The following is a 913615-nucleotide window of genomic DNA, read 5'->3' as shown; positions in this document are numbered from 1 at the left end:
TCAAAACAGAATACGGGAGAAATAATACTAATTAATTGAGGACATAATAGAACCATATGGCACTGTTAAAATAATTAAAGGAGACAATACACATGGCAGGTATAAGGTACATATAAACTCTGCATAGTATTTTCATCATCCCCTGGGAGGAAAACAGATCAAATTCTACTCTGCATCTTGTTTTCACCAAAACCAAGTCTTTTCACAATGGCACATGCTTTGCTTTTTAAAATTAATAGATCTAGCATGTGTCTTTTACTGTCTTACTTTTTATAATTAGGAAAAAAAAAAGAACCGTGGCGGGGGGAGAATAATCTGCATTAGTGTCGTCTGCCGATGACTCATAATTTAATTAATTCTTGTTGCTAATGGAAACCTCTGGTTGAATAAGGCAAAGTTGTATTTTAGTAGCAGCACTTGGAAGTGGATGGAATAAGAAATCTATCCAACACCAAATCTATGGACATAAGGGTATCCGCACCGATCTTTCCAACTTTTGTAAATCTCTGAATCAAAATACTGAGTAATAAAACAGCTGTCAACCTTTATTTCTTCCATTTATGTCAAAAAACAAAATCCCTGCTTAAAGTCTGCCATGGTCAGACACTACTTAATACGCTGCTTAGGCCACTGTGAACAAAACAGTCCATCCCTGTTAGGGAGCTCTGTGATCGATCGTCACGGTGGGGGACAGATAATAGACATAGGCCCTGCTTGCTTTCCATGTTGCCTGACCCTAAACCATGTACCACACCTATCCCTTTTCTATTTAAAGAAAAGATTTTTTTTCATGGCTTATTAGCTATTTGATTTCCAGCAGCCTTTTGAGCCTTGATTTTCACGATTCGGAAGTAAAGATCATCACTATAACATGATGGTACTTAAACATGTGAGATGAGTGGTGTGGAGCTGCTTGCTTAGCAGGTGCTGGAGAGAGACCAACACTCTCGTATGTAAACAGCACAGGTCTCCGTTCTTATTACTTCTCAATGTAAGATAACTGGGGTTCCTTTGGTGTGCAATGAAACTGCTTCATTCACTGGGTTGAGGATGCTACTGATGATCTGTGATGCCTTATCATCGGGCTCTGACACTGCCATCTTGCCAGTAGGAACAGAAAGTCCACTCTTCTACTGGATTTCCGTAGGACAACCCCTTCCTCAAATCTGTCACATTCTTCCCTTCTCCCTCTTCCTTGATGATTTTAGTATCTTGCTATACAGCTCAGATTAGCTCTTAACTTGTTATCCCCCTGTCTCAGCATCTGGAGGGATGGGATTATGGGTGTGTGTTCTAGGCCCAGTTTACTATGTTCTTTTTCTCCTACACAGAAGCTCCTGACTTGAGTGGCAACTCAGCTGTCTCACGGGGTTTCCTGAGTAGCTCTTTCCAGGGGCCAGGTTCTCACTGAGTTCTCCACAGCCCACTAAGTACAGTCTTGGCTGTGTGTGCTGCTGAATATTTCAGTGAGACTTTTTATTATATTTATTTATTCACTGGAGCTGAGAGGGGCACCACAGCATACGTGTGAAGCTGGGAATTCCTTCCATTGTGTGGGTCCCAAGGATCCAACCTGAGTTCTCGGAGCTTGGCAGCGAGCACCTTCAGCTGACAACCCATCTTGCAAGCCCCGTCAGTCTTTTCCTTTAGAGGACTTTGAGAAGATATCCTACTATGTAGGCCAGGCTTGTAATCTTCCTGCCCCTGGGAATTAGTGTTATGTGCCACCATGCCTGGCTAATTGCACTCCAGTCTTCATCCTGAGATCACTGAGATACGGGCAGGGAAATCAATAGGCTTAATTGATATTTTAAGAAGGATTTTCAGGCTTCTCTGTGAGGAGTGAGTATCCGGGTCGAGACTGGAAGGGAGATCCAACTGTCTCTCAGATTGAAACTGCACACACTGGGTCAAGTGGTTTGGAGCAGCTGGGCGAGCCTGTTTGGAAGCAGAATTAGGAGGTAGCACTTAGTGGTGTCAGTGGAGGAGTGAAATGAGTGGGTGACCCTTGAGGTTGAATATTTCTGTAGATTTATGTGACTGCACTACTTATTAGAAATGGGTAACTGTGATACTTAATAAAAACCCTACTAAGAGCATGTTGCATGTTTGATGTTACAGTGATAGTGGAGGATTCGTGGGTGAGTCTCAACAACTAGGTTTGCAGTGTAACTTCTGATAGCCTCTGCAGGTCCAGAGGCACTCAGATTCTACGACAGACTCCTAGGCCTTTGCTAGCCTCAGTCTCATGCAGTCCACGAGTCTTTTTTATGCAAACAAGCCTCTTATTTCCCAGCTTCTAAAGTTGGTTCGTCTTCTACCTCAGGATGACTCCAACGGGGAACAAGCTGTTATCCCTGCACCCCAAAAAGAATTCAACCCAATATCTAGACTCTTCAGGGGCATAGTGTGTGTGTGTGTTCAGTTTGCAAACAACAGTTTACATTCCCCCAACCCCCACCACACACTACCTCCTTGAATTCAAGAGCTTAGTCTGTTTAAGTCTCCAGTTCCCACTGTGAGGCTGAGAGCACTTAACCCCTTGCAGAATGCAGCCTGTGCTTAGCCCTATGAGAACATTACCATCTTCTCCAAGAGCAGGAGATATGTACTCCGCAGTTTTACAACACAAAAGGATCATTAGCATAGGCACAAACAAACAAACCAAATGACCCTCAAGAACTGCTTTGGCAAATAACAACCTCTAGGGGGCGCCCTACCCTGCCACTCTGGACCCCCGCCTCCAACCCCCTTCCGGGATTCCCACTCTTGCTCTGAAGCCAAGACACCAGACAACAGGTCTTATTTTGAAAGAACACAAGAGTCGCTTTCCACCTCAGTTAAGTGACGGGATTCCTGGCAGGTTATCTTTCAGGCAGACGAGAGGTTGATGGATCTTCCTGGGAGACAGACTTTGAGCTATAGAGAGCCCATCAGGCGATTGCCCACCAGCGCAGCTCCCGTTGTTCCATTGCTGTCTCCACATAATGGAAGTCTATGACCGGTATGGGTTTCTGTTGGCTTTCTTCTCTGATGCTGGCCTTCAGCTTCCGTTTGTCAGCCTCTCAGCAACTGCAGCAGGAAGCAATAACAGCTCCTTCTTTGTGTTTGTCCCCTCCTCTCTGCGACCCCGATGGGCAGTGCACTGAGCACTTTACATGCATCGTGGCATAGCCTTGTGATGATCATTCCGTGAAGTGCTAACATCACTATATTTGCTTAACACTTGAAAATTGCAAAGTGTGAGCAATTAAGTCCTTTCTTTGCGGTGACCTATTTACAGTAAGGGTTTGCGGCTTCTTTCTGCCTTGCATTCATTTTTCTTGTCTCCTTTGCTTGTTTCTTCTGGCTTGTGCTTCCTACTGCCAGCCTTTCCATTCAGCTAACTTTGCCTTGACAGATGGAGCTTCCTCAGTTCTCAGGTGCCCTGAAGGTTTCCTGGCAACCACCTGGTCTTGAGGTCCTCAGCTGTCACAGCAAGCACTCTCTGCTGCCCCCACCTGGCAAACTCTAGCACTGACTGGTTTCTTGGCCGATTCATTTGTAAGAGTTTTCCACTTTTTAATTTTCATTAGAAAGACGCTTATATGCGGCTGTTTAAATTAAGATAGGAGTGATCAACTTGTAAGGAAATACAGCCTGCAAATGAATTTAAGAGGATGGAAGCTCTCCGTGTGATGGGGTACATTGGGTCTCAACGCAAGTTAGTGGAAAGTGAAAATGTTCGCAATTCAGAATCGGCTTTAAGTTTTCCTTGTGATTTTTGGAGGGACTTTGCATTATTTTTAGTGTATTTCTTCTTTATGACTTTATACTTGAAACTTTGCCAGAACGTCCTTAAATAAAAAAAAAGTCAATCTAAAGGGCAAATTTACTATTTTACAAGGAGTCATTACTTTTGAGCTTATTAGAAAAAAAAGCCAACTCGAGGTCAATAATTACCTCACAGAAGGCTGAGTGCTACTTGTTTCTCTTGTGTGCCAGGCCTGGAGTAAATGTTCAGAGCTCGTTTGCTGATTTAGAGGGAACACATAAATGGTTCTTTATGAGGTCCCGAGGAGAGTTGAAAGGGAATCTTCTCTGACTTGGGTTAACCCTAGAATTTATCTTAAATACATGGTTGTTTGAAGACTTTCTTCACTAAAATACTGCACAAGAACAAAGAACGGGTATCCTGCGCTCACACGGCTAAGGACTTTCTAAAGCATTTGGATTTCTTCCCTACGATTAGCTCAGTTATTGCTAGGCTGATCAATAGGCAGGGCTCTGAGATCAAGAGCAATTCCGAGCACTATTCCCCCTTCAGCCCATGTTCATTGTTTACCGTTTGAATGAGACCTGTAATCAGCATTATTTACCAATCTCTACAGTGGAACTTTAAACCAATGCTTGTTCCTCTCTTCACAGGTATTAAATACCATTTCAAGCATCCTTTCAGGGAAGCTGGGCTTCTTAACCAAGTCCATTTCTCCAGACTTTGCAGTCCACGGAAGGAACATTGAACCTGAAAGAGTCTTTGAGAAGTATTTGTTATTTAATTTGAGGCAGCTGTTCTTAAAAAGTTACACAAGTCTATAAAATCTTTAAAATAGATTTAAAAAAAACCAGTTAAGATCTAGCCTTGAAATATATACAAAATGCATACTAGGAATTTCCTTTGACATTCTCTGCTATTACAAAGACTATTATAACTAACAATTCATACAATTATAGACAATTAAATTAGGATTTAACTGCTAAAAATTAAACACATATATATTCAGTGGTCTCTCTGAGCCAAATTGCCTTAGAAATGTCATTGTTTATTGCAGGAAACTCTAAAGCATGTATATAACTGTAGGAAATACTGAAAGCAGTCATCTTCCTCCCCCTGTCCTTGAACTTTTGCCCAAATATCATCAAATATCAGACACACACTATAATAGCAGATTTGCTTGAATGTCACTATTAATCTAATCTGTAACCTTTAACCTTTTGTTTGAGGGATTTCAGAAACTTTACACAGATAGCTAATGTCCAGAACAACCAGAGCCAAACGCAATAATCTTACCGTTGAAGGACAGCCAAGACGCATGCTTTCTGAGGATGCTTTTCCTTGGAGTCAGTATGAAGATGAAATATGGCTTTTGTGAGCACAGTCGTCATAGAAAAGGCTTTTTTTTTTGGTCACAGTGCTGGGCAGATTTTTCAAGCCAAGGGCACAGTACTGTACTCTTTGCAGGTCTATTTTTAGGTTTCCATTTCTCAACAGGATGCTCTGGGTTTTGCGTTAGTGGCACGCAGGCTGCACACTGTGGTGGAAGGAGCAGACAGTCTGCTCTGTGCACTCCCCACACCCCAGGATCTATGGTCACCTGACCATAGCCTATTTTGTGGTCTTGGGGATCTAGTGGCCTCTTCTGGATTTCCTAAGAGCTCAGCACACCTTAGGTTATCTATTAGTCACACATCGCCAAGATCTTGCAGCTATGCCTCATTGGGGTCCAACAGGGCTTGGATAGTGGTTTAGTTTAGGTTGAGAGGTAAGAGTCCCAACAGCAAAGGCGCCCTGATTGGAAGTACCAAATGCCGTTCACTTGTTTTTAACATGAAACACAGAGGGCATAGACGTCTGTAAATTAAGTAAATAAATGCATTTCTCTTTTACATCATGGCACTGCCACTGAAAATATGGAAGAATGAGCATTTTAAAGCTAAAGAAAAAGGACAAGGAAGCTACTTCGGTACAGGCAGAGTCTCTGAGGAAGATACTTCTCATGTCATAGTTCTGCGTTATTTTCCCCAGAAGGAAACTGCAAGATCGTTAAAGAGTAAATTTGGAATCTGTTATGAACAACACTTGGACTTTATGAAAAGTTTGGAGCATACATCTTCCTAAAATATTGACTTTATCTTTCAGTGAGATGTCAGTTTTCTGCCCTGGATGTTGGAACACAGCGTCTTCCAGTCCTCATTAACTTGGACTTCTCCTGTGTACCAGCTCCATCTTGTGGTTGCTTGTCAACTTTCCACAGTTCTAGGCACAAACACACCTCCCTCTTCTGTCCTCAGAGGCTGGACAGAATCAAGCAGGAGCTAAGAGTAGGCTCACAGCTTTCCAAAAAAAGGCCATCGATGGGTGAGGTTGGAAGTAGGGCAAAGCAATAAATTCTCAAAGCCTGCCATCAGGGACACACGATTCCTCGCAAGGCTCCTGTCTTTAAGTGTCATAACCCAAGCAGCTTCACCAACTGGGGATGCTCAAATACGTGAGCTATGGTAGACAGCTCTCATTTATGCCATTCCACCACCATTAGCAATGAAGGTTGCTTTAAAGTACATGCCAACATGGTGATTTTAATGAGTTCTTAATGCAAAAGGAGTGTTGCAGGGATCTGATGGACAAAGGGCATGTTTTGGGGGTGTTTTAATCTTTACATGCTTTGGCATGTGATGTGTGGCATGTAGTCAAGCTTTTGTCCGAGTCCCCTGTCATCTGAGGCCTTGTCTGGGTGAGGGAACGCAGATGCCGTGCTTGATGACAGATGTGAACAGGCATGGGTCAGGCTGAAAGAGGACAGTGAGGCAAAACAACAGTACATCATTATGGCTTCCTCTTATGAGCACTCACTTTTGAAAAAATAAAAACACAGCCCCAGATTGGCTCACTTACAGGTGTCATTTGAACAACCCATCAGGAAGAGATAGAAGGAATAGGCTCACAGATGGTGACAGGCACAGACTTGACAAACATTTCCTAAGATGGAGAAGTCTTGATGTCATTACATCTACAGACAAGAGCACCTTTAAGTAGTCAGTAAACCCAGGAGGGTGAATAAGCTAGGCCGATGCAGATGAGAAAGCCTTATACAGCTTGTCTGTGCTCCTGGACCCAAGGGTTTTGTTTTCTGTTGTTTACACTGTCAAATCACAAACAGTGGTTCCCCCAAGAGATTCTCTTTGCTTCTCCCACTGTCTGCTTCCAGCAGCTACCGGAGGGATGCTTCCTCCCACAGCTGCTGCAGAAGTCAGCTTCCTCAGGGTCCCTGACAGGGAGGAACTGAGCTGTTAGGAATGAGTTGCCCACCCACTGTTAAGTAATGTTCTGTCTCCAGCATGGTATTTCCACTGGAAAATGTGCTGTGCACTTGGCTGTGGTGACAGTGGTATTTACCACACATCTGCCTCACAGGCCTATGTGACAGCTCCAAGGCCCAGTTCCAGGATGGCAAGTAGTCTCTGAAGACTCTTTGCCTTCATTAGCACCAGACTAGAGCAAGTCAAGATAGGGCTGGTGGAATCCATTAGGAAAGTTAAGCAGTGGAGCCTATGGAGAGGCTATGTCGGCATCCTTACTGCAGTGGCACGTATCATTGCCCCCACAGAGTCGTCTAAGTCATGCGTCCGCAGAAGGGGCCTTGCTGTGGGAACAGCCTGGAAGGCTGTTATGTTGTTGGTACATTTGTTAGGGGCTTGCTGGAACTCAAGCTAAAGCCACAGCTTCTTTAATACTTTCCAAACACTTCCCTCACTTATTAGAAACTAGTGTTAAATCTGAAACATTTCGTGACAGCAGAGAAATGTGGTTTTGATAATGATGTTCCTCTTGGCTACACAGTTATGTTTCATCGAGCTTATGGTGAGCAAATTGCCACTGCACAGCATAAAGCCAGGCATTGCTACTGCACAGCATAGAGCCAGGCACTGAGACAGAAGAGAGGAAGCCTCTGTAATTTGCCACTGAGTAATACCAGTGTCCTCCATCACTGAAACCCCAGACTGTTTTTCCCCACCAATCTCTATCATATACCTCAACCCCACACGTGAAAATTGTTTCCCAGGAAGAGCTGGATCCAGGTAATCTTTAGGTCACACATTGCTTTTAGGATGATGTTTACAATTCCTGGAATGCTCAACCGTGTTGACTTGTAGGGGTAGAAAACATGGCCCAGCGACACCAGGATGGTAAAATTATCGGTCTTCCTACCCTTTAGAAATCTTCCGAGCACAGTTCAATTCATTTTCATTAGACGCACTAAAAAACTAACAGACTTTTAACATTTGATTGAAGAAAAATACACTATAAAATTTACCATCTTGGATCTTGGGGCTGGAGAGATGGCTCAGCAGTTAAGAACACTTGCTGCTCTTACAGAGGACCCAGGTTCAATTCCCACAGGGTGCCTCAGAGGCATGAGATTTGACACCCTCTTTGGCCACCGAGGACACTGCATGCACATGGTACACACACATATATGCTGGCAAAAGCACTCACACACATTAACTATTTTCTAAAATCCCCCTTTAACATGTAGAGTTATTGTTAAGTGTATTTATGTTGCTGTGCAAGTTCTCCATAACATTTTCGTTTTACAAAACTACAACTTTGTATCCATTAAACAATTCTCTATTAGCCTCTCCCAGTTCTTGGAAAAAATTATTCTCCTGTGCATTGAAATCTTTAGGTATTTATGTAACTAACTAACTAACTAACCATGGTGGGCTTACTTCACTTAACATAGCATCTTCAAGACTCATTTGCGCTGCAGAATGTGGTAGAAATTCCTCCATTTTTCAAGACTAAATACTATTGCACATGCACACACACACGGGCAACCCTTCCACTAAAGCCCTCTGATAATACCTTCTGTTTTTATTGAATATCCTTCAGGGATTAAGTAGCCTTTCAAATGTTTCGTCATGTGCACAAGTGTACAGGCGATTCACGTTGGCAAGAACATGCTTTTGCTATTTTTGTTTTAAAAACCCGAGTTCGAAAAACAAAGGCTGGGGCCGAGGTCTATATAGGTCAGCCTGCTTTCACCCTCTTCTTGTCAGCCCTGAACTCAGGATTCCCTCAGGCACTGGAGATTTCTGAGGACCCAATGCTAAGACCCAAGTCCTGTCCATCCTCCTGAGCTGCTTCCCCTGAACCCAGAGATGAGCCCAGGAGGAGTGAACGGCCAGACAGCTTGGAACTGCCTACCGAGTGGCTCTTTTTCTCGCTCTTCGGTATGTTAAGGAGTCAAGGTTTTGTGACAGAGGATCTAAAACTAATCCACAGCAATAAATGAGAGTAATGACCGAGCTCTTGGGGTGTTCTCTGTAGGTAATGTGCAGCTTGCAAAGTGTGACATTTAAAATAAACTTTAATCTCTCAGGATTAAAAAAAAGCATAAAGGCAGAAATGAAATACAGAACACAACATCAGTTGACACAGGGATTCCTGCCTCCCATGCTAAATAACTAGAACTCACTTCTTCATCCTGTAGTATATGGCTCTGCCCCAGTAAATGAGTCATAAAACTTTTATGGAGTGTGCCCTAACTTTACTGTAAAAATATGCTCCATCTTTATGACAAAGGTGACTCAGAACTACCTTGTGAATAATAGGAACAACGTATTTAAGCTATTAAATTTGCCTCTTTGGACAGTATCTAAGCCTTCCTGATCCTTGTATCTCTCCTTCATGGAAGTGGGGACAGAGAAGACTCTGAATTGGCTGTTTTCCCCAAATGTAATAATTTCTGACTCAAGAACTAACCAAGTTTAACTTCAGGTAAGCACACCTAAATTGAAACAAGGATTTGAAAGTGAATGCCATCTATCACACAGCGAAATGCAGGCCCCTCCATATAGCCATTCATACGTGAAAATCACAATGGGTGTATCCCAGCAGTGCCAAGCTACTTGGGGCATATGACTGTTGAGCTGACCTGGGTCTGTGGTATGAGCCAGTCCCACAGGTGGAGAACTAAAAGCCCATGAAAAGAAAAGGTAGGGACGTGCTCCTGACTTCTTGCCAAATCTCACCCCAGACTGGCGATTCTCTGATTCTGTCAACTACCTGGACATCTGTCAAGGAAACACAAACAAGTCACTGCTTTGTTTCTTCTTCCTCAGCTTACATACTTTGAAAATATTTGAATTCAATGTACATGCTTTAAATAAATAAAAATAAGAATGGAAAGATTAGCCTTCAGCTTGCCACACGAGGTACGTGGGGCTGAACTGGAACGTTACTTCGTGACAATTTATATCCTCCAAAGTGGAACGGAACACGCACAGAGAAATTCCATCCTAATGCCCTGGAAATAAAATGCATAATTCATTTTGTAAATACCCCTGTGGCTTTCGATTTATGTGTACACCACTCTAATTATTTCTGAGACCGTTTCAAAGGGCAAGCAGGAGCCTTTTGGAGTGATGGAGCTGATTCCTAAAGGCGGTTATACAAATCATACATGTGTTAAAATTCATAGAACTACGTACCAAAAAAAGAAGTTAATTTTTACAGCATTATAATTTTTTTTTAAAAAATGACTTAAATTAAAGCATTTGCTGCCACAAAATGCCCAGTTTCCTTATAATATACAAGTGCATGCCTGAACTCGCTCCTGCCTGTTAGCATGAAGGCTGGCGAGACTGTTCATTAGAAATTCTACTTACTTCAAAGGCCTGCACTTGTTCTGTTAACACACAGATGCAATAGCTGACACTTGTTAGGCCAAACTAGTTAAGTACTTGCTGTAGAACTCCCGGAACTTCCTCTCTGTTAAGACAAGGATTAAGACAAAGATTGTCTCTGTTAAGACAAACACGCAGACAAGGATTTCTGCGTGTTTGGATGAACTCATATCAGGTCTCCACCCACCTGCTGCCTTTGCAGAGTGAGGATCATCCTTGCTATTTTCCCAGAAGGGCTGCTCTGAGAACCTGTGGGCAGGGTTGGGGGAGGGGCTCTGTAAAGAGTACCACTCCCTGCAAGGACAGGCACTGTCATAACCAGCTAAGCCAGTGTGCTCTCATGCTCAGATACAGCTGCATGTAGCTGGCTGGCATCCTGACTTCCTTGCTGAAGAGGAAGCTCAGAAGCAGAGATATTTATCTCTCCTTCTCTCTAGTACATCCTGGGGATGTAGTTTTCAAACATCATATCACTATGTAACTCTGTTTGGCCTGGGACTCGCTATGTAGATGAGGCTGGCCTTGTTCTCACAGAAATCTGCCTGCCTGTCTCCCAAGAGCTGGGATGAAAAGCATGAGTCTCCGTGCCCAGCTTCCTCAGGATACTTTAAGAGCCAAGAGTTTCAAAGACTCTGAAGAGTCTAGCGCTAGCAACCTCTGCTCTCTCTGCTGCAGGGAGATGACATTGGCTAGCTGCAGAAGTCTACTGGGATTGGAATGGCAGGCTCCAGGTTCAGACAGCCAAGGGACCAGGAATACTTACAGTAGGCACAGTCCCTGGTGGGTTAGGGACCAGTAACTGCTATGACTGCTGTCATAGGATTCCAAGGGTCTTTGGATTTGGTTTTCCCTTCTTGGTAATACGATTTTCTATGCAATCTATGTTGAATCTGGGGCTTTGAACACTCGAGAGGAGTTCTCCATGACTAAGCTATTGCCCTGTTCTCTTTTCCTCATTTCTGATAGATATGTGATTATAGATAAATGATTCTTAAGTCTGGGAAAGTCAGAAGCGAAACAGAAAATGGAAGCGTATGTATTGCTTCGGAGAGATAAAGCATAGCTGGCATGGTGGCATACAGCTGTGATCCTGCACTCTGGGAATGGAAGGAGGAGAGTCAGAAGTTTAAGGTTAGGCCCAGGTACAGAGCAAATTCAAGGACAGTTTGCGCAAACTGAGAAAAAAAAAACGTTAAGAACATCAAGAATCAAACATATGTCAAAAGCATTCTTAATTTGGATGGGTTATGGATATTTTTGGCAGTCTAGCCAAACCTTTGAATCTCTTCTCTGTAGGATGTTTTCGGAGAATGGGTCTATAAAGGAAGCCACTTGCATAAAAATGCAGGCACCCATAGGTCTAGGGTGAGAACAATGGTCTTTATGTAACAACATGGGGTTTGCACTTTTGAATATTTTGATTTTCCAAGAAAATGCAGGAACTTCTATTTAAGGAATAAGTTTCCTAATTTTTAAGTATCAGCATCATTTATGGCAAACACTGATCCATTCTGAGTAGCTGTTGGCTGGATTTGACTGCAGGTCTAACGTTGGAATCCAGGGTTACAGACTGCAGAGATCCTTGTCAAAGAGGAGACAGACAGACAGACAGACTGGGACTACTGCCATGACTAAGCCAGGGAGTCTAATGCCTGGCTTTCATTCGAGCAGAGAAGGAGAAAGACAAAGGACAAAAAAGACACATGTGCCCACGTGTCCTCTGTGCTTGGAGTCCTGTTGTCTTTCTTGTTGTGTTGGGGGATTATCTTCCCACTGTGCCTGTGATTTCCACAGAGAAGTTTTAATACATTTGTTAAGTTTTGCCTTTAGAAATTCCAGCATTTCAGTTTGCTTTCATCATACGTTTCTCTCTAACTCTTACACAATGGCTTCTTCAGCCTCTTAGAGAGAGAAGGAAAGATGTAAAAGGATGTAGGTATTGGGCTGGTTCCTCCCCCCACCTCCCCACACATGTGTAACAGATGTGCAGCTTGGTCTTGATGTGGCTCCTGAACAACTGGAGCAGGAGGCTCTCCCAAAAGTTGTTGCCTGTACGTGGGATATGTCCTTCTAGCTGGGCTGCCTTGCCTGGCCTCAGTGGGAGAGGAAGTGCCTAACCCCAAAGAGACTTGATGTGCCAGGGTGGGGGCATGCCCAGGGTGGGCAGCACTCACTCAGAGGAGAAGGGGAGGAGGGGACGGGAATGGGAGAAGGATTGTGGGAGGGGCAGTGATCAGGATGTAAAGTGAATAAAAGAAAAAAGAAAGGATGAACATACAATCGAGGACCACCGTGAGTAAACATTTCCTAAGTTCTAAATCTCTGTGAAGGAGGTTTGCCTGTTTTAAACATAATTAAAGCAGACAAGCTCCAACAGTTAGCATTTCAAATAACTAGAAAACATACTGATCTCAAGAAAACGCCAGGCTATCTGCCGACAAATGGTCTGTTCTCCACATTCCAATAATAAATGGAAGCCATACCATAATGATAGTTAATGCTTTGAACGGGATCAGTGAAGTATCCAGGGATAGCTTTTCTTAGATGAGTGACTTCGAAATGGCTAGCCTACTACGTGGGGTAAAGAACTGTGTGTGAGTGTGTGCATGGTGTGTGTGTGTGTGTGTGTGCATAACTGAAATATATTTTGTATTACAGCTTTATATACAAGTGTTTTATGGCATGGTATTTGCTTTTACTAAAGTCCTGGTCTGGAAAAGTCAGGTTATTTCATTGCTCATGCCAGTGTCATTCAGTCAAGGAGCCATGTCCTAAATATTCATTAGGTGGCAGACACAGGTGTTGTATCTAAGGCCACACAGACAAAACAAGATAATACCAATGTTGCTTGTTAAAACCTGAGTGCAATGTGCACAGGGATGGTGGAATCACAAAGGAGCCACACTTTGGATCAGCGGAGCAAGAAGAATGTTCTGGGTAAAGACTCAGTCTAGACCCTCTCTCATAATCACCGAGGTACTCTTCAGAATGGGTACTTGAATAGGAAAAGGCCTAGAAACCAAGGCCTGCTTAGGATAGGGGTGGAGTCTGTGGTAACCAGTGAGCTAGAGTCTTTGGAGAACAGTGAAGTTGGATGGAGATGGTGGGGAGAGGTCGTGGAACTGTGGGGGCTGGGAATGGAGGTCCTTCAACCTAATGGATTTTATTTCGCCCAAATATGACAAAGGATCCCCTTTCTTATTGTGACCAAGAATTACTGACAAACCGCAAAGCCGGAGTCTTAAGTTTAGAATACAGAATTTGTGAGGTCACGACCTATTTTCCAGCTAAAGCTCACGTTGAAATGACAGGACTTTAGACCTGGGGAAAAGCTAAATGTGAATCACCGAGCTTCGCTGACGTTCTGGGCACGCCCCAGGCAAGCTCACAGAGCAGGTCAGCAGGGAGGCAGGCTGGAAGCCGCCCCGCCCCCATCCCATAATCGGATAGGAGGTGGGAGGTGGCCTGGATGGGAAGAGGGAGTTGCCTGTTCTTCTGGCTCTGCTTGCCTTCTTCTGCTTCCTGTGTAAGACAAGATGTCCCTCGCTGGTGGCCATTCTCTTGGTAGAGGATGACTTATTGTTTAGAGGGTTGGGCCAGAGGCGGTGGGTCACCATGGTCTGTCATGGTGTCCCCTTGTTGAAGCAGCAAATGTCTGGGTTTGCAGTAGTCGTTGAGAACACCTTCTCCAGTTCGGACCCTCTCCTTTCCAGGGTCCAGGGGGCAACTGCTCACTGTCCAACCCACTGAACTTCAATGTTAGGACTCTAACGTCTTCCTCTGGTAGACCGGAACACAGCACTGTCGGAATGCTAACGTGAGTGGTTAATCACCTGAGAGGTTGTTTAAAATGCCAACCTTAGGGCCTCTCTTCAGAGAGTCCATTTCTCAAGCTTTGGAGCGAACCATAGAAATCTCCAACTTTAGTATCTTCCCCCAGTAATTCTGATAGAGCCAATCTATGGAGTCTATGTTTTAAAATATAGGGGGAAATTATAGGAATGAGGAAAAGACAACTGAGCTCTTAGCTGTGACTAACTACCAGGCCCACATGGAATAGGATCTCTTTTTCCGAAACTCGAGGAAATTTATATACGTTTACCTATGGACGGGGAAGAGGAGATATAAAATACATTTTCAAAATAAGATGATATCGGAATTTATTAATTTAATAGGCTGGAGTCCCAAATCCGATGGGTGGGAAGGGTTGCCTTAGTAGCAGTTCTCACAGCAGCCACGAGGTGGCAGCCTTCTGCATAAAATTGAAGAGCTATGCGGATAACCATCAGTTTAGCTACTCAATATATATGTCATTACTTTTAAAGGTATGTATTAATTTTAAAAGGATGGGAAAGAAAATTATCTACTGGGAGGGACTTCAAGCTTAAATTTCCATCAAATGTCATCGTCTAGATGGAGAGATCTAGTGGGACATCCACGGCAGATTCAGAGAAAAGATTAAAGAAATTGAAAAAAGGTCTCTGTAAGATGAAAGATGTCACTCAAAGGAAGCATCTTAAAAGCATCCCTCAAGTTTGACTTTTTGGAGGACCAGCAGGTGCAATCTGGTCGTTAAAACATAACACATTAACATCTGGTAAAACTTCCTTTTCTTTTGGCCTGTAGTCAGGGCCAGGAAGTGAAGAAGAAAAAGAGGGGACGAAGCTCTCAGTGACCAGAGGGCCACCAGGGCATCTCTGAGTGGGCTTTGAGAATGACTTCTTCAGGTCAGACTCTTCCAGGGTCCAGGGGGCAACTGTTCAGGGCCCAACCCACCTGAGATGCTAGGATTCTAATGTCTTCCTTCCCCTGGGAGATGGGAACGAGGCACCTTGCACCAAACAAGGCTGGGGCTCCTGATGCAACAGGCTATGTCTCTAGGCCCTAGCCTGTGAGGACCTTCTCTGTGATGTTACATGATTGGTGGAGATGGTGAGGACCAGGGACTCAGTGGGAAGTCCATGAGCAAACAGTTTTCCATTGCTGTATCCACAGCACCAGGGATGTGAGCTTCATAGAACTGGACACACAGAGACTTCCCGCCTCCTCCCAACTGCCTTGTCACTGCTGAGCATGCTTAATATAAAATACATTGGGTCACCTAAAAGCAAGAGGTTAATTGAATGACTTCTTAATTAAAACCATCTCTCTCTCACACACACGAGGCAGAAGCCTTGTCTTCGTGAATGTGTCTCACTGGCTTGGATCCGCTGAATCACCCTTCCCAGCTCAGCAGGCAGACATGGGACTGGAGAAGGAGCTGAAAGCTCTATATCTTGATCTGAAGGTAGTGAGCTGCAATCCACTGAGCCCGGGCTTAAGCATCTGAGTCCTCAAAGTCCACCCCCACAGTGACACACTTCCTTCAACAAGACCACACCTTCTAATAGTGCCACTCCCTATAGGACAAGCATTCAAATACATGAGTATATGGGGAGGGGTGTCATTCCTATTCAAACCATTACAGTTAGTGTTATTTTCATTTCTTTGCATGAATGTGTATTCTCACCTCCACCCCCCTCCCCTCAGGAAACTCCCTTCTCTGTAGCCAGAAATCCTGTTGGGAGACATCTGAGGAGATTCTGCCTTAAAGGAGTCTAAGCCTAAAACAAGTAATAACTAATGTTTAGTAACATTAAATTGCATAATTAGTTTAAACTAAGTATGCCATTCTAAGATCAAACACAACTAATTTTCTTGTATTTAGACTTTAGAGCAGCAGTGAATTATTTTACAGTCATGCTTCCTTTGAAGCAGAAGCTGTGTGGACTGGTAATGTCATATTCAGAATCTTTGTTGTTTGATTTTAATATTTCTTTATTTTCTGTGTGTGGGTGTTGTGCCTGATGTATATATGGGTGCGGTGGGTATGCACTATCCATAGTGCTCATGGGATCCATTGTAACTGGTGTGAGCACCCACGTGGGTGCTGGGAAGTAAACCCAAGTCCTCCAGAAAGGCAGCCAGTGCTCTCAACCACTGAACCATCTCTCAGGCTCACCTTCAACGGACTGTGTTTTGCCTCCCTCGAGAGACTTGCTGGCTGTACTGTGGCACCCCAGCAGCAGCGAGGCAGACATGAAGCCCTACAGGCACATGGGCATTTTAGAATTTTATTAGGAAAACCAGACCTGAGAATTTAATAGACACACCAAAATGGGGACAGATGTGACTCCTTCTCCTAGATCCCAGAAGGTGACAGACACCTAATACTGCCATGGCAGGGCCCTATCCCAACATGATGTATCAACTTGGTTGCCTGGTTCAGCTCAGTCCCCTCCTGTTGACATAGCTTACTCAGCTGCTTGGTATCTGCCCTGTCATGCATCTGGACTTGGACTTGACCCACCATCTCCTGCTCTAGACTGGGTTTGGCCTTTCACCTTGTAGACAAATTTTGCAGCTTGGCTCTCAAACCTGACTCCGGTATCTCTACTAACAGGTCTACCAGCAGGTCTCTTTTGGTACTTTTCTGCTTCAGTATCTTGAAACTGCTTGAACCCTGCAGTGACCTCTTTAACTTATATTCATTCTCAAAACCATACATATGCATATACATACATACATACATACATACATACATACATACATACATACATACGTGCATATGTACGTGCGTGTGTGTGTGTGTGTTATATGTGTATGCTCTCTGTGATATGAGAGTTAATATTAGTAATTTAGATGGGAATAAAGAACATGTATTTACCTCTGACACAGTGCCAGCACTTATGACAAATTAGTCATTGAAACCTTTAAGCTGTGTGAATTTATTATTACTCAATAAATTGTGACATCATGGACAGACACAAACATGTCTTTCTATGTTTCTGACATATTGTGCTCACAGCATAGCCACTGTGAGAAAGAGACAGTGACATTAAGAGTCAAACAAACGCATTCTGGGTATGGAGGCACATTGGGGCATTCATAAGGCAAAGGCAGGCAGATCTGGGAGTCTGAGGCCAGCCAAGCCTACATAGTGTTTAGAGAAAAAACAAAATGATTCTAGAATACATTCTTAATTAAACGTTGTTATGTAATGCACTACTTAAATAAATATTATGAGCATATACTTTCCACACTTCTTACAGCTTATATTGCTAAGTTGATCCAAACTTTCCTTTGTATCTATTGATGGGGAGTCGTTCATATTCAGGAATTTTAGTCCATCTATGTTACTACAATAAAATACTGAAGGCTGGTCATTTACAAAGAGGAGGAATTTGGTTCTTCTATTTTTTGAGACTCAGAAGTTCAAGCTGTGTATGTCAGTGTGTTTAGTTGTCCAAGAAAAGCCTAGTTTCAGTGACTGAATTCTGTGTCCTCCAGAGAGTATGAGCATTGGGTCCTTGTAAGGGGAGTTCTTATGCAAGGGTCTTGGTCCCCAGTTGGTTCTTGATTTGTCAGTAAAGAAGGCCAGGGGCCAATTGCTGGATGTAAAGTACAGGTGGGACTTCGGGATGGGGAGAGAGGGGGAGGAAGACATGAGGATGGACAGAGGAGCTTTCTGCCATGCTTTGGAGCAAAAAGAACTCAGCAACCATGTGAGATCTCTCTCAGGGAAAGCTGGGGTGGTGACCTCCGCTACAGGCAGGTGGCCAAGGGTGTTTGGCAGGGGCTAGTTGGGACTAGCCACTAAGTTTAGGGCAGGTGGAGAAATGGAGATAATAAATTAGTAAGGTCACACTTTTCCAGGCAGGAGATAGCTGCATCCAAAAGTTGTGCAGAGAAGGCAAATTGTAAAGTAACAAGCTGTGTGTGTCTTTTATCGTGGATTTAGGGAAGCCAGGTGGGAGCCGGTAGCATGACCACCCTCCCACCCCCCAGCAAAGGCAGACACAAAAGGGAAGTGGGGGGGGGGCTAATAGCTCTAACAATCCCTGACAAAGGCGGTAGCTTTTAAAACTACCCACAACAGATCTTCATCTGCAAGAAGGAACAAAAGGACAAATATTTCCCATCAAGTTATTTCACCCAGGTATCCACTCTCATTGACACAGGTGGAGCTTTCTGGATTTCATTTTTTTTATTGGATATTTTCTTTATTAACATTTCAAATGTTATCCCCATTTCCTGGTTTCCCTGCCTCTCAGAAATCCCCTATCCCATTCCGCCTCCCCCTGTTTCTATGAGGGTGTTCCTCTACCCACCTACCCACTTCCACCTCCCTGCGCTCAATTCCCCTACACTGGGGCATTTATTGAGCCTTCATAGGACCAAGGACCTCTCCTCCCATTGATGCTTGACAAGGCCATCCTCTGCTACATATGCAGCTGGAGCCATGTGCACTCCTTGGTTGGTGGCTTAGTCCCTTGGAACTATGGGGACTCTGGTTGGTTGATATTGTTGTCCTTCCTATGGGGTTGCAAACCCCTACAGTTCCTTCAGTCCTTTCTCTAACTCTGCCATTGGGGATCCTATGCTCAGTCCAATGGTTGGCTGCAAGCATCTGCCTCTGTATTTGTAAGGTACTGGCAGAGCCTCTCAGGAGACAGCTATATCAGGTTCCTTTCAGCAAGCATTTCTTGGCATCCACAATAGTGTCGAGTTTTGGTGACTGTTTATGGGATGAATCCCCAGATGGGACAGTCTCTGGACTGCCTTTCTTTCAGTCTCTGATCTAAACTTTGTCTCCATATTTGCTCCCGTGAGTATTTTGCTCCCCTTTCCAAGAAGGACCAAAGCAACCACACTTTGGTCTTCCTTCTTCTTGAGCTTCATGTGGTCTGTGAGTTATATATTGGGTATTCTGAGTTTTGGGGCTAATATTCACTTATCAGCGAGTGCATACCATGTGTGCTCTTTTGTGATTGGGCTACCTCACTCAGGATGATATTTTCTAATTCCATCCATTTGCCTAAGAATTTCATGAATTCATCTTTTTTTTAATAGCTGAGTAGTACTCCATTGTGTAAATGTATCACATTTCCTGTATCCATTCCTCTGTTGAAGGATATCTGGGTTCTTTCCAGCTTCAGGCTATTACAAATAAGGCTGCTATGAACATAGTGGAGCATGTGTCCTTGTTATATGTTGGATAATATTTTGGGTATATGCCCAGAGTGGTATAGCTGGGTCCTCAGGTAATACTATGTCCAATTTTCTGAAGAACCACTAGACTGATTTCCAGAGTGGTTGTACCAGGTTGCAATCCCACCAGCAATGGTTTTTCTCCACATCCTCACTAGCATCTGCTGTCACCTGGGTTTTGATCTTAGCCATTCTGACTGGTGTGAGGTGCAATCTCAGGGTTGTTTTGATTTGTGTTTCCCTGATGACTAAGGATGTTGAACATTTCTTTAGATGTTTCTCGCCATTCGATAATCCTCATTTGAAAATTCTTTGTTTAGCTCTGTACCCCATTTTTAATAGGGGTATTTGATTCTCTGGAGTCTAACTTCTTGAGTTCTTTGCATATATTGGATATTAGCCCTCTATCAGATGTAGGATTGTTAAAGATCTTTTCCCAATCTGTTTTGTCCCATTGACAGTGTCCTTTGCCTTACAGAAGCTTCGCAATTTTATGAGGTCCCATTTGTCCATTCTTGATCTTGGAGCACAAGCCATTGGTGCTTCCATTCTGATCAGGAAAATTTCCCTTGTTTCATATGTTTGAGGCTCTTCCCCACTTTCTCCTCTATAAGTTTCAGTGTATCTGGTTTTATGTGTAGGTCCTTGATCAACTTGGACTTGAGCTTTGTACAAGGAGATAATTTGCATTTTTCTACATTCTGACCACCATTGAACCAGCACCATTTGTTAAAAATGCTGTCTTTTTCCCTCTGGATAGTTTTAACTTCTTTGTCAAACATCAAGTGATCATATGTGCGTGGGTTCATTTTTGGGTCTTCAATTCTATTCCATTGATATTCCTGCCTGTCTTTGTACCAATACTATGCAGTTTGTTTGTTTGTTTGTTTTTATCACTATTGCTCTGTATACAGCTTGAGGTCAGGGATGGTGATTTCCCCAGAAGTTCTTTTATTGTTGAGAATAGTTTTCACTACCCTGGGTTTTTTGTTATCTCAAATGAATTTGCAAATTGCTCTTTCTAACTCTATGAAGAATTGATTTGGAATTTTGATGGAGATTGCATTGAATCTGTAGATTCCTTTTGGCAAGATGGTCATTTTTACTATAGTAATCCTGCCAATCTATGAGCATGGGCGATCTTTCCATCTTCTGAGATCTTCAATTTCTTTCTCCAGAGACTTGAAGTTCTTGTCATACAGATCTTTCACTTCCTTAGTTAGAGTCATGCCAAGATATTTTATATTATTTGTGACTATTGTGAAGGGTGTTGTTTCCCTAATTTCTTTCTCAGCCTGTTTATCCTTTGAGTAGAGGAAGGATACTGATTTATTTGAGTTAATTTTATATCCAGCCACTTTGCTGAAGTTGTTTATCAGGTTTAGGAGTTCTCTGGTGGAATTTTGGGGCCACTTATATATACTATCATATCATTTGAAAATAGTGATATTTTGACTTCTTCCTTTCCAATTTGTATCTCTTTGACCTTCTTTTGTTGTCTAATTGCTCTAGCTAGGACTTCAAGTACTATATTGAATAGCTAGGGAGAAAGAGCAACCTTGTCTAGTCCCTGATTTTAGTGGGACTGCTTCAAGTTTCTCTCCATTTAGTTTGATTTTGGCTACTGGTTTGCTGCATATTGCTTTTACTATGTTTAGGTATGGGCTTTGAATTCCTGATCTTTCCAAGACTTTTAACATGAAAGGATGCTGAATTTTATCAAATGCTTTTTCAGCATCTAATGAGATGACCACGTGGTTTTTTTCTTTTACTTTGTTTATATAGTCGATTACGTTGATGGATTTCCATATATTGAACCATCTCTGCATCCCTTGAATGAAGCCTACTTGATCATGAATGATCATTTTGATGTGTTCTTGGATTCGGTTGGCAAGAATTTATTGAATATTTTTGCATCAATTTTCATAAGGGAAATTGGTCTGAAGTTCTCTTTCTTTGTTTGGTCTTTGTGTGATTTAGGTAAAAGCATAATTGGGGTTTTGTAGAACGAATTGGGTAGTGTTCCTTCTGTTTCTATTTTGTGGGATAGTTTGAAGAGAGTTGGAATTAGGTCTTCTTTGTAGGTCTCATAGAATTCTCCACTAAACCCATCTGGTCCTGGGCTTTTCTTGGTTGGGAGATTATTAATGACTGCTTCTATTTCTTTAGGGGTTATGGGGATGTTCAGATGGTTTATTTGACCCTGTTTTAAATTTGGCACCTGGTTTCTGTCTAGAAATTTGTCCATTTCATCCAGATTTTCCAATTTTGTTGAGTATAAGCTTTTGTAATAGGATCTGATGATTTTTGGATTTCCATAGCTTCCATTGTTATGTCCCCCTTTTCATTTCTTATTTTATTAATTTAGATACTGTCTCTGTGCCCTCTGGTTAGTAGGGCTAAGGGTTTATCTATCTTGTTGATTTTCTCAAAGATCCAGCTCCTGGTTTTGTTGATTTTGTTGATTTCATCCCTAAGTTTAATTATTTATTGCCTTCTACTCCTCATGGGTGTATTTGCTTCTTTTTGTTCTAGAGCTTTCATGTGTGCTGTCAAGCTGCTAATGTATGCTCTCTCTAGTTTCTTTTTGGAGGCACTCAGAGCTATGAGTTTTCCTCCTACCACTGCTTTCATCGTGTCCCATAAGTTTTGGTATGATGTGTCTTCATTTTCATTAAATTCTAAAAAGTCTTTAATTCCTTCCTTCCTTCCTCTTTCTTTCTTTCTTTCTTTCTTTCTTTCTTTCTTTCTTTCTTTCTTTCTTTCTTCCTTTCTTCCTTTCTTCCTTTCTTTTTCTTCCTTCCTTTCTTCCTTCCTTCCTTTCTTTCTTTCTTTCTTTCTTTCTTTCTTTCTTTCTTTCTTTCTTTCTTTCTTTCTTTCTTTCTTCCTTCCTTCCTTCCTTCCTTCCTTCCTTCCTTCCTTCCTTCCTTGATCAAGTTATCATTGAGTAGAGCATTGTGCAGCTTCCATGTGTATGTGGGCTTTCATTGTTTCTGCTGGTATTTAAGACCAGCCTCAGTCTGTGGTGATCTGATAGGGTACATGGGATTATTTCATTCTTCTTGTATCTGTTGAGACCTGTTTTGTGACCAATTATATGGTCAATTTTGGAGAAGGTACCATGAGGTGCTGAGAAGAAGGTATGATTTTACTTTGGGATGAACTGTTCTCTAGATATTTGTTAGATCCATTTGGTTCATGACTTCTGTTTGTTTCACTGTGTTTCTATTTCCAGGATCTGTCCATTGATGAGAATGGGGTGTTGAAGTCTCCCACTACTATTGTGTGGGGTGCGATGTGTGCTTTGAACTTTAATCAAGCTTTTTTGTTTTTTTGTGAATGTGGGTGCCCTTGCATTTGGACATTAACTTTTATGGAGACAAAATATCCAAACCAAGATGCCAATAATATGTTGTTATTATTTTATCAGATTGGGCTTATCCAGGCAGTTTTCTAGAATGAAGGAATTCTCCTGAGTTCCTGTCTGAGCATCCACGTCAATCAGCATTCCAGACTGTCTTAGTCAGGGTTTCTATTCCTGCACAAACATCATGACCAAGAAGCAAGTTGGGGAGGAAAGGGTTTATTTGGCTTACACTTCCATGCTGCTGTTCATCACCAAAGAAGTCAGGACTGGAACTCAAGCAGGTCAGAAAGCAGGAGCTGATGCAGAGGCCATGGAGGGATGATCTTTATTGGCTTGCCTCCCCTGGCTTGCTCAGCCTGCTCTCTTATAGAACCCAAGATTACCAGCCCAGAGATGGCACCACCCACAAGGGGCCTTTCCCCCTTGATCACTAATTGAGAAAATGCCTTACATTTGAATCTCATGGAGGCATTTCCTCAACTGAAGCTCCTTTCTCTGTGATAACTCCAGCTGTGTCAAGTTGACACAAAACTAGCCAGTACACAGACGTTAGAGAAGGCTGAGAACCCTGGTGTATCAGGATTTCCTTATCAAAAGCCCAGGTATGGTCTCATATAAATATTCCTCATGTATGGAAAGAGAGACAAGTGTGAGCAGATCTAAGGTCTTCACAATCAGAAGTCCTTGTGGCAATAATGGATCAATTATTCTATCTGTCTCCACGAAGCCTTCAGCAGAGGCCTAGGGCCTTGTCTCACATGGGGTGGTGGTGTTCTAGAAGGGTGTTTTAGGTACTTTCCATTGTTATGGTAAAAAAAAAATCTATGACCAAAAGTAACCCAGGGAGGAAAGACTTATTTCATCTTACAGCTTGAGGTCTGTCATCCAGAGATGTTAAGGCAGCAACTCAAGGTGGAAACTGGAGGCAGAAACTGATACAGAGGCCATGGAGGAGTTCTGCTTACTCCTCATGGCTTGGTCAACCTGTCTTCTCATAGCACTGTAAGCCAGGGTGGCTCCAGCTACAGTGAGCTGAGCCCTCCTCCATCAGTTGCTAATTAAGAAAATGCATTACAGACTTGCTTACAGGCAATCTTATGAAACATTTTCTCAACTGAGAGTTCTTCTTCCCAAACAACTCTAACTTGTGTCAAATTGACAATAGACCAGCCAGGGCAAAGTACGTACTAAAAACAGTTTTAAAAAACATCAGCAATCTGGATAGAAGGCTGTGCTGGCCTCTCAGGGACTCCACCACTCCCAAGGTGGATAACAATACCTGTGTGCTAACTGCCCCACACCTTTACAGGAGGCGTCCAGCCTTCTGAAGGAGTTTACTAAGTCTCCTTGCAAAGATGACTGTCTTCTATCAATAAAGGAATGGTAAACTCTTATAATGAAATAAATGATACAGAAAAGTGTTATTTTACTCACAAGTAAAAGGAAACAAAAGGCCGGTGTAGTCTGGAGAAATGGGGATCCCACTTTCTTAGACTTACAAGGGAAACCAGGCCATCTCCTGGCCTTAGCTGTAGACAATAGGTTTATAGATTTGGGAGCTAGAAGTCTGCTAAGGGTCAGGGAGAGGCATCAGCTCATTCGGCTACAGCAGAGCTTCTCAACCTGTGGGTCTTGACCCCTGTGAGGTCACATATTGGATATTTACATTATGATACATAACACCAGCCGAAGGTGCCACCTTCCAGCACACATGCTTGCAGTTCATTGCGTGTGCAGTTCTGAAACTCTCTACATAGACCAGGCTGGTGGCTTCCAACTCACAGAGACCCACCTGCCTCTGCTTCTGTCTCTCAAGTGCTGGAGCTAAAGGTGTGTGCCACCATGCCTGGCTCTCCCAGCACTTCCTAAGAATGACAGTGGAAGCCATATGGTGCCCAGGTAAGCACTTCTGACAAAGGGCCCATATGGAAACTATGAAATAAAGGGACAGGCGAGCAGCATCGCTGCCTTGGGGAAGGCAATGGTAATTTAAAACTTAAGAGCTAGAAGCTGCTTATTTGGCTGAGAAGAGAGAAAGGAACAAACGAAATACAGAGGTATCCAGTCCTGGACTTGTCGGGGATGACGTCATGGGGATGTTTGTGGGAGGTCTGAGTGAACGACACCCAGGAAGCTCATCTGGGAGTCCCTGCCAGCTTACACAGCTGTGGCTATGACACTAATCGGCACATGACAACGCGATGACCTTTAGCTGCCTTCCCCTGGAAGATAAGAGGCATAAAATTGGATCATTTTGCCTTCATTTGTATTTGTGTGTGTGTGTGTGTACACACATGTGCCCAAGTGTGATAGTTGTGTGTGGAGGTTAGAGTAGGTTCTCTCCTTCCACCGTGTAGGCGCCAGCAATGAACCTCAGGTAGTGTGGCTTGATGGTAGGTGCCTTCCCCCACGGAGCCATCTGCCTGACTCTGTTCTTACTGTAAAGTTTCACAGTAGTGGGGAATCAAGCCGAGAGCCTTGAGCCGCCTGGCAAGTGCTCCATCACTAAGCTGTATCACTTGCCCCATATTGACTTCCTTAAACTTAAGAGTTCCGTGGTTGGTGAAAATGCTTCCTTTCAAGGAGAGGATGTATATATATATATATATATATATATATATGCAACAGTTTAAGGAACTACATGGCACAGAACAGAGGAGGTACTGAGAGCAATCCTTGAGGGAGGAGGGGTTTTCTTAGCAGGTGGGATATGGCAGGAGCCATGCAAGGATGAGGCTAAACATGGCAGACTGCGCAACTCACGGGCTGCAGATGGGGCTATGCTACGGTGTACATTCTGAGGAGAGACTGGGCTTTATGTAGAAGTGGCTTACGGATCCACTTGAAGGCAGGATTCGAGAACCCTTGAAGGCTAGGTTGGTGGAGAAAATTCTCATCCAGTTTTGAGTTACTGATAGCAGTGCCCTTTATATAGGACAGACACCACACATTGCTTTATGAAGAGCCACGGAGAGGCCCTGAGTCAGAGCAGGGGGTAAATATAACGTAGCAGTTTCCTGACCTTTCTTATCACCTCAAGCTCCTGTCCTAGCAGGCTTCTAAGAGAAATAACACGTTCTTTTCGGTGTTTTCCAGCATCAGCCTCTCATTCCTAAGCCCACGAAACATGCTGCGTAATTACCTCCAGCAAGCCAGAGGTCATTTATGGCAGCACGGGGAGGCAACATCTGGTGATTAGAACTTAGATTTCAGGGCTCTCCATAAAGTTGGGCTTGAAGCACTGTGGAGAAGGGAAGAGTCCCAGGGATGGTGTGTGTATGTGTGTGTGTGTAGTGAGGGCTTGAGACTGATCTTTCTCTCCTGAAGTGAAGGTGCTCACCATCAAAGGCTGGCCTGACCTGTATGGAGGAGTATAGCTATCCATTCCAACTAGTCCTTCTGTTCTCATCCTTGGCCACAGTGAGAACAAGTCTGTTCTGGCCTCTGCAGTTGCTCCCCCCAGAACACCCACCTTTCTCCTAACCTTAGTGAGGCTCTCTGGGTAGATAGTTAGGATGAGACACAGCTCTTTGATGTGACTCCCAGTGGGATGGGTTGGTATAGACATTAGGGATGCTGAACTATAGATTCAGTATATGGATCTTCTTCAATAAGTAGTCCAATGGTCACACAGCACCTCTTTTCTAAAAACAGGGCAAGGAAGAGAGAAATCTGGGTGTGGGCTGTCTGGCAGATGTTCCCCACAATGGTCAATTTCTTGGTCAAGTTGGCAGCAATAGTAGACTTGCTCCATACAAAAACAGACAGCTTCCCTGTGTATATAGTACCCTCTAAGAGGATGTAGAAGCACCCTTTCTGAAGTAGCTTCCTCATGAGCCTGTTCAAGGGATTAAATGGCACTACCAGGGTGAATTCACCAGATGTTAGCATAAATCTCACCCTGAGGCTCTCTTTCAAAATCCGGTTTCTCCAGGATCCAATCAATTCCATCTCTTGCTTTATCCCAACCTGTTAATAGCAGTGCACTGACCTCAAAGCAGGAGGAGAAGCTGCAGAAGGCAGCCAAGGGTAGCCAGTGATTTAAGTAGAAAAGGCAGAGACTACAAGGGCGGCCCTTCCTTCCTCCAGGATTTGCCCCAAGCCAACAGAGACCCTGTCATGCAGCAGATCCTGGCCCAGGGGACCCGAGACCGGGATAAGCTTAAGATGTTGAAATGGATGCTTTTCAAGTCTAGACTCACATTGTGCCTTTGTGAAGGTAGGAAAAAAAATACATAGCCATGCAGAAGCTTGAGCAAGGTCTCCGATTCCAGTCTTTAGCACAGAACTGCTCTGCCTGATGCTCACGCCTGCACGTTGAGGTCTTTGAACTTGGCCGGGAATGCAAGTCTGTTCTCCATGGAGAAGAGGCCTGTGTGATGGGCAGGAAGTCCCTCCATCAACCTCAAGGGACAGTCTGGCTTCATTCAGCTCAACTGGTTACAAGAGAGAAGAAAAGTGTCCAGCAGGGGTCAGCACATTCAAAGAAGCCTGGATGCAAGAGCCTGTGTATACTTCCCAAACCAGCCTTGTGTAAACAACCTCAGGGCCTGAGAGTCTGGAGCAGCCTTGAGAGGCAAGGCTCCCAAAGAAGAGATATGGAAGCTGAACTGAAAGTCCTCTTCTTCCTAGAGAATTCTGTGATTTATCACCAGCCTAGTGCTTCTAAACTCAGTTGAAAAGCTCACAGTGACGGATGAGAATTGGGGGCACCTGATGGTGGCCTATGTATGTTCCTGTGCCACAGGAAGCTGTCCAGTTCGACCTTTCTCTAAGGAAAAGCTTGTTTAAACTAGTTTTAGGATTTTTCCCTCCGCCTAGTGGACATCTCAAACTGCAGTCACTGGAGAGAGCCCTGCACTGTTCTGTTCCTCCTGGGAAACTCCATTCTGCACAGAGGCAGTCCTGCACCAGTTAACATTGTGCACACTGGAAGCCTGGGGTCACCAGGGCTTTCACAGCACCCCCCCCCCCGCCCCTGCCTTTCTGGTCCTGTATTGATGGGTGATCAGGAACACCTGATGGGAAGATATAGAGAAAGGCTGTTTGCCTAGTGATATCTCTTTTTTTTTTAATTAGGTAATTTCCTCAATTACATTTCCAATGCTATCCAAAAAGTCCCCAATACACTCCCCCCCCCCCAGTCCCCCACCCACCCACCCCCACCCCTTGGTCCTGGCATTCCCCTGTACTGGGGCATATAAAGTTGGCAAGTCCAATGGGCCTCTCTTTCCAGTGATGGCCTACTAGGCCATCTTTTGATACAAATGCAGCTAGAGACAAGAGCTCTGGGGTACTGGTTAGTTCATAAAAATGATCCACCTATGGGGTTGCAGTTCCCTTTAGCTCCTTGGGTACTTTCTCTAGCTCCTCCATTGGAGGCCCTGTGATCCATCCACTTCTGTGTTTGCTAGGCCCCGGCATTGTCTCACAAGAGACAGCTATATCTGGGTCCTTTCAGCAAAATCTTGCTAGTGTATGCAATGGTGTCAGCGTTTGGAAGCTGATTATGGGATGGATCCCTGGATATGGCAGTCTTTAGATGGTCCATCCTTTGATCACAGCTCCAAACTTTATCTCTGTAACTCTTTCCATGGGTGTTTTGTTCCCAATTCCAAGAAGGGGCACAGTGTCCACACTTTGGTCTTCGTTCTTCTTGAGTTTCATGCGTTTAACAAATTGTATCTTATATCTTGGGTATGCTAAGTTTTTGGGCTAATATCCACTTATCAGTGAGTACATATTGTGTGAGTTCCTTTGTGAATATGTTACCTCACTCAGAATGATGCCCTCCAGATCCATCCATTTGCCTAGGAATTTCATAAATTCATTCCTTTTAATAGCTGAGTAGTACTCCATTGTGTAAATGTACCACATTTTCTGTATCCATTCCTCTGTTGAGGGGCATCTGGGTTCTTTCCAGCTTCTGGCTATTATAAATAAAGCTGCTATGAACATAGTGGAGCATGTGTCCTTCTTACCGGTTGGAACATCTTCTGGATATATGCCCAGGAGAGGTATTGCTGGATCCTCTGGTAGTATTATGTCCAATTTTCTGAGGAACCGCCAAACTGATTTCCAGAGTGGTTGTACCAGCTTGCAATCCCACCAACAATGAAGGAGTGTTCCTCTTTCTCCACATCCTCGCCAGCATCTGCTATCACCTGAATTTTTGATCTTAGCCATTCTGACTGGTGTGAGGTGGAATCTCAGGGTTGTTTTGATTTGCATTTCCCTGATGATTAAGGATGTTGAACATTTTTTCAGGTGCTTCTCTGCCATTCGGTATTCCTCAGGTGAGAATTCTTTGTTCAGTTCTGAGCCCCATTTTTTAACGGGGTTCTTTGATTTTCTGGAGTCCACCTTCTTGAGTTCCTTATATATATTGGATATTAGTCCCCTATCTGATTTAGGATAGGTGAAGATCCTTTCCCAATCTGTTGGTGGTCTTTTTGTCTTATTGACGGTGTCTTTTGCCTTGCAGAAGCTTTGCAACTTTATGAGGTCCCATTTATCGATTCTCGATCTTACAGCGCAAGCTTTTGCTGTTCTATTCAGGAATTTTTCCCCTGTACCCATATCTTCGAGGCTTTTCCCTACTTTCTCCTCTATAAGTTTCAGTGTCTCTGGTTTTATGTGGAGTTCCTTAATCCACTTAGATTTGACCTTGGTACAAGGAGATAGGAATGGATCAATTCGCATTCTTCTACATGATAACCGCCAGTTGTGCCAGCACCATTTGTTGAAAATGCTGTCTTTTTTCCACTGGATGGTTTTTGCTCCCTTGTCAAAGATCAAGTGACCATAGGTATGTGGGTTGATCTCAGGGTCTTCAATTCTGTTCCATTGGTCTACTTGTCTGTTGTTATACCAGTACCATGCAGTTTTTATCACAATTGCTCTGTAGTACAGCTTTAGGTCAGGGATGGTGATTCCTCCAGAGGTTCTTTTATCCTTGAGAAGAGTTTTTGCTATCCTAGGTTTTTTGTTGTTCCAGATTTGCAGATTGCCCTTTCCAATTCGTTGAAGAATTGAGTTGGAATTTTGATGGGGATTGCATTGAATCTGTAGATTGCTTTTGGCAAGATAGCCATTTTTACAATGTTGATCCTGCCAATCCATGAGCATGGGAGGTTTTTTCCATCTTCTGAAATCTTCTTTAATTTCTTTCTTCAGGGACTTGAAGTTCTTGTCATACAGATCTTTCACTTCCTTAGTTAGAGTCATGCCAAGGTATTTTATATTGTTTGTGACTATTGAGAAGGTGTTGTTTCCCTAATTTCCTTCTCTGCTTGTTTATCCTTGGTGTACAGAAAGGCCATTGACTTGCTTGAGTTAATTTTATATCCAGCTACTTCACCGAAGCTATTTATCAGGCTTAGGAGTTCTCTGGTGGAATTTTTAGGGTCACTTATGTATACTATCATATCATCTGCAAAAAGCGATATTTTGACTTCTTTTTTTCCGATTTGTATCCCCTTGATCTCCTTTTGTTGTCTAATTGCTCTGGCTAGGACTTCAAGTACAATGTTGAATAGGTAGGGAGAGAGTGGGCAGCCTTGTCTAGTCCCTGATTTTAGTGGGATTGCTTCCAGCTTCTCACCATTTACTTTGATGTTGGCTACTGGTTTGCTGTAGATTGCTTTTATCATGTTTAGGTATGGGCCTTGAATTCCTGATCTTTCCAAGGCTTTTATCATGAATGGGTGTTGGATTTTGTCAAATGCTTTTTCAGCATCTAACGAGATGATCATGTGGTTTTTGTCTTTGAGTTTGTTTATATAATGGATTACATTGATGGATTTTCGTATATTGAACCATCCTTGCATCCCTGGGATGAATCCTACTTGGTCAGGATGGATGATTGTTTTGATGTGTTCTTGAATTCGGTTAGCGAGAACTTTATTGAGGATTTTTGCATCAATATTCATAAGGGAAATTGGTCTGAAGTTCTCTATTTTTGTTGGGTCTTTATGTGGTTTAGGTATCAGAGTAATTGTGGCTTCATAGAATGAGTTGGGTAGAGTACCTTCTGATTCTATTTTGTGGAATAGTTTGTGAAGAACTGGGATTAGTTCTTCTTTGAAGGTTTGATAGAACTCTGCACTAAACCGATCTGGTCCTGGGCTTTTCTTAGTTGGGAGACTATTAATGACTGCTTCTATTTCTTTAGGGGATATGGGACTGTTTAGATCATTAACCTGATCTTGATTTAACTTTGGTACCTGGTATCTGTCTAGAAACTTGTCCATTTCATCCAGGATCTCCAGTTTTGTTGAGTATAGCCTTTTGTAGAATGATCTGATGGTGTTTTGGATTTCTTCAGGGACTGTTGTTACGTCTCCCTTTTCATTTCTGATTTTGTTAATTAGAGTACTTTCCCTATGCCCTCTAGTGAGTCTGGCTAAGGGTTTATCTATCTTGTTGATTTTCTCAAAGAACCAGCTCCTCGATTGATTGATTCTTTGAATTGTTCTTCTTGTTTCCACTTGGTTGATTTCACCCCTGAGTTTGATTATTTCTTGCCGTCTACTCCTCTTGGGTGAATTTGCTTCCTTTCGTTCTAGAGCTTTTAGGTGTGTTGTCAAGCTGCTAATGTGTGCTCTCTCTAGTTTCTTTTTGGAGGCACTCAGAGCTATGAGTTTTCCTCTTAGAAATGCTTTCAGTGTGTCCCATAAGTTTGGGTATGTTGTGGCTTCATTTTCATTAAATTCCAGAAAGTCCTTAATTTCTTTCTTTATTCCTTCCTTGTCCAAGGTATCATTGAGAAGAGTGTTGTTTAGTTTCCACGTGTGTGTTGGCTTTCTATTCTTTATTTTGTTATTGAAGATCAGTCTTAGTCCATGGTGATCTGATAGGGTGCATGGGACAATTTCAATATTTTTGTATATATTGAGGCTTGTTTTGTGACCAATTATGTGGTCAATTTTGGAGAAGGTACCGTGAGGTGCTGAGAAGAAGGTATATCCTTTCGTTTTAGGATAAAATGTTCTGTAGATATCTGTCAGATCCATTTGTTTCATAACTTCTGTTAGTTTCACTGTGTCCCTGTTTAGTTTCTCTTTCCATGATCTGTCCATTGGTGAAAGTGGTGTGTTGAAGTCTCCCACTATTATTGTGTGAGGTGCAATGTGTGCTTTGAGCTTTACTAAAGTATCTTTAATGAATGAGGCTGCCCTTGTATTTGGCGCATAGATATTCAGAATTGATAGTTCCTCTTGGAGGATTTTACCTTTGATGAGAATGAAGTGCCCTTCCTTGTCTTTTTTGATGACTTTGGGTTGGCAGTCAATCTTATCAGATATTATAATGGCTACTCCAGCTTGTTTCTTCCTACCATTTGCTTGGAAAATTGTTTTCCAGCCTTTCATTCTGAGGTAGTGTCTATCTTTTTCTCTGAGATGAGTTTCCTGTCAGCAGCAAAATGTTGGGTCCTGTTTCTGTAGCCAGCCTGTTAGTCTATGTCTTTTTATTGGGGAGTTGAGTCCATTGATATTAAGAGATATTAGGGAGAAGTAATTGTTGCTTCCTTTTATTTTTGTTGTTAAAGTTGGCATTCTGTTCTTGTGGCTGTCTTCTTTTAGGTTTGTTGAGGGATTACTTTCTTGCTTTTTCTATGACGTGTTTTCCATCCTTGTATTGGTTTTTTTCTGTTATTATCCTTTGAAGTGCTGGATTCATGGAAAGATAATGTGTGAATTTGGTTTTATCGTGGAATACTTTGGTTTCTCCATCTATGGTAATTGAGAGTTTGGCTGGGTATAGTAGCCTGGGCTGGAAATTGTGTTCTCTTAGTTTCTGTATAACATCTGTCCAGGCCCTTCTGGCTTTCATAGTCTCTGGTGAAAAATCCGGTGTAATTCTGATAGGCTTGCCTTTATATGTTACTTGACCTTTTTCCCTTACTGCTTTTAGTATTCTATCTTTATTTAGTGCATTTGTTGTTCTGATTATTATGTGTCGGAAGGAATTTCTTTTCTGGTCCAGTCTATTTGGAGTTCTGTAAGCTTCTTGTATGTTCATGGGCATCTCTTTCTTTAGGTTTGGGAAGTTTTCTTCTATAATTTTGTTGAATATATTTGTTGGTCCTTTGAGTTGAAAATCTTCATTCTCATCTACTCCTATTATCTGTAGGTTAGGTCTTCTCATTTTGTCCTGGATTTCCTGGATATTTTGAGTTAGGATCTTTTTGGATTTTGTATTTTCTTTGATTGTCGTGCTGATGTTCTCTATGGAGTCTTCTGCACCTGAGATTCTCTCTTCCATCTCTTGTATTCTGTTGCTGATGCTCGTATCTATGGTTCCAGATTTCTTTCCTAGTGTTTCTATCTCCAGTGTTGCCTCAATTTGGGTTTTCTTCATTGTTTCTACTTCCCTTTTTAGGTCTTGGATGGTTTTATTCAATTCCATCACCTGTTTGGTCTGGTTTTCCTGCAATTCTTTAAGGGATTTTTGTGCTTCCTCTTTAATGTCTTCTACCTGTTTAGCAGTGTTCTCCTGCAATTCTTTAAGGGATTTTTGTGCTTCCTCTTTAATGTCTTCTACCTGTTTAGCAGTGTTCTCCTGCAATTCTTTAAGGGATTTTTGTGCTTCCTCTTTAATGTCTTCTACCTGTTTAGCAGTGTTCTCCTGCAATTCTTTAAGGGATTTTTGTACTTCCTCTTTAATGTCTTTTACCTGTTTAGCAGTGTTCTCCTGCAATTCTTTAAGGGATTTTTGTGCTTCCTCTTTAATGTCTTCTACCTGTTTACCAGTGTTCTTTTGTATTTCTTTAAGTGTGTTATTAAAGTCCTTCTTGATGTCCTCTACCATCATCGTGAGATATGCTTTTAGAACCGGGTCTAGCTTTTCCTGTGTGTTGGGGTGCCCTGGACTGGGCGAAGTTGGAGTGCTGGGTTCTGATGATGGTGAGTGGTCTTGGTTTCTGTTAGTAAGATTCTTACGTTTACCTTTTGCCATCTGGTAATCTCTGGGATTAGTTGTTATTGTTGTCACTGTTTAAAGATTGGAGCAGACTCTGTGTTCCACTCACCAGAAGTCTCAAAATCCTGTGGCGGGGGTCGTTGGTAGCTGGCGGGTGTCAGCAGATCCTGTGCTCTAGCTACCTCGGTGCTGTTCAGACTGGAAGAGGCTTGTGGCCCTACTCAGGCCGGATTTCTGCCTCCCCAACCAAAGCAGTCTCAGGTCCCGCGTGATTGGACTGGAGCAGAAGCTGTGTTCCACTCACCAGAAGTCTCAAAATCCTGTGGCGGGTGTCGTGGGTAGCTGGCGGGTGTCAGCCGACCCTGTGCTCTAGCTACCCTGGTGCTGGTCAGGTAGGAAGAGGCCTGTGGCCCTACACAGGCCGGTTTTCTGCTTCCCTAACTAATGCAGTCTCAGGTCCCGCGCGCAATTGGATTGGAGCAGAAGCTGTGTTCCACTCACCAGAAGTCTTAAGATCCTGTGGCGGGTGTTGTGGGTAGCTGGCGAGTGTCAACAGACCCTGCGCCCTAGCTACCCCAGTGCTGGTCTGACCTGAAGAGGCTTGTGGCCCTACTCAGGCCGGATTTCTGCCGCCTAGTGATATCTCTGTCTGATCAACATTTATCAGAAGACTGCTATTTGCAGAGGCAGCACATTGATATAGTAAAACTAAAGACCTGTGTTTAGGGAGGTCAAGGCCTTGATGTCCATCTGGTTTTTAGTTGTTGACCAGCATCCAAGCCTTCTCTGTTGTGCTGGTTTCAATCAGAGGACTCTTCCCCAGTTCATAAGTTCATCCTGGGTCATCCTTCAGACATCAGTGGGCACAGATTACGATCTGGCTGGCCCATTAGAGGCTACCTGGGCAAACGTAGGGGTATTATGGGTGTCTTATAACCAGAGTAGTATAACTGATCCATCTACTGATGATATATGCCAAAAATTTCAACCCCACCCTTTAGCACTCCAGGAATGAGATCGGTGTACCTCAAGGTGTTCTTATTTGACACTAAAAGCAGTTGTTCAAATATATCATGCCAGGTAAAAGCTATGTTCCAACATAAACTATTGCCAAGGCACTATTATGTGTAAAGGCTGAGCAGAAGTGTTGCCAGCTTTTCTGTTCATAAGCGGGTGTCGGGAAGGCACAGAGAAACACACAACTTCAAAATCAATCAACTATAGATTTTTGACACTGATACTGTGAATATAAATGCTTGTGGAAGGGAAAAGGAAGATAAGGCCAGTTATTTTTAAGTCCTCAGCATGCCAGTGTCCTGTCCCTGGGCAGAAGATAAATATTCATTGACTGAATGAAAGAATAGTGAATAGTTTAAAGGGGTGCAGGCAGAATTTCTCATTTTTTTGCTTGATGCTTGACAGATACCAGATAGGCAGTCAAGGAGACCCCAAGGTCTTCTGTGTGTTCTTTAAAAACTGTGGCACATCTCCAGCAAAATATTGGCTCTGTCTAAAGTCTACCTGAGGCTGAAAATATTTTCCATTTTCAAGCTCATTTATTTTCTTGCATTCTGTATTCATTCTCATATCTGACAGCTTCAAACTGACATTAAGAATAGAAATGTGTTGGTCCTTATAAAGCAGATATAGTATCTCTAGGGATATTGTAAAAAAAAAAAATTACCACAGACAGGGTAGCATCCAAACCCGGAAGTTTGTGCCCTCAGCGTTATCAAGATGAGGAGTCCAGACAGTGGGAAAAGTAGGCTCCTCTCAAGTTAGCATGGTTCCTCATTTCTCTCCTAGCTCCTGTGATAACCAGCAATCCCTTGGCTTATGGTTTTATTATTTCAGTCTCTACCCCTGCTTTTAAGTGGTGGTTTCTGTGTTTGCGCATCACTCTTAATATGCCCGTCATTTCAATAAGGGTTTCCATCATATTCCACACAGTATGACTGTGTGTTGGCTGTTGATCACCCATATGATGGGTAGCTACCATGTAGTGGCTCTGTTTCCAAACAAGGTCATATTCTGGATGAAGAATTGGGGGACATAACTGAATCTATAACAAAGGACGAGAAAATATGAGAACATGTTGAGTGCACCGAGATCATGTTCCAGTAACATCTTAGGTGGCTGTGATTTGGGACTGCAAGTTCACAGGGCTGAAGGTCCACGTGAAGCCAAAGCATCCGAGGACACACCCACACATGGATAAACATGCTCTTGCTTTGTTCCTTCTCTGCCTCAGCCCAACAGCCACTTAAGAGGAAAATACTTTGTGTTCCACCTCCAGTCTCCAGGCCCGTCTTATCTTCAGACTCCCAACTTTGAAGCTGTCCAGAACACAGAACTTCTCATTTGCATCCATCAACCCCACCAGCTTTCTGTGCTGTGCTTAGTCAGCTCCACTTCCTGGGCCCCTTTACCCACCAGATTGTCAAAATGGCGACAGTATGTGCAGAAAGGTAAGAAATATCCCACTTGTACTAAAAGGATGAGGGGCTGCCTTGTTAAGAAGGCTTGTGTCTTTAGAATGAGTGCATACTAACGCTAGCAATTTTAATGGGCTATGTGGACAGCCCCACTCTGATTGTACCAGTAAGGACCATCTGTACCAATGCAGAGATGCTCTGCCAGCCATGGCCAGTGTTTGTGTAGGTTTTCACAGGGCAGGTGTTGGAAGGATATATATTTTGTGTTATGCAGTAGCAGTCGACAGGCAACTAATATTTTTTTTCCAGTTCAGTTATTCATATCTCAGCCTGCTGTAGAAAGAAGTCATTTCATTCTGCAGAGAAGGGAAGGGGCTTGGTTCTTCCCTTTCACCCTTGAGCTGGAACAGCCTGTGGCTAATGCCTGTTTGCAAAGCATCTCGGGAAAGCATTTTTTTATTTTAAATTTGATCTGCTTTTTGACTTCTCAAAAGACATCACAGTCAAATGTGGACATTAAAAACTTTATTGAGGGTTTCTATAAAATATGTCAGAAAAGGAGGGATGGCTGTGTGTGTCCAACATTTTGACTGGAGCTTTGTTCTTAGGGACTAGGTCATCATGCCTAGTGTTATTCATGAACCAAATCAAAGGTTCCACTGGGCTATCCGCAATTTTTCACAGGGGAGGAAATGTTTTTCCCTTGAGAACTGCAGGAATCTCATGCTGTACCGGGGAGATCTAATCCATTTTGGCTGGTTTCACTCAGATACTCTGTGTCTCCAATTATATCAATTATCTGGGCAATCTTCATAATTAGTGGAAGAAGGCTTGACCTGTCAGAACCAGCTGTAGCAAAAATATTTGGGTGTACGGTTTAAGCTATTGGTGTCCTGTGAGTTTCAGAGGCTAGGTCAGGGATGGAGGTTGGGTGGTTGCCGGGGTCAGCTTCCCAATTAGTAATGGGCTCTGATGTAAGGAAGTAAGTGGCCTACAGGTTCTCAGGAGATCAGGTTTCTGGTTAAGCATGGGCTGTAGCCAAACTGTGCCACACTGAGTTGGATTCTTCACCTCATAGTGACTTCATATTTGTAAAATGAAAACAGGAAGCCAGACGATTGTACTTAGTGTTGATGGAGCAAATGATGAATACAGCACCAATGTAAACACGATTTCATTTGGTCCTCAGAACCAGTTTTGAAAGGAACTTCCTTCCCCCAGAGGTCACACAGCTAGTGCTTGCTATTCAAATGGCAAGACATTTTCAAACTCCCTTCTGACTGGAACTGTAATGGCTGTTCTTGAAAACTGAGTAGAAGACTTGGTAAACCAAGCGAGGCACAGGTTGAGACTCTTGCTATTCCGAGTGCATGGACTAACAGTTTGGGTGCCTGCTCCTGTCTTTTAGGAAAGGTTGACTCTCAGATTCCACTACAAATCCATGCATGAGAATTTAAAGTTCTAACCCAGATTCCAGTGTAATTATGGCACCTTTAAAACTTTGAGAGATGCTGGTCTGAGGTCAGTCCAAGGTCAGTCAGCCTGGGACCAGTGCGACAATTCCAGCCTTTTCTCATCTCTAGTAAACCCCGCGGATCCCAACCTGGAGTCCTGGGGGAGGGCTGCTGGAGATTGGTTCTGGAAGTTAGTTTTGTATGCAGTGCCTGGAGTGTTGGTCTCTCATGTTATGTGCTCCTGGCTTTCAGCTTCGCTCCCAAAAGGAAACCTCCAGTCACCAACGTATAAGCAGGAGTTAAAAATGAACTTTGTTGATTGACAGCAAGGGGTGGCCATTGTGAATGAATTAATGTATGTGCAGGGCATCTCTGATGTCCCTTTACAGGCAGAAGAAATTGCTGTTCTAACTCTCCCTCTGGCTTCCCTTCTTTATTTAACAATGGCTGCACACAAAAGCTTCCTATGGAAAGATAATTGGATTTCTAACTCTATTTGTTCAAAACTCACTTAACATTATAATGGTATTAGTTATATTGTTTGTATCAGCTCATCAGTAGTAAAATACCAATTTCTGGATACATATCTAAGTTTTTCTGCCTATACCTGGCATTACAAAGGCAAGGAGGGGGAAAAATGAAGGCAGAAATAGAAATACATGGATAAAAATAGGCTGTGTACATGGCCGGGTGCTCTGTGTGGCTTCACTGTGCTGGGGATGTGTAGGTCTCTCATGTCTGAGGGCTATCAGGTCCTACCTGTGTTTATGTTTGCTTAGTGCTTAGTCACTGTGAAACTTTTGGTAGTGGGGTCACTGAAGACAAATATGTACCCTGCTGGACTCATGGGCGAAAGGCCAATGCCACTCAGTCAAGAATGAATCAAACATATTCTTTAATTCAGCAGGCAATAGCCCTCCCTCCTCCCAAGGAAGTTGCAACAGAACCTGACTCCTGAAATTCCCTTAGAGATTTTCTTTTTTTTTTTTTCAAAGATTTATTTATTTATTATATAAGTAAGTACACTGTAGCTGTTTTCAGACACTCCAGAAGAGGGCATCAGATCTCATTACAGATGGTTGTGAGCCACCATGTGGTTGCTGGGATTTGAACCCTGGACCTTCGGAAGAGCAGTCGGGTGCTCTTACCCACTGAGCGATCTCACCAGCCCTCCCTTAGAGATTTTCAGTGCCGGGAACATTGGTAATATCATGCTTTGCTATTTTTCTTTGTAAAGAAACAATACATGCAGTAGGATAAACCTGTGTGTGTGTGTGTGTGTGTGTGTGTGTGTGTGTGTGTGTAGGGGGATCACAAAGTCTGTATTGAAGTATAATTAATATACTTAGACATATGGCCAAGGGTTAGTCACTAAATTACTTAGCAACTAAATTTCTTATTTATAAAACGAGAGCATGTGTGTTGGCTATGCTACTGAAGCTAACTTGCTTACTAAATAGCACTTACTAATTTGAAAGTGTGCTTAAGTCACCTCCCAGGGGCTCAGTTCTCTTACCTGCTATGTGGTGCCCCACACCCGCCACCCAGCCCCACAGGCTCCAAGTATCCAACGAGCTAGTAATATATACATGAAATGATAAAGAGTCATAAACGAATCTCATTATCCAAGGGCAATCACTACTAAAAATTAAAAGGGAAATCATTTAAAGCAACAAGCAAAATTTTGACGTGGGTGTGCTTGTGCGTGCCAGAAATTCTCTCACTCAGAGGCTGAGGCAGGAGGATCTTTACTTTGAGGTAATTCTGGGCAATGAAACAAAACTCGATCTTCAAGAAAAATACAACAGAAACATATGAACATGTCTGTGTTCTATACGCTACATACCACAAAGTAAACGAATCTACCTCTCTCTCTCTCTCTCTCTCTCTGTGTGTGTGTGTGTGTGTGTGTGTGGGTACAGAATGGGACTCGAGAGGAAGGAAGAAAGGCTGGTTGGAATGCAATAGAGTCTGTGTGGGAATAAAATCAGGAAGATAAGGAGGCACTGCAGAGTCAAGTCTCAGGCTCCAGTTGAGCCGCAGAAGCTGGGGCCTGGGACTGTGAAGCCAGCCATGGTTACCGCAGACCTGAGTCCTGTCAGAGGAGCAGGTGGATGAAGAGATGGCTCCTTAAGCTGGACTGCACTGAAGACCCTAAGGGTTAGTGGCTCTCTGCCTGGTGTTCCCTGACAGGAACACCAGGTGGTCAGACAGCAGGTGAGAAGCCCCACATTGTCACAGTGTTAAGTGGTTTTTCTCTTTGTGAGGTGAGAGTGCTGTATCCATTTTTTTTTAAAGCTGATATGATCAATAAGTCCTCAGGCCTGGTTTTCGTAGTATGATTTTTAATATGCCCTATGTTCCTATAGTTGCAGTTTATTTTGTGAAATTTATAGGGCAGTGCTTTGTGGCTTAGGAGCTAACCTAACTAGGGGGCAGGGGAGACGGGGAATGGGGACATGAAACAACAGACAGACCTACAGAAGAAGCTGGGACCAGGTGGGTCATGCAGTCTGATTCAGATATACTAGCAGCAGCTTAGAAATTCAACAAGTTTATTGTATACAGCACAAATAAGGAGGATAAGGAGGAAGATGAAGATGAGAAGGAGGAAGAGAAAGTAGAGGAGGAGGAGGAAGAGGAGGAAAAAGAGAAGGAGGAGGAAGAGAAGGTGGAGGAGGGGGAGGAGGAGAAGAAGAAGGAGGAGGAGAAGAAAGAGAAGAAAGAGGAGAAGGAGGAGGGGGAGGAGGAGGGGGGAAGAGAAGAAAGATGAGGAGGAGGGGGGAGAAGGAGAAGAAAGAGGAGGAGGAGGAGAAGCAGGAGGAGGAAGAAGAAGCAGTGTAGTTAATCTAGGTAGGGAGTCTCTATAGGCAGGCAGTCTCAGGTTGCAGTCATCCTGGAGGAGAGAGTTGCAGCTGATATTTTCAGCACACACTTGTTTTAGTTAAAGGTCATCTGTTTACCCAGGGGAAGGCATTCACATTCCTCCAAGCCTATCCTGGGGTGGGTCTTGCTCCTCCCATGGATCTGAGGCATTGGGGCCTTTGACATGCTGTGCTCCTACCAACAATACACATGTACTCAGGACTTCATCTGTTCCCCACAAGGCAGTATTCCTCTTAACTCTTAGTTTATATGCTAGTTCAGTTCTTGTGGGTGGCACTGGACAGACTCTGTTTTTAATGTGCCCACAAAAGGGCACAGTCATCCTGCCTCTGAGTCTGCACTCAATATGGAGTCAAAGATGCTTGCCAAATGGAGAGTCTCATGGTAAGACGCTGCCTAGAGAACCACCATTTTACACCATGTGGAGTAACTTAGAGCAGGGCACAGGCGGCCTTAGCACAGACCCTTTAATCTTTGACCTTTGGCCATTAGGAGGAAAATACTACTAAAATTATAAAAATACTACCCCTCACTGTTCCATTGATCTCTTTTCATTCCTTGATATTTAAGACTCTCTTTTATGATGCTCCATGCCCTTTTCAGATGAAAGCTTGTATCTATTGCAAGACAGGCAATTCCACTTGGCTTCAGTCAATCTGCATCTGATTTGCATTGTATTAATCCCCTAATGGGAGTATCCAGCAAGGATCTTGCTGCCAATATTTGGGAAGTTATGATTGAATGGGAACTAATTATATGACTGGTCAGTCACTTAGTGAATCTTTTTCTGTCTTAAGAATGACTGCATACCCAGCAGAACATCCTGGAACCGTATAGATATGCAAAAGGGCCCCTCTGTCATTTCTACTGAAGGTGAGTATGATCTGCTTCCCAAGAAATTGATTGGGGATCAAGCTCTTATGAGTCAGGCCACTTTTCAACTGCCCTTGGAGAGAAGATACTATTTTAAGGCATCCTTTGTATGTTTCTCAAGTAAAGATGAGAAGCCTACCTAATCCCTGATTTAATCTGACTTTATATCTGAATTTCCAGGGCCACACTTTCTTAGAGCAGAGGGATGCAGTCAGAAAAGGGACCAGGTCCAGGGTCACTTTGAAGTTGGCCCTGTGGGTGAGTCATGGAAATAGGTTCCCCACTTGCAGGAAGAGTTAGTTGCTGTTTGTGAAATGCCCTGTTCTGATGACAGCTGTAGACATGTGCAGATCTTCTCACTCAACACAGGCAGGAGAGGATCAAGATCAGTGTAAAGACATAAGCAAGCTAGGACAGAGTGGCCCTTTTTTTTCTCCCATGAGCGCTAATTATAACCCATTGTATGCCTTGACATGTCTGACATGGGAAGTATCTGGTATTTGTCACCATCACAAAAGCCACCTTCCCCAATCTTGAACAAGCTCCACATACCAGTGAAGGAGAGGTAAGATCAAATGGGACTTCTCAGGGCTTTTGTTAGTTTTCCTGAACCAGCAGTGGTACACAAAGAAGCAGGGGTACTCACAGGGCTTTTCAGGGGATCCTTAAATGACTCTGTCATGTCAACAGTGACCAAGGGGCGTCCAGGTTCTGCATGCTGGCCTTGGTATGTCAGGAAGTTTGAGTTGTGAGAAGTGCAGGGGCCATTTTGAAGGTACTCTGTCCTTTCCTTCTTACCTAGAAAAATGGGGTGGGGGGAGGCAAAAAGGGAGGAAGGAGGTGGACACACTGGGGTGGCTTCCAGATGGGGTGGCTTCTCATAGTAAAAAAGCCCTGCAGAACTTTCCCTGCCAGGCCTGAGAAGACCCCACACATCCTCCCCAAATCCACCAATTTTTAAGGCTGGGATAATGCTTTCAGCTTGTCATATAGGAACGGGCAGAGGAATCCCCTCAGGCAGATCCTTTTTGAAGCCATAAGCTCTAATGTTTAACATCAACTTCCAAACTACACATTTCTCGGTTCTAGGCAGGGACAGCTGTTTTCTCTCTGAATAAATCACAGGACTAAGGAACATCTAGGGGGTCTCTTTTCCATATTGTCCTAGACCCCAGCTCCCTCAGAGCTGGCCCCCAGAATGCCTCCGGCAGGCCACAATCCTATCCTAACTAAGAATTTAGGAAAATTGTTCACTCCTAGCCTTGCAAAAGGGTGGGACATAAGGATCAAATGCTGCAGGTGGGCAGAATGAGTGAGATGTCAGGTCTCCCTGAAGGCCTTCCCATGCCTCCTGTCTCAGGCTGGTGCCATCTTAGCCACCCAAGAGTTACCGAAGACTCCTGGGAGGAAAGACAAGTGCAGCCACTAATGTTGTTGAGTAAGCAGACTTAAATGCCAGACCCACGGAACTGGACAGCTGACCAAAGACGATGTCTTAGGGTTTCCATTGCTATGAATAGACACCATGACCCATGTAGCTCTTATAATGGACAACACTTCATTGGGGTTGGCTTACAGTTTTAGAGGTTTAGTGCATCATTGTCATGGCAGGAATCATGCATGACAGCATCCAGTCAGACGTGGGGCTGGAAGAGACTAAAGTTCTACATCTCTACGAAAGGCAGCCAGGAGAAGCCTGTCTTCCAGGCAATTAAGAGGAGGGTCTCTTTCACACTGGGCGGGGCTTTAAAACCTACTCTCATGGTGATGTACTTCCTTCAATAAGGCCACACCTACTCTACTCTAACAAAACCACTCTCTTCCCATGGGACAAGTGCATTCCATCCACCACAGAATGATTCCACGAGAAAGGCCATTTAGGGCAGGAGAGTATCATTCAAGGGTTGTGTGCTTTCGTAGCAGAGCATGCAGAGACTACAAAGGTCCCAATTCTCAGCCTATGTGGTTTTGCCATGCAGGCAGGAGGTAAAGAGAAGACTGCATCATTAGGAAGGTTGAGAACCAGTACAGTAGAAAGGGGTGGTGTACCACATTTCCTAGGCATTTTATTTCTCTCCATGAATTCTGAGCGAAGTTGCCAGTCACTTGGAAGTTCAAACTCTTCATGTCCAGAGTTTACTTTGGAGAGCCCACTTTGCGGGGACAGAATGAAGATGAAATGAGCTATCTGCAGCCAAGCACTTGGGCCCTGGGATGGTTTCGATAAATATCAGTCATTGATGCTATCTTTGATTTAAATTTGGAGTATCCCTAAGTTCTGAAGTAGTGTGGGATGGCCTTGAGTGACAAGTGATTTAGAGAAACATAAAGTGAGTAGGATTTGAGGGGCATTCAGAAGAGTGGGTTGGCTCTAGGCGAGCAACAGAATGTGGACTCAGTACAAACTGTCTCAGGGCAAGCAGAAAATATAAGTGAAGGCATGGACTGTGGTCGCTGCTGCTTAAGGCCAGTTCGGGTGTCAGCTACGTGGAGTAGAAGCCTGCTGAGTGAAGCAGAGAAATTAGATTTGTTTGAAGGGGCCTACTCAGAAAATATACTGACAGAAGTCCAAATGAACAGGCTAGGGAAGAGGGAGAGATGAGTATCTGGGCAGGAGAGGATGCGGTAAAGGCGGGTTTGGGGGGGGGAGATTAAAGGCATTGCAATAACTTGGGGTGTGGCAACTGGGAACTGCAGTAGAGTGAAAGATTGTTTAGAGTGGAATTATAGGAACAAGAAGTAAGCATTAGCTGCATGCATGTGCACAAAGGGTCCATTACGGAATGTGAGTCTGAGCTGAGTGTTTCCATTTCGTTTCATAGTTTGGCTTTAAGAAAAAGAAATGCACTTAAGATAATCCAGTAATGAAAGATCACACACAAGCCTGGGAATGGATGACAAGCCAAAGAAACCACCAAGAGGAGGCCTTGGAGATATTCCCTTGCAAGCCAAATGGCTGTAGCAGGCTGGGTGTGGATTGCATTTCATGCTCCATCAATCACAGTCCACACCGTGCAACATAGGTCGGCATCCTGTCCTCTCCTGCCAAACTCCTCCCTGCTGTAAATATACTTTCTATTTCCTATACTGTAATGAGGCTATTCTGCAAATATTAAACCAATCTGTCTTGTCTCCCTGTCAAAGAATACTCTTTGTAGCCTTTACCTCTGAGGCTAAGCCATGAAATATTTCTATTGTGAGGAGTCCACCAAAGAAGTCTACTCAGAACTGGTTCAAGCCGGTACAAAGTGTTATCTTGCTGGTGATATGCCGGTGACCACACTGGATGTCCCTGACCCCGGTGCAGGGTTGAGCCTTTTTAAGAGTCAGCTTTTAAGCATAAAAGCCATATCCTGGCTTGACACACCTCAGCTGACAGTCAGAATCAGAACTATAGAAGCCAAGAAAGCAAGATTAGTACATTTAAGGATTTGCCCATAATCTGGCAGGTATTGCTGCCTATGTACTAGGTTCCAAGGGCTGAATGGTACTTCTCTCCTGGCCCCAGTTGTGCTAAGGACTGGGGATCTACTAAGGTATAGGGGCCTGTTACACCCTGTCCTGTGAGAGAATAATGTACATGGGAAAAGGCTCAAGTAGGAGAGATTTTGAAATTCATTTCAGATTTGCAGAAATTGACATGGATGGGGTCAGATGACAGAGATGGGGTGCAGAGATGACATAGCCAGCAGTGTAAAATCAGAAGGTTTACTCACAGAGGGATACTATATTTCAGGAGAAAGGAAGGAGAGCCCTGCCCCTTCCCATCCAGAATGAAAGAGAGGCAGTAACAGAAGGAACACCATGTTTCCCTACGCCACCCCAAGGCCAAACTTAAAGGGCAGTGGGTAGCTTTAGTAACACTCAGGCAGCTTGGATACGTAAGGTGCACAGTGATCTTCTGTATTCTACAGGGAGGACTCAGGAACACAAGGAGGACTCAGGAGAGTCATCATTTCTCATCTTGTTCCATGCAGTTGTCTTCATCAAAGTAGCCTGGTGCTATGCAGAGATAAGATAGACCTCCCGCTGTCTCAGTTCTTCCGTTCTGTTTTTGGCCCTCCAGTGATGAGTGATCAGAATGAAAGATCCCTGAAGTTTCGTGAGCATGGGAATTTTGATGCTGAGAAAAATGAGTGTCACAGACCTTTAGGAGAAATCTGTTCAATCAGGCAAATGGCATGGGGCTGCATGAATCAAGGAAAGCCACCAGCTCCTGTTCAAGCTGCCCATGGCCAGATCAAGTGATACCAGCTGCCAGTAGCAGCTGTGTCCATGGGGCCAGCTGTGACCTGGATTTCAAGGACACATGGTTGTGAAGAGTAGAGTAGACAAAGGATACTGTTTCATTTCTAGGCTTCTCCCCATCAAAACACAAGGACACACCAGTTCCATCTGCCCTCAAAGTCTCAGAGGCTACGTTGTAACTAAAAAAGTCTAAACCACAAATAATCACATCCCAAAGAATGTCAAAATCATCGCTTCAAATTAAGAAGAGGCCTGCTACTCTGTTTTATGTTGTTTCTTTTGTTAACTAGGCGGACAGGATGGAGATCAAAGTAACTGTCACTCAAAGGAAGTGTCTATATTTTTCTGAGTGCTGGAATTAACGTTTTAACTGCTCTCCTCACCCCGCTGTCACAGTGTGTGCTTGCTCAGAGTTTCCACTCCCTAATAACCACCCTTGGCTGGGATCCAGCACAGCTTCCCAGCCAACTTTCCAACTGTTTTTGAAATCCCCACCTACAGCTTCATCTCATGCTGCTAGACCTTGGACTTACGCATGGGTGGTTTGCTCTCGGTCTCCCCAGGCAGAGACACCAGAGTCCCACTGCCCTGATGGCTTTTGTTTTGTTTTTCCTGTGTGGTTTGGATTGAAATCGGACTTTAAAGTGGAATCGAGTTTTATACAAGGGATTTTTTTAGGAAAGAGTCTGAGATGTGTACATTGATAGAACAGTCAATTCTCTACTAGTTTTATGTTTGAAGTCACTGCTGAAAGAGAACTGGAAAAAGTTCCTTCCTGGTAAATGTCTGGAAAACATTCTCTTTTGACACAGTCCCTGCCTTGAACCTCTCCAACAGGCTCTTAGATTGTGATTTGTTTTCCCTACCACCCGAAATGAGGAGTATGGGGGTTCAGGATGAGTCGCCTTTTCTTAATCACTCTCTCATTAAAATTAACAAAACTTTGCTATCGTGTGTTATGAAAAAGTAGACTTTGTTGTCCTGAGAAGTTTCACTATGTATTAAAACACAGCCATGAAAAGTATCATTCTCCTCTGAAAATTCAGAAGGTACTTCAGCCGTTTGTGCTCTGTCTGGGTGATACGTATGTAAGTCAACTGTCATGTTTCATCTACCTCTGAGAGTTTTGGTTGGTAGTGTAAGTTGGTTTATGCTGGCACACTTATTCTGAGCTGCATCCCATTCAAAAGCAACTGTTTTATCTTCCCACCTTAGAACCATCTTCCATACAATCATATGTCGGGATATTGAGGTTCTCTTACTATGAACCAACAGGAAAGACCATTCTAGGTAATGCACATTTCTATAAGCCAGCCCAAAGTCCCTGAGGTCCCTTGGGGTGTATTACAGAGGCAGCTCCTGACTTGTTCATTTGTCTAATACAGCATGAATTTAACCCCGCCTTTTCTCACATGCATGCCAGTGGCAAGAGAAAGACGTTGCTGTGAGGATTTGGTGATGGCATCCATTTTAAACCTCAGTTCTGTTCTTTACTCAGAAGTATGACAAGGGTTTGACAGGTTCCAGTGAGACTAGGAAAGCGCAGAATCCTCCCTCTCTCGGTAGGATATTAACAGGTGTTTGAAATCTGTTGACTTTTGGAAGGTTGGGTTGGGAGATCAACCAGTAGCCTTCAAATATTAGAAATGAGATCCTTAGCAATCTCAGCTTAATCGGATGTGAAATAATTGAAAAATCCTTAAGAGTATAACCAGTAAAACCAGGCCCTCCTTTTAAACGGCATAGCCTTCACTTCTCGGCTACTTATTTTTATTGGCATATATTATTTGTGCATAATTCCACAGCAATGGTTTTTGTTATGGTGTTTTCATGCTTGTGTTCCCTGTGTTTTGGTCCCATTTGCTCCCTGCTTGTTATACAAGTATTTTACCCTTGAGCCCTCTCTCCAGCAGCAGTGCTTCCCTTTGTATTCCTCATTTTTCTCCTGTCTATGCAGGCTTTGCTTCCATGGCTCCTGTAGAACCATGGTCTACAGCTCCAAGACTATGTCTCATTGGTCTACCTTGTTCCGCAGCTCCCAAACACCCGCTCCTTCTCTTCTGTAAGTACGGGATGGTTGGCACACTTGTGTGTTCCCATCAAACCCTTACCACTCAGAGCTCAGGGAATCCTGCAGAAGAGGAGGTTGAAAGACTGTAAGAGTCAGAGGGGATAGAGGACAACCAGAGGACGAGCCCTCTGAACGAACTAAGCAAGGTGCATATGAGCTCACAGAGACTGACACAGCAAGCAGGGGACATACACTGGTCTACACCAGGGTTCTCTGTGTATATATACTATAGCTATTAGCTTAATATTTTTTATGGGATCCCTGCTTGTGAGAACTAGTGGGTCTCTGACTTTTGTGCCTACACTTGGGACTCTTTTCCTCCTGGTGGGTTGTCATGTTCAACTTTGATCTTATACTTTATTTTATCATGTTGGTTGTTATCTCTTGGAAGCCTTTTCTTTTCTAATGAGAGATAGAAAGGAAGTGGATCCAGAAGAGAGTGGAGGTGGAGAAGAATTGGGAGGAGCAGAGGAAGGGGAAACTATAATCAGTAAATTTTATGAGAATAGAATCTACTTTTAATTTTTTAAAAAAGGATAAAAAGCCTTTCATTCACATTAGCTTAAAAAACAATTTCTAAGAATAAACCTAACCAAGTAAGTGAAGGTTCTTTACAATGAAAACTTTAAAATACCGGGAAAAGAAATGAAGAAGACACCAGGAGATGACAAGGGTCCCCGTGCTCATAGATCAGCAGAATTAATATTGTAAGGATGTCTGTGTTGCTAAGAAGCAATCCACAGATTCAATGCACTTATTACCAAAATTTGGGTGACCCTCTTCCCCAAAGTAGGAAAGCAAAAACCCTATAATTTGTATGGAAATGCAAAAGATCTTGAATAACCAAAGCATCTCTAAATAGAGCAATACTGGAAATATTACAATCACCAATCTCAAGTTATACTACGGAGTCATAGTACCACAAAGTCAGCTTGGTATTGGCATAAGTGCCAGACTCATGCACCAGTGAAATAAAATAGAGGACCCAGAAATAGATCCACACTGCCATAGTCATCATAATCTTTGACAAAGCTGTCAAACACATACAGTGGGAAAGAGACTGTAAAAACTGGTCCTGTGAAAAACAGGAAGCATGAGACCAAATGAACTCACTCTGTGGAAAACCCAGTGGGTCAAAGACCTTTATGTAAGAACTGAAACACTGGCCATGCAGGAGGAAACACAGGCAAAACACTTCAAGTTATAGGCACAAGCAAGGGCTTTTTGAAAAGGACCCCAGTAGCTTCAGAAGGATTGAAAAAATGGAATTCTATAAAATTAAGAAAAAATACTCCTTCACAATAAAAGAAACAACTGCAAGAAGAGAAAAACCTTCAAAATGGGAGAAACTCTCTTACTCCTGATTGATATCTGAATTCTATAAAGAACTCAAAAGAAATTAAGCAGCAAACCCACATATTATCTAATCAATAAGGATAGTGATGAATTGAACGGGAAGTTCTCAACACAAGGAATAAAAGTATCAATAATTATTCGAAAAAATAGCCAGCGTTCTCAGCTATCAGAGAAATGCAAATTAAAACCACATCGGAGATTTCATCAACACTGGTCCGAGTGATTACCATCAAAAACAAGAAATGGTGACAAATGTTGGTAAGGGAGGGTGGAGGAAAAAAGGAACTTTTAAGCTGTGGGTGGGGGTGCAAAGTGGTACAGCCACCATGAAAACCAGAATACAAATTTTCAGCGTTTAAACATAGATCTAACCTGAGACCTGGCTAGACCATTTCTGAGTATAAAACTGAAAGATGTAAACCAACACATAAAAGGGATATTCCACATCCGCACTTGTACTTACAGTGATAGCAGTGTTATCTAGCCTAGCAGTCCACCAATAGAATGAATAAACCCACATGGTACAGATACACAAGGCTGCCTCCTGCCACAGTGAAGAATAAAATGTGCTTCACATGAAAACAGATGGAACTGAAGACCATCATGTCCAGCAGTCACATTTTCTCTTACATGTAGAATCCAGATTTAAATATATGTCTACAAATGCATGTGTATTACATTTATCATAATATGAGAGTAGAAGGGGGATTAAGAGAAAAGAGGAAGAGATCTAAAGGTACAGTGGAGGGAATAAGGGAGAGTATTGGGGTGGGAAAGAGGGAAAATATTGAATGTTTTCTCTGTCTCTGTCTCTGTCTCCATCTCTCTCTCTCTCTCTCTCTTTCTCTCTCTCTCTCTCACACACACACACACACTCACACACATTCCACATATGATATATGCCACATATCACATCACAAAACAGGATGGGCACTTTGTGGGTGAGGAATAGGACCATTAGGGAAGGATGTGGGAATGCAAAAAGCCCTTGTTGCTTTCTAAGATGGAGTAACTACAAGCACGGCTAGCAACTGCTTTGGATAGAACATCAAGTGACCCATTGCAGGCCCAGCCTACTCTCCCCAGTTTGCAAACCTTCCTTATTAGCTTTCCTAAAGTCAAGCAGAGGCCTCTCCTACCTCAGACCTAATTCATTAGGACTTCTTATGCTCCCAGAACAATTTAAGGGCTAAGGAGGGAGGGAGGGAGTACATTAACGGAACAGAGTAGAGAGTTGAGTTAGGCGCAAACAAAAGGCTAGAACCTCTGAGAGCCAGAACTAGATGCTCAGCTGGAGAGAGGGAGAGATTGGGTTAGGATGCTTGGCAGCTCCTCTACACCTAATCTGTACAAGGCACAAAGCAATTGTGGACATGGCATGTGGAAGAACCCAGGTCTGCATCATCTTCTCAGAGCTACACTCTGGCTGGAGGGAATATGTAGGCTTGAGGAGTTAGCTGGGGCAAGCCCATGGGAGGTTGGCCTTTGGGCAAGCCTTGGGAACAAGGAATTTTTTTTTTTTTTTGTTTTTCGAGACAGGGTTTCTCTGTATAGCCCTGGCTGTCCTGGAACTCACTTTGTAGACCAGGCTGGCCTCGAACTCAGAAATCCGCCTGCGAGGATGTGGAGAAAGAGGAACACTCCTCCATTGTTGGTGGGATTGCAAGCTTGTACAACCACTCTGGAAATCAGTCTGGCGGTTCCTCAGAAAATTGGACATAGTACTACCGGAGGATCCAGCAATACCTCTCCTGGGCATATATCCAGAAGATGTCCCAACCGGTAAAAAGGACACATGCTCCACTATGTTCATAGCAGCCCTATTTATAATAGCCAGAAGCTGGAAAGAACCCAGATGTCCCTCAACAGAGGAATGGATACAGAAATTATGGTACATTTACACAATGGAGTACTACTCAGCTATTAAAAAGAATGAATTTATGAAATTCCTAGCCAAGTGGATGGACCTGGAGGGCATCATCTTGAGTGAAGTAACACAATCACAAAAGAACTCACACAATATATATTCATTGATAAGTGGATATTAGCCCAAAACTTAGGATACCCAAGATATAAGATACAATTTGATAAACGCATGAAACTCAAGAAGAATGAAGACCAAAGTGTGGACACTGTGCACCTTCTTAGAATTGGGAACAAAACACCCAGGGAAGGAGTTACAGAGACAAAGTTCGTAGCTGTGATGAAAGGATGGACCATTTAGAGACTGCTGTATCCAGGGATCCGTCCCATAATCAGCTTCTAAACGCTGACACCATTGCATACACTAGCGAGATTTTGCTGAAAGGACCCAAATATAGCTGTCTCTTGTGAGACGATGCCGGGGCCTAGCAAACACAGGAGTGGATGTTCACAGTCAGCTATTGGATGTATCACAGGGCTCCCAATGGAGAAGCTAGAGAAAGTACCCAAGGAGCTAAAGGGATCTGCAACCCTATTGTTGGAACAACATGATGTACTAACCAGAACCCTGGAGCTCTTGTCTCTAGCTGCATATGTATCGAAAGATGGCCTAGTCGGCCATCAATGGAAAGAGAGGCCCATTGGACTTGCAAAGTTTATGTGCCCCAATATAGGGGAATGCCAGGGCCAAAAGAATGGGAATGGGTGGGTAGGGAAGTGGGGGGCGCTATGGGGGACTTTTGGGATAGCACTGGAAATGTAATTGAGGAAAATATGTAATAAAAATATTAAAAAAAAAAATCCGCCTGCCTCTGCCTCCCGAGTGCTGGGATTAAAGGCGTGCGCCACCACGCCCGGCTGGAATTTTTTTTAGAGGGAGGGATTCACTTGCTGAGTGGATCATAGAAAGAACTGAGATGTTCAGGAAAATAAGACTGAGAGTTCTCCACTCATCTCCCCTCTCAACATCAGTCTCGTGTTATGTGGGTCTTCCATGTGGGTCAAACTAGTGTGTAAAGAACATTGTTTTAAAGAGCCACAAATCATTAACCCTCCAGGGGGCCTGCTTTTGTCTCTAACCATATTCTTTCTTTTCTGAGACCTACCATTTGTGTAGCTGGAAAAGGAAGAAGTCAAAAGCCCCCCCAGTGTAATGTGCCAATTACAAACCTCTGTTCTTGGAACTCTGTCATCTTGAACTTGAGTACCAACATTACAAAACTGGAATGATTAATGTTCTATTATAGAGGGGAGGGGAGTTTAAGAGGGAGGGAGCTTACTAGCTTCACCCTATGACTTAACTCTCCTGAATATATACAAGTGTTTAGCAGTTGGCCGAGGGTGGGTGGGCAACATGGCATGAGGAAGGAGACATTTTCTTAGGTGGTGTAGCCCATGCTTCTCTAGGTAACGGAAGTTAAATTCACTGGTTCACCAAGCAAGACTGTGTGAGATTGTTACCCTGATCTGGTGCTAATGCTCTGTCTTGTGTGAATAGGAATTTTTCATGTGGTCCCGAGACAATTAATATGATACCTAGCATTCTGCATCTCAGCTAAGCAAGGAGAAAATGGATGTGTCCTTGTCTGTCTCTTTTCTGTCCACTGGAGTTGCTCTTCTTCTCTAAACAGCCGTGTTGTTGCCATGGACTCTGACAATTTAGGTGTCTCCAGCGCAGCGCCAGACATCACAACTTGTGAATCATCTGATTCTATAGAGCCCCACTACATGATGTCTAGCAAGGAACTACACTTGAAAATAATGGATGACTCTGGCTCTGTGTCTCCAGAGAGAGAAAGAGAATGTAAAGCAAGACCCAAGCAAGAGACTGATCCAAGAGCCAGCGCTCTGACACTGGGCACTGAGACAGAAGTAGAGAGTCTAGGGATTTGCATAGGTAGGGGTGGCATTCTCAAAGCCTGAGTACTCAGTAAATAAAAATGTCTCTACTACCACAGTCTTTTCTTCCTTTAATCTAAATCATTCTCAGGTGTACTGAAAGCCAGAGGACACCAGGTTTTATGTCATCCTGTCTCCTGATTTGTCTTTATAAACCTCTTCCTCCCGCCCCCAACTGTGGCTTGGTGTTTATTAGCATCTGTCAGGGTCTTCAGTCTCCTTTCCCTTTAGGGAGTCAAGCCCTCGCCCCTTTCTCTTTTCGTGAACAACAGGTGTACAGAAGTCACATTGGAGGAGAGCAGGCTGTAGCAATCAGGCAGATATTCTCCATGGGCGGCAGGAGAGAAGGCAGCTTAATAAAATCATGGCTTTGGGATCAAAGCCTACTTTAAAGGCCTTAGTCCAGAGTAAAGCAGTTAGTCAGCTCTCATTTGGGATTCTAAGGGGGAGCGAGCGGGGAGTACTACCTGGGGAGAGGACTTTTGTAACTGTTTCACATTAGTTCCTTATGATCACATATTAGAATTCAAATCCAGTGTTTGTTTAAAGCCTAAACCCTGCTGACAAGTTTCCTTTGGAAAAGTCTTGAACAGCAAGGCTTGATGTGATTTTATTTATGAGAGCTAACTTGGCTGATTGCAATTTGAAAGAAAAGTTCCCTTGGCTCTCAGCTTTTTTTTTTTTTTTCTGTCACCGCAATGATCCGTCATTTGATTTCTAATAGTCAATCTCTCTGATGGTCTCAGTCTTACTTTCCTTGCATTCCTTTTCCTTAACATAATGAGACTAGCAAGCAGTCCTCATGTGGGCAGAGTTTTATTCCTCACTCTAGATGCGAACAATTAGCGTGTTCTTTCGTTCAAGATATTCACAGGAAATAAACACCTTTATAAGCCAAGGTTCTCTATGCTCAAATTTTGACTAGACACAGTGAACATATTATTCTTTCCTTTCTGCATTTTTAAGACACCACGAAAGCCACAGGACCCTTTGTTAAAAGCATAGGCCCTTCAGACTAAGAGCCTGAAGACTGAGCAGGGCCCAGCTGGGCTCCCAGTTGTTCTCCAGGGTTACTTGGCTTAGAGCAGAGGTTCTCAACCTGTGGGTCAGGCAACCCTTTCATAGGGGCTGCCCCAAAACCACCAGAAAATACAGATGTTTACATTATGATTCATAACAGTAGCAAAATTACAGCTGTGAAGTAGCAACGAAAATATATTTATGGCTGGGGGTCACCACAGCACGAGAAACTGTATCCAACAGTCACAGCATGAGGAACGTTGAGAACCACTGCCTTAGAGATTTTCTTTCTCATACACAGCTCGAGCCTGCATTTATATTTTATAATATGGTAAGAGATGAACACCTCCATCAACCCCAACAACCACATTTCTGTCTCCAAAGTAGGCGTGGCAATGAGAAGGGTCTGGCTTTTACTGAGTGGGCAATGATGACATAATAGTACAAAGTGTGACAGTCTAGACACCAAGATGTCTGTAAACCAGGAAATAATTCAATTACTGTATCTGTACCGGCCATTGCCTAGAAAAGGTGGATCTTACATTCTCAATGGACAGGGTCCTGCCACAGTGAACACTCCTTATGACACTCCTTACTTAAAAACAGACCTGGGAACAACGTCAGTGACAGTATTAGCTTTGTTACTGTCATCAGATCACTAATATCTTTGGGCCTCTATACCTTTGTTGGAATGCTTTACAGCATTGACCGTTATCTATTAGAGTTATTGTACTTAGTGAATGGCTGATCGGTATGTACTCACTGTCATTCTGTCACTGTTTCACATGACAGCAGACTGAATGCAGGGCCCCCCGCGCATGCTAGGTAAGTGCTCTACCAACCAAGCTATATCCCTAACACTTATCTATCAATATTAGCCTCTCCTAGAACAGAAACTGGTAGGTATTTCCTAGAGATTTCCAAATAGTAAATATTTTCAGGCTTGGTGGGCTTAAAGTCTTTGAATTCTGACACTGTCATATAAATGCAGCCATGAAAATACATAAAGGAATGGACTTGGCTCTGCTCCAATACGATTAACTACACAAGGCAAACCATGGGTTAGATTTGTCTTTAGGACTGTGGTGTGCTGGTCCTTGATTGAAAGGTTTTAAAAAAACAAAAAACAAAACAAAACAAAACAAACACTTTTTACCGTGGGGAGAGCCTGGGGAATCAGGACCATGGTGCCCCAGAGCTGGTGAATAAGCCAGAATTTAATGACTCTCCTGGAGCAGATGGATGGGGTGCAGAGAAGAGAGGGTGATGGAAGCCTTGGACGTGATGCTGGCTCATTTTTGTCAGCTTGATGCAAACCTAGACATATCTGGAATGAGGTGATCTCAACTGAGCAACCATCTCCAATAGATTGGTCTATGAGCATGTCTGTGGGACAGTTTCTCAATGGCTGATTGATATAGAAGGGTCTAGCCAGAGGTATACAGTGTTCTCCCAAGGCAGGTGGTCTTGGGCTTTGTAAGATAGGTAGCCCAAGGGAGCAAGCCAGTATCAGCATTCCCTGTTTGGTTTCTTCTTCAAGCCTTGACTTTCCTCAATGGTGATTTCTTACCTGTAAGCCAAATGAACCCTTTCCCCTGCAAGTTACTTTTGGTCAGTGTTTTATTACAGCAATAGAGACAAAGCTAGAATAGATGCTAGTTCTAAGGCAGAATCCTAATAGCTAAAAATGTTTTAATGTGCATTTTTGGCCTTTTTATACAATATGTTTTATTGTATTCTTTCTCTTTTCCCAGGTCCTTCTAGATCCTCCCTTCCATACCCATCCACCTTCATATTGTTTCTCTTTCTCAGAAAAACATTAAAACAAATAAAAAGATAAGAAATAACAAAACAAAACAAAAAACTGAACAAAAGAACATGGAATCTATTTTGTGTTGGCCAACTCCTTCTAGGCATGAAAGTAGAGTATTGTTGACATACCCAGTTTCACTCTGTTAGGGAGAACTGATTTTCTCTCTCCCAACACATATCAATTGCAAATAACGTCATTGTTAGGAGTGGGATGTTTATTCACTCCCCCTTTTCCCTGATGGGATTTTGTCTGGCTTGTCCTTGCGAGCGTCTGGTGTGTGTTATCATAGTTTCTGTGAGTTCATATTCGCCTCTGCTCAATTATAATCGGGAAGATGCTATCTCCTTGGTGTCACCCACCACCTCGGCTCTTACAGTTTTTCTACCTCCACTTTATACAAAAATCACTGGACCTTGAGGGGAGGGATTTAATAAAGTCATCCCCATTAGGCCTAAGTGCTCCAAAGTCTCTTACTCTCTGTATGATGTCCAGTCGAAGGTCTCTGTGTTAATTACCATCTACTACAAACAGGAGCCTCTCTTTTAAGGACTAAGTGATGTCCTGATCTATGGGTATATCAGTGTGTTCATCAAAAGTTATTTTATCATTATGTTCATTTAGCAGGATAATAGTATCAGGCTCCCCCTAGACTATGACCTATCCTCAGATTCTTGGCTGTGTTAGAAGTGCCCTAGTATGGCATCTATCTCGCAGAATGTGCTTTAATCCACTTTCTTTTATAATCACCAAAATGGTTGGTTATTCCTCTACCGTGTGTGCCACTATTGCACTAGCAAACCTTCCAGGCAGGTTGTGCACTGTAGGTCACAGGATTTGTGATTATAAGTAGGTGATATTGATGACTATCTCTCTCCAATACTAGCATGCAGATCAACTTCCAGCACCATAAATGCTACTCAGTAGGGATGAAGCTTCTAGTTGGGCACCAGATCAACTTCTCTACATTTGATGACAAAGAAAGTGCTGTCTTCAGCATTAGAGCCTTACCGAGACCACTGTCATTAGAAATAGTCTGTGATTTGGAGGTATTGTCTATGGGAGTCTTTTGGCTGACCTATTCCTAATACTGCAGGCTTTTCTTGGTTATATAAGATGTCTAGTGTATTAGTCAGGGTTCTCTAGAGTCACAGAACTTATGGATAAAAGAATTTATTGATGACTTACAGTCGGCAGCCCAATTCCCAAAAATGGTTCAGTCGCAGCTGTGAATGGAAGTCCAAGGATCTAGCAGTTACTCAGTCTCACGCGGCAAGCAGGCAAAGGAGCAAGAGCTAGACTCCCTTCTTCCAATGTCCTTATATTGTCTCCAGCAGAAGGTGTAGCCCAGATTAAAGGTGTGTTCCACCACACCTTTAATCCCAGATGAAAGGTGTAGCCCAGATTAAATCTCCTTAAACTAGGAGATTTAATCTTCTGGAATCCATAGCCACTATGTCTCAAGATCTCCATACCAAGATCCAGATAAGGATCTCCAAGCCTCCAGATAAGGGTCACTGGTGAGCCTTCCAATTCTGGATTGTAGTTCATTCCAAATATAGTCAAGTTGACAACCAAGAATAGCCACTACAATCCACCCCTTGTCAACTTGACACAAATAATATCCCATGTTTACATGAAACAATAACAAGGTTGTGAATACGCCTAACATGATATAACTATCCCTCGTACAATCGCAAACGCATTTGTAAATTTACAATGGGGCATTCATATTACTTTATAATCCTCGTTTCTGCAACTGGTTACGTGGCCTTAATTGGTATTTATAACTACCTTCCTCTACTACCCATTCTGTATTTCCTTCACCTTCGGCCAGCACCTCAGCAGGTCTTGGCTCTTTTCCTGGAGGATTGACCCATACCTTCATTCCTGATGGGTCTGCGTCCTTTGTCATCCTGCTTGGATTAGGCTGTTGTAGTTTCCCATTGACTTTAATCACAGGACATGGTAGTACTAGGAGACGCCCTAAGGGATCTCCTACACTCCAGACATAATCTTGCTTACCTCCATTGTGAAGAGGTAATCCAATTTCCCCATGGTAATCTGGATCTATCACTCCTCCTAACACGGTTATTCCTTTTTTAGCCTGTTGGTTTAAGGGCATTAGAAGCCCAAAATGACCAGGTGGAAGTCTGAGCTTCCAATTCAATGGAATGTTTGTTGTAGCTCCTGGTAGGAGCACTCCCCTCTCTGGAGCCAAAACTTCTAGGCCAGCAGAACCTAGAGTTATGGGGACAGGAAGAAAAAATTTTCCTAGAGGGTCACTAGGAGTGATAGTAAGTGGAACTATTCCCTTTTCCACCCCTTGATTCCTGGACCCATGAATCCTGGCTATGGGTGAAACTGTACCATATATCGAGCGCTGATTCAAAGCATATACTGCCTTCTGAAGAACTCTACCCCAGCCTTCCAAGCTGTTACCACCTAATTGGCGCTGTAACTGCGTCTTCAAAAGGCCATTCCATCTTTCTATCAGGCCAGCTGCTTCAGGATGATGGGGAATGTGGTAAGACCAGTGAATTCCATGATCGTGGGCCCACTGTCGTACTTCTCTGGCTGTGAAATGAGTTCCTTGGTCAGAAGCAATACTGTGTGGAATACCATGACGATAGATAAGGCATTCTGTCAGTCCATGAATGGTGGTTTTAGCAGAGGCCTTACGTGCAGGAAAGGCAAATCCATAACCAGAATAAGTATCTACTCCAGTAAGAACAAAACGCTGTCCTTTCCATGAAGGAAGTGGTCCAATGTAGTCAACCTGCCACCAGGTTGCTGGCTGGTCACCTCGAGGAATGGTGCCATATCTGGGGCTCAGTGTTGGTTTCTGCTGTTGGCAGATCTGGCAATCAGCAGCAGCTGTAGCCAGGTCAGCCTTGGTGAGTGGAAGCCCATGTTGCTGAGCCCAAGCATAACCTCCATCTCGACCACCATGGCCACTTTGTTCATGTGCCCATTGAGCAATGACAGGGATGGCTGGGGAGAGAGGCTGACTGTCCACAGAACGGGTCATCTTATCCACTTGATTATTGAACTCCTCCTCAGCTGAAGTCACCTTTTGGTGAGCATTTACATGGGACACAAATATCTTCACATCCTTTGCCCATTTGGAGAGATCTATCCACATACTTCTTCCCCAGATGTCTTTTTCACCAATTTTCCAATTGTGATCTTTCCAAGTCCCTGACCATCCAGCCAATCCATTGGCTACAGCCCATGAGTCAGTGAATAATCGTACATCTGGCCATTTCTTCTTGCAAACAAACTGTAATACCATGTGTACTGCCCGAAGTTCTGCCCACTGTGAAGATTTCCCTTCACCTGTGTCTTTCAGAGTTGTCCCAGAAAGGGGTTGTAATGCTGCAGCTGTCCACTTCTGGGTGGTGCCTGTATAACGTGCAGAGCCATCAGTAAACCAGGCCCTAGTCTTTTCCTCTTCGGTCAGTTGATCATAGGGAACACCCCATGAGGCTATAGGCGCATGCTTGGCAGCAGATGGCATTGTAACAGGAGTAGAAACCATAGGCATTTGAGCAACTTCTTCATGTAACTTGCTTGTGCCTTCAGGACCTGGTCTGGCCCGATCACGTATATACCACTTCCATTTGATAATAGACTGCTGCTGTGCGCGTCCCACTTTATGACTTGCAGGGTCTGATAGTACCCAGCTCATGATGGGTAATTCAGGTCGCATAGTAACTTGGTGTCCTATTGTCAAACGTTCAGTTTCCACTAAGGCCCAATAGCAGGCCAAGAGCTGTTTTTCAAAGGGAGAATAGTTGTCTGCAGATGATGGTAGAGCTTTGCTCCAAAATCCCAAAGGTCTTTTCTGTGATTCACCTACAGGGGCCTGCCAGAGGCTCCAAACAGCATCTCTATCAGCCATGGGTCTTCAAAATTCTCTGAGCTCCCAGGAGGGAGAGAATCTAGAGAGGTTTCAGTAGTTGAAAGTGCTGGTGGCTCAACAAGCCAATTCCAGTATTTTAAAAGATTCATCCTTGTACTTCTGTTACTCTAGAACCACTCCTGGTACCAAATTCTGTATTAGTCAGGGTTCTCTAGAGTCACAGAACTTATGGATAAAAGAATTTATTGATGACTTACAGTCGGCAGCCCAATTCCCAAAAATGGTTCAGTCGCAGCTGTGAATGGAAGTCCAAGGATCTAGCAGTTACTCAGTCTCACGCGGCAAGCAGGCAAAGGAGCAAGAGCTAGACTCCCTTCTTCCAATGTCCTTATATTGTCTCCAGCAGAAGGTGTAGCCCAGATTAAAGGTGTGTTCCACCACACCTTTAATCCCAGATGAAAGGTGTAGCCCAGATTAAATCTCCTTAAACTAGGAGATTTAATCTTCTGGAATCCATAGCCACTATGTCTCAAGATCTCCATACCAAGATCCAGATAAGGATCTCCAAGCCTCCAGATAAGGGTCACTGGTGAGCCTTCCAATTCTGGATTGTAGTTCATTCCAAATATAGTCAAGTTGACAACCAAGAATAGCCACTACATCTAGTCAAGGGGCTGGAGAGATGGCTCAGAGGTTAAGAGCACTGACTGTTCTTCCAGAGGTCCTGAGTTCAATTCCCAGCAACCACGTGGTGGCTCACAACCATCTGTAGTGGGATCTGATGCCCTCTTTTGGTGTGTCTGAAGACAGCTACAGTGAACTCATATACTTAAAATAAATAAATAAATCTTTGAAGAAAAGATTCAGGGCATTATATAGTAGATCCATTTAAATTCCTTTTATGTATGTAAATATATTTGAAAGTATCTAAAGTAGTAGGTTTCCACATGGTTTTAAAAAGTTTTTTGAGTTAGTTGCCTTTCTCCATATTTCTTCCTTTATCCTGCCCTCCCCTATCTAGATCACCCAAGACTGAAGAAACAGGAGAAACTAGAATAGGAGGAAAATTATTTGTATCCGTGTATATGTCCTATGTGTGTGTGAGTGTGTGTGTGTGTTGAGCCAATTTCCAACTATCTTTTAAAAGTCTCTGATTTTCATTATATCTGAGAAAGATATACTCTCTGACAGAATCCTGAGAGCAAGAGCTGTGTTTTATATGTTTTTTGTAGTATCTAGTATATGTGAGGACTTTCTCATGTATCGCTCAGTTTGCTACGTACTTTATTAATGTAGCTCATCTAATATATCCCTAATCCTCAAAGATCTAGCATTTTTACTCCTCACCTCATAGATGAAGACACGGACTTAGAGATAACCAGGGTAACAGATACTCAGAGTTCAGGGTCTACTCATAGAAGGCCCGGCCCATGTAACAAAATTGTATTCAGTACTGTCATGGGTTAACTTTGACATCAACTTGCCACAAATCAGAATTCTCTGTGTAGGGAGCCTCGGTTGAAGAAAGAAACATTCTGATTGCCTGAACTGGTGTGGAGAGACCCACCCTGATTGTGGATGGCACCTTCTGGTAGGAGTCCAGGTGAGAAAGGGCATGGCAGAAAGAAGCTGTCTCACTGTTTGCTTGCTGAGCCTTTACTCTCCTGTTGATGCTGCCAATTCCTTAACTAGTGTTTCCAAACTTCCACTGTGGCCTAAGGACCAGTGGCACCCCAGGAAACTTGCAGGTTCCTGGCAACAGATTGGTACTGTTAAGGTACCCAGCTTTATGCGACTACTGGGTTGTCAGCAGTGAGAGACAGCCACTGTGGGACCACTCTGATGGCAGAGACACTCAGCCACTGCTGAGTTGTCAGCCTCTAATATGACTCAGCTGCTATCATTATTTCAGCATAAGCTGTTTATATTCATGAATACATTCAGGTAGACGCACTCATTCTGTTGGTCCTGTTCCTCTTGAGAACATTGACTAACACAAAATTCCATCCCATAACATTTGCTCAACAGACACACGAATGAATAAATGGATGTGTTTTAAAAAATAAAACAGCACTTTACAGTGAGTATCTGTCCTTTACTAGAACTATCAACATATTCAAAGCTAGCCAGAGATGCTCCGAAGCTACTTTCCCAGAAAACAAGAGCATTTTAACATCCCCCACTGCAGCCCAGATTGCTCAGTCCTTCACATTCCTTAGCTGAATGATGAGACTTTTATCTTTTGTAATTCAAATCTGAAAAGAGAGGTGGATTGTTTGTTTGTTTGTTTATCTATTTATTTATTTATTTATTTATTCTGTTGTGGCAACTCATAGAAGGAAGACTATATGCTGGCTTATGGTTCCAGAGGGATGAGTGTCCATCACAGAAGCTAGGCACGGCATCAGGTAGCTATGGCCAACAGTGCAAGAAGCTGAGAATGCATGTGTTTAAGTGTAAGCACAAAGCAGGAAAACCAAACTGGAAGTAGGTGAGGCTTTCAGCTCTCAGAGCCCCCCTCCAAGGAAGTACTTTCTTCAGCGAGGCCACGCCTCCTTAACTTCTCCAAACACCAACTGGGATCAAGCATGCAAATACCAGAGCCTATGAAGACATTTTTTCATTTAAATCAACACAGAAGCAATGGACAGATTCTAGACCTTAGTAATCAATCAGAGGTTAGAATAGTGAAGAGGACAGTGCAGGATTATTTCAAGAAAAAGAATAGTGTTGCCAATGTTATTACATTTCACTCTGACATAGAAATAGTAGTAAGTTTAGAGTGAAAAATCTATATATTTGCCAAAAGAGCAAAAAGGAAAAAATACAGGCTTACGGTCAACAAGGTCATGTTTTCTTCCTTCCTTCCTTCCTTCCTTCTTTCCTTCCTTCCTTCCTTCCTTCCTTCCTTCCTTCCTTCCTTCCTTCCTTCCTTCCTCCCTTCCTTTCTCTCATTCTCTCTTTTTCTTTCTTTCTCTCTTCCTTCACTTCTTCTTCTCTCTGTCTCTTTCCTTCTCTCCCTCTCTCCCTCCTTCACTTTCTCCCTCTCTCCCTCTCTTCTCTCTCTTTCTTTCTCTCCCTCCCTTCCTTCTTTCATTCTTTCAAACAAAACCTTCACACTACTTTGAAGCACAAGGGTTTGCCCAAAATGAAATCTTACATCTTTTGGTTCTGTTGCGAAGAATCATGGCCTTTGTACACTGAAAGTCATTTCCATGTAGTATTGTGAGATTGTGCTGAAATGCTGTCATGGGCCATGGGAAAGAGCTTGGCTGGTAAAACAGCAGCAGTACCTCAGATGCAAGGGCTGCTGAGTCAGGGGTGTGGGGCGGGCTCCCTGGGTAATTTGCTGCACAGCGCTATTTTCCACGCAGTGTTTAGACGCCTCTCCAGAAACATGCTTAATATTGTATTGAGTTCTTCTCATTCCCATGAGTACACAATGATTAGTATATGGAAGGGACAGTAAAAAGTTAGTTATGTCTCACCAATTAGTTTTTCTAATATAAAAGTCAAATTCTGATACGATTTAAATCCATAGAATTTAACATTTTAACATTTTTTGAAAGACCATTATCTAATTAATTAATCACAGTAGGGCACAGGTGCATGCCATGGTATGGATATGGGGGTCAGAGGGCAACTTGTAGAACTTGGCTCTCTCCGTCCACCATGTGGGTCTCTGGCATGGAACTTGGGTCATCAGGCTTGGAGGAAAGTGATTTGAGTCACTGTGCCCTCTTGCCCACCCCTTCTCACCCACTTTAAACGTGTCATTAAGTACGTGAACTGTCACCACCACCTTCCTATAGGACTCTTTTCATTTTGTATATCTGAACTCTGTGTCCATGAAACATTAACTCTCTCTGCTCCTCGACAGTCACCATTCTCCTTCCCATTAGCTGTACTTCTGACAGAGCGCGTAGAAACGGAATCGTTAAATATTCTTCCTTTTATGATTGGTTTGTTTCACTCATCTGTCTTCAAAGAATCCCACTTGAAGGCATCCATCTATGCTGTAGTGTGTTGAAATAGCCTTCTCTTTTAAGCCAATAACACTCCATTGTGGAATTAATTAACTAATTGTGGTGTTAAGTCACATTTTATTATTCATCCCTTTGTCAGTCAAGGGACATTTACATTGCTGTTGGCTTTTTTCCCCCTTATAAATATTGATGCTCTGGTCATAGCTCGGAATAATGAATTTATGCAACACCATGCTGGACCTCACATGGAGGAAACAGAGGCAACTCCCTAAGACTTTGTAGTTTAGAGTGGCCAGAAACAGCTGTATTCCAGTCAACCTCTCATGCCTATACTCCATTTTGTTGACATTTTGAGAATTTGCTATATGCCAGTGTACAGGGAAAAAAATCATTGACTAAATTAACATTGTGAATCTTGAAAGCGATCTCTGGGCCTTTGCATGCTATGCCTGGTAAGTCATGACTTTGTTTGGCTGGGAACATTTGGTCATGCTGGGTAGTCTGATGGTGTGATTTAAAGAGGATGGTATATTCAGAGAGGCTCAGAGCAGGCCTGAGCATGCCAAAGAGGCTAAAAGTCTGCCACAGAATGACAATTTTTGATCAGAAGGTAACTGCAGATCTAGGGACAGAAATAATTTTATGTCAATTAACCATACCTGTGTCATGAGCCCTGAGGAAGCTTAGAGACACAGATGAGATTGTTGCTTGGCAATTTCCCATGACTTCTGTTATGTGGAGAGCTTTGTGTCCTGAAGCTGCACGAAGAGGACCACAGATGCCGTGTTTTGGGGATTTTTAGACTCTGCCTATGGCTTTACTTTCCACAGTCTGTATCTGTCACCTGCAATAATCTAATCATAAGGCTCAGTCACTGTGCATCCTGGGCATCCTGGTGAAAAACCAAACCAGAGAAAACAGGGTAGTGTGGGGAACCTTCTCAACTTAAAGCTGATATCAGATATAAGGGCAGTCTTGAGGACAGCATCCTCTAACTTTGTATTTGTCTTAACTGTACCCATTGGGCATGATGCTATTAAATACAACACGACCCCTAAACATTTGGTAAGAGAGAAGACAGGTTCCAAATGCATCCTTCAGACATCCAGAAGACATTAAGATGTGAAATATCACAGTGTAATGCAGAAAGGGCAAGGCCTGCTTTGTGTGGTGGGACATGAAGGCCTGGAGGCAGAAGGGTCACCTAGACCCTGCCTCGGGAAACAAACCAAAAGCACCCAAAGAGAAATGGCAGAGGAGTCTGGCTCAGTTGGTCTTTCTCTATGCACTACATGTTTCTCTGCATCAGGGAATGACATCTCCACCCAATCAGTCTGTCAGATGCAGCAGCTAGGATTCCCATTGATTTCCCTTTGGTTTTCTATCTCCACGAGCCATTCATCATCATAGCCCATCAGTTTTTCCTTCTGTATGCCTCAGGTCTAAGTCCTCCTCCCCAGCGCCTCCACCATCTCCACTGAGTCCAGCAACAACTGTCAGCTCCTCACTCCAACAGTGTTCTAGGCAGCCTGCCAATACGCTCTCCATGTTGTAGCCAGAAAGACATTCTAAAAATTCAGAACTGACAATCTTGTCACTCCATCCTTCCTACAAATTTCTTTTTCTTTTTTAAGAAAAGTTTTCCATTACCATTAAGGAAAAACAAAGTTCTTGTTGAATTGGATTCCAGGCACCATGAGGCCCAGCCTCTGCATCTCCCTTAGCATCTTATGCACTGCAGCATAGTCATTCTGACCCCGTCATGGTATGTGTGCTGTTTCTTGACCTCTACATTTGTGGCCAGAGTAAGGCCTTGGCTCCTGTGTTTCCTTCTGCCCAGGATTTTGTTTTCCCTCTTCCCAGCTGTCTTCCCAGCTCAGTTCAGGTTAGAAGTCCTCAGGGCAGCCTCCTCTAACTTCACCCTCTGCTTCAGCCTCCTCAGTGTTGGAACGGAACTACAGGTGTGAGCCACTATGCCCTGCCATGAAATGGCTCTTTGAAAAGTATTTTGTTTTTAGAATAATTTATAAGAATACATTTTTACTAGGGGAGGAGTGGGTGGAGGAAGGGAGGTTGAGGGAGGGAAAAGGAGGACAGAAAGGAGGGGAAACTTATGACAGGAAGGAAAAAGAAAAGAATATATGTTTTTATAGTTATTTATTTATTTGTTTGTTAGTTGTGCGTGTGTAATGTATGTCCATGTGCGCATGTCTTGGGCATGGATGGAGGTCAGAGGACAATTTGCAGGAATTGGTTTTCCCCTTCCACTATGTGAGTCCGAGGGGTTGAACTCTGATTTCCAGGTTTGGCAGCCAGTGCTTTGCCCACAGGGCTATCTCCCATTAGGATAATTTTATATTATTGTATATAGTATATACACTGCAACTCTTAACTGCTACACTGCAATTGTTAAAAACTCGAGAAGCATAGTCACAGTTCGCATGCATCCACCGAACTTTCCTCCTGGCATCTCAAGGGATACAAAGATACACTTATTACAACTCACGCACAAATAGTGACCCATTTAAATAACCACAGCTTATGTTTTTTTTTTCCAAATTTCCATACTGTTCATTTTTGCATGTATGTACCTAATATCTGTTTTCTCCTGTTCCAGGATCATGGAGTAGTTTCCTACAGCTGCCATGAAAAAATATTCCACAAATTAGGTGTTTTCAAAGGTCAGAAATGTCTTACCTCACAATTGGGGGTGGGGGTGGGGCAGAAGCCTGAAACCTAACAGTCAGTAAGGGAATGCTTCCTCTAAAATCTGCAGGGGAACCTTGTTTTTCTCCTCCTACCCTCTGATGCTTTCCTGGTAGTTTCCGTGGTCTTACTTACAGCTGCAGGACTTGAGTTCCTGTCTTCACCCTCACTGCTAAAACGCATCTTCTCACGAATGTTATTATTTATTTATTTACTTCTGACTGTAAGGGTGCTGGTGTGTATATTTGTGTAGATAGATGTGCCGGTTCATGTGTGCACATGTGTGAAGACTGGCTGTCAATATCAGATGTCTTCTCATGAACCAGCTTGCCTCTGTCTTACACGTAAAGGCATCTCATAGTAAAGACAAGGTAGCCTCACTCCTGTTTATGACTAAACCTCTGTTTCTTAAGGATGGGGCTATGACACACTTGTACCTTTCATTATAAATGGTTCTGTATAGCCTATTCCAGAAAAATAACAACCAGGTCTTTGTTATTATAACCATCTTGAAACCCTACTTCTGTTTAAGAGGTTGTTATGACTTCCTTGTTATGACCACTTTGCAATCATGTCTTTGTGTCAGGAGGGCGTTACGACTAACTTGTTACGCTTACATTCTACTCCTGTAACTCCAACAATTTTGCCTGCCATCCCTATCCCCTATTTGGAAACTCCCTACCCCCGAGTTACGAAAACCTTGTCTTCCTCTTGTCTAGTGCTGATATCTTGAATCTTGCTTTTAGGGAGACACAGTTTATATACACAAGCTTAAAAAATGTTCGCTTTAATTACCTGCTTGCTTTAGTTAAGTTGGTCGTGATGATTTGGGTCAGTGGTCTTTTTCCTTTTGTATTTAGGATTAACATGTCCTTAACAAGCTCAGTGGATCTGCCTGTTTCCTCTCTACCAGCACTGGGTGGATGTGTGACTCTACACTTAGCTTTCATGTAGGTGTTGGGGATTTGAACACAGGTCCTTATGCCTGGGTGCTTTAACAAGCACTTTATCCAATGAATCACCTTCCCAGTTCCCTGGCCATCTTCTTATAAGACCGTCAGCTTACATGGGAGTTGCATCCTACTCTGAGATGACCTCATCATAACCAATGACATGGCACGGGCTTTATTTTTAATAAGATCATTATATGAAGTCTTGATGGTTAAGTATATTTCAGAATATACCTATCTTCTTTAAAGGAACACAATTGAACTCAATAGATCTTGCTCAATATACTACATTATGTTTAGATGTTATGTGTCCTTAGGTTCTTCTTGCAATGTAATTTCTTATACTTCCCTTATTTTTAGATGACTCAATAGACTTGACTATGGCCAGTGTTTTGGAGAGGACACCACTATTAGGTGCTTTGCTCATGATCTGCCTAGGGAGATGTGTTGCTGGAAGGCTATCAAGGTGACACATTCCGTATATCTTAGGCTACAACATGAATTATCTCTGTCGACCTTGACTTTGGTTAGCTAACGTGTCAGATTTCTATGCTGTGGAGTCACTCATTTTCTCTCTTTCCACACTGTGCATATTAGAAGTTAATACACAGAGCTGAAGAAACTCTGCTTGTTCTCTGAGGGTAAATATCTGTATAAGTTATTTTGATTTCATTTGCAAGAATATCTGACTCTTAAACCTATTACTAAGTTATTCAATCATTTATGTATATCAGTATGAACCGATAGGGTTTTTATTTTATATTGGGGTTATATACATTGCTACTTTATTCATCTTGTTAGCCAATTAATCGGATTTGTTACTGAAAGTCCTTTCAGTTGAGTCTTGAATCCCTTTACTATAGTCACATTATAGGTATAAATGTCCTGAAAGTCACCGAGTAAGGTTAGCCAATGATGAAACTTAAGGGTGGGGCTTTATTCTATTAGGTCTGGTGTCTTCTCCTCTGGAAAAACATAAGTTCATGCTTTCACCCGTCTCTCCCCCCAGCCTCTTGTGTCTGTGTGTGAGCATAGAAGAAAGGTCTGTGAGAATATAATGAACAAGTGGCCATCACCCCCGAGAGTATCTGATCTTGGACCTCCTGAGCCTCCTGAGCCATGAGATGGAGATTTGCCTCACTTGTCACGAAGTCTGCAGCATTTTGTCATGGTGGCTCCAGCAGGTGAATGCAAAGCAATGATTTTTTTTTTTTTGAGCATGTTCTGATTTTTGGCACTAGATGATGCAGGAGGCTCTCATTCTGTATTCCCTGTCCCAGTCCTACCTAGAATCAGCCCTTCCCAAGGGTCACTGGTACTTCTGATTAGGCTGATACTCGATTCATTGGCATTCAATTGGGCTCACTATATTAATTATACTTTCAGGATATGTTCAAACCAGATGTCTTTTAGATGAGTTATAAAGTGATTATTTCTGAGGTGAATAGGGAAGTAGTCACATGATTCATCTTCTCCTGCAGTGGCTGAGGTCACTGGGCCCTGGAGTGTTTCAGAGGCTGAACAGCAGCCACCAAACTGCAGCCTAGGTTTTCCCTCTGAGGAGAGTGTTCTCTACCTGCAATGTCTCAGTGCATAGCCTCAGTCACAAGATTGGTGTGGTAGGAGAGAAGAATTAGCCACAGACTGAACTCCTAGAAAGGATGAACGCAAACATCTCATCCTTTCCTGCCTTCACATCATGAGATAGCACTGTATAGCAGCATTTGCTTACTTCCACTATTGCTTAGGGCTACAAAGGAATTAAGACTTTTTTTTCCCCAGTGGGTCTGAATGTGCAGGTTTATGCTCAGCCAAGGTAGTGGGAGCACCCACAGTTCCCAAGAATATTATGGTCTCTTCCATTTGAACCATCTATTTTGGAGGTGGTGTGTTTGGGATTGGGCTTTGTGTTGTTTTGCTTTGCTTTGTTTTGATGCAGGATCTTACCCAGGAGCTCAGTCTAGACCAGAACTTTTGGCTATTCACTTGCCTCAGCTTCCTGGAACTGTAAGCATGAATTACTCTCTTCAGCTTTGGGGTTGATCTTCTGTGTTCCTTTCCCTTCTTCCTTGGTCTGTCTATAAATGGATTTACCCTGCATGATATGTTTGTACTGTCCCAGGGCACCAATTCTAGCATTGGCCTTTAAGTGCCTAGCTTTCCTTAAGCAGACTGGGGGAATCATGCAATAGTATGTGAGGATACAGATTCTTCCATCTCTCTCAGAGGTTTACAGACCTGACACATGATTCAGGGGTAATAGACAAGAAGCAAACTCTATAAACCTCTTCCTTTTCCACAGCCTGTTAGGTGTGGGTGGGCAGGCACCCCCCTCTTTCTCATACAGCCGATACTCCCCTTATAATATGCTGTATCTCCCTCCCTCCTGGATAACATCGATCCCTTTCCCTTCTGAGAACTACCAGATGGATGAGGCCCACAGATAGAAACCAGCTTAACTATAAGGGAGGTCCATCATCCTGGCATCCTAAAATACTATTCTTGATAGAATTGCTGCATTAACTCGATTTATGTGTGGTTAAAAGCTTGACTATGCTCTGATTCAACACCCATTTGTCGGGTGCCCGACATGTTTCAAGTGCTCAATCCATTGTAAGAAATGGGTCCCCGACCTTCTTCTTCCCCACCTCCTGTTTCTCTCCTTTCATACACAAGCTGACCAGCATCACTTCACAGTAATGCCTTCGAATCTGCGTTCAGTGGTTCCAGATCAAGTACTTCAAAAGATGCACAGCTTTCTCTTGAATAATTTGCATCTTATCTTCACCATTGCCTCTTGTGGAACACATTTCCTGATCAGCTCCTGGAGACTAGCATCACTCACCCACCCCCTGCAGCTTCAGTCTGCCCTCTTCACTGTTCATCTGTCTCTACAAGTTTTCCATAAGCATTATTCGGTGACGACTCCATTAGTTAATGTCCTATCTGAAAAAGAGCTGTATCAGTTCAAGACTCCCAAGGCCAAGTTCTCAGCACAAAGGAGATTTATTTGCCCTAGAGGGACAAAGGGCAGGGAATGAGAGACAAAGACAGCAGATAGAGGATGAGGGAGAAGGGGAGGGAACGAGGGAAGATGAAGAGGTATTTGAGGTATTTGTCCCAGAGGGGGACAAAGGACTGCCTTTGGATAAAGAGGAGACAGACATAAAAAATGGTGGTTTATAAAGGCAAAAGGGGAAGCCTCATGTTAGGATGAGGTGTTTAATTTTAACTGGGCATATTAACTAGTTAAGCCAAAGGGGGCTTTTGATTGTGTTAGACTTTATTACTTTAACAGCTGGTAGTCAGCCTCAGGAGTAGGAAGTGGCCACATTCAGTAGAACTTGGTGGCTCACTTTATGAATGTAATTTAATGTTTTGTTTGTTTGTTTGTAACGCAAGGGGCATGAGGGAGAAGGGCAAGGCCTGCCAGAGCTGTGTTTGCCATGCACGGGCTGGCTAGAGTCCCTCCACTGTCTCCCACTTGGCTCCCTGCTCTTCTTCTTGCTCTGTTCACAGCATACTGTGGTGGTTTGTATATGCTTGGCCCAGGGAGTGGTACTATTTGGAGTTGTGGACTTGTTGGAGTAGGTGTAGCCTTGAAGGAGGAAATGTGTTACTGTCAGGGTGAGCAATGAGACCGTCCTTCTAACCCTGTGGGAGCCAGTCTTCTAACAGCCTTCAGATGAAGATATAGAAATCTCAGCTCTTCCTGTACCATCTCTGCCTGGATGCTGCCATGCTACCTCCTTGAAAATTATGGACTGAACCTCTGTAAGCCATTCCCAATTAAATGTTGTCCTTATAAGAGTTGCCTTGATCATGGTGCATCTTCACAGCAGTAAAACCCTTATTAAGACACATACCAGCCGGACGTGGTGGCTCACACCTTTAATCCCAGCTCTTGGGAGGCAGAGGCAGGCAAATTTCTGGTCTACAGAGTGAGTTCCAGGACAGCCAGGGCTACACAGAAAAGCCCTGTCTCGAAAAGCAAACAAAACAAAACAAAACAAAAGACACATACCAAACGGAAGATGGGTTCTCAGTTGGTTCTGAATGAAGGAGAGAGTCAGGTCAAATGTAACTTTGGTGTTGAAGAAATCAACCAACCTCTTTCTTTAACAGGTTTATGCCAACACCCAGGAAGAGGTAGAGAATCTTCCCTCATTTCTCCTGATGGGCCATGAAATAGCATGGCTTTCAACTGGGAACATTTACTGAAAACCCAAAACAAAAGAAGTGAATGGCAGAGGACATACATAACCCCCTGGGCTGTGATCTCTAAGTTCCACATTCAGGAGCCTTGACTGTGGACATTGAGGGAGTGAAGAAAGCATTGACACAGAGAAACACAATACAGCGGGGTCAGGTGGGGCTTTCTAATGACTACAGCAGCTATCTGGAACCTAGTGTGTTTATTAGGTATGGCCTGGAGTAGGTGTGGCCTTGTTGAAATAGGTGTGTCACTATGGGCATGGGCTTTAGGACCCTCATTCTTTTTTTTTTTAATTTTTAACATTTTTTATTACGTATTTTCCTCAATTACATTTCTAATGCTATCCCAAAAGTCCCCCATACCCTCCCCCCCACTTCCCTACCCACCCATTCCCATTTTTTTGGCCCTGGCGTTCCCCTGTACTGGGGCATATAAAGTTTGCGTGTCCAATGGGCCTCTCTTTCCAGTGATGGCCGACTAGGCCATCTTCTGATACATATGCAGCTAGAGACATGAGCTCCGGGGTACTGGTTAGTTCATCATGTTGTTCCACCTATAGGGTTGCAGACCCCTTTAGCTCCTTGGGTCCTTTCTCTAGCTCCTCCATTGGGATCCCTGTGATCCATCCAATAGCTGACTGTGAGCATCCACTTCTGTGTTTGTTAGGCCCCGGCATCGTCTCACAAGAGACAGCTATATCTGGAAGACTCTCATTCTATCTGCCTGGAAGTCAGTCTTCTCCTAGCAGCCTTCAGATGAAGATGTAGAACTCACAGCTCCTTCTGCACCATGTCTGCCTGGACTCTGCCATGCGGAAGCCTTGATGATAATGGACTGAGCCTCTGAACCCGTAAGCCAGTCAACAATTAAATGCTGCCCTTATAAGAATTGCCTTGGTCATGGAGTCTGTTCACAGCAGTAAAACCCTACCTAAGACACACACTCATACACTCACTCATATGAAGTCACAAAGACTCCTGAGGGAAGCTTTGCCATCCCTCAGACAGGTAAGGTTTTGCTGAAGCCTTTGGGTCCGGGACATGGCTGTGCCCCTGTCAACAATACACATTCCACTGAGGATGTCACTCATTCAGAGCTTCCTCTGCTCCCTACAGGGTCTTCCTGCTTTGATCAGCCATTCTTGCCCTCCAGAGCTAAGCTATCTTCCTGCCTCAGTCTCCAAAGCAGTTGGGTGGAATATATGCCCATGATGCCCTCATCCATTTCTCAGACCCATTAAAAGAACACCTCCATTATAAGTCCCGTGTCCCCACTAAAATTCTCAAATTCATCTTTCAGTAGTTTTGCATGTTTTGAGATGTGTTTTCTTTGGCCATTTTCATTTTTGTATCCTTCATGTTTTAAATAAATAAGTGGGCTCAAGCTTATATCTGCAATTAACTGCAATGTTTTCAAAATAGGCTTTACCACAGCCTCTTTAAGTTGCAGTGTGTCTTAAATCAGGCTTCTATCTTAAAAATAAGGAGGCGGCAGTGAGTAAATGCCTGGTTATTCACTTTAAATGAACCACTATGTGTAAATGCACATCGTTAACCTTGCCGAAGCATTGATTGCTACCATCAACGCGATCAGCAATGCTGTGAAGACTCTGAGATCAAATTTTCTTCCTTAAGAAATTATTTAAGAATCGGAAATGGGGTAACATTTAGTTACTTGATGAAAGCAGCATAGATTTCCTATTCTGGGGAGTGACAGAAATTGCTACAACCTCATTGCGTGGAAAGTAATGGCTCCGAAGACTAGGGCGGAGAGAGAAAAGCAGAATCAAGGAAATGATTTTTGCAGGAGTAATTACAGATTGTGAGGTGGTGGCTGTGTTTAAGGGATTTTGAATGGGATTTTAATTTAGGGAACACTAAATATCAGGGTAGTTAACCCAAGGACAAGGGAGACCTGATAAGCTATGAGCTATTTTCTTGTCATGGAGGATTACCTGATAATTCTTCCAGTAAGCTCCTGATTTTATGCAAATCAGCAAAGCCTCTGCGATACAAGCAGGCCAAATCCAAAGCAAAATTTTGAGAAAATTCAGCAGAAAAGACAACGCTGGTACCACCCACCTTGTGTTTTGTCTGACTAATGGAAGTGGTACAAGGACAGAAGTGGCCAGTTTAAGTGTTAAATTGCGACATTTCCCTGAGCCTCACTCTAGTCATTTATAAAACATCCCAGATGAATCATCGAGGAACCACACACTCACTCGTTTACTTTACAGGGGTCTGACATCGAGGTGGGAGAAACTTGCCTACCGTTCACTGTGGTGAGCTGGACAAACATGGCCTCCCTCAAGCCGATCACAGTCAAACTTACACAAGTGTTCACAGGGCCTGGGTTCAGTCAGCAGGTTTTTGAGTGGTTGCCTCTGGGATGAATGATAAATGATACAATATATGAGTTTAAATCTTTCCTTTCGGGAAACTGGTTTTGAGATCTTTCTGCATATGTTATTGAGAGATTGCTTCTCAGTTCCAAATGTACTGCCCCACCCCCACCTCCCACACCTATAACACACCCCTTTTATTTTATTTATTTTATTTTATTTTATTTTATTTTATTTTATTTTATTTTATTTTATTTTATTTTATTTTATTTTATTTTATTTTATTTTATTTTATTTTATTTTATTTTTGTGCTCTCTGTAAAGTGAAGCTGGCCCCTTTATGGCTTTTCTTTATTCATTGAGTTTACCAGTAGAGGGTGCTAGAGAGTTACTATAGGAGAAGAGTTTTCTTGCCTTTTTTTTCTGCCCTCTCCTACTTCTTTACTTTTGGCTGGGGATTTAAGGATTACACCCAGAACGCCTGCACTGTGAGCAGCGTCTGCGGCATCTGGCTCCTATAGGCACAGGGCTTCTCTTACTAATGCTCCCTTTGCAGGAAAGCAGCCTTCTGCAAGTGTATTCAGCATGTCTGTGCCCAGCTCCAGCAGAGCATGGAGGCTGATGACTTTCCCAGGAACCCTTGGGAAACCTTTACAGTAAAATCTCTCTATTGAGGCATCTCCCTTTGGGTAGCTCCTCTAACAAGCCACAACTTCCAGCAAGTGCTGCTGGCTAGTCATTGATGACTTCATTGTTCCGTTAACAATGTTAACAATTGTTAACAGTTACACCCTTCAACAATGGCTCCATCGGTTCAGAGTACCACGGAATGGGTAGGAACTTCCAGCTCTGAGGTCTGGAGATCTGGCATCAGTACGCCAACATGATTGTGTTTCAGTGAACTCGCACAATGCCAGGGCTCACACTACTGACTTCTTGTACTCTCACAGGGAAGCAGACTGAGAAACCCCCCTGGGCTCCCTCTATAAGGCGGTTGACCTTGATCATGAAGGTTCCAGCCTCAAGACCTGGTCCCCTCTAGTCTGGTTCTCAGAAATAGGCAGGAGTGTCTCAGCCTGAGTTGGTGGTTAGAAATCTATCACGTCCATGTGCAGTGTGCACCTTGATTCTTAATAGCAATATTGTTACCACTCCAGTCTCTTCTTACTGCTCAGTCTTGGTAGTAAACTCCTTGTTCAAATCACTGGCTTGCAACGGATTCTAAACTACCCAAGCTGCCTGCAGTGCCCCCATTTATATTGATGTCGTTTATGTAGAACCTCATGCTCATCAAACAGGACACCTTTGCCTGTGCTTACACGGATGTCAGAAAGGACTTAAAATACATGTTCAGGTCTCTTGGCTTGAATGAAGTATTAATTATCCAGCTTCATTTAATAGAGGAAATATCAGGGGACATAAAAAAGTATCTGATTTCCTCATAATTGAATACCAAGTTAAATATAGGTGAGTTGAATAAGGGTCTGGAGCCAGAATCCTGGCATTCTGACTCCAATCCAATATTTTTTCTTTGCTGTTAAAATGAATCTACTCAGGAAAAAAAATATTACTTTAGTAGACACTTGCATACGACTTCATTAGATATTCACATTCTAGGATGCTTGTTGGCCAGGAGGGGGTTGGGAAATTGTGGAGTTCAGCACCAGAGAGTCATGTCATGGACTATGTACCACCCATGAGACCTAGAGGGTAAGTGGACATTACCATGAATTTAAATATCTACATTATAGGGTCATTTATTAAGGGAACAAAGTCTCACATACATGAAGCTACTTTGATTATCACTGGACTTAGCAAAACAAGGTAAGTGAAAAGATCATTGAATCACAACAAACCACTAGCACACTCCTGTGATTACAGTGTCTGGGAGGCAGAGGCAGGAGGATGTCCTGTTTGAGCTTGCTTTGGGACTCCTACCAAGAGCCTTTCTCAGAAGAAAAAAATATCATGATAAACCCATCTCCCTTCACTTCATTATTTTCCTCACATTTCCATACCTTCATTTTAGGAGAGAAAGATTTCAAAATCCTTTTCTAGTGTTTCTCCCTGACCTGCCGCTGTTTCTGCTCCTTCATAAGGACTTTGTGTCACAAAGTGTGTGGAACATGTTTGAATAAGTCTAAAGGAGGTGGGCTTCTTGATCCCTCCTTCATCCTTCCTTTGCATGGTCAGTGTGGATAAATGGAAGGTTAGATGTATCTGGATTCGTGTATCCTCAGAGCCTCTCTCCTGCCTGCCTGGCCCCATTGTCACAGTCACATAGGCCCTCCTGGGCTATCATCCTCTGTGAGTGATGTCTGACTCTGGGGCTGAGATCCACACAATGCTACAGACATCTCCTTAACCCCTCAGCAGTCAGGGAATCTCTCTCGCAGGACATTTTGTTTAAGAGTTTTAGGTTCAATGAACCACAAAAGAAGGTCCCATTTCTTCATTTGCATGTTTGTGATTTTATTTTGCATGTTTAATTTTAGGCCAAAGTCTGTGTTGAGGTAATAAATGATGGAGGAGAAGTGGTGGCTTAGGCGAGACTGAAGGGCTCTTGCTGCTCTTCCAGAGGAACTGAGTTCAGTTTGCAGCACCCACAACAGATGGCTCACAACCAGCTGCCAACTCCAGCTCCAGGGGATCCCACTCCATCTTCTGGACTCCAGGGGCATCGGCATTCACATGTGTGCATGTGGACATACACACACTCAATTAACAATGAATCTCAATAAAAAGTAGTAAATGATATTGAGGTAAAGGTTGATAGACTTTGTTTTGTACATATACTTAAGATATATTTTCTCCTGAGTAATGATAATAGTTATTTTCACTTTACAGGAAAAAAAAATCAAGTATGGAACAACGATGTGGGTCCATTTGGCTTAAAAAGAATTATCTTCTCAGTTGGCCACACTATGGATTGTCTATCATCGTGAACTGGTACAGCTGCCATGCGCATTAGAGCTGTGCTTGCTGTTTCCTGCTGCTTCTGAAGTCAGGATCGCAGTCTTTCTCTGAATGCAATTCCTTTCCATTTATTCACACACAGAGTATCCTCAAGAATAATACATCATTTGCTGCATTGACTGCCCGTGTCCTGATGCTCTCCGTGCTTTGAGTGTACGGACTCTATGGTTCTCTTTCCTAGCTAGTTCAACTCGAACCAGGACTGGCTAAAGCTTGGCAATGGTTTTTCTGCCTTCAGAGTGATGACTTTTACCACAGTGCCTGCCATCTTTTGTTTTATTCATCAGACTGGAAGGGTGTGAAGAAGAGACTGAGGCAAACAAGTAGATGGTTAGAATGAGCATCTCTAGTCTTTGTGCCACTGGCCCCCTTCTCACCCCCAGAGAGGCTCTTAGGAGAGGAGAGGGGCTTCTTTCTTTTTCTTTTTCTTTTTCTTTTTCTTTTTCTTTTTCTTTTTCTTTTTCTTTTTCTTTTTTTTCTTTTTCTTTTTCTTTTTTTTTTACGGTAAAGAATCTCTATACTTACTTTATTTTTTTAATTTTTAATATTTTTTATTACATATTTTCCTCAATTACATTTCCAATGCTATCCCAAAAGTCCCCCATAGCGCCCTCCACTTCCCTACCCACCCATTCCCATTCTTTTGGCCCTGGCATTCCCCTATATTGGGGCATATAAAGTTTGCAAGTCCAATGGGCCTCTCTTTCCAGTGATGGCCGACTAGGCCATCTTTCGATACATATGCAGCTAGAGACAAGAGCTCCGGGGTACTGGTTAGTTCATCATGTTGTTCCAACTATAGGGTTGCAGATCCCTTTAGCTCCTTGGGTACTTTCTCTAGCTTCTCCATTGGGAGCCCTGTGATACATCCAATAGCTGACTGTGAGCATCCACTCCTGTGTTTGCTAGGCCCCAGCATCGTCTCACAAGAGACAGCTATATTTGGGTCCTTTCAGCAAAATCTTGCTAGTGTATGCAATGGTGTCAGCGTTTAGAAGCTGATTATGGGATGGATCCCTGGATACGGCAGTCTCTAGATGGTCCATCCTTTCATCACAGCTACGAACTTTGTCTCTGTAACTCCTTCCCTGGGTGTTTTGTTCCCAATTCTAAGAAGGGGCACAGTGTCCACAATTTGGTCTTCATTCTTCTTGAGTTTCATGCGTTTAGCAAATTGTATCTTATATCTTGGGTATCCTAAGTTTTGGGCTAATATCCACTTATCAGTGAATACATATTGTGTGAGTTCCTTTGTGATTGTGTTTCCTCACTCAAGATGATGCCATCCAGGTCCATCCATTTGGCTAGGAATTTCATAAATTCATTCTTTTTAATAGCTGAGTAGTACTCCATTGTGTAAATGTACCATAATTTCTGTATCCATTCCTCTGTTGAGGGACATCTGGGTTCTTTCCAGCTTCTGGCTATTATAAATAGGGCTGCTATAAACATAGTGTATTGCCCGCGCTTTTGTTCCCCCTGGTAAGAACACGCTCAGGGCAACCGGAATCTTCTGCGGCACAAGCTTTATTGCTTTTCCCTTCAGGAGCCAGTGGAGAAGAGAGCGCCAGAGAGAGAGAGAGAGAGAGAGATCGATTGAATGGCGGAAACCTGTCCCTTTTATGGAGGACTGTCCTCCGCCTCGGACGTGTCGCTCCCTGATTGGCTGCAGCCCATCGGCCGGAGTTGTCATCACGGGGAAGGCAGAGCACATGGGGTGGGAAACTACCCCGGCGCATGCACAGATGGTTTGATTACACGGATGCCAGTGCCATCAGCGCCATCTTGTAATGGCGAATGTGAGGGCAGCTCCTTACAATAGTGGAGCATGTGTCCTTCTTACCGGTTGGGACATCTTCTGGATATATGCCCAGGAGAGGTATTGCTGGATCCTCCGGTAGTACTATGTCCAATTTTCTGAGGAACCGCCAGACTGATTTCCAGAGTGGTTGTACAAGCTTGCAATCCCACCAACAATGGAGGAGTGTTCCTCTTTCTCCACATCCTCGCCAGCATCTGCTGTCACCTGAATTTTTGATCTTAGCCATTCTGAATGGTGTGAGGTGGAATCTCAGGGTTGTTTTGATTTGCATTTCCCTGATGATTAAGGATGTTGAACATTTTTTCAGGGGCTTCTCTGCCATTCGGTATTCCTCAGGTGAGAATTCTTTGTTCAGTTCTGAGCCCCATTTTTTAATGTGGTTATTTGACTTTCTGGAGTCCACCTTCTTGAGTTCTTTATATATATTGGATATTAGTCCCTTATCTGATTTAGGATAGGTAAAGATCCTTTCCCAATCTGTTGGTGTTTTTTTTTGTCTTATTGATGGTGTCTTTTGCCTTGCAGAAGCTTTGCAGTTTCATGAGTTCCCACTTGTCAATTCTCGATCTTACAGCACAAGCCATTGCTGTTCTATTCAAGAATTTTTCCCCTGTGCCCATATCTTCAAGGCTTTTCCCCACTTTCTCCTCTATAAGTTTCAGTGTCTCTGGTTTTATGTGAAGTTCCTTGATCCACTTAGACTTGACCTTAGTACAAGGAGATAGGAATGGATCGATTCGCATTCTTCTACATGTTAACAACCAGTTGTGCCAGCACCATTTGTTGAAAATGCTGTCTTTCTTCCACTGGACGTTTTTAGATCCCTTGTCGAAGATCAAGTGACCGTAGGTGTGTGGGTTCATTTCTGGGTCTTCAATTCTATTCCATTGGTCTATTTGTCTGTCACTATACCAGTACCATGCAGTTTTTATCACAATTGCTCTGTAGTAGAGCTTTAGGTCCGGCATGGTGATTCCACCAGAGGTTCTTTTATCCTTGAGAAGAGTTTTTGCTATCCTAGGTTTTTTGTTATTCCAGATGAATTTGCAGATTGCACTTTCTAATTCGTTGAAGAATTGATTTGGAATTTTGATGGGGATTGCATTGAATCTGTAGATTGCTTTTGGCAAGATAGCCATTTTTACAATGTTGATCCTGCCAATCCATGAGCATGGGAGATCTTTCCATCTTCTGAGATCTTCTATAATTTCTTTCTTCAGAGACTTGAAGTTTTTATTATACAGATCTTTCACTTCCTTAGTTAGAGTCATGCCAAGATATTTTATATTATTTGTGACTATTGAGAAGGGTGTTGTTTCCCTAATTTCTTTCTCAGCCTGTTTATTCTTTGTGTAGAGAAAGGCCATTGATTTGTTTGAGTTAATTTTATATCCAGCTACTTCACCGAAGCTGTTTATCAGGTTTAGGAGTTCTCTGGTGGAATTTTTAGGGTCACTTATATATACTATCATATCATCTGCAAAAAGTGATATTTTGACTTCATCTTTTCCAATTTGTATCCCTTTGATCTCCTTTTGTTGTCGAATTGCTCTGGCTAGGACTTCAAGTACAATGTTGAATAGGTATGGAGAAAGTGGACAGCCTTGTCTAGTCCCTGATTTTAGAGGGATTGCTTCAAGCTTCTCACCGTTTACTTTGATGTTGGCTACTGGTTTGCTGTAGATTGCTTTTATCATGTTTAGGTATGGGCCTTGAATTCCTGATCTTTCCAAGACTTTTATCATGAATGGGTGTTGGATCTTGTCAAATGCTTTTTCCGCATCTAAGGAGATGACCATGTGGTTTTTGTCTTTGAGTTTGTTTATATACTGGATTACGTTGATGGATTTCCGTATATTGAACCATCCCTGCATCCCTGGGATGAAACCTACTTGGTCAGGATGGATGATTGTTTTGATGTGTTCTTGGATTCGGTTAGCAAGAACTTTATTGAGGATTTTTGCATCAATATTCATAAGGGATATTGGTCTGAAGTTTTCTATCTTTGTTGGGTCTTTTTGTGGTTTAGGTATCAGAGTAATTGTGGCTTCATAGAATGAGTTGGGTAGAGTACCTTCTGTTTCTATTTTGTGGAATAGTTTGTGAAGAACTGGGATTAGATCTTCTTTGAAGGTCTGATAGAACTCTGCACTAAACCCATCTGGTCCTGGGCTTTTTTTGGTTAGGAGACTATTAATGACTGCTTCTATTTCTTTGGGGGATATAGGGCTGTTTAGATCATTAACCTGATCTTGATTCAACTTTGGTACCTGGTATCTGTCTAGGAACTTCTCCATTTCATCCAGGTTCTCCAGTTTTGTTGAGTATAGCCTTTGGTAGAAGGATCTGATGGTGTTTTGGATGTCTTCAGGATCTGTTGTTATGTCTCCTTTTTCATTTCTGATTTTGTTAATTAGGATGCTTTCCCTGTGCCCTCTAGTGAGTCTGGCTAAGGGTTTATCTATCTTGTTGATTTTCTCAAAGAACCAGCTCCTTGATTGGTTGATTCTTTGAATAGTTCTTCTTGTTTCCACTTGGTTGATTTCGCCCCTGAGTTTGATTATTTCCTGCCGTCTACTCCTCTTGGGTGAATTTGCTTCCTTTTGTTCTAGTGCTTTTAGGTGTGTTGTCAAGCTGCTAATGTGTTCTCTCTCTAGTTTCTTTTTGGAGGCACTCAGAGCTATGAGTTTTCCTCTTAGAAATGCTTTCATTGGGTCCCATAAGTTTGGGTATGTTGTGGCTTCATTTTCATTGAACTCTAAAAAGTCCTTAATTTCTTTCTTTATTCCTTCCTTGACCAAGTTATCATTGAGAGGAGTGTTGTTCAGTTTCCACGTGAATGTTGGCTTTCTATTATTTATTTTGTTATTGAAGATCAGCCTTAGTCCATGGTGATCTGATAGGATGCATGGGACAATTTCAATATTTTTGTATCTGTTGAGGCCTGTTTTGTGACCAATTATGTTGTCAATTTTGGAGAAGGTACCATGAGGTGCTGAGAAGAAGGTATATCCTTTTGTTTTAGGATAGAATGTTCTGTAGATATCTGCCAGATCCATTTGATTCATAACTTCTGTTAGTTTCACTGTGTCCCTGTTTAGTATCTGTTTCCATGATCTGTCCATTGGTGAAAGTGGTGTGTTGAAGTCTCCCACTATTATTGTATGAGGTGCAATGTATGCTTTGAGATTTACTAAAGTTTCCTTAATGAATGTGGCTGCCTTTGTATTTGGAGCATAGATATTCAGGATTGATAGTTCCTCTTGGAGGATTTTACCTTTGATGAGTATGAAGTGCCCCTCCCTGTCTTTTTTGGTGACTTTGGGTTGGAAGTCAATCTTATCAGATATTAGAATGGCTACTCCAGCTTGTTTCTTCATACCATTTGCTTGGAAAATTGTTTTCCAGCCTTTCATTCTGAGGTAGTATCTATCTTTTTCTCTGAGATAAGTTTCCTGTAAGCAGCAAAATGTTGGGTCTTGTTTGTGTAGCCAGTTTGTTAGTCTATGTCTTTTTATCGGGGAGTTGAGTCCATTGATATTAAGAGATATTAAGGAAAAGTAATTGTTGTTTCCTGTTATTTTTGTTGTTAAAGTTGGCATTCTGTTCTTGTGGCTGTCTTCTTTTAGGTTTGTTGAGGGATTACCTTCTTGTTGTTTCTAGGGCGTGGTTCCTGTCCTTGTATTGGTTTTTTCCTGTTATTATCCTTTGAAGGGCTGGATTCGTGGAGAGATAATGTGTGAATTTGGTTTTGTCGTGGAATACTTTGGTTTCTCCATCTATGGTAATTGAGAGTTTGGCTGGGTATAGTAGCCTGGGCTGGAATTTGTGTTCTTTTAGTGTCTGTATAACATCTGTCCAGGATCTTCTGGCTTTCATAGTCTCTGGTGAAAAATCTGGTGTAATTCTGATAGGCTTGCCTTTTTATGTTACTTGGCCTTTTTCTCTTACTGCTTTTAGTATTCTATCTTTATTTAGTGCCTTTGTTGTTCTGATTATTATGTGTCGGGAGGTATTTCTTTTCTGGTCCAGTCTATTTGGAGTTCTGTAGGCTTCTTGTATGTTCATGGGCATCTCTTTCTTTAGATTTGGGAAGTTTTCTTCTATAATTTTGTTGAAGATGTTTGCTGGTCCTTTGAGTTGAAATTCTTCATTCTCATCCAGTCCTATTATCCGTAGGTTTGGTCTTCTCATTGTGTCCTGTATTTCTTGGATGTTTTGAGTTAGGATCTTTTTGCTTTTTACATTTTCCTTGATTGTTGTGCCGATGTTCTCTATGGAATCTTCTGCACCTGAGATTCTCTCTTCCATCTCTTGTATTCTGTTGCTGATGCTTGTATCTATGGTTCCAGATTTCTTTCCTAGGGTTTCTATCTCCAGTGTTGCCTCATTTTGGGTTTTCTTTATTGTGTCTACTTCCCTTTTTAGGTCTAGTATGGTTTTGTTCATTTCCATCATCTGTTTGGATGTGTTTTCCTGTTTTTCTTTAATGACTTCTACCTGTTTGATTGTGGTATCCTGTTTTTCTTTAAGGACTTCTACCTGTTTGATTGTGTTATCCTGTTTTTCTTTAAGGACTTGTAACTCTTTAGCCATGTTCTCCTGTAATTCTTTAAGTGAGTTATTTAAGTCCTTCTTGATGTCCTCTACCATCATCATGAGATATGCTTTTAGATCCGTGTCTAGCTTTTCCGGTGTGTTGGGGTGCCCTGGACTGGGCGAAGTGGGAGTGCTGGGTTCTGATGATGGTGAGTGGTCTTGGTTTCTGTTAGTAAGATTATTACGTTTACATTTCGCCATCTGGTAATCTCTGGGGTTAGTTGTTATCATTGTCACTGTTTAAAGATTGGAGCAGACTCTGTGTTCCACTCACCCGAAGTCTCAAAATCCTTTGGCGGGTGTTGTGGGTAGCTGGCGAGTATCAGCCGACCCTGCGCCCTAGCTACCCCGGCGCTTTTCTGACCGGAGAGGCTTGTGGCCCTACTCAGGCCGGATTTCTGCCTCCCCAACCAAAGCAGTCTCAGTTCCCGCGATTGGACTGGAGCAAAAGCTGTGTTCCACTCACCAGAAGTCTCAAGATCCTGTGGCAGGTGTCGTGGGTAGCTGGCGGGTGTCAGCCGACCCTGCCCTCTAGCTACCCTGGTTCTGGTCAGGCCGGAAGAGGCCTGTGGCCCTACTCAGGCCGGTTTTCTGTTTCCCTAACTAATGCAGTCTCAGGTCCCGCGCGCAATTGGATTGGAGCAGAAGCTGTGTTCCACTCACCAGAAGTCTTAAGATCCTGTGGTGGGTGTTATGGGTAGTTGGCCAGTGTCAGCCGACCCTGCGCCCTAGCTACCCTGGTGCTGTTCTGACTGGAAGAGAGCTCTTTTTCTTTTTCTCTTCTTCTTCTTTTTCTCTTCTTCTTTTTCTCTTCTTCTTTTTCTCTTCTTCTTCTTCTTCTTCTTCTTCTTCTTCTTCTTCTTCTTCTTCTTCTTCTTCTTCTTCTTCTTCTTCTTTCTTTCTTCTTCTTCCTCTTCCTCTTCTTCTTTTCTTCTTCTTCCTTCTCCTCCGACTTCTTCTTCTTCCTCTTCTTCTTCTTCTTCTCCTCCTCCTTATTCTCCTCCTCCTTCTTCTTCCTTCTCCTCCTCCTCCTCCAACTTCTTCTTCTTCTTCTTCTTCTTCTTCTTCTTCTTCTTCTTCTTCTTCTTCTTCTTCTTCTTCTTCTTCTTCTTCTTCTTCTTCTTCTCCTTTCCTCCTCCTCCTCCTCCTCCTCCTCCTCCTCCTCCTCCTCCTCCTTCTTCTTCTTCAGAAAAACACCAAATGGTGCATGACATTGGTGTAGTGAGAGGTCCTGGAGGACCCAGGTGCCCAGGATTAGGAGGCTGCATTGGCTTCTGCTGAGGATTTGGCAGCAGTCTTAGGGGCTGTGGTTGGTTGTGGTCGAGGCAGTGGCCATGGTCCAGGCTGTGGTAGAGGAGTGGGTACCTGTCACCATGCTGGGCTGCCTGGTTAAGGACATGTGGATCAAGTCCTTGGAGGAGATCTGTTTTCCCTGCCCATTAAGGAGTCTGAGATTATTGATTTCTTCCTGGGTGCATCCCTAAAGGATGAGGTTCTGAAAATCATGCCAGTGCAGAAGCAGACTCGGGCTGGCCAGCAGACCAGGTTCAAGTCTTTCATCGATATTGGGGACTACAATGGCTACATTGGTCTTGGTGTTAAGTGCTCCAAGGAGGTTGCCACTGCCACCCTAGGGGCCATCATCTTGGCCAAGCTTTCCATCGTCCCCATGCAGAGAGGCTACTGGGGACACAAGATTGGCAAGGCCCACACTGTTCCATGCAAGGTAACAGGCCACTGTGGCTCTGTGCTGGTGCATCTCATTCCTGCCCTTAGGGACACTGGCACTGTCTCTGCTCCTGTGCCCGGGAAGCTACTGATGATGGCCGGTATAGATGACTGCTACACTTCAGCCAGGGGCTGCACTGCCACCCTGGACAACTTTGCAAAGGTCACCTTTGATGCTACCTCCAAGACCCACAGCTACCTGACCCCTGACCTCTGGAAAGACACTGTGTTCACCATGTTTCCTTATCAGAAATTCATTGATCATGTTGCAAAACCCCACATCAGAGTCTTTCTTCAGAGGACCCAGGCTCCAGCTGTGGCTACCACATAAGGGTTTTTATACAAGAAAAAGGAATGAATTAAGTCTGTTTTTTTTTAAAGGAGAGGAGAGGGAAGTTGCACAAAAAGTTCTAGTTGTTTAGCCTCAATTTGTTATAAGCATATTTTATACCATTTCAAAACAATATCTTAAAGACATTTGATTTAAAGTATTTTTCAAGTAAAACTTATAAGAAAAAAAAATCTACAGTGCTGTGCCTGCATTCTGTTGTGAAGTTTCTTTACAGGGCTGTCACTCTACACATGGGTACAGACGGGGCTCAAGAGTGATCAGGAAAGTTACAGATAGTTGCATCCCGTAAATTAAATCCTACACTATAGCAGAGATGTGTGAGATGTTTGTTCTGGAATAAGATGCTCATCCATGCTAAAGCCTCCTCACATCAATTCTTTAGTGGCCAACAAAGATAGCACCAGTGTTCAGTGAATGACGAGAGTCGAGGACGAGAGTCGAGGCTATGTTCAAGAAAACCTTGTATCTCAAATCACATTTTATACTGAATGGGTTTCTTTTCCCCAGCACAACGTCGGTTTAAAAGTTGCCTAACTATTCTTTTGCAGTGTTGTTTTTGCTTATGAAGCATAACGCACATAGCAGCACGGCTCACCAAGTCACTTGGGTATGCATTTTAGCAAACACAGGTGTGCAGAGCAGAGGCTCACGGGAGTTTGCTTAAGGGACTGAAAAAACATCAGGTGACACCATCCGCTATGAAGATCAATCAATTCTATGAACTGATGTTACCCTAACCCAGAGTTCAGACTTGAGTCAAGTCTTCACTTTCTATTTCAGGGGCTGCAGGATGGACACACTCACTTTTTCCTGGAAGGAGGCGGTGGTGGATTATGAAAGCCCCTTATTAAGCTAAGTCCTATTCTTGGATATTGTGTAGCTAGAGTGGCTTAAACATTCCAATAATGAGTCTTGAGATATAAAGAAAACTCATGGGCAAGTATTGGTCAAAAAATAGTTTGCAGGGAGTCTCTAGAGTCAATTGTCATGGGTGCCCATAGAATGGCAGTTGATAGCACTGCATTGTGTTAAAATTCTCAGGTACTAGCAGTGCAAAACAGGTGTTGCATGGGAGAGGTCCCCAGCCTTTGGCAAAAGCAAATGCAAAGTCAGTGTCCAGGACCATGTCACAAGCCAATGTGTCCTAGATCCTCATGAAGGAAGCAGAGACTCTTACAAAAATTACAGCTAAAACCAGGAAGCAATCCCCAGTGGAGTGGGGTATGGGGGCTGGGGGTGGGACACAAGAGAAAAGTGAGAACAAGCAAGAATAAGGTAATTAAATGGTCTGAGACAAGTTAGGGATTATCTAAGTTTAAAGTTATAGACAGAGGGACTTCCGGTAAGATGGGGGACTAGAAACCATATCATAGTGAGGCTGGTAACAGGCCAAGAATTAACGGAACAAGAATATTTTACCACTCCATCCACTACTTTGCTAGCCCATGAATCGATCTGGTCAACACCCCAGACCGTGAGACCATCAGACCCACTGACTTTTTCCACCATCGGACTGGACCTGCTGCTGTGATTCTAAATACAACCATTAGCTGCCTTCACTACAGTGCAGTTCTCCTCTGACCCAACCAGTCAACCTAGGCTAAAAGACTCCAGCTAGGACATCTACAAAATCAGGGCAGTAGAAGTTTCATAGAAGGGGTTCCTAGTGCTACCAGGGTCACCGTCAGTACAAGGCAAAGCTTTGGGAACTAAGCCAACTTGATCTACATAGTAACCTCCGACTGGAGATACATAACCAGGTCCTATTTCAAAACCAACCTAAACCAGAGTCAAACTCAGTGTTAGAGCTTTGATGTGCAGTCATCTCTTGATTCTCATGGATCCAAGGTTTTGTCACTCTCCCGTGGCTCTATCAGGAGGCAGCAGGAACAACATGTGGGCTTGAAAGGGAAGTACTCTTCAAGAATATGTGCGGACACCAGCCCCCTCCTCTCTCTTTCCTTCCTCGCTGCCACAAGGTGAATGGTTTTGTCTGATTCCCACCATGTGTGCCTCTTACAGATACAGAGAAACACAGCCATGTGACTATGGATGAAAACCTCCACAGTGTGAGCCAAAATAAATATTTTCCCTTAAGCCATTTCTCGTGGGTATTTTGACACTGTGGTGGAGTGCTGACTAATTCAAAGTGCAAGGGCAGGAACACCTGGCACTGTCTTATTTTTTCCCCATTTTCTTGATGAAATTGGTGACATAATCAGAAAGGGCAGGGCAGGACAGCTGTTTATGAGGAGAGGGTTCTGTAGGACACTGTGAAATGAAGCAGAATAAGGCATGGCTAATCACCAAGAGCACAGCTGAGAGTTGGCGCAGTTAGGTTAATCACAGCTAGGAAATGAGTGGACAGTCCAGGTAATCTCCTCAGCTTGCAGCAAAGTGGCAAATAGAATGCGCTAGATAAGATACTAACAGGGCAGGCTGAAGCAACCTAGTAGATATCTACTGCAAACACCAGAAGACTCCTGGAGAGACAGCAAGCTACGGTGCCTCTGTGTGAGCTGAAGAAAGGGGAAGTCAGAATGAGAAGATAGATGCTTCATCCCACAGACAAAAATTGAGGGGAATCTTTGAAGATCCATAAAGGAAGCCAGGCAACACTGGGTAACAGCAAAAACAAAGTCATAGGGCACAGAGCAACAAGCCAAATGCATCCTCAGCCTCCCAGTCCTTCCCTAGGGGAAGGGAGCTCGGAAGCTAATTTCAGTAGGTAAGGCAGATGAAAGCCAGCAGTCCTGCCCTCTGGATAAGCCCACAGACCTCTTTGGCCTCAAATCTAGTTGTGGGCTTTGGTGTTAGAGCAAAGCTTCTGGCAGACAGATTAGGCACAGAGAGAAATCCATTTTGACACAGCAGGTGACCTGGAGAAGCCTTGCTGGGCTCCATAGTAAGAGAGAATCTGTGGTAAAAATTGAGCAACTCCAGAGGCTGGGCGATGCATAAGTCGGAGAGCCTTATCCTGCTGTATCCCACAAGTGAGGGAAGGCTTGGAGAGACAATGTAGAGAGCCAGGGGCTTTGGATAGTGATAAGCTCAAGGGTGACCAGTCTGGATCAGTCTGGGCAGTACATGATAAGAGCTACATCCATCTTGTCTGAGAATAGCTCTCCGAAGTTGAGAATAAACCTGGAGTTTGATAACTCTTGAGGCCAGGAGGGAGATTTTTTTTTTTTTTGTCTATCTGCCTTCCAATGCACTCTTAAGCCCAAAGACTCTGATGTAGAGATTAGTATCACCTCAGGCAGGTACTAATGCCCACAAGGTCTGGACAGTATGAAGGTAGGTCCTCTGGCTGTGCAGGTCTTAGTGATATTCATCCCCAACACACTGGGAGACACCCCATCAGCTAACCATTGGCCATCCCATCCAGAATGACATGGACAGTAACAGGAGGGTGGGAGAGTCTGTCCAGATGCAGATGGCAAAGCTAACTGTGGTCAGATGAGGCTCCTGATAATACAAAGGGAGAAACCAACAGCTGGGAGGGCAGCCATGGCAGGCACAGACAGACTCCTCCTCAACTCAAACTAAGGGATTAACAAGGCTCCCCGACTCCATGAGCATCTCTGGGAGCCTCCAACTCCTAAGGACACAAAGGAACTGCTCCAATACTTCATTTTCTCTTCTTCATTAGAGTTTTTGTGATTTTACTGTTCTCATTCATATGTTCATCTAATGTGTTTACACACTTTCTTACTTGTTTCAGGCAATGTGGTTTTTTTCCTTTCTCTCTCTCTCTCTCTCTCTCTCTCTCTCTCCCTCTCCCTCTCCCTCTCCCTCTCCCTCTCCCTCTCCCTCTCCCTCTCCCTCTCCCTCTCCCTCTCCCTCTCCCCGCCCCCTCTCTGTCCTGTGTTTTGTTTTTACCTCTGATACGTTATTAGTATTATTATCTTATCTTACTGGCTTTATAAAAATCCACATTTTTAAATTTTACTCCTGACATTTAAAAATTCTGTTTTTGAACTTTTTCAGTATTGTAAAATCTTCCCTTTCTCCTTATTTCTTTCCTTTTGTTCTTCCTCTTCAAATAGTATTATCTACTTCCGTTCTTCTTTTCTTTTTATCAATTTAGCCTTGTTTCTCCTTTTAAAAATTTCCTCCTGTCTTGTCTCATTTCTGTATCTCATACATTCACTGTTTCCAAACATACCCTAAATAAACCTCTCTGTATAGATAGATAGATAGATAGATAGATAGATAGATAGATAGACAGATAGGTAGTCATAACCAAGGCTGGCCTTGAACCTGACTTCTTATGCTTCCACTTCTCAAGTGTTAGGATTAAAACCTGTGCGGTTACAACTAGCATCAGTTATTTTTGAATGCATCACATGAAGATGAAAGATGGAGTTTTTGTTATTATGTCACAGGGACTTACTCTGTAGTCTAGTCTTTGCCATCCTGGTATTCACTGAGGAGATTAGGGTGACCTCAAACTCATAGATTCACTTGCCTCTGCCTCCTGAGTACTAGGACTAAATGTGTGTGCCATCACACCCAGCCCAAAGGTAGTATTTAAAAAAATCAGCCTGTGTATAGTTAATTGAATAAATTCTTAAAACACATTGACAGAAAATGCTTAAAAGTACAGAACAAAATACACGCCCAACAAAAGATTAGTGCCCAACATATACCAAGAATTACAAATGAGTAGGACAAAGATGAAAAGTTAAAAGACAAACAGACTATGAGTGGGTAAATCACAGAAGAAGGAACACAACTACATATTAAACATTCATAATAATATTTAACCCAGGGCTGGAGAGATGACTTGGCTGTTAAAGAGCACTGACTGCTCTTCCAGGGGTCCTGAGTTCAATTCCTAGAAACCACATGGTGGCTCACAACCATCTGTAATGGGATCTGATGCCCTCTTCAGGTGTGTCAGAAGACAGTGACAGCATACCCACATACAGAGTATTCATGGACATAAGTAAACAAATAAATCTTAAAAAATTTAACCTTAGTAAGAGTTAAGGAAATATAGAATATACTCTATACAACACTCACATTGGCAAGACAATTATGTAGCTTATAATACCAGATTTAGTGGTAAGAATATGGAGAATAGAAAATCATGCATGCATGATTTGCAATGATGTAACTTGGTGAATCGTTGTATAGGGTAGTGTCATAATATCTAATTCAAACTGATTACATATCAACCTATGACCAAGTGTTCTAGCGAAACTCATGTAAACACATGAAGATGTATATATATACATATATATGTATATATATATGTATATATATATATATTCATTCATGCATTTAATTGTAAATATGCATGTTTGCAGGAAAACCTCAATGCAGCACAAAAGAACAAATTGTAGAACATATGTATGTATACACACACACACACACACACACAGCATCTCTAGCTCAAAAATGTGAAGTCTGAGTTGCTCCAAAGTCTGTAACTTTTGGACCATTGCCATGTCAGTTCACAGACGATACATTGTATATCTGACTTCTGGTGGTTCGGTGTATACATGCTTTGGTTCATGTGTAAATTACTTTAAATGTTGAATAAAGGTATTTTCAGGCTAGGTGTATGTGAAACATCAATCAACTTCGTGTCTGTGCTTGGGACCCACACCTATGATAGCTCATTATTCATACATACAGACTAAGAACCTGAAAGAAATTCAAGTTCTGAAGCATTTCTCCTACCTAGACTTTGGGATAAAAGGCACTCAATGTGTAGCATGATGTAAATGTATATATAGTATATAGTCGCACCTGTCATGTTTTATGAGATGTTATAGTTAAATGTCCACAGATATCTTAAACCTCCTTGTGTAGTTATAAGTAAATACTAAGAAGCAATTTTCTTTTTTTTTAACTTTCGAAACAAAGAACCACTTTATTTTTTTTGATTTTTAATATTTTTATTACATATTTTCCTAGAAGCAATTTTCAATCCCCTCTCATATGGTTGCCAACAAAAATCCTTCCTTTCGACAGATACCGATTAAGAGTCTATCTCCTTTTGTTTAAATATTTTGTGGCTGGACCTTTTCAATGTGCAGAGCACACACAGGAACACCAGTAACTACAGAAGGGACAGAAAACAAAAAGCAAACCAAGGTGAAGTGCTAAAAGTCAGCAGTGAAAATCAGGCTATAACTAGACAAACCACTGACAGAAACAGAAGCCCAGCTGTGGTTGGGTAACAAAGGGCTCTACCTCCTTAGGAAAGAATTAATGTTTAGCCAACATGTTGTAGTCACTGGTGTTGAGGGAACGCCATAAAACACGGTATTCTCAAACCCAAATTAGAATCAATTGGCTTTGGAATGTCATACCCCCACAGTGTTAGTGGCACTGAGCAGTAACAACACAAATCTAAATTGTATGTTTGAGGTTACTTCAGCCTTGGGTCCGAAGGAAACTGGCCCCCTCTCCTTGACGAGTGTGGTTAACTGGCTTACAGACTCACAGGTTCCTTCCCAGCAAGGCTGACTGCCCAGTACACTGAATGTTCCTGTATGCATCGCTGAAAAAACAAACACAGGCTCGGGTCAATGGAAAGGTGAGGACAGCCAGCAAGCTGGTGAGGAGGTCAGAGAAACACCTCAGGCTGTGTGTCTCTAACTCACCTTTCTGTGTCCTGCGGAGGAGAACAGAACAAGCCCCAGGTGGTATGTCGAACCAGGCGTGCCTTTTGACAGAAAGTCTTCGGGAAGTTGTGCTCTTGACATGACCTAAACATCAGGTGATTAAATTTTAAATTGAAGGTCTAGTTAAAATCTGGCAGTAAGCTGATTTTGAAGTCAGCCCTCTAACCAGCCCTTCTTTTTAGTGAGACGGTGCCCATGGAACTCATATCCACCGTAGCCCAGCCATGGCTTCTTTTTCCGTAAATGAGCTGAATAAATTCTTATGACTCCCAGGATACAAGGTTGAAGAGGTTAACCCAAAATTCAGATCCTACTTTACCTTGAAGACCCTGAGCAAATTCCTGTCTTTTGCGGTGTCCTTGGCCTCTTGGCCTTGACAGGTTGTACAGGTGTTACTGGTTAAGTGGGTGGGGCTTCTGTGAGTTTGCAGTATTATAGGAACTCTGATCTCCATCACCTCGTTCAGCGCTCTGAGCTTTAACTTCCTAACTGGAAGCTAGGGAAATAATAACAGTCATTCACTGGGTTCTTACCAGGCTTAAATGTGGTGTGGCACAGGAACTGCCTTGCCCTGGTTCAGCCCAGGGGGATCTGATCAGGCACCGATGGGACACATTCTTCTTTCTATTTCATCTTCTCTCCTTCGTCCTTCAGATTTCCATTCTAGATTGAATGTGGTTATTATTTTTGAAAGTGGTTATTTTGAGCTTAGTGAAAAGCTTAAAAATTTGATCCCCTACTGCTATTGATTTAAAATACCATGCTTGTTTCAGGAAGATAAACTTTTTCTTTTTTCTTTTCTCTTCCTTCCTTCCTTCCTTCCTTCCTTCCTTCCTTCCTTCCTTCCTTCCTTCCTTCCTTCCTTCCTCTCTCTCTCTCTCTCTCTCTCTCTCTCTCTCTCTCTCTCTCTCTTTCTTTTTAAATTTTGTCTGATATTCTGTGCCTCATACTTCCTTTCTCAGGAAGTGAGAACAGAGCAATCCTAAAAATGAAAACCCATTATATTTGGGAGTCCAGCATTTCTAGTCTTAAATAATTCTGTTAACCATGTCATATGGGGCTATGGCGTCACTGGCTTTTGACTTTTCTATTGACTTTCTGTGGTACGGTGTTTGCATTAAAGCCATCCATTAGAGCATAGGAATTTTAAAATATATATATTTATTTTTATATTCTGTGCATGAGAACCCGAGTGTGTGTGGGGTTGTGTCCACAGAGGCCACCTGAGGGTGTCAGATCCTCTGGACCTGTAATTATAGGTTGTGAGTTACCATGTGGAAACTGGGTACTGAATCTGGGTCTTCTTCAAAAGCAACAAGTGTTCTTAACTGCTGAGCCATCTCTCCAGTCCTGAGCACAGGATATTTCAAGTTTAGCCACAATGTATACTCATATTCCCAGTAAGAAAAGCCAGAGTGTAAATAACACCCTTTTCATTTGGATGCTGCTGGAAGAACAAGCTTTTCCTCTCACTTCTCAGCTCCAAGGGGAATAGACTGTATTTTTCATCGCTCTGACCACAGTATCTGATATAAATAACTCAAGAAAGGAAGCATTTATTGTGCTCAGTTTCCATGAATCATGGCAGGAAAAGCAAAGGCACCAGCTCCATTCATGATGATGAAGCCATGCTGCAGAGGAGGCTCAGAATGGCCCATGGAGCACAAAGCAAATCTAGAGAGGGGCGAGGGGTAGGTAGGCTGTGTAACTATATAACCTACAAAGGTCCATCTGAGTGATCTGCTTCTCCAGCTAGGCCTCCCCTACCGAGCGTTTCAAGTCATCACTTCCTACAGAAAGCCGCACCAGTTGGAGACTGACCATTTATACCATGAGTCTGAAAAGCACCTTTTAGATTCCAAACAGAATATCCCTTCCCTACTCTTCAAAGGCTCATGGTCATCCCATAATATAAAAAGCACTTAAACACAGCTTTAGGAGCCCTGCCCCAAACTTGGCAGTTTCAAGGCTGTTTAAATGTCAAAGTTCGATTTTTCATCTGAGGCTCAAGGCCAACCCTATGTCTGTAAACCTGTGTAAAATAGAAAAAGAGAAGGTGTATTTTCCTACATTCCTATTCTAAAATGAAGAAACAGGAAATTGTAAGGAAAGGTGGGACCAACGCAAGACCAAGGCCTAAAAAGGAAAATGTTAATTCCTGTAGCTTCTCTGTCTATCATGCTGGGAATGTGATGACGTCATGTGAGCACCAATAAGCTTGAATGGCTCTATAGTCTTGCTGCTTGCAGTCTGCATGCCTTGTCTCCACTCAGTCTCTAGAGATTGCTAACTAGAAACTAGAAAGAACTCAGAATGATCAAGAAAATTGACCCATGCAGCGGGAAGTCAAAAGGGATCCCACCTTCTAGTTTGAAGGAGAGCAAACAGAAGAAGCACAAGACATCCTGTTACACTCCAAGGGATGACCTTCCAGGGAGAGGGAGCAGCATACATCCAAGCAGGCATACCTCAGCCTGGGAGCCTAAGTCCTAAAGGGCTAAAAATTACACAGAATTATTCATAGTACAACCCCTTATTCAGCCCCAAATTTCTCTATTTGTTTCTTTTGTATCACAGTGATCACAATGCCTGACCAAAATAACTAATGGGACAAAGATTTGTATAGGCTCATCGTTTCAAAGAATTTCCATGTCATGTTGGGAAAAAAAAATCATTGGTGGGCTCCTTCCACCTGGCTCTGGAGGGGTTTCAATGCAGGGAGAAGTTCTCTACTGAGCTCAGCCATGTTTAGCATATTCAGGAAACACACCACTGACCCCTAAGGCAGCAATTCTCAACCCTTGGGTTGTGATCCCTTTAGGGATTGAATGACCCTGAAGTGGAAGTTTCTGGTTGTCATGTGATGCAGACTCACGTGGTGTTTTGGTGAGGCAAGACCCTTGGGAGGGCATATGATGTTTGGAGAGATTATAGACAGGACTCAACAGACAGTGACAGAACACTTGCATAACTAGCCTTACAACACTTTGTTGGTCTTGAGAGAGTCATGGCAGAGAACTCCTGGCATCCTGGTCCTGGCCATTGCTGTTGACTTGTGCCAATTCGGCAGAGGCCTGGTGATTTCTGCTGGATTGTGCCACTGATGCTGATGTGCGTTTGGTATCCTGACTCTACTGAGCTGGGCTGCTGGTATCCTGATAAATGGGGATTGGAATCTCCCCCAAAGAACTACTTCTAAACAGGTCCATATCCCCTTGTCTTATTTACCATCTTTTCTCCCCTATCTTTGGACTAGAAGGGAGTGGACATGTTTAAGAACCCTTATTAAAAGTAGGTTTTAAAAAAATCTAAGCCTACATATAACCCTTTCACATGGGTCACATATCAGACATCCTACATATCAGATATTTACATTATGATTCATAACAGTAATAAAGCTACAGTTATGAAGTAGCAACAAAAGTAATTTTATGGTTGTGGGTCATCACAACATGAGGAACTATATTAAAGGGTTGTAGCATTAGGAAGGTTGAGAACCAGTACATTAAGGCTAGCCAGCCTAACTGTCTCTCAGAACCCATAAACTACATGCAAGGAGTCCCAGAAACCTCACAAAAAACTGCAGACAATGTTTGACTTGCCACCTGACAAAAGAACCAAAGAATCACAAAAGAGCCTTCTTCCTGATTGCCAAAAAGTCAAGGAAATTCCTTCATACCCACACCACTCTGTGGGGTCACCTTGAAGAGGAGTAGTGGGCAGAGGGAAGCCAGATATGCTGAGAATTTCTCTTAAAGAAAGTGAGCAGGAAGTTTATAGCCACTGCTCCCTGCTCTGACTCCCAGGAGGGTGGGAAATAGTGAGGAAGCCTAGATGGGTAATAGAAAATAAGGCATCTTTGGGATACTTTGCACAAAGCACCTGTGAAAGGCATTATTAAAGGAGTTAGGTGCCTATTCATCAAGTGTGACTGTTACAAGTGCATTACACTCAGTGAGACCTTGTTGGGGCATTCAGTTTTTGAAATTTGATTTTCAAAAGAGGCCACCAGTGCCACTCCGTTGCAAATATTTGGCCATGGAAACCACGTAGCACTACTAATAGGGCTTCTGGAGTTTCCAAAGCAAAATAAAGTTTACCATTTCACTGCAATTCATCTACAATAAAAAGGAGAGAGCCGGGGATGGATTAGGAAAGAAAGACCAAAAGATCAAGAAAGCCGACCACTAGACACAAGAGCTGCTGCCGATATAGTCACCACAAGTACTTTGACATAAGGAAGACAAGCTTGAGAAAGGTGGAAACTTGGGTCTTCTCTGTCCGTAGATAACATATTTCCAAAAGAAATAAGAGAAGTAAGAACTGTCTTACTCGTGCCTTTATCTGCAGCACTTCCTAGACTTCTTGGGCATAGTATGTGCTCAGTTAATATTACTGAAGGAAGGCAAACTTATAAATAAACTATGCAACACCAGAGTGGATACACTAAGATGTTTCTAGAGTTCCTGTAAGCTAGTCACAGTCCAGTAGGGGAATCTGGTTTGAAAGAGGAAGTTCCCATTGTAGCCCCATGCCTGCCCTTAACTACTCATCCTGAAGAAGGAAAACGGGACTGGGGTGTGGTACTTCACTATTATGCAGGACATGTGTAGAAGTTCATTCATACCTGTCAGGGATGTTGTTCCTAGAACAGAGATAATTTGCTGAAGGTTACCATATACCTGCACAACCAGGTCGGGTGCCTTAAGGGAAAATATCCTGAGAATCATGTCTCAGGGCAGATGAAACTTACTACTAAAAGAGATAAGGTGGGCATTATTGAGTATGAATATTGAAAGTGCTAAGACATTTGGTTTTTAAAAATTCCAGCATGCTAAAAGAAAAACAAAAGCCACTAGAGTTGTTTTGTTGCAAATACCTAGAAATTAGCACTAACATTAAACTAACATGGAGCTTGAAAAGCAAACCCCTCTTTAGAGCTACAGAACACTGCTGTAGGAGGTGGGTAGGCAGGATTTTAACCCCACATGTCTAAGTCTTCTGGACTCAGTAGAAACCGCAGCCATAGAGGAGAAACCTAAAGTCACCAGGCTGAACATTAGGGGTTTGGAGGCAGAACTAAGCTAGGGATAAAATAGTCCAGGTGGGGAGGAGCCTCAGGGGCTGGCACAGTGGAGGAAGGCTGGAAGGCTTGCTTCACTGTAGCTCTGACACCACAGAGCAAGACTCTGGTGGAGCTAAGGCAGGGCCTTCCTGATCCCTGCTCTAAGGAGTCACAGCCCATGTTTGCAAACACCCAGGGGCTGGGCCCGAGTTAACCTTTGACATGCTCTCCCAAAACAAAACTTTCCCCCATTCCTATTAGGTCTTCAGGAACAGCTCACTGTAAGAGTGTGAATTAGTCTTTAGAAGACTGAAATCAGGAGAGAATGATTTCAGATTCCTTACAAGACATCACCTGATACTGGCCTTTCATAGACCCTCCAAGTCTATCTAAACTTCCCTTACATCATGACTACTGGTCTTAATGCCCAGGGCAGGAAAAAGTTGTTTTATGGAGTACATACACTTCAGCTTGTTCTCTCGGACATTATTAGTGACCGGGGGATCATTGGTTGACAGAATCTGTATTGGAGATAGACATGTTAATTACCCTAATTTTCTCACTGAGATAATTAATTACATAATAACTAATTAGCTAGCACTTTCAACCTGTCAGGAGCAGCCGTAAATGCCTGATGTAATTTGGTGGTCTTCCTCTTTATCTTCTAAAGATAAATGGAGACATATGGCATATATACAACCAACTAAAGGGCCGATAACAGCCAGTGTCAATGTTGTCAGTGACTGTTGGGAAAGAGCAGTGGGTAGACCAGCTTGCAGTGCCAAGAGCCTTGAGAGGTACATATAATTATAAGCTACAGACAGGAGCCAAGGTCCCAAATTTGAAGACAACTCTCCTGCTTGGAGTTATTTTGCTTTGTACCTATCATTACCTTTTCTAAGGTAACTTTCATAATGGTTCTTGGATAATTTGGGTAAAATTATAAATGCCAGATGGGCAGTGTCAGGGGTTAGGCTACCTTGGTTATTCCCCAACATGCATTCACCTTCCCATTCTAAAAACTTTGCCAGCTGGCTACGATGAACCAAAAGAAGCCAAAGCCACGGTTTTCAGCAGAAAGTGTGGTAACCTATACTCGAAGTTAAGATCCATGGTATTTGCTCCTTGGCTGTAATGCACGTTCTTAAACAGAAAGCCACACACATCAGGAAGTGCCACCATACACCCGCTGCTATTTGACACTTCAGAATATTTTAACTTCGGATTTGCTTAAAATCCATGATACCAATGTTCTCAAAGCTCTGCTCCATATGGAATGTCAGCAGACTCCCATAGGAACAATGAGAGGGAGGATCATGATGAGGTAGGTTTCCTTACTCCAGAATGAAATACGCTGGACAACACAGAGAATCCATAATTTTTCTCCCCCATTTCTTCCCTCGCTCCCCCCTTCCTTTTTTCCTACCTTCTTTCCTTCCTTCTTTATTTCTGAGGCAGGGATTGCTTTATTCCCATATATGTTGTAGAACTCTGTAAACCAGGCTGCACTCAAACTTCCAGCAAGTCTCCTATCCTGACTCCTAAGTTCTAGAATAACAGCCCTGCACAACCCCACAGGCTACTAATTAACAGATTTCTTTTTATAAAAATACCATATTTTCTGAAAATATGCAGCTATAACTCTATTCTACCTGGACTGACACCCCGAGACATGGTTCTGTGGATGCTAGAGTCAACCTAGTACTTGGTTAATTGAGGAGGCCTCAGAAAACCAGCCTTGTTTAAACATCAGACCTTCTGTATGAGTTCAAATGGGCAAAGTTCAGATAAAGGAACCTTTCTGAGGTCTTGACATTGGATGCTCTCCTAACTAGCAATCACAAAGAACACAAACAAATTGGCAAGTAGTGGAGCAGGCTGGGAAAACGAAACATTTGAGAACTGAAAGTCCTCATGAGTGCTGGGCACATTTTTGACGAGGTTAGCATAGAAGCTGAAAGCAGGCCTGCACTCATGTACAGTTGTCTCAAAGCAAATAAGGCTGGGAGGTCACACCTGCCCTACATTGGGATCAAGGTCACATGCCCTGGACAGGTGCTGGGATCAAAGTTAACAAGCTAACCAACCTGGGCAAAGAGAAATGATGCCACACCTTCCAAAGGAGCTTATCTTTTGGGGGAATGATTCTCTACAAGTTGGCCTGAGTATAAAAAGCCATCCAGGGACAGTGTACTGACATTGTCAGAGGAGTTCAAAATACTCAGGGAAGATTTTAGAGGAAATTTCAGAAGGAAACCTAAGTTTGAAGGGAAGGTGGTATTCTGACTTGAAGCTGCATCGCTGTGATTAGCTCTGTAATTTAACAGCAGGCTCTAATATTGCTTTTTCCTGCTATCTGCCCACTGCAGAGTATGGCTTCCATTTTGCCTGCTTCTAATAGATCCATGAGACCTGACAAGAATACATATGAGAGGTGAGTAATTTTAATCTTCATTGTTTCAGTCAGACGAGTGTCCCTTGGATTTTATTTTAAATTTTTGTATTTCAATACTGTTCATAATACAAATCCACAGAAAAAAAGAGCACTGAAAATTTTTCATTCTTTGATTTTTATGGAGTTGGCAAGTTGGTTCATGTAAGAACACAGAGCAGAGGCTGGTAGATAAAAGTGCTTGATGAGCAAGCCTGACCACGTGTTCACTCCTCAGAACCAAGAGAAAGGTGGAAGGAGGGGACAGACTCCACAAAACAGTCCTCAGACCTCCACACGTGCATCCTGGCATGTCCACCTCCACACAACTTTATAAGAGAACATGATAAAAAAAACCACACATAGTAATAATAAAGAAAAAAGGGAGAAAAGACAAAGAAAGTAGGTCAAAAGAACTTACAAAAACCATGAGAATTTTAATCAAGCCACAGGAGCAAATAAATTCAAAGTACAGCCTGGAATTCACTGTGGAGTTCAGTGCTTAATTCCAGGACCATGGTCTGTACCTGAGAAATAATGAAAGGGCCCCGGGGTGCCTACGGCACGTTAATATGTGTTGAGTGTGTTATGGGGTAATTTCATATGTTTTGTGATGGACGGACTTGACATAGAATCGACTTCTGAAATACCCTGGATGTTATTCATCTCAAAGGTAGACATAAATCTACCCAAGCTGCCTACAAATTAAACTCTAATTTCAGCCTCCGGTTAACAGAACATAATAGAGCATTAGTCTTCACGAGGCTTAAGGAATTTTTATAAATTCCCTCTGATTCCCTGAGAATTGTGGGAAATGTCTTGCCATGACGTCAGCATACAGGCAGTGCTCCACTTCCAGGCTCAAACAGACCACTCCAGCCAACTTCTTTCCTTCAAGGAAGCCAAGGAGAGATGGAGAAATATGCATACTAAGGCAAAGGAAAATGGAAAAACCTCCCAGCTAGCACCCTTTTTTTTTTTTGGTGACAAATATTTAGAACACTGGTTAGGAAAAAGAATAAAAGTAGGCTTTAAAAAAGGCATGGAGAGATGGCTCAGCAGTTGTTGGGTTGGTTGGTTGTTGGGTTGGTTGGTTGTTGGGTTGGTTGGTTGTTGGATTGGTTGGTTGTTGGGTTGGTTGGTTGTTGGGTTGGTTGGTTGTTGGGTTGGTTGGTTGTTGGGTTGGTTGGTTGTTGGGTTGGTTGGTTGTTGGGTTGGTTGGTTGTTGGGTTGGTTGGTTGTTGGGTTGGTTGGTTGTTGGGTTGGTTGGTTGGTGGGTTGGTTGGTTGGTTGGTGGGTTGGTTGGTTGGTGGGTTGGTTGGTTGGTGGGTTGGTTGGTTGGTGGGTTGGTTGGTTGGTGGGTTGGTTGGTTGGTGGGTTGGTTGGTTTATGGTGTTCGGGACTGAACCCAAGGCTTCATGCATGCTAGATCAATCACTGATCTATATCCTCAGCCCATCTAGAGGTGTCGAACTATGTATGTGTTGTAGAAAATTCTATTGATTTATATCCAACACCTCCAAAATATCTCATTGTTTGGAGGTAAGAATGTTCAAAATCTATTTGAAAGCAAGTTGGACGTGTATGTGTATCACCTGTGGTTACCAGACAAGGTGGTATAGATCATTCACTGAAGGTAAAATTTCTTCAGTGGAACTCTTTGTTGCCTGTGACTTTCCCACCCCTTCCTGGTCCCTAGCCTTTGATATCTGCCACTCTTCTCTCTGTTTCAGTTAGAGCAACAGGTTTTGGAATCCACACAAAGGAGAGCTGACACAGTGTTTGTCTTTCTGAGATGCTGCTATCCTTAGCACACTTTGACTTCTGTCTACGTCACAAATGATGGAACATTCTTCTTTAGAAAAGCTGAGAGGACAGTGAGATGGCTCAGTGGGTAAACACTTGACACCAGGTTGGGTGACCTGAGTTGGGTCCACAGGAGCCACACCATGGAAGGAGAGAAATGACTCCCACAAGCTGTCCTTGACTTCTACATATGTGCTGTGCACATTCCCACCCACACCCAAAAATAACTAACTGTAATAAAGTCTAAGTAGTATTCCATTTTGAATATATACTAATAAACATATATTTATAATATATACAGATATGTAAGTAAGCATATATCACCATTATATATAGTGCTATAATCAACATTGGAGTGCAGATATCCCACTGACACACCAATCTCAAATTTTTAAAAAAGATTTATTTATTTCTATGTCTATGAGTACTCTATCTGAATGTATAACTGCATGCCAGAAGAGGGCATCAGACCACATTACAGATGGTTGTGAACTACCATGTGCTTGCTGGGAATTGAACTCAGGACCTCTGGAAGAGCAGCCAGTGCCTTTAATCATTGAGCCATCTGTCTAGCCACTCCTCATCTCAATTATTTTGAATTTATAACAAAAAGTGAAATTTCTGTACTATATGATGGTTCTATTTTAGCTCTCTCCCAATATTTTCTCAGACTAGTGATATTAATTTATGCTTCCACAAGTAGTATACAAGGTGTCTCTTGTCTCTAGCCCTCATCAATATCTATTATCACTGGCCATTGATAATACTAATTCTAGCAGGTGTAAAGAGATATATTATTGTGTTGTAAATGTTAATTTCCCAAATGATTAGTATTATTGAGCAATTTAAAATATACTTGTGGGACATTTGGATCTTCGAGAACTTCTGTCCTAATCTTTAGGCTGTACTTAACCATATTCTACTCCCGTCCTATTAAACTATTTAACTTGGACAATAGGCTCCTGTCAGATGTATAGTGTGCTAATTCTTTCTCCCAGCTCATGGATTTCCTCTTCCATTAGTTTGGTATAATCTCATTTGTCTGTCTGTCTGTCTGTCTGTCTGTCTTTTCTTGTGGAGTCCAACCAGAGTGACCACTTTCCAAACAAATATGGTGGAATTTCCCCCTGTGGTCTACTGTGACACAGCTTCAGGTCTCACATGTACAGCTGCTGTTTATTCTGAGTTGACATTTGGACATAGTCCAAGACCAGGTTCAATTTCTTTCTTTTGCTGGTGGGGATCAAATTTTCTCGACACCATTTATTGGAAAGCTTTTCCTTTCTTCATTGTGTGTTTTTGGCAGCTTTGTCAAATACCAGCTGCCCATTTATAGCTGGCTTTATTTCTGGATCTTCTATCTTATTTCTTTCGTTCATGTTGCAGTGACACACTGTTTTTGATTACAATCATGTGTGGGGTTTTTTGTTTGTTTGTTTGTTTGCTTACTTGGTTGTTTGCTTTTAGACAGTATTCCACTGTTTGGCATAGTCTGGCTCAAAGCCTTCTATATATCCTAAATTGGCCTTGAATTTAGAATTATTTTTGTCTCAGCTTCGCTAATTAGCAAACAGACATCAAGAAATCTAAAGAATATCTCCAAAACATGTTAAGAGATTATTATAACAAACATAATACAAGAGAATGTAGCTAAGGACTGTGTTGGCTTGAGATTTTCTTCTTGAACACAGAAAAGATGGACATCAGTAGTTCTAGAAACTTTAAGACACAAGTGTCCTTGTTCAGTTGAATCACAAATCCAAAGAAGGGATCAAGATGCTCTTTAAAGTCCATCTAGTGATTTCACTGTGTGGCTAGAACTTAATTCTATATTATAGGTGCACAGTGTCATGTGTTTTATATTTCTACTCCCTACAATAGTTTTATATTTCCACTCAAGGTCTGATGTCTCTAACTTGTTAAAGACTTTAAATTAAACACATACATACGCATTCACTCGCGTGTGTGCATGAACACACACACAAACCGATCCATAGTAGAACTGATAAGTTTAGTGAAAGTTGTAAGTTATAAACTCAGCAAACAAAGATGAAAAAATTTTATACTAACAAGAAACTGCCTGAAAATGAACTTAATCAAACAATCCTAATTAAATAGAGTAATACTGTACCCTGAAAACCATGGAATACTGGTAAAAGAGCTTCAAGACATCATGAAGACATAAAGAGGTGAAGGATAGCTTGTGTTTGTTGACTGAGAGACTAGTGAAATGTCCACACCACCCAGCATGGTCTGCAGATTCAACACAATTCCAACTAAGATTCTAATGCCCTTCACCACGGGAAGAGAACAACCCTAAAAATCTATGTGGAATCAGAAAAGATTTCAAATGGCCAAAGAGCCTTCTCCTGTGTCTGACAGAATGATCCCCTTAAGAATGCTTTCACGACAGAGTGGGACACGACTCTCTGTCAACATCAGACTCTAGCTTTAAAGTTGCCCCACCAGTTAAAGAGTTGTTGGAGATGAATGAGTGTTTTTCTTAGTGGTTCAGTTTGTAGGTTCGGTTGGAAACCCAAAGGAAAGCCTCCAGATCATGAAATCAGCTTTGGCAGAATGAAATCTAAAGTAGAATTGAATTTGGAGGAGGAAGTGAGTGGCAGTGTTTCCAGAACTCTGATGTGCATATGAATCACTAGGGTTTATTAAAATGCAGGTTCTGATTCAATGGTTCTGGGGTGGAAACATGGTTTCCTTCTCTAACCAGCTTCCTGAGCTGGGCTGTGGTGCCGGAAGCTTCATTCAGCACTCTGTGTAAGGACCATGGAGAAACACTGACTCACTCCTCCCAAATGTAGCAAGGAGGTACATGTCTCTGTCTGTCCTGCTTTGGGATGCAGGGGCTTGCTCTGAAGTAGTGACAGTACAGCAACATCATGGAGTTTGTCTTCCTTCCTTCCTTCCTTCCTTCCTTCCTTCCTTCCTTCCTTCCTTCCTTCCTTCCTCCCTCCCTCCCTTCCTCCGTCCCTCCCTCCCTCCCTCCTCTCCCCTCCCCTTTTCTCTCCCTCTCTCTCTCTCTCTCTTTCAAATGTGGTATCACTCACCAACTAATTTAGAACCTGTTACTTATGTTTTTAAGCAGAGAAAAAAACTAATAGTATTTTGTTTCACTCTCTGAACAGTTAAATTTAGATTAACAAATAGGATTTGTTCAGTCTTAGAGATTAAAGAAAGATGCATTAGACAGCCTGCATCAAGGAATTTACAGTCTGTTTGTGGAGACGGAAAGTTAACTCCATTTTAATAACATTAGTACAACACAGATGCTTTAGGAACAACAGTGAGGGGAGATATTGATTAGGGATAAAGACTGCTTAGAAAACTTTCCCGGAAGATGTGATGTTTGAGCAGGACTTAAGGAATGAGCCACATTTTATAGGAAAAGATGGAAGGGAAGTGGAAAGAGAAGTTCGTGAGCAAAGGCTGACTGCAGGAGCCCTCAGCATCAGCAGTGCGTTTGATGGCAAACTTAAGAAACAATTTCTGAGCATCCAGTTGATTTTGCTCCAGCCACCAATGTTTTCCTTTGAACCCCTTTGGTGGTTTTTTTAAGGCACATCCCAGATCAGATGAGAGTCTCTGGAGATGTATAAGGTCATGAGGCTAGTTGAGATGGTTTAAAGTATTTAGAAGGAAGTAGGAAGGACAAGGAATTTTTAGATGACTCTTGGTTAGAGGTCTTGACCACTGCAGTTAGGGACAGATAATTTGTTATCACGGATACCCAGAGTAGTATATTTTGGTAAACAAAGTAACTGAAGGCTGTCAAGAGTGTGCTTTGTAAGTATAAAGTAGATTGAATTAAGGGCCCACCTATAGGGTCAGCTCACTACCTTGTATCGCATAGATTTGCCAAGTGAGAAAAGAAGGACTGGTGACCCAGCTAGGACTGTTGTGAGTGGGGTTGAGAGAGAGAGAGAGAGAGAGAGAGAGAGAGAGAGAGAGAGAAACAAGAGGCAGAATATCTCAACTAAGTCTAGAGTTCTGAAAGAAAAGCCATTGAGGCAATTTCTTGTGGCTGCTTTCAAGGAATCCTGGCATATGGAAGCAAACCCAGGACTCGTATACTGTTTTTTTTTTTTTTTTGGTTTTCGAGACAGGGTTTCTCTGTGTAGTCCTGGCTGTCCTGGAACTCACTCTTCGTATACTGTTTACATAGGTATACCCAGACACAGGCACAGGCACAGACCAGGAAGCTGAAAAGGAAGCCAAGAAGTGTGTGGAGATGGAGACACAGTGCTGAGAGATGCCTCCTCAGCAGAGCATGTGGGACAAGGCTACTGAAGCATACAGTTGCTCCCCGGGGAAGGATACGGTCAGGAAAGTAGCAGGGTCCTGTCAGTCGTGCAAAGGGGTGTTATGTTCAGGCCTTGAGTGTGATGCTGGCTCCAGGATGTAGGGCTAAGTGAGAAGCCGCTGAAATATCCTGGGTAATGGAGCAATGGGCTGATGCCAAGCAAAAGCTTCTAGGCCCCCCACCCTTTTTCTCTCTCTGGGGAAAGTTTGTCTTTCCATTGTGTTCCCCATCCCACACTCTCCTGATGTTGGTAAAAAAACGCTATTGGACATTTTCTACATTAAAGGATCTTTCTTTAAAAAAAACAAACCAAACCAAACCAAACCAAACCAAACCAAACCAAACCAAACCAAACCAAACCAAACAAAACGAAAGGCTTTGATTTGGTTGGTTTTTGTTTTTTGAGACCCGGTTTCACTATGTAGCACTGGCTGGACTGAGATTCCACAGTACAGACCAGGCTGCCCTCAGATTCACAGATAACAGCCTGCCCCTGCCCCTGCCTCCTGCATGCTGGGATTAAATGCATGTATTGCCATGCTCTGCTAAAGGGTTCATTTTACCTCACCTTCTGTTTCTAAGTTTCATATTTCTTAAGACAATAGTTTTGAATTTTGTTTTACATGTTTATTAAGATTAAATAAATCCCTTCTCCTCATCCCCCCTCCTTTCTTTAAGCTCCTTCGCCATGTTTCTTCAGGCTTCATTTTAAGCATTTGATTTATCGGTTAGCTAACTCTTGTTTCCCCAGCCTGAGCCTGCTCCTCCTTTCTTTGTCTCTGATGTATGCCAACCTACCTTCCCCAGGAGCCTGCACCCAGCTCGCCATCCTCTGAGGTCTTTTTCTCACCTAAGCCTTCTAATGGGGTGAGGATCACTTCCAAGCTCACTGACCACAGCTAGTAAGCTCTCAGGGATCAGACACCAATACTGTCTGAACTCAGAGGCTTCTGGCTCAATGCAAATCATGGATGAAGAGGGGATGGACTCCAGATAGCCATGGAGATGATGTAATCCAAAGCCAGGCAGTACAAAAGACAAGTCTCGTCCCCATATCCCTTTGTCCAAACTCAGTCATATGACACTATCTCACTGGGCATTTACCTAGTAGTGTACCCTAAAGGAAAAGAACTGGAGGTCACAAATACAAAGCACTTTGGGGCACACACTGCTTTTTATATCTCAATAAAGCCCTCACAATATTGCAAGTATAGGGATAAGGGATACTTCTATCACTACACATAAGGCTTTTTACAAGCATTCTCTCTCTCTCTCTCTCTCTCTCTCTCTCTCTCTCTCTCTCTCTCTCTCTCTCTCTCTCATGTGTCTGTGTGTGTGTCTCAGTGTGTGTGTGTGTGTGCATCAGTTGTTGAGTCTCATGAATGTAGGTGTTTGTCACTATAGCTCCCAATGCCTTATAATTATCATGAAATTCAAGGCTCACAAACCTGCCTAGTGGCAGTTTTCATCATCCCTACTTCACAGATGAGGGAACAGAAGGACAAAGTTAGATTGCTCATGCTTATACAACATGTGTATGTCCAGTTGATCATGCACTAGAACAAAGGTGGTCTGAGAGCCATGTCCCTATATTATGTAACCTCACAGTAAGAGAATGACCATTAGGGACAGAGTGAACTGAGGAGAGATGACTGTACATTTCCTGGTTGCATGGGATTGCTCAACTTCTAAGAGCCTTGATGTCTTCATTTGTAGATTGGATTATTAATATTACTCATCTAATGGAATGGTCATGGTATTAAATGAGTCAATGTATTTATTTCTTCAGTTTCCTAGCATGGCGTAGTTTCATGCTTAGGTCTAAATGGTATAGAGTAATCGTAAAACAAATGTTAGCCATATTATAGATTTAATTATGAGAGGTTTTTGTGCAGTCGCTGTGTTAGTGGCGATCATAGGTGTAGACTGTTATCCTGTCTTAGGTGTGCTTTCTTTCCAAATATCTTGATATCGTCATTGTGTTTTTCCCTAGAAAACGGTCTGTGTATGTTAAGAATCCATACCTGGAAGGCATGGATGAAGACATTCTCTATCACTTGGATTTAGGAACCAAAACACACAACCTACCAGCAATGTTTGGGGATGTAAAGGTAAAAATAGTTTGAATGTCAGGAAATGTACTGTATTTCCCCTGCCGTTTTCTCTCTCTCTCTCTCTCTCTCTCTCTCTCTCTCTCTTTTTTTCCAAAATAAAATTCACAGTCTTGGGTAGAGACAGGTCAGAAGTCCCAAGAATGCATGAAGCCACTCTAATTTGGAACGTGAGTGTCATGAATGGTCATTTCCACCCCAACAGGATACAAAGGTTTCCAAACTAAATCCAATGCAAGCATGATTACTTCGCTGCTCCATTCCCTGGAGATAAATATAATTTTATTGACAGTACTGTTGGGTATTCAGAATTCATTGTCTTAACAGATTGAGCTCACAGCTTAAAATCTATATTTATTGTGGAACCTCACTAATCCTCATCTTATCAAATCATAAAAGAATCCGAGACTCACAACGCCCTTATTATTCTCTTCTCAGAAAATGACCATTTGTCAATATTTTGTATCATTAAGATTTTATTGTCTTATAAGAAATATTTCATGAGAAAATTGCTATTATGGAATAATAATGGGAGAATTGTATTACTATGTTATTTATTTTATCATATACATAAATTGTAAAAGCGATTCTTGCTCCTTATTTAAAATTAGGAAAACATAGAAAAGAATATTCTGTGTTTAAACGATACCTTATAGCCCTACTTCCTAGACCAAGACACCAATCAACCCACTTTATTTTCTTCCATTTCATTTATTCATTTTTTCCCTTCTAGTATATATGTCTTGTACTTGGTACAAGGTTACATAAGGACATTTTCTTATAAGTACAGAGGGCTTTGAGTATATGAACTCCATACAGCCTCTTCCATTCTTTTTTAATAAAAATACTAAAATACTTATAATAAAACTAAGGGTATAGTTCTGCATAGACTGGCAGTGTAGTGAGAGCCAGTATCCCCAAAACTTGGGAAGTTGACGGAGGAAGACCAGAAATTCAACATTCAAGATCATCTTTGGTTACATAACAAGTTAAGGGCCAGCCTGGGTAAGTGAGACTCTATCTTTAAAAAAAATTAATTTTAATGATGCAACTTACCACACTATATATTTTATTTACCATTATGTTATTACTATTATTTTCCCATATTATTCCATTTTGTTTGAAATTCATTGTTCTTGGGATCGAGAATTACATAAACTGTTTTTGACTTTTGTAGTAAATGTTTCTCATTAGAAACAGGACTTAGGTAGATAATTATTTCTTGTAAGGACTTTTCTCATGCAAGTATATAAGTATAGAATGAGTCACCGATGTGGTCAAAGGCAATGAACTCACAGAAGTCAAAGGAAGTTAAAGATACGCCAGAGTGTCAGAGCTGGTACTTAGACTAAGTTCCCACGGTTCTTACTCAATGTACCAGGCAGATCCTGAGTTACTGCAAGTGAGAATTCTCCAAACATTAACTGGGAGGAATGTGGAGAGAGAGGATGAGTCTAGGCAGAGGAAGAAAGGAGTCTGGAAGCAGAAGGGAAGGGAGTAGGGAAGGAAGCAAGTGTATCTGGACCGCCCATTGTCAGTCCACGCATGCGCACCCGCCTCCTCCCTCCAGCACTAGAGAGAGAGTGTGAGAGGGTTTTCAGACAGCTGCACAGCCTGTGTTCCCCTTCCTCTCCACACTGCAGCTCCCTGCCTTCGTACAGCCTACCTCCTTTTCTGCATCATCTTTTGAATGTAATCTCTGTCTCTTCTACGGGGTCTGATGTTTGGGCTCCAGGAAGCTTTGATAGAGTCAATGTTGGCACTCGTTAACTGAATTCAAATGTTAGGTGTGAGGTTCATGCCATGCAGTGGTTTCTCCAAGATTTTTATCTAAGGATAACTGTTTGGAACAGAAGGATTGCCATTATCGACAAATGAAGGCACACCATATTCAGTACATTAAGAAGATAGGAGATGTTTTGATACAGACTGGCCTATTATCTACATGTCTAAGTGTCTTTCCCTACCATTCATGGATCATCTTCTTTATATATGATTCTCCCAGCCCCCACCATGATGTGGGACTCCTTCCTTTCTTATACCCACATGTCTGTAACCAAAGCACATGAGAGGTATAGACAAAAGCATAAGCAGTTAAAGTCAGGATTTGGTTATACTAGAAACTACATATAATCTTTCCTATACAGAGAAGGACACTAGGACTCAAAGTATATGTGGTGTTAAAACACACCTGTTATATTTATCACTCGGCAGGAGGTTCAACCAGTAAGTGGAAGAGCTGAGATTAAACCCTAGGTTTCCCTGACGAAACAGTTACTCTTCTAGCTATTGGCAAATTATGTGATCGATAACTTTGTTTTAGAGATGATAACCACACATGGTATGTGTGCAAGTGCAAACACACACACACACACACACACACACACACACACACACACAAGTGCATATGGTTTTATATCTGTTATATCAGAAGTTGGGACTTCATGTTCCCACTTCTTTACTTGGCTGGATTTCCACCAGTGTGTTTGCCATAGTGTCTCTCAGAACCACTGTCATCCACCAGGATAGTCACTTAAATAACGGACATGTGCCATTTCAAAAAGTTTTGTTCCTGACACCAACACTACTTATAGCCCCATATTGATGGATGGGAGGCAAAAGTGTGTTTAGCTTTAGGATCAGAGGAGAATTATAATCATAACAGAAACAGAATGTTGGGAGAAGAAGATAAAAACCCAGTTGTATTGTTATAGATTCTGTCCTCAGAAGTGTCTCTTCACCTGGCGCTCTCTTATCTCAGAGTGGGAACACTGTAGCTTTATTTCTTCCTTAAGTCTCGGGACAGCAATTCTGACTACAAAGCACAGGACACAACCCACCAATACCTAAAAATTCACCTTTGCCCCACAAAGGATAGTGATAATTATTATTAGTACTAACTTCAAAAGGGGAGAAGATGGTAAGATAAACAGTTCAAACCTGAAAGAATTAGGTATGGTGGTGCATGCTTGCAACCAAAGCACATGGGAGGTGTCGCATGAGGGTCAGGAGTTCAGGCCTGGCTTTCACTACATAACAAGTCCAAGACCAGCCTGGATTACATGGGATCCTGTCTTAAACAGACAAATGCACAGAAAAACAAATCTGACCGACTTTGACTGTCACTCTTTTTTTTTAATTTTTAATATTTTTATTACATATTTTCCTCAATTACATTTCCAATGCTATCCCAAAAGTCCCCCATAGCGCCCCCCACTTCCCTACCCACCCATTCCCATTCTTTTGGCCCTGGCATTCCCCTATATTGGGGCATATAAAGTTTGCAAGTCCAATGGGCCTCTCTTTCCATTGATGGCCGACTAGGTCATCTTTCGATACATATGCAGCTAGAGACAAGAGCTCCGGGGTTCTGGTTAGTACATCATGTTGTTCCAACAATAGGGTTGCAGATCCCTTTAGCTCCTTGGGTACTTTCTCTAGTTTCTCCATTGGGAGCCCTGTGATACATCCAATAGCTGACTGTGAACATCCACTCCTGTGTTTGCTAGGCCCCGGCATCGTCTCACAAGAGACAGCTATATTTGGGTCCTTTCAGCAAAATCTTGCTAGTGTATGCAATGGTGTCAGCGTTTAGAAGCTGATTATGGGATGGATCCCTGGATACGGCAGTCTCTAGATGGTCCATCCTTTCATCACAGCTACGAACTTTGTCTCTGTAACTCCTTCCATGGGTGTTTTGTTCCCAATTCTAAGAAGGTGCACAGTGTCCACACTTTGGTCTTCATTCTTCTTGAGTTTCATGCGTTTAGCAAATTGTATCTTATATCTTGGGTATCCTAAGTTTTGGGCTAATATCCACTTATCAGTGAATACATATTGTGTGAGTTCTTTTGTGATTGTGTTACTTCACTCAAGATGATGCCCTCCAGGTCCATCCATTTGGCTAGGAATTTCATAAATTCATTCTTTTTAATAGCTGAATAGTACTCCATTGTGTAAATGTACCATAATTTCTGTATCCATTCCTCTGTTGAGGGACATCTGGGTTCTTTCCAGCTTCTGGCTATTATAAATAGGGCTGCTATGAACATAGTGGAGCATGTGTCCTTTTTACCGGTTGGGACATCTTCTGGATATATGCCCAGGAGAGGTATTGCTGGATCCTCCGGTTGACTGTCACTCTTATTCCTTCATAACTTTCTTGTGCTTTGAAGGATTTTTCTGCTTGCTGCTACATAGTTTCTATGGCTTAGCACAATGTAAGTTGATCTTTAGTTCATAACAAGCATAAAGCTGTTACCTGGCTGATGACTGGCCAGGTGGAATAGAGGTCCAGAGACCTGGTCCTCTTGCATGCTGCTGTTTATAGGTTATATATCTGTACAATATATTCTCCTGTAGGATGGGGATGGGGTGTATCTGTGAACCAGGCTGGAAGTGGACCACTTTACTTCTGCACATATTCCAGCTCCTGGAACTCGAGGACATGGTGTTGTCTACCTGGAAAGAGGCCTGGGAAGTTAGCATTACCTGTAAACCCAGAATGAAGAGGAAGCAAACTTGGTATATAACTCATCAGTCTCTGCCATACACATGGGAGATGAGAATGATTGAAAAATATGATAGATGTGCTAGAAAGATGTTTTTCAAATTCAATATCCAAATATATATTTTATCATGTTGTCACAGATGCCCTTTATAAAATCACTAACTGGTACCCTCTGCTTCATCCAAGCAATTACTTTTAATTTTATTGAGCGTATAATATAATTACATTTCTCCCTTAATTTTTCTCTCTCCAAACCCTCCCAAATACCGCTCCTCATTTTCCTTCAAATTCCTGGCTTCTTTTTCACTAATTGTTACTGCATGCATATATGCATATACATATACAATCCTAAATATTATCTGGTCCTGTCCATGAAATGTTGCTTGTATGTATGTTTTCAGGGCTGACTATTTGACACTGGCCAACCAATTAGTGTACTCTTCCCTGAGGAAGAACACCGCTACCCCTCCCAGCTTTCTTTGGTTGATGTTTGTGTGTGTGTGTGTGTGTGTGTGTGTGCTTGAGATCTCATGTGCTTTTCTCCATCCAGTTTTGCATACCCATTGGTGTTGGTCTTGTTCAGCTTACATTTGGGTAGATATGCTGGTGAGACTTTATGAGTGCAGCGTCTGATGTTACTAGGTGATACAGTCTCCCAACAAACTCCCTGGCCCTCTGGCTCTCACAGGCTTCCCCTCTCCTCTTCTACAATGTTCCCTGATCTGTAGATGCAGGAATGCTTTGTAGTTGTATCCACGGAGACTGGGCTCCACAACTCTGAATTTTGACTGGTTGTGATTTTCTGTAATGGTCCCCATCTGTTGCAGAGAGGTTTTCTTGATGGGGTTCGAGGTAAAGATTACACTTACCTGTGGTTATAAGGACACACTTTTATAGATTGTTGTTAGGGATTGTGCTGGTTTGGTAAATTAGTGGTTGTAGATTCTCCTCCAATAACCATGACTTTCCTAGTTCTGAGCAGTTAGCTACGTTTCCAGTCCCATGAGTGTTTTACTCTTGTTGAGTGGGTCTGAAGTCTAATTAGAGAGCAGTTGGTCACTACCAAGATATGTGTGCCACTATTGCACCCATAGGGTTACCTTGCCGTACTGGTCATTAGTGTGGTTTATAGACACCATAGTTACATAGTACTGTTGGTTGCCTCCCTCCTTTAGAAGCTTGCAGGATGCCTTCTGGTACCATGCAAGCTCATCTCCAGGTAGGGAGCATTCAGATCAGTTCAAGCTGAGGGGGCTTTGGGCCATGTTTCTGAAATGCATGGTATCTTCAGAATTTTAAGTAACGTGGAAAAATCATTGCTTCATAAAGCTTCATAATATGCCTTTAAATGTTTATAGTCCTTCTTAATACACAAAAGGCATAAACCCTATGTTGTAAATTAATGCCATGTGGCAAAATCTTTTAAGCTACTGGGGACAGTTAAAAGTGAGTTTGTTCTGGAAGTTATTACGCAAAATTCAGAACATATTTTTTTTACAATGCTTCTTATTCCTGCCCAATGCATTTCTACCTTTTTCTGAAAAATCCTAGACAAAGATCATCTTGTTTGGAACATAAATCAGCACCACCAGAGATCAATGTTGGCCAGTGGTCTTCAGCTGTGTGTTACTTCTTACGAAAGCAGTCAGGCTGGTCATGGTGTCTACAGGCGATGCTTAGTGACTCTGACTTGGGACTAGTGTCAGGAGCTAAGCTTGCTTCTGTCTACACATGTCTCCAGAAATCTGCAGACACTCTGCCTGATTACTGCAATATCAACAGTTCAAAGCAGAACACAAACTGCAAACTATCCTAACATCTGTTTCAGTTTTATGGTCAATCCGAATGATTGTAATTTAGATTGTAATTTAGATGTCCTGGTACCACACAGTGAGGTTATTTTCAATCTCCTGTATTTTTTATATTACAAGGGGCCTGCTTGTACTTAGACCTTGATCTACGCACAGCAAGAAAGTGCTTAACTACTCATAACAAGAAAGGAGCAAAGTCCTCGAATAATCAATAGTATCTGAAGCCTACCTTAAACATTAGCCTGCCTTGCTGTCTTGTCTCTAGACTTTATGCCTGGATTCCATTGTTCATTACTACCTTAAGGTTCCATAGAAAAACCTCCTAGAAGATTCCAGAGAAGACAGCAGTGAGGGTACATGAGAAGCACCGTGCCTAGACAAAAAAGCATAATTATGTCCTGTGATTGAGAGTGACTATACGCTGCCCAGGAATTATTGTTAAATAGAAACAGGATGCATGGTGAGATCAGACCACCCAATAGTTCTGTTGATCTTTCGCAGGAGGGACACCCACTCAGTAACCTCAGGAATTTCTCCAGACAGCCCCCATGAAGGCCGGTGCTTAGCCTTCCTCGGATCTGCTGCCCAATGCTGCCCACATCAGCCAGGCACCACTAAGTATCTTTTTCCCTCCAAGAAAACTTAAGTCAGTTTCTTTTTTTTCCTGAATCCTGCAACAGAGATGTGGGCTCAAATGCAAGCCAGAGCAGTGTTATCTGATATGAAATGTAGATGTCTACATATGTGCACACTGAGAAGGTACAGGGATCCATGCCTGCACCTGACTAAACCTGAGAGTGGCAGAGATGATGATCTGAAGAATATAATGGTTTCATGTGTTGCTGAGCAAGTGACTTAATCAGAGATGAGCTAGTACTCAAAGCCAAGTGTGCCTACATTCAAATGGCAGCTGCCTAGCATTCCTTGGCTTTTGCTTTCTGTACTTCACTCTATACACACCATATATACCACACCACTTACATCACACCATATATACCACACCACATATACCACACCATATATACCACATCACATAAACCATGCCACATATACCATACCATATATACTACACCACATATACCACATCACATATACAACTCCACATATACCGCTCCACATATACCATATCGCATATGCTACAATACATATACCATATCACATATACCACCTTGTACATTCCACACCATATATAGCACATCACATATACCACACCACATATACCACATCTCTTACATCAGACCCATATAGACCACACCACACACATCATATATACACTATACACACTGCATCTCTTATAACACACTGCACCATATTTGCACCATACCACATGGCTTTTTGTTTCTGAGTAGATTTCTGACAGCCTTCTGTGTGCGCTGCTTCTTCCTAGCCTTCAGACCCTCCCCTCTGTTGCTGATTCTGCTTGGTGCCCACCTGGATGCCCTCTCATGTAGGCCACCAACAGGACACTCCTCTCCTCTCTCACTGGCATATTCTCCTACTCTTGGGGTTGATGTATCTTTAACAGGTTGTGACATGATCAAATATAATTTTCTTTTGAGATAGGGTCTCACTATATAGTCTGGTCTGTCATCAAACGCACTGTGCAGCTCAGGCTGCTCTTCAAACTCATAATCCTCTTGCCTCTACCTCAGAACTCTGGCTGAAGGTATGCATTACCATGCCTAACTGCCGGTTGTCAACGTATTTTATTAGACATGGCAACCTTTGACTGGAACATCTACCCTAAAGTCAGACAATAAGATAGATACAAAAACAAATTAGTGGGATGGATGACCTACTACAGTCAAGTTCTGAACTTACAAGCCGTGTTCCATCACGATTTGTTTCTTCAGTGAAGAACAGAAAAGTCTTGAGATGCTTCCTTGAAAGCTTGAGGTTGTCACAGTAAATTTTTAAATAAAGGCTCCTGGTTAGGGTGGATAATCAGAAAACACACAGTAAAACTGGCAGGGGTCCCTTTGCTTTCCAACACGTGCACTCCACATCCTTAGCACTTGACACTACACATGTCACGTGAGCACCTGCCACTAGGATGATCATATCCGTGAAGATGCCGGCTGATGCTACTATAAACAAAACCACCTCCTTGAACAATGTGTACACACACATGATTCTCTTCACTAATTTAGGACATAACACCTACATGCTTTCTTTCAGATTAATGACATAAATGAGCCAAATTTTTAGCACAATCCAAGACATCTACGCACACTCAGAAGTAAATTAAATGTGCAACAAAACAAAAACGTTAGAACTGAATGCTACCCCCTTGCTCTCATCATGGTGACGATGGTAGGCACCTGCTCATTTTTTATTGACAGTTTGTCTGCGTTGGTGGGAGCCCGAACAGAATGAAGGCATTTGCACAGTTTATGCACAAGGAACTTCGGTTGGAGGGAGATGGAGAAGACATTGAAGACATCTGTGCAGGGACAGACAGATACTGCATGTTCAAAACAGGCCCCGTGCTCTCTGTCAGTGTAAGTAGGGGACAGCTGCAGGTCAGCTAACCTTTGTGGGCTGGACACTGAACTGGGACCATCCAAACACAGTTCCCTTCCCACTCTGCTGTGTCTTCTGACACAAGGAACCCAAGTGAAGAGGCTAATACAATTTTAAAAAGTTTTCGAGTCAGGGCAGAGAATGCAGGGTCACTACTTGCCTTTATACTCACTACCTAACTGTTAGGTAAGGGCACAAGTCTTCAAGGCTCATCCCTCGTTTTATTCCTTTTTTTTTAATTTTTAGGGCTGGAGAGATGGCTCAGCTGTTAAAGGCTAGGCTCACAACCAAAAATATAATTTTTAAAATTTAGGGGCAGGCCAGATTTAGAGAATCTGGGTTTATTGCCTCCCCTTGATGGCTATTTTTTTTCTTTTTTTTTTAATTAGGTATTTTCCTCATTTACATTTCCAATGCTATCCCCAAACCCCCCCCCTTTTATTCCTAACTGATCAACCCTTTCCTCTTCCCAGCCATTTCCTTTCCTCTGTCTTTTATCTATCTTTAGGAGCCTTGAGCTATTTATTCATAGAGGCCAAGTCTCAGGATTGATAGAATTCAACACAAACAAATTTACTGAAAAGTGGCAAGTGCATTTGTGCAGAGGTCTTGTGATGTGTTCTGCTCTCGTTCAGAACCTGACAGCTCTTCTGGACGCTGTCTAAGATGTGATGAAAGCAGAGTGATTCTCTGAGCAGTTCCCATTAACGACAAGCACTTAGGAGGGTATCTGGTACATGGCCACCCATTCTGCCCAACTCGGCTTTCCACACATGGCTACATTCTTAAGCAAAAAGTCCAAGTTTGTGATGTGTTTGGATGTGGTAGTCCTCTTGAGAAGCATAAGAGACAGTGAGTTAGCCCTGCATAGGTATGGCAATCCTGAAGAGTTCAGTTGTGAAATGCTCTTGATGTTAGGGAATGTGGCAATTCACTGATCCCTCAAGTGACTCAGATTACCCAGTGATAGAATGTCCCGAGAGCAGGGAACATGGGGGAACCAAAGAAAACATGCATGATAATACCAGTGGTCCAGTGAAATGGATCGCATGAGGTCATGAGTGCCTGAAACCTGGTTTTGCTTCTAATAGCAGAATCCATTCACTTATTAATTTGTTCACTCAATAAAAAAATTATAGACTACATAACTTAGAAGAAGCTAAATGTCCCCTGATATTGTCCTATTAACTTTTCAGTTAAAATTCTTTAGACAATAGTTATTCGTTCTATTTTGTACAATAAATGGGGAGAGAAAAAGGAACATTCACACACATACACACACACACACACACACACACATACACACACACGAAACTTCTCTAAATGATCAGAAACACTTCATCATAAGACAAAGCCTGAGGTGATTCTGGTGTCCTGTCAAGGGCCATGACCCAAATGGTCAAAGCTAGCCACTTAGAATACTAGACAGGCAGGCAGTTCCCAATACAGACCATGTTGCAAATCTCTAGTAGCTGCAAGGAGAGAGGAAAAGAGGGAGGGAGGGAAAGAGAATGAGAGAGAGAATTTTAAGAGACATAGGAGTCTATTTGTAATTGTATCATCATATTGAAAACTAAGTGCTGATCCTAAGTTAACAAATGGCTGATTTCGAAGGACCCTCGTAGATGAAATAACTCATCTGCTAATTTACAGTTGAAGTGAATGACAGTTTATTCATTCATTGCAGAGCCAGCGCCAGGGCCCCAAACTTGTTAATCTTGAACACACAGATCGATACAGACTTGATTCCTAGATCCAGGAGGCTTTATGAAGCTTTCAGAAATGAGGGCTTACTGGATGGGAACAAAAAATGGTGACCCCAGAGGCCCACAGTTTAATATTCTTGGTGACCGGAAGGAGAGGGAGCTCTGGTTGGGAACAACACGACCACAACTCTAGTGGTTTTCCACAGTCTCTGTGGCCGTGGATCGATACACAGACTCTGCTGCCATCAGGTTAGAAGTGAAGTAGCCAATGGTAAAACTCAGCTCCAACTTCTGCAAGCTCCTGCACGGAAGGTCTTTCTGAAGATTTATTAGACCTAACAGAACCATCAGAACTGGCTAGGTCCTCTAGTCCGTGTTGACTGACCCCCTAGTCTGGTGACTGTGATTGTTTTGACCTAAGTGCTGAATTAAACCAGGCTGTGGTCATGATCTGTGGCAATTTAAACATCTTCACAGGTTCAGCCTAAGTTTGAAACTCTTGAGTGGGAATGGAAGCCACATCTCTCCATCAGAGTCCTTCTGAACTCACACAGAACTAACAACAAATGAGCAAGGCTACATTTGAACAGTAATTTAGTTTACTACTCCACTCCTTAGAGTGAAGTGGGGGTGTGTGAAATGGAAGCCAAAATTAAGCTTCCTCTGTTTCCTGTCAGTTATGTATGGGTGCAGAATTCTTTTCACATACACTCATTGAAAAGGACCCTACAGGCAGATACAAGATGCTGCTGCCCCAGCACACCTGTATTCTCTGCCATCCACCTCTGCTCTTGACAGTGAGCGGCTCAGTTTAACTGGCTCCAGGATGCTTCTCTCTAGTCCTCACAGATGGACACATCCATCAGCATGCCGTGTAGGCATCACTTAGAGATGACTTACGTTTTCCCAAGCATTGGCACAGTCTTAATGATTATGTAAATTTATACAAGGGCTGTTAACTCATAAAGAAGAAAAAAAATACGTCCTGCTCACTTATGCGTGTGAGATATATAATGACTCTCCACTCTCTCAACAGCACGGGATGGGCATCCCCTCCATTTCTATTATGCTCCACGAACTCATCAAATTACTCCACCATGCACGCTGCTGTGATGTTACCATCATCAGAATTGGAACGTCAGGGGGAATTGGTGAGATGGATTGATTTCTACCATTAAAACCGAGTGATTCTTCATACATCCCTGTGTTAATTCAAAGTATACCAACATATTCAGAGCCCAACAGAAATCCAGATGGGCTACAAAGTACTGGGAGACTGGGGCTTGGGGATTTAATCTCTCTCTCTCTCTCTCTCTCTGTGTGTGTGTGTCTGTCTGTCTGTCTGTGTGTCTGTGTTATTCCACTATTTGTTCAAAAGAGAATTGTTAGAAAGTATGATTTTATGGTATGTTCTATTTTTGACCAAAATTAATGTGGGGAGAGCAGGGCTTATATGGCTAACAGCTCGCAGTCAATTATAGGGGAAAGCCAAGGGAAGATCTCACTGCAGGAACTGAGTCAGAGGCCTTGGAGGAGTGCTGCTAGGCCATCCTTATGGAGACAAGTTTTCAGTTGAGGCTCCCTCTTCCCAGGTGACTTCAGTTTGAGCCAAGTTAACAAAAACTAATCATCGCATAGTTAGGGGAGGTTTCGAGCCTGAGAGGTTGATTCTATGTAACAGGAATGGGGTATTCAGGTAAAGAAAATTATAAGGATTTACCTGTTTTATTTGTTCAGTATTGGACTTTATGGCAAAACATTGCCTTTGGTTGGTCTCAGTGGTTTTGGCTCTTTTCTTGGTCCTGTGTTTTACTCAACTACACAGCAAAAAGGACCATGTGGGCTTGTAGGATAGGTCCAATGATTGCGTAAGTTCACCCAAGAGCTTTCCCTGCTGCCCTTCAACTGTTTCTTAAGGAGCAGGTCTTCTCAGGGTGTCATCTTACCATGTGACTGCATGCTAATGCAGATGCATTTTAAAAGGAAAGGCTTGATAGAGTGACAGGAACACATGACTACATAGAAGGGGGTGAGCTTTTAAAAAGACAAATCCCCCCAGAATTGCTTGCGTAAATATTTAGGAGCAAGAGGTGGTCTCACAAAATCCTCAGAGGACAAGAGAAATGGCACGCTCACAGAGATGGCTCTGACTAAGATGGAGCAAGTTAGAAAGGACCACAGCCCTTCTAGGGCTATAATCCAGAAACAAAGCCAGCCCAAAGCCCCTCACATGTGAACAAAAAAATATTTGTGTGTGTGTGAGTGCTCTTTCAAATGGAAAGGAAGAATGGAAGCAGTCAGTGTTGGCCAGACATCCTTCTAGATTGTAGTTTCCCAAATGATCAGTTTCAGGGAACAAAGTGCCTGGGAAAAACATGGGAACTGTTATTAAGGCTGCCTGTAATTCTCGATTTGTGGGATACACTGACCTGCCTTCTGAGCTCACAGCTACACACCCTGGCCACCTGACTGCTACAGTTGCCATTTGATATGAGTGAGCCTCCAGGTAGTCACTCTGGTGACCGTCCAAATCATGGTCATGGTCTTGTGCTTCATGATAACATGGTATAGACGACAACAAGATTGTACCGACATCATGGAGGCCTGCCTGTAAATGGAGGCAAAGCAAGCTACTGGATGGTGCAAATAGCTTCATTTCAGAGTTGCATCTAAGACAATCTCATTTGCTCTGTTTGAAGCAACACTGTATTTGAAGATGGAAAATACAGATATTACTTATTCTTTTGCTGATATGAACATTCCTTAATGGAGAAAAAAAATTTGATAAAGGAAATGTACACAATTAAAGAGACCTTTTGTTTTACAGAGACTGGGCTCTAAATGCTTCAGTGTATCTACATGTTAAGCCAATATGAGGAAAATACATTTTCAACTGCCTTCTCAATGTTTTAGGGCATTCAGGATAAAGTAGGGAGTCCTTGTTTGGCTTACTTCCAGTGTGTCTGACCAATCAGAACTGTATTTTCAGAAGCTACTTGGATGTTTAGTTTTAGTTGTCAACTTGACACAACCTAGCATTATCTACCTTGGGTTCGCCTGTGGGTGTATCTGGTTGGAGATTGTCTTAGTCTTAATTCAGTTCGTTGATGTGGGCGTGACCATTCCCTAGGCAGGAGGTCCCGAATTGTGTAAGAGTAAGGAAATGCAGCTGAGCACAAGCAAGCTAGCAAGTACGTGTGCACCCATTATTTTTCCCTCTGCTCCTGACTGTGGATGAGACTGACTGCTTCTAGTTCCTACTTTAATTGCCTCATAATGGCGGACTGTAAGTTGGAATTGTAAACCTGGTCTCTCTGCTTTTGTTAGGTTGTTATCACAACAACAGAAATTAAACTCTGACAGCCACCTTGGGGATCTAGTGGGAAGTGTAAAGAGCTCCCTAATTAACTTGACTTTGGCATATTGGAATATATACAAATTCATGAGGAGTCTGCACTCCATAGCTAGGGTTGCGTGTTTTTTGTTTTTTGTTTTGTTTTGTTTTTTTCCTGTAAAGTGACAGATAATATAGATTCTGGGCTTTGCAAACAATGCCACCTCATAGCTCAGATACAGCAAGAACAGTATGTAAATGAACGTGTAGACCATGTTGCAACAAAGCTTTGTTTACTAAGAGAGGTGGCATGTGGCCTGAGGACCAGAATTTGCAGACCTGTGTTCTGTGGTATCGTGATAGAAGCCTGTACTCACTGATTTCTATTGACCACTTATGATGTGCTGGGTACGGCACAGGCCAGGCGAGAGGGCAGTGAGCTGACGCTGTTCTTAGATTTATATAGCTTGTGTTTCATCAGAGAAATAGACAAACAAATGACAGTTAAAAAAAAAGAGTACCATTTAGATACATCTTCGCAGTCAGTAGAAATTTGTCAGTAGATATTGGCATAAATCAAAAGATGGGTCACCAAAGGCCTTGGGAAATTCTCTGGACCCCATCTTTGTTACTTTTCCCTTATTTATGCTCATTTCTTCAGTTGTCTCTCCATGGCTTAGACTTTTGGAAGGGAGTGACTCCAGCTGACACCTGAGAAACGTTGGCATTAGTGTAATAAGAGGGCTTTGGGAAGAGAAGGACACACCCAGGCAGGAAGAGTAAGAGATGACAGGAAATAGCATCTTAGTGGGCCCCTGCCCTTTGAGCAAGCCAGACTTTGCAGCAATGGAAGGGCAGCCAAGAGGCCTAATTTGCATGGAGTCCGGGAGAAGAGGGAGGGCATGTGATGAGACTCTGAGGGAAGAGAGGGGAGAGCTGCCAAAAAATTATAGTAATCGAGGAGTTTGTAGGAAGATTAAATATCAAGTAGTCACATCACTTTTTGAAAGCTACTTGCTGGCAGGCTCATTTACTTTATTCCTGACCTAATTTATTCAAATTTGAGCCCGAAGGCTGGCACTAATTTGCATGTCCAAGAGTCCTGTTTGTCTTGAAACCTAAACCTCACCACATTGAAAATGCGAATCTTCGAAGCCGTCCAATGAGAATGCCTGTTCTAAAGGTTATTCGATTGCACTTAGGGAAAAACATTTTTGAAGATGGAAGCAGGAAGAATCATTAACAAACAGCATTAATTAATGTTGACAGAATAGGTCGCGTACGACAGGACCGGAAAGTCAACTCGAGGCAATCTCCTGGGATCACTTATTTGTTCCACATTGCAGGGATTGCACCAGGCTCCGTCGTAATAACAGATACAGCTGTAGACTCCTTCTTCAAGCCTCGATTTGAGCAGGTCATCTTGGATAACGTGGTCACCCGAAGCACCGAGCTTGACAAAGAACTGGCTAATGATCTGTTCAACTGTAGCAGAGAAATCCCCAATGTCCCAACCCTCATTGGACACACGATGTGTACCTATGACTTTTATGAAGGTGAGAATCGCTTGCACACCAGGGAAGCAGTAGGAAAACACCGGCCGCTTGTTATACAAACCCACGATTTATATTAAAACTGCACGCTAGCAAATTAATAGTGTGGATTTTCATGGGGAAGCAAATAGCCTTTTTACTTACGAAAGCATAGCAACCTAAGGGCTTAATAAGCAGCTGAGAAACACACAGAGTGACTTTCTATTGAGAATGGGTTTAATCCTGTATCAATTTGAATACTGAAATGCAATTAGTGATATTGACAGCATCTCCTCTCTGCCCGTGACTTTTACTTAAATTGCTGTCTTTAAGAAAGAGGAATATGCTGGTTCTATGCCTTTGTCGTTCTCCTGAACCCCAGGCAAGAAAGAAGGCTAAGGAATGGAGAGAAGTGTTTAATTAGACAGATCCTCTGGGGATGTGGTGGTCTCAGAGTGGGGGGCTTTTAGCCTACAGCCTAAACGGTCTCCACACCTAGTGTAGAGTTAAGTTGAAGGTCACTGTCAAATAACAGCTCTTGTGCCAAGGGATGAGGGACAAGGAAAAAAGAGAAACAGGGCAAATCAATCTCCTGAGAAGAATGAGGATTCTACTCATTACAGAAGAAGCTACACTGTCTTGATCCCACAGTGTTTCACAGTAAAACTTGTGCTGTACTTATATAATCATTAGAGTTGATGTAAGACTTTCATCACCAACTTCTACCTTTCTCTCGATCAAAGTTGGCATGTTACTTTAGAAAGTCGTGCATGGAAATAGACTGTACTCTGCTTGCATTTGTTCAGGTTAGTAAAGGTGTTGGAGGTGTTTCTACAACAGGCAGCAGGGGTAGGGGACAGGGTGAGTCTGTTCTAGGACATCAGCTCTGAGGCCCTCCATTTAGAGTGTCACCCACCCATATGTTTCCGCCACAGCTCATTAGCAGAAGCCCCGTAGAGTCAGTGTTTCCATTGGCCTGTGAGATACTGTTTCAAATATGAAAGATTTTGCCAACATTTGTAATTTCTAGAGCTTTCCATCTGAAATTCTAGAATTTTGGCTGTCTGACATAAGAGAAAATAGTGTTAAAAAGTACAAAATAGTTGATGTATGACAGTCCTGGAAAGACACATCTGGGACTACTTAAGCTGGGGCTGGGTGAGGTGAGAGGACTCCTATGTGCCTGCGCAGACCCTCATATTCAAATTACGTAGGGCCTCTGGGCCTACTGAGTTTGACTCAGCCTCAATAACACAGAGGTATTGGCAGGCAGCACTAAAGAGGAGAGAACAGGAAAAAGCTGGCTGCCAGTACGGAAGCCAGAGGGAACAGGAACAAAGGAAAGGAAGGACTTCCTTCGGGAAGGACTGTGAAAGTCATGGACAGCCACAAGCTTCTATCCGGGCACGGGTGGGTGTAAAGGGTCAGGATACAGACACAGTGAAGGGGTGACATCAGATTGTTCTCCATCTCCTCTGTGCCTACTGGTCAACCCAGTGAGATTAAGCAAGGCAGAAGTAATAGGACAATCTGGATGGGAAAACCGGAGTAAAGGGATAGCACAAAGCCTCGGGGGTATGCAAGGGACACAGAACACACCAGTGTCTGCCTATGTCTGGTTATAGGGAGAGTGGCAGTATTCAAACCATTTGCCTCAGGAGCACCACTGAGGTATGAAATCTTTCTCCCCTGGTATCTCCACATGGCCTATGGCCCTGTCACTGAGTCAGCTGAGGGTCTCCTCAAAGGACAGCTTTCTCTGTGACCCCCTTCACCCCGTTCCTGATATCTCCACTGTCTTTCAGAACTGGGCACTCCAGTACATTCTGCCCTGTGTATGAGATGTGAGCCAGGTGAGGCCATGTTCTATAGTCCTTTAGAGGAAAGAGTCCACAGCCAGGTCCCCAGAAGAGGCTCACTCAAGAGGTAGGGACATAAGCAGACAGCCTTCTGAGGATGCTTCTGCCACTGAGGTGAGGCGATAGCCACTAAATCACTCCATTCTCTTTCAGGCCAAGGTCGCCTAGATGGGGCATTATGCTCCTTTTCAAGAGAGAAAAAGCTAGACTACTTGAAGAGAGCATACAGAGCTGGTGTCAGGAACATTGAAATGGAATCGACTGTGTTCGCAGCCATGTGTGGCCTGTGTGGCCTGAGAGGTAAATTTCTTGTGAGTTCTAAGTTCCCCTCTTTCACAAAGGTATCTTACGTTCATTCTTCAAGAGAAGGAAAGCAGGGGGCCCCAACAGATTTTATTTTGTGCTGAACGCATGCCTTAAAATTGTTTATGCTATACATTATCTCATAGAGATTTGTGAGCAGGTAGGACACTGCTCCCATCAGGGATATGAGAAAATGAAGTTCAAGGACCCAAGATTCAAGGGCGTCTGCTGGTTGATGACATAGCTAGGAATCAGCTCCAAGTTCATTGTTCTCTATCTTGGAAGTGGGTGCTCCTTTTTTTTTTTTAAATCATAATTGAATTTGTTGAGACAGGATGCAAATGAGAGATTTCTAAAATGGTCTATCAGCCATCATTTTAATTAGCGTGGTCAGGAAAAGGTAGGAGGAGATGGTGCCATTTGGGAAAGGGCGCATGGAAACCTGGGAGGCACGATCTGGGAAGTGTAAATGTAATGCTAAATATATCAAGAGCATGCAGGTGTGCTGCGGAACAGGTGGGGAGTGGATCGAGGCGGGGCGCAAGGGAGGGGGAGGGACTGTCACACGCTACACAGTTCCAAAGAGAAACCCAACAAGAGTTGCTGACAGTTCAATGTGAATTCCAGGAGAAAGGCGGACCCGAAGGACATCCAGAAGCGTGAGCTTATCACAACGGGGACAGACGTGTTTAGGTGACGATATTGGTGGCTGTGACATGCAGAGAGAGGACAAATGAGAGGACAAATGAGTTGGACTTAAAATTCTTGGGCTTCTTTGAAGGGTTTGGAATAAGCTTATATGCTGACCGTGTAAAGTGGCATTTGAAGCCCATACAGGTACAAAGAACATAGACACAGACAGAAAGAGATCAAAGCGAACAGTTAGGGGGACCAAGTAGACCAAGGCGGAGTGACCAGTGATGTCACCAGTACACCAGGAAGGTATGCTCTGCTACCCCGAGGACAAACCACGACACAGAAAGGATCCTGGTTTCTAACATCTGTCCTTACAGCCAATCTATTTCCTCAGGCATGTAATAAACACTGTGCTTATGGTAGCATGTCTGAAAATGAACTCTGGAATTAGCGTTCATAAGAGATTAATTGCAGGGACACTATTTCTAACCACCCATTATCTCAGAATACGTGTGCATGACAATCCCTGTACTATCAAGGTGAAGAGTCACAGATCCCTCCCCGAGTTGTTTAGGTTTTCTGCTTGTATGTGTGTGATACGCACGTTGGCATGTGTGTGGGCACGTGTGTATGAGTGTGCGTACCATGAGGGAGCTGGACGTCAGGAATCATTCGCAGCAGCTCTTCTACCTCAACCAGACCCGCAGCTCGACGACACGGCTTAGTCCTGCTGGCCAGCTTGCTCTGGAGAACGATTCCAGGCAGGTCTACACACTTACTGAGCATTTAGTTAGGTTTGCAGAGGGAGTGCTCTAACCACTGAGAAATCTCCCCCAGCTCCCACCCCCATACTTTTGTTTGTTTGCAAACTCGCCGTGAATGCCCACTTTCAGAGCAACTATAACCGTAACCAATGAGCAAGCATGGCACAGTTTGACCTCACTCAAGTCGCAATGCAAAAGATTTCGGTTCCAGGAAAGGCCTTCTGAGGTTTCCTTATTACCGAAGCAAGTGATCACTTGACTCATATCTCTGCTAATATGTAAATGAGCAGATTTCGGTAACCAGTACAGTCAAATAGAAAATGCTGAGCCAATAGGCTGCCAGGTATAAGTGTAGTGATGACCATGGGTTCCTTCTGTAAAAGTTACCTATTGACCCCCAGGGAATACCGTAGGCTTGTGAATCCTGGGTATCTGTCTGTCTTTTGAGAGTCCTTTGGAGACTGGAGGGAAGCCATTCTCTTGAGAGAGCTTTTCCGTCCCTGTGGCAGATCTCATGCCCTCGTTCTCCCGTGGACCTGCAGATATCCCTGCTCTATAACTTGCCTTCTTTAATCTTTCTACAGTGTACTGTGCTCGCTGCTGCTGCAGCAGATGCTGGATGCTCGTTTCAGCATCTACTCCTCTCTCTCTCTCTCTCTCTCTCTCTCTCTCTCTCTCTCTCTCTCTCTCTCCCAAGTTACTGCTGCAGCCTTCATTTCATCATGCAGACCCCTTTCAGGCTGCCAACACACACACACACCAAAGGCTCTATACACAGTGCTGCAGCTCTGTAGCTCATCCAAGTATTACTGTGCAAATTTCTTCAGTCACGGGGACTGTTAACCTCCCCCAAGGCATCCTTGTTTTAAAACTCGGATTTCTAGCAGGTTGGCTCTGGAAGATCAGCTCTCAGGGGCCAGACAGGCCCACGGACAGGTTGCTATCATGTCCTGGTCTTTCATTTGCTAGTTCATAACATTTTCCCCTCATCCGTTCCCGGTGGTAAAGCTTGGACACTGGCAAACGACCCTCTTTAACTTCAGCCCATTTACTCTCTAACTCTGCGTGAGCCAGGAAAGCATTGGGGGAAGGGCTGAGGGTATATTCACACTCTGCTATTCTAGCAGAAATTCAGAAAGGACATGAGTGACAAGCAGTATGGAGATGTCTTACCTTACCCTTACTTAGTACATGGGTTTCCAGCTCACCAGACCTGTCTACCTTCCACAGTTACTACGGGGACCATCCCACCCTACTCTCCAGGCTGCCTTCTCTGGTGGCCCGGTCTATCTTTTTATAAAGAGACAGCAGAGCAACTAATGTGAATTCACACCTACTCGAGAGAGCTCACACAGTTTCTGCCTTCAGATGACATTATGCATTAACACCACTGCTCTTCTAGGAACTGCAGTTCTAACTCAGAGGACTCAGCCACAGCGTTGGCAGAGAGACATGCCATTCTGCATCTCCCTGCCTTGGGGAGGGCCTGTGTCCATGTAGCTCAGCACTCACCTTCACAGTTACTGAGACTTGATCTCTCAGGAGACCATTGTGTTACTACACCAACCTAATCACACATGTCTATATCATGTATTTGACTTCTATGTTGCATATTCAACACTATTATCTTGATTTTTGTTTTGCTTATATCATTAATTTCTGTATTGCTTTATATAATGCATGTTCTAGTGTGCTTTCTGTTGCTGGGATACAACACTCTGACAAAAACCAACTACGGGAGGCAGGGGGGGGGTTGGGTGGGATGGGGAAGAGTTTATCTAGATGGCTTACACTTTCACACCAAATTTCATCATTGAGGGGAGTTGGGCCCTGTGATGCTTACTGGCTTGCACTCCATGGCTTGTTCAGCCTGCTTCCATATACAACCAAGAACTACCTGCTTATAGATGGCACTGCCTACAGTGAGCTGGGCCCTCCTCTATCAACCATTAATCAAGAAAATGCTCCAAAGGCCTGCCATAGGCCAATGTGATGGAGATGGTCTCTCAGCGGAGGCCCCCTCTTTTCAGCTGATTCTAATTTGTTTCAAGTAACAAAAACCGAATCAACACAGTGCATGAGGGTGACCTTCGTTTTCTCTCCATTGTGATGTGGCACCAGAAGAACAGGGGCTTTGCCATTGTTCCATGCCCAGCACCTAGAATAATGTCCACCATATGGGAGCTCAGTAAATATTTGCCGAGTGAATGAATGTAAAGAATGGCAATGAAACTCTATTTGACCTTGGAAAATGGCCACAGAAAACCAGATTCTTCATTCTCGGGTCATATGAATAGTTCAGAATTGTTTGAAGGATGGGAGCCAAGAGTTCCCCTTGCTGTTAGATTTATGCAAACCTGCAGTCCCAGAGTCTGCTGTCATTTGTAGGTGAACAAACTGCCTGGAATAGGGCCACCCATATCCATCTGTCACTGCTGTTCTTTTGCTCGTTGTCCCCAACAAATGTATTAGGAGTCCAGCACCAACTTAACAAAGACCTGGGTAAGGAAATAGTGGACTTCAAGTCACCCCACATCAGAAAGCTGTACCTTCAGAACAATGCAAAACTAGACAGCACAAAAGCAACCCAGTGCCTAGTAGGTGCATCTGTAAGGTGACTGTCCCTGTCTTATGGTGAAATTTACTTCAATTAAGCCCCTGGCTTCTGATCAAAGATGATAACCCTCTCAGGCTATGAACTTGTGATAAATATATTCAGCCTGTATCTAGTTTTTATAGCTAGAACTGCATTTTGACACAAACTCACACAGCAATATATAAAACCTAATATTTGTCTAAGATTAGGCTCTGTTCCAGTCCTTCTCAATGCCTTCAGTTGTCTGCAACATACTGCGATTTTTCTTTAGAGTAAAGGAATAATTCCATGTTATTTCTTTTGACAGCTACTTGTAACTTAGGGAGGTATTCATTCTTTAGAGAATTAGCTCTGAAACTGTTCAATAAAAAATATAAAAAACCCAGAAACTTGACTTGAATTCAACTTTTTAAATTCTTCTGTGGCTGTTCCCAGCCATGAAGGAAGGATCTTGGTGTCTGGAACATATATGGTGACTACTGGTGAAGCCCAAATGATGCTACTGCAAAAATTAATGATTATTTTAGGTTTGTAGCTAGTGTATTTCTTAATCCCAAAATGGAAGTGAATCAGGTTTTGGAACAATTGTTCCACATGGATATTTGGCAATCACTTGCAACGCTCTACACCTTCACAAAACAAACAGTGGCCAAGGGTTCCTTAACTTTTGCACCTTCTCCCAGCTAAGTCTCTGGAATTTGGCTTCAGTTCTGTGTGTCTGAGTTTGCTGCAGAAACACTGCTGCCTCTGGCAGGAGCTTCTCTGTAAAAAACACAAGGCTGGGGGTGCAGGTGGGGTGGTCCTTTGGCCCAAAGAATCAAAACATGTATCATACAAAATCAGAGGCCAGTTTTGTGCTGTAAGCATTGTGACCAGATAATCATCTTGCTTCAACAAACAAACTGTAAGGACTGCGTGGTTGTGAGAGTCAGTGCTGGAGTCAAATAAAAAGGTCAGCAGCCACTGAGTGATATTGCTTAGCCATGCCATGGCAATTCAACTTTTAGACTAAAAAATCAGGTGTAAATACGTAGTTAACGTATTACTTTGTTTAGGGTGGTCGTGGTGCGATGTTATATGGCTCAGGCTGGTCCTGAACTTGAGATCCTTTGCATCAACCTTCCAAAATTCTGCAATTACAGTTGTGTGTTACCCCACCACACCTTGCAGTGTGTTTTCTCTTGATTAATAACCGTGCAAGTCCCTGTATGATGATCAAATTGGGCTGATTAGCATTCCATCATCTCAAACATTTTTCTATTTTTTGAGATGAAACATTTAACATTTAGCAATTTTGAGCCTGTTAATTTGACAAAGACAATATTAAGGAAAAAAAATACTTTGCAATATTTTAATGTACTTCAATAGAAGCCAGTATAGTTTTGGTTGACTGGCTTCAATTCTAATTCTAAGCTTCTCTCACTACTGCTAACACGCCTTGTGTGTGGCTGGCACAGCCTGTGCTGGCCTCTTTTTGCTATGGCACCAGGACCATAGACCAGTACCTAAGATCTCAGGCTACATTTCCTGTGCTTCCAAGACATCGTTGTTTCATGATCCAGCATGCAGCAGCAGGTCATGGCTCCAGCATTGCTGCTAGGCCTCCTCAGGGATGACCGCATAGTCTTCCTCTGACAAATGATGTGAGGCCCGAGGTGGAAACTGGGGGCTTGGGACGCCTCGGAAAGACAACCTTCTCTGAGAGGATGAAGCCAGGTCTAGAGAGAATAACAGAGCAGCCTAAGGAAACACAGCTAAACAGGAACAAGGATGGATGAAATCTGACATCACTGCCTTCCCACAGGTGCTTCCTTCATACGGTACCACAAACTGGCAGATAGATACTGTTGAAAGATGATGTGCGCATGCCTGTACTGGAGAAAGCACTAGTAACAGCTTTTCGTGGAAAAGGAATGTTTAAACAGTATTTGACGCAAGAGAAAAGGACAAAGAGGTGGTTATATAAGGGAGTGGATGCATTCCTCGAAGCCTCGATATCAAAGACACAACCCAGGAATCCAGTGCTAATGTAAACACCTGGATCTAGCTCTGGGCTTCTGGGTGGAAATGAAAACACGTTGTGTTATTCGGTACTCCTTATATAACAAAAGAAAGCATTTGAGCTGTTTTCTTCTTTTGTTTGTTTTGGCAAAACTTTATCCAAACGTTAAACTTTACCCAATTATTAAACAAGTGGGATGGTCATATCTGCTCTAACAGGAAGCATCTTTAGTGACATTTTCATAAGAGGTCCAGGACAATCAAAGGATGGAACGTGAATGCCCCAGTTAATTCAGCATGTCTTTACTGGCCTAAAGTGTTAAGGTCCAGGTATGTACATTCATGGCAACTTTGATTCAAGAGTGGAGTTGAAAGTCTTTAGTTTTCAAAGAGTTCAGCCAGAAAGACTTGCTTTCTCTAATATTTACTGTCTCCCCCCACTCCCCCACCCACACTCTGGTTCAGTGTGTCTGGCATGTAGTCTATGAATCTGAATTACCTGCAGTCTCTGGCTCAGACACAGGGGGCCAGCATACCAAGTTTTGGGAGACATGAACATACAGATAAGTCATTTATATGTCCCTCGTCCTGCTGGCCCCTCTGAATGTGAACTTCTCTACCTGCTTTGTGACAGGTGCTCAACGGCCTGAGATCCGAGTCTCAGAGGAGAGACAGGAAATGGAAAGGCTCTGGATGAATGACGGCATGATTCTAGTGTCTTCCACAGGAGGCAGACCAGGATGAAAGTGTGTTGGCTTTGTAGACTCAGATGTTGAGGAACAGCAACAGCAGAGTGGGAGAAAGCAGAGGCTGGGGATAAGGAGAGAGAGAAGAGAAGCAGACAGACAAGCCCGGCTGGCAGCTGCAGCCCCAGCCTTTGCTGTTCCGTCTAACAGCCAGCTCATTGGCTTGCTGCTGTGCGCATGCGTGTTGGCTCCTAGCCCTGTTATCTTTGTTCCCCATGAATGCAGAACCCTGCTGGAGGGTTGATCTGAACCAGAGAGGTGCTGCTAACGGGGCAGAGCAGAGGGCTGCGGGGAACCTAAAGGATTTAATGTCTGGGCTTTGAGGCCCTGGGTCCCCCAAATTATCCACAGGTGGTTTGAATGCATAGAAATCCATGTAGTTTGTTATGGGAAAAAGACACAGTGGTAACTTCCCTCAGCTTCTGGAAGAGGCCATAAAAGATGCCAAAGGGCTGAGACTTGCTAGGCATTACTGACTGGGCTCAGAACACAGTAAGCTCTGCCTTAGAGCTGTGTGTTCCCATTACATTCCTCCTGGGTCAGGTAGCTGACAATGTTCTTGGTGACAGCTAGGTCACCAAATGTCCCTCTTGGCCCCAGGAACTACTCTCCATGCCTAATCTAAGGATTATGGCAGCAAAACCACAGGCTTCACTTTGACAGGTTGTTTTGAGTAATTAGTCCCTTTTATTTGTTCATGGAAATAGGTAGGTGACAAGATCATTATATGTTGCTCCTTAGGGGGCTCTCCAGGGTGGAGGAAGCGAAGCCAGAATGGCTGTCACTTGCTCTCTCTGGATTTGACCTTGCCCTTGAAATTCAGGGGAAACATTCTGCTTCTTTGCCTGCTCTGTGGAGAGTACAGAGTTTTCTTTTATCCTTCTGCCAAGCGAGGGGCCGGAGCTGGACTCTGAAAGCTCCCCGCATCTGCCAGCCACATCAACACTTCACAGACCTACTGCTCATTAGCTTAAAAAGCATGGCGAGTGCTAGCTCACGGCTTTCTTGTTTACCTGTTCAGCTTGTACAACAAAGTGAGTGGGTTTTCAGTAAAAAGGGTCCTCAGTGATGGAGTATTTGCCTCTTCTGCAGAAGAGCATTTTCACTGGCTCTTACTCGATTGTGAGCATCAGTTTGCTAGACCAGGACAAGTCGTAGCAGTTCACCATATACCAGCTCAGGAAGGAATGGATACGGCTGTTTAGGAAGGTGGGGATTTACTGGCTACTTACTTAGCCGTTCCATCATAATGGGCCATTGCTTTACCCGTTCTTTTTTTTTTTGATTTTTAATATTTTTATTACATATTTTCCTCAATTACATTTCCAATGCTATCCCAAAAGTCCCCCATAGCGCCCCCCACTTCCCTACCCACCCATTCCCATTCTTTTGGCCCTGGCATTCCCCTATATTGGGGCATATAAAGTTTGCAAGTCCAATGGGCCTCTCTTTCCATTGATGGCCGACTAGGCCATCTTTCGATACATATGCAGCTAGAGACAAGAGCTCCGGGGTTCTGGTTAGTACATCATGTTGTTCCAACAATAGGGTTGCAGATCCCTTTAGCTCCTTGGGTACTTTCTCTAGCTTCTCCATTGGGAGCCCTGTGATACATCCAATAGCTGACTGTGAACATCCACTCCTGTGTTTGCTAGGCCCCGGCATCGTCTCACAAGAGACAGCTATATTTGGGTCCTTTCAGCAAAATCTTGCTAGTGTATGCAATGGTGTCAGCGTTTAGAAGCTGATTATGGGACGGATCCCTGGATACGGCAGTCTCTAAATGGTCCATCCTTTCATCACAGCTACGAACTTTGTCTCTGTAACTCCTTCCCTGGGTGTTTTGTTCCCAATTCTAAGAAGGTGCACAGTGTCCACACTTTGGTCTTCATTCTTCTTGAGTTTCATGCGTTTAGCAAATTGTATCTTATATCTTGGGTATCCTAAGTTTTGGGCTAATATCCACTTATCAGTGAATACATATTGTGTGAGTTCTTTTGTGATTGTGTTACTTCACTCAAGATGATGCCCTCCAGGTTCATCCATTTAGCTAGGAATTTCATAAATTCATTCTTTTTAATAGCTGAGTAGTACTCCATTGTGTAAATGTACCATAATTTCTGTATCCATTCCTCTGTTGAGGGACATCTGGGTTCTTTCCAGCTTCTGGCTATTATAAATAGGGCTGCTATGAACATAGTGGAGCATGTGTCCTTTTTACCGGTTGGAACATCTTCTGGATATATGCCCAGGAGAGGTATTGCTGGATCCTCCGGTAGTACTATGTCCAATTTTCTGAGGAACCGCCAGACTGATTTCCAGAGTGGTTGTACAAGCTTGCAATCCCACCAACAATGGAGGAGTGTTCCTCTTTCTCCACATCCTCGCCAGCATCTGCTGTCACCTGAATTTTTGATCTTAGCCATTCTGACTGGTGTGAGGTGGAATCTCAGGGTTGTTTTGATTTGCATTTCCCTGATGATTAAGGATGTTAAACATTTTTTCAGGTGCTTCTCTGCCATTCGGTATTCCTCAGGTGAGAATTCTTTGTTCAGTTCTGAGCCCCATTTTTAATGGGGTTATTTGACTTTCTGGAGTCCACCTTCTTGAGTTCTTTATATATATTGGATATTAGTCCCTTATCTGATTTAGGATAGGTGAAGATCCTTTCCCAATCTGTTGGTGGTTTTTTTGTCTTATTGATGGTGTCTTTAGCCTTGCAGAAGCTTTGTAGTTTCATGAGGTCCCACTTGTCAATTCTCGATCTTACAGCACAAGCCATTACTGCTCTATTCAGGAATTTTTCCCCTGTGCCCATATCTTCAAGGCTTTTCCCCACTTTCTCCTCTATAAGTTTCAGTGTCTCTGATTTTATGTGAAGTTCCTTGATCCACTTAGACTTGACCTTAGTACAAGGAGATAGGAATGGATCGATTCGCATTCTTCTACATGTTAACAACCAGTTGTGCCAGCACCATTTGTTGAAAATGCTGTCTTTCTTCCACTGGATGTTTTTAGCTCCCTTGTCGAAGATCAAGTGACCGTAGGTGTGTGGGTTCATTTCTGGGTCTTCAATTCTATTCCATTGGTCTATTTGTCTGTCACTATACTAGTACCATGCAGTTTTTATCACAATTGCTCTGTAGTAGAGCTTTAGGTCCAGCATGGTGATTCCACCAGAGGTTCTTTTATCCTTGAGAAGAGTTTTTGCTATCCTAGGTTTTTTGTTATTCCAGATGAATTTGCAGATTGCACTTTCTAATTCGTTGAAGAATTGATTTGGAATTTTGATGGGGATTGCATTGAATCTGTAGATTGCTTTTGGCAAGATAGCCATTTTTACAATGTTGATCCTGCCAATCCATGAGCATGGGAGATCTTTACATCTTCTGAGATCTTCTATAATTTCTTTCTTCAGAGACTTGAAGTTTTTATTATACAGATCTTTCACTTCCTTAGTTAGAGTCACGCCAAGATATTTTATATTATTTGTGACTATTGAGAAGGGTGTTGTTTCCCTAATTTCTTTCTCAGCCTGTTTATTCTTTGTGTAGATAAAGGCCATTGATTTGTTTGAGTTAATTTTATACCCAGCTACTTCACCGAAGCTGTTTCTCAGGCTTAGGAGTTCTCTGGTGGAATTTTTAGGGTCACTTATATATACTATCATATCATCTGCAAAAAGTGATATTTTGACTTCATCTTTTCCAATTTGTATCCCTTTGATCTCCTTTTGTTGTCGAATTGCTCTGGCTAGGACTTCAAGTACTATGTTGAATAGGTATGGAGAAAGTGGACAGCCTTGTCTAGTCCCTGATTTTAGAGGGATTGCTTCAAGCTTCTCACCATTTACTTTGATGTTGGCTACGGGTTTGCTGTAGATTGCTTTTATCATGTTTAGGTATGGGCATTGAATTCCTGATCTTTCCAAGACTTTTATCATGAATGGGTGTTGGATCTTGTCAAATGCTTTTTCCGCATCTAACGAGATGACCATGTGGTTTTTGTCTTTGAGTTTGTTTATATACTGGATTACGTTGATGGATTTCCGTATATTGAACCATCCCTGCATCCTTGGGATGAAACCTACTTGGTCAGGATGGATGATTGTTTTGATGTGTTCTTGGATTCGGTTAGCAAGAATTTTATTGAGGATTTTTGCATCAATATTCATAAGGGATATTGGTCTGAAGTTTTCTATCTTTGTTGGGTCTTATTGTGGTTTAGGTATCAGAGTAATTGTGGCTTCATAGAATGAGTTGGGTAGAGTACCTTCTGTTTCTATTTTGTGGAATAGTTTGTGAAGAACTGGGATTAGATCTTCTTTGAAGGTCTGATAGAACTCTGCACTAAACCCATCTGGTCCTGGGCTTTTTTAGTTGGGAGACTATTAATGACTGCTTCTATTTCTTTGGGGGATATAGGGCTGTTTAGATCATTAACCTGATCTTGATTCAACTTTGGTACCTGGTATCTGTCTAGGAACTTCTCCATTTCATCCAGGTTCTCCAGTTTTGTTGAGTATAGCCTTTGGTAGAAGGATCTGATGGTGTTTTGGATGTCTTCAGGATCTGTTGTTATGTCTCCTTTTTCATTTCTGATTTTGTTAATTAGGATGCTTTCCCTGTGCCCTCTAGTGAGTCTGGATAAGGGTTTATCTATCTTGTTGATTTTCTCAAAGAACCAGCTCCTTGATTGGTTGATTCTTTGAATAGTTTTTCTTGTTTCCACTTGGTTGATTTCGCCCCTGAGTTTGATTATTTCCTGCCTTCTACTCCTCTTGGGTGAATTTGCTTCCTTTTGTTCTAGTGCTTTTAGGTATGTTGTCAAGCTGCTAATGTGTGCTCTCTCTAGTTTCCTTTTGGAGGCACTCAGAGCTATGAGTTTTCCTCTTAGAAATGCTTTCATTGCGTCCCATAAGTTTGGATATGTTGTGGCTTCATTTTCATTGAACTCTAAAAAGTCCTTAATTTCTTTCTTTATTCCTTCCTTGACCAAGGTATCATTGAGAGGAGTGTTGTTCAGTTTCCACGTGAAGGTTGGCTTTCTATTATTTATTTTGTTATTGAAGATCAGCCTTAGTCCATGGTGATCTGATAGGATGCATGGGACAATTTCAATATTTTTGTATCTGTTGAGGCCTGTTTTGTGACCAATTATGTGGTCAATTTTGGAGAAGGTACCATGAGGTGCTGAGAAGAAGGTATATCCTTTTGTTTTAGGATAGAATGTTCTGTAGATATCTGCCAGATCCATTTGATTCATAATTTCTGTTAGTTTCTCTGTGTCCCTGTTTAGTTTCTGTTTCCATGATCTGTCCATTGGTGAAAGTGGTGTGTCGAGATCTCCCACTATTATTGTATGAGGTGCAATGTGTGCTTTGAGATTTACTAAAGTTTCTTTAATGAATGTGGCTGCCTTTGTATTTGGAGCATAGATATTCAGGATTGATATTCCTCTTGGAGGATTTTACCTTTGATGAGTATGAAGTGTCCCTCCCTGTCTTTTTTAATGACTTTGGGTGGAAGTCAATCTTATCAGATATTAGAATGGCTACTCCAGCTTGTTCCTTCATACCATTTGCTTGGAAAATTGTTTTCCAGCCTTTCATTCTGAGGTAGTGTCTATCTTTTTCTCTGAGATGAGTTTCCTGTAAGCAGCAAAATGTTGGGTCTTGTTTGTGTAGCCAGTTTGTTAGTCTATGTCTTTTTATCGGGGAGTTGAGTCCATTGATATTAAGAGATATTAAGGAAAAGTAATTGTTGTTTCTTGTTATTTTTGTTGTTAAAGTTGGCATTCTGTTCTTGTGGCTGTCTTCTTTTAGGTTTGTTGAGGGATTACCTTCTTGTTGTTTCTAGGGCTTGGTTCCTGTCCTTGTATTGGTTTTTTTCTGTTATTATCCTTTGAAGGGCTGGATTCGTGGAGAGATAATGTGTGAATTTGCTTTTGTCGTGGAATACTTTGGTTTCTCCATCTATGTTAATTGAGAGTTTGGCTGGGTATAGTAGCCTGGGCTGGAATTTGTGTTCTTTTAGTGTCTGTATAACATCCGTCCAGGATCTTCTGGCTTTCATAGTCTCTGGTGAAAAATCTGGTGTAATTCTGATAGGCTTGCCTTTATATGTTACTTGGCCTTTTTCTCTTACTGCTTTTAGTATTCTATCTTTATTTAGAGCATTTGTTGTTCTGATTATAATGTGTCGGGAGGTATTTCTTTTCTGGTCCAGTCTATTTGGAGTTCTGTAGGCTTCTTGTATGTTCATGGGCATCTCTTTCTTTAGATTTGGGAAGTTTTCTTCTATAATTTTGTTGAAGATGTTTGCTGGTCCTTTGAGTTGAAAATCTTCATTCTCATCCACTCCTTTTATCCGTAGGTTTGGTCTTCTCATTGTGTCCTGTATTTCTTGGATGTTTTGAGTTAGGATCTTTTTGCATTTTACATTTTCCTTGATTGTTGTGCCGATGTTCTCTATGGAATCTTCTGCACCTGAGATTCTCTCTTCCATCTCTTGTATTCTGTTGCTGATGCTGGTATCTATGGTTCCAGATTTCTTTCCTAGGGTTTCTATCTCCAGTGTTGCCTCATTTTGGGTTTTCTTTATTGTGTCTACTTCCCTTTTTAGGTCTAGTATGGTTTTGTTCATTTCCATCATCTGTTTGGATGTGTTTTCCTGTTTTTCATTAAGGACTTCTACCTGTTTGATTATGTTATCCTGTTTTTCTTTAAGGATTTGTAACTCTTTAGCAGTGTTCTCCTGCAATTCTTTAAGGGATTTTTGTGTTTCCTCTTTAATGTCTTCTACCTGTTTACCAGTGTTCCTTTGTATTTCTTTAAGTGTGTTATTAAAGTCCTTCTTGAAGTCCTCTACCATCATCAGGAGATATGCTTTTAGATCCGTGTCTAGCTTTTCCTGGTGTGTTGGGGTGCCCTGGACTGGGCGAAGTGGGAGTGCTGGGATCTGATGATGGTGAGTGGTCTTGGTTTCTGTTAGTAAGATTATTACGTTTACCTTTCGCCATCTGGTAATCTCTGGGGTTAGTTGTTGTTGTTGTCACTGTTTAAAGATTGGAGCAGAAGCTGTGTTCCACTCACCAGCAGTCTCAAAATCCTGTGGCGGGGGTCGTGGGTAGCTGGCGGTACCCCGGTGCTGGTCCAGCCGGATGAGGCCTGTGGTCCTACTCAGGCAGGTTTTCTGCTTCCCTAACTAATGCAGTCTCTGGTCCCGTGCGCAATTGGATTGGAGCAGAAGCTGTGTTCCACTCTCCAGAAGTCTTAAGATCCTGTGGCGGGTGTTGTGGGTAGCTGGCGAGTGTCAGCCGACCCTGCGCCCTAGCTGCCCTGGTGCTTTTCTGACCGGAAGAGACGCTTTACCCGTTCTAAGCCGTCATCTCATCATCTGTTTAAGGGAACAAAAATATTGCCTCATTCATGACATGGCTGCCTGAAATACGATATCATAAATGCTTAGCAAGTAGCAAGGTCCAAACAAACAGTAAGATGCACGAATCGGGAAAATATTTGCAAATTTAAAGATTTATTTATTTATTATATATAAGTACACTGTAGTTGTCTTCAGACACTCCAGAAGAGGGCGCCAGATCTCATTGTGGATGGTTGTGAGCCACCATGTGGTTGCTGGGATTTGAACTCTGGACCTTCGGAAGAGCAGTCGGGTGCTCTTACCCACTGAGCCATTTCACCAGCCCAATATTTGCAAATTTAATAAGAAGACATTTATATACAAAATATAAAAGGAATTTATACAATTTAATAGCAGGGAAAAAAAGTAGCCCAATGGTCATTGAGCACCTGCCACAATGGCTAAGAAAAGGCAAAGAATTATAAGTGTTGTGAGGAGATAAAAAAAAAAATGGAACCCTAGTATGCTGGTGATGGAGGGATGAATAATCATGGCCATCTTTGAAACTGGAAAAATCTCTCTCAGGCTAAAAATACTACGACCATGGTGTCTGGCAATCTCACTTCTGAATATCTAAGTTAAGGAATTGAATTCAGTCTATGGAAGAGACTGGTATTCACTAGCATTCACTACAGTATTGTACACAACAGCTACCATAATAAAATCAACCAACGTGTTCATCAGTGGATGAACAAACCACAACAGTCATATAAAATGGGATACTCTAGTCTTCACTTGATCTTAGCCAGAAGGCCAAGAAGCAGTGGGATACTCTAGTCTTACAACGAAGGCAATTTAGGTATTTGCGACAATGCAGAAGACATTGTGCTAAGCGAAATAAGCCAGGCATGGGAAGAGATCCTGCCCAATCTCATTCGTGTATGAAGTCTTAAAACCTTAAATTTATAGGAATAGAGACTAGAACCATAGCTACAAGAGACTGGGGAGTGGAGGTTTGGTGGAGTGGGAAATGTGGACATGTTGGTCAAAGTTGCACCTAGATAGAGGAACAAATGTAAATGCCCTAAAAAGTATTGTGATTATTGTTGATAATAATGTATATATCTGAATGTCTAAATGAGTAAATTTTAATCATTATTATGAAAAGTGAAGGGATGCATAGGTTAGAATGACTAAATCTTTCTATAATGCATATATGTATTGAAATATTTCATTGTACCCCTAAGTATGTATAAGTATCATGTATCAATGAAAAGTAAAAACTTAAAAAAGATAGCGTGCACTCTTGTGATTATAGTATATTTCTTCCTAAATCTCTCAGTGAAGTCTGAAACAGTGAGTCAAGAAATATATATTACCCTATTCTACTTCTATGCCCAAACAGGTCGCTAATGTTCTCTGTGGTAATACACTTTTAGATGCTGACAGAGAGTAGCTCACCTTTGCCAATACTAAGTGATTACTGCTGATGCCATTATAAACAGGCAAATTCCTCAGAATCAAAGACTTGATGTGAAATCAATAATAAAAATTGATACAGTATTCATTTTTTTCTGTCTGGATTTTCCCAGTAGAACAAATCAAAGATGCTTCCCTTGGGTCAAGAGAATGAGAATTTTAATTTTTCAAAACATATTTTGTTCTTTCTCACATGTTTTTGTTGCTGTTTTGATTTTCAACATGTTATTTTCCTCATTCTTAGGAAATTAAATCCAATGTGTTTGTCCTTTCATGTGCCTGAGATTTATGTTCAAGCATTTGACTTGAGATCTTAATTTTTCTAAGAATCAGTATTTCTCTAAAATACCTTTATAGGTATTTTTCTAGCCAGCATCCCATAGCTGGGCCACTCACCTCTGTTTGTCTCAGTCATCTACAGCAAGCACATTCATGTACTGAACCCAGGAATAAAGCATCACTTCAGATGTATCCTCAAAGAGGAGGAGCCTCCCCTCAGCTCTGAGGACAGCCCAGAGGTTTGTGTGCCTTGGATGCTCTGATCTGAACACACTGGTTTCCTTAATCCAGTACACTGCAGAAGAAAGAACCAAGAGGGATTTTAATACTTTCTGTTAACTAATTTAAATAAGTCTCGGAGGAAAGGAAGGAAGGAAGGAAGGAAGGAAGGAAGGAAGGAAGGAAGGAAGGAAGGAAAGAAGGAAGGAAGGAAGGAAGAAGAAAACTAGAAAATCCAGCCAATTGCATCTACATTACAGGGAAACCATTTAAATGTACATGTTGAGAATGTTAGTGCTATAGATTAATAACCTGTAGAATAGATCAGCCCATTCCCTTCACTAACCTTATGGATTTCTTTACTAGCTGCTGTGGTCTGTGTGACACTTCTTGACAGACTCGAGAGTGACCAAATCAATTTGTCCCATGATGTCCTGTTGGAGTACCAGCAACGGCCACAGCTTCTAATCTCAAATTTCATCAAAAAACAGCTTGGACTTTGTGACCAGATGTCATAACTCGAAATCCCGCCACTCTCCTGAGAGTTGCTACACGGAGCTGCAACGACGGAGCCATGTGTTGTTCATAACATTTTTATGTAATTCCCATCCTTGGGCTAAAATCATAAAAGATTCTTATGAAATCTTTATCTTAAAGTTCAATTTATTGTAAGAGAATTTAATACTCATGCGAAATTCAAATCCCATTTTGGAACGAGTTAACGAAAGCAGTCTAATAATTAATATTTTAAACTCATGAAATGTGACATTTGGAGTTTCACATGCAGCATTCATTAAGCTTACATCAAAATCAGCCATTTGTAGATGGTTACCAGTTGCTTGCTGAAGAAGATCCAGAAGTGTATGTTAGGATGGTGTCAGCACTTCTAGGTGTTGGACAAGTGACAAAAATTGATCATGCACATTCAAAATATTTACAAAAATGTGCCAGTGTAATATAGGCTGGTATGGAAGAATTATCCTGGGGGAAATATGGCCATCCCTTTCCTCCTGTCCCTGTACAATTTCAGTGCACACAGAATAAAATTAGAGGCTATGAATGTATGCTCTGCGAGAATCACAGAACATCACAGTTTGAGATCACACTTTTTTTTTTTTCAAATGAAAACCACTGGTCATGCAAAGACCTTTATTCCCTGCCCTCCCCCAGAAATCAGAAGTGACTCAATTGCCTTCTCACAATCTTTTTTATTTCTATAAAGAAATATGTCATGAGAAAGCTTTATTTGTTGTTTCCATAAGAACTTGAACAAGCTGTAGAATTGGTTAACAACCAAATTTAAACTTGAAATCAAGATAGTGATCGAGTCCTTCTGTTTAACTTTGGGGCAGGTCTCATTCAAGGCCTGCACCTCAGACTCCCCTGGTTGAACTTGCATGCAGCAGAGGCTCCAGGAGTTGATCTCACCTTCAAGGTTCTTTTGAACATTTAAAAATTGGAGAGTCTGGTTGGGGTAAGAGTGGAGGAGGTCTTGCAAATATGTATAGTATGTAATGTTGTGTGTGTATATATTTTTTATATGGATGTGGAATGAATAAAATATATCTCTCATCATGCTGCAGAATATTTGTATCCTGGATTATTTGTCCATTGTATGTGGCTGAATAGATGCTCAGGGCAGAATTCCTGCTGGAGACAGCAGGCTCTGGGCTGTCGGAACCGGCCCGTGCCTCTGTCAAGGATGGATTTCTCTTTCAAGCAGCAGCAATAAAGGATCCCCCCAAAAGGTTCTTTGGTTAGTGAACATTTTTTGGCAGCAAGAATGCTTGGAGTGCAACTTCCCAGGTCTCCCAATAATTGACCATCAAACACAAACATCTGAACTGCAATGCTGAAGGGCAAGGCCGGAGAGCATCCACTTGCTTAGCGGCATTTTTTTCCTTGACTTCCTATTTTGTTAAGTGGAATCCACTTCAAAGTGTTTCAATAAGCTTTTGGGTTGAACTTTTATCCGGCTGCCCTCGAAAGTCCTGTTTGCTTTCTGCCTTGCTTCGAGAAGGAGAGATTCTGAGAAAGAGATGAATGAAATAGTTACCACCTAACCTTCCTGTCTCGCTTCTTGACCAGGGGTGCACTAACATTTTTTTTCTTGCCAGTAGTTCCTATGTCAGCAGATAGGGTCCGGCTGAAAACCTGCAAACTACTCTGAGGAGTCTGTCTTCCTCATTCCATCCGTCAAAGAGCAGAGGAGTCGGATGAATAGACTCTTCTGCATCCCTCTTCAATTGGTCCCCTGTTTCTGTCTCCCTCATTATTCCAAGTCCAGATACCATAACTTTCTGCCTTGTAGACATCTGCCAGGGTCCTGTTCTCTCGATAGCCACGCCTCTATTCTGGAAGTTCGACTGAGAGCTCTAGGCGGATGGCTCCTACTTCATCTCCTGCTCCTGCTTTAAATCTGAGCCCAGTGTTCCCTTTCTCCTGAGGCTCCAGTGGATCCCCACAGCCTTGCTTTCCTCCGTGCCCCCCCCCCCACTTCTTCACAGAACTCATCACAACTTGAGATTTGTTATGATTTGGGTCACTGTTTAATGGATGGTTAATGCCTTGGCAGTAAGATTCTGGAGGGCAAGGATTACATCTGCTATATTCACTTCTGTGTTGTCTGCTTCTGGGTACCTAAAATAGTGCTATCAACTGTTCAAATGCACGTTTGTCGAATGAGGAATGCATGTCTGCAGAGCACTTCCCTTACAAACTCTTCCTGTAATGAATGAGCAGGGTATGGGTGTAGATTGATTTGCTCTAGGTCGCTGTCTCGTGGTTCTCAGCATTGGGGCACATTAGGGTCTGTCAAAACCTTTCAAAAATACTGCCTGAGGCCTCACTCAGACCAACACAGCAGGACTCGTTGAGAGTGGACAGGTCTCTGGTAAAGCACAACTGGGAAGACAGCAGTTGATTGAGAAGAATGCGTCCTGCGGGTGCCCCTCCAGCTGAACTGCTAAATGCCTTTGAACCATTCTCCACTAGAGGGGTTGTCAGAAGAGCAACTCCTTGATGCCAGGAACAGTATCTTAATCTCTTTATATTCTAGCCGCTGACTGGTGCATAGTAAGGCTGGATGCATGAAGCATATATGTGTGTATTATTGCCTATACATATTAATAATCTAAGAATCTTATATAAGTCAAGAATACCTTAAAATATAACCCTTCCTATAAGGATATATGCCTGCACTTAATTCTCATGGCCTCTACAAAGACTGAAGCTCTAGAAACATGGTGTTCAACTAATTTTGCTAACAGGCATCGCATGTTGGGTAGAAATGAAAACTTGAGTAAAAGATAAATGGACTCCATTGCTTGCCTCCAAGGCACAAGTTCTGTCTTTTGTCACGGAAGGAAATTAAAATTGCCTAACACATACTGAGTTTCATAAAGCCATACTGTTTCTCTGCAGGATCCAGCACGCCTCTGGACATAGCTTAAGTAGATGTTTTGAATATCTGGCCTACAATCTTTATATCAGATTTAGAGCTAAACAAAGTAATCTTGTTAATAAGTTTTTCCTTTGGTTCCCTTTAAAAATTATATACAGATACGTGTGTGTGTGTGTGTATGTGTGTGTATGTCTGTACACACATGCACATACATACATTCTTCATTCCTTTAGGACTCTTCATCTTTTAGCAATCCTAAAATAATAACAGGGTCCTCATTACAATGTCTCCTAAAATGGCTATCTGGAAAAATTTATAGTTTTTAGTCTGCTTCCTTATTCACTTCCCAGTTTGCCACCCCACCCCATCCCATCCCCCACTTCTGATGCACACTGTCTAGTAGATGCCATCTACTAGACATCTAGTAGATGTCTAGTTGATTCAATATAGAATCAACTTAACATATATATTTCTACAAGTGGAGCATAGCAATTTTCCCTTGAGAACAAACCCCACCATTTAACTGCGTTTTTTTCTGAAACATTAAATGCAATATGAATAATGTTTTATGAGTATCAAGTAGTTTTAAATTTCATTAGGCGAACAACCTTGAAACCAAGATCATATATTTTGTGGAGAATTGGTCTAGAATTACCCTGCCAAATAGTAATTTAGGATCGTGCCTGTTTTTCTCAGAATTTAAGTTTTGTATGAAAATGTCTTATCTTCTATAGAAGCCTAATTATTAACATTTTGAAGCACTGTGGCTATTCCGGAGTAATAAAAAATTAAAAAGTCCTCCCATCTTGTCCCGTCTCCCATTAGACCATAAAGAACAGATCTTTAAAAATATAGGTCATACTTTTTCATCTGAGAGAACAGCCACTTTGGAGTTACATCTAATCCCACCTCACTCCCCTCCACCCACATTACAAACCACAAAACAGCGATAGAATAAGAGTAAGAAGATGGGGTAAAGAGATGACTCGGCAGTTAAGAGCACTGACTGTTCTTCTGAAGGTCCTGAGTTCAATTCCCAGCAACCACATGGTGGCTCATAACCATGAGTAATGTGATCTGATGCCCTCTTCTGAAGACAGCTACAGTGTCCCAGCAACCACATGGTGGCTCATAACCATCTGTAATGAGATCTAATGCCTTCTTCTGGTGTGTCTGAAGACAGCTACGGTGTACTCATATAAATAAAATAAATAAATCTTAAAAAAAAAAAGAGCAGGAAGCCTGTCAGGTAGGGCCTCCCTTTGGATAAAAGGTCCTACTTAGAAGGGGATCAAAATACCCACGGGAGGAGATATAGAGGCAAAGTTTGGAGGAGAAACTGAAGGAAAGGCTATCCAGTGACTGTCCCACATGGGAATTCATCCCATATACAGTCACTAATCGTAGACACTGCTGTGGATGCCAACAAGTGCTTGCTGATAAGCATTGGTTCTTAAGATGTGTATTTGTTTGTTCTGCCCTTTGCTTGTTTGCTTGGAGTCCACACCACTAAAACCTTAGAACAATCATAGAATAGTTCTATTTGGCTCGAGCCTTCTGGGATCTCGATGGAAAGAAGGGAAATATTGCTGACAAACAGCCCGTGAGGTGCAGAGAGCAGGTCTGAGTAGGTGCAAGGTTCTCATGCCGACCTTTTATTGTTGCTGTTTACATTAGCCGCCACCACACACACACACACACACACACACACACACACACACACACACACACGACAGAGCAAATGGCTCCAAATTGTCACTTTCTAGGTCAGTTTCTATATTTTAGAATAAAAATCTTTTTCATGTGGAGATGATGCATTTCCAAAGTCTCCTCTTGCTGAGAGGCCACAGAGAGTCCAAACGTGACAGAGCTAGGCCGGCAGATGTGGAAGAGAGTGGCCTTTAAAGGGCCGATGAGTGAGAGATGCCAGTGATGACGTCAGCATCCCTGCGGTGGACACTCTGGCAGCAACTACGCTAACACACAATTAGCTTTCCAAATGCTGTATGCACAAAGCACAGCTCATTAGAATGTGAACTCTTGGGGACATTCTGATGTGTGCTGCAACAGGGCTGAACCTCTAGGACATTGTGCTAAGTGAAATAAGTTAGCCACCAAAGAACAAATAGTGTTATAGGAAGTTCTTAGCATAATCAAATTCAGAGAAAAAGCAGGTAGAATAGCGGTGTCGGGCCTGAGGGGAAGAGGAAGGGGAACTCTTGCTGAACAAATACAGATTTCTCATTTTGAAATAGTAAGAGCTCTAGAGGTGGTGATTATGGTTGGAAATGAATGTAAATGTCCATGCAGAAAAGGTAAAATGGTAAAAATGGTTTAGCACTGGAGCATGTGTGCCCACACACACACATGCACACACGAACCCACTCATGCATGCATCCACGCATCAACACATACACACATGCATATGTACATAATGGAAATATATACTGCTATGAGTAAAAGGTTCAAAATTTTTGGTGTTTTTGAAAATAACCATTAGCTTTATGGATTTCTAGGGAGAAAGTTCACATCTGATTTTTATACCTGGGAACTTGCATGTCTAGAAGTCAAACAAATGGCTCTGAAAATTTTCCTTAGGCTGGAGAACTGGAGTAAATAGGCCGGGTCCCAGCAGGGAGAGTGGACCAATATCTACTTCTGATACATCAAGATATTTGCAAGAAGCCCCGAGCTTTGTGTCAGCCAGCCCCAGCCAGCCCCCTGGCTCAATATGATGTATCTGACCAAAGTCATTTTTCAAGGCATAATTCATCAGAGTTAGGAATTCTGTGAGAAGACTTACATATCAGCAGCTATGTGTTGATGATTAAATCTAAATGACTCACTGGAGAAAATGAAGAAGAAAGGCATCTGAGACTATTTCTACAGGATCAAAGTCTGCGGGTTTAAATGAAATTTTCCTGTGCCAGCCCAATATGTATCATCCTTAGTATAAATGCTTTTAGTCTTACTGATGCTAAAAAGCCACCTACTAATACAACTTCTCTTTTCTGATTGTCATTTCATGTGAGATTTGGTGGGACCAAATGTACTGCCATTGGAGGAAAGAAACTAGCATTAAGAAAAGGAAGTCAGAGCCAGGCGTGGTGGTGCACGCCTTTAATCCCAGCACTTAGGAGGCAGAGGCAGGCGGATTTCTGAGTTAGAGGCCAGCCTGGTCTACAGAGTGAGTGCCAGGACAGCCAGGGCTACACAGAGAAACCCTGTCTCGAAAAAACAAAAAACAAAACAAACAAGAAAAGGAAGTCGGTAAGAAAAATGGCTGAAGGGGCAAGGTGAGAGGAAGAGAGTCACAGGTAAGAGGATAGTTATGAAAAGGTATCCGGAGAGGGATGAAGTCTACAGAATCCTGAGGGTGGAGCCTACAGACGTCTGTGAAAACAAACAGAATGCTTTTGGAAGTGAATCAAAGGATGGGGGTATGTGGGTGGAATTTAAAGACAGAACTGAGGCCTGAGGGTATTTCTGCTAGTCCTGTGTATACAGGAGGCCCCTAGTCTGGGGAAGTGAAATGTTGGCTGTGATAATACAACAGAAACCATCTGCTACCTGCCCAAGAGACGCTTGAGATGGAGTTTTTTGGCCTGTTAACCAGAAGAGGAAATGGAATGCCCTAAGCAAGCCCCGTTTGGTGCCTTACATCGGGCTTGGAGTTTGAGTTTGCATCTCAGGGACTCCCATTGTGAAATATAGACAGAAAATGTAGTTTTAAGTCAGAAACATCCCTGGCTTTCCTGGTATAAAAAACCCCGCAAACATGTGAGAAAGCAGACACACTGAAGTGGAAGGGGATCCCCACTAAACAAAAAGAGGTTCTAAAAATGGGACCCGAAAAGTGACTGCCAGAGAAAAGCTTTACAATAATAAGACTAAAGCAACTGAGACCCAGAAAGAAAGGTGCGAAAAGAGAAGCTAGCACAAAAGATGCTGGGGATGCTGGGGATGCTGGGGATGCTGGGGATGCTGGGGATGCTGGGGATGCTGGGGATGCTGGGGATGCTGGGGATGCTGGGGATGCTGGGGATGCTGGGGATGCTGGGGATGCTGGGGATGCTGGGGATGCTGGGGATGCTGGGGATGCTGGGGATGCTGGGGATGCTGGGGATGCTGGGGATGCTGGGGATGCTGGGGATGCTGGGGATGCTGGGGATGCTGGGGATGCTGGTGGTCCCAACAGCCAGGCACTGGCTGCATGATGAAGAGTCTTCTACACGCACTGAACAGATTAACACATTTAATCCTTTCAACACGATTCTTACCTGTACACGAGATAGTCTTTCAACATGTATATGAGGAAATAGGACCAGCGAGGCTAGGTAAGTTACCTCAAGTTACAGAATTATTATTGACACAAGGTTATTTATTTATGTATTTTGTCCATTATATATGGTCTTAAGTATTATATTAATCCAAGGACCAAACTTCATTTTAAATTGAAATTTCAAAATTATATTAAAAAGATTATAATCTTAAAGACTAATTCGCGAGTAAGTTAAAAATCAGACTAGGCACAATCAAGACAAGAATAGGTGATGGGTATGACAGAGTTGGGGAAGTCTGAGGCCCAGAGAGAAGTGAAAGTGACAGAAGCCATCAGCAAGAGACAGTAAAGGAGAAAACCCATCAGTGTCTGAAGGAGTCCCAGGGATGCAGGCCAGCTGGGTTCCCCTCAGACAGACATTTTCACTTCCAAGTAAATTTTTATTTTATTATAGTAAGCCACAAAAGGAGAATGATTTCAAAGTCATCTTCTAAACTAAGTTTGGAATAGTTAGATAATAAGGCAGTTTGGCAACATTTTGCTTTAATAAATATAGAAGTTAAGCGAAGGGTCTCTGGCCAGCTGGAGCATGTCAGACATGGCTGTGGCAGGCCTCACCCTTCTTTCCCACTCCCTCTGCCTTGCTAGAAATCTTTAGATTACAGTCCTAAAGCTAGCCACCAAGATCCATTCTCTTGTTTGGCCATTTCCTCCTCCTGAGGCTGGCTATCAAGACCCAGCTCTCCAAGTATCAAGGTCCAGCAATCAAAAGCCCCCTTTTGGTTCACCTTAATTAACGTGCCCAATTAAAACATCTCATCCTTTACCTTTATAAACTGCCAATCTTCTATGTACCATGTCTGTCTCCTCTCTCTCCACAGGCAGTCCTTTGTCCTCCTCAAGGACAAACACCCTTCTCCTCTCCCATGTTCCCCATCTCTCGTCTAATGTCTCTGATTCCCTGCCCTATGTCCCTCTGGGGCGAACAAATCTCCTTTGGGCTGGGAACTTGGTCTCGGGGGTCCGGAGCTGATACTTTCCCTTACAGTAAGCATTTCAGATTAACATAGTGTTTATACAATGTCACAGCAGTGAGTTCAAATTGTCTGTAAAATTGTTTATAAATATTAAGAATCTTAGGCATATGTGGTGCTAAGTAATATTGGCATATCAGGGGAAATGTGTAAAATAGAAGGGAAATAAGGCAAGTAAACTTTCCTACATAGAAAATCATAAATTCTCTGAGGAGAAAAAGATATTTGATAAAACTACTGAGGATTACAGTATCATTAGAAACATGCATTGGCCGCGTGAGATGACTTTAGGTGGTAGCAATGGACTGCGGATTTCAAAGAATCGAGAAAAGAAGGACTTTCACTATTTTCTTGATAAAAGATTGATAAGTGTTTGCAGACATTAAAATTCTTACCCTATTCTAAGAAGGGGCAAAGTGTCCACACTTTGTTCTTCGTTCTTCTTGAGTTTCATGTAAAAAAAAAAATCCTTACCCTAGTTTGAACATTGGACAATTATTTTTGTGCATTGAAATTGTTAGTACCAGGATACTCCAAGCCCTGGCCTGACTATGTGACCCTTGACCTGCGTTGCCAGGACAACGACCCTCAATCCCACAATCCACTTGGCTCAGTTCCAACTCTCACTGGTGTGACGTCATTTTCCGTATACATTAGGGGATCACCCCCTCCTCTCTCTCTCTCTCTCTCTCTCTCTCTCTCTCTCCCCTTTCCTCTTCTCTTTTCTTCTCTCCCCCCTCTTTCTCTCTTTTTCCTCTTCTCTGCCCTTCTTTCTACCCGCTTAGCCGTCCCCCTATCCCTGCACAATAAATCTCTCCCACGTGGAACCACCTTGGCCTGGTCTGCTGTTTTGTTTATCTGCTCAAAATATATAGATTAATATTATCTGATATTAATTAACATATCAGAAATACTTATGGTGGCCATAAAAAGTTACAATTATAAGTCATAAAAAATAACGGGGTCCTGGGGATATGGCCCAGTGGGTAAAGTGCTCACTGTGTAAAAGCCTGAGGAACTGAGTTCAGGTCCCTAGCACCCACGAAAATCCAGCCCGGGTATCATGCACTTAATCGCAGTGCTTGCAAGTCAGAGCCAGAGAGATGCTCACTGAGTTCCAGCTTCGGGAGAGATCCTGTCTGGACAAAAGAGGAAAAGGGTGATAAAGGAGAACACCTGACACTGACCTCTGACCTCCACACACTAATGCACACTTGTGCATGCACACCTGCACACACCCATACACAAACCTCATGAATAAGCACACACAGCACACACACAGACTCGCAGCATCCCCACGGCATATGGGGGGAAACTTGTTTATGAAAACATTGCCCAAGAAATCAAATCTTCAAGAAAAAGATTGTATTGGGGGAACTTTCTAGAAAGTTGACAGTCTGGAGGCCGCTTTTGTGGTATGTGGTAGAAGAAGAAAGTCTGAACAAAACAAAACAGAATCTTCCAACATCTAGGTGAGAGAAAGAGATTCAGAAATCCGCAATGGTGCCAAGACACCAGAAGAGTGGGAGGGAACAAACGGGGAATGCTTGGACAGGGAGCTAAGGCGAGCACGGAGTCTGCTGTGTGATATCCTTGTGGAGAAGGGAGCAAAAGATTCCTCCAAAAGGCAGGCCAGGCTACCGTAGTGCAAAGAGACTGGTTTTTCAACCCGCAGTACAAGCTACCGGTTTCAACAAGCCTCAAACCCACGGTTTTGGCAAAACAGCAGTTCTCCTATAGCGGGGTCAGCGGTGGAGAGTGATCCCATTCTGTCTCTCGCTCTCTTGATGTACAGAGGCTGGGGGTCACCTTAGATGACAAGCTAATGTCTGAAACTGAACTATCCTGGGGTCCTGAGAACAAGGGATAATCAGAAGACCCCGGCAGCCTGAGTTCAATCTTCCCCACTCCGAGGCTGCGTGAGGAAGTCTTGGAAGGTAGCTGTGAATGGCAGGAAAGCCCATGGAGGCTGATAAGCCAAAAAGGTGCAGGTGGCAGGTGGTCTGTTCTGCACCAGTGAAAGTTACCCTATTGGTGTGTGCCTGGAACAGATCTCACCAGCTGGGATGAACTAGGTCTGGTAGATCAACCTCTGAAACCACTCCCTCAGTTATGTGTCACAGAGCCTGAAAACAAACTGCAGTGGTCACATGACATTCTTAGCTGCATCTTTCTGGCAGAGTGATAATACTTCCAACGTCACGAACAGAGGAGGACCAGCCTTCTGTCTGTGTAGATATCAGTGCTCTGGTGGCTTCCCACAGTTACAACATAACTGGGAAACACCGGCAGCTAGAACATTGGTCAGGCCAGAGGTTCCAATCTGAGGAGTGTTTGAAGGTAAGAGGACTTGTAAAGCCCATAGCTGCACTGGTAAATATGGCCAGAAGCCTCTGGTTCTCAGAGATGAGAAACAAGAGGTAAATACAGCTCTGGTGGACATCAGACCCTTGTCCAGTGCAGGCTTAACACCAGTGCGAGCCACTGGAAACACCGGAGCCCATAAGCTCCTCCCACATGTCCTAGACAACGCATTTAACCAACAGCCTCAAAATTTCAAGGATTCAGAAAGAAACAATGCCCACAAAATGACACAAAATCAGAACTTAGAGGTGACAAAACTTATAAGTGACAAAAACCTGGAAAAAAAAACCATTAAATTTTTAAACAGGAAAAAAATTGGTGCCAATCTACTTCAATAAACTAAAAACAAAATAGTTTCAATGGAAATAAAAATGGATGCATTTAAATAGACCAACAAATCAGCTTGGACATGAATAGTGTTGATGGTCAAATGCCAATATTTATTAGTTTAGAAGATTTAATGTGAAAGTTTCAAATCGTCTTTCTGGAGCTTAAAAAGTATAAAGTAGCATAGGGTGGATGTTCTGTTTCCCCCTAAGGACTGAGAGATGCCCTTGAGTCTACAGAGTCACACAGCGGCTACACTGCTGTCCTGTGTTAAGACTGAAGTGGGATTCTCGCCCCCTGCCTACTGTCTTAGTTCCGGTCAATAGCCTCCTTGGGCCTCTGCAGTGTTTGGTAGTCATCTGTTTAGCGTGCATCCTCAGATGCATCAATAATCATGCAGCCGTTCTTCCACACAAACACATAAGATGTCAGAAACAGAAGGACTCTATGTCTTTTTCTTTTGGTTGGCCAAAAATTATTATTTCTGGGTTTTTATGGTGGTCTTTTCACATGCCTGTTTTATGAATTTTCTGCTATCACTTATTTGGCAGAATGTTTCCAGTTTTTCTCAAATTTCCTTAAACTTGCCTTAATTTTAATATGTTTTATGTTTTGCCTCTGAGTAAAAGAAACAAATAGCTGTTTTAGTGAGACTGACATAAAACCCAAGAAAGTACAAACCCGAGAGGGAGAACTACACACACACACACACACACACACACACACACACACACACGGCAGATAGAAGTTGCGCTGGTTCTATAACTTATACCACATTAGGACTATATACAGTAATAATAGAACTTTCGATAGTGGGAAGTGAGCTGTGCTCTTTAGTGCAGAATAAAACGATCTTACAGTTGGCTCTTCTTAGAGTGGAAATTACTGCTATGAAAATCAGTACTCAGCAATTACAGCGACGCTCCCAAAGCTAGAGGTTCCCGTCTGTTTTGTGCAGAGAGTGAAAATGGGAGTTGAGTAGATGAACTATCAGGATGGAGGTATTATCTACAGAAGGGCACAAGGCTGTGGTCAATACATTGAAACAATGGAAAAACTCCTAGGTTCATTACATGGATGGGGACAGTGAATCCCACCTGAGTTCCTTTAATTAGAAAGGCAATCTTTAAAAGAGTGGAAAATAGTTTCTAGAATTTCTTGGAGGGTCGCAGAATCAGTGTTTAGGGCTTTCCAAACTGAAAAGATGCTCAACTTGCATCAGGAGACTGCTCCAGGGAAGACCCACTGTTTCTCTGCTAGTCCTACAAACCTTTGCTTGCACCCACTGACCTGAGCAGTAGGTACTGCAGACTGGGGAATTATTATTCACCAAAGCTGAGGGTTTCAATTGGTTCTATCAAAATTCATCCTCACTTTGTCATGTAGGTGATTTATGAAGTCCTAAGTTAGTGTAGAGAGATAATCAGACACTAATCATAAGCAACTATGCAAACTGAGCCTCTCATTCTGGGACATGGATGTGTGATGTGAGACATTTATTGATTGTGAGAATGGTGTTCTGGGGGCCAGACAAATACCATCCATCAGTGGGGCAATTTCAATTCAGGCCCTAGAAAGTCTTGACGGGCTACATGCTGTGTGAGAGAGAAAGAAACAAGGTAATACGACAGATGACTAGCTTTCATGTCATAATGCAGTAGATGATGGTGCCATCACCGAGATGGAGTAGATCTGAGGGAGAAGAAGGCTCTGTGTAAGTAAGACATTTACATCTAAGAGTTAACTTTGAGCAGATGATAGGAAGATGCCAGCAGCTTTTAAAAATTCCTCAACTTAAGAACATAGAATGTGTGTGTGTGTGTGTGTGTGTGTGTGTGTGTGTGTGTGTGTGTGTGCAGGGGAGTGGGGAGGGGAGTCAAGGTCCTATGAGAATGATCTTGAAAATTAATTGACAATGATTTGCCATCAATGACAAAATATGAGTGGGCAAGGAAACATTTGTCACCTTTAGCTGTGTCAACACCTCTGTGACACCAGAGGAAAGCACCAGCTCATTACAGGGACCTTAGACACTCTAAAATAGTCAAAAGTTCTGGTGACTTTTGGAGGTAAGGGGAGTTTCACAGTCTCTGCTAATGAGTGAGTGCCCTGCCTTACAGTAAAGTCAGGAGGAACCACAGATTAGTGGAACCCATGAGCCAAAACGAAACACTTGGAACCTATCCCAGAGTAAAGTTTCAAGTAAGGAACAATTGAAAAAAGAAAAGAAAAGAAACCAAAGCCTGTAAACTGGACAGTACAGGAACAAGTCAAAGAAGGAAAGTTGGTCTAGCTAACAGTAAGGAGTACACATTCCAGGAAAATACCTGCCAAAGGTATGAGATGCTCAAGACAGAGGTCTGGAGCCATGACACTGGAACTATATTGAGCTGTAACTATAACTATAACAACTATAACTAAAACCAACTGTAACTATATATAACTATATAACTATCACTACTTCAGGAAGGTAAAGGGAGGCAATACCAAGACAAGAAGGAAAACAATCATGTCTTAAAGTTGACACTAGGAAACAAGTTAAGATGCAGAATCATACTTAAGATAATGAGTGTGTACCAGGAAGACATTACAGGAATGAAAAAGATGACAAAACAAAAATAAAACAAAATAAAAACTTAAAGAGTACTAAGAAAAAATATAGGGGATATGAGTGACTATTAATCAAAATTAAGAAATTAGTTAAATAACTTGGCAGTTATTATAAACAAAAGAAATGTATATCTAAAAAGAAGACAAAGCCAGAAGTAACAGCTGAAAAAAATACAGCCAGAAGAACAGGTAAATGACCCACCTGCTATAACTAGCCCACTCCCTAGACTTGGTTCCCAAAGACACACACACACACACACACCACCACCACCATCATCACCACCACTACTACCACCACCACCACCACTCACCCACCCACCCTACAGCTGTTCCTCTGCCCCTAACTCCAGCACTTCCCCTGCTCAGGTGCAGGCCACACCAGTCAGAAGAACAGGAACCACCTCCTGTACCAAAGGCCAAGCTAGCCACCAGATGTCCAGCCACCAACCTGGAAAGAGACCCCTCACTGGATCAGAGGTCACACCAGCAGCCAGAAATCACAGGCCACAAAGAATGGAGGATCAAAAGAGAAACAGAAACCAAGGAACAAAATACATATCCAACAAAGACAAACTCAGAAATCATCACCTAGAACTATAATCATCTCAAAGACAGATGCTTAAATGCCAGGCTAAGACCACAATCAACAACAGTAGGACAACATGGCATCCCCAGAGCCCAGTTATCCTATGACAACAAGACCCAAATATCCAAATCCAACTGAAGCATAAGAAAAAGACCTTAAAACCAACTTTATGAAGATAATAGAGCTCCTTAAAGAGGAAATGAATACATCTCTTTAAGAAATATAGGAAGACAGAAACAAAAAGTTGAAGGAAATCAATAAATCCCTTAAAGAATGCCAAGAAAGCCAAGAAAAAACAAACTAGAGAAGGAAACTGTTTAAACCTGAAAATGGACAAAGAAGCAATAAAGAAAACCCAAACTGAGGGCATTCTGGAAATGAAAAAAAATCTATGTATGCAAACAGGAGCTACAGACAGAAGCATCACAGCAGAATATAAGAGATAGAAGAGAGAACCTCAGGCATTGAAGATATGATAGTAGTAATAGAGTCATCAATCAAAAATTAAAACATTAAATCTAAAAATTTCTTAACATAAACCACCTAGGAAATGTGGGCCACCATGAAAAGACCAAACCTAAGAATAATAGGAATAGAAAAGGAGGATATTCCCAGCTTAAAATCCCCCCAAAATATTTAACAAAATCATAGAAGAAAAAATTCCTATTCTAAAGAACATGTCTATGAAGATAAAATAAGCTTACAGAACACCATATAGATTGTACTAGAAAAGAAAGTCCCCATGCCACATAGTAATCAAAACATTAAACATATAAAATAAAGAATGATTATTAAAAGATGTAAAAGGAAAAGGTCAAGTAACATATAAAGGCAGACCTATTAGAATTATACTTGATTTCTCAATGGAGGCTCTAAAAGCCTACATAGCTATCTTGCTGACTCTAAGAGATCAAATATGCCAGCCTAGACTGCTATACCCAGCAAAACTGTCAATCACCAAGAAAACAAGACATTTCATGACAAAGTCAAATTTAAACAACATCTATCCATAAATACAGCGCTACAGAAAGTACTAGAAGGAAAACTCTAACCCAAGGAGATTAATTACATCCAAAATAACACAGACAATAAATCTCACACCAGCAAAACCCAAAGAAGGAAGGGAAACAAATTCACACACACACATACACACACACACATTACCACCATCATAACAACAAAATAATAGTAATTAACAATCATTAATCATTAATATATTTACATGTACCAATGGACTTAATTCCCCCAATAAAATAACAAAGGATATGATATGGATATGAAAACAGGATTCATTTTTCTGCTGCATACAAGAAACACATGTCAGCGGACATTACCTCAGAGTAAAGCAAAAAGATTTTCCAGGCAAATAAACCCAAGAAGCAAACTGGTGTTGGGAGATTGGTCTGATGCTGCTATGTACTCAAATGTTAAATGGCCCCAAGATCTGATTGCCTCCATGAACAAATCCCCATGTATGCCAAGTGATGCTATGTAAACCTTGTTCCCCAATTGAAATTATTGGTTAATTAAAAATGGCTACAACCAACTACTGGGGAGAGTAGAGGGGGCAGTTTGAGTTACTGGCCTGTGGGTTACAGGTAGGGACCACAAGAAGAAGATGGATGGTAAAGGAGTAAGAAGACAAAGAGAAGAGGAGATCTGCATTAGACATGATGACCCAGTAGAACATGCCCAAGTGAAATGCCCCCTCCTCCCCAGAACAGACTGCTGGAGCAGAAATAACCTTTGAAGACTCAAACAGCAAGTATTTGGGGAGCATAGCTGGGAATTAACAGACTAGTGAATAGAAATACAGATTAGGGCTAATCCCCTAGTAATTGTGCAAAGCTAAATAAATAAATCATAGTCTGAGTCTCTAGATGTGATAGAAATAATTCAATTAATTTACAAGCTGAAGTAGCTATTTTAATATATAACATGATAGACTTCAAAGCAACATTAATCACAATAGATGGGAAAGGACATTTCATACTCATCAAAGGAAAAATTCACCAAGATGACATTTCAATTTTTAACATCTATGCCCCAAATGCAAGGGCATTCACATTTGTAAATGAAATGTTGCTAAAGCTTAAATTACACATTGAACTTTACACATTATTCGTGGGAGATTTCAATATCCCACTATCACCAAAGGACAGGTAATAATAATAATGAAATAATGAATGAAATAAAAATGTAAACAGAGAAATAATGGAGCTTACAGACATTGTGAATTAAATAGACCTAACAAATATCTACAGAACATTTAACCCAAACACAAAAAAATGTACCTTCTTCTTAGCACCACATGGGCCATTCTCAAATATTGACCATATACTTGGCCACAAAGCAAGTCTCAACAGATACAAGAAGGATGAAACAGTTCCTGCCTTCTATCAGACTACCACAGATTAAAGCTGGGCTTTAACAACAGAAACAACAGAAAGCCTACAAACTCATGGAAACTGAACAACTTCATACTGGGTCAAGGCATAAAGAAAGAAATGAAAAGCTCCCTGGGATTCAATAAAAATGAAGGCACAGCACACCCAAACTTATGGGACACAATGAAAACAGTGCTAACAGGAAATTCTAACAATAAGTGTCTTCATCGAGAAATTGGAGAGATTTCATATTAGCAACTTAACAACACACCTGAAAGCTCTAGAATAAAGAGAAGCAAGCACACTCAAGAAGAGTAGTCAGCAGGAAATAATCAAACTGAGGGCTGAAATCAATAAAATAGAAACAAAGAGAAAAATACAAAGAATCAATGAAACAAACAGCTGGTTCTTTGAGAAAAATCAACAAAATTGACAAACCCTTATCCAAACTAGCTAAAAAAGACAAAGAGAGAATATCCAAACTAACAAAATTAGGGGAAAATCTAACCACAGACACTAAAGAAAACTAAGGAATCATTATGCTATACTTCAAAACCTGTATTCCACAAAATTAGAAAGCCTAAAAGAAATCGACAATTGGGTAAGCGTACACCACTTATCAAAGTTAAACTAAGATCAGGCAAATAATTTAAATAACCTATAAAGAAATAAAAGCAGTCATTACAAACCTCCTCCCCCACACACACACCAAAAGCCCAGGCTAGATGATTTTAGCATGGGATTCTAGCAGACCTTCGAAGAAGAGCAAATACCAACACTCAAATTATTCCACAAAACAGAAACTAAAGGAACATTCCCAAACCCATTTCATGAGGTCACAGTCACCCTGATACCAAAAACACACAGAGATTCAACAAAGAAAGAGAATTACAGACCAATTTCCCTTATGAAAATTGATGTAAAAATACTATCAAACTGAGGGCTTGAGAGATGGATCAGTGGTTAAGAGCACTGACTGCTCTTCTAGAGATCCTGAGTTCAATTCCCAGCAATCACATGATGGCTTACAACCATCTGTAATGGGATCTAATGTCCTCTTTGTCTGAAGAAAGCAACACAGTACTCATATACATAAAATAAATAAATCTCTTTTTAAAAAAAAAAGAAGGAAAAGAACATGCTTTTTAAAAATGTACTATCAAACCAAATCCAAGAACACATCAAAAAGATCATCCATTATGATCAGGTAGGCTTTATCCCAGAGAAGCAGGGATCCTTCAAAATACAAGAATCCATCAATGTAATATACCACATAAACAAACTGGGGGAACCACATAATCATCCCATTAGATGCTGAAGAAAAACCTTTGATAAATCCAACATCCCTTCATAATAAAATTTTTGGAGTGATCAGCTATGCAAGGGACATATTTAAACATAAAAAAGGAAATTTACTGCAAGCCTATAGCCAAAATCAAATGGAGAGAAACTCAAAGCAATTCCACTAAAATCAGGAACAAGACTAGGTAGTCCACTCTTCCCATATCAATTCAATAGAGTACTTGAAATTCTAGCTAGAGCAATAAAACAACTATAAAATATCAGGAAGATGCAAATTGGAAAGAAAGGAGTCAAAGTATCACCATTGCACCAGATGCAACCCCCAAAATTCTACCAAGAACCCCTACTGCTGATAAATACCTTCAATGTAGTGGCCGGATACAAAATCAACTTTAAAAATGGGTAGCCCTCCTGTGTTCAAATGACAAACAGTTTGAGAAAGAAATAATGGAAATAATACCCTTCACAATAGCTACAAATACTATAAAATACATAGCCAAGAAAGTGAAAGACCACTATGACAGAAACTTCAAGTCTTTGGAGAAGAAAATTAAAAGAGATATCAAGAGATAGAAAGATCCCCCATGCTCATAGATCTGTAGGATTAAAAATAGTAAAAAATGGCTAATCTACCAAAAGCAATCTACAGATTCAATGCAATCCCCACCAAAATTTCAACACAATTCTTTACAGACCTTAAAAGAACAACACTCAACTTCATATGGAGAAACAAACAAACAAACAAAACAAAAACCAAAAAAAACCAAACCAAAACAAAAATCCAGGATAGCTAAAACAATCCTGAGCAATAAAAGAATTTCCAGAGGTATCACTATCCTGATTTTAAGCTGTACTACAGAGCAATAGCATTTTTTAAAAGAGTTTTTTATTTAATGTATGAGTGTCTGCATGTACACCTGCATGCCAGAAGAGGGCCCAAGATTTCACTATAGGTAGTTGTGAGCCACCATGTGGAGGCTAGAAATTGAACTCAGGACCCCTGGAAGGAAAGCCAGTGCTCTTAACTGCTGAGCCATTTCTTCAGCCCCAGAGAAATAGTATTAAAAACCACATGGTATTGCCATAAGAACAGGCACATTGACTAGTGGGATTGAATTGAAGCTCTAGGCATAAATCCACACACCTACAGGCATCTGATGTTTTATAAAGAAGCCAATGGGAAAAAAAAAAAGAAACCATTTTCAACAACTGGTGCCAGTCTAAATGGATGTTGGCATGTAGAAGAATATAAATAGATCTTTTTGTGCACCCTACACAAAACTGAAGTCCAGGTGGATCAAAGACCTCACTATAAAGCCAGACATACTGAATCTGATAGAAGAGAAAGCTGAACACATTGGCACAAGAGGAACTTTCTGAACAGAACACCAATAGTACAGGCACTAAGGTCAACAATTAATAAATGAAACTATGAAACTGAAAAGCTTCTGTAAGGCAAAGGACACCATCAATAGGACAAAACGGCAGCCTACAGAATGGGAAAAGATCTTCACCAACACCATATCTGACAGAAGGCTGATATCCAAAATATATAAAGAACTCAAGAAACTAGACACCAACAAACTAAATGATCCAGTTTACAAATGGTGTAGAGATCTAAACAGAATTCTCAACAAAGGATCACAAATGGTCAAGAAGCGTGTAAAGAAATGTTCAACATCCATAGTTATTAGGAAAATGCTAATCAAAATGACCTTGAGATTCCATCTCACACCTGTCAGCATGGCTAAGATCAAAAACACAAGTGACAGCTCATGCTAATGAGGATGTGGAACAAGGGAACGCTCCTTCACTGCTGGTAGGAGTGCAAACTAGTAAAACCATTCTGAATATCAATTTGGAGGTTTCTCAGAAGAACTCTTGGGAATAGTTCTACTTCAACACCCAGCTATACCACTCTTAGGCATATACCCAAAAGATGTCTCACTATACCACAGGGACAATTTTTCAAGTATGCTCACAGGACATTTATTTATAATATCCGGAAACTGGAAACAACCTAGATGTCTCACAACCAAAAAGAATGGATACAAAAATGTGGTACATTATACAATGAAATATTATTCAGCTCTAAAAAGCAATGGCATCATGAAACTTGCAGGTAAATGAATGGAAGTAGAAAAAAATCATCCTGAGTGAGGTAATCTAGACCCAGAAAGACAAACATGGTATGTAGTCATGTATGAGTGGATATTACATGTAAAGTAAAAGACAATCATGCTACAGTCCACAGACCCAGAGAGGCTAAGTAAGAAGGAGGGCTGAAGTGGGGATGCATAGCTCTTCCTGGGAAAAAGCAAAAGAATACATTTTAAAGGTGGACTAGGGTTGGGTTGGAAAAAGGAGGGATTAGGTAGGGGGATGGAATGACTGGAATAGGGAGTCCATTTCTGGGGTCTAGGCATAAACCTAATGCAATGGAAACTCTATGGGATCTACAAGGGTAAACTTGGCAAAGACTTGTAGTAGTACTGAACATGGAGCCTGAACAGGCCATCTTCTGTAACCAGCCAAGGCCTGCAGGGATTAGGACACCAACCTAGACACAAACCCTTTGACCTACAAGTTGTCCTGCCTTCAGAGTGTTCTAGGACTGGAGCCTAGCAGAATTGTCACCAAAGAGACCAGAGAGACTTCATCCAGCAACCGATGGGAACACCTGAGTACCACAGGCCAACATTAGGTAGTACTTGAGGAATTCTGTGGAAGAGAGGAAGGAATGATTAGAGGAAACACTGAGGTCAGGGACACCAAGAGAACATGACAGCATAAGAAGACAAGAACATGGCCCACAGAACCAACGGACTGGGATTTATGAGGACTTGCAGAGATCAGAAACCCTTCATGGAGGTGTCTGAACTAGGTCCTCTACGTGTAAGTTATGGTGGAGTAGCTTGGTGTTCTTGTGGAGATCCTAATAACATTGGGAGCAAGGTGCTGTCCCTGACTCCTTTGCCTATTCGTGGAACCCTTTGCCTTCTACTAGATTGTCTTGTTCAACCTTAATGTGATGTATGGGCCTGGTCTTATTTTAACATTTTATGCCCTGTTTGGTTGATGTCTCTGAACCCTGCTCTTTTCTGAGGGAGGTGAAGGGGATTGCATCTGGGAGAAAAGGGGTGGTGAAGAGAGACTGGGGGGATGAGAAGGGGAGAAACTGTAGTTGGGAAGTAATATATGAGAATAATTTTTAAAAATTAAAAAAAAAACACACACACATACAGAGGCAACAAATAACAAGTTTTGGCAAAGTCCCCAGGGAATGGATGTAGGATGGGAGGAGGACACCTATAAGTCGTCAATAATCCCATTTATAATGAAATCTAAAGAGTAAGGGCTGAGGGTAAGACGACAAGGTAGTAATGGGGGACAGGATGGAGGGTGAAAATCACATACAGGAGTCCTAGCCCTGGTTGGTCACTGGGGATCCCAGGTAGAAATTATTTTGAGGTATGGGGGTTGACAAAAATGAATGGAGTGGACTATAATGAGAGCTGAACAGGCCACAGAAATGAGCAAAGCTGGGTCCACAGGGTTCTGGTGGCGTCTCCAGGTAATGCAGATAGGGCAGAACTAAACAATTCAAATATAAAAAATGAATATTCCCCTTCAACCAAATGGGCATTTTAAAGATGATATTTCTTGTTTTGTTTTGTTTGAAATCCTAGCAACTGAATTCATCAGTTTATTAAAAGTGTTGTAAGCTATCAAATGTGGGATTTCTTCTTGGATATAGAAAACAATATAATATATCATATTTTAGAACAAAGAAGATAAATAAATTGATGCAGAAATGGCATTTGACAAAATTCAATGCTGTTTTTTAATAATAAAAAATACAAAAGTGCCGTGCGTGGTGGCGCACACCTTTGATCCCAGCACTTGGGAGGCAGAGGCATGCGGATTTCTGAGTTCGAGGCCAGCCTGGTCTACAGAGTGAGTTCCAGGACAGCCAGGGCTACACAGAGAAATCCTGTCTCAAAAAACAAACAAACAAAAAATACAAAAGTAAGATTAGAAAGAAACTTCTACAGCATACTAAAGGTTATATGTGGAGAACTCAATCTTGCATTTGCCTCAGTGGTAAACGACTAACAGTACAAACAACTAACAGAACAAAGTACCCTCTCTCTCTACTTCAGTTCAACATGGTATTAGAGTTTCTAGACACAGGGATTAAGCATGGAAAAGAAATAAAGGCATATAAGCCCAGATTGAATAAATAAAATGGTTCCATTTGAAGATCCTACAAAGCTGGGGTCACACAAAAATTGCCTCATTACAAGTAATTAATTCAATGATCCCACAAAAATAGATCCATCATAAATCATAAATGAATTCAGTGAGGTACCAAGATACAAAATCACTATGCAAAACTCAGCTTTGTTTCTGCACTAAGAATGAACTGTCTGAAAAGAAAATCAAGACAATATTCCCATTTACAATGGAATCTAAAAAGTAAACACTTAGGAATTAACTTAGTCAAGAAGGTAAAAGACTTTTATTGTAAAAGCTACAATAAAAACTATGAACTGAAGCGGGACATTGTAATGCCTGCAATCCCAACATTTAGGAAACTGAAGCAAGAGGATTGAAAGTTTTAGGCCAGCTTATGTTACATGGCCACTTCCAGGCCAATGAATAGTAAAACTTGTCACCAAGCAAACAAGGAAAGGAAAGCGCTACAAAACACCATTGAGAGAAGTGAAAGAAAAGTGGCAAACAAATGGAATGATATCTCATGCTCTTGAACTGGAAGATGTAATATTATAGCCACACTATACATGATCAGCAGACTTAGTACATTCTTATAAAAACTCTAGTGGCATTTGGGTTGATATTGCCAAAGTAGAAATCAATTCATCCTGAAATTTATAGGGATTATCAGTGGACCCCAAATTGTCAAAACTAACCTTAAAATGAACAAAGTTGGAAGTTCTCACATTTCCTGATCCCAAAACACAGCACAAAGTCACAGCAATCCAGCAGTATGATGTTGGCGTGTCTATTGCTCATGAGACAGACACATGAGACAAGTGAAACAGAATAGAGAATTAGCCTGGAGAAAAAAGAAAAAATCTTCCTCACCTGTCTGCTCACGTGACTTTTGATAAGGAAGCTAAGACAAATCAATGAAATGAGGACAATCTTTTCAACAATCAATTCTGGGGAAACTGGATCATTACATGTTAAACCGTGCACTCTTGTCTTACAGCATGTAAGAACACTGTTCTAAAAGGAGTAACGATATAAATAAGCTAAAACTATAAAACCCTTAGAAGAAAACAGCGGGAATGCATTGTGGCATTGAATTTGGTAAAGATTTCCTGCATGTGGCACAAAAAGGACAGGCAATAAAAGAGGAGGAAGGGAGGGGCAGGGAGGGAGAGAGGGAGGGAGGGGGTATCATACCATCAACAGGGTAAAAATCTAAACTCCAAGGAACTGGAGAAAATATTTGCAGACCATTTATTTAATAAAAGGATTCATGTCCAGAATATGAAAATATCTCCTACTAAAGGACAATAATAACAAACAAGTAACCCACCTCGAAAATGTGCAGATGACTTGAATATGTATTTATTCAAAGAACATTTACAAATGGGCAAGGCATACTGAAAGATGGCCAGTTGCCAGGGAAATGCAAGTTGAAATTATAATGAACAATCCACACACCAAAGAACACCCACAGGGGTGGCTATTGTACAAAAGGAGGGATGCAAAGTAGAATAACACGTGCTGCAAATGATGTGGAGAAATTGGAACGTCTGCATATCCCTGCTGGGAGTGTAAATGGTGAGGACATTGTGGGAAAGAAGCAGGTAAATTCTTCTAACATTAAATGCAGAAGTATTACATCATCTATCAATAGCCCTCAAATGAATCGAAAGCAGAGATCTAAACCAGCTATACATCAATATTTATAATAGCTCTCTATAAAATATACACACGACAAAATATTATTCAGCCTTTAAAAAGAATAAAATTCTGATTCATGAATTATACAGATAAACCATGAAAGCATTGTGGTGATTATTTTAGAATAAGCCAATCAAATACCTTCCTCCCACAAATAAATTATGCATAGTTCTACGTACCTGATGTACTTACAGTACGCAAATTCATGAGGATAGAGACTAGAGGAGTGGCTGTCAGTGACTGAAGGAGGAAGGAAGGTGGGCTTGGTTAGTGTGTACAGAGTTGCAGGATGAAGTGACAGTTCTAGAGAGGAAAGGCAGTGTTGGAGCAATAATATGAAGGAGCCCAGTGCCACTCGAGTGCACTTTACAATCAGCGAACGCAGTCACCTTTACGTTACATATATTTACCACAAATAAAAAGCCAATATCCTAAAAAACAAAGCTACTGAGATGGATCAGACTAAAAGGAATTTAAAAGAGCCAGCAATGAAAATCAATGGCCAATTTCTGACTGAATCCTGATGTGAGGGAAGATGCTACAAAAGCTGTAAACAGATCCGAGGATAAAGCAGCGACATGGAGACTAGATATTATAGCAGTGACACACTTCACTGGATTGTTTTTTTGTTTGTTTTGTTTTATTTTGTTTTGTTTTGTTTTGTTTTTTGGTGCTTAGAAAAGCTAGCATTCTTACCTTTAGTAAGCAGACATAGACTGATAGGACACAACTTACTCTCAAGTGGTAAGAAAAAAAAGTGTGTGTGTGTGTGTGTGTAAGACAGAGACAGAGACAGAGAAAAACTGACAGAGAAAGAGGATAGAATGTGTGCACATGAGTATCTATACATATATGTACATGCATGTGAGGATATATGTGGATATATGTGGATATGTGTGTGTCCACACGTGGGTGTAATAACACAAAAATGATAAATCATCTTGAATTTTAAACAGTATGTGACTAGCTAAAGGTATTACATTTTGGTTTTTAGATTTATCTGTAGTGTTGAAACTGTTTCCAAGCAAGAAGTTTCTTAAATTTGAATATACATCAAGAAATGAGATCAAAGGACTGAGGAGACAGTGAGAAAACTGGTCAGAATAGCATAGTAAGAGGCCCCGAGGGGTGAAAACAAAAATTTTACTAATACAATAAATACTAAAGAAGTGTAATTTATAAACACTCCCTGGAATACATTTGAATCTGTGTCATAAGAGGGAACTGCTTTTGCTGACTGTGGCCACCAAAGTCCTGACATCAGCAGGAATCCAGTGACTATTACATCATAAGGAACGCAGGGAAAAGCTTTGTGCAGTCAGGCAAAAAAAGGATGAAGTAAATTGTCAGGGAAAGAAAACCATTTACAACCCGTCTCCTGACATTTATGCTAAGGGAAGAAAATGTAAATATGGCATTTTATTCCCTGGGAAAACCGATTTGCAACTATAGAGGCCTCCAACCTCGAGTTATTAACACAGTCAAAACACAGTTTCCACAAGCACCTCCTAAGGATTCTCTCCTAAACCAGGACACAGCCCACCAGAATGACAAATGCAAAGCTAATATGGCGCCCACTGACATCAGCAAAACACGCTGACTTATAAAATGAGATGAAGGTGGAGGGCTTCCCACTCACATATACGGTCAACGTGAATTGGACTTAATGAGTTATTTTTTTATAATTTTTAAAATCATATTTTATGTGTATGGATGTTTTGCCTGCATGTGTATCTGTGCACCACTTGTGTGCCTGGCGCCCTCAAAAGCCAGAAGAGGGAATCAGAGAGACGGCCCCATAAACAGGAGTTATAGACAGACGTTTGTGAACTGCTAAGCAGAAGTTGGGTTTCAATCTGGGTTCTATGGAAGTACAGCCAGTTCTGGGACAGCCCTCCAGTCCCTTAGTAGATTATTTAATAAAAAGAGAGGACATGAAGTTGGATGAAGTATGTGGGGCTGGAAGAGTTAGACATGGAGCTGGAGGGGGAAATGGAGGGATATATGATCATATGCCATTATATTTACAAGTGACTTTGCAAAGGATGAAGTTTTAGAAAAGAACTTAGGGACTAATGGAGAGTGTATAAGATTTACATAATTCCCAGCATAAAAATATAATGGATGTATAACAAAAGAAGAAAGAGTATGATGTACACAGCTGAAGAATTTGTGGCTGTCATATTGGCATTTTATCTTGTCTGTCATGTGCATAGAGTGCGGGATAATACAGTGAGGAATGATGTCATATTTGGACTTCTTGTCAGTGAGCATTCGAAGCCTCCATAAGGAAAAAAAGAAAATACATTTGAAAGTGGAAGACTTGAAGCAACACACCATGGTATCTAAATTAGAATTAATAACAGAATGGATGAGTAATAGATGTGATCTTATGGGCCTGTTTGTGCATATGTGTATGCATATATGGATGTACATGCTTGCACATGGATATATATTCTAGCAATGCTCATGGAAAGGGCCTAGAATAGGTCAATCCAGTAGCTCAGGTACTGCCATACTATTTCCTACCAATGAGACCCTGAGCTTGTTACAGAAAATTCTGACTCTAGGTTAGAAGACAGAGTGTAAAGGAGCCTGGCTTGTTCTGATATGCTCGGTGACAAATGTGACAAAATGTTGAAACATGGTGGTAAAATGTCTTGTAATTCACATACCTCTTCTATAATGGAGGCCAGACATGGCCATATGTCATGGATAAGGGAAGCTCATTTCTCAGCTCCTTTGCATCTGGGAGAGCACTGGAGTGACTTTGAGGATTGCAGACAGACATCAGGCCAGTTCCAGCAGCACTTCACAGGCTTCAGAACTTTAACATGCTTGTGTCTCTGTTTCTCCTTGGAACACAGCACGTATGGAGAACACATGTGTCTGACCCGGTGTCCGGTTCAGATGAGCTCCTAGCCAACAGACAGCACCTTCTGCCAATGGTGCCAGGGGGTCTTCTTAACCATCAAGCCAAGCTGAGCTTTGAGATAGCTATGACCTCACCTAGCAATTGACTGCACTGCGTCAAACACTTTGTGGCAGGCAGAAAATGACTCTCGACATCCTGTCTCCCTGTGATCTGTGGCTGAGTTACAAAGCAAATGACAGCAGGATTACCAATCACCTGGCTTTAAAGTAAAGAGATTATCCACACTAGTGTGAGCTCCTAGTCACTGCAAGAATCCTTACTAGTGGGAGAGAATGAGGCAGAAGATACACCTGTCACCTCTGGCTTGAAGACAAATGAAGGGGACCCCAAACTAAGGGTGATGAGCAGGCTCTAGAAACTCAAAATGACAGATTCTGCCTTGAGCCTCAGAGAACAGCATTGCACTGCTCACAGCCTGATTTTAGATTGCAGATCCAATTCTGATGTCAGAGATCCAAAACTGAGTACACCATAGTGCCAGAGCCTGTAACTTTATGGTAAGTTGCTTTAAGAGCGATAAGGGATTAATACAGATGCTGAAGTTGGTAACAAATCAAACCGTGGGGTGATGGAAGATTAAAAACCAACCAGTTTGGAGCACAGCTTTTTGTACAGAGCAATAGAAACTGGAACAGCATGGGGTATTGAGTCTATGAGATTGTTTAGTCAGAATTCCTGAGCCACTGGGCAAGAAGGAGATAATTGGAACATGAAAAAGAACGACTCTTCAATAGATTATGAGACTAAACATATTAAAATCCATGACCATGAAGATACAATGAAATCAATCATCTTTGGAGGCTGTCAGAAAACCAATTCATTATTTAAAAAAAAAAAAGGTGTTAAGACGCAAACAAACTGCTCATCTCTTACATTACCAAACATAAGGAGAGGAAGAGACTTTTCTTCATCTAAGGTTCTCAGCGTTCGAGGAGGAAGGCCGGGTTATACTGTGGATGTGACCCAACATGCTCTCTGCCATTGTGACCATCTTACAGGCCACAGACTTTCAGCCAAGAACTCAAGGCTTCTGGATGAAGCAGAAGCCACTGAGGAATGATTGCTCACTGGCTTGGTCCCCCTGGCCTGCTCAGCTACCTTTCTTACACAGACCAGGTTCGCACATTGTCCACTGTGGATAGGGACCTTTCTACTTCAGCTAGCAATCAATAAAATGCCCCACAGACATACCCAGAGGCCAATCTGATGGAGGCAATTTCTCAGTTTTTGAGGTTTCTTCTTCCCAGGTGTGTCTAGATTTGTGTTAGGTTGACAGAAACTAATCACTACAGTACATCACCCATGTGGTTCTTAATTAATGGCTCTAAGCACAGAGAGTTAGCAATAGTAAGAAATTTCCCAAAACTTCCAAATGCTCAACCCACCAATGGATGGGGGAGATTATGCAGCCAAAGGAAGTGTGTTGGAGGGAAGAATAGAGAAGAATCAGAATACTATCTGGTAAAGCTAGACTCAGGTATCAGCTCATATGTATGCAAAAGACAGAGGTGCAAGAGAAGCTATGAACCTGAGGCACAAAGTGTGTCATAGAAAGTGCTACGTACGTGTAAATGTTTGTGCTTCGATAAATATAATCCAAGCGGTGAACAGGCAGAGAAGGTAAGAACTATATATTAAAAGATGTCCCTAAGCCGGGTGTGGTGGCGCATGCCTTTAATCCCAGCACTCAGGAGGCAGAGGCAGGCGGATTTCTGAGTTGGAGGCCAGCCTGGTCTACAAAGTGAGTTCCAGGACAGCCAGGGCTATACAGAGAAACCTTGTCTCGAAAACAAACAAAAAAAAACCAAAAAACAAAAAAACCCCAAACAATCAAAAAAACCCAACCAACCAACCAAACAAACAAACAAACAAAAAACCCCAAAAGATGCTCCTAAACCAATGAAAAGTAAACCTATAAAACTTAAGGATGTCCCCACGGGTGACCACAGTAAAATGCAATCAGCCTAAAGGCTACAATCCCAGAATACTCCTGTGTATAGAGCTGGGGGAGAGAAGGCCAAGGAAACTGAGACACAGCCAACATAGCAGGAAGGAAAACAGGTAGAGTAACAGAAACCAGGAGAAGAACTTGTTCCAAGGTGGGCTGCTGCTACCTGGACCAAAAGCTGCTACCAAGTCAGTGGGACAGAGGTTTAAGCCCATCATTTACAAGCATGGAATTTTTTGGTGACCTAGTTAAGAACAGTACCAGAACAGCACAAGACTGGATCTGAGTGTGAAACAGTAATGGGGAGACTAGAGAGGCATCCAGTGTCTACAGGCAACTCTTTGAAGGTGTTCCTTGAGTGGCAAGAAGTAGCTGAGGAGTAATTAGAGGACAACATGAGGTTGACAGAGATTCATTCAAATGCTGGGATCTATTCCAACATATTTGTAAACTCAAGGAAGGATTAAAGATATAAGAAATAAAATGAGCAGCAACAGAATTTATGTAGCATTGGGTAGGAAGAAAACTCAAAACTCAACATGAGTGCAGTACCCTCCTCAAGAGGAAGTAAAAGGGAGCCCACGCTCGATTCATGAGGAAGTAAGGGCCTTCCTACAAGACAAATAATATAGTCTTCTTCCAAATGGAGGCAGCCCATCACCCTCAAAGATTGAGAGATGAATCTGAGGATACCATCTGTGATGGTTTGTATATTCTTGGACCAGGGAGTGGCACCATCTGAAGGTGTGGCCTTGTTGGAATAGGTGTGGCCTGGTTGGAATGGGTGTGTCACTGTGGGTGTGGGTATAAGATCCTCACCCTAGTTGCCTGGAAGTCAGTCTTCCACTAGCAGCCTTTGGATGAAGACATAGATAGAACTCTCAGCTCCTCCTGGGCCATGCCTGCCTGGATACTGCCATGCTCCCACCTTGATGATAATGGACTGAACCTCTGAACCTGTAAGCCAGCCCCAATTAAATGTTGTTTTTTATAAGACTTGCCTTGGTCATGGTGTCTGTTCACAGCAGTAAAACCCTAACTAAGACACCATCACTAACAATGGGATCAAAGGTAGTGGGGCTTTTCCCTCCTTTTCCTTTCCTTCCTTTCTCCCTTTCTTTCCTTCCTTTCTTTCTTTGAGACTTATTTAAATTGTGTATGTGTGTATGCATTTGAGTATAGATGACTACAGAGGCTAGAAGAGAATGTCATCAGAGCCTCTGGAGCTGGTGTTACAGCTAGTTATGAGCTTCCTGGTATGGGTGGAAGGAACCAAACTAGGGTCTTCTGCTGCTACTCACACTCCAGTGAAGTTTGCTTGGCAGGCCGAGAGGCCTGAAAGCACTCACGAGGCAAAGAGTTTCACAGAAACTCACCTCTTGGAGCTTTGGCGTTTTCATTAACCTGTATACTCATACCCTATCCCCGAGCTAGTCTGGTGTATGGATCCACGTGCTCTCTTTTAGTATTATTTTATTATAAGTGTCCTTTAAGATTGAATTCTGACATAGTCAGAGCCTTCGCCAGTGTTCCAATGTCCTAGAAAATGCTTGAAGCCGACAAGCTTGGAATCTGGTAGGAATACAGTAAGGAAGTTACCTGTTCAGTAACTAATTAAGCATTACAAAAGATGGAGCCAGCAGCTCAGGGCTGGTCTGCTGAGTATTTACTAAGGACAGTAGCAAATCTCACCCAAACAAGGGAATACCATGAAAGAGCCAGGAATCCCACTGAGATAGAAATCTTCAGTACAGGCTACATTGCATATTAGAAGCAAGCTGGTGAATTCTTCTGACAAATGGAGATTCTCCACAGATACTTAAAAGTTACTAGCAATTATCAGGGCCCAGGAAATAGGGGGGGGGGGGTTGTGGTCTTGCATTATTCATGAGAAGGTCTGCTAGAGCAGAACCCCTGGTGATGGGCTTAACAATAGACTAGCTTTACACCTGGCTCTCTTCTTAGTGGCAGCAGCCTGGTCCCTGCCTTCCTTTGATGTATACATTCCTTTTGTATTATGTAACTTGGTGGATTGTATCTTGTCTGGTTTCTTGCTATTCTGCTGTATAGTATAAAAAGTTTGATGTTTGACCTGAAAAAATGCATTCAGATTCTACACGATCTCCTGTGTGCATCTGTCTGTCATTTTGCCAACTCCTTGACCATCTGCACCCAGAGACCCGTCCACGCAAACAAAGGGACCCAGAGGGCCTGTGGCACTCTGCAAGAGCAGCACGTGCTCTGAACTGCTGAGCAATCTCTTCAGGACAGTTTCAATCTGTTTTAGAGCACTCCCAAGAAATAAATTTTTGTTATTGTTATAAGCCAATACACATTCACGTACGCACTTGGTGTTCTTAGGTACATATTCCTTTTTTTTTTTTTTTCTTTTTAAGCCACCCGGGAAAACTAGACCAGCAAGGATCAAAGTGTAGCAGGGCACTATACTGGGGAACAAAAACATTAAGGGAATTCTATATATCAAGAAAGCAATATTGCCAAGAAGAGACAGGTCTTCTTACCTCAAAAATGTACTCAAATTAGGGCTATTACTACAGAACTTTCTGAAACTACTATTGATGATGTACATGTATACATTATGCTTTTAATTATTTGCTTTTTTATTGTTCTGGAATTTATTTGGCCTGTAACTATATAAACTATATTTATGCACTCCAAATAATCAGAAACACTGTAACAACATCCCTGGTTTAGCAATACAACAGCTTCAGGAACTTGTGGCTCTTCAATGCTGTCTGTCTCCCTAGTCACTGTTTTATTTTATTTTATTTTATTTTATTTCATTTCATTTCTCTATTCTGTTGTCTTCCTTGTATCCATAAGCAATACAGATTATCTTGGCAGGATTTTTTTTTCTTTTTAGATAAATGAAATATGACATTTCACTCCTTTTGGTAAATATCCTGTCCATATCAATACATTTCTCCCTATTTCCTTTGCGATATGTAATTCTATAAACAAATATTTCATAGTTTTTCTGTCCGTCCAGCTTACTCCTGATGAGATGTAGCTTGTTTTTCTTTGTGAAGCCCCATTTCTTCCTCCCTACACACGGGTGTAGGAGTTTCTTGATAGCACGCATCTAGATGGAGAGTTGCTGGGTCAAAGGTTGTAACAAGTGTCACCTCAGCAGGCAGAGGAGAGCTCTCCAATCCACACTAACACATGCTTATTTCCTTTGTCTTTCTTTGAGACAATGTCTGATATACTCCACCTGGCCTCAGACTGGCTATAAAGCTGAGGCTGGCCTTGAACCTCTGATCTTCCTGCTTCTACCTCCCAAGTGTTCCTAAGTAAGAGTGTTCTACCATACAGTTGCTTTGTGCTCCTTTGGCTTTGGAGACATTGGATACTTTGGATACATCATGTAGCCCAGGTTGGCCTTCACCTATACAGCTGGGATTACAGACCTGTTACCACCTTATCCAGTCTTGGCATTTTTCTGTGGCTACTACATTCATTGGCAATGCTGACCATCAGGAGAGTGGGCAATGGTCTTTCACTAGGGGTATGAATAAGCACTTTTATCTTTTCATGTGTATATTGATTTTCAGATTTCAGATCATTTCCTTTCATTTCACTTAAAAATGGTGGGACATTGTCCATTGGTTTAAGGCCTCTATTTGAAGGCAACTAATAAATGTATATTGTTTTATCTTTCTGAACTTATTTCTAGATCTTTAAAATGACAAGAACCCTATCATAAGGCTGTGAGGATGATCAAGTATCATACAGAAAGCACATGCTAATGCTAAGCATTCAGTGTGTACTCAGGGATTAACATTTACTATTAATACAACTTCTTTAAAATAATAAAGAAAACAGTCAGAGACCGAGTCTGGGTGTAGGCAATGGCTAGTCTGCTTTGCTATGCATATATCCACTCAGTTTCCCTCACAACCACAATGTAGGACATCTCCCTTTCTCTCAGAACAGCAGTGCTACATGCCCAAGGTGGTTCCAGCAACGAGTCTTTAGCACTTTGTTTTTGTAACATTTATTTATTTATTTTTATTTATGTGAGTACAGTGTCGCTATCTTCAGACACACCAGAAGAGGGCATCGGATCCCCATTACAGATGGTTGTGAGCCACCATGTGGTTGGTTGCTGAGAATTGAACTCAGGACCCCTGGAAGAGCAGTCACTGCTTTTAACTGCTGAGCCATCTCTCCAGCCCAAATCTTTAGCTCTTAAGAGAGTGTAAAAGAGTTAATGTGTCAATAGTGTTCGAACACAATCCCATGACTTTGGTGTGGACATCCAGGACAGTAAGGATCCACAGGCTCAGCAGCATCCATATCGCGCTGTTTTGCACACAATGATTTTTGGCACAGCAGTTTTCCATGGGTTTATGGTCAGGGCCCCATAAAATAACACTTCGATCCCTAGAAAGACCCCCCCAAGACAACCATGCCTTACCACTCTCCACCTCTTCCTAAGAACTTCTCCATTCTTATGAGACATTATACTGCTGTAAAGAGCGGAAGTAGGGAAGCATTGGGATGGATCCTGGGATGTGGATAAGGTCTCCACCTCCACCCACTCCATAGAACTCTTATAGAGAAGCCAATGTATTCTGACAGGCTGGGCTGATTTTGCTCACACTTGCCATGCTGCGGGTGGTCACGACAAGCCCCAATCAGCCTGTTTTCTGTGATGTCCTTTTTTCTCTTCCCAACCCCTTCATCTCTCCTTGCCTGCTCTCTCCTATCTTTCTCTCTTTTTTTCAGCAGGGTCTCCTGTATTGCAGGCTGGCTGTAAATGACTATATAGCCAAGGTTGACCTTGACCTCTGATGCTCTTACTTCCCATCTCCCAAGCGCTAGACTCATAAGTGTTTCCCACCACATCCAGTTTATGGGGCGCTGGGGATCAGAGTCAGAGCTTTTTTTCTAGGCAAGTGTCCTAGCTGAGCTCCATCCTCAGCCCTGGGTTTTGTGGTTTTCAGAGCATTCTCAGAACTACCTAGAGATAACACCCCTGGGGTCTAGATGTGGACAGGAAATACAGGAAATGGCAGCAAAGAAAAATAAAGGGGAAAAAAAAGCCATCAGTCTCCTTACTGTGATTAGCACCTAGAAGTTTTAAAAAACACATTTTCTTACTGAAAAATTTTCTTGCTTCCTTTAGGAGATAGATAGCCAAAAATTTATAGGCAAGCTTTATTTGAGATACTTCTTTTCAAGAAATTCATCTAGGGATTTCTTAGATAATTAGGAACTTTTAATAATATTTCAAGTATCATAAAATTTCAGTTTCTCTTTCTAAACAACCACACTGCCATGTCTTCTCAGTTAAAAATAAAAACAAAAACAAAAACAAAAACAGGTATTCCCGTGATAGTGACAGTATGTCTAATTTCTTTTAAAGCCAGATTTGTAAACTGAGATTGTTCAGGTAATGGGTTTGCCATAAACATCATGTTCCAAACTGACTTCTAAATTTAGAGAAAGGTTGAATCTCCTCTTTGAATAACCAAGAAACAATAGATGTATTAATAATAATGAAGCTTCCATAATGAAACATCAAATACTGAAGTAACAAGCTGAAATGCATGTACCTGTGGAGTAGACAACCCTTGAAAATGGTTATTTTCAGCTCCTCTTTATAGAAGAAAAAAAAAAAACCCTCCAAAATAACAGCCTGCCAAATGACAACATAAATACTGAAGTCTGATAATTTTGGTAAATTTGGTAATAGTACATGTTATTTAAAGAAAAAGCAAATGGTAAACAAAACTTTGAAGCTAAAGAAGGGAAGGTTGTTTAATAAATGCTGTGATTTCTCTGTGCAGTCTTTTTCTAAGCATTGAGAAGCAGGCCCATCACGATCCGTATTTACGCAGTGTTCCTTCTCATGTACCCTCTAGACCTTGAACGCAGTCGATTCTGTGTCCTTCCTTGGAGGCTTCTGAGGACCAATTTTTGGTAACATCTCTTTGGCATACTGTGTTTTATGGAGTCCAGCTTCTCGAAGTGCTAACTCAAATCGAAGTCGAGGATCGGAAATTATCTGCAGACAAAACAAACAAACAAACAAACAAACAAAACGGGATTTAAGCACACGATAACTCGTTTAGCTGAAGCACATCTTCTCCTTCCGGTTTGTTTCCCAAGTCGCATCATGTTTGAAGGTCGATGGTTAGATGGTGAAGCTTCTTCGTCCTGTGACTGCAGAGGTTTTACTGAAAATGTCCACACTATTTCTCACACTGTCACTTTCCAGTGCATCATTTCCAACATAGAGTGAATTTGATATTATGTACTACATCAATCAAATACAACATATTAAAATTACTAAAAAATGGAATAAAAGAACCTTACTTCCAGTACTATTAATGGTTATTTATTGCTGGCTAAAAGCATATAGATAAAGGATTGTAAAATAAATCTACTTTAATAAATAAAATCAATCTTTAGAATATATTTTTGAGGCACTGTTATTTAAGAAAGCCATACTTTTAAGTGTATGAGTGTATGACGGCTTGCATGTATATGTATCATGTGCATGTGTAGTGCTTGCAGTGGCTAGGAGAAGGTGTGGTAAGTTAGTTAATGAATCCTGAATATCAAAAATCACATTGTAAACTAACAAACAGAAAGAATGTAGCTATGGAATCAATAATTCTTGTAAGTAATGTTTATGTATTTATCCAAACTACCATGGCACAGGTAACAGAAGCCCCGTGATCTTGGTTAATTTGGAATTAACCGAGATCAGGAGTTGTGGGAAGTTGTGAGTTTCGAGGTCGCTCTTGGGAGCTGAGTCCAGGCCCCTAAGTTGCATGCACTAAGATCCCCAAGTGCATGCAACTGCTCAGTCATCTCTCCAGCCCCCTGAGCATCTTCTAACAGCCACTTTAACCTTGCTATCATTTACTAATGTGCAAATTACACATAAACGCATGCCCACTCCTTAAAAAAGAGAATCTGAGGCTGGATTTCTATTTCAAGCAGAGAATGCCCCACCCATCCCATGCTAAGTAGGAGGAGACAAACAGATACCCCAGCTTCTGTTCTCATGTTTACTTGACTGGCCCTTAGTCCCTTTCCTATGAATCTTAAATGTCAACACATTCTTTGTCATGATGAGAGATAACCACATATGGACATTTTACCTGAGTCTGACATGGTACAACTCTCTAAAAGATACAGTCAAAAGCATCCGAAAATAGCTCCCTCCATGAGTTCGAATAAATGGGAGCAATAGGAGGGTAATGGATAACTAACATGAGGCTCTGCCTCATGTAGAGAAACATGGAGGTGTGTGGCATTGCTGGCATGAGGATGCTCTCAGGTAAGAAACAACCAGGGCAACCTTGAAGTCTGACGTAACCTTCCAGTAGTCAGAGAGGGAGGAAGAGGGGTCTAATTGGACAGGAAGGCCTCACATTCAAAAGCTGAGGTGAAACAGGTCAATTTTAGGATGAGGGGAGTATGGGCAAAAGACTGTGCCACTGAGGAGCTTGGTGAAGAAAGGACACTCCGACTGGGGCTTGGATCTCCTAGCCTTGAAGGCCATGCTAGCAAGTGCCACGGTGTTTGTTTCTGCTTTTAGCATCCAACTGTGGCAGCATATGATGAATCTGATCATAAAGTCGGGATAAATTAAAGTGGTAGGGGAAAAAAAAGATGAAGGAGGAGGAGATCAGGAGGCTACCGGGACTGTCTAGACATGAAGTAATAAATACCTAAATGTGTGTGGAAGTAGAGACGACCTAACTGTCAGACATAGTCTGGAGGGAGGACTCAATGACAACCAATCGGACACGGGGCTGGGGTAGTGAGGAGCGTGAGGCCAGAATAACCCAAAGGTCCCTGTCTGAGAAACAATCATTTGAGCCTAGGACCCAGTCTTCTCTTCTGTCTCCATATATTCTGACCCACTTTCAAGGACTCCCACTCCCTCTACGATTCGTATGCTGTCTACTCCCGAATTCTCTCTGGGAGTCACCTCCTTCTCCAGCACCAGGGCTGTGGAGCCTTACATTTTTTTATTATTATTATCCAATTTTTTTGAGTAAAAAGTAAGTGAAGAGAGAGGTTTCTCCTCCCCATAATCAGTAATCAGGTTTTTTGAAAGGCTACTTTAGACCTCCTCACCCTAAACGCGACATGGACAAAACACATCACCTCCCCAGGCCTGTTTTTCCTATGAGTTCTTATATGGTTAATGGACAGTGCCACAAAATGGCAATAATTTGTTGAATCCCTGCTGAATACCAGGCGATATCCTAGGCAGTCGATATTTATTATTTCTAATCCCCAGAAGAACTTTGCAAGTAATTATTTCAAAGATGAAGAAAACAAACATAAAGATGTTAATAGCTTAGGCGAGCCCACACAGCCAGTAAATCTGGAGCGTGGATTTGAATCCACAATGCACAACTGCGGTACTTGTCTGGCTTGGAATCGTCCTCTCTTTCTTCATCCCCTCCGTCTCTCCAGCCGGAGCTGTGCATGACTCTTTCGACACCACTTCCACTCCTCTGCCCCAACATCCATCTATTTTCCATTCGAGATCCGAGGATAAAATACAAATGTCATCATTTGACTTACCTGCTTTAAAATAGCATGTCTAGTCATGGGATAAAGGTCAGATGTCTGAGAAGAAAAGCTTCTGGTGGATCACGGCTGGGCCCTAGCCCAAGGTTCCACTCTCATTTTAGCACTTATTCTGTACCCGTGCCTCTGTCGCACAGTGAAGACATTCAAGGAAGGGCCTTCTCTGGGTCTTTTCTGCCTGGGAAACCCCTGATAGCTTGGCCCAGAGCCTTAGGACTTTTCCTTCCTCTGAGCTTAGCCTGTGCAGTGTCCAGTTGCCTCTGCACTATCGCAGAGAAACCTACACTGTCCAAAACGTAATTCTCCCACACATCAGCCTCTCTTCCCTTTAAACTGTAAAGCATCTTGAATGAGTTTAGCAACAACTGGCCACGATCCTTAACTCTGCTCATGCTCAGAAGCGCCATCTCTCCAACTGCCAGGGCAGAGCGCTCCATTTTCTCCCCACATCCAGCACAGAACTGGTCTCACGCTGTGCACTATTTCTGAATATAATACTTCCCTTCTTGGCCTAGAGAGTCGCTTCCTCCAGGAAGGATCAGTCTGGCCCATTTAGGGTGGAGTCGAGAGCTACCCTCTTGCACAGAACCAGAATACAGTGTCTATGTCATAAATATCTGATTACTAATGAACGAAATTTTGACCTTACTATTCACCATTAAGTATGCAGCACTCAGGGGAGGCACTATGAACTCGCTTGGCAACAGGTTTCTTGAGATTTTGCTGTGTTCTCCCTAGTTCTGTAAAACTCCTGACTGCTTACTCCCTTAATTTGGGTGACATCCATTCATTCATATGCCTTCTTTCCTACCCTTCTCTGCTAAAATTTCTTTTAACTGTCTCTTCTCAGGTCCAGCCACAACCCACACACACTCTAAGCTTCTGCAAAAAACTCCACGATCCCTCCGTGGGGTTTCCACAGAAAAATGCTTTATCCTCAGCTCTGAGAACAAAACTTGTGATCGCTGTCTTCAGTGCTGCCCGTCAGTCTCATTAGTTGCTTATTTAATAGGATCTATGCCATGAATTTAGAATATAAACTCATAATACGACAGAGAAATCTTGGAACCTTAAAGAAATACCAACGACCTTTTTTTGTAACTATTGACTTTTGAATAAAATGTTACAAAACCTTTTTCAGTGACAGATACGATTTTAAGCTGTTTTGTTTTATGTCACACTTTTATAATATTTAAGATTCATACGGCAATTATGTATTATTATTTACAAAGAGATAATATGCTAATATGTAGGGCATTTCTGGGTAAATATTAAAAAACAATTTGTAACTCAGAGCACACACCTGAGCAATCAATCCTCCCTGTTCTCAGCACGGACTTTGCACCAGTAATGCAATTCCCATAAGTACCTGTTGCTCGTTGTATGTAGTCAGTGTGAAGAGCGGCTTTTGAAGGATGAATTCTTCCTCACTTTCAGCACCTGTCTTTGCTTTCCAGGCCAGTGTCTCTGACATCATTCTAACTGGATCAGACTGGACAGCAACAGCAACCTAAGGGAAGAGAAAGCATAGCCACTCAAGAGGGGGTACGAGCTAAACGCTTCTGCGTAAGACTATGGGTTTGTTTAGTGACCATTAAAAAACTCGTATTAAGTCTAAAGCTGTAGAGGAAAGAGCAAAGGAATATTAAACCCAGGCCAGTGCCAGTTACTTACAAAGGAGTTAAAACCCATGTCAAACAAAACATTAAAGATTATAATCATCTGTTAATGGTTAAGTAGTCACAATCATGATTGATTTCAGATGCAAATTCATCTGTGTGATAAAAGTCAAAGGCAGTCTTACACTGAAAACCACCCGGAAAATGACAAGTAGCAAACAAAAATTCATATTTCAGCAGCTATCAGTCTATGGCTATGAGTATCAGCATGAAGCTTTCTGGTAAAGTTGATTGCACAGTCGTTGCTGGACAAGCTGGGGGTACTTCCATTGTACTAGGTGAGTAGATGCCTTAGGACTGCTATAGACAGTGAGTTGCCATTTTACTATAAAACTAGAGAGTCCTTTAACAAGAAGTCCTTGTCCTGCATAGTAATAATTATTCTTACCCAAATCTTAATGAGAAGAAGCCACTAATTTTGTCAATCAGATGCACCATTACCAACACCTGCCTATTAATTCTGCAAGTCAAGAATTTGCATGAAGTAAATGGCATTTCAAAACTATAATAAAATGACTGGGGTCAACTGTAATTTAATTATTATAGGTTTCCTAGCTCAAATGCCATATATTACAGCTCTCAACACTGATTCTGTGTGTTGAGAGCGGAGGATGCCTTCTTTCCAAGGACTATTGGGTAGAAGTTCTAGTCACGTGGATTCTGTAGCAACCAGTTACATTCGAAACAAGAATGTCTTCAGGGATTGTGACATTAAGTCTGCCTCCAGAAAGTCAGAGTGTGTCATTCTTTGCTAATGACTGAATAATTTGATTTTTTCAGATATAGAATAACAGACTTTATATTCTTATGCTTCCAATTCACCTCTACAGCCTATTTTATCGAAGAGGAGGAGGATGTGAAAGCCGTCTCATAGGAGTCCTATTGGGCACTTACTAGCTCTGGGACTCTGAAAAAGGCAACTGACCTCTTGGTTTCTGCTTTTACAACACAGGGGTGTTAATAATACTCACTTCAAAGGGATACTGAGGAAGCAAGCCAAGTTTCACCGAGAACATTGGAATAGGGCTTTGCACGTAGTAAGCACTCACAAATTTGAACTCCAGTTACCGCAAACCTATGGGTCAGGGACTGGCTTTAGTATTCCCATTTTCCAGATGAAGAAATAGAGCCAAGGCAGGTTAAGTAAATGACTCAAGTTTTCTCTGGCATTGAATGCTTAGCCAGCTGTTCCAGTGTTGAAGGACAATCAAGGCCAGGGCTTGTACAACCTCTACTCACTCAGAAAGGGGACTACACAGCCACTTCCCATTGGTTAGGCTGTGTGGTTATCAGTTGAACAAATCTCTAGGGGTCAAAGTTCAGAAAAATTACCAGAGGGACTATCCCACTTCTCAGTTTCTTAAGAAAATTTGCCATGCACTGTCTACTTTTATCTATTTTGCCTCCTTTCCTTAGGCAAGGCCATGGGAGGCTGTTAATGCTGTACAAAGGGGGTATTTGTAAAGTGATGCCTAAGCGGGCTTGTTGACTGTGGGATTTTTCCAAGCAAAGGTTCCCACTTGAGAGTGGATTATCTTGCTCTACCACATTTTTGAGGACAGGGAAGTCCTTTGACTGGAAACAAGAGTTTCACTGATGCAAACAGATACTGTTTGGATAATGAACTGGAGGGGATATGGACACACTTAAATCTGGGGAGAGAGCTTTTTAAATGCTGCTGATAAACATCTTTAAATATATCAAGAAACTGGACCGGGTTCAACATAAACCTCACTGGCTCCTGGGAATGGAAACCATGTCCTCGTTTGGAAAAGTTACACTTTGTATAGCAGATATCATGATCTAAGCCCCAGTAATAATATCATTAGCACACTTAGAAACATTTAAAAAACAAATGAAAATTTCCAAATTGAAAACACCTGCTTTCGTAGGGCTTCCAGCCGCCTTTCTCTCTCTTCTTCTTCCTGGACTTCTTGAAGGACCAATTTTTTTCTCTCCAACAAACGCTTCTCCAACAATTCTTGTCTATATTTAACCCTTTTGAAAAGAGACGACACAGGACAGGTAGATGGGCCATAATTAACACACACACATACAGAGTACACAGACAAGACTGCACCAGGAGCCATCTCAGAAGGGATGCTATTCCACCATTTGATTTTACTTGGTTTGATTTCTCAATCCAAACAATAAGAGGCAATTTACAGTGATTCCAGTAACCAGTGAGATACAGGAAAGCCTGGTTAAAACCCAGCTGAGCTCAGACTTCTCTGCCACCATTTTAAACCCTGACCCTGTCGGCTAGCTGCCGTAGCTACAGCGGAGGTGCCCTGAGCAGTAATCACACGGTCCTGAGTTATGACACAGCCTTCTGATGACAAGTCTGAACATAGCTTGAGGAGCTATAAAGATTGAATCCCTGACTAAATGCACATACTTTCAGAAAGTGTGATTAAAAAAAAATTACTGTGATAATGTGCTTAAATTATTTAGGTGACTAGAACTTAAACTATGCTTCGTATATAGTGTCTCTCCATGAGGTGGGCTTATTGGCATGTTAGAAAACTTTACAAATTGCACTCTGACATCTGTAGATGGCAGCAAAAACATGACTTTCCCCTTCGGCAATAGTTCCCCATCTCCTTTCAAATCATCAGATATTAAAACAGGGTGCATTAAAACATGGCTCCGTGTATGAGCTCACCTAGCCCTCTCTGTTGGCATTCCTTCTCCGCTCCACCCAACAGTTACCTAGCAACAGCCAGGTAGGCCTGGCTGGCTAAAAAGGGGACTGTTTGGCCTCTCTGACTCTCTCAGATCTCTGACACTCTTCTCTCCCTAACCTCTTTCTCTCTCCCAGTCCTCGAAGTGTTCCTGTCCTCCTCTTCCTCCTCCTCCTCCTCCCCCTTCCTTTTCCTCTTCCTCTTCCTTTTCCTCCTCCTCCTCCTCCCCCTCCCCTTCCCCCTCCCCTCTCCCATCCTCCTCCTCCTCCCCTCTCTTTCTGTCTTTCTCTGCCCCTTCTCTTTCTCTTCCTCTACTCCCTTCTCAACTCCCTTTCCCATGCCCACAAACAATCTCTGTTCTATATGATACCCTTCTCATGGTTGGGCTGGTACCTCAGCATGGGCCATTGAGGCACCCCCTCCCACCATACCATACCTTGCTCTATAAAAACATATTCTCGATTTTATAAAACATATCATCACTCTCTGCTGCCCGTATTTGAGTATCGAGTAGCCTTGATTACAGCTGTATTCCTGTCAAAGTGATTCTATTGACTTTGGGAGAGGAGATCCACCATTTCCAAAAAGCAGGCACCCGAGTTCTTAGGAAGATGGAAGCCATGCTGGCCTTCTATGGGCAACAGCTTGGATTTAATTTGCTTTGTCACATTAGTCACAGATGCCCTTTGCCCTTAGTATACGCTGCAGTATTCTCTACGGAGGTGTCTTTGCTGGCCCTTCCACTCTGGAGATTCCGGTATATGCCGAGTGCTCAGGAGACAAAGGTCTTGTACTAAGTGCTTTACAGTTGCTTCTTTTAACACTTCACAACAATCATACTCTGAGGGTATAATTTTGTATATATAATTTTGTCTTCTACAGGTACAGAAATGGAGGCACGGACAAATGGTGTAATTTGTCAGAAGTCTCACGCTCATTAAGTAGCAGAGCAGAAGTGTAACCCAGAATAACTCTCCTCAGCAGCGAAGCTTAGCCTCCACCATCCCACCCCCTGCAATTAACCTCTGTGCGGTCCTTCTCCCTAGATCTCTCCTCCTACATCAAGTGTCCCTAAACACCTACTGCACTAGGCAGCGTGGGTATGCTGAGGATACAATTGTCTTCCTTAGAAGTTTATAACTTAACATGGAAACAAGACATGCCTGAGAACCAAACAAGGTTCTCAGACTTGGCAGGAAGGTACACATATGGTCCCCTGGTGTTGCAGAAAAGTGAGGTGGCCACTTGTTGGATTGTTGAGGTTCATAAGAAGAGCCTCACAGAGGAGGGACATTTGAGCTGTGTCCATCTGGCCATCTGTAGGATGAGGATTTTGGAGATGCCAGGAGTGGTGAGAGCAGAGAGGAGGAGACAGTAAGGGTGGGGAGGAGACCTGAGGATGGGCACCTTTCTGGTCTTATCCTAGTCACAGACAGCATCGAACCCAGGAAGGAAATGGGAAATGGCAGCAGAGCGGTGCAGAGAAGCTGTGGTGGGCTGAGCCTGGCGGTCATTTCGTTTCCTCAGCTGTGCTTTTGGGAGGGGTGTTCTCGAAATTCTGCTTGCTCACGAACTGGCAATAAAGGAGGAGCACAGGCCGAGGATGGAAGGAAGGCTCAAGAAATAGGCAGGTTACTGTGGGATCTGCGAAGGGCAATCCTAGCCTTCCTTGAAGGTCACGGTCATACTGCCATTCTCTCCGGTGTCAGGAGTCAGCATGTAGATTCAAGGGCTGCAGACCAGCATGCTCCCTGTCTCGCCTGCCTCCGTGCAGGGAGCCGCAGTTCCCATTCCCTCCAGTTCCACTAAGGCGTGACGTGGCACAACCTCCCTAATGAGGCTCTACTCAATTTCCGCACTGAGTACAAGCTACGTGAACTTCTGTGAAGGTTCAATTAAAAGTTACCCTGGGACTTGCCAATTACCATATGCTAATTCTCAGAACCTTGGAAAGTTCTTCTTCCTGTGGGACGTATAGGTTGCTTTGTCTGCAACAAAGTTTTTTTGTCTGCTTTCTGGGAAAGTAGTATTCGTTCTTGCCAGGGGAGCTTGACTGGCAAGGAGGAAACTGCAAATGAGACTGTGGCATCTATTTACATCTGTAACATCAAGAGGGCTGGCTCGCAGGTTATTTCTAGGCTCATTCTTCATTTAATAGTTATTTCTTGACCTTTGCCAGACCTTGAGTTAAACATTGCATCAGGCATGTGCAGTGGCCAGTCAGCCTGGGTGATATGCTCCTGTCATGGCCCGGCACTCTACCAGAAGCTTCAAGATAGGGCAACTGTGAGATGGGCCTTGGGGGCGAGTGCTTTGATGAGACAATGAGGCAAAGCCTTGGCAGAGGTCATAGGGCCATACTTGGGAGCATGTCTTAGAAATATTCTGAGCCTAAGACTCAAAGAGGGCAGGCGGGGGGTTGGGGGTGGGAAAACAGCCATGGGCAGAAAAAAGAAAGGATCATGTTAAAGTCTAGAGATGAGAGACCATGGTGGGTTTTGGGGCCTGAAAAGAAACCCAGTAAGGCCACATATGAATATGGCGAAATGAATGGTGACATGGCCTCCGGGCGAGGGAATAAGAGAGTCACACTGAGGCTCTGTAAGCAGGAGAGCAGAGAGTTTTAAACAAAGAACTGAGATGTTTAGAACTCTACAGGAGGATGCAGGACAGATGACAGGGAGGCGAGATAGAGCAATCTAGACCAAGCTGGTAGTTTCTCATCCTCTAGGAGAAAGAGACACTGGAGGAAGGTCAGGAAAGATGTGGACTTAAGGAAGAAATAAAATAAATACAAATTGTTATCTTTTTTTAGGGGTAGGGAAAGTGACAGCAATAGGAAGAAATTACAGTTTCACAGCAAACAAGAGCGTTCAGCTGAGAACTTAAAAGGGAACAGGAAACAGGCTTCAGATTGGCACAGAAATGGTTCTTAGACCTGGACTAGATAAAGATAGGAAAATTCCATCAGCAGATTGGAACTAGAATCACAGGGAAGATGGCTGCCCTCCACAATATGAGTGTAGGGTCTGGAGAGAATGGATCTAGGGCTGATTTCCAAAGACACAACTCTTAAAAAGGGGACAAAGAAAGAGGAAACTAGGAAACAAAGAAGATAAGTGGTCCCAGGAAGATAAGGAAAATGAGACCTAAAATGTCAAATGTTACAGAAAGATTGATTATAATCCAAAGTTATCATTGCATTGAATTATGGGGAGTCATTGTTGATGTTGGCAAGACCAGACTTTGGCGAGGTAACTGAAGACTTACAGGAGTAAGAAAGATGGAGGAACTGTGGAGAAAAACCTCAAGACTGATACAGGTGGGAGCTAGGCACAGGCCAGGGCTGCCGAAAACACAAGCTGGCCCACTCCGCGGGGAATGTACTCTAAGTTGTTCAGATCAGCTTAACCTTTGAGAAAATTCAAGGGCACCAGCAACACGGCGACTCTAAATTTCTTACAGATGCTGTGGCTTAAACTCAAACAATGCTTTGCTTAAAAAGAGGAAGACTCCGGGAACCGCTTCTACTCTGGATAGAAAATTGTCTTTTCCTGAAGAGAAGTGATGCAGAAAAGAACTCTTGGGAGAAAGCCAAATACTCACATATTCATGGGGAAAGAAAATAGCAACACAGTAAAGCCAATCATTTGGAAAATTTTCCACATAAATACTTTTAGTCATTTGAGGTAGCAGATTTTCTCCAAATTAAACTGTTGCTATGAAAGTCAATGTCAGGAAACGGCTAAACTCAATAGTTCTTAAGCTGTGCACTGAATCCCCAAACAGGAGCCTAGCGTTCATTTCTCACTCTATTTTATGCTGTCTGAATGTACAAAGGTGGAAAGTGCTGCAAAAGAGGCATTTGCAGCTTCTCTTGGGGGGAGAAGAGGCACCATATCGTTCACAAGCCACAGCTGCTGCAGAGTCAGGCCAGGCCTTAATAGTAATCTGAGGACTTTATCAGCTGCCAGACCTTGGTGAGATTGGAGGGACAGTGAGCTTTCTTTCGTGTGGAAGCAGAGAATCTGTGTATCACTGAGGAGAGGTAAATGAGCGGACCTCAAGGTGCAACAACAACTTCGCCTGACGTCAGTGAGCCCTCAATGAGCCCTGGGCAAACTCACCTATAAAAATCTGGATCTTTTTTTTTTTTTTTTTTTAATCTGGAATCATGGGGTAGCTGCAACCTAAACAGCTATGGCAAACAAGGAGGAGAGGCTTGCCAAGAAGGGCACACAGAAGAGAACACTGCGATTAAAAAGCAAGAATGTTCTCACAGGACAATGGAAGCAGTAAGTAAGATGGAGCCGAGAGGGAGTTTCGGGTAAGATATGGGAACCAACGCTGAACTGTTCCACTCTGATGTACCGGCCATGAGATTTGCTCTGCTGAAATCAACTCTGTCTATAAACAAACTTTCTTCCTAGGGTTAAATTCAGGAACCCCAACTTTCTGGCAGTGTTAAACATGTATGTGCTGAGGTCTCCCCACCAGAGGGACTGAAGCAGAAGCAGCTGCTCCTCAGGGGATGAATGGGTTTTTATCTGCGGGGAAATCCATACTGGGCTCAAATCTCACTCAGAAGGGATCCTTCCCACCATATGAGGAAGAACCTCCTGTTATATATATGGTACTCAGGGAACAATGTATAAATCAAAATAGAGGTGAGCGACACCTTCCAAATAGGAAGTCCACGGCATGCACTGAGACTTGGGATCACACCTCTGTTCATCAGCCCTCTACCCCCGAGGGAGGGGAAAATCTGCTCCCCTAAACTCTGGGAAATGCATCGGCAAAGACTGAACCCCACAGATAGCTTTATGAGTCCCGACTCAAGGCAGTGACATCCGGTACAGATGTGCAGGAGGCAGGAACAAAGAGGACTCAGTGCTTCTGGAGGACCAGGAACAGATGAACCCAGGCCAGCCCCAAACAGAGGCCATTCTTCCAGCTTGTCCTTTGTGAGACTCTTGGAAGCTCAGTTCCTGGTTGACTGTCAATGTGATTCATCAGCATTGTGATCGTCCCACCTCCTCAGTGCCAAACATCACTTCAGTTGCTCAGGTCAACAACAGAGAAAACGGGAGAGAAATGTTTCCACCCTGTGATGTCTTCCGTGATTTATGATTGCTTTATATATGAATAACTAAGTCCAACTCTGGCAAGAGTCAAGCTGTTCTCAGTAAGTCAGTTTGGGGTGACCACATCATAGGCTGGAGAGCCATTTCTTGGATAACTATGGAACAATGGTCCTTAGCTGTGAGCATAACTAGAACCACTGGAACGTACCAAAAGCTGATGCCAGGACACTAGCTGCCTACAGATCCTACTGGTGGGGAGCAAGCACTGATACTTGGTGAGACATTCCCCCAGAAAATGCTAATAAATAAGAGCCAGGGCTGAAGACAATGCCAAGCAGCTGAGCCTGAGCTTAAGGTAGTCAGTTAGCTGGAGGCTGGGCAACTGGCTGCCTTTACCCCTGGGCCCAGAGGTACTCAAGAAGAGTGAATGGCACCTGTAATCAGTCCTTCCAGTAAGTTTCTGAATGATACAAATGCTTCCAGCCTGGGGACCACATTCTGAGAACTACAACATAGATAAATATATACATTAAAGGGACTTTACCTGACTATTGTTACCAAGACAAAACCAGGTACAAATTACTACCTAGGCAGGGCTTATTTCTGTATGTGTGCTACACATCACAGTTACTGGCTTCAGGTCCAAACCAAACTAGACATTTCTGATGGTGCTATTAGCATCAACCCTGCCCTCGAATACCTGCCTGTGTCCCCAAAACATATGGATGGCAGGCTCCCTGGGTGACCACAGGCTGAGGGCCGGGATCAGTGTTGTTGATGGACAGTCTTAAACAATGGTTGCTACAAAGCTTGCTTTCCCCTCAGATGAACAAAACATATCTCGATGACAATTGACTCTGTTCAGCGGACTCAAGGCAGAAGGGGATAATAAGAAGCATAGTCACCCAAAAGTCACTCATGCTCTGCCCCCAGAAAAGTCCTGTGAGCTACAGAAAGGTGGGTACTGTATCACCGGCCACAAACCCCACGAAGAAAAGTGAAGTCCATTTCCTGTTGGTTGCAATCAGTTCTAAGGCAGATATGCAAATCATCTTGAGGTGGAATACGGATTTGACCTGGGAATTCAGGATTGAGGGTGAATAGGACAAGGTATGAAGAGAGGGGCCCAGGACAGGTGTTTAAAAATGTCACAGTGGCCTTTTCCCCACATTAATCCAACAAGCCACTTCTATCACTGTGTATTTACCCTTCCCTAAAGCCGTTCCTAATGGTTTCGACCTGACTTTCTGTAATCTATTTTATAGCCTTACATATACTCAAAGTTCTTCCTGCACAACTCCTTGCCAAAAGTATTTTAAGTGGGCGTAGGGAATATAAACAGGTATCTGGCAAGATTTTAAAACAATAAAACTGACTTTCCCCCAATCATCTTGTCCCAGAAAGTCTTAACGCAGTTGATGATAAAATGCCACTCTTTTGGACCCCATGACCTCATTCTTAATCACTCCGATCAACAGTTGTCCTCAGTTGAAAACCAGGGTTTCCAGGTGACAAAACTTCTGTAGCAGCCCCTGACATAGAGGGTACCTCTGGGGGGGTTGATTACTTTGATGCCCAGTGACAATCACAAAGATTTACCCACTGACTTTACAGTTACATGGCTCTGTCTCTCCCATGGTCCTTGGGCTTACAACCTAGCTGCCCAGGTCATATCCACCACTGAATGACAGTCATTTGAAACTGTAGTCAAGAGCCCTTTCTTTCTCAATAGCCCTACCTCTTTAACAACTTACTTCTTAAGACCAAGCTTGGAGCCCAGCATCCATTGTGACTGTTGCCATGGGAGACCCTGTTGATGGCTCCAACCTCTCAGCTCATGTACCTGCTAAGAGAGGCTGCAGACTGCACAATTCTGGAGGCTCATTCCTAGGGACTGCCTAGCAGGTTCCTGTTTGTTCTCAGTCTTACCCTACCTTTGGCTTTAGCTCATTGTATTATATAGCAAATTTTGCAGTTTCCAACATTATTTATTAGGTACTGTGTGCCAGGCACTGGACTAAGCCTCTCTTCCTCTTAATGTTTACAGGACTTAATTCTACTTTCTCTTCCAGGTGAGAGGACATGATCAAGCTTTGCTGTATTTTTTCTCCCTAGCTTTGGAACCGATGTGCCACAACCACCCAAAACCCATTGATTATATTGTTTTCTTTTCTTTGGACATCAATCCCTCCTCCAGTTCCCAGTCCTAATTCTTTGTTCCATGTGTTACATGTTTATTTAAAGATTTACAAGATATTTAACACACTCTGTGGGGCAGTGGGCTAAGCACAGACAAGCTGGTCTCCAGTGGAATTGAGAGGTGGAAGCCCAGTGAAACCCATTGGTGGTAATTTTCACCTACATGGGACAGAAGGCGTTCCCTCATGTCTCCAGGACCCCTGGCTCCTGTTGAAGTTACCGCCCACAGCCCCCACAGGAGAAGCATGTGGCAGGTAGTCACAATGTCCAAGCTTCTGACCTTCAAGCTAGACTCCTCCCAGTTACCTAGCAACAGCAAGATAACAAGCCCACTATAAGAGGGGCTGCGTGGCCCCACCGTGCTCTCTCCCTCTTACTCTCTCTCTTAGTCTCTAAGCTTTTACCCCTCTCTCTTTAAGCTTTCTTACTCTCTAGCCTTTCTTCTCTCTCTCTCCTTCTCCCCTTCTCTCTTCTTGGCCATGACCGGTCTCTCTCTCTCTCTTTCTACCTTTTTTCCCCCCTGCCTTTCTACAATAAAGCTCTAAAACCATAGACTGTCTCTGTTCATCAAGGCCTAATGTGCTTGGATAATGGGATAGGCTTTCTCCTAATGAGCTGTGCCTAATCTTCCATCAGAAGGACTTCCTGTGCTCCACAGACTAAGGATTCTTGCCTACGTGGGAACATCTCTCCCTCTGCCCTCTTCCGGGGCCCCTATTCTGTTCTCAGCTCCTCTGCTGTATCCAACGTGGAATGCCCGAGACTGAGAACCTGGTATGCCCAACCAGGGTCCAGTGGAAAGTGTCCGGCAGTCCTCCTGCATCCAACTGCCCAGAGCACAGGAACTCTAGCCAGATGCAGGCTCTCTCCCTCCCCCCTCTTTCCCCTCTACCCACAGCTCCACAACACTCCATGATCATTTTCTTTACTCCAGCTGATTGACATTCACATCTCTTAGGTCATATGTAATTCCCCTCCAGAGCAGGGAACCTCAAAACCCTGCTTCACTGAAAAGGCCACTGGCCTTCCTTTCTCAGGTCTTGCCCTGATGACCTTGCCAAGGTCCATCTTCTCTCATCCTTGGCAGGAGCCAATACACATAATTCTTGTCCCTATTACCCTGCTCCCCCAATGACCCTCTTCCTTACTTTCATTTTAGCCTCCATTTCAAACTACCCCATCATGCTCTTCTCCCATTCATACGAGTTCCTCAAGTGGATGAGAATTTATCTAATGCTGACCCCCTTGTTAGATGCCATCTTCCTTTCCTTACTCTTTCTACAGAACCATCTTGTAATTGAAGAAGCTGTACTCTCTACCCTCACTCAGTTCCTTCCTCATTTGCCCCATGCTGGCTATAGTCTGGCCTCTGTTCACTCTGGAAGCCACTCTGCAGTGTTACCACAGGCTCCAAATTGTACATGCATGGGTCTCTTTCAGAGCCTCTCTCTCTGTAAGACCTGTTGACAATGCCCATACTGGTGGCCATTTCTCTCTTGGAACATGTCCCCTCTTTCTGCTGTGCCCCCAAAACTCGATCTCTAGGTCCTTCCCATCTGTCCATTCAAGGCTTCAACATAAATTTTCTTATTTTCACAATTAAGAAAAAACTCTTAGAAATATAGCCAACTCACTGAAAGCCTTGGACTCTCCTCTCCTTCAAAGCTGCAAATCCTTTGATCTTTTCTTTCTGTTGTAAGTTCAGGATTCATCTCAGGCAAATCCCACAAGAACAACAGCACTACACTGCCAACTAAATGCAGAGCTACTGACTTATGGACAGCCAGTGACGGTGGATATAACCAACTGACACTATCTTGTATAAACTTAGGAACAGAGATTCATGACAAGTCTAAATACAAACCCTAAGGGCCTCTTTGCAGCCCCGGAGCAGTGAGCCTCATGTATCTTGGGTAGAGCTAAGATTCTGTACAGTCAGTTATTTGCAGATCGCTATGTCTCAAGGACAGGCAGTTAAGTTTGCACTAATAATACCTTATAACACAAATGTAAAAACTCAGCCTAAAATATTCATAGCAGAGTCATTTTAGCTACATAAAAGCCTAAGAAAAGCACTCACAGAATGTATTACTTTGAGCAAGATGACATCTTGGGGCCAAGAAAGTCTCTTATATAATTAAGGAAATGACTGAGGTGGCTTCCTATTTTGATTTATTAGCTAGAAAGTACCTTACAAGTTGGAGATGTCTTCTAAAAATAATGACTTAACTATTAAAATAGTTGACTTTTTAATCCTCTCCTTCTAACAGAAATTGAAAACCAGAGCCAACTGCCTATTATGGCCAAATCTAGAAGTTAATAATTAAACTGCACTGTGGTAGACATCTGTTGTTTTGAATCTCTCGAGCACTTACTGTGGTAGTTAAGAATTGTCTCCCAGAGGCTCCAGTATTTGAATATGTGGTCCCCAGTTGGTGGGGCTATTTGGGGAGGTTTAGAAGGAATAGTCCTACTGGAGGAATAGCGTCATGGTGGGAGAGGGGAGACTCGGAGAGCATAAGGACCTATTTCTAATTTGTTTTCTCTATTTTGTACTTGCAGCTGAGGGTGTGAGCTCTTAGCCATTAGCTGACATGCCTGCTGCTTGCTGTCGTGCTGCCCCACCACAAAGGACTCTTTACTCTCTGGAACCAAAAGGCAAAATAAGCTACTCCTTAAGTTGTGTTGATCATTGTGGTCATTTGAATGAGGACGTCTCACATAGGTTCATATGTTTAAATGCATGGTCCCCAGTTGGTAGAACTGTTTGGGAAGGATTAGGAGCTAGGGCTTTGTTGTAGGGGATAGGCTTTGGGGATTCAAAAGACCTGTGCCATTGCCAGTGTATTTTTCTACCTCCTGTTTGTGGTTCAAGCTGTGAGCTCTCACACTGCTCCAGCTGCCTGCTGCATACTACTTCCACAGAGATGACCACTGTGTGGTTGGCTCTGAGTGAGCATGTGACTTCTGCTGAGACAATGAGAATCTTTCTCTGCAACTTCTATTATGGATACTGAAAAAGAAAATTTTTCTCTCTGAGGTCACTATGCTAGAAAGATCTGCACCTGGAGCTGCTTGTAAACAGGCCTCCTCTCCCTCCTAGAGTCCAGTGCCTCTGTGTGGAGGAACAATGAACACACATCAATGAAAAACAAGATGCTGGAAAAGGAGGGGGAAGGCAGGAAGGACCCAAAGCACATGTTGACTCTCTGAAACAAAACCCAATCCTGGGCACTCATGCTTTTCTACCTAAGCTAGTTTATGTCAGCCTCTGTCAGATTCTGAGGGAATCCTGACTAATAAACATTTCATCTTATGAAAAAAGAGACTGTAGGGAAATGTCTATAACAGACTAGCATCCCACTAGCTCTATGAGGTGGTACCTTTTAGTAAGTGAAATCCTAAGGAAATGTGTATCATTTCACATGGGCATGACCATGTCAAGGACTCCAATGTCTCAGCCCCATGGCAAGACCTCCCCTCCTCCCAGTGAAGCTCGGAGAGCTGATCCTTTTCCCCAGTCTGTGTGCCCATGTTGAGAGTGTGTGTGCTGAAAACATCTGCCATAGCTTTCTCTCCCAGATTGCTTCTATTGAGAACAGATAAACCTGCCTGCTAGTTCAGTCATATGTAATAGCCCTGTTTCCTTGTTTGTGTCTATTAGTACACAATCTCCTTGCTCAGCTGTATACAACAATCCCACATCCTTGTCTACCTGTATCTAACAAACGTGCTGAGCTTTCAGGGTGCTGTGGCTTTTCCATGACAGAGTCCACATCACCTGGTTCCCTTTGTCGCAAGGATGTGACACCTACTGGCTCATTTCCCATACGTATGACTCACGGAGTGTAACTATCACACAGGATAATAACATGTGGATTGTGATATACGTGTCCAAGTCAGTTTTGGGAAACCTAACATGAAGTATAAAAGGTATCTTCATAGAGGAGTTGCTCATATTTGCAGTACTTTGGTGGCAGATACAAGAAATGTTCAAAAGGAAGTTTTAATGAGCTCATTGTCCAAATTTATTTGTTAACAGAAAAGTTGTCAGGAGAATCCAGTTTAGGGACTGTTACTTGCCTTTTATAAACAAGCAGGAGTTCTCTAGCAAGCTAACAGGCACAGACATGTACCCACTTATTGGAACACACTGTAGTTTTATATGTCTTTCTTCATTGCTATATTACATTTCCTTCATACAGTATCTGTGACTCGGTGCCTCCTGCAGCTAGCAAAGTCCGTAAGACTTTGCTAAGATAAAGATAAACACCCTGAATGAGAGGCAGAATGAATGGTGAATGAGATAGAAAGCAATCCCACCAACTACCCCAGGAAACAGGAACTGACAAAAAATTATCATTGTATTAAACATATACCCCTCATTATACCTATAAAATTAGAATTGTTTTGTGAGATGTTTAACCATTCAAAGAGTTGGAAGAGCCAGGCAGTGGTGGTGCATGCCTTTAATCCCAGCACTTGGGAGTCAGAGGCAGGTGGATTTCTGAGTTCAAGGCCAGCCTGGTCCACAGAGTGAGTTCCAGGACAGCCAGAGCTATACAGAGAAACCCTGCCTCAAAACAAACAAACAAACAAACAAAAAACAAAGAGTTGAAAGAATGAGGGAATAAAGGAGAACAAACCTCACATCTGATTTCTGTGAAGGATGAGAAAAGTTAAAAGTGACACCTGCCAGATTTACTAAATCTGGGACTAGAGAGGAGCAAGGTGGGTCCATGACACAACATTTTTTCCTATTATAAACTGAAAGCCAAGAGACTACCCAGGCAGATGCCTATACCTTACTGGCAACCGAAATCCACTTACTGCATACTTGCATGTGAAATTCCGATGTGCATCAATATACAACAATCGTCTTTCTGTAACGCACATAAAAACCCCTGAGGTGATGGTTACTTTTTTTTTTTTTTTGAGTCCCCAACTCAACTAAATTATGAAATGACTGTGGTACTAGTGAAGTGTGCCTCTGGGTATGCATGTGAGCATATTTCTCGAGAAGATTAACTGAAGAGGAAGAATCCTTCCACATTAGGGGTGACATAATCCCAGTGACTGGAGTCCCTGGCTGAATACCATGGGACAAAGGAGAGAATGAACTAGGACTCCCTTCTCTCTGCTTCCTGACCCACTCAGATGTGAACAAGCAGCCTCGCTCTCCCACTGTCACGGTCAAGAGTCAACACTGCTACTCTGCCTCTCCTGTCTGAGCAACCAAACCGTCTTGAGCTGTAACCCAGATAAATCCTTCTTCCCTGAAGTGTTTTCTTGACAGCTGTTTGGTTGCAGCCACAAGCATGCTACTGCAACAGAGCACCTGTCTAAAAGCCCACCCAGGGGCTGGCACTTGCCACGTGTGACCAAGGAAAGACATCTGCCCTGACACCATGAGGAAATTGGTAGAGTGCCTTCAACTCATGACTGGGTTGTAGGTAGACTTAGTTTAGCTTCATGATTGCTATGCACTTGAGTTTTTAAAAATTCTTTAAGGTGATAAATGGCTATTTTAATGGCGGTGTAAGGAAATTCATGATGCAGCTTCTCTAAGAAGTGTCCCTCAAGCTCTTGTTCAGCTTTCATTTGTATAGAAAACAACAACAACAACAATACTTTTCAAGGCAAGAACAGTATAAACATGAGTAGTTAGTTTCACTGGAAGGTACTTTAGAAGAACCCTCAAAATATACACAATACTTTTGATGGCCAGAAGACCAAAAGATATGCCCTTTAAAATACAGAGCTTACACAAACCAGGCTAATAAGATATGCCAGTATGCTATAAAATTCCTGTCCCCAGCCAGGTTTTATCTCCTTTAATTTAATGGGCTGTAGTGGGCACCTTCTCCTCAGGTAGAGGCAGAGTCAGAAGGTGGATCTCAGCTTCACCATCCTGCTGGCAGGTGCATTCCTGCCCTTTCCCTCCAGCAAGCTTTTTAAGTAAACAAGAGTCTTAAAGCCCGACTTCTCAACACTGCTTTAAAACCCTCTTTCCATTTCCTTTCTTCCTCCCCACGACTCTCAGAACTTTTGCAGGCAGCAAACATCAAAAGGACCAGAGATTTTTTAGAGTGATTCAGCTGCCCACGGCAATGCAGTCAACCTTGGTTTTCTTTCAGCCTGGGAAATGATCAGCGAAGAGGCTCAACAAACAGCTTTAACATCTGAGGCCAAAAAAGAAGCATAAAAATTTACTTTAGTAAACACCTCCCGGGAAGGCTGATGCCTGATTTCCTCTTTTTTGTTTCTCTCTGTTTTTTTTTCCTTTTTCTTTTTTTAAAAAGCAGCCTTTTAAAATTTCTATTGGGGTGGTTGGGAAGATAGATGATTTGGTAAAGTGGTTGCCTTGCGAACATGAGGGTCTGGGTTTCGATTTCGTTGAACTCATGCAAAAAAAAAAAAAAAAAAAAAAAAAAAAAAAAACAAGCTGAGCATCTCATGGCGGCATGCATTTGCACCCATAATCCTAGTGATAGGATGTGTGTGGGAGGGACAGGAGGATCCTTGCTGGGTCTAGAGTAATTGGTGACCTCTGGATTCAGTGAGAGACGTTGTCTCCAAAAATAAGAGAGAAATAAAAGAAGAAACCTAATATAAATAGCATCACACAAACATGAACACACACCTGAGTACTTACATGCAAACCACACACAGAGACCCCTGTGGTTGTCACCCAAGGAGTAACATCTGAGGTTGCTCTCAGGCCTCCACAAGTGAATGTGTGAATGCTCACACACACAGACACACGCACACACACACACACACAGACACACACAGACACAGACACACACACACACACACACACACACACACACACACACACACAAACCATTTTCTTTAGCCGTTTGAAATATTCTGCTAGAAAACAACAGTGAAGAGTACTAATTGTTGGCTGTGACTTTTCTAGGCACTTTTCCTTGTGGCCCTCAGAGCTGGCTTACTCTTATTCCAGCTAGCCTGGCAGCCAGCTTCTTCAGTGGCTCCTCCTCCACTGTGCCTCCCTAAACAGCCTTTCCTCTGTCTGAGGAGTCAGACTCATAGACAAAGCCCTGGGATAAATGGCCCCTTTTGCTTTTAACAATGGACACCCCCAGAAAGCAGTGCCCCTAGCATTCGGTTAAGGTGACCCTGCCATTGAGCTTGACTGGGTATGAGCAAACCCCTGTGATGTCCTTTCCTAAATTACAAAGTGGGTTTTGGCCTCACCCACCTTCCACGGGGAATCTCTTAGGATGCCTCTCAAAGGAAATAGAGAAGCTGGGAGGAGGCTCATAGACCAGAGGATTATAATGAAACTGCCTTCCAAGAGCAGACAATTTGTAAATTTTAATGCTATGTCAGAATTTTAATGAAATCCCTAAGTGGGGAGTAAACAGGGGGAAGGACACATGGAAAGAAGTAGAGGAGGCTTTCTCATTCAACTTGCTGGTATGAACATGACCGCTAACACTACCAAAATTTTATTTTAGCAAAAAGCCAAATATCTGCCTATTTTGATATAGCTGACTAACAAATACACTGTGTCTCTTGTCCACACAGTATTTGGGTATGAGCAAACCCCTGTCTGTATTCTTCACACAGTAGAGCAACAACTTAGAAGGCTCCTTAGAGAAGAATGTCATCTTTTCTTCCAAAGACTACAGGACCAGACAACATAGACCTGGCTTCCCATGGGGCCTATAAACATGACCCCTGTCAACAGTCTACTGGCTCTACACTAAGCTGACAAGAGGTATCTGTGTTGTTCCTTAAAGGGCGGTTTTTCCTCTAACCTAAGTTGCTAGGCAATCAATCCCATTGTCCGGAACTGAGCTAAGTTAATGGCTATGATTCTAATTCTTAGAGATGGAGCCAGCCTTGTGGTTGGTGTGAAATGCTAATCATAGGCTCTCTACCAGACTCTTCAGTATAATCTTCCTTTCAGAAAATGTTTGTCTTATTATTATTATTTGTGTTTGGATACGCAGGCCACGGTGTAAATGTGGAGACCAGAGGACAGCTTTGTGAGGTTGGTTTTCACCCTTCTACCTTTATATGGATTCTATGGATTGAACTTGGGTTGCCAGACTTGCATGGCAAGCATCCTTACCCACTGAGTCATCTTGCTGGCCCTGCATTACAATATTAATTGTCCTCTTTCAGATGCCACAATTCACATCTGTCAAGCTCTATGTGTTGTGGTCTGAATGTGATATGTTCTCTTACAGGCTCAGGTGTTTGAACATTTTGTCCCCAGCAAATGGTGCCACTTGGGAAGGCTATGGACCGTTTAGATGGAGAGCTTTGTTGAGGGGGGTCTGGTAGAGGGGTTGTCTTAGTTAGGGTTGTGTTGCTGTGAAGAAAGATGATAACCATGGCAACTCTTACAAAGGACAACATTTAATTGGAGCTGGCTTACAGTTTCAGAGGCTTAATCCATTATCATCATGGCAGAAAGCATGGTGATATGCAGGCAGACATGGTGGTGGAGGAGCCAATAGTTCTACACACAGATAAGCAAGCAGCAGAAAGTGAATCTCTAAGCCTGCCCCCACAGTGACACACTTCCTCCAGCAAGGCCACACCCACACCAACAAGACCACACCTCCTAATAGTGCCACTCCTTATAGGCCGGGCATTCAAACACATAAGTCTATAGGGCCATTCTCATTCAAAGTATCACAGGGCATCTTGAAGTTTGATAGCCTAGTCCTCCTTTCTCTTTACTATCTGCTTGCTTTCTGGCTGTGCATAAAATATGACCAGCCAGCTCAAGAAAATAAATAATGTACCCTGTTATTTAAAACAAGAATATTCATGAAGGCCTTCTTTTGAATGTACAACTTTCTGATACCCTATCCCTGGTTTGCTAAAGATTGTCACCAACAAATCTGTCCCTGCTAACATCCTTGGCTTAGAAAATAAGTTTGTTACTTTAGCCAGCCAGACAATATTTTCTCCTTGCATGTGCACTTTAGACAGAAGCATCCTGTGTAGACAGCTCTGGTTCTATGCTTTAGAATGATCATAAGCCAAATTGGCATCAAACTGGACGAAAACAAGTCTTCCTGAAAATAGACCATTCACCACCGTGATTGGAGGGAACCCTATCTGAGCCTGCTCCAACGTGAGGTCGCTTATGGAGGGCCTAGGAAGGGAGGCTTTGCAAGGTAAGCTTTGATTAACCAAAATCTCTAAGTCTGAGAGAAAAACAAGCCTCAAAAAGCCTAGGCCTTTTAAAACATTTACAGCTTTCAAGCCCACACATGCTCGCCTGGTGATGAAAGAACCCTTTTCTGTTTGGGGGATTTGAAAAGAGCAACAATAGCTGATAAAGTGATGGATTCTGTGCCCATTTGATGAAAACTTAAGAATGCTTTTCAATTAATAATGTGCATTATAAACAGAAACAAAGTTGAGTGTTTTTAGAAATGCTATAAGTGTACATGCTTATTATATATATAAGAAGTGGCAAGTATTTTAAAATTGCCTTAAAGATATTCTCCTATACACATTTGCTATAAAATAATTCACCACTTAACTAAAATTTCAGCAGTGTCATTTGCCTTTGCTTTAGACTAGATGTGAAGAAGAGTCAGACAGTCTATAATTACTTCCAAGAAATATTTGGAATGACATAGTATTAAGCATAAGGGAGCATAGCAGCATTAAAAATCAAAGTTACCAGAAGCGAGAGAAAGCAAGAGATGTTTCCAGGCAACTGCCACAAGTTAATTATCACTGCTGGGCCATGGGTTTATTTCTCACAGAGGTCAGCACTTGCTCCCCAGGTGGGACAGCCAAAACTGTGCCTGTCCAACACAATGTTTCCAGACCTGTCTCATCAGCAGGGGACTGGGCTTAATTGTATTGTATTTCTCAGAAAGTGGGTGGTAAGCCAACTTCACTACCATCTGTAAAATGCAGGCTCATGGGTCTACCTCAGGCTGTCTGCAGGGAGGGTCCTGCCGTGTACTGTAGTGTGGGATCTTTTGTCTTGCTGGGATTGCAGCCTGTTGTGTGAGAAATGCAGGTATATTGGCACCAGAGAGTTAGAAATTATTCTACTGACTAGTGCCTAGGATACTGTACCATACTTTGCTTGTTTTCTCTCTTGGTGATGCTTTTGGTCCAGAGCCCACTGATGGTTGCCTGGAGGGTTTGGCCTCTTATGACTGAAAGCTGTTCCTTCTCCAGCATCCTGTAGTAGTTTGAATGAGATGTTCCCCACAGTCTGCAGCATCTGAATGTTTGGTTCCCAGTTGGGCCAATGAGGCATTGTTTGGGAAGGCTTAGGAGGCACGGTTCTGTTGGATAAAATATGTCACTGAAGGCAAAAATCAAATTTACAGGCTCATACCATGTCTAGTTTGCTCTCTGTGCTTCTTGCTTGTGATCCCCCAGCTTCTGCTCCAGCCTCCAAGCCTGCCTGCTGCCATGTTCCCTGCCATGATGATGATGGACCTTCTGGAACTGTTGTATCAGAGCAATAGAAAAGTAACTAGCCGGGCATGGTGGCACACTCCTTTAACCCCAGCACTCGGGAGGCAGAGGCAGAGGCAGAGGCAGAGGCAGAGGCAGAGGCAGAGGCAGAGGCAGAGGCAGAGGCAGAGGCAGAGGCAGAGGCAGAGGCAGAGGCAGAGGCAGAGGCAGAGGCAGAGGCAGAGGCAGAGGCAGAGGCAGAGGCAGAGGCAGAGGCAGAGGCAGAGGCAGAGGCAGAGGCAGAGGCAGAGGCAGAGGCAGAGGCAGAGGCAGAGGCAGAGGCAGAGGCAGAGGCAGAGGCAGAGGCAGAGGCAGAGGCAGAGGCAGAGAGGCAGAGGCAGAGAGGCAGAGGCAGAGAGGCAGAGGCAGAGAGGCAGAGGCAGAGAGGCAGAGGCAGAGAGGCAGAGGCAGAGAGGCAGAGGCAGAGAGGCAGAGGCAGAGAGGCAGAGGCAGAGAGGCAGAGGCAGAGAGGCAGAGGCAGAGAGGCAGAGGCAGAGAGGCAGAGGCAGAGAGGCAGAGAGGCAGAGGCAGAGAGGCAGAGGCAGAGAGGCAGAGGCAGAGAGGCAGAGAGAGAGGCAGAGAGGCAGAGAGAGAGGCAGAGAGGCAGAGAGAGAGGCAGAGAGGCAGAGAGAGAGGCAGAGAGGCAGAGAGAGAGGCAGAGAGGCAGAGAGAGAGGCAGAGAGGCAGAGAGGCAGAGAGGCAGAGAGGCAGAGAGGCAGAGAGGCAGAGAGGCAGAGAGGCAGAGAGGCAGAGAGGCAGAGAGGCAGAGAGGCAGAGAGGCAGAGAGGCAGAGAGGCAGAGAGGCAGAGAGGCAGAGAGGCAGAGAGGCAGAGAGGCAGAGAGGCAGAGAGGCAGAGAGGCAGAGAGGCAGAGAGGCAGAGAGGCAGAGAGGCAGAGAGGCAGAGAGGCAGAGAGGCAGAGAGGCAGAGAGGCAGAGAGGCAGAGAGGCAGAGAGGCAGAGAGGCAGAGAGGCAGAGAGGCAGAGAGGCAGAGAGGCAGAGAGGCAGAGAGGCAGAGAGGCAGAGAGGCAGAGAGGCAGAGAGGCAGAGAGGCAGAGAGGCAGAGAGGCAGAGAGGCAGAGAGGCAGAGAGGCAGAGAGGCAGAGAGGCAGAGGCAGAGAGGCAGAGGCAGAGAGGCAGAGGCAGAGAGGCAGAGGCAGAGAGGCAGAGGCAGAGGCAGAGGCAGAGGCAGAGGCAGAGGCAGAGGCAGAGGCAGAGGCAGAGGCAGAGGCAGAGGCAGAGGCAGAGGCAGAGGCAGAGGCAGAGGCAGAGGCAGAGGCAGAGGCAGAGGCAGAGGCAGAGGCAGAGGCAGAGGCAGAGGCAGAGGCAGAGGCAGAGGCAGAGGCAGAGGCAGAGGCAGAGGCAGAGGCAGAGGCAGAGGCAGAGGCAGAGGCAGAGGCAGAGGCAGAGGCAGGCAGATTTCTGAGTTTGAGGCCAGCCTGGTCTACAAAGTGAGTTCCAGGGCAGCCAGGGCTACACAGAGAAACCTTGTCTCAAACCACCACCCACCCCCCCCCCAACAAAAAGAAAGAGGAATAACTAATGCACACTCTACACCATCTGCTCCTTTATAGTTCCTATACTACACCCCTGACGGGGGTGTGTGTATATGGGCGTGGGCATGTATGTGTGTGTGTGTGTGTGTGTGTGTGTGTGTGTGTGTGGTGTATCCAACACTCTGGTTCCTCCCAAGCTTACTCTGGTAGGTCTGCAAGTGCTACCATTTCTATTTGTTCTGCTTGGGGTGCATTCTACTGCTAATGCTGGGCATGTGTGAGACACTCCTTCTACCATGTTCTATATTCCACAGAGTAAGAATGATCTGTTCTTTGCTCATTGTTATTATTTACACTTGGTTGATATTTATTGGCTTATCCTCTGTATTTGAGGTCTAACTTTATGAATGCCACATTTTCCCAATATTTTAAGACACAGCTTACTGTAACCCTTGCAGTTTTCCACTTTCTCAAATATTTATTGGCGGATTACCTTCAGAGGTACTTTCCCACCTTTGATAATTTCGTGTGCAGCTACAGCCCCTAATTCCTACACTGTATCTGTCAGCCCTCCATGTATGCCTCTAAAGATTCACCATCATTTAACCTTAGTATGCTGTTGTGATGGTTGAATCTAATTGTCAACTGAGAGCATTAAGTGAAGTATGCCTTTGGGTGTGTCCAAAGAGGGCTCACTGATTGGTTAAGATCTGGCCTGAGAGTGGGTGACACCATTGTATAGGCAGTGGTCCCTAAGAGGTGGGGGGAGGAGGGGAAATTCTTTCCCTCTTCATATTTGCTGAGAGATGAGCAAGCAACTTCACACTCCTATGACCACGGGATCTGGTCCTACCAAGCTGTTATGGACTTCCAGTCCCTCAAACCATAAATACACTAAATCCCCTCTTCCAGAAGTTGCTTCTTGTAAAGTATTTGGTGACAGAGATGACAAAAGCAACTGATATAAAGACCAAGTAGTTCTGTCCTTTCTGCTTGTTCCTGTTTCCTGGGAGCTTCTGCCTGTCTCTTAAAATTGAGGATGGTGTCTACTGCCAAGCTCTTCCAGGAGACTGTAAAACTCTTGTCAAAAATATGGGCTGCATCTTTGAGAAGTACCTCTCATCCCCAGCTTGGAGCCTCTGCTTTTGGTCCTAGATTACCCAGTAAATCACTTTTTAAAGGTCATGCTCAGCACATCTCGGGATTTGCTTGGCTTCCGGAGCTATCCGCATTAGAAAGCAGCCATGGAAGAAACAAGCCCCTCTCTTCCCAGCCTCTTTCACTTACTCCCCACTTCAAAGTTCTCCAGCTGTCTACTGGCTTTCTTCAAATTGGCCCCACAAGCCAAGACAAGTCTAAATTAACTGCTGAGCACAACAGCTTAACTTTGGCATTCTGAAAAGTGCGCTGGGGAGGCAGCACAGCTGATCACGGCACACTGAGGCTTGACACTGGCCATTCTATGGCAACCACAGGGACTTAGTGGACTCTCCTGAGGACATAGTTCTAGGCTGTCTTACTTTTGCTAGGGAATCTAGGGATGCAGACATTTGTAAGACACCCCCATCCCCCATCAGCTAGAGGGAACCAACTGCTAAATGTTAGGACAAAGACAAACCAGTTTTTTTTGTTTTGTTTTGTTTTTTGGCAAACCAGTTCTGAAGCATACCCACTATTATGCATTAAATTATATAACTTTACAATGAAATAGCCTGTATTTTTGAAAAAGATATTAAAAACTCAAAACCAATCACTTCTTGATTATTGTACTAATGTTCACATCATGCATGTCTAAGGTTAATGGTGTCTATTATTAAATCAGTTTGGGAAAAATAAAATATAATAGTATGCAATTGTCCACATCTTACAATCTCTGTATCCAGTGGCATCCGGTCAGTTTTTTAAAATAGCCTATGGCAGAGGTAGCTACACCACAGAAATTGGTACAAACTACAAACCAGGACTCACTTCAGTCCTTCTAGACACAGCCGGTTTGCCAGTATTAACCAGTACATTATTGTCTGTGAGCATACTTAGCACTAAAATGGAAAACTTCAGAAGTATACTAGCTAGGGGTTAAATTTCCCATTCTGACTTCAACCTTTTCTGCTCCTCACAACCAGCTTTCCTTCCGTGTAGTCCAACATGCCTCGAGCCAAGAGCTGTGAAAATGTGACCTATATCCGAAAACTGACCTAAATAGAGTTCACCCTGACTTATTTATTGAACTTCCTCTTGAAGCTGATGTTAAACATTCTTTTACTGGGGCTGGCAAGATGCCTCAGTCTTTAAGAATACCAGCTGTTCTTTGGGGGAGAGCAGGGTTTGATTCTCAGCACCCACATGGACGCTAACGATTGACAGTTCCTCCAGTTCAGGAGATTCACCATCTTCTTATGGATTCCATGGGCATTGTGTGCCTGTGATGTACATGCAGGCAAAACACCCATACATAGAAAGTAGAAATAAAGGAAAATACTTTTTAATTCTTTTACAGAAATTTTGTATTCTCTATATGTGTGCATCTACATGAGTTTGTACCTGTGTGTCTGCTATGTATGCATCTACCCGTGGGTTTGCATCTGTAACATGTGTGTGCACATGTGTTCTAAATGGTAACTGCATTGTTACTTTTGGTTAACAAACTTTAATTTAAAATAACTTTAAGTCCAGCTTAGTATTCACCAAAACTCAAAAGAAGAAGATCATTGTATGTCTTAGAATCAATACTTAAGTTCTGAAAAAGGAATTCTGGAGGTCAGCAGACATTCTTACAGGATAAGAAAACTGACTCAGGAACTCTAAAGAAAGTAGGGCTCCTTACATAGCAATGATAAGGCTAATGGCAGACTGAAAGATCCTGAACAGTGATTGGGAATCTTTACAGAAAAGGCATTGTTCTCTCTTTCCACTCTGGGCAAGCCAAGAGGGATTCAACTTACAGTATTTCATCAAAAGAACTTTAGAGGAATTTAGTTTTAAAAAATGTCTTCAGATTTTTTTCTTACATTTTAATCAACTATTTTAATCAATGGGGTCTAGAAGCTTAATTTGAAAGCAGAGAGTCTTATTACTAAAAATTAACTTCCAAATAGTCAGTAGACCACTGGATAGCTGAATTTTCTCTGCAAATAGATGTCGACTAAAGGTTTCTTTCTTTCTTTGTTGGTATATGTGATGTGCATTATTTTAAGTGTGTGTGCTTGTGGGGGTAATGTACATGAGTGTGCTTGATGTATGTGGAGCTCAGAGGTCAACACTGGGTATCTTCCTCATTCTCTGCCTTATTTTCTTACTGAACTTGGAACTCAATGATTTAGCTGGGCTTCGTAGCCAACAAACTCCAGGGACTCACCTGAGTCAGGGACTCAGCTGTCACCCCAGTTCGGGGACTATATACACATGCCATTGTGCCTGGCATCATCTTTATTAAAGCTAATCAAAGTAGTGGGTTTATATAAACATAGACGAAGGATAAAATACCCTAGATTTGTGATATTTAAAATATTTTTCTAGGAATGTTTCTGAGTTCCCTTGGTTGCAGAGTACCTGAGGACCTCACATAAACTGCCTCCCCTGACAACCCTTCCATCTATTAATGTGTCTAATCACATTTGAATCTATTTCAGTATTAATGGGTGGCTCTTCCTAGAGTAAATGCACTTCTATTCTTGCTACAGCTCCAATGGTTGAAACAATTTCCATACAAGGTTCTTGTAGTATCCTAGAGTCAACTAAATCTCTATAATACATCATAAATAAATTATTACACCCTTAAAAAAATAAGGTATAAACTACTAAGTTCATTCATTAATTGCTTAATAAAACTAGTTATACTTAACTAGTCAAAGCAGTCAGAATTTACCAAGATTTAAGGTTTTTAAGGAATTTCAATAGCTTGCTTGTTGCTTACCAGTCTCTTCTCTCTTACCGAGTCTTTCTCTAAACCACTGAGAATTTTATATTTCGACTTTGCCTACAGTGCCATGGTCATCTGGTCAGAAGGACACCCGCAATTCCTTAAGTCTTCTGACTCATGGTTTTTCTGAATCCATGAATGGAAGAGGAAAACTCTGCCACACCCTGCCTGGTGAAGTGCCATCCCCATAGCATTAGATGCTTGTCCTTACCAAGCACAGCTCGACCTCCGACTAGGCCGATAAGATCTTGAAGACAGGGATATGTGTTCTTGTTCATGGCAGTATACTAAGACTCTCAAGATTAATTCTTAAGTTTATCAATGAAATAGGTTTGTGGATCTAGAAATTAATCACCAGTCCACTCCCTTATTGGAGGCAGTTCATCAACTCCGCTCCTCTATAAGATATGGCCCAACTGTGTGACGATTATACTCATTGTCCTCTGAGTCACCCTAGAAACCATCGTCTCCCAGATGTACACTCATGATGATTTAGCCATCACAGCTGTTAGTCTGTGCCTGTGCTTCCTTTCCTAGTGGTGCCTGGGATTTCATCAGACGTTTGGTAAAAGACTAAGATTTTTGCAATCTGAAGGCAGAGAAGAGTGTTACTGATTTTTGGAAGATTGCACCAGGAAGTAATATTTGTTACAGTTTTGAGCTTGTATTTCCATCCATAAATGACTATTTAGAACTACCATCTTGAAAGGATGGTGTGTGGGATAGAAAAATTAATCATGAACTTGGTTTAAATTTATCCTAGGTTTCATTTGCATGTTACCAGTGAGGCAAGCTCTATGTTTTTGTTAAAAAGAACAGAAAAGCCTGTTAAAGTTCAAGACCATCTCCTCCCCAAGGAATAAGCAGGAAAGAACTTTCGTTGCAGTGAGAAAAAAAAAAAAAAAACAAAGACAACCTCGATTTGGAAACAGGTTTATCCTCTCAAAAATGCCTTCTTAAGAGAGGAGACCAGATCAAGAATGGAAGACTAGAGGCAGAACCTCAAAGCTAGAAATGACTGTCTGAGCTACAGAGGCGGCTGCTCCACTCTCCTGCACCGGCTTTCAGAGAGCAGCATGGGGCTATGACTGTAAAGTATTGAGTCAGAAAAAGCATGAAGAGCTCTTACTTTCTTTGATTGCTTTGCACTAAGATATATGATAAAACTTTAAGCATGGAAAGGAACTGCTTTGTAACTTGTAAAGACATATGTTGATATTAACTTAAAATCCAATTGTTAGATTATGTTGCTTTAAATTATTGGGAGAGGGGATAGGTGCTATATCTCAAGCTATAGCCCCATCCCTTAAATCGTTTCCCTATAATAGACTTTAGGTAATTCTGCATGACATTTTCTTTTGGGGTATACTATCTGAAACTGTGTCTCTGTCCTTCCTCTCCTACCTAAGGTATTCTTTGATTGGCTTTAATAAAAAAAATCAAACAGAAAATTAGCTGTGCAGGAAGTAAAATGTGGAACTTCCTGGGAGGGAGAAAGGAACAGCGGGAAGAAGGAGTAGGCTTTTCATCAGGAGACATAAGAGGATACAGACTTGACTACAGGCCTGGAAGGTATAGCTAGTCGTGTGACTGGCTGGAGCTAGTTGGTCAGGTTAACTTAGATGGACTAGTTGAGAGTATGTCCAGCTAAGGCCTAAGCTTTATAATATTAAAAGGTCTCTGTGAGGATATTTTGGGGAAAGCCGGTTAAGAAATAATGGTCACCATATTATTTTCCAGCATTAATTAAAATATACAGAATATTAATAATTTGATCCTACAGTTTTCTGAAAATGAATTGAGATTTTTAGCTCCAACTCTTATGTCACAGGAAAACTATAGTTAAATAACAAAAATTATCTATGACAGTTATTAGTGAAATATAGTTAACATAGACACTGTTCTTGGGAAGAAGAAAATTCTACTCCTTTAAAAGCAAAAGGGTCAAATGGCACAACTTCCATCTTCAATTAAAAGACACAATTAAACACAGACATCATTTTCTCAATTGCTTTTCATAAACTTACTGTCTAAATGATTTTCAGCAAAAGTTCAGAGGAAAACAGGACCTATGTAATGTCGGGAAGCTTTGAAAAGCAGCTCAAGAGGACTAGGGCACTGAAGATTAATATTCTGTATATTTTAATTAATGCTGCTGATTCTGGTAGCGATGGCACATCACTGTGGGGAGGGAGACTGGAGCACGCTTGGGGAAACTGGTTGATGCTGGCCATAAGAAGATGGGCACTCAGCCAGGCATGGTGGCACATGCTTTTAATCCCAGCACTCGAGAGGCAGAGGCAGGCGGATTTCTGAGTTCAAGACCAGCCTGGTCTACCAAGTGAGTTCCAGGACAGCCAGGGTGATACAGAGAAACCCTGTCTTGAAAAACCAAAAAAAAAAAAAAAAAAAAAAAGAAGAAGAAGAAGAAGAAGATGGGCACTCTCTAGCTTGAGTCTGAAATGTACTGCATTTCCCCCAGGGCACTGGGGTTTCGAAGCATGTGAGGCTGTCCTTAGGATTCAATCCCTTTAGATCCTCATTCCCCTTAATTACTTGTAGACAAGAAATTGAGAGTCAAATTGGGGTTGATAAATCATGACCTGGGGCCAGAGCTAATCCAATGGTTACTTTTGTAAACATGGTTTTGTTGGAGCAAAGCCACACCTGTTCATTTATATATTGTTACATCTGCCTTTGCCCTTTAACAGAAAATAGACCAGTTGTAATGAAATATCACCCACGAAGCCTAGTTACAATCATCTTTTCCTATCCTGCACCAAACCAAAACATTGCCAAAATGTATACTAGAAAGTTGATTTGATTAAGGAAAAATATTTCGGCAAGAACATAATGTGCTTCATAGTGTATCATGTCACAAGGCACAGTGTCATGCCCCCAGACTGCTACTGATGCTATTTGCCTGGCCAAGGCACTGATGGTCCTATTTCTCCACTGTAAAGGCCCCTTGGTGTTTTCATAGAGACATAGTTGGCTCTATATAAATATCCCACTTCTCCCCAAGTTTCTTCACTTAAAGCTTCTATGGTCCTCTATATTTGTCTGAATTGCCACATGTCTTATAAAAACAACATTTAATTGGGGCTGGCTTACAGGTTCAGAGGTTCAGTCCATTATCATCAAGGTGGGACCATGGTAGTATCCAGGCAGACATTGTGCAGGCAGAGCTGAGAGTTCTACATCTTATCCAAAGGCTGCTAGCAAAAGACTGATTTAGGGTGAGAGTATTAAGCCCACACCCACAGTGACACACCTACTCCAACCAGGTCATACCTATTCCAATAAGGCCACAACTCCAAATGGTGCTACTCCCTGGTCCAACAATATACAAACCATCACACAGACCAATTTCCCTTATGAACATAGATGAAAAAATACTAAAGAAAATATTTGCAAACCGAGTTCAAGAACACATCCAAATGATCATCCACCATGAGCAAGTAGGCTTCATCCAAAAGATGCAGGGATGGTTCAACATATGTAAGTCAACAAATGCAATCTACCATACAAACTGACTGAAAGAGAAGAACCACATGACAAATTCGTTAGATATGGAAAAGAACTTTGACAAAATCTAACACTTCTCCATGATAAAAGTCCTGTAGAGATTAGGAGTTCAAGAGATATACCTCAACATAATACAGGGAGTTTACATCAATCCCATAGCCAACATCAACTTAAATGGAGAGAAACTCAAACCAGTTCCACTAATATCAGAAACAATACAAGACTGTCCACTCTTTCCATACCTATACATTATAATACTTGGAGTCTTTGCTAGACCAATAAGACAACTAAGGTAGATCAAGGGATAAAAGTTGGAGAGGAAGAAGTCAATGTATATTTATTTGCAGATGATATGATACTATACATAACTGACCCTAAAAATACTACCAGAAATCTCCTATAGCTGATAAACACTTTCAGCAAAGTAATTGAATACAAATTTAACTCAAAAAAAAGTAGCCTTCCTATATACAAATGACAAAATGGTCTGAGAAAGAAATCAGGGAAACAATACCTTTCACAATAGACTGTGATATAAAATATCTTCAGATAATTCTAAGCAAGCAAGTGAAAAAAACTTTAAGACACTGAAAAAAGAAATTGAAAAAGATATCAAAAGTGGAAAGATCTCCAATGCTCATGGATAAATAGAATTAATATAGGAAAAGATGAGGACATTCTACCAAAAGTAACCTAACAGATTCAATGCAATCACCATCAAGATTCCAACACAATTCTTTACATATTTTAAAAGGACATTTTTCAGCTTTCTATTGAAACACAAGAAAACTTAGGATAGCTAAAAACATGCGTGAATAATAAGAGACCTGCAGGATGTATCTCAATCCCTAACCTTCTCAAGTTGTACTAGAAAGCAATGGTAAGAAACACAGCATGGTACTGGCATGAAAAGAGACACATTGATAAACAGAATAGAATTGAAGGCCAGGCATAAATCCACCCTCCTATGGATGACCCAGACTGATTTCCACATATGTACGGACAGGCACCTGAGTTTTGAAGTTTTAAGAAAGGTAGAAGTGCACACTGAAAAAGGACAGAATCTTCAAATTGTGTTGATCAAACTGGATAGCTGTGGAAGAATCCAAACAGATCCATACTCATCACCCTGTACAGTTCCTCATGTTGTGGTGTCCCCCAACCATAAAATTATTTTTTTGCTACTTCGTAATTAGAATGTTGCTACTGTCATGAATTTTAATGTAAATATCTGTGTTTCAGATATTCTTAGCTACTCCCCCGACCCCCGCCAAAGGGTTGTTCAACCCCCAAAGGTTTCATGACCCACAAGTTGGGAACTGCTGATTTAAAACCTCAACAAAAAACCAGATACACTGAACCCAATAGAAGAGAAGGTGGGCAATACCTTTGAACTCATTGGTATAGGAAAAGACTTTCTGAACAGAACACCATTAAGTGCAGGCACTGAGATCAGCAGTTAACAAATGGGACCTCATGAAACTTTTCTACAGCAAAAGACACCATAAACCAGACAAGGCCCACAGGCTACAGAATGGGAAAAGATTGCTACCAATGCTACATCTGATAGAGAATTAATATTCAAACTCAATAATAAACTCAATTAATAAAAAAAACTAGATATCAAGAGGCCCTTCTGGGGCTCATAGCCAATATATACAACAAACTCAAGCAATTAGACATCAGACAATCAAATAACCCAATTAAAAATGAGGTACAGAGCTAAATAAAGAATTCTTAACTGAGGAATACCAAATGGTCAAGAAGCACCTAAAGAAATGTTCAACATACTTAGTCATCAAGGAAATGCAGACCAAAACAACCCTGAGATTCCACCTCACACCAGTCAGAATGGCTAAGATCAAAAAACTCAGGTGACAGCAGATGCTGGTAAGGATGTGGAGAAAGAGAAACACTCCTTCATTGTTAGTGGGATTGCAAGCTGGTACAACCACTCTAGAAATCAGTTTGGTGGTTCCTCAGAAAATTGGACATAATATTACCTGAGGACACAGCTATACCACTCCTGTGAATATACCCAAAAGATGCTCCAACATATAACAATGACACATGCTCCACTATGTTCATAGCAACCTTATTTATAATAGCCAGAAGCTGGAAAGAACCTACATATCCAGAAAATGTGGTACATTTACACAATGGAGTACTACTCAACTATTAAAAACAATGAAATAATGAAATTCTATGGAAATGGCTGGAACTAGAAAATATCATCCTGAGTGAGGTAACCCAGTCACAAAAGAACACACATGGTATGCACTCACTGATAATTGGATATTAGCCCAAAAGCTCCAAATATCCAAGATACAATTCACAGACCACATAAACCTCAAGAAGAAGGAAGACCGAAGTGTGGGTGCTACTGTCCTTCTTAGAAGGGGGAACAAAATACTCACAGGAGCAAATACAGAGACAAAGTGTGGAGCAAAGACTGAAGGAAAGGCCATCCAGAGACTGCACCACCTGGAGATCCATCCCATATACAGTTCCCAAACCCAGACACTATTGTGGATGCCAAGAAGTGCTTGCTGACAGGAGCCTAATATAGCTGTCTCCAGAGAGGTTCTGCCAGAGCCTGACAAATACAGATGTGGATGCTCACTGCCAACCATTGAACTGATCACAGTGTCCCCAGTGGAGGTGTTAGAGAAAAGACCCAAGAAGCTGAAGGGGTTTGCAATCACATAGGAAAAATAACAATATCAACCAACCAGAGCTCCCAGGGTCTAAACCACCAACCAAGGAATATATATGAAGGGACCCATGGCTCCAGCTGCATATGTAGCAAAGGATGGCCTTTTGGACATCAATGGGAGAAGAGGCCCTTGGTTCTGTGAAGGCTCGATAGTCCAATGTAGTGGAATGCAAGGGAAGGGAGGCAGGAGTGGATGTGTGGGGTGGAGGCACACCCTCATAGAAGCAGGTGGAGGGGGCATGGAGTAGGGGGCTTCTGGAGGGGATGGGGAAAGGGGATAACATTTGTAAATAAATAAAATATCCAATTAAAAAAAAAGCGGCCTTCCTGTTACCACTGTTAGGGGCAGACAGAAGGCACACAGGGGCCTGCTGCATGGCCTACCCACAATGGGAGCCACTCTGAGGAGCAAGTATATGGGTGGAGAGAGGGGAGAGAAAGAGACACACTATGGAGAGAGACAGAACTGGAGACATAAAGGTGGAAAGGAATGGCCTCGTGTGAGTAGCCTGCCCTGCCACATGAGGCCATCATGAATTCCAGCCTGTGCTGTCACTGAGAGCCATGTCTGGGTCCATGGCCATAAAGTGCCAGGGGTCTGTGTGGATGTCCCTGGCTCATATTACCACCAAAGGCCATGTGACAGTCCCTGGTCTTGGCTGCTGCCTGGGACCATGTTAATGTCCAGGATCTATGCAGGCTCAGCCCTACCCCTCACTGGTTGCAGCACTTGGGAAACCCTGGGTAGCACAGTAGAGCTGTGGGCATGAGAACAAGCAAGAAAGCTGCCCCTGCCCCTTACCAGCTCTCTCACTGTGTAAGCTAGCCAGGAAAGTGACAACAGCTTGCCCTGGTGATGAGAGTGAGGAAGAGATGCTGGGCTGACCAACTCAACTACCACCCAGGCCCAGATCCAAGGCTTTGAATTGACCAATCCCAACATCTACCCCATCTACAAACTGCTGGAACATGTGAAGGAGGCAGTCCTACAGATGGTGTTTTTTCTTTGGAGGGGGAGTTGCAAGTCAAAAAGATGGATACAAAGAGATGGGGAAATAAGTGGGATTGGGGGTGCACGATGTGAAATTCACAAAGAATCAATAAAAAGTTCATTTTAAAAAAGCCTAGCTATCAACAAACCAAATAACCCAATTTAATTTTAAAATAGAGTGGAGATCTAAACAGAGAATTCTCAAACGAGGAAACTCAAGGGGCTGAGATGAACTTAAAGAAATGTTCAATGTCCTTAGTCACCAGGGAAATGAGAATCACAACTACTTTGAAATTTCATCTTATACCCATCAGAATTGCTAAGATCAACAAGACAAGTGACAGTTTATGCTGGCACAGATGTGAAGGAAGGGAGACACTCATCAATTGCTGGTGAGAGTGCAAGCTTGTATAATAGCCAGTATGAAAATCAGCATGATGGTTCCTTAGGAAGATTGGAATTGGTCTATCTCAACATCCAGCTATGTCGTTGTTAGGCATAAACCCAAAGGATGTTCCATCCTACCACAAAGACACTTGCCCAACCATGCTTGCTCCCCCTCTAGTCATAATTGTCAGAAACTAGAAACAATCTCAATGCTCCTATCAGATGAGTGGAAAAAGAAAATGTTGCAAATTTACACAATGAGGCATAATCAGCTGTTAAAAATAATTAAATCTCAGGTAAATGGAAGGAACTAGAAAAAAAATCATTCTCGGTGAGGTAACCCAGACCCAGAAAGACAAGTATGGTATGTATTTGCTTATCTGTGGTAATAGCCAATATCTTAAGTCAAAGATAAAATACCTAGAACCACAGAGGTTAGACAGATCTCCCTAGGAAAGGCAAATAGAATAGGTAGTTATGAATGGATGAGGGGGGACTAGAATGGGAGGATCAGGTGGGGACAGGGAGGGTAGTGGGAGATAAGGGAGGAATGTGGAGAGAGACAGCTAAGATTAAAGGGGCAGTTAAAGGATTATATATAAGCCTAATACAATAGAAGCTTCCGTGTGTGTGTATGTGTGTGTGTGTGTGTGTGTGTGTGTAAATGTAATATAAATAAATCAGAGAAAAATTGGGAAAACAGAGCCCCAGTTGGCCATCTCTTGGTGCCAGATGGAACTTCCAGTACAAGAATAGCTTACAACTAATAGAGTTGTTGGCCAAAGCCAACTCCATGGCAACCCCCAAACAACCTGGCTGTTACCAATACTACAAACTGTCTACAAACTGACAGTAAGCCCTTATTGCTGAATATACCACCGCCACAATTCACTGAATATGGAGAAGTCAAGCTGGTGTCTACACAGAGACTTCACTTCATGTGCTAGTGTTTTTGGTACAGGAAGTTATTCTTTATTCTACCAAAGGAGAAGGATAAACCCCAACCCAGCTACAAACCCTTTTTATAAATAATAGTGTCCTACCAGTAAGATATGCCAATCCAATGGTGGTATAACACTTGTGGAAGCAATTAACCAATATCTGATTTGATCCAAGGTCCACACCACAAGATAAAACCCATACCTGACACTACTTGAGTGACCAGAACCTGGGACTAGATAGTCCAAGGACCTAAGATAAGGCAAAAATATTACCATTCTTATAAAATAATATAACAATAAAAATGACTCCTCATGATGTTTTGCTATACCTGATGTCTTGATCAGCCATCATCAGAGAAGACTCCTCCTGCAGTAAATAGGAACAAATACAGAGCTTTGTAGAAAATGAGACCTTGGAACCTCATCCCTAAACACAGGACGCCTTCATCAACCTTCTTCCATCCCCAGTCTCGGGGGATTCCTGCGGAATAGAAGGTGAGAAGAGTGCAAAAAAACAGAGAGGATAGAGGACACCAGGGGAGCAAGATTCTCGATCAGCATGATTGACGCACATCTGAACTCACAGAGCCTGAGGCAGCATGCACATGGACCGTATACATATACATCAGATGCGGTCCTAAAGCTGAAAGGAAAAGCTTCCCAGAAGCTATCTCCAGTTTATGACCACTTGCAAATGAAAATGTAGTTTTCTCCCAGGACATCTCCCTGAGGAAACACACTACTCTTCAGGGAAGGCTGCACTTCCAGCAGTAGATGCCAACAGAAAACTAATTTGATGGCATCTTTGGAGGTTCTGACTTATGATGACATGTCAGTGTTTCTCTCTCTCTCCCTCTCTCTGTCTCTCTTCCTCCCTCCCCCCTCCCTCCCTCCCTCCTCTGCCCACCCCCCCCACATTGTTATGGGATTCCCTAGTACACGAATCAGTGGGTCTCTTAGTCTCCTGTTTCTTGTATCTTTGGGCGGGGTGGGGGGGGGAGTCTTGTCCTCCTGTTTGATGTGTCTGTCCTATTTCAAACTGCTAGTTTTTGTTTTATCTTATGTTAGTAGATGAAGGGGAAACCATAATAAGGATGTGTGTGTGTGTAAAAATCTATTTTTAATATCAGAAAAAAGAAAATAGTTAGCTTTTCTAAGTCATGTCCACCAGCAAACGAATGAACAAGGAAGATACGGTATATGTATGTACAATGGGCTTATTTATGACCATTAAAAAAATGATGTTATGTCAAATGCAGGAAAATGGATGTCAGTAGAGGTTACCATGTTAAGTGGGCTAATTCTATCCCAGAAAGACAAGTACCATATTTTCTTTTCTTTGTGGCTCCTAGACTTTATATAGATACATAAAGGCATGTATGACATGAAAGCAGACATGAACATTATCTAGAGGAGAAAAGGGGATCAGTGGAGGGCAATGATAAAGAGGAGGTGGAGGGAACTGGGGTGAAAATGCTCAAACTATGTTGTGTACTTTTATGAAAAAGTCCTGACACAACCCAGTGCTGAGTACAAGAAGATACACACACACACACACACACACACACACACACACAAGACACAGAACAAAACAAAAACAAAATAAAATTCAGAACGCAGAAACAAAATGAATACTTTGCATTAAGTAGTGCTATGAAACATCTACCTTCTCTGCCATACTAGTAGACCATGGGATGGGTAAACTTGTCCTATAAAGGCCAAAGAAGAAACACTTCAGGCCTGTGGGCTATACAGTCTCTGGATCATTAATTAAAACCAACCATTATAACACACAAAAGGAGCTAAAGACAAATTATTAAACTTTGTTCAGCTTCAATAAAACAAATTATGACACAAAAATCTTAATTTCATATAAAAACTTCAATCATTTAAAAGTGTAAAAAAGCGAAAACAAAACCATTCTTAGCTTACAAGCAATACAAAAGTCAGGCAGAGGGCAGGACACAACCCAACCAGAGAACAACGGAAACAACTGTTGGGCCTTGATACCGGATGGCTGCCTCAGTTGATTGCTGTGAATGGTTGAGGCTCCTATGGAGGGAGTGGCTGGTCTGAGCAGCACTCTACTTTTAAACCACTGAAGAGACGGTAGGAATTGCATCCTGGAGCTCTAAGTTTAAGGAAGCTCATAGGTTGCTCTATAGAGAAGCCACTTCCCAGTCTGCCATTAGTATGATTGACAGGAGTTATGAAGCAGACAATAGCCAACCTTGGTTTATTAGCCCAACAACCACTTAGAGCTACAGAGAAGCCATGGTACCCACTGTCGGGACTTTTACCTTGCACTTCATTGAACATTTTACCTTGACAGGTCAAGCTAACACTAATACTTCTATATAAGAAAATTGACTCGGCTTTTTATATAAACTTGTCTTATTTAAATAAATGTTCATTGCATGCTGATATAAATTGCTTAATACATTTTACCTTCAATAACCCACATCCTTTCATTATACTTGTCCAAAGATCCTGAGCCATGAAGGTACATGAATCATCATGGTGGGCTGCTATGGTCAGTGATGGTTTTCCTCCTAAACTTTCTCCATGATATATGGCAAACGAACTAAGACATACTCTGTGTAAGAAATTCTCATAGAAGAGAGGCCTCATCGGGATGGAGGTGGATTCAGGGAGGGAGGTATAACCCTCAATATTTAAATGGTTTTCAATGGAAAGAAGGACTATACTTGTTTTGTTTGGCATCAGGCAATAGAAAGAGGATATATTAAACTACTGGAGCTGGGCCTGAGCTCACTACAAAAAAAAAAAAAAAGAGAGAGAGGAATAAGAAAAGGGAAAGAACATCTATCTGTATGCAGATGAGGTAGGTATACTGCTCCAAAACCCAGCACATTCATCATGAGAGATGCACACGTGCCTGGGACAGATGAACATAAACTGGAGAGGATTGTGCTTCAGCTCAAGTCTTGGACATGGCATTCTTTGTTAAGAGTAAACGGCAAACACACATAAGCAAGAGTGAGGCGATTTCTTATTCCTTTAATTCAACCGGAATGGAGATAGGAGTAGTTCGTTCAGCTGCAGCAAGTCAGGCTCGGCTGTTGGGCCACAGTGGCATACCCTGGCTGTATATTGAGAAGTGGATCCCTAAGCCATGCCAGATACAAATCCACTGTCACAGAACTTACTGGAGCTAAAGGTTTAGCAAGTAATTTTTGTAAGTTGTGTTCAGCGAGCACAGGCAAAGGACATTGTGGTGACTTTTAAAGATGGTCATAAATCCTTTGATCTCCCACCTTCTGAAAGTTTGCCTCAAAATCTCCTCCCCTAATGTAGAAGATCTCAGTGGAACGTGACCTCAGTCCTTGGCATATGGCATGAGAAGTACAACGTAGGGTTTTCTAGAACATGAGATCTATACTGCCCTAGTCTAACCTGGTCTACAGTGTGTAGCTCAAGATCATTGTCTTTCAGATAAGAAAACTCCCCCAGACTTTTGGGATAGCACTTGAAATGTAAATGAAGAAAATACCTAATTAAAAAAAAAAATGAAAAAAAATCTCCTCCCCTTATATTTGAATTTGGAGTTTTCAACTACTTTGCTGGTGGAGAAATAGAAGTTACACAATGAGGTTTCTAAGGCTATATCATGGAAGCCACGGGTTCTACTATCCCTGATGGGAAATCAGCTCATGGAACCCGGAGGCATCTTGGAGGAAGTCCAGCTTCTCCATGAGGTCACCTTGCTTTGAAGAAGCCATACATCATGGGAGGGGCTATCCATTACTCAAGGTAACAGTTCCTCATTACATCAGCCAATGATCTCTCACTGTGATAACATACCTGAAATAATCAGCTTTAAAGGAAGGCGTGTTTGTTTGGGTTTATGGCTCCTAGGGCTTCAATCTGGCCCTGTCACTTTATGTCTGGGACAAACATTATTGACAGGGACAGGTTAGCTGAATGGATTAAAAAACAAAATCCATCTTTTTATTTTTTACAAGAAACTCACCTTATGTTCAAAGATAGGCAAAACCTTAGACTAAAAAGATTTTTTAAAACGTATTCCAAGCAAATGTGCCCAGGACACAACAGGTGTTGCTCCCCTATTACCTGACAAAATAGACTTCAACCCAAAATTAATCAGAAAAGATAGAAGAGGATGCTTCATCCTAACCAAGGAACCAACGTACCAAGAAGACATCACTATCCTAAACATATAATAGGCACCAAACTCTGGTGTACCCAATTCCCTAAAAAGCCAGCAACTCTATTTTCAAGACTCAGACCAGTGTCATTATCAGTGGGTGATTTCAATACCAGATTGCTCCAACAGGCAGGCCATCTACACACAAACTAAACAGAAACATCAGGATTAAATGACATTCTACATCAAATGAACCCAACCGATATCTATAAAATGTGTGTTCTTTCTGAATTTCAATGTAGGTTCTTAGAGCTGTAAATTCCCCTCTCCAGACTGCTTTCCATGTATCTACAAGGTTTGGTGTGTTATGCTTTCATTTTCATTTCTATTTGGGATTTAAAAAAATTTCCTTCTTGATTTTTTTTCTTTGACCCATTCATTGTTCAGTATTTTTTTTTAAATCTCTATGAGTATCTTGGTTAGAGTTTCTATTACTACAGTGAAACACTATGATCAAGGTCAGGGTTTTACTGCTGTGAACAGACACCATGACTAAGGTGTCTTATAGAGGACAACACATTTAACTGGGGCTGGCTTACAGGTTCAGAGGTTCAGTCCATTATCATCAAGGTGGTAGCATGGCAGCATCTAGGCAGGCATGGTGCAGGCAGAGCTGAGAGTTCTACATCTTCATCTGAAGGCTGCTAGGGAAAGACTACTACCAGGCAGCTAGGATGAGGGTATTAAAGCCCATGCCCACAGTGACACACCGACTCCAAGACTACACATACTCCAGCAAGGCCATACCTCCTAATAGAGCCAGTCCCTGGACCACTTACAAACCAGCACAACCAAAAAGCAAATTAGGGAGGAAAGGACTTATTCTGCTTACACTTGCACATCACAGTTCATCATCAAAGGAAGTCAGGACAGGAACTCAAGCCAGGCCAAAACCTGGAAGCAGGTGCTGAGGCAGAGGCCACTGAGGAATGCTGCTTGCTGATGCTGCTCCCTCTGGCTTGCTCGGCCTGTTTTCTTATAGAACCTAGGACCAGAAGCCCTGGGATGACATACCCACCACCCCTCGCTACTTAAGAAAATGATCTGTAGGTTTGCCTACAGTGGATCTTATGGAGGCATTTTCCTAACTGTGGTTCCCTCCACTCAGATGACCTGTCAGCTTGACATGCAGCTATCCAGCACAATGCATTTATGTAATTTCTAGAGATTCTTTTGTGGTTGATTTCAAGCTGTATGGCGTTGTAGTCAGATAGGATATATGGAGTTACTTCAAACTTTCTGTATTTAGTTTAGATTGGTGTCTGAGGATGTGGTCTGCTTTTGAGAAACGTCCGTGGCCTGCTGAGCAGAAGGTATAGTCATTGTGGAAATGTTGATTTTGGCTCACAGTTGGCGGGTATATAGTCCATCATGATGGGGGGAAGCCACAAAGCGTGAGACAGCCGGTCTCAGTGAATTCACATGCAAGCAGCAGAGGTGGCAGAGTGCTATGGTTGAGCTCACTTTCTCTAGAACTACAGTTCATGGACTGATGCTTTACAGCGGGCTGTCCCTCCTCACTTACCACATCTACAAACTTCCTCTAAGACATGCCCAGACATTTGTCTCCTAGTTGATTCTAGAGCCTGTCAGGTTGACAATTAATATTACCCATCACAGCTTGGGTGTCCGTTACCCAAAGAAGCAGTGCTTATGGGAAGATTGTTAAGCCCCTAGACGTGGCTGAATGGCAGGAAAATGAACAAAGGAGGTAAGTCAGCATATGTGCCCAGAGTTGGGAGACAGCTGAGGAAAAGGCAAGCTAATAGCATCCCACAATTGGTGACTGGACCAGCTGGGATCGTGTGCAGAGGGAGCTCAGTTATTACAGTTATCATCCCAACCTGTACTGCCAATAGCTTTCTAGTCTGGGCTTGCAGCCTTCCTGATGAATCTGGAAGCTAACCAGGTAGCCGTCTATTCAATTTATTTTTTGTTGTTTTTTTGTTTTGTTTTGGTTTGGATTTTGGTTTTTCGAGACAGGGTTTCTCTGTATAGTTCTGGCTGTCCTGGAACTCACTTTGTAAACCAGGCTAGCCTCGGACTCAGAAATCCACCTGCCTCTGCCTCCCGAGTGCTGGGATTAAAGGTGTGTGCCACCATGCCCAGCTTCAATATTTCTCTTTTACCACAAATAATTTGTTGATTCTGTAACAGGGCCCCGATTAATACAAAGAGGTTGGACCACATGCTCCCTAGGGCTCCTATATAACTCTATACAATACTTAATAAAGTACACAAAGAAAATAAGCCAGATTGCAAGTACATTCCCTTTACTGGCCATTTAATTATTAATACCAGTTTGGGGGTGTGGGGCAGTGGTAGTTCCCAATGGTAATCTTCAAGTGCTTGGTTCTGTAAACTTGTATCCCACACAGCAGTGGCATTTGGGGAAAGCTGTCATCACCAGTTTCCCACTGCCTACTTTAATGACACCTGTTAAGTTTCTGCCTACCCGGCCATGCAGCTTTGTAAAATATCCCTAAAGTCTCAACCTACAAGGCCAGATATTTATCGCCTAATGTGGTTAGTGACTCTCCTGAGCTAAGGGGTCAATGGTGAAAGCATCAATCAAGTATACGCTGGTTGCCCCACTTCTCCAATGTCTAGTACTGTGTGGGTGTGGCATAATACTGTGGGAGGGGCTTAATACTGTGGAAGACACAGGAAACCTTTGCTTCCAGGGGAGGGCCAGCAGGGTACATCTCCATATTGATGTTAAGGTTGAGTGGGAGTAAAAAAAACAAAACAAAACTACAGTTTTGAAATAAGTACAGTACAAAAGAGAAACTTTCAAATATCTGTATCACAAATTATGAGGCAGGTTAAAAGTGTTTATGTTGGGAATTCTCCTACCCCTCGCTGAGGAGCTCCTTACAGTCAATTGGTGCTGGTACAGTTGGGTTTCTTTAACAGCGTGAACGTTGTTATTGCTGACCATACTCCAGGGTAGAATCCACGCTCAGAAGGAGTTGGCTAACATAAGCTGGATCCTTTGGGTTGGCTAGTGGGGGTTAGGGTGAGCATGCAGCTGAGTGGGTAGGGACGGGGTGGGGTGGGAGGAGATGGGGAGAGGAATGAATATGATCAAAATACATTATATGAAATTCTCAAAGAATGACTAAAAACATTTTGAATGTTTTGTGGTAGACATGCTGGTACATGGTTGTTTACCTAACACTTTAGAGACTGAGGCAAGAGGACAGCAAGTTCGAGGCAAGCCTGGGTTACATTACAAGACTCTGTCTCAACTTTTTTGTGTTTATGGGCAATAGAATTTAGAATAAATGACCCTCAAAAAGACCACAACACTTAACTGTCTTATTTGAAATGAGAATATCTGTGGTCATACCAGTGATGCATCTGTGCAAAGCAAAAACAATGGCTGTGAAGGAACTGCAGCAAAGCTCCTTTTACATTAAAACACATTATAAAGCACTTCTGAATGGTGCCTACCCCCTAACAAATATGTACCTGGTAATTTTCCACTTTATGCTCTGAACAAGTCACTGCAACAGATAGATCAACTTGTCACGTAGTAGAAGCCCAGTTGTCTTTTTAATGGCTGTGATTTCTAAAACAGTCAAAGATGTAAACAATAAAGTAAAAAGCAGCACAAATGGCTAAACAAAAGATGCTCTTCGGTTGCCTGTGGTGTGGAAGGGGCTACAGATAGACAGCTGGATTTGCATATATTACAAAATAAGTCCTGGTCTTGGACCTTTAGAATGACCCTCAGCTGTGCCATCTCTCCCAGATGGTGCTCTGTCCGCCCACCGGCCCCAGCATGCTTGGTTTTCCCATTAGAATGGCCATACTTTCCTTTGTTCATAAATGTCTTGGTCTCCTTTGGTCAACCACGCTTGCTCAGTCAAGCTACCTTCTGGATCTACTACAGTTAAACCAAGTTCGTCTGTGTCCTTGCTCGAATGCATTTGCACATAGCTCATAAGTGGTGACTTTATCATGATGAGCAGGGTAAGAGAACTGAATCACCACCACAACCTCCTCCTCCACCTCTGCCATCACCAGCATCACCACCACATCCTCCATCATCACCATCACCACCACCACCAACTCCATCATCTTTTCCAAATTACCTTGGTGTTGGCTATCAATGAGGCCTCTTTTAGACTTCAGTAAATAGTTAATAACCAAAAGGCCAAGAAGTGATATCTGTCTTCTAAACTAATGCTAATTTGCAAAGCATTTCTGATATTCATTTTAAAGGCAAAGCAAATACTTTACTAAGAAATGCATTTATTTACTGGTTCCCAGAGATCCCCAGTCACCATCATTTGGCACATCCACTTAGAGTGGGGATTTTCTTGACAGCGATTTAATGAACAAGAGCATTTCCACTAATTTGGGGAAATCTCTTGCTGAGAAACCAAAACATAACACAAATTTGTCAAATTTGGGGCTAAGTCACTTTCCTAAACATATTCTTTAGGATGCCCAGACATGGACCATCCAATACCACATGCCAATAGGTACACACTGTAAAAAATAAGTATAGACTATATAAACATCTACTTTTTCCTTAGAAAATGCAACGGCTGTCAATTTCCTGATGTTGGCAAGCACCCCAAAGCACACAATGGATTAGCAAAGCCAATTTAGTAATAGGACTACAGCTGGTGCTGGGCTCACTCTTCACACATGGTCACTGACATCTTGAACTTCAAGTGTTTTCTGTGTTACAACACAGAAAAATGTTATTGGGGATGGGAGGGAATGACTACTTATTCACCAACTATAGAAAGCACCATTTTCTTCTTGAATACACACACACACACACACACACACACATTTGGATACTTAGAGGAAAGCATAAAACACGTGCTAAAAGTGAATCTCTAGAATTGAGAGTTTTGGTTTTGTTTTGGCTTTTTTGTTTTGTTTTTTGTTTTGTTTTGTTTTGATTTTGTTTTTTTTTTTTTGTTTTTTGTTTTTCTCTGTGTAGCCCAGGCTGTCCTGGAACTCACTTTGTAGACCAGGCTGGCCTCGAACTAAGAAATCCACCCGCCTCTGCCTCCCAACTTCTGGGATTAAAGGTGTGCACCACCACGCCCAGCTGAGAGTTTTATAAACCCAACTTGCCTAAAATATTCCCATGAAAGCACCTGTAAGACATACTCTCGCTATTCCGGTGTATACCTGAAGCGGGATCTTCTCAAGGAGACCCAGTCAAGCAGTGCTTCTCAGCCTTCCTAAGGCTATGGTCCTTTTCTACAGTTCTCATGTTGTGGTGACCCCTAAGTGTAAAACTACTTTTGTCGCTCCTTCATAACTGTAATTCTGCTACTGTTATGAATGGTAAAATAAATCTGATATGCAGGATATCTAATATGCTACCCAGGTGGGGGTCACACCCCACAGGTTGAGGGTCGCTGCAGTAGAGGCTCTGAAGAAATGGCTTGGTGGTTAAGAGCTCTTGCCACTCTTGTGGAAGACCCAAGTGGAGTTCCCAGCATGCACAGCAGAGGGTCGCAAACTGCTTGTAACTCTAGTTTCAGGGAATCTGATGCTATCCTTTGTCCCTCTCCAGCATCGGCACTCATGTGCACAGATGCACGTATATACACACCTAATTTGTTAATGTCATAAAAAGAACCCCGTCAATAATTCAGGCTCTGTACTAAAAGTGTGGATAGTGTTCCTTATTTGACTCCAGATTCCCACGTGTGATAGTTTTGAAGAAAAATAAAGTTTTCTCCATACTCTGTAGCATTTGAATGCTTGGCCCCCAGTCAGTGGCACTGTTTGGGAAAGCTTAGGAGGTGTAGTTTTGTTGGAAGAAGTAAATCACTGAAAGTGGGCTGGCACCATTTCTAATTTGTTCTCTCTGCTTCCTGCTTCAATTTCAAGATATGAGCTCCCAACTTCTGCTCCAGCATTCATGCCTGTTGCCTGCTGCCTTTGCTCCCCGTCGTAGACTCTAGCCTTTTTGAACCATAAGTCCTTCTAAAGATTGCCTTGGTCATGGTGTTTTATTGCAGCAACAGAAAAGTAGCTAGTACCTCCCCAAGGTTTCTTTCGAATACTGCTATCCAAATCCTTTTCTCAGAATTATTGGCTTGGGGCTGCGGAGAATTCTCAGTTACTAAACTGCTCACCTTGTAAGTATGACGATTTAAGTCCGGTTCCGGAATCCATGCCAGAACAATGTCAGGCACAATGGTGTGTACTTCCAATCCCAGTGCTGAGAAGACAGAGACAGGCATATCCCTGGAGTTCACTGGCCCGCCAGCCTAGCCGACTGGGGTGTTTCAGGCAGGGAGACTGTGCCTCACAAAAGCAGGGGAAACATGCATAAAATGCCTGATGGACAACAATCAAGGCTGCCCTTTGGCCTCTACATGAATCCACATGCTCATGTGTGCTCACCTGCACACACACCAATGCACACACCCACACACATACGCACACCCACACCCCCACACACACACACACACACACACACACGCGCGCGCGCACGCACGCACGCACGCGAGTGTACACACACACACACAGAATGAAAACAGCATCGTTGAGTTAGTTAATTTCCGTCTGGCAGGAGCACTGGGACTTTCAGGAGCTCCCAGATGATTCTAAGTTGCAAATGGAAGAAGCCCCGCTCTGCTGACAGTAGCCTCAACTGATAAAGTACTTAGAATCCCACCATCCATTCGTTGTCTTGCTCAGCTTCAGTCCCTGTTTATGCAATGGCACCCAGAGGAGCTCTTTGGCTAAGTAAACCTGCTTCTGGAAATTCTTTCAATTACCTTATAAATATATAGTTAAAAATTAATACAGCAAATTACTGAAAAGGAGGTAAGATGAGAAAGGCAGGCTATTTATGAAATCATAAGAAACAGCAATGAAAATAAACAAACAAACAAACAAGCAAAAGGTCAGAGCTACATTTATCAGGAGGATGGCTCAGTGGGCAAGCCAGACTACCTGATCACAAACCCCAGGACCACATGTTGGAAGGGGAGGACTCACGTCTACCAATTGTCCTGTGACTTCCACACACATGTGCATGCATACAGACAGACACACAGAAAATAAATTTAATCTAAAGGTTACATTTACTGCCATAAAAAGGCAATTGAAAAATATTGAGAGAATATTAAAATCATATGATAGCTACAAGAGAAAGGAGCTCAAGAAATGTTAGGGGGTTGAATTTCTTACAACCACTACCACTACTACTACTACTACTAGAGTGCATGTTATTGTTTGTGTGCGTGTTTGGATGGTCACACCTACATATGTTCTGGCAAGCAAAGGACAACTGACAAGAGTCAGTTCTCTTCTTCTACCTTGTGGGTCCTGGCGATTGAACTTAGGTTGTCTGGCGTGGCAGCAGGGGCCTTTAACTGCTGAGCCATTTCGCCAGTCAGAGATTGGAGATTTTCCCAAACATCTACAAGATTTATGATGACAAGGGACAGACAGCCTTCTCTATGGAAGGAGGGTCTAATTTTTGTTTACTCTGCTATTTCTCACAGCAACACGAAGTAGTGTTATTAAGGATGTATCGGAAGAGGCGTGACCATTAGGTACCATTGCTTTCTACTGCTCCCTGTTTAACACAGAGAATCTTCAGTGAAGTTCTGAAAACAGAATAAATGGGAGATTGTCAGAAATAACAAAAACAGAAGAAACAAAGGGCCTCTGCATCTACATAGAAACAAAAGTAACAGTGGGTGACTGCAGTCTCAGAAAGCTGCACCCAGAGGTGCAGCCACAGAAAGCTGCACCCAGAGGGCTACAAGGTTCCTTAGGGAGGGTGTGGGAACAGTACATTCAGAGACCACACACAGAGAGGGGGAAAAAACGATGACATAAAAAAGAAGCTGGAGGGATCTTCCAGCCGTGGGTGGAGAGAGATTATTTGAGGGAAAACCACTAGGAAGCCAAATGCCAAAAAGTGAGATGGCTAGAAGTGGCTTAGAAAGTAGAGTTAAAGAGATTAGATATATGTGGGAAGAGTGCTTTGTTAAAAAATAAACAGAGATGTTTATATTCATAGCTATGCTGAGGACACCTGTTTCTGTTACCTACAAAACGAAGGCATCCTCTATTTAGTACATATTTGGATTAATCTTTTACTTTGGCATTGCATTGCATTGTATGCTTTTAAGGCTTTTGTGAATGGCACCATTTCTCCGATTTCTCTCTCAGTGTATTCACCATTGATACATAGAAAGGTGGCTGACTTTTCTTCCTCCCCTACCCCTGGCACCTTGCTGAGGTGTTTCTCAGTTCTAGGATTTTTCTGGCACTGTCTTTGGGTCTTCTTTGTGTAGAACCTATCTCCAAGCAGGGACACTCTGACTTCTTTTCCCATTTGGATCCCTGTGATTTTCTTCTTTTGCCTTATTTTTCTAGCTAAGACTTTGAACATTATATTATATAAGGGTGGAAAGAGTGGATGGCCTCGTCTCCTTCCTGACTTTAATATGATTGCTTCAGAGTTTTCTCTAAAGAGAATGATTGGTATGTCATAAATAGCTTTTATTATGTTCTTTTCAGCCCTACTCTCTCTAGGACTTTTATCATGAAGAGATGTTGGATTTTGCCAAGTGCCTTTGGGGCATCTGTTGAGATGACAGTATCATTTCTACCTTTAAATTCATTTGGATTATGTATTCCATTTATTGATTTATATATATTGAACCATTCCTGCATCCCCTGAATAAAGTCAACTTGATCATGATGAAGATGTTTTTGTGTGTAAATCCAGTTTTCAAGTATTTATTGGGATTTTTTAATCTGTGTTGGTCAGAAATGTGGTCCATCGATCTTTTGCTGTTGTGTTCACATCTGATTTTGGCATAAGGATAATCCTGGCTCCCTAAAAGGATTTGGAAGCATGGGTTGTAGCTATTTAAAGATGTGGTAGATCCATCTGGATCTGGACTGCTTTTAGCTGGAAGATTTTTTTTTTCTTTAAAATTACCACTTCAATTTCCTCCTTTGTAACAGATCTGGTAAACTATTGCTCTCATCTTGGTTTAACTTTGTGGGTCAGCAGCATCTAGAAATTCGTGGGTTTTTTTAGGTTTTCCAACTCAGTGGGATATAAGTTTTTAAAGTATGCCCTTAGGACCCCTAAGGAAGAGTTAGGGGAAGAACTGAAGGCTCTTAAGGAGATGGCAACTCCACAGGAAGACCAACAATGTTAACTAACCCAGACCCCTGGGAGCTCCCAGAGCCTGAGCCACCAACCGAAGAGTATACAGGGCTGGTCTGAGGCTCCTGACACATATATAACAGAGGGCTGGCTTTGTCTGGCCTCAGTGGGAGAAGATGCATCTAACCCTACAGAACTTGATGCACCAGGGTCAGGGGACACTGCAGGGTGGGGACTACCCTCTCAAAGGCAAAGGGGAGGGGGAACTCTGTGAGAGGTGACCGGGAGTCGGGGCAACATTTGTAATGAAGAAAGAAAGAGAGAGAGAGAGAGAGAGAGAGAGAGAGAGAGAGAGAGGGAGGGAGGGAGGGAGGGAGGGAGGGAGGGAGGGAGGGAGGAAGGAAGGAAGGAAGGAAGGAAGGAAGGAAGGAAGGAAGGAAGGAAGGAAGGAAGAAAGGAAGGAAGGAAGGCCCTTGGGGTTAAATATTATTAGCATTGGTGGACTGTCTCCTGATTATTTCTAATTTTGTTAATTTGGGTCTTCTCTCTTCTTCTTCTTCTTTCGTTACTTTGGATAAGGGTTTACCAACCCTTTATCTTCTCAGATAAAGTACCCACTCTTTGTTTCATTGATCCTTAAGACTTCTATTTCCTAATCACTTCCACCCAGCCCTTGGTGACTCTCTCTGTCTACTGCTTTGGGTTGTGCTTTGTTAATGCATTCCCACCCTCCTTCAGTGCTCCACTGTTATCTGAGTTCTTTCTGACTTTGGAATGTGAGCTCCTATGGCTATCAGTTCCCCTTTTAGGGCTGCTTTTATTGTATGCCAGAGCTTTTGGATGTTATATTTTAATTTCCTTCCAAATTTTAAACAATTACTTTCTTCATGTGTTCAGGAACCCATTTAGCATTCAACAGTATGTTGGTTCATCTCCATGCATTTGTGTTTTTTTCATGAGTCTGAAGTTCATTTTGCTAGGGATTTTAGGCTTTATTCCCCCAACCCTCATAGACAGATGTAATTCATTGAGTTATTTCATTTTCCTAATTTTGACATTTGCCTTGTGACCCAGTGTATGGTCTATTTTAGAGAAACTTCAATGGGCTTCCAAGAGTAATGTGAATTCTACTGTGTTTGAGTAGAATACTCTGTAGGTAAGTGTTAGATGCATTTAGTCTATAACATCATTTAACTCTGATGTTTCTTAGCTTATTGTTTGTCTGCGTGATCTGTGCGCTGGTGAAAGTGGGGTTATGGAAGCCAGCTACTATTAGTGTTTGGGGATGAATCTGTGACCTAAGGCCAAGTAGTAGTCATTACTGTACATCTGAGTTTGCTACGGATACGTTTAGACTTGTAATGTCCACTTGGGTGATTGTTCTCCTGAGGTCTGTTTTGTCAGATATTAGAATGGCAACACTTAGCATGGCACTATTTTCTTACAATGTTCTTTTCTATCTTCACACTCTAAATTAGTGTCTATCCTTGAAGGTGAGGAATATTTCTGTGGATAAAAAAAAAAAAAGATGAACTCTGCTTCCTAATCTAGTAGGCTAGCCTATATCTTTAGATGGTGGAATTGAGGCCATTACTATTCAAAGTTATTATTGAGAGACATGTATTAATTGTTGCCGTTTTATTTGTGAAATTTGTTTAATTTCCATAGCAGCTATCCTGGTATTACTTGTCTTTTCCCATAACCTCTTATACATGAACATCTTTCTCTTCAGTCTGAAGTTTCTTTTTTAGTATTCCCTGTAAAGTTGTCTTGGTGGTCATATATTCCTTTAGCCTGATTATTAGGCTAAAGTTTTTTTTTTCTCTCTCCATCACTTATAACAAATAGCTTGCCAAGTGAAGCACCATGGGATGGCCTCTGTGGTCTTTCAGAATTTGAAGCACATTTATTCAAATTTAAAGGCTTCTGGATTTTAGTTAAAGTTTCTACAGAGAAATAAGTTATTATCCAGATCGGCCACCTGTTACATACAACATGGGCCTTTTATAGCTTTTAATACCCTTCCACTATTTTGTATATTTATTGTTTTATTTATAATATTGTGTGAAGAGTTTCTTTCTGACTCTGTCTACTAGTCATTCTCTATGCTTTTTGTACCTGGATGAAGATCTTTTTCCCTAGATTTGGGAAATTTTCTCCTAGGATTTTGTTGAAAATATTTATTTTCCATACCTTTGACCTCAGTTTCTTCTCCTTTTTCTATGCATACAAATTTATAGCATTGATATTTTCATGGTGTCTCATAGAACCTGCAGAGTTCGTGCATCTTCTTTCACTGAATGGTCCAACTCTTTACTGAGTCTTTGGGCCCCATCTCCCTATGTGTCATGTGATCCATTCTCGTGGTAAAGCTGTCCTCTGATGTTTCCCCTCATCTTTCCATTAGGCTTGTTGAATTCTTCATTTCCAGCTACATTTCACATTGGATTTCCCTTAGCATTTCTGTCTCTCTTTCAGATTTTATTTTCATATCCTGAATTGCCCTCTTTATTTCATTCAGCTGTTCTTTGTGTTTTGTTTCCTTGGGCTTCAATCAAGACTTTCTTCCCATCCTGGTTAAGTTTGCGCAGGAATCTATTCATGCCCGGTCTTTTTCACTATGTTCGTAATTGTTCTTTTGAATCCTGTGCCCTATGTTTTGTCTAAGTTGTTCTCACAGTTATTACAGAGTTGGTGATCTGAGAGAATTATGGTCTTGTTATTTTTGCATTGTCTGTCTTTTTGTGGCAATGGATACAGGTCCTCAGCTGGTGAGTTTAGAATGTCAGAAAGAAAGGATGATTTTGGCTCAACCTGCAAGTATCAGGTTCCTGCAAAGAGGTTGCAGTGAGTCCTGGGATAGTGGGAATCAAGCACGCTGAAGAGGGAAAAGTGAAGGTTCTACCTTAAAACTGTGTGATGTGGTTCCTGCAACTTAGCAGAGGCATTCTAGGAAGGAGGTGGGTTAGAGTATTCCATGGGGAAGTAAGGCTCCTGCTAGCTACTGGATAGTGGGAGGTCCCAGGAAAGAAGCAGGTTTGGGGTGTCTTGCAGAGTCTGGCTTGGCCATATAAGAGATGATGTGACATTGTTCCTGCCCCTGGAACAGAGCCAAAAGTGTATGAGCTCCACAGGTGTTGGTGGGTGCTGTGGGCATAAGGCTTGTTTGTATTATAATAACATATTTTCATGTTCCTCCTTCAAGGAATGTCCTCTCTGCCATGGTTAATGGTTCCATAATAATCAGAGACAGCAGGAGTCCAGGAGGAGAAAGTGTGGCTAATGTCTCAGCAAAATGGTAAATGCTAAGACCTTCAGGACAGCCCATAAGGCTGTGGGAAAGAACTATGAAAACGAGTTCAAGAATATATAATTTCTCAACTATGCAAAATATAAGGATGCCATATGAATTGTATAAAAGGGATTGCAAACCTAAAAGAATAAAGACAGCTGCACTGTGAACCAGCTCATAAAAAAAAAAAAAAAAAAAAAGGTAGGCAGATACAAAGGCAGGCCAATTCCTGAGTTGAAGGTCAGCCTGAATAAGAGCTAGGCTGGGCCCAGGCATGGTGGAAATGGTGAATCTCAGGATGGGATCTCACCCAGCTATCTCATTGTCTGTGTTTACAAAGGCAGGCAGATCTCTAAATCCATTTGCAATGTTTAAAAAAAATGTGTTGTTTGCTGTCTCTTTCTAAGAATAAAGGGACTGGGGTCATGGAATGCTGATTCATGGGATAATCAAAAGGGAGCCTAAAGTAATGATTGAATTGATATATAAATAAAAGATTGGGCTTTGGTCTGCAAGAGATGAGCTATCCAGAGAGTATTTTATAATTTCAAGAGAAATCTGTCTCAAGCAGGGAGCTGTCTGCAAAGCTATCTCAAGGAAAACATAGGCTATCAGCTTGTAACACACAATTTGACTTTGAGTCATTTTTTTCACTGCTCCCCAATACTCCTTCCTTAGAACTCCTCTCCAAGATGAGGCTGATTCTTGGCAGTGTCTGAAATGGAGCTGTGGTCTTTCTAGATTCATGGGCAGCTAGGGAATCTCAAAAAGGCAACAGTCTTGGGATGTCCGAGGAGGACGATCCAAGAAGAATGGGGCTCTTGCTAGCAATGCAAGTAGCCAGTGAGTCCTGAGGTGCTTTCTCTTTAAATAGATATTAAACATTTTGAAAACGCTAACTTCATGCATTGATTTTTTTTCTTGGAAACAACATCTCCTGTCAGCTATTCCACTGTTCTAGAAAGAGCAACGGCAAACAGTTTTCATGCCAGTTCCACCACATTCTGCTCCTCAGTAAACCTAGCTGGGATGATGGGGTGGGATAAAGATATGAAAAAGCCCAACAGCACAAGACCTATTCCCCACTTCTCTACAATAAATAACTTTAGGGAAGGCCTGCATTTAGCAAGTATCATGCCCTACATGACATAGGAATTGGATATAAGTTGTGTAGAGAGCAAGGGAAAACATTCATTTCTCATGGTTTGAAGAAGGTCTTATTACAAGAACAAGCCAGTTTTTGCCAAAACCAGGCGTTGGAGGGTTTTAGAAAGAGAAAGAACTCACCCAAGAGGGGACTGTCAGGACCACAAGCCATGTCCATACATGGACAGTAGCAATAGATGTGGGTCTGCACATTGAGGGTAAATGACACTGGTTATATCATCAGCAGATTCCATGGGGACAGAGGCCCCATGGGGATCAGAGACAACAGACACAAAGGGCACCATGGTAAGAGCAGTGAAGGAGAATAAGCAAATAAAAGCAAGCTTTGAAGTTTGTCCCATGTCAAATGCCAATTCTCTAAGGCAGGCAGTATATAGGCAACTACCACCCTGCTCCCCTCCACTATGATGAGGCTGCCAAGTTTGACTACATGTGTCACTTTCCAATAAAAAGGAAGTCCTCGACAACATAGACTGTTCCAGTCCAATGGCAGTCACTGATGAAATAGGCAGCTGAAATGTGACTGGCTTGAGTTTAGGTATAAAACACATGCCAGATGTTAAATACTTAAGAGGAGGAAAAGGCTGTAAAATATCCCATTAGTGATTTTTGTATTGGTGATATACTAAAACCACAATATTTGAGGTAGTTATTGAATTAAATGAAATATATTATCAAAACCAATTCCACATGCACCTTTTCATATTTTTAATGGATACCAGAATGTCATGGTTACATATACATAGTTGTTTTGAACCCTGGAAAGAGGTCCAACATTGGTATAATAATTAGGAGAGTCAATACACATATCAGACAATCCCTGGCACCTTTCACACTCAGGCTCCGGAGGGGGTGGGGGGAGAAGGAGGTGGAGAATTGCCATTCTACCATCAATGAGGAAGTGACCTGAGAATGCACTATTAACATTCACAAGTGTATCCATGGAAGTATGCCCCTCAGGTATGCAAAGACATCCAGAAATTTGCCATGAAAGAGATGGAACTCAAGATGTGCACATTGATGCCAGGTTCAATAAAGCTATATGGGACAAAGAAGTAAGGAATGTTCCATATTGAATCCACATGTTTGCCCAGAAAATGTAATGAGAGTGAGGACCCACCAAACAAGCTCTATACACTGCTAACTTACTTACCTGTTACTGCATTCAAAGCTCTATAGACGGTCAATGTGGATGAGAACTAACCTGCTGAAAGTCAGATAAAGTTGAAGAACTATCCCCTCTTCCCAAAATAGCCCATATAAGTCATCTACCCAACCCTCCATTTGGAGGTGGCTACTTCATCGCCAATAGTGTAGTTTATACTCCCCTCTAAAGATACCATCTTAAATGACATCGTTCTGTGATGACAGTTTGAGATACTTTAAAAAAATACATATGTGCATGCATGTCTGTACATGTATGTGGGTGCCATAGTGCACTTGTGAAAATCAGAGGGCAGCTGTGAGTATTGGTCCTCACCTCTCACCTTGCTTGAGACAGGGTATTCTGCTGCTGTTTGTTCTAGGCAGGCTTCCAGACCAATCCGGATAGTCCCCTGTCTCTGCCTCTATTGCCTTGTTAGATTACTGGCTTTGCAGTAAAGAGACTTTAAGAAGAAATCTAACTTCCTGTATTCACACTCAAGCATCTGACATTCTACCCACTGTGCCATCTCCCCAGCCGTGAAGAGAGCATTGATGGGAAGGTTTCCATCTCTATAGAAGGTTCCCACTACCCTATATCAGGGGGCCTGATGCAGAAACTGAGATCAGTATTGCAAAATCAAGGACCCACTCTTCTTCAAATAGTGGTGACAAGGATACAGTGAGAGTAATTCATCTCTTAAGACATGATATCTATCACATATACATTTTGAGCAATGATTTTAAAAAAGAATACTTAGTCTGGAAAGATGGCTTAGTATTTAAAAGCACTGTCTGCTCTACTAGAGGTTCTGAGTTCAGTTCCTAAAAACCCAATGGTGACTCACAACCATGTGTAATGGGATTCAATGCCATCTTCTGGTGTGTCTGAAGACAGTGACAGCATACTCACACATATAAGATAAATAAATCTTTAATAATAATTATCTGTTATCAATAGGAAGACATATTGCTCTGAAAAGGTTAAGAGGTAGAATCAAAGTAAAGTAATCTTCAGCAACAAAAAGAAGAAACTGGTGGTGCACAGATGAACCTCGAGAGGAGTAAGCCAAGGAAAAGAACCCAGATACATCCCATTTATCTAAGTGCCCAGGAAAGGCCAATCTACTGTGGCTGACCTAGATTAGTAGTGTCTGGGGCTGGACGTGGGGACAGGATGGAAACTGAGCAAATAGGTAGGAGAGATCTTCATGGAAACTGTTAAAAAGCTGACTGTCACCATGGTAGTGCAACTCTATAAACGTATTGACAACCACTGAAGCATACGCTTAAAACAGAGAGCTTTTGTGATACATAAATTGTTCTACAGTTAAATGTTAAATATAATTTAGTAACCTCCAATAAAGTGTACCAATACTTTTTATTATAGTACATGGAAAGTATAAAAGAATTCTGATGGCCCCTGACTTATTGTCAGGACAGACAAAATAAAATGAGAGCTACTTAGAAATAAGATAGTGAAAAGTATCATTTCAATTTTACAGAATGTTGACCAAAGATACATAAAAAAAGATTATAGGCAAAACAAAACAACAACAACAACAAAACCCTAATTGTAAAATAAGAAGCTGAAAACAAAATAACTAAAGCTTTCAACCCAAAGGGCAAAAGCAAACATACAAAACAAAACAAACAAACAAACAACAAGCAAAGAAAACCCCAAATAAACCAAAGCTCCTAGCTACCTGTAGAGATCAAGCCAAGAAGATGAACCATCGGTCTAGCTGGCAGTACCAACTAAACTTATTGGGGTATAAAATGTGCACATATACAAATAGATGGAGGACATACTGGGGAGTAGGGAGCAAGAAGAAGAAGTTGGGGTTGTATAGATGTTGTATAGCTGTATAGTTGTATAGATATATGAGGTTGTCAAAGAATAATAAAAAAGGTTAAAATAATAAAAACATTTAACTTAACTATATTCAAGATCACTTTTCTTTCTCTGACTTCATCTTCTGTGACATGAATTACCAAAGTTAGTTAATCTCAAAACTTCATAAACATCCCAGGCTTTAGGTCTCTGCATCTCTACTGCTGCTATCTTAAACTGGCTTTTTTTTTCCTCTCACCTAAAAGAAACTTGAAATTACCTTCTTGGTCACAAGTTTCTATGTCAGTCAAGATAATTTCAGAACTTCTACTGGAAAAAATCTATGAGGACCTGAGAAAAGAAAGGACCAGAAAACTATTTTGGCAACATGATTCTAGATTTGGAGATTAAAGTGTGTGTGTGTGTGTGTGTGTGTGTGTGTGTGTGTGTGTGTGTGTGTGTGGTCAGTTTTCCTTAACACTATTTTAATGCAAAAAAAGTCAACAGAATTCGTAAAAGAGGTGACATCATAAGAGTAGTTATTTTTGAGGAGAATACTTGTCCTACTAGACAGCACAGGAGGCTGATTGAACAGTATGGTGTCTGTGCAGAAGTATAAATAGAGATCAGCTTTTATTTAATCTAATTAAGAGTCCATATGGGCATACAAATATAATTAGAAATGTGATATATAATAAAAGCAGTATACTCCATCAAAGGGTAAGGATGAGTCAATATTAATTGGTTCTGATATAGTTAGCCATCAAATTAGAGGGGGGGGGAAGGAAGTCAAAGAATTAGCTCTCATGTTTATGACTCTAAATTCCAGATGGCTACACTGCTAATTTTCAGAAGAAGTATGAAGAGCTTACTCTCCTTTTTTGAAGATTAGGTGGGGTTTGTTTTGAGGATCACCGTGGATCATCTTGAGGTTTGCTCCTCATTCTGCCTTTGTTTGCCAGACTGGGTGTCATGCGTGGTTCCAGAGGAGAACCTTTTTCTACTTTGTCCTTTGGCGGCAGAGGCTGCACGCACTTCACTGCCAGACCAGGGGCTTCTTTTCTACATGTTCCATTGGAATTCTTTGCTAGCAGCAACCCCAAAATAGCTAAGTGAACAGACAATCTGCAGTGAGACAAATGCATTTTGTCTTCTTCCAGAGGGTTATGTTAAATGTGTCTGCCCCGAATTGCTATGAGCGCACCTTCACTCCCAGTGGCTTGGAGAAAGGGTGAAGCCTTTTACAAGGGTATTAGTGCCCTATAGGGAGAGACATCAGGAAACCTGTCTCTCTCAGCCTAGTGAAACGAGTCTCCATGAGAGGGCTGCTTTCTGAAGGCCAGGGAGGGTATCCTCACTAGAACCCTGTTCCATTTGGGGTTTCTAGGCTCCAGAACTAAGATTAAATCCAAGATTTCCAAGCCTCCCAGTGAATACATTTCTTCATGAGAGCTCTATCTGACCAACACAATGACGCTGGATTTTGCAGCACACTGAAAGTGGGTTTGGTTTTTCTTACGTTCGTGTTTTTGCCTGGGTGCATATAGATAATCGTGGGTGAAACAGCTGATAATAGCAATGAACTCCAGAGAAGACATTGCAAGAGGACAGGCATCAAGCAGCGGTTTGGTTTAATATAAATGGTTTCATTTTTATAAGAATGTCTGCATTACTATATGTTTTTTTAAATATTTCAAAATTCAAATATTTAGACACAACTGCATTAGAAGCATCTTGTCATGAAAAAGTCAGTTTGTAGAAATCACTTATATTGAATGTTCTTACTATGTTCCAGGCAGAGAGTTATATTCAATATCCATTTGATAATCCTCTGGCATAGATGCTATTTATATATTCATTGTAAAGATGACCAACTAAAGCCCAGAGACATTAATTTACCTGAACTTCATATACCTGTAGAGGAAAAAGTCAGGACTCGAATAGCAACAACCCAGTTCTGGAGTCTTCTCTCTCACTCTTGAGGAGTTCAGAAGGGTAGTGTAAACTTGGACAAACTATTTTGAATAGATGTGAAGGTCGATTGTCTTTTCCTTATGTCAAGCCACATGAAACCTTCAAAATGCAACAGTTTTAACCCCCAAGTGAAAGTCTCATGTTCTCCACCCATCAGTCTTTTGATCAATGTCTTATTTTCATGACCCCTACCTAGTCTTCCATATTCAGAGAGAAAAAAGTGAATGAGCAGAGTTTGCAAACTCTCAAGGCCACATCTGTACACCACAAAGCAAACCTGAAAGCTAATATTTATGCCTCTTTAGTCCAATGGGGAAAACGTGCCTTAGGTTAAAATATCAAACATGATTTTTATGATATATATTATTAGAGAAAAAAATCTTTAACTACCTACCAAATTTCTTAGTGCCAGAATGGTTACAGATGAATATAGCCTCTGGTCATTGTCTGGGTAAAAGCTTTTTACACCTAAGACTGCATTTTAAATCACAGAATAAGAATTCTATTTCTTTTTTTTTATATATAAATATTTTTTATTACGTATTTTCCTCAATTACATTTCCAATGCTATCCCAAAAGTCCCCCATACCCTACCCCCTGCTTCCCTACCCACCCACTCCCACATTTTAGCCCTGGTGTTCCCCTCTACTGGGGCATATAAAGTTTGCATGTCCAATGGGCCTCTCTTTCCAGTGATGGCCGACTATGCCATGTTTTGATACATATGCAGCTAGAGTCAAGAGCTCCAGGGTACTGGTTAGTTCATAATGTTGTTGCACCTACAGGGTTGCAGATCTCTTTAGTTCCTTGGATACTTTCTCTAGCTCCTCCAAAGAATTCTATTTCTATCTCCCTCACTTTTTTTGAGACAGGGTGGCCTTGAACTTGCTGTGTGGCTAAGAATGACCTTGAACTTCTGATCCTCCTGCCTCGGTCTCCAGTGCTTCCATTAGAGGCATTTGCCACCACGTTTGTGGTGCTAGGGACTGAGCCCAAGGCTCAGCGAATGCCTTTTCCCACTGGCTACCCCCCACCCCCAGCCACACAGCATCACAATCTTTTTTCAGAGAACTATAGCCTGGATATACCATATATTTGAAAATCTGTGATTCATGCAAGGATTGGCCTCACAATTATTTAAATCTCCATTATTTTCCATCAAGGGAGTTGAAAATATATCACAAACTCTTAAAAGTTGCCAGCCTTTTAGCCTTCAGATGTCTTCTGGTGGACAAGATGGAGCCTGGTGGAGGTAAAACCTGACGTTCCCAAGGTCATACACTATTCGAAGCTGAGTCAAGAATAAAATCCTGAGTTATAGCTCCTGCTCCTTGGTCCTTTTTGCTATGCTGTAATATGGCTATTTTTTCCTGTTATGTAATACACACTAATCTGATTTTCTTTTTCTCCTTCTCAACTGAAGCTCTGAATCAGCTAATCTTGATAATTACCAGGACAGGAAGCAAGAGACTGAAAATGGTTCTGTAATCAGAGAAGCTCCCTGCTAAGAGAGACGCTCTATTAGAAGCATGTCCCGAATGCTGGGACTCCACATCTGCTCTGCCTTCCACACCCCTCTAAGTTCCTGTGGCTCTCTTTCTTTTCCTGGGAGAGCTTGAATGGCCCGGCCAGCCTCTTAACCATGGCCTTTGCATTACCCTTTAGTACGCAGCAATTTGGGGGCTCCCATTACTTGTTTCTGAGCCACAGCCTGTCCTATGGTAGCCACTCACTTGTATCTTGGCTGTCACTTGCTATCTGTTTCCTCCTTGGTTGTTTGACCTCCTGACCTTGAGCTCAGACTTTACCATAGTCTTGCTTCCTTACTCAACTCTAAAGTGTTCAGATGCCCAGGAAATAGTGTGACCGAAATGGACGAGACAAGGAGCCTGAGCAACTCCAGAGATGGGTTCTGATTCAAACATGTCTCTTCTGTAGAAAGACTCCCTCAGCCGTAGAAAAGTCTCTAGTATGTTCTTGATCCCTTTATATAACAGGAGTTTCCTATTAGAGAATATAGCTCTCTAATTTAGAATTTCCTTTTCAGATTACTACAATTTTTACTGTTTTCTTTTGGGCCCAGATACAGTCATCTTTAAAAACATTGTTTTAATCTCTTAGTGAAACTCATAAACTAAGAAGGTCAAGCTCATTATCCCAAATGCCCTTCTCGGCTCTGCGGTTACATAATTGCAGGGAATTCTAAGGACTGTTCATCAGGACATCCACACCGCTCTCTATAATTGTAGATTGTCCCCCCAGCCTCAGTCACAGCAAATGGACCCTTTTCTTATTAAAATAATGGCTTCCTCCTCCTGGGTCAACATATTAAGTCACAGCAGTCGCCAGTATCACCTCATGCACACAGTGGGCAACCAGTTGCCATCAAATCCTCTGTGAGATCTTAAACTAGGAGGTCATCAGAGGAACAACATGGGAAAGTGGAGGTTTAAGTATGAAAGTGAGAGTATAAACTACATTATAAAAAAAAACACTTCTTTCATTCATAGGTATAAATATTGAATGGGAACACTCAGTGCGACAGATCTTCCCTCTGATATTGCTTTTACAACATTGCAGACAACGCTTCCCCAGCTCACTGTCACCAACTAAAACCCCTCCCTTACCTTTCTCTGTCTTTCACTGACTGTTCTGCCATTAACTTCTTCAGTTCTTCCAGACGCCGGAGATCTCTCATTTCCATTTCTTGCCACTTCTGTTGTTTCATAGCCCAGTATTTTCTTATCTAGTGCATAAATGTTACACCAAATTTAAATTAACAACAGATAATGGGGGAGAGACACAAGCCAACAACAGTATCCAGTTGCTCAGACAGCAAAGATCAGATTGCAATGGCATTTCATCTTTGTGTGTGTGTGTGTGCTTTAGAACTACCTATAAAATATTGGCAACAGAAAAAAAATTAAAACACAAAGGTGCAAGTCTCTGGAAAGCGCTTGGCTTAGCCCTTTCTGAAGTGGAAATGTACCGTATGCTGAGACCTCGATTTTAATCTATGGCTGAAATAATTGACTTTCAGGGAAGCACAGTAAAAGCATGTTACTGCCGCTAAAGAATATAACCTACCTGGTACCCAGGGGTATTTTTATCCTCTTATGGTAATGCAGTCTTTAACAAATATGGCATTAAGACTATTTTTACCTTAAAAGCTTGGGTTTATTTATGCTAATGGACAGCAGGATGTTGAAAGCTTTATGCCCCTGGAGGAAGTGGCAGGAGATGGGTGGGAGGAAGGAGGGGAAGTACGAATTAACACGGTTGTGGTAAAGAGTAGTCTCGACCTATGTGGTAAAATAAAGGTCACGCTTATCAGGTTGACAAAGATGGAAGGCATTGTTCTTCCTGGGCTGGCTTTACTTCTCTCAATGGAAGCAAATAAGCGTTATTTCCAGGGGGCTGGGACCATGTTAGGGTTCCACAGTGTGCTTAGGCAATGCAAGTTAGTAGAAGCCCGTTCCACTACTCTAGGTTGCCACGTTCCGGTCGTGAGACACTGGCTCTTGCTAGGAAAAGACAGAGGGGCACCACCTCAGCGCTGACAGGCAACAGTCTGTAGGGGCTGCCTAGCCAAACCTCCAGTGTGGCATTTCCTCTTCTGAAAGTTTAGACAGGAAAAGCTAAGTGGTTTCCTGGCTGTCCTGAGCACGATGTTGTCTGATCTCTAGGAGCCTCTCAAGAGGCACCCGAGGATCCTCTGGACCATGGGCAGAGCAGTGATGCAGCCGAAGGGGAACAGCAACTCAAGGCTCTGCACAGTGGAAGGTGAAATCCACTCTGCATGACTAAAGGTGGAGTTTAAAGAGAACAGAAAGAAACCAGAAAGAAACCTACAACAAAGATAGAGAAAGAGACAGAAAGACAGAGACAGAGAGAGACAGACACACACACACATACAGAGAGAGAGAGAGAGAGAGAGAGAGAGAGAGAGAGAGAGAGAGAGCAGTTCACGTGATAAATGCCAGCATCCCTAAGTGCCAGGTTGGATAACAGATTATCTTCACCTGGGCATAAGTCATCTTTATACTTTTCTGCATTCTCTTACAGGTTTTTGGCAATAAATATGTCTTTCATTATCACAGTGGTGATGCTACTTCAAAATTAAGCTTTAAAAGGCATATATATGAAAGACAACTTTCTCCTAGGTCATTCCAGCCCAATAATAGACGCTCACTCTTGGTGCTGGCCTGGAAGGAAGAGCAGAGCTCCTTCTGAAGACTGGCTGCTGATGCCTGCTCGCCTCTGCCATTACTTATGTTGCCTTATGCAGATCAAAGACTATGATCTCTTTCCATCTCTCCTTTCTTCCTCCAATGCAGTCATTTACAGTGTTAAGCCTGAGCTGGGCCTTGAGAAACCTCAGGGCCATGATCTGAAAGGTTCCTCAAAGCTTCAGACTTCAGAGGACCTCATCCTCGTTATAACTGAAATCCCAGGAAAAAGAGATATTCACTGAATATAGCACCCTTTACCTGTTCTGGTCAGTGCTATCTGTGGACTTCCGGGTCACCCCCAGATCCCGTCGAGAATTCAGACACCTGAGTCACAAAGCCCTCCAGGCTACCTCTGCCGACATCGAAACTGCCTTTCAACCTGTTACTCTAATTTTTTCAAGACTTTTCCAAAGAATTACCTCCTCCTTCAGGATTTGATTATCATTAGCATTCTACCCATAAAATCTTAAATTATATAGCAATAGGCTCTTTGGCCAGAATTGGCCCCTCTCCATCTTCATCGTCTGGCTTTTGGCTTTGTGCACTGGTTAGTTTGGCCCCGAACAGGATGCTTTGCTAATTAGTATATCCCTTCTCTGTCCCACTAGAATGCAAAGCATGTGATTTACCAATCTTGGCGTTTCTGATTGTCTTCTAGAACAGTGTGTGCACTTAATAACCATTTGATTAATGATACAATTGTGTGAACAGGTACTAAATCCATAGCTTAAGTGAGACCTACAGTGAAAATTATCTTTTTAAAATTAATTCCTGGTCAATAGCTCCCAATAGGCACGGAGAGGCATGGAGGGAACACATTTTTCACAGGGGACACAAAAGTTCTAACCTTCCTTAAAGTCCCACCAAGGAGAGGAAGGGCTGCCCCCCCCCCTCAGTGGTCATATGCACATGGTCTAGAGACACCAAAAGACCCTTATCCAGGGGTAGTTCTCCATCCTTAAATCTCCCTACTCCCCCGCCTGTGCTTCTCTTATATTTTTGGTTGTGAGCCTAGCCTTAAACGGCTGAGCCATCTCTCCAGCCCCTGTGCTTCTCTTCATTCCTCCTCTGTTTACTTTGTGCTGCTTCCTTCTCTGAAATACAATTAAACACATGAAGAAAGCCTTTCCTGAAACCACCAAGATGGTAACAGCAAAGTGTCTGAGACTATGTATTGCTTTCCCCCTTTACAGCTCCTATACTATTCCTTGCTCATAGCATTCCTACCTCTGTCTTCCAAACAGGGGATTGAGCAAGCAAGAAGAAAGGCCGAGCGAGTCTAGGCAAGTAATAAATCCAAAAGTATCAGAAATGATCCAGGCTAACTTGTTGCCTTCACTGGTCACAGGGGATCAAATCAAACAACTATCTCAATTCTTATTTTATCAATAATCGGTACCTCTATATGTTTGATTCTATTCAAACACACATGCACATGCACACTCGCACACTCACTCACACACAATGTATTTTAAACATTATTGGTTTTAGCATTTATTTGTTCACTAAATATTTATTAACAATATGCCTAGAGCCATATACTGTACAGTTTACTTGGTATGTTGTATTTATAGCAATGGGACTTAGTAGAGGAAAGTCACAATAAAGAAATAAATGAAGGGGCAGGTCATTACATATTCTGTTAACTCCTAAGCAAGATTTAAGTAGTGTGAGATTCAGACTAGTTTGAGTGGCTTTTATCAGAAGGCATTTTTAGAATGCCTTCCACAGGACGTGAGGATAAAAACCTAAAAGCTGAGAATGAGACAGCCATGGAGGAGCCAGAGGCCAGGGGAGGAATCAGAAGCTGTGGGACCAACAGCATTGGCCAGAAAAGGCCTCACCTTTGCTGGGAGTCAGGAGACTGTACAACAAGAGTAGATGGGTAAATTAATACACAGGGCCAACTGAGAGCTCCCGGGAGTCTAGATAAGTAGCTGAGGACTCAGAAATGAGGAAGCCACTGAGAAATTTCAATCAAGCAGTGACTCAGGGTGCAAGAGGATGGCCCTGCTGGTTAAATGGAGAACAGATAGCTGAAGTGCTGAGAAGGAAAGATGAAGCAAAGATGGGCACTTAGACTAAGCCCTGGGGTGCAGTGTAGGAGTGAGGCATGCTTGAGAATGGACTCAGCGCACTTGTTGGGAATTCTGGCTATTAAAGGCCTGGGATAAAGAGCAAGCAAGGTGTCCTAGCATTTTGCTTTAGCAGCTATGGGGCTGAAGCAAGGGTGGGTTCATAACAGGTGTGGGAAGGGAGGGCAAACAGAAGGTCACTGGGGGCATGTAGTTCCTGAGATGCCCAGAACACCTCTTATTGGAGAAAATAGAGATCTGGAGGTGTAAATTGTTCTAGGGAGAACTCAGTCCTGGAGGCCCAAATTAAGCATCTATTTGGAGAAAAATATCTGATATCCAAGACTAGGAGGAAAAAGTGTCAAGCTCATTTACATCTTCCTTTTCTCAGTTTTTCCTAAGGGAATGGCTTACCTTCTCACCTCCACTATGGAATCTCATTATATTGTCAAGATCTAGACAAACCTAACTCCATCCCCTGCAGCAGGGGCCCTTTGCTTATGATTTATTATGCTTCTCTCCTTGGTTTGTTTATATGGCCCCTCCCTGGATTGTTCCTGAACTATGGGAGCATTTGCTGAGTGCCTGGGGTTGTGCGGCCTTCAGCCTTTTTGACTGGGAAACCCTGCTTGGCCCTCCTTTAAAATTTACTGTTGAGTACTGCCTTCACAGCCCGTCTTCCTTATGCCTTCTTCCAGATATGGCTCGGTGTGCCTGCTGGGGTCTTACTTATGTTTTCTTGGTATAGCATCCATGTGGATCTGCATTATTTACCACTGTACCTCCAGCACCTTACACTGGGTTTGACATACAGTCAAATTTAGAAGGTCACTGTTAAATCAGTGGACACTTCTCCTGGTCTCTGGCCCAAGAATAATAGTTGTGGGTGGGAACCAGGCCAGCAGTTTTATTTGCAGCATGGTGAAGTCTGAACTAAGTACTTCCCCAAGGAGAGTTCCATTCACTTCTCATCAATTAATAGGAGCAGAAAGTGTGGATCGAGAATTATTGGCTCTGCAAGCGTCAAATTAAAATCCTGGCTGAGGACACTTAACTAGCCCTTTGAGACACTTGTTGAGATAGAGAATCTAAACGCACTGGGTTTTTTGACTTCTTGTGCAATCTTTCAAACATGTTGGTGGTGGGCTGTCAGATGGTTCAGTGTAAGTGATAAGTTGAATGTCAAGCTCTTATTTGGACATGATGTTTTAAACAAAATAAAGCAAGCCCCTGCCACCCTGCCTTCCTCAAGCAGATGCTGATTTGCCCTGGATGCAAGATGCTCCTTTCCATAGTCCCATCTCTCTCCATTTTAGCAGACTTACACCAGTGAGAGCAAACCTAGGAAAATAGGCTCCGTATAGATTTATGTAATGTAATGCTATTTTTCCCAGAGCATTTAGATCATTTTTATATCCCACCTCGCTTTCGCAATTTTCAAAACAATTTGTTTCTTATTAACAACCCTACCTGAAAGCATGATGTTTATGCTCCAAGCATACATCAAAGTTTACCCTTAAAAAACCTAGATGAGTGTCAAACAGCCATTAAACTCACCATGAAATGAGACTTTCTTACTTCCAGATAGAAAGTAGAAGCTTAGAATGAAAGCATTATAATAGGAAAAGGGATGGCCTCTAATTTCAAGCTATCAGTGTGATATTGAATCTGAACAAACAGACTTCTGTACAGTGTTCCCGAGTTATTATCTCCAGAACTTTAATAACTTTACAGCAGGAGGTCACAACACTTAACCAGACACATGGACGATACCATGAACAAAGGTTAAAATAGTCAGTTTCCCAACAAAGCATTAAGATAAAGCAAACAGTTATCTCATCTTTTAGTGTCTAATTTATTTAGATCAATCTTTGCAGCTTACAGACATCCTTTCTATCTTTGACCTGCAATATGCAGCTCCGTATAAAAAGGTAACACTATCATATATGAAAGCACAACTGAACATCTTAATAAATATATTCACTTTTAACCTTTTTTTCTGTTAATTTAACTACCATAATAGTACAGCCACCTCTGCATTGGCATATAATTTATGACCTTCTAGAAGGCAAGAGAAATTTCCATATAGTGGCATCTTTTGTATCTGGTATTGTCTTTCAAGAGAGAAATGAAATAGACTCATCTGATAAACTGATGCATTGAGAAATAATGTAGACAAGATAGCACTGAAGAAAGTTCTGTTTTGGGTTTTGCTCATACCTGCAGGGACAGTAATGATGCAGCCTAGCAGTCACTAGACTGATTTATAACGTCATGGGGTACGTTATTCAATCCCAAGAGCATACATATCTGCCATTTCTGTGAGTCAAGGTGCTTTAGAGACCCAAATCAAGCTGTTTAGTTCTAGAAATAAACCCCGTGTCACTCTCAGTCTCAAAATCTTTCAGTCAACATTCTCTCTCCAGTATTCTGCTCTATAACAGCTTCCATGTGACTTGACTCAGACTGATTTAAATTTCTGAATTAAAAAAAAATCATATGAGAGTAGAGAGATGGCCCAACAGTTGAGTCCTTGCTGCTCTTACAGAGATCCCAGTACTTACTAGTGTTCATGTCACATGGCTCACAATCACCTTTAACTCCAGCTCCAGGATATCTGACATACTCTTCTGGACTCCCCAGGTACCTCCTGTCCACCCAGGTATATCTACACACACACACACACATACACACACACACAGAGGAACTAAAAGAGGGCTGGGGAAGGAGAGGGAAGGGAGGATAGCCCACATCCAGAGTTCCTCCTATGCTCTCTGCAGGCAGATGTGGGAGGGCTGCCAGACGCTTTCCACTTGCCCCTGGGTGAGCATCTAAGGCACTGTCCCCACTCAACGGGGGGTGGACAAGGGGCAGCTCCCAACCGGGAGCCCCTGGGATGACACCCTGTAGCCCCAGGGTTATAGGAGAGAGGGCTTAGGGAGAGAGGTGCCCACACAAGCAAGAGTCTGCCCAGCGGGACTTTATCAGCAAAGACAGTCTATGGTTTTAGAGCTTTATTGTAGAAAGGCAGGGGAAAGAGAGAAGGTGGAAAGAGAGAGACTGGCCATGACCAAGAGAAAGGAAGGGGGAAAGGGAGAAAGAAGAAAGGGTAGAGAGTAAGAAAGAGAGAGTAAGAGAGTGAGAGGAGAGGTAAGGAGAGAGGATAATAAGGGGAGTAAGAGGAGTAAGAGCAAGAGAGCAATGTGGGGCCAATCAGCCCTTCTTATGGTATGCTGTTATCTTTACTGTTGCTAGGTAACTGGGGAGGAGTTTAGCCTGACGGTCAGAAGCTTGGGACATTGTCTATGTGACTAAAAGCCATGCTTCTATTGTGGGGGCTGAGGGGGGTGGTAACTTAGGAGCCAGAGTTCCAGGAGACATGAGAGAACTTCTGTCCCATGTGGTGAATTATCACCATCGGGTCCTGGGGTTCAACATCTAACCTCAACTGGAAACCAGGATGTCTGTGCATAGCCCAATGCCCAACACACACACACACACCTTATTAAAACCGAATTTAAATCTTAAAGGGGTCTCTGAATTAATTTGCGAGGCATTCATTCTGCAAAACTTGAAAGTTCTCTACAAGAGCTAGAAACCAAAGTCAGATCTTTGATACATAAACTAGAAATCAGCTGATCTTCAATAACAACATAAATAATGGAAAGCCAACATTCACGTGGAAACTGAACAACACTCTACTCAATGATACCTTGGTCAAGGAAGAAATAAAGAAAGAAATTAAAGACTTTTTAGAGTTTAATGAAAATGAAGCCACAACATACCAAACTTATGGGACACAATGAAGGCAGTCCTAAGAGGAAAACTCATAGCCCTGAGTGCCTCCAAAAAGAAACTAGAGAGAGCATACACTAACAGTCTGACAGCACACCTAGAAGCTCTAGAACGAAAGGAAGCAAATTCACCCAAGAGGAGTAGACAGCAGGAAATAATCAAACTTAGGGCAGAAATCAACCAAGTGGAAACAAAAACAACTATACAAAGAATCAACCAAATGAGGAGCTGGTTCTTTGAGAAAATCAACAAGATAGATAAACCCTTAGCTAGACTGACTAGAGGGCACAGGGACAGTATCCTAATTAACAAAATCAGAAAGGAAAAAGGAGAAATAACAACAGATCCTGAGGAAATCCAAAACATCATCAGATCCTACTACAAAAGGCTATACTCAACAAAACTGGAAAACCTGGATGAAATGGATTACTTCCTAGACAGATACCAGGTACCAAAGTTAAATTAGGATCAGATTAATGATCTAAAGAGTCCCATTTCCCCTAAAGAAATAGAAGCAGTCATCAATAGTCTCCCAACCAAAAAAAAGCCCAGGACCAGAAGTGTTTAGTGCAGAGTTCTATCAGACCTTCAAAGAAGACCTAATTCCAACTCTCTTCAAACTATTCCACAAAATAGAAACAGAAGGTACTCTACCCAATTCATTCTATGAAGCCACAATTACTCTGATACCTAAACCACAGAAAGATCCAACAAAGATAGAGAACTTCAGACCAATTTCCCTTATGAATATCGATGCAAAAATTCTCAATAAAATCCTCACAAACCGAATCCAAGAACACATCAAAATGATCATCCATCATGACCAAGTAGGCTTCATCCCAGGGATGCAGGGATGGTTTAATATACAGAAATCCATCAACGTAATCAACTATATAAACAAACTCAAAGACCAAAACCACATGATCACCTCGTTAGATGCTGAGAAAGCATTTGACAAAATCCAACACCCCTTCATGATAAAAGTCATGGACAGATCAGGAATTCAAGGCCCATACCTAAACATAATAAAAGCAACATACAGCAAACCAGTAGCCAACATCAAAGTAAAGGGAGAGAAGCTGGAAGCAATCCCACTAAAATCAGGGACTAGACAAGGCTGCCCACCTTTCTCCCTACCTATTCAATATAGTACTTGAAGTCCTAGCCAGAGCAATTTGACAACAAAAGGAGATCAAGGGGATACAAATTGGAAAGGAAGAAGTCAAAATATCACTATTTGCAGATGATATGATAGTATATATAAGTGACCCTAAAAATTCCACCAGAGAACTCCTAAATCTGATAAACAGCTTCGGTGAAGTAGCTGGATATAAAATTAACTCAAACAAATCAGTGGTCTTTCTCGACACAAAGGATAAAAAGGATGAGAAAGAAATTAGGGAAACAACATCCTTCACAATAGTCACAAATAATATAAAATACCTTGGTGAGCTCTAATAAGGAAGTAAAAGATCTGTATGATAAGAACTTAAAGTCTCTGAAGAAAGAAATTGAAGATCTCAGAGGATTGAAAGATCTCCCATGCTCATGGATTGGCAGGATTAATATAGTAAAAATGGCTATCCTGCCAAAAGCAATCTACAGATTCAATGCAATCCCCATCAAAATTCCAACTCAATTCTTCACTGAGTTAGAAAGGGCAATTTGCAAATTCATCTGGAATAACAAAACCTAGGATAGCAAAAACTATTCTCAATAATAAAAGAACCTCTGGGGGAATCACCATGCCTTACCTCAAGTAGTACAACAGAGCAATTGTGATAAACAAACAAACAAACAAACAAACAAAAACTGCATGGTACTGGTACAGCGACAGACAGGTCGATCAATGGACTAGAATTGAAGACTCAGAAATGAATCCACACACTTATGGTCACCTGATCTTTGACAAGGGAGCTAAAACCATCCAGTGGAAAAAAGACAGCATTTTCAACAAAGGGTGCTGGCACAACTGGCAGTTATCATGTAGAAGAATGCTAATTGATCCATTCTTATCTCCTTGTACAAAGCTTAAGTCTAAGGGGCTCAAACACCTCCCTATAAAACCAGAGACACTGAAATTTATAGAGGAGAAAGTGGGGAAAACCCTCAAAGTTATGGGCACAGGGGAAAAATTCCTAAACAGAACAGCAATGGCCTGTGCTGTAAGATCGACAAATGGGACCTCATAAAATTGCAAAGCTTCTGTAGGGCAAAAGATACTGTCAATAATACAAAAGACCACCAACAGATTGGGAAAGAATTTTTACCAATCATAAATCTCATAGGGGACTAATATCCAATATATACGAAGAGCTCAAGAAGCTGAACTCCAGAAATTCAAATAACCCCTTTAAAAAATGGGGTACAGAGCTAAACAAAGAATTCTCAACCTAGGAATACTGAAGGGCTGAGAAGCACTTGAAAAAATGTTCAACATCCTTAATCATCAGGGAAATGAAAATCAAAACAACCCTGAGATTCCACCTCACACCAGTCAGAATGGCTAGGATCAAAAATTCAGGTGACAGCAGATGCTGGCGAGGATGTGAAGAAGGAGGAACACTCCTCCATTGCTGGTGGGATTGCAAGCTTGTACAACCACTCTGGAAATCAGTCTGGCAGTTCCTCAGAAAACTGGACATAGTACTACCGGTAGATCTAGCAAAACCTCTCCTGGGCATATGCCCAGAAGATGTTCCAACAGGTAATAAGGACACATGCTCCACTATGTTCATAGCAACCCTATTTATAATAGCCAGAAGCTGGAAAGAACCCAGATGTCCCTCAACAGAGGAATGGATACAGAAAATGTGGTACATTTACACAATGGAGTACTACTCAGGGATTTAAAACAATGAATTTATGAAATTCTTGGACAAATGGATGTATCTGGAGAATAGCATCCTGAGTGAGGTAACCCAATCACGAAAGAACTCACTTGATATGCACTCACTGATAAGTGGACATTAACCCAGAAACCCAGAATACCCAAGATACAACTTTCAAAACACAAGAAAATCAAGAAGGAAGACCAACTCGTGGACACTTCCTTCATCCTTAGAATATAGAGTAAAATATCCATGGAAGGAGTTGCAGAGACAAAGTTTAGAGCTAAGACGAAAGGATGGATCATCCAGAGACTGCTGCACCCAGGGATCCATCCCATAACCAACCACCAAACGCAGACACTATTGCATACGCCAGCAAGATTTTGCTGAAAGGACCCTGATATAGCTGTCTCCTGTGAGGCTTTGCCAGTGCCTGGCAAATACAGAAGTGGATGCTCACAGTCATCTATAGGATGGAACACAGGGCCTCCTGTAAGAGCTAGAGCAAGTACCCAAGAGCTGAAGGGGTCTGCAACCCTATAGGTGGAACAACAATATGAACTAATCAGTATCCCCAGAACTGGTGTCTCTAGCTGCATATGTAGCAGAAGATGGCCTAGTTGGCCATCAGTGGGAAGAGAGAACCCTTGGTCTAGCAAACTTTATATGCCCCAGTACAGGGGAAAGCCAGAGCCAAGAAGTAGGAGTGAGTGAGTAGGGGAGCAGGGCAAGGGGATGGGGGAGGGTATAGGGCACTTTTGGAATAGCATTTGAAATGTAAATGAAGAAAATATCCAATTAAAAAAAAAGCAAAAAAAAAAAAAAAAAAACCATGAAAAAGATGGCATTAACGGAAATACCCCAAATTGTGAGATTATCAAAAGAGCCATCCAATGAAACAGTACACAAGCAATAAACCCTTCGTAGGAAAAAAAGGGAACTACACATATACTGACATATTGATATATTGACAAGTAAGAGAAATAGCATTTAAAATAATACATTTATGTATGCAAAGATGTTGAAGGCCATCATTGTTAACAACTTTCTTTTGGGAGCTATGCAAGTTTGGGGTGGTTTTCATAGTATTTTTTGTGCTTGTCTGTATTTTTACAACTGACATAAAATATTTTGTAATCACCAAAGTTTGTCTTTTAAGTTTAGACAAAGAAAGTACATATTTAGAGAGTGTGCCCAAGGGCCACAGCTATCATTTATTCCTGAAAATTTCAAAGTATCTTCTTGCATCATGCCCAAGGTCAAGATACCATATAAAGACTTGATTGTGACTACAGTTGTGTAACACTATCCTTTTCTGCCACGTGGCATCATGTTCACAGTCTTTAGAAACATTTCATGGACTCGTGGTTTAATTTTATAGAGGTTTTATAAAGGCCTCGTGCAAAACTTTTATTTAAGTGCTACCTATAGAATAAGTTGCATTCTTCCCTTTAGTACATGCTGCAGCTCCTGAGATACTGGAATGATGTCCATCAGTAGCAAACAGGGACTAAACGTTCTTATTCAACTGAATTCAACTACACAATCTCTCTTCTCTTTTAGTTTGCTGGTGTTGTTAACCCTTTAACTTCTTGTCTCTTATTCTCTTGCTAATTTCTTATATCAGTGACTCTTACTAATAAACAGATGGGCACAAATAAAAATTAGAATAGATTGAAAAGATATATTGAAAAGAAAATGGGAAGGAAAGTTAAAATGCAGGCAGTGAGGGGTTAGGCATCTCTGAGCTGTTTTACCACCTATAGGCCAGGGACAGCATGGGAGGAGGGGCAGCAGACAGCATAGGGGAGGGGAAGCGGACAGCATGGGGGAGGGGCAGCAGACAGGAGCAGAGACCTCTAGTAGAATGATAACCCAACAGAGCAAGGAGCTGGGGGACCCTCACCACCCTGCTTCATCCCAGTCTCCCATCTTGTACTTTTACTAAATGCGGCCAGAAGCCAGAGGCCAAGGGAGACACATAGGGAAACCCAGGAGGCACTGAATCAAAGGTGGAGGCTACTCAAGGGGGAAATATCCCATACAGCAGTATTAATTTCTTTGATTATAAGTGCTCAAAAGTAGGTGATACCTATATGCGTGCGGAAGTAACATTTTAGACAGAGCTAACTTTGGCCACTTGTACTGAGCACTAGTACATAGCAGAGCTCCCACTCATGCAAATAGGCAATAACCTGCTTTCTGTTGTGATGTATCCCATGTTCATATAATAGGATGAGCCAAGAAAATGTTCTGGAGTAAACACATTAGTTATCTCATTCTTAATTGAAATGCCAGGTGGATTTAAAAATAACTGTCATGGCTTCTTTAGAAGAAACGTCTGTTTTCAGGATGGGTGATATTACATAATGATGGTGTCTTTATGTTGACATTTCTGAAATGAATTTGCCCATAATCTTGTTTAATTTCTCTCTTTTCACTGTTCATTAGGGAGGGAGTTTATCTAGTAAGGATGTTGTATTTCAAGACGTGAAGTGTCAGGGAGAGTAAAATGTCATCAGGCCACAGAGCTATTCAATCATGACTTCTTAGAACTTAGAGCACAGGTGATTACTGTGAACATTTAATCCAAACACTTCATTTTACAACTGAGAGGGCAAAAGCCCATACAGCCTGCATAGCCTGTCCAAGGTCATCCATCGTATTAGGGCTCCCAGGCCTGACAGGTTCTCCTCTCCACTTCAAAATTAAGGCATGCACTGTGTACAGCTAAGTGGTTGTACACAGTGTGTGCAGCAAACATACCCACTCAACCAATACTCTGTGAGGGAGTGCCTGGCACCATGCACTGGAAATAAAGAAATGGAAAAACCACCCACAAATCCTCTTTTTTTGTGTGAGTGTACATTCTGAAAAAAAATTAATGTAGTATTTAAATTTGTGTGTGTGTGTGTGAGAGAGAGAGAGAGAGAGAGAGAGAGAGAGAGAGAGAGAGAGAGAGAGAGAGAGAGAATAAATGCTGAGGGAAAATAGGGCAGGATGATAGATGACAATAGGAGAAAGGGGTCATCAAGGATGCTCCCACTAGCATGACATTTGTTTGGGTCCCTCAGTGAACTGAGTTGAGGGTTGTTCAGACATCTTAGAGGATGAAGATGGTTCTAGGTGCCAGGAACCATGAGTGCAAAAGGCTGGGAGACAGTGCTAGGATGCTCACGGAGAAGGAAGTGAATAGGCGCAGCTGGAGCAGAGGCAGGTGGAAAGGAATTGGAGATGAGATCCAGCATGGATTGGTACAGTGCAGGGAGGAAGATCAGGAGGGGCCTTAGGACTTTGGATTGTATCTGTAATGGGTGAAACTCCATTTGTGGGTTTTGTTTTTTTTTTTTTTTTTTGGCTGAGGAGTCTGAAGTGAGTGTACAAAAATCAGCATGGCTGCTTTGAATAAAAGTACATGGAAGTAGAACATTGAAATAGGAGGAGAAGAGAAGAGCAATTGGTTAGGAGACCAGGAGGCTGATGCGATGCTTCTAATTATATTATATAGGTAGAGCGTCTATCCACATCAGAAGGTAAATGTAGTAACAGGAAGATACGAATCAACAACGACTCAGAGACTGTTGGGCTGAGCACTAGGAGAGCAGATTCCATCTGCATTGAACAGGGAAGAGAGAGCATCATGGGTCTGGGAGGAAAAGCGTAAAGCATAGCTTTGGCATTTAGATTTGAGGTAGTTGATATGTCGGTGTAGACTTCAAAAAGGAATATTAATTGGTACGACTCAGCATATAAATGATGTGAACTTATAGTGTTAGTAAGTTAGTTGAGATCATCTAGATGATATGCATACTTAGCACACTAAGCCCCCAACACACTCCAAAGTCAAAGAGACAGAAGAATGAGGAAGAGCCACGCAAGTTTCCTGAGAAGAGGGCAGTACTGTGATAGAATAACTTCCTAGGAGTAAATCAAATCATTGTCCTAAGACAAGGCTCTGGTCAGTTTGATCGCAATTACTCCAGAAAGATGAGAACTAAGGATTGACCTCTTGGATTAATCAGTAGGACATGGAGGACAAGGACAACCTTGGCAGGTGCAGTGTGGCTGCAGCCGGAGAGTGAACTGGTTCCAGAGAAAAGAAGAGGACGTTCCATATTGAAAATTGTCAGGGGAAATGCCAATCACAATAATCTCGCACATGACCTCACTCCAGTTGGAGTGACAGCTGTGAAAAAGGAAAAAGGGAACAACTGCTGGAGAGGACTATAAAGCACAGAGCATGTGCACAGTTGGTGATAAAGTTTGAAAGATAAAGTGATAAAGTTTGGAAGACAGTGAAGAGGAGGGTCTTTTAAAAATTAACCAAGAACCACCCACAGTCCATCAACCCTAATACTAATAATGTAGCCAAAGGAAAGGAAAGTAGAATGATACAGAGACATCTGCACTTACATGTTTGTTGAAGCATCGTCGACATCAGCAAAGAAATGGGAATGGCCCAAGTGCCCATCAACTCGTGAACAGATAAGGAGAATGCAAATTAGTTGTGAGAGCTGAACTCAAGTCAGTTGTGACAACATGGGTGGTACTTTAGGTCATCATTAAGTGAAATGAGCCAGGAAGTCAAGCAGCACATGAGGCCACCATGTGGAAGTGAAAGATGCTGCTCTCATAGGATTGAGCGAACAGTGTTTCCTATAGGCTGGGTTGCACAGGACAGGGTATATGTGTTTTTCATGTGTTGAAGAAAATTAAGGCAAAATGTAAAAAGACTTGGAGAGGGAAAAAGCTGGACACTGAGTTCAGGCTATGGAATGATGTCATTGTCTGAAGAGGGGTGGGATAAAGAAGAGTATCTGTTAGATGGAAGGCACTGTGGCGTGCATTTAGAAAGATCCGGAAGGTGGAGGGTGGTAGGACAAATACTGGTACAATCTTAAGAAGGAAAGGCAATGAGATCCAATGCACAAATAGATTTGGCCTCAGCTGTATGACCACGGTTATAGACGACAAGTTGGTAGATTTGATCTTGGAAACCTGTGGAAACTCCCTTATGAAAATAACATCAATATGTTAAAAAGGAAAATGCAGTCATGGCGTCTTCTTCATTTTCCTTAACCCCCTCGAAAAATAATGCCAGGAGGAGTGGAAATGGTGATTTTTATTTTTAAAGTCAGCTTGTAACATAATCTTATCAGGATAATAATCTTCTGTCTTATGAAGCCTTTAATTGTAGTGCCTCATCAACTCAGAGGAAATCGTAACGATTAAGAATATGGAAACAGACACTGTCAGCTTTGGGCACTTTTAGAACATAAAAGCAGTTCTACTGCAGCAAATGGGTACTACTAAGGAGTTCTGATATCGTCAATTTCCTCTCTGCTAGACAGATCTGTGTGGGCAGTGGCAGGAATAAGGTGAATTAACCTCAAACCCAAGACTTTGATGCTGAGGCTTCTTCAAACTCAGATTTCACAAAATGGATTCACCTGAAAATTAATAGCCAAGAGCATTCACGAGAACAACACAAACATTACAGCAGCATTTAAAGAGTGAACCAGGATTGGCCCATCTAGGAAATGATGCAACTTATATACATCTCAACGTGTTCAGGTATGAGGATCACACTGTTATCCATCCCTTGGAGTTATTAAGAAGGTGAAATGAACACAGGTACTGCCTAGAACACCGCAAACACTGCATAAATGTTCGTTAATTTTATCAGATCATTATGAATAATCAAGACTTAGCAGAAAATGCAGCCAAACATGGCACCTAGAGTTAATTCTTAAGTTTCTTCCCTCTAAAGCTGCCCACTGGGAAATCATGTGAAAAAAAAAATACATCTGGCTCTTGGTGCTTTATTTCATCTGACTCTTTCGTAAAATTATATCATTGCAAAAGATAAGAAGGTCCCATCATATTTTATTCTTCTGAGGAAGAAGCTGTAGGGGCTGCAGAAATGGCTCAGTGGTTAAGACCACTTAAGTTTGGTGTTCAGTGCCCACATCAGGTAGCTCACAACTGCTCTTAACTCCAGCTCCAGGGCGTCTGCGGCAAATGTCTGTTGGTTACGGGAACACACAGACATGTTCAGCGTTTTACGTGAGAGCCAGAGATTCAAACTTAGGTCAGTATAAAACAAGCACTCTTACACAATGGGCCATTTCTAAAACTCGGAAGTTTTCATTTTAAAAAAAGACGGTTGAAAATGAGCAAGTAGGCTTCCCATTGGCCGTCTCTGGGTATCACCCTACATTTCCTGTCACTTGTAGACTTATATTGAGAACTAATTTCAACTTGTTCAGTCTCATGTAAACAGGGTGGGATGGGTTCATTTAATAAGCTTACTTATGTTCATTTCTAAATTTTAATGACAAACCAAAGAACACTGGGAACATTTTTAAATTATACGATTCTTGATTTATTTCTTTTGCTTAATTAAACCTCCTGCTTGACATTAACTTCTTTACCCATAAAATATTATTTGGAGGACTAATATTAAATTTTCATAAGAGAAAATTGCAATCCTAGTTTAATCTTGAGTTCTTTCTGCATAAAATATTTACTATCTTCTCCTTATTTAACCATTGTTAAATTGAAGTGGAAATTTCTGGTTTCTTTAACAACTCGGTTGTGTCACGTGATGTTTCTGGAAGCTGTCTTGTGAGATGACATGTGATGTTTTCCTGGAAACAGGCACTTTGAGAGGACACATGATGTTTAGAAAGAGTATAAATAGAATCAATTCCACAAACAGTGAAAGGAGGTGCTTGCGTTACTACATCATGCAAAACTCTGCCGGTCTTCACTGATCTTCAGCAAAGAACTTCTCTTGGTATTCAGTTGATTCTGGCTGCTTCTGCTGAATCCTGCTGATTTGATGAAGCCTTGGTGTTTCTGTTGGAATGAGCCTCCACTAGTGATTCGAGTTTGGTGTTAGTTGTTGAACTGGACTGTTGGTATCCTGACAACGAAGAGTGGAATTGCCCCCAGGGAACTACTTCTAAACAGATCCACAGCACCCTTTTCATTAACCTTCTTTTTCCCCTACCTCTGGTCTGTGGCTTACAAGGGAGATTGGAGCATTTAAGAACCTAAAGGTGGGTTTTGAAAAAATCTAAACCTACATTAAATGACAACTTATTTACTATGTTACTTTAACTCTGATATTTGGGATACTTCATCAAATTTGAAAAGTAAAAAGAATAACAAAAGGGCCTGGACACGGGGCTCAGTAGTTAAGCTCACATTCTGTTCTTCCATAAAATCTCGGTTCGGTTCCCAGCACCCATGTAAAGCAGTTTACAACCTCTTGTGACTCTAGCCCTAGGGTATCTGCTGCTCTCTTCAGGCCTCCATGGGCACTCACACTAAGCGCTCTCTCTTCTCTCTCTCTCTCTCTCTCTCTCTCTCTCTCTCTCTCTCTCTCTCTCTCTCTCTCTCTCTCTTTCGCTCTCTCTCCTCTCTTATACACAGAAAGAAAAGTAACTCCCCCCCCCAAACTGTGCAAAACTCCACACCTAGGAGTTATCAGCTGAGAGGACCAGAGAACAGCCAGGAAGACCAGTCCTAGAGGCTAGTCCTCCGCTCCATAGGGACTGGACATTAATGCAGATGGATTATTTGCAAAGAATCTCTCATGTTGCAAGAGATACAAATGAGTGAATGTTAGAGTGGAGGTCAAGTTCTGTTTGTAATTAATTAAAGACATGTTTCCAAGGCCCCCAAAGTCTCCAGATATTCTCATATTACCTCTCTATTTTCTAAAACCATAAAGGTGCTGAAAGCCAGTTTTAACACTGAAAGTCACCGTGATATTGCCAAGTGTCACAATAATGCTCCGTGTCAATGTTTCAGCTAGCACAGGTGAAATGCTACATAAGTTGGCAGTGTTTTCATTATATATCATTTTGTTGTAACTGTTAGATTCAGTTAGAGAGCTTTCCCTCTCTCCACAAGAGCAGCCTTGGTCTCTCCATTACACTAGCTGGGGAGGAGTGTCTATCATAATAGGAAAGGATGCAGAGGAAACAGAGGACCCTGCCAGGACTGGCAGGTACCATCTCTGAGGGTCTGCTGGCCAAGCACCACTGTGATTTCAAAATGTTCCTTTTCCCCACCCCCTAAAGCCTTGTAATTGTCATTATTCTCCTTCCTCAACATTGGGGCACTTCATGGGGATGAGAGGCAATCAGTCACAGGCATTTGAAGGAAATTGCAGAGGACACTTCCATCTCCTGAAGTTCCTGTGGTGCACGAATGCATGCAGTAGCAATTAAGGGCCTAAAGTAAAGGAGGAAAATTAATAGGAAGAGAGTTGCTGAGCCCTACTGCAGTCAGCCAGGACAAAAAGTTTATTTCAAGGCCTTGACTTTGATCAACTATGGCTAAACTAATAACGCTGCCAACAAGGGAGCGCTCACAATAAGAAGCACTCAGACCAGCAGAGGCCAGAGTAGGGAGGGGCAGGTGCCCATGGTATAGCTTGATGATACAAAGCCAAGAAATGAGAGAGGAAGTGGTGTTGGCATTTGATGAAAAGAAATGTACATCTTAACTGCCCTGAGCTAAGGGAGTCATTAGCACTCCGTGAAGGGGCCAGGAGTTACTCTTAAAATTACATTAGAAATATATGTGTATGGATATAAGTCTGAGCATATATATATATATATATATATATATGAAAATATTTAATTTGTTATATGTGGTGATACTCAACTAATTTCAAGCACAATATAATTCACTCTATTTCACAGCTTTTGTTTTTCTTCGATTAACACTTTTGTTGTCCTGATAAACTTTGAAACTCAAATCTCCCTGTCTTATTACTAAGGTTTCAAATGACATAGAAAAAAATGTATACTATCTTTTTGGCAGCATGGGTAGGCACAACTTTTTTTTAAAAACTACCAGAAGAGGAACTTTTTATGTTGGAGTGTTCTCTTACAAGGGCGTGAAATTTGCAAAATGAAGGACTGGGGTATAAGATAAACAACAATGAAAGGTACTTGGAGCACCATGAGTAAATGGATGGAGACTCACCCCATGTGGACCTTTGGGTTATAGCCACCCACTGCCAGCCTGTCTTACTAAGAGCCCATAACACTACCCTATATGTGAAGCAGATGGGTGGAGAGGCAAATGTAGCCCAGCACAGTACTACAAGGAGGGTGGTAGAATCAATGCCAGATGAACAAGTAAATGCACTATTTTGAGACACATTTCTTCCTTATAGGAGACCTTGAGATTTCAAAACAGCACACAGCAGAAGGCTTGTATGTGTAATTTACAGTGAAGTCAGCAAGTCATAAAGCATATGAGAAATGTCGCACATTTCATCTTTTTGAACTATGTGCTAATGAGTCTGCATTTTGCAGTTTATTGCCACCTAGACCCAGGGGATGCACTAGAGAATCAATGGCCCTGTGGTCTAGAGTGAACTACTACAGCTAGTGCATGCTCTATGTTCTCATCAGAATGTTTCATTTTGCTGGTACTAAAAACTAGCTATGTGGCCACTCGTGTTGACTAAGTAATGTCCCTTTGAGGGGTATTCTCTTACCAGCTAAGAACAACAGGCAAAAATAAAAAGGACTGTGTCCATGACTGGATCCTGAAGCCAGTTTAATTCTATTGCCTCTAGTTATAATTAACTTTATCTGATTTCTATTTGAAATGTCGGATTTGATTCTAGCTACCTTCTGCCTTACCATTCAACTACAACAATATTAATATCAGTAATTACTGTGTAATTTATAGAGCTATTTCTGGGTTCTAGGCATGTGCAAGCTGTTTCCCATGTTTTGCCTCAATTCATTGAATATTATACAAATAGATACAAACACTGAAACTCAGGAGATAAAACAATTTTCCCCATGGTCATAAAATTAGCAAATGATAGCTGTGAACCCTGACTAGATCTGAGCAAGAAAAAAAAAAAAAGTCCATGAGCTCAATGCACTTGGAGCCATGCCCTACTCTAGTGGGCTCAATGAGTTTGGGGTCTTCCACATTTGCAGCCCAGCTTGCCATTTGTTGATTTCTCTTTCCACAGAGGCTCATCTCTGTCTTCATTTGGAACTGAATCTCTTTAGATCAACTTCAGTATCTTTGTATCTGTAAATGTGTTTGGGTTCCTTTCTCAAGGAGCTTGCCAGTATAACAAATAGTTCTAGCTAACATACGATAAAAAAGAGAAATATCTTTGGACCTGCTCCCTCTCCTTAGTTAAATTCTCTTTCAGAGTCATGGGCCTGCTATGTGATATTAAAACTAATACAAAGTCTTGTTAGAGAATGTTCATCTTCTAGTGCTCAGGTAGCAGGAACCCATTCCCCATGTCCCAAAATCGTTCAAAGTCAAAGGGAAGACATGAGTCCACCCATCTTCAGGAAGCACTGTCTGCAGTGTTCAGCTTAAATTCATAAAGGGAGATATGAGTAATCTTAGCTTTTCCTGAAGCCAGATGGAAGCCTGGGCCAGGAAGTAAGTATCTGGAAATGCCACGTGCCTCTAGACACCAACCTTAACCTCTAATATCTAGGCTGTTTAAGTCAGCCCTCCAGGCTCAAGATTCCATGCTCTGGGTCATCCCCACCCTCTTTTTATGATTGGTAGCAGAGGCTGACAGTTGAGACAGTTTGTCATCCTGCTTTTCATCAGGAGAATTCTGGGCAGACAGTAACCTCTTTTCATGCTGTCCTATTTCAGACATTGTCTTAAGACACAGTGTGCTTTATAGGATTTCCATCTATTAGACTAGAGCCACACAAACAGTCTTCTTAGATAATCTCACTCTTCTGGTCTGGGGAAGTGGCTGAGAGTCATCAGCTTTAAACTTCCGAAGTCCCTCTCATTTCAAAAGATCCAAGAGAAAGACCTTTAAACTCTGGGGGGATCTTTCATACAACTGAATGTGTTGACCTTTTGATCTTTTTGATCTTTTGAAGTCTTCAGTAAAGGATTATATAATCATACATCCAGCCCCTTACATATGTTATCCAATAAGACTCATAAAAGAGAATCTCTAAGCTGGTTGAGAATTTTCCTAATCATAAAGTCTGCATCCTTTTTGTTGAACAGTTTTTCAAAATCAATCTCCTCCTAATGAAGCTCATTACTCTGGAACTCCTTTTCTACCCAGCTTTAGTGTCCACAAGCCCACCTCCTTGTTTTTTACCCAGCTTTAATGTCCCCAAACCTGCCTTTTCCCTGCTTCCAAAACTGATCACTTTTGTTAGAGTCTTCATCAGCCATGTCTTTAACAACTGCTATTTATACTCATCATTTGTTTGAAGGCAATCTAGGTTTTTATTTTTATTTTTTGTTTTTGTTTTGTTTTTATTTTTAATTAATCAACCTCAAAAGTGATGCCCTCAAAATTCTTCTGGCATTTTCTCACTTCCAAATCCAAACCCACTTCCACATATTTGTTATTTCAGAACCCAGTTTAGTGATTTTTTTTTCAATTACTGTACAAAAATTAACCCAGATTTGGCAGTACAAAACAAGATTTTACAGATTTTAAGCTCAATATTCTGTAATACAGGAGTCCTGCACAGTGTAATTGAGTTCTCTGCTTTTGAAGTTACAGAACTGAAATCTAAGTTATGGACAAAGCAGAATTTTTTTCTGTAGAAAAATTTGCTTCCAACTGCATTGTTGTTTTTTTAAAGACTTAAGTTCCTATGGTCACAGGACTGTGAGTTAGAGCTTGGCATTGCTTCACTGACTCAATTGTGCAAGTCTATCCATGTTCCCTGCCTGATGGCTCCCTCAGTCTTTTGGCCATGATGGCAGGTCCTGTCTTTCTGTCCTTCAAATCTCTAGCCACCCTGGGCAACCAGCCACAGGAAGTCCTCTTCTCTACTGGGGTCTTGTGCTTAGTGCTTAGGTCATTCTGATAATGTCTCTGTTTTGCCGTCATCTGTGCTATTTTATCTAAATCCATGTAATTTCCAGTTCTGGTGAGGAAAGGCATGTAGTGGGATGGGAAGGGAATCTCAGAGAACATCTTCAAGTTAGCTTGCTCAGTTTACTTGCTGGCTCCTCTAAACCCCAATGGTCCTAAAAAAACAGGGTTTACACTTAAGAATCTTAAGTTTTATCAATATTCTGTGTCCATCTCTTATTCCCCACCCACAGCTTTTTAGATCAGTACCTAAAAACTTAATAGTACACTATCAAGCTATATAGTACCTCAAAAGAGACTCAAAAAATTTCTCTCATATGAACCCACAAATTCTCCACACTGGGAGAGCAACTTTGACCTGAACTGTAAATTCTCTCAGGAGAATGGGGTGTAGGCTTAGGTTTTTTAAAAACCTACTTTTAATAAGGGTTTTCAAATGCTTCAACCCCACTTCTAGCCTACCATTAAAATATAGGGGTGAAAAGATGGTAAATCAGACAAGGGGAGGTGGACCTGTTTGGAAGTAGGTTTTTGAGGCAATTCCAATCTTTGATGTCAGATGTCAGGATACCAGCAGTCCAGTTTAGTGATGTCAGGACAAAACACAAATCAGCAACAGTGGCATGGTCTAGCAGAAACCGCCAGACCTCCGCTGAATGGGCATGAATCAGTAAGAGCAACCAGGACCAGCTGGAACACCAGGAGAAGTTCTCTGCTATGCCTCTCTTGACAAAGCAAAGATCAGCGAAGACCTCAGACCAATGAAGTATTGCAGAGCTAGCACCTTCACTGTCCCTTGAGTTGTATTCATACTCTCTCCAAATACCATGTATCTTCCCATGTGTCTTACCTCGGCAAAACACTACGTGAGTCTGCATCACATGACACAACATACACTTTCCACTACAATGGAGCTTCTGGAATTTTCTGAGCAGAAGAACTATTCCCACCCTATAACCTGAACTCTGTTTTCACTATCAATGCTAGATAGTCTATGCCCTTTGGTTTTACACTGTCTCCTTCCCCAAGGTTCTCTACAACTGTATGTAATTCTGGGTATTTGCCAGAACATTCAAGTGCCAACGTTCCACTGAAGCTGACTTTGGGCATTTACTGAATTGATGGCACATGAACCTGAGAATTCACAAAATGTCAGATCCCTCCCCAAAGTATCTCTGAGGTAGAACTGAAGATTATACACTCACTGGTGGCATCCTGATTTGTCCAGCAATGCCTCCCAGTTCAGATACAGGCAGTCCTGGATTTCACTACGTTTACAGAGAATTTTCAAACACTGTACAGGGGAAGACATATGTCTCTAGTGTATGACCCTTGCTCACAATTTCCATCCTGGGAGAAAGCTAGAACTAACTTGGAGTCCATGGAACTCTAGACTTATCATCCCATAGCAATTCATCTCCTAAAATCCTATGATACAGAGAAAATTCTATGATTTTCTCAAACCATCCTAAGAGCCACATATAGCAAAATGGTGGTGCAGAGACCGATATTACATTATCCATGATTTTAATGCCTATCTAGCATGATAATTTTGTTTCTTAGAATAGTTCTGTGCTCATTCATAAAAAGGCACCATCCTCTGATTTTTTTCATGACAATAATTTCAAGCATAGAGAGATGCCTGTGAAAATTACCTAACAGGTAACAGTTTATCTAATGTCAGCTAATCAACATCTGCTTTGTCTTGAAATAAAGCCACAGAAACTATAAATATTCTATCCAACTGGAATTCCACAGAGAAAGTGTAATATAAGGTGTTGGGCACCTATAAGACTGAACTTTAGCACCAGACACAAACTAAAACATTATCTTAGCAAGTGAGCCCTGAAATATAAATTGTAGGAAGAAGCACTAGGGCAAAGAGAGGGTCCTGTCCAGACACTCTCCAGTGAGGTCCATGGCAGGGCAGAGCTAATCTGGCTCCTCTGCTGCTTCCTTGAGAGTAAGAAAGTCAGGTGGGAAAGTGGAGGAGAAGCAGCAGGGATAGGAAAGAGCATGTCTCAGTCAGGGGGCTTTGTCCTCGGGATTATCACCTGTAGGGGGATTATCAACCAAGCTGCTTTAATGCTCTGGAAAAACAGTTTGCTTCTAGCATATAAAAGAATTAAAACAAAGAGAGTTTAGGTTTGTACCTAATAAAGAACTTTTGATCAGTATTTTTGATCAGTATGTCTATTGATAATGGAACTCACCATTATGTAGAAGTATGTAGAATAAATATGCAAATGTAAATGTGTAGTAATGCTGAACAAAATCTGTCTCTCTCTGTCTCTGTTTCTGTCTCTCTCTCAAACACACACACACACACACACACACACACACACACACACAAAGAGGCACAGCCCTAGGGTTGAATAGAAAGATGAACTCCAAAATCAGACCGAGGAGATGTAGCTGATATCAGAGGAAGGCTAGACCCTAATAAGGGTCTGAGTAGCTGACTAGAACAACTAATAGTCCAGGACTTGGTGAGACACTGAGTAGGGATAAGTACAGCATGATCACTCCCTGAGAACTGGCAGGGCAGCCTCCTTTAGGCTGGGCACCAGAGGATCAAAGGGGTCGATGAGCTCACTAGAACAACTAATAGTCCAGGACTTGGTGAGACACTGAGTAGGGATAAGCACAGCATGATCACTCCCTGAGAACTGGCAGGGCAGCCTCCTTTAGGCTGGGCACCAGAGGATCAAAGGGGTCGATGCACAATGCTAAGCTAGTGTCATGCATGAGAACTCTGACATTCACATTGGTTCACAGCGCAGTGTCCCAGGTCTAGACAATAACACAGAAGCTGGTTTTGAGCCACTATAAAGTATATGGCCCTCTGTAGAGAAAAACAAGAGCTGTCTTCAGAGATGGTCTCATTACTGGGTCCTAGTTCAGAAAGGAAAGAACACTTTATAAAGAAGAGATAAATGCCTTTCTTCTTTAGTCATTTAAACTCTCTGAAATTGTAGAAACTTCAGGCAATATTAAAAGGCAAATGACCAGAAAAACAAAGTCCTTGTAACCCCAGTAGCTGATTAAAACATCGTATCCTGTAATTGTAAGCCGCAGCTATAGATTAATAAATAACAAAGAAACAGATATGAAGTACAGATAAGCAAACTATGAAAGAGACAATGTTCCAATAATCATAAGCTATTCAGTCTCACAAATAACAATGAAAATAAAATTGAAATACCAATGGGATGCTTTTCACATTTGTCAAATTGGCAGAATTTACAAAAAAAAACAATTATAATAATCATATAAAGTTTAAAAATCATATAAAATTAAAATTACATTGATCCTACATCATAATTATTTGACTCCTAAAACCGCCTAGATAGAGAAAGCTCTGGTTAGGCCAAAGGGTGTCTGCATTGTGGCCACAGCTGCACATGGGGCAAAACAAGAAACCTTTGCAGGCTGGCGTGAAAGCCAGTGAGGAGAATGCAGAAGGTGGCAGGGGCGTCTACTATGGATCACTAAAACTCTAATTAAAGAGACAAACAAACCAGCTCGACTCTGTGCTGTTAGCATGGGAACAGCTTAGCACAGAAACTGGGATGGGAGGAGGAGCGGTGCAGGATGGGGCAGAATGGTAGTGCTCATGGAGAGAGAGATGAAATGGCAGCCTACACATCCAAATGTTTTAACTGCTATGTGTTGTCCTGGGATGACAGAAACCCAACCTCTAGGGAAGAGAAGAAGGTAAAGATGGAGGCCTGTGGGGATGACTTCAACTTTGCAATATACCACTTCCTTGTTTTTTTTTTTAATGTGAGACAATATGAAGCATATGAAAAATTTCACTGCTAGGTAAAGGGTACTAATATATGAATCTCTGTCTTTTAAAAAATATTTCCTAAATGAAAAAAAAAATTACTATAAGAATAAAGTAAGTGAAATAAACCAGATACCTTGGTACTGTAAAAATTTCTAAGAATTAAAATCAAATGTCAGAGCCTGCAGAAGCACAATAGGTTTACCACAACTCTACATGCATGAGATATGTGGTCTCCCCTTTCCTATGTGTCCCTCATTATCACATGCAAGATGGGGAATGAGGCCCTGCAGGCAGCTTAACAGAATGCATCTGGAGCCTGAACAAATGAACTAGGCATGTGGTTGCCTTGACAGCAGTTCAGCATCTGCTTCCTCGATGCTCCTAGGTTATAGGCTAGGGCTTACACTCAAAAACATAGAAAGGACATTGCAACTAGTGTCAGTGAAGTTCTCCTTGATCTCCACGGTGTATTCTTGCTTTAGGCTTTACTAGTCCTGCCATCACCTTGGCCAATGCAGCTGTCAATCATTCCACCCTTTGCTCTCTCTGTGTTTGCTCACTTGCTTTAATGTTTCTGAAGCCAAATGTCATCCCTTTCTGAAAACTCAGAAAATCTTGCTAACTCACCTTTTAAAATTCCTTTCTTTACCTTCTGGAAACCTGCTGTATCAACTGCAAAGAAGATAGTGAGCAGCAATTCCCTGCTCTAAATGTAGTGAGAGGCACTGTCTTCTTAGATATACAATGTTTTCTGGGGCCATACTTACTTGTTGGGAAGAAATGCTATGAGAGCCCTCTACATAGAAGGCATATCTAGGCATGCACACTTCAAATCCTAAATGTTCATAACAGCTAACAATTAGTGAGTTGTCCCACAAAGATACACAGTTCACTTCCATTATCTGAAACATGATCAATACTTACTAATTATTGAGGCTTGCGAAGTTATTCCTTTTAGAAATCACTTTTCTTAATGTGGGCCTGATGAAACTACCCGATTTGGTTCTTTAGAGGAATAAATGGAATTCAATTTTTAATTAAAAAATGTTAGAGTTGCAAAAAGCAACCCCTTACTGGCTGAATTTGTCAAGTGGTCATAGAACCTCCAGTGTGCCGCTTTGCACACATGCTGCCTCTCAGTACATTCAGCCTGATGGAGCAGAGACACAGCACAGGTCAAGATCAAGGGCAAGTAAGGTGTCAGAGATGCAGCAAAACTGGCTCAGAGCTTTAAAGTCCACAGTTCCTTTATCCCCCAGTATTCAACTCTGAAGGAAAAACTCCTTAAACAAGGATTCCACAGACTCCATTGATCACAGGACCCCAAAATATGAACCACGGTCACAGTGCAAAAGCTAGTCCACCAATGGACGAATCAGTCATTCTCAGCACTGTAAGCAGCTCTTTTTTTTAAAAAAAATCACTTTCTACATCATGCAGATCAAGTCAATATAAGTGAACTTTCTGGGCCCTGGTATGCAAGACTGGAGGAGCTCTGTGGCAGATCAATTTCCTTTCTTTGCATGGTCACAAGGTAACTGCCTTTCATGAATGATTTCCAGAGTCAGCAGCTTCCTGAAATGTTGCTTGATAACTCTGATAACATTTTTAACTAAAATACCTTTACTGCAAAGTTTGAAATTTTTATTGCAGGATCAGACAAAATGTCTAGATGCTATAATAAAATAATCAAAACAAGCCCCACGCATTTACATCTTCTGTAGATCAGCAGCAGAACTTCAGGGGCATGGATAAGATTTTAGTGAGGTTTTGTTTTTTTAGATTTAGAAACAGACATTTGTCCAAAAGAAGAATGGTAAATTTGTATAACTGAAAATATCTAATAAATCAAGAATGAAGTCTTCAAGGGCCTTTTGGCATTCTATGAATTTTACACTGTACCCACTAAAATGTATTCTGCCAACAAGTACATTTCTAACTATCATTCACTATACTACCATAAACGGAAATGCTCTCCTTGTACGCTGCAAGTTTTACCATATTCCTTCTTAGTACAAGACTTAAGAATAGCCACAAATTTTGCCCTTTTCCCCCAATATACAATGAACTTAGTCACAGACACCTGTCTTCATACAAGCCAACAACATAGGCCTTCTTATCATCAATCACAGAAAGGATAAAGCAAAACTGATCAATTCTCACAAATGTTCCTGGAATGGCCAGGGAGAATCTATGGCAAATTCCCACAGCGATCAAAGCTCAGTGGATCAATTAAGGACCCATTCGCACATCCAAGAAAGCAGGAGATTGCATACCTTAATCTCTGTCTCCTCCCTTCGTAGCAATTCCTTCTTTTTCCACAATTTCTCTTTCTCTTCTTCCCTTTCTCGTCTTCTGGCTGAAATTTCCATTTCCAGTCTTGAGAGCTCTTCTTGTTGGGCTCGCCATTGAGAAACCTGAAACACATAGAAACCCTTAATTTCTGTAACTGTACACTGTCACGTGATTCCACATGGGACAAGGTTTTGTGTCAAAGAGACTCAAGTTTTTTCCAAATGTACATGTATATTTTATGTGTATGTGAGGATTACATATGCATGCTAGTATAGAAAACAGCAACTTAGAAATAACACATCCACATACTCTTTAGCTGAACTCAGGGAGTCATAAAAGTGTATGATTTTACTTCAAAGAATCTGTGACTTCCAAAAGGTTCTAGGCTGGGTTTAGCTCAATGAATAATATGTTTGCCTTGTATATGAAATACATTGCCAATGGACATGTTAATGTGGAGTGGTGAAAGTTTCATGGGGTCCCACCCCTAGACAAAATCTGAAGGCAAATACGTTTCATTCCAATAACTGCTGATAGAAAGAGAACTAACCTCTCTTATGAACAAGTTGCTATTGGTTGTCCAGTGAAGAATGGCCAGTGGCCAGTACTGAAACCATACAGACACAGACAACAAACATAGACCCAGCACATTACACACACACACACACACACATATACACACACATACATACACACACACAGAGTTACAATAAAAGAAAAAAATAGGCTATCAACTTGTGAGTTGGGGAAATAGGAAGGGTTTGAGGGATGGTAGTCAGGAGGGGCTAGAGAGAGGAAAGGGAGGGGAAAGTAATATAATCCCATTTCAATTAAAAACATTAACTTTCTAAATAAAATAAATTTTAAACAAGAAAATCTGCTTTTATACATTTGTATAAATCTTGAACTTAGATTAAACAGCTCTTTTTAAAAATAAAAAATGAGGGGCATGGGAAGATGGGTCAGTTAGTCAAGTGTCTGTCATGTAATCATGAGGACCTGAGTTTGATCCCCAGCACCTAATGTAAAAAAGCAAAGTGTAGCACGGTGGCCCCAGCACTAGGAGCGGTGGAGACAGGGCAATTCTTGGGACTGCAGAAGAGCCAGTACAGCCAAACCAACACATTCTTGGCTATCAGTGAGAAGACCTGTCTTAAGAATTATGGTAGATAGGGCTAATGAGATGGCTCAGTGGGTAAAGGTATGTGATGCCAAGCCTGATTACCTAAGTTCAGTATCCACAAGAGTCACAGAAATATGTTCCATTCCTGTAAGATTTCCTTTGACCTCTATATATGTGCTGTGAGATAAGTATACCCACTTATATACATGCAAAAGAAATAAAAGTAGTATTTTTTTAATTTTTATATTTTTTATTACGTATTTTCCTCAATTACATTTCCAATGCTATCCCAAAAGTCCCCCATACCTCCCCCCCCACTTCCCTACCCACCCATTCCCATTCTTTTGGCCCTGGCATTCCCCTGTATTGGGGCATATAAAGTTTGCAAGTTCAATGGGCCTCTCTTTCCAGTGATGGCCGACTAGGCCATGTTTCAATACATATGCAGCTAGAGACAAGAGCTCCGGGGTACTGGTTAGTTCATCATGTAGTTCCCCCTATAGGGTTGCAGATCCCTTTAAATCCTTGGGTACTTTCTCTAGCTTCTCCATTGGGAGCCCTGTGATCCATCCAATAGCTGACTGTGAGCATCCACTTCTGTGTTTCCTAGGCCCCAGCATAGTCTCACAAGAGACAGCTATATCTGGGTCCTTTCAGCAAAATCTTGCTAGTGTAAGCAATGATGTCAGCGTTTGGAGGCTGATTATGGGATGGATCCCTGCATATGGCAGTCTCTAGATGGTCCATCCTTTCATCACAGCTCCAAACTTTGTCTCTGTAACTCCTTCCATGGGTGTTTTGTTCCCAATTCTAAGAAGGGGCATAGTGTCCACACTTTGATCTTCATTCTTCTTGAATTTCATGCGTTTAGCAAATTGTATCTTATATCTTGGGTATCCTAACTTTTGGGCTAATATCCACTTATCAGTGAATACATATTGTGTGAGTTCCTTTGTGATTGTGTTACCTCACTCAAGATGATGCCCTCCAGGTCCATCCATTTGGCTAGGAATTTCATAAATTCATTCTTTTTAATAGCTGAGTAGTACTCCATTGTGTAAATGTACCATAATTTCTGTATCCATTCCTCTGTTGAGGGGCATCTGGGTTCTTTCCAGCTTCTGGCTATTATAAATAAGGCTGCTATGAACATAGTGGAGCATGTGTCCTTCTTACCGGTTGGGACATCTTCTGGTTTTATAACCAGGAGAGCTATTGCTGGATCCTCCGGTAGTACTATGTCCAACTTTCTGAGGAACCGCCAGACTGATTTCCAGAGTGGTTGTACAAGCTTGCAATCCCACCAACAATGGAGGAGTGTTCCTCTTTCTCCACATCCTGGCCAGCATCTGCTGTCACCTGAATTTTTGATCTTAGCCATTATGACTGGTGTGAGGTGGAATCTCAGGGTTGTTTTGATTTGCATGTCCCTGATGATTAAGGATGTTGAACATATTTTCAGGTGCTTCTCTGCCATTCAGTATTCCTCAGGTGAGAATTCTTTATTCAGTTCTGAGCCCCATTTTTAATGGGGTTATTTGATTTTTTGGAGTCCACCTTCTTGAGTTCTTTATATATATTGGATATTAGTCCCTTATCTGATTTAGGATAGGTAAAGATCCTTTCCCAATCTGTTGGTAGTTTTTTTGTCTTATTGATGGTGTCTTTAGCCTTGCAGAAGCTTTGCAGTTTCATGAGGTCCCACTTGTCAATTCTCGATCTTACAGCCCAAGCCATTGCTGTTCTATTCAAGAATTTTTCCCCTGTGCCCATATCTTCAAGGCTTTTCCCCACTTTCTCCTCTATAAGTTTCAGTGTCTCTGGTTTTATGTGAAGTTCCTTGATCCACTTAGACTTGACCTTAGTACAAGGAGATAGGAATGGATCAATTCGCATTCTTCTACATGTTAACAACCAGTTGTGCCAGCACCATTTGTTGAAAATGCTGTCTTTCTTCCACTGGATGATTTTAGCTCCCTTGTCAAAGATCAAGTGACCGTAGGTGTGTGGCTTCATTTCTGGGTCTTCAATTCTATTCCATTGGTCTACTTGTCTGTCACTATACCAGTACCACGCAGTTTTTATCACAATTGCTCTGTAGTAAAGATTTAGGTCTGGCATGGTGATTCCGCCAGAGGTTCTTTTATCCTTGAGAAGAGTTTTTGCTATCCTTGTTTTTTTTACTGTTCCAGATGAATTTGCAGATTGCACTTTCTAATTCGTTGAAGAATTGAGTTGGAATTTTGATGGGGATTGCATTGAATCTGTAGATTGCTTTTAGCAAGATAGCCATTTTTACAATGTTGATCCTGCCAATCCATGAGCATGGGAGATCTTTCCATCTTCTGAGATCTTCTATAATTTCTTTCTTCAGAGACTTGAAGTTTTTATTATACAGATCTTTCACTTCCTTAGTTAGAGTCATGCCAAGATATTTTATATTATTTGTGACTATTGAGAAGGGTGTTGTTTCCCTAATTTCTTTCTCAGCCTGTTTATTCTTTATGTAGAGAAAGGCCATTGATTTGTTTGAGTTAATTTTATATCCAACTACTTCACAGAAGCTGTTTATCAGGCTTAGGAGTTCTCTGGTGGAATTTTTAGGGTCACTTATATATACTATCATATCATCTGCAAAAAGTGATATTTTGACTTCATCTTTTCCAATTTGTATCCCTTTGATCTCCTTTTGTTGTCGAATTGCTCTGGCTAGGACTTCAAGTACAATGTTGAATAGGTATGGAGAAAGTGGACAGCCTTGTCTAGTCCCTGATTTTAGAGGGATTGCTTCAAGCTTCTCACCATTTACTTTGATGTTGGCTACTGGTTTGCTGTAGATTGCTTTTATCATGTTTAGGTATGGGCCTTGAATTCCTGATCTTTCCAAGACTTTTATCATGAATGGGTGTTGGATCTTGTCAAATGCTTTTTCCGTATCTAAAGAGATGATCATGTGGTTTTTGTCTTTGAGTTTGTTTATATACTGGATTACGTTGATGGATTTCCGTATATTGAACCATCCCTGCATCCCTGGGATGAAACCTACTTGGTCAGGATGGATGATTGTTTTGATGTGTTCTTGGATTCAGTTAGCAAGAACTTTTTTGAGGATTTTTGCATCAATATTCATAAGGGATATTGGTCTGAGGTTTTCTATCTTTGTTGGGTCTTTTTGTGGTTTAGGTATCAGAGTAATTGTGGCTTCATAGAATGAGTTGGGTAGAGTACCTTCTGTTTCTATTTTGTGGAATAGTTTGTGAAGAACTGGGATTAGATCTTCTTTGAAGGTCTGATAGAACTCTGCACTAAACCCATCTGGTCCTGGGCTTTTTTTTGGTTGGGAGACTATTAATGACTGCTTCTATTTCTTTGGGGGATATAGGGCTGTTTAGATCATTAACCTGATCTTGATTCAACTTTGGTACCTGGTATCTGTCTAGGAACTTCTCCATTTCATCCAGGTTCTCCAGTTTTGTTGAGTATAGCCTTTGGTAGAAGGATCTGATGGTGTTTTGGATGTCTTCAGGATCTGTTGTTATGTCTCCTTTTTCATTTCTGATTTTGTTAATTAGGATGCTTTCCCTGTGCCCTCTAGTGAGTCTGGCTAAGGGTTTATCTATCTTGTTGATTTTCTCAAAGAACCAGCTCCTTGATTGGTTGATTCTTTGAATAGTTCTTCTTGTTTCCACTTGGTTGATTTCGCCCCTGAGTTTGATTATTTCCTGCAGTCTACTCCTGTTGGGTGAATTTGCTTCCTTTTGTTCTAGTGCTTTTAGGTGTGTTGTCAAGCTGCTAATGTGTGCTCTCTCTAGTTTCTTTTTGGAGGCACTCAGAGCTATGAGTTTTTGTATTAGTTAGGGTTTTACTGCTGTGAACAGACACTATGACCAAGGCAAGTCTTATAAAAAAAACAACATTTAATTGGGGCTGGCTTACAGGTTCAGAGGTTCAGTCCATTATCATCAAGGTGGGAGCATGGCAGTATCCAGGCAGGCATGGTGCAGGAGGAGCTGAGAGTTCTATGTCTTCATCCAAAGGCTGCTAGTGGAAGACTGACTTCCAGGCAACTAGGGTGAGGATCTTATACCCACACCCACAGTGACACACCCATTCCAACCAGGTCACACCTATTCCAACAAGGCCACACCTTCAGATGGTGCCACTCCCTGGTCCAAGGATATACAAACCATCACAGTTTTCCTCTTAGAAATGCTTTCATTGCGTCCCATAAGTTTGGGTATGTTGTGGCTTCATCTTCATTGAACTCTAAAAAGTCCTTAATTTCTTTCTTTATTCCTTCCTTGACCAAGGTATCATTGAGAAGAGTGTTGTTCAGTTTCCACGTAAATGTTGGCTTACTATTATTTATTTTGTTATTGAAGATCAGCCTTAGTCCATGGTGATCTGATAGGATGCATGGGACAATTTCAATATTTTTGTATCTGTTGAGGCCTGTTTTGTGACCAATTATGTGGTCAATTTTGGAGAAGGTACCATGAGGTGCTGAGAAGATGGTATATCCTTTTGTTTTAGGATAGAATGTTCTGTAGATATCTGCCAGATCCATTTGATTCATAACTTCTGTTAGTTTCACTGTGTCCCTGTTTAGTTTCTGTTTCCATGATCTGTCCATTGGTGAAAGTGGTGTGTTGAAGTCTCCCACTATTATTGTGTGAGGTGCAATGTGTGCTTTGAGCTTTACTAAAGTTTCTTTAATGAATGTGGCTGCCTTTGTATTTGGAGCATAGATATTCCGTATTGATAGTTCCTCTTGGCGGATTTTACCTTTGATGAGTATGAAGTGCCCCTCCCTGTCTTTTTTGATGACTTTGGGTTGGAAGTCAATCTTATCAGATATTATAATGGCTACTCCAGCTTGTTTCTTCATACCATTTGCTTGGAAAATTGTTTTCCAGCCTTTCATTCTGAGGTAGTGTCTATCTTTTTCTCTGAGATGAGTTTCCTGTAAGCAGCAAAATGTTGGGTCTTGTTTGTGTAGCCAGTTTGTTAGTCTATGTCTTTTCATTGGGTTGTTGAGTCCATTGATATTAAGAGGTATTAAGGAAAAGTATTTGTTGCTTCCTGTTATTTTTGTTGTTAAAGTTGGCATTCTGTTCTTGTGGCTGTCTTCTTTTAGGTTTGTTGAGGGATTACCTTCTTGCTTTTTCTAGGGCGTGGTTCCCGTCCTTGTATTGGTTTTTTTCTGTTATTATCCTTTGAAGGGCTGGATTCATGGAGAGATAATGTGTGAATTTGGTTTTGTCGTGGAATACTTTGGTTTCTCCATCTATGTTAATTGAGAGTTTGGCTGGGTATAGTAGCCTGGGCTGGAATTTGTGTTCTTTTAGTGTCTGTATAACATCTGTCCAGGATCTTCTGGCTTTCATAGTCTCTGGTGAAAAATCTGCTGTAATTCTGATAGGCTTGCCTTTATATGTTACTTGGCCTTTTTCTCTTACTGCTTTTAGTATTCTATCTTTATTTAGTGCATTTGTTGTTCTGATTATTATGTGTCGGGAGGTATTTCTTTTCTGATCTAGCGTATTTGGAGTTCTGTAGGCTTCTTGTATGTTCATGGGCATCTCTTTCTTTAGATTTGGGAAGTTTTCTTGTATAATTTTGTTGAAGATGTTTGCTGGTCCTTTGAGTTGAAAGTCTTCATTCTCATCCACTCCTATTATCCGTAGGTTTGGTCTTCTCATTGTGTCCTGGATTTCCTGGATGTTTTGAGTTAGGATCTTTTTGCATTTTCCATTTTCTTTGATTGTTGTGCCGATGTTCTCTATGGAATCTTCTCCACCTGAGATTCTCTCTTCCATCTCTTGTATTCTGTTGCTGATGGTCGCGTCTATGGTTCCAGATTTCTTTCCTAGGGTTTCTATCTCCAGCGTTGCCTCACTTTGGGTTTTCTTTATTGTGTCTACTTCCCTTTTTAGGTCTTGGATGGTTTTATTAAATTCCATCACCTGTTTGGTTGTGTTTTCCTGCAATTCTTTAAGGGATTTTTGTGCTTCTTCTTTAATGTCTTCTACTTGTTTAGCAGTGTTCTCCTGTATTTCTTTAAGTGAGTTATTAAAGTTCTTCTTGATGTCCTCTACCATCATCATGAGATATGCTTTTAAATCCAGGTCTAGCTTTTCGGGTGTGTTGGGGTGCCCTGGACTGGGCAAAGTGGGAGTGCTGGGTTCTAATGACGGTGAGTGGTCTTGGTTTCTGTTAGTAAGATTCTTACGTTTACCTTTCGCCATCTGGTAATCTCTGGAGTTGTTATAGTTGTCTCTGTTTAGAGATTGTTCTTCTGGTGATTCTGATTACCATCTATCAGCAGACCTGGGAGACAGGCTCTCTCCTCTGAGTTTCAGTGGTTAGAGCACTCTCTGCTGACAAGCTCTCCTATTAAAGGGAAGGTGCACAGATATCTGGTGTTTGGACCTCCTTCTGGCCGAAGAAGAAGGCCCAAAACAGGACCTTTCCCAGATGTTGTGTTGCTTTGGTAGGTCACAGAAGCTGTCAGCTTCTGTGGTGCACACTCTCACCTGTGCAGACTAAGTTCCTAAGTTCGGTGGAGTCCCGGAACCAAGATGGCGCTCCCTGCTCCTGAGGCAGTGGGCTCCCGTGCAGGGCAGACCACTGCCCTCCGGCTGGGAGGGTGTCGGATGTCTGCGGCCCCAAAAGGGTGCTGCCTCAGCGGCTCTCAAAAGTAGTATTTTTAAAGTATGATAAAGAACAGTGAAGGAAGATATCCAACGTTGATCACTGTCCTCTACACACATATGGGCACACACATACACACATGGACACAGGCACATGAGTGTGCACACACATACACACACACACACACACACACCATCACATATCCAACTACTGCTCAAATTCTGAAATGGTCCAGAGACCTTAAAAGGTTTAAAGACTACTGAAAGATTCCAACTTCTTTACAATATAAGCATAGAAAATAAGCATAAATTAAGATGCAAACATAGAATGGAACTTCCTGGGTATGAATATGTGTTGTTAGACAAATACTTTTCATAGCTCTTATCAATATGTAAATAGGTTTCACAATATAAAATACACATAGCCTTTCATCCTTATACCTGCCTCCAGAAAAATTATTCAAGGACAATTGGTTAATTATCATTGTATATTATCATTGTACTAGTTAGTTGTTTTGTCTACTTGATGGAAGCTGGACTTAACTGTGAAGAGGGAATCACAAACTGAGACAAAGTGGGAATTTCTGGTTTTGTTGGAGACTCAGTTGTGTCATGTGATGTTTTTTCTGAAAGCTGTCTTATGAGATGATGTTTTGCTGAAGCAGACAAGTAAGAGGATGTTTTGCTGAGAATGAACACGTGGTATTTTTCTGGAAGCTATCTGGTGAAAGGGCATGTGATGTTTTGCTGGAGTAGACACTTGAGAGGACATATCATGTTTGGAAAGAGTGTAACCCAAAAGACAATGGAGGAGGCTGACATCAGTTTGCCTTGCTTTCTTCATTTGTCATAACTTGGTAGAAAGAAGCACACCAAACAAGTTCTGATGGAGTTCCGGCTGCCTCTTGCCACCTCAGTGGAATTGTTCCAATCAGCAGAGCCTTGCATTTCTTCTGGATCAGCCACTATTGATTCATGTTTGGTGTTTTGTTAGTGGACTGGGCTGCAGACAACAAAGATTGGAATCACCCCAAAGAACTACTTCTAAACAGGCCCATATCCCCCTTGTCCTATTAGCCATCTTCCTCCCCCACCTTTGGTTGATGGGCTATAAGGGAGGTTGAAGTACTTAAGAACCCTTATTAAAGTAGGTTTTAAAAAATAAAAGCCTACTAAGACAATGCCTCCATCAAATTTCCTGAGGTTAAGTCTGCAGAAAATTGATGTTGGAGGGCCCAGCCCACTATCAGCAGTGCTAGCCCTGAGCAAGTGGTCCTGGGTTCTATAAGTAAGCAAACTAAGCAAAGCCATAGAGGGCAAGCTAGTAAGCAGTGTTCCTCCATGGCCTCTGTTTCAGACCCTGCATGCACATTCTTGCTTGAGTTTCTGACCTGATTTCTCTTCATTATGGACTGTAAGCTGTAAATTGAAATAAATACTTCCTCCCTATGTTGCCTTTGGTTATGGTGCTTTATCATAGCAGTAGAAACCACACAAACAATAGACTAGACAACTATCAACTAGACAAGTGCACAACAAAATGTACCCTAGCAGTTCTCTTTGCAGCGTAGTTCAAAATTCAGGGGATGTCTAAATACCCAGCAATAGAAGTTGGTTTAATTAAAATTTTGTACATTCCAAAAGTATAATCATCGGAAGGTGTTCACCAATCTGTCACTTTTGTTCATGAGAAGTCTCCAAACCTGTGCTCCATCATGGCTGGCAGGTAACCCCTTATCTTGGTTTGAGCCTAGTAGTCTAGGCTGTTCCCCCAGTGCACTAAACTTCCTCCAATCAATATCCTTGTTAAGTCTAACTTATCTGGGGAAGCACCCAAGGGTACCCTAAACAGAACTGACAGTGTTGGGCCATAGAGGCTGCCGGGATGAAGACACTTTGATGGATGGTCCAGAGTGTCTTGTGTAGTTAAGCCAAAGCTTAATCATTTGAGTTGGGAAGTCTTTTAAGCTTGAAGCAGCACAATTACTGTCTTGTCTGTGTGTTTTCTTGGGTTTGGAAGATTCTAAGGTTGCTGTGTTCTGGTAGGTATTAAAAGGAATGCCAAAGTTCTAGGCTTGCTTTCCCTGTTGTTTAAGAAGTGTGTGTGTGTGTGTGTGTGTGTGTGTGTGTGTGTGTGTGTGTCTGTGTCTGTGTGTGTGTGTCTGTGTGTGTCTGTGTGTCTGTGTGTAATATATACGCACACGCAATGGAGCCAAAATATATTTATTTAGAACATCTCTCCTACTGAGGTTCTGACAGTCTGGTGCTGTATGAAGATGATGCTATCACCTGTGTACAGTTACATAGGACTGGGGCTTTCTCTGGCTTCGTGTGAGCCAGGGTTACAGGGCAGGACACCACACCGCCCCTAACCACACTGATTTTGTTTAGTATGGATTTTCTACCTCACTTTTGGTAAAAAGTTGTCTACCTCACATTGGCACCGGATGGGTCTTAAAAGGGCTAGTATTAATCCAGTGGGGAGGGCGTGGATGTGGGAGACCCTCTCTAGAGATGATGTTCAGGGATGCAGGATTGATTTCTTAGACTAACGTTTGATCTTGAATAAGAGCTGTCTGGTCAGTGTTGTCATTCACCAAAGTAGTTCTCAGCCAGTCTGGCTTTCCCTGCCACAAACCCTGTTCTGCAGACAGCGGTAGGAGCTGTTTCTCTGACCAGATGGAGAAAGCTGTTTTATCTGTTAGGAGCGTCTGTAGGCGTGCCCTTTTAGTGGGAACTCTACAGGTCTAGTGGGAAGCATGAGGTATTTGAAGGGAATGAGAGTCTCTGACTTCATGACTGTATTTGAAGCTGTCTGTGCCCAGCAAAATCTCTGTCACCGTGGTGTAGCCCGTTTCTACAGCGACCGGTGACGTGTGTATTGCTTTTTGTTTTGATTTGTTCTTCCTACCAAAGGCAACACTTTGCCACTTGTTGTTCCCCCTCTTCCCCCATTTGTTCTTGTTTGTTAAATACTTGATAAATTGAGAAGCACATTATCAGGACTGTTAACTTTCTCCCTGTTTGTCCCTCCCCAGTAACCTTCAGGTCTACCTGGATGAGAGAGCGCATCCTGCAGGCCATGGGACTAATCGGGTTTTGGGTTTATAAATAAATGTCACCGTGAAGAAAAAAAATTGTACATTCATACAATATCTATGACTAATAAAATATGCTACATTTCTATATTTGTTGATAAGAAAACATCTATAATATTTAGATGCAATTAACAATGTAAACTACATTTGTAGTACGATTTAATTAGCATAAAGTAATTCTTGTATCTGTGCAGAGGCTTTTGGAAAGAGGTTTGCTGACTTGATAATAGAAACTCTGAAGTTATTCTAACCTTTCAAGGCTGGGTACATTTTCCCTTTTTTTAAACGCACATTTCTTTTATGAACAAAAAACAAACGAGACTAATGAAAACTAAAGTCAAACTTTTTCTGATCCTTGGACTCATCTGGCTGACAAAGAGGAAAACTACCCAAGTGTGCAAACCTCCTCTAACAAAAGGTAATAGATAATTTTGCAAGTATTTCATTCAAGCATCATTCATTGATAGCATATGAAATTAAAATTGAGACATAATATCTTCCAAATATGACTAAAGTGACTTAATAGTTTACCTTTTAAATATTTTACATTAACTTCAAATTCTTAGTTTTCTAAAAATATATTTTGCCACATCTAGGAAAATAAACAAGAAAATGCCTACACCTGTCTTGCAAGTACAGTCTCTACCCCACTTCCTCTCTCTGATCAGCATGGCTGAGTCCCCTGGACTGGAAGTCTAGAACATGTCACTACCCAGCATCCTGCTGCATACTTTGCCTTTAAGTCTATCTTTTCTCTGCAATTTCATAGTCTTAATCCAGTGTCCTGACAACTGCTGCCAACAGCCTCCCTCCGGAATACTCAAAGGGGATCGTTCTCTTCTCTCATCCACCTGTTGACCAACCTGGCAAGGAAGATCCTTTCCCTTGCATGCTGTGCCATAGCTCCCTCCTACACTTGCGACACTGCATGCTTCTCTCTCCCTGCCCCTAGCCACTAATCTATACCCCATTTCACCTCCAGTATGACTCTCTATGTCATCATTTAAGCCTCGTCTATGAAATCTTCTCCTGAAGGTTTGACTGTAAAATCTACATTATCAGCTTTCTGCCCGAAATCCAACTCCACACAAATTCTTAAAGACGTTCCTATTTGCTAGTGTTTCTATGGTCCAGACTTCCAAAGCTAAACTTGGGGTCTATGGTCTTGCCACAGCTTCATACCACGCCTAGGGTACTTGTCTCTCCTCAAATATACCTGCTTCTGTCAGTGGAACCACAAGACTCCCTTGAGTGTGAAGAGTGTGCCCATCAAAATAAGTGTTTCTTTGCATTTCACAACAATCTTTGATGATATAAATAACCTGATGATTTTTATACATATAATTTGATGATTTTATATATGTATATAATTTGATTTCTTATGTATGTATGTATGTATTATGTATGTATTTAATGTTAGATGAGTATTTCAAGAAATCAATTTCAAACCCATTGAGATTGGCTGTAATTCTTTAGTTTACTCAAAATCTTTCAGCTAAATGTGTTGAACAAGACTAGAAGGTTCTCAAGGGTGATGTCAATTGATTAAGTTGACTTTCTCACTCCTAACCCCACATTGTTAGTATGCAATTCTATGCAAGCTTGTTTCTTGGCCTGAAATGACTGTTCTTATTCTTGCTCTTTCTTTTGTATGTTTTGCCTGTTTTTCTATGAACCATGTATAGTCTCGGCACCTACAGAGGCTGGAAAAGGGCATTGGATTTCCTGAAACTGGAACTACAGACAGTTGTAAGAAGCCATGCATGCCCTAGGCATTGAACAGAGATGCTATAGAAGGGCAGTCATTTCTCTTAACCAGTGAGTCATCTCTTAAGACCCCAACACATTCCTAACCTCAAGAGGTGATACAAACTCGTGTCTTGCAATGTCCTTGATTTCTCTCTATTTCATAAGATACCTATCACCCAGCTGGGGGTTCAAATCATGGCTCATGGGTTTCATAAAATATCGCTACTGCATGCACCTCTCCTTATTTCATGTACCATTCTATAACTTCTCACTAATTATGCTAAACATATTGTTTCCATTTAGAACGTAGTTCATACATTGGCCTCCCCCTTACACTGTCAAGCAGAGTATTAGTACATCATAAATACTTAATAATGACCTGTAAGTAATTAATCAAGCTAAACAGTGTGCCCAAGTTGACAAAGTTGCCTTTTTCTAGCATTTGAAAGTATAAAAGAATCCCTCTTCTGGTCTTCAGAAAAGACATCTTACATTGATTTTTTTTGAAGGATCCATATAGATTTTACCACAGGACTGTAAAACTACAGGCAAGTTCAATAGTCACAAACCAGTAGGTTGCAGATGTCAGCAAGAGAACAAAGAAGCATGGGGGCCAGGGAATCTGAAGTAAGACATGAGCCTTCAGAAACCAAGCTGTTTCTGCTTGATGTTGGAATGACTACAATAGTCAGAGGCTTCAGATGTTCACCTGAATCAATAACTCATGACATTGCTTGTGATTATAATTGTGACCAAAGACATGATTATACAAGCCAGACTTGTGTGATCTTGACAGTGAGAGTTGGGCGCTCAAACCATGGGTACAGCCGAATGGGGCTTTTCAAATCACATAATGAATGAATAAGGTGACAAACAGTGGAGAAAGGTGCCATTGAGGGAGAAAATCCTACCCAGTGCATCCTTGGAAAGGGAGGTTTGGATGTGGCAAGAAAGATAACCCATTGCTAGGTTTTTCCGAGAGGCCTAATACTAAGGAAGCTGGCAGGTGGGTGAAGGAATCGATACAGCACAATAGGCCAAGAAAGCAAAGAAAGCTGAGTGACGCCGACTGAAAGGGAGAAAGGCTCAGAAGAACGTTCCAGCAATTTCATTTTAAAGGCTCTGCTAATTAAACAGCTCCAAACAGAGCATGCTAGCAGAGCCGTGTGACAATAATAGCCACGAGAAAAGAGTGCCTTCCTGGTAGCCAGGTGCACATTTTAAGAAAAACGTTATTCGGATTATTAACTACAGGACATTTTTTTCCAGGTCTTTAGTTAAATGCTTTAACATTCCTGCTAAGTACACTATCTCTGAATGAGATCTTAGCCCATGAAGGGACAAATAGCATCCAGAGTGTGTCCATCAGCTACAAATAACTTTAAGACTTAAGCTGGAGTGCTTAGCACATTTTCTTTGTTCTTGCAGTAAGTAAAATGGTTCAAAGGAAGCTACAATGTAATATGTTCTCGGGGGGTGGGGGGAATGCAATGAAAATTAAAAAAAAATAAAAATAAAGCCCTGAAAACTTTAAAGGCAATCACTGCAATTAATGTCAAGGTAACAGTGTTAAAACGTGTTTACATCAAATTTGTGGGCTTTTAAAAAATCAGTTATGTCAATACTGCATAAAGAAAGTGAACAGAGGCGTTTCAGTCCCTTCTCTGCAACTAGCCAACAATATTACTATTTTGATCGAATGTGTCACAGAGTTCTCACATATTAAAGGAAGGACCGAGCTGTGTGACCTCTACAGTCACTCATCTTCTGATTCAATTTCACTGATTGCAGAAGTTCCCGTATACAAAAGGTCGCAGACTCTTCGGCTTAATTTGAAAGCATAATGAACAGCAAAGAGAAACATGCATATTTTATCGTCCTCTTAAACAATTACAGATAATTAAACATTAACATTGTATCAGCCACAGTTATGGAAACATAAGTAAGCTGTAATTATCTTGGGGGAGAAATAAAAAACGTACTGTCTGACCAGTACCCATGACTGACATAATAAGACCTTAAAAGCTACATTTGCTAGAGCTTATAGAACGTCACATATATATGTAGATAATTTGCCAGGGCTATGCCAAGCTTCTTGGGGTGTTGTATGGTGTGGTATAATTGTAGACAATCTGGAGTCTGCCCTTTATCCTTCATCTACCTACCTCCTCCTGACCCTACTTAAATCAAAGCTTGGACTTATTCTCTCTTGGAAGACTCTAACTCACCATGTCCAGACCAGACGCTGCTTCTCCATGTCCCTGTCATCTTGAACAACATGAATCACATTCTCAGGATGGGCTACCAATTTCTTAGGAGCTGGCACAAATGTGTGTTGTGCTGTCCAGAACTTACACAACGTGGAAGGGGTTAGGAAGTGTTCAGGAGAGTGTAGCCCCGTGGACAATGTTCTTGACTTATGCTCAGAGGTAAGATGATGACAATCACAAGCCTGGCCCACGATTGGCTACAGAGAGAGAAAGTTTTGCACCGCAGGCTTTCCTTTTCTGAAGCCCCCACTGTGGTGGAACCCTCAGTTTTTCTGAGTTCTGGCTGAGTCTGTGCTTCCTGGATTCCCTTGGTGCTTGCTGGATGGGGGAAAACATCCAGAAACTTTGTCAGGGTTTTCAACACCCACCTCATATTTCTTCCAAAGTTAGAGTGTATGTGTAAAAAGCAGCAAGAAAATCTTTTCTCTTCCCCCTCAGTGTTGCTGTAAGCCTTCAAATTCAGTTCAGCTGAATAATGTCAGGATTTCATTTTATTAAACCTCTAACAGTTGAGAGCCCTATTAAAAATTTTCCAAAATGTTCCACCATTTTTCAGCATTATAGGCCTAGGCTGTTTTATCTTCTGTGCTCCATTTCTGTTTAACTTCACTCAAGGAACAGTTCCCGTGATTGTGAGAATGTTATTGAGGCTTTCTATTCTCCACTTGGCATTTTTGCTTAGCTGAAAAATTTGGCTTTTCCTCTTAGCTTCACAATTATCCTTTGGATTCTTGGGTAACTTCATAAGTGCATTTTTATCACTCCTCCTTGATAAGTGCTTTCCACTTTCTGTGGCTTTTTATTAGTCCTTTTCAGACTCACAGAGATTATGCACTCTTTATTATCTCGACTGTTTCAGATCCATTACTTTTTAAGCAAAACGTAATGACTGACTTAATATAGTATCCTGGATGGCCTAACCTTAGTATAAAACAAGATTTTTTAAAAACAACCAACTAAATGCTAATAAGCAGAAAACAATCAACAGCTGGGTGTCATTTGTTTGTTTGTTTGTTTGTTTTTGAAGGACAAAATTTACAAACTTATCCATTAATTTTTATATATGAAGCCAATAAAGCAAAGCTGTCTAATATAGTGATGTGGAATTAGAAATCACTTGCCTATTGATTGCTAAGTCTTAGAAAACTCAGTTTTCAATAGGCATACTACAATCTGTATAACCTATAGCTGGACTTTTGGCTACTTTGTGGGTTCTTCCTCATTCCACCCTTATTCCACCCTTCCAACCCCCAACACTGGGTAAGAGAGAAAAAAGAATGGAGGGAAAGGGGGAATCATTATCATTAGACTAATTCTTGCTGATTAAGGGCTTCAAGTGCCTTGGGGAAAGTTTGATATTTGCTCTCAGGATATCTAATTTCTTCTTGTATTATTATTATTATTATTTATTTAGCAAACCACACTTAACAAACAACAACAAACAGTAACTAACCAACAACTCATTCTTAGGGCCCTAGTCTTTATATACTCCCTGAAGAGTCCCCAGAATTCCAAACATGACACTTGCAGAAACTATCTGTAGCTGGCAAAATTATGCCCCTGCTACAGCACGAGGCAAATCATAGTCAGCTGCTAGGGACAATCTGAATAGCTCCATATTCCACATCTGGGATTAAAAGTAAAACATTATTGCAATATTTCTGTGTTTTCAAAGAAACCAAAATTCTCACTACAATAGCAAGAGGTTATACATAGAGTAAAGGACTAAGAACGAGAGAAGGATCTCTGAAGCTAGGGGATACAACAAAATATGGAATGATGTTACAGGCTTTGGGCAAGGCTTGAATAGAAATATTACACAGCGAGGGGGAGGGAAGAGGGAGGTAAGAAAGAGAATATAAGGAGGGACAGCTAACACCAGGGGCCATCTGAGACATGATATGAAAACTTACTACAGTAGAAGCTTCTTTACACAAATACACACACACACACACCACACACCATACACACACACACCACACACACACACACACACACACACACCACACACAGCACACACACACACCATACACACACACACACCACACACACACACACCATACACCACACACCACACACCACACACACACACACCACACACACCACACACACACACACACACACACACACCACACACCACACACACACACCATACACACACACACACACACACCACACCACACACACACACCACACACCATACACACACACACACACACACCACACACCATACACACACACACCACACACCATACACACACACACACACACATACACATATGCAGGCACACTTGCACACACATGCACACAGAAACATGCATATGCACACACCTATGAAATGTGTGTTTTTTAAAATATCTAAACAGAATCACCACAAAATGGAAGAGACAAAACCCCAACAAGATGTCTCTTGCTACTAAGTGAAACTTCCAGAAATGGGTTACATCTGAGTTGCTGGCCAAAGGGCCTCGTGGAAACCTTCAAACATCTCAGACGCTTGGCAAGACGATTGGTTGCTCTCCGAAAACTGATAGTAGGTCCTATTGCTGAAGATAACACCTACATATCTCAATGAACAGTGATAAGTCATTCTGGTGCCTAACTAGAACCTCATCCCTGCTCATTAGTGTTCACAGTACTAGAAGGTACGCTGCATGCTATGGAGGAGAAAAGTAAACACTAACCCAGATTCAAAGCTCCCAGTCTAGAATGATGACCTGCTTGCATGATATACTGGTACAATAGTGGTAGAGAAGTTGTGGGACTAGCCAGTCTATCTGATTGGATTTGAGGCCCACTCCACGAGATGGAACCCAAGCCTGACACTGCTCAAGTGGTCAAGAACATGAGACTAGAGAGGCCTTGGATCTAAGGGAAAATCAAATACTATTGTTCTGCTAAAGGAACATAGCAATAAAATGACGCCTTATGACATTCTGCTGTGCTCATAGATTGTAGTCTTGCTCAGCCATCATCTGAGAAGCTTCCTACTACATGATATGAGAACTAATACAAAGATCCACAACTGCACAGTGTTCTGAGACAGAGAGACTTGGGGAAACTTAAGTCTTAAATGGGATGTCTTCATCGAACCCCTCCCCTCAGGGCTCAGGGAACTATTTAGAAGAGGAGGCAGAAAGATTGTAAGAGCCAGTAGAGATGGGTAGCACCAAGGAAGCTATGCCTTTTACATACAACAGGACTGACACATATGCACACGCACACACTCACACACTTGACTCTGTAAGTAGGTGTTGCTCTTTCATTTGTTTTTGTTTTATTCTTGTTTGTTTTCTTGTTTTACTTGCCTGTTTATAAACTAAGAGAGAGAAAGAAGATGTGGAGTTAGGTGTGTAGGGAGGTAAGTAGGGTCTAGGAGGAGATGAGGGTGGGAAGACTCTGATCAGAATACATTACATGAAAAAAATTAATTTAAAGAAAAAGAGAGAGAGAAAATTCAGTAATAGCTTTTTTAAAAAATCACTTTCCAGGTCTTCTAAAATTTAAAAGGACTAGTTCAGTGTTTCTTCAAACAACTTGTAATTTGTATTATAAAGTCAACATTGTGAATAGCAACTAGTATTTTTGTGTAAGTGGGAACAGAGGAAAACAGCATGCCTCAAGTAATGCAGTGGTAGTATTTCTAAGAAAATTTTGTTTCCATTATGTGTATATTCATTTTGTGGTGTAATAGTCTTCTCACTATGGGATATGGTCAAAAGAGCTTGGAAACCCTAGGAACTCTCTATAATGTTTCCCAAGGCTAAGATGCTATGACTCTACGGCCTAAAGAAAAAGCTATCATGCCAACAGCATTGAGCACAGTCCTTCTGAAATCAATTGTGAAGTGCAGTACAGGATGGAGAAATAAGGGTTTGAAATCATAAAGTAGAGCTTGAATTGTGCCTTTGTTATTAATAGGCTCCCTGAAACATGACGTTTAATCGTTTTGAACTTTAGGTTAATCTAAAGTGGGATAATTATAATGCACACCCATTCGCCTGAGCCCAAAACTCAGGAATTACCTCAGCATCGCAGGTCCATGATTTCCAGATACACAAAGCCTGTTGGCCACACTGACTCTTGACTGAACTCCCTGCCCATCTTAGCAGTCACCAGCCTCATCGCATGAGACCTTCTCTGAATCCATTCTTGTTACTTCCCACTTCACTGAGGCCAGAGTATTTTCAAACTACACACTTGGTCATATTTGATTCTTCTTCATGTCCTCTTCTTCAGTTATTCCAGATTTTCCACATTAAGACTCTAGTTTATGTCCTATGCTCTCTGAACAGAGGTTATATTCATCAGCTTTCTGTTAATATAACCAAGTCTTTCATATAATAAACCTAGAAAGAACAAATATTTGTTTTGCTCAGTCTCAGAACTTTCAGTCCGTGGTTACTTGGCCCCATTGCTGCTGTGTAAAGTCACAGATCATACAGAGGAGTTCATGGCTCAGGCAGTTCATCTCAAGGCCATCAGGAAGCAAACAGAAAAAGAGATCAGAGTGTCACATTCTGTCTAAAGGATGACCAATGACCTAAAATCTCCAAATAGGCCTCACTGCTCTTAAGGAGTCTACTACCTTCACCTGTGCTTGGCCTCACACACACACACACACACACACACACACACACACACACACACACACATAAACACACACAGAGGAATTGGAAAGGTTTACTTTCTATATTGGACCTCCTTGAAGGACCACTGTGGTACCTGATGCTGTGCTGCTGCCCTAGGCCACACCGAAGCCCAACATCCATGTGGACATATGCTATCTGTACAGCTGACTGATCCCTTGGAGATGTCCTCAGGATTTGCTGCCTTGGGGGGCATCCTGGTATGAGCAGCATGTGTAGCTACCTGAGGCTCATGGTTCATGCAGCCACTGAGGCTCATGGGTCCTGATTTGGCCAGTGTTGACACCAAAGGCCGTGCAGATGATGTCTTTGAGGACTGGCCACTAGATGTTTGACCATGCTTTGGTAAGTATATGAACAACACAAAATGGATTTGTCTTTTTGAACAAATAGAAACCTTTGCAGGGGAGGGAGGAAAATCTCAGGGAGGAGGAGCAGACATGGGAGGACTGGGGGGTGAGAGCATTCAGGGTGCCTAATGTGAGATTCCCACATAATCAATAGAGAGAAAGAAAGAAAGAAAGAAAGAAAGAAAGAAAGAAAGAAAGAAAGAAAGAAAGAAAGAAGGAAGGAAGGAAGGAAGGAAGGAAGGAAGGAAGGAAGGAAGGAAGGAAGGAAGGAAGAAAGAAAGGAAGGAAGAAAGAAAGAAAGGGAGAGAGAGGAAGGAAGGAAGGAAGGAAGGAAGGAAGGAAGGAAGGAAGGAAGGAGGAAAGAAAATGAAATACACATTAAACACCTACGATATGTAACTAACAAGGCATTCAGTTAACTAATGCAAGAGAAATGGACTGCTGAGAAGACGCTATCTAAAAACTCCTCTCTTGTAATTAGGAGACCATAATGCCTAGAAGGAGAGGGTTGAGAGACGTGTGGCTTATCTTGTAACTCAGCATTAGCAGGTGATTTTTAAATTCACAGGTCTATGTTAATATAAACATATACTCCAACAGGTGGGATTTCCACTACAGTTATCATTTTAATTAAAAGGACCTCCAGAGACATTCTTATAGATCAGTAAACATTTGAGCGCACCCTTTTAGGAAGCAAGACCATTTGGAGCTATGAAACAGAACAAGGCTGAGAACGAATACTAAAGAAAGCGACTGCAGAGTGGGTTAGGAGTGACTATGGTTTATGGACTCCCTACCTTATGAAGACTGAAATAGAAGCCTTCAGGGTGGGTGTTACTTTCCTTTCAGCTCACTTCTTCCCAGATAGAGCATACAATCAACAAAAGATAGTCTAAGGAACATAGCAGGACTCTCAAACTCTTCAAACAGGAAACACATTACATTTCACCTATATAAGCAGCCAAGCAGGGAAGTCAAACAGAGATCACAAGAAGATTAACTGGGGGGAAAATCATAAAAGAAAGTGACTTCTATTATCATCAGCAGAGCCCCTTTCACTTGTCTTATTCAGTAATAAACACTTCAAGCTAGATATATGTGCACTGTCTGAATGCTTTTTTTCTAGAAAACACAGCCAGAGTACAATGGGAGAGGGGGGAAAGCATTGTCTTCCAAACAGGGGGCAGGGTTGGGGGAAGGTAGATGAGAGGGAAAGGGTGAAGAATACAACACAAAATTAAGGGCCAATTATAACTCTGCATAGAGGACTCTGTCAGATTATCACCAAAAATGCTAATGGAAGTTTAACACATCAATTCCCTGAGAATTCATGAGAAGCTAAACTCCCCCGAATCAAATTTCTTCCAAATAGCCATTAAGGAAGAGGCGGGAGGCTAGGGTGGTGTTACAATATGTTCACAGAAATTGGAAATATTATTCTTTCCCATAAAGTCATAGTAAACCCCTAAACCGAATGTTCAGAACAGATAAGCACTAAACAATGTGGAATTCGTTCGTTTTATGTTCAAGATTTAGCCAGTTTTACTTGTTAATGACAACACCACGGAAGCTCGTTTAAGCATTCGTCCAACCTCCCCAGAACTCTGCTTATGTTTCCCAGAGGAATAGAGATGAGCCCTCACAGAAAAGTCCATACTATTCAGCCAAGGAGACGACTTTGTCCTAATCCATAAAACCGTATTAAACTGAGAGCATAAAGCATGATGGTGTGACTCTAATTGCCACTTACGCTGAGAGATTTAGAAATGTGAATTTTGTCTTTCAAGGCTGTCCCTATTGCAGACATCTGCTTACTCATGACTACTCTCAGCAAGAAAAAAGAAAAAAGATGCTATCTGTTATGACAGTGCTAATGCAACTGCCTAGTAATTCTGTACATTTTAATGTGCCTTGGCATTCTTTAACATTGAAAATAACTTTTGTCTTTTCCAATGAGTTGACTGAGTTGTTTACTCTAGTTTTCCCATGCATGCAATACTCTACACTCAGCTCTTGGATCACATAGGCAGGAGTTTGAATCCCGGATGGTATTGTCGTTTACTTACAAAGTAGGGCATAATCTGTGAAATTAACAGGAAATGATTCTAAATCATAATTAAATTAGCAGCATATTTTTTAAAGTTGGAAATGTGTCAGAACTAATAATACCAACCGTCCAACACCATTAGATAGATGAACCCACAGTCTCCATGCTCCCTCTGGCATTTTTAGGGTGGTCTCTTTTGGTTCACCCCTTATCACTCACCACAGAGGGTCTCCAGTACCATGAATGGGTTCATGGCTCCCAAGACCATGGCTCTACTTCAATATATCCAACTAACTGTGAGGCCCTAGCAGATTTCTAAAAGCCACAAATTTAGAACAGAAAAACAGTCCTTCCCTCAGAACCTACATTAGCAAAATTAGGTGGCATCACAGGTTCCACAGTTGTCCAAGTCAAGAGCAAGCCTAGACTCCCCTCCTTTACAGCCTGTCACCAAACCCTGTGCCACAGAGACTGTAATCTACTAAAGGCATGTGTTCAAGTGAACATTCCTCATCTCTTTCCTAATCTGATGATCTTCCCAACATGTCCCCACCTCACAAATTCTATGTTGGATTCTTCCAGAGTGAAAAATAAGATCACATCATTTTCCTGACCTCAGCCTTTGCATGGGCTCATATACACCAATGGAGAGGAAGGAAGCTAGGCATTAAGACAGTCAGTAGTGACTAGGAGACTGTACACATGCAGCATGCCTCACCTAAAGGTACCTAGGTGCCTTTCATGCTGGTCAGATGTTGCCATGTGAGAACAAAGATAAGCATCTAGTAATCAAAACTAGATATTCTAGCTTTTCGGCAGGTGAATTCATATGCAGAACTTGCCAAATTTTAATGCTGTGGGTGAGCTGTCATTCTCAGAAGACAAACTTTGAAATCCCACTCTAATATTCAGGTTATCGAGTTTCAACTTCTCCTTTGTGAGATGAAGCCCAGACTCTGCAGGAGATGTCAAGTCCTTCATTATCCATCAGCGAGCACTCCTTTCATTCCACCGCAAGCAGCTTGAGTTTTCCTCATGCCAACCTCCATGCGGCTCTTCCCACCGTCCCTGCCACTGCTAGCGGCTCTCCTACACTGGTAATGAATGCCCTGCCACCCTTCCCAGCCCTTCCTGTAAAAGCCAAGTATTGATTACCTATTGCACCATGCTCAGCTCAAGCATCCCTTACTCTGTAAACTATGCCAGATCCAGAGGGACATGATCATCATTTTTGCCCTTGGTGCCAATCCCCAAATTAACCACACTGAATCAATTTTATTAGAAATTGCCTTCCCTATTGGACTACAGAAATTTTTTTTTTAGGGCAAGGATGGTGAGTTATTCACTCTTTGCAATTGGCTCCACCTGTTGCTTCTTAGCAGACACTTTCAGGGTAACTATCTCTAAACCCCAAAGTCAGGAATGCTTCCAAACCTCCCTTTGAGCACGTTTGAGATAGCCCAACTAGAAGAGTGTACACTTGACCTCACGCAACATGTTAAAAGTTAAATGTGCTTAAAATGTCGTATGAAATTACCTTCAGAGTATATGTTCTGGTGTCTACAAAATGGATGACTTTCACGTTCAGACTTAGGTTTTGTTTTTTCTCCCAAATACCTCATATAAGTTTTATTTAGGTTTTCTATTTCTGTGATAAAGTACCATGACAAAAAAACAACTTGGGGAGGAAAGGGTTTATTTTGGCTAATACCTCCAGGTAACAGTCCATCACTGGTGGGAACCTGGAGGGAGGATTATTTTTAATTCTTGAAAGAATCTTAGGATCATTTTCATTAGGGTCTGCAGCCATTTACACTCCCAGAAGCTCACAGAGGCCCCTCCCCTCTGCATCCTCGCCAGCACTTATGGTTTCTTTATTTTTAATTAATGAGTTTTTATTGGCAACTACTCAAGTAATACATTTTCCTAAGTAATACATTTTCAATTACGTTAAGAATTTCCAAAGCACTTTCTAATTGGGCCCATGATTTATGAAGTAGGTATGCTAGCCTGTTTCTTGGGAATCCACGAAACAGAGAAAAATATTCAGGTTATTTACAACAAAAACTGATGGAAGGAAACAAAGTCTCAGAACCGTTAACTAGATTCACTGGCTGAACGATAGTCAAATGAGACTCTCTTGACAGCACATCGCTTGGGATCTGTAACTGCAGGTTTTCAGAGACTGTGAGTCAGTTCCGGGGTGGGTGTGAGGCTAACGTACACCTAAGTACTGAAGTCAGCTGGCAGGAGCATCCTCTGGCCTGTAGTCTGTGTAACAGAGCACGTTAGCTAACATGATCGTTCTTCCCACTCAATGCTCTGAAGTCACACTAAGCTTTCTTGTCCAAGAAAGTTACTGCATATCTAGGAAAATGAATCCTTCGTGTAAAACGCACTGATGGTCAGTCAGAAAGTTGTTTTTCGTCCCTCGTGTCTAGTCAATGAATTGACCTCAACCAGCTCAATGTGTAAGGTGCTTCTGGAAAATTCCCATGAGAGACTGAAAGAATGATAGCTTCAGCTATACAAGATGAGTCATTTGTAGACGTTCCTATCACTGTACCTGTTGGAGATGGCTGGAACAGCTCAGATCTAAGACTGTGTAGGAACCAGACCATCTCATTTCTTTTTGATTAAAGCTTGCCTGGTGGGAAGTCAGGTGTCATCACGTGGTGGCTTTGACTTCTGTTTGTCCCCCTGAGCACCTTTTCAGGCACCTTTTGGCCTTTGCCCGATCTTCTGACTGCAGGTGTTGTAGCAACCAGCTGCTCAGAGGCATGCCCCAGCAGCAGCGCAGTCTCTCCTCACCTGCACCCTATACCTCTCACTTTCTGCTCCAGAGTTTCCTGTCCTCTGGCAACTTTGAAATATTTGCAGGAGCCCATTCATTCTAACAGATGGATAAATTAGAATAGCAAGGGAGGGGTGCAGTCCATGATCAGTGTTCATGGGAGCTGGTGAGCACCCCCCCTTCCATTCTTTGGAAGAACAGCTTTGGAGTATGCTTTCTGGGGCTTCTCACAGCATGCACAGTGTTGCTCCCAAAAGAGACCCAAATAACACATACTGGAAATGGACTTCTCTCCTTTGTCTGACTCTTTTAAAGCCTCGCTTTTCCTCCTTGAGATCATTTTCCAAAATAAATTACATTCAAGCAATCCCTTAACTGAACTATGTTTCAGAAGATATTCAGAAGTTATCATTAAAAGGGTTTTAGTTTTTTGTTTTATTTTGTTTTTTGGGTTTTTTTTAAACATTTATTTATTAGGTATACAGCATTCTGCCTGTAGGCCAGAAAAGGGACCCAGATTTCATTATAGATGACTATGAGCCACCATGTGGTTGCTGGGAATTGAACTCAAGACCTCTGGAAAAACAGACAGTACTCTTTTTTTTTTTTTTTTTTTTTTTTTTGGTTTTTCGAGACAGGGTTTCTCTGTGTAGCCCTGGCTGTCCTGGCACTCACTTTGTAGACCAGGCTGGCCTCGAACTCAGAAATCCGCCTGCCTCTGCCTCCCGAGTGCTGGGATTAAAGGCATGCGCCACCACGCCCGGCGCCAGACAGTACTCTTAACCTCTGTATTATCTCTAACTCAAAAGTGCTTTAGCCTACACTAATTCTACAAGGGACAAAGGACACATTATTCCTCTCCTTTGGTGACTATTATTTTTAGTAATATCTTCAGTGAAACTAAATTGTGGGGTTGTTTTTTATTATACCTCTTCAGTTAGAATCACAAGAAGACACGTAGCCATAGAATGTTGGCTTCAGGTAAAGCAGTAAAGTCAATATCAACTTGCTTAAAAGCTGGCACGTTTGTTCTTCACTAAAGTAATCGGTGTGTCTACACTACTTTATTGTGCTTGTACATTTTGTAACATGGCAATTATTAAACAAGAAAAATATCGTGGAGTTAATATGAAATGGAGGTTGCTCTGCCTAAGAGTCAGCTCTAACAGAGGAGTACAGCTCTTTATATAGGATCCCAGTAGGCCTAGGGAAGGGACCTGAGAGAAGAGCAAGAAAGAATGATGCCCCGTGTGCTGGATCCTGCTCACTGCAGCCTTCAGAGCCACAGCCTGATGGTGCAGATGAAGTCTATCCCCTCAGACAGAGGATGATCTGATGTAAAAAGTTTGAGCCGTCACCACTTTGACAGCAGAGTCTACTTCTGGTTTACCACAGTGATGTAGTCTCTGTTAACAAGTGTGACAAAGCTGGTGTGATAGCTCTTCCTGGTTGTTGACTTGATAACATCTGGAATTGATGAAAATCCAAATGACTGGATACACCTGTGTGTGATTTTTTTTTTTTAATCAAATCATCTGAGACGGGAAGATCCACTTTCAATCCAGAACTTTTGTGGCGCAAAGATCCACCTTTATTTTGGGCCACAACCTCTGCTGGCAGCCTATGTAAAGAACATGGAAGAAGGAAGTTGGCTCTCTTTGCCTGCTTGCCCTCACCCTCACTGGCAAGCCCATTCCTTCTCTAGCATTAGAGCCTACTTCTTCAGGAGTCTGGCTTGTACTCAAGACCAGCTGAGATCTCTCACCTTATGGACTGAACAACTATCGAATTCTTGAGCCTTCTGTTGGTAGAAAGCCATTATTGGACTAGCTGGACCACAGCCAGTAAGTCTCTCCAATAAACAGACATAAATCTAGACAGAGATTCTATATATGTGGACAGAGATTCTATATATCTAGACAGAGATTTATTCTGTAAGTTCCTTTGCTCTAGAGAAACTAATACAGCTGGTCTATTGAAGATGGTGTATTTCCCAAGTTCCCCAATGAGGATGCAAATAGAACTCAACCCTTGGGCACATATTATCTCCTGCTCCATATATATTGATTACATGTATAGGCACTTTGTGGAGAGGGACATTTTTTCCTATTCTAAATCCTGATGAATAGAAAGAAGCCATCTATGTACATCCTATCAGAGGCTTCACAGGTGAACGCTGGCAAAACACTCCTGAAGAAAAGGAGCAATCTGGAATGTGATTTCAGAAAAAAAAACAGAGAAAATTATACAAACATATCCTTAATGTTTATAATGATTAAGCACCACTGCCCGCACGAAATAGACCCACTCATTGTTTCAATGTAATCAATATCACCTTCACTTTCACCAACTAATGGGATTAATGAAGCCAATTTTTAGCTACACTGAGAATTTTATTTGTACTCTCTAAATCTCTGATAATAATTCACCATTCTCTGAGTAGCTTGCAATATATCCCTTTTTATTATACTGAAATCAAATGCAATGAAAAAGTTTCATTTCTTATCTAGGGAGTATAGCTATCATTTAAATAATGTCTTTTAAAACCAAATGTACTTATTTTATCACAAAAGTAAATCACTCTCCTGGTTTCATCATTTCCCTTGCCCCTTCGGCTTGGAAACTGTGAGCATCTCACATCCTCTTTGCCTCACATCCTTCTAACAGGACAGGTTATAGTCACTGATCTATGTTTCCATTCCTTCTCCTGCAGTGCAAAGCTAAAACACAGGTCTGATACCTGTTTGACACCAGAGCCAAGCACCTGTCATCAGTGAGAAGCCCTGGAAAGAGGTGGACAGGCTTAAAGACAGTAGTCAAAGACCATTTGGTAACACTTATAGCTGGACTTTGAGAAGAAAAGTCAAAAGACTGTAGCTCAGTTTCAGAGAGAACAGTGATCTTGAGACAACCTCAGGAACAGGCAGAGAAAGTGCTAAGGATAGAGATTGATCTCCAAGTCCTGTGAACAAAGTAGTCTCCTCAATAGAGGGGCAGACTCCCTTCTCTGCACCACTGGGTCAAGGAAGGTTAAGAACACTTCTTGGAGAAATAGAATAAAGGCTCTAAATGAAAACAAAGAAGAAAAAGTACACAACTACTGCCAATACTTGTGTAATTCTTATCTTTGACATTGACAGTAGATTCTCTAAGCTTAACTGTGTATCGGGGGGTTGACTCAGAACTCCAAACAAAGCCACCGATTGCCCTGCCTCTGACACAGAGTGGATATACAGAGGCTTACTCCAGAGCACAGCAGCTGAAACAAAGCCTGATTTGGGGGGGTGGGGTTCTATCTTTTCTGGAACATTTGCTAGACATTCAAGGGGGATTGTCAGCACTCAATGGGAAGCCATGGAGCAGTGAAATTCATAATGTATCATTTTAGAAACTTAAGACTTGTAATACATAGCTGAAGTAACAGTTGTGTTTAATAGTTTAAGTATTCTGTGATATCTATATACACCAAAACAACCTATTGTACCCAGGTAAGTATAAGCACTAATTATGTCAATTAAAATAAAGGTTCAAAGACTTATAGACATAAAAAGTCTATTGTAGGGAGAATTTTGGTTTCTTTTAAAAACACAGAAATATTATAGAAATGATTTTGTTTTAATCCCTGGTGTCAGATATGAGGCTGCTTCAGATTTTCCCTAGCAGCTGACTATGATTTGCCTCATGCTCTAGAAGGCCTGTGATTTTGCCAGCTGCAGATAGTTTCTACAAATATGTGATGTTTGGAATTCTGGGGACTCTTCAGAGGGAATATAAAGTCTAGGGCCTCGAGGTGGGTTGTTGGTTGTTTGCTGTGGGTTACTGCTAGTTGCTGTTGGTTGCTGTTGTTTGTGGTTTGTTAAGTAGTCATGTGTAAAGAAGAAACAAGAAGAAAAAATTAGATATCCTGGAGGAAAAGATCAAACTTACCACTAAGGAACTTAACAACCTTAATCAGCAGGAAGTAGTCTAAAGGTGATGTTGTTCCCCACCCCCCCAACACACACACACTTTCTCTCTATCCTTTTTTCTCTCCTCTCTGGTGTCAGGGGGTTGAAAGGATGAGAGAAGACAGGTGGAGAAGGGTCCAACAAAAAAATAACTCAAAAAATAGCCAAAAGACTGTCTAGAGTGGATTTTTTTCTTTTAAAGTGACATCATGAGTTTAGAGGGGTCTGGAAAATATGAGAAGTGAATAACCTACTCTAAAAATGGGTCAAGCAAAACTGTGCTTTCTGTATCACAAAATATGGCTATAGATGTGCATCTGGCAATGTCAGGAGGAAATTTTTCACGAGTAATACAGACCTGCTCAGGATGTCAAAATGAAGGTTATGAAGTTAGATGTGTTCATTATGGTGATAACAGGTGCCGTATCTGGGGAATAAGCATGGTGGAAGTGTTTTATGGTAGTTTCTAAGTCACACTCAATGTCTCAGGCTCCTTTGATTATACATGACATCACATCAGCTTTGTGTACCACTGTATATACCCTCTCACACTCACTCACATTCACCATAAAAGGTTGCAAAAGTGTTTCTGGGGCTTAACAGAGGACATAGTGAGGTGGTGATTTGAATATGCTTGACCCAGGGAGCAGCACTTTTGGGAGGTGTGGCCTTGCTGGAGGAAGTGTGTCACTGTGGGGGTGGGTTTTGAGACCCTCCCCTTAGCTGCCTGGAAAAACAGCAGTCTTCCCCGTTGTCTTCAGAACAAGATGAAGAACTCTCAGCTCCTCCTGCACCATGCCTGCCTGGATGCTGCCATGCTTCCTACCCAGATGATAACAGACTGAACCTATGAACCTGTAAGTTAGCCCCAATGAAATGTTGTCCTTTGTAAGAGTTGTCTTGATCATGGTGTCTCTTCACAGCAGTAAAACTTTAAATAAAGTAAGTAGTTACACATATGTTTCTAACAGATCTTTGCCTCTCTCCCTCAGTAGACCTGGACCTCCTCTCATCTCTCTCCTCATCAGCTCCATCTGCAGCAATCTTTGATAGCTCTCTCTGAATGTTGTGTTCTTCTCTCATGAAGCTTTTACACCTAGAACTGCTAGCCAGCCCTGAACTGAATTCCCTTCAGACTTCCTGAGCTACCTTGAGTCTGGGCTCTTTACAAACATGAGTCATACGCACCTTCCTGATTGAAAGACTGGGTCACTGTATTGTTCCTCTATTGGTATCTTCCTACTGTCTGAGGTACCCAAATGCCTTGAGAGGTAAGCAGCATTGGGTTGTAGGCTAAGTTTAGGTTTCTCTAGAGACCATCCCACTCCCTCAAAAGGTAAATCAGCTCTTTGAAGGGGATTCAAACCTCAGCCACCATCTCCTCAGAGAAAATGCTGTGTCTTCTTGGCAGGTTCCTGTTCCCTCTTCTGGGCTCCCACTACATGCAAGGTAATGTTCCAAGAGAGAAGTTACTTCAACAGCAGATAACTCCAGGCCAAAAGTGTTGAATGAACCTCAAGATTTTACTGTTATTTCAGTAAGATGGCATGGATCTCAGGACAGATAATGCCTATCTAGTTTTGGGTTTGATGATTCAACATATAGTTTATAGACAAGCAGCATATGTATCACCCCCCGTGATCATATGATCAGCAGTTTAAAGGGATTTCCAAGGCATTTGTGTTTAAAGTTTTGGAAAAAATGGTACAGATCATATCCCTGGTATTTTCCATTTGACAAAATTATGTCACTTGAGAATTTCAAGCCCCAACTCGTTCTATACCTGCAGCTACCACATTGACTGTCATTGTGCACATCTGGTGGTATCCCATCGAAACATCTGCACAATCAGATAAACATTATTTTATACCTGGTGTTATAGCTTTACTTCTTCTTTTACATTATATTGATTTAATATTCAAATTACATGTATAGGTTACATTTTTTCTGTGGATTTCATTTTGAGCATGTAGATACAGTTTTATGGAGTATTTGTTACAAATCCAATATCCAGGGGCTGAAGGGATTGACAACCACTGTGGTTCAGCAGTCTCTTGAGCAGAAGCAACAGGGGCCGAGGGCTGGTTGCTTATTTGGGCTGCTGTTTAAAGATGTAAGGTGGATCACAGGGTTGGTTTGGTGTTGGTCGAATCACCATGGGACAACATAATAAGAGGACATAGACTAGAAAAGGGGTAGGTCATGGAGGGTCCTAAAAATCCAGAATGAGAGGGGCTCCAAAAGGAACAGGTCAGAGCCAAGCAGATTTACATAATCTACAGAGTTAGCAGAAAGGATGGCCACAATGTGCGTGCAGCTGTGAATGGACAGGGCCAACTCATTTTATCTTGGTAGGTGTCAGAGGGAAAAAGAAGAGAAGGAAGGAGCATTTTTGCCCCTTTTCTCTGGGAAGAATTTTTCTTTTATTCCCACCTCCCCACAAGCATGAGAAATGTCACTGTCAGGAATCTGAAAAATGATTTCTAGCCCTAAATAAATGCTGGTTGGCTCCAGTATTTTGGGTGGGTCAGTTTTCTATGACTCAGTGACTTTATCTGTTTTTCATAGATGATAATTTGTCCTCTCTCATACAATAGCATCAATGAGAGAGAATAATATGTTAATTTTTTCAAAGATAATGGAGCTAACACAACCGTGATTGCAGCATTGTTTAGATATGGACAATATAATAGGCTTTCATCCAGAGCACCTAGGTGCACAAGTGGAGCATGTGCCATTGGCTTCTAGGAAGCAATTAGGATTTTCCTTTCTCAAAAAGGGTAAAAGGAACCTTTTGATATTAACACTTCTGTGTGGCTTCACACTAGGGAATTCCTGTGAACAAAGGAACTTAACAGTTCAGTGGCTTCTTGGCATTCTCTTTATTCTCTGGTCCCTGTCAATCTCATTTTATAATCAAAGTATATTCTTTGGAGATCTCCGATGGCAGCTGGAAGTCAGGGTTGCGGTTGGTTATATTTATTCAATATATTTTGTAAAAGGTTCTTGATGGGGGAAAATTGAAAAAAAAAAAAAAAAACCTCTGGAGAAACTATCATCGACTCAGGAAAGTATAAGCAATCATGAAGACGCTGAAGAATTATCCATCATGCGGAGTGCTTCCTCACCATGGAAGTCCTGAGCAGGATCCCTTGTCTGTATCCGCAGAGCCTGTCCGCATCCAAGGACTTGGTGGTCTGTGCCTCTATTCACTTTAAAATTAAAGAACTGTCAGAATGCCTCTCTTGCTTGCTCCCTCTCTCTGCTCTTCTTGTTGTCTGTTCTCCCTCTCATTTCTCCTCCCTGGAAAAGGAAAGCTAATTGGTTTAACCAATCTTCTTTAAATGTTGATATTTATTTGCATTGTAATTATTTGACTTGAGGATTTTTAAGAACTTGATCAGGTTGGAATAAGGCCACATGAACTCATTGGGCTTGCCTTCAGGCTGCTGCATTACACTGCTAAGGTAACTTTCAGGCTGGGCACACAGTTCCTTTAGGTGAGCTGAGACTCCATTCAGATTTCCGCCATGGCATTTCCATGATCACTGATGAGGACGTTCAGCCAACTGAGATGCTGGGAACTGAGAGGGCATCCGGTGCGGCCATTTATACACAGATAATCACGGCTCTGGGACAGGCGATGAAAGTGTCAGGAAGGTCAAACAAAGCACCATTATTTAAAGGTCACATTTATTAGAGAGTATGTATGCTTCAGACGACAGAAAAATTTGATGCCTCATGCTAATTACCAGCCTATAAATACAAATTGCAAACTGCCCAGCTAACACTAGAAATTCAGTCACACATGCAAATTTACTAGAGAGATACTAAAATTGCATTCTACATGCAAATCATAGAATCTTAAAGATGGAGATAATTTAAACCAATTCTCTCCTTTGACAAATGAAGAAATTGAGGCCTTGAGATATTGTGATCTACTCATAACAACACAGATGGTTAGTGCAAGGGCAGAACCAACAGTTCAAGAGATTCTTTTACAAAATAAAATTATTAATATTAATTATAACTTTAAATCAAATTACAGCATGCAGATTAATATTGAAAATGTTTTAAAAGTGTCAAAAATGAAGAGTAACTCCAGGGTCACTGCACAGAGTTGTTGCTGTGCACATGTGAGGCCCTGTGCATATGAAAGTTGAGCAGAGCAAGCTGAAAGACTATTTCAGCATCCTTGACCATTTTATAAAAATCCTGTTTTAAACCACTCTGTATTTCTTTCAGATAATAACTACCATTCCTGATACTCATAGTTCCATATATATCAAGGATATATCCCAAAATATTTGGCCATAATCAAGGAGAATAATAATCAAGCTAAATATACTCTTGACTTCTTTTTTAAATCATTAAAGAGGGTTGAATGAAAGTTGTGCATGAGATTCCTCCACCCCAGCATCTTCTCAATCATTTCTTTTGTATTTGCCCTGCTCCTTTCCTACTTGCTGAGACTTGGGTTTCCTTTCCAGGATTTTGTTGTGGTAGTGGTCCACCTTGATGGGGTAAATGGCCACATGGACAGTTGTGCCATTAGCCTTTTCTCCCTGCACCCATTCCACTGAGATGACATATTTCTTCCAGGGATAGACCATTTTGCAAATCTACTGGCCTTTGTAGTGTCCTTGGACAACCTGAACTTCATTATCATTTCAAATGGGCACAGATCAAACTCTATACTTTGTCTCAGGAGGAGACATGATCTTCCCCCACAATGAGAAAAGGGGCACTAAAATGCCTTTTGCAGCAGGGCAATAGTGGGACGTGCCTTTAATCTGAGCACTGGGAAGGCAGAGGAAGGAGGATCTCTGAGTTCAAAGTCAGCCTGATCTACAAAGTGAGTTCTAGAACAGCCAGAGCTACACAGAGAAACCCTGTCTCAAAAAATCAGGGAAAAAAGGAGGAGGAAGAGGAGGAGGAAGGAAAGGAGGAGGAGGAGAAGGAGAAGAAGGAGAAGGAGAAGGAGAAGGAGAAGGAGAAGGAGAAGGAGAAGGAGAAGGAGAAGGAGAAGGAGAAGGAGAAGGAGAAGGAGAAGGAGAAGGAGAAGGAGAAGGAGAAGGAGAAGGAGAAGAAGAAGAAGAAGAAGAAGAAGAAGAAGAAGAAGAAGAAGAAGAAGAAGAAGAAGAAGAAGAAGAGGAGGAGGAGGAGGAGGAGGAGGAGGAGGAGGAGGAGGAGGAGGAGGAGACAACGATGACAGACAGATGACAGACAGACAAATGCCATCTGTGGTTTTTGCTTCGGTCAGAAGTCACAAAGGAAATGGACTTTATTTGGCCATGGTAACCCACCAAATCCTCACCAAATGTCTACTACTGACATTTCCCCCAACGGCTTTCCAATAGAGAAAACCATGACTAAATGCTATTAGCTGTTTGTGAAAGGCCAGGATGATGCTCTGTGATTTACACACCTGGCCTTATTTAATTCAGTAGAGTGAGATGGGGCTTTCATGTTTATTCTCCGTTTTATGCAAAGGCAACAGAGGCTCAGAGGATAGGGTAACTTGTTCCATGTTAACAAACTTACAAGTAACTGGAGCCAAGATAATCTAACTAGCATCAGTGGTCCACCCACTGCTCTGGTATTTATAACCTTCAGTCACTAGGGTATCCCTTATAACTAAACCCACAGGCAGTCTGCAGGAAGTAATGATTTTCTTTCTTAAAATATAATTAAATTTATTTGAAACTGAAATCAATAGTGACTGATGAACATTCTGCTGAATGACTAAAAAAAAAATAGCCAGTCAGATTTTTAAAAATTAACAATGTCAACACTATCCAGATGTTAAGCAGTTGTGCATGACAAATGGTATTGGGGGTTTGATGGCTTTTTCACAAGCTCAGAGTCACCACTGAGAGGAAGAGAAGTATCTCTCAGAAAGATCAGGTAGGACAAAGTCTTTGATTAGCTGTTCCACTAAAGTCTGGTTTTACCACAGGGGAAAGAAATTATCTAGAATAGATTCTTAAAGCTACAACAGGGTGTGGAGCCCAGGTGCACTAAGGTAGAAGTCTGAGAAAAATGACCCCTGGGCTGAGACCTTGAATAATTTGAGTTATTCAGAAATTTTGACACTTGAAACCTAGGCTGGACACCACAATGAGACACTGCCTTGAAGGAAAAAAAAAGACATTATGTTTAAGCTTTGGTCCCGGGCTTTTAATATTTTCATACATATGAAAGAAGAAGGAATGTGTTCCTGGGAAGAAGATGATGCCATCTGGCATCAGACTGATTCTAGGAGTATTTAATTCAGTAATCATCAAACAGCCAGAGCACAAGATGCATAAAGATAAACAGAGAGAACGAGTTATCTGTGAAAATTACCAGAAATGGTCTATACTACAAAAATATATGCTACGATCATAGAGATACAAATTGAACTTAAATTGTTAGGCAAGGAATTTAAAATCGTGGGAGTAAAAAGCAAATAGAAATCCACAACGTAGAGCTATAATAACCACAAATAATGGGAAATGAAAATCATTACAGCACATGATATATGAACATGCCATTATGAAGTCCATTATTTTACTCAATGAAAATAATAAAAAGTTTTAAGAGTTCTAACAGAGATGTGAGTAGATAAAGCTGTTCCCAGCAGACATGAGCTATTAAATGAAAATTTCACTGCCAGGGCTGGTCTGTGAGTTATTGATTAGAGAGCCATCAAAACAATCAGCATACTGTCACTGCTCTTGGTAGCCCACCAGAGCTAGAAGATAAGGCCTTATTGCTGAAGATACCACATAGTTTGGTTGAAAAATATAGAGAAATCAAGTGAAAACTGACTTGGAGATTTCTTCCCTGCTGGCTAGCCTTTGTAGTATCAGAAGGTACCGTGCGATGGCTGGGAGGAAAGACATCAATGGACTTACTGAGCTTCGGACACTATTGACCGGGACTTATGCACTATGAATGCAAGACTTAGTGACTGTCTTACTGTTGTGAAGAGGAAGCATGACCAAGGCATAAAAGAAAGCATTTAATTAGGGGTATTTGCTTATAGTTTCATAGGGTTCATCTATGATCATCATAGCAGACGGGCATGGCGCTGGAGTAGTACCTGAGAGCTAACATCCTGATTCACAGGCAGAGAAAGAGAAAGCAAGACAGGGCTTGGCATGGCCTTTTGAAACGTCAAAGCCAGGCGTGGTGGCACACGCCTTTAATCCCAGCACTCAGGAGGCAGAGGCAGGTGGATTTCTGAGTTCAAGGCCAGCCTGGTCTACAGAGTGAGTTCCAGGACAGCCAGGGCTACACAGAGAAACCCTGTCTCAAAAACTAAAAAAAAAAGAAAGAAAGAAAGAAAGAAAGAAAGAAAGAAAGAAAGAAAGAAAGAAAGAAAGAAAGAAAGAAAGGAAGAAAGAAAGAAAAGAAAAGAAAAGAAAAAAAAAGAAAAAAGAAACCTCAAAGCCCACTTCTAGCAACATACCTCCTCCAGCAAGGTCATACTTCCTAATGCTCTCTAAACAGTCTACCAATTGGGAAATATATAAACTATGGAAACCATTCTCATTTGAACCAGCACTCGAGATAACCAGCTGCTTTCTGATAGGCTTCGAGACCTGTTCCACAGGAGGTGGTTCATCCAGGTACTATAAACCCAGCCAAAAGCGATGGCAGGAGAAGTAGAAGGCTCTAGTGGACATGCTACTTCCATTTTTTGCTAAATGGACATAACGTGCCCATTAAACTGCATTCTAAACATTTATGTTTATGGCTGTCGGTTAGTATTAATGTCAGTTTTGGTCAGAGCAGAAGTTACTACAGAGACTCATAACTAGTCAGACTGCTGAGAGCAAGTGTTTGCTAAGTGCTCAGCCATGAAGGGGTTCCTACAGCATGTGCCTAAGGCACAGGGAAGGGATCAGCACAAGAAGCGTAGAGGTGAGCATGAAACTCCACCCCCAGCTAAAGACAATTAATAGCTGCTTCAAGGGAGAGACCCAATTTTCTTTAAGGTGGAGTTCCTAGTAGGTCAACTGTACTCCAGTAGATGACCACACGTCCAAGAGTATATGATCAGCACATACTCTTGGACAAATTGTACTTAATGGGATTTATAACAAATATGAAGGTACAAAATTGCATGGGTATATTCAAAAGGAGTTGGGGGAGGAAACGATATAATCAAAATATATTGTGTGACATATTTAAATAATTAACATTTTAAAATAAAAACAAAGTTAAAAAAGAACTGAGCCTGTAATGCAAAGGCTTAGGAATTAGGAAGACTAACAAGGCAGTAAGATTTACTCTACAAAAAAATCAAGACTAATTATATAGCTATGGGAATTAAGATGGGATAGCACTGGCCCATGATTATATACAGACGAATGAAACAGAATGGAGGGTCTAGAAATAGATCCTCACATTCACAGACACTTCGCTATTGGTATGGACGGAACTACCGGGCAGTGGGAAAAGACAGAATAAGCTCTGGGACAACTGAGCATCCTTATGATAAGAAGTAAAATTGGGCCTTCATTTTATTTCGCTAAGGAAACGTTCCAAGTAGATCATAGGCCTGAACATCCAAGTCCAAGTCCCTAAGCGTCTGGAAGATTAAAAAGAACTTGGACTTAGATGTAGAGGTAGGAAAGGATTACTTGCACAAAATATGAAACGCATTAACTGCAAAAACCAATGGTGTGCTCACCAGGGCAGCACAGTAAAGCTGACCCTGGTGGAGGAGGGCACAGGTGACCAAGCCAAGGACATGAGCATGGAAGAGCTGCCCTAAGGTGTGGACTTGGAGATGATGCTCTCCCCGGCTCCCCTGGCCACCTGCAGTCGTTGGGAGAGCTGGCCCTGACTCTCACTGGCTGCAGCACTTAGGAAAGCAGTCCCTGTACTCATCTGACAGCACAATGGAGCTGGGCCTGATGGGAAAGGCACAGGAGAGCCAGGCCTAAGGATGTGAAAGCAGGAGAGTTAGCATTGTCCCTCACCGTCTGCAGTACTTGGGCCCTGTGACTTGACTAGGCAGCAGAGTGGAACTGGCTCTGGGGGTGTAGGTGCCGGTGAGCTGGCCCAATGGCATTAGAGCAGGAGAGCTAACCCCACCCCCAGCCCACAACAGCAGCACTGAGTAAGCTAGCCATAGCAGTGCTGAAGAGCTCAACCAGATGAAGGAGAGATAGCAGGCTGACCAGCTCAGGTACCACCCAGGCCCAAAACCGGGGCTTTAAGTTGGCCCACCCCCAAATCTACATCATCTGTGAACTGCTGGAGCATGTGAAAGGGCTATTCGTGCTGATCCAAAGCTGCAGGATCTCCATGACACAGGGCAACCACAGGATAACCTGGAGGAGGCCTGGTGAGGATCCAGTGTTGATGCCAGAAGCCAGAGACCTTGAACCAGCTCAATGACTCATTGTAATAAACATTTGCAAGTGAAGATGTGTGGACAGAGGGGTGTACTGTGGGACACGCTCTGACGTGCTATGGCCTCCATGATGAGATGTCTTCTATGCTTTGCTTTATTTTTATTTTTTGTTTGTTTTTTATTTTCTTTTGTGGGAAGGGGTTGCAAGGGCAGAAGGTGGATACAAGAGGATGGTGAGCTGAGTGGAACTGGGGTACATGATGTGAAACTCACAAAGAATCAATAAAAAGTTGGGAAAAAAAGAACAATGGTGCATAAATTTATTCCATGTAAACTTAAAGCGTTGCTGGGCGTGAGGCTACATGTGAGCTTCCCAGCAGGAAGGAAAGGCAGGAAAGGCTAGGAGTCTTTGATATGCCTGGGCCCTGTCTCAAAACATTTTCAAAATATTAAAACTCGAAAATTTTCTTAATGAAAAGATACTTCCAAAGGAAAGAAAAATATACCTGAAACACATATAACCCAATGGTTGGTGTCTGAAATATTTAATGATTAGGCACATATTCATAATAAATATATAGGAAAAGGATAGGGAAAAACTTGAACTGACAACTTCTTTTTTTTTTTTTTTTGGGTTTTTTTTTTTTTTTTTTTTTTGGTTTTTCGAGACAGGGTTTCTCTGTATCGCCCTGGCTGTCCTGGAACTCACTTTGTAGACCAGGCTAGCCTCGAACTCAGAAATCCGCCTGCCTCTGCCTCCCAAGTGCTGGGATTAAAGGCGTGCGCCACCACCGCCCGGTGACAACTTCTTCTTTAAGTAATATTTTTTCTCTCTGAAAGTTTCATGCATTTATACAATATATATTGATCATGTCCTTACTTCCACCATTACCTCCATCCAACTCCCCTTAGTGACCTTCATATCGTCTCCTTCCAACTCTTCATGGTGGATTCCACCCATCTCACTCCCAACTTCACATTCTCTTTTCTCATTATTTGTAATAACCCGCTGAGTTCATTTTGTAATGCCTACATGTGTGTTTCATAAAGAAAAGTGATCTATGTCTCCACTAAACAAGCTAAAAGACACTCAATTAAAAATCAGGGAACTTCACGTCAAAGCTATAGTAAATGCTACAACATATTCACAAAACTGATTTAAAAACAAAGATCAAACGTGCAAGGGTGACAAGCAAAAATGTTTATGTATTTGTACTATAACTATAGACTGGCTCAGACTCTGGATAAAAGGGTGGGTAATACCATTCAGCGTCATAGGTGCACATCCCTATGGGCCAGAACGCTCACTCATAGACATAGATACTACAGAAAGGTGTGTACTGGGAGCATCAAGAAGAGCTGATACCAGGCTCTTTTAGTACAAATAACCCAAACATCTGTTAACAGCAAAAGGTTTCCAATCCAGCCTAGACACAGAGAGAGAAAGACTCTCTAACTCAAAAGACAAAAATATCAGCAAAGCAAGCCAATATATTATTGTATACGGCAGCTACGCAAAACAAAAATATTGATGGAAAGATATCCTGAGTAACCCTTAGATATACTATTTGATGCTGTTCGCCAAAGTTTAACCATGGACAAGATGAAAGTCACACTGTTTGGAGACTCACACAGTGGTTAACCTAAGGAAATAATTGTAACAAAAGTTTGCTTCTAATGAGGGCTACAAGAAAGACTGAACTCTTCCTGTGGGTAAGGGAAAAGGAGAGAACGTGTTGGGGGACAGGCCAGTGATGATATTCGAGTGATTGGTGTGAAGCCCAGAGGAGATGGGGTAGAGGAATGGTAGAATGCTGAGAAGATGGCCCCCATAAAGCAGTAGGAATAAAGCTTGGAATCCTATCCAGCAGTACAACTGTCACATAGACTTTCTGTGTTGACCATCAGACTAGGTTGTGTCATGTCTCTTAACGGTCAGCCAGGGTCAATTGTCTACTCTTATAGCCCATTAGTCTACTCTAAACCAACAACAAGAAGGATCTGCCAGTTAAGCCAGCACATTCCATCCTCTGCTCAGCCCAATTGACCCTTGTGTTCACAGCTCCATTTGTGTAGACAGAATTTCTGCTAGATGTTTTCTTCATAGCTTTATAAAGATTTTGCTGTTGTCACCTTCTCCAAAAGGGTTTCCAGTCTGTAAACTACTAAACGTCTTCCCCTTCCAAGTTTTGTGTACTTTTCTTAGTATCCCCCCTCCCTTTGCTCTTAGCGCTCACCTCTTTTATGCACAGATACTGCCCATTCATCTTGTATGTCACTCAAACTCCCAGGAGGTAAGATGCACAAGGTTTGGGACTTTGAATTCTTTCCTGTCTACTTAGTGGAACGCTAGCATAAGATATGCACTCGCTTAAATAGTCACTGAATGAACAAATTCACCAACCCTTCCCTTTTCTTCATCCATGCAGTAAGGACAGCAGAAACATGGCACCTCCAGCTCTTGCTCCTTCCTCACACAGTCCTGCACATTTAATTTCCTAAGTGCCCTCTGTTCTTTCCTCTCTGTATCATCATGATAGTTCAGGCAGCCAGCATCTCCCATCTAGACTTACAGCAATGGGTGCTTGGTAGCCCTTACACATTTTCTCATAAAACTTATCTCTATTCTCACCAATTCCGGTCATCAGTTACCTTAAAGTATGTCCCTCCTCATAATGGCTCCCCACACATGCACATACACTGGAATGCTATCACTTTAACATTGCTCACAAGGCCCTGCAACACCTAGCACATCTTTAGTTTGTGTCTTCTTCCTCTTCAACCTATAAATTAAAAAGAAGAAAGCATCGAACTATTTTTATACCCTGATATATCGTTTATAAGAGACTGATTATTAGTTCCCAGTGCCTAGAATGTTTTCCATGCCTACTTCACACATCTGACACCATTCTTTGGGCTTCTTGCTTCCTCAGTGCTGACCACGACACCCCACTCCTCCTATAGATTCCTCTGCTTCTCCTTGAGTTTTAATCAGCTCTCTCCCACAGGATTTGTCACACTCTAAGCTGACTGTATCAATGTCCCTTGTCACATCCACAGGAAGCTGAGATCCCTAAGGATGTTGTATTCATCTCTTAATGCCTTGTACCTATAACAGTGCCTAACACAAAGGGGTAGGGGGTGTACAAAACCCTGTTGCTGAATGAGGAAATTAATGACTTCCATTGTTATCGTCAAAGAAACATAATTTTGTAAAAAAAAAAAAAAAAGAATCAAAAAATATATTAGTAATAAGCAACTTAGCTGCTTTCAAATACTCTGGCATTCAATGTGCACCTTTTACAAATCCCATTCTTGTGAAAGTAAAGAACTAGGCAAAGAGCCCGGAAGAATCATTTTAACTGTCTCATGCGGTTCTTTCATGCTCAGAAACTTGATTCTCTTTATTACAAGTGCCTCAGGCACTGACAGATCATTTTCTCGGGGTTTTGTTGCAGTTGTTGGTTAACTTTACTCCTTTCCTGGTCTGCCTTTCTCACATACAGAAGGAGAATGTGCACTAAGCCACTATAGCCAAATGGTTACAATGAGACAATAATGCAGGCTAGACTCAAATGGTTGTTTCAGATGGTTTCAAAATGTCTTTTGTTTTTTTTTTCACATAGGCCATAAGGAAAATGCTCTAACTGAAATAACTTTGGCCAGATGAGCCTGGCTGCCAAGAGGACGTTGCTGAGGTTGCTGGATGTTCCACTGCATGGGATGTACCTGAGCATCACTGATGTAGAAACTAAGATTTTCTCTAATAAGTGATGGGTTGATCTTTTTTTATTGCCCAGAAAGATCTATGAAAATCAGTGACACATTAAAAGATAATCCTTGCAAATTTGTAATCCATCAATACTACCTCAAGGTGATTTTGATAAACGCTTTCTCGTTTTCTCTAGGGTAAAAGCAAGGAGTCAGGATTTGAATCTGTCTATACAATTAAACCTCACTTGGTGCCTAATGATTCCCCAGTATGACAATGCCAGAGTGAAAGGGTATTACAGAGAGAGACAGAGACAGAGACAGAGACAGAGAGAGAGACAGAGAGAGAGACAGAGACAGACAGAGACAGACAGAGACAGATAGAGACAGACAGAGAGGACCATCTCGTGCACACAACTGCTCAGCTAAGCTAATGTCATCAAAAGATTTTACATGGGCATCACAAAATTCCTCCCATTAATGCAGGTTGTAGTGGCATTTACTGAGAACGGTATGGATTAGGATGGGTGTCAACCATGAGTAGTCAAAAGATGAATTAAAAATGCATTCTTCCATTCATATGTTTAGGGAGTAACCAGCAGTGGACACAAGTGCCACACAAGCATGGTAATCTGAGTCTAGATGTCCAGAACCTACGTAAATTCTGGGGGACATGGTAGCCTGCTTGTAATTCCAGCTTTCAGAAAACAGGGAAGAGATCCCCGGACCGAGACTAGTCATGAGTGAGCTTTGGATTCAAGTGAGATCCTGTGTCATTAAATATTATGGAAAGCAACTAAGGAATCAACCCAGATCAACCCCCAGAATCACCCTCACACTTCCACATGCCTGCAAACACATGTGCACACACACACGTGTGTACCTACATACATATGAAAGTGCATTCACATTGCACAAGCAGAACACATACATACATATTAAAATGAATTCTTTTCTTATCATTAATATTTGAGAATTCCTTATAAATAATGTACCTGAGTCTTTCATTAGACACTAAGTATACAAATATATTCTTTTGTTGATTGGCCTGACATTTTAGCCTCTTGTTTGTGTCTTTTTGATCATTTTGAGGATATCTAATAAATCATTTTTTCTCTTAGAAATAATACATTTGGTATCATGTCTAAGGTATCTTTCTCTGACTCAAGATTGTAAGAAACTCCTCCCATGGTGTCTTTACATGTAGGTCTATGATCCTTGAGTCATGTTTTGTAAAGAGCATGTGGTATGAATTGAGGGTCATTTGTGTGTAATGTGGAAAGTCGATGGTTTACAACAATTGTCCACTTGGGATTTATTAACTTTGTGTCTTTGCTAGAAATCAACTAACCTACGACGTCTGGCTTTGTTTCTGGATACCCTGTTCTATTCCATCAGACACACTTAAGATTCTCTTTAAGCGGCCATGTTTCCATTTTTTTCTACAAGTATTTTTAAAACCCTGATTTTCCAACTCCAAGTTGTGACTTCCCTCCCTCATTAATTATCCAGAACTTGGTATTATGGCTGACTTATGTTTTTATTGTGCACAGTCACAGTGAGATGCAAACATCTATATTCCAGACCAAGTATCTTCATTTGCAAAACATCTTGTGAGATATTGTTATGACTTGCCACTGAGATATAAGACTCTCATCGTAAAGAACATAAAAATGTACAGCCTCTTTTAAACTTTATACACAAGACCCAATGCAAACAAATCAGTTTTAAAAACCAAGGCATTTTAAGAGTTGGAGTATTTGTAATATTTGACTTGAAAATAGTATGTAGATTCATCAAGTATTCAAACCCTGTGGAATTTTTAATTAGCTACCTGCCAAGAGCCACAGACAGTACAGAACAGCTGCATATAGGAAATGCTATCTGCTGCTGCAACTAAAGCAAGACTTTCTGGCATTGATCCTGGGGTTCCTCGGAACTCTCTTGACTCTCTCAATTTTTGTTGTTGTTGTTTCGTTTGTTTGTTTTTTTGTGTTTTTTTTTTTTAAGATTTACTTATTTTATGTATGTTGCTCTCCCCACACACACCAGAAGAGGGCATCGGATTTCATTACAGATGGCTGTGAGCCACCATGTGGTTGCTGGGAATTGAACTCAGGACCTCTAGAAGAACAGTCAGTGCACTTAACCACTGAGCCATCTCATTAGCCCCGACTCTCTCAATGTTACATAGACATATTCCCCCTCAGGGAACTTCCTTATGAATGCCTCCCCACTTTAGAGACTCTCTCAATGTAACATAGGCATATTCCCCCTCGGGGAACTTCCTTACAAATGCCTCCCCACATTAGAGCCTACAAGGAAGAAGGCCATGCTAACACCAATTATGCTGATAGTACATGGCACAGTTAATCATGCCAAAGCATCAATAAGTAAATTATTAAGTTGGAAAAAAACCCTGCTGCATCTTTAATTCATATGATATACTAGACATCTAAATCCTCCAATTATTGTCTTTTTTTTAACCCTGATCTGACCAAGGAAGTATTTTATGTATTGGTCACTAACATCTAAGATGCAACTTCTACATCTTACAGGCAGGGAATACACAGCAAGTATTCCCTGAGATGATGCAATAAATTAACATAAAAGTAAATGACATGTGTGGGCACTAGGGTTGCTATGTGGTGAAAGCATCCGTTCCCTGTTTGTAGTCACTTAGGCATGTGGTTGGTAGCTAAACCTTGGGGACCACCTCTGTCTCAAAGGCAATCTGAAGTAGGGTCTTTTGTGCCTGAAGGATCAATTCCTGCATATACAATGTTATGGTTTGAATGGGACTGTCTCTGTAAGTTCATGTGTTTGAAGGCTTGGTTTCCAACCAATGATCCTGCTTTAGAAGGTTACAGAACTGTTAGGAAGTTGGCTATGGGTGGGAAAAGTTATACATGGAGGTGGCTTTGAAAATTGAAGCTTAGCCCTAGTTCTGGCTCAAGGTCTCTGCTTCTTGATCCCCTACTTGGACTGGGCTAGAACTTTAATTCCAAACCTGTACAGCACTGTGTTCTCCGACTTCTGGGATTCCTATTTAGTTTCTAGCTATCTAGCATCTATTCTTTGTTGGTCTTTTAGCATTCTCCTGTATGTTCAGAGATTATAGGATAGAAAAAAATGTAAGGGTTGTCTCTATACAGGTTTTGGAGGTTCTTTACCTCTGAAATCCCTTTTTAACCTCTCAGCTCCTACCTGCCTTAAACCCAGCTCTCTCTGCAGCCCAGAGTGTCCTATCAACACTGTTCTTCTCCACTCATGTACATCTCTCTCTAATCCATGTTGAAAATAGTCTCATGGAGAGACTCAGGGTGAATATGGGCTCCCGTTCAAATCTTCTCTTATTTCATGGGTCTTACCTATGCATGGTTGCCAAATACATATAAACCCTTTTAAATTTTACTTTATAGTTTGAGTAAGTCAACCCAATCACAGTTATTCATCATCTCTCAAATTACACTCAAAAATTACACTCCATCTGCATTTGAGTACCTGGAGTCTGATTGGTAGAACCCAATGCCAAGGTTATTCTCCAACCGCAAAAGGAGGCTGAAGCAAGAGGAGGTGACAGAAAGAACTGATGACATGAGGGGCTCCCATCATGGGGAGTGAGCTCAGATGATATTTACTCAAAATGCCGTTGTCTAACTCATGTTATCTAATTTCCATCACTATTAGAGGTTCATGGCCAGGTCATTCAGCCAACGAGAGATGAAAACAGTGCGGGGGTTGTGGGGGCAGGCACAGAAATGAGACAGGGAAGAGAAAACCGAGAGCTGGGTGATTTGGTTCACAAGTGATACATATCCCAGTTTTATAGGTAGCCAAGGTTTATTTTTAAAACTACATCTAACATCTTAGCATATTCAGTGTTGATAATTAAGTCTCATACTTCGCCTCCTAATGACTTTGCACATGATATACTTGCTTCTACAGCAAGCCTCCTCATAAATAAAGTAAAAAAGGAGGTAACAGAAACATCACCATGTCAGGAGGCACTGAGAAGGGAGAGAAATGCCTGTAGCCTGTACGCTTTGCTTCCACAGAGTTTACTGAGGACCCATCATAGTCCAAACACTGGAAAAAATGTACTGTGGGATGGGAGGGGTGTATACAGGAACAAAATGAAGAAAATGAAGTGACACTTGAAGCTGTGCTGCTGACATGGGTTTTTCAATGTGCTGTAATCACACTTACTGGCGGTCCAGAGTTAGGTACCAGGGGCCAGAGAGAACAAAGACTGCATTAAATCTAATTATAGACTCAATGAAGTCTTTCTGCAGTGAACATTTGAGCCAAGCCTTGAAAGGTGGTCAAGATAAAATCGGGCAAAGGGAAACCAGAGAAACACACCAGCAAAGCCAACAGCAGCAGGGGAAAGGGCAGGGCCAGGAGAGCATACAGTGTACAGTGCCACAGCAGGAGGAAAGAAAGTGTGAGTTCCAGGGACTTGATCTTCCTCACTTGCAAAGAGTAGAGTAGAGGGTGTTAGAAAGGAAGCTAAAAAGGAGAGTCACATCCAATTTATTGAGGACCTGGAAACCCACCAAGAAGTTTGCCCATTTATTGTAAGGCAAGGCATGCTACTGAGAAGTTAGCAAAAAAAAAAAAAAAAAAAAAAAAAAAAAAAAAAAAAAGTCTTTTTTGTGAAAAAAAAAATTACTTTCCTCACCCCTCTCCTCCTCTCCTCCTCCTCCTTCTACTACCTTGTTTGTTGTTGCGAACAAGTCTTGCTATGTATCCCAGGGCCAGAATGATCTAGTCCTCAAATCCCTTCTGCCACACCCTCTGCGGGCTGGAGTGTGCAGGTCCACGTTATCACTCTAAGCTCTGAACTGAATTCCAGACAGAGAACTCTGCCTCTATTTAAGGGAAAGACTTGGAAAGGGCAGACCGTAAGACAAAGCACTGGACTACAGAGTTTAAGAACTGAGTCAGGGGCCCAAGCATGGGAAGGGAAGGGTATAGGGTTAAAGCAGACAATTTCCCAACGTTATCAAGTGAATATAACAGCGAGCGGGGATAAGAAGCAGAGTTTCAACTCAAAAAGTACAATTTACCACGGAAAACCTCAAGAGTTCCATTTTTGATGTTGGTTTTGAGGCATCTGGAGACTTCTAAAATTAATATAATCAGCGGGTCGCTAGACAAAGTCAGGAGAGAGTTATTTGGAGCTTAGGAAAGCATCTGAAAGAAGACGTACAGTCATGAGGGTTCTTGGTGGGCAATAGAATAAAACAAAAACAAGAAGCCAGGGAAGGAGCCCAGAGGATGCCAGAGTTTTGCAGTTGTGTGAACAACAAGACACTTGACATGACAGCGGGGATCTCTTAATAGAATTCAAAAGAGTCAAGAATGAGGAAGATGGGCAGTTATCAGAGCACGTGGAGAGGAGCAGCCAGATGAGGATGAAAACTTCAGGGGGATTAGGGCACACGTAACCATGAACAGAAAACTACAGAGGTACGAGAACAAGGGCAAATGCTGTAGGGTAGCTGATTTCACATGAAAGGAGCTATGGACCAATCTCTCCCCCACCGTACCCCACCCCTGCCCCAGGTGCAGAGGGCAACTTTGAGCCAAGAGGTTTACTTGGAGAGGAAGCAATCTATAAGTAATGGAAAACACTAAAAATATCAAGAAACACAGACAGGACAGAGTCAGCAGGCTCCAGTGTCATGTGGGAAAGTAATAGACCTCAGTGAGGACTGGACTGGAACACCCAGGTGGTATTGCTTGCCACACCTACAGGAAGCCTGGGCAGGAAGGTTGGCACCACCAAGAGCAGAAAGGTGTGCAGTGTGGGGGAATGGAATAGGGGTAATTTTATTTTCCAGTGGTATCATTTTCTGGGTAACTAGGAGATGTCTGTCACTGAGTCTGGGGATCTGGGCCTATGGTGTTTGGCAAGTGGAAGTGTCCAATCTAAATAGTCACAGAAGGAACTGGCGGGGGAGGGCAAGCCTCCCAGTTGGCATGGGAGTCTAGAGGGTGCTTCCTTTTCCAAAGCAGCACACGATCACTCAGCATGGAAGCAAAGAAAAGCCACTAACGAGGCATATGTGGAAGGACTCTGCAGTTGAGCTCTGAAGACAGGTTGGAAGCATTGCCTGTAGAGCTAACACAGACAAGGAGTGCAGGTTTCATGAGAGCAGGAGATCTGAGCACCTGCTTCACTCCATCTCATCCTGAGAGTGAGATGGCTAACCACCTCAGCTTTGCTATAGCAACCATTACTGTCAGAATGCCAAAGAAGACAAAGAGCGGGCATTCGGCATTCCAAAACTCCTTTTACACTTTTCTTAAGACATAAATCATCCAACTGACTCCTCCAAAGACTTTTAAATTCTAAGTCTGAGAACAAAATTATGGTTAAATGTTTAATTGATGTTTACTATAGCTAGTGTATTAGTTTGTGAAAGGTCAAATTTATGCTACAATGAAGTAATATTTTTCCGCATTCTGTGGCTCTAATACATAACACACCTGGAGCCAACAGTTTAATAAATATCTTCTATTATTCTGTATTGTTCTTGCATGCAAACCTGTGTGGGGGCCAAGATAGATAGTGTTGAATTGCAAGCTAGTATGAACCTTAGCCAGTCACTTCATCTCTCAGGGCTCAGCTCTCAGCTCTGTAAAGGGACGGTGAAGGGATAAATCTTCTGGTTTCTTGCACGTCAAAAACTGTAAGCATAATTGAACACTTTAAATTACTGTACAATTCACAGATTTATCTCTTTCCTTTTACAATAGACTCCATCCCAGTTACTTACTGAGTCTTAGTCTCTCATTAGAAATGCAAATTCTGAAGCTAACACTGTATCTGCAGGACAATAAAATCTACCTCAGCCCGACTGTGTGTCCATATTTGTCTACTTTTTCTTCTCACTTACCAGGGTGCATTCACACACCCTTGCCTGCTTTCTGTTGTTGTGACAGCTGAAGTTAAAGAACTTACAGAGAATTTTGTTGGTTGCACAATCCTGATAGCTAGAGAGTTCGAATAACATGGCACCGGTATCCTAGTGACAGTCTCTGGCTGCATCATTTTATGATGGAGAAGCAGAAAGACTGCTGACCGCATGCAGGAGGGCACATGCCTTACTTTAAAACAGCACGCGCGCACATGAGCCAATGAACTCTGTAGAAATAGCACCAGTGGCTTCCCAGGCAGAGTTCCCATGACCTCACTAGCTTTCTCCAGACCCAGACCCAAAAGGGTCTTCTACCTCTGGGAAATCCAAGCACTCGAACCAAAACCAAAACATGCGAGCCTTTTGTGCTGACATCTCTTCCAGGGAACCATGTCTGTGCTGTCACCCGATCCCAGTCAGCCAGGCACCACAGTGTCACCACCACATGTCAGCTGAAGTTTGGGGCAGAGCAGACTGTCAGAAAGACTATGGAGAGCAGGGGTACTTAATAGACTGCTGACATGCTGGACACTGTGATATATGGGACATAATCAAGCAACATCTATTGACTTATAGACCCCGTTTTATGAGTTACAGGGTCTCCATGTCTCCTGTCACCAGACCCAAGTTCAACAGAATAGGGTCTGAAAGTCATAAAGCACACTCTGAGCCCAGGGCCCTGTTGCAGTAGATCAGGGTCTTCTATGATCACAAAATGACTTCTCTTCCTATTTCCTGTAACTTTCTATGTCCAGGGTCCACAGAAAGGCAAAGAGAGAGGGAAGGCAAGACATATCACATTGTCAAGAATGTCAGCAGTCTCCTGGGGGTGCCCTGCTCTGCATAGGGTCTTTCTGACAGTCTGCTCAGTCCCAAACTTCAGCTGACATGTACAGATGACACTCTGGTGCCCGGCTGACTGGGATTAGGAGACAGCACAGGCATAGTCTCCTGGAGATGGAATCACCAAAGGCTACCATGACTTGGATTTGGTTTGAGAGAGAACAGCAGTGTCACTGAGCTCACTGACAGGTTATAACTAAACCTGCTGGTGGCTTGTGCGAACTCTTGCTGCCCTGGTAGGTCCATCACCTGGATTGCTAGCTGGACTGTCCCTAGAAAAATGTCCCCACTGGGCCATGCACATTTTCATCTGAACAGCCTAGTAGGTTGTTGCTTATTGGCAGTCTACCTTAGTTTTGGGGTTCCAGTCACCTTTGGTGGGGGTCTTGCTAGGCACAAAGATCCTGCCTGGGCAGGATACCCTTGACAATGACCTCTTATAATCAGCTAGCATTTTAACTGGGGCACATAAAAAAGTGACAAGTACCATCTTATTAGGATTTTCCAGCTTCCATGTAGGTAGAGAAAGTTGAAAAGATGGTCACTCCTACTTTTGTATCAAAAAAAATTAAAAGTCTGGATTCGTCTACATTAGGATTTTTCACTAACCCATCAGCAGAGATCACAAGGCAAAAATCCAGTTAGGAAAGGGGCCTCTAAGGACACATGTGATATGAAAGGATGCTCGCCTGTAACAGAGCACCTGGGAAAGACAAGCCCACTGTGCACAGGGCCAGGAAGACAGCAGCTAGGACTCTGTAATGAATTGATAAATATTAATGATTTGCACATTTTGACGATTTAGCAGAGCATGAAAGCACAGAAGATTATAGAAGCAACAGACACATGGGGAATTTGTGCCCACTCTCAGGCTCTGCTGTGCTGATCTCTTAGTGCTCAAAAGAAAGGCTGGGGTCAGGCTGTACAAGAAGAGGAAGCCTCTCATGGCAGTGGAAGTGTGCAAGGGAGGGCATATTACAGAAACATAGGGAAGGGCAGCATCCCCTCAGGGCACATGAACAGACCCTCTGGAGCTGGAAAGAGAAAGGAAATAGCCACTTCTGGGTGTGGCACGAAAATATCTCCTACATAAGAACCATTAAAGGCATCATTCAGCTTGTCATGGGAAAATATCCTCAGAACCACCAAGGAGGCTTGTGGATGAATGAGGAAGACAGAGTGCCTTTTCCCTACAGGTACTTGTGCCCAATGTCTACTGACAACCTGGGGCAGGAGAAGGAGCAGAGTGAGAAGTAAAAGATTCTCCCAGAGGAGATGATAAACAAAGTAATAGGGGTCACAAACGGACTAATACAACGGATCAGAGTCATCTGCAACACGGATAAAAAAGGAATGAACTGCTGAGACAGAACACCAGTCAATTATTGCTCATCCAACAAAACAACTAAAGGGGATAAAGGACACATAAATTGGAAAGGAAGAAGTCAAAGTATTGCTATTTGCAGATGATATGATAGCATACATACTTGACCCCAAAAATTCTATCAGGGAACTGCTACCACTGACAGACACCTTCAATGAAGTGGCTGGATACAAGATTAGCTCAAAACAAACAAACAAACAAACAAACCAACAAAAAAAAAAAACAGTAGCCCTTCTAGATACAGATGACAAACAGGCTGAGAAAAAAAATCAGGGAAACAACACCCTTCACAATAGCCACAGATAATATAAAATATCCTGGGGTCACTCTAACCAAGCAAATGAAAGACCTGTATGATAGAGACTTACAGTCTTTGAAGAAGATATCACAAGTTAGAAAGAGCTCCCATGCTCATGGATCAGTAGGATAAACAGTAAAAATGGCCATTTAACCAAAAGCAATCTACAGATTCAATACAATCCCCATCAAAATTCCAACACAATTCTTTACAGACCTTGAATGAAGAATATTCAATTTCATATGGAAAAACAAAAACCCAGGGTAGCTAAAAACACTCCTGAACAGTAAAAGGACTTTCAGAGGTAACACCATCCCTGATCTCAAGCTGAACTACAAAGCTGTAGTAATAAAAAAAACACAGAGTACTGGCAAAAAACAGACACGTTGATCAATGGAATTGAATCAAAGACCCAGATGTAAATCTGAGGACACCTGATTTTTGATAAAGAAGCCAGAAATATACAATGGAAAAAGGGAAGCATCCTCAAGAAAGGGTGCAGGTCTAAGTGGATTTGCATGTAGAAGAATGCAAATAGATCCATATCTATCACCCTGCACAAAACTCACATCCAAGTGCATCAAAGAGCTCAGCATAAAACCAAACACACTGAGCCTGAGCATGTTGGATCACATTGGCATAGGAGACCACTTCCTGAATAAAACGCCAATAGTGCAGGCACTAAGATCAACAATTAATGAGGCCAGGCAGTGGTGGCACATGCCTTTAATCTCAGCACTTGGGAGGCAGAGGTAGGTGGATTTCTGAGTTCGAGGCCAGCCTGGTCTACAGAGTGAATTCTAAGACAGCCATGACTGCACAGAGAAACCTTGTCTCGAAAAACCAGAAAAAAAAAAAAGAAAGAAAGGAAGAAAGAAAGAAAAGAAAAGAAAAGAAAAGAAAAGAAAAGAAAAGAAAAAAGAAAAGAAAAGAAAAGAAAAGAAAAAAGCAATTAATGAATGGGACCTCATGAAACTGAAAAGCTTTTGTAAGTCAAAGGACACTGTCAATAGGACAAAACAGCAGCCTATCGATTGGGAAAAGATTAAGATTTTCACCAACCCTATATCTCATGGAGGGCTAATATCCAAGATATATAAATAACTCAAAAAACTAGATACCAACAAACTAAACGATCCCATTTTAAAATGGGTTAGAGACCTAAACAGAATTCTCAACAGAGGAATCACAAATGGCTGAGAAACCCTAGAAGTGGCGTTAGGGGAGTTGGTGGGAAGGGGCTGTCCTGACTCTTTTGCCTACCTATGGGACCCTTCTCTTCCCATTGAGTTGCCTTGTCCAGCCTTGATGTAATGGGTGGCGCCTGTGGGTTTTTGTTGTTGTTGTTGTTGTTTGGGGTTGGGGGTTGTTTGTTTGTGTTTGTTTGTTTGTTGTTTAGTAGCTTGTTATGCCTCGTTTGTTCAATGTTCCTGGGAGGCCTGCTCTTCTCTGGGGGGAGGAGGAATGGGTGGATCTTGGGGAGAGGTGGAGAGAGTGGCAGTGGGTGAGGGAGGCTGGGGGAATGGGGAAGTAGAAACCGAGAGAAGAATAATAAAAAAAAAATGTTTTTCTTATGCAAGAACACCGCTAAAAGAGACGAGCCACGGGTTGAGAGAAGATAAAAAGAGAACTTGTAGAGAGAACATGTAAAAAAACATACAGTGAGGAAGAGGAAGTCAGGAAACTCATGGGGAGAATCGGGCAAGACTTGAGTGGAAGGTTCACTAGCTAGATAATGAATAAAGACTCCCCGCCGTTAGTTATTTTAAATGCATGTGAAAATCGCAACTAGTCGTCCCTTCCCCCGCTCCTTAGTCACTGAGCTAAGGCTAGAGAGGCGGCGGTACTGAGAACATGATGTGAAGGATGTGGGCTGAAAATCTGGATAGCCACTTGGGGAAACCATCTGAGCATTATTTACTCAAGCTACATCCACTCCAACGTTATGATCCGCCCACTCTGCTCCTAAGGACCCAATAGGAATCAGCACGTCCATTCAGGAAGGCGTGTCCCATTATGTTCCGAATAGCAAAATCCAGGAAACCGTATAAATTGTGTTGTTATAAAATGAAATGCTATACAACACCAAAAAGTTGTTTCCACACGAAATAAGGTTCGAGCAGAAATGATGACACTAAGAAGGCTAAAGGCTGTGTACTCAATAATTTGATGTAGATACAGTTTGTGGTAGACAGAAGACACCCACAGTGGTGGTGTCTGGAGGGTGGCTAGGGTGAGGAGGGCGGTTGTTACTAAAAAGGGCCGTGAGCCAGCCTCTGAGCCACAGAAATTTGTTTTGTATGTCGTGTGTCTTAGCTCAGTGCTTACATAGGGTCTAATAAGTGAATTTCATTCTATAGCTCACTTAAGTGCCTGGCAGCACACAGTGCAACATACTGCTCCCTGCACAGTTCAGAGGCTAATGGCAATGCTCACAAGGTGAACAGAGGAAGTCTAGGAGTGCACGGACTGCCCTCGCCCCCGTCCCCGCCCCTCCGCCCCCACTCCATCCCTGCCCTCGACCCCGACCGCGACCTCCCCCACCCCCACCCGCCCCTGCCACTGTGTTCCCTATCAGCCACCAAGGATGAGAAATAAGTACCGGCTTTACAGCCTGGGGTAGATCTGGGGTAGATCAGCCTAGAGACAACTTGTACTTTTTTACGTTCCAAACTTAAGCAGTGTGAAAAGATCTTCCTACTTTAAAAAAAAAATGCCGATCAAACATGTTTCCTCCAATGTTTTCAAACAGGCATTTGTTTTTAGATATATTACTCACTATACTATGTCTGCCAGGGTTTTTTTCCCCCTACTAACAGAATAAACTGTCTTATTTGCTGTGCCCTCGTGGTCCTCCTAAATGACTTAGCAGGAAACCAAGATGACTACATCACGTTGTACCTGAGCACAAGTCATTTACTGGCCCTGTGAAGGCAGAGGGAAGCAGTTACTGGAGCACAGCCGCAACCCACTCCTTCAGTTCTAGCGTGGGGACAGTGCCTCTGTGTTTGCCTGTGTGCCCCAGACACCCACACTCCAGCCTTTCAACCATACTGCTCAGTTCTTCAAGAATACTGAAGCCCCTCAGTGGGCCAGAGGAAGGGCAAAGCCCTACCTACACCCCACACCTTGCTGAGAGCCACACATGACCACCAAGCTTGTTCATGCCTGCTCCATGTGAGCCTTTCCTCCTTGGCCTTTTCAGCTCCTCCAATGTGAATGGAGTCTGGCTCAGCATCAGACAGTTCCATCTAGCCAGACCTGGTGCACATGTGGCACCTATGGCAGGTCTTAGATGTCACCATCAAAATTTCAATACTAACATCCTGTTACGGTAACCTTAGATTGAGCTTTATACAATTATGGGCCATTTTTTTTTCACCTAAATGAATCACAACATCTACGGTTCAAACCAACAGTTTTCGTCAAGATGGGCTTTTCAGAGAAACTGATCCTCAGATAGAATTTGAACAGCAGTAGACTCTTTGTGTTTGTTGTTTTGGTTTTTGGTTTTTCGAGACAGGGTTTCTTTGTAGCCCTGGCTATCTTGGAACTCACTCTGTAGACCAGGCAGGCCTTGAACTCAGAAATCTGCTTCCCTCTGTCTCTGGTGTTTGGCACCACCGCCTGGCACAGGTAGACTCTTAATGTCCACCCTGGATCACAGCACCTCTGCGGCGTCTTACCTTGGCTTTCAGGTCAGCACACAGTTCCTGTTGCCTTTTCCTGTCCTTGGCCAGCAGGCTCCCCGTTTCATGGGCTGCACAGGCTTCGAGGAGAGTCAGCATGGCTTTCTGTATAAAGTCTTTCCTGTTCCTGCTCCAATTGTCTATCAGGATTCTTCTCTGCTCTCTAGCAAAGTGATACTGGTCACAGTATTTCTCGTGTTCTACCTACATCGGAAACAGGAGGCAGTTGCTTATCATTCTGAAATGGGCCTGTAATTTATGTCATTGTTGTGAAATGGATAAAATTCATTACAATCAATGATTTTGAACAACTAGGAACAAACATCCTCACCATAGCCAGGAACACAAGCTCTGTTCAGGGACTCTGCCTAACTGGCAACTAGTGATATCACCTAATTTTCTAAGTCCTCTGTTTCCTCAGGTGGGATGGAAGCAGTCCGGGTGGTTCCTGAAATGGATCTTAATTCTAAACGGCAATGCTTTAACAAGAATCAATCTGTCCCCATATGTAATTTTAAATTTTCCTCTCTTAAGTCAATTGTGGTATTTTACATGATGACATTGTTTCAAGCCAAAAAACATACTTTGCTAAATGTATTTATTTATTTATTTTAAATTCATGTGCATATTTGTTTTGCTTGCATGCATGTTTATGTGAGGGTGTTGGATCCCCTGGGAGTTACAGATAGTGGTTAACTGCCATATCGATGCTGGGAACTGAACCCGGGTCCTTTGGAAAAAACAGCCATTTTTCTTAACCACTGAGCCATCTCTCCAGACCCACTAAAGTGGCATTCTTCAAATGCCACAACATCTTAGAGAGGCACAATTTTGCCTGTAATCACAAATGCGCTCAGCTGCCGGGACGGGACGCTTAAAGTAATCTGGTGATAATACCCTCTGGCCTCCTCTCCTGCCCTCCCTCTTCCCACCCCCACCCTATCACCCCCCCCCCCCGTGAGGGAGATAGGTTCTCACACTGGCAGCAGCAGGCACTTCTTCCCAAGGTGAGTGGCAACCTTGAGAAGTACAGAGTCCTGGGGGAAGCATGGAAGCAGGGGAGTGCAGGGGCAGAGGGAGCCTGGTCTGTCTAAAGTCCCTGCAGGGGACTCTGAAATGAGAGCCCTTGCTAGAAGCCCTTACTCCTCTAGCATAGCCCACACCTCTAAATCTGACAAATAACCTGATCCCTGAGTTGCTAGGCATTAGAAAAGAAGCAAGAGAAGGTAATGCCCACATAAAGAACAATGCTTTAGGTGGAATTAATTAGGATCATGATAAAGTAGGCCATGGTCTCACTTTAACCAGAGAGTAAACACGTTCTGTGAACTCCTTCGCTTTGTTCTAGAAAGCTAAAAATATACTTAACATTTGTCAAATATCAAGGAGAGGAAGCAAGCACCATGCAGGAAATACGTAGTAATCAATCCGGTGTAGAAAGTAAATGTAAAAATCTTTATCACATCAATAGTAATAAAATATAAAAATCTACAGTTACACTTGACAGCTAGCTGCTGAGGCAGAGAGGCCTAATAGCGAATAAAAAGAACCCTCTAATTTGATCAATTAAGAATTTTTAAAGCTCTATAGTGAGTCACGTAAAGACCAGAATTAAATACTTACTACATGGGGGTGGAGAGAGGAGTGGGGCAGGCTAAGAGGGGTGGGAAAGGAGGACCACAGTAGTGTGTGGTCTTTGCCTCAGTTTCTTCACCAAACGTTAATGATGACAATGGTGTTTCAGCCACTGTCATGTGTCCTAAAGGACTTTCACAGGACTCATGCAGAAATGCAGCAGGAGATATTTCATAGCACAGCTCATCAAAAAGTTAAATCTGCACGTTTGTTACATGTGCATTATAAGGTGAGTTCCTATTGAGTTCGTCGGTAACATGGTAACTTCTAGATTCTTGCTGTTGACCTCTTGCCCACTACAGAATGAAATACTAATTTCCCGATTTCCTCTCGGGTAACTTTCAGTTGTGTCTTTAGCCCCTGAAGTAAGGTTTGTGTTTGGAACCTTGTGTGAATCAGGCAGAGCTGTGGTGGAGGCGAGTGACATTGCCCACGGAAAATGCTGGGTTTTCCAGGCCTAGGATTGAAGTGGGACAGGCTCTGTGGGTAGAAGGCAGGCATTCAAGGTTCAGGCAAGAGCCAGATATGGTAGAACCGCCATAGTAGGAAGGTAAAAGATGGTATGACCTCCGAGGTAAAATGGCTGCTCTGCAACTAGGAAACCATGCTGGAGGTCTCCAGGCAGGTGGGCACAGACTGGCCCTGGGCTTCCTTCAGACGTCACAGGCTTCAAAAACGACCCACGTGGGTTTGCAGCCTATAACTAAACCCACGTGGGTCATTTCTGTAGTGGAGAAATAAAGAATTGTTGGAGCACCATTTAATAGACATATTTGTCTTGCTAATTGTGGACCTCTAAACACAGCCATTCACAGGCATATAGGATATGCATATTCATTATCAGGATCACTCACCAAATGATGCCTGGACTTGTGGGGGAAATATCTTTGCAACATGTCCAAGTACAGAGCTCTTCTGCCAAGGAGATTTCCGGGATACTGGTCTAAGACAGCCTGGTAAGTCCAGTGCTCTTCTGCACTGAGTTGGAAGTTACTAGAAGCAATAAAAATGTTACACACATAGGTGAACAACCATGGGATTTAGGGGGCTTCAAACTGTTCAAGCTATCGGCCAGTGAAGATCGTGGTAAAAAATGAGACTTTTGAAGACAAGATCTCACTATGCTGTTCAAGCTGGTCTCAAGATACCCTCCAGCTTCCTCCTGAGGGCAGAGGCCATGGGAATGCACCAGCACGCTCAGCTGAGGTGAGCTAACGCCACCTGTCAGCCAGCAAGTGCTAGATCCATAGTTCTAAGCCCACATCCAGTGGGCTCCTTCAGTCCTTGCTTTGACCTTGCCAGAGTTCCAGGAATAATTCAAAGATATTGGTGAGATACGATATTCTTTTAATATTTATTCTATCTTGCCTATAGCAATATTTTAAAAGCCATCACCAGTGAATGGAGTAGATAAACACCTGTAAATGCTTATTAGGGATAAAGATTAAAAAGATAATATTTTTCTTATTCAACAAAGTTCCCATTTCTATGCTGGAGACAAACACAAATGTAAAATAGATGAACATTTTATACAAAGGAAAATAAAGATAGACAGACTGAGAGAGGCATTTATTTGTGCTTTGAGCTCCAAGACAAGTCAAATAATCTTTTTTTTTTTTTTGAGACAGGGTTTCTCTGTGTAGCCTTGGCTGTCCTGGAACTCACTTTGTAGACCAGGCTGGCCTCGAACTCTCGAACTCAGAAATCTGCCTCCCGAGTGCTGGGATTAAAGGCGTGTGCCACCACGCCCGGCTTCAAATAATCTTTTACTTTATTCTCTTTACCTCAGGCTTTGTGGATAAGGCTACAGATTGATAGTGAAAAGACAAATAATGCTGTTACATTTCTAATGACCAAATAAATAATTTGGGTTTTTAATCTTGCACGTGCGTGTGTGTGTGCGTGCGTGCGAGCGTCTGTCCACGTACAAGCACGCACAGGAGGTTATAGGATATCTTACAGAAGTTGGTTCTTTCCTACTATTTGGGTTTCAGGGGTTGAAATGAAAATTGTTAGGCTGGAGGAAGCACCTTTACAGGAAAGGCCTTTACAAGATCCTGCAAGCTGCCCCAGTCACGTGTCCACCCTGCGTCTGGTCCCACCTCCTCTAGGCACGGCATGATTCACATTCTGCATAAAGTATTAGCAAAGTCCTGTTCAAAGTGAAAAAGTTGCCTTGCCATTTTGAACTCTCAACTGAATTAATGCCTCTTTATATTCTGATTTTATTTGCATGTTATTATTATTCCTGCTAAGTAAATTAGAATAATCAAATACAGATGCAATCAGAGGGAAGTATTAATAGTAACAAATATTTCTTTGATCTAAGACGGATCACCATTGTTTATTTCTATGGTATCAATGATCTTACACCTTAAATTATGCAATTCAATATTTGTCGGGTATCTTTCTACCTCTGAAAAATATTTGACATTTTAACAAAATAAAATAGCCTTTAAGTGAGTGGAACTAATGGAATTCCACCATCCTCATACAAGGTTACCTAGTCCCTTCAGTACACGGATATGAGAAAAAATATCTTTCAAAAGAGAAAAGTCTCCATACCTACTCTATAAAGGAAGAAAAAGAGGGTAGGAAGTGGTCTAAGAAGAGAAAACTGTTCAGTATGTCATAATACTCAAAGGCAGGGGAAATATTAAAATGAATTCATTCATGAATACACTGAGTGTTTTGGTTCCAACTGGATGGGTTCTGCATGTGCAGACAGCCAAAGGCTTCTGCAAATAAAACATTTCAAGTGGGAAAATTAACCTAGAAGAAAAGTGCACTTGGCATTTCAAATGCCCTCAGGTTGTCAAGGACAATGTCTCAGGCCCTCTCTCCAGGGCCATCTTCATTCTCGGTAATGTGGATGCATTTTAACAGCAGTTAGCAGAAGAAATTCTTCAATAGCATCCCACAAGCAATTGAAGAGCAGAATGAAAGCCCGTGTCCTTGTTAATGTTTTAAGCTATTTCTAAAATCAAAGGGCCTTGAACACAGTTGAATTTCCACACTTATCTGATTCATATGTATGTGGGGTGTTCTGCAGAGGGGAAAGGGACAGAACCTAGGCCCAGTGATTTGCTGTCCTTTTAAACCATTATTTGTCTTTAAAATAGTGGCTGTTTCTTAGGGGGGATCCCCACCACCGAGCTGCCGGAGTCTTGGCTGGTGACTTGATGAGGCCCTGCTCTTCTGTGGGGAAATTCCCTGGGCCATGGCAGAAGCATCTCACTCTGCGGTTCCTTCGAACATGGTTTATAATAATAATAATAATAATAATAATAATAATAATAATAATAATGCCAGCTACAAATAGCAGATGACTGCTAGACATGGGTCAGCAAGGCTCGCCCAATCAGATCCCTCCAGGGAAGTCAACCCTGGTACCAATCTGACTCAGTTAATATCAACATCAGCTTTCACCAAGATGTCCTCTTGCCCAGGAATTCTCTCCCCCCACCCCTTATTCTGTGGCCCTCAAAAGCCTTCTTAGAGCATCTGCTAATAGTTCCGTTGGTCTAGGAAAAACATCTTTTGTGTCTCTAGAACTCATCCTAACATAATCCACAAGCAATCTTACCCATAATTTTCAAACAGCTTAAAAGGTTTATTAAATGGAAAAGTACTTTTAAACTAATTATTTGATGGCTACGCCTACTGAATAGTGGCACAAGACTGTAGCTGTCCACAGTCCACAATGTGTGAACAGCAAACATTTACTGAAATGCTTTTCAAATACAACAAGCACACACTGAGCTGCACACACTGTTATAAATAAATATAGCAGCAGAAGAATTTGTGGCATTTGGTTCATTTTTGCAAATTGCATGAATGTATTAATTAGTTGCTATTTTAATGACATTAAAAACCACTTAAATGTATGGGGTGACTATAAAATATTTAAAGCAGATGAGTAAGCCCCGTGCAGTGATGACATCCATTTTGACCTTGCAGTTGATTCAGGAAGCTTCCCATCTCAACTGTCTTTCTCTATTTACCAAAATTACACAAGTGGTAAGTCATTTCTCTAGTACACAAAAAGTAAAAATGAAATAACATGCTGAAAGGAAATGGCGTGTTAGATATCATAATATTATCATTTCTAGAATATTTATAGCGGCTTCCAGAGAGGCAGGCGTAAGTCTTAAGGCAAGTACCTATGCAATAATAACAGCATAACCACTAGATTGCTATTTGAGAGGGAAGGGAGAAGACTTGCCACTGCATACAGACCTACACATGCATATGCACATACACACATGCACGTACGTGAGCGTGCACACACACACCGACACACACACACACACACACACAGCTAACACAGTAACATCCAAAAGGAGCGAGCGCTCAAGCAGAGCACTTTCCTCATAGCACCTAAGCAGCCATTCATTAGAAACACGGCCTTTTAGATTCTAAAATATAAAATCACATTCAACATATGCACGTTTCTAAACTAAAACTTGGACATTTGTCTCTCTTGATCAAACCTTCATTTTTTCTTCTCATTACAGAAGCATGTGTGTAAAATAACTGAGACCGAGTTAGCTTTTACCTGCCAAAGTTCTTGTTCAAGTTAACCCCTTCCCTGGTGATTGTGATAACAAACATACTTGGTTGCATGGCTAATTAAAAAAAGAATCCCTTATCTACTTCCTAAAATCGGAAACTGTTTAATATTTAAAGGTTCCTAGAGAAAACATTAAAATCGCCCTAAACTTTTGTAATTAGAAATGTCTCATAAAGGTGCTCAAAAGCTCAGGAGTTATGCACACTGCCGTGGAGTAAGGTCTGATTCCCAGCAGGCATATATATGTCCACTCACAACCATTTGTAGCTCTAATTCCCTGAGATTTGATGCCCTCTTCTGGCCTCTGTGGGCACCGGGCATATAAGTGCAGACAAAATGCCCATACAGGTAAGAATAAATTGATTTAAAAAAAATACCTTTGACAAAAATTTTTGTGAGCTATTTACCATTTCTATCTTATTGGTTTATCCAAATCTTACAATTAAAAGTGTTTTGCGACTTCTGTCTTCGTTAGAGCATGCCCAGACCTCTCAGTTTACATATTTATCCAGCATTCTGGACACATCAGGACTTCAGTATGCAGAGGATAAGACATGTGACATTCAGCTTCCAATCATTTTCCTCTGCCCATGAACACCGAACTCCACACACATCACTTCAGTATGATTTTTCTAAAAGATGATGCAAAACAGGTCATTCATAAAACAGAGAGCACTAAGCTGGGGAAGTTCAGTTTGTGGTTGGATTCGACTAAATCTCATGTGTTTGGGTCATTCCAAAAGCCTATGTTGACTCACTACTCACTAGGCTACTCTCTAGGCTACTTCATGGGGAAGACCTCAGATACTGACAACACCTTAACTCGGAATCAGCCTGAAGCAACACACTTGGGCCCACTAACAAGGCAGCAACCCACAGAAACTGATAGAAACTCCAAACCCATTGTACCTGGCGCAGGCAATAAATCCATCCCAAATGAGAGAGAGAGAGAGAGAGAGAGAGAGAGAGAGAGAGAGAGAGAGAGAGAGAGAGAGAGAGAGAGAAATCCCAGCTGGTGATAACATTTCACAAATCCTGCAAGCTCTAACACTGAGACACCGGCAGATATTGCCAATATTGAGAAGAGCTGTAGAAGTTACACAGACACTTATCCAACTAAAACCAATGCCAATGCAGCCTGTCTGATCATCACCCTGGAAAGATCATCAGGAGATGATGTAACTTACCACCAAAGTTACCCTGCACACCTGGTAGAAGCAACTGGTCAGATGCACACATGTGAACACAGGGGCACAGAAATATGAAAGAAGGTGACACACATGGTATCTCTAAGGAACACAATGACTCACTAGCAAGAGACATGGAAGAACTGCCTGAAAAAAAAAATTCAAAATATAGACAATTCAACAAATTTACAAAGCTAATTTATAATGTGAATATGACATTCAGCAAAGAGTTAGCTTAAGAAAGAACCAGTCAGTAAGGAAAATGCCATAATGAAATCTTCACCTTGTATGCTAATTATAAAAATAATAAAAAAGAGTAATTGTATGAGGTAATATATTTGCTAATAAGCTGTATTAAAGTACTCCTATATATATAGATAGATAGATATAGATATATTTCAAAACAATATGCAACACACAATATGAATTTAATAACTATCAAATTTTAATTCAAATAAATACAACAAAAATCCTATTAGAAATCTTAGCGCTAAAGACTCAATAAATACAATTAAAATACAGTGAGATCCTCAACAGCAGAATTCATCAAGCAGAAAAAGAATGCTTCTGATTCTAAAGACAGGTATTTTAAAAATAATTCAGACACAGCTTTAAAAGGAAAAGCAATATAAATTACAAAGAATGAGAAAGCCTTTGAGACTTATGTAACACCATTAAGTGAGCAAACCTTGGCATTATGGGTATTCCAGAAGAAGAGAGAATCTACTCAGCAAAATAACTGCCAACGTGTTCTGAAGCTTACAAAAGATGGACCTGTAGGTTCAGGAAGCTCAAAGGGTCCCTACTAGATTTGACCAAAAGGCATACTCTCTGAGAACTATTCTGGACACACTGTCAGAAGAACAAGGCAGGGGCTGGAGAGATGGTTTGCCCAGTCAAGTGCCTGCTGCACAGCATGATAACTCCAGCTCCACACAAGGGCGAGGCACTCACTCAAAATCCCAGTGCTAGAGGGAGGATGTGGAGACAGGCAGAGCCCTGGCCTCACTGGCCAACCAGTCTAGCTTAATTGGTAAGCTCCACACCATTGAGAGTCTGTCTCAAAAGAAGAAGCTGCCATTCTGGAGGGCGGCACTGAGGTCATCTAGCCTCCACACAAATCTGCACACACATGTGCATGCACCTATGCATATATGTACATGCATTTTTTAAAAGTACAATAGGATTCTAAGAGCAGCAAAAGAAAAAGAAAAATCATAAAAAAACAAAACAACAACAACCAAAAACGTCATTAAGCTGAGAGCAGACTTCTCCATAGAAAGTTTACAAGCCAAGAGAGAACTGTATGAGATATTCAAAGCCCTGATCAAACAGCAGAGTTGAACTCAGCATGCTGTACACAGCAAAACTAATTTCAAAAATAGAGGAGACATGCAAAGTGTTTCAAAACAACCACTGAGGGGGTCCATCACTACCAGGCTGGCCTTGCAAGGAGCACTCAAGGTGTCCTACACAGATATGAAGGGGGTCTGTTGCCATCACAAAAGTATGGGAAGGAGAGTCAATGACAGAGGAGATGCACAGGAGAAAAGTGGAAGAGCATCAGACTCCACCAACACTGAAAATAGACCCACACAGGAACAAGAGAGAAAGGAAAAACACTTGCAAAACAACGTGAGGGAAAAAATATGTAAGTTGTGGGCAAATGTATATATCAAAAATGACCTTAGTTGCAAATGAATTAAAATCCTGTAATAAAAACAAAACATAGATTGGGGAATGAGGAGATGAAATGAGTTCAGATTCCCTAATAGCCATGTAAAAAGCCAGGCATGATGGTGCACTGGGGAAATAGAGACAAGCATATTCTTGGTGCTTCCTGGCCAGCCAGGCTAGCCAAACCAGTGAGCAACAGGTTCAGTGAGAGACGCTGTCTCAAAAGCAATAATGTGGATAGGAATGAGGAAGACAGTGGATATCAACTTCTAGCCTCCACACTCTGCACACACATGCACACATACAGAGAGAGAGAGAGAGAGAAAGAGAGAGAGAGAGACCGGCACGCACATATGCACACATGCATGAACATGTATACTCATGTGACAAACACACATGCAAATAATTTTTTAAAAATCACTGTAGACTGGCTATTTGGGAAAAATTAATGAGACCTAGCCATATGTTGTATGGAACTCAGTATGTAAGTAAGAATACACAGAAATTGAATGTGAAGGAACAGGAATAGATCCATCACGCAATTAGAAGTCCAAAGTAACTAGTACCGCTATTGATATCAGATAGAATAGAGACTTTGGGTTAAATATTGTGGAAAAATACTGTCACAATTTAGTGACAAAGGAAGAGATTCAACAATTATAACTATATTGGCATCCAATGCTGGAACATCCAATTATAATGAAATAAACATAATTGAATTTAAAATTAGAAAGATTTTAAATTAATAATCTACTAATCCAACTCAAGGAACAAGAAATGTGAAATCAAACCAAATCCAAAATTAATAAAAAGAAAGATATTACAAAAGCCAGAACAGAAAGAGAAAGAAATGAAACCGAGACAAAACTATGAAAGACTAATGAAATTAAAGACAAGCTAAATTGACAAACTTATTTATAGGAAAAGAAGAACATTCCAAGAAAGGAAATCAAACATAAAAAAGGTCACAGCTACCACCAAAGAAATACAAAAATTAGTAAAAGACTATGTACAAAATAACTGGAAAATCTAGGCTTAATACATAAATGTCTGGATACGTATATGTGTAAAACCTATCGCCCTAGTTTGCTTCTCTGTGGCTGTGATAAACGCCATGACCAAAGCAACCTGGAGTGGATAAAGCTTTTTTGGCTGCCACTTCCAAGCCAGAATCCATCCATAAGGAAAGCAAGGACAAACAGCAAATCATTGCGGAGGCGGAAGCAGGAAGCAGGAAGGAAAACTGCTCATTGGCACACTCCCTCTGGCTTCTGCCTCTCCGCTAGCTTTCTCAAAGCCAAGGCCCACTGCTGAGGGAGGATCCTCACAGTGGGCTGAGCCCTCACCCTCAATTAGCAGTTAAGAAAATGATTCACAGGCATGCCAGAGACCACGCTGATTGAGACGAATTTTCAGGTGAGGGTCCCTCTTTGTGGAGACTCTGAGGTGGTCAAATAGACAGCAGAGACTCAGTACTACCCTGAACATTGACATTTCGTTCATTGCCATGCTGTAGATGAAACCGGAGGGTACTGAGTAAAATTGGTAAGGCACAGGGAGACCAACACTACTTGATATCATTTATATGTGAAAGCTAAAGGTTTGTCTCCAGGAAGCAGAAAGAACAGTGGTCACCAGAGCCAGGGAAGGGTATAGGTAAAGGCAGCCTAGAGAGGATGGTCAACTCTTGTAGGTATGAACTGGGACGGAAACAGAGTTTTAATGTTCTAGAGCACCATGGGAAAGTGATGATAGACAAGAAATAATCAAATATTTCAAATTGCTAGGAGAGGGGATTTTATTGCTCCACACTCAGAAAGGTAGAGAGTGATCGAAATGCCAAGTACCAGTGTGTGTGTGTGTATGTGTGTGTGTGTGTGTGTGTGTGTGTGTGTGTGAATTAATGTTTCACACTACATAATTATATACAACTGCTACATGCCGGTTAAAACTGAAAGGGGTTTTGTTCGCTCATTTATCTATTTGCTCTGTTTTGTCTTTTAATCAGGTGTAGGCATTAAGGATGCTAACAATAAAGCCTGCTTAGGGACGAGAGATCTGACTCAGAGGTTAAGAGCTAACTATTGCAGAGGACCTGAATTTGGTTCTGTGCACCCACATCAGGTTAATAACAACCACCTGTAACCCCAAATCCAAGGGACTGCATGCCCTGTTCAGGCCTCCTTAGACACCTACACTCATGTGCACCCACACACGGATGCACAATATTCAAATCAAATCTTTTTTTTAAGGACTGTTGAATTAAAGATATAACAAATGTTTTTACACGTTATAAGTTCTGACATGCAAATAAACAAAATTCAGCGAAGTAACCCCAAAGAAAACATTGTGGCATGTTGCATAAAACTTAGACCCTGGGGCTAGAGAGATGGCTTAGCAGTTAAGATCATTTGATGCTCTTGCAGAGGACACAAGTTCAGCGTCAAGCACCTACATTAAGCAGCTCACAAATGCAGATGGCTCCAGTTCCAGGGCATCTAAGCCCTTTTCTGTCCTCCACAGGCATGAAACAGCGCGTACATACACACATGCACACATGCATGCACACAGACTCATGTGGTTCCATATAAGTAAAAAATGTTTAAATCTTTTAAAAGGGAGATTCATGATCTTTTGATAGGATGCATTCTGCTATAGGCAAAAAAAAAAATTAAAATGAATATTTTATTTTTGCACCACACCCAAAGCTAGTTTAGTAATTGCTAAATGCATTTTCTGGTATGAGCTAACATTAAGTTATAAATCAGTAATTTTCACACAAATTTTCTCTTAAAACAATGGTGCTAAAGCTATATGGCAAACAGAAAGTTGTGTGCAGTGATTACCCACCCTCCAACAGATGCAAATGTCAGCAGTGAGTGGGGATTTCCCCATGGACTGCACCAAGAGAGGTGGCAATTGCAATGGCCAATGTTGGCTGCCTGGGCTGGCTAACCGATGGGACTCAGCAGACCCTTGAAGACCAGAGGACTATGCTGCTTTCTTCGAACTTCTCCCTTTGTTAATCACTTTTGGCACACAACCAACAGCGGTCTGCATGCAGAGCTTGAGCCTGGTCATGCTCGGGCACTGAACCTTCCCGAGAGTTCTGGGAGTACACTTTCCGGACAAAATGCCCAGTGGTGGTTAAACTGTAATATTTTAACTTGTGGCTTCATTTGTCAGTGAACCCATGTCATCTCTGGTTTGCTATTTCCCTGCTTTCCTCTCACTGTGTTCATTGGGAGGAGACACATACACAGGCATCTGTTTGCTTAAACTTTTATGAGGCCATGTTGTCTTCTGGCACTGACTTGTCCCAGTTCATCCTTAGTAGCAATGGAGAATACCGTTTGCTTTGGCAAGGGGAAATGTGTGTGTTTCTCTTTTTACTGAAGGACACTGAGAGAGGTAAGCTGTGTTGGTAAACATGGGAACACGAGGAAAGATCATGAACAGGACCCTGGCCATGTGCCCTTGGGACAGCAATCTCTAAGGCCTTATCATTAAGTCTAGTGATGAAACAAATGGTGAAGCATGTTTTAGTTTGTGCTGGCCTTGGTACAAGACTGAGACTCCAGCATTGGGAAGTAGGGGGATCAGGAGCTCAGGATCACATGCTTTTGTGAGTTGGAGGTCAGCCAGGTATGAAGAGTCAGTCTTAAAACAAACAAAAGGGAGAGAGGGAGGGGAGGGGAGGGGAGGGGAGGGGAGGGGAGGGGAGGAGAGGAGAGGAGAGGAGAGGAGAGGAGAGGAGAGGAGAGGAGAGGAGAGGAGAGGAGAGGAGAGGAGAAACCTAAAAGGAGAAGAAAAAGAAAATATAACTTGGGTTGATTTTCTGGAAGGAAATATAACAATATTCTTAACAATATTCTTTGACTCAGAATCTCCATTTCTGAAATCCAACTGAAGAGAATAATCATTTTATATGTTTATATATATATATATATATATATATATATATATATATATATATATACATACCAGTGACAGGCCAGCCATTTCAAAGTTTCTAAAAGAATATCAGAATGTAGAATACCTACTACTCAAAAGTGAGGAACCTGAGCAGAATAGCAACAGATGGAATGCGAACTAGGGAAGCGGTGGATATGCTAATAGAGTTTTCCTTTTCATAAACAAAAGTGTTACTCTAGGGTCTCTCTTGGATTTGTATTAACTTCATTTCTTCTCTTTGCCTATCTCTATTTTTAAATTTTTTCTGTAATGTAATCATTTCTGAATTCAGAGACAAATAGACAAACTTGAAATGTTCACAGAGCACTAAAGCAACACCTTGGACGGTGCTAACAAAATATGATGAATCGAAATAATTAGGTTGAAAAGCATGATCCTAGAGCACTGGCTATTTTGTGAGAGCTCACTGTTAAAGCAGTCAGATTCAGATCTCAGAATATTCATTATGAGCCAACAGTACAAAATTTAATATACCTATCAACAATAAATTATAAATCACTTGTGATCTTGCTGCCGTCGTCTACATATTGACTTCATCTCTGAAGCAACTGAATGGGCCAATCACACAATTATGTCTCAGCTATATGATTAATTCATCTAAATATAAGGATATTAAAGCTGTGATCTCTCTTTTGAGTCTAAAAGATGCAATTAAACTCTCCTTCCTGTTCTTAATGACACGCAGACCTAATTCACCACAGCAGAATACAGAGTGTTTTGCCAGCATGATGGATGAAGGGTGAGGCTCCACTGTAGTCAGATTGTTTTTATAGTGTGTTTTGGTAAATTAGACCATCCTTTAAAGCTGTGCTATCCAAGATGCTAGCCACCAGGCACATGTGTGTGGCTGGAAATGTCCGTGATAACATGGTCTGGGTTATGAGCATGCTTCTTCACAAGCTATATGAAAAAGGAGTGGGTATAATGGCTCATCAGTAGTTCTCAAATATATGTTGAGTGTTGCAATTATAATATTTTGGAAATATTCATTGCAATGTATTTGAAAATTATCGCCTTTTTCTTTTTAACTTTTTTGTGCAACTGGTTAAAAAAACTAATTACATATCTGGCTCACATATTCTCATTAAACATCTCCAATCTAGGATTCAAGATGGTTGACCAGCTTCCTGGCATGTGTAAACAGCTTTCTTATTTAGACAGACAGAAAGGACCTCATCTATTGAATTACTAAGGGCTCCAAACTAGGGAAATGGCCTTCCTTTCTCTAAACAGCACTGATTTAATGTGTAAACAGCTTCCTTTGTCCCCTTTTTCTTCCATCCCTTGAGACCGGATCTGGCTATGTGGTCCAGGCAGGTCTCAAGTTCACGGTCTTTTCATTTCTGCCTCCCAAGAGGCAAGCTTACAAATGGGTGTCTCAACTGACAAAACCCAGCCATTAAAATGAGATAAAGCAACGATTAAGGTCATGGGTACTTGTCATATCATGCAAGAGGTACTCATTAAATATCAATGATCTATTGAACTTTTAACTTAAACGCTAAACCTGTGATTTGCCTTAGAAAATAAGAAGCAAATATGTGAAAGTGTTTATAATTTCACTACCTGGGGTGACTGTGGTTATTGTTTATTTGAATGACTTGGTTTCCAGTCTTTTTGCTGTGTTTGTACAGATGTATATGTCATGCTTTAAGAAACAGCAAGAGAACTTACATTATATAAAGTACTTTGTGGCCTACTTTGTACTTTCATAACACATGTCACAGCTATTTGTATCATTAAAAAATCCCTATGGATTAGAATTAGTGTCGCAATGTGCTGAATGGACACAGCATGACAGATGCCACTGCTGCCTAATGCATCGCTGTTTAGGTAATGTCTTAGCTTGCTTTCTATTGCTTTCTCTTGCTTTCTATTATCATGGTGATGCTTACCATGAAAGCATGAAAGTGGCTTACTGAAAGCCACCTGGTGAAGAAAAAGGTTATTTCATCTTACAATTTATAGACTGTCATAAAGGGAAGCCAAAGAACCTGGAGGCAAGGACTATGTCGACACCATGGAGGAGTTCTGCTTACCCAATAGACTTGCTCTCCATAGTGTGGTCAGCCTACTTTCTTATAGAACCCAGGACTAGCCTCTGAGGGGTGGCACTACCCACAATGAAACAGGTACTCCCTTATCCATCATTAATAATAATAAAAAATGTTCCCACAGACATGCCCACAGTCCAATGTAATGGTGGCAATTCCTCAATTACGGTTCCTTTCCCATGATGATGTTAGCTTCTGTCAAGTTCACAAAACACTAACCAACACAGGAAGTCTTGAAGATTTTGCTAGCACTGGGAAGAGAAAAATTAATATTAAGTACACTTGAAGCAGAATATTTATTTCAATTTAGAGAATTTTTCTTTCATTATTATTTCTGATGAGACAACTATTATTCCTCCAATATAAAGCTTGTGTGTGTGTGCATGCTTGCCCATGTGTGATGCGGAGACCAGAAGTTGATATTGAATAGCTAAGCACTCTTCATCATATATTTTGTGCTAAGATTCCTTACTGCACATGAAGCTCACCAGTTATTTAAGATTAGCTGGCTCTAAGGACGAGGAATCATTCAGTCTCCACTTCCCCAGTGTGAGGATTTCAGATGTGTGACCATAGTTGCCTTTTTATGTGGTTGCTCAGGATCTGAGTTCAGGTCCCCATGCCCATCTTTTATAGTCACTTTCCTGACTGAACCATGTCCCTGGCCCCATAGGTTTCTGGTGCCATCACCACCTTTGACAAATTATCGTGTGGCTTTGAGAAAGGTCACATGCTAATTATATATAAATAGCCATTTCCCTCAGACGGTTTTTAATCCTGGGTAAAATTATTGTCTGTTTGGCCATTCTTATAAGGTAAGTATTTGAGTTTTGTTTTATTCTCCATTTCTTTGATAAGTAGAGAGGGTCATACATTTCTGACTCATTTGTGTTTTGAATAACAACTGAGAAATCCCAGGCCACTGTGACATCTCATCCCCAGCATCTGAATCACATGCTATGCACCACCTGCCCCCACCTTAGCTCTGACAGACATGAATCGCCCAGTGCTGATCCTAAGCCTCCTCAGTCCCTGAACATCTCTCTCCTTCCCTCTCCCCCTCCTCATCTCCCCATCTCTTTCATCCTTCCGTCCCCCCTTTCTTCCCTTTCCCCTAAAATTTACACCTTGCTAGATTATCCCCATGAGCATCAACTACATTGCTTTTATACCTATTTTAAGTAAAATGAAAACATAAGAGAGTGGAGAACTCAACAGCAAAAAGAGACCCTGCTGCTCTCCTGGGCAGAAAAAAATTGTCAAGTTGTCCACTTTCATTCTCTTCTATCCTTCTCCACCCACTCACTCAAACCCACTCCAACTAGCCATTCATATCCTCTTTTCCAATGAAAGTGTATCCCAGCTATCTCCCTTTAGAGCCAAAAAGGTATTAATCATTGGCATATGCAGCATTTATTCAGTGGTTCATCACCTCCTTTACAAATAGTATAGGCTGCTTTTCCTTTGTCTGTCTTTTCTCTCTGTCTCTCTGCATCTATCTCTCATCTGCCCATCTATCATCTATTTATCATTTATCTATCTATATTTACCTATATCTGTCTATTTATCATCTATTGATCTATCATCTATTTATCACCTATTTGTCTGTCTGTCTGTCTGTCTATCTTTTGTTGCTTTTCTCTCTTTTCCTTTCTCTGACACTGCCCTGCTCACCTGTCTGGGGAGGAGTTTTGGTCTCTTTTCTTTCCTGGATCATTGCTTTGGTCATCTCATGTAAATGACTGACGAGGTAAAACTCTAGACCAGATCTTCTTCCTGAACTCTGAACTCACAAAGCCCAAAATGGCTTCCCCAAACTCAGCATATCCAAGTCTGGACACTTAAACTTCCTACCCTCAACTAGATAGCCTTCCTACTTCCATTCTCTTAGATACCCAATCCAAACAAGCCAGGTGCAGCAGGCAACTCCTACCGCAGTTCCCTAGGCTTTTACGACTCTACTAGCAGATGCCTTGCTCTACCTTCAAATGGTGTCCAAGAGCTAAAGGCTTCCCACCACCATGTCATCAGCTAATGTGTTTGACAAAACAGTAACCAGCACAGTAGTCTTGAGGATTTTGCTACCAATGTGAAGAGAAAAATTAATATCTAACAGCACTGAAGTCAAATACTTATTTCATTTTAATGATTTTTTCCCTGATATTATTTCTGAAGAGACAAATATTATTCCCCCAATATAAAGATTCTCAGTGTGTGCACACATGTGGAAACCAGAGTCGAAGTTGGATATCTATCACTTCTTCACCTCAAATGACAGGTTAACAAGTTCCTGTGTGTCCAGTCTTTCCTTGTGCCCTCCCCACTCCATCATTAAGCACAACAATTGCCAAAGTGATGCTGCCACAACATGAACCAGGGCTTCTTCTTGCTCTCTTCTACTTGACACAAAGACAATGGTTCTCAACCAATAGGTCGCAACCACCTTGGGTGTTGAATAACCAACCCTTTCACAGGGGCCTGCATATCAGATATTTACATTATGATTCATAACAGTGGCAAAATTACAGTTTTGAAGTAGCAATGAAAATAATTTTATGCTTGGGGTTACCACAATATTAGGAATTGTATTAAAGGCTCACAGTGTTAGCAAGGTTGAGAGGTTCAAGGACACTTATGTAAAAGATGAGATTAGAAAACATCTCCAAATACCCTACTTCTTGAGTGAGGATGGAGTTCAATGGTATATCACTGACTGAACATGCATGAGTCCTTGAGTTCAACTCTCAGCTAGATACACACATATGCACAAAAGTACACACACACACTCAACAGAAATAATAGCATACTATTCACTCTTATCGGTTGAACCTCATCCAAATATTCTGCTGATCTATCCCTGGGTTCCTGGACACTGGACCCTTGTTGGGCACACTCATACATCTCAATGAACATGGACTATGATGTTCTTATGTCCAATGTCTGCATGACCAGCTCTCCCAACCCACTTCATGATTTCTCATCATGTCATTGTCCAACTGAAACCTAGCCCCAAGGTTTTTTTTTCCACAACTGTAATCTGCCTTCTAAAATCCTAGTATGTTCTCTGACTCTAACCTATGCCTCTGTAGGACTTACCAGCTTCTAATACTGTGAGCATATTTGCCTTATGAACCGCACTTTTATATGTTATCAACTTAATCACAAATGTGGTGATTTGAAAAGGAATAGCCCTTATATGCTCATATATGAGTGTTTGGCCATTAGGGAGTAATGCTATTTGACAGGGATTAAGAGGTGTGGCTTTGTTGGAATGGGTGTGGCCTTGTTGGAGGAAGTGTGTCATGGGGGTAGGATTTGAGGTTTCAGAAGAATAAGCCATGCCCACTGGCTCTCTCTTTTCCTGCTGCCTGCTGATCCAGATATAGAACTCTCAGCTACCTCTCCAGCACCATCCCTGCCTGTATGCCACCATGCTTCCTATCTGACAATAATGAACTAAACCACTGAACTATAGGCCAGTCCCAATTAACTGCTTTTCTTTATAAGAGTTGCTGTGGTCATGGTGTGTCATCACAGCAATAGAACACTGAGAAAACATGTACTGAGAATCTTGTCTGATTTATGCTTGTAAACACTAAGTAAATATTTGCAGGAAAAGGAAATAATTTCCTCCTTCATCTCCTTTTTTGTTTTCTACTTTGCTGTTTATTATTCAATTAATTTGCAAAATATCTTTACATATTAGTATTTTAATATCTTTAATCTGACATGTTACCAACATTTTTGTTTGTTGCTTAATATTTTTACTTTTGTTATATTTTTCCCTCTTAAAAATTTATTTCTCTTACTCAAGTGTGATGTTGAGTCCCTGTGATCTTACACGAAGTCTCCCTCCCCAGAGCCAGTGAATGCTACTGGGTTCTGAACATTGCCTCAGACACTCGAAGGCAAATCTGTGGGTGACTGTGCTGAAGCTCCCTCCTCCCTGCTACTAGATGCACTGTAGATTGCCCTCTTGGTTCTACACTTGCAGTAATGCCTGAATACTGTCCATTTTGTAAATGTGCATTTTTCTCCTTTTCACCTATAAAATAACTTCTACAGACATAATCTACAAACCTAGTCGGTCCTTTTATGGTTTTTGTTCAGCCTTTCACTGCTGCAACAAATAACTAGTAAAATGTGTGCACTGTGTACATTATATACAGGTACATATATAATGTGATGTATCTATTATGATGAAGGGGATTTATTTTTGTGACTGAATAGGTTCCAACAAGCTTCTGTATAGAGATAAAGTGTTACATATCAATTAAGTAAAGTTAAAAACCCAATGAGTTAAGGAGTGTTGAGGAAGACTGTGGCCCTAATGGACAGCATGGAATTTGGGTAATTCTTGTATCAAATTAGGAAAGTTCTTAGTGCTGCATTTTGGATGCTCGGATCGCACTGGCTTCAGTTGATGATAATATAGACAAATAATCCTTGCAAAGTGTATACACCCTCAGCCAGGCATCGTAATAGAGGTCTTTAATCCCAGCACGTAGTAGTAAGAGGCAGATGGCTCTCTGTGAGTTCAAGGCCAGCCTGCTCTACATAGTGAGTTCCCAAATAACTTGAGCTACATAGTGAAACCCTGATTCAAACTATCAAAACTAAACTAAACTAAAAATAAATAAATAAATAAATAAATAAATAAATAAATAAATAAATAAATAATGTGCACCCTTCCACACATGTGCACATACTCAGACCACAAGAATTCTCTAAGTCCCAATTATGAGAAGCATAAAGGAAAATAGTCTCATTATAGCAAATCAAGATCCTGATAAATTGGAAGTTCAGTTAGTATTGTAATTAAGGATGTCATTCACTCTGCTAATTAGAGAGTATATTTGTATGCCTTTGTGCTCATAGCTGCAGATGACTACCGCAAACCACTTCTAAATTCAAGTTATCTTCTCTCCTCCAAGAAACCACCCCTGAAAACTCATTGGACTTTATCTTCTTATTCACTGCCAGAATGTTCCTCTTTTCTTCACTTACTGTCTGTATGTAATATTTGCTTAGGGCATATATATATATATATATATATATATATATATATATATATATTTCTTTCCCTATAATACTGCTAGTTGTCTAAGAGGCAAGGCCATCTTCTTGACTAATCTAGAACCTCTTTCAAAGAAGCTTAACAGAGATCACTGTCTAGTAGGAAGTTTCCAATAAAGAGTCATCAAATAAAACACATAATCATTTATATTAGAAGCATTGTGGGTAATATACAGACTGCTCCTATGATTTATGAACCCTTCTGTTTTTTTCATAACAGAAATCTACCTGCCTCTGCCTTCCAAGGGCTAGAATTAAAGGTGTGCACCACTATACCAGGCCCAATAAAACTCTTACAAGCCTTGGTATCAAGGAAATATTTTGAAAGCAAGAAAAAGCAAAGTAAACATACAACATTCTTTCCAGCTGAGTATATGGTCATGTCTGTAATTCCAGCTCTTGGAAGACTAAGGAAGAAGACCATATGTCTGAGAGCAGAGGACACTGCAAGCCATTGCCAAGCCAGCACATGGTATAGAGTGAGACCCTGTCTCAAACACCAGCAGCCAGAGGATTCTTGCTGTAAGAGAACTTACCAAGTATATACAAGGCCCTGGGTTATATCCCCAGCATCATAATGAAGTAAAATAAGACCCATTCTTTTTATTCAACTAGGCCAAAACAATATTGACCATATTGCAATCTCATGTAATTAGAAGACAGTAAAATCAAAAGTCTAGTGACCCTTAACACAAATTCAAACACAGTCCTTCAAGAGTCAAGAGTTATATTTGATCACCTGCGAATGTCTTCTAATTGCAGATCAAAATCTTCAAGTTTCTCTTGATATCTCTCTGTAAAGTTACAGAACTCATTAAGGATTGACGATTTCAGATCAGGGTATGGGCAGTCCAACGTTACTAACTCCATGGGCTGTTCGCTGAGCAAGTTAGGTTTTTCTTCTGAAGAGTGATCTAGTAACTAAAGAAATGGTTATTTTATTTAACGAAAACTCAAAGTGGGTGACCAAGTAAAATCAGCAGTCGCATCACACAGACCTTCACACTCAAGTCCAAAAGGTCTTCCTCTAAGTGCCATTGCTCCTGATGAAGTCTTTCAAAGGCAGCCATGGATTGTTTCTTGACAAAGTCAACCTAGAGGACAGAGCATGTGGACAGTAAGCACGTAAATGACCGCAACACATCCAAGATTATTTCTATTGAAAGGCACAGTCTCGGAAGCCAGTAGGGGGTGAAAAATCAGAGGAGGGAGAAATCCTTTAGAAGGTCTGTGAAGAGAGCAGCCAGACGGCCAAGGCTCGTCACATAAGCAAGCCTCGGTGAGGAGTCCAGACCTTTTACCAAAACAGGGCTCATGGCGTAATGGTCCCAGCAAGCTCTCTTCTCAGTTTGGAATTGTTGATGGTAAGTTTTCAATCACACCTTCACTCTCAAGCATCCTTGCGACTAGCCTACAGCTAGGCATAGCTAAAACTTTTTATTATCCATGAAAGAAGAATAGCTATAGCATTATAGCATAGCTGACAGGTAGAGGGATGAAAGTTGAGACCCTACACCTAGCATAACAAACTAGCAAGCAAGGGGCACACAGAGGCATGCAGAGGAGTAAAGAGGTGTGAACCCAGGGCAGCCAGTTAGGAACAACTGAGACTTCTCTGGTCAGGAGAGAACTAAAGAGCAGATGGGGCCATCAGCCCGACAGAGAGAAGAGCTGGCCTCCGAGCTTTGAGACAGGAGTAGGTTTGACATGTAAAAGGCACATATAGGACCAACCACATAATGATATGGGACAGTGTCATACAAGAGATGTGATTGAAGAAGGAGGACTGAGTGGAGGGGGTTGTGGGCTTACTGGACTACGAAGAATCTGTAGGAAAATTCAGTAATTAGACAACTTGATCGCCATGTCCTGGGCCAAGATCTGAAAATACATGTAGGAGGGGCAAGGATGAAGGCAGGAGGGGGAGTTAAAATGAGGGTGCCCAGACGTATTCAAACACATGATGATACTGAGGAGCCTTCTACTTCGCCTCACAGGGCAGGTGTTTGCTTCAACTGTTCTATTTCAGACAAAAAAAAAAAATCACATCATGCTTTATTTTGTTTTATGTGCATTGGTGTTTTGCCTGCCTGTATGTCCTCATGAGGGCGTCAGATCTTGGAGTTACAGAGGGTTGTGAACTACCATGTGGGTGCTGGGAATCGAACCCAGATCCTCTGAAAGAGAGACAAGTGCTCTTCACTGCTGAGCTGTCTCTCCAAACCAACATTGTGTTTGTATAAGGCAAGGTGCTGACCTCTTCCAGAACCTCAGTTGCCTCTGAGCCCTCATGGCAGGGTGCACTCTGACAAGTGTGGCACCATCTCTTCAGGCCCGTTCTCAGCTGCTGAATAGGGTCAATGACAGCTGTAAGGTACACACACCACTCTTCTGACAGCTCTTTCTCTGTGTGAAGTGAAATCGAGTTGAGGAGACATTATTATTCTAGGTAAAGAACAGATTATTAATTTACACTTTTTAATATTTGTTTAGAAAAAAAACCAGACAGGTATTACTACAAGAAGAACATGAAGGAGAGGGGGAGGGGCAACTTTCATCGTTCCAAATAAAATTCCCCTTTATATGGACGTTCAAAGAAAGAAAGAGAGAGAGAGAGAGAGAGAGAGAGAGAGAGAGAGAGAGAGAGAGAGAGAGAGGAAGGAAGGAAGAAAGGAAGGAAGGAAGGAAGGAAGGAAGGAAGGAAGGAAGGAAGGAAGGAAGGAAGAAAACTCACCAAAATTCATAAGCTCACAAAAACATTCATTTCCAATGCTCTCCTCATTGAGACAAGATCTTATTTCAGACTCCAATTTACATCTGAAACAGACATGATCTCAATCAATTTCTGTATCGTCCTAAAATGTACATATAACCTTAAAGCGAATAGAGTAGGAACAGGTCATTGGATTTAATTTTGTGCATCTGCTCATTGATCTAAGCCATGTGCTGAGTCCCTAGCATGGGCAGACACAATGGGATGAGCACGGGCAGCACCCCCTGCAGTTCTTGGCAGCGGGGCACACTGAGTACCCAGGGCACGCAGAAGCCACTACACGTGCTAAGTATTCAGCACAGAAGGACTCCTAAGACAGCAGTTGGGAGATGAGGGGCGAGTAGCAGCAATGGCCGCTCAGAGGAGAGAGGCCAGCCTGGACCTGCAAGGAGGCCCTAAAGTTCAGAAATGAGGAGTCTCTGAGTCAGGCAAATGGGAAGAAATGAACATTTTGTTTTTAATCCAGCAATGATCAATAAATCTTTATAATTTTTTTACTACATTTTAAAGATATAGTCATCTTTAGAGTAAAACGACAATACCTTTAGGTGGGCATTCAAAACTGTTATATTTTTGTGCCCCTTGTTTATGTAACTAAATCTGATACTTGTTGCTGATGTGTACTTTAGTTTTGAAATGGCATAAGGAAAAAGTAGCTATTACAATGCTGATGACTGTTATTTTTCATCTCACAAGTTTCTATTCTTTGACTACAGGTACTTTATGCAACTGAAATAGCAGCATATTTAACAAGTCACGTTGTAGTTTGGTGGGGTTGCTTTGCCTATCGTTATATTTTACACTATTTCCAAATAGTTTTCATAATGAATGTTGTAATATTGGAGGATACTCACAGGTATATGAGTCATCACCTTTCAATCAAATTTATATATGTGAATAAAGGTGAAAGGCTATTTTAAATGACACTTCTCTATTAGCCAGCAAGGAGCTTTTATCAGAAAGGGGGGAGGGTGTGCATATGTGTGTGCATGTGAGTATATATGTTCATATGTATGGGTGTGTGTACAAAAAGGCCAGAGGTGAGCCTTAAGTGTCTTCCATTATGAGGCGTATCTCTCACTGATGCAGATCTCCTAGTAGGCTAGACTGGTTGGCCAGTGAGCTGGGGGATCCATCCACCCTCACCTCTGCAGCACTGGGATCACACATGCATGCTGTGCTCAGCTTTTCTTTAAACCTGGTTTCTGGGGATCAAACTCAGCCTCTTGGTCTTGTTTAGCTAAGCGCTCTACCAGCCAAGCAAGCCATTCCCCAAGCCTTTGTTTCTAAGAGCAGACGGGCCACTATTACATGCATGGCGGGCACTTTTTTGTTTGTTTGTTTTTCAAGACAGGGCTTCTTTGTGCTGCTCTGGCTGTACTAGAACTCACTCTGTAGGCCAGGCTGGCTCAAACTCAGAAATCTGCCCGCCTCTGCCTTCCAAGTGCTGGGATCAATGATGTGTGCCACCCCACCATGGCATTTTTCCTTTTGGGGGGATGGGATGGGATGGGTGCATTTTCATGACGACAACAACGAATTCACTTTAGAACAGAGTTGTTTACACACAAACGTAGCACTGGAGCAACCAGCTTGACTCTTTCTATTTGAGAGGCTGCATTAACATTAGAGACTATAAACTGCCAGAAAGGGAAGCTGTGTGTTCCTTTGGTGATCTGAGGGAACCAATGCCCCATGCGGAACACTGAACTCTCAGGCAAGGGTGATACCTGTACTAGACTCTGACACACCCTTCACTAAGCTAACCATTGGCAAACCATTGCAAGACAGTAATATATCATAAGGCCTACAAATAATTGCACAAAAGCTCACCAGAAAAGTGACAGCAAACACTCCTGGGACCAAGTAATAGAGTCCACAGGCCATATGACTTGTGGAACCTAAATTTCAGATAAAAACTTACAACTTTAAATATTAAACAAATTTGATATCTGGAAATTTTATCTAGTTCTCTCAGTACAGATTTCAAGGTCTTAACTTGTGCCTCGTTGTGTGTGTGGACGCACATGTACATGGGTAGAGGCCACAGGCTGATACTGAAGTCATCTTTGACCACTCCCCACCTTATTTTTTTAAAGATTTATCTCTTTCTGTGTTCTGCTTACACATATGTATGTGCACCCTACTCACATGTACATAGGTGCACCATGTATGTCTCAAATATGATAAGGGGGCATCAGATCCCCTGAGCCTGGGGTTACAGACAGTTGCCAGACTCCCTGGGATTCTAATCTGGGTCCTCAACAAGAGCAACAAGCGCTCTTAACAACTCCAGCCCTCTACCTTAGTTTTTGAGATAGGGTTTCTCACTCAACCCAGAGCTTGCCAAGTCAACTGGACTCACTGGCCAGCAAGCTCCAAAGACCACCCTGTCTCCACTTCATTAGGATGCCATGGACCACCGTGCCAGGCATTTTGTCATGTGGGTAGTAGAGATGGAACTCAAGTCCTTGTGCCTCCCTTCCAAGCTCCTTACCAACTGGCCCATCTCCTGGTCCATCCTTCCTTGGTTTGCACTAGTGAGGGTGGAGAACTAGATCTGCTTGGATGGGAGTAGAACATTTCAGGACAAGAAAAGTCAGCCAGCTCCAAGATAATGGAACACAGGAAATGAATACCCGTGTTTCAGTTCCAGCTTCCCACACTCTAGCTTGCTTGCCCTTTGCAGATACTTTAACCCTCTCAGCTCAGTCAGAAGTCCCAGCAGCAGCCCCAGGAGAGCAACCAGACCTAAACGGTACAGCTACTCTCTGGATTGAGGCTAAGTACCGTAACCATTAACTATGTTATCTGGTACATACTCAGCTACCAAGGAGAGTTACACCATTGTACCCCTTATCTTCTGCAGATCTGAGACCCTTAAATAAGACTCTTTTTCTTATTAAGGGAGTATAGATTGTGTGTGTGTGTGATTGTGTGTGTGTGTGTGTGTTCATGTTTATTTTTAAGTTTTTTGAGACAGGCTCTTACTTTGTAGTACACATTAACCTGGAGCTTGCTCTTTAGCCCCTTGAAACTGTAGTGATCCTCCTGCCTCAGCATTCACAGTGCTAAGCTTACAGGTGCCATCCTTCATGCCAAGTAGATTTTCTAAGATAGACAAATACATCACTTAAACTACTAACTTGTTTAAGGTCTCCACATACCCAACATCTAGCCACTTCTCTAATGCGTGGCCTAATGCTGTTAGTTTTAATTTCACTGAATATGTATTAAAATTACCTTACATTCTAAAATAACACAGAAAATGATCTTGGGTCTCTCTCTCTCTCTCTCTCTCTGTGTGTGTGTGTGTGTGTGTGTGTGTGTGTGTGTGTGTGTGTGTGTGTGTGTGTGTGTTTAGTCCTTTTAAGTTTGCAGACAGTGACGGTCATCCTCACTGGAGAGTGCCTTGCCTCCAATCTCTCTGTGTCCTCCTAGCTCTGGCAACCGAATGAGTTTCCATAATGCTATGCATGTGATTCATCTGTCTGGCTCAATATCAACTCACTCCACACATTGGGGAAGATGTGGAATGTTTAAGATTCATAAAATGAAAGAAGAAGAGAAAACCCTTCCTAGTGTCTTCCTTCTTTTGTGCTTGTATCTGTGACCGCTAGATTAACAAGTGGCTTTCCTCTTATTATATTTCAGCTAATGCACATTTTCAAAATGCTTTTGTTCAGTGACCTTGAATATTTTTCTCTATAAGAGGTGACATTGGAAGAATTTGGTGTATAGTTTGATTTGGTTTTTGTAGCCAAAGTATGTTGTACAGCCTATAGCATTTTATTTTTCTGTTTTAACATAATCTAAAGGCCTTGTCAATCACGAGCCTTGCACCTCTCCTGTAGGGATCACTGGACATGAACACACATAAGTCCAAAGCAAAAGCTATGGAATTCAGAAACTTGAGGTGGGCTAAGAACACAACAATCCTCTACCTTCCTATGAGTAAGTACATGTGATAACATTGTTTAATCCATCGTTTATAATGCTACATTATTGGAGCAGATGGTTAAGCCTCACGTGAGGCAAAGACATCTGTTTTCTCTCTTGGTCTTTCTTTCTTTGAAAAGAAAACTGTTAGCCGGGCAGTGGTGGCACACGCCTTTAATCCCAGCACTCGGGAGGCAGAGGCAGGCAGATTTCTGAGTTCGAGGCCAGTCTGGTCTACAGAGTGAGTTCCAGGACAGCCAGGGCTATACAGAGAAACCTTGTGTCAAGAAAGAAAGAAAGAAAGAAAGAAAGAAAGAAAGAAAGAAAGAAAGAAAGAAAGAAAGAAAGGAAGGAAGGAAGGAAGGAAGGAAGGAAGGAAGAAAGGAAGGAAGGAAGGAAAGAGAAAGAAAGAAAGGAAAGAGAAAGAAAGAAAGGAAAGAGAAAGAAAGAAAGAAAGAAAGAAAGAAAGAAAGAAAGAAAGAAAGAAAAGAGAAAGAGAGAAAGAGAAAGAGAGAGAGAGAGAGGGAGGAGGGAAAGGGAAAGGGAAAGGGACAGGGACAGGGAAAGGGAAAGGGACAGGGAAAGGGACAGGGACAGGGAAAAAGGGAAAGGCAAAGGGAAAAAGGGAAAAAAAGGGAAAAGGGGAAAAAGGGAAAAAGGGAAAAAGGGAAAAAGGGAAAAAGGGAAAAGGGAAAAAGGGAAAAAGGGAAAAGGGAAAAAGGGAAAAAGGGAAAAAGGGAAAAAGAGAGGGAGAGGGAGAGGGAGAGGGAGAGGGAGAGGGAGAGGGAGAGGGAGAGGGAGAGGGAGAGGGAGAGGGAGAGGGAGAGGGAGAGGGAGAGGGAGAGGGAGAGGGAGAGGGAGAGGGAGAGGGAGAGGGAGAGGGAGAGGGAGAGGGAGAGGGAGAGGGAGAGGGAGAGGGAGAGGGAGAGGGAGAGGGAGAGGGAGAGGGAGAGGGAGAGGGAGAGGGAGAGGGAGAGGGAGAGGGAGAGGAGGGAGAGGGAGAGGGAGAGGAGGGAGAGGGAGAGGGAGAGGGAGAGGGAGAGGGAGAGGGAGAGAAGAGAAGAGAAGAGAAGAGAAGAGAAGAGAAGAGAAGAGAAGAGAAGAGAAGAGAAGAGAAGAGAAGAGAAGAGAAGAGAAGAGAAGAGAAGAGAAGAAACAGTTTTGCAGAGCTTATATTTAAGGTCAAACATCAAATTATTACTTTCTCTTAATTCATCTTTGACTGCTACAACCAGGAAGAGCATCCAAATCAAAACTGTGAGAGTCTTGGTGCAACATTAAGCCAACTCCAATCAACCTAAAGTCCTTGGCTCCCTTGTCTCGAGAGCATTCATTAAGCTCCTTCTGTATACCCACTGTGAGAAGATGACTGTGACGTTTGTCCATGGGGAGCCCCTGCTTCATATGGAGAAGAGCACATAGCCAACGTCTGCGTGTGGTACATACGAGCACACAGCCACGCCTGGGATGGGGAGTGTTAAAGAGGGTGTGGGTGACAGAGAGAGGTGACTGTCCCTTACTCGGTCAGGAAGCAAAAGCATATCCACAGACTCCCTGCCTTTCAGAGTAAGCTAAGAAAATGGGACTCACATTCAAACAACTCTAGACTTTGATTGTGTGGTTTGATGGAGATCAGGCATTATAGATGTGAATCGATCATGGGGTGTGAAATTCCCAAGGGTTCCTATGCCTTCTCACTGACCTGGGGGTGGGGAGGGCCCAGTCTCACCTGATTCCCTTCAGTCTCTCCTGTTCCTGCCACCACACCTGCTTGTGTTGCTTGATCAGCATCTGCTCTTTCGCCGCCCTTGACGTCTCCATGGCTTTTCGGAGCTGCAGTTAGAGGAGAACCAAAAGAGAGGCAGTGTTCAAGCTTTGGAAAATGTGTTTTCTCAGACCAAGGGAGGGCTGGGGGAGGAGTAAATGGTGAATATGCTCCAAACACATGCATGAACTTCGCAAAGATTTACTGAAAATACTACATCTTTTGAAATGTATTTCCACAAAAGAAAGGTTTCCTGTTTTTACAATCATTGCTAATACATCTTTTAACACACAATCCGCCAAAAATAAGTGCAGAATTAAATATCGGGGAGGAGAGCTGTGCACGTACATGCTAATCATTCCAGCACTCAGGACATGGAAGCAGGGGAATCATGAATTCAAGGCTAGCCTTAGCTAAACGCAGAGTTTGGGACATCCTCTAAAAACAAACAAAAAAACAAAATAGCAATTAAAAGAAAGACCAAATGCCCTGGGATGCTGGCCAATTTGAAAACTCTATTTAAGATGTGCTACAAAAAAAAAAAAAGTGAAGTTGCTGTAGTTTTTCATTTGTTCATTCTATTGGTTTTTGTTGTTTGCTGTTTTGCTTGCATTTTAAATTTATTTTTTATTGTTACTTTTTGTATATGGGTGTTTTGCCTTCATATGTGACTGTGCACCACATGTACACACAGATGCCAGAAGAGAGTGTCAGCTGCCCTAGAATCAGAGTTATAGATGGTTGTTACCCACCATGTGAATCCTGGAAAACAAACCTAGGTCCCCTCGAAGAGCAGCAAGTGATGTCTGCTGAGCCATCTCTTCAGCAGCCTCGCTCTGTTTTTCATGCACTAAATAATCCCACATACACAGTTCATTCTCAAGGAAGACTTTTCAAGAGTTTCTATACATTTGTCCCCATTTTGGACCCATGTTCCCTACCAGGTATTTAGGTACCATTATTCCTGTTTTCTTCATGAGAATGCCAGAGACCATGAAGATTTGGTGAAGATCTTCAAGCTTGTAAACATCAGTCATAGACCCTTGATGTTGGGTTGGATTTAATCTGAACTCTCACCCCTAGATGGGAAAGGTTCTCTAAGCCCATTCTTAGGGGACCTGGCTTTAGTCCAGGCTTCAGTACTCAAGAGCAGAACCTGGAACTCACAACTGCAGGCATTCCACTTCATAGCTTTGTAAGAAAACTTTTCAGAGCGAGGCAAATAGTTATCGCAAGGTACTTAACAAAGAAATACTGAAAAAGTTTAGAAGATGGAAACTTCGTTTTTCGACTAAATGCAGTGTTCACCGAGTTCCGTGACCTCTTACCATGAATCACATGAGTACTGTGGGGAATACGCAGCCACCTTCTGTCAAGCTTTGGTCTGTTACCATCTCCCTGATCTGTGGGCAGGCAGAAAGCAGCCTTTCTCAGATGCCCCATTCACCTGGCTTCTTGCTGGTTCAGACAAAGGAAGATGCCAGCTGTGGACATTTGGAGGGAAGGAGACAAGGCACAGCCAAAGCATCATCAGCATCACCCACCCTTCTCTTTTCGGAAGAGTCTCAGGTTCTCCGGTGCACCTGTTTTTCCATAGACGTGGTTCCAAATAGCTCTGAGGTTTTGGCCCATGGGGTGGGGTAGCACCCCGCTCCTTTGTCCCATCTCTCTGACCTAAGGGTGGCAGTGACCTCAGCAGCTGTCCACTTTCATGCTGCCCCACAGATCTCTGATTCTTCATTCTGGCATCTGCACAACTATCTTCTAACACTGAAGGCTGCTTGACTCCAAACCTCCAAGCAGTGTCTGCTTATTGGCTAGACTCCACCTATAGCCATGTGGACTCTGAACTTTGTATTTCACACGAACACTTTTAAATATTTATGAACATACAAAACAGGGCTGAAGAGATGGCTCCATGGTTAAGAGCACTGGCTGTTCTTGCAGAAGACCCAGGTTTGATTCTTAGCACCCTCATGGTATTTCACAACTCTAGGTTCAGGGTATCTGAAAACCTCTTCTGGCCTCTGTAAGCACTATACTCACATGCCACACAGACACACACATCCACATAACTACAAAATAATGCAAGTAAATCTTTTAAAAAAGAAATTGGGAATCAGAAACTGGACAAAAAATGTACATATTTCATACTTTCTCTACTATAAACTACTTCTCTGCTATAAAGTACTGTATAGCAGTGAAATATCAATAATGAACTTGAGAAGACAAGTTCCAAAGGGAATCTCATAATGCATGCTATTTCAAGCTGCTGTACACTGATGACTTTAACCTTGAGTTTATCTTTGTGCTCTTCTGGTTTCTGATTCAAAATTAGGGACAGGAGCAAACACATTAATCCAAAGAATGACTTCAAAAGGACAAAAATCAAGCCTTTTCCACAGAAGTTCCTGAGGCTGTTGTAATTTTGAAGTTTAAGAAAAATTAGGTAGGGGGTGTTGGTAAAAACATTTGGTTTCTACCTATTGAAAAATGAAAGAGTGTGTTATGTCTACAGTCTGGCACGTTAGCCCTTGAGTTAAGAATGTCTAAAACCAACTTTAAATTTCTACCATCTACAGTCTCTAAAGTTTCTTGCAACAGACAGAATTTTAAAATTAGATTCCTTTGACATATTTGGTCCATGTTGTACAAAAAATTAAAACACATTGGTGGAAGATGTGAACATATTTTTTATAGCTTAAGGAAAAAAATCAATGTTGTTGCCTTTGGGCTCAAAGAAAGGCCAATTAAATAGAATATAAAAGTAAAAAAAAAATCACGTACTATTTTTCATTGAACACTTCCAACACTTTGTGCAATGTCTTAATTGTTGTTTTTTGTTTTGTTTTGGGAAATTCAGCCATCAACTCTACTCGTATCCTTAGGCCACAAATGGAAAAGAAAAAAAAAGCTTTTAAAAGAACTCAAAGATTTAAAGTTGTATCTTCAGCAGAGATTTCTACATGATTCCAATTCATCTTCCTGGGTAACAAGCCATATAAAATCATCTTTAAGGTGATGATAATGTATGCAGAATGCTGGTGATTTAAAATACTTTGAGGAAAGAATGTCAAAAATAATGAATTCATTAAAAAATCAGAAAGAAAAGTCTACTTATGATTATCTAAGATAGGAAGCCCCGACTAAGCCTTCTGAAATACTACAAAAGACCTGTGGGTCCGAGAATCCACATTCAGAAATAGAACATCCATAAGCAGGGTACAGCTGGAGCATTAATGCATGTGTTCACACATTTGTCAAAATTCACCGGGATGTTCTGTGAGTGCTATCAATAAAGAACTGTCGACATAACAAAGAAATGCTACCCTAAGATGCAATTCTTCAGCTGACAGACTAGCAGTGGCTTAACAAAGTATTCTACAAGGCACTGGTGAAACATGCTCACTCTCAAACTCTAATGGGAATAGAAAATGATACAAGCCCCACAAAAGGTAATACAGCTATACATTAGATGTTTTCATTGATTAACTATGACCTAGTGACATCATTTATAGAAATATATCAGAAAAACAACTTGGCTAAGGTGTACAAAATTATTCACTGCTGCACCATTGACAATAGGAAAAGACTGGAGAACAAAAATTCCATCAGTAAGTGTTCTTTCCAAAGTAAATTGAACCCGAATCTGATCAATTCCCTAGATATGACTACCAATTTGCAGAGACTACAAAGAGAAAAACATGTTTCATGACACAATATCATGCAGTTGGCATAATTCAAACTGCAAGGAACTGTAAAGACCAATGACATGGCTTCTTTGAGACACAAATTACAAACTATGAGAGGATGCAGGAGGAAACCTAACAAAAGTGAATTACAATGCCTGGGTTGGGTTCAGGTGCCTCTCTGAATACATTTTGAGAAAATCTTCTGATGAAATCAAGGAAATTTAATAATACTAACTAGATCATGCAAACCATCGAGAAGTTGGTACTTACCTGCACAGTGGTAGAAAAAGATAGGGCCTTTACATTCTAATGTTTTAGAGTAACACACTAAATGTTAATGAGTGAACTATGACATCATCACTGACATAATTTTTCTTCAGGACAGTTTAGCACTGGGAAGTGTGTGGTCGCTCTGATAATAATAACTCTGGCATAAACAAAATGTGGCCGGCCGAAGCTGACCCTTTCTGATGCTGGATGACGTCACATAGTGACTAGGCGTACCATTCAAAGTAATTGCATTTATGTGTGTAATTTTCTCTGAGGGCTAAAAGATTTAATGGAAAGATGCTTGAATTGAACAAGAAGCTATATCCATCATCAGCAAAGAAATTCAAATAATTATGGAAATTGCTTTTAAACATAATGAATGGTGAATGGAGACACAGTGTACCAAAAACTGGCCTCAGTTTCCAGCTCAGATCCACTACGCAGCTTCAGATTAGAGATCAGTCTTTGGAGGGCTTGGCATTTACTTCAGCGTCTCACCTGGCATGATCATGCTCAGTGACACAGGAATTATACCGAACAGCGTCATATCCACCCCACACTCCCATGTCACTAACGGTCTCCTGTCAAGTGGCTGAGCAGTCCACATCTAGCCTGAGGTGCCATTTTCCTGATGGGTCCACGTGTCACCATCCTACCTCCCTGGATCTATTTAATATTGCCAGAGTAAAGTGCCGTGACCGTTAACAAACAATGACAGATAAGACTGTGAATTTTATCTGTAAAAAGTTGAGCACGTAAGTAATGAAATAAACAGGGAAATAGACATGATTAATACAAATATATGAGTACATTGTTATCCACATGACATAAGATATAATTACTCTTTGAGCCTGTATAAATTTCATTAGAATTTAAGTAATCATATAAGCAAGACTAACAGAGATGACATTGGTAATTCTAACTAGTACAGACTGTTTGGCATATAAGCATCTGTAACGTTAAAATATATTTTAGGAGCTTTATTTACAGTTATTTGATTCTATTTAAGTCCTGGGTCTTTTAAGGAAACTCTATTTAGGAATTACTTGCATTTAGGAATTACAAGCAACATGTCAATGTGAAGTCTCTAAATTGAATGAGAAAAGTTCCAAAATCTATGTACAGTTACACTCCTCACATACCTTCCTTTGTCCAGATATAATAAAAATGTAAATTACATGAAGAAAAATCAAAGTCTTAAAAAATTACATAGTAGTTCTCCGAACACATTCATTCTCACTAGCCGAAATGCAAAACAACAGCTAAGACACTACTTCTTAAAAAAAAAATACTTTGTTGTCTTATGAATTGTGGGAATTAAAACCTGGAATCAAAAACTTAGCAGAATGATCAATGCAGACGCAGACATCTTCAACAATTACCGAAACTGAAAAGGTACAAAATTTGGGTGCCATTATTTCTAAAAATATGTAACCAGAAAGTATCTTTGAGGATTATCTTCCCTTATAAACAAAGAGTCAGCAATGCAACTTACGCTGGAGCTGACAGCAGGGCCTACATTGCCTCACAGGTGTGAATCCAGGGGCCTGAGGTGACATCTAGCAGCTGACACTGGAGAACATCTTCTGGTCCTGCACTTAGTGTTAAAAATGTAAAGCTTTTAGTAATTAAGGTCTTAAATGTAGCTTGGATAGGGAACGTACAATTAAAGAGAATTTGGCCTTGAGCAAATACTGAATTTAACACTCAATTAACTATTCAACATTCAACCCAAATGCCTTTTGTAATGCATCTCGGATGGATGAGTGGGAGGGTGGGTGGATGGATGGATGGATGGATGGATGGATGGATGGATGGATGGACAGATAATGAACAAAATTAGGAACAAATATTTATATATTCTAATGTTGACAAAGATGAAGAGGATATGTTTGTAATACTTTTGCTTCAGAAAGAAACTTGATAGATCTCAATACACTAAAAATATTTATTAATTTTGGGATAGAGGATTCTAACACATGGGAATGCCTCTGTATGAAGGTTTTGTGGTAGCAGGATTCCCAACATCACAGAATTAAAGACAATTCACACAATTTTACTATCCTCAATTCAGTTATGCTTGTCACTTGGTTTTGTTTTATTTTTGTTATTGAGACAGAATTTTGCTATGTAGCCTAGGCTAGCCTTAAACCACAATCTCCTGCCTCAGATTCTTGAGCACGGAGATTTCTTAGTTCTAAAAATTCTTATCTATCTGCTGTCTGTCTGTCTGTCTGTCTGTCTCTGTGTGTTTGTCTCTGTTTCTCTCTCTGTGTTTTCTGTCTCTTTCTCTGTATGTCTGCTCCGTGTGTGTGTGTGTGTGTGTGTGTGTGTGTGTGTGTGTGTGTGTGTGTGTTTGTGGTTCTGTCTGACTCTCTCTCTCTCTCTCTTTCTCCCTGTATGTGTCTCTGTTTGTCTCTGTCTGTCTCTGTTCTCTCTCTCTCTCTCTCTCTGTCTGTCTCTCTCTGTCTCTCTCTGTTTCTCTCTCTCTCTGTCTCTCTCTCTCTCTCTCTCCGTGTGTGTGTGTGTTTGTGTGTATGTGTATTATATGTAATTAGAGGCATGTATGAGCTCTGGAGGACATGGAATAACCATGGGTGTCTTCCCTTGCCTTCCACTTTCTTTGAGACAGGGTCTCAAAAGACCCTCTCTGCTGTTACATGTGCAGGCTAACTGGCCTGTGATCTTCCAAGCATTCTCCTTCCCTTGTCTCCCATCTCACTGTAAGAGGGCTAGATTACAGAAGGCACATCTGTCTTTCTGATGGGTTGTGAGGGTGGGGACTCAGGTCCTCATGCTCATGTGGCAGGCACTGTGCACACTGGGGTGTCTCAGGAGATCTGCTTAGTTAACTGTTAGTTGTTCTTGCCATCTCAAGTCCAGTGACATTTCCTAAAAAAGGGACTTTCCTAACATTCCTTCGGGATCAGATCCAACAGGAAGCATGCTTTTCTGTTTGTACTTATGCTTATATATTGTATAAATATAGTATTGTATGAATAATTATATTTATACATTATATTTATTCCTGGGCTTGATAGACCACCTCTTTATTCCAGCAAACAGTGCCTTCCACAAGGGTAAGGGAATACAGAATGCTATTCATATTCTGTCTGCAGGGCTAAATAGCAGACAAAGCCTAAATTTTATAGTCTGTACTGATTAAATAATACAGGAAATAATAATACAAAGATAATATGATGTAAAATGTTAGGAGGAAACATATAAGATTTCATATACATGCTTACAATGGATAATAATAAAATACATATTAAATATGTATCAATATATGTTTGCAAAGTCTCAGAACATAAGTCATAAACTGCTCTTCCAGGAGGATTGTCATGGGCTTTTCAGTAAAACTACATGAAATGTCTGCTTAATATGACAATAATTTACAGTTAAACCTGAACCAAGCACACCGTGCCTTGCTTTGTTAAGTAGTCGCCTAGTTTGTGCTAATATAGCTGATGGAGATCTGTAATTTCTCTAGACTAAGGTACACATGTACTTTGCATTTGGAAGAATTGTCTTTTAAATGATACTTTTAATAAAGGCCACACATATCATAAAAGTTTAAATATAAAGGAAAACTTGTAAAATGACATACTACTTTACCAGGTTTTTCAATGCAACCAAGCAACAACAACAACATCAACAATGCTATTTCTAATGAATTCTATTCTTTGCATGAGGAAACCAGGCCATGTGAGTAATCCCCAGAGATACATAGCTCTAAAATACTACGCACATTCATTTGCACATGGCTCCTTTGAATCTAGTCAAGGTTACCCTTTGCATGGCATTGGCCACCTACTGGAGGGGGAAAAATAAGAAAGTTCTAGAATAAAAAATACCCAAAGGCATATTTATATGTTGTCGGGGAAAGAGCACTAAATCAGGAAATAAAGAGTGGCACTTACCAGAATATTTTCCTTTTCCTAGTGTGTTAGAAATCGTTGAAAGCTAATAAAATAACTATCTTTCCAAAAATAAAGTTCAATGTAGACGTAACCATGATGCTACAAACTATTGTAGTGCATGTAAATTATATCATGTCATGGCCGGGATAGCCCATGAGTGTTAGCTGCTGCTCTCTGCTGTTAACAGTTGGAGATTCCGAAACCCAATCTGGACAGCTACCTGTTTTGTAGTTTCAATCATATCTCCTAGCAGTTTTATGTTTACCAACCTTAAAAACAAAAACAAACAAACAAACAACCCCAAATCCCTCTAACCTTCTGCTCTGTGGAAGCAGACGCAGACTTTGTGGCTTTGGTTAGGGCACGTAACTGCTGGTAGTCCACCGGCTTATACCGGGAGCTCCTCGTTCCATCTTTCATATGGACTGCCAGGATATCTGTTTTTCATAAAGACAAAAATATGACAGATAAATAGTGTCATGTCATTCAAAATCAAATTTTAGTTTAAGCGGACAAAATAAGGTTAGATCACATTTTTATTTTTAAAAGCCAATAAAAGATAGTCACAACATTCATGATATACTGCATACCCTGTGTCTAGAGCCTCTTAGATCGTGGCTGCTGCCGTCCTTGTAAAGCATTGCTTCCAAAGGGCAAGAGAAGGAACAATTCTGCTAGAACTGACAATGAGCTAGAACATTGTCAATGCCAGAAATTACAATGCTATTCAGTTTACTTGTGTTTCAGACATTTTAAAAAATGTTAGGCATCAAAAGGAAATATTTAAACATAATACATTGTTCTATTAATCAAACTACATGAGGAGATACTGTAGCCATCAATAAATTTCTAACTCAAAAGCTAAATTTGAAAAAAAAGTTTTGTAAATTAACACTAAATATGTAACCATCCAAATAAGATTCTAACCGTGTGAAATACTTGTGTACTCACAACCCCAAGACATCTAATCTCCTAATTTAGTAGATTAACCTTATTGATGAATCACAGGAAGAAGTCCACCAAAGCCATGGCTTAAATCACAGTAACCTGAACAACTCTAACAAAAACGCACATTTGCATCAATATGAATAGCTAATGTCTACTACAAGAGAATCCAAATGTCTTCAGAAAAACCACATCAGAAGCAGGCAGCGCTGTCCTGTCCACAGCTTGGGGCTAAAACAGATCCTGTGCAGGAGAGCTGGCCAGTCATTCTGTGTAAGCAAAGCCAGTTTTCTTCATAGACTGTAGAAATCAGCATTCTGCATTTGTATCATTTCAAAACTGCATAACATTCTATAAATCAAAAAGGACAGATGGAAGTAGGGTAAAAAAATACCTGAGCTGTCATTTCTCTGAATCATCATGAAGGGCCAATCTCTCCTATTCATGCTTTCCGTATCTGTCAAGAAGCAGGGAACAGTTTAAATTTTACAGACCGATTTTCTAATGGTTTTAAAGCTGCATTCACTTAATTATTTTCAAAAGTGATAACCAGGAGTGGATATTATAACTCTATATTCCAGGGTATTTTTTTTCTATGCCACTTGTGTGTTTGCGCGCGCGTGCATGCGTGTGTGTGTGTGTGTGTGTGTGTGTGTGTGCATGTGTGTACACTAGTTAAAGTATACATGTGGGGTTCATGTGTATGTATGTGCAGAGGCAGTCTTGAGAGGTTAACCTCTGGTATTCTGCTATTCTCAAGGGGCAACCCCCATGGTTTTTTTGAAACAGAGTCTCTCATGGGATCTTGGAGCCCACTGATCAGATTGTCTCTGCCTTCTGAGTGCTGAGGTCAAGCACATACCACCATGCCAAGCTTTTCTCCACAGCTAGAGATCTAACCGGGTCCTTGTACTTGTGTGGTGAGCACTTTGCTGACCAGTCCCTTTCCCTGGTCCCTCTTCTGTGCCAGTCTTGTTCTTTGCCACTCCTTCTCTTTCCCTCCTAATTCTCCTTTATGCAATTGCCCCAACTGACAGATACTTGGTGATTGGGAAGGGGCATAGGTCTTAAATTTGGGGAAGAAAAGAGACATCAGTTGAAGAATTAGCTCCTCCCTCTTCCTCAGTGTGGTGAACGTGGAGGTGTGCGATCCTTTCCAGGAGTGACTTACTGCAGTGGGAACTAGTCTGCAAGCCACCTCTGCTGTCACCTTTCTCACTTTTTGGACTCAGCTCATCTAAAGGCACACCTTCTGGGGACAGACAGCCCCTGCCCACTGATGAGGCAACACGGGTTATAAAGCAAGCTTGTCCCAAGCCAATATGTGCTCATGTGGAAAACGTACTTCACAGCTTCCTGCTGCCTTAGTTTTTACTTAGTTGTTCCATCCTGGCTCCTCCTCCTTCCTGTCATAGGTGTGGATCCCTGATAAGCACCTTGCATCCCCCAGATCTGCCTCAAAACCTGCTCTCTGAGAATATGTCTGCAGCAGAACCGAAGTGAACAGGCATCTAGGAAAACTCACCTCCACTTCAGACAAGCTAATTAAATGGGGTTGAGTTCTAGCATCCTCATTTCATAAATTTTTGTTACACATATGGTATGGGAAACGACTCTCATCTACTGGCATTTGCAGAAACCTAAATCTTAAAGGGAGGAGAAAATACCAAAGGTCCCGTGACTTTTTGTAAACCCTGTAAAAAATATCATGTGTAGATTGCCCACCAGCTTTGGGAGTACGATTATAAATGCCAGTGTGTAATTAGCTCGTGGGTCTTTGGTCACAAGCATTCTGCTTTAAGGCTTTAATGACACTCGCACCCCTGCCTACAGCTGCTCTCTTGCACGACCTCTTACCAATAAACCGCTCCTAAAATTCACATCCTATCTGTCATTGTAAGAGCGGCTCTCACTTGAATGACACAGCCACACCTTTCCATCTGAATCAGAGAGGTCCTCTGGCTTCTCCCATCCTCTTCCTGTCTCTTCCATGATGATGCCTCTCCATCCTCACATTTGCATAATTTCCAGTTTGATCTTTGTCTCCTTTCCTAGATATGTACTGCACTGTATTTCCACTCATAGCCTGCAATGGTTACTCTTTGTTGGCTACTTGGTAGGATTTAGAATAACCTAGGAGAGACACCTTTGGATGTATTTGTGAGAACGTTCCCAGAGGAGTTACTGACGAGGGATGACGTGGGTGGGACCATTGCCTGGGCCAGAGTCACACAGTGAAGAGAAAGGAAAGGGCAGAGTGTGAGTTCCAGCATTCATCTCTGTCTGCAGACACAAGGTGACCAGACACTTGCCTCGTGCTCCCCCATACACACCCCATGCCTCCTTTCCATGATGGCAGAGGGATGTACTGCCCTCAAACTGGGAGCCAAAGCCAAACTCTTTAGTTGTGTTTGTGATACACTTTATCATGGCAACAAGAAATGAATTCATAGCATCCTAGTTAATTTGTTGTCAATCTGACACAAGCTGGAGTCATTTGGGAAGAGGAATCTTAACTGAGAGCTTGTGATTAGTGGTTGGTATGGGAGGGCCCCGCTCATTGTGGGTGGCGTCCATCCCTGGGCAGGTGGCCCTGGGTGGTATAAGAAAGCAAGATGAGCAAGCCATGAGGATTGAGCTAGTAAACAGTGTTCCTCTGTGACATTAGTTCTCGCCTCCAGGTTCTTGCCGTGAGTTCTTGCCCTGACTTCCCTCGATGATGCACTACAGTCCCCCAAGATAAGTCAACCACTTCCTCCCTGAGTTTGCTTTTGGTCATGCTCTTCATCACAGCAATAGAAACTTAACCAGGCCATTTGTCTTCAGTGCTTACACAAAATAGACTAAGTGTTCAACAAATGCTATTTGAGGACATGAATAAAATTTCTCTGGATGTCTTTGAGCTGCGCGGAAGAATGTTGATGTCAGTTTCTAAGTACACAGAAGCTCCTCTTTCCCAACCATGACTTTTGACTTCTTTTTATGTGCTTTAAGAGCATAACTTACAGACAGAAATGACAAACGTAGATGATTTTACCATTGGGTAAGTTAAATGAAAGAAGTGACGAGGGGCAAAACCAGAGGACATGGAGGGAAATGGAAGAGACAGAGAAATACTGCTTTCTATTTTATACTATAGGTACCAGACATATAAGGACATCTCCTCAAAAGAACCAATGAGAGGTTCTATTCTCAGGCTTCCTATACCTTGTCTATGGCTTTCACTGCTTTCTCCCCAACTTACCTTTCTGTTTGTGTCTTTCTCTAGCTGGGCTATCTCACTAGCCCTCTGGTTTATAAGATTAGTTTTTAGATCTGGAATCATTTTTCTTGGCATTGAAATTCAAAGCTTCAGGGAATGAAGCAAAATGAGTCTTCCCATTCCCTTTTCTGCTACCTTGGTTTATCAGGGCCATATCTTATATAGTCTCTTCTCTTGGCTTGCTGAGGAGAGCCATACAAACCATACTGTACTCCTTACCACCTAGATGTGGTTCCAATTTTATTCATTTTTTACATTTATATATACATTTACTTACGGGTGTGTGCGCACACACGCATTAGTGAGCACGTGTGTGCCGTGGTACACATGTAGAGATGAGAGGATCACCTAAAGACCTGCTTCTCTCCTTGCACCATTTAAGCTCCATGGATCAATCTTGGTTCACCAGGCTTGGCAGCACTTAACCTGGTGAGCCATCTAACCAGTCCCAAATTTCAAGTATAAGTATAAAAATCTCACCCTAAGGTGACATCTAGGAATCAGCTTGGTAACCAAAAGCCCAATTTTTCTTCATGAACTTGCAATCTAGCTTGGCTGACCAAGCTATATATAAAACTCATACTTACTTAAATCTTTTGACATAATTACTCTTTGCCTTTCTACACTATTGTACACTTCTAAGGAATCATTAAATTTGGGCAAAAATTGATTTGAATAAAAATTGATTCATTTATAGTGTAGACATTCAGACTTAGAACTTGGAAACTTTATAAACAATTGTCTTGGTCCAGCTTCTCCTTCTAGCATTTGGGATGCCTAAGACTCAGGAGGACCACAAAGATCTGACAACTAGTGTCTAGCAGAGCCACTTCACCTAATAAAATGTTCTGAAAAAAAAGGCTTAACTCACGATCAGTATGGCAAACAAACCCAAGCTGAGATGAAATTGTTGGGTGGCAAGCCACCAAAACGAGTTTTCCCTGTTCACTGTGAACATCCACACAGTGTGCAAAGCTTGCAGATTATTTCATTGCAAAGGACTCCCCTAGCTCCTTGAGGGTTTGACACAGTTCTTAAAATCTCAGAAGAACACAATACATAGTTCCCATGCATTTCAGAAAAAATATTGTCGAGCTATGCTAACAGCAACTCTTCCAGATTCAAGAACAAATGCACGCCGCCCAAGCCATTACTGCTCTGCTAGCAAGTGACAAGTCCAGCCCATTTAAATGTTTTAGGGTGAGTATCTGCTGCTTGAACTTGGGTCTGCCATGCTAAATCGTTAGGAGTACTTGGTTTTAGAAGGTACTCTGTACGTACATTATGTGACAGTCTAGAACGTGTTTGAATGTTGTCAAAATGTTAAGCCTTCTTGATACATTTAATTACTGGAAACATTTAAAACTAATGCATTTAGGAAAAGTTTTTATAGAGTATAGGATGAATACTTTTATACACAATGTATTAATAGTTTTTCAGTGGCAAGAGATTTGAGAAGCTTTTTAGTGTAAAGTTCCATTATTATAGATCTGGTAGAGAGGCAGGGATGGGTGGGTGGATGAGGAGGGAGCAACTTCTTAGAGGAAGGGGGAGGGGCTCGTGGAAGGGAGACCAGGAAGGGAGATAACATTTGAAATGTAAAAAATATAATGATTAATTTAAAAAAAGAAACAAATTAACAAACACACGTGGGCTTAACTAAGTCTCTACAAGGCAGATGAAAAGTCGAGACTTCTCTAACGATGAGAAAAATAATTCTCAGGATTATAATTTATAAAGGGGAGTTGTTGTATAAAAGGCATTCTAGTTTGCATAACGTTTTTGCCCTGGAAAAACTGATGGAGCCAAATGGGAAATGACTAGAACTAATAATGATTAGACTGCTCAGCTGCCTAACAAATACTCAACTTAAGAGATCTGTTGTTGGCTTTTTCTGATGCTATTAAAAGTTATTTTCATTTGTTTTCTGGGGGAGAAACTTTTAATATACTGAGGAGGAAAGAGTTATATTTAGACTTAAAAATTGGAAGCTCTATAGCTAGTTCATTCTTGCTGAACTCCATATTAACTGTGTGGACATATGGATTAATCAGTTACCCATGAGAATAAGATTCCTAAGATAACAAGGATTTTACCAAACAACCTAAGATTGTTAACTGCATTCAAAAGCTTTCATATGGTATTAAATTATCATCTGTTCCATCTGACAGCTCTCAAAACACTTTAAAAGTTAGTTCAAATAGTATGACCAGAGTCTACCTTGAGCGGCTCTTTATTCCCCAATAGCCAAAATTCCTCTTTAAATTCTAAGCAGAATGGGGCTTGTTCATTCCATTATAAAACATTCGGCATTCTAGTTTGCATAACGTTTTTGCCCTGGAAAAACTGATGGAGCCAAATGGGAAATGACTAGAACTAATAATGATTAGACTGCTCAGCTGCCTAACAAATACTCCATGATAAATCCAAGCACAATGGGAAAGATCTAACTCTAAAGAAAAAGCAAGCAAAATAAGGTGTCTAGGAATAAATGGCTTAAGCAACTTAAGAGATCTGTTCTCTAAAAAGCTGCAAAAAGCATAGGTCGGAAATAATGGGAAATCTGAGCAGAAAGTCATCTCTGGGATGTAGATGTAGGCTTGGAGTTAATTCTGACTTCATTTTTGCTAAAGCATAGTTTCTAAACTTTTATCACAAAAGGGAACACCCAGCCCATGTGCACGCACGCACACACACACACACACACACACACACACACACACCACATGAACATACACATAACACATGAACACACACACACACAAGAACTAAGCTTCTAGTGGTCACTTCACCATTTATAGGGAAAACTCTATGACAGTTTCTATTATAAGAGAACCCAAATTTTATGTTATCAAGAATCTTTTAAGACATAAAATTATAAATGTGTGAAAGAATAACTAACTACACTGAAACATAATTCAGCCATTTCTTACAATCTTTTCTACTAAAAGACGGGACATACTAAAATATAGTTTGCTAATCTTACAATGAGAAAATTCTCAAGGTCATTTTTAGTATTCTGTAAATTACAAGTAAACCGCTTAATTTATTCAATATTAAGGTACTTCCTAAATTAATGTCAAATTACATAGAAAATTAATCCTGAAAAATTGTCCAGCTTGGGACTGGAGAGATGACTCAGAGGTTAAGAGCACTGGCTGCTCTTTCAGAGGTTCTGACTTCAATTTCCAGCAACCACATGGTGGCTCGCAACCATCTGTAATGGCATCTGATGCCCTCTTCTGGCATGTCTGAGAACAGTGACAGTGTACTCATACATAAAATAAATAAATCTTTAAAAAGAGATTATTATCCAGCTCTAATCAGCCCTGATACACAGAAATTATTTTCAATATATTTCTATGCACACACAAGTACTAGTGTAATCTGTATACAAATGCAATAGTGGCATATGCACTTGTACACATTGGTTTTTATTTAATGATATAACTTGGCCACTTTTTTCTTGTCAGTCTATTACTTTGCCCCTGTTCATAAATCTACATAGAGCTTAATGGCTCTATGTAGTATAATTATAATTATATATAGTATATATTATAATATATATAATATAATATATATATTATATATATAATATATATAATATAGTATATATTATAATATAATGAATATATTCATTAATGTACTGAAAACAAACATCTGAGAAAAACACTTCCATTTTAAAGCATTGATTTAGTTGTTTTATATGTGGGAGAGACGGGGTGTGAGTTGTATATGCTGTGAGCTTGTATGTGTGGAGGTCAGAGAACAATGCACAGGAGTCACATTGTTCTTCCACTCTGTGGGTACCAGAGAATGGACTGGGGCCATCGGGCTTGCAAGTGAGTGAGTGTCTTTGTCCACTGAGTCATCTTGTTGGTTCAAGAAAGAAATTTTTCTAGAAAAAAAATCCAATCCACCCTTGCACTGGAAAACAAAATCAATAATCAGACAAGAGATCTATAAAATCTCTGCCCCTCTCATAATTCATAAACATTGGCATATGAAGCAAATTCCACATATAGTCAAATTTTTAGGAATGTCTAGGTTTTTATGTCTGCAATAGTTCAGAGAGACTAAATCAACCTTGATTTAAAAAAAAATGACTCAAACGCAAACCTACTTATCCCAATGCTTTTCCAGCTTGAAGAAGTGATTTGAGTAGAGAGGAAAAGAGGCAAGAGGGGCCAGTCTCTGTGAATCTCTAGAATTCCATAGAAAAGTGTGATACCAAACAAAATTGGCCTCAGGCCCATCCTCTCTTTATAACTTCCAACACCATCACAATAACCTAATAGCCTAAGATAAAAGGCACACACTGATCTCTTAAGGCGATGTGTTCTGCATTGTAAGGCAGGAGAGAATGGGTAGGTTTACATGGCCTGTGCCGATAGGGTTAGACATTCTGACAAGAAACCATGATTGGTTAAGGTCAGGGTTAGGGTTAGTGTTCTCAGTTTTGTCAAATCAGCTTGAGGAAAGTAACTATTACTAAAAATTAAAATTTCATGTCACAATGGTATTTTTAATTCCAGCCCTCACAGGGCTGAGGCAGGAGGATGATACATTCAAAGCCAGCCTGAGCTGTATAGTGAGAGCATTTCAAGAAGAAGAAGAAGAAGAAGGAGGAGGAGGACGAGGACGAGGACGAGGACAAGGACGAGGACGAGGACGAGGAAAGAAGGAGAAGGAAGGAGAAGGAAGGAGAAGAAAGGAGAAGGAAGGAGAAGGAAGGAGAAGGAAGGAGAAGAAGAAGGAGGAGGAGGAGGAGGAGGAGGAGGAGGAGGAGGAGGAGAAGGAGAAGGAGAAGAAGAAGAAGAAGAAGAAGAAGAAGAAGAAGAAGAAGAAGAAGAAGAAGAAGAAGAAGAAGAAGAAGAAGAAGAAGAAGAAAGAAGAAAGAAGAAGATTAAGATTATTTTTGTCCCTAATTTTTCCCCTGAATGTGGGACTTGTGGAAAAGGGGGCAATCGTGTGGTCCTGATGGTTATGGAGACTACCCAACTCACCTCCTTCCTTGCCTGCCACTTGGACACCCTCACACTTGGAAATTTGTTAACCATCTAATGCCATCTGGAAATTGACTTTCCAGAGCACCAGGATCTGGATTCCATCTGTCCCTTCTTGATTCCTTTCAGTATTCCTTAATTCTCTGATTCCTGGCATATGAGATGTCACATGACTCACTGCTCTGGTCTTCTGGATCGCTCTCTGCAACGTCCCCTCATCCATTTTCTTGGTAGGAGCTTCCATCACACCTGTGTCAATGAGTACTGCCTCAAAAATCCAAACAAACCAGAAATCCATTACCTACCAAGTGGCTTCTTATTACTTCCCAGGATGGAGTAAATTCAGAATAGGTGACAAGCATCTAGTCCCTTAGCTACTCTTTACCCCAAATCATCTGAAGATCTTCAAATACACAATGCTATGAAAGAATAATGGTGCCCCAGGCGATGTAGCACATTGGATTTGGCCCTCAGAACCTATGTTGTGTCATATGGCATGGCAATGGGAAAGAAGGGTAGCCCAGATCAGTTAGGATACTGGTTTAGCCGGGTGCCCAGTGAAATCACTGTGCCTTTATGAGAGAGAAGGTACAGTGTATATCCCCATTGTTGCTTCTATTTGTTAATTGACTCCAGTGTTCACTGAACAGCTACCATAGACTAGATTAAGAGGCAAAGATTGTATTCATGCTGCTGTAGAGACTCCTTTCTTCACTGTTTCATTTAAAACAGCCCCATCAACTCCTAGTCACTCCTTTAAGTTTCTACTTCTTAAAGCTGAAAAACTTGGTCATCTGTCACCCATTTCTGAACTGTTCAGATTACTTCCTAGAGAATCTCTCTCTCTCTCTCTCTCTCTCTCTCTCTCTCTCTCTCTCTCTCTCTCACACACACACACACACACACACACACACACACACACACACACACACACGTGTATATGTATATATACACATATATTTATAAACATGCATATAGAGAGAGGGGGTGTTGCCTGTGTATCTGTGTGCCTGTGGCGGCCAGGAGAGGACATCAGGTCATCAGTTACAGATGATTACAGGCCACATGTGGGTGCTGGGAATTGGACGTGGGTTTTCTGGAAGAATAACCAGTGTTCGTAACCACTGAGCCATCTAGCTAGCCCCTTCCTGGAGCATCATGACCCTACTATGTTCCAATAACAGTGTGAGAGCCTGCCTGACACTTTACTTTTAATTTTGCGTGGTCATATACTTTTCTACAGATTTGGTATGATTTGAAAGGGAAATTGTCTCAGGCACCTTCTTTAACCAAATGATTTAAAAAAAAAAACTGTCCTTTTCTGCGTGTGATTAGTTGACACAAATGCATTGCTTTTTCTCTTGATTACAGGCTTTTTCATTACAAGAAAACTGTGCAAGCCAAGGCCAAATGCAAGGTTATGAAGTTCAATAATTAGATGGAATTTTGATGTGTTTTTCCCTATTACTGCTGAGCAATGTTACCATCTGAAGTTTGAAACTGGCAGAGACGGCAGTGTGCTAATACCCACTCTCTGCTTTCATCCTCCTAACAGATTCCTGGTTTGTTCAAGACTAGAGTATTGTCCTTTTGGGGCTGAGTCTGACCATGCAGTAAAGGTCCAGCCAGTGAGATGTAAGGAATCAGAGGCCAGATTTGCTTTCTTTTGCAGGTATACACACACACACACACACACACACACACACACACACACACACCCCTCCTTCCCTGCCCTTCTATTCCTACTGCCTGAAATGCAGGAACAGAGAGACAACTATAGAGGGACCATTTGCATGAAGGATGCACACAAAGAACTTCAGAGCTGAGCAGATGCTGGACCAGTGACATCAAGACTCCACTGTCCTTACCCTGCACTGCTCCCTCTGGACACAGTATTATGAGAAAAATAAATTCCCCAAGTTTCTGCTGTCAGGTTCTGTAATTTCCAACCACAAAAAATTCTCAGCTACTAAAATACTGGGACAATATAAAGCACCCTTGCTAGCTAAAGAGCCTTCGGGGCTCTTCCATATAAAGCAGCATTAAAACTTGTAGAGAATTACACTCCAATGCAGATGTATTGGAAAATATTGCTGGCATTGCTTTTCAATAGCACAAGAGATTTCCATCTGGCAAAACCCTCCTTTTAAAAACCTCAATCAAGTAGAATGTTCAGTTTAAACCTAGCTGGAGGAAAGTACGTGAAAAGGTGTGTGGGGGTGTTTCTGGGAGAAGAAAGACAGAAAGAAAATACTCCACAACTTAATTAAACTACTAAAAGGCAATGCAGAAAGACATAGGCAAGAGAATGTGTCCGTGGGTTTGTAATCTTCTAGAATGAATAGGTTTTCCACAAAGGATCAATTATACAGGAAGCAATTTTCTTATAAAATATTATATAAAAGTTTTTTTTTAACTTTAACAAAAAGTAGCAATCTATTACGCTTTAGCAACAAAGACTATAACCCTGCTCTGTGGCAGTGCCGCAGTACGGGAGGCGCTGATACATCGTGAATGACTGGAACGGTCAGAGTAGGTAAGAAATATGTATTCACGTTGTGTTCCTGCCAGTTGAGATTTGAAAATATTTCTAAGGTAATAAGTAAAGAAAAACTGATCCCAATTAAAGATGCTTAGATGATGTTTAGAGAGAGAAAAGACGGCAGGAAAGCAAAGAGGAAACAAACAAAATCACTTCCTTCCTGTTTCCTTTGACCAGGTACCAAGAGTTTGGGTCATTGAAAAAAAAAATCTCCTCCCTCTCTGAAGGCAAATTTACAGTTTGGAGGAGGCAGAGTCAGGTAACTTGAGGTTTTCATCTGTCTTACCGTCTTAGTTAGTAGTCTACTTGGCTAGCTGTCTTCAGCGAGACACATGCCGTGTACTCCGGTCTGATCACTACAAATGAGTGGTGGGTGGCAGAGTAGCCCTGTCCCTCGGGGAGATTTGAGGTAAGGGGTGCTGTGAGACATTAAGAAGTTAAGGGAGGCCTGGCTCCACCCCTCCCCAAGGTAGTTTCAACCAAGCCCTGATGGAAGTGCCAAAGCTTTAATTATCTCTGACTTCACAAGCTCTCATGAAAGAATCGCATCACCATCATCCAAACAATGATTTCAAATTTGTTTTCTGAAAAATCCAAGTGTCCTTAAAACTAGGGAAAGGAGAGGGAAAAAAATAAGTTTCTGTTTCTGTCTTCTAGATTTTTTTCCTGTGGAATAGGAATGGGGGTGGGGGGAGAAGGAACCAGACTTCGTGTAAGTCAAGGACAGTGAGGAGTTTGGTATGTAGGATTTTCTGCTTGAATTTAAATGTGCCACCAGAGTCTGGAGAGATGGCTCAGTGGGTAAAGGGCAGTTGTTGATCTTGCACTGTTCTGTTCCCAGCACACACAAGTCAGCTCACAATGATCTACAGCTCTAGTCAGGTGGTCTATCACACTTTTCTGGCCTCCTAGAGTACAAGATACTTATGTAAAGACATACAAGCAGTCAAAAAGAAATAACTCTTTTAAAAAGTACTATCAAAATACTTTGATTCAACATAGGAATGGTGGCACACACCATTAATACCAGTACTCAAGAGACAGATGCAGGTGGGTCCCTGTGAATTTGAAGACTAGAATGACTTTATAGTGAGATCCTGCCCTAAAAAGATAAAAAAAAAAAAAACTACAATGGTCAATAACATGAAATAGTAACACAACTACCATGTATTGGTAACAATCAATAACAGATAAATTAGAATGATGAACTGTAATATGCCCAGTCAAAATAACAAAGATGAGCATGGTGGTGTATGCCTCTAAAGTTGAGACAGGGCAACAAGGAATCCCAGGCCAGAACTACAGACACAGAGAGAATGAGGTATGGGAGGGGGGGGGGGGTCGGGATAAGCTCGTGCTTGCCTAAGGCCAGGGATGTATCTCAGTTGGTAGAGTGCTTGTCTAGAATGCAGAAAGCCCTGAATTCAATCTTGACACAACATGAAATCAGGTATGGTATGAATTATTCCAGCACTGCGGAGGCAGGAGGATCAGAAGTTTAAGGTCTTTCTCAGCTACACAGTGCATTCAAGGTCAGCCTAGGATACATGAGATGAGATCCAGTCTCTCTCTCTCTCTCTCTCTCTCTCTCTCTCTCTCTCTCTCTCTCTCTCTCTCTCAAAATGCCAGAACCCTAAACTGAAGAGGTTTCTTTACCAAATGCTGATCCTAAGTGAAAACCTAAGAAGTTGGACACTACTGAACTAAGAACTTCTGTAAGGAAATGAAACAGACACTGGCAACGTAAATATTCAGGAAATAGATTTGCCATCCAGGCATGTTCCTTATAAAAGCGTGGATGGATCCAGGATGTATATTTTAAAAGAGTACATATAAATTAATAAGAAAAATACTGACAACCTATACAAAAAACTGGAGCAGAAAACTTCAACAGACACTCCACAACAAAAGATACCTCCACATACAAAGAGCATTTGTCTCCGCTCCTTAAGAAAACGCAATTTAAGTCAAAACATGATAACATCAGTAGCTAAAACTGAAATAAAATGCTCAGTGACAGAGAGAGTGGAAATACCACAACCCTTACATGATTAGGAGGGAGATAAATTGGTGCATCTTCTTCAGGAAAATCGTTATGCTGCCTTTGCCCCACTAGTCCTCTTCTATCCACTCAGTAGAAATGTGCACAGGGTATCATCAGAAGATGCATGCCAGAATCCTCCTTACAGCCCATTGAAGGCAACCTAGATGTTCTGGTCTGACATCAGAAGATGCATGCCAGAATCCTCCTTACAGCCCATTGAAGGCAACCTAGATGTTCTGGTCTGAATGCTGACCCCAGCTTGAAGGGGATGATGTTAGTAGGAGGGACCTCATGGGAAGTTATGAAGTTTCAAATACTCCTCTCTTCAGTGCGATCAGAGTCGGGGAGACGGGAGGAATGCGATTCCCTTTACCATCACTATGGGATACTTCTCAAAGTGAAGAGCACACCCTCATCAGACATCCATGCGCTGGTTTGCCACCCCTAGAACCATAAGCCATAAGTATGCGCTCTTGATTCATTATCTATCGTGGTAGAGAAAGTTGAGACACAGTCACAGATTCACTTGGATTTTTTAGTTACTGGGGATGCAAGGAAGAGTGAGTGCTAAATATTACTCAATATGAGCAATCCAAATACTATTTGGATTTAGCCAATTATACTCCCAGTCCTGTCCAAAGCATGAGAAGATGCAAGGTGTGCAAATGGCAGACCCCATTCTTCTTCACAGCACAGTATTAAATTAGTTGCCACTTGATCTCATTTAAAGCTGCCATCTGAGGTTTGTGTGTCATGATAACATGGTGGAATTAACATGGTGGAATTAACTTGGTGAAAGATACTCAGCTTCTTTGAAAGCAAAATCTGCACATTCTTAACAGCACAACATATTTCTCACTCAAAAGGTCACTATAACCTGTTAATAGTATAGCAAGTTTAGGTGATGACAGATAGATTACATATAAATATAAAAATTCTAAAGCAAGGTACAAAACAAGAATGTTCTTATTTAACAAAGACATGCATAAGAAATATTTCACCTGCGGAGATGTCTCCATGGATAAAGTGCTCACTGTATAAGCATGAAAGCTGGGTGTGGCAGAGTATGCCTGTAACCCTGGGGCTGAAGGAATTAAATTAGATACAGATGAATCCCTGGGAGCTTACTGGTCAGCCATTCTAGCCAAAACAGTTCAGGGAGATATGCTCTCTCAAAAAATAGGGTGAAGAGAGACACAGGAAGATACCTCATGTAGACCTCTGGCCTCATATACATACACAGGTGGACACATACAAACACAGGTACTAACAGAGATATATACACATAGACACACACAAACCCAGACACCAGACAGACATATTTTCTTTCTTACTTAAATCATTTGAAATGAGAAAAACAGCCCCCCACCACCACCACCCCCTTTTTTTCCCCTCAGAGGCAGTGTTTCTCTGTGTAGCATGGTTGTCCTAGAACTCTCTCTGTAGACCAGGTTAGCCTTGAGCTCAGTGGTCCACCTGCCTCTGCCTTCCAAGACCTGGAAATAAAGGCATGTACCACCATTACCTGGCAACCCACCTCTACTCTGGATCTTTTACACTGGGAAGATAGACCTCTAATCCAGATCTTTTGAAGTGGGAAGAGCTACCTTTAATCTGGGCCACACCTGCTGGCAGCCCATTACAGGATATGTGGTGTTTTCTGTGTCACGCTTCAGAGCATGTCTTCCAGTTCTCTCTGTTCTCAGAAGAGCCGTGGAAAGAATGAGATGCAGATATAAGACCAAGAGAAGCCTCTGCTCACACTGAGGCGTCCACACGGCCTCCTGGAGGAGCTTAGGCCTGAAAGTACCCACTGGGAGGATACAAGGTCCAGGCGAAGCACAGCAGGCCTTTCCAAGCTGTACTGGACTCAGACCAGGGGCTGCCAGCCTGTGTTGAGCAAACTGGCCTAGCTGCCCCAACGGGGAAAAGAGCAAACAAAGCCCCCTTCCTTAAACCACCAGAGAGGCAGTGCATCCAAACCTCCTATCATCAGTGTACATGGTGTATCTGCTGTGGTTTCTCGGATCTGTTACTTCTGAACTGTTTCTGTCACTTACCAGTGTGTGTGTGTGTGATATATTATTAGATGCATACATGAATGTTTCAAAAGAACAACCCTGTTATTTAGTTCCAAGTAGGTTATCACCATGGGTGGTAATTCTATTTTTTTTTTTTTGGCTTTTCGAGACAGGGTTTCTCTGTGTAGTCGTGGCTGTCCTGGAACTCACTCTGTAGCCCAGGCTGGCCTCGAACTCAGAAATCTGCCTGCCTCTGCCTCCTGAGTGCTGGGATTAAAGGCGTGCGCCACCATGCCCGGCTGGTAATTCTATTTTTTAAGGAATATTTTTTGCAAGATAATTATTAAAGAAAAGATTTTATTGTGCAAATATGGCTACTTATTGTTGCCTTGTTAAAAATTCAGAAAATCTGTGGTGGCTTTTTGGCTATTTTCTGTGTTCCCAGCAGGCCTTTCAGTCCCTCTTTATCCAATAACAACAGGCCCTGTTGCCACCACAGATCACAGAGATGAGTATGTCACCATGTCATCGGTAAACTATATAATACATGTTGGCTCTACCATCATGACGAATGATTGATTTAATTCATAGGCATGTGACTCAACAAAGCCAACCACAAGTTAAAAATGTTTTTTTTTTGTACAGAAATCAGTTGTCTTTCCTCGATTTCTTTATCATATAAAGCAACATCAATTAAGAGAAAGTAAGTTTGAGATACTAAAAGAATGCCCCCAAAGGGACATTGCTACCTATTCTAAAATTTTAATGCATTTGTGATTATATGAGGGATAGTTACATTATGATAGGCATAATTATGAGCCCACTAAATATATAATGTGTTTTTTATTATATATGGGATCTTTAAATTATATTAGATGTAATTATGACCCGGTTATTATTTTCACTTGAAAATTAATCATGACATAATGAGACATGATTGTGTATCAAGTTGACAAGGGTAGATGGCCATTCTTGGTTGTCAATTTAACTACATCTAAAATTAACTAAAACTAGGGGGTCTAGGTATACCTGTGATGGATTTTTGTTTCTCAGTTAAATCATTTGAAGTGGGAAGACCCACTTTTAATCCAGATATTTTGAGGTGGGAAGATCCACTTTTGATCTGAGCCACACCTTCCGCTGGAAGCCTGTACAAAGGTCATGGAAGAGGAATCTTGCTTTCTTTGCCTGCTTACCCTCGCTCTGGCTGGTGAGTCCATTCCTTTATTGGCACTGGAGTCTACTTGAAGATTCTAGCACATACTAAAGACCAGCTGATACGTCTAGTTTCATGAACTGAACAACTACTGGATTCTTGAACCATTACTTTGTACATAGCTAGTGTTAGACTTGCTGGACCACAGCCTGTAAGCCAATCTAATAAACCCCATTTATATAGAGATTCAAGTTCTGTTCCTCTGGAGAACCCTGACTCATACATGCATATGCATATTTACTATATATATGTAAATATATACATATCTATATATACATATATGTATATATATACATATATACACATATCTAGTAGATGACTGCAAAGCTACATATAAAAAAGCCACAAAATAATCAATGTAAATACAATAATTTTTGGCTCTATATTCATCACACTTTTTCAAAAGAAGAAAAAGAAGTTTTCTCTTAAAGTTTTATTTTAAATTAACATCTACATTTTGCAACTGTCACTAACTTTATCGAAAGGCTATAAGCACTGTAGTAGAAATTTGTCTTCTGAGGGAGGCTCTGGTCTCATGGACATTGCAGCCCTCATTACCCCACCACTACTACATTCTTGAGAAAGTCATCCTACAAACAGAACAATCTTCTATGAAGGCACTAGACAGCCTTCAGTGAGATTTAACATTGATAACATTGCGATCAACTTATTCTTAGCTGTTGCTCCACTTTTGCTGATTGTTCTAGCAGTGTCCTTCACAGCAAAAGCCCCAGTTCAGATTCAGGCCCTGCGTTTAGCTGTCATGTCTCTTTAACCCCCTTCAGTCTTGCTGCTCTGACTTTGAGGATTCTGACACATTGTAGATTGCATGCCAGTTCTTTCTGTGTTTCCTCATGATTAGATGCATGTTAGGTCTGTGACAAGAGCGATGGGTTCTTCATATTGCAATCTGCTTCCCACTTGTCCCTGGTGTCACTTCCAACATTTAATTTAAAGAGTTTCTGTCCAAAAGGAAGTTTTGGACTTTAAAGTTACTCTTTTCGTTTGCAATTAGTGTTTTGTGGAGAGGCAAGTTTGAAATTAATGAGGTTTGCCCACTGCATATACAATTTATATATTTGTTACCCAGTTCACTGTATGATAGGTTACCATCAACTACTATGGATGGGTATCTAGCAGAAAAGGGTACCTGGACTTGGGTTCAAGCCAATAGAAAGTCTTTATTAACTGGGAGGCAACTATACTGGGTGTTTGGGATCCCAGTGTAGCCCCAAGCCTTTCTCAGGGTGCGCTTTTAAGCACAAAAAACATATACTGGGCTGACATACTTCATTTAGCAAGGACAGTCAGCCAGAAGCAGAATTACATAAGCCAAAAAGCAAGGTTAGTACATTTAGAGACTTTTCCAGAACTATGAACTTTAAAGGCATAGATCTTTTCTTTGTTTTGGCAGGAGGTGCTGTGTGCTGAGTTTTATGGCCTGAATGGTACTTCCATCATGGCGTCAGTAGTGCTAAGATCTGGGGGGGGGGGGGGGGCTACTAAGGTGTAGGGGCCTGTTACACCACTACGTTTATTCCAATACTCAAATTATCTCAAATTTGGTCACTGAATCTCCTTCCACCTGGCTTCTGCGTCCCTTGTTTTGTAGAACTGGTGTCCCTATCCTAGCTCATAATGCTGTGCTTTTCAAGACTGGCATGACTCAGCTAAGTTCTTCACTTGGACCTGGACAAGGCTGAAAACAAAGTAGAAGCCAGACTGTTTTAAAGCAAAAACCTATTTGCAAAACCATCCATGTCAGATGCAGTGACCTGTGCCCTTAGGACTGAAGTCCCCGTGTCCTTGCTTATGAGCCAGGAGCAGCCTGGGGACACTGGGCTCCTTGTTTTCTTTGCCATGTGCTTGGCCCCACCTTCAAGTCAACCCAGCAAAGTGATCCTCTCAGCCATTCCTTGTCATCCTTAGAATCCCTCCATTTCATCTCTAGCCCCCAAACTTAAAAACTGTTCTTGCCATAAGGTCAGACCACTTTATCTTATCTGCCGACTCTCAGAGACTTTAATTACATGTCCAAGTCTCTTTGGCAACATCAGATAGCAGTGGAGAAACAGCGCAGAATATTTACACTCCTGCATGTTTTGTAGGGTGTATACTGTGGGTGGATTTTCTCAGGGAGGTCCTCTTAGAATTCTGCCTATTACATATACAGAAAGCACTAGAATAGTGTCTGTCATTATAAATATGAATACATTAGCTACTATTACTGTTTATTATATAAAACACTCAAGGGATTTAAAAAAAAACGTTGCCATGGTAATGACAAGAGTATGTGAAATAACACTCAGCTGAGAACAGATAGAAAATATACTTGGTGGAACTTTCTGGAAGCTTGTTGGGTAACGTATAATGAAGGCCCAGTGTGTCTATTGTCAGGAATTCATCTAATGTTATAATCAGAGGTGCACCTGCAAAAGAACAGGGATATTAATTATAGTGTAATGCACAATAAACACTCTTTTCCTCATTTTTAGTTCAGGATGGACTAAAACTCTGAAATATCCTCCAGTCTTAGTGTTTCAAGTGTTAGGATTATAGGAGTGAGCCACCACACCTTGCTAATAAACACTTAAAAAAAAAAACACAAGAATTTCCTTTTAGTGATCGATTAAATAGTATGGCATAGGTAATCAATAGACTATTGTGAAACATGAAAAAAACAACAATAAAACCATATTGTCTGAAGACATTTAATGGGAGAGACATACTTATGCTGCAAATGAAGTGAAGGATTTCTAAAATCGCTTGGCCAGTCTGTCTGTTCAGAGGCTAAATGGGTAGCAACTTTCTCTTATCTCTTTGGGGCTACATCTTTTTCGAGCATCAATGGTACCTGGAGAGAATTTTTGCCTCTTCACACTTCCATAGGTCAAACAAGCCTTCCGGCATCTCTTTGGAGAGCACCAGCATACTTCCTAGAGTGCCAAGTGTCCTTTGGCAAGACAGGGTCACTTGAAAAGAAAGGGAGCATGACCTGTCACCATCTGTCTGGCTCTGCCCATCTGCCAAACAAGGGCGTCATGAAGAGGAAGGCTCTGCATCGGCTCCTTCCTTTCTGGCTGCAGCCTCTTCCAAGGACTGTAAAGGGGCAAAGGCTGGCTCTCTGCTCTAAGTCTACTGTCCGTCCTAGTTACACAAAGCTTGTTAAAGTGCTCTCAGCAAGAGCTTAGAGTATAGCTTTTGTTTATCTTTAGCTACAGTAAAGGTGCTCACCTGATATAAAATACATATTGGTGATAGAGTGGGTAAAAGCAGAGGCGAACTGAAAGCACATCACACCATACAACGGCTGCAATGAGACCCAGCTAACACTCACAGAGCTGAAATGACTCATTTACTTAGATGTCTTGCTTTTTTGTTTGTTTGTTTTCGTTGATTTAATCCATGTGAGTATGGGGTAGGGCACGCATGGCACAGAACACCTAATGAACCAAAAGTGGTAATAAGTCCTCTCCTTCCACCATTTGGGTTCTGGGCATTGAACTGAGATCATCAGGCTTTGCCAACTGAACCATCTCATCAGCTAAAAACGGGTTTTCAAAGACCTGGCTTCACTCTTGTCATCATATCAGGGATTTCTGACTTAGTACATTTGTTTTATTAGAGTGGGGGAGGGAGGAAGGGAGGGCAAAAAGGAGGGAGGGAGGGAGGGAGGGAGGGAGGGAGGGAGGGAGGGAGGGAGGGAGGGAGGGAGGGAGGGAGGGAGAAAAGCTCAAGAAATACAAACACAAATGTTTAGCCATCTTCAGATCTACCACCATTTATGTCATGAAGGCAAGTTAGTCATATACGAGGTCAGGTTAAGGAATTCTCTCCCCACCCCTTCAACCCACAAAGAGATGCTTAAAACTCCATCTCTTAATAGAGCCTGGTACCCACACTACTTTTTTCCACCTCCTACTACTTCTGCCACAATTCTTAACAAATATCAATGTCCCTGTTCATGTGGTAGTGTGAATGAAACATGGCCCTCCTAGGCTAGTATAGCTGATCACTTGCTTCTCAGGGGGTAGCATTACTTAGCAAGATTTAGGAGTGTGGCCTTGCTGGAGGAAACACATCAGTGGAAGCGGGCTTTGAGATTTTTGTCTCGCTCTATTTCCTGTTTGCTCTCTCTGTTCTGTGCTTGCAGTTAAAGAAGTAGTCTTAGCGCTCCCTCCCCCCCCCACCCCACCCCACCCCCGCCTCCATGCCTGCTGTTTGCTGCTATGCCTATCTGTCACACCAGGATGGACTCTTACCCCTCTGCAACTGTAGGTTACAATGAATCTTCTCTTCCTAAGTCGTCTTGGTCATGGCATCTTATCATGGCAGCAGAAAAGTAACTAAGACAGCCATTGGAACCCAGGAGCAGGCTGCTGCTAGGAGGAACCTGACCGTCTCAATTTTTAGAAGAACATGGGAGACTCTGAAACTTTGGACTAGAAAACCAGTTGAATGCTGGAAACAGAGCTTTTAGCATTTTCTTTTCCCGTGGGAGCCTAGAAGAAAGGTAGGGCTAAGGGTGATGTGGACTTGGAGGTGTCAAGCGTTTCCAAGGGGCCGAGGCCATTCCTGAACTACCTTATTAAAGAATCCGCCTGCCCTCTGTCCTTGTCCTTAAGAACTTGCCCGAAGCTAAATTAGAAGGAAATGGACTAACTTCTTTGGAAGATGAAATTTCAAGCATAACATTGAGTCTGTGGCATGGTTGTTACTAATTCCCCTTATGCAGGTCTACGGTGAAAAAAAGAAAGTGACAGAAAGAACTACTCAACATACCATTGGACAGGAAAAGAACAGGAGGAAGCTTAGTGTGACAACCAGGGCTTGTGTTGAAAGAGAGGCTGCAATTGCTGTAATTGGCACAGTTAAGGAGACACCTCTTGCTATGCAATAAAACAAAGAAGAGGGGCCCTCAGGACAAGACCTCACCTAGCTAAGCTTCCACACTGGGAAAGAGGGCCTCAGAGATTTCTGCTCCTAGAAATCAATTGGATAAAAACACATACATACTTACTTACATACATACATACATACATACATACACACATACTTACTTACATACATACATAAGCTCTTATGAATGCAATTCAAGGGGCTGAGATTTAGAAACATGAAGGATGCAAGAGCAAAGTGATTACAGACTCTTCCTCAGTTGTTTCTGGAAGCCACTGAGGCTAGACAGGGTGTGGCAGGGGAGTCCCTGCATGAAGGCTCTAAGGTGGTGGGGAACCCTCAGAAAAGACTTGGAACTTTAGGCAGTGAGACTGTAGACTGAGAAAGACTACCAGGGCTTTCGAAGTTGGAGCAGGTACATTTTGCATTATGACATGTGATAGACCTCAGGGCCCAAGGAGTGAAATGTGATGGTTTGGAAGAGAATGTTTCCTGCAGAGTCATATATTTGAACACTTGCTCTCCAGTTGGTGGCACTGTTTAAAGATGTGTGTCCTTGCGGAAGGAAGTGTATCACCAGGGGCAGGCTTTGACATTCCATTGCCTCACTTTACTTCCTCTCTCTCTCTCTCTCTCTCTCTCTCTCTCTCTCTCTCTCTCTCTCTCTCTCTCTCTCTCACTCTGCTTCAGGCTTAAATCACTTGACTTCCTGCTCACGCTGCCATGCTTGTTGCCTTTACTCAGCTGACCAGTAGACAAAGCTGGCATATCTGTTTGGTTTCTATCGTGATAGTAGAACACCATGGCCAAAAGCAACTTTCATGAAAAGGCTTTATTTGGATTATATATCCTGGGGTACAGTCCACTGAAGAGTAAGATGTAGACATACCACTTATGAAATCATTGCTTGCTGGTGTTGCCACAATTCACAGGAGCAAAAGTCAGTGTGGAAATTCTAGATATGCATTCAGATCACTTATTTAAATATTGCCGTCAAGGATCTAGAGAGATGGCTCATATGTGCACTGAGATGTACACATATACGCATGTTTAAAAGTAATGAAAATAAATCTTAATAAGGTTCTTTCTATGAAATTTCTCATATATCTTCAAAATAAATACATAACATATGTATGTTCTCATTAGGGTAAATATGAAAGTCTCCTAGGATATATTGGTGGTCTCCAGTGTGAGAGAGAAATGTCTGTGTTTTGCGTTCTTTCTATAACCTGAAGAAGCATGAAGGACAGTGAGTTTTATTTCTGCCAGATGTTTCAATTATTTGTAAGAGCATCTAGAATCTTTAAAAAGATACACGTGATAGAATTTCTCCTAATCTAATACAGTATGTGAAAAGACGTCAGTAAAGTTCATTTAGACTGATTTCAAATCAACTTTAATTCCCAACCTATACTTTCTACAAGCAAACACACAAAGCCAAAATGTCACTCTTTCAAAAATACTTATTCGTATCCTTATAAATTAAACTTCTATATTCTTACTAAAACCATACCCTGCTCACCTATCTCCACGGGTGCTTGACTAGGATTTATCCTGACTCCTGGCTTTATTTGTAATCATTTTCCCGAGATTCAAGTCACACTCCAACCTTGTTGCAACTGATGGCACCTACAGTCCCCACTGCTCAGGATGCTATGCTATGGCAGGAGGGTCATCTGAGCCCAGGAGTTTAGGGAAGACTGGGATAAAATATCGAAAGACTCTTTCTCAAGGCATGTGTGTGTTGGGGGAGGGCAAGACAAAAATTATCTCTAGAACATTTCTCACAAGTTCTATCTAATTTAGACTGAAGTTGCAGTAGACAGGCAATGAGCTATAACCTCCTGTGGTCACATAAATACGATGTCGCTGTCTGTCTTGGAGTCACCTTTGCAGAGAGAAGAGTAGAAGTCTTAACTGGCTGCACACAGAACGGGAGGAAATACAACACCACCCAGCCTTCTCATGCTTCAACACTTGACCATTCTTACACATCAACATCATTCTTTAGCTCTTGTACCAGAGAACAATCAAGGCATCCAATGATTAAAGGTGTTTGTTTTATGAAAGGCATGAGTTCAAGAACTTGTACTATATTTACATACTGCTTGGAGGGCAACAGACATCAAGGAACAGCCTCCTGTCCATAAATGAGAAGCTTTTAAAAGTAGATTTAAAAATGGCCTTGAAACTTATACACTGTGAAGTGCACTTTCTCCCAGACAGAAAGTTGGAAGGAGAGTCTCTCAGCAGGGAGCATTCCATCAAGGTCAAGGCAGAAGCACCCCAGACCTATCAGACAGACTAATGGGGACATCTCAGAGTGAACTGGGCCTAGGGGAGAGTGAATATAGGAAAGCCTGGGCGGGGAGTCCAAGATCAGAACAGAGACAATGGTGCTGAGGAGGACCCCTTAGGGAAAAACTTGGATGGTAAAAAGAGAGTGGTGGGCTGCCAAGTAATGAAGTAAAACAGGTTTCAGACCCCGTTCACAGTGAAACCGTCATAAAATTTCTTCTCCGAGATTTTAAAGTCAAGACCGAGGAAAGCTTGAAGCCAGTCTACCCAGAGACTAATGTTCTGAGATCTAAGTCTTCACAGTTTCATAAGCACGTTTCCCACGAACGCTGGCCTGAACTGAGCTGAAGCCTCTCACTCCAAGGCGAGGGGCTAGGGACCTTAGGGGAGGCGCTGTGTGCTGTGACCCTTTCTTTCGTGATGGTGGCAGCAGTGACTGCTCCTCCTCCTCACCCTCCTCCTCATCATCATCCTTCCTCTCCCTCCTCCTCCTTCCTCTTTCTTTTCTCTTTTTCATCTTTCCTACCTTCTCAGTATTCTTCAACCAATGCATTTTTATTTTCTTAAACTGGACTGCACCATACCTAAGAATACTTATAAACGCACACACCCAGGGGATGGCAAACCTTCGGCAGGAAGTAATATACTACTTGCAGAATCCTTCGGCATCTTCAGACAACACCAAAGATTCCCACATTACAAACTGAAAGCTATTGCCCAAGTAATAACCATTATTCAAGATTCGTTTTCTGGGCAGGCAGCAGTGTAATATGTGGCTGGTGTCATCCGACGATTTATTGGATTCTTATTACCTGCTGGTGCCACAGGAGCTAAAGAAGCAGACACAAGGGTCACAGGCCCTGCCTTTACAGAGGCACGAATGGCACCTTCCCCTTGTTACTGATGACTGCTACACTCTTCTCTAATAACACAATTTTTTAAAAAGCTCATGTTTAAAAAGGATAGTCTATGTTTATCATGAACTTTAATTAAAAGATCAATATTATTTGTAAAATGTCTATATTCGTAGTCTTAAAATATATTAGGCCAGTTTTAACTACTGTAAAATCCTGGAGAACATTTAATCACACTAACATAGATAAATTAAACTTTCACTCCCAAAGTAATGAGACTCTATTCCATAGTACTATTTACCTAAATAGTTTCACTCTGAAAAAAAAAAGTGTAAGCTCTCTTTTTATTTATGAAAGCACAGTTTACTACTGTCCCATATTGCTCATTGTAACACTTAATGTTATGTAGTTCAAGAATAAAATGATTCCGAGGGTCCCTGAGCTAGGAACCCACATTCCTAAGAGAGGAATTCCAAAGATAGTAGATCATTAGCTAGTAAGACAACTAAGACAGAGCATGATTTTTGTGTGTATGAGGGGTTGAAATCCCCAGCCGCCCTGGATCTCACGCTGTAGACTAGGCTGACCTTGAACCCACAGAGATCCACCTGCCTCTGCCTTCCGCAATGCTGGGATTTAAAGCGTGCACCACCCCATCTAGCTAGTCATGAAATTTCTTGGTGCAATTGGCATGGCATGAGTTCAAAAGGGCCTGTATTAACCACATTAAACATGGCCTAGCAGGGGCATGTATATAAATAAAGTTATAGTCAGTTAGTAGAAAACTCTATAGGATGGGGAGCGCAGAGAGAGAACAGATCATGCAGTGACCCACGTAAGCCTTTCAGATGACAGAGCTTCCTCAGCAGCAGAGGCAAGACCAGAGATGGGAGAGCTGGGCGAGGGTTTGAGGGACAGGACAGTGTGCCGAACCGAGAAGGAGGGTGGGTTCAGGCTCCTCCCTGTACCTGATAGTCTTTCCCTGGGGGACAGAGTGATGACGTCACCACCCACAGAGAGCGCACAGGGCCTTAATTTGTCATCCCAGAGAAAAATCCCCTTCCTGTCGCTGACTCACTGGTGGTTCTGACTCCTCATACATTGTGTGAGGTCATGGGGGAGGGGGAATCCCTGCAGAGCACCCCTTTTTCTACTGTGGATGTCTTCTGGTTTCTCAGCTTATCCTTCGCTTGTCGGATCCCTGCTGAGCATTTTGCCATGCTGAAGCACAGATCCCATGACCCAGGCAGCTGTGACTCTAGCTTCACGCCAGAAGCCACCCAGCATTGTCATTACATAGAGTCAACAAGACATTTTTTTTAGCATATTATGTCACAATGTCCACAATTTATAAAGGATTTCTGCATTATCTTCACTACTATCTCAGGATGATATCAGTCCTTAAAGCAGCGTTCTGAAACAGCAGTATTGGTACAAATCTACATTTTCCTCTTCTATCATTTTTGGTTTTTTTCTTGAGACAAGGTTTCTCTTCATGTAGCCCAGGCTGTCCTGGAACTCACTCTTGTAGACAAAGCTGGCCTGAAACTCACAGTGATAGGACTGAATGTTTGCCTCGGAGTGCTGGGATTAAAGGCGTGTGCCAGATAAACTTGGTGCTTTTAAATCCCCCATAAACATCACTATATTACCGTTGTGTTTTTGTCTTCAGTGGGCCTGATGGCAGCACACTGTATATGGTTACACACAGCCACACACTGGGCTGTGGTAATGAAGCCCCCACAGAAAACAGGAGCCTACTTGGCTTCTCCTTATCACCCCCGGCACTCACCTTACAAGCATTAGTTAAGATCGGGGAGCCGCTGCTCCAACATGTGGAGGTAGTTTCAGTTTTTAAGAAAGTTAACACCGGCTGTAAGTCCTCCTGAAACCAGATAAAGGTAACTAACTCATAAAATGCGGCGTGTGAGCAATTGCAGGAGCGGCTTGGAAAGATGGGGAAAGTGAGCCAGGAAATGGTACTTAGGCTGCTGTGGATCTGAGATAAACAGAAAAATCTAACAGTGCCTGGATTGTTCCACAAGAAAGAACACTGGTCTGCAGAGTGAGCCTTGGGTCATGACTCTCAAGCGACGCACAATGTGCCATTGGGGTGCCCAGGCCGACAGCCTAATTTGGCTTTTGGTTGAAGGCCAAGCTGGAAAAGGAAGGGGCAGGTGCCTTGTAAGGTGAGCCTTGAATTGTGCAGTCTGGGGGGGGGGGGGGAAGGAAGACCTTGGGAAACAGACTAAGATCCGAGAAGCACAACCACATGGCATGTTTCGATTAGTCCAGCAACCCCGTGTGTCTGCAGGCTGGGGGGGGGGGGGGCGGGGGTGGGTGGGAGAGGGGGTCAGTGGGCAGCCTTAGATAAAAACAGAAGAAAACGGATAGAAAGAGGCTTGACAGAAATGTGCTGATGCCAAGAACATGGATGGCTTCAATTCAGAAAAGGGCAGCCAAAATTAAATAGATGAGCTGACAAGAGAGCGGATCACAGAGGTGGACAGGCTTTTAAAGAGGAATCGCCGAGGGACATGTCATATTAAAAGACACTGTTCTCTACCAGCCTTCTTGGAAACTAAATAAATGGTTCTTATCTCCAAATATATCACAAAGAATAGAGCAGTTCACCAGGAAAAGCCGTCCCCAGTACCTGGCTGTGGAGTAGACAAATAGAGTAATTCCACGGTGGCTTGGTTTATCTTTCACAGACCAGAGGGCATATTCAAACCACAGCACATAACGCACTTGGTTTTAAAGGCTCTGATTGTCATTTGGCCATTAATGACCAAGGAACCTCTTAGACTCTTAGACAGAGATAGTCCTATTTAAAACGCTTACATTTCTGCTCCCACGAGGGACTCTGAGGACACCCCAGAGAGACTTGTGTCAATCGCAAACGGGTATGCTCACACCTCACAGCCCTGAGCCTGATTCCATTCAGAAGCCACAACTTTAAGATTGTCTACCAAATGTAAATCCTGGTAAATACATAAATACATCCAAACGTTATTCTTGCATTCTTCGAAAATTCAAGAATTGTCGAAAGACAATTTACTGTTTAAGCAAAGCAACAGTTCCCGTTGAGCAGTAGATAAGAAACTGAGTTAAGGATGCCACGTTGATTCAGAACCACGACAAAAGAACCAAATTTTTCCTACTGGATCTCCAAAGGAAAGGAGCAGGACAACGAGCCACCTGGAATCTACAAAACCGTGGGAGCCGGGATTCATGCTACACCCCGGCATGAGAAAATCCTATCAGACTTGGCACCGTAAACAATTATGGGATGTTTGGGGCCAAAGCCACGTAATAAAATACAGTGAGTACAGAGGCTTCACACAAGTCGGAGAAGCCTTGCCGTGAATCACCTGAGCTCTTTAAGCCCCTCGTTCTCCTTTGTAGAAACCACACTCCTCATCACTCCAGGAATATGAGAAAGACCAAGGCAAAGTTCCCACTGAGGGCTCTTGGAGAGCCAGGCAGCCATCCCCTGCTCTCTTGCAAGTGCCACATCTCAGATTTTTCACTCTGTAAACATGGCCACCTTGATTCTGCCACGTTCTGATGACTAAGACATCTGTCTCTCACCCTGCTCTACAATGAAACTCTGTCATTTGTTCTTCAATTGTAAACAAAACTTAGTTGTGGCATGATTTAAAAAAATTAAGGCAGCCGGGCGTGGTGGCGCACGCCTTTAATCCCAGCACTCCGGAGGCAGAGGCAGGCGGATTTCTGAGTTTGAGGCCAGCCTGGTCTACAAAGTGAGTTCCAGGACAGCCAAGGCTATACAGAGAAACCCTGTCTCGAAAAAACCAAAAAAAAAAAAAAAAAAAAATTAAGGCAAAGTATTTAACAGGCTCCATGCCCACTATCCTGCTCTGGCAGCGGGCTGAGACCTGCTCGTGGCGCTCCTGTGTTCCACCATCCAGTCACGGTGACTGAGCCATGATTCAGGGTTCCCAGAGTGGTCTCTGTCTCCCACCATCCAGAAAAGTTCCCACGTTCTCTGGTGGATCCTGAAGGAGGTGACTGAGTAACCATGCTCACGGGCAAATGAAGACTGTCTTGCAGTGCAGCCTTCCCAGGGGTACTACTGGTACCACAGAGGACTCCCTCAAGGCTAGAATTTCAGATAGGGTGCAAAAGCAAAGCATTCCTGGTAGTACAGACATCCTTTGGGTTAGAGGGACCATCCCCCATCGACACTGAAAACTCATACTGAGCACTCCAATAATGCAGATTTTATAAAGAGAGCCCTGCCCCATCCCCAGATGAAGCCTTCAGAGCAGTGTGCCTCTGGACACAAGCCCCACACTACCCAAAAGTGAGAAATGTCACGCAGATCTTAACATATAACTCTCCCTTACATGTCAAAGAGGAATGCTAAAGGATTAAGCTGAAGTGGCATTTGTGAGGTGTGTGACTCACAGTAGGTCCTGAGTAACTCATGCTGTCACTTCCTTTAGTTTTCATGCAATATTTAATCAAATGGGCTCCACCCAGTGTCTTTCTCCTAAGCAATAATTCATGGAGCGGCTCAGAATGATCCAACTGCTGGTGAATAGCAAAGAATAGCTCTCTCAACCCATGGGACCACTCACTGAAATAGTGGGAACATTGCAAATCCTAACCCTAAACAAGGTAACAAGCCACTCCGTTCTCAGACATAATTACTGTAACCTCCGAGGTGCTCTGTTTAGGTTTCTAAAGGTTTGGCCTTAAATGTCAATATTTAATAATTAGGGAATTGAGAACTATAAAATCTGAAGCTCCAAGTTTTTAAATCTACGTCCTGCAAAAATCTCATTCTCTGTTGAGCTCAGATGCAGACGACCAGAGATCATTCCTAGACAGGACAGATGTTCTTTCTGCAACATCCCACTGTCCCCTATTGTCAGGAGCCATCTATGAGAGGCTAAGGCTAGCAGGTGACTTTCCTGGAGGTGGCCCACCATTTCTGCATGGCCTACAGCGAGTGACCTCCGAAAGGCAAGATCCCAAGAGACTTCATCTCAGGACTGCTTCTTGCAGCTGATGTGCCTTTTCCTGTCACTATTGCATAGTCTAATCCCACTCTATTGGGCAGATTTTTCTGCACAGCGACAAAGATACCCCATCATGTAGTAATGCTGTATAGACAAATTGGTGATTTCATAATTCCTGATCATTATTTTATAGAATTCCTGATTTGATTCAAATACTGTTAGGAAGAAAGCTTTGAGAGATTGTTTCGTTTTGCCAGAAAGATGTAATAAAGTTAGAATCAAGAATAGAATGTGCCCACCCCTCATTCAATAGTAAGAAAAGGAATACAATGAGCCTTCACAATTACACTAAAAAGAGAAATGGGCTTGGGACAAATTTCTGACCAAGGGAAAATATTTATTCTAGGTCAGATCCAAGGATGGATCTAGAGCCACAGGTGTGCACTCTGATAAAGCAAGGCCATGTCAAACTGTTGCTTTGAACGTATAAGGAGTGTATACAATGAAACACTGCTTTGAACTTAATAGCAACATCCTTCAGTAACTCCCCTCTTGTGTAACATTTTATCTATGAGGTAATTTTCTTTAAAGCTTTTGTCTAAAAAGGTGTAAGAAAGACAGAGAGGAAGAACAGAAGAATAAAATGTGGCATCTAGGGCTCTGCCTCATGCACCAAATGTGTGTGTGTGCATGTGTGTGCATGAGTGGTGTGTGTATGTATTTATGTGTGTATGCATGTGTGTGTGTGTGTGTGTGTATTTGTAAGTATGCCTAAACATTTGTGAAGTCCATGATACAGGTGGTTGGGCCTGACCAGAGTGTGTGTGTGTGTGTGTGTGTGAATGAATGGTGTTTGTGTGCCTGTGAGTATAGCCTATGTAAAAGATTTCCTTTCTTCTCTTTTCTTCTTGATTCATGAAGAGTTAACGAGTCCAAGCCTCTTACCTGGCCAGCCAGGGCTCCTTGAGTTAAAGAGAACGGAAGCCAGCACTTATTAAAGCATGATTAGTACGTGCGTTACAGAGTAAGAAACCAGCACTTATTAAGGCACAAATTATAAGATTATAAGGCCACGGATCATCAGTCTCCAGCCTTCGTCTGACTCTGTGTTCCACCTCAGCTCGTTCCCTAGCCAGAGCAGGCCTCTGGCACACCGCCCTGCCTCACAGCCCCCATCACAGGCTGGAATCTCACCAGGCTGCCTGGCTACTGAAGTTCACTGCTGCTGCCCTAGCTGCTGTGAGCATTCAAGATGGAGGTGTCAGCCCTGAGAGCTCACCAGTGTAATCTAGAACTTGAGGCAGCAGACTGTGAAACCAGAAGCACCTGGCTCCCAATGTGGCATCTCTAGTTTGGGGTTGGCGCTGCTTAAGCCTCAGTTTTAACAAGTCAACATAAGATAGAGTAACAGTAATTTCACAGACTTGTTCTATGTAGTTTAAATGATACAGTGAGTATTTTAACTGCCATGGCAATGAACAGGATGGTGTTGTTGCTGATACAGCCTATGATGCAGTTACTCCTACTATTAATGTCATCATCATCACCACCACCACCACCACCATTATTAATTATTGTCATTGTCATCATCATCATCTCATCATCATCCTTGTCATAGTCGTTGTCATTGTTATTATTAGCTGAGAAGGGTAAAAACATGCCTATCTTGTTTTTGCTTTCTCAAACTAGAAATTCAGTTCACTTTGTAGTGTGGAGCCTTTCCAAAGTGGGCAAGTTTCCATCTATTGCTGGCAATAGGAACAGGGCAAGTGCTCTACAGAACGAAGAAAGAAGGTTCCCATTGTCAATGATACAAAGACCATAGGCAAGGCAAATCCACACCCAAGGCCAGGTGAAAAGGGCAAGAGTGAGTCTCAAAATCCCTACAGAAAAACTGTTGCACTAAAGTAGGCAGCAGAAGGAATGGGGGCAGGGAGAAGATATGTATCTAAAGGCTTGAAATTAAAAAACTGCAGCGGGGAAGGGAAGTAACTACAAGGGGAGCTATCTAAGCAAAGGCAAGCCAATCTCTCTTGGAAGTGAATGGAGGAAAGGCCATGAAGAGGGGCAGACAGGGAGTGTGACCTGTGGCCAGCACAGGGCAGCCCAGCTCTGTGTAGAGCTGAGATACAAAGGCTGGAAACAAGTGGATGAGAACATCTCCCTGTGTGGCCCCACACAACCGAGAAGCCAACCTAGGGCTGTGTACTTAATGCACCTGAGCATCCCAAAGGTGGGACAACTCACCCACATCCCAAAGGTGGGACAACTCAACCACATCCCAAAGGTGGGACAACTCACCCACACAACCAAAACCTGTCCATGGTTACCCACTAGATCTAAGATTAGTATTGTCCTAGTTTACTGATAAAAAGAAAAGTGAGAAGATTGTGTCCATTGCCAAAAGGTCTAAAGCTAATTAAGTGATCAAGATTGCTAAAGGTCAAGTCTTCAGAAATAAGGCGGGGGCACTCTTCACTATCCCACAGCCAGAAACTGCACCCTGCCCACCAGGGAGTTCAGCCTTGTTAGCTATTTGTTGTATAATTCTTCTCTTTTAATTAAGAAAGGTTCTCTTGTGTTAGTGTTTGCTTTTGATGCCTTGGTTGAACTTAAAGAAAAAAAAATCATGGAAAAGGTATGTCAGAACCTGGCACTGGCGCTGGAGGAAGTGCCCAATGGTTAGGAGCCCATACTTGTACCCACATTCAGCCAAAGATGACTGCCTGGAACTCCAGATCTAGAGATCCGATGTCTCTGGCCTCCATGGGCATGTACACACATGTGCACACCCCTATGCAGACACACACAATTAAAATTAACAATTGTGCCCGGGCAGTGGTGGCACACGCCTTTAATCCCAGCACTTGGGAGACAGAGGCAGGTGGATTTCTGAGTTAGAGGCCAGCCTGATCTACAGAGTAAATTCCAAGACAGCCAGGGCTATACAGGAAGGGAAGGAGGGAAGGGGAAGGGGAAGGGGAAGGGGAAGGGGAAGGGGAAGGGGAAGGGGAAGGGGAAGGGGAAGGGGAAGGGGAAGGGGAAGGGGAAGGGGAAGGGGAAGGGGAAGGGGAAGGGGAAGGGGAAGGGGAAGGGGAAGGGGAAGGGGAAGGGGAAGGGGAAGGGGAAGGGGAAGAAGGGGAAGGGGAAGGGGAAGGGGAAGGGGAAGGGGAAGGGGAAGGGGAAGGGGAAGGGGAAGGGGAAGGGGAAGGGGAAGGGGAAGGGGAAGAAGGGGAAGGGGAAGGGGAAGGGGAAGGGGAAGGGGAAGGGGAAGGGGAAGGGGAAGGGGAAGGGGAAGGGGAAGGGGAAGGGGAAGGGGAGGGGAGGGGAGGGGAGGGGAGGGGAGGGGAGGGAAGGGAAGGGAAGGGAAGGGAAGGGAAGGGAAGGGAAGGGAAGGGAAGGGAAGGGAAGGGAAGGGAAGGGAAGGGAAGGGAAGGGAAGGGAAGGGAAGGGAAAAGAATAATTGTTTGAAAACCCAGACCATAGCTAAAAAGATCAGTTTTTCCTGTGTCAGGCACGGAGTCCCAGGTCCCAGCTATAGTCAGAGTATCCCCCGCCCCTTCCCGTTCCAATCCCTCCACCTCAAATTCCATATGGCTGCAATTGAGGGCAATGATGAGGTAACATATCCATAAGGGCTTATAAGGACTTCATCTCGAACACCTTCTTCCTCTCAATGGATGTATTCATCTCAATTCTGCTGGCAAAAATGTAGGGTTATAAGTCAGAAAGCGGACTTTAAAAAGTTATAGAACATAACTCAAAGGCATGCTCTCGGCCAGGATTCAGAACTTGAAGCTTTGGCTAAACTCTGCCAAGCTCCTTCCAGTTAATGCCCCGCTTTCAATGCTGACTAAGGAGCAGAAGAAACCACTCAAACTGAAGTAATATCCTTTTTATGGGTCATGCGATTTTGCTTTAAGAGATTTTCTACAGCTGAGTAGAGAGACCCGGTCTCTAAGACTCCCAGTCCAGTGAGCTAAACAATGTGGATTTTTTTTTTTATTTTTAAATGGTCTGTTTTGAAATGAACAAATCTTAACACTTCATCATGCTAAGAAGAGAATCCAGAGCAAAGGGAATCAGTCAGTCTCTTGGGGCAGAGGAAAAGCTGGCGGCCTAGGTTTGACAACACAGAAGCTGAAGTCACCTGTAAAGGCTGCCAGCCCCAATGGAATCAATTGCCCCCAGTGTTTTTTAAACAAATGAAATGACCACAAATCTTTTTCATTTAATTTTGACCAAAAGCCTATGTTCTGAAGTTACACAGGCAAAACATCTGTCAAATTCAATGACATAGAATAAGCATTTCACAAAATAGAGATTTAGAAGTTTAGTTTGTAAGATTATAAGCCTCGAGCTATCAATTCAAGATATAGCCACATTTAGGCAACACAGATAGCTGAGAGAGAGAGAGAAAGAGAGAGAGAGAGAAAGAGAGAGAGGGAGAGAGAGAGAGAGAGAGAAGGAGGGAGGGAGAGAGAGAAAGAGGGAGAGAGAGAGAGAGAAAGAGGGAGAGGGCACAAAACCGCACATCTCAACCACCGAGGGCAAGTCTTAACAACACATACAAAACATCTATTCCATGACCTATTAAAAGTGTATTTTTAGAGCTACTGACCTCTGTGTGAACTAAACAATGAAGCTCTTCACAAACCAGACAGAGAGCAGCTTTTCCAAATGAACAGTGAACCACTGTCTCTAATACCCCCACCAAGCTAAACAATTAAAAACGGCATTTAATACTAACTTTTAAAAAGCCATTGTAATGTATCACTGCCAAAATTATTGGTCTTGTGTCAACACACACAAAAAACATTGTTTTATCTTAATATTTATTTTTAAAAATAAAATAATGTATCTAGTAGATGAATAGACTGAAAAAAAATAATCCAAAGGAACTCAGTGGTCCAGATTCACCAAGATGTTGTCAGCCTAACCTGGACATCAGTGCTGCAGATTGGTCCCCATGACACAGCAAATGTGCAGTAATTATTGTGTGGATCCAAAGAGCTTAACTTTGAGAGCCCGCTCCCTAGTTACTAGATGTTCCTCAGAAGACCAACCTCTCTGAGTTTCTGTTGCTTTTTACACTGTGGTATCAGCATGCTGGCTGCCTCCTGGAAGTCCTGCCAGACGTAAGGAATACAGAAAGCTGCATATACAAGGAGCAGAGCAGAGAGCATGGTGCAGACCACAAGGCTGCCAAGGTACCATCATCCTCATCCCCGAAGAATCCCATTAAAGACTGACTGCATGTCTATCATGTAATCTTGGGCATTTTCAAGGTTGCTCTCACAGCAATTAGTGGCAGGGGTAGAAGACCGTCATAAGCAGAGAGAAGTAGAAGCAGTGAAGGGCAGAAAGGGCCCAAGCAGCTCAAATATTCAGCTTCATAGTCAGCTGATCATGTGACCGTACTAGAGACGGACATTAGTGTCGGTCTGATTTAGCACAGTAAATTCAAACAGCTCAGACTCTTGCAATACCACTTTAAGACTCTGGAAGGAAAAGTTTTCAAATCTGCATTAAGCATAAATCATTCTTATTTATCTCTTGGGTCAGTTCACAATTTCCTAGTGTGATTTTTATGTGAAAAAAATTAATTTGAAAATTAGGAAATAAATATGGCACAGGAAGGAACCATATTATCAAACCAGGTAGGCACCGCTGCGTGGTGAACTCCCCAGAACATTCTAGTCACCGCTGAAGATGGGACTGATGTCCTGAGCTCAAGCACTGTGTGTCAGAAAATCAGCCAGCGCAATCTACTAATGTTAACTTTAAAACACATTGTTGTGTTGTCTATACTAATTAAAATAGTACTCAGCCATAAAATGTAATGACTGCCATTTTCAACAGCAGACAGAACGGGAATTTATCATGTCAAGTGAACTAAGCCAGGCACAGGAAGACAACAAGTCACTCACACATGGAATACAAAAAACTCTCATTCAAGGAAATGGTGTGGCTCCTTTAAACTTAGCCCTCAGGAAACAGAAGCAGGGGGAACTCAAGTTCCAGGCCTGCCAGGTCTATATAATAAAGGCCATGACGGCCAGGACTCCATAGTGAGATTGTGTGTGTGTGTGTGCCCGCGGGGCGGGTGGGGTGTGCAGATGGGAAAGTGAGAGAGACAAGGAGGGAAAGCTGGATTGGACTAAGAAATTCTGGCAAGCAGTCATGGTAGCCCATCCATCTCCAGCACTTAGAGGCAGAGGTAGGAAGATGCTGAGTTCCAGACTAGCCTAGGCTATATAATGTGACTCCGTTTCAAAACCAAAAAGTTCTAGTGTGCTACTGTATTTCAAAAGACAGAAAAAAAAAAAAGGCTCTTGAATGTTTCACCACAAAGATGTGATAAACTGATAAATGCTTGAGGAGATAAATATATTTATCTTGATGCATAAACATCATACAATATTTATGTACACTGAAACATCACATGGCACCCCATTAATAAATAACATTGTTGCTTTTATGTATTGGTGAGACATAAATTTACATGAAAAAAACATATTACTAATTTCAACAGCTTTAAAGAGATCTTGTATGTGTGTTGATAATTTAACAAATTCTCTGTGCAAAGAATTACCAACTGGGAAAAAAGTTAAAGGAAAAGGAGAACTCTGGGGAGAACTTTTTAAACTTTGCCTGTCTTATAAAGGAAGAAAGAGAAGTAACAATACATATTTACGTTTTCTTTTCATTAGCAGATCCTGAAAAGATAAAGAAGACACGACTAAACATGATTCCCCTGGGTCTGAAAGCAACAAGGACGGTGGGGTCATGAGACTTGTTTACATCATATCAGATCGTAATATATAGTTTTAAATTGAAGACTTATAGTTTTAAATTGGAGCTGGAGAGATGCTCAGTGGTTAAGAGCACTTGCTGCCCTTTTAAAGGACCCAGGTTCAGTTCCCGCCCCCCACCCCCACCCCCCAATGTAGTGGCTCAACCAGCTGTGACTCCAGTTTCCAGGAAAACAACTCCCTCTTCTGATCTCGGAGGGTCTGGGCATGTATGTGTTGCACATGCAGGCAGGGGAAAAATCCATATACATAAAATAACATAAGCAAATCTTTTTATCTTGACATTTAAGTCAAGAACTTTTTTTTAATTAGGTATATTCTTCATTTACATTTCCAATGCTATCCCAAAAGTCCCCCATACCCTGCCCCCCACCCCCCCTACACACTCACTCCCACTTTTTGGCCCTGGCGTTCCCCTGTACTGAGGCATATAAAGTTTGCAAGACCAAGGGGCCTCTCTTTCCAATGATGGCCGACTAGGCCATCTTCTGCTACATATGCAGCTAGAGACACGAGCTCCGGGGTGGGGGGGGGGTACTGGTTAGTTCATAATGTTGTTCCACCTATAAGGTTGCAGACCCCTTTAGCTCCTTGGGTACTTTCTCTAGCTCAAGAACTTTTAAATTGCCCTTCTTTTAGAAAAGAAGCCTTGCACACCATCTTGAACCTATAAACAATATTTACATATTTTGCAATTTAAACGTAGGGAAAAGCCCCCACTTCTGTACTCTTCATAGCTGTAAACGTCATCAGTTGTGATGGTAAAATGTCCGGTCTGTCTGAGTGAGGGAGTAGGCCAGACCTAAAGGCCATCTACCCTGGAACAAAGAACCCACACTCACGTTGACTCAGGAGGTCCTCTTGCCCAGGTTTTCACTTCATTTCCCAAAGACAACAGAGCAAAAGATGGAAATACCAAAAATATGTGAGATATTTTCAATTTAATTACTCAAGTGAATAAAATGTATTATAGAGTTGGCTACTTAGACTTAAATCTTAAAAAAAAAAAAAAAGTCTAACAAATTTGAATCATGGTTTGTAAGTTCTCCAAAAGCTAATAACTTATCCCATTTATGTATTTGATATTCGGTTATAGTAGAAACCATTAAAATTAATTGTTTACATTAAGTGCATTTAATGGATAAATACATTGGTTGGATACACTATTTAAAGTGGATCTAGGCTATATTTAAGGCTAAGATTCATAAATATATGGAATGGGAATGGGAATCTGTGCATAATATGATTTCTGAAACTATTTTTACATTTTTTGTGTGAAATAAACAGAAACGAGTATGTGAGCGTTGGATCGGTCCCCCCCAAACATATACCCCCTGACTGACTGGCAGGGGGATTCTGTGATGGGGCTGCTTGGACCAGCATCTTTGATCTTTCCTCATGCCTATTTCCCAAACAGGGCTGCCCCATCAGCTCCCTACCAGATTCATATTTACTCAGATAACCTGAGTCCAAGACACAAACCACAATGTTGTCATAGGCCTACATCGCAGAGCAAATTATTCACATCTGAGCCAGGAAGAAGAGAGAACACGCCCACTTCACACTGTCCCTGTACAAGCCAAGCTGTCCACACCCTGAAGACCTCTGGAAAGCCCCACCTATTATTAAAAAGCCACCGTGCCTCCAAGACCAGCATCACCTTGGAAACCAAATCTTTTTTGTTTGTTTGTTTTTGTTTTGTTTTTGTTTTTTTAATTTTTAATAATTTTTATTACGTATTTTCCTCAATTACATTTCCAATGCTATCCCAAAAGTCCCCCCATACCCTCCCCCCCACTTCCCTACCCACCCATTCCCATTTTTTTGCCCTGGCGTTCCCCTGTACTGGGGCATATAAAGTTTATGTGTCCAATGGGCCTCTCTTTCCAGTGATGGCCGACTAGGCCATCTTTTGATACATATGCAGCTAGTGAAACTAACAGAAGTTATGAAACAAATGGACATAACAGATATCTACAGAACATTTTATCCTAAAACAAAAGGATATACCTTCTTCTCAGCACCTCACGGGACCTTCTCCAGCATTGACCATATAATTGGTCATAAAACAGGCCTCAACAGATACAAAAATATTAAAATTGTCCCATGCATCCTATCAGACCACCATGGACTAAGGCTGATCTTCAATAACAACATAAATATCGGAAAGCCAACATTCACGTGGAAACTGAACAACACTCTTCTCAATGATACCTTGGTCAAAGAAGGAATAAAGAAAGAAATTAAAGACTTTTTAGAGTTTAATGAAAATGAAGCCACAATGTTGAATAGGTATGGAGAGAGTGGACAGCCTTGTCTAGTCCCTGATTTTAGTGGGATTGCTTCAAGCTTCTCACCATTTACTTTGATGTTGGCTACTGGTTTGCTGTAGATTGCTTTTATCATGTTTAGGTATGGGCCTTGAATTCCTGATCTTTCCAAGACTTTTATCATGAATGGGTATTGGATCTTGTCGAATGCTTTTTCAGCATCTAACGAGATGATCATGTGGTTTTTGTCTTTGAGTTTGTTTATATAATGGATTACGTTGATGGATTTCCATATATTAAACCATCCCTGCATCCCTGGAATGAAACCTACTTGGTCAGGATGGATGATTGCTTTAATGTGTTCTTGGATTCGGCTAGCGAGAATTTTATTGAGGATATTTGCATCTATATTCATAAGGGAAATTGGTCTGAAGTTCTCTATCTTTGTTGGATCTTTCTGTGGTTTAGGTATCAGAGTAACTGTGGCTTCATAGAATGAGTTGGGTAGAGTTCCTTCTACTTTTATTTTGTGAATAGTTTGTGCAGAACTGGAATTAGATCTTCTTTGAAGGTCTGGTAGAACTCTGCACTAAACCCATCTGGTCCTGGGCTTTTTTTGGCTGGGAGACTATTAATGACTGCTTCTATTTCTTTAGGGGATATGGGACTGTTTAGATCGTTAACTTGATCCTGACTTAACTTTGGTACCTGGTATCTGTCTGGGAATTTGTCCATTTCGTCCAGGTTTTCCAGTTTTGTTGAGTATAGCCTTTTATAGAAGGATCTGATGGTGTTTTGGATTTCTTCAGGATCTGTTGTTATGTCTCCCTTTTCATTTCTGATTTTGTTAATTAGGATGCTGTCCCTGTGCCCTCTAGTGAGTCTAGCTAAGGGTTTATCTATCTTGTTGATTTTCTCAAAGAACCAACTTTGAGTTATAATAGCCAGAAGCTGGAAAGAACTCAGATGCCCCTCAACAGAGGAATGGATACAGAAAATGTGGTACATTTACACAATGGAGTACTACTCAGCTATTAAAAAGAATGAATTTATGAAATTCCTAGGCAAATGGATGGACCTGGAGGGCATCATCCTGAGTGAGGTAACACAATCACAAAGGAACTCACACAATATGTACTCACTGATAAGTGGATATTAGCCCAAAACTTAGGATACCCAAGATATAAGATACAATTTGCTAAACGCATGAAACTCATGAAGAATGAAGACCAAAGTGGGGACACTGTGCCCCTTCTTAGAATTGGGAACAAAACACCCATGGAAGGAGTTACAGAGACAAAGTTTGGAGCTGTGACGAAAGAATGGACCATCTAGAGACTGCCATATCCAGGGATCCACCCCATAATCAGCTTCCAAACGCTGACACCATTGCATACACTAGCAAGATTTTGCTGAAAGGTCCCAGATATAGCTGTCTCTTGTGAGACTATGCCGGGGCCTAGCAAACACAGAAGTGAATGCTCACAGTCAGCTATTGGATGGATCACAGGGCTCCCAATGGAGGAGCTAGAGAACGTATCCAAGGAGCTAAAGGGATCTGCAACCCTATAGGTGGAACAACATTCTGAACTGACCAGTACCCCAGAGCTCTTGACTATAGCTGCATATGTATCAAAAGATGGCCTAGTCGGCCATCACTGGAAAGAGAGGCCCATTGGACACACAAACTTTATATGCCCCAGTACAGGGGAACGCCAGGGCCAAAAAATGGGAATGGGTGGGTAGGGAAGTGGGGGGGAGGGTATGGGGGACTTTTGGGAGAGCATTGGAAATGTAATTGAGGAAAATACGTAATAAAAAAAAAGATTAAAAAAAAGAAAGAAAGAAAGAAAGAAAATGAAGTCACAACATACCTAAACCTATGGGACACAATGAAACCATTTCTAAGAGGGAAACTCATAGCTCTGAGTGCCTCCAAAAAGAAACTGGAGAGAGCACACACTAGCAGCTTGACAACACACCTAAAAGCTCTAGAAAAAAAGGAAGCAAATTCACCCAAGAGGAGTAGAAGGCAGGAAATAATCAAACTCAGGGGTGAAATCAACCAAGTGGAAACAAGAAGTACTATTCAAAGAATTAACCAAAGGCGGAGTTGGTTCTTTGAGAAAATCAACAAGATAGATAAACCCTTAGCTAGACTCACTAGAGGGCACAGGGACAGCATCAAATCTTTAATGAAGAGGCCTCTGCAGGAAACTTGTCCGACTAAAGCAAGGGGACTAACAGTGATGGTGGTCAGAGCAGGTGCTGAAAGGTCACCTGTGCTGTGTTGCTAGGACACATGCTGTGATGTGGGCGTGACCTTTCTGCTTCGAATGCAACAGATGTGCCCTGTGGGCCAGTGTGAGACTGAGGCAGGATGAGACATATAGGTAAAAAAAAAAAAAAAAATTAGCCCATTTATTTTCTCTAGTACATCCCAAACCCCTGCACTGTTAACTGTCTGAACATTTAGAAAGCCACGATAGCCAGACACATGGTGGCACATGTCTGCAATCCCAGCATTTAGGAGACTGAGACAGGAGAACTAAGGTTGAATTGAGGCCAGCTTGGTCCAGCTAGAGAGTTCTGGACCAGCCTAAATTCAAATGATAATCTTTCTAAAAATAATGAACAAAACAACCACAACAATAATAGAACAAAGCAAAAGACAGAAATCATCACAGGTGCTCATTGTTGAGAGAACTACCAGGGGGGCAGTCTACATTGTCAATGGGTCCAGATTGGCCAGATTGAGAGTGACTTATTTCCCGAACCTCTGTCTTCTGAGCTCCATTTCTCACGCCTTGCCCCCCTACCCCTCTAATTTTTCCTTTAATACATCCCTCTCTAGGCCTCTTAGTATTTCTTCTCATCTGACCTCACCTAAGACCTTGAAGAAAAAAAAGATTCTTTCTGCCTAGGACTTTCATACAATCCTCAAATTTGGGTTGGAACAGCTCTCTCTGCAGCCATCTGTCACCCAAGCTGTTCCCAAGCCTCCTTGAATTCTCATTTCTAAAACAAGGGAAGGAAGGATTATGGCGATGCAGGCAGCTTCCTCTGAACTCACCCACTTGACTCCAGTCCTCAGTATTTCGATGCTGGCTCTCATCCCTGGCCCTCTCCCCCAGGGACCTTCTTTCTTAGATTACGCGTCTGTGAGACTACCTGCCTAAGGACTCTCTGTCCCTCAGATATTCCACAAACAACCTGTCTTTTTTTTTTTTTCTACTGATATCATCCCTTAAAATTAGAGTTGTGTCAAAATACAAAAGAAGATATTTTTTAATTTAATATGTGTAAAGTAAACTGGAAATATATGGTTCAGTTCACTGGAAAGAGAGATACATAGTGTCAGGACAGTGAATAAGTCACTAAGTTTTGGGCAAGAGAGTGTCTGATAGAAAAAAAGTTAGAGTAAGTTAAGATGCCTCCATATAGAACAATATTAAAAATTAAGTAGGCCATAATTGAAGAATAGATCTTAAACTGGTCCATGGCCGGGGTCCATCGTCATCTGTCAAGGTTTGCTGAGTCTTGTAATTATATGCAACAATTTTTTTAGTTACTTTTCCTGGGGAGAGATTACACAGATTTCATCAACTTCTCAGAGGGAATCTCTGACCCAAATAAACCTAAGACACAGAAAAGGAAACATTGACTAAAATATCAAAAATGAAAGATCCTCACTTCAAGTAACTGACTTACTGGGGGGAGCACAGACATTATGGGCTGAACCAATGTATTCCGTCCCCATTTAGACCACTTCCCATGAGACTCAGAAACATAAAAGTCTCTTTATAGCTTTATTGAAGTACAACTGACCAAAAAAAAAAACAACTGCAAGTATTAAACATGCACAATGAAATATTGTATTTGTATATAATATGAAATCACCACAACCAATTAATTAATATGGCTGTGATTCATATAACCATTTGTCCATTTTTATGATGATCAAGCTTGAGATATATATGTACAGACTTCAAATGTGCTAGGCAGCCTTGTTAACTTTAGTCAAATTGTATATTAGATCTCCAGAATTACCCATCACACATCCCTGAAGCTTGGTACCCGTTCATCAGGATCTTCCGATTTTGTCCTCTATATCCCTGGCAACCATCACTCTATTCTGCACTCGTGAGATTTCAGATCCACATAGAAATGTGCTCGCTAGAAATTGTCTTTCTGTGCCTGGCTAAGGCTGGGTACTATACAGTCCTCGAGGCTTCTGCATGCTATCAGCAAATGACGGAATTTCCTTCTTCCTTAAGCTGAGAGTGCTGCAGTGTGGGGTGACAGCACATTTGCTTTCTGCTTCATCCACTAATTGGAATGTGACTTGCTCCCTCACATTATGTTTCTGTTGTGAACACTGACACATGACTCCTGGGTCATAAGGTGGTTTCATTTTTAGTTTTCTCTGACAGCTTTACAATTTACATTCATGTCATCTGTGTACAAGGGTTTCATTTTTTCACATCATGACTAACACTACTCTTTTGGCTTTTTTTAAATTACAGTTGATCTATCACATATGATTTTCCTTGTCATTTGAGGCTCATTTTTCTGCTGATAAATCCCGTTGAGCACTTTCCCAAATACCTGGCAGCAATTCTGTGTCTTCATAGAAGTGTGTGTTCGGTCCTTGGCAAACTTCTAAACTATGTTTCTTGTTGGCTCTTGGGCTATACCCTTCCACACACATACATCTCTTTATCAGACATAAAGGACGAATGGCATGTGTGGGGGTCGTGGTGGTATGTGGTGTGTGTGGTGTGTGTGTGTGGTGTGTGGTATGTGTGTGTGTATGGTAGTGTGTGGTGTGTGTGTGTGTGTGTGTGTGTGGTGTGTGTGTGTATGGTGGTGTGGTGTATGTGGGGGGGGTGTGTACGTTGGTGTGTGTGTGTGGTGTATGTGTGTGTGGTGTGTGTGTGTGTGTGTGTGTGGTATGTGGTGTGTGTGTGGTGTGGTGTGTGTATGGTGGTGTGGTGTATGTGTGTGTGTGTACGTTGGTGTGTGTGGTGTGTGTGTGGTGGTGTGTGGTATGTGTGTGTGTTTGGTGGTGTGTGCGGTGTGTATGTGTGGTGTGTGTGTGTATGGTGTGGGGGTGTGTGTGTGGTGTGGGTGTGTGTATGGTGGTGTGCATGTGTTGTGTGTGTGTTGTGTTGTGTTGTGTGTGTGTGTTGTGTGTGTGTGGTGTGTGTGTGTATGGTGTGTGTGTATGGTGGTGTATGGTGTGTGTGTGTGTGTGTGTGGTGTGTGTGTGTGTGTGTGTGTGTGTATGGTGGTGTGGTGTATGTGTGTGTGTGTACGTTGGTGTGTGTGGTGTGTGTGTGGTGGTGTGTGGTATGTGTGTGTGTTTGGTGGTGTGTGCGGTGTGTATGTGTGGTGTGTGTGTGTATGGTGTGGGGGTGTGTGTGTGGTGTGGGTGTGTGTATGGTGGTGTGCATGTGTTGTGTGTGTGTTGTGTGTGTGTTGTGTTGTGTTGTGTGTGTTGTGTTGTGTGTGTGTGGTGTGTGTGTGTATGGTGTGTGTGTATGGTGGTGTATGGTGTGTGTGTGTGTGGTGTGTGTGTGTGTGGTATGTGGTGTGTGTATTGTGGTGTGTGTGCGCAGTGTGTGTGTGTGGCATGTGGTGTGTGTGTGGTGTGTGTGTGTGTATGGTGGTGTGGTGTGTGTGGTGTGTGTGTGTGGTGTGTGTGTGTATGGTGGTGTGGTGTGTGTGGTGTGTGTGTGTGTGGTGTGTGTGTGTATGGTGGTGTGGTGCATGTGTGTGTGTGTGTGGTGTGTGTGTGTATGTGGTGTGTGTGGTGTGTGTGTATGGTCGTGTGTGGGGGGTGTGTGTGTGTGTGGTGTATGTGTGTGTGTGTGTGTGGTGTATGTGTGTGGTGTGTGTGTGTGTGTGTGTGTGGTTTGTGGTGTGTGTGTGTGGTGTGTGTGTATGGTGGTGTGTGTGGTGTGTGTGTGTGTGTGGTGTATGTGTGTGTGTGTGTGTGTATGGTGGTATGTGTGGTGTGTGTGTGTGGTGTGTGTGTGTGTGGTATGTGGTGTGTGGTGTGTGTGTGTGTATGGTGGTGTGTGTGGTGTGTGTGTGTGGTGTGTGTGTGTATGGTGGTGTGTGTGGTGTGTGTGTAGTGTGTGTGTGTATGTATGGTGGTGTGTCTGTGTGTGTGTGGGGTGTGTGTGTGTGGTGTGTGTGTATGGTGGTGTGTGTGTAGTGTGTGTGTGTGGTATGTGGTGTGTGTGTGTGTGGTATGTGGTGTGTGTGGTGGTGTGTGTGGTGTGGTGTGTGTGTGGTGTGTGTGTGTGTTTGGTGGTGTGTGGTGTGTGTGGTGTGTGTGGTGTGTGTGGTGTGTGTGGTGTGTGTGTATGGTGTGTGTGGTGTGTATGTGTGTGTATGGTGGTGTGTGTGTGTGGTACGTGGTGTGTGTGTGGTGTGTATATGTGTTTGGTGGTGTGGTGTGTGTGTGTGTGTGTGTGGTGTGTGTGTGTGTGTGGTTGTGTGTGTATGGTGTTGTATGTGTTGTGTGTGTGTTGTGTGTGTGTTGTGTGTGTGTGTGTATGGTGGTGTGTGTGTGGTGTGTGTGGTGTGTGTGTGTGGTGTGTGTGTGTGGTATGTGGTGTGTGGTGTGTGTGTGTGGTGTGTGTGTGTGGTGTGTGTATGTGGTGTGTGTGTGCGTGTGTATGGTGGTGTGTGTGGTGTGTGTGTGTGGTGTGTGGTGTGTGTGTGTGGTGTGTGGTGTGTGTGTGTGGTGTGTGTGTGTATGTGTGTGTGTGTGTGTGTGCTGATGGTTTCCTCTGCTGTTTGGTGTCATATCCAGCAGTACATTCCCAGAACTACATAAAGAAGTTTCTGTTCTGTTCTATGAGCTTTACAGTTTCAGGTCTTACTTCAAGTCTTTTTTTTTTTTTTTTTTTTTTTTTGGTTTTTCGAGACAGGGTTTCTCTGTGTAGCTCTGGCTGTCCTGGAACTCACTTTGTAGACCAAGCTGGCCTTGAACTCAGAAATCGGCCTGCCTCTGCCTCCCGAGTGCTGGGATTAAAGGCGTGTGTCACCACGCCTGGCTTTACTTCAAGTCTTTAACCCAGTCCATGTTAAGTTTTATAGAGAGAATAGGATAAGGATCCAGAGTTATTCTTGCATGAATGGACACCCAGTTTATCCTGAAGATTTACTGGAGAGATTATAACTTTCCCATTGGATGTATTTAACCCCATCAGGTCCTCCAACCATTGATATGAACTCATTTCCAGGCTTTCTAACCAGTTCCATTGTCTTTGTTTGAGCTTATAGCACTATATTGTTATGGGTACTATAGATTAGTAACATCTTTTGAAATCAGGAATTGTAATACCTCTAACTTTCTTTGCTCCTGTTCAATTTCTTTAGCTATGTAGAATGTTCTATAATTTTACATAAAATTTAAATTTTTCTAGTTCTGTTACTTAAAAGGCCAGAGACATACCAATTTCACTGAATATATAAATCACAATTGGAAGCGTCATCATTAAACATACACAATGTCTTTCATACTTTCCCAAGACTTTCATTTTCTTCCTCAGTAGTTTGCAGTGTTGGGCGTGAGTTTCCCATATCTTCAGTGGCCTATTCATAAGCATTTTATTATCTTGTTGCTATTGAAATTGGCTATGATGGTTTGGCTAGCTTTGGCCCTATAGAATCGCTTGTTTGAATGCTTGGCCCACAGGGAATTACACAGTTAGCAGGTATGTCTTTGTTGGAATAGGTGTGTCCTTGTTGGAAGAAGTGAGGGTGGGCTTTGAAGCCTCCTAGTGCTCAAACTTCACCCAGTGCGAAAGAGACAGTCTTCTCCTGGCTGCCTTTAGATCAAGATGTCGAATTCTTGGTTCCTCCAGCACCATGCCTGCCTGCATGCTGCCATACTTCCTGCCATGATGATAATAGACTGAACCTCTGAAAGGGTAAGCCAGCCCTAATTAAATGCTGTCCTTTATAAGAGTTACTTTGGTCATGGTGTGTCTTCACAGCAATGGAAACTCTAACTAGACAATGGGATTGTTTTCCTAATTTCCTTTTTGGCTAATTGTATATAAAACCACCATTCAGTGGCTTAGTACTGTCATTGAATTCACTATCAGTTCTACCATATACGTTGTTATTCTCGAGACTTTAGAGTTTTCTACGTATATCATATGGATCAGAGTTGTAAGGTTTCTTCTGAGAAACCCAGTGGTAGCCCAGTGGAATTTGTGGAAAGTGTGACTGGCTTTTCTTTTTGCCCTCAAAAATTGCCTGAATTTTAACAAAGTATAACACGTCTCTATGTAGATCTATTTATTTTCTTCCAGACTGGGGAAGTTTTCAATCATTATTTCCTAGTTCCTTAAGTAGGGTTTCTGTTTGTTCATTTTGATGTTTTGTTTTGTTTTTGCATGTCTCTTTTCTCCTTGTGTCAGTCTCTTACTGCTTTGAACAATGGTTTCCTCTCGTGCCATTGTAACAGAATACCTCCACGAAAGCAACTTAGGGAGAAAGAATTCTGGCACACAATTCAAGGGGACAGTCAATCCGAATGGAGCGGTCAAGGCAGGAGCTTGAAACAGCTGGTCACATGACATCCCCACTCAGGAAGCAGAGATCAGCAGATGCATGCGACTGCTCGGCTCCCTTCCTCCACTTAAACAATCCAAGATCCCAGCCAGAAACAGTGCCACCACAGGCTCAGATAATACGCCAAGGCAATCTCCCACAGGCCCGCCCAGAGGCCCATCTACTAAGGGCTCCTAGAGTCTGCCAAGCTGACAATTAACACACCACACTTATTCATTTGGAAAGATCTCATAAGTCCTCCTACCTTTATTTGGTTATCTTTTCCTTTCCATCTGACCAGGTAATTCTTACTGACCTCTCTTTACTTCCTTGACTCCTGCTTCCGCTTGGCTCAATGTCTGTTGACACTTTATTTCATTATGTTTTTTTTTTTTCACTCAGTGCAATCTTTAGCTCAGTAAGTTGATTCTTCTTTATGATGTCCATCTCTTGGTGAGTTCTCTTTGTTCCTTTATTGGTTTTTATGATCTTTTGTTGTTGTTCTTGTTGTCTGTGTTCACTTAAACATCTGCAAGGTCTTGAAAGCCATTATTTCACATTATTCTGCTTGGTTGTATGTGGGGTATAGAATTGTACATGTGTGTGTACATGCATGTTGAGTTGAGAGACTAATATCTGCTGTCACTCTTAATCACGTTTCACTTTATATTTCTGAGATAGGGTCTCTCACTGAACCTGGGGTCAGCCATCCAGCTGGACTAGCTGGCCAGGGAAACCTAGGGACTGTCCTGTCTGTCTCCCCAGAGCTGGCACATTTCTCTTAAGATAGAAACCACTTGACATGTTGGAATCTTATTTTTTTTATTTGCCTCTTTCATCATTATTTTGATTATACACATCCATGTGTTACTGTGTGACAATTTGATATGTGCTTGTAATACATGATGATCCGACGAGAGTAGTCAACACTTAGAGATGTTATTTTTAAAGAAGAAAAATTCCAATACTTTACCCCAAAGTACACAATCAGAATTCTGAAATGAAAACTCTAGGAATTTATTAAAGAAGTGTGTCGGGGTATTCTTATTAATAGAAAGCACGTTTTGTGACATTTTCAAAGCTATTGTTATTCATTGATGTATTCAACAAACACACAAACTTAAGACTTATAAAGGGAAGAACAGAGAAACACCTCAGCAGGCAAAGGCACACACACACACATACACAAACACTCATGCACACACAAACATAGATAGATAGTAGATAGATAGATAGATAGATAATGGATGGATGGATAGATAGACAGACAGGCAGATAGATAATGGATAGGTAGATGATGGATGGATGGATGGATAGATAGATAGATATTCAATAAAAGTTTATTTGGGTTTTGTCTTTATTTTTTAAGGAAAGCATGGCCCTGGGCCTGATGGTGCATACCTTGAGTGGCTTTAGCAAGAAGTCTGTGAATCCAAGGCCAGCCTAGGCTATTCATTACATTTGAGATTAGCCTATGCTGCATAGGGAATAGGAAAGAAAGAGAAAGAGGAGGAGGAGGAGGAAAAGGAAGAAAGGGAGGGAGAAAGGAAGAGAGGGAGGGAGGGAGGGAGGAAAATAGAAATACCTGGAGCAAGAGAGATGGTTCAGCAGTTAAGAGCACATATCCCTCTTGCTGAGAATCTGAGTTCCCAGAACCTACACTAAATGGCTCACACCTGCCTGGAACACCAGCTCTAGGGAATCCAATGCCTCTGCCTTCACACACAACTGAAAATGGTAAGTGCTTAACCACAGATACACACAATATAAAAAAAAATAACAAAAATAATTCTTTCAAAAGGAGAAACACCTGTCCTAATTTTAACAAGGCTGTCATGTACCTAAAGTCAGATTTCTCTCTTTATGAAATTTTGAGTAATAAAAATAACTGAGGAAATACAATACCTAAAACAGCTTTACCTGTTGAGCAATGTAACAACTATTAAGGTTAACTTGTATTTCAGATGTCAGATTCCAAGATTTTATTGCACAAATAATCTTTCTAAGCCAGGCACTAGAATACATTTACTGGACATATTTGTGGAAAATGAATTTAGACTCGGAGTTTAATGAGCTATCTTGCCTAGAGTGTCAAGAAATTGTTAAAGGGACCTTCCCATAAAAAGCAAAAGCATTAAAAAGGCAGCTGGAGGGGGGGTCAAATAGTCTCTTTCAGACATATTATCCTATTAAGCTAATCGTTTTTGCATAAGAAGGATGTTTGTCTAATGTGTTACAAATCACCCCAGGGAGATTATTGGTGCTGGTCATTTTAATGGCTGCCCAGTTGGTTTATCCAAAGGGCCACTTGAGTGAAAACATACTGGGAAGAAATCTCTTCTTAATTCTCAGTATTTTGTGCTTTAAATCAGTGAATCTCTTATTTGCTTTTAGAACAAGGAGTAGAACTCTCAGCTCCTTCTCCAGTACCATGCCTGCCTGGATGCTGCCGTGCTTCCTGCCTTAATGGATTGAACCTCTGACTCTGTAAGCCAACCCCAATTAAATGTTGTCCTGTGTAAGAGTTGTCTTGGTCATGGTGTCTCTTCAGAGCTGTAAAACCCTAACTAACTATCCTACCCTAGATATTTCTTTCCTCTTATGCATGCGTGCGTGTGTATAGTCAGGTGTTTGCAAACTTTTCCTATAAAGTGCCTGGAAATAAATATCTTATTCTTTGCTAGTCTTCCAGTCTTGGTTATTACTTGTAATATAGTGTGAAAGTAGCTATAGGTAGGGTGTAATAGAACATACCTTTAATCTCAGACTCAGGAGACAGAAGCAGGGGAGTTTCCATAGTTCTAAGCCAACCTTATCTACACAGTAAGTTTCAGGGCAGCAAGGACTACACCTTGAGACCATGTCTCAAAACAAAGCAGTTCCAGATGATATGTGGTCCAAAGCAAAGTTCCAGTGACATCTATTTACCAGAACAGACAGACTGCTGTCCAGATTTGGTCTTTGGGCTATGGTGTGCCTCTGTAGTCCTTACTGGTCTCCTTTGTGAAATGTCTCCTCTGTTACACGTCTCACACAAAATGTTCACCGAGTTCTTAATGAAGAGAAGGTGTAATGAACATGTGGGGCATTTCGAAAGAACTGTGAAACAACAGGCTGAGGAAAGCAAAGTTGTTAAAGGAGCAGACACAGTATGCCCTGGACAGGAAGTGATGTCTTGATACAAGTCAAGTTCCATACAGGAAGCCTGGAAACTTCTAGAGCATTGGGTAGTAACAGTGACAAGGATGCTATTGTATGCAAAACAATTTGTTCCCACAAAACACACTGTTAAGGTTCCAACTTGCTTTGAGGAAAATAAAAGTGTTAATGAATTAGGGATCACATCTAAAATATGTCATGAGATAAGTAAGGTGGTGAGCCGTGAGGTGGTGGTGGTAGGTTGCCACCTCAGCATTGGTGATGACAGCAGCAGCAGCAGTTCATGCCTTAAATCAAAGCACTTAGAGGCGGAGGCCAGCATGCTCTACAGAGAAAGTTCCAAGGCAGCCAAGGAAACCCTGTCTTGAAAAACCAAATAAATAAATAATAGATAGGAGGAGAGAGAGAGAGAGAGAGAGAGAGAGAGAGAGAGAGAGACAGTCATTTTTCAAAACTGGAAACATGTACAAGGTGAAACAAAACTCTCAATCTTCTGAAATCTGACTGATGCAGATACAACTTTCCCACTCTTTTTCAAGTGTTTTGGAAGAGCTCATCCTTTGAGGAGTTCTACAATGACTCAAGCTTGACCCTCCATGCTCTCCTGGGGTCCACGTATTACACTTAATTTACTTGTGTTCATCAACTGTACAGCCTTGGGGTTGATTTCCGCCACCACAGGAAAAGAAAACAAGTAAATAAATAAAAACAAAACACAAAATTAAAGGTCATATATAATCCAAACCAGAAACAATTCTATTTAACTATTGAATAAATTATAGATGTTCATTTTTAAAAATCAAATGGGAATTGGGCATGCCACACAAATACTGTGACTTTTAAAAAAAATAGAAATGACTTCTTAAAAATGGGTTTTCTAGGAAGAACACTGGATTCTGCAATATTAAAGCCCAAGCTTAACCATAGCTGTTCTGCCGTGCTGAGTAACCTCCTGCAGGCCACTTAACCACGCTAGGCTCAAATTCTCATTTTGACTCTAAAATTAAAGGGTTGGGCCCAGTGATTTCCAAGGACTCTCTCAGTTCTACAATTTCATGATAATATATGGCTTTTCTCTGAGGCCAAATAGCATCAGTGAGTTGCAATTAACGCTAAGGCAACTGTAATGTCAGTGATGGTATTTCAAAGACAGTGATGGTGACATCCAGTTTGTCTGAAATCTTCAGTGTCTTACTGCCACCCCCTTGTTCCTTGCCTTCATTCTTCCCAGGAACTCCCATATTTATTTCTGTCCTTACGTCTGGTGCAGCTGTCTATAGAGAGCAACTTTCAAATGGCTGATGACCCTCACATGGTCTTGGTCTAAAAAGCTTTACCCAACAATCCTGCCCAAAGAAGTAACAGTATCAATCTGTCTCCAAACTATTTATCTTACCTTTTTATCAGCATTTCTCCGTGTTCTAATGGTTTGCTGTCTCTTTCCCACCACTACAATATAAGTTACACGATATTCTGTCTAGTTTATTCATTATATCCCAAAGACTTGCATGTAGGAAGTATTTAATAAGCGTTTGCTAATGAACAACTAATAGAATGCATACACACATGCTAAGGGGTGGGGGAACACCACATTTTTAACTGTTAGAAAGTTAAAGGGGACTCTGAGAGGGCTCAGTGAGTAAAGCAGTTGCCACACAAGCAAGAGGGCCTCAGTTTGGCTTTCAGACCCCACATTATGCCAAGTGAGGCAGTGTGTGCCTGAAACACCAGTATCTGAGGGAGTGGAAGGGAAAGACTTGTCAGAAGCAGGCAGGTCAGCAAGCCTGGCGTCTTAGTCAGGGTTTCTATTCCCACACAAACATCATGACCAAGAAGCAAGTTGGGGAGGAAAGGGTTTATTCGGCTTACACTTCCACACTGCTGTTCATCACCAGAGGAAGTCAGGACTGAACTCCAGCAGGTCAGGAAGCAGGGGCTGATGTAGAGGCCATGGAGGGATGTTCTTTACTGGCTTGCTTACCCTGGCTTGCTCAGCCTGCTCTCTTATAGAACCAAGACTACCAGAGATGGTCCCACCCACAAGGGGCTCTTCCCCCTTGATCACTAAGAAAATGCCCCACAGCTGGATCTCGTGGAGGCATTTCCCCAACTGAAGCTCCTTTCTTTGTGATAAATCCAGCCTGTGTCAAGTTGACACAAAACTAGCCAGTACACCTGGTATAAGCAGCCACAAAACAACACCACGAGGGAGTAAGTGAGGGACCAGTCCCAAGGCTGTTCTCTGACCTCCCCATGAGTACCTAAGCTTACACACACACTCACACTCACACTCACACATACACTCACAGAAGGTTAAATGGAAAAGAGTTATGAAAACCAGCTCTTTCCTTTTTTTTCCTTTGCTCTGGAAGTTTTATAGGTGCACAATGAGAACTCTTCTTGCATGTTGTCTGACACAGCTAGAGAAGCAACCCAAACGCCAGTGAGGAGAAGAATCAGGTATGGTCAGGGATTTTCTACAAGCAGTGACTAGATTCGCACAGTGATTGACTCCAGTGCTACATTCCAGTTGAGCTAACAGGCTAAACTGCTTAGATTTTAATATTTTGAAACAAGCAAGAACCAAAATAATTCTATTGATTTCCAAAGAACTAATAATAAAGTCATCGAACAGCTCTATGAAAATTTAATTACTATGGAAAGGCTATATTAAGAATGGGTCATTGATGCTTAAGAGACTTTTTTTTTTTAAGGCAAGAGTACCCCGTACTTGAATTTGATGCCACACGCTGGCTGCAGCTGCAGATGTACTAACACTAATTGAGCGTGATGCCACACAGTACAAAGGAAAGACAAACGGACAGTCAGCTTTCATTTTTCTAGCACAAAATGAAGAATTTGCTCCTGAAGAGGACCAGAAAGCATGCAGGCTTTGAAATCCCCTAGGTCCTGACATGTTGCTTGATTATAAGGCACTCAGCATTTTACTGTGATTAGGATATTTTAGGCTAGGCTAGCATGCTGTGCTGGCTAGTTTTACATCAATGTCAACTTAATATAAGCTAGGGTAATCTGGGAAGAAGGAATCTTAATTGAGAAAGTGTCTACAGAGGTTTGGCCTGTAGGCAATTCTCTACGGCACTGTTTTTTCAGTTTTCTGAGTGGGAAGGGAGAAGGCTCAGTTCACTGTACCCTGGTTCTGGTGGTCCTGGGTGCTCTATGAAGGGAGGCCGAGTAGGGCGTGAAAGGATGAGCAGCCTTTCTCCAAGGTTACTGCATTCGCTCCTGCCCGGACAGCTCTCTCATCCCACCCCACCCCGACAGCTGACAGCTAGTTCCCTTTCTCCCCCAAGTACTGCATCGCCCCATTGTCCCTTTACATCTACTTCCCACCCCCCTCAGAACACCTCCTTCTTGCCTCTCACTGTCTCCTGAGTAGCTTCACGACATATACAACTTGAAATTGATGTTCTAGGTCTGTAGACATGGTGGTGTCTGTCTTTCTGAAACGACCCTTTCGGTTTACACACTGAAATCCAATTCTATCATTGTTCCTGCAACGGCCAAGGTTTCACTCTTCTTAATGGCTTCATTGTAGACATGCATCACATTTTTGTAGTGTGTGTGTGTGTGTGTGTGTGTGTGTGTGTGCACGTGTGTGTGTGTGTACATGCATTTGTGTGCATGTGTGTGAAGCTCCGGGGTCAACCATGTTCTCCCTTAGGAGCCCCACCTTGTTTTGTGAGGCAGGTGTCTCACTGGCACCAGGTTGTTCCCCAGTTTGGCTAGACGGGCTGGCAAACAGACTTCACATATCTGCTTACCATGGCCTCCTCGGCACCCTGATCAAAAGCACATGGCACCATTCCTGGATTTTTTTAAAACATGGGTTGTGGACGTTACATTTAGATACCATGCCTAAAGGGCAAGCACTTTACCATTTGAGCCATCTCCCCCACTCCTTTTCTCTATGAATTGGCATAAGAATATTTCATATATTTACAGAGAACTATGTTAAATCTGGTGCATGTACACATTATTTAATGTTCAAATATATATACATATATACTCAAGTATTTATTTTTCTAATAAAAATATGCAAAAATAATTCTCACTTTTAAACATCCACATCATCATAATATTCTTATATATCACAAAACTTATTTCTCTTTCCTATACCATAGTGCCCACTAACAAGCATTTCACTATGTCTTTCTCCTGCTTAACCCTCCATTCTGGTGACTACAATTCCACTCTTGACATCTGCGGAAATATCGTTTGTAAGATTCCCCGTAGGAGAGGTCATGTGGTGGTCTCTTTCTGTCCTTATTTTACCGAATGACTTCTGCCTCTGTTCTTGCTGTCATAAATGACAGTGCTTCACACTTTTCATAGCTGTATAGTAGTCCACCATGGATACATGACATATTTTCAGGCTGTTCATTAGTTGATGGACACTTGCTTGTTTGTGCTTGGCTGTAGAGAACTGTGCCACAGTCCACACGGAAGTCGCAGAAGCCCCTTTGGCCACGCTGACTTCATTTCCTCTTGGCCATATATCCACGAGTGGGGCTGCAGGATGATGTAGCAGATTTAATTTTAGTTTGTGAGAAACTTCCGCCAAGCTCTTCTCTTTTCCGCATTGGCTGCACGACTTCTGTGTCCGCCTCAAGTGTAAAGAGTTGCCCTCTCTTTGCATCTGCAGCAACAAAGCATTTGTCCCTCGTCTGGAGAGCAGTCACTCGAATGGCAAGAGGTGATGTCTCACTGAGGTTTTGGCTTGGGTTTCCATGATTAGGGATGTTGAACACTTCCACTTACCCAGAGTCTGAAGATCTTTCTCTTTAGGTCTAGTGCCTGTTTTCAATCTGGTTATTTGATTGGGTTTTGTTGCTGTTACTGATGTTGATTTATTCTGGAGTTACCTGAGCTCTTACTGTCTACACAGTACCCCACCTTGTAGATACCACAGCTGCAATCTGTCCTTCAGCTGCAATGCAGCCTGCAAATGCTCTGCCTCCTCGGCGGGTCCAGATGGTTCAGCCACAGGTTTGTAGGTGATGGCCTTTCACTTGCCAGCTTCGCCTTGGGTGGCCGAGCTCGAGTCTTGCCTACAAAATCCTCATCACTTCCTCCCATTGTTCTAGGTTCCAGTTGAATATTTAAGATGATGTCTGTTTGGTTTTAAATGTGGTGAGAGATGGGGATGGGATGTGGTCTCCGTCTTCTGCATCTACATACCCAGTTTCCACAGCATCATTTCTCGGAGGCTATCCTTCCGCAGTGTGTGTCCTGGACACGTTTGCAGAAGACCAGACAGCTGTAGGTACGTGGAGTCATGTCTGGGCTCAGGGCTCTCCTCCTCTGTGAGGCTGGCTCTCTGCCAATGTCACCTTTTTAAATTACCAAGTTGGTAGTACCATGCTTCTGCCTTGTGTGTTGGGTTGTCTCAAGATTGCTTTGCCTTTTTAGTGTTAGAACAAATACTAGGCTTTTTTGTTTTTTTTTGGGTTTTTTTGTTTTTTGTTTTTTGCTTTTCGAGACAGGGTTTCTCTGTGTAGTCGTGGCTGTCCTGGAACTCACTCTGTAGCCCAGGCTGGCCTCGAACTCAGAAATCCACCTGCCTCTGCCTCTGCCTCTGGGATTAAAGGCGTGCGCCACCACGCCCGGCTGGCTTTTTTTTTTTTTTTTCCTGGTTTTGTGGAATTTTTTTGTTTGGTATTTTGATGGAGCTGCCTTCAATCTGTAAATCGCCTTGGATAATATTGCTACTTTAATGGTATTTATTCTGACATTATTTCATTTTTGAGGATATTTCCTCTAATGCCTTAGAACAAATGTTTTATATTTTCACTATGAAACCTTCCCAATGTATTCCTAGGTGATATTTTTTTTCATTTTGTAATTATTGTAAATAAAATTATTTTGTTTTTTTCTGGATAATTTATTACTGAATGACAGAAATGAATGCTGCTGATTTTCCTATACGTTTCTTTCCTGTCACTTTGCTATGTTCACTATCATTCCAGGACATCTTTGGAGGAGCTTTTGGATTCTCTCTACACACAATTATGTGATCTGCAAAACGACCACTTGAATGTCTCCTTTACAAGTTGAAACAACTTGACTACCAGCTTTCTTTTGCCTGACTGTTCCGGTGTGGGCTTTAGGAGCTTTGTAGACTGAGAGGGGTGGAATGGGCATCTTTTCTTTATTCCCTATCTTAAAAACATTTTTTTAGGTGAAAAATATCATGTTTATTGATTTTATATGCTGAGCTGTGCTTGCATTCCTGGCTTGACTCCCACTTGAATATGATATAATGGTCTTTCTAATGTGCTGCTGTATTCAATTTGCTAGTATTTCCTTAAAGAATTTATTACGTTTCTGTATTTGAGTATTTTGCCCACTTGTATGTATGTGTACCACACACATGCTTGGTGCCTACAGGGTCACCATTAGCCATCTCTCTGGCTGCATTTGCTAGCATGTTTGCCTTGAGTTCATCAGTGGTATCGGCCTGTTGTTTTCTTTTTTCTCTTTTTCTCCCATGTGTCGTTCTGCATTTAGTGTCTGGCTAATACTGGCTTTTTAGAGTGAATTCCAAAACCTTCTCTCCTGTAAATCTGTCTAAACTGTTTTAGAATCTCTGACATAACTTTAAGGTGAAGCCATCTTAGGCATTTGTTTAGGAATCTCACAGGTCTACACAATGTGTTGTGAATAGACTTTTATGAAGCGAGGGCTCGTCGATGCTGGTTCCGGTTCACAATTGATCCCAGTCTCTGTGTCCAAAGTTCAGTCTTGCTAAAGGTTAATGTGTCACGAGTTTATTTATTTTATGTCCTCAAATTCTGGTGTGTAGTTAGTTGTTCATGCTAATCTTTTATAATCTTTTGAATTTCTTTAGTGTCAGTTATACTGACTCCATTATTGGGTCTCATTTTAATTAAGTCACTTATTTTTATTGTTATTTTAGCTAAGGGTTTGTCAATTGTAGATCCTCACAAGAGCAAACTCTTCATTTCATTGCTCATTTCTACTTTTAAAAGCCTCTCTCTGTGCTCTGATCTGAATCTCCCCTTCTATCACTCTGGGTTTTATTTCTATACTTCTTCTAGTTACTTGAGGTAGATGAAGCTCATACATTTGATATTCTGCTCTAGTGGTGTAGATGTTGGTTGCTGTATGGACCTCTCCTACTGTTGTTTTTCACTTGCCCCAGAGGCTGGGTATGCTTCCATTTTCCCTTTTAATACTTTTGAGACAGTTTCTCTGTGTAGTCCTGGCTGTTCCAGAACTCATTCTGTAGCCCAGACTGGCCTTGAACTCAGAGATCCGCCTGTCTCTGCCCCCTGAGTGCTGGGATTAAAGGCGTAAACCATCACTACCCATCCATTTTCACAAATTTTTAGAAGATTTAAAACTTTTCTTCAGAACCTCCACATTTTTCTACTACTTTCTCAGAGCATAGTCTTCCGTTTTCATCAAGTTGTTTCATTTACAATGTTTTCTTAGGGATTTCTACTTTTATTGCAATATAGTAAGAAATGGTAATTGATTTGATTGCCATGCACACTCCAGTGAAGTCTACTTAACAAACTGAGAACCCTGGGAGCATTCACGAGGCAAAGAGTTTCACGGAAACTCACCTCCTGGAGTTTTGGCGTTCTCATTAACCCGTACACTCATACCTTATTCCCAAGTTAGTCTGGTGTATGGATCCACGTGCTCTCTTTTAGTATTATCTTATTATAAGTGCCTTTTAAGATTGAATTCTGACATAGCTGAGCCTTCGCCAGTGTTCCAATGTCCTAGAAAGTCCTTGAGCTGACCATGGACTTGGAATTCAATGTTGCCTATTCAGTGACATTCAGATTTGCCTCTGGTATTACACTATCACTTAGAATAAAAACCAAGTCACTCCCATATACAGGAATTTACAATGGTTTAGGAAGTAGATCAGATCGGGCTGTGGTTTTAGGGTAATGCATTATTCATGAGATGGTTAGCTAGAACTGGAACACCCTAATTAGAACCATGACTTGGGTGAGAAAGCCCTTGTCCTAGGAGTGTAAAGACCTCACACCTGGCTTCTAAGACTATAGCTGACCTTAGATAGGGCTGTCTTTGTCTCAGTTGTTTTATTGCCCACTTCCTGCCAGTCTTTGTGTTTACATTCCTCTGTTTTGTGTAAGAGTCATTAAGCATCCGGTAACCTCATTTGTACCTTGCCAATGTGTCACCTAACTTCCCTATTTTCTTCTGTATAAAAAGTTTGATGCTCAATTTAACAAATTACACTCAGATTCTACACAACCTCTTGTGTTGCATCTGTCTGACATTCATTCCCACTGATTCTTTGCCCACCTGCACCCAGAGACCCATTCCATGCAGACAAGGGACCCAGAGGGTCTGCAGCATTTGATCTTCATTGTTTTAGTATTTATAGAGAATTGCAGTCTCAGAGTTTCACATTTGTAGAATAGAAGAGTTGGTAAAGCCTGAATATTGGTGATACTTTTCAGCACTGAGCACAGGACTGGGAGCATGGGCAATGACAAATGACAGAAAGCCTAGCCAATACCATTCTCTCAAGATATAGCAGGAGTATGCTCATAACAGGGGAAAGCGGTTACAACTACCTTTACAAACTCTTTCCCTAGTTAGACACCATTTGCTATTTTATTTTTTGTGAAATTGCATATGTATATGGTTGAAAGCTGAAATATTTTGAAAGTAGTCTTTTTCCACCTAAAAGAAAAATTATAAACAGAAACCATAAGGTGAATATTTTACTCATGTTTTTTTTCAAAATAAACAGTAATTTTCTCTCACATAGAGAGCATAAAAAACTGTCATTCAGAATATATGAAGTGATTATACACATTAGGTCATTAATAAAGTAGTCAAATATTTTCATTTATATCTATTATGCTCCTGATTCTGCTTACTCACTCATACATTCAGAAATATTACTAGTATATTATTAGTGCCTAGTGCAAAGGACACAAGCCTGAGTTTTACTGGAGAACAAAGTAACATTAACAATTGTGCACAACTGTATACCAGGATTCCTTTTAAAGGGAAAGAGCCTTCTTGAAGATGTGAGACAAGTCGGCATCTATAACTTGGAAATGGTGTGCCTGGTTTGAGACCAGGTATAAAGACCCTATTCCAAACTAACAAAACTGCATGTTCAGAGATTTGTGTGCAACAGAAACAGGCATCTGAGACTGAACTGATGGGACATGGGCAGGGCTGAAGGAAGGGTCAGGGACACTGTGGTGACAGGAGCAGAATGAGGTAGTCAAGGCCAAAACTCATGGAATCTTTCACGCCTTAGGATAGAGGCTATCCTAAGACCAGAAGGCCCAATCATGCAGACTTATGGAAGAAACTGTCCTGCACAGATCTTTGCTTCGGGAAGAATATATCTGGGTGTTATTCGAAGGGACGGATGAGAGACTGCATTTTGTAGACAGTGGTGAGAAATGGAGAAAGTCAAAGGTTTTAAAGGGGAAAAACTACAGAACTCACTCTCCCTAAGGAGTGTGGGCAGAGGTTGCTGAGACATAAGAAGACAGTATCCCAGATCTCCCCACACTTTCTTAGCAGTTCAACTAGATAGTTAATGTTTAGGGAGCAAGCAGAGTCCTGAGTGAATATGTTTAGCTGACAGGGGTACAGCCATATTGAGGATCAATGCACTGGCCACTTGGGAGGGACAAAGTCTTCCCCAGGGACAAAGTCTTCCCCAGGTAAGGCTCAGAGGGGTGCCAAAACCTTCCTTGGATCCAAGGTGCAGATATGTGAACAGTATGTGCAGAAAACAACCACCATAGATTTCTGTCCCCAAATGTTGACAGCTTAAAGACTGTTGTCCCCTTACAGACGCTGCACCTAATACTAGGATTAGCTGAACCTGTCTTCTTGTTCACCTGTATGTAATAATCCCTCTGCCCAGTTCAACTGTATATAGTAAACACACTGAACTGAGATACCTCGGCTTCTCCACCAGAGATCCTAGACTGCCTGATCCCAGCTTTTGGTATGTATGTCCGTGGGTCTGTCATTCCTTCAAAATCTGTTAGGTCAATACCCGAAGCCATCTAGAATATGGCAAAGTGGCATCCGAAAAGGGACAGGGACAGTGAATCCCTGATGACAGGGAACCCGAATTACTCAGCTGAGAGAGGCTCCTGAGAGAAGCAAACAGATGAAGGCAAGGATAAAAGTCAAGGTGAAGGAGCAGGTGAAAATCCAAGTGTCATCTGTAAAGTATGGGACAGTAGTGGTGCTTTGGGGAAGTCGATGGAAAAACCACGGAAGTGGGCGGAGACATGGCAGCTTCAGTATTTATTGGTCTGTGTTAGGAGGGCGTGCCCTTGCTTTCCAGGCAACAGGGCAATGAATTTGACTACTTGGGAAAAAAAAAAAAAAAAAAAAAAAAGAAAGGAAAGGAAAGGAAGGAGGAAGGAAGAAAAGAAGGGAGGGGAGGAAGAAAGAATCAAGGTTGACAGCACTTGGGAGGCAGAGGCAGGCAGATTTCTGAGTTCGAGGCCAGCCTGGTCTACAAAGTGAGTGCCAGGACAGCCAGAGCTATACAGAGAAACCCTGTCTCGAAAAACCAAAAAAAAAAAAAAAAAAGAATCAAGGTTGAGATGCATGGCCAAGGGACCTGAGCAGGTTGCCAGTTTTGCTTTCATTTAACTGCTTTCATGGTACAGTTGACAGAAATCAAGCCGCACAGGGTTGAGGAAGGTGCAGTGGTGAAGCCCAGGGTGGACTGAGGGCCTGCCCACCTGGCCAGACTTGTGTGCCAGAGCAGATGCTGGGCAAGGTGACCCTGACCGGCAGCCTGCACAGCTAGCCTGCCTGGCCAGAGCCCAGTCCTGGAAGCCCAGAAACAATGAAAACCCAAATGCCAGCGTGCCTTTGTCACATTGAGGGGAAAAAATGGCCAATAGGTGCAGAGTGGGATTGTTTGGGTGGAAAAGGCACATGGCCAAAGGAAACAAATCTTGGTGACTTTAACCGTTAGCTGTTTTTCAAGCATCCAACGTGAATAACTCAGAATGCTTTGCTTCTGATGTCTCCTTTCCTAAGCTTTTTGCACTCAGTGGTTTGGTCACATTCTTCTAAACCTGTTTATACTGAGCCTCTTTGCCTTTTCTTGGGTGTGGGGTGGGTGCTATTTCTTTAACTTCCTAGGATCCTAGTGGATAGCCCAGCAATTTAGACAATAGAGAACCTGGTTGGGACTCACCCCCTAGGTCTTTGGACCTACACTAACAATCACATGACTGCGTCCAATTCTGTATATCCTAGAAGAGCAGAAGGCTTATGCTCAGATTCATTTCTCTTGCTAATCCTGCATATACATCCTTCCTGAGCCATCGATCCATTGAACTTGCTAAACGTGCCTTGTGTTTCAGTTGGGCACAATGGCTGCTAGGATCTTCCCTCTTTTCAACCTACAGTCCAGTGTCCAGCACTGTAGTAAACTACCCACGGTATAAGCATGAGGATCTACCCTGCACAGCTAAGAAAAAAAAAAAAAAGCCGGTGGGGTGGGGATGTAGGAGGCCAGTGACGTCCTCAGTGGATCTGTGTTGTTGGCAGGAGCACCGCCACCATGTCAAGGACCAGTGCCTCAGCCCCACAGGATTGGCAAGCCTTCCTTGGGTTCAAATGGGAATAGTGATAGGAAGTACAGAAAATATCCAGCACTTTCTTCTTCCAGAGCAGTGGTTCTCAACCTTTCTAATGCTGTGACCCTTTAATACAGTCCCTCATGTTGTGGTGATCCCCAACTGTAAAATTATATTCGTTGTCATATTGTAACTGTAATTTTGTTACTGTTATGAATCATAATGTAAATATCTGTGTTTTTCGATGGTCTTAGGTGACCTCTGTGAAAGGGTTGTTCACACACACACACACATACACACACACAAAGATCATAACCCACAGGCTGAGAACTGCTGCTCCAGATATTCATAGTCTGAAATCTGTTTCCCTACAGAGACTGCTGCCACTTAGATTAGCTAAACCAGTCTCCTTATTCAGCTGTATGTAATAACTCTACCTCCTTATTTATCTGTATGTAATAATCTCACCTCCTTGTTTGACTATAAGCAATAACACTGCCTCCTTATTCACTGGTATTTAATAAACACGGTGAACTTCTGGGGTGCCCTCGCTTCTCCAGTAGAGACCCCAAGTCATCCAATTCCAGCGTTCTGTGTATCTGTCATTTCTTCATTTCCTCACCTCCCTGAGTCAGGGTTCCAAGACACAAGCCATATAAGCACCAGGCATTAAGTCATAACTGTACTGAACAAAGCCCTAGAGGAGGTTGAAATTTGGAAGCAGGTGTCAGAGAAGCAGAGGAGATCCCAGTTATTTCATTACCTTGGCTCTGAGTCTCCTTAGAGACATGTGCTGTGGCAGGAGAGGACAGAGGTTTGCTGACCCTTGATGATATTAACATTATATAGGTAGTGTTTCTCAAGAGAGACTATGAAACAAAAAGAAATTGTGCTTTTAAGTTACTCACAGCTAAGCCTTGCAAAAGTCCAAGATATAATTCCTGGGTAAAGGATGGTGAGCTGAAAAGGACTGAAAAAAAATGGCAAGAGAGAAAGAGTAGAGATTACATTAGTATGATATTCTAGAAGCCAGTGGAAGAGAAGAATCTTTTCAGAAAGAAGAAAGTAGGAGTGTCTCTGCACACATGTGTACACACAACTGTAAGCCACTGGAATGGTTTTCTGACAGATGGTGGCAGTAATGACAGTATTAAGAAATTAAGCCAGATTTCTAACTCTAGACACAACAGAACATCACGGGGTCAATCTAATCCTTCCATTGCAAAGCTATAAAGCTCCAAGTATGTGTGGGTGTGTACACACAGAGACACACACACACACACACCATGCTTTCACACACTGGTAACCTGAGAGACCATGTCTGATCACCGAAGAGAAAGAAACAAGCTCGGTGAGACTTGTGATGCCATGAGTTTCTGCAGTGAGATGCTCTAGACCCTGCAACAAAGAGGTAGTTTTCAAGGACAAGTAGACTTGGAGAGGCAGTGATGAACACTTGGGACAGTTGAGGCCAAATCAGCTCTGGAACCTGGTGTATGGAAGTTCCTTCTCCTTTGTTCCTTCTTTCCTCCCTTCCTCCTTCCTCTCCCTTCTGTCCTGTCTTCTACTTCCCTTCCCCTGTCCCCTGCTTCCTTTTTTTTTCTCCCTTTTTTTCCATTTTTTATTATAATTAATTAATTCTCATTTACGTTTCCAATGCTATCCCAAAAGTCCCCCATACCTTCCCCCCCACCCCCCTACACACTCACTCCCACTTTTTGGCCCTGGCTTTCCCCTGTACTGGGGCATATAAAGTTTGCACATCCAATGTACCTCTCTTTCCAGTGATGGCTGACTAGGCCATCTTTTGATACATATGCAGCTAGAGACAAGAGCTCCGGGGTACTGGTTAGTTCATATTGTTGTTCCACCTATAGGGTTGCAGGTCCCTTTAGCTCCTTGGTTAGTTTCTCTAGCTCCTCCATTGGGGGCCCTGTGATCCATCCAATAGCTGACTGTGAGCATCCACTTCTGTGTTTGCTAGGCCCTGGCATTGTCTCACAAGAGACAGCTATATCTGGGTCCTTTCAGCAAAATCTTGCTAGTGTATGCAATGGTGTCAGCGTTTGGAGGCTGATTATAGGATGGATCCTGGATATGGCAGTCTCTAGATGGTCCATCCTTTTGTCTCAGCTCCAAACTTTGTCACTGTAACTCCTTCCATGGGTGTTTTGTTCCCAATCCTTTTTTCTTCTCATTATGGAAGCCACATGTGCATGTTCTTTGATCATGTTCACTGTATATATATATATATATATACATGGTTTTTCACAAACCTTTTCTGAATACTGAGAGTTGTGTGTACAAAGAAAATACTCTTGTGTTTGTGGTGGAGAAGCTCGGCAATTATTTGAGTTTTCACAGGGATGGGAAATATTTGATTTCTTACTGGTCTGCAGAGTGACTTTTTCACCTGTCACGTTTTCACTACATCCAATTGGCAGAAACCCCAGAAGCCTATACCTTACCCAGAAAGCTAGAGTTCAGCAAAATAAAAACTCAGGCAGTCATCCTATCAAATCTTAAAGGAAAACCACAATTTTATCCGTAAGTTTTAACTTCTGATTAAAACCAGGCCCAAAATGAATTAGAAAGAGTACAGAGAGGCCTGGAGAGATGGCCGAGCAGCTAAGAAGGCTAACTAGTCTTCCAGAGGACCAGGATTCATTTCCCAGTTCCTATAAGACAGTTCACAATCATCTAAATCCAGTTCCGAAGGATCCAACACCTTCTTTTGACCTCCGCAGGCACCAGGCATACACAAGCTATATAGACATACATGGGGTGGGGAGCGGGGAGGGGGAGAATAAAAATCCCAGACATTCAAAACCTCTAACATTCAGGAAATCTTTTATGAGTTAAAAAAAACACTTAAGGTTTCAAAAATATGGATAATGAGGAAAGAAAGATAAAAAAATCATTAAAGATTTTTTAAAAACCTGATAGTTTGTGAAGAGGGAATTTCATTAGATGAGATTAATGGTAGATTAAATACTACCAAAAAAAAAAAAGCAGCAAAAGCTAAAAGATGTAAACCACAAGAATTGTTCCACAGAAGCTGGAGAGATGCTCCTCGGTGGTTTAGAGTGTGCTGCTCTTGCAGAGGACCCGACTTCTCTTCCCAGTAACTCGTCAGGCAGCTTCACAACCACCTGTCTTAGTGGAAATTTCTGATTGTGTTGTGGGATGCAGACTCATGTGATGTTTTGCTTGAAGCAAGACCCATGAGATTCAGAAATGTAATGTTTGCAGAACATGTAAGTAAGACCAAACAGGCAGGGATGACCTGCTTGCATAGTTAGTTGTGCGAAGCTTTGTTGGGCACGCGTCTTTGCTGAGCTTCACTTTGTTGTGAGAACAACAGAGAACTTCTCCTGGCTTTCTGGCTGGCTCTGGTTGTTCCCGCTGACGCGTGCTGATTTGGTGGAGGCCTAGCTGTTTCTGCTGGATCATGCAGAAACTACTGATTCATGTTTGGTGACACTCTTTGACCTCGACTGCTGGTATCCTGAAGCTACTGAACTGGACTGCTGGTATCTTGACAACAGAGATTGGGAGATTGGAATCACCCCCAAAGAACTACTTCTAACAGGTCCATCTACATTCCCTTGTCCTATTTACCATCTTTTCTCTCATACCTTTCTCTCATACCTTTCTCTCATACAGTGGGCTAGAAATGGGGGTGGAAGCATTTAAGAACTTTTAATACAGTAGGTTTTAAAAAATAGAAGCCTACACCTGTAACTCCACCTCTACGAGCATAGGAAGCCTCCAGTTTCCCTGAGCATCTGCATCCACATGCACATATTCATATGCACACACACATACACACACATCTAAGATAATAAAAACATTAAAAAGATGAAATGAATGGTTACAGAAGGCCTATACCATAGAAAATGTTTTTAAAAAGTTATTCAAGAGGAAAGAATACTACAGAGAAAATTATATATTGATACATCAAATGTAGGTAAAAATTAGGTTTAAAAATAGGTATGGTAAATATTATTATAGACTGGGATGAATTGAACTATAAATTATGGAGGAACCACCAAAAGTATAATTATGAATCTCCTAAAGTAGAGCTAAAAATTTTTTTTAAAGTGTTCAATTTAAAAGAGCAGTAAAAAGCAAAGAGCAAACAACAGGTGATATGAGCTTTAAAAAAAAGGTAAGATATAGTGTTAACTGCAACAATATTGATAAATACATTAAAGACTATGAAATATATAAAGGTAGAGAGTACAAAACTTATATAAGCAAGACCAACTGTGAGCTAGCTATAAACGCTCACATTAAAATAATCACAAATATCAACTGAAAATACAAAATGACTCAAGATAAACCATACAAATATCAGCTCATGTCATGAAGTTTGAGACATGAATGGAATTTTCAAAAGCCTAAATGACACAAATGACAAAAAGGGACTCAGGAAGAATAGAAAATCTGGCTGGCCTTCTATCTGTTCAATTAGTTACTCGATTATTTAGAAGTTCAAAGAAGACATTTCAGAGTCAGATAGTCACATGAGTCAGTTCTATCAAGTTTTTGAGGAATAGAGAGTCTTGGAAGTATAAGCCATCTGATGAGATCTGCCCATCTAGGCTGTATGAATGAGAAGTCCACTGATTTTCATAGGGAACCCAAGCAAAGTATTTTTTAAAACTGTATATATTAATTGTACAAAATAATGGGGTTCATTGTAGAATTTCTAACGTCTAACATCTTTGGATTATACAACTCTTTAGCCCCTTATCCCAATCTCCTCCAAAATAAAATCTTGACTAACTAGTATAGTTCCAGTGAATAGATCACATGAAGTCCAGTGTTTGAACACACCAGGGAGATTGCAGCCTGGCTCCACTGGGGTTTTCGAAATGGGGATTTTATTCCTAGAGCAATGCACCAACATAAAAAAAAAAAAAAAAAGAGAGAGAGAGAGAGAGAAGAAAAATCTAAAATGCCATCAGGATTAAAAAAAAAAAAAGGTTTAGAGCACCAGAACTGGCTGCAATTGCATTTCTTAAATGAGGATCGCAGCAAACCTTTTAATATACATGATTGCTGGGCATTCTCATTGCTAGGCATCTTAGTGAGTCACATCTTGCATCCCAGCACTCAGGAGACAGAGGCAAGGCAGATGAGCTTGAGGCCAGCCTGGTCTACAGAGCAAGTCCCAGGACAGCCAGGGCTACACAGAGGAACCCTGCCTCAAAAAACAAACAAACAAACCCCAACAAAAATAGATAAATAGATAAATAAATACATAAAACTAAGATGCTTCTCTAAGTAAAGAAATGCCTTGTGCATGTGACAGAGAATTTGGTTATGACTAGAGATGCTGATTCCTGGAAATGTACCACTTTGTTAATTTTACATTCAAATGCTTTACAGTTTAGGAGCTTATTGGAAGGCAGAATCACGCTTTTTTTTAGTATGATTTGACTGAAGTGATTTTTCAAGAGAAAAAAAAAAAACCTGATTGAGCAATGAGTTACAGTAAGCTGCCTCTGTCAAGTCTTATTTTTACTATTATGAAATGTATATTTCCCCTTATGTTTATATTGAATAAAAATATGCAGATCTAGTTTTTTTCTAAGACAAAACTATTTGCAATATGGCATCTTAGAGCCTGGGAATTTTAATTTCTACATTTGTTGATATGTAAGGTTTATTTTTACAGTGTCAAGAGAATATTTAAAATCTGATAAAGTCCATGTACAAGCTGACCCTTTATCAATAATGTTTAGTATTTTTTTGTGTGTGTGTTTCCATCTGAGAGAGTCTGATGAAAGTAAACTGGTCATTGATTTGTCTAGATTTAGTATTTTCCATGTTGCAGGTTTATGCAACATCACAATTCTATAAATACTAAAGAGCTTTAGTATATCAGTAAACATCTTTTCCTATGCCTCGTGAGTGTGAGACTTGTTTTGCATATTCTTTAGACTATTAGGTATATTGTAACACTTTAGAAACTGTGTAAATGATCCTCTTAACCCCACCCCCATATATTCAAATATTGACGTGGAGTGGGCTTTGTACTCATTTAGAACCTCACTGAATAATTCAGCTGGCTTTCTCTTGTTTAAAAACAAAGTGTGTGTGTGTGTGTGTGTGTGTACTTTTACATCTTTTAAAACTTGCTTTGATAGAGAAGAAAAGGACCTTGGTGTCAAAAAAAACAAAGATTTTTTTTAAGGTTGGAAAGAAAATAAATAACTGGTTTTCTCATGAGTGGCTAGATTATTCTGTGGTTTGGAAAGGCTAGGAATGCGTTGCTTTCCTTGGATGTTAGTGCAGAAATGTTTTCATCAATTAACATTCGCTAAGAACAAATTTTGTGTTTAGCACTGCCTTTCAAATGGAATGCTATATAAAATGGCTGTCCAAAGGACTATTCCAGCGCCCCCCCCCCCCTTTTTTTAAATGCCTCAGAGCATATAATTACAGCATACCAGTTGGGAAGCATGGTAGAAAACAGAACTAACTGCAACAAACTACTAAATAAATAACAACAACAACAACAAAATGTTTCAGACAGAAATTTAACTTGGGAGAAAATTTTGCCGTAGGTAGCTTCAAATGAAATGAGAAGACTATCACCCACAAATCATGCTAATTTAGTTCTTTTGGCCCAATATGTACACCTCAGGGTAAAGAGCGTGGCAAGAAATGGCAGAAAGCAGGGCAGGGGAGTACTGTTTCAGAGGCCCCAAAACTAGCGCACCCTGCTCTGCCCGAGGCTGCTCCCTTGCTCCAGCTCCATCTTCTTCACCTGCACAGAGGCTATCACCATCCTATGAGGACCTAGAGGAGCCTGGCTTAGATCTGCACGATGATGCTTGGGTAAACATTCTTGCTCTACTTTGCAGGTGAGGAAACAGATCCAAGTTGATACAGCTGCTGAAAGGACAATGAGGCAAACAAACCCAGGCTGCCTGCTTCAGAGTCCACACACCCAGCCTCACATTCTGCCCGCTCAGGGAAGGAAAACACTTCTCAGGTGGTGGAGCCTGAACAGCAAAGAGGCAGGGCAATTTCTGTTAACCCTTGGTAGTTTATGTGGGTTTCTATTTCTTTTTTAGAAATGGGAGGGGAGGTCTCTCTGTGTGTTGTAGGCTTCCCATAACTCACTATAACATACAACTGCACTGGCTGGTTTTACGTGTCAACTTGACACAGGCTAGAGTTATCACAGAGAAAGGAACTTCAGTTGGGTAAGTGCCTCCATGAGATGAGATCCAGCTATGGGGCATTTTCTCAATTAGTGATCAAGGAGGGAGGGCCCATTGTGGGTAGTGCTATCCCTGGGCTGGTAGTCTTGGGTTCTATAAGAGAGCAAGCTGAGCAAGCCAGGGGAAGCAAGCCAGTAAGTAACATCCCTCCATGGCCTCTGCATCAGCTCCTGCTTCCTGACCTGCTTGAATTCCAGTCCTGACTTCCTTTGGTGATGAACAGCAATGTGAAAAGTGTAAGCTGAATAAACCCTTTCTTCCCCAACTTGCTTCTTGGTCATGATGTTTGTGCGGGAATAGAAACCCTGACTAAGACACATGCTAACTATGTCGTACACACTGGCTTCAAACTTAGGTGTGTCTTGCCTCAGCCTCCACAGTGATGGGAATCATAGGCCTGTTCAACTATGTTCACAAATTTCAGTTTAGTTTTAACTAAAGATTTGTTATTATTACTTACTCATTTTATATGTTTTTAATGGAAATTGAATTATAATTGGTTTCCTTTTTGGTTTAGGTTTTTTTTTCTCCCTTCCTCTCTCAAATCTCCTCCTGATCCCTCCCATGTCCCCATCCATGGTCAAATTGATAATCCCTTTTTCTTTATTATTCTTACATGTGTTTATGTAATGATAATATGTGTGTATGGGGGGGGGGTGGACCCAAATATACAAATACAAATGCATGTTTCAGAGCTGACTACTTAGTCTTGGATAATCACTTAGGGGACTTATCCCTGGGAAAGGTTCTCTCTCCCTCACAGAAATCCTTAGTTGCCTGTCTTACTTCTTTGTCTAGGAGTGGGACCCCACAAAAAATTATTTATAGTGTTTTCATTTATGTATATATATAGGTACTTTGTACATATGCATGTGCCCACAGTGGCCACAAGACCACTTGAAGCTGGAGCTCTCCACAGTTGTGGGCTCACTGACATAGGGCTCTTGCAAGAAAACTTGTAATCCTCTACAAGAGCAGCAAAGTGCCCTTAACCACTGAGCTATCTCTCCATCCCCTGTTTTGTTTTAAGTAACCAGATACTCCTGTGCTAAGGGTAAGGTCCTAGAGTTACAGAAAGGAAGACAAGATACAGGCATAGTGAAAGGACATAGCTTGGACAAAGAAAGGGTAAAGAAAAGGCTTTACCAAAAGACAGCCCGATGTAGGAAACGGGGAAACAGAGACAGTGAGAATAGGCTTAAGGGCGAGAGTAGTGTGATCAGCATGCTTGGTAAGAAACGCAAACCCCACATTTAGAGTAAGGTCATGCCGCATTTCACCTCACACACTAATTAACCTGGGCCCAGAAATGGCTTTAGTCTGACCAATCCATTTAAAGATCAGCAAACACAGGGTCAGAAAGATTAAATGCTTTGTCTAGGATCCCAGAACGTGAGGGCGATAGTCAGGCTGGGACCTAGCCAGCCTGCCCGGCTTGGAGTTCCGCGCTCTGGGCTCTTCCACCAGCTGCATAAAATGTAATCTAGCAGCTGTAACGCACACAAGTACTCTGTAGGTTACAACTCAATTTCCAGGACACAAAAATAGTCACAGTGCACCCGAACTGAAGACCAGATACCAAGTACCTCCACCTGTCCTCTTCCGGAGACAAACAGACTGCGGAAGTGTGCACAAAGAAGTCATTTAGTTACACGCGGTAAGTTCTCAGTATCATCTCCGCCCCCTCCCCCCACACCCTTTTGAGACAACATCTATCTATGTAGCCTAGTCTGGCTTCAAACTTGCCACCTGTCTCAGCATCCCAGAGTGCTGCGATTACAAATGTGCCATCTCTAATAATTTAATTCTTACAAAAAGTTCAGATTTTATGTTAGTCTTAGAACACATAAACAGACATTGATATACCCACGGCAAACAGGGACATCACTAATTTTATTTATTTCTTCCATCAGGGAATTAAAAAAAAGATTGGGCCAGAGTCTGAGGTGCAAGTTATTGGGCCAGTTTTAATACTCATTTATAATCTCCAATGCTCTTCCTAGCCCCGAAGCTGTATATTTTTAAAAGCCAGGTAACTGAATAATATTAAATTGGAATATTCAGTGGAAGCATTGGTGACCAACACAACCATGGTCCTTTCCTGCAGTAAGGCTCTGACAGGGCCCTACTTAACTCAAACAAGAGTCATCAGAAGCTGGGTAAGCTGATTAAAGTGACTGTGGCCTTTCAGATCAGAGGTGAGCTATTGTCGAGCCTGAGGCAAAGTGAGGGGAGAGGGAACACAGGCTGGTGTGAACTGGGAACTCCAGCCTTACCCCTCAAGTATGCGAACGTCCTTGTGCTGAAGTTCGGAAGTTATACAATGGTTTTGAAGGTAATAACTAATGCTCAGAAGAAGTGGAGCGGTTCAGGGAGCCTCGTTTCTGTGGACATGTGACAGAGACAGGAAATAGTAGATGATTTTTCCATAGCCACACATTAAGTCACTGGAAGCAGAATTTTAATTTACAGCTTTTACTATTTTTTTTTAAAGATGTATTTTATGTATATGAGTACTCTGTAGCTGTCTCCAGACACACCAGAAGAGGGCATCAGCTCCCATTACAGATGGTTGTAAGCGACCATGTGGTTGCTAGGAATTGAACTCAGGACCTTTGGAAGGGCACTCAATGCTCTTTTTCTTTTTCTTTTATATTAGATATTTTCTTCATTTACATTTCAAATGTTTTTCCAAAAGTCCCCGATACCTCCCCCTGCCCTGCTCCCCAACCCACCTGCTCCCACTTCTTGGCCCTGGCATTCCCTTGTACTGGGGCATATAATCTTCACAAGACCAAGGGGCCTCTCTTCCCAATGATGGCCAACTAGGCCATCCTCTGCTACATATGCAACTGGAGACACAAGCTCGGGGGGGGGGGGGGACAGGACTGGTTAGTTCATATTGTTGTTCCAACTATAGGGTTGCAGATCTCTTCAGTTCCTTGGGTACTTTCTCTAGCTCCTCCATTGGGGGCCCTGTGTTCCATCCAATAGATGACTGTGAGCATCCACTTCTGTATTTGCCAGGCACTAGCATAGCCTCGCAAGAGACAGCTATATCAGGGTCCTGTCAGCAAAATCTTTCTGGCATATGCAATAGTGTCTGTGTTTGGTGGTGGTTTATGGGATGGATGGTCCTTCCTTCCATCTCAGTTCTGAACTCTGTCTCTATAACTCCTGTCTTAGTCAGGGTTTCTATTCCTGCACAAACATCATTACCAAGAAGCAAGTTGGGGAGGAAAGGGTTTATTCAGTTTACAATTCCATACTGCTATTTATCACCAAGGAAGTCAGGACTGGGACTCAAACAGGTCAGGAAGCAGGAGCTGATGCAGAGGCCATGGATGGATGTTCTTTACTGGCTTGCTTTCCCTGGCTTGCTCAGCCTGCTCTTTTATAGAACCAAGACTACCAGCCCAGAGCTGGTCCCACCCACAATGGGCCTTTCCCCCTTGATCACTAATTGAGAAAATGCCTTACAGTTGGATCTCATGGAGGCAGTTCCTCAACTGAAGCTCCTTTCTCTGTGATAACTCCAGCTGTGTCAAGTTGACACAAAACTAGCCAGTACACCTTCCATGGGCATCTTGGTCCCCATTCTCAGAAGGAACGAAGTGTCCACACTTTGGTCTACCTTCTTGAGGTTCATGTGTTTTTACAAATTGTATCTGTTAAATCCATTTGTTTCATAACTTCTGTTAGTGTCCATGTGTCTCTGTTTAGTTTCTGTTTCCAGGATCTGTCCATTGATGAGAATGGGGTGTTGAAGTCTCCCACTATTATTGTGTGGGGTGTAATGTGTTCTTTGAGTTTTCTTTAATGAATGTGGATGCCCTTGCATTTGGAGCATAGATATTCAGGATTGAGAGTTCATCTTGGAAGATTTTACCTTTGATGAGTATGAAGTGCCCCTCCTTGTCTTTTTTGATAACTTTGGGTTGGAAGTCGACTTTATTCGATATTTGAATGGCTACTCCAGCTTGTTTCTTCGGACCATTTGCTTGGAAATTTGTTTTCCAGCCTTTTACTTTGAGGTAGTGTCTATCTTTGTCCCTTAGGTGGGTTTCCTGTATGCAGCAAAATGTTGGGTCCTGTTTATGTAGCCAGTCTGTTACTCTATGTCTTTTTTATTGGGTAATTGAGTCCATTGATATTGAGATATTAAGGAAAAGTAACTGTTGCTTCCTGTCATTTTTGTTGTTAGAGTTGTCATTCTGTTCTTGTGCTGTCTTCTTTTAGGTTTGTTGAAGGATTACTTTCTTGCTTTTTGTAGGGTGTAGTTTCCATCCTTGTGTTGGTGTTTTCCCTTTATTATCCTGTGAAGGGCTGGATTTGTGGAAAGATATTGTGTGAATTTGGTTTTGTCATGGAACTTTGGTTTCTCCGTCCATGGTAATTGAGAGTTTTGCTGGGTATAGTAGCCTGGGCTGGCATTTGTGTTCTCTTAGGGTCTGTATAACATCTGTCTAGGATCTTCTGGCTTTCATAGTCTCTGGTGAGAAGTCTGGTGTAATTCTAATAGGTCTGTCTTTATATGTTACTTGACCTTTTTCCCTTACTGCTTTTAATTCTCTTTATTTAGTGCATTTGTTGTTCTGATTACTATGTGTCAGGAGAAATTTCTTTTCTGGTCCAGTCTATTTGGAGTTCTGTAGGCTTCTTATATGTTCACGGGTATCTCTTTCTTTAGGTTAGGGAAGTTTTCTTCTATCATTTTGTTGAAGATATTTACTGGCCCTTTAAGTTGAAAATCTTCATTCTCATCTATACCTATTATCCTTAGGTTTGGTCTTCTCATTGTGTCCTGGATTTCCTGGATGTTTTGAGTTAGGATCTTTTTGCATTTTGCATTTTCTTTGATTGTTGTGTCCATGTCCTCTATGGAGTCTTCTGCACCTGAGATTCTCTCTTCCATCTCTTGTATTCTGTTGCTTATGCTCGCATCTATTGTTCCTGATTGCTTTCCTAGGATTTCTATCTCCAGAGTTGTCTCCCCTTGGGTTTTCTTTTATTGTTTCTATTTCCATTTTTAGATCTTGGATGGTTTTGTTCAATTCCATCTCCTGTTTGATAGTGTTTTCCTGTAATTTTTAAGGGATTTTTGTGCTTCCTCTTTAAGGACTTCTACCTGTTTAGCAGTGTTCTCCTTTATTTCTTTAAGTGTTATTAATACCCTTCTTAAAATCCTCTACCAGCATCTTGAGATACGATTTTAAATCCGAATCTTGCTCTTCAGGTGTGTTGGAGTATCCAGGACTCACTGTGGTGGGAGTACTGAGTTCCAAAGATCTCAGTGGTCTTGGTTTCTGTTAGTAAGATTCTTATGTTTGCCTTTTGACATCTGGAAATCTCTGGTGTTAGATGTTCTAGCTGTCTCTGGCTGGAGCTTGTTCCTCCTGTGATTCTGTTAGCCTCTGTCAGCAGTCCTGGGAGTCCAGCTCTCTTCTGAGTCCCAGTGGTCAGAGTTCTCTCTGCAGGCAAGCACTCTTCTGGCAAGGAAGGTGCACAGAGGTCTGGAGCTCTCAGCTCTGCCTCCTGGCTAAAGAAGAAGGCCTGAAGGGACCCTGTCCAAGAAGCTCTGTTGCTTCTGTGGCCCACGTGCTTTCCTTCGAGGACTGGTCTCTGAGAGACCTGGGATAGAAGATCTTGCCTGAGTCACAGGATCAGAGCCTTCCCTGGAGGCCGACTCTCCAATGGCCCAGACAGTGCTCTTAACCACTGAGCCATCTCTCCAGCTCCGAAAAAGCAGGATTTTAAAATCACTGCGCAGAGGGGTGTGGTTGGGTGGGGTGGGGGTGGGGGTGGGGGTGGGGGAAGGGGACAACCTACATTTATTTTATGCTGAATTTATTCCCGTGCCATTTTTGTTTCTTCAGTTTCTTCTGAAATATCTTTTTCTTCTGTGCAACTCCCTCTTCTCGCTTTGGGACAATTTTTTCCTTTTCAGTGAGGGTCAACTCCATGTGGCAGGGGTGCTCCTGTACAGGTTAGTTCGACCATGAGCTTTGTAAGGGACTCGCGTATCTTGGGCGCTTTCTTCACTGGACATGTTTAATGACTAAAGAATCTGCATATAAACCTGTACGTTCAGTGTTATTCTCTGCATTTTTGAATGCCGAGCAGCAAACATTCAGCATTCTATTTTTGGCCCCTGACCCCGTGTTTAGTCCTACCTTTTGGCCTGGACACACTTACAAACGCCAACATTATACCTCCGGAACCGCACCCTTGGCTTCTTCCAAGTGCCATCTTTCAGACACTTGGTGGCTTTCCGGATGTGTATACCCTTGATGGCCTCGGCAGTGTCCTTAAAGTGAACACAGAGATTTAAACCTCTTGATCTGCATGCTTTTGTAGGGTTTTCTGGGTCAAGAGAGTAACCAACCATTTTCAGAGGTCACCTCAGGCCGCTTACAGGAAGAGGAAACCCAAGGGCTACTGGGAGAATTCCTAACATCAGAATTCCGATTTGGCCATAAATGCGCTAATTTTGTGTAGGGTCACTGTTTCCCTTTTCCCATCTCTCTTCTGCACCGAAATGTTCTGGCTTTCTTTATTGCGTGTTTTTGTTGTTTCTCTTTCACAACTGCAACATGAGGATGTGTCCAAAGACGACCCCTGCCTCCAGCAGCAGCAGCAGCACTGCAGACACCTGACGGTCCTCAGGTGGGAACACACAGTAATGGTCCTGACGGGTGTATTAGAGATGTACTTGGGACGGAACTGGGGGTTGGGGTGAGAGTGGCGACGTAAGTGTTAATCATGACAAACAGAAAGCAAAGAGTAAGATCAGAATAGAGTTTCCCAGAGACTTATTTCAAGTTCCTGGGACCCACAAAAGAGAAAAACCAGGAAAACCAAACCAAACCAAACAAACAAACAAACAAAAACCAGAAAATAAAAGTTTATCTACAGGTATTCCAGAAAAGTTGAGGTGTCTAGATGTCCTAATTAATTAACTTTAGCTGTCAACTCAATACAACTCCTAGATGCCTAGGGAGAGGGAACTAAAATGAAGTAATGCCTCGATCAGACTGACTGGTGCCCATCTCCGTGAGGCATTTTCTTTATTTGGTAGGGAATGTAGGAGGGCCTAGAAGACGGTGGGTGGCACCATCCCTAGGCAGGTGGGTCTGGACTTTGAAGAGGGTAGCTGAGCACGCTAGAATGAGCAAGCCAGCAAGCTTAGCTCTCCTTCATGGTTTCTGCTTCCAGCACCTACCTTGAATTCTTGCCTCGCCTCCCTGGATAACAGACTGTAACTTTAAAGATCAAACTCTTTCCTCACAAAGTTGATTTTGGTCGGGGGCGGGGGGAGGGGGGGTTAATCACAGCAACAAAAGCAAGCTATAACACCAAACATAATAATGGGCACCACAGGAGCCCATTATTAAACAAACAACATAGTTTCCAAAGTACTTGCTTTAAATCTAATGTCATTCTGATGTAATGTAAATTATAAAATGCAAATATAAAAAATATACACATATGAAGGTACATATTAATGATAAGTGTAATAATGTTGACAATTCACATACATTTTAAGGAGACTTATGTGATAAACACTGTTCCCTGTCTTGTAAATCTTGGTAGGGTACCAGGTAATAGGAGGGTTCTAAGCCAGGGTCAGCCTCTCTCCCCATGCTTGCTTTAATGAGTATAAACAGCTAAAACAGAAACAGACATGGCCTGGCTTCATACTTCCAATTAAGACACTCAAATTTCAATTATATTCACCAATTATACAATGGCTCTAGTTTAATATTTTTCTCTAATAAATTCCTGGATTTCCTGATGTGAACCACTTTTCTTTGGTATTTTTTTTAATGCTTAATAAATGAGACCTAAATCCATGAAGCATCATTTGGAGGCTTTTCAATCAAGACAAAATTACTTCCAGATTTACTGTGTTCATATACCAGAGGTTTAAAGATGTGTTTGCCGTTATTAAAAAGGTTTTATTTATTAAGGCTTTATTGAGGCATAATTTTATTCAACAAAATGCATGCATTATAGCGATATAGTTATTTTTAATAAAAATATATTATTCTGGCATCACTACCCTCCAGTTTGAGGGCATTTCTATCCCTAGAAAACCATCATTCATAACTCCTGCTAAGTCCTTCCTATGCAGACCATGGGTAATCACTGGTGATGTATTTTAAACTTTGCGGATATTTTATATGAATGACATCATACTGCATGTGCCCTTTGTACCTGGCTTTGTTTTCTCTTGACATGTTGTAGAGGTTTATCCATCTAGCATGTGCCTATAGCTCATACTTTTTATAGCAGAATAGTATTCTACTCAGGGTCAGAAGCAGTGGAGGGATACTTGGGTTATTTCCAGGTTTTTACTATAGTAAATTCTATTACTTTTCATGTGCAAGTCTATATAACATGCGTTTTCCTTCAGTAAAACTGAAAGCTCATATGATAAGCTTACATTTATGTTTTTAAGAAATCATCGCATCATTTTTTTCAGAATAGTTATACCATTTTCCTTTCCAGTCGGAAGTTTACAACCATTCTCTGAAACCCTATCATGTGTTTTATTTTTTTTCCCTATCATGGTTTCAGTGATGACTTCCCTAATGATTGATGTGGAGAATATCTTCATGTGCTTACTGGTCACTTGAGTACCACATTAACGATGTGCTTATTAAAACATTCTCCAGGTAAAATGTATTTTGTTTTTAATTACATGTGAGTGTGTGTTTGTCCCTGCATTGTGGCCTATCACCTGTGCCCTCAGAGCCAGATGTGTCATGTCACCTGGAACTGGAAGTCAAGACAGTTCAAGACCATGGCGAGCCACCTGATCCGAGTGCTAGGGAGGAATGACTGCTCTACAAGAGCAGCGAGTGCTCTTAACCACGGCCCCATCTCTCTGGCCCATTGGCCCCAGTTTCTACTGAGTTCCTTGGCTTAATTTTGGTGTGCCCAACCTACACCCCTGTATTTGCATTTTCATTTTCCTACTAGTTTGTTGCCCTCTTCTGTAGGAAAAGTGATGCCATTTTGATAAAATCTAATTTATTAATTCTTCTTCTATAGTTCATGCGTTTGGAGCTGTAACTAGGAAACCTTTGCCAAGAGCAAAGACACAAAGATTTTTTTCCTATCCTGTCAAAAGTCTTCTAATTTCCATCTCGCATATGTAGGTCTGTGATGGATATTGCATAGACATTTTTCCTGTGTGGTGTGAGTGAAGAGCTTGGGTCCATCGCTGTGCATATGGATTATTCAATGTCATCATCCCAGCAGCATCTCTGGAAAAGACTCTCCCCATGGAACCTGCCTTGGAATCTTTGTTGAAAGAAACTGACCACAACATAAGGGCTAATTTTTGAAACTGCTTTCTCATTGATCCACGGGGCTATTATGCCAATATTGTATTTGTTGTTGCGGCTTTATAGTAAGTTTTAACAATTAAGTATTGTAATTACTCTTTGTTCTTTCTACAAAAATTGGTTTTGGTAATCTTGTTTCCTTGCATTTCCACTTCAAGATGATCAATTGCTACAACAATACTTGCTGGAATTTTGACAGAGATCACATTGAGTCTATAGATCAAAATCATTATGTTTTACTTTTAAAATGAATACATAAATATTGTGGTTTCTATTGCTGTGAATACTAATGTTGTGAATGGATTTTGTTGTTATTGTTGATTTTCAGATTGCTAGACCCAGCCATAGGAAATGGAACTGGTTTGATATAAACCACTTATATATTTTGTGACTGCACAGAGTTCCTCAGTTTGGTGCTTACACGGATATTCTTTACAGTCTTCTATGGGCAGGATCATGGCATCTGGGAACAAATGTAGATAGCTTTAGTTTCTTTTCCTTTCTGATCTATATGCCATTAGATTTTGTTATTTTCCCCTTATTACACTGGCTAGGATGGTCAGCATAGTGCGGAACAGTGTGTGGATGACCTCATTCAGCTCTCAGATTCAGTTACTAAGTCTTTTTCTTTTTTTCCTTTGCTTTCAAGATGAGGTACACACACAGTGCTATGGCCATAGAGTCTATTCTCAGCCTTGGTGGAATTAAGTCAGTCTTTCCATGATAAACACAGACTTGACTCTAGGCTTCACACATGTTCCTTATGATATGGAGGGATATTACTTTACTGCTAACTTAATGAGCATTTTATTATAAATTGCTATTTTTTCTTATCAATGACTTTTTCTGCATCCATTCATCCCCCCTTTTATTTAAAACAATTTCAAATTATAAAAACAGGGCTGTTTTGGACTTATAGTTTATGGTACCACACTGACTAACTAGCAAGCGCTGGTCACTCGTCTCCTAGTCCAACCTCACAGGGGTGCAAAGCCTTAACAAGTTGCCAGAGAACTCCATAGGGGTGGAGTCAGGAGAACAGGTCTACAAAGGAAATGGTGGCCCAGGGAGAGACTAAGAGCCAGGTCTCATGCCAGAGGACTGCTCAGAGAGAGCTCTTGCGTGGCTGATTCCTCCCCTCACTGATAAATGTGAAATAGAGAGAGCTCTGGAGTTAAAAAGATAATCCCTGCACTTGGGAGGCAGAGGCAGGCAGATTTCTGAGTTCAAGGCCAGCCTGGTCTACAGAGTGAGTTCTAGGACAGCCAGGGCTACAGAGAAACCCTGTCTTGAAAAAACAAAAAACAAAAAAACATATATATATATATGTATATATATATGAATGATCTTATTTTCTGATTATTGACTTTGGAAGAACTTGAAAGAGCCCTTTGTAACAGCAGATTCATAGTAGTCATCTGTAATCTCTTCATGATGAATGATCATTTGATATCCCAGGACGGCACGGAGGAAAGAGCTATATGTTAACCAGTTTTCCCTTGCAACAATGAATATTTAACATCGTCAGCTTCTAAAGAGGACTCCTTTCTTTTGGCCCATGTTTTCAGTCCACAGTGGTATGGCCTCACTGCCCTGGGGGTGGTGGTGGCTGTGCTGATGCCATAGTAGGGATCGCAGGAGGAGGCCAGGAAGCTAAGAGAGTTGGAAGACTGGAATCCTACAACTCTATAACCCCCCTTCAAAGGCACCAGTGGCACACTGGGGAACAGGCCTTAACAGAGGGGCCTTTGGGGAAATGGCCCAGATCCAAACTATAGCATTATGTGTTCCAAAGGGAGGTTGCTGAGTGTTTCCCTGACCTTGTCTGAATGTCCTTTCTTGCTTCGAGTGTTACTGAGAGCTGGTAGCTCTGTGGGCTGTGTTGGCACACTCTCAGCATAGGTCCATCTATGGCTCTGATGGTCAGTTTTGAAGGACAGTTTCTCTAGACACGGCATCCCTGCTTCCCACTTTTTTCTATGAGTATTTAAAAATATATATCATATTTATTATCATCGTGTGTGTCATGGCACAAGTGTAGAGGTCAGAGGACATCTTCCAGGAATTGGTTCTCTTTTCCCACCATGAGTTCTTGGGACTGGACCCAGACCATCAGACTTGGCAGCAGGCACCCTACCCACCGGGCCATCTCAGAAGCCTGGCATGCTTATTTTTCTTCATGGGATTACATGAAGACCTCTAAGGGGGCAAGAAGGACCCTAAACTGCTAGTGGCTAAGTTGAGCTGTGTCTCCTCACCAGTTCTCACAGAACCAGAGTTAGAGCAAAGGCTCGTGTTCTAGTGGGTTCTATAAAAAAAATCATATATATATGTATATATATGTATATATATATATATATATATATATATATAAAATTTTAAATTCTGTGTGTGTATCAGGGGGCAGGGCTGGATTGTGCTTGTGAGTTCTAGTGCCTGCAGGAACCAGAGGTGTCTGGTCTCTTGGAGTGGGATTTACTAATTGTCATTAGCTGCTAAAAATGGGTGCTGGGAACTGAACTCAGGTCTTCTGAAAGAGTACTTGACCACTGAGCTAGCTCTCCAGACCCTAAGTAGTATTTTGAGGTGGCAAACAGGGGTCCCCTTCAATAGCAGCTGAAGCATCATCAGGGCCGAGGCAGCTTGCTTGCTCGCTAAGTTCTGCATTGCCAGAAGATACAGGCAGTTATTAACAGGTAAATAACCAGGGGCTTGGCAGCACTAGATTAGGCCCCCATAAGGTTGTTGCTGTGAGGGAGACAAAGGATCATGAATCGTGCAGGGCTGTCTCCTTCAATGGCTGTGGGGAGAGGTCTAGGAGGCATGATTTATCACACATAACAGATGACTGTTACACATACCAAATGTTTGGTGGCGTTCTGATTTTGTGACATCTTTAAATTCTAAGGAACTTATCTAGCTTCGAAAGACAGTACAGTACAACTTTGGAGCTTCCTGGGAAGACAAAAATCAAGTGACCCTTATGTCGGCACAGCTGAGTTTCAATCGCTTTCCCTAATAAACAGAGTTTCACAGTCTGAGCTGTGAACAGCACCACGCAGGCATGTTTCCACTCATGTTTTCTTGTTTCCAAGGCCTTACTGCCTTTGAAGGCTACAGAGGAAAAAAAAAAACTCTACGCTGCCTAGATTCTCATTTTCCACATTGAATATTTAATTTCATCTTTTTCTAATTACCTCCCGACGTTACTGATTCCTATTTGTCATAGTTGGAAGTCAGGCCTGCAGTGATTAATGATCACTGGGGGGAATACTTCAGAGGTGCCAAGCGCTCAAAGGGACAGTCATGGATGTGCCAGAGAACACACCCTCTTGGGGAGAATGTTCACACAGAACAACCAAACCAGGGGGTAAAATGTCAAGTACCACAGTAACACACCAAAGCTGAAGTCAGCCTGAGATTGGTGGAGGGTTGGGGCAGGGAAACCCAGTAGGGTCTTTAGGGTGATGAAGGATTTACATATTCAGATAATGTGGCTAAAGGTGGGGCAGTGATCTTGCCACCACCTGAGCGGAACTATTTTATTTTTAATTTTATTTTTTACTTATTCACTTTACATCCTGCTCACTGTCCACCCCCCCCCCCCCACCTCCATCACCTCCTACCATAATCCTTCCCCAATCTCTCCCCCTTCTCCTCTGAGTGAGTGGGGGCTTCCCCTGGGTATACCCCCACCTTGGCACTTCAAGTCTCTGTGAGGCTAGGCTCTTTTGCTCCCACCGACGCCAGACAAGACAACCCACCTAGAAGAACAGGCAACAGCTTTTGGGATAGCCCCTGCTCCAGCTTTTGGGACCCACATGAAGACCAAGCTACACATCTGCTACATATATATGAGAGGCCTACACCCAATCCATGTGTGTTCAGACTCCGAGAGCCCCAAGATTCCAAGTTAGTTGACTCTCTTGGTCTTCCTGTGGAGTTCCTATCCCCTCAGGGCCTAAAATCCTTCTTCCTCTTTTTCTTCCATAAGAGTCCCCAAGCTCCTTCCACTGTTTGGTTGTGGGTGTCTGCATCTGTCTGAGTCAGCTGCTGGGTGGAGCCTCTCAGAGGACAGGCATGCAAGGCTCCTGTCATGCATATCCTTTTGGGACTGGGTTACCTCACTCAGGATGATATTCTCAAATTCCATCCATGTCCCTGCAAAATTCATGGTGTTTTTGTTTTTAATAGCTGCGTGGTATTGGTACAGAAACACAGGTTGATCAATGGAATTGCATCAAAGACCCAGAAAGAAACCCACATGCCTATGGACACTTTTTTAATAATAAAGAAGCCAAACCGTACAATGGAAAAAAAAAGAACTCATGTTCAACAAATGGTGCTAACTGGGTGCCTACATAGAGAATTAAATATTTATCACCCCGAACAAAAGTCAAGTCCAAGTGGATCAAGAACCTCAACTCAACCTCATAGAAGAGAAAGTAGGAAAGAACCCTGCACAGGAGGCAAGTTCTTGAACAGAACATCACTGGCTCAGGCTCTACGATCAACAACTGATAAATGGGACCTCGTGAAGCTTCTGTAAGACAAAGGACACTGTCAACAGGACAAAACGGCAGCCTATAGACTGGGAAAGAATCTGTAGCATTCCCACATGTGACAGAGGACGAATATCCAAAGCTTACAAGAAACTCAAAAAGTTAGACACCAATAACCCAAATAACCCAATTTAAAAAATGGGGTGCAGAGCTAAACAGAGAATTTGCAACAGAGGGATCTTGAATGGTCGAGAAACATTTAAAGAAATGTTCCCAGTCCTTAGTCACCAGGGAAATGCAAATCAAAAAGACCCTGAGATTCCATCTTACAAAATGGCGAAGATCAAAAACTCAAGAGAGAGCACATGCTGGTGAGGATATGGAGCAAGGGGAGCATTCATTCATTGCTGGTGGGAGTGCAAACTTGGACAAACACTTTGGAAATCAATTTGGCAGTTTCTCAGAAAACTGGGACTAATTTTACCTCAAGACCCAGCTATAACTACTCCTGGGCATATATACCCCAAAAATGTTCCACCATCCCACAAAGATGCTTGCTCAACTATGTTCATAGCAGCTTTATTTATAATAGCCAGAAACTGGAAACAGCCTAGATATCTCTCAACTGAAGAATGGATAAAGAAAATGTCCTGTATCTACACAATGGGGCTGAACTACTTTTGAGTCCTGGCCAATGGTCCCCAGGTTCAGCCTCTGCTGCCATTACCTCATTCCCCACCTGGTGCTTGTTTAAACCTCCCTCTTCAATCACAAAAGCTACAGGCACTGGTGTATTCTCAGAAGTTTTGCTGTCACTACCTACTGTAGAGGTATCAAAGAGCAGTATTCTCTACTGCTTCCTTTCTGTGGTACATTTCAAAAAGGAATTTTTTTCACTAACTGTCATGAGCTAATAGGAAAATAGTGAACACTGTAAAAGTTCTTGCATTCTTATTAGTCCTTGAAAGGTTTGGGTCAACTTCTTTTCACCAATGGTACAGTAAAGTTCCTAGGAGTTCTGCTGTTTTCTTCTGATCCTGAAGTCAAGTTGCCCAAAGTCTTCATTCTTTTTAAACCTTGTTAGCTGTCAGCCATCAGCTTAAGTAGATGACCCTCCTCCCACCACAGCTACCCAGCAGCCAGATCTAGAAAGAGAGTTCACATACTCTCTGCTCAAATAGGCCATTTGCACTTCCGTGGCTCCTCTGGTTGGCTGGCAAAGGTTTGCCTCCTCTACGAGAGCCTGGGATTGGGGGTGTCTCAGCTTCTTTCCTATTGCTGTTATAAAATACCCTACAAGAGCAACTGAGGGGGAAGGGGGTTGTCCTGACTCATGGTTTCAGGTTATAGTTCAAATATGGGAAGTGACAGAAGCAGGTACCCCAGAGAGCAGATAGGACGTTCAGTCAAGGAGCAGAGCTTGTCACGGCCACCCCCTTCATTTAGTGCAGGGCCCAGCCCTGGAGATAGTACAGCCCTACTTTCAAGGTAGCTCTTACCGTGTCCTTACAGAGGAGGTTGACTTCCAACTAGGACAACTATGTTTTTATGGGATTCCTGAGAGTACAAACAAGTGGGCCTCTGGTTCCTGTGCCTTCTCTAGGGCTCTTTTCATTTGTTGGTTTGCCTTGTCCATCTTCAGTGTGATAGTTTTCATCTTGTTATATTTAAGTTTGTTATATTAAAAAAATGAATGAACGAATGAAACCTAGCCAATAGAGTAAAGGTTAACAGCCAAACTGTCAGTTGTACCTGCTGGGAGAGGGAAAAATCAGTTTTCTCTAATGGAGTAATACTCCATTAGAGTGTCAGTTCTGCCAAGGAAGCTCTCGTGTTCAGGAGTAGTTGACTAGTATATGATGAACTCCACAGTAGTTTTTTCTTTTTTCTTTTCTTTTCTTTCTTTCTCCTTTTTTATGAATGCTTTTATTTGGTTAAAGTTTTGGTGCTGTGGTTTTTTTGGGTGGGGAGGGGAGTGCATCTTCTTGGTTTGGGAGAGTTCTGTATTTTGTTTTTGTTTATGTTTGAGAAAGAAATTAAAGTTGGGTGAGTATGGATGGAAAGAAGATCTGGGATAACTTGAAGGAGGGAAAGAACATAATGAAAATATATTTAAATTTAATAGTTAAATTATTCAATTTATTTTGTTAAATATTTTAATACATAATATTTACATATTTTATATATTATACACGTGTTAGTTATTGAATGATATGAAATACTATTAATACAAATAAATTGTTTATTAATTAAATAATTACTTAAGAAAATGATTAAATAGTAAAATGTCAAAAAATAATTAAGTCCTACAATCAGCATGACAGAGGTAGCTTACTGATGCTATAACACTGGTGAGTTTGTTTGACTAATATTTCTCATTTTAAATGTGGTAAGTCTCTGAATTCATATTTAAATAGCCTCTTCTGTTTATATATATATATTTAAAAAAAAAGCCTACCTTCCCAAGTAATTCCAAATCCTGCCAAGTTAAAAACTTGGTTTTCATTTGTTTGTTTGAGACAGGGTTTCACGAAGCCAAGGCTGTCCTGAAACTTACTACGTAGACAGAAGTGAGGATGAACTTCTGAACTAAAGCCTCTGCCTCCCAAGTGCTGCAATTATAGGCATGTACCCTACTCCTGGTCCAAAGGACACTGTTAGATGAGAGAACTCAGTTGGCAAAACCAGCTGAGATTCTGTGGGCAGAGGGTGTGACCTTTGGGACAATTTCAGTTGTACTCAGGGTCAAAGCAACAAGGCATGAAAAAGCAGAGTTCTTCCTGTATACTGATTGCTTCTGGGAAAGGAAAGGCCAGCGTATAAAGAGGGAGGCTCAGCAGAAAAGACCAGATATTTGGGAGCCTAAGGGAGAAGCTTGTGGGGAGAGCATATAAAAGGCAACCTGAGAAAGTATAAGCAACAGAGAAAAGTCCTGTTGTGAGAGTACTGTTGTGCACTTGGTTGCACAGTTGGAGTTGAGCAGATAAGAGGGTCAGTACCCAGGGCCTCTTGCCAGATTCCCAGAATCTTAAGATCTCTTGCAAAGTGGAGGGATCCTCAGGAAGACACAGACTTGACATTAGAAATGAGGCAGATGTGGGAGGGGTTCTCTAGGAGAAGTTAAGAAAAACATCTCTCCACTAAATGTAAAAAGTAATATTGAATGACAAATGAGTTAGGGGACATCCATTATTCTTGATGGGTTTCAGCAACATTTTATTCACTGACAATGGAAATGACATATAGGTTGCACATATAAAAACAATAGAAAAATAATTTGACAGATATGCGTTTTGAGAAATATACAAAAGAAAATAATTTTTAGAGTAAAACCAAAATTGGTTTTTTTTCCCTTCCTTCTATGAAGGAAGGGAAAAAAAAGAGACCCATTTTCTCCTTTGAGTAGGTAAATATTACATTCATTTAGTATTACGTAAATTAAGAACAAACATATTATTGGTATCTTGACTATACATTTAAAATATCTTACTTATCTTTTCATTTTATCCTTTTCCATTCTATGAACAAACACACAATAGCAAGAAAACAACAACAAATACAAGAAAAACTCAAAAGCAGGTAATTTCCCTAATGACAAGCCATGAGGTATCTTTCCCTCCAACCTTAATGCTTGCTTCTAAAATTTTGAAGTGGTACATCCACATGCTCATGCATTTTGTTCTACAGTCCAACCCTGCACGGAGCTGTCAATTAAATTCAAGTTTACAATAAGTACCAAGGAGATTCTTTTTCCAAGCAAGTTGCCATATTAACATTTCCTAGGCTATATTTTATAGCATAAAAGCCAAAACATGCCACCCAATTAAAATTCAGAACGTAAATTAGATAAATAGAGCTTGCATACACAATAATCTGCTTCTCACAACAAAATATTTGTAATGTCAAAATTCCTATCAGCTTTTCCCACAAAATATAACAAGGAAAATTAATATCCCTTATTGTGAGGGGAAATAGTATAATAATTTTTTTTTACTAATGAGGATATTATGAAAATAACAAAGTCACCAAATGAAGAAACATGAATACATCGGTGGCTATATGCTAGAATGGTACTATTTTTAAAATATGTTATGAAGCAGTATCATGTGTAAAAGTTCCAGATTAATAGCTACCATCTAATTATGAACATCACTCATCAAAAATAATTAGCACGAGCAAACTAGCACAAAATGATTTAAAATGAAAGTAGAGCACTCATTATTAAAGGTCAAGATTTGGGTGAGTATGATCCCCTGTCCCAATTCATCATTTCCTTACCAATTTTAGTATTAATCTGGAAAACTGTCAGAAAGCAAAAATCCATCATTTGTAATCTATTTTTTCTTTTTGCGAAATCATTGGAATGAATTCTGGCACTTCTCCAGCCTGAGACAAACTGGGAAGAGCATGCACCTGCCAAGCTCAGCACTGAAAGCACATAGTCCAAGAGGGAGGGGCGGAGGAGAGATCAGACTTGCTGTTTTGGGAAGCAGAGAACTCATTCTGTTGCGGGCTGGTCTTTTAGCACAACTCCACTCAGTTTCCTTACCAAAATACCACGTGCAAGAAATCCTGTTTTCGTTGGGAGGGGTTATAGAACCAAAAATCAGAGGAAATGTCGACTCAGGGAAGGGGGAGTGGTTGGAGAAAGAATTCAAGTGACCCTGTGACGTCAGGAAGAAGCAGAGATTTAAGGAATGGAGTGAAAACTCACCGGGCTGCACAGATCTCAAAGGCAAAATGCATATAGCCTTGCAGGCTCCCCAGATGCAGGAAAAATGAAACGCCCACTCCTGAGCTTTCAATGTAAAGCAGAAGTCCAGGGGCTCAGTTGTTTCTGCCTTTGACGCTGGGGACAAGCCCTACCATGCAGAGTCTTGGCAATACTCAAAAGCAAGACCCGCCCGATTTCAGAGCCCTCGTTCGGGAATCCCCTAATACTCCTTCCCCCCACCCCCTCCCGCGCCGGAGGCTACAGACACCTTCATCTTCACTCCCCACCTTCTCCTGGCCCTCTCGCTCTTAACAGCATCGGTCTCCATGGCGACCTGAAACCGCAGCTCCCATTGGCTCGTTCAATATGAGGGCCGGGCCAATGGGGAGGGCCGGCCCTCTCCTTCCGCCCAATGGGGCGGGCGCGGAGCCTGTCTGGGGACGGCAGCGTGCTGACGTTCCCGGGTGCCGGGACTGGCCGGGCGGGCGGGCGGGCTGGCGGCGGGGCGGCGGCCTCTGAGCAGTCTAGAGGGCTCCGGGGCTGAGTGCGCGTGGACGCCGGCCGCGGCGGCGGCACTATGGGCACGGGGTAGAGGCGAGCTGCCGCCGCCACCGGGGTGGTGGGAGAGCCTCTTCGGGGGAGGGGGCGGGAGGGGAGGGAGGGGAGGGCAGCGGCGAGGCTGCCGCACTTCGGCCAGTTTGCTCGGGTGCCGCAGCGGCGACCCTTCGGCGTGGATGTCCCTGGTCCCTGGAGCGACGACGGCCTCCGCCTGAGCTGGAAAGTAAGTGCGCGGGGCTGGCGGGAGGGCTCGGGGCTCTGGGGTGCTAGCTGCCCAGAGCGCGTCGAGCCGGGACCTGGCGACGGCCAGGCGCCCCCCGCGGCTCCCTGACTCCGATCTCTCGGTCCCCGCCGCGTGCTCCGCCATCCCGCCCGCCTCTCCCCTCCCCCCGGCGGCGCACAACTTTGCCCCGCACAGCTCGGCGCGGCCGCTTTTCCTCCCGCACCGCGCCACCGCTTCTCGAACTTGAGCCCCGAGGCTCCCGCGCGCCGTCGTGCCCCGGACCGGCCGTCTGTGTGTCCGTCCCTCGCTCCACCGAAGCAACCGCCTACCGTGCCTCCCACGCTCGCCCGGCGTGTCGCCCCGGCCCCCAGAGCAGCACTCATGCCCGTGACGACCGCCCGGAGGGTCCAGGGCTCCCAGCTTGCAGCTGCAAACCGCACGCTCCTCCCTAGCGGGCGCCCCAGCCTTAAGGCTCCGGGCTGCCCTCTCGCGCCGCCCTGCCTCCTCGCGCTGCCAGGAGTTAGAGCGAGCAGCTGCACCCAACGGAGGGTCCTGGGTCCCTGTCCCCTCTTACTCCTTGGGAAACGAGAGAACGAGCGGCGGGACTGGGTTTTGGCGGCGTAGTGACTGAGTGCGACACTCGGCGAGCGCGGGCAGCGGAGGCGCCGCGGTTGCTCCGGGCGCCGCGATAGGCAGGTGTGTGCGTCCAACGGGCGACGCGCGCTGCCAGCTTGTAGGCTGGCGACAGATTGTGCTGGAATGCAAGGAATGCACCAGGGACAGAGTCCGCACGGGCCGCGGCCGCACTAGCGCCTTCCCGGCCCTGCTCTCGCTCGCGTAGCCAGAGGTCACAGCGCATCTTCAGAGCTGGTAAGCCTTGTTCACTCTCCTGCCTCCGCTTCTCTCCCTGCGGCAGAGGGCGGTGGAGAGGGAAGCGCGGTAGTTTTCTTGAGGCTCCAGCCTATGGCTCTGGATTTTTGCTGCATTGGTCTCCAGGACTGTGAATTTAGGTGTCAGTGTACCCAAGGTTATTATTGATCGTTGCACAAGGCTCTTGGCAAGTTTGCTTTTGCAAGATTTAGATAGTGCGTGTTTTTTTTTTTTTTTGTATTTTTTAACCAGGGTTTTCGGAATACTGGCAGAGACAGGGCCGAATGTACTTGAATAAGCTTGCAGCCAACATCTTTTAGCTGTATCAGAAAATGTCTTTCAGTGCTCCAGGTCCGGGGTGTATTGCAAGAGATCTTGAATGCATCACTGCTGTCATAAGGATCGGAATATTTTCCATCGTCATACTGGGCTGTGTTTAGGCCTCTTATAATACATAATGAATAGAAACAGAGCAGCAGTGTTTGGCCAGCGATGGGACAGATAGAACTGTCTGGTACAGTTAAATTCGGGGCGTGTAAGTTACCACTGCAAGTAACACGGGGACATCACAGTCATGTATATTTCAATATGTAATTTATTAGTGGAAAGCGCCATTTCTTTCTTTGTCACTCAGTTTAACTGAATAAAAAGCACAGTCCTACAACTTTTAAAGATTGGTAAATATGTATAAAATTGGTAACGACTAGTATACATTTTCTTTCTTTCTTTCTTTTTTCCTAAATTAATACAGAAAAGCAAAATTTTGACAGATGCTCTCCCAGAACCAGGGTTAGGTTTTTGCTTTTGAGAAACTAGAAGAAATTGTCTTTTTTTAAATGGAGTATATATATCCCATGGAGCATTTCTGATACCTAAGAAACAGTTGTGGAAAATGGCATCGTGAAAGCAAGAACAATGTCTGGAGGAAGTGTTTCTGGCTGAAGGCATACGGTATGCGCTTCCATTCCACAGTCTGCTTTGAAGGTTGCCTGCACTGGACAACCTTCTGCATTTGGTTATTTCCGCTCAGATTCAGGAAAATAAGCCAGTAGTTCAACCAGTCACCTGTCTTCTGACCCCTACTTTGCATGCATCAAGGGCATTGAAAAGTCTGCAGGCATTTTAGTTAAGACCCAAGGGAGAAGAAATGATAGGTTGTGTCTTCTGGCTTGCTACATTGTTTTTCAGGTATGCCTGTAGTCAGTGAACCTTCTAATTTAGAGGTTTAATTCCCCTACAGTAACAATGCAGAGGATTTAGGGAGTTTGTAAATGGCTACAGGAAACTTTTATTATGTAACGATACATTATAACAGTTTAACTCTTGGTTGTTTAATTTGACATGGAAAATTAGAAAGTTAACTAGAAAGGGGAGGTCGGTTCTGCAGCACAGGCTTGAGGCTTACTTACCTAGCATGCCTGAGGTCCCAAGCATTCCCTGTTCTTGCTCCCCAAAATGTAAACAGGAATTTATTTTCTCTGATTCATCAGAAAGGAAAAATTCTGTTCAGATATACAGAGTGTACGTGAGCATGATTGACTGAGCAGATAAGTCTCGCCTGCTTCAGGTAAAAGCAGACATTCAATTAGAAATACATCCTGATTGTTAGTAAGACTTAGAGAGAAGGCTCATAATCTAGAGCCATTGTGAATATAAAACTATCTTGACCAAAGGAAAGGTCCTCTTTACTGTCTTTTATTATATAAGGAGAAGGTGCTGCAGTTGGCAGCTGTATGCCATATGGAAGATTCTGAGTGGGGAGGGATTGAGCATTCTGCTGATTCTTACCTCTGGTTTTGGATGGAGATAAGGTAGCAAGGAAGTGATGGCAAGCCTGAAAGAAGGAAGCAGATGCTATTGAGCCCGAGAGAAAGCCGTACACATGGTTGCTGCATTTATAAGCTGCATAAGCCAAGAGGATCCTGTACATGGATCTGACATAACATAAATTGAAAGAACCCACTACCAATTTCAGTGTAATAAAAAACCTGAGTAATCGTATAACCTTGAGTGTTTAGATTAAGTCTGCATTAACTCAGAACTGCAATTTTATTCCTTCTCTACAAGTTGGCAAAACAAATTGTAAAAATTTAAACCACTTAAGTTGATTTTTAAAAATCTAGTTGTCATCTTTTAAACTGAAAGATTTTTTTTAACCCCATGTGTTAATATCCAGAGATCTATTTAAATAGATTTTCATAGCCAGCTTGATGCCAGCCACCTGGTACAATTATGTCCCTCAACTGACTCCTTTCAAAATCAAGATATTTTGAGAATGGCGTATATATTCTAATGTTTTTAATTTACTTTGGAAAGTAACTCCTTGCTTAAGTGTAAAATGGAAAACAACTTTCATTTTTAGTTGTTGTAGGCTTGTTCTAGCGCATAAACATCCATGGAGTTGTATGTCATGGTGAAAGTCGCCTTCAGCTTTCTGTGAGTAATTCCTTCCTCCATGTGGAAAATAAGCTATAGTGCCTTTCTGCACTGAAGGGAAAGGCGGCTGTGAAACAAAACACCAGTGGACAAGATGTGTTTGGACAGTGAAGTAACTGTTTCATGGCCAAAACTTTAACCGTTCAAGAGAAATGTAAAACTGTTGGGCACATGGATATCAGGCTTCACATAGTAGCAAGAAGCGATGCGCTGCTAGCGGTCCGCTGACCATCTTTATGCCAGGTGTGAGAATCCAAGTAAGGGGATCAGGCCCAATGGTGCCAAGGCCTCCAACTTATGGGTGGGATGGTCTCACGGTGCTGAAGTGCGTCTCACATTGCCTCTTAATAATGCAGTGGAATTATCTTAATCTTTTGGGGCTATGTTGCAGTGACTAAGTTGGGGTGTCACATGAAGGTACTCCTCAATTATACATAGAACCACTTCATATATTCACCAGGTAACTGCTTTTCTCCTTTCATAACTTGGATTTCCTTTTATCTGATATACTCAAAATTGTTGGCCACACTGCTGATCATTTTCTTATTCATAGGCTTGATAACAGACTATTATATGACTCAAGTTCACGGCTGACGATACATTGTCAGTAGAGGTTGGATTATAAACTTTTAGTGGTATAGAATGTGTAAAACATCACATGAAGCATTTTTCATGTGCGGAACAGTGCCTGGTTGGCTAGGTGATGGGTGCATAGCTAAGCCCTCATAGAACTCAGAACTGTCAGTGGAGTGTGTAGAGGAGCAGGAATTCACACAGCCACAGTGGGAATCATTTCCACAGTTAGGGTCCTAGGGTTTGGGTTCTGTTGCTGCAACAAAACGCCATGACGAAAAAGCATGTAGAAGGGGAAAGGGTTTATTCAGGTCATACTTCCACAATGCTGTTCATCATGGAAGGAAGTCAGGACAGGAACTCAAAAACAGGGCAGGAACCTGGAGGCAGGAGCTGATGCAGAGGCCATGGAGAGTGTTGCTTACTGGCTTATTACCCTTGTAGTACTTAGTCTCCTTTCTTATAGAACCAAGCCCAGCAGCCCAGGGGTAAAACTACCCACAATGGGCTGCTCCCCCACCCACCACCCCCATCAACCACTAATTTAAAAAATGCCTTAGAGCTGGATTTTGTGGAGGGATTTTCTCAATTGAGAGTCCCTCCTTTCAGAAAACTCTAGTTTGTATGTTGGCATAAGACTAGCCAGTACAGTTAGCCTCTGTATTACATGTGAATTCAGTGTGATTGTTAACTGTCATAGATAGTGACCCCTTTTCCCCTAATCTGGACTCCCTGTGACCCTATGCCACCAACACCATCCTGTTTGTCTAGTTGGAGGAGGGGAAGCCCTTTTTAGGAGACTAAGGCCATTAGAGTATAGATGTGGTGCCTAGAGTCTGGGCAGAACTTAGCGTCAGTGTGTATTTTGTCATAACATGCTGTTGTGTAAAAATGTGACTCGTAGCTGGGCAGTGGTGGCGCATGCCTTTAATCCCAGCACTTGGGAGGGAGAGGCAGGTGGATTTCTGAGTTCAAGGCCAGCCTGGTCTACAAAGTGAGTTCCAGGACAGCCAGGGCTATACAGAGAAACCCTGTCTCAAACAAACAAACAAACAAACAAACAAAACCCCCCAAAAACAAAAAACAAAGAAAAAAAAAAGTGTGACTAGTGGAATTAGGGCTGTTCAAATACAGTGGTGGCTTTTGGGTCATAGTCTGGAACTCGGGATGCAATTTTTCTTAGAAACTCAACAATCCACTTAACAAACTTTGAAACACTAGATGGATGGAACCTGAACATATGATCAATTTTGTGTTCTTTCTTATAGCTCATACTTGAGAGATGTAGACTGGGAGGCAGGAGGACTGGAAGTCGACTTTACCACCTTAACAAACTCTCCAGTGGGAGCCAGTATCTTTCTTCTAAATTTCAGAGCTTGGATACCAATGACTTAAAGTTCAAGTTTCTCAAGTATACATATAGATAATCTTGTTCCCTTTCATATCCAAGTCTTAACAGGAAAGCCAATTTGGGAAATTTTTGTTTTTGTTTTTCTGAGTTAGGGCCCTTACACTGAAGCCTGGGTTAACCTGGAACTCACTGTGTAGCGCAGGCTGGTTCAGGTTCAGGGCAATCCTCCTGTCTTAGTTTCAGAGTAATGAGATTATAGGCATGAGCCACCCAATCCGGCTGCCTGGCTCCTCACACTCCTGCAACTGGAGTTTCTAGAACTCACTATGTAGTCCAGGTTGGCCTCAAAATCAAGAGTTCCCCTGCCTCTGCCTCTGCCTCCCTGGTGCTGGGTTAAAGGCGTGAGGACTATGCCCAGCCTGCCTGGTGCTTTAGAAATTTGAGTATTCCTTCATGTTCATGACAAATCGTGTGTGTGTGTGTGTGTGTGTGTGTGTGTGTGTGTGTGTGGTGTGTGGCAGTGGGACCGTGGAATGGTTGAGAATGTGACCGCTCAGCCAGGCGGCAGCCAGCTGGAGCTGAGCAGTAAGCACTTTGGATGCAATGCCCTCAGGTTGTCAAAGCCCCGCCCTCGGGGACTCATTTGTTAACCACCAGTCCCCGTGCACTGTGGAGCTTCAAGGCTAAAGTTTCCAGACTGTGGTAGAAGCTCAGGAGAAGGTACGGCAGTGGCCGGCAAGGACTAATCTTGCCGGCATGAGGAAGTCCCACTTATTATTTGCCCAGGTGGTTTGATTAGCCCTCAAGGAAATTAAACAGTCATGAAACAATTGTTTGTCAGAAAATATATTTCCCATGAGTACTTTGTGATTATAGGAACTTACTATTCTGTAATTCACATAGTCTGGGCTGTTTAAACTGTGTTCTTAATCCTTACTGTATAGCCTGTAAACCTTCAGAAAGTAAGGTAGATTTTAATGGATGGCCTTGCCTAGTTTTGTGTTCTTCAGTAAGAAAAAAATTAATTTAATGAAGAGAGCTTATCCTGTGTCCTGCTTTCCTTCTCAGAGGTGTGGTGGGTTGGGGCTGGGAGCTGGAGAACTAATGTCTATAAATTTTCAAAATCATAGCTTAAAAGCATTGAAATTGGCCACTTTTCTTAATGCATCATTTTCAAAGGAAAAATGAATTAGACAGTAATATATATGTGTATGTGTATATATATATATATATATATATATATATACACACACACACACTATTAAATGAATTCTTAGTGTCACAACCAAAGTAAACATTTGGACATGCTTTTTGATGTCTGTACCTTTACAGAAAACATAAACACTCATGTAAAATGGAAGTTAATAATAATTACTTTGCAACGAGGAGAACTGTGTTTTCTGACCCCCATACTCTTGACCATTGAGACAGAAGTGAGTTTTATCCCTGGGCACAACCAGGGATCCAAGCAAAGAGACTGTAGACAATTGGTGTTTTAGATATTTGCTGTAGTCCAACCATCTGTGAGATATTGTTACTGCAATTTGGATAACTTGTGGTAAAAAACATAGGTCTTATTTTAAGTATGTGATTTATTTTCCTTTATTTTGGTCGGTGCCCATTGGTTGTCTGCTGTGTGAGACTCTGCTGGGCTTCAGGAGTGTCAGCAGAAGGAGGTGTCGTAGGCTGGGTGGAATCTGTCCTTTAGGAATCCTTGATGTGTTTCACAGCCTGGTTGGGGAAGATAAGACTAACCTAGAAGTCTTGGTTTATGAACTTGTAAAATCATCCCATTGCTATTAAGCATGAACTGTAAAGTGACTAGAAATTAGCTTTTACTCCTGCTTGAACATGTTTTTTACTTGATACTCAACTCTAGAGAGTCAGCTGTGTTAGCCACTGTCACTTTCTTTGTAAAAGGCTTAATATGGAAAAGTACTCCCTTCTAGCAATAAGATAGTGACATCAGAGCAGGCCACCATTATGCATTTAATTGCATCTCTTGAAACAATTTACTCAAGGGCTTATGTAAAATAATTAACAATAATGAAAATACAATAATACAAAATACAATAATACAGAGTGATTGATAACTCAAGACTTGCCATTTAGTAAGTTCTCATTTTCTGGAAAACAAAACAAAACAACCCCCCAAAAAACTCACATCCCCAAAACCCAATTTAGTGTGTTTTGTGCTTTCTTTCATCTTGCATGCAATTTACAGTCTGTGAGATATTGTCTGAACTTACTATTAATGATGTTCTCTCCTAGCGCTACAAATAAACAAAAGAATGATTTAAAATCTGTCAAGACATCGGCTAGAATAAATAGTCTCATTGAATCTTACCTTGACTCTCAGACTCAAGCACTCATGGGAATTTTCTACTTATTGTCATTGACTAAGCAGCCAGGGACCATTTTAACCCAACAGTGAGGAAGCGGAAGCCTCACGTGGACTTTACACCGACCGACGGCTATTCATTTCCGACGGATGGAAAACAACCTTGCTGTGAAATGTCCAGCTCAGCTTTTTGTAGATAAAAATGCCAACCTCAAACCCACCACATGTTGTCAAGTATCAGTTTTCCAAAGTATTCTTCAGAATTTAAAACAGTTTCTAGTAGACTAATTAACCCTGTAAATCACCTATTGTGCCATCAGGTAGGTATAGTCAGTCCACGGCAAATGGATCTTTTCCCCAAACTACTTAGCAGCAGGGATCCAGGTCTTTCCATGAGTGGTCGTGAAGGAGTGACCTGTGAGACACTGCTTTCCTTCCCTTCCTTATAACGTTGCTTTGGTAAAGCTGGAACCTGGGCAGCAGTGTATGATACATGGTGCTTCCATGAAAATCTTAATTCTTTTTCTTTTTCTTTTTTTAAATTTTTTTTCTGCCATTTGCTAGATAATAATTCATGTGTGAAATTCCCTGGTAATAGAGTTAATTAGAAAATTCAAACAAAATTCTTCGTGTAACTCTAGTTGTCTGGATTCTAACTGTACTGAGATGACTTACCTAGTGCTGTCTGTGAAGCCATCAGTAGGCAGCTGTCAAGTGCTAGGACCAGCTTGGTTAGGTTTTGGAAAACTGACACTGAACAAACTTGGTATCTTGTCTGTTGTGGCTTAGCATAGGCTGTGTATTGAAGTGCTTAAGGAGCAGAAGTGTTTGCATTTCAGAGGTGTTTGTTTGATTTGTAATATTTTAATAGATGCTGCTAGTTAAACATCCCAACTAAAAGTGCAACAAAAAATTGTTCCAAAAGCCTGGAACTTTTAAAAAATTATTGAGCATATTTTAAAATTTATTCTTTGACAATTTCACACACATATGAAATGTATCTTGAACTTAGAACTTATAAAAATTATTCATTTCATCTTTATGCATGCGTGTGTGTATGTATGTATGTATGTGTACCACGTGTGTGCTTTTTGAGTCCAGAAGAGGGAGGTGATCCCCTGGACTGGAGTGGTTGTGACCAACCCACTGTGGGTGCCGAGAAGCCAGGAGACCTCTGTAAGAGCAGTGAGTTCTTTTAACCGCTGTGCACTACCTCTCCAGCTCTATACACCTAGGACTTTGGGGTGCTAACATCATACTCAACGCATTCAGAGTGTGGAGAATTTGGATTTCAGGTTGTTTAGATAAAGGATGCTCAACCTGTGGTAACTTTGGTATGTGTAACCAGAGGATGAAAGACAAAGTGCGCATAAAGCCCAGAGTGTTCTAGAAGAAAAAATGTTATTAAAATCCTCGGTATGATTGGCACAACAATTATGTAAATAAACTAGGAATCTCCTTATATTGTTTTGATCTTGTAGGTAAAGGAACCCAATCCAAAGCTTTAATGGTGTAATTAGGAACGTTCTTTTACATCTTGGCCTCGGGCGTTGGTTGTACAGAGTTTGTGTAAGTTCTCCTCCTCCTTCTGTGACTGTTGTTACAAGGTCTTGATGCATGGCCCGGGCCAATCTGAACTTTGAAATTTTCCTGCCTTTTACCCTCTGCAGTGCTGGTAACAGCTATACGGCAACTACCTCAGTATACTTTTTTTAAAGACAGGGGTTCTCTGTGTAACCCCGGCTTTCCTGGCACTCACTCTGAAGACCAGGCTGTCCCCAAACTAACAAAAATCTGCCTGCCTCTGCCTCCTGAGTGCTGGAATTAAAGGTATGTGTCTCCACTGCCCAGTTTTTGTTTTCTTTCTTTCTCTCCCTCTCCCCCCTTCCCTCCCTCTTCTCCTCTTTCCCCCATCCTCCCCTCTCAAGTATACTTTTAATTAAATAGAAACATTTTTTTCATCTGTGTGTGTAGGTAAGAGGGCCCCCCACGTGTTGGCTGACCCTCACCTTCCTCTTTGAGAGGAGGTCTCTTTGTCATTGTTTAGCTGTGCGTGCCACGCCTGTGGCTTCTGGGAATTCTGCTGTGCCCACTTCCTGTCTTCCTGGAGGTGCACAGCCATTACAGAGGCAGGCCACAGCATGCTTTCTGTTTTGTTTTCCCTGTGGCTTCTAGGCACCCAAACTCACCATCTCCTCAACCCTTACCATTTCAATTGTGAGAATGATTGTGGATTGACATCTATTTGTGAAAAATAATACAGAAAAATCCGATACAGCCTTTACCCAGATTCCTTGAGTGCCTAACGTAAGTGTAGTCCAGTGATGACCCAGACCCTGTCAGAACACCAAACATTCCCATCACCATAAAACCTCTGTTACCCTCATGCAGCTATGCCTCCCATCTGTTCAACCCCCTCAACGTGAATCCCTTGACATAAGGGGATGTTACATAACTCCAGTCATTTTAGCATTTAATATAAAATTTTTCCTACTTATCATAATTCTTTACAGATTCACTCAGATTGCTGTCTGTTCTGTGTAACGGTATTCCATGATATGAATTTGTAGCTTGTTAAGTCAGCCACTTGCAGGTTCTAATTTATAGCAGCTACAAGCCAAGCTGCTGTAGATACTAAGAAGGAGCTCACAGGGTGGCCTCTTCCTTCCTGGGCTTTGGGGATGCTAGGCAAGCACTCTGCTTTTCAACCGGAGTTCCAGCCCTGCTGATATTTATGCTAGCAAGTTTGTATTTATCTAAGAAAAAGTCATTAAATTATGTATGTTTTAAGTTTTCTCTCCTGAATTATACATTCAGTTGCATAAGACCTGATGTTTTGATGAGTTAAGATGAAATTTTTAAAAAATTAGATTTATAGCTTGGGAAAATTAAAAAAATAACCTGTCTATAAAATGATGTCTTTTGCTATTATTTTGTAATTTCCTGTGGGCTTGTCTTATTTCATCAAGATGCCATCGTTGATTTTAAGTAGGGTCATAGTTGCTTGCTTTCACGGTTGTTTAGTTGGCTCTGTTATAGTGTGTATTATTCTAATAGCAGCTGCATTGAATTTCCTATAACAAAACTGTAGTTGTAAATGTAGCTGTTAATTTTGGTTCTTTCAGAAATGTAGTATATGTGATCATGCATAATATTCTTATAAAACAGAGAGGGCAGGGAGGACCTGGTGGGTAGTGATGGCCTGGTCAGGATGAAGTCTTGGATTAGATTCTCAGAACCTTCCTAGAAGAGAGCTCAGCTTCTTAGTGAGCTGTGGGGCCACTAAGAGACCCTGTCTCAAAAGCAAGGGGGACAGTGCCTGTAGAATGACACTGGAGGTTGCCCTCTGGGCTCCACACACTTGTGCAAATGTGCACAACACACACATACACACGTACACACAGAAAGAAGGAAGGAAAGAAAGAGAGAAAGAGAGAGAGAGAGAAAGAAAGACCATTTTCATGCAGCAGACTATAATAGCCTGCCCAGTGTTGCTGTCATATGAGGGTACCCTCATGTGTGTTTGGAATGGCCTGTGTTGTTAGGCTTTTAAGCTGGATGGGCCTCTTACCTTTTCCTGAAATGCTTTCTAAAGCCTTTTGTGTTGCTCCCCCTCCCCACTCATAGCATTGTTCTGCATGGTTATTGTATATTCTTTCTGCTAGAGAAATGCTGGACTCATTTCCGGCCTAAATAAAGTCTTCAAATTTGTTCTGCTAATCTGATTACTTTTTCTTACAGTTGTTTCTACCTTGGTGTCAAACACTTTAATTTCATAGTTTAAAATAGTATCAGGTTACTTAGCTGCTTTTATTCTTTGTTCTATATTGCTTCTGTTCATCTAAAGCATGTTCATTATTAATACTTCGGCCTTCTAGTATCAGACCTGAAAACATATCCATGGAAAGCAATCCTAAGTTGTAGCTGTACATGGTCCTTTAATGGTGGTTCCTTCTTTTACATTTGCACAGTGTAACCTTTTTCTCTCCCCTCTCAATGATCCTGTCAAAGTGAAACCTTTCCTGGTACCTTCCCTCCACTTTACTCCAGATGTAAGTCTTTCTTCTGTACTTGTCAACATCGTGTGCCCAGCTCTGCTCTGAGCATCTGTCACATCTGTTGTCCTGGTTTTCTTTGCTGTTTCCTGGCTGCTCTGTTAGCCTAGCTGGGCTAACCCTAAGGCACCATCACAGGCATCATTGTAATTCCCTCACCTAGCAATATTCCTGACATATAGTCAACACCAGACACTTGCTGCGAGTGAGTGAATAATTGAATACTTTGTTTATGCCCTCAGAGACCGCTCTGTCCTCTGGCTCTGGTGTCTCTTCATTGATTATCCTGAAGGATCATAGTCAGGATCCTAGGATGTCATGTAAGGCTCTTCACTGTCAAAATCTAGTCTTGTTGTTTGAGACAGGGCCTTTCTATGTAGCCTGGCTGTCCTGGAACTCACTCTGTAAATCAGGCCAGCCTGGAACTCACAGAGATCCACTGGCCTCTTCTTCCCTAGTAGCAGAGATTAAAGTTATGCACTATCATGCCTTGCTCAAAACTCTAATCTTGAATCTTCCTCTCTACCTACTGTTTCCCATCTCAAGTGTGCAAAAATCCTCAACCGTCCAATCCCTCATTCCAATCCCCCCTCTTCTCTGTGGTCTAGGATAGGGCATCGGGTTTGGGCACAAGCACCTCTGCATACAGGAGCATCATCACGCTAGTCCGGCAAATGCCTCTTCCTGTTCCCCGGCTTTTAACTATAAACCTCCAAAGGCACATTTTTGATGTTGTATTGGGCTCTTGTTCCTATTGGTCAGACTCTCTCTTGGCTGTGTCCTTCAAGTAGGTTGTATTATAGGGGAAGACTTCATTCATGCCTTTCCCATTTTCTATCCCAAGTGATACATTTCATGTTGAGGTGGCTGGAGAAATTGAGTTGTCTGGAGGGTGAGGTTAGCATCTAATTGAGATGTATTCAAAACTGTGGGCTCCCCTTCACCCTTTGCTGTTTGCCCAGTACTTGCTATGTGCCAGTCTTCGGTGTATGTTGTTTTAAAGAGTCCACAGCAGTTACGGCATAAGCAGGGTTTGCTTCCTCAAGTTACCCTTTATGTTTATACTGTACTATCCCATCAAAGACTTAACCCTACAAACCATGCTTGCCGGACAGTGGTGGCACACACATTTAACCCCAGCACTCAGGAGGCTGAGGCAGGCAGATCTCTGAATTTGATGCCATCCTGGTCTACTGAGTGAGTTCCAGGGCAGCCAGGGCTACACAGTGAAACCCTGTCCTGAAAAATCAAACAAGCCAACCAACCAATCAAACAAACAAACAAAAACCTACAAATCGTAAAACGGAAACAAATTGATTTATTGAAATTTTAATTTTAACAATGAAAAGCTGCATGTTTCTGAAGCTGCCAACTTGTGTTGTTCCGTATGGTGCTCACGTGCTCACGGCTGGCCTTCTGCGCTATTTAAATTGAAAATGTGGTCCTGCATTCATCCTAGCCAGACTAAAAGTTGTACATAGCCACATGTTGCAGAAAGTCCTATTGGAGGTGGCATCCATAGGAACTGAGACCATTTACAAGTACATAATAAAACTATAGATGCTTTTTAGACTAAGCAGAGTCACATGGCCTTGTGGCTTCTGTATAAGCTCTCTGCGATGAACAAGGCCATGATAGAAGACAGCAAAAGATATTTCTATCTGACGTCTGTACACCTCAGAACATTATAAGAATTCTAGAAGTCCCTATGATGAAACTGGGAGGATAGGCCAACTGTACATATCCTCATAAAACATCAGATCAAAAGTAAATTGAGTAGTGGATTATGGAGTGACACCCAAGATATGGTGGTGGTCTCGTTTTCATTGCTATCAGCTTTTTATGTATTTTGTTTTATTAGATTGGGCCTTTGGGACTTCTAGTAGATTCTGTTAATTGCAACCAATAACAGTTGGTTGTTGGGTTTTTTGTTTTGTTTTGTTTTGTTTTGTTTTGTTTTGTTTTGTTTTGTTTTTTAACAGCCCAGTGCTAGGTGTGGAACAAGGGCACATCTGTGAACATGACCTTTCTCTTTGGTTTTGATGTCATTGGTATTCCAGTAGCTTGGAAATGATAGAAGCAAGTGAGCATTGAGCCTTCAAGAACTCTCTTTTTTCAGATTTATTTTCTATTTTGTGTGTGTGTGAGTGTTCTGCCTGCATTATGAATATGTACCATGTGCATGCCTGACGGACGCCCTGTGATGAGCAGAGAGCATTGGCTCTCCTGGAACTGGAGTTCAGATGGTTGTGAGCTGCCATGTGGGTGCTGGGAATAGAACCTGGGTCCTGTGGAGATCAAGTACTCTTACTTAACTGCTTAGGGCCCTCCCCAGCCCGCCTGCAGAACTTCCATCACTGATTACTGTGTCGCAGCAGCCTATGTTTTCCACCCCTTGCTTCCCAGGACAGCTCAGGCTGTCAGACCTTCCAAGATCTGCAAGGGTGAAGCCAGTGGAGCCCTTACCTTCCTGGAGCTTTGGTTAAAAATTAACCCAAAATTCTGAGGGGAAAGCCATTGTCCTGACTCTAACTTGTAGCGTTACTTTTGAAATCAAGAAAGAGTACTCAGCCCACATGGAAACTTATACACAGAATAAGGGGCCCTGCACAAGAAACAGTTCATTTAGTAGGCCGAGGGCCACCCTGCTTCACAGCCTGCCTTCCTTCCTCTTACTTTTCCCCTATAATCCTTACCTTAGAAAAAATACAAATATCTGGATTTAAAATTTCCATAAACTAGGTTCATGGCAAAAGATATGCAAAATACAGCGTAAGTTGCCTCAAATTCTTGGATTTGGGGGGCGGGGGAGAGGTAGGCGGAGTAATGTAACAGCAATCTCTGCCGGACCCTATGGTCTTATTTTTTTCCTGCTGCAAAAGGCCAGGTGATGGCCTCTCCCCCAGGCAAGCGCAGGTTGAGAGTGCGCAAGTCCCTTGTAGCTCAGTTGGGTTGTAAAGCGATTAGGGCTGATAGGATCAGCCTAAAGAAAATTACTTATTCTACTGGTTTTGGTCCACTTTAACTCCAGCCATGCACTGAGCTGCTTGGAGCTTTCTGAATCAGGAAACGAGCTGAGGCCAAGCGAGAGTTCCGTCTTCCTACTAGAAAGCATTTGGTAAGAGATCTCAAATGTTGGCTACATGTAGTATGAGACTGAATAATTTAGACGTGTTTAATTTTTCAATAATCAGAACTGTTCCAGGCCTTTGTTAAGTTTAATGGCGTATCTAAAATAGGAATTACTTTGCAGTGACTAGTTCTTCGTTTCTGTAAAATAATGCTTAGTTCAATAAATGACAGTCAATGGAGGGAAGACATTGTCCTGGTTCTGTAGCTGTGAATAAGACTGGAGAACACTCAGCCATTCACTGATGTTTAAGTTGGTTGCTACTGCTTATGTCAAATCAACGGGAAGAAGAGAGGAGCTTCACTTGCAGCACGTCGCCTCCCATGCACCAGCACATCGCTGCACTGGTGTGCTCAGTTTGAAATAAAGCACATCACTTCATGTCAGCACTTGAAGGCTTTTTTTTTTTTTTTTTTAACACAATGAGCAAAATGTTAGACATTTCAATGTGAATAGCTCTCATGATCCAGAAAATACGAGCCGACAACTCAATTGTTCTTGACTATAAAAATTAAATCTGATACTAACTTTAATCCAGGGAATCTATTCATGTAGGGTTTCCCCTGATCTTAAGCACAAGCTAAATACGCATGCCTAGGCATCCACAGTGATGTTACATTCATGGTTGAGAATCCATCCTCCTCCCCGACCCTCTGTCCTGTCGTTTGGCCTTTCCCACCTTGCCCAGTAGCTTGCTCAGGACATTTGTATTTTAACACTTTGTCTACCAAAACCTCGTCTTGGCCGTAGTTCTCTCTCTTTAACCTTCAAGGCCTGGAGAGCTGTCTAGGAAGGTTCTGTTCTGTGAGGACTGATTTAGGTTGGTGGCCTTGCTGGGGGGTGGGGCAGAATCTTGAAGTTGTTTTCGTAACCACTTAGATACTGCTCTTAAATAGGATAGCTTAGAAACGCTGATAGACAAGTCTCCTAGGCCCTAGGTTTTCTCTGACCGAGGCACTGAACCCTTTGCCATTCTCCTCCTCCAACTGTTTTGTTGTTGTTTTAAGGCAGAGTCTTGCTGTGTTACCAACCTAGTCTCAGATCTGAGGTCCTCCTGTCTCATATCAGCCTCTCAAATATGGGGGTCACCAGGGAGTAGAGTATTATTACCACGTTCTGTCCATCTTTCTTTGTACCAGAAAAACGGCTACATACCTTTTTGAAAAGATTTATTTTTAGTTATGGGGCTGTGGGGGTGGGCAGTGCGCATGCAAGTGTAGATGCCTGTGGAGGCCAGAAGTGTTGGATCCTGCTGGAGATGGAGCTTGAGGCCTCTGTGAGCTGCCTCACGTGGGTCTTAGTAATCAGACTCCATACGCTACAACAGCACTCACTGACTTCTCACCAGTTTGCCCGGCTCCCTGTCATGTACCTTTTAATAGCTACCGTGAAGAGGCTCATCTGTGCATTTGAACTCCTGGCCCCATTTTTAAATCCTTGTATTAGAGCTGTTTTTTTTTTTTTTTTTTTTCCCTCTTTCCTTTTTTGGATATGTGCTCTCATCTCTCTAAATCTAGACTTAAAAAGTTACAAAACGGACTTCTGGTTTAGTCGCTAGTATTCAGCCAAATGCTTGGCATAAATATAAGGTCTGGACAGGTTCATAGGCATGCCTTTATCAGGAGGCCCGGTAAGTCTTCTGCAGATTGTGTCTGTGTGTATGTGCATACGGGCATCCTTTGTAGGAGCCGAGTGTTTGGTCAGCTGAGTCCCGGTGATTGCCAGGTTACTCTCCAAAGAGCACATTTCTTCTCCTCCTCAAACTCACTGGTTTGCTACGCCAGTGCTGCCCTTGCCTTAGGTTACAGTAGATGAGGCTGTAGGTCGAGTGGCAGGAAATGATGGCCGTCAGGTTGTTTTCCTTTGTAGTCTTGGCTGTTCATCTCATTGTGTCATCGAGTTCCTCAGTTTCCAGTCCTAAAGTTGAAAAACAGTGGGTCCCTCCGCTGAACCTGAATCCCTCGCCAGTTACCATGTTAATGTCCTGCTCCATTCTGTAAGAATATACTGATCTTGACAGTACTTTCTGTCATTTCATTTATGTAAAATGTGTGTGTGAATATTTGTCACAAGTATGACGGTGCCTGTAGAGTCTTTAAGAGGATCTCTGGAGTGACAAGCAGTTTTTATTGGCCTGATGTGGGTTCTGTGGACCAAATTTGAGTTTTCTAAAAGAGCAGAAAGAACTCAATCACTGAGCCATCTCTCTAGCCCCTGTTTCTCTCATTTCATTGAATAATTTTTATACCTAAATTTTATAAAGATCTATGTATTTATTTTGTATGAGTACACTGTAGCTGTCTTTAGACACACCAGAAGAGGGCATCGGATCCCATTACAGATGGTTGTGGGCCATGGTGTGGTTGCTGGGAATTGAACTCAGGACCTCTGGAAGAGCAGTTAGTGTTCTCAACAAACAACTGAGCCTTTTATGCTTAATTTAAAATTTTAGGTATGTGGATTCTTTTTTTATTTTTAAATTTTGAAGAAAAGATTGAAAAACAAAACCCCCATAAATTCAATACACAAATTTTATAGAATCCAGTATTAAAACCATTTTTAAAATGGAGTAACAATTTTTTCCTTCCTTCTTTCCCCCAGTTCTTTTTCTTCTTTCAAGATAGGGTCTCTCTTCGTATCCCTGACTGGTCTGGAACTCCCTCTGTAATGCAGGCTGGCCTACAGTTCACAGAGATCCATTTGCTGTGCCTCCTGTGTACTGGTATACCTCTAGTTAGTCCCTTGAAGTAGGGGTACTGACAGTGACCACCTTTCCCTAGCTCTGAAGTCTGAACCTTGCAGCTTACAGTTTGAGCAAAACATGTCCCAAGTCAATGTCTCCTTGCATGGCCCTATGCCTGATGGGTAAGATAAGTAAGGAGCTAACACATCGGATAAGCTTGAAATTTATAATATGTCTCTGTCAATGCTGGGTCAAGGAGGAAAGCTTTCTGACAGTAGTGAGTAGTTTGTCCCAGTTGTTTCAAGGCCAATGGAAACTTTCTCCCAATGGTGGGTCCAGAATGAATGTGTAACGGTGCTTCTCGGGCAACGTGCTGTCTATCCATGAGCTAATCTAGATGGGAACACATTTCACTCTCCGGCTTCACCCCCAAACCCGAGAGGTAGGCTAGCCCACTTGGAGGTCTGTATGGCTTCTACAAATAAGGAAACCACTCATCCAAAAGGAAATGTGCTAATTCATTGTAGCAAAAAATACCAAGCTGGGCGTGGTGGCGCACGCCTTTGATCCCAGCACTCGGGAGGCAGAGGCAGGTGGATTTCTGAGTTCGAGGCCAGCCTGGTCTACAGAGTGAGTTCCAGGACAGACAGGGCTACAAAGAGATACCCTGTCTCGAAAAAAGAAAGAAAGAAAGAAAAATACCAGCTCCTACAGTACCAGACTGAGCTATGGACTGATTCTCGGAAAATGAGGCCAGCTGCAGAGGCCACAGGAGCGAAATCACAGTGAAGGTAGGGTCCCTGAAATTCTGTTGTCTAGCTGGTACTAAACAGAGGTCCAATTTCCTCTGGGAACTTCACAGCAGTCACCATTTCAAAACCTGCTAAATTAGGCACCGGGCAAGATGGTTGAGTTGGTTAAGGTGCCTGCCACCAAACCTGACCACCTGAGTTTGATTCCCAGGACCCACAGGGTAGAAGCAAACACTAACTCCTGTCAGTGGTCCTCTGACCACTACATAGGTGCTGCAGCACACAATGAATAAATGAAGGGACGGACAGGCACATAGGATCTGTAGAAATCCCTGAAGGAAGGCCTCACCTTCACTCACCTGCAGAGACTGACCCCTTTGGGGCGCAAATAAGCTGCCAAGTATAGCCTTACTCATATTCATAACTAATAAGCAAGAGGCAAGGTCATTTGCCTAAGCTCCTGTGTTCTAAAGGGAACTTCACAGTCCACGCTGAAATACTGTTCTCGGGCTCCTAAAATAAATTGGGAACCTTGGAGAGCATACACTGGCAGCTTTATTTTTTTGTAAGGGTGTGGTCGGAAGCTTAAAACTAACTTCATGTTAGTTACAAGATATGAGGTTGTACAATAGAAATTTCACTTTCTTCCGGATGATACCATCATCATCAAGATTGTTTTTTAAATTAGGGAGTAACTGAGAAAAATCACTTCAGAATCTTAAAAAGAATCACTTTAAGTTGATTTTTGTCTCCTCTGTCTAGTGAGTTATGATGTAAAGTATTCAAAAGCAGGTGACATACTGTGCTTTTGACTCTCAGAGCTTAATATACTCCAGACTCTGCCAGCAATGTGCAGCGTCTTTAAATTCCCCCTTGCTGAAAGCCATTAGCATGCCTTAGCAGCGCTGTGCTAATTCAAGATAAATGGGTCATCAGCAGGCCTGTCCCCTGCCGCCCACCTCCTGCCCAGCATCCAGCCTTTCCACTGGCTTGCTCATTCTTTCTCTATTAAAAATAATTTTCTACATATCTTGATAGGGTCACCTAGCTATTACTGATATTTTACCTGCATCGTCAATATGACTAAAATGTGAATTATGTAAACATTTTGTTGGATATTTACAACTACATTTGAATAATTAGAGGTTAAGTAACATTGTTGACATTAACCATTGAGTTTTTTAGAGTTTTGCAAACTTGGGAAAGTACAGCGCTGAGGTGACGCCTGTGAAAATATTTGTCACAATTTGAGGCTTCTGCGCACTTGCCTAAGATTTCTGAAGTGAGGTTATCATGCTCATTGTGTCCTGGGTGTGCTGCACATGCGTTCCTCTGTAAACTCAGGCGTTTAGCTGTGGGAAGCAGTGGCTGTGGCTGTGCCTCCCTCTGGACACCGCCCTCCTCAGTACTGAGGAGGTCCCACCTCACCGCCCCTAGGTCATGGCCGGGACATGCTCCCATTCCTTTCTTAGGCTGGGCTGCCAAGCCCTCATTCTCCAGGAAGTTTCCGTTATTTTTATTTTCCCGTTAGTAGGAACTACTCAACGCTTTCCCCTGCCCCCTTTTAGCTGTCTAGCAATTTAAATATTCTTAGTGCAGCATATTTTTAAATTTTCATTTTTTTCCTTGATCTATTCCTATTAAGCGTCTATAACCAGATTGTCATTTCCATACCCCAAGTGAGATTCATGTCTTTATCAATTTGGAAAGGAGTATATCTAATAACTGTATTAAGGGAAAAAAGAAGCGTCATTAACCCACCACACGAATGCATTCTGTGTACTTGTGTGTGGTGTATGCATGTGTACATGTGTATGTGTGAGATGAGATGATTCCGAGTACACGCTGATGTTTTCCTCTGTCACGGCTACTCTTTTTTTTTTTTTTTGCTATTAGTTGTATGTGTGTGTTTGTGTGATGTGGGTGTGTGTTTGTATGTGTACATGTTTGTGTAATGTACAAATGTGATGTGTGTTTGTGTGTGTTTGTGTGTGTGTGCGCGTGTCCTTCTAGAGGCCAGAAAAGGGCACCAGTTTCTGATGGCTGGAGTTACAGGGTGGTGAGCCAGCCGCCTGACATAGTTGTTGGGATCTGAACTGAGGATCTGAGGACTGAGCCGCCCTTCTGTCCTTCTGCCCTTCTTTTTGAGACAGGCTCCCGTGAGCCTGGAGCTCACCAAGTAGCTGGCCTGTCTGGCCAGTGAGCTTCAGGGATGTGCTTGGCTCTGCCCTCCAAGCTTCCCTGGGGTTCCTGACACTAGTGACCACCCAGCTTTTTTGTGAGTGCTGAGAATGCAAAATCAGGCTCTTATTCATGCTGACCCATCTCTCCAGGCGTAGTCCATGTCTTTGATGGTCATGATTAAAAGTCTCTAAATTTAACTGGGCACTGGGGAGGCAGAGGTTGACAGATCTCTGGGTTCAAGGCCAGCCTGGTATACAGAGGAAGTTCCAGGATAGTGAGGGCAGAGAGAAACTATCGTGAAAAACAAAACAAAAAGTCTGAATTTCGGTATGACACAGACAAGCAAACATTTCTCTAATCTTGATATGAGAATGTTTTTCTAAAGCATTTATGATTCCCTTTGAGACATATTTAGATTTTGTAGCTCAGTGTTCCTCCCTTATTTCATTCTTCAGTCTTTTTTTGTTCTGTTTTGGTTTGGTTTTTCAAGACAGGGTTTCTCTGTATAGCCCCAACTGTCCTGGAACTTACTCTGTAGATCAGGCTGGCCTCGAACTCAGAAATCCTCCTGCCTCCGCCCCACAAGTGCTGGGATTAAAGGCATGCGCCACCACCGCCCAGCCTATTCTTCAGTCTTCTTTGTAGCTTCTACCAGAGAAATTTATTTTTTCACACTTACATCACTGAGTGTGCAGATCTCATGGATAGCCTGGTCCCTCACGAGCTCCTGCTCTGAGCTGGCCTCATGCAGGGGCAGAGTACAGGCCTGCTCAGCCACACAGATGCCCTTGTCTGTACGTAAGCAAGTGCCAGCTCACTCTGACACATGGCTCTTCTATGCTAAGGTTCAAGTAATAATTAACTGAAAAATTCCCTCCCTGAACAGAACTTTTGTTTTTAGATATATCCATTCACAGAAAAACCATTTGTTAAAACAGCCAGTGTTTCTTTCAAAGGATAATCTCAAGAAATTCTCTGTACAGTCAACATCTATCTATCCACTTCCTCCAAAATCCCCCGTTTTAAATGTCGTTCAGTGTTTCAGTTTATACACAAAGTTGTGTGATCCTCGTCGCTATGTGATTCCAGAAGGCACCCGCTCAGCAGATTCCGATTGCCCTCTTGGCCCCTGGCCTCCTATTTGTCCTGTGGGTTTGCTTGTTTTAGACATTTCATATACACACTTACATGGCATATTACTGGCTTCTCTTTATTTATTATTTTGTTTGTTTGTCTTTTGAGGCAGTCTCTCTGTAGTCCTGGCTGTCCTGGAATTCACTGTAGAGCAGGCTGCTTCTACCTCCTGAGTGCTGGAACTAAAGATGTAGCCCAGCATGGCAATGGCTGGCTGTTTTAGCAGTGTTTCAAGGTTGCTATGTGGTATGGCAAATCTGCATTCGATTGCTGTTTATACCGTTGCACAGCTGTGCCCCTTGCTCATCAGCTTGTGTGTTGGTGGTGTTCTGGTCTGGGGCTATCATGAGTAGTGGTGTCATGAACATTTGTATATGTTTCTCGTGAAAATGTATTCAGTTTTTTGTGGACTAAGAGCTAGAGGAGTAGTTGGCTCATGTGGTAACTGTAACTTTGAGGAACTCCCAAATTGTTTCAAAGCCATTTCACAGTTTTGCTTCAACAGCAGCAAAGTCTGAAAGTTAGGGTCCTCTCCCTCCTCACACACCTAATTGTCTCTTTGATTAGAGCATTGCTAATGGCGTTAGGTGTTAGCTCATTGCAGTTTCCTTTCATGCTCCCCTAATGACATGACTATCTTTTCATGTGCTCCGTGGATATTTATCTCCTTTAGGGAAGATATATTCAAATTCTTTGCTCATTTTTAACTGGCTTATTTCAAGTATTGTCATAAGCACCAAGATTATTTTGGAAAGAAAATTTTGTAGGACTAAATAATAATATAAATAAGATATATGTAGAGAATTAACTGCCACATGGAGCATAAAGACAACAAAATTGGTTTTGCAAACAAACATTGTTCATCCATATGTATTGGTGTGATAGAGCCAAATTAGCTGATAGCTCTGGTGTCAGATTTTAAAACATTGCTGTTAATGTTTCCCATATTTTTCTATATCCCACGTAGAGTAATATCAGTAAGTTGTTAACTATGGCCTGTCACTTAAGTATCTGTACTATCTAGGATGTCACAGTCAAATGTTTAAATTAAAACAGAGCTTGGGCCTGAGAGCTAGCTCAGCTGCGCTTTGGTTTCTCAGCACCCATGTTGGGTGACTCAGTTGTCTGTAACTATAGCTCTACAGCTTCCGGTGTCCACTCCTGGTCTTGCTGGGCACCCACATTCACAGCCACAAACCATGCATGTATAAATAAAACTTCTTTTTAAAAGTAAATTAAAACTAGATAGATAGATAGATAGATAGCCAGCCAGCCAGCCAGCCAGCCTTTTTCCTGGTGGCCAGGAGCAGTATTTTAAGTGCTCAGGAGCCACACTGGGTGGCAGGGGTGGCCCAGCAGCATGAGTATGTGTTTTGGCAGCACAGGAGTCTGTTCTACAGGGCTGACTAAGACTTATTATTCTCAAGTTTTAATACCTTTAAGGGTTTCCTCTGTGTAGCCTTAGCTATCACACTGTAGACCAGGCTGGCCTCAAACTGAGAGATCCACCTGCCTCTGACTAAAGACTTCTGGGATTAAAGGTGTTTGCCAACACTGCCATGCTTAAAAACAAACCTAAGTTATTGCAGGGCCTTTTAATATGAAATAAAAACATTTGAGGAAGGGCCCATTTTTGGATACTGTGGTGGTTTGAATAGGTATTGCCCCTCCCCCCAATTCATGTGTTTGAATGCTTGACCCATAGGGTGTCGCACTATTAGATAGTGTGGCCTTGTTGGAGGAAGTTCATCACTGTGTGGGTGAGCTTCGAGGTCTCCTATGCTCACGCCATGCCCAGTGTGACACAGTCTTCTGCCTGCGGATCAAAATGTAGAACTCTTGGCTCTCCAACACCATGTCTGCCTGGATACTGTCATGCTTCCTAACGTGATGGTAATGGACTGAACCTCTGAACCTGTAAGCCAGCCCTAATTAAACCTTCCTAAGAGTTGCCTTGGTGTCTCCTCCCAGCAGTGGAAACTCTAAGCCTGATCCCAGTGACCTGTGAGAATAGCACATTCCTGTTCATGCTCTCTTCACCTGTCTACTTTGATATTTGTAGCAGTCTTCTTTCATCTCCTCTTTATCATCTTCTCACTTTCTTCTGTTTCAGGGGTTGAGTTCAGGGCCTGGAACATACTAGACTGAGTAGGGTGTCTAGCCCTGTAGAACTATAGCAGTTCTTAGGTCATTTGCAATGTAAAGTTTTTTTGTTATCCCAAGATGATCACCTCTCTCCCTCTCCCTCTCCCTCCCCTCCCCTCCCCCTCTCCATATCCCAAACTATCCTGGAGCTCACTCACTATGTAGATCTATAGATCACTCTGGCCTTGAACTCACAGAGTTCCACCTGCCTCTGCCTCCCAAGTCATGAATCACCTCCTCCAGGCTCTCATATCTTACTAAAACCAAATGAGTTGGGATTGCTCTCTGTTGCATTTATATACACAGTTTATATCGAGAGAGAACAGGTGATTTGAAAGGTATTGGTTTTTAGTAGCTTGCCTAATATTTTAAAAATTATCAGTGAAAATCATTGTTGACATTTCTGTTTTTTCCAACTATTTGATTACCTATTTAACTGCCAGCCCAGCTGACAAATTTGCATAGTGAATCTGCACACATTTTGTAGAGTGAAACTGCAGACATTGAAAGTAAGCAATGTAGGAGGTAGCCTTTTGACCCTGAGCCAATCAGCATCAAACCTGCTTGTCTTGGAGAACTCAGATGGTGCTGGCCAGGTGCCCATTGCTGCTCTCAGCTGGTAAGCTTAAGGATGCTCATGGCTTCTTCTCATCTTTGGTAGGCGCATTCTTAGGGGTTGCTTGTACTTCTGCACACTCCAAACTTCTGATAGTAAATGCCAGACCCCCTTTCTTACAGTGAGGATGAGACCTGGTGTGCTCCCTGGGCTGGAGATGGTGGGAGTTGACCTTTATTTTAGAGACATTTTAGACATTGTAATAAATAGATTCTCTGTCCTTGTAAGTAGGTAAGAAGCCATGAGTTCTTTAGAGATGTGGTTTGGTGGTGAACAGGAGATTGCCTGGTTCTGTGAACACTAAGACTGTCTGTCGGTCTACAGGGTACCAGCCAGCCCACAGGTCTTGTAAGAAGAATGAGCGTGCATTAGTGACCATTCTCCTGGTGGCTGTGGAGAACATAAGACCAGTCTAGTACTGGGTTAGGCTTCCTTCCGTGCACCTCACCTCCCTCTAAACGCCAGATCTTAAAGAAAAAGGAAAAGGAGAGACCTAAGTGGCTCAGGCCTGCCAACCATGGTCTTTATTACCTCTGTATACGGCACCTTTCTCTGTGACCAGAGGTTCTAAAATCGCAGCCTGCCTTGAATTCCACTTTCTTTTAGAAAACAATAGCCACTGTTCAGTGAACACTTACTAGGTACTAGGCATTATGCCACATATTTTATGTGAATTAATTAACTATAACAGCCCTATGACCCAAGTGTTACTAATCATGTTGACACAGAACCACAGAGGTAAGTCACCAGGGCTACAGAGCTTGGAAGTGGATAGCCCTGCATTTCACTCACCTGTGCTTAGCACTCCAGTCAATGCTGTTTCCCATCCCCTAACTACAGAAACAATACCACTGTTCATAATTTCCAGTTTGTGTATAGACCTCCGAAGTCTGTGTATAAGATTAGGTTCCATGGAGGAACTGTGTCATTGCATTTTTAGAGCTCAGTTAGGAGCATCCGACATGTCTCTGTGGCCAGTGTCTGTCTGCTGAATCAATGGAAACAAATGGCTGCAGTCTGTTACTAGGCTTACACACCAGACATCTTGTTTGTTGTTTTTGAGATGTCTTTGCTCTGGAGCTCTCGAGGGCTTTGACATGCCATGCAGCCCAGGCTGTGACTGGCTTGTGTCTGTGCCTTCCTCCCTCTCTTCCCACCTGCTTGGTCCCAGGGCCAGGGCTATTTGTCAGCACCACCACATGTAGCTTGAGACAAGTTTTGTAGGCAAACTACCTAAACATTTAGCATATTGTTAACTTAAAAAGAGGAAGCAGTCTTGAAATTTACATGTACATTTTAGGTTTTGCTATTGGAAAAACTTTCATTTGCAGACATTTGTGTTCATAATTTTGTTCTAATGAGAGACTTAGGAGTCCGTGTTACTTAGGTGCAGTGACATCATCCTTATGTCAGTAATAGGAAGTGCTTTGGCATATGTAACTCAATTAAGGTTGTGCTGTAATGAGTTGTTGCTTTAATTGATAGAGAAGTATTTTTTATTAGAGCAAGTGCATGTCCTTGTTTTGACCGCCTTGAATATTATTATTTATGCCTTTGTAGTCTGCAGTAGTGGGATAATGGAGTTCAAGTGAAAGAATTATCCAAGTGAAATTTGATAAGGAGTGGATTATCTAATATTATGTAACTTACAATCACAGTAAAATTATTTTGAAGACACCTTTATAGTCTAATTTTTAACTTCCTGTTTTTGTGGTTATAATTAAAACTAGTTTTTTCTATTTAAATATATGTAGATATGAGAAAATTCTATTAAATTATATAAAGCACAAAATATTGTTTCATACAAAGTAGATTTTTTTTCCATAAAATTATTATTACAGTAATAAATTACAGTAAAGTATAGGATTTTCAACTGTTTTCTACTATATCAAATCAAAAAAAATTTTTTGAAAGCTAATTAATGACAGTGTGATTCTGAGGTTTAGGTGAAGCTAAAGAATAAAGACCCAAGCTTTGAAGGGTTGCAGGCTCCCTAAAACCTGAAGTTATGGAGCAGATCTCGGCACAGCTTTCAGTTCAGTCGTCTGAGGGGCAAGTGACTGACCTACATGAGAGGGAGGTGTTTGGAACAGATCGACCTGTGTCTCAAATACAGTGCTTCCTAAACTGTGAGATGGAGAGTGGATAAATACAGCATGATAAACTAGAGCCGGTGCCATGGCAACCGAATATGGAAAGCAGTCTAGAAAGCTACTTGGAAGCTAGACTAATGTGTGTCACCGGCAGCAGGCCATCATCGTGCAGCATAGAATAGCATCCTTCCATTGTGCTCTGGATACTGATCAGTATGAATATGAGGTCCATCTAGTTGGGCTGCAAATAGTCAAACATGTCAATCTATTGTGAGTCATCCCGGACTGAATGAATAGCTGTGCATGTGGGGAATGTCTTTTTCAACATAGCGCATTTCCCGCATCATTTCAGAATCCTTTCCTTCATCCTAGCCTTACAGTCCTTAGGAAGCATGCGAAGTCAGCACACTTGTGTAAGATTTACAGTGGCGGGCAGAGAGGCCAGAGTAAGAGGTCAGAGCCTGGGCTTTGTCATGTGAAGATTCTACCTGCAGAAGTGCTTTTCACACTTTTCAGCCTTGTAGTTTGTGTGGCAGAAACAACTGCTTATGACAAAGCAGACTCCTAAGACCCCGAGTAGTGTTTTGAGTGGACACAGGACTATTTTTAGAAGCACAAGTGTGCGCCCTGTACAGCCGTTCTGTGTATCTTTTTATCTACTAGCTGCCTTCACCATATCCTTTGGAAGGAGCTAATATTATAATCATGGTGTTTAATATATGAAAGTCAGTGGATTGCAATCTTGCAGCGAGTGAGTACACTGATTTAGAACTGAAACTTAATTTCCTTCTATAACAACATCTGGTTGGCTGAGATTGCTCTAAGTGAGGGAGGTGCCCTGTGTATACAGTACCAGTGAAGTTAAAGTTTGAGCTTGTTAGACATAATGTTTACATAGCTGTTTTAAGTTACGCTGGGGTGGTTTTGTTCTTGTGCTGTACGGCATAGTTGTGCATCCTTGGTATCCAGTGAACTAGTGAGCAGAAAACAGAGACTTGGCAGGTTTCTCTGTCTTGTGAAGTAAATACAGTGATGCTGTTATCATATGTAAAATCAGATTCTGTGTACCTAGGAATTTGCCATTGCTATCTGCTAACTTATGTCTAAGCATTGTGTGACCCAAGCTCTATACCACATTTGCTAAACTTAAATTTAACACTTTTAATGAGACCCTCTAAAAAGTGATGAGGGATGGGTTTTGGGACAGTTGAACAAATGTTTGTTGAGGCTGTTGTGTGCTCCTAGCATCCTCTCCTTCAGCATGCCCAGACAACTTTATCTCTCCTGGACTAACGTCTTCTCATCTGAGAGAGACAGAGACAGGCAGGCAGCTCTCAGATCTCAGAGGCCACCCCCAGTGACATACCGCCTCCAAGAAGGCAAAACTACCGAATTCTTCCCAAGTAGCTCCACCAGCTGGGCCCAAGCATTTAAATCTGTGAGCCTGCTGGGGGTGGGGCCGGGGTGGGGCATTATGTGCAAACCACCATGCTACCATTTTCTTCACTATGATGGTTTGTTCTTACCCATTTACTTAAGTTGTTCTAAGGGAAACATCGACTCCCTGTTCACTTGTGTGTGTGCCAATCCACACTTGTGTGTGTCTCATGTACCCATCCCTTGTTATCTCAGTTATATCCAAGTGTGCTTTTCTCCAGAATACTGTAGGCGGTTCCAGAGCCCCCACCTCCTGGGATGCTTTGGAAGTCTTTCCCTTGATGATCACTTGCTTTTATCAGTGACTTCGCTATGGCTTGGGGGTGCTGGGATCCAGGCCTCTGGCTCGCTAGACATGTACTCTTCCACTGAGCTACACCTATCCTTTGTTAGTTCTGGTGCTTAGAACGCCCTTAGGGGGATGGTACACCATTTGAAATAACAGCATTACCAGCCTTTGGTATATGTCAGTGCTAGTCAGTGTTAGCCATGGATATTGATGGTTTCCTGACACAGGATCTTAGAATCCCTGCCTGAAGTCATTCAAGGAAAGGAGGAGGGCAGGCCACTATGGCTCAAAGAGGAGCTGTCCAGGGCGTGTGTGGAAGCAACTAGGAATGAATAAGCTAGGCCGAGGGGCTTTGGAGGCAGGCTTGCCTTCATCTCTGCCTGCCAGAGGACCTGCATCTCTCTCAGATATTATTTGTTTATGTCTATCATGAATGGAGTTGCAATTGAAAATGTTGACAAAACTTTATATTCACTCCTTGTAGGAACTTATTGTTTCGTATTTAGGCAGTTTTATTTTAAATGAAAAACTAAAACCATTTACATACTACAGTATTCTCCCTTTCTCAGAAACCACATGCTGTCAATATGATATGATTTATGTAACAGTTAAAGCATTCTGAGAGCCTTTTGCTGGTGTCAGCACACCAGGGCTGCTTTTTTGAAAGATAGTATTAATGATAAGCTCCCAGAGTTTTATACTTATGAAGTTGTAGTATTTCTAATATTTTGAATTTGTGTCCCTACCAAGTAAGAGATTTCTAAATCTAAAGCCTGTCACTCACTCTTTTGCAGTACTCGGCTGGAGAAAGTAACTGCTGCATGCCTGTGTCTTGTGCTTGCTGTGGGGCTGGCATGACACCTGAAACCATCCGCTGTGCTCTGAGATGCTCTAGGTATCTCACAGTGCACACAGACTATTAACGGAAACTGTTCCCAGAACTCTTCTGCCCCTGCATCTATCTTAGCTTGATGCAGACGGGTGGGTTTGCTAAAGATTACTTCATCTTTTCATTATCAGAATATCAGGTACTAAATGGTACTCATTTGCTGAACTTTAGCCCCATTTGGTTGGTGTGGTTTAAATTTTTTCCTGTCATTGGGATCCTTTAAATAAGGTATCCATGTTTTAAACTCCAAAACTTAAGTAAGATAGTAGGGAGATCATAGGGTACATGGACTTTGGACGGCTGTCCTGACTCCCCTTCTGACAGAGCCACAGTCACACTGGGCATAGCCCTCCTGCTCACCACCTTCCAAGTCTTGAGAAGACACCAATATGAACAACCCCTAGTCATTAGTAAGAGGATAGAGAAGTCTCATTCTTAGGTGATCTTTTTAAAAGAGATGAGAAATGCTCGGTCGAACAGTAGCATTTACTTGAATGTTTTCATCCAGCTCTAAGATGTGCAGATTTTTGGTAACAGATGGCATCTACCTAGAGTTTTGTGAAGGGTGAAATCGGGGTGCTTGTAGCCAAAATGTGTACGTTTAGATTATGAACAGTTCCTGGGCCAGCAGAACAAATGGGAACAAATGTGGTCATGCTGACGAATGGGGATTTTAGATGGCCCTCTGAGGCTGTGCTTGGTACGTACCTGACCCTAGAGGCACAGAACTGAGCTACAAGCTTTTAGAGAGAAAACAAATATAAAAGCTACAAGAAAAATCACACCTACTAGACTTTTGTGAGTTAGAAGATGCTGAAGATGGTGAATCTCTCTCATACTTACAGAAAGTCTAACAATTTCTACTTCTAAAGCTATTTTTAAAAAATGTGTTTTGGACTTTATGTGGCAAGAAAAGCTGGTTTGTCAGCTAGCAGAAGTTTAAGGATGGGGTAAGGAGGCGTTTCTCTGAAGAAGTGACATGTGGGGATTGGTTTCCAGCATCTGGAAGCTTCCGTGGGAACAGGAGCGTCAGCCTGTCTGCGTGTCTGCTTCTCCCTCCTCTGTCCACATTGCTGGCTGTATTTGTAGACAGTGTGGTTGGACTTAAGGAAGTGTTATTTCACAGCTCTGTTGATGGCCCTTTGTGAGGGCCATGCGGTGTGTTCTCTGTTAACTCCTCTCACCGTGGGTCCCGCATCTGCCCAGAGCGCTGGAGGTACTTGCTCTCACGGGTGCACTGTTTTCCTTTGTAGTGTGTGTATATTCTCAGATGAGTATATTTTCGAATTGAGCACATTTTTAGAATGGTCAGTAATGTCTTCATTTCTGAAGTAGTATGTACTCTTGGATGTATTTCGTAATATGTAAATTATTACATAGACAGCATTTTCTGTCAGTGAATGCTTGCCACTCATCGGTTTAGTTTAAAAACTCATCTGAGCTTCTGTCTCCACATTAACTTGCTGTTTGCGACCACAGTTCAGTTTCCTCCGATATACCGTTTTATCTTTCCATCAGTTCTGTCAGGGATGTTGAGATTGCTTCCACATCCCACCATCTCCTTGGTACCCATGTGACAGTTCCATTGGAAATATGCTGCTCATAGAGCTTGCACACTCTAAATCTACGTGAGCACCTCGTGGGCCCTCTAGAGACAGCCTTGTCTGGGTGCTCCTGTATCGGTCCAGCCCACCAGGTGAAATGGGCTCAGTTCTCCTGTGGATCACCTTGGTTGCTGATGAAGTCCAACATCTCTTCACCTGCTAGTTATCTATTTTTGGGTATTCTCTTCTGGACATATTTTGCTCATGGCTTTTGCTCACTTTTCTGGTAGGTTTTATAGGTCTCGTGTTGACTTTAGAGCTGGCTGCATGTTCTGAGTATTTGTCCTGGAAAACTTACCCATTGAGCGCACTTTCAAAATCATCTTTTCTTTTCTTTTTTCCCCTCTCTCACTTTGATGGGGCTTATAGGTTTTAATTCATTTTCTCCTCTCCCTCAGGTCTCTGAGGTTCTTTCCAGCATTTTTTTTCTTTGGATTTTGCAGCACTGGAGATGGCATCCCCCGGCCTTGTGCATGCCAGGACACTGCCCCTCATCCCTGCTCAGAATTCTTGTCCTGAACTTTGTAGTTTTCCCTCTTAATGGTTCAGTTCTCTGCCACTTAAGAGTCATTGCACTGCCTGCCTGGCCTCAGTTGTCCAGAACAGGCCAGCATGCTCACAGGGCCCAGCAAGGGTGCCGGGTTCTGTCTTGCTCTGGTCTCCTCACGAACCAGTTCAACCCCAATTCACTTTTATATTTCTTGTATACTGAATTGTTATTTCCCCAAAAACTGCCTCGAACAGAAAACAACACCACTGTGACCTAATTCTAAAAGTATTTTTAAAAGTATATTCCTTTCAGTAGTGTAGAGGAGGGGCTTCTGCTGGAATTCTACAGGCAGCATCTGGCCATTGTTTCAGAAGCCCAACAAAACAGACCTGCTCAAAGGACTAAATGAAGAATTCTGAATTACAGAGCTTTTACACTTTCTTCCAAACTATGCGTATGTCAAATTAGTCTTAAAAAGGGGGGGGAGGGGGGCAAACAAGTAGAAAATGATCACTATCCCTAGTTACTTTTCTCTGTTGGATTCTCCTCAGCATCTACTGTCTCCACAGACTGTAACATCAGTAGTCTTCCTTCAGAGAATTGTCCTGGCCCCTTGGTCTCTCCTCTGCTAAAGATCCTTCAGCTTCCCCGCTTCAGCCCCCTATCTAGGCTCAGCCCTGCACCTCCTACCTACCTCCAGCCATGCATGGCCCTCAGGCCACGCCCTCCCTGGTGAGACTCTTCCCTTTGTCCTTGCCCATTAGGACATAGGTCTCTCTTTCCAGCTCTCCGTAAGCAGCTGTGTCTCTAGCTCACTCCTTTTCTTCTACTTACTTCCATAGGGGGCCATTTTCGTTTTCCTGCTTATAAAAATGTTATATGTGGTCATGGCAGAAAATGAGAAATAGTGAGAAAGATGGACTCCCTGCAATTTCACTACATAAAAATAGCATCTTGGTTTCATTTCTTCATGAAAATAGGATCGGCTGCGTAGATATAGCCTTTATCCATAGCTTTTATTCCTATCTGTGATAATTCAGTTTCAGAACTGCTCATGTTAAATATTGGCTATTTCCTCAGTTATTAAACTTAAATTTCAATGAATAGGTATGTAATTAAAGAAATGCTGAAAGGCATGTAGTACTAAATTTTAATAGTTCTTTTAACTCCTTGCTTCCTAGTTTTGATCAGTTACTGTAGAGTTGAATTTTCCAATACTCATGTCCCTATTTCCTAATCACACGGTTATATCACTTGTCGAAGTATCAACTCAAAATGATTTATTCCCCTTTTGATACAATGGTGGAAATTTCTGCCTTACATCCCTTTCCTTTCAGTCCCCTAACACTGATATATCATAGTGCTTTACATAAGCATTGTTCTTTGTCTAAAATGTTTTCATTAAGGCTATATAACAATAAGCCAGAGAACCTTTTGTATTTTTAAAATTTTCTTGTCCAATTGATTGGTTTTTTGTGCAAGTGCTTTTTCTCCCAATGGAAATACTTTTCTCATATTCACATTTTCTTCGTCTTGTTCTATTCTGTGACCCTGTCTTCCTGGACTCTCCTTCAACCACTTTGTGTTGGTTTCTACCAATTTCCACAGATCAACCTAGCAGCTGCTCAGTGAGGTCTGCTTTCTTTCACTATGTGTCTTTAAGGCTAAACTTCTCCTTTCCTGTTGTCGCCTGTCACAGAAGCTGTCTCCTGGCCTACTGCACAATGCCATCGTTCTTAAGTAACCCTCAATAGGCAACTGGTGATCTCTAGCGTTCTCTTACCTTTTGGAATATGATGATGTTAGTAAATTTGGGACTGAGAAGGTCTCGGGTGATCTAGTACCTCCAGGTGTGTACCCGACTGCTTGGTGGTTGATGTGGTTTGGTGAACCTTGGCCAGCCTTTTAATTATCATTTGTCAAACTGCCCTTGTCTGATGTCTCAGGATTGCACTGTCACAGCAGTAAAAACCCTAACTAAGACAATCTCTCATTCTCCAGTTTGGTTATTAACTTTATTGCTACAGTTTTGTCCTTTGAAGGAAGAAAGGAACAGTATCCAGGGTACAAAACTAACTTAAACAAGCTAACATTTTCAGACTTACCAGGACGTAGTCATACTCCTGCTATTATATAAACTGGTTCACTTTCTTTTTTTAAAAGTTCAGAATTTTACATGATTCACAAGTTATGATGAAGAGGGAAAAGCTGTTTGCACTTAGTGTGTGTCTCATTAGGCTTCAGTGGAGATGTTCATCCGGCACAACCACTTGAGATTTGCTTGTCTTCAACACTTGAGGACAAGAGGGCATCCTCTTCATTATGTGCATTCTGAAAGCCAGTTCATCTCGGGTGACTGTAAAGTCATGGTGGCATTAGGTTCTGAATAAAACTAGAAAGCCTAACTGATAAATGTGACCTTTGTGTAGTCTTACCTGATGTCTAGTTGACGTGTGAACTATGCCAAAATTGTTCCATAAACTAGTTATTTGTAATAGTACGGATATGTAATTTAAATGTCTCAATCACTTAAAAATAGGTGAGCAAATTATAGGCTCTGTGTGTCTGAAGTAATGATTAATAACATTGAGGATGATTTATTTTGGAGCAAATGTATGAACTAGGCAATCACAGGTACTAAAACACTTTCTTATGGTAATAGATCGCTTTCATCATTCATTTTTTATTATCTAGATTTTTAATAGGAAGTTATCTAAACCAACTGCAAAGACATTTCAGGGTATTAAATGTTTCATTATAAGTAAAATTAACTTACTAGCTATTTTAATGTGTTAATAAACAATACCTCTGAAAACTAATAGATAAGTAGTTTTGTTCTTCATATGCTAAATAAATTTGGGCAGATATATTAAATGCCATGAGCCTATTTTTCTTTTTAATCCATAAAGTAGGGACAATACTTACCTGTAGGGTTTTGGCAAATGTCCAATGAGATGAAAAAAAATTGCCTCTTTAAATGTCCTGTATTGATAGTAGTCAAGGAAGACAACTGAATTGTGGTACCATTTTTTCACAAATGGCCCTGGGATAGAGTGGAAAGAGTAACGGACCCCTGTGCAAGGGGAATTGAGTTCTCACCACTGAGCTACCTCTTGGATTCTAGACAGTATATTTTAATTACGTTTTTAGACTTTAACTACATATTTTAAATTACATTTTTAGTTATTGTTTTTGATAGTGTCTTGCCGCATAGCTTGGACTGCCTGGTACTCACTGTGTAGCCACGTCTGGCTGTAGACTGGCTCCCGTGGACTGCCTGGTACTCACTGTGTGGCCACGTCTGGCTGTAGACTGGCTCCCGTGGACTGCCTGGTACTCACTGTGTAGCCACGTCTGGCTGTAGACTGGCTCCCGTGGACTGCCTGGTACTCACTGTGTGGCCACGTCTGGCTGTAGACTGGCTCCCGTGGACTGCCTGGTACTCACTGTGTGGCCAAGTCTGGCTGTAGACTGGCTCCCGTGGACTGCCTGGTACTCACTGTGTAGCCACGTCTGGCTGTAGACTGGCTCCCGTGGCAGTGCCTGCTGCAGTCACATGCACCACCCCCTACCCCCAAGCCTGGCTCAAGCATTCACTTTTTAGATGACTGCATTGTTGGCTCCTGTTCTCTCTGTGTCAAACCTTATTTGTATCCCTGTTTTTAAATGACCTTGCTATGTCCTTGTCCTTTGCATAGTTTATACAAAGTCCAACTTCCCTTCCTTCTTTTCCTCCTCAGTTTCTTTGCTTCCTCTTGCCCAGAGCAGAGAAATCATACGTCAACACAGAGAAAATGAATACTGACTCAAGAGTTATCTTTTTTCCTCTATTTGTTATATCTATCTATCTATCTATTTTTGGTTTTTCGAGACAGGGTTTCTCTGTGTAGCCCTGGCTGTCCTGGAACTCACTCTGTAGACCAGGCTAGCCTCAAACTCAGAAATCTGCCTGCCTCTGCCTCCTAAGTGCTGGGATTAAAGGCATGCGCCCCCACTGCCCAGATTATCTTTATTTCTTTTAAAGAGCATTTTGTTTTATTTGTTTTATTCTAAGGTCTCTTCATCATTCCGGAGGCTGACAGGACAGTGGTTAGAGCTTGGGTATCACGATGGCTGGCTTGGGTCAGTGGGTCTCTTACTAGCCACGTGACCTTAAGCAAGTTACCGACTTCTCTAGCTCTGTGTTCTCAGTTGTGCAACAAACATAATGTATGTAATGGCTATTTCTAGTTGTCAATTTGACTATATCCGGAATGAACTGCAGTCCAGAATTGGAAGGCTCACCTGTGATCCAGATCTTAAGGCTGGAAGACACAAGTTTTTAACCTGGATCTTGACATAGAGATCTTGAGGCCATAATCAGGCAAGATAGAACACGCCTTTAATTCCCGGAGATTGAGGCAAGGAGATCACTGAGTTCAAGGTCAGCCTGGGACAAAGCAAGTCCCAGAGCCAGGTAGTGGTACATACCTTTATTCTGGGCCATACCTTCTGCTGGAGTCTCACATAAGGTCATTAGAAGAAGGAAGATTCACTGTTTTTCGCCTGCTTGCATTTACTTGCCAGCTCATCTGTTAGAATCTCCTTCTACAGAAGACCAGCTGAAGCAACTAGCCTCGTTGGACTGAGCAACTATTAGACTCTTGGACTTCCCATCCTCAACTGACCATTGTTGGGTTAGTTGGATTACAGACTGTAAGTCATCACAATAAATTCCCTCAATTCCATAACTTCTGTGACTCTAGAGAACCCTGACTAATAAAATGTATAATTGAGTTTGCCTTAAATGTTAAAAAAAAAAAAAAAATCAAAGTACCATGGTGCTCAGCACTGTCTGACTCACAGGAAGCATTCAGTTGATGGTTGCTGATGTTGCAGTTAGAGCATTAACTTTTCATTGATGAAGGTGGAAGCTGGCGTGTCACATACAATAGCATTACCACTTTATGAAATATCATAGTCAGCCTTGCCTGTTCACCGTACACTGAACCAGAAAAGACAAACCAACAGCCCAGAAGGGAGGGGAGAGTTCAGGGCTGCATTCTAAATATTATAGACTTAGCTGGGAATGTGGTAGAAAGCATGAGGAAAGAGTATGAGGGGTTGGGGAATGTCTTCCCAGCTCATTCACCCTAAGCACAAATGAGGAGTTGGGGTGGCTTTGTGGTGAGGGCGGAGCCAGGGACTCTGAGTGAAGTGTGTTTTCATACATTTTAAAATGAATATGAAGATAAATTAGCATTGGACAGTGACTTGAAATGAGCACAGTCCTATATGGGTATAAAAGTCACATGAAGCCGAGCAGTGGTGGCGCACGCCTTTAATCCCAGCGCTTGGGAGGCAGAGGCAGGTGGATTTCTGAGCTCGAGACCAGCCTGGTCTACAGAATGAGTTCCAGGACAGCCAGGGCTACACAGAGAAAAAAAAAAGTCACATGAGTTTGTCTTGTGAGACACTTAATATTTTATGATGTTATTGGCTTTATGTGGTTGTCCCAAGAGGTTAACTGTTGTTAAGTATGATTTCGGTTTTCCTGGATATCATTTTTCTAATTAACACCCTTTTAGTGGATCTGGTAGTCATCAATAGGCTGTTTCTGAGGCTGCTGCAATGTAAAAGGGCTTGAGTTAGGTTGGGGGTCAGAGACTCTCTATGCTTTGCTGTCTCCCTCTCCCACTCCAGACCTTCAGATGAAGCAGTGCACTCTGCCAGGATCCTGAGGTAGAAATATCTTTGCTGCTCCAGTCAGTTCTGTCTCTGCTGAAGCTGTGCCAGGCACAGCTTTGTGCTATGTAGCCTACTGTGGTGACTGCACAGAGAGAACTCGCTAACACAGCCAGTGGCACTGGAGTGTGAGCCCAGGGCGCTGTGATCCCAGCAAGCCCAAAGCATATGCTGTAAAGGGTCCAATCGGGGAGCCTGTGGTGTGCGTTTAGGAGGGGTCTCAGCTACTGTGTCAGGTTTCCTGTAGTGTGAGCAGTTTGCTGGGTGGTTAAGAGGAGCTCTTGTGAAACTTGGTTAGTTTATCTTCATTTTGGACAGGGCCAGGTTGGTCCCAATCCTCCTGCCTCTTCCTCTACACTGATAGGATTATAGGCATTGAAAATAGTTGTTTCCACATGTAATATATCCTGATTACAGTTTCCTTTTCTCAGTTCCTCCCCACCTCCTCTCCCATCCAGACTCACCCCCTTCCTGTTTCTCATTAGAAAACAAACAAGCCTCTAAAGGATAATTAGAAAAGAAAATAGCCTAATAAGATAAAACAAAAGCCAACACATTGGAATTGGACAAAATAAACAGAAGGGAAAGAGCCCAAGAGAAGGCACAGGAAACAGGCCTACTCGTTCACACACTGAGGAATCCCATGAAAACAAATTGAACGCCATAATATATACACAAAGGACCTGTAAGGTGTGTGTGTGTGTGTGTGAGAGAGAGAGAGAGAGAGAGAGAGAGAGAGAGAGAGAGAGAGAGAGAGAGAGAAGAATAAAATGAAAAGTAGTAAGATAATTTTTTTTAACGGAAAAGCTCTGACATTATGTAGTGAGATGGGGAACCCTCAGACATGCCACTGAGTTAGTTTTCTTTGGTCACCTCTTGCTGGGCATGTAGCCCACCCTTAGGAGTAGTTGGATTCCCCAGTGAGATGCCCTTGGAGAAGACTTCATTTCCATTTACAAGTGGTTATCAACTGGGGATTGCTGTAGCATAGTTTAAATACAACTGCTCAAACCATGAGACCTTACTTGGTTTTGTTTTGTTTGGAGGAATATGTCATTAGCCTAGGCTGGCCTGGAACTTGTTGCATGTTCATACTGGCCTTGAATTCACAATCCTCCTGCATCAGCCTCCAGAATACTTGTGTACTAGGTGTGTACACTACTCCTTTTTTTTTTCTTTTTTTCTTTTTTTTTTTTTTTTAGGTAGAAAAACTGACCTGTTTTGCAATGATCATGCAAATATAGGAACATTGCCCAGGGTATACATTAGCCAACCCAAGTACCCAGTATCCCAGAGGAATCCTCAACTCAAACCCCAGAGCAAGGTCACAGCCTGTCCTTTGTGTTGTCAGGCACTGTCTGTGGCCCACCTTGCCCAGGCTCTCAGCTCATAGTGGATGAGAGGTCCTTACTGGCCCAGTTCTGTCTCTGTGTAGAGTGAAAGTGCTGAGTTTGGAGAGATAGTATTTAATGTGTGTGCCTGCTTGAGTTAGAATGACTGAGGTCAGTGTGTGACAGCCCTGAAGGATAGCTGGAGCCCGGAGGAGCATTTGTGTTGGTGTTGGTAGCCACGCAGAGCCTCACTGACCCTTACTATGGTTGGAAGCGTGATGCTTGGCCTTGTGACAATGCATTCTAAATCACACTGTTGGACTCACTCTATAATCTGCTCGGTTAAAATGAGGTCAATTATTTCTGGAAAGAAAAAAAATACTGGCAATACTTGGGTCAAGCCCAAAAAACAGCCCTTGCTCATAAGTTAATTTCAGATTTCTTGAGTAGAGGAGTGCAGGAGCAAAAGTGACTCCAGTGGGCTCAGGAAGAGGGGCAAATGACTGAGAGGTCTCATCCTCCAGACGTGATTCAGCCTCTCATCATGTTAACCATGTGTGGCAGCGTATGTCAGGAGGCAAGATGGAAATCTCCCAGAAAGGCTGAGGCCTTATAGCCAGTGTGCTCACTGGAAGGAAAGCAAGCACAAGTCACCTTGAGCTGTAGGTCGGCGGCACTCTCATGGTCAGTGTGTAAGGTAATTTAGTGCTTTTTACAGTCACGAACACCCAGGGCTGGCCAATTTTGCACGTTTGTTTTCTACTTACCTTGTTTTTAGCACTGGCATCCTTTCTTTCTGGTGCAGGAAGTGGGGACGTCCTAACCGCAGTGCAGTACATACTCACGAGAGCAGGGATATGAAGGCCTTCATCAGTTCGGTTGCTTCTTTAGAGACTGATTATCCAGAAAACCGCAGCAATGACAACCTTGTTGAATTATACAAGTGAAGATTAATAGTAAGCATTCAGAAATTTTCATTGTTGCCTTAAAAATACATTTTTGTTCTTTGATAAACATGAATAATAATAAAAAAATAAAGAAAATGCATCCTCATTAAAAAACCAAGTTCTGTAAAGAAAAGGCACAAAAGCTTTCTATGTTTAGAGATATTTTGTTTCCCTGAGCAACAGAAAATGCAGTGCTTATTTAACTTAATAGCAATGCCCAGAAAAGTACATGCCTGCAGATGGTTGGTAATGGCTTCCATTTCTCCCCAGGGAGATACCTTCAAGTCAGAGCCTACGACATTAAACAGCTCAATGACAGCTCTGCCACGTGTTTCCCAGAACTGTGGGCCTTGGACATGGCAAGGGATTCTGGGAGGGTAGGTGGACTAGGAGAGAGACATGACATCGAAACTGTCCAGAGCTATCTATTCCCTGGACCAGACTCCATGCCCAGTCACCTTGCTTGGTCTCTGTGCTGATGCTGAGGCCCGTTTGGCAGGGTAGTTGCTCCTCCTGAGCCCCCAGAAACCTAGGAATTTTCCTAAGGACTTCTAGACCTAGACATAGATGGATTTGAGGTTGAGGTTGGCAAGGGCAGCAGACACTTTGGGAACTCCCTAAGGCATAGTCCAGCTCGGCAGCTCTCTATTAACACTGCTCTGCCTTGGCAGACATCCCTGTTTGCTGTGCTACTCCCTAGGCAGTGGCCTCCAGTGGGCTCTTGGACTTCTGAGATATATTACCAAAAGACCAACATTGCCAGCTAGACCCTTCATGTAATAAAACATCGGCAAAGCCCAGCACCAACTGTTGCCCGGCAACTCTGCCATCCTGTCCTCTCTGGGCATCTACTGACATCGCTTAAATGAAGCATTTTATTTCTAATAGCCCCATGCCAAGTTGGTGTGCGTGCTTCTGTTTCTCAGCATCCCCCAGATGCTGTGCTTTACTGCATCATCTCGGCCTCCTGCTTGCTCTCCTGGAGCAGCTGCTCGTACCTCTTCCTGACATCGGTCTGTGGCACATGCGCAGCCCACTGAGCCTGAGCCCTAAGCATGGCTGCAGGGCCTGTGAAGTGGCTGTGCGCCAGGACTTCCACACTCTTATGTTGCCATCTGATAGTAAATGTTTCCTTGAAGAGGAAAATGTAAACACTTCAGCAAGGGCAGAACCAAATTGTGTAACTTGATGAGAAATACACGATTGTTACTTTAGCTTAACCTGTGCCTGTCTTGATTCTTTTTTCAAATTTTCTCAGTTGCTACTGTGTCATACACATATGATGTCATCGTGCATGTGGGGGTCAGAGGACCATATTCAAGAGTTGGCTCCTGCCTTCTGCTGTAGGCTCTGGGGCTCAAATTCAGGCTCATGGAGCAAATGGTTTTAGCCACTGAGCTGCCTTGTTGGCCCTTGATTTGGTTTTATATTATTTTATCTCAGTAGACAGTGACTTCATGCAGATATTTGACTAGGTGAGGCGTTCTTGTCTAGGACACATTACTTTTCACAACCTAGCACTATTGAAGATGCATTTGCACAGTGTGTGTTTGAGAAGTCTGTGTGCTGGCATTGGGCAGTGTCTGCATAAGAATTAAGCACCATCAAGTAGAGCACACTTGATGATGCTCGCATTCTTGTTTGCGGTCTCTGAGGGCTGGAAGCACTTAACTACATGTAATACAAGAGCTTCTCACTTGGTGTTACTGCATTTGCTGAAGAGTAGATCATCCTGACACCCTGACATCCTGACACTACGTTTGCAATGTGTACTCACAATGTGAGTACACATTGCAAACGTAGTTTACACAGGTATAACTCGGCTTGGCTGGTGCTGAAAACTAAGCACGGGACCTCGATAGTGTTTTAGAAATAAGGAACTGGAACAGTAGGCACCACCCGTTTCATTAGCAACCAACTTTGGATTCCCAGAGACTGTCTTATTACTAGATGAGAAGGTTGTCTCATAGGCTCCCAGAAACAAGCCAGAGCCCTCATTGCCACAGTAGTGCCTGGACTAGAACCTTCTTTTGAATAGTCTGTGAAATCCCCCGAACTTTCTGATTCAGTTACAGATTGTCTCTCCATCCCATCCCCAGTGCTTCTGGTCTCCTCCCCTTCCCCAGGTCCCACTCTGGATCACAGTAGTTACTTCTTTTGGATCCCTCTGCCTCCTGATTCATCCCAATCATACAACCCAACCAGCCTCCATCCTTTAGGATGGTACTCGGACAGATATCCACTGTGTTTTCACAGAGTTGTGCCAGTTCACATGCTAACAGTGATGCAGATGGTGGTAATGTGGAATCCTTGCTCATATTTGGTTCAAATTCTACAGTATGCTAGAGGTATTTTTTTTTTAAAGAATAAAAGTAGACATTCTCAAAAGCATAGACTAGTAAGCACCCTGTTTTAAAATACACTTTTGGCACAAAATCTTGAGACTCTGTGCTCTGTGATCTGCTATTTATATATTTAAGAATGCTGTGGGAATTCTTGGTGGGGAGTGCTCCAGTCCTTAGGTCTATCTCATAACTTGCTTAGCTCTGCTAGCCACATCTGCTTTACATAAATCTACCCAGAACCTCTTCTTGTAGGAATTCTTCAGCCTAATTAAAAGTTTGAGTCCTAGCACATGTGCAGACTTGGAAATATTCCTCGAAGTGACATGTGTCAAATGATGCAAGCATTACTCAAGTTAACTGTACTTGCCCTGCTTCTAGTAGGTTCTAAATGTGTGTCACCTCGTGTAAAAGACAGAGCAGAAGGATGTTTTGTCTTCAGATCGGTTGACACTGGGAGCTGACAGATAGCACCTCAGCCATTCTGGTTCCCTTGTTTCTTCGCTTACCTTGGGTTCCTCCCTCTCCTTGGATTCAAAGCTCTGAGCACTTGAAAAGAAACACTTTAGTGCCTCTGAGAGAATTTAAGGTGATGGGAACTCCAGTGCATAATCTCCTGAGGCAAAGCCTATGCTTGAGTCATACTTTGTGTGTGTGTTTGCATGCATGTGTTTACGCTTGGGCATGGTTCATGTGAGTGTGGAGACCCAAGGACAGCCTTGGATATCAGCTCTCAGGGACTTCTACCTCTGCTTGTTTGAGACAGTCTGTCCCCTCTTTGGTCTAAGAACTGGCACGTAAGCTTCCAGGGCTCTGTCTCTGCTGTCCACATAGCTGGGTGTGACTCTTGGCTCTTTACGTGTGTTGTGGGGTCCGAAGTCAGGGGCTCACACTTTCAAGGATAGGACTTTACAGACTGAGCTGTCATTCTAGTCCCAAATCATATTTTATTAAATGGGTATCTACTTATAATTTCCAAATTGGACTTAGAAAAATTAAGACCGCTCTACTTTCATTGAAATTTTATGCTAAGTTTTTGGGTATAGCAATTTTTAACTACAATATTTTAGCAGCTGTACAAAGGTTATCTTGTTTTCCTAAAACTGTGTTTATCCCAAGATAAATAAACTACATGTCCCCTAGTTAATTGTTGTGAATGTCAAAGTGCAGAATTATTTCTGTAGCTAAGGAGAAATGATCTTTGATGTAGTAACTTTTATAAATGTAAATCCCCACCATATTTCCATATTTTCAGTTGTGATATCACTTTAGTATATTACACTGTGACCTGTGCTTCAGTACAGCCTCTCCCCATTAGTGTCTGTCAGAGTCACTGGGGTGGTTCTTAAATCATTTGCCATGTGTTGGAGTTTCTAATGCATGGCCTGGGCTATTGCTGACTGTAGGACACACTGTGAGAGTCACTGACTTTGGACTCTGTGTTTCTCAGAAACACAGGAACGTTTTCCCATGTATCCTAATGTACACCAGTCTTAAGTTGCCTTTCAAACACACATTCTTTCTTGCTGTTCTCTGAATGTCATTTTACCTGTGTTTAAAATCTCATGGTGGGAGCCTGGAAAGATGGCTCAGTGGTTAAGACCAGTGGCTGCTCCTCCCAGAGAGTCAGGGTGCAGTTGCCACTTCCCACACAGTGGCTCACAACTGTCTGTAACTCCAGTTCCAGGAGTCCCACGCCTCTGACCTCTAAACACCAGCCATACACTTCCTCATAACTAAAATTAGTAAAAACACGTTAAAATATTTTTAAAATCTCTATCATGTTGTTAGAATGACTGATACCACCTGGTAAATACCCAGACACACTCTCGCTCCAAACTCCACTGCGAGTCACTTTTGCCATTGAATTTGTCCTTAGAGTTAGGAAGTTATTAGAAATAGGTTCCTAAAATCTATATGGCCTGGAGCCTTCTGATTAGTTGGTGTCCCATGAGTGGACGGCAAGCGGCTCTCTTCTCCACTGTGATGGAGCGAGCCAACCTGAGTCTCTTGGAGTGGTCTAACCTGCTGCTTGTCACCATCTCTATGCTCTCTCCACTCATGTCCCTTAATGATGGTGTCTGACTGATGGGCAAGCCCTTCTCCTAGCAAGAATGGGAGAGAAATTAAAGCTGAATTAATACACTTTCACTGTGATGTACTTGCTAGCAGTACTTAATTACTTAGTAGGCATGGGAGTAGTAACTTAAAGCCCCTTTAGAAGTGATTAGGGTTCGTTTATTCAAGCTGAGCCTGTAAACGACTCAGTCTCCCTCTCCCCCACCCCTGTACACTCCCCTCTCCCTCCTTCTCCTCCTTCACATTCTTTTTGGTGTGTATAGATGCACGTGGAGACAAGAGACATCCTTCATCCCGCTTTTCCACATCCTTTAAGATAGGGTCTCTTATTGAGCCTGACACATACAGACTAACTAGAATGGCTGACCAGTTTGTAGAATGTTCCTGTGTGTTACCTTTCCCTGGGCACTGGGGTTATAGGTATGCAAACCTTCACTGTGTTCTCAGGAGTATAGATGGCATGTTAGGTATTATGTTCGTGTTCGTTCAAAGTCACAAGAATGTCCAATTCTTTGTGAGGAGAATTCCAAAATAACCAGTGTCTTAGAGTTCTGTTGGTATGCTAAAATACCACAGACAGAAGTTTGGGAGGCAAGAATTTATTTCAGCTCACAGTTGCACATCACAGTTCACCACTGAGGGAACTCCAGGCAGGAATCTGGAGGCAGAAATAGCAGCAGAGGCCATGGAGGGAGGGTCGCTGTGCACTGGGTCACGGTCTTTTCTTACTACCCAGGACTACCTGTGCAGTGGTACTACCATACACAGTGAGCTTGGCCCTTCATATCAACCAGCGACTAGAAATGAACCCGACTTGCCTACACGCCAGTCTTACGGAGGAGTTTTCTCAATTAAAGTTCCCTCTTCCCACGTATGTCTCTAGCTTTTGACAAGTTGACATAAAACTAGCCAGCACACTCATGTAGCTTTGAAATGGGACTTTTCCAGCTATTTCTGTTCAGGGGAAAACATTTGTAATATACAAGTTGCTGGGCATGGTGGTGCATACCTTAAATTCTGTCACTCTAGGGTAGAGGCCAGTTTGGTCTTCATTGTGAGTTTCAGGTCAGTGGAGTTACATAGTGAGACCCTGTCTTAAAAGCAAAAGGAGAAGGAATGTTCATCGCCTGAGTCCCTGGAAGTGCTCCATTTACCTCCTCGCAGTTTCAGTGATAGCCTCTCTTTGTTTTTGATGGTTGATCTGCTGATTATAGCAGACAAGAGTCACCATAGATTGCCAAACTAGTTGTTTATGTCAGTCTTCACAAAACACCTTCACAGGAGAGTGGAGAGAGGAGTTTGGGTTTTCCAACAGAAGGGAAGGGAAGCGCCGTTCCTTTCCTGGTACTGACCGCCATGGTATCGTGGATTGTTCAATTGTAGATCGCTCCTGCTTGCTCCACCAGGACATCTTAAGACTGTATTAGATAACTTTTTAGGGTTGCCTAATATTGTAAGAAAGGTGCTCTAAACAGGCGGGTTCAGGGAGATTGAATGCAGCTTGTAGGGATACTAGGTCTGAGTGTCTGGGAGGACACTGTTTCTATCTAAGAGACTTAAATGAAACTGAGCCCTGGGCCCCATAGTCAGATGCTTAGAGCGTAATGAGAAGTTATCAACCTCCCCATGTAGACTTTCTGGGAAAATCAGGAAACCCTAAAATATACCTGAACTTTGGGTCAAGAGGGATCAGAACCCTGAACCTGAGTCCTGGGTCAGGTTTAGTCCTGTACCGTGTTGCCTAAAACTGCTGTTGCTTTTGATAAACCATGGAACAGTCTCCTCTCTATACATGCAGTTAATTCTAAGGAAGGAGGTGAGGCCAGCATATGGTGACCCGTTCAGAGGAAAAGAGTGAGGCCTTAGGGGAACCCTCAGGTGGTGTTCCTCATCTGACTAAGGTAAGGGCCACAGAGCTGGGGCAGGGGCTCAGCAGGGCCTGGAGCAGCAATAGCAGATGAATCAGAGAGAGAGAGAGAGAGAGAGAGAGAGAGAGAGAGAGAGAGAGAGAGAGAGAGAGAGAGAGCACTAGCTCCATTCCTCCAGGTACCTGTGAGGAGGAAGAGGCTTGGCTTGATTCTGCTGCTCTTCTCTCCAGAGATGCTCCTGAGAGACTTAATAAATGCGCAGGCAGCCCCAACTTCAACCTGAACTTTTTTCCCCCCCTCCAAGCTATACTATGAAGTGTGAATTTTGAAAAGACTTCTTCTAAGAATAAAGACCTTTAAGTTAGATGGGACAGACTTAGATTCCTTTTTGAGTTGTATTCTTCGTTGTAGTCAGTCGGAGGAGCCTATCTTGGGATCTGGTAGAACAGCTGCAGACTGACTGTGAACAGGCTGTGTTCCCACTCCCAGTCTCAGCTCCTGGAACCATAGCGTGACCTTGACCTTGAATGGCCTTCCACGTGTTGAGAAGCTACCCTGACTGAGCTTAGACTGGTTGGATTCTGTAAAGGCAACCCTGAACATAGATAGCTTCTCCATTGTATATTTATGACTGTGTTTGTCTGAGTGCTACAGAAAACTGGTGATAAGAATAAAAAGCAATTGGGGGTGGGTGGGGAATCACGTATTTTTATGTTTTTCAAGGAACTTCCCATTTCTAGAGGTTTTTATTTTTTTATTTTTATTTATTTATTTTTTTCAGTTACTTTGTTACTCCTTAAAAGACTCATTGCTGCCATGTAATTTAGCCACAAACGTGCTTCCATATGTGCCTGGGATTCTCAGGCTTCTCAATGACGTACGTGTGTTTAGTACCTGGCCTTTCTCCATGGTAGAGTGCCTACTGGGTTTAATACTATTTTCTTGGTTCGGGGTTTTTGTTTTTACATCCTGAGTAATTCTTCAAATTTTACCCTATGCCTGTTTAATTTTAACCTTTTAGTAGAACATTTGGAATGGCCCTTTACCCTGAAGGGTGTGTGAAGGACTTTGCGGAATAACTTGTTCCTCTAGCTGACGTGTTTCCATTAGATTTTACCAAGTAGCCTCCATGGGTGTAATTTCACCTTGTGTCATCTTAGGGTAAATGAACCAGCCCACTGCAGCTAAAATAGTTGGTTTTTCCCTAAGGGAAGGTGCATCAAAAGTGGTTGAGAGCAGCATTGTAGGTGTTTTCTGAAAGCTCCGTTTCTTTTTACGTTATTCTTCACCATTACACTCCTTTAGAGGGCACACTCTTGTGCATTTGCATCCTTGCTTCAGAATAGCCCTGTGGGGGTGCCAACGCCTAGGGAGAGGGGATTGATGGCCCTGGCAGTGTCACACCCATCCACTCTTGATGCTCTTTTGTGTTTGTAGCTCTGAAAGCCAAAGTCACTTTGACATTTTACACTTTTTAAAATTAGGGTCTGCATATGCTTTAGTGGACAGTATATTGATCCATAAATGGCTGCTATTACATACTCAGTGAAGAAACAGGAATTCAGGTTTAGAGGTAAATGCAGCTGTTTCTCTCTAAGGCTTGGCCACTGTTTAGATGGGAGTGGGGTGGCTCACTTCTTTTCATGGTGTTTGTTTGTTTGTTTGAGACGAGGGATCTCTGTGTAGTCTTGGCCACTCTTGGCTGCCTCAGACTCAGAGATCCATCTACCTGCCTCTGTCTTCCAAGTGCTGGGACGAAAGGCAAGTGCCACCATTGACTTGGTTCTTTCAAGGTGCAGTTTTAGTAACCACTCATGGCCCCTGTTAGCAAAGGTAAAGCCAGGCAGTATAACTGTAACAGTGGTGAAGATCAGCTGAGTCCCACAGAACTGGGACTCCATGGTGGCCACATGAGCGTGCCCCACCTGACTCTGACATGTTTGACTTGGCACATTGCTGGCTCCCTTCTATATCTCCATTTTGGAAAACGACTCTTTGAGAAGCCATTGCAGGTCTTGACAGGGGGGGTATAGGGGTATAGTTCTTTATGAGCATTTTAGCCCTGAGACTAAAGGCTTGTAAGCGTTGAAAATGAAGATGAAGATGCCATCGAGGGAAGGTTAGAAGCACTTCGTAGTTCCTGAGGGCAATTCTAGCATGGGATTGCACCAGCTTATAATTGATGTGTAGGTAGGAAACTGGTGCTGAGAGATCCAGCTGCTCTCAGTAGGGCAGTGACTCAGACAGGAGAGAAACCCATTAGCCTATAAAGTGAACAGATTGCCTTTCTATTCCTTTTTCTGCCCCATCAGAGCACCAGCTTGCTCCACTTTCACCAAATGTAAATTAAATGCCTTATTTATTATGGTATCTCTGGTGTTCAAGTTATGTATGTTGCTGTAATTTTTACGAATTGAGCATACATACTTCTATGAGAATAGAAGGGACTTTAAACAGTCTTTGTAATTCTGAGGCTGATTGAGCATCACAAGTTTATATTTTTCTATTATCTTAGTTATAGAGAGATTCTGAGGTGGGTTAGAAGATCATCTAACACGCATATTATTTTACTTCACACCGTTAGGGTTCTAAATATTTGTCTATCTATTCCTTCATTCATTTTTAGTTTGGCTTTTTAGTTAATCCGTTGTGAATTTCACATCATGTACTGAAATCCTACTCATCTCCGACCTTTCGTATCTGCCCTCTGCTCTTGCAAACCTCCCCCCACCTCCTCTCCAAAGAAAAAAACAAAACAAAAAAATCTCGCTGTGGAAGCTGTAGTGTGTCACCATGAGTCCCACAGGATACTCCCTTTTGCCCACACTTTTTACTTGCAAATGTTCATTGCAATGAGTCATTGGTCTGGTTCGAGGCCTCTGGCTTCTGCTACTCCATAAATACTGAATCCTTACCAGGACTCCTCTTGGATATCCTATTGTTTGCCCTGTGTCATGGAGATCCTGCAGCCTTGGATCTGTAGGACCCACCCCTTCACGAAAGCCAGCAGTTCATAGATGGAGTAGATGTTGGAGTGGGCCAACTCAAAGCCCCAGATCTGGGCCTGAGTGAACACCCTTTCCTCAAGAATTAAAATGGCGCAAAAATAATATGGGGCCTTCATAATCTTAAAGACAAAACATTTTGTGAGATATGATTATGCCATGCTAATGTATAACTTGTAATGACAAATTATGAATTTGTAATAAATTCAGTTTACTAGACTAAAATTTTCTTTGTACACAGTATTAAGTCAAGTATTAAGCAAAAATTTAAAAGTAACAATATTATGAGATATAATGAAATATAATTAAGCCTTTGAAGCATTTTGCTGTGTTCTTAGAATAACCAAGTGCTGCTTTTGGTCTCTGCATTAAATCAGGGTACAGATGTGTTTTCATTGGTTGAAATAGGTGAAGTCTTCAAAATATGAAAATTTCCCGCTATCCTGGTCAGGACTGTTTTGGTAATGGAGATGAACTCAGGACATTGACTCTACGAGCTCTTTGTGTCATTGCTGGAAGGATGGCTCTGATCAACAGGGTCGTATTAAAGTAGTTCACTGGGCAGATGAACATGGAGCAAGACTGGTGTGGCTCCATTGGGCCATGCATTGCATTATGTCCTGCTAATCGAATGCAGCTTCCTTGATTTGTGGTTATTTCCCTGAATTCTTCCTTTAAGAAACTCAAAGCTCCTACCTAAAAGGAGACAAGTTGCTCAACTAGAATAATCAAAGGTGAAATCTGATTCTTTCTGACATTTTTAGTGCCAAGCAGTGAACAAAAGGCTTCTTCAAGGTGGCACATTGTTCAGTGGTTCTGTGTGTGTGAATGTGAGCAGCCCAATGTATTAAACATTTTCCCAAGGTTGACAGTGGAGTGCCAGTTTCTGTTTTCGGTTCCTTGAATAGTAAAGCCTGTTCTGTCAGCAGCCATTTCATTAAATGCCTCAGCACAAGTGTGTTAGACACAGACACAGGAGACAGGGCTTAAGTCTGAGTAGATGAAGAAACACTTGAAGAGCAGAGGCAAATGTGTGGAGAGGAACACAGGTGTGCTGGTAAGAGGCAGACGGTGTGGGTTGGAGGAGAGAAAAGACATCCACCACAAAACTAAAAGCCATTTTTTTGGTGGCCTGGAAGATTGAGTTTGGAAGCTGAACTGGTTTATAGAATGTGTATAGGAGGAAGAAATGGCTTAGCGACGCAGTTGACACTCAGTTTGGACTCACTCTGTGGACAGCCTTGTGCAGCTGTCTGAAGGTGTGAGAGAGAATAGGCTTCCCTGGAGTGGCCATGCTGAGAGAGAGGTGAGTCTATAGGAGCCCTCCACCTTGGACACAAGGAGAGGCAGGGAACTCTTTCCCCTGTTGCATGGTTTCTGCCTTGGATTACTTTAGTGATCTCTACACTACATCCAGGCTCCATTGCTCTCTCTCTCCTTTCTTCTCCCCACTTTGTCCTGGGTCTAGTCCTTTCAGCAAGGGCTGAGATCAAATCCAGACCCTTGCACAAGGTAAGCATGAGCTCCGAGAGCCACATATCCGGCTTTCCTATCTCATTCTTAAAACTTCAGCTCAAGTACTGTTATTCCAAAGATCACAGAGGGGCAGGGAAGGGCCTCTGGGAAGCCAGAGTCAGGTGATGCAGCAGGGAGCACGGTGAGGAAGGCTTTCAGATCCTGGCGGCCATCTGCTGGGACCCTGTGGCCAGTGCTCCCTTCCCCACCGCTCTGTGTTTCAGTGCACGTCGTTGTATGTGACTAAAAATGTACTTTCCATTAAATTAGGATTCACTATTTTATTTGAATGCTGTAACTTCAAAGCCATGTTGTGCCCTTCAGAAGAAATGAACAGTCAGTTTATTCAGTCAGCTGCCTATCAGCTGACTGAAATTCCTTCTGTCAGGAGGGAACAGGTTATATGTGAGCTAGGAAGAGGGATGTGGAGGGGAGCAAGTTGGAAAAAATACTTTCAAAACAAGACATTTTTGTTTTTCGGTCCAGTTTTCCCAGAAGCTTTAGCATAAAAATGTCTGTCTCACCCTCAGTCACATCTTGGATGTTTAGGAAAAAAACATCTCAGGAAATCATGCATAGTCCTACAGAAAGCTAGTCAGTGGGAGAATGGCCAAAGTTATCACTTAGTTTTAAAGACCAGTTTAGTGTACATTGTGTAGAGAAGATGTTTCTGGCCCTCAGTGCACGGTTGTAGACAGTGCTATGCTTGTCCTGTTCCACGCCTGTTGCACAGGCTAGAATGTCATCTGCTGTAATTTGATGAGGACAAGTGTTCCGTTAAAATGTACTCAATAGGATAATGTACAAATGTGCTTGGTTTTCTTTCTTCATATATAAAATACAGAGCTCTACTGAGGTGGAGTGGCCTAAGCCTTTAATGCCAGCATTTGGGAGGCAGATGTGGGCAGATCTCTGAGTTTAGGACCAGCCTGGTCTACATAGCGAGTTCCAGGACAGCCAGGGTTACAAAGTCAGACCATGTCTTACAAACAAAGAGAACCCTATTATTGTGGTTTTTGGCTTTGAAATTATACTTTTCATAAAATTTAATTAAATGTGTTATTTCATGAAAGCAAAAGTTAAAAGACATTTAAGCATAAAGATCTTTCTTGTGATCTCTTATTCCCCCAGATAGGATGGAAACCCAAGATTTTTTTCTTGTATGTTAGACTTACCACTCCATTCTCCAATTCTGATGGCAGCCATACACAATGGATAACAGCTGACTTCTGATTCTGGTCAGGATGGCGCTGTCTATTCCTTTATTCTAGTTTTACAGTGTGTGTGTGTGTGTGTGTGTGTGTGTGTGTGTGTGTGTGTGTGCTCCTGAGGAGAAGGCATTCACTGACATGGCCAAGACTGTCTTCATTTTCACTGATTTTCCTATTTCTCAGTCTGCTCTGGTGCCAGGATGCTTTCTGTAAGGAAAAGAGTGTACATGATTGTGCTCTTCTTCCATGGTCTTAGACAAGGAATGAGCTATAGCCACCATCTGTCCCCAGGGACTCAGTGTAGGAAGGACACAAGAGCATTCCTGGGGCAGGCTTTGGCTCTCCCACCAACCTGCTTTCTAGCTAGTCACTGCTTTAATTCTCACGGCCTGCCGGGCTCTTCTCCTGCCCCACCCAAGATGACACCTGTTGGCTTTTACTCTTCCAGCTTCTCGTGGGTCTTACCTCCCTCAAGGTCACACTGACACATTCCATCAAGTACTGGAAACACATCTACAGCTTCCTCTCAGCACTCAGACTCTCATCCTTGGCTGCCCATGAGTGAGTGACTCATGTCTTTCTTTGCCTGCTTGCCTCCTTCATTTTCTCATCTCCAGAGCTGCCTTTCTGGTTCCTCCCCTTCCTATTCCACCAAATTTAGACTGACTCTCTTCACATAGTGCAGGGAGGCTCACTCACACCTCCGTTCTTCCAGTACCTTTCAGCTTCTAATGGCCTTTCTGCATCGTGGCACACTGGTCTCCTCCCCTCCTGCTGTCGTGTGTTCTGTACATTTTTATCATTGTGTTTTCCTCACTATTGCTTTCCTCCCCACTAGCCCAGGGACTCTTCATCACCTTACTGTCATGACACTTCACACGCTCTAGAATTTTCATGCAGACATAAATGTGTTGTCATTCTTTCCCTAACCCAGCAGAACAGACAGACACGTGCTTACTAAACACCTCCTCTGCTTTAGTTTCTCTCCCAGGTACTGAGAGAAGCAGCCCCTGCCCTCACGACCTCACAGCGTGTCCCTGGGAAATGATTGCTTTTGGACCTGGTGCTTGCTCTACCTATGAGCATCAAGGTCACAGAAGTTCTGTCTAAAAGGCGGATACTTTTCCTCTTGTACTTTTTTCAAAAAGTTGTTTGGAGGTGTTAAACGTGAGCCTGCACTTGGCTCCTTGAAAGCTGCCATTAAGCATGCAGACTAAAACCAAGTGGTAGAGACCGAGCAGTGTTGTGCCTCCTCCAGCTCAGCCGCTGGAGACAACACAGGAAGCGAAGGTGCTGTCATGGTTACAGTGTACTTCTTCCTTCCTTCCTTCCTTCCTTCCTTCCTTCCTTCCTTCCTTTTAGTTATACTCCCAAGAGCTACTTTAAAAGCTGTAAAGTATTAAAAGCATCATTACTTAAATCAGTATTTATTAAAAGAGACATTAAATGTATGTGTAATTACTGTTTGATGATTCTCCAGTTCAAATGTGTCACCCTCCCTTTTCTTCTCCCTGTGCATGTACTGAAGTGCCTTTCAGATTACCATCTGCCTCACACTGAACGTGTTTAAGCAGGTTGTAGTGTATCCCAGGTGGGGAGTTGGTCTGCTCAAACCCATGCTAATGGCTGTTGTGTACCCAGCCTAAAGCCACATGAATGTGCATGAAAAAAGAATTAAAACTTGAACCAGCCTGGATCAAACTGGGTTCTTTTTCTAAAAAAAAAATCATTCATTCCTATGCTTAAAAACCAAGCTTTCAAAACCATAGGACCCATCTTACAGCCAAAACACAAATTCATACTTCATTCTGTTGGCAGGAACCTTCACTATTAATCTAAAAAACCTGTAACTTCTGTACCATTATTAATGCACTGTCTTAATTTTCTTTCTATTCTGAGATAAACACCATGACCAAAAACAAGTTGAGGAGGAAAGTGTTTATTTCAGCTTAGGATTTTCACTTTATACTCCGTCATCAGACGAAATCAGGGAGGTAACTCTAACCAGGAACTAAAGCAGAGGCCCTGGAGAACTCACTGGCTTGCTCCTCAAGGTTTACTCAGCCTGCTTTCTTATACACTCCAAGACCGTTAACCTACACTAACCTAGGGGTGGCGCCACCCCCTCCCACATGAGTCTTCAATCAAGAGAATGCCAAATAGACTTTGTATGGGCAATCTGATAGAGGCATTTCCTCAATTAAGATTCCTTCTTCCCAGATGACCCTAGTGTGTGTCAGCTTGACATAAAAACTAGCAAACAGTACATAATTGCTGTTTTTAGTTTAATATACCGCCAACACCGGAAGGTTGGATTCAAATTTTAGCTGTAAAGTATGGAGCATTGCTTCCTTCTAGTGACATTAACTCACTACTGACGATGAATATCGTGTAGAAGGATTTCCCAACCTATGTTCCCCAGGCTCAGAATGTTAGCAGGCAACCCTCAAGAGAAGGGGGGGCGGGGTCTGTGGCAAGTCAGGGTTGAGGGCTTGGGGTTGCATGGGGGGGGGTGTCTGTGGCAAGTCAGGGTTGAGGGCTTGGGGTTGCATGGGGCGGGGTCCGTGGCAAGTCAGGGTTGAGGGCTTGGGGTTGCATGGGGGGGGGTCCGTGGCAAGTCAGGGTTGAGGGCTTGGGGTTGCATTTGAGGGGTAGAGCATGGGCTAATGATTCTGAGACTCTCAACACCAAGCAGCAGTTCTCGTATACACACGAAAGCTCTGCAGCAGCCCCAGCTCTGGGCGTGTCTCACACGTTCAAGGCGCTGCCAGTGCAGTAGACTATGGTCATCACGTGGGCAAGCAGAGAGTAAGAGCTGCCCACTCGCTCCCCAGGTTGGCTTACTGTGGCAGCTTACATTTGAGATGATTCACACTTGGAGAATTTTAAATTGAACCTTTAAACTACAAATGAATTAATTTGTGACAAATTGAAGTCCAGTGCAGAGTATTTGGACCTCAGGCAGGACACTGAAAAGCCAGTCAGGTAGACTATGAGGGAAGAAAAGCCAGTGTCATCCGTTAAGACAACCGCTAAGGAAGATAAAGAGGTCACTGCATTACATACTTTTTTTTAATATATTTCAAAAGCTGGTATAATATTTATTTAAGTGCTCCAAGTCCTCAATTAAACAGTCTTTCTGTGTAATTGCCCTTAGTAATTCAAGTGTCAATCACTGTATTTCTAAATCTACTACTAATTTCATCAGACTTTAATCTTTGCTAACACTGGAATTACATAGGAAAAGCTGATGAAGAACACCGACTGTTGAACAGACCGAGTGTGATATGGCTTCCATGCCTTTAATTTCAAGTCCATGAAACAACAGTCCATGGAGATTAGGAAGTCTAAATTGAAGGCAGATTTTAAAGCAGAAATGAAGACTGTAGGTGAACTGTTTCACACCTAAGCCCCAACCATACCTGCTGGCCATTGTGTGTTCTAGGTACCCCCAGAGCTGCACTTCTTTATAGTGATTTACTAGTTTGTCTGGTGTTGCCTTTTAGGTTGGGAATAGATTGAGCATCAGGGTCCTGTCTTTATTACTTTGAATAGTATGTACTCTATAGTATTGCATGTAAAGTAGATCAGAAATATAAATAAAGTGGTGTTTTCAGAAAAAAATCAGCACGTAAAATATTATTTTTAATCTTATGATATTTAAAATACGTAAATTAGGCTTTATGGTCCTGGTGGGTGTATCATCTCATCATACTGAGTGTGGTGGGCTTAATTGACAACCCATCTTTCTCAGCACTCCACCTTGCCCAGGAGGTTGCTCTGCAGGCTCTCACCTGGCTGGCTCCTCTGGCTGCTGCAGTCACCTGTCAAATTGGTCAGGTCATGAAGGACTGTATTCCATGTTCTGCCTTCTTGGCCTGGATGGCGCCCTTCATGGCATCTGAGCTCCCTCACAGTTCCAAGAGCAGCAGCTGATAGGCCTCCTCGGTTGTAGTCTCTGATATTTCACTAAGGTCAGAGCTTGTCATGGTTCAGCCTCTAGGTGCAAGTGTGCTGCCTCTCCTTAGAGCAGTGGCTCTCAACCTTTCTTACACGGCCATCCCTTAATATGGTTCCTCATGCTGTGGCTCCCAACCTTAACTTATTTTTGTTGCTCCTTCATAACTGTTATCAGTTGCGATGTAAATATATGTGTTTTCTGATGGTCTTAGGTGCTGTAAAAGGGTTATAAGCTCAAGGGGCCGAGACCCTCAGGTTGAGAGCCACTGCCTTAGAGGCTTATCCCAGTCAGTCTTTCCCCAGCTACATAGGTCGCTGTTTCTTTTTGTTGTAATTTCTCCATTGTGTTTGTGATTTGGTGGCAGAACTTTCTTTAAAGATTATTTTAACATTCTGAGTTCTGGGGTTTTGTAAAATGCCTTAATTTTAGCAGAGCATATAGTGGTGAATACATATATGTACTCTCAGTGCTAAGGAGGCTGAGGCAGGAAGATTCCAAGTTCAAAGCTCACCTTTGAACAAACCTCAGACTTGGTGAGCTTGAGGCCAGCCTGGACGACAGAGTCATTGCCTTCACAGGACCTGCTGATAGTTGTGAGCTTTTGCTGGTTTGCTATAATTGAGAACAAGTTTGTGGCCAAACTGAGTCTTGTTTCTTGTTTTCATTTTTCCTTTTTGCCTCTGAAATAACATTTGGGTCTGTCCTAACCCACAGAATCCTGGAATTTTGTGATCTCATCATGAACAACCCTCAGATAACATTTTGCTCTTCATTCTGAACCTGAGTCCCTTCATTTTAACCTGCAGCTTTATTTCCTTGGCATCCCTGGCTGCTGCTGCTGCTGCTGCTGCTGCTGCTGCTGCTGCTGCTTCTTCTTCTTCTTCTTCTTCTTCTTCTTCTTCTTCTTCTTCTTCTTCTTCTTCTTCTTCTTCTTCTTCTTCTTCTTCTTCTTCCTCCTTCTTCTTCTTCTCCCGCCCCCTCCCCCCCCCCCCAATTCTCAGTGTGAGCATTCCTGGGCCTCAGCAGCAGAGGCTTTCAGTCTGGTTCACTGCTTTTGTGTATGTCACTCCCTGCCGTGGCTACCCACCTGAGCGTCCCTCCTCCTGTTCCTCCAAGTTCTGTCCTCAGGCACAACTGTCTGCCAGGCTCTCAGATGCCCAGCCCTTCTCTACTGTGGCAGGGTTTCCTCTGCTGCTTCACCACGGGTCTGAACCCAGTATTGTTCTGGTGTTTTGGCACACTGGTGGCATTTTTGAAATTTCTAGACCGGACTAGTTTTCTTAAAATAGAAAAGTGCCTCTTTGCTATCTCCTCAAGCTGTGAACTCGGGAAGAGGAACCACCGCCTAGTCCTCTCAAGCTCTGTGGATGGCCGCATCTTGTCTTTGTGTACCTTTAATTTCAGCCACCATTCAGGAGTCTTTTGGTTCCCTTTCGCTCTCTCCCCCTCAGTATGACATCTCTGTACTACAATGAACCCAACTTCTTTATTTTAAAAACGAAAAACATCTGAGCCCTGCAGTGCTTTCCAAAAGGAAGTGTCTTTTCTTTCTGTTTTGGAGAAGAGTTGACAATAGCTCAGTGTAACCCTGCTTATCAGGATCAGTTCCTATTTGTTCTGGACAGCGAGCTGTGCAGTACTGTCTGCTGTTGCAGGAGCTTGGTTGCCATCCCCACTGACATAGCTCGCAGGTCCGGACAGCTGAGTGAGATGCTCTCTGTCACTGGCTGTTTCACTCTCTGAAACCATTCATCATTGAACAGTACAGGGACTCTGGGGGCATGACATTTGTGACATACATGAGTCTCCTTTTTTATTAAAATAGTTAAAATGGATACATGTAGCAGCTAATCTGGGAGTGTTATTGTGTTGCTTATAAATTTGCATCTTATTCAGCGTTTCTATTTATGGGTCATACCTAGTGTGGTAGGTTCTCTTCCGTTAGTCTTTTTTCTTTGTGTTTCCACACGTGGTTGGGAATGTGTGCACAAGCATGTCAGAAGCCTGAAGCTGATGTCAGGAATCACGTTTCTACCTTATACTTTGAGCCAAGATCTCTCAATAAATTCAGAGCTCGCTGCCAGTATAGCTGATCTCACTAACCTGGCTAGCTTTATTGCTTCCGGGATGCCTCCACCTCTGTCTTCCGAGGTTGGAGTTCCAGTTGGGCATCATGCTCGCCTGGAATTTGCATGGGTTTCTAGTGTCTGTTCTCCAGTCCTTGTATTTACACAGCAAGGGCTTCACTTCTAACTGCTGAGTCAGCTCCCAGCTCCAACTTGTCAGTCTTTAACCTTCTTCATTTAATTTTTTAAAAGGCTACTACAGAAGAATGCATAGAAAATAAATACAATTAAAAGTATAGTTAAAAGCCAGTGCGTCCTACGCAGTTAGTGCTCCGGCCAGGCCACTAGTGGAGAAATTAGCCACAGGTGGGGTTTCAGACCCTCTGTCCCCAGAGAGACATCTGCTGCTCCAATACTCTTGATAATCATCGCTCACTACTTATCAATGAATATGACTAGATTCTCTAAGAAATACGGTTTTATGTTGCATGTCTTACATTCTGCAGAAATGGGTTTCCACTCCATATTATTCCTTTGCAAGTTTTCATCTATTAAGCATTATAATTGGGAGAGCATTTTGTTATATAGGACTGGGTTTGTAGGTGCAGTGAAAATGATGTATTTGCTTACTGATATGGGCCGTCTGGGTTGTTGGTAATTTATAACTTTTAAAAGTACTAGACTATCTGTCCAGTTTCTCGGGGACAAGAGAGTTTCTACCTAATTGCCAATGGGATTACTAGAGAACGGGCCGCGTGTGTAGGTCGCTGTGTTAGACAGTGCCTACTGTGTTGAAATGGTACTTAGGCCTACTTACTCGTTCAACAATGGCATATGACGTTTACCTCCCCTGACACCAACTTTGCCAAATTTTGAAATTAAGTGCGAGTTGTGAATTGATAGCATATTATGCTATGTTGCATTATTAATTTGCATCTTTAGTTACTAATAGAATTGAGTGTTTAACTATTAGCCATCTAGATAGCATCTGTTTGCAAGGCCTTATTGCAAAGATCTCCTGATCATAAAATTCATAAATCAAACTATTTCACTGTGCATAGATTATTCTCTAGGATTACTCCACTACTTGGGATAGATCTCCATGATGTACAGTTCCTTGTCAATAAGTGCGTATTTTTGGATGAACTGTGTGATTAGAGGGTTAGCATTTATCCACCTTTAAAACATGGCAGGTTTTGATACCGCTTCTATTTCCAGTGTATTTTAAAAATGTGTACTGGTCTAGTACTTTAGACTCTAGCATAGATTCCATATGGTCCTAACGATGTTCACCTCAGTAGGCACACTCTCAGGTTCCTAGGCCCGTGCTTGCTTCTGCACTAATTCCCCAGTTTCATTATAAAGAAAACAAAGAGAAGCTTTTACTTACTACCTAGTATTAATGATTTTTCTTATTTTTACTCTAAGTATCTCTTATTCTTGTTTCACCTTAAACATTTTCATCATCCTGTCATTAGTGTCTTTATATATTTGAATCATATTTCAATGTTCACTTTTCTTTAATCTTAAATTATCTTATTTTGTTCTTAAACATCATTATTTTAGCTTAAGAACTTTCAAATAAATGTATTGTGGTTCTTGTCAATATAATATTTGCCTGAGTGTTCTAAATGAAATATATTTTATATTATACAGTTTCATCTTAGAAAAGAAGGAGAGACTGTAGAATTTACAACTTTTTAGTAGTTTGGTGAAAAAAGTATACTTATATTTTGATTAAAAGTTATTAAGGAGCAATTAGAAAGGAATAAAGATGAGCATCTAGTATTGAATGAATGTCCCAGTGTATCAATTTAGTAGAGCTGATTTTGTGATTTATCTGTGATAAATGGAATTATGTTGATTGGGTCATAAACAGCCTATATATTTTATTTGTAAACTGCAAAGAAAGCCTTGGCCCATCACACTAGAATATATGAGAGCCGCCAATGTGAGCACAAAGAAATGCCCACTAATCTGTTGAGTTCAGTGTGGGGATACAGTACCCTCAGAAACACACGTCATGCAGACCCATCAGTTTATTGGTAAATCTTTGTCTTTGCTAAATCATACCTTGAGAACCCGTAATTACTCAGCTGCTTCCAAAAAATGTCCTAGGCAGCTCAAAAGAATGGAGTCTAGCAATGGAACCAGCAACCTCATGAGGCAGCAGAGGCAGCACCCAGAGCTGGAAGGCAGAGACAGGAAGAGCATGGATGCAGGTGTTAGTCCCTCAACATAAGCCTGCCTTCCTGGCCTCCACCTGTCTCCTAAAAGGGCAATGTTGACAGTACCTGAAGACTCATAAAGGGCTTCCTAACAACTGGGACTGTGGAAGGCAGTCTGTGTCAGCTTCCGTTTCCTGCTTCAACTGCAGCACCTCCAGCCAGCATGCCTGCATTTGGGCCGCAGGCCTCTCATGACGGGCAGGTACCACCTACCTTCAGGGGCAATCAGTTATTGAAAACTTTGCACATTTGAACCACAGCTCAAAAGGAATGATCTTCCTGACCACTGTGACGATTATTCAGATTGGATTCTATGTGTAAAAATAGAATAATACACTGTCGTTACAAAGACAATTCTAGTGTCGCTCTCAGGGTTGTCACTTAAAGATTTTAGCCTTGTGTGTCCATAGCAGTCCTTCAGAGGATCAGAGGATCAGCTTGCCTGCACAGGCCTTAGCTTTCTTGGGTTAGCCGCCTTTTCTTTTTTTGTCTTTGTTTCACTGAGAATCTATTCTGTTTCTTTTATGACATTTTGAGTTCATAAGGTACAAGACCAGCACCATTCATCACAACCCTTCCTGGAAATAATAGCAGGATCCCTTTTATAGCACGCTCACCATTATCTAAATGGATCCACCCATCATTCCTGTGACTGCGCTATCTATAACAGGAAGTGGATATGTCCCAAGAAGCCTGAAGCAGGGGGGGTGGGAGTCCTATGCCCCTTAGACTCCCTCCAATCTTCTTAACTTCCGATCAGTGAGGTGTAAGATCACATTAGCATTTAAACTGCTCTCCCTTGAACCTCAGAAGCATCTGAGCAACCTTCAGATAGGACCTTGCATTTATCCTGTTGTTTTGATCTCATTAATGCAACAGAATAACGCTTCTCTTGCCTGTATTCTGGTTTTGTTATTTGATAAATTCACTATTTGTCATATTGCAGATTTTGTACATGCCCTCCATATTATGTACATCGTTGGTGAAGGTTTTGGTTAGTATTAGGTCAAGTTCAGAACTCTGGCATAGCATTAGAATCCTCTATAGATTGATACATTTCATTCAGGTATTTATAGATTGTTCAAGTCAGCAGTTGCCCTTATTTCAGCCCCATTTCTATGTTAATTATAGAATCATAAGGGACTTTTAATATTGTGCATACCTCACTAGAATTGAGACACACTGCATTTCCATGGTTACACTGCCGAAGAAGGAAATCTGACGAGCTTACCATGACTTCTTTGGTGCACCTCTTCTTAGTTCCCCAAAATCATTCTTGCATAACATTCTTTGAAGAATCGCACCCAGCCTCTTGTCTCTGTCTGATTTGTAATGTGAGGAGCCTACCTTCGCTTTTCTAAAAATGTAGGCATGGCATTTCCTCCTTCCCTTTTCCTGGCACGACTTCCGTTCTCCATGTTTCTGTGGAAAGCCTGTAAAATGGCTCAGTGTTCTCAGATCCTCAGTGTGTGATCACTCAGATCTGTGCCTTGAGACCACTGAGGAAGACTCAGCTTGATGAGTCTCTTACCTATGTGTGTTCACAGTGGAAAGAGTATTATGGTTCTGTGACTCTAGTCATTATGAATATTCACTTCTGGACTTGGTAAAAGAGGAATCAGTTTTTGTGCCTAGCTTTACTTAGCATTATTTCCAACTCATTAATGGATCTGTGATTGTAAGAATAATAAGAAAATAGATACCTTATTGTGAGGTTCCTTTTGCGTTACAACTCTTGAGGTTTGTTACAGAGAGAAGGCTGAGTGTCTCTATTCTCCACCCTGTTGCTGTTCAATGCATCCTGGTTATTGAAGAATCGAGACAAAATAGCCCAGCTAATGAACATTACTTCTGCACTATAGTAGTCTCCTTCATAAACATGCTCTTTGAACCTCTGTTGACTTCAGTGTTGTTTCATTGTTTGCCTCCTGTTAGACTTTGCCTTCTCTGATTCAGTATTTGCAGCATCAGTGAGATGATGAGCCAGAACTGCCTTCCACCTCCAGTCCCTTCCCCCTCCATTGTGTGTGAGCGAGCATCCTTGTGCTCTGAATCCCCTCCCACCTTCCATAGCATGTGTGGGAGCATCCTTGTGCTCTGAAGATGCCCAGCATGTTTCAGTAAGCCTGGGTCGCTATGATCACCAAAATAAACATTATTAAGTAAAGTACAGTGCACTCCCTGCAATACAGTCACTTACTTTGGTACCTGTCTTTAAACTCAGTACATCCTCTGTATAACAGAATGAATACTTTACTCCTTTCTAAACTCTTTGTTCGATGACTTATTTCCTCCTCTCCTTCTGACACATTGGCTGTTTCATGTTATACTCTTGACATTTAAATTCCTTGGGTTTTGGCATTGTTTGTTTCACTGTTGCATAATAACATTTTTGTTCTTCCCAACCATCTGTTCATCTTAAGGTGTATGATTCCTCTCCTCCACAGTGACCAGAATGCTTTCATCTCACTGCTTGCCTTGACTGCTAAGTCAGGCTGTCTGTGTCGTGGTTCCTCATCAGTAGACCTGGTGATGTTGTCTTTGATAAGCACTTGATAAAAATACAACTCCATCCACCTAGTATTTTGAATGTGCCTTACACCTCAATAAACACATTATAATAAAAGATAAAGGTGATCATAAAAACCTCTGAATTGTGTTGTATAAACATTAGCGTGTCCATTTTTATCACTGAAAAAACGTGAGGCTTGAAGGAATGGTGCTTTGTCTCAGTGCTCCCAGGTTTTGATCCTAGACTCACAGGAGCCAAGAATGAAGCCCCTCCTACCAGTCCTGCAGGAGAAGATCATCTTGTAGATTAGAGAGCCCCTGGCGCTTTTCCTCTGTGAGCTCTTTGTGAGACCAAGAGCTCAACCTCCAGAGAAGGCATGTGAGAGCCTCCTGAGTGTGGTTTCACCTTGGGAAGATGCTCAGATGCACCCATCAGACCCACTGCCTCTGAATGTGTCAAGATCAAGCAACCACAGCAGAGACCCAGAAGTCCCAGAGGTCAGGATAGAGTGGAGGAAGATAAGCCCTTAGGCATGCAAGCCTTCCCTTTTACTTAGAGTATTGCTCTGTAAAGAGCAGCTGGTATTGGAAGTTAAGGGAATGGGGAAAAATTCTCAGATCAAAGGATACACATGAACACCGTAGAGGTTAATTTGTTAGAAACTGAAGTAAAAGTACAGAGTGGTATTTAGAATAAACCATGAAGACTGTTGTCAAAATCTGATGTTCACTGCCTCTGTTTATGTGTAGTAGCACATTTAAATGGAGATGGTCTTTTAAATGGATATGGTCTATTGGGGGTTTTCAGATTTATTTGGTGGGATTTACCCAATGACAAGACTTGAGAGACATCAAAAAGGTGTCATTTGCATATTCTTATTCAACGGAGATTAATTAGGCATTAATTAACTATACAAAGATTAGTCTTGTCTTATAAAATCTTCTTTTAAGGAGACATATACTCCTATATTACCAACAGATTTGTAATGTTTTATATAGCGTCTCTTCCTGCTATTTTCTAAGCTTGTAGAATGTCTGTCTGAGGTTACTAAGTCTTCTCGGGAACACAGTAGCCTTAGTAGTCTTAGTGCTGTAGCAGCAGATTGGAGTGACCAGACTCCTTGAAAGAAACCAAGTCCTGAGAGCCCCATCTTGGGTGTCCTGGTTGTAAATTGTTAATACAAAAAACTTGCTTTTAAAACCATAGACTTTCATTTGTTAACTTTCAAGCTTTTCTTGAGTTTCAAATTTCTTTTTTAAACCTATTGTCTGAGCTTCTCCAATTGATGAAGTATTTTTTCTGTCAATTCATGTTTGTAGATGTCTTTTGTGTACATATTCCTAGAAGATTGAATCATTTAAAGAGCCCTCCTCCAGTCCTTTTTAATGCCACTTTTCTACACTGATTTTTAAATACCATTAAGTATGCATTTGCTCTTGGACTAGGGACCATTCTATAGCCAGCCACTGTAGTTCTTAGGAACCATCTACAGTGGGACTCCTCAGAGAATCCCAGCCCCCTGAGGTGCTCAGGAAGCAGTGTTAACCCTTTGCCTGCTTGATTGCAGGAGGAATGCCCGCCCCTGAACAGGCCTCACTGGTGGAGGAGGGGCAACCACAGACCCACCAGGAAGCTGTCTCCACTGGCCCAGGCATGGAACCCGAGACCACAGCCACCACTATTCTAGCTTCCGTGAAGGAGCAGGTACACCCTTTCATTGACGTTTGCGATGACATTTCTTCAATGCCTTTAAAAATTAATCTTTGGATGTGTTTTTCAAGCTGTCTAACGTCCTTGATGCCTTCACGTTTTCTAATTATAAGGTGTTTACATCCCTGAGTACATTGGGATGACTGGCATGGAGAGCTGCTCCAGCTGCCAGTCAGAGCCGGAACATGCAGGATACTTGTGCGTCTGCAAGTAAGGACAACCTTGATGGTGCGCGGTGTCTGTCTCCCACCTTGCCGAGTGTGTGCATGCGCGCAGAGCTGTGTACGGCGTGTTTCACAATGCTGACTGTCCATCAGGACTCTGGCTTGTACTGTCTAGATACTCGGAGTTTTTTTTAACATAGGCATTAGGGTTGTCTCTGGGGCTTGGGGGGTACAAGCTGTATTTGTATGTTTGTCTCAATCCAAGTAATTCATTTTGTGAGCTAATGTTGTAAACGTTGTCACACTGTGCCTATTTGCTTCCACCTGTGTTTATGTTTTCCTTTAAAGCACTAATACTCTGTCCTTTAACTCCAAGTGACCTTCAAAGTTAGGTCTTATCTGTAGTGCTTAGAGAAATTGGAGCTCTCAAATTTCATTTTTAAGATTTAAAGGCTTAATAAAGTACATGTAAATGTATCCTCTAGGAATCGTTTTCTACCTGCCTCCAAAAGAATTCATGTGCCCTCCGTGAAGGTTATTCTGCTCAAATAATAGGTTAATTTTTAAAAAGTTTACTATTACTGGGTATCTTTTTGAGAGAAATAGACTGCGTGTGATAGTGTTTTCCAAACTCAGCATCAGTGGCACACATAACTGATGAAGACAAAGAAGGAGGAGCCACTAACGTTGCATCACCTCTCCGTTTGCCTTAACCAGGCACTCTGCAAGGAACCACTCCATACCTGATGTTAGAGCGAAGTTTTTTAAGAAAACCAGTTTAGGAAATTACTCAAATAGCAGTGCGATTATTTTCCTTATTGAATTTGGGAGTTTGAAAATGGTACAAAAGTATTTGAAGGACTGTAGCTATAGCTCAAGGTTTGTTTGTTTTATATACTACAAAAACATTAAGACAGGAGAAAAGTAATAGCAGATTGCTTTCATTTACTCTTGAATGCACCTCCCAGGGCCTTTAAGTGAGGAGAAATGGCTGTTCCCTGGAGCCCCCAGTAGCTGTCAGAGTCGGACGTAAGGAACAGTAAGGTGATGTACCTTAGAGCTTACAGTGTTCTGATGAAGGACTGGCAAACTGATCTCAGTGTCCAGAACCGACCAGAACCTGGAAGCTGTGTGCACTAAACCCAGCAACAGAGATGCTGCGTTTGCCCCTTCACACCAGCGAGCTGACCCCTGAAGTCCCTGAGGAAAGCAGCTGTGATCTTTCCACTGGGGAACTGGGTTGGCCTGAGACTGTTAGAATTTCATTGTTTGGTGATAGATTGTATTCGAGTGAATATTTTGTGTGATATTGCAAGGATTCCAATTTCTCCAGGCAGCAAAGTGTAGCGTATGCTGCTTATTAAAAGGATCGTCATATGTCATCCAGATAATTTAGTTATTTGGAAGACACATTCTATCTTTATTTCTTTTCATGTCCTGAGGAGTTTGAGTTCATTAATACACATTTGTAGTTTCCATATATAATTCCTTTTCAAAATTGTCAGTGTTCAGCACTCAGGATTTCAATCATTCACCCCAGAGAATTCTGTCTTCTGAGTTACGACATATGCCCGCTTTTTAAATAGCAGTACAACTTCCATGAGATTTTTTCAGAAACACACAGCATATACTTGAGTAAAAGCTTCTTGACCTGTAATGAAATATGCCACTGTCTGTGGTCAACCCTATGAGACAGAGCACAGGAAAGCTAAAGATAAATAAATAGCACTAATTACCTTCTAATTCTGAGTTTAACTGCTCCTCAGAACGACCTTCTTAGCATACATGTTACACTCCAGTGAAATGATTACTGCTGATAATGTTGGGCATCCAAGACCAGTGTTCTGGAACATTGAGTCACTTAGCCTTGCTGCCTTGCCCTGGCCCTCGCTGTGGATGATGAAGTCAGCTCTGCTGTTCTCCACGAATGGACCTGGTTTGATGGCAGCAACGTCTCAGTAAGGGCCTTGTACTGGGCACAGAAGGAAGGACACTTGCAGTGCAGTTGGGTAGACGGTTCCGCTTCTATCCTTGTTTCTCTGGTTGCTGTGTCATCTTGAGGGTTTTGTTGTTGTTTTGTTTTATTTTAAGCCTCTCTATACTCCAGTGTCCTCACTAATAGAATGGGTGTAAAGACAGTGACAGACAGCATTCACACATGGAAAAATGTGTACAGCAGTGCATGGTACCTAGGAAGGGCTGATAACCACCACCACCACCACCACCACCTTCACCACCTTCACCACCTTCATCTCTACAGATAAAGAGCTCCAAGGAGCAGTAGGATTTAATTTAAATATATTTAGGGATTCCATGAGTCTTCTTTTGGACATTGACATTAACAGACCAAAACCCTATCTGAGCATTGAGTGGTATTTGTGTTCTCCTAGTATTTTACTTAACAAAAAGTCTTAAGCTTTCAAATTTTCACCATAGTAGCCTCACAAATAAAAAGAGTTTTGCGTGTAAATTCTGAGATCTGGTCATGTAGAAATAACTTATTAACTTGTTGACTTATCACAACCTCAACCGTGGATACCGTCACGGCACCTAGTGGAAGAGTTGTAAAGTAAGAACCTTTAGCACTCCTCTGAACTTTGGGAGGAAAAGCCACTACATGGCTCACATGCCCATGTCCTCTTGGGCAAGTCCCAGGGCGCGGAAGGAAGGGCAGGGAAGCAAATAGCCCCTAGTAGTCTCAGCAGCCCCAGTCTGTTAAATATCTGTCATTGGCTCTCTGGTGTCTGAAACAAAGGCCTTTCCCTCTGGGCTCCTCTGGCAACTGAAGCCACACGGCTGCTCTCTGGCATAGGTTGGAATTTACATTCTACTTTTATGAAAAGATAGCTTTTTACATAGATGCCAATCAGCAAGGGTCTCAGGGTTTCTATGGCTGTGAAGAGACACCATGACACAGCAAGTCTTATAAAGGCAAACATTAGTTGAGGGTGGCTAACACTTTCAGTCCATTCATCGTGGAGGGAAGCATGGTAGTGTGAAGGCAGACATGGCACTGGAGAAGGAGCTGAGGGTACTACTTCTGGAACTGCAGGAAGAGAATGACATATTGGGCGTGGCTTGAGCTTCTGAGACCTCAAAGCCCACCCTTTAGTGAGACACTTTCTCCAAAAAAGCTGTACCTACCCCCAACAAGGCCACATAGCCTAAAAGTACCACTCCCCGTGGGCCAAGCATTCAAACGCACGAGTCTGTGGGGCCATTCCCATTCAAACCACAACAGCCATTCTGGTGAGGATCAAAGGCTAGCCCCTTTATGAAGATGTATTCTGCCAGCCTGAAATCTCCTCTCTCCTGATCCTTCATGCGTTGTAGCACAGCTGTGACTATCCTGTGCTGCTTTGGGCTTACATAATTGGCTCCCTAAGGAAAGAGTGGTGTTTTATACATGTGTTACAGGTTTCTCTTCCCAGCACCCGCTACTATATCAGTCTTGCAATAAATGATGGTCCAAAGAGGAGTTCAGTACTGTTGGATAGCCTCGTTACCGACTTGCTGTTTTGTGAAAACCATGCACTTGTAGCCAGATTTACAGAAGCATGGTGAGCAAGAGTCTCACGTCTCTCAGACAGCTTCTTACCCAGCTGTGCATCCTGTTCGTAAGACAGCTTTACTCTCCCTGCACCCACATTGATCTAGGAACTAAATCCATCTACACAGTTGAGAGTAAAGTTTTATCTCCTGCCTGCTGACATTTTGACACAGATGCTATGGCTTTGCTCCCCCATATGTCCAAATGAGCAGACACTTAAGTACAGATAATAAAAGGATGGGTTGTCATATTGATTTGGGAATTTGCTCTATGAGAGCAAATAGAAATATAGGTTAATTCCTAGAAATAAGAGAAATGGGGTCTTTGGACTTAAATCTGAAGTTACAGAAAGTGTCAGAGCCACCTGTAGGCTCTAATGAGGATCATCTTTTGGCAGCTTCTGCTGTTTATCTCAATAAGGATACAGGAGTCCAAGATAAATTAGGAGGCAAGGAGGGATTTTTGTATCCTGATAGTATGTAGATTTCTGGCAAATTTGAAGCTGCTGAATAGCTAGCTTACTGCACTGTATGCAATCATTAGATGAAGAAATATGTCCAAATGTAGTGCCCTCGATGGGCCTTGCATCGGGCGAAAACCAGAGGCCAAGATGACAGAGTCCACTTTGAAATTCCACAGCATGCTGTTGCCTGAAAGGGAGTCTGGTATCGCAGTGGCTGTTCATTGTGCCTTTCCCTACAACCTTGATGTGCCCCATGCCCTCTTCAGAGGTACAGGGAAACAGTAAGCAACAGGGTATGTGCAGGTATACCAATTGATTGGCAGAGTACACTATATTTTTATAACAGATAGACTACTGTCTCTTGGTTTTAGAAATGTTCTTCAAAATAAAAATGGTATTTCCAGTCATGGGTAGGATTAACAAATAAATTTCATAGTTCTTTTTTTTTTTTTTTTTTTTTTGGTTTTTTTGAGACAGGGTTTCTCTGTATAGCCCTGGCTGTCCTGGAACTCACTTTGTAGACCAGGCTGACCTCGAACTCAGAAATCCTCCTGCCTCTGCCTCCCGAGTGCTGGGATTAAAGGCGTGCGCCACCACACCCGGCTTTCATAGTTCTATATAGGATGCAAGATTACTTATTTTCTATAGACTCATGTATGTGTGCACATGTGCATGAGTGTGTACGTGCCTGCGTGTGATTGTGATTTGAGCTTGCCTCAGGGGCTCTGACTTTCATTCTTAGGCCTACTCATAAGCCACACTCTTTAAATTGTTTTTGATGATGACTAAGAAACTTGAGATCCAGATTTAAGATTGAGGTGAACCCAAATGGCACAGAGTGGGAGTCAAAAGGTGGATGTTACACATTGCTAACACACCACACACCGAAGCGCGCGCTGTGTGTGCCTCTTGTTCTGGTGCGCTCCTAAATTAGGTACCCTATGTATTGCTTCTGTTGTTTTCAATGAGTGGGAATCACCCTGCTCCTCATTTGTAGAGCTCTTAAAAAAGATGCCATCATTCACGATAACATCTTACTGGATTTTTGTGGAAATTACAAGTAGACCTTCATTATGCCTCTATTTATTTAAGTGGTAGTTAAATATCAAAGAGTGAAGTGAGAACCGGGGATCCTTAAAATTTGAAGATAAAAGAATTTGGAGCCCAACCATGTCCTATTGATATTACTTCATTTGAACATGGCTGTCTTAGCTTTAGTAATTACATGCCCTTCCTGTATGGCAGAGTGCCCAGAACTCAACAAACTCCTGCACAATTATTTACTTTATTCCTCTAAAACCAAAACAAGTCACTGCTCTGCCCCTGCTTCTGCAGCCACCTTTTGTGCAGCCTGAGTTTATTTACACTGACTAGTCCTCCCAGACACACTTCAGCCACATGCAGCAAACACCTTCATTCCAGCTGTAGGCAAGCATAGTTCACGGGAGTTAGGGAAAGGCACTGTACTGTCACTGCAGCACCCAGCCTTTTATTGTCCCTGTGACTGTTAGTAACTGACTTAGCTCTTCTATTGGAGCCAAACGATCCTGGCAGTTGTGATAATCGTTTAACTTACATCTTCCCATGCCTGAGCTGCATCGTGAAGCACAAGGGAAGGCTGTGTGTGTGTGCGTGTGCGTGTGTGTGTTGTGAGAGAAACTAAATTTCATAGTTTTTCCCCCTAATATTATAGAAATAAGTTTAGAACTGAGGTTAAATGACAGAGCTCCCGTGATGTCATAGGGCTTATAGCCAAGAATTCTGAGCAGTTGCTCGCACTGGACTCTGTAGAGATAAGTCTGAAGTTGTATATCAACACTAGAAGTCTGGCCTTTTGTGTGTTCTGTGGATGCAGATGAGGACAGTGTTCGTGCAGGAGCTGTACATCCATTTTCTGGTGACCTGTGGAGTGATAAGCTGGACACTGCGACATACTCAGTTCTACCTTCTCTGAATTATTCTTCAGAATTACTGAATGTGTGTTCTGTCTGAGTTGAAGACAGCTTTTGAGTCTCTTGACACTGGGGTTTGTGTGCAGTGTCCTTTAACTAGAGAGATGTGTTTATACAAACTCCATCTGGCTGACCACACATAGCAGGATCACATATACAACTAGAGTGCATAGTAGGTGTTGTAGCAGGCTTACATGTATGTAAACTTAAAAAAAAAAGCATAGACACTTGTAACTAAACTTTGTTTTTAATTTATTAAAAATATTTATCACAGGCCTACTGGGAGTAAGGCTCTTTGTCAGGAGAACAAAGAGGCTGGAAGGAGACCTGTAAAGGGGTTCTGTTTCATATATTCCTCTCAGAAGAATGTACAACCACGAACAGTATTGTAGACTTCACTGGAGGAGTAATCGGCCTATGAACTAATTGGACCACAGATCTGCCCCTCCCTATGTACACTCTTGTGTTTAAACGTCTAACGCACACATATATCGCATGTCAGTTATTTGTATATTTGCCAATTTAGGTATTTTAACTTTAATTTTTTATCAACAGTACTTTACATTTGAAAGTAATAGAATACTTTTTCTTTGTGAACATTTACAGCCAAACCTGACTTTTTATGCTTAAAATTTTAATGTCCTTTTCAGTTGGATAACCCAGTTCACGGTTTCTTTTCAGAGTTAAATTATTAATGCACGGGATAATTTCCCCTGGATGGGCATACTTTCAATTTGTGTGGGCTATTAAATTTGAAGTGGTATCTGCTGCGCCTTGGTGAGATGGATGGCCAAACATACTTTTGAGGTGGGGCCCCAGGGCTGCTCAGAGCTTTGGCACACACAGCGTGAGTGTTCTGAAGGTGCCTGCCTGTGGGCTTGCCTGCTTACTTTCTAGATGGCCATTCCTGTTACTTCGCAGAAAAGAGTCCATATGGTCTTACTTCATTTGTGTATGGTTCATGAATATATTGTTTTCCAGAGTGATTAGAGCTGCTCGTACCTCAGCAAAGTAATTTAATTGTAATTATTTTGTTTCAGGCATTCCTAAGAAAAACCATTTAAAACAAAGGCTTTTCAAACAATCTAAAAGATAAATCTGTGTCTTAACTTGTAGAATGTCTGAATTTATGAATCAAACCTTCAGGGATTAGGGGTTGCATAAAACAGAAACAGATTGTAAACAAATTGAGATGACTCATCAAAACTTGAAGACATTCGTCTTGCACAGTTATTTCTTATATAATCCTACTTCAATAACTATACTTCAGATATACATATAGTTTTTATAAGTAGGATAGAATATTTAGTATTAAAATATTTTGGCTTTGGAGAGATACATTTTCCTTGGATAATGATCTAATAGTTCAAATCACTTTAATGTTTAAGCTAGTAAGGTGAAAATGTTTTGTTAGAATATTATACATAATGGGTTTTAATACAGTATTTTCAGACATATATATAATATATTGTTGCATGTGGTTTTCTGCTACTGCCTTAGCTCTAGGAGGAGATGATGCTACCAACCCCTCCCAGCTCCCCTCGAATCCTCAGGTAAAGGATATAGACTCAGTTTGTTCTGTTACAACTTGCCTTCTTGGCACAATTACTGGTCAGTACAGTCTCCCGCCTAGAAAAGCATGCCCTTACCAGTTTATTGTCTCTGTCTCTCCACCTGCCCTAAACTTTAGTGGCTAGTCCCACCTAGCCTAGCCTCTGCCAAACATCCATGACCACAGGCCTGTAGTGGTGGCCACCAGCCCCAGCTTCCTCCCCCACTCAAGACCTCACATGATTGCTATGTTCTTCTTCCACCAAAGCATGGCAGGAAAAATTGCTCTCTCCTTCCTAGTGTCTGCCTTTTTCTCCTGGGACCCAGAAGTCACACCTGTACCTTCCACCCAGCAGTTGGCCCCGTCTTTCTTTACGGACAAATCAAGAACCAGTTGGGGAATGGGGTCTTAACATCAGAATTGCCCCCTTCAGTATATTCCAGTCATATTCTACCCCAACCCACCCCACCTCACCGCACACGTTCCTTCCTTCCTTTTTACACCCATTTTCCAGCTTAAGGCATGGTCTCATCCATTGGGTTTTACATGTGCAAAGTGTTCGCCATAGAACATCACCTCCTGGGACTGCATCCTTGGGCTCCCAGCTCTGCCCAGAGCTCTGGCTCTCTGGTGCTACTGAGTCATCATCCTCTGGATATCTTTCCTTCGTGTGACTTATGTGAGCAAGGAGTTTTCTTCTTTAAGTATTGCCTTAAGTTGCCTTCTTTTAAAATCAAAATTCTTTTGTATCTGCCTCAGTTTTCATTCTGGACTGTGGCCACCTCACAGGTCTCCTGCTCTATGGCTTGGTGCTGTTTGTCTTTTCACTTGTTCTTTAATAAGAGGAAATTGGCATTTTGGGGTTTTTGTTTGTTTTTTGAATATATAACATAAGCTCTTAACTGCAGGATCTTGATTTCTCTTAAGTTTTCAAAAAATAATGGTGAAGTGAATTCTAAAGAAATTACTGTGTTTTGTCACTTGCTAATGTTGCCTCCATTGTTCGCTGACTGAGCAGACATCTTCAGGGCCGTGAAAGCAGGTGAGCAGTCTCACCTGAGCTCACATGAGCTCACCACACTGCAGTGCAGGCTGGGCCACACGCCTTGGGCCTACAATGAATTCTGTGATGGGAGATGATTTATTTTTCATTTTAAATACTGTTTCTTCTGAACACAAATCCTTAATACTTGAAAGACCTTTTAATTGCCCCTTAAAAGCCTATGTAAGGTTGTTGGCTGAGGGGAGCAAAGGCCAGGGGACCCTACAAATGCACTGACTGGATGTGAGAAGAGTTGAAGGCTCAGCCGCTACTTCAGGGTCACTGCTAGAGCTGGATGGGGGAAAAGCAGTGCTCTGTCCAGGCTAGCACTGCTGTGTGATGGCCGAGCCCTGCACTGCTGCATAGATGAATATATGGCTGGTTCTTCTCTCTCTTCTGCCACCACTGCTGTTATTAGAAATACTGTTACTACTGCTGGTGAAAAAAATTAGAAAGAAGTTTTAACACCAGTGTGGCATAAGAATAAATGGCCTCTGGAGTCAGGGTCCAGTGAGAGTCCGTGCTGTGTGCAAGAGGACTGTAGCCTTGGCTGTCCTGGAATTTGCTATTTAGACCAGGTTGGCTTTGAATTTCACAGAGATCTGCCTGCCTCTGTCACCTGAATGCTGGGATTAAAGGCGTGTGTCTCACACCCATCTTGCCTGTGTTCTTATTCTGACTTTTTGAGTTAATATAGTAAAACTCTGCCTGTCTTCAGAGCCACTGAATTTCTTTGTTCCATGTATTGCCCGTGTTGCTAAATTTGGTTGGTAATCACATAGTCCTGAGCGATCCAATATCTTTTTATATTTATCCTTAAATTAGCCAGGGTGTTTTCTGTTGCTTGTTACTAAAAACACCTCATTATACAGATAACTATTATTACAACCACCATTTAGACAAGAGGAAAGTGATATTTAGGAAAGCTAAGTAACTCACAGACCCTCCAGTGTTTGTCAGTAAGTAGGGATCCTGAGATTCCTGTTCAGGCATCCATACCCCACAGATGCAGAACAGGAATCAACTGAAGTCTGCGGTTGGGTTCAGTGAGACAGACGGATGGATACGGTGGGACAGGGCCTTGTCAGCACTAGAGTATCTGAGGACATGTTCTGGAAAGCTAGAGAAAGGAAAGCATGGAGGAAGTCATAGAAAAGGAATTAATGGAGAGCGGGCCTCCATGAAGAAGATGCACATGAACTACTGTAATAGCTACAGGATAGTGTTCAACTCAGACACGCATCTGCCCTGCATGCTGGCAACAGTACAGCCAAGGAACAGGGTACTGAGTTCACGGGTACCCATGAAAGTCAGTGCACAGCCACTGCAGAGCACTGTCTACAGTCAAGACCTTAATGACGGTTGTGTCTGTTATCTCATAGTTGGAGTCTAGAGAATCTCATCTGAGAAAATATTGAATAAAAGCATAGAAATGTTAACCACAATGGCATTTATAATGCCTAAAATTAATGATAAATTGATTGCTCAATACAGGTGGAATTGTATCGTGTTGTATTATATGCGTGTGACTGGCAGTACATTATAAAGAATTTTTAATTGCATTGGAGAAAAAATAGGATTAAAAATGAAACATTGAACTACAAAATGATCAGTTTTACTACAGAAATACATATACATGTGTATAGCCTCCACATGCATGTATTAATGAACACACATCTTAACATGGTTTCTCTGTATGTTTTCAACATTAATTACAAAAAAGAATTTTGCTTTTTCTAACATTCTAAAACTATAAAATAAGTTGACTGGTAAAGAATAAAAGACTTTATTAAAATAATAATTGTAAGGTGTCATAGGCTAACAGAAAGGAAAGAGATGAATTCTCAAAGGTTATAAGATGTGGGACCTTGTTGGGTGGGTTGTGTTGTCTTGGATATATAATATATAATAGGCTTGATTGTCTTGGATATAAAAGTAGAAAATGTATGATTGTGAAGGTAGCCAAGGATGTACATAAGCCAGGGAGTCGTCGGTGCCTGCAATCCTAGTACTCAGGAAATGGAGCAGAAGGATCAGAAGTTCGAGGTCACCATCTCATATATCGAGCTTGCTGTCAACAGGCTATATCAGATCCTGTCTTCTAAAGGGGACAGGGGTTAAGACGTAGATGCTATGGCCCAGGGCAGCTGCATCCAGACTGAGAGAGACCCAGAGAGGAGGCCAGGTGGCCTGGCTGACAGGAAGGGTTTCAGACAGGGAGAAGCGGAGGGTGATTTCTATGCTAGGTAGTCAATAGCATGATACACGATGTCCTCCAGGTAGGTCAAGACCTGTGGACTATCAACTGCAAACCAGTTCTGCAGATTCAACTCTTTTGTACATTTTTGTAGGAAATGCTCAGTTCCATTAAGTGCTTCTTCAGGTATATCAACCCTTTACCTTGGTGGGAGGTACACAAGGTAGCATTAAGGCAGACATGGAAAAGCGTATAAAACCTCACTTTTGCTAATGCTTTGCTTTAAGGTAGTCACCATGGGGACCACCACTGTATTTTACAGATCGGAACAGTGTCTGAACTGTAGAATTTATCAAGTACTTATGTGTTGTAAACACTTGAGTTTGATGGAAAATAGGCTGAAACAAGATCTAAACATGAACATTAAATAAGTTAATCCCATTATTTGCCACCTAGGAGAGTCAAGGAAGCAAGGATGATGCTTTCTTTCCTCCCAAAACAATGGGGCGGGGAGTTCACCAATGTAACAAAGCACCCTGGGACACCTCTTTTCATAGTATACTTTATCTTCCCTCATTACTGGAGACACCACTTTATATGAGGTTAACATTAAAAGAGATTTATTCAAATGGGAATCTATAAATTTGAATCCATCTTGAGTTACAGAGACCCTTTTTCAAAATACTGAAACAAAATCCTTCTAATTCAAGAATAAAATGGTGGTCTCTAGATCTTGTCTAGGACCATACTACACAGGCTTCAGCTTGTACAGGCATTGGTCCATTCTACGCAGCAGCTTGTTCATACAACTATAATATATTTTGAAATGATGTCACAACTTTCTTTTGAAGGCAGGAGGTATTGGTACTGACAGAATTATATTTTCCAGCTTTTAAATGCTTCCAACACTATCTCATTGAAAATATGGCGTGAGTCACATCTATGCCTGAAGAAATACTGGTGCTTTTACGAAGCAGGCAGGAGTTTGTCACTGCTGTGATCACGCATGCCCTTAATCTATTCTTGCCTTCTGTAACCTGGATGTACTCCAAACCAAGTGAAATCACTCTGCCTGGTTTATTAGCACAGGCAGAGCTCTCATATTGGTAGATGCAAGTCTTCCCGTTTGATATATTCCTACCCAGAAGAAGGCAAATGTTGTAATTAGGACGGTCTTATTTTATTGCTAGCGCTGTGCAAAAGATATGGAGCTACTTTTCATACAGTTTTGACTGTGAAAAAGGCCGAGCTAGCTACAGAGTCTTTTAAACTTGAAGTGCACAAGAATAGAATATATTGGGCACAAACATGCAAAGTCTTGTTTGCTGTTCTGTTAACTGCCGGCTAGTGCCTTGAGTGCCCCAAATTAGCTTTATATAAAGCTTTTTACCATCCCAAGACAGCTCTGTCTGCCACTACACTTAGTTTTGATTCACCTTCCAGGTTAGAATTGGCATGTTGGAAAGGCAAGCACCCTGATAGCTCAAAGTAATGTCAGCTGGTCACCTGAGATTTATTTAGAAAGAGGCTACCAAGAACTGAACAACAACAACAAAAATAGCTCTTGTTCTAAAGCTGAAAATTCTCCTTGTTGTTTCAGAAGAGCCAAACCCTTCCCATTTTCCTCCACTCCCAGCCTTCAGGGGATTCTGTAAGCCCAGAGCATATCTGTACCACAGGACGGCTTTCACTATTGTTTACACAAAGTTTTGGAGAGTCCTGACCTCTTAGTAAAGTCTCACCATGCTTCACTGTCCTTTCCTACTGAATTTAGGAAAGAATTTAAGGTCATCTTGATATAGTAGGGAGAATGCAAACATTGCTTTTAAGTAGACATGGAATCTATCGAGTCTAATATAGACTCCTGCAAACCGCTTTCAGATCCAGGTAAGCCCATCCATTACCTCTCGTAGTTTCAGTCCCTTCTGTAAAACTAACAGTAGTTTCATCCAGTTCATGAACTCCACTCACATCCCCTACGTGAAATGCTCATCAGGTGCTGGGCATTTACTAGGTAGTCAAGTCACCGTTCAGGAGGAGAGCTATCCTGTTTACTGGGTGTTTATGAGCACTGAAGTTTTGTCGTTCATTTGGGGACTTTAGCAATCAGCTCAGTGTGCTTTATCACTAAAGCTCGGTGGTGCTTAAATGTGATTGGTTCTAAAATTGCTAGAGCAGAGTGAAGCCACCTCCACCTGGTGTGGGGCCATGTTTACTCTTCCTCCTTCCTGCTAAGCTTTAAGTTTGGTTTCATCTTAATCTGTGATCTCAATCCAGGCTCCCAATCTTGTCTTTGAGTTAAGATGGTCTCTGCTTCCTGCCCTGGAACCTGAAATGCCAATGCATCCAGTGTTCTGCAGGTTTTCTGAGAAGCCATTAATTGGTTAATGACTGTGAGCTGTTCCAAGCAAGGGGTAGGTTCAGATCACAGATTGGGTGGCCCACTGCAACAGTCCTGACAGCCTATTAACAAAACCACACAAAGACTGAGTTAATAATCTACCTTGAGCTTTAAAGATCCTGGCAAATCTTACTGAAAACAGTTTGTTCACTTCTGCATAGTGCTTAGTGGTATGTGTTCACTAAGCCCCTATATGGATAGCAAGTCTTGGAAGCCAGTGGAAGAAAGAAAATCTTTATAGCCAGCGGTGGTGGCACAGACTTGTAATCCCAGCACTTTGGAGGCTAAGGCAGAAGGGCCACAAGTTCTAGGCCCTACGAGATCTAAGTGACATAGAGAGACCTTGTTCAGCAGAAGAAAAGGCATGAGGAATAAAATTAATACCAAACTGATGAGAGCACAATCCCTTGGTGTTTCTTTTACTGGGTATTGACACTATAATAGCCTTTTACTATGTTCTTTTTCCTTTTTAATTTGACTTTTGAGCCTTACTAAGTTGCACCCACCACCACACCCAGCTCTGCTGTGGTTACCGTTCGGTTAACTAACGGTTTGTGATTACTATGAGCATCCCTTGGACAATGTCGGAAGCACCAAGTTAGCGGCGTGTTTATGCGTTCCCTCTCAAACCTCTAACAGTTCTGTATGTCTGCTGCTCTTGTTATTACCCATGGTCCAGATGAGTAAGTTCAGAAAGGGATGAGATGTAAGACTCCTGGAATATAAATCACAAACACAACATGGCCTAAGTAGGGTTATTGTTGCTTGAGGAAACACCATGACCAAAGCAACTTGGAGAAGAAAGGGTTTATTTGGCTTATGCTTCTGAATAGCTGTTTTTTCATTGAATGATGTCAGGACAGGAACTTGGAGGCAGGAGCTGATGTAGAGGCAATAAAGGGGTGCTGCTTACTAGCTTGATCCAGATGGCTTGCTCAGTCTGCTTTCTTACAGAACTGAGAACCACCAGCCCAGGGATGGTACTACCCACAATAGGCTGGGCCCTCCACAATCACTGATTAGGAAAAGTTCCTAGGAGCTTGCCTTCAGCCTGACCTTATTGAGGCATTTTCATAATTGAGGCTCCCTCCTCTCAGGTGACTCTAGCTTGTGTCACAGTTAACAAAACTATCCAACACACAGCCCAAGCATTTCTTCCTGAAATGTGATCTGCTTCTTAATACATACTCAGTTTGTATTTGTTCCTTACTGAACTTCCAGTTCTGATTAGAAACCAGTCAGGACCACGTGCCCAGTCACAGGAGGACTGCATGAGTCGAAAACCTGTCTCCTACAGCCCCACAAGTGCCCTGTGTTAGGCAACTTCAGAGAAAAAAGTGTTGCAGAAAGGATATGGTCCGGAAGGCCTGTCAATCCTGCTGTGTCAGCAGGAGCTTCCCGAAGGTGGATCTGAGTGTGGAGTAGGAGTGAGGCAGCCAAACACTAACAGCCCATCCTGTCAGAAAGCTGTCCGCCTCTTGCATCTGTTGACAGGGAGGCCTCTCAATACTTTGGCTAAACAATATGGAAATAGATTCCTCAGTCATGAAGCGGTCCAGGGAGCTTGCTGTCATTCCCATCCCTGGAGCAGACAGCTTCCAGTTCTGATAGGTCACCTGTTAGGCAGCACACACATCCCTTTGGAAGATGGAACTTGATCCTGGCTGCCTCTAAACTGAGAATTGCAACTCCAGTGAGCAGCTGTGGGCCCAGCAGAAGGAACCATCGCCAGCCAGCAGCCTTGGTCACAGGAGAAGAAGAGCCCTGACACGGAGCGGGGACGCTGCCATCCACACCATCTGATTCAGGCTGGGCTGCTGGTGGGTTTGTGGGCTGTAAAAGACCAGAATCAGAATCATTACTTTCATTCTTGTATTCCTTGGACCATAGTCTTGCTTGTTTTAAATAATAAGAAAGTACTACAGAGGACAGAAAGGAATTTTTTCTTGTGTCCCCAATACCAGTCTATTTTAAAGTAATTTTGAGTTAATTTTATCTTTAAGCTTTAAAATACTGATTTTTCTGAATCTTATAAATAGTGATTAAATTTCATAAACTCAGTCTTGAGCTTTTATGTTCTTGTAAAATAATAATGGAAATCATTAAATATACCAAGTAATCAATGTTCCTGTGAGATCTTAACTCTTTTGCTCCTATATTTGGGGAAATTATTATACTAACAGGATTTTTCAATTTGAATAATTTTAAACAACTAAAAAGTTTTCTCTCTAAAGTACTCAGAATCTCAAGTTACATTCATGATTTTGTTGAACACAGTTTTCACCATTGCCTCATTGCCTGAAAATTATTTCTTTTACAGCTTGTAATTGGAAATGAGTAAATTTCAAAGTATAATTGAAACTAAAATACTCATTATAGTTAGACAGAAAAGGTTTTTGAGTCTCAAATATCTATAAGAAAAAAAAAATGTATCTACCTTCTTCAACATTTATTCTCAGTACCCAGTGGAGCACCTGGTGTGCTCAGATCAGAGTATGGAAATGCTTATTGACTAAGTCATACTTAAGTTTTAAATTTAAAAATCACCCAGTTTTACTCTGTGTGAGTAAAACTACAAAAAATAACTTTGACTATAGTATGTACCTCCAGATAGACAAGCACTCACATGTACTATGCCTGTTGCACTTTTAAATAGGACAGACCTGAGATCTAAGTGTGTTAAGTAGCCATAGCGGGCTATGGGAATCAAGCAATGAGGGTCTGCTTCTGTCTCCCACACTAACCTCCAACCCAGCACCAGTCACAGAGCCGTGGTCTTGACCATGGCCACTGATTAACTGGAGCAAAGAGGTTGTAAGCCACTCCCACTCGGCAGGCAAGAGTAGTTAGTAGCTGCCAGGTCTACAAAGCAAAGGCAGCAGGGCTACTCAGAGAAACCCCGTTCCAAAAAGATAAGAGGGAAGGGAAATTTAGTCAGCTGACTTCAGAGGGGCATCTGAGACCCTTGAGCAGTAAAGCCCTTAGAAATGCAGAAATCATTTGGTGAAAATTGTTACTCAAAACATTGTTATGCTATTATAACCAGCAGAAGGAGAACAGTTATTTTCATTTGGAGTGTATTATACTAAGAAATAAGGATCAGAGTAATTTAGGCTTCAAATGCTTTGAATTGGACACTGAGACTTGCTGCTTTCATGTAAACATTCTCTTCACCACTCCAGGCTCCCTTCATGTTGGGGCTGGCCAGCGGCTCACATGTCCCAGTTCGAGCCTGGAAGGCATCTTGAAATCTGGAAGAAAAGAGGAAGCCTAGGTGGGTTGAGAAATAATGGAACCAAGACATGCAAGTCTGCTCAAGGTTCAAATTTTTAATGGCAGACACGATTTATAAAAGAGGGGGGAAAGTCCATTCCCGCCGATTCATCCTTGGAGCCTGGAACCAGCTGCAGGTGATGACGTGCAGGATTAGGGCGTAGTCTCCAGAATAGCTCCGGGAAGAGGAACAGCAGCTGTGGCAGAATAGAGTGATCTAGGGAGGAAGGCTCCACCCTAGATAATCTCCTTAGTGGCAGCAAGGTCAAGTTCTGGTTTAGCCTGCTTCAGGCTTATGGGAGGCTATACCTTCAGATGCCGTGTTCCATGTGTTTCCTTGTGCTGTTAGGTGGGCCACACGAGGAAATGAGAGTCATGGTTGGTCTTTGAGCAGTTTAGTGCGTGTGGAAAGAGTCTGGCCCACAGTTAGAAGCCAGCTCATGTGGCTAACTAGACAGAGGCAGGAAGTATCTCTGCCTCCGCTCCACCTCATCTGTCACCCACAGAACTCTTCGTTTGAGGATTTGCATTCATAGCCTATGGAAACATGTCACATGCCAGGAGTTGCGTGTATACAGCCCTCGTGACCTGTTGGTGAACATGGGGAGCCACAGAAGTGGAGCTGGGTGTATGGAGCTGAGTTGATGAAGCCCCACTGTCCGACCTGGAGCCCTTGCGCATCTCAGAGGCCTCTCACCACAGGACCAGGATTCGGTTCTGTCCTTCACCCATGACTGCACAGTGCCACAAGACACCCAGATCGATCCCTTGTCGCAAGCCCGAGTACAAAAGTGAACAGACCTAACCTATGTCTTCCACATTCACTTTGGCGGCACCAAACACAAGCCACTTGGGCATTGCTTCCAATCATCCATAAAGCCTGGGAACCCACACCTTCCTCTGGGAACAACTTCCCTGCCAGACATGGAGGCCTCCACTCTCCATCCCCCCACCCCCCAGGTTCTCTCTTTGTCCCCATGCTCCTCATACACTGTCACCAGCAAAGCTTTCTGTCAGTGCATCTGAGAAGTGCAGAGAGAAAGAGCTTTTACATTTTAATATATTAAATTGTGTCATATCGTGTGATCTGTTGGAGGGCAAGTATTCTAAGCTCAAATCAAACTTCCCTACCCTAGTGCTTTTTATATAACAGAGTGTAACAGTCATGGGGTCTGTGCAGGTGCAAAAGCCTGGGAGTCTCCTCAAACCCGCATTTGACTCAGTCTTTGTACTTATTTAAACTCATAGTTTCTAGCCATATCTATGAATAATTATAATCACTCATATAAATACATAGATATGCAAATATACCCCCTAGGACTGTGATCTACTCAAGCCTGGTGCCATCCTTTTTCCTGGTTATAAGCTCATGATGACATTCCACAAGTGCATTGCCTAATTTAATTAGTTGAATGTTTATGAAAATTCCATGAAGGCAGAATCTCTACATAAATGCTAAGAATTATGATTACCTTCTTCACTTCATCCCCGTGGCTCAATTTTTACTCTGCGTGTTCAATCTCTCGTCATCAGCTAAAGAGAGTTTATATGCAATGCCTTTGACAGTGCTGCAAAATTTGAACCATATTTTTAGCTGAGGTAGATACTGACATTGGCTTGTTTTTGCTGATTTGAATCTTGAAAGAATTAAATTCAGTTTAAATTGTGTCTCTTCAGTAGATTATATCTGCAAATAGATGTCGACATTTGAATACCGGCTATCAAACTCTCTGTATTAGACTGTCAGATTATTTTAAATTGTGGACTGAAATTGTGCCATTATTCTGTTTTATTTGAATTGGATTTTAAGAAGAGGGTTCTATATAAAGTACACTATTTTTTGAATTGTTTGCTGTTTGCAACAGAGGATAGCTGTGTTGAAAATGACCCCTAACTGGCTGTAAGGGATCCTCGCCACCCTCCCTGGCTTATAAGAGATTTTGAATTGCATAGATGAGAATAAGAAGAATGTCAAGAAGGGATGATTTTTAGATTCCCTAGCCATCCAAGCCACTTCTCAGTTTATTTTATCGTTGTCATCTTTGGCTCAGGCAGTGTTTCTTCAGACTTGGCACCACTGTCGGATGTGCCACTGTGTCTCGTGTAGGTCATTCGGGACGCTTGTAGGGAAATGTTCAGTTGACAGCACCTGCGTACCAAAGGGACAGGCATTACCCATAGGCCCCAAGCCCCATGCTTTGGCAGTCTCTCTTTACAAAGTCATCACAAACAACTTGGTCGGCCATCCTTCTCCGTCTACAGGAGAGAAATGTGGGATTTGGGTTGGAGAAAGTAGCATCTCAGGGCAGGAGCCAAGAAACGTAGCATCGTAGCATCGCAGTAGGCAGCTCAAGTGAGGTGTCAGGTTCTGGCAAATCTCACTTGTGAGATAAAAGATTTCCTTTCAAGCTGTGCAGCTCAGGAGAGGAGGTAAATATAGCAAAGTGAGCTGGGCAGAATTGAGGAGGGCACAGGTTATGGGGAGAGCCAGGCGTGGGCTTTAAACCCACAGAGGCAGAAAAAGATTTGGCCTGGAGCTTTACAGAATGGCTAAAGATATGTGTTCAGAGAGGGAAAGGCCTGGCACAAGCTGGGTTGACAAGCCTGGGGCAAGCATGAGCCAGGTGGCTTGTTTCTTTCATTGTCCACTTTATGCCCGAGCACTGAGTTTTACAGGATGCACTTGACTCACAGCAGGCGGTGGCCACTAACTCACAAGGTCCATAGGCTGTGGCCACCACTCACAAGGTCCGCAGGCAGTGTATATGACGTGGCAGTTCAGAGAATGGCCTTTGGACTCACCTTCCTGGCTCAACCTTTGCACTCATTCTTAAATGAAAAGTATTAAGTAAGAATTGTAACACAGCATATGAATTCAGTCATATTGCTAAGAGAAGCATTTTTAAAATGAAACTGAATTTTCTTCTGAGTATTTTGATATAGAAAATCAGCCTAACAAAGGAAAGGAAAACACTGAGAAAGATCTTAGCATATGAAGTCCCTGTGTGTAGTACATGTAGCATGACTTTCATATTTTTCAAAGATATTCAGTTTATTCATGTGTATTTGTGCGCATGTGCATGTGTGCAGGTGCCCAAGGAGGCCATGTCACGGTGGCATCACTGATGTAAATGATTTAATCTGGTGGAGAACACCAAGCAGACAAGCACAGTGGTCAGCTTGTGAGTATGTATCAGTATTGTTAGGATCAGAGCGGCACCCGAAGGAGAAAATGGTGTGATGTAATGAAAAGGAAGCGTGGAGCTAGGGGTATGTGTTCTTCAGGCAAGTTTACTGTGCTCAGATTGACATACAGTAAAATTCTCCACTCAAGTGTTTAGTTCTGTAACTTTTGCTATCCACGAGCAAGTCACGTACCCACCTGCTACCAGATACAGATTACCTTGAGCTGAGACTGGAGCTCAGTGACAGCCTGTGACTAGCACGTACAGGTCCCTGTGGTCCTTTGCCAGCAATGTTCCTCCACTTCCCTAAAAGGATAGAGAATTTTCTATCACACTAGAAAAAGTTCTATACAGAATTTTTCAAATTTTGACTTAGTCCTTAGGCAAGCGTAGTATGACTCAAAGACTTGGCCTCCAAAGGCTGTCAGATGTGATGGGGGCTAATCTCTGGTCCTGGTCGTAAGATGCAGCAAGCAAGGTGGCCATTTGGGATCTTATATCTGTATGACTCTCCCCAACTTGCCAGTCTCCTGAAGGTAATATACGTTTTAGACCCAGGAGAAAACTGCTTATAACCATGTGTAGTATGAAACTATAACCAACACCATCACTTAGGCATTATCTAGCTAGCTGAGTTCATGCAAGATTGGACACGTCTAAGTATCTAATGCTTATTGTTTCATTGGTGGTTCAGATTTTCAATTAAGCATTTTTTTGAGAAAAACCTAATCTTGAAGGAAACAGCCCTTTCCAGGGACTTCTTGTAAAGCCTACACTTGGACTTTAAACCTAAGCCAGATTAGGTTGCTTTGTTAATTACTCACACTTGTTAAATAAAAAAATGTGGCTTTCTTTTCAAACTAAGAAGCATGAATAATCATTTTTGGACTGATCTTGTAAATAGTTACTTTTCATTCTCACTATTAAGTATTAGTTTAACAAACTGGATTGTGTAATGCAGTGCTGGTTTGCGCTCTAGGAGTAAATAGAGAAGAACCCTTGGCTTTCCCAGTGCTAAGATCCTCCTTAGGGCTGTGATGGCCAAGCCAACCTAGCAAAGACAGTTCAAGGAGAGGAAAGGGGGATTTCCTTTCACTGTTCCATCTTGGGGGTGGGGGTGGGGGGGCTCCAGGTTGTTTACTTCTGGCGTGTTAGAGGAAAATGCATTAATTTTCAAAGCATCTCCAGTGTCTGAATCTGGAATGAAGAGCTGGTGGGGGGTGGGGCTGCGGGTGTAGACAGCCCCTTTTCAGGGCAGCTGATCTAGCTTGCAGACTCTTAGCTGACTGCCACTCTACTGAAACCATCCCAGCCAGTACTCTTTCTTGAGAAATTGGGTCACCTTGCTCGCTCTTCCTTACCCCAAGGATCACAAATGTAAGAACAGCTTTATCAGACACAGTGTAACTTCCTAAGGGTCTTTACTCAGTGTGGAAGGATACTTTTAAATCTTCACACTTGCTAACTCATTCGTGCTTACTCTACTTAATGTACATCAGCCTCGTTTCAAAATTATGTTTGTATTTAGTTATAATTTTTTGCAGATGGAAAAATCAGAATGAATTATGCCATAATTGACATGCGAGTAAAGTAATTTTGCAGCATTTTATTGCAATATCAATATTAAATGGTCACTTTGAGAAAGCTGTGTCAACATTTGTTTATAGGCATGATAAACTGTTAGTAATTAATATACTTTAACTCTGTACTATGGTTTTAATAAGATGAATAAGGCTCTTTTTCTCGTAGATAGGCATCTCAATGCCTGGAGCCAATAAATAGTATCAGAAGTATAATCATGGGTGTAATTAACTTAAGGACCTTGAGATAGAGAGATTATCTTGGATTACCTGGGTGAGTACCGAATGCCACCACAAATAATCTATATAATGCCCAAGATAAAGGGGATCTGTCACATGTGGGAGATGATGTAAGGATGTCACATGTAAGGATGGAGATGATGATTGGGGTGATGTGTCTAGCAGCTCTGAGAAACCTCTCAAGGGATAAAGAAATGGTTTCACCTAAAGTCTCTAAGTGAGTGTAAGCAGAGCTTAAATATATTCTAGTTCTTAGAACTGGGAACGGAATGTTCTTGTAACAAAGGTCTTAAAAGGTAGAATTTACTTTGGATAACAGGTATAGACAGAAAGAATTTTAAGAGACATGCTAGTGAAAGCTCAGATTTCTTTAAAAAAAAAAAAAAGTGTTATGAACATGTGGGTGTTAAAAATAGCCCTGATAAGGCTCACTAATGAGAATCTGTAACTAAAAACCGGGGGATGTAAGCCCTTTGTACACGTCATCATATCAATCTAGCTGAAATGTTTTTCACAATGGTGTGGAAAGTGCATAATAGATGGGCTGTGTTATTGGCTTTGGATTCCAAGCAAAGTGTGGCCTGGCTTCTTCATGTGCACTTTAATAAAATACAAGAAGAAAAACATGTATTATGGGGGAAATTAAAGCAAAAATCCACTACAAGTTGGTTTGGGGAATTCTCAACATATCAATTTGCAAATGACACTAAAATTATACCCCCCGAGAGGAAAGCCTAATTTCTTTAGACAGCCAGAGGTGTGCTGTAAACGAACCCTTCTCCCATCTCAATAGAAACCAGAGATGCATCATCCAGGAAAGATCTGTGACGGACAACAGGACAGTTCCTTTCCTAACACCAATTTGCAGGAGACCCACAGGCTATGGGGAATAGTTGAGAATCACAGATATTCCCACTGATTTAACCTTATTAAATGTTTTTTATTCTCTGTTTCATCTGATTTTCAGAAATATCATATTTGTAAGAATCGTAAACCATTTGAAGAAGCACTTGGCTCACCTTTACATACTGTTTCCTTCTTAAAAATAGTAATCTTATAGACATTTGAAAAATGATATCTTTATAGACATCCATTCTATACAGGAGTTACATGTTTTTTGATACGTAGATATTGTTTTGTTTTTTACATTTTATACATTTTCATCTGGATGGCTTTTGTTGCTTGCTTGCTTCTTATAGTTGGGTCTGCCTGTGTTAGCCAGGCTGCTCCCAAACCACGGTGGTCCCAGCCTTCTGAGCAGCTTAGTAGCTGGTACCTGCTTGCATGGATCAGTGCCTTGAGTTTACACTATTTGAGCAAATTCCTGGCCTTCTCATGCACATATAAAGTGATTTTCCACAAATGTTTCCTTGACCTGTATTTCATGACCTAAAATCATGATTCCTGCCCTTGTAATGGTTACAGATCCCTAGAAGAGCATGGGATTTTCGGGGCTGGCCCATGAGGCCTGGATAGCTCCGTTACAATCTTTGCCTTCATGGTTGTTCCCTACTATCCGTACTGTCTCATGGGGAGAGGCAGTCATTGAGCAAATAGGTAATCGGATGCTTTGAGTAAGTTCTATAATGGAAAGGATGCATATTGTAGAAGAACCTAACTACAGCTGGATATGGGTTAAAATCTTTTCAAACAAGTGCGATCCGGAAGCTAAAACATCAAGGATGATTGTGCTTTTCTCACTTTTCCTACTTTGTCCTCTGTACAGAGGAGAAAGGAAGACAGTCTGTTCCTTGACCCAAGTGAGGCCCGCGTGATCTGCCTGACTCCCAAGTGCTCCTCACCACCCACCACCATCTCCATACAACCCAACCCTGCCACTCCCCACACTGTCACAGAGATGGCTAATGTTCTCTGTGCACAGGAATTCTGGTAAACAGGAAGTCAGTGAGAGCCCCTGTCTGCCCAGATCATCCTGTGACCTCTGAATAGAGACTGATGCCCAGCATTACCCTCTGCCGGCCCCGTGACGGGGCCATGATTTTTCTGCACTCTCAGCCTCCTTCATTCCTGGTTTCACTCAGTGAATTCAAGCCAGGCATGACTTGTGCCCTTCCTCTTTCTTCTCCTTGGATAAGCATCCCCTCCTCCTGCCTGCTCTGAGTTTTCACTTTCTTCTGATAATCTCTGGGGGATGTCATTGGGCACGGTAACTATGACGTGGACCCTGACTGCCATGAGCAGTAGCATCAGAGTTTTTCCTTTGGCTTTGGAGGTTTTGGAACCTGCTCACCTCCAGCTCTCACATTTGGAAGCCAACCCCCCCCAAGCCCCCCCCCCCCAAAAAAAAAACCTGACAAGTCAGGCACAGCAAGGAACAGGTGCCTCTAAAAGTGGGAGGGTCCTACCCTTGAAGCCCAATAAGACAGCTGCACATAACAATGTACACCTGCTTCTTGTTGACCGGCTACAAGTTTTTGGAGGCTATAGGGTTTAACACGTCACACCTCCCAGTGTCTGGAGTCTGTTTATGAGAGTTCTACACCATCCAGTTAGCATGTTATTTCCCTACCTCTCATCCTTCACACAGATCTGTGTAGCCTGATGCTGCCTTCACTGGCTCCCCCTCTAACCTCTGCATCCTCTCTCTCCTTGGTCAGCTGTTGTTCCCATATCCATGACCTCTGTGCGTTTCCCCTTCCCCATTCCTGGCTTTAAGGGCAATCTGGCTGTTCCCTGAGAGGACCCTTATGGTCCCATCAGCTCTGTGAAGGGCACTTGGAGATTCTCCTAACCTGTGGGTCTCTCCAGTTTAGCGTGCAGAGTCAACCTTCTTCTTGCTTCCCAGTTGGGTACACATACTTATCTTATACAAGACCTGACTTCTCTGAAGTGGTCATGGCTGGTTGGACCCCCCCACCCCCTCCTCAGTACTGCCATTCTCCATACTTCTGGGTACTTGCCCTCATTCACTGAAGACTAAGCTCATATCTGCCTTCTCCACTTCACCTCTAAGTTCTGGAAACATCTACTTAGCTAGCTCATCCAGTCCCTTGGCTTGCTTTTGCCAGTGACTTCCTTAAACATTATATTCTTAGATCACAGGCTCCTGTTCTTTGTTCACTTTCTCAGTACCCATCCAAAAAGGAGTTTTCATCTTCACTAAAAATCCTCAGCTGTTGGTCTTGCCATTTTTTTTTCTGTATCTTGGCCAGCAATAGTCTTAGTACACTAAACTCACCTGATTTGCAGGTATGGAAAACAGGTACCGCCCCCTCTCCCCCCAGAGGAGAATCAGAGCACCACAAAGAATAGTAAAGACAGTAGGCTGCAAAAATCCCAACAGCACCTCACACCATGCCTGCAGTGCTGTGTGCTCTTAAATCGCAGCAAATTGCTACTTCCCTGTATACAAGATACAGTTTAGAACATTGTACCGGTATAAGTTAGATTCTGAGATTGTCCCTTTTTGAAAGCCACATTCAGTTAATTATAAGCCAGCACGTTTTTATCTAGTGAAGTGATAATGGGCTACAGGTAGTTCATAACAGCTGCCTATGTTTCTAAGGCTAACTCCAGTGTCAGCCAAAATTACCCTGTATTAAGTAAGCCATGCCAATCTTGTGTAAATATGGAGTCCTTTAAAGCAATTAGACGTTGAGATTGTTCACGCTATTGTTCTGTTCTCTTCTTAACCCTGACCCCCCAACCCCCCGGAGTCAGTCTGTGGTGGATTTTGAACTGTGCATCCTCCTAGCCAAAAAACTTCAGGAACACTGCCTTTCATATATAGTTTATATACTACCAGAGAAACATAAATTGACTTAAGTAACAAAGCAGAATGTAATTAGGAAAAGAGATCTGCTACTGAGATGCCACACCGTGCATTACAAATCCTAATGTGAGTCATTTGGATTAGCCTCACACCATTGGTTCTGTTCATTAGTATAATTAACTGAAAATTGGTTGCATAAAAATTATGTCATATAAGTGATTTTCTTTCCTTTGATCTAAATATTACAAATGGTTTTACTCTGTCTACCTCCCAATTTGCTGACAAATGTGGGAATTGCTGTGAAGAAATGAAGTAAAGAAGGGCAGTAGTAGAAGAGTTCACACTGACTGTGTCTGCCTTCGGTTCATTCACCGACGGCTGTGATGGGTTTCTTCCCTGCCATCTGTATCCTTACCTAGTCCCACCTTTGCCTGTGATTAACTCTGCAGTAGCCGACAGTGTTGGCAACCCACAAACACACTCCTCATCTGCGTACTGCTTGTTCTCAACGTTCTGCCTTCACTGAGTCAGTAGACTGGTTCACGAACAGTGAAGCTGAAGGCGGGGTTCTAATGTGCTGACGCCACTGGCCTAACTTAATAGACATGTCAACCACTGATGGAGACCTGAGAAGAGTTCCATTTATATTTTGTCACAAAGTGGGGGCTGGAGGAAGATTTGCTGTTTACCACTGATAAAGGGCAGTGCCAGATTTATCAGATTAGTGCACCGTGGCTTTGTCATGTTCTGAAATAGCTCAGCTGGTTCCCTTGTTTTCTAAATAAAAAAGAAATAGAACTAAAAACAATTAAACACATTTCAATGTGAATGTAAGTGTGAAAAATTTCTTCACACAGGGTAGTTTATTTTTCAAAGTTCCTGTAATACACTAATAGCTTACAATTTAGTTTAATGGCTCGATGTGTTGTAATCAAGAGTGTGAATAGGCAATCACATACTTCTGTGAAATTCTGCTCCCCAAAGAATTCATGGCAGGCCTGTTGCTATGGTGCAGTCTCACCTGAGACTTGTTTAGCGTCTTTCTCAATCAGATACATTGACAATAATGAGCTTAAAAACAAAACTCCAAGAATTTTTAGAGTGGAAAAATCCAGATAAATAAAGCTCTTCCCTCCTGTTTCACTTGCTCTTATAAAGTCTTATCTGTGATCCCAGGAGTCCAAAGAGCCACTGCCAGAATTACTGTCTCACTGTAGACAGCTGGGTGTCTTAGAAGGCCCTGTTTATCTAATGGGAATTGTAGAGAAGATGGTTTCTTACCGCCTGCAAGCTGGATTCTCTGTGTCCACACCTGCATCCCTGGAGATCTGGAAGCTGTGTAGGTGTTGTTGACCATGGCTGTTTCCCACAGTATCATAAGTAGATATGAGCCACAGTTATGGAAATGAAGATGACATCCCAGCAGAGCAAGGTCAGCCAGGGGAGGCTCTCACTGGATGGTATTGGCTTATATTGTTTCTAGTCTTCTTCTCCAACTTGAAATCAGTTTTACTGTCACACTCTGGCAGTTGTGGTATAAGACTGACAGTGATAAAGAGCTCTGGAGGGTTGGCAAGAGGGCTCAGCAGGCAAGAGCGCCTACAACCAAGCCTGATGACCTGAGTTTGATCCGTGGAAACCACATGATAGAAAGTGAGCACCATCTCCCACAAGCTGTTCTGTAGCCTCCACACACATGATTTACACACAGATGCTGTAAATAAAACTAAACTGAACTCTGGAATTATACCTCCTGGCTCTATCTTCCTGCTGTGCACATCTTGAGGATGTGCAGAAATTCTACATGGCTAGGATGTGAAAAAGAATATATTTGCATGGGGAAGTTGTAGAAACCTAAGTATTTAACACATAGAAGTCACTCATCAGGCATTGGCTGTCCCCATGTATGATAAGTGTCAGAGGAAGCACTAGGTGACTCCTAATAAGTAACAGACCATAATTCTGTCACCACAGTGGTGTAAGGGAAACGCTGGGAGATGCATTGAAGATGTAATCTTAGTTATATGAAAGAGTAAGGTCTCAAACCTGAAACCATCCAAGCCGTTCTGTACATTCTCCATAGGCGTGTGGCTGCAAGGTTTCTGCAAGGAAATACCTGCCTGGAGATGCAGTTGCTTCTTGTAAATCTAGAAAACATGTATCATGCTATACACTTGTTCAGACGAATTTACTGTCCACTTCCGAGAAAATGCCCCAGATTGATACATTATGTACTTTTATCTACCATTTGATAGCCGTGCCATTCACAACAATATTGTTAAATTTGCTTTGTTTTAATTTTAATGTTTGTTTATTTTGAAGTATTAGTCACAGATTTGTATGAAAGTATGAATTTAGACATATATTCAAACACTGTGTACAGTAAGAGTTCCACTTGGCCTTTGTGGTGTATGGTCAGGTGAGTTTCTGGGTTGGCATGGGTGTGATGGAGGTAACTGTGTGTAAGCTATACTCTACAGGGGTTAGCATGAGACGGTGTAGGTGTCCTCCTAGAGTCCTGCTGGACAGCTCTGCACATGTGCACCGGCTCCAACCCCACAGCCATTGCCCAAAGCCACACAGCAGCTGAAGCTTGAAGAACTTAGGTACAGAGATGAAGCTGAAGGAATTCAGTCCCCATATGCCATGCGACCAGAAATAAGTAACTTAATGGCAAGGCCTCCATCTCATCTGAGTGTGAAATGTATCATTTCCTCACATGCATAGTTCTGAGAAGCCGCTGCTTCCCTAGATGAATTGTAAAGGTTTAGAATATGAGGTGGCATACAGCATATGCTAAGTAAATGTCAGCTAATGCTGTTACTCTTGATAAAATCACCTGTGGAGAAATCCTAGCATGAATCGAGTCCTAGGAGTACCACTGTTTGCAAGGGGTGGGGAAGACACTCCATTCTACTGGAGAAACACAGCATATCCAGAGAAAAACTGGATAAGCAGGGGAGAGGGGCCCTGCTTCCACGAACCTAAAGAAAGGAAGAGAATGAATGTCAAGGAGTAAGTCGTGCTGAAAGGTGCAGGGTGGCCCAGGGTAAATAGTCCTCGCTGGTTTAAAGCACTAACACACGGAGGAGCGTTGGTAACTGGGCAGAACCATCAGTGATGGACAGCCCCTGTACAGCAGGGTTGGAGAAGAGTCTAGGAAGAGCCCTGGAAAGAAGTGTGTCTGGGAAGAGAAGTGAAGTCCTAAGACTGAGCAGTTAGGGCTTGTGATGGTTGGACTGATGTGGGCATTTAAAGAGGAGGAGGCAACTAAAGCTGCAACAGCTGGGCTGGATGCTATGTGAGTTAGAAAGAGTTTAGAAGAAGCAAATGAGAAGACTCACAGTTAGCGTTTCCATAGAAGAAAATCAACCTCCTCCTGAATGAATGGGAAACCTTTCACCTGGTATGCGATGACTAAGTCTCCCCTCACCTTTTGTGGGGAACAGCACAGACAGACCCTCATGAATGCAGTGTCTTGTCTCAATTTTAGAAGTAGGGGTCCACTGTGATCTGCACAAATAACCCTGGAGTATTTCCTGTGAAAAGCAGAAGTCACCTTGTGATCCCCCCAACCAATCACTTCTTCTCACATCCTGAACCAGTTGACAGATCTACTCTCCTGACCCAGTGTCCTGCCTGCCCTGTAGGGTCTTCTCTCTCATTTAAGGTTAGAGCTCTCTGTAGTAAACCGTGTTATCCTTTCTTTTCTAAAGGAGCCTGGCTGCTCCCTATTTTCATGTGCAGGCATCTAGACATGAGGCTGATGGACCTCTGAGGAAGGCTCCAGCTCCAGTGCTGGTCTCTGCTTGACTCTTCCTCTGACCTTGCACAGGCACAGGGCTGTAGCTACCACTCCGAGGACTGAGGGTGAGCATCTACCTCAGAGGCTGCTCTCTCCTGCTAAGGCAGTCACCCTGACTTCTCCCTGCTCGTTGACAGGAAATAGAAGCAACCTAGTAATATAACAAAAATAATGCAAAGAAGTTTTCTTTCAATATTTTATAAAGTAGACAAAGAATTTCTTAATAGAGTAATGGGAAATAGTAAATAAACTCTGGGTTGCCTGAACAATAAAAGAAAATTTCATCCCTATCCTTGTTCTACCATTTGATATATTCAGGCTATTATAATATATAGAAATTATAGTGTTAGCTTGGCCGGGGGCTGGTGGGGAGGGTGTCATGAGAACATGCGTTTTATGTAGATCACATGTTTTGTAGTTTAACCACTACAGAATCGACATTGTCACAGTGGCGAGCAGCAGCTACTCTTGACACAGTCATCTGAGCGGTACTTCAGACATGGCTTTCTTTTTGTGGTTTCATGATAAAATTGGATCTCCTTATATGAGTATTAGGAGCAGAGAACAAAAATGGCAAAGTCGGGCCATTGAAGGCTGAATATGAGAAGATGAAAATAAATTATTTAAGTAAGCAATCTTAACAGCTGTGCAGTGCCATGCAAGTTCAGAGGGTGCAAGACGTCTGGACATCTGGAGTACAAGTTCCCCTTTGTCTTCTCGCTCAGGACTTGGAATCTATCCCGAAACTCTCTTTAAAAGAGATTCTTAATTAATTGATGAGCTGGGATATAGCTCGGTGATGGGCTGCATGCTTAATGTGTACAAGAACTTGGGTTCTGGGCTGACAAGATGGTTCATCTGATGAGGGCACTTGCTTCCAAGCTTGTTGGCCCAGGTGCAGTCCTAGAGCCCACATGGTAGAGGGAAAGAACCAATTCTTGCAAGGTATCCTCTGTTCACCATGGCCTTGACAAAAGATAGACTATTCTTATTTTTCAGCCTGAAAATTAATGGGTGAAGTTCAGATGTGGTCTGTAGCCATAGTTTGCCAGCTCCAATTGGAGGGTTTGAACCTATTTATTATGTAGGAAGTATAGAACTAGAGGTAGGTTAGAATCAATAATTCTGAAGGACCCAACCTAGTTGGGACTTTGTCAGTTACGAATTATGCAATAATGGGCAAATCATTTTAACATCTCTCAGCCTGGCCTGAGTCATCTGTAAAAGGGACACAGAACACACAGAGAAGTGAGTTGGGGTGCAGCCTATAAGCAGACTGCAGGTGTCATTGAAAGACTAAAGCATTCTCAAGAGTTAGGGCTTTACAGTGAAAACAACTTTTTTCTTTTGTAGTCCTAGAGATAGAACCTGAGCTCTTGTAAATGTTCTTACTACGTTTATTTATTTATTTATATGCATTGTGTGTGTGTGTGTGTGTGTGTGTGTGTGTGTGTATACACACACACATGTGCGTGGTCCCAATCATTCATGTGACCCCTTGGTTTCCTACTCTCAAGACAGTGTTGACTAAATGACAGAGACCTAGCTTATGGTCCAGAATGCCCAAAGTATCTACTAGCTATCTTTTATAGAAACTATTTTCCATGTCTCACTCTAGGGCAGTGGTTTTCAACCTTTGGGTCTCCACCTCTTTGAGACAGTCAGAAAAGACAGATATTACATTATGATTCATAGCAGTGCAAAATTATAGTTGTGAAGTAGCAATGAAAATAATTTTATGGTTGGGTCACCACAGCATGAGCGAACTGCACTACAGGGTCACAGCATTAGGAAGGCTGAGAACCTCTGGTCTAGGGGGGTATGGCTGACCTCTGGAGTGGGAAGTCCAGGAAAGTCTGCACTTTTACTCGTTGCCTGTACCAACTAGGGAATGGAGTCTCATCCCCTGCATCTTCTCGTGATCTCTGACTTTCCAGGGAGCTAATTTTACTTGGCATCTGAAAATTGGGCTATATTATAGCATTTCAATTTTAATTCTCTTTCCACAACCTTGAGATGTTGGCTCACTTTAAGATTCCAGTCAGCCAAGACCACTGTGCTTCTGGGGTCATCAAGTGGCCTTCCTGTTTCTCCTGCTCTTGGCATCCTTTAGTTGCCCGTAGTTCTTTGTTTACAGTTGCAGCCTCCTGAACTTTCCCGTTCACGTTGGCATTGCCCCTGTTGTTGTCGTCGTCCTTATTCGGATCATGTTCAGACAGCCATGACACCGAGATCATGATGGTGAGGTTACGACTGTTACTTCTGCCACTAACAGTAGAGGCACACTCACAGCAAGTCCTTGTTGCTCTGGCTCTTAGAATCCTTCTGTCTCTGCTTCCACAGTGATCTTTGTCTCAGGTGTGACAGTCATTAATATGTGCCATAGGTGTCATGGCTGGGTAGGATTGATGATTGCTCCCCAACGATTAGCCTTTAGGGAGGAGGGTCACTTCCAGGCTCAGTGACCTCTGGGCCCTGTGTGTGAATTGCATGGTATTTTCAGTAATTAGGACGTATTTACTTCCCGACTCATGGGGTGAGGTTGGAGGGGCAGCCGTGGGTAATGGCAATAGTCTGTACTGTTTGGGATGATGCATGTCTAACCCTAACCAACAATTCTAAAGAGGACTGACTGTTGATGCCGTGTTGGGTCTTGTTAGATGATCTAAGACAGTGCGTATCAACCTGCAGGTTGTGACTCTTTTGGCTAACCTCTATCTCCAAAAATATGTACATTATAATTCATAACAGTAATAATTATAGTTAAAACAAAGTAGCAAAGAAAATAATTTTGTGGTCAGGGGGTCACCAACAACACGAGGAACTTTATTATTAGGAAGGTTGAGAACCACTTGTCTATGGCTGCTGGAGAGAGCATTGTAGTTAAACTACTGTCTTAGTCAGGGTTTCTATTCCTGCACAAACATCATGACCAAGGAGCAAGTTGGGGAGGAAAGGGTTTATTTGGCTTACACTTCCATACTGCTGTTCATCACCAAAGGAAGTCAGGACTGGAACTCAAGCAGGTCAGGAAGCAGGAGCTGATGCAGAGGCCATGGAGGGATGTTACTTACTGGCTTGCTTCCCCTGGCTTGCTCAGCCTGCTCTCTTATAGAACCCAAGACTACCAGCCCAGGGATGGCACCACCCACAAGGGGCCGTTCCCCCTTGATCACTAATTGAGAAAATGCCTTACAGTTGGATCTCATGGAGGCATTTCCTCAACTGAAGCTCCTTTCTCTGTGATAACTCCAGCTGTGTCAAGTTGACACACAAAACCAGTCAGTACATGTTTAGTTTTATACTGACTAATGTATATTATAGGTATTTTTGGGTAGTTAATAGTGTGGTTCCTTAATACAACCTTTCCTGACACCTTCACTTATTTTACCCTCCCTTTCTTATTTTTTATTTATTTCCCCCTCCCTCCTCCTTTCCTTCCCTCCCTAATTAGGGGAACTTTTCTTATTCCCCATGTACAAAGAAATATTAATTTCTAAATAGAAATTCTGGGCAAGTCAACCTTAAGGATTTTGTGCTAAGTAAAATAAGCTAGTCACAAATGGTGCTTTTTAATATATATATATATATATATATATATATATATATATATATTATTAGGTATTTTCCTCATTTTCAATGGTGACTTTTTAAAAAGAGATTTGTTTTGATGTGAATGGACATCTTGCCTGTGTGTATACCTGTACATCCCATGTGTGCACTGCCTGTGGAGGCCAGAGAATGAGTCATATCCCCAGGAACTGGCATTCGGCACAGTCATTAGCCACGGTGTGCATGCTGGGAATCAAACCCTCTAAGAAGAGCAGCCAGTACTCAACCAATGACCCACCTCTCCAGCCTCTGGCAAATACTGTATTTTCACTTATATGAGATACTTCATGTATTCAGTTTTGTGTAAGAGAGAAAAATGACAAAATGGTGGTTCTCTGTTATTAAGGTGTGTGGAAAATAGAATTCTTTTATAATGAAAATGTAATTTCAATTTGAGAACATGAAGTTCAAGAGATGGTTAATAGTGAGGGTTACAACAATTTCATTCTCACAAACAGTTTATGAAATCACGTTAATTACAATCGAACTGAGCCAAATAGCATCTCTGTAAAGATCGGCTTTATTAAATTACCTGATGGAGCACCAAGAGAAATTGTACAAAGGAATCTATTAAATCAGTCCATTGATACGGCCTATATTTTTAAATAAGACATTTATTACTATAATAGATTCCATGCCCTTTATGAAACTTGATTCTTAAGATATTCTTTATAGGTCCAAATTTACAAGTAGTAACATTGGGGTCACTTGTGGTATTATAGTGCAAATAACTCTTCTGTATTTTATTTATAAATCTGTAAATTCTGTCGTGTATATTCATTGTAAATGGTACTGTGTGGTGTAAAGATATTCCCATACAAGTATATGTTATACAGTGAGCATATACACCCTCCCCCTGCTCTTCTCTTAGTTTCTCTCCTCTCCCTATTAGTCCTCTTGGTTCCCCTACACGATTTCATGTCTTAGGTATGATATGATTTAATGTACCTTCATGAAATCTAGAAATCATAAGAGAGAGACTATGGTATTTGTCTCCTTGAGACTGACGTAATTTGCTTACTATTTTATTTCCAGATGTACGCATTTTCCTGTAAATGACAGGGCTCTGTTCTTTATGGATAAAAGAACCCTATTTTACTTACACACTACATTTTCATCATCCATTCTTCTGTTTCAATATCAACGTTCATTCCAACACTTCACTATTGTGAGTCATACTGCAGTCAGCATTGATCTGCAAATATCTTTGTGATGAGTCAACTTGATGTCCTTTGGGTCAATCAATACCCATGAGAGGTATTGCTGGGTCATATGGCAGAACTCGTTTTAGTGCAAGTTTGGTTTTTTCAGTTGGTTGGGCTTTGTTTGTTTTAATTTTGGTTTTGTTTTTAGGGACTTCCACACTGATGTCCATAATGGCTGGACTAATTCCATTTGTTATGTGTTTTCTTAATGACTAATTCTAAATGGATGGGATGGAATCTTGATGTCTACTAAGGTTGAACATATTTTCATGTATTTATTGGCCATTTCCATTCCATCTTCCTAGGACCTAGGTTGGTTGATATTCTCATTCTATTTTTTAAATTTTTTTATAGTCTAGGTGTTACTCTTTTGCCAGGTTTATAACTGGCAACAATTTTTCCCCTAACCTGTAAACTATCTCTTCACTTAATTAACTATATCCTTTTATGAACAGATACTTAAATTGTTTCTTTCTTGTCAGTTAATCAACTGATAATCAATTGTCAATTTCCTTCTTGTCAAAGGTTCAGTAGATTCTTCTTGTCAATTATTAGCATTATTCTCTGAACAACTGGAGCCCTTAAATTTCTTGGGGTTAGAAATATGGTGCAGTGGTTAAGAATATCTAGAAGAGGACCGAAGTTCCCACCATCCACATCCGGTATCTCACAACTAAAGCTCAACCTCCAAAGAGGATCGGAAACTTCTGGTTTTCATGGCATTTCATTACCTGCACTCAAGGACACGTATCCATACATATTGATGTGTGTGTGTATATATATATATATATATATATATATATATATATATATATATATATATAATATCAATCTTACAAGTCTTTCCTATGACTACAATTATTTTGCCTACTTTTACTCAAGCAACTTCAGTTTCAAGACTTACACTAAGATCTTTGAAGTTGGTGTTTGTTTAGGATGAGAGTTTGCTTTTTTTCCCCCAAGGCCTTGAGGTCATTGTCATATATTTGAGATTTTCCTGATGTTTTTAATATACACACTTGTTACTATAAACTTCACTCTTATAACCGACTTCATTGTTTCACACATTTTGATAACATTTTGATTTCTTTTTCATTTGATGGTAATATTTCTTTTTTTCCATCTTTATTTCCTTTCTGTTCTGTTCATCATGCAGGATTGTGTTGGTCAGTCGCTGTGAGTTTCGTTCTTTTCCATGGTTTCTCTGGCTGGTGATGTCTTGTTTTATTGCCCTGCAGTCAGATAGCATACACTACACGTTTGTCACTTCTAATTTTGGTTTGGACTCTTGTCTTGACAGATGTTAGAACAGTAATGCCATTTGTTTCTTAGATCCATTTCTTTGGCGTCCTTTTCCAACCCTTTTACTTTAAGACAGCATCTGTCATTGTCAGTGAAATGCATTTCTTAGAGACAACAAATCAATGGATCCTGTTCCCTTATCCAGTCTGTTACCTGGTGTCTTTGATTGGATTGGGTTTTGTTGTTTGATTTTTTTTTTTTCTTTTTCATGTTCAGTATTTTCTTATTCTTCATGCCTAAACTATAATTCTGGTGTGGTTTGTTTCCTGTAGCTTCATGGGTGTATTTATCTATCTCTTCTATCCAGAGAATTTCATTGGATATCCTCCCCTGGGAAACTAGTTTAGTGGTCATGAATTTCCTTATCATGGAAAGTCTTCTCTTATAGTTACTAATTAGTTTTGCGGGATGAGTGGTCTTGTGTGGCATTTGTCTTTCAGAGATGGACATACGCCTTGGCAAGCCCTCTTGGCTTTAGAAGTTAAGGGGCTGGAGAGATAGCTCAATGGTAAAGAGCATTGGCTGTTCTTAACCAGAGATTTGACTTTAATGTTCTGTGTTTCTTGTAATTTTTGAGTTAGGATGTATATGGAGCTTTAGCTGTCTTTTTATTTAATTGCCCTTATTCTTTCATTGGGCATGTTTGAAGTATTTCATCAACCAAGGATTTGAATTGGGTTTCCTCTCACAGACAGACAGCAGTTGACAGTAGCTCCAGACATCTGACATCCTCTTCATATCTCTGCCCCCTACATTCAGTGCACATACACTCTTCACACAAATACACACACACACACACACACACAAATTTAAACTAATTGTTGAGAAATATGTAATTTTTCTCATGGGTCTGACTTTATGTATTATTTGGTATTTCGCTCTTGCAGATTTCAATATACTTTCTTCGTTCTGTTTACTTAGTGTTTTGACTACAGTAAAATGGGTAAAAAGTGGAGGAAAGACTGATTCATATTGGCTTGATACAAGGAAAGGTAAGAAAGAAAAAGTAACCAAACGGTGGAAACGAAAGAGACACAAGTCAAGATGAGACAATCTTAGCAGAAGGTAGATGGAAGGAAAACAGAAAGGGAAGGACTGCAGTTAGGTGACCCAGAAGACAGCAGCGTTCAGGAGGCTAAGGTACAGAATCCACAGGCTAAGCTAGGCTGTGTGCCTTGTGAAAACATATCAAAAACCAATAAAGAAAAAGGGAGTTGTAGGAGAAACACAGACCAGGAGCACAAGACTATAAGTCAACAGGATAAAATAAGGGGCTATCAGATAAGAGCTGGATGGAGACACTGAGTCTGAATGTTGTCTCTTATTGCTGGTGTAACCTCGAATTTCTCCATGTTCCTCCTCAGTCTCACTCATGCCTGCTACACCCCTGAGGTGCACTGTGCAAGGTCAAGTCACAGATGCCAAGCCTATCAGGTGCTCCTTCAGAAATCATGTCATAGATGCTAGGCATACATTCAGGCGTACTTTCAAGCAGTCCCTCGGGCTGGGATTTCAAATGTTGTTCTAGCTCCAATGGCCAGTTGTAAAGTACCAGCTCATCAGAGGGTAGCCCGTCCATCCTGGATTGGCTCATAGATGCTGGTCACACATCTGGGCCACCTCCAGATTGTGAATGCTGCCCTTGTCCATGCACAGTCTTTTCTGATGTTGGATGTGTCATTAGACACTTGCAACTGTTTCCCTCCAGGCTTTGTCTCCAATCAGATTTCTACCTCTGTAAATATCACAGTTTTGGTTCAAAGTTTTTTCCCTTTTTAGTCTAGACGCATTCAGCATAAAGACTCCATGGTACCCTGAGATTTCTAGATCATTGAAAATCTGGCACTGCCAAATTACCCACTAGAATGTTTTCTTTTAAAATGCTCTACTTCAATGCCAAAGGGATTTGTTTATTTGTTTGTTTTTCTTTATTTAACCTCTCTGTAAAGTGTCTGCTACTGTTCATGGCAGTTTTTTGAGGCTCTCCATCTTAAGTGTGGTTCCAGTCATTCCCTCTAACTAGGACAAGAGAATTCCCCTACCTTGCAGGTCCTCTAAGATGGACTCTTGTTTTTTCTTGTCCTGCTTTTAAATTTATCTCTTTTTTCCTTTGCTATTAGAGTTTTTCAGGTGTCGGCTCCCCGTTTCTGTTGCTGTTACCAGCTTCCCCTGGTGTATTTCCTGGAGATTCTAACAGATTATGTCTGTCATCCACTCTCTTACACACCATCTTTTGATTTATTATTTATATAGATATTTTTAAAATGCACAAAGTAAATAAAAATAACACAAAAAACTATAAAGTCACCATACAAATATCCAGTTTATTTTTTCAAATATTAAAAAATTTTCCCCAAACCAATCTTTTTAATATGTATGTATATGATGAAAATATTTTCTTCATATTCAAGCATGTGTAAAACTAAAATGTTCGTTGGTTTTTAATTTAATCTTAGAGCCTAATTCCATATCATGTGTGAGCTTACTTCAGTCCTTACTATTGTGTGGATTATATATTTGGGCAGCATGTTTTATCAATCCCTGTTGATGTCTGTTAGGTTAGCTCCAGTTCTGTGTGAGTGTTTGCTTTGGGTTCTCTTTTACATAAGCACCTCAGCACCTAGACTGATGGCGGCGGTGAGGGTATACTGTAGGTGTTGGTGAGTGTATACTGTAGGTGTTGGTGGGGGTGTACTGTAGGGGTTGGTGAGGGTATACTGTAGGGGTTGGTGGGGGTATACTATAGGTGTTGGTGGGGGTATACTGTAGGTGTTGGTGGGGGTATACTATAGGTGTTGGGGGTATACTGTAGGGGTTGGTGGGGGTATACTGTAGGGGTTGGTGGGGGTATACTGTAGGTATTGGTGAGGGTATACTGTAGGGGTTGGTGAGGGTATACTGTAGGGGTTGGTGGGGGTATATTGTAGGGGTTGGTGAGGGTATACTGTAGGGGTTGGTGAGGGTATACTGTAGGGGTTGGTGAGGGTATACTGTAGGGGTTGGTGGGGGTATATTGTAGGGGTTGGTGAGGGTATACTGTAGGTGTTGGTGAGGGTATACTGTAGGGGTTGGTGAAGGTATACTGTAGGGGTTGGTAAAGGTATACTTTAGGTGTTGGTGAGGGTATACTGTAGGTGTTGGTGAGGGTATACTGTAGGGGTTGCTGAGGGTATACTGTAGGTATTGGTGAGTGTATACTGTAGGGGTTGGTGAAGGTATACTGTAGGTGTTGGTGGGGGTATACTGTAGGTGTTGGTGAGGGTATACTGTAGGTGTTGGTGAGGGTATACTGTAGGTGTTGGTGGGGGTATACTGTAGGGGTTGGTGGGGGTATACTGTAGGGGTTGGTGGGGGTATACTATAGGGGTTGGTGAGGGTATACTGTAGGGGTTGGTGGGGGTATACTGTAGGGGTTGGTGAGGGTATACTGTAGGTGTTGGTGGGGGTATACTAGAGGGGTTGGTGAGGGTATATTGTAGGGGTTGGTGAGGGTATACTGTAGGGGTTGGTGGGGGTATACTGTAGGGGTTGGTTGGATGCATCTCTTAAGTAAGATCTGTTCTGGTAGATGCAAATAATGTTCCTTCATTTCTTTAGCCTGTTCACTTTGTTATTTTTGTTTTTATGAGTAAGACTTTAACTTAAAGAAGCCAAATACTAACTGTAGTGAGTAAAACAGATGCAGTAATATGGAAATCTGAATAATGTCTTCTTCCCATTCTCAATCCTGCCCTCGAGAGCTACCAGTTGTGCTGATATGTTGGTTCCTCCAATGGCTGCCTGCCTCTGTGCTCAAACAAACTAAATCAGATTTGGAGTCTTTGATTTGTTGTGTTTTAGTCAGCTCTAAATTTGGCTTCTGGAAAAAAAATTATGTGTAATGGTTCTTCTGGGCTCAGAAATAAGTATTAAACTCATTGTGTTTAATGATTACATTGTGGGCCGCCATGTGGGTGCTGTAGCTAGTTAGGGTGCTGGCACGCTGTGTGCACTGGCATTACTGCCAATGCTGCTGGAGTTGCTGCTGTGTATATTGATGCTACCTCCACAGACCACGGACTGAAAAGTGGGTCGTGGGGTCAGAAGAAATGTGGGCTTGGTTGTTCTGTTCTGTTTTAATAGTATCAGATTGATTTCCTGAAGATTTTTAGTAAACCTCCCTCAAAAGCTTGTGCAGGTGCCTACTTCCCTGGCTCCTCTTCAGCCCTGGATGGAACCACACTTTAAACTTTGTGCCAATGTCATGAAAAATGACACATCACACTGTTCTTTTGTTTCTCCGTGCTAATGCATTGGAGCCATTTTCCCAATCGTTAATTAGCATTTACATTTATCTGAGGTTGCCTGCCTGCTGAATTCCTTCCTGTGTCTTCTCTTGTTCACTGACTTGTCTCTCCCTCTGCTGCTTCTCTCTACCTTAGACTTCTTTTGTGGGACTGGACATGGAGCCCCAGGTCATAACGCTGCAGTGCTGGCCGAGTGCTCCCCGCTAACTGCATCTCTAGCCCTTATTTGACTCTCTGTGTGATCTCCTAGTGGTTGTGCTGTTTTTAAGGGGCCTATCTTTTCCCTTATAATATTGAGGGTTTTTTATTTTAAGGTTATAAAACTGCTGTAGATAATCTTTTTAGGATTATGTTTTTCTGTGGATACATGCCAGGCTCCTTCCATGTATATGTGGGTATGGACCCCGGCACTGCAGTGGCCTGTGTTCTCAGTAGGCCCCTAGTCTTTTTCCCACTATGTCGTTGACCCTGTGTCATTAGGAAGTTCCCGTGTATACACGACATCAGCCCTTACTTCTCTGATTTGAGAAAAAGGCTTTTGAAGTAATAAAGTTAACTACAGTTCTAAATATAACCTTAAGGAGCAGAAAATGAAAGCAGCTCAGATTTTCAGCTTTCTGTAACAGAAAGAGCAAGAATGTTGAGTTTCCACTCTGCCTCCTCACACTGGAATCCTGTAGCCTTTCCCAGGTTGCATAGCGGGCCTCTTCTGCCCCACAGCTGCGTGACCCAAAGCTGGCTTGTATTTTTAAGAGCTTCAGAAAACTGAGAGCCAGAGACGGCCTAATGGATGTCATGAGTTCAGTCCCTGGAACTGATGAATACAAAGCCACATAGGGTAGCATGTGTGTAATCCTAGTATCCTGTGGCAAGATGCAAGGTGGAGACAGGAGCACCAGCAGGAGTGATCAAGGAAGACCTCAGCTAGGTGGAAGTAGAGAACCAGCATTCAGAAATCATCCTTTGATCTCGACACATGATATAACATGCACACATAAATAAAAAGCATTACAGACACATACGCAGAATGCCTAACCCACAGTCAGCACCTGATCACTAGCATCCAGCATTGTTAGTGTTGTGTTAACAAAAAGGATAGAATTATGATGACAGATTACATCCAGGCCAAATATTAGCTAATAAATCTCTTCATAATAAATATATATAAAGATGAAAAATATTCAGTATGCCAGTTGTGAGATTCAGACAAATAAATTTGTCTGAAAAGTTAACATATTTTCAATTTTGCCACTTGGGTAAGAATTTTCCCCTTTTCCTTTTTTTTTCTTCTATAGTGCTAGTCATGTAGACCTAACACATATTTAAAGGGAAGTCTTCATTTGTGGGGTAGGATTGCAGGGGACTGACCTTGAAAGTTAGGGAATGTTCTATCACTGAGGGTTAGCCCCTCTTCAACTACTTTATCATAGAAATAGGGAACATATAGACATTCTCTAAGGGCCATGAAACACTAAGTTAAAGTAAAATAAAAAACACTTTTTAATGTAGCTAGCCAGCAAGCAACAAGGAGAAGGAGTGAGTTGTAACAAGGAATTTTAATATAAATGTATGCAGTAAATTAATACAGCAGCTGTTTTTCTTTATCCTAGCTAGTTCCCCAGTAATGACACAGAGAAACAGAGATTTATTTGCAACTTAAAAGCACAATAACTAGGCATTATAATTTTATTCTAATCCTCTATTCTGGCTACCTCCCAGCCAAGATCCCTGAGATACTTGCATTTTTGTATTGGTCTGACTCCGTGGGCTTCAGGTGTGTTCTACCATGGAGTATCCGACTCCCTTCCTAGGGGCAAGTCTCCTCCTCCCCTTCCTCCCCCTCCTCCTTCTCTTCTTCCTCTTCCTCCTCCTCCTCTTCCTCATCCTCCTCCTCTTCCTCCACCTCCTCTCCTTCCTTCCCCTCCACCTCCTCTCCTTCCTCCCCCTCCTCCTCCTCTCCTTCCTCCCCCTCCTCCTCCTCTCCTTCCTCCTCTTCCTCTTCCTCCTCTTCCTCCTCCTTCTCTTCTTCCTCCTCTTCCTCCTCTTCCTCTTCCTCCTCCTCTTCCCCCTCCTCCTCTCCTTCCTCCCCCTCCTCCTCCTCTCCTTCCTCCTCTTCTTCCTCCTCTCCTTCCTCCTCCTCCTCTTCCTCCTCTTCCTCCCCCTCCCCTTTCTCCTCCTCTTCCTCCTCCTCCTCTTCCTCCCCCTCCCCCTCCTCCTCCTCTTCCTTCTCTTCCTCCTCCTCCTCTTCCTCCTTCTCTTTCTTCTCTTTCTCTCCCCCCATACTGTCTTTTCCCCTTCCCTCCCCTCCTCTCCCCCCCCCTTTTTTCTCCTCCCCTCCCTTACCCTCCCCTGTCTGGCAGAAGTCCCACCATATTCTCTATTCTAGTGACTGGGTTTTTCAGCTTTTATTGACAAGGCAGAGACATTTACACAAACTTGAGACAGGAGATTCTTAACATAAGCATTAAAATGCCATGTCTGGATTGAAGCTAGACAGTGGGAAAGAGAAATCAGCATTTGACTAATATAAGGGTAAACTTAAACTGCGCACAGAAGCGTTATGCCTATATAAGCGTCAGAGGAGAAAACACTAGTTTAGAGAAAAGGCAGAGTGATATCAAGGTTGAAGTGGGCATCATTCCGCCTATGGCTACACTGTGCGTGAACTTAAGTCATAAGTTCAGATATGGCCTGACTCTCTCCTGTCACTCCACATCCTTCACAGGTAACTGACTTTATAGCTATTGGTAGAACATTTGTCTTTCTTAATCATGTTTCTGGAGAAGCCAAGGTAAGCTTTCAAAGTTTAGAAATGAATGATACTCTTGATGAAACATATATAAAATGAAATATTTACAAGATAGTGACCGCTCCCTCCCCATAAAGTTACTTCTTTCATCGTGAACTCAGTAACAAGCCTTTACTTTAATGGATAGAACACACACACACACACACTCCATAGAGTGAAAGAAACACGGACAAGAGCAACTCTAGCATGGTCATAAGACAACAGACCTAAGATAGATGGTGTTTTTCTTTCCTACTAGTTTTTCATTGTTAGTAACCATTTTTTAAAAGCTAGCCTCATATTTTGTGGTACTATTGTTAGATTTCATAAAGAAAGGTTAGACTTAATCTGTTTTCTCCCACTATTTTTGGCTGTATATACAGAAAATACTCTACATAGAGAAAATGGGAGCGCTTGAATTTAGTGTTCCTGGTTTTCCATTTCAGCAAATAATGATCTGTGTGTATTATTATCATGTACCGCCCGTCAGTTCACCCCAGATGACCGTATTACATCAGAGGACATGTATCATGCATCATTTTTTCTTTATTTTTGAAGACAAGTTCTCACCATGTAACTCTGGCTGGCCTAGAACTCACTATGTTACCAGGCTGGTCTCAGATTCAGAGAGGTCAGCCTGCCTCTGGGTCCCAAGTGCCAGAATTAAAGGCTTCCATCACAATAACTTGGACATCATGTGTCTTATGGTTTTCAAATACATGTACAGTAGGAGGCCAGTGGAGATTGCTGTTGTTACTACTGTTCTTTATAATGTCTTAATATAAGACTCAGATATCCAAACAACAAAGATATTACATTTTAAAGAAAAGAATGACACACTTTAGACATCGGTTCTACCAAATCACTACTGTATTGGAAGATAACGTCATCAGTTGTCAGGTAATACTGGCTCCAAGTCCTCACTCTTAGCCCATTGTCACAGTGTTTATTTAACAACAGGACTCTCCAAATATAAAGAATTTTAACCATGCTGGGAAAACCTCAAGTAATAAAAGGTTTAAGTAGAATTATTTTTTTTTGCATACACACAGACACTTTTTATCCAGCAATGTACACCTTTGCAGAGGGGAAGCTAAATGAAAATGAGAAGGCATTTTTGACAACATCCCTATCCTGTTAAACCAGCTTTCAAAGGATGCAGAGCTGGCCTGAGAGAGGAGGCGATTGGATGGTTTAAAGACAGATAAATGTAATGGGCAGATGGGGGGACAGTCAACAGCACCTCTGAAACTGGGGACAACACAACCCAGCGCCTCTTAAAACTGCACTCAATGGCAGGTCCAGAAAGCCTCATCTGTGAGATTGCTGACAGCTGATGTGTTATGAGTTGATGAAGTATCGGCATCTAAGGTCCAGCCCCACTTCTGTCTGTTTCTCTATGGCTTCAGTTAAAAGCGGGACATAGTTTTATATATTTTTTGTCCAAACTGTTTTTTTTTTAAAGAGATGAGTTTTAACTGTACCAGCTGAGTTCTTGAGAACTGAAAATCCAAGGACTGTTTGTAAATATGGAGCACATAGATTAGAAACTAATAATTAGACACATTGCAATGGCCATTTCCAAGTAAAGCTGTTTGGGCAAATGGGTACACTGTATACAGTTTCAATGGTGAGATAATATTTTATCACTTTTATTTTTTGTTTCTTTTAAGGGGGTTGCTGGGTGGAGGGTGGATATGAACGGACAGGGAATGAGTGAGATTGGGGTGCATGATGTAATAATATTCACAAAGAATCCATAAAAAGTGTTAAAAACAAGGAAATTATATTTTACAGGATTTCTCAGTGCCTTTTGGTGGGGCATTACTTGAGGTCCAGCCAGGGGCCTTCTGCCAGCTGGTGAACAGAATCATGAGTTTAAAAACTGTGCCTACCTGAAGACCTACAAAGATAGAGCATTACTCTAAATCATTCATCTTTTGAATATAGAAAAGATAGGGATACCTCCATGTAACATGTCATCAGAACAAGGCATCTTGCCTGTTGCCTTGAATTTTACAAGTCTACTTAGGTCCCAGGCTGTTAATGACTTCAGTGCCTGAGATGGTTCTGGATTGTTAAAAGCAGACATTGTAAAGCATCATTAGTGAAAAGCTAGTATAGGTCACAGAAGAAGGAAACAGACCAAGAAGCCCTGGGGCCACGGTGCTGTCTTCAGATGAGAACAGTTTCAGTATTAAATGAGGAGAGATATTAAGGAACACAAGAGAGAGCAGCAGTATCCTCAAGAGGCCAGAGGGCCTGGAATAGGGAGCCCTGGACAGGAGGGGGCCACTCTCTGGCCTGGAAGAAAATGGCATTGGCCGAAAATGTGAAACCAGGAAAGCGGGATTTCATTGGTCGCTGAGCAGCAGGGCCTGCTGCTCTTTCTTCTTCACTGTCAGCGCCACCGCCATAGTAACCATTACAGCTTCTCTGTGGTCAAGAGGCAGACAGCTAGACTTAAGCACACAGCGGTGATGGTGACACTTGTGGGTGGATGGCCAGAAAAGCTCTTGCCTCAAAGCACACTGAACCTTGACACACAGATGGCGAGTGTATGTCCTTTACCAGTAGAGAATAGAGATGTGAGAGGGAGTACCGTTTGCAGGTCTGCTAACTGGATGATTATATAACAAGCTGGTGCTGAGGAATACTATGAACACTTTATGCTAATAAGCATGCCTATAAGGAGCCAAGAGCACACCCTCCCTTCTGGAAGACACCTCAGTGTCGGGTGTGGAGGAGTGCATAGTCTGTACAAGAGAGAGTTGTAGGAAAAAGAAGTATTTTTAGGGAAGAACTACATTGCAGTTAAAGCCTGGTGAGTATTCTTAGTAACCCAGAGGTGGGGAATATTCTGAGTACAAGATGAACAGCTTTTTAGAAGAAAGTTTGTAAAGCAGAATAAGATTCCTTCCACAGGGCACAGTCGGGAAGGGTCAGGAGATGCAACACTATGGCCGTCACAGAGGATTTGATGGGGGTTGGGGGGGGGGGGGGGAGAAGGACACCCACAGGAGGTGAAATGTGCCCTGACTTTAGGACCAACACTGGAGTCTTTGAAGCAGAAAACCAGAGTGCAGCTCTTTCTGCCTGTCAGAGGAGATGGGAGTGGAGGATTCTAGTGCTGGATGCTTCAGGAGACCACAGGAAGGCACAGTAACTGATACATACAGAGACACACAGAATCCCGAGTGTTTCCGTTTCAGGAGGAAAAGAGAACTCAAACCTGGGAGCTTGGGCAAAGGTATAAACCTAAGGAGGAAGGGAACCAGGAGGAAAGAGATTTCAGGCTCATGAACTTGCAAGAATAGGTGGATATATTTAAAAACAAAAACCCTAGAAATCTCAGAAATAGAAACTATTTTCTTTGGGACAAACCCAGTGTATGTACTAATACCTAAGAAGGGCACTGACGATTTAATACTGAGGATTCTTCATGGCAATGGCTCAGAAAAAGAAAGAGAAAAACATGGGGGGGGGGGGTGGGAAAAAGTAACCACAATGTATGCCCAGCGTGTGAGGCCTTTTCTTGCCTGAATGGAGCAAACACACTGAATAAAGCCTTTACTCTGAATTGCTGAGCTAAGCCAAGAAGGAAGGATGGGTCTCGGGAATCAAGCCTGAAATGAGGTATCCTCATCTGAGCAGCAAAGCCAGCATTCCCCTCCAGAGTGGTGAGGGCTGAGGCTTGAATCTGAGATGTCCCTACGTGCTCTTGCATTGAGGGCTTGATTCCCTTGATGGATGCTATTTTGGGAGGTTCTGGAAGCTTGAGGTAAAACCTATCCTGGGGGGTACCCCCATCCCTGACCCCTCTCCTGTCTCTTTTTCTCTGCTTTCTGGATCCCATGATATGAACTGTTGTGTTCTGCTGTGCCCTCCCCACCTCCATGATAGACTGACTGACGTCTGAAGCCCTGAGCTTGTCACTGTCTACTGTCTGTGTTTGAGAGCTACTCAACATGGAGAGTTCTGTTCTAGGTCTCAAGCTCTGCAGAACTCCAGTATTACAACAGGGCAACAAGATGTCTGTTTCCCATAGAAGACAGAAGACTGTGTGGCAGTTATAAGGAGAAATTTTTCCCCCAAGAGTTTGATACTTGGGAAATTCAAAAACCTAAATGTCTGGTAAACCTAGAAAGTATATGCTGGCTAGCTATATCAGAATGCAAACGAAAATATAGGCAAGGCAGGTACCCTCAAAGGAGGAAAGGAGACCTAGCCCGTGCCATGCCTGTGGGCATCGGGACTCACCTCTACTGCCAGCTGAGGTGGAAAGTCAGCTGCTTTGAAAGATAATTCACAGTCATTATGAAATAAAATTGATGATGTATGTATCTTTAAGTGTAAAAATTCCCTTCTGTGTCTGCTCTGGAGAAGTCTGGCTCATTCATATATACAAGAATTAATCAAGAATGTTTGTTTACAGAATGCTTATAATTGTTAAGCAATTAGAAACAATTCATAAGTCCATGATGAGTAAGTGTGCTATTACCATAAAATGGGATATTATTGATCGGTGAAAATTAATGAGCAAGAGCTACCCATACTAGTACTGATATCTCAGAATCTTACGGCACTGAATGCAATCTGCAAACAAACTGTACAGTATACTATTTACATAAATGTAAATATAAAGAAGCAATAACATAAAATATTCGTGAGAATAATATACATGAGATTCAAGGTACTGATGTTTTCTACAAAGGGGTGAGAGGGAAAAGTGGGATCCAGAAAGAAACCAGGGTAAAATGTGTACAAGAAACCAGCACAAGACCAGTCAGGGTGGGGCTTGTGGAGAGAGTTGTCCATGCAGAGATTTATCACATCACTGCCTGTACAGAGGGAAGGACTAGCAGGATTGGCAGGTAGGATACCAACCTCAATGCAGACTGGCAAAGCCTTAGCCAGGCCCAAAAGGAAGCCTCCCTAAGCCCAGCCTTTCCAGGGCCTCCAGAGGAGCTAGGGGGGCCAGCCAGAGGGTGGGCCTGTGAACAAGGCAGTTGGTATCTCAGTAGCTCCTGAGTGAGCTAGGGCAGTGAACCCTTCTGCTTGGACTGGGCAGGCCTGTCCACCATGTGTGTTGCAAACATAGTATAATTTCTTCTGTTGTCGTGATGGTCCCTCACCTCTGTCTTTACCAAGTACTTCTGACTGGAATGAAGTTAAGATGAAACCTTGCAATGGTCACACAGATCACCTTTGAGCATAGTGGTACCCTCACTTTCTTCATAAGGTTGTGGCCTTATTTGCTGGATTCTGTGGATAGTCACATGCTATCATCAGAAGTTCTTTTCATTTCTGTCTCCTTAATGAGTGTCTAGAAACCATTGGATGTGGTTTTGTATGTGTGGATAGATAGATAGATAGATAGATAGATAGATAGATAGATAGATAGATAGATAATGCCACCTTCTTCATCAGTCAAAGAAGACAATAGAAACAGAATTATCAAGTGCTTATAACCTGTTCTCCCATCTAGGGCCAGTCATATATGGTACTAGACTTATATTCTATAGAAATAATATTTGTTCTCAAGCCAAGCAAACATCTATTTCATCTGAACATGCCCAGAGTTATTAGGTAACAGCTGCATGCAGATCTGTGCTTTCCAGCTTCCTGGGCCTCTGCCTTCAGCACTGTGATGAAGTCCTGCTAAGGAGAAGTATAGGTGCATAAGGAGGGTGCTTTTGATAAATTAGTGAGTAATGTTCAACTCCATGGACTCTGAGAGTGGTAGAGATATGATATAGACTTTATTCATTAGGATGTTAAAGTAATTGTCCAACTTTTACATTGCCTCCACGTAGTTCCAGCAAGGATTCATTGGCCTTCCAAACACTCCACACCTGTGGAGGTGCTTCAGCGTTCCTAGTGACACACAGACTGATGCTCCTAATAAAACAGAAAAGGAGTTCCTTTAGTGCTTGTTAGTGACTTTTCTCACTTGTGACAAAAGACTGGAGAGCCAAGCTTGAGTCCCAGCTTCCACAACAGTTTACAAACCTCCCCAGAAACGTAGTCAGATAGACTTGGTACAGCCCCAGGGCTTCGCACACAGCCCACTTGGAGGTGGTTTCTGTGCGAAGAACATTACCTTGAGACCTGATTCAGGACGTACTGCAAGTAGGCAGGATTGAGGGAGAGAAGTGGCCTCCTGTTTCCTGGAACCAGCCTACAGGTGAGCATGTGAGTCACTGGCCTGAGTATATCCTAGGCTAGGCCAGAGCACAGTCACGTGCCTCTGGCTATGAGTATAGAATTGTGAGAAACTTATGTCTTGTTCCTAACTCCAAGTAGAAATTTCCTCTACAGTTCCTTGAGAGGTTGCTTCAGAGGTCATAGAAGATGCCACAAACACAATTTAAACATCTATTATAATAGGATTTTTTTCCTACTAAAAAAAATTCTTTTGTTTTTCATGCCCACATTCTTATTTGAAATCTTACTCTAGTGTAGTAACTTGAGTGGACCTACATGGGAAAGCATGCCAGCCCTCATTCCCAGTTTGTCATTGAAAACAGGGTACAAAAGTGATGTTACAGATATTTGGGAATCCAGGAATAGTCTCTTACTGGACTAGCTTGATAAAAGCAGCCTTGTGGTGGGGGGAAGGTGTATCTAGTTAACAGCAGAGTAAAATATATGAAAAAAATAGACATTTATCACCCAAAAAATCCCCCAAACAAAATACCTCTAAGCATTGTGAGGTAGGCATGATGCTTATCCTTCAGGTTATCTTAGCCTGGTACTGAACAGCACAGTGTGGACCCGCCTGGACCTCGCTGCCACATTACCTGATCATAGTCTATGTCCAGCAACTGTTAACCAGCTGCTGAGCCTACACCATCAAGGTCCCTGGAGAAGGATCCCAGTATCAGAAAGTGATGGGCAGTTGTGGAGCCTTTCTTTAAACCATTCTAAGATTGTTTTCTGTGCTGTACAGAAACTGTTTCTTTCCCTGGGTCCCTTCTGTTGATATATGCTCTTAGTTCCCATGTTGTGGGTGCTCTATTTAAAAAGCAATTGCCAAGTTTTAGTGTTTTGTGTCTTAGATTTGGGTCTTTGATCCCTTTGGATTGATAGTTTGTAGAAGATAGGAAAGGTTAGACTACCAGCTTTCATTCTTCTGCAGGGTGAAACACAATTTTGCCAGTACTACTTGTTGGATAGGCCACCCCCACCCCCACCCCATTCCCACTTTGGTTTTTGTTTGTTTGTTTGGTTGGTTTGGTTTGCTTTTTTGTTTTGGTTTGATTTTTTTGACTCCGTCAAAGATTATGTAGACTTGGCTATTTCCAGCCCTCTGTTCTATTTCATTCATTGGCCCATCTACTCTTATGCCTTTACTAGACTGTCTCCATCACTACAGCTCTGTAGTGTAATGTGAGACTGGGTATTGTGATAGCTCCAGCACTGTTCTTACATAGGACTGCTGATTGTGGCCTTTTGTGGTTCAATATGAATTCTTGTATTTTTTTTCTAGACCATTGAAACCTGACATGGAAAATTTGGTTGTATTGTGTTACTTCCATAAATTAATTTTGGTAGCACAGATATTTTCATAAAATCTTTCTACCTTGAAACATGAATGTTTTTCTATTGTCTAGTATCTTTTGTGATTTTGTTTTTTGTATCTTGGGATTTTCATTATAGAGGAATTTCATTTCTTTGTTTAGATATATATTAATATTTTCAAATACTTAATTTTAACTGGTTGTAATAGTACTTGCCTTTAATCTCAGAACTTGAGAGACTGAGGCAGGAGGAAGATCTGTACAAGTCTTCCTGATTTACAGCAAACTCCAGGCCAAGCAAAGCTACACAGCAAGCTAGACCCTGCCTCCTGCTGCCCCTCTTTCAACCAAACCTTAATTTGGGGGATAGCACAACAGCAAAGCAACCAATGAGCATAGTTCACAGGTAGCCCACAGAATGGGAGAAAAATTTCACTAGCCACACGTCAGACAAGGGGCTAGTTAATACCCAGAGTTTACAAAGAATTGTAGAAATTAAATACCAAGAAAATAAAGTACCCAGTCATCAAATGGACAAATGAACTGGATAGACAGTTTTTAAAATCACAGATGGCTAACAACTATCTTTTAACAGTGTTCAGCATCCCTAACTATCAGAGAAATGCAAAGTAAAACTACTTTAAGATTCTACCTCACCCCCATCAGAATGGCTCTCATCAACACATCTGACTGCAAAACTTGGAGAGGCTGTATAAGGAAAGGAGCCCTGTCCAATGTTGGTGGCTGTGCAAATTAATACAGGCATTGTGCAAATCAATCTGGAGACTTCTCAAAGGGAAAGAACCCCAGAAGCTAAAAATAGAACTACTGTGCGATCCAGCTGGGTATCAATCCAGAGAACTCTATATTCTACAAAGTAGATATTTGCACCCCATTGTCCATTGCTCTTTTATTGATAATATCAAAGAATTGAAACCAACCTAGCTGTCCATCAACAGATGAATGGATAATGAAAATTATATACATCAAATATATATGTAAATAGATAAACATATATATTGCTCTGCTGAAAACTGAATACTTTGCAGGAAAATGGATGAACTAGACTGTATAATATGAAGCGAGGTCACACAATTGTAGAAAGAAAAAACAGCATATTCTCATGCAGAATCTGGACAATAATATATGTATATTTAAACATACACATGTACATATAATATATATGAGTAAGGAAAACAAAAAAGCTAAATATGAGAGGATGCAGAAGGACTGAAAGCAGCTAATAGGTACAAGTTATGAAATATTAAAGACAATTGTTGTTCTAGTTCTAATTCTGTCATAATTTCTTGGTATTCAATACTGAAAGGATAAATTTGAATGTGAAGCTCTCGCTTCCGTTCCAACTGTATAAAAGTTCATTATGTTCTATTTAGACTTTAGATCTGGTTAATTTTGGAGCGTGGTATTTTTATTTATTTTCAAGTTTCTATAATAATGGTTACAAAAATTAAAAATACATATAACTATCCTAAGAATAGAATTTACAGAGCCAGTGCTGTCACGTGGTTACTGCAGACCATCAGCAGATGTAAGTGAATTTTATGACAGATATCAACAGAGCCATAACTATTCCTTAGTATTCAAGTGCCTGCTATTTTGAACCAGCAGTCACTGTCAGATTAAACTACTTACTGAATAGACGTGTAGGCAGATGTTATGGTGCACAGGACCATGATGTATTTTTGCAGGTGTTGATTCTACCTTAAAGCTTTAGCAAGTGATGTGTCTGGTTTAATCTGTTGGTGTTTTATAGAACGATGAATTCTGGTTTACCAATACCTGTCAACCTAGCAATAAGAGAAGCACTATTACAGTATAAGAACTTAATAATCAAATTGGTTTGCATTTCTGATAGAACATAAAGAATATTTTTCTAAGTATCTTTTTCCACTTCTTAGGAAAAGTTCAGTGTCCATGATACAGCATATTCTTTTTGTTTATTTGTAACCCTCTGCAAAGTAGCAACATAAGTACATTGTGAATAGAGCAAACTTTTTTGGTTATATTGTAGAGAAAATATATCCAGACACTTACCATGGAGTTGGAATATAGCCCCAGTGCAGTGACATGGTACTATGATTCCCATCATGTCCTAACCTGTGTGTGGTCCAGAAGGAGAGATAGAGACATCAGCCATTGAGGAGGAAGAGCTCAGGGATGGTTGGTTCGCACATAAACATCTGCACACCTTTAGTTTAATGGCTCACTCTGCAAAAGTCCTGTTTCAAACCTTCCGTAGAATTAAAGACAACAGGGCCCAGAAACATCTGCATGTCTCCATTCCAAACGTTAACTGATAGCTGAGTGTTCATGCCCTAGAACCCAGACTGCACAACGCCTCGCTGTAGCTTTATGTGATGGGTATGTTCCTGTGTTTCCTGTGACAAACCTTGATTCTTCTCTGCCTGAGCAGCCAACCTGGTCGCCTTATATGCCTTTTATTTCCTTGACTCACAGGAGCTTCAGTTTCAACGACTCACCCGAGAACTGGAAGTGGAAAGGCAGATTGTTGCCAGTCAGCTAGAAAGATGTAGGCTTGGAGCAGAATCGCCAAGCATCGCCAGCACCAGGTACAGGGCCCGCGCGCGCACGGCTCTATCTTTACACACCCAAATTACGTGTCTTAGTAAGTGAGCAGGGCTGGGGCGACTGGTCCTGTAGCATGCCGTCCCTGTTAACCTCCATTCTGAATTTGACACCAAAAATGTGTATTTACTCGCCTTGTGAGAAGCTGCTGACAGCATTGATTATCCTTCAGCCCTGTGCTGAAGTGTTTGTCACAGCCTTGGTAAGCCTTCTGAAACTCAACACCTTGCATGCATACCACTGCTGGACGCTCCCCAGTTAATGGCTACCTGTTTGGTAAAGCAAGTTGGCTGGTACTCAGGCAACATGCGGTAGACGTTTCAAACTCAGAAATATTTCTGAGTGGTATGGTTTAGTTGGCCTTTAGAAATGCCTTCAGTTTACTTTCAGTTTTTGTAAAATCTGTGAAACTGCTATATACATCAATTACTCTGTGAAATAATCCAAAGCGTTCAAATATGGTAAGTACAGACGGAGGTAGTCAAATATAGTAGTTACAAAATGAGCATTTAATTGGAGAAGCCCATTAAATAACAATTTCTGTTTTTATTTAAGTGGCCTCTTCCACTATTGAAACAGATCACTGTTGTATAAATTATTACCATCCACGCCACATGTTAATCACTGCTTACCTGCTTACTTCTTGAAAATTACATGTTGCTACAAGCAGACATTATTTTTATCATTCACATTTTTAAGCTTGGTTGTGTGACCCACACACTGCACCCCCGTCTCATCAGTTATTTCTAACTATTAAATTATTGTCCGCAGTTTTTTCTGTAGCTCACTCCTTTTGCTCAATGAAATGCTGCTTGTAGCTTCTTGTTTCTACTTAGTGCTTCATATGGTTTTGAAACTCTTAGATTTGCTTGACATGCATGTGTCAGCCTGAGGTGTGTATGCTGACAGGAGTGTGCATTCGAGTGTTTAAGACGTAAAGCACATAACTGAAGCCAATGGGACTGCTTAAAGGTGCAGCAAGTAGGTAGTTGTAGCCTTTTAAACGTCTAGGAAGTCTTTTTTTTTTTCCTTCTAAAAGTTTGTTTGTTTATTTTGTGTGTTAGTTCTACGAGTGCTCATGCCATGGTGCACACAAGGGAGTCAGAACAGCCCGCAGGAGATTGCAGGAGATGGCCTGTCCCTTCTGCTGTGTGTGCCCCAGGGCCCAAATTCAGGCCATCATGCATGGTGATGTGGTATCTTTACCCACTGAGCCTATCTTGTTGGCCTAAACACTCTATTATACTAAGAAAATGCTTACACAGGTGTAATGTAAGTGTTGAGTGGTACCTTTTGGTAACCAATGAAATAATTCACCAAAGAAAGGAACATTGTAAAAGAGTAAAATTATCTGTACTTCTACTCAATAGCTTTTTGAAGGTATCAGTAGTCTTAGCATTAAAATAAGAAATCTGCAAATCCAGGAATGTGATGTGCTGTGTGTTTTCAATAAGGACAGGCCAGATGAATAGAAAAATAGAATTATATATTCGTAAGAAAATTAATCCCCTATGTGAAGGGCTGGGAAGGATATCTGTCCCTGGCAATAGCTGACTCAGAAAAATCAGATTTATTCTATTAAACTTCTAGAAATGATTTACATATCAATTATATAAGTTAATGTATAAAGAAAATGGGAAAAAAGTGGGGGGCGGGGTAGAGAAAACACTGAGCTTTGAGCGCCTATGCCCGAGGCTGGAGAGTTACTAGACCCCAAGGTAAACACTGGAGTTGTGCTTAATTTCCATGCAGGGACCAAGGAATGAAGGCCTGGGTATGTATAAGTTGGCACATTTGAGTTTAATTATCTCATTAAGTTGTATCCTTCAAAGGGCTACACACAAGGCAAATACCATACTCATAAAATGTATGGATTTGGAATCCTATTGTAAGTCCGCATTATTCAGGAATCTCCATCTTTGGAAGTGTCACCCCTAGAGATGAGCTCAGCCTCAGATTTTGTAAAACACAAACCCCAATGGGATTTTTTCAGTGCATGCCTTTTCATAGAAACATCCCCTTGTGGTGGTCTTTTCATAGTGAAAGCTTCCTGAACACAAAAGTAGCACAGATACAAGAATACATCATTGTGTGGGGATGGGGTGGGGTGGGCAGTTTTATATGCTATCCTGTGTTACTGTGTTCTCATTTGGTAAAAGTTTGCATTGAGATATTTCTTGGGGAAAACTCAGTAGGCATAGTCCAGTTTGAAACTCTCCCAATTGGAGAAGTTTTGAGAGGAGTGCATGGTGGGAGAGTAGAAATGTTGTTGGCAGAAGTAGAACAATTAGAAGAACTTAGTTGTCCATCAGGATAGAAGTAGGAAGGGAGCTATAAATAGGTAGTCTAGAATAATTAAAATGATCTACATATATCAGCATGGGCATGTTTTCAAAGCAGACTTTTGACTGGAATACGGCAAAACAGTCAACAAGAAAAAGGACCAAAGAGACACAGAAAACTCATCGTGTGTGTGTGTGTCTGTCTGTCTGTCTCTATCCTGTAAGATGATTTTGTTTTTTAGCCCTGACTTAACTTTGTGAGTCAAGAACCTCTAGCGATGTCACTGAGCTCATTTTGTACTAGCTGTCTACCCCTAAGAGTGGTTTGTTTCTCCAATGAGACACTCTTTGGGAAAACTAATTTCTTATTTGCAAGTGGCTATCAGTTGGAGATCATTTCTGGGTTAGAGATGGGGACTTGTGTCCACTTCTTTCAGCTCTAGGACCCCATCTGGAGCAGACCCATGTAGACCCTGTGCATGCTGCTATGTTGAGTTCGCATGTCCACGAGCCCTGTTGTATCTAGAAGGCCTTGATACTTGCTGTCCTCCATCCCCTCTGGCTCTTACACTCTTTCCACCTCCTCTTCCACAGAGTCCCCTTAACCCCAAGAAGAGGGATTTGATGGAGACATCCTTTATAGGACTGAGTATGCCCAGATCTGCTTATTGTTTGGTACAAGAGGAAGCTTCTCTGATGATGGCTGATCTATAAGTTTAGCAGAATATAAGTATAACAGACTGTTGTTAGAAGCCACTTTGCTGCTACATTCCTTTAGCAGAAAAGGTATTTGGTTTTCCCCCAGGTCTCTGGCCTGTCTACTCAGGTTCTAGGCGACTCAGGCAGTGTTGGATATGGATTTCATCTCACGGACTGGGACTTAAATCAGATGCTGGTTGGTGCCTCCCACAAGCTTTATTCCACTATTAGACCAGCAGATCTTGTATGCAGGCCACTCCTGTAGATAGTGGATTTTTAGCTGGGTTGGTGTTTACTTGCCTCCTTTAGTAGTATACAGAGTACCTTCCAGTACCATGAGTACTGCTCCATACTGATAAAAGCTCTAGGTAGGCATCAGTCCGACTTCTCCATTTTTCCATGAGTTGTGTAGGTATTGTCCTTAGCAATGGTGCCTTATCATTCATTTTTGGAGAGCTGGCCATAGCCTTGGATGTTTGGGGGTTCCTAGGGAACCCCTTTGGCCAACAACTCAGTCAGATGTTACCCATTCTTGGTACTGACATCAGGCCAGCACCTTGTTAGGGCCTCATTAATTCACACAGGCAACTCTTGGTTGTGGGCAACCTCATTAGGACATCCATAGCCTGCTGTCATGGTGGATGTAGAACAGAAGGAGGAGAGTCTAGGCAGCCAGACAGAAATGTGTTACAAGATCTTTAGAGTTACAGCTTGAGACAAGACTCTTTATCCCATGAACTCACTCAAGTCTCACCTTAGGTCAGACCACCTTGTGTTCCTCACGCCCCAACTAAATGCTAACTTCTTTCCATGGCCTTTCTCAAGTTCATTGAGCAAAGTTACTTCTCTGTGCCTATGTTATCTCACTATGCGGCTGTGAAGCCCAATCACTGCACACTGCGTGACTAAGCAGCCCAGCTCCTACAATGATGCTCATTAATGCACAATGGGCCTTCCCAAGGAACAGCAGCTTTTGAGTTCATCAGGGTACTCCGCAAGTTCTTCCCTTGCTGATCTTGGTCTTTGCCTTCTGCACAACTTATAAATGCAGCAGGCGCAGTTGCTCGGCTCTGAGGCCAGCATCACTGCACACCATTCAAAGACGATGTTAGAAAAGTGAGTAGCGGTGTCACATTAGAGACACTACCCCTGCATGCCTTCCAGCCCCTTGCTGTCTACTTTGGAACCAGAATGTAAAGATAGAAATAGAAATTTCCTCTGAGATCAAGATTCCCTTTTCTGCCAGCCTTTTGATTCGTTCAGTGGACTTTGAAATAGAACCCCTGCTCAGAACCAGGAAGCAGCCTGGTGGGTGTTTTTCCCATTTTCATGTGAAATGCATTTAGTATCTTATAACCAGTTATCTTCCTTAAGGTTTTTGTCAGTGAGAGTGCAGTACTTTGTAAGACTATCTAACTTTTTGTCTACCAAGATGCATCAAAAGAAAATAGTGTATTTTATTGACTTTGTGGTTGGCCCAGTGTTTGCCATCACTGTCCTAACTCTGAATGAACTCCATGACACAGTGAGCTCTGACTCAGGCACTTGTGCTGCGGTTTTAACATTGAGCATTGGTTCCATCGCACTTGAGTGTCAGTGTGCCCCACTGAGGACTTTAAAACAGTCTCAAATGAAAGGTCAGATTTTCTACTAACCACCCCAGAAGAAGTGACCTAAGCAAGGCAGTGGAAAGCTAATTTTATATGACTTTCTATTTGTTTTATTTTCTTGCATTCTAACATACAAGATAGCCATATTGGTGCACTTACACTGCTCCTGATGTGGACGTGGTGGTATCTGTACACAAAGATGATGTGTGCTACTAAACCTGTTCACTAAACCTTGAAAAGCCCTGATAGTAGGTGCAGTGTTACTATTTCATCTCATCCAAGCACATTTAAAACATCTTTCAAAATATAGAAACTAAAAATAAACTGTGAGGATTAGGGGAAAGGGGAGGTAAAATTTAGAAGGATGAGATGGAGCCAAGATTAAAATAGAACAAGAAAATGTATCTGTAGCATGCTTTGCATTGCTGAGGTCCACCCTGTTTTGCTCTGAGCATCGTAGCAGCCATGCTGGAGACAGAAGCATGGATGTGAGCACAGGTGGAAACAAACATCACTAATGAATGTCTCGGTGTTGGCATGTACACGATGCAAATACACCAGGCTGCTCGGCAGGATCCTCCGTCCCGGGTACCAAGGGCGCAGTGCTTTCTCCTCCTGTGCTATCCCGGAGAGAGAACTGTTGGGCCCTCAGTGGTCTCTGCCAACAAATTTTGGAAACAAGCTCATAGGTCCATTTCTCATTGCTAAATGGAATATAGATAGATGAAATGGCACTTCTGCTAAAAGTAATTCCCCTGGGGCCCAATCCTGACTTGTAGCATGACTCAGGGTGATATTTAGCACATGTAGGTAGATGAATTGCTTTCAGGTTGGCTGAGCAGGCAGGCAGGCAGCCTGCCGTGACTATTTCTGTCTGCATAGGTTTTGAGAGTCATGTGGGGCGAGAGATGCTGAGATGTGAGGTGTCCCGTGTTGCAGTTCGCTGCACAGGTGTGTTATATGCACACTAATGACAAAGATGGCTTCTGGGAAACACTACCCTGTACTTCACTTGAAACTTCACTTGCAGATTTTGATGAGCAAGAGCACAGTGAGCACTCGCACTGCTGTTCTGGCAGGGAACAGTGAGCCGAGCTTAGGTTACCCCGACAAGGTAACAGTAGAAAGACCTAGCGCTCGCCACAGCAAAGCCGCCCAGTCACCGTGGAACCTGCCCTCCTTTGTTCCCAGGAGCATGGGAAGGGTGAGGGGACGAGGGTGGTAACCAAGACCATATTCTCAATCTGCATGTTATTGACTACAGTTAAATAATGGTCACCTTAGAAAATTTGTAAAGTACAAGTTAAAAATAAAGAGAAAAATCCATAATTCTGCCACAGAGATAAGTACTATATTTAAAAGTCAGGTGTATTGTATATAAATGGCAGCAAATCGACTCCTTTGTAGTAGAGTTTTCTGATTTCTAACTAACCCAGTTGTCACAGAATTGCATGGTCACCTCTGCAGTCCACAGGGCATTTTCATCATCCTCCCCAAAATGAGACAACTACTTTTAAAAGCTTGCTGCATTTCTTTCTGTTCAAATTGTTCTTTAAATGAAAGTAATTCCCCATGAGTGGCCTTTCACCTCGTTCCCTAAGTTGGACTCTAACGTGCCAGGCTTATTAGCTGAACAACTTTTAATGGCCCCCACTTGTCCAAAATATGCCAGGGAAGCAGTAGCTCGGAGCCCAGGGATGCTCATTTGGCAGCAGTTGGAGATTCCTGCAGCCTTCCAATGGCAGGTGCATAGCCAAGAAGTGGCCAGGGGAAATAGTCCCAGCTGACGAACTCAGTCTTCGGGTGCACGAGGTATGGCCTGTATTCACATCTCATTCAAGCAAGGAAATTACAGAGGCTGTTCATCTTCCTGGGCTACAGAACTTGGCAAGAACAGAAAATGCAGTTAGGGTAGAACTCAGTGACTGCGCATATGAGGCTTAGGAGTCTTGAGATGCTTAAGTTTAGTACAGAATTTGAAGGTTGGTAAGAGGCTCAAGAACCTATTCTGGCCTGACTCTCTCCATAACTGCCATCTCTTGCTTCTCAGTTACCTCCAGGTGAGTGTGAGGCGGTGAAAGTGTATGTCTTTGCAAGCTAGAGATCTCTCTCTCATACTTTATCTTGTAAACATTTTCATTTATAAAGGAAGTACTCATTTTACATCAATGTTCAAATGCACTTCATCTTGTTTGGAAGCACAATGTTCTTTCCTGGCTGCTGCTGCTGCTGCCATCTTAAAGCTTCAAGACAGAAAAACTGTGTCCTTATAACTGCACAAAGGAGGAGTGGGCTGGGGTAGCAGTGTGGATATTAATAGCATCACACTCGCCCCAAGATTCTTTCTCTCAACTTAGTTTTAAGACTGGGTCAAGTAGAACTCTTCGTCATTTCACAAAAGGTCATGCAGCCTTGACAGCCAGTCTTCTTATGCCACTTAGAAAAAGAACTGTTAGTTTTTTAAAGAAAAGAGTTTATTCCCCAGGGCCACTGGGGCACTTGGAAAAGTTTCCAGGTTTTGCATTGTATAGGGTCATCTGGGGCCTGTCAGCCTTCTGGTGATACAATTAAAAAGTCTGAAAATGTTTTGGGACTGACACTAGCAGAAAAGGTTTATTCATGGTTCAGATCTTTATTCAGTGAATATTTTTTTAATTACTGTAAAATAAACTGCCTCAAATAATGCCTTTTGTAAAATAACGAGTCTTTGATAAAATAGTATGTTCCATGACATTTATTACTTAATTTACCACTTTAGAAAGATATTGGATAGAGTTCTGTCCCTTTAACATTTACTTTTGGCTTCAGCAGCCAAAACTTGGGGGATTTTCATTTTTATTGTTAGATGATTGTTTAATGAGACAATTTCATATAAACTTAAAATTCTAATTATCAAAGTACAGATATCAGTGGGTTTTAGTACATTCTTAAAGGTGTACCCCATTAGCTTTCTTGTCCATCTCTGGCTACTTTCTGTGTCTGTGACTCCATGCTGGATTAGAGAGAGAGAGAGAGAGAGAGAGATACATACACGCATACATACATACATACATACATACATTTGGTCCCTTATGTCTGACATGTTTTCATTTTCACTTCATGCATTCAAGATTTATTTTCTATATAGCATGCTTTTTTATTTCTAAATAATATTGCATTATGTGGACATACCACGTTCTTCTTGACAGTCATTATTGGCTGTTGTCAGAGTGCTGCCTCTGATTTTTAGGGGAAAGCCCAAAGTGTTTGCTTCCATTCCTCCTTGAGTTAGGGTACTGGTGCGCCCTGGGGAGATTCCTTTGGTCCTGTCCGTCCATCCTCATGATTGATTGCAGTCTTTCTCCTGCTCTCTGTCACTGTAGTCATCCTTTATTGCTGAGCTTTTTATTGCTGCATAGTAGGTCAAGCTATTTCAGAGCTGCTATGCTCATCAATGCCTTTATGGCCTATTGATTCTGGTCACTAGTGCCTCCCTTAATGGTCAAAGGTCAAAGCTCCCTGACTTCATTTCTAATCAGTCGAAATGAAAAAAAAAAAAAAAAAGTCCTTAATATTTGAATGTAATTCAGTAATAATCTTTGGGATTTCCACAGTATTTATCGTGTAAGCTCAAGAGAAATTTACTAACACTGCACTATTATGGCTGAACTCCTGTCATAATCAATGAGAGTTCCATGTCGGGAAGGGTAGAAATGAGTCTGCTGGCCTCAGCTCTCCAGAAGTCAGTTTTAGTGTGGTTAGCTTATCACCATGTTTCCAGAACGCATTTTTAATTCCTGCTTCTCATGCCATTTAATCCGCAAGTGGATTTTCTATGCTATGGCTGGTGCATACATTTGATTTAGGCTCTGTGGGGCACAAGCCCAAGCACATGCTACAGTATCCTAGACACTCACTTTAACTAAGCAAGCAACCAAGTAATATCGGAATCATTAGCCAAATGGTTTTCATGAGAAATAAAATGTCTTATGAATCTAGAACATTATACAGCACAACATTCTAAAATGAATTCACTGTTTCTTAGAGTGAGCATTTACACATGTTAAATGAGTGACATAGCTGTGAGGACCACATATACAGACTGCTTATAGTCAGCAGCATCATTTCAGATTATTCTAAGGCCCTTGATTAAATATGAAAACAGCCCAGCTGTATTAATTTTTTTCTAATTAATGAGTAAAATACCTTTTAAAACTTCAGAAGCCCATGCATGTAAAATGTGGATTCCATGCCATTACCTAATTCAAGAAACTTTTAATTCACGTAACATTATTTCATTTCTGCAGTTTTCATAGTTTATAGTCTATAATTACTAGTCATAAGTTATTTAACATTAATGAGTTATTGAACCAAACTAATAATTACATTGTTAGCCTTGCCTCTGAGTCATTAGGTTTTTTAAAAACTATCTGTATATATTTTTAAAGTGTGATATATATATATATATATATATATATATATATATTAAAAATACCAAATCTAGAGATGTGGCAATTGTGAATATTTATACACAGAATTCAAAATTACTAAAAAAAAGTTTATATTGACTTTAATTTTTTCTATAAAGAAAAATATTAAACACAAGATAAAATTGTTCTTTGCCTTACTCTTTCTGCCCTAGCTAGCCCCGCTAGCCCCTGGCATATCGTCTTCTCATGTACTTCGTGTGCTTTTTCACTAAGTATGCATCATTCACGTGGATAGCATTTTCTGTTGCTTTTTAAACATTCACATGTGTGAGGATGAAGAAATGGCTCAGTGGTTAAGAGTACTGACTGCTCTTCCAAAGGACCCTGGTTTGATTCCTAGGACACACAGATGACCCACAACCTTTGTAGCTTCAGTTCCTTGCAATCCAAAACATTCTCTTCTGACTCCTCAGGCACCAGACACTCATGTGGTACCTAAACATGCATGCAGCCAAAACACCCTACACATAAAACTGATTAATTATATACACAAACAGTATATTCTATGTCATTATGCATTTAGCCTTTTCTCCCTGAGATATGTCCACACTGATACATGTTAATTTATTTTTTAAACTGCTATATCACACTATTAAGCTGTTGGGCTCGTCTCTGTTGAAGTTTATAAGTAGTAAAAAGTGAACATTTTTAAACTAAAATGAACGTTCCTTTTAAATTTATCTTTACCATATAATATATATCATGCATTATATTATGTTTGTATGTGTTTTTGGTAATAAACACACCAGACTGATTGGTATCTCTCACCTTAGGCACGCCATTTATTTTGGGAGATATTGAGCATCTTCTCTATTAGCCATCTAGATATAGAATTAGTTCCTGTCAGCCAGTCATCTGCCCTCTTACCCCACTTCTGGATTCTGCACAGTGTGGCACAGGGCCCCACACCTTTCTCTACTTTTGGATAAACTTTAGTTTCGATGTGTAAGTGATAGCATGGTGTATTTGTCTTTTTTCACCTGCTTTATTTTACTTAACATGATAACTTCCAGAACCAAAATCTTTTTTAACAATGAGCATTTTTTAAAGTGTCTTCTGTTTCACACGTGTGTGACTCTGGAAAGGCACAGTTTCTACATATGGGCATTTATGTCATGTGTGGGAATGGTAAATATGTGCAGTGTCCAAGCATAGCTGTCCCACTGGCGAGGAGAAAGTCCAGGCCTTCCCTTCCGCTCTGTGCATTGCAGGAACTGACTGTGGCAGGCTTGGCAGCAACTTGCTTCTCCTCCGAGCCTTCAGGCTAGCCCAAGTGCACTTTTAAAGGATGCTTCCTGTGCATCTAAGGTTTCGTGGCTTTTACATTTCATACTTTTATCCCCAGTTTATCTGGAATTGACTGTATGTGCAGAAGCCGCAAGAGAAGATCTGATGTCCCCTGACTCTCAGGACAGTGTCTCACTAAACCTGGAGGTTGCCTGACGCAATAAATCTGCATGTCTCTTCTTTGAGATTTCCACTCTACTAGGGCCGCCCCCTGTATAATTATGCAGATCCTGCAGTGCTTACCATGGTTGCAGACACTGTATATATACCTTGTGGGAGTTCTGTTCAACAGATTGCACTGGCTACCCAGGCTCCATCCTTGCTTATTATATCCTTGAGTTTAAAATGTTTTTTTTCTAGTAATACAGTAGAGAAGGGAGTAGCCATGGAATTGCTCTTGCAAGATTGAGAGTTGCATTTGCAGATATTAGGACTCAGGATCATATCATTGCCCAGTAGACTTTGATTTCTGGTTTGGTTTAATTTGGTTTTCATTATTATTGTACACCTGACTAACATTAAGATATAATTTTCCCCTAATAGTATTTTCCACAGGGACACCAATAAGTGTCCCCCACCTCCACTTCCTACTTCCCTGTTGAGTGTTGTGTGCCTATAGTGGATATAGGAAGTGAGATATAGGAAAGCCATTGTGCCCCTGGCCTCCATCACGGTGCCCACCTGAATCTGCACAGGCTCTTGTGCTTTTACTAATTAATTCCAGCCACAATATGGGAACCCATGTAAGTACCAGAACTTTTCAGAAATTCTGGAAAATAGCCTTGAAACCAGCACTTGAACTAGTACAGCTCATGCCTTCGATTGTTTCAGCGAGATGTTAGGTCCCCTCAGTTGGTTCACTTGGATCTTCAGGGGCCAAAAGCTGGTTGGTGTTCTGCTTGACAGTCAGAGCAGACAATGATGTGTGGTGAGATGTTTCCTTCACCCTTCGGAGAACTGCTCAGTGTTGCTCTAGTCCAAGGATGTTTGGAAAGGAAAATTGGACATGTGATTATCTTCCTAAAAGTGAGGGCCGTCCATTAGCACATCTTCAGCAGCTAATCAGCTTGCCATGACAACGAACCTGGCAGGTCTGCCTGGGAAAGGAAAGCCCTGACCCTTCGCCAGCTCCACGTGTCTGAATTGTTCCTATCGTTGTCCTCCCAGGGCTTCAGGAGCTACTTAATAACAAATGAGCCTAATCTTCCCAGATTTGTGTTCCTCATGGATTAAATAGGGAGAAAAGTGCTCTAACACTAAGGGAGAAAAGCCCTAGGCTCCAGAGTTTCATACCTAAAAATCTAATACTACACAATTGAAATGTTAGCATCCAACAATATCTTTGATAAAACATTTGATTTGCGTGGTTTGGTTGCTTATAATCGAACTAAAATCATGCACCTTCCAGCCTTTTTTTCTAAATGGAAAAATAAGCAATAATTAGTGTTTTAGGATCCTACATTACTACAGTGTGGGTCAGTTGCTGGTTGATCCCCACTTTAGTTGTATTATCAATCATAATGCTATTAGAGCCACAACAAATGCAAGTTACATTCCCAAGGGTGACACTAGAGCTGATACACAAGAGGTACAGAATGTAGAGGGCAGTGTTTTGTTCTCTGCAGTGACAAAATACTTCTCAGTCAGATGACTGTTGGGTAGGCTATAAAACAGTCCCACACTGTATGCCTTCTATTACCAAAGAGAGCGGTCCATTCAGAATAAACCTATGTTAAACCTTTTGTGATCCTTCTCAAGCACAAACAAAATCATGCCCTTGATGACCACTGGTATCTGCTGAAGCTCTCAGCTGAGAGGTAGCAGGTTTTCAGTGAAAGCGGGGTGTATACACACCTGGATCCCATCTCATCAAATGCTAGCATCAAAAGGGAGACCGCTAGAAGTCTGGAATTGAGGGTCCGGTGTGACACATTGTAAAATAGAAAACAGTCACTATGGTGTCTACTTGCTAAAAATTGCCTCAGCATCTCCTTTTAGAAAGCATCCGGGGAGTTACAGAGACAGAAGGGCATAGTGAATGGCACTGGGCTGCCGAGCTAATCAGACTCAGGCTATCAGAAATTCCAAGTGTTAGCATGTGCTCTCTTCTTGTGGAAGGTGGATAAAATCGGATAGGTGATCCATTATATTTTATTTATGTTTTAAGTGCTGCAGAACAGATTTTAAAACATCAGATAGTTTAGTTCTTAATTTTGAGTAAATGGTTCTTAAAAATCACTGTTTTTATATGGTGTTTATTTGCCTATTAAAATGATGTTTTATTAATTTTTTGAGGATGTCATCGATGCATACAAATCTATTGGGATTACGTTCCCTCCCTCTCTTCTGACTCCTCCCAGACCCACCCCAGTCCTTTGACCTTTCAACTTCATGTCCTTTTTTTTTTTTTTTTTTTTTTTTTTTTAATAACTCCATTTGTGTTACCCATATACGCATGGGTATATGAGCCATCCACTGGAATGATGTCCTACCACGAGCCACACCCGTAAAGAAAAATGACTCTCCCTTCCCCAGAAACCGTCAGCTGTCCTTTGCTCCTCAGCCAGAGATGGGGACAAGTGTCACCACCATCCATGCTGCAGAGTTGACTGGCTTGATCTGGTTGTAAGCAACCACAGCTTCTGTAAGTTCATGAGTGCGACAGGCCTGCCATGTGCAGGGGATCCTCTTTTGCCGTGGTCCTCCTTGACCTCTGGCTCTTGAAGTATTTCTGTCCCCTCTGAGATCTGCTGGTCCCTGGGAGGCAATGTGATATATATGTCCCATTTGTAGCCAAGCACCCCAAAGACACCTTTTCTCTGCACATTGACCACTTATAAGTTTCTGCATTCCCCACCGTCCATTGCACAAAGACACTTCTGGTGAGGTCAGAGAGTTTGCCGACCTGTAGAAGACAATTTGTACAGGTCCACTTAACACACTCCGAATAGTTAGGCTCACCCCTGGGGCCCATGAGTGCCCAGTCTTGGCCAGATTTGCAGTACAAGACATTTATTCTACCAGAAAGTTGTTGCTACCCCAGAACATTCCCGCCACTATTACAGCCATGGGTGTATCTTGTTGTGCCTGTCATTATTGTACCCAGGTTGTTACTGACATACCCGCTCAGCTCCCCCAGCAGCCTGAACGTCACCTCTGGTACTGTGAAAGCTAGCCAATGTAGAGGAAGCTTCCAGGTCATTACCAGCTTTGTTTCTCCATGTCCTATGACCAAAGTTGTGTTGATCTCAGTAGCAGGGCCTTACCATCAAGTTCTGCTGGGGAGCCGAGAACAGCAGCATAACCAGCCTGGGTTGTTCTGGGCGCTCGAGAACACTCTGCCTTCCAACAGAGGCACTCCACACCCGGAACTGGCTTTGTATTTGGCAGCCCCGGTTTCTGATGAATTATCCTGTGTGTGTGTGTGTGTGTGTGTGTGTGTGTGTGTGTGTGTGTGTATGTGTGTTATGAAATAGTAGGATTTCATATAGCTTTTCCAAACCTCTGTATTGTTAATACATCTCTTCACTATACTCCCCCATCCTCCTTGACCTCCCCAAATCTCCTTCCCAGTCCTTCCTTTCCCCTTCATATCTAATTGATTGCATTTTTATAAAATTAATATAGTCATATGCCTCAGAAGTTGTGATTTCCTAAAACCCTTAAAATTTCATAGTCTAATGGTATTCCTGTGAAAGTTTAAAGAGAGACTGCTTGGTAGCCATGACTTTTAAATTCATTTTATCACGTGTATTTGAGGGTGTGTGCGCATCGCACAGCATGAGAGTGGAATTCAGGTCTCTCCTTCCACCACATAGGTGCTGGGAATCAAACTCAGGGAATCAGGCAGACATCAAGGGACACTTTTAGCAGCTCTGACTTTAAAATTTTATAGATTATAATTCACAGTTGGTTCCATATCTTCCCTAAGCCTTTCTTATGGAACATGCTGACTTATGGCCATGAATGGTAAAGGGGAAAGATTAAGCTGTTTAGCTCTCTCTTGTCGTGTTGTAAACTGGACATTCACACTAGAGCTCTAAAACTTTCTTGACCACCGGACACTCTTTGTGTCTGTGCTTTGGAAGGGTCTGGCCACCTGAGTAGGCTTTACAGATCACCCTCTGTCTTTCAAGAATGTTGTCTTGAGAGAACCCTTCTGGTTCATTCCCATGCCCTCCCCCCACCCCCGCCTTTGGTAGCTTGGAACTCCTCTGCATTTATGTAGGAAGCAGTGGTCGAAAGAGAAGAGGAGGCCGGGTGGATTTGAGGCTGTTGGGTGAGTCAGGGCTTTAAGCAGTCTGAAGCCCTTCAGCTTGGTTTCAGATGCCGCAGTACAGAGCAGCTGTGGCTGGGTATTGACTGTCTCCAGGCTCTGTTCTTTCCCCCAGACAGTTATTGATGATGTTAGATCTCTCCTCCTCCCACATGTGATTTCATTTCTCCCTCAGCACAGAAATAGCTTCCTATGGCCCTGGTCTATAAATCAAGACTTGAGAACATAATTCCAGTGAGAAGCAGAAGCTAAGCAGAAATTTGAAAAGAGTACTGTGTTCTTTATTTTTGTAATTAGAACAAAATTTCTCTTAGAAGTTGAAGAACCTCCCCCTCTTCAGAAAATCTAAGCATAAATTATTGGTCTGGCTAATCAGTAGGCAGAAATGAATTTTTAGCTGGACACTATACGGATGATGCAACCTGGCCTTCCAAGCACTGTAGTTACAGGTTGCACCACTATGTCTGGCCCAGTCATTTGCTTTCGCATATCTAAACTGGCTCATTATTATCAGAATACAATATTTCATTGAAAGTACAGCCTTGAAATTCCTTTTTAAAATGAAATTTCAGAAGCTGAGGATATGGATCTCATGTGCTGTGCAAATGTGATGTCCCAAGTTTGGATCCCCACTTTACACTGAAAAGTCGGCTGCTACAGTACATGTTTGCATCAAAACAAGACTTTATAACTATAAATTAGAAAGTTTATGAACATCAGTGTTTTTCTTAGATCTGTACAGCTGAGTCCTGAGTTGGTGGTGTATTTAATCTCATGTAGAGAAGTAGACATGCAGAGACCTCCTCCTCTTCCCTTCTTTGAAAAGCTCTTTTCCTGCTCCTCTCACCATTGCCGCCTTCATTTAAAATTATAAGGCTGGGATTGTTCTGACTCCGAAAGATAAGGACATTTTTATTTGAACACTTGGTTTTCACTCTGAACTTAAGTTTTCCCTTCTCTGCTTCTTCATCTTTGGGGTTGAGAAGACAGGAAGTGAGGGATGTGACGGCCTTTGACAGGCCATGGACACATACTTCCCATCCACCTTTGACAGGCCATAAACACACACTTCCCATCCACCGGTCTATTCATGCACTGACCCTTTGCCTGAATAGGATCTCTGATCATGACTGAGTCCATTGGAAGAGCCTGGTGTTGTGTTAGCCGGGGTGTTAGAAAACCCTTCTCTCTGGATTTCTTTGACTAATCAGGACACCTGTTGTGGGGTGGGCCTCAGCAGAAGTCTTACTTCCTGTGTAATTTATGGGGATACCACAGGGAACTGTTTGTCTCATTTTTGTCTAGTAACACATCCTCTTTGATCTTCGCTTCCCATATGGTCTCTGAAATCTTTTATTCATAGATTCAAAGCACTCACACAAAATGCTTTTGTCAGAGAATATTTAACATCATCTAAAATGTTCTCTCTCTGTTGCTCCCTGGGTTTCCTCCACTTGGAGTGTTTGCACGAAGCATCAAAAGTCGTCTTCTCTTTGGAAGACTGGTCATAATATTATTTATTTATATCTTACCCTTTTCCTGGCATTTTAGACAGCTGTTAAAAGGGGATCTAAAGCTGCAGTCAAGTATGTGGCATGAGTTTAAGGTTGAATGAAAACTCGAGAAGCAGGAAACCAGCATAAGTAGAAATGAGGCAATGGGTGCCACAAAGTTCACCAAACTCACTGACCGAAGAAAACCAAGACTGGACTCCACCCCTGCCGCCACTACTGAAAGGAAATACCCGAGTCAGACTGCAGGCCTTGCCTTTCTCCTACAGCCTTGGAGTATCTGCTCTGCCCTCTCTAGCCACCTTGTTACCCCTCTGTGAGTTTGGAGTGGGGATGAACCAAAGCAAATGTCTGTCTGCCTGTGGTGACAGCTCAAGGCTCCTGTTGGGAGTTGTCGTGCCCTGCGTGAGAGGCATCATTCCTCGTCTGGAGCAGTCTCTCCCTAACCTCCACACCACCCTCAGGTCTCCTAAGTAACTACAAAGAGACCCCTTGCCCTCTCTCATTTGTTATGACTCGTAGACCACGAACCTGTGCCATTGTTGGGGACAAATTCATAACATGCAAAATAACTAATCTTGACTTAGGGCCATTGTCATGTTTCACTCGCCCTCCTTACTGAGAGATTGGGAGTTGCCTCTAGAAGAGAGGGGACTAAAGGCTAACTGTACAGATAGCCAGGAAGAATGAGTCTCGGTCTTCAGCTAACAGAATTACTAGAGCTAAGACGGAGAAGGAGAGGAAGATTTCTGTCTGTTGAGGCTGTGGATGGGCACTAAGTACTTTCGGAAGACTTTCCCAGAAGTTTAGTTAAATACCAAGAATAGCTTTCAGACTGCAGGCAGTTCCTCCTGCCTTGGCTAATGAATTTTTAAAACCAGGGTCTTCAAGCCTCTTAGGGATTGATGGTTTCAGTTTGCCTTCCCTATTCCTTGATCTTCAAGAAGATAAGGCAAACTCCCTTGTTAGCATCTATTTTATTGATTGACTTTGCTGTTCGTTACTTAGGTAGTGTAAGGATGGCGAGTATCTGTGCTTGGTGAGGAAAAACTATCAAGATTGTTGTTGAATTTTGTCTGATGTCCGACTTGTTCTGACACTCGGAGGATGAGTCTGAGGGAGAAACTGCGTTTCCTCACCATCTGCCTTTAGAAAGCTACAGATGAGGCCCCTCCCAAGCATAGGACAGTTACCTGTCGGTGGATGGTAATAGTTCTTGGAACTTTGAGCACTAGGGAGGCCCTGCTTCTTCCATACCAAGTGGTAGGGTAAACTGAGCCCAGGACATGGCTGATGGGAGTCACACTAAAGGGAAATTTCTCCTGACAATGGGACTAATGCTTTGAAGTTCTAGTCTTTCTGTAGGTGTTATATTTTAAAAGAGGTATTCTCAGCAAAAAGCCAAGAACATTCAAGAAACCTGCATCATAAAATGGTTAATCTGCCTCTTTTGTTTAAAAAAAAAAAAAAGAAATGATTGAAAATCACTTAGAATTTACTTTTAAAATTGAACAGCCCTAAAAAATTCCTATTGAGGCATTCCAGTATCCTATTCAGTTCTGGATGGAATCAGGGCACAGTCTCTCCCGTAAGAAGAGCCGTCCATGGTCTGGAACCAGAAACCAGGAACTACCACAGTTGTGATCATGAGAAGCAGAAGTGAGTGATTGGGCACGCTCTCAATGAAAAGGAGCAAGGGATCAACTCCCATTCCTGTTTCTTGAAGGACCTTCCAGGTCATTGAGGAGTACACAGTCAGTCCAGACAGTAGGGCCCATGCTATATTTACAGTTTCTGGAGTAGTTCTCGTAAGTGAAGTTTAATTTGTTATTGCCCATGGCTAATTGCTTCAGTCATTGAAAGTTCTTTGCATCTGAGTGATAAACACAGACCTGAGAAGGGTAAGGAGATGGCTTGGCAGAGGGTCTGTCACTCCACTCTTATCTTCACTGTGACCTCCCCACCGCCTCCCCAGTCAGGCAGTTCACAATAGGCAGGGGAGGGGAAGCATTTTCTGAGAATGTTCCTCCTCATAGGAAGTGACACAAAGTAAACTTGAGCCTCACTAGACTGCTTAGTTTCCTGTATACAGTGCATACATATGTAGTTACATGGTACCTGAACAGCAGCCCTGGCATTCAAACAAGTCTTAAAAGAATTTTTAGACAGCTTCACACATTCTTGCCCCAAAATAGCATTCAAAGTGTGAAGCAGCCTGGCACATGAGGCAAGTTCAAGTACTTGCGAGTTCCTGGAATGTAGGCTTGTGTGGGAAAGGGCAAACTAAAGGGACCAGGTGGCAAGGACCTCCTGGACCACCCTCAGATGTTTGCATTTTGTCTTCTGTGGGTCTGTCTGTACTTTAGCAGTGGGGGAATGCTACCCATTTATTGCTATTTGGTAAAACTCAGTAGCAACAGCAGGAGACAGCCTGAAAGGATAAGAAGACAAGACCGATTAGAAGAAAGTCAGAATGTTGCAGCCTAAATAGGATCAAAGGATGGATGCCCAACCTATGTCACCGGTAGTGGGGGTGCCCCCAGTGAGAGCCATGCGTGAGCTTCTGCAGCATTTGTGTGAGTGGAAAAGACTTGGGTGCCCCGGGCAGGGAATAACTCATGCTTTTCAGGCTGAGTGACCCATGGTGCTAATAGAGTGGAAAGAATTGTAACATGTTGAGCATGAAGTGGGGTTGAAAATACTGGGCTCATTTCACAGGACCTGCTGTGGTGTTTGTTAGTCTTATGATGAGCCAGGTGTGATTTGTAGTTACCAGCAAGCCTTCTTTCCTGGTTGCATAAGCAGAGAGAGGGATGATTACATATTGATTCATAGGCTCTCAAGGCTCATGAGCCAGATTCTAAGCCTTGGTGGCCAGGAGCAGTGTTCACTGCAGTGGCTGTGTCCATGGGGCAGTACTCACTGCAGTGGCTGTGTCCATAGGGCAGTACTCACTGCAGTGGCTGTGTCCATGGGGCAGTACTCACTGCAGTGGCTGTGTCCCTGGCAAATGCTCAAGTCACCACTCATTCTTCTTATGTGACTTCTTGTAGCCTGCTCATTAGACAGCCCTCGGGCCTTGGCAGAGTATGAACAAGCAAGTTTCTTGACTCCTGACAAAAGACCAAATTCAGGAAGATTTTCAAACACAATGTGCAACTCTAAGAAACCATTTTTATCTACAAATGAAAACTAATTCCATATGAATAGAATTTTACATTGATTTCTATATATTTTATGAAGCACAAAAAATGCATAGTCCCTGCCTAAAATAAGTTTTAAGACAAACTAATATTTTACTTAAAATTCAAAGCTTTGATGGCTAATTTGCCAGTAATCTTCTTTTTATTCGTTCTCCATCTCCTGACCTGAACAATTCTGAGCATATGAACCATCCATTTAAATGATGGTTAGTTAATTTAAGTTATTTAAAATTATGACGATATTTTCCTATTGACACAGAACTTTTGTTGATGATTCAGTCATTGTGTGTGAAATGTCTTTCACATTCCAGTGGAAGATCCTAGAACACAAGCTACTTGGCACCTTCAGAAGGGACGTGAAAAGGAGCCAGGGCGGAGTCCTGTGGGCACAGTGCCTGTAGACACATGGTAGGCAGCCAGCGTCAGTTGGGAAGTGCTTCTAGGAATAGATGGTGCGGGGAGTGGAGAAAGGGAAGGAAGCGGGCCTATCCTTCCCGGCTGAAGCTGCCTCTGCTGTCTCTCCCATGAATCTGACTCTCACAGCTCTAGAGCAGAGTGAGTTATTAAGCAGCATTTCAGATCCTGTGTATTTTGTTCTTCAGTCCTGGAGTCACAGAGTGAGCAGTTTGAGACTCCCTTAAAGTAAGAACTTTGAATGCACTGTTCTGAAGAACACACACTGTAGTTACTACACGATATTGTCAGTTCCCTGTCAGCTTAACTGGGTAATCTGTGCTCTTCCGCATACCTTTGCAATTTGGCTTATTTTTAATGTTCATTATTAGCTTATCTTCCTAATGAGTTATGTACATTACTTTAAATAGGAATAGGAAGATGATTTTAGCTGAAGATTCCCATTGACTTAGGTATGCCCTGCTGTGTTTAGGGTACCTAAGTCCTTTTCAGCACTCAGATGCAATTTGTCTGATTTTTTTTTTTGTCCCATCCCTCCCCCCCAACAACAACAACCAAAAAAAAAAAAAAAACCATACAAAACAATCTGTTGGTACCTGCTCCTCATGACAAAGGGTGAAATAAGTTATCTGCTTGAGCACAGTTAGGCCTCTCCTCAGTATTTACCTCATTACCCAGAGCAGTGCACTGCTCAGTGCTTCTCACATTTTGTGAAGTAACATTGCGTCTAAAGCGTCTCCTGTATGCCAGGCAGGCAGGAGGCTGGGCCCATGGCAGAGTGGAGCCACACAGCCACAGCCTCTGCTACTCTGAGCAGAAGCCCAGAGTGGCTTGATAAGGTTGGTAGTTGCAAAGATGAAAGCCATTATAGAGTGTTCCATTAAAGTTAAACTCCCATGGTAGTCGAAGCTGCACAGGCTGTTATGAAGCTGTTCTGGATGGCAGTTTGGTTAGCAGCAGGTATTAATATTGACATAAGACCTGATTGTTTTGACAACTATACAGTGAGACATTATCAGTCCTAGTGTTTGGAGAACTATTTTTGTGAATAAAATGAAGTAACAAAAGTTCTGAGAAGCTGGGCAGTGGTGGCGCACGCCTTTAATCCCAGCATTTGGGAGGCAGAGGCAGGTGGATTTCTGAGTTCGAGGCCAGCCTGGTCTACAGAGTGAGTTCCAGGACAGCCAGGGCTACACAGAGAAACCCTGTCTCGAAAAAAAAACAAAACAAAAAAAGTTCTAAGAAACAGAAACTCATTGCAAGAAAGAAACTACTTTCTAAGCTGGAGAGCTGGAGGACGGTTGGGACCTGCCACCAGGAACAAGGCAAGTAGCCCTCAGTGAGATTTGCTCGCAGTTCCCCATCCACCACCAGCTGTGCCTTTTGCAATGGGGTAAAAGAGCACACTAGCTGGAGCCACAGGCTCAGAGCTCAGACAAGATGAGTATTCGCTGATTGACTCCATTCATGGGAGCAGTTACCCTGCTTGCAACTGAGTCCTGGCCCTGGCATGTGACCGGCTGTGCCCATGATGGAAAGGGGGGCAATCACACACATTTTCACCGAGCAAAAGTCCCTCCCATCTTTTTAATTCTTGGGGAAGATGGCAAGGAGTTAGAGAGGCGTGTAGAGCCGCAGCTCTGGCAGGTGACCCTCTGTGAGCTCTATGTGTTTATTTAAGCTCAGAGTTACAGCTCTTTCATAAACTTTAAAGAAAAAAAAAATCTATGTTCTTACCCCAAAGGAATAACTTAATAACTTTGCTTTTGTGTGTGTGTGTGTGTGTGTGTGTGTGTGTGTGTATCTGTCTCAGTGTTTAGGCATACTGGTTTTGGAATGATAGCAAGTAGCATGTTAGGTTTGACCTCAGCATTTCTAGTTGCCAAAAATAAATTTACTTATGGCCCTGTGACAAAATTATTGTGCATATGATAAAAGAGCTAGTATATTCAAAATGGAAATACATATCTTAAGTGCAATGCTTAATCATCTAGTCTGTGTTCTATCTCACTGTCCGCTAATGTCATACTGTCCTGTGTCAATTGATCCATGGAAGAGAAAGGCAAAAAGGTGAACAAATATATTTTCACATGGAAATTGTTTTCTATATACATAAAGTATAAGCCAGTGGCCCCCAACCTTCCTAATACTGAGACTCTTTAATACAGCTCCTCATGTTGAGGTGACTCCTAACCATAAAATGATTTTCATACTATTTAAACTGTAACTTTGCTACTGTTAGAAATCATGATGTAAATATCCGTGTTGGAATTTCCAATGGTCTTAGGCGACTCCTGTGAAAGGGTCTTTCCAGGCCCCAAAGTGGTTGCGGCACACAGGTTGAGAACCACTGCTAAGGAAACTAACTCAGATACTGCCCTGTTGTAATGATTTTTAGTGTATACTTTAGCTTTTTATAAGGTAACTTTTGATGCAAAGCATGCCCGTTAACTTGCTTGTCTATGGGGGTCTCTCATGGCTTCCTTTCTAGTGGTTATTGGGGTCTTTTCAAATGTATCTGATACGCCTGTGGTTTCCCGGCACCACAAATGCCACCTCTGTTAATACGCTCAGTTCTGCATCTCTTTATAATCTGCCTAGTTTCCAAGTACAAAATACAGCTTAAAAAGTAATGAAGATGGGTAATTTTGAATTTTATTTGAGGTTTTTTATTCATTTACATAATTAGATGTAACAAATAGTTTTGAAATGCAAACTAAGCCCACAAATTAATTCTATGACAAAACCTCTTTTTTTTTTTTTCTTTTTCTCTAGCTCAACTGAAAAGTCATTTCCTTGGAGATCAACAGGTATGGTTTTTTTTAATTATGTAAAAATTGTTTTTTGTTTTAGATCCAAATAAAGAAGCAGCTACTTAGCTAGCAGCCATGGCCTGTGCAAGCTAGGCGAATGCTCTGCCACTGAGCCGAATCCCTAACTCCTACTTATCGTATTCTTTAACTCCCTACCCCTTGATGGAGTAAGCCAAGCAGAGCTCTTGGCAGTACTGAGACTGCACTACTTCGCTCTGGTGTAGTAGTTGCTGAATCCTTCATCCTTTAGCATAATTGAAAGTTACAGCATTGCACAGCAATTCCCTTAATAGCAGCTGTGTTTCTGAAGCTTTTCGTTGCAAGGAAACAAAGGGGACACCAGGAAGGTTATTGTAAAAGGATAATGACTCATCTCCATCAGATGTCTCATTGTTGTTCATACTTAGAGTTACTTGAATGTTCAGCTTATATTCTTCCATGTAAGATATCTGCTAATCCTGCTGTATAGTATAGTAGGCTTTGATATAGCTTGTGTATCTTCCCCTAAACCTGTGATGGGAAGGGTGAATTCCATTACAAAGAGTATCTGCCCCTATCCCAAGGGTTACATTCAGTCTTCACTCAGCTTGTGGTAATCAAGCTCCTACACCATGTGTTGGATGTTCTGCACCCTGCACCCTGCACATCGTCTTAGCACCGCCCACCTGGTCCTCGCACTACCAGGCCAGATGGAGGTTATAAGGTGAGCAAGTCAGCAGCAGATGCCCAGTATCTAAGCTTAATCTGCATTTGACCACAGAATTCTAATGCCGTTCACACTGCTAGCCGACAATGATTTTTGTTCAAACTGCTCCTACTCACAAGATCACCTACAGTTAGTAAAAGGGAAGATACTCCATAGGAGAATATGTGGCTACCTTGGAAATAAGGTGGAATTTCATGTTATAGATGGTCACTTCTGAGATAGCTATGCAGAGATGAGCCCTAAGCCCCACCCAGTCTTCACCTCCACCAGACTAGAGAGGAAGCATTCACACCAGACAGAACACACAGTAGCAGCATTGTGTGGGAATATTTGAAACTAGGTTTTAAAGAGAGATATTAGATATTAGAAGGCTGAATTAGACCATCAGGGACATTTAATCTCTCAGTAGCTATGAAGAGACCCTGGAAGCCCTTAAAGAGAAGTCATGTAGTTTAAACATCCTCTGAAAGACAGCATAGTTATAGATTAGAGGGAAGAAAAATATAGCAAAGAAAGACTGGCTGGAAACACACTGCTAATTTGGTGTGGGAACATCTGGACTAGGTTATTGCTCGATGTGGAGAGTGGCTTAGTGTGGCCAAGCCTTGAGGTCTTGAGCAGTTTAGGAGGGCAGCTTCATTGAAAAACTAGGTGAGTTAGAATGGAGAGCCAGTCTCTGGGACACTTTGGACTTTGATGTTGGGCATGCTAGATTTGATGGTAAACGGAGCAACGGGATATTCAGTAGTGAGGTATAAATGTTAAAGCAAGCCCCAGTCCAGGGTGCAGGAAAGCGTTCCTGTTGAGCAGATAGTTCTCTGCACAGTCACATTTGACCAAGTGCTTCAGACATGTACCCAGAGTGCTGTGGAACGGGCCGTCTGAGCAGCAGCTAGGCTGGAACCTGGAGAGCAGCCCTGCTCGCTGCTCCTGGGAGGTAATCAGAGATGATCTGAAACCCGAGGAGCCCCGGGGTGTCAATTGGGACAATTCTTCTTTCCCTACTTTGTCACAGTGTGTCAGGTCATCACAAAGAGCAGGACGACCGATGCCGGCCTGGCTGACCTAAGTGAATGAATACACTCATATATGAATGGACAGTAAATGTCAAGAAGGCTTGAGGGCACGTACATTAGATTCACAACTGAACTTGAAGCCCTTGGAAAGTTTCATTTTCCTCTCTGCACAGGGACCTAGAAAATGGGCATTCCTTAGGAAAAATTAAAGAAAAACCCTCTGTCTAAGAGGGGCAACTGTGTTAGTTTAGGACAGAATATATATTTAGAAAAAAATTACAAAATGTTGTAAGTTTTTAAAACACCAAAGAGCTTATTTTGATTCTTAACTACTGTTCTCGAGGTGCTCTTGAAAGTCTTACACTGAAGGCGTGTCCAACAGACAGTCTGTGATCCCAGGCATTCCTGAGAGGCCAGGAATGCCACGACACACAAATCAGGGAAACTTTTTTCTATTTCTACAAATTGTTGGTTTGTTTGCTTCTCTCTCTTTCTCTCTCTCTCTCGCTCTCTCTCTCTTTCTCACCTCAGTTGTATACTCTTGATCATGAACTTGGTAGATGACAGTGTCATGTTGCAATGTCAAAAGGTTGGGAACTCTTGGTAGCCTCACAGGACATTAGTACAGTTGTAAATCCTGCCTTGCCGACAGCCATTGCCACCCACCTCCCTTCCTCCTCCTCTTCTTCCACCACCTCTTCCTCCTCTTTCTTTCTCTCCTTTTTTCTTTTCTTTCTTTCTTTTTTTTCTTTTCTTTTTTTTTTTAACAGCAGAGCCTTTCTGTGCACCCCAGGCTGTCCTGGAACTCACTGAGTCACATCCCAGTCTGGCCTGGCTCAGCTCCTTCATGCTGGGATTCACCATACACAGCTTATGGTGTTTTCTTTATTGCACATTTAGCATGTATGATGTGACTCTGACCATACTGTTTCCCTTGTAGCTCTTTCTGTCTTCTTGATATTATAACCTCATTGAGGTATAACTCACATGCTCTACAATTTACACTTCTACACATTTCAAAATCATTAAAATATACAGAGTTGTGCCCACATCACCACAGTCAATTTCAGAACATTATCATTACCTGTAAAGATGCCACACACATTTTATAAGTCAGTATCATTTTCTACCCAAAACTACTAATCTTAAGCAGCCACTGTTGTCTTTCTTTATGAACTTAGGAATTTTCCAGTTCCAGACATTTTAGTATCTGGGTTTGTACAAGGTGTGGCCCCTCATGATAGACCTCTTTCAGAGAGCATTGTGTTCTCAAGATTCACCCTGTGTGTGTGTGTGTCGGCACTCTGTCCTTATTGGTAAATAATCTCCCTTGGGATACTGGAGAACACGGTCTTTACCCACTCAGCAGTTGATAGGCACTTGTCCTCCTTTCGGCCATTGCTTTGAATATTTATGAAAACCTGTACATGTATATTTTTACTGTACATATAACTAAGAACAATCGCCCAGCCAGCTTGTAACTCAGAGTTTTTAAACAATTGGTAAAATGGTTTCCAGCGTGGCTGTGCCTTTGTAACATTCCCACCAATAAAGCACAGGGCTTTCACATCCCTTCCCACACTTGGGGTGTACTATAGCTGTCCTGGCACGTGTGGCGAGGTATCTCCTCATCATCTGTTTGCACCTCAGTGATGGCCAGCGTCAGTTTTTTCTTACTTCTTCAAGCACTGGGGAATAGCAAAGCTTATCCTTTAGTCTTCCTATCTGCCCTCCCCATCTTTTTTACTATTAGAAAAAAAAAAAAAAAAACATCATTTTCAATGTGCTTGTCACATACCTAATTGGTATTTTACAATATAAAAAAGTATAAACTAATTACTTATAATTAATCTCATCTCAATTGTCTGTGAATTACACATATAGTTGCCCTTGTAAGTAAACTTGAGAGCACTGATGTGCAGTTATGTTTGCTGTTTGTTTGCTTTTTAAGTCAGGGTCTCTCTATGTAGACCAGGCTGCCCTGGAACTCTCTATGTAGACCAAGCTAGCTGCTGCCTCCCCAGATGCTTAGTGTGTTAAGTATGAAATTCCTCTATTGATTGATCTTTAGTATTACATAGGAAGGATTTCTTGACACCTTGAATGTGTGTATGGTTTCCAGCGTCTAGAGCAGAAGCCTCACCCTCTTCAGATATTCAGATTTAATGGAGAATTGGAGCAGAGACTATAACTACTATAACTGGCAGGAAGATGCCTGAGAATGTTGAGAAATATGTTCCATGCTTGTATATGTACTATTATTCAACATTAGAATTTTCTGATTTTTGCTGTAAATCAGTGTGATAACATAACCATATAAAAATGCATCTCCTGGATTTTTTGAAAGAAAGCATGTGAGGTGTATACATACAGTATTAAGATCCTCAATGTATGTGACCAAGTTGCTTCCCCTCCCTCCCAAGTATATGAGATTGAGCCGTTTAGTTTCTCCTTGATGTCTTTTGTACCTTGAAAATATAAATTATCCTTAGTGTTAGCACTTTTTCTTTCCTATTGGAGGGTACTGTGTGATGGGTAAGAGTTACTTATGGTCCAGCAATAATAACAGCTGTGTCTCTTCGTCAGTCTTTGGCTGGGGAAGCAGAACCCACGCCAGCTAGTTAAATACAGGCAATTTGAGGCAGAGAGCCCGTGGGCTGCGAAAGTAGGGTTGGGAAGATCTGGAAAGCGAGCACCCTAGAGACTGATGAACCTAAGTGTCTGCCTCTGTTCCGAGGGCCGGGGGTGGCAGGGTGCTTGACTCTGTCAGAGTCTCGGAGGAGGCAGAGATTGGGTGAGATTTGTTTTTACATTTGTTGGAACCAGGAAGAAGCATCCTATGGCAGAAATCCTGTCTGGAACTGAGATGGGCTGGTACTTGTCTTCTCTGCTGTTCTTGCCCACCCAGCAGCTGCTGCCTAGCTTCTTGAACTAGAGAGGGCAGCTAGGGTTTTAGCTACCAGCGCCTGACAGACGTTGGTGTTCCTATGTTTGTGATGCATGGTACAGACAGATGAAGATGTACGGTGGGGAATGCAGTGTTTAGGACTCCTTGACCTTCCTCCCTCATCTCCACACTCTGACCCCCATTATCAGGACTCATGTCATCGGCAAGTAGCAAATATCCGTTGACAGGCTTGATGGTTTTCTTTCTTTTTTTTTTTTTTAAATATTTTTTATTACGTATTTTCCTCAATTACATTTCCAATGCTATTCCAAAAGTCCCCCATACCCCTCCCCCACTCCCCTACCCACCCATTCCCACTTTTTGGCCCTAGCATTCCCCTGTACTGGGGCATATAAAGTTTGCATGTCCAATGGGCCTCTCTTTCCAGTGATGGCTGACTAGGCCATCTTTTGATACATATGCAGCTAGAGACACGAGCTCCAGGGTACTGGTTAGTTCATAATGTTGTTCCACCTACAGGGTTGCAGATCTCTTTAGCTCCTTGGATACTTTCTCTAGCTTCTCCATTGGGAGCCCTGTGATCCATCCAATAGCTGACTGTGAGCATTCACTTATGTGTTTGCTAGGCCCCGGGATGGTTTTCTTAAAGAGGGTGTGTGTGTCCATTTTTAGCTTTTGTCACCCCAGCAGGCAGTGCAATCATTGCATTATGTGTGAAATATATAAGAATACATAAAATATATGGATATATAAGCATTAAATATACTTAACTTACATACATAGCAGTTAAATGCTGCCCACATATCTCCCCCAGCTCAGGGATCAACTTTAGCAATTCAGCTGCCCTCACCGCAGCAGGGCCCTTCTTCCCACCCTGAATGACCTGGCCCCTTCTGTTTCTTAGAGCACCATAGCCCAGACTCTTACCCCAACTGGGCCTTAGAGTCATGTAGTTATGGTTTTCCAGGGCAGGCAGGCCTCACTTTCAGATCTTACAGCCACAGATGGTAATAGTTGTTCTTTTCCCATCACAGCATTATTGTGTTTTTCTGATGCTCATCCGCTTTATACCCATGCCTGTGGCAGCTGAACTGCGGCCATGACAGTAACTCTTTAGCTACAAGGTCAGGAAAATTGATTTTATGAGTAAAAGTAAAATCTGATTCCTTTTATGCTCCTTTTTCTAACAGATAATAGATGGCCTTTTCCAAGTTCGAGTGTAAGTTAATAATTGGAGTAAAATGATGGTTTTAGTGTTCTTTTTACTGTAAACCTTATTGTATTAGTTCTCTGTGTGTAGAACAGAAAGAACACACTGTGACAATCCTGCCCAGAATGAGCAGGGGTGGCTTTAACATGAGAAAAATATTTTCAAGGGCTTCAGTGTGCTGTGTTTTTGGCTTGGTCTCAACAGAAGACACCACCATTCTTTGCCTTGGCTCCTGTAGAAGAAAAGACTTCATAGAAGGGCAGGGTCTGAAGGTCTAGCACAGCTTTTATCTTCTTCATACTTTGCTTTTACTTGCAGACAATTTCTCTGGGTTTTTTCCCTCCCTCTTTGAGGTTTTACAGATTTAATTTGAAAAGTTCATCCCTTCCAGCAAGAAGCCTTCCAGCAAGAAGGTGAATCGATAGCCACGCCCAGTGTGGAGGATGCTACCTTCCGCTGAAATGCCAAAACTGAGCCCAGCTGTTGAGTTTTGTTTTTAAATAGACAACTTACTGCAGCATCTAAGGAAGAACTTGGGATGCACTGAGCTCAGAGATTTCCATTTCTGTCTAATTCAGCTCAGGAAAGTCTGGTTTGACTTGGTGGTTGGTAGATGGTTGGTGGGTGGTATTTAGCCTAAGAGTGGTAGGCTTTTTGGAAAGAGACTCTAACCAAAGGATGAGGAAAAGATGGCAGTCACACCCTTTGCATCCTGCAGGTGGGTCTCTACCGAATGCCCTGAAGCACTGGCTTCCCTCAGCTCTGTGCTGTCTGTCTGTCCGACCTCTTCTTCATTCCTCTGCATTCTGTACCTGACACCACAGTTTCACTTTTTAAAGCACTGGTGCACTTCTTTTTGTCTAGTAGAGGACGAGAATGTACTGTTTTGTGTCTCTGCTCTGTATTTTCCTTAGCCTGACATGTCTAGTAACCTGCATTCTGCTCTGACAGTTCGGAGGTGGCGGCGGCGGCGGCCCGTGCTGCCTCTGTCTCTTGGGTGAGGGTATCACATTCGTCATTCATCCTCACAGATCTCTTAACATGTCACGTATTTGTACAGTTGCTTATGATCCTTCAAAGCTAGAGGCAACTTTTAAGACAGTGTATAATGAAGTAGAGAATAACATCAGAATCCTAGAAAACATGTACTGAAATAATAAAGGGCAAAGGGCACAAGACTGCAGACTCAGGCACATAGACTGGTTCACACACTGTGGAAAGAAGCCTTTGGATGCAGCTTTTGGTTTTGGTTTTTGTTGTTGCTGGGGTTTTTTGTACAAATATAACTGTGTCTGGCCGTCAGAAAGAAGCTTGTGGAGCCAAGATTTGTTCTTTTATCAGTGATCACTGGTTGTTGCTTCCGTGCTCTGGCCATAGCTTGTGAAACGTGAGTTGCTACAGATCACAATTTCACAGTTTTTCTGTTCCAGGAGGGGGGAAAAAAATCACTATAACTAAAAAGTTGCCAGTTTAAGAAATTCTGCATTGAAAATGTAAACGAGGAAAATACCTAATTAAAAAAAAAAAAAAAGGCCTTGTCCTTCCCAGGGCTTGAAGGACAGTCTGGGTCTACATGAAAAGTTCTAGTCTAACCAGTGTTACATACTGAGACCCTGCCTCAAAATAAATTTTTTTATTTTATTTAAAAAAAAAAAATTCTGTGTGTGAGGTGGAGGGGGCAGAGCACCAGAAAACTAGATTAGAGAAAGCACCTGAGTTGCAGAGCTGAAAGACATGCAACTATCTACCCACCACACGGTCAATGAAACCCGTTGCTGTTCTTGTTTATGAGTGGAGGGGTTTTTTTGGTTTTTTGGTTTTTCGAGACAGGGTTTCTTGGTATAGCCCTGGCTGTCCTGGAACTCACTTTGTAGACCAGGCTGGCCTCGAACTCAGAAATCTGCCTGCCTCTGCCTCCCGAGTGCTAGGATTAAAGGCGTGGGCCACCACGCCCGGCGGGATTTTTTTAAGTGCGTATAAAACTAGTGCCTTATGCATGCAAGACAGTCTCTCTCTCCCACCCACCATGAACTCATCCCCAGCCCCTTTTACTTTTATTTTGAGACGGGCTCAGAATTTCTCAGTCAAGTCCGTCTGTAGCCTGGAGAGGCCTTGAACTTGGGATCTTCCTGCATCAGGCTTCCAAGTGACCAAGATTACAGGCCTGAACCACCAGGCCTGGCCAGGCCCTCTGGTGTTAACACTAACGTGGTTCCTAGAAAGTAATATTGAAAAGATTAATGAAGATTGATTGAGGGTTGAAGCATTGGTTCTCAAAAGGAAGAAGTTCAAGAGGCCAAAAAGATTAGAGCTTCTCAAAGAATGAGTCAGCAAAAGACACGGGGCAGTGAAATGGGGGACCTTGAAGTGGACCCACAGGGCACTTGCCCGTGCCCCGCAGATTCAGATGAGGAGGAGAAAATGAGGTGTATAGTTAGGACTTTTGATATTTGACAAGAAATGTGGAAGGGACAGGAAGTGATTGTCATACAACTTTTAAAGCGATTATTTACCTTCACAGTGCTCTGTTCATTCAGTGTGTATACGGTGTACGAAAATGTCATGGTTTGTGAATGTTGTCCACCTGTCTCTGACCTGTGTGACATTAGAAGGTCATGTAGCCTGCCAAGTTTAAGACTATAAAGGCAGGTTCTCCATTTTGTTTATATAGAGATTTTTACTTCTCAAATGTATAACTAGATACAAGGTCTGCCACCAGAGTGAGCTTAAAGACCCCAGACACAAAATCTGAAGGTAAATGAGAGAGGAGACTTAAGACAATTTTTCTTTTTTTTTTTTTTTTTTTTCTTTTTTTTCTTTTCTCCATCTGGAACAAGTAATTTCAACACAAAAAAAAAAAAAAAAAAAAAAAACCACACACACAAAAAAAGCTTCAGCTCACCTAGAGATAAGACCAGGTCTTAAATGGGAGCCCACTGTGTGTCTGTACAAGTGTGGAGGCCTCAAGACGGACGGACAGCCAGTAGGAAGCCTGCTGTACTGTGCATAGTATCGAGTAGCCGATTAGATGTGAGCTGGTGTGTAAAATGACTACTGTGTTATTGGAGGCCTCGATGTTTTATGACTTATTGTGGCTCTCAGCTGTACAAATGACAGAGCTTAACACATTCATTCACTTCCTGTTTATCTTCTGAACGCCAGAAGGGTAAGAGTTTCTTTTAAAACTAACTGTGGAGTCCAGGTTTTATGGACCTGACTTAGCCACAGAGACACAGAAGGCAGCTCTAGGCTTTAGGTTCCTTTTCTCTGTGTGTGTGTGTGTTGGTAGCAGTCTTGTTGTGTGGCCCAGATGGTGGGGAGCTCAGTATGTCCGTCGAGCTGGGCCTGAGCTCACAGGCACACCACCATGCCAAATTGCTGCTTGTCTTTCTGATGTTCTGGTGCAAAAGTAAAACCTGCCTTTTGTTTGTAAGAATGCAAAAGTCTAGAAACATCTGGAGTAAAGCAAACTGGGCTTCATTCCTACCTCATTCATACCACAGCCACGCCTCCTCTGCCGGCCTCTGCACACAGGAGTCATAGTTGGTGAGCTCTTTGCCAGTTCCTCTTCTGCTTGTGTCTGTAAACAAGCATGGATGTGAATTTAGTTTCCTCCACATAAATTACAATACATCCATGTTGTCCTGTGTCCTCCCACCCGCCCTTCCTTCTTTCCCTTCCTTTTTTTTTTTTTTTCTTTTTCTCAACCTGGTAAAATCCTGTGCTTCTATGTAAGGATGTAAAGACACCCTTGTTTTTTAAGAGTTGAATGGTATCTTCTTTCCATTCAGTTTCTCACTCCTGCAAACAGTGGTGAAGATCTCCATGCCATATCCAAGTGTCTCTGTCAGATAGACTTCTAGAACTTGGGGAGTGCCTGCCTACGTTGACACTGTGATTAGCCTATTAAAATGCTTAGTGATCCTCCATTACTGTGGATGCCAGCAAGACTTCCCATCTCCGTGGGCTCTGTATAACACAGTGCAGGAATGGGAATCTGATGTATGTTTAATTTTTCAGTACAATGTTTTTTAAATAAGATTTTTTAAAAGTCATTTGTTTTAAATTTGCCCATTCCATTAGATTTACAGACACATTAAACAGAATAAATCATTTAAAGAACTCATTGTTAAATGTTGGTAAATCAGAACATTCCACAGAGATTTCAACTCACTCTGACAGTTGTTATTTGATTAATTCTTACAAAGACTGAAAAGCATCATGACCTTGGAATAATTGAATTATTGTAATGTGTCCTGCCAGTTCTGCTTTCTCCTGGATTCATATATGGCTCAAAAGGATCAGACATGCTTTTCTTCATATAAATGTGGTAGCCACTACCAAAGCAAGCAGAAAGCAACCTTCTTTACAAAACCCATTGGGATCAGGGTTGCAGCCCTTACCCAAGATGTCCCCAAACCTCTCTACATTAGATCCTCTGTGGAGCTTTTAAGCACTGTGCTAAATTCAAATTTAGGTTTGGAACAAGGCATCCATAATCTTCAGACAAGAAGCACATTTATTGCTACAGTTTTCTCAGTGAGACGAGGTAAGAAAGTTAGCGCTGGTCATCCATGTCTGCACTGGGGGCATAAGTAACAGCTGCTTTAGACACAAAGGCTCCCTTGAGGCTGACAGGTACCAGACAGCCAAACAAACACTTTGCAGCACTAGGAAAACTTGGATGTGAAGTCATGATGCGACATCAAAGTAATTCTATAGTGTCCTGGTTTTATCATGTGGAAGTATTTAGAAATGAATGATTTGGTATACGAGATACTAAAATTCTGTAACAAAGAAAGGAAAAAATAAATGGAAAATACAAAGAAGTATGAACTGTAATAGATTTAAATATAAATTCTTTGCATTCATTTAAAATATGGGGATTAAAATGACATATATGAGTGAACTGGGTGAAAGGCAGAAAAGGTTGGCTGTGTTGTTCAAGATTTTCTCACCTACAAGTCCTTGAAAGAAATCATGAAGCAAATGATGTGGGTTTTCCAGCCAGTGGGTATTATTTAATTCGTACTTTCTGTGTATTGAGATTTTTTTAATGAATTTTTATTAAACAAAATTGCTCATACTGTCTTCCCTCGGCACCACAGATCCAACCATTGCAAATAGAAAGTATCTGGAGACATGCCGGCCGATGTTCAGGTGCACAGCGTCAGGCTGTGATGGCTGTGTCTGTGCAGACTCCCTGGTCATTCTCTAAAGAAGTCCGTTAAATATCTGCATAATATTTACATCTTATTGGTTATGAAAAGAACTCTGATTTAAAGTGTATGGGAAAGTTGTAGATGTAACTGCCCTTCATTTTATATAAAGGGCCAGATTGAGCTGCTGTATGAGATTCTCTTACACACACACACACACACACACACACACACACACACACACGAGAAAGAAAAAGAAATGCATACATATCAAGCACCCAGGGGTTCTTGTATCTGAGGACCCTGGAACCATTCCCTACTTGGATGCTGGACACCAAGTGACACCTGTATAGAAGTAGAAATCAGACTTTCTGCTCTAGAACTATGATTATTATTGTTTATATTTGGTCCACCACCAAATAACAATACTAGAATTTTGCTTCAACAGACATACAGCTGGCTTTTTCTTTTTCTTTGTTTTGTTTTGTTTTTTTTTTTGTTTGTTTGTTTTTTACGAGACAGGGTTTCTCTGTGAAGCTCTGGCTGTCCTGGAACTCACTCTAGACCAGGCTGGCCTCGAACTCAGAAATCTGCCTGCCTCTGCCTCCCAAGTGCTGGGACTAAAGGCGTGCGCCACCACGCCCAGCTAGCTGGCTTTTTCTGAGCCACTTCTGTGCCAATTGAATGATCCCCAAAGCTTAATTAGAGCTAGTACAGGGTGGAAAGATGGCATCTGGGTGTTCCTTTATTATTATTATTATTTTATATTTGATATAGATATTTACGTTTTCTCCTACTTTTGTGATCTGAAGCAATCATCCATGAACTGTCTAAAATGTAATCGATCAAGTTTGCAGACTCTTTTCCTCTTCCCCTCTGCCTCAGTGCACAAAGCCTTCATTCCTGGGTTGTGGCTGTTGCTTGGGGCTACCACCTCTAAGGCCCGTTTCCTCCCTGTCCACCCTTGGCTTTACCTTGGAGACTGTACCTGTACAGAGCACCAAGTGAGAAGGAGAAAGACTTCATTAAGTCACTTACGTTCTTTGCTAGGAAATGTCACTCTGTACAGCTTCATGTGGAGACAGGGCTGTTGGTTTGATTTGGTCTGAACTACTTGTAGAGAAAGGGGCCTAAGTAGCCTAAGCTGGCCTTGAATTCTCTATGTAGCTAAGGATAACCTTACACTCATCTTCTTGCCTCCCATCCCAAGTATACCGCCATGCCTTTCTTTTATAAGAATCTCTGGTATCTTTGTATTTTCCAATTTCAGATACTTCCATTTCACCTAGTGCTCTGTACAGATAAAGTCTCCAAGGTAAAGTGTGGACAGGAAGGAAATGGGCCTTAGAGGTGGTAGCCCCAAGCCACAACCACAAACCCAGGAATGAAGGCTATGTGCACTAAGGCAGAGGGGAAGAGGTCAGGAGTCTACAAACTTGATCGTTTACATTTTGGTTAACAGTATGTATATGCATGTGAATATGTGCCCATAGGGGCCAGAAAAGAGCCTCAGATCCCTGGAACTGCATTTGGTACAAGCCTCCTGAGGGTGCTGGAAGCCAGAACAGGACCTCAGTGAGAGCAGCCACTCCTCATAATAACTGAGGCATCTCTTCAGCCTCTTGATATTCTCATTTCTATATTTGATAGCATTTTTCTCTATAAGAAATAAAATATGTCTGCAAAAAATATTTGAGAGTGACTTCAAGTGCTTGGCTGTATTTCCCCATAGGTTACTAACTTTTTCCACTGTTACGAATCCTTTAACTTTTGTAGGGATAATCTTACCTGCTTTTTTACAGCCAACCTGTCCTCAAACTTGTGATCCTCCTGCCTCAAATTCCCAAGTGCTTAGATTACAGATCTGCATTGCCACAAACAGCTCCTTAATTTTTCATTCAACTTTCCCAATGTGAATCCAAGACCCAAAGCCAATTCAGAGTACCTAGCTGTTAAACTTTATATCTGCTCCATTCATTTCTTGCTTTTTATTTCTTCTTGCCTTTGCTGGCTTCCATTTATAGTCACAAAGCATGCATTCTTCCAGTGGGCATGACACCTGTGCTTTAATTTCTGCACACACTAAAAATAGCTAATAAACACTCATTTTGTCATGGTTATTTATGGAAACAAAAACCCCTATTTTTTCCCCTGAAATTGTTTTAATAGTTTCATGCTCTAGGATAAAATTCAGGAGTTTAAAGTATCTATCATGCGGCATCTCTTTGGTGTTAGGTAGAACTAAAATTTGGGCTGGAGGTGGGTGGGGTGTTACTGTAGAAATCAAAGTATCATTGTATCAGTGTCCAGACAGAAAGTTGCTTTGGCCACAAAATGGGACACAGACAGGCAAGCTTTTAGAGTGAACTTCACAGCATACTTAGTTGTTGCGGCCTGCCCGCAGTCCACAACACGAACGGTTCAACTGAGAATGGCAGTTCAGGCTGAAAAGAGAGGAATCTAGACGGGGCGGAAGAAACAATGGAGCTAAGACAAATCCTGATCAAAGCTCAATTTTACTATTTCCAGACACTCAGTTATAAAGGAAGGGGGAGGGAACCCAACTTCCCGCCAAGTAACTCAGGGTCCAGTAGCAGGACGAACACGTGTGTGCCTCCAGGCAGCAAAGGCAGGTTCCAGCAGTGGGCGTGGCAGGACGAATGAGCACGTAGCTCCACCCTTGAGCAAGCAGGTTCCAGGCTGGGGGAAGGGAGGCCACACTTAGTGTTCTTCAGAGCAGATTAAAATGAACTTGGTAGTACATCAATGGTAGTTTATCAGTGGTTTTCTATATTCCAGCGTTTTTCATATAACATTTTCTAGATGAGCAAAATTTCAGAGCTATCATGAATATTTAATTGCTGATATAAATGTTCATTAGCACTTAAACAAAGTCAAGAGAACCAAACTAGAAATAATTTCAAGAAACATGGACTTTGGCCCTTTTTCTCAAGTCTTAAAAGTTCAGCCTTGAAAGGGATTATATGTACACTATAACTTTTAGTTGCGTTAGTAAATTCATTTGTATCTTTAATATTATTAAAATATGGGTTGGCCTCTGTTCCATGTGCCAGAGAGCACTTCCATGTTTGTTTATATCATCACCCTATTTCAAACTTTGACTCCAAAATTATTTTCAATGATCTTCTTCCCTCTGTTCGTGGTCATCTCCTATAGGGAGGGATACACATTATACCACCAAGTGCTAAGTAGGAGAAGTCGTCTTGGTACCAGGTCCTCTTCCAGAATTTATCCTGTAACTTGCTCCTGAGCATAGGAGGCCGGAACACTTCTGCACTTGGGAAAAGTCGACTTCTGCATCTGCAATAGATTTGGAAGTGAGAGCTTCAGGGTTCATAGGAAAGGTTGCCATCTTCCTATGCTCATGGGCCACTGATTCTAAATGGACTGTCAGAAACTGCCGTCTCCTAAACCCCAGAGCAACTTGGAAGACAGGGAGACCATCGAGGAGAACCCCGCCCAAGGTTCCAGCGGCCTGGGCTGTGAAAAACTCGTTACAGTGCTGTATATGCCAAAACCTCCCCTTAGCTCTCAGTTCCAGTTTCCATGGTGATTTACACAGTACCGACCTCCCTCGCCTCACAGAATCTAACAGCATGACATGTGGCCTAACAAAGCAGAGCCATTTTAATGACTTCGGATTCTTTAGTGAAGACTTTCTATAAGCAAACATTCTACACATTATTCATTTGGAAGTATGTATTGTGAAAAAGATAAAATAACCCATTTGTATTGCATTTTTAACTAGAACTTCCTGGTGTGTCAGTTTTTCATAGCCCTACAAAATTATTATCCTTCAACCTACTAATATTTTTCATAGATACAATCTTCTGGGTTTTTTTAAATTGATCATCTTTTTTTTTTTAGAGCATTCAGATGAAATGTGACAGGCAGGGCAGACCATGGTTCCAGTAATCTCCCATTCTTAGGCTCAAATGGAGATTTCATTGTGCCTTAAAGAAAGTTCAGGTTCTATTCTTAGATACACACTTTCTTAGATGCTAACCAGTGTGTGAAAATGACATATTTGTGGGGTCAGAAAAACATGTCTGTGATGTCTTTTCAGTAATATGTTCTTCAGAATGCTATTCAAAATACCACGCACATAGTTTCTCACTGAAATGTTTTGATTTTTTTTTTTTTTTTTTTTTGTCCTGACCAAATAAAATCACAGCATGCCAACTGTATCGTTTTAGATCACAGCACTGGTCAGGAGACAGTGCACCCTGCGCTCTATGCCTCGGGTTTCTCTGAACTGGAGTAGCTCCTTCTTTCATTTCAAATAAGCTCTGCTGTAAAGGACAGCTTAAAGTCCGGGTGATAAGTAATATACAGTTGATGAATACAACACTCACTAGTCTACAATCAGGAACTCTTTGCCAACTAATTGGGAAACGGGTATTCTGGTGACCCTGTCCATTGTGGTTGCCTGTGCATGCATTTGTGTATCTATAGACATTTTATAAATTAATAAATGTTCAAAGAAACACAAAAACGACAGCGAGACTATTTTTGAAAGCCACTTACCTTTCTTGTACTGAAACAGAAGACATGTCAGCACGTGTCGTCGTAACAGACACTCACTGATGCTCCGCAGAGAGAGGATGACTGGGGGGATGATGTACAGTATAAAGGTTCATTGATTTATATCGTGCATACTAAACAGAGCTCTTCGTCAAGTTGTCACAACTCTACCTGCCGTATTGGCTTAGAAATGGGACACAAAACCCCTTTCCTCTCTACACCCGGCTACTTACCTCTCCATGCAGGGCAATATGGTATTTTAGTGCCCGGATAGTTTACAGGTCCTCTCTGCTGCACTCTGGTTCTCAGGGCACGGAATTGAGAACTAGAAGAAACAGTCAGGTGACTAGACTTCAAGGTCACATAGCTAATGTTGCTTTTAGGGTAATATTGTTTGTTTGCTTTTCTGTTTGTAAAGATACTAATTAAGTGTCAGGGGGAGTGTATGAAGTGCTTTGCCTATCTTCCCAGCATTCTCTGCTGGGTGAATGCCCCCTGCAGCTCCTCTGGCTGTTCCGGTTCCCTGTGACTCTTCTGGCCAGCATACTCTCTGTGTGCTAACGAAGGCTTAACAGACTCCTCCAGGAATTGCTATATAACGTATGCAGAGCTCTAGAAACTCCTAGTAGAGGTTTTCAAATGAAGCAGGTCATTTCACTGTTACCTGACTGGCAGTGACTCAGATAATGTTCTACCAGAGAAGACACACACAACTGAAATCTCACATTAAAATTCTAGACGTGAGAATTCAGAGCTGTCACAGAATTCTACCACCTAGAAATGTACTGTCAAATGATGGATCAGAAGACAGGTTGTTAAGAACTCCTGTGAGGAATGTCAGCATCTCTTCCCGCAGCTAGAGTCTGACATCACCTTCCAGGCTCAGGATGCACTAGGATGTGCAGCTCGCTCTCTCTCGCACCTCACATGGGCCTCCAGACCGGCTCACCTAGTTAGTGTCACCTGAAAGCGTCACTCGGCTTTTCATTGCTCAGCCTTATTGAATACATAAATAAAACCACGTATGTATACTCACATACTGTACCCAGTAATGGAAAGCTGCTAGTGCTACTTGAAATGTTTGCTCAGCAAATATTTATTGAACACCCATTGAATACAAGGTACCACATGAGGCACTGGGGATGTAACAGCACAAATGAGACAGAAGTCTGCATCCGTGGGTTTTCATGCTTTAACTGGCAGAGACCGTGGGATTACTCCTAGTGAAGTATATCACAAACCCCTAAGACAGAAGGACAGAAAGTTGGGAAGAAACCCTAGTGAAGACATTGAAATCTTTACAGTTGCGTTTTGAGCTCAGAATGTGACTCAGAATTAGCTATAGTATTTGAAAGTGAAGCAGCAGTCCTGAAAATGTGTGTTGACTCCATAAAGGTTAAATCTGAAAAATGACTTAAAACGATGATAACCCAAACATGGAGAAACATATGTTTTTTATATGGGAGAAAGGAGGGTACTTGGATGGTATACAGAGGTCAGCATGAGCTCTCTATATCACCTAAGGACAGCATTAAAAACAGGTTACAGTGGAGAAGCAGCTGAGTTGTTTTGGGCGATAGTCATTGTCATTTAACTTCAAGGTGGCAGATGGAAATAAAATCTAGAAATAAAACAAGATATGAAAAACAGGTCAATTAGAAGACACAGTCATCAGGTCAGACTTGTATGCGTTCTGGGTAAAGCTGAAACGACAGATAAGATGCTGATACCTCTGTGGCTTGTGATTCTGAACACGCTGTAGCCTTCCTTTAACTGTGAGCAGCACATAAGCCCGTCTTACCTTGCTGGCTGTATCACTGAGCTTTTATCATGGCTATTCTTGGTTCTTGTTCTAAACAGTTGGGATCTTAACATGTGGCCATCATTCTTATTCTACTTATGAATGTATTTGGAGGAAGTTGCAAGAGACGGAGTTCCCAAGGGGAAACAAGTTGCAATTTCAAATTTAGACATAATATGTGGACTTGGAACCAGAACAAACAACATTTATAAAACTAAACAAAGTATGATAGTAAACTGAGTGTGGATAAAATTGAATGGGTTAAAATCAAAGTAACTATACTATTAAGGTGGGCAGAGCCTATGGATTTCAGGATTCTATTAGAAAGAAAATATACCTTTTAACAGGTTCTTCTGTGATGTCATTAAATTCAACTATAAACTTATTTTCTTGCAGATGTGCCAAATCCTGGTGTAAGCAAACCTAGAGTTTCTGACACTATTCATCCCAACAACTATCTCATCAGGACAGAGCCAGAGCAGGGGACCCTCTACTCACCAGAACAGACTTCTCTCCATGAAAGTGAGGGTCTGTTGTATTCTCTTTTAAACCCTAGATTTTCTTCTCATATTTTCCCTTTGAAGATGAGCCTCAAAAATACATAATAAAGTGCTCTCACTGCCTTATTCTTGCAGGATCGTTGGGAAACTCAAGAAGTTCAACACAGATGAATTCTTACTCTGACAGTGGGTACCAGGAAGCAGGGAGTTTCCACAACAGCCAAACCGTGAACAAGGCAGACAGCAGACAACATCCATTCACGGGATCAACAAGTAACCATGTGGTGAGGACTTCGAGAGCGGAAGGACAAACACTGGTTCAGGTAAGTCAGACATCTAGAAATGCCCTCTTAGTTGCATAGCTGCTATGGACATTGCTTACCAAAAGCAAGGCTAACATGTATAATTTATAGAATGAAAACCTTCACTAAAACTTACTGCGTACTGTTTGAGTTGCAGGATTGACAATGTTTTAAGCATAAAGCCTGGAATTATGTTGTTTGAATTAACTTACTCTAACTAATGAATTTTTATAAGTTCCTAGATGCAGTATAATTGTTCTGCAAACTAGAAATTTAATATGAACAGTCCAGAGGCTGGCATGGAATGACATAGTTCATAGGAGCTGCTAGACCTTAGCAATGCTAGCATTAAAATGTGCTGTAGAGTGACCTAGAGAATAGAAAACCAATCTCTACCCCCATGAGATGTGATCTAGTCTACTCTAAGTGAAAATTTTCACCTCCATTAAAATTATTCACTGAAAGTGTGTTTCTTTTTCCTGGATACCCATGCTTATATAGAGAGCCATTTTAAGGAGGTATATAGACTCTGTAAAGTTAGGACAAAGTTGATAGGCAAAAATGCAATATTGCATGCATGTTTTTGAATGTTCCATTGCTTCTTTTTTGCTGTTTAGTTCACATCATCTCACCAGACAATGTCAGGATAACGAGCCACAGTAGCCAGGGAGGCAAGGTCTCTGACTAGGCACCATAGAAATCCTGTAGTGGCTGAAATATAGCAAAATGACCAGAAAAGTTGAAAGGCTCCTGTGTTCCTCAAATGCTACTCAGAGAACACTGTAGGACACATGGAGGGCCCGCTCCCCAACACTACAGCAAGTGCTGATACACTTGTGCGCTTTTTTGCTCATCAGGTTAGGAGAAGTTAAGTGTCCAACTTTTAAGCTTAAAGAGACATCTCTTACCTTGTAGCCAGCTACTTGGGCTGTGCTCCGGGCCCGCATGTTATCCACTCGTGGACCTGTGGGCTGGTAGAGGTGAGTGGTGACATTTCAGGCACTCTGCACTGAACACCTCTGGGTGTTTATCCGTGTGGCTCCCTACTCCAGCTGCTCTCTGACCTCACTCTTAGATAATTGCCTGAGCAACCACTTTATCCTTAGTCATGATCATGTGTTTTAGAAGTAAAAACTATATTAAGTTGATTTTTGTCCCTAAAGCTGAAGCAAGTAGGTTTCTGTGAGGTAGTTTACATGTAGTTTGGACAGCGTGTTATCTAGCCATAAGCAGGGTATTGTTCCACTTGGGCCTAGCACCGATAGCACCAGGCACACGTTCCAGCTCTCTCACTGTATCGTACTTTTAAAGGCCAGTTGTATTGCCTTGTTGAGTTTCCATGTTCTTCCCTCCCTACATCCTCTCAGTGCCACCACTATGTCCCCAAAGTGTCAAGGCTGAGCCCACTTGAGCCCTTTCAGCAGCCAGGTCGCTTGCGACCCTTGGAGGCAAAGTGCACATTCGATAACATATGGGGCTGCAGAAGTCACTGCTTCTTTCCTCATGGTCCCAACTCAAAGGAGGCAGAGGTAGCTGGCAGCCGGACTCCACAGGCACTCTAATGTGCAGAGTCGGGCCTGGCATCCAGGTTCATCCTCGGCCTGCCTGGCTTTGCCCCATGCCCGGTCCCCTTAGCCACTTCCCCAGCCCAATTCCCTCATTGCTGCACCGCATCAAGAAAGGTGCTCAATACCCATTGTGTTTGTGGAAGTCTACAGATTCATAGCCCATAGCAGAAGTGTTCATTTTCCATTCTGGTCTTTTCCAGCTGGCTAAGACCAGGAAAGACAACAAAGACTTAGAGCATCCCTTCTCCTGGAACAGACTCCCGGGTGTCTCACTCATGTCTCTAGATCCAGCAGCTAACTAAAGCCAAGAGCTCATAGATCAGCAGAGGTAAAAAGAATGTAGAGCTAAAGGATTTGGCTAGGACACCTGTCTGGCCAGGCTCCTCCTTGAACTAAATTGTCAGGGAGAGCTGGACCCAGGCACTATCCAGACGTTCTTGCATTAGACACTGGAAAAAAATACGTCCCACAAGTTAACAGAGCCAACTCCTAAAGACCAGCCATCCATAAATACTCCTCAGCTACATTTAGGCTGAGAGATGAAATAAATCTATTTTTCGTTTTATACAAAATACACCGCCTTGGCCACAGTGTGACTTGCCGGGAGTGATGCAAGCCCATGGCCCTAGGCCGTTCATGCTCGTAAGTCATGTGTAGCACTTGGTGTGAAGTATTCCATGTGTCGGAAGATGCAGAGGCAACAAGCGAAACCGTAAAGATGGAAAAAAAGGCTGCTGAGTGTCTTCAGAACTTCTACTGACTGGTTGTAGTAGTCCAGTCGGTTAAATCTCCAAAAATAAGCAAGTAAATAAAGCTAAGATCCTACTCTAAAGCTTAATGCAGAGAAGAAACTCAGATGCCTGCAATAGTGAGGTCAGATTCTATACGTGTGAGATATGTACATTTTTATTTCTGTAATGACAATGGACACAAACCCCTGGATAAACCCGTTCTCTTTTCTCCCCCTCTCATCAGCCATCAGTAGCCAATCGGGCCATGCGGAGAGTTAGTTCAGTTCCATCTAGAGCACAGTCTCCTTCTTATGTTACCAGCACAGGCGTGTCTCCTTCAAGGGGGTCACTGAGAACTTCTCTGGGTAGTGGATTTGGCTCTCCATCAGTGACGGACTCCCGACCTCTGAACCCCAGTGCTTACTGCTCCAGCACGCTCCCTGCGCAGCGGGCCGCCTCTCCATACTCACAGAGACCCGCCTCCCCAACAGCCGTGCGCCGGGTCGGGTCTGTCACCTCCCGGCAGACCTCCAATCCCAACGGACCAGTCCCTCAGTACCAGACCACCACCAGGGTGGGGTCCCCACTGACCCTGACTGATGCCCAGACTCGTGTAGCTTCCCCATCCCAAGGCCAGGTGGGGTCATCGTCCCCGAAACGCTCTGGGATGACCGCCGTACCACAGCACCTGGGACCTTCACTGCAGAGGACTGTTCATGACATGGACCAATTCGGACAGCAGCAGTATGACATTTATGAGAGGATGGTTCCACCTCGGCCAGACAGCCTGACAGGTGAGGACAGGGGACAGCACTATACAAGGCCCAGGGAGCGAGTCCTCCCTGTGCCTGTGTGGAAATGGTGATCACTGGAGAAAGGCCTAGTGGTCTCCTCTGAAAAGTTATACTGTAAACTTGGGGTACAAATTTTTCAAGCATTGGTCCTTTTATGCTTGACACTATGTAACCCATACACAGAACTCTTGTATGGCAGCTAAATTTCCCTCAAAATATGGTACATAAAGTGTGACTCTGTGTATGTGTGCACACGCACACTGTATTTTAAAAGAATTGATTATAACCCTAAGCTCATGTTAGTACTATTTTCTAAAGCAGGGTTTTGAACATCTAGGCTTACACCTACCTCCATATACCCTCATGATATGTTAAAATGTGTTTTTAGAATATCTGTTTGAAGCCAGGCATGGTGATGCACGCCTTTAATCACAGCACTCGGGAGGCAGAGGCAGGCGGATTTCTGAGTCTACCAGGCCAGCCTGGTCTACAAAGTGAGTTCCAGGACAGCCAGGGCTATACAAAGAAACCCTGTCTCGAAAAACCAAAAAAAAAAAAAAAAGGGGAAAAAAAAGAGTATCTGTTTAAATTTATCTTGAGGAATGCTGTAGATGTGTGTGCTAAAATATGAATCTCGTACCCTACTGTTTTGATGGGCACCCTGATGGGAAATGTACAAAGCCCTTATGAATTTTCCTTAAATGACATTTGGATTAAATTAAAAAGACCCCAGGTTCCTGACATCCTATCTGTCTCCTTTGGGGGATTTTCATAAGAGTTTTTCTACTTTCTGTAATGACGTTATTCTTTTTAGTAAGAGTAATTTTTCTTCCAAAAAATTTAGACATAGGACCTGGGATGTAGGGGGTTGGCAGAGTGCGAGCCTAGCCCTGTGCAAGGCCCTGAGTTTGACCCTATACACTGTCAGAAAGGTTTTTATAACACACGGTGTGTATAGAATGGAGATATTTGAAACCATAAGGAGAAGGTAAAACGAAGAACACAAGTCTCCAGCTCCGCCTCTCCCCACACCAGTCATGCCTTCTCGTGTGGTCTACATGTGTGTGACACATGAATGTGCACATGTGTCAGCCTGTTTTGTTTGTGTGCAAACATAGGATATACTTACACACTAAGCTGAGAATGATGTCACCATGCACCACAGTCTCGTGGGAACACTTGGTCCATCCCTGGCCAAGATGTCATTTATGCTGTGCCTGATGCATTGATCTTTAAATGGCAATCACAGAGAAGCAGGCCCTGCTCTGTTTGGTCACCATGGTAAAGTAACCCATAGTTGAAGAATGAATTTTAGCAAGTTAAGCTTAATAAATTTTTATTAGGAAGTCTACTTCTCTCTTGCTAGCAAGAAAGTTTCTTTTGAAAAACACACAGCATACAGAGTCCTTTTCATACCAGGCCTTCCTTTCTGTAAAACTTGAGCAGTTTTTATCTTCAGACTTATACTTGTCCTGTTGATTAGGACTTGAATTTGGGGTGTATGAGTTTTAAACTCACCATGATTTTCTCTGTTGTTGATGGTGCCACGTTCCTATTTCTAGGCTTACGGAGTTCCTATGCCAGTCAGCATAGTCAGCTTGGGCAAGACCTCCGTTCAGCTGTGTCTCCTGACTTGCACATCACTCCTATATATGAAGGGAGGACCTACTACAGTCCAGTGTACCGCAGCCCAAATCACGGGACCGTGGAACTCCAGGGATCACAGACAGCATTGTATCGCACAGGCTCAGGTGGGCCCCGCGTCCTGCTTCCCTGATTTCCTTGGCCCAACAGGAAAGAGATTTTATTGAGAATGGGTTCTCCTTTAGAAGAAAATCATGGTGTCAGATAAGCAGCTGTGATAGCAAATCACAAACAGTAAAACAGAAGTTCATTTAGCACATACTTAGGGGTAAAATATTTTTAAAATAGTGTAATCCAATCAATGAAAGTAGGAATTATGCTGTTAGTTTAGGGACACATTTGTAAAACTGTAAATATGATCCCCTCAAATTAGCCTCATATCATGTAGAGAAAGGTAACCATTTGCTGAAATACTTGTGTGTGATTTTCGTTGCCAGAAGCAAGTGTTGAAATGATCCAGATGAGGGACTTGCTGTTGGTTAGCAGACCTGGAGTGAAGACCACTCCACGTCACTCTTTTTCAGTGTGGGATTTCCTGTGAGAGACTCAGACCAGGAGAGAGTACAGTCAGAGCGTGTTTTATAAACAGGGTGCTGAGCCCAGTCCTCACCTTTTTTCTTACACCTCGGGTTCTGCTAGATCTGAAGCCAGAAGCTGTAGCGTTTGTGGTATCCATTGCCAGAGGTGCTACAAGATGGCTTGAGAGGTCTCAAAGGTAGCTTCTAGCATCCAGGAAACCCTAAGTCTTACAGTATGACCCCTGAAGCCTGGCCAGCAGTGACAGCCCTCGCAGGCACGTCTCTAGAGGAGAGAAGACTGTATTGTTTCTTTACTAGAGATGGACAGTTCTGCCCACAGAAGGGTCTCAGTGAAGGCAGGTTCCTATGTTCTGACTATATTGGCAGGAATTCCTCTAAGAGGACTGATTGCAGAAAGACTCCTGAGTCCAGCAGTGAGAGTTGCGCCTCCTTTCTTAGGAGAGAAGTATTCAGTGCAGCACACAGCTGCTTTGTACATCAGATCATTTAATAATTTCTGGAAAAAGCCATAGAATTAAAATCTGTCTTTCTTGTGACATAGTTTTTTTTCCAATATTACCAAGATCCATAGATATAGAAGTAAAGAAATAGAACATTTAAAAGCTTGAAGGGTTATTTATAAATTTCAGCAAAGACCTTGTTTTTATTACTAAATTAGAATTAAGAAATGATACCATTTTTTTCTGAGATTAATGTCTTGTAATTTTACTGAGATTTTAATTTCCTAAATCTTAATGTAGCCAAGCCCGTAAGCAGACTCCTGGCTTCATTGGCTTTCTTTTCTGGGTACCTCATTTAGTTCTTAAGCTAGGTTTATGAAATCCAAAAATAAACAGCCAATGCAATTGCCAAATGTTTAATCCTATTTAAAAGTAAAAAAAAAAAAAATACTGTATGTTTGAAAAGTGCGACTCTGTGAAGAGCATACTAATCTTTCCCCAAACGTTGATTTTGCAGTAGGTATTGGAAATCTACAAAGGACATCCAGCCAGCGAAGCACCCTTACATACCAAAGAAATAACTATGCCCTGAACACAGCAGCTACCTACGCGGAGCCCTACAGGCCAGTTCAGTACCGAGTCCAAGAGTGCAGCTATAACAGGCTGCAGCACACAGGGCCAGCTGATGACGGTGCCACACGATCCCCATCAATAGACAGCATTCAGAAGGACCCCAGGCAAGTACCCGAGGGACACCACAGCGCACACCGTATCACACTAACCGCTTCCACCGTTTTGTCTTCTTAACCTGTCAAGTCTGATAGGATCAGTAATTCCTTATCTCTGTTACCTCCACCCGTGTAGGGCATTGAGGCTGACTTCATTTTTAAAGCTGATTGCTTCTTTCCGGACTTTAATTACAGCTTTGAGAACACACAGATCTGTGGGCATGTGTGTAGCATTCATCATGTAGGTATTTTACTCCAGGAGCTACCTGGGCAGGCCAGTGTGAATTAGAAGACTGAGAAGGATCACACACACACACCCCTTTATATGGCTCAGAAAGTTCATATATTAATCCTAAATTTAAAAGATGAGTGTACATTTCCAATTGAGTTAGTCAGTGATAGGTAGAGCTTGTAGCAATGAGGTCCTTTAAGAAACTTTGCTGGAGAGATGGCTCAGTGGTTAAGAGCACTGACTGCTCTTCTGAAGGGCCTGAGTTCAAATCCCAGCAACCACATGATGGCTCACAACTATCGGTAATGAGATCTGCTGCCCTCTTCTGGTGTGTCTGAAGACAGCTACAGTGTACTTACATTAAATAAATAAATCCTTTTAAAACAAAAAAGAAGAAGAAGTTTTGCACCCTTTAGAAGAAGCGAACATACAAGAAATTCTTATCTCACAAACAAAAATTATTTGACAGATAGTAGGTATGTATGTATTCTTGTTTTATTTTGTTTGGCCACCTAGCTGATACTTTACATGGTAACACAGCCACTTGGTACTTACTGAGTCTTGAAAACTGGCCTCCTTTTTAGTGAAAGCCATTTCAAACATTCAGAAAATATGTTTCAAAACTAAAAGAATCTTCGTTTCTGAAAGAACAGAATCATTACTAAGTTTTGAACAACTTTGGTGTTATTTTAAGGCATAGATTATTAGCAAGATTTCATTCACTCTCCACCCACAATTGTCTCACTGGGAAGTTGCTATAATTATCCATTTGAATTTAACAACCTACCAACATATTCTAATGACTGAACTAAACTCAGTGAGCTTCTGGCCACCGAGTGAGTCAAGGGGCTTTGATGGTTGGGAGGCTGCTGGCGAACTGAAGCCATGGCGTGACTTTGCCTCGGACCTAGGCATACAGTCTGGCTTTGTAGTCCTGGTTTCCCACTTTGTGCTATCATAAGGGCTTTTCATTTTATAATAGAGTTTTTTTATTGTTCTTATTATAGTGCCTTATATATTATTGTCAGAAAAATTCTTATTTAATTTTCTAAAATCTTCACAATGAAAAATTCTGTGGTACCCAGCACATACAGAATTTCCCCCAAAATATTCATGCATAATTCAGGGTAATTTGATACCCTAGCTACACCTGCAAGATAATAACAGCTGCCTGTAGGAACAGGGAGGAGTGATTTGAGTTCCAGTTGAAGATGTGCTCTGAAGGCCTCATCTTTGACCTCTGGGTGAACTGATTCACTGAGAACAAAAGTTTCGTGGATGGTAATACACTCTGCTATTTGTGCTATGGTAATGTCATAGTCTAACGCATGAACTGTTACGGCAAGCTCTGATTGTGTGCAGCTGCACTCAATGCTGTTTGTAAGATGAGCAGAAGGTCATTCTACGGTAACAGGTATGTTTACTGTAGCTGACCCTGGAATCCCAATGAATGAAGACTGAGTATTCAAATCAGCATCAGAGAGGCTCATGACAACTGCTATTCCTCAGCTGTGAAAATAACAATGGTAGCGTTTTCATTAGCCTCAAACGTTACTGTCTTTCTACATAATTAGCCTGACACGTTCTCTGTGACTGGGAGTTGTTGATGTTTACTATGTAAAGAGAGTCTTTACGGATTTTGTTTTTAAGTCTGGTGAGTGTTGTTTGTTTTTCATTGCTGTGGTGGTTTTTAGTCTTTTAGAGACAGACAGGCTGTTGCTGTGTAGCTCGGGCTGGCTGGGGTCTCTCTCACATCTTCATGCTAGAATTGCACATACATGCCACCAGGCCCAGCTGTGACTTAAAAGCAAAAAACCAAAGGGTCTCAGCTTGGAAATTAAGGTTATCAGTTATATATGAATAGTTTCTCTGCACAGACTCAGGAGAGAGCATCCCGTGTGGAAGGTGGTGCCCCTTCGCGCTGGCCTTCTCCAGCTGGCCCTTGAACACCCAGAATCTAGTGTTATGACTGAAAAATGGTCACTATGGAAGAAATAAAAGCAGATATTTTAAAATATTCACCCTTCCCACAAACCCAGGCCTCCATCTTGTCTCACCTCCAGCAGCCTGAAGAATTTGCTTTGAGTTCTTTTAGCCTCAGTTTATCTTAAATGGTTTTGTCTTGATTTTCAGGATATTTTTTGCTACATATAAAATTCAGGATTTACAAGTGTGAATTTTTTTTTCTTTCAGTACTTTAAAAGGTGTTATTCATTGTCTTCAGACATCTGTTGTTTTTTGGTGAGAAATAAGACATTATTGTACTCTTCTCATTCTGTCATCCGCGCTCTCTCTCGGCTGCCTTTGTTCCCCTCCGCTTTCAGCAGTTCTGCTACGAGGAGCTTAAGTGTGGGGCTCTGCATCTGACCGGATCGGGAATCTGAGACTCTTTGAATGTACATTGATGGATTTGCCAAAATTAGAAAATAAAAATCAGCTTTTATTTCTTTAAATTCTTTGCTGTCCTACACCCCCTCTTCTCCTTCTGAGAGTCTAGTCCTGTGTATTAAAGTCGCCCTGTGGGCGTGAGCGAGAGCGAGAGCGAGCTCCCTCTGGCTGGACAGAGAGCTTCCCATACTGTCTTCACACACATGTGCCTTTTACTATAACCTCAGTGTGTTTGCCTTATGCCTCTTTTTTCTTTTTCTCTTCTTTTGTTTCTTTTTTTAAACATCATTCTGGTTCTTTTTCTGTAGTTTTCATGTCCCTGACTACTCACTCACCACATCATGGTCTTCTTTTTGGTGTGGTTGGCTTTTGTGACAGGGTCTCACTGAAACTCAAAGACTGCCCTAAAAGAGTCCTGCATATGCTGTTATCTTGGGGCTCCACCACCACCACACCCAGCTTCTTTTTTCCTTTCTTTCCTCTTCTTTTCTTTTTTAAGTCTTTGAACACAAATGGAGCAATTTCACATTCTTCCTCTGAAACATCTGGGATCAGGAACACCTCTGGTTTTGTTTGTAGTGTTGCTTTTTGTCACAACATCTCCAGTGATTTTTGATTATCTGCTGGCTGTTGTGAACAAGGAAACCTGGATTAGATGATTTCTTGCTACAGTACTAAGTTTCCTGTGGCAGATAACTAAGTTACGAGCAGATCGTGTTGATACAGCCAGTGCTGATCTTGCTCTTTAAGAATTCTATTTCAGATGTGTTCTAGCCTAGAATATCAATTGACCTAATTCTGTGGCTTAGCCCTGGCTGCTCATAAGCCTTCATGGGCTTGTGACTTAAATTCTGAGATACTCACATCTATACTCCAACAAGTCTGAGTAAACATTACCTACTGTGTGTTCAACTCTGCCATACAGTAGTTGACCTGCACCTACCAGTCCTTTTTGAATGCCCTGTCTATACCTTCTGACTTTCTTAGCACCAACAAATTCCAGTCTATCCTGACCTAACCCAGTGTTGTACCATTTCTAAGCAAAAAACCAAATAGCTGTGGGCTTTCTTGAGTACTATCTCATCTCAAGGATTTCATTTTTGTGTTACTATCCTCAGTTTGGTAGTAGTTTATAAAACATCGAATACAGAGCCAGAGCTAAAAACCAAAGTCAAGGCTCAGGTTGTGAGTAAGCAAACCCTTGCATGGATGTTGCCCAGTTAGCACGGGAGCTGAAAGCACTCTTCCCACGGTAAATTTCTGCTGAACTTAAGTCAGAGATGCTGATGCCCACCATTGCCCTGCTCCTGCTGGAAGCTACTCTTCTGCTCTCTGGTCCTCCTGGCTCTCAGAAATGTCAGAAAATCCTAACCATCACTGTTCCGCTTAGAGAAAAAAAAATGTTTGCAATAAATGTGAGCCATGAGAAAGGATTAGGCCACACTTCCGGCACTCTGTCAGTTACAGCTCAGCCTCACTCAATAGACTTTACAGAGTTTGTTTGTTTTTGTTTTTGTTTTTTTAAATCATAAATGTTTAACACAGTTGAGTGTAGAAAAGGGAGGCTATTACAGAAAATGTTCCTCCTTGGAAAGCCTCATTTTTTAGAGGTGATTGTTACTAACTATACACCATCACAAATTAACTTCTAGAGCCTTCGCTAAGGCAGACAGAGATAACAGTTTGACCTCTCTTACTTTACAGATGAGGGAACTGTGCCCTGAATACTCAGCTGACTTCCAAAATATCAGTGACTGAAGACCTGCCTAGAGTTTCAGCCCAAATAGTAGAACTCCAGTTCTTATGATGTTTTCTACTTTTTTTTTTTTTTTTTTTTTTTTTGGTTTTTCGAGACAGGGTTTTTCTGTATAGCCCTGGCTGTCCTGGAACTCCCTTTGTAGACCAGGCTGGCCTCGAACTCAGAAATCCACCTGCCTCTGCCTCCCGAGTGCTGGGATTAAAGGCATGCGCCACCACGCCCGGCGTTTTCTACTTTTTATCTGTATGTGTGGCATGCATACCATGTGTATGCGTGCCTACATGTGTGGGGGTGTACATAGATGTGAGTGCATGCAGGCAGGGGCTGAGGGCTCACGCTTGGAACCTTATTCAGTGGCCCATTGGCCTTGTTCAAGCTCTCACTGAAGTAGTGAGCTGCTAGCCGGCTCTTTGTGGGGATCCCATCTCCCCCCTTCTGAGGCTAGGATCCAGGCAGACTGGCGTAGCTATGAGCACTGTGAGGTTTCTGGAGAATTCTTAGATCATCTGTCTGCCCAGCAGAGACTATTTCCCCACTTCAGACTTGTGTCTACTTTCTAGTTTCGTTAGTGAGGAACACATAGACTACGTGTTTTTCTAACTTTCACTTCCATACTAAACCCAGTTCCTTGTCTGTATCCAGTGGTACTCAGTAGTGCTAGCCTCAGCGGGAGCAGTGTTGGTAAATGATGGGGATAAATAAATGCTAACTTGTGCCATTGCCAGGAAGGGCACATGGGGCCCTAGTATAGCTTACAAGGGATACACCAGATGCTTGATGGGTGTCATTTGTGAATATGTAGAGATATGAAAATGAAATGGCCCTTTGAAGTAGACTGGAAAGTCAATGTCTGGAGCCTTCCCAATCCATGTGACTCTGGGCTCTATAAACTCGGGGGAGCCAGGGGTGGGTGTTGGGGAGGCTTGTCTGGAGTTAAAGCCTGCCTGAGCTAGAGAATAAGACCCTGAGTCGAAAGAACAATGAAGGAAAAAAGATTTAAAATATTTCCATGTTCTTGAAAATTTTTTCTTATAATTTTCAAGTAATCCTCAGTGCACCCATTGCTCTGTAGGCCATTACTGCTCAGATCCCTGTTAGCACTGTTCCCTTTGCTTGCTCATTTCAGTGGTATCTTGTATCGTGTACTATGGTATCTGGCTTCTTTTGCTTAAAACAAAAAGTCAGTGCACACTACTGAGTATACCAGTAAATTCATTTCTGTTGACAGGTCTCATTCCATCTGTGATATATATAACTACATCACAGTTGACCGTTGGTGGAGAACTGGGAGACATCCAAATGGCCTACTATAAATGGCATTTATTAGTTAGTGTCCATGTACAGAAGCACAACTCACCAATAGTCAATTGGTTATTAATATGAAAAGTAGTTTTTATCACTTTACTCAGTGTGAATTCATTATTTTCATTAAAGTTTAATGGCAGCCCTTAGTGGGACTCTACATATTTGTTATTATGTGAACCATTTCCTTCACGTAAAATAGGCATGTTGGCAAAAATCCTCAACAGTAGGCTGGTCAGATGACATCATAAAATTGTGACAGTGTGATGCTACCAGAAAAGGAAGTATAAAAGAATTTATATTAAGGGTAAATGTATGCTCGTATCATTCTACAACAACATGGTAGAGACGCACAGATGCTACCCAGCCGTTCACTAGCTATGACAGCTCCCTGGTCTCTCCTATGCACATGTCATATGGAGTCAGGGAGGAAGAAAGATATCACAGCTGGGAGAGAGTCTGACACAGAAACGGTGTTCCTGTCTCTACACATTCTAGAAAATATAAAGGTCAGGAAGGTTCAGAGGTGGTGTTCCCTGGACATAGCATTTCTGGCAATTTCCTTTTTTCTTTTTCACACTCCTCTGAGTTTCTGTCTCATGATCACAGCAATTATGATTATTAAGGTTTCCGAACAATCAACCATGATTTCCCACCATATCTGTGCTAACAGCTTTGTCCTTTCCCATCAGGCTTTCCTGTCCTCAGGAGTGATATCTCACTCAGCTAAATCACACTTGTGTACCTGTACATTGCATCTACTGCATTCTTAGATAGGTAGAAAGGCAGAAAATTAAAGTCTGGAGGAGGAACACTGAAGTGGGAAACCACCCATATTGAGAATTCCTTTTGTTCCCCTGACCCTTTCTCTGTGTCTGTGTACCATGATTTCCTTAAGATCACAAGCATTTCAGCCTCTGCAAACATTGATTGGAAAAATTACTTTCAAATAGATAACATTAAGATTTTTGTAACTTCTCATGCCTGCCTTTGCTGAACTTTTCCTCCTATCAGAAATATGGCCTTCCTCCCAGCTTCCTTTCTGATGCTGTGTCTCTTCCACATAGGGAGTTTGCCTGGCGCGACCCTGAGCTGCCAGAAGTCATTCACATGCTGCAGCACCAGTTCCCATCTGTCCAGGCAAATGCCGCAGCCTACCTGCAGCATCTGTGCTTTGGCGACAACAAAGTAAAGATGGAGGTATGCTCCCCAAAGCCCTCATGACCTGGGCACACTGTGCCTTCCACTTAGCAGCTGGCTTGCTTTCTATTTTAAAATGCCTGGGGAGGGAGTGGAGGCTGGAAAGATGGCTCTGCAGGTAAGAGCATTGGCTGCTTATCCAGAGGACCCAGATTTGATTTGGCAGCTCACAGGCATCTGTTATACCAGTTAGCAAGGATTCAGTGCCCTCTTCTGGCCTTTGTGGGAACTGCACACACATGTTGCACATACACACACACACACACACAGGCAAAACATCCATACATGTAAAATGTACAAATAAAAATAATTGGGCTGCGAACTCAGTAGCCAATCTCACATCACCCAGAGAAAGCTCCACTCCCAAGCACTCTAACACGCCCAGGATCATAGGACCAGAGGTCAGGAGGACATAACATCTGCCCCAACACTGGAAGTAACTGGGACCAGTGGAACCCAGGAACTCCACCCAACCAGTGGCATGGTTCCTGTCTGGGCCAGAGCCCTGAGCAGACCTTGGGTGTGAACTCTGCAGCCAGTCTCATAACACCTAGAGAAAGCTCCACTCCCTAGCGCTCTAACACACCCAAGATCATAGGATCAGAGGTGCCCTGAGCAGACATTGGGCACTAACTCTGCAGCCAGTCCCACAACACCAAGAAGAAGCTCCACTTCCAGACTCTCTAACACGCCTAGGACCACAGGATCACAGGAGCCCAGGAACTTGGTCACACCAGGATCTCAGGGTCCCAGAGGCAGCTTGACTCTCAGAAGCTCTGACACACTCAGGATCTCAGGATCGCAGAATCACAGGATCACAGAGACAGCTGAACTCTGAGGAGTTCTGACACAACCAAGGTCACAGGAAGGACAGTCATATATAACAAGGGCAGGTAGCACTAGAGATAATCAAATGGCCGGAGGCAAGCATAAGAACATAAGCAACAGAAACCAAGGTTACTTTGCACCATCAAAGCCCAATTCTCCCACCATAGAGATGGGAGAATTGGGTTCTCCCAATTCTCAAGATGGCGATAGAGAACTTTAAGAAGGACATAAATAACTCCCTTAAAGAAATACAGGAGGACACAGGTAAACAGCTAGAAGCCCTTAAAGAGGATACACAAAAATCCCTTAAAGAATTACAGGAAAACACAATCAAACAGGAGAAAGAAAGAAACAAAACCATCCAGGATCTGAAAATGGAAATAGAAACAATAAAGAAATCACAAAGGGAGACAACCCTGGAATTAGAAAACCTAGGAAAGAGATTAGGAGTCATAGATGTAAACATCACCAACAGAATACAAGAGATAGAAGAGAGAATCTCGGGTGCAAAAGATATCATAGAAAGCATTGACACAACAGTCAAAGAAAACTAAAAAAAACAAAAAGCTTCTAACCCAAAACATCCAGGAAATCCAGAACACAATGAGAAAACGAAATCTAAGGATAATAGGTATAGAAGAGAGTGACGATTCCCAACTTAAAGGGCCAGTAAATACCTTCAACAAAATTATAGAAGAAAACTTCCCTAACCTAAAGAAAAATGCCCCTGAACACACAAGAAGCCTACAGAACTCCAAATAGACTGGACCAGAAAGAAATTCTGCCTGTTACATAATAATCAAAACACCAAATGCATAAAGCAAAGAAAGAATATTAAAAGCAATAAGGGAAAAAGGTCAAGTAACATATAAAGGGAGACCTTTCAGAATCACACCAGACTTCTCACCAAAGACTATAGAAGCTAGAATAGAAAGAAGATCCTGGCCAGATCTCATACTGACCCTAAAAGAAATAAATGCCAGCCTAGGCTACTATACCCAGCAAAACTCTCAATTACCATAGACGGAGAAACCAAGATATTTCATGAAAAAACCAAATTTACACAATATCTTTCCAAAAATCCAACCCTACAAAGGATAATAGATGGAAAACACCAACACAAGGAAGGAAACTACACCCTAGAGAAAGCAAGAAAGTAATCGTTCAACAAACCCAAAAGAAGATAGCCACACAAACATAATTCCACCTCTAACAACAAAAGTAACAGGAAGTAACAATCACTTTCCCTTTATATCTCTTAACGTCAATGGATTCAATTCTCCAGTAAAATACATAGACTAACAGACTGGATACGTAAGCAGGACCCAGCATTTTGCTGCATACAGGAAACAAACCTCAGTGACAAAGACAGATGCTACCTCAGAGTAAAATGTTGGAAAACAATTTTCCAAGCAAATGGTCCCAAGAAACAAGCTGTAGTAACCATACTAATATCGAATAAAATCACCTTTCAACCAGAAGTTATCAAAAAAGATAAGAAAGGATACATCATACTGGTCAAAGGAAAAATCTATCAAGATGAACACTCAGTTCTGATCACCTATGCTCCAAATGCAAGGGCACCCACATTCATAAAAGAAACTTTACTAAAGCTCAAAGCACACATCATACTCCATAGAATAATAGTGGGAGAGTTCAACACCCTACTCTCAGCAATGGACAGATCATGGAAACAGAAACTTAAGAGTCACAGTGAAACTAACAGAAGTTATAAACCAAATGGATCTAACAGATGTTTGTAGAACATTGCATCCTAAAGCAACAGAATATACCTTCTTCTCAGCACCTCACGGTACCTTCTCCAAAATTTGCCATATAATTGATCACAAAACAGGCCTCAACAGATACAAGAATATTGAAATAATCCCACGTATCCTATCAGATTACCACGGACTAAGGCTGCTCTTAAATACCAACAGAAACAATGGAAAACACACATATACATGGAAACTGAACACTCTATTTCATGATAACTTGGTCAAGGAAGAAATAAAGAAATTAAAGGCTTTTTAGAATTTAATGAAAATGAAAACACATCATACCAAAACTTATGGGACACAATGAAAGAAGTGGTAAGAGGAAAACTCTTAAGTGCCTCCAAAAAGAAACTGAAGAGAGAACCTTGCTCCATATAAGACAGTACTTGTTTGTGATGTCATAATAATTACTTGATTACAAGCATGCATTTATTCCAATGTGTTTGCTCTTTCAGTATTATTTGTGATATTCATAAAGTTCTTTATTTTGTTAAAAAAAAATCAAAGAAAAAAAATAAAAATAATTACTAAATGACTAGGAGTTGAGGATATTGTCAGTGGTACAGTAAGCGCTTGCAAGGCCCTAGGTTCAATCCTTAGCACAATGAAAAATATCTAAAAAATAACATTTCCTTTTGAAGTGGTATTAATTTCAGATTCTCTTTTACTTCATTACTACATTTTATTGCCTCACAGGAAAACCTAGCAGAACGTACTGTCTGGAGTGCTTTCAGCCTTGTCAAAGCTCATCCACTTAGTTAGCATATTTATAAACCATGAAGCAAAACTCAATTTAATCTGAGCTTTAGAAATATTTTCAAAGACTCTATTAGATAAAAGATTACTGCATTTACCGTACTAGGGAGTTCGTGTATCTTACAAGGTTCTGGTCAAGACAAGTGTTTATGGGAATGGTGGGTTACTAGTTACTGGCCAGTGTTCAGTAGCATGCAGATTCTTTTAATATTTCAGGCCTTATCCTCCCACAGTAACATTTATTATCTGCTCAACATGTAAAACAACGTAACAGCTACAGACCTGAAGGTGGGTGTAAAGAAAGCCTAGCAGCCCGCAAGTAAATACTGAAGAAGTCACAGATGGAAGAGAGGCTGTGACGCGGGTAGCCTGGAGAACTGGGTCTAGAGATCCTTGCTGTGTGGCCTCTGAGCGTCTGTGGGCCGCATGAATTCACTACACACCTTCCTACAGGAAAAGTGTCAGGCCCCATGTACATGCCAGTGCCTGGAATGTGTGCAGGTACCAGTCCCCCAGATCTCCCTATTCCTTTTCAGCCCTGTGCACAGGAAAGGAGCGCTCTGCTCTCTTAGAGACTATCCTTAGAATTTCCAGCGGGTGTATCCCACGATCTCACCGTAGCACACCGTGCAGCCGTCAGTCTGTCACATATCACTCAGGCCTGGTACCTAACTTTCATTCCAGGTGTACAGGCTAGGGGGAATCAAGCATCTGGTCGACCTGTTGGACCACAGGGTGTTGGAAGTTCAGAAGAATGCTTGTGGCGCCCTTCGAAACCTTGTGTTTGGCAAGTCGACAGATGAAAATAAAATAGCAATGAAGAACGTTGGTGGAATCCCTGCCTTGCTGCGACTGTTAAGAAAATCCATTGATGCAGAAGTAAGGGAGCTTGTTACAGGTGGGTAGAGAGCATGATCCTGTCTAAGGCAAGGCCAGAACAGTCTAAACTGTGCCCTTGCAGGGTGGCATTGAGAAGGCCTTGGAAGCAGAGCTGTAAGTGATAGATGAAGCACTGGGCAGGTGGGTTGGGCCAGCTGTTGCTCACAGCTGGGGAGGCCATGCTCCCAGAAGGCATTTGCAGTGTCTAACATGTCAGCTGATGTGCGGATCTGGACTTAGGCACTCACACTCGGTTCCCTTGCTTAACTGGCCCATGTTTCACGGTGGTCCTGACATCCCTCATGTGTGTTTTCTTTTCTCTTTTTTCCTCATTAAGTTCTCACAGAAGAAATAAGGCCTTTGTGGACTTTTAATGCTAAGTTTTTTCTTGCATGAAATTCTTTTTTTTTTTTAATTTTTTTATTAGATATTTTCTTTATTTACATTTCAAAATCTATACGTGAAATTCTTATATTGTCTTTCCTGAGTAGACCTCAAAGAATTTATAAAATCTAATATTAAACAGGAAGGAAAGTACACAGAGTCCCATGATTTCCTTTCCCTGATTTTTTTAAAGGTAGGTCAGGTTAGTTTGAAGTAGACAAGTCTGCACGTGAGAAGGGCTCATGTCCTTGTGCTTGGGGAGCATGTTGGCCCAATGCTCACCTGGATCATCACCCCTATGTGCCGCACACTTCCTTTTGTGTAGGGAAGGGTTTCCTAAGATGTGGACCCTGGCCTTGAAGAGGGACATGGGTAATTGTTGCGGCCTGCCCGCAGTCCACAACACTAACGGTTCAACTGAGAATGGCAGTTCGCTGAAAAGAGAGGAATCTAGACGGGGCGGAAGAAAGAATGGAGCTAAGACAAATCCTGATCAAAGCTCAATTTTACTAATTCCAGACACTCAGTTATAAAGGAAGGGGGAGGGAACCCAATATCCCGCCAAGTAACTCAGGGTCCAGTAGCAGGACGAACACGTGTGTGCCCCCAGGCAGCAAAGGCAGGTTCCAGCAGTAGGCGTGGCAGGACAAATGAGCCGGTAGCTCCACCCTTGAGCAAGCAGGTTCCAGGCTGGGGGAAGGGAGGCCACAGGTAATGTAGTTCAGAAACAGTCTTCCAATACAAAACTATAAACACCTTCTGGTATTTCTTCCAAAGCTTTCTGCCTAAAGCTTTTTTGACTTTTAAGAAACTTTTTTTTTCAAACATATGTATATGGTAGAGAAAATCTAGAATCATCTTACAACCACGTATTGTTGGCAGGAGTCATTTGAAACGGAATGGTTCCTTTCAAAATTTTGGAAAGGGGATGATCAATCTAAATGATCAAAGGAAATGATGAATGATCGATATGAAAATGTATTCCTCAGATCTCACATGCAGAGGATGTAAGAAACAGTTCCAGTTCCCAAAGGGTATTGCTTTCAGCTTGATTGCTGTGTAAACATTGGTTAATATGAAACTACCAAGTCACACTGTGCATCTAGAAAAATTGCTTGCTTGTGTTTGTATATGGGTATCATACGTATACACATATGATAAAGCCCATGACCTAGGGAGAAAATAAAGTTAGTTGTTTCCATTTCTCAGTTGCAACATTCAGTTGAATCGGACTTACCTGATGGTCATTTAGAAGAAACATGTAAGCAAAAGAGAGCCCTGCTGTCTTTGAGCCAGAGAGCATCAGGAGATACTTAAGTCCTTCCATTAGCCCTCCTCCAGAGCAGACACTTACAAGTCGTTTGAACTGTACGCTCACAAAGGGTCTGAAATGGGTCTCAAACTTCATCTTGTCTGATCAGCCATGAGTCTTTGTACTGACAACTGTGTATCTGCATTGGTCAGAACAGCAGACGTGTGTAACTTCTTAGCACAAGCTTGAGTGTTAAAGTTAATGCATTTGTTGTGAGTGAGGAAGCAAGGAACACAAACATTGGGGAGCTTGCTTTGCCTAAGAACAACCCTAACAACCAATTCTGCCCTACGACCAACCTCCAGGACCCCTCTTACCAGAAACCTTTACTCTGAACTCCCCTCCCTCCCTCAGAGAAACCCTCACTGAAATAGAGCCTTATCTGTCTGACTTTCCGTTCTGAACCAGTGCCATCCACAGAGACAATGACTCTGGGCTTGATATTTGGCCTTTGTAGGTGTGGACTAGGAGTTTGTTGGTGATAATAAAATCAATGTAGAGTCAAAATGTTTAAGGCCAACAAACTTGAATTCAAACTGCTAGTGTTGAAGAAATTACTATTCACTAGAAAGTAGGTCTTCTGTTCATAATATTAAGTAATTCAACCTAGTTATTAAATACAAAGTCTTTCTTTCCCCTTTGTCCTCTTTGTTTCCATTTGGCAGTTTTTACTGTACAAGTGAAGAGATTCTAACTATTCTGAAAAAGATGTTTTGCATTTGCTTTAAATGTAATAACTGCCCGGGGCCTTGTATTTTTTGGCCACATTTGCACTTTCAAGGAAAAAAAGGAAAACTTTTTGCCAAGATTATTCCCCCAAGACAGTACGGTTGTCTTTGCTAATTAAAAGAGTTCTCTGACACATAGCATGATTCTTGTGTTTCTTTCGTTGTGTTGAACATTTTTCCACAGTGAAATATTCTGTGCTTTTCATGTACCTACTGCTGTGTGCATGGGTGCTTTAGTTAATCTCCAGTCCCCAACGGGCAGTTTGCTGTTCCTGTGCTTAAACACAAAACAGCACAGAGTCCCTCGTCCCTCTGGTGGTCTGTGCATTTGGTGTCTTCTGGGCCACAGCTGTGATCCCAAGGAAGCATCTTGTCACTAAAAATACTAGGATCAAATCATTTGTTCGAGATTATTAAATTGTATTTCTGAGCTAGGAAATATGAATTTAAACTTACTGGACATTCTGAGAACACCCTATATTAAACTGTAGGAACTGGAGACCTACCTTGTAATGAACTAGGTATCCCAAAGCTCTCCCACTGTTATCTCTCCCCAGGACACAAGTGTTAAATACCAGAGGATAGCTTTTGTTCTTCAGTACTAATAGGCTGAGTTCATCTCGCTCCTGTATGCACTCTTTGCAAGTTAGCACGTGATTATTCATCCAAATAGCTAATAGAGCATTTCCACACTGACGGTTCTGAAATTTGACATTCAAATCATCCATTGCAGGCTCCATGCAGAACATGAGCCACATCGTCCCTCCATTGTCGCCAGCTCCATATTTCTTATTAGGTTATGGTTAATTTTTTTTAAAAGATACCAACTAAGGAAAACCAGGTGACCCACGCAAAGGTTTAGCAAACAGTAAGTCCGCACAAGAGTTGGTCATTCATATATAAAGAGCCATATGATTGCAGGATGAAAACTTCTGTTCTTGTTTCTTTGACCTCAATAATATGCCTTCTATACAGCCATTTGTTACCTGATCTAGACAGGAGGCATCCGTTACTTCCTGCTTTTCTGGACCACTTGAGCTATTAGAAGCTGTGCATGTTATTTTCAGAAATTCAGCAACAGCCCTTCCCACCTCCCAGCCATAATTAGTGAGAATCCTTACCACCTGCTCTACTTATAGCAATAATAATAAAATCATTCATCACCAGTCTCCAGCCACCCTCCCTCTTTCTCTGTCTCATTTCAAGCCATAAAAATTTGTAATGAGAAAATGACAAAAAAATAATAATAAGTATAATTGGTACTATCCCAAAATAGTTCATTATAGATGGGCAGCTCTTGGTGCATAAAGAACTTAGAACTTGAAAACTCCCTGAAGAAATAGCTGTTCTCCAGCAACACACCTGCCTGAGCACCCTGCATCACAGGTGAGAAACTCAGGCGCAGGGAAGTCCTGACACAGGCTGAAGTCTCCCCTCCCCCCAGCACAAGCTACTGAGATGCTAAACAGAAGCAACTCAGGCATGCGAATGAATGCCTGTTTTCAGATACTTCCCCTCTATGGAGGCAGCAACAGAAGGAAATCTCAGGATCCTAATTACTTGAATTTTACCCCGTATTATAAGGAGCTCTCCAGAACTCCAGTACACGCATGTCAAGCTAGTGACCTGGCATAATCCTAAAGGTTCAGCTCACTGCAGTGTGACTTTAGTCTTCTGAGTCTGTCAGGAGTCACAGTCTAAGTCTAATGCACCCTTGTGCATGGAATAATAGGCTCTTATGCCTGAACGAGGCAGCCAAGGGGGAAACTAAAGTCAACTTAGAAAACATGGTCAGCTAGCATTGCTCAGAGGAGAATTTGCACTCCCTCAGTAGCCTTGACAGCCTACATATATGAGGAAGGTGGTCACACACGGGGAGACCCCAAATCCACCGTGTTCCCGTCTCAGCCCCTGCTTACAGCGTTGCTCACTTGTCTCGAAGCTTCTGCTGATGATCTAGTGAAGGTACCGATGAGAAAGTGTCCTTGGACACACAAGTCAGGGGAGAGTAGACATCTTAAGGCAGTGGTTTTCAGCCTGCAGGCCACGACCCCTTTGGAGGTCAAATGACCCTTTCACAGGGGTCACATACCAGATATGCTACAAACCAGATATTTATATTACCATTTATAACAGTAGCAAAATTACAGTTATGAAGTACCAATGTAAATAGATTGTAGTTGAGTGTCACCACAACATAAGGAACTGTATTAAAGGGTCACCGCATTAGGAAAGTTGAGGACCACTTCCTTAAGTGGCTCTTTGGATAACTAACTCTCTTTGCTCTTATGATACTCTTTGTCAGAATCTGTGTCACCAGCAAAATAAGGGTTGGAGGTGTGAGCCACTGCACTCTTCTGCTAACTCCCCCCATTTCCCTCATGTACCTCACCTGTTCCATTGTACCTGCTTCCGACAGAAGGAGCCGGCTTTATGTCCCTCGTGGGCAGCTGTCAGCATCCCCAAATTGTAAGCTTATTTCCTGAAGAAATACCATTACAGGGAACACTGAACTACACAACCATGTGGTGTCGTTAATCACCTCACAGCACCCACCAAGTGGCAAAATTACCTCAGTAGAGAAGACACTGAGGTACAAATGCGATCCTACAAAGAGACCCCTAGGTGTAGTTAGATCAGGGTGTATGACTGACCTTTGTGATTAGAAAATCTCAGAAACACAGGTCAGTGCTCATGTTTACCTGACACTAAAGTCCTAGCCCTCTCATGACCTTCATGTGGGAGGAACTCTGAGTAGCAGAAGCAAGCCCCTTTAGATTGAGTGTTTGTGCCTGGCCCTCCCAGGGCAGCTGCTGCTGCTCACCTCCATTCTCCACAGCTCCCTCTAGGAACCTTTGTTCCCTCACACCCAGCACCCTTGCTCCACACCTGAGGGAGCTCTCCCACACCTGACCAACTCTGCATCTAAATGTACAGGGAATTCCAGGGAGCTCTGAGGTGAGCCAGGCAGAGCTAGGCAAAGCCAGCTGAGCCAAGAGAAGGACTCCCACTCAGGAGGCCTGTCAGGAAGACGCCATGACCCATGCCTTCAGGCCAAGAGCAGCTCTATGTGTCCTGCTCTAGAGGCCACTGGGCCCTCCCCATGGATGTTAACCCCTCAGAACCCTGAGAATTATTGTATGCCACCATATTTTTTTCCTCAGAATTTATCCACAGAAAGGCATTTTTTTCTGTAATTGAAGACAGTTCTCTTGTCCCACTCATAATAATTGCCTTCCCATTATTCCAATTCCATTTCATTTTTATAATTTGCTGATGGCACCATGGCTCTGATAGGAAGCTGCAAATGGCAGGCATTTGGATGGCAGTGTCCTCTCCTCGTTACCCCTCCAACTATCTCATTCTGTCAACAGCACCCTATTTTCACACATGCACGAACCATTGGCTCATCTTTAACACCACCGGCAGCTGCTTCAAGCCCCAAGTTCTCACAGATGGTTCTTTATCTCTCTCCCCACCGCACCCTGAAACCACTGTCCCCTGACAGTCTATGTGGTACCCGGCTCACCATCACTGAAGGAAGCTCTGTGTCAGCATTTCAGCCCTCCCACCTTGTCTGGCTTGCCCACCTTGCAGACTAGCCCAGGCCTCAACCCATCCTCTCTTGCTCTTCCCCATTCATAGACTTCCTAAGGGTGCCCCACCCCCTTTTCTTCTGACCTCTACCTTTCATACTACAACTCAGTGCAGTAGCCTTCAGCCCTACTACACAGAAGTGGCCATAATTTAAAACTGTCCAGGAAGGACAACGCAGTATCATGTGATATTGGGATTTGGCCTCAAACGGACAGCTTTCCTTCCTTACAGGCCCAAGGCTCTGGGCATTTCACCTCTATAGAATACTTGCTTCCCTGGTGACAAATGGTACCTTACCGTGCTTTGTGGATTTGTGGGGGGGTGGAGTGTGGTGTGCCAGCAAATGCCGTGTTCAAGCTGTGTTCATGTTTGTCATAAGGCCTCCTGAGAGCATACAGCTCACCCTGGAGCCTACCAGCACTCAACACAGAAATGTCATGGGAACTGCATACATCTAAGTCTTCCAATGCTCGTCTTAAGAAAGGACAAAACCAAAGACAGTGGAATTAACTTTAATAATGTACTTTATTTAATCCAGTAGTTAGAATATGATCATTTTTAATCAATTATGAGCTATACCAAGTCTTTATAATCTAGTTGTGTGTTTTATACAATTCAGTCAGGACTGAATTGTATAAACACCTGGAGTGTTTACTTAGTTAGCCTCGTGTAGCTGATAGCTATAGTACTAGACAGCACAGATCTATATAAGTTGAATATCCCTTTCCTGGAATTCTAGAGATCCTGAGTGTTTCAAATTAAAGAATTTCCTAGATTTTTAAAAATATTTGCACTTTACCAAAATATCTCAGAATTGGGGCTTTTATATTACTCAGCCTATATAGTGGTTGAGAGGAGATGGTATAAGTTTAAAAAGTCGAAGGTTTTATGGTATGTAGATTTAAGACTGGCAGGCAGTAGCAGGTGGCCATACTGTGGCAAAGTGTAGTCCCCATAGCATCTTGTTAATACTGTTTTCCCAAAAGTCAGAGCCATGGAGCAAAGGGAAGACCTTCAGGGACAGCCGCAGAAGAGAGGCAGACGAGGCTGTTGCAGGTTCTGAGTATCTCAGCTGAAAGCTGGCTGGAGAATAATAGTGAGGACATTCTCAGAGCAGGCTGTGGTCCTGGATTAGAGACCACACACCCACCCACCTTCCTAGCCAGGTATCAGCACCGTGTGGGTATACACAATGCGGTACACCCCATGGTGTTTGTACTATATGGTTTCCAGTGTTTTTCAGCAATGCTTTCAGGATGGGTGTGTGTGACAGCGCCATGTTCTCCTAAGTCCATGGACACAGTGTTGTCAGAATGAGAGCAGGGCCTAGGCTAGGCAGCAGAAGCATCGCCACTATCTTAGGGTCCATATTGCTATGAAGAGACACCATGACAGCAAATTTTATAATGGAAAGCATTTAATTGGTGCTGGCTTACAGTTCAGAGGTTTAATCCATTGTCAGTGTGGTGAGAAGCATGGCAGCAAGCAGGCAGACAAGATGCTGGACAGGCAGCTGACAGATTGACAGGCAGCAAGGAGAGAGAGACATGGAGCCTGGCTCAAGCATTTGAAACCTCAGCAGTCATCCACAGTGAAACACTTCCAACAAGTCCACACCTTCTAATAGTGTCGCTCCCTTTGAACCTGTGGACATCAGTCCTATTAAAACTAGCAAGGCACATCCGCTGGCTCAGGATCTTCTCAGCCCCAGGACAGAAAGATAAGTTACCTGTCATCCTCTGTTCCTCTGATGTTCCTCATACCCCAGAGGCTGGGGTGGTTCTCTTTACCTTGTAGGCATCCTGAGAAAGGAGCTGACCAAGGACATCAGAAAGGAACTGGCTGGGAACATGGCTCAGACCAGAGCGCTGGCCTAGCTGGACACTGTCAGTTCAGTTTCCAGCACTGCGGAAATGAACAAGACACACTGGGATGGTGCTGGCTCACGGGAAGGAATGGTGGTTTATAGCAGCCACTGGGTCTCCTTAGGCGTATTCCTCTGGCAGTGTGTGCACGGGCTTGATTTTTGATAATTTGGAAAGAGCATAAACTGAATACAATATAAACATTAAATGGCTTAAAATGGCCCTTTCTGTCTGAGAGAGAAACACGTTTGTCGGCTGTTAAGTATTCCCACTGCCAATGAAAGAACTTTTTAAATGTTATTTGGTTTTTAATGTCCTTTTAAATATGTACTTTCAAGTAGTTGTTATTACTTTAATTAATCAGCAAAATCAGCTTCCAGTGTGAATACAAAACTATCAATTGGGCATTAGATTAGTTATACAGCGGGCTTTAAACACGAGCGCTTTCAGCAGTCTGCAGTGCAGGATTTATGTGGAATGGTATTTTAATTACTTTGTTCATTCTTTGTGAAGAAAACAAACTTTCATCTCCCGTGGCGGCATTTCCTTTTGCTTATTGCTTACTCATGATTATCTGTACTTTTTCTGAGATAGAGAAGCAGCAGCATTTTCTAGAATCCACACAGAAATCCCTAATACCTTCTCAATTCACTTGTATATGTAAAATCTCAGGCCTTAAAACAGAGAGCCAATTGCTTCAAAATAAATAAAACCTCCAGCCTCCTAAACTAAATTATAACTTACTTTTAATTTTTGGTGGGGGAGGGGGGAGACAAGGGTGTAATGGAACATGCCATTTCATAATTTTGAAGGGAATTTTATATCCAGATGTTATAGCTGGAGGCTCCCCTTGCTGACTGAGAACACCAGGCTCACAGCTCTTGGCATTCTGGTAAGTCTTGATACATCTGGGAGCTGCTGTGTCTTCTACTCTGGTTGTAGAAATGAAAGACTCAGTCTCACTGGTAGACTGATTTTATGACCAATAAGTCACTCCAGTTGACCATTTGATCCAAAGATAGCATAATTAGCTCATCTACTGGAGGGCTGCACGTCTTGAAACAAGTTGACGTTTCTTATTTCCACAGCCCATCCTGTCGGCCTTGCAGTCTGAGGGGTGGGCATTCGTGGCAGAGCCCTTCCTTCTGATTCTGAGCATTAGAGCCAGATGGCAGTACTAGTGTGAAGGGCAGCCAGCATATATACAACAGCAGATTCTGCCGAAGCTCTGCAGCACTGTTTGGCCCTTTCTCTGCATTTGTGGGCCTTAGAGGCGCACTTGAATGTTGCTTCAAGAAAAGTCACAGTCTGTTCTCTAAGCTGGTAGGCAAAAAACAAAGGGGAGATTTATAAACAAACACGGGAGATAAAATGGATCTATCAGCAAGTATATGCCAGTACTGACAATCCTGCACATGTGTAACAAAACGTGAAAAGGAACGGATAGTTAGATAGCTGCCCACACATGCCTAATGAAATTCAAATTCAGTTTAGAAGTATAAACGTTCATCTGCTTTTAAGGAAATCCATCTCTGTGCACGTATAAAGTAATCAAGTGGGAAAGTTAATTGAGTTGGGGCATCTTGGCTCTAGGCCCCGGGGGAACAAAGCCACCGTAAATCAGATGCTGATGATGATGTCTTTGCTCGTGTTGATTTGAGGGCACTTATCTGGTGTCCAGTCCCAAGCTGATTGCTGATGAACAGTAGAACGACATGCCAGTCTACCTGCTACTCAGAATCCCTAGAGAGAAGAAGGAAAATTCTAGTTCATTTTTAAAAAAAAATCAGGAGACTTTTCAAGTATGAAAAATAGGCTGTTGCCAGGAGTACAGCTGAGGGGTAGCCAGGAATGAAGACAGAAACAACAAAAACAAGGGAGCTGGGATCAGATAATTTCTCCTCCTGAACCCTCTTTCTTTGGTTGTGGTTTCTACGGAAGTTTCCGGAGCAGGCTGCTTAGTGTCTTGTGGAGATAAAGAGCTAGCTTCCTGTCCTTAAGATGGATCCACAGTGTCACCTGCAAACAGGAACCGTCTTCAAGGGACACCAATTCAGCAGAGAAATTCAAATACAAATCACAGTATGACAAATATTCTCATAGTATTTACATTGCATTAGGTATGTATGCTAATACATACAGAGGTGACAGTAGACAGTGAGCATAGGTTATATGCAGATACTACACAAGCCATTTATCCCAAGGAGCCTGAGCATCTATCTGCCTGTCCTGAACAAATCCCCCACCCCACCTATGTATAATGAGGGCAACTGTCCTTCTGGTTCATTATACTTACAGCCTCTGATGTGGTGGGTGTTGCTTTGCATAAACCTTGCCTTGCATTTTACTTGTCTGCACTGCATTTATTCCTTGATGAAGAAAGTAGCTTATTGGAAAATGAAGCTGTCCCCAAGAGTTCTGTTTTGTGAAGTGAACATGAAAGGCTTTGGCAGAAAGAGAATTGCAGCAGCCATGTTAGGAATCACACACCTCCAAATTGTCAGCAGGGGTGCTTTCAGGTAATAATGTTTTCCCCACCAATGACCGGTGAGCTAGCTATATGCTGCCACCGGCTGGCTCCTGCTCCTGGGTAGTCATACTGACACGATAGGCTGCATGTGATGACTTCATTAGCAGAAGCCTGCTATGCCTCAACCCACTCCCCTGACTTCCTCCTTTCTCTTGTTCCTTGGTCAGGACAGACCAACCAAGAGTTAGCTCTCTTTTCTTGTCTATCATTGTCTTCCAGTGTTTCTGCCTAAGAAATGTTCAGCTAATGTCTTTTGCATGGGAAACAGAAACAGGCAGTGATGGCCATTATGGAGCAAAGATAACATGTTCAGTTCTTTCCTAACTGCCCCTAAGGAAATCTGGCCAAACCCAACCAGCAAACTGGTACCCAACCATTGCCTGAAAACACTCCATAAACAAGAAAGTCTGATGGTAGAGTTAAGTCCTACTCCTAAGCACCTGTGCACATACGTGCAAAGTTCTCAGTGGGACCTTGTGTCTATGTAAACAGAGGTCATAGTGAGAAGAATCAGCTTGCAGAAACAAAGCCTTTACCTCCCAGATTCTGAATTATCTAGATCCCCCCTTTATACCATATCCACCCTCCTTAAAGGACAACTAGCCTAGGTCCAAATAGATAGGCACCACAAATAATAAAGTCCTTAGAGACTGTGCTTGTAGTGGGTGGGAAAGACCAAAGATGAAAGTCCTTGGGGAAGGAGGCTGAGAAACCAAATTAATGAGGTCTAGAAATCAAGGCCAAGTGAGAGAGGAGAACAGGCAAAGACCTAGCAGAGCACAGGGTGGGGACAGTACACAGCCTCAGTCTCCATTACTAAACACATTTCTAGTCTCAGGATGGCCAGGGAAGGCAGCCCTTGGGCATAGAGTCAGGGTCTTCTGTTTTTTTAAACAGTTTGGCTGTCCATTGCTTTCTCCTCTCCTCCCACAGACACAGAGCTCTCTACTTCCCACATATGCTTTGCAGTCAGAGAAGGGCTACTCACTCATGCTCCAGCCTGGCTCCCTGGGTCACAGCATCTGGAGCAGCAGTGTTCAGTCTTGACTGGCCCAGTGCTTTTCTTGGTCACAGCACTTATATTCAGAGACCCACCACACTCCCATGGGCAAAGGCAGACTCTGCCAGCCCCTTCTCTCCACGGGCCACACGTGTCCAGTGCTGATGACTTGCTGAGGCACCTTATCACAAACACAACAGGAGTGTGGGGCTCCGAGAGACTGGGAGGCAAAGAAAGGCAGCCATGCCCCCCACTCCACCTCCTTCCTCCTGCTTCAAAAAGCGAGTTGATGTGAAAGCACCACTGGAGTAGATGGCATCTCGGACGTGAACCCATTTCTGTATAAATCACAGAGTTATGGCAATAAGTTAACACATGTCATTTATCCCTTTCTCCTGTATCTAAAGAGAACAGCAGTCACTTACTTACAGTCTCCAAACACATAGCAATAAAGCTCGTCAAAGGAAAGATAAAATGTGTAAACTTTAAATAAGGAAAGTTTAGCAAATATAGCACCCCCCATGCTGTTGGTGACTATAGGAAAATACACTATACAACACTCGGGAAATTTTGTCTAACTCATACATTCTAAAGGCAGATCGGGTTGCTGTAAGTTAGCGCTCATGTGTTGGTTCCTGTCTTTAGATGCAGATTTATCTCTGATAAATCTTGCTTGAACTTTCTCTTTCAGGGGTTCTTTGGAATCTATCTTCATGTGATGCTGTAAAGATGACAATCATTCGAGACGCTCTCCAAACCTTAACCAACACTGTGATAGTTCCACATTCTGGTTGGAATAACTCTTCCTTTGATGATGATCATAAAATTAAATTTCAGACCTCACTGGTTCTTCGGAACACAACAGGTTGCCTGAGGTAAGTGCTTCCTTCCCAGTTAATTACGTGATTAAAGAATGTGTATCATGAGTAAATGGAGTGTGGAAGGAGCTGTCTGGCTAGCATCCCCCCAAAGGTGGGATGCTAGCTCTCCTTCATAGCTTCAAAAGCTCTCCTTCATAGCTTAGGGTTATAGACTTTGTTACTGTGTGAGGAGACACTGTGAGCACAGACTGGTGGCCCCAAGGCAACTGTCTTGCATGTTTGTATGTAACTGTTGTAAATTATTCAGAAAGGCCCAGTTGGCTGAGGGCACTATGGCAGTTCCAACAGTTTCTCCTGTAGTAGTATTTTGTTTGTTTATTTGTTTGTTTGTTTTTCTGATTATCACATACTTACTGCAGGTTTAATGTAGCCTTGTTTTTGTTTCAACTCTGGTTATGGTCATTGAAGTTCAGGATGTGAAGGGTCCTGTGATTTCAATAGCTGTTGCTTTTGAGGTCTATAAATAAGTCAACCCAATGCTGCTCCCTTAGTCATTGCCTTTAACATAGAAAATCTGTGGTTCTCCTTATACGTTTGTGGAACAATTCCTTATTTGCTTACCAGAGTTATAGGATATTTGATCACACTGTGTGTATTATCTCCTGGAGGAAAAAAAAAAAAATTCTAGTTGCAGTGGGTATGGCTCAGCCCTTAGCACACACCTTAGACCCAAACAATGAAGGTAAAGTTAGTTTGCTGAAGGAAGCACCCATGATTGAAAGTGATGTCTAATTGAGTGGCAGACAAAGTGACAAATCAGAGAAAGATTTGACAGAATAAGATACGCCCAACTTCTCACATGAAGAAGAAAGAGAAGCTATTTAAGAGAACACAGAGAGAGAAAAAGAGGAGAGGAGGCAGTTTTATTCGGAGAACTTTACAGAGACAGGTAGAAGAGAGAACAAGCTAGGCACAGGTAAAGACCACAGCCAGATTAGAACAAATTGTTAGAGTTAGCTTGCGGGTCAAGCAAAGCAATTCAGGAGAGGCAAAGAGAGAAACCAGATTGAATCAGTTAGCATGGAAAGCAGTTTTGAACCAGAATGGCTGAGTTGAACCAACCAGTCAGAGATCAGAAAGAACAAGAAAGGGTGAGCCTATTCAGCAGTAAGTCTCAGAGACTGCGAACATTTCCAGGCCTAGATTAGACTGTACAGAGGCTAGAAGCTTCCAGGAGTGGGCCCAGGTTAGCAGGCTGAGGCAGTAAGCCTCGGAGACAATTACTTCAGAAGAATAGAAGTAACTTTTACACACCCACTCACATCTGACCCTGTCCCCAGCCTCTTGCTCAAGGCATATGAAGCAGGAGCTTTGGCAGTATGACAGGGTGACCGGCAAGGCCCCTGCTCCCCAGTTCAACCATGAGCTTTAGTGGCTTTGTCTGCAGAACAGATGTGACAATGCTGTCATGCACAGGGCCTTGAGTTCGAGTCCTAGTCCTGAACGGGAAAACAAAAACAAGGCATCTGAACACCTCTGGGGCAGAGAGCTTGGGCCACAGGGAGATAGCCTGGGCTACAGCTCCCAAGCCCTCTGCACTGTGACTCAAGGCCCTTGTCTGGGAATGGGTGGGAGTGAAGAGCCAAGAAAGCAGCAGGTCCTTCCACTCAGGTGACCAGAGCTGAGTGGGTCTGCTCATGTGGCCAGTGCTCAGTGGGAAGCAGCGTCCCACCCTCCAGCCTGGAGCCAGGGAAGTGTGAGCCTCCTCCTCCTCCTCCTCCTCAGCTACCCAGTTAGGCAGCGAGTACCAGACCAGGGTACAACCCTGCTGTAATCCTTGGTAAATGTCACTTTTGTAAAACCAGAGTGGAATAAGGTGAGCTGGGCTCCAGCTGTGAGGAAGATACAAATAGGGAACAGGAAGATGGCAGTAGGCACCAGAGAAGATAATAGTGACGTAAGAGTTATTGGTGAATCTGTGGTGATCATTTAAAGACTATGTGTTAGAGTTCTCCTAGAGGAACAGAACTTACAGAATAAAGTGTGGGGTGTGTGTGTGTCTGTGTGTGTGAGTGTAATCTATAATATATTTATGGGATCTATAATATAGTATTATATATAAATACATACTCATGTATATGTGGGATTTATTAGAATTTACTATAATTTATAGAACTTATAGAATCCAGTTCATGAGGCTGGGTGCCTCAGATGATCTTTAGTGTAGCTAGAATCCCAAAGGGTTGCTGGCAAGCGTGAGAGCAAGCGGGCAGAGACAGAGAGCCTCCTTCCTCCGTGTCCGTTATACAGGCTGCCTGCAGGTGTGGCCTGGATTAGAGGCGAGTCTTCCCACCTCAAAGATCCAGATTAAAAGTGGATCTTCCCACTTCAAATGATTAAATCAAGACAAAATCCCTCACAGGTGTGCCCAGCAATTTGGCTTTTAGTAATTCCAGATGTAGTCAAGCTGGCGTCCAAGAATTACATAACAGCCCATATCTGAACCACCACAGAAGCTACTCAACTGAAGGTTGAGCTTCAGGAGAGAGAGTGACTAGTCACGTTAAAGGAATGGGCTAGCTCAGTGAACAAAGGGTAGAGTGGCAATTGGTGGTCTATCTCAAGCCACCTTTCAATGGCTGCTCTCTGCTCCCATTCTCAGGGATCATTAAAGTCAGACTTCATGGCTGTAGGGTAAGTTGTTCGGCTCCGCAGCTCCCACATATTTCTGTCCATCCAGGAACCTCAGCTCTGCCGGGGAGGAAGCACGAAAACAAATGCGCTCCTGCGAGGGGCTGGTGGACTCGCTGTTGTATGTGATCCACACGTGTGTGAACACTTCTGATTACGACAGCAAGGTCAGTACCCTCCCAGCTGCCCACCCACTCACATGCCATCTGGTGTCTGAAATTCTGCAGCCTGGGGCTGCTCACCGCAAAACAGAATGAGGCTCTCTCAACAGCACAAGTTGGGGGTGATGTGGCAATGCAAAAGACCTGGAACCATGAGTGAAGGACCTCACATTGGTCCCGGATTTGTGTGGTTTCCAGGTGACAGCCCTGTGCTCTCTTCCTATTCTTAGCCACTGCCCCATCCCAGCCCCACCCCAGTTTCTCTGCGCCCTCCTGTTTCCTCTTGTGACATTCTAGCGAATTCTGCCCCAGGGGCTGGGAAGACAGGAAGTCCAAGCTAGAGTATCAGGAGTCCCAAGGTGTGTGCCCCTGTGGTGTTGGGCTGGGCTGGGCTGGGCTAGGAGAAGCCATTGGTAGATCTTGGGTCACAATAATGAGTCTGAGAGGAAAAAAAAATAACAAGTCTCACCGGCTGGGGATGGGGGGTGTCTCCAAAGAAACAGCCAAGTTTTTAGTTGAGCTCATTAAATAAGAAGGCCTGCAGATGACATTGAGAGAAACAAGCAAATTGGGAAGGAGGACTTGGCAGGTGGGGCAACTCTAACAGTGACTTTAGACATCGGAGTTGGAATGACAGTTTTGTGCCCCCTCCCCACCCCCCGCCCCAATTAAAGATTTAAAGTACAGAAAAACAGATGCAAAAGACAAAATGTCAACAGAAAAATTAGAGCATTCCTCAGAGATGGGAGACAGGAAATAGAGGGGCAGCAGAGGTTAGACCTGGCGATAGGGCTGCTTCCGGGAAGGGAGAAGGAAGTACTGGGGTGGGGGATGGGGAGTCAAGGGAGGCCTCAGCATCTCCAGTGCCCTGTGGCACTGAACAGGCCTGGTGGATCTTAGTGTAAAGCCAGTCCATACTTCACAGCTGCACCCTGGCCCTCAAGACTGGAGAGCAGTTCTTCTCCCCTTAGACATCACATTCTAAGTCAGCAATATTTCCTTCACGTTCTCCATTTATTTCCTGTTGGTGTGTGCAGTGCCAAGTCGTCTCATGTGATGTTTTTAATTACACACTGTGTTGGGTTTCAGACAGTGGAGAACTGTGTGTGTACCCTGAGGAACCTGTCATACCGGCTGGAGCTGGAAGTCCCTCAGGCCCGGCTGCTCGGACTGAATGAACTAGATGACTTACTAGGAAAAGAGTCTCCCAGCAAAGACTCGGAACCAAGCTGCTGGGGGAAGAAGAAGAAAAAGAAAAAGAGAACTCCACAAGAGGACCAAGTTAGCATTTCCTTTTCTCTACCGTTTTACTTGTTGGAGAGTGAGAAGCTGTAATTGACAGAAAAGATTATTGCTATTTAGCTAAAACCCAGTCTAGCAAAATGCATGCGTAGCAGCGAGAGGGCTTACCCGTTTCCTTTCCCCTCAGCCTGTGCCGTCTGTCTTTCAGTGGGATGGAGTCGGGCCTATCCCTGGACTGTCCAAGTCCCCCAAGGGAGTCGAGATGCTGTGGCATCCGTCAGTGGTAAAGCCGTACCTGACTCTGTTAGCAGAAAGTTCCAACCCAGCCACCTTGGAAGGCTCTGCCGGATCCCTGCAGAACCTCTCTGCTGGCAACTGGAAGGTGAGATGTTTCCTCCTGTACACATTTCTGTCTGTCTTTGTGGTCGGGTCAGCCACAGTGGGAAAGGAACACACTTGTTTATAGAGTTTGTCCATAAAAGGGAGTTACGCGGTCTGGGGAGGAGACAAGATGCCACTCTGAGCACCCTAAAATGAATATGACGAAGTTCCTTCCCTGAGAATCTGAGGTGGATGCGCAAATATTATAGTATCCACTGGGTCGGTGCTGTGTGATCCTGGAAACCGACTTCTAGGGTGGGCTGGCAGGGAAAAGGGGGAAGGGAGTTGAAGGCCCCCTGCAGGATGAACTGAGCTCAGCCACCAGGGTCTAAGGCTGGGGTGGAGAGGAGGAGCTGATGGGCAAAAAAACGGACGGACAGGAGGGAACAGGTCTTCTGGGAGGAAAGGACACTGGGTTCAGCAGGCTGCTCTGAGGCAAAGCAGACAGGACCAGACAGAGCGGCTGGCTGCCTTGGAGCTGGCCATCACATCCAACACTGGACGCTGAGCTTCAGGAATGAGGCCTGACCCACAGACAAGGGGACACTGAGGTTTTTGGCAGCTAAATAACAAAGACAAGCCAGTGGGAACACTGTTGGGTCACTTCTGTGGCTTTACAAGGGATGAGGATAAGAAAAACTAGAGGCTGGGCTTCCCAAAAGGAGCCAGTGCCACATCATAATGAAAGAAGATGGGGACCTGGTTCTGAAAGCTGGGGTCTGGCAGTGCTCGTGGGAATACCCTACTTTCCTCAGGCTCCTTCAAGAGTAGGAAGTTTGTCTTTTTATACGTGTGCAACCTTGGGAACATGAAAATGGTTTCCTGTCATTACCACAATCGGAAGCAAAGTTTCTTAAAACTTTAGACGCCATCTTTCACTTTTCCCAGACAGTCCTTGTGTGATACAGTTTCAGTCACCAGAAACTTTCTGACAAATGGGTAACTCTTGTTTTGGCTCCTCATCCCACTCCACCCAAAATAAAGCTCTTTGGGACTGGATTCTCCATGACTGAGCTCTGTTAGGAGACACGGGTGTGCACATTTCATTCAGGTGACTTACAGAGAATCTGTACAAATTCTTGTGGCCTGGTGTTACCTAAGCAATGTGGTTATTTATTTACTGTGTCTGAAGTGCTAACAGCTTAGTGCTAGGGCTGACTAAATTCACAAGAATCCCAGCTCCTGTGAGCCAACGTGGAGGAGCCCTGACCTCAGCAACTTCATCTGTGGGGGAAATGAATAATGTGCCCAGGTGATTGACAGCACTGAGCAAAATCACCAGCGACAAGGACTGAAGACAGCTCCTGGCTTATAAGTATTTGTTTCGTAGCCAAAGAATCACCTGATGGTTAAAAGTGTAATAATTAAGACACACGTGATTGAATTTTGTAGAATTTAAATCCCGGGATCAGGATGCTTATGTAAAATACAAACATTGTAGTTAAGTATTCTTAGTATCAGCAATAGTAACTCAGATTCTCAGACCCTTGAGGCTGAAGAGATGGCTTAGCGCTTAGTCCTTGAGGAGGACAGGAGTCTGGTTTCCTGCACCACACCAGACAGCCCTCAGCTGCCTTTAACTCTAGCTCTAGGGACTCTGACGCCCTCTGGCCACTCTGGGTGCTCACATGTGCATACACAGATACATATAACTAAAAACTAAGAGACATATTTCTTTTATGTGTGATTCTATTTATATATATATATTATATATTATAAATTTATATAAATATATATAATCATACACATAAGAAGTATATTTCATGTGTGTGTGTACACACACACAATAGAGGGGCAGCTGTGGGAAAGGCTTGCTGGGCTGGCCTGGCAGTCTAGGGAACTAGGAAGCCATGCATCCTGCAGCTTCAGGAAGCTGCGCACTACCCCAGTGCTTTCTGCAGTAGTGAGCCTTGCACTGTATCTCCTCCCTGTGGATTTCATTTGATTTGGAAGTTAAAATCGATCACTTCATGCAGTGAATGTTAATTGTATCTTTAAAAGGCATTTTTTTCCTTTCATGTATATTATTAACATAATCTGTTAGAATTCAAGAAGCTGGGCAGTCAGTCACATATTTTAACATTAACAGCAGTCTCAGAGAGCTAACAGGTCCCTGTCCTCACGCTTTGTCCACAGTAGGAAGATATCAGATGTTACTTGGGCAACTTCTTTGAATCTTCCTGCTTTATTCTGTAACATTACCTTGTTGTTGTTTCTTCAGTAATAACTCAGTCCTGCGTTCCGGTTCTCGTGGTGCACAGCGTGTAGCCAGCTAATGTTGACTGAGGATGCATCTTGCATCCAAGCATGCTTTGCTCTGGGTATGAGTTATCATGCCTGTGTCTGTGGAGAAATCCCTTTCTTCCAAGTAAAGGAAATTTTTCAGCAGTTTTTTTTTTTTTTTTTTTGGGGGGGGGGGGTCAGGTTACCAAACTCTCAATATTGTTGCTGTGTGTGCTAAAAAATAAGTAACCCAGGAGAGCCAGGCTCCCCTCTAATTTATGTGAGAGTCTGTCTCTGTCATCCTCCTAGCCTCTGGACCAGTGTGGGACCAACTGGGAAAGCGCCTTCCTTAATCACGTTTATATATCTGAGAGGAAGAGTAATCACTCCCTCTGTGTCCTGCACAGAAACCTGACAGATGGTGGTTTTTAGGTCCTCAGGCTTTGAGGGATTTCTTTTTAAATCAGCCATCCCAGCCTGTCTATCTCCCAAACGGTGGCACCACTGATTTAGTCCCCACTGGACAGAAAACATTTAATTTATTAGTTTATCTCTGTAGATTGCAGCAGCGCATGAGAGTGAAATGCTACGTCTTATTCACTAAGGCCCCATTTTCTCACCAGTTTGCAGCATACATCCGGGCAGCTGTCCGGAAGGAAAAAGGGCTTCCTATCCTTGTCGAGCTTCTAAGGATGGATAATGACAGAGTTGTCTCTTCTGTGGCCACTGCCTTGAGGAACATGGCGCTGGACGTTCGCAACAAGGAGCTCATAGGTGCGTACTGGTGACAGCAGTGCTGCCAGAGAAGCAACTGTGGCAGTTGCAGAACTCTTGATTTGTTAATGTATGCCCTTTCAAAGTGTCTAGAGCTGAGCCTGCTCCCCATTTCTTTGCATATTTGGATTCCCAGCTTTTCAACTAGTCATCTTCAACAAGAGGCAGGCTCATTCATTAGACATGGACCTGTGAAGGTAAACTTCCAGAGAAGCCAGGCATCTCCAGTGAGGTCAGGTGTATGTAACAGCGCCACTAGATGATGAGTTTGGTGTCTCTAGTCCCTCAGAGAAGTTACATCCTGAGCAGCAAGAACAAGAAAATACTTTGGTTTCCTTTTCCAGTATTTGTGCTCATATCTGCTCATCCACCAATACTATCCTCTTTTAAGTCACAAAAAGAAGCCATCTGAGCCCTGGGTAGCTTTCCCTCTCAGGTCTGTGTGAGTGCTCACCCCAGGGACAAACCACTGTCATCTATTTCCATCCCTAGACCAGGTCAGGTTGGGGAGGAGGTAAGGACTAGGCCGCCTGTACACTATGTGTTAGGCCTTTGCTCCTGTGTCACAGTCCGTACATCAGCACAGGCAAAGAGCCAAGAATGAGCCTGCCCATGCTTCGCACGCCATGTGGCTTGCTGCTCTCCAGGCAGCCCTATCCCACTTTGATGGTAACAGAAGAGGAAAGGCACTCTGGGGGCTGGACCCTCTATCCTGAACCTGCTGCTCACTGAGCTCATGACCCAGAGTGGCCTCTATTGCCTACTGCTTCTGGGTGGAAATCGGAGCTCCCTCCAGGTTCTGAAAGGAAGTTGGTAACAGGGTCACTGTTAGAGGAAATTAGAAATGAGGAAATACCATACATCTGTTAACACTCCATGCCAGCCCCATGGCTGATGATGTGGGGATGCATGTTATTTTATGGATTTGTGTGAGTTTGGACCCAACTTATATTAAAATACAATTATACATAGACACATACATAATACAGTTATATTAAAACATAATAAAATAATAGAAAGAGGGAGGGGTAAGAGAAAAACATTAGAGAGAATGAGTATTATTTAGCTTTAAGACTAGCCATGATCCTGGCCTGGTGGAGCAAGCCAGTAATCACAACTACTGAGGAGGCTGAAGCAGACGAATTCAAAGCCAGCCTGGCCTACAGAGCAGGTTCAAGTCAATCCGCAGGAGTGAGACCCATCTCCAGATAAAAGGAGAGCTACAGGATAGGTTAGCATCATGGTGGACTGCTTATGTAGCACTCACAAGACCCTCAGATCAAGCCAAGTCCCACCACTAAAGGAGAAACTAAACATTAAATGGAGTAATGTGGCAAAGACAAGGCTGTCGCACCTTGGTTGGCAGAAATGCCACTTTCAATTATTATTGTCCAGATGAATGCTTCCTTTCTTTTGGGACAGATCATCCCCCAAGAAAGGGAGTCTCACTGAGCCTCTCTGTGGCCCCTGCCCAGGTCCCATACTTCCTTCAGAGCAGTCCTATTAAGACTTGGAAGTTATATCCATACTCAGAGTTTCTTATGAAAAGATATATACTCAGAGTGTTTCTACTCCAAAAAAGAAAAAAAAGACCTAACTAGTCGCATATCATCGCACATTCTGGCCGTCTATGAGTGATCAGAGTCACCAGAGCTGATTGTCCCCGAACTCAGGAGCTACATTTATCCAGTAGGCGTCCAGCATCACCGCTGTTCCGCTCTCCCAGCCACCTCTGCTCTACCCAAGCTTTGCCTGTGATAAAGACACAGCCACCGCTGCACATAGACCCTGCTCTGATGGGAACCCTGGTTAGCGCGGCCTAAGAAAATATTTACTTTGGCCTTAATTTCTGTTGTTTGTAGTACATTTATCCCACATTGTCAGTTGGTAATTGGAATTGAAAAAGCTCGAGATAACCTGTTTGGAGAGGAGTAGGGGAAGTTGGGTGTTTATAAAGAATTGCTTCCCTTGCTGAGCCTCCTCGAGGAGATAATATACCTCCAGTTTCAGTAGAAGATTTTTTCCCTTGTATCTTTTAAGGAAACTGTAGTTAACTGCTGATAACAGATCAGCCAACAGAACCTTCAGCTTTGTTCAAGTAGGGGACTGTTCTTAGGTGACTCGACAGACTAGACCCAGAAAGACTTAATGAAAAGTATTTTTGACAACCTTGGTTAGTCCAGATTCAAAGATAAGTTTTTTGAAAAGCTTTGAGTGGAAATTGCATTTTGAAACACTGGAATTAAGAAGAGCATTTCTGCCCTAAGCCTTCATTACAGCCATGACCGGAGAGTACGGACCGCAGCCAGTCCACTCCTCTGAGCACTTCTATACACTGATTTATATTTCTTTCAGCAAGTGACAGTAGTGTTTTATAAAGGAGTCATGAAGTTTTGTTTTGTAAAAGCCTTCCTATTATAAGGATTTTCAACAATAGTGATAAAAAGCTGATGCCTGTGAAACGCTGACCCTAGTCGTGTACACCCGGCAGGTAAATACGCCATGCGAGACCTGGTGAACAGGCTTCCAGGTGGCAACGGCCCCAGCATCCTGTCGGATGAGACTGTGGCAGCCATCTGCTGTGCTCTGCACGAGGTCACCAGCAAAAACATGGAGAATGCCAAAGCTCTGGCCGACTCGGGAGGTATAGAGAAGCTGGTGAACATAACCAAAGGCAGAGGAGACAGGCAAGTGTGAGGTCCTGGGTCCTGGGTGAGAGAAGGAGCCATGCATGAAGTGGGGATTTATTTCTGTTTCTCACATGTTGTCTACACTAGCTAAGACTTGTAATGGTGCAGGCTGCTTTTTGTCATATGCGGGCATTTCCTTTATTATAGTGTACCTCACTCCTTCACTCTATCTTCTGAGGTTACTGTAACAAAATGCTGTGGGCTAGGGAGCTTGTGAACAATAGAAGTTTATTTCCCACAATTGTGGCACCTGTGAAATCCAGGATCAAGGTCCCAACAGATTTTATATCTGGTCTAAGTCCCTTTCCGGTCTTAGAGAGAGTGAGCTTTGCCCTCACATGGAACAGTCTCTTCCAGGTGACTTTTCTCAAAGGCTGCCCCTCCCAGCACTGTCGCTTTGAGTTAGGACTTGTACTTAGGAATGTTGGGAGACTCAGATGTCCAGGCTGTAACCATCCCTAAAGCTACATTTGTTCATGTCCGCTCCTAGAAGAACCAAAAGCACCAGGGTGGTGACAATCTTAGGGCCACCGTCGCCTTTGCAGCTTGAGCTCTGTTCCACGCCTACAGCCTATTCTGCAAGAATGTCTTTAAATCCTCACTTTTGAGATTGATTCTGCTGCCGAGTGCCCAGAGAGCATGAAAACCAGCACTCCGCGTGAGTGCTCTGCGCTCGGTCCCTTTGCTTTTGGACGACAGTAACAGATGAAGCAGCACCAGTGGGCAGAGCAGATCGTAGCAAAGTAGAGGTTTCTTGTTGCGGGGCTGCAGCTATGACTAAATCTGTCTTAGTGTCAGATCAGCGAAATGGGACTGGGAATGCCAAGTACCTTCTTCAAACCGTAGGTCAGTAGCACTCTCCCATGCGCACTCACACACACACACACACACACAGTTCCCACTAAATTCTCCCTGACACTGACTGTTTTGAGTCGTCGGCTAGCATCTCACTCTCGAGGTGCCTGGGACTTTGTCCCTTATCTGCTGTTGTATCCTTAACAACAAAAGCTTGGCCCTGGTACGTGCATAAGGACAATTTTTTAATCAGCTGAATGCCAATGCTGAGATTCACATTACAGCTCTTCAAGTCTTTCCAGTTGATACCACTGAAGGAATTCTTAAAACATAGAAACAGCGCAGAAAGCCATCACCTTACCCACGAGAAACCCCATCTGTCAGCATAGACAGCGTAGCCCGTCAGCGTTTTTATTTCTTGTATTTTTAAATTTTCATTAGTAACAAATGCATACAGTATATTTGTTTGTTTTGATTATTTTTTTTCTCTTTCAAATAAGGCCCCATCCTGTAGCCCAGGCTCACTGTGTAGCCCAGGCTGGTCTCAAATTCATAGCAGACCTCCCACCTCAGTCTACTGAGTTCTAGGATTACAAGAGTAAGCTACCTGCCCTGCCTCTCCTGTTAGGCAGATGAAATTTCTTGGGCAGTTAAGAGCCCATTCCTCTGGCTTCTTCCAGCACAAGCACGTGTGCACGCGTGCGCGCGCACACACACACAAGGTCATATGATCACCTTACACACTCTGAGAAGTTCACCAGATAGCCTGCACTTGTAGAAAGGTATGTGTACTTGATAGACACATAAATAGGTACCTAAGTCTAATCTCTTATTTAATGCAAACGAGGGCGGCTTGGACCAGGCAGGGCTGGAAAGAGGTCCTGGGTTTGGTTCCCAGCACCCACAGCAGGCTCAAAACTACCCATAGCTTCAATTCTAGGGAATCAGCCCCCTCTTCTGGGCTCTGAGAGCACCAGGCATGCACATGGTACACATACATATATACAAAACACTTCTACACATAAATAAAAATAAATCCTTTTTAAAAAGGAAAAGAAAGAAAAAGTCTTAAAGCAACTTAAGTTGTGTCTGGCTTCCCTGCACTGTACTTCCTTGTGGCCCTTTCTGTGCTTACTGCATGTCCGCGTGCTGTCCCAGTGCTAGGCATACAGCAGTGAGTGGAGCACAAAACAGCGTTCCAGGGCTGAGGCCGACGAGGCGCCCAATGAGTAACAGCAGCAGAGCCTAGCAGATGGCACTCACAGGCACAGATGACAACTCAGAGAAGGCGGCAAACATGTCAGGGAGAGAGAAGTGGCAGGGAAGGACTCCTGGTGATGGCAGGAAGATGACCTGAGGAAGGAAGTGTGTGGGGTGAGGGCGGGCACTGCGCCCCTCTGGGGCAGAAGCATGTGAGCAGAGTCCAGCAAGAGGCTGCCGGGCAGGCGAGGAAAAGCAGAACCCGGTGCAGGAGGAAGAAAGGGAGTTTGGGGGAGCAATAGGACCGAGAAGCAGTAGGACCTTATAGTCGGTGTCTCAGTCTCTGAATGACACCAGAGCCTCTGGAGAGCAGTGGGCAGAGGAGTACCATGGCCAGTTTCCCACAGGCACACTAAAGGCTAGGGTGCAGCAGCTGCGGTGACAGCATTGCTGATGGGGTTGAAAAGCAATTCAACAGGTTTAACTGATGAGTGAGCGGCAGGAGAGGAGAGGATTGTGAATGACGCCAAAGTGGTTATCAAAGAGGCCATATCTAGGCAGGGAAGCTTACGGGAGGACCGTCCTGAGTTTGCTCTGGACTTGGGTGTGTGGGAATAACTATTAGACATCCAGTGAATGAGGGGGGGGGGTGCACGGGGGCGTGCGAGTGTGGTAGGTCAGCAGGAGAGGTGCAAGGCCAATACTCAAACTGGAAAAATTTACCTGGGGGGGGTCAGTCAGCATTTAAATGGCTCGTTTATAGAAGTGAAGGTTGACAGGTGTCAGGGAGATTAGGACCCCAAAATAAACGCAGAAAGGAGCAGCCAAAACCTGGGAGCATGTGGTAACTTGGAATCCAAACAGAAGGAGATGAAGAGAGTTAGGCTGGAGTCAGAAGCCCTGCTTACTCAGGTAGAACAAGCTTGAGGCCTGACCATCGGATACGACAGTCATACAGAGGCTGTGAATTGAAGAGGAGATGGGATGGGAGAAATCAGAGGTGTGAGTGACTGCTTTCAGGGGCTTCTTGTGTGCTGCAAAGGTTAGAGGGCACCCTTGCCTTTCCCAGGATTCTAGTTCTGCCCACAGAATCTGGTAGCCTCCATCCTGCTCCTTTGGCTGCTGGTTTGCAGCCTGAGTCTCTCCATGCTACCTGTGTCTTCATTAAACCGCATCTCTCCCTAGATCCTCTCTGAAAGTGGTGAAGGCGGCAGCCCAGGTCTTGAATACATTATGGCAGTACCGGGACCTCCGGAGCATTTACAAAAAGGTAACAAACACCCAACGGTAGCTGGGGCTCATGGCCTGATGAGCGTTCCTCATAGCCTGAATTCCTAATTGCAGTGAAGTGCTGGTTTTCATTTTGAGCTGTCTCTTTTAACTCCACAGGATGGGTGGAATCAGAACCATTTTATTACACCTGTGTCCACGCTAGAGCGAGACCGATTCAAATCACACCCTTCTCTGTCCACCACCAACCAACAGATGTCGCCCATCATTCAGTCAGGTCAGTGTACATTTTTATGACAAAAGATTGTTATGTGCGTGCACTCGCGCGCGCACACACACACACACACACACACAAGCATGAGCAGATTAAGCATGTCATGTAAGCCCTGCCCATCTATCTGAGAGCATGCTTTCAGAGTCGCACACAGTTGTAATCAGCCACTTTCTTTCATTTGGAAAGATAAAACTGCTTATATCAGCTGCAGTGCATTAAAAAAAAGAAAAGAAAAGCCTCCAGGGCCGGCCCCCACCTGAATTCTGCTTCCCCACGTTGGGGAAGGGGCCCTGGCATTGTATCTGACCAGTTGAACCAGTAACCTGATGCAGAGTCCTGGGAGGTGGGGAGTAATTGAAGATTGGCTGACTAGGAATGTCATCTCTGCCAGCTTTGCATAAGTTTGAAGTCTCCTCCTAAGGAGCTGCTGCTGCTGCTGCTGCTGCTGCTGCTGCTGCTGCTGCTGCTGCTGCTGCTGTTGCTTTGGGTGGAGTTTGGTTTTGGTTTTGGTTTTTCCTTAGTTTTCTTGGTGAAACTTCTTAGGAACAGGCTTCTAGAACATAGGTCATTGGAGCTTTGCAGTGGCACTTCCCAGTCGCCTGGCTGCTTTGCAGACCTGCACCCCCACACCTTTACACCGCCCAACCAGCCACCCTGATATGGCCTTCTAGAAAGTTCCTTGAACCTTAAGCTGAGACGCTTGGCAACTGCTCCACCCGCTCATTTGTAGAACTCAGCCTAATGCTTCATGCTATGACTGCCGAGTCAAACAGTCCTGTAAATTTCATTCTTACCTGCATGAAACAGGAAAAATGATGCTTCTTACTTTGATTTGGCTTTAAATCCCACGTTCTGACACATATATTATCTGCTGTAGACAGCTGTGCAGTTTCTGACAGTCCTATTGCTCATGTGGACAAATGTGGACAAAAAGACTGATGCCCATGCCCAAGGGCTCTCGCCACGGAATTGGATGTCTATGTTTGTGCTAGGAGTTAACGGCTGTTTGCTTTATTTGATGATTTCTTTTCTTTTTTTTCTTTTTTTCTTTTTTTTTTTTAAAACATTGTTTACACCTACTGTGTGTAATAGATATATATGTCTTGGTTTAAAATTATGAGCTGTGTTATTCACCAAGAATTCTGCTTGGTTTTGCATACATCCTTTTATGAAACTATTAAGCATGCCCGTCAAGGGAAACAGGAGAGGTGGGTGGCTGCCAGCCATGGGCCTTCAGTGCAAGCACAGAGTCATTTCAAACAGATCAGCACACAGCTACTGTGCAATGGATTTGCCACTGGGACCTCAAGCAGAAGTGCTGATGGCCCCGCCCTGGTCCTAGGTAGCCCTCTGTGTTCTACTTAGAGGGAAGATGTGTGTCGCTCCTGTCTCCCAGCTGTCTAAGGGCCGACCCTCGTCACTTGGCACTGAGGAGGGATGTGCTTATAAGCATGCCCACTGCCTCGTTAGTGTCTTCACAAAGGGAAGCTGCTGTCTTCTGTCCTGCCATCTTCCCAGAAGTGAGCTGGAAGTGACACAGACACACAGATACGCATGCTCAGCCCGCCCACCCAACAGCACAAGGAAAGAACTGCCCTGCCAGGGCCTCAGAAGGCGTGGCTGTGCAAGGCAACAGGGCCAAGGCTGGAGGACCACTGCTTTCAAGTGAATGGGGTAAAGATAAGGCCTCTGGTTATTATTATTACAGACCAGACTGTTAATGGGGAAAGAAACACCTCACATTACCTTCCCGGCCAAATTTTTAAAAATAATAATAATAATTGTCCAAAAGGGGACCCAGGAGTAGATGGCTAGTCATGGCTAATCATTATCAGCTGTGTGGCCCAGGCTAGCATCAGAAGTCACCGGGGACACTGGGTTCACATGATCTCCTGACAATAGATCACCATAGAGAAGCATAAATGTTATTTACTGGGCACTTCTAGACACACTAGACCAGACCAGAAATTAAAATTCACTATAAAACCTGCTACCAAACATCTGTACATAAACGATGGCAGCTAAACTGTGACCACAAAATAGAAATAACTCTTGCATGGCTCTTAAGTTACTCCAGTTGTTTTCCAAGGCGGGTCAAGTCCCTGGATCCCTGCTGCCTACCACCCCCTACCCTGGGCTTCTAGAGCTGGCTGCTTGCTACTCTGCTGTGGGCCCAGGTGTCACCCTTGCTGGGATAGGAATGTAGGGTGCATTCATGGTCCTCGGGGTCTGGCTGCTCTTTGCCCTCAACACCTCTAAGAGATGGTTTTACTGTGGCATTGCTAATAAATAGCCTTTGTTTTCCTGGAGCACTTTCCAGATTTGCTGACAATCTGATTTCTCTCTTTTTCCCCTCTCCTTCCTTTGCCTCTTCCTTCAGTTGGCAGCACCTCTTCCTCACCAGCACTGTTAGGAATCAGAGAGCCTCGCTCTGAATACGATAGGACCCAGCCACCTATGCAGTATTACAATAGCCAAGGGGACACCACACATAAAGGCCTGTACCCTGGTAAGATGCCAGTTGGGTGTGTGATGTGATACCTGAAGGAGTCACCTCTTTGGGTGGCTCAGCCAGTGTCCTGGGAACAATCCTATGCTTATGTCAGCTCGGTCCTAGCAGCAAACGACCCCGTCCCTTCTCTGCTGCTGTCAGGATTGTTGCCCTCTCTGCTTGTCTTAAATAAATCAACTAATATAGTTATACGATGACCACAAATTAAAAAGAGGGCTTAGCTCTGGTGATCATTTCTGGCTGCCCCAGGTTCCAGTCCCTTTGCAAAAAGTCCCCCTCCTACTCTGGCAAGAGTCCCTTGTGCATCAGAAGTGAGGGTCCCATGTGGCTTCTCCTGAGTTACAGGTACTCTCCAGACTGGCTCAGCTCTAAGTTCAAACTGACTGATAACAGTCTAGTCCCTTGGGGGAAAGAGTTTGAGTGGATTGTAGAATATATCATATGATATTCCTCAAGTATGATGACCTTTAAGAACAAAAATATTATTATAGTGTTAATACTTTTATATCCTGTTCAGAAAGATATGCATGAAAAATATTTTAAAGTTGCTAGCCCAAAACGTAGTTGGTCCACTCTCAAAGATTTAGGAATTAAAACTACTCCTGAGGTTCCAAAGAAGCCATGAGCTACTGCAAAAGAAAAAGCATGTTTTCTTCAACAAGAAAGAAAAGAAAAGAAGAAAAGAGATGGCAAATAACCTATTTATTAAAAGGAAATAAGCGAGAGCTGCCGGCAGCTTAACTGCAGCTGGGGGAGGAGTCTGAGTTGTGCTGTTGTCTTTGAAACTGTGATTTCACAGGGCTATTTACTAATTGACTATTGTTACCATGGCAATTAATAGCTCAGAAAATTGCAGATGCTACATTTCCAATAGTAAGCTCTGTGCAGAAGGGAACACACACACACAGGCTGAAGTGCAGGCAGCTTCAGGTCTGCAGCAGCCAGCTTCGCTGTACAGACCACCTCTCGAGCATGCACCCTTTATCTCTGCTTGTTTCAATAAACTTAATTTGCTTGGAATATGCCTTATTTTCCTTGTTAAAAAATAAATAAAGCCTTTGCTGGTTTTGGCAGGAATACAGGGAGAGTAGTGGTGTCATCAGGAGTCTACTCTCGACTCTTTGAGGACAGTTGCCAAATTACCAATATCTTTTCCATTTACAACATACTTAGCTATGGCAGACCCAAGACTGTGCCCCTGTATAGCCCCACTGCTTTGAACATGCCTCTGCCTGACCTCTGAACTGACTCACAGCTGCTCGGAGGCACGAGGTTCATTCTAACGCTGCATTTCCCATCTCTCTGACTCACACTGTGGCTCAGGGGTCTGGAAAAATGGCGATCATCACTCGCCTCAGCACAGGGAACCGCACTACTGCTCAAAGCCAACTACAGACATCCCTGAGGCTGAGCAGAGCCTGAGATGGGCCCTCTCTAGGAGGGCTCTGCATTCACAGCGTCTTGCTGCCTGCCACACACACATGGCCTGGCTTTGCTGCTAACCATCACAGATCCTGGGAACTTGGGCCGCTGCCCTTCTGCCTGAGCTGGCGCTAGGGAAGGAAGGACCCACCCACACAACCTGGTAGGCCAGTGTAATAAGCATTAGTTTAATTTAATAAAATATTTTCTTACAGGCTCCAGCAAACCTTCACCAATATACATCAGTTCCTATTCCTCACCAGCAAGAGAACAAAATAGACGGCTACAGGTGAATTTGTAACATCGTTGGTACAGAAGGCTGGTTAGCAGTCGCACAGTGAGAGCTGGGCCTCAATGCAGGGCCCGAGGGGTTTCCCCTGAGGATCTTGGCTCCTCAGCCACGCTGTGTGCATGGTTTAGATAAATGGTTTCCATCAGTGCTTCTGAGACTGCATGCCTCTGAGGGGGATTCTGAGAGACCTCTGGTGCATGCCCTTTATCCAGTGGTTTCCCTCTCCCACTCTCCCCATCCCCTTCTCTGTTAACCTGTGAAGTGTCTTCCATCTTGGATGAGGCGAGGTTGGTGAGCACAGCCCCCACTCTGATCTCACAGCTCTTTGTACACTTTGTGCTCAATCACCAAGACTTCCTCCTCATCCCCAAGTCTGCTGCCCATGTAAATGAGGGCCTTGACCTACCAACCAGGACCTTCCTGCCACACTGTCTCAACCACAAAACAACTAGGGTTTCCCAGCCAAAACTGTAGTGTGTCCTTCCAAATAAGAATGTTCTGAGACCACACACACACACACATACTCTAAACCATAATCTTTCTTTAGCTAGGAAAGAGAAAGAATCTCCCACATCACTTATACTGCATGTTCTAGTTTTTGAGGTGGTCTTGATTTTGACTGGGCCTCAGACTTGAGCTAACATGACCCTCCCCTTTGACCCTGGGGAGAGGTCAGGATTAATGGCATGCAACCTCCGCACTCAGCTGCTGCTTTTTTAAGTCAAGACAAATCTAACTCTACCTTTGAAAGAGGAGGTAAAGTTAGTTAAGCAGTGTTTTCACTCCAAAACACCACCAACATTAGAGTGAGTCTAAGTGAGATGCCAGTCCCTCTGTGGTAAATGTTAATGTCTTACTGGGGGGTGGGGGTGGAGGCTGCAGACAGCATAAAAACTGTGGTCATTCGAGGGCATCATGGTGAGGTCAAAGCTAAGACAGAACAGAAGGAGCGAGGACCCAGTGCCCTGTGTGGCTACACACGTGTGACGGTTTGCCTCCTTCACAAGAACTTGGCGGCACTGGCTCGGCTCTACAATCATTTGCTCTGCTGATTTGGTTGGTTGGTTGGGTTTTTTTTTTTTTTTTTTTTTTTTTTTGGTTTTTCGAGACAGGGTTTCTCTGTATAGCCCTGGCTGTCCTTGAACTCACTCTGTAGACCAGGCTGGCCTCGAACTCAGAAATCTGCCTGCCTCTGCCTCCCAAGTGCTGGGATTAAAGGCGTGCGCCACCTACTGCCTAGCTTTTTTTTTTTTTTTTTTTTTGGAGACAGGGTTTCTCTGTAGAGCCCTGGCTGTCTCTGCTGATTTTTGTCATCTTCCTGCTTTGACGGCTCATCCTGTAGTACCACTCTGTACAGCAGAATCCATCAAACCATGTTATCTCTTAAGATTGAATGGTGGCTTCAAACCCTCATCCAGGAAGTAAATGTTTTAAAATACAATCCTCTAATTACGGTCATCTGAAATATCTAAAACCAGATCCCCTGCCCTCAAATACATCTAGGATATGCTTAACTTCCCTGTGCAAAAGCTGCCTCTGCCAACTCTGCTGAGGACCTAAACTCTCCTGAGGCCCCGGGACAGGACTTGAGCAAACAAAGCCAGCTTGCCTGTAAACATAACTGAAAGTCCACCCCTGCAGTGAGCAAACATTTGTGCACCTGAAACAGCTTCCTCCCCTCTTTAGCCCACAAAGTGCTTTAAATTGTGAGGCAGGAAGCCCACATCAGTGTTGTTGAAATGTGTGTTTTTAAATTGCTCTCACTCATTTGCCTTTCCATCTTGCCAACAGCATCAGCAGCTGTACTATCAAGACGACTCCACCAGGAAGACCTTGGATGCATACAGACTGTACCTGCAGTCTCCTCGCAGCTATGAAGACCCTTATTGTGATGACCGAGTTCACTTCCCAGCTTCTACTGATTACTCAACGCAGTACGGACTGAAATCAACCACAAATTATGTAGACTTTTATTCCACTAAACGACCTTCTTATAGAGCCGAACAGTACCCTGGGTCCCCGGACTCCTGGGTGTAGCATCAAGACGGCTGCCTGCCGAGGGACGCTTTCCTTCTGACTCTGTTTGGATTGAGGGGAAGTCCGTCTTGCTGATGATGGTGACCATGAAAGTGAAATGGAAGGAATGAGTGAAGAGGTTTTGGTTTGTTTGTTTGTTTTTTCTTTTTTTGAGGAATTTTCAGGGAAGTGAGGAAACCCTTGGGAGAGGACTTTGTACGCGCTGTGTAGGTGTTAGATCTTATTACTTGTAGAGTCTAGTGGTGAAGGTGTGGGTGACGTGCTGGGAGGCTTGAGACGTGGGTGAGATGAGATGGGTATGTGTAGGTCAAATCAATTTACAGATGATTTTTTTAATGTGAATAAAGTTATGTTCAGATAGTTTGTACAGAAAAAAAAATAATAAAATGGATGCCCTTCATGTTTTATTGCTATTACTAAATGTCAAGATTGTATGCTATTATGTCTTGTAAAAATTCCTTCTGTTGGTGTAAATATGGAAATGCCACATTGGTTAAGTGCCATCAATTGTAATGCAGTGTGTCATTTGAAAAGAGATTTGAAGAACGGACAGCTTAAAACCCAAGCGGGAAACCCACCCGCCCGCCCGGGAACTGTTCACAGTTGACAACAAACTCCGACGCCCTCTGTTTTCAGTGAGTAGTGAACTCCGGAAGCACAAAGGCCAGCGTGACAGCAGCGCCATGCTCATCCCCCTCACAGGACACTTCACTGCCATTTTCTATGCACATGGAAGAATAATAAATGTGGAAATTTCATCCTGGAGAATGTGTTCTCTTGCAGTTCTTCTGGGTGTGATCATGGAAACAGATTTAGTAAGTCCCTTGTGAGGTGGGCCACACTGGACCAGGAAGATAGGGTGGCTCCCCTACATACCTTAGCATGTGTAGTTCTTGGTTGCTTTTTTATTATTATCATTTCATTTGGTACATGGTACAATTTTAGCAGGTTTTGCCTTGTCTCAGCCATCTCTTTTCACCTAAGGGAAATCACATCTGGCATGCTGGCCGTATTGTATTGGCAAGGGCCACTTACTTTTAGAACTTGGTAATTACATATGAACAGTTGGGCATTCGCTTGCTTGGCATCAATGCTATAAACCAAAACTGACTCTAAATAATTATTGTGCTGAATACATTCTGGATTGCAGGCAGCCTTGGGGGATCCCACAGACATGGTAGGCATGTCCTGGTACTATCCTACAGCATGGTGACTATAGAAAGAGACCCGAGAAACACTGCTTTCCTGAGTGGAAACTGGCCCAAGTGTAGGCAGAAAGATGTCTGAAGCCTGCAAGTGGTGAGCCTTTCTGAGCTTCAGAAATTCCAAAGGACACCCTGGGACCTTGACAGAATCGTGCTCTGGGCTGTGTGCCCTGGCTGAACCTCTGTTCTCTTGCTTTTACACAGCAGAGGCCAATGGGTGACATTCCTAAGGAACTGACACAGGACTTGTAGACATCGTACTTATTTGATCTCAAGTTCCTAAACCTGGTTCCTTGAGATCTGGATTTATGTGAAAGCTGTTCCCTAAGAGAGTCAGAGAAATGAGCCTCCAGAACCAACCAACTACTTTGGCAGCCCTTATTACAACTAATACAGATCAAGAGTTGGGAAGAGCTCACTTGGACCTCCAATGAGACCTCCTAATGTTGGCAGGAAAAGGCCAGTAGTGAGAATTGGGCAGAAGATCTGAGGCCCTTTAAACCTCCTAACTTGCGACTGGAGAAAAGAAATGGCAGGCAGAAACCTGCATCCTTGATGATAAAGGTAAGATCAGCCCTCCAGCCATGGCAATATACATGACCTGCTTAAACTGTTGAGTCATTGTTTCAACTCTCCCATTACCAAAAGCATACAGTAATCAGCCCACAGAAGAGGTGTGTAGTTCTGCAGAGCCAGGATCAGCTGAGAATAAGCACTGGACAGAAAGAGGTCAGAAAGCTAGCCCAAGGTGTACGCACCCTGGTTCTTCCTTAGAGACTCCTGAGCACTTCCAACAGAACACATGGTATGGACTTGGCCTCTGCCCTTCCTGCTGAAGAGCTCCCAGGGTCAGTGTGCAGTGCAGATGTGAACAGACCTCTATTTCCTGGATAACATATAGCCCCACAGTCAAAGGATTCAGACTTTGACGTCAGGATACAGAGTTGGCCTAGGAGAGAGGAGAAAAGAGATTAGATCCCTTGGAACTGAAGTTACAGGTAATTGTGAGCCACAATATGTGGATGCTGGGACCACAACTCAGGTCCTTTATAAAAGCCATGAATACTTTTAACTCTCACACCATCCCTCCAGCCCCCTAGTGCATATTTTTACTGATGCAAATTTGTTTAAGGTTACATCCTTTGAAGGCCCTGTGCTTCTATGTATTGGACCACATAGCACCATAGTGTGATCTGTTATTAATCCCTGGCCAGTGTTTATCCACTTGGTTGCTTATTCTTGCAAAGAAATACCAGGTTTTAAGTGCTGATGGTCGGTCTCACATACATGAGCATCTTACCCTCACAGCAAATGTATGATATACCATTTTATAAACTCTGAAACAAGCAGGAGAGTAAATTACTAAAGGTCAGCTTACCAGTAAGTGACCAATATATGGTTAGGCCTGTGGTCTTAACTAAATGCTGGTGGCAAATCCAGGCCTTTGAATACAAACTAACATTGTCTATTAGACATCACTACCCTAAACTTATCAAATGAAACTTATTATCCATACATTAAAAGTAACCATAAATTGAATATTTAAGGCACTCAAGATGGTTCAGCACATAAAATATTTGCCACACAAGTTGACAACCTAAGTTCAGTCTCACGTAGGGGTAGAAGGAAAGGACCACTGACGGCCACATGAGTGCTGTGGCACAGGTGAGCACACACATGCATACAGGCCACACATACAATAACAATTGTTTTAAATGAACAGCTATTAAAAGTGAAAATGTACTCAGATCTATCTTGCCCAACATGACGTCACATGAGCTTCACTGTGAGTGATGGTTCCTGTTAGTGGGAACTCACTCTGATCCATGTCTATCACCAAAGGCCACTGAGACAGTCTGTCACCACTCGATCCTAGCATCCTGAGGCCTCAGTGATACCGTCAACACTCTTGTCAGTGCTTCAGACTGGGGCTTGCTTTCCATGCTCAAACTGGATAACAGAGAAAAACATTTGAAAACTTGGCTACTAATGTTCATTCATCCCATTTATTTTGAGTAGCACTGTTTATAGTAACATTTTTCCTAATAGCCAAAAGCTGGAGGCAACACAACCCTCCATCAGAAGAATGGATAAACAAAAATGCTGTCCAAGAATAGGAGAAACTGCAATATATATTTGTATCATAAAATATAGTCAACAATAAACCACAAATATGACCTGGACGAACACCAAAAACATGTTGTTCAACAAAAGGAAGAGGTTGGCAGAGCACAATTGCTGGATGATTCTCATGCAAGAACAGGAAAAACTCCCCTTAAGTGACAGAATTGAGAACCATGTTGCCCACAGAGCTACTTGGGATGGTGGAAATGTTCTCTGTCGTAATTGGAATGGCAGCTGCACAGGTGCATAGATGCAGCGAGACTTCAAAATGTACACATCAGACCTACATCTGACTGTATCAAATTCTATTAGTAGTCTCCCCCCAAAAGAACTGAAGAGAAAAAAGGAGAGTAGTTGGGAAAAGGGAGAAGACCAGCAGAACTGCAGGGACAAGAGAGTAATGCAGGGTGAACATGATCAAAAGTGTGTGTACGTGTATGAAAAGTGAAAGAGACCTATTATTATGCACAATTAATGTGTGCTAATAAAGCTACCCCAATACATTAACAACAGTGAGTAAAGAAGTAGCATAGCCTGAGACATAGTTTAATGACCTAGCATTGAAGTGATAATTATTTGTCTCTTCTGAGTAAAGAAAAATGCAATTTATTTCAAACCTTAACAAAATAGTCACTTCGTTTCTCACGCGCACACACACACACAAATATATCCCTTGGTAGTTATGTAGTTGTGTACACTAGCCTATTTAAAACACAGCTGCTTTGTAAGGTATATGCTCGAAAAGAACTCTGGAAAATGTGTGTGTGTAAAGCGCCATGCGGACAGCCTTCAGACAAGCTACGGTTGTGCAGATTTATATATGTCGACAAGAAAGTAATTTAAGAAGAACGCCTCAGTAGAGAAAGGACCCAAGGAGCTGAAGGGGTTTGCAGCCTCATAGGAGGAACAACAACCAGTACCCCCAGAGCTCCCTGGGACTAAACCACCAACAAAGAAAACTCATGGCTCTAGCTCCATATGAAGCTGAGGATGGCCTAGTCGGCCATCAATGAGAGGAGAGGCCCTTGGTCCTGTGAAGGTTCTATGCCCCAGTATAGGGGAATGCCTAGGCCAGGAAGCAGGAGTAGGTGGGTTGGGGAGCAGGTGGGGGCGGGGAGGAGATAGGGCATTTTTGGAGGGAAAACTAGGAAAGGGAATAACATTTGAAATGTAAATAAAGAAAATATCAGTCCCAGAGAAAGAAGGTGCATCTTCTTTCAAGGCCAGCTAGGGCTACAAAGTAAGGCCTCCTTTTAAGGAAATCAAATAATAAATAAAAACTGAAGGAAAGAAGAAGATGAAGAACCGGTCAGACTTGCGTTTAAATGCATTGCCAAGAGAAGCTTGGAGCCCTCTTACCTGATGACCCAGAGATGGGGTGACTAAACACCCCATCCACCTCAGAGGTTCCCCCAACTGCAGGGAAGGAGCGGTGGGGGGCGGAGCCCTTTCCCCAAAGTTCCAGAGAGGTGTCAGCAGAAAGCAAATGGTCTGTAGGGTCATGGGCTCACAGGCCAGACTTGGAAACCAAGGGGGGCTTTGCTTCTTCTGGTCTAGGAAACCCTTGTTGCGGAGGAAGCTTAGTTGTTAGTCGGTGTGCAACTGGGGAGGGAATTAAGAGAGCATGGGAGGTCAAAGAGTATGGGGTTCCAGGGCAGCTTTGACAGACCGAAGCTATCTAGCTGTCGTTGGCTGGTCCATGCCCAGGGCTGAACTGGGTTGAACTGGGTCTCAGAGCCTGGAGAACACAGTTCAGCTGAGTCTGGCCCACTTTATCTCCCTCTAGCTCTCGGTTTTACCTCCATCTTGATTTACCCTGTGACAGCAGCACACTGTTCATGGTTGACTGGCACTATGAATGCCCTCATTCGGGACCCTTCTCGAAGACTGCAGACACAAAAAGGACATTTTTAGCAAGCAGATTATGACTTTGAATTGTGTCTGTTTTAGTGCCTTCCCTTGGTTTTATGTCAGCAGCTTCTCTCGAAGCAGCTGGCATGTCCCCTAAGTGGCTGTTTGGGCCTATTGCTGTTGCCTAATTCTAACTTGAAATCACTGAAAAACATTCTGTACTGTCATCATCGTTTACATAAGCCATAACTAGCTTTTTCATTATTAAACTCCCATCCAACAGTTAGGGGAATTTTGATAAAGACTTAATGATATGATACACCATTTTGCTCTCTATTCATGGGTGGAGAACTCATTCCGGAGCCCGTCAATGCGTTGGCTCAAAAGATAAAATTAATCACAACGCATGCAGGGTCAAAGGTATAATTCTGAAATCAGAGGGGAAACAGCTAAATCTTCCTTCACAAATCTCTTGTTAACTGTTTACTCCCCAGAAGGCAACCCCCCTGAAATGTGCCTTTGTTTGCTGGCAACGACATGTAATGTGCTTGGTTTCCAGAGCCTAACAGGGTGCCATAGACACTCAGTGCTAATCTAATAAAATGACTTCAGAGTGAAGGCAGCCCCTCTAGGCTCTGCTTTTAGTGGCTGGGGCTGTCTCAGCCCAACCCCAGTGAGCTGCCATTCTTTTCCAGGGGTGAGAAAGACGATGATGATCCCTTTTGCCCAGGTTTCTGAGGTAAGGGCTAAAGTATTGAACCCTGGGGGAGCTAAATAATAGGAAGGAATCCAGCCAGTGCAGATCCCAGAAAATCTCACAGGGCTCCACCCCTAGATGAACAGCTACAGGCTCTTCATCAAAGGCTGCTGAGAGAGGAGAATGAGTCTGTCTCGGAGAGAAGCAGCTTGAGCTTCTCCAATACCAAGTAGTCCTAAAAACATACACATATAAAAAGCACTGAACAGGTTTATCAGGTTATTTATATACTTATTCACTCACATATTTAACAATAATCAATAATGAGTAAAGAAAGAAAGACCATGAACTTTTGGTAGGAGCTGAAAGAAGGAGAGAAAGGGAAGACAGGATGAAAGAGAGAGAGGGAGAGAGAGAGAGAGAACACTTTGCATTTAGAGAATAGGACAGATGGCCATAGGTATTCCAGGGATTTATTATTATTATTTATTTATTGTTTTGTATATCTAGTGTTTGGCCTACATGTATATATGTGTGAGGGTATTGGATCCACTGGACCTTGAGTTACAGACAGCTGTGAGCTGCCAAGTGGGTGCTGGGAATTGAACCCAGGTCCTCTGGAGGAGCAGCCAATGCCATTAACCACTGAGATGGTTTGTATATGCTTGGCCCAACCACTAAGCCATCCTTCTGGCCCCTCTCAGGAATTATTTTGAAAAGAAAACTCTGCAGCATCCTGCTGCGTAGAGCTCCCTGGATACGGTTTCCTAGGGAGTTATCTTCCCTCTGTGCATTCATGGTTACTCTGGAGCGATTGCAGCTGGCTCACTGGAGTAGCAGACTCAGGTAGGTGACATGCAAATGATGGTGATCTTACAGCTTGCGGAATACAGGAGCTGTGGGGGAGTAGAGGCTTACCAGATTTCAGAGGAAGGACTGGGAGGTTAAGCAACAGGATCCAAGTTCAGAATTGCTGCACACAGCCCTAGAGAATGGAATGTCTGAACTGAAGTGAAAGAAAAGCTGCCTTGGAGATGCTGGGAGTTAGAGATGTGGGGAATGTGGACCATCTGAGCAGCCAGGCAAAGGGGCCCAAGAAACAAGCCATAAAGGGTGCAGCCAGGAGGGAGGGTGGTCTTGTGAAAATCATTTGATGCTCACACCATGCCACTGTGTGACCCCAGATGCTAGACACAGTGTTACAGGATTTACTGTTTGACCTGCTGGGTTTTCATCTTGCATTGGGCTAATCTATCTTCCTATTCCTTCCACTTGAAAATGACGATCCACCATGTGCCTTTGTATATTTGAGTATGTTAGTGGTATTTTTCACTCAGAGCTCATTTGCCTTGAGTTTCAGGAGAGAGTTCCTATGGTCTTCTCAACGATACAGAAACAGTTAAGACTTTGGAGCCTGTCAGAGATGGGATAAATGCATGTCACGTTGTAAGACAGGCATGCCCTTTTGGAGGTCAGAGATAGAGTGCTGTTTTAAGTCTTAAACATTCTCCAAAGGCCCATAAGGGAGGGCCTGGCCACCCTGCTGTCCTACTGAGAGTGGTAGAACCTTTACAGAGAGCCTGATAAGAAGTTAGGTCATTGGGGGAGTACCCTTGAAGGAAATATTGGGAGCCCAGTCTCCCTGTCGCTCTGTTTCTTGTTCACTGTGAGGTAAACATACTTACATTACCACAAACTCCCCCATGGGCTTTGAAACTATAAACCAAAATAAAATTTTCCTTTTCAAGAAAAAATATTATTTTCTTTTGTGTACATCTGTCTTCTATCTATCTCTGTGTGTGTCTATGTATGTGTGGTGTGTGTCTGGGTATGTGTACCTGTCTTTCTGTATGTGTCTGTCGGTGTATGTGTATCTATGTCTGTGGGGGGTGTGGTGTGGTGTGTGTCTCTGTATGTGTATCTGTCTATCTGTCTGTGTCTGTCTTTCTGTGTTTGTCTGTCTGTGTGTGTGGTGTGTATCTGTGTGTGTGTGTCTGTCTGTCTGTCTGTGTATCTGTGTCTGTGTGTATATCTGTCTGTGTGTGTCTGTATATCTGTGTGTGTATCTGTGTCTGTGTCTGTGTGTGTGTGGTGTGTATGTGTGTCTGTGTGAGTATATGCCACACGTTTGTCAGTGCCATCAGAAGCCAGAAGTGGGCATCAGATCCACTGAAGCTAAAGTTACAGGCAGTTTCCAGCTGTAAGACGTGGGTGCTGAGATCCAAATTTGGGTCCTCTGGAGCCATCCCTCCAGAGCCTCTTTCTTCCTTTCAACTTGATTTTTCACAGGTGTGTCATGGTGGTGGCAAGCTAGCACAACTGAGGAACTGTTTGGCTGGTAAGAACAAAGTCCCAGACAAAGACTTTCAACAGGACAAGTTGTAAAGCGTTTTATTTGTATCTCTTCTCCACCACTACATTCATTCAGAGGTGACCAAAGCAAGGCATTCTAAAGTTAATATGATAGTTCACCAGTGTCTGCAGAGAACAACGTCCTGTCCTGCTATCAGGGTGTTTCCTCGCCCTCGTGACTTTCCTGCTAGCTTCTGAAACCCCAACTAACACAGACTCATTCTGCATCAAGAAAACATATTAAGAAAGGAAAGCTTGCCAGGTGAGTCAACCTCTTCAAATTAACTTCCCTGGAATCCCCACCCATGTGTCTCACTGGATACCCTACCTATAAGGGAATCAGGAAAGCTTTTTACCTGGGGCCCCTGCCAGTTCTACTGGTGTAGTAGTTCTGTTAGTGAAATAAAAAGATAGATAGGAAGACATATTCTTGGTCTCTTCCCAAGATGACCAATGGTGCTAATGAGGTGGTTTCTTAACCGCCATTACTCTCTATTCCTATGAATGGAAGGTCCAACCTGTGTTGTGTTAATTCCATGGTTGACCAGAAGGCATGATACTCTTCTCTCCTAAACATAAAAGACAACCAACCAGGCAATTTATAGCTTAAAAGTTAACTGAAAGATAACAAGCAACCAATCAAGATCCATATTTGGAACCTACTCTCATGGTGGCATACAGTCTTTGACCATGGGGAATCTCACAAGTGTTACCATCCTGGCCCTCATTCATTGCATCTACGTCTACATTTTGGGCCCACAAAAGATCATCTTAGCAAAGGTTCTACAGCTAAAAACAAACAAAATCAATGGTGGAGCTGGGGGTGGTGGCACATTTCTTTAATCCCAGCACTTGGGAGGCAGAGACAGGTGGATTTCTGTGAGTTTGAGGCCATCCTGATCTACATATGGAATTTGAGAATAACCAGGGATACATAGATCTTATCTCAATTTAAAAAAAAAAAATTATAATGGTGGCTAATGTGTGGCCAGTGCTTGATGTCATAAGTAGCTCTCTAAAGCCTATGACTGTGCTCTTGTGACCTCAGCCACCCAGTTGAAGAGTCACATCACTCCCACTTCTAGCACATCCTCCTGTCAATAATCTAGAATCTAGACATTGTGGGGATCTGGGGGAAGCTGATGAATTTACCTTTGCCCCAAGACTGTGCAAACCCTGACCAACTGCCAAGTCTGGAGTGAGCTGTCAAAGATAGCCTTAGAGAAGACAGGGGAACCTGAACTAAGCATTGGTTTTATTTTAAACAAAGGCACTAGGGAAACTGTGAGATTGTCAAGGGCTGCATTAAAGAGAAGCCCATGGAACTGAGTTTAAGAAGAATGTAAAGAGAGGCAGGAAAGGCCAGGCTCCTGCTGCTGCTTGAGTGTTGGGTGAGAGAAATGGCAGATGTCTGTTCTCTCCTAATACTAAAAATAGTAACACCCACTTGATGAGCATTTTCTAGACTATCAGGTGTCAAGGACTATGTCATGGGCTCTAACCTCTTCATTCCACTCACAAAAATCGCAGCATGGTTACATGAGAAGAGAAAGTTGTCTTCAGAAATGTAACCTAAGTGGCTCAAAGTTTCACCAATCAAGAACTGAAGCCTGGATTTCTGCCTTGTTAGCCTTTCCCTGGGAAAGCAGAAGAGTGTCACCTTTTGGCCCTGTGTTTTCTAAAGGCCAACACAAACCCTTGGCCACTCCTCTCTCAGACGGAAATCAGTCTAGCTTCCCAACCTAATGAGCCTCCAAGAATGGAAATGAGTTTGAGCATCGCCTTAGCAAAGATAACTAGGAAAAGGCCATCTTGACTCAAAAGTTAAGGTTTCTAAGAAAATCATCAAATGACTTACTCCCAAACCAGGCTCTGAGTGAGACAAATCTGTAGCATGAGACTTCTAAAAGAAGTCGTCTCCACCCTGTGCAGCCTCCAGAAAAAGCTCACCTGGGGACAGTTAACCCAGGCAGGAGGGTTAGCAGGTCATCTTGGGAATGGGGTTATGTTGGGTCAACTCTGCACTGGAAGGACTGGTGCAGAGGTACCAACCTCAACTGCTGTTGTAGACAAAGACCATCCCTGGCAACAGATCATTCATCAAAGATAGATTAGAGACATTACAGACATTCTGTAAGATGTAGAGACTTGTTATTTTCTTCATAAACTCGTTTACTCTTCACTGCTTTTCAAAAGCAATGGGGATGTACTAGTCTGACATTTGCTGAACAGATGTCTTCAACAACATTAGGATGGAGGGTTTCTCTTATCTCAGGTTTCCCATGATCCAGTCCACGGCCCTCAGCCTGGTGTGTAGGAATGAAACACATGCAGCAGAAGCCTCTCACCTCATGGTGACCAAGAAGCAGAGGGTGAGGGTGGGACTAGGAACCAAAGATCAAGTGTAACAGGAAGCAGAGGGTGAGGGTGGGACTAGGAACCAAGGATCAAGTGTAACAGTCAAAGCCACACTCTCAGGGAACAACTTGCCCTGACTTTGCCAAACCTCCTAAAATTGAATCAGCAACCAGAGACCGATAACTCCATAGGAAACTATAGAGACAAATCATATTCCAGTATCAGAAGAAGACGTCTGACAAGGTGAGAAAAGTTCAGGGGCTCAGCTGGTCAGGTAAAGTCCAGAGCCCTCAAGGTGGGATCGTCAAGCTGTTGTGCATTTTGGGAAGTCTGGCGTCTTGGTTACATGACTTTAGCTCACTCTGGCAGCTTTATAAGCCTTCTTTTGGCTCTGATTTAAGTTATATTTCCAATCTATTTCACAACAGAAAAAGCCAACACATGTTGCAGCATATGACCCCTCTGCATTCTCCCCTATCTTGAAGAGAATAGGGCTATACCTAAGTCTTCAGAAACCCGGAATACTCAAATCTGTGGCCTACTTCTTTAGTGGATACAGACCAATCTGAATCTCAAAAAGGAAAGCAGGGGGAAGGGGAAAGAAGAGGGAGGTTCCTTGGGAGCGGGAAAGAATTGGGAGGTTTGTCTCCAGTGCCTCGGGGCTAGCACATAGGAAGGATTGGAGGATTAAAGCCTGTGTCTGTGGACATCCTGGCTAATGAGAGTCACAGTCCTCAGAAACCCAAATGAGAGTCATTTCAAATCCATTTCAAGTCTTACAATATTCTAGACACGAGGGTCAAAGCTTCCAGAGAACAATTTCTAGAGAGAACAACTGAGCCTGAGATTGAAAGCAGATTTCACACTCTCTTCCCAACCCCAGATGTCCATCCACAGTGTGGATCTAAGCTAACCTCCCCGTCCTTGGTAGGGTTACTAGTGCTGTGATGAAACACCATAACCAAAGGCAACTTAGAGAGGAAAATATTTAACTCATATGTCCTGAATCACAGGAAAAGCTAAGACAGGAACTCAAACAGGACAGGAACCTGAAGGCAGGAGCTAATGCAGATGCTATGAAGGAGTACTGTTTAGTGGCTTGCTTAGGCCAGCTCTACTCCGTCCTTGGTGTCAGTCATCCCTTGGTACTGGTGTCTCCAAAATGCTGGGATCTTCTGTTGCAACTGGACTGCACTTCACATGGCTAACTCAGGCTCCTTTGTAAAGAACCCAGGTCCACCAGCCCAAGGGTGTCCCCACCCACAATGAGCTGGGCCCTTCCACATCAATCACTAATTAAGAAAATGTTCTACCAGTTAGCTGATCTTATGGTGGTGATTTCTTAATTGAGATTCCCTCCTTTCAGATGACAATAGCTTGTGTCAAGTTGATAAGAAACTTTCTAGCACAGTTGACCCCTTGTCAACTAGACACACAAACACATCGCTGTTAAGCTATAAACTCTCCTTTCTTGTTCATTCCCAAAGATCACATATTAATATCAACATCGCAGCATAAAACATTCCAACTTTTAAAAGTCCCATGTGCTTTAAAAATTCAAACTCTTATTAAAAGTTCAAAATCTTTTTAAAATATTCAGTATCTCTCCAAAACCAAAAATCTCTTTAAAAGCTCAAAATCTCTCAACTGTGGGCTGGTATAAAATCAAAATAAGTTAAACAGTTTTCCAAGAGGGAAGAACCAGGGGGCATCATGGTCACAATCAGATCAAAGTAAACCAAATGGCAACAGTGTTTGACTCACATCTATGGTTTCCTCCGAAGGCCCTAGGTCAACACTTCAGCCCACACAGACTGGCTCTTACACTTAGGCCAGCTCTACTCCATCTCTGTGTCCTTGGAGTCGGTCAGCCCTTGGTACTGACATCTCCATAATGCCAGGGTCTTCTGTTGCAACTGGGCTGCACTTCACCAATGGCTCTCTGGGACCTCCTCAGGGACTTCAGCCCTGCCACACAGCGCCAAATCCCAGTTGTTCTCCATGGCCTTCATGCCTTTAAAACCAGTACCACCAAGGTGACTCTTACAATACTAAGTTCAGCTTCCAACACAATGTACGACCTTGGCCTCTGGCATACACCTTCGGTAAAATGCTTTCCACACTTCACCTCATCCATGAGAGTCTTTTATTTATTCATTCATTTTTACTTTGTATGCATTGGTGTTTTGCCTGCATGAATGTCTGTGTGAAGATTACAGATCTTGGAATTACAGACAGTTGTGAACTGCTAAGTGGGTACTGGGAATTGAACCCAGGTCCTCTAGGAACAAGAGTCAGTGCCCTTAATCACTCAGCCATCTCTCCAGCCTGATGCTGGTCTCTTCTTAAATGCTGATAATTTTGCAGGCCAGTCTAAGCAGCATCCACTGTCCCAGAAAAGCACCACTTCTGTTTCAGTGGTTCTGATATCTTGTTCATTGCAGGCAATTCTTCAGCCCCAGCTGACCAGAACTACAGATTCTTGTTTGTTTGTTTGTTTGGTCGGTTGGTTGGTTTTTTCGAGACAGGGTTTCTTTGTATAGCCCTGGCTGTCCTGGAACTCACTCTGTAGACCAGGCTGGCCTCAAACTCAGAAATCTGCCTGCCTCTGCCTCCCAAGTGCTGAGATTAAAGGCGTGGTAGCAATACCATGCCCGGAAGAACTACAGATTCTTAATTCAAAAATCAAATGGCCCCAATAGAGCCTTTGCTTCCTTCTGAAACTTCACAAACCAGGCCTCTAGACTCTAGACTGCTCTTAACAATAGGGCCTATCCGTTAGAACCTGGAGAGATGGCTCAGTGGTTAAGAGCACTGACTGCTTTTCCGGAGGTTTGATTTCAAATCCCAGCAACCACATGGTGGCTCACAACTCTCTGTAATGAGATCAGATGCCCTCTTCTGGTGTGTCTGAAGACAGCTACAGTGTACTTACATATAATAAATAAATAAATCTTTTCAAAACAAACTGTAATCTTAAAAAAATAAAAAAACATTATCCTTTAATCTCCCAAGTTCTCATAACAGTTCACCAAGTTTTGAACACTCATTAGCTTTCCAGCCCAAAGTTCCAAAGCTCTTTCACAGTCCTCCCCAAAATACATGGTCAGGTCTTCCTATGATCCTGGTACCAACTCCAGTCTTTGTCTGGGTTTTTATTGCTATGATGACACACGTGACCATGAGCAACTTGGGGAGAAAAGGGTTTATTTGGTTTACATGTTCTGAATCACAGTCCACTGAAGAAAGCCAAAGCAGAAACTCAAACTGGGCAGGAACTTGGAGGTAGGAGCCGACTCAGAGATCACGGAGGATACTGCTTACTGATTTGTTCAGCCTACTTTTTTATAGATCCTGAAAGAACCTTGTGGGGAAGCCCCCACTCAATTCCCGATTAGGCATGCACCCAAGAATCACGAACAGATGACCATCTTGATGTAAAAACATGAGGTAGTTTAATGATGGAGCTCCGGGCCAACACATATCTCACGCAGGAGACAGTGGCTTTGACTCCAAGACTTGAAAGCTAGGGGGTTTTATAGAAAAGGGGATGGGGCTGGGGGAGGAATTGGCGAGGTTTCACATGATTGGTTCATTTAAACATCAGCAGGGAGGAATTGGTGCGGTTTTACATGATTGGTCCATTTAAACATTAGCAGCCTGTTAACATTTAACTTAGGTCAGAAGGGTGGGAGATAGGGAGGTGCCAGGCCAGTCCAGCATGTCCGGCACGTCATTCTCTTTATCTTTATGGCTAAGCAGCCTCAGGAATGTCTCAACAACGGGCCTGCCCAAGCATGTTCTGGTCTGTTCTGCTATGTTCTCAGCCCGAGGTTTCAAAGCTCACAAACAACTCTTTGGGCTATTTGACATAAATTACATGAATCACAGGTCTCAAGTTTTATTTCCTTTCATTCCCACCAGCCCAAGGTGTCCCCACCCACATTGGCATGGGCCCTCACCCATCAATCAATAATTAAGAAAATGCTCTACAGGCTTGCCCAGGGCATAATCTTACGAAGGCATTTTCTCAGTTGAGGCTCTCTTCTCTCTGATAACTATAGCTTGCATGAAATTGACATAAAGTTAGCCAGCGCACTTCCCAAACAGTCAGAGAGTCCACAAGAGAGACCAGAGAAATCAGAGGATGACCTCCCAGAGTCGCCTACCAGTGTTCTTATACATGGGGATAAAACACAAAAAAGTGGGTGCCCTCTAGCCAGGTGACTAACAAAAAACAATAAGCAAAGTCTTCGCATAGACCTCAGTAGGCTGTTGAGAAGAAAATTCCATTGTCTTGACTTCATCCAGAGATGAGAAAGATCAGGAAAGGTATTTAAGAAACCTACCTGAGTGGCAGAGTGTCAGGCTATCCGGTTAGCAACTGTCAGCCTGCTGGGGAGCACCAGAAAGGAGGACCAGGAATCCAGTCAGCAGCTTTGTGGTGTTCCATCCTCTCCTGACCTAGGTGGGATTGCCACTGATACTCCCTCCAATGTGATAGGTTAAACAGAGCTTCTCAACTTTTATAGCATGATGTCCCATGAACAGCTCTACCTTACCATCTCCAGGATCCTGTGTTTCTGATTAAATCTAGAAAGCCTCTAGGTCTGCTTCAGGTCAGGGAGGGGGTCCCCGACCTCCACCTTACTACTCACCATCAGGTTTGGGATTCTTCCCAATCTACATCACTCCCCACTGAACTCATACCTGCACATGCCCAAGTACAAAGTGCAACCAGTTGGCCCCTTGCTGTGGTGGTTTAAATGAGAATGAATGGCTCCCATAGATTCACCTGGCTGAATGCTTTGTCCCCAGGTGGTGGAACTGTTTGGAAAGGATTAGGAGGTGTGGCCTTGTTGTCACTCTGGGTGGGCTTTGGGGTTTCAAAAGCCTTTGACATTCCCAATTTGTGTTCTCTCTGTCTCTCTGTCTCTCTGTCTCTCTGTCTCTCTGTCTCTGTCTCTGTCTCTCTCTCTCTCTCTCTCTCTCTCTCTCTCTCTCTCTCTCTCTGACTCAGGCTCTGGCTCTGGCTCTGGCTCTGGCTCTGGCTCTGGCTCTGGCTCTGGCTCTGGCTCTGGCTCTGGCTCTGGCTCTGGCTCTGGCTCTGGCTCTGGCTCTGGATCTGGATCTGGCTCTGGATCTGGCTCTGGCTCTGCCTAATGCTTTTGGATCGTATGTAAGTTATTAGCTACTGCTCCAATGCCATGCCTGCCTGATGCTGTGTTTCCTGCCACCATGATGGTCATGGACACTCTAACCCTCTGGAACCACAAGTTCCAAATTTAATGCTTTCTTCTATAGGTTGCCATGATCATGGTGTTTTGCCACAGCATTAGAAAAGTAACTAAGATATCTAATTAAAAAAAATAAAAATAAAAAGGAAAGAAAGAAAAGTAACTAAGACGCTTACCTCAACCAAGTAACTGTGCTCCTGGATAGGATTTGTGGCCCATGCCCTCAAACCAGCTCATTCTTCAGCCACATTCAGCATGTTCCCAGTGTGTTCCTTACATCCTTGGGTTTATCTGATATCCCCAAGAGAAGGTTTATGACTAAGTGAGTCTGGAAAGTGCAACCTAGTCTATTTCCTACAGAGATTCACAATGCCTTAAAGTTCACATTGGCGGCTCTGAGAAGACATGCAGTAAATACCAGACTCAGAAATACACTGTTTCTGAGATATGAGTACATAAAAAGTTATTTCCCCAGACTCATATGTGAGAGTTCTTTTTCTCACTTACAAGTGTGCGCATTTAATTAAAATATACCTTCTTGGACTAAATTTGAAGTTTTGAATAGTCTAACTGAAAATCTGAATTCATTTATTTATCCTGTATCAGGCAAGTATGAATACATAATGTAGCCCAGAGACACTCTAATGACATGTGTGCTCCATACACTAGGTAACTTCAATTGTACCCCAGAGGACTTTTGTGGATGAGTGTTCTCTGTATTCGTATTTATATTAGACATGAAAACTCTGGGACTGGCAGCACAGCTTACTGGAAGACTTGTTGCTTACCACATACAAGGCACTGGGTTTGATTCTCAACAAAGCAAGCAATAGAGAAAGAAAGAAAGGTTAAAACCCTAAACTTAAAATTTCATTTACTAAACTAAACCCAATATAAGTCACCTCTGTCATAAAGTGTCACTGTAAATTACCCATTTATGAAAAATAAATGTATTTTACAATTCAGTAAGACAATTGTATTTGCTTTATTTTGGAGCATCTCATTCATGTTCAGCTAGATTCTCTCTTCTGCTTCTGCTATCTGTTGCAGGTCATGAGGTCCTATGTGCTCATGACAGAGTAAAGTAGAAAAGCAAAAATGATAAGAGGGTATTAGTTTTGACTTGGTGAACTCCCTGAAAGCACCTCTGCACCCCGGGATCCATACCACCCTTCAAGAACCACTACTTTGGATAACTGAGACACTTCCTTCCTTCATCGCACATACCTGAGAGAATTAGTGGCAATATTTTGTCTTCTGCTCCCGACTGACTCCCCAAGATGGAGCCGCACTTCCTGGGAGCTAAGCCTGCCCATCACTGGCTTCCTCTCCCATCCCTGCCAAGATCCAGTGTGTTTCCTGGGATCCAGCAGAGCAGAGGTCAGCTTATACATTCTTGCCTCAGAGGATCTTAAAGATTTTTGATCTATAGAATTTCATTAAAGCCATAGGGGCCCCAAGATAGTCATTGTCCAACCACAGATATTGCTTTCATTTGTAAGCCACCTAATTCCTGCAAAAAAAAAAATAATGGATTTAAACTTTATCTATAATCCATGTTCTGTTCTCCTGCAGGGTTCCCAGGGCTCCATGATATGAGGCAGCCAAGAAGATTCATCTTTTGTTCCTCTTCGCATATAGGAGAAGATGAAACACTCTTTTATCTTTGCCCCATGGAGGTTTGAAGCCTAGACACAAAAGGGAACCTGAACCCACAGAAAGAAGAACAGACCTGAGTATAAAGGCCACAAGCTGCTGGTCCCTCCTGCAGAGCCCCTTCCCCTGGGTCAGCTTCCTAAGACCCGCTGAAGCAAAGGTCTAGAGAAGCAAAGAATAGCTGGAGAGACCAAAGGTGAAGTGTCAGACACAGCAAGCAGGTTTTCTCCCTTGGGTAAAAATGAGAGAAAAGGAGTCCCCAAGGATCCTGCTTCAAACCATAGCTACATATCTGGTCCCTCTGCAAACCTTGTGTTTGTGAGACTGAGGTTTGTAGAGCTGCTTTTAGTATAACAGAGTACTAAGGTAAAAAGATGTCCTGAGGAAGGCTGGAGAGATAATCACCCATAGTAAGTCTCACTCTCCTGGAACAGAGAGAAACACCTTGCACTTGGAGAAGGCAAGGCTTGATTCTTGTTATTAAGCGGCTAGAACAGAGATCCCGACTCTGTTCAGTGTCCATCAGGGTGGTCTGGGGCACAGGATATGGGACAACCAGAGTCCCAGTGTCATCCCCTGTACTGTGAGGGATTAGAGAATTTGCCAAGCTAGTCAGGCACTGCCATTTAGGTCATATGTTGACCTCAAGTTAAAAATTTGTATTCTGCAGAAGATAATAGCAAGAACAGAAGATCGGCCTCAGACTGGGGAAAATATTTACAAACCACACAACTGATTAAGAAGAGTTATCAAAAAGAATTCTTGAAACTAAACAATAATTTAAAGGATTTAAAAGTGGTCAAGATCGGGCCAGAGAGATGGCTCAGTGGTAAAGAGCATTGACTGCTCTTCCAAAGGTCCTGAGTTCAATCCCCAGCAACCACATGGTGGCTCATAACCATCTGTAATGGGATCTGATGCCCTCTTCTGGTGTGTCTCTAAAAACAGCTACAGTGTACTCATATAAATATAATAAATAAAATCTTAAAAAAAAAAAGTAGTCAAGATCTTCATATACCTCACTGGAAAAAATATAGCCATGATAGGTAAGCATATGAAAAGAAGACATCAATCATATGCCATCTGGGAATTTCACATTAAAACAACAGTGAGATGCCATTACACACTTGCTTGAGTGACCCAAACCACACTGACAGCCACAAATGCTGATGGGAATTTGGAGGAACAAGAACGCCTGCCCGTTCACTGCTGGTGGCAATGCAGAATGCCACAGTGTTCTTAAAGTAGATTTAGGCACTGCTGAGGTGGCTCAGTGGGCAAAGACATTTGGCACCAAGCTTGGCAGCCTGAGTCCAATCCCTGGCCCCACATGGTAGAAGGAGAGAATTGAATTCCACTCATTGTCTGTTGACCTCCATGCATGTTCTGTGGCATGGCTCTCCCTCCTTTCCCCTCCCCTCCCCAGCACACACAGAAAAATACAGAAATAAATGTAACCATAAATTAAAGTTAGGTTGGTAGTTTCTTGTGAAACAAACAAACAAAAAATAGTAAATGAGAAGATAAGTAGAGTCCTCCAGGAATCATCTTCCACCCAAAGACCCAGGAAACACAGCTGTTCACACATCAAAATACCCCCCATAAGACCTAAGGAAATCAGGCAAGAGACCTGCTTTTAGTATAACAAAGCGAAAGATGTTCTGAAGGAGGCTGGGGAGAGAAATGTCTTTAACCTCCTAGACCAGAAAGAAACACATATTGTTTAGAGAGTGCAAAGAGAAGAAACCTTCAGCCCTGAGATTTGAAACACACTACCAGACCCATCACAAGGAAACCCAGTGCTTAGCAAAGCTCCACAGCCCTTCTCCTCAGGCCAATATCTATGTATAAGCCAATACAGAAAGCTAAGCCAGAAAGCTGACAGTGTCCTCTATCCCCCCTCACCCCCTCAACCCTGGACAACAGAGCAAAGAACAGAACTCTACCTCCTACAGAGAAGAACACGAAAGCTAGCACCTGGAGCCCAGTCACAAGCCCACTGTGACATGAGCCAGTCACAGCAGAAACTGAAGCTCCTTGGCACATTCCTCTAGGCTGGCCCTGGCATTAGGCAGAGGCCGGTGTACTAGGGAGGTAGGCCTGAGTTTCAACTGTGTCAATTCTAACCAGACCCCTGGAACTGCTCCATGGCTAAGTGAATGTATACAGCTCCAGTCTGTTTGACTTCTACTCCAGCTAGTGAAGAGATAGACCATGAGCCCACCTCAACAGCATGCATCCTTAGTATGCCCCACACCTCACACCCACACCCACACCCACACCCCATGGCCTCCCTTGTGTCAGTCCTGGTATAGGTTATGTAGACATAGGTTGGTAGTACTGCTGGACATAGCATAAGTGTGACATAGCATAGAAGCTCGTGGTTCATCCATCCATCCCAGAGATTAGCAGAATCCTATGTGTTGAACATAAGTCCAGTAATTATGAATGAGGCATCTTGGCCCATCCTGGCCCCAGAAAGAGATTTTTTTTTTTTGAGCAAACTACTTTCACTAGGTGCTCTCCTAGGTCTGCCTCTCCCACCATGGGTAGAGGGTTTGAGTAGGGTCTTGCTATGTAGTTCAAGGTGGCCTCAAAAAACATGTTCCTCCTATATAGCATCCTAAGTGCTGGGATTGCAGGCTAGTACGCCATGCCTAAACACTTTTTTAGTAGTCGTTTATGTATTTTCGGCAAATGTGGCTCAAACTGCCCTCTAGTTCTGAAGGTAGCAGGCCAGAAGTAGACTCCTAGCAATCCAGGATCTGCAAGCACTGAATGATGAAACAGGAGACAGTGAATATTGGTTCAGAGAAACTACATAGCAGAAATTCCTGAAATATAGACATAAATGTAGCCAGTATAGGGAGATCAGAATGAATCCTTCTCATTGAATGCTGTGTGACAGCCCTCAGAAAGCCTTAAAGAACATCAGGAACTTACACTAAACTAGGATTTCACCCTAACACTGAAAATCAGAAGCCAGAAACTGACCAGGCTGCTCATTCTGGAAGAACTGACATAAAATTGGAAGTGGCTATTTTAAGTTAACTCAGTGAGCTTCAGCAAACACAGGGAAATGTTTCAACATTGTAATCAAAAATGCTAACAAAGCTATGGCAGCAATTAAAGGAACAGAAGTTCACAAGCTGCAAAATTGAGTCAATGACAGCAATTAAAGTTCACAAGCTGCAAAATTTAGTCAATGAAAGTTTAGGTGTAGTCAAAGGCATTGGACAGAACAAGCTATGAGCTCAAAGATGTGCTGTTTGAAAATACAGTAAAGCGGAGAAGGATAAATGAATTTAAAAGGACAAAGAACGATTATGAGGAAGTTGAAATGACCTTGAGAGAGTGACTGGCTGGGTTACCAGAGCTCAAGAAAGACTTCAGAGAACCAGACCACTACACAGCTCATTCAAAGAAAGAACAGAACACACTTCCCAACCAATAGGACACACACCCACGTACAGGAGGTCAAAGTTCACCTTACACTTCAGACAATTCTACGCAGATATCTTACAATCCAATTCTTTTAAGGATGAAAGATAAGGAAAGCAGTCCCAAGGCTTCAAGAGACAAGAACAAACATACAGGCCTGCCCCAACTGCCCAGCTGTGGATATCTCAGGAGAAACGTTAGACATAACTCGAGGGTGGATGAGAGTCTCACGGGAGAGACAAAGAATGAAGGAGAAAGCCAGACATGGTGGTTCTCACCTGTGATCCCAGTACTCAGGGGGCTGAGTCAGAGGAATGGAATAAACTTTGAGGTTAGCCTGGGCTACACAGTAAGACTCTATCAATTAGAGGGGGAAGAGGACGAGAAGAGAAACAGGAGGAGGGAGAGGAGGAGGAAGAGAAAATAAATTTCCAGACATCATGTCTAAGAGGCGAAAGGGATAGACTCTACATTAATAATACAAGTTGATTAAGTGATCTCACCTCTAAAGATGAAATAACAAATCATATGCACATGGGGCCCAAAGGAAAAGAGCAGCAGCCAAACTTGCATAGGAGGAAACACACTTCAAATCAAAAGCAATAAAAAGAAACAAGGAAGGCCACGGCAGAGACACAAAAGAGTAATTCCCAAGTGGGATAACAATCCACCCAATCTCAAAGCCTCCACATATAGACAGAAAGCATTAACAAGAAGAATTGGGAGACATAGATGCCAACATGTTAGGGGCTTAAACAGGGCCCTTTCAGTAAAGATCACCCAGACCAAAAACAAAGAAACAGCAGGCTTAAATTGCTCCTACACTGACAGCTAAAGCATACTCCATCCAACAGCTGCCAAGCGCATTTTCCCCTCATCAGAACATGGAACATTCTCCAAGCCACAAAGCAAGACTCAACCTATTTTTTTTTTAAATGGAGTCATGTCAGATACCTTCGTGACCATAATGTGAAATTAAAGCAGAAAAAGAGGTAGAAAGACTTTGGAAATCAGGTATAGGTGGAAATGAAGCAACTTTCTCTTGAATAACCAGTGAGTATATCTCAAAAAAAAAATGAACAAAAATAGAATACATTTTCTTGAGAGATGGAGGGATGGTATGGTGGTTAAGAGAATTTAATTCTAGAAGACCCAGGTTCAATTCCTAGTACCCATATGGGGCCTCACAACAGTCTATAATTCAAGTTGCAGTGAATCAAATGCCCTCTTCTGATCTCCATATACATGCAGGCAAAACACCCATACATATAAAATAATTTATCTTAATTTCTTTTTTTTTTTTTTTTTTTTTTTGGTTTTTCGAGACAGGGTTTCTCTGTGTAGCCCTGGCTGTCCTGGAACTCACTTTGTAGACCAGGCTGGCCTCGAACTCAGAAATCCACCTGCCTCTGCCTCCCAAGTGCTGGGATTAAAGGCGTGCGCCACCACGCCCGGCCTCTTAATTTCTTAAGTGAAAGAAGCACAACGTACTGAAACCTACGGAGGACAACAAAGGCTAAGAGGGAAGCGTATAGTGATCATAGCTCACAGTCAAAAGGCAATAATAACACCGCTAAATAAACAACCACTGCAGCTTAAGAAGGCAGAAAAGCAGAGGCAAGGCAAGCGCCAAAGTAACAGTAGGAAAAGTAAACAAAGATCACAGCAGAAATAAGTTAAATGGGGATTTAAAAATAATAATGGCTGGGTGTTGGTGGCGCACGCCTTTAATCCCAGCACTCGGGAGGCAGAGGCAGGCGGATTTCTGAGTTCGAGGCCAGCCTGGTCTACAGAGTGAGTTCCAGGACAGCCAGGGCTACACAGAGAAACCTTGTCTCGAAAAACCAAAAAAAAAAAAAAATAATAATAATAATAATAATAATAATAATAATAATACAACATGCTGGCCATGGTAGTACATGCCTGTAATTCTAGAACTTAGAGGACGAGGCGTGAGGATTGTAGCTTCAAGGCCAGCCTCACTACGTAGCATAATGAAACTTTATTTTTCTCTCTCCTCTCTCTCTGTCCCTGTCCCTGTCTCTGTCTCTGTCTGTCTCTGTATCTCTGTCTCTCTCCCCCTCTCACACGCATACACACACACACACACACAATGGTGACACATGCCTAGGCAGACAGCTCTCTATAAGTTCAGAGTTAACCTGATCTACATCATGAGTTCCAGGCTGGCCAGAGCTACATAGTGAGATACTGTTGCAGGGAAAAAAGAAAAGGAAAAACAAACAAACAAACAAACAAACATAAACATCAGCTAGGCAGTGACTCAGGCCTGCAATCCCAGCATTGGGAGGCTGAGGCAGGAGAATTGTTACGAGTTTCTGGCCAGTCTGAGCTATATACTTCAAGACTCTGTCTCAAAATCTGAAAAGGCAATGACTAAAATGAAGAGCTGGTTCTTCAAAAATATAAACAAAGAAAAAAAATCTCGTCTAAACTAAGAAAAAGAGACAGGAGCCAAGAGGGAGGCATTGTGGCACCAAGGACTCCTGGAGCTTTTCAGAAATAGCTAACAACTACAGGAGAGAAAGGCTAAAGTAGACGCATGCACGCATGCACACACGTTTCCAAAACAGAATTACAAAGAAAGAGAAAACCTGGGCCAGCTGTGCTCACTCAGACCTGGAATCCTTGCCCTTGGGAGGCTGAGGGAGAAGACTGTTGAATGAAAAGGTGTGCCCTTCTCCCAGCCTTGAGCAGGCTAAACAAACCTTGAGTGCTTGCCACAATGGTTTTACATTTACCAAAGGTCGGCTGGCCTCGCTGAATTTGCAGTTTCCTACGGGAGCTTTGAGGAGTAGACTGCCCAGTGAGCTTGCTTTGCAACATAATCCAGCTAAAACATAGGATGGGGTTGGTGGACTTTCCCTATATAAACGCAATGCTAAAGATTAAACTTTGAGACTTGATCAGGAACTTTGTCTTGGCTTCATTCTTCTCTTGCACCCCATCCTTTTTCATTTCCAGCCCCCCCTTGAGGTAATCTAGTTTATCCATGGTCTCTGGATGGCTACATAAAACTAGCTTATATTATGTAGTGAGTTCAAGGTCAACCTCAGTTATATGATGTAAGACTGCCTCAGAAAGAAAGAAAGAAAGAAAAAAAAAAAGAAAGAAAGAAAGAAAGAAAGAAAGAAAGAAAGAGAAAAGACAAAAGAAAAACAAAAAACAGAGTGAGAACTGAAACTTACAAATGTAATAAATTTAACAAGAATAAGAAATTATCTCAAACCCATTCTATGATACTAACCTGACCCTGGTGTCAAAAACAAGATAAAGAAACACACACATAAGAAAAATACAGGCCAATGACCTTGATGAACATAGCTATAGGAACCCTCCATAAAACATTAACAAATAGAAACCATCAGCACACTGAAAAGATACTTGCCATGACCCAGGGAGATTCATCCTTGGAATAAAGGAAGCTTCAACATATACAAATCGACAAGCATAATGCACATGAACGGAACAAAAGACAGACGCCACCGCTTCATCTAGAGAGACCCCGGAGAAGGGTGAAATTCCACATCCCTTTGTTTTTTTTTTGTTTTTTTTTTTTTTTTAATTTTTTTTCCACATCCCTTTGTAATGAAAAGCACTGGACACAGGAGGTATAGAAGAAGGCACTCTACCATATAAAGCTCATTCACAATAGGCCAACAGCTAACATTCTGCTGAAGGGAGAAACCTGAGCGATTAGCTCTAGAAGACAAGGAGAACCACTTTCTCTTTCATTTAACATGACATGGTCCCTGAAATCCTCACCAAGGCAACTAGGCAAGAGGAAGAGGTCAGGGACATCCAAACTGAAAAGGAAGTAATCTGTCATTGATGGCATGGGCTAATATGTAGAAAACCCATAAAATTTTATCAAAGAATATAGATCTGATATGTATATCAACAATATGGCTGTGTTAATAAATTATCTGAAGCACTAACCAAGAAGGCAAGCTCATTTACAACAGATGCAAAAAAAAAATGTGGAATAAAATGAACAGAAATGGAAAAAGATCTCTATTAAGAAATTATAAAACTTTGGTGAAAGAAATTGAACAGTACACAAAACAACAGAAAGATGCCCTATGTTCAACAGATGGGATAATCAACATTGTCCAGAGGACCACACTATCCAAAGACATATACATATTCAATGCAAACAAACAAACAAACAAAACAATAGAATTCTTCACTGAACTAGAAAAAAACAACTCTAAAATGTATATGGATCTACACATACACAAACTAATAAACAATAAATATTGAATAAAGACAAAGACCAAGGCTAGAAACATTATGTTAACTGACTTCAAAACATACTATAAACTAAGACAGCCTAGGACTAACATAAAAACAGACACTGGAACAATGAAACAGAACAAAAGCCTACAAGTAAATCCACACATCTATGGTCAACAAGGGTCCTAAGACCATTCATGGACAGAATAATCTTCCCAACCAAGAAATCCTGCTGGGAAATCTAGACATCCATAAACAGGAGAATAAAACTGGACTCTCAACTGTGACAAAAATCCAACTCAAAAGTTCAACTTACAGGCTTTCACTTAAGAACTGTTAAATTAATGGGGCAAAAACCATGAGGACTGCATCAGGAAACTGGGATGGGCAAGACCCTCGTGGCACAGGAAGCGAAAACATAAATAGAAACTATGAACGCGTCTCAATGAAGTGCTTCTGCTCAGCAAGAGATACGCAATCAGCAGCCTGAGGAGACAGCCAGCCTACAGCTGGGAGAAGATATGTGTGATGTATATTTCTGGAATACATAAGGAACTCCAAAATCTCATAGCATGAAAATCAATAACCCAGCCTTCTGAATGGCCAGTAAATCTAAAAGAGACGTTCTGTAAGAGAAGATGAACAAGCACCACATCTACCACTTTTATTGAAATCACTGGGGAAATACTGATCAAAACCACAACGAGTTATCACCTTGCCATAGTGAGGATGTCTGTGGAGAAAACAAAGGGGATCAGCCCTAGATGATGAACACTGCGGAGGTGAGGAGAAAGGGACGCTTGCACACTGTTGACGGCGATGTGAATGAATGCATCTATTGCAGAGAAGTACGAAGGCTCCTACAGGAGCTAAAAATAGAACTGACATACAGTTCAGCAGTCCTACTCCTGTGTCTGAAGGGATGAAATCAATATTGTATAAACTCCTGCGGGCCCATGTTCATCATGGCGCTGCTAGTCATGATAGCCAAGAGGGAGAAACAAGAAGTGTGCACCAGCTGATGAATGGATAAAGAATATGTGGTATTACACAACGGCATAGTATCCAGCCATTAAAAGAACAAAGTCCCATCACTCACAACAACATAGAGGGAATTCCAGATTATTATGTTAAGGGAAATAAACTAGGCACAGACAGAAAGACAAAAACCATATGGAAGAAATAATAATAATAATAATAATAATAATAATAATAATAATAATGTGTCTCATATCAAAAAAGTTAAAAGTCCCATGGTGGTTACTAAAGGCTGGGGTACAGTGAGTGGGGGACTGGGAAGAGATTCATCAGTGGGTACTAAGTTACAGGAAGATGAGAACAGGAAGTTCGGTGTGCTACTGAAAGTTGGCAACTATGGACAAGGTACTGTGCATTAAAACACACCAGAGAGGCGGTTGCTTAAGGAGTCACAGTCATGTGGCTGGAGTAACACAGAAAAGGGTAATCTGGTCTTTTGTTTCTTGTTTGTTTCTTTTGGAAAACAAGACAAAAAACAAAAAAACAAAAAACAAAAAAAATCAAACCTTTGCTTTCTCTGGACATTCTGGGCTTTCTCTCTCTTTTTTGATAACGTTATTTCCCAATTTTTCTACCACATGGCTTCTCCTCCTCCACCTCCCCTTCGCCCCACCCCGTTCTGAGTCGCTGCCTGGATTGACAGTTGCACACTTGTCGTTACTCTTTTGAACTCTAATAAAATTAGAGCAAACAAACAACTGTAAGGATCTTGAAACCTCTCACCATAAAGATAATAAATGATAAATGCTTGAGAAAGGGATGTTGAACCTAACTTAAACATTGAAATAAACATACCAAAACAGTACATAGTATTCCATTAACATATATATTATTTTTATGCTTTATGCATCAATTTTTTTTCCGAGACAGGGTTTCTCTGTGTAGCCCTGGCTGTCCTGGAACTCACTCTGTAGACCAGGCTGGCCTCTAACCCAGAAATCCGCCTGTCTCTGCCTCCCAAGTGCTGGGATTAAAGGCGTGGGCCACCACCGCCCAGCTATGCATCAATTTAAAATACAATTTTAAAGTGATATTAAAGGCAATGAATGAGATATATTTTTGGAAGAGTTTTCAAACTCTAATGCTTCCAATAATCAAGTAATTAATTAAACAGCAATAGTTTTCTCAACACATGACCTCATTTACAAGTTGGTAATTTGTATAGAAATTAATGCCTGGATAAGTAATTTTTTTCTTAGATAGCACTATTTGACATTTATACAGGGAATAAGACTTCATTCAGAAGGAGCTTATTAAATAAATAAATTTTAAATAAAACTGAGATAACACCAGAGATTTAGCAATCCGAATAAAAGGGCAATCACAAATGTAGTTTTTAGAAAACTCACGTTTAATCCAAGACTTAAAGGATTCTCAAAGATAGACTAATTCCAAGATCAAGTCACATAAGACACAGGGAAATAAGCCACCAAGAGTAGAGCCAGCAAAACTAGGTCGGAGAAAACCAACACTCAGAACCGTGTCCAATCAGAACCGTGACAATCAGGTGAAACTCCAAAGAAATATTTAACATGTCACAGAGTATGTCCCTTTGAAAATGCCCAGTCACGCGTATAAAAGATCCTAGCAGATTTCATAGATATAAGAATTAATAGCATTCCTTGTGGTATCTAAGTCAATAGAAATAAAAGCTAGTGAAGTGGGTAGTGTTTCTGAAGAAATTATCCAGGGTGCCCAGAGAAAGCACAAAGATGAAAAAGATACAGATGAGGTTTTTAAGTGCGTGGCAAGAGACCCCAGCCTAAGACAAGTGCAGGGGTAGACTTTTAGGTATCTCTCCTCTCATAAAATGTGGACGGCCAAATCACAAGGTCAGCTCGTGAGAGGCAGTCCCCTCACCAGCTCCTTCCCAAACTGTGTTTGCACTAGGACAATGGTTTCTCCAGAATAAGGTGCCGACCTACCCGATAAAGACAAAAAACGCGAAGAAAATCGAGAGGGGAAGACTTGGAACCTGCACACTTGGAATCTGATCCTTTACGATGCAACAATTTCTTGCATCCTGTTCCGGATACGGCAGGATTCCACTTCTCTGCTGAGCAGCCTCATGCCTGCTTTTCTCCTGCCTCAGCCCTGTGGCAGTCCTCATCCTCAATCCCAGGGATCTGAATACGGCGACAAATCCCTGACCCTAAGCAGAGCTAGCTGGAGTTCTTCCAGACTTGGGTTCTGGATGACTTGGGCTCTTGTGTGGGTTTAAACAAGCGTAGAAGGGGGGACAGGAGTCTACAAGTGCGCATGTATATGTGTGTGTGATGCCACGGCTTCAGCACTGAATCCAGAACTGTAAAGTCTAGCGTGAGATGCTCTTCACTGTTGATGGCCACCAGAACCCTGAGGAATGGCTGAGGAACACTTGCCACTGCCGGACGGTGAGGTAGGGTGGAGTCGCGCTGTCAGGCCCTGCAGCCACAGATGTACATCTTCAAAGAACCAAAGACACAGAAAAAAAATCAAGCAGTTCTGTTAGCTTGGTCCATGTTTCTCACTTCTTTCTTCTTGGGACTTTTCTATAAATGTCATAGCCATAGTGTCAGTGGGCACAGAACTCCCTCCTGGTTTCCAATAGCTACAAGCCATTGACTCCTGTCGCTGCTAATACAAGAGACTGCTGCACGGAACAGCTAATGAATGAGTTGACTCTACAGGATGAAAGGTAAGGGGGTAGTGAGAGGGCTCAGGAAAAGGCGCCAGTCACAATGCCTGACCACCTGAGTGGTTCCAGAAGGAATTGACTGCTGCAAATTGTCCTCTGACCTCTGTACACCTGCACACAAAATAAAATAATAAGAAAAATTACAGGGAGAAAGAAAACCATAGATGTTGACTTACAATTCTGCTAGGCTCCACCCAACAACTACCTAGCAACAGCTTGTGACTCCGCCTGCCTGGTACCAGCCGGGTCTATAAGAAGGCCTCTCATTACCACACTATTTCCTATTCTCTCTTTCTCACCTTTACTCTGTCCCTCTGTCCCTACATGTTCCCCGGACAGCCTCTTCCTTTTTTTTTTTCTTTCTCCCTTTTGGTCCTTCTCTGTCCCCCTTCCCTTCTCTGTCTCTACCCCTTTTGTTAAATCTTCTTCAGACTTGGTCTGTCGCATGGCATATCTATGTAGGGGGACAGCTTGGCATGGGTCCTCCGAGATCCTCCCTCCTCCTGCTTTGTACCGGAGACACAAAACACAACAGTGGGTGCTTTGAACCTATTTTAAGAGCACTGCCTTCCCTGTAAGCACTATGAGCTAAACCCATGCTCAGCCCTCCTCTCCCATCTTCCTCTGCTCAAGCCCTCTGCTCCTGTCTCTGCCTCCTGCAGGGATTCTCAAGAGCCAGATCAGGCCTGTGGTAGTAGACTCCCTGACCCAGCCCCAGAAGCCACAGTCCCAGGAATTGAATTCTAGTGTCCCTAGCCCAGGCCTTGCAGGTGCCTCTGCAAAAGGACTCTGGCTTGTTACCCTTTCCCTGGCTGCTCACTCTCTCCCTCTGAACTGGCCTGTGGTCCTTCTGGAGATGAGCCATAGAATGTGTCCGAGCCCGGGGAGGAATCCATCAGCAGAAGAGCAGACAAATGTGCCATCACATCAGCCCATTACCATCCTGCCAGGCTGCCAGCAACCTGAAAGGCAGAAACATAATTGTTTTCCTCTTTCCAGTTCTTCAGGCCAGTTGTCTCCATGGTCACCGCTTGTCTATCTCTGGCCGGTGGCTCTCCACCTGGGAACTGTTTTGCTTCCCTGGAGGACATCTGACAAAGCTAAAGAGAGTTTTAGGGTGACACCTGGGGTGGTGGGGTACTGGCATCTAGAAAGAAGATGCCAGGGATATGGTTGCCCATCCTATGTGCCAGGTCAGCTGGCACAAAAAAATTATCAGGCCCCAAGAGCATTGGTGACCTGGCCACAGTGACCATCTTTTCCTCTAATGCTTGTGTGAGCCTGAAGGTCCTGTCAAGGAAGTTCCTGCATGTGCCCAGCGCATGGGAATCTAGGGTAGTCATAATCTGCTAGGTGAATTGAGGTGGAAATCTATCTCTTATAGCCTCAGAACCCAGCAGTGCCACCAGGCCACAGTCCTGTTAAGGGCCTAAGAGAGGCCCCTTTCTTGTCTCCAACAAATTTAGTGGCTCTAGGTTTTCTTTGGCTTATGGCACTGAAAATCAATACCTGCTTCTGTCCTTACCACAGCGTGGGGGATGGTCCCCAGGACCTCCTGCCACAGGCTAGGCAAGTGCCCCCCACCCCCCATACTGATTTCACCTTTTGTTCCTATGGAAACCCATTGCCAGATCTAGAATATCTACAAGCATGGCATGATTTCGCTTCAGGATCTCTCACTAATTATAAAAATCCTATTACTGTACACAAATACAACAAAATAATTACAAAGAAAAGAAAACCTTATACCAAAACCAAACAAACCAAAAAACCCTCTGAAGTTACGTGTGAATTTTCAGCCCACCACACCCTAGGAAGGAATGGCCTCTGGGCTAGGAGTGGTGACAATGGATGTTTTGAATACAAAACCTACTGTCTATTCTGTCCATTCCTGACTCCTAAATCCCCAAAGCATCTCTTCAGGGAAGCAAGAGCAACAGAGGTGAGCCCTACCCTTCCAGCTCTCTGTTGGTGAGTTTAGATTCCAGATGGTTTGATCTTCTCTCCCAAGTTTCTCCTATACAGTCCCTTTCCCCTCAGGAATTACTCGAATAAAACTAAGAATATCAGGGTCTGCCAGAGTCCATGGTGCCTGAGGCAGGATTTTTAGAGGCAGTATTCTGTTGTTTTCTTGGTGGTGATGTTTTGTTTTCTTGGTGGTCATTATTCTGAGGTGTGCTCTTGTTATATAGCCCAGCCTGACCTCAAACTTGCCACCCTCCTGCCTCCTCAGTGCTAAGATTACAGCTATGAAGCCCCCATGATGACCTCGGTGGTAGCTGTAATTCAGATCAAGGCCACCAACTCATGTAGACCTCCCACTGAAAGGTAAACACCGTATTTCCATTCCTTGAACCTGGGTGAGCTTGTAGGACCGCTGTCAAAAGGAGAAATGACATGGTCACAAATGGCTTTCTGGTCAGTTCACAGGGGCATGGTGGCAGGAGCTCACACAGTCTGAGGTCATCATGTCAGAGAGACCAAGGGAAGGACCATTGAGAGCACGGGAAGGGAGAAATGACCACAAGCCTCTTACCCTTTGTTCAAGCAATCTCAACCCAAAGCTCAAAATGTGTGCATGGAGAAACCTTCAGTTTATTTCACCTTTAGCCTCCAAACCTTCTAGTTTGTGGCTCAGACATCACGGAGCAGGGACCAGGCATACTAACATGACCTACTTAATCGTTGGCTGGTAGGGATCAGAAGAGGTTTTGCAGCACAGCTTGTGGGGTGGCTTGTCAGACAATAAAGAATTGAACCTGGGAAGGAGAAAGGATGTCTCACCGTATAATTCCTTGTTCCTTTTCCCCCTGTCTCTCTTTGGATCTCCATGTTAGAAAAACAGCCCCATAGGAGGGAAAGAAACTAGATGCTAGCAGCTTTAATTAATCCTCTGCCGTGCCGCAGTTTCTTGCATCATTTATACTCTGTTGCCCAAGGAAGTGGCTGCTGTTCTCCCTAATTTAGGGATAAAGAAACCTTGACTTATAAGATTTGACAATGCCAGCCAGGAAGCCACCTGGGTATGAAGCTCTGCCTTACCCCTAGCCTCTGTGTTGTTCCTGAGCACAGTGTGTCCAGAGTTAGCACCTAGATTATCTTTGTCTAAATTAAATTTTCTGCAAGCCTGTGTTCTTAGGGAAACGAAATTAAAGTACCGTTGAAAGAGCCACGGCAACTCAGGAGGATTAAGCATGTCAAAACATCCCTAGGCATGTTTTCCCCAAGATGGCACAGGCTGTTCATTTGCTTCTCTTGCGAGATTGTTTTGTTTTGAAGCTCACGGCAAATATCTTCCCCGACAGTGAAAGAGTGTGCAAGGGACTGGAGCCTGTTCCCAAATCTATCCCCCATGGAAAACAGAATGGCAGCAAGTTTCCTGGGGGTGGGGGTGGGGGATGGGAAAGAGCCTAGTGGCTGCAGGCTCTACAAAGTCTTCCTACCCCTCCAAGAGGTTTTCTCTTCAGAGCCCCTGGTGGCAGCTGTCCAGAGGAAGACTCCAAATCGCTTGTTTTTTGGTTTTTTGTTTGTTTTTTGTTTGTTTGCTTTTGTTTTTGTTTTTGTTTTTTTTTTTGGTTTTTTGAGACAAGGTTTCTCTGTGTAGCCCTGGCTGTCCTGGAACTCACTTTGTAGACCAGGCTGGCCTCGAACTCAGAAATCCACCTGCCTCTGCCTCCCGAGTGCTGGGATTAAAGGCGTGCGCCACCACCGCCCGGCTCGCTTGTTTGTCATGTGGCCTGTGAAACAGAGAACTAAAGAAACAGCAAGCCCATATCCATCACGAACAGCCCTTTGGACCTCTGATGACCCCAACAGTCAACTCCAGCTCTGCCAAGGGAGAAAGGCGATATCTAATAGGGTGATCTTTCCTTAGGTTCTGACCCACCAAAGTGTGTGGGAAGGCAGGTTACTGAGAAGCACTTGGGAAGGTCAAGCCCAGAGGCATGGGCTCAGAAAAAGGTTAAGAGTAACCATGCCTCCTATTTCCCCGCCCCCTGCCCATCTATCTCATTAGACAGTTCATGTCTTTTCTATCCAGTGCTTTGTGTCTAGCTTTCTAACCAAACATTACAAGGCAGACTAAAAGCAAAAAGCCCAGCTAAAGAAGACCAAGGAAGCAGCTGAGCCTAGCTCATTGAGTCAGACCAGGAATCTAAAGGGACTCTGACATAGTAAAGCTCCTGATGAAGAAGCTAGCTGACACATAGTAGGTGGGCAAAGTGGGCAGACAGATGACAATTTTAAAGAATAAAATAGACCTGAGATTTAGAAATCAGACTGTAATGGAAATGAAAATGCTTTGGATAAATGTAGCTGAAGGGAAAAAAATCAAGTAAATTTGATGAAATGCCTATAAGAACTGGAAAATTTGTGATAATACCAAGCAGAATCTACAAGATTATGGGTCAAACAAGAAAGGAGCAACAGCACAACAATACATAATGAGACAAAGAAAGGGGGAGGGGAGGAGGAAGAGGTTGTAGGAGGACTTAAATGAGGTAGAGGAGGAGGAGATGGAGGAAGTGAAGGAGGAAGTGGAGGTGAAGGAGATGGAGGAGGTGGAGAAAGAGGTGGAGGAGATGAAGGAGAAACAACAGTAGCAACAGTAATAGGACTTCTTAATGGCAATGAACCATGGGTCCAGGAAGGTCAGAGAATACTAAGCAAAATAATTCCAAAAATCACACTCAAGAACACCATGTTCAAACTATTGAAAAATCAAAGCTAAGGAAACAACCCATTACAACTATGATGTAACCCCCCCCCCAAATGCTATTGTGGATTCATATAAGAGCAAGAACAAAAATAAGGCTGAGAAAACCCTACATGTTCACAACTGCTGGCAGCATTGTGGTGGATAACTTTCCAGAACTGTCCCTGCTAAAGTGGAAGGATGCTTGCTGTTAAATACCACTTGATATCCATCAGAATAGAAAACACCTCCCTCCCCCCAAAAAGAGTCCAACAAGCCAAGACCACTTGCTGCTGCTGCTGCTGCTGCTGCTGCTGCTGCTGCTGCTGCTGTTATAAAACAGGAAACTTCCTGAATGTTGAAATGTAAAATGCTGCTGCCCACCTGGAAGACTGCATGGACTGCGTGGCACTTTCTTACAAAGCTAGAATATCCTTCCCCTACGAACCAGTCACGCACCCAGACATTTACCCAAATGAGCTGAAAATCTATGGGGACTTTTAGAGTAAAGGTGTTCGGCTCACTGCTGTAAGTCTGGCTATGTGACAGTGCACAGTGGTCAATACTCATAGCATAAGGTGAAGAAGGACCCCTGGTAAACAGTGGACTTTAGCTGATAGAGCTGGATTGCTGTTGATGCTTCATCAGTGGTTGGAAAGGTGCCATAGTGATGCAGGATGTAAAAGCAGGGGCAGCGGGGGAGAAGAGCACACGAAAGCTTTGTGCGTCTAACCAGTGCTCTATAAATCTAAAGCTGCTCCCAAAACATGAAGCTTATTAATTTACTCTTTGAAAACTCTGCGTTTCTCATTCATTAAATTAACAGTACATTTGCAGACATCAAACGCCTTCTGAAACGTCTTTAATATTCCATTAAATTAGTGTATCTTAATTTTTCTCAGCCCATCTTTTACAGTTGACTCTCAAACATGACTCAAGGGATGGGGATCTATCTCAGTGGTAGAGCAATTGCAAAACCATGTGTGAGACTCTTAAGTGTAATTCTGAGCACTGAAGAAAGATTTAAAATAGAGCTGGCATACTGATACATACATTTTTGCTCCCAGTTCTTGGAAGGCTGAAGCAGGAGGACTTCTGTGAGTGTGAGGCTTGCTTGGACTGTATAGTGACTTCAAGACTAGCCTGGTATAAATAACAAGACCCCCATCTCAAAAAAAAAAAAAAGCAACACATATACACACAAACACCACACACACCATACACCACACACCAGACAACATCAGCCCTATATCTGCCCTTTTTTTGAAGGGCAACTACTTTCTGAGACATCTAAACTTTCACTGTTTCCTGGGGTCACCTAGCCAGAGACAACCTTCTTCTCTCTGGTGGAATAGAACTCTGGCACTGCATTAAATTACTAATTGTTTTAACTTTATACTGCAGTGGTTCCTAAATATACATTGCTCAAGCAATGTCAGATTCTGGAGTCTGCCTGACTCTGTGCTTCCCAGACTAATGATTGGTGATGTTTGTGTTGGAGCTGTCACTTGCGATGCCCAGTATCTTGGAGGATGTGGTTATCTCCATTTGACCAGTGTCAACCATGTTCATTAAGTTCCCATGACCACAAGCTATTAATAATAACGAGGGACCTAAGACTCACATCCAGGTTTCTGGCTTCAAAACCACTGCTCTTCCATATGCTATGCCTCTTCTACTAAACCACCTATGATGCTCGGCTTCTCGCTGCAAGTTGCCATGGAGATAGACACCAACACTGAGTGAATGCCAATCATGCCAAGCAGATGGAGAATTTTAATTTAATCTGTCCTTCTAATAGCCACATGAAATGATTTTAAGTCTTATTTTCAGTTGATACATATGGTTGTACATATTTATGGGAGATGATTTGACATTTTTCATACATGTATATATGGTATGATGATCAACTCAGAATTGATTTCCTCAATTAGATGTTTTATGTAGAAATAATTGGAGGCCTAAATGCAGCTATGAGAAATACAGACATCTCATATATCCTTTACCCAGTTTGCCCAATGACAACGTGCAATGAAACTACACTATAGTCTCATCAACATGGCATTAACACAATTTGTATCCTGACATGGGGGTGTCTTCAACCTGTTCTTTGAAGCTGTATCCACTCTGTCCCAACCTCATCCCCATTTAATTATGGGCATCCATTAATATGTCATCTATTTCTATAATTGTATCATTTCATAGAAATGGAACCCCTGAATGTCTAACTTTGGGGGATTGCTTTTCCCATCTCATCTTAAGGTAATCTAGGTTGCCTTTATTAATCACACATTCCTTTTTATTGTTAAATAATACTCCATGACATAGATATACCACAATTTAATTATTCACCCAATTGGACATCTGGAATGTTTTCACTTTGGAGGGTATTACAAAAGAGCCACAATAGATGTATATGTTACAGTTGTTGGTGTAGATGCAAATTCCCTGTGGATTAAACACAGGTACAGCTGCTGGCTTGGATGATGGGTAGCCGTGTGTTTACGAATCTCTAAGACGCTGCCCAACTGCTTTCCACTGTGGTTGTGCCAGACTGTGTACCCACCAGCAGCCCAAGAGAGACTTTGTTTCTCCACATCCCCTCCAGTCAATGACACTGTCAGTAATCCTTGTCAGCCATGTTGGCAGGCATGTGTCTCCTTGCAGCATGGGATCAGATGAATGCCAGCTTCATAAAATGAGTTGCTCAGATCCCTCCTCCTCAGTGATTTCCAGCAGAGAGAGTATGTAAGATCGCTATTAACAATTCCTTAAATTACTTGATAGACTTTCCCAGCAAAACTTGAAAGATGTCTTTTTAGGGGGCGTGGGCTTTAACTATAAACTGGAACCCCTCAGTGTTCCGGGGGCCATTCAGACGATAACCCGCATGTTAGCTGGATAAAGGTGGTTTGGGTTCTTTTTTAAGAAGTGGTTTGTTTTGTCGATGCTGTAAAACATGCACAGAGTTGGTCGTGCAACCCTTTGTTAGCTTCCTGACACTTATGGAATCTGAGTAATTGCCTTAAAATTTTCTTGAATTTAGCTGGTGGTTTTCCTTGTTTATTTTACCTTTTAAAAGATTTGTTTTAGCTAGGCATGGTGGCGCGCACCTTTAATCCCAGCTCTCAGAAGGCAGAGGCAGGCGGATTTCTGAGTTTGAGGCCAGCCTGGTCTACAAAGTGAGTTCCAAGACAGCCAGGCCTATACAGAGAAACTCTGTCTCGAAAAATCAAACAAACAAACAAACAAAAAGATTTGTTTTTAATTTTATGTGTATGCGTGTTTGCTACATGTAAGTATGTGAGCCACGTTCATGACTGGGACTCCTGGAATCCAGAAGAGGGCACTGGATTCCCTGGAACTGGAATTAAGGTGTCTGTGAGCCCCTGGGTGGGTACTGGGAACCAAACCAAGGTGTTCTGCAAGAGCAGTGGGTACTCTTAACCACTGAGCCATCTCACATGCCCTTGTAAATTTTACTTCTAAAATGCCGATTTTGCTGCTCTTTTGAAAATCCAGCTATTTAAGTGATTTTTCCAGATTGTTTGTTTGTGTGTGTGTGTGTTTTAATTTCATGAATTTCAAGTGTTACTTGAGTATTTCCTTTTTTTTCTGTTTTCTCTGTGTCTTTGTTGATTGGTTTGTTTTCCTCATCTATACTCCTGAGGTGTCTCCACCACAGCTATGACCATTAACTGAAGACTTCCACATTTATTTTTAAAAATATATTATGATAGAGGGACACGTACTATGGTACACATGCGGAGACCAGACGACAACTTTGAGGAGTCTGTGCTTGCCTTCCACCTTTTTATGATTGCACTTAGGTCACTAGGCTTGCACATTAAGTGACTTTACACAATGAGCCATCTTTGCCTGCACACTTCTCTTTGTTTCTAGTCTGTACAATTCATGTTCTAAACCTCCTGTCAGCTCTGCGTTACTATTTGTGGTGGCTTAAATTAGACTGGCCCCATACTTAGTCCCCAGTTAGTGGAACTGTTTGGGAAGGACTAGGAGGTGGGACTTTGTTGAAGGAGATGTGTCACTGGAAGTGAGCTTTTGAAACCTCAAAACATTCCCAGTTAGATCTCTCTCTCTCTCCCTCTCTCTCTCTCTCTCTCTCTCTCTCTCTCTCTCTCTCTCTCTCTCTCACACACACACACACACACACACACACACTTGTGTCTCAAGATGTAAAGTCTCAGCTACCACTCCAGCACCATGCCTGCCTGCCCACCATTCTCCTTGGCACAATGGTCATGGACTTTAACCTGAAAGAGTAAGTCCCCACCCCCAAACTCTTTATTCTCTAAGTTACTTTGGTCATGGTGCCTTATCACAGCACTAGAGAAGTAACTAAGACATTATTTCTCTTCATTTGAGATATTTTTCTTCCCCTCAAGTCCTTTCCTTGGACCCACAGGGTAGTTTCAGACGTATTGCTTAGGTTCTGAGTGTTGAGATTTCTCAACTGTCTTTCTGTTGTTGATTTCTAATAATGTCCTGCTGATTAATATTGTTCTTATATTCTTGCTCACTTTCTCTCTAGCTAGTTAAATAAATTATTGAGAGAGGAGTATCGATGTCTCCACCTGTAACTGTGGACTTCTTTATGTCTAGTCAGTCAGTGCTTGTTTTATGTATTTGTGTCTGTTGTCTGGCTCATGCATGGTTAGAATGACCATGTTACACTGGAAAACTGGCTGTGTTAAAGTGTCCCTATGTCCTCTGACACGTTCTCTCCTCTGACATCTGCACTGTTTCCTATTAATAGATCCTCTTGAGTTTTCCCTTGCTCCATGTTCATATAATACACACTTTCTATCTGCTTCCTTGTTCACTGCTTTGATCACATCACTGCATAGCCATCACCACCAAGAGTATTTTGACGTTTTCTCAAATTGAAACTCTGAAGCCATTAAACAGCAACCCACTCTGCTTCTCTCCCCAGCTTCTGTCAACCACATTTCTAGTTTCCATTCCTAGGAATTTGACTCTAGTAGGTACATCACATGTAAGTGAAAGCATAGAATACTCGTTCTTCTCATAGCCGGCTTGTTTCACTTAGCACCTTGTCCTCAAGTCCCACCCATGTTGTAGCAGGTCATAATTTCTTCCTACAGCTAATTACTATCTCTGTGTGTCTGTCTCTCTCTGTGTGTGGTGTGGTTTGGTATGGTGTGGTGTGTGTGTCTGTATGTGTAGTGTGTAGTATGTGTAGTGGTGGGGGGGTGTGATGTGTGTGTGTGAGTGTGTGTGGTATGGTATGTGGTGTGTATGTGTGAGTGTGTCTGTGTGTGTGGTATGGTGTGGTGTCTGTGTGTTGTAGTAATTTCTAACCCCAATAAGCCCTTATCAAAAACACACAATCTCATTATTATATTTATAAGCTATGTCTAGATTGGGCAGATCTAACACTACACTAATTTATTCCCCAGCTATGAAACCTTTTGCTACTTGTAGTTTCTCCTGGCCACTTGGTTCTGCTCTATCTTGTCTTCCTCCTCTTCTTCCATCTTCTCTCTTTCCCTTCTTGTTCTTCTCTCTTTACCTGCCCACACCTTTCTCCTCCACTGTCCAATCACAGGCTCTAGCCTTTATTGAGCAGTTAAAATGGGGAGAAGGTTCACATGAGATCTCCTCAGTATGTGATTGACCGCTCATCGGAGACAACCCCTTGCTAATGCTACTTTCGTGTGTGTGTGTGTGTGTGTGTGTGTGTGTGTGTGTGTGTGTGTGTGTGCACGCGCGCGCACGCTAGCAATGGCTATTCTACTGGGTTTAGAGTATTTCTTTTCACTTTCAGATTGCCTTTGTCATGATTATTTAACAGGAAGTGTTTATAGGCAGGATATAGTTGAGTTTGGTTTTTACTCAGTCTTTGTGATGGCTTGAAGAAGAAATGATCCCCTTATGCATGGGCATTTGAATAATTGCTTCTCAGTTGGCAGAGCTATTTGGGGAGGTTTAGGAGCTGTGGCCTTGGTGGAGGAAGTAAAGCCCTGGGGTGAGCTTGAGACTAGATTGCCTGCCCTTCTGGTTAGCTCTCTCTGTTTCCTGCTTGCTTTTGACAATGTGAGCTCTTGGGTCTTCTGCTCCTGCCGGCATGGCTGCTGCTTGCTGCTTTGCTGCCATGGTGGACTCGATTCTTCTGGAACTGTTAGCAAGAATAAACCCCTTCTCCTACAAGCTGCCTTTAGTAAGGGTGGTTTATCACAGCAGCAGAAAGGTGGCTAACGCATTCATCCAGCTTCTGCCTTTTTTATTGGTATCTTAGATCACTTATAGGTATTAGCATGCTAGGATTAGGTCTGATATTTTATTTCTTATGTTCTATATATTCCCCATGTTTTCAATCTTTTCTTAGTTGTTTCCATTTTATTTATCCATTCATTTGGGTAGTGGTGTGGATGTTCACCTTCATTCCACCATGCATGTGTGGCAACCGAGGGAACAATTTGCAGGAATTAAAACTCTCCTGTGTTTGCTTCAGGAACAAACTCAGGTCATCGCGCCTGGTGGCAAGCACCTTTGCTTGCTGAGCCATCTCACTGGCCCTCAGTGTTTTCCCTTCTAGAGGATTCTTTGAACATTTTGTAGAATTCCACTTGGATTTATGTATCATTTTCAATGTATCTATCTCTTGGCATAGCACTTTAGCAGTTACTGTAGGCATTTCATTATGGCTATTGGTGTCATTTCAGCAGTGTGCATCAAGTTTAAAAATGAAAGAACCCAGTGGGGAAACCCCCACTCAACTCCGGATTCGGTGTGCACCCAAGAATCACGAACAGACGACCATTTGATGTAAAAACATGAGGTAGTTTAATGGCGGAGCTCCAGATCTAAATGTATCTCATGCAGAAGACAGTGGATTAGACCCCGAGGCTTGGAAGCTAGGGGTTTTTAAAGAAAAGGGGTGGGGCTGGGGGAGGGCGCGGTTTCACATGATTGGTTCATTTAAACATCAGCAGGGAGGAATTTGCACAACTTCACATGATTGGTCCATTTAAACATTAGCAGCCTGTTAACATTTAACTTAGGTCAGAAGGGTGGGAGATAGGGAGGTGTCAGGCCAGTCTGGCATGTCTGGCATGTCATTCTCTTTATCTTTATGGCTAAGCAGCCTCAGGAATGTCTTAACGACGGGCCTGCCCCGGCATGTCCTGGCCTGTTCTGCTATGTTCTCAGCCCCAGGTTTCAAAGCTCACAAACAACTCTTTGGGCTATTTGACATACATTACATGAATCACAGGTCTCAAGTTTTATTTCCTTTCAGAAACACCATACCCACTTACATTTCTTTACAATTACACCTTATAAAATATCACAGCCTTAAATAATGTTTCATATATATATTCATATCAAACAGGTATGGTTTTTACTTTAAACATCAAACATAGTTTGGAAAACTATGAAGAGAGCAAAATGTATTGTGACTCAACCATATTCTTTCCATTTAATATTCCAAAATTTCTTTTCTTAAAAAGAAGTGAGACCAGGCAGTGGTGGCACATGCCTTTAATCCCAGCACTTGGGGGCAGAGACAGGTGGATTTCTGAGTTCGAGGCTAGCCTGGTCTACAAAGTGAGTTCCAGGACAGCCAGGGCTACACAGAGAAACCCTGTCCCAAAAAAACAAGAAGAAGAAGAAGAAGAAGAAGAAGAAGAAGAAGAAGAAGAAGAAGAAGAAGAAGAAGAAGAAGAAGAAGAAGAAGAAGAAGAAGAAGAAGAAGAAGAAGAAGTGAGTCCCTTACTGTGTGGAAAGCTTCCTCTAGCCATGTGTTTGGACTACACCTGCCTGTAGTAAATTCAATTTCCCTTTCTCTCAGAATGTCTTGATTGTCCCTTTACCACACCCACTCCAGTGAAAACCATGTGAGAGGCCCAAAAGCTTGGATGCAGTTCTGAGGCAAAAAGTTTCACGGAAACTTAGTCTTGGCATCCCATAGCACGAATGCTCCAAACTTGTCCCCACATCAGTCGGTGAACAGATCTGTGTGCTTTCCTTCAATATTGTTTTATTATAAGTGTCTCTAAGGAATGATTTTGACATATAGCTAAATTAGATTAGCTTCCACCAGTGTTCCAATATCCTAGAAAATTGTTGGGCCAACCTTGGGCTTTGATTTTAGTAAGAATGCTACTCATTCAGATGAAATGCCTCCAGTGTAGACAGTGAAAGAAATCAGGCATTACAATTTACTGGAAAAGAGCTAGAAATCTCAGGGATAGTCTACAAAGTAAATTTAGAATAGCAGCTGAGTCACTCCCATGTGCAGGAATTTACAATGGCATGGAAGAAGGAAAGTTGTGGTCTAAGAAGGAACTAGAATAAATACTTAGAACAACAGCTGAGTCACTCCTATACACAGGAATTTACAATGGCCTAGGGGGAAGGTGGGTTATACAATAGACTAGAATTAGAACTATGGCAAGGGTATAAAGCCCTTGCCTCTGGTTTCTAAGAATAAGCTGACCTTAGGTGGGGCTGCTTTTGATCCCAGTTGTAAACACTGCCCGGTTCTGTTACCTTTTGTGTATGCATTTCTCTGTTTTGTGTAAAGAGTCATTTTGCATTGGGTAGCCTCAATGTACCTTGGATGACCTTAATGTGTTGCCTAACTTTCTTGTTTTCTTCTGTAATATAAGTCTGATACTCATTTTGACAAATTACATTCAGATACAGCACTCTCTCTGTGTCAGCGTCTGTTTGTCATTTTCCTGCTGACTCCTTGCCCACCTGAATACTGGGACCCTGATTCTCCCTCGGGTTGAGGGGCCAACTGAGTCCAGTTCGTGGCATCCCTTCATTCATCTCATTACCACTGGGAGAGGCTGAAAGCCCAGACTATTTATCTTTGAAGGACACATCATCACTCTTAGATGGGGACTGAGTCCAGACTTCCTGTATGGACTCCACATACACTCTAGGGTAATCTTTGTCAGTCATCAAGGCCAAACATTCTCACTCCATGTGTGGTACCACTCAGTAGAGACATTAGGTTCTTTATAGGCATGGTGAGGGCACAAGTCTGGATTCTTCAGTTGGCCTTTGCTCCCAAGGGCATAAGGCCTTAGCTTTTTTGTGCTGTCCTGGAGTAAAGATGGAGTTGTCCAGTCTATGAGAATTCCCTTTCTCAGGCTACACTTGAGGACTCTTTGGCATGCACTTGCGGCTGTGCCCATCTAGTCTAGAGTATGGAAGGCACAAGCACAGCCCAGGGAGTCCATCCTGTGCCATTCCTCAGGTCCGGCCATTAGTCAGCCTGCCTTCTCTCTACTGTTCAGTGAATCCTTATATTAGACAACTGTGTGACTCTTCCTAAAGAGAGGTGGAAAGAAAGATGTCTGTACACCAGTGGAGGAGTATGGAGATGACTTTCAGAAATGGCATCTGGCAAGGGGTAGGCAAAGAAGAAAGAATAAGTCATCAGTGTTGGACCTCAAATGTACACTCTGAAGGAGAGAGTGTATTTGGTGTCTGCCACATCTTTGCATCCCTCGTTGACATTTTTGTCAATGGTACCCATCTTTCTGGCAAGGAAACCATCTGCTGAGTGATTGGTGGAATGAAGGTAAAGGCTGATGCAGATGAGTCTTCTCTGTATGCAGCCATGTTGGCTGTCCAGGATGTGGCCCAGAGATGCAAGGAGCTGGGCATCACTGCTCTGCATCTCAGACTCCAGGTCACAGGAGGAAACAGGACCAAGACCCCTGGTCTTAGAGCCTAGTCATCCCTCAGAGCTCTTGCTCACTCGGCGATGAAGAGGCAGATTGAGGATGTCATCTCCATCTCCTCTGACAGCACTCAAAGGAGCATGAGTCACTGCAGTCGCTGTCTGTGAATAGGACTTCTCAAATCATTTTCTGTTAATAAATTGCTTTGTATAAACTAAGAAAGGAAGGAAGAAAGGAAGGAAGGAAGGAAGGAAGGAAGGAAGGAAGGAAGGAAGGAAGGAAGGAGAGAGAGAGAGAGAGAAGAAAGAAAGAAAGAAAGAAAGAAAGAAAGAAAGAAAGAAGGAAGGAAGGAAGGAAGGAAGGAAGGAAGGAAGGAAGGAAGGAAGGAAGGAAGGAAAGAAAGAAAGAAAGAAAGAAAGAAAGAAAGAAAGAAAGAAAGAAAGAAAGAAAGAAAAAGATCTGTTCATCACAGATCAACAGGCCAAAGAAAGTACTCCAGCCCTCTACTTGGTAAACCAGTAAGAGTATCAGGACTAAATTCTGGAGCATGGGGAAGGTGTTACTTACAGATGAGCCTCTCTTAGGCAGCTCCTTCACTGAAAAGCCCATCCTAGCATGTTTCATGACTCATAAAAATGACTTCTCTGGGACTTCCTGTTCAACTTGCAGGCAGCCTCACTGAGAAGTTTCTTCTCCCCATCAGTGGCTTAGTGCTTACATAACTCACAGCAGGGTCTCCTGAGTCTTGTAACTTTCTGATCTTCCTGAGTCTTGTAAGTTTTATGAGCTTCCTGGGCATCTTGAGTTCAATGAGTTCCCCCAGACTCCTACCTTTTGGGAGGGGATGTTTCAATTCAGAGAAAGTAGTTACACACAAAAAAAACCAAATGCCAGTGAGTTGAATTGCATTTAGAGGGATGAATAGGAGAAAGCATATTTAACTTCATCTTTCTTGAAGTAGAATTCTAAGAAAATGGTTTTCAGCTGAGAGATTCTTTTAATGAAGCTGATAAAAATAGCATAATCTTGTTAAGTCAAAATCAATATAAAGACTATAGATATTTTGTATAGCCAGAAGCACAAAAATAAACATCAGCATCTTCCACTCTGTTCTGAGACATTTTAGCAGTTGTGCCATTTAAAATAAAAATTCCTCTGTGACAAAAATATTTCTGAAAAGCTACATTTGGAATAAAAAATTTAAAAAAAAAGAGAGGCTCTTACTGTGTATCCCTGGCTGGTCATGATGTTCACTGTGCAGGCCAGGCAGGCCTAGAACTCATAGAAACCTGCCTACTTCTCCTTCCCTAGCACTAGGACTTAGGCATGTGGCCCCCATAATGAGCTAAAACCAATTCATTTTTCTTTCTCTCTTTCTCTCTCTCTTTCTTTCTTTCTTTCTTTCTTTCCTTCCTTCCTTCCTTCCTTCCTTCTTTCTTTCTTTCTTTCTTTCTTTCTTTCTTTCTTTCTTTCTTTCTTTCTTTCTTTCTTTTTTGTCACTGTTCAAGGTTTATTTAGTGTTTTCATTGTCATGACACTTGAGTGGTTGGTTCCATCATCCATATGCAGATCTCACATCTCACATGATATTGCAATGTACACTACAGACACATACAATACATAAAATATCCTGTAGAACATTTATGCAAAGATATGCATAATGGATGTACACACTGGAGCCAGGTTATGACTAATTGGGAACTCGTTGGCCTAGGCATGCTTGGTGAGGGTGCACAGGGCAGCAATGCAGCAGGCTCTCAGGGTAATGGAAGCCTGCACAGTTGGCAGTGTGTCTCAGAGACAGTGAGACTGTCACACTAACCAGGTTACCACTACACAAGTACCACTTGGCAGCAGGGCAGAGCTGTGGGAACTGAGATGCTTCTCCACACCACCTCAACACCATTGTACTAACCACAGCTCAGATGAGAAGGGTGTGGTCTCTCTAGAAACCCTGCTGCAGCCTGGACAGTGAAGTGCTAGGATACTGGGAAGACTTTAGAACTGCAGAAAAAGGCTATCTGCACTTGTCTTCAGGAGGGCCTCTTCCTCAGGAGTCAGTGTCACTTTCACAACATCCAAGATTTCATTTTGTCCCAGGATACATGGGACACTGAGGAAGACATCATCATTGATCCCATAAAGACCCTTAATCATGGTAGAAATGGGATGCACCCGCCTAAGCTTCTTCATTATGCTCTTGGCCAAGTCTGCCACAGAGAGGCCAATGGCCCAGGATGTGTAACCTCGCAGCTTGATCACCTTGTACGCACTGCCCACCACCTGCTTGTGAACCTCCTTCCACTGCTCCTTGTCTGCATCAGTGCCCAGTTCTGGGTTCAGAGACTTCAGGGAGACACCAGCAACATTCACACCTCTGGAGAGGCATAGGCACTCTGGAGTCGCCATGTTCTCCCAGGACCCAGCTGTGACAGCTCAGCTAGTGAACCCACAGCCTTTCTCCCATCAGGTAATGGAACCGAGCTGAATCCAGATGGCAACCACTTCCAATAACTCGGCTTTTGGGAAAGCCACTGATTTCCCAAGCCACATAGGTCAAGATATCCACTGAATTTGAGACAATAAGCAGCTTGCAGTGTGGCCTGTACTTCACACTGTTCGGAATGGTGAACTTGAAAACTTGAAGATGTTTACATTTCACCGGACCATATTGAGTTGGCTCGCTCCCTCTTGCTGACTGGCCCCCCTGTGATGATGACCAGCTTGGAGTCTGCAGTTACACAATAGTCTTTGCTGGAGACAATTTTTCCTTAAGAAGAATCACAATCAGCTGGTCCTTGAGGGTTACCATCTTGGACTTTCAATCTTTTGAGACCACTAGTGCATGATGGGGGCGGGGGGGCAACAGGCGAGCAGCAGCGTGGCCTGGGCTCAGCTACAGCAGCGTGGCCTGGGATCGGCTACAGTGGTTCCAGCACCTATCTTTCTTTTTAAATAATGTGTATATGTATGTCTGTGTGCACATGTGAGTACAGGCCGTGTGCACAGGTCACAGGTCACAGGTCACAGGTCACAGGTACTGTACTCACATGTGCACTGGACTCTGCACACAGAGTCCAGAAGAAGGCATTGGATCTCCTGGATCTGGAGTTACAGTCAGTTTTGAGCCACCTGATATGGGTGCTAGAACCCAAACTCAGGTCCTTTGCAAGAACAATAGAGGCTCTTAAGATCAGAGCCATCTCTCCAGTGCCCAGAAAAGCTGAGTTTGATCTTCACCCTCAACATACTCCAAGAAATCCTCACAGTAAATTTCCTGGGTAAAGAACGTGCCCAGCTGCTAAGTGTGTGTCAGGAAGCCTGAGAATCTGACTTCAGTTCCGGGGACTTACCTAGTAGAAGGAGAGAACTAACTCTTACAGCTCGGGCTCCGACAGCCCCACCTCAAAATAAGTATCAAAAAAGAAGAGAAAGAAAGGAGAAGGAGGAGGAGGAAGGAGAAGAGGAAGGAGAAGGAGAGGAAGAAGGAGAAGAAGCAGAAGGAGAAGACAGAGAAGGAGGAGAAGGAAGAAGAAGAAGAAGGAGGAGGAGGAGGAGGAGGAGGAGGAAGAGGAGGAGGAGGAGAAGGAGAAGGAGAAGGAGGAGGAGGAGGAGGAGGAGGAGAAGGAGAAGGAGAAGGAGAAGGAGAAGGAGAAGGAGAAGGAGAAGGAGAAGGAGAAAAAGAAAAAGAAAAAGAAAAAGAAAAAGAAAAAGAAAAAGAAAAAGAAAAAGAAAAAGAAAAAGAAAAAGAAAAAAACTGGGTTGTTTATTGTGGTGGTTTGTTTAGCAATGTGATGTAAACCAGAGTCACTAGGTGGGGAGCCTCAGTTAAGGAAACTTCACAGTGGCCTGTTGAATTTGCTTGATTATCAATTGCCTGTTGGTGGATGTGAAGGGCCAAGCCCATTGTGGGCAGTCCTCCCTCCCCTGCAGAAGGTCCTGAGTGGTATGAGAGACAGCTGAAGGTCAGGCTGGTGAGCCAATAAGCAGCCTTCCTCTGGGGTTCTGCTTTAGTCCCTGCCTGTAGGTTTCTGTCTTGTGTTTGTGCCTTGACTTCTTTAGTGATGAGCTGTTATCTAGAAGTGCAAGATGAAATAAACCCTTTCCTGCCTCAGTTGTTTCCGGTGATAGTGTTTATCACGGCATCAGAAAGCAAACCAAGACTTTGTCAAGTTTTGAGAATTCTTTATATATTCTGGATATGAGGGGTTTTTTTCTAGATATATTTGCCTGTATCTATGGTTTTCAATTTCATCTTACTAATGGTTTCCAAAGAAGAAAAATTCTCAAAATTGGTAAAGTGTAATTTTTGTGTTTTTTTTACTAGACCATAATTTTGTATTGTTGTGGATAGCCCTGGGGCTAATTATATTTTATGTTAATTCCATTCTCCTGCGATTGGCTTTGAACAAGGAATGAGTCAGCACTCAGGTGATTTCCTGTAAACCTGCTTCCCATCTTAATTTGTAAAATAAAGGAGAGCTGATGATTGGGCAGATAAAGGGAAGGTGGAGTGGAAGGTGGAGAGAGAGAAGGAGAAAATGGAAGAGAGAGAGAGGGTGCAGAGGAGGAGGAAGAAGAAGAAGAAGAAAAGAGGAGCAGAAGCACGTGGCCTGGAGAAACCCCAAGTTCTAAGGGGTCTCATAGATGGAGAAGATGGTAGTGTAGCGGTAGATCTGCCCAATTCAGGCGCACAGCATGTATTCATATTAACTGAGTCATGTTTTCATTGTCCGGGGCATATTTAAGTTGGCGATTTACTGCAACCTCGTATATTCAAGAAAGCACTGCCTTTCCAAAGTAAACAAAAGTTTTCTCCAAGTTTTATAGTTCTAGGTTTCACGTTGCTTCCCTGGACCATTTTAATTAATCGTATCCGGTGGCTCACACTCATTGAAATTCTGCATGTAGTTGTCCAATAATTTCTGTGCTGTATACTTAAAAGGTTACTTTTTTCTCTATTGAATCTCCTTCGCCATTGACAAATAAATGTACTGGCATTCGTTAGTACAAAGTCAGAGCTAAAACTCGAGCAGGGACCATAGGAGCACCTCAGAGGGCTACTGCTTCCTGGCTGGATCGCAGGCTCACGGGCACCTTACCATGGACGTGGGCCTCTTCCAAGCTGTCCATTCTCTCCCATTCATCTACTTGTATGCTTTATTCCAAACTAAGATTTTAATTCCTGTAACCATTCTTCGAATCAGGTAGAGGTAGCCCTACAACTTTGTTCGTACATAAGGTTTTTTGGGTTTGGTTGTTTTGTTTTGTTTTTGGTTTTTTGGGTTTTTTTTGACAAGTATTTGTGCATGAGTCGAAACTTGCCAATTTCTATAGAAAAACCCTGGTGGGATTTTTATTGAAATTACATTGACCCTTATAATATTGGACCTTTAGATTTATGAATATATTTCCACACTTTTATGTTTAATTATTTGTATCTTTCTATTTCAAATACCCATTTTTTGCCTTATTATGTTAAGAAGATCTAACATAAAATTTATCCTCCAAAAAAAAAAAAAAAAAAAACGTGCCCAGCTTTTTAATCCAATGTTTCCCAAATTAAACCAAACAGGAGATTCTTCTCTAGGCATCTAACGATGTCCTGTCAGAGTGGCCACTTTGGAAATATCGAGAGAACTAGGTCTCTCACTGCATTTTAGAAATGGGTGGGCCCCAGCACTCGGGAGGCAGAGGCAGGCAGATTTCTGAGTTCGAGGCCAGCCTGGTCTACAAAGTGAGTTTCAGGACAGCCAGGGCTACACAGAGAAACCCTGTCTCAAAAAACAAAACAAAACAACAAGGGGTCGGCGGACATTCTGTCCTAATGGAGCATGCCCAGCAGGGCTGAGAGAAACAGTAATTCTTTGCACTTTATTGACTCTGGTAACTTGTAAACCTTTTTCATATATATATGATATATATTAATTAGATAGATAGATATATAGATACACACACTGGTATATATTATATTAGATAGATAGATAGATAGATAGATAGATAGATAGATAGATAGATAGATAGACACACACACTGATATATATTATATTAGATAGATTACAAGAGGAGAGTATTACTGTCTCCATTTTGCGGGTGACATGGTCCAACAAAATGTAGTATTCTTACAAGAGCTGGACTGACCAAAGGCTTGTCACATTGCCTGGAGCCCCATCCTGACAGAAGTGGGTGTAGCCTAACTTTCTCTACCAGCCTTCCAGGATCTCTATCCTGTGTCCTCCCTAACCAAAACCACCCACGGGGCTGCTAGCAGCTCACTTGTGGCTCACTTCCCCACCCAGGGCTCTACTGGGATGCCCTTCCTGCTTTCCAGAAGCCTTTGTTCCATGAAAAACAACTTGTTTTCCAGATCAAGACCTCTAGGGAGGTGAGGGGAACTAGAATCCTAAATACAGGATGAGGATCAAAATTAGTCCCTGACCCCTCACTTCCTCTTCAGCCATTACAGGCTGCTGTGCAAGTCAAGAGAGGAAGTAGCCTGAGAGTGGATTGACTGAGAAGAAAAGAGCAACGTGTCCCCACTCCCAGAACTATACAATAGAGATTTGTCTGCTGTGTGCTTCAGCAGTCAGAGGAGGAAATGACCACTCACTCTTATTTGGGGGACAGTTCAGTATGGGGGCAAAAGATCACCACAGAAAATAAGGCATGGGATGACACTGTAAAAACGAAGCATTTGTCCCAGGGAGATTGTCTGAAAGATGCTCTTTGTCTGCCTCCATGGCCATCACAGCCCGTCTTTTCTGCACACGGTGAGAGGAGCGGACAGGTCTTCCTAGAGGAAAGAGATAAAGGACAGCAAGGAATTTTATGGTTGACATCACTAGTCTGACCAGCTTTGCCAGGAAACAAAATCAATGTGTCCCTGCAACTAGTTCTTCCGTTTTAGTGACTCTTTTTTTGACACTGAGGACGCTGAGATTTTATAGTCTGAAATGTGCCCGCAGCCTCCATGCCTGCCCGCCACTCTAGCTATAAACACCAGCTATAACCTGCAAGGGAGAAACAGTGCCAGCTGTTTATTCTCTAACTTGAGTTCACTTTTATAGTTTGACCAGGAGGGCTTGAGAGATCAGATGTGGCCACAGTGTAGATTTGAGAGGCAGGAACATCAGAAAACCACATATCTCGGCCAAAGCAGCAGGCCCAGGCAGTGGCCAGTCTCTGTGGTCAGTCCAAGCCCAGCATGGGAGCTCTGGGCATCTGGAGCAGCCTGGAAGATTGGATAAGGGAAAGCTGACATGGGAAAATCAGGCAGAGGGGAGGCCAGCAGCAGGCACTTAGCATAGCCCGTCCTTGGGTGGATCCCACAGGAAGGAATGGGAGTGTCACTGAAGTACTGTCTCTGTTACGTGTTCCCTCCAACACTACGGAAGTGTGTAAAGTGTACAATGAAGGTCTCAGAACAACAACCCAGCCATTCCTCTTCCCCTCCTGCCCCCAGGTCATTGTCCTCCCTGGTTTAATTTCCAGATTATTGGAGCAGAGTTTAAGATCATGGGCTCCAGAACCAAATGATCCAGTTCAAACCCACACTCGGCTCTGTCCCAGCTGTGAGGCCTTGACTACAGCTGCCCCCTCTTGTCTGCTTGCTCATGCACAAAACTGGGACAGCAGTGGTGTCTGTGTTCTGTGACTTAACTCACAGAGACACCGCAGAGCCCAGGCACGGTTGTGCCCACAGCCACTGATTTTATTGCCTCTGACCTCCCTTCCAGTGAGAAACAATAAACTCGGGCAGCCCTGGTTGCTTCCTGCAGGGAGCTCGCAGACTAAGCTGAGTTCTGAAAATGTTGAGAGTCGCATGTTGTTGGAGCAATGTCTCCCATGTGGACATTTACCCAGAAGGGACTCTAGTTAGTGGAGATGGGGAGTCACCCAACACTCTGGGTATCACAGTATGCCCCACCCCCTCACCCAGCTGAGTCCTCAGAAAAAAGCTGGACAAGTCCAGAGACTCAGACTCTTGAGTTAGAAGTCTTCTGAACATAGACACATGCCCGCACACATATGCTCGCGCACACACACAAACACAAGTGGGTGTGTACATGGACAGACATTTAAATGCAATATAAACGTTAAATAAGCAAACACATTACAAGAATGTTACCAAAAAAGGCAACACGAGAAATTGATTTCCTATTAAAAGTGTCTTTTGTTTTCTTTTAATCCATGGAATGCAGAAATTCTCCATCAGATTTCTGCTTACACAAAGTAAACAAAATTTGTTCTGTCCTATGCACCCCTGCCGCCTCTCCCAAGTCTGCCTTCTTTAGCCTCCATCCCATTCTTGAGCCATGGGTATTCTAGTCCGTCACCAGCATGTATCCTCCACCTCCTGAGCACAATCCCTCATGCTACAGTGACTTGGTGTCCTGCGAACTTGGGACCCTGGTCCCTCCAACTAGCCACACCCTAGGAAAGATTTCTCTGCTACCCCTGAAAGCTAGATGGCCCTCCCTCTAATTCTTCAATTATGTTATGAGTTAAAAGATAGGCATCAGAGCTGGCAGAAGCCAGGGACTTAGTTGGAGGCAGCATCATTAGCAACCCCATCTATAAAGTGGATGATACTAGTGTCAGGTTCAGGGGCTTGCAGCAAAGTTTAAGTGAGGTGATATAAATAAAATAAATGCCTATCCTCATGACAGGTATACAGGTGATGTTCAATGAAAAGAAGTTCTCTATGTTACTTGCCAGTACGAGTGCATACTAGTCAGACTGCTCACCTTGGCAGTGGACACAAGCTTCCTTATGAGACAAAACTGTTTCTCCATTTCTCTATCACCCTGATAATACTGCACAGAAAACCAAACTTGAGACAGCAATTTATATAGTGCACCATTCACTCCATCATTCAACTGTTTAAGCCAAGCTCCGCTGGGTGGTTCTTCTGGTCTATGCTGAGCTCAGGGCTTGTAGGCTCTAGGGATGGGAAAGGGTTGAGGAGGGAGAGGCCCCATGCCTCTCCTTAGCCAAGACTGGGCTGATTCACTAGAATTCAATCCTGGCATGCTCCTTGAGCAGAGGGAAGAACGTAAGGCCACTTGAAGCCCAGCCTTGAAACTTGTGTGCACAGTTGCTTCCATTGTATCCTCTCAGCTGCAATGGCAAGGCTAGCTCAGATTAAGGCCAAAGACTCAAGAGGGGATGGGTAGTAAGCTGGCTGTCAATCGAACACACCTAGGTTCCTAATGAAACCGGTTAGTTAGGGGAAAAGAAATGAACAGCAAAGGCAAGAAGAAAGAAAACCCAGTTCCTGACCTCACAGTCGTGGGCAAGGATATTTACATCCCGGGTTGCTCAATATAGGCAATATGAAAATTGACCGCTCAAGCCATTAAGTAGTTGAACACTCCCGAAGGTACAGTAAAGAGACTATGTGCCAATTGGGAAATAAATCAAGATACTCCCCTCTGGAGCCCTGGCAAGGCAGATGAGTCTGGATTTATTGAGGACGCTAGGCCTCCTGACAGGAGGATAATTACAGGCTTCAGCACCATTAATCAGCAACCCGATGCCAACCGGGGGAGTCTATAAACCTCCAACTCTTCCTCTTCAAATTGACTTGACTTAAAACAATTATTTAAATCCCAAATTCTTGAGCTTTTGGCCTAGGAGAAAGTAGGAAAAAGATGTCAAAAAGAGAAGTTTGTGTCTTTTATTAATTGTCTCCTCCAGAATATCATTTATTAATCTCTCAATAATTTGATGAACCTCCTGCTTTACACACACACACACACACACACAAACACATACATACAAACACATACATACATGAATAGAGACACACATACCTTCTATCAGGTAGACTGCAACCAAGGATTTCCAGCTGTGATATCAGAAAACTCAATTCAGTGATATGGGTGGGTGGAGCTAGCTAGCCTAGAAATGATGTTCCAAAGTCACACACCTATATGCGTGGCAGCCTTCATGGATCCATCCCTGCAGACAGACAAGACTGTTCCATGTGTAAACATTCTTTCCACAGGGTCTGTATCCTTCCTTTCCCTCAATACCAAATAAAACAGCCTTGGCCGGGAGGAATGTCCCAATCCTCTGACTGCTGGAGTTCCAGGGTCAGGGGGTTCCCATGTTTTCTGCTTCTCACAGCGCTCTTAACGTGCCCTCTACTCCTGGAATGGCCTATGGAATATTCTTCTTTACTTCAAAGTCCTTTGTTCAGGAGCCAAATGTAAGGGATTTGGCTGCAGAGTTTGCGGAGCAGGGAAGTTTAGCATACAAAGCAGGCCTGTGCCTGTCAGCATCTCTGCTTCTGGAGGCTTCTCCATCTCTGTCTTCCATCTACCTCACCCTGTGCTGTCCAGCAGAACCTGGGAGCCTCCTTCAAGACACCACACCAACTCTTGCTGGTCTTCCGACTGCTCAGCTCTTCCCCTGCTAGATCCAACAAAACTTCACCTCCAGGAGCAATTTATCCATTTTTCCATTCGCACGTATCCTACATGCAGCTTGAGCCTGGGGACCTCACTACTGAGTGAGGCAGGGGCTGGGGGAGAGGGGGCAGGGTTGTCATTTTGTTTCCCAAGCAGAAGTGCAGTTTTTCCTTCTGAACCAACAGAAAACAACGCCTTGGACTCCAGCCTTCTGCCCAGTCTACCGAGTGACAGACAGGCTCAGAGAAATTGCCTTAGCCTCATGCCTTCAGGTTAGGAACCACAGGCCAAATCATGGAAAACATTTCATGCGTGAATGCTGACCCACGATTTCTTATGCTCTGATGTACTGGAAATCTATACATCTCAAAACCACAGCTTCTCGGCCCTATCCTGATACAGTCTGATTCTTAAGACCTATGTAGATTTAGGAATTCTGTGCTTTCATAGGCTGCTACTTCTCCCCCAGGTGGATGTGACTAGGGATCAGCTGCCCATGCCTGGCAAATGCTGCCCCCCTACACGACCTCTGGTGAGGAATTCAGGAAAGCCTCTGGTCAGGTTACCATCTCTATTAGTTTCTACAACTTCGGGAACAAATTACCACAAATTTGCATCATTACTTACGTTGGCCGAAAAGGTACATGCAAGCCTGATACCCATTAAGAGATGTGTGGGTAAACAAAATATCGAATATCTAGACAATTAAGCCTTTGAAAGGCAGAAAATGCTGATGTATGTTATGGTGGGGGTAAATCTCATGGATATTATAACCATAACAAATGAAATGACGTGGACACAAAAAAGACAAATATTGAATTCTTCCAGTTATATGAGGTACCTGGGGTAGCCAAGAGTTGAAGTAAAGAGTAACACAGAGTTTAACAGAGCTGGAGGAGGGAAAAATAGAAGGCTTCTTCATTGTACGTAGAGCTTAATTTAGGGATGATGAGGGACGTCTAAAGATGAACGGCAGCAGCGTCAATAGAACAGTACATGCCCAGTGTCACCAAACTACAAATATGATTAATGTTGTGAAGTTTGTGTACCTTGTACTGCCCAGCTTTTTTGTTTTGTTTTAAGATTTAATCATATATTTTATGTATAGGAGTGCTACATCTGCCTGTACACCAGCATGCCAGAAAAGGGCATCAGAACTCATTGCAGATGGTTGTGAGCCACCGTGTGGTTGCTGAGAATTGAACTCAGGACCTCTGGAAGAGCAGCCAGTGCTCTTAACCGCTGAGCCATCTCTCCCAGCCCTGTGCTGCCTAGTTTTCGGTCAACTTGACATTAGCCAAGAGTCATTTGGGAAGAAGGAACCTCAGTTGAGAAAATGTTCCTACCAGATTAGCCTGTAGGGCTTTTTATTTAATTATCTTGATTGATGATTGATGTGCAAGGGCCCAGCTTCTCTGCCTGGTGCTACTCATGGGCACAGGTAGCCCTGGGTGTTTTCAGAAAGCATGCTGAGCAAACCTTGAAGAGCAAGCCAGTAAGCAGCACTCCTCCATAGAGTCTGATTCAAATCCACCCTGTAGGTTTCTGCTCTGCCTTTCTGCCCTCGCTTCCCTCATGATGGCGTGTGGCCTGAGAACTGCAAGATGAAATAATCCCTTTCCTCCTCAAGTCTCTTTTGGTCACAGTACCTTTTTTCGGTTTTTTGTTTGTTTTGGATTTTTTGTTTGTTTGTTGGTTGGTTTTTTTTGTTTTGTTTTGTTTTGGTTTTGGTTTTTTTTTTTTTTTTTTTTGGTCTTTTGAGACAGGGTTTCTCTGTATAGCCCTGGCTGTCCTAGAACTCACTTTGTAAACCAGGATGACCTTGAACTCAGAAATCCGCCTACCTCTGCCTCCCGAGTACAGGGATTAAAGGCATGCGCCATCATGCCCGGCTGGTCATAGTGCTTTTATCACGGCAATAGGAACCCTGACTAAGACATGCATGCTCTAACAGGATGTCTTTATATCAACCCCAGAAATGTATTCTCTGACTATTCTGTGGGTTAGATGTTGGCCACTGTGCTGCTGGGTGCAATCAAAGTGTCATGGCCTCTGCTGTGTCTACAGGCTCTGGAAAGAGTCTGTTCTTGACTCTTCAAGCTCTGCTGGCTGCTGGTATTCTTGGCTTGTGGCCACTGCTGTCCAATGCATGCATTGTTCTCACATCACCTTCTGTGCTCTGTGTGCTGCTTCTAAAAGGACAATGTGTGCCCCAGAAGATAATCCCGGGTAATGCCTCCATCTTTTGGATCCTTAATTTAATCCCACCTGCAAAGGACAATAGCCACAGGCTCCAGGGGATATATTCTAGGACCAGGGAGAATAGCTGTAGCTCTGTTATTATCTGTAGCTTGCTGAGATGGCCTGGTTTCTGCACCACCAAGGAACTCCTGAGGTAGTAACAACTGGACCCTTTTAGTCCTTGTCTTTTTCCTCCCCAAGAAACCTATCAGTCTGCAGAAAATCAGAGGGCAGGCAGGACCCAATATAATTGCTCCCTCCTCACCCCCACGCCCGCATAGCACCCGTATCACTATCAACAAGAATCCGGATGGGCTCCAGGGACTGTGCTGTTTGGCTCCTTTGGAGCCTCTCGGCAAATCAGCCTCACGCCCAGTGTCCACTGCCAGTGTGGGCTGGCAGCCAGACTGGATGAAGCGGGAGTGAACCTCTCCGTGCCCCGGGCCTTCTAGGGGGCTCCTTCTGAACAAGAGTGTCTTTCAAAGCTGTGAAGCCAACTGTGGGACAGGCCTGCCATTGTCCAAGCTGTTTAAAGAGCTTTAGAAAACAGGACTGGTGTGACAATCGCCTGACTAACATTGACTCTGGAGGTCACAAGCTTGGGGTATCCACAGGGAAACCTTTGTGGTCTCAGGCGCCCAAGGCCCGACAGTGGGTGGATGAGGGAAGCTCATACCCAGCTGGAAAAGGAGGCATCTCCCCACTATAGAAACCCTCTACAGAAGATGCGGTATGCCACCCCACCCCCTACTCTCCCTCCTTAGGAGAAGGGCTAACGCATTAGGAAAAAAAAAAAAAAAAAGAGTCTTCTACAAGTCTGCCCCAAGGCTATCAGCAGTGTAGCCTCCTCTCCGGACCAGCCTACCCGTCCCCACCTGGCTTCATAGCTCCTGCCCTGCTTCTGCCTCTCCCTTGGTTTCTAGAAAGGATCAGGCTGCCAGTCTCCTCAGCTCCCTGCAGCTTCCTTGTGGGGCACTTCCCTGTGCCCACAAGCCTGGCCCAAATACCAGCGGCCAGTGAACACTGGCCCGAAATCCCTTCCAGCTCACGACACTACACCCTCCCCGTTTATCACAACTTGACAATATCTCAGAGTTCATCCTTTAAAACAGAAAGTACTGCAAGCAGAGCAACGTGCCCCGATCAGCCTAGGCCTGCATATCGTGACATCAGTAAGTAAACAAATATGCATTCCTACCAGGCAAGGGAACTCTCCACATGATTTCCCTGTTGTCTTTGGCTTTTGTTTTTTGTTTTTTGTTTTTTTTTTTTAATGTGGGCTTGGGGTGGTGTTTTTATTTTGTTTCTGTTTCTTTGGGTTTTGTCCTTGAGTCTTACTCTCTAGATACCCTAAAGCTGGCCCATGATCCTCCTGCCTCAGCCTTTAGAGAACCTGGGATTGCACATGTGCTCCACCACACCTAGCCACCTTCTTTTATTTTATTTTTTTCCCTTTTTAAATTTTTATTAAAGTTTAACAGAGTATCTGCAGAAGGTAGAGATGCAAATGGCCTTAGGACTTTGAGGTCAAATGTCGGCTTTATGGATTAGGAAGTGGGACCATAGATGACGTCCTTCCCTAAGGCACACAGCTAGAACTGAAGGTTTTCTCTGTGCCGCTCGCGTCCCTGCCTACCCACATCTTCCTCCTCACAGGATGACAAGCTCCACGACAAGGTGCAAACATGAAGTCTTATCAGAAGGACTCTGATTCCATGAGGATCTCTCCTCTCCTCTGGACAAGAGGATTCTGCAGAGCTGCTGAGGGCATATAGGGCATCTTAGGTGCCCAAAAGCATGTCACTATGTCACTATGACATTCTGTACAATCATATAATTCTCTGACTATATTTACCCATGCACAGCCCTTTCTGGTTCCCATCATTTTCCTCTGTATAATATTGAAGAGTCAGGCATGCCTTTACCCCAGTACTCAGGAAGCAGGGGCAGGTCTCTGTGAGTTCGAAGCCAGCCTGCTCTACACTGTGGGTTCTAATGCAGCCAGAGCTACATAATAAAGAGACCCTGTCTCAACACACAAGCAAAGAAAAATCCTGGAGCGTTATCTACATTGTCTATACTATCGAACAATTCTGTCCTCTGTTAATAAAAAGTGGAGATGTGTTGTCTGCCTGAAGACGAATCAGCTTCAAGATCCTAAGCAGGTTTATCTCTACAGTCACTCCGTGGTGTGAACAAGACCTATTCCTCTTATTTTCTCACAAAGGGTTCTTCCTTCTCTCCAACACATTTATTTCATCTTAAGATTTTTAAATTTTATGTGCATATGTGTGCCTACTTGAGTTTATGTGCACCAGCTGCATGCAGGTGCCCCCAGTAGCCAGAAGAGGGTGTAAGATCCTCTGTAATTAGAGTTACAGGTGGTTTTGAGTCTCCATGTGGGTGCTGGGACTAGAACGTGGGTCTTCTGCAAGTGTAGAAAGTGCTCTTAACCACTGAGTCATCTCCCCCCGCCCCTTTAAAAATACCCATGTGTTTTCCCCCCTGACATTGAGCCTATGTGAATGTCAAGAGTGGTTTCATCCTATAGCTCTATAACAAGCCCCAGGAGAGAGAGAAGCCAGACACAGTCCTCAAAGTGACCCACTGCTCTAGCCCCCAATTTCTCTAATTACAAAAGTTAAGGCAGAAGATGGACAGCTGATTTCTCTGATGGAGTTTGATCTTCAGGGGTTCCTTGTATAATTAGTCTCAAAACCTATCAGTAGTATGCTTCTTATTTTTCCTAAAGGCCCCCAAATTGCATTTACATAAGACTGTAAAACCTGGTCCATGCCCAGATTTTATCTCAGCTCAGAGGGACCAGAAAGTTACATATTGAAGAAAGAAACAAACCTCCTGGAAATAAAGGCTATAAGCTATGCATTCTTGTCTGTTTTCACCATCTCTTATTTCTCTTAAGCCCATATTAAAGCGTTGGAGATGTTGGTAGTGCTAGCAAGCTAACACCAAATACTTATTACATGATTCTACTTGAAAAGCTACAGGGTTTTGGGTTACAATAGTATCCATTATTAATGAAGAGATAAGCAGTTTCCACGGAGAAAAAGAAAACTAAGCTCATGCAAAATTCAACTTAGCTAATTTGAATTGAATGCTGCAAAGCCAGGAAGAGGAGAGAAGAGAAGTAGAAAAGAGGCTGTGAAGCAAAGGTTGGTAGAAAAGAAAACCCTCCTGTCATGGTCCCAGACACCAGCTATTTTGAACACCGTACAGAGCACACTGAACAGATGGTGGGACTTGGCCCCTCCTGTTTTTAGTATTTGTTGCTAGATGCTGGGTCAAAATGGTGAGTGGGACAGAGATGGCCCCCAGGTCCATATCTGAAGCCAAGGTAGACAAACAGAGCAATGTAATTGATTGTGAGGTGTGCTTTGTAGAAGAGGAGGACTTTAGGGCATCTAATTCAACTGTAGGGCATTAGGGAAGCCTTCTCCAGGGAGTCAGGGCATTAGAGAAGCCTTCTTCAGGGAATCAGGTGAGACCTGCACAATGAGTAGGCAACCCCCAGAAGGAGGGGTGGAATGTGTGCTTTAGGCAGAACAAAGAAAAGCAGTCTGTGTTCTCAGTAGCTGTGGACCAGGTCAAGGGGTAGGGGGTAGGGGGAATAGAGGAGGCACTATTTACGTAAATAGAGGAGCCACTATTTACCACTGGATCCTGTGGTAAGGACTGTGGACTTTGAAGGCAATGAGGTTGACTCTATGGTATCATTCAGGTATTGTGGACCCAAAGAGACTATAGCAACTGAGGCAAACAATAATTGTAGCCCAGGCAAAAACCAAACTATGAACAGAAAATGGAATATGAATTTTGAAGATGTGTGAGCTGCAATGGACATGCTTTGATAGGCATGAGGTACGAGTGCTCAAGGAACCTGAGGTGACCTCAGGTACGTCTGATTCAAACAGTTGGGTGGCCAGATGGTAGAGCCATTTGGGACTCTAGATAGGGGCATGTTAGTGAATCTGAGAGAATCAAACACTAGGATAAACAGAGGCTTCACCATTTACAGCAGAAGGTCTGGTTGAAAGGCTCCAGAAAAGACTAACTTACCAGAATACTAATGTCAGGATGGGGGAGAGACAGCAAGTGGTTGGAGTTCAGCTGAGAAGATGAGAAAGAGACCTTTAAAAAGGAATGTGCAAGAAGGTGCACACACATGTACCAGAAACACACATGGGGAAGATGCTGGGCCACCCCCAGACCACAGTGCTAGTGGTGTGCAGCATCTCTTCATTCATCTGCATTAAGACTAGAGATGAATGATAAGTATTGCATTTAAAAAAAAAGAAGCAAAAGTTGTTTTTGAAAAGTGATTGTGTATAGGTAGGTGAGAGACGATAATTGAAAAGCTTTTAACTTAAAGGGAAGAACCTTACTGGGAAGAAGCCAAAGGAGGGAAGTGACATGATTTACTGCCCTGCACATCCATGTGAATACTGGAATCACTTTTCAAGTTTGAAATCTACTGGCCTTGAAACCCTTTGCAGACATTCTGATTCAATCAGCGGGAAGTTTAGACCAAACCCTGGAGAGATTTTAATGTCCCAGATGAGACTCCTTGTCAGCAAAGATGGAAAGCCACTGAGTAGCTATGAAACATAAGATGGATAACTTAACTAAGTAGATTCTGAATTAACTTAGAAAGGGGTGAGAGTGTTGAAGTCATCTCAGCGAGGTCAGAAAGCAAGGCCAAGGGTCAGGAATGAGATGGCATTTCCAAGGCTGGGCATGGGACCAGTCACATAGGGACAGCTTGAAGAAAGCTGACCTCAACTTAAAAAGAAGTAAGAGTTGTAAGAAAATAGCTCCACATGGGAATTTGCATGGGAAGAAAATATAAGGTACTAGCAGCTTCTCCACTGTAGCCATGGTGTTCTCCATGGTGAGATGGCTCAGCGTGTAAGAGCACTGATTGCTCTTCCAAAGGTACTGAGTTCAAATCCCAGCAACCACATGGTGGCTCACAACCACCCGTAATGAGATCTGACACCCTCTTCTGGTATGTCTGAAGTCAGTGAACTTATGTGTAATAATAAATAAATCTTCGGGCCTAAGCAAGCTAGGCTGACTAGAGCGAGCAGGGTTGACTAGAGCAAGCAGAAGTCCTAAAAATTCAATTCCCAACAACCACATGAAGGCTCATAACCATCTGTACAGAGTACTCATACACATAAAATAAATAAATAAATCTTTTTTTAAAAAAAGAGTAGGTAGCATTGAAGGTCAGGGGTGTTGCAGTATATTTGATCACACTGTGAACTCTGAGGTTGGGTTATTTACTGAAAAACAAAAACAAAAAACCCTGTTTCTAGTTGAAGTGTGTCTCAACCCTTAGCATAAACTTTAATCCCTCTGGCTAGAATACAGATATAACCTTAGTACACATCTTTAATCCCAAATAATGAAGTTAAGGATAGTTTGTATAATGAAGCACCCATGTTTGAAAGTGATATCTCATTGAGTGGCAGACAAAGTGATGAATCAGAGAAAGATTTGACAGAATAGGATATGCCCAAGTCTCACAAGAACAGAGAGGAAAGGGAAGCTACTTAAGAGACAGCAGTTTAGAAAGGCAAGAGACAGTTTTACTTGGAGAGTTTTACAGAGACAGGTTGAAAAGAGAACAAGCTAGACACATGTGAAGACAGAATGAGCCAGAGAATGAGAAGGAGCCAGAAGATTAGAATAGGTTACCAGAGTTAGTTTGAGGCTAAGCAGAGCAATTCAGTGAGAAGCTGAGAACAGACAGATTGATTCAACCAGCTTAGAGAGGAGTTTGAATTTCTCTCTAATTGAACCATTCAGTCAGAGTTCAGAAAGAACAAGGAAGAGTGAGCTTATTCAGCAGCAAGTCCCGGAGGCTTAGATTAGATTGTATGGAGGCTAAAAGATTCCCGGACTAGGCCTAGCTTAGCAGCAGACAGAGGCAGTAAGCCTTAGAGGACAATTACAACAGTTGAATAAGTAACTTTTACACAGGGGCTCCCATCCTTGGGAATTATTGACCAACAGGCAGCACCATGGGTAGCTCACCAGAGGATCTGTTTACAGAGACAGGGTACTGATGGCTGATAACAAAGCTTTTCAAGTAGTCTGTCATTGGAGACAGCCATGCTTGTCCACCCCAGCCTGCAGATTCCATCACAGCCCTTAGAGACATCGGCCAGTGTCCCCGTGACTCTGCACCCTGACTATCCTGGTCTTTCTGGGGAAAGTCGCCTCACTTTTCCAGCTTCACCTCCTTCATCTGTGAAAATGAGTCTAGTACCTGCTGCAGCAATTGAAAACAGCTGCCTAGTTTGCTTTCTGTTGCTGGGAGAAACACCATGACCAAGAGCAACTTGGGAGGAAAGGGTTTGTTTCACCTTACAGATTAACACCGCTTCATGCAGAAAAGTCAGGGCAGGAACCTGGAGGCAATTCTGTTAAAAGAACTGAATCAAAGATCATGGAAGAATGGTGCTTACTGACTTTCTTCTCCTTGGCTTGCTCAGTTTGCTTTCTTATACAACCCATAGGACTACCTACACATGGTGGTATCACCTCCAGTGAATGGAACACAAGAGTTGGAGATTCAACAACACAAGTACTGGTGATGTGTGTGTTTATAAAATTCTACCCACCCTACAGGAAGCAGCACCTCTGGGGCCCATCAATCTCCAAGTCCCCCAATCTGAGACAACTCAGTATGAAGAGCCACTAGTTTAAAGTCTACACCTTCCTGTGGGATGGAGTGAGCACAGAGGAAGGAAATTCGGCTTCAACTGGGCAGGGTTAGAAAAAGCATTTGTAAAGAAATGGGTCCTAAAGAATGGATGAAGCTTTCACAGGATGAGAGAGCAAAGGACATGTTAGGCAGGTGGGACGATAAGGCCAAAGGGATGGAGCAGTCATAGAACACTGTGTAGTCCTGGTGTCGGGAACCACATGCCCGAGGCAACTGGACCATATATCAGCTGGAGGGTTTAAAGAGACTAAGATGTCGACCGAGGGGACTTCAGTCCCTGAGTTTGGAATTCAACTTGTTGCCTTGCCTCCTTCTTTCTCTCCTCTCTTCTCTCTCAGAAGGAGACCAGACCTTGGTTTTTCACGAGTGCTTCTAATCCCACCCACCCCACCCTCACTCCCCTCCCAACCCCCATCCTTGTCAAGTCAGCCTCCTTCATTCACCGAGCTTCTGAACAGCCCCTTCTCTCCAAGTCATTGTGCCATCATCAGCAGGTGCGCACGGAGAAATGCAAGCTCACTGCATTATTAATCGGAGCAAAAACACAACTGGAGAGGAAATTTCGCTGCTCTGTTGCAAATAGCATATGGTACCTCCCAAAAGCCAAAAGAAATGATTTTTTAATCATCTGCTGCTCAGGATTATCCACGCTCCCTTTCCTCGGCATGGATAATGGAAGGCTGGCAGTATTTAGATTTCAAAGCGGTTTGGACTTTATTGAAACCCAAGGCTCCCAGTTGGCTCCCCAACCCAAGTGGGCATTTGTGCCTGTAATTAAATTGATCTGTGAGGGGAGGGCCCCCGAGGTATATCTCTAATATGAGCGATTACCAGGAAAAGACAATTGACATTTTTTTGTGGTGCACGTGTGTCCCCCACAGGGGACCAAAATGATAGCAGTAGATTTTTCCTTCCAAAGAGATACCTTTATGCTCGCTACTGGGTGCAGTTAGTCATGACAGTGCTGTGCTCTAAACAAAGATGCACACCTCCTGGGTTAAGACCTCACTGGGTCCCTCAGATATACAAGCAAATGTTAGAGGTGATTTGTTTTTAAGATGGGCAAAATTTAGCCAACACATGTATACATGAGTATATACATGTTCTGGAAGCTGGGGAAATCCAAGGGAAATGTTTAGTACACCATGGTTAGAACATTCCATCTGTCCCTTGCAGGTGTGTGCAGTCTGTATGAGGAAGAGGGTGGCCAGTCTCTCCTAGGACGTATGGGCTCTGGAGCAGAAGTTGTGTTGCTTCGAACAGTCCTCACTAGGAAGAGAGGACAGATGGGAAAAAAAAAAGAAAGAAATGTATGAGCCAGCCCTTCACCTGAATGTGTTTTACAACTAGCCAAAAAGGAAAGAAAATGTAAAGCCACAAACATAGAAACACACAGAGAGGAAGGAATCACAGTTGTTTTTAGTAGCTGTAGAGGCCTCTTGGCGCTAGAAGACAAGAAACAGACGATAGGAGGAAGCCCAAGAACCAAGTCACCTCTGGTTGGGCAGTAGGATACAGCGATTGGATGGGCTGTCTAGGATGGGTGGAATAACAAAGGGGAAGGTTCAGGGCGGGGATGGATCCTGTCCCCAGTACTCCAGGTGACTTTCTCATACTGCTGTCCTGTGAATCACCAAGCAGACTCCTCAGTTGCCAGCTGCCATGAACAGTGGCTATTCTGAAGTTCACCACCTGTGTGGATCCACGGGATAACCCCAGGGCCTGCCAAAGGGCAGTGTTTGGACACTGGAGTTGGGCCCCCTCCTTCTCACATCCTAGTTGGGACCAGGCATTCAGGACCCAGCATCCTCATGCAGTATTTCCCCTCAAATCAGAGCTCAGCTTCTTCTCCCCTACCATATCCCTCAAGCGTGCTGGTTCTCTAGCCAACTCCACGTCAGCTTTGAACCTTCAGCCTCTGCTGGCCCACATGGGCTGGAGTCACCTGTACCATGACTCAAGGTCTCTGCAGATCCCCCATGTTCTCACAGAGCTTGTTATTGAATGTTTATGCCTCTCCCATTGTCCCCTGTCACCACAACAGCCCTGCACAGCCAGCTGCTGGCTCATCACAGAAATGAAGATGGGTGTTGACAATCGACGAAAGCCATCCACGGCATCATTTGGGCCCTCCTTGGAGAAAACAACCTGGCCAGTTTCATGATGAAGCCCTCTCTCCACCCCCACAGGTCTCTGTGATGGCTATGCCTGACCTCACTTGTTACTGACTACCGACAGGCTATTTTTGTTAAACAGTAATTAAAACCAAACAGAGATTGAAAGAGCCATCCACTGTAGGGTTCTTGATGGGACCTCATAGATTGTTCAACCCTCTTCTTCATAATAGCAGGTGGTGCAGGATCACCCAGGAATTGGTCCTGAGTAATGCTGTATTGCTCAGCATGCACATATATTACATAGGTGCAGACACAATGGCCCCTTCATTCTTCTTTGATAGCAGGCACCATGCTGGCCTCTGAGTGAATCAGCAAGAATGTCCTGGGCTCCCTCAATCACATGGAGCTCAGGCACATAATGTGCACTCACTAAATGGCTCATAAAGACTGCAGACAGTCTCCTCTAGATTGTTCCACGGTGGCTGGTGTTGCTACTGCCAAGCTACCAGCTTGCTTTATAGACTGCAAAACTGCGGCACAGCCCCACTGTCCAGCTTGCTCTCTAGACTGCAGACTGCAGCCTGGCACTGCTGTCAGCTTGCATTAGAGACTATGGGTCTGCTGCTCAGACTCACTGACCAGCTTCCTCTGCACATCGCAGGGCCACAGCTCGAACCCTGGAATGCACACTGGCCCCTCTGGATGAAGAACAGTGAACTGTCCACTGGCAGCTGTAGCAGAAGGAACCATAAGTCATTTAAAAGTTCATTAAAAATAATGAAAAGAAGGCTCTCCCACGGTGTTATATGGGTGGAGGGGGCATGAGTTAAATCCGCTCCAATTTTCCTGCTTGTGTTTGCAGGCACCCTAGTGAGCCTTCCTCCCATGGACAAAGTCAACATAGGAATTAGCACAGTTGCCGCCCCCCTGCCTCCAGCTCCAGCTAGCTGTGAGACTTTGCACAAACCTAGACTATAACTATGCTTCAGGATTCTTATCTGTGAGTGAGTCAGACTTGGACCACATCATCTCTTTATCTTTAAAGTAACTATTGGCCTTGGAGGAACAGAAATAAATTGGAGACACAACCTCAACCCCCCACACCTCCCCCCCCCAAGAAAAACCCTAACAGTGCTGAATATATTGCACCAAAAAGACAAACTGCAGGAAACTACAAATGGCTGAAGAAATGGAGACCTCTTGTCCAAGAGCATCCATCACCACCACCTCTGGCAATCACCGTTATCTAGTTAATCCTGACACAGCACAAAAATAGCTCAGCTTTGCTCTGTTCCCCAAATTATGACACAAGGCTGGTGAACAAGGTGAGTGACAGCCCAGACCGTATAGAAGGGCCATATCAGAGGCCAGCGTAAGGTCCTGCAAGTCCAGCGATGCAGTCACACTTCCCTGCCCACAGCCTCCAATGGCCTCTGAGGGGTAGGCCACAGCCTTGCCTCTCTCAATGCCTGGGTAGGATAGGGTTGGATTAGCTTGAAGGCAGAGCAACTGCTGTCTGTGTTGGTTCTGTTTGTATACCGCCTTTCTTCAAAGCCCTCCACCTGTTTTTGCAAATAACTCTCACAAGCCTCTTCTGAGCAAGTGGAGAAGAGACAAGCTCACAAAGGCAGCAGATGTTCTTCAGCCTGGGGCGCCTGGCTTCATCAGCTGACGTGGCTGTCAGAGCCCATGATTCACAGCCCAGCCCTCTGCGTGCGATCTGTCTGCAGAAGCAAGGCAGATGTTTCGGTCCTCACTGGCCATTGGCAGATCCTTGTGATGTGAAGAGCAGCAAAGATGGAGCCCTGTTCCTCAGACACCTCTCCTGTGAGATTGTGCGGTCCTGAAGAGGACTGTGTAGGGCTGGTTTTCAGGCTCTATAGCCTCTTGATAATGACCTTTATTTCAATTTTGTTGTTGTTGTTGTTGCTAATTGTTTTTTGTTTGGTTGGTTTGGTTTTTTGAGACAAAGTTTCTCTACGTAGCCCTGGTTATCCTGGAACACACTCTGTAGACCAGAGATCCACCTGTCTCTGCCTCCTGAGTGCTGGGATTAAAGGTATGTGCCACTACTATGCCAGGCTTGAACTTAATTTTTTAGGGCTAGATTCACCCTATGGGAGGGGTGGTTAGCTTCCAGGTCTGGAATTTTTCTAAGAGCCCCTACTGGCTGTCCACATGTCCAGTCTCAATAATGAGCCTGCAGGGAAACAGATCAGTTATGGTTTGTCCTGTCTGAGGATGCCAAACTGTGTCCAGAGAACTGTGTTTTGTGCTCAGCATGGGAGGCTGAGCAGAGCCCAGGCTGCTCCACCAAGTTCCAGGCCTTAGGGTGGGATGGGATCTCTGCAAGCTACTCACCTACGGAGTTGGCTCGGCAGTCCACTGGGAACTCTTCCTGATATAGGCTGATGACCTGTGTGCCTCTTTGTCAGGCTGTGTGTGCCCTCCTCAACCTGGACACATGATGACCCTTAGATGGCTCTGAAGAAGGGAGCCATGGTATCTACCACATGGGGTGTTTGAATTCATTTAGGGAAAAAAAATGAGACAGGAATTTTCATCTGATCTAGTCACTGACTTCTTCAGGCAGTTCTCAGACAATACTTTAGGCAGCACATGTCAGAAACAAGCTTTGGATGTCCCTACTAGACCTATACTAAGAGACCTCTGACTCCCGACCTGGAAGATGATGCCTGTAAGTACTGATCTTCCAGCAGAGGGGTGCATCAGATTCAAAGGAAGAAACTGGGCTTCCTCACACAACAGGTCCACTATACCCAGGCTCTGAAGCCTTTAAACAAAGGAGAGGTCTATAGATAAGGAAGCAGGAGATGGTTTGGGTAGGAAGACATCTCCCTGCCTAGTGTCGACTGAAGGTCAGTAGATGTCATGTGCTGTAGACCCTACTAGAGCACTCCTTCCCATATGTGTTCTCTTCACCACTGAAACCAAGGAATCAATTAGCATTCATTTCTAGGACAGCCAAGTTCTTATCAGAAGGGAAGAAACAGGACAACTCAGGGCCCAAGAAGCACAACATCTGGCCAGCTGTGTTCAACACATACCCACTTTTCTATGTCTGACTCCTTCCCACCCAGTCCTCCACGCTAATGAATAATCAGCAGCTACCGTAAGACTGAGAAACTCCACCCTACTCTAATGATGCCTCAGTCTGTGCTGGAAATGCCAGGAGCAGGGTAGATATCCTCGGAATCAGCCTTGCGGTCCTAGGATACAAGCTAAGCAATCACTTACCATGAGCAAGGAAAGCAGGGACAGTCACTCTGGGAAGTTGCTTGTGATACAGGACATGCATAGCCACAATGCTGCCTACTGTCCATAGCTGATGTGTTCCCCAGAATATACCAGGCTATTAATGTACTTATGATTATTGGGTAGTTACTAAAATAATATCCATTTTATATATAACTGCAGTACAAAGAGGTTTAAAAAAAAAAACTTGTCTAAGGTCAGTTGGTGAGTGGAAATCTGAGACATGAGTTCTGTGGTTTTCTTCCAGAATTTTCCATAGCTTGCCCATGAGGACAGGGTACCAAGGGAGCCTGTAACTCTGAAAGGGCAATGCCCAGAGCCACCGCAACTTCCAGCTGGAGGAGAGAGGTGGTGAGGGCCCCCCTGCCTACTAGGATGGTTGGGGTAGGAATGGTCTGGGTATTAGGGATCAAGGGGGCTTTGTGACTAACACCATGATGTGTGTCTGAGTGACCTACAGGAACCACTGGGGTTTTCCAGGCAATCATATAGCTGATAAAACAAAGAAGGAAAGTAATATTCGCCTTCCATCCCTGAAAGCCTCTGCTTCCCAGAGACATCTAGAAGCATTGATGAGAGGCAGTCTGAGGTCCAAGGAGCATACAGGTCAGTCAGCTTCTGCTCTTGCCCACACCCACTGGATTGCCCTTAGGGATAAGTTGTTTGGCTTTCCTTACCTCTGGGTAGCTGGGCAGCAGTTCACCTCCAGGGTTCCCCCTCTCTGTGCCTACTGTTGGGGCCACAGAAGAGAAGCAGTGTCGCCTGATATGATCATTGTTGGCATCATCTGTGTGTAAGCACACTCTCACTATAAGGGAAAAGCCACTACGTCCACCCCCTCTGTGTGTGTGTGAGAGAGAGAGAGAGGGAGGGGGAGGGGGAGGGGGAGGGGAGGGGAGGGGAGGGGGAGGGGGAGGGAGAGGGAGCTCATAACAGCCTCTCTTGTGGAGCCCTTTGGAAGATTTAAGAGTCACTGTTCTTACCTTAGCAAGAAGGATCATTCGAAAGAGTTAAACAGCTTTGTTCAAACAAAAGCAAAGGCTTATGGGTAGAGAAGAGGGGGGGCGGGGGAAGCTCACAGAGGACAGAGGGAGGCAGGGTTGAAAGAATGTTCAGAGAGTGGGGGTGGCAAACCCTTAGAGGATGGGGGATGCTGATAATCCTCCAAGTGCCTAAGGAGTAGCTGGTGAAGGGCAGCCTGACCCATGGGACGCTGCCAAGCAGGGAATAGCTTCTCTGGGAAGCAGTGCACAAAGAGCCAGAGATGGAATCACATGGATGCAGTTTCCTACATCAGTTATCCCAAACTGAGGTGCACAGCTCACAGGAAGAGCTGTGTTCCAAACCGCACAGGCACCTAGGGCAGCGCTCACTGGGATCCTGGACTTTAGAGGGAGAGTGGAAGACATTTCTGAGGGCTGGCTCGGATGTATCTGCACGTGACCACCAGAGAACCTCTTCATACACACTAGAAAGAGTACAAATGCCCTTGCACACGTTCATCCCCTCCCACGAACACACCCAAACACATGCAAACACACGCTGTATCTAGCTGTGATTTCAGCTGTACCTGTCTGGTTAGAAATATCACTTTGTTTGCAGTGCTGACCACTGAACCTAGAGCCCCTCACATGTTAGGCTGAGCTGGGCCACTCGGCTATCTCTGTAGGCCTTTAAATTTTTTTTTTACACAGTCTTGGTAAGTTGCCCAAGATACCCTTGAACTCAGCCCATAAACCAAGCAAGCCTTGAACTTGCAATCCTCCTGCCTCAGTCTCCTAGCCTGTGCCACCCGGCTCCACTCCTCACAAGCAGAGTTGCTGTGGCTCAGGTCACTTGGATAAAGCCCACAGAAGACTTCCTGGTGCAGATATCTTTCTCAGGTAAGCAATGGTGCAGTGAGCTTCCAGCTGATGGACAGAGCCACCAAGCCAGCCGACCTGGGCAACAAGCAAGCCTTGCAAATGTTGGCTCTCCTTGGGAACTTTCCATCCAACAGGGACCTTGTTTGAGGTAAAGGTTGGTCTTGTTTAGTTCCGCAGCAACGGGTACGGAATGAGGATCCCATGTGCTCCAAACAGCTTTACCTTGTAACTTCCCCTCTACCTCCACTCCCCAGGCTTTTCTCCTCTGGTACATCCCAGGATACAGAAATGAGGCTGTTTCTCTGCTGTGACCTTTCTGCTAGGAAAGCTCTCAGTTGATCAGAGCGTGGAATATATACCGTGATATTTGCTGGAAAGGTGACCTTCATTAACTGGTAAGGTCAGGTGCACTGTTGGGGGAATGGAGTCACAAAACCAAGAGACCGGGATTATAGTTACCACCCACCCCGAGGAGTGGCACCTGAATCTAGAAAGGCTGAGAACTTTCTCTTGGGTGGGCAAAGTCCACAGCTTCTTGACATCAAAACGTGGTGGGTGCCCTCACCTGCAAGTTCCCAGGAAGAAGTCAACAAAGGCCAAGTCTGGCTGAGAAGATTAGTTTGCTGAGTTCTTGGGAGGAGACAAATTAGTTAATTTAACCCTCCTGGGGACTCATCAGTTCTCTTTGGAATTTTCATATGCAGTCTTTAAGACAACAAAGTAAAGACGACAAATACCCCAGAAGATTTTTTTCCCAACAGCTCTGAGAAAAAGCAAGAAGTAGAAAGGCCCTTGAAGGTAGCTGCCCAAGATGTGTTAAAGACTGCCCGTGGTTTGCAAGTGCCAAGCATTCTCAAGCAATAGTCAAGGTAAAATACTGTGTTCTCTGCGGGTAGCATTCTTGGGTTTTATTCACATGGTCTCTCCCCCCAGATCCTTTGAAACGCAGACAGCACATGTGTGCCTGGTAGAGAGCAAAGAGCTTGTGTTTGGGATGGAAACACCTATGTTTACGTTCTGCTTCTGCCTTGTACTGGTTTGGTGACTGCCTGTGGCAAGTTCCCAGTGTTCTCTCGGCCCGAGTTTAATATCCGCAGGAGATAATTATGTGAGGTTCACAGAAACCTGCATGGCTCAAGGCTGAAGCAATCAGGGGTTAAGCAGCCCAGGGCACTTGGCCCAGAACCCAGCCTGGTTCTCCTGCTCCTTCCTCTGTGAGAATCTTGGCTCCCTGCCTCATGGTGTGTTAGGTAGCTACACACTTCCAAGACTTGTACCCACACCTGACAAGGTTGGGAGAAAGAAGGCCTACCCCTGCAGTCACTCTCTTAAGTGAAGGCAAAATTTTTACCAAGGCCCCTGGTGACAGAGTGCCTCTCTAGTAAAACAGGATTCTGAGTGATTACAGATGACCTTGCTCAACTGTATCAGCCATCCTAGAAAAGGTAGTCTGTCCTGCCTTGGACAAACAATTTCAGGAAGGAGAGACTGCAGGAGAGGTGGTTAGTACACTCTATGGCTGCAACCATTTCCTCATTCCTTAGGCTCCCACCCTTCTGCTATAAAGGGCCACGGCCAGCTTTTTCTCCTGGCAGACCATACCTTAATTTCCCTCCGAGAGAGGCTGTCCCTCACTGTGTGCGCTAATAAACTCAGTCCCATCTGTTAAAGGCCAGGCTCCTGTCCCTTTCTGCCTTCTGTCTCTACAATGCCTCCGAAGCATAATGCTTGCTGCCTGCCTTTCATTTCCTGTTGGCCCAAAGGAGTCATAAATGTTTCTCTGTATTGGATATTAACCCAGGGCCTCACACATGCTAGATAAACATCTACCACTGCAGCCTCAGGCAGGCCTCGAACTCACAATACTCCTGCCTCAGCCTCCTTGTAGTTAGAATTTCAGGCCTGTGCCACAGGCCTGGCTCATGTGCCCTTCTAAGGATTTGCTGTGGCATGAAGATATCAGAACAACAACAGCCCTGAGCTGGATTTCTCAGCCTACCTATAGCAAAGGACTCCTCTTGGACCAGTTAGGCCCACCCAGAAGGTCGGAGTGGAATCCTGTCCTGGAATGACCATAGCTGGGAAGGAGCAGGGATGGTGTGTGGAGAAAGAAATGAACCTGCTGTGGAGGTAGGCAGCAAGTCCCAAGTCCTCACCTCTCAGAAGGGAGAGAAATAATAGGGTCTGGGAAAATTCTTAGCCTTGCCTTAGCCACACCCTTGGAGGAACTCTCAGTGACAGAGAGGTCCCCAAAGGCAGAAGATAGGAGAGAATACCATACATCCCATGAATCAGAAAGGATGTCCCATACATTTGAAGGCTACAGTTAAAAGAGTGCACTTCTATACTCCTGTAAATTCTATCCCCATACTTGCCAGCACTCCCAGAGAACCATTCAGTTATGAACATCCTCACAATGCTTTTGTACTCTAGGGCCATCAACAACTCTCTGAGGAGCACAACTCTTCTGAGTCTCGTCTCTTATTAATTTGCTCTGAACCGTCAGCTGCATAAGTGGACTCATGGCGTGGTCCATGAGTACCCACAATGCCACAGTGCTCTCCAGTAGAGTGTTCTGCAATGATAGCAACCATTGTGGTGCCCACGTGGTAGCCACTGCCCGCTGGGGCTATTACGTCCTCCATATGTGACAAATAAGACTTAGAAGTCAACTTGTTGATCTTAATTATCTTTCATTGTAATTCGAATAGCCTCGAAAAATCAGGCATGACTGCTGAACCATTCTTCCTGTAAAGTTCATCTTCTTGAAGCCCGAGGCACAAGTTTCTATAACCTTTACCTCACCACGTGCTATGTCAAGCCTGAGTCCTTGGAGGGCCTCTGTAAATGTGTCTGACCAACCCAACCCGCTGGCTCTGTTTGCCCAGATTCCTGAACAGCCCTGTTCAGTGAAGGGGAGTTGAGAGCCCAGGCATGGGACCATGGAAAACCATGGGGTTGACCTGGGTATAGACTAAGAGTGAGCCCCACTTTCTCTCTTCCCATAGCAGTGGCTAGACCACAGTGGAGGCTATCCCTGCTTGGGTCTGCAGCTGTGTGTGCCAGCTGTTTGCGTAAGTAAACATGGCCCTGGCAGGCAGAGAAGCTATCTATCCAGCCTTGTCATCCTGGATTGCAGGTCTGAGCCACAGCTCCATCCTGCCCCTGGCTTTCTTGTGGCTCTTACTGAGGCTAAATGCCCCGGTAAGAAAAGCCCACTGTTTCTAAACCTCAAGACTTGAATTCAGTCTTTCCTCCCAGCTAACAGAGTTGTCCCTTCTCCCATAATGCTCAGCTAGTGCTCAATGGCCTTCACATTGACTTATAGCAACCTATAGCCTGGGTGGATGACAGCCTTTCTGAGAGATTTTCTGTATCCTTGGCCTCTTTGCTGGTAGCGGGCTATAGCTCATGGGTCCATGGCATCCTCAGGTAGATTGACCCTTCCTCTACCACTGCCCTCAAGATGATCAAAGCTGCCATCTTTGAAACTATCCAGAAGGATTCAGGGGTGGGGGTATCGCTTGGCTGGGGTAGAGAGAGCATATTATAAAACCCCTGCATCTGGAGTGAGCCTTGAGGCTCCAATTACAGATGAAGCCCTGCCTCCTCGGGTATTTATCACGGTCTGTGCACCATCTAGAGGCCTCTGTCTGAAACTCGTTCTGTGGTCAACTCATCTATCCTAGCTGAAGACTGAACTCAGACAACTCATCTATCCTAGCTGAAGACTGAATTCAGACAATTGGTGTTTTCAGAGTATGCTTGGTTTTGTCCGTTTCCAGAATTGTGGTGCTGTGATTCCACAAATCCCTCTGAGTACTCCTGTATATGGGGGAGGCTATATCCCGCCTGGCTTTTCCAGTCTGTTCCAGCCCTGCTAAAGCAAAAGACCTGTTCTAATGTCTTCTCAGCAAGGGAGCTACTTAAGGTGATAACGTGGGACATCCCAGTGCCCGTGCCACCCCCCCCCCATACACACACACACACACACCAAGAGGGGCCAGAGCAGGAGCCGTTCATCCCATGGCTGAGCAGCACTTCCACCTAGCCCATTAGTCGCTCCCCCAAGACCATGGCTCTGCTACACAACTCACATTAGGAGCTGCCCACAGTGGGTGATGCTGTCTCAGGATAGCCAACACTAAACTCTCTAACATGCCTGCATGTTCCTTGGTCTGCTTTCAGGGAGTAAAGAAAATGCAATGCAAATTTTACCGTTTTGACCATCTCTTGATGCACAGTTTAAAGGAATTCAGTATATTCTCAATGCTGTGCAGCATCATGGATACCCATTCGTAGGCTTTTCACTTAACTTCAAACAAAACTTTTACCCCATGAACACCAATTCCCTGCGTCACCCTCCCGGGTCCCTGGGTACCTCTGCTCTACTTCCTGTCTCTATGAACTTGCCTATTCCAGTTATCGCACACAAGCAAAATCATATTTGCTATCCTTCTATGTTCGATTTAGCCAAATAATTTTAGTTGTGGCCAACTGACTTCCACATTATAGGCCTGACTTCCTTCTTCACATTCTCTGTAAACAAAATGGGAGAGAAGGTGAACACTTGACTTTAATCTTGACTGCATCCTTCAGTGACTATCCTCTCTGACTGGGTGTGACTCTAGAAACAAATTCATCATGCCAAGAAATCTCCAGGCTCAAGTGTCTCAAAATACCGAAGAGTCCATTGTTTGGAGCTTAGAAAAATCAGGTCACAACCAGTACTTCCTGGCCAGGCTTGTCCGAGAAGGTCATCAGCATGCGTCATAGATTAAATATAAAACACCCCCAAAGGTTCATATTTTAAATGTTTGGTTTCCATCTGGTAGCAGTATTTTGGGAGATTGTGGAGGGGACAGGCCCTAGTGGGTACATATCTCTAGAAACTTCTGGTCTCAATCTCTGCTCCTGTCCTGCCTAGGTATAACTGAGTTTCACCACCCCACTCCACCCTATCCAGACCACAGCGGACTGGACCATCTGAAATCATAAGCCCCAATAAAGCTCCTCCCCTTCAAGACGCTATTCTTAGTTATTGGTCAGAGCAATGAAAAGGTAACTAACACGCTGGGAAAGATGACAGAGGGTTACTGCTGCACAAACGTCGGTAAGGAGAGGTTCTGGCTGTGGAGGTTTGAGCCTGGACAGGCCACGGGAGGCTCAGAGGGCCAGGAGGTCACATTGTGGTGTGGTTGCAGCCATGCACTGGTAAGAGGTTGTTCCAGTGGGTTGTTGGTTACTGAGAGACTGGGAGATTCTTTCCCTACTGATGCCTGGTCACATTACACATCCAGGACTGGAGAGATGGCTCAGTGGTTAAGAGCGCTGACCCCTCTTCCAGAGGTCCTGAGTTCAATTCTCAGCAACCACATGAGGGTTCACAGCCATTTGTAATGGGACTGATGCCCTCTTCTGGTGTGTATGAAGACAGTGACAGTGTTCTCACATACATACATACATACATACATACACACACACACACACACACATACATACATATCCATCCAATGACACACTTGCAGCATTAGCAAAATAAGGAATTTCACCTTGTCCTTTACATCAAAAGTGTACATTTCCTCATTTCCAGACACTGACAGTCCAATCCATGGATTTCTTTGAATTTATGATTACTAAAACTTCAGGTTTTTTTAATTTACATTTTTATACAACATAACAAAAAAGTTCAAAATAACAGTGTGAACAGGGCTTGGAAGAGACTTCTGAGGGAAAACAGGGGTAAATTGACACCACGAAGGTGTTTTTAGATTATTCTGGATAATTCTGGCCAAGGAATGCAAGCATAGTTGAGTGTTCATCAGATTCCCTTGGAGGCTGAAGGACCTAAACTGGAAATGCAATTGGTAGGCGTCAGACTATTTTGAAGTTTTCACCTAAAATTATTTTGATCCAGCCTGAGACTCTGTTACATCAGATTGCCTGCAATATGTCGTAAGACCTGCACAGGGCGGGAAGCCCTGGGAAAGCGAGTTCTTCCTCCATGGAACCTCTCTGCTTCCTCGGTGGTCACGGTTTTGTTTCCTGTACTGTATCAGCGATACTGTGTACTTTCTTGCTTGCACAGGGAACCCATCTGTTTTCTCCCTCGGGGATTTCTGTGATGGTCTCTCAGGTACTTCCGAGTATCTGGACATCTAGTAGGAGAGTCTTCTTGAGCTCAGAATTTAAATTACCCTGAATCTGGAAGACCCCAAATCTTATGTAAATAGCCTTAGGTTGAAGTCTTTAGAAATTAGCGAGCGCTGTTAAGTAGGTGTGTTTGGTTTTTGTAGTCGTCATTTTTTGCTTTGTTTTGGGCTTACCCTTGGTCTGACATAAATGATCAAATTCTGGCAAGGGTGGAAGGTACAGGAGGCAGGGGAGAGCCTATCCTCTATTGAGGACATATTTTACACAGTCTTCCAAGCTTTTAGTACATCATCATTAGTGAATGGTTCACACAACAGCTTGACATCTGGAGCTGGTAAGGCTGTCTGTGTCTGGGGCTTTCTCTGCTGTCAGGTGTAAAGAAACCTGTACTCAGTCAGAGTGCACTGCAGGTGTGCACAGGGCCTCTCCCTAGCTAGTCAGCTACTGAGCATGGCCCAGACATAGCACGGGGCCTGGGGGATGGCGGGTTCAGGAAAGTAACATTATATCACATTTGAACTTGAGTTTGTACGCGTGCTTGCTTTCTAGGACTCACATTAAAACTAGAAACTGAAAATGATCCTGCTTCCATAAATTGTTGTTTATGGAAGATTAACAATATTACTAGAATCCCTTACAATCCACAGGGTCAAGCTATTGTGGAATGACACCATAGAATACCTAAATGGCAAACTTAAAAATATATAAAAATTTACATACCCACCTAAGCCCCCACATTCTGTGCTACGTTTAGCCATGCAAATTAGTGTTTGTCACTTTAAAGGATGCTGCTTCCGCTGCTGACCTAAAGTGTTTGCCCTAAAGGAGACATAGCCTAAAGTGTATGTTAAATGGAAAGATCTAGAAACTGGCAAATGGGAAGTCCTGATGGTCTCCTAGTATCAGGGTGAGTTTGTGCTTTACCCTGCCAGAAAATGAATGAAGCCACAGATGGCCCCTGCTCCAAAGTCTCTGACCAGAGTAGCATCCCAGAGACAAATAAATCGTCCCAAGATAGAGGACATCAACAGGAGATGTCCCCAGAGGAAGAATAAGCCAATGACTTAGGAAAACAACAAGGGCACCGTACTACAGACCCCAGGAAAAACTACTTGCGGACTATATTACATGCTAACTCTCAGCTTGTCAATGCAGAGTCCAAATGCCCTTTGCCACGGGAGATAACAGGCACTTCTGTAATAGGAGGCAGTATGACATTGTTGTACCATGCTAAGGACTTTTCAGGCTTTTTATTACCAGTCCCAGGAACGACTACTGATTATCTTAGTTAGGGGTTTTACTGCTGTGAACAGACACCATGACCAAGGCAACTCTTGTAAGGACAACATTTAATTGGGGCTGGCTTACAGGTTCAGAGGTTCAGTCCATTATCATCAAAGTGGGAGCTGAGCAGCATTTAGGTAGGCATGGTGCAGGAGGAGCTGAGAGTTCTACATCTTCATCTGAAGGCTGTTAGTGGAAGACTTGCTTTCAGGCTGCTAGGATGAGGGAGGGTATTAAAGCTCACACCCACTCCAACAAGGCAACACCTACTCCAACAGGGCTACACCTTCCAATAGTGCCACCCCCTGGGTAAGCATATATAAACTGTCACACTGGGATAGAAACAGGTTACAAAAAAGGCCTATACGACTAGTAAAATTGTTGTGATTGTTTAAATAGGAATGGCCCCATGGATTGATGTTTAAATGCTTGGCCCATAGGAGGGGCACTATTAGGAGGTGTGGCCCTGTTGGAATAGGTGTGGCCTTGCTGGAAGAAGTGTGTCACTCTGGAGGCCCGCTTTTTTTTTTTTTTTTAAAGAATTATGTATTTATTTTATGTATATGAGTACACTGTAGCTGTCTTCAGACACACCAGAAGAGGGTATTAGATCCCACTACAGATGGTTGTAAGCCACCATGTGGTTGCTGGGAATTGAACTCAGGACCTCTGGAAGAGCAGTCAGTGCTCTTAACCACTGAGCCATCTCTCCAGCCCCTAGAGGGGCTTTGAGGTTTCATACCCTTAAGCTAGGCCTAGTGTGGCAGTCTCCTTCTGCTGCCTGTGGATCAAGACAGAGAACTCTCAGTGCTTTCTCCAGTACCATGTCTACCTGCTTCTCACCATGACAATAATGAGCTAAATCTCTAAAACTGTAAACCAGTCCCAGTGAAATGTTTTTCTTTATAAGAGTTGCCTGGTCATGGTGTCTCTTCACAGCAGTAAAACCCTAAGGCAATTACTAATATTACAGGAAAAATGTTAACAGAAATTATTCAAAAGATGGGTGAATTGAGAACCAGTTTGGTTTTTTTGGTTTTGAAAGCTACCATAGATTATTTGTTACTCAAGACTAATCTTGTTTGTCAACAATTTCCTGGCAAGTGTTACCTTAGTGTGTCAGATTTCTCTCATACCACTGATGATCAAATTAATAATCTGCAGGGCCAGAATGGTGGCTCAGTGGTTGAAAGCACTGGATTCTAGAGGACCCAGGTTCAACTCCCAGTACCCATGTGTAGGCTCACAACCATCTGTAACTCCTGTTCCAGAGGATCTGACTCCATATATGAAGGCAAAACACACCCAAAATATAAATCCTTCTAAAAAAATTTAATGATCTGTGTAAAGAGATAAAATCTCTCAAGCGACCTTTGAATGGCCTTCATGGTTACAGCAGCTTTCCTCTGTCCTTGGTTAGTTATTCTTATATGCTTGTCTATACTGTTTAGTCTAGCCATGCAGACAATATATTCAACCCTGGCTTCTACTGTAGCCACAGATTTCTCTTTGAGAAATAAAGATGGGGCAAGACGTAGGAGGCACAGAGGCCCTGATGCTCGTGGATTAGCACTAGAGGAACCAGACGTATTCCACGCACAGGGTTGTCTCTGCAAGAGGAGAGATGCATATTCTGTGTTTGACCCAGAAAACTGGGAGCAGACATGGTTAATATCCAGGTGGCACGTGTGCTATGTGTGTGGCTGAGACCACACCAGACCCTCCTCCCCCAAGCCCTTCTCATGAGCTTGTCAATCTATGGAAACTATCTTTATGGAAGGTATCAGAAGTTCTTTATAAACAGCTTCTATGTGGCCATGTCTTAAGCTTTACTGTGCACGTAGGATTAAGTTAATTATCACCAAAAAAAAAAAATGCTTATATATGCTCCTAAAAAAATCACACAGGGTTTGAACCAACACCGATGACTTGGTCTTATTGAACCAAACTGCCTTCTTGCCTCCCCCAGATCATTATTCTCCTGTCTGTGGCAGATGCAGAGACACACCCACAGCAGTGAAGGGCGTGTGCTTGGGTGGTGTATTCTAATGGTGTTTGCAACCTCTGTTCTTCCACCCTCACCAGGGTGTCAGTAAGGAGTCTGGGGAGAGCCCACCTCCCACCCCGCCCCCAGTTCATTGGATCTCCCAAACCAGTCAGAACCTTCACTTAATGCAGGGGCCCTTCAAGCCATCTTCTTGGAGACCTCACACATATAAGCAGCCATCAGTATGGATTTGGAAACCCCTCCATCACACTGTACGTGTGGCAGATTTATTTAATGGGCCTTAATTTTTATTATATGTCAAAAATTTGCTTTCCAGGGCCCTTGGGTAGAGTCATAGCAGTAGCTGCTGCTTTGGTCTGTTTTTCTTGTGCCTGATACTGCCTGGATCTGACTCTCAGGAGACTCTGGAAGTTTCTAGCTCTTCCCTCATTTTTCAGACGAAGGAGCAGCCGCTCAGAAAGGCTTAATGCTCTGTCACCGAGATTATTGCTAGCAGATGGTAGATCCTAAACGTTAACTCCAGTATTCTGCTGTTGTGGATTCTCCGTAACTATGAGGCCTCAACTCAAATGGAAATGATTGCCAGTTGCCTGACCCCACTCCCCCATTCATGTTCTCTGAATACTCTCCCAGGGGAACCGATTTTACTCTAGCAAGCAAAGACGGTCTTTCTCAGGCTTGCTTTCGTCTAAGCTCATTCTGCGAAGCAGAAGCTGTAGACAGTGTCTTCTGGGAAGGCTGATTAAAAGAATACTTGCAAGCCCCTGTTGGTCTTTTTCTCTTGCCTCCTGTCTAAAGCTTGGAGGTTTAGGTACCATCTTGGACCACAAGGTGTCCTCAGAAATGCTACTTCATGGATAAGAATTAACAAAGCTGAAAGGTAGATGGCTAGGCTCCTCGGGTTCGTGAACAGCATGCCAACCCTTGGACTGTTATTCCAGATGTAACTTTAGCCTTCATAGCATCTAAGCCACTTGTGGCCTCCTGGTCTCTGCAGATGGTGCCAGTGCTAACATACACCATGCTTATTTTAAGTTGTGTTTCTTGGATTTGACTCTTACGTGCCTGTCTTATCCATGTTTAATTTCCTCCTTTCAGCCCCATTTCCCTTCCACACCCCGTTCCCTAGGGATGAATGTTCTCTGCCACAGTGACCTTTTCCACACTCCCCTGGCCTCTCCCTTTCTGGATCAGACACTACCAGGAGCACAGACCTGAACTCTGTGTTCCTTATGGCAATGTTCCAAACAGCATTAGGAATGTCTCAAACAACAGTTGTTCAGACAGAGCCATGGCTTGGTGTAAAAGACACCAATCTTACCAGAAGAGTAAGGGAGTGACCTGAGTCTCCATCCTCAGGCTACAAGGTGGGGAGCTGGAGAGCCGCAGGTGATATAAGATCCCTGCCTCAGCCGTCATGGCTTTCCTGCCATGAGGAGCAGATGGCACCGTAATGGCCTGTGACTATTGTCTATTTCTTTAAGCAACATGCAAGAGCTCAGCTCCCCCTTTGAGGCTACAGTGTGCACTGAGTCGGAGGATGGCTCTGCGGATACATTCCTACATATATCCTCTCCTCTAGAAAATTTGCTTCTTTGTTTCCTCCTTCCTGCGCAGAAGGACGTGAAGGGAGATGCGCAACCCTCTGTTTTTGAGGTGAGGCGAAGAGTGTGGTGACTGGCTAGTGCCACGCTGCTGCTCACTCTATGAAGAAAGCAGTAAGGCAAATTGTATCTTGGATATTCTGTTTCTGGGCTAATATCCTGTCTTAGTCAGGGTTTCTATTCCTGCACAAACATCATGACCAAGAAGCAAGTTGGGGAGGAAAGGGTTTATTCGGCTTACACTTCCATATTGCTGTTCATCACCAAAGGAAGTCAGGACTGGAACTCTAGCAGGTCAGAAAGCAGGAGCTGATGCAGAGGCCATGGAGGGATGTTCTTTATTGGCTTGCCTCCCCTGGCTTGCTCAGCCTACTCTCTTATAGAACCCAAGACTACCAGCCCAGGGATGGTCCCACCCACAAGGGGCCTTTCCCCCTTGATCACTAATTGAGAAAATGCCTTACAGTTGGATCTCATGGAGGCATTTCCTCAACTGAAGCTCCTTTCTCTGTGATAACTCCAGCTGTGTCAAGTTGACACAAAAATAGCCAGTACATATCCGCTTATCAGTGAGTGTGTATCGTGTGCGTTCTTTTGTGATTGGGTTATCTCACTCAAAAGCTCAGAATACCCGAGATACAATTTGCAAAACACATGAAGCTCAAGAAGAAGGAAGACCAAAGTGTGGATACTTCGCTCCTTCTTAGAATGGGGAACAAAATACCCATGGAAGGAGTTACAGAGACAAAGTTCGGAGCTAAGACAGAAGGAAAGACCATCCAGAGATTGCCCCACCTGGGGATCTATCCCATATACAACCACCAAACATAGACACTATTGCATATGCCAGAAAGATTTTGCTGACAGGACCCTGATATAGCTCTCTCTTGTGAGGCTATTCCAATGCCTGGCAAATACAGAAGTGGGTGCTCACAGTCATCTATTGGATGGAACACAGGGCCCCTAATGAAGGAGCTAGAGAAAGTACCCAAGGAGCTAAAGGGGTTTGCAACCCTATAGGAGGAACAACAATATGAACAGAGCTGTGTCTCTAGTTGCATATGTAGCAGAGGATGGCCTAATCAGCCATCAATGGGAGGAGAGGCCCTTGGTCTTGTGAAGATCATATGCCCCAGTACAGGGGAATGCCAGGGCCAGGAAGCAGGAGTGGGTGGTTTGGGGAGCAGGGCGGGGGGGGGGGGGAGGAGAGAATATAGGGGGCCTTGGGGATAGTATTTGAAATGTAAATGAAGAAAATATCTAATAAAAAAATCATTTAGATGAAAAATAAAAAAGAAAGAAAGCAGTAAGGCAGATCATTTCTGGACTCAAATACCAGAAGGTGTGGGGAAGTAGGATGGACTTGCGTGCTGTAGGAGTCCTCAGGTGGCATTTAGAGTTCTGTCGGCCACTACAGATATTTAACTGCTATGACCTGTCCCCCTAATTAGTAGTTCTCATAACATTTTTATTTATTTTTATGTGCATGTGAATCATATGTGTGCAGTGTTCAAGGAGGCCAGAAGAAGGCATTGGATCCTCTGGGACTGGCGTTACAGATGGTTGTGAGCCGCCATGTGGGCGCTTGGAACTGACTCCTGGTCTTCAGGGAGAGCAGCAAGTGCTCTTAATCACTGACTCATTTCTCTGGCCCTCTTCAATTAGTAATTCTTGAGACTTTACATTTGCTTAATGCAAATGTCTGTATTGGTGTTGTATTTAACATAAACAGTTAGAGGTTCCACAGTATGTCTGCTAGTCATGTGCTTCTGTGTAGCAGAGGCATCCTATCCTGCCAATCACCTAGGAAGCAAGGCTGGCTCCAAAAGTAGAATATTGCAGCTAGTTAGATTTAAAAGTGTGTGTGTGCGTGTGTGTGTGTGTGTGTGTGTGTGTGTGTGTGTTGTATATATGTGAGTTGCATATATGTGGTATAACTTGCTGTTAGTACTTGCCCAGGTCACAAGGCAGTCTAAATGTTGCTTATAGTCCATTTGTCCTCAGGTGGAGGGGACAAGTGACTTTGCTAAAGGACATTGGGACTGTTGATCATCCTAATTGGGTTCCTCTTGCCTCTCCCAGATAAAGGGATGATGTCACCAAGAACAAGATGTGGGTGACAGTTATGTCACTGTGACGAATCTGCTGAAGGGGAGTTAGAGACATGGGTGGACCATGAAGTGGGAAAGGACTCCCTGAGGTGTCAGCTTCTTGTCCCCAGAAGACATTACAAGGAGAAACAGCAGGAAGGTGTATGAAGGAAGGGTATCTGACCATTGCTAAGAGGGGAAGTGTAGGATCCAGGGACCTATCAGATATTACGTAAGCCAGCAACCACTGAATGGGCTCCCTGCCTTAGGCCTCTCCATCCTTAGGGATAAAGCAGATACTTTTCCTTTCTCTGTTTGTTGGTCTTCCATCTTTCCTGGTCTACTTTTTGTCCATTCCAGGAAGCGAGCTTAGCATTCCCCTAGATGACCACCAGCACCTGTGACATTGTGAATAAACAACATCCCTCGGAATGGACCCAGAGAAAGGCAGGGCCTGCTTATAGATTCTAACTATAGCTGAAGATTGACTCAAGTTCCTTATTTTAAAAAAGCCTAGATTAATCCTGACACCTACGGAGGAAAATTGATGTTAACCTGAGAATGGTCTGAGTGAGACAGAAATTTACATTTCCTTAGTTTGGGTGATCAATCCCCTAGAGACTTCCTATTAGCTAGACCGTGCTGAATTCTGTCAGTCACCATGAGACAGAACCGTGCTCTTAGCAGATGAGGCTCTGTGCATTCTGCCATCATCCATTCAGCAGAACAGAACTCAAGGCATCTACAAATGTCACACGCGCCCCTGCAGCTGGATCAGGGCTGTGAGGAACGTTCGGTTCATTGTTGGAGGCCTGTGGTTCAGCAGGGGCAGCTTGCCACCCGTGTCCTTTCCCTCTGGTTGATCATGAGTAGGAGAGGCAGATGTGAAACTGCAGACATAAGTAGAACAGACACTGAGGGAGAAGGGCCGTGAAGAAGCTGTGGAAACGAGTTTGGTGATAGTCATTTATAGGGGTGGGCAGGCAGGAGACCAAGGACTTCAAAATGGCTGCCATCTAAAGCAGTCTCAAACATGCTCCTCACTGATCTAAGACAGTCTCACTCAGGTTCCTCACTGTATGCCCTTTAATAATTGTCTTAGGTAGGGTGTTACTGCTGTGAACAGACACCATGACCAAGGCAAGTCTTATAAAGAACAACATTTAATTGGGGCTGGCTTACAGGTTCAGAGGCTCAGTCCACTATCATCAAGATGGGAGCATGGCAGTATCCAGACAGGCATGGTGCAGGAGGAGCTGACAGTTCTATGTCTTCACCTTCAGGCTGCTAGCAGAAGACTGGCTTCCAGGCAGCTAAGATGAGGGTCTTAAAGCCCACACCCACAGTGACACACCTTCTCTAACAAGGCTGCACCTTCTAATAGTGCCACTCCCTGGGCTGAGCATATGTATGCAAGCCATCACAATAGTCATTTAGCAAATGTGCTGGGTGCATCCGGCATATGTGTGATCCAAGCAGCCTGCAATGTTCCTGAGCTTGGAGTTGAGCCCCCCAATCTCTGATGACATCTTCATATAGACACAGCCCCCTTCTGCTAGGGATGCAAGACATACTAGACGCATCCTCATCTCAGGCATGGTTATATGCTGAGGAGCCCAGGGTTAGGGCTAGCATTCTATCTTAAAGGGTCAGAGTTCAACCTACAGCAGCCTTGCACATGCGCTTTTGGGTCCTCATGTGCAAAAGGAGACTAATGACAGGGCCAGCCTTGGCAGACCATGAGCAGTCACAGTAGCGCCTACATGAAGCTATGCAAACGATGCCTTCAATATGGTCATTGACTCGTAGAATTTGAAATTTGTGTCATATTTTGAGATGCTGTTTACCTGTCACCGCTTCTAGTTATGGTTACTACGGCTGGGATTAAACACCACGACCAAAATCAGTTTGCAGAGGAAGGGGTTTATTTTCCGTAGTTTAGTTCACCACCTGAAGGAAGTCAGGGCAGGAACCTGGAGGTAGGAGCTGATGCAGGGGCCATGAAGGGATGCTGCTTACTGGCTTGCTCCCGATGGCTTGCTCAGCCTGCTTTTTTTTTTTTTTTATAACACCTAGGACCACCAGCCCAGGGATAGTACCACCAAGCTGGACCCTTCCACATCAATACTAGTTAACAAAATGCCCTAAAGGCTTGCCTACAGCCTAAAGGTATAGAGGCATTTTCTCAAAGAAGGCTCCCTCCTCTCAGATGACTCTAGCTTCGGTCAAGTTGACATAAAAGCTACAATGTTGACTTTATTTGCCATATCTTAAAGATACCAGACCTGCTGCTGGCCCAAAAGGACTCCAGTGCATGAAACCATCCTAGCTGGAGCCTACTGACCGTGCAAAGCACTCTGTTCCAGGCTTTCTGCCCATTGTCCACTTTTAGCTACCCAGGAATGCTATACCAGGCTTTGTACCGCTGTGCTGTTTCTACCCAGTGATCTGTCGGATCTCATCTAAACAGCACCCCTCCAGTGAGTCTGCCCTAATCTCCGATTAGAAGCTACTGTGTTTCAGCTCTGCCTGCAGGATGTAATGTTACTATATGGTTCATGCGCATTTGCCTGTCTATAACCTCCCATTCTCCAGCACTCCTGACCTATATACTACCGTGTGTCCACAGCAACTACAGTGCCTGGAAAACACTCAGATTGCCTGCTCAAAAGCCATCCCTTATTTAGTTAACCTAACTGAGCCCCGGTTTCTCTCTGGTATCAAGAACTCCAGAAGATTGCAGGGCAGATGTCTTACAGTGAATCGTCAATTGTATCTAATCCCTAGAATATATAGCACCTACACTATGCCTCCCGCTCCGCTGAGATCAGAGCCCCGCCTGAGGCTTTCCAGGGAACTTCTTACCCCAGGGATATTTACTTTTCAAGGCACTGATATTGCATCAGCAATTGTCAGTAGCACCATGTCGAAGATCTACTGCGGCGACTCTAGGACATAAAAAGTCTAGAGTTGCTGGAAAGTTAGGAGCACGCATGTGGCCCGAGTGGTCACAGTACCAGGGGTGTAGGAATAAACACCAACCTGATGAGGATGAGAGAACCAAGGTATGGAGAGAGCTTAAGTCCCTGGTGACTTCACCACTCATTCCTAGCACCACCACCCCCACCCCCACCCCCACACACACACAGAGAATCCTGGAGAGAGGTGACGTTCACGATCCTACCTGTGTCACGGTGGTGTACTTACCTCATAGTGATAATATCTCTCTCAGAGTCATTATCCTTTTCCATATTGTTTGCTTACATCATGTTTTCTGTCTCTTGAAGGTGCACATATCTAACCAATACAGGCATTAGGTCATTTGAATGAGCAAATCCTACATGCTAACTAGAGTAAAGGAAGAAGAGAGGGAAACGGTGTGTCATCGTGTGAAATCTTTCCAATAGCCTTGGACCTGGAAGCTGCACCATTAGAGCCGAGAAAACTGGACCCCAGAGAAGACACTGCCTCCTATCCAAGGCTGCAGGATCAGGAAGCCCAGAGCTGAGTTATATTTAACTGCTGTGCTATCAATTTACTATCTTTAGCATCTCAGTTCAGACTTTTTATCCATAGCAGAAAGTTTTCTACCGGGCGGTGGTGGCGCACACCTTTTATCCCAGCACTTGGGAGGCAGAGGCAGGCGGATTTCTGAGTTCAAGGCCACCCTGGTCTACAAAGTGAGTTCCAGGACAGCCAGGGCTACACAGAGAAAGAAACCCTGTCATTTTTTCTTTCTTTCCAGTGTTGGGGATGGAACTGAGAGCCTCCCAGAGTGTAGGCAACACCACGCTGCTGAGATGTATCCTTGACCTCCCATTGACCTTTCTACCTGCTACCTTAAAAGTCAGCCTCCTAATTTTGACCTTGGGCTGATGAACCTTCACTCTGGACCTATATTCATTTGTGTCTAGTCTACTTAATTCTTCAGCGTCTTCTGACTAGGAAATAGCACCCACGCTTCCCGGTGTCTGAGATCAGAGTCCTCACAGCGCTCTGAGGAACTTCAACGAAAGATATATTCCCATGCCGCTCCATCTCTCTACCTCCCTCACGGCTCATCAACTTTGCCTCAGCACGCATCCAGGTTGAATTGGGAGAGGTTGCCGGCTGACCACGTGAGCCTACTGTGTTGGCAGGAAGCCCGGGTATAGTGGGAGAGGCCCCAGAAAGCACTGCCATCTTACTGTGAGACCCGAGTAGATACACACAGGCTACACGTATATGCTTTTTAGCAAACCTAGAAAGAACACCACTTTGGTACAGCTTTCTTCCCCTGGGTAGGAACACAGAGAAAACACGGTTTTCCCTCTACTGGCCAGAATGTCTGCTGCTCACAGGCAGGACTTCATAGATGAACGCTGTAGAAAACGTCTTAGCGGCACCCAAAGAACTTCAAGTGTTTTGCTCTCGCTTCTGAAGGAAAACAAACAAATAAACAAACAAACAAAAAAAAAACCTGGCCCTGGTAGTCAGCAAAGCTCCAGAAAACTGGCTGTGGAAGGTACCTTGGAAACTGGAAATCATCTGCCCTCTAGTGGTCATCTGCAGGAAGTTCCAACCCGAAAACAGCCAGGAAGGAGAAGGCAGAAAGAGTGTGTGACAAAAAGAGAACCCGTAATAAATCATCATGGTGGGAAGCCACCGTTCGTTTAAAAACCAAATATAGGTCACGAGAGTAAAAATAGACATCTGCGCTTTTCACAAACCCTAGCAGGTTAGATCAAAGTCGCCCTGAACTTAGCACTTGGGTGGCATTCCAAACCCAGAGAGTTCTGAGCAAGAGAAAACCTACGCCCTGGGACTCCGCCCAGGAAGGGAAGGCTGTTGTGGGTGGGGAAAGATTTGATAAGAAACTACATCAGAGGAAGTGTTTGTTTGTATTGCTTCCTGAGAACTGGGAAAGGATGAAAGAAAGTACAAGAAAGGCAGATAGAGGAGGGCTGCAGGTTCTCCACACGTGAGCTGCCCGCCCTGGTTGGTCTGCGGTGCCCAGGACTGCTGGGTGGGGTTGCCTGGTGAGACTCTTCAGGACGGTGGGAGAAGCTCTGTTTCCCCATTGATGCAGGACTGAAAATAGTCTAAAGCACACAAGGAGAGACGCCTGGCTTGAAAAATACTTCCTGGGGCAGCCTAGGGGTCAAGAAGGGAAGCCTGGGAACTCATAGAAGTGGCGGGCAGCACCCCTGGCCATTAACTAGGCCAGACCTATTTAAAACAAACTTCTGCCAAAGTTATAGACACCTGCGAGGTGGAAATCAATTCGTGGGGTCTGCGGGTGCAGCTTAGGGAGAAGGGTTGCTTGTACAGGATATAAAAGACCTGAGAGGAACGCATATTTAGATCATGGTGTTGAGAAACAACGACCAGACTTTGTAGTAACCCCTGCCCAAATGCCAGCTCACATAATAACAAAACAGTAAGAAACCTTGGTGATGGCCCATGCCAACTCGGACGTGTGGAACTTGGGGTTCAAGGACAGATCGGTGATCTTAAAAGAACGTGATGAGCTGTTGGCATTCCTGCGGTGCAGACTCGATAAGAAACTAGATCAGAAGAAGGGGTTGTTTTTATTGCTTCTGCCCAAAGGGGCAGAGAAAGGAAAGAAAAGCCAGAGCCCAGGTGAACAACCGGAAGCTGGAATCGTTCCTGGTCAATGAGATGAGCAGCTGACCTGGGTCCCTCACCACAGACCACATCCTCCTCTCCTCTCCCTCTCCCTCTCCCTCTCCCTCTCCCTCTCCCTCTCCCTCTCCCTCTCCCTCTCCCTCTCCCTCTCCCTCTCCCTCTCCCTCTCCCTCTCCCTCTCCCTCTCCCTCTCCCCTCCCCTCCCCTCCCCTCCTCTCTCCTCTCCTCTTCTCTCTCTCTCAGTTTACTATCTCTCTCTTTCTTTCTTTTTATGGTGAAATAAATTGAGTTGACAGAAGCTGCTGTCAAATGCTCCTCTCTGACCTAACCTACTGCCTTTCAACTAGTGCCAGAACCAGAGCCCTAAAAGCTGCCAACACATCTGAAAAAATACTTAACTCTTTGTCTGAGGATCGGACCCAGTTGTCCAAATAAAGTCCAAATAACGAGCACAGTGAAGCTATTCCGTGTATTTTTCATGTGTGCCTGGGAACAAACGTTATAGTCCCTGCCGGTGAGATTTCTTTTCTTCAATGGTATTGCAGGGCTGCAGCTTCAGAGCATGCGCAGTCTGATGGGCGAGCACGCTGAGAGCCAGGTGAGGTTTTCTTTGTCTTCACTGCGCTGGGTACGGAAACTTCTTGGCCTCTGTTGTGAATGGGGCACCAGCAGTTAGGACTCAGGATCTGTGTGCTTATTCCGCTTTACAGCAAGAGGCAACAGAGGAGAAGAGACACAGCCCTGCAGGGTACAAGTAGCCACTCTCTAGCCTACAGCACAGCCCACCAAAGGCACAGTTTCCGCAGAAGTCCTATGTTTCTCACATGATGAGCCATTCAGTTAATACTAAATGCCATTTCTATCAGTCATACTTCTTTTTCTCCAAGCAGAGCAGAGAGAATTTGGAGTCCTTTGCCTTGTTTCTTCAATACAAGGAAGACATAGATCTATACCACGTCTTTTGATCAAAGAACTCAGCATTTCTACCCACCTGGCATCTTCTTTGTCTTTGATTCATCACTATAAACTCAACAAATTGTTGTATTAGCACTACCAGGAAAGGTAGGGACGTCCGGGCTTGTTTCTGATCACCACAAGGGGGAGCCATTGCGCCCTCCTGGTTAGTCATTCCCGCTACAGTACGCGAGGTCTGTGCTGGTTCCACACCTGTGCCCACACAGCTTGGAGTGGCCCGCTCTAGCAGCAAGACAAAAGTAGATGGTGAATCCAAAAGGAGTGAAAACGGGTGCTCAGGGGAAAAAATGCCTGGGATGAGGCACAATCATAGAACTATTTACAAGAGCCAAGAAATGGAAACAGCACAAATGCTTGTCACCAGTTGAAGAGATAAACAAATGATAAGATAGACACTTGTCGGAATATTACTCATTCAGAAAAGAACTATAGCTCTGAACTATACACAATACATGGGTTAAACTAGAAAATACCATGCAGAGTGAAAGATGATGGAGACGAAGCTTTTATCCATATAATCTAATACACATGAAATAGAATATATAAGTTATACAGATGCACTATAGACTGATGACTTTGGCTAGGGACTAATTGTTTAGTGAGCATAAGCTTTATTTGGGGATGTGGAAATCCTGGGAACTAGGTAGAGATGATAGCATTGTAGTATTGTGTATAAGCCATGGGATTCCTTTACAATGATAAACTTTATGCTATGTGAATTTTATCCCAATAAAATTTCTTTTCAATTAACATTGCTGATTGATGAGTTAGACAACAGGTGTCTAGGATCAGAACAGTAGGGTCTTGACAAACACCCTAGAAGGGGGCATTTGAAACAACGAACACGGTGTGCAATAAAGAAGCAGTAGGAAGCCAACAGCATGTGAGTGTGTGTTGTGTGTGTGCGTGGGGCGGGGTGCCCTGAGTTATCTGATGTTCTAGGGGAATGGGACATGTAGGGACCGAGGTTGGGAGAGGACTGGTGGCCAGAGTCACTGACTAAGCTGGTTACTTCCAGGTGCTTGGTGTCTTATTCAAAGCATTTTTTCCATAAACACAGATCTAACAGGGAAATTTTATTTAAAGCAAAGTGACAGTTTAAATCAGAATGACAGTGGGCCACCTGAGTGAGGGCACTCAAGGGCCCTGACTACCATGTGGGGATTCTTCTAATGTGGTTTGACAGAGGTGGAGCTCGGTTACAAAGTGGCGTAGCTTGGGCAGTTCTGTTTTGAGTAACAAATTTGAGTTATGTAAGTCTGCATACCGTGCGTGTCCTTTCCTATAATGAATCTGATTGCAGCCCTACGAATGTCCAATTATGCACAGGCACAGGGTGGGAAGCAGGAGACTCCCAGGGAGTTTTCTTTGAGGACAGAGTTGGCCTTGGTGCACTCAAAACCAGTTCAGGCCAGATCGGACGGTCTCTCTTGGTTTCAGGGCCTGTTCCAGGACATGTTTGAATAGAAATAGGGCATTACAAGAGGCTTCTATGCAAGGTAATTTATTTCTGTTGTTTAAAGCAGGTGACAGTTTGATGCAAGTGGGGCTCCTATGTGCTAAGAGGTTGCCAGGCATGCTGATCAGGGAGAGATGTGTGCATTGTACTCATGTATAAGCATCTCAGGTTGTCAAGAGCATTATTAGAAGGATGTGTGTATGGTCCAGACAAACAGAGTCCCCACAAGGATGTGTGCATGGCCCAAAACAAGCGGAGTCCCAGGTTGCTAAGCTATTCCCTATACTTGTCTGTCTCGTGAACAAAAGCAGCAAACATCTTTTTTTTTTCCCCAAAGAATGGCAAATGGATAGTGAATGTATTTTCACTAAGTATGTATCCTGTAAAAGACAATTCTAAGCATTTACACTAAGGACAGGAACTCCCCAACAGAGGAACCACCCAAATGCTACATAGAGTTTTGTTTTGTTTTGTTTTGTTTTAATATTGCCTCAAGTCTATTTGTAAAAACAGAATAAGTCACTGGTCATCTGCAAATAGTGTGTGGGTAGGTGTGTCCCAGCAGTCCATCTGTCTTCACACTGGCAGTAGAAGCCTTTTCTATGGGGCCTTCACAGGGGCCTGGGCACCTTTGGGAGCCCGAGCTGGAGCGGAAGCCTGGGCTCTAGCTTGAACCTTGCACTGTGGTTGACAGAGCCTACAACACTTGCCTACATTCACAACTGAGGATGATGCTAAATTTCCGTTAGAGACTTCAGTAAGGAGACTTTGCAGGTCCCAGCTTCAGAGCTGCTCTGTTGCAAGCTTGTATGAGGGACTGTGGGGCAGTCTAGAGCTCTCAGGCTGCTGCTGTTGTCTGACAGAAGAACTGGAAATCATGAGGCCAATTCAGGCTATGTCTGTTCACAACAAGGCCAGAGACTTGGGGCTAGCCTGAGAGATGATGTCACGTGACTAAGGAAGGGTGGGATGAAGGCTCGATAGGAGAATGTGAGGGTGAATTTCAGGACACACGTTAGCAGGTGAGAGCTGCCTGCTGTGTACACACATGCAGCTTGGATGGCAAGGCTCATGCACTGTCTGAGGTTTTCTCTTCACAGAAGGAGGCAAGTAAGGGCTACTGAGCGAATGAAGCTTGTGGACGACCGACAAAGAAGAGGTTAATGGCAGGCCTATTTCCTCAGGGATGCACTGTTTGTGTGTGTGTGAGTGTGTGTGTGTGTGTGTGTGTGTGTGTGTGTGTGTGTGTGCGCGCGTGCACGCACATGTGGGAAGGATAGAGATAGCATCTAAAGTAAAAAGCTTCAGAAATTGCTCTTACCTGACACATAATTGGGAGGGGGGCAGGGAGACAACCCCATTCTAAGTGATATTCCATGTCTATTCATTCTACCCTAACAAACATAAGGCAAGACCCCCACTCTCCCTAGGGATCCCTAAATTATTAAACATTCTCCTTACTCTCTCTATACTAACCCTGGATCTCTTCAGCACCTCTCCCGTGGGTCACCTGTTCCTGCTCTAATCCCTTGCCGTTAATAAACTGTACGATGCAAGTTTCATCATGCCGTCTAAAACCCGTCACTTTCAACCTGGCCTCCCAATCCTGACACCTGGCTCCAGTGACCTTGCAGGCTTCATCCTTAGTCATCCCACTATCGTACTTTATCTCCCACCAGGAACAGAGAAAGCTTCAGGGCTCAAAGCTTCCCCGAGCATGCCAGGCCCTCTCCATCTCCCTGGTCTTTAACTGGTGTCTCTGCCGTCAGACCAGGGCAAGGACTATGCTTTATTTGTGTGGCTATAGTTTCAGCCTAGTACTTATTGGTTACATGAATTAACATTTGAGCACAGATTAAAACTTGCCATGTAGGCCTTGTGTCATCTGCTCAGGCTGCTGTTGCAGATGCCACAGATGGGATACAACAGTAATTTATTTTCTCATGGTTTTGGATGCTGGAAGGACAAGATCAAAGTTTGGTCAACGAGTGTGGTTTCTCCTGAGGCCCCTTTCCTTGGCTTGGGAACACTGCCTTCTGACTGTTCTCATGTGGACTTGTCTCTGTGAGTGTATTCCTGGTGTCTCTTTCTTTGTGTCTAAAGGTGGTACCAGTCATACTGGGCCAGGACCCCAGCCTAATGGCTTGCTTTATCTGCAAATATAGCACACAGTAAGTACCAGGCATAGGATTCTTAGGTGTGAATTTGGAGAAGCACAATTCATCCCATAGTAGGTCTGCAGCAGTCTAACAAATTAAATGGTGCCCCGTGGTGATGTAATGGCTTCAGCCCCGGTAGCCTATGATGCCCTCTGGGTATAAAAAAGCACAAGACAGAGAGGTTGCATTGACACCAGCTCTCTTCTATCACCGGCTGGCTTCCCCAGAGCAAGGCTGAGGCTGTTGGGTGACTTTACATAATCCTTCTCGAAAAGTTTTCTTCTCAAAATGGAAGGAGATCTACTTGAAAGCAACCTTGAACCCAATCAGAAAGTGACCAAACAGCTATTAATCACCAAATTACAGACACCACACATCCCCAGTGTTCACCTGAGAGCAGAGCCACAGCAGTGTGACTCTGGATGACACCACCAGAGTGTCATCCTTCTGAGGCCTGAGGGTAGGGTTCTGGGTTCCAGCTGTATCTTGGGCTAGAAATGAGTTAGGGGTCCTAAAGAAAGAGACCACTATTCCAACTGAAGTGTCAAAGGCAAAGTTCACTCGTGGTCACTGAGGCCTGTTCAGGAAGGCTAACACACAGACGGGAAGTGTACTTGGTTCTCATTCTAACTCCCAAGATGGCTGTGTCTTTTCCCTATTGGTTAGGATCTGACCTCACAATCGTATGCAGTCGGCTGGTAAGAATCACCACACAGGAAATGAAGGAGGAAGGAGAAAAGGATCACACCCTCCCACGGCCATCAAATTCCTAGACTAGAATAGTGCGCCTTGGTGTGAGCAAAGGTTTCACTGGGTAGGAAGCGTTAAAGCATTTATGTAAAAGTCTTACAAGGTGGGGGAGATACAAGAGTCTAATCCCCTGTGCTAAACAAAGTTTTGTAGTATTTGAGAGAAATGAGTCATATTTGATAGTTCATACACTAGTATTACAGGAGTCCCCATCATAAAGATTAGCAGTGAGTGAGTCCAATCACTTGCCTGCATTTAGAGAGAACAACATAAAATACACAAAAAGCAATTTATCATTTGGCCAAAATTAGGGAGAGAGAAAAATCTCATTCTGTCCCTACCTGGCCCTGACATTACAGGAAATCTGCATACATAGATTAAGATATTAGATATTTAGGTTAGATATGTAGATTAATCTGTGGGCCAGTTACTGAACCGGGAAATCGCCCCTCCCATAATGTGGATGGTTTCTTAAGCTAGTCCTGTGTGTTCCCAGCATGGCATTTCTTTCAGGGACCCTAACCACTGGACTTCATTACATCGTGGCTAACTTCTTCAGCACTGATGACTTTGTGTGTGGGGACAGAATGTGTGACTGTCTTTGGAGATAAAGCCTTTACAATTAATTAAAGTTAAATGAGGACATGGGGTGGGGACTCCAAGGGAACTGGTATCTTGTAAGCAGAGAAAGAAGCCAGTACCCCCTCCATCTTTATTCCCACCCAGAAGAAAGGCTATGTGCGGGTGTGGCCAGAAAGGGGCCATTTGCAGTCCCAAATAGTGTCCTTGCCAGAAGCTGCCCTTGATCTCAGATTCCTTTCTGAGCTGGGGAAAAGGTAATTTCCTGTTATTTAAGCTATGCCATCTGTGGTATTTTGCTAATACGGAGTATAAGAAATGTGAAATTCTAGCTCCTGGCCCAGTCCTATTGAATGAGAACCATGATGGCAGGTTGATTCATGTACATGCTACCATTTAGGAAGTATGGTCCTCAAATATAAATTGTTTTATAACTTAATTCTGTTCTTCATCCAATAAGACAAATACCTGTGAACTTCAGTAGACAGTCATTGAAGCTGAATTCAAAAAGTAATTCTTTTTTTTTTAAGATTTATTTATTTATTATGTATAAGTACACTGTAGCTGTCTTCAGACACACCAGAAGAGATCCCATTACAGATGGTTGTGAGCCACCATGTGGTTGCTGAGAATTGAGCTCAGGAACTCTGGAAAGCAGTCAGCACTCTTAACCGCTGAGCCATCTCTCCAGCCCCTTTAAAAAGTAATTCTATGACACGTGTAAGGAGCCATTATCCTAACAGAAATATGCACTTGGAGTAGACAGCTGAGACGTGGACTAGACAATCACTGCTCTTTCTGTCAGGCTCTGGTCACCCTATGTCATTCTTCCAGGACTAGTGAGTCACAGGGCTCCATCGGGGTGGACACGTGACTGAGTGCTGGCTAATTGTGGTACTTCATCACCCTTTTACCGTTACTTGTCAAAGTCTTTGATCAAATGGAGAAAGAATAAATCTATATTTGGGGGGGATAAAGACAATGGCCTCACATTTGTGATATAAGGGGTCAGGAGATCTGAGATGGATTTTGCAGAAGGAAGATAGTTTAACTGGCCAGAAGCCCCAGAGAGGTCAGGGTGAACCGTGAAAAGGCCTAGAAGTCATCATCACAGAAATCTTGTTCAGAAGAGAGGATAGAGTCTGGAGAAGTAACCCCTGTAAATGCCAGAAATTGTTCAGAGACCATTGACAGAGGAATATGTCAGAGAGAGACATGGTGGGGGGAGGGGGGGAAGCAAGCAGTCAGAGGTCCATTATAACTTACTTAGGACAGCAAAACCCCTCACACACCAAAATTCTCACGCGGTACAGGTGGGAATAAAGAAGGAGGCCTCCAGCAGTTTGATCCCCTTAGGACATCTGGGCCACAAATGCTAATCTTGGATATTCTGCCTGGCAGCTGACTTTGGACCATCCACAAGAGAAGCAGTACCTGCAGTTGCCAAAGCAGATAACAATCATAGCAGATAACTTCCGCCAATCCCACGGTGCTCACTGAGCCAGGGACCTTCTGGGCTTTTTGTTTTTCTGCCAAATTGGCTGTGCAGAGCTGTCCCCTTGCCAGAAGCCCAGCCTGTACCTCTCCAGTTACCTGGTAAGATGCCTCAGACTCCACAATGGGCATACAAAGAAATGGAGAGCATGGCTAGGGAGTCATAACACAGGATCAGTTAACACAAGATCCTCAGTCATAACACAGGATCAGTTAACACTAGATCCTTAGCTGGGTTCTCAGGCACGGCTGAGGGATAGAACTTCATCTGAGCACACACCTACCAAAAGTGCCTGTCTGTAATCCTTACACTTGGGAGACTAAGACAGCAGAAGTACTGTGAGTTCAAAGCCAGCCTGCGTGACACAGTGAGTGAGTTCTAGGCCACATAGTGAGTTCTAGGCCGGCCAGTGCAACATAAAGAGACCTTATGTCAAAAAAAGAAAAGAAAAAAGAGAGAAAGAGAGAAAGAGAGAGAGAAAGAGAGAAAGAGAGAAAGAGAGAAAGAGAGAAAGAGAGAAAGAAAGAAAGAAAGAAAGAAAGAAAGAAAGAAAGAAAGAAAGAAAGAGAAATTACATAGAGAGACATTTTCTATAGTATTAATAGTAAGTAATAAAAGTACATATGCATACAATCACCTATTTGGATCTTCTTTGTCTTCGTGTGTGTGTGTGTGTACACCATGCTGGGCATTGAGATGAGGAGAGATTTTTTTTCTTTTCTTTTTTACCTAAATAGGAAGCAATCATATTCAATGAAGTATCAAACATTATAATCCGACTTAACCTCAGCCAAGTATCGTGGCTGTAAGTAGGTTCCTCTACACCATGTCAGGACAAGTTTCTAAGGAGTGGCTGAGCAGGAAGGTGACACCCAGCTCCAGGGCCCCTCCCTAGCACGCTACTTCTTTCTATCCACGCCATCAGGTAGGAGCTTGTCTGGAGAGTGTGTGTAGGAGAAAGAAAGGCGTCACAAGAGTGGGAAATATGAGAGTCATTGGCTCCAAAGACACTTGTGAAACAAAACCAACTCTGGTTTACTCATCATGTTTACAGGGAGAATTTGACATGGTTTGCCCAGTCTAACCCGAGTTTATCACTCAATCTAAGCTCCCATAGAACTAGTAAGCAGGCCAATGATCAAATCTAAAGCTTCGAAGGGAGGTGGATGCATGTTCTGCCTGCTTTCCTTCTCCCAGTGAGAGGTATCCTCAGCTGGAGAAGGTGGCCTCCTGCCAGGCTGCGGAGGACTATCAGCCTGTGGAGAACCACCAACCTATGGAGGACCACCAGCCTGCGGAGGACCATCAGCAATTAAAGTTATTTCCTGAGCACTTCCTCAGGAGAGTTTGAAGACCCCTGAAGAATCAGAATAACGATTCAGAACAACATTCATAGAAATCAGGGTAAAATATTCCCACTTGGGAAATTTAATTGAGAAATTAAAAAAAAAAAAAGTAAAAATCAGTTTGGAAACAATGTCTCCCATCCTACACGTGTGATGCTATTTTGTAGCTGTCAGTAAGAGGAAGCCCAAACTTGAAAAGTAGTTGGTTCTTGAACATCCAGCCATATCACGGGGCCAGCAGCTCTGCCTAGAACACCTCCTTCAGGCAGGAGAGACTGGTAAGGATTGGGCCTCTTCATAAGATCCTCCAGTAAAACAAGGTGCAGACAGCCAGAATCAGGATCAACCAACCTTCCCACAGCTGCCACAATTTAAATCGTGCAACCAAAGGGAAACTTACGAAAGCCTTTATATGATACATGTGCTCTCTGTCAAAAATGGGCTCACTAACTGGACAAGGTAGCTCATATCTGTAATCCCAATACTCCCGAGGCGGAAGCAGGAGAATTGCTATGACTTCAGGGGCTAGCCTAAGCTACATAGTGAGTTCCACACCAGCCTGGGACACAGAGTAAGGTCCCATCTGTATTCCTTTCCTTTCTATTGCTGTGATAAAGACTATGACCAAAAACAATTTGGGGAGGAAAGGGTTTATTTCATCTTACAGCTTGTAGTTCATCCTGAAGGAGAAATCAGGACAGATACTCGAGCAAGAACCTGGAGGGAAGAATGGAGCACAGACCATGGAGGAATGCTGCTTACTGGCTTGCTCTCTGTGGCTCACTCAACCTAAGTTTTGTACAGTTCAGCACCACCCACCCAGGGATGGCACCGCCCACAATGGGCTGAGCCCTCCCACGTCAATCACTAAACAAGAAAACCCTGCCTCACCCCCATCTGCCTTCAGGCCAATCTGATGGAGGCAATTCCTCAATTGAGATTCTCTCTTAAACCAGATATAACTAGTTTTGTGTCAGGTTAACAAAAACTAACCAGTGCTCCACAAAACAAAACAAAACAAAACAAGCACCAGGCATGGTGGCGCATGCCTTTAATCCCAGCACTTGGGAGGCAGAGGCAGGCAGATTTCTGAGTTCGAGGCCAGCCTGGTCTACAGAGTGAGTTCCAGGACAGCCAGGGCTATATAGAGAAACCCTGTCTCAAAAAACAAAAAAGCAAAACAAAACAAAACAAGAAAAAAAACAAGCAAGCAAAAAAAAAAAAAAAAAAAAAAAGAGGGCCAGCAAAGACAGTCCAGCCAGTAAAGGCACTTGTTACCAAGGATGACAGCTTGATTTCAATCTCTGGATACTACACAGAAGGAGAGAACTGACTCCTGAAAGAAGTCCTTCTCAGAAGCAAAATAATAAATAAACGAGTTGTTGTTGTTGTTGTTTTTAAAGTGAGACAGTTGCCAGGTAAGTCAAGATAGATTTTCACTCACATCAATGTAAGACTGTTATCGAGGAGAAACCGGTATTCCTGTGCATTCCTTGTCGGAGTGTAGAACGCTGCAGCCGCTGTAGAAATGGTACGGAAGAGACACAGAGGTTCCACTCTAGATGTGGGCCCCAAAGGAGAAGCAAGGAGCCAGCAGTTCCCATAGTGTTAAGAGCAGTGTCCAGTACTGTGGCAGCACACACGGGGTCTGTTGGTCTGACTTTCTGAAACAAATGGGTGGATAAAACGTGCTGTGTGTCGTGTGTGGGGGAGGTGTGTGTTTAAAGGGATATTATTCAGACTTGAACAACAAAAGCAATTCTGTCATACACTACAGCAATGCATGAACCTTGAAAACATTATGTAGGTGAAATCAAGTTAGTACCTTAAAGACAAAAGCTTTGGGATTTCCTGTGAGGTATCTAGAGGAGTCTAGCTTATGAAGGCAGAGATGTAGGGGTGAGGGAGGAAAAACAGGGACACATAGTACTGCAAAGATATTTTAGTAAATAAAAAAAAAAAAGTATCTGGGCTGGAGAGATGGCTCAGCGGTTAAGAGCACTGATTGCTCTTCTGAAGGTCCTGAGTTCAATTCTGAACAACCGCACGGTGGTGGCTCACAGCCATCCGTAATGAGATCTGATGCCCTCTTCTGGTGTATCTGAAAACAGCTACAGTGTACTTACATATAGTAAATAAATAAATCTTAAAAATAAAATAGAGTATCTGGCTACAAAAATGGACATCTGTGTTGTTCCTTCTCTCTGGTGTTTTAGAGTTCACTGAACATTTTTAAAAACTCTTTAAGATTTATTTAACACACTCTCTCTCTCTCTCTGTCTCTCTCTCTCTCTCTCTCTCGTGTGTATGTGTGTGTGTGTACATGTGTATACATAGGATGCCATTGGAGATACCCTGGAGCTTAAGTATGATTGCCAACTGCCCAACACAGATGCTAGGAACCAAACTCAGGTCCTTTGAAAGAGCAAGTGCTCTTACCTATAGAGCACCTCTCTGGTCCCTAAAACAGGTATTACGTTATTTACTGTGTGTGTAAATGTACACCCATACCACAGCACATGTGTGTAAGTCAGAGAACAACTTGCGAGAGTCGGTTCTCTTCTTCTACCACATGGGTCCCATGGATCAACTCGAATTGTCAGGTCTGGTAGTATATGCCTTTATTGGCTGAACTATCTCTGTGGCCCAGACCAGGCACTTTATAAGTATGATCTGATTTCACCTTCTCAAGGATCCTGGATGGCAGGCAGGATTGTCACAATCGTTCTTCCATAGAAAAGAGGAATCTGAGGTTCAGAAAGGGCATGTGTGGCCCAAAGTTAGAACAGACTCGTCACCGTGACTCCCTCTAAGTCTACTTCTTGCTCTGCTGAACCGTATGGCCAAATCAAGTAGCCAAAGACCTTTAGTCACTACTATTTCTCAATTTCTACTGCCTATGGAACCCTGGGCCTGATTCTTAGTCACCAAAACGGATTCTTGTCCTGCCTCCATAGTTTAGTAAGAGAAGGCAGAATGCTATCATTTGATATGAAGAGCCCCATGACATCAAGGTTTCCTAGAGATGTGGCCGGAACCTTGTAACCTGAGATGCTGGTGGACCTATGGAGAGAATGTGAGAGGTGCCAGACACTCTGGAAAGATGCCCTTCTCAGATGCTTCCAGCCCCTCCAAGCACCTGTTGAGTGGGTTTTCATCCGCTGCTTTGCTGCAGTATTGCCTGACATTAGGCCTTCTCCATCACTTCCTGTGATGGACCCCATGGCATATCACCTTTTCCAAATCATATTCCAAACACAGGCATGCTAATGTCCCTGGCCTACAGCCTCAGGTGCCTGCTGTCCACTCTGCCCATCTGTTCATATGGCCTTGTTCTCCATGATTATAACCCTCGCCTCACAGCTTCTGCTCTGTCTCTGCTGAAGTCGTGTCTGCAGAAATATGGATGCCTGCCTGTCTCTGTAACTTACACATTAAAAAAAAAAAAAATCACCAGGCAAAGACTCTGTAAAGGTCGCTTCAGTCAACAAGCACTTATTAAGTGTCTGTAGATGTGAAACATTTATGACCTTTGAGCTTGAGCAATAGGTAACCATCAATCACATTAATAATTAAACAGACATTTGCGTCTGTGGTCTAGCCCACATGTAGGCAGAGTAGGTGGCCAGTGGAAACAGCCAGAGGACTGCCTAAATTATCTTTCTATCAGAAGGTCCAATTTGGAATGAGAAGACAAATCTGGGAAAGCAGACACACCCAGTTGCCATCATTATTAAAGAGGTTCTTGCTGACTGGGTATTTCTGACCCCATTAACAATGTTGTTCCATTAACTGAAGACCTTGAAGGGACAATGCAAAAGGGGCAGAGAAAATGGCCATGGAAAGTCTGAAGCACAAAGCATTAGCTGATCAAAGTTGGCCCAAGAACAAAGAGCAGTCAGTGAGTGACATTGGGCAACTAATGAGAACACCTAACACCAAGGGAAGACATGGCTAAGAGAGAGTGGAGAGACGGGCAGCAGACAGTGAGAGTCCTACCCTTTTGTTTCATCCCTGAGCCAGCCCCAAGTACAGCCAGGGGGGACCCTGTGGAAGAGACCCCATCTCCCAGTCTAGTCTGAGCCAGTGAGAGTGCGCAGTGCCACGACTGTAAATCTTCTCTGTGCTCACCAAAGCTATCTAAATGCCCCAAAAGTAAAGACCAAAGAGGCCACTTAGGGTTTCAACCAACTGCTCTTGTCCTCTCCTCAAGGCTGTGCACAGGGCTGGAGATGTGTCTCAGCTGGTAGAGCCCCTAGCAAGCCTGTCCAGCACTATATAAATCAGGCATCATTGCACACCTGTAATAGCACTACTTGGGAGTTGGAGGCCAGAGTATCAGAAGCTTAAAGTTATCCTTGACTACGTAATGAGTTTGAGGCCAACCTGGGATACACAAACTCTGTTTTTGTTTTATTTTGTTTTTGTTTTTAAGATTCATTTTATTATTACACTGTAGCTGTCTTCAGACACACCAGAGGAGGGTGTCAGATCTCATTACAGATGGTTTTGAGCCACCATGTGGTTGCTGGGATTTTAACTCAGGACCTTCGGAAGAGCAGTCAGTGCTCTTAACCTCTGAGCCATCTCTCCAGCCCCTTGCTTTTGTTTTTAAAGATGTTCCCAGTTGAGATCTACAGGCTTTCTGGAATGTTCTACATAGACTAGGACAGTGCTCCAGTCTTCAAATCTATCTAATTTGCTGACCTTTTATTTTATTATTTTACATAAAATTAAATCTGTGGCTAGCCTTCCTTTGTTGGTCTGCCATATTGTTTTGTTTTGTTTTTTTTTTGTTTTTATTGTTTTTATTTTTTTCAATTTCTTATTAGATTATTTTCATTTACATTTCAAATGCTATCCTGAAAGTCTCCAATACCCTCCCCCCGCCCTGCTCCCTTACCCACCCACTCCCACTTCTTGGTCCTGGAGTTCCCCTGTACTGGGGCATATAAAGTTTGCAAGACCAAGGGGCCTCTCTTCCCAATGATGGCCAACTAGGCCATCTTTTGATACATATGCAGCTAGAGTCAAGAGCTCCGGGGTACTGGTCAGTTCAGAATGTTGTTCCACCTATAGGGTTGCAGACCCCTTTAGCTCCTTGGGTACTTTCTCCAGCTCCTCCATTGGGGGCCCTGTGTTCCATCCAATAGCTGACTGTGAGCATCCACTTCTGTATTTGCCAGGCACTGGCCTAGCCTCACAAGAAACAGCTATATCAGGGTACTTTCAGCAAAATCATGCTGGCATATGCCATAGTGTCTGCATTTGGTGGCTGATTATGGGATGGATCCCTGGGTGGGGTAGTCTCTGGATGGTACTCATCGGGGAAATGCAAATCAAAGCATCCCTGAGATTCCACCTCACACCAGTCAGAATGGCTAAGATCAAAAATTCAGCTGACAGCAGATGCTGGTGAGGATGTGGAGAAAGAGGAACACTCCTCCATTGCTGGTGGGATTGCAAGCTTGTACAACCACTCTGGAAATCAGTCTGGTGGTTCCTCAGAAAATGGGACATAATACTACCGGAAGATCCAGCAATACCTCTCCTGGGCATATACCCAGAAGATGTTCCAACTGGTAAGAAGGACACATGCTCCACTATGTTCATAGCAGCCTTATTTATAATAGCCAGACTCTGGAAAGAACCTAGATGTCCCTCAACAGAGGAATGGCTACAGAAAATGTGGTACATTTACACAATGGAGTACTACTCAGCTATTAAAAACAATGAATTTATGAAATTTGTAGGCAAATGGATGTATTTGGAGGATATCATCCTGAGTGAGGTGACCCAATCACAAACGAACTCACTTGATATGCACTCACTGATAAGTGAATATTAGCCCAGAAACTTAGAATACCCAAGATACAATTTGCAAAACACAAGAAAATCAAGAAGAAGGAAGACCAACGCGTAGATACTTCATTCCTCCTTAGAATAGGGAACAAAATACCCATGGAAGGAGTTACAGGGACAAAGTTTGGAGCTGAGATGAAAGGATGGGTCTGCCATATTGTTAATGTGCCAGAAAAGAGCTGAGATTAAAGTTAAATGAAGCTAAGGGAAATCATCTGTAATGAGCATTAATAAGCACTAAGTGTGAAACTTTTAGTGAGATTGCCCCTGTGATAAGGCATCTCTGTAAATGGCAAACGGTGTGGGGTGCTCCAAAGTCCTCAAATGGTAGCCTGTTTGATACTCTGTCAAACCCAGAGACGTTTTCCGTACGTTGACAAACTGTTTCCCCTGAGTCAGTCCCCCTGTAGCTACTAGAAACCAGAATCATCCCTATAATGGCATTTAGTTTGTATTAGTTTATCTTTGTGATGCTGGAATTGAACCCAGGACTTTGCACACGCCAGACAAGTGCTCTCTGACTGGACGGCACTCTAAGTCCCTTAGCAGGAATGTAAAAGGCAAACGTATATATCCATCCATTCCACACCCATAAAACAGAAGCATCACTGACGGTTTACAAGTTCCTCCTTTCTGACTCTTAGTTCCCTAGCTTCTGCCACAGTTATCCTTCATTATGCTCCTAGTATAATGATTAAACATTAACTCCCTTGATATTCCCATCCCCCCAAAAAAGGGCTGGGAGCAGTTATCTAGCCAGAGAGAATTCACTACAGTTGAGCTGACTCTGTACTTCTTCCTGTTGAGAGACATATAGAGCTAGCAGCAATCCTCAGCACAGAGATAAACCCTTTAGGGAAAGATTCTACACACATCCTCTATTGTGATGGGAAATTAGAGGACCTAGCTTTATAAAAGGACCAAGACATTATTAATTTTCAATTGTCCTTTTAAAACCTCAGCATGTGATACACACCTGTAGTTCTGCCACCCAGGAGGCTGAGGCAGAAGAATTGCCTCCAGTTCAAAGTTAGCCTGGCTTCATATCCATGTCCTGCCCCTCACAAAGGCAAAAAAAAAAAATTAAAATAAAAAAATTAGTCCTTTTCAGATTTTATATGTGGAGTCAGGTAAGGCAAGCACCATTTTTTCTGCAAATATTGATGCCTCAATTTTACTTATTATTTCACAAGAATGCACTTGGGGAAAGGAACTAAGAATCCATGGTTATTACACCCTGCTTAAACGATAAACTTCCATCTTTAGTCTCAAGCTATCTACAACAACCGTATACTGATCATAAATATGCTTTCACCTTTAGAAAATATATTACATGAGAAACCCTCAGGAGCGGAGAAACTCGCTTTATTTCCCACATACTTCACCTGGCTATATACCCACAGGCCCTATCTCAGTACCCATCGTGCTCCACCCCTCCTGATTGTCTTGTGGCTTCTGGTGAGCTTCAACCACTCCTGTTTGCTGCCTCACTTCTCCACAGCATCTCCTTTACTCAGGGGATAACCTGAGGCCCAAATTTGTCACCTCCTGTGATTTCAGAATATTCTTCTGTGTGGTGTAAAGTGTGACAAGAGGACAAATATAGGGTGCCATATAGATCACCCAAATGGCTCACACAGAGAAAGGAAAATGGCATTTTAAGCAAACCCATTAAGTCACCGGTGAGGCTTCCGCTTGTAGTGGAGGTGTATATACTACTCAGTGGACAAGATAAGAAACTGTAATAGAAATGCCATCGGACAACGGGGAACCCAGCAGAACTGAGTTCTCTCTAGTCCCGACTGTCCTCATTTGATATGTGAAAGTGTGCAAATCATGTACATTTGTTAAGATAGATAGCTCAGTTATTTCCAATAGTCATTGCCCTTTCAGAGTGCCCACAGCTTATCTGAGCCAGAGACAGCCGTGAATAATGACTACAATTCCCAGTCTCCCTTGCAGCTAAGACATAAACAAGTAACTAAGTTCTGGCCATGGGTGTAGAAGAAGAAAGATTACATGGAAGTTTCCAAATGGTCCTTCAAGAGACGACTGTAACATGTGCCCTCCACTTCTCTCCTGCCTTTCACCAAACTTCTTGAGATGTGGAAACACTAGTCAGAAATCTATCTTGAGCCATAACGATAAAAGCCACTGTCTTAGGGTTTCTATTGCTGTGAACAGACACCATAAGCTTGGCCACTCTTATAAGGAAACCTTTAATTGGGGCTGGCTTACAGTTCAGAGATTTAGTCTATTATCATCATGGTAGAAAGCATGGCAGCATACAGGCAGACATGGAGTTGGAGAGGTAGCTGAGATCAGCAGGCATCAGGGACAGAGTGAGACACTGGGCCTGACTTGAGCTACCGAGACCTCCAAAGCGCATCTTCAGTGACATATTTCCTCCAACAAGGCCACACCTACTCCAACAAGGCCACACCTCCTAATAGTGCCATTCCCTATGAGCCTATGGGCCATTTTTATTCAAGCCATCACAGCCACACTTTAGCTACTATGAACCAAAACTAGAAGTAAAATGTACCTCTGTAAGAAACTGCCAGCTTTGTATGCACTAGCCTTGCCACCACGTACAACCACCACCACCAAAGACTGGAAGTGGCCATGTTTGTCCATGATCAAAGAGCTTCCTGTATTAGTCGGCTTTGTTTTACTATAATAAAATAACTGAGGCAGCTAAAGTTTTTACTACAAAAGGTCTATGTAGTTCACAGTTTCGGGGTATACCATACCCTGTATATCCATTTAGCTCTGGTAAAGGGCCTCTTAGCAGCAGGTGTCATTGTAAAGGTACGCCAAACCAGAAGTCAAAGAAAGATGCTGAGGTGTGGGGATCGGGTGTGGCGGCAGTCCCAAAGGCGCCAGGGACTGCAGCTAAGTCATATGACTTGCACCTGACTTCCTCATATAAACCACAAACATCGTGAGAGCTGCGCAGGTGTACCAGGTTACTGGCGAAGCCAATTTGGTGGAGATATGCCCCTGCTGCCCTGATTAGCTGAAGCTGCGTACCTGGTGAGGTGATGTGGCCTGCTGTGAGTGGATGGGAACTGATAGTATATAAGAGTGAGAGGCCCAGGGCTCGGGATCTTTCGCCTACACAGTCAATGCGCAGCCCAATGAACGTGTTGCAGAAGGAGCCTGCTGTGGCGTCTTACTTGCTGGCGAGTCAGGCGTCCCACACTGAGGTCCTGTAATCCCTTCCAAAGTCACACCCTTAAGACAGAAGGATCCCTGCCAGGGTCCACTTTCAAAGGTTTTGTTACTTTGAATAGGGCTAGTTTTGAGAACCATGCTTTCAATCATAATAGATCCTTTGTGGACATGACTAAATAATTGAATGACATTCAAACCATAGTACCCCCGTGGCACAGTTTATATGAATTTTTTCTATGACTCCCATTTTCAGGTTATCAATTTGTGGTGATTTGAATAGGTATGGCTCCCATAGATTCATGTACTTGATGGTTTGGACAATAGGGAATGGCACTATTAGAAGGTAAGGTCTTGTTAGACTAGGTGTGGTCTTGCTGGAGGAAGTGTGCTACTGTGGAGGGAGGCTTTGAGATCTCATATACCAGCACAAGCTCCACTCAGTGGGGGAAGATCCTGGCTGCCTCTGGATCAAGATGTAGAACTCTTTTGGCTCCTCCAGTGACATGCCTGCATGATGCCCTGCTTGCCACCATGATGATAACGGACTGAACCTCTGAAACTGTAAGCCAGCCCCAATGAAATATTTGCCTTTATAAGAGTTGCTTTGGTCATGGTGCCCCTTCACTGCAATGGAACCCTAACTAAGACACAATTACAGAGATCATATTCTAACAAGTGCATATATATTCTCTATGGCATTTATATTCTGCTAAGGTTATTAAGATAAATATACAATTGATATTATTATTTATTAGACTGCTTATTTATTTATTTATTTATTTATGACAGGACCTCACTATGTAGTTCTGGCTCACCTGGAACTCACAGAGATCCACCTGCCTCTGCCCTTCTTGTTTTTTGGATTTTTTTTAAAATATTTATTTTTTTATTTTTTTATTTATATGAGTACACTGAAGCTCTATTCAGACACACTAGAAGAGTGCATCAGATCCCATTACAGGTGGTTGTGAGCCACCATGTCATTGAACTTAGGACCTCTGGAAGAGCAGTCAGTGCTCTTAGCTGCTGAGCCATCTCTCCAGCCCCTGGCTCTGCCTTTTCTTTCTTTTTTTTTTTAAGATTTATTTATTTATCATATGTAAGTACACTGTAGCTGTCTTCAGACACTCCAGAAGAGGGCATCAGATTTCGTTAAGGATGGTTGTGAGCCACCATGTGGTTGCTGGGATTTGGACTCAGGACCTTTGGAAGAGCAGTCGGCGCTCTTAACCACTGAGCATTCTCGCCAGCCCGGCTCTGCCTTTTAAATGCCAGAATTAAAGACCTATACCACCACAGCCAGATCTTGAGGCTGGAAGACATCTACTTTTGATCCAGATTTTGAGGAACAGTGACCGTGGAAAGCTTAGGCCCAGGCATAGTGGTACACACCTTTTATCTCAGGAGACAGAAACAGGCAAATCTCTGAGTTCAGGGCCAGCCTGTTACACAGCAACTTCCAAGTAGGGAAAAACTTAAGTTCAGCCCTAGTGGGTGTTCCTTTAATTCCAGCATTCAGGAGACACAGCCATGCAGATCTCTGAGTTCAAGGTCAATCCACAAAACAGAACAACCAAGCTTTGGCAGGGAAGGAGTTGGAAAACAGAAAGCTGGTAATAATGTAATAGAACAAGGGGCCATGTTCCAGCTTCAGTAAGTAGCAGACCTTGGTAACCTCAGCCATGTGGCTCTGGCTTTAGAATCAAGAGTAGATGGAGACTTCTGGGACAATTGGTGATCCTAGTTAGCTGGAGCTAAGAAATTAGTGGTGATTAAGAAGAGGCCAGCATCACTGAGATGAAATTTTCTGAGAAGTGTTTTCTGAGAGCACAAAGAAGTTGTGTCCCAGAGATAGCCAAGGTTGTACCTTGAGCTGCAACTTGACTTGGTAATGTGTAAGAATCACCAAGGTGGTACTAACTTTGAATGCATGAAGGGGTCATGGAGATCAGCTGTAGCTTGGCACCATGAGAGGCCAGAGAAGTCCATTGGTGGAGGTGCAGCCTCAGTTACAGTTGACAACACAGGATTGAAGGGGTCATGCAAAGGAGTTGAAGCTTGGCACCATAAAGGAGGCCTATGAGAGGCTATTGGGGCAAGCCTAGTTGCAATGAGAAATTCTAGTATGTTAGAAATGACAGTACCATGAGATAACCACCAGGAATAACAGCAGCTGTGGAGTGGAATCAATCAGACACTGGAGTGCTACAGAGGGAGATCAGACCCAAGTCCTTTGGAGCATCCCAGATCATGTTTGGATCCCAGACATTGGAACAAGCAGCTGTAAAGTTGAAGTTGCCTTGAAGACCCCAAGATGTTAGAGATATCAGAGCTGTGGGATAGCTGTTGATGAAAGCTGCTAACAGGGAATGAAACCAGCCCAAGAGAAAGAAGGCTGTCATAGTCATCAAAGCAAAACTGAGTTGGAGAGCTGATGAGTGCTATCACATCATTCATGGAGATGTAAAATTTGGAGTTTCCCCAGCTGGTTTTTTGGTCTTGCCTTTGTCCAGGATTTCCTCACTATGTCATTTTGGAATGATAATGTATATGTTGTGATGTTGGAGGTCTGTGATCTGCTTTTTGGTTTTGATTATATAGGGGATTACAGTTAAGTGATTGGATGAATCTCAGAAGAGACTTTGAACATTGGACTTTTAAACATTGTGGAGACTGTGATAGACTATGGGGACTTTTGAAGTTGGACTAAATGTATTTTGCATTATTCTAGGGCTAGGTATGGACCCATAGACTCATGTGTTTGAGCAAGCCTCTGGGGGACAGGGAGTGGAATGTGGTAGTTGGAATATGCTTAGCTTAGGGAGTGGCACTTTTAGGAGGTGTGCCCTTGTTGGAGGGAGTGTTCGCTGTGGGAGTGGGCTTTGAGACTGTTCTAGTTTCTAGAAGTCAGTATTCTCCTGTCTGCCTTTGGAGCAAGATGTAGAACTTTTGGCTTCTCCAGCCCTATGTTTGGCTGGATGCTGCCATGCTCCTGCCTTGATAATAATGGACTGAATCTCTGGACCTGTAAGCCCCACTTACAGGCCTTTTAATTATTGTAAGCCCAATTAAATATTGACTTTTATAAGAAACAAAGAAAAGAAACAAATGTTCTTACAGTTTCTTTGAAGATTTTTGACATTAGATAATTGATAAGTTTTAAAAGAACAATCTTACAAATGTTTATATTGTCTGGTCTGGATATTGAGCAGGTACAGAGAATAAACTTTGGGAAAGGGAATCAAAGAAAAATCACAAGATTGATTGACCTACTTGACATAATTAGAAAAATTCTTCCCAAGGTGGTTGCCTGGCTGGTCTCTTACCCATGTTTGCCTCATGGTATGAGGCATTCAAGCATAAATGTTAAAGTTTCCCTGACATGGTCTGAATGCTGAGTCTCTACATGGTAGCACTGTTTTGGGATGGTCTGGAAACCCGAGAAGGGCCCTTCCTGACTCACCCTCTGCTTCTTATGATGAAGCCTCTGTCACATGAGCCCACAACTATGGCAGTCACCAATACTACAGACCCAGAAATAACAGAGCTAGCCATGGTGAACACTCTGAAACCAGGAGCCAAAATAAATCCCTCCTCTTTTGAGTTACTGTCTCATGGACTTTGGTCAGCAACACAAAAGCCTGGCTGACATACACAGACATCTGGACAACCTGTTCCCTTCTTGTCACATTTTGTCACTCTGTGTCTGTGCTGATCCAGAGTCTTGGTGTCATGACTCCATGCTCAGACCCCCCAGGACCTCTAACCTTCCATCTTTCTCTGTGTTTCTCACTGACCTGGTTTCCTTTCTGTTGCTGTGATAAAACACTCTAACCAAAAGCAACTTAAGGGAGAAAGGGGCTTATTTGACTTTGAGTTTCAGGTCCAAGTCTATCCATGAAGGAAATCAGGACAGGGACTCAAGCAGGAACTTGAAGGTAGGCTTACTTGCTAGCCCATGCGGCATTTCTTCTAACCAGGGAACTCATTCACAGCCAAGTAAGTATAGTAGAAACCATGGAAGGCTGCTTACTGGCTTGCACAGGCTCATGCTCAGCTGGCTTCCTTACAGGACTATCTACTGTGAGAATATACCACCTATCTACTGTGAGAATATACCACCTATCTACTGTGAGAATATACCACCTATCTACTGTGAGAATATACCACCTATCTACTGTGAGAATATACCACCTATCTACTGTGAGAATATACCACCTATCTACTGTGAGAATATACCACCTATCTACTGTGAGGATATACCACCTATCTACTGTGAGGATATACCACCTATCGACTGTGAGGATATACCACCTATCGACTGTGAGAATATACCACCTATCGACTGTGAGAATATACCACCTATCTACTGTGAGAATATACCACCTATCTACTGTGAGAATATACCACCTATCTACTGTGAGGATATACCACCTATCTACTGTGAGGATATACCACCTATCGACTGTGAGAATATACCACCTATCTACTGTGAGAATATACCACCTATCTACTGTGAGAATATACCACCTATCTACTGTGAGAATATACCACCTATCTACTGTGAGAATATACCACCTATCGACTGTGAGAATATACCACCTATCTACTGTGAGAATATACCACCTATCTACTGTGAGAATATACCACCCACAATAGGATAATAGGACCCTCCTATGTTGTTGTTGTTGTTGTTTAACAATGAAAATAATCCCCTACATGCACATCCACAGGCCAATTTGATCTAGGAAATTCCTTTCAGGTAATGTACAGCTCAGATGTCCTCTTCTCATTAATGTCAACTCTCCTAAAGTTAGAGTCTTCCACCGACATCTTTTCCTTCCTACCTCTCCTGACTCTCTGCTCAAGCACATTTTCAGCACAGAAGACATCCACTAGTCAGTCAACTTCACCTATACACATTAGCTCCAGCTTTGCCTCATGTCAACCTAAAGACAGAGCATAGATCCTTCATGTGACCTTCTCCCTTCCAGGTGATTTTCTTGTCTTTACCAAGTCTGAATAGCTTTCAAAGAGAGGCCTATTCTAGCTATGACCCCAACGGTGTCATTCTCTGATGTATTTTCCCTCCTGTGTGTCTCCTCTTTAGTATCCCCCTGTATGGTTCATTTCAAGAGAGTGTTTGAGCTTTCTTGTGGCTGGGCACTGCTCTTTATGGCTTCCCCTTCTCTCAAGCTTATCAGACACACTTCTGTCAGAGAATGCAATGCCCTTCCCAGGGGATACTGTACCAGCAATAGAAACAGTAAGGATCCCTTTACACTTCAGGGGTATGGATTCCCTTGACCCCACTAACCTTGGACATCTCAATTACCAATTCATTTCACAGTTTGTCAACTCACAAGGCTCATCAAAAAGAATGCAATGCTTTCCTGGTGTGGCCTTATATTTTCCTTCAGATCATTGTTCCTGGTGAGCAGATTCTAACACAGTTCCGGAATTGCGTTTAAAGATAGGCAGACAGTATCCTTCTAGGAAAACGTGCTACTTAAATAGGGCGTTAATATTTGCTAGTAAAGAAATTAAATAGTCACTTAACAGGATGAACATTGCCAACTTTATCTTGATTATCTTGATAGACTTCCCAGGAGTCTCAGGGAAACAGCAGCTATAGCCCTGTATGTACTTAAGAAATGTATTTTTCTAATTGGCTCACATAATTATGCAAGCCCATCAGTCCTCCATCTGCAGGCTGGAGAACCAGGAACGCTGGTGGAATTCAATATAGGGAGAAAGACTTGAGAACCTGTGCAGAGTCTGGGGAGGGGTCCACATTGGTGTGGTCTCGGACTGAACACTCAAGACTTAGGAGCCCCAGGATCCCACGCAAGGGTAGGGATGTGTCTGTCGGCTTAAGAAGAGAGAGCGAATTTGCCCTTTCTGTACCCTTCCCATCTATTCTGTTTCTAAATGATTGGGCAATGCTCAGGCTGCTGACTGAAATGCTGAATCTCTTTCAGAGATGCCTTGGCAAATGTAGAAAGAATGTAAGGGATGCAGACAATCCCAGCCAAGCGAACATTAAAAGAGAAATTACCACCATATATGGCAAACTTGAGATGAATCGAGTGTACCTGGAACTTACAACACAAGTAGAGGTCCCACAAGACCCCACTAACCTTGAGAGCATGTGGAGAAAGGTCTGAATCTTCAGTGTGGTGAAAAGTTAAAAGGACCCTTTCATTTGCTCACAACAGCAACTTAATTATAACAAGACATTTGTCTATTCTCAGGGGTGGGGGGAGAGTTCCATTTGGTACGATGACCTCTATGGTACCTGCAGTCTGGTGACCAGCGTAACGATGGCTCACAGTACAGGTGCAGGCGGTACTGATAGGGCTTCAGAGTGTGGGGTTTATGCAAACCAGCCAAGTTTATGTTTTCATTTTGATATCAGAATATGTAAATTGGTCTGGGAGTTACCTAACTGTAGCAATAGAAACGAACGCTGGCTCGCTTTTTTGAGAAGAGGAAACTAACTTATAGTTTAGGAGGTGTGCATCCGAACTTGTCGGGCGGTCTGGAGAGCCTACTCGGACACTAGACATCTAACCATGATGTCTGCATGGTCTGAAGGTAGACACCGGACGGTGTCCTTGAGCATTATTGCATATGGCTCTTCCGTCTGCCAATACTGCAGGCCCTATTGTGTGGCCTGTGCTTGGAGACCTCTGCTGTCCCAGAAAGACTTGCGTCTTGATATTACAGGTCACACATAAAATGAGGCTCCAGCATCACCTCTTCTCAAGGTCACATAGGATGTCTGGATCTTTGCGGTAACCATCTAGCAATGCCATATTCCAATATTTGTGTGGACATTTGAGCACAAATCTCCTCTGTGAGGATATAAACCATCCCTATAGATAAATAAGAAAAATGAAATATAAAAATCCCCTAAGTCTAAATACACCAGAGGGACAACCTCAGACCTCATGTAGCAAAGCACCACACTGTGACAAAAATCGTTAATCTACTCCTAAATATGTTCCCATGGGAAACTCTGATATATTGTCATTTCTTTATGGCTTAATGTTGGGCAAGTCGTCAGGATGGTCACAACCTGCTATTTGCACATTAGCTACTGACCTTGCTAAATCAGTAGGTCATTATCTCAGAGTGCTGAGTCCTCTGGAGAGGCTGTGGGCATGGTTTCCAGTTCCATTCAAAATTACCTTGTTGGTTTGGCAAATAAATCCATGGATAGACTGGGCAGAGTCAGCATTAAACGGAGCGGCAGATGCAGTTGGATCTGGTCTCACTGGAGCTGCCATCCCCTCCCCAACTGAGCCACTGAGATATTTTTCCGCATTTGCCAAATTCCAGAATTAGAAAGCTCAGCCTGGGCTCCTGTTGTCCAATGAATTTAACGGACAGTGACTAGATTCAAATGTGATTCAAATGCTTCGGTGCTCAAGCATGCCACTGGGAGAGCAGATTCTCTCTGTCATATGTGGGATTTTCCATTTTAATTACAGACCATTAGTGAAATGTATTTACCATCTTGCAAATGATCAACAAATTCAGATCTTAATTTTCATTCTACAATTGGATGCAGGTGAAAACAGGGAGAACAGTCCCTCCCAGACTGTCTCATTTGTGTCTGTGACAAGCTGGAGAGAAGGGGACGGGAATCCAGATTACTTCTCTGGATGGCAGTTCGTTTGATGCTTAGTAGAGGTTTGTTATGTTTATCTCCCTTTAACCTTGAAATTTTACAGAAAAGGGCCTTTGAACTGATCATAAAAATAATAGCAATCAGGAGATTTCTGATACAATAAAGTCTGAACATACTTTTAAAAACCAAACAAACTATGGCTTATTCATGAACATAAATACAAAATGCCTGTATTGGGGAAAAAATTCTTTCCAGCACACTTAATGCCCACAAATAAGTCAGATGCTGTCCACATGGGATTTCTGTTGGCCCTTTAGTGTAAATCAGAAAAGAGGGAAAGTGGTAGTGACAGACGGAGGGTTGTAGTTGAGAGAGAGCAGTGCCTTTAGGTTGCCAAGGCCATGGGAAAAACATGTCTTTATTGGGAAAAAGGTGGTTCAAGGCATATAGCATGCTGTGGGGTCCTTACCACCCTGAGCCAATTGCCCAGGCTCATCCATAGACTGAGCTTCAGCTCTCTCTCTCTCTCTCTCTCTCTCTCTCTCTCTCTCTCTCTCTCTCTCTCTCTCTCTCTCTCTCTCTCTCTCTCTCTCTCTCTCCTAAGATTTGTTTTTGTAATGTGTATAAGTATTTGCCCAAATCTATGTATGACATGCATGCACCATCTGCATGCCTGGCACCCATGGAGATCAGATGAGATTGTTGGATTCCCTGGAAATGGAGTTCTAAATGGTTGTGAGCCACCCTGTGGGTGCTGGAAACTGCACCTGGGTCCTTTGCAAGAGCAGCAAGTGCTCTTAACCACTGAGCCATCTCTCCAGCCCAAGGGCAGTTTCTTTCTTTCTTTCTTTCTTTCTTTCTTTCTTTCTTTCTTTCTTTCTTTCTCTCTCTCTCTTTCTTTCTTTCCTCCTTTCTTTCTTTCTTTCTTTCTTTCTTTCCTCCTTTCTTTCTTTCCTCCATTCTTTCTTTCCTCCTTTCTTTCTTCTCCTTTCTTTCTTTCTTTCTTTCTTTCTTTCTTTCTTTCTTTCTTTCTTTCTTTCTTTCCTCCTTCCTTCCTTCCTTCCTTCCTTCCTTCCCTTCCTTCTTTCTTTTGTTTACTTGAGACAGGGTCTCTCTACATAGCTTTGGCTGTCCTGGAACTTGCTCTGTAGACCAGGCTAGCCTCGAACTCACAGAGATCTATCTGCCTCTGCCTCCCAAGTGCTGGAATTGAAGGCACTACCTCCCATCAAGATCAACTTCTTTTTTTTTTCTAAGATTTATTTATTCATTTGTTATATGTAAGTACACTGTAGCTGTCTTTAGACACTCCAGAAGAGGGCATCAGATCTCATTACAGATGATTGTGAGCCACCATGTGGTTGCTGGGATTTGAACTCAGGACCTTCAGAAGAGCAGTCAGTGCTCTTAACCACTGAGCCATCTCACCAGACACCAAGATCAATTTCTTGATGGAGTTTCCTGATCCTTCTCTGAAAGATGACTGTGGGAACCAAAGCCCATCGGACTATTTTATGGGGTTAGATTGTGCTCCCAATACTTACAAACTTTGAAATTTGGAAATGGGATTGACCAAAGCTGAGGAAATTAAGACAAGCCCCAACCTTCTCTGCCTATGTCCTCAAACAAAGGAGAATTTGGACACAGAGTGAGACACACAGAGAAAGAAGATCTACAAGGAGATACAGGAGATGGCCAGCCAGATGCTCCCAGAAGCTAGGAGAGACCTTGAACAGCTCTCTCTCTCTCTCTCTCTCTCTCTCTCTCTCTCTCCCTCCCTCCCTCCCTCCCTCCCTCAGAAAGATCACAGCTCTGCTGACAAGCTGGTGTCACACTTTTAGCCTAAAGAGACAACAAATTTCTATTATTTAAGCCAGCCAGTTTGTGACACTTACTTTCTTAGAACAGTACCAGAAAAAAAAAAAATCACATGGACAATAACACTAGGAGTCAACAAAAGGCAGGACCACCAGGCATGACCTTAGCCAGTGGGTCAGGATTCAACAGAGGTCACCACTGGTCCACAGAAGTTTCCTGAGGCTGAAGAAACTTAGCTGAGGCATAGAAAAGTGGTGTAGGGAAGGGCCGTGGGACCACAGAAGAAAATCCCATCCACAGCCATTACAAAATGAAGGGGATGGTAGCTCTTTAGCTACCTGACAAGGGTCAGGGTTAGGAAATCCACGTTTAAAGTCAATCAATGGAGTGAGCCATAAAGAGATCGAGGAAGTTCCGAGTGAAGACATTAAAGGAAAGCAGAAACACCGTTCCTTAAATATAAAATATATTAATATTCTATCCACTTTACTGTGTAAAAATAAGAAATAGGTAGGACAATTAAAACATGTTGCAGACTGGAGAGATAATTCAGTCGTGAAGAAAACTGACTGTTCTGCCAGAGACTTGGGGTCAGTGTCTAGCACCCATATGGCAGCTCCAGTTCCAGGGCATCTGACTCCTGATTTCCACAGACACTAGACACTCATGTGATTCACAGATAAACACACAGACAAAACATCCATATACACACAAAAAAAACCTACAAATATGTTAAAGGTCATTCCATGGGTGGGTATAGTTGCTTTACTATGTATACAAACTAATAGAATGTTGAAGGTCACTGGAGAATTTTCAACTCAAGCCAGAGATGGATATGGAGATAGCATGTTTCTATATGATTGTATCACATGAAAATTTAATTGGCCCCTTTGCACAACATTTCTGAATGTGTTCTAGTCCCTGTGGGTAAACAGCAGACCGTAATTCCCATGCATGATGAGAATTAGTAAATCCACTGAGTCTTACATTACACTTGTGGAACAAAAAAGAACCCAAGCTCACGAGTGAAATGGAACTAGGTTTGGGGACAGAAATAGAATAATGTGGGGGCTCTGCCCACCCCACCCCCACATCTGAGGAGAAGCAGAGGCACCGGGTGTTTATTTCTGTTTGTCATTCTTGACTTAGCCATGCATAAATTAACTGGCTAACTGAGGTATAATCACAGGGTCCCAAGTGGGTCCACTTTCCTAGACAGCTTCAAATCATCTCATAACCACAGTCCGACTAAATGTGCTTTTCCTATAACCCATGAGAGGGATGTCACATTCCTCTGTCGCACAGAATGTGAATATTTTCCAGGCCTCTGCATGCCTGAGACTGCCCAGATGTTTATCATTCTGAATCCTTCAAGTCAAGGAAACATGCACTTCTTTTGTCTTCTGGAGAGAATGGTTTCTGACTATTAAAAGAGGGGATCATAAATATACCACAAGCTCCAACAACAAGATCTATAAAATCGTTGGCAACACAGATAATGACAAGAAATGCTATCTTCCACCTTTTTTTTTTTTTTTTTTTTTTTGCCACAGCAGAAAAGATTCCCTGGCATGCATGCAGCGTTTATCTTCTGTTGTATGTTAGACATGACTCTATGCAAAGGGTCTCTGAAGAATGTTACCTGGAAATTTTATGATTTCCCAGGAATCTTAAGGAGCAGACCAAAGGTCACTGAGGACCTACAGAGGATGGTAAATGCTTTGTGATACTGTTTGGGTAGATTAAAAGGTGTTTCACATATCATGCTGTGACTGTGTAGGATCACCAAATCCTGTCAGCTGGGGAACATTTTAATTAGTAACCAGTTGGGAACCTTGATATTGAAAATAACAGAAACACTTGATTGAGCACTTTTTAATCTGCTGTTCTCTACTATGTAGATGTGAAAAAGGATAACCCCAAGCCACACACAACAGAACCAGTGAGAACTGGATCAGAACAATTCTGTGTAACAAAGAATACAGGGACACGGTAACAGCTTCTGGTAAGAGTGGTGGGCAGGGCGTTTGGGGCTTACAGTCAACGTCCCCTTCTGTCCCCAAACTCTGAGTGGCAGATGTTCTCTGTGCTTTACAGCTAAAGGAAGGATGCTGAGGGCAAGGCCCAACAAACTGCTCTGCCTCAGAACTGTGGTGTTCCGCCCTTGCACATGGAGAGGAAGCACCCACATCTCCGTGCCTGCCTGCAGAAGGCTCAAGACTGATGCAGGCAAAGGTGCAGAAGACAGCGTGAGCTTCATGCACAAGTCAGGTTTTTAGTTAGGGCTCCCAGTCATCCCAGTGTGCTTGGGACTGTTTCCCGAAAGTCCTGGGTACCCTAGGGAGGTCGGTCACTTGAGTCCCCACCCCACACCCACCCCGTGAGTCCCATAAAGGCACCAGGGAGCAACTCTGAAGGAGAATGCACACACAGTGGGCCTGACTGGAGAATGCACACACAGTAGGCCTGACTCATGGCTTAGAATCCTGAGATTGGAAGACGCCAACTTTCTAAAGAGCTACAAATAAGCACAACCAGCTTTTGCCCCAAAGGAGGCTTTAAAAATATCACTTATTCATCCATCCATCCATTCACTCATTCATTCATTTATGGTAGTAGTTGATCTTATCCCTTGTGGTGGTGGTGGGGATAGTGTGCATGTGCCTGTGTGTGCATGTGTGTGTGTGTGTGTGTGTGTGTGTGTGTGTGAGGCTTGTGTTTGTGAGTGTGGGCCTGTTTACTTGGATGTCAGAGGACAATGTTTGGAGTTGGTTCTCTCCTTCCAGCTCTAGCTCCAGGAACTGGACTCAAACCATCTGTCTTGGTGTGTTGGTGGCAAGTCCTTTTACCCAATGAGTCATCCCATAACCCAGGAGATAATTCTTGTTAATATCTTGTTTCACTGCTGAGGAACAAGATGCCTTATCTCATATGCTACTCTGCAAGCATCCTTGAGTAGACACAGAAGCTGTCCCAAGGACAATGTAAGGCCCTCAAGGAGCATTTGCTCCCAAGACGTGGGCTAGCTAAGAAGTGATTAGACCATGTTCAATTCGAAGCTCTTCAGCTGTGTAACCACATTTGCTCCCCCACCTCTTAAGTTATGCTCAGCTTTATAGCATTAAAACCAAATGAAGTCAGCGTTGCTTCTGTTGTTGTTTAAGGAGGGTGCTTTTCTTTTCATTCAAACTTTGAACTCTTAGTCATATGTTTAATGTATGTTACTGTCCATATCACCTGCATTTATGGAATATAAGTTTGGCACGATGCTACTACATTATAAAATAAAATGACTGGGCTAGGCTAATTGACTGCGTGAGATGTTATTTCTCTATCCTTGTTACCACCTGGGACTTTATTTCTGCTTGAGTTGAATGTTCAGTGAAATGGTAGTGTATGTATGTGTGTTTGTGTGTGCATGCACGTGTGTGTGTGTGTGTGTATGTGTGTGTGCACATGCATATATACATGCATGTGATGTCTTGAAACTGGAGTCCTATGTATGACTAAGTAAGTATTTTAATACTGGGTATTTTCATCCATGCAGAACAAACTTGGGCTGTGAATTTTAATACTAGGATAGTTTTAAAAAGATGTTCCATTATCTTTTAAAAAGTAGCTAAGATTATTGCATTGAAAACCTATTTTTCACAGATTTTCATTATTTTGCACAGTTGTGGACCACAGCGTCAAGTGGGCATGATTATTTAGGCAGATTTTTAAAGTCTTTTTCCCCCCTGGTAATATTCAGATAAAATTTCCTTTTCCTTTTTTTGTTTAACACAAGGTGCCAGCTGGGTGCGGATATTACAGCATGTTTTTAAAAGTTTATTTTCATTTCCTTTTTGGGTGTAACTAGTTCTTTTATCTGTTGCTCTCTGAAGATCAAAAGAAAATGAGCTGAAGAAACAAGCACACAGAGACAGAAGGTGTGTATAATGAGTCTCTATACTGACTGAATGGAAGTTGCCCTTAAGGATACTGTGGCCCAGGAGGGTCCAGGAGTCAGGACAGAGCATGAGAACATGACAGACACAGCTGAGCCTTCGAGAGAGTTGATTAAGATGCCCTTGGATCTGAACACAGAAGCCTTATGGAGGGGCACTTATGACGGCCTCACCCGTTCTGATGCTATCAGACTGGTCAGGGGCTGTGACGACTAGAAGCCAGGAACAGAGGTGTTTCCAATTCATTCAAAACATTCGTGCCAGCTGCAAACTCTCTTCTCTATTAGGTGCTTTTAGGAGCCCTCCATTTCAGTATACAGAGGAGGAGGAACTCCACGGGGAGTGGGGTGGCCTTTGACAAGTGACAGTCTATATGTACCACCTAAGCATATTCAAACTCAGTTTCAGACAAAGATTGCGGCCTGGGCTGGAGTCTGATTTTAACTATGCCCCAGGTTCCCTTCGACTCCAAGCTGTTGCCTGAAATTTTATCAGAAGTCAGGAAATCGCCATGGAAAGCTTTGCTTTAGACACTTGATTGAGAAAGGTGAAAATATGACTTGGGTCTCAAATGCAGTTTGGCAGACAGATTCTTTCAAAACATGGACTCCGTGGGATAGCAAACAATAGAAAAGGTTTGTTTTCTCCAAATGAGTCAGAACCTGGCACTCGAAGAGAAAAACCGGAACTCATTTGGATCATGAAAGAGCTTTTAATGAAACCTGACTTTCCCTAGGCTTTTTTTTTTTCCCCCAGAAGAACCACTCTTTTGAGACTTGAAGGCCCTGTTTTTCTACTGCCCGACACAAACCATAGAGCTTCCATGGCTGGAGAGCACAGACACACAAGCCTCATTGACATTTCCAGTTTTAAACCGAATGGATGCAGGCGTTGAAGAGCTCCGGAGATGGCTGCCTTTCGGAAGCTTTCCCGCTGGCTCCGAAGCACAGGATGCTGGCATTTCCAGTGGGCCCACTGTTCTGTGTGGTTTGCCCTTGAAACCGGCTCCCCTCCCGCTCCTCATCCTGTACCCCTCCCAATTTCCACTTTATACAAAGCATTCTAAGCTGAGGCCAATTCCTTTCCCCGCCTTCTCTCCTGCCCAGCTTCTGACATTACCATCCTTTGCTTGCCGCCTCTACCCAACCTTCCCCGTAGCTCACAGGCTTAAGATCCCTCTTCTTGGCATTTCTATTTTCTTGGAATACGTTCTGACGTCAAAGAGTCCTTAAACTGATTGTTGGTCACAATCAGTTGCCACTGTGCCTTTCACTAACTGCTCGGTGACCAGCATTCCCTTTCTGAAGTGGATTTTAGGAGTGGGTATAGCCGGCGCTCCTACTATCACTTAAACCTTAGATGTTTAGACACTTCCCACTAGTATCTATCCTGGTTTTCTCAATACTGTTGGCAACGCGCATTTATTTTGTGCCAGCCATATGCCACGTGATGTAGATACAAACCTCCTGCTCTCCTGTTCCCTAATCTTGGAAGGCAGAAATGGAAAGCTTATGTTACAGGTTAGGGGGGCTAAGTCCACTGAAGGGTTGGTGGAAGAGAGCTAAAAGTCTCTCGCCTTGACTGCTACGCATTTAAGACCTGGAGCTTCTAATTTTTGCCTGTGATACCAGGTACATCAAGGTCCCCTTGTGGGGTCCTTAGTCTCTTTAATTAGAAGAATTTAACAATGGATTCAAATGGAAACTAGTTTCCAAACGGAAGATAGTTTTATTAGTGTTTGAAAGAAAAAGATCCCCCAGGGCAAGCAGGAGATGGGAAGCCAGCACAGAGGTCAGCCACATGGTGGGTAAGCAGCCACAGGAAGGGAGGGAAGCCTTTAAAAAATACAAAGTACCAGAAATGGGCACAGTGGGGATCTGGCAGCATCCAGAAGAAGAGAGGAGGGGAGGGCAGAGGAGGGAAGGGGAGAGGAGGGGGGAGAGGAGAGGGGGGAGGGGAAGAGGGGAGGGGAAGAGGGGAGAGAAGAGAAGAGAAGAGAAGAGAAGAGAAGAGAAGAGAAGAGAAGAGAAGAGAAGAGAAGAGAAGGGGAGGGGAGGGGAGGGGAGGGGAGGGGAGGGGAGGGGAGGGGAGGGGAGGGGAGGGGAGGGGAGGGGAGGGGAGGGGGGGGGAGGGGAGGGGAGGGGAGGGGAGGGGGAGGGGAAGGGAGGGGGAGGGGAGGGGGAGGGGGAGGGGAGGGAGGGGGAGGGAGGGGAAGAGGAGAGGAGAGGAGAAGAGAAGAGAAGAGAAGAGAAGAGAAGAGAAGAGAAGAGAAGAGAAGAGAAGAGAAAAGAGTTCCTTCTCTGTGAATGAAGAAGTCAAGCAGACCAACCCAACCCAACTCATGGGGACTCTAGGGACCTTGCTAAGAGGCAGGCATTCCTGGAAGAAAATATACAGCATTTCATTAATGGTATGATTATCCCACGTATGTCTTTATCATGCCTTAGGTGAACCTGCCTTTTGAAGCACGGAGATCAGAGAGATAGCCCAGGAAAACCATGGTTAGTCTCTTGCCTGGTATCAGACAACAGGAAAAACAGAAACAAGTTTCTTGCCAAGCTGTGGAATTTGGGTTCAGAGGGTACCCAAAGTCCAGACTCTGGTGTCTCATGATTGCACCAGGCTGTCATGGTTAGAAATAAAAACAGCTTATAAAGAAAGGAAAGCAATCCCGGGAATGGGTGGGCTAGGGAGCTAAGGGAAGAATCCTGAAGGCATTAGGACCCCAGAGCTGGACCCAGTAGGACTTTTATAGAGCACCCTTGAGGCTCCGGCTTTTCTTGGACACGTAGCATGCATTACAAGCTCCAGTCTTCCTTTGAAAGCTAGCCCATGCAAACTGCATTTGTCCTATGAAGCCTAGGTCAAGAAAGGTTTCTGGGTCTTTCTCTGCCACCTGGATTCTTCCGCGTGTTAACCCTTTCACTAGCCTCTACACTCCTATCTTACTTCAAAGCATGGGGAGTTGAACGAAAGGATTCTATTCTCAATCTCTACGGTAAGCTCACGATCACGATCATATGAGAAAGAAGGCAGTGTTTGATTGTTCGCTCCCAGAAATCAGGTTCTTGGGTGATATACTAGCTAGGAGGCTGGAGAAATGGCTCCATGATTAAAACTACTGGCTATTCTTCCAGAGGACCCAGATTCGAGTCCCAGCCATGCACACAGTGGCACACAACCATCTGTAAGTCCATTTTCCTCTTCCACAGGCACCAGGCATGTACATGATATATATATATAGAGAGAGAGTCTTAAAACTTAACTAAGTATCTAAAATTCCAGCTCCCCAGGAAGAGGAAGACTCCAAAGTTCAGGACAACCTTAGATACACAGTCTATATACACTGAAACGGTCTCAAAATGATTTTTTTAAAAAAATATATCTTATACCATTGTTTAAAGCCTCCAACCAATGCTACTGATCTGCAGTTTTGAGAAAGTGGATATTTTCTTCTAAGTTCTCCACACAGCATCACTGAAATCAGACCAGCCTTCATCTTTGAATTTTTAGTTATTTCCCAACCAATGAAGAAATATCAGCCATTTGTGTAGCCAGAACTACATGCGCCCACAGAACAATATACAAGAGAGAACAGGGCATGTCACTTCCTCTCCACACCCATCTGCTCCCCAGCCCACTCAAGGATGGGTCCTACACTTGATGGCAAATGGTTGCAGTTTCTTTGATACCCTCAGAAAGGGAGGGAGACCCAAAGATGGCCATTTGTGGAAAGAATTATGTAATTTCATCCATTTATCTTTCGAGATCACCAGGGGGACAGAGAGTGAAGCAGGATTAACTAAGGATTGATGGAATGTTTAAAACAAGGTATGCTTATCCATATCTGTGCATCTCTTTTATTTGCAAAATAGGAAATTCTCTCTTATCCAAGATGTCAGCTCTGCTATATTCATTTCGCTTAAATGGGCAAGCAATTGCAGATATTGTACAATGGCTTAGAGAAAGCAATTTTCCATTGAGAGGCCACTTGGCCTACTTGTCTGAGAAGAAATATACATGCAAAGTAACATGAAACAAAGTTGATTGCCTTTAAGCAAGCACTTGTAAAAGACGTATGGGTTGATTTGAATCCCAAGGCCTGTGAGTTCATCATTCTCACAAAATGTCATATCTGGAAAGAATGGGATGGCACTGAGCCATTTTACAGACTGATGGCCCATGAGAGTCCGGGACTTGATCAGTGGAGAGAAGAGAAAGATACAAAACCACAGAGAGCAAAAGTCATTAGAAAACTGAAAGTCTCATTATCAAGGTGGTCTCAGCCACAGCCCTCCTAGAAGGTGCTTTCCATACCCCTAAACTCTCGCTGGCATTTGAAAGGCAACTAGCAGAAACATTTTAAAAAGCGAGACACATGCAAGATGAAAGAAAAAGAAAAAAAAAGAACCTTCATTTACTCTAAATGAAAGGAGAAGCACCGGAGGGGAGAGAAATGCCTGAAATCAGCGTGTTTAGTTACACTGAACCAGCAAACTACTCCTCAAACCCCTGACAGCAGAATTCTAAACAGGAGACAGAGGGAACTCCCGGGAGAAGTGTCCTTGTCCCCAGAGTCTTCTGCTGTATCAGATGTAGCAGTCAGCTCCTCACATCGCCAGTGTTCTCCTCCAGAAAGCAAACAATGGATCTCTTCTTTGACACTCCACTTCCTACATAGAGGCAAATATCGTTCTTCTGTGTCTAATGCTAATTTTTTAAACGTAGCACAGTGGTAGATCAGCCATAACAGTACATGAAGACAAACAGACTTTATGTCCCCCTTGATGTGACTCAACAGGAAGTATATGATAACACTGCTGATGCTCACCAAGGAAATCAAACTCAAACCCTGCTATCCAGCCTCTAGATCTAACTACCAGTTTGCAGGAAATAGAATAGGAAAGCATATTCAGACGAACTTAACAAACCCACCAAGAGCTGAATGCAGCAATTGCTAAACTAATACTCAGGACCTTCAAGGAGTAACTGCAAAAAAATAAAATAAAAAATAAAATAAAAATTTTTAAAGTAGAGGGTACAAACATATTTCACTGTGACACAACAGTGGTTAAGGTGTGGCTCAACTGAGCAAATGTTGCATTTAGGAGACCCAGTGTCCAACCTAATTTGGAACACCCCCAAACAAATTACCCCAAAAGAATAAATAATCCAGGAGGTGGAGGCACACTCCTTTAATTCCAGCATTAGTAAGGCAGAGATAGGGGGATCTCTGAGTTCGAGGCCAGCCTGGTCCACAGACTGAATTCTGGGATGGACAGCCAGGGCCACACAGAGAAACCCTGTCTGGAAAAAAAAAAAGCAAAACAACAACAACAAACCAAATCAACTCATAAAAAACAATGCATTGTATACATCTCTTTGTGAGCAAGCCATCTATAAACAGTTATGAGGCAATCAAACAAACTCAAATACTGACTAGTACACAGTGACATTAAATAAAGACTTCTAGGGGCTAGAGCGACGATGGTTCAGCGGTTAAGAACAAGTTTGGTTCCCAGCACCCAGATCAGACATCTTACAACCACCTGTAACTCTGGCTTTCTGGGGATGTGTATATGTATATATATATATATATATATATATATATATATATATATATACACACACACACATATATATATACATAGATACATATATATATGTTGTAAAAAGGGCTGGAGATGGCTCAGCAATTAAGAGCACTGACTGCTCTTCCAGAGATCCTGAGTTCAATTCCCAGCTCACAACCATCTGTAATGGGATCCAATGTGGTCTTCTGGTGTGTCTGAAGACAGCAACAGTCTATAAATATGTGTGTGTGTGTGTGTGTGTGTGTGTGTGTGTGTGTGTGTGTGTGTGTAAGATCTTTAAAAAGTTGTAAAAACTTTCTCACATAAAGATAAATTCAACTTAAAAATAAATAAAAATTAAGTGCTTGTTTTTCACCTAGCTTTATTGAGAATTCAGGTGACACGTAGGGAAAGCAGCAGGGGAAAAGATATTCATTGGTATCTGTGCTTTAAGGCAACTCAGCAATGCTGATAGAATCACACACGTGTCTTGTGATCCAGCAGTCTACTCCTAGGGATTTCTCTCATAGACGATATGGTACATAATGTCTAATTTGTTTTCATACACAATTTCTCACTGCAACAGTTTTTAGAATAGAAAATGCTTGAAGACAAATCCTCAACAGAAAGGCACTGGGAAATTTCAGTTCATCCGTGACACAGAAGGCTGGAGTCTCTGAGTCAGAGAGAAGCTGCTGTCTGTCGAGAGCTGTCTTCAGGGATTCTAAGGGCAAAAAGAAGTTAGACACGCAAAAATAAATGGAGGGGCACATAGATTTTTCACTCTAAACCCCATTTTTATCCTTATGAGCCTTCAATTATATAAATGTATCACCTGTTTGTGGTAGTTTAAATGAGAATGGATCCTATAAGGTCATATATTTGAATGATTAATTATCCATCGGTGGAACTGTTTGGGAAGGATTAGGAGGTGTGGCCTTGTTGGAGGAGGAGTAGCTTCATTGGAGGAAAAATGTCACTGGGTTCTCTCTCTCTCTCTCTCTCTCTCTCTCTCTCTCTCTCTCTCTCTCTCTCATTCTCTCTCTCCCTGCTGCCTGAAGATCAGGATGTAAAACTCTCAGTTACTCCTCTTCTTTCCATGATGACCATGGGCTAACCCCTCTAGAACTCTAAGAACCCCCCACCCCATTAAATGCTTTCTTTTATAAAAAGTTACCTTGGGACATGGTGTCTTGTTACTGCAATAGAAGTTACTAAGACTCCATTCAATAAGTTAAAATGTAGATATCTGGGAGGTGCTAAGTTGGATGACTAATTTGCAGGAGACTTAACACAGAGATTTGCTAATAAAGAGAAACAGAAGTATCAAAACCCATGAGCAAAGGCTCACATTGTTTGCTTGCTCAACATGAAAAGGGGCCTTTGGAGGACCAGGGGTCATAAGCAAGAATCCCCAGACCCAGAAATCCACCCTGGACTCCCTGTAACCAAGAAAAACCTTCACAGTCTCCAACCAAGGACTAGAAAGATGTTTTCTCCATAAAATTGGCCCCCTGCATCCTACCACCCAAAGCTCACATAGGGAGAAACAACAGAGAAAGTCTACAAACAAAGCCCAAATACACAGACTTAATTTCTATCTGGAGATTTTCCTTTAACAGGAAGGGAAAGGGGGCCTCCCCATGGGTGATCTGCACCAGTGGAGCAGATCACTGGGCCACACAAAAAGTCAAGTATTGGTCTTCAGAAGGCGGGTGTCTTTCAGCCTTTCAGGCTTTCTCTCCAGTTCTTCTTCTCCCACCACCCCTCCATCTCTTTACTCCTCCCCATCTTCTCCCCTCATCCCAATCTGGCTGCCATTGGATTCCTTTCCACAGTCTTAGACTCTGAGCCTTTCTGACCCGTGAGAGAGGCATGCATCCCTTTGATGTGTCGATATTACCATCCACTGTGACTCAGGGAGCGCTCTTCCTTGGTGGTCCTGTCTGGGTGTTTTATAGAGATGTCTCGGTATTACTTCTCAGATTCTTGACGGATGTTTCCCAATTCCTTCACAATGACGAAGACTGGATGAAGAAAAAACTAATTCCAAGCTTCCATCCATTTCTTTGCCATCTTGCTTTGTTTTTTCCTAACTGTAAAAAACTGGATAAAGGAAATTTGTCTTATGGGTGTGAAAAACATGAGATGGCTGCAGAAATCAACATTTTCACAGATCCTCCATGACGAATCTCTACAAACAAGCAATTAGTATCCTCTAATTAAAATTGTCTGTTGGCCCTAAGGCCTTGAGGAAAGAAAATTGTGTGTGTGTGTGTGTGTGTGTGTGTGTGTGTGTGTGTGTGTGTATATATATATATATATATATATATATATATATATATATATATATTCTTCATTATTTACCTTAAAAGATTGGCTAACTTTATGACATATGTCTTTCCTGCACAGAGTTGAGATGTGCTTAATGGCAGGGGAAATCCCTTGTATGCAGAGTTTCTGATGGTGTGGTGACTGAGAGGGAAGGTCAGTACATACGCATCCATATGAACAGTGGCTTTTTGACTCAGGTCCAGTGAATGGCAAAAAGGATAATTTGTTTGTTTTGTTTAAGAGTACTAGGAATTCAACTGGGTATGTGGCTTGTGCCTTATAATTCCAGTACCGGGGAGGCTGAGGCAGAGGGATTGCCACATAGTTGATGCTAGCCTGGGCTATAAAATGAGTTCCATACTAGCATGAGCTACAGAGTAGGACTCTGTCTCCTGTCTCAAACAAAAAAGAGTGTGTGTGCGTGGGGCAGGGAGTGCTGTGGGAATAAAAGAAGTGGGGGAAAACCTGTAACCCGCCAGAATTCCAGTGCTCTGGGCAGGCAGATGCGGAAGGACTGCCGCATGCTTTCCACACGGCCCCCCGTGGGTGTCTGGCTGTGTGAAGCCACGGACCCCAGGTAGGCAGGTGGTGGACAAGGACCTCTGGACACCGAAAAAGAACTGAGAATAGAATGTGGGGCCCGGGGGCGACTCATAAGCCCTGGGGCCAAAGGGAGGAGAGGGCAGGGGGAGAGGGAGGTGCTGGGTGGTTCCCACACAGGCAAGAGTCCTTGGTCCGGTCTGTGGCTGGAGCGCAGGAAGGCCTTCCAGTGGGAGGTTAGACACTGCTCATTAGGGGAAAGCCTATTCCATCATTCAAGCATGGCGGGCCTTGATGAGCAAAGACAGTCTATGGTTTTAGAGCTTTATTGTAGAAAGGCAGAGGGAAGGAGAGAAGGTAGAGAGAGAGGCTGGCCATTGCCACAAGGAGAGAGGAGGGAAGGGAGAGAGACAGGAGAGTAAGAAAGGGTGAGAGCTTAGAGATCGAGGAGGGGCCAAGCAGCCCCTCTTATAGTGGGCTGGGCTACCTTGCTGTTGCCAGGTAACGGTGGGGAGGAGCATACCTGGCTATAGTCAGGTAACTGTGGGGGTGGAGTCTAGCCAGAATGCCAGAAGTTTGGGACATTGTCTTCGTGACTTATAGTCACAGAGTTATGGAGTTGGGGGCTCTGTGGTATCAGGCACCTGACTCTGGGAATGTGGCTCACTGTTCTGTCCCTTGTAGAGTTTTCTACTGGGTCACTGAAACAAGCCTCATTCAACCAAAATAGGTTGCCTGTCACAGTCGCACATGTGTGTATGGCTGGTGGGAGGGGGGGTTGGTGAGGAAATGGCTCAGTCAGTAAAGTCCGTGCCGTGTAAGCATGAATACCTGAGTACCATCTCCATCACTCACATAAGAAGCTGGACTTGGCAGCGTGGTCTGTAACCACACCGCTGGTGTGAGTGGGAGTAGGGAAAAAGCCCTCAAGCTTAGCAGCTGCTGAGCTCCAGGTTCGGTGAGATGCCCTTCCTCAAAAATATAGGGTGGAGATATGATCAAGATACATTTTATATAAATATATGTGTGTGTGTGTGTGTGTGTGTGTGTGTGTGTGTACATGGAATTGTCAGAGAATAAATATTCTTAATTTTAAAAATAAAATAAATAATGTGAAGAGTAACAGAGGAAGACGCCCTGCATCAACCTCTGGCCTCCACACCTAGCCTCACAAATACACTCACACAGACACACACCTGCACGCACACAGACACACAGATAGACAGACACACACACAGGTCATACATTTACACCAATTAATAAACAAAAAGAACATTAGGGATTAAAAGTATCTCTGGGCTCTCACACAGTGGCTCAGCGGGCAGAAGTGTTTACCTTCAAGTATTTTTGAGAACCTGAGTTCACATAGGGAATGCACAAAGTGGAAGGAGAGACCTGATTCCCATAGGGTTGTCCTCTGATCTCCACACATACACTGTGACACACACAAACACACACACACACACACATCAATCAATCAATCAATCAAGACTGCAGTCAGCTTACATTTTCATTTCATTATTTTTTATTTTTATTTTTTACACTCCATGCTCCATTCCCTGTCCCCCCCATCCACCCTCAGACTGCTCAACACCTCCTCCCCACCTGACCTCTAAACTCCCTGGGGCCTCCAGTCTCTTGACAGTTAGGTGCATCATCTCTGAATGAACACAGACCCAGAAGTCCTCTACTGTATGTGTATTGGGGGCCTCATATCAGCTGGTTGGTGTATGCTGTCTGTTTGGAGGTCCAGTGTTTGAGAGATCTCGGGGGTCCAGATTAATTGAGACTGCTGGTCCTCCTACAAAATTGCCCTTTTCCTCCGCTTCTTAGAGCCTTCCCTAATTCAACAACAGGGGTCGGCTGCTTCTGACCATCGTTTGGGTGCAAATATCTGCATCTGATTCTTTCAGCTGCTTGTTGGGTCTTTCAGAGGGCAGTCATGATAGATCTCTTTTTGTGAGTGCTCCATAGCCTCAGTAATAATATCAGGCCTTGGGACCTCCCCTTGAGCTGGATCCACTTTGGGCCTGTCACTGGACCTTCTTTTCCTCAGGCTCCTCTCCATTTCCATTTCATTATTTTTTTTAAAAATGTCTGGAAGGAAAGGAAATTCCAGTGTTTAGGAGAAGGTGAAAGACATCCGAACACACATGGATGTCGGGAGCCCAGGCATTTTACTAACAGGAGACAGGACCTCTAAGCTACCCCAGCATGGGAATCCCCACTCTTGTGGGCATAGTGTTGCGTGCCTAGGATTTCTGACACAGATTATTCGTACTTCCAGAACGTGGCATGAGATATACCATGCGACTAACACTAAGGAGAAGGAGCCTAGGGTAAAAGTGATATGCATACTGCAAAAGTAAAAGTGCCTGAGAAGTGTAACAACATCACCACACACACAAATTAAGAGAAGAAAGTGCTCTCCTGAGAGTGAAGCCTGATTAAGGTCATTATCGTTGTCCTGGCCTTTCATTTAAAAGTCAAAGGGCTGTCTGGAAACCTCGGTGCCCTGAGAATGCATTTTACTAGGCTTTCAACATTACTAAGCACAATTCTAAGGGCTTCGATCCTACAGGGACTACTCCTCCACTGGAGGCACCCACACCAGGGCCTCCTTTTAAAAGAGGTTTACAAGCCCACTCATGGATAATGACATGTTGCTTTTCTTCTCAAAGGCTTTCATCCTTACAGAAGTTCTAGCAGCATTTTTCCAAAGCAAATAATGCTGACTTACTTAAGTCACGGACCACAACACAGACCTGGGCTTTTGATGACTAACTTAAAGGCAGGGCATTCATTGGAAGCTCTAGGGCTTCCACTGCCGGGGATGTGTACCAAGGCGTCCAGAACGGATGCATGACTCCTGCTGCAGGAGCAGAGATGGGCAAGGGAGTGGGAAGAGACCACCCAGAAGTCAAAGTGCAATGGCCTCATTTTCTCCACACCTCCCCCCTTTTCCACAGTTAAGCAGGTGGTTTGTCTCTTCATGGGTTAGGACTCTCTTTTATAGATCACTTTTTAGTCCTGTTATAAACTTTTAGTTTATTTTCTTTTTAGGGTAAAGAAAAGAAGCAAGTGGCCATATTACCCATTACAGGCTGAGAAGCCCTTATCTGAGATGCTCAGAACCCAAGTGTCTAGTTTGTGCCTTTTCAAATCTTGGAATCCACACATGAGATCTCTTTGGAGATGGGTCCCAAGTCTAAACATGAAATTCATTGTGTGTCACATATACTTGTAATCAGAGTCAAATCTACACATGATGTTCAACAATTGTATGCCTATGAATACGTGTGTGTGTGTGTGTGTGTGAGCCCCTGCACACAGTTAATAAAAATAAAATTTAAAATCATTAAAAAAAAATCAACAGGTAATAGGCTACTTATAAACAATCTTTCAACATTTTACAGTACACATTTGTCAACTTTTTCAATAAGCAGATACTCATATTGTTTACTGAGATGTATTTTCAGATATAGCAATATCCATCATTTTTATAGAAGGTATATATGACCTGTGATTCATGCAACCAATAATCAAGATACAGCGTAGCCCCACCCCCGCAAAGTCCCCTCCCACTCCTTTGCAGTTTAACCTCTCTTGTTTACTCTGTGGTTGGAACTGATTAGATCACTGTTCCTGTCATTTGAACCCCCTCCCTTCTCTTCTCTACCATGCTAGGGACTGAACAAGCCTCCTATATGCCATGCAAGAACTCTGACATTGAGCACTTTTGTTTTGTTTTGTTTTTAAGTGGTGAGTGGACACCTCTGGTGTCCAAGGAGACCTTCGGAGAGTACCAGACCCCTTGGAGCTAAAGTTACAGGAGACACCTGGTGTGGATGCTGGGAACTGAACTCCAGTCCTCTACAAGAGCAGCATCCCTTGTGGTTTGTTTGATTGTTTGATTGTTTGTTTAAGAGCATTGTTCTTAAGAGCTGAGCCACCTTTCCAGTCCTTTTGACTTTGATTTTGAAATAGGGTCCTGTTAAATTTCTCAGGCCAGCCCCACCACACTTAGTCTTATGTCCCTGCCTCCTCAGAGTTAAGATTACAGGTGCGAGTCATCACATCCAGCTTGTATCATGTATGAAATTATACAGCAAGCAACGTGATCTATGTTCTGATTTTTTTTTAATCTAGCATATTTCACATTGCATGGTGTCTTTGGGGTTCCTCTGCACAGAGCGTTCCTACTCCTGAGTTGTATGCTGGTGTGTGCACGTAACACAAGCTGTTTGTCTACTCTGCACTTAATGGGCTCTGGGGTTGTGTTTAACTTCTGTCACTCTTGAAGAGAAGTACTCTAGACATCTGTGCACAGGGTTCTGTGTATATAAAAGTTTTTATTTCTCTTAGAATTCCCTGCAATTTGTTTATTGGTTGCACAATATGTGCTAAGTATGTTGAATTGACTTCTAACATTTTACTTTTTTTTTGTATTCTCATAACCATGTGTAAAAGCTCCTATTGCTCTAACATCATCACTAACATTTAGGGTTTTTGTTTGTTTTGTTTTGTTTGTTTTTGAGACAGGGTCTCTCTACATAGACCAGGCTGGCCTCGAACTCGCAGGGATCCACCTGCCTCTGCCTCCCAAGTGCTGGGATTAAAGGCATATACTGCCACGCCTAGTCGAAGGGCAGTTTTTGATGGAAGAACAGTTTGTCCAAGTACTGTCTGCTAAATGTTGGCCCTGGAGATACAGCCATATGCCTTAATTCATATGTTCTTAGCAAAAAAATTGCATCTATTGGTTTCCAGACTACCATTTCACTATATTATCACCAATATTTCTGCATCACTAAGTATTAGTTGAAACATGATTTGGAATATGCACTACACAGCATTCTCTTGGTCACATCTTAATTTAGCTAAGCCTCTGCTTGGTGAATATTTACAGTAGATGTGATGACAGGTACCTATAATTCTAACTCTGGGGAGGCGGAGACAAAAAGACTAAGTTTGGGGCTGGCTTGAGAAACTTAACAGGACCCTGTCTCAAAATGAAGTCAAAAGGACTGGAAAGATGGCTCAGTTCTTAAGAGCCCTGTTTTAAAACAAGTAATATTAAGGAAAAAAAGAATAATTACTATTCTTACTATTATTACTATTAAGGAAAAAAAGAATAAAACATAATTATTATACTTGCACAGAAGTCTCTGTCCACACCTGCAATTCTTTTCTTAGCATGAGTGCTCAACACTGGGAAGCCCTTAAAAAGGCAAGGTGCTCACTTGTATTGTCTCTTAGAAAGACCACAGATGTCTTAAAGCAAAGACCGTCTTGTCCATCGTGACACCCCTGGACGTGACAAGGACTTCATACCGGAACACTACTCTTACCGGAGAGAATCGTTGACGTTAAAAAAGAATTCATCCAGACTGGCTCTTCTCTACACTCTCCTCAGACCTCCCTCTGTCCTGTAAACATCTACTGGCTTTCCCAGGCTAAAGAAAGAAGAGAAGGCTTGCCAAAGAGACTCAGGTTCCAGGGCAGCTTAATGATGAGCCCGGTTGTTGCTCAGCAATGCCCTCAAGGGGCCCCGCCCCCTGAAGCTATAAAGCCTTAGTGAGGTGAGATGAGCCAGTTACAACTGGCACTCAGCCTCAGAGCATCGACAAGGCACTGGCACACAGGCACTATGGCAAACGAAGTACAAGTTCTGCCGTCCCCGCTGAAAGGGCGGTATGCCCCAGCAGGTAGGTCCCCCCCCACCTGACCTCGCCCACCGAAAAAGGCTTCCGCGCTCGCATCCATCCTCCCAGAAGTAGTGTTGGTTTAACTTCCAACAGCCCGAGCTCCTCCATGGTTGTAGATTAGTTGTGACCCCTCACCTGGGGGTTACCACCTTGGGGAACCCTACCTTTCTCCAAGATGCCCATGGTTAGCTGACCTCATACTGATTTCCGTGAAGAGAACAGCACCCCGTTTCTGCTTCTTGAGTCTTTGGGCTTGGGCAATGCTCTCAACCCATAAACTGAGGAGCAGTTTTTTAATAAGCACCCAGTGTCTGCAGGGGCTCTAACAACTAGAGAGCCTTCCTTTTTTTAAAATCCACTCTATTGACGTCAACTCTGTGGACTCTAGAAAGTGGTTCTCCTGCAACTAAGCCTATGTTTACATAGCTTGACTAGCATGAACAGGCCTACTTTTAGTCAGTTTTACAGCCTTCCAACTGCTATCCCTCTCCCCTGGCATCTCAAAAGCCTGGCTGCTTTGTGCTTGCCTGTCTCCATTTACAAATCCAGTTATTTGTATAATTCTTTGTCAGGTCTAAGAGGAGGCAGAGGCCTCTTAGCTGCTGGCAGGTAGGACAGGCACAGGCTTTGCAAAGGGCAAGGATGTGATACAGACCCAGAGCTTTCTAGAAGGCAGCCCAGTAGAACCGGAGTCTTCCGGCTCATTCTACGCACCATGGCCGGTCTGCTTTGTCAGTCTACGGACATTCCACACTTGTAGTTGGACTTAGCAATTTTCAATGTTAAAATTTTAAAGGTTTGGATGCAAACGAGGCGGGGAGCGAACGGGCAAGTTGTTAGAAGAGGAACTCATATGTTGCATGGATAAAAAGAAATGTACAACTCTCTTCTGCTGCCTCCACTCCCACCCAACTAAAAATCCGATTTGCTACAGTACATTCATGCACAAAGTTAAACTTAAATGAGAGTTTGAATGATACCACCGGGGAACTTCCTGTCCCTGTCACTAATGATTGCTAATTGCTCTGTGTACAGAGCACACCATGACTCTATCAAGCATGTCACAGTGCTTCTGGCATGACAATGAATTGTTGTGAACTGTGACACTGCAGATAAGGGCTTTGGGATAATTGGGATGGAGATGAAGGCAGGCTTGCTCTCCCACTGAGCTCCAGAGAACAAAGAGGTTTCATCCTTCAGCTCGTCTCCCCCCAACCACCATCACCTTTTTTTTTTTTTAATTTAAAGTCTGAACCAGTTTTCAATGATGCAAAGTTTTATTTATGGAACAAAACTAATAAGGTGCCAAAATTCTATTAAGTCTTCACCTGATATTTAGAAGCAAAATATAGATGTCTGACAGCAGGAAGCTAACGCCATATGGCGGGAAAGGAAGGCGTGGCAGTCAGAACTGGACAAGGTCGGGTTTGAACTTCACCTTTTTTTTTTTAACATTTTTAAAATTTATTTTATTTGTTTACATTCCAGCCATTGCCCACCCCCCACCTCTCCTGGTCCTCCTCCCACAGTTCCTCACCCCATTCCTCCTCCCCCTTGCCTCCAAGAGGGTGCTTAAACTTCACTTTTAATCTATACTTTCTCTCTGAGCCTCGGTTTTCTTACCTCTGAAATTTCTTACATCAATCTGGTAAGGCTATTGTGAGGATGAAATTAATATAAAGTACCTGACACTTGAATGGTGACCCCTTTAAAACACAGGCCTGTAAAGCCCACTGGAGTCAGCAGAATGATCCTTCTGGACTCAGATGTGGGAGGCTCACTGGCACCTGCTGCAGGGGTCCAGACAGAAAACAACCTCAGTGGGAAGGCATGAGTGCTTGCAGCTTAGTTATGAGTGAAACCTCTCAGAAGTCCGCCAGCTGGAACTCCCCCACCTATGCATGGGGTGGGGGCACTCCCTTTATCTGTACTAATGTGATACATCACACCACTGCTAGCCTTGATTTTACATCCGCGCCCTGAAACAAGACAGTGTTCATCACAAAGTAGCCTGGATCTCCTGCTTTTTTGATTTGCCTTTCTCTTAGGATATCTGTTTGTCTGTTTGTTTGTTTGGGTAAAGGGTTGGTTTTCCGAAACAGGGTTTCTCTTTGTCTTGGCTGTCTTGGAACTCACTTTGTAGACCAGGCAGACTTCGAACTCAGAGATCCATTTACCTCTGCATCTCCAGTGCTAGGATTAAAGGGGTTTGCCACCAGCGCCAGTCTTCTTAGTTTTAGATGAACTAAACATTACATGAACAGCAATAGCAAATTTTTGTGAGTGGAAGGTAGTCCAGGCAAGCCAGATGCGTGGCGAACAGGAAGATTAGCAGTCCCTCGGAAGTTCATCTCCAGTCCTGCCCTTTTTAAATTGATTTTACCCCAAAGCAGGAGAGCTGTATACAGAGATTCAGCTGTGAACCGCAAGAGGTGTTTACTGGCTCCTTTGGGAAAAAGGAAAGGTTATGGGGAAGGGGTAACATGAAGAACTCCGTAGGTGACCATAACTGCCTACGGACATGTGTCACTTAAAACAAAATGGAGGGCAAGGAGGATGAGGTCGTGCAGTGAGGGAGGGAGACAGGTAAGAAACACAACATAATAACATGTACTCATAAAAAGGCTATAATAAGTAGGGGGTGGGGGAGATCCAATATATACAACTGTCAAATAATACATAAAAGATATTCTATTAAAACAATAAAAATAAGCCATGGCACAGTGGTGCATGCCTTTAATCTCAGGCGCAGAGGGCAGGCGCAGGCAGATTTCTGTACATTCAAGAACAGCCTGCCAAAACTTAGGATACCCAAGATATAAGATACAATTTGATAAACGCATGAAACTCAAGAAGAATGAAGACCAAAGTGTGGACACTGTGCACCTTCTTAGAATTGGGAACAAAACACCCAGGGAAGGAGTTACAGAGACAAAGTTCGTAGCTGTGATGAAAGGATGGACCATTTAGAGACTGCTGTATCCAGGGATCCGTCACATAATCAGCTTCTAAACGCTGACACCATTGCATACACTAGCAAGATTTTGCTGAAAGGACCCAAATATAGCTGTCTCTTGTGAGACGATGCTGGGGCCTAGCAAACACAGGAGTGGATGTTCACAGTCAGCTATTGGATGTATCACAGGGCTCCCAATGGAGAAGCTAGAGAAAGTACCCAAGGAGCTAAAGGGATCTGCAACCCTATTGTTGGAACAACATGATGTACTAACCAGAACCCTGGAGCTCTTGTCTCTAGCTGCATATGTATCGAAAGATGGCCTAGTCGGCCATCAATGGAAAGAGAGGCCCATTGGACTTGCAAACTTTATATGCCCCAATATAGGGGAATGCCAGGGCCAAAAGAATGGGAATGGGTGGGTAGGGAAGTGGGGGGCGCTATGGGGGACTTTTGGGATAGTATTGGAAATGTAACTGAGGAAAATATGTAATAAAAATATTAAAAAAAAAAAAAAAAGAACAGCCTGGTCCACAAAGAGAATCGCAGGCCAGCTGGGACTAAATAGTGAGGTCCTTTCCCTCCACCCCACCCCCCAAAATTTAATTTTAAAAAGACATGAAAACTAAACAGAAGGACGTCTTGACTTTCATCAGTCCAACTGGTTAACTCATGCAGAGTAGGGAGGACAGATTGGGGAGAGGAAGGGAATTAGAAGAGAAGTGTGTGAGATCCACTGTCCAAAATATGGAAGGAAGAGCCTGGCGACTACACGGGCAGCTGCCATTCAGTCAACCTTGCGCTGCACACACAGCATAGAAACTTCTAGATATGACAGCAGCCCTTCAGATAAACGGTGTTCTACAGAGAAGCACCACAAAGGAGCAAACTGGAACTCAGAGAGGCCAAGAGACTGCCCTAAAGCCACCCAGCCCCGAGACTGGAAAAATAAAACTGGCTTTGAGACAAAACTTCCTTGCTCTAAAAATCCTCTTTCCCTGAGAATTTTTCAGGGCTCTTGATTGGCAACCAAAAATTCTCTGACAAGTCAACTTGGAGTTGAGCATTCTATAAGCTTTTGCCTTCTAATGAGATTTTCAAATAAGTTTCCAGCTATAAAGGCAGAGTGTGCACAAATTTTGTTTTCTTGCTTTCTTAGATACATCCTCCATGGTCGAGGGGAGGAAAGGGCTCATTTTTCTTACAGGCTGGTTTTTGTCTTGGCTGCTCTCTACCAAACACTGAAAAAAAAAATCTTAACAGGAAATTATGTAGAATTTGAAACTGCAAGATCTATCTTTGAAAAATTACAAACCACAAAATCTACCACAAGAGCTCAGCTCTACCCCAGAGGCAGAAAGGGAAAGTTTCGATCCTCCTGCACCAACTTAGGATTCCGAATGAGACAACCCAAAAGAACATCTTCTTATTAGCATCTTCTTCTGTAGATGCTAATTCATTCTTCTCACCAAACGTCCTAAACATCTTACTGTGTTTGTGTTCAAGTTTGTACATATGGTTCTTTAAAATAGTAAGCCCATTCATGTTTTACTTCATTGAATTGCAGTTGGTTTTACACAAAGATTCTAAAGAAACTATACCTTGAATAGGAAGCTAGAGTTGGGTGGAGGAGCATCTAAGTTTAAAAGGGCTGATTTAGACACAGTGGCTTCTTGGGAAAGACCTTCCAGCCATACGTGGGATCAACAAAATGGGCCAGGGTGTGATTGTCGTGGGCTATGGTGGTGATTTATCTAGATCCTGGGAGACCAGGGAGACCAGTGTTCCCAGAGAAGCCTTGAAGATGACCCTCCCACAAACTGGTTCCAACTGGTTCATTCACCACATGCTTGTGAGAACCTCCCTCGATAAATCAATATATCCACCCACAGACTGGGGATAGCTTGTGTGTCTTGCCACAAATCAAATTGTCTTCCCTAAAGGTTCCTGTTTTATTCTTTAACACGAGGAACCCCTGCAGTGTGGGTTTCTAGAGTACCCTTTGCTGTTTGTCTGTCTGTGAAGTTGTCATGTTCTTTCCAAAGTGAGACAAGTAATGGACTTTCTTTTCACAGTAGATTAGAAGGTTTAGGGTCACAGTAAGAATCTCACAGTGACGATGATGGCTGTTTGCTCCATTTCCTCTAAGTCCCCCAGAATTCTCCTAGGATGCTCAAGACAGAACACCCTCCTACCTATATTAGAAGATAATAACTACTAATTATCAAGTGTCTACCGTGAACCAAAGGCGTATGTATCTTGTAAAAATGTTCCCTGTTTTTAAAAATTTACATTCATTTATTTATTTTATATATTTATTTTTTTCTGAGACATGGTTTCTCTGTATAGCCCTGGCTGTCCTGGAACTCACTTTGTAGACCTGGCTGGCCTCAAAGTCAGAAATCTGCCTGCCTCTGCCTCCCGAGTGCTGGGATTAAAGGCGTGTGTCACCACGCCCAGCTCTACATGTATTTATACGCATGGGTGTTATTCCCTATAGCACATGCGTGCACAGAGATCAGAAGATAATCTGCAAGAGTCAGTTCTCTCCTTCTACCATGTGAGTCATGGGGAGTCAGACTCTCAGGCTAGGTGGCAAGCACCTTACCCACTGAGTCATTCAGCCAGTCTGGTTTACGTATCTTTATTCTTAAGAATACCTCTGAACAACGGGATTCATTCCTTTTTGAGGGATGTGGAAACCACGGAGGAAAGAAAACTAGATACTTAGCTCACAGTCATTGTGTCCATCTGTCTCATTAGCATAATGAGATACCTCAGGCTAACTCTATAAATCAAATGGGCTTGTTTAGTTCTCAGTTCTGAAGATTGACTCTCTGGTGAAGACTCTATGGTAAAAGAGCTAGACTCACCCAGCAGAAGGCAGGAGGAAGATAGACTGGGGTCCCTAGATCCCTTCCAAGGGCCACTCCCAACTGACCATAGGGTCTCCCAGGAGGCCTTACCTCTTAATACATCCCACTCCCATTGTAGCCATGCTGAGGACCAGCTTCTCAGATCATCAGACCTTTGAGGACAACTCAAATCATAGGCAGATCAGAGCAGTCTCATGGCTTTGGGGGAATGGAGATGCCCTAATTTGTCCAGCATTTCCTTGGGATCACCCCAATATGACACATGACCCTTCAGAAAGCTGGTGATGGTACTCTCACCCGCCCTCCAGTGGCCTGACTGAGTCCACAGCTCCTCCTCTAACTGAAATCCCTTCCCTCTCTCTCGGCACCCTCCTTTAGAGGCTCTATGAGTCCTTCCAAATGAAGTCAGCATCGCCAAAGCAATGATCTAATTAATGAAACACATTAAAGAAAAAAAACTCATAAGAATATATTCATAATTGTGGAGGTACATTTGCTGAAATTCAATATTTCTTCAAATAATAGAATGATATAGAATGATAGTATCCCCTAAATGTGATAAAAATGTATAACATATGTGTATGTATGTAGTTAGGTAAATATGAAGAAAGAGATGGATACCCAAAGAATATATTACATTTCATAGCGAAGCACAAACCTTTAACAGCAAGAAAGGCAAAGATGCTCACGATCACCACTACTGAACATTGTTCTAAAGGAGAGAGATCTATGACTCTCTGTAAATTACATGGTTGTTTTTTCACCTGGAAAATCTAAGAGAATCTATAGAAAGCCAAAATAAGCAATAATAGAATTCACCACATCCTAAATGTAAAATCAGTTAAGATAAACTCACTGGTGTTCAATTAATTTTTTTTATCTCTAAGTTCTTAGTTTGGGCATGAAGAAGAGACCTGGCTTACAGAAGTGCTTATGAAGTGTGAGCCTCAGCATAAACGTGTAAGACTGACCTGAACAAATTCCCAAGGGACTCGGAGGAGGCAAACAATAGAAAGCCACGTGTATTCTCAAACACAGAGCCACCAGGGGTACAATGACATGAATCTCCCCCTTTAAAAATATCCATAAGTTTATGCAGGTGTGGTGGTGCACATCTATTATAGATATTTCTTAAACATATATGTATATGTATGTGTATATATGTATGTATGTGTATATATGTATGTATGTGTATATATGTATATGTATATATATATATATATATATATATATATATATATATATGTTTGTGTGTCTACGAACTCAGTATGCAATAAAGGTGCATTTCAAATTGATAGAGAAAAGATTAATTTTCAAATGTAGATCATCTAAAAACACATCAAACCAGGTGTGGTGGTGCACGCCTGTAACTGCGGCACACTGGAGGTGAGGCAGGAGGATTGGAAGTGTGAAGCCAGCTTGGGCTACACAGGGAGTCCTGGGTTCATAGCAAAATCTGGTCTCAACAGCCTCAAAACAAAACAAAGACGGACCTGCCTCTGCCACATGACTTGCATCGAATATGCCATTGAAGGACCAAGCACAGAAGTATAAAACCAGAGTCTGGCTTTACAGGATGAAACCACCGAACTTCTACAAGACAGCAGGAATGCCTGTAAAACATCACGTTCCTTACAAATCTGTATGAGACTGACAGGTCTACATAAGCATAAAGTTTACAATGGGCAGACAATATCAACAAGTAAGAAGAAGAGCAGTACAATTAACTATTCTACATTTGCAATGCATTTCGCAAACAGCTCTTAAAATTAAGTAAGAAAGGGATGAAAAAAGACTAGTAATCCAACGGAGGTTGGGGGGAAAACTGGACAAAAACTATGAACAGCTCACTGAAACGTAAATACAAATACCTTCTAAAAGAAGCTTAAGCTGTAATAACAAAAGGGAAGTACAAATTAGAGCAATGAGTTACTGTAACCTGGAGTTTTAAGACAAAAGCTTTGGCTCTGCAGCCCCAAGTAGCTAAGTTTGGCCATTTTCCCCAACGTGTTATTTAAAGCCATATGTGGTGACCAAAAGCAGAGAGGAGATTTGATCGATGTGTATTAGGAAGAGGAACAGACAAAGGGGTACAGAACCCCCAACTTCATCTTCCAAGTCCTGACTTGAACGTAAAGCTTAAGATTTAATTTTTTTTTTATATTAATGTATGTGTGTGTTAGATCCCCAGTCGCTGGGGTTACAGGTGTCTGGGAGCTCGCACGGGTTCTGGAAACCAAGCCAATTCTCAGAAGATGGGCAAGCACTCTTAACTGCTGATTCGTTAGGTTTAAATACAAGAAGAACCAGGGCGGGTAATGTGGGGTCATCTTCTCTCCCTGACCAACCCATCTGCTTCCCTCCTCTTCTCTAGCACCTACATGTAGAAGTAAGCAGGTGACCCCAATGAAACCAACAGGGAGGGGAGGTGGGGGGATGAAGGCAGGGAGGTTGCATTTCCATCTGCTTCCAGATACTTACAGCATCCAGTGCAACTTCTCCACATCTATTATAGTTCTAACTTTTTAGCTTACTAGTTGATAAGATGAAACATTTTCTAGCTCATCATCTGGAGAAACAATTGTTGCCAAGGTAGCTGTGGAGACTGTAAACCAGTGTGACCTCTGCAGAGGGCCAATCCAGCATGATTTAACAAAATCCCAAATGCGCCTAGCAAAGTCACTTCTAGAAATCCATCCCACAGATAGATAGATAGATAGATAGATAGATAGATAGATAGATAGATAGATAGATAGATAGATAGACGTGTGCTGGTACAGTTACTTATAAGAAGGATACTCGTGGAAGTCTTGTTTACGAACATAATGAATTGGAAACACAGGAGATGCTTAGCATTAGCAAAGTGACTGAGTAAACACAGACGATTCTCATAATAGAATTGAAAAGAAAGATAGTAAGAAAGAAAGCAGACAGATAGAAATAGTGAAATATTGAATGTTCTATAAAATGAATGGTTGGTAGGGGCGTGTGTGTGTGTGTGTGTGTGTGTGTGTATAAATCAAACATAGAACAGTTAGTATCTTATGCTACCATTTAAGACAAATAATGTATAAGCCATCTGTGGGTAAAGGCCAGGAACTGGGAGCTAGAGGTGGTGGAAGGGTTTCACAGATCTTCTCATGTTTCTTGACTGCACCCCTTCTGCATGTATGCCTGATCAAAGAGTTAAGTATTAATATGTATAAGAACAGTGATAAAGTCGGCACGCAAAAGCTCTGAGAAATCGGTTTCCTTTACTTTTTACCTTATCGGAATTGGTTTTAGCAAACCGCCCAAGTGGCGTTTCCATAAAGAGCATTAGCGGGTTCAAACAAATCAACGTCCACCCGTCCACCAGAGCCACTTCTCCTCTGAGCTTGTCAGATTTGAGATGTGTGGGTTTTTTTCTGGAAAAAGAGGAAGGACTCTGTTTTGACTTGCAGTCTGAAATGGGCTGTTCCTTTTTCAACTTTGATTTCAGCTGACATTGTTAAACACTAGAATTGCTTTTAGGTCATCTGTAGCCTAATTAACATAATTGAACTCTTGAATGGCATGCCTATTAATACAGTTTAATTACTCACTAGGATGGCCGAGAGCTCAACCAGCATGCAGGTTTAGGGGTCTGAGAGGAAGGTGGCCAGCCTCTGGAATTCAAAGCCCCTTGTTTGAATTAAACGTCTGTCAGCACCCTGAAATTTGGCTAGTCTTTCAGAATCTGGCTTTTGAAAGCTTCCGTTGAAGAAACGAAAATGCAAGCCATGCGAAAGCTTTAATCTTGTGGGAAAACAAAGGGTCACATTGTAATTATGGGTTGCTATCTTGAAGAATGTAATTGGTTTGATAACAAGAGAAAAAAAAAATCTTTCTGCTAAATGCCTCAGGGATTAGGTTGCTATTCTTCCTAAATTCAGGTGTGACCTTCTGCCTTTCAACCTTGATTCCACCTCTCTGAGCATAAAAAAGCAAAGCCCAGACCTTCTCCTCCCTGCTCTGGCTTCCTTAGTTGCTTCTTTTTTGTTGTTGTTGGTTTTTTTTTTTTTTTTTTTTTGGTTTTTTTTTTGGGGGGGGGTTTCTTTTCTGTTGCTTAGATAAATGGGTTTTTTTCTATGTAGATTCGGAAACTTGGGTGTGAGTCCTGTCTAAGAAACCAAGCTGTCCTAACATGTATGCTAGTGGGTTTTCTTTTTTGTTTGTTTGTTTCCAGTGAAAGCTGGAGGGATGCGAATCTCCAAAAAACAAGAGATGGGCGTTTTGGAAAGACACGCAAAAAAGACAGGCTTGGAGAAAACAAGGTAGGGATTGCTTAGAGCTCTGCTTCCAGAATGAACCAGGAACAAACCAAAGGCCCCAAGGATTTCAGGGGAGGCAGCCAGGCTTCGGTCATGTTCTGGGCTACCAACAGGAGTGTTCCCGGGGTCCCCTCACACCCTACCCACTCTCCTGTCTGTGGCCATACAGATGCCTCCTTCTAAATGGTCCTAAATGCACCTGGCCATATCTTACCATTCACTTACTTAAGAAACTAGTAGCCACTGTGTCCTGGTTAGTTCTCTGTCAACTTGACACAGGCTAGAGTAACTTGGGAAAAGGGAAACTCAGATAAGGGAAATGTTCCCTCCCCACAGGCCTGTGGGCAAGCAAGCCTGTGGAACATAGTCTCCACTGATACAGGATGACCTAGCTCGCTGCAGGCAGTCCCACCCTACATTGGTGGTTCTGGGTTCTATAAGAAAGAAGACTGAGCAAGCCATGAGGAGCAAGCCAGCAAGCAGCTCTCCTCCATGACCTCTGCATCAGTTCCTCCCTCCAGGTTCCTACCATGCCTGAGTTCCTGTCCTCAGTGATGGGCTATTACCTGGAAGTATATGATGGAATAAACCCTTTCCTCCCCAAGTTGCTTAGGGCCACGGTGTTCCTCAGAGCAATCACCCAAAGACTTGCTTAAGGGAAATGAGTGCATTTGGAAAAGAAATGGATATATTGGCCTGATTCCTCCAAATGGCCCAAGGAGGGATACTTCAGAGATGGGTTTCGGATACTTCAGAGATGGGTTTCCATGGGATACTAGTGAGTCATTCAGAAGGAGTTGATAAAAGGGTGTTCTGACACCTGTTTAAGTCTCACGGGGAGAATGTAGAGGGAAACAGACTGTAGTTGCTTTGTCCCTTTCACCTTTTATACTGGGCTTTTGCATGCATGTGCATGAATGGTGTGTGTGTGTGTGTGTGTGTGTACATGTATGTGCATGTCCACTCATGTAGAGGCCCAAAGTTGACCTCAGGTGTCTTTCTGAAGCATGCTCTACTTCATTGAGCTCACTTCTTTGGCTAATCTAGAAAGCCAATTTGCCACCAGGCTACACTCTGGACTGGGGCCCGACTGAAGTCTCCTACCACACAGCTTGGCCAGAGAGAAGAAAGGCAGACACAGACAATGTACAATATTGGAGGCTGACTGGTGAAAGCCAAGGACAGAACTCACCCATGCAGCTTGCTTTCAGGAAACTGATTTTCCCCAAAGGTCACTGAATCGACAAGTGTGTTTAGTTTATGGAACCATAAACTATATGCCTTTAGTGTGTACACAATGCTTCAATGAAAAGATTAAAAATCAATTATATGAGCAACTTGGTTTACAAACTTGGTATGACTCCTGGGTACATGGAGACAGAACACTGTTCTCTAGGTGTTGCTGAGCAAAGTAAAAATCTACATAAATCATTTAGTCTCTCCAGTAGAGATTTAAAAAAAAAAACATAAAACATATATGCTTTATATATTATATATAATTTAGTGCATATAATGTATTACATATGTATACATATATATATGTATGTATATAGATAGATAAATTGCCTTTTGTTTCTTTTGTTTATAACAGGCTTTCTCAGTAGCCTGGACCTCACCAAATAGGCTAGGTTAACTGGCCAGCCAGCCCCTTTCTCTGCCTCCCCAGTGCTGGGATAACAGATGTACACTTCTGAATCTGTCTTTATTTATTTATTTATTTATTTATTTACTTACTTACTTACTTACTTACTTATACTTACTTATTTTCTATAGACCAAACTCAATCCTTAGGCTTGCATACTAAACACTTACGAGTGAATCATCTCTTTAGCCCCAAAGGTAACTGTGAGGGTGCTGGGATTGAGCCTAGGGTCTTGTGTATGTCAGGTACACACTCTACCAACCACTGAGTCTCATTCCCAGACCCAAGGTTTGCATCTTATTTAAAGTTTCTTCTCATCTTCACAGTGCCATCACAAATGTCGCCAAGATACAGATGTTGGACGCTCTGACGGACACACTGGACAAGGTGAGCCATGCCCAAGGCAACACAGATGACGATCTAGCTCTGTTTTTACCCAGTGGACCAAGTGGCTCATGGGAGCCTGCAGATGGCCACTGAGATTTTGTTCTAGCCCATGAGTTTGATATCCTTGTAAGGGGAAAAATAAATTGATCTGTTCTCAGTTAGAGAAACACAAACTAAGTTAAAATGAGAAAGAACTGTTTCTCCAAAAGCCTTAGTGCCTCTAAATAAATAATTTCGAAACAGGGTAGGGGATGACGTGAGAGCCACGATGCTGAGTGTGCAGAACCTTCCTTTGCCCTCCTAAATATTTCTCAGGGAGACTGGCATATTTTCACAAAAGGCAGCTTGTGTGTTGAGACTCCAGCTGTTTTGTGGGCCTTCCTCTGCACCTCTGCATCTCCACAGGAAATACTTTGCAGGGATGGTGGGCACAGACCTGAGTGATTGGGGGCTGGAAGCAGCCAGGCCTCAGCTGGGTTTATCAAGTAAAGTACAAGGAAGCTTGGCTGCTGCTGTCTTGAATTTCTTCCAAGTAGCTCAGACAGCTCAAAAAGAGTCACACTGGGCAGACAGCAATTAGTAGTTTGGGATTCTGTGATGGCCACCTCCTCTCTGAGCCCCAAACTCTGTAGGTAAACTCTGTGCATCCTTATTCTATTTTCGGGCGACAAACACATTTATCCTAACAGTATTAAAGAAGGCTGCTCTCTCTTCAACTCAGCCATTAATTGAAGGAACAGGACAGAGCTGCCTCTGTTTAAAGACTTAAAGTTGTAAGGGAGTGTCCACCTTCTGTCCCACACTTGAGCATTTAGTCTGAAATAAACCAGTAGACAGATTAGTAGGAGAAAAGGCCTAGAAGTTTATTGCATGCCCAGGAGCTAGGCAAGGAAGAAAAGTGAGTATCCAATAGCCCATCACAGAGCAGGAACTTCCATTCGCAGCATAAAGGGAAGTGGAGAATGTGAGCCATTTAGTGAAGATAAATCATTTTTAGAGGACCAAATGGGCCAGAGGAATAGCTGACAGTTTGCAGCTAAGTCTGCTCTCTGCTCTGGGTGTGGGTCAATTCTTGTCTCCCTTCCTGAGATCTGCATCAGTTTCTTGGTTGATAGACGTGGGAAAGAGGTTCACAGGAGCTGACAGTCTTCAAAAGGTCCTGGCCTTTGGGCAGGAAGAGGATCTTCTGCACGGGCTGCCATGAGGCGTTCTCTGTGTCCATGTGTCAAAGGGCTAGGCTTTGAAGTATTGTGTTGCCAAAACCGGGATCTGGGATCTTCAGCTTAGCTCTAGAAAAAGAGCAGAAGCTGTGTGGCTGCCCTTGAGAAAAGATTCCTCTGTGTGTGTGTGTGTGTGTGTGTGTGTGTGTGTGTGTGTGTATCTGTGTGTATGTGTGTGTGTATGTGTGTGTGTGTGTGTGTATCTGTGTGGGTGTTGCCTGTCTATCTGTCTGTGTGTCTATGTGTCTGTGTGAGCATATGTGCATGCACACAGAGACCATTAAGAGGGTATCAGACACCCTCTATCTCTTTCCACCCGCTCTTTTTTGAGGCAGCTATCTCAATGTAGAAGACATAGCGGTACAAGCCTTTATTCCCAGCACTTGGGAAATGGAGGCAGGTGGATCTCTGTAAGTTCGAGACCATCCTGGTCTACATAGCTAGTTCCAAATGTTCAGGACTACATAGATAGACAAAACAAACCAACAAACAAACCCCAACTAGAGCTACACACCTCTTTTGATGTTTTCCCCAGTGTTAAAGTGTTTCCTCACCCATACTCTATGCTGCCATGAGGACCTAACAGTCGATCAGGAGAAATATAACAGCATAATTGAAGATCATATTTCAGCATTCTTTCCCACTTTCAGCTGATTATGTCTAGTCCCAGGAACCCATGATATTTCTGATCTTGATTTTGGAACCGTAATAGTCTAAGATGAACACTTCCTATAAGGCCTCATCAACCAGTCATTCATGACAAGACGTTTCCACTGGCCTACCAACCTAGGGCTTGAGACTTGGGAGGTTGGAAACACTCCCCAAGGGGTTGGACAGGATGAATCTGTGTGAGGAGCAGCCTGAACACTATTCTCCTCCCCCTATTTTCCCAGGCAGACTCCTTTCTTCTTCCCCACCCTGCTTCTCCTCCTTCCCTACCTCTCCATCCCTACACAGAATGTTTGCCTTGTCCGCTGGCTGCACACATAGCCTGGTCTCTCTGTAGACAAGGCATCGGATAACCTGAATGCTCTCTGTGCTAACTTCTGGAGGCATGGTCTTGACTAACTTCTACTGGCCACTTTCAAAAGCAACTGAACTTTTAGGCTGTCGTGTAATTCCTCAAAGTTTCGTGGTCTATCACATACTTTAAACTTTTTTATTTTTAAGACAAAGGGTGGGGGAAGATACCGAGTTGTGTTCTCAACACATAAAGGTATCTGGTTAAACATTAAAAATGGAGTTATGTAAAGGTGTGATATTAGAATCTAATGAAAGGGTTTTTTCCCCTTTCTCTATTTGTAAAGACTTTTAAAAGACTTTGTCTTTCCTTTTTAAAGACTTTTTCCAACTTGCCAGGCATTGGGTCATCCCCTGGCCAAAGTTGCGTAGCTGCCTGTGAAATGGGACCCTTAGGAAGGAACCTATCAAAGGCATCTGTGCAACCGGGAGGGTTCTTCCTGTTCCACAGATTAGCCTCTCCATGGGAGTGCCCTTGAATGTCACTGATGGGAAGTGTGTGTATTGCTTTAAGTGCTCGGCTTAACGGGGTGTGGAAATATAAGTGCCAACATTGGAGCTGGAACTTACCAGCTTGGGAAGATGGATGGAGGCACTGGCATCCGCTCACACCAGCATGCTTCAGGCTCAAATGCAGAACCCGCCCCTGATCTCTCTGCACCTAGAGCTTATTTCAGAGCTCCGGGCAGACAGACTTTGATCAGAATTCTTATGCTGTTTTCCCTGAAACTAAAAATAGAGGTTTTGAGCCCAGGGGTGTTTACAGGGAAGGAAGGCAGCACAAGACTTTCTCTTGATCTGTTTTTCACATCACCCCTGTAATGGAGCCATGAGATAGAATACACACACACACACACACACACACACACACACACACACACACACCAGTCTTGAATTCTTTCTCATGTTCTGTTAGACACCATTACATTGGTGACTCAGACAAGAAACAATTTTTACTCTACTAAAACTGTCACTTTACAATGACTGATAATTAAATTACAGAACTTTCCCAGATCAAGATTCTAGCCCGAAGTGATTAAGCTTCTAGGGCCAGTACCATTTTGGCTTCCGCATGTCCTGTGACTCAAAGCATACAGTGTTTTCTGCAATAAAGTATGGCTGTCAAGTCCTGGAGGATAACCAAGAGCAATGACAAAAGCCAATGTTTGATGATCTATAAGACCCTGCTGGCCAAGAACCCTAAAATAGGTAATCCACTCTTGGCACTGGGGTTTTTATTCACTAGTCTGTAGTGTTTAAGTAGGGGCATCCATTCCCCTTACCCCATTACAGGATAACTCTACTTAAACTCTGTATATGTATGTGTATAGGAAAACTCTATATCAGCAAGTTTCTATATGACTTTTTCAAATGATCTTTAGTGTTAGTCACCTCTCCTTAAATTCCCCCTTCTACCCTGCTGGCCCACTCCCCATCCTATTTAACTCTCTCTGTTCCATTTCTCCTCTTTGACCCTTTATGTCACTGTATTCTATTTCTCTCCCTTGAAAGACCTCCTCTGGGCTCCACAGTAGTTTCCTGACCTCGATGGTATTCTAAATGAACTACACTTACGTAACAATGCAGAGCCAACATCCACATATGAGAGAAACCCTGTAACATGTGTCTTTCTGGGTCTAGACTACCTTACTGTGGGTGACTATTGATAGCTCCATTAACTTATCTGCATACTTTACCATTTCATTTTTAAGAGGTGAGTAAGACACCGTTGGGTAAATGCACCACACTGTCCTTCATGCAGCCATCAGGTGACAACATCCATTTCCTGGCTATTGTAAATACAGCATCAGTGAGCCTAGGTAAGCAAGTTTGTCTGTAGTTGCATGCAGCATCCTTTGGGTAGATGCCCAAGAACAGTATGGCTGGGCTGAGGGGCAGATCTATTCAGAGATTTTAGAGGAACCTCCATACCGAGTTCTGTACCAGTTTGCACTCCCACAAGTACTGTACAAGTGTCCCCATTTCCCCCCCAGACACACCAGCATTTGGTGTCTTTTTTTTTTTTTTAAATCTTAGCCATTCTGACTGCTAAAATGGAATCTCAAACTTGTTTTGATTTGTATTTCCCTGGTGGCTTAAAAAGAATATTGAACATTTAAAAGTATATTTCTTGCTGGGCAGTGGTGGCACACGCCTTTAATCCCAGCACTTGGGAGGCAGAGGCAGGCAGATTTCTGGGTTTGAGCCCAGCCTGGTCTACAGAGTAAGTTCCAGGATAGCCAGAGCTATACAGAAAAACCATGTCTCAATAAATAAATAAATAAATAATATTTCTTTAAAAATATATTTCTTAGCAATCTGCTAAGGGTTTCTTTGTATAGCCTCGGCTATCCCAGAACTCTCTGTAGACCAGGATAACCTCAAACTCACTTCTTAAATAATTAAGCATACAATTGCATATGGTCTTACAATTCTTTTCCTGTGCACACACACACATTTCAAAGTAGGGACTTGAGCAGACATTTGGACAGCAATGCTCATTGTAACATTCCCAAGTGCCAGAAAGTAGAAAGGACCCCTCCCCAAATATCTATGGATTCGTGAACGGAAACACAAAATGTGGTATAAAATTCAGTATTGTTCACTTTAAAGCAAGGACATTTTGACAAGCACTCTCACATGAGCAAACCTTGACTATATCGTGTGAACTGAAGTAAGTAAAGAGAAATGTACTGCCTGACTCCCACTTATATGAGATACCTAGAATAATCAGATTCATAGACACAATAAAACAGAGTTGCCAAGGACTTGAAGAACTGTGGAGTGTGCTGGCTGCTTTTATGTCAACTTGACACAAACCAGAGTCGAGTGGAGGAAAGAACCTCAGTTGAGAAAATACCCCCACCAGAGAGGCCTGTGATGCATTTCTTAGTTGATGATTGATGTGGGAGGGCCCAACTCATGTGGTTGGTGCTGCCCCTGGGTTAGTGGTCCTGGGTGCTATACGAAAGCAGGCTTAGCAAGCCAGAAAGAGTAAGTCAGTAAGCAGCACTCTCCCGTGGTCTCTGTATCTGCTTCTGTCTCCAGGTTCCTGCCCTGACTCCCTCCGAGATAGATTTACCAGAAGGTATAGGGTGAAATAATTGGTCACGTGTTTTATCACTGTAATAGAAACTAACTAAGATAAGGAATATTGGTTTTCTGTTTGATTGGGTTTTTTTTGGAAACAGGGCTTCTCTGTGTAGCCCTGGCCATCGTGGAACTTGCTCTGTAGACCAGGCTGGCCTCAACCTCACAGAGACCCACCTGCCTCTGCCTCCGGAGTGGTGGGACTAAAGGCGGTCAGGACTGCTGATCGCCTAAAGGAATGTTGTCTAATAGGCACTTTGTTTCAGTTTGGGGACCAAGTTCCATGAAGGGGTAGTGGTGCTGATTGTACAACAAAAAGAATGCAGTTAATGTTATTGGGCTGTAAAACACTTTTTTAAATGGATAAAATGATCAATTTTACCATAATTTTTAAAATGACCCCAGAGACAAAGCCCTTCCATTTTCTAGATCATCTGGGACACAGATAATAACAGTGTAGTGCCCTTGCACTGCCCTCCCCTTCCTAGCACCACCCATTGCCTCTCACAATGGTGACTGGTGGCTTTCTCTGTCCGGTTCCTACTTCCTGCCTTGGCCCTCCTCATCTGACTGACCGCCCAGACCACAGCTCTTCTATCAGAGGCATCCGTTGTCTTCTTGCTCACCCCTTTGCCTCACATTTGACCTTCAGTAACCTTCCAGGTTGTTCCTGTCTATGAGTTTTATAGTGTGATTCAAAGTCAACCTGAAATAGCTCGTCTGTTTAGATGAAAGCTAAAAATGCCCACTCTGAAACCAAACCACTAAAGTCAGTGACCTCCAAAATTTCCCTTAGGCTCTAATGTTAAAAGAAAAACAAAACAAAACACTTCCCCTTACCATACTGCAAAACACATATACACTAATGATAATTACTCCAACGTAAAAAAAAAAGTCTTTTTTAAATATTAAAGCAACTCTTATAACCAATATTAAATTACTTTGATCCCGTCTTCTGGAATGTCAACAGGAGAGAATCCTTGGGGTTAATTAGTACATAACGTGTCTGCTCGTTGTAAAAAAAAAAAAAAAAAAAAAAACAAAGTAAAAAAATACTTAGAACTAAAGCACTAGGAATTTCCCTGATCCTATACCTCAGAGATAGGCAGCTTTAACACTGTTGGGTGTAGAGTGTGTGTGTGTGTGTGTGTGTGTGTGTATGTATATAGTGTGTGTATAGTGTATGTAGTGTGTTTATGTGTGTGTACGTTTATGTGTGTATAGTGGGTGTGTACTGTATGTATAGTGTGTGTGTGTGGTATGTGTGTGTGTTTATGTGTGTGTATGTTTATGTATATAGTGTGTGTATGTAGTGTGTTTATGTGTGTGTGTACGTTTATGTGTGTATAGTGTCTGTGCGCTGTATGTATAGTATGTGTGTGTGTGTGGTATGTGTGTGTGTGTTTGTGTGTGTGTGTGTGTGTGTGTGTGTGGTATGTGTGTGTGTGTGGTATGTGTGTGTGTTTGTGTGTGTGTGTGTGTGGTATGTGTGTGTGTGTTTGTGTGTGTGTATGTGGTATGTGTGTGTGTTTGTGTGTGTGTGTGTGTACATGTGCATTTAAAGATCAAGAAGACTTTTCAGAGTCAGGTTTCACATGACAGTCCCTGCTGTGTGCAATAGCTGGGCCACGGGTGTTTGAGAAGAGCTGTAAGGCACATGTTTTCCCTAGTTTAGAAGAACCCAGTGCAACCATAAACAATGTGCTCCTCAGGCTCATAACAGTTTATCCGCTTTTATTTAGTTTGAGTGTCAAAGCAAGGGCATTCAAATTCAACAGTGATAAATTCAATGCTAGCAAGCCATGGCCCCACTTCCTGGCTGGCTAACAGCCCGGTCTTGAGGTACCTTGGGACACTATTGATGAGCTTGAAAACCCAAAACTGAACAGGCCCAAAGGTCACTGAGTTCAAACTCTTCCTAGGAAAAGTGTGCGCATCACTCAGCAGCTCTGAAACCCTCTCATCTTAAGCATCCCTGGATGTAAATCTCACAGGACCTTTGGTCAAAAGCAAATATCTATTACTGGCAGCAAGTCTCCCGTTCTGTGTTATTTTGAATGCATGTAAGCCCATTTCTTCACAGCCGAGTCATGAGAATCATTTTCACCTGCAGCTAGTTGCTTTTCAATGTTCCTTCACCAAGCTGTTTAGTGGACTAGGAGGAATGGCCAACATCAGACTCTTTACTGAAAAAAAGTTACAATTTCAGATGTGCTGCCCTAACACATAAACTGACACTTTGTAACTTCTTTCAAGGGCTTTTTTTCTCCTGATTGTTAGATAATTAATTGAAGAATCCACCGCCCCCAAACCTCTTAATACCTCCACATGCTTGGTAGAATATAATGATCTATTCCACACACTAATGCTAGAATCACTCTTACTATTACAGAGCATGGACACAGGTAATGTCTCACCATTTCTGCTTTTCAAAATGGGACCTCAGAACAAATATATAGCATGGGGTGATGGCACAGGTTTCTGATCCCAGCCCTTAGAAGGCTGAGGCTGGAGGGTCATGAGTTCAAGGCCAGCCTAGACTTTGACTTATATATGTCATATACTCTTATGATGATGAAAGGTAAAGACACATTAGTGAAGGAAACAGTGTATCACACAAACACACTCCCCTCCATAGGCTGAGGATAGGCAGTGCTGTGGAAGGAGGGTCTTGGGGAAGGAAGGTCTTATCTAGGAAGTAGAGACTGCGACTTGATCAATGGACCCAGTGGATCCGATATGCTTATTTCTTCTCCTTCTTCATCTTCAGCTCAACCATAAATTTCCAGTGACAGTTCACACGGCGCATCAAAAGCCCACACCCGCACTGGAGAAGGCTGCTCCACTGAAGAGGGCCTACATTATTCAGCAACCTCGAAAATGTTAGACCAGGACAGAAAACACAGCCACCTGGTCAACTCTCCCACAATCTGACAGCTCAGAAAAAAAAAAAAAAAAAAAAAAAAAGGTCAACACTTCCTGTAGGCCTGTTGCCCTTGCTTGGTAAATAAACCAACTTTTGTATCTTCCCTTTTCCCTTTAGATAATAAAGTTTCCAAAATTATGAATCCAATACATACCTGTGCTCCTTTTATTATGTATGTATGTATGTATCGGGATTCTATGGGAACTCTCTATGTAATTCTGCAGCATGTGAGAGTGATCCAGAACACATAACTAGTCCATCTACCACAGTGGTTACTGAGGAGAGTGGGCCCTGCACCTCACCTGGCTATCATAGTAATGCTGGGTAAACTGACTGTAAGGACATGAGTGTGGGAGAGCTGGCCCTGCCACTTGTCTGCTATTTGGTGACATAGTCAAGGAAGAGATAACCCCCCCGCCACCTTACCCCTTGCCACCTATGGCAGGCAGGAGAATTGGCCCTGAGGTCATCAGAACAGGAGAGCTGGCCTACCCCACAACTGCTCAACACCTGGGAGAACAGCCGTGTACTTCTTTTGAGCACAGGGTAGAGCTGGCCCAAGGGTGTAAGAATGGGAGAGCCGGTGGACTGACCAGCTCAGATACCTCTCAGGCTCAGATCCAGGGCTTTGAGTTGGCCTACCCAACATCTATCCCATTGATGAACTGCTGAAGTGCATGAAGGGGCTGGTCCTGTAGATCCAAAACTATAGGATCTCCATGACACAGGGCAACAACAAGGATCTCTGAGAGGAGTTCCAGAGAGGTTCCAATATTGATAGAGTAGCAGAAGCCAGAGGCCTAGTACCAGACTCAATGCAATGAACATTTGCAAGCAAAGAAGTGTAGACCAAAGGGTATACTGTGGGACACACTGACACACTACAGCTTCCACAATGAGATTTATTTTCTCTGTTGGGGGTAAGCTGCAAGGGCAGAGAGGGCAGGTATGAAGGGAGGGGGAAGTGAGTGGGATTGGGGTGCCCCATGTGAAATTCACAAAGAGTCAATACAAAGTTTTTTAAAAAGGAAAAGAAAATTAACTTGAGGCAATATCAAGCTTTCAGGCAATATCAGCATGCATCCATAAAATAGTCCTAACCACTCCACCCTGGCTTAGCCCAGCTCCCAGTACTCTGAGCCAATGTCAGGAAATTCTAAGATTTAGGAGACAGGGTTCTGCTTCGGTCCCTTGCTGGTTCTGAAACCTTAAACAAGCCACTTACCCTCTGTGACCGTCGTCAAATGGATGCAATCACACATATCTCCCGCAGCAGAAACCTTCAAGATAAAGTGACTGCTAAGACTCATCAAAGCTACTTAAGGAAGAATAGTGAGCATACGGTAGAAGCTCCAGCCTGAGAACGCTAAGAGATGAACAGCGAAGGATGAAGCTCAATGTAAAGAATCCAGGGGGATGCCAAGATTTGGGTCTGAAGGGAGGAACATGGGGCGCATGAGAAATGACAAGAGGGTCCTGTCACCCAAGGGGTGTGAGACAAGAGGAAGGGCATCATCATTCTCTCTGTCCAGAGATGAAGGACATCTTAGTCAGGGTTTACTGCTGTGAACAGATACCATGACCAAGGCAAGTCTTACACGGACAACATTTAATTGGAGCTGGCTTACAGGTTCAGAGGTTCTGTCCATTATCATCAAGGTAAGAGCATGGCAGCATCCAGGCAGGCATGGTGCAGAAGGAGCTGAGAAGCCCACATCTTCACCTGAAGGTTGCTAGCAGAATATTGGCTTCCAGGCAGCTAGGATGAGGGACTTAAAGCCCACACCCACAGTGACACACCTACTCCAACAAGGTCACACCTTCTAATAGGCTGAGGATATACAAACCATAACAAAGGTTATGCCAAGATGGAGAATGCTCTAAAGCATGCGACACAGTGAGGACAAAGGCATTATTAATTCACATTCACAAGTGAGTTAATAGCTACACACCACCGGAAGCATCAAATCTGGTGTGACCTTTAGATCTGAACAGAAATTGGAATTATCAGAAGAAAAAGGACCAGACCTATGAAAGTGTCTGTTGTTTTGTTTTGTTTTGTTTTGTTTTGTTTTTAAAAAAAGCCCAGCCTTTGATTTTACCAATGAAGACTTAGGAGCCAGATGCTGGGGTGAAAACCTGCGAGCTCAGAGAGACAGAGAAAGCACCCAGCTGACCTTCCTATTACACTAACATCCCAGAAGGAGGAAGTCCATTCTCCTTCTCAACACTGTCTTAAATACCCTTCAACTCAAAGACCCTCCTTTCTCTTCACTTATGTCCGCTCCCTGTTAGCTGGTTGCTTGCTCTGCCTCTTGACCTAAGTTTGATTTTATTTAGCTCTTGTGTTAAAGGCGTGTGCTAAGGCTGAGCACCACCACAAGGTTTTCCCAGTTCACAAGCTTGGGGTTCACAGTGTGATCAAGTATCCTGCAACAAGAGTCAGTCCCACAGTGATAGGGCCATGTATGCGTACAGGCAAGGGGACTTCTCTATCACCCAGGGAGGACAATTCTTCATGGATGCTCTGTGACTTCCCTCAGGAGCTCCTGCTGTCAGTTTCCAGACAGACTCACAGCAGCTAGGAAGGGGTATCACAGGCTGGGGATTTCCTGGTAGACAGTCCCTTTGGATTACTTCAGGTCAATAGAACACTCTGGGTTCAAAGATGAGAGTAAGAAACTTTCCTTGCCACCAGGAGCTCCCAGGACAGTGATGGAGCCATGGCTGTACATCAGTAGAAAGCAAGGGTTGGCATGTGTTTTAGGAAAGGATGTTATGAATGAAGCTCACGAAATCTCTTAAAGGTCATGTTCAATCGAGAAAATCATGGTGCCTCTGCAGACCAGTATAAGTCATGTCTAGGAAGTTAATAAAACACTTTAGTTACACTATACTTTTAGAAATAACATACTGAAACGCTGCTAGAGTTCACTATACTTCTGTACTGAAATTTTCAAACTTCCTCAAAGCTTAGGCCAATATAGCTATTGAACCTTCATGTGTTCATTACAGAGCTCTGACAATGTGACCAGTATTGTTTGCACCACAACACCCAGCTCCTTTCCTTCCTCCTGGGTTATTTCATAGCATGCTTCAAATACACAATCTCCTCTAGCCATGTTTCAGTATGTTATTTCTAAAAGATGAGTTTCGCTTCCCTTCCCTCTTTCCCCGTTTCTTTGTCTCTGCCCTATACTTAGACAAGGCTTTTCATGAAGACTATGGAATAGAAGATAGTATTTTTGTAAACTACCAGGAATCCTTTACCATAAAACGGTGATTGCTGTTGCTACACTCAAATACAAGAGCCAAACCAAACAATTGGAAGACACAGGGCTGAGCCCAGCCCATGACACTGGAGCTGCATCGGGGAAAGTAAAGGATGGAAGATGGCTTTCAGACAGGAGGAGTGAGCAAAGGAAATGAGAGGTTGCAGTACGTGAACTAGAAGGATGGAAAGAAAGCCGGAGAAAAGGAATTCTTGCTGAGGAAAACAATATAAAGAGCCACATCTGAGGCCTCTCAAAAACCCAGGGTTGGAACAGACACCAAAGTAAACAAATGAATGGTGGATAAAACTGTGTTCGCTCTGCACATTCTTGGATGGCGGTCTGTATGAACTGCGATCTTCAGAAGGGGCCCAAGAGCAAGCCTTGCATCAGGCTCTTGTGGAGCTTGAAAAATTAACATCTGTATGTCAGCTGGAGTCACTACTCACTTCTGAATAGATATGATTACCTCCCATCCATCCATGTGACCCTCTACACACATACACACATCCAACACACACATACACATACACATACACATACACATACACATACACATACACATACACATACACATACACATACACATACACATACAACCATCACATCTGCAGTGGAAGCTCAAAATGTCCTCAAGATGGCTGGGAATTCCCAGTAGTCACCCCTGATTGATGATAAATTCCTTCATTGCTTTCTGCCCCTGTCTACCACCCTATTCTAGATGCCTAGCTTTTTGTGCTGTCTGTCCCACAGTCTTCCTGTCCTTCTTCTCATCTCCCCGACTCCAGCCAAATCAGCCATCAGCTATTTCTTGGGTACTTCAGAGAGTCACTTTATCCCAACATAGCTTGCCAGCCCCAACAAGTTTGCCATCAACTGTCAGGACGTTATGATGGCATCCAAATATGACAGAGTAGCTAAGTGGTGAATAATTAATTAGAAAACGTGAAATGACAGAACGTAAGCCAAGGAAAATGAAAGGTTGAGAGAAAAAGAGCAAAAAATGTTCAAAGAAATAGCCAAGGCCTGAGAGAAAAATAAGCCTCTGGAAGGCTAAGTGGTCTCTGAGGTTAGGTGGGGGAGTTTCTCTGGGCATGCCTTAACCTCAAGTCTGCAGTGGCCTCTTCCATCCCATAAGAACAAAGGCGAGGGAGGAAGCTGAGAATTCTCCAAATAGACAGGCTCTGCTGTAATTTTGACAAGAAACAGAACTGAATTTGAAGAAAGAAATCTTTGAGTGAAAAGACTGGCTGGGGAAATAACCAAATTCCCCCACAGGGCAAGAGCCGCACAAGCTCAGGCTTCTAGTGTTTTGTTGAAAAGGTGCAGGTTGGGAGCTGAAAGATCATGAAAGTGAACAGAAGTTGGGCAGGGGGCGGGGGGAGATCCAATGCACTGATGTGAGCCCTCAAAGGGACCCAGAAAGATAAAGGGAAGTTTGAACAAGATCCCTTGCCTGTGTACAGCAAAAGGCATGAGCCAGGGAAACGAACCAGGCACAGAGGAGACAAAGAGTCGCCTCTTCATAAAAGCCTACATCTTCAGACTGCAAGGTGTAATGACCAAATGTAGTGTTTCAAAACAATTAATAATTATAATGATGTAGTTTGGGTGACACTGGATCTCAGGTACAGATGGGCTCTGGAGCTGTCAACCCCACGGGGCACAATATGCCACCGTTGCCAAGATCAGAAGCTGATGAGAAAACGAGCAAACTTCACAAGACTTTAAATATGAGACATGAGACTTGAGTCATCATGACCTTGCTAAAGTCAAGAAGCTACCCATCCATATCAGCCGGCATCTGACCGGTGTTATTTATTATAAATAAAATCACTTGGGTCAATACTGAGGGTCCAGGAGAATTTTTTCCTTTAAAAGAAAGGTCCAGGGCTGGAGAGATGGCTCAGTGGTTAAGAGCACTGACTGCTCTTCTGAAGGTCCTGAGTTCAAATCCCAGCAACCACATGGTGACTCACAACCATCCGTAATGAGATCTGATGCCCTCTTCTGGTGCATCTGAAGACAGCTATAGTGTATTTAGATATAATAATAAATAAATCTTTTTTAAAAAGAAATAAAGAAATTTAAAAAAAAGAAAGAAAGAAAGAAAGGTCCATTAGTCACTCAAGTATAGATTAACTGGGGGGAGGGGGGACATACATATAGTAAGGCATCTATCTGTAATCCCAGAACTCAGGAGGGTGTAGGAGGGTGGCATATTCAAAGCCAGCCTGTGCTACACAGCAAGACCTTTGCTCAGGAAGTAAAACACAAAACAAACAACAAAAAGTACCATTTAAGAGAGCAGATGGAAAGTAAGAGGCTGTGTCCCTTCTATTCATGTGCTAGCAGGGGTTAAAATTAATTTCTTAAAGCATAGAAAACCAAGGAAAGGAGTGGAGCCAGGAAGCCTGCTTCCCTTTAAAACTGCAGAATAGTGAAACATTTTTAGTGTCATAAAGAGAGCTTTCCAAAGGAAGATAGCCAGAGGCTTTCAAGGCTAAAGCAGATATCGCTGCAAATGCATTTAACAGAAAGCATGAGGAAGAAAAATGACGGTGAGGACCCTGGGGGTAGAAACAGCAAAATCAAAGAACGGATGCAAACAGAGTCGGGGAAATGAGAGCAGAAGGTCACTCAGGAACAAAACCATTCCTGCTGACAGCCTTCGCCCAGGAAGAGAATGCTGCTACACTGTTACAATGGGCAGAACAAGAAGGCAGCCTAAGATGGAGATATTGGAAGATTGAACTCGGTGCAAGGGAGCCCAAGTGCGGAGCTTGGCTGTAGACTGGCATGAAACAAGCAGTCTGAGGCCGGTCAAGCGGCTCTGGTCCAGCTGGCTTTCAAAGCAGGGAAGCGCTCTCAGACCCGCAGATGTCCTGTTTGGCTGTGCCAGGCAGGCCCTGAAAATGAAGGCAAAGGAGGGAACATATGGAACTGGTGATAATATTTCCCAACAAAGAGAAGATGGGCATATACCATCCGTTTTAAATAACATGGCTGATTGATTGATTGATTGATTGATTGATTGAGAGTTTTATACATGTAGACATATTCTTATCTTCCCCAACCCTCCTGCTGCAGTCCCCAGACTCCCCCCCCAAACACCCCCTTCCACCTTCATAGCTTAGTTTTAACCCACTAAATCAAACGAAGGCTGGTGGCTTATGCAGGAGATTTGAGGAGGCCAACCTCTGTCGGACACCTCTCCCCAGGAGAGGAGGTGCCAAAGGAGGTGGTGCTTCTGGGCCCCTCCCCCACCCGTGATAGACCACAGATGGGTCCTACTTTGTCAGGTGATCACAACTGCTATGACTTCATGAGAGCAATGAGCATGCCATGTCTGGAAACAGTAGTTCACAGGACTTCTCCCCACGACCTCCCTCCGCCCCCAGCTTTTACTATGTTTCCATCCGTTCTGATCCCAAAATGAACCTTGGAGGACTTGACATAGGTGACCGTTTAGTGGCCAGCTGTCACTTACTCTCACACTCTGACCAGCTTCTACATTGATTGCTTCCCCACTACACAAAGCAACTTCTCTCTCCCTCACCCTCTTCAGTGTGTGTGTGTGTGTGTGTGTGTGTGTGTGTGTGTGTGTGTGTGTTGGAGGATACAGGATGATGGCTAAGATGCATTGGAAAATTACTGTGTGCAAGAGGCTGCCCACTATATCCAGTCTCTAACATTTACACCACTTGCTGCTGTGGGCTGACAATCCTGCTCTTTCCCTGCACTAGATATTTTTAAGATAGCCACAGTAACCTCACATATAATATGTAAAATCCGACCTGTGGAGCCAGGTGTGGTGCTGTTCACCTTTAATCTCAGTCCTGGGGAGGCAGACGCAGGCAGACCTCTAAGTTTGAGGCCAGCTTGGTTTACAAAGGGAGCTCCAGGACAGCCAGGGCTATACAGAGAAAACCTCCCTGTCTTGAAATTAATTCATGAAGAAACAACAAATAAAAAGATATTAAGACTGGTCTACAAATATCCATATCTTCATAATAAGCCCAAATTGGAAACATCTCATCTATCCATCATGGTTAACTAATCCGCAGCCTCCCCTTGCAGTGGAATATTATTTGACAATGAAAACAACCGAGGGACTTGGGATATACATGCTTAGTATACACAGGGCCCCAGGTAGCACCAAATGAACAAATCCAAAAAACAAACAAACGAACAAACAAACAAAACTGAAGTACCGACATGTCCAGTACACAGATGCTGTTGTTGCTTGAAAGATGTCAGTCACAAAGGAGCATGCACTGCATCCAGACCAAATGTCCACCACAGGCAGATCCTCAGAAGCAGGAAACAAGTTAACGGTGGCTGAGGGCAGGGTGGAAGTTATAAGAACTATTTTTTATTTATTTGTTTTAACTTTTTATTGGTTCTTTGTGACTTTCACATCATGCACCCCAATCCCTCTCATCCCCCTGTCCCTTCATACCTGCCCTCTGCCCTTACAAAGTCCCCACAAAAAGAGAAAAACATTATTGTGGAATCTGTAGTGTGTCACAGTGTGTCCCACAGTGTATCCTTTTGTCCACACTTCTTTGCTTGCAAATGTTCATTGCAACAAGTCCTTGGTCTGGTTCGAGAATAGTGGATCCTCACAGGGGCTCCCCTCAGTCATCCTGTTGTTGCCCTGTGTCATGAAGATCCTGTAGTTTGGGGTCTGTAAAACTGGCCCCTTCACACGATGCAGCAGTTCATGGAAGGGGTGGATGCTGAGGCAGACCAGCTCGAAGCCCTGGATCTGGGCCTGAGAGGTGTCTGAACTGGTCAGCCTGCCGACTCAACAGAATTCACACCACCCAGGTGAGCTCTCCTGCCCTGCCCTGCCCTGCCTGGCCCATCCAGTGCCTCAGCTGGCAGGGGCAGAACCAGCTTATCCACTCTCATACCCTCAGGACTGGCTCATCTGTGCCCACACCCCCAGTGACAGCTCTACTATGTTGCTCAGGCAAGGTGCAGCAGGCTAGGAGCTGGGCCAAGCTCTCCTGCTCTCACTCCCTGGAGGCCAGCTTACCAGAAACCCATATCCAAGCAGAGACAGCTCTACCCTGCTCCCCAGGTGAGGTCCAGTGCCCAGTCTCCCAACTGTTACAACTGGTAGGGGACAGATCCAGTTCTCCCACTTTCATGGCCCTGGGGCCAGCAGTCCCACCTGCTATAGTGTGTATGTGTTGTTACAGGATGGCTCTCCCTAGTCCATGCGACAGCACAGCAGACACAAGACAAGGCTGGCTTTCCAGCACTCATGAGCTTGGAGCCAGCTCACCCGCAATTCCAACATCCAGGACCAGCTCTACTGTGCTGCCCAGGTGAGATGCAAGGCCCACTCTCCTGAATGCTGCAACTCCTTCCCATAATTTCCTCCAATCAGGGACAGCTCTACTGTGCTTCCTGGGTGATGGAGGTGAGGGGCGGCTGCCTGAATACTGCAGCTTGCTAGGGATGGGGCCAGCTCTTCTGCTTTCATGTTCCCCCACCCCTAAGTAGTTTTTTCAGCTACTTGGGAGACCAAAAATTCAAGTGTAGCCGGATTCTGCCTCAAAGTTAATGTTCTTAAAATCTATGGATATGGCTGAGTTTTAGAGTTCTTGCTTCAAATACTTGAGGCCCAGGGTTGGATCCCCATGTCTTAAAAAAAAAAAAAAAAAACAAAGAAAGTTGAACAAATAAACATGATTTTCACCCAAGAATCATACGTAGCACAAAATTCTAACCTCAATCCACAAAGAACTGACTAATGGGGGCAAACCATATCCCCAGCAGAATGACCAAGTTTGGGTGTGTTCTGCGAACAAAGGGAGTGGGGAGAAACAAGAGAGTCAGAGGGGGAAGCCCTAGTTCACACCAGGTCACAAGCCCAGCCTTGGCTGATGTATGTTACCCATCACTACCCGCCAAGTCTCCACAGGGATTGTAGAACAGTCTCTGTCAATGGCAGAACCGTTTTTCCTTTCATTTACCCAAATGGTGTCTGGCACTTAAGCATCCGTGGAATGTTTCTGAAATAGTGTTTTCAATACCAGACAGCACAGTGCTGTCTCTAGGAGTCAAAGCATGTGAGTGAGGCTCTGGGTCTTTGGCACAGCTGTGGAGGGAGAGGTACCTCTTTCTCTTTACAGCTTCCAACATCATCCGTTTGCACATGTCTTCTCTTTCTCAAGCTCAGCTACAGTTGGAAGAAACAGAGTCCCTGACCGCCCTGACCGCCCTGACCGCCCTGGCCGCCCTGACCGCCCTGACCGTGGTAGTCAATGGGGGGAAACAGACGCTCTTGGAACAAAGCATCATTTCTATTTTTAAATTACTTTTAAACAAAGTGTCATTGAAGAATCTTCTCCCAGTTCCCCTGCAGAACCATGATGTGAATGTGGGTGACTTTTTCATTTAGAACTTCAGGGAGCTGCTGGCTGTTGGAGATGAATGGCTTGGTTTGTAGCAATGGGAAGTAAGAGAGAAACATCTACCAGAGTTGAGTAATGCACCCATTTGAGGTGTTGACTAAGCTCTATGGTGGCAGCTCACTGATCTCCTTGCCCGTGGTGGCAGATGGCCATTTTGTACATAAAAGATGTCCTGAAGGGCCTTCTGTTTAGGAAACATCTGTTTCCACAGAGAGACTATGGCCCTCTGTGTGTAATCGTAAACTCACAAAGTTGATGACTATAGCATGGTTAGATCCTTAGGAAATTCTGTGCTGGTTAAGATCATTGTCAGCTGACAGCATCTAGAAGAGATGAGCCTCTACGTGTACCTGTGAGGGACTATCTTTCTGGTTGATCAAGGTAAGAAAATCGACCCTAACTGGGGGCTGCACCACTCCATAGCCTGGGGTCCCAGTCTACCTAAAAAGGAGAAAGTGAACTGAATGTTCACATTCGTCTGTCTCTCATTCCTGACCAGCTGTCCTGCCATGACTCCCCTACTGTGTGTGATGAACTGTATCCTCTCAAACCCTAAGCCAAGATAACCCCCCCCCAAGTGGTTTTCTGTTAGATATTTTGTCACGATGACTGATACAAAACAAAATAAGCTTTCAGACACAGGAGAACAAGACCTCAGATGGTCCAGAGATGCAACTGTATCTAGATAAAAAGAGAGGCAGATGGATAAAGTTGAGCTTTGATCTGTTGCTATGTATTATAATGCTAAGTTTTATATCCCCGAGATCTAGTTGCCTTAGGACAAGTGAATTCTCGTGTATCCCAGCTTTTGTTGTGATTGGTTAATAAAGATGGCTACAACCTGTAGCTGGGCAGAAGAGAGAGGTAGGCAGGACATGGGTCCCCAGGCTTGGGGTCTGAGGGGAGACCGTGAGGAGAGGAGAGAGGAGGAAGAAAGGAGTCTCATGAGGGAGGAGGCCTGTGAGCTCATGGCTATTAGGGTCAGGCTGTTAGAGAAGGAGTGGCCCAGACGGAACATGGCGAGGGATATGTCAGGGTTACTGACAGGGAAGTAGACAAACTAGCACAGAGGTTGATATCTGCCCAGCTCTTATGCTTTGGGGCTTATTATAGACATAAAGGTCTTGTGTCTTTTAATTGGGAACTAAATGATCTAAGGTGGCGTAGAAACCCCATAATAATATTGACTGCAACGGGATAACCTCAGATCAGACAAAATGGCAGCGAGTGAGGCTGCTAAAGGATCCGTGGTTCTTCTTTGTGCTTCATTTTCATTTTTGTTTTTTCTTTTAAGCTGAAGCCATTCCTAAGGGCCAGAAACTAAGAATATGCTTCTTAAACCGTAACGTAGCACAATGGGACTGCTGCGGGCCACACCTCCTAGTATCGTATTTTCCAAATGTCTTTGTGTGTATATGTGTGTGTGCGTGTGTGTGTGCATGTGTGTGTGTGTGTGCATACATGTGTGGATGTCAGAGGACAACTTTTGAGAGTTGGTTCTCAGGGCTGGAGAAATGGCTCAGCTGTTAAAGACTAGGCTCACAACCAAAAATATAAGAGAGTTGGCTCTCTACTTCAAACGTGGGGTCTGTGGCTCAGACTCGGGGTGTCAGGCTTGGCAGCACTTTCACCCACTGAGCCAACTTCCCAGTACTTATTCCCCACTGTCACTTTAAGTTGACAATATATGATTCAAAATTCCAAACATTGGACGTTGCAGAGAACTGTCACTCAGTCTCCATTCTGACTACCCCGTCACTCTCACGTGCCACAGGCATCCGTAGTTTCCGATTTATCTTTCCAGTGATATTTGTACAAGTGTGAATCTATCAGAAACTGGAGCATGCTGTACACTGAGTTCTGTGTAGCTCAACCATGCACCCTGCACAGTTCACTGTTCTGTGGTCGCTGTGGGGTGCTGTACCCGTCTGCCGTGGAACAGGATAAGCGTACAGGCTGATTCTTTCATGTACTTAGAAACAGTGCCCAGCCCTAACTAAGACTTGGCTGTGAATTAAATAAACTACATTTTGCATTCACACTTCACTGACAATTAGAAAAGTCAGCTTCTAAGGTTGTCAAAGGTCAAATTCAAAATGTCTAGACACCTTAAAAAAATATTCTGGCTCGTTTTGAACATCAAGGAAACATAAAACTTCAAATACTTTACACAAGAGATGGGTGACCGCAGGGTTTATTAACATTTTCATTATTTTTTTTCTTAAAAATGTAGACAACATTCACCTGGGATTTCTGTTCACCCTCCTTAGCAACAGCCTAGTATGTCTAGAGGAGATTAGATTTACAAAGAAAGGTTTCTAAATGTCAGAAATATTATGACCAGAGAAAACATTTCTGTACTGTCTGTAATATAATCTAGTTCAATTCTGTAGATACTCAGGAGGCCTTATGCAAAGCACTGAGGGTTCACAGATGTTGATTCTGGCCTCCAGATGCTCAAACAAATGCCTCTTTCCATGTGGATTGTCGTGTTCTGTATGGCCTGCCCTGGAGCGTGGACTTACTCTGGGCAGTGGCTTCAGGAGGAATCTTGATAACCTTTGCCTTCTAGAAGGTTCATGTAGGCTTGGATGTAGAGAACTTGATAAAAGAATTAACCTGCAAGAAGAGAGCCAGAGACAACAGAGTCAGAGGCATGTTGGAGAAGCATTAGGCAGTCAACACACTGAGACCTCATGACTATTGCGTGTAGATTAGAGGGGCCCAGAACACCCTGGTTCTCACTTGTGAGACACAAGAAGATGGTGGTTCCATTAAATAAAGCGCAGAAACAAGTAAAGAGAAAAGGAGATGGCGGTGAGCTCTGTTTGGGTCTCACTGACTCTGAGACCAAGCAGCTGCACATTCAGCTCTGATGAGCGGAGTTCTTGTCTGAAAGACAGAAATGTGAGCGTGCTGTTCACTTCCTACTGCAGCTGTGATGAATGACCGCAAGCTTAGTGTCCGCAGATGTATTCTCCTAGAGTTCTGGAAGTCAAAAGTCTAAAACCAGTCTTACTGAGCTACGGTCAGGCTATCAGCGTATCAGCAGGACTAGTGCCTTCCAGAGGCCACTGGAGAGAATTCTGTCTTTGCATGTTTTTTCTCTTTCTAGAGGCCACCTGCATTGGTCAACCCTGGCCCCTCCTCCATCTTCAATGACTGCTGCATGGTTGTCTTAGAATTACTTTGGGCCCCTGCAGATAGTCCAAGGCTTACTCTTGTCCAAGGTCCTTATCTTAGTCATATCTGCAAGTTCCTGTTTGCTATATAAGACAAGCTTCACAATCCTGGTCTATTAGGACAGGGGCAGGAGGATCACTGTCATTTTTAGGCCAGTTAGTATATATGCAATAGTATATATGCCTGCAACGACTACATACTGAAACCCTATATCAAAAACCAAGGATAACTGACTGTGGTAATGCATGCCTTCAATCACAGCACTTGGGAGGCAGAGGCAAGTGGATATCTGAGTTCAAGGACAGCCAGGGATATACAGAGAAGCCCTGTCTGGGGGGGGGGGGGTGAGAAAAAAATGAAAAGCTTGAAGTGAAAAGGTCTCCAAACACAATACAGGTTTCAGACCTTTTAAAGGAAAATCTTACACAGATGAAGCCCCTAAGAGTCTACAAATAAAGGAAACACAGGAAAGGTATTTCTGGTCATCTTAAGCCTGAAGAACTCCCCTAATCTGTGTCTGTAAATCATAATTTAATGGACAAATGAGTAAAAGCTACAACTGGCATTTGTAGAGGACGAAAAGCAAATGGCTAATGCATATTTTTATAGAGAGCCCCTCATTTTGCTGGCAAGATCAATAAAAATCAGGAATAACAGTATCTGCTGGTGGTCGGTGTCTTAGGGTTTCACTGCTGTGAAGAGACATCATGACCGAGGCAACTCTTATAAAGGTAAACAATTAATTGGGGCTGGCTTACAGTTTCAGGGCTTCACTCAATTATCATCATCACAGGAAGCAGAGCAAGATGCAGGCAGACATGGTGCTGAAGAAGCCAAGAGTTCTACATCGTGGTCTGAAGGCAGCAGGAGACTGTTCCACACTGGGCAGAGCTTGAGCATAGAAGATATCAAAGCTGTCTTCTGAGAGGCTCTGCCAGTGCCTAGCAAATACAGAAGTGGATGCTCACAGTCATCCATTGGACGGAGCACAATAAGGGTCCCCAATGAAGGAGCTAGAGAAAGTACCCAAGGAGTTGACAGGGTCTGCAGCCCTATAGGAGGAACATCAATATGAACTAACCAGTACCCCCAGAGCTCCCTGGGACTAAACCACCAGTCAAAGAAAACACATGGTGGACTCATGGCTCCAGCTGCATATGTAGCAGAGGATGGCCTAGTCAGTCATCAATGGGAGGAGAGGACCTTGATCCTGTGAAGGTTCTATGCCCCAGTAGAGGGGAATGCCAGGGCCAGGAAGCGGGAGTGGGTGGGTTGGGAAGCGGGGGGCGGGTGGGAGGGGATAGGAGATTTTCAGTGAAGAAAACTAGGAATGGGGATATCATTTGAAATGTAAATAAAGAAAATATCTAATAAAAAATTACATTAAAAAAAGCCTGCTCCCACAGTGACACACTTCTTCCAACAAAGCCAAACCTCCCCCAATAAGGCCACACCTCCAATAGTGTCACTCCCTATGGCCAAGCATTCAGACACACGAATCTATGGGGACCAAACCTATTCAAACCACCACATTCCACTCCCTGGCCCCGATAGGCTTATAACCATAACATAACGCAGAATGCATTTTATCCAACTTCCAAAGACCTCATAGTCTATCACTGTCTCAGCAATGTTTAAAGTTCAAAGTCTCTTGTAAGATTCAGGTAATCTCTTAACTGTAACCCCCTATAATATCAAAATCGAAAACAGGTCACATACTCCCACCATACAATGGTGCAGGATATATACATTACCATTCCAAAACACAGGAAAGGGAGCATGGTGAGGAAATATTATACAGACCAAAGCAAGACTGAAAACCAGCTGGACAAATCCAAACACCTGCATCTCCACGTCTGATGTCAAAGTGCTCTTCAGATCGCCAACTCCTTTCATCTTTGTTGACTGCAACACACGTCTTTCTCTTGGGCTGGTTCCTGTTAGCAGCTTTCTCAGCAGGTATCCCATAGCTCTGGCATCTCTAACATCTTGTGGTCTTCAAGGCAGTCCAGGTTGTGTTGTGCCAGGGAAATGTTAGTGACCCCCAAAACACACACAGAAGCCGATCTGATGCAACTCACAGCAAGGTCTTTATTCTGTTCGCGCTAGCTCACCCCCACCCCTGCCCCCCAATGCACCACCATCACGCAGGACGGTTTTGGTGGGGGGGAGCCCCGAATGTCTATCAGGGAAAGGCTTTATAGTAAACAGCAAGCAAGGAATGTGTGCAATCATCTAATTGGAAAGCTCCTGTGGCCTTTAACATCATTGGCTGGTGCTGGGCGTCATAACATAAACTTAACTTCTGTTTGCCTCTGCATTGGTGGTCGTTAGGCAGGGGGTGGGCTTGTAACCTGGGGTGCAGGTTTGTTGGAGGAATAACCTGGAGACACTGGTCTTGTTTCCAGGGTGTAACCTGGAAACTCTGGTCTTGGTGGGGATTAGTCTAGAGACTGGAGCTAGGTTCAGGTTTTGGTGTTGCGGGGCGGGGGGGGGGGAGGGGGATACAACTTGGAAATTAATGCTAGATACCAGCCTGTTAGTTTACCTGGTTATTTGAGAATTTCACATTATGAACCCTGACCACACTCACTTCCCTGTCCTTCCAGGTCTGCCCTCCCACCCTTATGACCCCTCCCCACAAGAAAAAGAGGAGGAGGAGGAGTAAGAGAAGAAAGAGGAAGAGAAGGAGAAAAAAAACCACAGAAATCCAATTTGTGTTGCCCATATACGCATTGGAACATGGTCAAACTCCTAGTAGCCAGCCCTTTAAAGAAAACTGAGTCCTTTCCCACCCCACCCCTGCCAGACACCAGCGACTGTGAAGAGCTACATTTCAGCATCCTTACCACAAGTTTGAAGAGTTCTCTTTGATGGATTCCTATCTAGGATATATTAACTTTGAGGTAGGGGTGGGTAGGGGTTGTCACAGAAGCCTTCTATGTCCCTCTTTCTCAACTGTGAGTCTACAGTCATTGCTTCCACAGCAAAAGTAGCTTCCTTGCCCTTTACAGTCAGTGGACCAGGCATCATGGACTTCCACACGGTTTCTGATGACAGCACAGGCTACGGACATCCATGAGGCCTCTGGTATCAAGCACATGCCACAGACCTCGACCTGGACCTCAGCTACGGCACAGGTCACAGGCACCATCCTAGATAGCCCTCAGTGGCTGCGCAGGCCAAGGGCATCAACGTGGCCTCCCAGGCAACACAGGCACACACATCAACCTGGCCCCTAGCAGCTGCACTGCCTCTGGACCAACTGCACTGCATCAACATGGCTTCAGGCAGCAGCACAGATCACAGACATCAGCATCGCCCTCAGTGGTAATATCAACCATGGGCGACAACGGCCCCTATGGCAGCAGGACCGTGGACCCAGACAGCTCAGTCTCTCACCAGCACAGACATCAACGTGGTCCCAAGTGGCTGCACAGGCCACTCACATCAACCTGGCCTCTGATGGCAACCTAACCACAGACTCTCTATGACATCCTGCAGCAGCACAGACTATGGAAGTCTGCCTGGCCTCTGCAGTAGCAACGGCCTCAGCTATCCACAGGAACCTCAAGCTTCAATATGGACCGGGGTCTCTCAGACACCACAGGTCAGGTGCTGGCAATGGACACCATCTCTGTTTTCTCTCCGATTTTTAAAGGGTTTTTAATAAATAAATTAATCATGGAACACATGGTCTTTTTTTTTTTTTAAGCACTCAATCACCATTCAGGAGAAAAAGAAAAAGCATACAATGGCATGCAAGAGTGATTTTGGAAAAACATAATTAAAATGTATGTGCAAAAATCTGTTCAGTGGGTGTCTGTGTGGAAACAGTCAAGGGATGTATCTATAAAATATTTAGCAGTGATTTAATAGTGCTTTGGGACAGTGTGGTATCATTGTAGATTTGTAGGAGTGACATTTTTTTAAAAAAATTTATTAGATATTTTCTTTATTTACATTTCAAATGTTATCCCCTTTCCTGGTCTCCCTCCAAAAACCCCCTCCCTTCATTTGCTCCCCCACCTCCTGCTCACCAACCCGCCCACTCCCACTTCCTGGCCCCAGCATCCCCCTACACTAGGGCATACAGCCTTCACAGGACCAAGGGTCTCTCCTCCCATTGATGACTGATTAGGCCATCCTCTGCTAGATGTGCAGCTAGAGCCATGAGTCCCACCATGCATACTCTTTGATTGGTGGTTTAGTCCCTGGGAGCTCTGGGGGTACTGGTTGGTTCATATTCTTGTTCCTCCTATGAGTCTGCAAACACCTTCAGCTCCTTCATTGGGGACCCTGTGCTCTGTCCAATGGAGTGACATTTTCCACTTTTGTTAAATGATTTGAAACGATATAATTTTTTGTAATTATATTTTATAAAGGGTGTTTAAGTAGTGTGACTAAAGAGGTTCCTTTGACTAAAAGGTGGGGGGAAAGGGGATTCCATACATTTAGATAGAAGTGTGGAGACTGGAGAGTAGACAGACCATCAATAACTAAGGCCCCGTTTTCTCAGAGAGACTGGCCGTCTTGTGAGAGAGAAGTGAGTTGGTGTCAGAGACAGTGGGAGGCTAAAGAAAGGGCAAAGGTCAGGGATAGCTTGTCAGAGGAAGGACAGTAAGGAGAGACTGCTGCAAAGTTCCTCCAGGCACTACTGAACCCAGCGGCTATGTGTAAAACGACCAGCAGGGGGCACCAGCAAACTAGGGAGAGCGTTAGCCAACGTGGATCTTGGTGACTGCCACCGACCAAGCTTTTTAAGAACCGACAGAAATACAGCTTTTTAGATAAAAATCGTCCCATTAAAGGCTCTGGCAACCAGTTAAATGCTGTTTCACATAGTGACAAACCAAATGAGAGCTGTCAGCCCGTGACTGAGGTGGCAGATTAGGGAAGTGAGAGGTGGTGCACACTTATTTTTCTAAATAACCGCAGGGATTTGGTAGTGGTGGCGGCGGCAGCAGCGGTGGCGGCTGTGTTGACAGGGTCTCTCCACATATCTCAGGCTGTCCGAGAACGTGTGACCCCGTTCCCTCAGCCTCTGAAATGCTGGATTCCAGGTGTGTGCTAGCTCTTCCTTCCCTTATCCAGCCTAGTATTTTTTTTATTTTTTAAACCCACTGCAGCTCGATTCAGGGAAAGCTGAGATACCGTTCAGAACGAGAACAAGAGTCATTGATTGGTCGTGGGGTACAAAACAGGCCTTTATAAAGGACAAAGCAGGAGCAATGTTTTGAAACCCGGGCTTTCGACAGTAAGAGACTTTTAAGGGCTCTTAAAGGGTGAAGGCCTGTTGAATTCCAGCAGCCTGCTCAGTCAGAGGCTGCAGGAGAAGGAATTCTGCAAGACACAGCAGCAGTGTTCCATGGAGGAAAACCTGTGTGCGCTGTGTGGGGGACAGCTGAGAAGAGAAACGGGAACCAATCACAGAGAACAGTGACCAGTGCCACTCATGACCAATGTCCCCACCCAGAGGCCAAAGCTCCTTCGGGGCCTGCCAGTACCTGCATTCAGATAACAGCAACCGCAGTGGGTCAGTCGTACAGCAAGCACACCTGGGCCAACCTCTTCCCTCGAGGCTCTCAGAGTTTGAGGGAGGCCTTAAGAGTTCGAATCCCCTCCCCCCAACTCCCACCCCTCCCCCCCCCAAAAAAAGAGTTTCAGAATTCCCCACAGGCCTCCGAAGAAAAGGACATGAGCTGAGAGATCCGGCCTAAAAATATAAGCACCACCATGGGGGTGGGGAGGCAGTGACAATGTGACCAAGGCTTACAGGGTGTCACCAGAGGCCTCAGGGGAACCTGCAGGGCTGAAGGGGTTGAGAAAGGCTGCACTTTACCAAACAGTGAACACACATACCTCAAGGTGGATTTAGAACACAGCTAAACCAGTGCTGGGCTTTGCCTGGCTGGAGGAGAGGTGGGGGTGGGGTGGTGTTAAAGTGGAGGGAGGGGAGTGGAGAGGGGAGTGGGGGGTGCTAAGAGGAGATGGGAAGTGTGAAGAAGAGACTCGGATGCTGTAAACATTTCTGGAGCTGGTGATGTAACTTCCCTGTGTGCGTGCTGACTCTCAGGAACAAAGCCCTGGGCTCTGTTCCCAGCACCACATAAACTGGGTATGGTGGGTTATGACTGTAATCCTAGCACTTGGGAGGTAGAGGAAGGAGGGTCAGAAGTTCAAGGTCACCCTTGGCTACATAGCAAGTTCAAGGCCAGCCTAGAATACATAAGAAAGAAACTGGGAGTTGGGAAGATTCTAGTTACCCAAAGAACAATCCAAACCCACACATGGGTCGGGCACCCCAAAATAAAACAAATTAAAGCCTATCATATTCTCCCTCTTCTACCTCCCTGCTCCCACTTTAAAAAACACTGTGATACCGCACACAGCAACAAGAAAGTGGACACCCTCACTCGCTTTCTCACTTCCTGAGGGACGAGGGCACAGAACTTCTTCTCATGTAGGGCATTTAACCTAGCACCGGCTTCCTGGATAACCCAAGACACAGTGAACACTGACAGATGAAAAACCATGGAGGCTGCAGGGTTGGGAGGGAGAGCAGGATCTGAGATCTGGCACAGAGCTGGGCATGGTGTAAAAGGACGGTGGTTTGAGAGTCCTAGAGATGGACTCTGCATGGTGGCCTTGCGCTATGGAGATAGAGTTGCATGGCCTTATGGAACGAGGAGGGCGCAAGATTGTTGCTAAGGTCACACAGAATGCAGTGGTCAGAGGACGAGGTGAGGATTGGTCAGTCCGATACCGAAGTTTTGTGTGAAGCCACAGGACCTTTCGGTAGTGGGTATGCAGCATTAAATATTCCATTTACAGATGGTCTCATAGCCCGATAGTCTGGTTTACACTGAGTTTGTGCTTCTTTCTGGAATGAGTTTGGGGACCAGCTGTGGTTCCGAGTCCTAGGTTTCCTCCCTCGGGGTTGTCCAGATGCCGCCATTGCACACCAGGCTGGAAGGATGAGGCAGAGTTGGGGATGGGTGTCTTCACCAAGGATTTTAGCTCTCATTGACGATACTCAATCAAACAGCTTTCTTAGACGATCTTCAGTGAAACAGCTTGCGTGCATATACTTTTTGGAGGGTGGAAAAGGATTATATATAAACTTTGGTGAGTAGGGAGGAGTTTTCAGGGCAAACAACATCATTGGCTGGAATTTAAAGTACTGTCAATGCCTCGTATGGAGAGGCATTCCAGAAATCCCAGGTGATGCCGGGCAGGCGGGTTCTTACCAGGATAGAGGACATTGGACTTTCAGGTTTGCCAAGGATTAGGTGACACTGCTTAGGTAGAAGATTGGAACCGGGTTCCCCAGATCAGGAGGAGAGGAGGAAGTCCAACTACAAATGAGAGTCCTCCATTTTGCATGGATCTCAGAAGAACTATCTAGGCATGGTAGAATTCGACCTTAGTAGCCAGGTCTTCTTAATGTACTAAAGTTTTGTAAAAATGTGCTGGGAAACACACATTAGCCCTTTCACATCCAACTGCAACAAAAGTAGGGGGTACTACGTGTACCCCACCATTTCCTGTAAGTAAAATTTCTTTCCAAACGTTCATCTGACGAAAGGAGACTAGCTGTGTATGGGAGGTCTTGTTTTCAGAGACGTGTAGACAGACCGGAGCTGCTGGAGAGCCTACACTGGGCATTCTCACTTGACAGCCAGAATGAGGTTGCAGAGAAAACCTGCATTCAACACAAGTGTCTTTTTTAACTCTCCAGAGAAAATGAAGCCAGAAATGAGTTTTGTTTTTTTTTTTTTAATTTGCTTTCATTTTCCTTATGCCAAACTAAGTATCCCTGAGAGAAAACAGAGCTTTTCAGGGAGCCGGTTCCCCGCTCCACAGATCTAATTCTGAGTGATGACTGGTTTTCCTACCCGGGATCTGAGAGAATTCATGTTGACTCTTAGTTAATCTTCAGTTTTACAACCAGTTCGGCTGCTTTTTCTCTTTAACGACCTAAGTATCTGCTATGAAATTTTCCTTTCAAATAAATTGGAGGTCTGGCTTTATTCTGTCCTGAAGTTTGCAGCTAAATATTTATGTATGTTCTGCAGGAAGACGAGAGACTGTGGGGCCTGTGGTAGAACTCCTCAGGTGATACTGAAATGACCGTCGGGGTCCCTGACCTGCGGATGCTGTGATCTGCCCCAGTGAAGGAGGTGTTGATTATCAACTTCACCCTTTTAATTTTCTCTAGTTTTTACTTTGCTAGTCCAGTTTTTACTTTTACAAGATCTGAGATGGCATTAGATCATGCAGGCGTTGGTAAGGTGAGAGAAACCCTTGAAAGCCTGCGGCGAATGCATCTGAAGTGGCATCTAATTTTCCACCCAAAGGGGCCACACTACCTGAGAAAACCAGGGATGATGCAGAACTCCTGTCACTCCTTTGGATTCTTTTCCTGCACGCACTCATTTCTAGCATGAAGTCCTGGGCCATGGCTGTAGGTTGCCGAGAGCGGATGAAGAAAATTTCTGGGTCTCCTTCACTGTCTCCTTGGAAACTTCAAAATTAGTTTGCTGTGGCTTCGACATTCCTCAGGTCAGACGGTGGTGGCTTTAATCCCAGCACTTGGGAGCCAGAGGCAGGTGGATTTTTGAGTTGGAGGCCAGCCTGGTCTACAAAGTGAGTTCCAGGACAGCCAGGGCTATACAGAGAAACCCTGTCTAGTAAAACAAAAACAAAAACAAACAAACAAACAAAAAAAAAAACAAAATTCCTCAGGTAACACGCCGAGACCTTCCAGGCCTCCTGAGAAGGAAGACTTCTACTACATCTCAAACCAGGTGTGTACTTCTAGAACATTTTTAGTACCACACACACACACACACTCACAGACACACACACATACGCACACATTCTCTCACATCATCATCACCATCATCATCAAAACAAACCTCTCCAACTTCAGCTTCTGACCTTGAATGTCCTTTTCTGGACTCTGGCTCTTGCCATCCCTGTAATAAGAATCTCTGTGGATATCCTTGGCCGACCTGCATAATCAGGTATCCATGCATCTCAGGATCTTAAATCGGTCACATGACAACTGCCTTGTGTGAGCTAGTTCATTCAGAGACTTCAGAGACCAAAACCAAAGGTGATTCCGTCAAACATACCAGACCCTGCCAGGTTTTCTCAGCCTGGGGCCAATCCTAGAGTTCAGTGCCCCCACCCCAGCAGGTGTAAGCCTGGCCAGCTCTTCTAGGCTCCAGGCTTCAATCAGTCCATGAGCTCCTGACTGGCTTCACAGCCTGCCTCCCCCTCATCGACGCAGCCTGGAGGCCTGAGCATCAGGAAGAGTTTATAGGTCACCACAGGAATTTCAGCCTCGGTGTCACGGACACAGTGGGTAAGCACAAAGGGGACACAGTTAAAATGTGCTTATACTTCGGCCAGCCCCCATTCTTTCCAAGGCCTGGCTTCTGAGGGTGGAGCTCCACGGGGATGGAGCTGGTCCAATTTCATGCAGGACAATTCTGGGAATTCTAGGATACTTACATCCCAGACCTTTGCTCTATAAAGTCTCACCTCATCCTCCTCCCCACCAACCATTGTGACAATCAAAACAGACTCCCATGCACTTCCTAATGACCACTATCGGGGTGGCATTGCCAAAATCCTCAGGCAGGACGATGCTTATCTGTGTAGTTGAAGGTCCTCAGGGAGAAACTGTTTCTTAGAAAACACACAAACACTTGGCCAGGTTTTAAATGCTGGGTCCCAAGTAAAACCCTAAACTCTGAGGGCTAAGGCGGCTCCTGGGGAGGTTTGTGGTGGGGAAAGGAGCTGTCAACTTCTCCATGATCCCCACTGCCAGCTTGATGACCTGAGTGAGAGTTCAAGGCCAGCCTGGACTACTTGAAACCGCACTTCAAAACAAAAACAAAAACAAAACAAAAGCCAAGAGGTGCTCCCCACTCTCCTTGCTGATGGGTTGATGCTACGTTTCGATATGGTTTGTCCATTCTGAAACTCCTGTTGGAAATTTGGCTGCTACTGTGGGTGTCTCAGAAGGTGGAGGCTTTGATGCAATCGTTAGAGGAGAGTTACAGCCTTTCCTGAGGGACTGAGTGTACGTTTGAGTGAGAAAGTTGTGATAAAGTGCACCCACACCCTGTGTTCCATCTCTTACACAGATTGCCCTTCGGTTCTCTGCTGTGCTCTGACCCAGCACCAGGTCCACACCTGACCCACACACGTGGTCATGGATTCCAGAGTCACGAACTATACCCACCACTACACTTTTTAAGTTTCGAGGTCTCAGATGTTTTCTCATAGCAACAGGAAATGGTGTATGATTGCGTGTAACTGATTTCTTTCCTCTGACGGGGTTTTGCGGGGTTTGTGGTTTTTTTTTTTTTTTAGAGCTTCCTCCATGGGAATCTATGTCACAACTCACAGTACCTAAGAATCCTTTACATGGCCTGAGGTCATGGCCCAGCATCCCTACATCCTTGGCAATGCACATGTATGTCCTATGTACATACAGAGAGGATAGATATGTCTTTCCATGGAGAAGAGGGCAAAATCTGGAAGTCCACTTTTGTTCTGTAGGTGGTGTCCACAGCCTAACTTTGAAATATTAAGCCTATTGCAGCTCAACACAGAGCTGAGCCTTCCATTGCAATATCCTGCTATGGTTACAGATTCAGAGAGCATTTCCAGGGCAAACAATGTAAGAGATGATACTCAAAGGCTAAGAATCGCTGGGTCCCTGAGTTTTAGGTTTGTTTGTTTGTTTGTTTGTTTGTTTGTTTGTTTGTTTTGTTTTGTTTTTCTTTTATAGCCCCAGCTGCCTCTGAACTTGATCTGTAGACCTGGCTGGCCTTAAACTCAGAGATTTCCCCCTGCCTCTGCCTCCCAAGTACTGGGATCAAAGGCATACACCATGACCACCGAGCACATTTTCATAGCTTTGACAAGAGTATTTAACCGTGTGTGTGTGTGTGTGTGTGTGTGTGTGTGTGTGTGTGTTCCAATCTGTTTTCAAGCTGAATATTGGAGAGAGTTCTTCAGATTCCCTTTTCTGCAGTAGAGCAGTTAACAAGGACTTTTTCTCCCAGTCAAAACTCTGGGAAGCTAGGCATGGCAGTACATGGCCATAGTCAGGAGGATCATGACTTTAATTCCAGCCAGGATGACACAGTGATGCCCTGTCTCAAAAGTAACATAATATCAATGGGTTCCTTTCTTCACAACTTAATGTCTTAAAGCCCAGAAGCCTGCTACGTTGTATTACTCTCTCCTCCAAAGGGCTTTTGGGACCCAAGTAACTTGCCGTTCCTATTGTGCATAGACTCTCCAGAGTGTCTGGAACACAGAGGAGTGACTAACAACTGTGATGGAAACATAATAGCCTGCTTTACAACAGCAACCTCTGCAGCAGGACTTCACATTTATAAACCATCGCACATACAGTTTCTCCTTCGAGCCCTATGAGGCAAGCCACTTCCCACGGGAAGGGACGCTAAGACAAAAGGAAAGACTAACAGTGGGAACTATGAGGTACTGAGTGGGATTCTGTAAGGACGTTTTTTTGTTGACTTACTTAAGACTGAGAGTGAACAGAAACAGTAGACCTTGTTATCATTCCAGGAGACCGGGGTTCAGAAAGGGGCAGTGACCGGTCTAAAGTCACACAGCAGCGAAGTGTCTCTTTCTGCAGTCCCACACATTTAGCTTTCTCTCCTGAACTAGAATTTGATCAATAACTTATAAAATGCCCTGCTATTCACTCTATGTCTGGAGGGGAGAGGAAGACTTAGGAATTTTTTTATCCACTGTTTTTATTGAATATTAGTGCCAGAAGAAGACAGAAGGCTAAAGGGGGTAGACTTGGTTCCCACTGTTGGCATTGTTTAAGGCTGGGTGAAGAAGCTTGAGGCTTTGAAGAAACAGCCTTGCCTCTCATTGCGTGGCTTTGTAAAATTGGTGCTTTGGGACCAGAGCCTCGGGGTAAACACCAAAGCATTTCAAGTGCCTGTGTTACACAGGCATCTCTAGTGCCTGTGTTAGTCGTTAGGAGCCCAGAGCACACAGCCCACAGGAGACTGGTGGCATCAAGTTCAATGCTGGCACTGTCCTGTAAGTATTTCCAGAGCCTGCTCTCTGCCCTTTGCCAGTTGCACATTAAACAACTTCCTCAGCCCAAGGGGCCCCTCTGGCAGCTCTCCTGCTACCCGGTTCTTTCTACCCAATTCTGAGCTTTAGGGAACCTCAGCTTCCTCCTTTTGCTGTATATAGAGTTATGTGCGTGCAAGCGTGTGTGTGTGTGCGCGCGCACACACACACATGCTTTCCTCAGTCCTTTGTGTCCCCAGCCTCAATACCTCAAATCCCAGAGCAGCCATTTGCTGCCCTTTGGCACGTTCAAATATTCTCAGTCAGGCTTCTCGAAAGCCTGAGTTGCAATGGACTGGATAGTGCAAGTCCAGATGCTGTTTTAGTTGAAACCAGGAGTTCTTACGAGCACAGAGAGTGTAAATCCTTAGTAAGGATAATGTGGCTGCCCAGACCACACAACAGAGTGAGGATGGGCCAGCCAAGCCTGACAACTCAACACCTTTCCAAAAGGAAGCCAAACCACCCGGGGCCATGCCTGAAGCTTTCCTTGACAGACATCCCATGACCCTGGCATTCCAGCATCCGGAGGTTCCCACTGCAGTTCAACCGTTGCCACACACAAGCCACGTTAGAGTTATTGTACAGTACCAGTAACTCTACAGCTGGACAGCACAGTCCATGGCACATGGCAGCAGGGAAGAGCTGAGGAGTCCACTTTCACCCAACCAGTCTCCAGTCCAGGACAAGCCAGGTCCTTGACTCTCTCACAAGATAGACAGAACTCAGAAATTACACTCCTTGGAACTTATTCAGGCAGCAGTGCACACCTTTAATCCCAGCACTTGGGAGGCAGAGGCAGGCTAGTCTCTGACTTCAAAGCCAGCCTGGTCTACAGATTCAGTTCCGGGATAACCAGGGCTACACAGAGAAATCCTGTCTTGAAAGTACAAAGAGAGTGAAAGAAAGACAGAAAGACAGACAGACAGACAGACAGACAGAGAAATGGTGTTAACAACCTTCCTTTCTGTATATATTATATATCTATATACATATACATCTAACATTCACTTTACATCCTGCTAACTGCCTGACTCCCAGTCACCCCCTCCCACAATCCTTCGCCCATTCCCCCATCACCCCCTTCCCCTTCTCCTCTGAGCAGTGTCTAATAACAGCCTTATTCTTAACAGCTCTAAAGTAGAAATAACTCAAATAGCCATCAGCAGGATGAAAGACAAATTGTAACCATCCCTACAATGAAACAGACAACAAAAAAGAAAGTAACTTATGTTGCACAAAAAGCAGCCAGATTTAAAAGGACACTATACACAAAAATAAGAACAGGCATGCTAATTTGTCAAGGGATACAGTGTAACTTTTAGGGGTTGTGAAAAGGACCTCTCATGTCCTGGTTGGTATTTATATGGCTAGATGTGCATTTCAAAATTCTAGAACTTATCACTTAAGATCAACGCAGAGATGAGAGTGTAGTTCAGTGGTGGAACAATTGCCTAGCATGCTCAAGTCCCTAGGTTTGCCCTCCAGCACCTCTGAAAAAAATTATAAATAGTATTGTGTTAAATTTCACGTCAATATGAAATTACATGTTTTATATTTTTATATCATTGTTGTCATCATCACCATCATCATCGTCGTCATCATTGTGTCATCATCATCATCATTTCAGTGCATCATCACCAAGGCCAATGGCTTCAAGGAGAACTGGAACAGGTTTTGTGGCTGTTTGGGATGTACCAGCTGCTCTCTGACTCCGATACTTCATGGTGCCCAGGAGAACTGAGCATCTGCTGTTCCAAGCCTGGTGACTTTGCACTCATGACTCAGACTGACTCCCAACGACGTGCCAGTTCTTTCTACTGCTGTTTCTATCTTTACTCTCCACTGTCATTTCAGTTTTTCTTCCTTCCCTGATCCCTGCAGGGCATGAGGTTGAATGATTAGCTAACCCTTTCCAATGGCAAGTTCTCTGTAGAAACCAAGGGTCTGTCCACCTAAATCCAATGAGGTTGAAAGCCTCTGGTCTGTCTTCTTAGATGTAGAGTTACCTCTGCCTGTACAGTTTTTCTGCATTGTCCTTAAGAGCAGAGGACAGGGGCTCATGATACATTTCATGGTAGAATCTGGAACCTGTGTGGCTGTGTGGGTGGCTGAGTACTTGAGGTGCCAGAGTCAGGCATTGTAGTTATCGATGGCTCTGCCATAGGGCAGCAGTACCCTTGCCCGACCCTTGCCCCTTTGTATATTTGTAGGTTGCTTTTGGGGTACACCTCTCTGCTGCAGTAAGAATTCCTACACATATACTTATACCTACAGTATCTCCCCCAAGATTTGGCTATCTTACTGATAATGCAATAACATTACCAGAACCACAGTTAAATATATACAGTGTCAACAGTTAACTCATCAATCATAAAGCCACTGTGGGAGGCATTGCACAGGTTATAAGAGTGCAATTGGTTCGTTGTTGTTGTTGTTTCTCTCTCTCTCTCTCTCTCTCTCTCTCTCTCTCTCTCTCTCTCTCTCTCTCTCTCTCTCTCTCACTTTTTCTTTCTTTCTTTTTAATTCCCAAGAGACAGTGGGATGCCATATAGTATATATTTTTCAGGTCCTTTCCATTCTCTTGATTTTGTGACACAATGAACTTCTCAATTTAATCTTTTGTAAAATAAGGATAATTTTACCAATTTTGATGAAGATTAAGTAGCTTATATAAGTTTAAAGAGCTTGGAAAAATAATAGCTGTTATTATTATTATTATTGCCTCTTTTCTCGAGTCAAGGCATGACATTACAGCAATCTGGTGAGTCATTAATATGCCCTTTTTTTTTTTTTAAATACAAAGTCTCACTATGTAGCCCTGGCTGTCCTGGAACTTGCTCTGTAGACCAGGCTGGCCTCAAAATCCCAGAGATCCTCAGGCCTCTGCCTCCTGAGTGCTAGGATTAAAGAAAGGCACATGCCACTATGCCTAACTCATTAATATGTCTTAATAAAAATTTTAAATTATTTATTATTATTATTGGTTGTGGGGGGCAGTGAATGTTGGCATGCGTGTGTTATATGGAGAACACGTAGAGGGAAGAGGACCTCTTCAGGAGTCGCTTCTCTCCTTCCCAGCCATGTTCTATGGATCCAGTTTAGCCCCTCAGGCTTGGGAGGCAGGTGGGCACATTTACCCAATGTGTTGTCATCTTTTACTTTTCCTCTGTGCTGAGGACTGACTCATGCCAAGCAAGCACTCTGCCATGAAGCTATCTTTATTCCAGACCATTGACAAAATTTTCATTTGGTCTTGCCCTAAGTCTTTTCTTTACTCTTTTTTTTTTTTTTTTTTTTTTTTTTTGGTTTTTCTCTGTATAGCACTGGCTGTCCTGGAACTCACTCTGTAGACCAGGCTGGCCTTGAACTCAGAAATTCCCCTGCTCTGCCTCCCAAGTGCTGGGATTAAAGGCATGTGCCACCACGCCCGGTTTTTACGCAATTTTTAACTCTTAGCAACAAAGCTCCGTTAAAAGCAAGTACTGCCCTTCTTGAGCTCAGTTCCCACTACCCATGTCTCATGGCTCACAAGCATCTACAACCCAAACTTATACTCCAGGGAGAAGCCTCCAGCTTCCCTCCTCATGGACTGAGCACAGCACTTTGCCAAGATGGAGGTCTAGAAGATAGAACTCCCCTCATAGCCTCAACTGCTTGAAGCCAGTGTTCCATTAGCCCTAAAGCCAAGAACTGAACACATCAGCTTGGCACCTAGAATCAGGTCGATGCTCCAGCCACAAGTCCTTTGCCTGGATCCATGGAAGTCAGACCCAGCTTTAGCTCCTTCTAACATGCTTAGCAGCATGATCTGTGATGAAGGAAGGCATCTTTGGGGGGCAAATGCCCATATTTAATGCAACTAACTTCATGATGTAAAATGAGCCTGACTGGAAGCATCTCTGCCCACTCTTTTAACCTTTTAACTATGGGGCATGTGTGTGCTGTAGTTACACGCAAGAGCAGGTAGCTTCCCACGGAAGCTTCCCCACCCACCCACCCATCCCCGCCCCCGGACCTTGGTGGTACTCATCACAGGCCTTTCTGAGCCTTGGCCATGGTTGCAGAACATCACAAATTCTGCTGGCGTGGGGGAGGAGGCCCCCTGTGAGCGAAGGGACAGATGGATGCAGGAGATGAGGTTGAGCATCCCCACCCCCTACCTGGCTTGTCCTGGCAAGTTCTCTCACTCATGAGACACAGCCTAGGGATTGCAACAGCCACCTACCTCCCTGGTGTCCCCACCCCCACTCTCTCCCACGGCCACTTGCCCTGTATGAGGCGTCTCCCCCTCAACACAGAATCCTTTCCCACAGGCTGCTTACCGCTGCTTGGTCGGCTTTGTGTGCGACTGGAGGCAAGGCGGCTCTTCAGCCTGGCCTAGGGTCCTCCTGTAGGATACCAGACACACTGTTCCTGGTATCCCTCTCTAGACTCTGACTTGAGCACCCAGAATCTCAGAGTTTACTATTCTTTCCTCTTGCCTAACTCTTATTCACCCTTCAAAACCTGCTCAAGTCCTTCCCTCTTAGAAAGATTTTCCCGAGTCCTTTATAGGAAGATATGTCACCTCCTCAGGATCCCCTTCCTGGAGCAGAACATAGCGCTCGTGGGAAAGGAGAAACTGCCTTAACTGTGATATGGGGCCTCTTGCCTCGGGAATCTTCTGGCTTCCCTTTCAGGTGCCCTTTCCACTCTGAGGTCCCTCTCCATCCACAGAGGCCCCGCAGATCAAAGCCAAGCGTCTGCTCGAGTGTGGCAGTGTGCGGCATGTGAAGTCTTTACAGCGCTGTTGTCTAATCTGAGAATGAGAGGTTGGAACCCAAGGGCACTGCAGATTCTCTGCACTTCTAATTGTCTCTAAGTGATTAAAGGAGCAATTAGAAACCTAGGCGTTCCCAAACAGTAGGAAAATCACTTCTGAGTAGAGGCCCCGTTGGAGGTTCACGTGACAACCTGTTTATCTGTGGCCGCAGCCTAGCAGCAGCAGCTCACCTGTCCTTCCTGACACAACACCCCCACCACTGTGACTCAAAGCTCCCTTCAGAGTTCCCAGCTGGGCTCCTGTGGCTTTGCTGTATTAACTTTGATGCCTCCCCCGCCGCCGCCGCTGCTACAACCTGTGTTGTCCAAACTGTTCGTGTCGCAACAAAACAAAAAGTTTTCTCTTTCCTCATTTTCTGGGCCACCACACTCTGGACTACATGAAGAGCCAGCTGGGGCCTGAGCATTTTGTGTTGGTCTCTCTTGGGGATTCTTAGAGACACTGTGACTGAAATACATCACACTACTCTAGGGGGCCTCCTTCATGCTAGGGTCATTATAGACCTGAGCACACAGTAGGATTCTTTTCTTGATCCTATGAAGCTATCTATCTATTCACATATTCATTTACATATCAGTGGTTCTTGGGATGTTTCTCTCTCTCAGCTATTGTGAATAATACCAGTATGGGTATGAGTGTACAAATTAAAATTGTCTTGAGACCAAGTGTTGCATATAGCCCACACTGCCCTCAAACTTACAAACTTCCTGCCTCTGCTTCCAGAGTTTCAAAATTACAGGCATATAATCCCATGCCTAGCTTTTTAAAATTTAATAACACAGCAAACATTTCGTGATGGCTAACTCCTTTGGATCTTTGTTCTGGTGCTGGTTGTATAGCTTGGACTTTGCAATGAGCTCATGCTGTGTAGATAGGATCTTACTGTGCTGTCTGGGCTGCTTTGAACTCCTAATTCAAGAGGTGCTTGAGCCTCAGCTTTCCAAAAAGCTGGGACCCTAGACATGTGCTACTGGCCACAGGTAACTCCTTTGGGTCCTTCAAAGTGTCTCTGAATTGTTTATTTAATCTTACTTCCTTTTGTGGGTTTGAGGTCACGGTCACATGGCCCTATTGTTCCCAACACTATAGCTGTAATATTTTAATATATATTTATATATAATTTTTATATATTTATTCATAAGTGTGTGTGTGTGTGTGTTTGTGTGTGTTCATTGTGAAGAAGGAAGGGCCTGGGTATGTGTGTATAGGTCAAAGGATAATTTGCAAAACTCAGCTTTTTCACATGTAGGTCTTCGGGAATACAGTCAGGTCACCAGAGTTGGCTGCTATCCTTTCAGGTCTTATTTTTTTTTAAAGATTTATTTATTTATTATTATATCTAAGTACACTGTAGCTGTCTTCAGACACACCAGAAGAGGGCATCAGATCTCATTACGGATGGTTGTGAGCCACCATGTGGTTGCTGGGATTTGAACTCAGGACCTTCGGAAGAGCAGTCGGTGCTCTTAACCACTGAGCCATCTCGCCAGCCCTCAGGTCTTATTTTTGGTTTGAATTTTTTTTTTCCCCTAGAAGGCCTCTATAGAGTAGCCAGGATGAATCGATACAATGAGATTGTTTTGTGAAACTAATAATGACAAACTGAAGAGGAATTCACTGATGGTTTTGCATTGGATTTTGGTTATGCTGGGACCTGATACATCACACAGCTTACCTTTAAAAAAATTCAAATAGTAGACACTCAGTTTTTCTCCATCGGAGTGTCTTTGCTGGTTGAAGTTGTTATGACAAAATAGTTTAGACCAAGTGGCTTAAATCACACCCAGTCTCTCAGCATCCTAGAGACGGGCACGGTCTAGACGAAGGTACCCTGGCTTGTTTCCTGCTAAGGGACTTCTTCCTGCCCTGCCGTTGGGTGCCCTTTCACTATGACATCAAGAGGCCTTTCTTGGTGTCTGCACCCCCAATCCTTTTAAAACTTTTTCTTGGTTCTTTGTGCATTTCACATCATGTCCCCCAATCACACTCATCTCCCCCACCCCTCATAACTGCCCCTCCACTCGTGTAACCTACCCCAGAGAAAAAATAGTCTCATTGTGGAAGCTGTAGTGTGTCACAGCGTGTCCCACTGTATCGGCTTTCGAATGTTCATTGCAATGAGTCTGGTACAAGTCCTCTGCCCTCTGCTACTCTATCAATACTGGAGTCTCGTTGAGATTCCTCTTGGATATCCTGCTGTTGCCCTGTGCCTTGGAGATCCTGTAGTTTGGGGTCTGTAGGACCGGTCCCTTCATGCACGTCAGTAGTTCATAGATGGGGTGGATGCTGAGGCAGACTGGCCCGAAGCCCTGGGTCTGGGATTGAGAGGCATCTGAGCTGGTCAGCTGCTTTCACGCCCTCAGGGATGTCTCAAGATCAACCCCACAACCAGGGCCAGCTATAGCCTATTGCCCAGGTGAGGTACAGGGCTCACTCTCCCAAGTGCTGCAGCGGCAGAGGGGCAGGGCCAGCTCTCCTGCCTGCCATAGGTGGCAAGGGGTGGGGACGGGGATCTCTCCTTTGCCCGTGTCACCACACAGCATATGAGTGGCAGGGCCAGCTCTCCCATACTCCACCCTCAGAGTCAGCTCATCTACATCCCACATCTCTGCTGTGATGCCCAAGTAAGTTGTAGGGTCTGCTATCCCGAGTGCTGCTGGCCTTCTTCTTATAAGGACCCTAACCCCAGAGTGGCAGCCCCACCCATGTGACCTCGTCTAAGCCTGATTCCTTCCAAATCCCACTTCCATGTTGAAAATCAGAGCTTTAACAAGTACATTTGAGGAATACAACCCCACATTCAGTCGCTCAGCCTGGCGAAGTTGCATTTCCCCATGGCAACAGAGAGCTCAGCTACGGTCATTACATGATTGTATACTTATTGGTTTTGTTTTATTTCATGGTACAAAGGGTAGATTACTGGGCCCAGTACATGATGGGCAAGTGCTCGCTCTCTCTCTCTCTCTCTCTCTCTCTCTCTCTCTCTCTCTCTCTCTCTTTCTCTGAACTCTAGGCCCAGTCTAACAACTTACCTTTAGATGACTCAGTTCAAAATCCTAACTTGACTATATTCACCAATGACAATAAAATCATGAACTTTGGCCCAGTATCAGTCAAGCTCTAACACAGAAAGACACACCTTAAAACCAGACCCCACAAACGCATGCCTTTAATCCCAGCACTCGGGAGGCAGAGGCAGGTGGATTTCTGAGTTCAAGACCAGCCTGGTCTACAGAGTGAGTTCCAGGACAGCCAGGGCTACACAAAGAAACCCTGTCTCGAAAAACCACACACACACAAAAAAGATTGACCTTTTAGATTTTATTTATTCTATGTGTATGAGTGTTTGCTTGCATGTGTGTTGTGCACCATGTGGCATGCAGTTCCCTTGGATAAACGACTTCCCTCAAATCCCTTGATGCCCAAAAGAGGGCATCAGATTTCTTGTACCTGGGGTCACAAAGTTGTGAGTGATCAGAATTGAACTGGGTCCTCTGGAAGAGAAGCCAGTTCCTTTAACTTCTGAGCTGCATCTCTAGCCTTGTTTTTGGGTCAAGATACTGGCTTCTATCAGACATGTAAGTCAACAACACAAATATTTGAAAGGAGTCAAGAAACCATCCAAATGTCTGCTCCATGATTGGGGAAGTGGGGTTGTAGATGAGAGAGAACTTACAGAGACATCTGGAATAGTCGAGAGCTGAGAGAAAAAGCAGCAGATTGGACACGGCCAGAGCTCAGAAAGCGGGGCATGGGGAAATCACTTGGGTTATAAGTAAGACAAGTAGTTGGGGGGAGGGAAGTCCATCAGCTGGAGCAGGCCTGGCAGTTTGGGTAGAAGTGTAAGAGAGGACAGACTGTGTGGGGGCTCCGAACTGCACACCAAGTACTTGTGGGCGGGGACTGAGGGAGGCTGGGGCCAGCATGTGCCGTGTGCTTTGATAGGCAGCCACAGGTATACGTCCATGAAAGCCATATGTCTCTTCTGCCAGAGGCAAGGAAATAATGACTCCTTTTGGCTAATGAAAACCCATTTCACAAGTTCCTGAGGAATGTGCCCATGTACCTAACCACCAGAAATCCAGCTTAAGATAAGCCAGGACTGCCTTTTCTGGACGTACACACTTCCTGAGACCTAACAATAATAAAGTAACTGGGGAAAAAAGACAAAATAAAAGTTTGGGGGTTTGAGGGGAGTTGTTTATTTTTCCGTATAGTTTGGGATGTTGTCACACATGCCGGAAATCCCAGTATTTCAAAGGCAGAGCTAAAAGGACCTGGCTACTTAATACCAGTCTGGGTTACATAATGAATCCCTATCATTAAAAGAAAATTCCATTGAGCTGACAGGATAGCCTAGTGGTTAAGGGTACACAGAGTGTCCAAGTTCAATGCCGAGCTCCAATGGTAGGCATGACCACAACTGCCTGTAACTCCAGCTCTCAGGGGATGGGGGTAGGGAGAGTCTGGTGCCTTTGACCGCCACAGGCACCTGTATTCACATGTGTACACCAACAAATACAATATTTAAAAAATTTAAGCTGGGCAGTGGTGGCACATACCTTTAATCTCAGCACTGGGGAAGTAGAGGCAGCCACATCTCTGAGTTCAAGGCCAGCCTGGTCTAAAGAGTGAATTCTAAAACAACCAAGGATACACAGAGAAAACCCTGTCTCAAAACATCAAAAAAAAAAGTTTTTTATTTCAAAAATTATGTGACAAAAGGCATATTGATTTGGGGGCCTGTGGCTTAAGACTGGCTCTCAATGCATAGTCCTGGGTGCCTTGGGACTTAAGACACAGACCAGGCTGGTCTTGAACTCACGGAGTTGCACCTACCTCTGCCTCTTTCATGCCTCTGTACTAGGATTAAAGGTGGTGCCACCATGCCCTAAAAATATTGATATTTTTAGATTCTTTTCGTTTCATTTGCCTCCTCTCTTTCTTCTTTTGGTTAGTTGGGCCAAGGGTCTGCCTATCTTGTTTATCTTCTCAAATAACCAGGTCTTAGGTTTGTTGATTCTTCATGTTGCTCTCTTTGTTTCTATTTCATTAATTTCTGCTTTAATTTTTATTAATTAAAAATTAATTCTACTTTCTACTACATTTAGATTTGTTCTTGTTTTTAAAAAAGTTTTGGGGGGAAGGGGGTGGTTGTTGAGATAGGGTTTCTCTGTGTAGTCCTGGCTATCCTGAAACTCACTCTGTAGACCAGGCTGGCCTTGAGCCCAGAGATCTGCCTTCCTCTGCCTCCCAAGTACTGGGATTAAAGGTGTGCATGACCACTGTCCCACATTCTTTTTTTCAAATTCTTGAGTTGCATTATTAAGTCATTTATTTGAGCTCATTCTGACTTTTTTAATACAGGCACTTAGAGCTATGAATATTCCTCTTAGAGCTGCTTTTAACATATCCCAGAGGTTTCGTTATGTGGTGTCTTAATTTTCATTTAGTTCCAGAACTATTTTAACCCAAACTGAGAAAGACAAATGCCTTATTCCTCCCTCTCCTGAGATCCAAATCCTCAGCTCTAAGTGTAGCTACCTCCCCTCATTGAAGAAGCCCTTCTTCACAGTAAATGGAGACCATCACAAAAACCCACAACCGGACACAATACAGAGATCAGCAAATGGTGGGGAGCCCAGGCCAACGGATACATCTACATCACACTTCCTGCATCCAGGGAAACACCACAAAAGAGGGAGTGGAAAGACTGTAAGAGCCAGAATTCCAGGAAGTCTGCAGGGACAGTCTTTCTAGCTGCATAAGCAAGACGGGAACAATGGTAATACCAATGGCCACAGTAACACAAGAGGGAGGAAATTTCATGGTATCTCACCTCATACACACACACACACAGACACAAAGACTGGTGGGAGAAGAAGAGAAAAATTAACCTCTTCCAGGCCCCTTATTGGTTGTCCAAAGCAGAGTCGTCAGTCTTGAAACCATATACACAGTACCAATAAAAGCAGATGCAGCAAGTTGTATTTATACATATTTGTACATAAGCATACATACATATACACATATACAACAGTAATAATAAAAGAAAGAGAGGCTATCACCTTGAGAGGGACATGGAAACAGTTGGAGGAAGGACACCTGGGAGGAGACAGAGAGGGGAAAATGTAATTCTATTCCAATGAAAAACATATTTCTAAAAAAAAAAAAAAAAAAAAAAAATCAATTCAAGAGGCACTGCAACTTTTTATAAAAGGTTTTGCCACATGTACATTATACATTATAATTAAATATATTGCTCATCTTTATATTTGGATAAGTATAGAATAAATAAAATACAAATTCCATTCCCTTAAAAAAAAAAAAGATTTGCCCAAAATAAACCTTTCAGATGGTAAGCACGGTTGTCTTTATTCACACTCAGCGAAGCATATTTAACTCACTTTGAAGCAAAGCTTCCCAACGAAGCAATGCAATTCCAAACTAGTTAAGGTTAAGCATCAGGTTGAGGTTGGCAGATTCATAAAAAAATCTCACTTCACAATGAGGACAAGGGTCTAATACTCTCCTTGTTGCTACGTCAGCATGCAGCTGTCAAACAAACAAACAAACAAAAGCTAACAAAACTCAAGACTCTGCTCTGGGTAGTTCACCAAAAATTCCTTCTGGGTTTCCTTAAAATGTCCCAAGTTTTTCTTTTGCAAAAAACCAGGCAAATAGCTAAGAGGTGATAAATCTTGACTGGACCTGACTCTTTCCTTTGCAATCTCTGGCTGTGTGTGTGTGGGGGGGGGGGGGGGCAAAACACTCAAATGTGCCTGCATTTCTTTCTCCTAGCACATTAGAGCAGCATCTTTTGTGAGCGACCCACCCCCTGATGCTCTGATTTCTCAGAGATAACAGTGTTCTCCAAAAGTCCTTCATGCAATCTTTGGCAAGCTTTGGGCAAGAACGCTGAAGCCTAGTGTCTCGGCTACAACTGGTCCAACACGGGTATTTGTTAACCTAGCCAAAGGATCTTGAAGGGAAAACGTAATGTGTGAGTTTCAATATCCAGCAACACACCTCCCCATGCAAGCATGTGAGCACACATGATAGCCTGGATTTCTACATTGCACATACTATTGAGATGAGTGAAAATAAGAACACTTCATATCCAAGGAGCTTCTAATCCTTGTGTATTTTTCTCGCACAAATCTTACCAAAAGCACCAGTGCAATCACACACACACACACACACACACACACACACACACACACACACACACACACACACGTTTGCTCTGTAGATTTACAAAGAATATCTGAAGATGCTTTGTCATCAGACAACATGATAGTGTTTTCCACTAACCACTAGGGGGCAGTACAGACCAACTAAAGGTGCAAGCATCCGCCATGGCCCTGGATTTGAGAGGATCTCAAGGTGATAAAAACCACTTGATTATAATGAAGAATTTAAACAAAACAGTTCAGGCCTCGTGTTTTTAAAACTCAACGTGAAAATGGAATGCGTTTTCTCAACACCGTGAGAAATATGTATGTTCTTTGTGATGTCGTAGACATTAATTGCCGTGAGTCTAGGCTCAACATGCCTGGGCTTAAGCTTGATCGACCTTTTTTAAGGTGCTGTAACCACACTCACGTTCTTTAACTTCCCTCCCTCGCTTTCTTTCTCTTTCTAATGTGGATGAACATTTTGCCTTTACCACATACCTACCTGGTGTCCACAGAGGCCAGAAGAGGTGATGGAACCCCTGGAACTGGAATTAAGGACAGTTGTGAGTCACCGTGTATGCTGGGAATCAAAAGGGGCCCCTGGAAGAGCAACTTTTAACCAGGAAGTAATCTCTCCCACCTCCTCTCTGTTCAACTGTTGATCTTGCTCTACTTAATTAAAATTGGACATGCTCTGGGTTCACCCTTAGTAAAACTGACCACATTAGAGTTTATACAGCCAAGATCCAAACACTGCCTTCTCCAAGGTAACCATCTTGGTAATTTGGGCAACTCCTCCAGCTTAGGTTTTTTTCACTTGTAAAACAGAGCCAACAAGATCAAGCCTTTGGCGACTGCCTGAAGCATGAATGTTACACATACTTAGTGCAGTGCCTGGCACATAGTAAAACATAACATATATTTCTGTACTATTTTTAATATTCTTTTTACAATGACAAATGATAATAATATTATTATATTTGTGACCAGAACATGTGGAACTGCATCTACACTATTGCTAACCTTAAAGGCCCACTGAGAAATACGGACATGAAATGTATTTTCTGGTTCTGACTCCCGCACTGGCCACATACTGAAAGTTTATTAAGCTCTCTGAAGTTTCACAGAGATTGAATACCAAAACGCAAAGGTTCGGGGAGCGTTTTATCTTTGTCAGCAATGCCTTTTGCTCTCCTTTTGGAGGTAGACCTTTCGGTCGGATCATTCAAAGTCTCCAGGTGTCTCCTAAGGGGCTGAGTACCAGACGTCGGTCCTCATCCATTTCTGGACCGAGTTCCCAGAGGAAAGTGTCTGCCTCTCCCTCCGCTGCTCTCCGCCCTCAGGGTCTCAGTTGTCCTTAAGCACAGCTGGCTCCATTCCATGCAAGCTTTCTTCCTGTTTCTGTAGAAACAGCATTTGTCTCTTAAAAACTCATGTGTAGTTCATATAAAAATGTTTTGTTTTTCTAGACAGGGTTTCTCTGTGTAGCCCTGGCTGTCCTGGAACTCACGCTGTAGACCAGGCTGGCCTCGAACCCAGAAATCCTCCTGTCTCTGCCTCCCAAGTGCTGGGATTAAAGGCGTGCGCCACCACTGCCCAGCCAGCCTGCAGTCTCTTAGAGTAATTAAAACAGTGACCACTGTTTTCCACAAAGCAAATTGGCCTTGTGAGCTTACTGATCCTTTAGGGGACAGAGGCAAGAGGGTCACATGACTGTTGATGCCCGGAAGCCCTAACGGGCAGCCAATCAGGTTACTTCTTGGCAATGGCTTGCGTTCCCCATGGAGTTGAGTTCCGTCTGACTTCTAAACTGCTTGATGTGCTGGACAACAGCACTGCTCTGATTAGCCCCATTCAGGACCCAGCTCCAGTAGGTAACAATGTCCCCAAGAGCGAGAGAAAACGGTAAGCCCTGCATGGCTTCTGGAGGACAAGCTCCCCAGCGAACCAAGGACTCTGTTTTCACCATGCTAAGGGTTCAAAAAGCTCGTCTAAAAAACAAAAAACAAACAAAACAAAACAAACCAGAACTTCTGTAGCTGGCTGGCTTGTGTTCCAGTGTGGTCATGTCTGCCCTTTAAAAGTGGCAACTGAAGGACTTTGTAAAACCTGAAAACAGTTTAGGACATTAAAGGGACGTCCCTACCCACCCACCCCCAAACAGGAATTTCCATGCACTGTGGAAACTATTCAGAGGCAAAAACATAGCATCTTGATGAATATAATAGGGTCTCACATCCCCTCTTATAGGAACACAACTCTCATTGACTTAAAAGTGACATTTCCAAACAGGCCGCAAGAATGATTCGTCTCCCAAACAAAGCGGGCTGCATTTGTTCCGATAGAATGGCTTCTTCTCTTCTTTGTGTCCGCATAATTTGGTACAGCACTCCCTCGTTCATTCATTCGAGGGTGACTCTCGTTTGAGAAATTTTCTCAATGAGACCATTTAAAAATATTTTTAAATCCAGAGCTTTCCTCTAAGGCCTCTTTCAGCCTTCTCTGCCTTGTAGCTTAACAGGGACGGCAAGATTAGTCCTTAAAAAAAATATTTTGCAGTAAAATTCAGCCTAAATGAGATCATGTACTGTAACATCATGTCTGCCTGGACATGTGCGGCTACTAGAAGTGTTCTGATTGTATCAAGTCCCCTCCCCCATTCAATTAAATGGTATGGCAGAGAAGTCATTTAAACAGACATTCACATGCTAAGTTCATTTCCAGAATAACCCACCTCTGCAGTTTAAAAACTGTTCTATGGAAACAAGAGACGCAGGTATGTGCCTCCGTGACCCCCACTGGGGTCCAATCTCCCTCCTCTCTCGCTTCTCCGGTCCCATGCACTTCCTGGCCCCGCAGGTCAGAATGCCCATAAATTTCAGGGTCTGACACTCTGTCGGGGGCAGAGGTGAGGCCTGAGGGAAGAGGTGAGTCCAAAGCACATCTTCATTAAGTCAAACAAAGCAGTCATGCAGGGTTTACATCGTGGGCCTGTGGATGTGCTTCACCGTGGCTCTTTAAATAAACAACATGGAAAGAAAAATACCATAGACTCTGTTGGCGGCAAGGCTGAATATAACCTGTGCCGGAGACGTGAACCAGGAGCGGGTGCCTGGAAGAGTCCTGAGCCTCTTCCCAAACACGATCAACCCACAAGTTACAATAAGTGAGTGTATGGGATTTGTTTTAACTTTTTTTTCAGGTGCTGGGAATCAAAGCCACGCCCTCACCCCTGGGAGGTAACCTCACCACTGAGCTACACACACACCCCAGGCCTGTGTCTAGAGTTAAAAAGGTCTCAAATACCAAAGATAAGATGGGGGTTAAATTAAGAACTGGTCAGCAAGCAAGCTGTGCTTGTTTTTCAGCCTTACCTTCCTCTGCTTGAGCAATTGAAAAGTTGCTGGGTTTTTCTTTTTTTTTCTTTTTTTACATCAGTGTTTAACTTCAGCCTAGCTCTTTAAAACTAAGAAAACAGCAAAAGAATGAGATTGTTAAATATCAAATATCAAAGAACTTACTACTCCATTCTAAAGGTCCCTCTGAGTGAGAAGAGAAGGATCAAGTTGAGTAACACTTTTGTCCGAGAGCGCCAAATGCGTCCTCCTCGCTTCTAATCTCCTCCTGGGATTTCGCTCTTCGCTTGAGCAAATTAGCTGAGGGTGAACGATGATCAAAAGAGGGACTTATGAAGAGCGAACTCCATGAACTGTTAGTGAGACTGAAATGCAGATCACAAAATCTCCCAGTGGATAAAGATCAGAAGCAAGGGCACAGATGTAAGCAAGAGACATCTGCCATAAAAATAAATGGGGGAAACAGGAAGACGGGGAGAGGGGCTAAGAGTGCTGCGGTCGAGGGGTGTACTGTACTCGCCTTTAATGCCAGCATGCGGAGGCAAGAGTAAAGACTATGAGTTCGAGGCCAGCCTGGTCTTAGTAGTGAGTTCTAGGCCAGCCAGAGACCTTCACACACACACACACACACACACACACACACACACACACAGAGAGAGAGAGAGAGAGAGAGAGAGAGAGAGAGAGAGAGAGAGAATAAGTTTCTCTTTAAAAGAATAGACATGCTTGGATTTGATTCCCAACTATAGGATGAAAGGAAATTATCAGTGGGGGACTGAATAATACACCACTGCCCATGCCTTCAGTAGAGCCATATGAAACTGAGAAAATATCACCAAATCAGAGAATGGTATCCAGGATGTATGGGTGCTCCAGTATATATACATACAAACATGTATGTATGTATGTGTATATATGTGTGTATATATATGTGTGTGTATGTGTATATATGTGTGTATATATGTGTGTGTGTGTGTGTTTGTATGTTTGTGCATATATATGTATGTATGTGTGCGTGTGTGTGTGTGTATTTATTTTCTCCTGAGTGCTTTTCAACTACATTCATATAAGTTCTATTCAGAACTTTTATTTCAGATAGCAGGGCAATTTAGTAATAAGACCACACTTTCTTTTTCTTCTTTTTTTTAATTTAATTTTATTTGTAATTCATTTTTTACACTCCATATTCCATTCTCCACCCCTCCCCATGCACCCTCCAACTGCTCCACATCCCACACCTCCTCCCCACCCCACCCTGTCTCCACATGGATGCCCCCACCTCCCCTACACCCCCCCACACCTGACCTCTAAATTCCCTGGGGCCTCCAGGATCTTGAGGGTTAGGTGCATCATCTCTGAATGAATACAGGCCTGGAAGTCCTCTACTGTATGTGTGTTAGGGGCCTCATATCAGCTGGTGTATGCTGTCTGTTTGGTGGTCCAGTGTTTGAGAGATCTCAGGGGTCCAGATTAATTGAGACTGCTGGTCCTTCTACAGGATCACCCTTCTCTTCAGCTTCTTTCAGCCTTCCATAATTCAACAACAGGGGTCAGCTGCTTCTGTCCATTGGTTGGGTGCAAATATCTGCATCTGACTCTTTCAGCTGCTTGTTGGGTCTTTCAGAGGGCAGTCATGCCAGGTCCCTTTTTGTGAGTGCTCCATAGCCTGAGTAATAGTGTCAGGCCTTGGGACCTCCTCTTGAGCTGGATCCCACAACATTTTATTTTTCAATTTAAAGTTTTTTATTTTATTTCTATGTGTGTGACTGTTTGCCTGCATATACTACTATACACCACTTGTATTTCTGGTGCCTGTGGAGGTCAGAAGAGGGCATTGGACCCCCTTGAACTGGAGTTATTGATGATTATGAGCCACCATGAGGGTGCTGGGACCTGAACCCAGGTCCACGGCAAGGGCAACCTGTGCTCTTAACTGATGCCCCATCTCTCCAGCCCCTTTTCTCTGTAGGCAACAAGTTTGCATACTTAACTGAAGAAAAGATATGGATGTAGGCATGTGATAGGATTCCCAGAGTCATTAGTCATTAGGGAAATGCAATGGCAATACATTGGCTGGAGTTTTAAATCAATGACAATGTCAAATGCTGAGGGCAATGTAGAACACTTGCAATTCATGTAAAATGGTGCAGCCACCTTTACTAGATCCCAACAGGTTCTAAGAGATGTTAACACACATCTACCATAGGCCCAGCAGTCCCATACCTATATATACACCCAAGAGAAATGAGGAAGTGCCTTGTACAGATCCAATGCCTAGCAACCTGCATTGATAATTGGGACAGTGTTGTAAACTGTAACACTACCTAGCAATAAAAAGACCAAGGACTGATAGGTGTAATGACAGGAATAGATTCCAAATCCACCATGCTAAGAGAAGGAAACCAGCCAACCTCAGGGTTGCTTTCATTTATGGGATATGAAAACAATTCCAGTTCAGGACAAAACACAGATGGCTCTGGGTAGAGAAAAATTTGTCTACAAAGGATGTAAGGATTTTATACCTTCAAAGAGCTGATGTCTCTTTGTTTTGTTTTGTCTTTTTTTGAGATAGGGTTTCTCTGTGTTGCTCTGGCTGTCCTGGAACTCACTCTGTAGACCAGGCTGGCCTTGAACTCAGAAATTCACCTGCCTCTGCCTCCCAAGTGCTGGGATTAAAGGCGTGCGCCACCACTGCCTGGCGCTGATGTCTCTTATACATAGATTATACCTCACAAACCAAACTTAAAGGGCCAGCAAGACAGAACACTGGAATAAAATCACTTACTACCACACCTGAGAGCCTGAGTTTGGTCTCTGGGACCTGCATCGTGGTAGGAAGGAACCAAATCTTAGAAGCTGTCCTTTGACACACACACCCCAACATGACCCATGTACATGTGCACGTGCACGAGTGCTCACGCACACATGAACACACACACTTAATCATAAGTGGGAAACTAGTCAAACTTCTGTTTTGAAAGGTTGCTCTGGGTCCTACAGCCATGGCCGCCGCCGTCGCTGCAGCCGGTGCTGGGGAGCCTCTGTCCCCCGAAGAATTACTCCCGAAAGCCGAGGCAGAGAAAGCCGAGGAGGAGCTGGAAGAAGATGACGACGACCAGCTAGACGAGACCTTGTCAGAGAGACTCTGGGGTCTGACGGAGATGTTTCCCGAGAGGGTTCGGTCAGCCGCCGGAGCCACCTTTGATCTCTCGCTCTTCGTGGCTCAGAAGATGTACAGATTTTCCAGAGCAGCTTTGTGGATTGGGACCACTTCCTTCATGATCCTGGTTCTTCCCGTTGTCTTTGAGACAGAAAAGTTGCAGATGGAGCAACAGCAGCAACTGCAGCAGCGGCAGATACTTTTAGGGCCTAACACAGGGCTGTCAGGAGGAATGCCAGGGGCTCTACCTCCACTTCCTGGAAAGATCTAGATCCTTCCTTCGGTATTTGTCCTTGTGGGAGAACTTTGAAATTCATTTGTGTTTGAACTGCTGATTGTTTGAACTTTTTATTCTTTTTTTTAACCTTGGCACATCGATCTATTTGAACATAGTGGGAACTTTCTCCGTTTCTCATGGAGAGACCCCAGGTACACCTGTGCCCTACCTACATAATGAAGTCCCTCACTTGCTTCCTGTTCTCACTCCGATGCTGGAGTACAGCCATGTGGAAGGCTAGCCCACTCTCTAGTAAATTGCTCCTAAGGAAGTTCTTACGCGCCCATTGTGGGAAAGAAGGAAGCACCCCTGACCATAAGGACTTTTTTTTTAAATGGAAATGTCTAGGACATGTAAGCACTGTGGCACTGACAAAATCCATTATACCTGTAGTACAGAAGTCACCAGGAATCCCTGTGTGTGCCAGAGAGAAGGGAGGCTGGCTGTAGCTTTAGCCAGAGGGGGACTGGGCAGAGCAGGCACTCATTTCCTCTGCAGAGTTTGACTCTTAGACCTGCGTATGTATAAAAAAGAAGTCAGCGCTCACTTTTTGTATTTAAATATTAAAAGAACTCAAACTGAAAAAAAAAAAAAAAAAGAAAGGTTGCTCTGGTTGCTTCATGACAAGAGGAATGGGAGGGACAAGAGCCCCATGGTTCAGAGATAACACAGTTATCTTGACCACCTCTGTCCTCAGGTAAGCAACCTGGGTGGGAATCGAGTGAAAATGGACAAGAAGAGGCCCCATTGTATACAGCCTTGGGAGTGATAAAGCTCCTCTCAGTACCTGTGGGCTACTGGTTCCAGAAAGTCCACATATAACCCAAACCCATAGGTACTGACATCTCATTTCATCTAATCCGTTAGTCACCATCCCCTATCAGTGATGTCTATCCTCCTGACATTGAGACACAATGCTGTCATCTACAAAACCCACACTGCAGAACCACACACCAAGTACCAAAAAATGAAAATATGTCCTACATAAGTTTACAGTTGAGCTGCATCATTGCTGTCCTTGGCCGTTGTAGCCTGTGAAACACAGGTTGGACATGCCTGAGTCATCTCTAGATTACCCAGTACTTAATACCAAGTTACATCTAAATACCATATAAATAATGTGTAAATCGCTCTTATTCTACATTGCCCTTAGCGCAATACAAGAAAAATCTGAATGTATTTAGTACAAGCACATTTTTTCATCTGCAACTGGTTGGCTCCGTACGTGTGGAACCACAGCCATGATGGATCAAACTGCGACTGAAGTGACTTGCTAATGCACTGGCTGAAAACCAGGAGAGATCTAGCATGGTCCGAGGAGTCTCCAAGAACTTTCTTTATTCTGTGTCAGGGATGGAGAACGAGCATCAACAGCTCTATCCTGATTCTGTATGAATTACCTGCAGAACCTTCATCTTCTGCACGCACATGTTAGCAACATCTGTATATGAAGGACTGGAAGAGTAATAGAAAAACAAAGGCATCTGGAAGAGAATCAGTTTGTTATCTGACTTAGAAACAAGTAATAATAATAATAATAATAATTAATAATAAAACAATCAGTCCAGTCATACTTGCAGTAAAGAAAGGCTACTCTCAAAGACAGAAATTCTCATACCAGAAAGGCAACAGCTCAAAGATGAAACTGTTATTTATATTTTCTTGCAAACACAGAACAGCCTAACAAGGGGCTGGGGAGATGGCTTAGTGGTTAAGAGTACTTTTTGCTTTTGCAGAGGATCCAGGTTCTGTTCCCAGCACCCACATGGTGGTGGTCCTCTGTTAAGAACTGCAGTAACAGGGGAGGGAGGTATAGCTCAGAGATGGAGTGCCCATGTTGCTTGCGTAGTCCATGTCAGCTCCTGGCACAGAAAAAGAGGGGGGGAACCTTATCTAAATAGAGTCAATCTACTAATATGGCTTTTTCTGTAATTTGATTTTTGTCTTAGGGTTTTACTACTGTGAACAGACACCATGACCAAGGCAACTCTTATAAGAACAACATGCAATTGGGGCTGGCTTACAGAATCAGAGGTTCAGTCCATTATCATCAAGGCAGGAACATGGCAGCATCCAGGCAGGCATGGTGCAGGAGGAGCTGAGAGTTCTACATTTTCATTTGAAAGCCGCTAGGAGAAGATTGGCTCCCACATAATTAGGAGGAAGGTCTTGTTGCCCACCCCCACAGTGACATACTTCCTCCAATGAGGCCACACCTACTCCAACAAGGCCACACTTCCTAAGAGTTCTACTCCCTGGGCCAAGTATATTCAAACCACCATAACATATAAGCATACACACACACACACACACAAGCACACGGGTATATATCCAAAAATAACACTTGGAGGGCTTGGGAAATGGTTTAGTCAGTAAAGTGCTCAAGTCCAGTCCTCAGCATTTGTGTAGAGGCCAGACAGGAGGCACATGTCTATAATGGATCGGGGATTACTGGAAAGCTAGTCTAGCCATGGTGAGGTCTAGGTTCAATGAATGACCCTGTCTCAAACAATACAATGGTGAACAGTTGAGAAAGAAACACAATATCAATTTCTGCCCTTACATGCATGTACACACCTACACACATGCACTTACATGTATGTACACACCTTCACACATGCCCTTACATGCATGTACACACCTACACACGTGCACTTACACAAAAAATGGTAACAGTCAGAGAGCATTAGACACTTTAGAGGTCCAGGTATGGTGGGGTATGCCTGTATTCCCAGCACTCTTGAGTATGAGTCACAAGTCTGAGGCCAACCTAATCTACACAGTAAAACCTGTGTCAAAAAATCCAAGCAAAGCAAAATGAAAACATATTCCGAAGTCAGAAACCCTCCCAGTTCCATTTCCCAAACAGCCACTGCTCCGGTTTTTGGGTACACAGTCCTTCCATTTATTTATTTTTTTCTTTTTTTCGAGACAAGGTTTCTCTGTATATCCCTGGCTGTCCTGGAACTCACTCTGTAGACCAGGCTGGCCTCGAACTCAAGAAATCTGCCTGCCTCTGCCTCCCAAGTGCTGGGATTAAAGGTGTGCGCCACCACGCCTGGCCCTTCTGTTTACTTGATGTATAACTACGTGTTTATTTTGAGACCACTGATTCTAGGAAGGTAACTTAAAGAAATATAACTACCAGTGGGTATTAATGCTTGCACTCTGATTAGACAGAGGACATGATGTGACAAGGTACATTTAAATACTTCCAAAGGATATGTCTGAATGATTCATTAATTTTTAAAGGTTAATCCAGGGCCATTTCTTTTGACAGTTATCAAGAGACTATGATGAAAACCCATGGGAATTAGTGAAATAAAATTACGGAATTATCTGGTCCTGTAGAATATTCCTTAGCAAAAATATTTCAACAATAAGATTCTAGAATTACTTGGCTCTTTAGAATGTTCCTTATCAATCATTTCAAGAGGGCCTATTATATTTATAAGAAAGAATATTTTGTTCTCATGGGTATGATTTCTAAATAATATAATAAAGTATGTTCCTGAATGTTCCTAGTAATTTGAATTAAAGAGAAGTATAATTAATAGCAATTAGGTAATTAACATCAAGATATTTCTTTAGATTAGATTTCTCTTTTTTAAGTTTATTTGTTTTCTATTACATATATACATATATATGTATATGTGTATATATGTATATATGTACATACATATATATACACATGTGTGTGTGTGTGTGCTTGTGCGCGCACGCGCGTGTTTTGTCTTCAGGCACACCAAAAGAGGGCTTCAGATCCCATTACAGATGGTTGTAAGCCTCCATGTGGCTGCTGGGACTTTAACTCAGGACCTCTGGAGGAGCAGCCAGTGCTCTTGACCACTGAGCCATCTCTCCAGATTAGATTTGTTAGTACCGGGGTTGAGGGTTGGTGAGATTGCTTAGTGGGTAAAGTGCTTGCTGAGCAAACCCAATGGCCCAAGTTCAATCCTTGGAACTCACATAAAGATGGAAGGAGGTAACCAGCTCCACAAACTTGTCCTCTGACCTCCACATGCATGCTATGTCCTATGCACACCCACACTCACAAACACACATCTTGCACACAACACAATAGTACCATGTAAATTTTTTTTCAAGACATTTCTTTAAGCCTAACCTTATTAAAGTAAGAAAAACTTCCTATGACTGTGCTTTATATTATCCCATAAACCGTTTCTCTTAGTTGTTAAAAAAAAATATCTGGAGTAGTCAAAAAATTACCCAGGCATGATTTGAATAGTCAACTAATGCTACAGAACGTATAATAAAAACAAACAATGACAACAGGCACCAGAAACAGATTTTTTTTTAAAGAGAGAGGCGACCTCCCACCTGATTGACTGTTTCTCCCTTTACAGCTGACTACCAGTACATCAAGTGTTTGCTGTATTACTCTGTTATTCTCTGGTTGTCAGACACTTTGATGAGCTAAATGTTTATATCTTCCCCAAAGTTCTAGAAGTGGAACCCTTAGAGATAATTAGAACGTGAGGGTAGAGCCTTCATGACAGAATTAGTTATCTTTTGAAAAGGTTCCAGGAACTGGCGAGATGGCTCAGAGGGTAAGAGCACTGACTGTTCTTCCGAAGGTCCGGAGTTCAAATCCTAGCAACCACATGGTGGCTCACAACCACCTGTAATGAGATCTGAAAACCACCTGTAATGAGATCTGATGCCCTCTTCTGGTGTGTCAGAAAACAGCTACAGTGTACTTATGTATAATAATAAATCAACCTTTGGGCCGCAGGAAGAAAGCAGGGACTGAGCAAAGCTGGGCCAACCAGAGAGAGCAGAGGTCCTAAATTTCAGTTCCCAGCAACCACACAGTGGCTCACAACCATCTGTACAGCTACAGAGTACTCACATACATAAAATAAATTAAAAAAAAAAATAGCCAGGCATGGTGGCACACGCCTTTAACTTGGGAGGCAGAGGCAGGTGTTTTCTGAGTTCGAGGCCAGCCTGGTCTACAGAGTGAGTTCCAGGACAGCCAGGGCTACACAGAGAAACCCTGTCTTGAAAAACAAATAAATAAATAAATAAATAATACCATGATGATAACATAGTTCAGCAGACTTAACTATGATGAACAATCATGTCTTTCGCTCCTTTCTGATATATCTGGAAATAAATAAATAAATAAATAAAGCTCTAAATGTTCTTCCAGAGGTACTGATTTCAGTTCCCAGCAACCACATGGTTGCTCACAACCATCTGTGATAGGTTCCTATAACCTCTTTTGGTGTGTCTGAAAACAACTACAGTGTATTCATATATATAAAATAAAATCTTTTTTAAAGAAAGAAAGAAAGAAAGAAAGAAAGAAAGAGAGAAAGAGAGAGAGAAAGAGATAAAGGAGAGAGAAAGAAAGAAAGAAAGAAAGAAAGAAAGAAAGAAAGAAAGAGAGAGAGAGAGAAAGAGATAAAGGAAAGAGAGAGAAAGAAAGAAAGAGAAAGAGAGAGAAAGAGATAAAGAAGGAGAGAGAGAGAAAGAAAGAAAGAAAGAAAGAAAGAAAGAAAGAAAGAAAGAAAGAAAGAAAGAAAGAAAGAAAGAAGAAAAAAGAAAAGAAAGAACAAAAAGGCTCCAAATAATTCGCTTTCACCTTCTCCTTATTTGTAAGAACAGTTAGCAACCTGGAAATGGTCCTTACCAGGAATTGGTCATTCTAACATCCAGTCTCAGACTTTCAGCCTTCAAATGTTCCATCCGAATGTGATGGGACCTGATCATGTTGTTTTCAGGGAGGATTTTGGAAATGTTTAGAACCTTGAGGTGGAAAAGATATTGAGTTCTCAGGGTTTAATGAGCTGTTTCTGTGGGAGCCTGGCGAGAAGAACTCTGAGAGAAATGTAGACAATGAGGCCTGGCTTGTAAAGTTTCAGAGAGACGTTTGAGAGTTCCTTAAAGACTCCATCAATGTCACTCATGCAATATATTTGAATTAAGGATCTATGAAGCCTTTTTTCTTCCCGGGATAATGGATGCTCATTAGCTGGAGCTGAAACATCAGCTGTGGTTAATAGGAGGCCAATCAGCTTCATTGAGGCAAGATCTTCTGGGAACTTTTCCTCAAAGTTAAGACATTACACTACATAAACACTACATCTGGTGGGGGCCAAGACAGCACACAAAATTGGCAACAGAACTTGGCAAGTAATGTGTAAGAAAGTCCCACATGGTTCTTTTTTGAAGGCATGACAGGGTCATGGGGAGTAGCTCCACTGCTTTCCAAAGTCCCCAAATCTACATTCTTCCTAACAAAAGCATCATCGGGCCTATCACAGCAATTCCCCAGTCCCTGGTAGCAACTTCTGTCATAGAGTTTCATTGCTGTGAAGAGATACCATGACCAAAGCGACTCTTATTATAAGGACAACATTTAATTGGGGCTGGCTTACAGGTTCAGAGGTTCAGTCCACTATCATCAAGGCAGGAGCATGGTAGCACCCAGGCAGGCATGGTGTTGGAGAAGCTGAGAGTTCTCCATCTTGTTCAGAAGACAAATAGGAGGAGACTGGCTCCCACGTGGTTAGGAGAAAGGTTGCATTGACCACCCCCACAGTGACACTCTTCCTCCAACAAGACCGCACCTCCTAACAGTGCCACTCCCTGGGCCAAGCATATTCCAGCCACCACAGATAGCCACCAAGCATAGCAGCAAGTGAAGACTGGGGTTGATGGCGCCTGTGAGGAGAACGATGTGCGTTTTGGATGTCAGCGCTGGAGAAATGGGGCTGCCAAGCCTTGAAGGCAAAAGATCATGAGTGAACCCCAAATGCTGGACAGTCACGGAGTTATTCACACTGTTGGGTTTTGGGTTTTGGTTCAACTTCGTTGTAAACATGCCCTGGTTCCTCCCTCTTAGAATAAGAACATTTGTAACTTACTTTAGATTTTATGGGAAACCACAGTTAATAGTCTTGTGATTTTTTTTTTAAAAAGGGAACTTGGACTTTTAAATTTTTTTAATTTTTAAGACTGTGAGCCTTAAATTTGAACTGTGTTGTGATACTAACAAAAGACGTTGGGGACAAGGAAAGGAAATTAATACACACATATAGAAGCATATATGTATATATACATATATCATTTTGAAAGGTCAACAAATGAAGTGGCTAGATGCCATAAACACCAAGCAATTATATATATTTCAAGAAGAAAGTAGGGGGAGGCTGTTAAATGCATAGAAATCTTTACTGTAAAATTGGATGTGGTCGTGCATGCCTGTAACCTCAGCACTAAGGAGGAAGAGTCCAGAGGACCGTCACAAGTTCAAAGCTAGCCTGCTCTACATAGCAATTTCCAGGCCAGATAGCTACAAAGTGGGACTTTGTTTCAAAGGAAGGAAGGAAGGAAGGAAGGAAGGAAGGAAGGGAGGGAGGGAAGAAGGGAGGGAGAGAGGGAGGGAGGGAGGGAGGGAGGGAGGGAGGGAGGGAGGAAGGAAGGAATGAAGGAAGGGGGGAGGGAGGGAGGGAGGGAGGGAGGGAGGGAGGGAGGGAGGAAGGAAGGAAGGAAGGAAGGAAGGAAGGAAGGAAGGAAGGAAGGAAGGAAGGGAAGAAAGGAAGGAAGGAAGGAAGGAAGGGAGGGAGGGAAGAAGGGAGGGAGAGAGGGAGGGAGGGAGGGAGGGAGGGAGGGAGGGAGGAAGGAAGGAAGGAAGGAAGGGGGGAGGGAGGGAGGGAGGGAGGGAGGGAGGGAGGGAGGGAGGGAGGGAGGAAGGAAGGAAGGAAGGAAGGAAGGAAGGAAGGAAGGAAGGAAGGGAAGAAAGGAAGGAAGGAAGGAAGGAAGGGAGGGAGGGAAGAAGGGAGGGAGAGAGGGAGGGAGGGAGGGAGGGAGGGAGGGAGGGAGGGAGGAAGGAAGGAAGGAAGGAATGAAGGAAGGGGGGAGGGAGGGAGGGAGGGAGGGAGGGAGGGAGGGAGGAAGGAAGGAAGGAAGGAAGGAAGGAAGGAAGGAAGGAAGGAAGGAAGGAAGGGAGGAGGGAGGGAGGGAGGGAGGGAGGGAGGGAGGGAGGGAGGGAGGGAGGGGGGCTTCACTGAAAATGAAAATGATGTCCAATAGTGAGTAGAGCCACTGGAAATATTAGGAGTGATCCAATTTACAAACTGCATTGAAGCATCCCTGAAGTTTCATAAACACACAGCCATAGACTGTGTAAATGGATAGCTCTATGGTTCAGTTTACAATTTATATTTTTAGAAAGTATGTGGTATTCTCCGGAAGCCAGAACAACTCTGTCAGTTAGAAGATCCAACCAGGAACAGCTGGCCCTTCCAAATGAGGCATTGAGGATGGGGCCGTTTTCAGTGTGGGGCAGGGCTAAAGAACACCAGGACAGGATGGTTGTTAGCCTTGGGAAGCTGTAGAGGAGAATACACTTGCTGGCACTGAGTGCGGAGTTGTGAGAGCAGCTGCCTGTAGGAACCATGGCCATCACAGAGAACCTTCAGTGACCATAAAAGGAAGGAGGTGGTCAGAAAAGCTGCCTCGCACCTCACCTTGTATTCTTATTTGCTAAACATGGCAACTCTATGTGGAAAGGGGACAGTCAGTCTGGAGGAGGAAATGGAGACAGTTCTGCTAACATCAGGGTCCGACCTTGATCATTGGTAGTCATGTCAAGACAAAGCCACCGAGAACCACCAGTGATGTATGTACTCATGTTGATGAGTTGGGTCATAGGAGAGAAAGGTGTTTCTTGTCGTCAGCAACTAATACTTGGTTCCGCACATCACGCATGTCACCGGAAGCCAACTGCACTGTCTTGGTGCTGAACTTAGAAGAAAAACACCGTCACTCTCAAGGGTTAAGCTAACCAAAGAATGTTGGAGAAATAACCCAAGCAAGGTCTGGGAACCATCCCCAGGTTTATCATAGATATTAACCTAAGAGAAACAATGTGCAAAGCAGCAATGGGTAGGTAGTAAGGGGACAGAGCCCTCCGAGAGCCAACCCAGCTGAACAGGACTCTGTTCATTGCAAAGCAGCTGTCTGCTTTAAGAATTTATTTATTTCAATTTATAAACAAGTAGACACGAATTGGAGACAACACTCCTCTAGCTAGAAATCATGTCCAATTGATTCCGGGAAGAAGTATCCAGATGAAGACCTGAGATTTCACAGATTAAGAAAATTAATTTTCCTTAAAAATTTTTTTTAAAATATCTGATGCATCTCATTTTCACACTGCCATTATTTATCACTCCATGGTATTTATTCTTAGAGGTTAAAATGAATGTCATCCTTTCTGTTATGAACATGGTTCTTGGAAAAGCACTGGGGAGGAAAGATGATCAATTGAATTCCTGCCATTTGGTTCAAGAGCTGTAGGAGACTTTGAATATACTTTAAGAAACAGGCTATGAATGCCGGGCAGTGGGGGTGCACACCTTTGATCCCAGCACTTGGGGGGCAGAGGCAGGCGGATTTCTGAGTTCGGGGCTAGCCTGGTCTACAAAGTGAGTTCCAGGACAGCCAGGGCTATACAGAGAAACCGTGTCTCGAAAAACCAAAAAAAAAAAAAAAAAAAAAAAAAGAAAGAAAGAAAGAAAGAAAGAAAGAAAGAAAGAAAGAAAGAAAGAAAAAAAGGGAAAGAAAAGAAAAGAAAGGAAAGGAAAGGAAAAGAAAAGAAAAGAAAAGAAAAGAAAAGAAAAGAAAAGAAAAGAAAAGAAAAGAAAAGAAAAGAAAAGAAAAGAAAAGAAACAGGCTACAGTTTACTTCCTGGTGTCTGAAGATGCCCAAATATCTCCCGAGCCTCGTAGCACACTTAACCCCAGTGATGCAGCAGTTTTTAACTAGTCCCTCCATATGGGGTAGGGTCATTTTCATTCAACAAAATAAAAAGTGATAGCAAAAAAATGAAATGTTTCTTTTGTTGAGTTTTCTATATATGATTATATCAGTAAATGTATAAAATAAGCCAGGTGGTGATGGTGGTAGTGCACACCTTTAATCCAACCATTTGGGAGGCAGAGGCAGGTGGATCAGTTCAAGGCCAGCCTGGTCCCAGAGTGAGTTCTAGGACAGCCAAGGCTACACAGAGAAACCTAGGCTGCTGAGATGATTCAGTGGGTAAAGTCCTTGCAATGTAAGAATGACAGCTTACGCTTCATCCCGGAATTCATGTAAAGGTGAGTAGAGAGAGCAGACTCTACAAAGTTGTCCTCTGAGCTCTGACACACCACAAGTGCAGTGGTATTCACAAACCTGTTCATACGGATAACACTCACACACACACACACACACACACACACACACACACACACACACACTTTTTTAAAAATTTAAGAGACAGCTTTGGGGCTGACTAAGCTAGCTCGACGGTATAGCGCTTGCTGCCAAGCTTGCTGATCTGAGTTTAATCCCTGACCTACCGGGTAAGAGAGAACAGACTCCCAAAGGCTGCCCTCTGTCCTCCAGTTCATGATGATCACCTCTGTACATGCACACATCAATAAAAAATAAGTGTAATTCATATTTAAAGAGGCTTAGGACACAGAGAAAGGCTTCCCAATGTTAAACTTCGCACGATGCAACCACATAGGAGCAGAATAAGGAGTCTGTGTTAACAGGACAATTCTATCTCTAGATCATGCTGGTGGATGAAATCTCATTGTGACCCAGCTATATACAACTGCACACTCACTCGCAGTGAGTGCCTGTTCTGCTGGTGAAATCTGTGGCTTATACTGCTGTTCACTTCCTGTATACTTCACTGGGGTACCTGGGGCAGTGTGCTGCGAGCTCTGTATTACTTTCATAACTCTCTGAGTCTATTACTTAAACACCTGTTTAAAGATTACACGCTCTACAATTCAATATGTTTAATATTCCTAAAAGTCAAAATTATCAGCTGGTTGGTGTATAGGGACAGGGCATGAATACAAAGCAGACCATCTGGTAGAGTGTTAGGGTGGTGGAATAATTCTGTGAATAGATTGTGGTTGTGATCATGTGGTTCAATACATGTGTAATTCATCAGGCTGGATATAAACGCGATGTCGATTTTACTATCATTTTAATATTTATAAAATTTTGTCATCTTTTATTTAAAGTGCTGAAGGATTTAGAGTAAGACTTTCATTTAGGTATTGGGACATTGGGTAGATAAATCTGTTTCCTGATCTATGGAATAAGACTAACATAGCTGATCTAGTGGCAATTCAAGCTACTAGCCAAGATCTCCCTGCACGTCGACCAGCACTGAGACAATAGCATTACTGCTTTAAGTCTATGGCTTTTTATTTATGAGGTCCATTTGGTTAGATGCCTAGGTAGGTACTAGCAGGTCTGAAGGTCACTGGGGATGGACCCCTCCCTCATCATCAAAAGCTCGTAAAACCAGGAATAAGAGGGGGTTCAGGTCTTAGCTCTGACCCTAGGTGAAGACATGACATTCTAGTAGCCCTAAAGGTCTTAATAGATAACTCTCTGAACCTTACAAGATCACTATCTAGCCTGGGGCTTCCCAGGAGAGAAGAGAGTTGTACGAGACACATCATGTCCCTCCTGTAAAGAGTGAGTCCAAATGGGCCTGTTGATCACCTGGGCAGGAACACACCCCTTAAAGAAAGCTGTTTGTTGTACAGACTTCAGACATAGTATAATTCCCAAGCAGGGAATGAAATTTATATGGTAGAGAAGATGACCGGGCTTCCACAAAGCCCTGAGTTCAAACCTCTGGCACTATGTGAGCTAGGTGTGTTGGTGCAAGCATGTGGACCTAGCATGTCAGAGGTGGATGCAGAAGGGTCAGGAATTCAATGTCATCCTCAGCTAGACAACAAGTTTGGGGCCAGCCTAAGCTATATCAAGCTCTTTTAATGGGGACAGGGAGGAGTATGGCATGGTGGTGCACACCTTTAATCGCAGCAAACAGAGACAGATACAGAGAGATCTCTGAGTTTAAGGCCAGCCTGATCTACAGAGTGAGTTTCAGGACACACAGGAATATACAGAGAAAACTTGTCTCAAAAAACCAAGAGAGACAAAGGGGGATGGAGAGGGAGAGGAAAAGGGAGAGAGAGAGGGAGGGAGAGGGGCAGAGTGATGGAGGGATGGAGGAACAGAGAGACAAGGATAGACTCTGACTACGATGAAGGTTAGCACACCGTTTCTTTGGCCATGATCCATTTCCAGCCCTTGAGAGGAGCCTCACTGTATTGTGTAATAAATGCTACCCATCTTCTTCACACTTTGTGTCGCAACTGAATTCTTCTGACAGAATCAGGAGGAGGAGGGAACAGAGGGAGTGGGATCGATCTCATTCACAATTCTACAAGGCGAGTTTTGAAAAGCTGGTTTTAAAAGTGTGTATTTCCCCTCTGTGTGCATCTACAGATCTGGACACTTCTTTCTGCTATGGCATATGTGTGGAGGTCAGAGGACAACCTTGGGTGTCACTTCTCCCTTTCCACCTTGTGGCTTCTACATGGACTCTAGAGATCCGAATTCCAGGCATCTGGCATTCTTGGCAAACATCACTGCCCACTGAGCCATCTCTCCAGGCCTAGACTAAGTTGCTGAAATCATCTGTTCCCTGCTCTAAGTGAGACCCCACGTTATGTAAAACTGTTTTTCGAGACTGCCCTGTACTAAGAGATCCCACTTTACTAGCAGCGTCTGACTCCATTGTGAGGTTGGAGGATGAGTTTGCACCTTAGTGGACACGCAGACAACACCATCTGTCTGGCACCACCCACAAGGCACAAAGTGATAAATAACATATTACTAAAAATAGAAAAGGCATCACTCTATGAACTTATCAAAATAAACTGGAACTGTAGAAGCACATGGAGATATTAAAGATCATATCAGGGGCTGACAAGATAGCTCAACAAGAAAGGCACTTGCTGCCAAGAATAATTCAGTCTCCAAAACCCATCTGGTAGAAGGAAAGAATCTGTTTCTGCGAAATATCTTCTGACCATCACACACACACACACACACAGACACACACACAGACACACACACACACACACACATACATACACACACACAGACACACACAATACACACACACACATACACACATACACACACATACACATACACACACAATACACACACATACACACATATACACACACATACACATACACACACACATACATACACACACATATACACACATACACACACATACACACATATACACACACATACACACACACACATACAGACACACACATACACACACACATACACAAACATACACACACATACACACACACATACACACACACATACATACACACACATATACACACACACATACACACACACATACACACACACATACACACACGCATACATACACACACATACACACACACATACATACACACACATATACACACACACATACACACACATACACACACATACACATACACACACATACACACATACACACACATACACACATACACACACATACACACACACATACAGACACACACATACACACACACATACACAAACATACACACACATACACACACACATACACACACACATACACACACATACACACATATACACACACATACACACACACATACAGACACACACATACACACACATACATACACACACATACACACACATACATACACACATACACACACACATACACACATACACACACATACACATACACACACATACACATATACATACACACACATACACACACACATACACACACACATACACACACATACAGACACACACATACATACACACACATATACACACATACACACACACATACACACACACATACACATACACACACATACACACACACATACACACACATACACATACACACACACATACACACACATACACATACACACACACATACACACACACACACACATATATGTTAGTGTAATTACCATCAAATTATAAAAAAACAGGTTGGAAACATATTAAACATACCAAGCTGAGGAAAGGGGATAACGTCTTTATGTAGCCCCAATAAAGAAGAGGACACCTGATTCTGCAATGGCCACACCAACCTGTTATATGACCAAGGGTCCTTGTGTATCATGGGACCAATAGTCAGTGAATCACCAACCATCCCAAAGTTTCAGTCCCCACTTTGGACATGTCCTACCTGAGCTGTCATTCCATTATCTGCCCATTTGTCCATCTGAGCCTCAACAGCTTCTGGAGTCCCACAGTTCACTTCTTCAGTTCAGCTTGCCTCTGGGGCAGGCTTGAACCCGTGACCCAACAGCCTGACTCTGTAGCTTCCAGCAGACTTTCATCAGGGTTAATTATTGCTATTAGATTCCTGTTTCTGCCTCTCAGCTAGGCCTCCCCAAAGCTCTTGGAACTCTGCTGAGGCCTATTTAACCCTTTAAAGACTCTGTGTGTGTGTGTGTGTGTGTGTGTGTGTGTGTGTGTGTGTGTGTGAAAGGGTGAGGAAAAGGATAGATAAGTGGTAGATAGATAAATACATATATCGTACATACATACATACATGATAGATAAACATCTGTATTTACCTTTGTAATCAGAGCTAATATTAATAGTTAAGATTAAAATAAAACAACTCTGTCTTACTGAGTATCAAAGAAATTGGGACTACTTGGCAAATTGCCAATTAAATTGTTGCATGTTGTGAGTTTATTGTTATTCACTAAATTTTGATGTGGGAAAAGAAACCAAACTAGTTTATCTAGATTTTTTTCCTCTCCCCTCCCCTCCCCTCCCCTCCCCTCCCCTCCCCTCCCCTCTCCTCTCCTCTCCTCTCCTTTCTCTCCCTTTCCCCCCTCTCCTTTTCTCTATCTCTGTCCCTCTCTTTGAGATGGGGTTTCTCTTTGTAGTCCTGGTCCTAGAACTTGATCTGTAGATCAGGCTGACCTCAAACAGAGACCTGCCTGTCTCCGCCTCTGCCCCTGCCCCCAGGATTAAAGGTGAGTGCCACCACCTCCACCACTGTGTCACCTCCACCTCCATCACCAGGCCATTGCCTGTTTCTGATTCAAACAAATCATGGTGTGCTCAGGAGAAAGTAACAGAGATTCCTACTGGCTACCTTGCCGCACTGAGTACAACATGCTTTTGACTTATCTGAATCTAGCCTTTCACTTACTTTAAACTGTTCTATAATTCTGTAATTTGTAAATTCCAAATCTCCAATTTTCTGTAACTGAGAGCACTCCACAAGGCTTCCCATGTGCTGTTTGCCAGTCGACTCCGAGGTAGAAGCGTGACTGAATCATTTTGGTGTCCCTACCACTTCACACACCAGCCCAGCCAATGAACACTCCAGCTTTGTATCCATTTGTAAGTGCAGTTAAACATTCTTTTGCTCCACATAAAACTGATCCTTTTGGGTTCCCCTTTGAACCAGTTGTAATGCATTTCTAGTTTCCACATTAAATAATAAATGTCATAAAATCTTTGACATCCACAGGAGAGTTACGAGTTTACTTATTTTGGGAACACTGTAGTTTTAGTAACTTTATAGCTGGAAAAGGCTCAGAGGCAACATGAAATTGTAACAGAAGCAATCTGCTCTGCGTCTTCATTACTTGGTCTTTTTGGCTGTTTTGAATTATCTGGAATTTTAGTGTCTAATTTAAAATACAGCCCTAAAATTCGAATACAGATTTTTATCTCAGGTAGTGTTGCTTGATGTTTGTTTATTTTTGGTTTTGTTTTGAAACAGCATCTGGATATGTAGCTCAAGCTAGCCTGGAACACCAGATCCTTCTGCCTCAGCTGGGAGAACGGGCTCCCCACGACCTTTATTCGGTACTTAATGTATGGTGGGCCCTCAGCATACATTTACTGAGCAAATAAAATGATCTGAAATTGCATTTGACATTGCTCCATTAGATCAAAGGGTGGATATTAGCTTTTTTACTCACGACAAACATTTGCTGTCTGTCTGCATTATTTATCATTGCTCCGAGTTTTTTTACTTTTTTATTTTTTTATTTTTTTTTTGGTTTTTCGAGACAGAGTTTCTCTTTGTAGCCCTGGCTGTCCTGGAACTCACTTTGTAGACCAGGCTGGCCTTGAACTCAGAAATTCGCCTGCCTCTGCCTCCCGAGTGCTGGGATTAAAGGCGTGCGCCACCACGCCCGGCTCATTGCTCCAAGTTCTATCCATTAAGAAGTGCTGGATAGCAGGAAAAAACAACTCAGGGACTGACACAGTAAAAGTTAATATTTGAAGCAGCAAGGTGGTTCAGTGAGTAAGGTCCTTGCCACATATGTCTGACCATGTGAGTTCAATGCCACAGAGAGAAGACATACTACGACTCACATACACACATAATGCACACGCGTGTGCACAGGCATGCACACACATGAATAGTAATAATAATATTAATGAAATTAAAGTTTAAAAAGTCAATTCTTCCCTATAAATCGCTGGTCTCAGGGGAGCTCTCTTAGTTAGTCACTGTCACTCTTGTCACTCAGCCCCAGACCCCAGGCCGTGGAGACCAGGCTTCAGTATTTACTCCCAGAGCCACGTCAGGGATGGGAAGTGAGCTGAGGAACCAGCGGGCTTTTAGGTTTTCACCTAGAAAGGACAATGGCACCTTATGTGTTCCATAGGACCAAGCGGATCACACGGATCACATGGTATCACTTATAAAAGAGCAAGGAAGTGCATCCCTACTGTGTGTCTAGAGGAAACAGCATTAATAATTTACATTCCAGTACACTCAGTGGGAAAACAGACATGAGGGGGGGGTGCCGTTCAATAGACTTCTAATGAAGTTGTTAACAAAAGCTGTAGTGAATGAAGTTGCTAACAAAAGCTGTAGCGATCCCAGATTTTTACTACATCCCCTGTGTTCTGTCAGCCCTACCTCCTTCCACTCCCCCCCCCACACCTCCCCGCAGGTTCACAAAACAGGAGACACACTTCCTGTTCATTGCTATCACTAGGGCACCCCTGAGCACCAGCAGAGGTGAGGAACACTAACACTCTCTAAGAAGAGAAACCATACAACCATACGAGTGTCTAGAGAGAAGCTGAGTCAAAATATAGGAATCAAAATACATCTTTAAGTGAAGAAATAAAAGATGAATTACAAAAAAATAGTTATAACTGGTTAAAGGCAATAATCACCAAAGAACAGAAAGATGGTCTATCCAATATACCCTCCCTCTTGAGAGCTTCCCATAGCCCGGGGTTAAGATTTGCACATACTGGAGACTGAATGATTGTTCCCTGGCACAGGCAATCAACAGGAAGAGTGGGGCTTTTAAATCACTGTTTTATTGAAGGAAAACAACGTCTGAACCAGAGGACTCAAAAACCCAGGAAGTGAAGTATAGCCAACTGTTCCCTGGGAGTGGGGGAGGCCAAGGAGTCTGCGCGCCTGGACTGGGACCAAGTCTGTTTCAAATTTACTTGATTGAGAATTTTACTTTGAAAAGAGTACTTCATGGGACCTTTGGGAGCTGTCAAGCTCTGCCCTGGGGCAGAAGATTAACTGCTCTGAGGACCAGCGGGGAAAGCTTAGTAAATCAGAGGCCCCTTGTTTGTGGGTGTGTGGACTTACAGGTGGCAATGTAGCAGGCTGTGCCTCTCTGCAAGGCGCCCGAGGACTTCACAGTTTATGCCTCATGTGAGTTGTGGGGAAAAATCATCTAAAAGCAGCCTCAGAACTGCTGGTTAGAAACAGGGATGGAATCGTAGGGAATGCTCCTTCCAACCTGCAAAGTGAAATAAAGGAACAGAAGTGTGGGAGACAAAGCCGGGGGCAAAGGAGAATGGAAACAAGCAGATAACAAATACGATGGATGCTAATCCATGTGCGTCAATAATGATCGTCCTAAATATCAGTTGTCTATATTTGCTAGTTAAAGGACAAACATTGTGAAGATGGACCAAAAAGCAACTCACAGTTAACTACCAAAAAAAACCCAAAAAAACAAAACCCTACTCTATTAAAACCAAGAATAGAAAGATACGTACCCTACTACACTGATCAGAAGAAAGAGAAAGTGATTGAGCTCACAACACAAGGAAGTCTCCTTGAGCTATCTGTGCTCTGGAAGGTACTGGCAGCCTCTGGTTGGGGAGGGGAGGCTCCACCTTTGCAATCTAGTTGAGAGCGGGGCTCTAGAAACTTGGCTCTGCCCTGTAGAGCACTGGATATCTCTCTCTCTCTCTCTCTCTCTCTCTCTCTCTCTCTCTCTCTCTCTCTGTCACACACACACAGCTTTCTGAATTTAAAAGGAGATCATAATGGGGATGAGATGAATCAATTATTTGGAAGACAGTTGACATAGTAAGTAAGCACTGTACAGCACTTTTTACTAAGTACAATTAATGCATTGTATTTAGTACTGATAAATATTTATAAAGGACTAGAAATATTTCTCTCTCTCTCTCTCTCTTTTGTTTTTGTTTTTGTTTTTCGAGACAGGGTTTCTCTGTATAGCCCTGGCTGTCCTGGACCTCACTCTGTAGACCAGGCTGGCCTCGAACTCAGAAATCTGCCTGCCTCTGCCTCCCAAGTGCTGGGATCAAAGGCGTCCACCACCACTGCCCAGTGTGGTGCTTTAAATGGGAATGTCCCCTATAGGCTCAGCTGTTGGAACACTTGATCCCCAGTTGGTGGCGCTGTTGGAGTAGGTTTAGGAGGCATAGCTTTCCTAGAGGAAATACGTCACTCGGGGCAGGCTTTGAGGTTGCAAATCTACACACCATTCTCTTTCTCTCTCTCTCTCTCTCTCTCTCTCTCTCTCTCTCTCTCTCTCCTTTCTGAATGATGTTCAAAGTGTGATCTCTCTCAGCTTCTAGTTTCAGTAACCATGCTTGCTACCTACTGCCATGCTGTCTCCACCATTATGACCCCTAACCCTCTGAAACTGTAAGCCCAGATTAACTCCTTCTTCTATAAATTGCTTTGCTCGTTGTGTTTTCTCCTCTATTCTCTGTATTTTTAAAGATGTGTATGACTGTGTTTTGCCTGTGTGTGTGTGTGTGTGTGTGTGTGTGTGTACACCACTTGTATGCCTGATGGCCATAGAGGTCAGAAGAGAGAGGGTAACAGATCCCCTGGAACCAGAGTTACAAATGGTTGTAAAACACCATGTTGGAACCTAGGTCCTCTGCACAAACAAATGCTGAGCCGTTTCTCCAGGCCCCTACCTGCACATCTTGTTGACAATCCCGTGCAGTTCAAGGCAGGGTTCCCTGAACCTCTGTGGTGGCCTGGAATGCAGAGCAATCCTTGCTATCAAATGCTTCCCGGTCCATTCTCCATTTATCACCGGAGTGCTATCCAGAAGGCCTCTCACTAGCTATGGAAACGAACTATCCTAGTCCTCAAGTGGTCCTTACAGCATACGTATCCCCAAAGGAAGGAAATTAATCATTTTTATTCCTTAGAGTTAGTAACAGCAAAGATCTATGCTTTCTCAAATTGATACTGAAGTGCACAGGTGTTACACTGGAACCCACCCTCCTTAAAATGATTAATACTCTATTATTCAGGAAAACTTTAGGCTACAGCAAAATTAAGCAGGAAGTGTCCCCATACAACCCCTGACACACACACCCACATGTACACATACACACAGACATACACACATAGACATACACACACATATGCACACATACATACATACACACATACACATGCATGCACACACATACATATACATGCACATACATACATACACTCACACACATATGCACACATACATACATACACACATACACATGCATGCACACACATACATATACATGCATATACATACACACATGCACACACATACACAAATACATATACACAATACACACACATACACATATGCACACACATACACACACACACACCCTTCACAGCTGTCAGCATCCTCCAGCACAGTGCTACACCCGTCACTCTGAGTCTCTACTGACATTACCACTCAATGCCCATAACTTATGTTGGGATTCCCACAGCACTCGCTCCATAGTCCCAAGCTCTGGTAAAGGATAATCTTCTCATTGTCTCCACAGTAGATTTTCCCAGAACATATCCCTTAGTCTGTTTCAAGTTTACATTTGGTGTGTGTTTTGGTCTCTTCTATGTCTTTTTATGACTCGAAAGGCCACTACTTATTTTCATTCATTTATTCACTTTTATTATCATTGTCATTGTCATTGCCTGGATGTCTGTGTCAGAAACACAGACAAAGGCTGGGCAGTGGGTGGCGCACACCTTTAATCCTAGCACTTGGGAGGCAGAGGCAGGCAGATTTCTTGAGTTTGAAGCCAGCCTGGTCTACAGAGTGAGTTCCAGGACAGCCAGGGCTACACAGAGAAACCCTGTCTCGAAAAACCAAATAAACAAACAAAACACAGACAAGCATTGCATAGTTGTGTCTTTCTACAATGTCAGAATGTACTGAATGAAAAATTCACAATCTACAGTGATTCTGTTGACAGCCATTTGACAAAGTAGCCCTTCTTTTCTTGGTAGCCTAATACTAACCATTAATCACACGTCATACATCAAAGAGTAAATACACTCATTTTTTGTTTATATGTATGATGTAGCCTAGAGAACATTTGCAAAGAGCTAAAAGAGCACAGTAGGGGCTGAAGAGATGGCTTAGGGTTAAGAGAACTGGCTTGTCTTCCAGTGAACCCGGGCTTCATTCCCAGCACCTACATGGTGGCTCACAACTGTCCACAACTCCAGTTTCAGAGGATCCAGTGCCTTCTTCAGAAGTCCACGGACACCAGGCAAAACACTCATTCACATAAAAATTTTAACATATATATTTTAAATACCACAAAAGATTTCAGAAGTTTCAAGGAGATCAGAGGGGCTGAAGGGACAGAGATAGAGACACAAAAAGAGGCACTGTGGGCATAAGATAATGAGCTGACTAGAGGTCTCCTGGAGGGGCTTCTGCTGATGTCTAGCTGCAGGGTCAGAGCTGAGCTGCAGGAGCAAGGTGGTAGAGGTGTGGTGTAATGGTTTTCTCTAAGATTAAAACATTCCATTCTGCAGAAGCTCCTCAAGCAAGAAATTAAACAATCCAAAACACCCTCAGGAAATCCCTGAAACTGAACAGTTTCACTAGGCCCCTTCCTGCCAGAGTAAGAGCAATAAAAACTGAGAGTCCTTCTCAGACCCATGGAAGCAAATCTGCATAGACGACCAGTATCCTGGAAGGAGCAAGCCCCAGCTAAGCTGTCTGGAAGAGATTTAGACCAGAGTCCCTTGGAAAGGACACTCTCAAACCTGCTGAGCAGCCTTTAGGCTGTGCAGTGTGCTACTGGTTTCTCAGCTTTTGAACAGTCACTTACGCTGTCGGGGAGTCTTAGTATTAAGGCTGTCTTTGAGTCATTTCTCACCACGTTTGACTTTGGCAAACCATATTTTTTGGCCTTTCTGAGTCCCTGTCTGGGGTGAGTAGACAGGTGTGTTGTGACCCCCTCAGAAGAAGTTTTGTCATGTGGAAGAAGGCGAAGGAAGATCAGGTCCAGGGAGTAGATAGACAGGAGGAGACCGCTCTAGATGGACAAGGGAACAGATAGTCAGACAGCAATGGGAACAGGTCCCATCAACATTAAGACAGGCTGAGCTGAAGCTCCTCAGATAGTCAAAACATTCTCCACCTGACTTTGGTCACATGACAGGATGGTGGGACCATGGCTAGCACAGCACTAGGTGTGTTCTTCTCCACAGGGTTCAGGTGAGCATGTTTCAGGACAGTACTCTTCCCTCAGTCTGGTGTGTTTGATTGGTTGCTGGCCTTGGTTTTCTGGATATGATTACAGTATGGCCAGGTGCTCCTACAGTCCCAATTGACTTCGATGTATTTATAAGGTGACACCCTTCCTATTTTTCAGAACAACTTATCAGCCTGGGCCTTGTGGTTGGTGCCAGACAGATGGTGGTGTTTACATGTCCAGCAAGGTGTAGAGTCATCCTCTGTCCTCAAAATGGAGTCAAATGTTCGTTGTAAATGAAGTATGTTAGGGCCAGATATGATTGGGAAAAAACACTGTTTTATATAGTATGAAACAGCTTAGGGCAGGTATCGGCTCAATATCATCATCATCGTCATCATCATCATCACCACCACCACCACCACCACCAGCAGCAGCAGCAGCGCCGAGGTTGAGGCAGCACGAGGCGGCAACAGGGGCAGCATGATACCAGCTCGTTACCTACACTGCCTCAACTGCCCTCAGTTCCTTGAATGAGGCAGTCTTCCCTCTTCTTCCTATTAAGCATGACCATAAACTTCTGACCCCATACCCTGATACTTTTTAGAGTAAAGGTTTTATTGTCAGGATGTGACTAACATCTGCTTATCAATTATTCTCTGACTGAAGGACATCTTGATTGCTTCCAAGTTTTGCCAATCATGAGTAAAGATTCCATATGTTTGTAGAGATCACTTTGCTTCCTTCACATTTGTAAGCTGGGTGCGTTGGTCCACCCCTGTAATCCTCCCCTAGGGAAACCGAGAATGTGGATTGCTGTGAGTTCCGGGCTTGCCTGGGCTAGGGTGTGAGAATCTGAAGGACAATGACCAAAAACAAAAACAAAAACAAAAACAAACCAAAGCAGAATAACAACAAGGACCCCAATAAAATAATAAAATAAGCCCAGAGGTTTAATCCCAGCACTGAAGAGGCAGAGGCAGATAGATCTCTGTGAGTTCAAGGACAGTCTGGTCTACAGAGTTCCAGGACAGTCAGTGCTACATAAAATGAAACGCTTAAATAAACAAATAGAAAAATAAAAATAAAATCTGTAAATTGTGTTTTGTGGCTCAGAGTGTGGCCAGTTGTGGTGACTGAAGAAGTCTATTGGCATCCAGACTCAGTTGACTGATGGCGCTGTCGAATTCACTGGTGTTTTTGTTTTTGTTTTTGTTTTTGCTTTTGTTTTTGTTTTGTTTTTGTTTTTGTTTTAAACTGGTTTTCTGCCTCCTGGGTCTGTTCAGTTCTTACACAAAGGAATCAAAACTTCCAACTTTAATGTGGATTCATCTACACAAGCTCACAGTTCCATCGAAATGTTCTCTCCGGTTTTCAGTGCTCTGTATCAGGCTCACCCATGAAGACCTGCTCTGTTTCCTTGGGATACGTACTGCTTTGCCTGTGTATGCCTCTCTATCCTTGGTGACTTCCTTGATCCCAAATCTCCTTTGTCTGTATTAGTTCATCCACTTCCACTTCTGCCCGGCGTGACATGGTTGTATTTCTCTGTGCTGTGCCTTTGCTTTTAATAGACATGCATCTTTATATTCAGAGTAGAGTATTTTCTAGGCTTTTTCTGTGTCCCTGGCTTTGTCTTCCACACTTTTTTTGCCCTTTGCATCAAGTTGAAATGAAAATTTTCTACTATCCGCCCCCCTTTCTCTCCCCCACCCCATGCCGAAGACTAAACCAGAACCTTATCAATGCTATGAACTGCACCAATGCAATGCCTGCATCCCGCCCTCGCTTCGCTTTGAACAGTGTTTTGCATGGTACAGAGTTCTAGGAAGACAGGTATTCGTCTCTCAACTTAAAAGGCTCCACTTGACTACCATCTCGGCTTGCATAGTTTTTCAAAGTCAATTTTAGAGCTGGAGAGATTGCTCAGTGGTTAAGAGCACTGACTGAGACAGGCAGTGGTGGCACACACCTTTAATCCCGGCACTCGAGAGGCAGAGGCAGGAGGATTTCTGAGTTCAAGACCAGCCTGGTCTACAGAGTGAGTTCCAGGACAGCCAGGGCTACACAGAGAAACCCTGTTTTAAAAAACAAACAAACAACAACAAAACCACTGACTGCTCTAACAGAGGAACTGGGTTGCATGCCCAGTATGTACATGGTGGTTTACTAGTCTGTAACTCCAGTACCAGGGGATCAGATGCCCTCTTCAGATACCCAGCACACACATGGTGCACAGATAGACATCGAGCCAAAGCACACAAACACATGAAATAAATTAAAATAAAAGAGTCACATTTGGTTGTTTTGAATGTTTTTCTAGGACAGTCAAAGCTATATAGGAGACCCTGTCTTAACAAAAGAACATTTTCACTAACATTTTCATGATATTAGATACCCATGATAATGTGTTTACTGTGACTTTCCCATACATGTAGATGACATGTTCTATCATGTTCACCCCACCACCACTCCACCCAGTCCCCCACCTCTGCTCATGCCCTTACTTCTTACAGTCAGTTCCCCTCTACTTTCAAACATCTCTTTTCGTTGCATTCTTACAGAAAAATCATGATCATCTCCTCTGTATTGTTCCAATTTTAGTACATGTGTGTGTGCAGCTGAAGTGAGCACCCAGATTTACTTATTACTGGTTTTGTTGTTTGTTTGTTTGTTTGTTTGTTTCTCTACAAGGAGAAGCTTCTGTCTTCTTGACCTATTTTTTCTTATCTTTGATTTCCCATGATTTGAATATACTATAGCTATTTTATTTTATGACATTATCATTTTTAAATATTTATTTATTTATGTGAGCACACTAAAGCTGTACAGATGGTTGTGAGCCTTCATGTGGTTGTCAGGAATTGAATTTTAGGACCTCTGCTTGCTCTGGTTGGCCCTGCTCACTTAGTCCCTGCTCACTCCGGCCCAAAGATTTATTTATTATTATACATAAGTACACTGTAGCTGACTTCAGACACACCAGAAGAGGGCATCAGATCCCATTACAGATGGTTGTGAGCCACCATGTGGTTGCTGGGAATTGAACTCAGGACCTCTAGAAGAACAGTCAGTGCTCTTAACCGCTGAGCCATCTCTCCAGCTCCCCTTCTGTCCTTTTCTATTCACTTTTCCATTTGGAAGTTTCTGATTTATCTCCCCAAGTCTTTCATCTGTTCTGTCAATCTACAAATCACTGCTGTCTTTGATCTCTAACGTTTCTTTCTTCTTCTTTCTTAGAATTTCCAGCTCATTACTTATATTGCCCATCTGCTCTTGCATGTGGTCTACTTTTTCCATTAGTCTTTTATTATATATCATACCATTACAGAATTGTTACATAGTAATTCCAGTGCTCCTGGAATATCTGACTCTGGTTCTGACGCTACTTCGCCACTTCATCTCTTTAAACTGTGTCTGCCTGTAGCAATGCCTTCTAGTACTTAGTACATCTTCTAGTAGAAAGGCAGACATGACGTAAGGTAGTTAATTAGTGTAAGGTAGAGGGAGCAGTGTGTCTTCACGGTCTTATGAGGGCTCAGCCTTTTGATGGCCTGGATCCATGAGCTGTGAGCATCTCTACTGTTCCTCATTCCCCATCCCTCCCCTGGTAACACCATGCTTGGAGAGGACTGGAGGGAGCTGTGTGCCTACCTTGCCTCCATGGGAAACCACAGAGAGCTGGAGTGAAGTATTTCTTTTCTCACACGTAGTTAAGGCTCTGATAAAACAGTTTCTCCTCTCCTCCGGCCTTGTTAGGGAGCACAGAATGCTCTGGGACTTTCAATGTTTCCTTTCTCTCTCTCCTGTTGGAGTATGAAGAGACTTTTCTCCCATCTGTGCCAGGAGGTCCATCTGGACTCCTACAGGAGGATTCACTCCCCTGTGGTGCTCCCTCCCCTGTGACCAAGAAGAGCATTGCAATGCTCAGGCTTGTCCCCTGTGACTGACCCAGGCACTGCCAAGCTCAAGTTAGTTGACATGGAGCTTAGTAAGTCATCACACAGTTCGTGCTGTGTCACCCAGCGCTGGTTCTCTAGGGGCTCCTGCTCATCCGTTTCTGCCCAGGTAATGAGTCCTCTGTACTTATCTATCTGTGGCTCCAGTTTTGGGGTTAGCAGCTTATCCTGTGACTTCTCTCAGGGAGAGTTGGGTTGTTGTTTGCTTATTCCACTTTCTCCCTTTCTTTCCCTCTCTCCCTCCCTTCATCCTTTCCTCTCTTCCTTCTTTCATTTCTCTTGGCAGTTTTATACAGCCCAGGCTGGCCATGAACTGCTGATCTCCTGCCTCTATCTCTCAAATACTGATGTTTTTTGTTTATTTTCCTTTTTTTCCTTCTTCAGCTTAGCTTTTAGCTTGCCTCCCCTCCCCCATCCCCCAGATGGGATCTCACTATGTAGTTCTGGGTTTCCCAGAACTCACTATGTAGACCAAGCTGGCCTTGGACTCACAGAAATCCACCTGCCTCTGCCTCCCAAATGCTAGGTATGTGCCACCATGCCTGGCTTACTTTTGTAACATTGTAACAACTTCTAAGCTCCTTAAATGTCATACCAGGTCCTTGATACAGTTTTTCTTTTTTTAATTAAAAAGATTCAAATCTACAAAGAGATAAAGAAATTAGTATAGCATACCCTCACACAGCCTGCCCTGGGGTTTAAGCGTTGTTAAGTTTCCCATATTTATTCCTGGAATAAATATTCCCTATTTATTGCTTGTTTTTGTATACTTAGATTTTCTTTAAAAATTATAACTGGTTAATTCAAAGTTCAGAATTTTAACATTGATTAATAGAGTTCTGGTATGTTAATGGAACACTGGCAATTTATAATTCAATTACAAGCTTAAGATTTTAGTTTCTGGCTGGAGAGATGGCTCAGCGGTTAAGACCACTGATTGTTCTTCCAGAGGTCCTGAGTTCAATTCCCAGCAACCACATGGTGGCTCACAGCCATCTATAATGGGATCCAATGCCCTCTTCTGGTGTGTCTGAAGACAGTGACAGTGTACTCACATACATTAAATAAATAATTAAATAAATAAATAAATAAATAAATAAATCACTCTTTTAAAAAAAACCCAAAATTAGTTAAAGTAAAAGATTTTAGTTTCTCATTGGTTGTTTTCTGAATATAAAATTAAAGATACTTTTTTTTGTTTGTTTGTTTTGTTTTGTTTTGTTTTGAGACAGGGTTTCTCTGTGTAGCCCTGGCTGTCCTGGAACTCACTCTGTAGACCAGGCTGGCCTCGAACTCAGAAATCTGCCTGCCTCTGCCTCCCGAGTGCTGGGATTAAAGGCATGCGCCACCATGCCCGGCTAAAGATACTTTTTTTAAAGCTGCTTCTTATCATGCTAAAAACATCTCTGTTCGATCTGTGTATTTATAGGTGTATGAGAGACATCTTGTTAACTAAATTTCTAAAATATGAATTTCAATACAATAGTAAATGCTAATGTATATTCTTTTGTAGGCCAAAGTTTTGTAAACATAAGCTTCAAGGAATTAAGAATCCTAAAACTTGCTGGGCAGTGGTGGCGTACGCCTTTAATTCCAGCACTTGAGAGGCAGAGGCAGGCAGATTTCTGAGTTCGAGGCCAGCCTGATCTACAAAGTGAGTTCCAGGACAGTCAGGGCTATACAGAGAAACCCTGTCTCGTAAAAAAAAAAAAAAAAAAAAAAAGAAGAATCCTAACTTGGATCCACCTGTCACAGAACAAATGGACTCCCCAGATAAGTACACCTGTCTTATCTTGAAAAATGAAATTTTTCCTTGGTATTAGGATTTTTTACATTTGACAAACCGCTAGACAATTTTAATTTCTGGTCCTAGTCTATACTTGTCTCAGCAGATTACCCCACCCCACCCCACCCCCGGCTGACAGACTCCGCCCAGGGGTCCCCTGTGCTGATGCTCAACCCTGGACTTGCTGAAAGCTGATGTTGCCGATGTGATTGCTCCTGGTCTCTCATCTAGATTAGCCGATCAGATGTCTTTGATAAGTGCTCCATTGCCCAGCCTTTGCCTAGCATTTAGGCCTTCCTGAGACATTTTGCAGCGTCCTAATGTCAGCAGGAAGCAGAAACAGAAGAGAGAGTCGACGTCCATTATCCAGCTTTGCGGGCTGAAGTGCTAAGTCAAAAAGGAATTCCCCTGGGCATACGTTCTAAAAACAACCCTGTGTCTCTTGTAAAAATTTGTAATGGCTCATGTATCCTTGCTTCATATGTTGATGACTGGGCAAATGAATGTTTCTATGCCTTGGATCAATAGGGTGTTCATTTAACTTTTTAATATTCTATAGATGGAGCCTATAAAAATTCTATGGAAAGTACTCCCACAATGAATGATGAATTCCTCTATTAAATGTCAAATTCATGTAGATAAGGCTTTGCATCTTATTAGACATCACACCAAAGGGTTGGACTGCAGACAGACTTTTCAGTCTGCAAGGAGGTCTGGGTCACTTGAACCAAGACAAACTATTGATCGGTAAACAGCACCTGGTGGGAACAAGAAACCCTGGGAACTCTTTATTCTGCTTTCTGTATAAAAGATGCTGAAACTTTAAATAAAGTGCACAGTGGCTGACTATGGCTGTGTGCCCCTGTTGTCCTAGTTAAGGTGGCTCTATCCTTGGGACCCCCCCAACTCACTAGACATTGACAATAACTCTTTACTCTTTTTTAACTTTTTAAAAATAGTACAGTTGAAGCATAAATTTACAGATCTTTTAAAGTGGACAAGTCCACATTTTCCTGTGGTAGATTCATGCAAGCATCAGCACCATGAATCTTACATTTTCATCACCCTTAAAAGAAAACTTAAAAAATGCTCCAGCTCTTAGTCCCTGTATCCCCTTCCGCCCAGAGAACTACTAGTCTTCCTGACTGGGTCTTGGATTTACTATTCTGGACATTGGACAGAAACAGAATCTCCCACTGTTCTTAGAAAGTACCTCTGAGTAGCTTCTTTCACTCAGAATAACTTTTGCTTGGCTCAGCCGAGCTGTGCCATAAGTCATTCCTTGACCTGGCTGGGTTGGAACTGATTCTTCCCATATGCCATATTTTATTTATCCATCCATCTGTTGACTGATAATTGGCTACTATATAAAGAATGCTGCTAGGAACATTCACCTAAAAGCAGCATGTTATTTTACTCCTAACATTCTTTTTTCAGTGCTAAGAGGGGAGAATATTTGTCCACAATACCACACAAATGAACACCCATCTAATAATGGATCGTAATACAAATTCAAATAGAGATCCAATCAATACCACGTGTCAACATTCTGCCTTTGGTTGTTTGCCTATCGAGTGACCCTGGGTAGGAGAAAGCCACCTTTAGCTCTTTTTTGCATTAAGAAATATTTATTTACAGCTTTTTCTTTTGTGCTACAACTTGAACCTTGGGTCTTGCATGTATTCAGCATATATCTGCCACTGAGCTACACCCCAACCTGACAGTGACCTTTTAACAAGTCACAATTCTTTTTTAAGTCACTTTGTGGCAGTCATGGGAGGGGGCAGCACGCAAGCAAAGACAAGCAAGCAAAGTCCCAGGCAGTCCAGGCTACTGCTCTTACAACAGTAAATGCACCCACAGCCCTTAGTGGTTTTTGCAGTGTGCTTGATTCTCAGCACACCAAATGCATGCACCTTCAACTTTCTACAGAGAAATTCACTTCTGTTTTGAGGCCTTCTATCTTTCTACCAAGTGTGGATACTTAATTGTAATCAAATTGAGTTTCAAGTTCATCTTTCCCTAGGGTGATATCCACATTCCTAGGAGTTCACAGCGTGAGGAAGTGTGCCAGTTGTGGTGGTACATACCCCTAGAATATGCTGGAGAGGCAGGAACAGGAGGAGCACAAGTTCAAGGCCAGCCAGAGTATGGCTGTGTGTGGTCAGATAGGTCACGGTTCTCCAGATTGCTAGTTCTCTGTGGTGACAACTAGACATCCAAATTGTCCTCTTTCCTCTCCACCCATGCAGATCAATGCTCTTTCCCCTCACCATAAAACAAGGCCTCCTTAGGTCCTCTGTCTCCTGGGCCTACACCTGTAATACTCTGGTATGTACAAACATATATACATAGATAGGTATGTGTACATGTATATGTACATAATTATATATACATATGTACATTTATACAAGTATATAATATAAAATACATTCAATATATACACATATACATATTTATTATTTATTATTGTTAATAATTTTTATATTCTATATAGGTATACTTGTGTTTACATACATGGTATACAAATATGTATACAAAATAAATATATACAAATATAGTACAACATAATTATCAAATGTACAAATATACATTATATATAAATATATTTTCATATTGTATGTATATATTACACATATATGTATGTATGTATGTATATACATGTATACATACATATATATTAACTAGGTGTTGGCTATGGGTTAAGACTGTTTTGAGTCTATCAGAACCTGTGCTGTCTAATACAACACACACACATACACACACACACACATGTACACACAGAGTAAACAACAGAACTCTCACTTAGCCTAAATTGAGCTATTCCAGAACTAGGAAATGCATGCTAAATTGATAGAAAAACTTTAAAGCTTAGCTAGGCACAGTGGTGCCTGACTGCAAAGCCCAGCACTTCGACAGGCATGAACAGGAGGATCTTGAGTCAGCGACCAGCAGGCTTGCTTTTCCTATCAAGACTCTGAACCAAAAAAGTAAAATAATAAAATGAAATAAAACTAAATATGCTATTTTTATTGGTTATATTCTAAGTATATTTAGGATATATTGATTACATACGTACAGACTGTTTTATGAGAAATGGAGAGAGGTACTTGCCTGTAAAGGGTAAAGACCTGAGTCAGGCCACCAGAACCCGCATAGAAAGCTGGGTGTGGGGGCACAGGCCTTTAATCTCAGCACTCAGGAGGCAGAGGCAGATGAGTCTCTGGGTTTGAGGCCAGCCTGGCCTTCAGAGCAGGTTCCAGAATAGCCAGAGCTATACAGAAAAACCCTGTCTCAAAAACCAAACCAAACCCAAGAAGCTGAGTGTGGGGGCCATGAGCCTGGAGCTCAGGGATGACGAGGCACAGACAGGCAGATTCTGGAAGCTCTCAAGCTAGTGGCCTGGCCTAAAGGGTGAAGACCCAGAACAATGAGACACTGTATCTCCAAGAAACAGTGAAAGCAACCTAAGGACTAATGCCTGAAGTTGTCTTCTGACCCATATATGGGTCCTTTGTGTGTGCACACACCCATCCCTGCATATGAGTAGGCACACACACACACACACACACACACAAAGTAAAATGTGCTATTCAAATGACTTCCACTTCTTTTACTTTCTTTAATATGGCCACTAGAACACCGAAAATCATGTGCATGGGTCGTGGTACATCTCTAGCAAACGATGTCTAGACCTTCTGTGCAGCCATTCTATTCTCCTTTATAGGAGAGTCCCTGGCCTCCTATAGCCCTCTGAGGCTGGGGCAGTTCAGCAAGCTCTGAATGGTTCAGTCAGGGGTGGGGGGTGTCCCTCATCCTTGAGAACATATGGCACTTGCTCCCATCTTTTCCCTCCCATGCTCTGCTCTCCACGAGGGAGTCAGTAATAAGCAGGCAATGCTACTTCCAACCAGTTCCAAACTGACTGTTCGTCCTTCAGTCTAAAGCCAGGAATCTGGCTTTTGTGCTTTCAGTTCTTCCTAGATCCACTCCCCTTCTCTACCACCAAACTTTATATCCTTTTTTTTTCTTTATTCATTAAGTACAAGTTTGCGCTGCCTGTGTGCTCTGGGCTTGGTGGTCATCCACTGGAGTGTGGTTGGCAGACCATGGAGCCACACCCTTAACACTATTTCTCTGTCTCCCAGCAGCTATCAACTGCCAGTAAGCCCTCAGCTAGGGGCAGAACTTCATACCCATCTCCCCTGTCCATGTTGGGATTTTGGCTGGCTTTAGCTTGCATAGGTCATATGCATGCCATCACAATCACTGTAAATTCATGCTAACAACTGTCCTGTTGATTCCTGATAGTCATCTGTATCCTTGGGCTCTTAAAATTTTCCTGCCACATTGCCCACAGTGATCTCTGAGCCTTGATTGGTGGTGGTGGTGGTGGTGGTGGTGATGTGTGTGACATAGAACCTGTGGCTAAACTGGTTATATGCCTTAGGGAGAACCCATTATCTTTATTCCTCTAAATGGCCATAGTATTCAACTGACTCTTCCTGTCTCAGCATTATACCCATAGATTAGCACATTAGATTAGCATATCCCTCAGCCCTCATTGGAGAAGCTTCTGTATGCAGTAAATATTGATCAGCACTGACCCACATCTGGTCAAGGTACAGAGACTAAGAGGCTGTGGAATGCTCACCCCTAAATGGGACATCTGTCTTCCTGTGTTATTCTTACATGGTGACAGTCTAGCCTACCCAATCCCAGAAATAGGAAGATATTACAGAGAGGCACGGGATGGGGATTAAACTGCATCAGTACTATACATAAGCACCTCCTGCTTCCCTTTCTTCATAAGGACATTCTTTATCCTAGGTATCTGACAAATTCTGGATCTGGGCATGACAATATGAATAAGACTCAGAACTGCTTCCATACAGTGCAGGATAATGTGAGGGATAATGTGAGGATGCAAGTACAACGAGACTTTATACACTGTGGCCAAAACTTGTGTAAGACATGGTAGGGCACCAGATAAGCCCTTAGCTGGTCACTTCTGCTACAGGGTGGAAGGAGCACCCAGGAAATGCATGTCAATGCTCCAAGAAGCTACAAAGTGCTATGGAGGAAAAACTCCTCCTGGTGATCTGTTACAGTGCCTAGGTCGGGACTCACTTTGCCTCTCTGAGCCTTAATTTCCACGACTGAGAAGAATGTGTGAATGATTCTCACCTGAAAACGTTACTTCAAAACATTCAGAGGAAATATTCACTCAACAGATATGCCAAAAGACATCGTTGGGCTTCGGTGAGATTTTTAGTGCCTGTTATTCTACTGTTTTTTTGTTTTCAATTTTTTCTTTTAGATTATTTTATCTGTGTAAGTGTTTTGCCTGCATGTATGTATGTGCACAATGTGTGTGCTTGATACCCACAGAGGTCAGAAGAGGGTGTTGGATACCTTCTTCTGGATATGGTTGTGAACCATAGTGTGGGTGCTGGGAACTGAACTCTCATCCTCTGTAAGAGCAGCAAATGCTCTTAACCCCTGAGCTAGTCTTCCAGCCCCTATCCTACTATTAGTAGTATTCTATAATACCCAATTTTTATATGTAACTATTGCATAATGATACTAATAATAATAGTTATTATTATTGTTAATTATAAGCAATAATAGTTTTAAATTTTGCCTTAACTGCCAAACTACTTGACTAGTGGTCTAGACTGGATTTTGCTACTTCCTTCTGATCCACTGAATGCAACCACTGCATTTTGGCTTCTGCTCCTCTCCTCACCCTGACCAAAGCTCTCCAGTAGCTTCCCACTTGCCAAGGTCAATTATCTCTTCTTGGTTCTTATGCAGCTTGATTTCTTTGTAACGTTAGCCTAGCTATTTAGAACTTCCAAAAATTACTTTTAAAGTATAGACTGAGAGCTTTTCTAAACAATATTTTATTAAACCAACCGTTACCATCATTGCCACATGACAATAATATCAAAGCTATTTTAGTATATTTTTTGCTATCCTTTTCTCTCTCTCTCTCTCTCTCTCTCTCTCTCTCTCTCTCTCTCTCTCTGTGTGTGTGTGTGTGTTCATATGTATGTTCACACATGCATATGAACAAGTGTGCCATGCATGTGAACTGTGAGGCCAGAGGTCAACATCAGCTCTCTTGTTCAGTTCTCCAACTTAGTTTTTGGGGCAGGGTCTCTTCTTGAATCATAAGCTCATCAGTTAAGCTGGAGAGTCGGGCCAGCAAGCCCTAGGGATCCTCTGTTCCTGCCTCCACAGCACTACGATTGCAGTGACTGCCTGTGCCCAGTTTTTTTACGTAGCTTCTGGGCTCAGGTCCTCATGTCTGTGCAGCAAGCGCTTTGTAGACTGAGCATTCTTCAGACCCTTCTACTATCCTTTTTGCTTAGGCATATTTTTACGTCATTATATATGAATGTATATGCATATTCCTACATATAAACATACAATTTTGGATTTGGTACCTCTGTCTTGAAACTCTCCTTACTTCTACAAGATAATTACTTCCTGGTTTTTCCAAATTTTCCCTTACCCACACAAACTTGAAAATAGGACCATCCCTTGTGTCTCGCTGGTTAAGAGAAAGTGACTGGCACGCTACAGTGGAGAAAAATTGTCTAAAGTCCTTTAGCATGTAGACACCTGGAAAATAATATATGCCTTTAAGACTCTTTACTCTTTCTCTTTTCGTTGTTTTGGTTTTTGTTTTGAGACAGGTCTCATTATATCGTCCAAGTTATACTGGAACTCACTATGTAGCCCAGGCTAGCCTTAAACCCACATCAATCTGCTTGCCTCTGTCTCCTAAGGGGTGAGATTAAAGTCATGTGTCAGAACACCCAACATTTCATTAGTCTTTCCTTTGACCCCTGAGACTCCATATTTCCTGCTTTACATAACATATATTGTCCAGAGATCCTACTGAAAAAATGTGTAGCACAAGTGCACACGAGCACTCTCTCTCTCTCTCTCTCTCTCTCTCTCTCTCTCTCTCTCTTCCCCTCTCTCTCTCAACATAGTAACCAACTAATCAAATAAACAAACAAAACAAAACAAAACAAAAACAAAAAACAAAAAACCCAGAGTGCTAATAGCACTAGAAAATGCTAATCATCAGATTCAATAGCACAACCTCTGCCTTTTAAAGCCCTTTAGGGGATTCTGACAGCTCCTGCCTTTGCCTTACCCACTCCTTCCATGTGCACACTGCTCAATTTCAGCTTCACCTTTGTGCCTTTCTCTCCGCCTAGATGGCCACTACTCATGTCCGTGCTTAGAGTTCAGCTCTACCTTCATAGAGCCTTCTCTTCCACCCCAGGTCTTCCCAACCCCCTCACAAAGTACCGCTAGCCATTCAACCTTGTCTTCAGGCTGGATGACAAACTGCTTAAAAGCCACTGTGCTGGGTAGACTGTGCTAGTTGCTTCCTGCCGGGTAAGTTCTACCGTGTAAACAACTGGATTCTTCCTACTCTGGCCCTGGATGAGGGTCCGAGAGAAGCACAGATGTATACAAACAATCGGCTCTGGCTTTCTTTGGTCAGTAACTTCGTGGTAGAGCCGGACAGGAAGAAATTAGGAAGAATCAAAATGGAAAGAAAGAGGCAAGCTGCCTGCCTTTCTCTTCAAAGCCTCCTGAAACTCGGCAGCTTTGTTTCGTCTAGGAAAACTGTTATACACATCATCAACCAAGTGACAGGTCTTTATTTTTAATTCATCACAGAAGCCTGCTACCGAAATGATGCTTGACAGAAAAATCTCTTGTTGGTAAAGGGCCTTTTTAGATGCCAAGAAAAACTTCAGGATTACTTTGTTCTCCTCTGGGTCCTTGTATTTGTCAGGGTTCTCTAGAATAACCTAACTTATAGAATGAATATCTCTCTGTATATAAAAAGGGGATATAGGAGAATGACTTATAGGCTGTGGTCCAGTTAATCCAACAATGGCTGCCTATGAATGGAAGGATCGAGAATCCAATAGTTGTTTAGTCCACAAGACTGGTCTTCAGTCTATGTTAGAATTCTAAAGAAGTAGGCTCTAACGCCAGTGGAGGGATAGATGGGTGAACTAGTGAGGGAGAGAGCAAGCAGGCAATGAGAGAGAGCTTCCGTGCTTCCTTCATCCACATCCTTCATATACGCTGCCAGCAGGATGTGTGGTCCAAATTAAAGATGGATCTTCCCACCTCAAAGGATCTGCATGAAAGGTTTATCTTCCTACCTCGAAGATCTGGATTAGAAGTGCGTCCTCCCACTTCAAATGACTTAACTAAGGGGAAAAAAAAGTCCCTCCCAGGTGTGCCCAGTCACTTCGGTTTTAATTCATCCCAGATGTAGCCAAGCTGACAACCAGGAACAGTTGTCATAGTCCTCAGAGCGAGTTCAGTCTTCTTGAACTCTGTGGACTCGTGGCATGGCTCCTCGTCTTTGACATTTTCTGGAAAGGAGACTTTGATAACCCAAGACAGGTAGAGCCTGGATCCCAACCAAACAGCCTAGACTATAATGATAGCTTCACAATCACCAGAGCTGTATGATATGGGACAGGTTATAGTTTGTGCTTCTGTTTCCTCAGGAGTGAGATGGGGACGATATTATGTCTTCATAGAGTTGTGATTTTGAACAGTGAGGCCTTTGTAGCTTTTACATTCTACTACTACTATTACTAATGTTTTAACTTTTTTCCTATGAATTCTTCCAGATCTTCAATATTATATGTAGGATTGGGTTGGTTTTCTTTTCTTTTTTTTAAATTTTGGTTCTCTCTTCCTATTTACTTATTATTTATTAGGTATACTTCATGGTAACTATTTGTAAACAGGTGTTAAGTGGCACAAGCCAGCTTAGTGGTGCACAGTTGACAGCATCTTATGACCTCTGACAATTCAAGTCAATAGAAAACCTAAACCTAAGTCCACTCCAACACTGCTTCATAATGAGGCCATGATAGTTAGTCTTGTGCCGACTGTACTGACTAGAAAACAAGTCCAAGAATCAAGCCAAGCAGCCTTGTAACTGTTGTAAGCTGTAGGCTCTGACCAGAACCTCACATGAAAATATTCACTCAAACTAGACACCACCGTGTCCAAAAATAGGATCCAGCAGATCAGAAGGGCAGACACAGGACCAAACAAATACCAAGAAATAAGGTGTGGTCTTGGGCTCTCCCCACAGTGACTCCAGACACACAAGAGTGAGATGCCTATGCATACACTGAGCTCAGCAGCAAGCATCTCACCAGCCATGGCCACTTTCTCTTCTGCTAAAACTGTAAGTTCTCCAATTACATCCAGACAGGAAGAGTGGAAGGAGCTCCAGGTCCAAGGTCCCCATTAGAGAGATGTAATGCTAACAAAGCACTCCCTGGAGCGTGTATTCCAGTTAGAACACTTCAAATGTTAATTAAGAATTCCTGGGGTGAATATTAAAACTAACTTTTCAAACAGATGCACATATTTTACTGCTTAAGCTGAAGTATTTAAATTATGATAATACTTTCTTGATGTGGGTGAAACTTTCAGATTCCAACATCATTTTTTTTTAAGTGACAGCTTTCCTATTGACTTTGTTTGGTGCAAGAGGGGCCTCTGTTGCCCAAGTTGGCCTCAAACCTGGTACGTAACTGAGGTGGCTTGAATGAGCATGGCCCCATGGAGTCATCTGTTCCAACACTTGGCCTCCAGTTGGTGAGACTGTTTGGGAAGGATTAGGAGGTGTGGTCTTGTTGAAGGAGGTGTGTCACTGGGGATGGGCTTGAGGTTTCAAAAGACTCCCGCCATTCCCAGCATGTTCTCTGCCTTCTCCTTGTGGATTCCGACATGAGATCTCAACTGTTCTCATGCCTGAGCAGCACATCATGGGATCTAACCCCCAGAAACTCTAAGCTATATTACACACTTTCTTTATACGTTGCCTCAGTTGTAATGTTTTATCACAGCAATAGAGCGTAATAAGAGGGGCTGGAGAGATGGCTCAACAGTTAAGAGCACTGACTGCTCTTTTGAAGGTCCTAAGTTCAAATCCCAGCAACCACATGGTGGCTCACAACCATCCTTAACTCGATCTGACACCCTCTTCTGGAGTGTCTGAAGACAGCTACAGTGTGCTTACATATAATAATAAATAAATCTTTTTTTAAAAAAAGAGTAATAAGAGTAACAGAGTGTGACCTTGATCTATTGAGCACTGAGGATACAGACAGGCACCACCATGCCTAGTTCCTACAGTGCTAGGGATGAGCCAAGGTTTTCCTTCACACTAAACACCTTACCGACTGAGCTGCAACCCTAGTCCTTGACTCTGATATCTAAAGAGATTCATAGGGACTTCATTTAAACATGAATAATTAAAACATCAACTGATAAATGCTGTTTGCAAGGGATCTTCACAGCTCTTGATTTTATAATCACTGAAAAATGTGCTTCCAGACGTGTGGGTGTGTTGGAAGTAATTCTGTATGTGACTCAGGCATACCAGGAGCGACATAAGCAGAGCCCATTAATATCAGGAGCGTATGCAGGAAGTCTCCTCACGGGAGCCGACTTTTGGAGAAACAAATGGGATTTCAGAACTGAAATATCAGGGCCACGACAGGAACAGCTCTCTCCTTTTTCCTGGCCCTGAAACACAAGTCTCTGCTTCGGAGGACAAAACCTGTGTGGCCAACAGTGAAATAGAGATCACAGGCTTGTTTATTGAGGACACACCTCTGTCCTTTGCTTTTGAAATCAACTAAAAGTAGGTCACAGCAGGCGAAATATCAAAAGAAAAATATAGATATTTATTTTTAGTGTCCTGGATGGTACATCGGTTTGGCTCCAGTTAAGCTGGTTTGGGGATGTGGGGAAGAAGGGAAGAGAAAGAATGGGAAGGGTGTTTGTTAAAGGGAGCCCATGCCTAGTTTGAACTGTAAGATATATCAGTAAAAGTGTGAGCCAAAGAATTTTGCACTTACTTTTTTTGTTCCATTAAGAAAAATAAAGATATGATTATTAAGAAAAAGCAAGTATGGGGAGGGTATATCCATAAAAACTTTCTGTTTCCCTCTTCCTATGAAATCCCTGCTTTGCTGAGTTCTCTTTACTATTTATTTTAATTTTGAGGCAGAGTCTTGCTATGTAGCCCAGGATGCTCTGAAAAAGAAGATCCCCGCTTCTGCCTCCCTACTCCTCAGGAGCGAGGGGGAAGTGTGTGCCACTAATCTGGGTTATAACAGTCAGTTTTAAACTTCCATCATAAATACAAAGTATCGATGTTAGAAGATTCAACGTGCTCTCCCACCTCCATCCCAATCCGCTGTGTGTGGCGCATGGGCTTACTCTCTCACACGCCACCTCTACTCTTTTTCCCTGAGGGAAACCCTAGGTTTGGAGGATGGCGTAGAAGACGCGGTCTCTTTACCAGGATTCTCTGCACAAGGTGATCAGCGAGGGCTTCTGCCTGAGCCGACCACCAAGAACGCCAGAACACCTTCGCCCCTTCAATACCTGCCACGTCGTCTCTCAGCATCACGCACGCTGGCACACAAACCCCGGATGTGGCATCTACTGAAGCGCTGTTTCTTCCTGTTAGCCCAGATCAGGATGTACACACTCGGTCCGACCGTCTGTGTCTGTCTGTCACTATCTTGGATAGGGTACTAGCAAGATGACTCTGGCCCAGCTATTTTGCCTGCTTCCTTAGAAACTTCATTAGAAAAAAAGAAAAGAAAAAAAAAAAAAAAGAAACTTCATTAGGAATGGCTCAGAGCACTTTGTAGCAGCAGAAAACAATCTATTGTCATTTCAAGTGGATGAGCTATTCAATGCAAATCATACACAGGCCCGGAGAGGCAAGAACAGTGGTTCTCAACTTTCCTTTAACACAATTCCTCGTGTTGTGGTGACCCCCAACCATAAAATTATTTTCATTGCTACTTCATAACTCTAACTTTGTTACTGTTATAAAGCATGATGTAAATATCTGATATTCGGGATATCTGATATGTGACCCATGACCCACACAGGTTGAGAACTTCTGGGCTAGAACAAGGATCCCATTCCAAATATCAGTGCAATGACCAAACCTCAGAGAGCACAGTAGATGTTTTAACCAATAAGCATAGATAAGAAACAGTGTTTTTCTCCTATAGCTGAAGAGCTCTATTGAAGCCACGCCCCAATCCACAAGGCGCCTACCAGCCCTCTCCACCACCTTGATTGACAAGACCTGCTCTAATGCTCCTGTGGAAACAGCCTTCTCACAGGAGGGCATCAGTTTTATTGTCTCATCCCTAAGCCTTGAACCCAGATACCTCTTTACTTCCCCTACACTCACAAATGCCCGAGCTTCCGTCTTCTCTCTGCTCCCTTTGAGAGTCAAGGAGCAGCTCTAAGTTCAAATCAACCAACTTGTTTGTTTGGTTGGTTGGTTGGTTTTGTTTTTCAAAACAGGGTTTCTCTGTGTAGCCCTGGCTATCTTGGAACTCATTCTGTAAATCAGGCTGGCCTTGAACTCAGAGATCCACCTGCTTCTGCCTCCCAAGCGCAGGGATCAAAGGTGCTTGCGCACACAGCCCGGCTTTTTAACTCCGTACTATGAAAGCACCGAATCGCAACTAAAACCGAAGGCCTTGATGAACCAGCTCGTACCCACTCACAGCCCAGCTCCACAGTGAGCACTTCACAGTCGCCCTCCTTCTCCCCTGCAGCATGTATCCAAACTGTAACACCGCTGTTGTCCCTGCAACATTATCAACACATTTTTAAAAGCTAGGAATGTGAGTTAGTGGGACGGTGCTTGCCTAGCACACACCAAGACCCTGAATTTTATTCTTAGTACCACACATATAAAAAAAAAATGTCGAACTAGATTTACAAAACACACCTAAAAATAAATAGCTATTCCTCTACCACCATCTGTTAAGAGTTAGCTTTCCTTGTCAACTTGACACACCTGAGAAATAGGAACCTCAACTAGGAATGGCCTTCGTCAGGTTGGCCGTGGGCATGTCTGTGGGTTATTTTTCTTTTAATAATTTTATTTTCTAATACTTTATTTTTATGTTATGATGTGCACTGGTAATTTGACTGCATGTGTGTCTGTGTAAGGGTGTCGGATCCCCTGGAACTGGAGTTTCTTACACGTGACACACCATGTGGGTGCTGGGAATTGAGCCCAGGTCCTCTGAAAGAGCAGCCAGTTCTCTTAACTGCTGAGCCATCTCTCCAGCTCCCAGATTGTTTTCTTAATTGTTACATGATGGAGGAGGGCCTAGCCCACTGTGGGTGGCTCCGTCCCTAGGCAGACGGGGCTGGGCTATAAAAGAAAGGCAATTGAGTAATCCAAGGGAAGCAAGCCAGTATTTAGCATCCCCCCACCCCATGGTCTCTGCTTCAGTTTCTGCCTCAAGCTTCTGCCCTGGCTTTCCTAGAGAATGGACTGTCACTACGCTAAAATAAACCCTATCTCCCACAAAGAGCTTTTCCTTAGTGTTTTCTCACAGTAACTGGGAAGCAAACTAGGCCGTGATCTAGTATCCAGTTCCTCCAGTTGCCTCCTCAGCTGGGAGTCTAGTAAGGATCATATGTTAAATTGGCAACATCCCTTGTATAAACTCAGAGTACATCATGTTATGCTGTGGTGGCAGAAAACTCTGAAATCAGGCCTCCAACAGCCTGGGTTGACGTCCTACTCACGTGAACTTCCACGGTGAGTCACCCCCACATCCTCCTCACTCTTGGCCATCAGCTAAAGGAACAGTCCCGATATGGGACAACCCACTTCCTGGCAGATGGAAGGAGGAATGGGTGAACCACACAATGACTTGGGAAGCTGCTGCTGCTGCTGCTCCAAAGTGCCTACCTTCATACCTGCTCGAGTGTTCATGCTCAAAGCGAACCTCAAGGCAGAGGCAGAGGTCAGCAGAGGGGGCAGGGGGTGGGGTGGGGTGGGGGAAGACTGTCCCACATGGGAGGGAAAAGGCAAACTTATTATTCCTCTTAGTGGTCTTTTAATGGGTTCCCCCACCCCCTAGTTTTTCCCTTTCAGTTAACCAATTAAAGAAATTGGGTCATTTGGGCTGTAGCCTCCTCTAGTCTGGCTTTTGTTTTGCATTTCTATGGTATCTGCTTAACTGAGTTCATCTAACATGTCTATTTCTTCCGAGTCTGTACTTACATCTGGAGGTCTGCTCCAGTTCAGAAAACGTGAAGCCAGAATGCATCAACAAGAGTTTTCCCATGTTCAACAATTCAAATACTTAGGTCTGAATGCCTTCTAGGTGAGCATTGTGGTTGAGTCAACTGTCAACCCTTGCATAATAAGTCAGCCCCAAGTGTACTGGCTTAAAACAATATACCAGCACATTATAGTTCCTCTGAGTCAAGAATTCACTGGGCTGGAAGGGGTAGCTTGTCGTTATGATTCCTGGGGTTCTTAACTGGAAATCTCAAAGACTGGGGAATTGAAGTCATTGGAATATTTGACTGAGACAAAGGTTCTGCATCCAGTGTGGCCTGCTTACCAATTTCTTTTCCACGTTAGCTGTTCATAAGGTTGCAATACTATCCTCACAACATGATAGCTGACTTTCCTCAGAGCAGCTGGACCTAAGAGCAGTCCTGATGCTGCAGTATCTTTTGTGATCTAGTCTTAGAATTCACACATGGACACCACTCTGGCCACAATACCACTCTTATCCAATGGAAGAAAACACTACACAAATACATAAATACCAGAAGAGAGTTCATAGCCAAATGTTATAGCACATTCTTATAAGACTAACACTGGGGGACAGAAAAGGGCTGGGGGGATCCAGCCTTGGCTACAAAGACAACCTGGGCTAACAGAACCTAGTGAAGGAAGAGAAAAGGGGAGAAGGGGGGAGGAAACCCAGCACTCAGGAGGGAGGGAAGGAGAGAGAGAGAGAGAGAGAGAGAGAGAGAGAGAGAGAGAGAGAGTCGCTAGAAGATATTCTTGGATTAGAGGCTAGTTCCTCTATATACTACATATATTTTCACATCAAAACAGAAAAGAAGGCATAATCCACAGCACATTCTCTGGGATGGTGATTTTCACCATTTGAGATGTTGTGGTCGGAAAGATTTCAAGGGAAAATCAGAAGTTTCTAAACGGAAAACCAGATATTTATCTTGCCATATGACAACATGCAAAAGGAACAATTTGTCTCTCCCTCCCTCCCTCTCTTCCATCTTATTTTTTTTTTTTTAATTTAAGACACAGTGTTGCTATGTTACTCAGAGTGGCTTCAAACTTAAGGCAAATCCTGCTTCTTCTGTCTCTAAAGCTGCGGTCTTCGCAGATGTGTGCCACTGTGCCCAGATTTTTCCCTTTGTTTTAAAGGGCCTTTTTATACAAAAGCATCTTAATCTTAGAATGAAGAATCCTAATTTTTATTTATTTCCTTTTTCTTTTTCTGAGACAGGGGTCTCTGTGTATCCCTGGCTGTCCCGAATTCACTATGTAGACCAGGCTGGCCATGAATTCAGAGATCTACCTGCTTCTGCCTCCTGAGTGCTGGTTTAAAGGTGTGTGCCACTACTGCCCAGCTTATTCATTTATTTTTCAAAAGAAGAAATCACACAATTTTCTCAGACTGGTGTCAAGTTTCCCAACTGAAGGAATCCTCCTGCCTTAGCCTCCCCAGTAGCTGGGACTATACAGTACTGCACCTGCCCAAAATGTCTTATCTTAGATATGAAGCAAAGAGAAATCTCCTCAGCTTCCCATAGCAATATATATGTGGAATCCACTTGGAAGACATTCTATAGGCAACTAAAAGATTTGGTTACCCAATATCTATCGTCAGTACCCTAAAATGTGTGTACATACACCTTATGTAAGAGTCATATGCAAGAATGTTCATAACAGCGCACTTGTGATGGCCTTGGACTGAAAACAAGCGAGCTGTCGGGCGGTAGCAACCTCACAGAGAAGCTGGCGGGTATTTGTACTGGGTGATCTAATTCGTTTGTAGAATGCTGTGAAACAAGCAAGAGTAGAGTAGTGTAGGGTGCGTATTTTAGGTGAAAAAAGTTAAAAGGGCAAAGAAGTAATTACTAAAAGGTCAAGTTGTGGTTGCCGTTGGGATGACTGGTGTTTCTGATCAAGAGGGGACCCAGGCAGAGATTACCAGAGAGCCAAGAGTGTTTCTTTATTGACGTTAGTAGTAGCTACACAGCGTTTGGCTTTATAACTAACCCATTAAGTTACATAATTGTATCCGTCCATGTGCTAATATTTTATAATAAATGGGCTTTTTAAAAAGGAAAAAAATCATCTTCAGAATAAAAAAAATGTTAACTTTTGAGAACACTTTTTAAAAAACGTTCAAGCCCATCTGTTCTCTCTCGGCTTCATCGTCTCTCTTCCGCTCCTTTCTCCACTCCGAATGTCAGGCTAGCAGCAGGATCTTGTCATTCTCACCGGCAACCTTCACGCGGGAGCCCATTGAGCCGGTCACGTGGCTCTGGCTCAGCAGAACAAGAATGATGCACACCAGCCCGGAGCTTCTCTCCCCATGTCCCAGAAAGAGATCTGCCTTTATTACTCGTGCAGGTTGAAGAGGAGGAAGAAGAAAGGAAGCGGTCCCTGCTTATGAACCCGAGGGCACCCCCTACAGGTTCTTACCCACTACTCCTAGGTCTGCAGGGCACATATTCGGTGGGCTAACTGACTCTTCTAAAGGACACACTCCAAGGACTTGCATGGTGATTCAGAAAGAAGGAAGAGGAGGGGGAAGGAAGGAAGGAAGGAAGGAAGGAAGGAAAGAAGGAAGGAAGGAAGGAAGGAAGGAAGGAAGGAAGGAAGGAAGGAAGGAAGGAAGGAAGGAAGGGAGGGAACAGTGGAGGCCTGGGAGACAGGCAATGTGTTTGCTGTGTGAGCACCTGGGTTTAAACCCCCATCATCCACCTAAAAGCCAAGGACAAAAGCTCACCTGTAACCCCAGACATGGAAGGCAGAGACAGGCAGATGCTAGGAACTTGCTGGCTAGCCAATCAAGCTGAAATATTGAATCCAAGGTTCAGTGAGAGACCCAGTTTCAAAAACCAAGGTGGAAAGAGAGAGAGAGGGGACTTTGCTCAAGATCAACCTCTGAGCCGGGCGTGGTGGCGCACGCCTTTGATCCCAGCACTCGGGAGGCAGAGGCAGGCAGATTTCTGAGTAAAACCCTGTGTTCTGGACACCTGGAGCCACACCTAGATGGGCACATTCCCCATCTCCCCCAATATCTAGGTGCAGGTCAAACAGGCTGGAATAAAGACTTTCAGTTGGCTATAAACTAAACCTGAGTGGTCATCTCTAGTGGGCCACCCATAACGGAGTTTAAGACCAGCTTGGATTACCCACTGTGTTCATGTTCAATCAGGGCCATATAGCAAGACATTGTTTCATCAAACAAATAAAACAAAGGAATGGATACTAGAATATCATCAGACTGTTCTATGTCATTTTAAAGGAGCTTTGTAATGCAATTGCCTATAAAATATACATATACTATGTATTTATATAATATATACATATATATGCACATCACACTCTGTATATGCATAGAGAAAGGTTCACTATAATCCTGCTGCTTTCCTTTTAAAAAAATTACAAGTACTAAGGTGGTTTTCTTTGGTTGCTATCATTGTTTTTTTTTTTGGTGGTGGGAGTGAAGTGAGGTTTTGAGACCAAACTCAGAACTTTGTGTTGTGGACAAGCACTCTGTCATAGAACTCTATCTATCCACAGTCAGTTGGAGCTTAGGGCACTGGGTTGAAACTCAAGGCCCCAGCAAAGTTAAACACTTACTCTCCCACTGAGCTACTATACTAGCCTGGAACAACTTAGAAATATGTCCATAAGGGGTTCGGGACTCCTTTGTGTGGGGCCTAATTTTCCTCTCAGTGCAAGTAAGAGGTCTGCACAGAGAGTGTGAAGAATGACTCTCAGGGGTAGGTCAGGAAAGATGGCAGCCTTCCTCCTGGTTCTGTCTCTGGATCATTTCCTCTAAGGGAGCTAGCTTCCATTGCTTCCTGTCAGCAGCTGGCAATCACTTGCCGTTCGTGGGAGCCATTTCAGGAGTGGGTCTCCCAACCCTGTCTAGCTTTAGGTGGCTGTTACCCCTGCAGGGAACAGGACCTGTGAAAAGCCCATGTGCAAGAACCATTGAGATAAGCCACTCTGGATTCCTGACCCATAGTAGCCAATGGAAATATATTATTAAGCCACTAAATTCTGGGGCTGTTTTTTTAAATCAACAATAGATAGCTAACATCAATAGGAATGGGAGGAAAAGAGTGGAAGAAATTTTTATTTTAAAATTTTGTATTTGTGTATCTGTGTTGTTGGAATGATTAATAACTCTACTAGTTCTTAAAAAGACCTGGCCAGCTCCTCAATAATTGAGGCAGAGCCCTATTGGTTTAATCAGCTTTAGGACGATTACTGAACAATTACCCCTAAACTGCTTTTCTATATTAGACTGGCTCTGTATCCCCCACGTTACTTGCCAATAGTCATCCTGTCTGTGCTAGATCCATCAGGCCATTTCCTGTTCTCTATCTTCTTTCCTCCCTCCCCCATCTCCCCTTGTGGTCCCTACCTGTAATCCCCAGCCTGGTATCCGAAGGCCGGCCTACTTCTATTCTCCCCAGGAATTGACTGTCTGTCAGTCACTTTATTGCACCAGTCAGAGAATATATGGAACATAGTTTATTCAGCATCATTTGGTGTATGTGAGAATCTGCTCACCTGGACTGCAACCAGATCTTGGAGGCCAGTGGTTAGCATTTGAATACATAACAGCGCTAGATAAACCACCAAAGTGTCTGTGTGAAGGAACATATATATATTGGGGACTAACTCAAGGTTTCATATATGCTGAACAAAAACTTTGCCTCTGAGCTATGCTCCCAGTCCAGTGTTTGCAATTTTTTTAAAATAAAAGACAATCAGGTTAAATAACAGGGGCTTGGGAGACGGCTCTGTCCTCAGCTTGGGGACAGAGCACCTTCAGTGGAAGCATGAGGACCCAAAGTCACATAGTTTTCATCCCCATAAACCTGGACATGGTGGCTAGTCTGTCATCCCTGAGCCAGAGGCAAAGAGAAGGGAATCCCAGGAGCAAGCGAACTATCTAGACTACCTAGGGTAGCCAACTCCACACAGTTCAAGTTCAGGGAAATAACTTGATATTAACTGACTTCCACATGCAGTGCACACATGGGTACATGCACCCACATACACATTCAGGCATGTGCGCGCACACACACACATACACATGCTGATAACTAATCTTAGAAAGACGGGAAATTGAGCTTTAAGAAGAAGTATTAACTGATCATTTGCAAGAACCCAGAAAGACTAATACATAGTTCTTAAACATTTGTGAGGCAGTTTTGAGCCACGTGTGGGAGTGTGGGCCTATAACCCCAATTTCAGAGATAAGGACAGGAGGTCACAAGCCCAGCCTTGGCTGTGCAGTGAGTCTCTGTCTTGAAAAAGAAAAAACAAACAAACAAACAAAGAACGAGAGAGAGAGAGAGAGAGAGAGAGAGAGAGAGAGAGAGAGAGAGAGAGAGGGAGAGGGAGAGGGAGAGGGAGAGGGAGAGGGAGAGGGAGAGGGAGAGAGAACAGGGAAAGAGGGATAAACAGAGTGGGGGAATGAGGGAAAAAACCCACTCATATGGAGACTGCATATGTAGAGAATAGGCCAAAAATATATGTCTGTTCCCAGCGATATAAAACATGATATATTGCCAGTCATCAATCACTATTATGTTTTTCTGGCTGAATACAGCCATCCCTGACTTAAAGATTAGGAAACCACAGAAGGGCATTTCTCCCTGTTGCACAAACGTTTGCGTTTATGTTCACAAAGGACAAAGAACCCCTTTTGGCTTTTATTCCCCACCCCCTTAGAGAGTCAGTCATTCATCTGGTGGCTCTGCTCAGTGGCAACGGCACTAGTCACGATGCTAATTGAAATCACTTTCTCCTGGCCTCCGTAGCAGTCCTCTGGGTTGTGCCCATTAGAACACCGACTAGTATTTGTCTTCTCCTCACATCTCGTCCTCCATTTTAACCATTTTCTTTCTCTCCTTTGTACAGCTTGGGCAAATCAATCTAGGTAGGGTGTATAGTAAGGGTTTTCTAGAAAAATGCCATTGGCTTAACGACTTCCTCTACTCATAGTTACAGCTAATTCCTGTTGAGCTAATGGTTGCAGGGGCCTGATGTCTGCATCCTGTAGCAAACATTCCCATCATTTCTCCCTGCCCCCACTTACCAAACATTCTTCAGCTCTTACCAAAGCTGAAAGCCCCAGACTTCTCTGGGTATTGTATGCACTGTTAGATGGGTTTTATGCACCAGGCAGATTTCATTTAAAGTAAATATTAATCTCGCCCGGTATATAAATGAAACATCTGCAGTCTTCTGCATGTAATGATACCATCAGGGGAGGAGGGTGCATAAAGGGGAGGGGAAGAGGTCATTAAGAACAAAATGCTGGGCTAAGTAAGACAAAGGAATCTAGACGGAGACCAGTTGTCTGAAAACCTGAAGTAATTGTTCTCCTGGAATTGCGTCATCAGCCCAAGTGCTGGAAGCCAGTCCAGTCATGGTCACTCCAGCTAACCACCCAAGTAGTGCCAATCCAGGCTTTCTGGTGTTCAGACAGGAACCCGACACCCATTTCACACACTTACAACCTGTTAGTCAAACAGGTCTCCTATCATTCCCCACGCCCCTTTGCTGACATTAAATGGCACTAGAACTTTCCCAGAAGCCACTCCACTTTGACTGAACACCAGGCTTTCAGCTATTGGCTGTTTGTGGGCAAACGGGGTGAGATAGATTTGGAATAAGCTGGTTCAGAAAGTGCTATGCTTGTGTGGATTTATTTGGCCCTCTGATGTCTTCCTTGTTGTTTCTCCAGTTGGAATGCTTCAGATATTCACTTAAGTCTCCCATAGAAAAGCTGCTAATGCAAATTGGCATGTGTTTAGAATAGACTGTTGTCACCTTAACCTTCCCAGAGATGAAGAAGCAGGAAACAATGGACCAACTGGGACTACTTCTTTGATTTCTTCTTCTAAATACAAGAGGTCGTTGAGTTCAGACTGCCCCTTCCTTCTCCTGTCTCTGTTTTTTTCAGATGACTTAAATTTTAGCTACAACAGGAAGAGGTGGATCCTCAACTCTAGGACATTCCTCTAAAAACCGAGTTTTGACCTCTGTGCCCAAGTGATTATTGGTTATTTTAAGAGCATTATCAGAGTCTTTGACATTCATCTTTTTTTTTTTTTTTTTTTTGGTTTCCAATATTCATCTTCAACAGTGACTTTTTCATCTTAAAAATGTCTACAATGATACAAAACTATATAAATGGAAATGCCTGAATTCACTTTAAATACTCTTTTTTGGTTCTAAAATATATTTTATCAGAGACTCTGGGGGTAATATGTGTCTCCATGCTTGAGGCTTTCAATACAAGCACACACACACACACACACACACACACACACACACACGCACACACACACTATATTAGAAAGATTGAAAAGCTGTGAAAAAATAATAACTCACACAAATATTGCTAAATTAGAGTAAATCAGATGTGAGGTAGGGCACCACACTAACATACCAAATACAGTGCTGTCGGCAGGTAGACGCTGCTGTGTGTATACCTGGCACCAATAGCTCAGTAGAAGTCTCCACGGTCCCCTTTGCGCGTAGCGTAATACCGTAAGAATCTTTAGGTACGATTTTCTTTAAAAGTAGCTTTTCTAATTTAGAAATCAGACTTCTAATTTGTCTTAGAATATACTTAGTGGATGCCAACTCTAGTTATAGCAACATTTTGAACGCTAGCTGAACACTCAAAGTTAGTGAACACAACTGTTTGACTGTGTGTACTGATTGTTGTAAGTCATGGTGGGTTCATTCTTTTTCTTAGTCACGATTCCATCTCTTGCAGAAGCAGGTCAATGGTTCTTAACCATGCTCTCTGCCTGAGACCTCTAGAGAGACTTGGTCCCTGAGGTGCTCCAGCGAACATTTCTCTTCAAAACACTGGTTCCCTTCAGAATTTCGACACTCAGAGCAATGATTAAAAACACAGACGTAACACTTTAAGTGAACTCCTCAAAACTGCAAATGCTGCTTAGGAATGGACGGTGAAAACCGGGTCACAGCCAAGAGAGCTCTTTCAAGAAACTGGCCACCGTCCTGGGTAATGGGAGACTTTGGAAGTGATCACTCAAGGCTTTTGAGGAACAGAAATAGAACAATGTTGCCTCTCAATTTCAGGGCACTGTCTGAGTGACCCACTTGGCACCTCTAGCATGCCTTTCTCCAAATCCCTGTCTTAGTTGATTTTTTTTTCTTTTGTGATTAGCTTTAGATCCTTGGCCAGGTTGGTTTAATCTATCTATCTATCTATCTATCTATCTATCTATCTATCTATCTATCTTCTGTCATCTTATTTGTTTGTTTATTCTTAATTTGATACAGGGTCTCCCATATCCCAGGTTAGCCTGGGACTCACTATGTAGCTTGTGGCTTGCCTCGAACCCGTGATTCAACTGCCTGTTTCTCCCAAGTGCAGGAATTGCAAGCATGCACCACCACTCCCAACATGGATTTCTTATTTAATAAGCCCACTTTCTCTGCTTGTCATTCCTTTACCCTACTCCCAAGGTTGTGGGCAATTGAACAAATTACACTAGGAGACCAGGGGAGTCATGGGAAATCCTAGGTAGTTAGGAAATCCAAAGAAAGTGAAAACAATTTTTATATCAGAGAGGAGTCCTTCAAATTGTGTGGCCCGCTCATCTGGGAACAGAAGCTAAAGAGTGCTGGAATCTGTTTCGAGAACGAGGGAATACAGATGCTAGGACATACCTCGGCACAGGATAGTCATTAGGGTCACTCGCCCACTCCCTCTGGCGCCCCCTTTCCGCCAATAAGAGGATTTCACTTCATGGCCCAGTTTTGCTTGCTGGCACCATGGAGCTGGGTCCTGCTAATCCGAAGATAACAAAAGCAATATATACTTACGCTGCCAGAGCCCTTAAGACACCAACCATTTCCCCTTAGCCCCGTAACAGGCAAGATGGAGATGGCTTCCACAGCTCCGGTTCCTAGTTCCGCACAAGGCACCAGGGGAATGAGCAAGAAACAATTTCATCTCCGGCCACAGAGACTTGGGCGCTTTTCTTTCAGAGTAATTACGGTGCCTTGTTTTTGTTTGTTTGGTTGGTTGGTTGGTTGGTTGGTTGGTTTTTCTTGCTGAAGAGCCCAGTGTAAAAGCCAGCAAGAGAAACAGTTAGCAGCTGCAGGGGTGTCCCGTAGGGCCTCTGCCTTCCCTCCACTAAGACAAAGAAGCCGTATTTCCCGACTGAAGCTTGACTACACTTCTCTTTCCCTCCAGCCGCCTTTCAGAAAGTTGAGATAGGAGAGTAAACCGCTACCTGTGTCTTAGACTAATCCTCAGGAAAGCAGTGAGAAACCACCTAGGGGTTTTGGTTTGTTTGTTTGTTTGTTTGTTTGTTTTGGACTTTGGTTTTACTCTTGGGAGAGATGAGGACATGTCTTCCCCACTCTCATTTCTTGTCTTTTTAATTTATTAAAATACTGCTGGGGGCTGGAGAGATGGCTCAGAGGTTAAGAGCACTGACTGCTCTTTCAGAGGTCCTGAGTTCAATCTCCAGCAATCACATGGATGCTGGATGCATGATGGCTCACAAGCATCTATAATGGGGTCTAAGGCCCTCTTCAGGGTGTCTGTAGACAGCAACAGTGTAGCCAGACATAAAAAATAAATAAATATTTTTAAAAATATTTCTTTTTTAAAAAGATTTATGTATTTATGTATATGGCTACACTGTAGCTGTACAGATGGTTGTGAGCCTTCATGTGGTTGATTGTTGGGAATTGAATTTTTTAGGACCTCTCCTGGCTCTGGTCAACCCCGCTTGCTCCAGTCGGTCCTACTCAGTCCCTGCTCCATCTCTTCAGAGGCACCATTATGTATGGTTGGGAGCCACCATGTGGTTTCTGGGATTTGAACTCAGGACCTTTGGAAGAGCAGTCATTGCTCTTACCCGCTGAGCTATCTCACCAGTCCTAAAAAGTATTTCTGAATACCAGAGACACTAACTCAGTATGTTTGTAGATTAAAAAAATAAAGTATCTCTTGGAAATGATCATTGCATTTTTGTAAATAAAGTATAACTTGCAAAATAAAGATCGAATTAGCTAAAATATTTAAATGCCTTATTTCCTTCGCCCTGTATACTGAATTCCATTTCTTCTTCCTTGTAGGGCAGAAAGGTAGAAGTGGGGTTTTGAGACAGAGTCTCATGTAGCCCAGGCTGGCCTTGAATTCACTTTGTAGTTGAGGCTAGCCTTGAACTCTTTGTCCCACTTTCATCTCAAGGGGTGGGTGCATAGGCGTGTTCCACCGCCACTCATGGCTCTTGCCTCGATCCTTTCCAATTAATCTTTACAACCGATGTCTAAGAATAACGAAAATGTTTGCCAGTCCCAGTTAATAATTGACACGTTTCCTGCAGACTTTGCTATAACTAAATTTCAAAACAGTAACTAGGAATCCATTTGCTCACTATTATGACAGTTGATGCCATTACATCATGAGATCATGATGTTATTAAAGGGACTTTTTAGAAAAAATAAAAGGCAATCTTTTCCAGGTATGTTTCCTGCAGGGATGTGGTGAGCATTCCGCTCAGGACTGCGATGGGCTGCAGATGACAGAAGCCGGAGATAAAAGCATAGCCAGGTGGGGTCCCTTTTCCTTAGGTAAGAAGTCTAGGATCCTGGTGTGGTACAGCATGCATGTCATCCCAGGACCTGGGAAGGGGTGGCAGGATACAGAGTTCTAGGCCAGCTTGGACTAGCTATTGACTCCGTCTTAAAAATAACAGATGTCTGGAGGTGGGCAGTTCACTGTGAAGGAGAACAAGGGGCCTTTCTGTGTTTCTTTTCTGTCAGTGTCTACTGTTTTCCTGGAAACCTCTCACTGTGGAGCCACTGGACACTATGCCTGTAAGGAGGGGGGTGGGAGTGGTGGTGGAAGGGGGGTCCTTTGTTTGTTTGTTTGTTTGAGATAAGGTTTTGTTTTTTAGACCCCTGTGACCTAGAACTCAATCACAGGGCTCCTCCAGCCTCAGCTTCTTTTGTGCTGGGATCAAAGGCATGCTTTTTGCTTTCGTTTTGCATAAGGGGGCAGTGCTTTTGATCTGGGCACACAACCCCTGCAAACAAACAAACAAAAAAAAAAACCATGCTATTTCTGTTACAGACAAGGATGGGTAGAACAGGTAAACAGCTAGAACTATCTTCCAAGGGACTGTAAGAGCCCTTTTGCAATAAAACTGGGAACAATTTACTGCTATCTTCTCATTGTATACCATCAAAAACTGAGGTGCCAGGCTGGGCATGGTGGTATTCACCTTTAATCTCAGCTCTTGGGAAGCAGAGTCAGGTAGGTCTCTGTGAGTTCAAGGCCACCCTGGTCTATAAATTGAATTCCAGGACAGCTCGGGCTACACAGTGAAACCTTGTCTTGGGTGAGTGGGGAACAAAAATAATCAAAAACAAATAAAAAAAAACAGTGAGGTGGCAAGGGCTTGCTAGGGCAGGGCCATACAGTGCTAAGTCGGGTGAAATTGTAATTGCAAAGTTGGACCCACCTTTGGACAATGGTAATCACAAAAGAGAAAGACAGAAAGTGGGTCAAGTTTGCAGACTGCTCCTTTAAACTCCTGGCTGTCTAATCCACGCCAGCCCAGAGCATGATCAAGGTCTCTCGGGCAATCTGCCAGCCAGCCCCCCATGGGAGGCAGTTATTCCGTCATTTCTTCCCTACTGTAACCACATACTCTACTCGTTCCTAGGCAGCTGTGACATCTGGATTAGCTTGCCAGAGAGAGTTCACGAGTCCAGGAAGCTGGGCACATCAAAGATCTGGGAAGCACTTAGTGGGGGAGGGGCGGGCAGAAGGTATGTCCCTCCTGGCCTCTGGGGTGTGTTTGAAATAGGGTAGGAGGCACTATAGCTCATGAAGAGGACCTACTGATGCCGAAGCAATAAGTAAATATGTACAAAGATCTAACCATCACAATGCATGGGGGTCTGCAGTCAGCCTGTTATCTTCATTCATTGTTTTAGCTGACTTTAACAGCTCCTGGGCCTGCAGTAAAATCCGTGAAGTACAGCTACAAGAAGAAAGGCTTGGCTCCGGGCAGGAGAGCAGAGGCCCTGGGAGCCAGCCATGGTTCTCAGGTTGTAAAATAAAATCTCCAGACCAATTGGACACTGGCCTGAGGCCATGGCCGTGATTAATGCCAAGAGTTGTAAAAAGTGCTATGTGGGAACGGTCAGCCAGGCTGTACGGTGCGCGTCTGTGAATGGCTTTTGTTTTTCTTCTCTCTTCAAAGCAGTGTAATATGAAACACATCATTTCCAGTCGCTTTGGCATCTAAAGTAAAATTAAAAACTCATTTACTTTTCTCTTTTAATTAGGAACTTAGGCAACTTCGAAGGAGAGAAGCCCCAAGTAACGCGATACCCCAAACCTGTGACGTCATTCTGTCTCCCCCCCAAGTCGTTCTTAATATCCGCGGGTGCGTTTTTTACCCAGGTGTCATTAGTGTAGTAGACAAACAGTTCTGGGTTCAACGTTTTCCCCTTGACCTTATTTTATGTAGACATTTCCAGAGTTATTGGAAGCATGTGTTTTGGGGGTTGTCTGTCAGCTGTGTTCTGTTACGTCGATCCACGCGGTCTGCTTAATCATGTCTTGTTTGTGGGGCACTCGGACTGTTTTTCATTATGAATGATACCACTTCCCACATTTTTGTTTAGATTCTTTTTTTCCCCCATGCCGTTGAGTTATTTTTAAGGATTACGGTCTCCAAAGGGCCACGTCTTTGTCAATATTATAAAATATTATTCACCTCTTGCTCGTTCATCGGCAATGTAGATATAAACTCGCTTTTCAACATCACTGCATGTGCCAATTATTTATCTGTGCCTCTTCGCTCCAGATCAACTCTACTGTAGCCTACTTCATAATGCTGGGACTCAGAGGCCTACAAACTACATCTCCCAGGATTCACTTCAGCTGGCTCCGAACTAGGTATGATTACTAGAAGGTGCCAACAGTAATCAGAAAGGGAAGGAGGAGGTGCCACCCTTCCCTTCCTTTTGGCAGTATCTCCAGAAGTGACATCATTTCTGGATACCTTCTCCATGGTATTCCGGCATCCTTTTAGACACTCCCAGAGACAAGCTACAGTAGTATTTCCCCCTCCTTCCCATTCTACCACCTGCTTCCTGGCCACCTGTTTCCTGGCTTTCTATCCTTATTAATCAGGGGTAGCTACCTTTCACAGTCTGATTTCAGCTGGATCAACAATATGGTTTTTTTTTTTTTTTTTTTTTTTATATCAAGCGCTTTGTCTTTGAAATTCCCAGCATGGTCTTATTCCCTTCCTTCCTCTCTACCTCCCCTTCCTTCCTTCCTTCCTTCCTTCCTTCCTTCCTTCCTTCCTTCCTTCCTTCCTTCCTGTCTCTCCTGGTTTCATTTCTTTTTTTTTTTTTTTTTGGTTTTTTGAGACAGGGTTTCTCTGTATAGCCCTGGCTGTCCTGGAACTCACTTAGTAGACCAGGCTGGCCTCAAACTCAGAAATCCACCTGCCTCTGCCTCCCGAGTGCTGGGATTAAAGGCGTGCGCCACCACGCCCGGCTCTCGTTTCTTTTCTACAAAGTGAGTGCCAGGACAGCCAGGGCTACACAGAGAAACCCTGTCTCGGAAAAAAAAAAAAAAGAAAGAAAGACTTTTCCCGGGGGCTGGCGAGATGGCTCAGTGGTTAAGAGCGCCGACTGCTCTTCCAAAGGTCCAGAGTTCAAATCCCAGCAACCACATGGTGGCTCACAACCATCCATAACGAAATCTGATGCCCTATTCTGGAGTGTCTGAAGACAGCTACAGTGTACTTACATATAATAAATAAATAAACTTATAAAAAAAAAAAAAGAAAGAAAGACTTTTCCCCATCTAGCCCTGGCTGGCCTGAAATGTCCTATGTAGTCAAGGCTGGCCTCGAACATGCAGTAATCCTAGGCTTCTGCTTCTTGAATGCTGGGATCGCTGGTGTGTACCACTATGCCTGGCTTCCTGTTCACCTTTTTTTTTTTAAGATTTATTTATTGATTATATGTAAGTACACTGTAGCTGTCTTCAGACACTCCAGAAGAGGGAGTCAGATCTCCTTATGGATGGTTGTGAGCCACCATGTGGTTGCTGGGATTTGAACTCCAGACCTTCGGAAGAGCAGTTGGGTGCTCTTACCCACTGAGCCATCTCACCAGCCCCCTGTTCACCTTTTGACACAGGTGTTTACTGTCAGTTGTTCTGTCCTTGTCTGTTCTGTTTACTGGTGGTTCTAATAAATATTTTAGTTAGACCTCTGCGCCACTCCTGTCCTGAGAAGAAACAAACAACAGAGTCCTCTTAACTTCTTACTGAGTGAAGAGCCTAAAACTTAGCTTTCTTTCCCTCTTCAGTAATGTTTCATTTTATCCTGTCCTGGCTTTCTGTATGATACTTCCTATCATATCAGTGATGCCAGCCTGTTTTTCTAGAATTGTGGTTTAAACAAACTGTTGGGACTGGAGAGATGGCCCAGTCAGTGATGAAGAGCCTGGATGCTCTTCCCAAGGTCTGGGGTTCAATACCCAGCATTCAAGAGGTGGCTCACACTCATGTGTAACTCCAGTTCCAGGGGACCCAACACCTGCTGCTGGCACAGCATGCACGAGGTGCACGGACATACATGGAGCAAATCACCCATACACATAAAAAGAAAATAATGAACTCTTAAAAAAAACTGTCAGTTTTGTTGTTGTTTTGATTTTGTTTGGGGTTTTTTGTTTATTTTCTTTCTTTCTCTCTTTCTTTTTGGAGATGCACCCTCCCCCTCACACCTCTCTCCAGTTGTGGCTGTTCTGGAACTCATATGTAGACCAGCCTGGCTTCAAACTCATAGAGATCCTCTTGCCTCTCTCTGCCTCGTGAGTGCTGGGATTAATGGAACATGCTTCCACTCCTGCCTGTCTAAAATTTCTTAATTTCCCTCTACAGCCTGAAAAAAACTACACCTGTAACCCACCTTTCCCCGTCGTAGATATCTATTGGTTTGCTCTCCCTAAGCAGACATTTCTTGGAGAACGTTCCTTTTCCGTTGTAGTCCATTTGCCCTAGTGCAAGTCAACTAGTTCCTACATACTAGGAGGAGGCCAGGACTGAACTGGCCAATCAGCATGCTCCCGAATATTCCCACTTTGTTTCCGTCGTTGGCTTAGAGTTAGACAGTGGGTGACAGATTGTTCAGGTGAAGTGATAAGAGAGCTCAGATTTTAGATAGATGTGGTGTTTCCTGATACATCCTGGTTGCAGTGGCCTGGTCCATTCAATTGCCAGGTGAACCAATGTCAGGATGAAGGGCAAAGTTAACATAATACACAGCTATGGAGAGGACAAAAGATGGATCCAGGTGACCTTGCTGGATTGCAGAATTGTCCTGTCTCTAAGCTTGCCCCACCTATGCCCTTACCACTTAAACTAACAATTCTATTACTAGTTACATTCTTTAGAGCTGGGTTTTCTCAGGTTGTTTTCCGAGCCTGGTCTATCAAGCAATATGGAGTCACTTTTACTAAGATGTGTAATATTAAATGTTTGCTCAATAATTGTAACACTTGTTACCATTTATTATCTGCTACAGGCAAAGTAGTTAAAAATCATTCTCATTCAAAATGTTTCAGAGACTGGAAGAGGGCCTGGGCTACACAGAAGCAGTGTGTTGCAAGAAACAGGCTTACAGTAAACAGAGGTGCTTTCATCTGTAAAGTGCTCTATAGCTCCCTCACTGTAGGGAACACTTTGGAGTGAAAGGTCTTTTTTAGTCAGAGTCTCTTGCCTTAGAGGGCTTTTCCTCAGAAGCAAACAGGAGCTCCTCTTCTTGACACACTCTGAACAGTTCGGTCTTTGTCTCTAATGTCTTGCCACTCAACTCACACTCAGTCCGTACCCTGATAAATGCTTTCCCAGTAAAGACACTTACCTCCCAGAATGGCATAATTCATGTCCAGGTGCTGAAGTAAACAAGTCACCTTGCCAAAGACTGGTAGGGAAGGGAGAGCTGGGCTGTGGATCAAGCTTGTCTGTGAAGCCCAGGGCTTTTGATGCAGACACTGACTCTCAACCCAGGCACTGAAGGATGCCCTGCAATAATATCTAAGTGAGGTTTAAAGGGGATGCTGCTCCTGCTGTTGCCCTGGGAACTCATGCCAGGAGCCTTCTGCTGCCTTGTGACGGGTTTGCTATGCTGAGACTATCATGTGGAGAAAATGTGAGACAGCTAGAACTGTCCAGATATAGAGTCCTCTTGTTCCCAGTTGTCTGGTTCTCCCCAGATCCCACCCCACCATGCTCTGTAGTTCCTATAACTGTGGGAAGAGCTCTCAGTGATTACAGCTTGACTGACCCAGCCAAACTCAGATTTGTGAGTAAAATACCCAATATCTCACGACAGCACCAAGTTTGGAGCAACTCACTAGCTGATTGTAACTGGGGTAAGAACAGAGTTTATACGTACTCCATCATACAACCTGTCTCCTGTCCTTGTGCAATGTAGAGTCTAGTGGAAGAGTCATTAGACATCCTACTGCTAGCTTGTAAGATCTGCCATTGGGTCATTAGCACTCTACTGTGAATAAGCTATTCTTCTCTTGGACACTGGGATGTTATATTTTAATCAGTTAATTCACTAATTAATCTATGAATGGTATTTTGAGACAGGGTCTCATTGTGAAGTCCTGGATGGCCTGGAACTTGATGCAAACCAGGCTAGCCTCATAAATTCTAGGATTATAGATAGGTTCCAGCCTGCCAGCTTTAGATGCTGAATTTTACTTAACAGTTGGATACAGTTTTGGTTTTTTACTTATGTATTTGCCATTCAAAATGATGATATATAGGACTTAAAAAATTACATCCCTCTGTGTGTCTGGTTTCATTCTCAGAAGAGATTACTGGTATACATATAGTTATATAAGACAGTCATCTCCTGCATTATTTACCTACCTATGTCAAATACTTTTACAAATACATAGTAAAGTCTTACAAGGATATCGACAGCTGTCCAACGCAGATGCAGTTCTATCACTGTGGGACTCTTCTTTCTACCGATTGGAACCACCCTTCTTTGCCCTGCTTTGTACAGTCCTAGAGCAGCGATCATTGTTGTTTGTCTGTCTATAGGTCTATAGGTCTGTCCACTCCAGGTTATTTAAATAGATCCTATAGTATTTTGGATTCACCTTCCTTCCTCCCTCTTCTCTTCCCTTCCATCTTTGTCATTGTTTTTTGATACAAGGTATCACTAAACAGCAGAGGTTGATCTCAACCCAGCAGGAAGCCCAAGTTGGTATCCCAGAGTCTTCCTGCTTAGATTTCCTCATCTGGCAATGAGCCACCACACCCAGCTTGGCCAACTGTTTTCTTCCATTCAGTATAATTCCCTAGAGATAAATACAAGTCATATGCAACAATATCTCATGTATGTATTAATTTCTCGGACTATTCATCCTTTAACAGGCATGAATTGTCATCCGCTATGAATAGAGCAATTATGAACATTTTCGTGTTTAGATCTATGAAATCAAGTCTTCATTTCTCCGGGATAAATGCCCACAAGTATAATTGCTGGGTTCTACGGTAGTTACATGTTTAGTTTAGTTTATTTATTTTTAAGGAACTCTGGAACTGTGTTTTCAGAGAAGTGATGTCATTGCATATTCCCAGGAGTGATACACAGTGATCTAATTTCTATGCGTGCCATTTGATTTTGAATAATACTTTAAACACAGCTTTCCAGATTAGACCTCCCTTCATGGATTCTTTAGTCAACAAAATTTAGGCCTTTAATATCTGGGTAGATTCCCAGAGGTGGGATGGGGCATGGCAAATTGAAAAGAAGATGAAGAGGCAGAGGGCACACCATCTAATTTGAACGCTCAGTGATTGCTGTCTTATTTTGGGTCCCTGACATCTTGTTTTAACTGGTTCCTATTGTAATTGTACCAGTAATTTCTTTCCCTTCA

At 42.9% G+C, this 913615-nt stretch overlaps 4 protein-coding genes, 3 long non-coding RNA genes, 1 other non-coding gene and 5 pseudogenes across 35 annotated transcripts; 7 read left to right on the top strand and 6 right to left on the bottom strand.

Annotated features, from left to right (window-relative positions):
• The first annotated feature begins 66207 nt into the window (after positions 1 to 66207).
• LOC115030392 (uncharacterized) lies at positions 66208 to 71593 on the top strand. The gene is made up of 3 exons (XR_003835989.2): positions 66208 to 66273; positions 68258 to 68432; positions 71374 to 71593. It is a non-coding gene; the product is annotated as an uncharacterized LOC115030392 (long non-coding RNA).
• Positions 71594 to 91064: 19471 nt separating this feature from the next.
• LOC147005915 (uncharacterized) lies at positions 91065 to 98694 on the bottom strand. Of its 3 annotated transcripts, none has more exons than XR_015046533.1 (4): positions 98415 to 98694; positions 92457 to 92586; positions 91903 to 92007; positions 91065 to 91799 (listed from the first exon to the last, which is right to left on the bottom strand). It is a non-coding gene; the product is annotated as an uncharacterized LOC147005915 (long non-coding RNA). The 3 variants fall into 3 exon arrangements; XR_015046534.1 differs by lacking the exon at positions 98415 to 98694 and adding an exon at positions 94286 to 94464; XR_015046535.1 differs by lacking the exons at positions 92457 to 92586; positions 98415 to 98694 and adding an exon at positions 92243 to 92439.
• Upp2 (uridine phosphorylase 2) lies at positions 91929 to 142898 on the top strand. 7 transcript variants are annotated; one of them, XM_029474488.2, is made up of 10 exons: positions 91929 to 92018; positions 99358 to 99422; positions 105406 to 105561; positions 106351 to 106410; positions 107537 to 107654; positions 116318 to 116476; positions 119241 to 119355; positions 122885 to 123094; positions 125083 to 125229; positions 141680 to 142898. In XM_029474488.2, exons 2-10 carry the CDS (start codon positions 99361 to 99363, stop codon positions 141829 to 141831), a joined length of 1179 nt encoding a protein of 392 aa, XP_029330348.1. In that variant the 5' UTR covers positions 91929 to 92018; positions 99358 to 99360; the 3' UTR covers positions 141832 to 142898. The 7 variants fall into 7 exon arrangements, with proteins under 7 accessions (XP_029330348.1, XP_029330353.1, XP_029330349.1 ...); XM_029474489.2 differs by lacking the exon at positions 91929 to 92018 and adding an exon at positions 99154 to 99262; XM_029474490.1 differs by lacking the exons at positions 91929 to 92018; positions 141680 to 142898 and adding an exon at positions 125860 to 126315.
• Positions 142899 to 174476: 31578 nt separating this feature from the next.
• Positions 174477 to 448797, bottom strand: Ccdc148 (coiled-coil domain containing 148). Of its 4 annotated transcripts, XM_085834898.1 has the most exons (15): positions 448491 to 448797; positions 361506 to 361568; positions 360482 to 360603; positions 352246 to 352349; positions 346539 to 346621; positions 346062 to 346210; positions 344803 to 344898; positions 344544 to 344725; positions 326117 to 326255; positions 323625 to 323831; positions 268723 to 268863; positions 240473 to 240591; positions 182577 to 182694; positions 180387 to 180527; positions 174477 to 176465 (listed from the first exon to the last, which is right to left on the bottom strand). In XM_085834898.1, exons 2-15 carry the CDS (start codon positions 361555 to 361557, stop codon positions 176319 to 176321), a joined length of 1800 nt encoding a protein of 599 aa, XP_085691024.1. In that variant the 5' UTR covers positions 361558 to 361568; positions 448491 to 448797; the 3' UTR covers positions 174477 to 176318. The 4 variants fall into 4 exon arrangements, with proteins under 4 accessions (XP_085691024.1, XP_085691025.1, XP_085691026.1 ...); XM_085834899.1 differs by lacking the exons at positions 360482 to 360603; positions 361506 to 361568; positions 448491 to 448797 and adding an exon at positions 357739 to 357812; XM_085834900.1 differs by lacking the exons at positions 360482 to 360603; positions 361506 to 361568; positions 448491 to 448797 and adding an exon at positions 352630 to 352718.
• On the bottom strand, positions 435753 to 436463 carry LOC147005914 (large ribosomal subunit protein uL22 pseudogene; annotated as a pseudogene).
• LOC147005913 (uncharacterized) lies at positions 446183 to 449417 on the bottom strand (annotated as a pseudogene).
• On the top strand, positions 449164 to 656508 carry Pkp4 (plakophilin 4). Of its 15 annotated transcripts, none has more exons than XM_029474653.2 (23): positions 449164 to 449271; positions 512700 to 512836; positions 565174 to 565286; positions 587829 to 587863; positions 605608 to 605733; positions 605847 to 606034; positions 608557 to 609106; positions 610669 to 610857; positions 612247 to 612466; positions 614883 to 614930; positions 619206 to 619338; positions 623385 to 623598; positions 635687 to 635870; positions 638557 to 638674; positions 639758 to 639949; positions 640119 to 640292; positions 643138 to 643288; positions 645780 to 645975; positions 649159 to 649243; positions 649363 to 649480; positions 651858 to 651986; positions 653627 to 653700; positions 655495 to 656508. In XM_029474653.2, the coding sequence occupies exons 2-23, from the start codon at positions 512705 to 512707 to the stop codon at positions 655738 to 655740; spliced, it is 3615 nt and encodes a 1204-aa protein (XP_029330513.1). In that variant the 5' UTR covers positions 449164 to 449271; positions 512700 to 512704; the 3' UTR covers positions 655741 to 656508. The 15 variants fall into 15 exon arrangements, with proteins under 15 accessions (XP_029330513.1, XP_029330512.1, XP_021011245.1 ...); XM_029474652.2 differs by having other exon boundaries at positions 605608 to 605739; positions 612250 to 612466; XM_021155586.3 differs by having other exon boundaries at positions 605608 to 605739.
• A 42213-nt stretch (positions 656509 to 698721) lies between these two features.
• Positions 698722 to 712120, top strand: LOC110289354 (small ribosomal subunit protein uS11 pseudogene; annotated as a pseudogene).
• On the bottom strand, positions 701011 to 702215 carry LOC110289317 (L-lactate dehydrogenase A chain pseudogene; annotated as a pseudogene).
• A 77592-nt stretch (positions 712121 to 789712) lies between the features above and the next one.
• Positions 789713 to 810246, top strand: Dapl1 (death associated protein like 1). Its single transcript, XM_021156970.2, has 4 exons — positions 789713 to 789805; positions 799845 to 799932; positions 801898 to 801958; positions 810059 to 810246. Exons 1-4 carry the CDS (start codon positions 789748 to 789750, stop codon positions 810173 to 810175), a joined length of 324 nt encoding a protein of 107 aa, XP_021012629.1. The 5' UTR covers positions 789713 to 789747; the 3' UTR covers positions 810176 to 810246.
• Positions 810247 to 822123: 11877 nt separating this feature from the next.
• Positions 822124 to 825537, bottom strand: LOC147005912 (uncharacterized). Of its 3 annotated transcripts, none has more exons than XR_015046528.1 (3): positions 824904 to 825537; positions 823859 to 824041; positions 822124 to 822809 (listed from the first exon to the last, which is right to left on the bottom strand). It is a non-coding gene; the product is annotated as an uncharacterized LOC147005912 (long non-coding RNA). The 3 variants fall into 3 exon arrangements; XR_015046527.1 differs by having other exon boundaries at positions 822125 to 822809; positions 824943 to 825537; XR_015046529.1 differs by having other exon boundaries at positions 822136 to 822536; positions 824943 to 825537.
• A 28063-nt stretch (positions 825538 to 853600) lies between these two features.
• On the top strand, positions 853601 to 854096 carry LOC110289861 (mitochondrial import receptor subunit TOM22 homolog pseudogene; annotated as a pseudogene).
• Positions 854097 to 859092: 4996 nt separating this feature from the next.
• LOC115030463 (small nucleolar RNA snR60/Z15/Z230/Z193/J17) lies at positions 859093 to 859173 on the top strand. The gene has a single exon (XR_003836059.1). It is a non-coding gene; the product is annotated as a small nucleolar RNA snR60/Z15/Z230/Z193/J17 (small nucleolar RNA).
• Positions 859174 to 913615: the final 54442 nt, after the last annotated feature.

Source organism: Mus caroli, unplaced genomic scaffold (genome assembly GCF_978045245.1).
Source record: "Mus caroli unplaced genomic scaffold, Mus_caroli_1 scaffold_2, whole genome shotgun sequence".
Lineage (NCBI taxonomy): Eukaryota > Metazoa > Chordata > Mammalia > Rodentia > Muridae > Mus > Mus caroli.
This window is presented reverse-complemented; position numbering and strand designations above follow the sequence as displayed.

Coding starts and splice junctions, on each gene's coding strand:
- Upp2 (XM_029474488.2), top strand. CDS start 99,361: ATGGCTTCCATTTTGCCTGCTTCTAATAGATCCATGAGACCTGACAAG. Junction 123,095..125,082: donor TACCTATGACTTTTATGAAG/GTGAGAATCGCT, acceptor ATTCTCTTTCAG/GCCAAGGTCGCCTAGATGGG. Junction 125,230..141,679: donor TGGCCTGTGTGGCCTGAGAG/GTAAATTTCTTG, acceptor TTTCTTTACTAG/CTGCTGTGGTCTGTGTGACA.
- Ccdc148 (XM_085834898.1), bottom strand. CDS start 361,557: ATGAATAGGAGAGATTGGCCCTTCATGATGATTCAGAGAAATGACAGC. Junction 346,211..346,538: donor TTGTGAGCTTATGAATTTTG/GTGAGTTTTCTT, acceptor CACTTCACACAG/AGAAAGAGCTGTCAGAAGAG. Junction 240,592..268,722: donor GGGAGGAGACAGAGATTAAG/GTATGCAATCTC, acceptor TTTATGCACTAG/ATAAGAAAATACTGGGCTAT.
- Pkp4 (XM_021155586.3), top strand. CDS start 512,705: ATGCCCGCCCCTGAACAGGCCTCACTGGTGGAGGAGGGGCAACCACAG. Junction 649,481..651,857: donor GTCGCCCATCATTCAGTCAG/GTCAGTGTACAT, acceptor CTCTTCCTTCAG/TTGGCAGCACCTCTTCCTCA. Junction 653,701..655,494: donor AACAAAATAGACGGCTACAG/GTGAATTTGTAA, acceptor TCTTGCCAACAG/CATCAGCAGCTGTACTATCA.
- Dapl1 (XM_021156970.2), top strand. CDS start 789,748: ATGGCAAACGAAGTACAAGTTCTGCCGTCCCCGCTGAAAGGGCGGTAT. Junction 799,933..801,897: donor ACAGGCTTGGAGAAAACAAG/GTAGGGATTGCT, acceptor TCATCTTCACAG/TGCCATCACAAATGTCGCCA. Junction 801,959..810,058: donor TGACGGACACACTGGACAAG/GTGAGCCATGCC, acceptor CTTCATCTTCAG/CTCAACCATAAATTTCCAGT.